Raw genomic sequence first — 1,153,433 nt, 5'->3', positions numbered from 1 at the left:
AACTCCTAGAAGAAAATGTAGGGCCAACCCTCCAACATAACAGTGCAGGTAAAAACTTTCCCAACAGGGCTTCTAAAGTTCAGGAAATAATGCCAAGAGTTAATACATAGGATGGCATTAAATTCAAAAGCTTCTGTACAGCAAGGGAAACAACTCAAAATGTGAAAAGAGAACCTACAAAATGGGGGACATTCTTTGCTAACTACTCTTTTGACAAAGGATTAATATCCATCCAAAATATATAAAGAACCAAAAAACAAACCAAAAAAAACCCTATTAATAAATAGGCAAATGAACAAAAAATACTTCTCAAAAGAAGAAATATAAAGGGCCAAGAAATACATGAAAAAAAGTGTTCAGCATCATTAGCAATTAGGGAAATGTGAATCAAAACTACTGGTAAAGGGAATAATTTCATTCAGAATGGCAGTCATCAAGAATACAAACAATAAAAATTCTGGAGAGGATTTGGAAAAAAGGAACACTTACATTGTTGATGCGTTTGCAAATTATCACAACCACTATGGAAGTCATTATGGAGGTTTCTCAAAAGACTAGGAATGGACCATATGGCCAACTATACTATTCCTCAGTATTTATCCTCAAGTATTAAAGTATCATACCAGAGTAACATGTGCATACCCATATTTACAGCAGCATAATTCACACAAATCATGGAACCAGCCTAGGTGTTCATCATTGGATGAATAGATAAAGAAAATGTGGGATATATACATAATAGAGTTTTATTCAGTCACAAAGAAATATGAAATTGTGTCACTTGCAAGAAAATGGATAGAACTTGAGAATATTATGGTAAGCAAAACAAACCAAATTCGGAAGTCAAGGGTCATGTTTTCTCTCACATCTAGAGAGGAAACAGGAAAAGAAAGTTGGGGGGAATCTCATGAATATCAAAGGGAGATCAGTAGAGTAGAAGAAAGGGAACCAGGGGAAAGGAGGTGGGAAGGAAAGGGGAGATACTGGGGAATGATACTGACCAAATTATATTGTTACATTGTGTGCGCTTATGAATATAACAACAAATTCCATCATTATGTAAAACTATAAAGCACCAATTAAAAAATACAGAAAAAAGAACATGAATAAGCAACCCGAACACTGGGAGAAAATCTTTACAATTTGCATTTAGTAAAAATTTAGATATATGGTATAAGTGTGTATGTGTGTGTGCATATATATGATTAAGAAGTATCAGAATATGTAAAAACTCTTGGGAATAAAAAAATAAAAAGTCAAGTGAAACTAATTTTGAAATTGAGAAAATCTAAAACTCTTCATGGAAGAAGATTTACAGATGAGAATTACATTGATAATTCCTTATGAAAGCAAACGTGCATCTACATCATCACCCAGTAATTTCATTCCTAAGTATTTATCCAAGAGAAATTAAAGTTTCTATTTACTAAAAGACTTACACAGAAATAATCATAGCCCAAAGCAGGGAAACAGCACAAAAGAGAAAGAATAAACCATGACCTACTCATAAGAGTGGAATACTACTCACACATAAAAAGGAACAACTTCTGAAACACATACTACATGGATGAATCTCAACATTATGTTGAACAAAGGGAACGGTACACATAAAAATATCTACTGGAATATTCTTTTTATATGAGATTGAAGAATAAGCAAGAACAATGTGTAGTGAGAGACAGCAGAAAGAGAACACCATTTCAGGGTTAGGAGAAAGTGGCTAAAAGGGGGATGAAGGTAAGTTCTGGGAGTACTGGAAATATTTTACACCTTGCCCATGGTGGTGCTTATACATGTGAATACAGATATCAACACTCATCAAACTGAACACTTGAGATTGGTGACTTTTGCTATCTGAGACATATATCTCCATAAAGAAAAAGGAAAAAATTAACAATGATAATTTTCCACTTACTTATTTAAGAATATTTCTGGAACAAAGTTAATATAATTACACATTTGATTTAAAAATATGGACTTGTAATAATGGGTGCAATCTATTTCCAGCTGTCAAGGGCCTTTAAGTTTTGGTGTTTTTTTTCCCATAATAAAAGGAAATGTTGCAGCATGTAGAGTGATCCTTAAGCTCTTTGGTGAGCATCAGAGGTACCTCAAATGACCTCAGATAATGAGGATATATTGTGAACATACACACTGACATAATCTCAACCACACCTATACACACAGCCAGGGCTGGCCCTTTAGAATTTGGAACATGTTAACAATTGAAAGACTCCAAGCAGGTATGGGAGCTAGTGAGCCTTAAAACAGAAGGACTGTGTTTATCTCCCTCTGTTACCAGCTCCTCCACTCCTGCTTTCACCAGTACCAAGCCAACTCTCTCACACTCTGTGCTATCTGTCTTCTGCCTTCCGCTTATGCATGATTTTTGCTTGCTCATAGCTTCTGCTTACCCGTTACTTCAGCTCACTCAGCCCTACTGTTGCCAATAAAATAACTCTCACTTACTCCATATATCTTCAGTAAGATGTCCCCAAATAGAACATCTGAGTTGGCCTAAATAATCAACATCATCTGTGTTTTGACAGAACTTTTATGCAAAATCACCTCATAGGCCATTCACCAGACAGCCTATAAACTAGCTGCACCAAGATGATTACCCTTCCCTGAGTCAGTCAGCTGCAATATGAAGATAGGTGATGTCATTATAGCAAGATATGGGCTGAGAAAATAAATTCACTTTTCCCTCAGTAGGGGGATGCCTATAAGCAGTGCAGTAACTGCTCCTTAATAAGTATAATAATTACCCAGATGTGCTGGCAAAGGCCTGTAATCCTAGCAATTAAGGAGGCTGAGGCAAGAAGATCACAAGTTTGAGGCCAGTTTCAGCAAACTAGTGAGGCTCTAAGCAACTTAGCAAGATTGTGTCTCAAAATAAAATAAATAAATAATAAAGAAGTAAAATAATTAGTAGATACTGTGACTGGCCTGTCTTGCATGTTGTCACTCTTAAATAATTAAAAAATGTACCTGAGATCCATTGTAGCTCTCTGGGAGTGGGAAGAGGTAATTGGCAAAAGGGTACCACTCTGCAGAGAGATACTTAAATTTCTTTAAATACCCTAAAAACCTATAGATGTTAAATTAAGCTTACTGAATCTTTACCAAAAAAAAAAAAAGGATACCAGAAACCAAGTATGGAGCAAGGACTGGGTCACTTCTGCTAAGTGAGTAGTCACTTAAAGCAATACAATAATAGCCAATGCTTAAAGTTATCAACTGTTTTAAATCTCATGCTTGTTGTGGAGAATGGAGATAGAGATACATATGGAATGAGTCATGTGTTCATTGCCAAATACCTGGTAAATGGCAGAGATGGGATTTGATCACAGACAGTGTAACTACATGGAGTCCCTATTAATCATCATATCATTTAGCTGCTTTGTTTGCCAAGTAATCAAGATAGAATCTAGTTTGCAAATGAAATGTCAATATCTGCTTTAAAGAAGAGGAACAGGCCCTACCCCCAGAACATGACCTGCTTCTCTTAAGGTGGCTTAATTAGAACTGGAAAGAAGACACCAGGAAAAGAGCTCCCTAATTTATGGATCGTTTATCCGGAAAAACCCTGACTAATACAGATCCTAATGAGGCCCAAAGCATCTCCACTCCTGTTTTAAGTTTACATCAAACTGGTAAAGTATGTGGGTCTTTATCACCCTCATTTCACACACTAAAAGACCCAGGTTCTAAGCCAAGTATAGTGGAGCATGCCTGTTATCCCAGTGGCTCAGGAGGCTGAGGCAGGAGGATCAGAGGTTCAAAGCAAGGTTCAGCAACTTAGCAAGGCCCTAAGAAACTTAGCCTTACCCTGTCTTTAAATAAAATAAAAATAAAAAGGGCTGGGATGGGACTCAGTGGTTAATCGTCCTTGGTACAAAAAAAAAAAAAAAAAACAGGTTCCAAAGGGTCAAGTGATTATCCAAGGACCCATGGGAATGTAAATGGTGAGAAGGAAGTAGGATCAAGGGCTTCAACCCCAGATAGTTTTCCTGGTGGTTTCTTGTGCAGTAGAGAGATTATAATTCATTTGGGTTTCTGTATGTTTGCTTTCTAAAGTCATCCATCCAATTCATCCAGTTGATAACTGAATATTAAGAGAAAAAAGTGGTATATTTATTAAACATATACCTCAGTTCTCATAATGGCAAATAAAAGACTTACATGGATTACAACTAACTGAATCTTCATTGATAACTACATTCTAATAGATAAAAATCCATTGACCTAAACCCACACAAACGATCCACCACCATATTAAGAGTGTATCCATTAAGTCTATGTTTACAACAAGTTAGTCTAAAGGTGAATTAAATTACTTTAATCTCAAAATCTAAACAAAAACATTTGAATTTTCCAAGAAATTCATTACTTATTAGGAAATACTGTATTTATTTTAAGAGCCAAATTATATCTAGCCAAGACTTTATGAATTGAATAATTCACTTCAGGAAATAACATCACCAACATGACTTCTTCATATCTGATTAATACTTTTTAGAATTCTCATTCTTTTACTTATTTGTTAAAAAATAGTTACCATGTATCTGCTCTAAGTCATGCTGGACATGGGGGATTCAACAGTAAATAAAACAAATGTTAAATTTATTATTAAATCTCTGCCCTCATGAAGATGGGAAATGGAGGGACAGATAATAAACAAGATAAGTAGGTTATATGTATAGTGTCTTAGATGGTCATAAATACAAAGAGGAAAAGCAAAGGAAGAAGACAGATGGAGATGCAATCAAGATAGGGTAACCACCCAGCGGCTCAGGAGGCTAAGTCAGAAAGATCAAGAGTTCAAACCAGCCTCAGCAATGGCCAGGCACTTAGCAACTCACTGAGACCCTGTCTCTAAAGAAAATACAAAAAAGGGCTGGGATGTGGCTCAGTGGTTGAGTACCCTTGGGTTCAATCCCCAGTACCCAAAAAGAAGGAGGGGGGTGTAACCAGGCCATCCTCATTTGCCCAGGAAAGCCTCATCCTAAAATCCTACAAAGTAGGGTGATTGGTCACTGTAAAATTTAAATTGAGAAGCCAGGGATAGTGCTATAAAGATATGATCTGAGTAAAAAGAACATTCCCTCTAGAGGAAGCAGCAAGTGTCAAGACCCAGAGGCAGGAACACTCTTGGCTTACTTAAGAAAGAACAAGGACCAGTGCGACAGAGCTGTTGTATGCAACATGTGAGAGAAGGAAAGTATGACATGAGAAAGCAGGAGCCAGCAAGGTGCTCAGAGAAATGCTGAATGTCCTCAGCAGGAGGAGGCCTCAGGACTGCTGCCCCCTGCTGGGAAGAAACCTGTCCATATCCCTCTGGTTCCCAGTTCCAATATCTGGTTCTTCCAGAAAAGCCAAGGAGTAAGAGGGAACAAGAATAGTGATTGGATAAAGGGAGGAAAAGAAATGAGCCTAGCCTGGAAAAAAGGATCCCTCCCTCCCACAAAGCTTTCTCCCGCTGGGAAGTGTCATGTTGAATCCTTTGAAGCTCCTGCGTTATTTATCCCCTCTCTCCATTTCTTCTTCTCGGATCCTGCTCAACCAGGCTCCTTCTGTTTGTTGACGACTCAGGGTTTTAAAGTTAGTACTACCACCAGGCATTCCTACTAATGGAAGAAGTCCAAGTTCTATTTGGCCACGAACACAATTACACCCACAGAAGTGTATTTTTGCTCTCAGCTTCAGTCTTCTTTTTGCCAGGTAGATAATTTATACAGAGCTAGAAAAAGATTGTTTGGGGGCACATGACACAATATACTTGCCGCAGACAGACACAGCCTCCATATAGGAGACCAAGACAATGAGCAGTTCACTTAACTTTTCAACTCTTATTTCAGTATCCTTTTTACTTTAAATGGAGTGGATATTTCTTTACCACCTACTAGCACAAGAAGGGTGTCTGAGGACACTTTTAAAATGCTTTCAACTACCCAGATGAAAGATGCTTATGAGTATTATGCGATTCCTGTCACTGAAGCTTCATTCTCACTAGCCCTATTTGTGTGCCTTTCTTTTTTATTTTCAACAAACATGATCACGCAGTACACCCATTGTCTGCATACTTGGCAAATTTGCTAAGTAGGCATGCGTGTGCTCCTTCAGGTGTTTCATCCATATTTATTGATATTCATCAAATAGGCTGGGGTAGTCATGTAGCCTGTTGGCTTTTTTATTTTCTGCTGCTCTAGTTGCAGACGAATTAAATTGTCTCTCAGATGTTATCAGCAGCTGTCAAAAAGTATACTGTATTTGAAGATCTATTTTGTATTCAGAAAGCACAAAATCACATAACACAGTCACTCCAGCAGCAAACTCAATAGTTATCTATAGCTGTTTTTTGTGGGCCAACTATGTGTCAATCATCAAATTCTTAAGATCGTATCTGGGGGCATTCTGGGAATGGGTAGCAACTATGTGACATGATTTCAAGGACTCCCAGCAATACCCTTCCCTCCATGGTATTTTCCTAAGTAGACTTACTCTAAATGATGTGAGAGAGCCCATTAATGTGCTCCAGGTTTTGAATACAGGCATCCCAAGTAAGCTGAAGTCCAAACACCCCCATGAATAGGGTGATTTAATTTGAGAAGGAAGGTAAGAGAATAAAAGCCAAAACATAAGAAATGCATTGAAAGAGATTAAACAGGCCATCACTGGATATGTGAGCCTCCCCCTGATGAAGAATAAAATGAAGAATGAAAAATAAAAATACAGTTATATTTTAAAGGGAATTTAAAATATTTTGACTCATTGAAAGTCAATTTCTACTAATCCATACCTACCAACATGCAGGAGTTTCTAATCCAACAAATGCAGATTTTTAGGAATAGATAGCCTTGTGTGTTTCGCATGAGGAGGGGGTTGTTGTTGTTGTTCTTTTTCAACTCTCTCTCTTTTTTCTTTTGTTTTCTTAATCTCTTTTTCTTTCTTTTTTTCCTTGGTATTAAAGATTTAATCCAGGAATGCTTAATCACTGCACCACAGCCCTATCCCTTTTTATGTTTTATTTTGAGTCAGGGTCTCACTAAATTGCTTAGGGCCTCAGTTGCTGAGTTTGGTATCAAAGTTGAAATCCTCCTGCCTCAGACTCCTGAGTCACTGAGACTAGAGGCATGCATCACTACTCCTGGCTTTATTATCTTTATTTAAAAAATACTAATAAATAAAAGAAGAGTAAAACATTTTTCTAGAAAACACACACAGAAGAAAGAAACAAAGAGTTCAAATTTCTGAGCCATTTTCCTATTCAAGATTCATTTAACATTTATATATCTTGATTCCTAATCTGTAAGATGGCTATATGGCCAGCCTTCCCTTCGATCAGAGTTCCATCATATGAAATAATGTATATAAAAACACTCTGGAAAACATGTAACTATGCAAATATTAGGTTGAAATTATCATCTCCTAGTCCTTAAACTATTCATTTTATTCTCCTATTGTATATCAAAGTTTGCCCTGAATCAACTTGCAAAGACAAACCTTTTGCATTTGTTTATACAGTTGTACTCTGCCACTTCCATAGGGGGATATGTTTATCTTTGTCCAGCCTCTGGCAAGCACTTCACACCACCCTGGTAGCCAGAGGGAAAGAATAGTCCTGAATGAAAATCCGGTCAATCATAACTTTCCTATATACATATAGGAATACACAACCAGTGTAACTCCCCATCATGTACAACCACAAGAATGGGAAGTTATACTCCATGTATGCATAATAGGTCAAAATCCACTCTATTGTCATGTATATCTAAAAAGAACAAATTTTTAAAAAGAGGTCAATCATCCAAGTGACATTCATTTCTGGCTCAGTCATCTGTGTCATGATGAGAAATCACCAAACTATACTTACATAGGAAGTAAAAAAGAAAATAAAGAAAAAGAAAAAGAAAAACCTGAACAATCATAGCATATTTTTTCTCTAAGGGAATATTCCTCAGTCTGTGTTTCAAGAAGGTATTTTTGTTAAGGATCTTTTTGTAGACTTCCCAATATGTAACCTTTTGATGATGTAACCTACATCTCTATAAATTACATAGCATGTGTCAGAATCAAATGCTCTTAAAATATTACCAAAGGTTGCTAAATATATTTTGCACATTCCTTCCTAATTCTATGTTATATAGTAATTGATACAGAGCCCACAAAACATCTAAAAATACTTTTACAGCAAAATAAATGCCTACAGTTTCTTTCTACTCTTTGGTAAATGTGGACCACAGAAACCAATGTAAAAGTACAAAAGTACAATTCAGAAAGTGAAGGAAAGAAAAGATAAAACAGCAGTCTCCACAACTCAACATTCACTTTGTCTCTCCCTCATTACCAAGCCACATGTACTTCAAAGAGTTAGAATTCATTAGAACCATGCCCTTTCTCCCCACAAGTAATATGTGGAAATTTTTTATCTGAGTTAAGAGATTGCTTTCCATTGAGCTGAACAAATATAAAGAATTGGTGAAGAGTGTGGTCAAATACACAGTTATTTGCATATGCCAGATGCATGTCCCTTTCTCTTTCCTAAAGAACTATGATCTCCTCCTCGTTATCTATGCCTTCTCTCCATGACTCAGGGAGAATAACCCAACTCCCCATGTGGAGTGTACCTCTCCACAAAGCAAACAACAATATGAAACTCTCACTTTTGATTTAATGTACTAAATACACCAATCAGACTAAAGGGAATAGCATGATTCCATATTTCACCCTCTCCTGTTGGATGTGAACAAGAAATCCACATGATGTATCTCACTTATATGAAGAATCAAAAGCCAAACTCACAGACACAGAGAGAAGAATGATGATTACAGAGGCTTGAAGAGGGGGTGGATAGGGGTGGATAGGCAAATGTTGATCAAAGAGTATAAACTTTTAGCAAGACAAGAGAGATAATCCTTAGTGATTGATTGCACAGAATTATGACAATAATTAAAAATAATACATTGTACATTTCAAAAATGCTTAAAGATTAGATTTTAAATGTTGTCACAGCAAATATGAGATGTGGTTAATATGCTAATTAGCTTGATGTAATCATTCCACAATATAAAAAATACATTGAAACATCACATTGTACCCCATAAATGTATACAATTATTATTTGTCAACTAAAAAGAAAAGAAAAAGAAATCCCATAGCATTGATGGTCCTAATGGTAATGACAAGTGGAAACAAATAACAAATAAAGCTGATGCTGAGTATGGCAGAGCCCAGAGTTTCAAAGAACTGGGTCCTTACAGACTTCATACCAGCCATGATGACAAAAAGCTTGCCTTACTCCTGGAAATTTTATGAAATAAATTTCAAAACTATTTAACAATTTACATTGTTTTTCTTTTATGTGTTGTTAACTTTCAGCCAAAAATATTCTAACTATTAACAACAATATTCCTTCCAAATTCCCTTCTATTTTGTGTAGGTTATCAACAAGTCGATCTGTTAGGTCAATATATGCAAGCTGATGTGTTCATTCCATTACACAAAAGTGATTAGCCCATCAATGTGTCCAAGTTGCTCTTACTTGCAGACAGTCAACAGTGGGGACACTTCATGTATCTCCAAATGAAAGTATCAGTTTAAGCACTTCTTTCAACAAAAGAAGAACCAAGTCAATTTAAGAGTATGCATGCTGGGCTGGGAGTATAGTTCAGCAGTTAAGGATGTGCCCTGAATGCTGGTGACCCTGGGTTCAAACTGAAGCAACAACAACAACAACAAAAATAGACAATGAGTGCATGTTGCTTATCTTCCCAGAAGAACCTTTCCACTCTTCCTCTCTGATGTTTCTGAATCCTACTCATGCTTCAATAATCAATTTCACTGCTTCTTCTCCTGGAAAGACCTTTATGACCCATGAAAGCAAGATTAGAATCCCTTCCTATGCATTCTCATAACATTCCCACTTTGCCCCCACTCCAGCTTTTTATCATATGGTAATTATCTCTTTGCTTTTATTCCCTACTACTATGTGAGTACCCTAGAGGTTGACCCTATTTAATTCATTGTTACCCTTGTAGTATTTAGCATAATACCTGCTTAACATAGGTGCTCAGTAATACTTGCAGAACAAACACAAGCCCAGAACATTTTGGATAGAATAAGGCAGAATTGCAACATAAAACAGCCATTCATTTTAGAAAACAAAATAAAAAATATTTTAGAACAAAGAATTTTTCCTAAAAGACCGTGAGCTAAACTTTGAGTGCTCTTAACTGTGCATTTCAAAATGTTTAATAAAGACCCTGACACAAGAAAAAGGTGTACTAGAAAAGATAATGTAAGATAGTTTTTTTAAACAAAATCAGCAAGCTATAGAAAAAAAGCTGAATTTACAACAGAAATACTGCCTTTTGCCACACTAAGATATCACCAGATACTTAATGAGAAACACCTGACAATCAAAATCAGAACTCATTCTATTTCCTTTATAGTTGGTTGTTCTTCAATATAGTTCATTCATTCTCAACAAGTCTGTAGTACTCATGAAGCCTCAGACTGAACCCACTCAAGTGGTTTTGATATGGGTAACTCCTACTTGACCACCTTATGCTCAAGATTTCCTCACCAGAAATGTCTGCTTCTATTATATATGTAACTTCTAATAATTATTACCTTTTACATTTTAGACACTAGACACAATATTCTATATGCATAGAATTCTGAAGATCAATTACTATTGAAAATGGAACCAGGTACTACCAAAATTGTTTTATTACATCATAATTTGGGGCATCAAATAATAACTACAAAAATTCAAGCATTATTAGAACTTGGAAGTCTCCTCAAAGCACTTTTCTAATATAGGACTTTTTTAAAAATAGAATTTCTTCTTGCCATTAGAAAATGTCAAAATTGTAATAATATAAATTGTAACAGAAGGCTTTCATTTTGCCTAATTAGAGCAAAGAAATTTTTGTTTTGTTTTTAAAGTAATATTTTTATTCATGAACACCAACACCCCAAAGAGGCAATAAAGGGTGTGAAGAGCAGATTTTATGAGAGATAAAGCAGAACAGTTACACTATGTCTCCAGCATATTTGCATTTGGTTTTTATTTGATGCCTATTTTCACTTTATCTAGTTTTCTAGTGATAACAAGATTTCCCATTTTTCTTCTGTAGAAAGATAATGATTTCAGTTGCATACCTCAAGATGATACTTTACTATATCATCAAGATGGTACTTTACTATAAAGATGCCCCTGGTAAAGATTTTCTAAGTATAATTTGTTAAAATCAAGCAAACAAATAAAGAAGGCTAGCTGAATTTCTTTTGCAAGATGCTATTTCAATTCATGAAGGTTTATTGAGAACTTATTGTAGTTAATGACTCTATCCCTTAGAATCAGTAGAGATTAGGGGTGGAAGGTTGATAATTAAGGACCTCCATCTTGCACCCTCACATCTGAAGTCTTCACCTACCATGAAAAGAAAGAGTAAGATAGGTCTAAAAAGGAAATATGAGAGTGTATAAGGCCAGCCTAGAAAAATCCTCGGCTTCTTTCACCCTCTCAAAGTTACATGGAGAGTCTTGGATCACCTTAACTGAGCACATGCCCAATTAAGTCTGAGCTCCCTTAGTTGGGACAGTGCATTCTGTTACTGCTGGTTGACTGATAGATTGATGCATTGATTTTTGTCCATGGTAGAAGCAGTAGCTCCCCTGTACCACTGTGTGTGAGGCCATTTTTTTTTTGTTTTGTTTTGTTTTGCTTTACTAATATTTACTCTCATGGAATAACTGCTCTTATATACCAACCTAATGTTTCCCTAAAATAGATTATATGTGTCTCTCACACTCTTACTCTAGAATTCTGTTTCTCCTCTCTTCTCCATAGGCAAGTCACTTTATTTTTTTATTGGTGCATTATAATTTCACATAATGGTGGGATTCATTATGCCATATTTGTAAACGCACATAACTAATTTGATCAATCTCATTCCTCAGAACATTCCCTTTCTTTCCTTTCCTTGATCCACTTGTTCTACTATACTAATCTCCCTATTATTATTATTACTATTATTACTATTATTTTAGTTTCATGGAACTCACAGGACTTGCTTTCTTGGCACTTATGTTCATCTCCACACTGTAAAAGAAATTTATAAATATATATGTATACACATACATGTGCACACACACACACACACACACATATACAAATGGAATTCTTTGTAGTATGCTCATATCTGGTCATAGAATAGTTTGGTAGATTTCATTCACCAGTACTTTCCCACATCCATCCTCCCTTCCTCTCAATCCTCTTCCCCTACTCTATTGGTCTCACTTCTATTTTCATGAGATCATTTTCTTTTTCCTTCTCTCTCTCTTTCTCTCTCTCTCACTCTCTCTCCCTCTCTCCCTCCATCCCTCCCTCCCTCCCTCCCACATATGAGAGAAATCATTCAATCTTAGACTTTCTGAGTATGGCTTCTTTCACTTAGCATGATATTCTCCAGTTTCATTCATTTTAGGTAAGTCACTTTAGAAAAAAAAATTGCTAAGAATATTAAGTAAGTATAAAATTACATACCCTATGACTGTATGCATCCTCTTTGGGGTATTTTCTCTATTTTTTGTTTGTTTATGCAAAAAAAAGTATGAATAAAACATAAAATCAAAAGCAGCCAATAGATATATTATGTTATGTTATGTTCCTACATAACAGAGTAAGAAAAGGAGACTCAAGATTATCACACTGGCCAACTTGAGAAAGGAACTACAATTTGAAGAATGATGGCATTTGGGGCCTAAACACCTATGAAACTACATTTCACAGGGTACCACATAGACCAAAAAATCTGGAAAAACATACAAAGATTAGTATCCTGAACTTCAAAAGGGAAAAAGATAAAATTTGCTTACAATCCAGAGACTGAATGGGAGGAAAATAACATTTAGAACAGCAACAAAAAAAAAAAAAAAAGGAATCTGAGAAATCAGAAAGTCTGGCAAACCCTCATCATTTCCACAAATAATGCAAGATGTGGAAGCAGATGTCAAAATGAACCAGGGGAACTTACCTGAAAAATAAACAATGTCATCATCAAAAGGGAACAATAAAAAGAAAAATTAATAGAAATGAAAGTACAAATTATAGGGATAATTGGGGGGGGGATTTTGAAACTAAGCTATATGTACAAATATGAGATGTCTATTCAACAAAATGAGCACAGAACAATGGAGAAGAATATTACCTTGGGGCCCCTTTATTGAGTGAAAGTGAGTCTGAGAATCACGCCTCCCTATGCTTGCTAAGACATTAATGTCAAAACCTAATATTGATATTAAATAAATCACTAAATCTTTGCTAAAGTCTGTAATATGTAACTAGAAATAATTCCCTAAAAATGTGTGGATAAAGGTGAATACTCATAATAGTGTGCTGTGAGTACTACCATAAGCACTTTTTCCTTTTTTGATATTTCAATATCCAGCAGTGTGTAATTATATAATGTCAACCTGTTATGTTTGAAAATAATACCCCCACAGGGGTTGGCTTATATCACAGAATCTTTGAATATGAATGTAGTTATAAGAAATTTCCTTTTGATTATACCTATGTTGAGGTAGTTTGTTGCTATAGGCCGTGGTAATAATATTTCAATTCTATAGCCCTTTCATCCAAGGATTTGGAAAGATGTCACTAAAAATAAGAGAACTAAAATTCAACAACTAAAAAACCAAAAGTTGTAGCTCTTTCTTTACTTATTGTGGAGCATTGAACAGTTATATTCCTTTTGTTTTGTTTTGTTTTTTTTAACTATTTCTCCAATTTTTCTTTGGTAACAAAGAGGATTATGCTAATCTAATGTAGAGGCAATTAAAGAAGCATACAATTGCATAATGAACTAGCATATATATAATTGAAGCAAAATTTATATCTAGAGCAAAGAAAAGATAGTAGTTAAAGATTGCTTTGGATTCTAATGAAAACACATCATTTTTTAAAAGATGACATGAGTGAGATTCTTTTTTAATTGCTTTCTCAGAATATAACTGGATTCATGTTTGCAAAAGAGCACGCTATGCCTGAATGCTAAGCTAACTCCCCACTTGGAACTGAATCTGCCTGGTAACCATTAATGTGACCAACTGTGACCATGATATCCATCTTCAAAACAATGGGAAGAGCAAGGAGAAGGGAGTCTTTAAGTTCAGTAAAGGAAAGATGTGATTTAATCTGTTTAGACACAAAAACTACTGTGCAAATATTTGTCAGTATATTGCTTGTAATAAAAAATATCATGCTGAAGTACTAGAAAATTATTTTATGGAAAAAATATTTATAATATTTAATACCAGTGTTTGTGAGTATCAACATAAAATTGGTAATATATTTTCTTCCTCTTCTCTCTTGTCTACCTAAAACTTCTCATGTAACCATATGTTGATGGCTCTCCTTTGTTTGTTGTTTTGTGTTAATAATACATTCGAATGTTAGAAAATTCAGAGTACCTCAGGGTGCTTCAATTTTGAATTCATGTTTCCAATTCCATTACATATTTATTCCATAAATATTTAGAAAGCCCTGATGTGGCCCAGGCATTGCAATAAGGACTGAATGAAAGCTGCAAGTTGGATAGATATGACCCCAAGCCTTAATAACAGTGTGGAGATGAACACAAGTGCTCAGAAAGCATATCCTGTGAGTGCCATGAAAAGAAAGGCAGGAGCCGTGAGAGTATTTCACAGGATGTCTAGGAGAAGTTCTATGTAAAATAAACCCAGAAGGATGCATAAGAGGTAGGAGTTAGCTAGGTGGAAGGGCAAAGATGGGACTCATCCCGAGAGAAGACTAGCATATTATAGGATCTTACAGCAAGAAATAATATGGTGAATTTAAGAAGGGTCAAGAAAGCTGCTACACTCAACACCACGAGGGCACAAGCTGGGTCTATTTCTTCAGCTCATTGACAAGTCATCATAATGCCTGCCACACAGCAGTCACCCAATAAGTGGATTGTTGGGTGATTGTGACTGAAGAATAGATAACTAAGAAAGGGGTATCACAAAATGATTCTACACAGGTAAGCAAGGGGCAGAACATGCAAGGCTTTACAGACAAGTTAAGGGTTTAATTTTACCCTAAAGATAATGGGAAATCTTTGAAGGTACTATACAGAGGATTAGTCTATCCAGAAAGACAATTTTTCTATTATCATCTCATTAAATCTAAGATACCATTAATTATAAAATGCACTATCATATACAGTATAAAAAACAAATGCGGGATCCAACATGGCGGCGAGTGGGGAGGCAGCGCTTTCAGTACCTCCTCAACAACGGGGTCAGAGAGACGCATGGATACGCTTAGATTCGACCTGCTGAAAAACTCCTAGCAAAATTCCACTAAAGAGAGACCGGCCGGGAATTGGTAGGATTTTTGGAGGTGACAGTTTGCCCTAGACGAGTGAATCTCCGCGACGCAGCGCAGAGGTCCAGACCCGCCAGCCGCTGCCCGCGCGACTCGGCGACTGTCGGCTGCCTGCACGCGGCCCCCGCATCAGGGCGGATAGCCTCCGAGGCGCAGAGCAGCAGGAGCGGTGCAGGGACTCTAGGAAGAGGTCTCTCGCCAAGCCTTCATGAAATAGCGAACCGGGAGCTGAAACCAACCAAAGACAGACCAGTCCCACCCCTCCATTCGGACACTCCGGCAAGGAGCCTGGGGCCCGCCATAGCAGAGAGGTGACATCACCAGAGTTCCGCTGACAGAATTCCTTCCCAGCGGAATCCACGTTAGCAGGTGTGTGACTCCCACCCCCTCCAGATACAAGCAGCCAGGAAACCTCGGGAATCTCTCCGGGGGCGTGTCTGTAGGGAAGCAGAGGGGATTCCAGATCCCCACCTCCCCTTAACACCAGCAGCAACACCCAAGATCTTAGCTGCCAGTTTCTGGGGGCGTGCCCACCAAAGGGGTCCGGAAAAATTAAACTGTTGGTTCCCAGATCACCCCACCACAGCACTGGGGCTTAGATGAATGACAGAGAGGGTGTTCATCGTTCGATATAGGACACGCGGTGGGGCTGCAAGTGTAATCAGATCCTTGGGGAACAGCCTCTGGTGAACAGGACCTGGCTGCCTGGCTGGGAGGAGGAACAGGGGGAGGTGCCGCATAAGTGAAAGGGCTCTGGACTAACAGGACTGAGAGACTCCCAGGAGCCACCTTGCAGGGATTTCTGTCAGCACATAGAGGGCAGAAGCTCGGCTCGGAGGGCACAGCTCCGCCTATTGGAAGAGAAGAAAATGGGATTCAGCCATAGAACAGGGGATGCCAGCATGGCAGAGATCTGATGTCATCGGAGAGCGGCCGAGGAGAGAACTTCATCGGTGCCAGCGGTGACGGAAACAGTTGGTCTCCTGGTAGGGAGGGTGAGTCACAGATACCCAAGTCTCTCTCGCTTTGTCATCGAGCCACAGGGGAGGAGCGGGGCCACCGCCTGCACCCGCAAAGTAGACAGAACTGAGACCAACCTGCAGATCAGGCCCAGCGGTCTGCGGGAGTGGTAGGAGGGGCAGGGCAGAGCCGCCGCCCGCGCCGGCAAGGTAAGCAGAACTGCGACAGACCGGCAGATCAGGCCCAGCGGCCTGCCAGCGTGGTACACACTTCACCCCAACTGGAGTAGGGGCAGAGCAGAGCCTTCGCCCGCGCCCAGATCAGGCCCAGTGGCCTGCCTGTGTGGTGATCAAGTGACCACAATTGCAGTGGGGGCGGAGCGGAACTGCCACCCGTGCCCGCAAGGTGGGCTGACTGGCGACCAACCTACAGATCAGGCCCAGCAGTCCCCGGGCGTGGTAGGAGGGGCAGGGCAGAGCCTTCGCCCCCACCTGCAAGGTAGGCAGACCTGCGACAGAACGGCAGATTAGGCCCAGGGGTCCTCGGGCGTGGTAGACACCTCACACCAATTGGAGGAGGGGCAGAGCAGAGCCCCCGCCCGCACCTGCAAGGGAGACTTTTCAACTATACAAGAGCAATATAAATATATAGGGGGGGGAAATATTTCAAAAACACAACAGTTTCACCAAGAAGAAAGAAACGCAAGCAGTATGAAAAGACAAGTAAAGAAAGGACTACAAGCAATGCAGGTCAACTCAACTTTAGAAGAGGTAACAGCTGCAGCAGATGGAATGTCAGATAAAGAATTCAGGATATATATGCTTCAGATGATCTGGAGTATCAAGGAAGACATTAGACAGCAAAATCAGACAATGAAAGATCACTTTGACAATGAATTACACAAACAAATCCAGGAAGCAAAGGATCAACTATACAGGGAGATAGAGGTTATAAAAAACAAACAAACAGAAATCCTACAAATGCAGGAAGCAATAAACCAACTTAAAAACTCAATTGAGAATACTACCAGCAGAGTAGAACACTTAGAAGATAGAACATCAGACAATGAAGACAAAGTATTTCAACTTGAAAACAACATAGACAGCTCAGCAAGACTGTTAAGAAACCGTGAGCAGAACATCCAAGAAATATGGGATAACATAAAGAGACCAAACTTAAGAATCATTGGGATACAGGAAGGTATAGAACTCCATACCAAAGGAATGAGCAATTTATTCAATAAAATAATAGGAGAAAACTTCCCAGACTTGAAGAATGAGACAGAATCCCAAATTCTAGAAGCCTACAGGACGCCGAATGTGCAAAATTATAAGAGATCCACACCTAGACACATTATAATGAAGATGCCCAACATACAGAATAAGGAGAGAATTTTAAAAGCTACAAGAGAAAGGAAGCAGATTACATTTAGGGGTAAGTCAATCAGGATAACAGCTGATCTTTCAACACAGACTCTGAAAGCTAGAAGATCCTGGAATAACATATTTCAAACACTGAAAGAAAATTGGTTCCAACCAAGAATTGTGTATCCAGCGAAATTAAGCTTCAGGATGGAAGATGAAATTAAAACCTTCCACGACAAACAAAAGTTAAAAGAATATGCAGCTAGAAAACCAAATCTCCAAAACATCCTTGGCAAAACATTACAGGAAGAGGAAATGGAAAATAACAATGAAAACCAACAGTGGGAGGTAGGACAGTAAAGGGGGGAAAAATAATCAAAGAGGAAAACAAACCATGTTTAGTAACATAAATAAACAAATATGGCTGGAAGAACAACCCATATCTCAATAATAACCCTAAATGTTAATGGCTTAAACTCACCAATTAAGAGACACAGGCTAGTAGAATGGATCACAAAACAAGACCCAACAATATGCTGCCTACAGGAGACACATTTGATAGGAAAAGACATACATAGGCTGAAGGTGAAAGGTTGGGAAAAATCATATCACTCATATGGACTTTGGAAACAAGCAGGAGTGTCCATACTCATATCAAATAAAATAGATTTCAAGCCAAAGTTAATCAAAAGGGATAAAGAGGGACACTACATACTGCTTAAGGGAAACATACACCAACAAGACATAACAATCATAAATATATATGCCCCAAACAATGGTGCAGCTATGTTCATCAAACAAACTCTTCTCAAGTTCAAGAGTCTAATAGACCACCATAAAATAATCATGGGAGACTTCAACACACCTCTCTCGCCACTGGACAGATCTTCCAAACAAAAGTTGAATAAGGAAACTATAGAACTCAATAACACAATTAATAACCTAGACTTAATTGACATATATAGAATATACCACCCAACATCAAGCAGTTACACTTTTTTCTCAGCAGCACATGGATCCTTCTCAAAAATAGATCATATATTATGTCACAGGGAAACTCTTAGACAATATAAAGGAGTAGAGATAATACCATGCATCCTATCTGATCATAATGGAATGAAACTGAAAATCAATGATAAAAGAAGGAAGGCAAAAGCATACATCACTTGGAGAATGAACAATAGGTTACTGAATGTTCAATGGGTGATAGAAGACATCAAGGAGGAAATTAAAAAATTCTTAGAGATTAATGAAAACACAGACACAACATATCGGAATCTATGGGACACATTGAAAGCAGTTCTAAGAGGAAAATTCATTGCTTGGAGTTCATTCCTTAAAAAAAGAAAAAACCAACAAATAAATGATCTCATACTTCATCTGAAAATCCTAGAAAAAGAAGAGCAAAACAACAGCAAAAGAAGTAGAAGGCAAGAAATAATTAAAATCAGAGCTGAAATTAATGAAATCGAAACAAAAGAAACAATTGAAAAAATTGACAAAACTAAAAGTTGGTTCTTTGAAAAAATAAACAAAATCGACAGACCCTTAGCCATGCTAGCGAAGAGAAGAAGAGAGAGAACTCAAATTACTAGCATACGGGATGAAAAAGGCAATATCACAACAGACACTTCAGAAATACAGAAGATAATCAAAAATTATTTTGAATCCTTATACTCCAATAAATTAGAAGATAGTGAAGGCATAGATAAATTTCTTAAGTCATATGATCTGCCCAGATTGAGTCAGGAGGATATAGACAACCTAAACAGACCAATATCAATCGAGGAAATAGAAGAAACCATCAAAGGACTACCAACTAAGAAAAGCCCAGGACCGGATGGGTATACAGCAGAATTTTACAAAACCTTTAAAGAGGAACTAATACCAATACTTTTCAAGCTACTTCAGGAAATAGAAAAAGAGGGAGAACTTCCAAATTCATTCTACGAGGCCAACATCACCCTGATACCTAAACCAGACAAAGACACTTCAGTGAAAGAAAACTTCAGACCAATATCTCTAATGAACCTAGATGCAAAAATCCTCAATAAAATTCTGGCGAATCGGATACAAAAACATATCAAAAAAATTGTGCACCATGATCAAGTAGGATTCATCCCTGGGATGCAAGGCTGGTTCAATATACGGAAATCAATAAATGTTATTCACCACATCAATAGACTTAAAAATAAGAACCATATGATCATCTCGATAGATGCGGAAAAAGCATTCGACAAAGTACAGCATCCCTTTATGTTCAAAACTCTAGAAAAACTAGGGATAACAGGAACATACCTCAATATTGTAAAAGCAATCTATGCTAAGCCTCAGGCTAGCATCATTCTGAATGGAGAAAAATTGAAGGCATTCCCTCTAAAATCTGGAACAAGACAGGGATGCCCTCTTTCACCACTTCTGTTCAACATAGTTCTCGAAACGCTGGCCAGAGCAATTAGACAGACGAAAGAAACTAAAGGCATAAAAATAGGAAAAGAAGAACTTAAATTATCACTATTTGCAGATGATATGATTCTATACCTAGCAGACCCAAAAGGGTCTACAAAGAAACTATTAGAGCTAATAAATGAATTCAGCAAAGTGGCAGGATATAAAATCAACACGCATAAATCAAAGGCATTCCTGTATATCAGCGACAAATCCTCTGAAATGGAAATGAGGACAACCACTCCATTCACAATATCTTCAAAAAAAAATAAAATACTTGGGAATCAACCTAACAAAAGAGGTGAAAGACTTATACAATGAAAACTACAGAACCCTGAAGAGAGAAATAGAAGAAGATCTTAGAAGATGGAAAAATATACCCTGTTCACGGATAGGCAGAACTAACATCATCAAAATGGCGATATTACCAAAAGTTCTCTATAGGTTTAATGCAATGCCAATCAAAATCCCAACAGCATTTCTTGTAGAAATAGAGAAAGCAATCATGAAATTCATATGGAAAAATAAAAGACCCAGAATAGCAAAAACAATGCTAAGCAAGAAGTATGAATCAGGCGGTATAGCGATACCAGACTTCAAACTATACTACAGAGCAATAGTAACAAAAACAGCATGGTACTGGTACCAAAACAGGTGGGTGGACCAATGCTACAGAATAGAGGACACAGAAAGCAATCCACAAAACTACAACTATCTTATATTTGATAAAGGGGCTAAAAGCATGCAATGGAGGAAGGATAGCATCTTCAACAAATGGTGCTGGGAAAACTGGAAATCCATATGCAACAAAATGAAACTGAATCCCTTTCTCTTGCCATACACAAAAGTTAATTCAAAATGGATCAAGGAGCTTGATATCAAATCAGAGACACGCCGTCTGATAGAAGAAAAGGTGGCTACGATCTACATACTGTGGGGTCGGGCTCCAAATTCCTCAATAGGACACCCATAGCACAAAAGTTAATAACTAGAATCAACAAATGGGACTTACTCAAACTAAAAAGTTTTTTCTCAGCTAAAGAAACAATAAGAGAGGTAAATAGAGAGCCTATATCCTGGGAACAAATCTTTACTCCTCACACTTCAGATAGAGCCCTAATATCCAGAGTATACAAAGAACTCCAAAAATTAGACAATAAGATAACAAATAACCCAATCAACAAATGGGCCAAGGACCTGAACAGACACTTCTCAGAGGAGGACATACAATCAATCAACAAATACATGAAAAAATGTTCACCATCCCTAGCAGTCAGAGAAATGCAAATCAAAACCACCCTAAGATACCATCTCACTCCAGTAAGATTGGCAGCCATTATGAAGTCAAACAACAACAAGTGCTGGCGACGATGTGGGGAAAAGGGTACACTTGTACATTGCTGGTGGGACTGCAAATTGGTGCAGCCAATTTGGAAAGCAGTATGGAGATTTCTTGGAAAGCTGGGAATGGAGCCACCATTTGACCCAGCTATTCCCCTTCTTGGTCTATTCCCTAAAGACCTAAAAAGAGCATGCTACAGAGACACTGCTACACATATGTTCATAGCAGCTCAATTCACAATAGCAAGACTGTGGAACCAACCCAGATGCCCTTCAATAGACGAATGGATTAAAAAAATATGGCATTTATACACAATGGAGTATTACTCTGCATTAAAAAATGACAAAATCATAGAATTTGCAGGGAAATGGATGGCACTAGAGCAGATTATGCTAAGTGAAGCTAGCCAATCCCTAAAAAACAAATGCCAAATGTCTTCTTTGATATAAGGAGTGTAACTAAGAACAGAGTAGGGACGAAGAGCATGAGAAGAAGATTAACATTAAACAGAGATGAGAGGTGGGAGGGAAAGGGAGAGAAAAGGGAAATTGCATGGAAATGGAAGGAGACCCTCAGGGTTATACAAAAGAACATACAAGAGGAAATGAGGGGAAAGGGAAAAATAATACAAGGGGGAGAAATGAAGGTCAGTAGAGGGGGTAGAGAGAGAAGAGGGGAGGGGAGGGGAGGGGAGGGGGGATAGTAGAGGATAGGAAAGGTAGCAGAACATGACGGTCACTAGTATGGCAATATGTAAATCAATGGATGTGTAATTGATGTGATTCTGCAATCTGTATATGGGCTAAAAATGGGAGTTCATAACCCACTTGAAGCAAAGTGTGAAAGATGATATATCAAGAACTATGTAATGTTTTGAACAACCAACAATAAAAAAAATTAAAATAAACAAATGCTATTAATTTAACTATGATACAAAATAGATTATAGCACATATTCTGATTTCATAAATGTGAAAATACAAAAAAGGCTGCATCAGAGTTTGGAAATTATAATATGTGTGGAAATAAAATGGAATGAAGTGGGAAACCACAGGTACAGAGTGCCTATGTGGAAGGAAACTTTTAAGGATGCCCCAGTGGCTCACTGTGTCACAAAAGCATAAGACTGGACCAGAGCAGCAGTAGTTAGAACAAAGAGAATGAACAGAAATGAGAGCTATCCAGGAAGCAGAAATTGTAACTGGTACATATTAGAATGAGAAAGTCAGAGGCTTTGGGTGGATGTTTGTATTATTTACTGAGCTGAAAACATCCATGTGGATGCTTTGCAGAAAAATCTGGCTAAAGATATAAATGTGTGGTTTATGAGTGGAGAGGTGGAAGATGGGGTTGTGGGAGCAAAAGATATCTTTTTATTCCCTAGAGCAGCAGTTTTTAACTGGGGGGAATGACTCCAGCTTCATTGCTGAGGTTGAGCTGGAGATGGTGATGATAAGAGACAGCGAAGCAAATCAAAATCTTCTTGGAGTAGTACAAGAGAGGAAAATAAGGTCTGACAAAGGCATCAGCTGCAGAAATGGAAAGAGAGTTCAGACATCATAGATGGGATTCAATTGGCTGTGGAGGCTGTAAGAACAGAATTATTCACAGGCTTCCTGGGTAGAACATGGTGCCATTAATTATAACAGATGCAAAAAAAAAAAAAAGTAGCAGAAACAACAGGTTATAAAGGAAGACAGTGAGTTCAGCTTTTGACCCTTTAACTGTTGACCATGACCTGTGCAATGTTCAGATGAAGGTATTCATTAGGCAGGCAAAACGGAACACTGTTAAAAATTCTCTACCAGCCCATCTTGGAAGCTAGTTCCTCCAAAGAGTAGCAGGAGGAAAGCTCTGACCTGTGCATTCTGTTCAAGAAAAAGAGGTAGCTCAGGTCTAGAGTTAACAAGCTTGAATTCCTTTCCTGGCTGCATTGGTTACTGGATGAGAGATCTGGGGCGAGACACTTAACATCTTTGAGCTGTGAGTCCCTAAAATTAAAGGAAATATTGACCTTTGAAAGGTGTTTTACAAATTAAACAAGATATAAAAAAGCCTGGAACAGTGCTTAAGATGGGAAAAAGACTTTTATTTTTATAATCTGTTTTGATATACATGGAATAATTGATTCCAGCATTCATAATTGTATTTTTTTCATTTTTTTAAAGATTTATTCATTTTTATGTGGTGCTAAGGTTGAACCCAGTGCCTCACACATATTAGGCAAGTGCTCTACCACTGAGCCACAACCCCAGCCTCTATTTTTTCATTCTTTTATCAAATATCTGTTGGACTCTGCTATGTAGGGGGTACCAGCAACTATCTGCTTATACCATATCTCTCCATGTCTTATTATAATGGTCTGAGTTACTAGTTGTAATTCCTCAGTTTTTCTATGTTCCCTGTAGTGATTGACGTCTCGTCTCAACCTCCAGTCAGGGCTAATATGTAAGCAAATCCTCCCAAGCATGTCAGCAGAAGATAACATGAGTTTTTTTCTTAATAGACCAAATACAAAGACATAAGAAATATACATTTGAGGCCAGGTAGAAACAAAAAAATTATTTCATCAAAACTTATATATATTTTTTAAAAAGTAAATTTCTACATCCAAGAGAGTCAATTCCTCAAAATGATTTAAATCCCTTTTTCTGCTATTCTTAGGGGCAAATTCTATCATTAATTTGTGGTTTGTTTCTCTAACATTGGTGATTTTAATCCTTATTTGTGCCTTTCCTCAGGGATTTATTCTTCTTTGCTACTATTTTGTTATCATTAAAAGCCCTGGAAACAAAGTCATTTTGAAGCTATTCTTGCTTACATTTTTATTTTCTCCACTTGGCTTTAACACCAATTTTTAAATCTTATTCAGAGTTGCCTGTTGGAAGCTGCCCTTGTTACACAAGAGGTCACCATGATTTATAATAGACCTACATATTTATCCCTTTGTGGTTTCTAGATGTCCCTTTGAGTACTTGTTTTAGGAAATTCCTCAACCTGCCTCTTTCTGTTAATTGATCATGTAATCAGATAGAGGTTCACTACCTTACTTTGAAATGGTTTCCTTTTATTTCATTTTCATCCTCTTCCTGTCTGCATGTGACACTAGGACATCATGGAGTCACCTGTCGTCTCTTTGCTAATGACCAACCACACAGCATCACATGCAGACATGGAGATCTTTCATCAGCTTCTTCACCAAAGAACATACCAATTAAAACACCAATATACATTTTCTATTTCATTCATAGGTAAAGTCAGCATGACATTCCTTTGTTAACTATAAAAACTTGTAGTCTAACTGGTAGAGACAGAACACCATGGAACAGTTCAGGAATCACCACACACACACACACACACACACACACACACACACACGCACACACTGAAAAGTGTCCATTTGTAAGTAAAGTAGATAGAATAAACTAAATATACAAATCAGAGGATACACAGCAAGTGAATGTTTCTGATCCAATAGGGCAAAAGAAAGTTCCTAGCGAATAGAAATTGGAAAAAAGTGGAAAACTCTGGTAGGTATTCAATCAAAGAAAGTTCATTTTTGTTCTGTTTAAAAGGGCAATAATGTGAAAGTTTCAGAGTACTAGGAGACTTAAAGACCACTGAAATAATTTGAGATCTAATTTGTTCTCAATTCAAATATTCAATAACATCAGTGTCTTCCATATTGGTTTCAGCTCTGTGGCCATCCAGATATTTTTCTTGTAAATTTTTAGCAGATATAAATCATTCTACCTCTTGAAAATAGGGAGAAAAGAGAGGTTTTGCCTGAAAGTATGTGACAATTTCAAAAGTTGAACATGTTCCTTTAAAACTCCCATGGAACAAAAATGTTTAAAAGTGACAACAACCCATCATAATTCCACTTCCCTATATAAAACTCTCTATTCTTTAGCATTAATATTAAAGCACAGGTGCTACAATTTGGGGGTTGGGCTAATAATGGAAATCAAATCCAGGTGCTGAACCTTATCAGTGAGCTACATTCTCAGTCATTTTTATTTTTTGAGACATGGTCTCGCTAAGTTGCTTAGGACCTCACTAATTTGTTGAGTCTAGTCTTGAACTTGTGATCCTTCTGCCTTAACCTTCCAAGCCACTGGGATTATAGGAATTGTCACCATGTTTGGCTGTATGCAACAACTTTTAAATGGAGGTTTCTTATAGAAGTTTTCCAATTATTACAGGCTCCATTTGTTGCAAAGTATGTGATGTGTCTTTTGAAAAAGCTTTTATTTGTTTCACACAGATTTTACTTGTTTCCCATCAAAAAGAATAAATCATTGTGTGATGAGTGCACAGAGAAATTTGGACAAAGGACTTCCAGAAACAGGACCAGTGATATAATGAAAGGAAGCAAAAGGGAATTCTGAAATAGCCAAAAGGGAAAGAGAATAAGAAACTTTCCATAAATTTTCAGGCTTTACTGAAGGAAATTAAACAAAGAGGTTTATTCTCTATAATAGAAAAGAGATAGTCTATTGGGGAATATAATCTAGAAAAAGGTTTCAATTAGAAAATAATTTCTCCAGAATTTAGGGTGAGTAATTTCAAAGGTAAAATAAAAAAACTATAATGAAAAATATATTAGTAAAATTAGATTTGGTTTTCCAAACTTTATTATTCATTGTAGTGTGGTATGCATATAAGAATTTACTGCTAGAACAGAAAGTAAATGCATGTTGCAAAAAAATCTAAATTTCAGGAATCACTTTGTTTTGAAAAAGTATTCAATTTCCCATACTTGTGGGTAAAACTTGGAAATTTCAAAGTTTTAAAAAAACTTTCCAAAATGAGGATTTTGATGCCAGTTAGACTGAGTTATAAATCTTATTCTGACACTTACTATTTACTCAGTATTTTCTTCCTCTATATAAATTATCCACTGTGGAGTGTTGTGATGTATATAAAGCACCTAACATGTCCTAGTAAGTATGGGGAATTGAACACACCTGCTCTTTCTTCCCATAAAAGTATAGATTTAGAAAGAAAAAAAGAAACAAAGAAATTAAGCATAAATTCACAAGGACAACAAAAATAAGAAAGAAGAACATAGGAGACAAAATATGAAGAGAAGATGTGAAAATTTAGAAATTTAAAATTTGAAAAACAGAGGGGGAGGGAAGATGGCGGCGAGGGGAGTGCATTGCCCCCATGTGCCGCGTCACTGTGTGGGAGAATGACGAGTCAGGACGGCTAAAGGCTATCTTGTTAGGAATTTCCAGCAATAGTGGGGTGCTCTGGAACCTGGAGGAAGGATTTCCATTGCACGAGGATCGGCTACGGGGGCTCAAACGCGAGAGATTTGTCGCACGGAGGGTCACACTGCTTATTCAGCAAATCGCCCAGCGGCTAGAGTCTGCGGCGCGCGCTGGGAAACGAGGAGATAGCGACGCAGGGATATAGCGCTGCAGTTTCTGCCAGCCGTGCAAGCACCGTACTCAGTGCTGAATTCTGGGTTCGAGACAGGGGAAGGAAGCGGTCCAATTCGGTTCTCCACACCGGTCAGACCACAGAGGAGGCCAGCGGCCACCATCTTGGAGAGCTGAAGTCACCATCCCTGTTTTCGACTGATCGCAGCTCATTCAGCCATAGAACAGGTAATTTCAGGCTGCCATTCGCCTGTGGCTTGCAGACAAATTACTCAAGCTCAGTGCTAAATAACCCGCAGAAACTGCTTCTTGGAGCCTGCTCTTATCAGAGCATACACCGAGCACGGAGCGGCCGAGTTCCGGCTCCCGGAACTGCTCTGGCCCAGGGCTAAGGAGCCCGCGGAAAATGCTTCTCGGTCCGGGTCCTGCTGAGTACTGTGAAGGTAAATACCAACCGAGCCTTCGTGGGCAGTGGCAACAGGACTGAGACGGGGCCTGTGAGGGCCGGTCAGGACTCACCCGATGCTTTGGTCACCCGGCAAAGGGAACGAAATGCTGCCATTCGCATAGGATACCAACATGGCAGTGATCTGATGTCATCAGAAAGCGGCGGAGGAGAGAACTTCATCAATACCAGCGGTGACAGAAACAGTTGGTCTCCTGGTAGGGAGGGTGAGTCACAGACACCCGAGTTTCTCTCGCTTTGTCGTCGAGCCAGAGGGGAGGAGCCGGGCCGCCGCCCACGCCTGGAGCAGGCCCAGGGGCTTGCCAGCGTGGTGGTCCGTGACCCCAATTGGAGAGGGGGCGGAGCGGAGCCGCCACCCACGCCCGCAAGGTGGGCAGACCTGCGACCGACAGGCAGGACAGGCCCAGTGGTCTGCAGGCGTGGTAGGAGGGGCAGGGCAGAGCCACCGCCCGAGCCTGCAAGGTAGGCAGACCTGTGACAGACCGGCGGGTCAGGCCCAGTGGCCTGCCAGCGTGGTACACACATCACCCCAACTGGAGTAGGGGCAGAGCAGAGCCTTCGCCCGCGCCCGGATCAGGCCCAGCGGCCCGCTGGTGTGGTGGTCACGTGACCCCAATTGGAGTGGGGGCGGAGCGGAACCGCCACCCATGCCCACAGGGTGGGCAGATCTGCGACCAACCTGCAGATCAGGCCCAGCGGTCCGCGGGCGTGGTAGGAGGGGCAGGGCAGAGCCACCGCCCGCGCCTGCAAGGTAGGCAGACCTGCGACACACCGGCGTATCAGGCCCAGCGGCCTGCCGGCATGGTACACATGTCACCCCAATTGCAGTAGGGGCAGAGCAGAGCCGTCACCCGTGCCCGAAAGGTGGGCAGACCTGCGACCGACCAGCGGGACAGGCCCAGTGGGTGCCCGCAAGGTAGGCAGACCTGCGACCGACCAGTGGAACAGGCCCAGCGGCCGGCCGGGGTGGTAGGCACGTCACCCCAATTGGAGTAGGAGCAGAGCAGAGCCTTCGCCCGCACCCAGCACAGGCCCAGCGGACGGTGGGTGTGGTAGACAAGTTACACCAATTGGAGGGGGGCAGAGCAGAGCCGCCGCCAGCGCCTGCAGGGTAGGCAGACCTGAACCAACCACCGGATCAGGACCGGTGGCCTGCCGGCGTGGTACACACGTCACCCCAATGGGAGTAGGGGCAGAGCAGAGCCGCCGCCCGCGCCCAGAACAGGCCCAGTGACCTGCCGGCGTGGTAGTCACAACACCCCAATTGGAGTAAGGGCAGAGCAGAGCTGCCTCCCGCACCCGGAATAAGCCCAGCGACCCGCCAGCGTGGTAGACACATCACCCCAATTGGAGTAAGGGCAGAGCAGAGCCGCCGCCCGCGCCTACAAGGTAGGCAAACCTGCGACCAACCAGAAGAATAGGCCCAGGGGTCCGCGGGCGTGGTACACACCTCACACCAATTGGAGGAGGGGCAGAGCAGAGCCGCCACCCGCACCTGCAAGGTAGGCAGACCGCCGCCCAACCCTGCAAGGGAGACTTTTCAACTATACAAGAAAAATATAAATATATAGGGGAAAAAAATTTTCAAAAACACAACAGTTTCACCAAGCAGAAAGAAACACAAGCAGTATGAAAACACAAGGAAAGAAAGGACCACAAGCAATGCAGGTCAACTCAACTTTAGAACAGGTAACAGCTGCAGCAGATGGAATGTCAGATAAAGAATTCAGGATATATATGCTTCAGATGATCTGGAGTATCAAGGAAGACATTAGACAGCAAAATCAGACAATGATAGAGCACTTCAACAATGAATTACATAAACAAATCCAGGAAGCAAAAGATCAAATTTACAGGGAGATAGAGGTTATAAAAAACAAACAAACAGAAATCCTAGAAAAGCAGGAAGCAATAAACCAACTTAAAAACTCAATTGAGAATACTACCAGCAGAGTAGAACACTTAGAAGATAGAACATCAGACAATGAAGACAAAGTATTTCAACTTGAAAACAACATAGACAGCTCAGCAAGACTGTTAAGAAACCATGAGCAGAACATCCAAGAAATATGGGATAACATAAAGAGACCAAACTTAAGAATCATTGGGATACAGGAAGGTATAGAGCTCCAAAACAAAGGAATGAGCAATCTATTCAATGAAATAATACGAAAAAACTTCCAAGACTTGAAGAATGAGACAGAATCCCAAATCCTAGAAGCCTACAGGACGCCGAATGTGCAAAATCATAAGAGATCCACACCTAGACACATTATAATGAAGATGCCCAACATACAGAATAAGGAGAGAATTTTAAAAGCTACAAGAGAAAGGAAGCAGATTACATTTAGGGGTAAGTCAATCAGGATAACAGCTGATCTTTCAACACAGACTCTGAAAGCTAGAAGATCCTGGAATAACATATTTCAAACACTGAAAGAAAATGGGTTCCAACCAAGAATTGTGTATCCAGCAAAATTAAGCTTCAGGATGGAAGATGAAATTAAAACCTTCCACGATAAACAAAAGTTTAAAGAATTCGCAGCTAGAAAACCATCTCTTCAAAACATCCTCACCAAAGCATTACAGGAAGAGGAAATGGAAAATAACAATGAAAACCAACAGTGGGAGGTAGGACAGTAAAGGGGGGAAAATAATCAAAGAGGAAAAGAAACCATGTTTAGTAACAGAAATAAACAAACATGGCTGGAAGAACAACCCATATCTCAATAATAACCCTAAATGTTAATGGCTTAAACTCACCAATTAAGAGACACAGGCTAGTAGAATGGATCACAAAACAAGACCCAACAATATGCTGCCTACAGGAGACGCATTTGATAGGAAAAGACATACATAGGCTGAAGGTGAAAGATTGGGAAAAATCATATCACTCATATGGACTTCGGAAACAAGCAGGAGTGTCCATACTCATATCAAATAAAATAGATTTCAAGCCAAAGATAATCAAAAGGGATAAAGAGGGACACTACATACTGCTTAAGTGAACCATACACCAACAAGACATAACGATCATAAATATCTATGCCCCAAACAATGGTGCAGCTATGTTCGTCAAACAAGCTCTTCTCAAGTTCAAGAGTCTAATAGACCACCATACCATAATCATGGGAGACTTCAACACACCTCTCTCACCACTGGACAGATCTTCCAAGCAAAAGTTGAATAAGGAAACTATAGAACTCAATAACACAATTAATAACCTAGACTTAATTGACATGTATAGAATATACCACCCAACATCAAGCAGTTACACTTTTTTCTCAGCAGCACATGGATCCTTCTCAAAAATAGATCATATATTATGTCACAGGGCAACTCTTAGAAAATATAAAGGAGTAGAGATAATACCATGCATCTTATCTGATCATAATGGAATGAAACTGAAAATCAACGATAAAAGAAGGAAGGAAAATGCATACATCACTTGGAGAATGAACAATAGGTTACTGAATGATCAATGGGTTATAGAAGACATCAAGGAGGAAATTAAAAAATTCTTAGAGATTAATGAAAACACAGACACAACATATCGGAATCTATGGGACACATTGAAAGCAGTTCTAAGAGGAAAATTCATTGCTTGGAGTTCATTCCTTAAAAAAAGAAAAAACCAACAAATAAATGATCTCATACTTCATCTGAAAATCCTAGAAAAAGAAGAGCAAAACAACAGCAAAAGAAGTAGAAGGCAAGAAATAATGAAAATCAGAGCTGAAATTAATGAAATCGAAACAAAAGAAACAATTGAAAAAATTGACAAAACTAAAAGTTGGTTCTTTGAAAAAATAAACAAAATCGACAGACCCTTAGCCATGCTAGCGAAGAGAAGAAGAGAGAGAACTCAAATTACTAGCATACAGGATGAAAAAGGCAATATCACAACAGACACTTCAGAAATACAGAAGATAATCAAAAATTATTTTGAATCCTTATACTCCAATAAATTAGAAGATAGTGAAGGCATAGATAAATTTCTTAAGTCATATGATCTGCCCAGATTGAGTCAGGAGGATATAGACAACCTAAACAGACCAATATCAATCGAGGAAATAGAAGAAACCATCAAAAGACTACCAACTAAGAAAAGCCCAGGACCGGATGGGTATACAGCAGAATTTTACAAAACCTTTAAAGAGGAACTAATACCAATACTTTTCAAGCTACTTCAGGAAGTAGAAAAAGAGGGAGAACTTCCAAATTCATTCTACGAGGCCAACATCACCCTGATACCTAAACCAGACAAAGACAATTCAAAGAAAGAAAACTACAGACCAATATCTGAATGAACCTAGATGCAAAAATCCTCAATAAAATTCTGGCAAATCCTGAACCATATGATCATCTCGATAGATGCGGAAAAAGCATTCGACAAAGTACAGCATCCCTTTATGTTCAAAACTCTAGAAAAACTAGGGATAACAGGAACATACCTCAATATTGTAAAAGCAATGTATACTAAGCCTCAGGCTAGCATCATTCTGAATGGAGAAAAATTGAAGGCATTCCCTCTAAAATCTGGAACAAGACAGGGATGCCCTCTCTCACCACTTCTGTTCAACATAGTTCTCGAAACACTAGCCAGAGCAATTAGACAGACGAAAGAAATTAAAGGCATAAAAATAGGAAAAGAAGAACTTAAATTATCACTATTTGCAGATGATATGATTCTATACCTAGCAGACCCAAAAGGTAAAAATGGAGTTCATAACCCTCTTGAATCAAAGTGTGAAATATGATATATCAAGAACTATGTAATATTTTCAACAACCAACAATAAAAAATTTAAAAAAATAAAAAATAATAATAAAATTTGAAAAACAAATGGATGAATTTTCTTGACATATCAGCAAAAGATGAAACCTAAGCCTACAATCTAGTTGTGCCACAGAACCTGGAAAGTCTCAAGAACTGGCAACACCATGTATTTCTGAATGGTGCACATGGAGCATGACTGAAAACAACATTACAGACTCATCTCCCTCCTCCGTGCTGAAGCCTAAGACTTATTCTCTACAAAGGGTGAGGCCCAGAAGAACAGCTGAAGGCCTATGCATGACACCCAGCTGAACACAGAGCACCTACTAGAAAGTTACATTCTGAACTACCTTTCCTCCAAACCCATCCCCTGCCTGGCTTTCAGAACACCAGCAGCCACACTGAAGGCCCGAGAACAAATGGTTGGAAGAGTCTTTTCTGAATAAGCTGGCCCAAGGAAAAAGACATAGACATAAAGATGAGAGAAGGGAAAATTAAAAAGTAAGAAATCCATCCAAAAGTCCAATATCAAAATATCAGGAATTGCAGAAAGTGAAAAAAAAATGGAAAGTCAAAAATAAAGAACTAATACAAGAAAAGTTTCAAATCCTGAGATTCATGAGTTTCCAAACTAAATGAAAACAAATAGTGAATAAGAAAAGAACTATATCAAGTTATACCCCCATGAAAATGTATAATATTGACTATAAAGAAGGAGAAGATACTGGTAGCTTCCAGAGAAAGGAAAAATAAAAACATTACACACAGAATAATAATTATTGTCCTCTTCTGTGTGTCATCTTTCCACCCAGACTTTCTACCCAAAACTATAAAATCTATAAAAACAGCTGATTTAAGTCATTGGCAATAACTAAGGCAGCCAGGACTTAAAGAGTCAAGTTCACATAAAAAAGATTAAAGCTCCAAAGTAACCTTTACATTCACCACTACTTTTTACCTTCAGGGCATTTGCTAATTTGCATTGTGGGGCACTAAAACTAAATAAAGAGAATATTCCTGAGTTTGTGTCAGTCTCACCACACTCAAATTCAAGATCAGGGTTGCCTAGGTTCCCAACACTCGAAAGCTAAAATCCAAAAAAAAATTGGAGGGAGAAGAACAGAAAGTAGTAAACATGTTTGATGGTTAATTTTACATATCAACTTGATTGAGCTAAAGTGTGCTCAGCTATCATTTTCCCAAGACAAATAAAATATTATGTGAATGTGTATGTGTTTCTGCAAAGGTTAGTGTTGGAATCAATAGATCGAGTAAAGAGATTTATTGAGGGACCAAATAGAATCAAAAGGTTGAGGCAGAGTGAATTTTGTGTCTTTTTCTTTCAATCAGGATAGTCATTTTCTGCCCATGGACATCAGAGCTTTTGATTCTCAGATCTTTGGACTCCAGGATGTATACCAGTAGGCTCTGAGTTCTCAGACCTTCAACCTCAAAGTAGGAGTTATACTGTTGGCTTCCTTGGCTCTCAGATCTTTGGGCCAAGATTGAATTATACCACTGGTTTTCCTTATTATTCAGCTGTGCTAATTCTTATCTTCAGTAACCATATTATGAGGTAATTCTCACAATAAAGATCTCTATAGATAGATAGAGAGATAATCTCCTGCTGTTTCTGTTTCTCTAACGAACTCTGAACAATCCAACCTGACATCCCTTAGAACATTTTCCCCTAAAGACATTTACCCAGATTCTTACATTGCACACTTAGACACGAAGAAACCGAGCATAAATCTCCAGTTAGAATCTAAGAATGAAGCAGAGTCTTGAATTAACTATAGCATCAAGGAGACAAAAATTGGAGTTCAAAGCTCACTAAGCTCACTAAGATTAAGAGGTCTTGGTAAACACCTACAGAATTTTAGCTGAAATTCACAAAAAAGAAATACCTTTGGAGAAACAAAAGACTGTAAATAATATGTCTTCAACTGGTCCAAGGCGATCCTAATCTAAATGTCTGTTGTAAGTAGGGTAAAATTCTCTCTGGATAAAGATAAAGTCATCAAGAATCTCCATAATTTTAATTTACAATGTTCAGCAGTAAGTCAAAAATCATCATAAATGCGAGGAAGACAAATTGACCAAAAAAAGAATGATAAAAATAAAAACTGGAAACATTCCCACAGGTAGGTACAAGTGCAGATACTCGAGTTATCAACAAAGAATTTAAAGTAGATATAATAATTTACTTAAGAAAGAAGTGGCAAGATAAAGAATTTTATCTTCAGAACTGACATCTGTATTTTAAAACATAACACAAAGAAATTCTAGAAATGAAAAATAAAATGACTAAATCTAAGATATCAATAGATGGATGTAATAACAGATTAGACAAGCATAAAAAAAGGTTAAATGAATTGGAAAGTGGCACACTGGGAAAAATATAATCAAAACTAAACCATAACCCATTTACGTATGATATATCAAAGTGCATAAATGCATTCTACTGACATGTATAACTCATTTTTAAAAATTTAAAAATTAAACCATAAGAATAAAAAGTTGAAAAGTCAGAAAAAGCATGACAATCAGGGGGCAAAGACATATGACAGACAAAAAAGTGGATATTTCCCCATGACAGCTGTGTGGCAGTAATATAGGGCTACCAGAGTAGGTCAGAGCAGGAACACAGAGGTCTCAAGAAGGAATTTCTGTATTTCTCAATGCCTGTGACAATCACCAAAGTGTAGAATTTTAGTTCTGTTAGATAATTGGGAAAAATTATGGATACTTATGTAGAAAAGTAAAAATAGGTCCCAAGATGGCCGCGAATAGAGTGCATCACACCCCGTGTACCGTGCCACTGCGTGGGTGAATAACGAGTTAGAACAACAAAAAACTATCTTGTTAGGAACTTACAGCAAGATGGGGGTGCACCGAAACCTAGAGGAAGGATTTCCAGCACCAAGGTCCGGTAATTGAGTCTCATACACGAGCCAACTGTGCGACCGGAGATCCGGGCTGACTGATCCGCGCGGCCCGCCCCCTGGCTACAGACGGCGGGGAGCCGCCGAGAAGTGACCAGCAAGCAGGGAGATTCCTGCAGATTCTGCCACCTGAGCACTCACAGAGCCCCGGGCTGAGTTCGGGATTTCATACAGGGAAGGAAGCGGGACAGCTCTATCCCCCAGAACGGAAACTCCACCAAGGAAACCAGCGGCCACCATCTTGGAGAGCTGAAGTAACCACCGCCACTCTCCGACAGATTGCAACAATAAAACAGGTGCGTGTTACTCAGCTCCACTCCCATACAGCGGGGAATTCGCAAAAAATCTCTCCTAGGCTCTCCGGGGGAGGGATTATCAGAGCAAGCCTGCATAAAGACGCGGGGAGAACTAGAGACACCCGACCTTCAACTCCCCCTCCCATCAGCCGGGAAAACGAAACCTGTATTGCCAGCGCGGGGGGAGGGGAAAGCGGAAAAAATCAAAACAATAGAGTGCCGGGGGGTTTTCAATAGCCACCCTCCACACCCAACAAACGGCAGGCCCAGAGTACAGTTTGAACTGCCGAGAGGCATCACTCAGGGGAAAACTGGTCTAGCAGGAGAAACCAGGACTAGCAGGAGAAACCAGGGGACTAGAGGCCAGGCCCTCGCGACTGGGACGCTGGAGAAACTCCACCCACTGCCCGCGAGACTGGGTGGCTGGAGTCCTCCCCCCCGCCTTTGACCGACCGCACGACTGGGCAGCTAGAGATCGCCCGCCCACCAGCGACAGCCGGCCCATTGCCCCTGCGACAGAGCGGCTGGAGACCACATGCTCGCGGGCGACCGATCGCCCGCCTGCTGCCCGCGAGACTGGGCGGCTGGAGACCGCCTGCCCGCCAGCGACAGCCGGCCGGTTGTCACTGTGACTGGGCAGCCGGAGACCACACGCCCGCTGGCTGCCCACGCGACTGGGTGGCTGGAGTCCGCCCCCAACTTTGATCCACTGCGCGACTGGGCAGCTAGAGATTGCCCGCCCACCAGCAACAGCCAGCCCATTGCCCCTGCGACTGGGTGGCTGGAGACCGCATGCCCGCCTGTGACAGCCGGCCCATTGCCCCTGCGACTGAGCAGCTGGAAACCGCACGCCCGCCAGCGATTCGCCCGCTGGCTGCCAGCGCGACTGGGCAGCAGGGGACTGCCCGCCCGCCGGCGACAGCCAGCCCGCTGCCCGTGCGACTAGGCGGCTGAAGACCGCACGCCCGCCGGCGACCGATCATCCGCCCGCTGCCTGCGCTACTGAGCGGCTGGAAACCGCCCGCCCACTGGCAACCGACCCTGCGATTGGGCAGCTAGAGATCACCCGCCCGCCAGCGACAGCCCACCTGCTGTCTGCTCGACTGGGCGGCTGGAGACCGCCCGGCCGCCGGCGTCCGGGGGCTGAAACCAACCAGAGACAGTCCAGTCCAACCCCACCATTCGGACACCCCAGTAAGGAGCCTGGGGCCCGCCATAGCAGGGAGGTGACGTTACTGGAGCTCGGCCGTCGGAATTCCTTCTCAGCGGAATCCACTTTAGCAAGCATAGTCTACCAACACAAAAGAGAGATAACAGAGATATAAAAAACCAAAACAAATTTATAGAAGAGAGCAGAAACACAGCAATCAAATAGAACTGGAAAGTAGCGTGAACATCATGAAAAAACAAGGGAAAAAAGGAGTACAAACAATGCAGGACAACTTAAATCTACAGGAGGACCTAGAAGCATCAGAAACAGGGATAGGGAAACAACTCAAGGCATACCTAACTCAGATGGAAAGGAATATTAGAGAAGACATGAGACAGCAAGTCCAAGCAATAAAAGTATATTTTGAAAATGAATTAAACAAACAAATTCAAATGGCAAAGAACGAGCTTTACCAGGAGATAGAGATCCTAAAAAAAAAATCAAACAGTAATCCTAGAAATGCAGGAAACTATAAACCAAATTAAAAACTCAAACGAGAATATTACAAATAGACTAGATCAAGTAGAAGTCAGAACATCAGATAATGAAGACAAAGTTTATCAACTTGAAAAGAATATAGTCAACACAGAAAAGATGCTTAAATCCCACGAGCAATCTATTCAAGAGATATGGGATGTCATAAAAAAAAACCAAATCTGAGAGTCATCGGGATAGAAGAAGGCACAGAGAATCAAACCAAAGGAATGGACAACCTATTAAATGAAATAATTCTAGAAAACTTCCCAGGGATGAAAGATGGAATGGATTGCCAAATCCTGGAAGCCTACAGGACCCCAAACATTCAAAACCGTAATAGACCAACTCCAAGACATATAATTATGAAGATAGCCAACATACAGAACAAGGAGAGAATATTAAAAGCTACGAGAGAAAGGAGGCAGATTACACTCAGGGGTAAACCAATTAGGTTAACGACTGATTTTTCATCACAAACTTTGAAAGCGAGAAGATCCTGGAACAGTGTATTTCAAACGCTGAAAAATAATGGATTCCAACCAAGAATACTGTATCCAGCAAAATTAAGCTTCAGATTTGACAATGAAATTAAAATCTTTCACGATAAACAAAAGTTAAAAGAATTTGCAGCCAGAAAACCAGCACTGCAAAGCATTTTGAGCAAAATACTACAAGAAGAGGAATTAAAAAATAGTGCCCAAAACTAACAGCAGGAGGTATCTCAGTAAAGGGGGAGGAAAATAACCAAAAAGTAAAAACTAGCCAAACTAAAATAAATAAATAAATAAACATGACTGGAAGTACAAATCATATTTCAATTGTAACCTTAAATGTTAATGGCCTAAACTCACCAATCAAGAGACATAGGCTAGTAACCTGGATTAAAAAAACAAATCCAACAATATGCTGCCTTCAGGAGACTCATATGATAGGAAAAGACATACACATGCTGAAGGTAAAAGGTTGGAAAAAATCATATCACTCACATGGCCCTTGGAAGCAAGCAGGAGTGGCCATACTCATATCGAATAAAATCAACTTCAAACCTAAGTTAATCAAAAGGGATGAAGAAGGACACTATATACTGTTAAAAGGAACCATCCACCAACAAGACATAACAATTATCAATTTGTATGCACCAAACAATGGAGCTGCAACGTTCATAAAACAAACTCTCCTCAAGTTCAAGAGTCAAATAGACTACAACACAATAATTATGGGTGACTTCAACACACCGCTCTCACCATTTGACAGATCCTCTAGACAAAAGCTGAATAAAGAAATTATTGAACTCAATAGCACAATCAATAACTTAGACTTAACCGACATATATAGAATATATCAACCATCATCAAGTGGATACACGTTCTTCTCAGCAGCACATGGATCCTACTCAAAGATAGACCATATACTATGCCATAGGGCAACTCTTAGTAAATATAAAGGCATGGAGATAATACTATGCACCATATCTGATCATAATGGAATGAAACTGGAAATCAATGATAAAAGAAGGAAGGAAAAATCCTACATCACATGGAAAATGAACAATATGTTACTGAATGATCAATGGGTTACAGAAGACATAAAAGAGGAGATAAAAAATTCATAGAGACAAATGACAATACAGACACAACATACCGGAATCTATGGGACACAATGAAAGCAGTTTTAAGAGGGAAATTCATTTCTTGGAGTTCTTTCCTCAAAAAAAAGAAAAAACCAACAAATAAATGAACTCACACTACACCTCAAAAACCTAGAAAAGGAAGAGCAAAATAACAGCAAATGTAGTAGAAGACAAGAAATAATTAAAATTAGAGCAGAAATCAACGAAATTGAAACAAAAAAAACCATTGAAAAAACTAAAAGTTGGTTCTTTGAAAAAATAAATAAGATCGACAGGCCCTTAGCCATGCTAACGAAGAGAAGAAGAGAGAGAACTGAAATTACTAACATACGGGATGAAAAAGGCAATATCACAACAGACACTACAGAAATACAGAAGATAATTAGAAAGTATTTTGAAACCCTATATTCCAATAAAATAGAAGATAGTGAAGATATCGATAAATTTCTTAAGTCATACGATCTGCCCAGATTGAGTCAGGAAGACACACACAATTTAAACAGACCAATAACAAAGGAAGAAATTGAAGAAGCCATCAAAAGACTACCAACCAAAAAAAAGCCCTGGACCGGATGGGTATACAGCGGAGTTTTACAAAACCTTCAAAGAAGAATTAATACCAATACTTTTCAAGCTATTTCAAGAAATAGAAAAAGAAGGAGCTCTTCCAAATTCATTCTATGAGGCTAACATCACCCTGATCCCAAAACCAGACAAAGACACTTCAAAGAAAGAAAACTACAGACCAATATCTCTAATGAACTTGGATGCAAAAATTCTCAATAAAATCCTGGCGAATCGAATACAAAAGCATATCAAAAAAATTGTGCACCATGATCAAATAGGATTCATCCCCGGGATGCAAGGCTGGTTCAATATACGGAAATCAATAAATACTATTCACCACATCAATAGGACTTAAAGACAAGAACCATATGATCATCTCGATAGATGCAGAAAAAGCATATGACAAAGTACAGCATCCCTTTATGTTCAAAACACTAGAAAAACTAGGGATAACAGGAACTTACCTCAACATTGTAAAAGCTATATATGCTAAACCTCAGGCTAGCATCATCCTAAATGGAGAAAAACTGAAGGCATTCCCTCTAAAATCTTGAACAAGACAGGGATGCCCTCTATCACCACTTCTATTCAATTTAGTTCTTGAAATACTAGCCAGAGCAATTAGACAGACAAAAGAAATTAAAGGCATAAAAATAGGAAAAGAAGAACTTAAATTATTGCTATTTGCGGATGACATGATAATATATTTAACAGACCCAAAAGGGTCTACAAAGAAACTGCTAGAGTTAATAAATGAATTCAGCAAAGTGGCAGGATATAAAATCAACATGCATAAATCAAAGGCATTCCTGTATATCAGCAACAAAACTTCTGAAATGGAAATGAGGAAAACCACTCCATTCACAATATCCTCAAAAAAAAAAAAAATACTTGGGAATCAACCTAACAAAAGAGGGAAAGATTTATACAATGAAAACTACATAATCCTAAAGAGAGAGATAGAAGAAGATCTTAGAAGATGGAAAAATGTACCCTGTTCATGGATAGGCAGAACTAACATCATCAAAATGGCGATATAACCCAAAGTTCTTTACAGGTTCAATGCGATGCCAATTAAAATCCCAATGGCATTTCTTGTAGAAATAGAGAAAGCAATCATGAAATTCATATGGAAAAACAAAAGACCCAGAATAGCAAAAGCAATTCTAAGCAGGAAGTGTGAATCTGGAGGTATAGCGATACCAGAGTTCAAACTGTACTACAAAGCAATAGTAACAAAAACAGCGTGGTACTGGTACCAAAACAGGCAGGTGGACCAATGGTACAGAATAGAGGACACAGAAACCAATCCACAAAATTACAACTTTCTTATATTTGATAAAGGGGCTAAAAGCATGCAATGGAGGAAGGATGGCATCTTCAACAAATGGTGCTGGGAAAATTGGAAATCCATATGCAATAAAATGAAACTGAATCCCTTTCTCTCGCCATGCACAAAAGTTAACTCAAAATGGATCAAGGAGCTAGATATCAAATCAGAGACACGGCGTCTGATAGAAGAAAAAGTTGGCTACGATCTACATACTGTGGGGTCAGGCTCCAAATTCCTTAATAGGATGCCCATAGCCCAAGAGTTAATAACAAGAATAAATAAATGGGACTTACTTAAACTAAAAAGTTTTTTCTCAGCAAGAGAAACAATAAGAAAGGTAAACAGAGAGCCTACATCCTGGGAACAAATTTTTACCCCTCACACTTCAGATAGAGCCCTAATATCCAGAATATACAAAGAACTCAAAAAATTAAACAATAAGATAACAAATAACCCAATCAACAAATGGGCCAAGGACCTGAACAGACACTTCACAGAGGAGGACATACAATCAATCAACAAGTACATGAAAAAATGCTCACCATCTCTAGCAGTCAGAGAAATGCAAATCAAAACCACCCTAAGATACCATCTCACTCCAGTAAGATTGGCAGCCATTATGAAGTCAAACAACAATAAGTGTTGGCGAGGATGTGGGGAAAAGGGTACACTTGTACACTGCTGGTGGGACTGCAAATTGGTAAGGCCAATCTGGAAAGCAGTATGGAGATACCTGGGAAAGCTGGGAATGGATCCACCATTTGACCCAGCTATCGCCCTCCTGGGACTATTCCCTGAGGATCTTAAAAGAGCGTACTATAGGGATACTGCCACATCAATGATCATAGCGGCACAATTCACAATAGCTAGACTGTGGAACCAACCTAGATGTCCTTCAATAGATGAATGGATTAAAAAATGTGGCATCTATACACAATGGAGTACTACATAGCAATAAAAAATGACAAAATCATAGAATTTGCAGGGAAATGGATGGCATTAGAGCAGATTATGCTAAGCGAAGCTAGCTAATCCTTAAAAAACAAATGCCAAATGTCTTCTTTGATATAAAGAGAGCAACTAAGAACAGAACAGGGAGGAAGAGCATGAGGAAAAGATTAACATTAAACAAAGACGAGTGGGGGGAGAGAAAGGGAGAGAGAAGGGAAAGCATATGGAAATGGTAGGAGACCCTCAATGTTACACAAAATTACATAGAAGAGGATGTGAGGGGAAAGGGGGGGGGGCGGGAACAAGGGAGAGAATTGAACAACAGCAGATGAGGTAGAGAGGGATGATGGGAGGGGAGGGGAGGGGGGATAGTAGGGGAAAGGAAAGGTAGCAGAATACAACAGTCACTATTATGCCATTATGTAAAAATGTGAGTGTGTAACCGATGTGATTCTGCAATTTGTATTTGGGGTAAAAATGGGAGTTCATAACCCAATTGAGTCAAATGTATGAAAGATGATATATCATGAGCTTTGTAATGCTTTGAACAACCAATAAATAAATAAATAAATAAATTTTAAAAAGTAAAAATAAAAAAGAAGGAATTTTGTTTCTGGTGTTTGGAATTGACCAGGACCTTGCACATGCTAAGTATGTGCTCCAAAGGATTTTTAATTTCAGAGGAAACATGTTACATAAGAAAGGAAACAAAAGAGCATAATTTATGCAAAATAGTTGTATGATCATAACCATGTAAACAAATATTGATTTAAATAAAAATTATTACATAGTTTTATTGGAAACATAAGGAAAGATAAAATATTTCTACATTAAATAAATGGGGATATAGAAAACCATACCATGATCTTCTATGGCAAGAAGTAGAAATAAATTATACTTAAAACTGACAAATGAAGAAGTAGCAATAAAAGCTATTATTTAGATATATAAAGGCAAATATTAGAATAAACACCTAAAAATCATTTAAAATATTGCCCCCTGAACAAAAGAATTAGAAGGCAGAAATAAAACAGATCCAGCTATTACTTTGATTTTTTAAGCCTATTCAAATAAGACTTCAATAAAAAAAAAAAATTTATCTTAGAAAAGTAAAGAAAGTCCCTAGCAGAGTGACAGACATATGGCAGGTATTTCACAGATATTTATTATTTAGATCATATGGCCTCAGGGAATGTGGTAAAAGATCAATGATGTACATTTATGGGACCCAGGATTCTTTTGGAGATGGAATCTTTTTCTGAAATGTACTCTAGTCTATTCACTCACTGAGTGTGCTTTCTGCTGGAACCTCTCTGACAACTACTCAACAGACTGTCCCACTACAGAGCAAAATGAGTAGCTGCCTACACAAGGCTATTTGATGGCACTAAAACAGCATCTACCTATCATCTACCAGAATTCCCCAATGACATGCCAGATGCCTAGATTGTTTTGTTTTGTTTATTTTTTTCATGCTCATAGAGTCCAGCTATTAACCCACTGGTGAAGTCTCAGTTTTCTTTAGGGGATTATAAAGTCTTAAGAGAAACCTCAAGCTCTAGTTTGATTATATTAAGTGGCCCAGGGTTATGGTAGCAGGCAAAAAAGTTCTCTGTGTGGAAAAGCCAAAACGGTTTATTTTTAAAAATCTTATAACACATTTCTCCTCCATGTTGCAATCAGGTCTGCTTAGTGAGAAACGATATTCATAGCACGACAATGTGTAGTTTCACATGGTACAGCAAATCTGATAAATACCTGTAGAAACAAAGCTATACAGAGGCTAAGATGTTTCTTACTACGATGGGAGGATAGACAGATGGGTATATATTACTCACGGATCAAAGTAAAATCATAGCAACTTACTCATAGATCTGCAGAGTCTAAGCATGAAAATGAGACAATTCCACATGTATCCCTTCCTCCACAATTTTGGGTATAGTTAGGTTCAAACAACATTTCCTTATACAAAGATCTTAGAGTTATAAAGGATATTAAGAGATTGCTCAGTTGTCTTTAACAAGTGAGGAAGCAAAAGTGTTAAAAAATTAAGGTAAGGGAAATTCTGGGAAGACAGCAATGGCAGTTGGTTAGTTTTGAATGTCTCCAAATTCCAACTTAAAAAATAGTGAAGACATTTACCACAGTAAGATCAAAAACCCACAGAACAATGTCTAAGACAAAATAGGTGAATGAAGTATCCCTACTGAACCCCAAATTAAGAAGATGGGTACAAAACCTCAATAGCCACAGGCCTGTGTTAAATCAATCTCTGTGTGCAAGGAGGTGGAGTATGTCTGACAACCTGAGGACAGCAAAGCCCCAGGTCATTGGAAAGTGTCCCAGCTAAAATAAGCTTGTTCCTTAATGAAAATAAAATTAGTATTTCAAAGGTATTCCTTGGCTTAATTGATACCACAAAAGATGGGTGAGATATTCTTACTCAGCGTTTGAAGATTAGGTCACAGAACATTTGCATACTGGTAAGTCAAAAAAGTCTATTGTTGTCAATATCTTAAAAGTTGGTACAAAAATAGGTAGCTGCATAAAAAACTATGTATGCATATGTGTAGCCTTGCCTATATCAATCTATCAACATTTTTATACAATCTTTCCTTTAAACAATTATTTTTTTCTTTTTGGCGCAAAAGCAAGTGACTACATGAAATCACTGTTTTAATTTTAAAATTATTTGGAGCAATGAAATTGACCTTTCAAAACATTATTTCAGCTAAGTACTCAAGGATCCTTGTAGCATTGGGGATACTTTCATCTTGGGAATATCAAAACTGCTGTTCCCCCCTCAAAATGCATAAGAAGACCCTCCAGTATACATTGATATGTTGCCCTGAGGTTGTCTCTATTTATAATGTGAAGAATCTCATGAACAATTCTGGTTCCAGGCAGTAATGCTCAAGGCAGAACAGAGTGGTCTGTCCCTAATGAGTTTCTCAAGTGGCCCCCTATAATGCAAACCGAGCTGCCTCGAGGCACCCTATAAATTTATTATAAAAATATAAAATTAAAAAAAAGCAAAAAAAAAGTTTGTCTTTTTGCTAAAATTAAGACTATTCCCCTCACTCGATGAAACTTTTAAATAGAGCAGAGCAACAGTTGCCCTAAGAAACAATGAAAGAGGCCTCTAGCACTCTACGAAGCACTTTCTTGTATATAATTGTGAAAGAAGTAAAAAAAAAAAAAGTTTTGATTTTAAGGAGTTGAAGTGTTTTGGAGCCCTACATTCTTGGCAATCTTTATATTGATTTGTGATTGCACAATGAGCACTAACAATTAGTACAATTTGTTGTGTTGAAAGTTTGTTTGACAATTTTCTTATCATCTACTTTGCTGTCTCCAGAAACATCTTGGTAGGAAGGCTGAACAAACACAGCGATGCACCACATAGTGATGTTTCAGTAAATGACAGATAGCATATGTGGTAGTGGTACCATAAGATTACACCACCTAGTGATGTTGTAGCTGTCAGTGTATGTAAGTACACTCTATGATGTTAGCACAATGATGGAATTGCCTGATAACATTCTCAGACACATCACCCTCATTAAACAACATGTGACTATAGTTAAATAAAAATCTTAAATACCTTTTAGATTCCAGTTAACTTGAGATATCTGCTTCTGACCATGATATAGTGATGAGGAGAATTCCACCTTAAACAATGAGATAACGTGATAAAAATATTGGAAATAATTGTTTTCAGATGTTCAACAGACAGTACAAGAGTGTGATTCCCTAAGAAAAGAGAAGCATACAATATGAGCTCTACCGCTAGCCCAGCTTACTATCTAAACACAGTTTCCTGTTCTCAGGGAAAGGAACAGAATCCAGACTAAGCCCTGTGGTCTCTGAGTAGAAGAGACAGTGGCTGGATTCAGTGAGGCTAAGACAGCTAGAATTTATGTGCAAAGTACCAGAAAGGAAGGAGGTAGACAGGAATTCTCAGACATCTGCAGTGTTCCCCTCAGATCTTTGGTGGAGCTCTGAGGTATGCATGTGAGAAAAGAAAGTAACTCTGGACAAATAAAGAAGCAGCAGAAGCAGTACGCTAATCAACTCACACAGTTCCTGCAGGGTTGGAAACAATCCATGTTTCTACCAGCCAGAGGAGAGAAGTCTCATAATACACCAGCACTACAAAGAATCCAGATGGTTTATTCTTTTTTAAATTTTTTTTATTTTTTAAATTGGTTTTACATGACAATAGAATGCACTTATGCACTTTGATATATCATACATAGATGGGATATAATTTCTCATTTTTCTTAATGTACATGTTGTGGAATAATATTGGTCATGTAGTCACATATATACATATAGTAATAATGCCTGTTTCATTCTACTGTCTTTCCTATCCCCACATGTCCTCCCCTCCCCTCCCATCACTTCTCTCTACCTAATCTAAAATAATGCTATTCTTCCCTAGTGCCCCCTGCCTTATTGTGAATTAGCATCCTATAGTAGAGAAAACATTCAGCCTTTGGTTTGGGGGGATTGGCTTACTTCGCTTAGCATGATATTCTCCAACTCCAACCATTTACTGGCAAATGCCAAATTTCACTCTTCTTTAAAGCTGAGTAATATTCCATTGAATATATATACCACATTTTCTTTATCCATTCATCTATTGAGGAACACCTAGGTTGGTTCCATAGTCTAGCTATTGTGAATTGAGCTGCTATAAACATTAATGTGGCTGCGAGTTCTTAATAGTGATGACAAATTAGACCTCTGTGGATCTGCCTGACAACATTTAAAAACAAGTCTCAAAAGAATATGATTCCTGGGACCAGGGTTGTGGCTCAGTGACAGAGCACTTGCTTATCCTATGTGGCACTGGGTTCGATCCTCAGCACCACATACAAAAAAATAAGCAAATAAAATAAAGGCATGCTGTCCATCTACAACTACAAAAAAAAAAAAAGAACATAATTCCTAACAACTTAACTGTATGCCAGGACAAGATCCAGCAACAAAAAACACAAAAAAATTCTAAAACACAAACACAAAAATACAATGTGTAGTATTCAATTAATAATGACCAGTTACAAAAATATGCTCACAAAAGAGCTGATGAAATTAGGAGAGATCAATATAATGACAAGAAAAAGGAAGATTTGACCGGGGTGGGGAGAATGAAACTTTTTTGGTATAAAAACTTGAGAACCTGAAATTAAAAATACATTATATGTGACTAACAGCAGATTAGGCATTATTAAAAAATTGAAAAAGAAATTCATGAATTTGAAGACATGCAACAGAAACTATAAAAAATGAAGGGTAGAGAAAAATAAAAGACTGGGGAAAAGTATCTGTTATTTTGGGACTCTATCAATTGTCTAATACATGTGTAACTGAAATCCAAGGGAAAGAAAAAAGAGAAGAAGAGAAAAAAATATTTGGAGAAATAATGCCTTTAAGCCTCCCAAATTTGATAAATTCTAATTATTTTTTAAATTCATAGTATTTCTGAGAACATTTCACTTTCTAATGATTGATGAGTCTAATCCTTGACCTGGGCAGACAAAAGGCCAAATACTCAAAATTGGTCCTGGAAAATTGAACATGACATCTTAAATATTTTACCAAAAAAAGAAGAAGAAATAACAGCCCTAAGAAGTGAATTAAGGCTGAAATGTTGTGTGGTATTTTAACCTTAATTCTGAATTTCCTTGTTCTAATCAATCTAAATCAGGCCTTAATGATATTTAAATGTAGCTACTTGTAATTCCTATAATAGGCAAACAAAAGGGAGGTTAAAATAATTCTATTATTTTGCAATGATGAAACAGACTGAATATTTCAATTATTCTCCTTATTATAGTACACATAGAACAATGCTCTGTAATCTGCTTCGATATATATAGGCTCTTTAACCACACCACCGTGGGACTAATACAGTCACTTTGGTTGAGCTGCACTCGCTGATTCAGTGTTGGAATAAAGTACTTCACAGATTAGCTTAGTCTGCAGCACTTAAAGGTCAGGATTTATTGTAATGTAAATCACAAAGCAATTTTATCTTGACAGAGATTACATACTGTTACAATATTTCTCGCTGAATCTAGTGATGCGTTTGCTTTTTCTTTGCAACTGCTGTGCAAATTGGACTGTAGCCCAGAAAAGAAAAAGAGATGGCAGGCTGCTTTGGCTTTTTAGAAACAACTTAATTCTCTTCATTTTTCAAAGTTCCACAAGGAAAAAAAAATCTCTGAGAAAAAAAAAAAAAACACACATAAAATCATACATAAATACTTGTAAACCTTTACAAACCCTGAACTCTAGTGCACACAACTATCTGTAAATGACAGTTTCTCAAATATTCTTATGTGTCTTAGGAAGAATATAATTGCTAATAACTGACTGCATATCATTCATACCAAGTATCTTGATACATTATCTAAATTATCTCCATTTCAAGCAAACAAACAAAAACAATAAGAAGAGCTTGTGTTTTCTACTGACAGAAATCACAAACAAAAAAAAGTGAGTATAGACAAAAGAAGGTGAGGACTGGAAAGGCCGATGCTGTCATTGTCTCTAACCAAATGCAGAGAGAACAGCAAAACCTTTCCCATTTTTCTATTTCTTTGGAAATTGCTCATAAAGTAGAAGGAATTGGGGCCAAATATCAGGAAGAACTCTCTGATTATCAGGAGTTAAATGAACTCCTCAAAGAGTTCAAGAAGTCTTTATTTTATAAAATTCTCAAGACAAGACTAGCTCACCCCGTCCTAAATCACGTCTCTCAGAGAATCAACATGCATAAAATATCCCTACAAAAAAATCAATCAGAGAAAGTATAGAATTTTGCCAAATTTTGTCATTCTTCATACATAATTTACATTAATAATGGTCAAAAATGATGGTCAGACTCAGAACTTAATGAGGAACTGTATCCAAGGCTGATTTTCAATTGCCATTACTCCAATTCTATTTCCTTCTCTGGAGCCACTATCAGGTACTTGTCTTCAACCCTGGCAAAGCACTTTACCTTGAACAAAAGGCAATACATTATTGTGTTGTTCATTCAAATACTGAGTAGCATAATTTTTCATTCTGGATGTATCTTATCAAGCGAGTTTCCCACATATCATTCATTCCAGGTCAACCTTCACATGTATGTAATTCAACTACAGTTAAGATTTGCCTAACTATTTTCTTTTGATCACTTCAAATTTTTGCCTGAACACATTTATTTTAAAATAAAACTTTTTTACTTCCAAAATTATAGATTTGACATGATAGTTTTAAAACAAATGTTTCCTGTATATCACTTAACATGGTCTCCTATACCATCAATTTTCCATATGCCACATTTTGGGAAATAAAAGCTATACAAGGAATGATAAAAATAGGAGTTGTATCTAAGGTTCAAATGATTTGTAAGCAATAAATGATACTTATAAAATGCAAGCATTTTAATTCATTGCATTTACTCATAAAATGCAAACATTCCTATCTACAATACAATATACAATTAGGCTCAGGCACTTCCACTCAAAGATTCTGATGTGTAGGTTGAGTATATATCCTGGTTGGTCTCAGATAGCTCTATTTTATATGTCTGTGGTTGTTCTGGAATAATTATTAATCATTATCCTCATTTGAATAGTAATCAAAGGCTAAATCATCCTCCAGAAAACTGGACAACCAAACTGTTTCTGATTGTCCTCATTTTTACCTAGTGAGCAGCTTCCTATACCGAAAACAAAAGCAAAACAACAAAAGAAAAACCTTTCACCAGGTTAAGTACTTTAGAATTTATAACACACATTTGCTATTTAATCTTCACAATAACTTGGAGAGTCATATGTTATCTATAAACTACAAATGGGGAAACAGACCTCAGGGAGGTTTATCAACCCACCCGGGCATCCTCACAAGGTATTGCATGGCACAGCTAGGATTCAATCCAGGTCTCCGCTCTCCTTCAAATAATCTTTACTAAGAAATTGGGAGAAGTGGAAGGAAAAGGTTGGTGTCTGTGAGGGAGGACTATTCTGAGAATGGGCCTATTCCCTTTCACTGTGGATTTGGAAAGATTAGGACAAGAAACTGGCAAATCTGCAATGCTACCACATTCCCATCAGAAGACCCCATTTTCTACTAAAACTACATCATAAGTACTGGTTTGATTGCCAGAATTAGAGTCAACAGGCCTGAGAATAAAATGGGCTTTTTTGTTGGACCCTGAAAATCAGACCAGAATTTTAATTACAAATTAAATTTTATAACTCAGTCTTCTTTTTTTGGTGCTGGAAAGAATGAGAGACAGGTACAGGAGGCACCCTTGAATAGCCTTGAAGAGTTGAAGATAAGGGAAGGACATGTAAGCAAACAGCAGGCCTGCATCCCGCGCTACCTTCCTTCCCTCCTGTGCCACCGTAAGTGTTGTGCCAAACACGTCTATCCTCCCAGCTCACATGGGGGAGGGCCAAAAGCTTTACATTACACCACTGGTTTACACCCTGAGAAACGTCTTGTGAGCTGCAAAATACACTTTAAAGCAACTTTCTAAAAGGCACATCTATATTTACCAATGTGTTCCACATGATTAAACTGTGAAATTTGTCTCCAGTTTGGCAATACCTTAGAGAGATGTTGTGAGGTTTAGAAAGAAAATGCCTGTGAAGTGCCTTAAATTCCATGGAAGGAAAGCGCCCTGCACATCCAAGGTGCTGTTACACTCCCGGATGCTCTCTATATTGGTGCAACAGCAAGTAAAACCGCGTAAGTTATGATGTCACAATGTTGTCATGCAACATCATCCACAGTGAGAGCAAGAAAAATCTGTTTTTAAAATGCCTCTTTCCCCCTCCTCTTCAGCTTGTTAAAGCATATGGTATCCAAAACTAGTTCACAGTGAACTTCATTTCTGCCACTGCTGTAAATGAAGTTTCTTCTCAGGCAGATGTCAGTGCTAAAAGTTTGGTGCTCATAAATACCAAATTTACATAAAATCTATATAGCTTTTTTTCAAAGTCTTTCTTGGTTGATGTAGGCTGATTGGCTGGGAATCATAAGTTCACTTACTTATTCCTGTAATCATAATAGATTCCCAGACTCAGTAATTAGAAAAACAATAATTTTGACTGATCCACAAATGACATTTCCAAGGCTTGCTGGCTGTAAATGCCATGTGTCAGATTGAAAGAAAGAGAACAAATCAGGAAGTGAAGTGAGATATGCTTGGACTATGAATTTGGGCTTATGGTTTGAAACTATGGGTCAAAATGCAGAAGACAAAATAAGAAATTACTCTTATAGGTACTTTAATACCTGAAAACACCACAAAAAAAAAAACCTCTTCACAAAGCAAACCTGAGTTTACCGGGTGTCACAGAGAGAGTGGCCACTTACTTCCTTGACAGGAATGTTATGTTGACTCAGAAGAGGAAGGAAAAAGATGGCACCTATGAGAGTTGGCAGATTTGTTTCAGGGTGAATCTTTTGCTGTGGGAAGAGCAGCTTGATTAATGATTGAGCAAATCTGTGACTATTAGTTTATAATAGTTTATTTTTTTTAATCTCACATATTTGCCATGTTCTTTACTTCACTTAGGTTTTGTAAGATTTGCATACAATATGTTAGTAGAAAGTATAGCTCAACATTACCTATACAAGACCAGAGAGATAAGAGAAAGGATTAAACTATGAATATTTATTACCACAAGGGGGTGTGATTTGTAACAGGATGAGAGTGAAAAGGGAATTATTAACTTAAAAAAAAAGCTATTGTTTGACTTGTTAAAGTAAATGAAGATTTCATAAAATTGTATTTAATTAAATGAAATAAGTATAAAGAGGGGAGAGTTTTGAAGAGTTTAGAGGGAAATTCTTGAACAGTAAACAAGCTGCTCACTGCTACCTTAATTGTCATAGTCTAATATTTGCTTAAGTGTATTTTCAAGAATTTTCTGAAACAAACAATAAACTTCTTGGCAATTTCATCTTCCTAGGCAATAATATTCTGAAATAATAAAATCAAACTGATGAAAACAGTGGAATAACAAAGTCATTTTAATAAAGCTACTTAATAGTAGAATGATGTTAATGTAAACTGTAAGCAGTATGGGTGAGATGGCTGCACATTGGAACATGGGTTCTTCACATTCAACTGGAAAAGACTGGCACACGGAGGGCATCTCCTTTGCTCAGAAAAAGATTGATTTTAAGCAACAAAGCCGTCAAAGCCTTCTTGTAAGATAGCCCCATTTCTGTCTGGTTATCATTGCTGACCGCCTTCTTTAAGATTGTCAGTTCTTAGCCTAGTTATTCCTCTTTTTACTTGAGTTAACATAATTCTATGTATATGGCACAGTCTAACACTTTGAAGACAAACCTCAAGTTCTCTGGAAACATTCCGTTGTTGCTCCCACTATAAAAGAGCATGATCATAACACTGCTCTGCTTAAAACTTTATAATGTCTCCTTTGATCTCTGGATGAATTCTAAACTTCTCATAATGTCTCCTGAAACACATTTCCCTCTGCTCCTCTCACTTCCCCACATCTATGAGCTCATACATGAAGTCTGTACATCAATTGTACTAAACACTTTGCCATTCTGGAATCTACTTGGCTTTCTCTTCCCTCCCTTTGGGGTCTTGCTGTGCAGAGGTGTGTCTGTCTGGAAAGTTCCCCCACATTCCTCTTCCCCCTTCCATTGGTTAATTCCTACTCACAGAAAAGAACCCAAGCTGAGAAGTCACTTCCTCCAGGTGGCTACTTTCAAATATGAGGAAAGGCTCCCCTCTGTGTTCCCTTTATAGGGCATATTAACCAATAAACCAAGAAGGGTTATTTACTCCAAGCAGTAGCTCATGACTTGAGGTGGGAATCAGAAGCTGGATGAGAAAATGTAGTAAGGGTATGTGTCAAAATTCTCCGAGATAATTTTTACAATAATTTTCAATGCCCTTTCTCAGTACCTGCCACAACCCAGGAATGGGAAGACTCAATCTGGTAGGAAAGTCTTCTTTGAAAAACTTCCTGTTTATTTTGTGAGATTATTTTATTTGCTTTTGTCTTGTTCCCTTTTCTTTCATTTAATTAAATACAATTTTATGAAATCTTCATTTACTTTAACAAGTCAAACATAGCTTTTTTTTTAAGTTAATAATTCCCTTTTCACTCTCATCCTGTTACAAATCACACCCCCTTGTGGTAATAAATATTCATAGTTTAATCCTTTCTCTTATCTCTCTGGTCTTGTATAGGTAATGTTGAGCTATACTTTCTACTAACATATTGTATGCAAATCTTACAAAACCTAAGTGAAGTAAAGAACATGGCAAATATGTGAGATTAAAAAAAATAAACTAGTGGTAAGGGAGAACATGGAGGGAAATATGGGACATATTCAATGTGCAATAATTTAAACAATTCATTCCTTGCTTAGTGATGAGTCTACCTTCTGAAAAATGTCCCATTCTGAGAAATGCATCATTGGGGGATATTTTCATTGTGTGGATATAACAGCATGCACTTACAAAAACCTAAATGGTGTAGGTTGCCTGGCATAATTATGGTGCTGCCTATTGCTCCTGGGGCCATGATAAACAAAAGAACATAAAATTAAATAAAGAAAAAGAGAAAATGATGCAATCAAGAGACAAAGAAAATACAAAACTCATGAGGCTGTTGCCTGTGTAACATAGCATACTGCATCATAGTAAGTTTTGTCTTTGTTTTTGTTTTGTGTGTTGCTTTTTTGTTGTTGTTTGTTTGTTTGTTTGTTTGTTTTGTTTGTTTGAGATTTTTTGCACAAGAGATTGAACACAGGGGCAATTAACCACTGAGCCACATACCCAGTCCTTTTTATTTTTAATTTTGAAACAGGCTTTTGCTAAGTTTCTTAAAGCCTCACTAAGTTGCTGAAGCTGGCATCAAACTTTCAATTATCCTGCCTCAGCCTCCCAAATCACTAGAATTACAGGTTTGCACCACCACACGCAGATATAATAAGCTTATTTTTTTAGTAACTAGAAGAACACACTAATATAATGATAAATGTATATGTATGGCAAATACATAAATCAGTAACAGTCATTGTCCTTATGAAGTATTATGTGCTATACATAATTGTGTGTGCTATGCTTTTATAGGACTTGCAGCACAGTTGGTTTGTTTACACCAGCATCATCACAAACATGTGATAATGCATTGTGCTGACATTAAGATGGCTATGATATAACCAGGCAATCTTATGGGACCCTTGTTATATATGTGGTCTGTTGTTATTTAAAAATATTTAGAATCAAAACACAAGAGACTATTTTATATATATTTTTGCAGTACTGGGGCTTGAACCCAGGTGCATCCTCCCACTAAGTTACACCCACATCCCTTTGTACTTATTTTTTTTAGATAGTGTCTCACTAAGTTATCAAGGCTAGCCTCAAATTTTCATTCCTCCTATCTCAACCTCCTGAGTCACTGAGATTACAGGTGTGCCACGCCTGGCTACAAGTGATTATTTTATATCATATGTTCCAATACCATAATAGGGAAAAAGGAAAAACTTCATCTACTTCATTATTTTAATCCTCCTCTCTTTAGCTATTACATCCATTACAAAGAAAGATTTAAATATTGCATACTTGATTACTATTCTCAGGAATAATTTCCAACAGTAAGAAGGAAGGTCCTGTTTTATATCTCACAACCTTGCAATAGAGATTGGTAAATAATTATAGACATCATTCATTTTCCCTTTATGGGTTGCCCTGGAGACAGGAAGGGAAGTATAATTTTGGTTGCCAGTGCCAGCTTCAGATGGAACCTTTATTTCATGTAAAAGTTGATCATTCTTCAAAGAGCTGCATTCATACTTACTTATGCTGATGGTGGCCTGACAGCTACTCAGGTTCCTGGGGAAGCTCTCCTACAATTGCTTAGAATGTTATTCAATCTATTTTGACTTACCTTTCTGATTGTTTGTGATGTCTCTCCCACTGATAAATCTAAGATTCCTTAGGGCACACATCACTAGCACCTCCTGAAATATGTACCAAGGCACTTGCTTAATGAAGGACAGGAAGAGGAAGAGGAAGAGGAAGATGGTTTGAGTAAGAGAGTTCTCTTTAATTTATAACCTTGATACATGGTTTTTTTACATGGAAGATAGATGAATATTACATACCATAAATGGAAAGGACAACCAATTAATCATAAAAGAACACCTTTAATCATTTTCAAACTGCCTATGAGAAAAATGTAAACAAATGGGAAACTGAACATGATAAATACTTTTTGTCAAGTTAAATTAATCTAGACAAACAAAAATTAGCTAAAAGATATATAAGAGAAACAGAATCGAATCAGTAAGCATCTATTTGTTTCACGCTTACAATGTAGGCAGTATTATTCCCATTTAACAGATGAGGAGCTTGAGGTCCAGAGAATTTATTGAATCTGCTCACTCACTCAGCTATTACACGCCAGGAATGAAATTCTTATTCAATTTGACTTCAAAATTAACATTCTTTCTACTGTACCACTTAATAAGAAAAACTCCTATTAAACTCTGAAAACACTAAAGTCAAAAAAGTTAAAGTTTTAACTATATTAGAAGTAAAAATAGAGAATAAAGGCAAAAATTAAACTTAGAAAAGCAAATTCAACACAAAATAGCACTGGACTAAAAGTAAGAGGACCTGGGTTCTAGAGTATAATTCACTATATATCTCTTCACTTGGGACATAATGCCTGCCTCACAAAAACCAGTCGTTAAATGTTCATTCTCATTCACTGTCTGACTAAAAGGTCAGAATCTTTAAAACTAATCAATCAACTAATCACATTAAAATAAAGCTTTGATTAATCAGATCAATTATGAGATTGTTTAAATACAGTCCTTTGTTATCTAATCATAAATGAGGAAATCCATCTTGTAGATCAAGGTTGCCATTGGACATTTCTCCAAGTCTATTTCACTAAGCAGAGTAGACTTTATTATATAGAAGAATCATTTGGAGAACTCGCTACAATGCAGATTCTTGGCTTCCACTGCAAGAGATTCCACTCTAATTTAATATGTAAATCTAAGGTAAAACTCCAGGGTAATTCTGATTCAATAGACCCTAAGACAAAACTTTTTGAAAAGCACTAAGTGAAGAAGCATGTTCCAACTGCTATCTGTTGTATTCACCTTCTAAGGTGTCAGCCTCCTTCTCCTAAAAAAAATTCCACCCCATCAAGAGGTGGGTCAGGACAGTTTATATGTTGTTCAATGAACTGGTGCATTCCACTATAATTAATAAATCTGAATATGAATGCTAGATCAAAGCTTTTTCAATCAGATTATTTTCCCAGGAAGCCATATTTCAGATTAAGCAATTCTGGTTTGTCTCCAATAGGGATAAAAACAAAGACTATTGGTGCAAATGCTAAGTAGATTTTATTGTGAGATTCTGTGGAAGCTCTCTTAAATGTTTTCAATAAAGTAGAAAGAAAATTCATTAGCTGAGAAAAACAATGGAAAGTATTAAAAGTATGATATGAGAGGAAAACATGTAAAATAATCACACATTCAGTCTTCCACTCCTAGACTAAGGATACATATCATGATTACGTGGAATCACTAAGGTCCCACATGAGGTTTGTGGTCATGGATTTAAAATAAACCAATTGGTAAGGTCATGAGTTTTTTTCATTTATCACATCCAGCTTCAAGACGGCAGGCATGGAACAAGTGGAATGAATGTTATATTTAACCAGGAATGCCATCTTGGCTCAGCAAGAACAATTAATGGAGAAAGAAGAAATGTTGTCAAGGGCTTATGCAAGAGAGAATCATGATGATGTAAGCTAAGTAAGGAAATGTGAGAGGATATTAAGATGATGAGAAGTGAGATAGTGGTAGAATCAATAGATTGGTGGTCCTTGTGAGATGAAAGGATTACTGAAGTCAAGGTACTAGAGGGAGAAAGGTAGAAAAATAGCAAGTAATGGCCAGAGAGTAGACTGCATAGAACTGAAATTGTAGAGAGGTTGCAGTTACTGGTCAAGAGCTAAAGTATAATTGTGGGAATTAAAGATTAAGGCAAATTATAAATATCACTAAAGGAGAAATAGTCAAAGAACCAAATATCTACATGACTGAAATTACCAAGAATTAAGATTAGAAGTAGTATTGGTGAAAGAGGGGCAGTAGGGAGGATAAGTCATAACGAATTAGATGGCCTTTGTCTCAAGTTTTATGTCTTAATTATTCCCAATGACCCCTGGTAGTTTATGCTGACAAGGTAATTCATGGTGGGCATCTAGATAGTTTGTGCTAAAGAAGCAATTCAGGAAAGGGGCTGACTTCTCTACAAAGACTTACCATGTGATTAGAGAGTTCAGGCTAGGAGCCTGGCCAGGGAAGGGAGGGGACCTGGAGACTAAGTTGAATCAGTGGCTAATGATTCAGTCAATCATGCATACATAATGAAGCCTTAGTACAAACTCTGGACACAGGTACTTGGGTGAGCTTCCCTGGTAGACACACTCTAGGTATATTGTTACATATCATTTTTCCAGAATGATGATGTGTCTTAACTCCATGGGGAAAAGACCTGAAACTTTACAATGGAATCCTCCCATACCTCACCAATGTGTTGCTACTTTTAGTAGATTCCAATTTATATCCTTTTTGCTAAAATTGTATTCATAAGAAAAAACACAACAAGGTGGAGCATGGTGGCCATCCTTATAATCCCAGTGACTCAGGAGGCTGAGTCAGGAGGATCACAAGTTTGAGGCTAGCTTCAGCAATTTGGTGAGGCCCTAAGTGACTTAGCAAGACCCTCTTTCAAAATTAGAGTTAGATCATCACAATAACAGAAAGCCCTATAAAAGGTAGATACAGAAGGAATAATTATTTGATATTTGAGATTTTAAGGATCAGTAATTCTTTCTGATTCACATTTCTTGGTAAGGAGTAGGAAAGCACTTCAGCTTTAAAAGATTAAAAAAGAAGAAGAAGAAGAAGAAGAAGAAGAAAGAAAAAAGAAAAACACACAAAAAAAGTTGAGGCCATGTAAAACCTAAAACCTAGAAATTTTTGGAAGATTGTTTACCTAGAAAAGGAAAAAAAAATCAATCTGAAGAGAAAGCAAATCAGATACACCATAATTATAGAAAGGTTCTTCATGATTATCTTTTTCATAAGAGTGTAGAATTTCTTCATAACAGATGCTTTATAGGTTAATACAGAAAAGTTCTTCAGTTTGTCACAATTTACCTGAAATATTATAGGATGGTTATAAAATAGTAGAATTATACTTAGAAACTTCTAGTTTAAAATTAATCAATTAATTAAAATTGGTAAACAAAAGAATAAATTAAAACAGTAAGCATTTTTTACTCTCCAAGGCCAGTTTCAAAGACTCTATATCAATCCACACATAAAGCTATGACTGCTGCTCTCTGCCTCTCTTTGCGCTCTTGATTTTGGGTAACTGGCCCTGCTGAACACTTTTCACTGTCTTGTGAACTGCATGTGATTAATAATGGTACAAAGAGAAAGCTAATGAGAAAGCCCTATAAAAGGTAGATACAGAAGGAATAATTATTTGATATTTGAGATTTTAAGGATCAGTAATTCTTTCTGATTCACTGGTACATAATAAGCATTTAGGGTATAAAAAACTATTTGTAAGAATAATCTATAGCAAATGACTTATGAATACAAATCAATGCTTTTATGATACCTTAAAATCAGTTTTTGCTTTACTTTTTGTATCAATGCAACAAGATTAGACTGTGATTTGATTATAAACAACCTCCAAAATATAGCAACTTGATACAATAAGTTTTTATTAGCCCCATGCTAAATACTCAAGGTTGATTACTGGGCCATAAATCTTAAATCACTAAGAAACCAAGCTTCCAGGTGGAAGGTCCATCTTACAGAGCTTTGTGATCATCACAATAACAGGACTTTGGTAGACGACACACCTTTCCTCACTTGAACTCACACCCACCTCTGCTCAGATCTCACCAAACATGTGACACAGTCCACCTAACTTCAGAGGTGAAGGAAGTTCAATTCTTCCACATGCTTGCAAGTAGAATGTAAATACCTGTGAATACTCTGTGACATATTTTACACTTGAGCACCTTACAACTCACATTTCTTGGTAAGGAGTAGGAAAGCACTTCAGCTCTCTCTCTATAGTTTCTTCCCTCTTAAGGCTCAAGTCTGGCTCAAAGATACATACTATCTAAAACACATATGAGCTATCTTACCTACAAGATACAGAGGAATCCACTGAAAGATTCTGGAATAGAAAATGGCAACCTTTCCGAAACCAGGGTGAGAAGATTTGTGTAAGGAAGGGACATAGCAGGACCTTGGGTTTCACAAATATTTCCTACAACCAAAGTCTATCAATTTTACATGTTTATGTTGAAAGACACTTAAAATATTTTTAATTTAAATAGCAATATGTGCTCTGGAATTTTAGACAGAGAAGAAAAGCAAGATAACTGTAAGTATCCAAATTTCCCTGCCTAAAAATGTCCATGTGTAGAAAATTCAAAATAAATGCTGGGACTGGTACTTGCCCAGCATGGCAAAAACAAAATTAAAATCAAATATTTATATAGGTACATAGATATATTCAAATATGTGCACACACATATGTGCAAAAATGCATACTTATATGCAAAGATACATAGGTATTTGATACATGGCATTCTTCTACTGCACATTTAAGAAAACAATAGTTTCTCAGTATAATAAATAATGATGTAATGGAAATTTAAATCTATGTATCAATCTTAAATCTCTAAGTATTTGTAAGATAAATTAATTTAAAAATGTAAAAACTAAGTCAAAAAGTATGTACATTCACAGAGTTCCTAATATATGTTGCTCACCTGTAAAATCCATGAGGTCAGGAACTTTATCTTATTTGCCTCTGGGTCAATAGTGCCAGAAAAGTGACAGGCACATAGTAGACATTCACTATGAATCTACAAAATGAATGAATGAGTACATTGCCCAAGGGCTTTTCAAAATAAACAGTACTTTCAAATGCAGTTATTCCTATAGAAAGTTGTCTATCACTTGTTGCCATCTTGGTCTAATTCGTTATTTAGCTTATATATTTCTTCTTGATGCTAACTAAAAGGATAGATGTGTTTAAGGGTAGCCATTTCCTAGGAAACAGTAAATGGGAGGACACAAATTTGTTGTTCCTCCAATTTTACAAATGCTTTTTCTGGGACTTTAGGATTCAAGTTTATTTGATAATTCTGCAGCAAGAAAAAGAAATGTACTCAATAGGCTAAAAACATTTTTTCCTAAATCTTAGATAGGGGACAGATGCTTATAGATGATAAGCAACTTAGTGTGTGTGTGTGTATGTGTGTGCATGCAAGCACCCCTATCCATAATGACATCACTCACATTTTGTCCCACATTAAAAATTGTTCATATTCCTCAAATTAAGCCACATCCAAAATGCAGATACTGTTCCCCATTTCTACACAGTATCATAATCCCAGAACAGCTTTTGACAAATCCTGTGGCTTTCCTGGCTCACTTTTCTCTAATAATACAAACGAAGTATACATGTAGTAGTTTGATATAGAGCTTCTATATCTCAGTTCCTAAATTAAGGCCTTTCACAGAGCTTTTAATAATACAGTCCCACGCTCCTGGAATTATAGGCAAAGTTAAAAATCATTTTGCCTTTCAACAAATTTCAGTTCTCTCTCTTAACTGTGTGCATGCAAATTCTATTAATGCTAATGGAGGCAACGCACGTGCATACGGAATAGAACATATCTCTAAATCACACTTTAATCTTTAGCTATCTAACTCTGGCGCCTGTTCAAATGATACATGTGCCTCAAATACACACTGTATGTCTGTTTTTTCCTGTCTGTATATTAAAATTTATTCATGTATTTTTAGTAGCTATTACAACATTTTGGCCGACAAATTTTCTTATTATTGTTATGCATGTGCTGAGTTTTAACTGGGTGCTAGATGTGACCATAAACATTTCTGATTTATTATTATGCAATTAGAATGTAAATTTGATTCCTGACCAGGTTATATTTGTTTTAAAAAAAATGGAAATTTTCTGTTGTTTTCCACCTGGTTAAACATATGTAGTAAAAAGGAAACATAATGTAAACAAAATAAATATAAGTAAACTGGTAGCTTGTTTTTGTAGTGAATCCTAGTTATCATTACATAATACAAAAAAGATTTAAGGCATGCATATTTAAAAACCCAATTAAATGAGATCATACTTGGTTTATTTATATGAAAAATTGTTTCATTAACAATATTAATGTTTTCAAGAAAAAAAAGAGTTAGCCAAATAATTTTATATATTTTTACATAATGCTAAATGTTTTTCTGAAAATACATAGACCTAGCATTAGATATTCCTCAAAAGGACCCCATATGCCTTCATCTTCACACTTCTTCTTTCCTTTTCCACTTTTCCATGATTTCCCCAAAAAAGTGAAAAAGGAAAATAATAGTGAAATATGTAAAATATATAAAATAATAGTGAAATATGTAAAATGATAGTGAAATACGTAAAATTTGAGCTCAAATTTCATATACTTTAAGTTGAGGAAACATAGTATTTTTTTTTTCTCTGTAATTGACCTCTTATTCTGGGGGCCCATTCCAGTGGAACAGAAACCTGTCAATTAAATGTAATTCAGTCTATTTACATCTAAAACTATAATCAGTCAATGCAAAGTTCAAAGTCCCCTACAGGACTATTTTTCACTGTCCTTCCTCCTTTCCACTTCCTGAGAGTGTAGAATAGGGTGATGTTGTCAAATCCTCAGAGAGGCTCCCTTGGGCCTAGCATATTTTGTCAATTCTCTCAGAAGCAGCCTGAGAATGTCTTGGCCTCTCTCTGCCACTGTCTCTAGACCTACAGTCTACCTTCTGCCAGAACCTCAGATAGCATACAAATCATACACTATACCAGACCCATTCACCTAGCTCTACCCTTCAGCCATCTTCTCTTTTACACGATGACATATCAGTTGTGACTTTATTCCAATTTCAGAACTTCCTAAAAGTCAACTATCCAGGCTTTTTACGGAAGCTAGAATTAAAAGTTTCTTTCTAGTAATCTGAGTATCTGTTTCACCCCCAACCATGTGTACAATTCTCCTTCCCACAAAACTGGGGAGCCAGAACATTCAACCCTGACTCCTCCTCCCAGGTAAAAATTTTCTACTTTCCCTTCCTATCTGATGAGAACTGTCTCTAAAATGTATGTTTTTCCTTCCCTACACTATGGCATTTGTCTCTTTCCTCCTTGATTCCTTACTGACATAATCAAGACTTTGTTCCAGTATGGGTTAGGGTGTGTTCAGAGATGTCTGAGTCTGTTCTAATTTCAGAGTGTGAAAAACAATTTGGATGAAGCCAAACACTGCAATTCCATTACTCTGCTAGTTGATTTTTTTCTTCCTAGTTGATTTAGGAATGGCATGTGATGCAGTGCAGGGGACACAATTCAACCTATAACAGACAATATAAATGGGTGATATTTATATAGTGGTTTTTACATAACAGTACAATGTTTTTCTAATCTTTCTCATACAGTATCCTTCAATAACCCTGTGATATGTATTTTGGCATTATCCCTGTGAGTTGTGTATTGATATTATCCCCATTTTATAGATGAGTACAGAGGCCAGGAGAGGTCAAATCACTTGCTCAAGATCATACCATTAGAAAGCCACTGACCCATGAGCCAAATTTAGGCAGTCTGGACTCCACATTCATGTTCTTTATATGAAAATACACTTCATTCTTATGTTGTAACTTTTCACCATGAAAGCATTTAGTTGTCTTTCCAACTCTAGTACACACACACACAAACATGCACACACACACACACATACATTCCTCATCTCCCAATATTTTTTGTAAACTTTAGTTAGATCAATATTGTGTTTACCTTTTATAGTCAAGCAATATAGAACATTATTATTACTTTCTTCTGCATAAAAATCTTCTTTTTCTTACCACTTTTTTTCTATTTATTTGCTTTGGATTTTGTCATAGGTAATAAAGAGTTCCTGAGACTACCTGAGATGCAGGTGGTTAATTGGGAAGCGTTCCTGGGAGCATTGCCTTTAAATAAGTGAGGACACAGGATTGGGCCAACTACAAAGCTGAACTATAATGCAATTGCAATAACCAGTCTTGGGGGTGAATAAAGGGGGTTTGTAATGGGGATAGACCTTTAAGGTTGTTCCCAATTAAGGCAAGTGAACCACAATTTTGTGTCCCCAATCTCTACCTTACATTTCACACAGGTATTGATTTGGCTGCTCAGGAGGAATGGATGTAAACTTGGGCAAGGCAGCACATTTTAGCCACTCAGCTGTAAGCCCACAGCAGAGGAAAGTGTGCTTCAATCCTGGAAGGACAGATCTTGGCAATACAACACAGCATCCTCTATGTCATTTATGTTCTACATTAAAAGCTTTTCTCAGTTATTTGGTAATCTTTTGTTTTTCATATTTAGGAGTGACACTAAAGTTTTTTTGAAGCTCTGAGTGCAAGCTAGCTCCTGCAAACAGTTTTCTCTACCTCAGGGAGTTCTGGTTGGTCTTTCTTCTTGACTGGCCAGATTTCATCAAGAAGCATCTCCTGCCTAGACTGGATTATCAACGCTGTGGCCGCCAAATGATGAAAGAGACATGAGAGAGGGGATTTGTATATTCAGTATGCAAATGATCAGTTAGTCACTTTGTTTTCAGCAAATTTCCACCCTCTTCCTGGTATATTTTAATCCAGAGTTTTGGGGGTTTTGTTTTGTTTTATCCACTTTGGAACCAGATCTCCAAAAGTCTACCAGGTTGGGAGAGGAAAGTTGCCTGGATATACAACTGGAAATTTATATAATTTTTTATAATTTATGTAGAAACTTTCAACTAATTCTCCTATTTTTTGCCCCACCACAAACCCATTTCCAGAGGCACCTGGAATGCCTGAAACTCTTGGATAGTCTGCAGTGTGAAAGCATCTCAGCTTTGCCTACTGTTAGCAAAGAATTTGGCTTTCTAGGTCTGCTGAGTCAGTACCATTTTTTAATCTGCTTTTCTAGCTTCCAAAAACTTGCTATTTTTCTTCCTATTTCATTCTTTTGGTTTTATGGGTATCTGTCATTTTAGGGAGCAAAGATATATTTGTTTACTTAAACACTTACATATTTTTTCCCCTCTTTCACTCTCATATACATATTTTAAATATGTAGAATATTCTCATACTTCTAGAGAAAATAATTTTCTCTCACCCATCTCTCAGTCACCCAGTTGCCTCTTTTGTCCCTAAATCCTAAACAATTGTTTTTATCAGGCTTTTATGTGTCCTTCAAGAGTTTCTTCTTCTATACCAAAAGAAATATAATTCCCCCATTTTACCCAAGATAATTTATTGTAAGACAATTCTATACTGTCTTACAATAAACTATCTTGGGTAAAGATCTCTTTGGGTTTTTTTTCCACAATGCCTTTATTTATTTTTATGTGGTGCTGAGGATTGAATCTAGTGCCTCACACGTACAAGGCAAGTGCTCCACCACTGAGCTACAACCCCAGCCCTATACTTTTGCAGTTTTAATGTGTTTGAAGTGCTTTACACATCAGAATAAAACTTCGTTATCCTTTTTTAAAAAACTTTTTTATAGTTGTAGATGGACAGAATGCCTTTGTTTACTTTTATGTGGTGCTAAGGATCAAACCGAGTGTCTCACACAGGCTGGGCAAATGCTCTTCCACTGAGCTACAACCCCAGTCCTTAGTTGTCCTTTTAATAACTATATAGTATTCCATTTCATCAGCTTCCTATCATGCAATATTTGTTTCTAATTTTTGCTATAACAAACCTGTAATGAATGGTTTTAGACATAATTAAACATATATATATATATATATATATATATATATATATATATATATATACTAAATTCCAAGAAACATGTTGGATTAGGTGGTGTGCTGATAGATATTGCCAATTATCTACCAATATCTGCCAATTATCTTCCTGCATGGAAGTTGTACCAATTTTTAGTCAAGTAGAAGAAGAATTCTGGTTTATTTATTTCCCCTACTTTCCAGCATTTAACAGAACATTTCGTAAAAGTAATTGAATAGGTGAAAGTGATATACAATGTACTTTAATTTTGTATTTCTCTTGTTATAAAACTTTTCTTATGTCTAAAACACATCTTCATTTCATTATGCTTGAGCTTCATTCTTTTTAAAAAATTAGAGCACATATTCATTAATCATTCTTGTAGAGTTAATTCTTTGGAAAGTTTTTTTTTTTGTTTGTGTATGCATACATGCATTTGTGTAAGCAGAAGTTCAAAGGCATTATTACAACATTGTTGAGTCAAACGTGCAATTACAGTATATTAAAAGTAGCTCTTGCTACACCTAAAATACCATGTGTTGATATAAAGGACAATGGAAATTATCCAAGTAGGCTACCCAGAACAAGGTATTTCTTATATAGAAGAGCATGTCTTTGACAGAATGCCTACTAACACTCAAATTATGAGGTCACTAGTCTATGGTAAGGAAATATGCTTGAAATAATGGTTAGTCCATGTCTGGGATATGTTAAAATTAACTGGATATTTTGGAAAGAACATTGGGCTTAAAATCACAAGGCAGAGAATATTACGTTAGCCAAATAATGTAATCATTCTCAGCCTCCATTTCCTTATCTGAAAAATGGGAATAGTGACATCAGTCCCACAGTGCTTACAGACTGTTCACTACTGAGAACCATTAATCACTTGTAATCAATAAAATCAGAAATGAGGTAGTTACATGAGTCAGGTAAAAAATATCTGTAATTAAAAAAAATTATAGAGTTCTCAGGAGAATATTTGAACCATAAACAATTAAGGACTATTAAGAGAAATGAGCATAAACCATCTCTCTTAATAGTTTATTATTTATTTATTCCTAAAGATAATAATGCATACAATCTGAAAGTACAAAATAAAATGTCATTGCAACCAGAAATGAGGCAAAAAGATAGATTTACTTATTTTGTGATTACAGAACTTACCATTTTGTGCTTATAAATATTATAGTATGAAAATGTTTCAGAAAACCTGTAAGCCTTTAAATCCCAGATAAAATCCAGAAGGGAATAACATACACTGAATTAACAAAATTTAGAAATGTGCATAGCCAAGCTATGAAACCAGCCTAGTTGTTGATCAATGGATGAAAGAATAACAGGAATATATACAATGGAATTTTTTTAGCCACAAAGAGAAATGAAATTATGTCATTTTCAGGAAAATGGATGGCACTTGAGAACATTAAGTGAGATAAACCAAACTCTGAAGGTTAAGGGTCATATGTTTTCTCTCATGTCTGGAAGCTAGAGAGGAAAGAAGAAAAGAACAGTGGAGGGAATCTCATGAAAACCAAAAAGATCAGTAGAGTAGAGACCAGGAGAAGAAAGGAAGAGGGGAGGGAAAGGCAAATACTGGGGAATGATATTGGCCAAATTACTTGATTTTTTTTGTGTGCATGTACAAATATGTAACAAATCCCCAATATTATTTACAACTATAATGCACCAATAAAAAATATGAGAAAATGTGCTTTATGAAAAAGATCTTCTTCCCTGGTATAGGAAATCCTGTGTATATATGAAATATAAATTATTCTTAAAGACTGAATTTATAGTTGCATCTTATAGTCATTCTACTTAAAAAGCTTATTATTGCTAACAAATCAAGACTTCATCTTATTTCTCTACTTTTAGATTTCAATTATATATAAAATAATTTATAACATTAAATATAATTATTATACAAGTACATTTTTTGTAATTTTCAAACTTAAAAAGAATAAAAAGTATAGTAATATAATATAAGTCATGAAATGTATGTTCTTGCTCAAAACAATTTTTTAGTTGCAGCAATAGGTCCCCCTGGTGGAGACTGAAAATATGTTCGTCCTATTTTTCTCTCCTTCCAAATCACTATTCTAATTTGAGCAGTTGGATTAAGTACTGTATATTTCTTGAAGAAATATACAGGGAAAGCTTTTAGAGAAAAACTGGCTGATTAAAGGAGGTTAGAAGGCCCATAGATTGGCTGCCATCTTCTCTACATGTAAATTTGTATTTAATAATATTCATAATTGCATGAATCAAAACCCATCACCCTAGAAAAGAACATCTCCCAAAACATAGTTTAGTTGGTAGAGACTAACAAAATGGAATAGGCAATATAATGAAGCTTTAAAAAACCATATACTGATTAATAAGAATCTAACTATCTAATGATTCCTCTAATAGTCTATATTACTCATATATACAAGGCAAATAGCTCCTTAGGCAAGAAAGAACAATTATTGCTCATTGAAAACTCACAAAAATATATCCAAATTGAAGTACCAAGAGGTACAATTTTCACTGTTAAGCTACTTTAGATGACTTCCTATCAAGTGATATTGGAAAAAACGTGTCAACTTCTTTCACACATGAGATAGAAGTTCTTGAAATAAAAACAAGAACCATAATTCCCATTCAGTTCTTTCAGTTTTGACCACATAGAATCATAACCCCTCTGGAACTCAGATTCTATTCCTTGTCTTCTTGAAAATTAATGTTCAATCAGTGTAGGTCTGCAGCAAAAAACTGAAATTTATATATTCTTTTTTTAAAGCTGTTTTTCACATCCTAAAGGTCCTAGAGATCCCAGAACTTCTAAGATCAGACTATAGAACTGAAACCACTTGAACCCACAGGCCAATAACTACTTGGCAATCCTTTCTCTGCCATCAGTGTCCCACTGCCACTAAATATTTCTCTGTGACTTCTGCCAGTTTCCCCATCAATCTTAAGTCTCTGGCTTCCCTGATGTTTTGGAACTCCTTGGCCGCCATCAACACAATCATTGTATTCCTCAATGCTTAATTTATTAGAATCTTGAACCATGTTTAGTACTGGTTCAAACATTATAACAGTCTTAATCCCTTTAATTTCATGTTCCTATTAGTATATGAAGTATATAATTGAGCAAATGAGCATGTGAATTAATTAGTACTTCTGAAAACTTCTGCATCCATACTACAAGCCATACCGTAATTCAAACTCTCTTTTACCTCTCCTTTACCTCAATCTTTTACCTCAGCCTGGACTCCTTGATTATATAGACGTTTCTTGATTATATAGGAACAAGTTAATGAGTCTACAGATTAACAACAACATAACAGAGGTCTAGCAATTTCCCACCTCTGTGGAAGGGGCTAGTTCCCACACTCACTTCAAATAAAGACATTTCTCAAAGTTAATTCAACAAATTTCTAATCCCATAGGAGACAAGGGGGAGGAGGAAAGGGGGGAAAAGGTAATAAAAGACAGCAGTTACTGATGGAGAGATGAGCCTTACCCAGGTCTCTACAGTGTCTTTTTAACCATCATTACTCTGAAAACTCTTTCATCTGACTCCAAGTAACTAAAGTTGTTTCTATACTAATTTATTCTTCCTTTTATTGGGTTTGTGATCTACATTATTTCTAATTTAATAATCTTACCATATTTGTGCTTGAGAGGTTTGCTACAAATGCTTTTTTTGGAAAAAAATATGATACATAAATTGTAAAAAGAACTTTTTCACATGAATTAACCCTTTAGAAGAAGAAACCCTAGTAGATGCTAGGAAGCAAGATTAGCTTTTTCACAATTTTTCTTAAACCGATGGTCTTAATAACAAGTAGAAATATTAATCATGATTGTTAAGCTTATTTTGACAAAATGTTAACAGCATATGATTATCTAAGATATATAAAATTATATTTCCTTCAAAGAGACTGAACATTTGGCTTGCTTACCTGTTTATGAATACTCCAAAGAAACTTTAAAATTGACCCTCAAGTAACACCCTACCTACCTGGGTCTGAGTATAACCAGACCCAAGAGGCACTGAAGATCCCATAACCTCCAAGATTACAGAATGACAGGAAATTGGGCACATAGGCCAATAACAGAACTACAGAATAAACCTAATCATAATGATGTTTGTTTTCATATAACTGCAATTCACAAAATACTTTCACAAATAAAACCTCATTTAATTTTCCCCAAAACCAAATGAGATAGTTAAAACAGATTTTTACTTTTCTAGTATTTCAAAAATCTTTCCCAGTTTTGTTCTTTTTTCTTTAATCTGCTACAGTAGTGAAACCAATTAGATTTGAATAGTTTTCTTTCCCAAAGAACACTATTAGAATCCAAATCTTGCTTCTTTTCCCCACTTTCTTTGTTTTTATGGCCCATGTTGTAAAATGCCTCACCATTCCTAAAGACTAAGATGAGCATCAGTTACCACCCAAGAAGACTGGTACAGAAAAACTCTCCTGGAAAGTTTAGTTTGGGCCAATTATTCACACAAATTGAATATTTTTAGTTTAATAGAAAATGAGAAAGAAAATGCAGATCTTGCTTTAAGTATGGTTACATCTACCTATTTGGCAGGACCTTTAAAAGCATGAACTTTCAAAACAACTGAATTGCACATTTTATAATGAAAGATTGCTTCTCAGTAGGCCAACCCCATACCTTTACCCTGTTAAACTTCAGGAGATTCTCAAGGGTAGGAAATATGATTTGGAAATTTTTATCACTTAGCATTTAGTTGATTATATTGAGTGGTTTTTACTCTAAAAAGCTATCCATCAGAAGTACATTTTCATCAATAAGTCACGAGAATTTATGTCCCACAACAGTATATGATTCTTTGCTGTCAGGTTTTACATGAACCTTTTGGAAGGCCCTGGGGATAGGCAGTCTATGGTAATACCATACAGAGAAAATGATCACTCTTTTCAGAGAACACAGTAGTGTGTTGGACAAATGTTACAAGCATATTAAAATCAGAAATGGAAATGTCGGACTCCAGGGATCCTATTAAGTATCCCCAATATATTTTATAATGGAATAAAGAAAATCTATTTTAAATCATTTTAATTAAGTATAAAGTGAAGGTAACCCTGCTGATCTTTGAGTCTACAAAATGTCAGTAATCTTCCTAAAATCATCATTTCATGAAAAAATATTTTATATATTCTCAGAACAGTACAAACATATAGCTTTCCAAAGTTCTAATAAAAAAAGATAAGCTGGATTTTATGAACAATAGATTATTAATAATTACACCTAATATTTAGAGTACATCTCATGGAGGTAATTTCACCTTCCACATATCTCTGATAAACTAGACTTTACTAGTTTTAGATCCTTCTTGTCAATTTTTCATACTATTGAGGATGAAGATTTTAATAAATGCTTTAACTATATGATGTACTGAATTCAGAATAGGAAACGTAAATAAATTACCTATTCCAACTGAAAATCTATTCTACTAGAATGGGTGAACCTAGGCTATTTAACAAAGATCTCCAACATTCAACTAAGCTTTTACCCAGATGACTGCCACATTTCACTGAGATTTTCTGCTTCCCAAATTCTGAACAATTTATAATCCTACTATTAAAATGACATTTACTGATCACCACCATCATCCTCCCCCTCCACCCCGAACCACCACAGCTCCACTGAGACCTACAAGAGCTTTGTTTTAGGACTATCAGGTCCAGGTTCATAAACTTTGCTCCCTTCTCCTCTGTGCTTATTACCTTAAAGACATTCCCATATAACTTCTACCAACCATTCTCCTAAACCCAGAGTTCCCTTCATTTCAAGCAATTCCTAAGATAAAACCTTCTCAGGAATATTAATTTGAAAAAAATACTTTCCTAAATTTTATCCTCAAAATGAAAACTTCAAGTCTTTACTACTCAATAATATGTACTTTTTCAATAAATATTTAAAACTGTAATTTTAATTATTTTAAATTAATGTATTTTATTTTTTCAATGTTGTCTACATGAATGTAAAAATATAGTCTATCCAAGTTTATAAACTTCCAGAGGTCTGACACCAAACATTTACTCACAAGGAATAACACATAATACAATGCCCTGCTAAATTGAGCATAAATGTTTAATAAATGTTTTGCTGCTGAGCTTCTGAATCTCAAATTCTCTTTTATGTTTTGTGGTTTTAAAGGTCTCATCCATTAGATCTTAAGAGAATCTATAAAAATCACTCTAAGAAGAAAGTAACACCTAGTGGTTATGAGTACACTAAAGAAAGCGTGCAATCAAATTCCAACTCAGTTATTGCCTATTCCCTTGGTTAAGCCTTCTAAACTTTGGTGGTTTTTTTTTTTTTTTTTGTGTGTGTGTGTGTGTGTGTGTGTGGTGGTTTTTTGTTTTGTTTTTTGTTTTGCATAAAAGACAATCCAACAGTATCTATCCTAGAAGGTTATTAAGAATAAAACATGACTTTTCAAATAAAAGTGATTCACAAAGATCAAGTGATCATATAACCTGGTTTGCTGGGACAGTTCTGATTTACACCTGTTGACCCACTGTAAATTATAGCTCACCTACACCAAGCAGCTTCACTTTCAAATTTTCCAATAATAAAATCTATGGTCAGCAGTACTGGTTACCAAGCTACTTTCTCCCCATAGCACAGATCTCTTTTCTACACTCCAACATGACTAGAGTTGGGACTGTCAAAATTATATTTCTTCTTTGCCAGCTGAATTTTTGTTAGGTTCCACTAATAGAAGGAACAGAGGACAGAACTAGGAAAGCAAGAAGAGAAAGAATCATGCTATTTCCAGTTTCCTTGTTTGCTTGTTCTTGTCAGCCTCCCCTGAGCAATATTCATTCCAATTATAGTACCATGAGAATGAACCATGTGATTGGAGGACAGTAAGTGTGCCACTCCCACGACTACCTCCAGAGAAGGGAATGGGGCTGAAGTTTCCTTTGACCACCAAAGGTCAACTATGTAATCAATCATGCCTACTTCATGAAGGCTTCATAAAAACCCAGGGTCAGAGAGCTTCCAAAATACTATCACTTAGAGGTCCTTGAGGGATAGTATGCCTGGAATGGGGCTAGAAGCTCCCCTTTATCCCATAAATGTGTCCTTTTCTCTCTTCATCTGGCTGGTTACTTGTATCCTTTTAAATATCCTTTATAGTGGCCAGTAACATAGGTGTTTCCCAGTTTTGAGAACCATCCTAGCAAATTAATTAAACCCAAGGAGTAGGCAGCAGGAACTTCTAAATTATAGCTGCTCATGGGTCAGAAGCATAGGTCACAACCTCAAGCTTGTGATTTCCATCTGAAGCATGAGGCAATTTTGTGGAACCAAGTCCTTAAGCTGCTGGATCTGACACTACCTTTTGGAGACAGTGTCAGAACTTAGTTGAATTATAAATTGCCACTTGGTGTCCACTAGAAAATCTGATGTCAGAAATAAAAACTAAGTGTAGGAAAAGTTTTTCCTACTCTTTTACACTACCATATAGTAAATGCTTAACAAACTGTTTTCTATATCCTCCCCATATCAACTACCTACCCAGACGACTATAAATCCTAAGAGCTACTAGTAATTACGTAACTTCTTTAGAAAATAAGCTCTACTGGCTTATAACAATAATGAAGGAAAAGATCTTAGCTGATAAATTTCAAGCTAGCAAAGCTCACCAGGAAGTATAGCAGCAAAGAGCTAGGGAAGTTTAGCAGAAAATATATGTTTTTTCATATCATGAAATGCAATTGAATGATAAGTGTGGTTGTGATTTTAAAGATAAATATGACTAATATCCACTCTGCCCATTATTATTTATTTTTATGTGGTGTTGAGGATCGAACTCAGTGCCTCACGTGTGCTAGGCAAGGGCTCTACCACTGAGATACAACCCCAGCCCCTTCTTTATTTTTTTTTTTTTTTTTACAGAAAATACTCTTTCTCCTCTACTATCCAACTTTATAAGCCTTTCAACTCTACAGTTACTGATTATTAACACTAGAAGAAATTGACAAATAATTCATATTCTACTATAAGACAAAGGTTACACAAACATGAACAGTGAGTATTCTTCCCTAACCCACCATAAAAATAGAACTACTGGCATCCCAGGGAAAGAAAGTATTTATATTAAAAACAAAGAAGATACCTCTTTAAGTAGGAGGGAACAAAAAAGGTATTGTTCCAATAAAGTGATAGACTAGCAAGTCTAGACTTACTTTAATGTTTTATTCTTCACTTTCCTGGAAATCAATATATTTCATGATCAAGACACAGAAGTAGTACAAATTTTTAAATTTCTATTTGTTGCTCTGAATCAATGATTATTATTATGAACACTGAGTTCACATTCAAATTTTCTATTCAAGGTGAACAATTAACTTGTTCCCAGAGAATTCTTTGAAATAGCATCACTGTTCTAGTAATCCCTACTAGTTTTCTATTAAATTTCTAATGGCTAACTCTTAATACAATACTCTAGGAGGCTCACAGCATTTAAAAGTACCTCAAATTATATTAAATCTAAAACATGAAGTTTAAAGAAAGGTCACTGAAATAGACAACCCAACTTTCTTCCTAAGAAAGCCCATATAATCAGGAAACATATTAGTGAAGGCCTAGAATGGGTACCACTTTTCTATGACCTATCTCCTGTAGTCATTTGTTTCCCCCTAATGAACTTTTACAAGGCAGAAGAGCCAATACTTGGAAAAAGTCTATCTACTGTTTCCTGGTGAATCACAGAATGTTCCTTTATTTTCGTTAAACATAACCTTTAATTATTTCTGTAGCTTACTATTTTATATTTTCATATTTTCTAAATGATCAAAATTTAAATCTTTCACTTTTTTATGAAGTTAGGTGATTCAAACTTTTCTCACTCGATTAGGTTAAGGAAGAAATATTCAGATTTAACTTTCATTCTTATGTTAACATGCCAAAGGAGTTCAAGAACACTAAGTTAAACAGGTCAAATCCATATACACAATGTTTAGTCCCTCTAAATAGAAAGGCATGACTTTAAAGAAATGAGGCCTATGTTGAGTCATCTAATATTGAAACAGAATGTAAAATTTGATGAGATCTTCGTGATGGAAATAAAGGTATTATTCTATCACTATTTGTATTTCAATCGTTGTTTTAGAAACCAGTAAAAATATAAAAAGATTTTAGAATATTCTATTAAAAGGGTTAAAAGATTTTAGAAAGCAAAGTAAAATAGAAAATTTATAAAACTTTAAAATACTAATAAACATTTATTAATGAAAGTCTAAAAAATGTGTGCACCAAAAGAAATGACTAATGTTAAATTAAAAAAAAATCTGCAAAGAATATGTACCACGATTTGATTTTTAAAAATTTTATAGAAACCTATATTATGAATACAAAGTTAAACAATGCTCATACAAAGAAAGTTAACAATAAAACATAAATACAGAAGATGCTTAATGTTGGTCCTTCTGGGAATAAGAACTTAAGTAGGTTTCTTTTTTAACATTGCTCCAGGCACAAAAAAATAGAATGTAATATGGTAACTTCAACATTCTTAGTGTTTATCCTTGTAATTCTTTAAATGTCACCAGTCATGATAGCAATGAACTCCTCTTGATTTACTGTAGTAAGAAAGAAAATAAAACAGTCAGAAATAGATACCTTATTTGTTCAGCAAATAATACAACAATCATCTTATATTAATTTTTAAATTTTATATTATACAAAATTATAGTAAGTTGATGGCTTTTTGCTTTTACTTCTTTGCTAAAAACTTAAAAGATGTTTATTAAACAGAACTTTATGAATATGAAAATACATACGATAATCATTCTAAATTAGTATTCCATAATATTAACCAGGGAAAAGACAGTATATTATGTGTTACTTAGAAAGTATCACAGTCAAAGCATTTGTATACACTTGATAAAACAGTTTCAAAAACATGACATTTTAAATTTCTTAAATGGTTAAACAACTCCTCTTTATAATTTTTATTCTACTAGTTCACTTAGCAAAACCTTCCTTCACAAATAAGCTTAAACATATCATGCATGTAAATAAGTAGAATTCTAAAGAATGAAAATTAAATTTTTAAAAACTCAAATTGTTCTTCTTGAACTTTCAAAAGTTTATTTTAAAGAAAAAAATAACTGAAACCAGGTCACCACACCTCAAAAGTATCAACAGAAATGGCAATTTGAAAAATATAGATTTCATCTTAATTATCAAAGAACTATAGCAACTATAAAATATAGATGTAAATGTAGGGGGGAAAATCCACTGATAACAACTTGTAAGTTTACCAATGTCAGAAAGAATCTCCAATTTATAGGGCATATTATTTAAGAAATAACCTAGAAATAAACAGGAAATCAGATAATCTTATTAAATACAATTTTAAAAACAGTACATACATGCAAACCCAAATTAATAAAAATGTTCAGAAAATAATGTTCTGTATCTAACAGGTGAGTTTATGAGTTTATGGCTCCAAGATTTAACATCTCTTAAACCACAAACTATTATTGATAATTTTAATAATAGTTAAAAAGAAAAACTACACTGAGAAATAAAAGACCTGACTTCTAGTTATACCTCTGCCAAGAATAGTTCCTCATCTCATTTTCTTCATCTGAATATAATGAAAATCAGATGATGTTTTAGATTGTTTCTAATTCTAAAAATCCTCAATGACAAAATATAAAAACACTGAATTAAATCAGACATTTTTAAGTGTCTAGAGAACACCAACACCACCTAAATGTTATCTAATAAATCAAAACAGACACTAAGGTTCTTACTTTGTAATATATCTAAATTGAAGTGAGGAAAGATAATAAATAATACTATAAAATTATTGTTAATTGTCTGAGGTACAAAACTATATCCTTATTCTTATTAATGTTATTCTTATTCTTAGTAATAATCCTTATTCTTAATAATGTTAAAATATTGGGGAGACATTTTTGACATATAGATATAGTAAAAATTTTCAAGTGGTTCAAAAAACATTTTATGGATAAAGCAAATACAGTAAAATATTAATTACTGAATCTAGGCAGGTGTACAGGGGTATTCATTGTAATAATTAAACAATTTTCTGTTTGAGAGTATACATAATAAAAAGAAAAATTAACCAATTAAAAATGTTGAGGAAACAACCATGTACATCAGGAATTAAAAGAATATACTAGTTCCAAAGTTGTGTTGCAATTGTGTACAATGAATCAAAATGCATTCTGCTGTCATGTCTACCTAATTAAAATAAATAAATAAATAAGAACATACTAGTTGCAGAAATCACATTGAAAACCAGTTTCAATAACTATGTCAATTAGGTTTTATACCTTAAACAGAGAATACATGTTACTAACATAAAATATGACCTATTATTAAAATACAGACCAGTGTTGAAAAATATCTATTATAGAAGGAAAAAAAATCATTATTAATGACAGAAATTAGGTAAAAGCAAACCATTATTTGAGCTTTGAAATAAGAAGGAATTTGAAAGAGGTGGAAAAAGAGCAAAAGTAGAAGAATACCATCAGAAATACAGTAACAGAAAAAGAATAATGCAAACCTAGCAAAAATAAACTTCAAGTTAAGGAGAAAGAGTTGTTCAGAAGCTGATAGAAAACCAGGAATCTATGTATTCAGTATTAAACATTTACAAGGCACTGTAACATATGTGGTGAGAACAAACTCTGTAACATTCTCACACTACCTTCAAGGATCTTAGAAATTGGAGTAGTGATCTTTAAATTATGGAGCTAAATAACCACATTTGAATATCTTGTGAAAGCTATGACCCTTATGTCCCCCCAATAAATATTTAAAAGTTCAAATATATAAAAACTTTTCAAAATTTAATCAGTATTTGCCTCCTTTTAAGAACCCCTGATTTAGTAAACATAGACCAAAACAGGTAGCAAGACTGTATGTTCTTAAGAAAAAGAACATAATAAGAACACTCTTAGATGAATTTACTATATATCATTTTAACAGTATAATAAAGTCATGATTAAAACATTCAAAATCTACAAAATTCTTGTTCTGCTACTTAAGTTTTAAATTAAGTTTCATCACACACACTTAAGTTTATATTATTTATACATATATACTTTTAGAGTATGATAGCTCTTCAAAGTATTTTAAGCTATTCCATACCTGAAAACATAAAAGGAGAAAGTAGCTAGAGGAATCAGATACTTTACTATCAGCCTTTCAGACAATTAGAAGACAATCAGTGCTACCTTTGTACATTTAACTTTATAACTTCTATCAACAATGTCTCATAAATCTAGCATAAAACAAGCATTTGACAAAAATATTTATTGAATCAAGCAAGTGACGGCTTTATTTTCTTCCACACTGCTGCCTTTAAGAAAATTTTCATAACTCAATCATTTCACAGAGTAAATCTTATTACAAGTTACTTATAATAAGAATTTTAGAGAATTACAGAGAATAAATAATTAAACAGAATAAATACCTTAAAGAACATCTGTCTTTAGAAGGAATAAAAACAAAGTTTAGCATCAGAAGTACCAGTTGAGAGATTGCTTCCTATAATAGTATGTCATTTCTAAAACTCCATAAACATAGAAATCTAGTCAACACTCTGTTTTACAGCACAAGAAGCAATAAAGTATTATATATAAAAGCACATTCTTTGTTATTAAGGAGATCTGAGTTTCAGTTCCAGTTCTGTCATGTATTAGCTTTGTGATAACCTTGGGTAGGCTATTAATCTCTCAAAGATTTAGCTTCTTCATTTATTATTCATGCATCTATCCTATGCATGTAAAGGTATAATATTTTACAAAAGTTATTAAGAAAACTAGGTGACATAATTAATAATCTGAAACACAGATGTGTTTTATAATTTAAAGATTTTACACTTGAAGCACAAATCTAACTGCTAAATAAATGTTAGCAATAATCATCATTATTTAAAATATGGTCCACAGCATCTTTTGAAATGCTGCTTTCTTTTTTCCAAAAAGATATGTACTATGTTTATTTAGGGAGATCAGGGTATGATATTATACCATTATCACAGCTTTATGTCTATCTTGTAGCAACTCCACACACATATTTATTTTGCTTTATACATAAGTTTTTAAAAATTTATTGTCCTTAAAAACTAGACAGAATGAAAATTCACAAAAGCAATTACTAAAGTCCACAAAAGAAGCAGCAAAATAGTATGATCTTTAGCAGTTTAAAATACAAAAAAAATAGTTTATACCTCTAACCAAATTTAGTTCGCAAACAAAAAAAATCCATATTAAATACATGAAAGTATCAAAGCAAAATTTCTTGTAAATGCTATGAGTCTCAATGGAAGACTCAATTCAAACACACCATTAAGGGAGGTTTTTTGAGGAAAAGCTAGTGTTTAAAATGTACCCAGTAAAATGAATAACATTTTAGCAGACAGAAATTGGCAAATTAGAGCACTCTAAGATTAAGGAACAGCATGACGAAAGGCACTGCACAAAAAAGGATACAGAGTATCCTGTCAAAGTGTGTACATACAGGAGGTGAGAACTAAAGTAGAAAAGTGGAAGAATACAGTGGGAAATAAAACTAGTTACTTAAAGTGGGACAGATCATAGAAGGCTTTATACTTTACTCTGCGGGCGATGAAGAACCATTAAAATGTTTAAACACAGAAATGGTATCATCAAACCTGTATTTTAGGAAAATAATGCTATCAATAGACTGAAGAAGAAAGATTAGAGATTTATGTACATGAGTGCAATTAGAAGGCTGTAAAAGACAGCAAAGTAAGGGCAGGAACCACACCTGCCTGTTTCATTGTATAGCACTAGTCAGCACACAGAACACTGCTCCTAATAGGCAGCCAAGCAAAGAATAAATAAGGCTATTACAAAATTGCTAAGAAGAAATCAGGGTGTGAATTAGGACAGCAGCAGTGAACAAGGGAAATACAGATTAAAAACATTCGAACAGTAAAATAAATATAACTTGGTTTAGAAATGCATGCAGGTTGAGGGAAAAAGCATTAAAGTATAAAATTTTACTGAGTGGTTAAAATTTTGGTGATGTTTTATCTTCAGAGAAAACTAAACTACTTCTTGAAGTATGGCACTTCATATTAAAAACTGTACAGTAGGTTTTAAAGATCTGCTTCATTTTAAATTGAATTTGCAAAATAGTTAAGCAAAAATATGACATTACAAGATGAATAACACACTGAACAAAAAGTGACAGTTTAGAGCAAGGCACAGTAGCTCATTGACTGTAGTTCTAGCTCCTTGAGAGGCTGAGGCAGGGGATTATTTGAGCCCAGGAGTTGCCCACTTTGGGCAACACCTTGACATCTTGTCTCAAGAAAGAAAGAAATGATAAGTTTGTAAAGGGTCTTGAAAGTCACTTAGTTTTAGAAAAATTTAGTGTATGTGTGATATCAAGGATACTTGGAAAATTATGCAAAACTTACTTTCTCCATCACCATCTTTATCAAACTCTTCTATCATAGCCCGAAGTTCTTCATCACTCATATTTTCACCCAATTCTCTTGCAACTCGTCGCAAATTCCTCAAGCTTATTTTACCTGAGTCATCATCATCAAATAGTTTAAATGCCTTCAGTATTTCTTCATGTGGATCTCTTTCCAATATCCAGTCTGTCACTACAGTTAAAAAAAAAAAAAAAAAAAAAAAAAATATATATATATATATATATATATATATATATATATATATATATTTTAAACAAAACCTACATAATCACAAAAGCATTCATATTTGAAATCAACTAAATATTAAATAAGAAGAAAAGCTGCAAATCTGTCAACATTTAGTCTAACATAGTTATAAATAAAATGTCAAATAAGACTCATAAAATTCATAAATAAGCTTGAAATTAGAAAAATCAAATCTATATTTTAGATTTTAAATGTCAACAATTTATCTTATAAGGGTATGCAAAACTATGTATATCACAAAAATGCAAAAAATAAAAAGGACTACATATATACTTTATTTATTTAATGTCTACTATTGAACTGTAATAAGAATTATACTAGGTTCCACTGACATCAAGCAAAAATAAATCTAGTTTATAGCCTACTTCTAGAAAGAAATATCAAGAAAATATTTAGAGCTAACTAGATAAATGCCATCTGTTAACTAAACTTAATACATTTATTCTTCATCAAATTTAATCTAACTTAAAAACAAACAACAACACAAGACCTGAGGAGTTAACAAAAAAGCACTGCCATCATTGATAGAGGTATAATCTCGGACAGTAGATGAAAATTCAACTAACATCTTCATGAGTAGAAGAAACTTTTGGTTTTCCAAAATGTGAAAAGTAAGTTAAAAGGATTAAATCTGATTATAGTAAGAAAGCTATATTTAAAAGAAAAAATAAAACCCTCTGAAAAGGAGGTCTCCCTAAAGTCATATCCAGTTTGCTCAGTATAAGAACTCTCAAACAACTTGCTGAAAATAAATGTGATTTCAGACTTTAACAGTAATAGTTTACTTTAATATACTAAATGTAATATATATAACAATACAGTCAGCTTAAATATTTTCCACATTTTCTGTCTTCAATAAATAGCCACAATAATGAAAACTGAACTGAAAATCTGTGTTATAATTTTTTTAAGTTACTAGATAAAATTCTGAAAATATGTAAATAAACACTTATGAAGTTATTCTACGTGCTATTCTATCTCTGTAAGAAAAGGTTATTTATATGATTTTCATTACACCATTAAAAGTAACTTAGTCCTGTTGAGACTTTTAGAATCTTTAGAAAATTGCAACTGCTTGTAGATAGGAAGTACTAGAATGTTTAAATGAACCCCAAATGAAAAAATACAATCCAAGTTCTCAACAAGTTGTTTTGCTGCTGCTTCATCTGTATTTAGTTGAACAAGCACCTATTGGAGCTGATGTTATGTCATCTACACATATATTCAATACTTTAATCCATTAATTTTATCCAAATAGGCTTCCAAGTAACTAATTGAAGTATATTACTATAAGTATGCAAATCATCAAAGCTCATAAATATTCAGTCAAAAAGGAATTGGCATATATACAGCCATAACACCAAAATAAAATACCACACTTAACTCTATGGCTCATACTCAACTTATTTTGAATTTAGTCCCAACAAAAAAGCAGGACAAGGAAAAAAAAAGTGTTAAGAAATTTTCTTCACCAATTAAATAATTAACATGACAGGTGAACCAAAAAAGCAGCTTGCAAAAAAGTATTAATGTACTTAAAGAAGCAACAGGGTGATCTGGGGAACAGATGGGGCTCCAAGATGTACAAATTCTTATCCCACTAGTACTTTGTGTTAGTTATTTCAGATTTATGTGTCTATATAGTCTTGTATCAATACTCTCTTAGAATAAAAATTTCTTAGGAATTAAAATGCCCATAATTCCGAACAGCTAAAACATTAGATAGCATATAATTTTATAGTGACTATCCTCCATGCTTTCACATTCTTTTCCTGTTCTACAAATAAAATTTAAGAACATTTTTTCCATTGAAATAAGTCAACTGTCATACAGGCAATTAAGATAAGTTTCATTTATTTTACAGAATACCAAATTTCTGTCCATGTGTCTATTTTCAAATGATTTCACTACACTATCAGAAATGTACTTCATCAAAATAATTAGACCTTACCCATATAAAAATCACTTTAGAATACAGCAAATTCAAAAACATTACATTAAAAGTAAATAAAAAAATGACTAAAGGTCATGGTAGAAATATCAACTATATTTCTCATTGCCTTTTCAAAGGCTCTGTCCAAACATATCACACTTACTTAAGGTCAGCATGCTGTACTCCAAACTCCTTCCATGATCCCCATAGTAGCTCCTTGTTGAATCCCAGTCCACCAGGCCCCCAAAAGCATCATTAACAGCTAGTTTCCCCTACTTCAAATATCTAAATTATATTCCCATAAACATCATCAATGATTAGCTCTTGTATTTCTGAAGGTTTTAAAAAAACTTTTAAATATAACCCTTTCCTTTTCATCCTCCTCATCATCAGGATAAAAAGTCTAATACTTTCTTTCTACAATCTTTTTCTTCCAAATCATCTACTATATTTTCATCAGTCATCCTTTTAAAACACATCATATCCCATTCCTTAAAAATTGTTAATGATGCTTTGTTAACTAAAGTCAGAACTTTATATTATGCCATTCTTTACTAATCTGGCCCAAGCCTACTTTCCCAGTCATTTTCCAATCTTTAGCCAAGGGCACTAACTGAAGTTTCCCAAACTGCAATAGTTTCAGTATCATTTTTTGTTGTTGTTTTGTATGCCTATGATGCCTTTTCTCTACTCCTGCAAACTTCTCCTTGGAGATCTTATTCACATTCTAAAGGCCTAAATTAGAAGTCCCCTCTAGAAAATCATCTTCAATTCCTCATCCAGAGGAATCTTTCCTGTAAAAGGACAGATTGCAAATATTTTATGCTTTGCAGGGGACTATAAGGTCTCTGTCAAAACTGCCATGTTAGCAGAAAAGCAACATAAAAGAATGTGTTTGGAAGTGTACAGAGTGCCATTAAATGTGTCCCAAGAGCTATAGTTCGACAATTCCCACCCTTGACAAAATTATACTTTACCTCATAGTACCACAGATGTAGTAAATTGTAAGCATCTGAAAAGAAGAATCTCTTGGTAACTTTTCATTAATTCCCCTTCCTCACACCAGTATAATACATAATGCCAAAAAATTCAGTGTTTGTCAAATAAGCATAATGAAAATACAATATTCCATTCTAAATAGGCAATTAAATGGTAAGTAATATACGCCAAAAACAGATGAAATACAAACATCCAATTTGTCTTAAAGACAGCAATTCCTAAAATACCTACTGCACTCATTAGCCTCAGGCTGCCTTGACTCTAAACTTGGATTAAGTATATTTAAGTGTTTTTTTCCCTAGTATTATAACCCAATTAAGTGTCAGACTTCACTGGGAAATATCTAAAGGAACAGTACAGAAAATTAAGACTCAAATGAACTGATTTAGAGCCACTTGTCACAAAGCATAAAACAAATTAATCTGTGATCCCTTATTAGTTAAAAGTAATCAACAAATGGGTGTTATACATAGTTCTTGATTGTTTGATACCCAAACAGTAATAAAGCTTTATTGGATACTACTACTCAATAGGTGGCCTTAAAATAGCCAAAATATGTGTTGAGCATGTCAAAAGGTTGATATTTGAGAGTCAGAGCTTAAGTTTTACCATAGCTATTTATTCTAGAAGGAACCCAGTATTTATGCTTTGTTGACAGGGTGTCAGGAAAAGATAGAGACAAAAGGGGCATCTGGTCTCCATTAAAATTATAATTTTAAAATTGTATTCATTTAGTCAGACACAGTAACATAAGCCTGCAATCCCAGTGGCTTGGGAGGCTGAGGCAGGAGAATCACTAGTTCAAGGCCAGACTAGCAATTTAGCAAGGCCCTAAGCAAAACTTAGCGAGATCCTGTCTCAAAATAAAATATAAAAAGGGCTGGGGATGTGGCTCAGTGGTTAAATGCCCCTGGGTTCATTCCCTGGTGCAAAATAAAAGTATTCATTTAAGATGAAATAATGTGTAGAATTATTAATGATAATAATAGTGCTTAAAATAGTCTGCATCTATGAAAAAGACAATGAGAAAAATATATGCAAAATAGGATACACTTTATGTCCCAGTGATGCATATATATTTTTAGGTACTGAAAACAAATGAAACAAAGTCTATTTTTTAAAATAATAATAGCAAACACTTAGTAGCACTTACATATGCCAGGTACTTTTCTAAGCACTTCAAATATTACTGACGTATTTAAACCTCACAAGAACCTTATGAGACATTACAACTATCCCCATTTTACAATTGAAAATGAGATGCAGAGAAGTAAAATTATCAAGTTTTATAACTAGTAAGTGACAAAACCAACATCTGAACCCAGAGAATCTGGTTCCAAGGTAATCCATTCAAAAGAATTATTGCTCTTTCCTGATAGTATCATTTCCAAATATCCTAACACATTATTTGTATAAATGATTCAAGCTGAAACTTGAAATACTACAATTACAAAACTCAGAAGAACATATATTTCAGAAGAAGAAAGGTGGCACTATTCCTCTCGAGTAAATACTTTCACAAGCTAGAGGGAAAAAAACCAAATATGTTCCCAAAAGGGATAAGCTGCCTCTCTAAACAATCATATGCTCTTCTATGTTGTGGATTCTTTCTCTTAGATTTATCATTTATCTTTAGTCTCTACCACTTTTGGTTTGCGCTTTCAAATCAGAAAAAGAACAAATAATAACTACTGTGAATCTATTTTTCTTTTTGCTTCCCATGTTGCTTCTTGCTGAATATTTAAAATAAGGGGCGTGTGTGTGTTTGTGTGTGTGTGTGTGTGTGTGCACGCAACTGCGTTTGTTTCCAAATTTTTTAAATACCTGAAAACAAATATATGATATGCTTGTATTATGACTCATACAAAGTGTTATCATTGGTTTAAAAAAATAATTTAATTGAAATAAACCTGAATATTTATACATTCTATGTTTAATATTCTAGGCAATTTAAGTTATAATAGCCAAGTCCTGGCCTTCCAGAATCTTCCATTCTGAAAAGCCTCATCTATGTATGTGATAAATAATTCACTAAAATCAACTATACAAAATTTAATTATATTAAGCCCATTATCTTCAGTTGGTAGTTCCAAAATGTTTTCTCCTACTTCCAGTCAGCCAATTATTTCCCTTACTACAATCCTCTCCCCACCCTCAACTCTAAACAAATGACTTTATTCACTGAAATCAAGTCTATCCAAATTATGTAGTCCCTCATAAACTCTGTCAACCTGAAGGCATGTGCTTCATCTACAGCCAAAGGTACTAACTGCTATAAGTCTCCTCTTCTCCCACTTTGCCAACAAAAATCACATACCAAAAAGTTCTTGGGAAATATTTTCCACACAGTAGGATACCAAATTTTCTGTTTTACTGAGAGAAAATAATTTTTTGATCACCCTTTTAGTTTTAACATAAAATAAATACACATTACTTGGAAAAACTTCTTTTCATAAAAAACAATAGTTCCTTGTTAGAATCTTTAGAACAAAATGAAGACAAAACTATAAATCTCACAGCAAAGTTATAAATATATTTTCTTTGAAATCCAGGAAAAAAAGGAGCACCAAAAGATAACCTGGATAAGAGCTATATTATACACCAACATTGAATAACAAAATTCTATAATCATGTTGCTTCTTGAGAATTCATGAGAATTTTAAGAATTTAAATTCAAATTCATGAGAATTTTAAAAAAGGAAAAATCTTGTATTAATTAGATAATTTACCAACAACAACTGGTTACAAAGATTAATAAAATACACACCAACTTCATTAAAATCTTCAAAGGTGATTTTCCCTGTGGCTTCTCGGTCATAATCTTTAAGAATCTTCAGTACATCAGCTTTTTTTACATCAAACCCCAAGGCTCTCATTGCCACCTTTTGGATTAAAAGGGAAAAGCAAATTATAAAGCATTCTTTACAAAAGTGATTTCTGATTCTTGAGATTTTACATATTAAGAAATAATGTTAATAAAATATAATTATTTTAAATGTTTTATATCTCTAAAATAGCAGTGTTAATGTAGTTGTTCTTCACCACTGAAACTTAATAGAAATATTTTTCATTTATATTTTACTTTTTTATATGACTAACAAGTGTTTGTATATTCTACAATGTACTGAGTTAATACAAGTATAATTTCAACAACATATTTGTTCTCAAGGAATTAGAATCAAAATAGAGAAAAGACATGGCATAAGTATTAGAAAGTTATATAAGAGAAGAGACAAAAGGATTAAGAATTACCATCAAATCCTGAATGACTATTTACTAAAGAAGTGGTCCAGAATCCTGAGGTTAACAATGAAGGAAACAGAAAGAGAAGTTTTGTTGCTAGTAACAGAAAGGAGTAATATGTTACTGGTTAACAAAGTCTTACTTGGAGAGTTCAAGTTGTCCTTTATGAATAGATAAAGTGTAGCAATGGGACATTTAGAAAGGATGAGTGGCATTAAAATTACACACTAAAATAAAGAATAGGTTTGAGGTGAACAGAACTATTTACCTTATCAGAAGGAGAAGAGTTCAAATAGATGAGAGCAGATAGCAAATGAGAAAAATAGATAGTAATAGAAATATAGGAAGCATTCAACAGAAAGAAAGGAATCTGAACCTTTATACAGTGTGTAATAAGGAGTCATAGAAGTTTGTCAGCAATGAACAATATGGAAAGAAAATGTAAGAAAGATCTGAATCTAATGGTAGTATACAAGACAAACTAGAAGTGGGGAAACAACATAGGAATATTCAGCTATGAAATGAGTCCCAAACCAAGACAGACAATGGTAACAAATGGAAGACACATTATAAAGGAAGAATAGAACAAATGTGGGTAATTACCAAATTAAAAAAAAAAAAAAAGAACAACTAGAAAAAGAGAGTTAATGAGGACTGCAGGATTGAAAAGGCTAGACTTATGGACTCATCATTGCTTTTATATGTTCTATCATGTCACTGTATAGTTCCTATTCCTATTTGGAATTCTTCTACTTAAAAATCCCTTACAAAGTTACCAAAATTAAAACTACCAAGTACACATTTATATTCACCTATCCATTAAAGAAAACTCAAAATCTCAAGATGCCATCCTTCTCTAAGACCCCTATAACCCTAGACACCAATTTTCCATTTTATCTTTATAAATAATTCCAAGCCTCAAGACTGACATTTATCCCCATTAGTGTGCATCAACATCAAGTATCAAACAATTTATAGTGTTTGCACTAAAGAAAGTAGGTTGGTACTTTGTTACTAATACATAACAAAGGTAATATGCAAAAACTGATAATGTTCCTCTAATTACAAAAGTATGAGTAATCCCCATTCCACAAAAGAAAGAAACCAACACTGGGAGAAGAATATGATAAGAACTGTTTAAACTCCATGTCCTGAAATGGTTTAATTATGTGAATGAAAAATAATCACCTTCCATAGGAATAAACTTTTATATTTAAAATGCCTTTTAAAATAACTTTATATTTAAAATATATTTCATTTCATTAATTAAATGAAAAAGATTTTCTAAAAGCTATGCCAGGGAATTGATTCCATTCTATTACAGCACTTGTGAGTGCTTAAAATGGCTTTATAATTCCAAAATCAATTTAATTAAAATTATTTAGAAATATATATTAAACTATGAAAAATGCAAATCATTTTATAGAAAAATATTTTAATTTAGTTACCTTTAATTCATGATAATCTATTGCTTCATCTTTGTCTGTATCAAATAGCTCAAAAGCATCTTTAATTTCTTGCTTCTGTTCCTCAGAAAGTTCTCTTCTTTTTTTTCTTTTTGTTTTGTCAACTACAAGTTCACTTCTATGAAATGGAAAGAAAAGCCTTTAGTTCACTTTAATCCAAATATATTTTGCAAACTAGCCACAGAGTGATTTTGCAAATTTCAGACCTTTATTTATTTTATTTATTTGTATACGGTGCTAAGAATCAAACTCAGTGCCTCACACATGCTAGGCAAGCATGCTACCACTGAGCCACAACCCCAGCCCAATTTTCCAAGTTTCATAAAAGGAAACATTTTGGAGAATCATAAAGAAATTTTCCCTATAAGTCAAAGCTCTGCTTATTTCAAACTTAAAAGGCTAGACTTATGGGCTCATAATTTGTATTCCCAAAACTGAATAGTTATAAATCGGCTTATTATTAAAAGAAATAATATCAAACTTTCCCTCTTCCCTCCTACTACCTGAGAACCAAAGCACCCATACCATATTCACAACATTCTATAAAATCATTTAAAAAGCTTCCAAATGAAATTAATAATTGATAATAACTACATACTTCATTTACTTTTGATAGTACTTTTAAATAAGTTCTTAAAATTTCTACCTAAAAAAGAACCATGTAATTTATCTATGACTTATAAAATTATTTTGGCATTCTAAATTTTTAGATTTACAATGTTTTTAGATTATGTTTTTCTAACAGTTTGGTACTTTATTTGTAATTTCTTCCACTGATATTAACAAATCAACCAAAATATTTATAGGCCAAAAGATATCACAAATATTAGAGACCAAAACTTAGTACATAATATTTGCACTTAATTTTTTAAGAAAATGTGAAAAGTAATTTTCACTTAACATGTAAATTATATGTTAAAACTTCTTTCTCCTAACAAACTCTGGAAATGCTTAAAAAAAATAAAAAGCAAAATTTAAAGTCAGAGATGAACTCCTTAAGAGCTGCCAATTTATAAAGTGGTCCAAGTTTTTAAATGAGGGTGCAACACGTGTATAAGCACAAGTTTTAAAACATGGAAGAATCCTGTAAAATTTTGACATATAAAAAAAGTTGACAGTATTCGAATGTGTTATCCAATTTCATTTCAAAGTCATTTTGGTCTTTAACACATACCCAAAAAAATGACGAGATAGCTAGAAAGTGACCAGCAGGAACAGTATGATAAAGCTGATTTTCCTTTACAAGTGACCTGACTTTACACAAATCTGGGCATTCCTGAGGTCAGTCATTCCCTTCCCAAAACTCAGAAAGTCCAAGTCCAGAACACACACGTGAACACAGCCAATGGGGACCACGATTGCCTTTAAGCACAGCAATGCACATTTCTAGAATGGCATAACTTTGTGGATAAAGTACATCGTCTAAATACCGAGAGGGCAACATACAGAGGGTCAGAGACTGGAATTGAATGAAAGCTCAAGAAATTCAAAAAGGAAATCTAGGTGAGAATGCCAGTGGAAGTCACTAAAATGGGACCCCAATTATCAAGTAAAGCATGACTCTCAGAGTACACCAAGCTTTTATGTTCTTTCCCACATCCACAGGTGGGTTATTATGTTAGCTGAGGTATACAGCAGGCACCAGGAATGGTAGGAAGGGAACCTCCAGGGCCTGATTTTTTCACAGAAACACCGGTAGAAACCTCGCGATATTTCACTCCCTCCTGGCTCGCAACAAAACCTGTCTTCTGGGCCGACGCAAGCCCAACGCTCTGACAGAAATGACCGCCTTCACCGAAAAGCTCTGGGCTCATCACCTGCGGGACCCCAGGGCCCCTGAGTGAGGGGTCCGGACAGGTTGGCCAAGGTTCCTTTCGCTCATCCCAAACTGCAACCTCTTCCTTGCCTGGGCTGCAAATGGCTTCCCTTCCCTACACCCGCCCTTGGGCCCAGCTTCGGGGTGTGGGCATTGCCGCTTCTTTATTACCGACCTCAGAGCTAAACTCATTTTCTCTTCGGACAGAGATGTTCCTCTCAAGAACGATTTTAAACCCCTACCCAAGGCAGCACGACTTCCACAAGCCGTTCAACAGACTCGAACGACCTCAGCGGCCTCTAGGACCGGCTGGATTGGTTGAAAGCTGCTAAATGTTTTGCCCAGTAGGGCGGAAGCTTCACGAGTCCTTCATTTTCATTGGAGAAAGTTCGCGTCAATCAAAAAAAACGTTCTGCCCAGCTCTCCTGCTGCCCCTCCCACCCATTAGGTTGGCCTGATGCTTTTCCCCCCAATCCTTTGTCGGACCATCCTGCAACTCCCCGCGTGTGGAGCGGGCGGCGGGCGGTGGCTGGTCCCGCGCGTGGAGACCTGCACCAGGTTGGGTGACCTGAGACAAGGCGGACAACTCCGAGGGAGGGGACAAGAAGACTTTCCGGAGGCCGCCCTCCCCCTAGAAGGAGGGAGTGATAACTGGGGAAGAGATCTGAGAAATTTGGCTTCGCACTGGTCTAAAACTTTGGATGTCCTATGTCCTGGGGAATTGTTTAAAACACGGGTCTAAATGCTCCTTTCTCCATTCTAATTTCAGTAAGTGTGGATTTGTTTTCCGCTTACCTCCAAGTGATTCTGAGGCAGGTGCTATGGACTATATACTTGGATTATCACTGGGTTGGATTATTAGGCTATTTACGGTGAAGTGGTACCCAAACCATCCCTTCCCTTTTTCCTCTTCAGTACAGTTTGAAATGGGTTTGACCATTTCTGTCCTTTATTTTCCACTTCTGTGAGCTATTTGTACACAGGATGTTATCTTGAGTACAAGTCGAGTTATTACTTTTTCCTATTAGGCTTAATTTCTTGAAAGACTTCTATCTTCCATTTAATACTATTCCTTGTACTTATGATGCATAGGTCTCAATATTTGTTGCATTGAATGTAATCTTGCTGTGGAAAATTTACAAATGAAATCAACAGCAAATTTCATAAAGTGAATAAAATAGCCTGAGAGCGGGGGTCAGAGAAAGTGGAAGGATAAACAAATACTTTATGTGTAAAGGATGTATATAAAGAAAAGGAAAAACACAGCCTGGCAGAGGCCTCTTGAAGGAAGTGATATATTAGTCATAGAAGGATGAGATAAATTTGGGCAAGTAAACATCATAAAATAGAAGCTAAAAAATAATAGATAAAAAATAGTATCCCTAAAAATAAAATATTTAATTTTAAAAGACCTTATTAATCACCTGAGTCTAAAAGGAAAATAGATTGCAATTATACACTAAAATGTAATGACATTGAAAAATACTATATTGAAAATATAAGATATAAATCAAGCTTTAGAAGAAAATAATTTTACTTAAATAAAAAAGTATGAAAATAAACCAAGCATGTACTTGAAGAAGTTGGAAAGGAAGAACAAAATAACTGATTATTGAAAAAGTAACAAAAAATTAAAAAGAATGATAAAATTAATAAATGATAAAATATTCTCATATTAAGCTACTTCTTACCAATATCAAAATTCATGGGTTTCTGTGATGTGTAATAAGAAAGAATATTGCCAGTAAAAATGGTAATTTAAAAGGGAGGTTTAAAATTTATAACTACACAACTTCATGAGCAAATATGTACTATCAAAACACAATAGTAACTTTTCAAGGAAAACAACAAATGAAGATAGAAAACTGGATTTGGTAAATAACAAAACTGGAAAACATATGCTAAAAGTACTTACACCAAATTATAATCATCCAGCCTACTTAGATTTATGGGGGAGTTTTAAAAACTCTTTAACAGTTAATTCTTGCTCTTTAATCTCAAAGCAGAGAAAATGGAAAATGGAGACTTTGGGGGCTTATTTTTAGAAGGTAACACAACCTTCAGCATCCTAAAAAAAGCATTTAAAATCACTCACTATAAGCCCGGTGATGGCAGAGACAGCATGTGGCTCATGGTATCTCCAATACCAGGCTCATATTTGATGTTTATTTGTAAACATATGTGCAAAAAATCGTAGACTTTAGCAAAATCAGTTTGATAATGTCTTAAAAGAGTATTTTACTATAATCAAGTGAAGTTTATTTTTAAAGTGAAAGGATAATTCAAAATATTTATTAATCATTCCAGATGAAGGAGATCATCTCAATTTTAAAAAGTTATTGAATAATATTCAAATATTCAATTCTAATAAGATAGATAATGCAGGTATAGGAAATACTTTTTTAATTGTGGACAACATACTTAAAATAAATTTTTTTCTCAAATCTGGTCTCTAAAACTAGAATTTATCAGATGTTTAGAGTCCTTTTACGGGCAAATAATCTGGTGAAAATAGATTTAAAATGTAAAACTAAAATGTTTTCAACAGAATATCCTCTTAAAGGAATGGTGGGGAAGTAATCTATCTGGAACTGTGCCCTGCTACACCTTAAAGTCAGATCATCTATTACAAAATAAAAATGAGATTAGCAGCTCTGCCACAGACATCATTAAAACAATTACCAATATTATTCTTGAAATTCTCATCAGTGATGCAATAAGACAAGAAAAAATGACATAAAATTTATATTATGTATCAATGATATGATTACCTGGAAAAAGCAAGAGTATAAAAGAATGTATTGTAATTGATAAAAGAATTCAGTAAAGCAGCTGATTATCTTACAAAATCAATATATTTATGAAATATAATGATTAATAATAGCAATGTGAACTTCCTAGAAATAAATTTAACAGGAAATAAGTTTCCTAAAACATAATCAAGAAAATATGGTATCAGAAAAAAATCATTACCCTGAAACAGGAATGTCAGAGAATAAGAAAAGACTGCCAAAATTAAAAATATGTTTGCAGAAATTAAAATTATAATAGAATGGTAAGGTGATTCAATTGAGGAAACATTCCAGAACATACAGTATTCAAACAAAAATGTAGGCATTTTGGAAAAAACATAGAGGAGTAATTTATCATATAACTAATAGGAATTCCAGAGACAACAGCAAATGTTGGAAAGACTGAAAATTATCAAAGAAATAATTGAGAAATTACAAGGAACTAAAGATTAACACATAAAGTCTCCAGATTGGCAGGATTCACCTAGGTCTGAGCAAAATAAATGGTAAAAGAAACAAACCTAGCCACATAAACAAGACATTTTAAAGCATGAAAAAAATAAAGAAGACTAAAAGCTCCAAAAGTAAGAATCTGACCTAAAGGAATAATGAATTAGCATCAAATTTCTCATCAGAAACACTAGATACCAAAGGGCAAGGCCTTCAAAACTCTAAACTGAAATTATTTTGAATTTAGAATTCTATTTCCTGTCAAGACAAAAATCACATCACAACATAATTTAGAAAGCTTAATCATATACTCTGTCTGAGAGATGCTCTCCAGAAATATAAGAGTGAAATACAAAAATAACAGATGTGAAATATAAGAGTATGGAGACAGACTGGCCCACGAAAATGTCCATGTCCTTATCCCTGGAATTTATGAGTATATCATGTTGCAGGGCAAAAGAAAGTTTGCAGGTACCATTAAGGTTACCAGCCTGAAAATTGTGTATCCTGAATTATGCAATGAACCCAATATAATCACAGGAGTTCTAAAAATTAGATACTTTTCTCCATTTAGAAGCAGAAGGATTAAAGCAGGAGGGGTCAGAGAGATCTGAAGTAGTTGAAAGACTCAATTCACTATGACTAGCTTTAAAAATGAAGTAATGAACCAAAGAACATAGATTGCTTCTAGAAGTTGAGATGACTCCTCAGTCCAGCAGTCATCAAGAAAACATGGACCTCAGTCCTACAAAAGCATGGAACTGAATTGGGTCAACAACCTGAACAAATGGGGAAGAACATTCATCCATAGACTCTCAAGAAAGGAGCACCACTCTGATAATATTTTGGGAGGCCTTGCTAGACCCTAAGCAGAAAACTGGGTTGAGCCACACTGTAACTAGATGTCAGGCTTGTAGGAAGGTGACATACCAAATGGGTGTTGTTTTAAGCCTCTAAGCTTGTAGTAATTTTGTGACAGCAATAGAAAACTAATACACCTCATAAAGCAGTGGGAAGAGAAAGGGGAATAAACAAGAAATTTTAAAAAAATTGGTCTAAAATGAATTAATGGATAGCTGAAGGAGTATTTTTAAGAAGAAAAATTGGATAGATTCCAAACAATGGATAGAAATGGGCACACAAGGTGAATGCAGTCAGTGACATATAAAGAAAGTATTTATTTATTCACTGTAAAAGAAGTAAAAGCAATTAATTAGGAAAAATAAATTTAGACACACACATCAAATTTTTTATCAAAATAAATTCAAAATAAGTTAAAAGTTTTAACTGTAAAAGAAAATTACTAAAAGAATATATCATCCAATAGTTTTACAATCTTAGAATTCAGGAAGTCTTCCTCAGCATAATTACCAAGTCAGAGCTCATAAGAGGATGATAGATTTGACAACATAAATATGTAAAATATCACTGGGCACAGTGGCACCTACCTGTAATCCCAATGACTCAGGAGGCTAGGGCTGGAAGTTTGGAAGTTTGGGGACAGCCTTCGCTATTTAGCAAGACCCTCAGCAACTTAGTAAAACCCTATCTCAAAATTAAAAATTAAAAAAGTATTTGAATGTAGCTCATTGAATCCTGAGTTCAATTCCTAATTGAAAGCAAAAGTAAAATATCTATGCTTTTAAATAAAATGTGTGTCAAACTTTATAATTAACAGTTCACTCTAGAAAACAACAATGAAAACTGAAGAAAGTGATCAATACAGATGTTCAATATCAATGATTCTTTGGTTATGACATCAAAAACACAGGCAACAAAAAAAGTAGATAAATTGGACTTTATCAAATTAAAATCCTTGGTGCATCAATAATATACTAAGGAGAGTTAAAAGTCTGGATGTGGTGATACACACCAATAATCCTAGCAGCTCAGGAGGCTGAGACAGGAGAATTGCAAATTCAAAGCCAGCCTCAGCAACTTAGGGAGGCAGTAAAGAACAGCTAGATCCTGTCTCAAGATAAAACATAAAAAGTTAGGGCAGGGGGGTGCTGGGACTGGGGATGTGGCTCAGTGGTTAAGTGCCCCTGGATTCAATCCATGGTATTAAAAAATAGAAAAAAAATGTGAAAAGACAAGCCATGTGGAAGAATGGGAGAAAGTATTTGGAAAATATGTATCTGATAGATGATTAATATCCAGAAGGCATAAATGTCTCCTATAATTCAACAATAACAACCAACCAATGAAAATATATGCAAAAGACTTGAATAGATATTTCTTCAAAGAAAATATACAAATGATCAATAAAAACATTAAAAGATATTCAGCATCACTAATCATTAGGGAAATGCAAATCAAAACAATGGGATACCACATTGAGGTGAAATGTTCAAGGAATTACTGGTAGAATCTAAAATGTTGATTATATAGAAGTAGAGAGTACAAAAGTAGTTGCCAGAGTCTGAGAAGATTAGAAGGTTGGAAAAATAGGGAAATATTGGTCAAAGTTATAAATAGAGGAGAGGAATACATTCTGGTGATCCAGCTGCACAGACTACAAGTTAACAATAATGTGTTGTATGTTTCAAAACAACTACAAAATAAGATTTTTTAATGTTAAACCACGAATAAATGATAAATGTTTGAAGTGATAGATATGCTAATTACACTAACTTGATCATTATACAATATATATGTATTAAAACCACATTGTAGCCCATAAATTTGTACAATTATTTGCATCAATTTAAAACAAAAGAATAGCTACTATAAAAACAAAGACAAAATAACAAGTGTTAGTGAGGATGTGGGAAAATTAGAATCTTTGTGTATTGCAAATGGTAATATGATCTATATGATCCTGTAGTTCTACTCTGGATGTATACCCCAAAGAAATGAAAGCAGAAACTCAAACAAGTTCATCCATGTTCACAACATGGGTGCTGAGTTATTACCACTTCTCCTCATAGCAGGGTCTTTCTAAAGAGAGATCTGAGCAGCATTACTTCATTGCTGTCCCATCAGCCTTGGAGGGAGATCTGGAGGGAGAGTATATTAAGAGGAGGAATGGCAAAGGCAAAGTCCCTAAGACAGAAAAAAGGCTACTTGAGGAAGAGAAAGAAATGTTTGAAGCATAATGAGGGACAGGTTAGCAGAGTCCTAATCATATGAAGCCCACAGACCATGATGTGGGGAGGTAAATTTTATTCCAAGGGTAATGGAAAGACATTAGCAGGTTTTAACCTTTTATTATGATCTGATTTAGATTTTAGATTCAAACTTTCTAAAACATTAAACTATATTTAGAGCATCCATTCCCTCATATCTCATTTTCTTTCAACTCACAGCAAATCTGACTTATATCCTTTTCTCTCTATTGGAAATAGTTTTAGTAGGTTACCAAATACTTGTTAATTGCTAAATTCACTTACTTCTCTTCAATTCCCATCTTGGTTTTTCCCCTGGGTCACTTTGGCACATTAACCACTCGCTCCTTAAAATTGCTCTAAACTGGCTGATTTTCACTACATTTTCTAATTTCCTTTGGTGGCTTTTTTCCATCCATTCCGTAAATGTTTATTTCTCTTTCCCTACCCCACCTCTGAATTATGCCCTTAATATTTTCATACTATCCCTAAACACTCTCACCTCCTATCACCTACATGATAATGACTTCAAAATTTCTCAAATTTTTAACTCTAGTGCTCTATGATCATTCTTCAAATCTAAATTTTCATCTGTGGATCATGCATTTCTACCTCAATATAGCATAATGTACCAAAACAAAAATAATTATCTTTTAAAATCCTTCTGATTTTCTGTATTGAATAATGGCATCACCAGTCAGCCAGTTCATATAACTCCCCAGAATTACATTAATGCCACACTATTGCCAAAGTATCATTTTTTAAATTTAAAGATATGGTTATTATACAAATATAAAATGAATATGTTCTAAGGTCTATTTAACTCTCTAATAAGGAGACCAGAAAAATGGTAAAGGTGGCTTACAGAAAAATTAGAGTATACTTAGCCATTTATAGAATGAATTAAATAGATTTATGCTCAAAATAATATCCTATAGGGAAAAAAACCTACCAATATTTGGCATTACATTTTCTACTAGAGAAAAATTTTTGCATCTCTATAGGTCAAAAATCTATTAAGTTAGCATTTCAACACTCAACCCTAATCAAGAGCAAATAACAAATCAAAGATATATTTCCTAGAGAAATAAATAATCATTGGAAAGCTTTATTAAACAGTGCTCCAATGTGACACACAATCATCCTTTAGCCTTTCCTAGTTTTAAGTATTCTTGTCTCACACTTGCTCTTGATTTCATGTACACATTACATGGTGATGGAACTGTATCTGCATGACTCCAATGCATAGTTGGCTCACAAAAAAATGTGAGTGGCTGGCAAATTAAAGTATGCCCCAAAAATGAACAGAAGGATTAGGAAATGTCCTCGGCTTTTCACAATTAGTAGGTCACCATAATTAAGAGAGTATGGCATTCGAGAAAGGATAGAAAACTATGAGTAGAGCAGACCTACTTACCCGTCAGCTGCTTCACTGCAAAGGCACCAGTAAAATTCAATGGGGAAAAGATCCATGCAACAATTGGCACTGCAGCAACTGGATATCACACAAAAAAGAAAAAACCCTTGATCCCTGCCTTTCCTGCCTTTCTCCATAAACAAAAATTAATTTGAGATGGATCACAGACTGGAATGTAAAAGAAAAAGTTCCAAAGCATCTGGAAAAAATGATAGAATATCTTCATGACATTAGGGACAGACAAGATTTCTTAAACAAGACTTAATCCTAATTATAAAAGGAAAAATTGATAAATTATTTGTAAGCAAAATAAAAAATGTGTGCTAATCAAAATACCATTAGAAAACCGAAAAGGCAAATCAAAACCAAAGGGACAAAACATACAATACATATATGTGACAAAGCATTAAAAATCATTTATGAAAACAAAAAAAATAGGTAAAATAAATGTATAGGCACTTTGCAAAGTGGATTTTTAAAAATTAATTAATTTATTTATTCTAATTAGGTATATATGACAGCAGAATGCACTTTCATTCATTGTACACAATTGCAACACAACATTTTATTTCTCTGGTTGTACACGATGTAGCATTGCTATGTGCAGTCATACACGTTTCTAGGGTAATGATGTCCATCTCATTCCACCATCTTTGCAAAGTGGATATTTAAACGGCCAATGAGCATGTGAAAAAGTATTCAACAGCATTGGTTATCAGGAAAATACAGGTTAAAACCACAATCATTATGTATGTACCAAAATGGCTAAAATTAAATTTAAAAAATTTTAAAGACTAACAATAGCAAATAGTGGCAAGAATGTAGATAAATTCTCAAGGAAATATTGCTGATATGAAGGTAAAATGATACAACCATTTTTGTAAAACTAAGATTAAACATTCACTTACCTTATGACACAGTGATTTCACTCTTGAATATATACCCAAGAGAAGTGCTAGTCATACAACAAAAATGTTCACAAAACTGTTCATTTTGGTTTTAGTTATAATAATCACAAATTGGAAATAAATCAGGTAAAAGAACAAATTTTGTATGTTCATCCAATGGAATACTACTAGAGATACAAGAAAAAATGTAGAATTATTGATATAGTCTACAACAAGGTTGACTCATGGATATTATTATTGCTGGTAATTAAACCCAGGGTTGCTTAATCACTGAGCTACATCTCCTGCCCTTGTTTTGAGACAGGGTTTTGTTAGGTCCTTGGGCCTTACTAAGTTGCTGAGGTTGATCTCAAAATTGCAATCCTCCTGCCTCAGTCTCCCAAATCACTGGGATTACAGGCCTACAACATCATGCCTGGCTCATGAATATTATTTTGTGTGAAATAAGTTAAATACAAAAGACCAAATGTAAATGAGCATGTAGTATATAATTTCATTTATGTAAAATTCAATAGCAAGCAGAGCTAATCAATGTTGACTGAATCGGAATTGTGGTTACCTCCAGTCAGGCAGGAATGGAGGTAGTAGTCACAGAGAAGACAATTAGCTATCAGATTAACTGTGGGATCCTAGGAAAGTCCCTTTTTTTTGAGTTTTCTTATCCCTTTGATAGGAATTACTATTCTTCACAGAATTGCTGTAAAATTGAGTGGGCTGATAAAGTATTCACATAAGACAAATGGTAAATGCTAGTTCCCCTTTAAAATGGACCAGAGTAGCTGAAAATGACTCTCCAACTTGCAAGAAAAAAAAAAAAACAGAAGATATGGAACCCAGTCAACAGACACTTAACGAACATTTGTGAGGGTTGGTGCAAATGTGGGCCAAAATATCTTACATATAAATATTTAAAAATTATAAATAAAACTAACAAATTGTTGAATAAAATGTGTTCTATCCTCCTCCTTTGACAAACATAGTTTATAACAAACAACATGAAGTCTAGCTTTGAAGTTAGAATTCTGAGATTCTCTGGAACTCCATACTGAATCCTGGAATGTGGATTTTTCTTCTTCCAGCTCTTAGTCACACTGTGAGGTGCCTCCACTGTATGTATGTGGATATTCCATTCTGCAAATACAAGCTCCATTCTCACCCTTGGCACTCTCTATCATCCTTGGGCCTAGGAATATATACTCCTATGGCATGGCCCTTGCCATACAAAAGTTCCAGTGAATGCTCAGAACCATTTGGGCAGGGAATTCTGGGGCTCCAAGTATTTGGAGGCAGAAAGAGTGAATGTGGATCCAATGTGAGTGTATCTTCTATACCCTTGGAACTCCTCACCTTGTGTGGAAGAGTGAAGAAGGGTCAGAGTGGGTTCTAAACAGGGGCCCCTGAAAAGAGGCCTGTTGTGCCCAGAACTGGGAATACAGCTGGTTACATTTAGGTCTAGGATTATCCACAGCTCTGGCATCCAACAGTAAATAGAGGAATGCTTTATTGACTAGAAAGAGAAAAACTCTGGATTAGAATGCGCTGAAAAATATAGCAAAAGTAAAATAGAACCTATAAGTCCTTATTAAGAGGCTAAGAAAGGCCGGTGTTGTAATTCAGTGGTAGAGTACTTGCCTAGCACATGTGAGGCACTGAGTTCAAGCCTCAGCATCACATAAAGTTAAATAAATAAAATAAAGATATTGTGTCCATCTACAACAAAAAATATTTTTAAAAATAGACTATAAATAAGCCACCTAGTCTTTTGAGTTTTTATTTAAATTTAATTTGTTTTCTTAATTGATACATAAAAGCACAAAAATCATATATTTGCAAGATACCATGTGATATTTCAATATATGTATACATTGTACAATATTTAAATCAGGTCAAATACATTTGTTTCCTCAAATATATATCGTTTCTTTCTAGTGAAAACATTAAACTCCTTTCTTTAATATTTTTGAAATACATTGTACATTATTATTATCTATAGACACCCTACTGTAAGCTTTCCTATGAGGCACTGCATAAAACTGAAATGATTTTATTAATCTCAATTCTTTTCTTCAAAACAGAATATTTTGTAGCTAGTGATGGGTCTGGAAGTTGCTTTTGTGAGCCTTGGGTGAAGAAAAGACATTTCCTAGTCTCTCTTCTTTGTCTGGTTTTATATTTCTTACAATCAAGTAAGTTGTTTTTAGATATTCACATTTGTAGGATATCTCTGAACGTAAATGGTGTTCTTATTAAAACCATCAGAAACAAAGAATTTTACATTATTTTTTGATGAATTCTCATTAGTAATGAGGCACTAAACATGCTAGTGAATACAATATAAAGGAGAATATTAATAGGGTTATTTTTAGCTACCACCTACATACAACATCAAGACAACATGAAGAGCGGGAGTGAAATAATGGTTCTTTTAGTTTAATAAACCACAATGTTCCTGAAAAATTCTTCTCTTTCCTCCCCAAATTGTGGCATCTAATTATATAAAGTGATTACTTTAGCAACGGCTTAGAGATGAGTAGAATGGGAAAGAAGTAGAAGAAGGGAGGGAGAAAGGTGAGAGAATAAGAAGAAGGAAAGGAGAATTAGTCTATTAAACAAAAATTGTGAATTTAAAAAGAAAAAAAGTATTTTTTGCCAAAGAGTAAAATGTAGGAACTGCTTACCAGAAAAGAAATTCTGAAAAAGATACATTCTGGACTTAAAACAGTCAACATCTGAATATTAAACTACAGGTAAACTTTGTGAATGTAGATTAAAGAAGCCAAGAATCACAGTAGGAGTTTCCATGGGACAGGATAAGAAAATACATACACATATTTCTAAATTGTGCAATATACCCTACAAGTAAAATTCAATGGAATGTGAGGTATTGTGTAAAATAAAATATTATTCATAGTGTATGACACATATGTTGTAACATGTTATAATATGTTCATCTATTATAACAGAAGACAATTAACTACAATAAGACAAATTTTCACCTATTGAATTTGCAAAGGTCTAGATTTGGTAATACAAATTTACTGTGGTGCATGTGGCAGGACAAGGCTTCCTCAAACATTGTTGTTGCTTAGGTAATTCAGTGATTTTTGGTTTTGCCCTTTTTTTCTTTTGAAATAAGCATGAATCATCCATTCCAATAAGTAAACACCATAGATTTATACTTTTTCCAGAACTGATGATGGCCAAATATCGGTGAAAAGAATAAAGGAAAATGACAGGATAGAGCTGCTCAATTAGGGGGGTGAGGGGCCTCTCTTACAACACTTGAGCTCAGATCAGAATCTCATCTGGTGAAGGACTGAAGAGCAGAGAAAGAGCAAATGCACAAACATTTGCATAGTATAGGAACAGAGAGAAAGCCGGTGTCAATGAAGTTCTGAACAGACAAAAATCAAATCTTTAGAAATTTTAAATCTCAAAAATTGTTAAATCTTCAATAATTTTGTGAAATTAAATTATATAAATTTACAATTAAATAAATTATTTTTTAACACAAAAGCAATAAATACTCAAGATTCTCCATTTTCTAATTATTATATTATTAACTATGCTTTTGAAGTGATCTTGTATAGCATTTCCATTATATATATATATATATATATATATATATATATATATATATATATATATATAATTCTTCCATATATTATGGAAATGCTATACAATAATGTATTACTGTACATCTTCAGTTATCTTATACAGGTAGATTGAAATTAGTCATTATGGGAATATTTATACCACTGATATTGTCAAATGCTACAAATTAGGACTTAATTTGATTTGTTGTTTTTCTGATTTTGAGCTTAAGAAAATGATAAAATGTCGATAATATAGATTAACCCTTAAAGTATGTTATTAAGCATTGCCGTTGTCCGGCTGTGCAAAATAACTGGGAGATGACAAGCAACTTGAAGGTTGAAGCGGGAACTACTTTATTGAGAGTGAACTCAGCGGGAACTGAGCGGGAACTCAAAGTAGCCGGTACCGGAGATAGCAGGCACCACCTCTCTGCCGGACTGCAGAGGTAAGTATACCCAACTAATTACACACAGCTTAACTTAATTAACATAAACTAGATACAGCAGTCAGTCATTAAGGAATCCTTATCATCTTAATGGCTCGCTGGCATTGGCTCAGAAACCACTCCTCCTATCAGACTGCCAGGCGCCATCTTAACTTGGTTGTGGCCCTCATCAAAGCATTACATTGTGCATAGCACAAACAAATGAGGAAATTATCTTCCAGGATTCAAAAACTACCATTTGATTCAGTAAAGAAGTCAAACACATCCCTGATGAAGACATTAAAAGTTTCAATGAGCTTCATTGTTTTATTTTCATCTGACTTATGAAGACAGAGGGAAGCAGGAAAGAATATCCTTAGTAAAAAACTAAAGCAAAAATTGACAGATATTATTAATATTCAAATGGTAAGGTAATGGAGCTAAATAAAATTAACTAGAAAAAGTAGATGAGTGCTAAAAAATAATAATAATAAGGTACATGACCAAAGGCATGTGAAATGATATGGCCAGAGTAATAGAAAGAAAACTAGGAAGAAAAGGTGTGCAGGAAACCAAGAAGAAAGGGGTCAACTCAGGTTAATAAATCAATGAAGGTACATTACGGTATACATACATGATGGAGTATTACTCAACCATAAAGAAGAATGAAATTATGCCATTTGCTACATGGAACTGGAGACTAGCATACTAAGTGAAATAATTGGTCCATAAAGTAGAAGATTGAATGTTTTCTCTTATCTGTAGAAGCTAATCTAATATAAAGAAAAACAGAGAAAGAGAGAGAAGAAAAAACAGAGTGGGGGAGGGATGCCATCAAAATAGAAGAAAGATCAGAAGGGGCTTGGCGATAGAGCAGAGGACTGGGTAAAAGAAGAACAGTGAATGAATCTGACCTAACTTTGATATGTACATATATGAATATGCTACATCATTATGCATATCCACAAGACACTAATTTTTTTAAAGAACTATAAGTAAAAAGAAGAAAAATTAGTAGAGGAAAGTGAACAGAAAGAGGAAGGAGGGTAGAGGAAGGGGAAGTACTGGGGACTAAATTAGAGCAAATTATATTCCATGAATTTATGATTATGTCAAAATGAATTGTAATGTTATGTATTACTAATATGAACCAACACAGAAATGAAAAAAGAAACAAAGGCACATTAGTATTGGAAGACACATTTATTAATCAAAACAGTCATAGCATTTCTATTAACCAAGATTTATACAAAATGTATTTTGAAAATTTTCTCTAATTATAAGAACTATAAGGTAGAAACCATTTTAAACTCACAGGTCCAACTGGTAATTGAAGAAATAATTTCTTCCTCTTCCCTGAGTTATAATGAGTCTATCCCTTCCTGCTTCTCCTGTACCATTTATTGCTTAAAATAAAAGTTGTGGGACGGGAGCAGGGGGTATAGTTCAGTGGCAGAGTGCAAGCTTAGCACATGTGAGGTGGTGGGTTCAAATCCCAGCTTGAGCATGTGCATGTGTGTGTGCACACACACACAGTAAAGATTACATTACAAGCAATAGTTTTATGACTAAATTTTGTCCATGTTTGTTCAAGCTGTATAGTGTTGCCTCATGTGGAATTTTTAAAATTTTAAAGATTGGGAAGAAAATAACTTTAATCTTTTAGGAATACATATTTGTAATCTGCCCCATCCTGCCTAAAATAATTGAAATGGATGAGTGCTCGGGGGTAGATTACACTATTCTTTATACATTTGTGTATGATTGAAAGTTTCCAGATTAAATAGGTGGTAGTGGTCTTTTCTTAATATTTGTTTTTTGGTTATTGGTGGACACAATATCTTTATTTATGTGGTGCTGAGGATTGAACCCAGTGTCTCGCACTTGCTAGGTGAGCACTCTACCTCTGAGCCACAACCCCAGCCCAGTAGAGGTCATTTTTAATGTAGGGAGGAAACTAAGGTCGTCTTTTCCTTTAAGAAACTTGCACATAGCCTAATCCAAGGATTTAAAACTTTGAGGGTAAGAGAATAACAGTGTGCATGACGAACAGAGAAGACATGAAGATATTTAGAGTATGATATGCAGAAAGCCAGGCTGCAGTCATGATTGGAGAACAGTAGGAATAAACATTCTTGGAATACTTTGTGCTAATTTTTGTGTAGTATGTTTTATAGGTGTTTTCTCTTACATATATCTTCTAAGGTTGAAATATATATCATGGGCAAAAAAAAACTGATATTGAACAAGCTGTTACTTTTCTTGGGTCACAAAGCTGGTACAAGGACCTTCCAAGAGAGTAACATCACAGGAAAAGCCAGTTTGCACTGGACAGAGGGAAAGAAAACCATAGAGACCCCCTTCCACTAAATAAGGCCTTAAAAATCATGTTGAAAATGTTTAATTGTGTTGCTAATGTTAAAAATTCAGCAACAAAGAACAAAGACTTTCAGTTTCCACTATTTTTGAAGAACCAAAGATCCAGCAACACTGGTGCTTCTACCTCTCACAGCCGAGGCACTGCTGCCCCCTTCAGGTGAGACTTATGGTGTCCTTTTGCAGGACTCCCTTTTCTGTTAGTTCAATGCACTGCTTCATTTTGTTCGTTAAAACCTATATAGGTATTTGAATTCATTTATATACTAATTGCATTCAGCCTGAAGTGTTTGACAAGCTAGCATGGGTCTGATCAGTGAAAGAGAAAGAAGTAGAGCCTTAGATATGTGATTCTCAATGTGATTTGCCCACCACATGTTGAGAATTATGCTCCAAACCATTTCTCTACCAATTAATCCCATACTCCTCACCTACAGTAATATCCCTTGCAGAGTTTTCTTGTGCTATAAATGCTAAGTGCCCTATGAATGAGGGGTATGATAATAAATACTTAGGGATTCAGAGGAGGGCATTATTAGTTTCTCAGTATCAAGGCAAAGAATTTTGAAAGTTGGTTTGAAATTTTACAAGAAAAGAGAAAGCATTTCAGAGCAAAGGGAAATCAAAAGAAAAAGCATGAGCCTCAACAAGTACAAAATATGTGCAAGGAGTGGAAAGTAGGCTAAGATACTTGAAACTGAGGATCCTTCATTCAAGTAACTAACTCAGGAATTGAGAGAACAACAGAAATATTAAGACTAGAAAGGAATGCACAGATCATCCACATTGAAGCACTTCTTTTTTCAGAGGACAGTCCAGATTTTGAGAAGGTAGTTGACTTGCTCAATTTCACACAGCTATTTGGTGAACGAATTGAGATGAGATCTCTCCAATCCTCACATTCAAACTTTGCTTCAGTGTGGGTTGTTTTCTATACAAGGAGAGAAATACTGAGTTGCTTCGGAGTTCCATATTGTTTTTCTTGACATCAAGCAAGGCCCTTTTCCTTCCACTCACTTTCACCTCATATTCTCAACCAAGAGCCAAACCAAGAAAGTATACTTGTGGGAAGTCTGATAAGTAGAGCAAAGGATTAGTGGATGCATCATACCACTTTCTGCCATTATATGATTACATTTGTCCCCCTCCAAAAATGATATGCTCAGTTTCTAAAATCAACATTACTACCACACTCAGTAAGGGCAAGGAATCACGAGATGACTTTTCAACCCCCTAAAGCAGGCATAAGGAAAGGCATGATATGCTGGCTGGCAACTCTCAAGTTCAGCATTTGTAATAATTAGTATTAGAGACTGAAAATAGTCACCAGCTTCAGTGTTGTCTGGAAGACACTGACAGACTTCCTCTAGCTTTCATCCACTGTTGGTGATACCTAGTTTGCATCCTGGAATTCAGGACTGACAATATAGCATAGTGTTAAGATGACAGGCATTGGAGAATGGGGTTGTGGCTCAGTGGTAGAGCACTCGCCTAATATGTGTAAGACATTGGGTTCGATCCTCAGCAACACATAAAAAAATAAATAAACAAAATAAAGGTATTGTGTGCATCTACGACTAAAAAAAAATTCAAAAAGAAAAAAAAAAGATGACAGCCTTTGGATTTGAACCCAAGTTTAGCAGTTACCAACTAAGTGATATAATCATTTTATTTAACCTCTTATACATCCATTTGCACATATGGTGGCCAGAATCACATTTACCATCTGCGTAGGACTGTTATGAGGATTGAGTACCTTTACTTAGGTTTCCACAAAATCAGACTCTGAGACAAGGTTTTGGGGAAAGTATATTATTTGGGAAATTATCCCAAGAGACATAGAGTGTGATGAAGTCAGGGAGGGGAAGGAGAAAAGCCAATAATCACTGTGCTAATGAGTACATCCCCACTGCAGGCAGCTAGGGGCACCCTTACTAGGCACTCTTTGTGGAAGGGCTAGGAAGAGTAGTTATCTTCACCGTTCCATTTCTCCTTGGTGCTATTAACTCCCTGACTTTTCTGGCCTTCCTGATCACACAGGTCAGGCACACTGCAGCATGCAGAGAAAGTCCTAGAAGTAAACAGGACTTGAGGTAGAATCCATTGCAGCTGACCATTAGAAAGGTTCAAGGGAATACAGCCAGCACACTGACAACATTTCCTTTTGTGAGACAATGTATTTACCTAGCAGTGCGTGGAAGCATTCAACAAATGACAGAGCTACTTAAAGTACACTATGTGCACTAAAATGGCAAAAGGAAAGTCTTCTCAAGTAAAAAGGGGAAACACTATCACTTAGGAATTGAGATGAATGGAATCAAACCAGAAACCTGGAAGTTGTCCTTCAGTCTACCTCCTTTGTTTCTCCCCACCTCCCACTTTTTTTCTCCATGTTCCATCAATTAATCACCTTAACATCTCACCCTTCCCTCTTCCCCACCCGAATAACACTACCTTAAAGGAAGCACTTCACATCTCTTGCTTAAATATGGTCTGCCTGACAGTCTCCCTTTTTGGCCTTATCCTGACTTTTAGCCAATCCCTTCATTCAGTGTATCAGAATGCTCTTTTTAAAACCTAATTCTGATGAGGCCATCCTGTACCTCAGATATTTCATTGATTCACCACTTCCTTCTTGGTGAAAGTAAAACTCTTTAGATTACAAGACTGTTCATGATCTAGTCCCAATTATTTATCCAAAGCATCTCCCCTGGATCTTACCCTCAACTCCTAAATCCAGGCATAAGATTTAGTACTTCATATATGTCATGCTTTCTCATCATCAGTGCCATTGTTCCACTCTTTCCCATATTTTTTTCATCTAGGAAATTTCTAGTTTTTTATTTGGGAATTCAAGTTGTAATCACCTTCTATTAAAAAAAAATATATGCCTGGTACTTCCCCTTCACTATTGGTCTGGGTCAGTGATCAAATAGCATCTCATATGTCTCTTAAAACTTGTGTGTTGCATTTTAAACATCCATTTATCTTCTGTCTTACTAATTATATTATTATTCTTCATAGCCAGATACTGAATATTTGCATTATCAATAAGTGCAGAAGATGATGTTTATCCATACTGAAGTCTAAGAATTATTTTATTATGACACAATTTTCCTAAAGCAAAGAACAGTTTCTTTGTAATTACAGTGCCTAACATAGCTCCTAGCATATACTTGGCACTCAATAAGTAACATTTCAATTAATAAATAAAATTTAAAGTTCTGAATATTTACACTCTTTCACAGAGATTTTATCAGGTTTCCACCTGTGTTAATAAGACTCTTTAAAAGATAATTCCCTGTACAGTTAGTATTTTAAACTGGGACTCTCCTTGGTAATCTGCCAGACCTCCAGCTAAGTGGCTATTAAATTTGACCAGTTGTTCTACTTTTTCACCCTTGATTGCCTTAAAATCTTTTCCTTGGGAAGTATTTAGTCTTATTGGTTTAGCTGGTGGAGTCTAGAAGGGTGCTTGTCAAACTCAGATATATCAGAATAACCTGGAGAACTTTTTAAAGATAATGTTTGAAGCCTAGTCCCAAAGATTCTAGCTCATGAGTCAATGAGGGTGGGGGCAAAGCTTTGATTTTGTGTTTTTTGTTTTATGTTGTTTTGTTGTGCCAGGGATGAATGTAGGGCCTTGTGCGTGCTAGACAAATAGTCTATTACTGAATTATATCCACAGACAAAAGTCAATATTGATCTTGAAGAAAAAAATTATTTCTTATAATAAACAAATGTACAGGCCATATCTACATTCAGTATATCATTTCTGCAAACGGACACCCTCTTAGTCTTTATTTCCTCTAGATAAGTGTTGTAATCCATTTCAAAAGAAGTTATTAGCACACTTCACAAATAGCTCTTGAAGTTTAACAGTGTTCTAGTATTTTATCTTGATTGGTTTGTCTGACTTCTTTCCTGCAGATTTTCTTACTAGATGTCACAACCAAACCTTGCTCCAAATGTTGAGTGTGTTCCAATCACAAGAGGATCTGTGACTATAATTGAGGGGGCTGCAGGATGAGAACAAGTCTTCCTCCACCTTCCCCTCATAAGCTGCCCAGGGGTGTCAAGGTAGTCTGCTCCTAGACCTTTTGCAAAAATTTAGTCATTTTATACAGAGAACAGAAACTGAAACTGTCTCATTCTCTGTTTTGTTCTTTGTCTCCCCTCTTACTTCTGTTTCCACCCTAGAAAATGTCATGAAAAGAGCCAGCAGCTTGTTTGTTCCAGGAGGGTTGGATGTCATCATGGTACTCTCCACACCAAGAGTCAGAAGGGAACTCTACTCTGCTTTACTCATGTTAAGCTATTATTGTCCCTGAAGTATAAAATTTGCTTTATGAGTGGTATCAGAATACTCAGGAACTGGAAAAGATGTTTCCACTTGATAAACCTGAGTTAAAGATAAACTGGAACAGCCAAAGAAGCCCAAGAAAATTTCTATGATGGTCCAATGGAGTCAGAATGTCTGTAGAAGTTCTTATTTCCTCATGGTTTATAAGAATAAAGTAGATTAGAGTGCCTCTGTTTTACAAAAGAATATAATGGTACTTTCTGTACCTATGAAGAAAGTAAATAATAATATCTGTGAATTTTTCTGAGTTTAACTATAAGTAAAATTTATTGATATATTTTTTATAATTTAAATGTCAAGGATTTTAATTGAATAGCTTTATAGAAATACATATTTTATTTTACAATCAAAGTTAATAATAATATAGTATTTCATAGAATATTCATTTGTGTCAATTTTGCTATAAATGAGCTATTTAACAAAAGCAAAGAACCATAGCTTCAGATTGTACTTCAGAAAAGATTGTTGTATAAATATATAACATATATCCATTTGTTTTATATAGTTCCTTCTCAATTTTTGTTATAAGCTATTAATTTGACATTTCACTATTTTGTTTAATCTGTTTAAATCCAACGAGTTCTTTAGTGAAACATCATATTTTATTCATATTTTCTTCAATTATGAAAGGTTTTGTGTGTTCTAATTTCTATTCTGAGTGTAATTGGTAAAAATATAACCTGAAAAGAAAAATATGAACATCAAAGTCTGAAACATTAATTTGAAAAAGTATATTAATAATTACCTTCTAAAAACAAATGTCTCATATTAGAGGCCAGATGAAGAAAATATGTGACACTTCAAGAGAAAAATTGCTTTACTAAATTTCTTCAATTAAACCACTAGATGGCAATATCTTTGTTTCTTTGTGAATAAACTAGACAAATGGCTCTTGAGGAAAATGTTTAATTATATTTTTAAAAGATACCAAATTGCTATTTCTCAATTCTATCTTAAAAAGGAAAGAAAGAAAAGGAAATCACAGGGGAAGAAATTTTATTATATTTAAAGAGCAATTTATTGTGTTTGAGTTGTCTGATTACAGCAATCCCACTGTGTCACCGAGGTAGAAAGGGATGGCTTTGGCTTCCTTTTGGAGTGTCTGAACTTCCAAGATTCCAAGCCCTTAAGGAGACCTCATACAGAAAGTCACAGTTGAGCAGTGTTTGTGAATCTGTCCACATTCTTTCACTATTTGATTTTTATCTTCTCAAATAATTTCATCATTTCTAAAACTTCTTTCTCCTCTTTGTGGTTTAGAAACCATGAACAAAGATGAAAGAAAGGTTTTGAACAGCAGACAATATTTGTGATGGAGATTTCCCTACCTCAGAAAATTTTACACCACATGCAAAAATTAGTTACTATACCCCAAGTCCTCTTTCTACCTCAGGATCACTACCACTGATTTTGTTAAATCTAAGTTTACACATTTAGAAACTTGTATTTTTTTGTAATATTTTTATTAGTTGTTCATGGACCTTTATTTTATTTACTCATTTATATGCAGTGCTGATAATTGAACCCAGTGCCTCACATATGCTAAACCAGCACTCTTTCACTGAGCCACAACCTCAGCCCTGTATTTGTTTTTTTATTTGAAACTATCAAAATATGATCATCAAAACATCAAGCATTTGATTTGCTAAATTGCAATGTTTTGAAAATAAAAGATATAAACATAATTTTTAGTCTATTGCAAACATAAAATGAACATATATGATTTTATTAAACTCATTAATGAGAAAATAAATTTAAACGGAATTTTCAAAAACATATACATAAATACACAATCAAGAATATTGACAAGAGCCAGCTGGGCATGCTGGTGCATGCCTGTAATCCCAGCAGCTCAGGAGACTGAGGCAGAAGGATCCCAAGTTCAAGGCCAGCCTTTACAACTTAGCAAGACCCTGTCTCAAAAATAAAAAATAAAAAGAACTGAAGATATGGCTCAGTGGCTAAGCATCCCTGGATTCAATACCTGGAACCAGAAAAAAAAAAAAAAATGTTGGAAAGAACTTTGTAATGCAAAAATTTAATATTCTATTCTTTTCTATAAGGCAATAAAGTATGTTTCCACAAGACAGAAAATGATTGTATTTATAACAGACTAATTAATTGGCATTGCTGTGTTTAAGAATTATTTGTATTACTGTTAGATTTGTGCAAGTTAATTTCAACCCATATTGAAATGTAAAATAGCCTCTTCACAGGAAATTTGGTCAGGGTAATCTCCAGAAGATCTTCTAAATTCAGTATCTCTTTTACCTTTTCCAAGTAGTAGGCAATTTCCCCAATATTACCATTTAAAAAAAAAATCATCTTGGTGGGGATCAGTAATATCAGAGAAGAGTCTTATTTCATGTGCTGCAATATTAGGATAAACCACAAGGAGGCGCTTTTTGCACTAGATTTCCTGAATAAATGGTGAATAGGGCTGATGATTAAATTCGGGACATTGTCATTAGGTTTTGGAATACATTAAGCAAACATTGGATTTCCTTAGGTTTATAAATAGATATCTTAGGAGATGAATAAAGAATCATCCCTAAAGTAAAAGAAAATAGAAATGACTCCTCTGACTTGACTCACTACTTTAAGCATGCTATGCCTCTCAATATTCTCAAATGTGGATGTTAAGGGTGTAGCTCAATAGCAAGTAGCACTTGCCTAGCATGTGTGAAGTCCTGGGTCTGATCCACAACACTAAAAAAAAAAAAAAAAAAAAAAAAAACAAATCTGGCAATGTGTCCTAATTTTTCCAGAGACTAGAATTGGTATAATTAGAAAATGCAAATGTCTACAAGGGCAAAGCAGATAAGAAAAATGTAGAAAGCAGGCTGGATAAACGTAATCCCAGCATTTTATCTCATACATCTATGAGACAACTAGGAACTATCAGAAATGGAGGGGCCTTTCAGGGTTTGGAGTTCTATTAATTCGAAAATACTTGAGTATCAAATATCAGTGTTGGGCTGGGGCTGGGGCTCAATGGTAGTGCCCTTGCCTGGCATGTGTGAGCATCACTTATAAATCAAATAAAGATCTATCAACAACTGAAAAAAAATCAATGTTATCACTTATTCTTCCCATCCCTACCTTAATGCTGTCATTAAGTGTTTTGAGGACACTGAAAGAAAACAATAAGTATTTGTTGATTTAGTTGTAATTTAGACAAGAGTTCAAATGGAAGGATCATATAACAACCTTAATTTTCTGTCAACTGTTTTATACCTCGTGTGTGTGTGTGTGTGTGTGTGTGTGTGTGTGTACTGTTTTAATTTCTTCAAATCAGTGGAGAAAAAAAAGATGTGATTCAATTATTAACAGTATAATTCCAGAACAGAACTGGAAATATAATCACAGCCTGCTTTACTCCCTAAGGATTTCACTAAACTGCTGATCAAGGAAAGTGTATTTTAACTGACCACAACCCCTATAAAAACATATACCAAGGCCTCCACCATTACCACTGCCATTACCTGAAGAATTCTGACCTAAACTGAACCAATCAAACTCTTTTCCTCGGGACTTCCGAACCTGGGAATGGAGCCAATGAGGCAGACAGTGCTAAGTACTTGAACTGCAAGGGTAGGGCAAGATCTAACAGAGGACAGCAAATCAAAGAGAAGCAGAGGTCATAATACTCTGAGGGGGTAAAAGAAAATACTGGGTTTTTATCACTTTTTCATTTCCTAGGTAGCACAATTATATCTTATTTCTTCACTAGTTTTTGAAGTTGCCAATTTTTTTTCTTTTTGATAAACCTCACCTATATTGCTGCTGATTTGTGTGTAAATTTTTTAGTTGCAACACACAATTGATAACTCCTACTTGTTGCAACACTGCCAGATGTGTGGAAATTCTTCCTGGGCAGAATGGAAAGACCTCATTTATGTGACCTGAGAACACACCCTGGTCTGTGGTCTTCATGGTGCTTTTTTTTTTTAGCTTTATTTTATTTATCTATTTTTTATGTGGTGCTGAGAATTGAACCCACTGCCTCACATGTGCTAGGCAAGCACTCAACCACTAAGCCACAACCCCAGCCTTTCGTGGTGATTCTTACACCTGTTTCTCAAGTGATTTTATGTGGCATCAGGCAACTAAATCAATCAGGGTCACTCCAGGTGAATTTGAGCTGACAAGAATCACACAAAGACAAAGAAATATCTTTTTCTTTGGGTTCAGTGACCATTCCTCAGCTGCAGCTCCCACAAGGGTGGCAAGGCAGGCAAGAAAGAGAGCAAGGAGCATGTTTTATTGGGGAGAAGCCAAATGAGACAAGGGGTCAAGTTTCAGGGGGTTGAGTCAGCACTTTGACTGATACCTTGGAAGGCCACACCCATCTCATGTGCTGTATGGGGATCAAAGGTAGAAAAAGGGAAAGGGACACATACTTGCACAGCCCAGACAGAGTAGCATCCTCAGTCCAGTCTGCTTTGTGGGCTCAAAATGGTCACAGCTCACACACACACAGCCCATGGCTGAAGTGTTGCTAAAATGAAATGAAATAAAACTTTCATATCAGGTTGAGTCTTCCTGGGCATCTTTTTTGTAATTCTTTCCACATCATATATTTCTATTAGAAAAATCAAATTCTTAGTGGCTCTTATTAGGCCTTCTTCATTAAAAGTTATAATTTTTACCGTTTTAGCCATGAGAAATAATATTATTTTAAAATTTAAAAAATTTTCAATTTATTGTCTATTTAATGGTCAAGTATTTTTAAGTTTCTTTTAATAGTTTTTAAATTGTCAATGGACCTTTATTTTTATTTATTTATTTGTCTATCTATTTATATATTTATTTATTCTTGATGCTGAGAATAGAACCCAGTGTCTAACACATGCTACGCAAGCACTCTACCACTGAACGACAAACCCAGCCCTATTTTTAAGTTTTAAATAAGCTGAATAGTTCAATGGAAACAAATCCTCTCATGATAAATGAATTTCTCCTTGACTCTTTGATCAATGATTCAATTACTCTTTTTTCCTTTCTTTATTGTGTTTCATTTTCCTAATAGCTTACCAGAATCTTTTTTTGGCTTACCTGATATGGAATACATTTCAAATAATTTTTTATATTCACTCATTCCCACATTACTTAGTTCAGTGCTATATGTGTTAAATAAATAAGAATCAAAATTAATTATAGAAGATGCACTTTTAAGCTCAAAATGTAGATTAAAAAAATTTTCCAGGTCTTTATGATTATATCCAATTATTCCAACTATGTTAATAATTACAGTACAGATAATTAAAATTCATTATTATTATTTTGCTATGAACTTAAGAGTACACCAAAAACAAATGGACTCCACAGCTTCTCTACCTCTAGTAACAACTTTCATTGCATATTATTTTTTACCGTCAGTAAGTAAATATATAAATATTAAAGGACATTAAGCTGGAGATCAATAATTAAAGCTAGTGTTGTAGGGAAATCCTGATATTGCTCAGATTTAAGGAGAGGAAAAAAAAAAATAAAGGGAGAGGAAGCACAATAGGAAATTCCTCCAGTAATCTGTGTGGGGTGAGATAGAACCCAGAAATAAACTAAAGGGGAAGTGACGAAAACACACAAATTTGAATCACCTCATGAAGATGATGGTGTTATTACTAGAAAAACAAAATAACTAGCATTTGACTGGATTTCTGGAAGAGAAGTGGGAAAGTCAAGAAAGTTGTTCTATATACATAACCCCAATGTAATGATATCTACAGGTAAGGCCTTTGGAAATAGATTCGATCATGGGATTAATTCCTTTAGAAATTGATGAGTTATTCGATTAATTACTTTAAAAAGAGAATAAAGTGGGGTGGGGTGGGGGGCCTGGGGTTGTGGCTCAGCTCAGCTGTAGAGCACTTGCCAAGCAAATGGAAGCCCTGGGTTTGATGCTCAGCACCACATAAAAATAAATAAACAAAATAAAAGCATTCCGTCCAACTACAACTAAAAAATAAGTATTAAAAAAATAAGTATTAAAAAAGAAAAGGAACCACTTGGCAGGGGTTGTGATAGAGTGCTCACCTGGATTTGATCCTCAGCACCACATAAAAATGAAATAAAGATATTGTGTGTCCACCTACAACTAAAAATAAATATTTTTTAAAAAGGAACCACTGAAAACTCTTTGACCCCTTTTACCATTTGAGGTCACATTGGGAAGACAGCAGGATATGAACTAGAAAATTGGCCCTCAGCAAATCTGTTGTCATCTTGATTGTGGACTTTCCAGCCAGATAGGTTCCACTGGTGATTTTTACCAATCATTGAAGGAAGAATTAATTTCCAAACTCAAACTCCCCACCACCACCTCCCAAAAAAAGGTCAGGAACTAGAAGTCCTAGTCAGAACAATTATGCAAGAAAATTAAATAAAATGCATTCAAACATTAAAAGAAGAAGTACAATTGTCTGTTTTCAGATAACATGATATTATATATGGAAATCCAGAAGATTTGGCATGGTAGTACACGCCTATAATTCCAGTGATTCAGGAAACTGAGATAGGAGGATTCCAAGTTCTAGGCCAGCCTGAGAATCTTAGAAAGACCCTGTCTCAAAATTAAAACTAAAAAGGGATGGAAATATACCTCAGTGGTAAAATTCCCCTGGGTTCAATCCTTAGTATCACACACAGAAAGAAAGTCCAAAAGAATCCAGCTAAAATTGCTAGAGATAATAAAAATAATACAGAAGAATTTCAGAATACAAAATCAATAAACAAAACTCAGTAGCATTTGTGTATATTAACAATGAACTACCAAAAAATTAAGAAAGCAGTCCCACTTATAACGGCATCAAAAAAGCTAAAATACTTGGTAATAAATTTAACCAAAAGGTTGAAAAACCTGTACACTGAAAACAATAAAACATTGGTGAAAGAAATTAAAGAAAACACAAATAAAAAGATATCCACTGTTCATGGATATCAGTGCTGTAAATATGTCCATACTACCCAAAGTGATCTATGGATTCAATGAAATCCCTAGTGAAATTCCAATTTTTTTCACAAAAATAGATAACACAGTCCTAAAATTTGTATGAAACCACAAAACACCCCATGTACCTAAAGCAATCTTAAGAAAGGAGAATAATGCTTCCTAATTTCACATTATCTTAAAATTTTATGGTAAACAAAATAGTATTGTACTGGCATTAAAACAGATGCACAGACCAATGGAACAGAATAGAAAGCCTAGGATTCGGGGGTGGGGGGATGTAAATATGGTCAACTAATTTTCAACAAGGTGCTAAAAAAGGATAGCCTCTTCAATAAATGATGCTGAGAAACTTGGATGTCCACCTGCAGAAAGAAAAAAAAAAAGAGGGAAGGGAAGGGGAAAGGAGGGAGGGGGAGGGAAGGGGAGGGAGAGAAAGGCAGAGAGAGAGGGAGGAAGGAAAGAAGGAAGGGGAAAAGAAAAGGAAGGAGGGAAGAAAGAAGGGAGGAAAGGAGTGAAAGAAGAAGGGAAGGAAGGAAAGGAAATTGGATCTTTATTCAGGCTTTTAAAATTATACATACCAATATAGATATTGCTTTAGTTGGTTTATGTGTATCCCAAGCATTCATACTTTTAAAAATTACTACATGATTTAAACATATAGTCAAGGCTTAGAATTGCTATTTCTCTAGATGGGATATAACTCAGTGGTAGAGCACTTGCCTACCACTAAAAAGGCCTTGGGTTCAATTCACATTATTGCAAATTTCCTATTATTCAAATACTTCTGGATTCATTTTTTTTTTAACCTGGAGGGTAGGTCTGGCATAAATTTTAGAGTTATGGCATACCTGTAATTTACTTTGGGGAGTCCTGGGATTGCCTTAGAAAGATTGACAGCCATTTGCAGAAAAACTGCAGTAATCAGTACGTGAGGAACAGCTTTGCAAAGTTTTAAGACGCCTCATGCAATATAGCATACTACAGGGCAAAAAGCAGTGGGATTACATTTAATATTGGCTAATGGCCTTTGTGCTGTGCTGGGAGGGCCATTAACTGAAGTAACAAAGGCCCGGCTGCAGGGACATCTTGGGAGATAAAGCATTCTGGGTAGTATTTTCCAGGATACTTTTATGATCCTTCCTCTAATCTTCAAAACTTGCTGTAACCATTGGGATGCAAATTGTTCTAAATTGTTTTTCAGGCTTGCCTTCCTAAGCAGTTTATTAAACAGAGTTCAATCTTTTCCTAATAACAGAATATCATTAGCAATGACCTGGAGTAATGAGTCAAGAAATGGAAGAGGGAGATGAAAATGATGAGGCAAAGCAGGGCCATCCAAGAACAGCCAGTCAGTGGAAGTTTGTTTGTTTGTTTGTCAATTCGTTTTTGTCATGGCTCAGATCCATAGTTGAATAAGAAAATTTCACACTAGGGTGTGGGCAGTGCATGAACCCCAAATTTATAACTCTAATGGTTCCAAATTTTCTGGTATCACCGCAAGTACTAGTGTTAAAACAATTAGCTCAGTTTTCCTAGTTACTTAAGCTCTGAGGGAAGCCAAATTGAAATTAGATATTAACTTTATGGATTTATCTTGAGAAATCTCTGATGCTAGGACTTAAAACTAGTCCTCACAAATGAAGGTTTTCCTGTTTATGAGAATAGAGTAGTGGTTAACAGTGCAGACCCTGGAGCCAAGCTGCTTGGATCTTACTCCTGGCTGGTTTTTCTATAAACTCTCTCAGGCTCTCCAGGCCAAAAAGAGGGTGGGGGAGGCAAGAGAGTAATAGCAACTTGCTTTGTTGTGAGGAATAAGTAATGTAAGTAGAGAAGTAACATAAGTAGAGAATAACAGTATTGGATGTATGATAATGATATTTTTAAAAAGTGTTGTACAAGCAGGCCACCGTGGGAGTGATAAATTTGCTGAAGGATAATTTTCAAAAAAAAGTTAAAATCATGGCTCTGATATAGACATAAATTAACATAGTCAATGATTCTATTTAACTCATTCTTAATGAGAAAACTAGGAAGATGTTGAAAATTTCTTTTTCAAGGGGAAAGTCAAAGAGCAGAGACATCTATACATTAGAATTATTGAAATGAATTTGAAGAGACATAAACTAGCATTTTTGGAGGATGCTTCTGTGGTTCTTCTACCAAACAGAATGTATGTATGTGTGTGTTTACAGACAAGATTTTACACATCGCTATCATCTAATTACCGTTTACAGAGTGGTAAAATAGCTCAAAAGCAATGGTAAGTGTAGAAACCCATAAAATCAGATAGCCTGAAAGGATGTGCTCTGAACAATGCAAGATTTTCCATTGAAGCATAGTTTTTGCCCTCCAGTCTCCATTCTTTTGATCAAGATAACCTCACAGTTTATCTCAAGCACAAAACAAGGCTGGTCTCAGCAGGTTTGGTTTGATTCTTTACATAAGTATAGCAAGTCTGGATTACCACACAGGCCTTTTAGAAGTTTGATTCAACATAATCTAGCAGTATAATGAATAATTACAATATCAGCTTCTTCTGTAAATTTTCATAAGGAATTTCAGATTAGAACTTTAAAGACCTCTATTATTTACTATTCCATGGTAGGAAGCCAAATTCAAGAAACTCTCCAAACCAGTTTTCATAGATAGTACTTGTTAACAGTTTTGATATGAGTGTCCCCCAAAAGCTCATGTGACACAATGCCAGAAAGCTTAGATGTGAAATGATTGGGGTGTAAAAGCCTTAACCTAATCAGTGTATTAATCCTCTGATAGGGATTAATTGAGTGGTAACTGTAAGCAGGTAGGATGTGGCCGGAGGAGATAAGTTGATGAAGGTATGCATTAGGGGTATATATTTTGTCCGTGTAAGGGGGAGAGAGTGCTCTTGCATGCGTGCTTGCGCACTCACACTCTGCCCCCCCCCCTCCCCGACACACATCTCCTGGTGTGATGTCCTGAGCCATTAAATCCACCATGATATTCTGACAAAACTTGGGCCCAAAGCAATGGCATTGGACATCTATACATCTATGGACTGAGAACTCTTGATACTGTGAGAGCCAAATAAACTTTTCCTCCTCTAAAATCATTCTTGTCAGGTCCTTGGTCACAACCACGAAAAAGCTGGCTAAAGCAGTACCAATGAACTTGGGGAAATCTCTCATTCTTGAGGCTTCAAAAATACCTTCATGTTACTGGTCTCACATTCCCCTAAGTCTGGGACCCTGTAAATGGATACAGGCCAGCTTTCTTGAAAGGACTCTGAAGACATTGAGTCCATAAGGAAAGTCATTCTTAGTTTCCTGAAAGTGGTTTGTAATATCTGACTAAAGCATCATTCTCAAATATTACATGTAAGACTTTGTTTGTATCATGAATTTTTCCAATTATATCATGACCAAAAGGAGGAAAGATTCTTACTTAAACAATGGAAATAACTATAGTACCATGAAAAGTAAAAGACTGAATTGAAGTTTCTGAAGGTTGGGGTCAGGTGTGGTCAATAAGAATCAGATATTTTTTAATGTTTTGTTTCTATTACAACAAGCAGTTTATTAAATTATTGTGGGCTGTGAACAGCTTAAGAAGAAGAAAAGACTTCCTTATATGTGTAGGAAATAGAACATTAAGGTAGCATCAATATTTTGTACCAATAACTACCATGAAATTTCCCTTATCATTACTTAAGTAGAAGTAATTTTGTTCCATTAGCTCTTGAGATAGCAATCTTAAGAAATCATCTGTTTGTCAACTAGAAGGTTTTGGAATCTTGACTCGAAACACTGGTAAGCTCTGAAAGTTGCTTAAGCAATCCCATCAGAAGTTTATGCTCAAGGGTCTGTTCTTTGAAGTAACAATGGTTTGAAGTAGCTGCCGTACTACCTTTCCATTGGGCTCTGAGATGATCCTTATTTCTTTTTCTTCTCTTTATACCAGGGATTGAATCAGGTGTGTTTTACCATTGAGCCACATCCCCAGGCCTTCTTATTTTTTATTTTGAGACAGGGTCTCCCTAAGTTTCATGGGACCTCATTTAATTGCTAAGGCTGGTCTGAAACTTGAAATCCTCCTGCCTCACCCTGCTGGGATTGTAAGTGTATACCACACCTGGCTTGATTCTTTTTTGTTAAAGACAAACTCTGACATGCAGTTAATTGTACCTCTAGGTTAGGAAAGTATCAGAGTAAAACAAAACCTTCCATGGATGACAGAGGCTTTAAATGGTTGTGGCTAATCTATTACTGAAAAATTTCCAACATAAAGTGTCTGATAGAAGTTCCTAATATTAGTGAAACTGATAATGAAATTTGGTTGTTTATTTACTATGCAAAACAAAACAATAAAGCCAGTTTTTAAAGAGGCACAAATGTATTTAGGGACAGTGATTAATATTATTTTCAAAAAAGTTAGTGAATGTTATCTTTAATCCAAAAAATGTAGATAAACATTCTTTTATAAAAGACAAAATCTTGAGACATATATAATCATCCTAAAAAATGATATAAGGGGAATGTAAAAAAAATACCAAGAATATTAAGAAATTTAGTTTGTCTGGTATTGATTATGGACATCTGTATTTATATAAAACTCCATAATAAGTGCTAGTTTCAGATAATATTGTGGCAAGCAAACATTTTTTTAAATAACTAAAATTATGACTAATGATAATATAGTGTGACCTGATACCATTAAGGAGAACACTGCCAGGCTTCTAGCAAATACAGAAGTCAAAAGAATATATTTTAGTCATTTACAATAGTGTTTTACCTGAAGCTAACACTTACAATGGAAAACCAAAACATTGACAACTCTAGGAAATTCCCATGAAGCACATAAAAATTTAACCTAAGGAAAGTAGAATGTCTTCTCATTTGACAACTTTTCCCTTGTAACTCAATGACAGTAATATCAAATGACCCTGAATTTTACTGTGCTAACTTAGCTGTCCTTTGCTGTGGGATGCTGTTGGAGTCTGTAAACAAGTCAAAGTAACACCTGGAATTTTGCCAGGAGAATGTTAGAGTTCGTAAACAAGTCTGGATGGTGCCTGGCAAAATGTCAGAGGGAGTGGTTTGAGAAGTAACAAAAACAAGCCATTAACTGTGGAGATTCCTTATTGGTTGACTGATGTATCTAGTTTATGCTAATTAGATAAGCTGTGTGGAATGTATAAATACTGCTCCTGTCCTGCAATAAACGGCTCCTACTCCTGCTGTATCAACGTACACAAGTTATTCGTCACCCCCCTGGTTATTTTGCTGCAGCCGGACTGCGGCAGATGGTGGCCCGTACGGGGAGCCCCGGGACACTCGGGGGTAAGTGACGAAAAAAGCTGCCCGTCCACAGATAGGACGGGAGCAATCTGCTCGTCCCTAGGCAGATAGGGCGAGAGGAAAAATGGCCATTTTAAGAAAATGGAGAAGATTGATACAGTATGTTTGTGTCTTGTTTTGTCTCAGTGTATTGTATTGTCTTTGTGACGAAAATATGGAAGGGGTGTTAGGTAAATTGATAAGGGAAGAAGGCACCCCAGTGGAACCAAGAATAGTTAGGGCATGTGTTGATGGAAGCCCAGGAACTCTAGTCAGAAAGAAAAAGAAAGTTCAGAAGAAGAAAGATTATCAGGAAAAAAGTTACAGCAAAAGGCTATTACTAAATACTTTTCGTTACCGGAGGGTGTGTGAAGCGGAGAGGCGGCTGCCGAGTGTGCAAGCCGGTCACAGCGCAGCAAGGATTTTCCAAGAGGCGGCGGCAACTGGCTCTTCCCCGCCTCCTGGCCAGGGAGCTGGCTCTTCCACTGCTGCGAGCCCAAATCTAGACCTGACCTGGAGGCACAGTCTCGCAGGCTCTTGCTCCCTGTGCCCAGTAGCAGTTTGAGTCCGGGACACTCCCCAGGGTGATCTGGGGCTGCCCAGGTGCTACAGCCAGCAGAAGACACTACCAGCGTCCCTGATGTTTGGTCATTTTCAATGCCAATAACTAAGCTACAATGGTTCTCCCACACCTGGAAGCTGATGAGTAATGAGCACTATTAATGCTTATTTCAAATGCAAAAAAACCTTGAGATAATGTACTAAATTGTTCAGAAGGTTGTTTTCTTAGTAGAATGCTACAGGATTTTCTTTAGCCATCCGGAGTTCCTGCCTTCGTCCCAGTGCCAATAAAAACCAAGGTGGAAGAATTTCCAGTGTTGCTGAGAAATGGACGAGACTTCGGATCAAGCTAATTGCCTGCAGAATTTACCTGGACTGTGATTTAAGCTAGCTGCTTGCAGAACTTACCTGGACTATGATTTACCTGGACTGTGAGTTAATCTATTGATACACTGCTTTACCTGGACTGAGACAACAAACTGTAATCTACAACAAATTGTAACTCGGTATCTTTGCTAACAGTGTCATTGCTGGTATAATTTTTCCAAGGGCTTCTTGCATGGAGCCATCAAGTGGCTTGGTATTGTGGCATTTTGTATCCTCCCTTTCTGTTTGTAGCAGGTTATTTATGGTGTTTCTCTAAAAACCACTATGGTCATTATTTAAATTAAACAAAAGGGGGAAATGTTGGAGTCTGTAAACAAGTCAAAGTAACACCTGGAATTTTGCCAGGAGAATGTTAGAGTTCGTAAACAAGTCTGGATGGTGCCTGGCAAAATGTCAGAGGGAGTGGTTTGAGAAGTAACAAAAACAAGCCATTAACTGTGGAGATTCCTTATTGGTTGACTGATGTATCTAGTTTATGCTAATTAGATAAGCTGTGTGGAATGTATAAATACTGCTCCTGTCCTGCAATAAACGGCTCCTACTCCTGCTGTATCAACGTACACAAGTTATTCGTCACCCCCCTGGTTATTTTGCTGCAGCCGGACTGCGGCAGGATGCCAGTCTCTTTTTCTCTCTCTTTTCTCTTCTAAGACACAAGTTGAATGGGTCTCCTTCACAATGCTCTCCCATCATGAGGTGGGTGGCTATGCCACCACAGGCCCAAAGCCACAGGACCAACTGGTCATGGACTAAAATTTCCAAAACTGTGAGCCAAAATAAACCTATTCTCTTCATAAGCTCATATGTTGGCTATTTCTTACAGTAACAGAAAGTTAACTAACACAGGATACTCAGCTTTATCCTCCCACATAATAATCCTCTAGTCAGGGGCAGACCCCAGTTTTGTGGGACCTAAAGATTATACAATTTGGAGGTTTTGAGAGAAAGAATTTGAAAATAATGTATTTATACAAATTAAACAAAACATTTGAACACATATTTCAGGCTCCTTCCAGGATTTTGGAAGGGGTCCATGCAAGGGCAAGATCCTAAAAATATAGATTGCTTTACTTCATGATAAATCTAAATCAAAGTGCTGGGAATATAGCTCAGTTGGTAGAGTGCTTGCTTCACATGCACAAGGTCCTGGGTTCCATCCTTAGCATAACACACACACATACACACACACACACAAAGTCTAAATCAAATTCCCTGAGGTAGGGAAGAGGAAGTTGCACACCAGTGAAGAGTTATGAAGGAATCTGGAAGTCTAAATCAAACACAGAATATGAATTAAATAAAACCCTTTACCCTTACCCCTAGAGTTGTCTAGTAACTCTTAAGTCTTTTGAAGGGGGGTTGCCACTGTAAGATCACTTTCCTGGCCTAGTTTTAAGCTTTTTTGAGTTAGACAAATCAGTTTTCATTCACCCACCAGCTTTTGAGAATTCAAAATGTTGTCGCTGTTATCTCCTTTACCATTCTTGCTTCTCTGAATTCATGCCATTAAAAAAAAAAAAAAAGGCTTTTCTGTCATTTGATTAAGAGTTTCACAAAAGAATAGAGGAAAAGGTGTGTATATTCAACCTTTTTTTTTTTTTAACATTGGGCATTGAACTCAGGGGCTAATACACACTAGGTAAGCACTTTACTCCAGCAAGCTACACCCCCAGCCTTGTTTATCTTATTTTCATACAGGGTCTCACTAAATTGCCCAAGCTGGTCTCAAACATACAATCCTCCTGCCTCATCCTCCCCAGTAGCTGAGATTAAAAGCATGTGCCATCGTGCCCAGCTCAGACTACCATTCTTATCACAAAGACCAAATATGCCAAATATACTCCAATTACTCCCCCAAACTGGCTGGAGCAGTTCATACTGCCAGTAGCACAAAGTGAAATATCCACTTACCTTTACTGATACTCTGTATTGACAAAACTTTCAAATCTAGTTAAAATAATTTCATTATTTTAATTTATCTTTCCCCAATTAATAGTGAAGTTCTGAATCATTTTATGTTTGGCCATTGTGTCTCCTCTTGTAAAATAATCTGTTCATATAATTTATCCATTTTTTTTATAAGCAGGGAAGGAGATAAGAACATGCCACTTTGGCACGTGGATTACTTTGAGGTGAAGATAATTGAAAAAAAAGTAAATGCAGGAAGACCTCTCTGATCTTCCCTTTTTGTTCCTAAAAGCACACATTTTCCAAGGAAAGAGGTGCCCTCCATCCCCATACCAGGAGAACATTCTTGTCACTGATATAAGAAGTCAATACTAAGTCAAATCTGTACAAACCTGCCATGATAGTTAATCTTGGTTGTCAACTTGTCTGAATTGACAGATGTCTGAAAAACTGATAAAGCAACTTCTGGATGTGTCTGTGAGGGTGTTTCTGGAGATAACTGGCATGTGGGTCAGTGAACTACGTGGAAGAAGACCCGCCCTGAATGTGGGCACCACAGTCTAATAGTCAGGGGACTTGAATGGACTGAAAATCAGAAGAAAAGCAAAGATACGTGCATTTGCAAACTTGATTCTTCTTGAGCTGGTGAAAGTTTTTTGGTGCTGCCACCATTGAAGGATACCACACTCCAGATTCTTAAAGCCTTTGAATACAGACTAGTACAAGTAACTCTCCAAGGAACTCCTAGTACTTCAGTCTTGGATTGGGACTGCATCATTGGTCCCTCTTGTTTTGAAGCTTCCAGCCTCTTGGACGAGGCAGTTACTGGCTAGTACCAGCTTTTTCCTTTTCTCCAACCCGCAGATGGCCACTATGAAACTTTGTAGCTTCTAATCATGTAAACCTCTTACTTAATCAAATAAATTCCTCCTATAATTTGTATATAAATACTACTGGGTAATTTTCCTCTAAAAAACTTCATATGCCTACTAAACAACCCTTCTCTTCTCTTGTGTTTTCCCATGTATTTTCTATTCATTTTCCCACAATATACTTCCCATAGCTAAAATTCCCCTTTCCTTTGTCTTATCACACCTTCACAATGTATTACTCTTTGATAAATGGTATATAAGCTCTCAGGCTTATTCTACTTCTGTGAGTTAATTTCTTATAAAAGAAAGCATCTCTATACATGGAAAAATGTTAACATCAAATAAAATTTGTATAATATTCTCTTATTAATCTTTCTTTTGTCAGTTTAATTCTCAGGTCCAGCCACAGAACCTAAGAGGTTACCTTTTTCTTACTGATTTGCAGGCATGCTTTATATTTGCTCTTTTCCCCCCTGTTAGTCAAGTTGTAAATATTTTCTTCTGATTTCTCTTTCTCTCTTAACTTTCCATGTGGCATCTAAATTCTAAGGCATTTTAAATGTTGTAATTGTTTTTGTTTCTATATAAAGCAGATATTTCCCACCCTACAGGATACATAATTTGAATTTTTTTTATACATATGTAATTCTGTTTTTCACATTTAGAACTTTAATCTATCAGGAATTTATGTTTATGATGGTAAGAGCCTTTTTTCACATCAACAATGGTAGTATTTACTATATAGTTCATCTTTTATCCATTGATTTGAAATGCCTTATCTAATTAAGAAATAAAGGTTTATATAAGTACTTTTCTGTTTCCAGGTTGTCTATTCATTCCCAGACTTTGACTCTTCATTCATCAAGAAATTTCCAAAATTGCATTTCACATAAGAAATACCTTTATAAGAAATGAAATAGAAATTTGTTAATGTCATAAAAATACCAATTGTAGATTGAAATAAATGTTCACTTTAATATTTATCACACAAATGTTTACTTACATTTATCTGAAAATTATAAGAGGACAATTTGTGCGGTATATTCATATTACTATCCATGTAAGAACAATACATATAATTATTTATTCAACTACGTCAGGATAACACACGTGGTTTTCATTTAAGATTCTCAGAAAGAGACATCATATAAGAAAAATGAATATCCTAAGATTATTAACAATATAAATAAAAATTATTTCTAAATGTCTTACATTTAACAACTTTGAATCATACTTACATTCTAATATTTCCCCAAATCATAAATTACAATAAGGGTCACTGTCAGGGTGAAAATATCTTATTTTAAAAGCTTTTTTTTAAATACGTTATTATGCTTCAATATCATCTGATTTATTCTTGGCACATGTGGCATCTTGGAAAAGTAAAAATATACTGCCAATTTTATGTGTTGTGCAGGTATAAAAGAAAGAACACAGTTCAGGGGTAGAGAGACCTGTGTTCAATTACCAGCTTTGTCCTGTTGTGTGAAGCTAGTCAATTACCTCTTGGTGCTAGAACCAGGATTAAATTAAATAATGCATATTTTAAATGTATAGCATGGATAATCAATGAATGATATCCTTTCCCTAATGTATTTCCATTTTATTCACACTGTAGCAACAGCAAAATACCACAGTCTTATATTGTATTACAGTTTGAATTTTTTTTAAAAAAATTGGGAATTTAAAAAATAATATTAATGTGTTCTGAAAAATAACACTTTTAGTAAATAAGGAAATCCTTCGGGAAAAGTAAATATTTTCTAATAAAACTCAATGCCTACTGTACTCTGATTTTTTAAAAAATTCCTAAAATAAGATAAAAATGGTCAATGGTTAAGGACTTTTGGTTTTCTTTTGTGCTACTGATATAAAAATAATGGCTATATTTAAGGCTTATTAAGTGATTGTAGTTGCCCTGAACCAAATCTATATTCTTGGTGTTGTACTGTTAGTTGAAACAGACCTACTGCTTTGAACGACCATCACAGAGAATTCTCATGATATTCTATATTTGAAACAATCTTGGTCTCTATCTGACTCTCTGGTTCATTTGGTGGCATTTGACAGTTCAGCTCATCTGCATTAAGGATGACTCTTATACACAATCACAAATCTCTTTTTCTAATGTTAAATACATGGTGCTTGGGAGAAATGGGATTCCTGAAAAGGAAATTTATATTGTCACAAGCATAGACTATTCTATATAGCAATGCTTATATCCCTATTCTTCTTTTTATTTCCTACCCTAACCACCTGACAAATCTTCCTTCCAAATCTGACTCAAAAACCCTAACAGGAAATTTTCCTAACTAAATTTCACATCCCTCCCTTTATGTCCCTTATGTTTAAATGCAATTTATATAAACATCAACTTGTATATATTATTATTCATGTTTCATGTGCCTTCAATTTCCAGCTATAATGTCTCTGACTTTTGAAGCTTCCATGGTGCTGTGAATGTATGTACATGACTGTGTTTATTTGTGTGTGTGTGTATGTGTGTGTGTGTGTGTGTGTGTGTGTGTATGAATAAAAAGCTAAAAATTCTGGGTGTCTGCAGGGTAGAAAAAGTTACATAATTTGACAGAAAAAAAACCTTCCTAATATTAAAAAGATCTGATTTCCAAAGCATCTTCAGCTTGGTTTTAGACATGTCAATAATAAAATAAAAATTCAGTGGAAAAAATGTTTAAAAAACCTTTAATACTCCAAAAGGCTTTTTAATAAATGATTATTAAGAGCACCAAATCAAAACATTTTACTGAATAGTAGTTTAACCTTTCCTATAACTTAGGAATGTAGACTTGTTTTCATTCAAGACAAACAATACTGAACAGGAATAGGTGTTGTGAATCAGGATAAAAAAGGCCATTCATTCTAGATCAATATCTAATGGACATTTTGCAATTAATTTGAAAATCCTTCTGTGGTACAGACACATTATGTTAGGTAAAAGAACAGTTTATATCAAGATGTAATAGATCTCTGTAGTTGTTTTGATACTGTAAAATATGACAATACTGAAGTTGTTATTTAAGAAGAAAATTTTTGTTTATAATAGCTGTTAGTAATAAAATAGGATATAATAAAAATTATTCTCAATATGTGTATTTTCAAATTTTCCTGACAGTGTCCTTCTAAGAAATCTGACAATTTGTTATTAGATTACACACATTTGATTTTCATTTTTATGATTGAAAATATTACTTGCATAATAACAGACAACAATAAATAGTAGTTTTTTTACTGAAGTACTCTGCAATTGATATTTAAAGCTTTGCAATAAAACAAAATTCATTATAATTTTTCATAAGTTAAATTATATAGCATATAATGTATGCTACAATTACAAACAAAATAAATAAAATCAAGGAGGATTAAATAATTCTAGACAATAACCATGGGATGTTTTGGCTGTCATTCTAAATGATTAGATTTTACATGTTTATATTGAATTCTAATGCATTTTGAACCCCAAAACCTTTATCTTAAAATAATATACTAAAAAAATCAAGTTTACCATGTAAACACAAGGCTCTAGATGCCTTTTTTCACGGGTCACCTAGGAAATAAAATAAGAAAAATGGGCAAGGAAAGTTCTTTCTGGTGTTACAAAATGCCTCTTCGTGTCCCTTTATATACTTATGGCATTTTTAGAGCACAAATTATGATAGCTTTGGCAAATTATAAGCTTATTTAAGTGATAACTTACTTGGAAGAAAAAAAATTAAACTAAAACTTTCCTCTTTTTGGCTTATTCATTCTCAATCTTTTTTCCCCCTCTAATATACAACAGTGGTATAAAAGCACTTTTGAAATGCACACTATTAACCATTTTAAACAGCACAAAATGAATTGGATTAATGTATACAGTTAATCAAAATAGATTGTAGGCATAGATACTAGGGTGAGGTCCTCGAATTTGTTACACGCAGGGCTAAACTTGCAAGAGATCTCAGGGCAAAAGTAGATACTTTGTGACATATCCCAGCTTTTGAAATATAGTTAGAAGCCAATCGAAAAAGCCTTTCAGCACCAAAGGTATTGAAATGCCCAGGGAGCACTTTCTCAACCAGACCTCTGTCCACTAATTCTATTAGACGTTCACAAGTTCCAACATAGTCACTTATCCTGCTGTATGGGAGCCAGTCAATCAGTGATCCATCATATACAACATCGCCACTGAAGAGAATCTTTCGGTCTTTGTCATGTAAGCAAATACTGCCTCTGGAGTGACCTGGCATGTGCATAACAGTGAGTTGTCTGTCACCAAGGTTGATCACATCCCCTACAAATGGAAACAGAATTTACAGATAAATATGTTTGTATACTTGACTTCAAACATTTACAAAACACAAGTACTTCAAGTGGTTTTAGGAAAATTGGGAAGGATAACACTCATTCTACTTTTGTTCCATACAAACTATATTTCTGAATGATGATTTAAAAATAAATGGTTTACATTTAATTACTGTTCGCTAGACCAGTATTTCCCCAAGTGAGTAATGTAGAACACTGCTTCTGTGAGTCATTATGATAAAGAAGATGATTCTGTGGTCAAATAATTTTGGAACTGTTGCTTCTAAGAAAATTAACCATCTCTCTTTTTTGTAAGGCTTTTAGAGTTTTTAATATACCAGTGAATACTGTAGAAATACATAAGGTGAGTATAGGTGTACAATTTCTCAGACTTATTTGTTCATGAAACGTTTACATTTCAGAACAGCCCACAGTACCACTATCCTGTTGGCACAATTCATAAATGTTGTTCTAGTGAATTGTATAACCTTTTGTCCCTTGTTGGTTTACCCTATGGGCATTAGGGCTAGAGGAATTGGTACATATGATGATGCTTTGGCTAATGCTATTGGTATAATAAATTACTCTTTGTTTTTGACCCAGAAACCTCATGTCCTCTTTCAGAATCCATTAAACCATGGCAGGCTAACTTGAAAGTAGGATAAAATTTCAGACTCACTACAGTTATTCAGAATGGGGAGCAAATGGAGCTATATGGATACAAAATTGCTGTTTCACTGGAATTAAACCAATACTCACTTGAAGTAAAACATGATAAGGTAAAATGTTCATATTATAATCTCTAGTGAAAACACTACAGAAAGAAAATTATAAAAATATAGCTAAGAAGTCAGTAGAGGAATTAAATGGTGTAATAATCAGGATTGGTTAAAAATAAAAGGAAACCATAAAGAAGAGATTAAGGGCTGGGGCTGTTGCTCAGTGGTAGAGCGCTTGCCTAGCATGTGTGAGGCCCTGGGTTCAATCCTCAGCACCACATAAAAATAAATGAATAAAATAAAGCTATTTAAATAAAAAAGAAGAGATTTTTAAAAGAAATGAGACATAACAAATAAAACAGCAGACCTAAAACCCAACTGTATCAGTAATTTCATTAAGCATGAATGGGATAAACACTCTATAATTATGGTCAGAAATCATCAGATTGGGTTAAAAATAAAGAGATATATACAATTAACAAAAGAGGAGCTAGAAAGCCAAAGACAAAATCAGTTGAACAAGCTACACCATATGCATATTAATTCAAGTGGCTATATTAGTATAAGACAAAATAGCTTTTTTTTAATCTTTATTTTATTTATTTATTTATTTTTACGTGGTGCTGAGGATCGAACCCAGGGCCTCGCACATGCTAGGTGAGTGCTCCACCGCTGAGCCACAACCCCAGCCCTGACAAAATAGATTTTTAACATAAGAAATGCTCCGGAGAACAAGTATATTTTTATGAGGATATAAATCAGGTAAATATATTTTAAAAGAATAAATGTGTATGCACATAAAACATAGAACAAAAATGCATGAAGGAAAATCTGACAGAACTGAAATAAGAATATGATTCAATAATCATACTTGGAGAGTTCAATATTCCTCTCCCTGAGTAAAACATACATAACAAATAAATAGAAAATAGATAAGGATACAAAAGACCCAAACAACTCCCTTCAATTAACTTCACCTAATTGACATATATAAAATACTTCACTTCAACATAGTGAAGTACACATTATTTTCAATTGTACATTGAATATTCACAAGGACATCAATGAAGTTTTGAAAAATTTAAAAGGAATAAACCGTATGAAGTTATGTTCTCTGACACATATAATTAAAATTATGAAAACTAGAAATAATGAACCTAATTTATAATTTTTTTGTTTTTTGCAGTACTAGGAATTGAACTTAGGTCTTAGTGCATGCTAAAAGAACTCTAAACTGTAACACAAGCCCTTTTTATTTTTTATTTTGAAACAGGGTCTTGCTAAGTTGCCCAGGTTGGTCTAGAACTTGTGATCTCCTGCCTCAGTCTCCTAGGTAGCTGGGATCACATATGTGCACCATGGCATCCAGCCTATAATATATTTTGGATAACAAAAAAAGCCATAATTAAAATAGAAATACGAAAGAATACGTGAAATATCCACATAAATTGGATATCATAATTCTACCAAATTTATGAAATAGAAAATTAGAAAAAATATGGATTAAACTAGGTAAAAATAAAACATCAAAATGTATGGAATATAGCTAAACAGTATTTAGAAGAAAATTGCTTTAGATGCTTATTTTCTAAGCAATAAATGCTTAAAATCAATAACCAAAGTAACTATCTTAATTAGATATGAAAAGAAAAGCAAATCAGACATGAAATATTAAGTAACAAATAATAAAGAGTGCAGCAAAAATAAAGGAAATAGGAAATATATCACTACAGAAAAAAATAATGAAACCAATAATTTCATTCTATTCAAAGGGAGAGATATACTGTCACTATTACAATCAATATCATTAAGATGGTAGTTTAACCCATTTTTTCCATTGCTCAACTGTCTAACAGTGTTTAAAATTCTGAGCCAATATGGTAGCTACAAACCACAGGCAACTAATAGCACTTGAGGCTAGTACAACAAAGAAATTAATTTTTTATTTTAAAATCTAAAATTTGTATTTAGATAGTCACATGTGGCTTATAGCTACTATAATGCTCAGTACAGATTCAATACAATATCAACCAAAACATTCACATATTTGTTTGAAAAGATTGAAAATCTGACTATAAATTTACATAAGATGCAAACAACTTACAATAACCAATTATTATGAAATAGAAAAATAAATTTGAAAGACTTCCAAGACCTAATTTCAAGATGTTCAATACACTACAGTAGGTAATATGTCAATGGCTAAATGACAGACATTACTCTCACATACTCAAGCAAGAAGGCAGATTCCAGAAGTAGACACCCAAAATAGGGTCAATAGAGTTTTGACAAAGTTGAAGGCAATTCAACCCAAGGTAATGCAGTGGGTAAGAGGACAGTCTTCATTAAACTAAATTAGCATATTTTGGATATCTGTGAGCAAACAAAAGTGAACTTCTCAACTTCCACCTCATGATATTCACAAAAATTAACTCAAAAGAGGTCATAAACATAAATTTGAGAGTTCATAGGAAAGGAAAACAAAAATTTTTGCAATCTTAGGCTATACATGGATATAGCACAAATAACGTGAATCATAAGGAAAAAATCACTGATTAGCCTTCATCTAAGTTATAAACTTCCTATTGAAATATTGCCATCAATAAAATAAAAAAGTGAGCCCACATACTGAGATAAAATATTATATGTATATTTGATATATTTTACATATTATACACATATCAGCAGTATTGGGGATTTATACCTCAATAATAAAAAAACCTCAATTCTTAAAAAAGAGGAAAGATCTTAATAGATCTTTTACAAGGAAGATCTGATAGCAAATAAGTATCTGAAAAGATGTTCAACATCATTAGTCATTAGGGAAATGCAAATTGGATCCCACTGAAACATTACACATTCTCATCAGAACAGCTAAATACAAAAGAACTAACAAAGTCAAGCATTGGCAAGAATATGGAAAATTGGAACTTCCATAGACTGTACCTGGGCATGTAAAATGGTATAAATACTTTGGAAAACAGTTTGGCACATTCTTAAAAAATTAACTTACATTTATCACATACAACTCAGGAATTCTATTTCTAGGTGTGTACCCAGGGAAATGAAAACATGTGTCCCACAGACAGATTTGTACACAAACTCTCATGGCAACATCATTTATAATAGCCCAAAATTAGAAAAATTCAAATTTCATTCAACAGGTGCATAAATAAATGAAGTTTTGTATCTTTACAGTAATAGAAAGAAATGAACTATGAATACATACAACAACATGCATGAATCTCTTATACTTCACGTGAAAGGCAAAGAGGAAGATACAAAGACTATGTATTACATAACTGTATTTCCTGAGAATTTTCAGAAAATCAAAACTATAGTGACACAAAATGATCATTAGGCCAGAGGTGAGAGCAGTTTCTGGTTTGATAGATCCAGGATAGTTTGGAAAGAAGCAAGAGGAAATTTTTTAAGGTGATGAAAGCATTTTCAAACGTGATTGTGCTTATAACTATGTAAATGTAAACATTTCCTAAAACTCATCAAACTATACACTAAAAATGGGAGCAATGGTGGTGGAGTAAAATATTATTTATTATTATATATATTATTTCTATTTATTATATATAATGTTATTTATATAATGTATTATAATTTGTATAATTATTATATAATTTATGATTTATATATTACTTGTTATATAATATATTATTTATTATTATATAATAAAATATTATTTATTAAATATTATTATTAATTATTTGATTTTGAAGTGCCATTTGTAAAAAGTAAAGCTTTTAAAATGGATATAATAAGTGGAAACAATTCAATTGCTCACCAACTGGTGAATGGGTAAATAAAATGTTGGATACTCATAAACAAAAACATTATTTGGTAATAAAAAGAAATGAAGTACTGATTCATACTCTAATGTGGATAAACCCTGAAATCATTTAACTAACTGAAAGAAAGCAGGCACAAATGTCCACACATTGTATGGTTCCATTTATATGAAATTTCCAGAACAGACAAGTCTGGGGTGGGGTTAGGGCTTAGAGATTTATTGGGGGGGTGGGTAAAGAGATTCATGGGGGGCAGGGCATGGGAGACAGTGGAGGCCAAATGGTATGGTGCTAATTTTGGGGGGTAAGGGAAATGTTCTAAAATTGATTATGATGACAGATGCACAACTCTGTCACTATATTTAAAGCCACTGAACTGTGTTAAATGGGTGAATTGTACACAAATTATATCTAAATAAAGCTATTAAAAAGAGATACAATAGAATTGATTGCAAAAAAAATCAATAATTTTTTATATCTTCAAATTCATTTTCTAAATATGTCGAGTACTTCTGGCTTCTGCTTTGCAAGCCCATGGATGCACATTTTTTCTTCTATGAATTCCAGAGCAAAGGAATTCCTTGTTATTTGAATATCATTAGTATTTAAAAAAAAAAAAGAAAAGCTAACCAAAAATAGGAACTAAAATTTTATAATAAATAGTAGGAAAGTGGTTGAAATTTCATTTTAAAAAGTTACTAAATTACTTAACACTAAAGAGCCATTTTGGTAGTTCGCTAATCAATCTTGCCTAGCGTTCCAAGTAATATTAAATTTAATAATAATCTTTTAGTGATTTTTATTTTCTTTTGTTCTTTCTTTTTTTGGTCATATAGAGGATCTTTTGGGCAAAACCATTCTAGCCTTCATTAACTTTCCAAAGGGTCTTTCTAAATACTTTAGACTTCTAATTATTTGATTTTGAAGTGACATTTGTGCCACTGTTTATATCACCTTGCCTTTCTTCTATCTTGAACCTGATCCAGCTCTTCAACAGTGCTTCTCAAAGCATTGTCTGAAGACCAGTAAGTCCAGCAGCCATAGTAGAGATAGTAGTTTTCCATGTATTTTTCCTTCTTGTTCTTCTTTTCTTTTAAATGCATGATATAGTTTGAAAAGCAATTAAACCTCGATTTCTAGGATTTTACTGTGATGTTTGTTGGACATACACATTCTTAGTCCCCGTCCAGAGTTCTTAAATCAGTCTCCTAGAGAAGAGTCTCTGGAATCTGAATGCTGAACAAGAAACTTCTTTCATTATCAGGAAGTTGGGAAGCAATGAACTATACCAGTTGTTACCAAATGTTAAATGTGTGGCCAAACCATCGGTAGGAATTGTTAAAACCATGAGCACTGGGTACTGGCCCCAGTTTCTGGTTTAATAGATCCAGTGTATAACATGAAGAATCTGCACAAGTTATCAGATAGCAGCACTGAGGCTGTTCAGTTCAGAACCACACTTTGAGAACTACTAGTTAGCCAGCATTGCCTATTCAGTGATGACAACACCTGAAGAAGGATCAAGTGGAAGCAGCGTATCACTATAATTATACTATACAATTGTATGCGATGTAACTCCAAAAAATAATCTCTCTCTCAAATTGTGCTATGCAGACCCACTTCATCAGCATCACCTGAGATTTATGTTAACATTAAGGTTTCCTTTGTCCCATACCAGTCCTATAGTATCTGAAGTTTATGGCCTTAGGGTTGAGAAATTGCTATTTTAAAATAAGCTCCTCAAATGGTTGTTTTGCAAACCGAATTCAAGGAATATGGGCATATCTAAAGACTTTTTAAAGAGATGATTCCAAACAATGTATAGCCACAGGAATAAAGACTTTGAAATAAGTTTGGTTCTGGTCATACTTCCAGGGCAAGAGAGCAAGAAGCAAGGACCCCCACATCTATCTGGGGTAGCTGAAATCTATTTAAGAATGCAAAAAAAAAAAAAAAAAGCCTCATTTGCTGCTTCTTCTCCATCATCTTCTCTGGTCCCTGTATCACTTTAAGATGGTGATTTCATGGTGTCCTCTCTCAAGAACTAGTGCCGCAGTCTGGCTGGGCACAATCAGGAGCCACTTGTCAAAAGAAACTAACTTTACTTTTAGAACCACACACACCAAACAAAACAGCCTCTCAGGAAAAACCCTCAGAGCCCCAACTGCCACCACCTGCTTTCCACAAGCCTCTCTCTCCAACCCAAGCCTCTCTCTCCACCTCCCACAATCCTCCTGCTCTTGAGGCCGATTGGCTGGGTCACGTGGGCGGAGCCAAAAAAGTCCCCCAATGAGCAGCTCCGTGGTCTGAAAGGGCAGGGAAACAGCCCAATGAGCATCACCGCAGAGGAGCCAATCAGCTAGATGTTGCTGGGGCCGCTGTGAGCCAATCATCAGCTGGCAGCTGGAAGTTTGCTGGGGCCCCTTCGGCTGGGGCCCCTTCGGCTGTGGCTCTCAACAAACTAGAGTGACCTAGAAAATGTATCACATGTGCAATTGATGCAGCTGTCCAGATCCCAGTCATATTAGACATCTCTTGATGTCTCAAGTGACTATTCACATCATGACATGTCATCCTTTGTCTTTTTTAATTTCAGTTTTTACTTAAAAAATGTGTAAATATTTGAAATAAAATGTTTAGGTCTTAAAATGTAAGAAAATTTTTTTGCCCCATTCTCTATTATTGACAATTTTGCTTTCAAAAGCAAACAATTTTAACAATTTAAGTCATTTCAACCAACTCTTCCTGATATACTTATTACCAAATAATTATCCTCCATTTCTTGGCTTACCAATTACATATGCTGTACTGATTTCATGTATGCATTATTATTTCTTAGTTTCAAATTTTTATGTTACCTCTTGATTTTCATTATGATACTGAAGGATTTTTAGTTTTTTATTCCTCATATTCAATATACCATATCATCTTTACATGTGTATACATTTCTTACCTTCTCACCACACTCGGATGCACAAGAATTATAAGTTGACTGCTCTAATATGGAGCTTCCTATGCCTGGGGTACTGTCTTTGTCAGAGTATAATCCACTGTACCACCTTGATACTTTCTTGTGACAATCTTTTGTATTCAATTTACTGTTTTCTCTACTAGATGTCTTCCTCTTTCTTGTTTTTCTCCCTTATTTTGAAGGGGCTTATCCTGGTGGCTTCAATATGTGGGAAATAATATTTTGAAAACTTGATTGATAATGGGATAGATAATAAAGTTCTAGGATGATAATCATTGTCATTCAGATTTGTAGGCATTTTTTTTTCTTTTCTAGCTCCAAAGCCATTCTAATCTGAATAAATAACACTTTTGTTTAAATTTCTGGAAGCTCATAGAATCTTGTTTGATTCAAATATTCTGCAATATTATAGTAATATGTTTTGGCTTGGATATGTTTTTATTCATGGTACTTGAAATTCACATCTTTTAACTATGAAATACATTCTTGGATTACCTCTTTCTTTCCTATTTATTCTCCCTCACTTAATTTACTTTATCTCTACTTTTACTATCCCAATGTTGAATTTTCCAAACTGGTCCTCTACTTATTTAGTCTTTTTCTCACCTCGTTTACATTTTGCCTAACTGCTCTTCTGTATGTTTTCAACTTTGTCTTCGATATCTTCTACAAAGTAATTTCTGATGTATTAAATTCCAAGAGCTCTTTGTGGATGTTGTTCTGTTGTTTATTGTAGCTTGGATATCTGGTATGAGCTAGCTCATCTTATCTCCCTAATGATACTGATAACAGCCCCCCACAAGTTGCTTTATGCTGTTTGTTTTAATATTTGATCTCATGTTACAGAATTTTCTCAGATTTTTCATAATGCTTGTTGCCTATTTAAGAACAGGGAATAAAAATGCTGCTTGAAGCACAATAATGAGGGCTAGTGAACTATGCTTCATATCAGAGAGAGCAGGTCAGAGATTACTTAAGAATTCCTCTACATGGGCACCTTCCTCTAGGAGTCAAATTCCTAGATAAGATTTTCCTAATTTCCTACCCTGCAGGTAAAGGCCTGGTTCTTGGACTTCTGGGCATCCAGTAGAGAAACACACACACACACACACACACTCTCTCTCTCTCTCTCTTTCTTATACCTTTTGTTTTTCACACTGAGTGCCTGAACTCAATAGAACTCAGCATCTCTCAATCAAGAAAGTTCTCTATTTTACCATTCCCAGAGAATAGACTAACTGGATGAAGGTGGGGCATACACATAAGAAGGAAGCATTACAGAGTTTTAACAGCTTAAACTTCTTACAACCAATTTTACTTTAGGATTCCCTTTGCCCCCACTGAGGTACCAACTACTGCTAATTTCTGAGCCTTTTAAGGCATCTTTTGTGCAGACTGAATTGACTCTTGATTTTCCATTGCTGGCATGGTAAAAAAAAAAAAAAAAAAAAAAACTACTCAGTCACCACATCTACTTTCTAGCATCTAAAATAGTTCTCTTAGCCTATGTAAATTTATGCTTGAAACCAAAAATCATAATGTTTTAGTAGCAGTACTAGTGCAGCATTAGAAGGGAGCCAAATTAGATGTTATCTGTTCAATTTTCTAACTTTCTGGAATCTGTATGTTGTATTTTTTATCTCCCCAAATCATTTTAGTCTACTTGAAACCACTCCTCTGAGATAACATCTGGTGACTGTGGGAAAATTGTCTAAACACAATATAAAGGAGTAGAGATAATACCATGCATCTTATCTGATCATAATGGAATGAAACTGAAAATCAACGATAAATCATGCATCACTTGGAGAATGAACAATAGGTTACCGAATGATCAATGGGTTATAGAAGACATCAAGGAGGAAATTAAAAAATTCTTAGAGATAAATGAAAACACACACACAACATATCGGAATCTATGGGACACATTGAAAGCAGTTCTAAGAGGAAAATTCATTGCTTGGAGTTCATTCCTTTAAAAAAGAAAAAAACAACGAATAAAATGATCTCATACTTCATCTCAAAATCCTAGAAAAAGAAGAGCAAAACAACAGCAAAAGAAGTAGAAGGCAAGAAATAATTAAATTCAGAGCTGAAACTAATGAAATCGAAACAAAAGAAGCAATTGAAAAAATTGACAACACTAAAAGTTGGTTCTTTGAAAAAATAAATAAAATCGACAGACCCTTAGCCATGCTAACGAAGAGAAGAAGAGAGAGAACTCAAATTACTAGCATACGGGATGAAAAAGGCAATATCACAACAGACACTTCAGAAATACAGAAGATAATCAGAAATTATTTTGAATCCTTATACTCCAATAAATTAGAAGATAGTGAAGGCATAGATAAATTTCTTAAGTCATATGATCTGCCCAGATTGAGTCAGGAGAATATAGACAACCTAAACAGACCAATATCAATTGAGGAAATAGAAGAAACCATCAAAAGACTACCAACTAAGAAAAGCCCAGGACCAGATGGGTATACAGCAGAGTTTTACAAAACCTTTAAAGAGGAACTAATACCAATACTTTTCAAGCTATTTCAGGAAATAGAAAAAGAGGGAGAACTTCCAAATTCATTCTACGAGGTCAACATCACCCTGATTCCTAAACCAGACAAAGACACTTCAAAGAAAAAAAACTACAGACCAATATCTCTAATGAACCTAGATGCAAAAATCCTCAATAAAATTCTGGCGAATCGGATACAAAAACATATCAAAAAAATTGTGCACCATGATCAAGTAGGATTCATCCCTGGGATGCAAGGCTGGTTCAATATATGGAAATCAATAAATGTTATTCACCACATCAATAGACTTAAAAACAAGAACCATATGATCATCTCGATAGATGCGGAAAAAGCATTCAACAAAGTACAGCATCCCTTTATGTTCAAGACTCTAGAAAAACTAGGGATAACAGGAACATACCTCAATATTGTAAAAGCAATCTATGCTAAGCCTCAGGCTAGCATCATTCTGAATGGAGAAAAATTGAAGGCATTCCCTCTAAAATCTGGAACAAGACAGGGATGCCCTCTCTCACCACTTCTGTTCAACATAGTTCTCGAAACACTGGCCAGAGCAATTAGACAGACGAAAGAAATTAAAGGTATAAAAATAGGAAAAGAAGAACTTAAATTATCACTATTTGCAGGTGACATGATTCTATACCTAGCAGACCCAAAAGGGTCTACAAAGAAACTATTAGAGCTAATAAATGAATTCAGCAAAGTGGCAGGATATAAAATCAACACGCATAAATCAAAGGCATTCCTGTATATCAGCGACAAATCCTCTGAAATGGAAATGAGGACAACCACTCCATTCACAATATCCTCAAAAAAAATAAAATACTTGGGAATCAACCTAACAAAAGAGGTGAAAGACTTATACAATGAAAACTACAGAACCCTAAAGAGAGAAATAGAAGAAGATCTTAGAAGATGGAAAAATATACCCTGTTCATGGATAGGCAGAACTAACATCATCAAAATGGCGATATTACCAAAAGTTCTCTATAGGTTTAATGCAATGCCAATCAAAATCCCAACGGCATTTCTTGTAGAAATAGAGAAAGCAATCATGAAATTCATATGGAAAAATAAAAGACCCAGAATAGCAAAAACAATGCTAAGCATGAAGTGTGAATCAGGCGGCATAGCGATACCAGACTTCAAACTATACTACAGAGCAATAGTAACAAAAACAGCATGGTACTGGTACCAAAACAGGTGGGTGGACCAATGGTACAGAATAGAGGGCACAGAAACCAATCCACAAAACTGCAACTATCTTATATTTGATAAAGGGGCTAAAAGCATGCAATGGAGGAAGGATAGCATCTTCAACAAATGGTGCTGGGAAAACTGGAAATCCATATGCAACAAAATGAAACTGAATCCCTTTCTCTCGCCATGCACAAAAGTTAACTCAAAATGGATCAAGGAGCTTGATATAAAATCAGAGACACAGCGTCTGATAGAAGAAAAAGTTGGCTATGATCTACATACTGTGGGGTCGGGCTCCAAATTCCTCAATAGGACACCCATAGCACAAGAGGTAATAACTAGAATTAACAAATGGGACTTACTCAAACTAAAAAGTTTTTTCTCAGCAAAAGAAACAATAAGTGAGGTAAATAGGGAGCCTACATCCTGGGAACAAATCTTTACTCCTCACACTTCAGATAGAGCCCTAATATCCAGAGTATACAAAGAACTCAAAAAATTAGACAATAAGATAACAAATAACCCAATCAACAAATGGGTCAAGGACCTGAACAGACACTTCTCAGAGGAGGACATACAATCAATCAACAAGTACATGAAAAAATGCTCACCATCTCTAGCAGTCAGAGAAATGCAAATCAAAACCACCCTTAAGATACCATCTCACTCCAGTAAGATTGGCAGCCATCATGAAGTCAAACAACAAGTGCTGGCGAGGATGTGGGGAAAAGGGTACACTTGTACATTGCTGGTGGGACTGCAAATTGGTGCAGCCAATTTGGAAAGCAATATGGAGATTTCTTGGAAAGCTGGGAATGGAACCACCATTTGACCCAGCTATTCCCCTTCTCGGTCTATTCCCTAAAGACCTAAAAAGAGCATGCTACAGGGACACTGCTACATCGATGTTCATAGCAGCACAATTCACAATAGCAAGACTGTGGAACCAACCTAGATGCCCTTCAATAAACGAATGGATAAAAAAAAATGTGGCATTTATACACAATGGAGTATTAATCTGCATTAAAAAATGACAAAATCATAGAATTTGCAGGGAAATGGATAGCATTAGAGCAGATTATGCTAAGTGAAGCTAGCCAATCCCTAAAAATCAAATGCCAAATGTCTTCTTTGATATAAGGAAAGTAACTAAGAACAGAGTAGGGAGGAAGAGCATGAGAAGAAGATTAACATTAAACAGGGATGAGAGGTGGGAGGGAAAGGGAGAGAGAAGGGAAATTGCATGGAAATGGAAGGAGACCCTCAGGGTTATACAAAAGTACATACAAGAGGAAGTGAGGGGAAAGGGAAAAATAATACAAGGGGGAGAAATGAATGACAGTAGAGGGGGTAGAGAGAGAAGAGGGGAGGGGAGGGGAGGGGAGGGGGGATAGTAGTGGATAGGAAAGGCAGCAGAATACAACAGACACTAGTATGGCAATATGTAAATCAATTGCATGTGTAACTGATGTGATTCTGCAATCTGTATACGGGGTAAAAATGGGAGTTCATAACCCACTTGAATCAAAGTGTGAAATATGATATATCAAGAACTATGTAATGTTTTGAACAACCAACAATAAAAATTAAAAAAAAAAAAAAAGAGAGAGGGCAATTTCAACAAAAAAAAATAGAAAAGAAAAGAAAATTGTCTAAACACATACAATGGAGACCAAAATGCCAGAACTTGAATCACATGAATATTGAAAAAAAAATAGGCAACATGATGTCTGCCCGTTCAAGATCTAGCACTATCTTCTCACAGGAAAATATCATTTCATTATTAATAAGGCAAGCTGTTTTTTCATCAAAGATAATGCACTGGATGACGTGGCTGTTCTCTCCTTGTCCTCGTGTCCCTCATTTATAAGTCTGCTTTGGGGTTAGAGATTCAGTGAACAGATTTATGCTTCTCCATAAAAGGTAATCATCAATTCACTAAATGAAATGTAATAAATTATTTCAGCCACTTTGTGTTCTAACCAAAGTAATGAAGACTATATGCTGTTGAGTATGTACTGTGTATGTGTGTATGCATCTGTACATGGCTTTTTAATGTAAGTATTTTATATCTCCTTCTAGGTATCTGGATTATGTTAATAGCAAGTTAACAGGCCTCATCCTCTAGAAGAGACAGGAAATTAATATTCCTGAGAAGTGAGGAAATTAGATAGTACTTGAGAAGATGAGGCATCCTGCTCTTAATGAAAAACAACTTTTGATAACACAGTACTACCACCTTCAAAGTGTTTGTAAATATTAAGCTTTCTTTTCACACCTTCAAAGCTTTAAAGCACCACACAAGTGGCTAGAAGGCCCTTTGCAGCTCCAAAAATGGCAGGATTCTACCATCAATTGGGATTCAGGAAACCTGGGTTCCCGTACAAGTTCCTTCCCAAAATGTCAAGGAGACCTCGGGAATAGTGTTCAGGTCTGTGTAGATCCTCTCTTCATCTATAAAACAATAATCCCTACCATTCTTTCGCCCTTGAGAATCTGAATATCCACCAACTGCTTGGAAATGCTACCTCTAAAAGTATCAATTCTATCAAAGAAATATAATGATTAAAAGTATATTTAATATAAATACTTTTTTCATCTAAAATTGTCAGATAATGTAAGACTCTTACCTAACAGGTTTTGTTTTTTAAATACTCAGATTTAAAACTTTAAGGAGACTTTTGGGAGGAGGATGAGACATAGAGTTTTACAATTTTTTTAATATTACAAATGATCAAGATATCATCTGTAAGAAAAACTGATTTTTGTAAAACATTTTATTATCTGCTGTATTGTTTAGTCTTATAGTTAGCTTCACTGTAGTGCAAAACTGGATATTCTTCATAAAGGCATGTTTCAATAGACTAAATAGACAATTAAAATGATAAGATAGAAAGGAAAAAAGGGACTTTCACATTCTGCTTAGAATTATCATAATTCTTGGTATGATTTATGGTATGTTCTTCATGCTTTGATCTATTGTGCCTTGGTTCAAATCCTAGCTTTTATCACCATCTCGCTAGGCAAGACATTTAATCGGGGATTGGTTACCTGTTTTCAAATACGTAGTGAGGCTAAAATTCTTCTAAATAGAAGAGAAATATACCAAATATGCTGTTGTGGCTCAGTTCCTGTGTGGAAAGAGTAGGGCCCCTATCTTGTTTTATTCCATGAATTTCTCTCTGAAACCGCATCGTCTTTCATAACCAAAGATGACCAAGGCCATCTATTTATTATGCCACATACTTCACCCCATAGGAAACAAAGCTTATTAATCTTTCTCAGGCATCGCTTTCAAGCAGACCAGATATCTGACATTACATAAGCTAGACATATTCTATTTTATGTTCACTATCAAGCTTTTTCTCTAGTGAGGCAACATCAAGAAAAGAAACCAATCTGAAAGATAAAAATGAATGCGCAGATTGGAATCACTGCTCTGATGGTTTTCTAAGCCTACAGGTGGTAACTGTTCATACCAGGTGGTGACTGAGCAAATTAAGTCAGCAGTTCTCAAAAGCACAAAGTGCGACATGTACTCTTCGTGAGGCGTTATTCCTTAAAAGTCTACTTGCTATAAAATCCTGGAAATGTCAGACGGGTTCTCAGGGGGAAAGAAAGGGAAATCCCTGGTCACCGGTCTCTGTAGTGTTACTACTGCAACAGACACAGGAAACTGACTAGGGGGTGGTGCCGGCTTTCAATCGAGTACTCAGAATCACTACACTGTACCAGAGCTACTGTCTACTGACAGAGAAGGCTGCGATGGCCTTGGCACTGATGTAGTGGGCTTTTACCCTGGGAAGGGTAAGACAGAAGGGATGCGTCTGCGATGTACCCAAACAATCCCACTATGGCCAAGCAATTTTGCAATACGCAGTACTCGGACAGTCTCTCCCCAATCCCCTCCCTTAACGCGATCGCGTGCCCGTGGGGGCCTATTACCATCCTGCAGAATGAGGGTGGGCTGCACAGCCTGCACTCGGAACTGCCTGGCCCTCCAGCCGGGGCTGGGCGCCCGCACCACCTCGCTGTCGGAAAGCCAGGTCACGGTCTCAAAGTTGTCCCCGCGAGCCAGGGCCTCGGCCTCAGCGTGGTGCACGGCCACCTGGTCGAACTGGTACAGACCGCCGGAGTGGTCGAAGTGCACGTGGGTGGCCACAGCCAGAAGCGGCCGGGGCGCCGCATCCTCTTTGGCCCCGCAGTCCTGCAAGAGGCCGGAGGAATACAGGTACTCCGGGAGGCTGCGCAACCCCAGGCCGGTATCGATCACTACGTCCTGCTCGGAGCCACGCACCAGCCAGATATTGGCGCGGTTGCCGGACTCATAGAAGCGTTCTTGAATCCAGAAGATGCCATCGCCCAGAGATTTGTGGGCGTACCACTCGAGCGCCGACATGCTGGGCAGGGGTGCGGCTAGGCAGGGTGGGTGTAGGCGTGTGTGCCTCCTACAGGCTGTCCAGACACTGGGCGCTGCGGCTGTTTGAAGCCCTCTGCCCGCAGCCAAGGAGGAGGTGCAGAGCGAGGGGGCGGGGATGCGGGTGGCGCAGGGTGGGGGTGGGGAGGCAGGAGGACAAGCACAGACGCTGTTGGGAGAGTCCGCTCCAGCACCCTCCTGCTTGGTCCGCAGAGTGCAGAGGCTGCGCGCCTCCGCCCAGATGCGGGAATTATCGAAGCTCCAGCAGCCGCAGCAGCGGAAAACGTTAACGCAGGGGTCACTGCAGCGACTTGGACACCCAGAAGGCGACACTTTCTCCACCCTAGGGGCCTGACTGCAGTCTTTGAGCAATGCGTGGGAAGTGCCGGGCTTGGCTATCCGCTCCCTTACACCTCCGCCCACAGGTTGGCTGCGCTGCGCACTCGCAGCCGGCGCGGAAAGAGTTGGGCCAAGCCTGTTGGGTGATGACTACGGCGCCTGCCAAGGGCTAAAAAGCTCTTTCCTAAGGGGCGGGGCCTGTCTGGAATGGGCGGAGCTAGCTGTAGGCTCCCAACGCGCTCTGGGGCCGCGTGGAGAGCGGTGTGTGCTTCTCCAAGGTGGAACCTGCGGCACTGGAGCGCTGGCGTCCGCTGCTCGCACCCCTTCCTTGCCGGCCGGCACTTTGGCGCACAGTTTTGCCCAAACCTCGAGAATAAGTGATCAGGTAACAGAGGAAGCTATCCGGGACTTGGAAGGGAGGTAGAGAGTAGAGGGGAGTTAAAGAGGCACATGGAGAAGGTGGCAGGGGTGGGGGAGTGGGTCAGGGGCAAAAATTAATTAAAGCGCCTCTGGAATGAGGCGTTGGAAGATAGCTTTACCATTTTTTCTCCTGGTTTTTTCAGTCTTTTAAAGTCGTCCCTTCTAGATCTTACATAGATTTCTCATCCTGGAACTGTTCGCAGTGAGTTACAAGGGAATTTATGCTCTTACAGATAGGAGGAGACTGATGCAAAACCGGTGATTTATTTAGGCATTGGTCATTGCTGCATATTGCAGCTAAGAACAGATACTCGTTTATCTGTTTTCTTAATTGTTGGCAACTTCTTTGTTTCATGGGAAGGAAGGTTGTTAATATGGTTTTTTAAAAAAATGAAATTCTATATACCATTCCATTTCGGAGAGGTTCGTTGTCCACTATTGGAAGAGAGTAAAGAAAGTTGATAGAAAAGCTCAATTAAGGAAAGGTGTAGTACCTTGTGAGGATGGGAAAAGTGGATAATGACTGGGTGTGGCCTTTTCAGCCACACAAATCAGCTCCTCTTACTAACTTCTGGTCCAGGTCACCCCCCCCTCCCCCCAGCTGTTGAAACATCTACTTAGATCTACTTAGTCTGCAGAAATTCTCTTGAGAATTTGACTAACCTCCCTGCTTAGACGGGAAAAAGTAATAAGAGACCCATGAGAAGTATTATAAAACATAATTATACAAACATTTATTGGGGCAACTAATAATAAGCCTGGGTGGAAAGAAAGGTGTACTGTCCTTCCCTACATTCCCAAAGTCTTTGGTGGGGGATGTGGCCCTAGTATTTTGCTAATCTAGGTAGAGGTTATCCAGTTACTTAGCTGGTGACTAAGCACAAGTCCCTGAGCTAGATGATGTGTGAACAGAATTTTTGTGAAAAGATCATGATCTGGATTCTCAAGAATTTGAGGGAAAATATTATTTGTACACAAACCCTTGCAATGTAAGGCAGTATGTGATATGTATCACAGAAGAAGTAAAAATGAGGTGCTGTAAGGAAACAGAAGAAGGGATTATTGAGGAGTGGCATTTGTGATGTCAGGGCCTTTTCAACAGAGAAATACAGTGCTCTCTGTAGTGAGGTATTCTTCCTCTAGACTGGAGGGGACCACTAGAGGTGAAATGGAACAAAATCTGTACTAGAATATGAGCTCAGCAGTAAGTCTACACATAGTTAGATGACTTTTGCCAGACTCTGCTTAGCCATGGGGCATAAAAAGGTGAATAAGTCTCCAAGGAGGCCTTCACATTTACAGTCCCTCTGTATCCACTTCAGCCTGGATATTCTTTCATACTTCTGTGCATGGGCTCTTTCCCTCACTTTTGTCAGGTTTTTGTTCAAATATTAATGAATACGACAGAAGTTCTTCAGCTACCCTTTCCACAGTAGCATCCATGTTTCCTGCTTTACTTTTCTTCACCTACTTATCACTTCCTGACATTTTCTAGGATTTATTTTATTTTATTTTTGCCATTTCCCATACTGGGCTATGAGCTCCATGAGAGCAAATATTTTATTTTGTTCACTACTATATTCCTAATACACAGAAGATGACTTGACACAGAGAATGTGCAATAAAGACATGGTGAATAGATATTGAGACTCTTCCTGGGAAGACAGACTAGGATCAACAATTACAACATGATTATAAAAAGGACCTAACAAGGAGGGTAGTACTTGGGAAGCCCAGAGAAAAGAGGGATAGGGTGGAGGAAATGGTCACAAGGTGTCATTTGCATGATATCTTAAAAGATGCTAGGGCTTGTTGAGGTGGATGTGGTAGGAAAGGCACTCTAGGCAGAACACTGCATGCAAAAGCTGGCATAGCTAGTGTATGATGCATGTGGTAAGAGGCAGAAAGTTAGACTTCAAAGCTCTGTTGATTAAGGAGAATGACATGACAACATTTGTATTCTAGAAAGATAACTGGAGAGTGCATTGAGAGGGGGTGTCTGGCTATGGGAATTTTATTTGTTGTATTTTAGAGGTCTAGATGAGAGATGCTGAGGGCCTACAGTAAAGCAGAGGTGACAGAAAGGGAACGAAGTAGAGAGAATACACAGCAAGTAATCATCTACTATTAGATGAGATCAAAGGTGATAGGGCCAGAGCAGGAATGACCATGACCATCAGCCTCCTGACTGGAGCAGTTTAGGAGGCATTCATGGAAAAGATACTGAGACCTAACTTTCACTGCTCTAGCTTCCATCTGTTTGTATATTTATTCAACTATAGCTATTATGTAAAGGAATTGTGTATGACATGGGAAATAGTCCATTTTAGTCACAGCCATAACTCATAAGATTTTAGAGATGGGACAATTTCAGAGATAACTCATTCTCTGCCAAGAGGTGGTTTTTATAGTGACTAGAATGGAGTTTTATATTCAGCTCTTGGTTATTTGAACTGTACCCATTTTCAAACCTTTCAGAACAAATTCTGAGCAGGAATTTTCAGGAGGCATCCTGAAATGAAAGAATGCTGCTGATTTCACATTTTAAAATTGAGTCTGTTTTGCAGTTACTAATTCACTTCATTGATGAAAGACTCCTGGGATTAAAAAGGTTTTCAACAAGCTTAGACATGTGCTTCAGGCAGCATAATATAGATTAAGGGGCAATGAAAAGGTTTCCCGAGGCTTTAACTTATTCCTGTCTTTGATAGAAATTAATTTTGTTTCCTTAGATTATCGGATAACCTTTTAGGACCTTACTTTCCTTGTCTACAAAATGGAAGTTTTAATCTGCCATCCTTCTTAATTAAGTTTACACATTGTAATATTCTGGGTTGCTTGAAAACCAGTGCCTAAACTCTGCCTTTAAGAGGTTCCGCTTTTATTGTTCTGGAGTGAAGCCCATGGCTGTTGTGTTTTGTTCTGTTAACTTTGAAGTTCAGGAAAATTTTAAACGGCTTGATAGTAAGCTGATTGAATTGTACTTCCATGGGAAGATTTTCTCATCAAATTATATAACATAAATAAATAGATTGGGAAGGCTTCACATTAATTGAGGAGAAATTGTTGTATATAAATCATTATGCTAAACAGTGAGGGATATAAAATCTCCACTCTTAATATAGTCGAAGAAACCAACAACAAAAAAACATGAACATTTCTCCTTTGGAAGAGGCCCATTTAGTATCCCCCCCCGCCCTAGAATTGAGGAGTCTATCAATATATATCACTTCAATTTTTAAAAACCCATTCATTTTAAAAGAGGATCTTGCTCAGATCAAGGTGAGATGAAATGACTTGTGGATGTTGAGGACCCAGTGTTTTCACCTTACGCTGGGTGTTAAGGTGAAAAGGGATGCATCCAGACAGGGAGGAAGGAGAGGCAGATTGCAGTGAAGAGACTGAGAGTCTAGATAGAATTACAGATTAGATAGTCAGAAGGATAGATTGCAACCATCTTAAAAAATCCCTGAATACTTAGGGGCTTTGAATTTAATTCACCAGCCAAGAGGGAAGATGAAATGAGTAGCATAATCAAAGCTGTGCTGTAGGATAAATAATGTGGATGAGTCAATTAAAAGAAACAGGTATACTACAAAGTTTGCAGTTAATCAGAAATGGGGTGGGAAAAGGCTGAGCTGGATTATGGTAGAGAAATTACAAAGAGACATTTTGAAGGAAAAAAATAGATGGTTGATGTATGGCTTACTTGCACTGTGCCTGGAATTCTCCATATTGGTTGAGTAATACCTCAAATTGGGCTACTTGAAGTAGAAGGGTTGAATAATGAGGAAATAGAGAAAGATGTTAAAAAACCCTTCATTCAGCAAATTTGGCAGGATGAAAAAAAGGAACAAGGCAGTGGATGAAGCAATATAAAGGATTTTGAAGAGTTATCCTTAGGCCTTACCTGTGGGGCATTTCTTCCATGATTCAGTACCAGTATCCGGGGACTGCTTCTCAAATCTGCAAGGGAAGAAAATGAATTAAACACCTGCAAGACTAGAAGCACTGACTCATGATGACCAAACTAAAAAGTTGTATTTGTAGCCAGAATGCGGTGTAATTACTAAGGGTGTCTCAAGAGCTAGGATTGGGTTTTCTGCCAATGGCAGAACATTGACTAATGATACCAATTTATACACCCAAATTTATACACTCAACTTATACACCCAAAGATTGCTTGATAAAAGCAATGATAGCTGATATACTTTATTTTTAGAGTGATTTTCCAAATTATTTCCCAGGACCTCACTTCTGAAGATACCAGTTTACTAAATTTGAAAACCTGAGGATCCCCTAGCCTTCTGTGTGTCCTCCAGTTAAATTCTCATGTTCTCAAATCCTCCACTTAATTCTCATGTTCAGACAAGTTTGGTAAACTTTACCTAGAATTGTTCTTAATCTTTAATTAATGGCAGATTCTGGACTGGAACGCAGCCCAGTGGTCTTGACCATGCCTGTTAGGTTCCTACAGCTGTTTTTTATGGTGAAAGTGTGAACCCTCTGCTCAGCAGTTTTGTACTTAAAAGACCTGGTTTCTGTAGGTTCAGCATATGCTTTAGTGACTCAGCAATTGAAACAGGGCTATTTGGATATTTTTTCTCTTTAATGTGAACAGTTGGAATGACCTTGTTTATTAATATGAGTGTGCTGTATGAACTTTGTTTCAAGGTAACTAAATAGTGGATAAGGGAAATTAATTCTTGGTAGAATTATAACTAATAAAACAGGAAGAATAAGAAAAAGTTTATATCACCATATTGCTATCCATACTGGAGTAGTGGATCTAGGATCTAGTAGTGGATCTAGGGGCTGCTGAACTCATTAGGTGAAAATAGATAGCCACTGTCGCGACCCCTTGCCCGCAAGGAAGACGCAACTCAGGAATCTTCTTTCAGCAGTTTATTCAGGCCCTTGATATTTCTTCTTCTCACTCTCGGATGCCCCTCCCAGCCTTAATAAAGCATCCCAAGCCCCAATGCAAAGCTGCCGCGTGGAGCTTTCTCACAGGGTGGTGAAAAATCATGTGCCAACTCTCCTAGATAAGGAGTTGTTTGTCACAGACCACAGTGGAAGCCGGCGCCATCTACTAATGGCGACCATAGTCTGCAGAAACAGCAGAAGCGGCTCACCACAAGCCACCTTATAGTAAATGAAACACATCAATAGTACCTGACCCACTAACCACCTTAGTCATAACCAAAAAAGACTTCATGTGCAGCTTGGTGCAATGCAGTAGGAAAACTAAATAGAGACATTTAGTTTTAAGTGTTCTTAAGGAAGAAAAAAAGACTCTGAGTAAGCATTTAGTCTACTGTTTATTGGAAATCCTGTGAATAGAGGAGTACATTAAGCCATATCTCTAGTATGCAATCTTTCAAATCTAGAATAAGGGAAGTTGTCACTATTCGCAAATTGTAGTCCATAAACCAGCAACATTGATATCTCTGTGAGATTTTGGTGAAAATGCAAATTATCAGGCCAACTGAACGAGAATCCACATTTTAACAAGACTCCTAAATAATTTGCTTGTATCAAGTTTGAGAAGCATCATACAGGACAATGACTTCATTTCTTCCATAAATAAATGGTAAGGATAAAAAGGGACAGAAACGGGCTTAGCGTAGATCTCTTGCCTAGCACATGCGAGGCTCTGGGTTCGATCATCAGCACCACATAAAAATAAATAAATAAAATAAAGTTATTGTGTCCAACTACAACTAAAAAATATTTCTTTTTTAAAAAAGGGACAGGAACTCTTAACTGTTGATAGGAAATTTAAAAGATGTGTTCATCGATTGTCATGGTGGATGTTTTGTATCTTGACATACAGTAACTATAAAAACATTTATTTGATAACAGGAAATTTAAATACTGATTGTATATAAGAGGATAGTAAGGAATTATTATAAAATTTTACATGATATTATTTTAAAAGCCTTTACCTCAGAGAAGATGCATAATGAAGAGTTTTAAAAAAATTTGATTCATGGGAATGGAAGAGTATGAAAATTAGTCATTATTAATTGTTGAAGTTGAGTGATATGGTATATTAGTCATCTTTTTGTCATGGTGACTGAATACCTAAAAAAAAAACTTTAAAGGAGGAAAATTTTATTTTGGCCCATGGTTTCATAGGTTTCAGTCCAGTGGCAACAAGTGATACCATTGATTCTGAGACTGTGGTAAGGCAGAGCATCCTAGTGGGAGGATGTGGTAGAGCATAGCTGCTTACCTTATGGAAGCTAGGAAGCAGGAAGAGAGAGGAAGAGCCTGGGGACAAGATATAGTTCCCAAGGGCATATCCCCAAGGACTTACTCCTTTCAACTAGATCCCACCTCCTACAGTCTCCACCATCTCCCAATAGTCCATTCAGCTATAAATTCTTCAATAGATTATCCTTTGATGAGGTTAGAGCCTTTATAATCCAACCACTTCTCAAAAGCCTTATCTCTGAATATTGGATACCTTCAATACATGAGCCTTTGGGGGACATTTCAGATCCAAATTATAACAGGTAGGTACTTGGGAGTTTATTGCACTCTTTCCTATTTATATGTGTATTCATAGTATGGTAAAATTAAGTAAAAAGGCATGGAGTTGTACTTTACAATAGAATAGCAAAGATAAAATCATTTAATATTTAAGCAATTATGAAGGAAAACTCTCAAATATGGAGGCATTAAGAATGAGTTTAGAAAATCTACAATGGAAAATTATATCTGAAAATGTTCTCACTATCACATCCATCATATCAAACCAAATGCCATCCTACTTGAGTAATTCTCAGAAAAGAAGAAACAAGATTTCGTCAGAGAAGGATATTGAATATATGTCTTGATTTTGAGTAGTTGGACCCTTAAATGTATGAGGACATTGAGTGCAGCTCATTGTGTTTAGTCAGCTTTTTCACTTCTGTGACCAGAAAGACCTGACAAGAACAATTAGAGGAGGCAAAGTTTATTTGGGGGCTCTTGGTATCAGAGGTCCAAGTTAATAGATGGCCGATTCCCTTCCCTGTGACTCAAGGTGAGGCAGCACATCATGGCACAAGGGCGTGGCAGAGGAAAGTGGCTCAGGACATCACATCAGGAAGCAGAAAGGGATAGAGAAAGTTCTTACCATGGACAAACTATAAAACTCAAAGGCATGCCCCCCACCCCACCCAGGGACCCACCTTCGCCAGCCACATCCTACATGCCTACAGTTAACACTTAGTCTCTATTGAGGAATTAATGCACTGATTAGGTTAAGCCTTTTATAACCCTGTCATCTCTAAACTTTCTGGCATTGACTCACACATGAGCTTTTGGGGGACACCTCATATCTAAGGCTTAACACCTTGGTATTGCTGTTCCCTTGCCAATGTGTTAAAAAGTCAGGCATCACATTCTGAATTCTATTAGATTTACAGCAGTTGGTTATTTCACTTTTAAGATCATTTCTTTAAATCTAGATAATCTGTATGATTTCAATTTCAAAGATGGAACCTATAAAGTAAGTGATCCTACAGGTATATTTTAACTTTGCTACTACTTACTAGCTAAGACTTCTACCAGAGAAGTTTTCACATAGCAGTTTTCCTATGTGTTAGAATTGCCTAGAAAACTTTTGAAGCTATTCTTGCCCCAAGAGGTCATGATTTGATTATTTCAGTTCAGTGATTCATGAACTTTAGTATGCATAAGAACTACCTAGAGGGTTTTTTTTTTTTTGGAGGGGGAGGGTACAGAGAATTGAACTCAGGGGCACTCAACCACTGAGCCACATCACAAACTCTATTTCGTATTTTATTTAGAGAAAGGATCTCACTGAGTTGTTTAGCACCTCACTTTTGCTGAGGCTGGCTTTGAACTCAGGATCCTCTTGCCTCAGCCTCCAGAGCTGCTGGGATTACAGGTGGACATCCCCCTGCCCAGTACTTAGAGGGTTTTTAAAAACACAGATACAAATTTAAAACACCAAGTGTTTGTAACTTCTAATTTGCTGGGATTTTCATTCTAACTTTGGCTTAACTCTCATGGTTTCATGCATTGCCCTCCCAGGAGCTACACTCAATGAGTCTGACCCTGGGACACATTGCCTGTCCTTATAGGCCTTCCTTTGAAATCTCGATTCAAGCCTCCATTATTCTTTCATTCCTTCATGCCTACAACACTAGCACCACATGGACAACACCAGGTGTGCCACTAGCTCAAGCAGTAGTGGACCCCTTGGATCATAGCAGCAGTAGCCTCTGGGTGCCACGGCAACTGACAATGATGAAACTAATCCTGGGAAAACAACTTTTTAGGCAGTCCTATGGGAGCAGGGTACTCCTGCCATCACTTCTCAAAGCAAAGTCTTTCAAACAAATTTTCACTTTTATATACATGAGTCTGGGATGAGTGGGACTTGCTGATTCTTAAGATGCCATCAAGGCCACTTTCCTGTTGTCTCCAGGCAAAGTAGTTGGTTTCTCTTCAGTGGCACTAATGTCTTCAGCAACCATAACTTCCTTGAACCAAATTTTACATGGGCTTTTCTAGCTAAAATGCAAGTTTTTCGAATGTTTCTTCTCTGCTTTCTGCTTGTGATTACCACAGTAAACCTGGCTAAAAGTACCCAGCAATACAAATGCTACTGTCTGAATTGAAATTTCCTCCACCAGATAAACTAGTTCATCACCTTTAAACCCAGCCTCACATAAAACCTCAGGATATGGAAAAAAATGTTGATAAGTTCTTTACCAGAATGTACATGAGTGGCCTCTAATCCAGTTCCCAGAAGAGTCCTTATTCCCCTCTGGAACCTCAGGAGCACACTCTTTATTGTCTCTATTCATATCAGTATTCTGGTCTTCTGAGCCCACACCAGCATCATCATTAAACTTGGCTTACAACACCATAAGGCTTCTTTAGCCTGCATCTCTAAACATTTCCAAAATCTTCTCACAAACTATCTCTACAGGTTTCTGAACCACATGGTCAGGATCCTCACAGCAATGATTAACCCCAGTTCTTGGTACCAATTTTGTTATTAGCTTTTCCTCACTGTGGCCCCAGACACCTGACAAGAACAACTTAGAAGAGGAAAGATTAATTTTGGCTCATGATTTTGGAGGTTTCAATCCATGATTGTTTGGAAGGCTCCATTACTTGGGACCTGAGTTGAGACAGAACATTATGGCAGAAGGGAATGGTGGAGGAAAGCTGCTCAGGTCATGGTAGCCACAAAGCAGAGAGTAGGTGGGCAGAGACAAGAATCCCAAGGCCATGCCCCCAGTGCCCTACTTCCTCTAATCATGCCCCACTTGCCTATAAGTGTCCATTCAGCTCTCAGTGGATTAATCCATTGATGGGGTCAGAGCCAATCCCTTTCCCAAAGCCTCACTGGACATTGCTGCATTGGGGACCAAGCCTTTGATGCATGAGGTTTTGGGGGACATTCCATATCCATACCATGGAAATAGTCTTCAAGTGGATAGGATAAAAACAAGAGACCTTCTCCTCATCAGCCCAAACTTTTCTTGTCTCCACTTTTTACATGTATCTGAGAATCTGTTGCCAAACCACAGAGACAGAATTGCATTGATGGGTTGTGCAGACCCAGAGTATGCATAGGACATTCAGGACTTGGGTGCTGGAATTGAGGCCATCATCATCTAACCTGAAAAATGTAACTGGACATGAAGGGTTCAACCATCAGTTTTGCATATTTGTTTTTCTACAGATTTGCTAATTTTTAAAAAATCAGCCATACTGTATAGGGGTGGAGTTCTGTTGCATTTTGCTTTAAAATGTTGGCTTCTTTCTTTTTTTTTTTTTTTTTTGCTATGATCTGGTAAATCTTAACCATTAATTGTGTCTTTTAGCTTGGCATTCTTGTAGCATAACTAGTTCTGATGGCTGGGAATAAAGGAAGAGGTCGTGCTGCCTATACCTTTAATATTGAGGCTGTTGGATTTAGCAGAGGTGAAAAGTTACCTGATGTAGTGTTGAAACCACCTCCACTATTTCCTGTAAGTACCTTATAGTTGAATTCTCAATGTGTATTTTTTCATGTTTCAGAGAAAATTAAAATTCTGTTAGGGTTTGAATATATAATAGCATTAAGATATCCTCAAGTATAAGAAAGTAAAATAGTGTGTTTTACTTACCTTTAATTTAGCTATTCATTTGTTCTTCCCTAAACCTTTTCTAATTTTCCAATTGCTTTTTGTTGTAGATGGACAAGATAACTTTATTTTATTTATTTATTTTTATGTGGTGCTGAGGATTGAACCCAGTACCCATGCATGCTAGGCAAATGCTATACCACTGAGCTACAACCCTAGCCCCCAGTTGCTTTTTTAAATCTTTTTTGTTTTTGTTTTTTGATACTGGGGATTGAACCCAAGGTACTTTGCCACCGAGTTAAAACCTTTTTTTTCCCCCTTCACATTATTATTTTGAGTCAGGATCTCACTAAGTTGCTAAGGGTCTTCCTAAGTTGTTGGCTGGCTTTGAACTTGTGATTTTCCTGCTTCAGTCTCCCTAGTCACTGGGATTATAGACACACATCATCATGCCCAGTTTATGTTGCTTTCTTAAAATAGTGAAAACAAAACTGTATATTTAATTCTGTCAATATGCTAAGTACTTTGTGAACCAAGAAAGAATTATTTTCTAATTTTTGTATCTTCTATTTTTATTATTGATGTATTTTAATTATCAAAATAATATTTTAAAATGTCAGGTTTTACAATGGTTTTCATTCTACGATGCTTTCATCTAACAATTTTCTTTATTTCTTGTATTTATAGAATGTAATTTTGCTCCTTAGTATACCATTTGTCCTTTTCTTCCCACTGAACTTTTCTTTTTGATGGTGGTGTTTGTTGTTTTCCTGTTTTACTAGTTTCTGTAAATATGTATGTTAGTGTTCCTTTTAAATTTAGTGCTTATGTTGCAAGCTTAACTGGCTTCGTGTCTAATGTTTTAACTTTATATTTAGCTTAAAATATAAGCTCATATTTCCAGATGTGAATGTGCTGTGGTTTAAAAGGTAGAATCCATAATTAACCACATGCCCTTTGCTTCATGAATCTTTTCCAATTTCTAGTGGAAAAACCCTTTATTAGAGGATTTATGTCAGGAGAGGGTCCTGTACAAAAGTATCTGGGGATCTAGATGCTCACATAAGGAGTCTATGCTTTTTGCTCTTGATATTTTGTCTTTTTGATAGTGAGTATAGCCTAAATTCATAAGACAAATATCTTAGGAATATCTTAGGTATAGGCATAATGTCCCTTTAACAGGGGTTTCTTTTAAAAGAAGCTCTTCTTAGCTGGGTATGATAGTGCATGCCTATTATCCCAGTGACTCAAGTCTCAGGCAGGAGAAACATAATAAATAAGTTCAAGGTTGGCCTGGGAAACATAGGGAGACCCTGTCTCAGTAAAAAAATTAAAAGGAATGGAACTGTAGCTAATTGGTAGAGCATCTAGGGTCAATCCCCAGTACCTCAATCAGTCAAACAAACAAAGAAGCTCTGTTCCATGTGTGAAGAGATTACTTCTAAATACAAGGAATGTTAGTACTTGATGGTGTTTTATACTCAAAGTAAACTTAAAATTCCTTGATGTTGATTCAAAGGCTCTGCCTGTCTGGCTTTTCTCATATCTTTCCAACCCCCTCCTACCACTCTTTCTCATTCTGTTATCTATTCTGGCCTTCTTGCTCTCTGATGTCTTTGTCCCTGCTGGTTCCCTGTATGGAATGTCTGTTCTCCAATCTTTGCATGAATGGCTTGCTGATCTTATCCATATCTCTACTCTAATGTGACTTCTCCAAGAGGCCATGCATGCTTCCTCGTGTAGATCAACCATCTCTAACCTTTATGCACTCTTGTCATCTTTCCTCTGACTTCCTTCATGTATTTGTCATTTATCACTAACTGAAATTGTATCTCACCTCATTGTATTACTTGCTTATTGTGTGTTTCTTCCCTGGAATATAAATTCCATTTGGGCAGGGGCTTTCACTACTTCCTCGTTGTATCATCTATTTTCTAACCATGTCTGGTTTATATTAGGTATTCATGAAATAGTTGTAGAATGAATGAATGAATGCATTCCAAATCAAACATATGTACTGTATCCTTATTCTCTGAAATAAAAAAAATGTCTTTGCCATGTATTCTGGGAACTCGCTTTTCAATGAATCTATATGTCTAATTAGATATACCTACACATATATGTGCATGTGTGTCTATGTGTACGTGGGATATTTAAAAATCAAAATGTGTCTTCAAACTCCTCTTTTGCCATGTACTCATTATATGGGCTTCAAAACTATTTCTTCATTTTTTCATTGTACAAGAGGAAATACTTGTAATAGTTTGAGAGAATGAATGTTGAATTTTTGTATTATTTTTTATTTTTTAATTTTTTTTTGGTAGTAGGGATAGAACCGATGGGTGCTTTACCATTGAGCTACGTCCCCACCCCTTTTTCTTTTTTATATTGATACAGGGTCTCACTAAGTTGGCGTAGGGCCTTGCTAAGTTGCTGAGGCTGGATTTGAACTTGAAATCATCCTGCCTCAGCCTCCCAAGTCACTGGAATTACAGGCATGCACCACCACACTCGACTGAATGATGAATATTGAGATGACCCTGTTTATAATAACTACTTGTTAAATGATAATTGCTATTATTTATATATGTATTCTTATGCTATTGCTCCCACCAATTACATCATCAATAGTTGAGATTAATAGAAACTAGAGCAGTTTCTCCCATATGGGTGCCTTGATTTTTAAGCTATGGAATCACATTGTTTGATAGACAATATAACAAAATGATTTTCAGTGTAATTTTTAGGGTCAATTTAAAAAAATTATGCTTCTTTCATACCTCTAAAATAAGAATAAAGTAGGAATGGCTAAAAGATAAATAGATTATGGAAGCTCAACATCTTTTAATTGCAAAAGTTATTGCCTATAAAACACATACCTGTAAAATTCAATAAAATTGACATTCTCTAGAATGTAGATGAAAGAGATGTTAAAAGAGATTTTACTTACTAAAAACACCTTTGTTTCCTAATTAAAACAGGATACAGATTATAAACCAGTGCCACTGAAAACAGGAGAAGGGGAAGATTATATGCTGGCCTTGAAACAGGAATTGAGAGAAACAATGAAAAGAATGCCTTATTTTATTGAAACACCTGAAGAAAAACAAGGTGCGTATGAGTCTGTTTCATGTTGTGATTTAATGACTGTGGATAAACAATGTCTAAGTATAAAATATGTGATCATTTAATGAAAGTTTATTTGATTTGCTTGGAGATTAACAACCATGGTTGATTTGAAAGAAAAGATATTTTGTACATTTTTTAATTTTATTTATTTATTTTTTGATACTGGGTATTGAACCCAGGGGAGCTTAACTACTGAGCCACATCCCCAGCCCTTTTTATATTTTATTTTGACACAGGGTCTCACTGAATTGCCTTAGGGCTTCACTAAGTTGCTGAGGCTGACTTTGAACTTTCCATCCTCCTGTGTCAGTGTCACTAGTATTACAGGCATGCGCACCACTACCTGGCTTCATATGTTATTTTTTAAAATACTTCTTACAATAGAAGTTGTATATGTTCAGTGAAAATTATGAAAACCAAAAAACTTTTAAAAGATGAAAATTACCCAGGCCTATACAGAACAACTATTAATATTTTATTGTATGTTCTATATTTTTTCTTTATAAAATTGTGTTATATACTTTCCTTCTGCTTTTTACCCAGTAACATTAGCATTTTCTCATGTCCTTTTTATTCTCAAAAACTCAAGGTACAAGGTGTTTTTTTCTTTTTGCTGTACTGGGGATTAAACTCAGGAACACTTTATCCCTGAGCTACACTCCTATCTCTTTATTATTTTGAGATATGGTACCTCTCAGTTGCTGAGACTGGCCTCAAACTTGTGATCCTTCTGCCTCAGCCTCCCAAGTAGCTGGGATCACAGGTGTGCACCACTGCACCTAGTGGAAAGTACAAGTTTTAGTAACTATTTGTTATTACATTGTGTGGATATAGCATTATTAATTGTAAATAATTCACTTTTGTTAGATATAAGGTTACTTATAGTTTTTTGCTCAGGTATATAATGCTATGATTACTATTGTTTTTATTCGTATCTCTAATTATTTAATATTTAGGTTAAAAATTGAAAATCCTTGATTTTTGGCTTATCATTTATGTGTCTGATATGGTAGAAAAATAAAATTATGTATTCATTGCTAATGCTAAGGGCAGAGAGGAAAAGGCTCAACAGTTTCACAATGGAGGTGGGAAGTAGTTTTAGAGAACATGAACCCACTCCTGAGTAGTTATTTAGCACAGTAGAACTATATTGATTTTCAGTTTCTGCCCTTAGTTGTCGAAATTAGAGAAATCAATACATCTTTGAGTTCTCGAAACAACATCATTAAACCATGAGACACTCATGTGATATCATCTCATTCCATTAGTATTGAAAATGCATTCCATTTTTCTCTCTCTGAAAGACAGAATTGGCTAAGAGTCAAAAAGGAAGTCTTATGGTGATCTTATATGTGATCATAATAAGCATGTTAGGCAAGATCACTTAATTTTCAAAATATATTGCTTGAAGTTACTTAATGGTTTGATAAGAAATATTTTTCCTCAAAACTACTTAACTTTTTTTCTTTCATGATTATATTGCATGCTTTTGTCTCTGTTTAAAAATGAAATTAAAGCTCTCATTTTTTAGATTTAATAAAGATTAAATGAACTAAATAAATATTCTTAATAGAAAAAATGATAGGTCAGGGTATACTTTAGTCCTCTTGAAATTAGTCTTTTCTCTAGATTATGGGACAGATTTGCTTAATTTAATGTTGTCATTTAAGCACATGTCTCATTTAAAAAGGTATCAAATTCATTCAAGCATTTATGTGAGTCTTTTAAACAGGGTTTAATTAAGAACATAATATAGTGTGGGAGTAGTTGGCTTGTACCCCTGGATCAAGGGGTACTTTTTTGTTGTTAACTATGCAATAAAATATAAATCTATGTAGAATCATTTGCTTTGTTTCTTTTAGGAGAAAACTTTTATAGAATTTTTAAATTGATACAAGTAAATTCTCCTTGAAATCCTCATGTTTACCTGTCATTCCTGATGTAATGTGTTTGAAAAATACTGATTCAAGGGCTAGGGGCTAGAGTTGTATTTCAGTGGTAGAGTGCTTGCTTAGCATGTGTGAGGCACTAGGTTTGTTTGTCAGCACTGCATATAAATAAGTAAAATAAAGGTTCATTGATAACTAAAAAAATATTGATTGAAAATAAAGGTTTTTAAAATAAAATATAGACATTCATATCTATGCTTTTACAATATACTTACTCATATGTATGTATCTAGGTTTATATATGTATACACACAGCAATCCCCTCCTTACTGGTGTTGGGTATTTTTTAAGACCCCCAGTGGATGCCTAAAACCACAGATAGTACCTAAACCTATATACAAACACTGGTACTATAATTGATAATGGATATGGCTACTAAGTGATTAATGGACAGGTAGCATATGGAGTATGGGTATCCTAGACAAAGCTGTGATTCATGTCCTGAGTGGGATGGAGCTAGACTGCATGAGATTTCATCATGCTACTGAGCAACGTGCACTTTAAAACATGATTTGTTTATTTCTGGAATTTTCCATTTAATATTTTCAGATCAGTTTGACTGAAACCAGTAACAGAAACCATAGGAGGCAAAACTATGTATGGTGGTGGTGGGGGGATTGCTGTATATAAAAACACACATATAAAATACATACTATGGAATAAAAACGATTATCCAGACAGAACAGAAGTACCCAATTCTCCAAGGGAACCATTTTCCAGATGAAGTGTTGTATGACTGTACCTCCACCAGTCTTCCCCCTTTTATTTACCACCTGGGGGCATTAGGAAAGAGAGATTTATAGACTAATGTCGAGAACTAAGTCACTAGAGACTAGTACAAACAATTAGGGTGGGAGATTGCAAGACTTTCTGATAATCATTGGCTGATGGATCAGGGAATTGAGATCTTTCAAAGAACAGAGGGCATAGGCATAAAATAATAGTTCATATTGTGATATCTTTAAAAGTTATAGTATTTTCAGGGGAAATTATAGAAATGAATAGTATTTTCTTTGTGATAAAATTTATTATTTTTTTAATGGAAAAACACCAATCAATATTATTTTAATGAGTTTTAGTCACAAGAGTATAGAGATCATCTAGTCCAGTGCTTCCCAGCTCAGGTTCCTGAACTACACAGTCTGCAGACAAAGAGACAGGATCATGACCATAGTGATGGTTCTTTAAGCCATTTTAAGAACTTCAAAAGCTTAATTGAATTTTACGCTTACCTGCAGTAAGGCCACAAGGTCAATAATTGAATAAATAGGGTTTTGTTTATTTGTCAATGTATACCATCAGGGTCCATGAAAACCAGTTTAAATTTTTAAATTTCTTTTTGAATAATTGCTACTATTTGTGATGATTGGTATTCATAACTTTTATTCTTTCATAAAGGTCTTCCAAACAAAGAGAAATTTACCAAAAAAAAAAAAAAATAAAATAAAAAAGAAAAGAGAACTCATATTATCTTTGACCCTATCAGCTCATTGAACCCTTTTACAAATTAAAAATAGACTGTGAACTCTGTGTGATCTTATTTTTCCCATATCTTGAAACAGATTGCTATTTCATCATCACAGTAATAATTCCATTGTCATTCATCAAGTATTCCACATTATGTTGGCGATTTAAAATTTTTAAAAATGGAATAATGATGAAGTTACACGGAAAGATGGTGCAGTGTTGAAATAAATCATTACTATTATGCTGTTCTTCAGTTGTCCTATTGTCTGAAGTATTACATCATTGTTGTTTTTTTTTCTTTTTTCCTTTCTTCTTTTGCAGTGCTGGGTGTCAAACTCAGCATGCTAGGTAAACTCTCCACTACTGAACTATTCTCAGAACTTTGTATTTTTTAATTATTGTGAGAGAAGGTCTCACTAATTTGCCTAGGCTGACCTTGATCTTGAGATCCTCCTGCATCAGCCCACCTGAGTAGCTGGGATTATGGGAATATACCACTGTGCCCTTCTGTCACATCAGTTTCTAAGAAGATACAAAAGAAGTCTGTAGAGACCCCCATCTTTGTAGTTGTTTTGTCCTCTTTTAGTTTTGAATACAATTGAGAATTCAGAATTTTTCATTTTCTCTTCATAATGGCAAGAAGAAAACTGACAGAGGAAGATATTTCACAATTCTTAGATGAATCAGAAGTTGAATGCAAAGAGATATATGTCAGCTCTCTGGGCACTAATAATGATGGAGAAATTGATTATGTAACTAAAATCTCAGACGGTGAGTCTTCAGATGACTATATCTTAGATGAATTTTCTCAAATTCAAGAATCAATGAGTAAACAATACATCTTTAATAATTAAAAATATGTTATCTGAAAAGGATCTCATCCCATAATATTTTATAATGAGAATCTGAAACATCCTGTTTGCTAAAATGTCTTGTGACATATTTTTTTCTTTTATGATATTTGCACATCAAAATTTATTCAATGTTGTTTGTAACCAGACAAATGCTAAAGTCAAAGGCAAAACCAAAAATGATTAAGAAAAAATAGATTATGTGGAAATGAAACATTTTATTGGGTTGATCATATTAATGATTTCATTTTTTTTTTTTTTTTTTTTTACCAGGGATTGAACCCAGGGGCCCTTAACCACTGAGCCACATCCCCAACCCTTTTTTGTATTCTATTTAGAGACAGGGTCTCCCTGAGTTTCTTAATTCCTCCATAAGTTGCTGAGACTGGCTTTGAACTCGCCTCAGCCTCCTGACTATCTGGGAATACCGGCAGATGCCATCACATCCGGTGGTGATTATAAGTTTAATAATGAAAATGTTTTTCAAGTATGGAGCAAAGATGACTGAGCCATCCCTCTTCAATGGAAGTATGAGCTCTCAAAGTTTTTTAAAGTATTGTATTTGATTATGAAAATACTAGAAAAAATAATTGAAAGTTCAGGTATGATAAGGCAGAATGTATTACAAATACATTTTTACCCAGGCACAGTGGCTCACACCTGTAATCCCAGCGGCTTGGGAAGCTGAGGCAGGTGGATCACGAATTCAAAGCCAACCTCAGCAAAAGCAAGGCTCTAAGCAACTCAGTGAGACTCTGCCTCTAAATAAAATGTAAAATAGGGCTGGGGATGTGGCTCAGTGGCCAAGTGCTCTGAATTCAATCCCTGGTACCTCCCCACCCCCCACAAAAAAAAAAAAAAAAAGAGAGAGAGAGAGAGAAAAGAAATACATTTGTAATATAGAATCATTTAGATGATGCAAATGTCAGGAGAAAACCACGAGTAATGATAAGTTTGAACCCATTAAAGATATATTTGAGGACTGGGGTTGTGGATTAGTGGTAGAGTATGTGTAAGGCACTGAGTTCTATCCTTAGCACCACTTAAAAAAAATAAATGAAATAAAGGTATTGTTCATCTACAACTAAAAAAAATTTTTTTTAAAGATATATTTGAGGGGCTGGGATTGTGGTTCAGTGGCAGAGTGCTTGCCTCCCAAGTATGAGGCACTGGGTTTGATCCTCAGCACCATATAAAAATAAATAAGGCAAAACAAAAGCATTGTGTCCATCTACAACTAAAAAATATTTTTTTAAACAAAGATATTTGAGATCTACAATCAGTATATACAGAATGTATACATTGTAGGTTTGTGTATAAACAACTGATATAATCAACTGCATTCAAAGAAAGTTGTCCATTTGGAGTAAATTTACCTACAAAACCAGTGAAACATGAAATATAAATTTGGATTTATTTTACTTAATTTCTTAGTAAAACTTCCAGTAAAAAAAATTAATATCTTTATTGAAATATAATTCACACAGGTAAAATTTACTTTTCAAAGTATCCAATGTAGTCATTTTTGGTGTAGACAAAGAGTTATATGCAACCAACACCACTATCTAATGTTTAGAACCTTTTTATCTATCATCCTGAAAAGAAACCTGATGCCCATTAGTAGACATTCTTCATTCTCCCCTACCTTCAGACCATAGCTACCACTAATCTGCCTTCTGTCTTTAGGAATGTGTCTGTTCTAGACAGATCATACAAATAGAATGATATATTATGTGTCCTTTTGTGACTGGCTTCTTTCCCATAGAATAATATCTTCAAGGTTCACCATAGTATAGTATGTATTGGTGTTCCCCTCCTTCTTTTTTTTTTTTTTTGGTACTGGGGATTGAACCAGGTACTTACTTAATCACTGAGCCACATCCACAACCCCCCCCCTTTTTTTTTTTTTTGAAACAGGGTCTCACTAAGTTGCTTAGGGCATTGTTAAGTTGTTGAGGCTTGCTTCGAACTTGTGATCTCCTGCCTCAGCCTCCCAATTCACTGGAATTATAGGCATGTGTCATTGCACTGGCCCCTTCCTTTTTATGGCTAAATACTACCCCATGAATGGCTATACCACATTTTGCTTATCCACTATCACTGGATGGACAGTTGGGTCAGTGACTCTTTGGGGCTATATACTGCTGTGAGCATTCATGTACATATTTTGCGAGGGTATTTGTTTTTATTTCTGTTGGGTATATATTTAGGATCAAATGATAACTATATTTAACATTTTGAGGAACTGTCAAACTTTTTTTTTACATTTCCATCAACAGAAATTCTTAAATTTCTCCACCACCTTGTCCTCATGTTATTGTCTTTTTTTATTCTAGCCATCCTTGTGGGCATACAGTGTATCTCATTGTGCTTTTGATTTTAATTTTCCAGCTGACATGTTAGACAGAATGTCATGTGTTCTTTTTTCTTTTACACATTTCCTTTGGGGAAATTTATGCATATTTTTTGATCCTGAAATTGGGTTCCAATAGTTGGTTTCCAGTATTTCTTTATTTTTCTGTAAATTTGGAAGTAACTTAAAAATATTGAAAAATGTAAAAGAAAAAACCTCCATTGGACCCAAGTGATAAATGGCTAAAACAATTTTTCTTACTATACTAATATTTAAATTTTTTCAACATATAGAATCTGTTTTGCAGAAAATTCTAAAAAAGAAATAATTGTAATGCATAGCCCCCTCATTTCTGTTGATCTCTTTTTATGAGTGAGAACTTTGAGGGCAAGATTAAACATTTAATCTGAAATCAGTTAAGTACCTAAAGAAGCCTGCTCTGTCTGGTTGTCTCTGTTTGTTCTTAGTTATCTTTCTCTTAACACAAGGTACAATTAACAAGTAGTTTGTTAATTATACATAATTGTACTGCTTGGGAGCATTTTCTAGAAGAAATCTAGATCCTTGATTTGGTCCTTGATTTTTAAATTTCTAATGTACTTTCCATGGTTTCAAGCCTATTGTATGATGGTGTAGAAAATTCCCAAAGGTAAAATAAGAGATGCTATCAGATGTTTGCAATTATTAAGAATGGCTTAAATTTTTGATATTTCTAATGGATTTTTTGTTCTTCTTTTTTCCCCTAGATATTGAAAGGTATAGTAAAAGATATATGAAGGTATACAAAGAAGAGTGGAAACCAGGTATTATAAAACAGATGATCTTAAAATATTTTTTTGAGGATAAGTTTTCTATTTCACCATAGGAAAACAGTCTGGTTCATTTTCTGTAACTCATTTGTAATGTAAATCTTTTGGAAACCAAGAGGAAAAGATTTTGATACCATAACAAGGAAAAATTGAAGTGCTTTTTTGAAGTTTTCAAAATACATTCTTATAAAAATAGGACTTGCTAAAGCCTTTTAGATTTTCTAGATTCAGAAGCCACAGTCACAATTTTAATTTGCAAAGAACACTTACTTCTTTGCTCTTGAATGATTTTAAAGCTTTTGAGGACAGAGTAAAAAACTAGTTTTAAGGATATTTTAAATCGATATTTAAATCGAAAGGATCTTCCTTTCCTTCAAGCAGACATAGGCTAGTTTTAGTTGCCAGCATGCCTTTTCATTAGAACCATAACTAAAAGAGTTTTGTTTTCAACATGTAAAATTTCACCTTGGGTGGAAGGGGCTGTAGGGGAGGTCTCAACCAGCCTGTTCATTTGGGAATAAAAAGCAGTTGCTATAGAAATGAAATGATCCATCAGGGTCATTTTCCAATACACTAGAACTCAGTTTTCTTCATTTAAATTCACTTACCTTTTATCTTTGTTCATAGTTTTATAGAAATTGCCCTTATGTAAATTTCTAAATGGTACTAATAGCATTATCATTTTCATGGATTTTAGTGCTCTTTTCATGTTAATCAACCAAGAAGACTGGGGCCCCTTGGAAATACTCTTACTCTTAAATCCCTCTCATTTCTTCTATTTCATTAATAATCATCTCTCAAATGATTCTTTACATACTTATGATCTTCTATGAGTAGTTTATAAAAACAGATTAAAAGCAAAATTTATTAATTCATGTAAAATGACTTGAGACTTAACTTTTGTACAAATGCACAATTTATTTATTAACAGAGTATTATTAAATCTGCTTTTATATCACTTCAATTTTCTGCTTATCTCTATACTTAAAAATTAAAAGTAGGGGCTGGAAGTATAATTCAGTGGTAGAATGCTTGCCTAGCATATGTGAGACCCTGGGTTCAATCACTGGTAGTTCTCTCCCCCTAGATCCCCCAAAATTCAAAGAAAGTGAAGAAGTAGAGGGACCATTTTTAGCTAATTTAAGCAAAAAAAAAAAAAATTATTGGAGGGAATTTATCTTTCAACATCTATTTATACTTTTAAGTTTTCAGATATTTGTTAGAGTTGTTTATTTCATTTCACATGTATTGGTATTGTGGTCACAAGTTCTAACTTTTGAAAAAACAAAAGTTACATAAGAAATATCTATCAGCCAGAGAAAACTAACAAACTACAAAGTGGTCATATAATAAATAATATTTAACAAAAACAGTTGTAATTCTAACATCCCCAAAGAATTATCCTAAGATTTTGTACCCACCAAATTTCATTGCACTATTTCAAAGTTATTTCAATGCATTTTTTTTCTTTATAGGAGAAAATTTATCGTTGTCTGTTATATTCGTTATATTTTAGTCTAAATCTATACAGTTTGATACTAAGAAATTTTATTGTCATTAAATGGGCAACTGGCATATCTTTAAATAGTTATATCCAAAACCACTGATTCCTAGAGGAAATGGAAATTTTTATATTTCTTCTTTTGTACACCAGATTGGAGAAGACTCCCAAGAGAGATGATGCCCAGGAAAAAATGCAAAAAAGGTACATTTAGTTGCAATAGTAATGCAGGTAGAAGGTTGTTGCTTAATTATGTTAACAGTATTGTCAACCTGAAGTTATGTTCAGTGTTCTGAATGTTTTTTCTTAAAATATATCTAGCATTTTGATTGTTATGTCAAAGCTTTGTTTTTGTAACTATTATTGATTTTTGGGGGGTTGTTTAGTTGTTGTCCTTTTTTCAATTTTGTGTGCTAGGAGAAACTTTTCAATTATATAGACTTTTTCATTTGTATATCTACAAAATTTTTGATGATTATATTGGCTACAGTGAAATATTATACAACTGGGAAACTGGTAAAATAGAATTATATTGTATATACAAATATCAAAGTGTATGTTTGCATTTTGTTTTTCTTTAGTAATTCCATTCAGTAAATAATTGAGTATTTGCTATTGCCAGATACTGTGCTGAGAGGAATAAAACACAGAGCACTGTGGCACTATCTATGCCTTCCTGGAGTTGCCAGTCAAATGTAGAAAAAAACATTAAATGACTGCCTTCATTGGGAGGTGTGGGAAGGGTTCTTCTAGGAAAAGGAAGTAGAATTGATATTGAATGATGAGTAGGCGTTTACTAACATGAGGTGGTTGGAGGGACATGGACAAAGATCAGGTTGTGAGAGAAAATCATGAATTTGGTTCAGAGATGTTTTTTCTGGTTCCTTTGAGATAAACAGAAATATTTGACCATGTTGTGGGAAACAGGGGTGTGGACCTAGAATGGAGGTGGTAGTCATCAGCAGAGAGATGATAGTTGAAGTTGTGAGAAGGGATGAAATCATCTAGGATGCAATTCGATAATTAAGAGGAAAGAGGGCCCTGAGCTTGGAGTAATGCCAACATTTAATGGACTGGTAGAGGAGATTGAATCAGCAGAGTGAAGAAATAGAAAGAGAGGGAGAGGTGAAACCAGAGCCACAGGAGGAAGAACCTACAATTGGGAAGGATATTTCAGAAAGTGGTCAGCAGTGTTCATGGAGGTTAAACAATGCTGCAGAGAGGTCAGGTAAGACAAAGATTGAAAAACATCAGTTTATCTTTTTATATCAGTCATGGGTATCCTCAGGGAGAACTTTTTAAATGACTTGGATAGGTCTATATTGGAATAGGTTAAGCAGTAAGTGGGACCTTAGGAATGGAAACTTCTAGTGTAGATGAGTCTTTAGAGAATTTTGGCATCAAGAATGAAGAGAGAAAAAGGGAGTAGCCAGAGAAGTTAAGAACGGTGCACTTAGCAACTAAGAGAAGAGGAAATACCCATTGCTTTTTTAAGAGCTTTATTGAGGTATAATTGACATATAGTAAAGTGCACAGTTTGAAGGCTACAATTTAAGTTTTTATGTATAGATATGTGTAAAAACATATATATATATATATATATATATATATATATATGTTGGAAGTATTTCTATCTTATTTTAAAGTCTTATTACATAAAATATTTAGCTTGAATACAGAAAGTATGGAGATACCAGAATTATCTACTATCTATTAAACCCTTGATTTTTTTTGAGGAAATATTTTCATAATAATGTACATGTGCATGAAAGATTCTGGCGATGTCTTCATGGATCATAAATCAGAAGTAGACTTTCAAGAGCTGAAAAAAAATGTGTCCATTTTAGAATTAATGTTTTCAAATATTTCTCAAGGACTGCTCATCCTTGGAGCTTTATGTATACATTAATCTAGTAAAATCTTCCAGTGTAGCAGAATTCCATTTATTAAAAATCAAAACAATAACAAAACTTTCTTGTTCCCATTCTGTTATAATATTTTTTATGCACATGGTGTAATTTTTTTGGTTTCTTCTTCATAGGCTTGTATTCTCCCTTTTGATGGCCTTCACTGATTTAGAGAAAGTAAACAGTACCAAAAGAGTCGTAGGTGAAAAAAGGTTTTCTTGAAGAATCAGTTACTGACAGGTGTTGAAAGAAAGAGAAACAAACAAAATTTCAAATATATGCATACATTTGGCTATATTTGGGGGCAAAATAGTCTCTGATACTTCTCCCCCAATTATTCATATAGGATTAGGCATTATATAAAACCCAAATAATATGTAGCAGAAATGCTGAGTGGACTCAATTCTTTAATTGACTTCTTTTTCTTAAATATAGATTGGTGTGATTCTTTCTTTTTTTTAATGATTGTTTTTTATTTATTTATTTTTATGCCATGCTAAGGATCGAACCCAGCCTCATACTTGCTAGGAAAGTGCTCTGCCCCAGTTCTTGTAACTGACTTTTAGTTAACAAATCAGTAATTTATATAAGAATATTTACCTGACAATTTGTATAGTATCCATTTAACAGACTTATGTATTATTAAATTAAATAATTTGATAAGTATTCCTTAGAGCAAAAGACTTCATGATATGAGTAAATCACATTCTTAGCTAATAGGTTTTGTCATTGATATTACAATATTTATTCAGATCTCATTCATATGCAATACTCTGTGTGCCACAGTTCATATTAAAGAGCTTTTGCCCTTAAGGAGGGCAGAGAAAGATAAAGATCATTACATCTGTCACTTTTGTTTGAGCAGACCTCACTAATACATGTTTGGGAGCTCTGAGCTCAATAACTCCTAAAGGGGTAATTTGGTATAACACAGTAAATTGTAATTCCGTCAGTTATAGGTCATTCACCACAATCTAAAAATTTCTTCTTCTGTAGGTTAAATGTTAATCTTTAATAAAATTACATCTTTCTAAGCCATGCTTTCTTCGGTTAACAAGTAATTTCTAGGTATTTAGTTTGATCTTGGAAAAGAGATGTAATACTTCTGATGATAATGGTACAATTTTTAGCCTATCATAATGCTTTGGTAGCTGGCAGAATTTATGTGTGAAATAATTCTATGTTCTATGCAGTTTCAGAATAGCCTTAGAGGCAATATTTTTATATGGGCAAAACAAATTATATATCCCAAATTAGAATGTTTAATTTATATGCTTTGAGTTTTGAGATTTATATGATGGATGTGTTCAGTTTAACCATTTTACTCTTCACTCCAAATGTAGTTCTTTATTGTACCGAATAAAACCTCTTTCTTGTCTCTTTTGCCATTAGCAAGTGCATATTTATCCAACACTTCTTTTTTATTTTTCAAACCTAGTAACTTTGCTTTGGTTAAAATGAAATGCTAATGATTGAACAGAAAGCTGCTGCAGATAAAATTTTGGGAGCATTTCCTGGTAATAAAGTGCTTCCACCTGAGGTAACGTTTTAGCAATTTTGTCCCTAATGGTACTAATTGCAAGTTCAAATTTTCAGTACTTAGTAAAAATATATCTGACTACAGTCTTAAAAATATATCTTATGAGGTGATTATCATTTGTTTTGATTGGACACTGAAGAGGTGTGATGATTTATTTTGTTTACTCTTTGAGAAAATAAATTCACTCTAAAATTATGTGACTGCTTCATGTGACATAATACTATACTATTCAGCATATGAAAAGGCACAAAAATATAATCATGGTTGCTGTTATAGAAAAATATGTTAACTGGTGGTTTTATTTCAGCAGACCCAAAATCCAAAAAGGCAAAAGATACAGACAAAGGTACTTCACTCGCTAATACTGCAGATGTTTTGAAAAAAATTGAGGTAGGGTTTTCTTCTTACTATAAAAATAAACTGAAAATATGTAATATGATTCCTTCTCACTTTAACCTTTCAGCCTTCTCTTACTTTTTTAATAAATGGATTTGGCAGAAGCAAGCCTCCACAAAAGCCAATGAGAAGGTTTGAACTTTGTTACCTGGGATGTGTGGAAGCCTCCCCCCTCCCCCCGTCCCCCACCTATCCTTCTTGACCACTTACCTGGCAAAGTACCTCAACCTCTACCACAGGCTTTCTTTTCTACCATATCCCTATTTTCCCCTTGTATTTGAATTATTTGTGGAGAGGAGAGAAACATGAAAAGGTTACCTAAAATATAGTTCTTTCAAAAAAAATCTCATTTTTCCCCCTGTTAGTGTATATGTACTTTTTTAAATGTTTTTCCCCTCATGTCTTATAATATATATAGCAGGTTCTATTGAGGAAAAAATTGTATCTTATGGAATTAATTTTTTTTATCTTCTCTCTTTACCCCCCAGCCCCACTTACTTTTTTCCATGTCCCTGCCCCCAGTATGGGGGAATTAATCCAGGTATGCAATACTATTAAGTTATATCCCCAGCCCTTTTTAAATTTTATTTTCAAACAGTCTCATTAATCTGGCCTCAAACTTGTGATCCTCCTGCTTCAAGTTAACAGTAAAGATACTATTTTTGAAAATAAATAGATAAAATAAATCAGAACGTTAATAGACTGAAAATTTGCCCTCCCATCCCTCTCCCAGTCATTTATTTCCCTCACTGTTGACTATCAGTGTTTCTTGTATAGCCTTCCAGAATATTTTTATATATAACAAAAACAGAATCTCCCTTTTTAAAGACAAAAGATAGTATATCCCAGTCTTCTGCATCTTCATTTTATCACTTAACAAAATATCTTGGAGGTGGTTCCATATCAGTCTGTATAGAGTTGCCTCATTCTTTATTATTATTGTTATTATTATTATTATTAGTTGTTCAAAACTTGCCTCATTCTTTTGTTGACTGCACTGTAATTCAATTAATTATTGACTGCATTAATTCAATTAATGCTGGACATCATGTTTCTTGTAGTGTTTCACTATTATCAATAATGATGCAATGAGTTCATGTTGAGTATGACATTTCACATGAGTAGGGTAAATTTCTAGAAGTGGATTTGTTGGGCCAATTGTTTTGTCTACATATAAAATGATTAATTATTACCATGTTGCTTTCCCTGGAGTTTATACCAAATTACTCATAATATCAATGTGTGTATTTACCTTTCATTGATGATGATAATAACAGTAAGTTACTGAGAACTTACTATGTGCCAGGCTCTTTGACAAGCTCTTTACATGCAGTATAACCTTAAGAGTTTGAAACACCAAAAGAGAGGTGGGTATTATTTTTCCTTACTTACAGAAGAGGAAGTCAAAAGTGTAAACACAATTACTTGCCAGATCAAGCTGACACAGTTACTTGGTGGCAGAAACTCATTTTTTTTTGCTATTTTATTTTTTGGCCCATACTTGAGCCTGAGATAACATGTCTGGAAAATAAAGCCAGAGGATTGATAAAGGAATAGCAATAACTGTCAAGCTTAACTGTGGTGGAATGATAGATGAGATTGCAGGACATCTAGCTTATACTGATTGAACACAGTTCTGGCTGCTCTTAAAGCCTCCTGGAAAAAGTTGCTGCAATGACTGTAAGAAGCTATAGGGAAGATTAATCTGCACCTCTGGGTGTGGTTTCTCTTCAGAACAAACTATTTTCTTATTCTTTACATTTAATATCATTTCCAGAAAACAGTGTTAAAATTGGAGTTTTAGGTCTAGATATCCCAGTGAGTTAACAACTTTAATATTACAAAAGCTATTTCTATTTGATTCTGTGATTGTTCATTTGTTCAGCAAAAGGAGGTTCAAACTGATTACAATAGAATACCCTTATATGGGGAGGTAGCAACATACAGTCAGATCTCATGAATAATCAGCCAGCAATAAACTGGCATATAAGCTTCTTATTTCTGCATGACATAGAGGGGAGGTTCTATGTGGTGCCTGTATAGTATTTAGGATAGAACAACAGTTCTCCATACGTAAATGAACTGTCTTTGAAATGATTTTACATTATATTATTATTTTTTATTCTTAAATATTTAATGTAATAAGCTTAGGTAGTTAAATAACATAGAAGAGAAAATGGAAGCTACCAAGCAGAAGGGCTCACACCGGCACCTTAACCCAGAAGGAGGAAGTATTGAGATAAAGTGTGTGACTCTGGAATCACTTTTTAACAGAATGTCATAGAACTCTTCTGTTTGTTAATCTACTTAAGTGCTTTATGGGTTTGCTTTGAGTCTGTGGGGTAGAAAGATGAAGTTATTTATTTAAAGATATTTGAGATGGCAGTAGTAAAAATGTAAACTTCCATATCCCTATGTCACACTGAATGTTCTGTATTTAAAAAATATTTTCCATAAACTGGTTAAATAACTGCTAATTATGAAATAATAATTAATAGCTTGTTTTTTCAGAAACAGTAAATACCTTGCACAGAGTTAAATTAATATAGCACAATTTCCATTTTAACTACACAAACTTATGCGTTTCAGGCCTTTTTTATTTATGGTCTGATTGAAATAGAAAAGACAAAATGTCATTTATTAATTAGTATTAACACAGTATCATATATATGTGTTTTACAGATGTTTTAAAAGATCTATTTCATCTGCAAGTATTTTGTTTACTTGTAATTTTCTGAGAACATTGCCAGTTGGAAAAATCACACACATTATAATGCAGTAATAACTCATAAGGCAACATAAAAGACAGTGTCAAGATAAATCATCTCATGTCTATTACCTTGGTCTTATTTGTTGTTCCTGAGAGGAGTGTGTATACACAGGAAAAGGAGAGCTTGCTTACAAATTTAATCTACATGATGTCCTCTCATTGCCTTTGATTTCTTTAACTTCAACTTGGATATAATTAAAAGGATTTTAAAAATAAATATTTAAGAACCAACAAAGAAATAGCTAAGTTGTAACCATCTCAGATATAACAGGTTTTCTGTTCATATGTAATCTACAAAGCACATATATTGTGAAAGAGATGGTGTATTTGTTGATGGATAAGTGTTCTAATTACTACTTAAGAATAATCACAAATTGGTGCTGGAGTTGTGGCTTGGTGGTAGAATGCTTGCCTGGCATGTGTGAGACCCTGGGTTTGATTATTCTCAGTACCACATATGAGTAAATTAATTAAATAAAGATCCATTGACAACTAAAAAATGTTAAACAAGAAAGAATAACAAATTAGCTAAAATAAAGCCTTCAGTATTAGTATTAATATGAAATTATTGTTATACTTACCTTCTAGAAAACTTTTGAATTTCTAACATTTTTGCAAAGTGAGCAATAGTACAATTTAGGAGAGAATGACAGTAATAACAACAGGTCTTTTTTTAATCTAATGAAGAAGATCATTGGTAGTCATAATAGAAATACAAATATGCAGTTTTAAAGTAAAGTTTATATTCCATGAGAAAGTAGCATAATGATTTTTACCAAGTGGATAAGTGTAGCCATCAGGCAATCAAAACTTTCATAATTTGGTTTCTCTCCTTTGTTTCCTATCTTAGAGTTGCTAATGATCACTAGCGTTGATTGTGATCTGAATTTTTAATCTCCAGATATATTATAAAGTCCTGCAAATGTGAAGTAAACAATGAAGAACAAAACAGAGATAGACAGGGATAATTTGTGATTAGGATACTTTCTCCCAGAATGACACTGTGGTTTTCAGCAGTCTCACTTATAAACAAAAACATGGACAATTTGAAATATTACCATTACATTCTTTTTTTTCTCCTTTTATGTTAGAAGGGAAACAAAATAACATTCTGAAAGTTTTTCTCTATAAACTAAATTATGTCAAATGTTTTAGAAGGAGGAGGGATAGAAATCATAAAAATAAAGCATTGTGCATCAGAGCTGACAAACCCAGCATTACCTAAGATCCAACTATTAAGTTACAAAATCAAAGAAATACTCATGTAATTATAGGACAGTGAGTGCTTCCTTTCTTGAGTCAACTCATGGTTTCCAACTCATGGTGTGGAGGTAAAATGGGATTAGAGGAAAGTATGTTCTCTTTAGGCTGGACTGGGAGGTCAAAGTCTAGAGCTTCCATATAAATTAATGAAAGTCACTTATACCAGGAATTGGAAAAGAGAGGTGATGGTGAAAAATCAGATGAGGAAAATGAAGAAAAAGAAGGAAGCAAAGAGAAAAGTAAAGAAGGCGATGATGATGATGACGACAATGAGGATGCTGCAGAGGAGGAGTATGATGAAGAAGAGCAAGAGGAGGTAAAGGTCTATTGGGGGAGAGTAACAGTTACCAACCATAGAGATTGTCTAATAAGTAATCAGATGTATGGTATGTAATTAAAATCAGTAACCAGCTTGATAGGAACCAGAAGTATATTGTTGTCACTGGCATCAATTCCTTGGTATCAAGAGAATTATTATAGCACTGAAATGATAATCATGCCAAACTGAAAGATAAAATAACTTCCTACACAGGTTTGTAAGTGGAATTCCATAAATTAAGGCAATTTATCAGATTAAGTACAATTAACTAATCTTAACAAAAATTTAGTCAGCCATTTAAGGTAGTAGAGTAAGGTAGTAAGGACTCCCTTCCAGACCTGTATCCATACAGATCTGGAAGGGAGTCCTTATAGTGGTACATGACAGCATGGACATTATTAGAGAATATTGATGGTTTAGTTACAGGTGTCTGGCTTAATCAGGACTCCATGTTTTGGATTTAGTATTTCCAATTTTTAGAAACATGGTGCATTTCAAAAACTGGAGTTAATCAAGTTTATTGGTCATAGCCTCTTTGCAACTTTGTCAACACTTCATACAACAAGCCTAGGCTAAGAGTTTCTTCTCTATTCTGGTGAACTTCATCTTCAGTCCATTTTAATGTGTTTTTTTTTTTTTTTTTTTTTGGTACCAGGCATTGAACACAAGGGTGCTTAACCATTGAGCCACATCCCCAGCCCTTTTTATCTTTTTTTATTTTGAGATAGGGTTTCGTTAAGTTGCTTAGGGCCTTGCTGAATTACTGAGGCTGGTTTTGAACTTCTGATCCTCCTGCCTCAACTTCCCAAGTTGCTGAGATTACAGATATATGCCACTGTGCCCAGCCATTCCATTTCACCTTCTTTTTACCATATTCTGAATCTTGTCTTTACCTGAAACAGATCCAAATGTGAAGACTTTCTGTTTTTATTATTTTGCATTACATTTTGTATTTTTTGAAATTTCTATTGATATAAATGGAGAGATTGGATTTTTATGTTTCCAGTGGTTAACTGGCTGCTAAGCTCATTTGTTAAATGATTTGCTTTCCTCATTGATTTAAAACTCTGCCTCTGTCCATTACATTTCCACACATGCATGTGTACTAAGGTTATATATAGAATTATGACTATTTATATGGTGGTCTCATTTGAACTGTCACCCTTGCCACATTCCTTCCCAGAACAAAGGCTCTGGGCTTCAGCTAGGTTTCTAGACATTTCTGAAGCTTGGCACCAGAGAAGCCAGGCCAACTTTCTGGACTGGAAAAATCCTAATAAGCTGGACGTAGACACTTATGTAGGTAAGTCAAAGTAAGGAGATACCTGTCCATGCATTTGGCAGATACATGGTATTTTAAGTTCACTAAACGATGTATCATCCCACTAGGGAAAACTGCTTTAGATATATCTACTGTGATGAATTGGCCAAACCTTCCTGTTGTCTAAAGTAGTTGGTGCCTGAGAATACTAGGAAGTGGTGTCTTGAGGAAGAAAGTAGCACAGGCAGACATGTATGAAAACTAATGTGTCTTTTAGAGATTTTTAAAAAGCAAAGACTCTTCTTGTAAGCCTGTTTTATTTTATTACCTAAATTTGGTATTTATAAACTTAAAGGAACAGTCTACATTGTATTCTTTAATAATAATGTTACTACTTTTTAATTTTAGTTTTACTAAGAAATATATCATTTCACTTAGGAAAATGACTACATTAATTCATATTTTGAAGATGGAGATGATTTTGGTGCAGAAAGTGACGACAACATGGATGAAGCAACCTATTAGCCATAAAATTTCTCAAGAAAAAAATTAATGATAATATAGCTTCTAAGCAGTTGGACAGACTTGATTTATGTTTTGTTGAACAAATATTTGTTACTGAAATAGTCATAATTGCTTTTATACATTAGTTACCTTTTAAATTTATCTGACACTCTGACATTCCTCCTTAACAACTTTGCCATCCCTCTTGTGTATGTTAGTGGATTTTTGTATTATTTGGATTTGATTATGCTAAAGAGTTTTTGCATCTCTTAATCTATGTATTCATACATACTTGAACAACTTATTCTTGTTTAACTGGTCTTTTTTGTAAAATTATTAGTAGTTGTAATGGATTTCTATCACCTGAAGATGATTTAATATAGCACATGGAGCACTTTAAAAACAAAGAAACTTGAAAATTATCTTTTACGTGCTATGTTCTATACTATTACGTTATGACTCCTTAAACCTGCCTGGGCTCTTAAAGTACAAACTTATAAGATTGGAGGTTTTATGATCAAAAACATACATGCAGGGAAAAATGTCAGTCTGATCTATTTAAATTTCACATTTCACATGTCAGCCAGTACAGAGAGGCTTTCATTTGGGATGAATATTATAAATACTTGAATTTGGGGCTAACTTCCTACCATACAAAATATGAGTTAGTGATCCTCTGTGGTTAAGTTTGACATGTTCAAATAGTTGGGCTTTTGAAAAATTAGACTGAAACACCTTGTTTATTACTTAAGTACATAAGTCCTGGTTATATAAATTTCATGGTAGAAAGCATGAGTGTGAATGTGGTCTAATGTAGTGGCCTCTATTATGCTTCACAGGACTCAAAGGCTGTATAGTTGATTATAATATAGAATTAACTCAGGTCATTAATCTTTTTTGTTTAACTTAAAAGCTAGCTCCCTGCCATTTTATATTCTGGGGAGAAAATGCCTAGAAACCTCAGCCTCCAAAAACTTAAATATGCCAAAGATTTTCAAGGAAATTCACATAATAGATTTCAAGAAAAAGACTACTTCTCATTACCCACCAAAAGAAATGAAGAAAATTTATTTTTACCTATTGGGAAGATATTACTCATTACCTACTAACCTGAGAATCAGAGCCCTAAATTTTATTTCTACTGTAATATTAAGTTCAACCGTAAAACTTAACTTGATTTTCTGTGCCTTAGTTTTTCCGCTTGTAAATTACTTCCTATAAAAAGTGTTTAAACACTAACCAGAATTTACCATGTTTACATTCTCTTACTTTAGAGAAATAAATGATCATATCTTAAAATTGATTCTTACCTTTTAAATAGTTGAAACTTAGAAAGTGACTGAAAAACATTTTGAGAAACAAATGTTTTCCTCATAATCAGGTTTTCCCATCTTTCATTTGTGGGGAAAATTTGTATTGTCTTGTGCAATTTTGCAACATGATTGTCTCAGGAAAAAGATCATTTTCAATCGCAATACTTCCTCAAATAATTCAAGATGGGTATGAGAACCTATCTTACTAGTTTAATGCTGTACTCATAGTATGTGACTTCTCATTTAAAGGAGTGTATCAAAAGATCTTAAGATTCTAAATGGAAATATGAATAAGTCTTCTTTAAAGCTGCAATCTATTAGAATAGAAACCTCATATGAAGTTTTTAGTAATAATGGCAAAGTTGTCATTTGGGAATAATTAACATAGGTGTTTTATTCTCCCTTCCTTTGGTGTACCAGAGCCAAATACCATTTTGTTTATAGAAATCTTATTTCTATATTTGTTTACTTCCTTTATTATAAAAGTGCAGATCAAAGCTTGAACAAGGCAAATACACTGAAGGTAAAGGTATTTCTTTTCCTAGCTTTATATTTGTCGTTCTGGTTATAGTCCTAAAGATAGTTAGGCCAGCACCTTTGGACAAGGATTTACTCGAGAGGTCCTGGCCATCTCTCATTTAAACTTATTTCCCCACTTTGGAACAATTTTTTACAATTTTAAAGTATGTTAATCGTGAGATTAGACAGGGTCTGAATATTGCTTTACTAGCACAAATCATCTTTTTCTTTTCTTTTTCTGGTTGAAGATCTGAGACTGTGAAGTTATTCCACAGGAAGGCAAGAGATAGCTTAATATATACGTGTGTGTGTGTGTGTGTGTGTGTGTGTGTGTGTATGCATACACACACACATAAACACAAAATACTTATTGGTGATGTGTCTTTAAAATTATTATAACAAGCAAACCTGGTTGCTGTAATGTTTATTTTTCTGTATTTAACATTAAATTCTTACAAAATAAAATTGTGTCCTTTTGTTTAATATTTTTAGTTTCAACCTTTATTAATAGGTAAGAAAAAGTAGTTTGTAAATACAGGTTTTACATAGTAACTATGTATTTATTGAGCAGGGTTACCTCTGTGAAATATCTTTGAATAAACCATCACAAACAACAAATGAAAAATCTAGGTATGTGATTGATTAGGAAAAAAGTTGTGATGACAAACCAAGAGATTTGGCAGACAGTATAATATTAGTGTGATCACTGGTTTGCTAAATGATCAGATAATGCTAAGAAATTCAGACAATTCTTCTTAGCCTTTCCTCCCTTAGCACCGTCAAATCAGTAGCTTTGCTTTAATGTAGCTAAAGTTTCTGGACTTTGTAAAAATCTCCTTTTAACCAAAAAAAAAAAAAAAAAAAAAAAATCTAAACACAATTTTAAGATCAATATGCTTTTAAAAATGGGAAAATCAAGGAGAAACATATGGAAAAAACCCCACAGTTTCCTCCATTAATAAATGTTCTAAAGAACTTTCTCAATTAGGCTTCTTCTAATTTTTTAAAATTAATATTTTTGAAGGAGAAATATTTTTGTCTTACCATTAAAATTTACAGATAAATAGAGCATTTTATATGATTGATCCATGACTTCATAAGCAAGTTGTAGACCATGCCTCAGCAAGTCTTCCAGGAGGAAAACCCTTTAACCTTCCTCTAAAATTTTCTTTTTTTTCTTTTTTTACATTTATGACCTATAAATAATCCAGAAGATTTTGTTTAAGCACAGCAAGTAAAAACCTTAACTCATAAACCGTTGGCAACTTTATCAATCTTAGAGTTTGAAAGTAGAGAAGAAAAGTTTGCTTTAGTCAATTAAATTCACCAGCTTGAATTTTAGATTGAATAATAAAATAGAAACTTTATTACATTTTACATCTTTTAAAATATGAAAAACAAGGGGCAAAAAGTTTTAAAAACCAGTTTTACAGATGTACACTTAACATAATATTCTATTATTACATTGTGCAATTGTATAAAATACAGTATACAAAAGATTTATAAATTTTGCATACATAAAATGAATTAAATAAAGCAAATATGTCTATGGTCTAACAGTGCAATATGCACATACTTAGAAGAAAAATACTGATTTCCTGAGCAACATTGTTGTAATTCAAACTAAGAATGATTCCCATCATAATGCACCATTTAAATAGACTGAACTCCACCTTTACCCTTTAACACTTTGACTGGACCTTTACTTCATATTTCTAAAACTAACTATATCCTTCATATTCCCAAATAGGTAATGTTGGAAGTAGATTACTAAGTAGTGGTTTGTTTAAAGAACTTTCTAGGTCACTGACCAAGCAAGTAAAAGTCCAGAAAAGAAAGTAAATCAAAAAGTTCTTTGGGGAAGATAATTTGAAATTACATGTTTCTCCTAATTCTTAACAGGGCCAGGAGACCATAACCCATCTTTTTTTCTAGGGGTGGACAGCAAAAATATTTAACCTAAATGGCTACCCATTCGTTCAAAACAACCTTTAAGCCATGTCTATCCAAAATTAAAAACAAAACCCAAAAAAATCTGCCCTAAAAATAATGTATTTTTTCTTTACTTGCAACTCCCAATTTTTAAGTAAGCCAAATACTATGATTCACAGTTTTGTTACATTTGCATACACACATACAAATATAAGGTCTTAAATTCAGACAAGGGTTTCAACACAATTAAAATCCAATATCAAACAATTATGCTTATCTAATTATATAACGTAATTTGCATTTACAACAAATTGAATGTATATTAGTACTTTTTAAAAGCTAAAATTTTAAATCTGAATTCTTAAGGAATTTTTGTTTTACAGTTTAATCTTTGTTTTTAATTCTATCTATATAACCTATATAGATAGAATTATATGTAATTCAAATGTACAGAAAAGGGAAACTGCCTGATTGTGTTTTATAAGGATATGATGTATTTCTTTCAAAAAGGATACTCAGAAAGACAGAAATGAATTTTAGCCAACTTCAGTATTTTCTTACTTTAAAAATAAGTAATCAGACCCCTTTGTCACAATTTCAAAGTAAAGCTAACAAAAATGAACCAGTGACTCTAACCTTATCAATTTGATGTAAATATATCTTTAAAGGATGTCAAAGACTGTTCTAACTGAAATAATCTGCATTTACTATCCTAAAACTTGATTTTTCAGCAGGTTTAAATGGTATATAAACTAGCCAAATAAGCAATGAGCATTAATTGAAATATCATACTCCTCGTTTCCAGATACCCAAGGCACATTAAAACAATTGAGAATTATTTTACTGAAAAAAATCAATTCACAACTTTCCTATTGAACACTCTGGTCATTTTCTAAAGTCCTCTGATACATACAAAGACTTTAAAATGTTTGGCTTCTTTGTCCTTGTTATGATGCTTTCTCCTGAAAGTATATAAATCCCAATTACCATAAATATTTATACCATTTCATACCAAGATTAGAGTTTCTGATGTAAAATATTGAAATATCAGAAAATATACCCAGAAAATGAGATGGTATTATATATCTTAAGGTATATACTTTATTATACACAAAACAGGCAATCCAGACTCCATCTCATATCTATTGAGTCATTAAATAACATTTTTAAAACCCACACTTTAAAAAAATGATAGGATCAGTATGCAAACGTTTCTTATTTAGTCAGACTGGCTGATCCACAGCATATCTTATAAAAATGGTACTATTGAGTCCTTTCAACCATCCATTTTTTGGCCTCTTTTCCTCAATTTGATGCTACAATTCAGGGGGGAAAAAGTCTAGGTTGGATATTTTCCCTTTGAAAAACAGGTTAAGAGATCAACAAATACAGCAACTATTTCCTATTTAATGCAAAAGGCCTCTTGTTTTTATTTTTGCTTGATGAACCCTTATCTACAATAGACCTCAATGGTAATAAAGATGTGTTTTTATTCATTAACTTGTGCTGCAAAGTGAAGGTAGAGATGAGCTTGCTTAATTAACCTATACTGAATCCAACTGGACCATCTGAAACAATGTTTAAATTCTAAAACTTATATTAACTACATAAAGTAATATTCTAAGGCAGTAAATGTAATTAAGGCCTGTTACTATATGTAACAGCAATGATTTATCACAGTATGTAAGGAGTTATTTCCTAAATAATGCTAATCTATACATGTATAACACTTTTCATCAAAGAAGTACAAAAAATGTTTTCAAATATCAGAGGCAAATATTTTAAAAATAGAAGCAGAGGTGAGGTTAAAGGGTCTGTCTTAAGCATTCTTTAAAAGACAAGATTACATTTGGGTCCTGACTTAATCCAGTGTTCTAGTGATCAAACGGCAACTTCCCAACCATAACACATTATTTTGGGGTCTTAAAAATATTTAATCTATTTCTCAACCTCTATTGTAGAAGTTATACATTATGTTTCCGTTTGTTTCTACCTGTGTTTTCATAGCACATGTCCGAAATGTTTTTAAAGTTTCAAGATGAATGTTAAATACTATCATGAATAATTTCAGAATCAATTTTTTTGCAACTAAATATTTTGGTGGTTCACAAATTTTCTTCAGTTGCAAACATCTGAAACTATCATTATTCTGATTCAAAAATTTAACATGAATAATTTTAAAGGAGAATTACTTTAACAATATTTAAATATAAATAGTCTTAAGTAAGAAAAATGACACATCTTCCAATTTGAGAACTTCCTAAGCACAAATTTAAATTCACTTCTGCTTTAAGCATTCATATAACATATTCATGGATTGACTATTTTTAACACCAACACTAGCAATTTCAGGGATTTTATACATAATCCACTTGTAAATGGCTCAAAAACTTTTAGAAAGGTTAAAAACATAAGCATCATCAATCACCCTAAACTCTGCCTCTGAAGTAGATACTGGATATAACCGAATCACCGCATTCCAGACACATTTGATCCCTATTACTTTGATTATGAGCTAACTGCTATGTTTTGTGTTGAGCAGCAGGTGGCTGAAAATCTTCTCTATATAGTTTATGATCATCTTGTTGACTAACATGTATTCCTCTAGTTGGAGCAATTCCATTTTCCATTTCTCTATGCTGTGATGGGGCTGTGATTCCTGAATGGAAATGTGAAGAGTCCACTGTTGAATGGTGACTAACATCCACTTTAGCTAAAATTTCATAATAGAGCAAATAAAATACTGGTGTTATTATACCTACTATCAACATTATCACTACAGCGGTCCACCAGCCTATTCCCCAGTCTGCTCCATAATAGGGATCCTTGCGTTGGGTGTTTTTGTTATCAGGTTCAAAACGGATTTGTTGTGCTGTTAAGGCAGACACTACCTCATTAAGGTTCTCTTTCTTGGTGTCTGTACACTTTACTATTTGTTCTATGTCTCGATCTACTTCTTTTAAAAAACTGCCAGCTGATTCACTAGAAGAAAGACAATCATTAGCTGGCAAAACTTCCTGTTGTTCTGGAGCATATTGAACAGATGAAGGACGTGAAGCCTGTCTTCCTTTTGGAGGATAAAGTGTTTCAGCCAATGAACTAAACTTTTTAACTGGAATTTTGACAGACCTAAGGGCAAAAAAGTCTTGATCACTGATGAGATTATTAACTCTCTTGATATCTGCTACCTGTAAAAAAGAAAAATTAAACATTCAACTGAATTATAAATCACACCAGAGGTAACAATTGTCACTGATCTCATTTGAGAGGGGAAAAGATTTGAGCTCAATTATTAGTAATATTAAGTTACCACACCCAGAGAGAGATTTTAATTTTACTTGTGTATGAGAATCTAAACTGCTTTTGATCTACCAGGCTTAGGAAATCTCCAACTGCTTTTCATAATCACCTACATACTAGTAACACTAATTAATATAATTTAAGTAAATTCTAGTTGTATCACTTTGTATATCATGCACAAATATCACTGTACTGTTGTGTCTTTAAGCAATTTGCAAAGGAAGCATTACAGATACTTATGTTCTTTATTACAATTTGGCAATTGGAATGTAAGCAAATGTTAACTTACCCAAGTGCTATCATTTATCAAAACTAAGAAGCCATCAACTCTTAAGATGTACCATTATTCTGTGTTATCTTTAAGGCAGGAAAAAAACACCAAATGTAATGATGAAGTCATCATCCAAATTTCAAAGATGTTAAAAGTGTGAAAAAAATCTTAAGAATATAGTAATTCATCCCTCTCATTTGTCTTCTAAGGCCATTTTTTCCCTGAACTCCTCAGTGTAAATGCATACATTTGTCACATGCAATATCAGTCACAGATGATTTCTCTCCACATATTAAATAACCTCCAACTGTCCATATATCCTATGCCATTGTGATGAGGGGGAAGACAGGAGCATTTCTCAGATTACCAATAAGTATGCTAGGCTCTCTCACCACATCTAAGTTAATATTCCCATTTATTGTTCCTATCAATGTTTTAATCTAAGCTAATCATGTATTATCCAACTGATAGCAGAGAGGTAATGTTGAGTCTAGGATGGAACTTAGATTGTGGTTTGGTCAACTGCATGTATGATGACACCATTCAATGAGATATGTAGTACTGTGTTTGGTGAGAACAGAATAAATAGATTTTAGACACATTGGCTTTGAGGTACTTGAGATATACTAGTGGAAAATATTGAAGACATACGTCTGAAAACTCAGAAGAATGATTTATATCCCTGAGGAATGGCAACATTTGAGAGAGATGTCAATAAATCCACAAAGGAGATTTAGAAGAGTAGCGAGGAAGGCAATATACAATGGTGGTTAAAAGATAGGTATCTAGGGCTGGGATTGTGGCTCAGCGGTAGAGCGCTCGCCTAGCATGAGTGGGACCCGGGTTGGATCCTCGGCACTATGTAAAAACAAAGGCATTGTGTTGTATCCATCTACACCTAAAAAATAAATATTAAAAAAAAAAGATAGGTATCTAGGTTTGAAGCCTGATTCACACTTTCTAGTTGTGTGTTGAGGCAACTTGTTTAACCATTTTGCATTCAAATTTCCATACCTATAAAATGTCAGTGATTCTACAACCTACCTTACAGATGGGCTGGGGTTGTAGCTCAGTGGTAGAGTGCTTGCCTGTTATGTGTGAGGCACTGGGTTCAATCCTCAGCACTACATATAAAAAATAAAGGTTTTGTGTTCATCTACAACTAAAAATCTAAAAATTAAATAAAACATATGTGGAACACTTTGAGCACTAATATAAATGCTATGAATATTAGTTATTATTAGATATTAGTAGTAGGAAAATCTGAAACCAGCCAAGTCAGGCATGTCAAGCGAAGAGCTTTTAGGAGGAAGTGGTGAACAGACTCAAATGTAGATTAGTGATCAAGTACTCTGAAGAATGAAAGAGGTCATCATGTTGGAAAAGTTCTCTTGGAGTGTGTATGTGTAGGAGTAGGGGTACAGGACTGAAGAATAGCTAAGAGAGAAGATGGCAAATATAAAGGGTGCTTTGTCATCATATAATATTTTGGGGCAGTTTTGTTTTACAGTAAATGAAGATTAATTGATAAATCCCCCAAAGGTTGACCCCATTTTCTTTAAATGCTCTTTTGTTTATATTCTATTATAGTAACTGCTAAATACTCTTTCTAAACAAGGCTTCAAAGATTTAGCATCTACCTCTCTGAATGTACCTATAATGTTTTCTGTTTTGCTAAAATTCCTTGATTGCATTTAGGATTTCAACCTTGAATTTTTTTTTCTTCTCAACACTGTTTTATAATAGGCATATTTTAAATAATTCTTAAGATCATTTATAAGCGAAATACAGCACTATTTACTGTATTTTAAAAATGATTATTATAAATCCTTTTCTAAGGTTACCATTTTTCTATTAAAAGAGCCACCCAGGGGCTGGGGTTATAGCTCAGCATAGAGAGTTTGCTTTGCACATGTGAGGCATTGGGTTCGATCCTCAGCACCATATAAAAAATAAATAAATAAATAAATAACGATACTGTGTCCATCTCTAAAAAAAAAAAAAAAGAGCCACCCAAAAGGAAGCACTGCTTATCTTAATACCCTAAGTTTGTTGTATCAACTTCCCCAATACTGTGACCAATCCCATCTCTCCTCTAATGTTAAGTTATTCAGTTTTATGACTCTTCCTTTCAAATGACAAATCAACTAATACATCCTTTGATTTTCTCCAAATACATTTTCTATCAGCTTCTTCTCTATCCTAATCACAATTATTTTGATCTAATCCCTGATAATCTTCAAATGAATTATTCCAACAATCTCTTTTCTGGATCCTTTCCAATTCCTTCCGCCACCATTTTGCTTCACTTTTATTAAAATAATAATGTTCTTTTACAATATAGACTAAACTCTTCCCCAGTTATCTCAAAGTGCTTCATCCCAATCAGCCTGTGCCACTCATTTCTGAAACACCTATTAAAATTCTTTCTGTTGTTCACCTTATTTCCTTCTTGGAATCTCTACGCTATTGTTATAGGCCTGAAACACTTTCCCCTTTTCACCTCATTTGAAATATGACCTATTTTTAATTGCTCAAATGGCATTTCAAATTTCCCTCCTATGAAAATTTACTAGACTAACTGAAGGAAAGCTAATGCTTTCTCTAAAAAGCTACTGGACCATACTCTTCTCTTGGACCTCCACCTTGTTTTTGGCTTGTCTTCTGACAAGACACATTCAGTCATTTATTTCTCATTGGTCTATTTCTCTATAAAACATGTATACAACATTTTTTTGCACTAAAAAATTAAATTTTATATTTTCCAATAATAATGACAGGAATTGTGTCGTTATACATGAACAAGTTAGGGAACAAAAACTACCACTCAGTTCTTATAAATTTTTAAATCAAAATCTATAATGTATTTGTTTTGAATTTTAATTATATTATTGAATAATTATAATTACTTTATTCAGAAAAAATAATATGTACAACCTCATGATCATAGGAAAATTTTTAAGCATTCAATTTCAATTTTTACATATATATATACACATATATATACACACACATTCATATATTAAAAATCTATAAATGTGTTTATTCCTACTGCAATACAGGGAATCAGTAAAAGTTTTTCAAGTATAAAAATATTTTACGTTATGAAAAATTCTGTGAAAAGATGAAAATATTAATTAAAAAAATAAAAGAATTTCACACTACTAAAAAACAGCTCTCATGTGTGTATGTATATATGTATATACATATAAATATATATAAAATATACATATATATGTATATATATGTGTGTATATATATACACACACACACACACACACACACACATATATATATATATATATATATATATATATATATATATATCTTTTTTAAATGAAGATTTCAGATAGCAAATCCTGATAATATTTAGAATTCTATGGACACATTTAAGAAGTTTTCTAATTATTGTATTTTTTAACATCAATATTGACAACACTTGGAATTACATTATTTTGTAACTACTTTAAATTATTAGGTGGAATTAAAACATTTACTTAAAAATATGCAAGGAGGTACATATTAGATACGTTTCAGATTCTATTCCATTGGGAGTATGACAACAAAAAATTAGAAAATCAATGTTCTAACCAGTTTCTTTATCAATGTATTAACATAAAAACATGTTATGCTAAAGGCCCAAAATGGAGATAACACAGATTTAAAATGGGTTCAAATAGAGTTTATCTATTGAAATTAAGAATGTCTTTCATTTTATTAGGAACCTATCCCCAAAAGGTACTATCTTTTAAAGAATGGTGATAGTGCACAATGTAAAACACCAAGAAAATTCTCACTATTCATGAGTAGAAGATATCTTACTAATACTATGAACATTATATAAGTATTCAAATAATGAGTTAGAACTAAGACTATGAGGGATGATCATGAGGGATATTCATCAAATACTAAGAAATGAAAACACAAGTTGTAAAGTAATATGCATAATATTACCAATCTTTTTTTTTTTTTTTTTAAAGAGAGAGAGGGAGAGAGTGAGAGAGAATTTCAATATTTATTTTTCAGTTTTCGGCGGACACAACATCTTTTGTTTGTATGTGGTGCTGAGGATCGAACCCGGGCCGCACGCATGCCAGGCAAGCGCGCTACCGCTTGAGCCACATCCCCAGCCCAATATCACCAATCTTGAAAACAAAAATAATCAACCTTCAAATACACACACACACACACACACACAGTATTTCAAGCACAAAAGTATAGAAAGAAACAATATTAGTTATATTCATCCACAGACATGATACAGGATTCTGTGCAAAAAAGACCAGAAAAAAAAAAAAGCAAAATAGGGGTGAAGAAACAAAAGGACACAGAATTTATTTCAAGTAGGTTAGAATAATGAACAAATAAGTTTATTCTGAACTGCATTATGTGAAATTAAATTAAAACTTACCGTACAACAGTACTGAAGGGCTATTGCATTTAAAGTATCCCCTTCCTGGATATCTTTTGTTAGTATAATAATGTCATCAAGCCTATCTCTTGATGTACTTCTTCGGACTTTCTCTTTTCCTCTGGATCGAAGCTCATAGACTTCAGCTTCATCTTCCAACATATCAGTGTCTGTACAATTTCCAAAAGCATGTACTTGACCACTTGACTGAACTCCTGTGAGAGGAAAACTACGATTCTGATGCCTCCCTGCCATACTGTCAAAATCTGGAAGGGGGGGTAAAAAAAAACAGAAAAGTTTGGAATGTAGCTGATCAATTTGATGTATTTACATTAGTCTTAACATTACACTTTTTAAAAAATTTCTTAAATAATGGTTTTAGTTATTTAAAAACTTAAAACTCAAGTTTTATAATTGTTGAAGTACAACAAACATATTTGGAGGTGGAGACAATAATCCAATGGACCATTTATCATAAAACATATAGGGGTAATTATATTTTAACAAGGCAAATGCTACAGTTTTTTTTTTTTTTCTTTTTGGTCAAAAAAAATTAAGTTACTCTTCTTCTGACTATGGGAAGAAAATTGTGCAAATTATTTTATATACGTCTTAAAAATTTGTGGCTAAATTTACAACTATAGTTCTGATGGAATCAAAGTATGTTTATACATACATATACAAACTGTGACGAATTCAAAACTTTCTGGCTTGTGTATTTTAAGTTCACATGAGATTGAAATATATTTACACCTATCACTCTCTGGAAGATGTTAACTTCAGAATTTATATTTAGTACAGCATTTGCCTTCTATATAGACCATGAATTTTCTCTTTGACCAGGGATTTTCTTCCCCTGAAAACTCTTCACCCAATTTAATTTAGAGTACTCATCAAATTGAATTTATGGTACATAAAGACTGAACAGATTTTTTAAGTGTATTTTTTTAGTTGTAGATTGACATAATACCTTTATTTATTAATTTTTAGGTGATGCTAAGGATCAGACCCAGTGCTTCACACATGCTAGGTGAGCGCTCTGCCACTGAACCACAACCCCAGCCCAAGACTGAACAGATTTTAGCTGTTTTATTTGTAATTTAGAAAAAGCACTCTATGACTATGACTGAGAATTGATATAAATTAAAAACATCTACCAATTAATATTTTTTGTTTACTTGCATACTCACTCCCAACACACATTCATCAAGTTGAACAATTCTCATTCAAAATAAACACAAGAACCTAAAAAACTAATTCCACATTGTTTTGGCTTTGTTTTACTTATTCACATAAAAAAGGATAGACTGCTTTCAGATATTGTTTTGAAAGGTGGAGAGAGGCAGTTGAGAGGAATTTAGGAGATAAATACTTCAAGCTTCAATGTGGCTCAGATTCGAAAAGAGAAGTTAAAGATCACGCCAAGATTATTGATTTGCAGAAGTGAATAAACTGTGGTGCCATTCCCTAAGTTATAGATATCTGGAAGAGCTAGGAGTGGGGGCATGACTATATTCAATATCTCTGACAGTGAGCTATATAGTTAGAGGAAAGGCCTAGGTTATCATTTTATGACTAATCTGCACATAAGTGAAACTGAAATAGATGAGATCACCTACAGAATTCAGAGTAAGAAAAGAGGGCCCAGTACTGAACCTTAAAGAAACCCAACATTCAGGTGAGGGTGTGGGGAAAAAGGCACACTCATACATTGCTGGTGGGACTGCAAATTGGTGCAACGAATCTGGAAAGCAGTATGGAGATTCCTTAAAAACCTTGGAATGGAACCACCATTTGACCCAGCTATCCCACTCCTAGGTCTATACCCAAAGGACTTAAAATAAGCATTCTATAGTAATGCAGCCACACACATCAATGCTCACAGCAGCTAAATTCACAATAGCTAAACTGTGCAAGCAACCTAGATGCCCTTCAATAGATGAATGGATAAAGAAACTGTAGTATATATACACAATAGCCTTAAAAGAGAATACAATTATGGCATTTGTGGGTAAATGGATTGAGTTGGAGAATATTATGCTAAGTGAAGTAACTCAATCCCCAACCAAAGGCCAAAGATTCTCTCTGATAAATGGATGCTGATCCATAATAGGGAGGAGGGAGGCATGGGAAAAATGGAGGAACTTTGATTGGGCAAAGAGGAGGGAGGGTTGGGAGGGTATATGGGGGCAGGAAAGATGGTGGAATAAGATGGACATCATTACCCTAGGTACATGTATGACTGCACATATGTTGTAATGCTACACCATAAGAAATGAAAAGTTGTGCTGCAATTGTGTACAATGAATTAAAATGCATTCTGCTGTCATATATACTTAATTAAAATAAATAAATTAATTGGAAAAAAGAAGAAAAATAAATTAGTGGGTCCCTTGGAACTTCAAGGAGCCTAATAATGAGACTATAACACAAAAATTCATTAATATACAAATGGTGGGTAGAGAGGTAGTTTTTTGTTTGTTTGTTTGTTTTTGTAATAACTCTGGCTCCTTACCCTGAAAAAAAGAAGCCCAAGATTTAGTACCTTGGTAAAGTTCTGCCATAAAAGATGAAAAAAGAAATGTCCAGAGGAAAAGGAATTGTAATGCCATGGAAGCCAAGGAGGACAAATGATGTTTAGACAAAGGATTGTTATGTTTTGAACACTATGAATGAGTACCAAGAGGGAAAGGAAAAAAAAAATCAGAAAAACACAACTCCAAAAGTCTGAATTTGTAAAATGATGACAATAGATTACATTCTCTAGGTAGGCAGGCACATCCTTATGTTTTGAAGCTATTTCATACTTGAATCCAATCCTTAAAATTTGGTTTCCAACCCATTGTAATGCTTTAAAAAATTAAGGTTTTCTATTCAGATCATATAGTAACCACAGCTATGTATTAAATAGATTGTTTCAATTGTTCTCAGAGGTTCTACCTTATTTATTACCAAGAACTAGGATCTCTAACTTGACAGCCACCAAACTAAGGCAATCTACCCACATTTCACATCTCAGCAGTTTTGAAGTCATGATTACACATATTCCTACAAAGATAAAAACTTTATTTCCATTTATGTAACCAAGTCTTTTTTATCTTGTATCTTTAATCAAGGGTATATGTGTGAGTCCTGTAGACTCATAGGCAAATTTTATTCATGTGCATTTTCTGGGGAGAATACTGTTTCATATTCTCAAAAGGCATCCATGATCAAAAGAGTTGAGTATCACTTAATAAACCGCAATTTATACATGAGGCTATAATGACCTGATTATTGTGTCCCTTTAGACTTTTTCTCCCTAAAATCTTATTTTTAAAACTTCATAGCTTAGTACAACTAACTGAAAGTCACTAAGCAATACCTACTAGACACTTTGGATATTTATATCAATATCTCTCCATAATATATTGCTTTATTTAAAAGACTAGTCTGGATTCTCTTTCTACTCTCCTTTGCAACAAAATGCAGGCAGAGAATATAACACAAACTGGGTATTCGTGTTTGAATTACCAAAGAATTGCTTGTGCCTCCAAAGGAAGTAAAAAGACTTTGCCCAGGAAGATAATTACCTGAACAAACTACTTAGAGGTTATAAAGTACAAAGTATCCAAGTCTTCTGGCTCGATTCTTCGCCCCTCTCAAAATTCTATTAGGGCAGGAAAAAGGCATGAAGTACATTTTAGGAAATCTGGAGCAAGCCTTCATGCTACACAGATTACGAGAGGCCAGGGGAAAAAAAATAATTACCAGTGGATACAGTGTTAAAAGCTTTCATCAGTTCGGTCTACAACTGCAAATGGTTTCCCAAATACCGTCATACTATATATAAAAACTGCTGCTGGTGTTTCGCTTTGACTTTCCTAAGAGGGAAGCAATAAAAGAAACACCATACACTAGTTCAGCACTGGGACAGAATCACAGGATTGTGTCCACCAGGGGAAAATTTGTTTTTAAAGACTTAATTTCCCGCACACTTTTTTTTTTTTTTTCTTTCCCTGTCATCCCTAACAAAGACTAAACGGCAGATTTTTTCTGTCACAACGTCACACTGGATGATGTGGACGAGATGCCATCAGCTAATAATCAACGCCAACGCAAAGTTGAGGGGGAAATACTGTGTTTGGGTGGAAAAAGCGCTGCCCCGGAAATCGGGCAGATAGAAGCCCTTCCTCGGAGCCTCGGTTTCCTCGATAGTTTGACAGGCACTGTGGCGGAACTGGCATCAAAGATGTTCCCTGCCTCGGGGATGTCCTCCAAGCGAAACCAGGTCCGAGCCCCAGGCCGCCGCCCCACCACACCTGCGGCCGAGCTCCGCGAGGACTCCAGGGAGGACTCAGCTGAAGTCCAACACCGCTGCCAAACCCAGGACCCCACACACACACTTCGCCGCCATATTTACCTGTCCCGTTAGCAAGGGGGACGCAGTGAAGAGACGGATGCCAGGTCCGCCGCCACCGCTCCTGTCCCGGGCAAGTTCATGACCGAGCCTAAGTATCTCAGTTCAGGTCCCCCAACGGGGCCGCCACCGACGCAGCTGCCGCCAACGTCTCCGCCTTCCCGACAGTGCGCCGCCGCCACGTCCGCAAACCTGCGATGCGTCATCGCGTCAAGTGGGCGGAGGTGGGAAGGGGCGGGGGAGGAAGCGTAGGACTGAGGAGCAACCGCGAGCCCAGAACCATAGGCGTCCAACCACAGGCCCACGCCCAGCACGCAGGCGCCTGCCAGCCTGGGGCCCGGGGAGGGGCTCTGTTTCCAGCCCTGCCCCGCCTCTCCATTTAGGCCCCGCCTCCTCTTCCCTAGTGGAATAGCTTAGTCCTTCCAAGTTCGCGCGTCGACTCTAGACGTCCGACGACCTGCTGCTTGCGCCTGTGTGCACTGTCCACACAGCGCTGCCCAAGACTGTCCCCAAGGAGAGTAGTGCTGAGAATCTGTCTGGGAGCTACTGTACATTTCTTCTTACCCTGTATCTGGAGTTTTCTTTAGGGGAGGAACACTGCAAATGCCCAGTGTTGACAGCCCTGTTTTAGAAAATTGCACTATGCTTATACCTCTCTTCATGCTAAAATCTGCAGAAGAGACAAAATACTGGCGAACTGGGGTTAGAGCGTCCATAGTGGCTATAGGTGAGGAAAGTGAGCCACCTAGAGCCAGGCCACAGGAAGTGTTTGCCCTGTGGCCTCTTTCTCAGGCTCTATGAGACAAGCGTGTCAACAACTTGTAACCTAACTTATTTCGGTTTAAAAATTAACTGGAAGTCATTGGTATTTAATGTTGGATTCTGTGCAATATTATTCGTTAAATAAGAAATTGGTGTCTTCATGTATGATATTTCTCATAAACTTACTAAACGAGAAAAACATGTTTAAATTTATGTAAATGAATGTAAAACCATTATAGAGTCTGATTTTTCCCAGTGCTGACACTACAGAGGGTGCACTTTGACTACCATGCTAACTCATTACAATATCCATTTTAGACAGAAATAGCCACTATGCTGGCTACATTCCTTTTCAGAACTTCTGAATACCTCCTGAAGCTGTTGAAACCTTGTTCTAAATTATTTTCAAACGGTATGTTTTTGGTTTTCTAGGATGTGTTTCAGCAAAGGTTAGGAATTCTGTATTGCAGTATTAGCCTTTATTTTGAGATGATAGGCACTACGCTCCACAATACTACAAAAAGCTTCAGAAGAAGACTTTTAAAAAAAAGTTTGTTGAAGCTGTTCTGTGTGCTGTTGCCCTCTTGACACCCTGTCTGTAACCATTTATCACTGAGACATTTTCTCATCAGTAGACAAAGGACATATTCCCTACTTGATGTGTAGGGCTTCAGCTGCTCAGTCCTCATGAATGTTAATGGGAATACAACCTTCTTTCTACATATAGGTTACTTTTCTTATTTTAATGTCAATAGGCAGTGGAATCCTTGGGAGACCCAGATAGAATTTCAAGCACTTCTACAGGACTGCTACCTGTATCCGTTGTTTAAACACTTTCTCAATATTAACTGCATGCTCTAAATCGTAATTTGTATTTGAAAAAAATGCAATAATTGAACTTTTTACAAAAAAGCTGTGATAGAACTATATTTTATTATTCTAATATACAAAGGAAGCAGTTAGCCATGAATTTTGGCCAAGTTCCAAAACACTGTGGTCTGTAAGAACAAATACTTCGTCTTTGAGAAAAATGATGTCCCCAGTGCTCAGCAAAGTCAAAAGGAATTTTAGTTTTTTTGAGATCTCATCTGCCACAGCTTCCATTAAAAAGCCATAGATAGAAGAATGTGTAGTTTATAGGAATGTGTGTTTTTGTTACCAACATTCAGGGTTTGTGAGTTGCTCCAGAGTAAAAGTTGTATGGTAAAGAAAGTGTAAATTGATGCAACCTGTTAGGAGTGTCATTTGGCAATATTTCTCACATTTAGAAATGCAATTGACTGGACTCTTTGTTAAGTAACTACCTTACATTCACTTAGCTACATTTGGTTAAGATTTAACAGATATTTTCAAGAATGTTGACTATAAAGGAGAACATTCTAAATGTTTACCAGTAACTGAATAGATACTTCTGGTATTTTTTTTAAAATGTATATTATACTTTGGGTCAAAAGAATGAATTAATCTATATTGATTTTTATTAATTTTAATTAATTTTCTGATTTATTTATTTATTTCCTTAAGAAATTTTGTTGTAGAAAAAAAAAAAAAAACACAAGAGCTTTTGATCTAGGCATTATAGATACAGTGCTTAGAAAGACAAGGTTCCCTTGTCATGGAGTTTGCATAACTCTAAGCACATAAAAAAATCTTCAAAATGTTTTAATGATAAAGTAAAGCTTCATATAGGAAATATGATGTTTTCCTTTTGGAATAAAAATTTACATGTACACCTCTCCACACCCCCAATTATTTATGCAGGAGGTTGAATTAAATTTTCTTTGTGGAAAGTTACTCAAGAAATTTTTGACAGTCTGAAAAGCACTAGATGTGGCAGAAATGTGGGCATTTTTTATCATTTTTATCATATATTTTTATTATTTTTATCATTATTAAAATTACTAAAAGTGAACATATCTAATTTTTAAAGAACTAGACTTGTTTTTTTCTATAGTTATCCTGTATTGAACCATGCATCTCTTAATCATTCTTAAGTCTGTACTTAATATTAAATGATGAAGGCCTGGTGGAAAGATTCATTTTAATTTCCTTAGAAATAAAAAAAAAAAATGAAGGAGTAACAAAACTTGAATTCTTTTTACATTTCTTCTTGATTCCCACTCTCTGATTTTTTCAGCCCTGCTCCTTCACTTTCTGCCTTTTATTCTTAAGTCTACTTTCAAGAAGCAAAATTGCAAAATGCTGCTGTATTCTAAGGAAATACCAATCTCTTAAATGATTTTAAATTGAATTATGGGGTAATCTTTAAAAAAAAAAAAAACCTCATCTCTGATTTTCAAATAATATGTATGTAGAGAAAATTATTGTGTATCTTCTCTAGAAGTCTTAGGGAAAAAACTCTGCATGGTTTAGATACCTATTTAGCTGAAAGATCTATTAGATGACCTGCCTATTTGTCTTTCACCCTGTGATTTTTAAACATGGTGATTAGTATAGTCACATCTTGGCCATAATGTGGATAAAAGAAGAGTCAAATATACCTTAGAATTTAGAGTTGCACATCAATAAAAGAGAATAAATTCATGGCATTTGCAAGTAAATAGATGGAATTAGAGAAGATAATGCTAAGTGAAGTTAGCCAATCCCAAAAAACCAAATGCCGAATGTTTTGTTTGATATAAGGAAGCTGATTCAGAGTGGGATAGGGAGGGAGAGCATAGGAGGAATAGATAGGGCAGAAGGGTGGGAGGGCAAGGGAGGGAACATGGGATAATTAACGATGGTAGAATGTGATGATCATTATTATCCAAAGTACATGTATGAGAACACGAATTGGTGTGAGTATACTATGTATATAACCAGAGATATGAAAAATTGAGATATCTCAATATCTTTAATATTCAAGAATATTAAATATGACTTGAATTCCACTAGACAGGCACTATCCACTATCTCCATCTATGCAGGCTTCATTAGCTATAAATAAATACTATTCTTAAATTCTGCAGTTAGGCAATTGGTGCATGTAGAAAGAAATAGTTATATACCTACAATTAAGCAGACTATAAGTGGAAATGCTTTGTTTTGCATGGTCTTTATAATAAGTATGGGCACCCAGACAAATAAGTGCAGGTGAATGTCCCCAGGGCCTACAGCCTACTTTTGTGTGTGCCTACTCCTCCCAAAACCTAAGATGGTCAGACAAATTCAATTAAGTCTATGGCACTGAAAGAAAACATGAGATATGTGCCAGTCTATAGAATTGGGTGAGGGTTAGGGTTAGGGTGGACATTGTTAGTCTGTAGGTCTCTAGTAGTGTACTCAAAGAATCAGAAAAGTTAGAGACTGGAAGCATATAGGGAGAATTGGAGAAGCAACAATATCTTCTTTCTAGCAGAGGTCTTCCCAGATTGAGAGTGCTTCTGAGACAATCCTCAGTTTAACCAACAGTATCTGAAAAACCAAGCAATAACTTTACAAAGTTTCTGTGCTCAAAATAAAAATCATAAAATGCTGAGCCATACATTCCTAAAGGAAGGTAGTGATTATCTGACAAAATATAGACCAAAATAACATTGTTTGGCTGACAATACTGAGCAGATGCAATATTACAGGGCCCTTCTATAAGCACTGAGGATTCACACAAACAGGCCCAAAGCCTTTCCCTATGGAGCTTATATTCTTGGAAGAACAGACAGATTAAACAAAATAAATAAATGAAGCATTGGTATGTTCGATGTTGATAAATGGATGGAGGAAGAAAATTAAGTGAGGAAGAAGTATAGAGTGTTTTGGGTCTGGGGAGTTTGCATTTTTCATAGTGTGTGTAAGGGAAGGCCTGATTGGAGAGATGATAGATGAAGTCTTGAGAGAGCCAGATTGGACGGGACTTTGTAAGTCACCGCAAGGATTTGGTTTTCATAAGGAGGATTAGGATAACAGTAACTCAGGAAAAGAGAGGTTTGATTGAACCAAAGAATACCACCAAATGTCACAGTGATTTGTATTAAAAACACTTGATTTAAAAATACTTTTTCAGTGCTGGGGTTGTGGCTCAGTGGTAGAGCGCTCACCTAGCACATGAGAGGCCCTGGATTCGATCCTCAGCATTCCTTCTTAACAGATTGTTCATTGAGCAGTATTCACGTACATAAAAATATAAATGAATAAAATAAAGGTATTGAATCCAACTACAACTAAGAAATAAATATTTAAAAATGAAAATGCTTTTTTCAAGCCCCTAATTCCATGAGGCTTTTAGATATTTTTAAAAAAAGAAAAAAGAAAAAAAATACTTTTCACTAGTTCTTTCTTGTACACATTGATTGTGACTCTGTACTTGGGATCTCTTTTTCCCCATTAATTCTAAAAAAGCCAGATTATATCTGTTAACAATGCTTGAATCTAAGTAGTTTCCCTTCTCGCTTTTTCTCATGTTTTCTTTCATTTACAGTTAAGGTTGAGCTGAAATTTTTCCCTTTTCCCCAAGCTTTAATCCTAACAGGCTTCTAAATCCCTTCAGAATTATGTAAAGCAATGAATGCCTGTTGACTTCAAAGAAGTGTTTCATACTTGGATTTACTTGGTGGCATACATGGCAAGAGCAGTGAAACCTTCTGTCCTTTCCATGAAGAATAGTGTATTTGGCAATAATGAATGCTGATCAATGAATAATCTGTTGAGAAGGAATGTACAGAAACTTATTTCTTTGATTTCTTGCTTTGAAAAGGACTTATTATCCTTGGAGTGTTTTAAAATTCTAAACCAATCTGTTATTTTTTAGGAGAATCAATTTGTATTAATTTAAACTTGATTGACTTGCTTTTTATTACTCTGTCCCTAAGATCATACTACAGATTTGCTTAGATAGCATAACATAATATAAATGAATATTTGGTTTATGAATATTTCTAAATCCCATTGTTTTAATAATTTCTTTGAAAGGTAAATATTTTACTACACTAATCCTCTAAAGAAAATTCCTTTGGTGTTTTTCTTGGCTATGTGAAAGATAATTTATACAGGCTTTATAATTAATGCTTATGCAAAATAAAACATTAGCCTGAGACAGGATGGTTTTTGATCTAAAAATATTATGGTTACTTGTAAGGCAAACCAATACATAATCTGTCCTAGTAAACAGATATTCTAGCACTTTTCTTTATTTGGTTTTAGCAACTGGATGGGACAGAGTTTGGAAGTGAATAATGTTGAAAATTGCGTGACATGGTGACTATGCTGAGTTTATAGTAAATTCTTTCATTCTGCTCTGTGTTACCTTCTATAAATCATTTTTACCTTTTTCTCAATTACAAATTCAGAAAAACTAGAAGACTGCTGTTACATGTTGTATATATATATAATCAGAATACCCAGATGTACGGCCAAGGTTCTGGAAAGTATCAACAATGAGATTATAAGAATGGTAACATCTACCTCTTCCAATATTTATGAAGTTAAGGCAATTGATAAAACTAACATTTTTTAATATTTATTTTTTAGTTGTAGTTGGACACAATACCTTTATTTTATTTATTTATTTTTATGTAGTACTGAAGAGCGAATCCAGGGCCTTGCACGCGCCAGGCAAGCTCTCTACCCCTGAGCCACAACCTTAGCCCAATAAAACTAACATTTTAATAGCTATACCAACTTTTGTCCAAGTATGGTCTGTGAACTCCTTCGTATCCCCAATTCTTAGGCAGGGTCACCAAACTATATTTTTGATTGTTGCATTCTTGCATTTTATATACTAATTAAAACACAAATATTTTTAAATGTTTGCTTCAAAATGTTTCTTAATTAAGGGATGGGGATATGGCTCAGTTGGTAGAATGCTTACCTCTCATGCACAAGGCCTTGGTTCAATCCCCAGCACCACAAAAAAAAAAAAAAAAATGTTTTTTGACGAAGCAATAAAAAGGTATTCGTTGTATTAAATCTCAGCTATTGAGTATGTAGCCTTTCATTATTCTTTCTGATGAAATTAGAAATATACATAATGCCCCCCTGCTTCACACTGAAGTACAAGGGTCATCAGGAAGTAAAGCTCTGGTGCCCTTGCTTGATTTGGGAACTGAATAAACCTTTTTTTTTTTTTTTAACCCAAGGGCACTACTTTGAATAGAAAGTGAGTGAAGGAAAAACTATAGTCACTCACAACTGAATATTTGGTGAATATTTTCTTGAAAATGAGGAAAATATGCCAGTTACTTCAAGGAAAATAAGACAGTACTTGTGACCACTGATAAAACTCAAGTTCTCATACAATAATTGAATCTTAGAAAGCTTGTATTGCCTCTGTGAGGTTAGCAGCCTCCTAAAACTAAGAGAATTTTGTGATGAGATTGGTGGCGATATTAACAATGTGATTTTTCAAATATTTCTTAAGGAAATTTGTCAACTTGGAAAATATGCATAACTCAAGGAGTCAATATTTTCCAAATAAATAATATATGCACAGATAAAAGATCCAATCAAAGTATTAGGTCAAGGTATTTTAATATGAATGAGTAAAAAAAAATCCTATTGGTATGGTTTCTTCTTCTTCTCCTTCTCCTTTTCCTTCTTCATTGCAAATAACCTTTTAGAAACTATCATTTATTGAGTTTTAGTCTAGTGTCAAATAATATCCATGATTAGCTGGATATTAAAATCCCTTTCTCTATTCCAACTACATATTTGTATGGAGACAGATTTTTTTCATATACTTTAGCCAAAATAATGTAGACTGAACACACAGCAAATGTTAAGACTGTACCTGTTATCAAAGCTAATACATGATTTTAAAAAGGTTGCATACAAGGTCAAAAACAACAAAAGAATCACTGGTATTTCTATACACTAACAATAAAGAATTTGAAAATAAAATTAAGAAAACAATTAAATTTTTAATAGCCTCAAGAGGAATAAAATATTTAGGAATATATTAGTCAGGAAGGTGCAAGACTTAACCACTGAAAACTACAAAACAGTGCTGAAGGAATTAAAGAATATCTAAATTAGGGGGAAAACATTATGTATTGATGGATTGGAAAACTTAAAATCATTGAGATTACAATATTCTCTGAAGCTATCTATGGATTCAATACAATCTCTGTCAAAATCCCAATGGTCTTTATTGAATTGAAAAAGCCGATCCTAACATTTCTATCAAATGATAAGGGATGTTGAGTTGTCAAAACAATCTCAAAAGAAGAAGAAGGAGAAGGAGAAGGAGAAGGAGTTGAGTTGTCAAAACAATCTCAAAAGAAGAAGAAGGAGAAGGAGAAGAAGAGGTGGAGGAGGAGGAGGAGCAAAGTTGGAGAACTCACACATTCCAAATGCAAAACTTAATGCAAAGCTTCAGTGACTAAAATAATGTGGTAGGGGCATAAGGATAGACAGATAAACCAATGTTATAGAATTAAGAGTTCAAAATTAAACCCACATACCCATGTTCAATTTATTTTTGATTAAGGTGCTAAGACATTCTAAGGGAAAAGAATAATCTCTTAAACAAATGATGATGGGACAGCTGAATTTCCAAGTATAAAAGAACTCCTACTCAGAGTATATGCAAAATTTAACTCAAAGATTTAAATATAGGAAGTAATGAAAACTCATAAAAGAGACATAGGCACAGATTTGCCTTCATGATTTTGAATTAGCACTTTTTTTTTTTAGGTAAGGCTTAAAAACATGAAACAAAAGAAAAACAGATCTGGACTTCATCAATACTGTAGCTTTTTGGCATCAAGGACAGTATCAAGGGAATGAAAGATATCCGATCGAATGAAAAAACATATTTGTAAATCATAATCTGTTCCAGAAATGGAAAGAAGTCTTCAAACTGAACAACAAAAAGAAGATGACTTAATTAAATAATGAACCCATGGCCCATTTGTGTAGCTTCTGAAAATATACAAATAACCAGTATATGAAAATATACAAATAACCAGTATACAAATAACCAGTATATGAAAAGATGTTCAACATCATTAATCATTAATCATCAGGGAAATGTGCTTTACTACTGAACTATATCCCCAGCATTTTTTTTTAATTTTTTATATTTTGTTTTGAGACAGGGTCTTGTAAGTTTCTAATGGTCTCACTAAGTTGCTGAGGCTGGCCTCAAACCTGTGATTCTCCTAATTCAGACTCTGGAGTTTCTGGGATTACAGATGAATGCCACTGCGCCAAATGATTATCATTTCTTAAGTGGAAAATAAATGTTGACAGAGATGTTAAAAAAAAAAAATCTGAACCCTAGTACACTGCTGATAAGAATGTTAAATGGTGAAGTTTCTATGGAAAATTTTGACAATTCTTCAAAAACTGAAAAACAGAATTACCACATTACCCAGAAATTCTACCCCTAGATATAAGCCCAAGAGAATTGAAAACAGGTGTTCAAACAGAAACTAGTACAAGTTCATTGTAGCAGTATTCACAATAGCCAAAAGGTAGAAATAACTGAAGTGTCCATCAGTAGATGAGTGGCTAAACAAAATGTGAAATACATACATAAGCTGAAGGAATGAAATCCTGCTATATGATACAAAATAACATGGGTGAACCTTGAAAAGATTATGCTAAGTAAAAGAAGCCAGACACAAAAGGGCACATATTGTATGATTCCATTTTATATAAAATACAGAATAGACAGATCCAGAGACAGAAAGCAGATTAGTTGCTGCCAAGAGCTAGGGTGAGGGAGGAATAGTTAGCTTAATAGCTTAATGGTTACAGATTTTTCTATTATTGGAAGGCTGGATATGTTCTGGAACTAGACAGTGAAGATGGTTCCACAATACTATGAATGTACGAAATACCACTGAATTGGTACATTTTATAATGGTAAAACTGCACAATTTTGTGTTAGGAGTGCTTTGCCACAATTAAAATAAGTGAATCTAGCTATTTTCAATTAAGCCAGACAATCAAAGAGATTTATAAAATTATCATGCCATTGATCTCACTAAATTTTTGTTTTGGAAAATATATTTTTATAAAAACATAGTACTTACATTAACAAGAAATGAATTTGGTTTTAATTGCATTAATTAAGAAATACATACTTTAAGTTGCTCTTAGATTTATCTGTTCATTTAGTGCTACTAAGGATTGAACCGAGGGGTTCTCTATCAGTGAGCAACATCCCCAGTCACTTTTATTTTTTATTTATTTTTTTGTTGTTGTTCTTTTCCTTCCTGAGTTTCTTTTTTTTAAATTTTTATTTTTTTTAGTGTTGGTTGTTCAAAACATTACATAGTTCTTGATATATCATCTTTCACACATTGCTTCAAGTGGGTTATTAACTCCCATTTTTAGCCCATATACAGATTGCAGAATCACATCAATTACACATCCATTGATTTACATATTGCCATACTAGTGACAGTCGTGTTCTGCTACCTTTCCTATCCTCTACTATCCCCCCTCCCCTCCCCTCCCCTCCCCTCTTCTCTCTCTACCCCCTCTACTGACCTTCATTTCTCCCCCTTGTATTATTTTTCCCTTTCCCCTCATTTCCTCTTGTATGTTCTTTTGTATAACCCTGAGGGTCTCCTTCCATTTCCATGCAATTTCCCTTTTCTCTCACTTTCCCTCCCACCTCTCATCTCTATTTAATGTTAATCTTCTTCTCATGCTCTTCCTCCCTACTCTGTTCTTAGTTACTCTCCTTATATCAAAGAAGACATTTGGCATTTGTTTTTTAGGGATTGGCTAGCTTCACTTAGCATAATCTGCTCTAGTGCCATCCATTTCCCTGCAAATGCCATGATTTTGTCATTTTTTAATGCAGAGTAATACTCCATTGTGTATAAATGCCACATTTTTTTAATCCATTCGTCTATTGAAGGGCATCTGGGTTGGTTCCACAGTCTTGCAATTGTGAATTGAGCTGCTATGAACATCGATGTAGCAGTGTCCCTGTAGCATGCTCTTTTTAGGTCTTTAGGGAATAGACCAAGAAGGGGAATAGCTGGGTCAAATGGTGGCTCCATTCCCAGCTTTCCAAGAAATCTCCATACTGCTTTCCAAATTGGCTGCACCAATTTGCAGTCCCATCAGCAATGTACAAGTGTACCCTTTTCCACACATCCTCGCCAGCACTTGTTGTTGTTTGACTTCATAATGGCTGCCAATCTTACTGGAGTGAGATGGTATCTTAGGGTGGTTTTGATTTGCATTTCTCTGACTGCTAGAGATGGTGAGCATTTTTTCATGTACTTGTTGATTGATTGTATGTCCTCCTCTGAGAAGTGTCTGTTCAGATCCTTGGCCCATTTGTTGATTGGGTTGTTTGTTATCTTATTGTCTAATTTTTTGAGTTCTTTGTATACTCTGGATATTAGGGCTCTATCTGAAGTGTGAGGAGTAAAGATTTGTTCCCAGGATGTAGGCTCTCTATTTACCTCTCTTATTGTTTCTTTAGCTGAGAAAAAACTTTTTAGTTTGAGTAAGTCCCATTTGTTGATTCTAGTTATTAACTTTTGTGCTATGGGTGTTCTATTGAGGAATTTGGAGCCCAACCCCACAATATGTAGATTGGAGCCAACTTTTTCTTCTATCAGACGGCGTGTCTCTGATTTGATATCAAGCTCCTTGATCCATTTTGAATTAACTTTTGTGCATGGCGAGAGAAAGGGATTCAGTTTCATTTTGTTGCATATGGATTTCCAGTTTTCCCAGCACCATTTGTTGAAGATGCTATCCTTCCTCCATTGCATGCTTTTAGCCCCTTTATCAAATATAAGATAGTTGTAGTTTTGTGGATTGGTTTCTGTGTCCTCTATTCTGTACCATTGGTCCACCCGCCTGTTTTGGTACCAGTACCATGCTGTTTTTGTTACTATTGCTCTGTAGTATAGTTTGAAGTCTGGTATCGCTATACCGCCTGATTCACACTTCCTGCTTAGCATTGTTTTTGCTATTCTGGGTCTTTTATTTTTCCATATGAATTTCATGATTGCTTTCTCTATTTCTACAAGAAATGCTGTTGGGATTTTGATTGGCATTGCATTAAACCTATAGAGAACTTTTGGTAATATCACCATTTTGATGATGTTAGTTCTGCCTATCCATGAACAGGGTACATTTTTCCATCTTCTAAGATCTTCTTCTATTTCTCTCTTTAGGGTTCTGTAGTTTTCATTGTATAAGCCTTTCACCTCTTTTGTTAGGTTGATTCCCAAGTATTTTATTTTTTTTGAAGATATTGTGAATGGAGTGGTTGTCCTCATTTCCATTTCAGAGGATTTGTCGCTGATATACAGGAATGCCTTTGATTTATGCGTGTTGATTTTATATCCTGCCACTTTGCTGAATTCATTTATTAGCTCTAATAGTTTCTTTGTAGACCCTTTTGGGTCTGCTAGGTATAGAATCATATCATCTGCAAATAGTGATAATTTAAGTTCTTCTTTTCCTATTTTTATGCCTTTAATTTCTTTCCTCTGTCTAATTGCTCTGGCCAGCGTTTCGAGAACTATGTTGAACAGAAGTGGTGAAAGAGGGCATCCCTGTCTTGTTCCAGATTTTAGAGGGAATGCCTCAATTTTTCTCCATTCAGAATGATGCTAGCCTGAGGCTTAGCATAGATTGCTTTTACAATATTGAGGTATGTTCCTGTTATCCCTAGTTTTTCTAGAGTTTTGAACATAAAGGGATGCTGTACTTTGTCGAATGCTTTTTCCGCATCTATCGAGATGATCATATGGTTCTTATTTTTAAGTCTATTGATGTGGTGAATAACATTTATTGATTTCCGTATATTGAACCAGCCTTGCATCCCAGGGATGAATCCTAGTTGATCATGGTGCACAATTTTTTTGATATGTTTTTGTATCCGATTCGCCAGAATTTTATTGAGGATTTTTGCATCTAGGTTCATTAGAGATATTGGTCTGAAGTTTTCTTTCTTTGAAGTGTCTTTGTCTGGTTTAGGTATCAGGGTGATGTTGGCCTCGTAGAATGAATTTGGAAGTTCTCCCTCTTTTTCTATTTCCTGAAGTAGCTTGAAAAGTATTGGTATTAGTTCCTCTTTAAAGGTTTTGTAAAATTCTGCTGTATACCCATCCGGTCCTGGGCTTTTCTTAGTTGGTAGTCTTTTGATGGTTTCTTCTATTTCCTTGATTGATATTGGTCTGTTTAGGTTGTCTATATCCTCCTGACTCAATCTGGGCAGATCATATGACTTAAGAAATTTATATATGCCTTCACTATCTTCTAATTTATTGGAGTATAAGGATTCAAAATAATTTTTGATTATCTTCTGTATTTCTGAAGTGTCTGTTGTGATATTGCCTTTTTCATCCTGTATGCTAGTAATTTGAGTTCTCTCTCTTCTTCTCTTCGCTAGCATGGCTAAGGGTCTGTCGATTTTGTGTATTTTTTCAAAGAACCAACTTTTAGTTTCGTCAATTTTTTCAATTGTTTCTTTTGTTTCGATTTCATTAATTTCAGCTCTGATTTTAATTATTTCTTGCCTTCTACTTCTTTTGCTGTTGTTTTGCTCTTCTTTTTCTAGGATTTTGAGATGAAGTATGAGATCATTTATTTGTTGGTTTTTTCTTTTTTTAAGGAATGAACTCCAAGCAATGAATTTTCCTCTTAGAACTGCTTTCAATGTGTCCCATAGATTCCGATATGTTGTGTCTGTGTTTTCATTAATCTCTAAGAATTTTTTAATTTCCTCCTTGATGTCTTCTATAACCCATTGATCATTCAGTAACCTATTGTTCATTCTCCAAGTGATGTATGCTTTTTCCTTCCTTCTTTTATCGTTGATTTTCAGTTTCATTCCATTATGATCAGATAAGATGCATGGTATTATCTCTACTCCTTTATATTGTCTAAGAGTTGCCCTGTAACATAATATATGATCTATTTTTGAGAAGGATCCATGTGCTGCTGAGAAAAAAGTGTAACTGCTTGATGTTGGGTGGTATATTCTATATATGTCAATTAAGTCTAGTTTATTAATTGTGTTATTGAGTTCTATAGTTTCCTTATTCAACTTTTGTTTGGAAGATGTGTCCAGTGGCGAGAGAGGTGTGTTGAAGTCTCCCATGATTATTGTATGGTGGTCTATTAGACTCTTGAACTTGAGAAGAGTTTGTTTGATGAACATAGCTGCACCATTGTTTGGGGCATAAATATTTATGATTGTTATGTCTTGTTGGTGTATGGTTCCCTTAAGCAGTATGTAGTGTCCCTCTTTATCCCTTTTGATTAACTTTGGCTTGAAATCTATTTTATTTGATATGAGTATGGACACTCCTGCTTGTTTCCAAAGTCCATATGAGTGATATGATTTTTCCCAACCTTTCACCTTCAGCCTATGTATGTCTTTTCCTATCAAATGTGTCTCCTGTAGGCAGCATATTGTTGGGTCTTGTTTTGTGATCCATTCTACTAGCCTGTGTCTCTTAATTGGTGAGTTTAAGCCGTTAACATTTAGGGTTATTATTGAGATATGGGTTGTTGTTCCAGCCATATTTGTTTATTTATGTTACTAAACATGGTTTGTTTTCCTCTTTGATTATCACCCCCCCTTTACTGTCCTACCTCCCACTGTTGGTTTTCATTGTTATTTTCCATTTCCTCTTCCTGTAATGTTTTGCCGAGGATGTTTTGAAGAGATGGTTTTCTAGCTGCATATTCTTTTAACTTTTGTTTGTCGTGGAAGGTTTTAATTTCATCTTCCATCCTGAAGCTTAATTTCGCTGGATACACAATTCTTGGTTGGAACCCATTTTCTTTCAGTGTTTGAAATATGTTATTCCAGGATCTTCTAGCTTTCAGAGTCTGTGTTGAAAGATCAGCTGTTATCCTGATTGGCTTACCCCTAAATGTAATCTGCTTCCTTTCTCTTGTAGCTTTTAAAATTCTCTCCTTATTCTGTATGTTGGGCATCTTCATTATAATGTGTCTAGGTGTGGATCTCTTATAATTTTGCACATTCGGCATCCTGTAGGCTTCTAGAATTTCGGATTCTGTCTCATTCTTCAAGTCTGGGAAGTTTTCTCGTATTATTTCATTGAATAATTTGCTCATTCCTTTGGTATGGAGTTCTATACCTTCCTGTATCCCAATGACTCTTAAGTTTGGTCTCTTAATGTTATCCCATATTTCTTGGATGTTCTGCTCATCGTTTCTTAACAGTCTTGCTGAGCTGTCTATGTTGTTTTCAAGTTGAAATACTTTGTCTTCATTGTCTGATGTTCTATCTTCTAAGTGTTCTACTCTGCTGGTAGTATTCTCAATTAAGTTTTTAAGTTGGTTTATTGCTTCCTGCATTTCTAGGATTTCTGTTTGTTTGTTTTTTATAACCTCTATCTCCCTGTATAGTAGATCCTTTGCTTCCTGGATTTGTTTATGTAATTCATTGTTGAAGTGATCTTTCATTGTCTGATTTTGCTGTCTAATGTCTTCCTTGATACTCCAGATCATCTGAAGCATATATATCCTGAATTCTTTATCTGACATTCCATCTGCATCTTCTAAAGTTGAGTTGACCTGCATTGCTTGTAGTCCTTTCTTTCCTTGTCTTTTCATACTGCTTGCGTTTCTTTCTTCTTGGTGAAACTGTGGTGTTTTTGAAATTTTTCCCCCCCTATATATTTATATTGCTCTTATATAGTTGAAAAGTCTCCCTTGCAGGTGCGGGCGGGGGCTCTGCTCTGCCCCTCCTCCAATTGGTGTGAGGTGTCTACCACGCCCACGGACCCCTGGGCCTGATCTTCCGTTCTGTCGCAGGTCTGCCTACCTTGCAGGTGGGGGCGAAGGCTCTGCCCTGCCCCTCCTACCACGCCCGGGGACCGCTGGGCCTGATCTGCAGGTTGGTCGCCGGTCTGCCCACCTTGCGGCATGGGTGGCAGTTCTGCTCCGCCCCCACTCCAATTGGGGTCACTTGACCACCACATAGGCGGGCCGCTGGGCCTGATCTGGGCACGGGCGAAGGCTCTGCTCTGCCCCTACTCCAGTTGGGGTGAAGTGTGTACCATGCTGGCAGGCCGCTGGGCCTGATCTGCAGGTTGGTCGCAGGTCTGCCTACCTTGCGGGCGCGGGCGGCGGCCCCGCTCCTCCCCTCTGGCTTGACGACAAAGCAAGAGAGACTCGGGTATCTGTGACTCACCCTCCCTACCTGGAGACCAACTGTTTCCGTCGCCGCTGGCACCGATGAAGTTCTCTCCTCGGCCGCTCTCCGATGACATCAGATCTCTGCCATGCTGGCATCCCCTGTTCTATGGCTGAATCCCATTTTCTTCTCTTCCAATAGGCGGAGCTGTGCCCTCTATGTGCTGACAGAAATCCCTGTAAGGTGGCTCCTGGGAGTCTCTCAATCCTGTTAGTCCAGAGCCCTTTCACTTATCCGGCCCCTCCCCCTGTTCCTCCTCCCAGCCAGCCAGCCAGGTCCTGTTCACCGGAGGCGGTTCCCCAAGGATCTGATTACACTCGCAGCCCCACCGCGTGTCCTATATCCCAAACGATGAACACCCTCTCTGTCATTCATCTAAGCCCCAGTGCTGTGGTGGGGTGATCTGGGAACCAACAGTTTAATTTTTCTGGACCCCTTTGGTGGGCACGCCCCCAGAAACTGGCGGCTAAGATCTTGGGTGTCGCCGCTGGTGTTAAGGGGAGGTGGGGATCTGGAATCCCCTCTGCTTCCCTACAGACACGCCCCCGGAGAGATTCCCGAGGTTTCCTGGCTGCTTGTATCTGGAGGGGGTGGGAGTCACACACCTGCTAACGTGGATTCCGCTGGGAAGGAATTCTGTTGGCGGAACTCTGGTGATGTCACCTCTCTGCTATGGCGGGCCCCAGGCTCCTTGCCGGAGTGTCCGAAGGGAGGGGTGGGACTAGTCTGTCTCTGGTTGGTTTCAGCTCCCGGTTCGCTATTTCATGAAGGCTTGGCGAGAGACCTCTTCCTAGAGTCCCCGCACCGCTCCTGCTGCGCTGTGCCTTGGAGGCTATCCGCCCTGACATGGGGGCCGCGTGCAGGCAGCCGACAGTTGCCGAGTCGCGCGGGCAGCAGCTGGGGGGTCTGGACCTCTGCCCTGCGTGGTGGAGATTCACTCGTCTAGGGCAAACTGTCACCTCCAAAAATCCTACCAATTCCCGGCCGGTCTCTCTTTAGTGGAATTTTGCTAGGAGTTTCTCAGCAGGTCGAATCTAAGCGTATCCATGCGTCTCTCTGACCCCGTTGTTGAGGAGGTACTGAAAGCGCTGCCTCCCCACTCGCCGCCATGTTGGATCCTCCCCAGTAACTTGTAGTTTTTCATTTTGATATAGGATCTTGCTAAGTAACCGATGCTGGCCTCAAACTTGGGATCCTGCTGTCTCTGCCTCCCAGTCACTGGGATTATAGGTACGAGCCACCATCCCCAGCTGAGATTTAATTTTTATTATCGTAAATGTTGGTCGCTATTACTCATCTAATCAAAACCTTAGGTGTTCAATTTTTAAGAGGGCAAAGCCATCTTGACTAAAAAATATGAGAACCATTAAGTTCAACTAGAAGGCAATCTAAGACAAGTTACTGTATTTAAGATTCAAAAGACTTTCTAATATAAGGCAGTTGTAAATTTACATTTGATCTTAACCAAAAGGTCAAGGAGTGATCAGTTGTGAATCTAAATGTTAGAGATTAAAGCATAACTAGAAAATTTTTTTCTCTTCTTTTTACTACCAAAATGTAAATTAGAAGATTGGAAACTGTGCTATTAGTGGGAAACATGGTCTGAAGTGAGGAATGGAGTTGAAGGAAGGAAGGCAGAGGATGAAAAGTAGCAGAGTGGGCACTATCTCTACAGCTGGAATGAAGGCAGCCATGGAGAATACAGTTCCATCAGGTGAACAAAGAGAGGGTTAGGAGCCCAGCAGAATCATCCACTAAACCATCCAGGTGGGTTTGAGAATGGTGACAGGTTAACCACCAGTGGGTTCTGGCCTAGCAAATTCATGAGTCAATACATTAATTCAACTTGATGTGTGTATAATAATTTCAAATATAATGTTTTCAGCCATCTACAACTATATGTTAATAATACATAGTTCATTATAATAATATAGTGATTGTTTATTATGTGTCACATCTTATTCTGAGAGATTTAGTATGTATATGGCCCTACTTTTACTTTTTAATGCAATTTTTTGAGGGATGATATAAGATTACTAGTATCATGACACTTCTCCCCTAAATATTTCAGCATGTGTCCTGAAAACAAAGATTCTACATATTCACAACAAATAAATTACTCAAGAAATGTAATATTATTTTTTATTTTTAAATATTCAAAATTTTCCAAATTGTGTCCTTTATCTGGGTTTCTCTTTGCATTTTAAAATGAGATCTAGGTTTTAATCAAGGATCATGAAGTGCATTTAATTGCCAGGTTTCCTTAGTTTCTTACAATCCAAAAATGTTCCCCAAGTTCTCTTTTCCCCATTTTGAGTTTTTTGGTTTGACCTGACTTTTTATAGTTTTTAAAAATCTAGGCTATACTTGTTTTGTAAACTGTACCTTAATTTGGATTGATTTGATTGTTTCCTCATGATTAACTTCAGGTTAAATATTTTTTGGCAATAATCCTACACTGGCAATGTTGGTCATTTCTCAGTGCATTATATCAGAAGGAACCAATGTCTATTTGACTCATCATTTATAATTGGGCATTCCTCTAAGTACTTTGTGCATTTAGATTCTAAAACAATTTTATGTCATAGCTATTGCTTTTACTTCTCAGAGACTTAAGTGCTTTGTACATAAAGACACTGAGAGATTAAGTATATTGCCCAAGGTCACGTAGCTGAAAAATAATAGATCAGAGTTCTGAACTGAGATGCTTGTTCCCTAATCTGCAAGATTAGCCATTAACTAAATTGTGAAGAAATCAGTAGCTGATTTTGTGATTCTTAGCTCACCACCTACCTCCAGGGTACATCAGTGGGGGCCAGGAGATGATTTTGAAGCTTGTAGTGAGAATTTCTTTGGAGAGAGCTGAGGTCATGCTATTCATTCCATCTTCACCAGCCTCAGGCAGAAGTAATGGAGAGTCAGAAAATTACTTGGAGAATTTGACAAGGAGTTTGAGAAATAGAGGAACTGGCACCCAACATCTTTGAAAAGTCAAATGGTAAGTCTGACTCAGCTTTGTAGGCATAGTGATGCAAGGGAAAGTGATGGTAGTTTAGGGACAGCTATAGACACTACAAAAGGCTCTAAATTCTAAAATTACTCTACCCACAGGACCTATTGTAAAGGATAAATTGACCTCCAGGGGTCCATGATGGCTTCCAAAGGTAAATACTAGAGAGTAAATTGCAAACGCCCTGCCCAGGGAGACCTTCCTCATGTCAGATATCCTCACAGATGGGAATCTGCAAAGAATTCATTTGGGAAAGAACCTTCATTTACCTCTCTCTTTTCCTACTTGTCAACCCTGAAGGATTCAGAAAGGAACAGAGTGAAAGCATGAAAGTGAGAAGTATAAGATGTGACAGAAATTGAGAAAAAGAGTAACTAGGCCTTCTTTCCCATTGAAGGCTTTACAAAGTATGTCAGGCTCAAGCATGCAAGGACTTCACTCTCAAAGCTTACAGGGGAGATTAAGCTTTGTTGTGTACTATTTGAGAAATGAGATGATTTTTTGATATTTGAAAATGAGTGTGAGGCATGATATCTACTCAAGATTTCATGCAAGTACAGAAAAGAATAAAAACACTCCAGAGTTAACAGTGGTGAGAAAGAACAGAACTAAGTTAATACAACAAATTGGCTACTTAGGTATTGAACTCCTTTACAATATTTCCTCCGCAGGTTAGTTTGGGAAAGAAGTGCTTTCTCAGTAACTGCCGGACTGCTTCCAACCTCAGTAACTGCCAGACTGCCTCTAATTTAGGGGGAATTGTTTAAGGGTTATTCTTCTCCTGGGAAACTGTCCAGAATTGTGTGCTGTGTTGCTTTTATGTGAATTGCAAATAGAAGTCTTCCAATTATTGGGTGGAGTAGATTATCACTGACAACATGAAGTTTTTTCAGTATTGCCACCCAAAATTCTGCCCTTAAAATGAAAGCCAACTACAGTTTTTCTGAGCACAGGCCAAAGATTCATTTGGATATTGATTCTTCTCTGGCTGCTGAGCCCTGGAATGTGGATAATGCCTATCTACCCCTCATCCCACCCCCAGGGCTATATCTTTGAACTCAGTTGTAGAGGCAACACTCAGAGGCAGTTATTTTTCTCTTTCAACTCAGTCCTATTCAGCAATACTCACTTCCCACTCTTTCTTCTCTCCTTTCAACCCAACTGCTTTTTTTTTTTTTTTTTTTGGTATACTTGGGATTGAACCCAGGGTCTGTACATAGTAGGCAAGCCCTCTACCACTGAATTACATTCCAGCTCTTTTTGTTATTTTGAGACATGATCTTGCTGAATTGCGAGGCTGGCTTTGAACTTGAAATTCTCCTGCCTCAGTCTCCCAAGTGGCCAGGATAATTACAGGCATGCACCACCACTCCCCCTTTAACACTCTTCTAAAGATAAGCCAGCTTTATGTCTTTTAATTTTGCATACTAGGCTTTGTCCCTATATGCTAGAGAAGATGATGTGGTTGGTTTTTTTTGGTTTTGGTACCAGGGATTGAACCCAGGATTGCCACACCCCCAGCACACACACACCCTCCTTTTTAAAAAAATATTTTTTAGTTGTAGATGGACAAAATACCTTTATTTTATTTATTTATTTTTATGTGGTGCTGAGGATTGAACCCAGGGCCCCAAATGTGCTAGGCAAGCACTCTGCCACTGAGTTACAACCCCAGCCTCCCAGCCCGTTTTAATGTTTTATTTTGAGACAGGATCTCCATAAGTCCTTGGGGCCTGGCTAAGTTGCTGAGGCTGGCCTTGAACTTGCAATCTTCTTGTCTCAATCTCCTGAGTTCCTGGGATCAGCAGGCATGTGCCACCGCCCCCAGACAGGTGTAGTGTTCCTGATGAGAATTAGGATGATTATCCACTGGTAGGATTTCCTTTGCTCTTGACTTGCATGACTATAAAGTGTCAATTCTGCTTCAGCAGCCCCTAGGACTCATCATCAGACCTTCCATGTGTTCTTTCTCTGGACACCTCAAGGTACTGTAGGGAAGAAGCTTGGCACTTTGCTTACGTCACTATTTATAGAAGGGACATACAAGTAGAATTGATCTGCTTCTTCAAATGCATGAGAGTATTCCATCATTGTCACAAATAAAGAAGGGCTTCCCTAAGTGCCTCATGGCTGCTGAGAGGAGGCCCCGACATCAGTGAGACATTTTATTAAATGTCTCTAAAAATATTTCTTAGTTAAGGGGGGGGGGAAAAGAACATTGATTCATGTGGTTATGGAATCATTCCATTTAAAATAGCTTAAACACTTAAATAAGGTGAAATAAAATTAATTAAAATTAAGCAAATGTGCTTCTATTAAGTGATGATGATAAAGAACAGAATAGACTGCCATATGAAATTAGGAAGAAAATTGTTTGAGGTGGAACCATATGAAATTGGTATTATTTAACCATTTTGCCTATAATTTGGCCACTTTAATGTAAGAAAATACTAGTTTCATATTGTTCAGTCTGATACTGATGTTTTAAAGACATTGGGATTTTAAAGCATTTCCTTGCTGTACATGCTTTCCTACTTTAATGATAATATGTTAGTCAAAGTTTTTCTTTTACATTATTTTCAATTACTTCACCCTGCCAGCAGAGTGCATTGGTTACTTGGTGATATCAATGAAAAAAAATCTTTTTTTTTTTTAAATGAAGGATCATATATACATCTGGTTCTGATTTGCCTTTCCTGCTCTCCACTTGCATAATTCAACTTGATGGTGCATAATTCTTGTTCCTTTTATTCCGTTCCATATGGTGGCAGAACAACCACCAAAAGATGAATACTTTCAGTACCTTTCATATCAAAGCTGCAGCTTTCACATTCTGTTCCATTGATACTGCATTTTGGCAGTGGATAAAGGGACACAGCTAAAGTCTGCTCATAATTGGTTTTATTTGGGAAAGATTTTCTTTTGAATTAGTGGCCACCCGTGATTTTATAATTATCAGAAATTAACTAGCTCAGCATTTCTTTTAGGAAATATTCATAATTCAGTTCCTTGCTTTTAGAAGAAAAGGAAAGGAAGAAAAGAAAAAGAATAAGGAGAATTAGGAACTCCATTTTGTTCGGGAGTGTTCCCTGTGGGATTGCTCTAATGCAGTGCTAAAGTTGTATTTGCCTGCATAGTTCTCTTTCAAGCACAATCTTAACAATGATTTTACTCTCTCGGGACCTCACAAAGAAGAAAACTTTTATGACTTTCTATTTTCTGAAAAACGAGACAATTCCAGTGTAAGTTTTCTGATAATGACCTGACTTACCTAAAAGTGGTAGACAAAGCATTAAAGCTTTCTGCAGGGTGCACTTTATGCATTTCAATATGATTTTAAAGGTAGAGCACTTCAACCTGAAGTGTAAAACTTCTAGCAATGATGTTTGCATCAAGTGGACAAGACACCCACATGTAAGATAGAAACTTTGCAAAGCCCTTCGTGGTGCCCAGACCATACCATCAGTCAAGCCTCTCTTGGGACTGGGTTTGATTGTCCCCTGTGGGAATAGACAGTGAGAGCTTTGTTTGCAGTGGCTTTGTTTGCTTGCTGCCACTGGTAAAATAAACATTACCTCAAACAGAAGAAATCTTTGGTAGAGCATGGGGGTCCTGAGATGGCTTTCCTTATAAGCATAGATGACTTGTCAGGTTATCCTATACAGACTTGCCCCATTTAGGATAATTGGTTTAGTGTCCAGTGAGATCCATTGAAGAGGGACCTAGGAAATGTGATGTTGGCTAGAAGATTCCTCACCCCTGGAAAGAGATCCAAAGGAGAAATGCTGAAGAGAAACTTATCCTCTTTCGCTTTAGCTTGGTCCTATAAGTTCAAGAGCTTCAAAGACGCTTCAGGATCTTCAAGATCTATAGTTATGAAGATTTCTCATAATTTTATCTTTGGATGGTATTGATGAGATCTGCACAGAATTTTGCCTAGTGATAACTGAAAATATATGCAATGAGTTCTTGGACTGAGAATTCACTCACTTTGAGACCTGATATACCAGAAAGTTACATGGTTATATAAAAGGACTTTAAGAAAATTCAGTAGTTTAAATTAGAAAGTTTTATAATTTTGTATTTGTTGAATGGGGAAAGTATTGTTCATGTAAATGATTAACAGAAGTATTTGGCATATGACCTGCTTATTCTGGTTCTTATTAATTATGCTTCAGGATGTAATATATAAATATGGAAGTTAAAAATTTTTCATCAAGGATTTATAGATAATTATATCAAACATTTACATTGTACTCCATACCTCCTCCTCCACCCATCCCAGGAAATTAACTTTGATTCAGCATTTGATAAATTTACTACAGGCAACAGAATGTTTATGAAAAATTTAAATTATCTTTTACTATATCATCAAGATTGTAAATGCAAGCATGTAAAAATATAATTGTTCATGGAGTAGAAACCTTATAGTCTATCCTCATAAATAAAGTGTAGACAGAAATCATAACCTTAGCCCAACCAGAAACTTGATGTTAGGAATGAAGGACTTGTTTGCCTCATCTCCTCTCAAACCTCAACTAATGAATCTGAAAAGCTTCAATATTGATTCAACAAAATGAATGGCTGAGTCATTTCAGAGGCACTCTGACAAGTGGACAAATGCTGCCATGGTGACATCCTGATATGCAGTGTGGTTAGTGAGCCTTGCTAGTTTCCTCCCTCTGTCATTAAAGCAGAATGACAAACCATGGGAAGTGCCACACACACACACCCTACCTAAACCAGAGGCAACTGAGGGTGGGGGAAGGAGATTTAATTAGTTGTTCTTAAAGGATTAAAAATTCCATATACAGTTGTGTCTGATTTATAGGGAAATTCCTTTTCAAATATGAGAAAAACTGTTCAGACATGTGCTTCTTGCCAAGAAATAGAAGCTATTGTTGGTTTTTAAAGTCTTCAGACAGCATTCTCTGTAAATGTTTTGTAAAAAGACTTCTTGAGGACAAAATGTTTTTAGCTTGGGAGGGTGAAAATTTAAAATATTTTCCACAAAACATAAAATTGTACTTAACTCATCCTTTGCTAACTAATGTAAGACAATACTACATATGACCAGTAATAAAAATAAAATATAGTACATAATCAGATACTACCACTGTATATAATTAGATTTATAAGAAGATGAAACTGTTAGGAAACAATAGGAACACGTGACTCTTACTTGACCTTAATATTCATTTGATGGAACTATTTATCAACAACCTGTCTGTAATTTTCTTTATAAATTTTCTTGTATAAAATATATCCATATATATTAAAATCAAAATGAAAAGAAGTTATTGTAAGAATTTTAATGTGAAAATATTTTAAAGTTGGTGACATGAGTTTGTTAAATTTGGTTGTGCATGATTAGTAACATAATGCTTTCAAGATTGGATTAATTCAGAAGCCAAATGTTCTTAATGCATCTAAATACATCTAGAGTAGAAAACCTTGTTTTTATTTTATTTCATTGTTTGACTGTTTGTCAGTTGTTGAAATCTTATTATGTTGCAGACTTCATTAAGTCATTCAATCCACACACAACCCTGTGCAGTAGGAATTATCTCCATTTTGCAGATAAGGAAACAAAGAAAAAAAAGGTTTATTTAAGTTTAAGTAACCAGTATACACTCTATCTCTTGACATCATCTGGACCTAACCATGTGAAATGCTTTTATTTTTGCTCCTCTGTGTCTTTAGAAATAGAAGCTATACTACTGACTCATCTTACAGTCTCAGACATCATGTTCTGTACACTCTGCTTGAGGAAAAATATTTTTAACCCAGGAAGATGAAGATTTAAAATATTTGTAGTAAAGCACAAAGATCACATACTTCAGCATGTGCTTCTTACATAACACTTCTAGAAAAATGACATACTGAGAGTAATTAAGTAAAAAAGGTGAAGCATAATTTCACATGAAAAAACAAGAGAGTAAAGGCTTTTTTGTTATTTGCTTTTGTCATCATAGTTCTTGTTTAAGATGCGCCTCACCTTCTCTTGTCTGTGACAGTCTGAGTTGACTGCTGACATGACAAATAGTCTTAAAAAGAACTTTCTTTGTACACTTTCTCTATATAGGGAGGGACCAAATCCTTTACAGAGGAAGTTCTGAAAGGGCATATTGCGATTTCAAAATATTTATGACGTACATGATAAATTGTTCACCTCTAGATAACCCAGAAATAGTCTAGATAAGATCCAAAACTTTGTCAAGACAAGAGATTATGAGAACATCACTAGTAGGAGATCTTTAGCACTTTCCCTCTGGCATACCCCAAGCTTTCTGAAGCAGTGTTCAGTCACCCCAGTGCTCAGTCAAGACCAACCAGGGCTGACAGGCTCCTTCCTGTGAAGGCATGCATTCATTTCCAGCCATAACTGAGCTGGAATCCTTTCTGCCATTCTCTTCCCTCACACAAGTGTACACGTGTGAGCCTTTTGGGGGGCTTTGCTGCCAGTTTTGTTTTGCTTTTTGTTTGCAGAAGTTTGATCATGGCATCTTGGTATAGGGCAGAGAAGATGTTAAAAAATGCCTCTCAGCAGCCATCTTGATAACTTTTCAGATCTTCCAGACTTAGCATTTTAAGTTAGTTTTTGACATACACCTTTTACTCCTCAAAGGAACGACTCCGCTAAATTTTCCCAGACTTTCCCCAACTTTTCAACCCTCTCATGTAATACATGTCTTCTTATGCTGTCCTTTGGGGACAGCTTCAGGAGGCATCACTCACATAGGTTTTTAGTATAAATGACTATTATACTAGTCACAGGACTTCTGTAACCCTGAAAGGATTGGCATAGACAAGACCACCCAAATCATAAGTCTGCCAAACCACCAGGAAGCTGAGTGCCTTTTCATTAACTTCATATGACTTTCATTTGATATCTAGAGTCAGACTTTAATACTTTAAAATAGCATTTCCAAAAGTGTGCTTTGAATATTAATGAGAATAGAACAGGAAGAAAGTTTCTGTGATCAAATAAAGTTGTAAAATAATGAGTGAAACTAATTTAAACTGGTTCATTTATATAGTACTCAGATCTTTGACTCTTGTATTGTGCTTAGTGATCATGTAAGAATGCTTCCCACATTTATGGTTGGATTACCAAGTCTTTTGTCCTTTGCAAGATTGGGACATTGAAATCCATAGTAACATTTTTAAAAATGCTGAGATGTTTGCTAAGGGATTTTAATTCTGTGGATTTAATTATGAATCAGTATTATTGTTTGCAGTCTCTTCCTTTTGTACCCTATATCAAAACATTCCTTTTTTGCTGGGTAGCAAATCTTTTGCATAGATTGCATAATTTTAATGTAGTTTAAAACACCAATCTTAAATCATATATAAATCTTTATTCTCTTTACAACTGGATAGACCAATCTGAAGTGTGTAGTAGTGTGTGTGTGTGTGTGTGTGTGTGTGTGTATCAATTATGGTTGAATATATCCTCTTCTGCCTATTCAAAGCCAAACTATTCTTTGTACTGAGAGGTGAGAGGGAGAATAGAAGAAGGTCAAACATCCCTTTGTTTAATTGCTACAGGTATTTCACTCCTCTTTATGGTTGTGGTTATTTCTCTGGATAACATAGTCTAGCTAAAATCTATGCGAGGGGCATACTGACATTTTCAAAGACACATGTGAAAGTTCTGTTGGGGTTTGTCAGCCCACCACATGGCATGGTCCCTTGAAGTGGGCTGTTCCTTACCTGTTCCCTTAAGTTATTTCCAGGAAGTACACAACATTTTGTTCAAGGGATATCTCCAAAGCACAGGTAGTTTGCTTCATCAGGTATTGGCAAGATTTTGCTTATGAGTGGCTTCCATAGTATTGGAGATTTACACCATCCTACAGGTAAGTACGTAAGGCTGTTCCCCTTGCTTTTCTTCTCTTTCCCCTGCCATATTCTTTTCCCAATTATCCTTTCTCTTAGTGGTAGGGTCAGGGCAGCTCAGTAAATTATTGGCTTCTGACAGGAATGAGCCACCAATCCTCCTTCTACAACATGGTCTCCAATCTCTTCTTCAATTCTTTTGGAAAAGAAAGAAAGAATGCAAACTCCACCCACCCCCAGCTGCTTATAACTGTTTCTTCACTTTGCCTCTTTCCCTTAGAGTGAGAATGGAGGTAGGTAATTACGCTAGTTTCCTTCTTTCTATCTCTAGACTGTGGAGTCAGTTTGACTCCAGTGGTTGGCACCTGGCTTTAGAAGTTATGCACTTGTTGTCTCTGTGGTCTCAGCTTAGGCCTGTCTAATTACCAGTTGTAGATGAGCAGAACATTACCAATTCAATACATCATTTTATAATATCATACAAAGGGAATGTTCATAGCAAGTTGACAGGGGTATCATATGTTGATAATTTTTATACTTATTTTAGATTGAGGAACTTGAAACAAATTTGTTAAAGGTTAGAATTTTAGGTTCAAGCAAGCAAGAAGTTAGCCAGAATTCAGAAGCATAGCAGTTGTAAAGGTCTAGTGTGGTGGTGTTGCTATAATCCCAGCAACTCAGGAGACTGAGACAGGAGGATCTTAAATTCAGTAATTTAGTGAAGCTCTGTCTCAAAAACAAACAAGCGGAAAAAAAAAAAAAAGACCGGGGCTGCGTTTGTGGCTCAGTGGTAGAGCACTTGCTTACCATGTGTGAGGCACTGGGTTTGATTCTCAGCATCATATATAAATAAATGAATAAAATAAAGGTCCATAAACAAAAAAATTTTTTTAAATGCTAGGCAGAAAAAAAGAAATAGTATTTTATAAAAACAAGGGCCTAGAATAAGAAATAGTTCAGGTTTATTGCAAAGAGTCAAGAATAGAGAACATATTTAGTGCATAAGAAGACTTTTGAGGACAGGACAGCAAATTCTGCTACAGAACGCTTCTTGAGGGGTGGGACCATATTCTTATTCATCTTCATATCTCTGAGGCATTATATATCAATGGTATTCCATAAATATGTGTTGGGATAGGGCACTAATGTCAAAAAAAGAACTTGATAAATAATTCTTGTTTCTGCATAGAGCAATGATCAACAAACCATGGCCCTTGGGACCCTTTCTAGCTGCCACCGGTTTTTGTGAATACATTTTATTGAAACTTATGCTCATCTCTTTACATATTGTCTTTGGGTACATTCACATTACAATGTGAATTGTACATTAGAAGAGTTGTGATAGAAACTACTTGGCGTCTTGGCCTGAAATATTTACTGTGTGGCCCTTTACACAACAATTTTTTTCTGATCCTTGGCATAGAGGTTTAAAACTGTTTTTATTTGTGTTTCCTAGTGACTCAGTCAAAGCCTGGCTAAACTAGGTCCTTGAAGTAGGCGTGCCTGGAAGCACCTGGCTATTCTGTCAGAAGGATAACAGCAAGTCCTAAGAGCCCAAGCAGGGTGGCCGTGAGAGTCTAGATTGAGCCAAGAGGAAGGTCATCTTGAGTCCAATAAGTAGTCTCTTCCTTCCCTCTCCTGAAGCATGGTTGTTTGCATCTCTCTGACAGCACTGGTCACTTTGTTCTTCAGGTTTATGTCTTCCTTCTCCCACTTGATATGGACTACATGAGCAGAGACGATGTTCATATCTGAGTGTCTAGAGCTTCTCAATAAACAGGTATGCATTTAAAATATACATTGCAGCTAGCAGGATTATGGTACTATGGGAAGAAGATAAACAAGTTGTGGCAGCTCAAAGGCAATAGGCTTTTAAGTATTATTAAGCAAGAGATGAGCTAACTGAAAATTCATTTGGAGCAGAATGTTCAAGTTAAGTGGTAGTACCAAGAGATGACTGTGCTAAACACTGTTCAGGGTCTCAGATTTCTGAGGCTTTTTATTTTCAAAACAACCAAGAACACTTGTCTTTTTCTGACCAAAGAGCACATTCTCAGGCTTAAAGTATTCTTAGTTGTTAAATGGATTCTCTGATCCCCTTGGATCAGGACATTATTTTCTTTGTCTCATAGATTTTTATTTTGGGTTTGACAAAGGGGCCTCCTTCCCACTTTTTGGTCCAATCACATCAATAATTTGACAAATATCTGATAGACTTGTGCTATAGTATGTGTATGAGGTGCTCTCAGAAGCTCCTGTTAATGCAGAAATATTCAGAGGTGAAATGTTTAAATTATGAAAATTGTGACCTAATCAGTCCGTTCTAGTTTGAATGGTTAAGCTGGATGGTAACTATACATAGGTGGGGCTTGGTTGAAGGAGGTGGGTCACTGGGAGCATGTCCTAGAAGTGGGCATCTTCCCTTTCCCTTTCTGTTTCTTGACCCTTCCATACGCCTGTGCTCATGAAGTTTCAGAAGGAAACAAGCACTCTGTTGGGAATTGGACTAGAGGCCACTTGTGTTATATTCTGGCAAAGAACTTGGCTATATTTTGTCCATATCCTCAGACTTATGTGAGGCTAAATTTAAAAACTATGGACTAATTAATATAGTGGAGGAAATTTTAAGACAGCACAGGATTCAGTCAGTGGCATGGATGTTATTGGCAGCTTTTAGTCAGGTTTTCTGTGAAAATTGGGAGCAGAAAACAGAGCTAAAATATTTTAAATACATGAAGTTTGGCTGAAAATTGCACATAAAGTTTGGAAGGTCTGGGAGGCCAGGCAAAATGTAGCGAGGTCCCCGACAGGGTGATGCGTGAAACTGTAAAGGGAAGCTGAAGCTGAAATGGAGATCCCAGGAATTTAGCGAAGCCAGTAACATGGACTGTCTGCCCAGAAAAGCTGCTTGCTGTGGAGAGAGCAAGACTGAAAGAGAGCCCATATGCACTGCACCTGGCAAAGCCAAAGGGGCAGGGCTGCCCAAATCCTTTGAAGAGCACATCTAACAGCCAATTCTTTAAGTGGAGTGAAGGGCAGAGTTACAGGACCTGTTTGCCCTGCTAGGTTTAGATCTTGTTTTGGTTCTATTCCTTCTTTCCATGCCCTTATTCCTACCTTTTGGAATGGAAATGTTTACTCCGTGCCCCTGGACATGTGTAACTTGCTTTTGAATTTTACAGGGACTCATAGCCAAGAGTTTGCCTTTAGTCTCAGAGGAGACTTTGGACATTTGAGCAATGCTTTAACTATTAAGATGATGGATTCTTAAAGAAGAACTAAATGAATATCACATTGTGAGATGGACATGAGTTTTGGGGGGCCAGGGGCAGAATATTAAGGTTTGAATATGAAGTGTCCCCCCAAATATCCTGTTAATGTAGGAATATTCAGAAGTATAATGATTAGTTTCTGAGAGCTATAACAATCAGTTTATCCTAGGCTGAATGCACTTACTGCATGGTGACTGTGGGCAAGTGGGTAGTGGCTGAAGGAAGTGGGTCACTGGGGACATGTGCTGGAAGAGTGTGGTCTTTCCAGTGGCCTCTTCCTCCCTTGCTCCTTTCTATGCTTCCTTACTGCCAGGAGGAAAGCAGCTTCCCTCCGCCATGCAATTCCACCATGATGTGCTGCCCCACCTTGGATCCAGAGCAAGGGAGTCAATGGTCTGTAGACTGAGACCTCTGACACTTTTCCTTTAAGTTGTTCTTGTCAAGCATTTGGGTCACAGTGATGTAAAAGCTAACTAAGACAACCTGTTATGGTGTCCCTGACTCTTTGATAACATGGATTTAAGCTTAGTTTGTTTTTCTATTGTGTAGTTCTAAGATGATAAACATTAAAATTTATTGAGAACCTTGTTACATATTGATACGCAAGTGAGGAGGTTGGTGTGACCAGCTGAATTATTCTTAGATACAGATGATTCTGAGCTTCTCAATAAGAAGAGAAAGGACTCCAGGTTTGTGGCAAGAGCTTGGCAATCCCTATTTTATTTTCCTGTCTTGGGGATAGGGCCCAAATAAAAGACTTCAGCGGACAGATTTGGGTACTCTTTTTTTTTTTTTTTTTACTTTTCTTGGTGCTTTATAGTTGCAGATAATAGTTGGGTTCATTTTTATATAATCACACAAACATAGAATTTAATTTACTCCGTTTCAGTCCTTGGTTCCCCTCCATGCCCTTTCCTCCTCCCTTTCTCCCTGTTTTTAATTCTACTGGTCTACTTACACTCATTTATATATTTTTAGTTGATGTTTTGTAGATATACATAAAGATGGAATTCACTATAGTATATTTATACATGTATACAGTATAATTCTGTCAAATTCATTCTGTGTTTCCTCTCCTTTCCTGCCCTTTCTTCCTCCCCATCAATCTAGATTTGGGCACTTTTGAAGTAATATCTTAATAGTACTTTGGGGGTGGCCGAAAAAGAAAATAAATATTACCTAAGTTTGGTTTTACTGCTTTGGTGAATTCGTTTTTGCATGTCTAAGCTTCTACTTAAAACCCCAAGGATGAGAAATACCTTTTTCAAGGGACTAAAAAGATTTTTTGAGAAGATTTATAAGTTATATTTAACATGTAAGACTTACTAAATTGAAGTAGGAAGGAAGAATTGTATGACATCATTACTTTTCCTATTAGATTAAGAAAGCTCATTACTCTTTGCTGGGATAAACAATTATTGATTTGATGATGATTACTATAGGGAAAAATACATTCTACCGATGCTATATTTAGGCAGTACTGAGAATTGGGCTAACTTTGTTTTTCAGAATGTTTTACAGAACATTCAGCTTCCCTTTCCACACCCATCTTTCTCAGTGGTACCTGCACAGGTGTTCCATCTCCAGGCGCCCAGTAATCCTCTGTCTTTCCTTCTGTTTTCCCTATCAAAGCATAATTTGAAGAACAAAAGTCCCTCTAAACAGTCATATGAAGCTCAGCATCAACAATGTGCCAAGCAGAGGGAAAGCCTTGTGCAGAGGCTCTGAGTTAGGAATGCTTTGCTGTACTTGATGGTCAGTATGATGAGAATACTGTGAAATAGGGGGGAGAGTGCTACAAGATGAAGCTGGAGATGAAAGAGGGACAGAATCATATAGCATACATTGGTCCATGTAATGATTTGAATTTAAGTGCAATGGACATTAATTGAATAAGTTCAGCATATGATAGCATTTACTTTACTTTGTCAAATATTAGCACTAAAAATACCAGCTATACTGTTTTCTGTGATTTCATTTCTTAAGGCAGAGATCATCAGCTTTTTGGAGATCCATGTACTCTTTTTCTGTTACTGCATCTACTATAGTTTTGACCTTGAATTCCTTAAAGGCCCTTGTATTAAAGTCTTGGTCTCCAGGTGGCGCTCTTGAGAGATGGTGGACCATTGATGAGATGGGGCTAGTGGGAGGTCCATAGGTTATTGTGAGCATGCCATAAGAGGATTGTGGGACACCAACTTCTTCCTCTCTTTTGCTCCTTAGCTCATGAAAAAGCAGTTTGTTGTTCCTTTACGTGCTATTACCATGGTGTGCTGTTTTGTCACAGGCCCAAAGCAATGGGGCCAACAGATCCTGGATTAGAACCTCCACAACTGTAAGCCAAAATAAACTCTTTATAAGTTGATTTTATAAGATAATCAGCTTATCTGGGGATTTCATTATAGTGACAGAAAGATCACTAACAACATATCTAGCACTCTCTGGGCTAGCATTTTTAACTTGGTATATTCTTTCTTTTGATTGATTAAACTTTCACCTCAGAAAGAGTGCAAGCTCAATAAATAAATTCAGCATTGTTTTAGAGATTGAAGTTCCCTTCCCCCCACAGTGCCTTACAGGTTCTTCTGCTTCTTAAACACTCAGTAGCAGTTGTTAATGAGTCACTTAATTCCCTAAAGTAGATTAGAGAGGTTTACAATGCCTAGGAAGATGTCATAAACAGAGTGACTAGGCAGGCTAGGTTCAGTTGTGAAGAATGTGTTTATTGATGAAACTTAGTGAAACAAGAACTAAGATGAAATATTTGTTGGTAGACAATGACTTTGTCAGGGTCTTAATAAGTTAAAGTAACATTTAGCCACAAATAAAGTCCTTTTTTATATGCTAATAAAACAAGTAAAATGTGGGATGAATATGCATTTTGGTAAGAAGTTTTAAATAATCAGTAAGAAAATATTTTTCTAATGTTATTGTTTTGTTTCACATTATGACTAGGATAACTGATTCACTGATTTGACCTTGGGTTGTCTTGATGTTTCATTTCCTATACTACTGAATTTAGTAAGCATGCCTGCGTGTCTACTCTGTTAATTTGTTCAACTCCAAACATGTACATTTTTGTACAACAATCAGGCTGTTCTCACTACCTTTTGTAGAGCCACGAAGTGCAGTATCCATTCCCAGGCAGTTTCTGTACAAACTGTTTTGCCTGAATAATCTTTACCTTTGATATCCAGCTATTTGTTGAGTGTTGCAGCTTTGGGGTGAGGCATTCAGTAACAACCTGTAATAATAACACTAAATTAGTACTCCAGAAAGCAGTTTGTAACTCATAGTATCTAGGTATCCCCATTCCAATTAATCAGTAAGGGTATTTATGGGCACTGCATTTAGAACTAGGAGACCTAGGACCCTAATTCTACCTCTGCCTTTTACTAATCCACTCCATCTGCTATTATTTTCATCCTCCCAGCCCCAATAAAAAGTGGTGAGGTAGTGTTGGACAGCTAATTTTTAACCCACCTCTAGGTCTGAGACTTTCATGAATCTAACAATGCTGCATTTGCTTTGAAAATCTCTGGTGCAGTGGGTAGAGCCAGAGAAGTAAAAAATTGTGCTTCAGTTGTGTACAATGAATCGAAGGACTTTCAGCTGTCATATATAACTGATTAGAATAAATAAGTAAGTAAATAAATAAATAACTTAAAAAAAATCTCTGATGCAGATGGGGATTGCTGGATGCTCTGGTCTATTGGGGGCTTTGGGGAGGTTTTACCTCTAAGCTATGTTTCCAGTTATTTTTATTTTGCAACAGGGTCTCCCTGAATTGCTGAGGCTGGCCTGGAACTTGTGATCCTCCTGCCTCAGCCTTGGAGCGGCCATTTGCCCAGCTGGGACCTTTATTTTCAAGCGGGGTTGGGGGTCAGGGATGGGGACACAACATTATCTGAGAGTTTACCACGTACTAAGTGTATGGTGAGGAGTTGGTCTTCACATGCAATCTCATTAATTTAATCCTTTTAACAGTCATAAGGTAGGAATTAATACTATTTTATATATGAAGGGACAGATAGCTCATTCCAGATGTTGACTTCGGTCCCTGTTTTTATAAGCGTATGTTTGGAGTAGAGCTTTTACTTCTAATATTTCATCAATTTGTGATCAAATTCTCATGGGGTAAACACCTTAGGGAGTACTTCAATCAATGCTGAAAAAAATTATACTTTTAAGAACGGTACAAGATTCAGTAAACAGATTTTCTCTTCCTAAAGAAAAGTAGGAATTGCTTACAATGGAGTATAGGGTTGGAGTGCCCCACAGTCTCTTTGAAGGATTTTGTGCCCAAGGGAGCAACTAGAAAGTTTAGCCTAAGGGGACAATTAGAAGGCGCCTAACACGTACTAAAGCTGGGATGTGCGGGCAGAGGCAGGACTCTTAGCTCCAGCTCCCAGGCAGGTCAGCTTAGGCGCCTCACTGCTGGAAGAATCCATTAGGGATGGCCAACGCAGGGTGTTCCCGACGCCGTAGCGCGGACTTGGTTGCCTGCTGTGCAGAGGAAAGCGTGTTACTGTGGACAGCCACCCCCACTCCATTGGTCAGGTGAGCGGAGCCCCGGGAACCGCGAGTCCTATTGGAGAAGAGAGAGGATGAAGGGGAGCAGGAGTGGGAGGAGGATGGAGCCCTCCTTCTGACCCCGTAGTGGGGAAAAGAAACAGCCGCCAGAGGAGGCGAGGGAACCCGAGCGAGAGGCAGAGCGAGGGTGTGAGAAGGGAGGACTGGCAGGGCGCGCAGATGTTGGTGTCCTCAGGGCAAGGTAGGCTATGACTGGGGGTTGTGCTCCTAGCATCCCAGTGCCCCAGGGAGGCGCCACAGCTTCCTCGGTGCCTCGGGGTCGCTGCTGCAGCACCTGTTGCTGGAGGTGGGAGGCTAAGGCGGTGTAGAGGGCGGGCCAGGATTGGGGCGCCGGGAGGCTGGGCGAGAGCGCAGAGCTGGGGCTGCGGGTTAACGGGACAGAGCTGAGGGTGTGCATCCCGCCTGCTCAAGGCTGCGGCTTTGCAGTGAGCCTTATATTTCTGTCCACCTGCCCCTTTCAAAGCTTCCTAATCTCAAAGAAGGTGAAAAGTGAATGAGCAAAGTGAAAAGTTTCTTTTCTTCTCTTTCTGCCTGTTTGATACTCGAATTCTAGCTTTAAAGTCTGCATGGAAAATAACCGGTCAAGAAAGGAACGCCGTAGGTAATAATTGATAACCAGAAGGTTGAGATAGTCTTGTTAATGTTCCAAAATAACCACTGCGTTGGAGAATATCAGTGAAATATATTGATTTCAGGGAATTTGGAATTCACCTGGAATTGTAGAAATATGCATGTACATTTTGAATATCTTCAACTATCTTGAAATTTATTTATTTTTCTTAAAACTACAATTAAGAAATTATGACAGCACTCATTAGGGGAAAACTGATTTTAAGATTCAGTAAAAACTTTAATGAAAGTTTTATTAAAAGAAACTCTTCACAACGCACAAAATCCATAGCATTTAAAAATGTATAATTTATAAGTATACTTCACTCCTTAAGAAATTGACATCAAATTTTAAAGATTCATACTTACTAAGAGTTAAGATAAAGCTCAAAACATACCTTAAATAATATGGCATTATTAAAAGATTCTTGCTAAAATTAGGATTACCTTAAATTACTGAAGTGCTTTTTCCTTTCTTTGTGTGTCATGTTATCAAAAGACTAGATCAAACAAAGACATTAAAGAAAAAAATGTTCCAGTTAGGACACAAATGAACACCAGCATTTATTTTTGGATAATTTCCTAGGCTAAGTGATAATTTCTTAAATTTATTTTATTTGAGATAAAAGTAGGCTATAGGGAGATTCCAGATGCACTCTGAAATGTGTTATAGTAAAATAAACTAAATATATGTGATTAATTATATCTTGGCTCTGCTTTAATTTACAGTGACTTTGTACATTCAACATCTATCTGGGCCTTAGTATGTTTATTTATAAAAATAAAAGGATTGGGCTGACTGGGTGATTGCAAAAACTTATTTCAGCTAAAAACAAATATATTGCTCAAGATTGTAACTTTAAAAAGAAGTAATCAAAATACATCCACTAAACCTAAAGTATGACAGAATATTCTTATTTCCATGATGGTTGAAAATAGGTCACCCTTTTTGAATGCCTTGTAACTAAGGAATTCTTAGAAACCCTTTCATATTGGTTATTGTAGTTAGCACATCACCATCATAAATTGAATCGTATCATCCCAATGTACAGATAAAGATACTGAGATGTGGAAAGTTTAATATTCTTGTCCTAAATCCCCAGGCAGATCAAAGGTCTTTCCTAGTGCTCTTAGTACCTACTCTATACTGAATGTGAGCAATAAAAACTGAAACTGCCTATAAACTGAAGTAATCTAATTATATGAGTCTAGAATGAGGCAAAGTTAAATTATGTAACAACACTGAGTTTTTATATCCTCAGATATAGAACTTATGTGTTAAATATACAATTTTAATAATATTTATAGCTTCATGCTATATATATATATATATATATATATATATATTTATTAAATCGAATGACAATTGTATTCAATATCAGATAGTGATAATATGAGCTATATTTGGAACACAAATACTTTTCTAGTCATAAAAATGACTAGTAGAAATAATGTGGGAAAGATGAAGCTTATATTAAAACTAGTGTATGCCAGCTGTCTTTCTACTTGGAGGTGCCCAGGCTCAAGACAATGAATGATGCTATATTTATGGGAGAAGGGTATTCAGAGCAGAGTTAGCTGTGACTAAAGTCTTTGTTCATATTCCCATGATGAATGGTAATGGTATGCTGCATTTATTAAGTGTACACTATACTTAGGAATTGTACTAAGTCCTTAAATAGATTAACTTTATATTCAACAATGAATTAAATAGTATCCTGATTTACAGATGAAGAAACTAAGGCAGAAAGATCTATGCCCTGGGAGGACCCACAAAGATAATACTTTGTGTATTAGGTTAAGTGTGTGATACTTCACTGCTCAGAAATTCATAGGCCATGAATACAATATGAATTCTGAAAGCACTGGGACAAGTCCTGGAGCCAGACTAGACCAAACCCTTTATTTTGTATTTGAGGAAACTGAGGCCTAGGAAAATTGAGACTCACTTAAGTTTGCTTATTCTGTTTTCCCATTTATGACTTGAGTTATGTGTATGTTCTCATAAACTCAATATTTTAACTGATAAACTTGGTTATTCATTGTTTGATTCATTGCCACTTCATCAAATGCCACCTCATGCCCTTTCTTAGATTGATGCCCTTCTTTCATTGAAAATTTCAGGGTTGCACCACTTAGAATACAAAATCCTTGAGGACAGTGACTGTATTGTATATTTCTCAGTATCTGTAGAATTTAGCTAAGTGGTTAATCTATTGAATAAGTGGCTGTGTTATCTACTTGCCCCTGACAACTCGTTATTTTATGCCCCATGTACAAATTCTACACAGTGGAGGCACTGTGAAAGCATCATCTTTTTTTTTTTTTTTTTTTTTGGCATACAGGGGGCAACTAAACAATTTGCAGATGATCCAAAGTGTATTGTGCTGCTTAGATGATTGTTTTGTGTGGTTAGAAAACTTTGTGGGTTGCCATGGAGAGATTTGGATGAGTGCTTCCCTGATTTTGTGGGAAAAAATCACATAGTTAAGCTTCACACGCATTTTCTCCATCTCTCTCTCTCTCTCTCTCTCTCTCTCTCTCTCTCTCTCTCTCTCTTCTCTTTCTCTCTCTGATTTTTGACTTGTAAAGAATGTTGTTTTTCAAAGTCATGTGGAATGTTCAAACAGTATAGGAATTAAGAAAAATCACAGAAACCCCTCTGTTTTGGAGAACATCTAGCCAGGGAGATAGCTCTCTTTCCTTAATTCCTGACAATTTAAAACTTTTTTTTTTCTTTCTTTTCTTCTTCTTCTTTTTTTAAGTCCTAATATTCTGTCACTCTCAGGCTGTTTGGATTTTAAATAAATGTATTTGTTGAGAAGGGAAGATGAACACACTACTAATAACCCATATTCTTTCTACTCCATGCAGACGGGAATGGTATTGAAAGGTGATTCCCCATGTCCTCACATGCCTACTTTATTCCCTTCATGAGGCTGGACCAGGAGTACAGAAAGCATCTTTATTTATATGGATGGTTCCCCAGTAAGTCAGGCCACATAGGAAGCCACAGCACCCCAGCACTGTTGTAGATGAAGTGGCAGGGGAGGATGAGGGTGGAGCTGAGACACACAAGGCTGTGATAATACAAAGGCTGTGTTTTCTCATTCCACTGTGACACACTATACACTTTAAAATGTACCAGACCAAGTCCCTCCCCCAGCTGCTGGGCAGGTGGTCATGGGCCCTTTTCTGGTGCAGTCAGGCATAAGTCTGACTATACCTCAGAATGAAGGCAGAATGCAGACAGGGTTTTCTCTCTCATTTATTTAGTATTCTGGAAACCTAGAATGAAGCCCCTTCATATAAAGGGGAAACATTGTTGGAGTAATTGTCCATAAATGAGTTTTGAAGTAATTCTCATAAAATGATTAGGTATAAAGGGAGGCTGGGAGTCTCTTTGAGACAGACAGTGACAGCTCTTTCCATGTGTGTGAATGTAATTACATTGATAATATATGTTTTAAAGACAAGGTTATTTAGTTACTTTAATTTTGTAAATTTATTTGTTATTCAAAAACTCCCTTTCCTTAGGCACATTTTCTCTTCTCTTGGTGTTTATATGGTATATATTTGAGCATAGTGTTCTTTTGCGCTTTATTAGGGGCTTAACATGGCTTTAATCCAACCATCTGTTCCCAACTTGGCACATCAGCATATCCGAGGTGCTGGTAGGGACTAAATAAATTTCCCACATTTTAAAGGTTAGGGAAAGAGCTACCTTTATGAATAGGTTTCACATGATTCTCAGCAAGACAATGGTGCAGAAGTGGAGTAAAAATGCATTTCATTCTCTGAAGCACAAGGTCCCCTGTCTGTCTTTAGTTGTGCTGAAAGGCAATTAGCATTTCAACTAGCCAATTTGGTTACATGCAAGGAAGTACTTGGGTTTATAATTTGCTGCTTTCTGTCTGAGGCTGTTGAGTGCTAGCTCTTACATAATCCTCTCCAAGTAGCCTTCTCTCCAGCATAGTTATTGTTGCTGGTCTTAAATAACTAATCAACAGAGAGTTTTCCTTGTCTTCAGCTGTAGGGTGCCATAGGACAAGGAAAATGAAATGCCAAGCTAATAAAGGAATGATTGTAATTATAAATAGTTATTATTGAAATGTGGCACAGGTTGAAAGATATAAAGTAGCTTCAAATAAAATGCAGCCCCTGAAAGGCATTGTGTGGCACCCTTAATAGTTTATTTCTGCATGCAATATGCACAATAAACAGAGGGTGTATATATACTGCCATTAATTGAGCTAAGATGATTCAAAATTAACAATGAAGAGGCAATTCTTAATTACTTACATTGACTTTACTTGCTATGCAAGAGGGAACGCTGTAGGGACTATACATCAAAGAAAAATTTTTAAGTATTATAACAAGTGAAACAATGCTCTGAGACATTTTATGGAAGTAATTCAAGGTTTTGTATTTGTGTGCTAATGGAAAATAGAATTTTGTTACCTTCTTTGGTCATGAATTTTGATAATTAGGTAATATTAACATGCTTCCTGTATATCCTCATATGTCTCTGCAAGAACTACTACTATATGTTATGACAATCGTTTTGTTAGAATAATTGGAATGATATTAGCTTTTAATCCATGTCATGGGGCAGTAATTCAATTTAGTTCATCTTTTAATGCAGCACTGTTTTTGCATAGCTGTACTTATATAATTATTTGAAAGTAAAATAACACATTTTTATTATTCAAGTGATGTTGGACTGAATGAAGGCATTATTGAAGTGTTTTCAATACAAGCCTGTCAGATGATCAATACGATTTTGATAATGTGAAAGAACTGCATTGTCTTCTGTATTTTTCATCTGTGATATAAAAAGAAAGCCGTAAGTGCAGCTACAGTTATAGTTATTAGTTTATTATTTAGCTAGATTCAATGATGCTGATAAGCAGGAATGAAATGAAGATAGCTCAGGGATTCTATGCTATCTAGTCAGCCAAGGTTGGAAGGTGTTCTGGAAAAAGAGGGACTTGTGCTGGAAAAAGAGGAACTTGATCTGGAATGGTAGAGAGAGAAAGCAGAGAGATGTCTAGAGAAGGCCTTGGGAGGGGCTTAGACCAAAGATATAGAGGCAAGAATGATTCAGGTATCTTGTTTTCTTTCTGACTGAAGTGTTGAAGGAAGAGGAAAAGAGTTGGAAGTGCAATTTCTCTTTTAAAAATTGAAATATAGCTCACAGTATGTGGCCTTTTGTGTCTATCTTCTTTTACTTAGTAAAATGGTTTTAAGATTCACCCATGTTGTACCATGTATCAGTACTTCAATTTTTATTGCAAAATAATATTCAGTTGTATGAGAATTCCTTTCATTTTTCCATTTATCAGTTAATGGATATTTTGGTTATATTTACTTTTTGACAATCATGAATAATGCTGCTATGAACATATATGTACAAGTTTTTGTGTATCCATGTTTTCACTTTTCATGGTTATCTATCAAGGAGTGGAATTGCTGGCTTGCAGGGTCTTCCTGTATTTCACTTTTTGATGAATTGCTAGTGGTTTTCCACAGTGTGTGCCATTTTACATTCTGACTAGCAATGTTTCAGTGTTCCAGGTTTTCACATCCATACTAATGCTTGTGGTCTGCCTTTTTGATTCTACCCATTTTAGTCGGTGTGAAGTGGGATCTCACTGTGGTTTTGATTTCCTTTTCCCTAATTAATAGTGATACTAAGCATTTTTTTCCCTTGGGGCTCATTTGCTAACTGTATATTTTCTTTGGAGAAATGTCTTTTCTACTAGTCCTTTGCCCACTTTAAAATAGGGTTATTTGACTTTTTATTGAGTTGTGGGAGTTCTTTATCTATTCTTGATATTAATCACTTTCAGATATATCATTTGCAAATATTTTCTTTCATTGTACAAGTATGTTATACTATTTTAATCTTCTAATACTTAGAAACAAAAAATAGAAATTATGATAAATCAATGTATCTAATTTTCTTTGGGTTGCTTGTGCTTTTGATATCATGCCTAATAAACATTGCCAAATCCAAGCTCATTGAGATTTGTAGCTGCACTTTGCATTTTATTGTCTTATCCCTCACATTTAACGCCAAGTTATTATGTGTTAATTTTTTTATGGGTTGAAAAAGGAGATCCAGCTTCCTTTATTGCATGTATATATCCAGTTGAAGAGATTACTTTCCTCATTGATGACTTGCACCATCATCAAAAATCAATTGACCGTTATTCCTAGAATCTCAATTCTTTGTCATTGATCTATTTGTCTATCTTTCTGCCAGTGTTTCATAGTCTTGATTACTGCAATTTTGTAGTAACTCGTGAAATCAGGAAGAATGAGTCCTCCAACTTCATGGAAAGGTTTTTTTTTTGGGGGGGGCGGGGGGGCTCTCTTAGATCCCTTGTGTTTCCATAAGCATTTAGGAACAGTTGGTCAGTTTCTGACAGGAATTGCATTACAATTTTTTATGGTACAATTTGGAAAGTATTGGCATCTTAGAACTATTAAGTCTTTCAATCCATGAGCACAAGATACCTTTACACTTAGTTTAATTTCTTTCAATGATATTTTGCAGTTTTTAAGTGCACAATTCTCACACATCTTTGGTTGAATTTTCTATAAGTATTTTTATTCATGTCATCTGCAAATAGAGATAGATATGTCCTTTCCAACCTGGATATGTCTCTTTTTCTCTCTCTCTCTCCCTTTTTCTTTTTCTCACCTATTTTTTCTGTCTATAGTTTCCAGGACCATGTTTACTAGCAATGATAACAGTGGACATCCTTATCTTATTCCTGATCTCAGGGGGAGAGACTTTTGGTTTTCAAACCAAATGTTATTAGCTGTGGATACAATTTCTCTATCAGGTTGAGGAATTACCCTTTTATTCCTAGTTTGTGAGTGTTCTTTTCATGAAAAGGTGTTTGATTCCTTTTTCAGCATCTATATGAGATGCGCATTTTTTTTCATATAAATATGGTACATTGCATTAATTGATTTTTGTATGTTGAATCAACATTGTATTCTTAGGATAGATCTAACCTAGTCATGTTGTATAATTTGTCTATATGTTTATATGGATTTGGTTTGTTAGTATTTTTTTTTTCAGAATTTCTGCATAAACATTCATAAGTCTTAGTTTCTTTTATTTTCTTGTAATATGTTGTTATCAGGGTAATACTAACCTCATAAAATTATTTGGGAAGTATTCTTTCTTTCTTTCTAAATTTTCGAGAAATTGATGTTAATTCAACCTTAAATGATAGAATTCACTAATGAAGTCATTAGATCTGGTCCTAGGTTTTTCATCCTGGAGATTTTTTTTTTTTTTTTTTTTTTTTGGTTATCAATTCAATCTGTTTAATTGTAATGGTTTACTCAGATTTTTCTTCCCCTTTTATCCTCTTCCTTTTCCTCCTCTTCTTCCTCTCTTTCTTTCTTGGTACTGAGGACTGAACCCAGGGATGCTTTACCACTGAAGTACATTCCCAGCCCTTTCTATTTTTATTTTGATTCGAGGTCTCACTAAGTTGCTGAGGCTGGCCTCGAACTCGCTGTCTTCCTGCTTTAGCCTTGTGAATCCCTGGGATTACGGGCATGTGTCACATCAGTTTTGGGTGTTTTTATCTTTTGAGAGATTTGTCCACTTCTATGTTATTTAATTTGTTGGTAAACAATTATTCATGGTGCTTTTTATATTTAGCTTTATTTCTATATAGTTGGTAGTAATGACCCCTCTTGAATTTGTCATCATATAAATTTAAATCTTCTCCCTTTCTTTCTTAGGAAAGTTAGATAAATATTTGTCAATTTTGTTGATCTTTTCAAATAACTAATTTATAATTTTGTTGATTTCTCATATTTTTCTAGTCTATATTTCACTTATTTTCATACTAATCTTTATTATAGCATTCTGTTTTTTTGATTTGGGTTTACAATTTCTCCTATTTTATTAAGAAGGACAATTAGGTTGTTTATTTGAGATCTATCTTTCTTTTAATATTTATACCCTTTTGTTTTCCCCCCTCCAAGTACTACTTTAGCTATAGCCTATAGTTTTTCATTTATAATTTACTTCTTTGATTCCTTGGTCCCTTAGGAAAATATTGTTAATTTCCACATATTTGTAAATTACCCACACTTCTGTTATTGGTTTCTAATTTCATTCTCCTGTGGCTAAAGAGTACTTTGTATTATTGAAATCTGTTAACTTTATTGAAACTTAAGCTGGACATGTAGCCCCAGTTAGTCAGGAGGCTGAGGAAGGAGGATCACATGAGTTTGAGATAGCCTGGGCAACACAGGGAGACACTGTATCTTAAAAAAAAAAATTATTGAGGTGTGTTTTATGACTTTATATAAGGTCTCCCTTGGGGAGTGCTTCATGTACCTTTGACATGATAAATATTCTACTGTTGTGGGGTAATATGTCTGTAGATGTCTCATAATCTAGTTAATTACTATAGTATTGTTTAATTTTTTTGGTGTGTGTGTGTGTGTGTGCGTGCACTTCTTTGTTTAGTTGTTTTATACATTATTGAACATGGGGTATCTATTATTGTTCAAATATTTGTTTCTTCCTTCAGCTTGATCAGTTTTTGATTCATGTATTTTGGGAGTCTCTTGTTGAGTGCCGATATTTATAACCAATATGTCTTTGTGATGGATCGATCCTTCTGTCATTTCAAAATGGCCTTCTTATTTACAGTGTACCATTTTCTTCCATAAGTTTATTTTGTCTAATATTAGTATAATGACTTCAGTTTTCTATTGATTACTATTTGCATATTTGCATTGTTTTTCCATTCTTTTACTTTCAACTTATCTGTGACTTTGAATTTAAAGTGCATGACTTATAAAGAGCATATAATTGAGTCACTGGAAAAAAAATCATTCTGCCAACCTCTTTTTTTAATTGGAGAGTTTAATCCATTCATATTTAATGTAATTATTGATAAGGTAGAATTGATGTCTATCATTTTTATAATTTTACATGTTTATGATTTTTCCATCATCTCTTCCTCTCTTATTGACTTATTTTATTTTTAATAGATATCTTCTAAAGAGTTATTTTAATTTCATGATTGCTTCCTTTATTATATTTTTTAATTTATTGTGGCTTTAGGTATTATAATTAATATTGGAATGTATAACACTCTAATTCAGATTAATATCATCTTAAATTCAGTGTGAAAAAGCTTTGCTTCTGTATCATTCCATCTCTGCCCCTCATGTGTGATTACCATACAAATTACATCCTCATTCATTGTGTGCTCTTCAATATGGGCCTATACTTACTGTTTTATGTAGTTGTTTTTTTTTAACTCAGGACAAAAAAAACCCAGTTATAACAAAAATATATTTATGCTGTGTTTCATTTTATTCTATTTTTTGATATCAGAGTTTGAATTCCCAGGGTGCTGAACCACATCCCCAGTCCCTTTTTAAAAGTTTTTATTTTATTTTAGTTTGAGGGAGGGTCTCACTAAATTACTGAGGCTGGCTTTGAGCTTGTGATCCTCCTTGAAGGATCCCAACCTCCTTTGTTATTGGTATTAAAGGTGTGAGCCACTGCATCCGGTTTATGTTGTATTTTATATTTAGACATCAAGTGAGCTTTACTGGTGCTTTTTATTTTTTCGTGTAGATTCAGGTCCTTTCATTTCACCTTGAAAAAATTCCTTTAGTATTTCTTGAAAGGAAGGTTGTGAGAAACAAATTCTCTTTTGTTTTTGTTTATCTGATAATGTCTTAATTCATCTTCAAATTTGAATGATAGTTTTGCTGGATTCTTGGTTTGTAATTTTTTCTTTCAGTCCTTTAAATATATCAACCCAATTGCTTTCTCACTTCCTTGTTTTCTTATAAGGAATCAGCTATCAGTCAGGATCACTTATATACACACACACACACACACACACACACACATATGTACGTGTGTGTGTGTGTGTGTGTGTGTGTTGGACACAATGCCTTTATTTTATTTATTTATTTTTATGTGGTGCTGAGGATTGAACTCAGTGCCTCACAGGTGCTAGGAAAGCACTCTACCACTGATCCCCAGTCCACAGCCCCAGCCCCAATCAGAATCACTTTTTTTTTTTTTAAGTTGTAGATGGACACAATACCTTTATTTTATTTATTTATTTTTATGTGGTGCTGAGGATCGAACCCAGGGCCTTGCATGTGATAGGCAAGCACTCTACCGCTGAGACACAACCCCAGCCTAGGATCACTTTTTTTTTTTTTTAAATACATTTTTTTTTTTTTTTTAGTTGTCAATGGGTCTTTATCTTTTATTTATATGTGGTGCTGAGGATCAAACCTAGTGCCTCACACATACTAGGCAAATATTCTACTACCATGCTACAACCCCAGCCCCAGGATCACTTTTATATGATGATTTGCTTCTTCTTTGCTGCTTTCAAGATTTTTTGTCTCTTGCTTTAGACCACTTGATTATCATCTTGCTTTAGACCATTTGATTAGTATGTGTCTAGATCAGGATCTCTTTGAATTTATCTTACTTGGAATTTGTTCAGCTTTTCAGATATGTAGATTTTTTTCATCAAATTTGGGAAACCTTCACTTATTATTTCTTCACATATTCCTTCAAATACATCCTCTCTCTTTCCTTCTGGCCTCCTTTATACATATATTAGTATTTGATGGTGTCCCAGGTGACCCTGAGGCTTTGTTCACTTTTCTTCTTTCTATTATCTTTTGTGCTTCAGACTAGTTTTACTTATCTTACACTTCACTGATTCCTTCGGCCTACTTAAATAAACTCTTGAGCCTTTGTAATTAATTAATACAATTAATTACAATTATTAAATACAATTATTGCACTGCCAGAACTTTTTTTTTAGTTGTAGGTGTATACAATACATATACTTTATTTATTTATTTTTCTGTGGTGCTGAGGATCGAATCCAGCGTCCTGCACATGCTAGGCAAGTGCTCTACTGCTGTGCCACAACCCCAGCTCCCAGAATTTGTTTTTGTATAATAATTTTTATCTTTGTATGATAATCTCCATTTGGGGAGAAATTATTTTTATACTTTGTTTAAAAATTATTATTTTTTTTTAGTTTTATACACATGATTTCCCTTGGTTCTTTAAAAATATTTAAAACAACTAACATAAACTCCTTGTCTGGTAAGTCAAGAACATCTGGGAAGTTCCCCAGGGACAGTTTCTCTTTGTTATTGTTAAGCCTCTGTATATTGGCTGTACTTTTCTTGTTTCTTTGCGTATCTCGTAATTTTTGTTGTTGTTGAAAATTGGTCCTTTTAAGTAATGTAATCTGTTGCTTTAGAAATCAGATTTTCTTTCCCATTGCTTGCTGTTACTGCTTTTGTTGTTTGTTTAGTGAATTTTCTGAAGTAATTTTTAAATTATGTATTTTTCTTATGAATGACCACTGTAATCTCTGCTTGGTTAGCTTAGTGGTCAACTAATGATTGGACAAAGGTTTTCTTAAATCTAGGGAACCAATGTCTCCCAGATTTTGCCAAGGAGCTTCATGTGCATATTGGAACATGCATTTAGCCAGGAAGTGGGAGGCAAGGCAGTTTATCCTGAACTCATGACTCCATCCTGCTATAATAGGCAAGCTTAGCTCAAAAATTAATCAAGATCCTTGTTATGGTTTGGATATGAGATGTCCCAGTGAAGCTTATGTGTGATACAATGCAAGAATGTTTAGAGGTGAAATGATTGGGTCATGAGAGCCTTAAACCAATCAGTGAATTAATCCCCTAGTAGGGATTAATTTAGTGGTAACTGAAGACAGATAAACTGTGGCTGGAGGAGGTGGGTACCTGGGAGTGTCCCTTTGAAGCATGTATTTTATATATGACCAGTGGAGTGTGTGTCTGTCTCCCCCTCACCCCCCACCTCTCAGCTTCTTGGTGTGATGTCTTGAGCTGCTTTCCTCTGTTACACCTTTTTGCCATGATATTCTGCCTCACCTTGAACCCTGAGGAATGGAGCTGAACCCAGAGAAATGGAGCTGTCTCTGGACTGAGACCCCTGAAACCATGACCCCCCAAATAATTTTTTTTTTAAATTGTTCTTGTCACATCTTTTGGTCACAGTAGTGACTAAAACAACTTTCTTGCTGTCTTCTCCAAACACAAACCAAACACCCCAAGGAGTTTTGCAGAAGCCTTTTTCACCATACGTAAAGTGATGCAGATATACAGGAGATGGACAAGGGATATGCAAAGCACTTCCACAGTTCTCCCAATGTAAATTTCTCCTCAGAAAATCCTCTTATATTTTACCTTTTTGAATTTTTTATATACCTTATATAGATGAGAGAATTTTTATATCCTCAATGAGGGAATGCAAGTCAATAGAAAAACTTGGTTTGTTGTTTTTAAGTAAGAGTCCAAAGTAGTCCACTGTTTTACAATAATACTTTTATTAACTTTAAGATGAATTTACTTATCTTAAATATCTTAGTATAAGTAATTACCATAAATAAATCTGTGTGAGAGTTTTTTTATTGGGCATATTACATTGAAAATACATATATATTTTTGGTACTGGAGATTTAACCAAAGACATTTTACTCTGGGCCACATCCCCAGTCCTTTTTTATTTTTTAATTTTGAGACAGAGTCTCACTAAGTTGCTAAGGGCCTTGCTGTGTTGCGGAGTCTAGTCTTGGACTTGTGATCCTTCTGACTCTTCCTCCTGAATCACTGGGATTGTGGGCATCATCATGCTCAGCTGAAAAATATTTTTAAACCCTTAATCAGAAATTCACATTTTTTGAACATTTGTTCCCCAAACCATAAACAATTTGAAATAATCTTTGAATATGAATGCAAAGCAATTCAACCCTTATATGGCAATTTTATATCATATTTAAGTACTTGCTTTATATGAAGTCAGGAAACTTTGGAAATTGTTCATGTGTTAAGTTACTAAGTGCATTAGCATTTAAAACTCAGTAATATGCCTACTAGTGAAGAGCTATTATTATTGAGAATAATATGTGATTAATAAATTTCCTTGAAACTGTTTTAGTGAATTTTACTTCATCCCTACCCTATTTCTCACTATTCACGAGTGATATTATTTTGGGGTTGACATTTAATTTATTCATTGCTTATTGGAACATTCGAACATGGGTTTGTAAAACATGTTGAGCTGTGACTTAACCTTTCACATTTTATTATAGTTACTGACATCAAAATTTATTCTGATTTTTATAATAATTTATAGTGATGTTTTAAAATCCTTATGATTTCCTGGCAGCATCCATTTAGAAATCCTAGTACTAATCATCTAGCCCCCTAACACCTTTCCCCTCCTTCCTGAGGCTCACTTTTTTTTTTTTTTTTAGATACTGGGAATTGAATCCAAGGGTTCTGTACTGCTGAGCTATAACCTCATCTCTATTTTTTATTTTAAGGAAGGATTTTGCTAAGTACTTAGGACCTCAATAAGTTGCTGAGGCTGGCCTTGAACTGGTGATTTTTTTTTTTTTGTAGTTGTAGATGAACAGCATGCCCTTATTTATTTATTTATTTTTGTTTATTTATATATGATGCTGAGGACTGAACCCAGTGCCTCAGGCATGCTAGGCAAGTGCTCTGCCCCTCAGCTACAGCCCCATCCCTGAACAGGTGATCTTGCTGGTGATCAGGCCCACTTCTTTCAGCAAAGAAGATGAATGTATCCTACCATGGATAGAATTAGGGCCTTATACTTGCCTTTTTTCATTGTTTTGCTCTATTAAAATTTCACAATATCCACAAATAGCATTTATACTTTCAGTTAATTACAAATAATAATCACTGTGAGTTTGAAATTGAATAGGCCTTAATATACAGTAAAGTATTCGGTATAAGGATTTTACTATTCATTATGTTGGAAATAACAGATTGTTCTACCAATAAGAGACTGAGTTTGATTATGGAGAAAAGAGAATAAAATGTGCAATTTCATTTAATTATATTTTTAACATGATAAATGGTATCGATATGGTGACTTTCCAAATTATCTTCCCTGTATGACAATTACAAGATTCCTTTGTTAATAAAAGAATTTAGACTAGTGAAGAGCATGCATCTGGATCCTGATGACATGAATTGTACTTGACTTTGCATTTCCAAGGTCTGATCTTGGCAAATTTATTTAATCTCAGGTTCCTCATCTGAAAATGGGCACAATAATAGCACCTTTATTGTACTTCAGATGGTCACTTTGAGGATTAAATGAGTTGACATATGTAAAGCAGTTGGAGTTGTATGTAGCCCTGAACCAGTTAGCTGCAGTTAGCTCATACTGTCACACGTAAGTACAAATTGTTGATTAGGGTGCCAAAAGATCACTTTCTTGTTTAGCTTCTTTTTCCTCTTCTAGATTCCTGGAGAGAATTTAAATTTATTTTGACATTGCTAGAGCTCAAGCTTTAGCCTCTTCACAGTTTTGTATCTAGCTTTGTATTCTTTTACTTGGATAGGAGCCCTACATTATATATATTTCAGTTGTAGCCAACCACTGTAAAGCTTCAAGGCTTAAAATAACCACTTATTTTGTTAATGAATCTGCAATTTGGGTAGGGTTTGGTGGGGATATCTTGTCTGTATTCGGTGTGTCTACAAGCTGGATCCTCTTCCACCGATGTGCTACTTAATGATATATAAATAAGTTGATGGTGGCTAACAACTCCTTGGCCACTTCTATTGGTCAAGTGGCCATAGAATATAAATTTAAGAATAGGGAACATGTTCTCTCTTGTAATGGGAAAATGTCAAAAATTTGTGGGATTTTTTTCTTTTCTTTCTTGTTTTTTATTTTTTTAGACAAATACTTGCTGTGTTATCTAGGCTGGCTTTGAACTCCTGAACTCAAGCGATCCTCCTACCTCAGTCTCCCAAGTAGCTAGGACTACAGGAACAGATCATATACTGGATCATATTTTAAAACCACTAAACTGCTAGTATTAATAAAAATACTAACAAAGTAGCTATCATGGACTGTATTGGACAGGTGTAGTAATCTGGCAATGGGGGTATGGTTTTTGGGTTATTTTAGAAAGGGAGAAAACTATTTAAATTTCCTGAAGGCATATATTCATTGATGCATTTTTCAAGTTAAAATTTTGATTTGAGGAGTGTATATCTATTATATCTATATCTCTCTCTATATATACACACATATTTGTATTATCTGATTATATATATCATACAAATGTCTACTTATATCAAAAATGAAAAAAGTGAGTTGTGAGAAATTATTAAGATATAGAATTTCAAAGAAGATAATGAATAGAAAATCAGTTACATAACTGGAATTCTCTCACATTAATATATAAAAAATTAAGAGGAATAAAGTATGAAAATTTTCTGAGGGGATATTAACGTTGATAGAACTATGAAAGTTTTATGCATATCCCCTGTCCCTCTTACCCCTACCCCATGTGCATCTCTTTAAGTGTAGTGCAAAAGGCTTCAATAAAACTCCTTGGAGTGTTGATTTGTGTTTGGAGATGATAGCAGGAGAGTCTTGATTAATTTTTGAGAGGGCTAAGTTTGCCTGTTGTAGCAGGATAGAAAAAAAGAGTCCAGGATGAATTACTGCACTTTCCATAGCAGGGGAAAAGGAAGTGAATCCAAGGGCCAGCCATGAAACCCATGATAGGGATGTTTGCCTTATGTTATTTTAAAGAGAATTTTGCCCAAATGATAGATAGCCTGTCAAGTCAAGGGGAGCCTGGTAGTAATTTCCTGTGGGTATACTGCCAGGGTCACAAGCTGAGAGGTAACCTGGATCAGCCATCAGACATACCCTGCAGGTTGCGGCTTGAAGTTGATGGAACTTAACAGTGAAACCCTGTGAAGGTTTCAGAAATTTAAAGAGAATGACTTAGGTAGGTCACAGAGAGCAAGCCATTTCATAGCAGTACAATCATTATACAAAGTACATGTATGAAGACTTGAATTGGGTGTCAACATACTTTATATACAAACAGAGACATGAAAAATCGTGGTATATATGTGTATTAAGAATTGTAATGCAAAAAAAAATCAAAGTACATATATAAAGGCATATTGGCGTGAACATACTTTATACACAGAGGTACAAAAAATTGTGCTCTATATGTGTAATAAGAATTGTAATGCTTTTGCTGCTGTCGTGTATTTAAAAAAATCAATAAAATATAAAAATAAATAAATAAACAAACAAACAAATAAATAGTTTATAAGTTCTCTCCATTAAAAAAAAAGTAACAACCTTTCTAACCCTTTTCTTTGCTTCTCCTCAATCCTGACCTTACCCATCATCCACCTTTCTCTGCCCTCAGTGGCGATGGAATACAGTTGACCAGCTGAGGGAAAAAGAGAAGAGGACTCAACATTTTGTCCAACTATATGCCTCCAACCCACAGAAGTTTCTAGTGGGAGAAGGAAAAGTTAATGTTAAAATTCTAGTTAGAACTCTCATTATGTGGAGTTTGCCATGAAATTATTTTTTAAAATTTTGAAATCCCTCAAAAATATACTAAAGTACAGAGAATAGTAAAATGATCTTCTTTACACTCATAGTCCAGAACTGTCAACTCTCAAGATTTTTCCATACTGTTTTATGTGTCTCAAACATTACAGAATATAGCTATGAAATATATGATTTTTTTTTTTACAATGCAATCAATACTTAGAATGTTGCCAATAATTCTGTGGTACATTCAATAATGAGTCCAAATTAAAAGTTCCGTGATTGTTTAAAAAATGTCTGTTTATAGTTGGGTTCCTCTAATTAAAATATAAATATAAGTTCTAGATCTTCTATTCTGACATGACATTCTTTTCAAGTCTTTTGGCATTCCTTTCCCCAATCTACCATTGATTTGCTGAAGAATTTTGGCAATTTGTCCTATAGAATTTCTACATTCTAAATTTGTTTTCTTTCTCCTTTTGCATTAATTAATATGATTCTTTATCTCATTTCCCCCTTCTTCCCTTCCTTCCTTCCTCCCTTGTTTTTTATTGTTATTTTTTTAGAGACGGGTTACACTATGTTGCCCAGGCTGTTCAATCTCCTAAGTAGCTAGGATTATAGGTGTGTGCCACCAAGTCTGGCTTTATCCTCAGTTTTTCTTGTAAACTAGAAGTTAGCCTGAATTAGAGTCAGATTTTGCTTTTCGGGGCAAGAAGGATACAGAGGTGGTGCTATGGACTTTGTACTGGTGTAGATCTGGAGGCACATCATGTGTGGTCTGTTACTTTACTGACCCTAATATTTAGTAGTGGGTTCAGGTGGTGACAGCCTAATCCCTCCACTGTTGAGTTTTCCATCAACTTTTAATCAAGTTGTTTCATCTAAGAAACAACTTTTTATTTGGTGTTACTCATAAGTGCCTTTGTTATTTTATTTGGTGTTACTGATAGGAGCCTTTCTTTCATTCAGTCTTGCCATGTAGCTGGAATTTTTCTGTAATGAAGAACTTTTTCCTTAACAGCTAAGCTATTTAGTTACCCTGAAAATAAGTTTACCTAGGATAAACAGAATAAATGTTTAATTCTTTCCTTTTAAATATTAATTTCAAAGAAGGAATTGGTGCATAGTTACCTGCAATGGTGGCATTCAAATTATTTTTTTAAATTATTCTTATGATCATATGGGTTTATATATTCAGTGTATTTCTAAAAATTGTAGTCATTATCCTTTAGATACTCAAAAATTTTAGCAAGGGGGCAGTGGGACCCCTTTCATCTTCCTGTGGTGTCCTCTTGATGTGACCCTGTTTAACCTTCGTTGCCAGTTTGTTTTGCATGTTTCCTTCCACAGACACCAGTTATTTCTCTAATTAGCTGTGGTTCCTTTTAATGAAGAATGGTGTTTAGAGACAAAAATCTGAGTACTAGAGGTGCTAATGTATCTGAGTTGTCATTTATATCTAAGCGATGGAAAATGGACAAAACCAGGAAATATGGTGATTTTTACAAAGAAAACAAGTCAGGAAGTGATGCTAATATTTCATATTCAAGTTTAATCTTTCAGAGATTTTACATAATTAAAAAATTATTGTCATTTTCTTTACATATGTAATTGTTATTTGCTTCTTATAGCATGTTTTTCAAAATATATGCCATATATAGAATGTGATTTCAAAGTATGTATTCTAAAATATAAAAATTTATACAATGTAAAAATACTAATAATACCACTAAAAATACTGAATGAAGTATAAGCTTTCTTTGCAGCTGTATTTTCCTTCAGAATTTATTTTTTCTAAAGATATACAGTCAAATATTATCTTAAGCTACTAGAAACAATTCATTTGTCTGTGATTATATCATTATTTGATTCACAGTTGCCTTGTTTCTTTTTGTTTGTTTGACAATGCATACATAGGGTTGTAAAAGAAGCACTGACTATCTAAATTCAAATCTATTAAAAATTGTTATCTATAGGAGGAAGGAAGCAATAGGTGAATGGAAATGAGAATTCTTTGGATATACCTTGTTATATAGGTTTAATCTTGGTTTCATGTAAATGGAAATAAAAAATTAGATTATAAAAAAATTACACCTGGAGATATCACATAGTGTTTTGGAGGTCTGAACATGGAATTTAGGGATAAGTCAGGCTGGGATTGTGAATTTGGGGGAAGGTATTTAAAGCGGTGGAGTGAATGAGAACCAGTGAGAGTGACTGTGGATGGAGAGGCTTGGGAATAGGGATCCTGTATCATATGGAGGTCAGAAGAAGGTCAGGATCCAGAGAAGGAGGCTGGGGTACCTACTGCATGAGAAGGAATACCAGAGGACTGTGGCATCAGCAAGTCACATGAAAAAGGGATTCCAGGAACAAGGAAGTTACCTCCTGCCCTGACCGTCATGTATGTATTGTTATCCTTCCATATCCTAAGCCATAAGTCAATATTTCAAGTCACAGGAGCTGGCAGAAGTTAGGGAAACAGGAAAGATTTAGAATTGGGAGAGGATGACTTTGATAATGGGAAAGTGAGTTCAAGTTAGAAGAGAAATTCAAGTAAGTCATGAAAAACCTCCTTAGCCTACCTTCTTATAACCTCAAAACTCCAAGTTGATTTCATTTAATGTAAATGGACTCTGGATTTAAAAGATCCAATGAAAATTTCACATTGGAAGAATAAAGAACCAAAAGAGTATTTTTTCATGAATTGTAAGAAACACAAAGAGAAACATGATAGATATCCTTTTTTTTTTTTTTTTTAAAGTCCAATTATTGAGTGTGAGTTTTAGAAGTGAAGAAAGGGGCAGTTATGATAGAAAGTGAGGGTAGAGTGGGGGTATAAATTCAGTGTGTTTTGTATGCTGAACTCATTCATCAAAATCAAAATAATAAAAATAGTAAAATAAGTAAATCTGAGGGAGTCTTTACATTGTTAGAAAAAGACTCCCCATATTTCAGTTTATGACAGTGGATGTCCCATGTCAACAGAAGAAAGGTATCATAGTGCACACACTCAATGAATTCTAGGAAAGGCTGCCTTTGCTTTTGCAAGTTTTCTTCCAAGGTTAAGTTTTAGTTACATAGATCTCACACAAGGCTCTGAACTACATGTGTGAGGAGAATTGTGGCTTCTCTCCGTAAGTGATGCATTGCAGCTGAGGGGAAAATGGAGCATGGGAGAAACGAAGAGAATAGTTTGGGAAGAGTCAAAGAAAAGATTGAAATTTGTTTTAATTCTATGTTCTTGTTTAGCTTAAATGATATTTCTGCCTTTTTATTTTATTAAAAAACAGGTGAGTATGAAACATTTCACAAAGTTCTCTGTTTTGCTTGTAGGATTGAGAATACATTTATTTAATTTCAAGTGCAAGATTGTAGTTTGTAGGTTGTAATTATCTCTGGGGGTTAACACCCACAATTCAAGTGTTAGAGTAGTGGTATTAAATGATTGGTTGTAAGGTTTAGATTTAGAGTACTAATTCCTAGTTTTTTTGCTTTTCAAGAGCAGTATAATCAAGCTAAAACATATCCAATGTAATCTCAGGGGCTTGAGAGGCTGAGACAGGAGGATTGCAAATTTGAGGCCAGCCTTAGCAATTTAGTGAGGCCCTGAGCAACTCAGCAAGACCTTGTCTTAAAATAGAAGGACTGAGGATGTAACTCAGTGGTAAAGCACCCCTAAGTTAAATCTCCAGTGCAATAAGAACAAGAACAACAATAAAAAAAATCCATAGCTGTATCTATATCTATCAGTCTATACATATATGATCTTTGATGTTTCATCCTATGACTTTCCTCATTATTTTAAATAATTATGTAAAAAATTAAAGTGACACATTGCATTTGATTTGGGGAATTAATGTATAAAAAAACCTGATCTAGTTATCTTTTTTAATATAATATACCACCCCAAGACTTAGTGGCTTAAATTAATTAATGGTGATCTCTCTTACTTCTGGGATAGAAGGGCTTAGGTGGGCTCTTCTTAGTTGGGATCCATAGAGTTATAGCCAGGTTGTGGCTGAGGCTTAAGAGTCATCTGACTGCTTAGTTACTCACATCTTATTATCAGTGTTGTAAGGTCATGGCTGCACATGATATGGGGAGGTGGCTGGAGGATGTCTAGGTATATGTTTTTCCATATAGCCTCTCCCTATTGCTGGCTTAGTTTCCTGGAAGTGTGGCAGTCTCGAGTAAGCAAATTGTCACTGACTTCCATTGGGACAAGCATTCCACAACAAAATGGCAGAAGCTTCAAAATCTTTTCTGACTTAGTCTCAGAGACCCAGAATATTGTGTTTCTATTGCATTTTGTTGGTTAACCAGTCATCAAAACTCAAATTCAAGGGAAGAGGAATTACACTCCATTGTCAAAGGCAGGAATAGTAAAGAAGTAAAGAATTTGCAGCTCTCGATAATCTATTGCAAATGGTCTCCTCCAGTTTGAAAGGGTAACAATGTACTTTTTTCTACCTGTCCCATCCCTGGGAAGGAAAAGAAAGGAGAAGAGAGAGTAATAGTAATGTCTCCAAGGATCATGAAAGCATATTCTCAGAAGCATACATGAATAGTGGATTATTAGTAGGGAGGACTTAGGTATTCCATTTTTGGAGACAGTCTATGGAAATAGAGAAAGAGAAAGAATTTTGAGACAGGGAAATAAAGTTCCTTAAGTGTTTAAACTATTATAAAGTTTAAGGTTGGACGGTTAACATTGATGGAGATTCTGATGCAGTAATGACAGCAAAGAAGAATAGACATTTTTTATTTCAATTATAGTAAGATATACAATTATTTTTCCAAAAACTGTTCATAAATTAGTATAGAAGGTATAGTTGGGAAGTAAAACCTGTTCTAAAGAGGATTCAGGAAAGAATTCATGAAAGATGGAATTGTATTCCAATATCTTGGTTTTAATCATCTCTACTCCTATGTGCCCAGGTTTGAGACTTTAGATAATTCCTGACAGACAGGAAACACAGGAAGTATGTTTTGAATATTGTTCAATGAAGAACAGATATTAGATACAGCCACAGCATAACAATACTGTCCACTAAGGACTAAGCTTTGAAAAAGACTTGACACTAAGCACTGTAACTGGAAAGAGCCTTTTAAGGACCCTCTGGCGCGAAGATAGCACTAAAGAAGTGGTTGTCAGTGAAGTGACCCTCCTGCAGAGAATCATACTAGCCCATACTAAGAGCAGAGTCCAGTGAGGCAGGAAGCCATAGCCCAAAGCAGCAAGCCTGGCCAGATGGAGGAGAATCAGCTTTGGACAGGGCACCAGGTATAAAGACTTAGTGGCAGCATAGGACAGTGTGTTCTGGGAGACATAAGACCTTTTTGAGGAATGCATAAACCCCTGAAATTCTGGAGCATGCAAGTAGGGGAGCTCCAGGAAGTAAAATGGATTTCTTGCCAGCATGATGCACGGCATCTGGAGGATTTAATTTAATTTGAAGAAACAATGAAGTGGTGATCCATTTGCACCAGGGGGTGTTGTGGGCTAGTTCATACTTGTTACGTACAAGGATTCCTAGGAATGAATTAATCATTTTTTTTGTCATATGACAGCCACAAGAACATTCTAGTCAAATTGAACCAGATCACATTGCCCAGATTAAATCCAGACTCAGTCCTTACCATTTGTGTTTAGCTTGGCAAGTAGATTTAGCACCTCTAAATCTCAGTTGTACTCCTAAACATGTTCTCTTATCAGAAAATGTGGAATTAAATCATCTACTTGAGAAAGGAGTCATGAGGTTACGTGAAATAATGTATATAATACTCTTAGCACAGCTTATAATGCTTATTGTGTGCATTATTGTTATTAACTCACACAGTTTCCATTTATATAACTTCTACAAGTATATTTACAGAAGTAGAACTTTGGACTGAAAGTATTTTTAATAATTAAAACAGGAATTCATTTTAAATGTTCCTAATTGGTTGGCTTTTTTCCATTACCCCAGCCTTAAGACTAATACTAAAACCAGAGTTTAAGCTTCCTTTAAAATTACACTTAATAGAAAATAAATACTATATCCTTTAATACTAAGAAAAGAGGAGAAACACTTAATTTTGGAATATGTGTAGGAAGCAGATCATGACCTCAAAAATCCCCAAAGAGTGGAAGTTTAAGGTAAGAAAAGAAAGTGTTGTATAAGTTAGAGTGAACGCTTTAAGAAAAGCCAGGTATATTGACCAAGCATGTTTGTAGAAGCCAAAAAGAGTAAACCCAATATATTATTAGGCAATTGCTTTTCTGTGAAGATGAATTTAAATCAAATGTGATAAATACCTGATTTAAAATAAAAAATCAGAAGATATTATAGAAATGTTTTATACAGGTCAGATTCATCTCAGTTGCTTTTTCTTTTTCTTAAAAAATTTGTTCTTTTTAGTTATACATGACAAGAGAATGTTTTGACATATCATACATACGTGGAGCTTAACTTCCCATTCTTGTGGTTGCACATGATGTAGAGTTACACTGGTTGCGTATTCATTCGTATATGAACTTAGAAAAGTTATGTGTAATTCATTCTATTTTTCCTATTCCCATTCCCCCTCCCTTCCTTTCATTCCCCTTTGTTTAATCCAATGAACTTCTATTCAAACCCTCCATGTGTTTTAGCACCCACATATCAGAGAGAACATTCCACCTTTGATTTTATGGGATTGGCTTATTTCACTTAGCACTGGCTTATTTCACTTAGCAGTTCCATTCATTTACTGGCAAATGCCATAATGTTATTCTTTATGAATGAATAATATTTCATTGTGTATACATACTGCACTTTTTTTATCCATTTATCTGTTGAAGGGCACCTAGTTTGGTTCCATAGCTTAGCTGTTGTGAATTGAGCTACTATAAACATTGATGTGACCACATCACAATAGTATGCTGATTTTAGGTCCTTTGGGTACATGTTGAGGAGTGGGATAACTGGGGGTCAAATGGTTCCATTCAAAGTTTCCTGAGGAATCTCCATATTGCTTTCCAGAGTGTTTGCACCAATTTGCAGTACCACCAACAATGTATGAGTATTTGTGGTCTCTTATTAATAAACTCCTAGGTATTCCTTGAACTGAAAAATTTTCTACTTTGACATAGAATTTTTTTATGTCTGATAGATGTTATTCACACTTTGATCAGTAAAAAACTGGTCTGGAATGAGTTTATTTTGGAGTCAGTGCTATTTCCGGAGGGTGTTTGGCAATCTTTTGTAGATTCATTTTAGTATATGGAAGATATGTACCTGTTTGATGTTACTTTTATAATCTTACCAAGCATTTTAGAAATTCATAAAAAACAGATCTTAAGTTTTTTCATTGTACTTTTTACTTATAAACTACTATGAAATTGAGAAGCCAGAGAAGCCTAATCTCAGATTTTTCTACAGAGTTACAAGTATATTGTCAAAACATTGTAACATACTAGATTCGTTTCTCACAAGTTCAATGTCTGTGAGGCAGATGGAGAAATAAATTAATACCTAAGATCACTGGCCTCAAACTTCCTGAGATGGAAAAATGTGTGATACAGATTTAGATTTTATAAGTTTCAAAGTCATTGAGGAATGTAGAAGTTGGGGAAAGAGTAGAATATGTTCAGATACTGTCATTTCGAATTAAGACTCTTATTTTAATAGCATTTTGTATTGTCTTTGAGGCCTGTGGGTATTTTAAAAATTAATAAGTCATGGGATTTTATTTTTAAAAAGTGTCTTGTTTAAATTAGAAAATGGCTACTTTCAGGGAATGAAAGTAGGGGGAGATTATGGGAAATGGAATGGGCCTAATTTTGTTATATTCATATATGAATATGTCACAATGAATCCCATGATTATGTACAATTATAATGCACGAAAAAAATTTTTTAAATAAACAAAAAAGTAGCTACTGGCAATGACAATATGTAATGTGTCACTTAAGCACCTTTTAAATGGTAAAGAGAATTACTTATCTGGACCACAGTGAGCTTCTAGTGCTTTACATAAGTAATTGAACAACATTTATTTAGCCAGTGTGGCCACTTTGAAGTGTGGGCAATAACAAAGTGTGGGCAAGACCAAAATATCAAAGTGTTTTTTTTATGTTATAGTTATGCTTGTACAATTCTCTTCTGTGTTAATAAATGAAAGTGGTGACTGGAAGACAATATGTTGTGAACAAAATTAAAGACTACGTTTTATTACAACAAATAGAAGACTATAATAAAATAAAAAATATTTTTTTCCTTCTTGGAGATTAGGGAAAATCCCATTCTGCTAAATAATATCTAGTCAAACTGGAACTAATATGTGAAGCAGCACACTTTCAAAGCTAGGATATCATAACATCAGCTGCTAAGTTTATTGGAATTAAGATGCAGCTGCAGCTGTCCTTGGAGTACAATTACATTTATGATTGTTACAGCTATAATAAACTGAACTGATAGAGAATTGATGAAGATTAAAGAAGAAATCAATGCATTAGAAAAACAGAAAAGTTGTGGACTTGGTAAGTAAATCCAAGGTCAAAATATCCAGATGAGGTCAGTAGGCATACAGATGAGGAAATAGACTCTTGAAGTTCAGGGGCTCCCCAAGTGGCCACATGGTAAGCTCAGGACATGCTGAATCAGTGGGGGCTGCTGCATTTTCTGTATCATGACACTGCCACTCACCATCTAGCCCATTAGTCTAAATGTTGGAGAACAGTGTAAACTCTTATTGGCTGGAAAGTGACTCATCAATGATATTGCCAGAGACTTTACTATTGTTTCAAGAAATTGACCTAGGAAATAGTAGAAATCAATCGTCAGTTGGGCCTTGCTGGAAGCTTGAACAATAAATAGGGTATACAGCTTCAGTACAACTTAGGACATTATAACCAAAGATTTATTAGCAGAAGAAGTCATGAGCTTAGACCTATAGGACTTCAGAGAATTGAAAGAACAAAATCTGAAATTGCCAGTTAACCTTTTGACAACACGTCTTCAAAAGCTGAACGCTGCAGTGGTTCTGTATTTCATTTATTCCGTTGGACTTCCATGTATATCCTTGACATTTTCTGAGTTCACCACCAAGTTAGTTCGATTTGCAGTGCAACATCAAATAATGTTTCAATGCCTGTTATCATTTTTAACAATGAATGGGGGGTGGAAGTGAGCTTTATTGAGTTAAAGTAAAACAGATTCTTTTAAAAGAGGGGGAGGAGAGATGCTGCCCATAGTAACTTCCTTCCAGGACTATGGTGTAGTTAGTGGGAAACACTATCTCAGCCAGCTGATCAAGCTCAACATCAATGTCATGTGGATAATATATAGTCTTGATATGACACAGTAAGTGAGAATGTCACTGGCCTACTTGGACTTATCCCAAAACCACCACCCCAGTCTAATCATGAGAAAGTCATCAGACAAATCCCAGCTGTGCTAGAAAAACTGATTATTATTCTTTAAAACTCCCAAGATCATAAAAATAATAAAAAAACTCTAAGATATAATCATGTTAGGAGCTCAGCAAAAAATGAGATGGTTAAAATATTTGTGGTGTTTAAACTTGAAGATGGTACTGGGCTTTGGTGGGGGGTAGGTGGGAGGGTTGGCTATAATTCCTATCTCAAAATACCTTCTGGGCCTTTGGTCTTTTTCTTTTCTACCGCTGCCCCCACCACTTTTTTAAGCCTGGAGGAAGCACAACTTATTATAGATAGAATACCACTTTTTCTCACTCTGAAAAGTACTGTTCTCTCTCTCTGTGGTGATGAGTGCAGCCAGGATGTGGGCCTTTCCAGTGTTTCCAGGCTTTTCTTCCACCTGTGGGTCTCATGCCTATTAAACTGTGTGGAAGTAGCTGACATACTGAGTCAAGTTGTGGGGGCTCATCCAGGAACACCAGGAGCTCCACCATTTTGTTTTTTTTAAACAATGTTTCAATTCATTCCCCATCTGACTTGAGGTCCATTGTGAGTTTTCATTGCTCTTTTCAAACTTTCCCAGGTTCCTGTTGCTCCTCATTTATCTCAAACATTATCTCATTGTAATGTTGCTCCTGTGGGGGTGGGGTGGGGCCAGAAGGAGGTTGGGTCCTTACACAGGGCAGTCTAGGATACCAATGATGTTTCCTGACCATGTGGAAATTGAAGTCAGGAGCCTGGAACCTTGAACCACCTCTGTACCTCTTGACTACCCTAGGACTGTAGCCCTTCTTTTTACTTTGTTTTCCCAGTTGAGGCAACTTGATGCCCAGAGAAGGGAGAGGCCCAGATATACTCATACAGCTAGGAAGGTGGCAGAGATCAGATTAGAGCTCATGATTGATGCTGGATCCAGTGCTAGCTTTCATTTTGGAGATGACTGAGGGCTGAACACCTGCAGTGTCCAGCTAGAAATATCAAGGCATCTACAGTAGGATGCTCACATAGGCATTGCCAAGGATGTTTCCTGTTATCCTATAAAATCAAATTCCTGGAGCACTGCTGGGAGGTAGCACACAAGGTTGTGTGCTCATGCACACATGCACATCTCCTTTTCGACCTTTGAATGACACGAGTATGAAAAATATTTTACCTTCCTCTTTGACTCTAGTCTGAGAGGGCATTGTGAGGGTTCTAGGGAAAGAAAAAATCATCTGAACAACAACTGCTTCTTGCCTAATTCCTGCCAATTGATGCCATGGAGAATTTTGGACCTGGATTTGCCAGTTCTGGTAATTTTGCAAAACAATTTTGAAATTATTTTGCAAAATAATTTAAAATGTGAATCTTCCTCAATTTTAAATCTTGGCAAAAGTGATTTTTTTTGGTATTATTTTTGTGAACACAGTATGGACTACAACACAAGTCTCTGACTTCTGGATTGAAACCACTGGACTTACAAATGAAGTCCTTCTTTCGCTCTCTTCTTTGCCTACCACGAATGCAAATCATCCATTTAGAAAACACAAGTACCTAAATTCTTCAGTAAAAGCAAAACATGACCAATAACTAGGTACAAAGGAAAAAGTTACAGAAAGTATCTTATACCTGCCCTGACCCCTGTTATATTGAAACTTAGGGGGTAAATTATTATTTTTTAAATTTGGCTAGAATTAATTAGATCTATTTTCTGTGAAATATTAATTTTAAGAAAATTGTTTTATTGCTTTTTTTGAATTTTGTCTTTGAGGTATTATCTGAATTATAAAATTATTTTTTTTGTGAAGAGTTATAGGTTGGCAAAAACCTATCTTTTTTTATTTTTAAAGTTTAGGTTCTTTTTTTTTTATATTTTATCATTTTATTAGGAATAATTTCAAATGGGTTATGAAGAAAACTTATTGTGTTTGCTGAGTTTTCAAAAAAACTCTTAATGAAGATATGTTCATCAATAAACAAAACACCAGCAGAACTATCATATACTGGGCAAAGAGTCAGGCTGATACCAAAAGCAACATGCAACATAAAGAAGATAATAATATAAAGAAAGACAATCTGCTGAGTATTAAAAGCCATCTCAATATGAACTCTTTGCAACCAGCACACAGAATTAGCTATCAAATCCAAACCACACCAAGGTTAAGTTTGGCTGACGGAAGCCAGGAAGTCAATAATAGGGAAAAAATATTAAGTTCCTCAGTGCAAGATAGCTGAATAGTGTTTTGGAGCATTTCCCTGGCTGGTACAAGAAGTATTAGAAAATCCTTTTGGCAAGGGATAGAAATAAATACAAATGGAATGCTACATGTTCAAATCAGCAGACTGTCCCAGGAATGATACAGGTATCAGTAAAGTAGCAAGGGGATAACTTTAAAACATTATTTGTTGTGGGCTCAAAAAACATTCAAAACTGATTTATTTAAAGGTGTCACAATAGCTATGTCCAGGCATTTAGGTTTAAAGGAAGTCAAAATTAAAAGAGGATACTTTTTTCCCCAAGAATTTCTTCAAAACCAAGCATATTGCTAAAGAGCAACATTATACTTGGTAAACAATAATTGGCAACAAAATAAGTTTAAACGCTGTAATATTCTGCCCAAACCAGTCCCAGATACAGTTTAATAACCAAGATGCAAACTAATTTTGTTGTAACAAGCCTAGACCAATTCTATCAAAATGTGTCCTTGGTTAGATATCCAGTTTTATTTAACGTTTTGAAAGCTCGTTTGACAGCCAATCAAGTCCCTCATACAGACCAGTTCCTTGTGTAGCACAAGTGGCTTGAACATACCATGTTCTGTTACGGAGAGACTGAAGGCCTAATTTATCTGTCATTTCGCTGATAGCCATAGCATTTGGCAAATCCTGTTTGTTTGCAAAAAGCAGCAGCACTGCATCTTGCAGCTCATCTTCCTCAAGCATTTTCTGCAGTACTTGGGCTCCTTCCTGAATTCTTTCACGATCATTGCTATCTACCACAAAAATAAGACCCTGGGTATTCTGGAAGTAATGCCTCCAGAGAGGCCTAATTTTATCTTGACCACCAACATCCCATACTGTGAAACAAATGTTCTTATACTCTACTGTTTCCACATTAAAACCAATGGTAGGAATGGTGGTGACTATCTCCCCTAACTTCAGTTTATACAGAATGGTCGTCTTGCCAGCAGCATCCAATCCAACCATCAAAATACGCATCTGCTTCTTGCCGAAGAGGCGGGAGAACAGAGAAGAGATGGTGAGGCCCATGGCGGTAGTGGCACTTGCGATGGGCAGAATAAGGGGTCGGGGCGTCCCTGGGCCTTCTCCTTTCACACTCCCAACAAACTGAGCGCAAGGGAAAAGAAACACCTGAGGCAGGAAGGGGGCGACAGGGACCGCTCGTTGGCCGGCGTGACGGGTGAAGCTTAGGGACAGGAATTAGCGGGTGGAGGACCGGCTTGGCGACTCAAAGTTTAGGTTCTTAAGACATCTACTCATAATTCAATAAATTGTTGATTTTGAAGATGGAGAGGTGCCATCTAATGGTGGCTCAATAAAGCTAAGCATTTGATCCTTAGTTTTCTAAGGAACAAAAAGACAAGTATGTCTTAACTGTGCCTTGATAGAGATGCTGTTACAGACTCAAATTTATCAGCTATGAGGACATATCTTGACTGGTTTAGGGTTTGGAGTTTCCCTTAAAAGATTTAGAGTTGTGAGAATTTCATTTCATACTTTTTGAAAGTGGGATGGAGAAAGCATGGTTGAAATCTTATCATTAACTGGATTCCCACATAGCTCTAAGATTGAAACTTCTAAGTGAGTGTCTTCCTTTTTCCTTGCTGGGCATGGTGATCTAAGCATGAGCAGCTTGAATGGCTTTTGTGATCAGTTTCTGGACTTGTGCAGATGGGAGCCAATAGTCTCATGGAAGATGCCAAGCGTAACCATTTTGTAAAGATAGAAATCAAAGTCGAGATACTTGAGTTAAAAATCTTTATGTCTCACATCAAGTATTTACTTATCCTGTTTGTATTAGGCAAAAGGTTATTTTTAGTCCGAACTGCATTGTTGTTCACACAAATGAAACCAAAGTCTTATTTGTGTCATATTGTTTATTTTGAAAAAATACTACTACCCGAAAATGCATTTTGCAAAACTTTACAAACATGATTATTATATAAATATAAAATGATAGCATGTCAATGATTTTATTCAACTCATTACTTAATGAGGGAAATAAAAAGGTGTTAATAATGGTTCAAATGAGAAACAAGGAATTTACAAATAAATGAATAGAGGAATATTAAAATTTCTGGGTTAGATATAAAACTGGTTAATGTCCTATCATTAACCTTTGGATTATCTATTTCACTAAATAAAATTGTGCCTTTACTGGATAAAATTTTCCAAAATTTTACATGTACTTTTCCTAAGTCCTTTGGAGTCTTTTATTAGTAGTAAAAAACTGTTGATTAAGCAGAAAACATTTCTCTAAATATTAGGTGGGTCTATGCAGTTGAAAGTAACTGACGAAGAATTAGTATTACCAAAATGGCCGTATTATGAAAAGCGTTATACAAACTCAGTGCAATCCTCATCTAAATACCAATGACATTCTTTGCAGAACTAGAAAAAAAAAAGAGTTGTAAAGTTCATTTAGAAGTATAAAAGACCCAGAATAGCCAAAGCAATCTTGAATAAGAAGAGTGATGCTGGAGGCATCACAATACCTGATTTTGAATTACACTACAGAGCTATAGTAGCAAAAACAGCATGGTATTGACACTAAAGCAGATACCAAGATTGGTGGAATATAAGATACAGAGACAAATCTGCTTAGATACAGTTTTCTGATATTCAACAAAGGTGCCCAAAAAACATTGGAGAAAAGATAGCCTTTTTAGTAAATGGTGCTGGGAAAACTGGATCTCCTTGTGGAGGAGAATGAAATTTAATCACTATCTCTCATCTTGTGCAAAAGTCAAATCAAAGTGAATTAAAGACCTAGGGATTAGACCTCTGCAATTGCTAGAAGAAAATGTAGGCTCAATACTTCAACGTATTGGTATAGGCACCAAATTTAACAAGAAACCTAAAATGCAATAAATAAATCAATAACTGGAATGGTATCAAATTAAAAAACTTCTGCACAATGAAGAAAACAAGCATGGAGAGAGCCTACAGCTTGGAAGAAGAGCTTTGCCAGCTGTTCTTCAGATAGGGAATTCATATCCAGAATACATAAAAAACTCAAAGAACTTAACACCCAAACAAACAAATAAACAAAAAAACAACCCAGTTAATAATTGGGCAAAAGAACTCAGCAGGCACTTCTCAAAAGAAGAAATGCAAATGGCCAATAAATATATGAAAAAAATGTTCAACCTCTCTAGTAATTAGAGAAATGCAAATATAAATTACACTGAGATTTCATCTCACTCCAGTCAGAATGGTAATCAAGAATACAAATGTAATAAATGTTGGGTTAGAATGTGGGAAAAGAGGTACACTCATACATTGTTGGTGGGACTTAAAATTAGTATAACCATTCTGGAAAGCAGTATGGAGATTGCTCAAAAAACTAGGAATGGAACTACAATTGACTCAGCTATCCCATTCCTTGGTATATACTCAAAGGATTTTAAATCAGCATACTATATGGATATAGCCACATCAATATTTATAGTAGCATAGTTACACAATAGTCAAATTATGGAACCAGCCAGGATGCCTGTTGAGAAACAAATGAATAAATAAAATGTGCTTTATATACACAATGGAGTTTTACTCAACCATAAAGAAAAATGAATGAGGACATTTTCTGGTAAATGGATGGAACTGGAGACTGTCACACTAACTGAAATAAACCAGACCCAGAAATGCAAGGTTTGAATGTTTTCTCTCATATGCAGAAACTGAGTAAATTGAGGGAAAAAAAGGAGGAGGGGGGACCAGAATTCCTTGAAAATAAAGGTCAGATCTGTGAAGGGGTTTGACAGTGAGGGAGGAGGAAAAGGGAGGATCAGTGTAATGAATGTGATCAAACTATCCTGTGTACGTAGGTGAACATACCACAGTGAATTTCACCTTTATGAATATCTATAGTGCCTTATTAAAAAAAAATTACATAAATAGAACAAAATCAGTAAAGTAAATGGAACAGAAAGAAAGAGAAGGGGAGGAAAAGGGGTAATGCTGGGGCCTGAATTTTAGGGTAAATTATATTCCTTAGTTATATAATTGTAACAAAATGAATTCCAATATTTTATATAACTATAATGCACTAATAAAAAAGAGTTTATACCTGAGGTAGACTCTTACTGGAAAAAAAACTTCCATACACTTTTTTGCCTTATATCCAAGTATTGGATGTTCATTCTTAAATTAATCATTATATGAGCCTCATGTCTGTACTCACAAGCTTTGGGAGCCACCAGCGGTGGCTATACTACTTAAAACTTTATGGAAAAAGACTTTAAAAATTATATAAACCCACAAGGATAACTGGAAGAGGAGAGGAAACAATAGTTATGCAGTTTTAGAGCCAGCAGGCAGATGGATGAATAGTAATTGGCTTTGCTTACCCAAGACAGCTTAACTCTAAGCCTGCTGCAGGTCTAAACAGCCAGACCTGCCCAAAAAATGCACAGGAAAGTACAGACAGTGGGAGCCCCCGGAGCCTCTATAACTTTTGATGGTAGATGGGCAACTTGATGGGGAGAAAATTGCTCCAAAAAAGCTTATGGAATCATCTCCCACTCTGCCTTGTGTGACTGCTTTTCTTACCCCTATCCTTTCAGATCTGTCTTGCATTCTCTCTGCAAATCTAAAGCTTGATCTTTTGACCAATGATGTGAGGCATGTTTGAGGGTAAGGCTCCTTGAGGAAAATGGAAGTAAGAGACCAGCTATTGACTGAATGCTGATATTCTAGTCCTTCTCATGTTGGGTCCCAGAAGTCTTGGTCTTTATATCTGTTCAATGGAAACTGTCCCTTTATTGATGAATCTCTAATGATGACGGTGTATAGTTGAGAGAGTAAACATGCTATCAACACGAATATCTACAGAGAAGCCAGGTATCCCTTTATTCATCAACATCTTGGAAAGGTGTACTTATTCCTGTCTCTGTATGTGGAAGAAAATAAAGTCTGTCCCAGGAATTTTTCATAAATAAATATATTTTTCAGAAATACATATATATTTGTGGGTGTACACACATTAGTGTCATTTATATATATACATATACATGTGTATGTATTCACAGTATCAAGTATCTCTTGAAAGCTACAAATGAAGTTCACAAGAGTAGCAGACTATGGGTAGGACAAGCATATGGCTGGTGGGGCCACTGTGAGGGAGACTTATTTTTCACCATTTACTTTTTTGTTTTTTTAAAAAAATATTGTGCCACGAACATACACAAGTTATTTAAAGGTAAATAAAACAATGCATTCCTTAAAGATTAAACATAAATAAATAAAAATAAAGGTAATTATATTAGCTATATTCTGAGATACTATTAGTTTTTTCATTTGATAATGTTTCCACTCACACATTCATTGCAGCATATTCACAATAGGCAAAATAATCAACCTAGGTATCTATTTATGAATGAGTGGTTACAGAAAATGTTGTATATCTACATGGTGGAATATTATTCAGCCATATAAAATAATGCAGTCATGTCATTTGTAGCAACATGTATAGAACTAAACTATGTTATTATATTAAGTGACATAAGTCAGGTGCAGAAAGACAAATACTACCTTTTCTCACTTACCTTTAGAAGATAAAAGTTGATCTAAAAACGTAGAGAATAGAATAATGGTTATCAGAGCTTGGGAAGGGTGTTGGGGAGATAGGGTGGAGAGAGGGTGGTAAATGAATATAGGGATGTAGTTGGTTAGCAAGAATAATTTCTAATGCTTTGTAGCACATTGGTATAACTACAGTTGACAACAATTAATTGAAACCTTTAAAACACACACACACACACACACACACAGAAGTGACAAATGTTTGAAGTGATAGATATGACAGTTAACCTGATCTGATCATTACAATTGTATAGATGTATTGAATTGTCCCAGTGTGCTCCATAAATATGTACACTTATTATGTTGTCAGAAACAAAATATATTAAAAAAATTTCTTCTATTTTTATCATTTGTTGTTAAAGTTTCAAATTAAAATTCTATTTTGGTATGAAAAAAGGAAAAGTTCAGTTTTTATAGTACTTACTAAATACAAACAACACAGATTAAAAATTCTTAGATGCTAAATAATTGATGATATGAATGATGAAACTTCTCCTGTTCCATGGGAGTAATTCTATAGTTTTAGAATGCCCCTTAGTAAATGTAATAGAATTCAGGTAATTCTAAACTTGAAAACCTTGCTCTATTAGGATCATATTTTAGGTATTAATTACCTGGTGGTCACACCGTGGGAAGATGCTTGATACAGCATTGACGTTAAAAGCTGAAGCTGAGAAACCAAAACATGCCTTGGATTCTGCACAAATGCTGTTTGTCTTTTGGGAGATCTTCTCCCATCACTCATAGATATTGTACAGTTGCTTATTCTGAAACTTACAAAAGAGAGCTAACTTTCAAAACTGAGAAAAGTTTTTCTTTAACTTGATTATTGTAAAATCATCCAACTTTTTTTTTTTTTACATTGTCATCTTTTGGGTCTTGAACCTTATCTATCTATCTATTTATTTACTTATTTTTAATAGGGTTAATTTTTCCACTCTACTTCTTTAAAGTTATTGAGCCCTGAATTTGGAGAGAATTGCCATGTTCTCAAAACATGTTATGCTTGTTTATTTCCCAAGGTACTCAGTCCTATGAAGTTGGATAGAGAACAACGCTAGCCTTGATAAACAAGATTTAGAATTCTGTGGTTACAACACATTGCTGTTGAGTGATGATGTATTATGATATTAAATGTATTATGCTAGTAATTTATGTAAGGAATGGAGTAGAGAAAAAGAAAAAAATTTCAAAGGAGAGAAAGGGGCATTCGGAGAATAGCAATAGAAAGGAATTAATACCTGACTGATTGAAAGAAACATGATATTGGGCTTCCTTGGTGACAATCAGAACATTAACTTTTTCAGGAACTGAGTCAATATGGTGTACTCGTGTCTTGCCATGTTCTATTCTGAAAACATTCTTGGTTTATCTAAGTGTCCTAAATTTTTTAACTAGCCATTCCCAGTTTTGAGGTGGAGGGGAGAATACGTGCTTTGAGTACAGATGGTAGTGAAAATTGCATGAGCAGAGCACAGAACACAGGTGCACAGAACTAATGCTGCTGCATGCTAGAGTGGACCGGGGGACCTTCCATGTGGCACATCTTAACACTGGTTCACAGCGTCACAGGTTGGAGATTGACACTGAAGGAGACAGAAAGTCCAACCCAAACCCATAGAACAAAAGTGTGATTCATTGTTGTCTCAGTAACTGGAAAATCAAGAGTAAAAGTGGATTCAGAAACTTAAGCTTTCCACCTCTCAATTCATTCTTCAGCTATTGGTTTCATTTCTAGTTCGTGGGAGAAACTGACTCCAATCATCACAATCCCAAACCCTTGAGGTACAGATAATCTACATCCCTGTGTTTAAGCAAAAGTCTCAGAATTCTGTCTTCTTGATTTTATTACCACCATCTGAATCATTTACATATTCCTGTGAGTTTTTTGGGGGGCAAGGACTATATCTTAAGTATTCTTGTGTCCTCAGCAATTAGCACAGTGTGCTAAAATGTGCAGTAGGAACTCAATACACAGTTCTTATGCTAAGCTGTAAATTGCTCTCTGAAAATAATCAATTTATATTTTAAGAGCTACTCTAATGTATTCCAGGTTTTAATTCTGAAATTTTCTTTGCTTACAGAATTAGGTGACTTGTTGGTAGAGTGAATATGATTATTAGAACTCAAGAACTCTGTACCTGTGTGTTATCAAGACAATCCAAACTTTATAGTATAATTCAGAAAATAGGAAAGAAGAAAGTGACCTAACAAGTTTTCTACTTAACACAGTAAGAGATCTATGAAGGGATGAGACATTGATTTGCAGGAACAGTTTTAACTTCCTCTGAATCATACCCAACAAGAGTGGGAGGTGTGAGAACATAGATGGTAGTTAGAAATGAGAGGTTATGAGGACTGAAGTAGCATGCCAGTAGAGAGAAGAGGAAGAATGTCATTGATGCTGAAGTTATTCTTTCACGATTGTGACAGAATGAATTACGCACATTATGATCTTCAAACATATGTTTGAAATTCATTTTACAAAAAAATTTAAAATAAGTGGTCTGATGTGGCATGTAAATTTTTTTATTAAATCTAATAAGAGAAAAAGTGACCTGTGATGTTAGTAATATTACTAATGGTGCCAATTACTTATGCCTAATTTTCTGAGTTTAATAAAACATAAAGGAAGTTCTAAACACTAAATTTTTAGTATGACAGAGGAAAATGTACTTAGTTACTCTAAAAAAGAACTGTTCAGCTTTTGTGTAATTACCCCTGTCTTCTAATGGAAACGTCATTTTCAAAGCTTTTTTTTCATCTTTTGATTTCTGTTGAATGCCAACTTTGCCCCAACATCCTTTCTTGCAGTGTGAAAAGATGAAAGCCAAGGAGTTGCAATTATCAATGATGTCACACCGTTTGAGTCATTTCCAATCATGCTTGTTTGTTCATTTTGCATAGTTTCAAGCTTATTGATGTGAACCAATTTAAAATGAATTTAACTGACCTAAACACAAGATCTTAAAGCTCTAATTGCCTGGGAAATTGTAAGAATGCAGCTTTTGAGTTCACTGGTCCTGACAATAAAAGATGCTGTTAAATATTTAAAATAGTCAAGAGAATAGTAGTGTCATTTAAATACATGTAACATTTATCAGAATAATAAGGTGCACACTTTTAGAAGTCTCATAATTATGAATTTTGTGGCAGTTTGGTTATTTTGCATTAGTTTCAAGTATTTGAATGCTTGGGAAAATGTAGTATAAATACTTTACCAGATTATTCAAGATGGAGATATGTGATTTCTAGGACTAAAATGTAAGAGGCAATGTAAGAGGCAAGTTTCTGGGTAAAGGGTCTAGCAGTGGACTCTAGGATTCAAATCTTGCCTAGCCACTTAGCTTAACTGAATGACAAGACATGTTAACTAACCTGTCTGTGCCTTAATTTTCTTTCTTTCTTTTTTTTTTTTTTTTTGTACTGGGATTGAACTGAAGGGTGCTTAACCACTGAGCCACATCCCCAGCAGCCCTTTTTATATTTTATTTAGAGACAGTGTCTTGCTAAGTTGCTTAGGGCCTAACTAAATTGCTAATGCTGGCTTTGAATTCACAATCCCCTGGCCTTAGCCTCCCTAGCTGCTGGGACTACAAGACTTAGTTTTCACACTATAAAAAGATATTAATGATACTATAACCTTCACAGAGATATGAAGGGATTAAATGCATTAATGTGTGTATAAATACCCAAACAGCACTATGTAAGTATTTGTTGTCGTTATTACTCTCTATAGGTCATTACAATGTTTCTTTAGGGTGTATGGAATCATAAAATGCAATTTTAGAATAAGTAGAGAAACACATGAGGAACTTTGTAGTAAGTTCACATCTCTACTATTGAAGAATTATTAGACTGGGGCCTTTCATATGTCCACTTGAAGACATATTCCTCATATTATCCCTTATATTAGTTATGACAGACAGTGTTTTTCCAAGTATATCCCAAGGATTAGTTGCATCAGAATGAATAGGATGTTATTATAAACAAACCCAAAGGACTTAAAATCAGCATACTATAGTGATGCAGCCACATCAATGTTCCCAGCAGCTCAATTCACAATGGCTAATCAATGGAGTCAACCTAGGTGCCCTTCAACAGATGAATGGATAAAGAAAATGTTGTATATATAAACAATGGAATAGAACTCAGCCATAATGAAGAATGAAATTATGGCATTTGCTGGTAAATGGATGCATCTGGAGACTATCATGTTAAGTGAAATAAGCCAATTTCCAAAAACCAAAGGCTAAATGTTCTCTCAAATATATGGATGCTAACTTATAAAAAGAGGGGGGAGAATATAAGTGCTTTGGATCAGACAAAGGAGAATGAAGGGAAGGGAGTAGGATGGGAATAGGGAAGACACTAAAATGAATTGGACTTTACTTTCCTAAGTTCATATATGAATACATGACCAATGTAACTCCACATCATATACAATCACAAGAATGGGAAGTTATAATCCATTTGTGTATAATATGTCTAAATGCATTCTACTGTCATGTATAACTAGAAAGAACAAATAAAAAATTTTTTTAAAAAAGACTAAATGGCCTCAAACTAGAACAACTGGATCAGAATTTCTGATAGTAGGAATTGGGATTTTCAAAAATGCCTAGTTGATTCTTATGCAGAACAAATTTTGAGCACAATTCTCAGTTGTTTGTGATTCCCTCTTCTTCTGCTATAATCTCATGTAAACTTCAGATGTCTTCTTAATTCTATCAAGTTCTATTATACCTCCTATGCCAGGCTTTGAGAATTTTCTTTCAAAATCACAGTCGAATAAAGTCAATCTTTCTCTTTTACAACCAAGGGCCTAAATAGTTACCGTCTCATCCCTCTATTCTGTATTCTTTCCATCATCCTAAGACATTTATTTCGTACTACCCGTCATAAGTGGGATACGAAATCATTCTGGCTTTGGAATCAAGATTTTCCCTCCTTGACTTTGGTTTAGCTCAGAGCTGCTCCTACCTATAACAAACATGGGAAAGCATTTCTCACTTATGCTTTGCTTTTTTCCCCTTCCTTTTCTCCTATTTTTTCCTCTATTTTCTTTCCACTAAGGTTCCTGGATTAGAAGTCAGGAAAGAATGGTGAAGTCAGCTGTTGAAAAAGATCTGTTTTAGTTCTTCCGAGTCCTTTAGCCTAATGACAGGTTTGCTTGGAGAGAAGGAACAACTGTAAAAACATGTCCTGGTCCTCCAGAATCTCTGTCCCTGTTGGCCTATGTCCTTTTCTTGGACTCCATATGCACTCTGAATCTCTGTCTATGGAGGTTGCCACTGGGAGCCTGTGAGACATCACTAAGCCATCATACCCTGCATCCCTTGAATATACTTCACTGAGCAAATTGCATCTGAACCCTAGAATATATCAAGAATTTGTGTATTTGGTGATTCCTAAATAAAAAGCCATGTGTGGCCAGATGGAAATACCACATGTGTGAGCATTTTATTACCTCTTGGGCATGATAAAGATCAATGGGAGGCATTTTGGCTCATAGCATACATAAAGCAATGCTCCTTTAAAATGCATGGACTCGTTATGTTCGAGTGACTGATCACATAGATCCATTGGAATCTTAATGATCCGTGAGATAAATTGCTCACATTTTAGAGGTACATCTACATTACAAAACAGCATTTCTTTCAATAGGCCACTGCAGTGTTGTGCTTTTGAAAACAGAGCTGAAAGTAGGAACAATATTGATGACTCATAAATGCATATATTGTAGTAAGAGGAAAGCAATAGGCATTATGGAAAAGAAGGAAATAGACACTTTACCAAATTTGCTTATTTAAAGCAATATGGATTTTTCTAAGAAGTAGTATTGACATTTTAATTAATAAAATAGAATTTAAGTCTTGGAAATTTAGGTCTTCTTTGAAGGATTAACAGTTCCTAGCAATAACTAAATTAAAAAAATTCAAGATAAATTAACAAACAAGTAGACATCAACCAAGAAATCAATTTATATATAGGTAAACCTTCAGCTTCAACTGTGTTAGTGTTGGCAGGTATTTTCCAGTTTTATCTGAAGAAAGATGGACTTTAATTAATTTTCTGTCCCTGCTTAGGTTTTTCTGAGACTAAATTGTGCCAATAAGTTTTGTAAGAAATTAAATAAAGTTTACCTTATAAATACCATCATGGCATAGAAAAAAAATTGATTACAAATAGTAAAAGGAGAACCATAAGAAGAGAGTGAAATTTTTAACTTACTCCAGCATCAAAAGTTCAAGTTGGATTGGTTAATGTTTGATGTATTTATATCTTAGTTGTTGATGAACTCTTCATTATATGTTTTTATCTATAGATACAAAATATAATGATAATATATTATGTTATGTGACTAATCTTTTTTCTTTATTCCTATAGGGATGCCCTCTGCATCTTCATTAGTAAACCTTCTTTCAGCTTTATTCATCTCTTTTGTATTTGGAGAAACAGAAATAAGGTTTGCTGGGCAAACAGAATTTGTTGTTAATGAAACAAGTACTACAGTTATTCGTCTTGTCATTGAAAGGATAGGACAGCCAGAAAATGTTACTGCAATTGTATCGGTGAGAAATTATTATAGTTCTATTCTTATTGAAATAGATATGAAATTTCTAGTTGTAATGAAATAATTTTTTTCTATGAGTTTTTTTTGGAGGGAGGGTTATGCTTTTTTAATTTAGAGCTTTATACTTACACAGAGTAGTTGGGTTCATCCTGACAAACTTGTACATGCATGAAATTTGATTTCAGTTTGTGATTCCTCACTTTTCCTTTCCTTTTTTTCCCCCGTCCTCCCTCCCCTTACTATGAGATTTTGAGTATTAGTCTATTTATGATAAATGATTTGCAGATAATACTCTTCTACTCATGTCTCTTATAGGCCCATAGAGTTCTCCAATGTAGCCATGTGCATTTGACAATAGCATTTTCAAGATAAAGACGGATGATTTTAAAGTGTTTGTGTCTTTATTTTAAAACAAGAGCATTTTATTTTGTATAATTTGAATCCTAGCATCCCTGATTAGACGTATTGTCTATTGCAGGATGGCTTAGAGAAAATACATGAAATATGTAAATGAGAATGGTTACAATTAAAAAACACCAAATTCTGTTAGAGATTTCTTCTTGTGGGGGAAACTAAACTTATTAATTTAAATAAAGTTTATTAGAATTTTTTAAACTCTTGATCTACCTCTGCACAGTTCAATTTTTGGATGGATTGTGTGTGTCATCTGTATATGTGTTTAATCAAAAAGTAATGTCATAGGACCATTAAGGGTATTGGTATATATAAGGCACAAAGTACTAGAAAATTTTGTTTGCAAAGGCAAATTTTTAAACAGTAGGTTAAATTGTCATATTATGAATCATTGCAAAAACAGAAGAAGAAAAACTACTTATGAAATCTAATCAATGTTGTAATTTTGTACATTGCTTTTAGTTTTCATTTATATATGACATATATGTATATACTTACTGAGTTTATTCTTAGTTCAAGTACACATGATATTTGATAATCTTTTAAATATAATCTTGATAGTAACCTAATAATTATCTGGTTGTTCCTTTATTTTCACTTTTCTTTTCTTCTTCTTTTTTTTTTTTTTAATCTCACAGGGAGCTTTCCCCATTATTGCTCCCAATCTTTCTTCTTTTCTTTTCTTTTTTAATAGTTGTAGATGGACAGCATGCCTTTATTTTATTTATTTATTTTATGTGGTGCTGAGGATTGAGCCCAGTGCCTCACATATACTAGGCAAACACTCTACCACTGTGCCACAGCCCCAGCCCTATTTTCACTTTTCTTGACAGTGTCATTGCATCCTGATCATTCCTTAACTGTTTTTCATTGAGGTTGCTTCTAGGTTTCCCTGATATGAATATTTCTCCGTATTGTGAATTATTAAGTGATTTTCATAGGTTGGATAACTATATTTTTTTGCCACTGGCTCTTGATAACACCGATACCGTGTCATTTTTCTCTAGTAAGATTTGAGCACAAGTTTTACAATATCCCTTGACAACTATTTTGATTCATCAAATATTTAAAACTTACTTTATTTTTTATAAATTAGAACTAGAAATTGACTACAATTTTTCTATACACGTTCTTCATTTTTATTTTTATGAAGTCATATTTTTTTCCTCATTTTATTTCCTCTTTGATGAAAGAAATTTCATTGGATTTGGTAATGAATTGCTCTTTTATAATTTTGTAATTATTATTCCCCTAGAATCTTATTAGCAATGCTGATTTTACAGAATTTAAGATCTTAAAAATTTAAGGAAAATTTGTAGGGACCAAGAAATTTCAGATTGGATCTTTATTGGAGTTGCTGTGGATAATATAAATTCAACTTCAGGCTGAAAGTTTGAAAACAACAGTTTCTTTGAAACTGATTGGGAAAAGAACTGAATTCCCTGCAGTTTTTAGCAGTTCACTTCCATCTCTTTGTGAATTTTACCTACAATTCCACTTCTTATTAGGTTTGGTGTAGCCCACTTCAGGTCAATCTAGAGGCAGAGAAAAAAAATTCACAGCATTACTTTCCTATGTAATTGTTAATTTTCTATGTAGTTATTTCTTTTTCTTCCACAACACAAAGAAATGTTTTTTATATAGAATTGTTTATTATTGTTATTATTATCTTTTTTCTGAAGATTTTTACTAGTTTTTAAATATTTATGTTTCATAGTTTTGTACATCCTACTATAAATGTCAGCACCATTTGATTTATGCTTTGTCTCTTGACAAAGCATCAGTTTTGCTTGTCCTAACTGTTAAGTATGAATGACTTATGTTTTGCATTTCATAGCTGTATGGAGAAGACACTGGTGACTTTTTTGACACATATGCTGCAGCTTTTATACCTGTGGGGGAAACAAATAGAACAGTGTACATAGCAGTATGTGATGATGATTTACCGGAACCTGATGAAACTTTTATTTTTCACTTAACATTGCAGGTAAGTCATTCTTTCCCTTTTAACCTTAAGCTCATAAAAATCTTGCAGCACTTAAAAATCTATTTATCTAGAGGTAAGCTGACCAGGTGGTAGTGGTTTTCATGGAAGCCAGGACCACAGTGTCTCTGGCAATCCCCTATTTTGGTTACTCCTCAGACAAAATGTTTAGAAGATCCTCCAGCTAGTGTCTGGATCCATTCAGCTTACTGAGGCATTGCCTTGACAGATGCTCCAGCAACCTTGTTTTCCCTTTTACCCTTTTCTTTTTTTCCTCCCCAACTATCAGATGAATAAAGAATGAGCATGACTTGTGAGTTCAAAAGAGAAGAATACAAAAAGCAATCGTGGAAGTCCTTTTGCCTTAGAATAAATTCAGAGTACCCCTTTGGGGGGGAACTTGAATAGCTTAAGATTTAATTGAAATTTATGACTTGATCTGTTGGGTTGAGGCAGTGACTGCTAACTTCAATCAGTCTAGTTAATTTTTCTGAGAATTTTGAAAGAATAATTTTAGAGTTATTAGTTTATTAGTTAGTTATTAGTTTTAGAGTCATTGTTTCAGAGTTGTGAAAATGACACTTGAAATAGGTGTGTTTTGCTTTTGTGAGTCATTCTTTCTTTCGTATTCTTTTATGTTGCCATTGAATATCAATAGAAACGTTTCAGAAAACTCTGGTTTTATAAGAAAAAATGCTTCAATATTTTATCTTAATTTTTAAACTATTTTTTATTATTTGGTACTGAAGATTGAATTCAGAGGTTCTTAACCACTGAACCACGTCCCTAGCTTTTTTTATTTTGAGACAAGTTCTCACTAGGTTGCTTCGTGCCTTGCTAAGATGATCGGGCTGGCTTTAAATTTGCAATCCTCCTGCCTCAGCCTCCTGAGCTGCTGGGATTACAGGCATGAGCCACCTTTTACCTTATTTTGGCTTTATGATTTATATAACAACTAATTCTTAAGTTTCAGCCCCTTATATAGTGTAAGAAAACAAATCATGTTTAAATAGAATTTCATATTGCGTAGTTAATTCCACTATATTAGTGAATGGCTTTATAGTAATTTATAAAAATTTGTAATATAACATTACTAGGCAGTGATTACTTTAATTATACTATTGTTAATAGTGATTAATAGTTTTTAAAAAGTTTTTGAAAATGATCTCATTTGGGACCTTTTTATCAGGTTGTCTTTATTCGAATATGTTTTCTTAATCTACTTATTAAAAGCATATTTGTATTTTTATTCATATTCTACATAATTAATTAGAGACAAATTCTACTGAATGTTTTAATTTATTATTCTATTCTTGGACGTTTATTTTAGAAACCTTTATCGAATGTGAAGCTTGGGTGGCCAAGAACTGTTACTGTGACGATATTATCAAATGACAATGCATTTGGAATTATTTCATTCAATATGGTATGTTATAATTTGATGATTCTAATGGTTGCTAGGTAGTAGTTTTTCATGATATTAGATAACATCATCCTATTCTTTGATATTTGAATAAAACTCAGCATTACCTCTGTCTCTATCCCACATTATGTAGACCTTGCATTTGTTCTACCTGAGATATTTGCGAACTGAGAAGGTTTCTAGTATCATGCTCACCACTTATAATGTCTTTCTGCATATCTTTCTACTTGTCTCATTTGTTACCTCTGTTGGCTGCTCTCTAACTCATATGTATACCCAGGTACCTTTTGCTCCAATTCCCCTTAAAGAAAGCATTGTCTACTGAAAGAATACTGATAAAACCTTCAGTGATCTTAAAACTGAATAGTAGACATTACAGCTCTTCAAAATTCTATAGTCAATCCCCACCCGAAAATTTTCCTGTTAATTCATGATGTAGGCTAAAGATCCATCTCATTTCCCTCAGTTTTGCTCTGCAATTTATTTTCTTCCCCTCAATACCAAAGTCCTGAGCTTATGGACAATCCCATGTTCAGAGGGTTTTATTTTTAGAAACAAGCACATAAGGAAGGTCTGTCCTTGAGAAAATTTTTTTCTAGCACTTGAAATAAAACAGGATATTGTTTCCAGTACAATTATATTTAGCTGCTAAGTTTTAGGCTCCAACAACCTTCCTGAGAGTGTTTTTGAGTTCTGTTGCTTAGCATCATTAATAAAATATGATTAAAATATGATCCCAGACTCTTATTCATTTTCCAATCTAGATCACTACTACAAATGGTAGCATTATGTCCTTTTCTTAGTTCCTTATCTTTGAAACAGGTGGGCTATATAGATAAATATGATCTTTAGAGTTGCCTTATCTTCATTAGAAAAGATATTAGCGTAACCTAATTTAGTAGATATTTGGTAACTTGCATTAATAACATTCATTGAATTACTCATTTTAGTTTGAATTAAGGGAAATTATTATGGCGCAGACTTCGTTAATTGCTTAATTTCTCTCTATTGCTTTATCTCCAGGACATTCCCTCCAAGTTATCACCCCAATCTCATACTAATTAATTTAAATGTTGTTTCCATTCCCCCCCTTTCCTTTCCTTTCTTTTTTTTTTTTGGCATTATATCCATTAGTTTCTACAAATCGATCCTAATCTCTGAGATTGGTCCCAGGTCTTTGACTGGTGGGGTCTCAGTGATGCCAGGCAGCTTCTGACAGGCTCCAACTCAGTCCCATGCTCTTCAAATTAAACTAAGTAACTGTTAAGCTCAGCATAGGAGCTCAATAGGCTGACTTCAGTTTCCAGCCTTGATGATGATTATATTGATAATAAACATGATACAGATGATGGTGACAATAGCCAACATTTATTGATCCCTTAGCATGTGTCAGGTACAAGGATAAGTGCTTAAAATACATTATCTCAGTGAAATATCATCACAACCCTTTGGCACAGGTATTCCTAGCCCCTTTAATGATTAGGGTTATGGAAACTTGGTGCCACTCTGAGAGGTGGCCACTGCTGCCATATCAAGCGTGGGCTCTTGGTGCATCCTCCTTCCTCCTCATCTTCCTTGAGTTTCAACCAACCAAGCTGACATCTTTCAACATTTGAAGTTCTTACACTTTCTGTTCTGGTGGTAATCATGTCCTGAAAGTCACTGGGGGTTGTCTGGTTTTCAATCACAAATTGACCAATGATAAGGCAAGTGTGACAGGGAGTAAGGTACAGGGGTGCTTCCAAGGAGTTACTATCTTGGTGAGGAGGTTTAATTCACTTCTGTGACCTGGGCTCTGTGAGCATTTTAACTTACCATCTTTCAACTATAGAACATTTGATTCTTTAGCAGAACAGACAACTGGTAGAACCAGGTCAAGAACCTATATCTTTGTTTGGCTAGTTTTATGTTCCCTTTACATATTATTTTGAATTTTTTAAACATTTTTATTAGCTACAATTAATTGATGCTGGGAATGTAATAGTCATAAGAATATACAATGTGAATTGATTTGCCTGTGCAAAGTTAGCATTTCTAAAGTAATAGTTTTAACCTTTGCTTTCCTGTTTGATTAATGTGGGATCGTCTTTGCTTGTCCCAATAGCCTTCATCAATCACAGTGAGTGAGCCCAGGGGCAGAAATGAGTCTGTGCCTTTTATTCTCATTAGGGAAAAGGGAACCTATGGAATGGTCACTGTGACTTTTGAGGTAAGTTTACTTTGGTATAATTTCAGTGAAAACAATTTAAAGTTTATACCAGATGATTATAATTTTCAAAATTAAGGTCCTTTGTAAAATAAACACAACACTGAAAAAAGGTAAATACTTTTGCTATTTATACATTTCATGGTTAATATAAATACTTTCCTTGTTGCATATATATATATATATATATATATATATAATATATATTAATGTTTACGTGAATAAAATGTATAAATAAAATATATATAATGTTTACATGAATAAAATGTATCACTTTAAATATGGAGTTATAAATCACAAACTAGAAGAATAATGTTATTTCTGTAAATTTCATAGAATCTTATATATATATGTATGTATAAATATGTGTATACATATACACATACACATATATATGTGTGTGTATGTGTGTGTGTGTATATATATATATATATATATATATATATATATATATATATAGTTATTGATGGACCTTTATTTAATTAATTTATTTATTTATGTATGGTGCTGAAAGTTGAACCCAGTGCCTCACACATACTAGGCAAGCGCTCTGCCACTAAGCCACAACCCCAGCCCTCATAGATTTTTTATGATGAACATTTTCAAGTACAGATTTTAAAAACAGCTGTGGATTACTGAGTTTTGTAGAAAATTATTTTGTATCTAGTTTCCCCCAATTTTTTCTCAAGACACTTAATGATGGTATTAATAGCAGATGCCTTGACCATGTAGGATCATGGGTGCTACAAGATGTGGCATGAATAAGATAGGCAGAGGATGAGATGCATTTCTTAAGTGCTAGCTATAACCATTGTTTATTGCTTAATGACCATCCTGTCACCACACTGCTCTTCTTCGAGGTTCACATTTAAATTTTCAGCTCATTTTTGTGTTTCATCATATATAAAATATGATCAAGTATGCTTTTTTCAAACCTTAGAGTACCAATTGCTACCTTAATTATTAATTGTAGATACAGAAGATACTTGGATTGATAGGTCACAAGTCTATTGCAACATAGAAAGTTTTTATTTATACTGAAGTGTGGCTACATTAGAAGGTAGTCATATTTTACATAAGAATGTAAAATAAGTAAGACAATGTGAAAAACATCATAAACAGCAACTAAATATATAGTAGTCTTGCAAGTTCTACATGGGAAACCTTAAGCAATTTTTCATGTTCTTAGGAATATGCATTTAGATAATAATTTCAAAAAAACTATTTCTAATAATAAATATGGGGAAATTAGAAAATAATTGGCCATAGAAAGGATATGAACTCTAAGTTATGGTATTTTCAGCTTATCTATGTATGTCTAAAGTTATTTGATTGGATCATAACCTTTTGTTTTGTTTAAATAATTACGGGTAATATTTATGGAACAATTTTATATTTCCATATGCTGTTCTAAGTACCTTACACAGATTATCACCGCATCTAAAAGCAGTCCTCCCCAGCACTCGGTCTCCCTCAGATCTTCATGTTCTTCTTTATAGTATTTTTCAGCATCTAACACACATCTATTTGTTCACCATTTGTTCTCTCCCATTATCTGTAAAGTCCACGTGCTTTGTCTACTATTGTATCCTTAGCCTCAAACAGATCAGGCACAGAGTACTCAATAAGTACTTTTTTAAATGAATGATTATTACATCTTCATATCCAGCCTATGAAATGGAAATTTTTATGTCCATTTTAAAGATGAGGAAAATGCTGCACAGGGTTATTAAATAATTTGTCCAAAGTCACACTGCCAGTGGTGGGACGTTTCCTTCCATTTCTTAAGGGAATTTATAATCGTGAATACCGTTCTGCCTGAGAAGAAATATTTATAGAGTTCTCCCACAATGTTTAATAGAGTGGTTAAAAAAAAAAGATCTTAGGAAACACATAATTTAATATACTATAGTGAAGGTGTGTAATTACATTGCAGACCCTGATTGGTCACCAGAAGGGCAGATACATAGGTTTGTGTAATTCTTGATAAGCATCTTTAAATTTCAGATTTTTGTTAACTGACATCACAATAATGCTTTCTCAATCTTATGAAATATTTTGTTTTTTGATGGCATTGTCTAATTCTTTGCAGGTAGAGGGTGGTCCAAATTCCCCTGAAGAAGATTTGAGTCCAGTTAGAGGAAACATCACCTTTCCCCCGGGGAGAGCAACAGTAATCTATAACTTGACAGTACTTGATGATGAGGTGGGACAATTTTAAACATTCAGAGGAGAGAAGGACTCTTGTCTGTGTAATAAGAGTGATAAGAGAGCCTATGCCAAGTGTTAATTTGTGTTCAGTATTTGAAATTATTTAAGAATACAATATAAGAATGTGTCTTTTGTAAAGTTTGTGTATTGTGTTTGTGTTAGCTTTTTCATTGCTATGACAAAATACCTAAGAGAAAAATCTCAAAAGAGAAAAGATTTCTTTTGGGTCATGGTTTCAGAGGTTTCAGTCACTGTTGACTGGCTCCATTGCTCACACCTGTGGTGAGGCAGAGCATCATGGTGGAAAGGGTATGGGAGGAACAAAGTTGCTTACCTTGTGGCAGCCAGAGAGCAGAGAGAGAAGTCAGGGGTGGGGTGGGGAAGGACTGGGGACAAGATACATTCCCCAACACATGCCCCCTGAGGCCTGACTCCCTTTACATAGGTTCTACCTTCTACAGTTTCTTCCACTCCAGATAGCCCATTGAGCTGTGACTCCAAGGGATTAATCCATTGATGAGGTCAGAGCCTTCACAGTCACTTTCCAAAAGCCTCATCTCTGAACCCTGCTGCACCGGGGCCCAAGATTTTACAGGTCTAACCCATAATAGCAGCCAATCATACTTAAGTATGAACTCTTTACCAATTGCCTTACTAACTTTTCCATTCCTATATGAAACAGGCTATTTACCTTTGGAAAATAGTTTAATAAATGGAGACTATTTGCTCCCTTCAGTTACAGACTTTTTAAAAATTTCTGATTGATTGTATTGAAACAGTGACTTTTTATACTTTGGTTTCTTTGCTGATGTTTTGACTATTGATGTTTTGCTACTATTAATGTTCCTTTTCCAGGTACCAGAAAATGATGAAATATTTTTTATTTACCTGACAAGTTTAGAAGGAGGAGCTGAGATTAACACATCTAGGAATTCAGTTGAGATTATCATCAAGAAAAATGATGCTCCCGTGAGATTCATTCAGAGTGTTTACTTGGTGCCTGAGGAAGACCACGTACTCATAATTCCAGTGGTTTGTGGAAAGGATAACAATGGAAATCTGATTGGATCTGATGAATATGAAGTTTCAATAAGATATACAATTAAAACTGGGAATTCAACAGCACATGCACAGCAAAATTTAGACTTCATTGATCTTCAGCCAAACACAACTATTGTTTTCCCACCTTTAATTCATGAATTCCACTTGAAATTCCAAATAGTTGATGACACCATACCAGAGATTGCTGAATCATTTCATATTATGTTGCTAAAGGACACCTTACAGGGAGATGCTGTGCTAGTAGGCCCTTCTATTGTTCAGGTTACCATTAAGCCAAATGACAAACCTTATGGAGTTCTCTCATTCAACAGCATCTTGTTTGAAAGGCCAGTTATAATTGATGAAGACACAGTGTCAAGGTATGATTTACTTTAAATTTATTGCTACAATTATATTAATATATTTTTATAAGATTTAATTTTTTGAGGTGTTGGATACAACATTGAATTGTTGGGTATGAGTCGTTTTCTCTGCATGGCTTCACTGTTTCCTTTGTATTTTGAATATGATTTAACTATGCAAATGAACTCATATTATGGTCATCTCCCAGGATACCTCCACATATCTACTCCTTCATTCCTTAGGTATACAGGGTTAATTATTGTTTGTGACGGACTCTGCTTTTACCACTACAGTATATAAGGGCCAACTTGATGTTGGGAGAACCTATCTAAGGGAAATTGTATGATGTGACAATATATTCCTTTTTAAAATTCTAGATTTGAAGAAATTACAGTGGTTAGGAATGGCGGGACCCACGGGAATGTTTCTGTGAACTGGGTGTTGACACGCAACAGCAGTGATCCCTCACCGGTGACAGCAGATATCAGACCAAGTTCTGGGGTTCTCCATTTTTCACAAGGGCAGATGTTGGCCTCAATTCCTTTTACCATTGTTAATGATGATCTCCCAGAAGAGGCTGAAGCTTTTCTACTTAAAATTCTGCCTCATACAGTACAAGGAGGTGCTGAAGTGAGCGAACCAGCAGAGGTAAAGCTCTTCTTATGCTTTACTTTTGCCAGTATTTCTGGGATGCAGAAGAGCCATGGAATTTGATTAGACAAATCAAATTTCTGTTTAGTTCAGTGTGACAGGAAGAACTACGGATATATGATTCCCTACCTGTTTATCAACATTGTCTCTTCTGCACATGAAAAATTCACTTTTTTTTTTCCAGTGCCAGAAAGGCCTTGGGTATGTTAGGCTAGTGCTCTACCATTCAACTATTCCTCTAACCCTAGAATTTTTAAAAATTTATAATTTAGGAAAGTTTTCAAATATGTTTTGGTTTACCTTTTACTCTCTGACATATAAGAATGAGTCATTTTAGACATTGTATATAAGTAAATATTAAAAATTAGAGTAGCCTAGGTCCTGGGGTTGTAGCTCAGTGGTTGAGCGCTTGCCTCACATGTGTGAGGCACTGGGTTTGATCCTCAGCCACCACATATAAATAAATAAATAAAGATATTGTGTCCATATGCAACCAAAATATAAATTAAAAAAATTAGAGTAACCTAGATTATTTAGATTTTGATCATCTCAGATGTGAGTTTTCTGTACTTTAATATTTTATTTCTTTATTTGCAGCTTTTGTTTTACATTCAGGATAGTGATGATGTTTATGGCTTAATAACATTTTTTCCTATGGAAAATCAGAAGATTGAAAGCAGTCCAGGTGAAAGACATTTATCCTTGAGTTTTACGAGATTTGGAGGAACTAAAGGAGATGTGAGGATGCTTTATTCTGCACGTTACATTCCTGCCGGAGTTACAGACCCCCTACAAGTGAAGGACGGCATCTTAAATACATCCAGGAAAAACAGCCTCATTTTTCCAGAACATAAAACTCAAGTTACTACACAGTTACCAATAAGAAATGATGCCTTCCTTCAAAATGGGGCCCACTTCATAGTACAGGTACTTTAATGATAAAAACAACCAATTTTGGTTAAACTGTGAGTGTACTTACCTTTGTGAGTGTAGTCAACAGTTATTTTGCTCTCAATTTATGGTTTAGATTTTACTTGTTATTTAAAGGTATTTAGGGAGACCCAGGAGAAATGGTGACTGTCCCTTAGGTATACAGGGTTAAATAAGACAAGGGCTCTACAAAAATGAATGTTAGGTAATGTTAAATGTATACCAGATATGAAACGCAAATTTTAGACTGTACTGGATGACATAATAGAATAATTTAACAGGGTGTTTTAACAGAGGGTAGAAGAGAGACATTAATAATTAACTTTTGAGTTGATATGGGAAAATGAAACATAAGAGTTGAGTTTTGGAATAAATATGTTTTCACAATGAATATTATAGGAGAGGCATTCCAGAGATTAAAAAAAAGCAATATAAGAAAAGTTGCTTTTAAATAACATGCATCTGATTTATTTATTATTTGTAAATAGAATCTCTGGACTTTTCATTACTTAATTAAAGGGAATAAGGGCACTGAAATATATCCTTCCATCTTTGCTCTCTTATTTATGACCTTCTATTAACCAAAACATTGTTTTTCCTCAAGTTTTAGCAGAGCTGCACTCACAAATGTTATGTTTTCCATGCATTTGATATTGGTTGGTTTTGAAAATTAGCAATAAAGTCTGCTTATCAAGTTTTGATTATGTAAATAAATTTAATACAGAATCAAGTAATATGAATGGATCAATAAAATTAAAATCTTATGTCATCATATTTTGTCACTTGAAATATATGTTAAATGAATTTATTATATTCCATTAATTTCTTTGAATCATGCTTCATTTAAATTTATTTCAAAGTTTTGCTTAGACTTTATTTTATAATTTATTATTGACTCTTCTGGGGTTTTTAATCATCCCCTTTCTATATAAGGGCCAACTTGATGTTGGGAGAGCCTATCTAATGTTTTAGAGATCTTCCAACTTTTTTATCATCCATGTTGAACCTTGAGTTTAGATATTCTAACTTCTTGCTTCTTTCATATACATCTCAGGAATTTTTTATTGAACTCCTGAATTTTCTTGATTTTCTTCCTTTTTCTTCATGGATTGTATTATAGTTTCGTGGTAATACATCTCTCCTCAAATACATCAGAAAGGGTATAGGCAAGGGAAAGTTTCTCAGTTGCTGAGCAACTGAAAATGTGAAATTTCTTTACATTGATAGTTTGGCTTAGTAGACATTTCTAGAATGAAATAATTTCCTCTTCAGCACTAGGAAGGTATTGTCTTTAACTTCCAGAGTTATTGATGTGAAGGGAAGAAAACGATTTGCCTTTTAGGTAAACTTGCTTGTAGTCTCTGAGGGCATACTGTGACTTACCCTAGGTGTCCTGAATTACACAGATGTGTCTTCCACCTTGCTCAGCACTAGGTTGGGCAGCCTCTTTCATTCTGAAGACTGTGTCCTTCGTAGCTGATTCTCCACTCAGGCGTTTTGTGTTCTGTGAATTTCATGAGAATTCTTGCCAAGAGGCTTCCTGGTTGGACTGGGGTGGGGATGTATGATTGGTCAGTCTGTAGGGGAGGCTTACTTGTGATGTGCCTACCCTAATGTTTACTAGTGGTGGGAGATCTTAATCTTCATCTTTATGATTATTTTGTGTCTCCTCCAAGTGGGAAAATTTTGGTATTATGCATTCTTTCATCTATGGGGAGAACCCACTCTCTGGAGGACCCTTAGATTTCTTTTGGATTGATGGGTAAATAGCACACAGCTTTTGTTATGGATATGGGGAGTCCCCCAAACACTTATTATAGGAATGTTCAGAGGTGAAATGATTAGATTATGAGAACTGTAACCTCATTAGTGGATAATCTATTTGATGGATTAATAATTTGAATGGACTCCTGAGTGGTAACTGCTGGCAATTGGGGTATGGCTGGAAGGAGTAGGTCACCATTTGGGATTACATCTTGCCTCTGGCTCCTCACTTTCTTTCCGCTTCCTAGATGCCATGTGCTGAATAGCTTTCCTCCACCATGCCCTTCTGCCTTGCTATTCTGCCTTACCTCCAGCCCAGTGCAATGAAGTTGACTATCCATGGACTGAGATCTCTGGAACCCTGAACCCAGAGGAGCAATCTTTTCCTTCTAAGTTATTCTTGTCAGTTATTTTGGTAACAGTGATGTAAAGCTTACTAAAACAGTTTTGTTCACAATTGTGTCCCTTTCTTCCTTGGCTTGTGGGATGCTCTTGTGATATGAGTGGTCAGCTGACAGGGATTTGGGTCTGTGAAGTGGAGCAGACCAGGCCTAGAACCAGATCTTGTTGAGCAAGAAGTTTAAACAACTATAATCTGCCACCAGGACACTTAGATGTGTATTTAGAAATTTAAGAGAAACAACTTTAAGTTTAGCACTATACAAAATACATGCCATAACTTGTTTGGTTTTTAAAGTTGATTCTGTTAAATTGGAATGCATACTAATTTCATGAGTTCACACTCAAGGTAGCTTGTCCAACATTTTTGAGAGTCTCTGGGGTATATCTTGAGAGTAGTTTCAAAGTTTAACAGTTATTGTCTCCTTTGTGATGTCAGAGCTCTTATTTGTCCTCTGTTCTGTATTCAGAAAATTCTCATTAGTATTCATCTAAGATTTTTGTCCATGGTATCTCAATGTTCAGTTCTCTTTTCTATTGGACTCTGATCTCACATAGGCTACAACTCATAGGAAAACAAATTATTAAACAAATGGAGTGACACAATATTTCACACTGTTGCTTTTGTTTTCATGGAGCCCTGGGTGTCCTGGTAATTCTAGAGGAGTTGCAATCATATGAAGTAATTGATGATGTAGAAATGTTGTTCTGGAGTAATAGAGAATATTTCTATTTCTATTCTAGTTTCTTTCTCATAATGCCTTGCAACCAGTTTGGATAGAAACTTCTACATCTATGCTAATGCCAGCAAGTTTTAGATAGTAAACTTAATCTTTGGAAAATATTTAATAGTTATTTCAAAGTAGCTGCAGAGTATTCCTATATTAACAAATCTTCATTAAGAACCTTCTCAGGGTCAAACATTATCCTAGTTATTTCACTGCAGCATTCTATATAAATATGACAAAATTTATTTTTTTATTTTTATTTTTTTAGGAAGAGCCATCCTTATTGACAGCTCAGCTTTCCCTCCAGGAAAATAAAATGAGTACTGAAATTTCCTAATTTAGACAGGAAGACCAGTTTTCATTCTTTGGTTAGAAATGAATTTCTCATTTTCACAATCCCGAGGAAGAAGAAGAAAAAAAGATAGACCTCAAATCAAAGGACATGGAAACTCCTTACCCCTCTTGCTGAGCCCAAGAGAAAGTTGGGAGCACTTTCCAAGACAGAGTAGAGATGATTGAGGAACCCCCATGGAGAGAAATGCAGTTGGCTCTTGAAACATTGAGGCAAACCAAAGCTAAGAGCCAGAGAAGAGAAGATCCACATGGTAGAGAGTCAAGAATCTTGTTTAGGATCCAGTCATATTGTCTGCATTGTAGTTTCCTGCTCTTGTTGTCCAAACCATGCCCTTAACTGTCCACTGGGGAATTAATAGAGATGCGTGTCTCCATTGTTAGGGTGAAACAGTACTGAAGGAAGGAGATAGAAAACAGATATCTGGTAAAGTTGACATGTGAGCACCATGTGGGAATCAGGACCAGTTAACAGTCCCCTAGTATTCTCAGATAGGTTTGGAGCTGGGACAAAATAAAAGCCCATCTCAGGATGACAAGTCAGGTAGTTGATAATTGGATACTAAAGGGCATGAATTTATACTACAGGTGTTGCCACTCATGATGTGAACTGAGAATCAGCAGTCTTATCAATACCTAGGAGCTTTTTGGAAAGATAGATTCTCTGACCTGCAGAACTAAAATCTGCATCTTAGCAAGGTTGCCAGGAGGTTTATGTACACTCTAAAGCCTTAAATACACTGCAGGAGACCACAGACAACAGTGTACTTGAGATCTGGGACAGAGAAAGGAATGAAAAGGAAATGTACATTTTGAGGGTGTTGGTGTTATTTCATTTAACCCACAGAACTAACATAAATTACCTTCTTTTTACAGAAGAAGAAGTTTAACCTGAGCAGTTTAGTTCTATTACCTAAGGTCTTGATGCAGTAAATGGCAGAGTAAGAATTTAGACTCTGGTATGTCTCCCTCCAGAGAATGCCTAGTTCCACTTCATGACTAAGTGGGTTAATCATTGTTGAGTTTTGGAAAGTTCAATGTAAAAGAGTCAGTAATGAGGGTTGAGATTGCTTTCTGTCAACTAGAATACACTCCTTTTGAATGAGATGGCTTTTGGAGTGTGTGTGTTATACAGTGTGCAGATGCTTAGGAAATTATATCTGCTATGCTTAGTGGCTGAACCCCAAGTCATTGCTGCAGACCTTTCCCCAGACAGAATTTATTTTTGAGGACACTTGAAAACTGAGAAAAAACTTGAAGAAGGATGTAAAATCTGATTTTTGATGATCTTGAATCAGAAAATTGTTTGCACCATTGATTCCAGACTCTCTTTTTATGTATCTCTCTATTCAGTCAAAAAACAAAGCCTTGCAGTGCAGACAGTTAATGGAACGCTTGTTTAGGGGGAAAAAGGCAACATTAGTCACTGACACAATTCCTTGAGGTTAGCACGGTTGTTGGCTCTGGAAAGCCAGTTGGAGTAAGAAGGTTGTGTAGTTTGCATCGCACACAAGCAACTCCAGGGTAGAAAGCATTAGACTGGGTGGAAAACTGAGGGAACTGAAGCAAGGAGAGTGAGACATGCACTCAGCCTCCTCTAATTACTCTCAGCCAAACACATTAGTCTGAGATGCAACTCTTGGCAGAAGTGGGGACACTATTGTGCTGTCCTAATACCAAACCATCTGAAAGCAAAGAACTTTTATGAATGAATAGAGCAATTTTTGATTTAGCAGATGCCTAGGGAACCCAGACCAAAAAAGGTTTATAGACTAGGAAATAAGCCATGCTGACGTACCATTTCAAAATTAGCATTTCCTTTTTTTTTTTTGATTTTTTAAAAAATAAATGACAGTGGAGCCCGACCCCACCGACTGTAGATCGTAGCCAACTTTTTCTTCTATCAGACGGCGCGTCTCTGATTTGATATCAAGCTCCTTGATCCATTTTGAATTAACTTTTGTGCATGGCGAGAGAAAGGGATTCAGTTTCATTTTGTTGCATATGGATTTCCAGTTTTCCCAGCACCATTTGTTGAAGATGCTATCCTTCCTCCATTGCATGCTTTTAGCCCCTTTATCAAATATAAGATAGTTGTAGTTTTGTGGATTGGTTTCTGTGTCCTCTATTCTGTACCATTGGTCCACCCGCCTGTTTTGGTACCAGTACCATGCTGTTTTTGTTACTATTGCTCTGTAATATAGTTTGAAGTCTGGTATCGCTATACCGCCTGATTCACATTTCCTGCTTAGCATTGTTTTTGCTATTCTGGGTCTTTTATTTTTCCATATGAATTTCATGATTGCTTTCTCTATTTCTACAAGAAATGCCGTTGGGATTTTGATTGGCATTGCATTAAACCTATAGAGAACTTTTGGTAATATCGCCATTTTGATGATGTTAGTTCTGCCTATCCATGAACAGGGTATATTTTTCCATCTTCTAAGATCTTCTTCTATTTCTCTCTTTAGGGTTCTGTAGTTTTCATTGTATAAGTCTTTCACCTCTTTTGTTAGGTTGATTCCTAAGTATTTTATTTTTTTTGAAGATATTGTGAATGGAGTGGTTGTCCTCATTTCCATTTCAGAGGATTTGTCGCTGATATACAGGAATGCCTTTGATTTATGCGTGTTGATTTTATATCCTGCCACTTTGCTGAATTCATTTATTAGCTCTAATAGTTTCTTTGTAGACCCTTTTGGGTCTGCTAGGTATAGAATCATGTCATCTGCAAATAGTGATAATTTAAGTTCTTCTTTTCCTATTTTGATGCCTTTAATTTCTTTCGTCTGTCTAATTGCTCTGGCCAGTGTTTCGAGAACTATGTTGAACAGAAGTGGTGAGAGAGGGCATCCCTGTCTTGTTCCAGATTTTAGAGGGAATGCCTTCAATTTTTCTCCATTCTAGGACACCCATAGCACAAAAGTTAATAACTAGAATCAACAAATGGGACTTACTCAAACTAAAAAGTTTTTTCTCAGCAAAAGATACAATAAGAGAGGTAAATAGAGAGCCTACATCCTGGGAACAAATCTTTACTCCTCACACTTCAGATAGAGCCCTAATATCCAGAGTATACAAAGAGCTCAAAAAATTAGACAATAAGAGAACAAACAACCCAATCAACAAATGGGCCAAGGACCTGAACAGACACTTCTCAGAGGAGGACATACAGTCAATCAACAAGTACATGAAAAAATGCTCACCATCTCTAGCAGTCAGAGAAATGCAAATCAAAACCACCCTAAGATACCATCTCACTCCAGTTAGATTGGCAGCCATTATGAAGTCAAACAACAACAAGTGCTGGCGAGGATGTGGGGAAAAGGGTACACTTGTACATTGCTGGTGGGACTGCAAATTGGTGCAGCCAATTTGGAAAGCAGTATGGAGATTTCTTGGAAAGCTGGGAATGGAGCCACCATTTGACCCAGCTATTCCCCTTCTCGGTCTATTCCCTAAAGACCTAAAAAGAGCATGCTACAGGGACACTGCTACATCGATGTTCATAGCAGCACAATTCACAATAGCTAGACTGTGGAACCAACCTAGATGCCCTTCAATGGATGAATGGATAAAAAAAATGTGGCATTTATACACAATGGAGTATTACTCTGCATTAAAAAATGACAAAATCATAGAATTTGCAGGGAAATGGATGGCATTAGAGCAGATTATGCTAAGTGAAGCTAGCCAATCCCTAAAAAACAAATGTCAAATGTCTTCTTTGATATAAGGAGAGTAACTAAGAACAGAGTAGGGTCGAAGAGCATGAGAAGAAGATTAACATTAAACAGGGATGAGAGGTGGGAGGGAAAGGGAGAGAGAAGGGAAAATGCATGGAAATGGAAGGAGACCCTCAGAGTTATACAAAAGTACATACAAGAGGAAGTGAGGGGAAGGGGAAAAATAATACAAGGGGGACAAACGAATGTCAGTAGAGGGGGCAGAGAGAGAAGAGGGGAGGGGAGGGGAGGGGAGGGGGGATAGTAGAGGATAGGAAAGACAGCAGAATACAACAGACACTAGTATGGCAATATGTAAATCAATGGATGTGTAACTGATGTGATTCTGCAATCTGTATATGGGGTAAAAATGGGAGCTCATAACCCACTTGAATCAAATTGTGAAATATGATATATCAAGAACTATGTAATGTTTTGAACAGCCAACAATAAAAAATTAAAAAAAAGAAATAAATGACAGTGGAATTCATTACAATTTTTATTATACTTAAACTGCACAATTTTTCATATCTCTGGTTGTATACAAAGTATATGTACTTTGAATAATAATGTCTATCACATTCCACCATCCTTGCCAATCCCCTGCCCCCTTCCTTTTCCCTCCACCCCTCTGCCGTATCAAGAATGTGGCATATATACACAATGCAATTTTACTTAGCAATAAAAGAGAATAAAATCATGGCATTTTCAGGTAAATGGATGGTGTTGGAGAAGATAATGCTAAGTGAAGTTAGCCAATCCCCCCAAAAACAAATGCCGAATGTTTTCTCTGATATAAGGAGGCTGACTCATGGTGGGGTAGGGAGGGGAAGTATGGGAGGAATGGATGAATTTTAACATTTCCTTTTGTTCAGTTCATTTAGTAAACTTCTGTTGTTATTTCTTTGTTCACCAACATCAAAGTGTATATATATATATATATATATATATATATACACACACACACACACATATACATATCTACATATACATACACACACACACACACATAAAATTTCTCCAGAAAGAATGTCAGTTGTGAGGTTTCAACTACATATTTACCTTTGCATTTATTTATTTTGCAAAGTAAAAGCAACATTCCAAGAATCATTTTATTTGGATTAGTCTGCCTAGTAACACTTGACAAAGTTGGTCAGTCTACCTTCTTTTTTCTTTTACTCAAATGAATACTTACCAAAAAAAAAAAATGGAATTTTTCATGTCTTTCTCTATATATGATTTTCAAAGCAAATGTGAGAGATTTTAAAAAAGACATTTGCTTTGCCCTTTAAAATTATTGATCAAAAAGTGTGAAAGTATGTTGGAAATCAGTACCACTCCTGTCCACTGTGGAAATCAACTTAAATCACAAATTTCTATTGGTGGTTACTTAGTGGCATTATTTCAACATTACAAAGCCTGACAAAGGACTCTACAGAGTGGGAGATATATGATGTTTTGTTAAACTTAAAATTGCATTTTAACTTAAAATCCATATGGCTTTTGTAGTCTGTAATGGTTCTATATTCCTGTGCCCCTCAAGTGAACACTGTGTGTATCGATAAGTTGTATTTTGAAAAAAAACATAATGTGTAAGGTGTTGAAGTTTGTTATCTATTAGTATTCCAACAGAGCTCAGTTTGGTGGAGGGATGAATTAAATAAAAATCTACTGTGCAAGTACTGTGGTTCTGGGTCTATGTCATGTATTGAGGAAAATGCTGGGAAGCATACAGACCCTCAGAGAGTTCTACAGGTGTGTTAGGAAGTAAAAAGCCTGGAGCACAGAAAATGATGACAATAAAGAAGCAGCATGTTTGTAATTAAGTTCTAAGCTTACTGAGGGCAACAGTAGAACTTCAGGAAGATGAAGCATGAAGAGGACTGGAGAATCTAGGAAGGGGAGGAAAATTCAGATGAATTTTAAGAGTGAGTGCTTCTTAAATATGTGAGATGAGGAAGGGAGGGCATTCTAGATGAGGAGAACATGGAGGAAAGTTACTCTCGTGACATCTTCATTAATTACAGGGACATTGTATTTTATACATGCATTATATTATTTACACATAAAGACACACACACATCAAGTTACAATTGGAGTTACAAATCATATTCTGATACTGGATTTGGTTTTCCAGAGAAGGGAAGTGGGTGACTGGAAGTGTGGGTCAGTGGAACAGAGGCAGGAGATGTGGACAGTTATCTGGCATTTGGCTTTAAAAGTCAAGGTAGTTGGATATGGATGATGATGAGGAAAAGCAGATGGGGTTGCTGGTGATGGTAGTGGTGAGGGACCATGGAACAGAGGTAGTGATTTCTATTTGGACATTCTATAAAGTTGTGTGCATGACTGTGATACCTAGCAGCAAGTGGTTATAATGATTTGGAGTTTGAGGGAAAGGTCCAAAGATTATTCATGAGATTGCATGAAATTATAAGATAAAGGGTTTAGGAAGAACCCTGTAAATATTAATAACAGGGGGATAGAAAAATCTCAAGCAGCCAGTGCAGGAGATTGATTGAAAAGGGATAGAAGGAAGAGAATGAAGTTCCCTGGTGTTTGGTGATCTTCACCCCTTTGTACTTTATTACCCACTACTATTAACGGTCTTTCTTAATTTTGAAAGTTTCTATCTTATATGCTCTTATTGTTTTTGTTTATTTTAGTTGGAGAGTGTGATGTTGATGAACATACAACCCCCAATCCCACCTATAAGTCCCAGATTTGGGGAAATCCGAAATATTTCTTTACTGGTTACTCCAGCCATTGCTAATGGAGAAATTGGCTTCATTAGTAATTTTCCAATCATTTTGCATGAACCAGAAGATTCTGCTGCTGAGGTGGTAAGTGGGCTCTTTCTTATTGGTGGGGGTCTAATGTGTTTGAGGTAATTTACAGAATATTTTTTTAAAATTATTGTTAGCATATTGAGTTAATAGATCTTGAAAATGAAATAGATCTTCATTCCTTTGATAGACAACTTGACATAAGTAACTGATAAGTTACATAAGTAACTGATATTGTGTGATTTTTCATCAACTGGAATTATTTGCTCCTGGTTAGACTAGTATATTTAGATTTGATTGCTTTCAGATAGAGCCATGATATTTGATGTAATCATAGCTGAGTGTAAATCTGCTTTTTAATGGCCAAGTTGCCCTTTTCCATCTCTGAGCATGCCACTTGCTCGCCTTGGGAAAGGCTGAAGTGGCAGCCTTGGGTCCTATGTTTGATACTGGAGATGATGATGGCAAAGTTGTGAAATCTGAAACTCAGGGATTTTTAATTCTATGTGTATATGTAAATTTTCACACACACACACACACACACACACACAAGCATATTCACATACAGAGCACCTGTTCACCATCCCTAGATGAATTTTTTCAAGCCTCCAGCAATCTCAGGGCAGCTCTGTCCTGTGCTGCCATTCCCAGAGCTACTATCTGTCTAAGATCCTAACCCCCCCCCCCCCCCCCCACACACACACACTTAAATTTGATTTTAATTGGGTTAAGGTTAAGATCAGGAATGAGGAAAGTTGTTTTTGTTATCAAAATCTCATGTCAAAATGTGGTAACATTTCCTTTGTTTATACATTAGATGCTCTAAGTGGGCAGAGAGCTTCAGTTTTCAAGATGGTTTGATTTTCCATATTTTAAAAACATACTGTTTACTTCTAAAAAGTAAAAAGCATTTAGTTTATTCTTAAAGAGTGGAATTGCTTTTGTTTGTTTATTTTATAAAGCTATAAACTTCCCATTTCAACATTTTTTCACTGAGAGAAGTCAGTTTTGGGCTCTGGGAACTGCATTCTTACCCTCTTAGGAAACAGCAGAAGTAGCAGTTTCCCTTTTGCTGTGCCCTGTATACAACCCCAGCAATACTCACTCCCTCAGGTGATACAGGAGCCAGCCCTGGTACCTTTTTTGCTTTCCTCAGAACCTAGCTGTGCTCACTAGCTTTGGGTTTTGACCATTCCTAGTCAAAATAGTAGAATGGTTAGTGGTGAAGGTATTTTTTTTTTCCTCCTAAGATGAGATATATTAAAAGGCAAGAAAAAACTGTAATAGCTCTCTTAGGAGTGTAAAAAGAATAGCATAGTTACCATGGAGTATTAATTCTTTGAAAAGGCTTCATCATGATCTGTAGTGAATCTTATATGTTTAAAATGTATTGCATTTGAACAAAATAGAAATTGTTTCAGAATTATTATAATAGCATTCAATTATTTAGCTTCTACTAGTGTTCTAGATTGCTTAAATGATCTCTCAGCTTTACCAAAAGCTTGCAAAATTGAGGACTCATTAGCTTCATTTAAAATGACGAAATCAAGATCAGAAACCTTGCCCCAAATAACCAGGAGTCGTGATATTTTTATGGTATTTATTGTATTGGTTAGAAACATTTTATTTTGTTCCCTATTACTTTAAGATACATTTTACACAACATAATTTCCCAGAGGTTTTTTTTTTTTTTTTGTATCAGGAATTAAATGCAGGGATGCTTAAGCACTGAGCCAATCCCTAGCCCTTTTTATATTTTATTTAGAGACAGTGTTGCTTAGGGCCTTGCTAAGTTGCTGAGGCTGGCTTTGAACTCATGATCCTCCTTCCTAAGTTTTGGGAGCCACTGGGATTACAGGTGTGTGCCACTGTGCCCAGGTAAATTTCCTTGTTTTAATCACAAAAGTTTATTTTTCAGTTTATATTTTGATATTCATAAAAGCTCGGATGAAAATTTATTCTTCAGCAAGACTGTTCTATGTTTGTCATGATTCTTCAGCTTTTAAAATATTTGTCTTTTCATTTAAATAAATACCAGGTCAGATACATTTTTGGACAGGGGCAATTTTCCAGATAAATTTGATTAGTAAAATTGAAGAAAATCCCCCCAAATTATTATCATGTTTAAAGAGAAGACTTCTTCAATTATTTTTAATGTCACTTAATACACATTCACCTAATAATACATGCATCTGCAGACTTGATTTTATTTGTGAGCATATATTGTAGCGGAAATTGTTGTTTTGTTTTTTTCCTAAATAAGGTATACATTCCCTTGCATCGGGATGGAACTGATGGCCAGGCCACCATCTATTGGAGTTTGAAGCCCTCTGGCTTTAATTCAGAAGCAGTGACCATGGATGATATAGGTCCCTTTAATGGTTCTGTTGTATTTTTATCTGGGCAAAGTGACACAACAATCAACATTACTGTCAAGGGTGATGACATACCGGAAATGAATGAAACTGTAACACTTTCTCTAGACAGGTAATAACCCATTGAGGTAATTTTTTTCTCTTCATGAAGTTAAAAAAAAAAATCAAGTGAATTGCATTATGTTGGCCTTTAGTCTGTTACTTTTTTATAGCTTCTGGTTAGACTATGGATATAATATATTTTAGTGAACTTTTACCCTGCTATTTGTTGTGAGGAAGAATTATGTAGAGAATGTCTGGGAAGTAGTATATGAAATTTGAAGTGAAGCCAATATATTGCTATATTTAAAAAAAGAAAAGAATAGACTACAACATCTCTAAAATGTTAGGTTAAGCAGATAACTCTGGTGGCTTCCTTTCCAACAGGGAAGAGGGGTATAGCTTTTTTGAGTGAGTAAAAGAAAACATTAATCTTCATTCTTTTTTACATGGAATTTAAAAGTTAAGACTTATTTTCTAGAGAATTAAAAATTACACAAATTTAAGAAGTAATTTTCCAGTCATTATCATAAGTTACTTAGCATTTATCAGGGGGCACTTTATATTAAGAAAATATTACAAAATCTAAGAATTTTTCTTTCAGTTATTTAGAAAATCTTTTCTAAAATTGAAAAGATACAGTGTTTAATTGATGTTAATGATTTGTAAGGATCAAAACTAAGTTTATCTTCTATAAGTCTCTTTATATCAATGAGATACAGATTATAGAAAGTTACTGTGACTTGAGGACATTGTACAATTCGTATTTAGAAACACTAAAATTCATAGGTAAATTTGAGACATTTTATATGATATTCTTCAGGAATAAAGAAGTAAAAAACTACTTCACATAATCCTTTGATTTTTTTCTATTTTATTATCAAGACCATGTAGATTTTTCTTTGAAGATGTTTTGTCTAAACACATTTTACATACCTGATGAGTATTTTTAAAAGTTTTTTGTGAAAGAAAAACAAATCTGTTAAATGGCCACCGTTCATTTTGTTTGCTTTCAGAACCACAAAAAGTAAAACAACAAAAAAACCGAGAAAGCAAAACCCAAACACACACACACACACACACACACACACACACACACACACACTGTTTTAGCCAGCTTTTTCACTGCTATGACTAAAAGATCCAAACAGAACAACTTTAGAGGAGGAAAAGTTTAATAGGAGGCTCACAGTTTCTGAGGTCTCAATTCAGAGACAGCAGGCTCCATTCCTCGGGGCTCAAGGTGAAGCAGAACCTCATGTCAGAAGAGTGTAGTGGAGGAAAGTGGCTCACATGATGATCAGCAAGCAGAGAGAGAGTTCACTCTCCATATTTAAAATATATACCCCATAGCCATGCCCCCAATGAATTTCTTCCTCCAGCCACACCCTACCTGCCTCTAGTTACTACTCAGTTAATCCCATCAGGGATTAATTCATTGATTATGTTAAGGCTATAACCCAATCATGTCTCCTCCAAACCTTCTTGCATTGTTTCACATGTGAGGTTTTGGGGGACATGTCACATATAAACCATAATACACACATACACACTGAGTTTAAGTGAACACACACATATATACTGAGTCTAAATGATACAGGCTTAATATATATATATATATATATATATATATATATATATATATTTAGATTAAGTCTTAAAAGGTATTTCATGATGGAAAAAAGTCAGTGAAATATGAGAAAATATAGGACTTTGTTCATGTATCTCCCTTTTTCTATAAATTAGGTTTAAGCATGTGTTAAATCTGTGGACAATGTTGAAGAAACTAATGAAAAAAGAACAGTGATTACAAACCAAAGTCATAGCAATCTAGGAAACTTTGTTAGCTTGTTTGAGAATTCCTGCTCTCAATTAAGTATTTAAAGAATGATTTAAATTATAACTCTGAAAATTCATAGTGACTATTCTTTATATTCTTTCAAAATAGTAATGTTTGGTCATTTATTTAAACATTTGAAATTCATTAAATATAACTTTGAAGTTGTTTTACTTTTTTTTTTTTTTGCTTCTTTTTCTCCCTTCTATGGGTAAAAATAGAATACAAGGAAGTGAAAATCATAGGGTAGAAAATATTAGAAATTGTTGGTTCTTTTCAAATAGAGAAAATTAATCAAAATATATGTTAAAATGTCTTGATTCAATTAGTTACTAGTGTGTGGATAAGAATAAGCAAATTATATTTAACTGTTTAAAAAATATTTAAATAAATTTGAGAATAAAATTCATGATTTCAAAGTGCTTATTTTATCAAAACCTTTTAATTTTGCATGTTTAACAAAAATGAATGAATGAATGAATGCTAGTGTGATTATAGTGAGTCATAGGATAATACTGCAACAAAAATAATAACACTTTATTATAATACAGTGTAAAATATTCTCTTAATGTCAAATTCAAATTCTTTGTATTTCAATTAAATGTAGACTGAAGTTGCCCTGATACTAAACAATTTGTTACTTCCAATACCAGTTAGTTAAAAATACTCTTAATTTTCTCCAAATCAGAAACAATTTTATTATGCTGTTTTACTTCAGAGGATTTTAAATTATGTGGTAATTTATCAGTGGTGCATTTGACTTTAAAAATTCAGCTCAAAGCCTTTACTTTTTAACGTGTGCTTTTCAAGACTATTTTAAAATGAAATACATTGAGGATTTGAAAGTGCTTAGATTTCCTGATATAAAGTTGTAATGAAAAGTTATCATGATATCTTAGGGCTTCTTGAATATATTCCTGTGCAAACAGGGAAACATAGAGATTGCTTATAGAGTTGTGACTTCTCTAACTCGAAGAACTGGCATTACATCTGAGGATGGAGTTTCTTTAAAAAACATAATTAAAGCTACTAAGTAATTGTAAGTAGACTGAATGAGATTTGCTCAGCTGCTGTGGTTTGAGCATGTGCAGAGCTTGGCAGGCACAAGCACCCTGGAGAGGTGGGAAGGAATGTCTTGAATGGATCTTGACATGCTGGCTGGCCACGGGTCATCTTCCATAGGCGGGAACTGCAGAACCTCTTGCTGGCATTTCTCAATGGATAGGACCCAGTGTGCACCATTTCCATAAAATGAAAATTAGTAGCTCTTGGGGAAAAGAAAGGGGCTTTCTTTCAGCTTTTTTTTCACTCTGCCATTCTAAGTTTCTAGCAGTATCAGTGAAATGTGGCAAATAGTGCCTCTGCCTCCTTTTACCCCCGCCCACAGTTCTTTCTGTATTGACAGGGTAGAAACTGAAAGATTTGTCGTGTATTTTGGGTAAGTGTACAAAATAATGCCTTGTTTTTGGTGATTCACCATTTTATTTTGCAACTGACTGTTTGGTGATGAGGCTGCACTGCATGATTACAAGTCTTGAGAAATTGTGCTTATCCACCTGGCTGTGCATGATTTGTGTGTAGTTTCATTTTCTAATGATAACAGGAGACTATTATGTGAAACTTTTGGGATGTTTTCATCCCAATAGTTTCAAATTATGAATGCATTTAAAATTTTTGATAAAATCTTTGAGAAACAATTTTATTATGCCATTTTACTTCAGAGGATTTTAAATTATGTGGTAATTTATCACATTTTGAAGAACTCACAATTTTAAGTTTTCATAACCTAGAGAACAATTATTATGCTTTTACTAGTGAAATTTTTTTCCCAACATCTTTTATGAATCTTAAAGTTTGTTTTACAGAGAATTGGTAACCCATTATCTTAACTCATCCATTATTTTTCTTAGCGTATCTAAGCAATTTCTTGTTTTTTCTCTGTGTTTTATATAGAGGTTTTCAAATTTGCATTTTATGTAAGGGAAGCATATCTTAAGAACATTTAAAAAATAAAATAAATTCATTTGTTTTATGTTCAGAGGAATTTTTTTTTTTTAATTTTGAGATAGAGTCTCAAAAAATCAGTTGCTTAGGGTCTCACTAAGTTACTGAGGCTGGCCTTGAACTTTTGATTCTCCTCAGCCTCTGAAGTTGCTGTGATTATAGGCATGTGTTACTGTACCTGGTTCTGAGTAGACTTTTATACTTTGTATTTTAATCCACTTTTCTTGTCTCCTAGCTTATGTGGACACAGGAAATTTTGATTAGTGAAGATATTGATATAAATTAAATATGGGCAAATTGGCTCTGAAAATTATGTTACTCTATTAACAATATAATAAATAATTGTTGTATTATTTGAATTATCTCTTCTGTTAACACATGCATGCTAGGTATCAGTTGTCAGATTTCAAAAGCAAGAGAAGATATCAGTTCATGTTGTCTATTCTTAGAGTGAACTGTTCTTGACACATATTACTACATATTAAATTGTGGTTTCATTGTGATTCTGAGATCTTATCACAAATACTTTCTATTTCAATAGGAAGTGACATTTGGAAAAATTTAGAGCAGCTTTGGGATTGAGAATTCTTAAGACCTTGCTGGTTTTACGCCCTCAGAGCCTTGTAGTCTCTTTGATCATTCTAATTACACACTAAGCATAAAACCTGAAATTTAAAATAACATTTAATATGTTCTTTTGATAAATATATAAGAATTGTTATAACATGTCATGCTTCTCAGATCCATTTTCTTCTTTCTTTAAAAGAAAAAAATTTGAAAGCCACAAAACTATCCCTAAAAGTATAATCATATTACATTCATTTTTTAAAAAAAAATCAGTGTGGCTTGCCATAGTCTGTGTACATAATATAATCATATGTAATGAAATTTTAGAAGAAATTAAAGTGTACGTAAAATAAAAAGTTTTGTTTAAATGTATTTCCTAATCACATGTTGCAAATAATTTTTTTTTCTAAAACTGGAATAAAATCTGTGAATTTTTATATTTTCTATAAATACATTTATAACTCTTTGTTACTCTATTCTTGGGGTACATATTCCATGTTTGTTTCAGTATAAAAGAAAAGATACAGTGAATTTAAAATAGTTCTTCCATAAGTGATGTGACTGTTTTGGTTTTAATTGATTTTAATATGTATAAATTTGCTTTGAGATTTAATTCCTAATTACCTTTCTTATTATTATCTGGAAGAGTTGTAAATATTGCCTTTGAAGTCTACCAAATTCAGAAGTGGACTAAAGATAACAAGTGTGTTTTTTCCTCCACCTTCTCCAGGGTAAATGTGGAAAATCAAGTGTTGAAATCTGGATATACTACCCGCGACCTAGTTATTTTGGAAAATGATGATCCTGGGGGAGTTTTTGAATTTTCTCCTGCTTCCAGAGGACCCTATGTTATAAAAGTAAGTATGAAACTTTATTCTGTACTCACAACTTAAGAAGAATGATCTAGAAGGATTTAAAATTTTGTGGATTCTTTTTAAAGGAAGGAGATTCTGTAGAGCTCCACATTATTCGATCCAAGGGGGCTCTCGTCAAACAATTTCTACATTACCGAGTAGAGCCCAGAGACAGCAGTGAATTCTATGGAAACACAGGTGTTCTTGAATTTAAACCTGGGGAAAGAGAAATAGTAATCACCTTGCTCTCAAGACTGGATGGCATACCAGAGGTAAGAGTTTTATTTTTCCCTTGTGCTTTTGTGGAAGATTGATTGTATCTATCATGTTATGAGCACAAATATTTTAAAGGTTGTCAAGAAGATGTAGGAAGGGATGAAAAATACTTATGTTTGGAAAATTCAAAAAACAATCTCAAAAAGCAAAGTAAGATTCATTCAAATTAGAATAATGTATTTTTGTCCTTGAAAGAGAAATACCAAACATTCTGAGATTTTCAGTGTGTGATTCGTTTTTATCTCCTTTTAGCTTTATTCATGTTAAACCTTATTTTATGTGATTCATATTAACTGAACTTTTAATGATATGGTTTTGAATTGAAAGTTTGCTATATAATCACTTTTTTAAAGGAAAAAAAATTAACTTTTGTATTAGTGAAACCAGATATTGTTCCCTAATGTTTACACACTAATGCATATGTAGATTTTATATTTGTTACTCTTATTAGTTTGACTACTAGATCATCGGTGACAAGTCCCTGACTTCTTACCATTTAGAATAGATTGTTGTTCATCTTTTCCCTTTTTGGATAATATATATGTATATCTGGTATCTCTTAACTGATAGGAGAACATGCTAAAAATGTTTTAGGAGTAAAACCAGCTCTCTTGTCTTTTCAGTGAGTTGTATGTATCTTAAAATGTGAATATATTAATATTCTTGAATATACACATGTTTTATTTGCTCTGAAATGTCAACTTTACATTTTTACTAATTTGACATGTTCCATTTAGTTGGATGAGCACTACTGGGTGGTCCTCAGCAGCCACGGTGAAAGGGAAAGCAAGTTGGGAAGTGCTTCCGTTGTCAACATAACGATTCTAAAAAATGATGATCCTCATGGGATTATAGAGTTTGTTTCTGATGGTCTAATTGAGACAATAAATGAAAGCAAAGCAGATAATATCTACAGTGGTAATTTTTCCTGTTTCTTATATTTTGTTTCTATTTATGGAAGAAGAAATTAATCATTTTTTAGTTTATTTCTTCAGTAACCCATTATTTTCAATTGCTCATTCTGCTTTAGAAATTATACATAGAATAGAAATTGGTCCTTTAAAAAATAATATTTAGGATTGCAATTTTTATGTCTGCCTTAGTATTGTGATGATACATCAGTTATATTTTTATTTCGATTAACCATATGCAGAGCCCTCAAACACCCAGGCATGAGTCAATAGAGAACACATTAAGCTAGGAGTTACTGCTGGAAAATATTGCAGTGGCAAGAATTAAGAAATATTCCATCTATCTGTCTATTTATTTTTAAACCAGTTCCTCATACATTCTAGGTAAGTCCTGTACCACTAAGCTACAACCCCAGTACACCCAGCTAGTTTTACATTTTGAGACAAGGTCTTGCTGAGTTGCTGAGGCTGGTCTTGAACTTGCTATCCTCCTGCATCAGCCTCCCGAGTCACTGAGATTACAGGTGTGCACCACTGCATTCATTGAGAAAGATATTGTTTTTAAAGAAATCTTGTCAGGGCAGGGAAATCACTCTGAGTAGGTAGGTCAGACTTCCTTTGAATGCCTTTGGCAGATATTCTTACAGGACTTTATGATACTTGTATTTAATTAATCACCATCTGTCTCCATGCCAAATGACTCTTAAGATCCCATACTATGATGGAAAATATTGAGTCTTGTAATTTTATTAATTTTATATCTATAGAGAGGAAATAGGATAATATATTTTTATGTGAACCTTGAGGGATATGCTAAGCAAATTGGTTTTTATTAAATTAGATTTTATTATAACAAAGTATTATTTTTACTTTATTTGAACGATTTCTTTACTAGTTTTAATGTTTAGTGAATGTTCTTATGTAGTTTACCTGTTTGTATTTCACAGCTGTTTATGGCGTAATAAGACATCGAGGAAACTTTGGTGATGTTAGTGTTTCATGGGTGGTTAGTCCAGACTTTACACAAGACGTAATTCCTGTGCAAGGGACAATTTTCTTTGGAGATAAGGAATTTTCAAAAAATATCACCATTTATTCCCTTCCAGATGAGGTAAATGTTGCATGTATAATTCTCCACTTACTGTAGTTGATCAATCTCTACCTTTTATTAAAGCACAAAACATCTGGTAATACATTTTGTGTTAAAAGTGTATATAAAGACCTCAGGTAAGACAGTGTCTGATTGAGGCAAAAGGGCAATGTTATGCTTTTGGTTTCTCTGAGTCATTCTTTACTCTTAGAACTGATAGTGGTTGGTGAAATTCATGTGTCAAACTTCAGGGATTTGTGGTTATGGGAGAGGTTAAGCTTCAGCTTGTGTTTAGACTCTTTGGAGAAAGGCCATGTTCTGAGTACCCTGGTGCATTCTGAGAATCAGGACACTGTGCCAAGGGTTGATTGTGCATCCAACAAGCTATTTCATCTTAATGATAAAAACCAGAAAGAACTTAGTGATGAGAGTAAACCTTCCTCAGGATTATGCACTTAGAACATCTCTGAAGGCCTGTCTCTTTTCCCACAGACCAGCAATTTTGTATTTTAGGGTGAGGAGAGGCATAGCTCATAAGAATGATGTAAGAGAGAAACAGTGCCTACCTGGGATTCACTTAAGCTCAGATGTGGATATCTCATCTTTTTAGGACATTGAAGTAAGGTCTCTATGACTGGCTTGTGTGAAAGCTCAGTAAACCATGTAAGAGGCTTTTGAGTGCTCATTTTGTTATGCTCCATTTTTTTCTTATAAGCAAAAAAAAATGTGTTTACCATTTTCTTACAGAAATAATATATACAACACTCATATATATAGATATATCCTATATATATATATATATATATATATATATATATATATCTCCTATACTTGTATAGGATATATGTATGTACATATAGATACATAAATAGATATATCCTATATCTATATAAAGTTGTAGACATATGCTATATCTATATACATATAGATATAGGTCATATCTATTTTTAGTTTATGTAAGACAAAATATGTATACTTCCATTACACTTTAAAGTGCTTGTTTAGATGAATAAAAATTAAAATATTTGGGGGGGGGTTCTAAGTCTTGTAGAAATACTTTCATAAGCTTCAGCCTCAGAAATGGAAGTAAAGATTAGTACTGTTAATAGAACTTTTTTTAAAAAAGAAATAATAATTTAGGAAAACATAATGTAATTATATGTATAAATCAGTTGATTTAAAATGGATACCATTTTTCCAAAAGATTCCAGAGGAAATGGAGGAATTTACCATTATCCTACTTAATGCCACTGGAGGAGCTAAAGTGGGAAATAAAACAACTGCAACTCTAAGGATTAGAAGAAATGATGATCCCATTTATTTTGCAGGTGGTATTGCTATTTTTATTTGACTGAGTTTGCTTCTTTCTTAAACAGTATATTCTAAATTAATTGTAACTGATCATTTTAAATAAAATGTAATTAATTGATGCTTGTATATGATTTCATGATTCATTCACTGATTGTTATTCAGTCTCTTTGAAGTTTAAACCATTTTTCAAAATATCTTCTGAAGCAAAATGAAAGTAACATTAAGTGCTTTTTGTTATTTCTAGTTCTTCCTTTTAAATGCCAAAGTATATCTTTCCTCTGTGAGGAAAACACTTCTGCGTCAGGTTGGCCACTTTGGGACCTGATATTGTACCTAGTGACTGACCACTTAACTATAGTAGCTAATATTTAATGGATATATTAGTTAAGGATTCTCTATTTACTGCTTTTTTTTAGAACTGTCTTTTGCTATATGAGGCATCTTTTATTGATGAGATTTAATTGATGTCTAATTCTTTCTTAAATCCCACTTTTGTAAGTTGTATAAAGGTCAGTTTACTGATGTGGGAACCTTTTAAACCTCTTGAATTTTGTGGATTACAATTCTTAGCCTCCAGTGAATTTGTGCTTAATGAATTAGTCTTATACTCAGGCTTCTGCCAAGTGCTGTAGCAAAAATAGAACAAGATATCCAGGCCTATTCTCAGAGACCTTATAATTTCAGCTACAAGATGATATATACAAACAGGTAGGCAGAAGATTTTAAATAATACATAATTTACTGACAGGGGTGCTGTCAGACAATGAATGCTGAAGACAATGGATTTTGTAGGAATTAAGGGAAAAGGAAGGCCACTGATGGTTGAAGTAATCAGAGGGGCTTCATGTCAGAGCTGGAAACAGCCAACTCTTTTATTTTTTGGGGGGACACAATACCTTTATTTTATTTATTTATTTTTGTGATGCTAAGGATTGAACGCAGTGTCTTCCACGTGCTAGGCAAGTGCTCTACCACTGAGCTATAGCACCAGCCCCAGAGCAAAAATTTTAAGCACAGAGAGTACTGGGAATTTCTTGTTAAGAAAAGAAAAAGGTGATCTGGAAATACATAGATGGAATCTTGAAGGCTCACATGTTCCTTCTCTATGGATATTTCAGAGCCTCGTGTGGTGAGGGTTCAGGAAGGAGAGACTGCTAACTTTACAGTCCTCAGAAATGGATCTGCAGATGTTATCTGTACCGTCCAGTATGCTACTGTAGATGGGAAGGCCACAGCCAAAGAGGGAGACTTTGTTCCAGCTGAAAAAGAGGGAACCCTCATTTTTGAGGTTGGAAGTAGAGAGCAGAGCCTATCTGTATATGTTAATGAAGATGGTATCCCCGAAACAGATGAGCCTTTTTATATAATCCTCTTTAATTCAACAGGTAAGCACACTGTGTTGTTATGGTAGATCTGTTGCCTTCAGTTCTTTTCTGACATTAAGTACCACTGTCCAGTAGTTGTGCCAGCTGTACTTTCTGTGACTGTCCATGAACAAAATTGTGTCTTCTACTGCTTTCTTAAGGAATGAGATGAATGATATAAGTGTTAAAACTTCTTGTGTCATATACACCCTGCTATGCTTTTGAACCTTTCTTTCATAATATTACAAAAATAGAAAATTCTTATATAAAGTCCCAAAGCAGTGGGTCTTGAACCTATAGGTGCCACGGGCATTGTCTATGGGTCCATTGCTTAGGGATTAGTAGTGTCCTGTAATGCTTTTTCCTCTATCTGGAAGAATGGCACACTTGGTCTGGAAGCTTAATTCTGTAGGCAGCTGACTCTAATTGGCTCCTTGATAATTCTCTGGAGTTATCCCTAAATGAGTGGCAATTTACAAGGGGGAAAAGATGTGCTCTTCCTTCTTTTCCATTCCATAAATGAAGGATATTTTGATTCTGCTCTGTGCACCCTGAGAATGTATTGACTCTGTCTTTAGTAAATTGGAAAGGCTGTAGCTTTTCTTGATATTTATTTTGTTCTTTTGGGGTTACAAGGAACTGTTTCCCTTGAACATTTTGAGAGTAAGTTGAAGATGTGATGTCCCATCATTGCTAAATACATTATAGTGTGTATCTCTTGCCGTCAAGGACATTCTCCAACATAAACACAACATAACTTTCCAAAATCAGGAAGTTAACATCTATGGGGTTATTTTCCCAGGTCCCATTCATAGTGCCCTGGTTGTTTTAATATCATTCTGGAAAAATCATCCTTTCCTTAATTATGCATTGCATTTAATTTTAATGTCCCTTTAATTTTGTCAGTCTGAAGGAATTCCTCAGTCTTTGCTGAGTGTAGAAGACCACAAGCTAGGATGTCCCTCGTTTTGAGTTTGTTTGTTGTTCCTTTATTATTGGTTTCAGTTTTTGAATCCTTGGTAGGAATTTCACAGAAATAATTCTGTGTTCTTATCATCCATCCCTTTATAAAATCATCACAAGATTCTGATTTGCCTCTTCATTATTCTGTTCACTTTGACCACAATTTAGGTGATGACCTTCAGTCTTCTCTACTGTGCTTTGTTTCCCATTGTGATTAATAAATATTTTGTGGGGAGTTACTTTGAAACTATGAAAATGTCTTGTTACTCATAAAATATTCAGTCTTTTCATTGATACATTTATCATATGGACTTAAACTTTCTATTTAACACAGTGAGTTATTTTTCACTACTATCATTTATTTTCAGGGCCACAGTGCGCCAGATTTGACCAGTGGTAACCTATTTCAGATGACTTTCTTTGTCTTTTGGACATTTTCTTACTTTCTGACATTACAAGCTCTTCCAAGCTCATTTTGTACTTTTCCTGTTACATTCCTGAAATTAGCCATTTTCCAAGAAGCCCTGGTTCCTTGTAGTGAAGAAAGTTATTTAGTAACTAGAATCTGGGCACTATTAATGAGGTTTTGATCTTCCTGGGTTCTGTTAGTGTGCAGATGGGGGTATATGCCGTTCATGTACATACATGTACATGCATTTATAGTTCTGTGCTTATGTATGTTGAAGATCATTAGTTCATGCCATTGTTTCCATTCCTATCCAATATATCAGGTTCAGTCTAGTTTCCTCCCTTTCTATTTTTGTCATTTCCTTAAGAAATCTAGTTCCCATTATCTTTAATATATTTATGCTCGTGACCAACTTCCCCTGTGTGTAACCACTTTCTCATTGCTTCTATTTCTCTGTTTCTACAATAAGGTTACTCAGGGATTACCCCACCAGGATTTTAACTTCCTGCTCTGAGCACCCCACTCCGGCTCCAGCACCCAGAACCAAGCTTAGTTCCCATGGAGAGGGTCCCTTACCCCATGTGAGCAATAACCCCTGACACTGGGACACTGTAGTGCCTGCCTGTCATGCCCAGTGTGAATGCCGATCTTGTGTTCTACCTTGTGCTTTTTGGTATTTAAAGAAGCAGAGAAAATGAAAGATCTCCTGATATTTCTTTTTGCTATTTCTCTCCATCTTCCTGTCTCTTGACTTTCTTCGTTGCTGACTCTCTTCCTCTTTCCCCTCTTTCTCCTTTTGTCTTTTTGTTTCTCATTTTTTCACATGATTTAACTAAGAATACCCCAAAAAAGTGGAAACTAAAATCTATCATCTTTAAGGAAAAAAATGACTTTGTACAATAATGACCACAAAAGAAATCTCACAACTGCAAAAAACAGACTTACATAGACCAAAAAAATTTGGTAAGTCCAATTATTTTCCCAATATTAAAATGAACGAAATTGCTATAGATAAAATAATCTTGTTGAAGTAAAAGTGGAAAACCAGAAATTTTTAATGGGAAGAACACAACAGTTATGAAGGAATGAGATCATTCATCCTACAACCATTTGCTCTAGAAATAAGCTCTGGATGACATTTATTAATATTTATTAACAATAACTTATTAACTACTTGGCATAATTCTGGTGAAATTTTTGTATTTCAAACATTTTTGGATTTAAAATTAATTAAAATATTATCAGAAACAAAATTTCACTATTGATTAAATAGTAGATTAAAGTATCCTGAATTTCTTATAAAGAGAATGGAAAATGACTCCTCAAAGAGTTTCAGTGAATTTTGTAAACTATGTTATTGGGGAAGAATTTTGACTTTGAGAGAGTTAGGTGGGTAGTGTGGAGAGAGAGAGAAAAAGAGGGAGAGCGTGCAAGCACAAGTGCACATACAAGTGCACACAGAAGTGACTGGGTTACTGGCCTGAAGTACGGGTGTTGCCAGTCTGAGGTGGCATTACATTACCATAGGAATTCTTCATAGGAAGAATTACATGCTTCTCCCTGTATTTGCCTCTGACACTTTTCCAAACATGGTGGCATATAGGGATGTAATTACTTTAGATATGAAGATTTGAATGACAAGAATTTATGTATTCATGCATTTTTTTTCTTAGTTCTGTCTTCCTTTTCTTTTCTCTGATATGGCATCCAAACCTGATGAGCCTTTGGGCCTGTGGTGGGAGGGCTGAACAAACATCACGCTGCATGACCTAGTGCTGACCGTAGGTGTTTATGCCTAAGAACTATTGCTCATAGTACATGTCCTAAATGGATAAAAAGCTGTGGCTACCCTTAAAGCCCCTGTTAAATATTATTGGTTCATCTTATAAAGGAACAGAATGAGCTTTAAGCACCGCCTATGACATATTGCATTATAATTGTACATGATAGGAGAATCCTGCTAAAATTCGTTTTTTATCATTTTTTATTTATTTTTATTAGATTTTATGATATGCTCTTTGTTTTTTTATTTTTGTTTTTAGCATTTTCTACACAATTTAAAATGTATATTTTCTTTCCATTGGCTAATTGTTGATTGACATTGATTACAATCATATATTTATATGATTTTTTTCCCGATGTGTTAGTTTTCTATGTATAATTTAGCAAACTTGGAAATTTGTTTCCATGACAAAGTCAGAGGTTTTGTCCTCTTCTAATAATAAGAGTTTTATGTGTATCAGTTCTGTAATAAATAACTCTGAACACCAGTGACTGAGTATCTGTTCTTCTAGGTATAGAATTTAATAGGAATCATTTGCCCAAGGGACTTACAATGGATTTATGGGTGTCTTTATGTATGTGTGTGTGTGTGGACACTAGTGTAGTGTGACAGTTGTTGTGATAGATCAACAGAGAGCAAAGTACTGTGGGAACACAGTGGAGAGGCATTTAGCCTGGGGAGTCAAGGTAGGATTCCAGAAAAGCTGCTGCTTGAAGCAGGTCCTCAAGAGTGGTAAGAGTTAGTCAGGAGAGTGAAGTTGGGCAGGACTTTTGTTCACATGGAGTGCCCTTGGAGCAAAAGTAAAGTGGTGGGGACTTCAGGGAAGTAAGATGAAGAGACCAAACATATGGGTAGTGTGGAGAAGAAAGGAATTTGATTTGACACCACTGGAATTGCTTATTTCTATGTATGACCAGGTCAGACTCTGCTGTTTGAAGGAAGAGACCTAAGATAAATGCTTGAGCCGATGATTCCAATAAACATGGACAGGAGCATTTTAATGCACAAAAATAATCCTTCATTATTTTTGTGCAATAAATGAATCGTCCTAAAAAATGTGAAATTAGAAAAAAACTTTTATTTTTAATTAAGCTATTGTAGCAATGTATTTATTGGAAGAAATGTATTGTTTGTTTTTAAGTAAATTAGTTCCTCTGTAACTAAATGTATTCTCAGTGGATAAAAGGAACTATTTCACAATAAACTAGTTATCTCTGTACACAATGTACATAAACATGCAGATATATATGTATGTATTGTGTGTGTGTGTATATATATATATATATATATATATATACACACACACACACACACATAAACATCTTTGGAGAAATAGAGCAATATTTTACACTTATTGTGTGACCTTCACTGAGGAAATTCTTGCATAAAATTTGATTTTAATTATAAAACTATTTCTTAATTTAAAAATATTAAAATAGCAAGCTACCTACTTTTTTATTGCTTTGACTTTTCCATTTTTAATTTAGGTGATACAGTAGTATATCAGTATGGAATAGCTACAGTCATAATTGAAGCTAATGATGACCCAAATGGTATTTTTTCTCTGGAGCCTATAGACAAAGCAGTGGAAGAAGGAAAGACTAATGCATTTTGGTAAGCCTGTTTGGATGAGGAAATTAAAAATTGGGTAGAATGAAAAAATTGTTGAGTACTGAAAATTTGAAATACTTGTTAATCCTTCAAAAATAAAAAAAATGATCAAAAATTGAATAATTTTAAAGTTTCAGTCTCAATGAGTGATGAACTCTGTTTATGCTGTTGCCATTTGTCTAAACAAGAATCAATGGAAACAAAAACACTGCAGCTGGTAAGCAGAAATTGTTCTGCTCACTCTCCTCACTCCAGTTCCATCATTTGTCAAGATTGAAAAATACAAATTATCCAAATCGTCAGAAACATTTCTAAAATGACACACTGACTGCTCTTATTCTGTACTTTTGTTTTGAAAAAAAAATCATTAGTTATCATTAAAATATTTTCCACTTGACCTTAGAATTTGTATTCAAGTTTCTGCTTTGAAGACTTTTCAGCTGACATTTCTGTGTATTGAAAGTTCTATTTCATCTTCTCTTGGTTGGCTAGGTCACTTAAGGAGATAGCATTGACTGCTCCCACTAGAGTTATATTTCCTATGCATTCATAAAAACTAATTTTATTCAATTTATTATGTAGGATTTTGAGGCACCGAGGACATTTTGGTAATGTGACTGTGGCTTGGCAGCTGTTCCAGAATGATTCTGTTCTGCAACATGGACAAGAATTCTATGAAACTTCAGGAACTGTTAATTTCATGGATGGAGAAGGAGCAAAACTAATAATTCTCCATGCTTTTCCAGATAAAATTCCCGAATTCAATGAATTTTATATTCTAAAGCTCATAAACATTACAGGTGCTGTGTTTTTCCATCTCTTATTTTTCCAACAAAATTTTATATTTTATAACTTAAATCCAATTGATGAAAGAAGTGTGTCTATCTTGATTTTCTGATTTTAAATATCAAAGTACCCTTCTTGTTAGAATTATTATCTATTTTTATTTATTTATTTTTTACGCTGGGGGTAGATCCAGGGCCTTGTGTTTGCTAAGCACAGACTCTACCAATGTAAACCCCCAGCCCCAAAGTGTTGCTTTTAGTCTCATTTTATGGTCTTACTTGGGTTCAGTTTTATAGATAGAGGCTTACCTTCACCATGAAACTTGTGAATAGACTTTTTCTACATCAAATGTTGTATTTATCCTAAAACATTAAAGGAAGTTAGGAAGTACAAATTCATAGTGTTTTAAAGCTTTGCCATAATTCAAACGATTTGCTTTCCTGTCACTTCTGGTTTTAAGCATAGGAATTTAACATCTCCAGTTTATAGCTTTTGTTCAGGGTTGACTGATTATAAAATTGTGATGAATCAGTGTTATTTGATATGTCCCCAAAAGTGTGATGAAAGCTACATGGTGATACTATTGCTCATTGAGGATGCATAAATTATTTAACTAGAAGTTCATATGCTACAATTTTTTATATGTTAAACTGGAAAGTACTTCAATTGGTTTTTCATTCATTACAAATTTTCTTATTACAGGTGGGTCCCCAGGTCCTGGAGGCCAACTTGCAGAAACCAACCTTCAGGTGACAGTAATGATTCCATTCAATGATGACCCTTTTGGAATTTTCATCTTGGATTCAGAGTGCTTAGAGAGAGAAGTGGCAGAAGATGTGCTCTCAGAAGATGACATGTCTTATGTTACCAACTTCACCATTTTGAGGCAACAAGGTGTCTTTGGTGATGTACGAGTAGGCTGGGAAATTGTGTCCAGTGAGTTCATGTCTGGTCTGCCCCCAATGATAGATTTTGTACTGGTTGGAATTTTCCCCAGCACTGTGCATTTACAACCACACATGCGGCGTCACCATACTGGAACAGATGCTTTGTATTTCAGTGGACTGGAAGGTGCATTTGGGACTGTTAATGCAAAATATCACCCCTCTAGGAATAACACGATTGCCAACTTCACATTTTCAGCTTGGGTAATGCCTAATGCCAATACAAATGGATTTGTTCTAGCAAAGGATAATGGTAATGGAAGCATCTACTATGGGGTGAAAATTCAAACAAATGAGTCCCATGTGACATTTTCCCTTCATTATAAAACTTTGGGATCCAATGCTACATACATCGCCAAGACAACAGTCAAGAAATATTTAGAAGAAGGTGTTTGGCTTCATCTTCTAATTATCGTGGACGATGGTATAATTGAATTCTACTTGGATGGAAATGCAATGCCAAGAGGAGTCAAGAGTCTGAAAGGGGAAGCCATTAGTGATGGTGAGTGTCATCTTTGCAACTAGGACTTTGAAATTTCTAGGTTCTAAAATCTTCAACTAAATTTTGATTTTTTTAAAAAAAGCTTGCAGATATTTATTTTTTTATTTTTAATTTTTTTAATTATCGGTGTTCAAAACATTACAAAGCTCTTGACATATCATATTTCATACATTTGATTCAGGTGGGTTATGAACTCCCATTTTTACCCCGTATACAGATTGTAGAATCACATCGGTTACACATCCACGTTTTTACATATTGCCATACTAGTCTTGCAGATATTTAAAAACTGTTTTTGTATTGCCTTATTTTCTTTGAACAAAATGATGTGCCTATCAAGACCATGATAAATTCTGCACTAAATGTTTCAGAGATGCATCAAATAGTCTTTGCTCATAAATAGGCTTTAGAAGAGGTATAGACAGATTACTGTAATAAATTTAGAAAGAATGAAAAAACTCTAAAGAAGGATCATTTATTGAAAAAACTCTAAAGGAGATCATTTATTCCTCTCGTGAGTAGTAGAGAATAATTTTTCAGGCAGAAGAATAGCAAAACTGTAGACATATGAAGCAGAGTATTGTACCTGGGGATCTGCTACTGATTCAGTGTAGTTGGAAGTAGATGTGGGTAGGCATAAGGTAAAAAGGAATCAGGAGAAAAATCACATTAAAATAATTACAGTATTTATAGTATCAGGAGATAAATTAGTGAATTCTGTGGAGTGTTTTGAAGAGATCATTTTTGTTGGCTTTAAGACAAACCACATACTGTTTCCATGAGTAATTCATCTGTGTGTATGTATACACACAAATGCTGGTTTTATCTATTATGTCACCAATTCACTCCATTGTATAATTTGATTCTATTTTATATTAAATGAGAAGATAGAACAGAGATTAAGTGGCTATAGTGTTGTATTTTCCCTCTGAATCTCCACCATTAGGTGTTAACTTCTGCAGTTTTTCCAGAATAAATAATATAGAAAAAAACAAACATCATGTACACATCTACCAATTTCTGCCCAAGGACTGTGCTTAGAAATATTCTATGGCATTAAATTATTCACTTTCTGATTGTGTGTATGTATACACACAAATGTTGGTTTTATCTATTATATCACCAATTCACTCCGTTTTATGATTTGATTCTATTTTATTAAGGTTAACAGATGAAAATGTATTTTCACACTTTCATCTATTAACCTTGATTCCTTTAGTGAAAGTAATGGTGGTAGAACAAAAATGAAAAAGATTGGGGATTGTGAATACTGGTATTTCTTTCCTTTGTTTGGCTTCCTGCAAAGAACTTATACTATTTTTGAATGTGTCACTTGGAAAGAAAAAATTAAAACCACATATGTATTTATTTTTTTTGAAGTTATCAATGAAATATAACATATATTACAAAATATACTAAAGTGCCTGAGTACCTCAGCACACAGAAGCCCCATGTATCCACCCACAACCCCAAGAAGCAGCCAAGCAACCTTTCCTGAGTAGCTTGGCCCATTGAGGCACCCAAGAAGCAACTGAGCATCCCTATCCATCCTCCATTGCCTCAAGAAGCAGTTGAATAGCCTCTTCCTCTTCTCAGACTTTTAGATCACTGTGGCCCAGAAAAGCAGAGGCTCACCCCCACTGACGCACCATTGGTCTTTGGGAGTCTAAATAAATAAAATCAGAGATGAAAAAGGAGACATTTCATCTGATACTAGGGAAATACAAATAATTATTAGGAACTATTATGAACTACTATATGCAAAAACCTGGAAACCTAGAAGTGGATTAATTTATGTACACATATAACCTACTAAAATCTAACCAAGAGATCACAGAAAATGTGAACAGACCAACAACAATTAACAAGATTGAATCTGTAATAGAAAGTCTTCCAAAAAGAAAAGACCAGACCAAATGGCATTAGTGCTGAAGTTTACCAAACTTTTAAATAAGAAATAATGTCAATACTTCTCAAGCTAGTCCAAAGAAGTGAAAGGGGGAATGCTCCAGAGCTCATTTTTGAGGTCAGCATTGTCATGACACAAAACCAACAAGAATATACGCAACAAGAAAAGCACAGGTCAATATCCCTGATGAATGGAGGTACAAAAATCCTCAAAAAAATACTAGCAAAATTGAATCCAGTAGCACCTAAAAAAAATCATACACACAATCAAATAGGATTTATTGCTAGGAATTAAAGATGTTTCAAGATATGCAAATTGATCAATATCAAACAGAAACAAAATGAAGGATTAAAAACCATATGGTCATCTCAATCAATACAGCCAAAGCATTCAATAAAATTCAACATAAGAGAAGGGAAACTATGGGATGGGAGAAAATATCTGCAAAAAATAAAATATTTATCCAGTAAGGGATTAGTTTCTGTAGTATATAAGGAACTCAGACAACTCTACAGCAAAACCCTCCAAATAATCAAATTAAAAATTAGTCAAATTACTTGAACAGACATTTCTCAAAATAGATTACATGAAAAAAATGTTTAATATCACAAATTATCAGGGAAATGCAAATCAAAACCACAATGAGATATCATCTCACCCACTTACAATGGTTACTGTAATCAAAAAGACAAAAAATAACAAATATTGGTGAGGACGTGAAGAAGGGCAATCTTTCATACACTGCTGGTAGGAATATGGATTAGTATAGCCATTGTGGAAAACAGTATTCTAGTTTTCCTCAGAAATCTAGAAATAGAACTACCATGTGAACCTGCAATTGCATTGGGTATATATCCAAATCAAAGGAATTGAACTGAATATGTCGAAGTGACATTTGTTGAAACACTATTCATAGTGGACAGTGTATGGAATTATTCTAGGTGAATGGATGAGAAAAATATATATATACACAATGGAATATTATTCAGCCACAAAAAGAATGAAATTCTAACATGAATAGAAGTATAGAGAACATTATATTAAGAGAAGGAAATTAGGTGCATAAACAAATATCACATGTTTTTACTTATATGTGAAAGTTAAAAAGTTAATCTTGTAGAAGAAGAAAGTAGAATCGTGGTGACCAGAAGCTGGGAAGGATGTAGGAGAGAGAGGGTTGATTAATGGGTACAGGGGTGTAGAATAACTTCTAATTTTACATAGCACATTGGGTTAACTGTAGTTGACAACAAATAATTGAATATTTCAAAATAACTAGTAGAGAGAATTTTGCACGTCCCGACATGAAAAATGATGTCTGGGTGATAGATATGTCTTTTACCTTGATCTGATCATTGCACATTGTACATATGTATTGAAACATCAGATGTACCCTATGTGTTTTTACATGTTAATTTAAAGGAAAACATATTAAAGTGTATAAATGATAAGTATTGTAAGTACAGATAGATGAATTATAAAACTTGAATATCATTAGTTTCATCAACCACATAGTGTAACCAGCCTTCAGATCAAGAAATAGAGCATTCTAGAAGTAACTGGTGGTTCTTTTCTAGTTAGTAACTTACTACCCTGCGCACCTATGATTGCTATTTTTTAAGAGCATTAATATTGATTTTTCCTGTATTAAAATTTAGGTGAATAGAATTGAATGTCTGACTTATTTTGCTCAGCATTGTTTTTGAGATTCATCCATATTTTTTGCCTATTTTACATACCTCATGCTCATGTTTTTATAGTATTCCATTGTGTAATTAGAACAGTATTTTTTCATGGTATTTTAAATTTGTTTGTGTTGTTTCCAATTTTTGGCTATTACATTCAGCATTTCTCTTGAATATTCTTATATATGTTTTCTGGATGAAATTTTCTCTGCTGTCTATTCCTGGGATGGAATTGCTGAATCAGTGTGTGTGTGTGTGTGTGTGTGTGTGTGTGTGTGTGTGTGTGTGTTTATTCAGTTTTAATAGATAAAACCTACCAGTTTTCCAAAATAGTTGAACCTATTTATATTCTCACTTTTGGTGTATCAAAGTACCATTTCACCAATGCTTATTTTATCTTTAGAAAACCATTTTGGTAGGTTTGTGATGGTTTCAAAAATTTGTATTTTTAAAGAAATAATTGTACGGTCAATACAGAAATCAAGGAAAATTTAAAAGTACACATATAAAACAAAAAATAACAATCATTCTCATTACCATAATTCTAAGATCACCATTATAAACATTAAGTGTATTGTTGAAATTTTTATATCTATAAAAATATATATATCACCAATTTTTACTTCCTTGTCAAAGTAATATATATGCATTTTACAAAATTTAAAAAGCATAGAATAATATTACGATGCAGGGCTGGGATTGTGGCTCAGTGATAGAGCGCTCGCCTAGCATGTGCGAGGTGCTGGGTTCTATCCTCAGCACCACATAAAAATAAATAAATAAACTAAAGGTTAAAAAAAATATATATAAATTTTAAAAAAATGTAAGGTGAATATTACCATGTTCTCTCCATTCCGAAAGGACCATTATGACATTGTAGAGTCTATAACTTTTTTATTTTGGATGATTTAGCATTTTAGCTTAAATAGATGACACTAAAATTAGAGAAATATTGATGATGTTTGTTCCAGAGAAGTAGTCATAGAAACAAAGCATTTAGAATGCCTCAAATTTATATAGTGTTTTATACTTAAATGGCTTTTTTCATACATTACCAAATTTTAACTTCACTATAATTTATTAAATATTTTATAGGTAAGAAAATACAAGTCAGAATTGGTAAATAAATTAACTAGCATCACATGGCCAAGTCATAGAGGAGCCAAAACCTGAATATAATCTTTTAACTCAGTATTGTTTTAGTTTATCACAGAAACAAAACTAAAGAAGAGCTGATCACTTCTTTATCCTTGACTCTATGCAGTCTCTTGGCTGCAACAGATAGTTTTATGAGGACTGGGAAACTTACGTCATTAAATTAAAGTTGATAAATAACTCTAGAGGAGAGAGCACATCATAGGATTTATCACCAGCCTGGAGTTCAGAGGAGTGGTTCTGGTTTACTGGGAAGGAAGGTGGTCTCCATAGTAGGTATACTTGTGATAATGTGTATAATACTTGTGACTTCACTAAAGGAGCAACCTGGTTAACAATTTGTAAAACTGCCTTCGTTGAGACTATTGATGGGAAACATTTAGTGCATTCTTTTCCAGAATCACTGCCAAACTCTCACCTTACATAATTCATTATCTTAGCTGAATTATTAGGCAAGGAATAAGGAGACGAACAAGAACTGGTAAAATCCTGAGAAGTGTTGTCATTGAGATTGAAGTAACATTGTTGGGCTGCATGTTATTATAAAAAGTCCCTAAGACTCATATAATGTTTCTGGGAAGAAATGCTTTGATTTCTGTATTTATTCCACTAGTTGTTTATATAAAGAAATATATTTGACCCATGGAAACTATTTTTTTTTCTGAATTCTTACTTCATTTAGCTCAAGATAAGTTTCTAATACACCAAGCTTTGAAGTTCTCTAAGAATAGGAATACTAAAGTTTTAAAGTTGTGAGTGAACTAAACCATTCCATTTTTAGATGGGCAAGTAAATTTAATAAAAAGTTATGAAGAAATGTGTATCCAAATACACATACACACAAGCAAACATACATGTATGATTATGTGTATATGTGTGTAGTTATTTTTAAATCCTTTTTTTTAAATAGAGAGAGAGATTGAGAAAGAGAGGAGAGAGAGAGAGTTTTTTTTTTAATATTTAGTTTTTAGTTTTTGGCGGACACAACATCTTTGTTTTTATGTGGAGCTGAGAATCAAACCTGGGCCGCACACATGCCAGGTGAGCGCGCTACCGCTTGAGCCACATCCCCAGCCCCTTATTTTTAAATCCTAAAATGGTTTTAGACAGACTGACAGAATGACTTATAAGGCTATTATTTAATTTGAAGATAGTTATTAATTTCATTAGTACAAAATTTCATAAATTCTAGTTATTGCTTAATAGATTCATTGTTTATCATAGTAGAACATAACCTTAATTTGTACATCAGTTATATTAAATTTTTACATATAAAAATATTTTTCAATAAGATTGGATTGCTTTCTAAATTAAGTTACAATTTAGTACATGACAGTTGATATGTAGATTTAAACCTCTGTCTCATTTCAGGTCCTGGAATATTGAGAATTGGGGCAGGAATGAATGGTAATGACCGGTTTACAGGTCTGATGCAGGATGTAAGGTCCTATGAGAGGAAACTGACCCTTGAAGAAATTTATGAACTTCATGCTATGCCTTCAAAGAATGATTTACATCCTATTTCTGGATATGTGGAGTTCAGACAGGGAGAAACTAACAAATCATTTATTGTTTCTGCAAGAGATGACAATGAAGAGGAAGGAGAAGAGTTATTCATTCTTAAACTAGTCTCTGTATATGGAGGAGCTCACATTTCTGAAGAAAATACTACAGCAAGATTAATCATACAAAAGAGTGACAATGCCAATGGCTTGTTTGGTTTCACAGGAGCTTGTATACCAGAGGTAAGCAGTGAGCTGGAAAATTTTGTAATTAAAAATTTTATTATGGGTGAGATTGTTTGGGTCTGGGCTTTCTTTTATTTGGTAAGATTGCCAAAGTATTTACTTTTTGGGCCAGAAGTGTGTGGTATAGGTGGTGCTTACAAATATAAATTACAGTCTCTGTCCTTATAAATTCACAGTTTGATTCAAATTAATGAGTTGGTGGCACACGCCTGTAATCCCAGCAGCTCCCGAGGCTGAGATAGGAGAATCGCGAGTTCAGAGCCAACCTCAGCAATGGCGAGGCACTGAGCAACTCAGTGAGACCCTGTCTGTAAATAAAATACAAAATAGGGCTTGGGGATGTGGCTCAATGGTTTAGTGCTCCTGAGTTCAATCCCTGGTACTTAAAAAAAAGAAAAAAATAGTAAACAAGACAGCAAGTAAATCTTAGCAATTATCCTTAAAGTTACTGCATTTTGAAAATTCAAGTCATATTCCACACATAATTTACTTTTGGGTATTGCTTTGGATACTGTATAAGTAAATGAACTAATATATATTGAAAGCTAGTATATATAATTGTTAATGAAATTTTATTCAAATATGAGTTTTGAGGTTTTTTCCTTGTCCAAAGCATACTTTAGTTGTTATAACATTCTTCAGTGTTGTCTATAGATGCTTTTCTTGCCAACGTTCTTGGCCAGCTAAATTCATTAGCAGTTTTACTGTGCTTATCAGTTCTTTCCATGTTTTCAAACATTAGTAATCATCTTGGTTTCCCATTCAGTAATATGAGAGTGAATGAAACTACTTCACAGGTGTTTTGTGTGACAGCAACAGCTCAATGTCTATGGATGTTGCCAAGAAACAGGAGAACATTTCCCTTTGCAAGTTGATTCTAATACATTTAGAAGAATGTCTATGTAAATTGAAATGATTAAGAAAAATAGGGGTGTATAGGACTTGAAAAATTCATCTACAGCACAGGCATCATTGTAGCTTAAATGGGAATGCCTGGCTCTCTGAAATGTCACATAGTCCCTTTAGCTCTGTGGTTTGGTGATATCATAAGAGATCTTCAAATGGTGGTCATATTTTTTATATCATAAGTAGAGTACTAGAGAGAACAAACATCATACAAATCTGCAACTTAAAAGAGAAATGTTCATCAACAGTGAAACTACTTTATATGAATGTTCAGAGAACTTTTATATATCAAATTTTATGTGCCTTTCTGAAAGTCCATATTATAGGTGCAGCACATATTAATTATTAGTTTCTTTATAGTAAAGAACAAGAAATTGACATTTTCAGGCACAAGAAGAAGATAACCCAAGTTGAAGTAAGTGGAAAATGATCAAGTCATATGACTGATTTGTAGCTTAGTGATTACTAGTGCTTAATGAATATTAATTTCCCCTTTTGGTTCTCAGATACAATGGGAAGAACTGGAATTTGAACATACCTGTGTCTTGTGATTCTAAGCTGCTATCTTTCTCTCTAAGTTGTTAATATCATTATTTTAAAAAAGACCGATGGCTTTTATCAATTTATAAAAACTATTGGGGTGCCACGCAAACTCAGATTCCTTTCAAGATCTGTCCTCATGTTGTTCTCTTCTTTGGTTTCTGTCTGACTTGTGTGGCTTCAGTTTTGACCTCTGGGCATTATTGATCTCTCTTTGCAACACTGTTGTTCCACATCTTCATGTTTAGTCATTGGAACCTCAGCTCCAAAGACATTTTCTGTGTGAACATCTTATTTAAAGTAACTGATTTCTATTTCTGCCTTGTAACTCTTTATCCATCCATAGTTTTATTTTTTCTTTCATAGCATTGATCACACTCCCAAATTCCTTCTGTTATTTTAAAATCTTCTTATTTACTGGTTATCCCCCTCCACCACAAAAATGAAAGATCTTTGAGTGTAATATGGTCTTATTGTTTATTGTTGTATCTATAGACCAAGAATGGAGCATGATAAGTACTCAATAAATCTTTGTTGGAGCTTATGAATATATTTTAATATTAAAACATGAAAAAAACAGAGCAGTTCAGATTTAAAATGTATTTTGACTAAGTTAAACTACATGAACAACCAAACTGATGGGAAAAAATACATAACAAAATTTTAAAACCTGCCATTATAGTTAAGATTTCAATGCTGGCTTGTCTCTCAAATTTCATTGATAGATTGTGGTGAGTATTGGTTTAGTTATCTAGGCATGTAGCTATATTCCTGTTGACTTCTGACTTTGAACATGACTAGACAAGCCTTTCAATGCAGAAGAGAGAAGTTTCCTCCATAGACCATAGTACCCAAGCTGAAGTTCTGGAAAGAACAAAATGGAATGGAAATAGAATGTGTCCACATTAGAAAGAAATATTTAGATGATTAAAATAGGAAAATTTTTGTTGACTTTCAGGAAGATTACACAGTTTCATTCTTAAAAAATTTAATAGAAAATTTAATCTCTGTGATTTGAGGTAGGAATCCTTAAATATTTTCAATATCATCATAAACAACAATGATATTTATTGGTTGCATACTGAAGTCATTCTCAAAGTAACCCAGAGATTCCATTTCCAAGGACCCCTGGAGTTTCCTGAGGTCCTTTCCAGGGGGTCCACAAGGTCAAAACTAACTTTTTAAATAATACTTTAGTTTTTTTATTTCTTCCTTTTAATGACATTTTGTACTAAAAACATAGCTTCTAGTGCTTTTACACAAATCAAGGTTGCAGTGCCACATTGTACCAGTTATTTATTCACCATCCATAGTTTAAAACATGCTAATTTCATGATATAAGAAGTACAAATGAAGTACTTTTGCTATATTAATAGAACATCGTAATTGTCTCCATGAAAAGTGCTTATACAAATTTTGAGTCATGAGTTTAACTAGCTTCTGTTTTCATGGAACACCAGTTTCACTTAAAATGACTGACATTTAGTTATTCAGACTTGGGTATTTGGCAGACATTTTCATGAAAATAAGCAGAGTGAGCTATTGATTACAAGAAAAACAACTGACAGTTCTTGCTGATGATAAGAAAAATTCAATCTTTCAAATGAAAATTTGAATTTTGTAGCACTTTTATCTGCCAAAGTGAGCTTGACTGTTTCCCATTACTTAGACTTTTCAGATAAGATTGACAGTGATATCAACCAGTATAATTATTTTGTATGATGAAATGTGTCAACAAAGAGAAGATATGTATAACTCAGTAAACCAATATTTTACAAATAATCATTGCATATTATTATAAAATCATGCATGTGTAAAAAATTGATTCAGAGTACAAAGTAGGCCAATGTTTTTTAATGTAATAAAATATGCTTGAACATTGCAGCTAAATGTTGAGGAACTTCCTCTTGTCAAATTTTGGTATACTATTGCAGATAAAAACATACAATCATCTGAAAAAGACTTCAAATCTTCATCCTTTTCCAATTATGTATTTAGATAGGGCAGGACTGTCTTCATATACTTCAAGTAAAATAACAGAGAAAAACAATTGGTTCAAAAAGGAGACATAAGAATCCAGCTGTTTTTTGTTAAGGCAATATGAAAGAGACTTGTAAAAATGTAAAACAGTGTGATCTTATCACTGTTTTGTTTTGTTTTTAAATATAGTTACTTATAAAGATGTTGCTCAGAATGGATTTTTCATAGGTATTTAAGGTATGTTATTAAATAATATTTAATTTGTTCATTTTATATTTGTCATATGATAAATATCAACAGACTTCAACAGTATAGGCAAAACTCCTTTAGAGTTCTCAGTAATTTTATGACTGTTCAGGGGTCCTTATAAGAAAATATTTGAGAACTGGATTTACTTTATGCATGGGATTGTCTTCACTCATTTCAACTTGCTTGTTTTTCACAATTAAAAACTACTGTCATTTCCATAAATTCTTTTCCATTGTATTGTTGCAAAGACATTGAAAATTCCACTTTTTTTCCCCTCCTGATCCTTTCAAATTTTCTGAAGGCACGAGAGATCCTTTAAAAATACTTCTCTGAGTTATGTTACACTTTTACATTTTCTTACACTGTGTTTGTTTTTAAGTGCCTGCCATATGTTATGTGAATGAAATAAGTGATTATCAATATAATCTGATAGCACAGATCATCACCCAAGCATGAAAGAAAATTAAAAATTAACTGGGTTTGTAATTGTTTAACACTAATCTTCTGTTCAATGCAGGAGGACAATTCATGGCTTAGAATACTGTGTTTTATTTTTCCGAGTAAATACATTTTAAAAACTGTATTTTTGATTACCTTTGTTAATACTTGATCAGAAGATTTGTCAAATTCCTGAGTTGAAAGAGGAAACAGTGGTGAGGACTGTTGTTTCTATTGTGAAATTACTGAGTATGGTTTCGAAGAGTACTGTGGATCTTGTGCATTTCACACACTGGCCTAAATGTTTGTAGCATGATTCAAATGTCAATTAGATGAATATTTATATTAGAAAATACTTTCAGGTTTTAATTTTTTTTAGTCCTTTTAAATATTTATTTTATTTATTTATTTTTATGGGGTGCTGAGGATGGAACCCAGTGCCCCACATATGCTAGGAAAGTGCTCTACCACTGAGCCACAACCCTAGCCCCTTGCCTTAATCTTACTCATATTAATAATTACATTGTGTAGTCTGGTGTTTCTTGAGGTGTTGTCTACAAAAGACCTTGGGTGAAAATATTTAATGCATACCACTGGAAAACCTCCTTGATTCAGGTTCCCATTCCTGGATCAATGTACCTGGTTGGGGGAGGGAAAAAGCAAAATGTAGAATGATGAAAAGTTTCATTCATATATATATATATATATATATATATATATATATATATATATATATATATATATACACACACACACACACACACACACACACACAAACACACACACACAAACACACACACACACAAACACACACACACACAAGAGAAAATTACTGGTCCAGTGTGCCCATCACCTAGCTTCAGTAATTATCAGGCTTTTGCCAATCTTTTTTCATCTGAAAAGTTTTAAAAGCAAACCTCAAATATTATGCCCTTTAAGTTCATAAGAATTAAAGGTAGATTTTTACCTAGCATCCTAGGTGATTTTTTTTAAACAAACCCTTGATATTTAAAGGATCTTCTCTAGTTGGAAATTTATAAAGCTTGCTTTATGGAATATAGTCTAACCTGTTAAATTTTCTGTACAATTTTGATATATAGCATGTGTCCATACACACTCTTATTTTATAAGGATAGTGATTGCTTTTTCCTTTTTAAAGCTGAAAACATTAAAAAAAATTATAGATTTTGATGATGCTTTTACTAACTGAAAAATGTAGTGTGATTCTTGCAAACAAAAATCTCTTATCTTAGGCCTGGATGCCGCATGGTTATTCTCTGACTTGGAAAAATTTAAGTGGCTAAGGAACCCTCACAGATTCCTGAATCTTTGGATCTATTTGATTCATGCCTCTTACCGAGAAAGGAAGAGCTGAATATTTATATACTTAGATGAATGATTTATTACTTTAACTCATTCAAAATATTCATTCTCAAAAAAATTTAGGGTGGGAAATGGAGAAAATCCATTGTTATTGTAATGAGAATTGAAATATATGGAAATCAGTTTGCTTTTTAATGATATATGCATGCTTATTTCCTTATAATGTGAGATAGTATTTTCATGTAGCTTTTTATTATGCGTGTATGTCTGTATTTTAAGGGGCAATAAATCTCCACAGAGTCCATGAAACATTATGGTCCTCCTTTAGGAAAAGACTGAGAATGCTTGATAAGTGGTGGAATGAAGACACCCCTCAGGAGTCTATGACATTAAATCCATACTTTTTCTACCAGACATTTGCTCAGTTTCTATTCTGCCAGTATGAAAATGCAGATGCAAAACTTTATGTGGAAATTAAATAGGACGCTGTATTAAGCATCTGGGTCTTTTTGTTACTTCCTCCTTTTCTCTCCAACCCGTTAAGGCTGGATGGCCTCACCCAGAGAACAGTTCATTCTAACATGATATGGTTGATGAGTCCCTATAAGCCATCATGTTATGCCAGATTACATAGTGAGAAACATTGAGTTTATGGAAAAGATGGGGTTAGGAGAACACTACTCAAAAACTTGGTCAATGACATTTAAAAAGAAAGGGACCTCATTAAACATTGTGTACATTAAATGTTTAGTTTTTCCACACTATAGTATATACAGCATACTACCTTGAAAATGACATTATGAATATTTGTAAAAGTTGGCATTGAAAGGATTTCAATTTGTGTGCCATTGTAAAGTGAAGGAAGGAAGGTTATCTAAAATTGGAGGAACAGTCGTAACCCTAGAAGTAGAGAAGTGTGATAGCAGCACATGTGGTGAACTGAGGCAGATGGTAGATGTTGGAGATGTGTGTGCTCCTACATAGCTTGTTTTGGGTGGGTTCAGTTTCCTGTGTCCCCCATATTTTTTGTGGATGAAATTGCACTTAAAAGCACATGCAAAATTCAGGTTTTATTCAAATTGTTTTTTTGCTTGTGGTACTTGGGATTGAATCTGGGATGTTCTACTGCCGAGCTACTTCTCCAGCCCTTTTTATTTTGAAACATGCTCTCACTCATTTGCTGAGGCTGTCCTTGAACTTGTGGTTCTCATGCCTCAGCTTCTCCAGTGACTGGGATTATAGGCATGCACCACTGTGCATAGCTAATACTTGAATTTTTATCTCTTCAGTTTTTTGTCCTTTTTTTCCCTCCAAATTACATATCTGCTAATATAAAACTAAAATTGAACTGATAGCCTGAGAATTTGAGAGTATGAAGACTTATTTTTTAACATATTACAATTTCTTGCTCCATATTTAAACTGATATTAAATTTTTTAGATCAAAACATTACCTTCTTGAAAAATACACATGTGTTTTATACTTGTATATATGTATGACAAAAATATTTAAAAAATATTAAGTATGACATCAAATATCCTTTTTGATCTGTCAAATGGCCTTTTTGATCTAATGCCACATTAGGCATTCCTTGAGGCTCTCCACTTGGTACTTTATATTATTCCTAGAATGATTCCCCAGATATACTGTATTGCTTCTTATGTCTGTAAAGTTCTTCCTGATGTCAGGTTTCATTCTCTACCCCCCCACCTCTGGCCCCATGTGGTCTGGTCTGTGCTGAAATCATCAATAAATCCCAAGTTTGTCTTTCTCTTTAGGATTATGTTTATGCAGAGAAAGGATTATGCATTTTTTGAAAGGAAAAAAAAATCTTTTGTAAACATAGATTCTAGCACCGTGGTGGCACACAAGAGATTCAATGAGTGAGCATATACAGTTTAGAGGTCATAATTCATTTGCTTTATTTATCTATATGAATGAATGAGAGGAAACAAATGATTGTAAATACTTCTTAGCAATCAGAAATATACCTGGGGGAATGTAGAGCCTTCTAGTCCCTTTTAGAAAAGTGGAAAGTTATAAATTTAGGTTAAAGAGAAGATTTCGTGAAAGATTTTAATTTTATCACCGATTTTAATAGATATATTCACAACGCATGTCAGTAATTTATGTTCCATTTCAGATTGCAGAGGAGGGATCTACCATTTCATGTGTGGTGGAGCGAACCAGGGGAGCTCTGGATTATGTGCATGTTTTTTACACCATCTCACAGATCGAATCTAATGGCATTAATTACCTTGTTGATGATTTTGCTAATGCCAGTGGAAGGATCACATTCCTTCCTTGGCAGAGATCTGAGGTAAACCCTGCCTTCTTTGTTTCTTTGAAAGTGTACTGGAAAGGTTTTTCTGTTGTGTTTGTTCTGTAATTTTGTTGCAGCTTTTTTCTACTTAAGCAACTTAAAATACTTGGGAGATGAGATGTATATCATGGCATATATATTCTAGTATATGCAAAAGAAAAGTTAAAAATTTTGAATAATATATGCTCTAGTTTTATTTATTCTTTAATCCCAACATAATAAGAATGGTATAGCTTGAGAGTATATCATTGTGAGTATTTTGTTATTACTGATACAGAGAGAAACCATTCAGTTCTTATTGGGACTCTTCCAATCAGCCAATGAGAAATTCTTTTAACTGTAGTTTCACTTTATTTGCATTAAATTTGGAGAAATGAGATACTTGTTTTGTGCTTCAAAAGTGCAAATTACCTCAAATTTTATTAAAATAGTCTCACTGCTGAATAGATGCTCCATAAATAAATGATACTTCCTATAATGAAACTGGAATGAAATTTCTTCCTGTATCAGAATTTTAAATATTTGGTTAATATATAATGTTAGAATATTCATATCAGTATATTTTTACATTAAAATATAAATAGCTTATTGTTCATCATGGATTCATACAAATAACTTAAAGCTTGTAATTAATAAATAGTCTTTGAGGAAAGTTTGAGGGACTTAACAAATTAATTGGATAACAAAATGAAGTTGAGAGATGATTTAAACATTTATAAAATTAAAACAAAAATAAAGCATAATAGTAGTCAACTCTATATAATTTGGGAGAAGAAAGAAACAAATTAAATGGTTTATAATAAACGTTTCCTATTATCTGCAAATAGGTCTATGAAAAAAACTTTGCTAATCTTTGGTAAAATGAGGAAACCTAGTAAATTTTCATACAGCTAAAATTATTTGATTTGCAGGATGATATTTTATTCTGTTTTTTTTTTTTTAAATATTGTCTTAGATTTGAACTGTTCTTTCTTTTTTCTTTTTTTGGTACTAGGGATTGATTCCTGGAACACTTAATCACTGAGCCACATCCCTTGTACCCCCTTTTTTATTTTTTAAGACAGGGTCTATCTAAGTTACTTAGAGCCTCACTAAGTTGCTGAGGCTGGGTTTGAACTTGTGATGCTCCTGTTTCAGCCTCCCAAGCTTCTGGGATTATAGGTGTGCACCACCATGACCAGCAAAGTGTTCTTTCTTTATGAAATTTGATAGTGTGTGATAACTTTTTAATGCTTTTATTTGACAAAACAGACTTTATACCCAAGATTTTCTTGTGGAAAATATACCAGCTACATCAGGTGTGATGATGCATATCTGTAATCCCAGTGACTTGGAAGGCTGAGGCAGAAGGATTGCAAGTTTGAGACCAGCCAGGGGACTTAGCAAGACACTGTTTCAAAATAAAAAAAACAAAGATGTCGCTCAGTGTTTTTGTGTGCTCCGGTGTTCAATCCCCAGTACTGGGGAAATTTTTACCAATTATGAGATAAAAATGTAATTGGGAACAATTGTTTTATAACATTCATATACAATTTGGAAGAGATAAAATAGTAAATCAAATTTGGTAAGTAAAATAGTTACAAATGTTTTAGTCAAGAGTTATTTAAATATTATGTTTTATAATTTTTAAATTTCTTTTTCCCTAAAGAAAATAACAACATGATTCAAGAATATTGATGTGATTTAGGTAATAACTGTCATTTTTAGACTGCTTTTTTAAAAACACATTGATTATTCCATCTATTAAGTGTAATCATAAAAATATGATTTAAATGTGATTAGAAACCATTTTTAGAGCATACCTCAGACCTATTGAATCAAAGTCTTCAGAAAAGCATTTTTATAAACAAGTTGTCTGGGTACTTTTAGGCCAGCAGTCATTGATTGGAGACTGTTTGGATTTGGTTTGTTTTCTGACTGATGTCCCTTTTCTTTTTGGGAGATAGCAGGAAGTCGCCCTTCATTCCTCCTTTTCCCTCAGTCCTCATCTATTGCCAGTCAGTTCTCAAATTCAGCTATTTTCCTTGTCTTTTCTTACTGCATTGGTTCAGAATTCCAACCTTTCAGGTCAGTCATTTCTTAAGGCTTCCTCTTGCATCTCCTTTTGCTCTCTGTTCATGCCATTTACATTCTGCCTGTGCGCCTCTTAAAGCAGATTTCTCATTTTGTCCATCTTCTGCTTAGGATTCTGAAGTTTACCTCTAATCTCTAATGAAGTAAATTCTAAATTCTTGTTGATAGAAGCATAAAAATCTTCTATGTACCAACTCCTGGTCATTCATCTGGATCTTTCAACTGCTCCAGACTTTATGACCTAATTACCATTCCCAGCACAGTGTTGCGTCTTTTGCTTGGAATATCCTTCCTGATTATTATTTTCAACTGTAATAAATCCATTAGGTAGGGCTTGCTTCAAATGCCTCTTATGTAAAACCTTTACCAGGTAGAATTAGTTGTTTCTTTCTCACTTTGTACACAACTCTATCATGACATTTCTACATTACATTTTAAAGGTTTTTCTATATATCTGTCTCCTACAACAGATTGTAAGCTTCTTGGAAAGTGGGTCTGTGTTTAAACTCTGGGACACTAGATATATCCATTAATAAAAAAAGAGGGAATTTTTTATTTGCTGTAAATTTTATGTAACATTGTTGAGTTATCGTTACTTATTTCATAACATTTTTTGGAATAATTGCTTCTGCCAGACTTCTAATTCTCACTGTAAATCTACTTTCTAAAATACTTATTAGTGGTATTAGACTCTAGATACCTGCATGCTGCTCTGTCCTTTCTTACCAGCCTACCACATGCTATCATGTAGTTCTTTCTACCCTGAGACTGACAATACCAGTAACCTTGGTATGAGGATATGATATGATATTGATGTAGCACATTAATATATCTTACGTTACATGATATTACTTCATGAATAGGATACTTTAAGACAGAAAATTTTACTATGAAGCTCCTTCCTTAGTTTATTCAGACAGCTATAACAAAATGTCTTATAATGGGAAGTTGAAATAACAGATTTATTATTCATAGCTCTGGAGCCTGGGAGGTCCAAGATCAAGGTGCTTGTAGAATTGGTGTCTGGCAAGGCTCATTCTCTGCTTCATAGTTATGGCACCTTCTCACCATATCTTTTCTCTCCCTCTCTCTCTATATAAAATAAAATAGATTTATGTACACATGTATATGTATGTCCACACACACATATAAAAACATATACACATGTTTGCTTTAATGTGTAAGCTTATGTAGAAATGTTATATTAAATAGAAATTTCAATTAAATATAATTTAACTGTTTTATTTTCCTCTGGTAAGTAGTTTCTCCATGCCTCATTGCTTAACGCCTTGGGATTTATAAATTTATAGGTCCTGAATATATATGTTCTTGATGATGATATTCCTGAGCTTAATGAGTATTTTCGGGTGACATTGGTTTCTGCAATTCCTGGAGATGGGAAACTAGGTTCAACTCCTACCAGTGGTGCAAGCATAGATCCTGAGAAGGAAACAACAGATATCACCGTCAAAGCTAGTGATCATCCATTTGGTAACTCACCCTGTTCAAAAGCTATTCTTTCTACTCTGTGTGTACTTGGTTTTATAAAGGATTTTTTAAGGGACTTTTTGCAAATGATTGAAGTAGAACTCTTTGAGACCTTCTAACTTCTAAGGTCTTTAACTTCTAAACTGCCATTTTGAGAGAGATTGTTTATGGGAGAAAATAAAAAGAGATTTCTGAACTTAAGTAATATATTTTGGAAAGTTTTGCAGGATATTTTAAAAGTAAAAAAACAATTCCATTTATGCCTATCAGAATTCCTTTAATTTAAAAATTAGTATATGGTGGTATGTTAACAAATTGAAGTATTTTCTAATTTATGTTTTATTAGCCTTTAAGAAGTGACGTTATCTCTATTTATATTAATTTGGATCGTGTGCTGAAAAGTTATAATTTTTTAATTAGGGAACTATCATAGATGTCTGTCCTACTAAATTAAGAATATTTTTGTATTGAAAAGTAATATAAATCTACATAAGAAACCTTGGAAACTCTGTTTTTTGTAGTTATTTTTTTTTAAAGTGTTACAAATCCTTTAAGGTCCCACTAATCCTGTTCTACAATGGGTTCAAGAATTAATAAGAGGGCTGGGGATGTGGCTCAAGCGGTAGCGCGCTTGCCTGGCGTGCGTGCGGCCCGGGTTCGATCCTCAGCACTACATACAAACAAAGATGTTGTGTCCACCGAAAACTAAAAAAAAAAATAAAAAAAAATTTAAAAAAAAATTAATAAGAGACTCCAGTCAAAAAAAGTATGTGTTTGAAAATGTATGTTTTAAAAACCCATCAGTGTTCCTTTTCCTGATGTTTCTTTTGGGGAAAAAAAAAAAAAAAAACCTTTCTTTGATTAAAGACAAAGGAAATTAGCATTTATACTTTTAACATTATGAAATCTTATAAACATTTCATATCAAAGCATGTTCATCAAATCTTGGCTAGAATCTTTTTTTAATTTTTTTATTTTTTAGTTTGTTGAGGACCTTTATTTTTTATTTATTTATTTATATATGGTGCTGAGAATCAAACCCAGTGCCTCACACCTGCTAGGCAAGTACTCTACCACTGAGCCACAACTCCCACCCTTGGCTAAAATCTTTTCTACATTAAGGCCCTCAGAATTTTGGCCTGGTGATTAAAATGATTGTGCAAGATTGCTTCAAATGAATGAGGAATTGTCCTGTAGGTGACTGGGAGAAGAATGTCCTGTCTCTTTGCCTCCTCCAGGCTTGCTGCAGTTCTCCACGGGGCTGCCCCCACAGCCTGAGGACCCCATGAGCCTGCCGGCAAGCAGTGTGCCAAACATCACTGTGCAAGAGGAGGATGGAGAGGTCCGGTTATTGGTTGTCCGTGCACAAGGACTCCTGGGGAGGGTGACTGCGGAATATAGAACAGTGTCCCTGACAGCTTTCAGTCCCGAGGACTACCAGGTACGTCATTATCCTTTGAAGCTCCATTTGTGCTTGTAAAATAACTTCTTTAATAACTAAGGCAGAGTAAAAATAAGGACACTATCCTTGGAGGACTGGAAGGGACTTGCAGAATATACTAAACAAAGAAAATGATTGCTGATAGCCTTTTGACCTTTTAACTTTAGGCAAATTAAGATGCTTTATTGTGTTGAAACCTGACACTTAAATAGCTACTGTACTTTTTTGTATTTATACTTGTCATAGTCTTCTTTTGTATTATTTGTTTTAATGTTGTAGGTTTGGATCAGATACATGTAAGATTTTGTTTCTTGCACACCTCTAATCCCACTGACTCTGGAGGCTGAGGCAGGAGGATCCCAAGTTTGAGGCCAGCCTGGGCAATTTAGTGAGACCCTGTTTCAAAAAGAAAAAGAAAAAAGTTTCTTAAATAATATTTCAAATCCTGTTATCTCCATCAGACAAAATTGAGATTGTAAAGAAATTACATGTCTTTTTAATCATTTTTTTTCTTCAAGTGGGGAGTGCCATAAAAAAGCTTGGGATTTAGAATGGACAGAACTGGGATTTAACCTCACCTTTAAATGTGTGGCCTTGGGAGACTTAGTTTTTCCTATGTTCAGTTTCCTTACCTGTAAAAGTGAGATATATCATATAGCAGGGTCATTCTGAAGATAAATGGCTATGTTGAAGTGCCTTGTATTGTACATGATGCACCTGTAGTAACTCCCAGTAACCTACCTGTTCTTATTATTGCCAGTATTCTTATTGAGCAAATGCTTTTGGTTTTGGCAGTTCTCCTTGAGAAAGATTTTTATATCCTTCAACATTTTTGTTTTTCCAAAGATTCCTTTTCTTTAAATTTAATGTTCATTTTCTTGTTTTTCACCTTCTTCCTAAAAAGACCCACACAAAGGTGCAATGTTCTGTATTTTGTGTCTGCTTTTCCTCCCAACCCCCAGAATGCTGGCTAATTGAATTCCATTAATTTTAACTACAGTCCAATTAGCTAAGTTGTCCTGAATGTCTTCTTCTTCTTCTAATTCTTTCTTAGGTTATATTTTTTTGCCACTGGCATTTATTGTGCCCTTAGGTGGATATGTAATGTATTCCTCAACCCATCTCATCTTGGCTTAGTGTGTTCTCTGCATTCTCTTTAAGCAGTGCTTTAGTCCTCATATCAGTGTTTTTAAATTTCTACTTTGAACCTGCCCACTGCTAGTTGTTTTATCATCTTCTTTAATAATTAAAACAAAATAAAATAAGGAGCCATCTGTCCCCATCCTCCACGATATGAGAAAGTTCATGCCCTTGGAGGCATTTTTGAGGATTCTCAGGGTACTTAGCTGCCCTATGTGTTACCTGTCACCACTTTATACTGTTACCTTAGTCTGTGATAACCTGATAACTTCTGCTGTCACCACTTATTACAATGTGTCAACTCTTTCTGGTCTGTGTTAGCACAAGAGTAAGATTTCTTAGATGAGGTGTGTAAGTGTTTATGCTCATATTGAGGGAGGGGAGGCGACTGGAGGCATCATGTACAGAAGAGAAAACAACTGAATTTTCAGATATCACTGTTGTTAACTTTATTCTCATGTACCAAGTTACAAGTGATCTGCACTACTCAGGTGCATAGATCTCAGCTATCTGTAGAGATTTTAAACAGCTAGATAATTACTGAGTTACAGCTGTGGAAAGTATTCAAGATATGAGATCTGTGAGAGGTGGGTGTTGATGCAGGCTGGAAGGCTTTCTACTGATCCCTGAGGTTTATAGAGAAGAAAGACAGACAAAGGGGCAAGAAATGCTTGAGATAGGTAAAATAGCTTGAGCAAAGGTGTCAGTTAGGGAAAGAGCTGTCAGAGGAAATGAAAGAGGGACAGTGCTTCCACAATGTGGAGAGATAGGTGTGGTGATAAAAGACAAGGTGCACACAGAGGGGTTCATTCAGGGCCTTGCAGATCAGCTAGACTTCTTTGGATTTCTTTTTTCTTAAGAAGGTGAAATACTTGAAAGGGGTTATGCATTTATAAAAGATCACTAGACTGAACCATGGAGAATGGATTAGATGGTACAAATATGGATGCAGAAAGACAAGAGAGGAGTCTGTTTCATGGAGCAAGACAAGAAGTGATGGAGTCTTGAATTAGCTTGGTGGCAAGGTAAATGAAAAGAAGGAAGTGGGCTCAGGAAATATTTCAGAGTTAAAATGGCAGGGTTTGATGGTAATTTACTTAAAAGAATAGGGCTTCACAATTTAGTGCTATGGACAGAACTGGATGAAATATAGTTTTTAAGGAAAGATCTCATTAGAGACTCTCATAGAAATTAAGGAAAATTTTCAAATTTAAGTCTGGATATCAGAGGTTGGAGATGAAATTTGGAAGGTGGGAACATATACATGGTAATAAAAGCCTAGAGAATGCCGGACTTATTTAGACAGAAAGTCTAAAGAGTCTAATGAATAATAATTTTTAAAGATCATAGGATAATGTTAAAATTGGCAATGAACTCTGAAAAGGATGAGGTAAAAAGATAAAAAGGAAAAGCAGAGAGTCCTGTTCCATGGAATACCAAGGAAGAATATGTTCCAGAAGAAAAGTGGCCTGTTGTATAAGAGATTGCCGAGTTCAAATAAGAATATTTCCTAGAAAGAAAACAATTTTCAGTTGTGTTGTTAAAAACTGTAGAATTATTCCAGTCTACTAAATTATAGGCAAAATTACTTACTCACTGAGATAACTATATGTGTTGGATAGCAATTATTATTATTATTATTATTATTATTATTATTCTATATTATTATTATTATTATTATTATTCTATTCCAACTTTTTTTGTTAATGCTTAACATTCTTTCTAGAATGTTCTTCATAGAGACAAAGATTTGTCTTGTTTTTCTCTCCCAAGCAATTGTGCTAGCACATGCTATGTGTTAGATTAAGTGTTGTAAAAGTGAATAAAATGAAGGATCAAGTGAAATTGGTACTTGGTATTGTGAGCAAGCTATTCTATTAGCATACATTGGACACATTTGTATCTTTCTATAGTGTCAGAATTTATTGAATGACAATTCACAAACCACATCCATGCTTGTATAATTGTATCAAAATGGATTCTGCTATCATGTATAACTAAAAATAAATAAATAAATAAAAACACTACATCACTTTCATAACCATCAATTCACTGAGTATTAATGGTACCCAGGACAATCACAAGTTTTTTTTTTTTATTCCATTTCAAACTTTATTACTAATATCTGTAACACTCAAGTCACATATTACACTTTGCACAGTGCTGTGTATGTTACAGAAAGTCTAAGACAGGGGTTATCAATGGCCTCAGGGTTCTGGAGACTGCACTGAGTGCAAAGGCAAGAGCAGATACAAAGGTAAAAGGGTCACTGCAGGTGCTCAGAAGAGATTAGCAACCCTGGGGAACTTGTTTCAGAGCACAGAACTATTCAGGGAATGAAACTTATTCTGGCCATGCTCTGGATGGCAGGCAGTTTTTAAGAGGTTCACATCATGCAGGGACTTCAAGCTGAGCTGAAACCTCAGGGACAGAGTTGAGAGTTCATCACCTGTGGACCTCATCTTGCTTTCCCCACATGATCTGATAAGATGATGAGTACGTGTGGGTGATTTCTGCCTACTGCTGTCTTAGGTGCTTCTCTTTTACGAGTTTCAGGTTGAGGGGGTTGCGTATGGTGAGATGGATAATCTCAGCACCGGATTTCTCTGATACAGGTTTAATGTGACCATATGTACATGTGCTTCTGACTTAATTTGATAAGGTCACATGTGGTCATTTTTTATTAACATGATTAATTTATTTATTGGTTTATGCCTTATGATTGTGCTGGGAAGCTAGGGTTTATGCTTCCCAATAGGTTCTATATGTGGGGGTTATCTGTTTGCCCAGAGAAGTTACCAAGACATTCAACGTTAGCACTTGCACTCAAAATGAAGTACTCATGGCAAACTGATGATTTATAAAATGGAATAGCTTAGAGCTAGGTATTGCTGTTCTATATAACATGGGGTTAACTCAGAGCAGTGTACAACCTGCTTTTCATACTAGAGTTCTTCAATTTAACTTTTAAATCATTAATAGCTTCACAAGGTGAAATACAATTGCCTAAAGAAGCTAACACAGAAGGATTAAACAACTTTAAAACTTATTCTCAGAATTTGAGAGGAAAATGTTTATATGAAATAATGGAAGGAATAAGACTTTGATTTGGAATAACTCTTTCTTTGCAAGTATGTGAACTCTTCTGTTTTGAGATCTACATTATGAATTCCAGTTTCAAGTAATAATACAGGAAGGATTATTGCCAAATGGACTAATATATGCTATTGCTTGAGGAGACTCTCAGGATGAAAAATGCCATTATTATTATACATTGAGAATATAAAATTCTCAATTATATAATTTGTAATAATTCTAAATATACTTGATCAAGAGAATTCCTTGCATCTCGTTAAAGTAATTATAGAAATTTGTGAATGTTGCCAATGATTTATCATTTGTCTGGACTACATTTTTGATGAATACACAAATTAAAAAATTAGAAGCCCATCTCCTTTATTTAGTTGAAGAATATGTATTTAGAATTTGCATTGAACACCATTAATATCCAATGAAGTTTTTAAATTTTGCATTTACTTATCTTCTGTTTCAGTATCTAACAAGGTGATATAAAGCAAACATTCTCACTTTTTGATTTCATATACAATGATTATGATTTAATTGATTAACATTTCATTTGCATTTCAGAATGTTGCTGGCACATTAGAATTTCAACCAGAAGAAAGATATAAATACATTTTTGTCAATATCACTGATAATTCTATCCCTGAACTGGAAAAATCTTTTAAAGTTGAGTTGTTAAACCTGGAGGGAGGAGGTAAGACTGACAATTTAAAAAAACATCAAATATATGCTTTTCCACATACTGTGATGACAGCAGATTCCATTAAAGAAGTTTCTTTGAATTAACCTTACTTTTTTTTCTTTTAATGAATGAATTACTTTCTCTATGAAATTTTAGTTATTACTTTTATAAATTAATATTTAACTCAATTTTCTGTAACCTTTAGTTAGTTCTCAGTAGTATCTCAATTTATTATATGATATATTATATGAATACCACATATTGTATTATTCAGTTCACTTTTATTACACTTTGATCTTTCCCTAAAGTACATGTGCTTTTAGAACAAAATAGTACACTTATTCTAAATCACCAAATTATAATTGTCATACTAACTGCCCCATAAACTACCCTTTTTCTTTCTTCCCTTTTGAGTTTTCATAATAGTCCTATTAAAGCTATTTCCACATATAAAGCATATAAAAACCAAGTTCATTAATACCTTATTCTCAATCTGACACCCATAGCACAAGAGTTAACAACAAGAGTCAACAAATGGGACTTACTTAAACTAAAAAGTTTTTTCTCAGCAAGAGAAACAATAAGAGAGGTAAATAGGGAGCCTACATCCTGGAAACAAATTTTTACTCCTCACACTTCAGATAAAGCTCTAATATCCAGAGTATACAAAGAACTCAAAAAATTAGACAATAAGATAACAAATAATCCAATCAACAAATGGGCCAAGGACCTGAACAGACACTTCTCAGAGGAGGACATACAATCAATCAACAAGTACATGAAAAAATGCTCACCATCTCTAGCAGTCAGAGTAATGCAAATCAAAACCACCCTAAGATACCATCTCACTCCAGTAAGATTGGCAGCCATTATGAAGTCAAACAACAACAAGTCCTGGCGAGGATGTGGGGAAAAGAGTACACTTGTACATTGCTGGTGGGACTGCAAATTGGTGCATCCAATTTGGAAAGCAGTATGGAGATTCCTTGGAAAGCTGGGAATGGAACCACCATTTGACCCAGCTATTCTCCTTCTTGGACTATTCCCTAAAGACCTTAAAAGAGCGTACTATAGGGATACTGCTACAACGATGTTCATAGCAGCACAATTCACAATAGCTAGACTGTGGAACCAACCTAGATGCCCTTAAATAGATGAATGGATAAAAAAAAAATGTGGCATTTGTACACAATGGAGTATTATTCTGCACTAAAAAATGACAAAATCATGGCATTTGCAGGGAAATGGATGGCACTAGAGCAGATTATGCTAAGTGAAGCTAGCCAGTCCCTAAAAAACAAATGCCAAATGTCATCTTTGATATAAGGAGAGCACTAAGAACAGAATAGGGGGGAAGAGCATGAGAAGAAGATCACCATTAAACAGGGATGAGAGGGGGGAGGGAAAGAGAGAGAGAAGGGAATTGCATGGTAAAGGAAGGAGACCCTCAGGGTTATACAAAATTACATATAAGAGGAAGTGAGGGGAAAGGGGAAAAAAACAAGAGAGAGAAATGATATTCAGAAAGTTCTAATTTTTCAGAGATTTTTGGAGTTAAAACATATTACATCTCATTTGCATCCAAGTGAGGCTATTTGTTATATTTAGCTGAGTTATTTACATGCTTCTTTACACAAGTATTAATGTGTGTGATTATCAGGGGCTGCTAGGGTTGTTATAGAATACATGTGGTATGCATTGTATTACCTTTGTAAGTATAAGAAATTGAGATTTGTAGAGTATTCACCAGCACAATTCCTTTCATTACAAAACCTGGTATTATTGTATCATTATTACCATCATCTGCATCGTTTATATGAAGAGAGTCATGTTGTATAAGCTATCCAAAGGTAGAGATTGGGTAGCATAGATATATTAAAATTGTCATTTTGTATAAAGAAGGACTTAGGGTAAGTATGCAAAACCTTTCCTATGTTCCCAAAGGCCAGGGAAAAGCAACGGAGTCTGAGCCAGTGTTTGGAAGTAAGGCAGTGATTAAATAAACAGTGCCTCAGCTTGGTGAATGCATGAAGTAGTAAAAATGTCCTGGATGACCTCTGGCAGGTGGCATATAAAAATGCCAGCTTTGCTTGCCCTCCAGAGACAAGTCCTCACATCTTCAAATCATTAATAAAAAGTAAACAAAAAATATTTGAGAAATTTCCCTTTGTATCATTTAGAATTAAAAATACTCATCTACTTAAAAGAAAGAATGTTAGTGGCTGTACCCAATACTAATTAATAATGAAACTTCAAATATTCCCCTTCTTTTCTTTGTGTGCTGAGTCTCAAACCTAGGACCTCACATGTCAGGCAAGTGCTTTACCATGACTTTCAGCTCCAGCCCCAAACATCAGATATTCTTGAGATGATATTTATGATCATATCGATATTTGTGTTTTTCCGTAGAAACTTTCCTTCAATTCTCTCGAATATATATTGTTACATAGTAATTGAGCAGGAGTTCTCATTTGAAAATGAATCTTGAAGTTTCTTAATAAACAATAGTGGCAGGGAATCTACTTTTTCTCAGTGAATTAGGATTGCAGGAAAAGGTATCCAAACAATGACTCCTAGACTCATTCACACTTAGGGACTGCTTACTAATTGTAAAATAGCTTGTGGAGCTAAATTCTTTCAAAGTTCAGGAAGCAGTTCTTATTCCATACTGTTTTTTCTCTAAAATGATTCTACATAAGGTAGCCACAGTCAGACTAGATGTTTTATGCTAACCAAAATATATGTGGTGCTGAACTTTATACCTGTTTCTTATGACTCCTATATAATCATGTAGAAGTGAGAGCAAGGCCTAGATGGCTGCTGGGAATCCATTTTGCTTCTTACGTCTGTAAGATGGTTGTAGGTCCTGGGTGCTATAAGTTTCCAACTCTATTGAGGAAAAACAGAGAACAAGGTTGACCTTAAACTTGCCTGTCAACCAAGTATATTGGCAGGAGCACATATGTATAGCTGTGGTTTTGCTTTTCTTATTCTGTTTTTTTATTGCTATTATCACTGCCCTTTCCATCATCTTTGTAAACATTTGGCAAATATAATGGTTGGCATATAAGATGTATTGGACCAAAGGTGTATAACTGCTTAATCTTTATTATGATCCTTGTATATTGCCAAGGTGTTTTATATTTTTATCATGTTTTATATTATTTGATTTTACAATATTTCTATTACTTTACAATATTTCTATCAAAGACAGGACTTTTTGCAGGTGAGAAAACTGAGATGCCACGGAGTTTAGTGTATTGCTGATGGTTTTAAAATGGGGGTCTTTCACAACCAGGGCTGAAGTAGAATGTTTGTCTATTTATCTAAGGCTCTCTCCACAATGTCAGTGGCAAGAGGGTGAACAAGATTGAGATGGGGATTTGAATGTGTGGAAAGGAAATGTTTGATGCATTTCTCAAATTTTGAATTGGTGGTTCTGAGTGGCAAGATGACTGTCACAGGCATATAAGACAAGATATGATTACACACACACACACACACACCGCCCCACACCCCCCCACACACTCCTCCCCCATACTAGTGATTGAATACAGGGGTGCTCTACCTCAGAGCTACATCCCTATCCCTTTTATTTCATTTGGAGACAGGGTCTTCCTAAATTACCAAGGATGGTCTCCAATGTATGATATTCTTGCCTCAGCCTCCCAAGTAGCTGGGATTATGGGCATGTGCTACTGAGCCTGGTTAATATTCATATGAATAGTTTTTAAAATGTTAGAAAGCAATTTACATTGTTGTAAATAGGTGAAATTTTAAAAGTAGAATCATTTAAATGGTTGGAAATGGGAAATGCCAATCCTAATTTCCATGGAGCATTTCCTGAAACCATGAAAAAAGTTTTGATACTTTGGTAGTATGACAGATGTTACAGCATTTCCTTTCAAAATAATCTGTATTCTGTGCAAGAATGACTATTATCAGATGATTGTTACTTCATTTTCCTCTTTGCTTGATATTTTTAAGAGCTCTTAATTTTCTCATTGTGTCAATGTGTGTTGTGTGGGTTGTGTCTTTGTGTCTCTCCTGTGAAGTGACTGAACTCTTTAGGGTTGATGGCAGTGGTAGTGGTGATGGGGACATGGAATTCTTCCTTCCAACTATTCACAAACGTGGTAAGCAGCTGTTCCAAGGTTCTTTACTAGTATATATTTTTATTTTTGCTTCTTTTTCTCTTTTTGGAAACAAAAATACTAACCACTCCTCTGTGCATTGGTAATGGGCACTGAACCCATGGCCTTGTTAATGTTAGGCAAATACGCTACTACTGAGCTACAACCCTGGTTCTTTTTAACTTTGATTTTGATACAGGGTTTCACTAGATTGCCCAGGCTGGCCTTGAACTTGCAATCCTCCTGCATTAGTCTCCCACGTTGCTGATATTACAGGCACCCACCACTGTGCTTGGTAGTACTGAAATCTTTATTGGCACCAACTAAGTGTAGGTCCTTCACATATTTTATCTCATTGACTGTCAAAGCAACTTTATGACATGTTATTGGCTCTAGGTTTTAGTTATCCAGCTGGAAAGCGATGTAGTTAGAATCATATCGATGTCTGATTCTGATGCCCAGGCTTTCCTCCCTGTATGAATTCACTGCAATTTCCTGATTCTGATTGTAGAGTTTTGTTTGAATGTTATTTATAAAAGTGATGGTTAAAAAATTTAAGGTAGTTTTTGCCAGACACACTGGCACATGCCTGTAATTCCAGTAGCTTGTTGAGTTCAAAGTCAGCCTCAGCAACAGTGAGGCCCTAAACAACTCAGTGAGATCCTGTCTCTAAATGAAATACAAAAAAGGGCTGGGGATATGGCTCAGTGGTAGAGTATCCCTGAGTTCAATCCCCAGTACCCCCCCAAAAAAAGATAGTTTTGAATACCTAAAAAGAGGTAAATAGAACACTTGTAATTTCATGTTAAATGTATCACATTTACTTTCTGTAAAAAATGAACCATGAGTCTTTATATGTAACATTTGATTAAAACAAATGGGAAAAAGAAGTTAGGAAGGAAATAAATAAGGAGAATAAGTTATCAATTAATGGGGGATAGTTGAAAAGAAGATGTCTTTTCAAGTAGATTCATATACAAACATGATTCAGCTTTTTACCTCAAATATTTTTACATATGTGGATAGATGTTTAGAATAATTTTGTTTAGAATGTTTAGAAAGAGAGCACTTTCTAACCCTCAAATGTTCATTTTTCCAATGTCAGAACTCATGTTCCTTTTCCTCATTTCTAACTTCCATCAATGCGCCACATAACCTGTACATATAGCTACTGTATTATTTTTAGAATCGTTCATTTTCTTGTCTGCAAACATTAATAAAACAAAGAGTGAAAATGGGGGTATTAGGAGAACTTTAAATTCTTCCCCAGATCTTAGCATGGTCTATTTGGGATCAGAGAGACAAATCAATATTATAATATGATGCAAAAAATAGAATCAGAGTTAATGCATATTTGAAACCAACAATCTGTTTAGTCCAGTTGACTAAAATCATAGTGAAACTACTGTTTCATAAAGGTTAGAGTAATTCTGGCTCATGTTCTTTTGAGGTCAGCAAAGGTCGTGAGAGACCTTCCTCATACACACTGTGTGAAAGAATGATCTCTTTCACAGAGACGAAAAAGTAAAACAAGTTTTCCTTATTTATCTCCAAGAGCTTATGCAACACTTGTATATCACATTGGTGCCAAAGTAGAGAAAGGTCATAAAACATGAATATGTGTGGCAACCATTTGTGTCTGCCTTTCTTTCTAAAACAAATTATGTGTTCAGTCAAAGCAACAGCTCTTTCATGAAGTTGTTTCTTGGCTTTTCCTGTTGTTTGTCAATTACTGATTAACATTCTTTTATTTTTGCTGTTCATTGGAACTTGTTCATGCAGCCAGTCTAGGAGTGGCTTCCCAGATTCTAGTGACAATAGCAGCCTCTGACCATGCTCACGGTGTGTTTGGATTTAGCCCGGAGTCACTCTTTGTCAATGGAACGGAACCAGAAGATGGATATAGCACTGTTATGTTAAATGTGAGTACTCCATTCCTACACACATTCTCTTCTTATAAAAATTGTTTTATTCTCTTATGAAGGTGTGTTTTATGCTTTCTTTTTTTGTATGTAGGTAAAAATGAATGAAGCTATAATATGGACATTATGAATTGTTAATTGAGTAGTCATTAGGCATTTGTGTTTAATTTTTCATAAGACTATTTATTTTTCTGAGATCACCTCATACTTCAAAGAATACAATGGAGTGTACTCCAAGTATTTAACTTGAACATATTTTAGTATTAGTTCAAGCAGGCTGTGATAACAAACATGCAAAATCTTGGGTTTAGTACAACCAAAATTTATTTTTCACTCATGGTATATGTCCAACCTAAATTGAAAAGAGTCTCTATCATCAGTCACTTTGGGGACCATGGATTACAGTTGGCTATATCCCAACCTTCATAAAAGAGACAAGAAATGTGGGTGTTGAGAACTGCATACTGACCTTATAGCTTCTTTGTGAATCAGATTAAATCATTTCTACTTAGATTTCCACGGTGAAAGCAAGGTGCATGGCCATAACTAATGCCATTGAGTGAAGTACCATTCTATTCTGTCTCTTACTCAGAAGGAAGGAAAATCCAAACCAATAATAATAATAACAATTCTATTTGATGTGTGTGTATGTCCACTCTGCTTTGTTGCAAAGAAATTAAGAAGTGTTCTGTTGCTTAATGACTCAGCTTCCTCAGCTTTTGTACAAATAATTAAGCACACTAACTCAAACATATTTGTTTTTGAGTTATTGTATTTCTTTATTATTGTGGTGTGTCTTCATTAAATTTTTGTGGAATTAATTTAGCAAGTTCAGAAAGAGAAACCTAGGAAAGAAAAAAATTAAGGGAGTGGATCACATTTTTATAAAACTACTGTCTAGAATTTAACATTATTTTATCTACATAAACATTATTTGGGGAAATAAGGAATAATTTTTAAGTTTTTGATTTTTAATATATTGATAAAAGCATTTCTTGCCTCTTAAATGTATTGTATTATACTGAGTCAAGCAAATTTTGGTATTTGCTATATCAAAGATGAAAGAAAATATGACTTCTCTTAAAAATGAATTTTTTGACTAGTTTTTCAGAAAAAGCGCACCCATTTGTTATGTACAATGAAGCACACACCATGTTTTGCAGTAAATGTAAAACTTTCAAGGGGACTTGCTTAAATATAATAAGTTTGTAGTCACATTTCATTCATTACTGTTACATATTATAACTCTGTCTGAGATACAGCTAAAATTTAGGCAGAAGTTAAAAATTTTCCATCAACTTGTGATTTTATGTAACAATAACTTTTTAAATATTTTCTGTATGACTCTCTGAGATTCTTCAGGGATGCATAATGTATGGTCCCTGACTTCAATAATCTTATAATCTTGGGAATTTATGTAAAGTTAAAGTTTATTATGCACTTGTCATTACGTACATGTAAACCTCTAGGTCAATGGTTTCAATTTCTCTTTTGAAACATTTTAATACTCTATTTTGCAGGTTGTGAGGAGTCATGGAACTCTGTCTCTAGTGACTTTGCATTGGAACATAGCCTCTGATCCTGATGGGGATCTTGCCTTCACCTCTGGCAACATCACCTTTGATATTGGACAGAGGAGTGCCCATATCACAGTGGAAATATTGCCGGATGAAGATCCAGAGCTGGATAAGGCATTCTCTGTGTCAATCCTGAGTGTCTCCAGTGGTTCTTTGGGAGTTCATACTTGTGCCACATTAACAATTTTGGCTAGTGATGATCCTTATGGGGTATTCATTTTTTCTGAGAAGAATAGACCTATTGAAGTTGAGGAAGCAACCCAGAACATCACATTATCAATAATAAGGCTGAAAGGCCTTATGGGAAAAGTTATGGTCTCTTATGCTACAGTAGATGATATGAAAAAACTACCTTATTTTCCACCTAATTTAGCCAGAGCAAGTCAAGGAAGAGATTATATATCAGCTTCTGGATTTGCTGTTTTTGGAGCTAATCAGACTGAGGCCACAATAACTATTTCAATTTTGGATGATGATGAACCAGAAAGGTCGGAGTCTGTGTTTATTGAACTATTCAATTCTACTTTAATAGAGAAAGTGCAGGATCGACCAAGTAAGTATGCATTAGTGTGCTGCCAAAATAATGAATTTTTAGAATTGGTTATAACAGAAAATTTTATAAAAATAGTAAGCTCTCACTTTGAAAAGATCATCTTACAGAAGTTTATCTGTAAGACAACTGGATGTGGAATACATTTTTATCTTAGAAATCATGTTTTAGAAGTCAGTTACATTCCAAGATTTTAGAAGCTTCTGTATAATCTGTGTGTAATTGACCTCTACTACAGTTATACTATTATACTTGTAGTTTCAAAGCATTCTGGAATCTCTCCGGTGAGTCCAGGGCTAATCCTAGTAACAGGAGCCTGAGATCCCTTCACCTTGATCCACTTTTGGGAAATTCATTAACCCACCAAAGCTCTTTGTATTGACAAGAAACATGTATGAAGGAAGGGGACAGGTCTGTGTAGAGGTAGGAAATTGTGAAAATTTGTGGAATATCTTAGGCTAAGATGTAAGATTCTAAGATTAGCATATTGACTTAGCTTAAAATGTAAGATTCAAAGTCAGTGTGTAAAGCTCTTTTCAAGTAAGTTTCTTCCCCTGAGTCTCAACACCTGTGTGAATGTATTATGTATGAGAAGCCACATTCTTAACCACAATGAATGTAATTGTAGTCCAGGGTTATAGAGGAAATTTACAATTGCTAATATTAAATCTTTAAATTATAGTCAAGGTTAAAAATTCTTATACAATACCCCTCACTTTTTAAAAAGCCGGATTAGTTATAATAACAGAGAAATTAAAATAATAATTAGCCTTATTAGGTAAGAATTAGAGAATGCACTCTGGTTTTTGAGCACAAATGTATCAAAATAGAAATAAAACCAAAAGGGATTATTGCACATCATAGTGGTCAGGAGTTGTGTGTGTTGGTGTTAGATAACTTATTTTTAAATTTATAATAATAAGCTATTGAACATAATCGTCTAAAGTCCCAGTTTCCCTATTTATAATACAGATGTATTATAGGGATTAAATATGAGCAAATATGCAAAAATTAATATAGCACTGGCACAAGGTAAACATTATTAATAAATATGAGCAATTATTAATAATAAAGTGTGATATAGATATATATGCAGAGTGTCTGTGTGCTATGGGATAGGAGAAACAATCAATGTATATTTTATGTTTTCTCTGTTCCCAGAACCATGCAGCATATTTACGCATAGCTATAATGTAGGATAAAGAAAGAATAATTAAGTGCAAGTCTGTGATGGTGACTCAATTTTTTTTTTATTTTTTAAAATTTCTTCTTTTTAGTTAACATGACAGTAGGATGTTTTTTGACATGTCATACATAATGGAGTAAACTTCCCATTCTTGTGGTTGTACATGATGTGAAGTTATGCTGGTTGTGTATTTATATATGAGCATAAGAATGTTATATCTGATTCATTCTACTGTCTTTTCTATTACCATTCCCCCCTTTCCCCATTACCCTTTGTTTAATCCAGTGAACCTTCACTCCTCCCTTCCCTGTTGCCTAGAGTCAACATCTGCATGACAGAGAGAACATTCTGCCTTAGTTTTTTGGGGATTGGCCTATTTCACTTTACCATGATAGTATCTAGTTCTATCCATTTATTGGCAAATGCCATAATTTAATTCTTCTTTATGGCTGAGTAGTATCCATTGTGAGTATGTGCCAGGAGTTGAGGGTTGTGCAGGGTGAGATATAGGGGTCAAAATTTTGTTTTATTACATATGTATTTCCAGATTTCCCAGCATCATTTGTTGAAGAGGCTCTCTTTTCTCCCCAATGTATATTCATGGTGTCTTTGTCTAGTATGAAATATCTGTATTTATATGGGTTTGTCTCTATGACTTCTATTTCTGTACCATTGGTTTTCATGTCTGTTTTGGTGCCAATACCATGGTGTTTTGTTACTGTAGCTTTGTAGTATAATTTAAGGTCTGGTATTGTGATGCGTCTTGCTAAGAACTGCCTTGGTTGTTCTGGGCTTCTTATTTTTCCAAATGAACTTCAGGACTGCTTTTTCTATTTCTATAAAGAATGTTATCAGAATTTTAATAAGAATTGCTAAATCGGTTTTATGCTTTTAGTAGTATGGCTAATTTGAACAATATTAATTCTGCCTATCCAAGAACATGGGAGATTTTTCCTTCTTCTAAGTTCTTCTTCAATTTCTTTCTTTAGTGCTCTGTAGTTTTCATGGAAGCTATTGTGAATGGAGTATTTTTCCTAATTTCTCTTTTAGTTGTTTCATCACTGATATATAGGAACACAATTGATTTCTAGGTGTTAATTTTATATCCTGACATTTTGCTGAATTTATTTATGAGTTCTAAAAATTTTCTGGTGGATATCTTTGGGTCTTTCAAACATAGAGTCATGTCATCAGCAAAGAGGGATAGTTTAAGTTCTTCTTTTCCTATTTGTATCCCTTTTCTTTCTTTCTTCTGTTTAATTACTATGGCTGGAGTTTCTAGAACTATATTGAATAGGAGTGGTGAAAGAGGCCATTCCTGTCTTATTCCAGTTTTTAGAAGGAATGCTTTCAATTTTTCTCCCTTTAGAATGACGTTGGCCTTGGGTTTGGCATATATAGCTTTTACAATATTGAGGTATGTTCCCATTCTCCCTAGTTTTTCTAGTGTTTTGAACACAAATGTGTGCTCTATTTTGTCAAATGCTTTTTCTGCAACTATTGAGATAATCATGTGATTCTTGACTTTATGTCTATTGATGTGATGAATTGCATTTATTGATTTCTATATGTTGAATCAACCTTGCATCCGTGGGCTGAACCCCACTTGATGATGGTGCACCATCTTTTTAATATGTTTTTGTATGTAATTTGTGAGTATTTTATTAAGAATTTTTGTGTCTATGTTCATCAAGGATAATGGTCTGAAATTTTCTTTCCTTGATGTGTCTTTGTCTGGTTTGGTATCAGCATGATACTAGCTTCATAGACTGAGTTTGGAAGGGTTCCCTCTTTTGAAAAATAAGTATTTTTAAATTTCATTCCTGATTTCTTCTGTTATCCATTCATCATTCAATAGTGTATTATTCAGTTTACAGGTGTTAGAGTAGCTTCTATTTATTATTTTATCTTTGGTTTCTAATTTCATTCCATTATGATCTGATAGGATGCAAGGTATTATCTCTATTTTTTGTTTTTGCTAAGAGATGCTTTGTGGGTATAAGATATGATCTATTTCAGAGAAGAATCCATGTGCTGATGAAAAGAAAGTGTATTCAGTCATTGATGGATGAAACATTCTATATATGCCTGTAAAGTCTAAATTATTATTCATATTTTTTAGTTCTATACCTTCTTTGGTTTTTGGTTGGAGGATCTATCGAGTAGTGAAAGAGGTGTGTTAAAGTCACCCAGTATTATTTTGTTGTGGTCTATTTGCTTCTTGAATTTGAGAAGGGTTTGTTTGATGTACATAGATGCTCCATTGTTTGTGGCAAAAATATTTACACTTATTATGTCTTGTTGATGTATAATTCCTTTAAGCAGTATGAAATATCCTACTTTGTATCTTGTGATTAACTTTGGCTTGCAGTCCACTTTATCTGATATGAGGATAGCAACCCCTGCTTGTTTATGAGATCTATGTGAATGATGTTTTCATCCCTTCTTTTAGCCTTCAGCCTGTGGATGTCTTTACCTATGAGGTAAGTCTCTTTGGAGATGGCATATTGTAGGGCCTTTTTTAAAAAATCCAATCTTCAAGTCTATGTTTTTTGATTGATGAGTTTAGGTCATTTATATTCAATGTTGTTATTGAGATATGATAATTATTCCTTGTCATTTTGATTTACTTCTGGTTTTTAATTAGAATTTGTTTCGCCATGATTCAGTGTTCTTTTAGTGTAGTTCCTCCCTTTGCTGGTTTTCATTTTTGTTTTTCATTTCTTCTTCATAAAATATCACATTGAGTATGTTTTGTAGTGTAGGCTTTCTAGTTGTAAATTCTTTCAATTTTTGTTTATCAGGGAAAGTTTTTATTTCATCATCAATTCTGAAGCTTAATTTTGCTGGGTATAGTATTCTTGACTGGCTTCCACTTTCTTTCAGAGCTTGGTATATATTTTTCCAAGACCTCCCAGCTTTGAGGATCTGATTTGAGAAATCATCTGAGATCTGGATTGGTTTCCCTATAATGCTACCTGTCTTCTTATCTGGCAGCATTTAAAATTCTTTCCTTATTTTTATCTTTATCCCTATGTATGTTAGGTATTTTCATAATAATGTGCCTTAATGAGGGTAAATTTGTATATTTGTGGTCCTGTAATCCTCCTGTATTTGATTTTATATTTCATTCATTAGTTTTGGAAATTTTCTGATATTATTTCACTGAAAAGATTGTGCATTCCTTTTGTTTGTATCTCCCAGCCTTTATTTATCCCAATAAATCTTTATTTATTCAGGTTATCCCATATTTCTTAAAAGTTCTGTTCATGGTCTCTTGATATTTTTTTCTCTACAGTCAACTTTGTTTTCAAGATTATATATTTTGTCTTCATTGTATGAAATTCTATCTTCCAAGTGATTTAGTCTGTTGGTGATGCTTTTAATTGTATTTTTAATTTGGAATTGATATCTTCATTTTGAATATTTCTGCTGTTTTGTTGTTGTTGTTGTTTCAGAATCTTTATTCCTTTATTGAAGTGATCTATCACTTCCTATATTTTCTCTCTGACTTCACTCCTTATTCAGTCCTTTATTTCACAGATCAGTTTAACTATGTACATTTTGAACTTATTTTCTGACATTTCCTCCACTGTGGTGTCAATGGATTCTGTTATTGGAGTATCTCTGTTTGTTCCGGACAATTTGCTCCTTGCTTTTTCATGTTGTTTGTGTGTCCACCTTTCTAACAGTATGGATCTGAGGCAGTAGAGTTTCTGCCCCCTGGACTTATGGTATCCCTGAAGGTTTCCAGAACCTCACTCTTTAGGGGAAGACAAATAATAACAACAACCAATGCAAACAATATACAACATTAAACCAAATAGTTTCTATTATGATGTCTACAGTGTTAATTATCACAATAAACAGAAATGATATGATCAGCTGTTGTCTACAATGAAAACAACAAATTTGCAAAAGGGTTTTCCATTTCAAATGGTGGACAGGGGGAGAACAGAAGCGATATAGAATGTGATGGTTATGAGGGAGGAGGAAAGAAGATAGATGTAAAAAATTGAGTGAAAGAGAGAACAATACAGATAGGCTGTTAGTGGAAGAAAAGAGAGAATCAAGCAAAACAGGTAAGAGAAAAAATATATATGTATATGTAAAGTAAAAATTTTTTAAAAATGAAAGAATACAAAACAAAACTCCTAGTCCTCAAAAAACTGACCCATGAAAAAATGACTGCCTTCAAAAATGCTCACTGAGAAGCTGCTGTCTGCTTTCTTGGTTTCATGCCACAGAACAGTCAGGAAAGCAATCTCCTTTATTCTGTCATCTTATAAACTTGCTGATGACTCAAATTTTAGTAGACAAATCAGTGTAGGGCCTGCTAGGATCTTTGCTGCTCTATTCTAAGTATAATCATCAACTTCCATGAGAGGAGCAGCTGTTCGCACCTGCACCTGAGTGCAGGGCAGGGTGCCCAGTGGTGGAGAGCCAAAGGTCAGGTAGCTGATATGGTGGGGATCATAAATAGGAAGTAAGAAAATGAGGCCAACCATTTAGTACACCTCCTCATTGTGTCTGATAGGTACTAGTAGAGGATCTTACATGAGTTCTTCAACTTCTTTATGCCTGATTCCTAGTCTGCTGAATAATATATATTTATCCCTGTCTTTATCTGTCTCGGCAGATGAATGGATAAGAAAATATGGTACAGGGGAGAGTATTTGACTCTCAAAGAGAATGAAATACTGCTATTTGTGGCAAAATGGATGGAACTGGAGAACTTTATCAAAAGTGAAATAAGCCAGGCACAGAAAGATAAATACTGCATATTCTCACTTATGTGAAGAAGCTAAATATGTTGATCTCAAAAAAGAGAGTAGATGGCTAGAGTGATTATTACAGGCTAGGAAAGGTAGTAGCAAGTGAAGAGAGAGGGAAGTTGGATTATAGGTATTCAAATACAGTTAGATGGGAGGAGTAAATTCTGGTGTTCTGTAGTGCAGTGGGGTGACTGGAGTCTGCAGCTGGTCTTTAAGCTCAAGGAACTTAGAAGGAAATGCCTTTTCTACTCAGTTTCATAACCAGAGTGCTGTTTTTCTTTAGTGGCATGATGATGAACTAAATAGAAGCACATAATTCTGTAGGCTCATTATGACTTGTAATATCATGTAAATTGATGATTAATTATACTTGAACCATTTCACTGCTTTTTCAGAAGTTTCCAATACTTATTAAAAATACTTGTGTAGGGTAATCTTTCCTTTGCCAAGCTTTTATATGAAGAAAAATCTCCCTAGATTGTAAGATGCAAGAGAGCAGGGATTTTCTATTTACTTTATTTTTGTATTTCCAATTTCTAGTTTAATGGTGGTGCATATACAGATTTAAATCCTTTGAAATATAAATAGTAGAGACATCTGGCTGATGCAGTTTTATTGAGGCTTCTTGATGACTTTTAACCCGTTTTTAGAAATTTGATATATTAGCTTTTCTTCTCTTTTAGTTCCAAATTCTCCACGCCTGGGACCTAAGGTAGAAACTGTAGCCCATCTAATTATCCTTGCCAACGACAATGCATTTGGAACCCTTCAGCTTTCAGCGCCAGTGGTTCGAGTGACAGAAAATCATGTTGGACCTATTATCAATGTGACTAGAACAGGAGGAGCATTTGCAGATGTTTCTGTGAAGTTTAAAGCTGTGCCAATAACTGCAGTAGCTGGTAAGAAAAGATATCTAAGGAGCAGCGAAGTGTTTTAAAGGGTCATGTGTCTGGATTAACAAAGCCACATAAGGACATAATTCGAAAAATCAACTAGAAAGCATCAGTACTCTTGTGTCTGTTTAGATACCAATCTAGAGATTTTACATATCTGTGACTCCAAATTGGTAGAATTCATGAAAAGACACTGGTAAAATTGTACCAAAATTCAAAAGTTATGACAGCTGAAGTATGCACAAGCCAATGAAAAGTAAACTAAGGATGTCATTGGCTTTCTCTGAATTTTTTCATTTTTTGAAAGGGTTTCATGTGTAAATGACTACTAAGGAATGCAGGAAAAAATGAGTAGCCATTAATTTTGGTTCTTTGGAGTAGGCTTATCTGCCATTATCTTACTTGTTTATTTATGAAGAATATGGAAGAGATAATGATTAGCATTGACTATTTTATGTATAAGCAGAATGATTTGACTGCCAAATGCACACATTTGGAGACTGCCTTCTTTGATACAGGAGATCCAGAATTTAGAGAGAGATTTGCCCAATAACAGTTCAGTTAGAATTCTAGTGTTCACTCAAAGGAACAGGAGTGTGAATGAGGGGGATATGATGCCTGATTTAAAATATAAATCATCTAAACATGATTCTTGCTAAAAAAAAGATAACAAGCCTGGGCTGGGGCTGTACTTCAGTGGCAAACAACTTGCCTAGCATGTGTGAGGCAATGGGTTTGATCCAAAAAGTAGGCCCAAATCTCCATCATGTCAGATTAGGCCCTGACTTTCTTAATAAGACTCCCATAGTACAAGAATTAAAACCAATAATCAATAAATGGGATGGAGTCAAACTAAAAAGCTTCTTCTCAGCAAAAGAAACAATCAGTGAGGTGAATAAAGAGCCTACAGGATGGGGGCAAATTTTACCACAAGCACATCAGAGAGAACTAATCTCCAGGATATATAAAGTACTCAAAAACCTTACCATCAAAAAACCCACAAATAACCCAGTTAATAAATGGGCCAAGGAACTGAAGAGACACTTCTCACAAGAGGATATACAATCAATCAACAAACATATGAAAAAATGTTCAATATCTCTAGCAGTTAGAGAAATGCAAATCAAAACTACTCTAAGATTTCATCTCACTCCAGTCAGAATGGCAGCTATTATGAATACGAACAACAATAAGTGTTGGTGAGGATGTGGGGAAAAAGGCACACTCATACTTTGCTGGTGGGACTATAAATTGATGCAGCCAATCTGGAAAGCAGTATGGAGATTCCTTGGAAAACTTGGAATGGAACCACCATTTGACCCAGCTATCCCACTCCTCGGTTTATACCCAAAGGACTTAAAAACAGCATACTACAGGGACACAGCCATATCAATGTTTATAACAGCACAATTCACAATAGTTAAAATGTGGAACCAACCCAGATGCCCTTCAGTAGATGAATGGATAGGGAAACTTTGGTATATATACAGAGTGGAACATTACTCAGCATTAAAAGAGAATAAACTCATGGCATTTGCAGTAAATGCATGGAATTGGCGAATATAATGCCAAATAAAGCAAGCCAATCCCAAAAAACCAAAGGCTGAATGTTTTCTTCGATATGAGGTTGCTGACTCATAATGGTGATGGGGGCAGAGGATGGGAGGAATGTTAGAACTTTAGATAGAGCAAAGGGGAGGGAGGGGAAGGGAGGGAGCAAGAGGGTAGGAATGATGGTGGAATGAGTTAGACATCATTACCGTAAGTACATGTATGCAGACACGAATGGTGTGAAAATACTTTGTGTACAATTAGTGATTTAAAAAATCACTATGCTCTCTATGTGTAATATGAAATGAATTGCATTCTGCCATCATGTATAACAGAGTAGAATAAATAAATAATTTAAAATAAATAAATAAGTAAATAAAATGAAGGCATTCTGTCCATCTTCAAAAAAGAAAAAAAAGGAAAAACAAGCCAGGCTTACCTCATCTGTGCACATTAGAGGATGCACAAACCGAAGAATGCCTGACTGTCTCTAGACAACCTCATCTATTGACAGGTGGGGGGAATTAGTGTTCTGAGGAGTTAGCCTGTAGGATCCAAAGGGAATCTCCCTCCTTTCCTTATCCAGTGCTTGTTTTCTTGCCACCCTGAGCAATACTCAGCAGCAGCTTTTTATCCAGCTTTGTAGGAAAGTTTATCATTTCCAGCTGTATCACTGAGGATGCTAACATGCCGTTTCTGCAATAGTATAGTTTATTTCCCCAGTGAAATTGGAATTCTAGTTCTTTTCTTTGTTCTAAAGTATTGTACTCTTTATTTATTTATTTATTTTTGTAGAGAAGGAACCATGTTATGGTAATGATTGTCTATCTCATTCTAAAGAGAGAGAAGGAAGGAGGGAGGCAGAGAATCAATCTATAGTAAAGTATATAAACATCTTCCTAAAAATGAAGACATGAAGTTGAACAACCTTAAGAAGTTTTTTCCATTATCTTATGATATTATCAAATCCAACTTTTATTAGTTTTAGAAAACTTTGTTTAGAATAGATATCGTTAATATCCTCGAAAATGTCTCCCCAAGTATACCATAAAGTTTGGGGTAAATATTGTTTCCCTAGTGTGTGGAATGTTTATCATATTCTGAATAAATGTTAACATTTTACTTTTTGTCTTTGCAGGTGAAGATTACAGTATAGCTTCATCAGATGTGGTCTTGCTGGAAGGGGAAACCAGTAAAGCTGTGCCAATATACATCATTAACGACATCTACCCTGAACTGGAAGAATCTTTCCTTGTGCAGCTGCTGAATCAAACAACAGGAGGAGCGAAACTAGGGGCTTTGACAGAGGCTGTCATTATTATTGAGGCTTCTGATGACCCCTATGGATTATTTGGTAATCGTGCTTGTTTGCACCTCTCTTTTACTTGTTTGTATAAGTCAAGTATAATGGCCATTTCTTTTCTGTAGAGACTCAGAATTGATTTGATTAAGTGTTCTTTTTTAACTGTTTATTAGTGATACATAGGACCCCTATGTAGACTGACAGGCATGGATAGTAATTTTTTTTAAAAAAGTAAGTAAATCACCCCTTAACATAGAGATGGAAATCACGAACTTTTATCTTTCTGTTCAGACTTGGTTCCCAGATGCATTTTGTGAGTCTTAGGTAATTCCTTTAAAAATTAATTTGTAGAAATTGCCATTCAGATCTGACTTTCTGGGCTTTCCTGATAAGTAAGAAAATCTGGCAACATCAAGCCTCCCTTTCCTGCATAGTATCAATCATGGGAGCAAATAGCAACTACCCCTAGGGACTAGGCAGGCCGTTTGTATAGTTAGCCAAGTTCCCACTGGATTATTTCACTCATGGCTGGTATATACATGACCCCTGTTGACATCTCACTTTATGATTTCTGTTGTTAGCACAATGAAAAATAACGGTTGGAAACTTTGGCAGGCCTGACAAAGTTGTGTCACAGCATGGTACCCTGATTTTGTGGAGTGTAGCTACATAGGTAGCTTAGGGGGAGAAAGAATCCACTGTAGAAGGGTCCTTGTTAGTTCTGTGTTGACTCAGTTATACTTTGTATCCGTCTGCCCTCCAGGTTTTCAGATCACTAAACTTATTGTAGAGGAACCTGAGTTTAACTCAGTGAAGGTAAACCTGCCAATAATTCGAAATTCTGGGACACTCGGCAATGTTACTATTGAGTGGGTTGCCACCATTAATGGACAGCTTGCTACTGGCGACCTGCGAGTTGTCTCAGGTAATGTGACCTTTGCCCCTGGGGAAACCATTCAAACCTTGTTGTTAGAGGTCCTGGCTGACGACGTTCCGGAGACTGAAGAGGTGAGAGGAATGGCTAGTATAGAATGACACTGTAAATTGTGCCTTGTCTTATAGTGACTAGAACAGATGACTCTGGCTATGACATTTTAGAGAGGATGTCAGATAAATTATTTCTGCAAGAATGTTCAAAGTATGGTAGTATAAAAGTGATCTTTACAAATAACAAGAGGAGAAATATTCTAGAAATAGATTTTGTCTACATGAGATTTTATTAGTATACGATTTTTTTGTGCAATTACATTGTATTTTTCAATAATGGTGTTAAATAATTAAAAATATATAAAACTATGTTCATTTTTTTCTACATTTGTTTTTATTAATTTGTATTCATGGTCTCTTTTGGCTTGGATGCAAGCCAATCTTTTTTAAGTGTAGATTTTGACTTTCCACTCTTCATTTATTATTCTTCAACTATTATTGAGAGTTTACTATCTAACTGTATCATTCTTACTCTAATTTCAGAGCTTATTTAACAAATAAGCTCAGTAATTTTCCTGTTTTATATTTTTCATGATGAAGAAGCAATATGGCAACTAAAATTAAGAGTCTCAGTGGGAAAGTTGATTCATCCATCACTAACATATTGTCTGAAGATAATTTTATTTTATGAAATTCCAGTATTACTAAAGCTTAGACCTTATAAAAGTATTATATTAGCATTTATTCTTTAATAGTATTAAATTTTATAGGAGTCCATAAAATTTCTCTTGAATGCAAATCATAATTCAATTCTAAAATATTATTCATTTATATGTAGAAAACATTTCTCTTTCCTTTTTTCTAAAGGTTGCAATACAATATGATGTTTTTTCTTATAAGATTTGTCAGAATTTCCATTCAAGATAACATGGGAAATAAAGCATAATAGATTGAACTCTGAGCTAAAATGCATATGCAATATTTCCCCTCAATAAAAAGGTATAGGACATAAAAGTCATATCATTGAAATGATAAACATAAATAGGAATCTTAAAATTGATTAATATGATTATAAAACTGAATATTAAGGAATTTAAACAGCCTGTATTTCTTATGTATAATCATGCTCTATTATTAAGTTGATAATGAATTATTCTATTCTAAGCTGGGTTTGCAAATGTTTTGGGGGAGTTTTCTTTGAATCCATTTATGCTTAGTCTATTTTATTTTTCTGCTTGTATGGATATGTTTGCTGATTTTTTTACCTGCATCATTCTTACTCTAATTTCAGAGCTGGGATGCTGTTAAGGAAGTTTTCACTCTATTTTTAGGTTATCCAAGTGCAACTAACTGATGCCTCTGGTGGAGGCACTATTGGGTTAGATGGAGTGGCAAATATTATTATTCCTGCCAATGATAATCCATATGGCACAGTAGCCTTTGTTCAGTCAGTTTATCGTGTTCAAGAGCCTCTGGAAAGAAGTTCCTGTGCTAACATCACTGTCAGGCGAAGGTATAAGAGGTGGCTGCTCACATATTGGGAGTGATTATGGGTGATTATGGAATTATGGGTGGTGAAGAAGGATCCCCCTACAATTAAATAGTTTGGATTTGATGGTTTTTCCATATTATGATTTATTTTATAGGTAAATGTGTTGGTTGAATTATGTTTATTAATAAAATGATCCATCATACTTATACCTATTGTTAGTGAAATGAATAGTAGATTATACACCTTTTTGTTTTCTAATCTCATAAATTTATTACTTTAATCTAGAGTCTGTAGAACTTAAATACAACTTTAAGTTAAAGAACACTCAGATGTTGTTTGAAGTGCTTGATTTTCAGATTCTGTTTTTTTCCTGCATTTCTTTTTGAAGGCAGCATAGTTTACACTGAGCTTCTTTAGGAACAGATAATGTAGGATTGAAGGACCTTAGAGCAAGTCATTACATTTCTTCCAAATGTACTGTTATTATTGTTATCTTCAGTAAAACCTAGTAATTAAAACTCATTTTCTAATTCTGCTTGGAAATTCTGAAATTGATACCATTTGCATATCTTGCAAGATATTTTCATAGCTCAATTAAAAAGTAAATATTATTAAAAAATCATTATTTGATTGAAAACTAGCAAAAGTTCCCTACCTAAGAAAAAAATGTTTGAAGACATGCAATTAAGAAGCATGTTGTGTTTGTATTATTATTTTAAACATAAAAAAAGAAAAACCACAATCAGCACTGCTCTTTTGTTTGTACAATATGCAGATTACTTTGAGTGCTTAACCTGTCTTAATTGTCCCTCCGTCTTTTAGTGGAGGGCACTTTGGGCAGCTGTTGTTGTTCTACAGTACTTCCGACATTGATGTAGTGGCTCTTGCAGTTGAGGAAGGTGAAGATTTACTGTCCTACTATGAATCACCAATTCAAGGGGTGCCTGACCCACTTTGGAGAACTTGGGTGAATGTCTCTGCAGCGGGGGAGCCCCAGTACACCTGTGCCACTCTGTGCCTCAAAGAACATGCTTGCTCGGCGTTTTCATTTTTCAGTGCTTCTGAGGGTCCTCAGTGTTTTTGGATGACATCCTCCATCAACCCATCTGTCAATCATTCAGACTTCTGGACCTACAAGAAAAACATGACCAGGGTAGCATCTCTTTTTAGTGGTCAAGCTGTGGCTGGTAGTGACTATGAGCCTGTGACAAGGCAGTGGGCCATAATGCTGGAAGGTGATGAAATTGCAAATCTCACAGTTTCTATTCTTCCTGATGATTTTCCAGAGATGGATGAGAGTTTCCTAATTTCTCTCCTTGAAGTTCATCTCATGAACATCACAGCCACTTTTGAAAATCAGCCAACCATTGGACAGCCAAATACTTCTACAGTTACCATAGCACTAAATGGTGATGCCTTTGGAGTGTTTGTGATTTATAGTATTAGTCCCAATACCTCCGAAGATGGCTTGTTTGTCAAAGTTCAGGAGCAGCCTCAGACCTCAGTGGAGCTGGTGATCCACAGGACAGGAGGCAGCTTAGGTCAGGTGACTGTTGAATGGCGTGTTGTTGGTGGAACAGCTACTGAAGGTTTAGATTTTATAGGTGCTGGAGACATTCTGACTTTTGCTGAAGGTGAGTCATGGTTCTAAATGGATTTCAGTTTTCCCTGGTAAGGTCATTAGAGTCAATTTTTTGGATAATGTTCAAGACAATTCTTGCTAATATGTGTATTCCTGTATGCATATTCTTGCTAACTTGTAGAAGTATAGTATGGTTTTGGAAAAAATAGGACTTGATTAGCTTATTAATGATTGATGTGACATATTTAGGTAGACATGACTCTGCATGTATCTTTTTAGTTATTGAATAGTATAGTTTATTGATTATAGTGTTTATCGATTTTCAGGGAATATGTGAATTTTATTCATTTATCCATGATAGCAATGCCTTTAGAGGCAACCATAAGGCAGGTTTTAATTTTGTAAGAAAAATTACAAGAATGTTATGTACTTAAAACCACTATATGGGTAGGCAGTACTACCTAGGCAAATGTGTAAGCATTTTCAAATACACTAGACAAGTCGGGATAAATCGTCAATGAAAATAACTTAAAAGTTAAATAGCATAAAATTTGGTGACCACATTCACATTAAATTAAACAGTGTAAATTAATCTATAATTCTGTTCTTAAACTTAGGTGGGATTTAAAAATTTTTATCAGTATTATAATTATATATAATATGGTCAACAAATTAGAATTAGGGTCAGATTCACTGATGTTTTTTTAAAGGACTAGTCCAATCATCTAATATTTAAGATCAGAAAAGTTCATATGTTTAAAATAGTTTAATTGGTGTCTGGGGTTGTGGCTCAGTGGTACAGTGCTTGCTTAGCATGAGTGAAGCACTGGGTTTGATTTCCAGAACCACATTAAAAACAAACAAACAAACATAAAAAACTAAATAAACAAAACAAAGGTATTTAGTTTAATTGGGTGTGGGAAAGTTTTTACTGAAATCATTGTTGAAATCCTGCTTTGGGCAATTATAGACTCCATAAAATTTTTTTAATAAAGTGTTTTCCTGATTGAAAAAGTAGTGACTACTCATAAGATCCTCACAATATGCAATGAAGTGAAGGAAATAAATCTTTAAAACTTTTTTTTTTTTAGTTGTAGTCAGACACAATACCTTTATTTATTTATTTATTTTTATGTGGTGCTGAGGATTGAACCCAATGCCTCACATTTGCTAGGCATTTGCTCTACAACTGAGCCACCACCCCAGCCTGGAAATAAATCTTAATTCATAGTTCCATATCTAGGATCAGCCCATTATATCTGTTGTTTAACTTTTTAACACAAACACTTTTTTTCATAAACTAGTTAGGGGTATGGTACAGGCATCCTTTGAAAAGGTAAACTTTTTGAAGCATCTAGTCAGCACTATGTTTTATAATATGGTTTTAAAATAGTAGAAAACATTTTCGTAATGGCTTAGCAAATGACTTGGGGAATAGGGGAATATGATGTAATTGATGGAAGGGGGTAGTTTGGTAATTGATAACATTTTTCCCTTGTTTCAAAAGAAATAATGAAAATGTAATGAGGATGGAGTGGTGATAAAAATTTAGATTTTCTGTTGGCTCTGCAAACTACAAAGAAAGTTATCATACAGAGTAATAGCATTATATAAATTATTATTTTCTTGAATTATAATTTTTGCATCACATAAAATGGACTATATTTCATAGCTAACTTAGATTATTAGATACTATCTACTGTCTTGAGGCAATCTCATCACTGCATCAGGATCAGGAGGGAAAGAACATCAGCATTTAATTTGCTTTCTCCTAACTTTTCTTTTTTACTCTCTTTTATCCTCTTCCTAGAGTGGGGAGGAAGTAAATTGGGACACCATGGGCTGAACCACAGATGCAGTATTTGCTTTTAGGATGCTCACTGGTGCCCTATCTACTACTGGGGTCCTAGATCAAATTGCAAAGCAAATTACTAGGCCCCTCTGGCCATCCTGCCTGCCTTTGAATTTATTTTCTGCCTGCTTCCCACAGTGCTCTACATCCTAGAAGTTGGTACTTGACATTGTCTAATTACCCAAAGACTTATCTTATTCATGCTGGTTCTTTTACTCAGTATTTGTCATCCATTTCCTGCCCCTATCCCATTCTGCCATTTTGATCACAATTCCCTATGTGCTTCTGGTTTTTCAGGGAGGTGTTAGGTTGAATACCTGATTAAAAATTTTCCACAATAATGCCAGAATGAGAATGAGACCCCATTGTCTTTAAAGGAACTGTTCTTAGATATAAAATGCTTTTAAAGCTTATTCTCTACTTAGGTCATTGTTTTTTAAAGACCAGGAAATAAAGCTATGATTCTTTGAAATAATTCTACCCTTTAACTTTTTAGTAACTCATAATGTTCTTTTCTACACATTAATGAATATTTATGGTGTTTTATGTGTAAAAAAATATATATAGATGAACAAAGAAAATTTGATTTTAATGGTGTTAATATTGCCCCAAATACTGAGCTATTATAATGAACTCACATTATTTTTTACTTCCGTTTTTAAGGTAGAGATTATTTGGGGCCTTTCTGAGTTCTCTACATTGGTGATTTTCTTAACTTTCGTTTTTAATTCCATTAATATTTTTTTTATAGGTGAAACCAAAAAGACAGCCATTTTAACCATTCTGGATGATTCCGATCCAGAGGATGATGAAAGCATCATAGTTAGTTTGGTGTACACTGAAGGAGGAAGTAGAATTTTGCCCAGTTCCGACACTGTGAGAGTGGACATTTTGGCCAATGACAATGTGGCGGGAATTGTTAGCTTTCAGACTGCTTCCAGATCTGTCATTGGTCATGAAGGTGGGTTCTTTTTTTTGAGCACATTCATTTCCTTTTCTATGGGTATCATTTTTTGCCTAGTGTTTTAAAGCTTGTGATTTTTTTCTTTTAATTATTTTGTTGAACTATGTGTTTTCATCCAAGCGGGACATGTTTGGGAGGAGGCTTAGTGCACTGCTTAACTAGATGTAGGAGGCTTACAGAATGATACTGTGTTCCAGCTTGCCATTCTCCACTGGTGTGGGATGTCCAGGTTTTTCATCTGTTAAATGGCAAAATATTACTTACTTCATAGGTTTCTTCATGAGGATTAAATGAGCTTATAATAAGTGTAAAGTGCTTGGCACAGTTCTTGGCAAATGTAGTATATGCTTTTTAGTAGCTTTTACTATGAAACAGTAAAATATTGGCTCCCTGTTAAAAACAAGTACTAGATTAAAATCAGTGAACATTTTAGCCTTGATTTTATATTGTTTTTGTATGTTTTATAAAGAGTGCCAAACTGGAAAATCTTATATAATATCTATTTTTTTTGTCTTGAAACACTGTAATTTTCTTGAATCTTTATTTTTTATTGCATATCATATATAGGCTAATTTTTGTGTTTTAGATATTACAACTGTTTTGTTTTTTTGTCTTTGAATAAGCCTATTTTGAGATTCAAAAAAAATTTACAGATTGTTTCAGCACATAGTTTGTATTTAGAATTAAAAAATAATTTTATCTTAAAGAATTAAGAAATAAAAAGGATATAGATCATGTATATGGATCTCTACAGATGAGGAAAACAAAGCTGAGAAATCAAATGACTTGACAAGGTCAAATAACTAATTTGTGACTGTGCTGGAAACTGAATGCATTTCAGTGTTTACCATCTGTCTCCTTAGTATATTCTCCCAACTTGCAAGTTTATTGAAATTATTTATGCAAATGTTTGAGCCATTTTCTGACACTCTTTACTATTGTTAATGGTGTAGAATTGCATGTTGTCTTAGCAATAATGATTAAGAGTGACTAACAAATTGCCATAAACCCAATCTAAAGACAAATCGTTAACTACCAAAAATTTTTTGGTAACATAGTAGAAATAAAATGTCACTGCTGGGATAGTTAATATTAATGACAACAAGAATATTTATGGGGTATTTTCTGTGTGACAGTTGCTCCACATCAGTTATTTCACTTCATTTTAGCAGCAGTCCTATGAACTGGGTATAATTGAATACACAAGATTTTTACATAAGGAAATTGAATTGGAGATCAGAGGTGGAGCTTTAAACCCAGCTGCGCTGGATCCAAAGCCCACACTACAGTGCACCTTGTGAGGAGAGACTGTTTTGTTTGAATTTGTATTTGCTGTAGAACCTGACAATGCAAGGATTTTTTGATAAATATGTGAAGTGATTTTAATTGAAAGAGTAATGAATGTGAGTAGTAATGTCCATGTGAAAGGAAGAATTTGGTAAGAGACTTTAATTCTATCTCAGAGATAGAAGTTGAATTTTCAGAGATAGTTGAAATCAGGAAAATACAATCTTTGGGAACATAGGAGAAAACAAGTTATCAAGGACGTAATCATGTAGAACAGCAAGCTAAGATACTGGGAAAGTAAGAGCTCAGAGGACAAAGAGGGGACAGAAGAAACTAGGGAGAAATGTTCATCAGTTACCAGAATAAGGAAGTAATCAATGGGTCTCATACTAATGTAACCAACAAGTAAGATTTTCAGATGGGCTAGAGAAAATAGTAGCAGCTCTGGATGGATTGTAAAGAAAAATTGGGGATAGAAAGATGATATCTAAGGATAAACTAAAGGATTTAGTGGCCTTTGGGGAGTGCCCTCAAAGCAGGGTCCTCGGACTGGGGTTGTGGCTCAGTGGTAGAACGATTGCCTAACATGTGTGAGGCACTGGGTTTGATCCTCAGCACTATATAAAAATAAATAAATAAAATAAAGGGATTGTGTCCATCTACAACTTAAAAAAAAAAAAAAAAAAGCAGTGTCCTCAGGCCTATTCCAGTTCACAGAGTGCTAATGGTCTATGATGAGATAAACTTTTATACCAGTTTCACTTTGCTTTGATATCCAAAAGCATTATCTATGGGCTTATATTCCATGTGTTCTCTTGCTATTTTTAAAAATACCTTTATTTTGTTTATTTATTTATTTTTATGTGGTGCTGGAGATGGAACCCAGTACCTCACACATGCTAGACAAGCGCTCTGCCACTGAGCTACAACCCCAGCCTTTTTATAGTATAAAATTTTGAGAAGCACTGCTCTTTGGCCATGAGAACAAGGAAAGAAGTAACACTGGAGAAAATAAATTAAAGAGGAGTATATTGAATTTGCTTTTGCTTTGTTGAAGAAACTTGGGCAGGGGATACTGTATAAATAGAGAATTTAAGTGTTGATGGTATGGAGGCTACAAATAAAGCTAAGGCCAGGAAAGGTTAGATGAAAGAAGGAATTTAGAGCTAGACTAGATATGTGCTTTGCTGTGATATGATGGAATTTTTCATTTTTTTAAGAAAATATTTTTTTAGTTGTTGATGGACCTTTATTTTATTCACTTATTTATATGTGGTGCTGAGAGTTGAACTCAGTGCCTCACACATATGAGGCAAGTGCTCTACCACTGAGCCACAACCCTAGTCCTGGAATTTCAGTTTTAAAAAATAAAAAAAATATGAATTTCCAGCATTAACTTAAGGGGATTTTAACTGTAAGATACCTAGTGTTGTGCACGTGCATCCTGTGTGTGTTTAGTGGTGATGATAGTAATGCATGGTTTCTAAAGAAACCAGGCTCTCCTTCTGGGCACCAAAGATCTTGGAGAAATCGCAGACACCAGCACCTGTATTCTCGTTGGGTTGGATGAACTTCACCTAAAAACCATATTCTGGTATCTTCAGTTATCAACAGCCGAGTACTGCAGGAGACACAAAGAGGAAAATGGATTTGTAATTAAAATACATGGTCCAAGTGGGTTATTGGTTAAAAATTTACATCAGCATACCAGTGTATGATTATGTGTTTGGTATGGGACAGAAAACACTGAATTGTTTTTATTGCTTGCATGAGCACTCCATAGATATTTTATATCTTTCAAATGAAAGTGAAGGGTAATTTTTATTTTTTACTTTTCCCCTTTTATTCCAATAAAGCCATTTTTGACAGCCTAAATTAATTTTATTTTTTCAAAATCATAATGATTTTGAAAATGAACATAATAAATCTTAATGAACCTCAAGAATTCAGTATTTTATGTATGTATTCTTTATAATACTACCACAAAAACTTCATAGAGAAATGTATATTAAGATGAGTTTACTAAAGTGAACTAATGAAAACCTCATGGTGATTTTTCAAGGAAAACTGTTAAAAAAATAGAGTAAAAGCTCGTGCTGTGTGGGCTCTCAACAATCTCAACATTGCTTCTGGCTGGTGTTGGAGCTTCATTTGTGTGATTAGATTTAAAATGTAGACGATACTGGACTTTGGGCTCTAGAAATCCGTTTGTGATTTACAAGAAGGAATTGCTATGTATTGAATTCTGAGGAATCCTATTTCTATGTTTTGTCCTAAAGCAATTGGAGAGATGCCCAGTGGTAAATATTACTTTTTTCAAATGTAATGGACAGAATTTAGAAATATGAGACAATGGACTTTACTGTGATTGCAAATCATGCATAAATGTACTTTTTATAAACCTGTGTTAGATTTTTCACTCACCCAACTCAGCAGCATCATAATCATCATGTCATGTTCAATAGATTTAAAATTTTTTCTTTTCTTAGAGACAGCATGAAGCTTTTTTACACAAAGATTTGAATAAGAAATGTAATTATTTTTAAAAATACCAATATTGGCATGCTATATTAGAAATTGTTTTTTTAAAAGTATTCACATTGGCAGTCTATGATTTAAATTATTCATATTCCTATAATATTTAACCATTTTCTTTTCATTGTAGAGTCAATAAATTTGGGTGATCCATATATATCATGTATCATTTATTGACAAAGCTATTTTTCTATTTTGTTTTCTATTATTATATATACCTCATAGTTGCCATTTATCTTTATAAAAAGAATCTTGGTTTGAGGAATAAGTGGATGAAACACTCAGGGTTATTAAAATGCATTTTTGTTTTATTTTCTTTATCTGTATTAGGCTAGGTCTAGACACTATTTGATAGATCTTTTGCCTGAAGCTTGAAATGTGTTGTCCACTTTGGGTGGACTTCGTGAATTTTATATCAAGATGATTTTCAAGTAATGTGGTCAGACTTTGATAGTTGAGGGTGTTCCTCCAACTTTCATTCTTGGGAAAAACCAGAAGGCAGTATAGCACCTAGGAAAATGTTTCTTATGGGATAACTTGAACATACACTCTCAAGAATTTTCCTACTGTCCTTCATCTTAGATTTTGAAGACTAAGCACTTGTTTCTGAGTCTTCCTGTTTTCCCTTAACTTTGTTGGTCAACTCTGTGTTTTGGTAGAAGGTGACCCTGTGGTATATCCACTGCTTTTTTCCCAGATGCATTTTAAATAGGCCTAGCTTCTAGGTGTCTGTATTAAGAAGAAGAATCAATTTCAACATTTTATTGTTTAGAAAAATTTGCACACTATTCTTACTATTGACGTGATAAATTTGCAATAGGTTTATAAGATTATGTGTTTAAGAAATACTTTGTTTACTTTTCACTTATCTGGATGTGTGTGTATATGTGTGTGCCCCATTGTACCATACTTCAAATTTTGTTTCTTGCAATGTTTTCTTGAAAGTTACTTTTATGGCAACTTGTTAAATTTTCAGAAATGAAATTTATAAAGTAGTGTTATACTGCATATTTTTCCACATAGTAAGTTTGTGGGAATACTTTTTTTCCTCCCTTCAACATTTCACTTTTATTTTAACCTCAGAATGAAATATTGATTCCCAAATATTCATATACAAATTTCAGCCATAATTTTTTTTTATTATTTTAAGTCTCCCTTCAACATGGATCTTTATTGACCTACATTTTATTTTCTTGCTATTTGTGTTTTCTTTGCATTTTTTGCATTTAATCAAACTGTCATAATTTTATTTTTGAACTATTACTAGATTTGCGACTTTAGGACCTTTTTATTTGTGTAAGCAGACAACACTGCAGGTGAAACATCTTAACTTCAAGGATTTTCCTATACTTTTCAGTAACAAACTTATTTTTCAACAAGTTGCTCTATAAGAAATTTGTACAATAGAGAAACTCCAGAGTTTGATAGTACAGTCTGTCTATATTTTATTCAAATGAGTTATACAAATAAAAAATTTAAATAGTAGGCTGACAATTATGGCTGATTGTACACTTTTTTCTGTTATACCTAATATTTTAGAGAATTTGATTCTTCACTTGCAGTACTTATGTGCTAAGAAAAAAAAAAGAAAAGGAAAAGCCAATACTTAGAGTACTAATGTTTGTACTGAAATACTTAAAATGAATTAAAACATTTTTGTGATGCTTTTATCTTTTTTATATGTATTCTCCACTCTACAAAAATGATTCATTAGATTAAATTTATGTGTTAAAATTTAGTATGAAAAATTATTGTTTTTAGCAATTAATATAATAGTTTCTAAATTAATAAATCCATGATATTTTTATTTAAGAAATTTCTATTAGAAATATGTATTCATTTTATTATCTTCAGAAATATAAACTGTAGTAATTTGATAAAATATTACATTTTATTGTTTTGTCTTTACTCCCTTTATTTAAAAAATGTTGAAGGACTTGCTAATGTTGTAGGCAAACCTATTTGTATAACTAAGTAAAAGTGACTTTTTAAATGCATAGTTGTGGATTTCCATTATATGTATGTGGTATAAAATTTGAATAAGGATGCGTTCTTTTAAACCTTTTAAGCATTGCTCTGTTTATTTTTCTATAACAGTATTCTTTATTTTTTATTAGAATACATTAACTTGTATTCATCATCATATAAAACTAGTGAATCAAGTATTTTTTCAGCAAGTCACAGTCATCAGCTTAATTCTTAGCAGTTTTCTTCCCACTTCTAGCAATATGAAAAAGAAATTCTTATGATTTTCTCCAGTTTTATAAAATGATACATAGAGATAAATATCAGGAATGGGAAGTATCTAAAATACTCAGTTATCTGGGCCAAATGACTGTGACTTTGATGAAGTTACAGACATTGATATACAGATTTGACACCTTTCCTTTGTATTTCTTTCTATAAAACAAAATCATTGATGGTATATGTAAGTTACAATCTAAAGAAATGTGATTTTCAGGTATTTGCAAGCATTTTTATGCATGCATTGTGCAAAATCACATTGCATATCGGTGTAAGGAATTTGTTTCCTTTTGAAAAGTGAAGAAAGAATTTGCTCATGTTATAGTTTTGATCATGAGGACTTTATTATTTTCTTTGACTTACAGAACATTCATGTTCTGGTGCATGTTTTGGAGTGTATACTAGCTTGTGTTTCCCATTTTAGCATGTGCTCTTATAAATTTTATATACTGAATTTCCTGAATGAGTATTTAGAAGTGGGATCCCAGTGTTAATAAGCAATAAGCATGTATAAGGCTTCTAGAGAATACAAAACAGATCAGCTTTGTAATGTTCTTGGAAAAGTTGCTGCAGTAGTTGCATGCTTGAGATTTGGGTTTTGTTGAGTTCCAATGTAAATGCTCATTTTCCTTTAAGTACTTATCAATGAGGACATTTCACTTGCAGGAGAAATGTTGCAATTCCATGTGATAAGAACACCTCCTGGGCGAGGAAATGTTACTGTTAACTGGAAAATTATTGGACAAAATATAGAATTCAATATTGCTAACTTTACTGGACAACTCTTCTTTCCTGAGGTAATACCACAAAGAAAAGTTTCACCATAAATTTCTAGGAAAAAAAAAGTGTTGAGGAAAATGGGATAGAAATCAACAGCACTGTATTGTAGTTATCATCATTCTCTCTTTTCACACCCATTGGTATGAATTCTTCTTTGATGATGTATGCATTCTTTTCATTTTCACTTTCTGAGTATTAAGCCAAATAGTTATTACCTCTGCCTGGGCACTACAGCGTACTTTGTGTAACTGACATCCCTGCAATACTGGTATCTTCTTTCCCCTGCTCCATTTTTTTCCTACTCACCACTGTTGTAAAAATCTCCCCAACTTACTGCTTTGTGTGAAGGTTTTAATAGTGCGCATTAGATAAGATTTACATTAATTAGCTCAGCCTTCAGAATCTTCCACAGTTAGCTCCTTTCTGCTTTAAGTCTGGTTTCTCATGTCAACATTCATTATTTAATTAATTTCATTAATTTACAGACATGTTTGTTTAATGAAAATATGTTTGTATGCATGATTTATAAGGTTAATACAATGAGGAGATCATTTATGGTCAGTAACAAAACAAAGATGGGTTTCTTTCTTTTTGACCTAGGGGACAATGAATCAAACAATATTGGTGCATTTGTTGGATGATAACATTCCTGAGGAAAAAGAAGTGTATCAAGTCATTCTGTACGATGTCAGGACACAAGGTAGTTCAGAATTCAGTTTTGAACTTTTTCTTTTCAAAAAAGAAACGGTATTGCTTTCTGTATTTCTAACAATTAAATATCAATTTTAAAAATGTTACTTTAAATATTGTCTGTTCCTTAGAAATGTTAGATCCAAAGAACACTAGCACAGGATTGGGAATACTTTGTGGACAAGTGAAAAAAGCTCTAAAATGTTTTGCTAAATAGTTATTTATGGAATGAAATAAATTTCAAGGGTAGAAAATTTTGAAATTAATTTTATGTCAACAAACTCATTTGGATTTTAGACCAATTATAGTATATAACAATTCAAATTTAGTCATTTTTTGAGTAGACATCTAGGTACGTTCCCTAGATTCTACTCCATTTCTGAAATTCAGATAACAAATACAATCAGTAATGACAATAATATGCCAAGTGAAAACTTCATGATTTACTTTCTGGAAGGGTGGATGGAATGCAGGATCTTTGTCACCTGGAGATTTCTGTAGAGACGTGACAAAGGAGAACCCTTTCTGGTGACTTTAAAATGCTTTAGAGTGGGGATATGTTTTACATATTTAGATGTTAATGCCAAATTTCTGTTAGGTTTCCTAATGGGGTCCCTGATATTTTTAGGAGTTCCACCAGCAGGAATTGCTCTGCTTGATACTCAAGGATACGCAGCTGTCTTGACAGTGGAAGCCAGTGATGAACCACATGGAGTTTTAAATTTTGCTCTTTCATCAAGATTTGTCTTGCTGCAGGAGGCTAACATAACAATTCAGCTTTTCATCAACAGAGAATTTGGATCTCTAGGTTTGTATTGCTCTAGAATGAATGGGGTTTCTGGCAAGGGCTTTCGAAGTATTTTTGTGTGGATAAAGCCATTACTAAAATAAATCAGGGAAGGAAAAAAATAATATTTATTAGTTTGGGGATAGTACTTTATAACTTCTTTAATTTTAAAAGATTCCAAGGGAATTATCTATTTGCACAGAAATGATGTGTAACAAATCTCAGCAGGATGTGGTAGGAGGTGGCATGTGGGTCCACTGATAACACTGGGCTTGGCTGGGCTGGCTCTTCTCCATGTTTTTTATTCTTCTCCTGGACAAGTAGAAGCACAAGAAAGCAAGTGAAAACCTTAGGTCTAGGCTCATGACTAGCACATCATCAATTTTATTTTCTTTTACACAAACTCAGAGTCCCCAGGTGGGGTTTGTATACCTTACCCAGAAAGGGCCATCGCTGATCCTCACATGGTAAAGACTGTGGAAATAGGAAAGGCCAAGGAATTGAGGACAACAGTAGAAGTTACTGCAGTTGCTAAAGGAAAGATCTGAGGACATAGTGAGACTTATTTAGAAGTTTAAATAACTACAAAACCTTTTTTAACCAATTCAATTAGGAGCTATCAATGTTACGTATACCACGGTTCCTGGAATGCTGAGTCTGAAGAATCAAACTGAGGGAAACCTTGCAGAAGCAGAAGTTGATTTTGTCCCAGTAATTGGCTTTCTGATTTTAGAAGAAGGGGAAACAGCAGCAGCCATCAACATCACTATACTTGAGGTAAAACTCTCTTGTTACTTTCCTGTGATTATATCAAACCTAAAGTAACCCCAAAGTAGAACCTGAGAGAATATCCTAAAACATATTAATATTTCCAGGAAGAGATTTCTACCAACCAGTAGAAGTACAAGTCAGCAAGCAAAACATGCAAGCCCTTTTTAAGTAATGAATTTCATGAAAGCTAAGATTATGTGATAATTTTTAATTCTCTCTATATTAAAACATTACTCTGCCTTTAATATAAAGTTGGTATAGTTTACAACTATAATCTCCAGAAACTCTTGAATTCATTTCTGTTTCATTCCCTCTTCTGGTTCCTTTAAATCAGCTTATTATTTTTCATGATTTTTTTTTTTCAAATCACACAGAAGTTTCTCCTCCTGTTTAGATGGGCTATCCTGCTTTTGTGCTTTTGCTTATAGAAACATCTTGTGAAAAAGAGAATTTCCTCAGGGCAGTTCCCTATAGGAAGAAACTGGCCTAAGAGGTTCCAAAGGAGCATTTTGATTACTCCAAACAATTTATTGGACCAGCAAATCCATGTAGGTCACAGTCTTTGTGGGTAGAACCTGTTAAATTAGAGACAGCAGGAACCTCACTAGAGACTGATACCATAAAATGTGATTATGGTCAAGCTTAAAGTAATCATTGGTGGCTGAAATTGTACTTTAAATAATTTTTCATATTGTGAACTCCCATGTTGATTTAGAGCTTAGTGTTTAAGCTACTAAAATACATTTCCAAGAGGTTTATAAAAATAGTATTATAGTGAGGTTAGGGGACGGTATGTAGTGGAGAATGAATATTTCATTTGAAAAATATTTTTCAGTTTACTATGTATTTTGGAGATTCCATTTTTAAAAGGTTCTATTCTCTCAGGGTCTTTTATTTTTATGAATTTATAAGTAGGATAAGCCATCTGAAGTGAGTAGTTTTTATGATTTCTTTGGCACTATGAGCTATGGTAGCATTATGAGAATTCCAAATCCATAAAATAAAAGGTAATATTATATCAATATGTAACAGGTAACACAGGATTTGACAAAAATCACAGGCAAGTCATCTTTCAAATGTCTCATCTGTTAATGTAACTGAATTTAAGTAAGTGAATTATTCCTTAGTTATGTTAGTTTTAAAAACAGAAAATATATAGCCATTCTTTTCCTCCCCCTGTAGTCTAAATTTTTAAACATGGGTTTTCAGTTTCACTTTTCTTTCTCCCTAGCTCTTTGCAACCCTTTCTGCTCTTTGAGTAGCACTAGATTAAAACACTGCAGGTTTGATAAACAAAAGCAATAGTTACACAGTGTGTAACTATTAGTGGCTGGCTGGTCCCTCCTGACATGGATTTTGCTGTTTGGGCACCAGCCTTGTTTTTCATTGGTTATTATGTGGTCTAATGATTAATAATAATAACTATCATTTTAAAAGTATTGTCTGTAGATCATGTACTCCACAAACATTATTTTAAATTATTATTACAATCTCACCCCAAAGTAGCTATTATTTCTTCCATTATAAAGATGATTGAATTGGAGCCTTAATATTTAAGCAACTTACCTAAAATTATAGAATTTTGAAGATCTCTTTCATTGAAAAGCATATATGTAATGTGTGTGTGTATGTGTGTGTGTGTGTGTGTGTGTGTGTATACATTATAATATATCATTCTATCCCTCATTCTAAATATTGGATATTATGGAGTTTAAAATGTTTTGTTCATGTTACATTTAAAATAACCAGGTTTATATATTTATATAATTGGTTTGTGTATTATGTAGGTCTAGGCTGAAAATATATTATTAAGTGGTTTCATACTGTTCAACCTATACAGCTAGGTATAAGTTTAATACTTCTATTTTTTTCCAATTTAGATATTTTCTGCTGCAATTTCATTTTGATACTCTGTATACTGTTGATGCATATATATTTGTAAGACAACTTAAAAATAGCTTTTGATTTGTAATTAAAGGAATTTAATGTATGTAATTTTTGTAGGATGATATACCTGAACTAGAAGAATATTTCCTGGTGAATTTAACCTATGTGGAACTTATCATGGCCCCTTTAACCTCATTTCCTCCAAGACTAGGTATGTTGTCTCTTTTGTTTGCTTGTTTAATTTTACTTCCTTCTAGTGAAGTAAAGTAACTTCATTTTTAATCAGAAGTGTGTTTGTTCATTTCAACTATGTGAGCTTTTTACATTTATTTTAGAGAGCAGCATTATTGTGGTTTTGGGCATTGGACAGTATAAACACATTAAGAATTATTATGTGGTGGGCTTTACATTTTACAACTATTTTATAAGCAAATTTGTAATCCTCAAAATAGAATTAGTTCTTGGGAAGGCATTTTATTTTCATATTCTTTAAACATTTAATTAGCTATTTTCATTAGTTCTCCAACTTTCAGGTGATTTTATTTTCTTTTTGGTAAGAGATCTTTTGTTTGTTTGTTGTGTTCTCTGATTCTTTTTTGACCTTTGATCTTTTTCTTTTCATGCTTTAGAAAAGACTCAGTTAATTCATTACAGACTGAAAGGTAAAATTTGAACTTTGGTATAGATTTATGTAGATTCCTTTAAAAAGATGACTTCCCATGTTGGAGCAAAAACTCCTGTTTGCAGTTTGGATGTTTTAGTATTAAGGAATTTTGTCTGAAGCCTGTGTGTGTGATGGCCCACTAGGGGGTGGGAGTGAGTAGTACAGAGGGTGCCCAGCTCCATGGCCCCATCATGAGGGTAGAAAGAATATTGCATCCAGGGGACATTAACTTGGTGAAGGAGAAGCCTGGGCAAGCCCAGTGGCTTGAGGAACAGCATTCCTTATTCGCATCAGAGACTCATTGTGACAAGTTTGAAAACACGGAAAGGAAGTAATTAGTTTCCTACATATTATTGTTTGACAAATTTCAGATCTTTTGCAAAAAAATAGAAGAGTGCAATGACTAGGCTGTTCCATCAAGTCTGATTACGTGATAAACATTTTTCATACTAAGAAAACTAATAAAATACTTTCTGTTTCTGTGATATTCACATTACAGGTGGTTTGAGTATATGACTGATGTTCAATGCATTATGATGCTCCTATTTCATATGTTTTCAGTGGCAAACTGATGTTACTTACATCTTCCCATTTTATAGATGAGGGGACTGAGACTAAGAGAAACTAAATAATATGTCCATAATCACACAGCTATGAAATGGCAGAGCTGGGATACTCTGATGGGCACAAATCCTGGTTTTATATTCTCTCTTGGTTTTATATTCTCTCAGTATTGCTCTCTTCAATCTAGAGAGAAGTGCATAAACCCCTACTCCTTTCTCTACCTGTGCAGCTGTCACAGGCAACCTAGACTAAGGAAAAGAGCAAATATTAAAAAACAATCAAACAAACATAAGTAACAGGGTTAGTTAATATTTCAAGACTGAATAGCAGGTATTGGTAACGTATTAAGCTTGATGGACAGAGTACAAAATAAAAATGATAAGAGAAATTCACTTCAACCTTAGTCTCTTTTTTTCATTCTACAAAGATTTCTTCTTCTTCTCCTTCTCCTTCTTCTTCTCCTTAATAGAAACCCCATCTTTCTTGCTTTCTGGTTTGTGTATCCTTTGTCCTTGTGTCTCTTTATCAGACCTGTCTTTGTCTCTGTGCCACTCCTTGCCTGTCCTTCTCTTCTCATTTCTTTTACCTCTTTTTTCTGCCTCTCTACTCCTTCCCATCTGAAACAGTTCTGTTACAGAACAGAGGTACCGAGTTTTTAAATTTTATTAAAATAATAGGAAAAGCTCCATAACCTTAGTTGCTTATTATTTCATGCTGTTCGTGGTTGATTTAAGTTTTATAAGTCAGTGGCTCTTGTCAGCAAAGTGGTCTTTTTCAGATGTTATTAGCATTGGTGCCTTTGTAGTCTTAAATTCTTTTGAGTAATATCAGCAATATTCATATTAGGAATTGTATAATCTCAGAGGGACTATCTTTAAATTCTAGATCAAGCATAATAAAATTTTAAAGTTTAATAATAAAACTTTATACAAAATTTATAGTAATAAATTTGTATTTATTTAAATATGTCTGCATATTTTTCAGATTCAGAAGGCTTGACTGCACAAATCATTATTGATGCCAATGATGGTGCCCGAGGGATGATCCAATGGCAGCACAGCAGGTGAACCCATGGCTCTGTGAGCCCTTCTCCAAGCTTCAGATCTTTTACCATCTACCAAATAGAAGTTCAAAATAGGAAAAAAAAATTACTTTCTTTACTTTCTCTTTCTGTTCTTACAGATTTGAAGTAAATGAAACCCATGGAAGTGTAATGTTGGTAGCGCACAGAAGTGGAGAGGCTCTTGGCCATGTGTCCTTGTTTGTGTACGCCCAGAATTTGGAAGCACAACTGGGGCTGGATTACATCTTCACGCCAGTGGTAGGTCTTAACATCTATCCCAGACGACCTTTATGCATTATTTTAAAATTACTGTTCCCTGAGAATTATAGTGACTTATGTCCTACATAAATTAGTACACTATTATATAACCTAATTCACAGTAAATTAGAACAGATTTTCATGTGGCAAATAATTTTAGTATTTTAGTAAGTAATATAAATTTAGTCTTATTGTAACGATTATTCTGTGCAGATTAATTTTTCTATTGTAACAATTGATATTGGAGAACACAGATCTTGTGTTAAGGAACTCATATCATTAGATGACCTTCTCAAAGTGTTTCTTATCTTGAAATTTTTATCCTTTATTTCATTGTTTTTAACTTACTGAAACACTTAGTGTTTTAAAAACTTTTTACTTTGTTTCTTAGTAACTTTTTCCCCTTAATCAGATGTTCAGCTTCTTCTTTTCCTCCATAAATTTTAATTTTCAAATAAAACATTGTCAATTTAAATAAATTAAGATAGCTAATTCTTTGTATTTGCACCTATATTGTGTTTCATCCCAAACATTTTATTAAAAAAATGTTTTTCAAAATGATATTATTCCTTTTAACTTTTAACCAGATTCTTCATTTTGCTGATGGAGAAAGACATAAAAATATAGAAATCATGATTCTTGATGATGACATTCCAGAAGGAGATGAAAAATTTCAGCTCATTTTAACAAATCCTTCTCCTGGACTGGAACTGGGGCAACAGACAATAGGTATTTGACAATTTCTTCTCCATAGCCACCTCTTTCTCATGCTGGTTTCCCTAATATGGGGGAAAGACAGATTAGAGAGACTTGATGATTTCTACTTAGAATAAAAAACATTTTAAATTAAGCATCTTGAAATTCTATGTCAGTGTTTTTGTATGTGTATATTTATGTAAAGAAAAAAAAAGAGTTAGCTGGTACTAAAGATATTATTGAGTCATTTCCTCAATTTAGAATGTTCAAAACATGAACAGAGAGAATGCAGAAAAGATGTCGCCAGTTATGGCTATGAAGAAGGAGGAGAAAAAACAGATAAAACAAAGTAAAGGGAAAGAAAAAGAGTGAACAAGAGAATTTGACTATGAGAAGAAAAAAAAGGAGAGAAAGAGAAACAAGTAAAAAAAGAAACAAAACAAAACCAAAATAAACAAGACAAAAACAGACCCTTAAGGGTCAATTAAAGGAAAAATAAACATGTTTTAAAAAATGCTAAAACTGAGATAAAAAGAAACAAATGTATGTATGTATGTATGTATGTATATATGTCCGTCTGTCTGTCTACCAGCCAATCACTCCAGCAAGAACATATATACACACATGCACACTTAAAGAGTTATCTCCACTTAGGTGTTTCAAAGTGTTGATAAAGGTGGATGTTGGTGCCTATGCTCAACTTTCATTCTGTTTCTTCTTGGGCTATGTATTGAGAGTAAGAGACACAACCTTGGTTGGGGGTTAACTCCTTCCTCTTTTAGTGTTGTTCACTAAGCTGCCCACTGGATTGGCCTAACACTGAAGTTGTTTGAAATAGATTTCAGTTTCCCTTCTTACCATTATAAGATAGGAAGGAATGGGAAGTACTATCAACTGCAGTTTTGTGCAGACAGACAGCATTGATGCACTCAGTGTGGGGCTTCTGCACAGTGTGGGGCTTCTGCACAGTCCTAGTAGTGATGTTCCGGTGGCTAGAGCTTAGGTCTAATCAGAGCTTAAGGACTTTGTTGAGTATTGTCTTCCCTGGAGAACACACATTCCTAGTGCCAAGCTGATGACAATCTCTGCCAGGATCTCAGGAATCTCCCTAGAATTCTATTTGTAGGACAAGAAAGCCAGTCCTCCCCAGGTGTTACACCTCTCTAAGGGTCTTATACACTCTGCTGCCCACAAACGTGTCCTTCCCACACTTAGTCCCTAAGTGTATTCACACCCACTTGTTCAGTTTCATGACCTCTTCAGCTGGTCACGTGAGCCACCAGACTCAAAGGGTTAGTGAGTTGCACTCCCCTCTGTATTTCTTACTTGAATCACCATGGGTACAATATTGTCCATAACTCTTGCATTTGTGTTCTACTAGGTACACGTTGGGCCACATGATGGGACATTATGGCCGTGCTTGTATGATCTTGCAGGCTTCTGCAGCAGCAGACTGCAAGGTGGCCTCCTCAAGATGGCTTCCATGTCAGGTCTTCCCTTGTCAGTTGAGAGAAACAGATTTCACAACAAGCTCATTTCAAACAAGAGCTTGTTGTGTGGAACTGTGACCACCCACAGAACAGGCCCAGCGGCCTGCTGAGGGGCAGAGCCGCCCCCCACCCCCCGCGCCTGCCAGGTAGGTGGAACTGTGACCACCGACAGAAAAGGCCCAGTGGCCCGTGGCGGGACAGAGCTTCCAATCACTCCTGCAAGGTAGGCGGGCCTGCGACCCACCGGCAGAACAGGAGCAGCGGCCTGCTGAGAGGCAGAGCTGCCCCCTCCCCCTGCGCCGGCAAGGTAGATGGAACTGTGACCACCCACAGAACAGGCCCAGCGGCCTGCTGAGGGGCAGAGCCGCCCCCCACCCCCCGCGCCTGCCAGGTAGGCGGAACTGTGACCACCAACAGAACAGGCCAGACCTGCAACCGACAGACAGAACAGGCCCAGTGGCGTGAGGAAGGGTAGAGCCACCCCCCCCCCCCGAGCCTGCAAGGTAGGCGGACCTGCGACCCACCGGCAGAACAGCCCCAGAGGCCTGCAGAGGGGCAGTGCCGCTGCCTGCACCTGCAAAGTAGGCAGAACTGCGACCACCGACAGAACAAGCCTAGCGGCCCTCAGAGGGACAGAGCCGCCGCCCGCGCCTGCAAGGTAGGCGGAACTGCTACCGACCGGCAGAGCAGGCCCAGTGGCCTGCCGGCGTGGTAGGCACATTGCCCCAATTGGAGGAGGGGCAGAGCCGCCGCCCGCGCCTGCGAGGGAGACTTTGCAACTATACAAGACCAATATAAATATATAGGAGGAAAATTCAATAGCACAACAGTTTCACCAAGTAGAAAGGAACGCGAACAGTATGAAGAGACAAGGAAAGAAAGGACCACAAGCAATGCAGGTCAACTCAACGTTAGAAGAGGTAATAGCTGCAGCAGATGGAATGTCAGATAAAGAATTCAGGATATACATGCTTCAGATGATCTGGAGTCTCAAGGAAGACATCAGACAGCAAAATCAGACAATGAAAGATCACTTCAACAATGAATTACATAAACAAATCCAAGAAGCAAAAGATCAACTATACAGGGAGATAGAGGTTATAAAAAACAAACAGAAATCCTAGAAATGCAGGAAGCAATAAACCAACTTAAAAACTCAATTGAGAATACTACCAGCAGAGTAGAACACTTAGAAGATAGAACATCAGACAATGAAGATAAAGTATTTCAACTTGAAAAGAACATAGACAGCTCAGCAAGACTGTTAAGAAACCATGAGCAGAACATCCAAGAAATATGGGATAACATTAAGAGACCAAACTTAAGAGTCATTGGGATACAGGAAGGTATAGAACTCCATACCAAAGGAATGAGCAATTTATTCAATGAAATAATACAAGAAAACTTCCCAGACTTGAAGAATGAGACAGAATCCCAAATTCTAGAAGCCTACAGGAAGCCGAATGTGCAAAATTATAAGAGATCCACACCTAGACACATTATAATGAAGATGCCCAACATACAGAATAAGGAGAGAATTTTAAAAGCTACAAGAGAAAGGAAGCAGATTACATTTAGGGGTAAGCCAATCAGGATAACAGCTGATCTTTCAACACAGACTCTGAAAGCTAGAAGATCCTGGAATAACATATTTCAAACACTGAAAGAAAATGGGTTCCAACCAAGAATTGTGTTTCCAGCGAAATTAAGCTTCAGGATGGAAGATGAAATTAAAACCTTCCACGATAAACAAAAGTTAAAAGAATTTGCAGCTAGAAAACCATCTCTTCAAAACATCCTTGGCAAAACATTACAGGAAGAGGAAATGGAAAATAACAATGAAAACCAACAGTGGGAGGTAGGACAGTAAAGGGGGGAAAAATAATCAAAGAGGAAAACAAACCATGTTTAGTAACATAAATAAACAAATATGGCTGGAAGAACAACCCATATCTCAATAATAACCCTAAATGTTAATGGCTTAAACTCACCAATTAAGAGACACAGGCTAGTAGAATGGATCACAAAACAAGACCCAACAATATGCTGCCTACAGGAGACACATTTGATAGGAAAAGACATACATAGGCTGAAGGTAAAAGGTTGGGAAAAATCATATCACTCATATGGACTTCGGAAACAAGCAGGTGTGTCCATACTCATATCAAATAAAATAGATTTCAAGCCCAAGTTAATCAAAAGGGATAAAGAGGGACACTACATACTGCTCAAGGGAACCATACACCAACAAGACATAACAATCATAAATATATATGCCCCTAACAATGGTGCAGCTATGTTCATCAAACAAACTCTTCTCAAGTTCAAGAGTCTAATAGACCACCATACAATAATCATGGGAGACTTCAACACACCTCTCTCACCAATGGACAGATCTTCCAAACAAAAGTTGAATAAGGAAACTATAGAACTCAATAACACAATTAATAACCTAGACTTAATTGACATATATAGAATATACCACCCAACATCAAGCAGTTACACTTTTTTCTCAGCAGCACATGGATCCTTCTCAAAAATAGATCATATATTATGTCACAGGGAAACTCTTAGACAATATAAAGGAGTAGAGATAATACCATGCATCCAATCTGTATATGGGGTAAAAATGGGAGCTCATAACCCACTTGAATCAAAGTGTGAAATATGATATATCAAGAACTATGTAATGTTTTGAACAACCAACAATAAAAATTAAAAAAAAAAGAGCTTGTTGTGCAGCGTCTGGGTAGCTAAATTTGACTTTTTTATCATGTATAGGTTTTTCCATGCTAAATTTGTCTGTTGTGTCTCTCTCTTTATACATTACCCCTCCCCTCTGTGGCCAACCAGTGCTCCTGCTGCTGCTGCTGCTGCAGCAACTGACTTGTGCATCTTTATTTCTAAGTTTCTAAGCGACTATGATTTCTAAAATTGAATATCAGTGAGTTCCCTCTTTTACCCACCTTGCTGAGAAACAGTTCTCCTGCTGCTTTAGTCTGGAGTCATGAAGCAACTGAAAATGCAGCCTTCCTCTCTTCCACTATCTTGAATCTCTTCTAAGTTTATATTTCAAACTCTTATCATATGATAATTTTTTCTTGTATCTTGTTAGTAGACAAGCATTTAATTTAAGGATGAAAGTTCTGGACCTTCCTGTCCATTACCTTTGCCTTACGGATAGCCCCAGGACATGTTGAGCAGTAGCAGTGCCGGCAGTCATCATTGTCTTGTTTCTGTTTTTACTGGGAATGTTTTCACTGTTTCATTAAATTTGGTCTCTGCTGTTGACTTCTGAGAGGTAGCATCACATCAGGTTGACAAACCTGCCTTCCATTCTAAGATTGCAGAGTATTTTCATATAATAAAGGAATATGAAATTTTATTTAATGCTTTAAAATGACCCCTCTTTAAAAAAAAAAAAAGGAAAAGGTACTCTTAAAATGATCACTTGAGGTCGAGAGTTGACTTTCTTTCCAATGAAATATCCACACTCATTTCAGCATTTATAACAGCCCTTCTTATTTTCATTTATCATTAAATATTTTTGTTTTGACAGCTGTAATTACCATCCTTGCTAATGATGATGGCCCTGGAGTTCTATCATTTAACAACAGTGAGCACTTTTTCCTGAGAGAGCCAGCAGCTCTCTACGTTCAGGAAAGCGTTGCAGTCTTGTACGTTGTTCGGGAACCTGCACGAGGACTGTTTGGAACTGTGACAGTTCAGTTCATTGTCACAGAAGTGAATTCTTCAACAGAATCCAAGGACCTGACTCCTTCCAAAGGCTATATTGTATTAGAAGAAGGTGTTCGACTCAAGGTATAGTATGAAACTTTAATAAGGATGAAGCTTATAACTCTAATATTTACAAAATATTTTTCCCTGCATCCTCAAAAGAAGAAAAAGATATTTCCAACTTAGGTGAGAAATAAAGACACGATTAGATTATTATGTGACAAGTGCTAATGTACTATATAATATGTATAGAGGGCAACTGAAGGAATTTACTATTAATAGAGAAATATGTAAATAATAAAATACACATATTGTTTTTTATTTTAAATTCCAAACTTATTTAAATGGTATACTTCACTTTATATATAATGTGTAAGCCAAAAAAAGCTCCCAGCCCCAGTCAGTCATTTCTTTTTGCTACATTTTAATTAAACAGCATGTAACTGTTGCTTCAAACTGTTTGAGAATAGGAATAGTGTTTTAAAGAGAAAAATCCTGGATTTGAGATTAATTATGAATGTGATCTATCCTTACATAAGTTTAGTTTCCAAACTTATTTTTCTATATATTAATATTCCATTCCTGTATATTGATTTTCTGTTCCTACTAAACTTTATTTTTAAAAATATAGTTGAAGTTTAAATTAGTTCATCGCATTATCTTTAGACATTTTTCAAGCTAGCTAAAATACTGCTTTAAAGAAATATATTTGCAGCCCTTTCCTCTAAACTAATTCATCTAACAATCAAATAACTTTCTCAATTTTAAGTTTTTGTAAAGTTCAACATATTTTTTGTTCATTTTTTAAACGTTCTTCCAAATTTAAAATCTTTGATTTCTTCAAAGACACACTTAAATTATGAAAAATACAAAAGTTCAAATTTGAAGCATATTAAAATTTGTCATTGCCTTACTCACATTTTTTCTCTTAATAATTTTTTTTTGTAATTTAAAATGTTTAAAAATATTTTTTACTGTAATTTTTTGTGTCTTTTTCTCGGCGTGTATTTAAGTAAAACTTTGTGTTCATTTGGTAAATTAAACATTAGAGAAAATTGGATTAAATATTTTTGGCTCACACAACTGTTTTTGCTCCACGTTTTTATTTTGACATACGAATAGTAAAATGCACCAATTCTAAGTATATGGATTAATGATTTTAAACATAGTATACACACCTGTATTAGTCAGCTTTTCATCACTATGAACAAAATACTGATAAGAACAACTTAGTGGGGAAAGATTTATTTTGGCTTAGCATTTCAGAGGATTCAGTCCATGTCAGCGGGCTTCAAGGTAGAATCATCTTGGTGGAAGGGTGGGGTTGAGGAAAGCTGGTCAGCTTATTGCACCTGGGGAAAACAGAAAGCAAGAGGAAAGTGCCAGAGAGAACCCAGACCTTTCCGGGATCACCTCTATCCCTTGTGACCCACTTAATACAAGTAATCCATTCAGCCATCAGTGGATTAATCTACTAATGAGATCAGAGCCATCATGATTTATCACTTTCCAAAAAGTCTACCTCTGAGCACATGAGACTTTGGGCAACATTTCATATTCAAACCATAATACCTCCACTCAGATTAAAGATATTAACACTACTATTACCCAGATGGTTCTCTTTTGCGCCTTGCCTTTTCAAGAGGAAACCACTTTGTAATGTTTTAATTGACTCATTTTGCTGATTTTTGAGCTTTGTGTAAATAGGGCCTTATAATATCTACTCTTTTGTGTTTAGCTTCTTTCATGCAACATATTTCTGAATTTTGTGTGGTTGCAGACATCAGTAGCTGATCCTTTTTTTATTGTTGAATAGTGTTTTATTGAACAGGTCACCATTTGTTTATCCATTTTCCTGTTGATGTACATTTGGGTTGTTTCTAATTTGTTCCTACTATGGCTTTTTTGTAATATATATATTTTAATTGTCAATGGACCTTTATTTATTTATATGTGGTGCTGAGAATTCAACCCAGTGCCTCACACATGCTAGGGAAGTGCTACCCCTGAGCCAGAACCCCAACCCCTCTATCATGGCTTTTTAATGGTGAATCCTAGACTAGAAAGAGATTAATGAAGTTATATAGCCAGAGCAGGATAAAAAAGTATCCCAAAAAAGGACATGAATTTAATATTTTAATATTTTATTCTGTGTTATTTAAAAATGTCATTTATGTTTTAGACACTTTGTACCACAGTGTTGAAAATTCCAAAAGTAATAACATGAAACACTTGTAGGTATCACATTATGGGGACCATTATTAAATAAAAAAGAGGTGCTGTTTTTCGAAAGACATTATTTTGGTTTCTAAAATGTTTAGTAAATTTCTCTGTATGTGTTTTGCAAATATATTCTATTCTAGTAACTTTACTTTTTTTATTTTGTTTTCAGGCCCTGCACATTTCTGCTGTATTAGACACAGAACCAGAAATGGATGAGCATTTTGTTTGCACCTTGTTTAATCCGACGGGAGGTGCTAGATTAGGGGCGCAGGTTCAAACCTTGATAACAGTATTACAAAATCAGGCCCCTTTGGGGCTGTTCAGTATTTCTGCTATTGAAAATAGGTATAATTTATTTATAAGAAAATATCACTTCTGAAAATAAGGAAGAAATAATTTTTGACATAAGAAAATGCAAAAGAAAATTGAAGTGTGATTAGTGTAAAGTGGACTTTTAAAATGAATTCCAGAAGACAGATCCATAGTCCACAAGCTCTCTTATAACAGAGAACATCAAAGACCTAACCATGGCCTGCTTAATGGTGTCATCAGAATTCTTATTTTCTCATAGTTCACACTTCTAGGAAAAGGCCTGCATTATTTTGTGATTTTAGAAATAAAAAGCAAGAAAAAATATAAAATATACTTGGTCACTGAATCCAAATAAATGACTCTTTAAACATATTAAAATGATTATAGTTATAAAATTTCCTTTGGAAACTGACAGATATTTATATATAGTATTTTAAGAGATTTAGTTTTATTCCTATACTAAGAATTTCCTGTTTTTTCCTGTCAGATGTTTTTGATTTATGTATGAAGAAATTCAAAAAAGACAGTTTTAAAATGTGTAATGTTAAATTACTGATCTTCAGTATTTTCTGATTATGAGTATTGCATTTGTACTTAAAAAAAAACTCCATAAATGAATATTTTCAAGCACCCATTTGTCTTCTTCATGTATCAAATTTGTGCATGTCATTTGGGTTGTATAAATGTAGAAGCATATTAAGCATACGCTGGTAATGTGACATATATTTTAAATATGTAGAAATTATATTCTTTTTCTGCTTTCCACAATTTCAGAGCCACTTCTATAGATATTGAAGAAACCAACAGAACGGTATACTTAAATGTGTTGCGTACTAATGGCATTGATTTAGCTGTGAGTGTGCAGTGGGAGACGGTATCTGAAACAGCCTTTGGCATGAGTATGTTCAGTTTTTTATGAGAACAAAATGCTGTAACTCAGAAATGTTGTGTGTATAAGATTTACATTATTTCCATGAATTATAACTTATGGATTTATTAAAAATGGGAAACAGATATTTAATTTTATTACTATATCCATGAATATTTATTGAGTGCCTAGGCATGGTACCGAGCTCATAGAGCTTAGAATTTAAGGTGTACCAAAATAAATAAGTAAAAATCAATGTGTAGGAATCAATTATGCAAAGAACTGGGTTGGAGGAACCTGGGAGACAAGAGGGGGAAGCTTTAGAGGCAGGAGACTCAGGCATAAAAGGACATATGATAATTGAAGAACCTCAGTGAATAGGGAGTACAGAAATAGGGGAGAAGCAGAGATCATTGAAGAACTTGAGAAATATTTTATGGATGTCAATCTTTTATCCCAGAGTTAATGGAAAACTTTGAGTGGTTTAGGCATGGGGAAGATGGTGTGGTATGATCATGTTTGCATTTTGAAGTGTTATTCATAGGACCGTGTAAAGAATTGGTTGGTATAGCAGAGAAGAGAGGATGCATGGAGATGAGCAAAAGGGCAGTTTAGAGCAGGTGATGAACTGGGTGCAAGAGTGAGGGTGAGACCCAGATGACTCCTAGTTCCTCAGCTTGTGTGGTAGGATAGAGTGTCTTGCCACTGTCTAAGAGATATGTGAAAGAAGGCTAGGTGTTGTTTTGGCGAGGGAATTAAAATAAATTGTGTTTTAGCACATGTTAAGTTTGAGTTCCTTTTGAGAAGGCGTTTATACTCAAAGGAAGGTCTCTGCTGGAAGACAGATTTAGGGATCTGACATGTGTTACTGTTTTTAAAGTCAGGGACATTGATTTAACAATCTGAGAAGAGGAGCTCTAGACAGAGAAGGGAAGAAGACCCAGCCTGAAAATTGAAAAGCCTCAGATTGAATGGCTAGGGATAGCAGAGTGATCTCACGAAGGGGATTTGGAGACCTGGTGAGAAGTACAGGAGAAAACAGTAGATTGCAGATACCAGAAGAGTGTGTTAAAGGGTGGGAGACGGGCTGGGGCTATTGCTCAATGGTAGAGTGCTTGCCTAGCATGCCCAGGGTCCTGAGTCCAAACCCCAGTGTTGGAAAAAAGAAAAGAAAGAAAGAAAACATGTTTTAGCATATTTCCCTTTAAAATTACAGTTAGCAAGTATTTATATTTAAATAGACCTTGGGAAAGTTCATATGGCTATAGAGTGAATTATTAGTACTCCTTTTGTTATCTAAAATTGTTATTTTAAGTTACTATTTTTAAGTTTTCTAGCCTCTCTCTCTCTCTCTCTCTCTCTCTCTCTCTCTCTCTCTCTCATACACACACACACACACACACACACACACACCATGGGGAGTTCATTTGTAATGAAGTCATTAGTCTCAATGTTTAAATAACAAATTAGAGCAGATAAGTTTGAGAAGGAATTATGCACTGGTAAATAATGATTTATGTTTTTTAGGGGGAATGGATGTTGTCTTTTCCATATTTCAAAGTTTTTTGGACAAGCCAGTTTCTGGCTGGTGTTTCTTTACTTTGGAAGATTCAGTATATGGTATAATGTTAAGAAAATCATCATTTACTATTTACCGATGGCAAGGGATTTTTATTCCAGTAAAGGTAAACGTTGCTTATTTTTTTTCACAGTGCACAAAATAAAATATACAAGTAAATGTGAGATACATTATGAGTTAACTGTTTTTTTTTTGTAATTCTCATTTTCTAGGATTTAAAGATACAAAATCCTAAAACTTGTGAGGCCTTTAATATTGGTCTTTCTCCCTACTTTGTAATTACTCATAAAGAAAGAAATGAAGAGAAGTCTTCTGTTAACAGTGTGTATACCTTCACATCTGGATTCCAATTATTCCTGGTAAAAACCAAATCTTCATTTTATATTGCTTTACCTAAAAGAAATTCAGATTTGTAAGACTGATCTAAATGGATGACAATGTATATTCTATGTTAATGAGTAACAGGACTTTTTGCAAGTTGATACAAATTGTAGCATGTATCTTAACCTGGGGCTATTTTTGTTGGCTTGAAATGATGTATGCTTATGATATATGCATACCTAGTGATCAGAACAGTTTTAAACATCAAGTCTTAAACATCAAATACTAACTCATTAGTATAATATTTAGTGCCTTTCTGAGTTAAACTCTTTAAATTTTTATTCCCACTCTTCTGTCTTCCTTGCAGGTGCAAACAATCATTATTTCTGAAAGTTCCCAAGTAAGATATTTTACTTCAGACAGTCAAGATTATTTAATTGTTGCAAGTCAAAGAGAGGATTCCGAATTAACTCAGGTATGAATCTTTGAAAATGAAGATCTCCCCAACTTTTAAAAAATACTGTAATTGAAAGTTATGAGGTAGGGTCTAGAGATTTGGTATAAAAGAAAACCAGGGGCTGGGGATGTGGCTCAAGCGGTAGCACGCTTGCCTGGCATGCGTGCGGCCCGGGTTCGATCCTCAGCACCACATACATACAAAGATGTTGTGTCCACCAATAACTAAAAAAAAATAAAATAAAATAAAATATTAAAAATTCTCTCTCTCTCCTCTCTCACTCTCTCTTTAAAAAAAAAAAACATAGTTTGTGGTAAAGTAGTAAAGGAGAATATGAATATTGATTGGTCCCAATTAACTTTTAAACAACAGTTATGAATATTATATGTTCTTCAAGAGCCAAAGCAAATGTAATCATAAACATGAACATTTAATCAGAATTTAATTGAGTTGGAAAACATTATGGAGAAAAATCACACAGCTAGACAGATGGTATCACTAAAAATTCATGATTAACATTGCCAATTGGGCACTCAGCATCACCCCAGAAATTTCACATTTTTCTAGCACACTACATCTTATAATCTCCTTAATGCTTAATTGATAATTTTTGTCTCTCACGCTTCTGTACAAGCTTCTTATCGCCTCATTTTCAACTAATGACCTCAGTGAAATGAAAGTCACTAGAGGGAGATTACTTATTTTCCCAACACCAAATTCAAAAGCCCATTTAAAATCCAGTGTTGCCCCTTCCTCCTGCTGCAGAGGAGGAGTGTCCTTCTGGAGAAGCCCTTCCTTTCACATGGCTGCCCCTCAGCCTTCATAAGGTTTAGTTATTCCCTCCATAGCTGGCATTTCTTTCTCCACGAGATTATTACAGTTGGCATAATAGTTGAGAATTGTTCAGTTTACAAAGAAATCCCTCCCTTGATCTCTTCCTCTTATAGCTTCTTCTTTTTTTTTTTTTTTTCATTTATTTTCTCCCCTCTGCGGTAGGACGTCGTGAGAGAAGTGTCAGCTAGCTTTGTCTACTTCTTATGCTCACCCATGGCGACTGGATTGCCAAATCCAGTGGATATGTTTATCACTGTCTTACACAACTTCCCACCAGCATGCGACTTACTCATCCCCAAATCTCAACCCCCTCTACTCTTGCTTTGTGATACCACAAGGATTTCCTTCTTAAGAACTCTGCTGCTCAGTCTCCATTGCTGGTTCCTCCTCCCTTTTCTGAATCAATATGTCTTAGAGTATTTCATAATTCAGTTTTAGTTCAGATTTCTTCTTTCTTTTCACCTACTCTGGGAAATTTCATCAGTTCTGTAGCTCTTCATAGGAACTATAGGCTAGCTTTACATATCAGCTATAGGCTAATGTCTTTAAAATCATATCTGCAACCTTTCCTCTGTAGTCCAAACTTGAATGTCTAACTGCCTATTGATGCATCCACTTAAATATATTTTAGGAGTGTGTTATCATGTATATCAAGCTGAACTCTAATTTTCTCTATGAAACTTGTGTTTGAGTATTTGCTTTTATCTCAGGAAATAGTAACCTCAGAAATGCAAGTGTTCAAGGGAGAATTCTGTGATATATTTTGTTGAATTATCCTTTTTTTCTTTCATATCTAATTGATCATTAAGTGTTTTTGAATCTGTGTCTCCATAATATTTTTAGTGTAGACATTTCTTTCCACCTCTGTTCATCTCCATCTAAGCCTAGTTCTTATCTTTTCTTACCTGAACTGCTAGTCTCCAAGCTAGTCTCTGAAGTTCTCTGATCTCCACAGATTTATTCTCTATTGGTAGCGGGAGTAATCTTTTAAAAATATTGATTCGTGTTACTCATTTAAAAAAATTTAGTGATTCCCAATTATAATAAATTTGGCATTAGTTAGTATACTATATATGTAGGATAACCATATTTCTTCTGGCTCAGTATAGCACTGGATCATGCCATGTCCTTGTATAATTATTATTAATATTTCAATCTCTGAAGAACCCCTACATGAATGGCAATTGTAAGGTCACCAAAGGAAGGATACTTCATGACCTCCCCTTTCCTGTCTTGACTGTTCAACCCCTTAGCACTGTCAGCTTTCTGGGCTAGTTTTTATTCAGAGCACCATAACCATCTGTTTTAGAAACTGTCATGTCATTCCTTCTAACTTCATTCCCCTAATCATATATTTCTTTCATCATATCATCCTGACTTTTGACTTCCATACCAGTTTCAATTTATGGTCATCATTAATTCAGTTATTGCTATGTGAGTTTTTATCTTTTCCTCATCGTTAATAAGAGTGATAAAGGAGGAGGTCAGTGTACCCAGGCTCCTAGCTTAATGCTTGTCTCCAAAGTCCTAACTGTTGACTGCATAATTATTATTTTTTTCTTTTTTTAATTAGAGCTTTATAGTTATACATAGTAGTTGGGTTCATCCTGAAAAACTCATACATGCATGGAAATCTATTTTAGTTCATGATATATACTTTTCCCTCCTCCTTTTCCCTTCCATCCTCCTTCCCCTCTCCATCCCTTTCCTCCACTCTGCTAGACTTCCTTTCACTTGTCTATTATTTAATATTTGATTCATTTGTATTATCCTTTCCTTACCTTCTCCTTTCCTTATTTTACTCTAGCTTCTGCATATAAACTTTGAGTTTCTGATTTTGGCTAATTTCACTTAACATGATATTTTCCATTTTCATCCATTTACCAGAAAGTGCTATCATTTCAGTCTTTTTTTTAATGGCTGAGTAGAACTTCATTGTGTGTGTGTGTGTGTGTGTGTGTATCATAATTGTGATATATATATATTCTAATAATATATATATTCTAATCCAGTCATCTACTCATGGGCATCTGGGTTGATTCCATAAGTTACCTATTGAAAATTTTGCTTCGGTACACTTTGAGGTGGCTATATCCCTGCATTGTGTCAACTTTACGTCTCTCTGGAAAAATACCAAGGAGTGGGATAGGTAGGTCATAGGGTGGTTCCATCTCTAGGTTTTTGAGGAATCTCCATACTGCTCTTCAGAGTGGTTTAGTAGTCACACCAACCATGTACAAGTGTACCTTTCCCCCCCACAACATCGCCAGCAATTATTATTCATATTGAGCAGTGCCATTCTGACTGGCTTGAGGTTACATTGTATTGTAATTTTGATTTATATTTTCCTGATTGCTGCTGAACATTTTTTTCATATATTTGTTGGCCATTTGTGTTTCATCTTTTGAGAAGTTTCTGTTTAGATCTTTTGCCCATTTATTGATTGCATTATTATTATTATTATTATATTTGGTGCTAAGTGTTTTTTTTTAATATCAGAAGAATAGTTGGCCAAGATTCTTTCCCTTTCTGTCAGCTCTCTCTTCATGTTCTTAATTGTTTCCTTTGCTGTAGACAAGCTTTTTAGTTTTATGGCATTCATTTATTAATTCTTCATTTTATTTCTTGCACTTTGGGGATCTTGTTAAGGAAGCCCGTGTCAGCATCTATATGATGGACTATGGAGCCTATGTTTTCTTCTAGCAGTTGTAAAGTTTTTGGTCTAATTCCCAAGTCTTTGATCCATTTTTATTTGGGTTTGTATAGGGTGAAATAGAGGGGTCTGATTTCATTTTTGTATACATAGCTATCCAGTTTTCCTAGCGCCATTTGTTAAAAAGGTTGTCTTTCGTCTGTCCAAAATATAGTTTTGACAGATTATTCATATGTCAGATGGCTGTAGGTAAGTGGATTTGTCTCTGCACCTTCTATTCTGTTTCATTTGTTTTCATGTCCATTTTGATGTCAAAACCGTGCTGTTTTGGGTACTATAGCTCTGAAATATAATTTGGATCAGGTATTGTGATACCTCCTGCTTTGCTTCTCTTGCTTAGTATTGCTTTGGCTATTTTGTATCTCTTATTATTCCAAATGAATTTAAGAATTGTTTTTTTTTCTAATTTTGTGAAGAATATCATTGGTATTTAAATGGGATTGCATTGAATCTCTATATTTCTTTTGACATTGTGGCCATTTTGACAATATTGATTCTGTCTATTCAAGAACATGGGATGTCTTTCTATTTGATAAGGTCTTATTCAATTTTTTTCTTCAGTGTGCTATAATTTTCATTGCTGAGTTCTTTTACCTTCTTTTTTAGATTAACTCTTAACACTTTTCTTTTTTTTTTGATGTTATTATAAATGGTATGGTTTTCTTCATTTTTTCCTCAGCTGAGTGTAAGAAATCTATTGATTTATGGATGGTGATCTTGTATTCTCCTTCTTTGCTAAACTTATTTATAAGCTCTAGAAGTGGTCTAGTGGAGTTTTTTTTAGGTCTTCTAGATATAAGATCATATCATTGGCAAACAAACAGTTTGACGTCCTTTTTTCCCCTATTTGTATCCCTTTCATTTCCTTTTCTTGCCTGATTGCTCTGGCTAATGTTTTGAGGACTATATTGAATAGAAGTGGTGAGAGTGGACAGCCTCACCACTGTTTTTAAAGGAAATGCTTTTAGTGTTTCTCCATTGAGTATGATGTTGGCTTTGAGTTTGTCATAAATGGCCTTTATGATGATTAGGTAAGTTCTTTTGATTCCTAGCTTCTCCAGCATTTTTCATGTGAATTAGTGTTGGATTTTATCAAAGGCCTTTTCAGCATGTATTGAGATGACCAAGTGATTTTTGTCCTTAATTCTGTTAAAGGATGAATTACATTTATTGATTTGCTTATGTTGAAACAACTTTGTATTCCTGTTACAAAACCCACTTGATCATGGTGTATTGTCTTTTTTGATGTGTTTTTAAATGCTGTTTGCTAAAATTTTATTAAGGAATTTTGCATCTAGTTCATCAGGGATATTATTCTGTAGTTTTCTTTCCTTGATGCATCTTTTCTGGTTTTGGATCAGGGTTATACCAGCTTCTAAAAATGTATTTAGGAGTGTTCCCTCTCTTTTAATTTCATGAAATAATTTGAGAAAGAGTGTTAGTTCTTTTTTAAAGATCTAGTAGAATTCAGTTGAGATCCATCAGGTCTTGGGTTTTCCTTTTTTGAAAGGCTTTTAATTACTGTTTCAGTTTCATTAGTTAGTATTGGTCTATTTAGGTTTTCTATATTTTTCTGATTCAATTTGAGTAGGTCCATATGTGTCTAGAAATTTGTCAGTGTCTTTTATATTTTTCAGTTTAATGGAGTACAAATTTTCAAAACAGGTTTTGATAACTCTCTGGATTTCAAAAGGGTCTGTGGTGGTATTTCCTTTTTTATCTCAGATATTGTTGATTTGCTTCTTCTCACTCTTTCTTTTGGTTAGTTTGCCTAAGTGTCAATCTTATTTATCTTGATCCTGTGTATTGTTTTCTTATTCTCAGCTTTATTGATTTTGGCTCCGATCTTAATTATTTCCTGTCTTCTACTGGTTTTAGGGTTACTTTGTTCACGTTTTTCTAAGGCTTTGAGGTGAAGCATGAGCATATTTATTTGACAATTCTTTAGTTTTATAATGGTGCTATAATTTTCCTCTTAGAACTATTTTCATACTGTCCCAGAGATTCTGATCTGTTGTATCTTTTTTCTCTTTTTTTCCTAAGAATTTCTTAATTCTATTCTTATTTCTTCTTTGATATTTTCTTCATTTAAGAGAGTATTGTTCAATCTCCATCTGTTTTTGTGGTTTCTATTATTTTTCTTGCTTTGATTTCTAGTTTCATTACATTATGATCTGATAGGATATATGGGATATGTTGATTTTTTTTTCTATATTTGCTAAGATTTGTTTCATGGCCTAGAATATGGTCTACTTTGGAAAAAATTTGTGTGCAGCTGAGAAGAAGGTAAATTCTGCTGTTATAGGGTGGAATATTCTGTAGATGTACATTTGGTCCATTTGATTTATAATATTGTTTATGATGCACACATGGAAATAATTTTTTAATACTTTTTTATAACTTTATTGAATTTTTTTAATGTGGTACTGAGGATCAAACCCACTGCCTCACCCATACTAGGCAAGTGCTCTACCACTGAGCTACAGCCCTAGCCCCAGAAAGAATTTTTAAAAATTGTAATGAAGAATGAATAGTGAAGGAAACTTCTCCATTGAATTAGACAAAATAATTGATGACATTGGGTGGTTTCTGTGTATGTCAACAGTCTTTCTTTTCAATTCTTCTGAGTTGTATACAGATAGAGAGAGCAAAGGGTGGGGTTGTTTAGTCCTTTCTGTTTTTGTGTTGCTCTCTGAGCTGCCACTTGGAGCAGCCTAAGATTGAAGCTGTTTGATGTAATATGTAAGACTCAGCTTCCCTTCTCACTAGTATGAGGTGGAGTGGGTTAGGACAAACTGTCAGCTGGTGTTTTGTCCATCTGGACCAGTTTGGTGCACTCCCAAGGAACTGCCTCTGCAGCATCCTGTGAAGGAAGTTCCAGCAGGTAGGGCTGAGGTCTCATTAGGCCTCTTGGGCTTTGTTGGCTGGGGCTTCTTTGGAAAGACTAGATGGACCCACTTCTAGATTAGACAATAGCCAATGTCATCTGCAGGTCTGGTTCTCAAGACCTTCCCAAAAATCCAATCATGGGACAGGGGGTTGCTGATCCTTTACTCACTGCTGCTCAAGAGCACTGTCTTCTCTGGTCTAGTCCTTTAGTGTGTTCACCGTGCCAGCTGAGACTTCAGCTGGTCACATGAGCTGCCTGAGACAAAGGACAAGTGAATTGGGCTCCCTTTGCCCTGAGTGTAGTCACTGTTTTACTCACTTTCCATCTGGCCCAGCCTAGGTCCCCGGAAAGCTGTGTGCAGGACATTGTGACTTGCCTCATCTCTCCACAACCAGTTGAAATATAGAGCGTGCTTTTCAAGCATTAGCATGCAGTACAGCCTCTGGATCAGTTAAGATTAGGTAGCATTTTTGATTTCAGGTTTCTCTCTATGAAGACTGTGTTCTGCTCCCTCTGTCTGTGGTGAATCTACATAGGTGGTGGGGCTGCCAGGTCTGCTCCAATGTATTCCTTCTTGTTCAGTTATTGTACCCAAATTCCTGAGTCCCTGAGCCACTTCAGTGTCTAATGTTAAATTTTATTGAAGTTCCTCTTTTACCCACCTTGTTAAGAAGCTGTACTCCTGTTGCTTTGGTCCCAGGCCACTGTTGTGGGGTTCACACACAGAGACATGAACCAGGGTGGTAAATAAAAGAATGTTTATTTTGTGCCAGGACAGACTGGGTGGATTTTCATCCAAAAGCCAAGCCCCTATTGCAGCAGAGATTTGCCTTATATAGCCACTGCTAGTCTCTCTTTCCCCTGTTACATATTAGCTCCTTTGCTCTCCTATATGGAAAAATACACTTCATGTGGTTATTCTATACTGTGAAATCATAAGGAAGTTTTGACAGAGCTGCACAGGCCCACTGGGGGTGTTGGCAGAGTTGCACATGTGCCCTGAGTGTTAGCAGAGTTGTGTTTGCATGCTCAGTGTGCCACACTGCCTTTCTTTGTTCTGGGGAACACATGCATACCTGGTTACTAAAGGTGCCACATTGTTCAACAGAGTTGCATGTGCACACATCTACTAGCTGTGCTGTGCCTCTTGTCTTTGTTTGAAGAGGGCTCCTACCACACCAGGATGCAGCTTAGGAAGTAGCTTTCCTTTACTCCATTATCTTCTGTCTCCTCCACCATCTTCCATATCCTGAATAAGTATAATTTGTTGTGAAAGTGCTCAAATTATATAAGAAACCAGGTCGATTATACACTTTCTTTTAATTTTAAATATTATGAACACTTACCCTGAAGCCTTGTATGCATTGCCACCATGAGGATGAAAATAGTTTAGGCATTTCTCTATATGCTGTTGATCAAGATGTTGGAAATGATGTTGCAGCATCAGAAGATCTTGTACTCACTTCTAAGATTTATTTTCAAATAATTTCTCTTTCATTTATTCTGCATGTTAGGCTTGGTACTTTCCCACTTAATAAAAGTATCATCCTAACTAAATAAAAGGATACAGGAGAATAGACATGTGACATTGGCTAAATTCTTCCTAGTGCTAAATTCCTAGTCATGAAGATTTTTATATTTGAACATTTCCTACAGGTCTTCAGATGGAATGGACAGAGCTTTGCATTGCAACAGAATCTTCCTGTCCGAGGTGTTTTGACCATGGCCTTATTCAACAGAGGCAACTCTTTGTTCTTAGCAATTTCCCAGGCTAATGTCAGGCTACACGCCCTTTTATTCAGATGGTCTGGCAGCACATTTATTTACTTTGAAGAAGTGCCAGTCAGTGGAACGACACAAGTTGAAGCTTTGTCTTCAGGAGATGATATTTACTTAATTTTTGCCAAAAATACCTTCTTAGGTAAGATGACATGGTGTTTATAATGCAAATATAGCTATTACCCAAATCATCTAGCTTCATAATGCTTGTTTTATATGATAATGCTCTTGTAACATTTTTTTAGGTAATTCATAGACTATTTCTTGAGGGATAATGTTAATTATCAGATATAAATGCAATTTGAGGAAAAAATAAGCATTATGCCAGTACTCTTGTAGTGCCCTGAACCACCAATTTAAAGTTCTGTTAAAATAAAATAAGGGGTGGTTGGGTAGAATAGAATGATCTATGAAGATTTCATAGACAAGTGCAAACAGGTAACTTTTTATCTGAATATGTTTGGGGTGTCATGAATAATTTATAGTACTAATAAAAAGTGTTCAGCAACTTTTGACAATATGTTTCAAAAATGTTTTCTAAATAAGAATATGATTTCTTTTGCTTACCAAAAATTTAGATAAAATTTCAACAATGTTAAAAAAAAAGAAAATATTTTGCTTCTTTTCTTGCTTTATGGTTGGGTCATGGTCAATAGCTAACTATACATACACTTTGTGTGGTAAATGCAAAGACATTTGAAACATTATCTAAAAAGTTATGTTTTTGTTGAATTAAATGGATTCATATGAAATTTGTTTCTTACCATTTTGTTATAGTCTTACTAGGCAATTTTGCCATTTTCTTTCTGTAACTTTTACTTCAAGATTTGATTATTACTCTATTGTTGTAGGAGATCAGAATTCCATTGATATTTTCCTCTGGGAGATAGGACAGTCTTCTTTCAGATATTTCCAATCCCTGGATTTTGCTACCGGTAACAGAATCCATTCCTTCACACCAGCCTCTGGAATAGGTAAGGACTTTTCAACTGCTAACCAGTCATCCTAAAGGCAGTGTGAAACAGGATTATTTGAATCTCATTGAATTAGACATAAAATTGTCACATTCCAGAGACTGGGTATTTTAATAAGAGTATAAAATCAATATCTGTACAACAATCTTTCCAGAAGTCCTAGAATTTCAAAAGGCTCCTTGAGAACAAGTGACTAAAATATAGGGGAAAATGTTAATGAAGAAGAAAGATAGGATATTTCTTTTGTCTCTTGTCTCTTTTATTTAGAGAAAATGAAAATGACATTAAATATATATATATATATATATATATATATATATATATATATATATATTTAAATATGAAAGTATATATAAGAAGAGAGGAAATATTAGCATTTAAGGATTTTTTGAAAAGTCAGAAAGTTGGATATACGTGTAGTATATCTGCTGTCTGGAGTCATCATTTGGGCAGGCCATTGAGAAAGAGAAGCAGTGGAGTCCAGTTGCCATGTGAGTTGTTCAGGTTGCCTTTAGGGAAGGTGTCAACAGTACAGGGAGAACACACAGTCGCTGAATCATCATGTATGCTGCTGAGATGCCCAGAGGAACTTGGAAGCCAAGCCCAAGGGGCTACACAGGCTAGTCCAAATGAATCACAGTCCTGCTATTGGATTGAGACATACCAATTCCATATGAATGAAACAGCACACTTTTACTAATTAAATATTATATGTAAGTCATTGTTATGTAGATATGAAGAATTCCCTAACTTCATAGTCTTAAGGTCTGAGTAGAGAAGCAATAAAAAATATGAAGACACTAGTGAATAATGGATAGAGAGATTGTTAGAGGGTTGGATTTCAGAGATATTGATTTTTGAGGACAATCTAACTCACAAAAGTTGAAAAGTATAAAGTAAAGCATATTGAGAAGACTGGAGGATTTGGTGCAAATATAGGAGACTGTTTTTGCAGTTTTTCTCTTAGGTGCCTGACTGCTTTTTCTCTGTTAGGCTTTGTGACTGTCACCTTAAGTCATCTCAACACTGACCAGGAATCACAGCTTATTTATCTCTCATTTCTAATATATATATATATATATATATATATATATATATATATATATATATATATATATTTATACACACACACACACATCACTGCATCTCATTTCCGTGTTTTCTACTTCTTCCTCCTCAGCCCTGTATCCATGATATATTCTCCCAGACCCCGCCACTCTCCATCTGGACTATGGCATGGCTTTCAGGTCTCTAGACTGTCTTCATTCTGCTGTCAAAATCCTGTGCCTGCCTATTTTCTCCTTATCCCCTCCTCAGATTATCTCTTTACATTGTCCACACACTGATGCAAGTCCTGTGTTGCTGCACTCTCTTATGATATACAGCTTGATTGATTTTCGTATTTGCTCAGTATGGATTTGCTGAATAAATTATGTTTCTTTCATCATATACTTGTTTGTCTTTCTTCAGTTGTCCCTTAATTTTGTGCCTTTTAATTTTTGCTTCTCTTATACCTCAAGTTTTCAAATGGCTTAACTGTGTCTACTTGAGGCACTTATTATTATTGAAAATAGTTGTCTAATAAATTAAGGATGAAGTGTGCTGCCTGAATGGGCCATTAATTAAAGTTACAGAATTGCCTTTAAAGATTTTTTAAAAATATAATAGGCAAACTTTCTAAAAGAATTTGTGGGAAATTCTGCCAGAGGTTTATTAAGGGACCCATTGTGAGGTCTCTTTATTTCTTTTGTTTCTGTGACTTGAGGTTGTAGAAGTATGAAAAGATTGTAGGTAATTATTTAGAGTGGCTTATTATAGATCCCCTGAAAGCTGAAATTATGCATTAAAGAATGTTCGGGGGTTTCTTATTTTGTATGTGTCAAATATTTTATTAAAAATATTAGATTGCTGCCATGACTGTGAGGATCACATATTTTATTCTGATTAATGACTTGACAGAGATTATTGGGTAGTGATTGAGTTCTTTATATGGAAGGGGAAGAATGAATATAACAAAGACTGCAAGGACATATAAACTCATATTCCCCTTTACCCTTCTCTTCTTTATTAGTTAATAGATGTATTTTACATGCCAATTATGTGCCAAGCATAGAGGTAGAACCTAGGGAAACAAGGGTAAGCAAAATTATATATAGTCTGTCCTTATCCTGAAGAAGTTTAGCACATAGTAGGGAAGAGAGACATATGTAGCACACAATTTTCTAGCCATAAACAGATAAAAAGAATGGAATATAGTACTTTCATAATACAAAATGGGGAAAAACTGACCTGGTCTAAAGAGAGAACCAGAAAACTTTCTTAGCGAAGAATTATTTAGCTGAGAACTATAGGTTGAGTAAGAGTTCATGAGACAAAGAATTGAGTATGAGATTGGCTCCAGGCAAAGGCAGCAGCATGTACAGAGGTCAGGTGGTGATGGTGAGTGGTGCTTTGAGGGAAGGACCAGGAAGACCAGTGTGACCCAAAACAGGCAGAGAGGAGACAGTAGTGTGACCAAAGATTAAACAGATGAATCAGATAGGGACTTAAAAGAGTATTGTCTTTTTTCCAGAAGTATTGGGGTCCTTCTTATGAGAAGGTGATGAAGAAACATAGGGAGACAAGTTAGAGAGAAAGGGGGATAGGGGGAGGGAGGGAAGGAGGGAGGGAGGGAGGGAGGGAGAGAGAGAGAGAGAGAGAGAGAGAGAGAGAGAGAGAGAGAGAGAGAGAGAGAGAAGGGCTGTGTGTTTGTTTTAAAGGGGAGTTTTTTGCTGTCATGGTAGAAAAACTTAGAGGCTACTAAGAAAAAGTATTTGAAGACACTCTAGAGACACATACTTTAGACTAGAGCTAGCTTGGAAAGTGGTTGGTGATGCAGGTGGAAAATCAGAGTAGATTGATTCAGATATCTCATAAGTGAAATCCAGAGGAGTTGATGGTCAGCAAGATGTTTGGGGTAGGTGAGAGAGCCTTCATTTCTGCAGGCAATGGAAACATGATACAAAAACTAACATGGAGGTGACTTGGGGGAGGACTGGGCCTTTCTGGGGCAAAGATAATGAATTTGGTTGGGATATGTTGAGTTTGAGATGCCTTTGAGTAAATATTACTGGTTGGAGTTTAGAAGAGAATCCTTAGTCACAGATAAACATTGGAAGTCACTAGGTACAGAGGATCATTTTAGTATAGGCTGAGATGGAATGGTCTAGAAAGAGACTATGTAGTATGAGAAAAAGACCTCAAACTGAATCTTGTTTAACTCTACTTTTTAAAGGGCTGGTAAAAGAGTATATGTGGGTAACGGATTCAGAACATAAGGAAATCTATAGCCTTTAATGACTGAATGTTTGTTATGTTCCAGGGCCTATTCAGCCCCCCCCCCCCCCCCTTTTAAATCTCACTTAAACCTCAAAGCTCTGTATGCTTCTTGGAAGGCACCTTAACTCCCCTTTCTTAGTCCCCCAACTGTTAGCTTCACCAAAACTATCACCTCTGGACATCATTGTTTTTGGAAATCATCTGGAATAAATGGTTGCTCTCTTTATCTCTGTTTAGTCTTCATGAGAAGTCCAGGGCACATGGAGGTGAAGAGACTTTCATCCTCATTTGGTCTGTACATCCTGTAGACCACACAAACCCTGATGTCTAGGCCAGATGCCCTGTCCCACCTCCCCCAACTCCCCAGATGCTCCCATAAGGTCCTGTGGAACAGACAGACTGTGTCTCAGACCTTCCTCTGAATCTTCCCTTCTCTGTACCCTGGAACTCAGTTCTCTCCTGATGTTGCTGCTTCCTCTGTAGCCCTTCCTGGCCACACTGTCTCTTACTGTCTTCATTCTTAAAGTCTCACATCTGTAAATGTTAGGAATACTTACTTTCTACCATTCAGTACTCAAACTTCTCTTTATCTACACTTCTTAAACTGTTTTGTCTGGTTGCCTTTCTTTGAATTAACTTCTGCTTCTTTTATTTTACTGTTTTGCTAAATGGAAGAGAATTTTATATGAGTACTAGTCACACTTCCGCACCCCAGAGTAGAGATTTAGGATTTTTCGTTATCAATTCTCTGACCCAATTTCATGCTTTTGAAATGTTATAAATGTTTACTTTCTGAGAAAATACTCATTATATATAGATGGTCCTTGACTTAAAATGGCTGTGTTTAGGATTTTCAGTTTTTGATTTGATGGTGGTGTGAAAATGATATATACTCAGTCAAATCCATACTTCATATTTTGAAATTTGACTTTTTCCAAGGCTACTGATATGCAGCATAATTGCAATGCTGGGCAGCAGCAGGGAGTGCAGCTTCCAGTTGGCCCCATAATCACGGTGCAAACAGCAGAGATTGCATTCTGTGCTATGTACTGTAGTCAACTAGTTATATGAGACATTCAATATTCAATTATAAAATAGGCTTTGTGTTAGATGATTTTACCCAACTGGAGGCTTTTTCTGAGCACATTTAAAGCAGGTTAATCTAAGCTGAGATGTTCAGTGGGTTAATAGTATTGAATGCATTTTGACTGATGCTGTTCTCAACTTATTATGGATTTATCAAGACATAATTTCATTACAAGTTGAAGAGCATCTGTAAGTAGATTTGAGCACCCATATTTTTTAATGTGAATGTCTCATTATCAACTTGTTTCCTATTCATACCAATCCAATTGAGAAATGAAAATAGAGACACAAAATCAGTGTTGCTCGGATCACTCTAGTTTTGATCTTGGTTGAGACTATGTTAGCTAAATTTGAGGGCTTTCAGATCCATTTGAGTTTGTTTTTTTCTGAATATCTCCAGTTTCATAAAGCTTTATGCAAAATATATGGATAGTTAAAGATTCATATGTGTTAATAAGACTTTACTTGGTCTTTATCTTTTATGCAACATTTACAAACTATAATAGTACTTAAATTAATTGCTGTAAACAAATATGGTCAGTAGTTCTTGATATGTAGGAGTAAGGATATGGGGTTTGCCACTATAACTTATGGGCTAACCATTTAAAAGACCCTCATGTTTTCTGGTACCATGTGCTATTTTTAACACTCAATCAGTTTTATTTGGGAGTTTATGTTCCATTGAGTTTCTCTAAGTGCTGGAATTTTGATATTTCTATATGGACCCCCCTACCCACCTTGGCCAGTTTTAAGCCTCAAGATTGTTTAGTAGTATATATAACATATATGCCCTCTTCCTTCCCAACTTATGTAGATACAATTGTGTGCCATTGCTTTGAATTTAATAAAAATACACTTTTCTGATAGCATTTCAAAAAGCATTGGCAGAATATACTTTAGGAGTCATGAATTTGCTCATTCATACACTTTGGCCTGAAACCTTGAATAATTTATCTATTGAAATAATAAGAATTCTGTCTTTACTTAATATTGAAAATGAAATGTAAAACAACAAATAGCCAATGTAGGGAAATTATTAAATATATCTTGAAGATCAACCCTACATATTATTATCTATGCATTAAAATTATGAATTTGTATACTACACAGCAACATATAAACATATAAACCTGTATAAAACTATAAATATGGGATAAAATTCTTAATTTAGAATTTTTTATACAATTTTTTTTTTACTATTTACAACTGTCAGATATAAATTAATATAGTGACTAGAGAGGAAAATACAAAAATTAAAACATTTAGTGGTGTGATTATAGATATTTTTTACTTTAAAGAATTACTTATAGGGCTGGGGATGTGGCTCAAGCGGTAGTGCGCTCGCCTGGCATGCGTGCGGCCCGAGTTCGATCCTTAGCACCACATACAAACAAAGATGTTGTGTCTGCCGAAAACTAAAAAATAAATATTAAAATCCTCTCTCTCTCTCTCTCTCTCTCTCTCTCTCTTAAAAAAAAACCCAACTTAAAAAAAAAAGAATTACTTATAGGGGCTGGGGTTGTGGCTCAGTGTTAGAGCACTCGCATAGCATGTGCGAGGCACTGGGTTCCATCCTCAGTACCACAGAAAAATAAATAAATAAAGATATTGTTTTCAACTACAACTATATATATATATATATATATATATATATATATATATATATATATATATATATATATTTAAAAAGTACTTATAAATAGATATGGAGATAGATTTAAGAATACAAAACCCATGTGAGTATTACCAGACAGTGTTTTCATTTCTCTTAAATGCATGTGGGTACATTGTCCAGCTGGATTGATCATTCCACAGCACTCATAAATTATTATTTATATTCAGGTACTTTTGGAAATGGCATTATATTTACTTAATTTGAGATGTCAAATTGGAACTCTGGGAAAAGTTTTGCTTTGGAAAAGGGGGAGACAGTGTATGAGAAAGTTCACTTTTCACCCCAGATGCCTTTTCTTTCTTTCTTGCAGTCCACATACTTGTACTTGGCCAAGAAGGGTCTGCTCTTTACTGCTGGAATTCAGAGCTGAATCAGTTCTCATTTGTTCTGGAAGCACCTTCTGCTCAGGATGCAGTTTCTGTTACAGTAAAGTCCCTTAACTCAAGCAAGAATTTAATTGCTGTTGTGGGAGCTGCCCACTCACACATGTACGAGCTGGCCTACATCTCCAGCCAGTCTGACTTTATTCCTAGGTAGGTCCAGCATTTATGCTAGGTGTCTGTATGCTCACTAAAATTTCATATGGCATCAAATTTCCAAGTCTCAATGACTGAGAAATATATAAAATAGAACAGCTATTTTTAAGCCAGAAATAGGGATATTATCCATATCTCTAATATGAATTCTATGAAGTTCATCAGTACTATATACATAATTTTAATTAAAACTTTATTTATGAAATGTGATTCTTCCAAAACTTGAATATTACTCAGTGTAATGTGTTTCATGAGTAATCTAGTATATGTGTAATTTAAATTTGTTGTTAACTTATTTTATGTACGCTTCTTATGCTAGTTCAGGTGAACTGATATTTGAACCTGGGGACAGAGAAGCTACAATAGCAGTAAATATTCTTGATGATGTAGTTCCAGAAGAAGAAGAATCCTTCAAAGTTCAGCTTAAAAATCCCAAAGGTGGAGCAAAGATTGGTAGCAATGGCTACGTGAAAATAACTATTCTGTCTAATGATGATGCCTATGGAGTTGTTGGATTTGCTCAGGTAATGATACTAAGGATTTTACACTTGCAAGTCAAAGTGATTTGTTCATTCTCATTTATAAATTAGCACTTTTCTGCACCTGGTGAGTGAGTCATACTCCCTGCAGTCTTTCTCTCTTCCCTTGCCATGGCTGTTCTGCATTCTAAGGTGAATTCTGCTGGCATCTTGGAATTTGCTGTCTTACACAATGGGGCTTCTGGATCAACTTGTCCTAATTTTTTTGTAGTTATTCTTTTTATTTCAATTTGAAATTAATTGTTCTTGGTCCAGGAGTTTGGCTCTGCTGTTAGCCTTTTTACCAGAGGGCAATGATGAGACAGACTGTTTAATACACTATACACTGTGTTGTGTCATACATATCACATAAAATTTTATTATTGTGGGGAGGATGGAAGAGAGATATAACTATATGTGCATTGCACACATGCAGATGTCTTGTCTTGAGGAAAACTAGCCATGCTAATCTTTTTAGATCTACTCCACACACAGCCTTTATCAGCTTTTGCCAGTGAGCAAAAGAACAGCCATTCATGTTGCATCATGTATTATATTTGCTAGGTGTATTCTGACTTCTGAACTAGAGTTATATCTACAGCTATTATCTCTCTTACTCTGAAATCTTCTACATACAAGGAAAACTTAATTTATATTAGCTTAAATGTTAAGAGCATGTCCACAGAGAAAGAAGTTGGATATTGTACTGTGTCAATAGAGGTCCTTTCCCTTTCTCTACTTTGTTAGTTCAAAATGGATCCTTCATTGGTTGTTTGAAAACTGATATTATTATTTGGGCTACTGCTTTCTATTCATGTCCAGTTAGGGACAGAGAGATACTTTATATCCCATTTTTATTAAAGAAGAAATTTCCCAAAGCCTCTCAAAAACTTCTTATCTCTCATTTACCAGAACTGGGCAACAAACCTGATCAGTTGGTTTTTCATTTATTCCATAAATGCAGCAGATATTTAATAAACACTATGTTCTGGATACTCCGTCAGATGTTAAAGATGTCAGAGAATGAAACAATAAAAATCTCTACCTCATTATCCTAGAGGGGATCAATGAGACACTGACAATAGGCAAAGATACAATAAAACATGTACTCTATCTGATAGTGCTAGTGCTGTTGAGAAGCATCTGGCAGAGAAGGCATATGGAGCATGAAAGAAGGGGTGTGGGTTGCAGATAGGAAATATAAAATAGAATGGTCATGAAGGGCTGTATGAAGTTACAGAAGGGAATAGGCCTGGAGGAGTTGAAAATTGAATTATATTGACATCTGGGGTAGTAACAGTTCAGACAGGGACCCAACACCAAGAGGAGAGGCCTGCAGTGCCCTCTTGTCCTTATAAAGCAACAAGGAAGACACTGGCTATAGTCAGTGTAGGAGGGGGAGATAGGTCCAGGAGGCTAGCCAGGGGCCTGTGATCCCAAGACCATCCATAGTTTTGATGATTCACTGGGAGCACTCATATACTTAGTGTTGAATCATACTTATAGCTATGATTCATTAAAGCAAAGGATACAAACTCAAAATTCTCCATGGGGAAATGCTCATGGGTGAAGTCAGAGGAAACCAGGTGTAAACTGCCAAGAATCCCCTCCCAGCAGAGTCTCACAGAACATACTCATTTCCATAGCATCAAGTTGTTACAACATGTGGAATTTTGCCAACCAGAGGCTCACTAGAGACTCAGTGCCCAAGGTTTTAATTGGCAGTTGGTCATGTAGGTACCATCTGCCTGGCACATACCAAAATTCTACACTTCCAGAAGGAAAACAGATGTTAGTTAATCACATTATTTGTACAAATAGCTTGGGCACAGGGAGCAACTTGAGAGCTCTGGGAATAGAGAAGGGTGTGGTACATATCTTATCATTCTCGGGAGACTAAGGCAGTAAGATCAAAAGACAAAGATTCTCCTGGAGACCCTCTCTAGAAATAAAAAATACAAGGGTTTGGGGCATGGATCAGTGGTAAAGTATCCTTGAGTTCATCCTCCAGTACCAAAAACAGAAGTTCTGGGAATGGTGGGAACCCTCCTGAAATTCATATTCCCAAACACTAGCTGAGGACCAGCCTGTGAGCTGGCCTTTTTAGGGACAACAATCAGTACTGCTATGTCAATATTGTTGTACACAGTCCCTTATTTAGCATGGTACTGAGTTTGCCCTCTTAGAAGCCTTTGGAGGAGTTAGGGTAGAAGAAATGTGTGACCTGATTCATTGTAAAAAGAATTCTCTGACTATAATATTGAACACATACTGTGAGTGGGAAGGACACTCCCACAGGAGTGTGGAGACTATTGCAGTAATTCGGGAGACTATTGCAGTAATTCAGCAATAAGCAGAACTGAAGCATGAATTTACCCTTCCCCAAGATATGAACAACTGTGAGAGGAGCAAGTTTGGGGGATGTAAGATGACAAGCTTTGGATATTCTAATGTCCTCAGTCAGTTGTTTGCAAGAGTGCTTCAATGATCATGTCATTGCATATGGAGGGGTGCAGAACATTTGCACAGCCTTTGCAGGACAACAGATAAGTATGTAGAGCAGAGCTGCATTTCTGGGACAAGAACCCTCATGTTCTGCAGCATATGTCCATCTTCTTACCTTGAAGCTGTTCGGCAGATAAAGAGCACAGACTATCCTCAATTGTATGGGCACCTAGATTCCACTTTAGGAATCTTGTTTTAAAATTGTTTAGAGACATTAAATCATTGTGGTTTCACCATGCCAATGTATAGTACCCTGGATTCCTTTAGTCCTTTCAGAATTCCTCAACACAGCTCTTTTTTGTGTGGACAGTCTCCTTTCAAGATGAGGTGTAATAGATGACAAGAATATCTTGAATATTTCTGGCTGCATGAAAACCTTATTTAACTAACCTTCCTTTATGGAGAATATGGAGCCAGAGAGGATTTTTTTTTCTTTTAAAAAGGCATTGTCTTTTCTGAATAAATTATATGCATATTTTAAAATCAAGGCATTTTCTTCAGGAATGTTTGCCTTGAGCAAGATTTTATTACTCTGTAACATCTGTAACAATTTGTTAAAATGCTGTGTGAAGTATCACTGTAGGATAGGATCTTTACTGAAATTAGCATTCTAAATAGAAGCTTTAAGAAATTAATGGGGGAGTCTCTTTTCAGATTATCATAGTAAAAAGACATGAAAAATCTTACTGGAAAGAAAAAAATCTTTAAAACTCCATATTTTTTTTTTCTTATTACCCTTGAGAAGCCAAGGATATATTGTAAGAAGGGATTATCTAAAATATTCATTTGAAGGAAATTTCATTAAATGGCTGGCAAGAGATCTTCTGTTGTGTGTTCAGTGAAGAATATTAAGTCACAGAGGTACAAATTAATTTGGAAAAAAGGTAAGAGGCTAGGAAGCATAGGTGAGAAGAAAGAAATTCTAATATAAAGCAAAGGAAGATTTCTGGCTGGTAAAACAGTTGAAAGGTTTGTGAGGTAGGTATGAAACATCGTGAACAGAAATAGGTTAGAGGATGTGAATTTAAGCATAAAGTTACATTTGCAAATGATTGGAAGGAGCACCTTCATTCTCATGATGTGCTGCACTGGGGTGGGAGCTGGAGACCTTGTAAGTCCAACACATTTTACCAGTAGCAAGAACAGACCTAGAGGGATTGCCAGACCTTACTCTGGGGGAAAGGCTTCTTGCTCACCTGACTCCATGTCCTTTCCATTCTACAAACTTTTTACATGTTATAAGTACTATTTTATAAAAGAACATGCTTTTTGATAATCAAATTAATTATATGTCCTCAACAAAATTTGAAAAATATAAAACAAAAATAAAAATAATCCTATAAAATTAAATCTTTATTGACTAGTATTTTATTTACTTAAACCTGTATGTTTTAAAATAAAATCATAGTCATCCTACTTTACTATTTTTAACTGTTATTTTTCATTTACTGTTTCACATTGCTTATTACTATGAAATCTACAAAAGCATGATAACATGAAATAAAGAAAAGACTATATTTAGGTGATTTCAAGTCACTCCTTGTGACTTTTGGTGTGTTTTTCAGAATTCATTATTTAAGCAAATAGAAGAAATGGAGCAAGATAGCCTGGTAACCTTGAATGTTGAGCGCTTAAAAGGCACATATGGCCGTATAACTGTAGCATGGGAAGCTGATGGAAGTATTGGTGATATATTTCCTACCTCGGGAGTGGTATGTAATGTTCAAAAATTGTAGAAGACACATACAAATTATGATTACTGTTGATATATGAGACCATACTGTTGATATATGATATCCTGCTTCAGTTATGAAATGTCAACACTGAATTCTTATTAATTACCACAGAGAGAAATACAATTTGAGGTTAGTTTTGTTGCTATGGTTATTGTTCCTTTTTTCTATAAAACCCAAATTATCTGTAAATAGTTATCCCTCTTGAGGTTCAATATATCAAATTTTTAGTGTATTACATTGTCAGAAAGATAAAGCCACCCAAACTGTGGATGGAAACATGTTATTAATGTTTAGATAAAATGGGCCTGGGTAAAATAATCAACCTTCTGGAAAAGGTATATCAATGTTGTATAATGATAGAGGTTGGGAACCATGGGCAGAAGGTTTATTTGAGTTGCATTCATAAGAAAAAGAGGAAGAAAAGAAAGTGGAGGGGGAGAGGTTGATCTATGGGCAGTTATAATTGAAGTTGATCCTGTGGGAGAGTTCTGCAGTCAAGCTGATCCTTTGGAGTCCTTCCAATTTTAGGGCTGAATCATTGGCTTCCCCATTTTTGTAGTTCTTTACTTCATGCCACCTTCTAGTGGGGCACAATCTTGGGTGAGACATTTGCTGCATGTAAGGACCATTCCCAATGAGGAACACAGAAGCTGTTGTTTCCAGCAGCTGTGGGGTGGCATGTCCCAAGAAGAGATCTGGGTAGAGGATCGCATTAGCATTAACTGGAGGACAGTATAAATTTGGAGCTCAGGTGCAAGAGTGGAATCAGGATGGCCACAGAAGTAGATGACTCACAAAAAGAGGTTTCAGGAAGCCTCTTGTCTGATGTGCAAGATGGGTTGTCTCCTTGGCTTGCCTTGGGTTTTATAGATTAGTCAAGTTTTTTGTTTTGTTTTGCCCAAATGCTTCTCTGAAGAATTATTTTTAAAAAAAACTTTTATGGCAATATCCCCCAAAAGGAAAATTGATTATTATAGTCCACATTTCTAGTTTCATTTATTTTGAAAGGTGAGTGGAATTTCAGTGTATTAATAATGTTATAGCAGGGCTAGGGTTGTGGCTCAGTGGTAGAGCACTTACCTAGCAAGTGTGAGGCACTGGGTTCAATCCTCAGCACCACATAAAAATAAATAAAATAAAGATACTGTGTCCATCTACAATTAGAAAATATTATAAAAAAACTTTAAAAAAGGAATGTTACAGCAAATTCCATTGAATTTCATATTTACTTTATGCAAGCTACCAAGACTCTAAGTCGTATTTCTGAATTACATATCTCCAATTAAGATTTCATATAAAAGCATGATAAAAATTATTTGTAATTTAGTGCATAGTATTACCCAAAATGTATGCTATATTATTGAAAGAATTAATTATTTTACTCAGGAATAAGAACTTTCTTCTGTAAAGGGTAGATAGTAAATATTTTAGGCTTTCTTAGCCATCTGTTCTCGTTCACAACTAGTTTGCCTTTGTTGCACAGTTGTGCTAGATGATATAAAGTAGACAATGTAGGCAGTCATAGACAACATGCAATTGAATAAGCTTGGCTGTGTTCCAATAAAACTTCATTTATGAAAAATGGATTTGGCCAGTGGGCAGTAATTTTCTCACTCCTGATTTTATTAATAAAGCTCTTGGGTTTATATCTTCCAGTGCCTTCCCTGAGTGGCAAGGTGTACGTCAACAGGGGTAGATGCATAGGCCTGTAATACCAATTTGAATAATTGTGGTTTGTAGCCATATTGTTGGAGAGTGGGTATGAGGTGGGCATAATGGGAAATAGCATTCAAGAAGCTGACAGAATTCTGGTCAACAGGGACTTCAGATGCCTTTTAGCAAATTAGGATCTGTCTCCTTAGACAATGGAGACAGAGAAGGAGAGAGGTGCTATGATTTGTGTTTCTCTCTTTCTCTCTCTCTCTCTCTCTCTCTCTCCCTCTCTCCCTCTCTCCCTCTCTTCCTCTCTCCCTCTCCCTCCCTCCCTTTCTCTCTCTCTCTTTCCTTTGGTTGATTCATTGTTAAGTGTTGCTTCTATCTGGAGTAGCAATCCTGACAAAAATTCTATAGAGAAAAATGTTTAAGCTGGCATGCCGCCTTCTTTTATTTTTATAGAACTTTACATGTGTTATCTAACAGATTTTCAGAAAGACTTTATACACTAAATTAGAAAGAAATATAGGCTCCAGGATATGACAACTTGACTATATGATTTATTAGCTTAGATTTAGAAATGGTTTACTTTTTCTTTTTCCTACCATTCTTATTTTTAATGTAAAAGCTATTTATTTGTATAATCACATATTGTTGCTAAACTCTTTGTTAAATTGTATCCTAATTGAAAGAAAATCAAACTTTTTAATATCCTTACTGCAGAGTGATAATGACAGGATCAATAAAATATTTCTCTAAAATTTTAGATTTCATTTACTGAAGGCCAGGCACTGTCTACAATTACTCTAACTCTTCTTGCTGATGATATACCAGAGTTATCAGAAGTTGTGATCATAACACTAACCCGAATTGCCACAGAAGGGGTTGAGGACCCATCAAAAGGTGCTACTATTGATCAGAAAAGAAACAAGTCCGTGATAACTACTCTGCCCAGTGACTCTCCCTATGGCTTGGTGGGCTGGCATGCCAAGTCTCTCTTCACTACAGTAGCAGAGCCTACAGGTAAATTCAGTTACATATTTTTCAGGCTTTAGTAAAAAGTGAATTTAGTTTTGATGCTTACAAAAAATGCAAATTTCTATTTTTATATGACTTTTCCAATTTGACAAGTCATAGCCATTTTTGTTCTTCAAATTTTATGATCATGTGACTACTTAGCAATAAGGTTTTTAAAAATACTTTCAATTTTTAAAGATATACTATCATGGTAAAAATGTTAACAGTTTAGTGAAGTCATTGCAATAGAGGTAAATGGTTTTTATTTCTCTTCATTGTTTGTTTTCCTCACTCATATTTTCTCTCTACATTTTTAGTAGTTGTATGGTGCACTGACAACATAGTGAGAAGCACATGGTATCAATGTATAAATTGCTTAACCCAAAAGATTAGTGAGAAAAAATTTTATCCTGTGAAGTGTACTTTGGTCATTCCCTGTTATTTTTCTTTTAAGTGCTGAAATCTTCACCTAAATAAATATTTGTATTGTTGGATAAATATAATTTTATGGATGAAGGTCATTTGATGTATTTTAAAAAAGGGTTAAACATAATATGTATTTAGAATACACTGTGAGATGATTCTAACATTTTCAGATAACAGTGTGGATATCCAACTTTCAAATATCTTTCATTGGAAGAGTTGATGGGAAAAAAATGACATGGAGTATTTCCTGGGTCTTTATATTTCCATGCCTTCAGAACTGAAACAATAGACTTATGATAAAATAAGCCATTTTTTTTTTATTTAACACACATTTTTGAAATACCTAGCAATTTCCAGGAATTTCACTGTGGAATTTGGAAAGAAAGACATAGCATTGGTCATTAGAAATTCATAGACCTGCAGGTGAATATTGACAGGCATTTTTACTGCATTTTATATGACAAATTAATTTCTTAAAAATCTAAGAAATGAAATAAAGTGTAGGTGTTGTGAAATACTTTGAATCTTGAGAGAGACACCTCAGTATATGAACTTCAGTATATGCTCAGAATGAGCATTCCATAGAAACATTGCCTTTAATCTTGAACATCCCATGGATCACTCTTATTCTAATGATTAGTCATTAAATGATGTCTTCATGTATCTCACTATTTATTTTCAAGAATCTTTTAAACATATAACCTCTGTTCAACTTTACATATGCACTTCCCTAAGATTTTCAGCAATTTCAGTATGACATGTACAACACAGGAAGCTACATGTGGAATCAGAGCTGAGGGATTAGACAGAATGCTAGGAATGGATGGTGATTTTCAGCACAACTTTGGGGACAATGGAGACAAAGCACAGAATACTCCTTGGGAGTATGTACTGTATTTGTTTTACTTGTTTGCTTACCTGTTTATAAGGATAGTGCAGAACATTCCACTGTGAGTACTCGAAACAACACTGACAGCAAACAGAAAAGCATACTGACTAGAGGCATGTTTGTCTCATAGAGAACATCACCAATCTGCAGTTGTACGTTGTTCGAGATAAAGGGTTCTTTGGGGACATTGCCATTCACTTGAAGGCGAAACCCAATTTCTCGCTACACACAAATAATCAAGCTATTGAAAATGAAGATTATGTACTGCAAGAAACAACAATAATAATGAAAGAAAACATAAAAGAAACTCATGTGAATGTTGCCATTTTGCCAGTAAGTATGGATGGCAATAAATATGATAGAAAAGAAAAGAAAATGCTTCTCAATGTAAAATTGTGATGTTCTTACAGGTAAAAATCATTTTAATGATCCTTTTAATAAAGAAAATGTGAGTAATTTTTCCACCTAAATAAATATTTAATACAAATAAATAAATATTTTATAACTAGCTTACAAAAATGACAAATTTGAATGAACTTTGAATCATTGTATTTGGATTAATTATTTGCCTGATTGTCTGTACTATTATGTTGATTGTTTAGTTGCTTTAAACTAATATCTGAAAAAATGAAACAATTTAGTTATTTTTATTGTTGGTTTGATAGGGGAATAATTTCATTTCGGGATACAATTACTTGAATCCAGATTAGTATTCAGATGGCTTAGGTATAGTGTTTGCTCTGTATATCTATATTTACATATTGAAAGAGAGAGAGAGAGAGAGAGAGAGAGAATATGTGGAAAAATCTATAGTGATGCACACAAAAAAACTGAAAGTGGCAATAGTTGTATTAATGTTATAATTATTGGGGATGGAAATATAGCTCAGTGGCAGGACACTTGCCTAACATGTGGCAGGTTTGATTCCCAACACTATGCACTTAAATCAACTAAGGTATTAATAAATAGTACATTGTAATATTAATAGCACTATATGTTGATTATTATAAATGTCTATATTATTAGTAAATGTCATAATATTAGTTTTCCTGCTAGTGGTGACTTCTGAAGAGGACTGTCTGGGAAAGATACAGGAATAGTGTAGGAAGGTGGTTTCCTTTCCCTTTCTACATGTTTTCTTTTTATGTTTTGAAATTTTATTCCATGTTCAAAAATAAAATAAAAACCTTTAAGAATGAATTAAATATAGTATTATATCTAGATTTACAGGTCTAGAACTTTCATTTTTAAAGGAAAAGTAAAATTTACTAAACTTCTCTTGGAATATTATATATAAAAGGCATATTCAATACATGTAAAAATTGAGGGATAGGTCAGGCATGGTGGTGCACACCAGTAATCTTAGTAGCTTGGAAGGCCGAGGCAGGAAGATTGCAAATTCAAAGCCAGCCTCAGCAATTTAGTGAGGCCCCTGGCAACTTAGCGAGACCCTGTCTCAAAATTAAAAATTTTTAAAAAAGGGCTGGGGACGTGACTCAATGGTTAAGTGTCCCTGGATTCAATCCCTGGTACCTCAACAATAAAATTTGTGGGATAGGTTTTGAAAACTTATTTTATTTGCTAATGAGAATGAGCATTCCATAGAAACATTGCCTTTAATCTTGAACATCCCATGGATCCTGAAGTTGTCAGTGAGAATGTATACAGTTGAATATGAATCTTTTTGTGTGTGATAGAGCTGCCCATTCATGTAGATGAACTCATTTGTTCCCTACTGAAAAATATCAAGTTTCCAATGCAAATTAAATATTTTTCTTTCAAAATTAGCTGGGAGTGATGGTTTATTCTTTTTGTAATTGTTTTTTTAAATAAATGACAGCAGAATGCATTACAATTCTTATTACATATATACAGCATAATTTTTCATATCTCTGATTGTATATAAAGTATGTTGACACCAATTCGTGTACTTTGGGTGATGATGTCTATCATAATCTACCATCCTTGCTAATTCTTGTAGTCCCAGCTACAAGGGAGATTGAGGCAGGAAAATTTCTTGGGCCCAGGGGCTCAAGACTAGTATGCTCTACACCTCACAAACACAACCAAAACCAGAAAAGCGCTATTTCTTTTACCCCACCTCCCAGGATGATGCTCCTGAGTTGGAAGAAGGATTTATCATCATCATTACTGAGGTAAACCTGGTGAACTCTGACTTCTCTGCAGAGCAGCCAAGTGTACAGAGACCAGGAATGGAAATAGCTGAGATAATGATTGAGGAAAATGATGATCCCAGAGGAATTTTTATATTTCATGTTACTAGGGTGAGTTGAATTTCATATATTTTTAGTAATGTAGAAGCTCATCCCTGATGATTTGTTCAGTGTTTTTGTGTTTTCTGCAAAACAATTGGCTTTGCTTGTAGGTATTTTAAAATAGATGAACAGCCAAATTTGTCTTTCAAATTAATTCTTAGTTCTCTTTGACTAGCTCAAAGGATTCATCAAGTTTATTTTTTTTGTGAAATTTCAGAGTAAAAGTTCTAAAGACCTGTCATGCCTACTTCCGTTCTATTAACTTATAATTTGAAGAGTGAAGTATGAGATATAAGTGGAAGCAAAATTTACAATATGATGACTTAGGATAGTTGCCCCTTTTGTCTTACTTTTCAACTTGTGTTCTTTATTCAAGGATGTTGGTGGAGTTATTACTGCTCATGAGGTGCCTCCACCCTTGAACGTTCTTCAGGTTCCTGTAGTCCGGCTGGCTGGAAGCTTCGAGACAGTAAATGTTTATTGGAAAGCAATACCAGGCACTGCTGGCCTGGAAGACTTTAATCCATCTCAAGGGATTCTTGAATTTGCAGATGGGCAAGTAAGTTTGTCATGAACGTGTTAGTATTTTTTGATTCTTCTTCAAGAATTTTATAGGTATCTACCAAATGAGCATGCATTAATGATTGCCAGTTGTATTATAACTCTGAATGTTTCTGTGTCAAGTCAAACACAGATATTATTAATAAATGTGGGCCTAGGAAGAGAAATTTAAGAAGCAAGAATTACACCCCCTTTTTTTTTTTTTTTTAAAATACTGGGGATTGAACTCAGGGGCACTGGGCCATTGAGCCATACCTCCAGCTCTATTTTGTATTTTTTTTAGAGACAGGGTCTCACTGACTTGCTTAGCGCCTCCCTTGCTGAGGCTGGCTTTGACCTCATGATCCTCCTGTATCAGCCTCCTGAACCACTGGGATTATAGGCACTGTGCCTAGCTCACCCTTTTTTGAACTTCCCCACCTGATTCCATTAAAAACCAAAAATTCTAAAACAGGATAATGATTGACTTAGAGGTGCCTGCAGTATATAAAAATCTATGTGATGAACTTGACTGTATTTATGATCACAAATGCTTTTATTCTATTTCTTATTTTTAATAAAGGTTAAGGACAATTTTTTCATAATATCTTTATTTTATTTTTATGTGGTGCTGAGGATTGAATCCATGTCTCATGCATGCTAGGCAAGCACTGTAACACTGAGCCACAATCCTACCCCCTCTATTTATTTCTTATTGTTTATAAATGCATATTTTAATTTAGAATTTCCAATAAAAATTTTAAATGTTAAATTAATGTCCCAAACTCCCTTTATTTTATTAAAACCTGAAAAAGTGAATGACATTCTAGATTTAGGTCTACCAAGCTTAAAAATTACAAAATATTCCTGATGTATTGTAAATTTTCTAAATTGGGTGTTTTGTAATATATAAGAATGAGATATCTTTATAATATTTTCCATGAAAAAGTGGAAAAGGCATATACACAACCATGAAAATATTAGTAACTTCATATAGCAGAATCTATAGGTAGCTTTATTCTTGCCTTGACAAATCTGCATAGTATTCATAAACTTATTGGTTGCCCCTAGGGGCTCAAGAAATTCTGTTAAAAGATAAGCATGCAAATCTACATTTTTCTACACATAGAGACCTATTATAGTTAATGTTTTTGAAATCGTGAGTTTTTGTTTTCTATTATCAGATTTAGAACTTTGCATCATTTCCTATTAACATGGAGGAGGAAATGTTAAGTACATGAGATTTTTACATTAAAAGCAGAAACTAAAAATTGATTTTTCACCAAAGCAACCTTCCAACTTTAGTTACGTCATCAGTAGTAATTCTGAGCACATAGTTGAAGTCTCATCATTTTCCAACATCCTTAGTATCATCCTGGTCCTTTAAGTCCACATCCATATGGAAGACAGTCTGTATCCTGCAGTTCCGACTTGAGATGCACACATTTTAATATGCTTCCATTTTAGCATTTGACTTTGTTCAAGCTTTCGTTTATCTGACTGTGACATCCAGATTTCTTGGTTCTCCTTGTTGTTAAATTAAAGGTTTTAGGTAGAAAACTTCATTTTCTGGTAAAGATCTATGTCAAAGTATTGGAATTTACCTGTGGTATACAAAAAGAGACTTTAAATATTGAATATATACCTAGTATAGGTTTATGACACTAGGGAAATCACAAGGTGAACCAAGTTTATTTATAAGTTTTAAAACTTTTAACATAAACTCAGAGAAATGAATTAAATACTGATTTTTAAAAAAATCTTTTTAAAAAACCCCCAAAACAAATTTGGCCTTTCTTCCTGCTTTTCTTTTCCCCTACATTAAAATATATATATATATTTGAAATCAATGGAATTTATATGAATTGCAGAAGTCAATGATAATTTTTATTGTTTCATTTGCTTTCATATAATAAAACAAAACACACTAGGTTTTATGTTTGTACAATAGTTGTTAGAGCATTCATAGCACTTATAATATTTTTTCAAGATTAAGAAGTTCTTGTTTTTTCTATCTGTAAATATACTATATTTTATTACATTTACAATGTTTTATCTTAAAAATAGCAGACTTTGTAAATTTCTGACTTTCAACTACTATAAATATCATGATTTTAAAAGTATTACAAATCTAACAGGCAAAATTATTGCTTTTTTCTTTTGTGTCATGTTTCTAAGTTTCTATTGAAATATATATAAGGAAAAATTATTGCAATATTTCCTTCCCCTCCTCTCCCTCTGTCCCTTCCTATCTCTATTTTTCTCTTCCTCTCTCCTTTTCTTCCTTTCTTTTGTAGGTTACTGCAATGATAGAAATCACCATAATTGATGATGCTGAGGTTGAACTCATGGAGATGTTCAATATTTCCTTAATCCATGTGGCTGGAGGTGGCAGACTGGGGGATGATGTTGTGGTAACTGTGGTTATTCCACAGAATGATTCTCCACTTGGAGTATTTGGATTTGAAAAACAGACTGTAAGTTAAATATATCAGGGGAGTGTGAAATTCTCATATAGTTTTAAGTAGAAAAGTGTCTGTTACTTTTGTTTTGAAATTCTTCATTACTCTTCCTTTACAAATCTCTCTTCAATTATCTTTTGAGTTTGCTGTTAATTTAGGGGCCAATCCTCCAACATATACATACAGCTTGATATAATGTGAGCTCCTAACACCAGACAGTTACAGAGGGAATGCGATTTCCTATTTATTGGGTATACTAGACCAAGAAGTACTTTTTGTCCATATCTTTTATTTTCTGTCTATTCTACAGATCACCATCCTGGCCACATAACAGGACTATCATGGCCTGAATGTGGCATCCCAGGATGGGTTTAGTTGGTGAGGGAAATTTCCCTCAGTTCTGGTACGCTGTCATGTTTCTTCCCCCTCATTTCTCACTTCTCACTTGGCTGTTTTCTTCCAAGACCTGAAAGAGAGAGTTCACTTATTATTGGTTCATCTGCTGAGGGAGGGGAAAAGGCTTATTATGATTGGTTAATCATAAGAATTAAATATTTGTGTGGCATGACTTGGCAACTAATATTAAAGTGTCACCACATCTGAAAGTACTATAACTCTATAATAATTATTATTACATGATCTCTGGGCCATAATTAATATGATTTTATCTTTTAAAGGAAATTACCAGATGAAATATTCATAAAGATCCTTAAATAGTCCCCACATACTTAGCAACTTTTCTGATTACATATGTCATCACTCCCTTTATTTAATCATTTATATTTGATCATTGTGGTAATTTTCAGTGATAAACTGCTTGACTGCCCCTTGTCTTTACTGTCCTGTGCATGAAAGGCTAGACCTACAGCTTACCTCTCAGAGATGGGCTTTTCATACACTCCAGAATTAAAATAGAGCTTAACAATTACCTAATAATTTGGTCAATGAAATTTCAATTTCATTAGGAAATAGGAACTATAAAAGGAACACAGCACAATTTTGCTGTGGCCCCATGAAACTCTCTTTCTTCCTTGGCAAAAAACAGCACAAGTGTTTCCAAGAAGTGATGGATTGGCAAAAGAATAGCTGTGATTATCTCTCAGACAGCATTAAAAGTCTGAAAAAATAAAACAAATTTAAAGAGGAGAGTAAAATTTTCCATAATATTAGTATTCTAAGAGAGACAGCATTAATATTTTGTGTATTTTCAACCACGGGGTGTTCTTTGCATATTTTAATATGTATGAATAAATAACTTAATTTTTTATAAAATGTCTCTATTAGCTTATGAGCTTAGGTTTAAAATTTCAGGTTTAGTGTTGAAATCTTCAGGTGGTAAAACCTTAATTTTTTTGCTTTGGAGTTCATCACACTTTTGGAGTTGGATGTTGGATATTGAGTTTTTAAGTTTCTCTTCCTGATATGGAAAATAAAGTTATGCTACTATTCATAAGTAATTTTTGCTTATTCATTTTATCTTAACTGCTAACATAAACTTTAGTGCTCTAAACCTAATTGAATCATGCCTGGAAATAATATCTTATCGAAATAGCCTTAAATTTCCAATTTGTCTTGAGATTCACAAGTGAGATTTAGGTTATTCAGTCCGCAGTGTATAATTCCCCATAACTGTTATGTGGAGTAAATGAGTTGATGTACCTGGGCTTTCTTTACACTAAGTGTCAGTTGCTATTTTTATTGTGTAGAATGAATAGCTTCTTGGCAGCTCTTTCCAGCTGCTTTCCTTATATCCCATCTTTTTTATTGCGAAAGTCCCCAATAACATGGAGTTTATCTTTTAACATGTGTATAAACATACAATATTGCACACACAGTAAACATTCTGTTAGCATTAATTGTGCCACAGATTAGACTGAGAACTGAAGAATATTGAGGAAAGATTAGTATTAATGTATCAAAGTTAATAAGCTGTTCATAGAATAATGCAGTATATATGCCAACACACTAGGAATATCAGAGATCTATAGAAATCTACATATGAAACCCAAACTAATGCTATATCTGTGGAATCAAAACCAACACAGGTATACAATTGATTTATAATGGATTCCTTTCTTTTTTCTTTCTTAGTAAATATCAGTCCAAATATCAAACTACTTTCCAGGCACCCTTTTTGCCAAATATGCATACACATCTGATTTCTGAGTTTCTGTGGATCTTAAAAAAGGCAAAGTGTATGAAGAACTGACAAACAATAGAAATTCAACATATATCAGTTAGCTCCAAATCTCTATTCTTGGTTTGAATGCAAAATCTCATGGAAAACCAACCAATCAACCTAGATTTTATGTTTGTTAAGTTTGTATCTGCCTTAAAAATCGAAGCACTGTGTTATTTTGCATTTGCACCACAGGTGGATATTATAGGTTCGATTCAGACTTTACTTCACTGAGTTAACATGTGTAATTCATTTGAATTACTTATCTTAATAAGGACTTGTGTAAAAAAAATACTGGCAAATTAATGTATCAAATCTCCTCTCTTTAAATCAAGTTAAACCTCTTTTAGCTAAAAATCTCTTTTTACTAAGTGGGTAAACTGCAGATAATTGAGAGGACAGATTGAGGTCTATATTATGTGGGGAGCCTGAACACCTTTACAAAGAACCCCTAAATCTCAGTTCCTTCCCATAATGTTATTCTTTATACAAGAGTCCTATGCCAATATTCCTAGCTGGCTAATTGTTATGGATACCTTGTCTTTAACTGATAACTCAGGTATCAGACTCCTTCTATCTTTCATCTAAGTCCTAGGCATCCTCTCTATTCACCTGACACATGGGAAACGAGAGAATATGGAGGATTGTGTGGAAGTTTATGGCCAGAGTGTCAGCAGCATATGTTGCTCCTGGATATAATCTATTCACAAGAATTCCGTAGCTCCATCTAATTGCAAGAGAAGATGGGAAATGCCATGTTATTGAGTGTCTAAGAAGGAAAGGAAGTGGGGTGAAATATTTTTCTCTGCCATGATTGTAACATTTCATGAATAGAATTCTAAATTTGAAAACTGCAGTCATCGTGAAAAGAAGATTCTGTTTGTTTCTTCTGTTGTTATTCTTTTTGTGTTACTGGATTTTCTTCCTTTCAGATAATGGTCAATGATTCCCTGTTATCTGATGACAATTCATATGTGACATTGACAGTTGTCCGGTCCCAAGGGGGAAAGGGCTCCGTCCGACTTCGGTGGACTGTAGACGAGAAGGCTAAGGATAATCTCAGTCCTTTAAGTGGGACACTTCATTTTGATGAGGTAAAGGAAACATAAGGACTCCTGTTATATTTCTCTAATTTGATATTTCTAATTTGTAATTTCTCTAATTTGTCTTAGAATAGTATTACTGTGAATTTATATGATAGTATTCAATACATCTGGAATTTTTTGAAATTCCCTACACTGTGGGGAAAAAAAATTCTGGGGTTGTGGCTCAGTGGTAGAGCACTCGCCTAGCATGCATGAGGCACTGGGTTCGATCCTCAGTACCACATAAATATAAAATAAAGATATTGTGTCCAGCTAAAACTAAAAAGTAAATGTTTTAAAAATTCTTCTGTGAGAGACAAAGAGGGAGAAAACTCTCGATTCTGTTGTCAGATTGTTTAATTCACACTCTGTTTCTATCACACAGTCAACTTCTTCCCTGATTGAGGGCAAAGTTCTGACTATGCAAAACTTTTATACTGAGAATAGATTGATTATGTCTTATAATAATACAATCTCATAGATAATCTCAGTTTTACAAAGGCTTGGAATTTTTAACATCCCTGTACACTTTGAGAAAATGATTGATATTATACCTGCTCAGAAAACTGAATCAAGATACATAATTTAAGAATGGGAAGTCCATTACAATCCTTCTGTATGTATCTCAGCCCCCTACAACAACAAGTGAAGGTGAAAGGTTCTGTCTACTTAGAGGAATGAACAGGATCTCTTTGACCATATGATTGGTTTCTACCAATTACTAGAGCCAGAAACCAGGGGATGGAGATATATATATATATATATATATATATATATATATATATATATATATATATATATATATATATATATATAGTTCTTCAGAGCTTTCACAACCAAAGAACAAAAAAATACAGTATTTTCTTCTGGTTTTCTAATAGGTGAATAAGAAATTAATTAGTGATGCCCTCTGACAGTCTATTTGCTCCTTAAATATTACTATTTTTGAGGTATTGGTTGCTCTAATGGCATTAAATTTCAGGTGTTGCAGATATATCATCCATTTGTTTCTCAGAGTCTAATAAACAGTGAGTCAGGAAACATCTAGGTTGCATGTCTTAGCTATGATCTGAAAATTTCTCACCTAGCATACAAAGAATTTAAAATTTAGAAATGAGTCATGAATTTCTGTGAAGGTTTTCCTTGGTAATAATGGGCATATTTTTCTAGTTACCAGGTTCTAACTGCTAGATTTACTTCTCAGGTGATTACAAAGGGTTTCTGGTTTTGAGCATCTATACCAAATGGCAAATAATGCTATCTTTTCCCCTATTGGGTAAAGCCATTTCTTTTCAGAGCACAGCCTCAAGAGGGATGGATTTATTCCTGGATTTGACCCTATTTGCTAATTGTTTGTCACCAATCTTATACAGGTTGAAGGCTGAGTTTCTTTTATGTACAATTGTATAGCAGCACCATTGTTCTTGCATATCCAGTTCTAAGGTATCCATATCTACAGGACAGGGGTTCTAATTTGTTTTTATTTTATTTTTTAAAATTTTTATTATTGGTTGTTCAAAACATTATATAATTCTTGATATATCATATTTCATACATTTGATTCAAGTGGGTTATGAACTCCCATTTTTACCCCGTATACAGATTGCAGAATCACATTGGTTACACATCCACTGTTTTACATATTGCCACACTAGTGTCTGATGTGTTCTGCTACCTTTCCTATTCTCTACTATCCCCCCTCCCCTCCCCTCCCATCTTCTCTCTCTACCCCATCTACTATAATTCATTTCTCCCCCTTGTTTTTTTCCCTTTCCCCTCACTTCCTCTTATATGTAATTTTGTATAACAATGAGGGTCTCCTTCCATTTCCATGCAATTTCCCTTCTCTCTCCCTTTCCCTCCCACCTCTCATCCCTGTTTAATGTTAATCTTCTTCTCATGCTTTTCCTCCCTTCTCTGTTCTTAGTTGTTCTCCTTATATCAAAGAAGACATTTGGCATTTGTTTTTTAGGGATTGGCTAGCTTCGCTTAGCATAATCTGCTCTAATGCCATCCATTTCCCTGCAAATTCCATGATTTTGTCATTTTTTAGTGCAGAGTAATACTCCGTTGTGTATAAATGCCACATTTTTTTTAATCCATTCATCTATTGAAGGGCGTCTAGGTTGGTTCCACAGTCTAGCTCTAATTTGGTTTTGACAACCTCTGCAGTCTTCTCCCGGTCCTGCTTATGGCTACTACAACACAGGTGGATCTCTAATCCCACAAATAATTCTCACAGCAATGTTCATTTTGACAATTGAGATACTAGCCTACAGGGCAGCCCTAGTGGTACCATAGTTAACTGTACAATCGCTTCCTGGACTGCCTTAAAATGTACCAATGACTGTGGGAGTTACTCTTCCCCCACTTACAGGGAAATTCTCCTTGTGATCTTTTCAGTCCTTTCTTGGCACTAGAGGAAGTTACTTCTGACTATGTCTTTCTGCATGAAAGATATCTGAGCTCCATATTATTACAGAAGTGTGCAAGCCTCCAGGACTGATGAGTGTCCACAGGTGATATGTCAGTAGGTCTTTCCTGGTGAGAAAGTTATAAGATGCAGGGCCTAAAGGTTTTGGAGAGAGTGTTCCTTAGATCAACATCTGTTCAAGTAGAAGCAGCAGCATTGTGCAGGGTTGAAGGCAAGCTGTGATGGAGTATTGAACTGACACTACCACACACTATAGCTTGCCTTCAAAAGGGACTAACAATTCAAAGTTGTCCTGAGTTGTAGGAACGTTGAGTTTCATAATCTTGTGTTGTGTAAGTCACCATGAGTGAACTATGCCAGAAAGAGGATCTGACCTATAGGAGAGGTATTTCTTCAGTTGAGGCAATTTCCAAAGGAGCCTGACAGATGAGAGCTGTCTGCCTGAAATACTCCCAGCACATGGGGTAATGAGTTCTTTCTTGAAGAGATAAGCTCTCACTGGACATCAGAAAATCTACATGGAGATCTGGGGTAGAGCCATGCTCAAGAGAAGTTTGCTCTGAGAATCTCTCCTACTGTTTCCCTTGGTCTTCTATGAATAAGTGTAATTTTTTCTGCTAACAATTTTGGTTGTTTTCCCTGTACCCAGTCCTGCTTCCTCCCTACCTCTTCAACAGATTTTAATCCCCCAAGAATACTATTATTTCTTCCCTATCTTGTATTTACCTTTAGTTCAATAATTTCCTAGAAACTTTGCTTTCAGTGTAGCCTGAAAGAAGTAAAATGTCCCCTGGATAAAGAACAAAGGGAAGGAAACACATAGAGAAACTAAATTTAATGCTCTGAGACATCACTGTGACACACATAATTTTTATCTCCACCTTTTCCTTTGCATTCTGATTTAAAAAATCCCAGTTTATCCTGTATATCACTGATTAAATTTTCTGCATCTTGAATTTTACTGTTTATTGCTTCTGGGGAATGTTTTTTTTTTAATTGCATTTTTTGACATTGTTATTCTTAAATAGCATCTCTTAATTTCATCTCTTCACTCATGCAGTTCTCTTTAGTGTCCGCAGGTGATTTTTTTTTTCATTTTTATTTGTTCTTTTTAGATACACATGACAGCAGAGTGTATTTTTACATTATACATATATGGAGTATAACTTATTCAGGATCCTATTCTTGTGGTTGTACATGATGTGGTTGTACATAGTGGTGTATTCATGTATGAACATAGGAAAATTACTTCAGATCCAATATATTCACTTTTATTTTTTTTTATTTTTATTTTTTTAAAATTTTGATCATTTATTACTCATTTTTTTTAAAGAGAGAGTGAGAGAGGGGGAGAGAGAGAGAAAGAGAGAGAGAGAATTTTAATATTTATTTTTTAGTTTTCAGCGGACACAACATCTTTGTTTGTATGTGGTGCTGAGGATGGAACCCAGGCCGCACGCATGCCAGGCGAACGTGCTACTGCTTGAGCCACATCCCCAGCCCAATTACTCAGTTTTTAATACAAGTTTCTGACATTTGATTTTATTTTTTAGAGCCTTTTAAGGTTCACAACAACATTGTGTGAACAATGTTGGCAGTGTGTCAAAAAGAAATCAAGAAGAAATTAGAGTATATTGTGAGACAAATGAAAACAAAACCACAGCATACTAAAACTTGTGGGGAGCAGTATTAAGAGGAAAGTTTATAGCATTCTGCTTTTAGATTTCACCCATACTTCTCCTATTCCAATGTATTTTCTTTTGTTCTTCTTGGCTTTTTTTTTTTTTTTTTTTTGTACCAGGAATTGAACCCAGGGGCACTTAACCCCTGAACCACATAACCAGCCCTTTTAAATTATGTTTTAAGATTTATTTTGAGACAGGGTCTCACTAAGTTGAACTCATGATCCTCCTGCCTCAGCAAGTCACTGGGATTACAATCCCGTACCATTGTGTTCGGCTTGTTCTGATTTTTTTTTAATTTTTTTATTGTTGGTTGTTCAAAACATTACATATTTCTTGATATATCATATTTAACACTTTGATTCAAGTGGGTTATGAACTCCCATTTTTACCCCGTATATATAAATGTTGTTAGGACTTCTAGGAAAATGTGCATTCCTGCTTGGGACCTTATTAAGTGTACTCATGTGAAGTGTGTAATTCCTGGGATGTAACACATCACTCCCATCTCATTTACTCTATGCATAATGCGAATTGTAGGATCAGAATTGATGTGAAGAGGAAGAGCTGAGGAGAGTAGGACCACAACAGCTTTGCATTTTATGGCAGCCAGTTATTGTGGTCAGTGCAGTCTCTGTGGCCTGGAGTTCAGAGACCTCAGCAATTGGTCTTAATCCCCTGGTTCTCCATGTTATTTAGGTTCAGACTGTGGAATGTATATGTGCCATTTAGTCAACCCCAGATTGATACCTCCATAAGAGAAAATTTTGCCTTGATTTTAGAAACCTTTTCTCAGTTTCTTTTTCCTTTGTTGTCAGCATAGGTCCCTTATGGTGTCTATATGTGCATTTGAAGAAGGCTCATCTCCCCCAATCAGCCTGCTGCCAGTTTAACTTAGAAGTCCCTTCCCTCCATCTTTATATTTTAATTTGTTATAAAAATATGTGTCTTCATGTAAACCTCAATCAATACAGATGGATGTGAAAAGAGTAAAATCCCGATGAATTCTCCTAGATCTTGCTTTGCTACTTACCAGAGGTAACCACTATTGACAGTTTCTTATGGCATTCCAATTTTTTTTCTGTGCATATTCAAGCATATGTATCTTATTCTTACACAAATGGAATTTTAGTCTGCAATCTGTTCTGTAACTTGCTCTTTTTCCTTTAGAATTTATCTTAAACATTTATTTTTCATACTAACGCAAATTCGCTGCACTGAAGAATTGGTTATATATTTTCCACTGCATTGATTCCTGTCAGTATTTGCTACTAATACCTTTCTTTGAGAGTCCTCTGTTTCACCATGGCTTTATAGTTCTGATATTTCTTGTTTGTTTCTCGGCATTTTACATTTCCTGCTCAGTGTTCTCTTTTCCCTAGTTCTACTTTCTCAAGGATTTATGTGCTGTTGCAGTTTTCTGTCACCTATACTCATCTACTTTACTCACTTTATAGTCTTAATTCTCTTGCGATACTGGGAGTAGCCACCGAAAAAATAAAAGGGATGTAGAGTCCATAGCTAGTTAACTTTGATTCAAATCTTCACTCTACTGTTTGCTAGCATGTGACTCCAGGAAAGTTCATTAATTCTTATCACATTTGATTTTCTAATGCAAACCAAGGACAAGTAATGCTGAATCTGAATAAAGACTATAAGGATTACATGAAGTTATGGTTGTGAAGAAGCTAACCAACCCCCTAACACTTAGAAAATGCTTTCCAAAAACCTTTAAAATAGTTTTAAATTCATTTAGAAAAATTCTAATAAAATATCAAGTTGATACCTCAACTTAATACAGTAAAGCTCAAATTTTCTACATTGTATGATCAAAAATTAATGGCTTCAAATTTCAAAAAGCTGAGAAACTGTTTCTGTTTTCCTAATGTAGTCTGTAGTAGCATTTCTTGAACCACTGCTCTGTGCTGCTGTTCTGCAGAATAATAATTGCTCTAAAAGATTGAGTGTTCAAATAGAGTAGGGAAACTCCAAACTGAATTAAGAAAGCTTTCCTGGTGCAATTAAAAAAATTACTTGCATACATTTTGAATCTCTAATAGAGAAACTCTTCTAAATATATTTCCCCATGAAACTTCCCCATCACCTTTTATCCCAGAACATTTGTCTTTTGTAACTAGTGTTCCAAAAACATTGGCATTTGCTACTTGTAATCACCTGTCAGCAGTTTTTCCTGTTACTTCTTGTCAATTTTTTTGAGAAATGGAGATCATACCACATGAAAACTGTCTTATATCTAGAGTAGTAAGGTAAGTGGCAACATAACTATGTAATGATTCTTGTTGATTCTTATGATGCATGTTGATCATTATCCACTTGTGAATTTGCCTGTTGACTAAAATTTATTTGTAACTCCCCAAATCAGTACTCTTGCTTCTCTCATAGTTATTTGTGGACACATGAAGAGTGGTAGAAAATAAGATTCGCCCAATTAGCACATTCCCACCTGAGGTAGAACAAGACCATGCCTTTTCTTGTTTCCACTCTCATAATGTAAACAGATGTCTTTGTCATTGTCAATGTATTGCCATTTTATTTCCATTTTCATTTTCTGTTGGCGAATTCACTGTTTTAAATGGCCCCCAAGTGTAGAGCTGAAATCTTCAGTCTTCAACAAGGAGTTTGTGATATGTTATAAGGAGAAAATATTGTTTTGTGTTAGATAAGCTATTCAAGTATGAGTTGCAGTGCTTATTTAAAATGAAAAATATATTAAAATGACGCAGAGTTTTTGCCAATATGCACATATCTGCAAATGACCATAAAAAATGCCTGAACACTAATTCTGGGGTTACAAAAAAAAAAAAAAAAAAAAAAAAACAACTGGTTGAGCAGGCAAATTTGTAAATAGGGATTCCAAAAATTATGAGCGTTAACTATATTTTCAACCAATAGCACCTCAGAGAAATTATTGTAAATACAAAGAAGCATGTAGAAGAATGTCCGTGGTAATATTATTTATAACAATTCATAGTCCTTGTTAAATAAATGTTGAAAATATTGTAAATGCAAACAATAGACTGTCCACACCAACTAAAAGGATAAATTAAATCTGCATGCAGAAATGTGGATGACTTTAATAGTATATACTGAAAGAAAAATTAAGAAGCAGACACATGCATTTAAGACTGAGTGACAGGATGAGGAGGGATTTGACAAATGGTATTTAAAGGGCAGAAGCCAGGTACTTTGGTGAGCACCTGTAATCCCAGCTACTCTGAAGGCTGAGATGAAAGGAACAGTTGAACTCAGGAGACCAGCCTGGGCAAAATAGTGAGACCCCATGTCAGAAACAACAAACAGGGCATGGTGGTGCACAACTATAATCTCAGCTACTCGAGAGCCTGAGTCAGGAGGATCACCAAATTCAAGGCCAGCCTCAGGAACTTAGGAGGCCCATTTCTCAAAAATTTAAAAAGCACTGGGGATGTAGCTTAATGATAAAGTATCCTTGAGTTCAATCCCCAGTACCAGAAAGCAAAATAAAATGAACAAAAGAAATGGACAGATAAAGGACAGAGACTAAATAGAAATAAAAGGCCATCCATTGTCCAATGGAAATAGTGCTGAAGACCAGAAGAGGATCAATACAAACTGTGCTCCTAAGATTCAGGACAAAAAAAAAAAAAAAAGAATGAAACATAAAATCAGTAATATTCTGTTCCAAGCATGGTGGTGTGCATAGGTAGTTCCATCTACTTGGGAAGCTGAGGTGGGAAGTTCTGTTGAACCCAGGAGTTCAAGACTAGCCTGGGCAACATAGCAAGACCTTGAGACCTCATCTCAAAAACAAACAAACAAATAGCATTCCTGTGTTTTAACAGCAAGGGGAAAAAAGTATAAGAAAACAGGATGCAGTCAGCAAGAAACAAGTGGAACATATAAGAACAAAGGAAAATAAAGTCTGAAAGGTGAAGATTAAAAAAAAAAACTGAAATGTGTATATAAAATTCCAGGTTCCTGGATGGAAACACTAGATTTTCCTTATGAATTAGGCTCCTATATTGCTGTCTCTGGTACTATTGTTAGGTGCCAGAGATAACTTAACATTGACAATACAGGCCATGAGAAGGATGTCAGTGATAATTAACTACAGCCTATCTCTAGCCTATCGATTGCAACTGTGACTATAATCTCAGGTCATCCATTGCTTGTTTTTCCTTCTTGAATGGAGCCAACTCCCCTTACAGATATTAAATCTGTGACTTTTTACAATTTACTTAAGATGTAACCATTTGTCCTCTAAAAGATTGAACTCCAGTATTGAAATTTTTCAATAAATTTAGGAGATGAGTTAATTTTTTAAAATTTTTTCTATTAAGAGCATAAATGGAATTTATAATTAGAGTTGACTTTTTTTGTATAGTAATTCTCCCTAGATGCAGCCCTTATTCTAGGTGACAGAAAGGACTGAAAAAGTGATTATGCGCATAAACCTTATTCTGCTAATAAAAACACTCAAAGTTTGACTTTGGTCAATCTGGAAGATTTATTGTTCTTCTCATTTGGTATAGATGGAGTCTCAGAAGACCATTGTATTGCATGCACTGCAAGACACCGTGTTGGAAAAGGACAGGAATTATACAATTCAGCTGTTACCAATTGATGAGGTAGAAATATCTCCAGCAAAAGGTAAGAAAAATTTTGGAAATTAAAAAGTAGATTAAAGCAGATGATTAGTAGTTACAGAGATAGGCAATGTTAGGTTTTCTAATTCCTAAAATTTTGCTAAAACATAAAGATGTACTCAAGGTAAATACATTTTTAAATTAACATTATAATACCCCATGTTGGTAAGACATAGGTCAGATTTCATACTGCTCAGCTGTGACTTTTTAAATAAAAAATTTTTTATGAAGCAACATTATAAAATTAATTATGGTAGCTTCCTAAATGATGTGATATTAGGAGACTGGTTAAATGTGGCAGAATACTATGCAATCATTTAAAATGATATGGCAGAGAAACAATTACATTGAAAACAAATAACAATTACATGGGTAATTGTTATGGTAATAAAATAGGTTTCAGAACAACATGCTCAATGTAACCCCATTTTTGTCATGTGCATGTTTCCTTCCTTCCTTCCTTCCTTCCTTCCTTCCTTCCTTCCTTCCTTCCTTCCTTCCTTTCTTTCTTTCTTCCTTTCTTCCTTTCTTTCCTGGAATGAAGCCCACAGGGCCTCATGCATGCTCCACATGTGCTCTGATGTGCTTGTCTTATGTAAGTTTGGAATTATTTATTTGAAATATTAATAATGGTTTTTGATTTCCTAAATTTTAAAAACATATTATTTTTATAATACAACATTATTTTAAACCAACACATTATGTTTGATATGTAGTGTATACCTGTTTTCATCTGAAACTAGAACTACGTATTTTGACACTTCAGAAACAGGCATCATATGGTTCCTGTGATGATTTGTTGCTTGGATCAATAGAGAATGTTTCAAGAAATTTTTTTGTTGTGTGTTCTGTCAACAATAATCCCAGTAAAAAATGGCCCAGAGTTTACTTATAAAAACTTTGTATCGTTACATGTCTTTTTTGCTATCAAACTCCATCCTATCCCATGGGTCTGTGACAAAAAGCAAATTCTGTGGTCAGGAAAATTCTAGTATTACTGTATATATTTTGGGTAGTTATCCTTTTGTGTTATGTGTCATCATCAACTTAGGTAGTGCATCAATAATTATTCTGGGAGAAAGGGGAGCACCAGGAGAAGTTGGGATAGCTCCGTCATCTAGGCATGTCCTCATCGGGGAGCCCTCAGCTAAATATAATGGTACTGCTATCATCAGGTAAGAGCTTCAAGATTTTTCTTTGCTTCTATGGGGTGATGACATTGTTTAAAGGATTAGTCTTAGTACACCATTCTTAGTGCATGCACAGTGTTCATGCATCATGATTTTCCATAGAGGTAGCATCATTTGGAGATGCTGCACCTTTTAGACTGAAATAGAAATTAGATCCCCAAAAGGTTTCAGACTAATGGATGATTTGCATAACCTACACCAAGGAAAGCTCGTGGTGTTGAGATCAAAAGTCCATGCTTTCAGCCCTATTCTGTAGCTAAATGTGCAATATAGGAGATATATTCCATCTTTGTTAGCATGTATGCCTTAGCTGAAAACCATCTTTTAAAAAAGCATCAAGATCAAAGATTTTGATTCTAAGTGTTACAATGTCAGGACTTATCATATAACTAAATTGGTATGATCATAGGCATGTCTGTTTCCCTCAAATTTTCTCATGAGGAATAGAGGTGGCAGCCATCAATGATGTGGCCAGATTTGACTCAATATTTTATCTTTTTAATAGTTATCCCAAGACAATTCTTTATCCTTTTCCATTAGCATGCACATGTATGAAGTGTTTATTATTCTTTGGAGAAGTTTGTTAGGCTATTCATATTTTATGCCCTGTGTATTAAAAATCTGTAACAACTTCTTTTTATCCCCTAAACCTCCCACTATTAATGTTCGGTTTTTGCCAATATGCTTGTCATACATTGACACTACACTAGCTCAGTATTTTCTAAGTACTTTCTTGCAGTTTATAATTGATAGACGAGTTTAGTCAAAAGAATAAAGTTCTTGAAATAAATGAAAATTGGTTACTGTTGAAAGATTCAGTAAACATTTAGGAAAAGTACACAGCAATCAAAATGTATTGAATATACATTTGTGTATTGTTGTAGCCTTGTTCGCGGCCCAGCGATCTGGGGGGAGGTCACAGTGTTCTGGAGAATCATCCCTCCTTCTGTGGGGGTGTTTGCTCAAACGTCAGGAAAACTGACAATGCGAGATGGACAGTCTGCAGCCATTGTAGTGATACAGGTATCAATGTTGCTGGCTTATTATGCCCTTCACTCTGTGTGTGTGTGTGTGTGTGTGTGTGTGTGGTGTTGGGGTGGGCCATGAGGAGGATGGTAATATTGCAGAATCTGTTGCTGCTTTTTATGTAAGAGGAATGTTTAAGTTTTACAGATTTTACTGTTAATGATTGTTTTCATCCCTCTCTAGGCTTTGAATGATAATATTCCTGAGGAAAAGTCTTTCTATGAGTTTCAGCTCACTGAAGTCAGCGAGGGAGGAGTGCTGAGTGACTCCAGAAGCACGGCCAACATCACTGTGGTGGCCAGTGACTTTCCCTATGGCCGATTTTCCTTTTCACAGGACCAGCTTCGAGTGTCAGAGGAAGCACTGGGGGTATGGTGTGACTTACTTAAAAATATTAATACTGTTTTTGTTTTTGATGTTGCGAATGCTCTTTAAAAGTATTCCCTTGTTCGTAGTCTAAAGTTTTTCACAAACACATTAAATTGCTCCTAACATTATTTTAACATATAACATATACTTTATAAGTTCATGTTTAATTTTGACATAATCCTGGTAAATAGTCTTTAATTAGAGATAATGTTGTCTGGTAGATTAGACATCCAAATCAAATGAGAAAATGCTTTTTGCCTAGGTTAATGTCACGATCATCCGTTCGGGTGGATATTTTGGCCTGGTGAGACTCTGGTACAAGACTGTGAGCGGGACAGCAGGTGCTGGCTCAGATTTTGTTTCTGCATCAGGAGAGCTCCTCTTTGAAGCCAGAGAGACGGTGAAGAGTCTGCTTGTTGAAATCCTTGATGACGACCATCCTGAAGGCCCTGAAGAATTTTCTGTAGCAATTCTAAAGGTGGAACTCCAGGGAAGGTAAAGGAGAACAGGAAATGAGTAAAAAAGAGGGAGAGAGAATGAATAAAGCTACATGTGAAGACACCAATACTGAAGTGTACAACTGTTCTTTTCTTGCTGTTTTTCGACCTATGTGATGTTCCAACAGCTCATAGAAGGGAAATTATGAAAAAGACTAGGTGTTATTATTTGCACTTTTCTGAATTTTAATTTTTCTCTTGAATGGACAGAGTATGTGGCTCTGGTCTGTGAATTCATTCAGAGCAGGCAGGGAATGAGCATGACACTGTGTCTAGTAATTTGGTGAGGAGAGATCCTAACTGTTCTCTAGGTCATGGGTCTGCTGGGGTGGCAGAATTTGCTTCCTGCTGTTTCTGTACCTGAGAAAGAACTGGAGGGAGGGGCATCTTCCATTGTGTATCTGAAAGCTATATTATATTGTTTTCTTATGGGTGGTGCCCAGCATCAGTTTTAAAGTGGGGAAATTTTCGAGTGGAAGATGGTTGGCCAATAATGTGTACTATGTTTTTAGTGAAGATGAAAATTTAACCATCATGAGTCTCTTTCATTCTCTGTTTTCATGGAGCTGGCTCAGTTGATGAGATGGAAAACACCCTTAGCACATACTTGAGTACCCATGGTTGAACAGCTCACAGGTTCAGCAGCTTTGCAAGCTTCTCTCCTCTGCACAGCTTACAAAGGACACAAAGGGGGTCCTTCCACTAGAATAGCTTTTGTGTTTATAGGAACCTGGAATGAATTTTTTTTGTATATGAAAATAGTTTTACATTTGTTACATAATTTTGTGCTTTAAAAACTTTTTAAACTAAAATATTTCTCTCTCAGTGACTTAAGTAGAGGGTACATCATCCTAGCTGGGGGAAAATGTTTTGTGTTTACTTACAATTCAAATCTTTAATTTCCCAGAAATGATTCGGTGACTGGCAATGGGAATGAATTTCTACACATATTAAATATGTTAAAAGTCAAACTGGTCACCCCTTGAACTGAATAAGTTCATTTTGGAAGAAATAGCTAATTAAATGTGAGATCATATTTGTGTTATTGATTGATTATAAGGGGACTTAAAGATTTTTGCCTTCTTGGCTTTTTAAAAAAGTAGTTTCTACTTAAGTTTAATTCTGGGAATGAAGTGTGTCCTTCCAGATAAATTTCTGGACTTCGTTTGATCTGAAAAAAAAAGTTGTATAGCACAGTGTTTTTTCCTTATTGCCTGCTCACTAGAATTACTACTACTTTGATACTAGTCTGTGGTAATCAGCTAATTTACAACCCATCTCAGAGTACTGATAATAGTTACTATTATCATTTAATATTTTAATCCTCAGTTTTCCAATTTTGCCTAATACAAAATATTTATTTACCATTTTTCAACTTTCAGTACAAGGTAGGTTATAAATATCAGGTAAACAGAATTTGAGAATTGTAAGGACTAAAATCATTCACTGTCATTTTTTTATCTTTAGAAAATAAAGTGTCATAAAGCCCTGTAAGTCAAAGCTTGTTCCATGGGAATAACATCTATCTTAAAAAATGTCTTTTGTAGAAATGTTATTATATAAGTAAACTGCCCTCAATATAGAGGAATTATAATTTCATTAAAATATTTTCTTAAATCTTGATGGTTTAACTTGAAACTTAATTAACGAAAAGATACTCCTTATATTTTTAAAGCAACCCTCGTAACCTAGCAATGTAAGTCTCACCCCTACCTGGTTTACTCTCTGAGTGCCCAAGGCTCATTACTATACATGTGCTCAGAAGTGATCTCCAGAGGTTTGTTTTATTTCAGTTGCTTCCAAATTTCCTAATAGATTTACTATATTCACATTGCCCAAGTTTAGTGATTTTACATTAGTTTTGGTTTCATGAAGATGCCAATAATTGGGAGAAGCACAGAAATCTTTTCAAAACATCATTTTTTTTAAAAAAGGAGTACCTTAGTGTTGAGTATCCTTAAAAGTATTACAATACTTAATAGAGCTAAGTTACAGGAGCTAAAAATCCCACAGGATCTTTCAATTCATGCTAAGCAATCATGTATTTGTTATTTATTTTTTGTGTTTTAAAATTTTATTTTTTATGACTTTCCAAAGAGGATATGATTTTACCATCCAAGAAAATGGACTTCAGATAGATCAACCTCCTGAAATAGGAAACACCTCTGTTGTTCGAATCATAATAATGAAAAATGATAATGCAGAGGGAATCATTGAATTTGACCCAAAGTATACTACTTTCAAAGGTAAGTCCAAGTGGCTTAATTGTATATTTTCCACCATCTTCTCAATTAGAAAGTACCTCAACATAGTATTCAGTTTGAATTTGCATATGTAAAATTTTCTTGGTTTGGTATATATATATATGTGTGTGTGCACACACATATATATACCGTTATATTTTTATATTTACTAATTTTGAAAATGTTTTTAATTATCAATATGAAGTCTTGAACCATTCTGTATATGGCAAAGCCAAATGGTTAAAAACAAGTAATTGTAGAAAAAAAATTATACTTAACCTTAGGATTATTAAAATGTTTCAGTTTTAAACATTTTAATGAAAACTTCTTTAAATTATTTAATTTCCTATGTCATAAGAAATTAGTGAATATTCACTTTTTAGTGAATAATTACCTTTGAAATGACTTTGTTATTGGTGCAGATGGAGGTAGTGTCTGGATCTTGATCCTATTTCTGGAAATAGTTTGAGTATCAGTTTCCCTTTGTAGAAGTTCCCTTCTATAGAAGCAGAGTACAAAATTCTTTGGTTATCTCGACATTTTTAAAGTTCATCAAAAAATCACTTGAGGAATTGGTTAATAATGACTCTTATGGGTAAATCATGCAAGACATTACTATTTCCTGAACTTTAGTATACAACTAGTAAAAGTTGTGTTGAATTTTTGCATGAAGAAAGAAATAGGATTTTGACTATTTTTTCCGTTTCCTAATTTTGATTCACTCTCTTTTGGGGAATCTTGGGTAATGCCTCTTTATATATAGTTTTTATGTAAGTGCAGTCTTATTTAGCCCTAGGTATGTGAACTCTATGAAATAATATTTTAATATATTGAGGTTAGTACAGCTCAAGTAGAAATAAAGATTTTAAAATTAATTTTTAAATTGAAATCAAGCATTGAGGTTGCATTTTCATATTCACAGTATATTTTAAAGGACCTGAAACCATAACAGAATTTTTTATGTGGATTTTTAAAGTATTCATATAAGTAGCATACATTTTATTTATTTATATTATCTTTCAACAAACTATATAGAACTAATCCATATATAAATTTGTAATCCATATATAAATTTGAAGTTTCTTAAGTCCAGCTAACATTGTCTTATAAACCAAGTCTTTATGTTTGTACGTGGTACACAGAGAAGGAATGCCTATGCTAATGATTAAATAGGTTGTTTGGATTCTAACCTTTACTCTTCACTATAACTTTCAACATCTAGTGAACTACATTATTCCTAAAAAAACGAGTCATGAAATTTTCACTAATCGTTTTTAAAGTGATAGATGAATTACAGAAAAAACAAGTGCTTGCCTTGTCACATAATGTTTAGTTACCTAGTTTAATTTGTCTGAATCTTATAAAAGTTGGTCGCTTTGTCCCGTGTACCAGTTAACTCCCAGTTCCCCTTACAGTGGAGGAGGATGTTCGAGCAATTGCGATCCCAGTGGTGAGGCTGCATGGAACTTATGGCACTGTGACTGCTGATGTCATCTCCCAGAGCTCCTCTGCTGTTCCAGGAGACGTCAGTTATATGCTGCACAGCAGTTCAGTCACCTTTCAGCATGGACAGAACTTAAGTTTTATAAATATCTCCATCACTGATGGCAGTGAAAGGTTGGTAATCCAGGAAACAGTGTGGGCCCACATAAAACATGATATTGAGATCTGACTCTAACATGCACCCATAATACATGTGCCCATTGAAAAAAAGCAGATGAAAGACTTTGGGGGATACTGGGCATAGGGAAAGGGGTTTCGGAAACCACCATGGTTGTCTATGTCATTTCCTTTTAAATAGAAGAGATAATTTCTATTCCTGTAGACTTAAAAACTCTAATCAGAATGTGGAAACATCCTTCAGTGCACTGCCTTAATCCTTAAGCAACTGAAAAGAGAGCAGGAAAGTCTAATAACTGTCCTAGGTTATGTAATATTGATGCTGATCATTCATGCTTTCAGTTAAGCACCCTCTTCTTCCATTTGGTGTGTGACTACTGTGCCTTGAATATGTATGATCAATTTGGAAAATGACTAGTTATTTGGATTTTACAAGCATTTTAATATGTTTAGACTCAGAATTGCTCCTTCTCACTATGCAGTGAATTTGAGGAGCCTTTTGAAATTCTTCTCACTGGAGCTACTGGTGGAGCGATCCTTGGGCGCCACCTAGTGAGCAGAGTCACCATCGCCAAGAGTGAATCTCCATTTAGCACTATAAGATTTCTCAATCAAAGCAAAATTTCTGTTCCTAACCCCAATTCCACAATGATTTTATCCTTGGTCTTCGAAAGAACTGGAAGACTCTTAGGAGAGATTCAGGTAGAGTTATTCTTTTTTTGGTTTTAAAAATAATTTTTGATAGGCTGTATATGATTTTGGATTTTCTTCTCCAAATATATATGCTTATTCACAATCAATAAATAGTATTTATTAATTACCTTGTATGGGTAAAATGGTTTCTGGATAAGATGAAGTACATAAAAGTATATTGGACATACATCTATCCTCAGGGAATTCTTGAGAGCAAGTTAATGATTCTGTTTAAATTAATCACTTCAACAAATATTTTTTTTATTTTTATGTTTTTTTTTTTTTTTTTTTTTTTTCGGTACCAGGGATTCAACTCAGGGGCACTTAACCACTGAACCACATCTCTAGCCCTTTTGCATGTGTTTTATTTAGAGATAGTGTCTCAATGAGTTGCTTAGTGCCTTTCTAAGTTGCTGAGGTTGTCTTTGAACTTGTGATCCTCCTGCCCAGCCTCTTGAGAGCCACTGGGATTATAGGCATGTGCTACTATGCCCAGCTTCAACAAGTATTTATTGGGAGATTTCTATGTGCTGATCCTGTTTTAAGTACTAAGAACATATTTGTGAATTAGACAGAACTCTTATGTGTTCTTACAGAGTGCTCATTTTAGAAAACATTACTAAACAGTAATAAAATTAGTATAAACACATTATCTGATGACAATTAAGGCTCTGTTTATAAAATTGGGAGATACAATTGTGAATGACCTGCTATCTACTTTTATTTTTTGTGTGGCACTAGAGGCTAAACTTAGGGCACTCTATCACTGAACTATACTTGAGCCCTTTATTATTTTTCACTTTGAAATGGATTTTGCTAAGTTGCCCAGGCTGGCCTTGAACTTGCAAACCCCCTCTTCAACCTCCTAACTAGCTGGGATCACAGGCCTGCTCCATCATGCCTGGCTGCTGGCTACCTTCAATTGGATGTTGAGGGTATGATGTTGAAGCTGAAGGCTGAGGGCATGTAATTGTTAGAGGGTTGAGAATGTGGGAGTAATAGGTCCTGCAGAGACATAGCCTGACATGAGGTAGGAGAGGTCCCAGTGGTCAGGGCTTGTAAGTGATGGTACAGTAGTAGTACAAGATAGATCAGAGGGTCAATAGGTACTTAATCACATAGAACCTCCTTTGCCAAGTGAAAGATCAATTCTGGGTGAAAATAGGATCCTATTACAGAGACTTAAGAAGGGAAATAATGTCATGGATTGTCATCGAAAGCATCTCACCCTGAATACTGTTAGGAAAGTGGTTTGCCCAGAAGCCATTGAAGCAGTGTAGAAGCAGCAGGGATTAAGTTAGGAGGCTACTGCCCTCTGCAGAAATGGTGGTGGAAAGAGATGATCAGTGAATAAACATTGAGTGTGTTTTGGAGGAAATTTCACTGGGTTCAAATTGGAGGCTGAGAGAAAGAGAGGAATCAAGGATACCTTCTAGAATTTTAGTTTGAACAATTGGCTAAATAGTACTGTTTTCTGATATTCAGAAGTTTGGGGGTGAATTGGGAGTTCTGTTTTGCCATGTTAATTTGAGATACTAGTTGACATGCCAGTGGAGGAGTCAAGTAGGCAGGGGAGTGTGTGAGTGTATGCACAGTGTGTGGTCAGGGCTGTGGCACAGAGTGGGAATACACTGACACTCAGAGAGTTGTTTGAAACCTTGAGACCAAGGAGTGTAGATAGTGATGTGGAAAGTATGTAGCTGAGCCCTGGGCTTCTGGAATTTAGCATTCAGAGCAGAGAGCCAGCAAAGAAGACTGAAAGTAAAGGTGGAAGAAAACCAGGAAGGCATGTGCCCTGTAAATACCATACAAGCCAAGAAAGATAGCAAGAAAAAGTAATGGTTCAGCTGTGTCTAGTGCTGCTGAAAGATCAAGTGACAAGCAAAAACAAGTGCCCCGTTTTTTTTTTTTTCTTCATAGTTGATATGAAAAATATGCAATTTGGAATTATTGAAATTCAAAAATACATTTATTATAATGTGAAAAATTTTTACTTATAACAACTTATGAAGATTTCTGTTCATTTTACAATAAGAATTTAAACTACATTTAGAAGGAGCTGCACACTCACCAGAATGTTCACATAGCTTTATTGTCTTCTTCCGATATGCTTCGATTGGCAAAAACTGTGTACACAGCAGGACAGTGTTGTACTCATAAATTTTAAAAATGTTTGAATTTTTCTGATATTTTAAAGTATATTTCTGCTATCTTGTGGTCATTACGAATGACTAGATGTTAATATTTTTCATCTCTTCTTAGATAGTTTATGAAAACTGACATTCTATATAGACATGTAGGTTATATTTGCAAATGCCATTGTTTTTTAATTAAAAAAATAAGCTGATAAAGTAGGAATTCTCTGGACATATCCTATAATAATAGTTAATATATTTATAATAGTTTTATAAATATATGGATGTAAGTTTTTTTCTAATACTATATATACTGCAATAATCCTTTGGTTAAAACTGATCTTATCTATTAAAAAATAAAAAAACAAAACATTTTGCAGGTAAACTGGGAGATAGTAGGACCCAATTCTCAGGAAACCTTACCACCACAGAACAGAGACATTGCAGACCCAGTGAGCGGATCTTTCTTCTTTGGAGATGGAGAAGATGGAATGAGAACCATAATTCTGGCAGTCTATCCTCATGAAGAAATTGAAGTTGAAAAGACCTTTGTAATTAAACTTAAACTTGTGAAAGGAGAAGCTAACTTAGACTCCAGAGCTAAAGATATTACATTAACTGTAAGTCTGACTTTACCTACAAAATTTCATATTCAATAATTTATCAAATACATTTATAGTTTGAAACTCTATATGCTTGTGTTGAATTGAAAATTATGAAGCCATAAGAAGTCATAGTGATTCCTACAGATCAAACTTTTTCATTTTTATGTTTGTTCATGACATAGCCTGATTATTAGCAATTTTTAAAAAGTTTGAAGAGAGTGATACTTATTTTACAATCTTTGAGAAAATTTGGTGTTTTGGGAATATTTGGCACTTTTACAAAGGAAATATTTGTTATGTCATCTTTGTCTTCAAAATAAAGAAAAATTATTAATGTGCTACAAATCAGGTTTTTTGAAGAAAGAATGCACTTGTTTGATTATCACAATGATTTGGTATTAGATTAGACCTGGATTCAATGTATTTGATATGAATCACCTAGTTATGAGGGCCAGAATTACTGGGAATTAAGTAGCCCAGAATTAGTAGGCTACTGAAAACAATGTAGAGAGATAGCACAATTTGATTTTTTTTTGTTTGTAAAATACTCTTGTTTGGAATCTACTTCTGTCATAGTATTCTGAAGAAAGAGAACCAGTAGACCCATACACATAGAGTAATTGCAAAAGAGAAAGATATTTTAAGGAATTGACTCCTGTGATTATGGGAGTTGGCAGGCAGGAAACCCAGGAAAGAGCTGAAGCTGTCTGTGGGTCTTGACTGGGAATTCGTGGGGCAAACTCAAGCAAGGTTCCTGAGTTACAGTCTTGAGGCACTATTTCCTTCTGCTGCAAGAAACTTCAGTGTTTGCTTTTCAGTTCTTCAGTTGGCTGGATAAGGCCACCCACTGTAGAGGCTGATCTCCTTTATTTAGAGTCAGCTGATCCTTAAGGTTAATCATATCTATAGAACACCTTTTGACAACATCCAGACTGTTGTTTGACCAAACAACTGGAGGTGTAGTCCTTCCTGTTTGAGGCATAAAATTAAGCATTACAGGGCCTTTTTGCCTCTGTCCACTTTATGCCATAGCTAGAAAATTAAGATGAATAAAGCAAAAATTAGGTATCAAATTCATATCATTTTCAGGTTTTGCAAATTATAATTTTCTGCATACTTGTTCCCATTATTTTTATGGAATAAAAACCTATTCATGTTAGACAACAGTTAGTATAGTAGTTTACTCTCTTTTTTTAAATCAAGTAGGTAAATATATTATAGTCAAATGTTATTTCTATGTTTCTTCTATTTTCTTGGCTTATTGGTGCATTAATATGTTGGATGCTATAATTTCATCATAGTTGTTTATTTACTCTGTTCTCTTAATGGTCTTTATTTATTTATTTTTTTTTTTAGATACAAAAGTTTGGTGATCCAAATGGAGTTGTTCATTTTGCTCCTGAGTCTTTATCTAAGAAGACTTATGTGGAGCCACCAGGTTTGGAAGGACCGCTGGTCATCACTTTCTTTGTCAGAAGGGTAAAGGGCACCTTTGGAGAAATTACGGTATTATTTTTCATTTGATTTTTCCAAGTATACCAATTTACCAATTGAATGTGGTCAAGAGGGACAGAGAGCCTGCATTTTTCTTTAAAGTTTTTGAAAAACTAAAATTACTTGGGTTTTTGAGATAAATTGAGAGGCTTCATTTAAGCACCTCTGGGCTCTCCAGATCTCATCAAATCTGGTTTTCTTTCTAAATTCAATATGACTACAGTTAGTGTGTGAAGGACCTTTCTCAGGCTTCATTGTGAAGGACTGAATATTTTGTATTTTATTTCTTGCTATAAATATGGAGCCTTTTCTGTGTAAGCCTCTTGATTTTTTTTTTTTTTTTTAGAAATTACTTATTATATTCTTTAGGGCTTTATTTATCAACAGGATTTCTCCATTTAGCAAGTGTTTTTTAAGGGGTTGCATTTGTGTGTTTATTGATATAAACTGAGGATTCTCTTGGAAGTTCTCTTGGTATTTGGCTAAGGTCAACGACAGACATTTCTTTGCTAGAAAAATATATTTTGTGAAATTTCTGCATACAGTTAACCTCTCTTCCAGTAATGGATATTAACTGATACTTCTTCAGTTGAATTTTTATAGTTTGGAGTTCAACAATGCTTGGGAAGTAATGATAAATTCTTGATAATTTATAAATATTTCCTTTATATTTAAAATAAACAAAACCAAATTCTGATGTGAATCATCAAAGTTTCTACTTATTTTTATCTTAAAATATCGTATATGGTTCACTAATTAATGTAATTATGGAATTGGTGTGCTAAAGTTAGTTAACTTGCTTTTCTTTCTTCAAAATACTCTATTATTTTAGAAGCAGGTCAAATAGTGAGAATTTTAAATCATGTTCTGCAAATTACAATGAAGGCCTGCAGTGATTCATATACTACACAAACTTACATATACTTAGAGGATTTGGCTTTGAATGTAATGATGCACAACAAAATTTATTTTTGAACTTTATAAAGGGATATTTAATTTATTTGGTTTAATATAGTGGATTATCTAACTTTGTTGGAATTTTTCCCTTTTATTTTAGATTTACTGGGAACTAAGTAGTGAATTTGATATCACTGGTGACTTTATTTCCACAAATGGATTTTTCACCATGGCTGATGGAGAGACTGATGCAAGCTTTGATGTTCATTTGCTGCCAGATGATATACCTGAGATAGAGGAGGACTGTGTGATGCAGCTAGTTTCTGTAGAGGGAGGAGCAGAACTGGATGTGGAAAAATGCATCACATGGTTCTCTGTGTCTGCAAATGATGATCCACATGGAGTATTTGCCTTGTATCCAGATCACCAGTCAATACTTATTGGACAGGACCTTATTAGATCTGTCCAAATTAATATCACCAGGCTTGCTGGCACATTTGGAGATGTGGCTGTTAGATTTCGAATATCATCTGATCATAAAGAACAGCTAGTTACTACTAAAAATGCAGAGATGCAGCTGGTGGTTCAAGATGGTGCCAGATATAAAGTTGACATGGTTCCAATAAAGAATCAGGTTTGTGATATCCTTATTATTCTTTTAAGGGAGTCTTTGCTTACCTCATGATTAGTTATGAGTCTTGCTTAGACATTTAAACATATCAATGAAAAGGCCTTAGGGAATGCATAGTAATTATTGGACAATGCTTTTGTAGATTATAAATGACTAAGTATATTTGTCTAGATAATAGGAGGGATTATTCAATACTTACAAAGTTCCAGGATAGTATAGTGAGAGAGACTTATTCTTGCTCTCTGGGACTTGAAGGGCCTGCATTAAGTATAGAAACTGATACCTGCTTCTGTCCTTGAAATTTTGGACATCAGTATGATTTTTTTTTAATTTTTATTTTTTAATTTTCAGCAGACACAACATCTTTTATTTTTTGGTATGTGGTGCTGAGGATGGAACCCGGGCTGCACGCATGCCAGGCGAGCGCGCTACCACTTGAGCCATATCCCCAGCCCTCAGTATGATTTTTTTGAGAGTATTAAGAAAGAGAGAGTAGCACATCTCTCTGCCATCATTTGTGCCATAAAAAGAGTGATAAAAAGGCCTAAATTTCCTGTTGGTCAAGTAGATACCCCAGCAGTCTTTCTCAGTCTTTGAACCCACAGAAAGTGATTTTAAGTGACTGTTTATCTTAATCCTTACAAGGATGGTGCAAACCACATCATTCTCTATGATAGGAGAGAAGTTATTTAATTGAATTATCTTATGATTAATAAAGATTGCCCAAAAGGTAGCCAGATTGCAGTTACGATGTGAAGAATCAGTAGGGTGCATTGTGAAAAATGGGGTGAATCACAAAGTCATCAAGAGAATAAGTTGTCTCTTCTGAGGAACACTGAGGAGTTGAATTCTGAAGCCTTTGAGGAACACCCAAATGGAGGCCATGAAGTTGAATCAGAGATATGGAAGGCCATGCTGAAGAACATGATCACCGCCTAAATATTAGGGCGCTATTTTCATGGAGCTGTGGTGGCTGTCAGTGTTGGCCAAGAAAGGAGGATAGCAGAGAGTCAAAGTTTTTGTCACTCTGTCTTAGAGAGGCCTTCCTCTTGTCCCAATCCTGGAAGTGTCAGATGACTGATGGGAAGGTCCTGGGGCTGAGGTTTGGAGGAGTACTGAAATCATAGTATGACCTCTTTCTCTTTATAGATCCTAATCAAGCAAGAACTATCATAAACAGGGAGCTTGGATTGAATGTGAGATTGGAGTTTCAGTTTATGTAGGCCTAGTCTTTTGTATTCCTAAAAATGACAGAAAGTTTTGAGATTTACTTGCAACAAATAAAGGATGATGGAAAGAGACTTCACAAAACACAAAGCAAGAGAGAAATGATGTAGCTTCTTATTTGTTTCATCCATTTTATGTAAAGTTGCAATCAATAGAAGAAAGGCGGTCATTCAGAATAAGTAACAAGTCCATTACACTAATTCATGCTTACTGTGTAAGTTTTTGATCTTTTGTGCACCTAGGTCTTTAACTGTATTTGGTGTTTGATACAAGAGAAAAATGGAGGCTTGTTTGTGAGACGTGGGATTCATAATTATTACTACAAGCCTGTAGTTTTCTGGGAAACTGACTTAAGGTCATGGCCCTGATTTATAAATTTTTAAACTCCAAATCCTATATCCAAAATAGTGCAATACTGGGTAAAAGAGAGGGAAATTAAGTTAACCAGAAAATCATTGTATTAAGTCTCTTTTACAAATTAGAAGAAATTTTCAAAAATACATCGTGCCTAAATTATATAACTGGAAACATTCTCCAACACATTCATAGCATCACATTCTGAACAGTCAATTATAAGCTGCTAATGAATACTAGGGGTCATTCTTTAACTTTTTAAGGAATAGATTTGTATCATTTTATATATTGCATTCATTTGCCAACAAGCCTTCCACAGAGAAGATTATTGTATTATTTTGCTAACTGATGTGTACAGTTGAAAGTTGCACTCACCTAAAATATATGATATATATTACATGGACTAAGACACTTGATCTGCCTGGCTATTAGATAGCTTTTTGTGGTACCTAGATCATTTTGAATGATATAGTTCTTCTTTCATTTTACTTGGACAGCATAATGGCATAGTTTATGAAGACACTTAGATTTCCTAATACCACATTTGAATTATGTATAGTGTTCTTAAAATCTTCTTTGAACCTAGTTTGTTCTTATGGTTTCTAAATTTCAAGAATAGAAATAAAATTTACTAGCTCATGCATACTGAGAAGCTTGCTATATTTGCTTACTATAACTTCTTTCATTAACCTATTTCAAATGCATGGATTCTTTCTTCTTCACTCCTATAGTTGGCAATGTGTAGTATAAAATTGCACATAATTAGATATTGGTGAGTTAGTTTTTCAAAGTAACTTTTCGGGTCAAGATGCAACATGCTTATAAAACAAGGGCAGGATTTTTTTAAGGATCCACTTCCTCCCTCCCATCCGAGATATAACACATTGTTCTTTGAGGTTTGGGATATTATTACACAATATAGTTACACAGCACATAGTGCAGAGTATGTAATTCTTCTTGCTCCATACTTCTGGGTAAAAGTTAGGATTTCAGACAGGTCAGGATAGGCCAACCAAAGGGAAGACAACCAAGGCCATGACATGTTTAATCTGTTGTGATGTGGCTACTTTCAAGCGGGTCTTTGAACAAGGAAAGCTTCTGCTAAGACTCTTGATGTAGGTTTAAGACCTGGACCATGGACCACACCTCTCTAAGAAGTGGGTTCTTGGATGAGGCACACACTGACTGCAGGAACCACTGGTTCACTGAAGGAACATGTCTAGGTTTAAAGGGCTTAAGTGGGAAGAATGAAGGAGGAGATTTACCTTTGTGGTTGGGTCATTTTTTGAGCACTCATCTCTGTGCTGGTGTTTATGGGAAGCAGAATAGATACAAATATGATTGAGACACATTTTCTGTCATCCTGGTCCTTTTGTGGAGTGTAAGAGAGGCTCATTAACAACCAATTAAAAAAGTATGTGGGTGCACAGTGTTGGAAATCATGGGACTATAAATTCTTTCTGTTTGTGCCCAAATGGCATTAAGAGTGATGAGAAATATATAAAATAGCACTGACGAGGTAGTCTTGGATCAGGGATATGGAAGGCCATGTTGAAGAACATGATCACTGCCTAAAACTTTCAAGTTCCTTTTCAAACTCATCTAACCACTCTTCTGTAGGTAGACCAGCTATTCCTCAAATCTGTTGTGACCACAGTTCAATTTTAATGTTTAATTCCTGCACCTTGAGGAACTGCTGCATCACACAAGTCTGGGATGGGCCCATGAACAGAGAGTTAATAGGAAAGGCATCAGGGACTCTGTGCTTATGATGACACCTCATCCTTCATTCTTTAGAAAATGGGAATAAATTATCACTAGCTACCCAGCTAGGTGGGGTACACATAATTAAAGTTTAATATTATGATTTGTTTCCTTAACATTTGAACTAAAATTCATGTTTAGTTATGTAATTTCTTTTCACAGTATGACATTGAACCAACAAATATTAGGCGAGTGCTCTACCACTAAGCTCTCCCCTGGCTCAGTAAATGTCATTTGGAAAGAATGAAACATCTTTTGCCCTTAGGTTGCACATCATTTGAAACTGCTATGGTGTACCCTTTGTACATTTGAGGAAATTACACGTTTAAGTTCATTATATTTGAAAGAAGAAGAGACTGCATAGAAGTGGTTGCTTTTATATTTAACAAAGATACAAAATTTTTTAGGAATAGTTCAGGTTATGGAACAACTTGGGGTTAGCCATTACCAATAACAATGTTTCTATGTAAAATTGTATTATAAGTTTCAAAAATACTTTTAGTGTAACATCAGTTTGTAAGTTGAGAACTTCCCCTATTAGATTTTAAAATTTTGTTCACTGGTAATTTAATACATGATGTTAGTAATTTTTATTTATCCACCATTCAAATAATCAAGACACCTAATTCATTGTCCATTTTGAGTAAATATAATCAATTCGTTATGAATTAATGAAGAGGAAGAAAGTGGGTTTTGCTGGGTTTCAGGGCCTGATAATATTCAACAGTGTGCTCTTTCCATTCCTTTGACACATGATTTCTTCACCAACACTGCTACTTCATTCCTTTTTGAGACTATTTGAGCACACATGGAACGTTTGCAAGTTTTTATACTATGCAACGACCACTCCTCACTTCACACTCTAAATGCTAGAGGTTTGTTTTAAGACTAGAGGTCACACAATGATGAAATTGCTACTAAGGGAACCTCAGTCAGTGTGCTAAAAGCTCATTATATTACTCTGAAAATCATTTCTTAACAACTAAAAAAATGTAATTGATGCTGTTGGTTTCTAGGTCTTTCTGTCACTGGGCTCCAATATCACCTTGCAGCTGGTGACTGTGATGCTCCTCAGTGGAAATGTCTATGGAATGCCAACAATTCTCCAGGAAGCAAAATCCACTGTGCTTCCAGTCCCTGAAGAAGCAGCCAATTCTCAGGTAATTGGCCCTGGTGAGGTACTGCAGCTTCACAGGAAGGACCAAGTTCCTAGAGAGTTTCTTAAATATCAACTATTCAATCTGAAAAATCCTGTGAATATCAAAGTTGACATAATAGATAAATGATATAAAAGTAATTTGTCAACTTTCAATATTGGTTAGGAAATATGTTTACTTTTTTAGGGTTTTAGAAAATTTTTATCTTGTAGAATTTGAATGTAAGTTGTGGAATTTTAAAAATAACGGTCAACCTAAAGTTGAAATGCCCAAGTCTTTTCTTGATATCAACTATTTACTATCGAGTTACTTATACTAAGTAACTAAAATTAGAGTTAAATATTAGTGAATATTTCAGATCTTTTCATGTTTGTCTTTGCCATGCAGGCTTTGGTTTACTGTACAAGTTTGTGCTGACTTAGATAAATGCTAGAAGTCTTTCTGTGATATGGTTGCACCCAAGTATCCGAGTTGTCCAATTTCATCACAGGAAAAATTATTGCCCAATCATTTCAGCAATTCGAAGGAGAACAAAGGCCTTACGTTCTTTTATTTTGATTCTGTCCATATAAGACAAAGCTAGGTCTGCTGTCTATGGCTATGGCAACATGATGTCTGTTTGAAGATGTTATGAGATATAATTTCACCTTACTCCTTCAGATGGGAGCTCAAATGACAAGCCTGGCTTGAGATGCTACTGATGTGGAATCTGTGTGGTTGAATGGGTAGGAATATGGGCAGATACAGAATGCTCTTTAGCTACTCTTTCCTGGGTATCTTCTTCATAGCAAGTGCATTTGCTCTGTCCTCTAAAGTGGAATCCACCAGCATTAAAAATTATTGAAAGGAACAGGTTTGTTTTCTTTTGTTCAAGAATGAATAAGAAAATAGAATTTACTAAAAGTCTCTGAAACATTGTTGGGTTTTTGTGCTCACTGGTTATTATTAAATAGATTCGTTTTATCCCAAGCCATTCATTTGGAGTAGCTAAGTATTTCTACTCTCTACCCATGCACAACACTTCACCACCCACCCTGAAGGGCAACGTTATGTGTGCAATGTATCCTCTGTACTCCTGCCAGTATTTACACAGTGTGTGTATGTGTGCTTGTGATGTTACTAGGGTATGTTCCTATAGTCCTCCAGCCATGTAGCAAGCATAATCTCACTCAAAGCTCTTGGCATTTGCTAACCAGAGATCTCGGTGACAGAGACTCTAGACTAGTGTCAAGTAAAAGTTGTCGCTGTTGTTTTCTCCTCTGTGATTCCAGAAGCTGTCTTTCAGCATCCTCCCACACTCTTCTACTATTCTTCTTTCTAATTTTAAAAGAGGAGAATAAGTCTTACAATAAAACCATTGATCAAATGATATTTCAAATTTACAGCTATTGAAACCAGAAGAAGTAATCTGAGCTGTCTGAATCACAATGTGAAACTAGAAATCTGGTTTTATTTTAACTCATTGACCAGAACTTATTTCATCTATAAATCACATGCCCTGGGATGTGATGCTTGTGAAAAGGACAGTTATTTTTTTAAAAAAATCTTTGAAGTTTTCTGATCTTCACAAAAAGATATCAAGTTGAATCAAAGAATTGAAAACCTTAATAGAAGGTCCAGTCCATGATGCTCATTTTGTAAATGAAGAAATATGTTGTTATATCTTAGAAAGAGGTTGGATTTCAGTTTTAGACAAATCAGGTTGTTATATTTAAATGCTTTTTAATTTTTTTTTGCTTTTATTTAATTATTGTTTTATTTATTTTTAGGATATTGTCCAATGAAGGAATTGCATTTTATTCAAAAAGAGAAAGCTATAGATTATAATCTAAATTATGAAGCAGAATAAATTTTCAAATATGAGATTTTATTTCTTAAACCTTTTTTAATTGAATATATTGTAAAAAAAAAGAAAATATATAAACAAAAGGAAATTTGACATTTAACACACTCTTCAAATTCCCTGGAAATTTTCAAATGAAATATGAAATAATCTAAACATGTTTTTCTTCAGGTTGGATTTGAATCCACTGCTTTTCAACTCACGGATATCACTGCCGGCACAAGCCAAGTTATGATTTCTAGGACAGGAACATATGGTGCTCTCTCAGTGACCTGGACCATAGGATATGCTCCTGGGTTAGAAATCCCTGAGTCTATCACTGTTGGTAACATGACCCCAATACTGGGTGAGTTGTAGTGTTTCTAAGATCAGCCTATAGGATAGGCAGGTGTGTAACTGGCCACTTTCTTGGGTCATCATTCCTCTGGACACTAAACTATTAGCTTCCTAGTATAGTGTTCCCATATGTAAGTGATCAGGGTTGTGAGAGCAGATTGGTGAGGAGGAGAGAAACTTTTTTTGAGACACATTGAGGACTTCATACCTTACCTCAAAACAGTAGTCACTAAGCAGAATGCTTTGCCAATACATTAAGAGTTTGTTAAAAGTAGTTCTAAGTACCTTATTTGGTCCATATGGTAATGAAAAAGATGTAACTTTGCATCAGTTTACATGTCCACTCTAATATTTCTGATAGAACAACTGTGGTTACTTCACATACTGAATTTTTAAAATTATATCATTAACTTTTTGAGTAAGACATAAGCATTGGATGGTTTGACCTCTGCCGTGTTATACAGAGCCCACTGCAAATCCTTGTGATGGCAGTTCTAAAGGAGATCTCAGTGGACTCGGAATCTTTGTGCTTCCCCCTCCTCCTGTCATTTATTTACAGTGTCCTCCTGGTCACCAGGCAAATACCATGTACCATTAGTCATAAGTGTAGTGAATCCTGTGTAAGAACTGAGATCATAGTCTCTCTGTGAAGATGGAAAGATTTTCATGTTCTCATGTTCTCATCCAAAAAATGGAATAAAAACCTGAAATCCTTTAGATGAGGGTGAGAGCCTAGGACAGAGAAAATGACAATATTGACAGGCCAGCTTGCATCCCAACAGGAATCCCAGTAGTTCAGAGTGAATTTAGATGCTTGGTTAAGAGCCACCATAGCATTAGAACTGCCTTGGTTACTGGGGTTTCCATAGCCACTGGATAGGTAATGTTGATATAATGTATCAAGTACTTCTTCTGCTTGATTTTCCTTTCAGCACATCCCCTAAATCAAAACTATTTTATCATCTTTTTAATCTATTTTCTGTAGTAACACTTATTTGTTACTCCCCTACCCTACTGTCAATTTGGGTGATATGCACAGCTTCTTATATCCTATCTATTTATTTACTTTTGTGCTGGTAACAACTTAGAAAATTTAAAAATATTTATCTGTGAATACATTGCTCTTTATGTCTGTGTATGTTACTGCATTTACATATGAAATTAATCTTCAGAAATTTTAGTGAATTTATAATAACTTGCTTATTTTAAAATTACAGAAGTTCCCCAAAATAGATTTATATCTTTAAATAGGGTTGATTAGGTTTTTTGAGATTTTTCTAATAAATTTTTCAACACAATGGAAAATAAAATATAATGAATACCCACAAACTCACTGACTAGATTTAACAGTTATTATATTCTACCATATTGTAACATTTATTTTTTTCTGAATTAACCTAAAATAACATACATACATTGTGATATTTTGTCCTAAACTACTTCAAGATGCATTTCCAAAGCATCCTGGGGTCGAATTTGAACCAGTGCCTGACCCTTGACACTAAGTACTGGTTGACTCTTGCCTAACACTATTCTCTTTTCACGACTGGATTTGGCAATGAAGCCGGGGGCAGGGGAAGATAAGTGATGAGTAGAAAGGGACTGAAAGTCGGGTTTATATCGTTAGGGGAGCTTCTGCACGTTTATTTATATACCTTTCCCTTCCCCAGTTTTTAATATTTTATCTTTTGTGGACTCTACCAAAATTTTGGAAAAGAAAATATTTCACTGCATGTGTAAGAGTCAAATTCCAATTTAAGAACCTAAGAGCGAGCCTGCTTCACTTTTCACATTCCTTTCAGGGAGCCTGTCATTTTCCCATGGTGAACAAAGGAAAGGAATTTTGCTGTGGACCTTCCCCAGCCCTGGTCGGCTGGAGGCCTTCGTCATTCACCTGTCAGGTGTGCGGAGCAGTGCTCCTGGTGGAGCCCAACTCCGGTAAGACCAACCTGATTCTCAACCCAGAAATTCTCTGACGAATGGTCTGGGATATCATTCATTACAAAAGAAAGCACAGGGGTCACTGTCCTTGAAGCAGATGCAAACCATTTAACTGTAAAGCAACATATAGCCTGCATGCCAAAGATGCCGCCTGGGAGGCTGGGTCTCAGCAGTCATCACTCTGTTTGCTTTACAGAGCTCATCATGAACTTTAACTTGAGAGTGGTGGCCCTGAGTCCCATCCGCAGTAGGAACTGTGGCGTCAAATATGCTTGTTTTAAAGGAAACTGTCTTTTGCAAAGCCACTGAAAATACCTGATTTCCCCAAGTGATAACAAATAAGAATAAAACATCATAGTAGTGTAATAATGTTACTTATTCAAACAAGTAACTCCTTGACTTTAAGTTTATTTAATTTTGTGATGTATCTATTATAACTATTCATATGGAATCAAGCATATTTGCAATTAAATATATCCCGCCTAAAAGCAGTTTATTTTTCTCATGCCTGAGATGCACTTGGCCAGAACAGCAGAAGGCAGATCTGAGAACCACACTTATTAGTTCTGGCTCTGCCACTGATTTGCTGTGTGGCTTTGGGAAAGTTACTTGGTCTTTCTGTTCCTCAGTTTGCTTATTTGTAAATTGAGGAAAATATGTGTACAAGACTATTGTGCATGCATGCACATTTATGTGGGAGGGCATCTGTTGGTGAAGTCAAACATGGCTTTAGATTACACATTATGCATATGTCATTTAAAAAGAAATGGTTTGTCCAGAGAACATATTTAAAGGTCATAAATTCAAATGCCTTTAACAACACCAATAATAGCTTTCAGTTTTATAGTGCTTCTCCTAAACCACACTGCTTTATGCTGTGTACACACACACACACACACACACACACACACACTCTTCGTTCTTCCAAAAAGCCACTGTTTGGACTAGATATAACTATTTGTCCCATTATATAAATGAAGAATGATTTATACATAAGGTAATAAACATAGCATCTACACAGCTCAGTGTTCTGGCCATAATTTGGACCCTGACTGTTTTGTCACAGGCTGAACTCTAACCACTAATTTATGTGCTGATAGTGCTTGACAATATAGAGGGATAGGCCTGGGGTGTCTTCCTTAAAAGCACTCAAATTTACATTTAATTTATTTACATGTTAAACTCTGTTAGTCAAAGAAAACATGTCCATGGTCAGAATTAAGACTGATGGGCCACCAGTTGCAATTTTTGATATAGTTATTAATTCACAATAAAAATTCATAGGAAAAGGATAAAATTTTAAACCATGGATGTTTCTTCCAATTTATATAGAGAGTTTTAGCGACATTTACATGAGAGAATATTCCCATTACTGACAGTTTGAGGAGATAAGAATTGTGTTCCTAGTACTAGTAAATATTCCTATTTGGTAGACAAGAACACTGTCTGATGTCTAGAGCATCACAGAGATTTTGGTCTTCTTTTATGCATCATAAGAGAGAGGCTGAGGCTTCAAATTCCTCTGTTAGTGGCCCCAGGATGATGGGGTTTATATAGAGTTTTTATAGATGATAATGTTTATAGCAGAGACCTAAGAGCTCTTCATTTAGCCAAGACTTGTTAAGTCCTTTCTCTGTCACTGTTGCTCATTCATTTCTTGGGTATGGAATTTGTAAGGCCATGTCATTTAGAAGATGCTTCATGAGCAGCATCATAAATGTATAAAAGAATACTCCCTATAGTGGTAGTCATGTTTTAATCAATTCTCATGGTTTTAAATTTTTCCAGATCAGGTTTCACCATTGCTGAAATTGAACCTATGGGAGTCTTCCAGTTTTCCCCTAGTTCAAGAAGTATCACGGTTTCGGAAGATATACAGATAATCAGATTACATGTGCAAAGACTGTTTGGGTTCCACAGTGATCTTATTAAAGTTTCCTATGAGACAACTCCAGGAAGTGCAAAGCCACTGGAAGACTTTGAGCCTATACAGAAAGGGGAAATGTTTTTTCAAAAATTCCAAGCTGAAGTTGATTTTGAAATAACCATTATTAACGATCAGCTTCATGAGATGGAAGAAACTTTTTATGTTAATCTTACTTCAGTAGAAATTCAGGGTCTACAAAAGTTTGATGCTAATTGGAGACCACGCCTGAATCTAGATTTCAGTGTTGCAGTGATCACAATATTGGATAATGATGATGTGGCAGGCATGGATGTTTCTGTCCCCATGACAGCTGTGGCTGTCGCAGTTGATACCACTCTCATTCCTATAGAAACTGACTCTACCACACATCCTGGCACAAGCGAGTTAACTACCATTCCTCAGACAACTGAGATGGCTGCCATCATTACTGAGACAACTGATATGTCCGCCACCCCTGAGAACCTTGTCACCGTTCATGGTTCATCTACCATGCCTGAGAAGCCTGACATGACCACTGTAACTGCCAGTATTTCCATTCACGGAACTTTTAGTCTTGGCCCCCCCATTGTTTATGTTGAAGAGGAGATGAAGAATGGCACATTCAATACTGTGGAAATTCGTATCCAAAGAACTGGTGGGTTTGAAGGCAATGTCAGTGTAACAGTTAAAACTTTTGGTGAGAGATGTGCTCAGAAGGAACCAAATGCGTTGCCTTTTCAGGATATCTATGAAACCTCCAACCGGACATGGGCAGTTGAAGAAGAAGACTTTGAAGAACAAAGTCTTATCCTTATGTTTCTGGATGGAGAAAGAGAACGTAGAGTGTCTGTTCCAATTTTGGATGATGATGAGCCTGAAGGGCAGGAATTCTTCTTTGTGTTCCTCACAGACCCTCAAGGGGGAGCACAGATTGTGAAGGGAAAGGATGCCACTGGATTTGCAGCTTTTGCCATGGTTATTATTGCAGGTATCTTTGAAGTGATAGAGGTAAAATATGTACTTTTGTGGCCTGGAAGTTGTAATAAGATCAATCTATTTAAGTTTAGCTTAAGACGGTGAATTACATGAGTCACTAGAGTTAATATTTTTTTATTGGTTCTTTTTAATGATACATAACAGTAGAGACCATTTTGATAAAATTGTACATGCATAGAATATGTCTTAATTCTAACTGGGATCCCATGTTGTATTCCTATATGTACATAGGAAAGTTATGTCCGATCCATTCCATTGTTCTTCCCATTCCCATCCCCCTTCCTTTCCCTTGCATTCCCCTTTGTCTAATCCTCTGAACTTCTATTCCTCCCCATCTCCTTATTATGAATTAGCTTCTACATATCAGAGAGAACATTTGCCCTTTGGTTTGCTGGGGTTGGCTTATTTCACTTAGCGTGATAGTCTCTAGATCCATCCATTTAACAGCAAATGTCATACCCACATTCTTATTTATGACTAAGTAATATTCCATTGTGTACATATACCACAATTTCTTTATCCATTCATCGGTTGAAGAGTACCTAGGTTGGTTCTGTAGCTTAGCTATTGTGAATTGTACAGCTATGAACATTGATGTGGTCGCACCACAGTAGTGTGCTGATTTTAAATCCTTTAGATAATATACCAAGGAGTGGAATAACTGGGTCAAATGATAATTCTGTTCCTAGTGTTTGAGATTCCTCAAGAATCTCCACACTACTTTTCAGAATGGTTGTACTAAATTGCAATCCCACCAACAATGTATGAGTAAACTTTTTTTCCCACATCCTCACTAACAATTATTGTTACTTGTATTCTTTATACTTGCCATTGTGGTTAGAATGAGATGAAATCTCAGTTTTCATTTGCATTTCTCTAATTGCTAGAGATGTTGAACATTTTTTCATATGTTTGTTGACCATTTGTATCTCTTCTTTTGAAATGTGTCTGTTCAGTTCTTTTGCCTATTTACCAACCGGATTATTTTGGGTTTTTTGGTGTAATGCTTTTTGAGTTCTTTATATATCCTGGAAATTAACACTCTATCTGAGGTATGGGAGGAAAAGATTTAAAATCAGCATGCTACCAGTCACATCCACATGGTCATAGTATCCTGAGTTTTTCACTCTTCCTGTAAATGTACCCTTCATCTCTTTCTCACTTGGCTCTTTTTCTTCATAATATTTCAGTTTTAACTGGATCATTAATTTTGCTGATTTCTCTCATCTTTAACTAATTTCATTATCTTTTTACATTTAGATTTTGGAAAGCACTTTCACAATAAAACAGGTTTGGCAGATTAGAAGTCTGGAACATCTTACTAGAAACTTGACCCAAATTTGTTGTAGATATGGCAAGGAAAGAATTATTTTGATTAGATAATGTTAGGTGCTATTGTTCTATAAACAAAAATAAATGAAGGCTCTGCCTGTGAGAAGCTTACAGTCTACTTAGAGAAACCAAATCCCCGCCGAAGGTGGTGAAGAAATGATCTCTTCAAAACAGAAAATGCTGACACAGGTTCTGATGCAAGGCTAAGGAATGACCACCGTGATCAGTTAGTGAGAATGGGGACTGGCTGAGACAAGACACACTGGGGCACCTGGACCAATTTAACCCATTATGTGCTTGTTCATAAGACATGGACTCCACATTTGCTTACATTTCAGACCTGGGAAATAGAGCAGGGGCTGTTAACTATAAGCTTTCCTCAATCAGGACAGCTAAGTAGTTTCTGTGTCCTTAACTTAACCTAGTCTTTAACTTTAGAAGTTCTGTCTCCTGGGAACCTCAAGAGTGAAATTTACAAGTGATGGTTGTAAGCATTTTTTGAAGGTGACTGCTTTAGAGTCATTGCTTCCGAGATCACTTTGCAAAACCAGGTCACTGGGAAATAGAAAGCTGCTGAAAATGTACACACGGGCATTTCTCTAGTCCTAGAAGCTCACTCGTATGCTGGCCAGGATGTGAAGTGATTAGTGTAGTGTGAGGTCTAGTTTTATTTCAAAAGATATATTTATATCTTTTTAGTTTGAAGGTTCCTGTAAACTTTAATGTTGCTCAGAAGAGTCAGAATTCCTTTGTAGTTCTGTTTTGTTCTGGGGTAAATAACTGAACGTGTAACATGAACCCTTTTGGTCAGTCCACTTTTAGGAAGGTAGATGGGTTAAATGGAGCTCATTTATTCAACAGATATTAGTAAATGCTTACCAAATGTGAGCACTCTTCTTGGTGCTGGGAAGATAGTAGTAAGTGAAACAGCTGCTGCTGGATAGGTACATTCTGTAGGGATACACCGACTTCAAAATGTCAAGTGCAATCAAATGTAAAGGAAGGTCTCATCAGAGAGATGAGTATGTGTGTGTTAGGTGGGGAGGAGGATTTGGTGTTTTTCTTGAACTGTTTCTCAAGCTGTTTTCTACCTTGATGTTTTAGGGTAGATATTTGGTTTATTTCTAGTGAAGATCTTTAAACACTGTAGCTCCCACTCCTCATTTCTGGATTTTTCATTTATGCTCTCTGAGTTGGCGAGATTCCTGAGTCATTGTAGATCTTGTAAATTCTTAAATGTATTATAGCCTCCTCTTTTTTCTTTTCAGGAAGTGATTTCCACAATGGAATCATAGGTTTCAGTGAGGACTCCCAGCGTGGACTTGAACTGGGGGAAGGAGCTGATATGAGGAGACTGCATCTTCTTGTCACAAGGCAGCCAAACAGGTGTGACTGATATGTGTGTGCGTGTATGTTTATACACTAATTGGGATTCACACAATAGTGGAGACAGAATGAAACCTTGATAGTAGGCAGCATGGAATTTGATGTGTCAGTGTGCAGACGCTGTAGTCCTTGATCTGGGATTTAACACATTTGGTTCATAATCATAATATAGGGCTGCCTCAAATGTTTCGTACTTCGTGAAGTTACCTCACAGATGTCAGATTATGTAGGTCATCACTCCATCATATTTACTATTCTCTGAGGACTCCATATACCATTACACTCTGAGGGACACTTGGAGTACCAAAATTTTGTTTGCATTTAATAATAAAGTAACAGCATTGAATTCTGATGCATAAATATATTTGATATGCACACACACACACACATTTTCCTTTTTGCACCTAAATGTTCTGTGAAAATGTAGGTCATCTTTTGCCCTTTATAGTAATAACAACTATTTTTAACAGTAATGTTGTTTCATAGAGAAATTTTTGCTAAAAGATAAGTGAGAAGTGTTTACATAAGTTGGGTTCTCTTTAATTTTTGCTTTCACTTTTCTGGTACATTATAGGCAAAAATAATATTATTTGCTTTCACATTCTCGATGTAGAATAGTTCCACAAATGCTTATTCATTACTAATAGAGTGTAGTTGAGGAATACTGTGTAGACATTGAGCCTTAAGCTTTCTGTCATGGGGAGAACTGGTCATTTTCAGCATTATCAGTGGTGATGAACGGGATACCACACTGCTCACATGTTCACTTTGTTCACAGAGCCTTTGAAGATGTCCAGGTCTCTTGGAGAGTCACACTTAATAAAACAGCCATTGTTCTCCAGAAAGAAGGAGTGAACCTGATGGATGAACTTCTGTCTGTGTCAGGAAACACGACGTGTACAGCAGGTCAAACACAATGCTTCATCAGCCTTGAACTTACGCCAGGGAAGGTAAGAAATGTTGAGGCACAAGGCGGTAAACTTCCAATGTTTCTTTAGAAGTAATCATTTTTAAATCATTTTATGGAAACTCAAGCATATTGTTTATGGGAAATTTCTTTGTATCTTGCCAAGTTGTAATGTCAAAATCATTTTCTGGATCACAGATTTTAGACTGAGAATTTGAATTTTTCAATTTTTGTAAAATAAGCTTGTCAGTGTTTCTTTGTCTTTTTTTTTTTTTTTTTGTCCTCTGGCTCAGCTACTCATTGTGTAAACAATTCTTGAGTCATTTTCAACCAGATTAGTATCTCTGATTACTCTAACTGTTGAAAATCCATCCCTCCATTTCAACTCACTTGCATTTTTTCTGATGATTTATTGTTGGCTCTATATTACAATGTATAAGATAATAATTAACTTAGGAAGCATGCTCTTAACTCATGAAATCTGCTTAAAACAAGCAGAATGTTTAAACATTTGTTGGAATTTTTAAAGAGATTTTAGTAAGATATCATATCCTTATTATATTGGTTTTCTGCTTCTGAGCAGACCTGATCCCAGCAAAACTAATTTTATATTAGTCGGGGCAAATGATCACCCTGGAGTGCATCTGACTTAACTAGGAAAGAAATCTGCTAGCAGTTATACATAGAATGGGTTCTTGTAAGGTTTCCATTCACATTTAGGAGTCTCGAGAGGCTCAGGTGTGATCTATGTGTCTTGTTTTCTTAGTAGACTTCAGCAATATTGTTTGAATAGAATGTTTCTTTTTTGAGAGAAGATACCTTTGCCTCTGGTCTAATTATGTGTAGGCACCATCTGTACACTGCTCAATTTTAGATAGTTCTTCACTTAAATTATAATATATTCTTTTTGACTGCAAGTGGTTGTAAGTAATGTTCTAATCATCATGACGATGAAAAGGAATATTTTACTGGAAAATAAAGGAAAGAGTCTTTATGCAATATGCTGAAATCTTCAGTTGAAAGAAATCATTGTGAATTCAAGCTCACTTGGTCATTAGGGAATAATAGCTCTTGAATATAGTTACCCATACTTTCCTGGTGCTTTATTTTATGGTATTTGCTAAATTTGGCTTCTCAAAAGTGGAATAAGTACAGTTATTTCCATATTTCAATATTTGCTGACAGTTGATCAGAAAGAGTGAAGGATGACATGTACCATATGAAAGCTAAACACATTTCTTCAAGTAGCAAAATGAAATTAAGGGTATTTACTGTGTGACTAAGATGCAACTTATTCTTGAATAATATGAAGGATTTGTTTTATTATTTCACAACATAATGATTATCATCAAAATGATCACGAAATGATCATGGTAGCACATGCCTGTAATCCCAGGGCTCAGGAGGCTGAGATAGGAGGCTCACAAGTTCAAAGCCAGCCTCAGCAACTTAGCAAGGCCGTAAGCAGCTTCATAAGACCCTGTCTTAAAATAAAATAAAATAAAATAAAATAAAGGCGGGGGATGTGGATCGGTGGATTGGTGGTAAAGCACCTCTGGGCTCAATCCCCAGCACATATACACAAAAATCACAAGTAATGAATAAGGTCCTTGCTGACAGATGAAAATGATGTATTGTATCAAATTAGACAATCTCATGAGCAGTTGAAAACCACATCAGCTTAGCTTTTTTGAGTCATGCCAGGAAGCTAACAATACTCCTAAGGTTTTTAGATTATGTATAAGAGTGAATAATTCATAATGACAAATGACTGATAATGTGTTTTAAAGTTGAATTCAGACTTTAGAAAATAAATTATTTCAGAATGTTGAGAAAGTAAAAATGTAGAACATAAACAAGGTACAACTAGCAGAATATATTTAGACTTATTTGAATTGAATTTTGTGAAATTTTGAAAAACATGAAATTATAGAATTTATTATTATCAATATTTGGTCATATACATTTAAAACTCTTTAAAAAGAAAATCTCACAAAGTTGAAACCCTTTTGTTTCCCCATCCTCAGTGTTCTTCAACTCCACACCCTGCCTTGGTCTCTTCCTGGTACCTCCAACTAAGGCAGCTGCTGTCCTGAGTTCTCCTTTATTCTGTCTTTTTTGTTTGTTTGTTTGAATTCTTTGCATAAATATCCATTAACAACATATATTGAAACAGTGAATTATTGGAACTTTATCCTTTCAATATCTATATATGTACTTTCATATATATATATATATATATATATATATATATATATATATATACACACACACACACACACACACACACACATATGTATATACATATGTATTATATATATATTACTTCAAAACTTAATATTTTCACTCAGCATATTTTGAGATCTATGATTCTTTTCACTATATCTCTATAATATTCTGTTTTATGAATACATTTTGTTTATCCTTTTGCTCATGTACTACATCAAGTTGTCTCTGAATGTTGGTCTTCTGGTAAGAAGCTTACCTAAAGTAAATGTATTTTTTTTCCAACAATATGCCCTTTTATTTTGTTTTTAGTTATAAGTATTAGCATGTATTAAGTGCATAAAATGATGGGTTTCTTTGTAACATTTTCACACATGTATATAACATGCTCTGATGGTATCCACTTTCCTTATTAAGGTTTCTTAACCCCTAAAAGTAAATATATTTTTAAAGAAAGACCAAAAATCTAATTCTCTCGTAACCTACCATAAGAATTTTATTTTTTAATTGTACATTCATTTCTATAATGATCTATATGCATTATAACATTTCTTGATGCTAGAACTGCCCCAAAATAGAAATAAATTGGTAGTAGTTGTATATATTTTTCTCTTGTCATTGTCAGATACCTCAAGTTGAAGTGTATTTTTTCGTGGAACTCTATGAAGTCACTGCTGGAGCAGCAATAAACAACAGTGCCAGATTTGCACAGATTAAAGTCTTACAAAGTGATGAACCTCTAAGCCTTGTGTATTTTTCTGTGGGCTCTCGGCTGGCAGTGGCTGAGAAGAAGGCCACTTTAATCAGTTTGCAGGTGGAAAGAGATTCTGGGACAGGACTGATGATATCTGTTAACTTTAGTACTCAGGTAAGCTTACAGCCTGTAGTCACATGCATTAAGGTTTTCTTCTTTAGCTGTATATAACAAGTGTAGTAATAAAACAGACAATAATTGATACATTATTTTCTGAGGATGCCATTATAATTCACATTTTATTTATTACACTAAGCTTTATTCTAGCAGCAGGTCAATTTTTCTCTCATCAGTGACAGGTTTTAAAAATGTTTTAAAATGGTAAACTTTGACTTTTCTCTGTTTTTGACAGAGTTGATTACAGAATTCAAAGTCTCTGGTATAAATCTGTTCTATTAAGTCTCATAAGAGTTAAAGTTTTTTCAGAATGTAGCTATATGAGATCAGAAGGAAAAAAGTACTTGCTATGTCCTATCTCTGAAGTAGTTGAAAATTTCATTCTTTAGAACCTCAAACACTGATTATATTTTGGGTTTCTTTAAATACATGAGTTTGTGAGACCTCACTGCCACATTTTCACAATCATCCTATTAGGTGACATCAGGGTAAAGGCAAGGAGCAGATGGGTATAGGAGGCTCACAAGAGCAATGCTGTCAACACCAAGTCACCAGATCTAATTAGCCCAAACAATGCCCTATACTTTTGAACGTTAATTCTTTTATTTTAACAGCAAAACTCTTACATAGCTAAGACAAGAATATGTATCTTCTCTATACACAAGGCATGCTTGTGGGATTAGAGATGGTCCCTCAGCCATCTCTTTTTTTTCCCTTCTTGACTCCTGTAGCCCCAGAAACCCACAGTTGGAAAGCTATCATTATAGACAGTGCTATTATTTATCCTGTTTAAATAGCCCATACTTGGTGACTCTAGACCTCAAGATTATAAAGTTTTATTATAATTTTTGAATAATATGTGCTTGGTTGTATCACTATTAGGTGATACAACTGTTCTGTGCTCAAATTACAGTTCTATGCATAAAAATACAACATGTGTAAGGCCAGTGAGCTGTAAACATGCATGGGAGGCCAGGCCTAGCACTGTGGGTAGTAAGCTGTCCTGCAAGCTCACCAGGCAGAGTAATTATCTTTGTTACAGACTATAGATCAGCTCACAAAAAAACAATATTCTGTTACATGAGACCCTAGAAATAAACTCTATTCTACATACCTTGAGGTGGTATGGTATAAGTGCAGATAGAAGAATTTTGATTTATAGTTGGAAGATCTTAGTATTTTTTCTTAGAGTATTTAAGATAGGAAGAAAAATGAGAGAGAGAGGAAAAAAGCACATGCTTCATTCTTATTCTTCTTCCATGACTATATCACTACCTGCTCATTACTTGGGAGAGTAGAGGGGGGCTGGAGATGAAAAGCAACTGATAAAAGAGATTTGAGGTACATTTAAACTATTTTATACTGGTGATACATACAGATGATAGGAGAATTGAAGTTTAAAAATGAAGAATCTGAATGCCAATATCATTAACATATTTCTTTACACTATTTCTAGATTTGTCATAAGTGACTCTTGGTAAAACACATGTTGTCACTAACATGTAGCTCTTAAAGGACATTTATGGGACAATATATTTCATGAATTTCTAGTTTTCCCTACTATGATGATTAATTTTATATGTTGATTTGGCTGGCCCACAGGATACTGATATATTTTGTCAAACCTTACTCTTGTGTTTCTACGAGGGCATTTTTGGATAAGATTTACATTTAAATCTGTAGTCAGAGTAAAACAGATTGCCCTCCTAATGTTGATGAGCATTATCCAATCATGTAGAGGCCTGGATAGAACAAAAAAGCTCAGTTGAGTAAAGAGGAATTCTTCCTGCCTAATAATCTTTGAATTCAAACACAGTTTTTCTTGCTGTCACAGTCATATTGAAACATTGGCTTTTCCTGAGTTTCAGGCCTACTGAATTCTGAATTGTGACTACATCATTGGTTTTCTTGGTTCTCAGATCTTCACACTTGGGCTATTACTAAACCATAAAATTTCGCTGATTTCCAGATTGCCATATCACCCTGAAGATCTTGGGATTCGTTTGTCACCATAATTGCATGAATTAATTTCTTATAACTCTCTCTCTTTCAACATACGTCTATAGAAACATACCCCCTATTAATTCTGACAAATACAAATACTACCTTGCAATATTAAACTTAGTAAAGAGTATTCATGGCAGTGCTGTTATACCAATGCCATTTCAACAAACACAAATGAAAGTGAAGAATGAAATCTGTAAAGTTTTCTAGGAATGGAGGGCTTCTGTTTCTGGGAAGATGGAGTCAATGTAACTTTCCCAATAAGTACAACTAAAGACCATCAACATTATTTATAAACAACATCAGGAGACTTTGAAAGCTGGAGAGGAGAAAGCAGAGGAGCTAGAGAGCTGGGGACCCAAGTGGTAAAACAGTGGTGGGTTCACAGTGTTTTCGTTTTGCTTTGAATCCTAGATTTTGAGCTAAAGGTAATGGCATACAGAAACACTAATGGGAGGAGATTTTTTAAAGCCCTCACAAAATCTGCTATCTGTAGTCAAAGGAACAGAAAAAGGGCAGCCTAGCAAGATAGATAGTACTTCAGCCAAACACCCCAGAAAAAATCTGTTTCCACACAGCAGCAAAGAATGGATGAGGAATCTAGATTTCTACCTTGCCAGAGGCCTCAGGCTCTCTGCTGGCACAGTATTAGAGAGACCAAGTGGTGAGTCAGGACTTTCACCATTGTCTAGTAGAATAAAATGGAACCCAGCTCCCTCATGGTGTTCAAGGATACTCTGGGGAGACAGTAGGAAGGTACTTATGCCCTTCTTAGACGGGGAAGTATCAGTTGAGGATGAGTTTGGAGTCAAACTCCCACCTGCACTTAGCAATAATGAGGAATCTCCTTCTGTCAACAGAGAACAAGTGGGAAAATTAGGCTTATACTTTCACATGTCAGTAATAAAGTACATCTTCCCTTCCTTTGCCAGAGCAATTTCAAAAGAAGCCAACTAAAACAGAAGGCTTAAATAATATTAAGAATCTTGTAAAACAACATGCAAAATGTCCATGTTTTGTTTATCAATCATTTGTTCTACTAATAATGCAAAGAGAATAAAAAATGGAATAAAAAAAATAAAAAGGATCAACAGGTGCCTATAGTAAGATGGCAGAAGTAAAAGTATCTGACATTGTAATGGAGCCATCATAAAAAGGTTTCAATGAAGCTAACCCCCATTAAGGGGGAGCAAGGGGAAGGATAGAAATTATGTAGATTAGAGAAAGGGGAATGAAGGGAAGGGACTGGGTATAGGAAATGGAAAGACTGTGGAATGAATTTGGCATAGTTTTTCTTTGTACATTTATAGATATACTAGAGTGAATCTCACCATTATGCATATCCATAAGAAAGGGGTTCTAATTAGAATAAGATACAATTCATGCTTGTATAACTATATGAAAATGGATTCCACTGTCATGTATAACTAAGAAGAACCAATAAAAATCCTTCAATTAGCAATTACAAACATTTTTTAAATGAGAAAAGTAAAAAGTTTCAACAAAGAAATGGGAAGTGTTAGCAAATAAATAGAAGACAAAGAAGAGAAAATGGAAACTTTAAGAGTGAAACTTGCAATAACTGAAAGTGAATAGATAGGCTCAGTAGCAGAATGAAGGGAGCAAAGTAAATAATAATGATCTTTGAAGATAGAATAATAGAAATTATCTAATCTAAATAGCAAAAGGAAAATAGATTGACAAAGATAAAAAGAGCCTCCCAATGTAACAGTAACAGAAGATCTAACATTGTGTCATTAGAGTCCTGAAAGAAAGAGAAATCAGGAATGAAAAATACTTGAAAGAATAATGACTAAAAAATTTCCTAAAGATTGTAATCTGTAAATTCAAGAAGAAGCTGAGAAAACTCCAAGCAAGATATATGATACATATTAAAATTAAATACGGAGAGAAATATTGAGAGAAAGAGGAAATATGAATATCTATGGGACAAAACCAATTTGAACAATAGCAGATTTCTTACCAGAAATCATGGGATCAGGTAGAAGTGGTACAACATTTTTCAAGTGCTGAGGTAAAAGAACCATCAACCTTGAATTCGATTTTGAGGAGAAATATCCTTCACAAATGAAAGAGAAATTAAGTCATTATAAAAGGAAAGAAAAAAATAATAATTTACTGCCCACAGACCTATTCTGAAAGAATAGCTAAGCGAAAGTTTTCTAATTAGAAAGGGAATTATAAAAAGAAAAAATGTGGGTACACCAGTAAGGAAGACATGATAAGCAAAAATAGAGAAAACAAACAAACATGAAGAGACATTAGAGAAGATGTATATATGACTAAAAAGCACATAAAAAGATATTCAACATCATTAGCTCTCATCAAAATGCCTATTTAGAAACCACAATGATGTATCATTGTATACACTCAGAACAGCAAAAATTACATCAGTGACCATACCAAAAAATGCTGGAAGGATTCAAAGAAACTAGCTCAGATCACTTACTCTCTGCACATGGGAATATAAAATGGTACAGCCACTCTGGAACAGAATTTGTTGGTTTCTTAAAGAACTAAACATGAACTACCAGATGACCCAGCGATTGCACTCCTGGGACATTTATTCCAGAGAAATGAAAACTTATGTTCACATGAAATCCCGCACATCAATGTTTATAGCAGCTTATTCATAATAGCACAAAACTAAAACAAGGAAGATTTTTTATAAAAGAAAATATCCACTCTGTTTTAATTTTTATTTATTTATTTATTTTTATTTTTTAGTTGTAGACCCAATACCTTTATATGGTGCTGAGGATTGAACCCAATGCCTCACACATGCAAGGCAAATGCTCTACCAACTGAGCTACAACCCAGTAAAAAAAAAAAAAATGTTTTTTTAATGGGTGAATGGTTAAACTCTGGTATGTCCATGCCCTGAACCACAACTCAGTAATAATTAAAAATAACCTACTGATACATATGACAACCAGAGTCACCTCCGCATGATCATGCTAAGTGAAAAAAATCCCCAAATTATTTTCTGTATGATATCATTTATATAATACTCCTAAAGTAAAAAAAAATCATGGAATTGGAGTTTAGTGGTTTTCAGAGATGAAAGAGGGGGTGGCATAGAATGCAGACAAAAGTCAACTGAAGGATTCTCAAAAAAAAAAAAAAAAAAAGTTTTGGCCAGGTGCTATGGCAAGTATGTGTGGTCTTAGTAGCTCTGGAGGCTGAGGCAGGAGGATCACAGGTTCAAAGCCAGTCTCATCAATTTAGCAAGGCCCTATTTCCAAAAAAAAAAAAAAAAAAAAAGTGCTGGGGAACATGGCTTAGTGGTTAAGTGCCTGTGGGTTTAATCCTTGGTACCAAAAATAAAAATAAAAAAAAAAATGTCTTGATGGTCTTGTCTGTATTATTGCCAGTACCCTGGTCATGATTTATATTATAGTTATGCAAGATGTCACCAATAAGGGATACAAAATAAAGGGTGCAGGAAATCTCTTTTTATTATTCTTATAACTGCATGTTAATCTACAATTATTGAAAAGTAACAAGTATGATTTTTAAAAAATCAGAATAATAATTTTACCTCTCTGGTGTTATTTTCCTGTTGCTTCATCACCCTGCCTTTCTTTCTTTCTGAATTTTAGGCACATTGCTAGAAGATAAAGCTATGTAATTCTGCTTCCCAAGAACTGCAAGATGAGAACACAATTATGAACCAAGTTACCATTTTCTTATGATGATAATGATTTTCACTTTACTTTGGAGAGATTAATGAAGTTAGAATAGTCACTATAACATCCATATACTTTGTTAGGTCAGCATTCCCATATACATAAATACCACAGGCAGCATATATTCTCCAATGTTTAAGTCTTGATGATATAAAGAAGGAATTTTCCATCTTTATTACTTGAAATAATGAAAAGCTCACCCATTCTAGTTATGCTCCCATTAAATAGGCCTATAGCTAAACCAAATTTGAAAACAGATTCTAGATGCTAATCATCTATATATTTGCGCAATAGCTCAGAGCATACAAGTTCAAGAAAGACTGTGAATTTACTTCTTATTCTTATAATGCCCGTTTATTCAAATCTGTTTCTATATTGACTTTCCAATAGCATACTGCTGATGGTTTGTGACATATTTTTATAAATATAAGAACATATTTATTTTTTCACTTCCTTTAAATATTTGAATTATGAAACAAATTCTACCAGAAAATAGTGTATAAAATGTACATATGCAGTTCATACTAATCAAACACCACTACCTCTGTGAGAAATCCAGCTTTACCAGAAATTTAAAACTAGGGGCCATGAACCCCTCTCTGTTATAAGAGGTTATCTTACAGATAACCTCTATTCTGAATTTCATGTTTAATTACTCCATTGCTTTTATCTGTAGTTTTAACACCCACCATATGTTTTTTGGGTCTACCTGTTTAGGACGTTATGCAATTGAAATTGTGTTCTGAGGCATGTTGGTCTGAGGCATCCTTATTTCATTCAACAATATGTTTGTTAAATACCCATCCAACATGTTCTGATTTTTGTTATATAATATTCAATACATATATGTAGTGTAACCATTTAAAATACAAAAGCCAATAAGCTTTTGAGTAGTTTCCTTCAGTAAGGTTTTTGTTCTATCATTGTTCTGCAGATGGTTTTTAAAAGACTGTCTTCATTGACTATTCATTTTTTGAAATAGTTGATTACTTCCTCTTCCTGAAGGATGCTGTTCCCTTTGGGTTTCTGGGTTGTGGTACTTTCCTGCTCTTAATACTTCTCACTGGGAGTTCCTCTCTGATGTCAGTGTAGGTCTTCCTAGATGATGCCTGTTGGAGTCTAGCGAGACTCACTCTCCAGGCTACAGTATGCTGACCTATTTCTTTAAGTGCCACCTGAAAGCTGAGAACTCCCAAATTTTTATCAATTGTCTCCCCTTTTCCGGACTTACGTATCTGATTTTTCTTACTCGAAATCTTTGCTTCAGTGTCTGAGGCATCTCAGACTTAACATGCATGATAAGTAACTCTTGATATCTCCTTCAACAATATTTCCCCTAGCTTTCCATCATTCATCCAGTTACTTATTCATCAAAGCCAACTGCTAGACTTCATCCTCAATTTTCCTTTTCCTTTTACCCAGCATTGAATTCATCATAAAGTCCTCTTAACTCTATATTCAAAATACATTCCCAGTCTGGGTACTTCAAATCTTTCCACTTCTGGGACCCTAAATCAAGCTACCACTGTTTCTCACATGAAACTATTGCAAAAACTTGTCCTTTCTTCCTGCCTCTCTGCTTATTTCCTGTTAACAGACTAATAAAGATAACAGCCTGAACACTGATGAAAATATTGAATGAAGTGGGCCACTTTCTTGTATTTTCCATGTTTCCAACCATGTGCCCACCCCAAATGACCCCTTACACCTCTCATGTGAGCTTCCAGTCACACTGGCCTTCTGGTTTCTTCTCTTATATACTAAGATGGTTCTTACTTCAGGGACTTTGTGATTGCTCTTCTTCCTGCCTAGAATATTTCTCCTGAGATCTAGAATATTTCTGCTGAGATCATCATGTAACCTATTTCTTTACTTCACTGAGGTCTTTTTTTAATATCAGCTCAAGAGCTTTTATAACCAGCATTATCTAAAAATTGTGCCCTGACCTTTTCCCTTCCCTTACTTAGTCGATTTTTTTTTGTCATAAAACACCATGTATTAATAAATAATCAATTCCATAGCTCTTCTGTTTTCTGTAAGTCTTCGCTAGAATAATAGTTCCTATGAGTGACCTTCTCTTTAATTCTGCATCTATATTATGCAATCCTGGGCTATACTATGAGTTTCACAGTTGTTGGCTCAGTTGTAAATAAATGTGAATTCCTTTTGTTCTTCCTTGACTAAGTATTCATGCTTCACTTTCTGAATACTTTTTAATAACCAAACTGAAAATATGAGAGGTATATGCATTAAGGACCTTATAACACATTCCTGTATTTAAGTGTGAGCAAGAGACCAGTTTATTCTTCCTTCTTTCTGCCTCCTCCTTATCCTCCCTCCTTTACAACTACCTCCCCAACAAATTTCCAGGTAGGAATGAAATGTTAATATTTCTTTTGTTTCTTCATACTTATGTTCTCCGACATGTGTAAGCTAAAGCACAACTTTTAGTGTGTTCACCCTGGGAGACATTTATGAGGAAAAAGTGACATTTCTTTTCTAGTTCTCTTCTTTGATATGTTCACTCAAAAGAACCGTCTTTCCAAACTCCATTACTGTATTATGTATGTTTATCTCTACAAATTATTAATTAGATTAGAAAACATATAAAGCCGTATATTTTAGTGGCACTTTTGTTATTGCCCATCAGTTTATTTAACAAAAATAGAATTTTATTTTTACAAAATAAAATTTTGTTTATGGCATGTTCAGAGACATAGTTTCACTTATATGTTATTGTTTCCTTTGCAGGAGTTGAGGAGTGCTGAAACAATTGGTCGTACTCTTATATCTCCAGCTGTTTCTGGAAAGGATTTTATGAGAAATGAAGGCACATTGGTCTTTGAACCTGGCCAGAGCAACACCATGTTGGATGTCAACCTAACGCCAGAGATAGGGTCTTCAAGTCCATTTCCTAAACGCTTTCAGATTGTGCTTTTGGGCCCAAAAGGTGGAGCCAGAATTGATAAAGCATATGGTACTGCCAACATCACTCTTGTCTCTGATGCAGAGTCACAGGCGATTTGGGGCCTTGCCGATCAGCTGTACCAGCCCCTTGATGAAGACATTCTTAACAGAGTGCTCCACAACATTAACATGAATATAGCCACAGAGAACACTGACGAACAGCTCAGTGCTGTGGTGCATCTAATAGAAAAGGTAAGAAAACCTTGCAAATGGAAACACTTAGTTTAATAAAACTTGACAAATTAGAAAACCAACACAAAAGTCACATTCTATTATATCACATACATAGAATTGTGATAGCACTAAACTTCTAAATATAAGAGTAGAATTCATCATACCTGACACTGAACTTTGGTTTGGATATGAGGGATGCCTGTTTGACACCCTCAGTATTCAATTTGCATAATCTTGTTCAGCAGAAAAAATAGTTCAAAGTCTAAAAAGGCAGAACAGATGTTAGAAGCTGCAGGCTCTTTCTGATTCTCCAGAAACTGTTCACTTGTCTTTGGCATTTGATCCTCTATTGTTTTTGCAATCATAAAAAGAGGACTTGCACCAATTTGTAGTCCCACCAGCAATGTATGAGTGTGCCCTTTCCCCCACATCCTTGCCAACACTTATTTTTGTATGTATTCTTGGTAACTGCCATTCTGACTGGAGTGAGATGAAATCTGAGAGTAGTTTTGGTTTGCATTCCTCTAATTGCTAGAGATGTTGAACATTTTTTCATATGTTTGTTGATTAATTGTATATCCTCTTCTGAGAAGTTTCTCTTCAGTTCCTTAATCCATTTATTGATGGGGTTATTTGTTTTTTGGTGTTAAGGTTTTTGAGTGCTTTATATATCCTAGAGATTAGTGCTCTATCTGATGTGCTTGTGGTAAAGATTTGCTCCCATTGGAACCACCATTTGACCCAGCTATCCTCCTCCTCGATTTATACTCAAAGGACTTAAAAACAGCATTCTACAGGGACACAGTCATCTCAAGTTTTATAGCAGCACAATTCACAATAGTTAAATTGTGGAACCAACCCAGATGCCCTTCAGTAGATAAATGGATAGGGAAGCTTTGGTATATATTCATGATGGAACATTACTCAGCATTAAAAGAGAATAAAATCATGGCATTTGCAGGTAAATGGATGGAGCTGGAGAATATAATGTTAGGTGAAGCAAGCCAATCCCAAAAAACCAAAGGCTGAATGTTTTCTTTGATATGAAGAGGCTGACTCATAATGGTGATGGAGTAGAATATGAGAGGAATGGAGGAAATTTAGAAAGGGCAAACGGAAGGGATGGGGAGGGAGGGAATGGGGAGTAGGAATGAGTTAGACATCATTACCCTAAGTACATGTATGAAGACACAAATGGTGTGAAAATACTTTATGTACAATCAGTGACTTGAAAAATTGTGCTCTGTGAATTGCATTCTGCCATCATGTGTAACAAATTAGAATAAATAAATAATTTAATTCAAAAAAATAAAAAGAGTACTTGGAGTAGGTATTCATCCACACAGTGCTTTTAGTTTAAATGCCACGAAACAGGAACAATTATCCACTGCTTGTTCTCTGTTCCTCTTGGGCACTGGAAACTTTCCCAGAAAAGGAAAAGCTATGGGATGGCCAGATAACTTTAGGCATTCAATTTGGTTTGGACGTGGACCAACTAGGTTTTGTTTTAAACCCATTTATTTATTTACACTTCTGTAAATGATGGAGTTAAATGGAGATATGAGCCCAAGGACATACATGAAAATAGATAAATAAAAAGAGTTAGTACTAGAGGAAAACATGAGAATGTGTGTGTGGGATTCTTACCAAGATATTTCATAGTAACACATTTGCATATAAGTATACAAAGTTTTGATCACATATGTATGAATTTATTAATACTATATTTCTAACATAGCAACCTTTAAATATTTAAAATGTTTACAGCAGGGACTTAGAATATCATGTCTATTCTATTTCCCATGATATTTCTTAAAATATAAAGCTCAAAGTATAAAAAAGAAAATTGTTAGGTATATAGGTAAGAAGAAGAGGCCATACCAAGTAGCTTGTAAAGCAGAGAAGTGGTTGTTATTTCACACAGAGAACATTCTAGAAAATAGTGATCTTACTCCAGAAAATAATGTTACTTAATTTTTTAAAAATATTGTTTTTAGTTATACATGGACACAATCTCTTTATTTTGTTTTATTTATTATTTTTATGTGGTGCTGAGGATCGAATCCAGTGCCTCACATGTGTGAGGCATGTGCTGTGCCACTGAGCCATGACCCCAGCCCATGTTACTTAAATTTTCTAATGATGAAATGGCATGGGACATCAGCAAATTGATTTTGGCCAAGACAAGGGAAAGCATACATAAGAACAATTTAGGGTAGAGCAGAGAACTTCAGATCAAGTGTTTTGTAGAAGATATAAGAAAATTCTGCTGCCCCTTCTCCTCAGTAAGTTATATAAGATAGTTATATACCATTGATCAAGAATCAACACTGAGGGTTGGGGTTGTGGCTCAGAGGTAGAGCACTTGCTCAGCATGCATGAGGCACTGGGTTCGATATCAGCACCACATAAAATAAAATAAAGAGATTGTGTCCACCTATAACTAAAAAATAAATATTTTTTTTAAAAAGAATCAACACTGATTTAAGTGGTTATCAAATAATATATCTTGATTGTTTAGTTATGATTAGTTGTGTGCTTTACCAAAAGGAACTTTCTATTTCCTTTTAATATGGAAAAAACTGGGGTACCTCTGAAATTCTTGGGTTATAACCTTTAAACCTTGTTCTAGGTAAATACCTAATGTGTGTTGTGTTTAAGCAGAACAAATGGGTTTGGGAACATTTGTTCAAATACCACGTATGGCAGCAATGCTTATTTTAGCATTACTTACAGTAATAACAAAAATTGAAAAAAATAATTGCTATCGAGGGGGGCCTAGTTCAATAAATTCTGGTGTATTGATGAAATACAGCCATGAATGAACCACACAAAAACATTTTAGTCAATAATGGACCACATTATGGTGTTGCCATAAGATTATAAATTCCTATTAGTATTTTTACTGTAGCTTTTCTGTGTTTACATTTGTAAATACTACCATGTGTCACCTGTAGTATTAAGTACAGTAATATGCTGTACAGATTTGTAGCCTGGGAGCAGTAGGCTAAACCATGTATCCTGCATGTAGGTATTTGCTTACCAGGTAGTAAATACTCTATGATATTCACAAGGACAGAACTATCCACAATGCATTTCCCAGAACATATCTCCCTTGTCAAGTTATGCATGACTGTATGCCACAAAATAAATATTTCATTTTGAGACAGTTATATAATTATACTACAAGAATAATAAAACAAAGCACTGAAGATACAGATAATCACATATAGATAAGGTTATAAAACTTAACCAATAAAATTAAAGGATGCCCAGTTAAGTTTGAAATTCAGATAAACAACAACTAAATTTTGAGCATATATACATCATAAAATACTTACTTGACATACTTATTTAGCAACCAGTTATTCTGGGCTCATCTGAAATTCAAGGAGTCTTATACTTCATCCAGTAACCTTTCATATATATCATATTAAACTAATAGACACTAATAAACCTCAGCTTCAGAAGTTACAGCCTAAAACTGCCAGGGCTGAATAGAACTTGGTTACATAAAATCTTGTATTGCAGGTAAAACTGTTTCTAAGTTCTAAGTTTCTAAGTTCTTTGAAACAGAACCCGCCCTACATAATGTTTGTTTTATTTTCCATAATGTTTTTTTTACTAAAATCTCAATATCTTAGATAAGATCACACACTCTAGAAGTGTTGTTTATTCATGTTTGCATGATACAAATATTGTCCTAAAAAAAGCAATAGCTTTAAATGATTCATATGAAGACTTCTAGATAAAATCCAACAGTGGGGTTGGGCATATTTTTGCAATAACATGATATTCTGGCCTCTGATTTTCCCACGCATGATACAGTAAAAATAATTTTAAAAGCTGTCAGTTGCCTTAATAACACTATCAGTCTTTTAAAACCCTGCTGGATTTGATATTACAATTTTAATTTTACCAGATTTAGATTTCCTGGCAATTGGAGGTGAATAAAACATGAGTCAGGAGGTCTAATTTTGTGTTCTGGAAAACTTGAAAGAGCATATGAATAATTTGTTTTGTGGAAGTTTGTTAGACCATCTCCCATTTCCAATGGTTGCTTCTTTTATTTTTAACCCTGATAGGTTTTTAATTTTTTCCCATGGTTGTTTCAAGTCTTCTGCTTGTTTTTAAGTCAATTTCTATAATTTGGGTGTTTCTTTTGTAGCTGTTTATGTAAAATGTCCTTAAAAAACCAGAGTATTTATTTTTTATCACACACACTTTTAATATTATGCATTTGATGCCTAGATTATTTTGTACATATAATTTATAATAGTACTAACTGGCTTAGATTTCAATCTGTATTTTACTGACTGATTTTTGTATTTTATAATTGCAATAATTTTAACTAAGTTGTCTGTGACCTGAGTCAATCTGTGTTGTGTTTTTCGACAAGCCTGTGGGGGATTTGGGGAGTCAGTGCAGGTATCTGTCAGGAATACCTCCTGGGTTTGGCTAGTCACCAACCCTGTGCTCTGGCTGACTTAAGTTATTTTCTTTCTGAATAAGTTTCTTTCCCTGGAAACGAAACAAAGATCATACTAGGACTTTCCTCAGAGGATTCTTGTGAAGATTAGAGAAGTTAACATAAAGTTCTAAGAACTATGAAGTGCCCACAATAACCAAGCGTTATATAAATGGCCTTTTTGTTTTATTTTGTGCACTCTACTAAAAGGAATTGTTTCCCTTGAACATGGATAACAGTTTGAAAAACTCTAGAAATTTTGGATCATAACTTTTAGTTCTTAAAATTATGTACCTGTGTCTCTGTTGGCTTCTGGCATTTCATTTTCAGAAATGCCTCATGTCAGATTGAATTTTTGTTTCTCTGTTACTATGTTTTTTTCCTGTGATTTCTAATATGACTTTTTTTTAATATTTAAAAAAAATCACCCAGATATGTCTGGTGTTTTTTGTTTTCTTAATTTCCTCTGTTTGAAAGTAATCTCTGAACTTTTAGACAGGAGTGTCTCTTTAGCTTATTAAAGAACTGTGGTATTTTTTTTTCTTGTATCTGTTCTTTCGTATGCTTGTGTCTGAGGGATTTGTCCTACTTGTCTGTTACGTTTTCTTTGAGTTCTAGGAGAGTTTCTTGAGCTGATTTTCCATTAGTTATGACCAGTTTGTTTGTTTCAGTGTCCAATCAGCTGTTCTTTCATCTTCCTTTGTAATTTCCTCATTGTTAAATTGTTATTCTGTTCCTTTCATTGTATTTCCCCTGTGGATTATTGTGCATTCTGCCTTCCTATCTTTGAGGTGGCTACTATAAATTCAGATCTTGAGTTCTTCTTTGAGCTTAGAATGTTACTAAGTCACAAAAAAAAAAAAAAAAAAAAATATGGAGAACTTCCTCAGGAGCTCCTTTAGCAGGAGAAACAGATAAGTCATTTCAAGGCTAATATAAGTTTATGTGCAAGTTGCAAAGAGTGATAATGTATGTTGTCAGGAAGAGCATAATGTAGGATATAGAGAAAGTGATGACTTGGAGTTTAAAAAATTAATAGGAACTTATTAGATATATTAAAATAGAACAAAATAAGTCAGTGGCTTCACACCATTGCTTAGGTATTAGTTGAGATGTGGGCTACTTCATTCTGGCAAGGAAAAACCATGAAGATGATTTCCCCCCCTACTTTTCTTATTCCTCCAATAATGAATAATGTAGTCTTCCAAAGTAGGAAGGGTCATACTTTCTGAAAAAGACAAGGATGCCAGGTGGTTTTGAGTACTATTGGTTGAAAATAATTTCTTGATTTGATTATTAGAATTTAATGACATATGGTAGCTTCTGTTCATTGAAAAACAGACAAAAATAATCCTACTTCCATTATGAAAAAATATTCTCTAGGCATTTATTTCTTTATATGCTGGTCAAAAGAATGTATGTTCTTGAGGGTGGTGTAAAAATGGGTCTTGTTTTAATTCATCAGGCTAACTATTGTAGTTACGTGATCCAGGTGACCATTTGGGCTATTAAAGATTAAATAGAAAATATTTTAGCTATTGTGTCTTTTTTTAAAATTAAATGTTAATTTTGCATTTTAAAGCGCAAATGTATGTATTTGAAATACCAGTTTCTCTTAAATGCTTCATAGGTTCATGTTTGTAAACATTAACAACTGTTAATATTTTATGTAGTATGTAGATGACATGTAATTTAAGAAGTTTATTTTTGAAGTATATATTTTTATACTTGAATTTTTTCTAGATAACTGTTGAAGGAAAAAATCAAGTTTTCAGTATCAAAAGCAGAACTCTTTTCTATGAGATTCTTTGTGCTCTTGTTAATCCAAAGCGCAAGGACACAAGAGGATTCAGCCACTTTACAGCAGTGACTGAAGATTTTGCCTTTTCTCTGCTGACTGATGTTACCTGTGGCTCTCCTGGTGAAAAGTAAGTATCTTCTAATACATCAATAGTACCTTACATGCATTTCTTCACTGTTTACCAAGCAACATGCGATGCAAATTGACATTGACATGATGTAACTCAGAATTATTTGGCCAATGCATTGTACCTGTTTGGCAAATTAAGTGAATTGTTTGATAAAAACCTAACAGTTCCATGAAGAAAAATGAATGAGTACTGTTGGCGATATATTCTTATTATTTCAAAGTGTGTTTTAAAAGTTGTAAACAGCCATGTCTCCAACTTTTATGTATTCAATGAATAGAAGATACACTCTGAATAGGACCAAAAAGAGGGGAGCTGATTCTGAACTTTAGGGGTCTTTTTTATTAATTTCTTTATTAATTTTATTTTTGTGTGGTACTAAGGATTGAACCCAGTGCCTCACACATGAGAAGTGAGTGCTCTACCATTGAACTATATAGCCCCAGCCCTAGGAGTGTTTTGATGTGCTACTACTTGTGCTTCCAAAGACAGCTCTCATACTCTGTTGAACTTCGGGCTGGAGTGTCATGGCAAGAAGCTAGCCAGAGGAGAAGGAAAAAATAAAATACAGTGCATTTAGAGACCTAAAAAATGTTTTATTTTGTTTGACAACATAAAAGTGGCTAATAATAGAACATGTCTGGAAATTGGAATTGCAACTTGATTTTCACAGAGGAAATAGGATCTAGAATTATACTTCAGAGGGATAGTGACAAAAACAGCATGGCATTGGCACCAAAATAGGCATGAAGACCAATGGAATAGAGTAGAAGACATAGAGACAAATCAATGTAAATACAGTTTTCTGATACTAAGACAAAGGTGCCAAAATATATGTTGGAAAAAAGATAGCCCTTTTAACAAACAGTGATGGGCAAACTGGAAGTCCATATGTAGAAGAATGAAACTAGACTCCTACCTCTCACCCTGCACAAAAATCAACTCAAAGTATAACAAAGAACGAGGAATTAGACCAGAAACCCTGCACCTGCTAGAAGAAAATGTAGGCCCCATACTCCAGCACGTTGACTCAGGAACAGACTTCCTTAACAAGACTCCTAAAGTGCAAGAAATAAACTAAAAATATCAATAAATGGGATGGTATCAAATTAAAAGGCTTCTGCATACAAAGGGAAACAAGAGCATGAAGAAGGAGCTTACATAATGGAGGAAGATCTTTCTTACCTGCTCCTCAGGATGTTAATATCCAGAATATGCAAAGAACTCAAAAAACTTAACACCAAAAATCCAAGTAACTCAATTAATAAATGGGCAAAAGAATTAAACAGACATTTTTCAAAAGAAGAAATACAAATGGTCAACAAATAAATGAAAAAAATGTTCAACATCTTTAGCAATTAAGGAAATGCAATCAAAACTACATTGAAATTTCATCTAATTCCAGACAGAATGGCAATTATCCAGAATAAATTATAAGTGTTGGTGAGGATGTGGGGAAAAAGGTACATTCATACATTGCTGGTGGGACTGCAAATTGGTGCAACCACTTTGGAAAACAGTGTGGCAATTCCTTGAACAACTAAGAATAGAACCACCATATGACCCAGCTTTCCCACTCCTCAGTATATGTCCAAAATATTTTAAATCAGCATACTATAGTAATGCAACATATTAATGTTTATAGGAGCACAATTCATAGTAGTCAAACTAAGGAACCAACTTAGATGACTTTCAATAGATGCATGAATAAAGAAAAGGTGGTATATGTACACAATGGAGTGGTATATATATACAATTATGCACAGATACACAATACTCAGCCATAAAGAAGAATGACATTATGGTGTTTGCCGGTAAATGGATGGAACTGGAGAATATCATGCTAAGTGCAGTAAGACAGACTCAGAAAGTCAAGAGTTGAATGTTTTCTCTGATATGTGGAAGCTAATAGAAAATAAGGGACGAGGGATTTAAAAAAAAAGGAGAAAGGGGAAATTTCATCAAAATATAGGAGATATCAGTAGAGTTGAGATTGAGAAGAGGATTTAAAAGGAGGAAGAGATGGGAAAAGGGAAGAACAATGGAATGAGTATGACTGAGGTTTCTTATGAGCATGCATGGATGTGGCATGGTGGTTCCCGGCACTGGGTGTATTCACAGGATGCTAATTTTAAAAAAAAGTAAACTCTAAATGGATTGAAAAAGAATAGGTGGAGTGGAGGGAGCAGAGGTGGGGAGTGCTGGGGACTGAATCGGAGCAAGTTCTGTTCCATGCTTTTGTGATTATGTCAGGGTGTATCCTGGTGTTGTATGTGACTAAAAAGAATAAAACAACAATAACCATTATTTAATGAGTGACATCTGCTTAAGATTAAGTTTATGTAAAACTTTTATCAATTTTATTATTTATTCTCAATGAATGCTGTCATCAGTGTTTATTACATTGAAATTTAGAGACACTCTGAAGACTACATTTAAAAACTCATATAATAATTTAAATCATCTCTTTATTTATAGGTCCCTTTATGAACTCTGGCAGGTTAACTAAAATACCAGTTGAATACCTAAAAATTTAATGTTAGTTTTTAAGTCCCAAGACATGCAAAGTTAAAAGAGATGGTTAATACAGACATAAAAAGGTTTGTGGTAGCCTTTTTATCAGGGAGAGTAAGATATAAATAATAACATAAGTGATCTTAACTGTACACCTCTGCTGTAGTCTTGACATAGTTTTGCATTGAAGAATATGAGTGAATTATAATATTGAAACATTATAACATTATAATGTTGAAATTTATATAAGGTTCAACTTAATCCTCACCAAAGGTTTTATACACACACACACACACACACACACACATACATGGAGAGAGAGAGTTTTATATATAATAGTTACATATATATGTTATAAAGTATAGTGTATATATATACACTATAATATAGTTCTTTTAAATGTTTTTGTTAGTTCATTGTAACCCATAACAATCAGTTCATTTTGACGCAGTCATACATGCATGGAATATAATTTGCTCCATTTTAATCCCCAGTATGGCTCCCCTCTTCCCTCCTCCCATTTTTCATCCTCTATTGTACTGGCCTCCCTTCTATTTATTTATTTTTTCATTGGTCACCAGTCTATGATGAAGTATGGACTCACTTCCAGGGCTACTTGACCCCACAGTCCTGCTTTGTAACAACTCCCTTCCAACCTCATGGATCCTAGGTGTTCAGACTTTCATTCCACATGAGTACCAATGGGTGACAAGGTTAAGACAAAGAACCAGCACACCCTTTTTCCCTGTACTCTTCCTTTAACCTTGCAGGGTGAGTCCCAGTGTTTGAGGTTTTTATTGAAAAATCAGCAAGGTATCAATAACTTCACAGGTGCCTCATTTCAGGAGGCTTCTTCTCTTTACCACTGCTCCTAGATATCTATTTGAGACCAGTGATTAGCAGTTCCTTCTTAGTAACTTTGATATATGTCTTTAATCCTGTCTTCAGAAATCTCTGACATGGATTGCTTATTTGTTTAAAGTAAGTTCCCACTTAAGCTACAGAATGTTTCTGTGTGTGTGTGTGTGTGTGTGTGTGTGTGTGTGTGTGAGAGAGAGAGAGAGAGAGAGAGGGGGGGGAGGAATCAGATTTGGTATTTTAGAAACATCATGTTGAAGAGGTTGTTGAAATTAAAGAAGAGGAAAAGCAAGAAATAAGAAAACTAGGTGGTAATTCCAGAGACTTGTGAGGCTGAGGTAGGAGGATGATAGGTTCCAGTCAAGCCTGGGCAACTTCATGAGACCTGTCTTAAAAAATAAAAAGAAATAATAAAAAGAAATTAAAAGGACTGAAGGTGTAACTCAGTGGTAGAGTGCCCCTGGGTTCAATCTCCAGTAGGAGGAAGGGAAGGATTGAAGGAAGGGGAAGACTACATAGGGGATAACTGTTGAGTGAAGATGAATGTTCAAATTAATGGAACATAAAAAATGAGAGAGATCACTATTATTTTGTTTTGCTTAAGTAACTCCAAAGACAAAGATAACCATAATTATGCATATATATATGTGTATATATATATATATATATATATATGTATATATGTATATATATATATATATATATATATATATATATATATATATATATAGTCTTAAGCAATATCAAGAGCATCTGCTGAGAATAGAAGGAGTGGGAATTGAGCAAGGATAATTTCAAAAATGATGGAATTCAGAACAATCACCTGAAAACCAAATAAAACCAACATCATGGATTGTTTATTGTTAATTCACTGTGACCACTGAGGTTGAAGGGCATCAATATAAAAGGAACTGAAAGCAGATTTTACCTAGTGCTCCTGGGCTGGTAATGTCATTGTTATGTATAAAGAGCAGAATCCCAATGTAATGCATTTAAGTGGATATATGGTTGTAAATACTCGCCATTTTAGCAGAATCTTTTTTATTTATTTTTTCTTGCAGAAGCAAAACCATCCTTGACAGTTGCCCATACTTGTCAATACTGGCTCTTCACTGGTATCCTCAGCAAATCAATGGGCACAAGTTTGAAGGAAAGGAAGGGGATTATATTAGAATTCCAGAGAAGTTATTGGATGTCTCAGATGCACAAATAATGGCTGGGAAAAATTCATGTAAATTAGTCCAGTTTACAGAGTATAGCAGTCAGCAGTGGTTTATAACTGGTAACAATCTTCCTGCCCTGAAAAACAAGGTAATCTATCATTTTAAAAATTATGTGGTTAGAATCTCATGTTTTCTTTAGCAGACATCTGATCAGAATACATCTCTTTGATCAGAGTTTTGGCAGATACTATATGTGGTGAATTAATATAAGAAGTCTTTCATGTTCGTGAACCATTTATAGAATGTTTAGTTTCAAAATAGTTGGAAATGTTTCTTTCCTGTTTTATTGAGTTATTTTACTCAATATATGAGTTGTATAAGATACACACACACACACACATATGGAAAGTAACAAAATATAGCTTTCTCTAATATCCAATTGTATACCTCACTCTTGAAAAAGTTGGCAAATTATAGTTAAAGTGAGTACTGTTAGCTGAATATCACTGAATGAATGAAGCAGAGGTAGAATGTGCATGATGGAAGACCAGTCAGATATCCTGCATTGATAAGTGAGCTCTATTAATACTGGAAGAAAACAGAGAGCTATTATGAAAATAAAATATAGTTTAATATGGGAAATTCATTCTTAACATTGATTCGAAAATGTCATTGAATTTTCTGTTCCTTTTGTTATTACAGGTATTGTCTTTGAGTGTGAAAGATCAAAGTTCACAACTCCTGACTAACAACAATGAAGTCCTCTACAGGATTTATGCTGCTGAGCCTAGAATTGTTCCTCGGACATCTCTCTGTCTCCTTTGGAATCAGGCTACAGCAAGGTACTTATTAACAACTTTTGAAGATTAGAGTTTAGTCCTTCCACATACCAGCACCATTAAACCTATTTTTTTAACTGGATATAGAGATGGCACTCAGTGACCTAACACCACGGAATAATCTCTACAATAAGACAGAGGAGCATAGGGAATGGTCTAGCATCGTTCAGATGGCAGGCTCAGCCAAGTGATTTAACTGTGTGTAGCACATTATTTATTTATTTATTATTGCTCCTTTTGTAGGTTGTGACATGAGTCCTGCTCAATTCAGATAACTTTTCTGAAGTCATTAGTTAATTTGCTGGAAAGGAAGGAAATTCATTATTTGTCTTCCTTTCACCTGGGCTTGTGGTTCAGGAGCTGACACTCTATGTTTAGAGGGAACAGCAGGATTTATAATTCTAGTCCAAACATGTTGGATATGTTTTAGGATTAAAGCCAGGTATAGGAATGGGAAGAAAAGCAATTATTTCTTTTCTCTTGACCTAAGGTCACAAGTTTCTGAGTAGTTACTATCACTCAGATCTCAATCAATGGTGCAGGGCCAGGCAATGGTGCAGGGCCAGGTCTAGGATTGTGTTTATTATTGAGTTTTAGCCATAAAAGCTAAAATTATAACTAAATTTAATGTTTGTTGGGCAACCGTCTGCTAAAACAGCAAAATTTTGGTTAATCTCTTTCTTTTTCTGTGAAAAAACATTTTGAAGTGAAATTCCTATGCCTGAAGGCATATCTCAAACCTAATGCAGATGGTCCCTGGCTTAAGATGGTTCAACTTAGTATTCTTCTATTTTAGAATAGAGCAGAAGTGATATAAATTCAGTAGAATTCATACTCAAATTTTGAATTTTGCTCTTTTTCCTTATTGATGGTATGTGGCATGATACTGTTTCATAATGCTGAGCTGCAACACTAAGCCACGGTTCCTGGTCAGCTGCATAATTATGAGGGTGCACTGTGTAGCTAAGCTATGATATGCAGGAGGTTGTATAGGTTAAGTGCAGTTGTAGCTTGTAATACTGTAGACTTATGATGGGTTTATCAGGAGTTAACCCCATCATATGTCAAGGAGCATCATTACATAGTCTGCAGTCCTCAATGTATAATTAGAAAGGAAGGTTTCAAGCCCAAATGAAAAGTTTCAAGCTCAAATCCACAGTTTAGGTTATGAAGTTATATGTCCTTAGAAAAGTAATAAACTCAAGATGCATTAAAAGGGAAGGGAGCATAAACCTGTAATCTCTGAGGAATGCAAAATGAGCCAAAATTTATAGAGTGAAGCATTTGAAGTACATTGGAAAACATATATAATTGGCTCCATTTTTTTTTTTTTAAAAAGGTGAGGAAGAAAAGCATACAAGTAAATTATGTGGTTCAAAATACCAGAACTTGTGAAATCATGTGTAAGGGCAAGAACTACACATATCATGGCTATGTTATCTGTTAGGATTTTAGAGTGATAGAGAAGAGTGGGTCTGTCTTACATTTATAGGCAAGGACCGGTATTACTGTCGGAAGACCAGCTTCTTTGGTACTGGGAATGCTGTGGCAGGTGTGGTTGTATTTAGACTGTTTCTTAAGGTGTCTGGTGGAATTTGTTAGCTCACATCCTGGACAAGATGTTCCCTTTGGTGTTCCTTCTTCAAAACGTGGTCTGCTTAGGTCTTGAGTAAAGAACACTTAAGTTCAGCAAGTAATTTTTTCTTCAAAAGACATTTCAACATCTTAAGTACTGACAAAAGAGGAATAGTGACTATTGTGTTTTGTTCCAGCTGGTTGTCTGACAGTCAGTTTTGCAAAGTGGTTGAGGACACTGCAGATTATGTGGAATGTGCCTGTTCACACATGTCCCTGTATGCTGCCTACGCCCAGATTGACAACTTGTCTTCATACAATGAAGCCTTTTTCTCTTCCGGATTTATATGTATATCAGGTCAGTGATAGTGCTTTCAAGTCAATAATTTTAAATAATTGCGAGAATGAAGGTCTGTTTTTTCATAGTTTTTTTCCCCAAAAAACAATGTCAATTGATATTTAGAAAAAATATTTACTACACTTATTTCTGAGTTTAAATAGTGTATATTCGGTTCACTTGTCTTTGTACTTTATACAAATGAAACCGTATAGTTCATTTTGGCTTTGACTTTTCCCATTCAATATTTTATCTGTGAGAACCATTCATGCTTTACATACGTGGATTGGTCATTTAAAAAATATTTTCCACATTTTTTATTGGTGCATCATAGTAGTACATGTTGATGGAGATATTTGTTGTTACATATTTGTATGTGCACACAATTAAACAATATAACTTGACCAATATCACTCCCCAGCACTTCTCTCCTCCTTTCCTCCCTCCCTGCCACTCTATGGTTCTTTAATATATGCAAGATATGAATATAATTAATCATTTCCTGTGGTTTTCCTGTTTGTTTTATTCATTAATTCACACAATAGATATTTATGGAGTGCCACTTATACTAAAGACAGAGTAAAAAGTATAGGACTTAGTCCCAACTTCTAAGGAATATATAATGCAGTATGAGAAGCTAGAGAGTAAGAAAGGTTATAATTTGCTGGTTTAAAGGGCAGGTTCTGTGAGATAGAATGTCAGGATTATTTGAGATAATACAGACAAAGAATTTTGTATTTGCAATAGTTAAAAAAAAAAACAACAACCCTACCCATTGGTTGATTTGTATTCTACAGCTTAACCATTTTAAATATGGCAAAAACTGTATTAAAAAATCATCTATCATTATTACCCTATGTACATATAAAATTACACAACTGGTAGGATTCTACATCATGTATAACCAGAAGAATGTGAAATTATATTGCATTATATATGATGTGTCAAAGTACATACTGTTATGTATAACTAATTAAAAAAATAGAAATTATTTTAAAAGTCATCTATCACTTTCCATATCCAAACCCCATTTTGGGCATTAATAGGAACTTAAATTGTATTAGTACCTGTCAAACTAATCAATAGAATTATTCTCACCTACTATATTAATTATATGGTTGGAAGTTTGAGAATTCCTTACTGTATATTTCTGTCCCCCATCTTCAGTACTTCTGTGCCTTAATTCACTTTTTAAAGCTCCACAACTCTTTCTGTGAACAACATGTTTATTCTGCAGAGAATTAGGTATAGGGTAATGGTTTAAAATACAAAACCTGAAGCCAGAATGTCTGGTTTCAAATACTTGATCTTCCATTAGTGAGTGTGAAACCTTGAGTAAATTACTTACTTTCCGCATACCTCAATATCCCCCCGATGATATATGATTATAAATGACATCTACTTAATAAGGTGGGAAATATATTGAATCAGACATTTCTGATATTCTGCTTTGATGATGTTTTATCTGTAAATGTAATTGTCATTTAGTTTTTCTGGAGACAGAGTCAAGCAATTAATTACTGTTCTTAGTTCAGTTGCTAAAATATTTCCAATATAATTTGATTTTATATAGCTACAAATTTTCCTTAATGTATCTTAATTATGAACCTAATTTAGATTCAATAGCAAAAGTTAATAATTTCTTATTCTTTTATTTAGAGGGTTACTCCAGCCCTATTTTGTGTTTTATTTAGAGAAGATAAGGTCTCACTGAGTTGCTTAGCACCTTGCTGTTGCTGAGACTGACTTTGAACTCATGATCTTCCTGCCTCAGCCTCCTGAGCCACTGGGATTACAGGCATGCCCACACTCAGCTAGTAATTTCTTATTCTTAGTAATGTCTTTCATAAATTTTATAATTTCTTACTTAATAGATTCTTCTTTGTCCATTATAGTTCCAAAATAGGTAAAAAATTCCATTTTACTTTAATGCCAATCAATTTATAAAGCAAAGACATTTCATAGGCTGATGAAATGAAATTGAAAGGTACAATATTGAAATAAAAATCCTGTCATTTTACATTTCTCCATAGATATAAAATTCAAGTTTTTTTATGACCCACAAAATTTTCTTGTTGTGTTTCAAATATTGATCATCAAAGCAAAGAGTTTTTAAAATTAAACAGAGAAAGTCATCCTGATTTTATGGAAACTAGCAGGACTATAACATTTTTCCTGGGAGAATTGTTAATAAATCTTTCTTTTCTGTAGCTTACTCTAGAAAAGGCAATATAGATTTGCTGATGTATTTGACAATCAACAAACACCAAAGCATCAGTATCTGCATTTATTACTTTCAAGTTGGAATTAATTTCAGTAATTTGAAATTCTTGGTTTTCCCCCCCTTGTCCATGACACATTGTTCTGTAATTTGCATGATCTGTCAATAATGACACTTAAAGTCCTGTCTTTGTGCTTTAATTTTAGCTTTGCAAAGGGGTTTGTGGGAGGAGAAAGCCTGTCCTCTGTTGGGCCCCAGGAACCAGAAAAGAGAATGTTATGTCTTATCTATGCTATAATTTGGGTCAGGTCCTATTGAATATCCCTCTAAATTTTATAGCAATTAACTAATTCTTTTTATGAAATATAGTAATATATAGTTAGAAAGGAATTTAACCTTTCCTTGTTTTAATCATAGTAGATCAAAATTAATCTATTTTGTAGCTCTATGTGAAAGCAGAACAACCAAAACAATCAATGTGTAAAGTAGGCACAGAAGCCAAAATGCTTAGCAATCCTCAGTTTAGAAAGATGAAAGAGGCATATACCAAGACTTAACCATTTACAAAATGCCAGAAACTTAAACTAGGGTCATTCCTTGAGGTGAGATGGATAGGAAGAGAGAATGAGAAAACGAGTGCTGTGCGCCTTGAAATATAGCTTTATGGAACTTAGCCACAAAACAACATGGAAGAAATATAACTTAAAGCCATCTTCCTATGATTATGCAATATGTTTTCATGTAATTATTCAGGAACTTCAGTGTGGTTTGGGCACACATTACTATTTGGATGATAATGTCAAAGAAACCTCCTTCATTGTGCCCTGCTCTGATAGTATACTATCAAAGACAGCCTTTGGATTGTGTGTGTCCTGATTTTAACATAAGCCCCATCCATAGTCTTATATTCTCAAAGAGAACCTGCAGTATTCCATATTCCATGTTTTAACATCAGTGAATATGTGAGGTGATTTTGATGTGCTTGCAGTAAGTCTCCCATGTTTACAGTGGTTTTAAGCAGAGGCAGAGCTGGGCCAGGCCTCATATGTATTTAACTTTTATTTTGTTCTCTTAAGGTAGAGAAATCCTTTAATGCAAACAAAAGCTTTCCTTTTTAATTGACTTAACTTTTACTTAACTTTTTATAGGCTACTAAATATATTATGCTATATATAAATGCCAACACAGTTTCAAGTTCACTGCAAATAACTGTTTATAAAATGCTAAATATAAGGCTTATAGGTTAAGTAAATTAACACAACCCAAAATCCTTTGAAGCAACATAATTTTTTTTGTTCAGTGCTTGTAAAAACTGCAAGAATATTCAGATTGCACTTTTTGTTTTACAAACTAAGATTCTAAAAGTTTTTCCAAAAGAAAAAAAAATAACATTGCCAAATGTCACATATTTACTTCAAAATTGTTTTTAAAAATAAGATAAAATCTTCTAAAATTTTCTATCAAGTTCTTACAGAAACATCAAATTGATGACCTAAAGTAGATATTATAAATGTGATGAGTAAATTATCAAAACATTTTCATTCTATTAAATGGATAAAAAATATGCTTAGAATAGAAAAATAATATTCTTAAATAGAAAAAAATATGTTTAGTAAAAAAAGACTACAGTTGAAGAAGTCAGAGAACATAGTTTTAATTCTGACATGACATACAGATGTTTGGTTGTTACATTTGTATAGGGTATTGTTTAGCATGACTTTGGCTGCAAATAATAGAAAACAACTAAAAGGTTAAAACAGATTTAAGGTTCCTGGTTTAATACCTTGATGGTGTCATTAGGAGCCCAGCCTCTTCTCATATTTCTGTTTTGCTTTCCCCAAAAACGTTTTTTTTCCCCTGAGCCTTGTCCCTACATGGTCTTGAGTTGGTTGCAGTAATGTAAGCATCACACTAACAATGTCCAGGCGTACCAACGGAGAAGCACTGTTTTAAAAGCAGTGAGATCTTCCCTGAAAACCACCCACAGTGTTTTCCTCTACATCTCTTTGACTGGAATTGTGTTGTGTCAACTTTCATAAGCCAGTCTTTTTATGGAGGAAAACACAGATAGATTTGTAGTGAAACAAGCTCTCAGAGAGCAGTGAGTATCTTTTTGAACATTGCCCAACACAATCACTGACATACACTAGTTTTAACAGATATTTGTTAAATGAATAAATAAATATACCTTTTAATTTTAATATTATAATTTTTAATACTTTTTTCTGAAATAGTACAAATTCATATTCAAAATAGTTTAACATAGTACTCTCCCTTAGAGCTTTCTGTGATGGGTGAAAATGTTTTATACTGTCCAATACGGTAGCTCCTAGCTACAAGTTGTTGATGAGCCCTTGAAATATGGCTAACACAACTGAGAAGCTGAGTTTTTAAAATTTTTCATGAAAATTTAAATTTAAATAGTCATTTGTGACTAGTGGCTATTGTGTTGAACAGCACAGGTTTAACACCCTGATGATCTGGAGGCGGGTCTCCTTGACAACCTCATCCCTCTGGAATAAATCCTTTCCCTAATACACAGATGTATATATTCCATGGTGCTTCATACAATGTCCCTATTAGAAATCTTTTCAGGGTTGACTATTTCCTTTTCCAGACCTTAGCTTATTGGTAGCAGCAACAAAAGGCATTGTATGCATGGAAGAATTGCAGAAATATGGGAATCAGTAGATATGAGTAACAAAAAGTAGAAAGCATGACAGGTACTTGCCAGCATTAAGTGGGGGAAAGAACAACTAACCTAAAAAGCTGATAGCTTATTTAACAATAAAATAATTAGAATTGGGCTGTGTTTGAATTATTTTTAGAGAATGTCAAAATTCATAAATTGATAGATTAGTAGATGATAAATATTTTAACTAAAAATCTGTGGCAAAATATACTAATATTTATCATGTGATGGAATAAACTTCTGTTAAATGAAAAGTGTACCCCTTTTGTTAATGATGCTCAAGAACAGAGATGTTTTCTGGATATGCCAGTTTATATGCAAATATTAATATATTTATATACATGAAAACATTCAAATATTTTATAGATAAATAAAATATTAAGTCAAGTGTGATAACAGGAAAAGACTAAAGGTAGTCTCTTGAGCTTTTCTTACCTAAATCAAACATTATCTATCTTATCATTAAGGGTAATTTATAATTTACCCTTATTAAGGTTAATTTATCTTCCTTCTCAATTTTGAATCATGCAGCAAAGTCATTTGTGTCAAAGAACTAATTAAATGTTCTTTTCCAAATGAATTGGAATATACTGCTAGGAAAAAAAAAATAAAGGAAAATTAGTGAGTTGCTTGTTTTTCTATATAATTGTGAAGAGATCAATTTTTAAAACTTGTAAAGAGTAAACCTTTAGAAGTACCTGGAGTCGTTATACTTTATTTTGTCTAAAAAGTTTTATCCATGTTTATAACATTTTATACATTGTGATTTGCCTAATTATATTAAGGAATTTTAACAAAAAATTATATGTTTAAAAAAATAACTTATAAATTTAAAGTTTATATACTAAATGTAGTTATTCAACTTCAGGTAAGAAAGTAAATATGTTATTTGCTTAAATTAGTATGCTAGTATATAGTGTTTTAGAAGCTTAAATTACTATATGGTTTTTAGAAACCTGGTATCTAAAGTATTTATTTTTTAAAACCTTATGTAGTTAATATTCTGCCCAATGACAGCTAAGTTTCCTTAGTCTAGGACACAGGCTGCTTAAGGTTTGTAACAATATTCTTCTCTCCTAAATAAATAATGAAGCAAATAATCATGACACGTTACAGTTAAGGCTAATAGAATCTAGCCTGATTTCCTGCCCCTGACTTTGGAGCTTGGTCTACCACCAGGTGTCATGTTAGCATTTTTTTTTTTTTTAATTTTTTATTGTTGGCTGTTCAAAACATTACATAGTTCTTGATATATCATATTTCACAATTTGATTCAAGTGGGTTATGAGCTCCCATTTTTACCCCATATACAGATTGCAGAATCACATCAGTTACACATCCATTGATTTACATATTGCCATACTAGTGTCTGTTGTATTCTGCTGTCTTTCCTGTCCTCTACTATCCCCCCTCCCCTCCCCTCCCCTCTTCTCTCTCTGCCCCCTTTACTGACATTCGTTTGTCCCCCTTGTATTATTTTTCCCCTTCCCCTCACTTCCTCTTGTATGTACTTTTGTATAACTCTGAGGGTCTCCTTCCATTTCCATGCATTTTCCCTTCTCTCTCCCTTTCCCTCCCACCTCTCATCCCTGTTTAATGTTAATCTTCTTCTCATGCTCTTCGACCCTACTCTGTTCTTAGTTACTCTCCAGACAGGGATGCCCTCTCTCACCACTTCTGTTCAACATAGGTCTCGAAACACTGGCCAGAGCAATTAGACAGACGAAAGAAATTAAAGGCATCAAAATAGGAAAAGAAGAACTTAAATCATGTTAGCATTTTAATTGAAGCTCAGGATACTTGGTTAAACATTACTGAGCTTGTCCTATTTAATCCACTAAATTTCTATCATGAAAAGGGAATATGATGAGGAGCCAAATTTTTAGACAAAAAGTCTTGACTAATACAGAAACTTCCTTCTGGTGGGGCTCTTTGTCTACCTTACTGAAATATTTTTACCTTATTGAAATATAAAAGTATATGGGAATATTTCCCCAAAAGGAGATCTGAGAGGCATTTTTGAACATAAAATGTGTCACAAGACCCTATGTGGGCATTTTGCAGATGCCCAGTCCATTTGTACTAACATGTGATATACTCTGAAAGCTTGCTCATATAGCTTCAGAGAAGATAATGGAAGAAAACAAAATGTTAAATCAGAGATCTGTTTGCCAAGGAAGCATTAACATAATTAAGTGAAGTGCTCCATGCAAAGTATGTTGCAAAACACCATAGGAATGCCAATTGTTGCAATGCTTCAGTAATTCTTAGACAAAATAATCCTTTTGAGGACAAGGCTGGGGTAAAAGATTTAAGTGAAAAGCACATGGTTACCATAGGCAGCACATTTAAATTTTAAAAGGCAGAAAATATTCTTAAAATATGTATGTATTCTGCTTTTTAAATCTAGCATTAAAAGAAAAATATGTGTCAACCTGCTGACAGTGGACATCATGAAGATATACTCAGCCCCCTAAAACCTGACCCCTTGCCTCATTTGAATAGCTTCTCCCAATAAAAGGGGTCAGCACGTTCTCTCTCTCTCTCTCTCTCTCTCTCTCTCTCTCTCTCTCTCTCTCTTTTCCTGTGGACCCTTAAGGTCAGAGGAGCCGTCACAGCGACCCCAATGAAAAAGGAAAAAAAAAATATGAGAATTTCAAAGATTGTGGATTAGTGCTGAAGTTCTAATCATCCTCTTGAAATAGTATAAATAGGTCAATTCAAGTAGACTTAGAGATAATAAGAATAATTTTCTTCATACCACTTAGAAATTTAAATCTTTAAGGTAAAGTTCATCCTGGGAATAGAACACATTTTTCCCCCTGGTTTTGGCATGCAATAGTGTAAAGTTGACTTTAAAGTTCATAATTACCTCTGGTGCAATTATATAACTGTTTCTAGTAGATTAAAAAAAAAAAAAAAGGTGGAGGGTAATTGCCAAACCTGAGGTTTGGTAGTATCCTTCACAATTTTATGCCTGAAAATCACCTCTCTAAATATCTCTATTTAGCCAAGCCACCCATTCTTAGAAAAAAGATTGTAATTTGATTACTTTTTCTTAAACAGTAAAACTTGATGAATTTAAACATAGAAAACTAAATCCTTATTAAAATTAATATGCTTAATTCATTATTTCATCAGGGATGCAAACATGTAGATATTTGAAAATTAAAGTCATTCTTTGGGCTTAATTGATATATACAAAGAATTTGTACATCAGGTAAAATGTATTTTTTCCCAGGGGTGATGTGTTTTGCTATGAGCCATAGTCAGATGATAGGCCTATGTGCTTAACTGTCCCAAAGATTTCCACTGTGATACTGTTTGCCTCTTCATGGATTACAAAACCACACATGGCCTCTTTTGTTTCCTCAGGTCTTTGCTTGGTGGTTCTTTCCCACATCTTCTGTGCCAGGTACTCCATGTTTGCAGCTAAACTTCTGACTCACATGATGGCAGCCAGCTTAGGTACACAGGTAGGAGAGCTCTGGGATGTCTGATTTATATGAGGTGTATGTTTCTTCTGTAATCCTTGGAGTGACTAAATACAGTGAATCTCGACTGAGTTGAAATAAGCTCGTTTAGTTTTGCAGTAGAAGAGGATGAGGAAGGAGAGCAATATAAGGAAATGAGAATATCAGGCCTAGAATGTATATTTTGTGAACTTCCCTCAAGGAGAAGTATCTTGATGTCACCTACAAGAAAAATGACAAACATCCTATTGTCAGTCAGTATATTGGTAACTTATATATGTTAATATGAACATATGTTGTTTAATCTGGTGGAATAAAACATAACTCTGTTATAAATTCTTCACCTAGAGAGTGTTAAGATGATATGTACTGGGACTAGGGGTATAACTCAGCAGTAGACCATGCTTGCCATGTACACGGTTCTAGCTTTAATCCCCAGCACCATAAAATAATAAACAAGATGATATACACTTTAAAACATCTGCATAAATAAATATTATTTCATTTGACCTAAGAGAATACAGTTTGAAAAAACAAACTCATTTGAAAAATTGTTCCATTTCTCAAATTATTCATTGTTGTGCAATTTAAAGCATCAGATTGAAAGCACAGTTGAAGACAGAGAAGGCAGATCAAAAGATGAAATTAAATTCCTTTTCTATCCTTGAGTTACAGTCTAGGAAGTATATGTACATGTAAATAACTATAATTCAGTGTGATGTGGGAACACAGCTATTTGCAAACTACTCTGTGAATATCATGGATAAGGACTTAATCCATTCTGTGAAGGTCAAGACATCCACACAGGAGATGATATTTGAATTAGACTCAAATGAGTAACCAACTCATTCACACTGATAAGGGGAAAGAAAGGCATAGACATTTATACAGACAAAGGGAAATAAACATAATCATTTGTATGAATCTAGCAGGTAAGAATATGCTATGTAACATTCTTACTGAGAGAACTATTCAATAGTATATTTATTTATATATCAATACTATTTTATAAAATTAGGAACTCTCCTTGTCTGGATGGAGGACACTTCTAGAAGACAGACAAGGCTCTGCTTTTTGACTGGGTGCTGGTTATACACAAGGCATCCAGTTTAGGGAAATGTGTTGTACTATTTACTGACAATTTGCTTACTGGTTTTTAGGATGCTAAAGTGTACTTTACTGAACTCTGAACAGAGCCTGAAATTTGAAATGGAAAGTTATCTGGTACGTTGGCATTCTGTTGCCTTTTTGGATCCAATGACCTATTAGTTTCATAACTTCATATTTCAGAGAACAATCAAGTGCTAGATTCCAAGTACAGGGTCCCAGATTGTGTTTTTTAACATACCTGTGAACTACAGAAGATAGCAGCTAGGGGGCTTTTATTGAATCTGACAAGGCTATTTATATTACCTCAGTAGCCTGTCTTAGCTGTCTGATCTTGCCTTCCTTCTTGGATGTAGGATCTTAGAAAACCCGCCTTCCATAATTAGAGTTTACTTGGCCTGTATTCACCACCCATTTTGGTGATGTTTTGGCAGCAGAATTTGTACAAGATTTAATTATAGCACTGCAGTATTATAGAAAATTCTTCGGTGTTCTAGCAGACAAATTTGCTCATGTTTAGGGATGTGAAAGACCAGAGTTTATGTGTTGAGGCATTGCCTTCCAATTCACATTGTACTTAGAACTGATTTTAGAGAAAATAATTAGTTGAATGCAGATTTTGAGCATATTTTTAGAATAGACAAAGCAATGTGACATGAAAAAATCATATAATGTATGACTAGTGTTATTAAATAATTAAAAAATAATTTTCCTATTTTGTTTCTGGGAAATATTGGTATGTGATTGATAGAAAGTATTGTTTTCTTAGCATGCTTTACTTATCTCCTCTGATTTTTAAAAATACCCTCAAAGTTAAAAAGAATAATTATCTCCCTTAAAATTTTTTTATCTAAGGCTTTTTAAAAAAATCTTAGACCCTCCAAAATAAGAAATGAAGTTGATTGCAGGAACATAGGCTCCACTCTTTCTAATGTTAAAGTTGTTCACAACTCCAGTTATAGTATCTTTCCAACAGGGATGTATAGTTTCAGCCTTAGAACTCTCATTTGGGACCCTACATCAGAGTTATGTCAATAGCCTTAGAGTTTAAATTTACTGTAGAGAAGTATTCAAAAATACAGACTTGGTCTGTGGTTCTTGGTAAAAATCTTATGAAGCTGACTTCAAGTGTCAGAGTTGCACCTATACCCTGTGGACAGGTCTGCCAAGATCATTTGGCTTCAAATATTTATTGCTGACCTAGGAATAAGCAGAATGGGTTTTGTGAGAAAGGAAAGAATGTAAATGTGGTCATCCTTGTCTTCCTTTTAGAACAATGTGGTACGGTCTGTCCATGAAACAGGCAGAAAAATATGCTTAGGTCTGGCTCTACACTTCTAGAATTTTATAGAATATTATATACATTATTAACTATATGTATTGTATGTTCATCTATACCTGGAGAAGAGTAGGTAATAATTCAAAGATTATGCTTGTTTTAAAAATCAAAAGATAATGCTTAACTCAAGTTTGTCATTTTAACACCTTTGAGTATCATTGACTAGAAAACACCAGCAGGTGGCAGTAGAAGTTTTTGTTTTGTTTTTGTGTTTGTTTTGTTTTCTGCAAATCTGATCAGTTTTTGACTTTATCAAAAACTGGCAGCACTGGGGTTCAGTATAAACTCAAGAGTACTCTCATAATATTACTTTGGCGGGGCTGAAGGATGTTTATCTGCTGCATAGCAAACACATTTATGGTTTCCTTCCTGTCATTTTGTCCCCTTGATTCAGAAGTGAACTAGATGCATTAATCAATGCAGTAATGTAAGAAAGCTTGTACAATATTGATTTTGATATACCTTGATACCACTTACCATCCGTATTTTAATTCAAAGGAATAAAATTATTTTCATCATTTTATTTATGATGTGATGCTCATTAAGAAGTATGCTATTGATACAGAAAAATGTGTTTATTGGAGAATGACACTGTTAGAACTTGTGAAATTAGGAATATATTACCATTAGTTTATCAAAAATAGGTACTTTTTTTCAATGCCAAGTCATGTTTTTCTAAAGGAAATTTGTTTTCTTTCTAAAGGAAAATTGTCAAATAGCAAAAAATTGTGGGACAATTTACTTCCAAGTATGATGTGAACAATATCAAACAAACTTCCATGGCATTGGGTGATATTTCTGGGGAAAACATCTAATTATATCTTTGGGGTTTTTTGTCTTAGAATCACATGCCAACCCATGTGTCCCCTGATAAGGCTGGTAAACAACTAGGGCAAAGGACAAGTTTGCAGATCAGGGTTCTCAGTTCTGGGGGTTCTATCAGGAAAAGCAATTCTCCAAATCTAAAAAAAGAAATGAAGTTTCCTCATAAAAAACATGATGATAAGATAGAACTATATTTACTTTGATTAATAATACTTAAAAGTGGGGAATGTTTGTTTTTCTCTCTCTGTTTGGCTTAAGCACATTTTCTGAAACTGATTACTAAATTTGTCTAGCAAAAAAACTTATGTAAGTAAATATTATTACATTTACTGACAAGCCTGTACAGTGTCTGAACTTAGATGTCACTGTGAATGTTTGACAATTTGAAATAATTTTAATTTTTTGGCAGCAATAGGTATGCAAGAATTTCAGACACAAAGACCCTCTCCTCAAAAAGGAAGAGAATTGCTCTAAGATTCATAGGACTGGCTGGAGTTGTGGCTCAGTGGTAGAGCACTTGCCTAGCATGTGTGAAGCACTGGGTTTGATTCTCTCAGCTCCACATATAAATAAATGAATAAAATAAAGGTTCATTAACATCTAAAAAAATATTTTAAAAAAAGATTCATAGGACTATCCTCTGGAATTTAACAAAACTTAAGCTTTCAATTTTTCCTTTGTCTAGTTTCTCATTCTGCAACATTTGGGGATGTTGTTTTGTAATGGCCTGTGTCTCAGGAAAGATCCTGCTCAGACACCCCTGCTAGAAGATTCTCCTTTATTCGGGAGCTATGTCATTCTAGCTTTGGGAATCTAGCACCTGGGAATCTTTGAGAATCATTGACTGAAGCCAGAAGCCCTGTGTGACCTCCCATATGCCAGCTCCTTCTGGATGCCAGGGACTTGGTTTCTTCCCAAGCAGCTTACGCTCTTTTGTTGACATTGATAACTCAAAAAAGCCATTGTGTGGGGTTGGAGTTGTGGCTCAGTGGTAGAGTGCTTGGCTAGCAGGTGTGAGACACTGGGTTCAATTCTCAGTACCACAAATAAATAAATTAATGGATAAAATAAAGGTCTATTGACAATTTTAAAAATATTTAACAAAAAACATTGTGTGCTTAGGGCCTGAAAACAAGTATCTGACTAGCTTATTTTTATCAATTGAAGTAGAGCAACAGGAAAGACTATATAATGTTCTTTAGTCAGAAGAGATTTGTCCTTCGTTAAAAGTTTTGGTTACTTAATTATTAACCACACTATCCTTTGTTATTTCTACTTTTGCCTCTGAAAAAGAAAAGTAATTAAGAGCTTAAGTACTAGTATCAACATTAGATCTTCTCTTTGAAGATGGGAAGCAAATTCATTATTCAATAGAAAATATCTGTATGTTAGTGCAGATATAAATGGATCAAGGAAGTATTTTCTTTTTTTTTATTCTTTTGTGTGTGTCTTTTTTTTTCTTTATTAGCTACACATGACAGTACAACCATCTTGACAATTCATACATTTTGAATCAAATGGGGTATAATTTCTCATTTTTCTGATTGTACAGGTTGCAGAATCACATTGATCATACAGTCACGTATATACATACAACAATAATAATGTCTATTTTATTCTGCTGCCCTTCCTAAGCCCCCTCCCCCTCCCCTCCCCTCCCCTCCCATCACTTCTCTCTACCCAATCTAATATGACACACTTTTTTTTTCTCCTCACAACATCATACATGTATTGTGTATAATGATGAGGGTCTCCTTCCATCTTCCGTGCAAATCCCCTTCTCCCTCTTTTCCCCTCCCACCTCTCTTCCCTATTTAGTGGTAATCTTCTTATCATGCTTTTCCTCCCTATCCCAATTTGAGTCACCCCCCCCCCTTATATCAGAGAAGACATTCGGCATTTGTTTTATAGGGATTGGCTAAATTCACTTAGCATAATCTGCTCTAATGCCATCCATTTCCTTGCAAATGCCATTATCTTGTTGTTTTTAGTGCTGAGTAATATTCCATTGTGTATAAATGCCACATTTTTTATCCATTCATCTATTGAAGGGCATCTAGGTTGGTTCCACAGATTAGCTATTGTGAATTGTGCTTGCTATAAACATTGATATGGCTGTGTCCTTGTAGTATTCTCTTTTTAGGTCTTTTGGGTATAGTCCGAGAAGGGGAATAGCTGGGTCAAATGGTGGTTCCATTCCCAGCTTTCCAAGGAATCTCCATACTGCTTTCCAAATTGGCTGCACCAATTTGCAGTCCCACCAGCAATGTATGAGTGTACCTTTTCCCCTGCATCCTCGCCAGCACTTATTGTTGTTTGACTTCATAATGGCTGCCATTCTTATTGGAGTGAGATGGTATCTTAGAGTAGTTTTAATTTGCATTTCTCTGATTGCTAAAGATGGTGAGCATTTTTTCATGTATTTGTTGATTGATTGTATGTCCTCTTCTGAGAAGTGTCTGTTCAGATCCTGGGCCCATTTGTTGATTGGGTTATTTGTTTTTTTGTTGTTTAACTTTTTGGGTTCTTTGTATACTCTAGAGATTAGAGCTCTATCTGATGTTTGAGGGGTAAAAATTTGTTCCCAGGATACTTCAATGTAGGCATTCAGTTAAAATTCAGATATTGAATGAGTAAGTGTGAGTGAGTTTCCAGATGCTGCTTTTTAAGAGATTAAATTAGTTCTCTTATGACCTATGAATACATCTGGTTGTTTTTATTACTGCTGTTGTTATTCTTACTAAACCCCAAAACTCTCAACCTCTTTTCCTTACTGTAAATTTTTATTCAAAAAAGTCCATTAATGTTTTATTCTCATTTAAAATGTCAAAAAGTCATTAAATCTACTTGCAAACATTTATATTTCCCTTTTTTTGCTGTGTTTTGATACTCTCTTTTGTTTTTTTCCCTTTTTAAAATGTTTTGATCAATACATAATATTTATATGTAATTATTGGGTACAGTGTGATAATTCAGTGTGAATACAATATGTATAGTGATCAGGTAACTAGCATTTCCATTTCTTCTCTTCTAGTTATTTTGAAACATGTAATAAAATAACCATAGAGTAACCATATTATAGCACAGTAGGGTAACTATGGTTATTATAGTAACCCTACTGTGTTGTAATACACTAGAGCTACTCCTGCCCATATAATTGCATTATGGGACCTGTTACCCTACCTCTTCTTATCCCCCTTCCCCTCTTCCCTTCCCATCCTCTCATGATCACTGTCTACACCTTCTACAAGTTCATCTCTTTGATACTCTTGGGGCTGCTTTCTTTTGATGTTCAGGTACTTGAATAAGCAAACTAATATACAGTTCAGAGGACAGATGAGGCTTTTACTTTGGTCTTTCTTATAGCATTTCACACTTTATGGAATTCATCAACATTCTCATGGAACTTTATGGAACTTACCAGTATTATTTTGGACATAAAGTGAACCACTAGGAAAAAGATAGGTAGTTTACCTGCCAAAAGAAATATCCTTTTCCCAAGTTCTTTCTTTCCTATAAAGTTTAGGAGTATCACTTTAATAGTAATGATTATGTAAGCCTTTTATTCATACAAAACATTTCCAAGATACCTAACCAAATCTTTTGTAGAGATTAGTTTGTTGAATATGACTAAAAAGCATTCTGTATATAAATAGAAATATAGATTTAAACATGCCTGTAATTCCCGTGACTCAGAAGGCCGAGGTAGGATGATCACAAGTTCAAGGGCAGCCTTGGCAACTTAGCAAGACCATCTCAAATTTAAAAAATAAAGAGTGCTGGGTACAGCTCAATGGTGAAGGGCTCCTGGGTTCAATTCCCAGTATTAAAAAAATTAAATAATATATATAGAGAGAAATATACATTTAAGTTTTATTTATTATGATATTTGACTCTCAATTTAAGTATTCTCATCTATATGGCACAAATATTATCACTAACCATTCTATGATCCAGTAATAAAATTAAAACAAAAAGAAATTGAACAAATTCTTATCCTAGGGGTCATCATTCATCCATAACTTGACCATTTCTCATCATTAAGTGTGCAATAGGAAATACCAGAAGAGATATGAAACATGTAAATAACTATCCCATGACCTCCAGGTAAGAACCAGGTATATGCATACTGAGAAAAAATTTTTTTCTTCTGCAGTGTACTGTATAGTATTGCATAGATTGAGGATAAAGGGCCTCAGCTTGAATAGGCCTTACAGAGAAATAGTTATGGAAGGATGCATAAAATTTGAAGATAAAATATAGCAAATTCTATACAGGGAAACAAGAAAAGATGCAGTGAGGTTACAGTGAGCTTAGCAAGCTTCATTCGGATAAGGCTTGCAGATGCCACTGAGAAGCCGATGTCTTGGCTGCAGGTAAGGGGTTTCCACGTTGTCTGAGAACCATGAGAAGTTCCAGAGTTCCCATGCATCTGGTCCTTAAAATCACAACATAAAAGAAGTGTTTTTAAGGATTAATTTGGCAGGGAGAAACTTGAAGAAGAAGAAGAAGAAGAAAAGGATTAAACCAGATGAGAGGCCAGAATTAGGGAAATCAGCTTAGAAAGGCAGGGTGGGCAACATTCACTGTCATCTCATTATGATGGGTTGTGAGCTCAAACAATGGTAATGCAATGAGATCAAATGAAGTAAAAAAAAAAAAAACTAGTAAAAACATCATATTTTGCCTGTGGGAAGTTTTGCAGTTTTTGACTCCTCTTTAAATCCATAAAAAGACCTCATTGCAAATTTTATCTTATTTAATAAATATTAATATAATACTTACTAAATATTATATGAGGTAGATATTATGAGGAAGGTACTAATAATATTCCTACTTCACAGATGAGGAAATTATGTCATAAAGAGTTTAATTACTTGCCCTGAGCTATATAGTAGTAAGTAACAGAACTGGTATTTGAACACAGTGGCCAGCCTCCAGTTCTTGCTTTTAACCATTATGTTATGCTACCTTATGAATGAGAAATTAATGAAATTTAACCAATCATCAAAGGAGGTAGAATATTTAAAGGTGGCTGTGAAAGAGTGATTTTATTTGATTTGAATAAGAAAGTCTAAAGAGTTTAATAGCTAGAGAGGGACACGTGCAATTCTGGGCATTAGAATTTCCATAGCACATTCAAGCTAGTGACTTAGATGTTGTCTACATCTAAGTAGCACTGTAGATGAGGTTCTCTGAGACAGGTTGTGTAGACAACCTGTGATTATAGAACACACGGTTCATATCTTGAAGAAATTGTCTTTATGGCACCATTCCAAGTGAATTACATGTATTGCCTTGTTTATTCCAGACAAGGTAGGTACAATTATCATCCCTATTTTACATATGAAAAAAATGAGACTAAGATTTGTGTTACCTGCCTTAAACTCTCTCAGGTAGAATATAAAGGGAAGAAGAATTTTAATTCAAATCTCTCTGATCCTAAGCACATATATTTAAACAACATATTAGAATGAGAAGGATCATCTGAAGAGAATTAAAATACAAGGCTTTTTAAGTTGAGGAAGGAAAAAGATTTCAAATGAAAGAATTGATCTTCAGTGGGAAATTGATCCTCAAATTCAACAAGAACAAAGTCTTTGGAAACCTTGGAGAGAGATGATGGGAACTAGAGAAGTTTCAAGAGTAAATGGGTAGGGAAGAAGTGGAAGAGGCTTCTAGACCACACCAGGGAGAAGTCTTGCTATGAAAGAAGGCCGTAATCAGGGGACAGGAAGAGGGAGTGGCTCTGGTGACTGATCATGGACCTCTTATCAGAGGGATGCTGGCCCTGGGTCCACCACCAAAGAGTAGGTCTCCTCCATCCTCACTGATATTTTCTTTTCTTGAAGATGAACTTCCTATGGAAGTCCCACAAAAGCATTATAGGAATTAGAAAATTTCTTTGGGGCATGTTTTCATTTGTGTGGTTTGATTGTGCTGTAAGTTTTTATCTTTAAGTAACTGTTCATTAGGGTACCTAACCGAATGACATTATACATAGAATAAAACAGAGCTGTAGTTTTATTCCCCCCACCACCACCCAATTCTTGAATCCTAATTTCTGGATTTCTTTACATTTTTGGTATTGTTATTGAACTTCATGTGAACTTACAATCAATCATGAAAAAATGTAATTAGCAATGATCAACTAACTTTATAATTGCTTCTGCAAACAGAACCATTAATATAATGCACAAGTTGCTTTAGCTGATTAAGATGATGTTCCTATTCAAAATGGAGTAAAATTTTAATATTGATCAAAGTATTTAATTCCAGGAAAAAGTATATTTTATCTTTATTGTTTTCCTATTTGTGTGTGCATTTTCCTTTGTATATCAAACTTGTTTTTCTAAAGTTTCTAAATAATAAAACCTGGTTCTTTTTTCTCAGCAAGATTTGAAAATTCAACTCAAAAAGACTGTTCTAGCTAAGTTGAAAGTAAGTGGACACTGAAGATACAAAAATAGTATCATGGTCACACTACTGGGAAATTCAAACTTTCCCAAGTGCTGAAGTAGCAAAGCAACAGAAAGAGTGAGTAATACTCTGAATGAGGCTACAGTGACATTATCATGTTTGCAACATGGCTTTTGTTACTAGGAAAATTTGTGAGGCAAATCCAGACTTTACCAGAAAATACCAGTTTGGAATCTTCTATTACAGCCTCAGAAACATAAACTATCCTTGACTTTTAAAAGATTTCTTTTGATGTCTTTAGCTAGGGAAAATCAGTGTGTGAGAAAAAAAATGTTTTTATGAATATTTAATGATAGCTCTAAAGAACTTTAAATAAATATGGGAGAGTCCCAGTTTTGAAATTAGAAGGACAAATGGGTAATATCCCTCAGTTTTAAAAATTTTGGCAAAATAATGAGAATTACTCTCTTGCAAAGTTTTTATGAAGATAGATACTAGGTCATGTTCAGAGAGCATGAAATACAAGGCTCCAGAAAAGAGGAGGGCAAGGGTGCTTACTGCTGCCACACAACCCACACAGACCCTTGGGACTCTGCATTGAGTCAGACACTGAGCACCCTCAGGAGGCATTTCTATTATTGAGGTTTTCTTAAATCAACTGCAAGGGAGGTGATGATTTTTCACTAGTTGGTTCTGCCAAACTGGTTCCCATACTTCTCACTGTATAGTCCCACAAAGGCTTTTCTGTTGGTTTCCATTATCTAAAGTAGACATTACTAGTAATTTTGCTTTGTTTATATTTTTTTTCCAAATGAAGTGATTTTTCCCCAGAATATTTTTCTGTTTATATCCTTATTGTTAGGACTTTAAAAATTGGGGACACACACACACACACACACACGAGCACGTGCGCGCGTCTACTTTAAAAATACACGTATATTGATATGTGAAGTGATTTTTTTGTATATGTGTATGTATACATTTAAATTTGAAGTAGATACATATTTTTAAAATACAGAGATAAATATTTAATGAAGCAGAACTAAGGATTATGGTGCACACAATTCCATGGAATCTTTCAGCATCCTATGAGGTAGTCAGTATTATTGTTTGTTTTTTTTTTTCACTTTTAAATAGCATATGAGAAACCTGAGACCCTATAAGATTATGTTATTTTCCCCAGGATCCACATCAAGAACATCTGTCAACTCCAAAGTCAAGACCCAGAGTCTTGCTACCCATCTGCAGAGGAGACCAGAGTCCTCCCTGGTACTTTCCCCCTCCACCTTAGTGGAAAATAATAGCAGAATCTTCTTGCAAACAGTTTTAACTTTTACTCTAAAACTATATTAATCCTGTCAGTAGGTCTTTCTTCAACCTCCTTTTTAACTCTCCAAGATCTTGCTTTCTTTAGCTTTTCAATGATTGAACCCTTTGAGCTCTAACTGCTTGCTCCACCAAAGGAAGATCTTCCATTTAGTTGTCTGTCTGCCTAATCTCCTTTTAGTTCCTGAGGGAAGAGACCATTCCTTTGTATATCATATACTATGCCAAAATGTCGAAGACCAAAACAACAATGATAGTAAGAATGAAACAGCCCTTCCTATAGGCTGTAATTTTGGCTGAGCCCCTGAGCAAATCAACTCCCAGAACATAGACTCTGTGTTCTGCCAGCAAAGGGGAAGAACTTGGTTTCAGGCACTGTGTTTGCATTGCAATGGTGAATGTGGTTGCCAAACTGAAACATTTACATGTGACGTATCAACAACCAAGAGGGTTTTGTGGCCAGATTTCATCTTTAGAATATGGCTTGTGCAAGTGATTTCATGGGGTTTAACCGAGAAGGTCCACAGCTTTACTAGGGCTCAGCTCCAAGCAAGTGTTCTTGTCCTCTCAAGTGTTCTCTCACCCCTTCTAGAATATAGAAGTCAAAGTGGAATGAAAGTCAACCTCTGAATACAAATTTCTCAGTTTCACAAAAGATAAAACTTTTTTCGTAGGTATGGATTTCCTTTAAAAAAAAATAAAAAAGGAAATTTGAGAATTAAATGCATTTTTTTTTGCTCCTTCCATAGCGTATCACAATTTTAGCCCTTCTTTCAGTCTTCATTGTTACCAAGCTCATCTAAACCACCTATCTAGAAGAACATCTAAACAACTTGCTATAATTTTATTCTAAGTCTTTTCTTTATAATCCATTCTCTCAACAGCAGGTATAGTACTTTTAAAGATGAAATCCACTCAAATTATTCTCTCACCCAATACCCTTCAGTGATTTCCTGTTGCACACAACAGATGATCTCTGACCTCCATTGACTCAGGGTCAATCCCTGTCCAGTCTCTGATCTCATCTTCCACCACCTCCGCCATTCAGAGAGCATTAGTCACCAAGCTAACTCCCCTAGGCTCTGTGCTCCTCTTAATACCTAAGCCTGGAAAACCCCATCCCTGTGTTTTGCTTATGAGCATTTTCATTCATACACTCTTCTTCATTTACCCTCAGCTCATTACCACCTCTAAGCAAATCTCCTGGGTATCCCACACTCCACAGTGTCACAGCACTGTGATTTTTTTCCATGTTATCTACCAGAATATGAAATTTCTTGATTCTTTATTGTGTTTTATGTACTTTCTCCCTCCCTACTTCCCATCTCGTAGAATATCAACTCCACTGGATCAAGGGTTGGCTGTCTTTTTTTATTGCTGCTTTTAGTACCCATAAAAAGTTTTTTTGGCACATACTAGATTTTCAATAAAACTGGTTAAATAAATGAGAAAAAACAATGAGGTTAAAGAAAATTATAGGCTTGTTCCTCAAGAACATTCTTCAGCAATCTGAAACTAACCTATTATAATTTTCTCATGAAAATAAGCATTTCCTATATTCTCAGTTCCTTAAAAAAGCAAACAAAACTGAGATTTTTAAGAAGAGATTATTTATTCTGATTTAACAAATTTATATTCTTTAAAATATTACTAAATATAAAATATAATAATAATTGCAAATGGTCAAACAAAATATAGTTTCTTCTATTAAATATAATTTTAACTTCCTTATATTTCCAAAGATAAATAAATAAATAAATAGAAATAAATCTTTGATGGGACTTTTATTGTTGTAGTAACTTGAATTTTGACAAATGTTAGCATCTTGAAAACAAAATACCAAATATAACTTCAAGTTTCACTTTTCTCTAATGTAAAAAAAAGACTTATTCATATCTTTAAATGTACTGTTGTTGTGATCTACCACTTATAAACAAAAATTTTATTACAAATCTCTAATTTATATGTGTTCAATTCAGAATTAGATTTATCCAGAAAATAATAGTTGCAAAGGGAAGTTAAGATCCCAAGTCAAAGCCCATTTATCTCCTTATCTTTCTGGGTATTGTGGATCTTAATTGTATTCTGTAACTTTTGTTCATGTTAAAACACATTCTGAGGGCTGGGGTTGTAGCTCAGTGGTGGAGCACTTGCCTAGCATTGTGAGGCACTGGGTTTGATCCTCAGCACCACATAAAAATAATTAAATAAAATAAAGGTATTGTGTCCATCTACAACTAAAAATAGAAAAAAAAAATTAAAGAAAACATTCTGAGTGGGAACTTCCAGAAAACCCTTACTTGTTCCATAGCCTCTATTGTATATCTCTTCCTGCTCCAGAAGCCTATGGGAGCAGGTGGCCAGGACATAGGTGATGGGGTGGGGAGAGGTGAGATGGAGGACAGAGGAAGACTTCTGCAAACGCGCCTTATTGGTCTAGGTACATGCTTCTCCAGGTGAACAGGATAGCATATGGTAAGGTTTCTGAGGGTTGAGGACATAGAGTGTGCTTAAAGATTGAGCTGAAGCAACTTTAGTCATTTATTCCTTCCTTCCTTCCTCCCTTACTTCCTTCCTTCTTTCCTTCCTTCCCTCTTTCCTTCCTTCCTTCCTTTTTCTTTCTCTCTTTTTCCACTCCAGAGCCATTCTACCACTGAACTATACTCCCAGCCTTTTTTTCTTTTTTGTTTTAAGACAGGGCTCACTAAGTTGCAAAAGCTGGCCTCAAACTTACAACCCCCACACCTTGAGCCTCCAAAGTCAATAAAATTACTGGTATTTACTACCATGCCAGAGGGCTTCAGTAATTTCTTATTGATAAGAAAGATTAGAGATGAGAGAAGAACCATTGGGGTATACAGAAAAGTTTTTCTTAAGATTTTCCTATATTACACTGAAATAAGATTTTGTATTAAGAACAGGTGTAGACATTCTTGAGAGATATTAATTGTAATAGCTAATTCTAATAAATAATTAACTCATGAATGTTTATCATGCCAAAGTAATTAATATAGGACATTAAAATTGGACAAGGTTGTTATACTGGTAGTTTGTCGAAATTGGGGCTGAGACAAAAGTTCCCCAACATACTGCAGTATGTCTAGACATAATGAGCAACCCTGTCATGTTTAGGTCATGTGTATAATTGTGAGCTTCTGAGTTTTTTGTATCTTATACCACACTGCAAAAGCCTCTTAGCCTATGAGTATCTGAAAGCACTCATTATAATGCCACAGATTTTGAAAACAACTGGGTTAATGAAATGTAACAATTACAAATCTCCATTACTCTCCCAAATATGTTTTTAATAATTTAGATCTTTGCATTTAATGAGTATAGTTTTGTACCTTGGAAATCTTTATATCAAACCTGGAAGTGTTGGTTAATTCAAAGTTGAATAATTCAAAGTTGAATACTTTGAATCTGTCTGGAGATGTATTCAATGCATACTTGTTTTTAGAAGAGTAGCATAGGCATTAACAGTTACATAATTCAGCTGTGTAGGCACTGCTAATATATTTCTTCACTCCACAGAGGTGCAAGGGTTGCAGGAGTCTAAGAGATTAATTAACCCCTGGAACTAGAGAAGCTGGATTGTCAGTGTTTTAGTTCAGGTTGTTACCATAATGTTAAGTCACTAGATACTCACAGACCCCATTAAAAATGTACTCTTTTCATACATACAATCCACACTTGAGGAATCTTCTACTCTAAGGTTAGGAATAGCGCTTTTGAAAACCTTTGTCAGGGTTATTTAAGACTTGTGTGAGTATATAGAAGTCAGATGAAGGCAAGCAACTGTATTTCCTAACTCCTGTGTGAGTTTTAATCAGAGCAGAAAAACCTATTTGTTCTCTAGATAACAAAAAGAAGAGGACCTTTTGTGAAATTTTTGTGGAAGCACAATTTAAATCTGTCTTTTGTATACAGTAGTAATTCATTGTTCTTGTTCTCCACTTAGTTAGCCTCCTATGTGGTATATCATGCTCTAAGCTAGGAACTATAGATAGAAAAACATAAGACACAGTTGAGATACTCAAGCAATGGATAGTCTACAAGGAAGGCCATAGCAAATAAACAGAACACAATAGAGCAGTACATGCACATGGGATTCTGTCGGTATACAGTGTGAATAATAATAATAAAGGACTTATTAATTCCATGCAAGATGAGGGGTTTGGTCAGGAGAATCTGTAAATTCATTTAACTGTTAATGCCTGTGTAAAGATGAGAATGCTTAAGCTGTCTTGAAAGATGAGACATCTTCATCAGGTAGAATCTATATATAATTAAAATACAGACATTAGTAAAGGTTGAGGAATGGGCTGTGTCTGGTAGGATTCACAATGTCGAAGGAGTGTTCTAACTTGGATTATATTCTATTTAGTTTGCAAGGATTCAGGGATGGTTCAGCTGGGTAGGGCTAGTTGATGAGGGAAGAGAGCTGTTTCTAATGCAGACTTGGAGGAGTTGAAAAATGGTCTCCAAACCTGAGCAGACCTGAGTTGGGGAAGATAACAGGAAATAAGAATTTCTCATAGATGTTTCTAGGATAAGAATTTGGGGTCCACATACACATTTTTGTGTGTGTCTTACAAGCATTTTTATTATGAATGTATTAACTGGACTAATCTGAAAAGACCAAAGTATTCAGTCCTATGTTATTGCTTATGGAAAAATAAGATAATTTCTGTTCTGTCAGGTATTATAGAGTTTTTTGGTCTTTTATTGATACATTCAAGTAATGCCTCATATAAATTGTTTGTTAGTCTTTTGTTGATACATTCAGGTAATGACTCATATAAATTCATTATTCATTGAGATAAAAAGCTATTGCATATTTTAAAAAATAATTCCCCACAACAATTCCAATGAACATTTTGTTATTAATTCAAGTGAAAAAACAGGCAAAAGTTAATTAGTGTATTTTTCAGTGTTACTTCAGATACAACCTACTATATATTAAAGACCCACAAAAGTATATATCAATATAACTAACTACTACAATATTTAAATTTCTATAAAAATATTAATTCAATACTACTTTTTATGTTTCCCTTTTTTGTAAGCCCTAAGGGTCAAATTCAGTGAAAAAACACACAAAGAAGTTGTAAAAACTCCAACTGTATAACAGTAGGAAATATATCCTGTGTATATTTTCTATGATTCTACCCTTTGTGAATTTAGTATTGAATTCATATTCTAGAAGTAGAAATATAATTCAGACCATACGAAAATACAGCAAAAATAACTACAGGAAAATATTTGTAATGTTGTTTAAAATTCGGCATGTATAACTTTTTTTCTAAGTTATTAATAGGCTTGGGAAAACAATATAAGCAATTTCTCCTAAATAGAACAAGTTCAAGAGAACAGACTTCCGTCAGAATTGGCTGCTGTTAGGGAGAAGGGAAGCTGAATTCAAACAGTTTTGTGAGAAACTGGGAAAGAGGAAGCAATTCGGCTTCACAATCGGTCACCGATATTTGATTTACTCTCCTTGGAGTTTACTAGAGGCTGCCAAATTACGTATGATGCTTGCTGCATGATCCTCAGAGGTCTCTCTTCCAGCTGATGTCTGCGTCAGTGGTGGTTTTGAGAGAGGAAGCGACCTGAAGGAAAGAGTGTTTACCACTTAAGTTGGACATGGAATCAGAGGACTAAAAGAAGTGGTTTGGGACACCCTTGGAAAACTGTGTTTTATAAATCTGTAATTCCCCAGAGAGTTACTTATCATGTAGTCCTAAGGCTTATTAGGATCTTATTCTGAATGGCATCTTTTAAAAAAAAAATGATTTCTTTAGGAGTAATTATGAAACATCAAAGACATACTTTTAAAAAAATTCCTCTATGTTCCCGGTCATTTATAAATTCCAGGTGAGACTGATCAAATAAGTAACCTGACTAGCCAACCCCAACATAGTCATGATGATGATGATGTTCTCAAGATTGGAATCCAAGGAGTACAGAAGAGATTCATACAGATAAGAAATGGAAGCAAACAAGGGAGTGTGAAATTAGCTACATAGTGTGTTGTGGTTATTGAACATTGGATTGCACATTTACTCTTTTCCCCACTAACATATTATAATTTACTTGAGGGTAAAGACTAGCCACGTGTTCTTGCTAAATCTCCTTTTATGGACAGACTGAAACAAATGAGAAGATGAGATGACCAATGTGACACTTTCCCTTGGATAAGCCTACTTCAGTTTTTAAGTGGAAGATATTATGGAAATAGAGTCACAGACTCAGCTGTATTTTAAATGTTTGTATTTACTTCTCCCAGTCTGCATGCAGAAGGGAGGGAGAGAAGCATCCTCTAGCAAAGGCTGCATGATGACTTCTGCCCACTGCCAAGGTTCTCTGCACAAGAGTGGAACCCAAGTTGCCCACCTAACACCATCTTTCCAGAAATAGTTTTGAAATACATAGGAGAGAAAGACCTTGATAGTCACAAGTAAATTCACTTGTCAAATACATTTGGAAACAATCTGTGTACACATTTTGAAAGCAAGAGCAGTGTCAATAAATTAGGTGAACTATAAACTCAAAAGATCTGAAAAGAATGAGCAGGATTCATTCACAAAAACCATTAAAATATGTTATGGGTTGGGCATGGTGGTATGTGCCTGTAATCCCAGTGACCAGGGAGGCTGAGGATTACAAAATGAAAGTCAGCCTCAGCAAATTAGTGAGGCCCTTAGCAACTTAGCAATACCCTGTCTCAAAACAAACAATAGCAAGGATTGAGGATGTTGCCCAGTTAAGAGACCCTGGGTTCAATCCCTGGCACACACAAACAAACAAACAAAAAACTCTAGAGATATGGGAGTAAAACACAAGATATTTTGTTTAGGGTTCTTTCTTTTTTAACTTTTGAAACAAGTTTCTTGGAATTTCAATTTTCTTCTTCAATGCGTTGCTTTTCATGTGTGTGATTTTATCCTTTAACTTTTCCCAATGATAAATGACATATATTTAATTTTATATTTTAATTCAATTAAAGTAAGTTCTTTTAAGACATGATTTAAGCAATTTAAACAAAAAGCAACAATTAAAAAAAAACTCAACACATCAGTGGCATACCTTCAATCTGAATTTGGAAAGTACAGGACATGTTTAAAAATACCCCAGTAGGACATTGTAACTGACATGCCTCATCTTTGAATGAGAATGTTGGAGGGTAAAACTTACATGGGCAGGTTCAGATCACTTTATGGAAAACTCTGAAAGCTTGACTTAGAAGTTGGGACTGTACTTCCAAGGTTTTAGAAGGTTTCTATGGGAAAAGTGAAATGATCAGAAGATCCGTTCTGGAATCACCTCTTGACTCAGCTTCTGGGAGCATAATGGAACTACTAAATCACACAGTTTGTTGATGGCAGCCTCCATATCAATATAGCAGTTGTTTGGAGAATATCATTAACATGTCAAGAAATTTTGCTAATCCCAAATTTCTCATTCCTTAGTAGCTTCTTATTCTTATAATTAAATTTCCCCTGAAACGCAAGCAGATTTTTGCTATGACCTTTAATATTCAGTCTGTCTGTGAACTAGGAGCAGTCTGTTCTAAAGGGTCAATTGTTCTGTCTGGTAGGTGTTCTTTATACTATGATATCCTCTGCTTTTAGTCTTTGAGGAATTGTATGCTTTCTCTGCTTAGTGATGCATTCTTGTCTTCCATAACTGGATGATATTTGCATCTGCATTTTAACAAAACTAGACCATGAGGGTAAATACCAAATGGGAAAAACTTTGTTGTGCATCTTAATTTTAGTTGATAATTGATGGAATATTTTGTATTTCTTGGATCCTACTTCAGTACATTGCCAGACACTGCTGGATTCCACCTGGGCAATTTTTGAAAAGAAATAATTAAATGATGAGTTCCAGGAAGGGTTCACATTTCCTTATTATTTCTGTCTTAATCAAGTTAAAGGGGAAGAATAAAAAAACAGCAAAGACCGGAGCACCTGTAACCAGTGTTGCCGGAAATTATGACCCTGTTAGTTTGACATTTTTTGTGTGGGGCTAAGGGGACTGATTATTTAGGCTGTTAATAATCTTATTTAAGTACTCATTAAATGTGCTCCCATTTAATAGGCTTGTCTGATCACAAAACTTCATTAAAAATCTTAGGAAAGTTATCTTCTTAAATCTTGTATTTTTCCATTAAATACCTCAGGAGCCGTGGACTTTGGCCTGCTGATCCCAGTGTAGGACAAAGACTGGGTATTGTGATGAGAGATAATCAGAATTTATAATAGTTCTCAGATATCCCTAAGGTTTTAATGCACATTTTGGAAAATAAGTATGAGAAAATGATTAGAGGCTGGAAAGAAGAGGTATCCCACATTTTAATGGGGGACATTTATTTTCCCTTTAACTTTGAAAAATAAACCAACTTTTATATTAAGGACTAAGTTCAAGGAAAAACATCTAAATTTCATGAATAGTGGAAAATTCCAGATCCCCTCACAGGTGTAAAGAGATCATGTAACACACTCACCTTCAAGCCCAAAGCTATTTATAGCTTTTAATTTAAAATTAATATGATACTTTTTGCCTTAATATAGCTATTTTAAAAGAAAGACTTTTCTCCTTTATGAAAGTTATTTCCAGAAAACTTTCAATATTTTTTTTTAGTATCTTTCTCATGTACTTTGGATGGAAGGAAAAGAACTATTGTTGAATACTCTGTGGAGAACCAGGGATTTTACCTTTCAAATCCCCACTTTGCAGATGCAGAGACAAACTTGCCCCAAGTCTCCTGCCAAGTGACTGATAGAGCTATAAATATAACATACATCCAAGTCATTCCAAAGCCTATTTTTCCCCATTACACATGTTTATATATTATTTCATTATAGACTTAAATACTCTTCTTTGTGATATTTTCCATTTCAGAATTTCAAGAAAACCATTGTTCTGGATGGTGAAACTCTACCTGTGGCTGGACAGGCTTCTGGGTGCATTCACCGTTTACCTGTTTAAACATGATGAAGTGCTCACTGTGTTTGCATTTCACACCTAGAAAATGAATGCTTTTTCTTTTTCTAAAGGAACTTTTGTATATGGATTAAAGTCATGGAAGATGAGAAACAACACCTAGAAATACAAAAATATATAGCCAATGAATGATTTTTAACATGAATACCCTTTGATTTAGGATGTTGGTTTCAACACAGCTGCATCATTAAATTGCTTCTGACACCTTACTTCATATTGTGGTTTCCTCCATCATGGCTAATACATTTTCACAGTATCACTTTTGAGGAATGAAAAAGATATGTTAGTGATTATACACACACACACACACACACACACACACACACACACACATATATGCCTGTGACTATTAATCGTCTTATCTTTCTAACTACTCTAGAATATCTTAATGATGACTCCTCTTTCTTCCTTATGTTTTCTGGGTTTTTTTCAAAACTTATTTAAACTATCCCCCACATTGTAATCATGTTTTGTTTCCCCAGCCCAAAGCTCAAGATAAATAATTGTCTTGATTTGAGGCAACCACTTATCCCTGTTTGACGAGGTCAATGTTGATTTTAGAACTGAAAATTCTGCATCCTGGTGAATCCTGCACCCTGAGGTGATCCAAGACAGTTGAAAAGTTCCTTAGCAATCAGAACAACTTAGTCTGTGCAAATTTCAGCTCTATAGTATCATGGGGGCATTTATTGCAGATGCACAGAAGTCCTGTGTGTTGAGTTAGGTACACAATTGTGGTATGTGAGGTCTTGCAGTATTTCCCTCAAACTGAATTTGAATGTTTGCTGTGGACCTCTGAGCCCAATAATGTTTTGTATATGTCTCTTTCCCACATTTATGTTAATTACCTTGTACCTGGTTGTTTTTGATATGTAACTGTTCATTTAAGGACTGTTTGTAACTCTATTTGGCAAAGAAAATCTTTGATGCTGTATAGATTTTTCACAAAGCAGATTCATACATATACATGTTCAAGATTTCATAACATGAAATCAGCTTTCTATAGCAGTTTATAATTCTTGGCAGTCTTTTAAAAGTTTGTTTGCTTCTAGGTGATTAACTTGAAGACTTCTTAAACTTTCTGTTGGATTTTACAGGTAAACTAGATAGCAATCTACTGGGTGTTGATGGAGGATTGTTAAAATTATCTTCACCACGCTTAGTATAGCACAGAGTGTGGATGTCAGGAGGGTTCTTTGTCTTGCAAAATTTAAAGGGTAAAATCCATGGACACAAGGTAAGAGCAAAGTAACAGGATTTATTAGAGTAACAGAAAGAAAGCAGAGCTCCTGAAGAAGGAGTCGTCCCAAGAAAGGGATGCCAATGGGTGTCTAGGGTTTTGTATGGGCTTGATCTATCCCTATCATTGATTAATGGGATGATAGGATTCGGGAAGGGGCCAACCAACTCCATTTTGTCTTCTTCAGCAAATCTGAAGAAAAGTGATTTCTAAGTCTTTATTAGCATAATGGCCGTGGTGAGGAGGGGTTGTTGGTCCAAGAGAAAGTATATTTTATGGTTGGTCATGTCTAGGGGCTATTAAAGAACTATCCTTGAGGCTTGGACCAGCTGGGGTCAGAGCTTGATGTTTTAATCCTCTCTTCCTTCTTCCCTTCTCTGAGACACTTTCCCTAGCTGCCAATGGGTGGTCTTTCTGTCTCATTAGTACATCTTCTCCATTATGATAACAGGGATGCTCTGATATTATCTTAACTCCCTCAAATGAAAGTTTGTCTCTACAGAAGCTTCTGTTGAAATACAAAATCTATAGGAGATAATAAACCCATCAACATATGGTAATTTTATGGATCAAATGGTTATTACACAAGCCTAGGTATAACATGATAGGCTTTGAGAGAAGATGGAAGCTTAATTTGTCTGATACAAGATGATGTCTGAATGGTTAGAGTTCTCAGCAGCTAAAATAACAGGCAGATATGGAGGGCAAGAAAAGGGCTGGTAACAGAATATAAGGTTCAAGAAAACAAACTAAATTTGCATTATAATTCATCTGGCCCTTCTTTTCATATCCTGTTGTTTTAAGGAGTTACTAAGCACTGGGGCCCTGAGGTTAGCTTCGTATAACATGAAAGAGAAAAGGAGAAAGAGGAATAGTGTTACTCCTTCCTCATCCTCAGGAACATTGAAGCAGGTTGACCAGTGTCTACTTAACTCCCGCACAGCCAGTGATAGGCCAGGATGCCCTCTCCTGGCTTTAGTATAGCTGTGTAAGACGTTGTACTTAGAAAGGTACCAGCAATCTCGTTGCTGATATTATCTGTGCTTTTTTCCTCCAAGTGATCATGCACAAATTTATTGAGCAACATTGAGAATTTATACCAATCTATTGTCCTGGAGGCCTAATCTTGGCACTGTTTTATAGGAACTTGATCAAAGAGACTCAGACCAGTTTCTTACTAGTAGTGCCTAATAGTTAGGTTCCTTTTATTTTTCCCTTTGAAACTGGTTCAAATTGCATAGATCATACTCTCCTGGTTGGTATCTGGCTTTAGCCTCTCAAGATCTTCTTCTAGCCAGCTAGAGCTCATCAGTTCACTACTGGGATCACTTATTTTCTATCTCTGTAGCAGTATTTCAAAAAATGGTACTGAGGTAAGACTTTCATGAAGAGGTTAATAAAAATGCAGATTTAAAGTCTCCACCCCAAACCTACTGAATCAGAACCTCCTCAGGAAATTTTGCTGCATCCTAAAATTATAGAAATATTACTCCATACTCTCACCATAAGTGATCTCATCATTAGCAATAGCTTTAAGCTTTAACTACTTTTGTATGCTTCATGATTTGCACATTTATAGCTTGGTTGCAAATCACTCTTTGAAGCTCTAGTCTTGTAGTCTTTCTTGCCCCTCAATAGCTCCTTGTGGATGTGTCACATGTGTCTCAAACCTAACATGTCTAAACAAAATGCTTAATGTCCTCTTGATACCCATTTCTGTGGAGCCATTATTCATGGGTTTTCTTAGTCATTATTCATTCCCACCTCTGTATGTACACAGTCTACTAATGAGACTTTGTCTAGCCTATCTGAAAATCCTGTTGATTCTACCTCTATATTATACCAGGACTTCATGTCCTGTTTTCCAGATTCATCTACTACTTTTTGTCTAACCTACCATACGTCTTACATAACTACTGAAATAAACTTCTTTTAATTGATCTGCCTGCTTCCTCCCTACCAATTTATTCTCTATTAAGGAGTCAGCATCATCTTTTAAAAATGCCATGCATATCATCAGTTGAAACCTTTAATAGTTCCCCCACTGCTCTTCAAATTTAGTTCAACATCCTAATATGTCTAGTAAGACCCAGCCTGGCAGTTCTAGCCAGTGGTCCCAGAAAACACCTTCCTCCACCCCACTGTCCTCAGCTTGGTTCCCTGCCTTGGAACCTTTGTGGCCTCTGTGGCCCTTTCCTGAAGTGCTTTTTTGCCTGATCCTTCTTTATCACAGTCTTTCACTCTCATCCTCCCACCTCCTCAGCACATGGTATACTCTCAGTTTTTTCCTACCCTCTGTAGTACTCTGCTTGCTGTGGTTATTAACTTATTCACCTCTATTTCCCTCATGAGGGCAGGAACCATGGCTGCTTTTGTCACTGCTGTACAATCATTGCCTGCCACAGCTCCTGACTAAAGAGAAGCCATAAGTACATGCTTATTTTTAAAAAAAATAATTAAGGCTTAGGTTTAACTTGCTTGTCTTTAATGTAGGACCACAAAGTTAGGTAAGAAATAGAATTTGGGTGATATTTTTAGAAACAACTAATTTGATATTGGAAGTACAAACTAAAAACTAAAACCAAACATAGGTATGTAATATTCAACTCTACTTTATCCCATTCTTCCTCTACCATGCTTTTATATAAATTATATGTAAGTCTTTAATATTAACTAGCTAATACTTTCTTCCTTTAGTTGTATAAGACACAGTAACTAATTTTTTCATTTTTGTGGAAAAAGAACAAATCATGGTTGACCTTAGGTATGGAAATAAATATCATCTATATACTCTAAATTGATAGAGCATATAAAAGCAAATAAAACTAAACAGTACTCTTTAATTCTTGATTTGTGCTCCCAATTTTATGATTCTGAGTATTGCCCTTCCCTGGGGTTCTGTTAAACCACATATGCATGAAAGAGTCATTGCAATATCAAATGTTAATGTTCGTGAGATCTGTTGTGTTAGTTTTGTGTGGAATAGTAGAACTGTATTGCATTAAATCATTTTTTTTTACCCTCAAAAAGGAAGAGTGAACTTCAAGTGAAAACAGATTCTCATAGTATTCTACAATAACATTATTTGGTTAAGAAAAATTATTTGTACGGATTCTTACCTCATTACTGCACTTCTGAGGTCTTACAGGGCAAAATAGATTTTCTTCACATTTGCATCACGAGGGCATAAAATCACAGGTATTCATAAAATTGTGTTAAAAAAATTAGTAACTTAGCACTCTTCTATGGTAAGTAAAAGTATTTAAAAACAAAATAGTATATTATTGGCAGAAATTGAAGTGATACATTAAAACCCCCATAAATTTGTTTCTAGACCTTGGAGAAAGAAATAACTCTGATTGGCCTTTGTTCATTGCAAATGAATAAGTTACTTGATGCTGGATATCATGTATTAGTTGTTTTTTTTTTCATTGTAGTATGGATTTACTTAGTCAATTTTTACATTAGTTGCTTTTGTTTCCTCCTCCTTATCTAGCCATTTTCACCTTCTCTGCTTGGCTTGTTTTAGTAAAGTGGTGCAAATGTTGAGTAACATTTATTGATGTTGGCACCCTTTTCACAACCCCTCTGAGGCCTTTCTCATTACCTTATCCTGCACTCCTTTTGCTGGGTTTTTGCAAAACTAATTCTAGTGCAATGTAGAAGCCATGGTGTTTAATTCTCGGACTACTATTTTTCTCTAAAAGCTGTGACTACATCTGAGATATCATTAGCAAGTTAAATGCTGAATATCACATTGTGGTTTGTATGAGTCATTTGCCTTTTGAACAAGGTGTGCCCAAAGTTGGAAAGAAATCATAGCAAGGTCTGCACTGGAGTGCCAGCAAGTTTTTCACATGGAGTCACCACACCCAAACCTAAAGCATTTTTTTTTCAACAGCTAAGATTAAGAGTAATTAACATTTAATATAACCCTACTTATTGATTCATTAATTTTCCATGAAAACTAACATTTTAGCCATGTGTATCAGTCAGTGGTCAGATCAATCTCTCTTAATATTTCAAAGATTTGTCTTTATTAGATTTGTCTTTTACCAACAGAGACTTTTTTTTTTTTAATATGAACTGCTTTTCAATAAAGAATAATCCTACTCTGTGGAGACTGATGGTCTTGATGAAGTAACATCAGCATTGTGACAGGCTTCCCTTGTTCATTACACAGAGGAGACTTATTTGGAGAATGAGGAAGAGTTCCATGACAGTACTTTGTACAGACTATTGTTTTTTCAGCACTAAAATGTACCCTTACATCTACATTCTCAAACAGAGTGCATTTTTGTTGGTAGTGTATTTCTGTAGCAGGGAAATACCCTGGTAGGCTTATCATCTAAGACACTGTAATATAAAAACCATTTCATTATATATTTTTTAATCATTTGTTTATTTTTTTATCATGTAAAAATAGCCAGGTTTTCAAATTATCATATAATTTTCTGTGTACTTTTTGGAATGTACAATTTTATATTAATACTCTAATAATAATAATTGTAATGTACAATTTTATATTAATAAGTGAAATTGTAAGGCTGTTTATTAGTATTTAATATGACTATAATTGTCCCAAGTCAAAAAGAGAAGGCTTATCAGAAGTGTGTGCTGGCACATGTGAAACCCATGGGGAAAGAGAGGGATGATGTCATCTGTTTTCATTTCTTATATTGAAATGGACTTATTCTTTGCACACAAGCTTCATACAGCTACGGTACCCTTTACTTTCCAGCTGCTTATTTCTAAACTCAATCTAGTTGATCCATCAAGTTCACAGTACTGGTTCAGTGTCTTAGGTGTTATTGATCCTTAATCCAGAGATAGGGGGACTCTCTTTGCTTTTGATTCCATATTTGTATTAATGTAGCCTAAGACTGCTTTAGCTAGTTTAGCTATTGGAAATAAATCATAGAGGTGACTTTTGGTATCATAAACTGCAAATCATTTTGCAACTTGCCTTTTCACTCCATGTTAGGTTTCTGAAATGCATACAAGCTGGTTTGTGCAGTTCTGTTTTATGCATTTGAAGGCTGTGTTATTTGCTTCATATGAATGTGCTGCTTACTGATTGTTCCTTCCTCTTCTGATGGACACTTGGATCCTTTTGCTCTGTACATACTGCTGCAGTGAACCACACAGTATCATGGTTAACAATATAGACTGCAGAGCTGAAGAGCCTGGGTTTGCGGTTCTACCACTACTAGTTGTGCAACTTTGACAAGTCATAAATCTCTGTGCTTCAGTTTGTCCCCCTGTAAAATGGGATGTTTTTCTGTGAAGTAGGCATGCTCTAAGGATAATAGAGTAAAAATAGGATGAACTTAGAATAGTACTTGTCACATAAAAGGCACTGTACAAATGGCAACTGTTAACATTTATTGACATGACCCTTTTACATTCCACCTTGCATCTGAATATGTCAGTTTTTTCATAGGCAAATACCTGGAAGGGTAGTTTCTAGGCCACAGCATGGACTATTATCAGTTTTGCTCAAAAAAAAAAAAAAAAAAAGATAAATTGTTTTCTAAATGCATTGCACCAACCTACACTTCTACTAGTGTTGTATAAATTCCTGTGTGTCCCCTTCTTCACATTTTCAAGTAAATGGATGGACCTGGAGACTATCACGCTAAGTGAAATAAACCAGTCCCCCCCAAACAAAAGGTTGAATGTTTTTGCTGATATATGGAAGCTAACCCACAATAAAGGGGGGAGAAGAGAAGAATAGATATTCTGTAGATTGGACAAAAGGGAATGAAGGCAAAGGAGGGAATAAAAGAATGAATCTGAAACAATTTTCTCCTGTACTTCAATAAATACACCATAGTGAACCATAGTGGGATCATGTACATCCATAAGAATGGGATCCTAACTAGAATAAGATATATTCCATGATTGCATAATTATACCAAAATGAATCAAGCTGTCATGTTTAACTAAAAAGAACCAATAAAAAATGAAGTCCTGTGTATTTCTGCCTTCACCAATATTTTCAAGTTATTATACGTTTAATTTTTTTCATATACCTCCCTATTAATTTGCATTCCCTGATAAAGAATGAAATTGAAAATCTTTTATATTGGCCTTCTGTTAATTGGCATCAAATATACTTTCCTCCAAACAAAATGTATACTGCTAGAACAGGCCCAGCGGCCCGCCGGCGTGGTAGACACGTCACCCCAATTGGAGGAGGGGCAGAGCAGAGCGCCGCCCGCTCTGGCAAGGTAGGCAGACCTGCCACAGACCGGCAGAACAGGCCCAGTGGCCCACCGGTGTGGTATACACATCACCCCAATTGGAGGAGGGGCAGAGCTGCCGCCCGTACCTGCAAGGTAGGCAGACCTGCAACCTGGAGAACAGGCCCAGTGGCCCACCAGCGTGGTAGACAGATCACCCCTATTGGAGGAGGGGCTAAGCCGTTGCCCGCAAGGTAGGCAGACCACATGACCTGGAGAAGGGGCCCAGCGGCCCGCCAGCGTGATAGAAAGATCACCCCAATTGGAGGAGGAGCACAGCCGCCGCCCGCCCCTGCAAGGGAGACTTTGCAACTATACAAGAGCAATATAAATATATAGGGGGAAAATTCAAGAACACAACAGTTTTACCAAGCAGAAAGAAACACGAGCAATATGAAAAGACAAGGAAAGAAAGGACCACAAGCAATGCAGGTCAACTCAACCTTAGAAGAGGTAATAGCTGCAGCAGATGGAATGTCAGATAAAGAATTCAGGATTTACGTGCTTCATATGATCTGGAGTATCAAGGAAGACATTAGACAGCAAAATCAGACAATGAAAGATCACTTTAACAATGAATTACATAAACAAATCCAAGAAGCAAAAGATCAACTATACAGGGAGATAGAGGTTAAAAAAACAAACAAACAGAAATCCTAGAAATGCAGGAAGCAATAAACCAACTTAAAAACTCGAATGAGATTACTACCAGCAGAGTAGAACACTTAGAAGATAGAACATCAGACAATGAAGACAAAGTATTTCAACTTGAAAAGAACATAGACAGCTCAGCGAGACTCTTAAGAAACCATGAGCAGAACATTCAAGAAATATGGGATAACATAAAGAGACCAAACTTAAGAGTCATTGGGATACAGGAAGGTATAGAGGTCCAAACCAAAGGAATGAGCAATCTGTTCAACGAAATAATACGAGAAAACTCCCCAGACTTGAAGAATGAGACAGAATCCCAAATCCTAGAAACCTACAGGACGCCGAATGTGCAAAATCATAAGAGATCCACACCTAGACACATTATAATGAAGATGCCCAACATACAGAATAAGGAGAGAATTTTAAAAGCTACAAGAGAAAGGAAGCGGATTACATTTAGGGGTAAACCAATCAGGATAACAGCTGATCTTTCAACACAGACTCTGAAAGCTAGAAGATCCTGGAATAACATATTTCAAATGCTGAAAGAAAATGGGTTCCAACCAAGAATTGTGTATCCAGTGAAATTAAGCTTCAGGATGGAAGATGAAATTAAAACCTTCCACGATAAACAAAAGCTAAAAGAATTTGCAGCTAGAAAACCATCTCTTCAAAACATCCTTTGCAAAACATTACAGGAAGAGGAAATGGAAAATAACAATGAAAACCAACAGTGGGAGGTAGTATAGTAAAGGGAAAAAATAATCAAAGAGGAAAAACAAACCATGTTAAGTAACATAAATAAACAAATATGGCTGGAAGAACAATCCATATCTCAATAATAACCCTAACTGTTAATGGCTTAAACTCAGCAATTAAGAGACACAGGCTAGTAGAGTGGATCAAAAAAAAAAAAGATCCAACAATATGCTGCCTACAGGAGACGCATTTGATAGGAAAAGACATACATAGACTGAAGGTGAAAGGTTGGGAAAAATCATATCACTCATATGGTCTTTGGAAACAAGCAGGAGTGTCCATACTCATATCAAATAAAATAGAATTCAAGCCAAAGTTAATCAAAAGGGATAAAGAGGGACACTACATACTTCTCAAGGGAATCATACACCAACAAGACATAACAATCATAAATATATATGCTCCAAACAATGGTGCAGCTATGTTCATCAAACAAACTCTTCTCAAGTTCAAGAGTCTAATAGACCACCATACAATAATTACGGGAGACTTCAACACACCTCTCTCACCACTGGACAGATCTTCCAAACAAAAGTTGAATAAAGAAACTATAGAACTCAATAATACAATTAATAACCTAGATTTAATTGACATATATAGAATATACCACCCAACATCAAGCAGTTACACTTTTTTCTCAGCAGCACATGGATCCTTCTCAAAAATAGATCATATATTATGTCACAGGGCAACTCTTAGACATTATAAAGGAGTAGAGATAATACCATGCATCTTATTTGATCATAATGGAATGAAACTGGAAATCAACGATAAAAGAAGGAAGGAAAAAACATGCATCACTTGGAGAATGAACAATAGGTTACTGAATGATCAATGGGTTATAGAAGACATCAAGGAGGAAATTAAAAAATTCTTAGAGATAAATGAAAACACAGACACAACATATTGGAATCTATGGGACACAATGAAAGCAGTTCTAAGAGGAAAATTCATTGCCTGGAGTTCATTCCTTAAAAAAGGAAAAACTAACAAATAAATGATCTCACACTTCATCTAAAAATCCTAGAAAAAGAAGAGCAAAACAACAACAAAAGAAGTAGAAGGCAAGAAATAATTAAAAACAGAGCTGAAATTAATGAAATCGAAACAAAAGAAACAATTGAAAAAATTGACAAAACTAAAAGTTGGTTCTTTGAAAAAATAAATAAGATAGACAGACCCTTAGCCATGCTAAGAAGAAGAGAGAGAACTCAAATTACTAGCATACGGGATGAAAAAGGCAATATCACAACAGAAACTTCAGAAATACAGAAGATAATTAGAAATTATTTTGAATCCTTATACTCCAATAAAATAGAAGATAGTGAAGGCATTGATAAATTTCGTAAGACATATGATCTCTCCAGATTGAGTCAGGAGGATATAGACAACCTAAACAGATCAATATCAACTGAGGAAATAGAAGAAGCCATCAAAAGACTACCAACTAAGAAAAGCCCAGGACCAGATGGGTATACAGCAGAGTTTTACAAAACCTTTAAAGAAGATCTAATACCAATACTTTTCAAGCTATTCCAGGAAATAGAAAAAGAGGGAGAATTTCCAAATTCATTCTACGAGGCCAACATCATCCTGATTCCTAAACCAGACAAAGATACTTCAAAGAAAGAAAACTACAGACCAATATCTCTAATGAATCTAGATGCAAAAATCCTCAATAAAATTCTGGAGAATCGGATACAAAAACATCTCAAAAAAATTGTGCACCATGATCAAGTAGGATTCATCCCTGGGATCCAAGGCTGGTTCAATATACAGAAATCAATAAATGTTATTCACCACATCAATAGACTTAAAGATAAGAACCATATGATCATCTCGATAGATGCAGATAAAGCATTCGACAAAGTACAGCATCGCTTTATGTTCAAAACTCTAGAAAAACTAGGGATAACAGGAACATACCTCAATATTGTAAAAGCTATCTATGCTAAGCCTCAGGCTAGCATCATTCTGAACGGAGAAAAATTGAAGGCATTCCCTTTAAAATCTGGAACAAGATAGGGATGCCCTCTCTCACCACTTCTGTTCAACATAGTTCTCGAAACACTGGCCAGACCAATTAGACAGACGAAAGAAATTAAAGGCATAAAAATAGGAAAAGAAGAACTTAAATTATCACTATTTGCAGGTGACATGATTCTATACCTAGCAGACCCAAAAGGGTCTACAAAAAAACTATTAGAGCTAATAAATGAATTCAGCAAAGTGGCAGGATATAAAATCAACACGCATAAATCAAAGGCATTCCTGTATATCAACAACAAATCCTCTGAAATGGAAATGAGAACAACCACTCCATTCACAATATCCTCAAAAAAAAAAAATACTTGGGAATCAACCTAACAAAAGAGGTAAAAGACTTATACAATGAAAACTACAGAACCCTAAAGAGAGAAATAGAAGAGGATCTTAGAAGATGGAAAAATATTCCCTGTTCATGGATAGGCAGAACTAACATCATCAAAATGGAGACATTACCAAAAGTTCTCTATAGGTTTAATGCAATTCCAATCAAAATCCCAACGGCATTTCTTGTAGAAATAGATAAAGCAATCATGAAATTCATATGGAAAAATAAAAGACCCAGAATAGCAAAAATAACTCTAAGCAGGAAGTGTGAATCAGGCGGTATAGCAATACCAGACTTCAAACTATACTACAGAGCAATAGTAACAAAAACAGCATGGTACTGGTACCAAAACAGGCAGGTGGACCAATGGTACAGAATAGAGGACACAGAAACCAATCCACAATATTACAACTATCTTATATTTGATAAAGTGGCTAAAAGCGTGCAATGGAGGAAGGATAGCATCTTCAACAAATGGTGCTGGGAAAACTGGAAATCCATATGCAACAAAATGAAACTGAATCCCTTTCTCTCACCATGCACAAAAGTTAACTCAAAATGGATCAAGGAGCTTGATATCAAATCAGAGACACGTTGTCTGATAGAAGAAAAAGTTGGCTACGATGTACATACTGTGGGGTTGGGCTCCAAATTCCTCAATAGGACACCCATAGCACAAGAGTTAATAACTAGAATCAACAAATGGGACTTACTCAAACAAAAAAGTTTTTTCTCAGCAAAAGAAACAATAAGAGGTAAATAGGGAGCCTACATCCTGGGAACAAATCTTTACTCCTCACACTTCAGATAGAGCCCTAATATCCAGAGTATACAAAGAACTCAAAAAATTAAACAATAAGAAAACAAATAACCTAATCAACAAATGGGCCAAGGACCTGAACAGACACTTCTCAGAGGAGGACATACAATCAATCAACAAGTACATGAAAAAATGCTCACCATCACTAGCAGTCAGAGATATGCAAATCAACACCACCCTAAGATACCATCTCACTCCAGTAAGATTGGCAGCCATTATGAAGTCAAACAACAACAAGTGCTGGCGAGGATGTGGGGAAAAGGGTACACTTGTACATTGCTGGTGGGACTGCAAATTGGTGTGGCCAATTTGGAAAGCAGTATGGAGATTTCTTGGAAAGCTGGGAATGGAAACCACCATTTGACCCAGCTATTCCCCTTCTTGGTCTATTCCCTAAAGACCTAAAAAGAGCATACTACAGGGACACTGCTACATTGATGTTCATAGCAGCACAATTCACAATAGCAAGACTGTGGAACCAACCTAGATGCCCTTCAATAGACGAATGGATAAAAAAAAAAATGTGGCATTTATACACAATGGAGTATTACTCTGCATTAAAAAATGACAAAATCATAGAATTTGCAGGGAAATGGATGGCATTAGAGCAGATTATGCTAAGTGAAGCTAGCCAATCCCTAAAAAACAAATGCCAAATGTCTTTTTTGATATAAGGAGAGTAACTAAGAACAGAGTAGGGTCGAAGAGCATGAGAAGAAGATTAACATTAAACAGGGATGAGAGGTGGGAGGGAAAGGGAGAGAGAAGGGAAATTGCATGGAAATGGAAGGAGACCCTCAGGGTTATACAAAATTACATACAAAAGGAAGTGAGGGGAAAGGGAAAAAAATAACAAGGGGGAGAAATGAATGACAGTAGATGGGGTAGAGAGAGAAGAGGGGAGGGGAGGGGAGGGGAGGGGGTATAGTAGAGGATAGGAAAGGCAGCAGAATACAACAGACACTAGTATGGCAATATGTAAATCAGTGGATGTGTAACCGATGTGATTCTGCAGTCTGTATATGGGGTAAAAATGGGAGTTCATAACCCACTTGAATTAAAATGTGAAATATGATATATCAAGAACTATGTAATGTTTTGAACAACCAACAATAAAAATTTTTAAAAAAGAGTTGAATTTCAAAAAAAATGTATACTGCTGAATATGAAATTAAAATGTAAGGAAACTCACTTTTTACTTCTAGGAAGAATGGATAGGAATGGAATGAATAGGAATGGAATATATAGGAGCTATATCAGTAACAATTTTCTTTCTTTCTTTTCATTTTATTTTTTTAAATTTGTTCTAAGTAGTTATACATGACAGTAGAATACACTTTGACACATCATACATAAATTGAGTATAATTTCTCATTCTCCTGGTAGTACATGATGTAGAATCACACCAATAGTGTAGTCATATATGTACATAGGGTAATAATACCTGATTCACTCTACTATCCTTCCTTTCCCCACATCCCTTCTCTTCACTTTATTATCCTCTGTCTAACCTAAAACAACTCTATTCTTCCCTAGCCACTTTATACTTTATTTCTTTTAACATTGAAAATTTGGAATTTTTTCTGGATGATGAATAGGTGCTTATATTTTGTCCTTTTCATAATACTTTTAATATTTCATAAATTTGTAAAAAAATGAATTTGTTTTGTCGCCAGCTTCTCTTTTAATATACTGTTAATATACTTTTTACATTCCTTCTTTTTTCATTGTTTGCTTCACCTCTCTAGAAACTGGCAATAGACACATTTACAGGGGTCATCATTTCTTCTGAGGTAACACAGACTGAAAGATGATATCTTAAAGTGGTCCTTATATGACAGATAACTGACTGGGCTAGCAATATTCTAAATAGGATTGCTTAAGAAAATTAACATCTTGGTTTTTACTATAAGTAAACAAGTTACTTACAATGAAATTTTAGTTACAAGTATAAATAGTATAATTAAAATAATAATACCATCCAATTTATAAGAAAAGACATGTTTTTTAAAAATAGGAAAATTTTGATCACATCCTTGGCTAGTGATATGTGGGAGATGTAACATTCTCTTGACACCTGGCAGTGGTAGCCATCTGCAGCTCCAGGTCAGGCACTCGATCATGAGACTAACCAACACTTGGGAGTGTCCTGTTGCCAGTATTGTTTGGTTCAGGTATTCAATAAATTACATGAGATATTCAGAAATTTATGATAAAATAGGCCCTTTGTTCATTGATTTTCCCTAACTATAAACTAATGAAAGGTGTTCTGAGTAGGTCTTGGGTAAGCCAGGCTAAATTATGATGCTAGGAGTTCAAGTGTATAAAATGCATTTTCATCTACTGTGTTTCCAGCTTATAATGATTATATAAAGATATATTATCTCAGATTGAGGAACATCTGTATATCAGTGAAGTTGTATTTTGATGTAACATAAAAGTACCCTGTTTCTCACTTTTGGAATGATTTTTATTTTAGATAATACCATAAGTTAAATGTTGTAACATAGAAAGGAAAATATCGTAAACCTCCTTGCTATCTATCATAAAGCCATGTGCTTATCTATGTATATATGTAACATTTAATTAGGCAAGCAGTAATATGTTTGTAATAAATAATTAATGTAATGAAATGGGAACCTTGATTCTAAAATGGGAAAATTACATATTTGCTTACCTTATCTGATAATTTAAAAAATCTATATTGAAAAGTTATGAGATTAGAGTAGGAAAATGCAACTTAAATTTTATCCCTTAGGATTTTAAGAATAAAGGGTGAATTATCCTGGAAATGCTGAGTAGGACTCTAGTTTGTAGTTTTGGGTGTAGAGTGTCATAGAATCTTTCATGGACTTAAATCATTACTTTCTCTCTTTGAAGGGTTCATTTCTCGCAGTATTACAAGACTCCATGTGAATGTGAAGTCATCTTTTCTTCATACTTCCTAACATTCTTCGTATAGTCAACTTTTATTGTTTTGAGGAAAATCTTTGAGTGTCCAGTACTCTTTGGTTCAAAGTTTTCAGAACAATTACGGTAACTTATGAGATTATTTCAATGATATGAGAATAGAATAAGTCTCTATTAGTCTCTTAATTTCCCATATGCCAAATTAACAAATTCTAATATCATTCAGACCCAGTGATTTGAAAATTAGGTAAATCATGGAAGCAATAATCAGTTTTTCAAAAATTGCCTCGTTGATGTTGTTATGGTTTAGATATGGGGTGTTCCCCAAAAGTGCACATATGACTCAATGCAAGAACGTTCAGAAATGAAACGATGACGTTATAAGAGGTGTAATTCTAATTAATAGTGGATTAATACACTGATGTGGATTAAGGGTTGTAACTGTAGGCAGGTACATGTGGTTGAAGGAAATAGGTCACTGGGGTCATGACTTTAGGGGTTTATATTTTGATGAGCAGAGCTTACTATGTTTCCTCTGTCATGAACCAAGCAGCTTTCCTCTGCTGCATCCTTCTGCCATGATGTTCTGCCTCAGGCCCAGAGCAATGGAGTTGACTGACTATGGACTGAAATCTCTGAAACCATGAGCCAAAATAAACCTTTCCTCCTCTGAGTTGTTCTCTCTGAGTTGTTCTCTCTCTCTCTCTCTCTCCTCTCTCTCTCTCTCTCTCTCTCTCTCTCTCTTTTTAAATATTTATGTTTTATGTGGTGCTGAGGATCGATCCCAGGGCCTTACATGTGCTAGGTGAGTGCTCTACCGCTGAGCCACAACCCCAGCCCTGAGTTGTTCTTGTCAGGTCTTTTGGTTACAGTGACGCAAAGCTGACTAAAACAATGTATAATGGGAAGACACAGTATACACATTTAAAGTGTACAATTTGAAAATTTGACATGTTTTCACCTATAGTAATTATCAACACAAATCAAAGTAATGAACATAGATAGTCACTATCCTCAAAAGTCTTCTGTTACCCTTTTAATCCTTCACCTCCCATCTCCAGTGAACCAGCAATCTGCCTTCTGTCACAAAAGATGAATTTGCATTTTCTAGAATTATGTATATTAATTTTTCAATGACAAATTCCAACCTACTTTGTAAAAGTTATATATTAATTCCAAGGGATTCTTTTATACTTATCTGTGTCCTTTAGAAATGTCTAAAACACATTTAGACATGGCTAGGATGTTAACAAGGGCAAGTGGGTTTCAGGATAATGTCATAGTTATCTATTGCTGCATGACAAATTATACCAAGACATGGCAGCCTAAACAACAAATAGTTATTGCCTCACAAAATTTCTGAGGGTCAGCAGAAATTTCTGAGACTTAGCTGAGTGGTTTTGGTCTAGACTATCTTGTAAGCTTATAGTTTATCTACCAGCAAGGGCTGGAGATAACTGAATGATTGCCTGGGCTAGAAATTTCTATTTTCAAGATAGCATATTGATGTGACCATTGGCCAGAGGCTCCAGTTCCTTGCCTGCTATCCTGTCAGAAGGCCTCCAATTCTCATCTTTTGCCCTTTTTATAAGGCCATTTAACACAGTATCAGGATTCCCCCAGATTATATGCAGTGAAGGCTATGACCAAGATGAGAGCCATATTTTATTGGATAACCTAGTCTTGATTACTATCTTTTCTTCCATAGTCCATGTTTGAGACAGAACAACCCTGGTCCATGTAGAAGGGGACCACAAAAGAGTTTTACTAGGAGGTGGTGATATTTGGGGCCATCTTGAAGACTGGCTACCATAATATGTTTGTCTGTATAGTCAATTCCCTTGTGTGATTAGCCTATACAATTCAAACCAGCAGTATCCATTTGCCATAATTTATGAGCTGATTACATAATAGTTTTAAAATTTATTGAATAACAGTTTTCAAAGCACATATTTTATTTAACATTTATCTACCAGCAATTGAAAACAACTGACAGAACTGAGATAATTCATAAGTTTTGACTATTCTGCCCTCAAGGTAATTCTATGTAGCTGAATTTTCATAAACTTGTTAAGAGTTCAGCAGTCATTAAGTCTAGCAACTTCCCTGAATTTAACTGGCACAGGTTGATGCATATCTGTGAGTGACAAATAGCAGAGCATGGGGCACTAAGTATCTGTTTTTAATGAAGGAATGTGAACCTAATTCATTCTTTACCTCAGACTTTTTCAAGATAAATTTTTATTATGGGGAATGTCAATTTTTAAAATTTTTATTAGTTCTTTTTAGTTATACATGACAGAAGAATATACTTTGACATATCATACATACGTGGAGTATAACTTCCCACTCTTGTGGTTGAACATGATGTGGAGTTACACTGGTTATGTATTCATAAATGAACATAGGAAAATTAGGTCTGATTCATCTACTGTCTTTCCTATTCCCACCCTCCCTCCCTTCTCTTATTCCCCTTTGTCTAATACAATGAACTTCTATTCTTCCTGGGAATGTCAATCTTAAGAAGCCATGTGTTTATTTCTGAAAGTGGTCCTTAAGTCAAAATGCTCTTAATAAATAAAGAAAGAAAAGAAAAAATGCTCTTAATAGATCAATTTTAATTATCATTAAATTATTCAGTGTGTTGTGAGTTTTACATATTAGCAAGCATCCATATTAATAGTGGTAAATAAAAAAATGGCAAGATCTCTACTGTCTGGGAGTAAATACCTTAGAATGTGAGGCAGACATAAAGGGGTAATTAAACAGACTTTAGTTACTATATAGTGCCACGGTTAAAATCAACTGGAAAGTAATGGGAATCCGGGATGCAGGTCAGAGAAGCGGTTGAGATAGAAGTGACCTGTGATCTGGGAGGAGATGCAAAGACTGGAACAGGAGCATTCTAGGCAGAGAAAATGGTAAGAGCAAAAGCCCAGAGGCTCTGTGCTAAAGCAGCAGAACAGACAGTGCAGCTGGCGTTTGGTGAATAAGACGGGAGTCCTAGCAAAAGATCAGGAGGTAGACAGAAAGAGTCTTGCCATAACATATTTTTAAAGATTAACGTTTTCTTTCTTTTTTTCTCTGTTTAGAAAATACATAGAATATCTGTCTCTTTTTTGGCAAATTTCAGAATAGAGGACTACCTTAGTAGAAAGTCATTATTCAAAATAACTTTTAATTTGCTGATGTCTTCAGTTTGGGAGATCACACTGTAACAGGGGGCTTATTGATTTTACAAGATTCTACAAGAGGTTTATAAGCAAGCATTCAGGAATAGTATATCCACAGTTTTTCTTTCATGGAACTGCATAAATTTATTAATTTTATGTGAATAGTAAAGTTGTTTTGTCTATATGTGTGTGTCATTCATTGGAATGACAAGTGCTGTGTTCTGTGTAAGCTCAGGGATGCCAATGGGAATGAAGATTGGGTCATTGAACTCTAGTCTAGCAGGTAGATGACTATCAAAATGGTCAAGCCAACTGGATTTTATTGCAGTTGAAAATGCAAGTTTTTGGGCCATGTAATTATTTTTTAATTAGCTATAATAAATTAGTTTAAATGCAGGAGATCCAAAGTACCTTTTTCAAAAACTTAAAAGTCTAAGTGAAGGAATTTCTCTCTGTAATTTATTGACCTTATAAGTTTGGCGTGAAATGATCAAATTGAAGAATAAGTAAATTTGATACTATAGTGAATTATTTGTTTTGCATTATGTAAGCACTGGGGTTCTTTTAAGAATTGAGTAGAAAGAGATTTGTATTATAGATAATACATCAGGCAAGTAGACGCCATTTAATGGATTTGGTCTCTACCTGCTATATTTTATTCTTATGGCTGAAATATAAATGTAGTAGCAGTGAAACTGACAAAAGAAAATCGTATCCCATGTGAGTCAAAAAGTAAGCACTAAGATTTTTTATGGGGGAATCAAAAAGCAGCCTTCTCATGAACCCCTATTTACTGCACCAGCAAAAAGCAGTATAATGAGCATTGTGGGACTGGATGAACTTCCCTGTATGCCAGGATCTTGTTGGCAAGTCATTCAGCAAAAACTGGATGGTAAAGTCCCAGGAAGCCACGAGCTAAAGTATGAACAGGTTGTGAAATCTGAATATAAATCTTGCTTTAAGAAGCCATTTCTTTCTTATATATTTGTTCTGAAATAACTAGTTCTTTTTTTTTTTAATTTTTTATTGTTGGCTGTTCAAAACATTACATAGTTCTTGATATATCATATTTCACACTTTGATTCAAGTGGGTTATAAGAATTCTTATTGCTGGGCTGTTTGTCCATGTGGGTTTTTAAAAAATATTTATTTTTTAATTGTAGTTGAACACAACACCTTTATTTCACTTGTTTATTTTTGTATGTGGTGCTGAGGATCGAACCCAGGGTCTCACACATGCGAGGCAAGCACTCTACCGCTGAGCCACAACCCCAGCCCTGTCCATGTGTTTTAAAGAGAAAAATATCTTGCAATAAGAAACAACTGAGTGTAGAATGTCACTGAGCTAGCATGAAGTTTAGCACATTGTGTACATATTTTTATATAAATATAAACATTTATAATAGAACTTAAATTTAAGTTAATTTAGTTCAGACAAATGAAAATTCACTTGTTAAGGGAAAGGCAGAATATAAATATCATGTCAGGGCTACATCAATTTGACAATAAGTTTTTACATCTATATGTTCAAGTCTTCCTTATTTTGAGGGGCTATCATTTTGCCTATGAAGCCTTCTTGGGCTGTGTGTGCTTGAAGTAGGAAAAGCCTTCTCTTTTGTTGTTTCTTTAAAGAATGTTTAAACAACATAGAAACAACATGCTCACACAGTCTAACAGGTTAGAAGAGGGAAATGCAGATTTGGTGGCTCCCTTTCTCCTTCCCAACCCCACAGCAGCAGTGATGAATAAAGTTGGAGCATCACACATACCTTGTCCACCCAGACCCTGCTGACCTTAACCTAACTTTCCCAGGTGTGATTGCCTTTGCCTTAATCCAGTTCCTTCCAAGCTCTGAGGGTCCTTAAAAGTAAGATACAGATTTTTCTAGTGAACATAATTGCTTGATGTGTCCTCTACCCAACTCTCTGTGTAATATTTCTCTTGAAAATTTTAAAGTTTCCTTTTCTTCTAAGGACATATACATTTATTAATCCCTGAAATTTGTAAAGTGTGATGTAACTTTCAAGTTCACTCCTTCTGTCCTGTTTATTTAGTGCTTTTTAGTGCTGAAGACCTTTTGCCCACAAGGAGAAAATAATGGGTAATGCTTTCTATCTAGAACCAATGATTTTACTTATTGTGCTTGGACCAGTAGAAGATCCTGGAAATTCAACTGTGGGTCTTCAGTTGGCCATATCACTGCTTAAGTAGTTAATATAGTTTTGATTAGCTCCTACATCTCAAATTGCTCATAGAAATTAGTTTTTAAAACTCAGTGAACCGGTTTCGGAAAAAATTAACTTGGAGGTAGAGAACAAGTTTTAAGGCTTGATGCCCTTAGTCAGTCTTGCGTCATTGCCCCAATCCTCCCTTTTCACAGCAAATGTGGTCATTGGGTTTATTTTACTGAAATATTTTGCTTCCGAATAGAAAGTTTCACAGCTTAATGAAGGTTAGTATTTTCAACATGTTTGATTTTCACTCATGCTTGAATAAATTTAAATGCTGGAAACTGGTTGAAAGAAACAAGAATTGAGGGTGGTGTCACTGATTCTTGGAAATCATTTATGGTTAAAGATTAAAACAGACTATGCTGCTGTCTGTTTCTATGGAAGCATAAGGTTCAAGGGCCATAGGTGGAAAAAATTACTTAGCCTCTGCAAAAGTTTTTAAAAATCATTTTAAAAAATAGTTTCATTATCATACATTGTTTGCAAAGTAAATGAGATAATAGAACTTCCTGGATACTTGGTTTGAGTAGAACCATATCAGATAGCAGACACACTGGCAGATGAATGATGGCTTTGCATACCTGTAATGAAGATATGGTTCAGGCACACGTCAGTCCCAAACCTTCAGGACAAGTATTTCTTGCTTCTAGTCTACTTAGGGAACAGATCATTCTACATACTTCTCTGGGATTATGTTCTCTACCCCATCTGACATTTAATAGGTAAACATCACCTCCTTCCCCTAAAGCAAAAAGTTGGCAAAGCCTGGCCAGGCTGTAAGACTGTGCTCAGGTTGCCTCTTCCTGTACCAGTACTTTGTTCCAGCTGGTTTCCCAGCCTCTGACTACAGGCCACCATCTTTCTATTCCTGACCTCAGTACCTGTCTTACAAATGAATTTGGACTTTCTTCTATTTGCCTCTGCCCACCCACCTTTCTTGTACCCTACCATTGGTTTTCATCCTACAGGCATATTTTGTCCTTTCTCCTTTGTTTGAATGGATTTTTAATTTTTTCTAGACCTCACTTGTCAACCTATTCTACCTCCTAGACTCTCCATTCTTCCCACTCAGCAGTCCCAGTATATTCTCTCTCAACTTAACTCTCTGATAGCAAGAGTGAGCTTTTTCAATCTCAGCCTATGGGATTTTAGCCATTTACACTTTCTTTATTACCTAATGGTTCTGTCCCATGGGATGGCAGAGGATTCTTGTTATACATTATCCTATTGATCCTTTGGTTTCTCTTCTTTGATTTAGTCTTTGTATTTTTTTCTCATCATAATTTCTTGTTAGATATACAATGTAAGAAAAAAAACACCTATTTCACTTATTGTTTTAGTAAAATGATACCACCTTTGCCCCATTTTAGATTTCACTCCCCTACCTTGTTTAATCTGTTAACATGTTATAGAAATAATAATAAATAATGTAGAATAAATTTGAATAGCAGAAAGTAATATTTCAACATTTTCTACCTATCCTTCATTTAGATAAGGACTTAATAGTCGTTTTGACGCTATTATTTAGATGCCTAGAATTTTTGCACATACATAATTATTGCTCTTTTTTAAAATTTAGATCTGTGCTTCTTGAATATTAATGTACCTATTGGTTTGTGCAAAAATAAAAGTAAGTACATATCTTGTACTTTCTAGGCAAAATTGCCCTTTGGAATCCCTTATACTTTATCTGACACCTTACAGACTTGTTTTGTTTTTATTTATTTATTTTTATTTTATTATCATTACTATTTTTTGGTACCAGAGATTAAACTCAGGGGTATTCAACCACTGAGCCACATCCCCAGCCCTTTTTATTTTTTTTAATTTTATTTTACTTATTCTAATTTGTTATATATGATGGCGGAATACAATTCAATTCTTATTACACAAAGAGAACACAATTTTTCATGTCCCTGGTTGTACACAAAGTAGAATCTCATCCTTCATGTCTTCATACATGTACTTAGGGTAATAATGTCTGTATCATTCCACTATCTTTACTACCCCCATTCCCACTCCCTCCCCTTTACCCTATCTAAAATTCCTCTGTTCCACCCATGCTTCCCCACTATCCGCATTATGAATCAGCATCCTTATATCAGAGAAAACGTTCAGTATTTGGTTTCTTAGGATTGGCTTACTTCATTTAGCATAATATTCTCCAACTCCATCCATTTACCTGCAAATGCTATGATTTTATTTTCTTTTAATGCTGAATAATATTCCATTGTGTATACATACCACAATTTCTTTATCCATTCATCTACTGAAGGATATCTGGGTTGGTTCCACAATTTAGCTATTGTGAATTGTGCTGTTATAAACATTAAAAAATGTGGTTGTGTCCCTGTACTATGCTGTTTTTAAGTTCTTTGGGTATAAACCGAGGAGTGGGATAGCTGGCTCAAATGGTTGTTCCATTCCCAATTTTCCAAGGAATCTCCATACTGCTTTCCAGATTGGTTGCACCAATTTGCAGTCCTACCAGCAACATATGAGTGTGTCTTTTTCCCCTACATCGTCACTAATACTTAATGTTGCTTGTATTCTTAATAGCTGCTGTTCTGACTGGAGTGAGATGAAATCTTAGAGTAGTTTTGATCTGCATTTCTCTAATTACTAGAGATGTTGAACATTTTTTCATGTATTTGTTGATCACTTGTATTTCTTCTTCTGAGAAGTATCTGTTCAGCTCCTTAGCCCATTTATTGATTGGGTTGTTTGGTTTTTTGGTGTTAATTTTTGAGTTTTTTATATCTCCTGGAGATTAGTGCTTTATCTGATGTGAGTGTGGCAAAAATTTTCTTCCCAAATATAGGCAGTCTCTTCACCTCACTGATTGTTTCTTTTGCTGAGAAGAAGATTTTTAGTTTGAATCCACCCACTTATTGATTCTTGATTTTTTTTAAGTGAGGAAGGATTTATTTTGACTCATGGTTTCAGAGATTTCATTCTATGATTGGTTGGCCTTGTGGGGAGGCAGAATATCACATCATGGAACATATAACAGAACAGAGCTGTTCACCTCATAGCAGTTGGAAAACAGAGGGAGAAAGTGAAGAAGGGGCTAGAAGCATGTTATATAAGTCAAGAACATGCCTATATTGATCTATTTCCTCCACCTAGGCCCTACCTCCTAGAGTTTCTTTTTTTTTATTAGTTGTTTATTCTTGATTTAAATTCTTACTCTCTAAGAGTCTTATTTCATTTTGTTGCATATGGATTTGCAGTTTTCCCAGCACCATTTGTGTTGAAGAGGCTATCTTTTTTCCAATGTAAGTTTTTGATGTCTAATATAAGATAACTGTATTTATGTTATTTTATTTATTTATTTTGTCTCTGTGTCCTCTATTCTGTACCATTGGTCTACAAGTCTATTATGGTATGAATACTATGCTGTTTTTGTTACTAGTGCTCTGTAGTATAGTTTAAGGTCTGGTATAGTGATACCACCTGCTTCACTCTTCTCAATAAGGATTGCTTTAGCTATTCTGGGTCTTTTATTTTTCCAGATGAGTTTTATGACTTCTTTTTCTATTTCTATGAGGAATGTCATTGGAATTTTGATCAGAATTGTATTAAATCTGCATAGTGCTTTTGGTAGAATGGCCATTTTGACAATATTAATTATGCCTATTGAAGAACAAGGGAGATCTTTCCATCTTCTAAGATCTTCTTTAATTTCTTTCTTTAGTGTTCTGTAGTTTTCATTGTAGAGGTTTTCACCTCTTTTGTTAAGTTGATTCCCAAGTATTTTATTTTATTTTATTTGAGTCTATTGAGAATGCGGTAGTTTTCCTCATTTCCCTTCCTGAGGATTTGTCACTGATATACAGATATGATGTTGATTTATGGATGTTGATTTTATATCCTGCTGCTTTACTGAATTCATTTATTCATTCTAGAAGTTTTCTGGTGGAATTTTTTGGGTCTTCCAGGTATAGAATCATATTGTTGACAAATAGTACTAATTTTCCTATCTGTATCACTTTAATTTCTTTTGTCCATCTGATTGCTCTGGCTAATGTTTCCAAGAACTATATTAAAAAGAAGTGGTAAAAGAGAGCATCCCTGTCTTTTTCCAATGTTTAGAGAGAATGCTTTCAATTTTTCTCCATTTAGAATGGTATTGGCCTGGGGCTTAGCATAGGTAGCTTTTACAATGTTGAGATATGTTCCTGTTATCCCTAGATTTTCTAGTGTTTTGAACATAATGGAGTGCTGTATTTTGTCAGATGCTTTTTCTCCATCTATTGTGATGATCATATGATTCTTATCTTTAAGTCTATTGATGTGATGAATTACATTTATTGATTTCCATCTGTTGAACCAATCTTTCATCCCTGGGATGAACCCCACTTGATTGTGGTGTACTATCTTTTTGATATGTTTTTGTATGACTTATTGAGAATTTTTGCATCTATGTTCATTAGAGATATTGGTTTGCAGTTTCTTTTTTTATGTGTCTTCATCTGGTTTTGGAATCAGGGTGATATTTGCCTCATAGAATGAGTTTGGAAGTGTTTCCTATTTTTCTATTTCATGAAATAATTTGAGGAATATTTTTATTACTTCTTCTTTGAAGGTCTTGTAGAACTCAGCTGTGTATCTATCCATCTAGTCCTGGGCTTTTCTTGGTTGGTAGGCTTCTTGATGGTGTCTTCTCTTTCATTGCTTGAAATTGGTCTGTTTAAAATGTGTATATAATCCTGGTTTAATTTGGTCAAACCATGTGACTCTAGAAATTTGTTGATACCTTTGTTATTTTCTATTTTATTGGAGTACAAATTTTTAAAGTAATTTCTAATTATCTTCTGTAATTCTGTAGTGTCTGTCATGATATTTCCTTTTTCATTACAGATGTTAGTAATTTGAGTTTTCTCTCTCCTTCTCTTTGTTATTATGGCTAAGGGTTTATCAATTTTATTTATTTTTTCAAAGTACCAATTTTTGTTTTGTCAATTTTTTCTTTTGTTTTAATTTCATTGTTTTCAGCTCTAATTTTAATTATTTCATATATTCTATTGCTTTTGGAGTATATTTGTTCTTCTTTATCTAGAGCTTTGATATATAATGTTAAGTCATTTATTTGTTGGCTTTTTCTTCTTTTAAGGAATGAAATCCATGCTATGAACTTTCCTCTTTGTACTACTGTCTTCATAGTGTCCCAGAGATTTTGATGTATCAGTGTTCTCATTTATCTCTAAGAATTTTTTAATCTCTTCTTTGATGTCTTTTGTAACCCATTGTTTATTCAAAAGCATATTATTTAGTCTCTAGGTGTTAGAGTGGTGTGTATTTTTTATTTTTATTATTTTTTTATTATTTTGTAGTTGTCGATGGACAGAATGCCTTTGTTTTATTTGTTTATTTTTATGTGGTGCTGAGAAATGAACCCAGTGCCTCCCACATGCTAGGCATTCTGCCACTGAGCTACAGCCTGAGCCCCTGTATTTTATCATTGATTTCTAATTTCATTCCATTATAATCTGATAGAATGCAGGGTATTACCTCTACTTTTTTGTATTTGCTAAGAGTTGCTTTGTGGCATAATATATGATCTATTTTAGAGAAGGATCCATGTGGTGCTTAGAAGAATGTATATTTACTCATTAATGGATGAAATATTCTATATATGTCAGTTCAGTCTAAATTATTGTTTTATTGAGTTCTATAATTTCTTTGTTCAGCTTTTGTTTGGAAGAACTATCCAGTGGTGAAAGAGATGTGTTAAAGTCATCCAGAATTATTGTGTTGTGGTCTATTTGACTCTTGAACTTTAGAAGAGTTTGTTTGATGAACATAGATGCTCCATTGTTTGGGGCATATATATTTATAATTTTTATGTCCTGTTGATGTATGGTTTCTTTGAGTAGTATGTAATGTCCTTCTTTTTCCCTTTTGATTAACTCTGACTTGAAGTCTACTTTATTTGATAAGAGGATAGGAGACCCTGCTTGCTTCCACAGTCCATGTGAGTGGTATGTTTTTTCCCAACCTTTCACCTTCAGTGTGTGGCTGTCTTTTCCTATGAGATGAGTCTCTTAGAGGCAGCATATTGTTGGGTCTTTTTTTTTTTTTTTTTTTTTTTTTTTTGTAAATCAAATCTGCCAGTCTTTGTCTTTTGATTGGTGAATTTAGGCCATTAACATTCAGGGTTATTATTGAGACATGTTTGTATTCCCAGACATTCTTGTTTTATTTTTGGTATTTAACTTGACTTGGTTTCTCCTTTGATTAGTTTTTCCTTTAGTGTAATACTTCTCTCTTCTGTTTTTCATTGTTGCTTTTCATTTCCTCCTCATGGAATATTTTGCCCAGAATGTTCTATAGTGCAGGCTTTCTAGTTGTAAATTCTTTTTTAAAAATATTTATTTTTTGGTTATAGGTGGACACAAGATCTTTATTTTATTTTTATGTGGTGCTGAGGATAGAACCCAGTGCCTCACACATGGTAGGTGAGCACGCTACCACTGAGCCACAACCCTAGCCCTAGTTGTAAATTCTTTTAACTTTTGTTTATCATGGAAGGTTTTTATTTCATCATTAAATGTAAAGCTTAATTTTGCTGGATATAAGATTCTTGGTTGACATCTATTTTCTTTCAGAGCTTAGTATATGTTGTTCCAGGATCTTCTAGCTTTCAGGGTCTGGGTTGAAAAATCTGCACATAACCTAATTGATTTCCCTCTACATGTAATCTCATTCCCTTCTCTCATGGTTTTTAAGATTCTCTTCTTATTCTGTATGCTAGGCATTTCCATTATAATTCACCTTGGTGTAGATCTGTTGTGATTTTGTACATTTCGCATCCCATAAGCCTCTTGTATTTGGTTTTCCAATTCATTCTTCATGTTTGGAAATTTTTCTGATATTATTTCATTGAATAGACTGTTCATTTGTTTGGTTTGGAAAAGGAAATGCCTTCCTCTGTCCCAATAACTCTTGGTCATTTTATGTTATCCTATAATTCTTCAATGTTCTGCTCATGGTTTCTTACCATCTTCACTGTGTGATCTACATTATTTTAGAGATTATATATTTTGTCTTCATTGTCTGAGGTCCTATCTTCCAAGTGGTCTAATCTGTTGGTGATGCTTTGTATTGAGCTTTTAATTTGGTTCATTGTTTCTTTCATTTCAAGGATTTCTGTTTGGTTGTTTTTCAGAACCTTTATCTCCTTATTGAAGTAATCTTTTGCTTCCTGTATTTGCTTATGTAGCTCTTTATTGAAATAATATTTTGCTGCCTGTATTTGTTCTCTTATATCACTCTTTAATTCACAGAACATTTTAATTAGGTACATCCTGAACTCCTTCTCTGTCATTTCTCCTGTTGTGCTAGCCATGGATTCTTGTAATATAATATCTTGATTTGTTTGGGGCACTTTTTCCCTTTTTTTTCCAAATTGTTTATGTATCTTTTCTTCTAACCCTGTGGATCCATGTGTGCTATTTTTACGTTTTAGGTTTATAGTGCCCCAACAAGGTTCCAATACCTCTCCTTTGAGGGGAAGAACAATCTTAACAGATCCCAATATAACCAATATACAATCTTAAACCAAACAGTGACTATTAAGGCATTTACAGTTTTGTCATAATATATACAGAAATGGTGAGTTCAATTATTATCTACACTATAAATAGTAGGTTTGCAAAAGGGTTTACAGTTTCTGTTGGTGGACAAAGAACAGGGGATAAGGTATAAGGTGAGATGTTGAGGGGTTAGGAGGTGAAGATATAGAGTTATTAAATCTTAGGAAGTGTGAAAGACAAATCTAAAGATGATGACTAGTAGCAGGAGAAGAGAGAGTAAGTGATTTTGGGGAGACAAGTAAGTGGGAAGACAATAGAGCATATTTTTAAAAACCCACATAAATATTAAGAAAAATAAAAAATGTAAAAATAGAAGATAAAAGAATATACAACACAACTTTAATATACTATTCAGACGTCCCTGTCCTCAGGATCCTAATTCATGCAAATTATTTGGACTCACAAATGTTGGGAATGTGAGGGCAGGAGAATAGAGAGAGAGAAAAAGAAAAAAAAAAGTATTGAAGGAAGAAACAAGGGTTGTTTTAGTTGGAGATCTTTCCTGCTTCCCTTCTCCTCCAACAGGTGGGATTGTCTGTTATTTGCTGGTATTTCCACCCTCAGGATGGTGAATATTACCAGGGTGGGAGGATTAATCTTGGGTGAAAGGCACTTGGAAGTGGGGTATGACACCAGCTGGTCCCTGATAAATGACTGTATCCCAAGAATCTCCTTTGGAGCTCACTCATGTGATGTGGGCGCCTGGTCTTATCTCCTTATATCTCCTGTAGACTTCATAGTTCCTGGTATCCAATTTAGTCTCTAAACTGTATCTTACTTACCCTCTCTCTTTCTACTTCCTAATCAGGGACCTTTCTCTCCAGAGGTCTTGTGGGTTGTGCTTTGGGGGCTGCACAGCTGTCTTGGAGAGCTATTTTGTATTGGGCCGTCACTGTGCCAGGTTAGTGGCTGCCAGGGAAAGTGGATATTTGGGGACTGTCAGGGCCTGCCCAGCCAGTGTTCCAAGCTGGGAGTTGCCCCAACTAAATATGGTGACCAAGATGTCCCAATATGGAAGCAGCTGCTTTCAGTGATAGAGTGTGTGTGTGTGGCGGAGGAGAATGGAACGAGGCATTGGGTGATGTGTTCAAAGATGCAGCACCACCAACCCAGTTGGTGGGTCTGTCTTAGGCCTGCTTGTGCCCTGTAGGTGTCAATGGGCCTGTCCTGGGCCTGTCTGTGCTCCACACTGGTCCGCAGGCCTGTCGTTTATTTTTTATTTTGAGAAAGGGTCTGGAAAAGTTGTTTAGGGCCTGCTAAGTTGCTAAGGCTGGCTTTGAAATTGCAATCCCCCTGTCTCAGCCTCCCAAGCTGCTGGGATTATAGGCATATACCACTGTGCCTGGCTGCTTGTCTGTTTTTAAATCATTTGTCATGATTTAAATATTAGAATTTTTTTTTTTAAATTCCCAAATTTCCAGTGTAGAAAAACTTTAAAACATGCAACACTGCTTACCTTCATTTTTTTCATGTATGATTATTTTCCCTTTTCGTTTTATCAACGCATTATAATTATATATGACCATGGAGTTCATTGTTACTTGCATTTCTTTGCAGCTGCTCTGTACTTACACTAAAGAATGGCTGCCACTTGACTGGATTGACACAATTCCACACTCACATTAACTTGCTGGGCTTTATAGGCATTCAAGTTTGTGATTATTGTCTTAAAAGAAGAATTGTTGGAACCAAAGAGGTAAAGACATAGATTTCTACCCAGCAATGCTTTTTGGTTCCTAAAAGAAGTTAAAACACGATGAAAAAGGAGAAGGAGGAGGAAAAGGAAAAGAAGAAGAAAAGGATTATTGTTATTATTGTTGTTGTTAAATAACAGTCTGTCATATAACCTAGAATAAATCATTATTAATTTTTAAAAAAATAATTATTTTTTTAGTTGTAGTTGGACACAATGCCTTTGTTTTTATTTATTTATTTAAATGTGGTGCTGAGGATCAAACCCAGGGCCTTGCACACGCTAGATGAGCACTCTACTGCTGAGCCACAACCCCAGCCCCCATTGTTAAATTTTTGACATAATTTTTTCCACTCCTATGACTGACACTTTTTTATCCTATAGAATTTTATTTCTTTTTGTGTAATATCTTTATTTATTTATGTGATGCTGAGGATCCAACCCAGTGCCTCGCAAGTGCAAGGCAAACGCTCTACCACTGAGCTATAGCCCCAGGTCTAGAATTTTGTTTCTTTAGGCAGAGGTTGATTTCTCCCTCAGTAAGTCTTCCCCACTCTTAGATATTATACTACCATTTTTTAAACAAAAAATATAATAATCTGAGGTTTGTAAATTCTAGACATTTTGTAATGAGGCTTTAGACGTCCTAAATTAGGGACTCTAATCAACTTCTAGTCAGGCTTCTCGATCAGTCCATGTGTAAATCATAGTTATCACTTGATTTCATAGTGATTTAAATAGGAAAAAGGCAAACTCTGAGCCCTTCATACTTAATATTTTTCAATGTTAGTAAATATGGAGTATTGTAAGGCAGTTAGATTCACCTTAGTCCAGACTTTTCATGGTAAGGGAGGGAGGTGTCTGAAGCCAACTTCAAACCCATAGGCCTTTACAGCAGTGAGAAGTGAATACAATCAAAATTGTGAAATTCAGCTGCCCCTGTGAAGTATGATGTCCCCAGTCCCACATCACCTCCCCTTTGTCCCTAACCTTTGTCCCAAAAGCCTTCCCCTTAGGAATGAATGTGAATCCATCTGACTTTTGCTCAGGATCCTTACATAATATCAACATCAATTTGTAATTGCTGTGTTTTTTAGCAGCTAAATCATACTCTGGTGTTTCATATGCAAATGGTTTTCTTAAATTACTATTTAGGCTCCTTTACTTGTTCCCAAAGGAGAATTTAATCTAAGGTATGGCTGTGACACACACATACATATGCACACACACATACACATACATACACACACATACACACACACACATACACACACAGTTTGTTTCATAAAATATGAACTCAACACTTTAGAATATAATTAGTGTTTAATTGATGCCAGTTTCTTATTAAAAATATCGACTATTTTTGCAATATCATGTATTGAATAGAATTCTGTAACCTATTCTGGAAGCCACACGATCTCATATCATGGGTTCTTTTTATTTTGAAAGTACATTCTGTGATATGTATGTTGGAAAAGAGTGCCAACATCCTAGAATCTGTGTCTTTTAAGCCCTGGACCTGGTGGTAAGAGTATAATTGATTTGCTCTGATGGGGTCCTACTGAGTTAGAATCCATGTGGCCTACACCTCAGGATTCAGATTTGAGCCCTTTCTCCTCTGCTTACCACAACTCTGTGATATGTTTGGCACAGTTTAGGCCCTGTAGCAAAAATATTTCTCTGCTTCTTTTTTTCTAGCATTTTTTTCCATTTTTCCTTTCACACATGCATTGTTGGTAAATATATCTCATGCTTCCCATGACATGTGCTCAGTTGCAGCCCTAGGGGTGCCTCTGTGTTTCTGCATGTTCACAGAGCAGCAGATACATGGTGTTGTTGTCTTTAAGATGAATCCACACATGCCTGCAATATGCTGATTTTGTTGTTGTTATTGTTGTTGAATATAAATTTCCATAATTTAATTGAACTACAAATTTCCCCAGATACCAGAGTATAAACAGTGTCTATCATTGGCCTGCTTTTAGTATTGTATGAAATAGCAGTTAATTGGTATTGTGCTTGAGAACTTGCAGGAAATCTGGTACAACTAGACTGGGGCAAGCTGGGCCGAGAATAGAAGGAAATGAGTTAAGAAAGAGGAGTAGGTCTGATAATGTAAGGTCTAGCAACTCATGATAGTTTGTTTTATTCTAAGGGAGATAAGTCTCTATAAAATTTTGGCTGCTGTGCAGAAGGAGGACTATAGTAAACAGTGGATGCGGACAGTGAAAGCTGAGAAAAAAGTTCAGAGGCCTTTACAGCAGTCCGCATGAAAGATAGAGATTGTTTGAACAATGGAATTAGTAGTGGGGAGAAGGCATTTCAGGTTTGCACTATATTTTGAAGGTGAGGCTAGCAGCATCTGCTGCTGGATTGGATGTTGTATGTGAGGGAAAGAAAGAAATCAAGGAAGATCCTTGCTTCCATCTCTTTTGATTCATTTCCCACAATAACCAATTTTGTAAGTTGTTTCTAATTTAAGAAATCAACTTCAAACCATTCCTCATCACTCAGTTGCTTCCTATGCTTCTCTTTTCTGTCACCACCTACCTCTGGGAGCTCACAAGATTATACCTGTTTTGTGAACTTTCCACTAGATTTTGAAATCTTTGTACTTTCATCAAACTCTGTGGCTGACCAAAGACCAAATGATTTCCACATAGTTTATTTAGCTGGAAGGAAGGGTTTTCATAGCCATTCTGTCCTCAACCCTGCTTCATACATTGCTTATTGCTACAGTGCACTTCAGTTTTGTTGGAGAAAGACTGATGTGTTTTCATTCATGTTTTTGCTTTAATAATCTTAATTTCATGTTTCAATATATGCATCCATGCAAGTGCCTGCCTTTAATTTTTAGCACCTGGAGGACAGTTGCTGTCTTACTTGTGCAAGAACTTGTGTGATTAGGTTCTAAATTATTTAAGTTCTTTAATTAATAAATACCAAAATGATGCAGGAATTTTGTTTCCAATGTAGTTACTGTATCTGATAAGGATTTTAATCACATTTTCATCAGTAATCAGGCTCTTTCCCTTTCATATTTGGAGTAGTGACACAGGGTTTTCATGAGGCTGTACTCTGTTTAGTTTCAAGGGAGGGTCCCTTTACCACCCCGAGTTTACCAAGCTCTTTATTATACAAATGTCATACCTGTACATTCTGCCACCAAAATAAATTTCCCCAAACTGGGAAGTCACTTCTGTGTTAGAAACTGTATGGGAAAGAATAGAAAATCATTTATTTGAAGAAAAATTGACATCCTTTTTGAATTAATAAATCTAGAATTCTCACCGAGTTGACTTCAATAATATGTTTTTATGAACCATGTTTAGCAAAGGGAATTAATTTCCTTTGAGTATCACCATGGAATTTTAGAAACCAAGAATGATTTATTTGCTTTGTGTCTAAGACTAACCAAGTTAAGAATGGAAAAATCCTATTAGATCATAAGAGACTGTTCCCTTCCCCACTGCAGGATTATGCACTACAGTATATTTCCTAATCTTTGTTCTTTTTAATAACATTCTTCCTGTATTCATTTGAAGTCATTACTTCAAAATATTTCCACGAAATTATAATATCGTGTGTGATTTCAGATGGAGATAAATCTCTTATGTTTGTTTTATACACACCACAGTTTATTTTTTTTAATATTGAGCAATGTTTATTTCTTTAAAATGGGACAATTATACTATCCCCCTACAAGTTTAAATCATAAATGTTTTCTTTTACTTGAGTAACTTTTGCTATTATTTTTGGAATAGTGATATTTTGCTTGGAACACAATGAACTATGGGTCGTTTGTCAGATATACTTTATAAAGCAGTTATAACGTACCTTAAACCAACAAGCAAGCAGTACTGGGTTTGTTTCCTTTTTTGGTTTTCTATTGTTCTAATGTAAGAGGGGGCAGAATTGAAAGACTAGTGATTCACGGAAAATTGAACAACTCGAATAACAATATAAGTAACTTATATTCTCAGGTATTTGTAGATACCCCTCACAGAAGGTGACTTCTGCTTGTGGTCCATGATTCCCAGAAGATAGTACTTCTAGGACATAATTACTAACTTTTTCAAAGTTAAGATGTATCTATAAAATGTGGCTAAGAAAGAGTATATAAGTTAAGTCATCAGCATAATAGTCATTATGTGCATCATTAATACATTAAATGGTGCTACTGTCAACATTTCTCTTTTCAGCCTAATTGTATATGTATTTGTTGTTCTTTTTAAACAGAGTCTGAAAATTCGATGACTTTTTTACTACAAAACAGCTAACTTTGGAAATGAAAGAATAAGCCCTAATGTTATGAATCACTTTGATAATCACATATTGTCTTAGTAGTAGTCTACAATTAAATAATTACTTAGTGAATGTCAATTGTGGTCCAGCAACCCAAATAAAGTCTGCTAATTTGCTACTTTAAAATTGGCCATGGCTCATCAGTGCCTCCAAGTAAAGTCTAACTTCCTTTGGTGTGAAGCTACATTTCAGACATACCTTTCATCCCTCCTTTTCTTTTAGGTGCTTCCTATCCTAACCTTCACTTGTCTCTCATCTTTGACCCTGTGGATACTGCTTCCAGCTGCAACTGTCTTTACCTTCAGCCCTGTCTTTACCTTGTAAAGAGAATAACTATTTCTTCTTCATGCCTGCTGTGGTTTCACATGGTTTGTCTCCTGAAGGTTCATGTGTTGGAAGCTTGGTCTCCAGTGTGGCAGTGCAGAGGTAGTGAGATCTATAAGGCACGAGATCTAGTGGAAGGTAATCAGATCATGGGGCTCCACTTTTATGAATGAATGAATGCTGATTTGTGAGGATGAGTCAAGTAATATGGGACTGGATTAGTTCCCATGAGAATGGGTTGTTGTAACTGAAACTGGCACTTCCCCTTCATCCCTTTTCTACATGCACCATTCACCCTTTATATATATATGCTGTTACCATGGTGATGCCATTCACCAGGCCCTCTCCAGAGCCAAGCAAATGCTGATGTCATTCACTGGACTTCCAAGATGTGATCTAAATAAACCTCTTTTCTTTTGATTATCCAGCTGCAGGCATTTTGTTAGAGCAACAGAAAACAGTCTTACACAATGCCCAACCTCAAATTGGTGGACAGCCTTTTTGGTCTTGATTAGATAGTTCTGAAATATTTCATATGCTCTTAGATTTTCTAAAAGAGAGATGATGCTGTATTTATCTCTCTGTATCCCTCTTTTCTCATCTCTCACCTCCCACAGTGTCTTCTATGTGTTTGATGATAGGCATATCGTAGGTATTTATGGAATTTGCCCATAAGTTAATAATGAATATTATGATATTCCACCTGGGGATAGAGTAAACCGATGTTTAATGACTAGTGTCCAATATTTACTATTCTGACTTTTCATATCTCACATAAGTGAGGAAATCTCTATATATTGTATTTTGGAACAGAATCTTTTGCTGTTTTTTTTTCTTTTTTGTCTCACTTTTACTTTGAATTCAATGGAACAATTTTATTCTATAATCTAATATAAATGATCTGATCTCATATAATTATATGCTAAATATTATTTGCACAATATTCTGTGTATTTGAGTAAAGAGTGATATTATACTCAAGGTACCCTCAGAAACATTTAAGCATTAACTCCTAAAAATCAAAGTATGTCTTTCCTGTTTCTTTTCCCCATCCCTTCCCTTCATTCCCTTTATCTAATCTACTGAACTTCTATTGAAAGACAGTGGAATGAATCTGACATAACTTTCCTATGTACATATATGAATACAACCACAGTGAATCTCATCATCCCACAAAACTGGGATCCTAATTAGAATAAGGTGTACTCCATGTTTGAATAAATATGTCAAAATGTACTCTACTGTTATGTGTAACTAAAAAGAACAAAAAAAGTGTGAAATGAATTCACAGCTTTCTGCGAGCTAGAAATCTCTGGTGAAATTGACGCATAAAACAAGGGAAACATATAAGGGTGCACAAAGTTGTGGTAAAAAAATCAGGAGATTAAAACTTGTATAGAAATTCAGAGAATGATATTTTGAGATGGTTAAGGAAGGACTAAGAGAGGAGGGAGGATTTGACTGGTGTTTTAAGGATGAGGACAGCAGGCTCTCTCAGTGGAATGGGAGCAGAAGAAATATGTCCTTGGTCCCCTTTCTAATCCTCTTCTTCTGCAAATTCTTCTGTTTGCCCTCTGCTTTGTGCAGAATCACACTAGCCAAATTCTGGGAAAAGATCCAGTAGGAAACATGTAAGAAACTTCCTGGCCATGACAGAAAATTTCTGCAGTGTCAAGTTTCTTTGTTGCTCGGGCCTCACATCTGTTTCCTTGTCTTTTTACCAGTCCTGTGCTCCTTAAATGGATCTCCTGATTCCTGACTCCTTGACCTTTTGACCATCTTAAGCCTTGCCTTGACTTTGGAGTTCTCCTCAGCCTGCTTGATTTCTTCTACCTTTGGTCTCTGAATTCCTGGGACCTGAGTATTCTGATTTCTGCCTGGCTGTGGTTGCTGACTTGCTGTTCTCACTCAGGCTTGGCTTGTTAGTACAGCTGGCGCACTCTCTATCTGATGCTGACCTTTTGCATAGGCGGCGCATCTAACTAGAGAACATCACAGTCCCTATCTCCTGCCCAGCTTCTTGTTCTCTCATAACAACTAGATTGCTTGGTATAAATGATGTGTTGGAATAGTGGAATTTTTTTTTTTTTTTTTTGAAAATACAAAAGCAGGGGCGGGGGATAAATCTGTGGATGGATTTTTCAATATAGTTTGAAATTTATATTTTATTTCTTAGGCCAGTTGTCTCCAAAGTGGGTATTTTGCACCCAAAATTAAGCAGGGTGATCCATAGGGGTGTGGAAAAGAATTATTATAATGACTGACTCAATGTGTTTCTGTCTTAAATTTCTTTTTAAAAATAAATATACTTATTTAAAATATGAAAGAAATGAAGAATGTATTTAAAATAGAAAATAAGGTGAAAATGTAGATATTTAAATTATAGATTAAGTCTCTTATGTGCCAGAGGGTTGCATATCAAGTTTGGGAACAAGTTTCTGGAAGGATGGATATAAATTCCACTACCTGAAAAGGTAGAGTGTGGGGACCTTACTATTCTTTCGCCCTAAGCATATTTGAGGCATTTATCAGGACAACAAATATTCCATCAATAAAAATGGGCAGTTTCCAATTAAACTGTTAGAAAGATGGATGCTTATAAATGTCTTTGACAAAGAGCCTCACCCTAAGTATATATTCTACTTTGAGATAATAAGCACCATATGAAATTATCATAATTAGCCAACCATTTAAACAGAGTGTTTATTTCATTTTTATATTCAACCTTTAAAATTTCCACTTTTGCAGTGTTTAGTTATTGTATGTGCTCATATGAGAAAAATTGTTTCTGTTTTATACATAAATAATATTCATATTTGGTACTCATGATCCTTAAGTCCTTAGTGATTAGGGTTATTATGTAGTCATCTAGTTGAAAATATGTAGAGATCACAGATACTCTCAGTAGAAGGTGGTTTCAATATGGGATCCAAGAAATGAATTTAGAATTTCTTAAAGTTTATTCTGAAGAAGTTGACCAGATGATAACATTTATTTAATGGTTAGGTTCTCACTGGAAATTATCACTCCAATTCTTTAAAGTAAAGAAATCAGTTTTAAATTATGTATTATTTTAAAATAAATTTTAAGTAGTATTATTTTAAATAATATTATTAATATTTTAAAGTATTATTAAATATTATTTTAAAATTATGTATTCTTTTGTGATTATACTGAGTATAAGTTCATGTGAGCCAATAACATTTTGAGTTATTGAGGAAAAGGGGACACACACTCTTCACACTATTAATGATTTTGTTTTTATCTTTAATAGAAAAAACCTGACTACTGACTGAAAATCTAACCATTTATGGGAATTTATATTCCTAGGGACTTTGAGAAATATTAATTCTTACTAATGTAGTATATGTAACAAAATCTTTTTCAACAGAGGTGATAGCAAGTTCTTTCATCAGTGTTTCTATCCGTTCCTATTATAATTTTGGTTATATATTTGAACTTTTCCACTCAAAAGAGAAAATAACATTAACCTACTCTAAAATGGTCATAAATTATTTATATTGAAAAATAGAGTTATAATCAATATGTTTTCTGTCCATTCTACAAATACACCTAGTAACAGAGTGTTAACAGAGAACTGTGACATCTTAAACACGTGGGATGGGTCTACCAAAAAAACAATCCGTGTATAATCAGTATAGCTCTATTTTTAAGTGATGTTGATCAGGAAAAGGGGGTTGACAGCAGAATGAGCATACTATTTTTATCTTAGATTCATTCTTTCAAGTATTGACAGCACTGTGACCCTTCCAAACAGACAACGGGGCATGTAGCTTTTGAACTCTTTTGTAATCTGTAAACATTAGGAAGCACCAGTGTGACTCTGGATCCAGACTGTCTCATTCAGACCTCACATGCTTAATTCATGATAATTCACTTTGGTTTATCCAAAGTTCATTAAAAGGTGTGATTTGGATTTGTTCTCTTAATACTTCCCTGGAAATTAAAAAATTGTTTGACTGGTTTACCTGGAAAGAACATAAAGGTTATTTTTGCTTGTGGTCATTGTTATTGCATACAATGAATCATACAAAAATTGATCTTGAAACTTCTCACTTAATTTTTAACTTTTAATATGATTTTTAAAAAATTTATTTTCCTGCCTTTATTATGTATTTATTTTAGTTTCAGCTAGCCTATCTTCCTGCATCCCGAAAAGATTATGTGCTGTTGGAATCAGAAACAATGTCATAGACTCTTTTCCCCTTGTTTTCCCCAGAAGTTAATTAAAACAGAAGCTCTCTCCTAGGTTCTCTAGTTTCTTCCCAAAGCTCTGGTTGATGGCAGATTATACGTAGGACATAAGGACATGAGGGAACAGCTGTGAGTCTGCTCTTGTGCCGCCACATAACATCAGAGTCCTGAGTGTGGAGCCAGCATCCTGGGTTCAAATTCTGGCTCTGCCAATTCTAAGCTTTATGATGTGAGCAACTGACTCAATGAGTCGATCTCATTTACTTGCCATGGGCACAAACTGTGAAAAAATTGTAAGTTCCCTATCAAGGTGCTTGACACAAGGTAAATAAAAATAAAAGCTGTGGTTACTGTCTTCATGATTACATGAAAGAGAGAACCTTTTAGCAGGGGTTTAAGGAGCTCATTTCTCAAACCTATACTGCCCACATTTATTTCTCTATAGTAGAAATTTGGGATTTTCAAGTTGGAATTGAAATATATTTTCATCCTCCAGGAACATACTATATGAAAAATGATAATTTTACAGATCTTTAAAAGTGTTTTCTAGATTGAATTGAATGATTAAAAATATTTATAAACAAACGAAAATGAAAGGCGATCATTCCTACATTTACTGAAGAGATTGGGAGTATTCACAGTATATCCTTAGAAATTCACATTGATGGTTTATTCACTGGCACTGTTCAAAGCCTTTTTTAAGGCTTTAAGCTTATATAATCCTCACAGCTACACTGTAAGTAGGTATTATTATTTTTTCTTCCATGCAGACACTGAGGCATGAAGAGTTTAACTTCCCTGAAGCCAAGCATCTAGTAAGCCACTTAGCAGGTAGTTTTGCCCTGGAACTTTAGCCCAAATCACTGTATCTAGCCCACTTTCTCTTCACCTCATTCTATGTTAACGAAATACACATGCATTTCTGATCATTAAAAGGACCAATGTTCAAATTCTGTGTCCCACTTAGTCAAGAGTTTGTGTTTTCCCATGAATACTTTGAGGCTCCTGGCACATTGTGTGTATTATAGACTACAGAAATGAAGAGAATGCCTTCTCAGTGCTCAGCTATTACTGAGGGCAGATGGAAGCAACACTTGCACTGATCCCTATCCATCCAGGGAAATCAAAACTTTTGTATAAATTTTACTCCTGGCCCAAATTGTAAACCTTAATTTCTAGACTTTTTACTGCTGTTTTCTTGTTATATTAATACCATTTTCTTGGTGATAAGTATTCTTAGGATTTAGTAGAAATTACTTAACCAATTGGGTGTAATAGAAGTTTTACTTCTAACAGTGGTAGCATAAAATTTTATTTTTAATTTGATGATTGACGTACACGTGGAATTTTAAAACTCCTTTTGCAATTGTGTTATGATTACAACAAGATTAAGTTAAATAGTAAAATTTTAAGAAATGCCTTTAACTTAATTTTTTTTGCTGGTTGCAGGAAATTTAAATTTGACGTGGAAACCTAGGTATCCTCAGTTCAGAGTTATAAGCCCTATTTATCACAATTTATGCATCACTTCCCATTACACATCCCATGAAGGATGTGCTTCTTTTCTATAAAACCTCATTCTGAAATGAGTTCCATGTGAATATTCACAGGGAAAACCACGCCAATGAAAAGGCACTTTCAAGGTGCATGTGTTCATTATATTTGAAAATACTTACAATGAGTTGCTTATAGCTCATTATGGTTTTCTCCCACCTCAGCATCACAAATCTTTGCAGATAAATAACATGGTATAGTAATTTGTCACCATGGCATGAATTATTAAGGTTTAATAGACTCTCAGCATGGCTACTTTGACAGTGTAAACCCAATCCTTGGATTGGTGTGTGGTAGTAGGTGGGACTCTCCTAATGGATCTAAATTTGGCTGAATAATAAAGCTAACCTGAACTGAAGCTGTATTTTGTGCCAACCACTGTGCTAAACCTTTCATGGAAACTTACAAGGGTTCTAAACCATCTAAACCTTACAATGGATCTTTTGGTACTTCTTTTGTTCCTATTTTAAAAATTATAAAACCAACTTCAAAGAAAACAGTTTATTTAACTTGTCAAAGATCACACAACTCTTTTAAGTGGAGATAAACTGTGTAGGCCTTACCTCCAAACCGTTTGAATATTGTGCTAAGTAAAACATAACTACATAAAAAATGTATTACTAAAAGTTATCTATGTCATAATTTGTTCATATTATTATTTTATCTAATAATTAACCTTTAACAAAAGAGTTGTTTTCCCCATTTCTCATTGATTTTCACTCCACCAGAAGCTGCTAGATTCTTTTCATTAACTTTATAGGTCAAGTGGTTAATAATCTTTAAACAGATCGTTAAATCTACCAGCCAAGTTTATTTATTAACAGCAACAAAAAACAAAAACAACCTGTTTTTCAAGAATCCTTTTCTAATTAACAGTTGTCATATGATCACAGTGGAATACATTTTAATTACCTTCAAGATCTCGTAAGAGACTAATTCTCTAAGTAACTTGGAACACTTATGAACAAAGAGATTTTAGCCTCTGCTCATGTGTTCCTCTCAAAACTAGATGAGTTGTGATGTTTATGTATTTTTTTCTTTTCCTTTCTCTTTCTTATGTTAACTGAGAAATTTACCAGTTACAAAAAAGTAAAAAGACTATAACAAATATCTCCAGAGTAAATTATTGTTCCTACTGTTATATTTTCTTCTAATTTTTTGTTAAGAAAACATTGCAAACATACACTACTTTTTAATATTAATATTCATTATTCTTAATTTGTGAAATGATTATCTTAGAGAATAGTAACTTACCAAGACAGAATTCTTAAAGTAATCTTAGAAAAGGTAGTATAAACAAATGTAATTAAGGTAACATACACTTGATCACTATATAAGATGTTAATTATCATTTTAAATGACATGCAAAGAAATAAAAATAATAAATAATCTCTTTAAAGGACCTTGATTGCTGATAGTAACTTTTTAAGATTTGTCTTGTGGAATAATGGTGGATTTGGACTTTAGAATTCAGTGGCTATTTGATCTCCCTGATTTTAGTATTACTTATTAATCTCTGTGTTGTTTGGTCAGAAATCTGAGGAAGTGCCACATGAACTGAGCATGACAAGGTCCATGACCTTGTTTGTTTTTCCATTGTGTCTGAGGGTAAACTCTTCTAGAAACTCAAAAGTTCTACAAAAATTAACATTGATTGTGAGATTGGTAGAAAAGGAAATGAGAACAAAGTGCAAAATACACAGTGAATTTTTAAATGAACCACTCATGAATGTGCTGCCAAATGAGAGCTGTGGGAACTGGATGGTGTTGGGAGGCCCCACCACCACTACAGGGACACTCTGGGGAGGAGTCATCCAGCCTCCAGATCATAAACTCTGCCCTCATGTAGTACTCTGCATGGGCACACTTCATCCTTAGGCAAAGTTCCAAGATTAATTACTGTAAAAGAGTAGATTGGTTGATTTTAATGCAAGATTTCATAATTTGCATGTGTAAACATTTAGAATCTAATAATGAGACTTCCTGTCACACTTGAGTTATTTCTTCATATGTTCAAGTCGTTGAAAGTTTTTGATCCTCTTAACATTTGGGATGACAGGGTTTGGTTAAGATGAGCATAGTCAGAGAATCAGCCTTTTTATAGCATTTCCAAAAGGTTTTCCTGGGTGTGGTCTAATACCAAGGCTCAGGAAACTGGCAAGATATGCAGTAATATTTGAGTACAGGATGCCATTTGCCTCCCAGTGAGTATACAGCAGAACTGCAATCTATCCTCTATTGTATTTTCATGGGATTCCTTCTAGAATCCCATTCCAGTGAGTAAATTGCAAGTAAGCATTATATTTAACAAGTAAATGGCAATATTTAAAATGTGGATTTAATATAGTAATTTTTCATTTCACTTGAAATTGCACTTTAGTAGTTATGTGATTTAATAGCATTTAAATATATGAAGATACTTTAAAATTGGTAACAATATTATACTAAAGTAAATCTAAACTGTCTTCAATCTCACCACCAGTATTAGAAGACAATTTTAGATCAGTTGATGAGGACCCTTTTGTGGTAAGGCCTAGTTTGATCTTTGAGGAGCTCTGTTGGTGATGATTTGTACACTGAAGTGCAAAACCAGTGTTTTATAGTTTTAACTATAATGTACATATTATTTTGTATTCAATTATATATTCCAATTTAATTTTGGAGCAAGTATTTTTCATGCTTCTTCACAGTCTACAATTTTTTTAAGAATGGCTATTTGCATATCATAATTCATTAAAACTTTCATATGATGTTGAATATTTCATTTGTAAGTCAGTAAAAAAAAACATTGGTGCTATATCACTGAATTTTTTGTTGAATCATTTCCAAATCAAATCAAAGAGAATGAGCAAAGCTTCTGTCCCTAGCTGCCACGTGGCTCTCATAGCAATTGCAACACTATCAGCAGTCAGTTTTTGTTTCATCACTTTCCCGGAATTGGAAATTTTTATTTGCTAAACGTATTTTAAATGTTCATTAAACTAAAAATGAGGAGAGAGAAAAAATGGTGCAGAAAACTACATTTATAAATGGAGCCTTGGGTAATTCCTTGGAAGTAGAGGAATGTTTATAGCACTGCTTCTATAATTAGATACAAGTGGGTTGGTCTAATTTGAAGGTGACTTTAAATTATGGCCAACCAAAATTTTTTAATGTAAATTAACTTTTAGCAACCAAGAGTGGATAAAAATTAACTACCATGGCTTGTGCCAACCTTGTGCTAATAGCTGTGGTACTCAAAATAAGCAAGCAGAACTTTAGTGGATCAAAACAAAATCAACAATTTTAACCTGCTTCACATTCTCAAAGTTTCCATCAAATTCTGAGTTTAACAAACTGCTGAGGAAATTATGTTTCCTCTATAATTAAGAGAATCAGCTTCCTTCCTTCAAAGAAGAAATGTGCAGGAGAATTTCACCTTGTGTTATTAACCCTTCACTGTGGACAGCATGCTATCAATCAGAAAGCAGACTGTGACTAAAAAATACCTCAAATCCCAGATGCTCAGAGGCACTGTCTTAATTTTGAAATTGCACTTGTCTTCTCTTTCTGCTCTTCTATCACCATTATCTTTATAAAAAGAGCACTTGTAGAGTGTTTATTAAGCTGAGCACTTTATCTGCCTTATTTTACTTAAATATTTATCGGAGCCCTTAGGGAGATATATTTCACTATTCCATTTTTCAGATATGGAAACTGAGCTTGAAGGAGATAAATAATTCAGGTTACCCAGTCAGGAACAGAAGCTGGGACTGGATTGAGATGTCCCAGATCCCAGGGTCTGTCCTCTCAACCTCTGCAATCAATCATCTGAGTAGATGCTGAGGTGGTTTGGCTCCTATAGTTCTGATAAATCAGTCTAGATCAGTCTAATGTGGTGGGAGGTGCTAACTCTTGCAGGAAGCAGTCCCAGAGTGTGGACTGCTAGGCTTCTTCTGATCCCAAAAAAAGCCTTCCTTGACTTGCAGGAAACCTGCATTGGTTTTATGACAGGCCACATTGATCAGACTAAACGAAAACCCAGATTCAGAGAGAAATGATGTAAACATCTATTTCCCAGAGGCTAGTTCTGTTTTATTAACAATCACATCACCAGGTTTTAATCTTCCTGCCATTTTCAAGGCTTTTCTTTCTTGCATCTTCTGTATGCACAAGTCCCCAAATGTAGTATGAGAGATAGGTAGCAAAAGTTTATGGAAAGATTATCAATTCTGAATGTATACATGTAAGAGTTTGAAATACAGCCCCACTGCTTACTGTTTTAGTAACTTTGGACATTAAAGTACATAATATCTCTGTGTCTCGGTTTCTTATCTTTAGAATGAATATAATAATGACAAGTTTTTATGGATTAAATGAGATATCAGCATAAAAATATCGTACACATTGTCTGGCATATGGTAACCTTGCATCCCTGGTATTTTTCACTTCATAATGATTACTTAAACCATTCTTTTGTATTTTTTCTTTGAATACTGCAATTAAGGCCTCTCCATCTTTATTTCTTAATCAGTGGAATATATAGTGGAATGAATATATACATATTCATTATATATTATTATATGCTATATAACTATATATATTAGGAATTCATAGTGTTCATAATTCAGGGACCTAATCGTGGTGGATCTGGGTCATGCCTTCTCTATCTTTTTCAGATATTGATACTGTCTAAACTTCCTAATCCCAAGCTAAGCTGTTATTCTTAGGAAACCACACTTCAGAGTCACTGCTTCTGATTGTTACATTACATTAACTTCTACAGACCAGTGTTCCCCCTATAATCACTTTTCTGTGTCATTATATAAGCTTCTCCAAATGTTTGTCATTTTTTTTAATTACTTTGAAGCAGGTCCTTAAGACCTTGCAGATGCCCTCCACACCTTGGTGTCTGTGTTTATCCTGTCCACACTTTGTGCTTCTCGAGACTTCACTTAGTCTTTCCCCTCCATGGTTAAAGCCTGTCAGGCAGCGACTGCAGCACCTCTATATCTCCTGGTCATTTTGGTTATTTCTAGGCATACTTTCTTCTTGGATGGTTCCAAGGCATGGGCTTTGCTTAGGCTTTTTTGGCTGTAGCCACGTAGGGCTTTGAGGAATAGCCTAAGAGGGCCACAAAAATCCATATTTACCTTTCAAAGCTCACTGAAGGTCAAAAATTGTTTCATATGTAGAATTTGAATTATATTTATCTAAAATCTTATTTGTTGTTGTTGTTGTGGTTTTTATTTGCCTACTGAAGGTCACCCCTTGGTTTTTGACTGCACATAAAGCATTGCAAACAATCTGCTACCTTAGACACGGGTCAGCCTCTTACCTCAACTATCATCTTCAAACCTCTTTTCTAGTTTTCAGCTGCTAATAGCGTCCTTCCCATAACCAACATTGAGAATTAGAGACTCATAAAGGACTATAGATTTTACATAGAATCTATTCGTTTTGCCCAAGGGCACTTTATGCCCACCTCTTCACACACACACACACTTCTCAGAGCGGTCGCTACATTCCCAAATAGTAGGTGAAAGAGAAAGTCTTGCCCAATTACAGTAGCAGTTTCTTCTGGTGACTGAAGAGATGATATTTACATGGGATTGGGGATTTCAAAATGAAGTTAATATGATAAAATGATGTTGGGAAGTATAACTGGTATGTATAAAATTTCATTACTACAAATTCAAGTTAGTTTGCCTTGTTTAAAGTTTTTCACAAAATTATCTTTTTTCTTGCTCAAATGAATTTTAGTTATCTAATTATGTATCCGAGATTCAAGTGAAGTTTAATTTAGGCTTTGAGTTTAGTTTTCATTAATTGAAATACATATAATAGCTTGGTTCTCACTGAATGTTTTCACTGCTAGAATAAATAAGAAAAATATTTTCTAAAAGGAATATTTTGCAATACTGTCTTAGTCTGTTCAGGCTACTATGACAAAGTACCATAGATTGTGTGGCTTTTAAACAACAATTCTGGAAACTGATCAAAGCAGCAGCAGACTAAGAGTCAAGTGAGGGCTTTCCTTCCTGGTTTGCAAATGGCTTTTCACATGACTGAAGGGCACGTGAGCTCTGTGGCCTCTTTTGCAAGGGCACTAATCCCATTCATGGGTGAAGAGGCCTCTTGACCTAATCATTTCATAAGGTACCACTTCTTAATACCTTCACCTTGGAGTTGTGTTTTTAGCATATGAACTTGGATGGTGGGGGCACAAACATTCAGACCATAGCAAATACTCCTTTGAAAATTGCTTTGGCTTCCTGAATAAAAAATATCTTTTTTCTCTTTAGAGTCAGATTTTACTTTTCATCATTTTAAATTCAGGTGCCTATTCAAATTTATATGTCTATCGAATTTAATAGTTATTTTTTAATATGCCAGTGGGAATGGATTAACATTTTATAGTTATTTCTATAATAAACTGAGCCAACCAAGGAATATATATTTTTAGGTGAATCACAGCAGTCACAATATCTCTAGTACCTTTTCCTCTAATTGCTAGAGAATACAGAATTTATTTATTTGCTCATTATAAAACAATTACACAATTTCCTAGAAAGTGAATAGCTCAATGACAATAATGTTTAGCATGTAAATGTAGAATTTTACACTTGCCATTTTGTAAGAAAATCGAACCCAAATTCTCTACTTTTAGAAATTCCTTATAAATGTCATCAATAAGCTATTGCCCACCAAATCCAATTGTCACTTGTTATTTCTTATCATCCTTTGATATTGTTTGCCACATCCTACTTTGTGGAACTCTCTTTTTTAGCATTTTAGTTTTCAAATTTTTGCTATAAAGCCATGTAAACCCTTCAAAAAGTGAGCCCTCCAATGTTCCCTCCCACTTGGTTAAATAAAATTCTATCAACAGAGTTCACATTCCCTGTGTGTCACTCCCTGAGTGTATGCTCCTTCCTGCCAAAATAGATGTTACCATAGTCCAAACTTTGACATTTACAATTCCCATGCATTTTTTTTTGTTTTGTTCTGTTTTATTGTTGTTGTTTGTGGTACTGAGGATTGAACCCAGGGTCATACACATCTATGCACATTCTTCACCACTGAGTTGCATCCCCAATCCTCCCATGTGTTCTTACTGCATTTTTAGTATATATGTGTATTCCCTTGGTAATTTGTCAATTGCCATATGTTTAACATTTTTTGTATGTTTTAACATTTTTTGTATGTTTTTTCATACAAAAATAACATTTTTTGTATGTTTTCAGTATTCATCTATCAATGCATATGTGTTTGTTAGCACATATTTTTGGTTTTTCATTTGATGTGGTTTTATGAGTTTCTTCCCTCATTTTTTGTTTCCTGAGGTTCTGCAGTTGACAGCCTCCTCTGATGACTGCACAACCCCTCCCTGTGCATTCCCTGTGTATGCCCTACCTCCCACGGCTTGGCAGTTTTCCTGCTCTCCTGAGCTCTGGGACTGTTTGTCTAAAACCTGCTGAGTATCTCCAGCAGGATATCCTCAAGTACCACAAACTTCACCCTTCAAAATAGGAGTTTATTATCATCTCCCCAGACCTGCAATTTCTTCTGCTTTTAAGCCAAATAATAGCTCACTATAACCCTGTGGTCAGTGCTATTATATTTAGTCATTCAGAAATCCCCTGTGATCTTTATCCTTCACAACTACTTTAAACCATTGAATCCTCCAGAGGCTAAAAGTAAAAACTAAGCTTCTGGAATAAGAAATAATACCTATAACTGATAAGTCAGACAAACCCCTGAAGTTTTGTCTTGTTTTGGTTTGGCTCACTTTGGTTTTTTTCCTCTGTAAGAGTTTGAGGTAAGTATCTCATGTCAAATGATAGCTCTACCCCATGAAGCACTTTAATAACTTGGGACATAGTATCTCTTTCCTCTTCAACAAAGGACCTCAGGGTGACCCTTCCAGACTGGAGAGGGACAATGCAAGTCCAAGGTCAAAAGTGGACTCTGAAGCAAGGCTTGAATTGTTCAGACATCTTCATTCACATTCTACTGGATGTAAGCTCTGAGTAGCAGCCTCCCCTCAACCATGACTCTGTACCATAGAAGCACAGGAGAGTGGACCTAAGTGGACAGTGCATGCCACATGTAGCTTCATGAGTACATCTCAGGAACTTTCCTTTACCTCAGTCCACTGTCCGCTGCTATAGTCTGTCTTCAGCATCTCTTGCTTAAACTATTTCAAAAACCTTTCACCTGTTTACATTTATTTCTTACAGTTCATTTGCCACACTAATATCAGAATCATCTTTCTAAAACTCAGTGTACTGTTATTTCTATTTCTATGTTATTTCTATCAGGAAAACAAACAAACAAAAAAGCCCAGTATTTCTCTAGGATGTCTAAAATGCTTATGTGATAAACTCCATGATGCATGGCAGATTATAGAATGTCACAGCTTAATCCCAGATTCTTTCTCTGGCCTTGACTCTTGTCACCTATTCCACATATTTTATATATTGAACACATTTGCTACCTCACCATCACTTTACCAGGTGATGTATTTTCATAGTTGTATGGCTGGATTCTTGGTGTTTCCTGTGTCTAGCAAGCTCTTTCTCCCATTATCCTGTACAGTTGTTACCTCCTGTAGGTAGATTTCCTAAGTAACCCTGCACTGACAGGGCGTTCAGAGCTGTTTTGTCTGTGTCACATAATTTAAACCTTGGCTACTCGGCTTGTGGTCTGCAGCATCACAGCCATTCCTGGGAAGTTTGTCAGAAACTCTAACAAACTCAGCCTGACCCACTGGATCAGTAATCTTGTGTGTAACTGATTCCTTTGGGATATGAAACTGCTGGTGCTCAGGCACTAGAGATAGCACTCACCATATTAACAGTGGTTCTTCATGCATTGTCTCTGAGGGACCTTCCGTTCCTCTTGCAGGAACTGTATCCTGTTCCATTTGAAGTTCTTAAAACCTTCCACAGAGCATCCTGCCTCATGGTGGCTCCATACATTTAGACTGAGTGACCTGATTTGTATTTTGTCTTGTCTTCTCCGAGTATACATAGTCTTCTGAGAATCACACTTGAAATTTGGATATTTTCAGCACTAAGCCAACCAAATTTTTTCATCTCCATGAGAAACAGAAGCATTTTTGTCTTCCAAGACCACACATGTCCTTTTAAACTTACAACAGTATACATGCATGTGTCACATAAATTGGATAGAATTACTTGCAGTTTGTGATCACAATGATTTATTATGCCTATAAAGAATCCATTAGCTAAAGGGATGTTTTCATAAACAAATTTTACAGTAAGATTTGTTGTAATATTAATAAAGAATAATGCATCTGTCTTAATGACAGAAGGGCTCTGAATTTTAATATATACTATAAACCTCATCTCAAGTTAGGAATTTCCCATGAATCAATTTAAAAGAATACAAAAAGATTTGAATATATATATTAACATCTAAATATTAGTGAATATAAATCTAAAATTTGAATATATACCAGAAGATGTACATAAAACATCTTGGAAATTAAAAGGTATTATTAATACTGTTCTTTCTTTTTTGCTACTTATGATTAACACTTTTCTAAATAGCTTTTAATTATTTTATCCAATATGGATTATATTTCATTAAGTACATTTAAGGTGTTGAAAATATATAGAAATATATGTATTTTTTTTCTGTACAATGTTAAGGAAAGTAGGTTAATGTCTATGGACTACAAAACATTAGGAAATAATTTTAAAGGTTTGTTTTTCTATTTCTATATTATTTTATTTGGTCTTCCATATTCTGCCTTTCTTTTCTTTCTTTTTTTTCCATACTGTGGATTTAACCCAGGGGTGCTTAACCACAGAGCCATACCTCTATCCCTTTTTAATTTTTTTTTTTTTTTTTTTTTTTTTTTTTTAAGACAGGGTCTCACTATGTTGCTTATGGCATCACTTAATTGCTGAGGCTGGCCTTGAGCTTGGGATCCTCTTGCCTCAGCCTCCAGAGTCACTGGGATTATAAGCATGTGCCAACACACCTAGCCATATTCTGCTTTATAATAAATGAACTCAACAAAGTCAATCTATATTTAAAATATGTATTAATTTCAGTCCTGGGTGTTGACTGTCCACTTACAGCCTAACTTTTTCAGGTCTTCTGTTGTTTCTTTTTTCCTTAATATGGTTTGTCTAGAAAAACTTTGGTAAAGAAACATATTTTTTAACAGTATTATTTTAAGGACAGATTTTGGTAAGATTCTTACTGCAAAAGCTTCCTGGGCTATAGGGTCAGATGTTCAGTTTTCTCATTAGAAACACTGATGCCAATATTTACTTTCTGTGCTTGTCTAACAAAACGTATTTATTGCCAGAGGCATGTGATAGGTCCCGTTGGCAAACTCTGAATAAAAGTGAAACAGATATAGTGAAAAAGAATGCCAACTTAAAAAATGCTTTTTCTTTATAGACTTAATTGACCAGAAACATTCTTATCCAATCTTCTAAAATTCATAATGACTTCATGGTAATGGTCTCTTACTGTGGGGGTGGTTTTATAAATGGATTTTCATAACTCAGTATTCAATGTATGAATTCTTGTCAATGAATTAGTATTGCTTTGTGTCTGAGTGTTTTCAGTGATTTTAATAAAATAAAAAGGACCCAAGTGTTGCCTTAGCATACATAATAATTTTATTGCCCTAATTTACTTGGTCTTACACTGCTATAAATGGCTCTACTTAATGGAAATGAGGAAATATTATGGTTCAAGACCAGTAAAAATAACTGTGGATCTTTTTTTCCTTTAAAATATTTATTTATTTTAATTAACAAATTTAAATTGTGTACATTTATCTTGTACAACATTTTGCCTTTACAGGTTTTAAAGAAATATCTCTCAAAATGTGAGTACCCATATGATAGAGACAATTCCACTGGATAAACACTTAGCACCCCCTGTGGGCCTTGCACTGTGCTGAGACATAGACACAAATGGTTCCTGATTTTGAGAAGGACGTATTAAGACAGAACATTTTACTATGGGGTGTCAGTGCTAAAATAAAACTTATGAACTATTGCCATAATTTCTCAGAGAAGGGGCCACTTCATTTATCCAAAGGTGAGAGAAAATAGATTACCCTTAGCTGAGTACTGAAGAGTTCATAGACTTTTTTTTTATTAGAGCTTTATAATTATACATAGTAGTTAGGTTCATCCTGACATACTCACACATTCATGGATATAGATTTTAGTTCATGATCCCCCTTTTCCCCTCCCCTTTTGTTTCCTGTTCTCCCTCCCGTCTCCCATTCTCCTTCCCATACTCTACTTTCTTTTGCTCATCTATTAATATATATTTGATTGATTATTTATATAATCCTATCCTTCTCCCCTTACTCTAGCTTCCACATATGAGAGAAAATGTTTGACTTTAGTGTTGCTGAGTTTAGCTAATTTCACTTAGCGTGATAGTCTCCATTTTCATCCATTTACTGGAAAATGCCGTAATTGCATTCTTTTTAATGGCTGAGTAGAACTCTGCTTTGTACATATAAATAATGATATATATATATATATATATATATATATATATATATATCGCATTAAATATATAAATTATTTTATACATGTATATATCTCGCAACTTCGTGATCCATTCATCTATTGATGAGCTTCTGGGTTGATTCCATAATTTATCTATTGTGAATTGTGCTGCTATAAATATTGATGTGAGTGTATTGTTGTAGAATATTTTAGATCTCCCAAGGAGTGGGATAGCTTGGTCATATGGTGTTTCCATCTCTAGATTTCTGAGGAATCTTCTTATGCTTTTCCAGAGTGGTTGTACTGGACTTTTGATGGCTAACAAGGGAAGGATGGGGATAGAGGTACTAGCTGAAGTGCCTAGGTGAAGTAGCACTGGTCAAAGGAGGCAGCTCTGACCAACGAAATCAAACAGCAGTTTAAGATGCCTGGAGTACAAAGTAAAATTAGGGAGCAATGGGAAATGATACCAGACTGGGTAAATAAGAGCAGTCATCAAAGGCCAAGTATCAAAGAAGTATGTGATTTTACCATTGATGGGGAGACAGTGAAGACTTAGAGCAGAGGGATAAGGTGGAAGGAAATCAGTTATGCAAGAAGTAACATATCCAAGAATGTAGTTCACTTAGTAGAGCTAGATACATTAAAATTTTTATAAATCATTTTTTTCTTAATTCAGTTCTACTATTGATGTCCCAATTGAAAGAAAAAAATTGTCTAGGTAAAATGTTTTCTTTCCTCAAAGTAATATAACTGTATTTTAAAATTAGCAAATCTTTTAAAATCACAAATTATAAGAAAAAAATCTTTTTGCCAATATGACCATTTTACATAAATGATGAAAGTGAAGTATGGCAAATATGAATGAACAGGCATGCCGTTGCAATTGAAAGCACAATTTCTTAAGAGTAATATTTTAATAATTGCCCATTTCTACTTCACTTCTTACTCCACAATAGGCATGCTTCCCAACTGATGGACAGAATTTAAATCCGAGTCCACACAGCCCTGAGAATTTTTTTGCTATGTATTAGCTAAGAAAACGACTAATCTTAATCTTTGTTGATTATAAAAATTTGGGCGCCTAAAGTCTTAAAACTTAATTGAGTATTTAGTGGTCATGAATAAGTGTTCCATAAGAGCAGAAGCATAATGTTGAAACAGCAAGAACTATGAAGAACTCTAGCTTTAGGTTTTTTACTTTACTCATTTTGTTTTATTTTCCTTCCTCATATAAATTGTTATAAATTTTCCACTTGCTAGAAGGGATTTCTCAAGCATTGCAGTACATTTTAGCTTATTTTGCTTGTGTATAAATCCATGTGTAATCATTGTAGCAGGTGAGAGAATTCAAGGAAATGGTGATTTGATAGGAAATGAGTTTGCAAGACTGTGAATTTTTTTTTCCCATTAGTGGTATGATTTTCAAATATCCCATTTCATTTTCATGTAAAAGGTATTTTTCCATCTCTTCACTGCTACATAACTTTGACGACTAGGGGGCACTATTCCCAAGCCCTCTTTTCCAAAGCAGCCTAAAGATCTTCCCTAGTAGTCTTAAAAGCTTTTATTCATCTTTGCTATTTTGTTTCTAAGATAAGATTTTTGTTTGTTTTTTTTGTTTTGTTTTGGGTTTTTTTTTTTTTTTTGCTAGTAAGTTTCTTAAGCTGTTTAAAAAACAAAATAAACTTCCAAATGTTTTCAATGGTTACCTATTTTTTACCTGTTTTTCTAGGTACTATTTCATGCAGAGGTGCTTAACTTATTAGAAAACAGTCCATTTGTTATTAATGTCAGCTAAAAGTTCTACTAATCCCTTTAAAATAGAATTAGCTCACAAATATTTTTTCTTTTATGCAGTAGCATGTAGATCTCTACATATATATCAGTTCTGAACAGTTGAAATATTAGTCACAAATGCAGAATTACAAAAAGCAAATTGTCTTTTGGGGTTGTTGTGTGCTATGTGTATGTATGTATGTGTGTGTATGTATTTATCATACAAACACAGTATGTGACCAGCAAAGATAAGACTGACAACAGTGAAAAAAAGGAATTTTTTTTTTTTTTTTAGTAGCACAGAAAAGTCAGTCTTATCTTTGCTGGTCACACACTGATAGGCAGGCTTCATATATATAATTTCATATGTAAAATTAAACTAAAGTCACTAGTGATATCAGAAATAATCACCTTCTGAATATTTCAAATGCACATCAAATTGAAATCCGTTGATTTTTTTTTTTTTCAAACTTGTTATGTCAGAGTTTGAGATCTTGTTTTATCAGTTTATTTATTGTATGGCTATTATATGCAACCCCCAATTCTATTTTGTTTATAGCAGTAACAATACAGGCAAAAACCCTTTATACCTGGGTGTTTATATTTGGTGGAGGTGATTGTGGTCAGGAGGCAAGGGTGTACACTAGGTTGAGATGAAGTACAATGAAAAAGGGTAACACTGTTGTAAAGGGAGAAAGGACGGTGGAAGGAAAGCTTTTACTTGGGTAGACCAAAGGAAGTCTTCCAGGGACAGTATGATTAGAGCAGAGATCTGAAGGGATAGAAGATGAAAGCCCTGCATGTAACTGGGGGGAAGAGGGTGTTCCAGATAAAGCAAAAAGCAAGTGCAGCCTTGAGGGTTATGCTAGGAACAGTAAGGGACCGTGAGTCTGAAATATGAGAGGGCCTGGCTGCTTATTAAATCAGTGAGTTGTGAGAACCTTGAGGATTTTCCTCCAAGTGAATTGGGAAGTCACTGATGAGCTTTGTGCACAAGACTTAGCTTTTCAGAGGATTATTAACTTTGTAGTAGAATCTCAACTATACGGGGCTGGGATGAAAGGAGGAAGATTAGTTTTCGTAGTTTTGCAATTGTCTAGGCAAGAGATGACGGTACTGTGTAAACTTGAGGAAGTTTCTTAACTGTGTTGAGGCTATTTCCTCATCCTAATGTGGGGATAATGAGATGTGTGTATCAACTTGTTTTAAGGATTAAATGACAGAACATGCTGGGTCCATTTGGCCAACGCTTCGTGAAGCTGATTCATTTATATCTCTCTCACACACACACACACACACACACACACACACACACACAGAGTGTATTTCGTTCGATCAAAACCATGGCTCTGATTCTTGTAAGAGTCAGTATTCTTATTATTCTCCCAGCCTCTTTTCTTCTTGGTCAAATATACTTTCCACACTAATTGTCTTTCTCAGCACATTTCTGAGCTTGTGTTTCTTTGCCTGCACACAATTACACACCTATGATTGTTCCCTGTAATGTTAGCTTAAGTTAGACATTATGAGTTTGGTATCTGAAAGCTTTCACTATTTGGCATCTGCTTGCTATTTTCTGAAAATAACCTGCCTTACAACACTCTTGTGTTTAATTTAGGTTCTTTGCAACCCAAAATGTCTTTTTACTGATAGCAGGTGTGAATCTGAGTGCACAAACAGCAATAGAATTATTTAATCATAGTGGAATTGAGTCAGCTCCCTTCTACTGGATGGTAATAACTACCTCAATTCTGGTTTCCCCAGGACTTTTCCTGTGGCTTTACTTTGGTTTTGGGGACTCTTCTAATAGTAAGTTACCTGCAGGAGGTAGACAGGGGCCTGTCTCAGGCACAACTGTCTTAAAAAAAATAGTATAGCCTTTTCTATCCAGAAACTATTTCCAGAAAAGTAGCTATAGGTTCCCACTGACCTCAGATACCCAAAACTGTGAGGATTTTTCCTGTTTTCCCTGGGAGTTGGCATTGTCTTTCTTTATTTCTTCACTCTCTTTGCTTCCTCTTTATCTCTTCTCTTCCCTCTGGGTACATAGATCTGTTCTAGTCTAGAGTGGAAAGTTTTGCCCTTGCTCAGTATTCTTCCAGACCTTTGATCTCCTTGTTTTCTCCATTCTGCCTTGACTGATGCCGTCCCTGGGCAATTAACACTACTCAACAACGTAGCTTTGCTTGAATTAGTGGGGGTGGTTAGAGATGACAGGGAACTTCAGAAGGGAAAATGTTGGTTATTTCAGAACATTATACTGCCACTTACCCTTTTAAGTCTGATAATTCCTGCTTGTCTTTTCAGGCCCATCTTGCTTATCAGCTCCCTTTAGCAACCTGCTGGCAGCTCCTGATCCCTCACATCATAGGAGATAAGCACTCCTCTCACACGCTCTGCTCCAGGGGCATTTTATATGTCTTCTATCCTGACTCTTATCACTTGATATCACAGATCACTTTCTGAATTGTTGCTCCAGACTCAAATGTTGGGTCTTTAAGAACACAGAGACTGCCACAGCTACAGGGTGTTTGTTTCATTTATTTGTTTGTCTTAGCTAGCTCTGACTACCATAACAAATTACCACAAACCGGGGGCTTTAACCACAGACATTTATTTCTCACAGTTCTGGAAGCAGGGCAGTCCAAGGTCAGTAAGGTAGGTAACAGTCTGAGGCCTCTTCTCTTGGCTTCTAACATCCTACTATGTGCATACACACTAGAGAAGGGGAGGCTAGCTCTCTGCTATGTCTCCTGGTGAGGGCACTAATCCCATCAGGAGGACCTCCTTCTACGTGGCCTCACTTAATTCTATTTACCTCCCAAATTCCCATCTTCAAACATTATCACATTGGGAGAGCTTTAACATTCAGTTCACTTTGTTTTTAATATATAATATTTTTGATAAATGAGTGAAGCATTAAGTATATACATCTGGATTAGAAAACTCCCTATTCCTATCAAGGCTCTTTAGCCAGACGATTGGATTTTTTTTCCAGCTAAATTCTTGTTATATTCTTATAAAATTAGAAATTAATGATTTCACATATTTTACAGTTTTGTTTTTCTGTCTTTGTATGTCATTTAAAATGCATAAAATGGTATTATTTGTTGGCAACAAGACGCTCATAGCCCCCTGAGCAATTCTGGGCCTTTTCATCTTCTGCCACATCCACTACCAAGCCCTGGTAATAGCAGTCACCTGTGAACTATTTTGGCAAGTTTTGCTCTCCAATACAGATTTATGTGTTTAAAACTCATGGAGATTCATAGTATGTATGTTCAACATGGGGGAAAAGTCCAAAAAACATGGGCATGTGATTCAGCAACAGTACCTTTGTTGTTATTGATTTAAGTCTGTGGCCATAGAGGAATTTGTGCATTGAGCCCCAGGCATGCACCATAGTTCATGGTGCCACAAGTTGGAAGACGTGCTGAGTGTTCCAGAAGCACGTCCTGTGACATAAAGCCATATTTCTCAAAATGTGAAGTTAAGAGTCAGCTCTATGTGGATTATTTTGAATCCTTTTAAAATATGTTTTTCAGAATTTTTGAATTAAATTCTCCCATAATGAACAGTTGCCATCTGAATTTAGAATAAATTTTCAAGGTGATCCTATGTAGCCTAAAGTTTATGAATCATTCTAAGTGGGGGGGAAAAAGTGTGTTCTTCAAAGGAACCATGTGATTGTGTGTGACTATGGGTGTGCGCATGCATGCGTGCTACTGAGGGAAGAACCCAGGTCCTTGCACATGTTCGGCAAGAGTTCTAACATTCCTAGCCCTTAAAAAAAAATTATTTTGAGATATCATCTCACTAAATGATCTCTCTGCCTCAGCCCCCCCAAGTAGTTGGCATTACAGGTGGGCACCAGCATGCCTGGTCAAAGGAGCCTTTTTGATTTCTTCTGGGGCAGTTTTGGATTATGGAAACAACATAAGTTAATTATCACTGGATTAGTCTACTTTTTGTTTTTTGTATTTTTTTGCATTAATTGTATCCTCCCCCATTCTCATACATGTACCCATTCTGTCTATTAAAAGATATATATGTATGTATTTCTATAATTTTTAAATTCACTGGTATAACATTTTTTTTTTATCTCTGACTCTTTTAAATGACATCAAATGTACTTATAAAAATCTTTCCTTTATAAAATGTGGAGTTTTTTTCCCCTTGGGCAGCTTTTCTTAAGCTTTATCTATTTTATTAATATTCTTAAAGAATAAGATGATGTTTTTGTTGACTTTTTTCTCATAAATATCTTACCTTCATTATTTATGTTTTATCTTCTTGATCTTTGAGTATTTGATATGTTTTAAATCTTCTATTTTGAGTATTTGTTTCTATCTCCTCTTAATTATGTAGTTTTGCCAAATTTATTTTCAGATTATATATTTCATATATTTTTGTATTAAAGAATATTTACGTATTTTTCTATTATATGCTTTTTTGAGGGGTACTGGAATTGATCTCAGGGGCACTCACCCACTGAGCGACATCACCAGACCTATTTTGTATTTTATTTAGAGACAGGGTCTCAATGAGTTGCTTAGCACCTCGCTTTTACTGAGGCTGTCTTTGAATTTGTGATCCTCCTGTCTCAGCCTCCCAAGCTACAGAGATTACAGATGCACACTACAGCTCCCGGTGCTATTATATGTTTTAATGCTTTCTTTCTTTAAATTGTTTTATATTGTTATTACTAAGATAGCCTTATGTTGCTGTTTCTAGTGCATTTATATGTTTGAATAATTGTATACTTTAGTTTTAACATTTTTTTAATTTAGATGTCACTTGTAAGCAATGTACAGCTTGATTTTGTTTTTTATTTTACTGAATCAGTTATTCTCTCTATTGCTTGGTGAATTTAATCTTTGGATATCTATTGTGGTAACTGATATATTGGGTAGACTTCTACATTATTTTGTGTGTTCTATTTTTTTCTTTCTTCTTTTTCTACTGACCAGTGTTCTGTTCAATTGATATTCTCTTTGGCATCTTGTTTTTCTATGGTAATTTGTAAAGTATGGATTATATTAATGTTTACTCACAAATTTTAACATACACATTTCATTATTTAATATGAATAATGTCTACAGTTATCCTTTATTTTTTTCTTCCTTAGCTGCAAAAAGGATTTTATTAATTTTGATTTTTTATTTTATAAATTTTCTTCAACAAAAGTTTGTTGTCATTATTTCAGCAAATAGATAAAAAGCATTGATATATGTAGTTACTTAGAGTCTTTACTTTTGTTTCTTGCATATGCCTCCCTGCTGAGTTTATTTTTTTTTCCAGAAGAATCTACTATCATAGGGTTTTGAGTGAGTATGTTGGTACCAGGTATTTCAGTTTTTATGTGTCTAAAATGTCTTTATTTTGCCTTGATCTTGCACAACAGTTTGGCTTGGTTAAAATCTAGATTAATAGTTATATTCCCTCAGCACCTTGAAAATGTCATTATATTGTTTCATCCTCTCTGTTGTAGTCAGGGAGTTTATTGGCAGCCTGCTGTCATCCTAATGGGGATTATTTCTCTGTTCTTCCTTTGGTGGTGTCTGATGTCCTGAAGTTTCATTACAGTATTTCTGGGTCTAGCATTATCGTCATGTAGTCTATCCTTATTTATTCTACTTAATACTTTGGGTGTACTTTGCACCCAGTGACGTATGCTTTTCTTTAATTCTGAAAAAGTCTCAGCAATTACTCTTTGTATCCTTTCACCATTTCCTCTATCCTCTGTTTTGAGTTTGGATGATTTGTTGTGGTACTTTCCTGTGTTGTAAATATTCTGTCATCATTTAACCTTATATTTCATTGCTGCATTCTGGGCAGTTCCTCGGTGTTCACTACCTTTTTATGAATTCACTCTTTGTTCCCTGGCTAGAGTCATCCTGTTCATTAAATCTTTTACTTTCAATAACTATCATTTTTAGTTTCAAGATGTCTGTCTTTTCAGATTTACCAATTCTTTCTTCACTTCCATGTGTATTTTATAGATGCTCTTTCTTTTTATTGATAATTTTCTATTCATTATTCTCTGGCCTTTACTAGTATACTCTTTTAAGATCTTTTCCAGATTTTTTCTGAAATTGATTTTATCCGGAGTACACATATATCTAAATTGATGATTAGATTAATTGCCTTTCATTTTTTCCTGATGAGTGTCTTGATTTGTTGAAATTTCCATCTCTGGTTCAAAACAGTATTTGATTATATTTGATCCAGACTCTCATTTTTGCAACCAACCTTATTTTTTTCTTTTTAAAAATCCATCAAGATATGTACTTAGAATAGATTTTTTGTGATCCCATTGAGCATTTTGAGCTGGAAGTCCCAAGCAGCCTGGTTTAGCAAGAGAGGAGAATAAAAAATAATTTTATTGGAGTTGCCTTTTAATATTTTTCATTTCAATTAAGACAAAGCAACTTTTTATTTTCTTACCTTCATTCCAGTTGTGGAACTTATGGCTTTGAAAATTCACTTTTATTAACTTAAAGCTATTCTGATTTTGACCACCTCAATTTTTACAACTCTTTTGGCTTTGACTTTTAATTTATTTCTTTCTGCAACACATATTAATATAAGTACTGAAGAATATACTTTTTGGAGAGAAAAGATAATGGTGAGGCTGGTAATGTTTCAGTGTCAAAACATATTAGATTATTAAGGACATCCTTATTATATGGGTACATCTTTGAAGGCTTTCTGTGATCTCTTGTGGATATGACTCTGCTCCCTTGGTCAGAGACTCTGCTTAATTTTTGCAGTCTATTAATTTGCAGTCTATTTTATTTGTCTATTTTATTTTCACTCACTTTCACCGAACAAATATTTTAGTGAGCACTAATGATTTGCCAACCACTGTTCCGTGCAATAGGTATATGATCATAGAATCTTTACCTCCTGGAGCCCCATTACAGTGTATTGTTAATGATAGTTTTGATCAGACAGGGTATTTATTAGTCACGGAAAAAACTGAATGAAGTTAACAACTCTAGGATTTTCATTTTGTTTTTGTGCACAGTGAAGGTCGAAGTACAGTGGTGACTCTAGGATCTACTTTTATCATCTTTTAACCCAGAAACTGTATCCAAAAATATTCTCTTATTCTTTTCATCACATGCCTAGAAAACCACCATATTTGTATAAGCTTGCCTTTCATGTTCAGTTTGCTATAGTAGAAGACCATCAGTTATTCTGATGCCATAGTTATAGACTTAAATCCAGGAGAAAATTGCAGTCTATTTTATTTGTATATAATTGAAGGGGCCAGTTTTAGAACATATGTTCAAGTCTTTGAGCTTGTAAAACAAAGTTAAACAAAAGCAATGATAGTAAAGTATATTGTCAGCTTAAGTCTCAGAATTGCATATTGAAACATAGTAGTCAAAGACAAGGTCTGTTTTTCCATTAGTTGTAAGATGTGTCTTGGAGTTTCTTTAATTTGGTAGCTGAGTGAGGAATGATTCAGGTGTCGAGTACTAGTTTTCATTGACTTACTTATTTTGTTCTGCTTTGCTGCTGTGATTAATGAATTTTTGAGCAGTGATGATTAGGCTAATTGGAGTTCATCATCCAAATTCCAGGGCCTAACAGATGGAACATGAAACCGAAGGTCAGGAAATGTGGATTCCATTCTAGCCTTACAACTTACTTTCCATGCAATTTGAATTTTTCCTATATTATGGAGATACTGTTGATTAATGTTACTGTGGGGGGGAAGGGCTGTAAATGACAAGGATATAAAATATTATGAAAGCAAATATGGGGAAAAATGATAATAATTTAGAGAAAAAAATATTTCTCATTTACCTTGGAATATTTAGAATTCATAAACAACTTTTCAGTGGAAATGTAGACACTGTTCTCTACACATGGAAGAGTTGCATTTCTTTTCACTTCATTTTGAAATAATAACACCTGAAACTCTTGAATAGTGGTTTCCAAGTTTTAAATACTTTGTCATTCTAATCTCATATGATCCTTACAAAAGCTCCATAAGTTAGATCATTTATTTCTGTGTGGCCTTATGAAAAATCAGACAATAAAATCATCTTTTCCTAGAGAGCCTAAGAGCAATTGGATACATTTGTCTTATCCTGCAAAGCTGATGCCAGTTTAGTTTCATAAAAGGGGAGATTCTGTCATTCTCACCTCAGTTCTTCACACAGTTCAGAAATAACATGGGTGCCAATCATACAACTTGGTGTTCTTGTTTGCCATAGGACTCCAAAATGCCATCGTCGGCTTGTTTTCTCCTTAAAACCTGTTCCAGTAAACAGTTCCTAGCATTTATTGCAAACTAGCAGAACAGCAAAAGAACTGCAATTATTTCAAGAAAGGGATGTGAATAGGCTATGACTCTACCATGCCCAGTGACTAGCTTTTAAAGACTTGGATGTAAATCTGATTCTGTTTTATCCAAAATAGAGTTGCTTTTATTTTGCAACATATAAAAGCACTGTCAGTGTTCAAGCTATCCAAACAAAGAGAAAATGCATTAACTAGTAATTTTCTTTTTTTTTTCTCCAAGAATACAAGATAAGTCAAAAGGCAGAGTATAGTTGGCACTCTGAATTTATGAGACATCCGTAATTTTGATGATGATTCCTCTTATTCCAAGCTTGTCCTTTACTGGAAAAGAGACAATACACAGGTGACAATACACTGAAACTTGGCTGAGTTTCAGTGTTCTGCCTCATTTGCAAACTTATACACTGGAAACAGATAGGGATTTTGTATACTCAGCCACATCTGTAGCCACAGTAAATTTGCTTCTAAGACAGTGTTGCTAAAATAGAGATGGAAACATGTCCAGAGCTTGGAAGCAAAATTTAGGATGCAGCCAGCAGAGGTGTCTGATCACAGGACTTAGCTTAGGTTCTGAAGTGGGGGAGGTCAAAGACCTTCAGGGCCAGTAATACTATAAATGTACAAATGAAGACAAGTGTCAGGCAAAGACAAGTGGTGACAGTGGGAACATGAGGAATATATGCCCTGTCTTTCCATTCACAGTCCAAGTATTAAAAACACTCTACTGGCCAAACAAAATATGTGCACAGGCAGAAGTTCATTTTCCAGTGTGTGACACTTACTGTTAAGCCAAGCTCAGTTCTCTCAGCTGGTTTAGTTTGGTAGATCCCATTAGCTTTGTTAAGCGTGCATTAAGCATGTAAGGATGTTTTAAAGTTTTGACTGAAAAAGAGTTACTTGCCCTATCACATTGCTCTCGTCTTTTCTCTGTTTTTTTTTTTTTTAACTTTCCCCAACTCTCTCTCTCCCACACCCCCACCCCTGGCATAGAAATACAGGATCTACAGGATTCAGAGGCCAAAACTGTACTCACAACAGGTTGTCATTGTTGTCTTTGGCCCTAGAAGGCACAATGCAGTTAATATGAGGTGGAAGCTGTTTGGCCACTAAATAGTGCCAATTTTAATTTCATCTGAATATAATGTTTCTTGCTTTAAATTGGTTTTGTTTCATTTCAAGTTTGGTAATAACCAGGCTTATTCTAAAAGCAAAAAACAAATTTGGAATAACTGTCCTTCCCATAGGTACTGGGACATATTTCAGTGCCTAAAATAAGTCTCTGTATCGGTGACATTTTCCAGTTTTCCCTTTGTTGGATAACTCAAGATTTCTGTTTACTCTTCTCTTCCGATCACTGGAAAAACAGAAGACGTTAAGATATTTGAATAAACTTCCCTTGGATTCTTTTCAAATTCCTTACATAAATATTTCTGTAGGACTTCATAAACAGCAAACAGAACAATTACACAGAATGACTTCAATTAGCCAGGGGATGAAAACCATTGAACTATCAGAACCAGGGGGACAGATGAAACATACACATATATGATAAATATGATAATGAGCAGTAAACATGCATTTATATTTGCTTTAGATAGGTATTTGCTTTTCAGACAGGTGGGCCTATCTGAATAATATATTCAATTAATAGCTTATTGAATGATACACTGTGATCTTTTTCAGTTTCTGAACTAATTGTACAAGACACACAGGAAACAAAAAGCTATGCTCTATTCTAAGCAGAACAAAAGGAGAAGGAGGGAAGGAGGGGTGGGGAGGGAGACAGGGAGGAAATGCCACAAAGATTGGAGTCAGCCAAATTGAGCCTACACTAGTTAGTAAAGACAAGAAGAGGTGGGAGCAGCAGAAGGGAGGAACACTCAGGTGGGGAATGACATTCAGCCAAAGCTTTTCTCAAAGATTCATAGTAAAGGCCATTTACAGATTCTCATGTGAATGTGTGGTTAATGGACTTTATGTTCTCCCCAACTTCTTGTTCTTCTATGAAAGAGACACAGAATAGCTGTCTGTGCTACAGGAGAACTTTCTGCATACCTCTTCGCCCCTCCCCCACCCCTCTGGAATTTCCCTCTTATTTTTCTCCCCTTTGTAATAGAACATGGATACTAAGAAAATAGCATCAATGATATCAAATCAGAGACACGGCGTCTGATAGAAGAAAAAGTTGGCTACGATCTACATACTGTGGGGTCAGGCTCCAAATTTCTCAATAGGACACCCATAGCACAAGAGTTAATAACTAGAATCAATAAATGGGACTTACTCAAATTAAAAAGTTTTTTCTCAGCAAAAGAAACAATAAGAGAGGTAAATAGGGAGCCTACATCCTGGGAACAAATCTTTACTCCTCACACTTCAGATAGAGCCCTAATATCCAGAGTATACAAAGAACTCAAAAAATTAGACAATAAGATAACAAATAACCCAATCAACAAATGGGCCAAGGACCTGAACAGACACTTCTCAGAGGAGGACATACAATCAATCAACAAGTACATGAAAAAATGCTCACCATCTCTAGCAGTCAGAGAAATGCAAATCAAAACCACCCTAAGATACCATCTCACTCCAGTAAGATTGGCAGCCATTATGAAGTCAAACAACAACAAGTGCTGGCGAGGATGTGGGGAAAAGGGTACACTTATACATTGCTGGTGGGACTGCAAATTGGTGCAGCCAATTTGGAAAGCAGTATGGAGATTTCTTGGAAAGCTCGGAATGGAACCACCATTTGACCCAGCTATTCCCCTTCTTGGTCTATTCCCTAAAGACCTAAAAAGAGCATGCTACAGGGACACTGCTACATCGATGTTCATAGCAGCACAATTCACAATAGCAAGACTGTGGAACCAACCTAGATGCCCTTCAATAGACGAATGGGTTAAAAAAAATGTGGCATTTATACATATGGAGTATTACTCTGCATTAAAAAATGACAAAATCATAGAATTTGCAGGGAAATGGATGGCATTAGAGCAGATTATGCTAAGTGAAGCTAGCCAATCCCTAAAAAACAAATGCCAAATGTCTTCTTTGATATAAGGAGAGTAACTAAGAACAGAGTAGGGTCGAAGAGTATGAGAAGAAGATTAACATTAAACAGGGATGAGAGGTGGGAGGGAAAGGGAGAGAGAAGGGAAATTGCATGGAAATGGAAGGAGACCCTCAGGGTTATACAAAATTACATACAAAAGGAAGTGAGGGGAAAGGGAATAATAATACAAGGGGGAGAAATGAATTACAGTAGAGGGGGTAGAGAGAGAAGAGGGGAGGGGAGGGGAAGGGAGGGGAGGGGAGGGGAGGGGGGATAGTAGAGGATAGGAAAGGCAGCAGAATACAACAGACACTAGTATGGCAATATGTAAATCAATGGATGTGTAACTGATGTGATTCTGCAATCTGTATTCGGGGTAAAAATGGGAGTTCATAACCCACTTGAATCAAAGTATGAAATATGATATATCAAGAACTATGTAATATTTTGAACAACCAACAATAAAAATTAAAAAAAAAAAAAGAAAACAGCATCCTTAGTCTGGAGTTTTCCCAAGAAAAAAATAAAAAGAAAACCTGCTCCAATAGAATTCTTAATAAGATCATGCTAAGTACTTCTTTTAAATAAATATTCTAAACAGATATTATAATCAACTGCAAACAAAACTTTACTTCAAATTGATGTCTCCTTGCAGTACTGTAGAAGGTGATTAGGCAGCTCCATTTGCTCTAAATCAGGATGTCACTCATAAACCTCTGTGAGAATTAAAGTCAAGAAAGATTTTCTGACATGGTGAAAAGGAATTGGTTGGTATTATATGACTAATCTTGTGAAAATTTCCAATACAAATAATAAACATTTTAAAAGATGAGAATGACCTTCAGAAATGAGTTAATCTGAGTGGGCTTGAGGGCTTCTGGTATGTTTCAAATTCATCATTCTCAAATCAGTTCTGTCTCATTAATTTGGGGTTTTACTGCTACTAGGAATCGATCCAAAACCATTTAAAACCTGCTAGATGGTTTCCGCTTGAGTCAATGCCAACCCAGTTCTCCAGCTGAAAATATAGGAGATTGGAGACAAAACTGAGAGAAATGTCTAACCCCAACATTTGACCATGCAGATACCCTGAAGAATTTAAGGATTTAGGAAATTTGGGGCAGATGCTCTGGAAGAGTGGTAGTCACAATTCAGGTGCATATGATATAAAACCATAAAAAATCTAGTTATTGTTTTATTTTGACATACAATAACAGCCATCCAGGATTAATTTGTAATATTGTAATGACTTTAAAAATCAAAATGTGATGATGCACTTGCTCCTAGAAAGCCTGAGCAATCTGTGTTATTTTAGCCAATGGTTTCAATCTTTCTTCTTGTGAAGCCTTGTATTAGAGCAATTCATACAGAACCATGCCTTTTATTATTCTTACTCTTTGGCAGATACTCATTGAGTAAGGAATTGTTCAAAATTGGAAGGTTGAAGCAAAAAACTAATCTAATCCAAAAGTGAACAATCAGAGTGATTAATTTGCCAGCTTTTCTTTGGCAATGACTCATGGGCACCATTTATTGGCAAGCACTTTATGAAAGTTAATCATGTGTATTGTGGATCCTAAGTGCAAAGATGGTAGTAAAGAAGTTTATGAGGATTCTGTAATCTTTGGCTAAACGTGTGCACTGAACAATGAGCTAACAATGCAAGACAGTATTCAATTAAGGAAACTCTAAGTAGCAGACCCAATAAAAAGTTAGTTCTGGAAAACTAGTAGACCAGGTGTATTTGAGTAAAGTCTTGTAACTTGAGTCATCCTCTGGAGGGAGAATAAAACTAGATAAAAGGAGAGATGAAAGGGAATACTATGAAATGTATATACAAGATTGAGGAGTTTCCCAGGGTTAAAAGTTGTTTGTGATTTTGAGACCAGGGAGAAGTTTGAGAGTAGTAAGGTCACAGTGAAGATCACAAAGGTCAGGACTCAAAACCCCAGATGTCCACAAGAAGTCAGATAGGCTATTCAAATGAGGCTTCAGGGACTGGAAGGAGTGGTAGAAACTATGTATGTACCCTTTCTGAGAGGAAACTATTATTCAACTCCAACCAGTCATTCCCTAGGAGGAGGCCTTCTTATTTTTCAAGAACAATTGAGTATCTGAACTGTTGTGTGAAATATCTGGATTTTTAAAACTAAGCATATCAAGCAGATCAAACAAAACCTATCTGGAGGCTGATTTTAATCCATGACACTCCAGCAAAATTGGGTAGGAAAAGGGAGTGTTGGCACTTTTCAGTAAGAACAGAGTTATGAAGAATATTTTAGGAATGTTGTCTATTCCTAAAATGGCTATTATAGGGTCTTTGAATAGGAAAGATCAGAACTATAGGTACCAGGAAGCCTTTTCTTTCCTTTCTTTAATTAGAAGTGCAGTGACATCCAAATAAGTAGTCAGCAAGATTTGGTAACGGATTAAACTGGCCCTTATGTATTTCTTTAGGGTGCTTTGGCTGGGCCAGGAGAGGTAGCTCTTTAATGCTAGCCGGGTCCTCCCTTTCAGAAAACTGCCCTTTGTCTCACCACCAGCCTTTGACTACGCTTCACTTTCAGTTACCCAGAAAACTGAACAGTGAGGGTAGGTGGGCTGGTTGGATGGTTGTTGATTATTATTTTTTTAAGGATCTATTGAATCTAGGACATAGAATAAAATGCTCTCACCCCTGGCTTTAGAACCAATTCCCAAGTCTGCAAATTGCTGGACTTATAACCTTGGACAAATCATACACCATATAGAATTTGATAAATTCTTTATTCTGGGGCTGTTGCATATCTGTCATCACTTTCTCATTCTTGAGATCACAGCTAAATGCCTCTTCCTCAGAGAAGCCTTCCATGACCTTCCTGTCAGAGTAGAGTCTTTATCAGTTTCCTTAGGCTGTTATAAAAAAATTACCACACTCTGAGTGGCTGGATATCCAACTCCAGGTGTTTGAGCCATCCTCCGTCTGAGGCTATCAAGAAGAATCCTTCCTTGTCAATTCCTAGTTTCTGATGGTGGTCATTTGTCTTTAGAGCTCCTTGGTTTGTAGCTGCAATGCTCTCGTCATGCCTCCATTGTCACATGACCCTTTTCTCTGTGTGTTGGTGTGTCTGCACATGGCCATCTTATAGGCCACCAGTCATTGGGTTTGGAATCCTCCCTAATACTGCACAGTTTCATCTTCACCGATGATCTCTGCAAAAATTATTTCCAAATAAAGTCGACTTCTAAGGTTTCAGGTGAACATGAATTTTGAAGAAGTACTATTCAACTCACCACATGCCTCCTGTTTAACTCTCTTCTTCATTGTATTTACCATATTCATAGTTATATATTGATTTGTTGGCTTGCCTTCCTCACATGGAGAGTTCATGAGGGCAAGTTTCTTTTTTTTAAATTTTGTTTATTTATTTTTATGTGGTACTAAGGATTGAATCCAGTGCATTACATGTGCGAGGCAAGTGGTCTGCCCTTGAGCCACAGAGAGCAAGTTTCAAGTCTGTTTTATTCATTTTTGTGCTTGGATAATTATTGGTATCTAGAAGTTAATCAAAAACTATATATTCTTGAATTAAATAATTTATTTTTTCCTCTTAGCTCTTTTTCACTGGTAAAATAATGGGTTGAATTTCTGGTCTCTAAGGTAACTTGCAATTTTAATAATATGTGATTCTGTCTTTTCTGTGGATGCTCAGTGACCCCAAGTTGGTCTGTAAATCTGACATTTGCATGTAAAAGACCTATTTTTTTAAAAAAAGTATTATTATACCACATCTTTTATTTAGGTTCTACTTAAAAAGAGAAAAAATAAATAAACAATTGACATTGAGCCACTAATTATTTTGCCTTATGTTGAAGAGAAAATTATAAATGAGAAAACCAAATTCAGATATTCTGATTATTTTAAATTCAGTAAACACTCATTCTGGATTATATAGGAAAAAAAAACCACTAAATATTAAGAAAACTGGAGCTGGATTGTAGCTCAGTGACAGAGCACTTGTCTAGCACATGTGAGGCACTGGGCTCAATCCTTACACCACATAAAAAAATAAACAAAATAAAACCATGCTGTACAACTACAAAAAAAATAAATATTAAGAAAACTGCACCCCAAATCTAAATGTACTTTAATCAGTTTCTACTTTTATTTTCAGCACAACTGTTACCCTAAAAGATCTTTTTACTTCAAATAAACAACTTTTTTTATAGGAATATAACTCATTTCTTTGTTATTTAAGACGATGTGGAACAACTGTTTCTCATGGAAGTTAATTTATCAGTTTGAATTATTTAACTGACAAACTGGTGGAAATTTGTCATTAGTTTTGACAGTTTTAACAGTTCAGTGTTGCTGAAGCATCCTCTTTGGAATTGTTAAATTCTGCCAAGAAAAAGGAGTCCACTTAATTCTACCAGTAAGACAAGGGCACACCTATCGATTAAAACATGATTTTGTATGCATTAAATTGTAGAATGTTTATTTTTAAAATGAAATTCCAAAATTCCTAAATACTTAAAAAGAAAAGATGACTTTGTGGTCAAAATGGGAAATGACTAACTATATTAACATCTTTAGGCTATTGCAGTTAGTAAGCACAAAAGTTTGTTCAAAACATTTTTTTTAAATCTTGCTAGAAATATCACCAGTACTGCTGTGGTTATTGAGCTGGTTAAAAATCAGATGCCCTTTAGCTCAACACGTTGTTAGATTTAGTCCCTGTTTAAATAGGGAGGCTAAAAAGCAAAATAGTACAAGTTACTTCCAGGCTAATGAACTAGATTTCTTCCTATTCCAAAGACAATTTTTCTTTTTTCTCTTTTTTCCTCACCTCCATGGTATCACAAACTGATCATTCCAATAGGGAGGGAGGAAAATTGGCACTGGGAAGAGGCTGGCCAGGAGCTGGGTGTCAGCCACTCCCACATCTACTTCTCACCTTTCCAATCCAGAGGGCTGTGGTCCAAGTCAGGGCTTCAGAACTAGCAGGGACTCTGTATCTAAGGATACTTCATTCAGTAAACTTGACAAACACTGAAGCATTGGTGAGGGTCTTCAGTAGGAGAGTTTTGGCCAACCCATGACTTGCTTTCCATTCAACAGATACTAGGCCTGCAGCCAAAAGATAAAATTAAACCCCACTTAAGGAGGGTGTTAGACAAGAAGTAGGTAGCAACTGATCCTTTAATGCTTCATCCCCCACATATTTAACTGGGCACCTACTCTGATAAACACTTTAAATGCTTAGCAAACAAAACAAGACCCATCACTGTCAGAGCATTTTAGAACAATGTTAGTACAAATGTACAGACACCGCTAGGGGCTGATGGCTAGAACAAATATCAAAATTTTAGATTGTGATGAAAGCCACAAAGGAAAATAGTAGACTGATGAAATGAAAGTAATTTTAATAGTTTGGTCAGGGTGGTCTCTCATAGGAGATGATACTTGAACTGAGACATGTAGTATGGAAAAGAGCCATCCAGAAGGAGTATATTCCTGTGCAAAGGACCTAATACAAGAAATGGCTTGATTGTTCAAGGAACTAAAAAGGGCTGAGGTGCTGCAGCAGAGTGAGTAATGGGCAAAGTAATATGGATGATGAGGTTACAGAGTATACAACGCAAAGATCACGAGAGCATTGGAAGTCCATGGTAAAGGTTTTTGATTACATTTTAAGAATGACATTAGCAGAGATGGAGATCAGAGCTATGGTAGAAAAGAAGATAGTGAATTGAGATTTGGATAGCAATCATTTTGCAGTATCTGTGTGATTATATTTATTGAGTAAATTATTTAATATGTTTGTTTCTCAGAAGACTTGATGCTAAAGATTTATGAGGTATCATAGTACTATTGAAGGATGGAAAGGGGATATAAAATAAGCCTGGGAGGAGGCCCATCAGATTTTAAGAGAGATTGGAGGAAAAGAAGACAGGTCCCAAATTAGGATGAAGAAGGTCACAAGTACAAGTACTCTGCCCCAGTTTATGTTCTTGTCAAACAAAGGTATATTTATCCTGCAGGCACCAAGGACAATGTTCCAGGGTGAATGAGATCTCACATCTCCCATCTTCCTGTGTCATCAATCATTGATGTTATTTTAGAGCATAATAAAATTAATATGTAGTTGAATTTAAATAAATATGATGATGTGGAGCAACATGTAAAATTCATATAAATTTTAAAAGATTCAGTCTCTCTCTCTCTCTCTCTCTCTCACACACACACACACACACACACACACACACATACACACACAAAAAAGATGTCCTTGGCGAGGACACAGAGGACACAGCCCTAGATTTCCCAGAAGAATCAGAGACTCAGATTCTTTTCCCAAATTGCTGCTTGGGTAGAAATGTCTGAGATGTACTAAATGTGTTACAATTTATTCTCTACAACCACCCTACAAGGTAGATATAATTAGTTTGACTTTAAAATCTATGGATACTTAAGTTCAGAAGTTAAGTAATTTCACTGATATCATTTATTAATTACTGGTGATAGTACAATTTTCATCCAGGACTTTTTGGTTCTGAAGCTGCAATCTTTATGGTATAGAAGAAGATGAGCTATGTGCAAGCAAATATGAAAAAGAAAACATGCTACACAGTGAAAAAATAAATGCAAGTAGGTTGAAGACTGAAAAGTTAGCTTTGTTTTTGGCCTTGGAGCCTGGATTAATAACATTGGAAAATTAATGTGAACCACAATGATATGCAACTGTTCACTAAGCAGAATGACTAAAATTAAGAAAGACAGTAGAAATAATATTAAGCATTTTTAGTGGGAACATCTGATAAATATATGCTACCTTGCGACCCATTTATTTCATTCCTACAAATAGACACAAGTATCCCATATAAGACAAGTATATGAAATATTTATAGCAACTTCATTGGTGGTAGTCCCAAATTATAAAATCCCAAATGTCCATCAGAAGTAGAATAGATACATTATATATATATTCATTCAACAGAATATACATGACAATGAAAAATAGTGACCTATTTATACATGCAAAATGAATGAATCTCACAGATATTTGTTAAGAAAAATAAACTATACATAAAATAGTACATAGTATATGTCGGAAGTTCAAGAAGAAGCAAAACGATTTGATGTTCATGCACATATACGTGGTGATATTTCAGGCTGTAGGTATTGAGTGGGAAGGGACATGAGTGAACTTTGTAAGGAATTGGAAGTGATCTATATCTTGATATTGATAGTGGCCACACGGGTCTATACATTTTAATTTTTTTTACCTGTAATTTATAATTAGTGTACCCTACTGCATATTTGCTATACTTTAATTTAAAAAATTAAAAATGAATTCTTATCTTAAATATCAAGCAAAAATGGTTTGTGAGAACAAAGGGATAGTAAACAAAAGAGAAAATGTAATTTAAAAATGAAAGAATCAGACCAACAGGTCCCATGCCTGTATCATAGGAGATCAGAAAGTCAGAAAAGAAAAATATAAAAGGGAGGAAATTGTCAGAGAAACAATACTCTAAATTTTACTGGAATTGGAGAATGTCTCATAAAAGCTCTTCAAATGCTTAGCAAATGAAACAAGGCTCATTATTATCAGGGCATTTTAGAACACTGTGAATACAAAGACAACCTAAGAGTTTTCTTGGGAATTGGTTTCAGAGTTCTTAACATCACTACTGACTCCAGAATTCTAACCATGCTGTTTTTATATCAGAATTTTTTCCCCACCTAACCTGTCACTCACTTGAGAGGAAAAGTAAAAGATTTTTAGTCATGCAAGTCCTCCAATAATTACCTCCATGTACCATATCTCAGAAAATTAAGAAAAAAGAGAGATGTGCTTCACTAAAAGAGGGGGAATGATGAGGAGGATACAGAATCCAGGAAACATGTGGATGTGGATAGCAAAGGGGAGACACAAAGGAAAAATCCTTAAGGGACCTAAAGAGAAATTCCAGATGACAGCTGTAGAGCAACCAGTCTGTTATAAAACTAAATAGTCTTAAAAACCATGTATGTGTATTTCTTTTAATGAACATAAAAGTTAAATTTAAATTGATGGAAAATTAATAAGAAGCATTATAGATGTATATGTTGGAGGTAATGAATTTAAGAGCAGAGTCTCAGAATAGGTATCTAGAAAAAGAGTGTGATCATGAACACAGGAGGTAAAAAGCAGGGGACTTTCATTTTCTTGTTCAGGGAAATTCTCTAGGTGTTTTCTGCATTAAAGGGTGTACATGATGGCTAGTTTTGATTAGAGTCTGACACAGGTATTCTGAGATGCTTTCAAATAATTAGCCAGAAGGAAGCAAAAATTAGATCAACAACTAAATCAATAATAGTAGAATTTTAGAATGTAATGTAAGGTACATTACCTTTCATCTAGACCAGTCCTCTCCTTTCAAGGTGGATCATGTTATACTGACAATTTGGAAATGACTCAGTATGGTACACGGTGTTCTGATGTGGAGTTTCTTTGACAAAGGAGGGATGTCTTTGCTTCAGTTTCATTAATCATTTCCAGAATTACAAATTGTTACACATGAAATTGGCACAATGATGGGTCCATGAGCACCACCAGCATCTTAATAATTGAATATTTCTGAATGTAGGAAAACTGGCAATATATCCATAAAAGTATTGCAACCATTGTATTGAAAAACAGGAATGAATAGACTAAAACTTTTGTGCTTCATTTGAAACCATGTTTATCTCCTAGTGAGATAAACATTTTGATAAATTCATTCTCAAAATGAATTTCTTATGCCTGCCTTTATGATAAATTAGTGTGTGTGTGTATGTGTGTGTAGTAGTCCAGATGAGGGATAACAGTGGAAATGGGAGAGGGACTGATATATTCAACAGGTATTTAAAAAGTATAGCAAGTATATAAAAAGAATAGATTTGAGAAATAATTGCACAGGATGATGAAAAAAAGGTGCCTGGGTCAAGGGCTTGAATAACCTGAGCCACTGGGTGATACACAGAACATGTTGATGCCAGCACACTGGATGGTTTAGAGCTTTGGAGGGGATGGTTATGTTTGAGTATTTATCTCCAATTATTTCACATAATTATAAATAATCAATTTATAAACAATGTTCTACTACCTATGTCTTGCTTTCTTCCTAGGGATGATGTGGTTAATTGAAAATAATTAATGCTAAGTATTTTACTTTACTTACATTAATAGTGATAGGCCTCAGTCTTTCTTTATATTCATTCTAACTTTGCAGAACAAGCAATAATTATTTTATAAACAACAACAATTTTTTAAAAAGCTATAGCAGAGAGGGAATCTGGTGTGGACCCTTGCTTGATATGGCATTCACTTATCTTTGTATCTAGATGGTCCACTCTTCCTAAGTAGAAAACTTTTTTTTTCCTGTTCCTTATGTCTTTTACAGAGTACTCCGAATGGATAGTCTCTGCCTTTCAAGTAAGAATTAGTTTAATTGTATTGTAGAGAGGTAATAAGTTTTCTAGCACTAAAGAGGGGAGAAGTCAGAATTATGGGTTATTTTGAAAGTGACTTGAAGTTTTGAAGATACCTGTGTTTCTTACTTTACTAGTAAAAGAATGAATAAGATTCCCATAATTATTGTTGATCCTTGAAAATACAAAGCATGATTTTAATTATTTCTTTGCAATTTATGTTATTCAGCTTTCCAGCTAACAACCATTTAAGATAAAAACTTAAAAAGAGAAAGGTTTTATTTAAGCTCATAATTTTGGAGGTTTCAATTTGTAGTCAGTTGGCTCCATTGTTTTGGGTCTGTGGTGGCACATCATTGTTGGAAACACATGGTAGAGCAACACTACTCACTCATGGCTGAGAAGAGAAAGAAAGCAATAGGAAGGGGTGAAGTTCCCACTTGATGTCATGCCTCCAATTATCTAAAGACTTCCCACTAGGTCCCACCTCTTAAAGCTTTCACCTTTTCCCAAGAGCCTCACTCTGGGGAGCAAGATTTTAATGCATGGGTCTTTGAGGGACATTTAAGATTCATATTGTAGCACTACCTTAAATTTTAAGTGTACTAAACCATCTGATCATTACTAATCTCAAATAAAGCCAATGGAATAAAATTGTATTTTATTCTTGTCACTGTTTACTCATAAGAATTAGCATTTCCCTTAAGTTAATGTAATTTCTTAGTAGAAGCCAGAGCTATAAATAATTGACATATAGTTAATAATATATTTTAAAGTGAATAATTTAATGGTGCTAGCAAAAGAAAAAATCAACAGATTTCCAATTCAAGTTGAAACCATATGCTTGTAAACATTTCCAAATAAATTTATATCTTAAATATAACAAATCTTCATTCAACAGCTATTTATTAAATTCTCACTAATCCAGCCAATGTGCTAAGTATTAGGAATATACCAATAAAAGTGGCTTCTGGCTTATCTGTAGATATATGATATACAGTATGGTCAAAGTACCATTGAACTTCCACAAGTCCTTGTTTTACTCCAAATAGTGTTTTATGACTTGGGAGAATCAAATTTTCCCCTTGTAAATCTGAACTCAAGTGAGCTCTCCGTGTACACAGTTATAAATGGAGAGTGCTGGAATTTCACTTCAAATGTCTTCCATATAGACTCTGGAGTGGACTTTATATAGCTCTTGACTTGTCTGTATTGATTTGCCTTGTTTTCTTATGTACACCTCATCATTATTCCCTCCATAGAAAATTGTTCACTATTTTTTTTAAAAGAGAGCCACTTGATTTTCTGTTGAGAATCATTGTGTCACCTATCTTATCACTTAATAATACAGATTTTAGTGTTCATATAAAATAAGTTAAAAAACAGTTTCATACAATTTTTTTTATTTGAAAAGAGCACAATTGTATTCACCCGTGAGGATCACCAGTAACCATTTTACAACATATTTCCATAATATGGAAACATATTAACAGAAATAATCTTGAAAGTTATGTTGCAAATCTCAACTCTGTCTCCACATTTAAAGAATTAATGATAGCTATTACCTGAGTTTCAATCATTTTCTTAAAGCAACATAAAAATAGCCGAGAATAGCAAAAATGTAATTGAATTGGGATCAGATAAGCCCAGTCCAAGCTTTTCATTGGTTAACTATGAGACCTTTGAGTTTCTGTTTCCTTAGCAATCGCAAAAGGATAATAACCTTATGGGATTAAGAGAATTAAATGAGAGTTAAAGTGAAACAACTGTGGAAACCACAAAAGAGTACCACACTGTTAAGAACCTAATAATGTTGATTACTTCCTTTTCCATTTATTTGAGCCAAAACATTACCCAATATGCACAAAACACTCTATTTTAGGACAATTCTAGAATTCATATGCCCATTTGGACAACTTCAAGAACTGAATTTTCTTGGAGGATGCAGTTTATTGTTAATTCAGTTTCTCTTCTGTTTTTGAACTGAGCTATTCAAATATTGAAGACTCTAGATAATTCATGAATTTCCTGATGTTTCTTCTCCAAGAATAGTTATGCAAAATTAAAACAAAATTGAAACTGATTCAAAATTGAGAAACTCATAGGAAGATATGACTTCATTAATAACATAGAATCCTCTAGTTCTTTAAAATGTGATTGATTGACCTCCAAGTTACTTACCAGTGAGAAAAAATAGAGTCTTCTGTTGCTAGCTGTTTATTCACCTAACCAATTTCATGTAAATAGTGGCATCTATTTGAACAAATTGCCTGTTAACTTAATGATAGTAAATCATCTAAAGTTTTATACTTATTAATACTTTTAACCTTCACAATAACTCTACAAATGTAATTATTATCTCCATTTTACAGATGAGGAAAGAGAGTTACAGATAAGTCTATCATTTTCCTAAGTTCATACAATTAGTAAGTAATGGAGGGCTGGAGCTATAACTCAGTGGCTGAGCACTTGCCTGACATGCATGAGGCACTAAGTTTGATCCTCAGCACTCAGCCTTCTGAGCCACTTGCATTACAGTCACGTGCCATTGCACCCAGCAATAATTTATATTATTAATATAATTTTAATATTATGTATACAATTTAGTAGTGATTTATATATTTCCATAGATCATCTTCAAGTATGTGAATCAGTATATCATTTATGTGAATAATGGTCTACTAGGCTGTTAATTAAAAAGTTGTTTGAGTCATAGAAAATAGCATAATTAGGGTTAATTCATGGCGCTCTCTGGGTGCTCTGTTTCTACTTTGCTGTGGACAAAATATTTCTGACCCCCAAAATTTATGTGTTGAGGCCTAATCTCTAATATGATGGAATTTACGTGGGGGCCATCTGCAAAACCAGGGGACCCTCACCAGCCACCTGGACTGCTGGCACTTTGATCTTAAACTTCTAGCTTCTGGAACTCTCAGGAGTAAATGATTGTTGTTTAGTTATTGCAGTCCAAACTGACTCTCATTTCTTCCTAATTCCAAAACAAATAAATCAGAAACATAATATCTCCTTGTTTCCAATCTAGAAACAATGCATCTTTTTATTTTTTGTTCCAAAGACCTATAACTTCTATTGCCTATACGTTTTACCTGCCATTCCAAAGCAAAGAGATCTGTATGTTGGGTCTTACATAGATGAACTCAAAATAAAATAACAAAAGCCTGGTTCTAGAATCAGGCATGCAGAAAAATATTTGAATGAATAAATGAAGGAATGAGAAAATAATTATCAGGGGGAAAGTGCTCTTATATTCAAAAACTTTCTTCCTGTTTTTACAAATCTTTTTGTAGAGCAGTATAATATTTTGTTCTTGTTGTTCTTTTTAAATGTGCATGACAATAGCATGTGTTTTGACACATTATACACCTACATGGAGTACAACTTTTTCTAATTAGGAGAGTTTTTGTACTTTGCAGAGCAATTCTAACAAAAACAATGGTGCAGTAATATTAGTCTTTGATATTATGTTCTCTGTTCCACTCTACACTGGATACAGTAGTTGGGAATTCTGATTTGTAGTTTAAAATATGGGCATACAGAGAAGGAAAATGAAAACTCTCCACAATTAAAGGCAAGGAAGCATATACTCCATGTTATATGTGAATAAAAGGCTTTTTTATTTATAAGAAACATCTGAAGTCATTCCGTTTCCTTTATGTTCCTAGGAAGAGGAAGTATAAACTTTGGCATCTACACAGTAAGGTTAGATTCTGCCTTCGAGTTAATGAACTACAGTTAGACTTGTGTAGAAATGTATTAGAATTTCCGAGTTTCTCTTAAAATCCAGCTCATACCCATGCATAAATTTAAGGAATTCCATGAAAAGTTGAATCAAACTATTTTCAATCTACAACTCTGAAGCAAAAATGGCAATTCTTCACTATGTATTTCAAGTAAACTTGTCACATGATTTCAAAGTAACTTTGGCAGTCTGGACTGTGTTATTTGTATAAAAGATTCTGGTCATATATTTACTGCCAATATAAAATGGAAAAATTCACATGGTTTTATTCTAAGGCACTTAACAACAAACAACAACAAAATTGCCTATAATCTGAGTTTTCTGAGTCATAACCCAGTTCCATCAGTAAATGAGTGGAATACGAAGCTCAGTGTACTCTATGTGAAGAATTTCAATGTCCATTCCAGGCATAAAAACTTTATTTCCACAGAATTCCTAAATTCAGTCATCAAAGAACTAAGAAATATGACTTTGAGAATCTAAGTCTACATGTAAACATTTAGTTCAACCTTTGTGATATTTGGATGATCTTGACATGTCAGCTGGCCTTTATGCCTGTTCTTCCTTCAAATGAAAAGATTTTATGCTCTTCTTGAGAACCTGTATGAACAGGAAGTATGTGGCCTTAGTGACTTTTCAGATATATGAGTACATCATTCTGAGTGGTTATTTTAAGTATTATAAAGTGGTGAGGAACATAGGCTTTGGAATCCGCACACTTGGCCTGAGTCCTGGCTCTGTTGTATCTTATGTCTGTGACCTTAGCAAATTTATTTACTTGTCTTAAGTCTCAGTTTCCTCCTCTATAAAGCAGAGGCAGTGATCTCTAAATTGCATAGGTTATTGAAGGATAAGATGAAGTAATGTCTATAGGGCATTTAGCACAGCAGCTAGTCATAATAACTATTCGTTAAATGGTTATTATTATTATTATTATTACTGATAAAAATAAGTTAGTAATTCTTTGGCTATGTACCAGTTGAAAAAGACTAGTCACTGTTAATGGATGACTCATAAAGATCTGTTTCTCAGAGAGAAAATACGTTTTTAAAGAAAAGAGAAAAAATAAAACTATAATTAAATACCTCTATAAAAATTCTAAAGTGGGGAAAAAGAGCTCTTTGGTTTTGGTAAACTTGACTGTTGCATTTTATAAAACGACCTGTAAAAATGTCTTCATCTGTGAGTGGCAGATATCCAAAACACTCTACCAATGATGAGCTATGAAGAAAATTGAGGTATATACTGACAACCTGTATTATTTTGTTTTTAATGATAAATGACAACATTTGATTGACTAACATTTTTAAGCCATATGCTAAAACAAATACCTGAATCCAACTGTGCATACACTGATGGAGGGAACATTTTCTATCTCCACCTGTCTTTGGGTCTGAGTATCAGCTATGAAATTACTTATTGGTGTGTGTTTGTATCTTTTAATTGTTGTATGTGGTAAGAAAATAAATGACATGCTAAATGATCTAACTGCTAATATTTAACATTAGCAAATCTGTACCTTATTTTATTTACAGAAGCAGAGACAAGAACATGTACAGAATATGCCATTTTAAAACTGTAAATATGTTGATTGATTTTTGTACTGTATTTTCACCATGTAATATTAAAAAAAATCATAAAAACCTGTTCAGGCGAGTTTATGCCATTTAGTAGTTGCCAAAATCTGCTGCATTACATAAAACACCTCCCCGACACACCTAAGACACTCAGAGGTATATTTACTTTAGCATTCAAAAGTCTTTCCTTTGATTCTATCCATACATTTATGTAACAACCCAAGTACAAAATTTAGGAAGTCAAGATTTGTTCGAAAAGGTAAGTAGGAAGGAAGGAAGGCTTCCACGAAAGTTATGTAATAGATATTACATTCTCTAACGTGAAGACCATGGAGGAGTAGCTAAGAATATTAAAAAGTTTTCTGGCCAATGTGGGAAAAATATGGCTAGCTATGTGAAATTAGTGAAAATAACTATACCATTGGGTAAAATGTTATCAATAATAGCAAAAGTTTAGATCTGGTAGTAACAGAATGTTCCTGACACTTAAACATTCTCTTAAGGAATAGAATAGAAACACTAATGAAGGAGATACTGGCCTGAGTATAGATTAGTATATGTGTTATGTGATCAGGGTAATGTAGAGAAGACACCAGAAAGCAAGTGTGGCATTATTCCAAGTGCTTTGGAACATGCTCCCGTCGATCTATACTGAGCATAGTTAAGCAGAAAAAAAATATTGGTTATGTTTCCATTTTTGCCTTACACATTTGTGCATAGGGAATTAGTGATTATCACTCAGTTCCATTTATGTTTTATGTTTAATATTTTGTTAAAGGTCTTCATATAGTTTTTAATGTTTCTTCAAATAATTTTTTAAAGTTGTAGAGAGAAAATGTTGATAAAAAGTTAAGAGGGAATCTGTCACTATAGCATGTATTAGGTTCATAGAAATGTCACTAGGTTGGTGAATACCATGAAAACAGCCAATCTAACATTGTCCAGTGTTTAATTGGCTAATAAATAAAGATCTCCTGGTATTTGACATCCAGTTAAAGTTGCTCACAATTTTCTACTGAAAAGGAATATTGTAGACATACATGATTTACAAGTAGGAAAGAATGTTTAGAAATAATCATTTGTGATTTTTTTGTCTTAAAATATCTTGTTTTTATCATTTGAAGTAATATTAAAATAACTTATTTGTCAGCTAACTGTAGAGAAGAGTATAAAATTCTGTGGTCAAGAGAAGCCAATTGTGGGCTGGGGATATAGCTCACTTAGTACAGTGCTTGCTTTGCAAGCATGAGGACCTGTGTTCAATCCCCAATACCACCACAAAAGAAATAGAGAGAGAAGCCAATTGGTTTTGAAAATGTGAGCTAAAAAAAACTCACAAAGTAATTAATGGTATGTAGATAATTTAGATTCGAAGCTTTCTGCTCAAAACAGAGTATCATGATAGTGATAAATGTTTTAATTAAAGAAAAGATGCAGGATCTGAAACATATTAAATGCATATTAAATTTCTATTTTAAGTCTAAATGGAATACACATGACTGGATTTATCTTCCAAAACCAAGCAAACAAAAAAAAATGGAAAAAAATTCATGACATTAGATTTCTAACATTAGTTATCTCTAAGGTACAGTAGATGAACAAGGTAAATTTAACAATTTACCTGGCTTACTTACTGCCTTGTGAGTTTTTCCCAGACTGTAGCTGTCCCAAGCAGAGCCTGACAGACTCACAGAATTTAGGAGATAAAGTGAATGTCTGGGGAAACTCAGATGGTTCGAGTTTGCAGGATTCTGTCCTGCACAAAAGAGAACTTCACAAAGACCGACTCTAGAGATCAGCAGTTCAGCTGAGTTCTAATGAGGCCATGTGTACAGAAACTTCCCAGGGTTGGGGAATGAGAAGGAGCAGTGCCAGTTGCTTACACAGGGCCAAGACCAGTACATATTCACACCTGTTAGACTGAAAACCTCAAGATGTACACATAATTGGATAGATTACACAGAAATGTCCTCTCAATCATGAGGAATAATTAGCCTTAAACTGATCACTTTAGTCCTGCCTGATAGGTCTTAACCACAGAACTGAAAAAAAAATCAAACAGCTTTCAAGTGCATTCCAGAAGAAAGCTCAAAAATGTTTCTAGGAAACAAATATTTAACACCCGAAGAAACAAAATCATAATGTATTTATATTCAATAAAAAATATAAGACCTAGGAAAAAAGCAGGAATAGATGATTCATTATTAAGAGATAAATCAATAAATTAACTAATCCTGAATTTACAAAGAGATTAGGATCAGGATACAGGGAGAAATTTAAAACAATTACTGTAGCTGTGTTTAAAATGTTGAGACATGGATACCAAAAATGAGGCAAATTAGACTTTTTTAGATGACAATATGGGAGATAAAAAACATTGGATGAGATTAACAGCAGATGAGAATTATCAAAGAAAAGATTGGTGAACTTCAACACAGCAATAAAAATTATCCATCTTAAAAACCAAGGAGCATAGGGCTGGGGATTTACCTCAGTTGTAGAGTGCTTACCTTGCATATGAAAAGTCCTGGGTTCAGTTCCCAGCACCACACACACACAAAAAAAAAAAAAAAAAAAAAAAAAAAAAATCAAGGAGCAGAGAGAATCAAAATAAATCAATAGGACATCAGTGAGTTGTTAGAAAATTTTAATGATTTAATATGTGTGCAACTGAAGTTCCAGAAAGACAAGAAGTTAAAAGAGAGTTAACATGGAAAAAGTATTCGAAAAAACAATGATTTTTAAATTTCCAAATCTATTTAAGCTGTAAAACCACAAGTCCAAGAAGTTAGATGAAATCCAATGAAAAAACATGTTAAAAATCAAGACACATTATGATAAAATTACTCAAATACAGTGGTAAAGAGAAAAATCTTAAAAGCAACAAAAATAAAAGCAAAAACCATTACAGATAGAGGAAGAAAGATAAAAATCATAGTAGATTTCCTGTCAGAAATAATGCAAATGAGACACTGTGGCAACATGTTTAAGTACTGAAAGGAAAGAAAAAAGAAAAAGCTGTCAATCAATATATCTTTCAAATGAAGGTTGAAAAAAAAATGTTTTCAAATTTACAATTTAAAAGGAGTTATTACTGCAGACCTGCACTACAAGAAATGTTAAAAAAAAAGTCAGGCAGAGGAAAAATATATATTAGATGGTAATGTGATTCTGCAGAAACAAACAAAAAAATGAAGAGCATCAGAAAAAGATAAATAAAAGGGTAAATATGCAGGAAATTTTTTATTATCTAAATATATTTTAAAGATAATTAGCTCTGGATGATGACAGCAATACAGTGTGAGGTTTACAATATTTGTAAAAGTAAAAAGTCTGCCAACAATATCACACAGGTCAGAAGAAAAGGTATGAAGTGTGCTGTTGTCAGGTTCTTATACTGTATGTGAAGTGGTGCACTATTAACCAGTGTCCCTTCTGAACAAGTAAGCAAACATTCTTAGTGCAGTTTTAGCAGGTCAAATAGCTAGCCCAGTCATGCAAGTTCAATTCAGCATCCAGAAATCAATTACAGTACCACATTAACAAAATAGAGAAATATCTTTGATAATCTCAATAGAGAAATAGCATTTGACAAAATTCCATGTCTCCATTCCTAGTACAAATTCCCAGAAAAATTGGAATAGAATAGGAACTTTCTTAATCTGATTAAGGATATGTTAAAAAAACATTTAATATATGTATATTAGTTTTCCAGAGCTACCAACACAAAATACCAAAGACTGAATAGCTTACGTAGCAGAATGTATTTCCTCACAATGCTGGAGGCTGGAGTGTTGAGTTCACAGGAGCAGTAGGCTGAATGCAATATGAGACGTCTTCTTGTTTTTTGGATGGTCATCATCATCCTGGGTCTTTACATCGTCTTTCATCTGTGCCTGCACATGACTATGCAGGTCCAAAACATCCTCCTCTTACAAGGACAGTTTATAAGACATTAAGACGGATTTTATCTAAGAAATGGGGGAATTGAGGTATATTGGTAAACCAATCCTCATATTAATAAACTCCTATTCTAAAAATTCAGGGAAGGAAAAGCTTGTTTATGGTTAAAAGAAATAGTCCTGTATCATGACAAAATTGATATTTCAACTGTGCCTTGAAGGATGGACATGATTTGAATCTAGGAAGATGAGAGAGAAATTCTAGATAAAAGGAGGAAGAACAAAGGCAAGATTTGGGACATGATGAAACACATTTGGGAAATAGCAAAAAATGCATTTGGAATAGAAAGTTTGGTGTACAAAAGGCAGATAGGCTTAGCAGGAGAAGGGATGAGGAGCAAATAGGACTTGTGTTTTCTGGATGAGCAATCAGAGTTGATTATTCTCAACTATACATTTCCTCATATTTTATTCCATACTCTACTGTAACACATCATGCATGTGTCTGGCTTCAGCCTTTGGCACCCTACCATTAGAACAGACAACATTTTGCTTGTTGTAAATGTTCAGTGGCAAGGAGTCTCCTAGTTTTAAAAATGGGAAGTCTAAGAATCTATCATTCTAAAAACTAAATGGGTTTTGGATAAAATACTAGAAAGTCGCTTCAAGAATGAGTTATGGAGAAAAGAGTAACAGTGTCCCTAGTAAAGTGGGGGAGGGGCCAACATATCTTAAGGAGTACAAAGAATTTAGGTCTTTTTATATTTAAAAAAATTTTTAATTTGTTATATGACAGTAGAATACATTACAATTCATATTACACATATAGAGCACATTTTTTCATATCTCTGGTTATACACAAAGTAGTCACAGCATTTGTGTCTGCATACATGTACTTAGGGTAGTGACATCCATCTCATTCCACTGTCTTTCCTACCCGCATGCTCCCTCCCTTCCCCTCCTTCCCCTTTGCCTTATTTCAAGTTCATCTAAATTCTCCCATGCCTCCCACCCCCAACCCCATTATGAATCAGCATCCTTCAATCAGAGAAAACATTTGGCAATTGGTTTTTTGGGATTGGATAACTTCACTTAGCTGATATTCTCCAACTCCATCCATTTACCTGAAAATGCCATGATTTTATTCTCTTTTAATGCTGAATAATATTCCATTTGTATATATACCACAGTTTCTTTATCCATTCACCTACTAAGGAACACCTAGGTTGGATCCAATATCTAGCTATTGTGAATTGTGCTGTTATAAACATTAATGTGGCTGTGTCCTTGTAGTACGCTGTTTTTAAGTCCTTTGGGTATAGTGGGATAGCTGGTTCAAATAGTGGTTCCATTCCCAGATTTCCAAGGAATCTCCATACTGTTTTCCATATTGGCTACACCAATTTGCAGTCCCACCAGCAGCGTATGAGTGTGCCTTTTCCCCCACATCCTCACCAGCAATTATTGTTGTTTGTATTCTTGATAGCTGTCATTCTGACTGGAGTGAGATGAAATCTTAGAGTACTTTTGATTTACATTTCTCTAATTTCTAGAGATATTAAATATTTTTTTCATATATTAATGATTGATTATATATCATCTTCTGAGAAGTGCCAGTTCAGTTCGTTGGCCCATTTATTGATTGGGTTATTTGGTTTTTTGGTGTTAATGATTTTGGGTTCTTTATGTATCCTAGAGATTAGTGCTCTATCTGATGTGCGTGTGGTAAAAATTTGCTTCCAAAATGTAGGCTCTCTACTCACCTCCTTGATTGTTTCTTTTGCTGAGAAGAAGCTTTTGATTTTGAATCCATCTCATTTGTCTATTCTTGATTTTAATTCTTACACTGTAGAAGTCTTATTAAGGAAGTTGGGGCCTAATCCAACATGTTAGAGATTTGGGCCTACTTTTTTTCCTAATAGGTGCAGTGTCTCTCGTTTAATTCCTAAGTTATTGATCCACTTTGAGTTGAGTTTTGAGCATGGTGAGAGTTAGGGGTTTAATTTCATTTTGTTGCACATGGATTTCCAGTTTCCCCAACACCATTTTTTGAAGAGGCTGTCTTTTCTCCAATGTATGTTGTTAGAACCTTTGTCTAATATAAGATAACTATATTTATGTGGGTTTGTCTCTGTGTCCTCTATTCTGTACCATTGGTCTACAAGTCTATTATGGTGTGAATACCATGCTGTTTTTTTTTACTAGTACTCTGTAGTATAGTTTAAGGTCTGGTATAGTGATGCCACCTGCTTCACTCTTCTTACTAAGGATTGCATTAGCTATTCTGAGTCTCTTATTTTTCTAGATGAATTTCATGACTGCTTTTTCTATTTCTTTGAGAAATGTCTTAGGGATTTTAATTGGAATTGCATTAAATCTGTGTAGTGCTTCTGGTAGTATGGTCATTTTGACAATATTAATTCTGCCTATCTAAGAACAAGGTAGATCCAACTTCTAAGGTCTTCTTTAATTTGTTTCTTTAGCATTCTTTTTGTTGTAGAGGTCTTTCACCCCTTTTGTTAATTCCCAAGATTTTTTGTTCTTGTTTTTGTTTTTTGAGGCTATTGAAAATGGAGTAGTTTTCCTTATTTCCCTTTCAGAGGATTGATCACTGATATACAGACATGCCTTTGATTTATGGGTATTGATTTTATATCCCATTACTTTGCTGAATTCATTTACTAGTTGTAGAAGTTTTCTGGTAGAATTTTTGGGGTTTTCCAGGTATAAAATCATATCATTGGCAAATAGTTCTAATTTGAGTTCTTCTTTTTCTATCCATATCCCTTTAATTTCTTTCATCTGTCTAATTGCTATGGCCAATGTTTCAAGAACTGTGTTAAATAGAAGTGGTGAAAGAGGGCATCCCTGTCTTGTTCCCATTTTTAGAGGGAATACTTTCAATTTTTCTTCATTTAGAATATGTTGGCCTGGGGCTTAGCATAGATAGCTTTTAATATATGTTAATATATGTTCCTGTTATCACTAGTTTTTCTAGTGTTTTGAACATGAAGGGATGCTGTATTTTGTTGAATATATTTTCTTCATCTATTGAAATGATTGTATGATTCTTATCTTTAAGTCTGTTGATGTGATGGATTACATTTATTTATTTTTGTATTTTTAACCAAACTTTCATCCCTGGGATGAACCCCACTTGACCATGGGACACTATCTTTTTAATATGTTTTTGTATTCTATTTGCCAGAATTTCATTGAAAATTTTTGCATCTATTTTCATTAGAGATATTGGTCTGAAGTTTTCTTTCTTTGATGTGTCTTTGTTTGGTTTTGGAATCAGAGTGATATTGGCCTGATACAATAAGTTTGGAAGTGCTCCCTCTTTTTTCCATTTCACATAATAATTTGAAGTGGTATTAGTTCTTCTTTAAAGGTCTTGTACAACTCAGCTGTGTATCCATCCGGTCCTGGGCTTTTCTTGGTTGATAGGCTTCTGATGGTGTCTTCTGTTTTATTGCTTGATATTCATCTGTTTAAATTGTGTATATCATCCTGATTCAATTTGGGCAAATCATATGACTCTAGAAATTTGTCTGTGACTTCAATATTTTGTATTTTATTGGAGTATAAGATTTCAAAAGAATTTCTAATTATCTTCTGTATTTCTGTAGTGTCTGTTATGATATTTCCTTTTCTGTCCCGTATGTTAGTAATTTCTCCCTCCTTCTCTTTGTTAGCATTGCTAAGAATTTGTCAGTTTTATGTATTTTTTTTTTCAAAGAACCAACTTTGTTTTCATATCTTAAGGAGTACAAAGAATTGAATTGTTTGTTTTTTGTTTTTGATAATGGGGGTTGAACCCAGGGATGCTTAACCACTGGGTCACATCCTTAGCGTCCCCCCCCCCACTCCCTGCCTTTTTTTTTCTCTCTCTTTTATTTTTTTTTTGTATTTTATTCATAGACAGGTTCTTCCTGAGTTGCTTACTGCCTCTCTGAGTTACTGAGGCTGGCTTTGAACTCTCAATCCTTCTGCCTCAGTCTCCCAGCTGCTGTTGTTGTACAGTCATGCACCATCATGAGCTGCTGAGAATTTAAGTTTTTTTTGAAAAACCAATATTCATTATATTACTGTTTAGATGCAAGCAGAGACAAATGTATCTATTCTGTTTTCTCTGTTGACTGGCACAGTAGGCCTCTAATTGACAAGAAGAAGCAGAGGATTTTTAAGTCCCTTAAAAAAGAGATTATACATATACTGTTTTTTTTTTCCCAGGGGAATTATTCTCATTCTTTTCCTTTGGTTAAAATGTGTATATGTTATGTGGAATTAAAGACAGTATTGTACATTCTATTGACATTTTATTCTATATTCTATTGCCAATGTGAATCTATGATAAGCTTTGGATTAACAAAGATTGAGAAAGAGTGGACTAGAATTTCAGCACTTGAAGATGGGACTCTTCTTGGGTTAGCTTTGTAGGCAGCAGCATGGTGTTCTAGAAAGAACACTGGTCTTACAATTCAGAACACCAAAATTTGAACCCTAAAAATCTCTAAAACTTTCTTTAATAACTTTTAAAGATGTCAATTACAGTTATCAGACCAACTTTAATAATTTATTAAATTGGGATAAAAACATTAATGACATTATATCATTATATGTGAACTACACACATATTCACACACAGCCCCTCCCCACACACACACACACACACACATGAGAGGGTATGCAGCAGCATCCAATTAGTACACAGTAGTTTTCTGCCATCATACTCTTCATCTTGCCTGGCATAGTGCTTTATAAACAGCAGGTGCTCAAACACTTTCCGAATGAATCAATATATAAAGAATATATGAATGAGAACTTTTAAAAAATTCCTGTTTCTCCTTTATTGTGTTAAACATGATGCTGTCAGAATTACCTTCTACCTTGTCATCACAATGTGTCTGAATAAAAGAACAATGTTAAAAATCCATGTATTCTTAGCTTATGTACTCTTAAAGATATGTGAGCTAAATATGCTGGGAGATTTTGTTTTTTATAATGGGGGTTGAACCCAGGGATGCTTTATTTCATTATTTCATTTCAGTTTTAATTTAAATTAAATTAGTTTGGGGTAGGCTTGGCCACATGTAATACGTTCTCCAAGAATTCTTACTTCAGAGGATTCAAGATGGCAGACAAGAGGAAGGCTGCATTCCTAGTTGCTCCTTCACTTGGGATTCAAGCAGCAGAAGTACTGCTTCTCTGCCAGGTGGGTCAAAGAGAGATTCACTAAAACTCAATACTGGGCAGTCAAGAGTATCTTAGAGACTCCGAAATTTGGGTACATTAAACAAAGAAGAAAGACTACATTGGAGTCAAGGCAATTGCTGCAGTAGTAGTGATGATGGGAACAGACAGTAATACAGTGGGCAGATTTAGTATGAAAAAACCTGCAGAAAGCAACCTGCCCTTAGCTGATCCAGAGGCCGCATGTACACTGGTGCTTAAAAAGTGTTCAGTGTTTCCCACCGGCAATGGAAAGCTGAAGGGAGACATCTTGAGGTAGCCATGCAGTATCAGCTGCTCTGGGAGCTGGGAAATCTGAAAAAATACAGCTGCACTATCCTGGAGATCACCTTCCAGGTTGCCTAGGGTGTACGTAGCAGAATGTGAGCAAAACAGGCACAAAGAATGTTTTACCCAGGGGATTCAAGTCCTCAGTTCCCCCTTTATAAAAATCTGGTGGCGTATGTGACCAGCTGAAGTGGGTCAGGAATCTGGACAGGCAGGTGTGAAATACACTCAGGGAATAAGCCCAGGAAGCCTGAAAAGGCTGTGTTTATGGGCAGCAGAGGGGGTGAAGAATTGGCTCCCCTACCTGACAAGCAGAATCCTTGGGAGGCTCCCAAGATCCAGACTTCCAGCAGAGATCAGCAACTGCCAGGCCATAGGAATATGTTGATCTAATCTCTCCAGAGTAGAAACCACCCCAGTAAAGCCCCTGAGGCCTGATTAGACCTAAGCCCCACCTGCTGGAACTCCACTCATAAAACTCTGCAGCAGCCCCACCCTAGTAGTGCGTGGATCTGGTCTGTGCAGACAAGCTCTCCAACTGACAGTACTTCCCACCCCATCCTACATCATACTAGGGAGAAGAGAAGCTGAGATTTATTTGAATCAGCTTCAGTCTTAGGCTACTTCAACTGGCAACTTAGTGAGAAACACAAAGAGAGACAGGGATTTGTGATGCCAGGCCCTTGTTCTTGCTGTCAGAACATTGCCCAAGAAGAAATGGAAAGAAAGACAGTCAGGCACAGTCAGTGTCCATCTATTCCCATTGACTACCACTGCAGTAGAAATGATTCCTTAATTTTTTTATTAATAATCTTTCTAATTTTCTTTCTTTCCTTTGTTTTGCTGTGCTGATTGGTTCATGAACATATATACATATACATATGTGTTTCTTTTTTCCTCATTTTTAGCATTTTTAAAATGTAGTTATTTTTCCTTGCCTTATCTTTTGAGGGTGAGGGATTTTGACTAGTATAATTTGGTTTTGTTTTATATTGTTTTTCATTTGTTTATTTCTCATTCCCTGTTTTCTTCTACTAACAGCCAAATTCTATTATTCTTTCTTTCATTCTCCCTTTACTTTGATATTTCTACTTTTTCCCCCTTCCTTTTAATCATTACATGCTACATCTCTTCTGTATTCTCTCTGTTCACTTTTTGAAATTATTTTCTACTATCATTTTCTTTTAATTAACTGTATTCTTACCATCTTTTAGCACTCATTGGTGTATGTAACTCCTTCCCCTACCATTAATGCTGTTGCAGTTATTACTGCTGTGGACAACATAGTTGAAAACTGTTGCTTTCTTGAATGCCATATATAGTTCATGGTTACTTATTGTTGTTGCAAATGGCAATTGCTGACCCTACCACTTCTGGGTTTTGTGGTGATTAACATTGTAGATGTCATAACAGGAACTAAGTATTTAATTTGATGTTCTATATTTTTTTGCTTTGGTTGTTGCTATTGTTTGTTTCACTCATTCTGTGAGGTGCTGGGAAGCTACAAGAACACTACAATTTCACAGGGTAGAAACCCTGCTACTGAACTAAACCTCAACCAAAGGACAGCACACCTTGCTCCACACACAAATTAATGACTCAACCTTCAGTTGTACTTTAATACAAATAATAGAAGAGATTAAAAACCCAAGCTAATGACCAGGCTCCAAATGGAAACAGCTAGGGCTGGCTCCCAGGTCCCACCTATGGACATCCATTGCTACAGCAAAAACAGAGAGAAATAAAGGCTGTGTTCGCCACACCTAAGAGGGGAATCTCAATCCAGATTATTCTAGGACACTTTGGGAAGTGAAGACTGTGCCCTACAAAAGTCCACACTTGAGAGTGGAAGAGAAATCCTTTCCAAACAGAAATCCAACAGAAATCTTGGAAATAAAACACAAAATAAATAAAATAAAATATTCAGTTGAAAGTCTGTCTAATAGAGTAGACCATGCTGAAGACAGACTCTCAGACCTGGAATACAAAGTGGCTAGCGTTAAACATTCAGACAGTATTAAAAAAAATGTCATCATTATAAGAATATACAAGATTTCTGGGGCAACATGAAGAGACCAAATTTAAGAATCACTGGAATTGAGGCAGGCTATGAGATACAGGCTAATAGAATGGATAAATTATTCAGGGAAATAATAACATAAAAGTGTCCAAACCTTCAGACTGCGATGGACATCCAGAACTCCAAGCAGAGAAGATTGAAAAAGAACCTCTCCATAAGACATTTTAATTAAAATGCCTAACACACAGAACAAGGATAAAATTTTAAAAGCCTCAACATAAAAACATCAAGTCACATTTAGAGCCAACCCAATCAGAATCACTTTTGATTTCTCAGCATACACTCTACAAGCCAGGATGGTTTTGGAACAATGTATTCCAGGTCCTAAAAGAAAATAACTGTCAACCAAGATGGCTGTATTCATAAAAACTATCCTTCAAAATCAAGGAAAACTAGAAACCTTTCAAGATAAGCAGAAACTAAAAGAATTCATGACTACTAAACCAGCACACATAACTTACTTAAAATACTACACACACAAGAAATTAAAAAAAATAATAAACCTCAAAGCTCACACAAGAAAAAATCTCATTTGAAGAGTAGCTAAGCAAATTAGTAACAGGGCCAAATTAAATATGATAAATAAATCAAAATGGCAGGAGTCAATAAACATCTCTCTCTAATAATGTTGAATGGAAATGGTCTTAACTCTCCAATTAAAAGACATAGACTGGAAGAATGTATTTAAAAAAAAAGATACAACTATATGCTGCTTGCATGAAATGCACTTTATAGACAGCCACAAGCTGAAAGTGAAAGGATAGAAGTTGATGTACCATGTGAAAAGAATCCCCCAAAAGCAGAAGTAGCTACTTTCATATCTGACAGGAGATTTCACACCAAAATTAATCTACAGAGACAAAGGAGGTCAGTTCATATTGGTAAAGGAGCAATCCAACAAGAACAAATAAAAACAATAAATAATTAGCCCCAAATGTGGGTACAACTAATTTCATAAAAGAGGTGCTACTCAAATTGAAGCCCTAATACTACTGGGTGATGTGAACACAACTCTCTACCATTAATAGTATGTATTACACATGTTCCAAATTCAGGGCTAAATAAATAGAATGTTGAATCAGTAATGTGAATTTTAAAAATAATTCTGGAATTGTGGAGTACAAAAGAACTTTATCTTTTCAAATTTCTAGCTACTACTGATGGAGGAATTAGGCCAGGAAGAGGCAAGTAACTAGTTCAGGTCTTCAAATAAACAGTTCTCAAGCACACCTGTGATCCGGCAACTTGGGAGGCTCAGGCAGGAGGATCACAAGCTCAAGGGCAGCCTGGCCAACTTAGTGAGACCCTGTCTGAGAATTAAAAAAAAAAAAAAACATAGAAAGGACTAAGGATGTAGTTCAGTTCAGTGGTAAAGCGTGCCTGAATTCAATCTTCAATACAAAAATAAATTTTTTCTCAAAAAGGAAAAGTTACTTTAGCATGATATGAGATCCATTATCCATTTTTTTTAAAAAAATTATTTTAGTTGTAAATGGACACAATATCTTTTTATATATTTATTTCTATGTGGTGCTGAGGATGGAACCCAGTGCCCCACACGTACAAGGCAAGCATTCTACCTCTGGGCCCACAGCCACAGCCCATCCATTTATTATTAAGTAATGTTGGAACTTATGCAATTATTGCCTAAGGAAGGTGAGTAAGGTGAGTCTTTCACTGTGAAATGGAGGTTGTATCAGCATGGAAGGCCTCACTGCAATCCTGACAAATTCACCCGTGTGATACTGCCCTAAGAACAACTTTGGGCAGAAGTTTTCAAGAAGAGTTGACACACTCTTTGGACAAGAAAATTTGGGAGGGACACATCACTTGAAAACTAAAATAATGCTTTGTCACAATGTTATGATTTATTTTTGAGCAATTTATTCACTTTTAGAAGGAAATTCAAAGAATATTAAGGCTTCTCCTTTGAAGAAAGCAAGCATTTTTGAGACATAATTTAGCTAGTTTCCTTCTTACCTTCTTATATACAATCACCCCTTTTGGGGGAACTAATCATTTATTCTGTTAATAATTATTGACCACTTCATATTCTAGGCACAATAGTAGCCTCTAAAACGTATAAGGTTAAAAACTTGAGCTGACAAAGGGAGATTAGTGGAGGAAAGGATCAAGGACTGGGAGGGGAAAGGGAGGGAGGAAGTGCTAGGGAGTGATATTGCCCAAATTATATTGTTATAGTCTGTGCATGTATCAATACGTAACAACAAATCCCATCATTATGTACAACTATAATGCACTAATAAAAATCACGTAGAAGAAGAAATTCTTGAATCCTGGGGGAATTTATTGATGGAGACATTGTTGTGTTAATATTATTGGTCCAAATTTTCCTTTGCCAGCTACATTTTTCATTAGAAAATGTATATGGTTCTTGTGTTTTGAATAAAAACAAAGTGATAGAAATCACAAAAAGCATTGTACTTCATTTGTTCATTTATTCAGAAAGTATTTATTAAGCACCTACCAGGTACCAGACACTGAGCTAGGCGCTTGGGATACATCAGTGAGTAAACATCCCGCTTTTGCACAGATTACATTCTAGTGGGTGAGACTAACAGATACAACAATGAAAAATATGAAATAAGTAAATTACAGAGCTGGATAGAAGGTGATGAGTAGTGTTTGGAAAAAGAAGAGTCAGAAGACTTTCTTGTGGAAAGCAGATAAAAGCAGAAGGTGTAATTTTAAATAATATAGTCAAGAGATGCCTCATTGTGAAGGTGATTTCCAAAAAAAGTCTTAAATGTAGTTTTAATAAAAATCCAGGGATTAAGGTAATCATAGAATTTGATTTCTAAACTCACTTGACATCTGTTTTGTTATGTATATTATGTAACATGTGATGGTAAAATCAAAGTCAAAAATCCAGCTTCGGGTTCTTTGCTTTTCAATCAGCTTTGATTTAAACAAGGAAGGGTGTTGTCACTCTGTTTCCTATTCTCTAATTAAATAAAACAAAATTATTTCATAGGATTTTGGTTTTATCAATGGTAAGAATGAGGTTTGCTTTGAGAATTTCCTCTTATGAGCCCATAGCAACATGTAGCATAATTTCATATCCTTCATTTTTTCTTAGAAATACAAAAATCCATTTTTTATACTGCCATTTTTAGAAAGACTTAGATGAATTTGGGCAACAAATAAACTGATTTTTTTCCTTTGAATCATAAATTCAGATGAGAAAGCATTTTTTTTCTTTTTTTAACATTCTTCATCAAGTTTAGTATGACTTAAAAATAGAAGTATCTGTTTCTTCCAGATTGTGTTCCTGGTATCTGCATATGCAAGTCCCCAACTCACTGAGGACAGCTGTTCAGCCATGGCTGCCATCACACATTACCTGTATCTTTGCCAGTTTAGCTGGATGCTCATTCAGGTTGGTACCTCAGTCCACTCCCTACTCCCTTCTACCTCGCCAATAAATCTGGACAAAGTGGTCTTAGTATGACATTCTTTATACTGAAGTGGAAGTAATTCAATATAGTCATCATTGCATTTCCAGAATATGTTAAAAAAAAAAAAAGTCCCTAGAAACTGTCTAACATGGTGACTTTATAAAATGAGAGAAATCTAGTAGGATTTGAAACAAGAAATTGGTAAAAGATGAGGCTTCCAATACAGTTCATGTATTGTGAAATTTTAATTTTTTTCTGGGGGGAAGTAATAGAATTCTATTAAACAAGGAAGTGATGTGATACAATTTGGATTTTTTAGGTATGTCCCTGTCTGTAATGGATGTCCCTGTTTGTTTTTTGTAGACAGGAAAGAATGGATGGTGGTAGTGAGCCAATTACATAGCATTGGCTGTAACCAAGAGAGAGAGAAAAAAGTAGTGTTTACTAGGGAGAGAACAGTAGAAATAAAGATAAATAACTAGTTTGGATATTAAAAAAATAATGTATTACTTTGGGATGTAGAGGTTGGTTATAAGGAATGCAAAAGGTGAAAACTGGGGTGTTTCCCAAGTTTCTGGCATGCATATGTGGCCTAAAACTATGATCGCTGGAGAAGGAGAGATAGATGGCAAGTTTAGTTTGGGACATGCTAAATGTGAAGTCCCTGTGAGCCCTCTAATAGGATCTTTGGCAGGGGGAGATCTTTGAGGCCTCTATGGTGTACTATAGAAATGCACTAGAAAATAGTTGACTTTGAGTTGGAAAATGGAGCCATTGCTCAGGAAGGGATCACCTGGGGAAACTATATAGAATATGGCCAAAAAATACCCCACAAAGCCTCCTGAGGAATTTATTAATGTTTGGGGAGAGATCTAAACACTCCTTTTCTGACTGAGATTGCAAGTTCTATTATTCTATACTGGTTTGTTTGACAAAGAATTGGACCATAAATAGTTATTAATGTTGTTAATTAAATGTCTCATCTAAAATGCTGCCTTTTATAATGTGTTTTGCACAATGGAGTTGTTAAATCATTTTGTGATAGAAATGGTCTCATGTTTTCTCTCTGTGCATGTGAACTGTTTATGTACACAGAAACATGTAGGCTCTTTTATATGCTTTTTGTCATTATCATTGAATAAGAAAGATGTTGGGTTTGATTGTATAGCAATATTGAATTAATGATAAAAGCAGAAAGAAAGTGAAATGGTATTATTATGAAAGAAAACCATCCAGGCTCTGGATGGGATATTTTCCCAGGTATGATGAGATAATGGGTGGAGGCTGAAGGAGAAGAGAGCTGAACTATTTAGTTAAGAGAACTAATTAGAACAAGTGGTGCCTTAGATCTGGGTTTGAATTCATTACCACTGTCCATGTAAGCTTAATCAAATTAATAACTCCCTGCAAGGTTTGCTTCTAAATTTGCATATGGAGATAATAATTTCTAACTCATAGAATTAGTGTTTTACAACTCTTTGAGCAGCTCTAATCATGGAAAATATGTAGTGTTCTCCAACACACCCTCAAAAAAATAAGAAATAACAGTAAATCTAAATCATATAACATACAGCGTAAATATGAAATTAGAATAAATCTCCTAGATTTTTTCGTCTCAGAATTCTTTAGGTTTTAACTAAGCAAAACTTCAGTATGTGCCTAGTAGTTCTAATAAGTGCCCACATATCTTCTGGAATGGAGTTCCCAGGGTGTGCTGAAAGTCTTTGTCCATGTCCCTGACCTATTCAGAGTTTTTGATTAATGACTTGCATGAAAACACAGGAAACCACTTATCAGATTTACAAATGACACAGAGTTGAAAGGATAGTTAAAACAACAAGCTGCCTGCATTAAGATTATGGCAGAACAAACAGAGAGAAACAGTACTGATAGATGGAACACTGGAGAGGAAAAGATGTTATCTGATGAAATTTAATGTAAACAACTCAAGATTTTAATTTAACATAAAATCAGTAGCAATCAGATATGTGACCAGGACACCTCACAGACTTAGGCCCTTGGATAACAGTATGGAGGCAGCTGTGGCAACATTTTAACCTACAGTGTTCAGTCTACTTGGCACACAGTAGCCACTCTCATGTCATGTTTCAGCAAGATGGTCTGCCATCCAGTGAGAGACTCTTCTTTATTTCTTTCTTTCCTATAAGAAACTTCCAGGCAGCTAGAGATAGTGAATGGGGAAAGAATTGGGGGAGGGGTCTATAAACAGCAGAAGGTTTACTACAGGACAAAAAAGGTGGACTAGGTAACTATACTTGGCAGAAACAGAACAAATGGGTCAAAAATTAGGGAAACAATATCAGTGGAGTAGAAGAACGGGATTGATGGGGAGGGAGGAGGGATGGCATAAAGAAAAGACAGGAGAAGGAATCTAACCTAACTTTCCTGTGTGCATGTGTGAATATACACTGAATCTCACCATCATGTACATCCACAAGATACTAATTTTTTATAAAAATAACTGTAAGTAAATAGCAGAAAGATCAGTAGAGGAAAGGGAATGAGGGATGAGGAGAGAAAAGAAAGGGGATAAATTAAGGACTGAATTAGAACAAATTATATGCCATGCATTTATAATTATATCAAAGTGAATCCTAATGTTATATATAACTAATATGAACCAATGAAAAAATGGGGAAACAAATTTTGATTCATCTTTAGCACTTTCATAGCCAATATAACTGCCAAAAGTTAGAGATGACTAGAAGTAGAGTGAATCCAGTCACTAAAATATATATGTTCAGAGAGATTACCAACTTTCAACATGTTTTAGATGTATTTCCTGCCTTAAGGGAGTTTTAAACAAGACAGTATAAAAACTTTCACCCAATTTAATGGCAATTGGTATCTTCTTTATCTTTTCCTCTTAAATTTGATTGTGGCTGATGTACATTCAGTACATTAATTAGATTTCTGTATGGTTTATGGTTTATGGTTTAGGAAATCTATTTGAAGTGCCAGTGAAGTTTAATGTATTTCAGATGGTGCACCACATTTTTCATGGTTTGTGGTGTGTCCACAAGGGAAAATTCAATAACTTCTGTATTCTAGGCAGGTTACTTTTAATAAGTTATTTTGTGGTTCGAGGTTGTCACTTTACCAACCTATATTTTCCCATTTATAAAATGCTGAGTGCTAAAATCTTTCCTGGTTTTTCTTTTCTTTCCTTTCCCCATCCTTTCCTTCCCTTTCCTTCCCTTCCTTTCCCCTCCCTCCCTAACTCCTTTGCTTTTCTCTCTCTCTCTCTCTCTCTCTCTCTCTCTCTCTCTCTCTCTCTCTCCATGTGTGTGTCTCTGTCTCTCTTACTCTCTTTCTCTCTTTCTGTCCCAAGAATTGAACCCAGGGATGTTGAACCCCTGAGCCACATCCCCAGCCCTTTATATGTTTTGCTTTTGAAATAGGACCTTGCTAAGTTGCTGAGGCTGGCTTAGAACTTGCGATCCTCCTGCCTGAGCCTCCCAAGCCACTGGGATTACAGGCGTGCACTATCATGCCCAACTTGGAATCCATTTTTAAAACATCACATAGGAGGCCGAATTATTGTCAGTCTATGACTGTTAGTCAAATTAAGTTGAAAAAATATTAACACTTTAATGATTTTACTTCATAGTTTTAGTCATATAGGAAGGAATCTGGTTCAATGCCTGTGAGTGCATAGTTTGTAATGATAAGTTAATCATTAATTTATAATATTTAGCTTATGTTTGTCAGAATTATTAATGTTTATTTTTAATCTGCATTACACCTTCACATTTAGAATAAATGCATATAAGTGACCTTATTTTGAAAAAAATATTTTTTTTTTTTTACTGAGCATTGAACCCAGGGGTGCTTAACCACTGAGCAACATCCCCAGCACCCCCCCACTTTTTAACATATATTTTATTTAGAGACAGGATCTCAGTGAATTGCTAAGTGCCTCCCTAAGTTGCTGAGGCTAGCTTTGAACTCACAATTCTCCTGCCTCAGCCTCCTCAGTCGCCAGTGGGATTACAGACGTGCACCACTGAACCTCATGTGAAAATTTATTTTATTTTTGTATAATATCTTTTTAATACCATTATAGTAAAGGTGGATTATATTTTAGAGTAGCTAAAGGAAAAAAATATGGGTAAACAATTTACATAACCTCTCTAATCCTAGGTTTTCTTATCTGATAAATCAGCTTGCAATAACAGTAGCTCTCTTTGAGAACAGTGGAAAGATTAAAGAATTTCTACATGGAAACAGCTTACAATGCTGCCTGGCACAAACTAAACACTCCATTCTCAAATTATCAGTTAAGCTAATTGTCAGGCTAAAATATCAGAGACTTTGAAACTTCACTTTCACAATGTAATTTAGACCTTTTTTACAGAAGAGACTCAGTTTGACACAGTGGAAAGAAGGCTGACTTTGAATGAAGCAGACACTAACTAGCTGCTAAGCCTTAGCAAGCTGGATAATCTCTAACCTCTTTATTAAAGTACATGCACGACTCATAGCAGGCTTCCTAACTGAGGGCCTTGATTCTTTTTCAGGCTTCCATTTTCTTTAACAGGAAAGCATACAGTGCACAGTGGGAATCTAGTAACAAAATATTTTGCTTATTTTGTTTTAAAGCAAACAACTCCCAAATTCATGTTTTGGCCATGGAAGTTGAGTTTTCCTTCTGTTTGCCCTTCATATAAGACCACTCAGTGGAATTATGGAAATCATTTTCCACTTCCTTAAGACCACAGGGTCATGTTTACTTTAAGAAAGACTGACGGGCTGGGGTTGTGGCTCAGTGGTGGAGTGCTTGCCTGGCATGTGTGGGGCACTGGGTTCGATTCTTGGCACCACATATAAATGAATGAATAAAATAAATGTCCATCAACAACTAAAGAAGAAAAAAAGAAAAGAAAAAAAAAAAGATTGACAATGAGAGTTTTAAAATCTTGCACCATCTTTATTTCACTAATTGTTTTCTTTTCAGTACTTTTTTCTGTTTTGATTTGCTTTCATTTTAGAGATAGCACATACTAGTGATAGAAAACAAACACTTCAGAGAAATATAAAATAAAATATATCTCTTTCTTGCTATCTGGCACAGTCTCCATTTTCTGTTCTACTCTCAATGCCACACCCAAAGCTAAACATTGCTAATGGTTTCCTGTGTATACCTCCAGGAATATCCCATGGATAGACAAATCTTTATAAATATATAAACAAGTACACATGAGTGTCCGTTTCTGTGTGTGTATATTTCTGTTAATGCATTTATATATGTGTGTAAATTTGGACATCTTTAAATTCCCTATGTACAGCTGTACTTTTTTCCCTATGCTGTAATACGGTAATTCTGTGATTACTTTTTTGGTCTCTGATTCATAAAATTCTTGCTATTACCAGTTATTGTTTGCTATTGTGGATGATGTTTTCTTGAACATTTTTGCACTATGAATATTTGTTTACTTAGGGAGTACCCATAGAATAAACTTCTAGACATGCCTTTGCTGTTGTTTACATGAAAGATACTCCCAGTTGGACTGCTAGATCATGAGTTAAGCCAAGAAGGAAAATAAATTGCAAGTAAATTGTTTGAGATATTCATTTACAATGGCAGTAACCAGAAATGTAATTTTTCCTGTGTTTTCATTTGGCCCAATTTAATGATCACTTCCTATCATAACTTTAACTCACTATGTGGCAATGTGCTCCAATTATGAAAAATACCCAAATCTTGTATTATCCTTGCAGTCTGTGCATCTCATGCCTAGAGACACAGTTTAATCCAAATGTAATTTTTTTTCAAAACTAAAGCTCATTTGAAAAATGTATTTTTAAATGGTGGAGTAAGGTTGGAAATTACAACTGGACTTGAGCATTTATTCACATCTTCTGCCTTAATTTCTTCACATAACCAGTTTATGAATAAGAAAATATGCAGGTTATTTATTCCTTAATAGAAAGGCTACTTAGTGCCAGAGCATAGCAACAGGAAGGGAAATGCTAAAATTATCCCTGTTTTTCCTTTGTCATTGATTTAATTTGAAGGGACATCAAAAGTATTAAGGACAACAGACTGGTAATTACTGAGATAAAAATGACATACCCAGGAAATACTGAATTCTCCAATCCTCAAAAAGCCTTGCAATTTATTTCATGCAATAAATATTAAGAAGGAGGGAGGAAAACTGTGGCAAGGACATGTGGTAACATTTATTAGAGTCTCATCTGAAATAAATGATTAAAAACACATGGTAATGAAGAGATTAATAACATCTATCATCTCTGACTAAATTTTGATGCTATCAGTTCAGGGATTCTAGTGATAATAACCAAATATTAAAGAACTTCCTGGATACCAATCTTGATTCCACACTCCATGAAAAATTAGGGAAATTAATTAAATTTAATTAACCTATTTTTGTTTTCCATATATTTTATTGGTGAATTATTCATTATATATGGTAGTGTGATTCATTGTTACATGTTACATGTACATGATATGACAATATGGTCAGTATGGTTCCCCAGTATTTCCCCTTTACCCTCCCTCCTCCCTCCCCTGTTCCCTTCCTCTACTCTACTGATATTTTGATTTCATGAGACACCCCATGCACCTTTTTTTTTTTTTTTACTTTTTTCTTCTTTAATTTCCACATTTGAGAGAAAACACATTACCCTTGACTTTTGGAGTTTGCCTTTTTTTCACTTAACATAATGCTCTCAAGTTCCTTTCATTTTCCTTCCTGAAAATAACATATTTTCATTCTTCTTTATGGCTCAATAAAACTCCACACATGCACCACATTTTCTTTACCCACTTATCCATTGACAGACACCTAAATTGGTTCTATAATTTGGCTTACTAATATGCTAATTTATATGAAGATTATATAAATAAACTAATGAATCTTTATTTATGAGACTTATGAGAGCATAACTACAACCTGTGATAATCAAAACATTTAACAAGGTATGTCTTATTTTCCTCTGTAGATAATTGGAAAATGGTAGTTATTGGTAAAAATTTTGTTTTGTTACCAGGTGTGGTGGTGCATTACTGTAATCCTAGAAAGTTGGAAGGCTGAGGCAGGATCTCAGGTTCAAGGACAGCCTCGGCAACAGAGTGAGGCCCTAAGCAACTTAGCAAGACCCTATCTGAAAATAAGAAATAAAAAGGGCTGGGGGTGCAGCTCAGTGATAAGGCTTACCTGGGTTAATTCCCACTACCAAAAATAAATAAACAATAAAAAAGAAATAAGAATAGAAATCTATATGTAGGAACGTTAGTAAACATGCTTATACACCACACTCTTACTTCATTCATATTCATATTTGACCTAAATCATATCTGGGTGTTTTAGTTGGTTGTTTGCATTTTAAACAGAATCACGTTTAAATTCTAATAGCCTCAGTTGCTAATTCTGAGGAATGTACTTTTCCCATCTCCAGTTTCCTTCTGTGTAAACAGAATGAGCAAATAAAATATAGGAGATAAGTTGTCTGGATTAAATGAGATGTAGCTTAATGTGAGGTATATACACATTCTTTCTGGAACAAGCACATTCTTTTATATATGAATAAATTCAGAACTATACCAATATAAAATGGTAAATACTAAAAACAGATTGTGTACATTTTCATTTACTCGATGTTTTTCAATGAAGATTATATGCAAAGTATTTTACTAGATAACTATAAAATTCAATTTTGTATGATAGGTATAAAAATTTATCTGCCATACCTCACAGTTATGTTTCATCCATTAATATTCTACAACCTTTGTCAATTTTCTTTAAATGTTGGTACACAATGAAGAGGGAATGAGAAGTAGTTATCTCTACGTATAGTCACATCAAGAAAATACATCCCACTCACATATAAACTGGGGATTGGGAAGTGATAAGGATAAGAAAATAAACTCACATGTACATGGTAATATTGTCAATGTTTATGTGAATTTCCATGGAAATTAATCATAGATTTAAAATCAGTCTTCACAGGGTACTTTTGATGGTGTTTCACTTCCTAGTTCTATAACTAAGTAGGAGAAAAAGGTATGATTTTATCTCACTGCATTGGTTTCCTCATCTCTAAATAAGAGGTCATGGTCAGATGACCTAAAAGGTCTGTACTCCTGCCAAAATTTGTTTTCTGTATAACCATGCCATTAATATTTTTACTTAAGGAATCATCATTTCTATAATAATTCAACCATTGTGTCAGGAAGTTATTAATAACTTTCAGGTTAACCTCTCCTTTTACCAGAGTATGAAATTAAAACCCATGAGAGCAAATGATATTGGCAAAAAAACATACACTTTATTCATCCAGGACCATGTCAAAAATCCAAAGCAATTTTCTAATCATCATGTTTTTTCAAAATTTTATAATTTAAAAATATCATTGTTTATATTATTTATTATTCACCTGGAAGATTATCTTGGGGAAAACTTTGCAAATTCTTTTTCTATATTTCTGTAATTCTGTTTATAATATGAAGTTTTCAAAAATATAGTTTCATAAGGTTCTTTACACTTATTTACATTTGCTTTTAGTTAAGTTCTCCTAAGCACAGTCACTCAGGTAATCTTCATATCCTGGTAATGGTGATAAATATGCAAAATCAAGTGCATCATCCTTTACTGGTGAGCAATAATAAAAATAAGAGGGTTGGGGGGCTGGGGTTGTGGCTCAGTGGCAGAGCACTTGCCTCGCACTTGTGAGGCACTGGGTTCAATCCCCAGCACCACATAAAAATAGAAAGAAACAAAATAAAGTTATTGTGTCCATATACAACTAAAAAATATATTTAAAAAAAGATGATGGTAGTTCATTTATGCCAAGTTGGTAGTAGGGATGGTAGTTCAGTTATGCCAAGTTGGTAGTAAGGATGTGGTAAACTACTAATATTACTAATTTTTTTTAAACTGCAAAGTATTTTTTCTGTTGTCTCTTTCCAAGTGGCCAATTTGATGGTGTATAATGCTGAAGATATTTTTTAATCTGTTAGGACTTGTTTTCAGAGACAACATCACATCAATTTGAACAATCTTAGTGGTAGGAAACTTGGTATTCTGAGTGTGTGCAAATTATAGAAACAGTCAAGTCAGATTAAAGTAGCTGGTTAAATTTGATATAATGTTTTGCCTAAAATCCTACTCATTTTAAATTGATTCATTATATAAAAATTGAGACATTTGTAAAGTGTCTGCTTTTACACACATGGACATTCTTCAGTTAGGCCCTCCAGCAACTGTCTGACCTTTACCATCTTGAGATGGCTCAGAACATGTTTTATTTTTTCTTAATTGGTACATTATAATTATATATAATAATGGGATTTGTTGCTATATATTTGCATATACACACAATATAACAATATAGTTTGTTCATTTTTGTTACCCATCATCATATTGTGTTTCTAAAGACATTTTTGAAGCTTACAGATAGAAATGTAGAGACTTAGATATCGAAATATTTATCTCACACTTAGTCTTTAGCAAGAAAATCATAAGATAGACAAGCCATGCTCAAGCTAGCATGAGGTATGTTTGAGTGATAGTGACACCATTTAATTGCATGCTGTTAGTTCCAGCATTGGTTAAAAGCCCACAAACAATAAGACATGCAAATCACCTATATATTTATATATGCATACATATATTTATACACACACACACACACACACACACACGTATCTGCCAGCATGAAATTGCTGTGTAAACATATTGATCTTGTGATGCTCTTAAGTTAGATTACAAAGAAGGAGCCATGATTTCAGGGACTGAGGATAGTCAAATGTTCTATTATCTTCTGTTGTTTAAACAATATCAATAATTGGAGGTTTTAATTCCACTGCTTGAGGATAACAATACACACCTCAGTCAAGTTGTTTTGGAACAAGAAAGAAAAACTAAGTTGAGCTAATATAACCAAACATTGCAATGACAAAAGAGATAATACGTTTGTAGGATAACTTGTTGAACCCAAGAATTGTAAGTGCAGGTGGACCTCACATGGGACTGTGAGCAAGGGAAAAGTTTTGTCTGCCCAAAACCTTCTCTACAGTCACAGTTTCTTTTCTTTTTTTTTTTTTTTGGGGGGGGGGGTGGTTACCAGGGATTGAACTCCGGGGCACTTGGCCACTAAGCCACATCCCCAGCCCTATTTTGTATTTTATTTAGAGACAGGGTCTCACTGAGTTGCTTAGCATCTCAGTATTGTTGAGGCTGGCTTTGAAATCACGATCCTCCTGTCTCAGCCTCCCAAGCCACTGGGATTACAGGCATGCACCATTGCGCCTGGCCCACTGTCTTTACTATGCTTGTGGCTGCCACTCCAGTTCATGCGCCCTCTTATTTCAGTGGACCCACCTAGACTATCAAGGAATCAAGAAATTCATGATAGATGTGACCAAACTAGGTCAGCCTTCTCCCCCTAATCAAATCATCTGTGTCTGGGGAGCAGAGTCAAGGAGCATAGGAGCTGCTGAACCCACCCTGCCCTCCTCTAGGAAAGGAAGGTAGACAATGTTTAGAAAAGGGGAGCTCACGAGCTAGGTGTGTCCCAGCACATGCCTACCTTATTGTATTTAAATAAAATTCAAGTAAGATTTGAAAGGAGTTAATCAAAACAAATCTTATGTATAGACCACATAGTAATTCTAGAGTAATTAAATATTGTTTTATTGCATAATATTTGCATTCTGTAGCTTTAAAAATGACACGTAATGGGAAATGCTGTCCTTGGAGTGTACCTCAGTGATTGGATTCTCTTAAGAAGGAATAGATAGGTAGGTAGATAGATAGACACACAAACACATATATGTGCATGTATACGTGTATGTATACTTTTTTCAAATTGACAAAAGCTTGTGAGAGTTTGAAGCTTGTTTGGCTTAATCAAGTATTCAAGAATTTAGCAACACTACAGAAGTATTGCATATATAAATCTAAAAAACAATTAATTTATCTCAATTTTGTCTTAGCCTATGGTAAAGGTCAGACAGTTGCCGAAAGGTCCAGTGATCCTGATGGATCTGATGTCCATCTGTGTAAAAGCAGACATTTTGCAAATGTCCCAATCTTCATCATGGTAAATCAATTTAGAAGTCATTTACCTCCTTTCAATACTCTCCTTTCTGAGTCTTCCAGCTACTGCTCCATTGAGCACTGAGTCACCATGTTTCATGGATACACATAAATATCTACTTAATAACCAGCACTTATCTTTTGGAGATAGATTAATCAGTGATCCTTACATTGCGTGCAGTTTTATCCTCTAACTCACAGTATTGATTAATTCAGCATCAGACTATTGACACATCCCATTTACCTGGGTCCACATCCTTATGCTAAATGTAAAAAGAGGAAAAACACTTTTGAACCTCATAAGTTTTTTTGAAAAGGAGTTAGAACAAATTTACATAAACAGCAACTCAAAACATGCTTTATAATTATAGATATAAGCAGATGTACATAAAGATAAGAAGTGCTGACAGGAAATAAAAATAAGAGACAGAAATATCCAAGTAACCAAACATTTTTATCCTTCACTAGTGTAGACTAATAGTAATCCCTCAAGGCCAATTTGGTCCAGATAGAATCTTCCCTGGAAGCCTCAGTTAACAGAATCTGAAAGCCTTCCCACAAACATTAGAAATATGTTTTTCTCACATAAGAAGGGTTTTTACTGTATAATTGCTTGCTTTTGATCTTAACCTATTTCTCTTTGATCACATATTAATAGCAGATTTGAGAGTGTACACATTTTTCAGGACTTTATATGTAATATCTCATTGTGCTGGGTTTCTGTTCGTGACTAAATGGCTCAGAGGTCATTCCAGGTAAACTGGGCTAACTGGGCTGTGCAAAGTAACCACACAAGAGACACAAATACCTTTTTCTTTGGGGTTGCTGTGATGGCTCCTCTGACTTTAATGGTCTGCAGGAATAGAGAGTGAGCATGTGCTGACCCCTTTTATTGAGGAAAATCTATTCAAATGAGGCAGGGGTCAGGTTTCAGAGGGCTGAGTCTATCTTCATGATGTCCACTGTCAGCAGGTTGACTGACACACGGGTAGGCCACACCCAAGGGCACAGTAAGAGAAGGGGACACACACAAGGCACTTATATGGAACATTCTATCCTAAACAGGGCAAGGGGTAATATTACAAAGGAACAGGTGAGTGCAGCTCCACCCATGGGGCTGTAGGAAGACACGTGCGAAGACACAGTTACTCAAACCCTAGAAGAGCGAGGCAGTCTAGCAGCATGGGTGCCTGATGCCACATCACCCAGCAGGGGAGTTAACTCAGTCACTTGCAAGGTTGGTCTCCCACATCATTGAATCTTTATAATAATCTTCTTGTACACATAACTGAGGCCCTAGAAATGTTGTTACTTGCCCAAGATTATCCCCCTACTGTTATGTGCGCGCGCGCGCGCGCACGCACACACACACACACACACACACACACACCACATACATATATGTGTGATTCATCTATATTCATGCTTTCCACCACATGAAATTGAGAAGGATGATTTATCCAGTGAATAGTTGTAAAACATGTCTATCATGACATTCAATGTCATTACTGTATTAACTCACAATTAAATACAAAAATTCCTCGTGGAAATAAAATACTAGAAGACAGAATATATAATTTCTAGATTTGGCTTTGATATAAACTAGCCATGGGCTTTGGGGCCAAAAATAATATCTGCAGGCCTCAGTTTCCTTATTCCCATGTACCTAACCTCTCTCCACATCCCCTTCACTCTCCATGTGCTGTCCCCTTGTATATAGTTTATTTTAATAAGAAATAACAGATATAAGTATAAGTTAAATATTGCCCTTAGTTATTTGTTGCTCATGCTTGAAATCTAAGATTTAGGATAGTAAATACTTTCCCTGTCACTTTCATTCCTGTATCCTCACTGGCTTGACTGATTTTTGAAATTTAGTAAGCACTCAAATGTTTGTCAAGTGAATTACAAAAAAGAGGTAGTGTAAACTGAGAAAGAGAGGCCACAAAATCTATTCCATTATTTTTTTCTCCATGCAATCAATTTCTGTTTCCTATTCTCTGACTCCCACTGGGACTCAGACTAGGGTCATTTTCACAATTATCCCCATTCAATGGAACAGTGTATGGCCCTACCTGTGTTAGGCCCTCAAAGAATAAAAATTGTCAAAAACAACACAAATAATAATAAATGCTGGTGAAGATGTGGGGGGAAAGTACACTGATACAGTCATTGACAGGATTATGAATTAGTGCAACCCCTATGGAAAGCAATATGAAGATTCCTCAAAATACTAGTAATGGAACCACCATATAACCCAGCCATCCCACTTCTCAGTATTTATTTATCAGGAAGAACTAAACTCAGCATACTATAGTGATACAGGCATATCAATGTTTATGGCAGCACAATTCATAATAGTCAAATTATGGAGTCAGCCCAGATGCCTGTCAATAGAGGAATGGATCAAGAAAATGTGGTATATATACACAACAGAGTTTCACTCAACCAGAAAGAAGAGCGAAATAATGGCACTTACTGGTAAATTAATGGAAGTGAAGAATATGTAAATAGGTTAGACCCAGAAATTTAAAGGTTGGATGTTTTCTTTCATATGTGGAAGCTAGAACAAAATAGAGGAAAAGTGGAGGGAAAGATAGGATAATATAAAGATAAAGAAAAGATCATTAATGTAGAAGAAGGAGATGGAGAAACAGAGTAGAGGGATGGGTAAAGGGAGGCCATGCAGAATGAATTCTTTAAAAGACATGTTATGTGCATATATAAACATAACAGAGAATTTTACTTTTATGTGTATGTAGAAAGTACCAATCAAAAATAAATAAATAAAGGAACAAAAGGAAGATCTGTAGAACAGAGGAGGGAGAATAAGGAATGGAAGGAGGGGAAGAAAAGCCGGAGAAATGAGGATTGAAATCAAATTTCATGCGGGGGTGATTTTGTCAAAATGAACCCAACTCCTATGTGTAATTATAATGCTCTAATTTTTTTTAAAGCCTAAAAACCTAGGGCCTTTTATTTTGTTGTCATCATGAATTGTTCATACGGGAAGCAAATTTGAATATCAGTGCACATTTCTTCTAGGACAGATTTACAGAACAGTCACAGAAGATTATAACTGAGATTAAAACAGGGAAAATTAAGAAAAATAAAAGATACATAAGTAAACTAAATGTTTTCTTGTGTTCCTAGACTTTTGAAGTGTGCTGAATTTCTTGGCTACATGAAAGAATGTGTGTATGAACTAACTTAAAAAAATCACATCAAAACAGTAATTATTAAGTAGATCCTAGGCCTTTGCTGGTCCCTGACTCTTCACGCTTAAGCCAAGTAAGTTTGTGTCCTATGCCATTAAACCAGAGCCTGTTCATTTTTTGTTTCCTTTCTTAGTCTGTGAATTTCTGGTACGTGCTTGTGATGAATGACGAACACACAGAGAGGAGGTATCTGCTGTTTTTTCTTCTGAGTTGGGGCCTTCCATCTTTTGTGGTGATTCTCCTCATAGTTATTTTGAAGGGTGTCTATCATCAGAGCATGGCACAGATCTACGGACTCATTCACGGTGACCTGTAAGTACACTCAGGTGGGCACGTTGCCTTCTTAGCTTTTCTGTGCCGGCAGCTTTCCCAGCACGCTGTCTGAAGCTCACTTCCTCTATGATTTCTTTAAACTAGAATCTATGGCCTCTCAGGTTCCTCTGATAGATGGAATTTTCTCAGGTGAGTTGGTATATCAAAAAGTTTACGGTAATTTGTACTTTAGCATATTTAGTTTATTAGTTTGAGTCAAATGATCATGTCTAGCAAAATCAAGGCATGATGAAAATTTTGATAATCAGCAAAAAAAAATTTTGGAGTATGGATATTGTTTAAAGAGTGTGTTTTCAGGGGGAGTTGAAGGTAGCAGGCATCATAAATACAAAAAAAAAAAGGTATCAAAAAGAATGCATTGTCTATATACTACATGAAGAGACAATGTCTTTCTCAAATGTTCCTATCAAAGTACCCTTGTAATCTTTGAAATCCAGTGCTCCTTTATACACACATATGTGTGTGCTTTAACCCAGAATCAGGCATCTTATAGCTTTGAAGACTGTTTAGCCTCTGCTTTATTGATTCTGCATGCAGGGAAAAGCTAAAGCAAACATTTGTAATAAAAAAGCTTAACCAGCTCCCTTGGTTTCATGGAAATAAAGGAAAAGTAACATTCTGAACAAGAAGGAAAAGTCTATCCATAATTACCTAATTATTTCATGGTGGATTGTGAAGATAAAACTCAATTAGTGGATGTGAAAAATCTTTAAAAGGTAAAATAGTATACAAGCAGAAGTCATTTCACTAGTATTAGTGTGTCTGATCAGTCATATACTTAACAAATACCTCTTATTGATGTATGCACATGTATTTCCCATTTAGGCAGTTACAGACACATACTCTACACAACATTCAGCCAAAGCCTAGCTATGTAAAACACACATTTAAACTCGTGCTGATATGCTATTTTTAATCATTCTTTTCATTGAGATTCAAGAAGATTTTCTTATGCTGATTATAGTATTATAATGTATTTTATCCATACAAAATTCTAAAAACCTGTAATCTTATAGAAAGAAATGATAGTGTCTTTTCAAAATTATTATAACTTTTCATATTCTACTACTATTGACTATTCTCTGACATTTAGATCTTGGGCTGTGTGGATTGATTTTAGAAAATTGTGCATCATTCTTTGTTAAATACAAAGTAAATGTGAGGCAAGCCCTGGTGGCCAGCAGCCCATTCCTTCCATGAGTTTCACCAATTCTTTGGCAAAGCAGGGCTCATTTGATGACAGTTTTATTTTTACATGTGTCCCCACCCTGCCTTGATAAATGAGACGAGATGGAAGTGATATTAACTCAGAGAAACTCTTGATGCTTCTGAAAGGATTGCTACAGGGAGTACTAAACAACCATACAAGAATGTCCAGATAACTTACTCTTAAAATATTTGCTGCTTTAAGCTTTTATAAGATGTTCTCTATGACAAACTAAATTATAATAAGCAAAATGTAAAAAGATTTACATTAAATTCTATCTGGTTTTAATGTTATGGAATTATTAGACCCAAAGTGACTAGATTCTATATTATAGCTTACTTTTCTACTTAATTCACATAGAATACTCCTGTGAATTTATTTGTGCTTCAAAGGATCCATATTTCTAATATCACTTCAATCTCAATATAAGGATATAAATTGGCACACTATTTGTATTAAAGTATTGTATACCTACATCATCATTTTAAAGAATGCCACTTCTCTATAGGTAATGCAAAATTTATGCTTCTGTGATTTATTTAATAGCTCATCTTTTGTGCAGAGGTCACTTTGTAGTTGTAATAAATTTCCCCATAGTGAAGAGATTTCTCTAAATCGCTAATGCGTTAATATATGTAAGGTGTTATTATTAAAAAGGGTTTGTCAAATTTAATGCCGATCACATTTTTAAGAAGTTAGGGAGTGACCCTTCTTTTTGTATTAGCAGAACAAGACTGTAAATCTGTTGTTATTTCTTCCTTAGTAATAAGACTACTCACAGGAAGCTAGCCAGGTCTAAGGTTTTCTTACAGAAAGACTTTTAATTATATATTCATTTTCTTTAAAATATATACAACAATTCATCTTTCCAATTTCTAGTTCTTTGTTAATTTTGTAAGTTGTCTTTTTTCTATAAACTTTTCCATTTAACCTAACTAATCAAAACTTTTATTTTTTTTAGTACATTACAGTCATATATAATAGTGGGATTCATTTTCACATAATCATGAATGCATGGTATATAATTTGCTCATTTCAGTATGCAGTGCTTCCTTTTTCCCTTGTCTCCTCTCCTCTACTGGTTTTCCTTCTATTTTACTTTGATTGGTGGATTATACTTATGTATAAAGGTGAAATTCACTATGGTATATTCACATATGTACATAACATAGTTTGGTCAATTCCATCTCACAGTTTCTCCACTGTTTTTAAAGTTCTGTGATCTGTAGTGATATATTCTTTTTCATTCTTGATATTGATGATATGTATCTTCTCTTACTTTTTTCTCTCTTTCTTGATCAGTTTTTCTGGGATTGATCAATATTGTTCTTTCCCAAGACTAATTTTGAACCATGCAATATTGTCTATTATTTTTCTTTGACCCATGAGTTGCTTAGAAGTACATTATTTAATTTCCAATTTTTTTACATATTTGAATTTTATTTATTTTTTGCATGTGTGTCTGGTTTGGGGAATAAATATAGAAGTCAGGCTGTCAAAGTTGAGCATGAATGACTATCAATTCCAAAGTTCTAAATTAATCTCTCAAATAGAATGCTTGGCAGCACCAACTCAGCCCACATAACTTTAAGAACTCCTTGTGAATCATTCACAGATAATTTCTTAATCATTCTCAGAAGAATGTTTGTGAAAGAAATATCCAGTGTGAACAATAGTTCTACCCTTCCTGGTGTTAATAGTACGCCCCATTAAATAGTATTTCATTCTGATTCACCCCAAGGGAACAGAAAACATCTCTTTGTATGTACTTGAAGCAGCTATGCTCTGAAAGAAGAATTTGCATGGAGTAGACCTGACTGCATCAAAAATGTTTCAAAGAACAAATAATTATGGAGTATCATTTTAGGTTTTATGACAAAAGCATAGTTCTAGTCCTTAAGATGCTTGTAATATGTGAGAGCAATTCAAATAAAAAATTATGTATCACCAATGACTACTGCCAGACTTGAAAGGCCCCAGATCCTGTGAAAGATGGTCGTGTTATTCCACACCATCTATTTTGGTTATTTCTTAATTAGTCCTTGAATTCTTTTTATTATTTATTTATTAGTTCTAATCAGTTATACATGACAATAGAAAGCTCTTTAATTCGTTGTACATAAATGGAACAGAATTTTTTGCTTCTCTGTTTGTGTTGAAGTCACACCATTCGCACAATCATACATGTACCTCGGGTAAGGATGATGACTGTCTCATTACACTATCTTTCCTACCCATTTGCCCCCTTCTCCCCTCCTCTTTGACCCATCCAAAATTCCCCCACTTATCCCATGCACCACCCGATATATGCATTAGCATCTACTTATCAGAGAAAACATTCAGCCCTGTTTTTTGAGATTGGCTTCTTTTACTTAGCATGATATTCTCCAACTCCATCCATTTACCTGAAAATACTATAATTTTATTCTCTTTTAATGCTGAGTAATATTCCATTGGGTATATGTATCACAGATTCTTTATCCATTCATCTATTCAAGGGCATCTATGTTGCTGCCACAGTTTAGCAATTGTGAGTTGTGTTGCTATAAACTTTGAAGAGGCTGTGTTACTATAGTATGCTGTTTTTAAGTCTTTAGGAGTCGGATAGCTGAGTCAAATGTGGTTCCATTCCAGGTTCTCTAAAGATTCTCCATATTGCTTTCCAGATTAGTTGCACCAATTTTCAGTCCCACCAGCAATGTATGAGTGTACCTTTTCCCCCACACCCTCACCAACCCTTATTATTGCTTATGTTCTTGATAACTGACATTCTGACTGGAGTGAGATGAAATCTTAGAGTAGTTTTGATTTGCATTTCTCTAATTACTAGAGATGTTGAACATTTTTTCATATATTTGTTGATCAACTTTATTTTTTCTTCTGAAAAGTATATGTTCAGCTCCTTAGCCCATTTATTGATTGGGTTGTTTGGTTTTTTTGGCGTTGACTCCTTTATATATCGTGGAGATTAGTGCTCTATCTGACATATGTGTGGCAAAAATTTGCTCCCAAAATGTAGACTCTCTCTTCACCTCATTGATTGTTTCTTTTGCTGAGAAGAAGCTTTTCAGTTTGAATCCATCTCATTTATTGATTCTTTATTTTGTTTCTTGTGCTTTACGAGTCTTGTTAAGGAAGCCAGGGCCTAATCTGACATGATGAAGATTTGGGCCTACTTTTTCTTCTATTAGGCACAAGGTCTCTGGTCTAATTCCTAGATCCTTGATCCACTTTCAGTTGAGTTTTGAGCATTTTGAGGGATAGGGGTTTAGTTTCATTTTTTTTATTTTTATTTTTTGCATATAGATTTCCTGTTTTCTCAGCACCATTTGTTGAAGAAGCTATCTTTTGTCCAATGTATGTTTTTGGTGCCTTTGTCTAGTATGAGAAAACTGTATTTATGTGGGTTTGTCTCTGTGACTTCTATTCTATATCATTGGTCTACAAGTCTATTTTGGTGCCAATACCATGCCATTTTGTTACTATAGCTTTGTGGTATGGTTTAACATCTGGTATTGTGATGCCTTCTGCTTCACTCTTCTTGCTAAGGATTGCTTCAGCTATTCTGTGTCTCTTATTTTTCCAAGTGAGTTTCATTATTGTTTTTTCTATTTCTATAAGTAATAACATTAGGATTTTAATTGGAATCACATTGAATCTACATAGTGCTTTGGGTAGTATGACCATTTTGACAATATTGATTCTGCCTATCTAAGAGCGTGGGAGATCTTTTCCTCCTCCTCCTCCTCCTCCTCCTCCTCCTCCTCCTCCTCCTCCTCCTCCACCTCCTCCCTTTATTCATTAATTTAGATCTTTTCATCTTCAGTTTCTTTCTTTAGCATTCTATAGTTTCATTGTACAGGTCTTTCACCTCTCTTGCTAGATTGATTCCCAAAAACTTTTTTGGGGGGAGGCTATTGTGAATGGGGTAGTTTTTCTATTTTCTCTTTCAGAGGATTCATCACTGATGTATAGAAATGCATTTTATTTATGGGTGTTGATTTTATATCCTGCTACTTTGCTGAATTCATTCATTGCATCTAGAAGTTTTCTGGTGGAATTTTTTTGGATCCTCTAAGTATGGAATTATGTCTTTGGCAGTTAATGATAGTTTGAGTTCTTCTTTTCCTATCTATATCCCTTTAATTTCTTTTATCTAATTGATCTGGCCAATGTTTTAAGAACTATATTAAATAGAATTGGTGAAAGAAGGCACCCTGTCTTGTTCCTATTTTTAGAGGGAATGCTTTCAATTTTTCTCCATTTAGAATGATGTTGGCCTAGGGCTTAGCATAGATAGCTTTTACAGTGTTGAGATATATTCCTGTTATCCCTAGTTTTTTAGTGTTTTGAACATGAAGGGGTGTGGTATTTTGTCAAATGCTTTTTCTGCATCTATTGTGATGATAATATGATTCTTATCTTTAAATGTAATTCATCACATCAGTAGACTTATTGATTTCCGTATGTTGAGCCAACCTTGCATCCCTAAGATGAACCCCACTTGATCATGGTACACTATTTTTTTGATATGTTTTTGTATTTGATTTGCCAGAATTTTATTGAGAACTTTTGCATCTGTGTTCATTAGAGATATTGGTCTGAAGTTTTCTTTCTTTGATGTGTCTTTGTCTGGTTTTGAAATCAGAGTGATATTGGCCTCACAGAATGAGTTTGGAAATTTTATTAGTATTAGTTCTTCTTTAAAGGTATTGTGGAACTCAGCTGTGTATCTGTCTGGTTCTGGGCTTTTCTTGGTTGGTAGGCTTCTGATGGCGTCTTCTATTTCATTGTTTGAAATTGATCTGTTTAAATCGTATATATCATCCTGGTTCAGTTTGGGCAAATCATATTACTCTAGAAATTTGTTGATGCCTTCTATATTTTATTGGAGTAAAAATTTTTCAAAAGAATTTCTAATTATCTTCTTTATTTCTGTAGTATCTGTTGTGATATTTCCTTTTTCATCATGGATGTTAGTAGTTTGAGTTTTCTCTCTTTTTCTCTTCATTAGCATGTCTAAAGATTTATCAATTTTATTTATTTTTTCAAAGAACCAACTTTTTGTTTTGTCAATTTTTCAATTGTTTCTTGTTTCAACTTCATTGATTTCACCCTAATTTTAGTTATTTCCTGTCTTCTGCTTCTTTTGGTGTTGGTTTGTTCCTTTTTTTCTAGGGCTTTGAGATACAATGTCAGGCTGTTTATTTGTTGACCTTTTCTTCTTTTAATGAATGAGCTTAAGCAATGAACTTTCCTCTTAGTACTACCACCTTCATAGTGTCCCAGAGATTTTGATGTGTTGTACCGGAGTTCTCATTCACCTGTAAGAATTTTTTTTTATCCCCTTCCTGATGTCTTCTGTTATCAGTACATCATTCAATAGCATATTATTTAGTTTCCAGGTGTTGGAGTAGCTTATATTTTTTATTTTCTCATTGATTTCTAATTTCATTCCATTATGGTGAGATAGAATGCAGGGTAGTATCTCTATTTTTTTATATTTGCAAAGACTTGCTTTGTGGCATAACATATGGTCTATTTTGGAGAAGGATCCATGTGCTGCTGAGAACAAAGTGTATTTGCTTGTTGATGGATGGAATATTCTATATATGTTTGTTAAGTCTAAATTATTGAATGTTTTAGTGAGTTCTATAGTTTTTGTTTGGAAGCTCTATCCAGTGGTGAGAGAGGTGTGTTAAAGTCACCCAGTATTATTGTGTTATGGTCTATTTTATTCTTGAAGTTGAGAAGGTTTTGTTTGCTATACATAGATGCCCCATTGTTTGGGGCACAGATATTTATGATTGTTATGTCTTGTTGATGTATGATTCTCTTAAGTTGTATGAAATTACCTTCTTTATCCTTTTTTACTAATTTTGATATGAAGATGGAAACCCCCACTTGTTTATATAGTCCATGTGAGTGATGCATTTTTCCCCATCCTTTCGCCTTCAGTCTGTGGATGTGCTTTTCCTGTGAGATGAGTCTTTTGAAGGCAACATATTGCTGTTTTTTTTTTTAAATCCAATTAGCCAGTCTTTGTCTTTTAATTGATGAGTTTAGGCCATTGACATTCAGGGTTATTATTGAGACATGATTTGTGTTCCAAGTCATTTTAGTTTATTTTGTTTTTTAAGTTGACTTGTTTTCTCCTTTAATTGGTCTTTCCTTTAGTGTAGTTCCTCCCTTTGCAGATTTTCATTGTTGTTTTTCATTTCCTCCTCGTGGAATATTTGGCAAGAATGCTCTGTAGTGCAGGTTTTCTTGCTGTAAATTCTTTTAACTTTTGTTTATCATGGAAGGTTTTGTTTCATCATTAAATCTGAAGCTTAATTTTGTTGGATATAAGATTCTTAGTTGGCATCAGTTTTCTTTCAGAGCTTGGTATATGTTGTTTCAGGATCTCTTAGTTTTGAGGGTCTGGGTTGCAAAATCTGTTGAGATCCTATATATAATCTGATTCCTCTCTTTTGAGGTCTTTAAAATTCTATCCTTATTCTGTATGCTAAGCATTTTCATTATAGTGTTTATAGTGACAAAACTGAAATGTCAAAATAGAATGTAAATGTTTTGGTGTAACTTTCTACATTTGGTGTCCCGTAAGCCTCTTATATTTGATTTTCCAATTCATTCTTCATGTTTAGCAAATTTTCTGATATTATTTCACTAAAGAGGTTGTGCATTCCTTTGGTTTGAATCTCTGTGCCTTCCTCTATCCTGATAAATCTTAGATTTTGTCTTTAGATATTATTCCATACTTCTTGAATATTCAGCTCATGGTTTCATACTATCTTCACTATATGGTCAACTTTATTTTCAAGATTGTATATTTTGTTTTCATTGTCAGAGGTTCTGTCTTTCAAGTGATCTAGTCTGTTGGTGATGCTTTCTATTGAGTTTTTTATTTCGTTTATTGTTTCCTTCATTTCAAGGATTTATGTTTGGGTTTTTTTCAGAATCTCTATCTCTTTCTTGAAGTAATCTTTTGCTACCTATATTTGTTCTCTTATCTCTTTGTTGGAGTGATTAATTTTTGCTTTATTTGCTCACTTAGGTCATTCTTTAATTCACAGATCATTTTAATTATGTACATTCTGAACTCCTCTGACATTTCATCTACTGTGCTGTCAATGGATTCTGTTGTTGTAGTATCTTGGTTTGTTTGAGGCACTTTCCTCCCTTGTTTTTTCATGTTACCCGTGTGTCTTCCTGTCTTGCAGTACAGATCTGAGGTATTACAGTCTCTACCCTCTAATCTTGTGGTGTCCCTGAAGGTTACCAATACCTCACCTTCACAGGGAATATCAATGTTTACAGCACCCAATACAACCAACATGCAGCCATAAATCAATTGTTTTCTACTTTGACATTTACAGTTTTGTCACTGTAAACAGAAATGATGAGTTTGGTTATCTTCTACCATGTAGCCACTAGGTTTGCATAAGGGTTTACAGTTTCTAAATGGTGGACAGAGGGGGAGGTTGGCTATGATGTTTATGAGGTAGGATGTAAGAATACAGAGGTATTAGATTATAGGTCTAGTGAAAGGGTATCAGAAGAAGTTGGCTGTTAGCAGGAGAAAAAAGAGAGGCAACCCCATTCAAGGCTGCCTGTTGCCTCTGCAATAGGATGGTTCCTATTAGCACACCTAGTAGAAATACCTCTGGTACAACCAGGTCCACAGGGACCTTGGTGACGGTTTTCCAGGTCCTGGTTGTTGTCTCTAGATGGAAACAGCCACGTCCCTAGTTGTTGGTGGCAGTAGCATCAAGGCTGTAGGTACTTTAATGTTGGGCTTTCAGGCCCCAGTCCATGTCCCAAGTGAAAGCTGCCACAGCTAAAGATAGCAGATGTGGCAGCAGAGGTGGCAGCAGAAGTACCCCAAGATGGTGGTGAAAGTGTCCCAAGATGACACCAACTGCTTTCAGAGATGGGGCTGGAAGGATTAGCTATACAGTGGCATTGGGTGACCTATTCAGTGATGCCTCAGTGTGGCCTGCAGTGCTGCAACAAGCAGCTGCCTCCTAGCCCTGTTCAGTGTATCACGGTGGAGATTACCATGTGGGGAGGGATATGGAGGTGACTGCAATATCCCAAAATGGAGGTAGTTTGGGTTGAGCCACACATTGGTGAATAGGAAACTGCAGCACAGTGTTCTTCTCTGGGGCAGTGGGCCACACTGTGTGGGTTGGGCCTCTCCAGGGCAGCAGGACTTAATTTCCAAATATTTTTGACTTGTTAGTCTATCTTTTATTATTTTTGTCAAAGAACATTATCTTTTGTTCTGTAGGACATTGTTGTGAGTTGTTTTGGAGTCCAGCTTCTGGTTAATATTGTCACATGTTCCATGCTCATTAAAAACAAATTCTCTACCTGTTGAGTGCAGTTGTTTGTACACACTAATTATTCAAGTTTGTTTGCAGCTGTTCAGAGCTTTTGTACATCCCCTGCTTTGTATCTACTTGTTCTGTAGCTTACTTAGAAAGGTACACTACTGTGCTTGTGAATTTGTTTATTACTCCTTTCTGTATTATATACTTTCAAGCTATCATTTTAGAACACAAATTGAGAATTACTATCATTTCCTTATGACTTATTTATTATAAAAGGTTTTTTTTTTATCTCAATGAACTTCTCTTCTTTGTAAGATTTTGGTGTTACAAACCTTAGCTACCCCAACAGCTTTACAATTTCTTCCAACAAATGGTTTTGTTCATTTGTTTTGCATGAATCTTGCCCAAGCTATGTCATTAGAGCTTATTTAGTGGATTCTATAGAGTGCATATATATCTTAAAAAATTATAATATCTGGTTAAGAATAGCATAACCATAGTAAAAGTATAGCCAAAGTAAAAATTCTTACCAAGTGATTTATGTAACCTATGGTTAATATTTTAATGGAAAATGATAATAATAGCAGTTAAAACACTTTAAATAAATATTGGTGTTTTCTGACTACTGACTTTGCCCTACTTCTCTTCCTATACATTCTTACCTATTGTCATGGCTTACTCCTGTTTTATACATGATAGCTCCCTAGAGTTGTCTTTCTTGCCTAAAACCCCTTTCTAAGCTCCATATCTATGTTATATATTCTGATGTCTAATAGACATCTTTATCAAAGTGACACACAGGAATCTCACATTTAGCATAGTGAAGTAATCACTAAGCTTTGACCCACATTTGTTTTTTTTTTTAATAATTTTTTAGTTGTCAATGGACTTTATTTACTTGTATGTGGTGCTGAGAATCGAACCTAGTGCCTCACACATGCTAAGCAAGCACTGAGCCACAATCCCAGCCCAACCCACATTCTTTTTCATAAATACTTTTTTTAGTTGTAGATGGACATAATATATTTATTTTTTAATTTATGTATTTATTTTTATGTGGTGCTAAGGATCAAACCCAGTGTTTCACATGTGCTAAGCAAGTGCTCTACCACTGAGCAACAACCCCAGTACCTTGACCCACATTCTTTAATGAAAGGTCCACTATCCATCTAGGTAAACAGGCTGCAAACTTAAGAGTTATTTCTAATTTTTTTTCATTATATTCCACATCCTAAAATTGACAGTTGTTTTCTAATCTGACTCCTAAACATCTTCCAGTGTTATTACTGTATCTTCAGTTCCAACTTTGTCATCTTTGGTTTGTTAGGTCACCTCCTAATACATGTCCCTATGTCTAACGTCTTCATTTTATAATCTATTCATTAAATTCTTCAAAGTGGAAAGGATCATATCACTTTGATGGTTAAAACCCAGTAGTTGCTTTTCAGTGCCTTCAAGGTCATGGTTTCATTAGGTCATCCACACCTTGACACTAAACTGCTGAGCTAGCTTTTTATATCATTCCTTAAAACCATCCTCCCCTATGACCCCTTTTTAACTAAATTTCTTGATGTTTTCCATGGTCTCTTGTGCCCATATCTTCATATATACCTTTTATGTTCCAAATGCCTTTATTTCATTTTGTCTACCTAAAACATTCCTATTTTTCTCCAAACATCAACTTAAATATCAACTTAATATAACCTCAGTAGAGTTATATCCTTTCATAAATCCAATGATTGTATCAGTTATACTATATTGAAAATTATTTATGTCAGCATTGTAATTTGAGATTCAGCCTAGAGATCAATGCTTAATTTCAGATTACCTAGTAAACATTAATAAATTTATGAAGGATGAGGCTTTTATACCTTAGTGGAAATATCTGAATTAGAAGAAAGGAAATTTAAAGTAAATTTAAATATATGGTATTTTAGGGGAAAATGTCATTTTTTCCTATACAATAAGACACACACACACACACACACACACACACACACACACACACCACTTTCTCTAAAGATTCCATACAATAATATGATTAGTAAAAAGTATCTACTATACCTAGAGGTCAATAAATGTCTCAAGATTTTAAATGCCACTAAGACATGTCAAATCTTATAAGAAGGAAATTTTCTCATATGTGCATATAAGATCAAATTCTAATTTAGCAAGTCCAATGGGTTTTTGAATCTGAATTTAAATCACTCAACCTGAGTTGGAGAAAGGCCCAAAGAGCCATAAAATACAAAATGTACTTTTTTCTGTAACATGGAAACCCCAAGACAGTCTTATTATTGATTCTTTGTCACTGAGCCAAATGATTCTATGGATCTATAAGGAATCATGAACACTCAAAGTTAATAAAAGATGTCTTCTATACTTATAAGGGAATAGTGCTTGACTAAAATAAAGGCAAAAGTAAATGAAATCTGCCCTTGAGTGATTGCCATTGGTTAATAGTACTATGTGTCTACTGAGTAGTTTATGTTGAGTATCTTTGAAAGTTGCCACCTATTTGGGAAAGGGTGTTGGTTTCTTAGCTACTATAGGTAAAGGAAACAAGCTGAAGCAAGCAAAGAATAGGAAACAGAATATACAAATGAGTCAAAGCCAGGGTGGAAACAAAAAATACGGTCCTAAGGGTTACCTTGAAATAGAGAATATGCCATCAGTCTGGGACCCCACTTATGTGAATACTGCAAGATAGAGTATTTGGAAATGAATGTCAGGACCATGTTATACAGAAGTGAAGACAATGACTTATCCAGATCTCAGTATGCTTACTGTAAGCAACAAGAACCCAACAGGTTAATAAATGTCAATATCAGTAAAAGCAACAACATAATAAGTTGTTTTGTACTTCTGAAATGCTTGTTTTTTTTCCTTTTCATTAAATTCGTAAATCATAATAACTAAAACTTAAGAAAAATACAAGAAATATTTATTGAATAATGATTATGTATGAAGGTCTAAGTGAATTCTCTTCTACAAGCTTAGAATTTGATCATAATAAATGCATATATTTATAACTTAAATTTAAAAGTGATTAGTTTTTTCATTTTTAGTAATTTAATTTCTTAGTATTTCAACTTAGTGTTTTATTTTAGATCCTCTTAACAAATATTCATTTTAACCTACTCTGACTATCTTGCTCCTGAACTAAATTATCAGTTTTATAAATTGCTCAGTCCTGTGAAAATAACCTAATTTTGCTAGCTATTACTGGGAAACAATGTTATTAATATAGAGGACAAATCTTTGCATTCTAAATTGGAACTATGTAGAAGTAATTGTTCTGCATGGGAAATATGATACCATATGAGAATCTTTTTCTTCATTAAATTACTTAACAAGAGAATCAAGGAAAGAATGCTTATAAATACAGAAAGCCTGTGTACTAGTCTAAGTGTTGAAGGCAGTAGCCACACATCTATGAAAGGAGAGCATTGTGAGGATCTCTTTCTGGATTTGCTCAGGCAGGGGTGTACTGTGGAAAGTGCTTATGCATCTGCACACATACGCACAAACCAGCACATACAAATGCATGCACATAATAATAGCAGCTTGAAACTAGCATGTTTCATGTATTCAGACCCTAAAAATAAAGAGATCTTGAAACTATGCTTCCACAGGGTCTTAGAATTGTAGATTGTAAGGGTTGGAAAATGTCAAGCCTGCTTTAATAAAGTCTCAGGCACTAACTCAAAAGCGTACCACATTTCAAATCCCTGTCCAAAGAACTGTTAGATTCCTGAGCTTCTTATTCTAGTGCTTCATTTATTAAACTTTTTATTGCTACTTGTTATTCAGCTCACCTGCTAATGCTCACCTTGCTCTCTTATCCCAGTTACAGTCTTATCTCTCAGCTTTCTGACTACTCCATTATCTCACAGAAAAATTCCAGCTGCTGCTTTGAGTTACACCCTCAAGTCTACTCAGGGTTTTCAGATCCTCCTCTTTACACAGACGGTGGAAGCTAGACAAAAGGAGGAGTTTATAAAGTGTTAAATCCAATCTCTGTCAGTATGGGAGCAATGTCGCAGAATTGCTGACAGGTGTTCATTCATTCTATTTGAACTCCTCCACAATGAAGAACATATTTTTCAGATGAAAATTTGTGTTTTGTAGATTCTCAGGAATATCTTAAGAGCTTTTCAAAGCCTCTGTAGATATCTAATGCTCTAGTTTTCCTTTTAAGGCTTTTAGGTATTTGCCTAAATGGTGTTTTCTCAGGCAGCCATGATGTTAAATTTACTTGGTTTTAGTGTTTTTAACAGCAACACTACCTCTTTATTTCCAAGGAATAGATATATCACAGTGGCTAAACTCTAAAATGGGTCAAATACTGAGACCCTTGCAAATTGGAGCTTTCTTTGGAAATGAGGGAAATGAACCTTTGGAAGAGCTCTAGCTCCATTTTGTTTCCCCCAAACCTTCTCCCCAGTCAGTGTCAGATTGCATCTTCTAGCCCTTATAGTATTTTTTTTTTCATTTTCAGTGTTTTCTTGATTATTCTTATATATTGACTTTCTAAAATTAACTTTATTTTTCTGGGTCCAGTGGCACACACCTGTAACCTTAGCCATTTGGAAGGTAGGTGGATCACAAGGATCACAAGATCAAGGCCAGCAAACTTAGTGAGACCCTTTCTCAAAATAAAAAAATAAAATGGGCTGGGGATATGGCTCAGGTATTGAGTTTCCCAGGGTTCAATCCCAGGAACCCTCCAAAATAAATTAATTATCTTAATTAACTTTATGTCTAAATTATCTATCCTTATAAAATAGCTTCTTGGTTTTGTTATTGGGTTAATATTTGGTTTATAATTTAACTTATGTATAACTGCCACCTTTATAATACTGAATCAAACTAACTAAGAATAAAGGATATATTTTTATTTATTTATTCAGTTCTAGTTTTGTAACATTCAAGATTGTTTCAGACTTTTAACATTCCTACTTGTACATATTTAGTATTCTTTGTTGTTATCTTAAATAGAATTTTTCTATTACATTTTGTTTATTGAATATAAAGTGAAACTTATGTTGATTTTATACATATTTTGTCCAATTAAGAAATGTTTTTTAGGGCTGGGGTTGTGGCTCAGAGGTAGAGCGCTTGCCTACCATGGGTGAGGCACTGGGTTCCATCCTCGGCACCACATAAAGTAAAATAAAGACATCGTGTCCACCTATAACTAAAAAATAAATATTAAAAAAAGAAATGTCTTTTAATTCATATATGTTGAGTGTTTTTAGTGTGAACGTGTGCTGAATTTTTTTCAAAGCTTTTTTAGCATCTTTGAAATCAATCACATGATTTTTCTTAGGGATATGAATATGGAATATGGTTTATTAATGCAATCAACCTAGGTTCCAGGAAGAAATATTCCATGGTCATTGTATTATTTTCTTAATATGGTGTTGGATTATCATTATTTTTATTTTATTTAGTATTATTGCATGATTATTCATGAGTAATGTTTATCTGTATCTTTCTTTGTTATGTCTCTATTGGTTTAAATAACAGTGTTTTACTTGCTTTATAAAAGGATAGGAGATGTTTTTCTTTCCTTTTATTGAGCATGGATCCTTGTAGGTTTGATAGAATTCCCCTGTAAAACCATCTGGGCTTGTTTCTGGGGTGTGTGTGTGTGTGTGTGTGTGTGTAGTGATCACTTAATAACTTTCGCTAGTTCTTATATGATAATTGGTCTGTTTAAACTTTCTAATTCAAATTGTTAGTCTATAGTTACCCATGAATTTATTCATTTCATGTAGGTTTTCAAATTCATGTGCATCATGCATCAAAGACTACAAATCCTCATCAGTGCTTTATGACATACCCACAAACATGAAATTTTCCACAAGTGATCTCACCAGATTGACCTGTTTGGCTAATGTCAAAACAGCATGACAAAGTTCCTTGTTAGCTACTTGTAGCTGTACTTGTGGAAAATGAAGGGAAGGCATCTGATAGCTTCAAAAATTTTCCAGTATATATTTTTCAGAATTTAGTGTGAATAATTTCAAGGGCCTTTATATTATATAGTTATGTTCCCATAGTCATTAATATTTAAAATGCACTAGCAAAGCATTCAGTTAATAAGAGTTGCCATGAAAAGACAAACATGAGAATTTCTTTTTTTTAATACTTCATTTTATTCATTATTTTTATGTGATGCTGAGAATCGAACCCAGTGATTTTCACATGCTAGGCAAGCGCTCTACCACTGAGCCACCACCATAAAGATGACATTTTCTAATGATCAATTTAACACTCAAGGTTGAAGAAACCTCTAGGGTTATTTTACCTATCATAATTACTGGAAAAATTGTGAATATATTACTTGCCTCACTTATTCCTTCTGTAAAGTATTCATTAAACACTCTTTACATAGGATGTCAGATAAACCAATCCCATGATGTCCTGTATTCGGGAAAATATTACATAACATTTACTCAAACTTGCTCTCCAGGACCCTTCTCTGTAAAGGAGATACTATCATCAAGTAGCATCATTTAGTAAAGTAATGTTTATTCAATTCCCCTGACCAGTTGACATTTGCGAATAATCTCCACGGCCCAGTGTTAGCTGTAACTCTCTCTGATTGGTAGTATGCAAAGCATCCAACTCTTAGGTAAATGTGTTTAATATCTGAAATCTGTACTTTGGCAAGTTCATTGTATTAATATATTCTGAGATGTGGTTGTGACTGTTAAATTTTCCTTGATTGGAGTGCAGTGGCTTTCCACTGCTTAGCAGAAATTTAGGAAGTAGATAGACAAGGAATCAAACACTGACATTGGCATGTTCCGACTCTGTGACTCTCAGCAAGTTACTTACCCTCAATGAGCTTGAAGTTCCTCATCTGAGGAATAGGCATGATAAACCTGCGTCATAGGATTATAAAATGGATTAAGTGAGATGACACATGTAGGGGAAAAGCATATGCAGTAGCTGGCACAGAAGAGGGGGCACTAAGTGACAGCCACATGTATAGGTATGTGAATGTACATCCTCATATGAAGTAGTAATTCCATATAACCTATCAAGCAGGCCAATTAAATATTATGGACCCAATAAATTTCTGAAGAGTAGCTTATAATTTTACCACCTCAGTTATTCTGAAACAGTTTTAAAATTATTTATACTCTTTTATTTTGTATTCATCTTTGTCATTTGCTTGCAAATAATACACTCTTTAATCTTTCTGAAATTCAAACGCTTCTGCCAACCTGAGTCAGTTTTATTTTATTTTTGTTATACATGAAGAAAAAATGCTTCTAATTCTTGCAGTACTTAGTAACTTCAGACTGCTGTAATGTATTACAGCATCTAGAAACATTGACTATTTTGCATATACTCACAACAAAAATAGGATACCAATATACTATCTTGCAATTTACTTTTTATTTATTGGACAGTTTCCCATATCAGTATGTATATTATATTATCAGTATGTACATTATATTATAATGCCCTGTTGTATTTTTAATCAAACTTCTTTGGTAGATTTTTAGACTATTTCCAGTTTTTCTTTATAACATTGTTGTGATAAATATCCATATGTTTTCATGTGTTTTGCATTACTACAGTGGAATACCCAAGACAGGCTAACTTTATAAATAAAAGGTTTATTAGCTCACAATTTTAGGGATTCCTGTGCGTGGCACTAACACTGACTCAGCTCTGGTGTGGGCCCCCTTGCCTATTTCACTTCACAGTAGGAGGATATGTGTAAAGAGATTACATCTTAAAACAGGAAGCCAGAAGTTGAGTGTGATGTACCTTTAATGCAAGCTACTTGGGAATCTAAGCCAGGAGCATCACTGGATCCCATGAGTTTGAGACCAACCTAGGAAATAGAGACATACCCTGTCTCAAGAATAATAAATAAATAAATAAAGAGAGAGAGAGAGAGAGAGAGAGAGAGAGAGAGAGAGAGGGAGACACTGGGGTCCCACAATTTCTTCCATAGGAATGTCCCCAGTTGACCTAAGGACCTGCCATTAAGCCCCACATCTTAAAAATATCACTACCCACCAATATTGCCACCCTGGGGAATAAGCCTCCAACTTATAAACCTTTGTGGGGACACACTTAAACCACATCCAGAGCATAGCATTTTCATTATATATGTATCTTTGTCCATTTGTGTCAACATTTTCCACAAATTCTAAGCATGGAATGCCTCGGTCAAAAGATAGATATTGATATAACTTTTTACATTTTATGAATTATATTATGAAAATTTTTCTAAAAATAATGTACTTGTTTATACTAAAACCATAAATTATGACACAAGCAGTTCTCCTACATTCTTGCCAACTCTGGGCATCTTAAGGTTTTTATAAATATTTACAAATGTGCTATACATCTCATCTGTATTTATCACATATATTATGTGGTTTCTTAAATTTCCTTGTTATATTTTAGTCACTTCATTTGTTGTGAACCAGACACTGTACAAAGTGCATATTTTTGTTTATATGACCCCTATGAGTTTGAATATCTTTGCATAGATTTATTTAGCATTTCCATTTCTTTTTTGAATTGATTGTTCAACTCCCTGTATTAATTTTTCTCTTGATTATTTTCTCATGTTTTTCAATGATTTGAAGAGTTCTGTTTTTCTTATCCTTGTTTTGTTTTCTTGGAGGTAAAATGGTGTGCTATCTTAGGTCTTTTAATTTTTGTCTCTCCTGAATGTTTCTCTTTTAACATATCTTTCTACTATCCATTTTAAAGGAAATTTACATTCTAATATATATGATGAGCTATTGTGTGATATCAAACTATTTTAGAATTGTTTTATTTAATTATTTTAAATATTTTGTGTGCTAAGCGGAATTTCCAGCTTTAAGAATGGGATTTCAACATGTTGAGAACATTTAAAGTTAGCTACTCAAGGTCAAAACGGTGAAAATATGTGTTGCCTCAAGAACCTTAGTCTGTGTTCATCTTAATTTATTAACTAGAAGCAGAATCAGGAAGACTAATGATTACTTTTTAATGCAAAGTGTTGACAACTTAGGCATCTGAAAATCAAGCTGGAATAAAGCATTAGAAAATAGGTAATCGTAAGCTGCAGGAGATAGAGTTATAATTATAGACATGTTTGTGAGATTGCAATTCATCTAGCTTATTTTCTGTAAAAGTTTTAGGGAAAATGAGAAATTTGCTCACCTTTCATTTTCAGAAGCTTTCTATTACAATGTAAAGACTCATTTGGAAAACTTTAAAAATCTCATGCATTCAAAAATGTTCAAGGGTGTATTATTCAGAAAGCAAATTAATTATTCAAATAGGAAATTCTGTTGTAGACATCTCTAATGAAAAAGTAAATGCCCACAAATATAAACAATTTATCAAAAAGGGTATTCGATTGCAATTTAAGAAAACCATTTTTGGCTCAATAGGATTTTCTGACAGTTGCTGTTGGGGTGTATTATCTACTTTGTACCTCCTCAGGAGTAAGAATCTGCCTATCACTTTTTCTTAAAATAATGTTCTTTTCTTTCTTATAAAGTTAATCAATATTTGTTTTAGAAATAATAATAAAAATAAGCAGAGAAGATATAATTTTTAAAATGAAAATCAGATATAAATTCATCATTCAAACATAAGCATCTCCAGTCATTGAAGTGTTTCTGTTTATGCCTAGACATATGATTTTTGTTTTAAAATTGGGATCACACAGTTTTATTTCCTATTTATTTTACTTAATCACTCTAATTATTAGAATTTCCTGTACCACTAAGATTACATCAGCATTTTTAAGGAATTTACAATGTCTATTTTACAATTGAACTATCAAATGTGTTTCTCATTCCCCAGCATTCTTCAGTTCTTACCTTTCCCATTTTTAAAGTCTGCAGTGAATTTGCTTTTATATTTCAATGTCACATATTCCAGGAGATGAGATTACTGGATTAAATTAAGACATTTTTAGAAAGATTGAGATTGCCAAATTGTCCTTCAGAAAAGTTAAGACATTTTCCATTTTAGCAAAGTGAGTAGCAGTCAGCCAGCACGAGAGTCAGCCTCAATTTTGAGTTTTACTAGCTTTGTGATTTTGGTATGTAAATGTAGTATCTTTGTCAAGGTCTCCTGAGAAACAGAACTTAGAAGATATGTTTGTGGGTGTAAAGAAATTTACTATAAGGAATCGGCTTGTGCTATCATGGAGACAGCACTTCCCATGATCTGCAAGTTAAGTCAGCAATCCAGAGACCCAAGAGAGTTGACCTTTCAGTTGGCCTCCCTGGCCTCCAAAGTCAGGAAACAAACAGATGGAAGTTTGAAGACCATCAGGCAGGAAGAATTCTCTCCTACTCAGGGAAGGATCAGCCTTCTTGTTCTATTCAGACCTTCAGCTGATTGGATGAGGCCCACTTTCCTTAAGGAAGGAAATCTACCTTATTCAATCTACACACTTACATGCTAATCTAATCCAAAAACACCTTCCCAGAAACACACAGATTAAAGTCTGAACAGTTATTTTTCTCCTTACCCTATTTTTAATATTTAAAGAGTTCTGCAATGAATATGCCATGCTATATTTCAAGTTCACATATAAAATTTACTAACACACATAGAGAGATATATAGTTGTTTCTGTCACTATTTTATGAAACCAAGAAATTTGTACTTGTATATATATATATATATATTTGGCTATTTGTACTTTACTTATAAATTGTTCATGCTCTTTGTTCATTTTTCTGTTTCGGTTATTCATTTGTAAGGGCCTTGTTCATATGAAAACATCACTATTGTAGTATCTAATGAAAATATTTGTACCTATATGATTTATGTTTTTAAATAATAGTAAAATTTATTCATATTTTCCTATATTTTTCTTGCCTTGATTGTATGCTTTGAATTTTTTTCTTTAAATTTCTTTTTATTCCTCTATGTTTTAGAGAGTTCTTTATTTTCTGCCTATCCATTAGCTTATTTGGACTTCTTACTGTCTCTTTTCTGTGTTCTCTCAACTGTTTCCTACTTGCTAATTCAATTTCAAGTTACATTTATTTTCCTTTTAATGGCATAAAATAATTTATTATTTGTGGTTGATATTATTTTCACATCTGGAACTCAGGAAAAAGTATCATTGGTATTTTGTGTTGCAGAGATTAGCCCTGTATTGTTTCTTGATTGAAGTAAATTTTTTTGTTCAGCTTCATGGGTCCTTGCAGATCTTTAAAATTTTATTTCTAAAATGCAAAGTTTTGGTTTCAATGTGTATAGTTATAGATATTTCTTTCTAAGCTTGTCTGAGTCTTAGTAGGTCCTTAAGTTCACAGTCATGGTATAGGTCCAATCCCAATGAAGTTTTCCTAGTTTACACATTTTTTCCTACTGTTTTTTTTTTTTTTTCCATTTTTGTGGAGTTAGAGATGCCAAAGTATTGTGAGTACTTATCACCATAATTCATCTTCCACATTTATAATAATCAAGCTTTGTTTCTTGTCAGTTTTCAACTCTGCATGGCCAGGCATTCTGGCACACTCCTGGAGTTTGCCTGCAGGTTGTCTCCGGGGTTTCTGCATTGCCATTCTCCTCATCACCACTTCCAGTGAGGATCAGTTGATATTACATCCTCCCCATCCCTTTGTTCATTCATTAGACAACTTTTGTATAGACCTTCTTTTGCTTCTTTTAGTTGGGGGAGGGGACTTTGTTTTCTTATATCTTATTTACAATTCATACAGTTTGCTAAATTTTTTTCTGGCTCTTGTTATTTTCTAAACCATCATCATCTTTTCTGGATCTGGGAGACATTGTTCTTTCTTTTCACATATATTTATTTTTTTAAAAAATATATTTGCTCATTCTAGAATGAGATCTCTATGCAGCTTTACATTATATAGTATATGAAAGTATGATTTTATGGTTCTGTTCACTTTGTTCCTACTTACCATCTCCTTTTTCAAATACAGAGTTTGACCTTAGACATATACTTCATCATAAACCAATTAACAGTGATTGATGACTATACATGTTGGTTTATAGGGTGGAAGTTGTATTTACCTGCCATTACCTACACAGCCTCATTGTCTGACTCTTTAAACCAGTAGAATACATGAATATGTCAACTCCCAATGGATACTACTATCAGGGTTTTTCCTGTCTCTGGGTCTGGAATTATATCTTGTTTTAGAAATAAAGCTTCCAAACTATTCTCTAACACAGTCGCTTTTCCACCTGCCATTCCTATGGATTTGGTGGGCGGCAGCCTCTGAAACAAGGCATAAATTTCATTAGTACTGGTTGAAGAGTGGACTGCTAGCAGAAGGGAAATAAAAACTCTGGCATTCTCAGGAAGAAGTTCTTGAGAGCTGCACAGCTTTATAGTTAACAGAGACCTGGCCCTTTTAATCAAACAAATACTATATAAACCATTTAGTAACTTGTTTTCTCATGGGAAATTAAGATGGAAAGGGATGCAAGGTCAAAGTAATTATAGGTAGCACAAGAGAAATCAAACCCAGTGTGTCTGACTTATCTATACATTCACAGCTACTGTCAAACAGATACTTGTAATTCTGTTGTGCTTAAAACAGAATAGACAGTGGTATTTTATTTGAATATCTGATAATTTCTCAGAAAGTAGAGGAAGCAGTGAGGCAAACTGCTTGACATAATTTTGTTCAATTCTAGAAATAGAAATGAAAAGATCCCAGGAGAAAACTTTACTTTCTTTATGGAGTCATTGATAAACAGGGAACATAATTAGATAGGTATATGTGCACACTAAAATTTAGGAAGATCAATTTTGAAACAGACAAAAATAAGATAATATTTCATGAACAGAGCCTATAGAAGAAAAGTGCCAGAGGAATGAACCTTCCAAAAATTCAATTCAAATGCATAGCTAAAAATAATTTTAAAAGGGGGCATAGAGGAGACAGTCATCAAATTCAATATGGGTGTATGTACTCTTTTTGGTGTACTCAGATATAAGAAGGAAGGGCATAATGTAATAAAATATCAATAGTACAAAAAGAATGGCTAATGTAAAAAAAAAGAAAAGCTTAAACCTAAAAATGATGAAATGATAACTGGAGGAGAGAAGAGGCCATTTAAAGTTTATTTTAAACTTAAAAATTCATTAATGGTAGAGAAAATTTATACAGCATGAGGCATTAAAGTGTTAGTAAAGGAAAGCTGCTTAAGTTCTATTTACTTCAATCTTCTCTGTCAAATAGAATCTTTGGTTGGATGAAAGGCAAAGACTACCTGTAAAAGACTTGAAATCTTAGAGAAATGAACTGATTAATAAAGCAGTGGGTGTTCTAAGTCATTTTATATATTCTCTTCCTGCACAAATAAAACTCAAATGTGAGAAAACTTGATGAAGTGACATTGACGAATATGGAACACAGGACAGTTTGATAATAGAAAACAAATGAAAACTAGGCAGATATTATAACCAGTTTCATAAATTGAATCCTGAACTCTCCTTGTCTAGGAAAAATCCCTCTAAAATATAGAGGTTTTTAATATTTATTTTTTAGTTGTAAAAATATCTTAACTAAGCTACTTCTTAGGAGCACTTAGAAAAAGAAAGCCATAGTAAGCTAAGATTACTTATGCTGTTAGACCAATTTGCTTTGTAAGGGGTGTAACAATGTAATCAGGAGAATGCTAGAGATTGTAATCTTAGATACATTCTCTCATGATTGTCTTAAGGACAAAATGGACTGAGTATGGCTGACTTGTTTTATGATTGGCTTAATAAATCTATCAAAACAGTATTGATTTAATGGTTCATTTTGTAGTCTAAAACTAAAGAGAAGTGCTAGAGACCTAGAGTCTCAGGAGAGTAGACATGGTGGTAGGAGGATGTCTCATAACATCATGCCCAGATCATGTGCACCTGCGAACTAGTGAAGCTAGGGGCTTATCTGTAAAGGAGAAGTCCTGGGGAGTCAATATGGCTTTCTTCAAGTGAAGAATGGACAAAGAAAGAGAGGTCTGGGAGAGTGAAATGAAAGTGTCAAGCATTAAATGGAAGTTAATCAAGTAGACTTTAAAGTTCTTCTTTCCTCAATGGCTTATAATTTGGTTACATAATTCAATGTTAAAAACCTGTGATTAGTAACATGTATCTTTAAAGTGGTTTTAAATGCACTACATTCAATACTACACTCGAAATGGACAATTTTTACATTTTCTCCAAATTCATTTTAAATTTTAGAGTTTATCTATGCTGGTTTTAGAGGAAATGCTCTATTTGACCATTTTGCTGTAAAATTCTGGTTATTGCTAAATATCACCTAAGATGTGATCTATAATCCAAATTGTCTTCTCCTAAGATAAAAAGACAATCCAAAATACTTACATAAAGATGAAATTTAATGAAGATTCTCAAATATAGCTTCAAGTTGCGTGAAAACTTAAGTCAGCAATTCCAATTTGTTTTCTGTTCCTGTTTATGATTGTGAAAAATATGCTTATGTTGCATCCTTCAACTTTATTATCAGCAGTCTGATTTCTCTAGGTACTCAACCCAGATAAATCTAGAGTCATCATTGGCAGATCCTACTCACCCAGTTTCCACATCCTGTTAGTCACTGGGCTGTTTATTCTGATAACATTTAAAACCTGTTCTCTCCTGTCCATTCCTACTTCATAGGCTTAATTCAGGTCCTCCATAGATCAGCTTCTGGCTATGTATACTCAAAGCCTATTTCTTCTCCATGTTCTTCTGTGGCTGGACTCAGCTGGACATTTCATATTGCTAAATAACCTCTGATCCTGCATATCCTCACCACTGACATCTTGGGAAGGTTGTACAGTTGATGATGGCGTACAATAACTTCATCCTACATGGAAATATCTGCAAGCTACATGAATATATCCCACACACTCCAGCAAATATAGCCTCCCTTCAGTTTCCCCTTAGCCACATCTCAGCCTACCAATCATTCCAGTACAACCCAATGCAAGGAGTATGACAGAAGGGAAGACGGGATTTAAAAGACAGTGACCTTAAGTGATTGTAATTAAAATATTTTACTTTCATAAAGTTAACAAAAACACATGACCAGGTGACCATATTGTTAGGGACATTTCCAGGGCCTTAAAAGGGACTCTGCAAGTGAGTGGTCCTGAAACTTCAGCTTTCTTAGCTTCATGCACATCTGCTTCTCCATACTCTTATTGGACCTAAGCATGAATACTGAACATTTTAAAATATATGCTTCTCCTGCAGCCTTTGTTAACTAGCATCATTTTAATAATTTTTTCTTCCCTGAACTAACTATCTATAGTATGAATATCCCTGATCTGAAATGTACGATGGTGTTATAGATTATGGAATTGCTTGGACTTTGGAATATTTGCATAGACTTTACTGACCGAGTGTCTCTAAAATTCAAAATCTGAAATTCAACAAAACCTGAAAATTTTTGAGTACCATGTCAACACTCATAAAGTTTTGGATTTTGTATTTTTGCATTAGAGATGCTCAACCTGTACTTTATTTTCTCTCGCCTTGGGCTGCTTCATACTATCCTGGTGTTCATGGCTAAAGATGCCCATTTCTCTCCCTATCCTGGGAGGTTACTGGTGGATCCTTATATCCGCAGACCAGAGCAAATATAAGAAATATAAATATTTTCTTTTATGATAATGATTTTTCCCTCATGTTAGTGTATTGAAAGAACTTTTCCCTTTGGTGGAGAGATAAGATGGAGAAAGAATTGAAGAAAACTATGGTTTGGATGTGAGGTATCCCCCAAAAGCTCATGTGTGAGAAAATACAAGAAGGTTCAGAGGAGAAATGATTATATTCTATGAGTCTTAACCCAATCAGTGAATTAATCCCCTTATTAGGATTAACTGAGTAGCAACTGAAGTGGTCGGGTGTGGCTAGAGGAGGTGGGAACTGGGGCGTGGCTATGGAGTATGTATTTTGTATCTGGCCAGTGGAGTCTTTCTCTGCTTTCTGATCATTACATGAGCTGCTTCTCTCTGCCACACACTCTGCCTTGCTGTGAGTAATGGAGACTGCTATCCATGGACTGAGTCCTCTGAAACCATGAGCCCCCAAATAAACTTTTCCTCCTCTACAATTGTGCTGTTTGGGACTTTTAGTCACAGTGGTAAAAAAAAAAAAAAAAAAAGACTGAAAAATAAATCCCCAAGTAGCATACACAAGAAAGGCAATTGGAAATCCCAGTGAATTAGTAGGATGCGATAAAAGAAATTCACTCCTAGAAGTAGGCCTTTTTAAATTGAAGTTTCCAATCAACAGAATTACCCATTTATTCTTTTCCATGAGTGGTTCAATTCAAAGGTTGTATATTCTATGAGTCTCCTCAAAACAACTCCAGCAAAATTATGACTCTTTCATCTTCTGTAACCCCTTCACCCCTATTGTATCATTTAATAGACATCTTATGGTTAAATATTTACCTGTCTCCCAATCAGGTCATCATTTGTATAAATGTTTTATTCTTCTTTATAACCACAGAGTCTACCCCGCTAGTGTTGTGCTAATAATGTTTGACAACTGTTTGGTGGGGCAGGGGACAACTGATTTGCAGCATTAGTTCATTGCCTTTTTGTAAGTGCTCCCACTATGGACAAAGACAAGATGCTAATGCAACATCTCCAAACACGGGGCTGGAAAGAGGTAAGCAACAAATAGTACAGGGTTCTAGGATACTTTAACCATACAGATGTAGTAGACATATAAACAGTTGTAAAATGAAGCAAAATCATAGAAAGTGCTGAGGTTTGAGTATTACCTTTGCTTTTCAGATAATTAACTTGTTTGTAAGTCTATATAGTTTCATTTTGAATAGTTGCTGTGTTTCACCATTTGTTCACCAAATTCTAGAAAATTTACCAGTGTGTCCTTGTGAGCCTATACAAGCCAGCCCCAGAGTAGCACTGTTTGTGGCTCCTTAGAAGTAAGTGTTGGTAAATCATAATCATTTTCAGAGGATTCTAAAAAAAAAAAAAAATAGTATTTGTAGTGAAGTACGGACGCAACACTGACCTTAAATTGATGCTGACGTTATCCTCAGATGATCTGTGGCATTTGTATGTAACTTGCTATCTCTTGAGTTCACAAAATCCTCAAAATGTGGAGGTCCATGAGAGAAAATTATAGAGTAACACAAAGGCTGCTGCTCATTTCCTGAAGTTCCTCAAGATGGGACTTTTTCCCACATGAAGATATGAGGTAAAGAGAGCAGCTGTGACTTTCCACTCCGAATTACCACAAAATGATCTTTCCTCGATGAGGAGTAAATAGATGTGGTATTGAGAACAGTTTTGATTTCCACTGACAAGTTTTTACTAGTCCAGCATCACAGTTTGACCACAGGTTCTCAAATTGTACTACTTGGTCTTGAAAGAGAAACAAAACAAAGCAAATCATACAGTCAGGTCTGTCCCCAGAACAACTTGCTGCCGACCTTCCCTTGATGAAGTAAGATATTCCTGAGAGATTCCAAAATGAATTTTATATTTTATTCTAAATGTTCACAGCTCTGGTGTTTGCTCTGTCATATAATAAATACCCATGTATATCAAATAGTGAAAAACAATCAAAATAGTTTATGATTAATGGTACAACTTTTTTAATATTTTAACAATTTAGTAAGTTGAAATCTTAGCTTCTTTAATTTCTAATTTTGATAGGTATAACCTACACAAACAATAGTTTTTTCTTCTTTATTTATTATCATTTTAATTTATTTTAATTAGATATATATGACATCAGAGTGCATTTTGATTCATTGTACACAATTGCATCACAACTTTTCATTTCTCTGATTGGCGCACCATATGTGCAGTCATACGTGTACCTAGGGTAATGATGTCCATCTCATTCCACCATCTTTCTACCCCCATATCCCCACCCCTCTCCACCCTCCCCTTTGCCCCAAATTTCTCCATTTTTTCCCATCGTCCTGCCTCATTATGGATCAGCATTCACTTATCAGAGAGAACAGTTGGCCTTTGGTTTTTGGGGATTGGCTTACTTCACTTAGCATGATATTCTCCAACTCCATCCATTTACCTGCAAATGCCATAATTTTATTTTCTTTTAATGCTGAGTAATATTCCATTGTGTATATATACCACAGTTTCTTTATTCATTCATCTATTGAAGGACACCTAGGTTGGTTCCATAGTTTAGTTGTTGTGAAATGAGCTGCTATAAACATTGATGTGGCTGTATTACTATAGTATGCTGATTTTAAGTCCTTTGGGTATAGACCGAGGAGTGGGATAGCTGGGTCAAATGGTGGTTCCATTCCAAGTAATTTTGGGAACAAATTTTTGCCACACACATGTCAAATATAGCACTAATCTCCAGGATATATAAAGAACTCAAAGAACTCAACACCAAAAAAACCAACAACCCAAACAACAAATGGGCTAAGGAGCTGAACAGATAGATACTTCTCAGAAGAAGATATATATTCAATCAACAAATATATGAAAAATGTTCAACATCTCTAGTAATCAGAGAAATGCAAGTCAAAACTACTATAAAATCTCATTTTATGCCAGTCAGAATGGCAGTTTTCAGGAACATGAACAACAATAAATGTTGGCAAGGATGTGGGGAAAAGGCACACTCATTCATTGCTGGTGGGACTACAAATTGGTGCAACCAATCTGAAAAGTAGTATGGAGATTCTTTAGGAAGCTACAGTTTTTGAGTATGACTTTAACAAAAGCATCCTATTCAATTTTTTTTTTAAATTTTGTAATAACAAGTGAAAAGTTAATCATTTATGTCATGTCAGAAACCAGTATTCTATAATATGTGTTTATAAATTTGTGCTGTAGTGCTTACTACACTTAACTGAGTGGATTTTAACACACTATGCCTTCAGGTGTTTGGAATCAAATAAAAAGACTGAAAAGATCAACAATTAAAAGCGTTATGTTTAAAAATTTTTCAAAAGTTAAGTATTGTTGTGTAAATTATCAGTACATATTTTATGTGTTTCCAAAACTCCACAAGTTGCTTTAATTACTGAGTTCCATTAAGGCATCATAGAATCCAAAGACATTGATTAGAACAGGGTCACTAGCAATATTGTCATCATCTTAGCATCTCATTGACAAAAATTGACCTATGATAGGTCACAAATAAAATAGTTTTTAAATGTGAGTTACTAAAGACTGGCTGGGATAGGAAGTAGATGTGAGTGGAGAACAGAATGAATGGGGATGCATAAAAGCTGAATGCACCATGCCACACAGGCTTCCTAAGTAGCGAATAATGATCTCATTCACCGTTTCTGAGAAGCAGTGCTTTTATACACAGTTCCTAGGGCAGATCAAAAGAGCCACCTAAATTTGAGCAGACATCTATCCATCTTCTAAAACAAGAGGAAATGCTTGAAAGGGCACAAAGGCTATGTTGAAACATCCGTGTCAGATGAGATGGTCTGTAAGGCACTGTTCATTGACTCTTGTTTGGCCTGTCCAGACATATTTATGAATCATAACAGAGGCTTAGTTTTTCTCTGAATCCTAAGGTATTTGGAAATAGGAAAATCAAGTTGACATTTGCTCAAATGGATTTTTTTTTTGGACTGGATATTGAACCCAGAGGGGCTTTACCACTGAGCCACATTCCTATCCCTGTATATTTTTATTTTGAGACAAGGTCTTGCTAGGTTACTAAGGCTGGCCTCAAACTTGCAATCCTACTACCTCAGCCTCCCAAGCCTCTAAAGTTACAGGCGTGCACCACCATGCCCAGCTCAAATGGATTTTTTTTTTAAATTTTTTTAATTGTAGATGGACACAATACCTTTATTCTCCACCCCCACCCCCACCCCCATTCGGGTTTTTTTTTTTTTTTTTAATGTGGTAGTGTGGATCAAACCCAGTGCTTCATATGTGCCAGGCAAATGCTCTACCACTGATCTACAACCCTGGTCCTTCAATGGATTTTTAATGGTCAAAAATAAAATGAGAGGGGCTGGGGTTGTGACTCGGAGGTAGAGTACTCGCCTAGTATGCGTGAGGCACTGGGTTCAATCCTCAGCACCACATAAAAATAAAATAAAGATATTAAAAAATAAAAATAAATAAAATGAAAGATTTTAGGACAAAGATATTTTAAGATATTTAAATCACTGGAAATGATACTTTAAATGGTGTTCACCCCATAATAGCAATAATAAATAAATAAATAAATAGAATAAAAAAGGAAATTGTCTAACATCTAAAAATGCCTGGCTAACTCATATACTACTTGCGTCAGAAACCATCTGTAATCTTCTATAGTCAATGAAGATCTGCACTAGGATCCACTTTTCATTGAAGTAGACTATATTAACCTTAATTTCTAAAAGTGTTCTGGAGTTTTAAAATTTTGTTTAATAATCATTAATTATTATTATATTATTATTATACTCATAACATTATGAGCTACATTGTAATGATTAATTTATTTTTTCTCCTTCCTTCTAGACTGTAAGTTCTGAAAATAAGACACAGACTTTATTTGACCTTGGATTTTCTGAATAGTACACTAAAACTATTTGATGAATGAATTTCTTAGAAAGAGATAACAGCATGTTTTATTGGGTCCAATTTGTGTTACAAATATGAAAATGCACAGAAAAAAAATCAGGAACAGTATTTTCCTCTAGGGAATGAGATGGGGAGAGGTTATCAGGAGCTCTTTACTTTGTGCTTCAGAGTCTTCTGATTGTGTTTATTACAAACGTGTTCTACTACTTTCATAATTAAAAAAAAGTTTAAAACCAAAAACCATGATAACTCAAATTAATAATTAAAAAAACTTTGCAAATGTCTTTGCTAAATTATGTCACCCCTTATGTTGTTTTCTAAGGAAGAGAAATTATACTTGAATACTTTCATAATTATATTTATGGCATGACTTATGCTTTCCATTCATGAAGGCTTTTCCTGTTTAGATTTAGTAAAGCCAGAAGAAAGGAAAGGGGAGCAGTGCTAAGAGACATGGCTTTACACTTAATAACCTCCACCTTATTAGCTTGGAATTGCATTGTTGGTAGTAGTAGCAGTTAACAGACTTACACATTTGCACTCCAGCAGTTTCCTGCCTGAGAAATGATCCACAGTCTCCTCAGCACTGAGGGTTCTCCCAGGTATCTGGACTTACCTTAACTCTCCACTCTTCAAGTCTAAAATTTCCTCTTCTCTATAGTCTTCCTTCACAGTATATCTCACACCTGACCTTTTCTTTCTAGTCCTACTATTTTCATTTAAATGTAGGTCTTGAAATATTGAAATACAAACAACTTCAATGGCTTACTAACACTCTTCAATTTGTCTTCCTATTGGGATCAGGTTGGTTTACCTTCCCCTGTGGCCATTTACCTGGTAACCAGTTTTCTAGATATTGTTAAATAAAATAAATGTTATTTCCTTAGACTAACCTTCAAATCCCTGGATAGCTTTTCAGCTAGTTCCATAGCTTTAGACACTCTGTTTATTCTAGTCTGGTTGGAATATTTGTTATCATTCCCCTTTGAACAATGTATACTTTCCTTTCTCTGCCCATTTGCTTATACCATTTATTTTAATAAATCATCTTCAGTCTTATCACACTCTCTGTTAAAATCTTATATATACTTTGGGGTTAAATTCCATAAACTTCTTCTAGAAGCCTTGCTTCGTTTTAGGGACACTCTCTCTTCTATGAGTAGCTTTCTATTTATTTAAACATTCTTAAGGCCGGTACCACACATTTTCTTGTATCATTATTTATGTAGCTTTTCTCTTCTTATTACTTTATTCACTTCTTATACATCGAGTAGTGTGCTGAGGTAATAATGGTATGGTAAAATATGTTTATAGATGTTTAAAACATATAACTAGATATATAGATGTTTAAACTTCCTAATTGACCTTTAATTAGCTGATTTGGGCTATGACTTGCTTTAACAACAACAAAATGTATCTTATCTATTGGACAAAAATTTATTGGTCATCTTTTTGGCTCCAGGCATCATTTGGTAGAAGTTCTTCAGAGCTTAACAGTCCCTGAAGGGTTTTCCCTCTTCTATACACCACTCCCCGTCCTAGCTCTGATTCCAAGCAAAGACACAAATTCCCACACTCATGACCTAGGCCTCTTGCTTTTCTTCTTTTCCTAGATGAATCTCTTTAAGCACATCATTGATTAAAGAAAAGAAAACCTCTGGACCCTGGAAGGAGGGGAACTTTATCTTTTGGATCATTAGTAGACGAAGCAGACAGCTGAGGGATAAATTGATGAATTTTAGGTATCATGTGGCAATTGGTGAAAATGTAAGATTACTCTCCCCCCACTCCGCCTGGAGAATATAGACTTAATAAAGATGGGGGAATAAAACATGATGCAACCAAAGAAGAGAAGCCATTAAGCTTGTTTATTTATTTATTTGTTAATTCAATAGATATTTGGGAAGCACCTTTCACATGCATTCTCACTAGAATCATGTAATCAGTTGAAGGTACCATAATAAAAGTAATCCCTGACATTAATCTTAGTGATAGTAAAAGAAGAAAGTACATGGATGAGAAAAGGAAGCTAATAAGAAACAGAACAGAAATTTTAAAAACCTGAAAAAAATAAAGAAACAGAAGAGGGAAGAGAATTTTGGTGTTACTCTAGAGTATAATATGATTGTAAAACCTAGGTATATTCAGGATGTAAGTTTTAATTTCAAAAGAACCATTTATGAAACAATTGTACCATTGTACTCTGTAGTACTCATCATTTACAAGAAATGATGACACTGTTTCAAACATGACTTGCTACAAGTACATTTTTCAGAATGAACATGGTACTTAGAGCCCTGTTCTATTATAGCTAAGCCTTCAATTTTGACATATATATATATATATATATATATATATATATATATTCCTACTAAGAGGTCTTATTCTCTTTTATGGTATTAATTGACCAGCTACGAAACCATGGGAACTGCATTCGGAGCACAGATATATTCTAGGGCAAAAGAAAAGTAATTGTAATTCCACATTGAAAATGAGGGCAAAAATAAGCATCTTCCCCAAACGTGATAAATTTTCAAATTAAGAGGTTACCAGTGGATTCATGGGGGTCCACAAGATGCCTTTTGCTTTGCTATCTGAAGGAGAGCTGAGGCTGCTTGTTTATATCATGCTGTCTCTTCACCAGTGAGTCAGGAACACTTTATCCTCCTGTGGCATAAATTCAAGGGGTGATTGCAGACAAGCAGTCAGAGCAATTATTATATAAAAGTCTTTTCAGTTTTGTGGCAACAAGTTCTAGACATGGCACCAGCAATGTGAATTGTTCTTGATTAGATTTTCAAGGCACAAATGGACATGTATTCCTGAATGTGAATTTGCCCCCAGGATGTTTTTCAGTGTGTGGTTTTCTGGTGACTTGCATCACCTAAAAATTCTGATTTCTTGGTTTCTCTTACAGAGATTCTGATTCCCCAGGTTTGGGAGAATCCTCAGAGAATTCTAATGCAGACTGAAGTTTGAAAGCTATGGATGTAGAAGGAAAAGAATCTCCTCTTGGCATTCAATATAACTAAACTGCTAATAGGAATAAATGGCTTGTTCAAAAGAGTAGACTATGGTTGATACACTGAAAGACAATGTAAGACAAGCGACTTGCCTTGAGAGTCTTCACAATCTGCCTTACTGAGTTTTTACCAAGTGGGTCTTCTGTATTCACTTAGGAAAATAAAGTAATGTCCAGAGACCTAATAAAGAATCTGCTTTTGAAAGGGAAAGGAAGAACTTTCTGCAGGCTTCTGAGTGTCTCCTTCCCCTCTGTCCTGCCAGCCACATGTCCTGCAGGAGGTCCCAGGTGGGCTTCCTGGAATGCAATTATTCCTGCCCTTAAATACTTGGAGTCAGTTGATGTTCCAGAAAGCTCTGGTAGCCAGCTGAGTTTCTCAAACAGTTCTCTCTCCTGTCCCAAGACCTGGACAGAGGTTCCATGGGAGCTGCCATCAGTAAACTGGATATGGGAGATTTACATAGCAGTCTAGTAAGGTAGGGGTTTTTGGCTGCATCTCTTCAAGAGAGGTGTTGAAAGAAAATTTGAGATCTGTGTTACTCAATATCCTAACTTCAAACTGTTTACTTTGGATTCTTAGGTGTGAAAGGCAATTTTTGCCTTTCTAAAAAGAATAAACTTGTCAAGTCTTACATACTATATTTTCTCTAAATAAACTAAAAGGGAAAATGTAACTGTACACTAGTACAAACAAATTAGGAAGTTATTTTTGATTCTTTTATGAAATAGTCATATTGAGGTTCCCTTAAAAATCAGTCTCCTAAAATGCATTTATGCTGATTTGATAAATATCTTCATATTTTATAAAGCAAAATTATATTACTTAGAATTTATGCTAATGAGAGAAAACCTGGCCCAAGCTGTCAAGGCTAAACCCTAAAGCTTAAGTAAATTAATTGTCTGTGAATGACTGGCTTCAATCATTACTGAACTCAGGTTCAATGTGTCACAGTATTTGACTTTTACCATAGAGGTGTTGAGTTCGTGTTATGGAAATCAGTCATTTCCATATTGTGAGATGCTTCCTTCAGGGTGGCAATGTGAGAACTGGTAGCTTCAGACTCTCTTCCTTTCAGCTACCAAACCAGATGAAACAGATTTTCTCATTTCATGGGTTACAACAAAAATCCTTAATAGAAGTTTGTTGCTTCATTGAATCAGTTTCCATCCCTGGACTTATCACTGTGGACAGGAGAGCAGATTACATTGACTATCCGCGTCATAGGTTCATCCCTAGAGCAAGAGCAAAGAGGATTGAGGTCAGTTATGGTCAAACCACATGAATCTCAAAGGAAATTTTAAAGTGTTTTTGCCAGAAGAAGAATGAGTAACTGGACAGGCAGCTAGCAGCTCTGCTACAGAAGTATACGGGTAAATCAGTAGTAAGGAAAATACAGCAGTGGGCTTTTGGCAGTCATCCTTCAGATGTCCACTGTGGTCTGATATGGATGATAATTCTTAGCTACTACAGTCTTAACCATCCCCCATCACCTCAACTGTTCAATAACTACGTTACACTGTACTGCAAAATGAGGCCAACATTAAGACAGCTCATCTATTTCAGTGGCTAAACAGTGACAGATGTAGTAGTGTGAGCATCACAATGCCATTAACTTACCTAGTGTCTCAGTTTGTTTTGTGTTGTTATTTCATATATAATATAGAAAACCTGAGACTGAGTAATTATTTTTTTAAATTTTTATTAGTTATTGATGAATTTTTATTTATTTATTCGTTTATATGTGGTGCTGAGAATTGAACCCAGAGCCTCATGAATGCTAGGCAAGCACTCTACCATTGAGCCACAACCCCAGCCCCAGAAACTGAGTAATTATAATGTAAAGAGATTTGGCTCATGATTCTGGTGGCTAGAGGGTCCAGGCAGCATGACAATATCTTGGCAAGGCTCTGGTTATATCAAACATGGTGGAAAGCAGAAAAGGAACCAGCCATATGCGGAAGAAGTCTAGACATAAGGCAGCCATGCTTTGCAACAACATCTCATGAGAACTAAACCAGTCACATTACACCTGACCCACTTCTGAGAGCATTAATCCATCCATGAGGTTGGAGCCCCTATGACCATTAATTACCTTCTACTTGGCATACTTGGCCTCACCTCTTAAATATCCCTTTTACCTCAACACCATTATACTAGATATGAAGTTTCCAGCTTGAGAACAAATTACATCCAAACTTTAGTACCTAAATTATGTTTCTTCTGTGGGCAGAAATTGGATATGTTACCACATGGTCTCTCCACTTTTCATAGGCATCTGATGATCTGTAAACTGCTTTACTATTATGTTTTAATTATGAAATTCCTAAATTCCCTTGAAATTGTCATTCAAATTAAACAGTCATTGATTCATTACTGGCCCTCAACTCTTCAAATTAATGATAGCTATTTAAATTTATAGAGAAAGAAATTTAACTCTTCTCTCACAGAGTAGTTCCTCATTCATTTGTGTACATATTTCTTATTCTCTGTCCCTTTCTCACTCAAGGTTTCTGATTGTTGCTCAGTGTATAATTATCATTTGAAAAACTGAAACATTAAAATTCTCACCAAATAATTGGGTTGGTTTGGGCCTTGGTGATCAAAGTATGCCATATTTTAGAAGAAAAACTATGTTTTTAAACACAATTTTTTTGTCTTGAAGCTGCAACATGATGGTAAAATTTCTTCCCCATAGATTGCAAATTATGTTGCTATCTCTGTAAGATTATCTGGTTTTCATTATTTCTAGGCGATTCCCAGTAATCATTCCTGTCAGTCTGCTACTGGTGTCAGCTTTTGTAAGTTGGCCTTGATCCTAAGAAGCAGGAGTTGGAATCCAACATGTGTCCAGTTCCATTTCTCAGCCCTCTGAACTATGTGACTTTTTTAATACTGACATACTCACTGGCCTGCATCATGTAGTCAGCTGATTACAGAGAAAAGAACTTGCCAGACAGCTTCCATTTGTATGTGACTTTCTATTTTAGAAATTACTTCCCTGCACATTATTCCACTTGATTCTCACAGTAGCTGAGGTCTTATTATGCTGTATTTGCAGGTAGAGAATAGAATTTGGGACCCGTAGTGACTTTCACTAGATTATGTAACTTAAGAAATGACAGAGTCAGATTTTTATACTGAGTCTGCATTCTTTCCATCATGCTCTTGCCTGGAATCCATTCTTGCATTTGCAGACTGTGAGATAGTGCTAAGCAAACATGGAGGACACACTGCCATTGAGCACAAGACTCCAAAGTTTGTAAGGCTAAGGAATGTGTGGGCATCTCAGTTGGAAGACATGGGAGCTTGACAGAAATTGAGAAGAGGAATGAACCTGTAGACAATATTTTAAAGGATATTAAACCTACTGAACACCACTGCCTTCACATCTAAATCTCTAAACTATTATTTAAGGGGTACTGGCTTTAAATATAAGTTAGTTCTTGCTTTACTTGAATATCACAATTCAAATAAGAGAAGTATTTCCATTGACTGTCACTAGACTTGAAATATGTTGAATTTTAAATAATTTCAAGCTTAACAATGGTTTATAAGCACATGAGGATTTGCCTTTTTTCCCTTTTAAGCCCTTTCAATATATTTTCAAATTTCAATGTAAATTTAAGATTCTTTTCAATCAGAAACAGAAATTATTATTTTTTCAATCAGAAACAGCAATTATTCTAACTTAGTTAGCTTATTGTTGGAACTTTGAACTGCCAAGGAAAAATATTTTATCTAACTTTATTTTTGTCTCATTTTAAGAACATCAATAACAACTGTCATAACTAATATTTTTGAAGCTCTATAATGTAAAATGACATAAGGTTGTCACTTTCATTTACTAGCAAATAAGATGTGACTTGAATTCTAAGTGAGGCCTACTGTCTTTCCTTGGTGGTCTTATTTTTCTCTCAATTTCCTCATGATGTTGTATTTACAAAGTTAAGCGCAGAAAATCCAATTTGAGAGGCTGGAAGCAGATCAAATGATTTAATGAACTCAGTTTTATTGATATTAGGTGGGGAAATCAAAGCTGAGACTAATAATTTCTCTGCCCATAAAAGAATGAGAGACCTAATTAAGCCTACACAGAGAACCAGGTTAGAGACTGCTTATTTTCCAAATTTCCTGTATGAAACAGTCCTGGCCCATGTCATTATCTTTCATGTGAATCCTTACCAAAGAAGATAAAGTATAGGTAAATTTCACTGGCTATCCTGAATGAATGGCAGCAGGTAGATGGAGTGTAGCTTTCCTACCCCCAAATCATTGCATCTAGTATGGCATAGACCCATAGTGTTCCTTGTCCTGGCTTTTCAGAAAATACTTAGGCAGATGTGAATTTTATTTGAAAAGAAGAGTAGAGTCTAGGTAAAAGCACAATAGTATCTGCATCTGGATCAGCTCAACCCTTTGGAGTCAGATCTGCTTCAGATGTGATTCAGAGGCTTAATGCAGGGTATCCCTTTGCTTTAAGATTTATGGAAACAAATGCCTCTAAGCCATTTTCTAAGTCCTGAATATATTTGGATTCTTATTTGTGTAACCCCTGTAATCAAGGCTAAACACAGTCACCTAAGAGTTTGCTTGGCCTGTATTTACTTGAAATGGCTAACACCCATTTATAGGCTCATAAATCCTTCAAGTGTTTCCACTGAGCAGATTTATAGAACCCCACCCCCCACTTATGAGAAACTAAAATTGGGTCACAGATAAGCTTGATTATTTGTGGGGAAACAGTTTTGGGGAGAGGAATACAGCAATTTAGTTTCCCTTAATGTGAGGGATGAATTTGTTCCAACCGGCTTATAAGCTGTAGTTTCAACCTGCAGCTTTCTGTGTTGCTATTTTAAAATGTCACATTAAAAGAAGACAGAAGAGGCAAAATAATTAATTTTGATGTAGAGTGTTGAGGCCTTTGAAAGAAAATTTGGGATCTTATGGCTATTTCCATAAATTTTAAGCTTTTGATTATCTCATGTCTTACTTCTTTGGGGAGCAGTTAAAATAGAAATGATTCTTTTTACCCTATTGAAGATTCTGTAGATAAATTTAAGAACCAATGATTTTAAAGGAGAACTGAAGATTAAACAGAAACTTTTCTTTATAAGCAAACATATGCTAAATCTTACAGTTAATGAAGCCAATATTTAAATATTAAAAACCCAGTGATGTGTGGTTTGGTGATGAGTTGAATACAGATGTTTTGTGTGGTGAGCATGAAGATTAATATGTAGGTATTCTTAGCAATATTAGGGATGAGATATGAGAATCCAGGTGAAAAGAGAGAAGGCCCTTGTGAGTTCCATAAGGAAGTGACAAAACTGAGGGTTACAGATTTGCACAGAAATGTGGTGAGGGTGGAATAGAAAGCAAGGATTTGATACCAGAGATATAGTCATTGCTATATGTCCCACTTAAAAAAATGCATGTGTTTTCTCCCTATCTTTGGTTTGGTTTTTTGAATCAAGATTACTTTTCCTGAACTGTTTCAGGTTTAGTTGCCAGAATCCTGAGTGAAAGACATTAATAGTTGCTGTGTGGTATCTACTTTGAGAATATAAATCATATCTGCATTCATGGTCTTCATCTCATAATGCCCAAAGGATCCTGGGCCACCCCAGGCTCCAGGGATGATGAAGTGTATAGGATACCAAGGGCCCAGCAATGCTTTCTTCTGAAGTATGAGTAAGGTCGTTAGAACTACCTTTCCTGTTTTGAAAATGTAAATAGGTATACTGAGAGAGAGAGAGAGAGAGAGAGAGAGAGAGAGAGAGAGAGGATGAAAATCAGCAAATGTCACTAAAATTAACTTTAAAATATTATTTTAGGAGCTAAGTGTAATAATTTATACCCATATTAGAACTTTGCAAGTTAAAGTTTATCCTTTTAAGTTATCCTTTTTTTTAAAGGATAAACTTTAACTTTGCAAATTAAAGTTCATCCTTTTAAGTTTTTATCTTAACAGACTAGTAGTTCTCAACCTCCAGTACACAATAAATCACCTGGAAAGCTTCTAAAAACTAGTACTGGTGCATAGGCCCAATCTTGAACCAATTTCTGCACCTAGGGCAGAGGGTTCAGGCTTGGTATGCTTGAAAAACTTCCCAATTGATTCTAAAGTGCAGCCAGGAGTTAGTTCCTCCTCCTCAATCACCCTAGCCTATAGCATCTCTTTGTCTTAGCTGGCTAATTCTGTAGGTGAACTTAGCTAGTGCCTCCTTAGTATTGCCAATCTTGTCTGTGTTTGATGATTTCCAGAGAACAGGAATGAAATGAGGAAGGAAGTGTGTGTTAATAGCCTATTTTAGGAAGGGAAGCAACTTTTGTATTATTGAACTATTTAAGTAGATTAATAAACATTAACGCATTTCTCTATTAACTTCTTTCTATATTCTGCCAACACTTAAGATTTGAAAACATTAAACTGTTCTTTACATCCTTTGTAAATCAGCATTGATTTGTTTCTCTCCTGGGATTAGCTAAAAGCACTCAGTTGCACACATATTTTTTAAAAAACTGAATTTAAAATGATTTAGAGATAGAAAGTTGAATTCCTAATTCCTCTGAGTGTACAAATGTTTCATAGTGAGGGATACTAGGTTCCACAAAAACTTTTCCTTTTTGGTTTAAAGAGAAATTGGTTTGTTCTCCCAGACCAACTACAGTGTGAGGGTTTTCCATTCGGTTTAGAGTTCTGCTTATTGCATAATGGGCTAAAGAGGTTAAATCTTTCCTTTCAGAGGAAGTCATACCCTTTAAATTTCTTGCCAGGTTATGTGACAGTTGAGACAATTTACATCCACTAAGATTTCAGTAACTTGATGCAGTAGCCTTGGCAACAAAATTCTGCTAAATGAAAAGCATCGAATTGCATAGCATGGCCCTTATAGTGGTCTCCCCATTGACTTCCCTGGGAACTGTGCCAAGATAAAAGACTTTAGAGTTTCCATTACTATTTCTTCTTACAACTGCAGCTTTTTGAGCTTTCATTAGGCCAGGGAAGTTGATTGCCTGTAACAAGCTTCTCTGACTAATGCTGGCAATCTTGAGACCAAGTGCCATCAAAGTAAAAGATCTACTACACATTAATTACAGTATGACTTGTTCTACACAATTCTCCCTCTTTTTCACATTCCCTTACTTTCTATTCTGTTTTTCTGTTACCCCTTCTCCTGTTTACACTTTCCTACCTCCAGCCCCAAGTAGAAGATAACATATAAAAATCACACAGGGCAAGGTCAGGAGCTAGTATATTCCAGTAGCAATAATATTGACTAAAAGCAGAAAGAAGATTTTTTGAAGCTATTTCTCACCTAAACTTTTTTTTATATTTATTTTTTAGTTGTAGTTGGACACAATACCTTTGTTTTTATTTATTTATTTGTGGTGCTGAAGATCGAACCCAGGGCCTCACACTTGCTAAGCCAGTGTTCTACCACCATTTTAATAGTAATTAACAAAATGGATGTATAAATACTCAAAAAGAAAATGAGATTTAGAATAAAAATTAGTGGCCTTTGTGGACATATGCTTAAGACAATGGATATAATTACTTACGAGTAAATAAGATTTTTTTTCCTGCTAGGGAAGATAGAGGAAGGGCAAGCTTTCAGAGAAGATGGTTTGTTTCAGGTTAAATACTAGACAGGTGAAAGACTAGAACAGTGGTGTCCTCTTTTCCCCACCTTTCTGCTACAAGTTCAGAATGGCATCCTGGAAATGGGAACTGCCAGTCAGCAACAGTAAAAAGGAACTACAAAACCCACACATTTTCATTTCCATTACATGTACTCTAATTATCTCCACTGACAACCCAAATAGGGAATTGAAAGAAAGATATTTTACTATTTTTGCTCCACCGTGATCATTCCAAAAGCAATGATATACTGTTATGGCATAATGCATAGAATAGCGTGGCACGTTAACTTCAACACACAAAAGTACCTAGATTCTCAGCAAGCAGAGGTGATAAATTTTAAGAGACAGGCACCATAATCGATGAGATGATAACTAAGAAAATGCTGTCTAACAATAATTGCTCACTACTAATTGTTTGTTTCTATGAAGTAGATACTATTATTATCAGCATCCTAATTTTAAAAATGAGAAAACTAAGTCGTGGTGGAATTACACAAAATTTATATATAGTTACACAGATAGCAGATAACTTAGCTGAGATTTGAACCTACTCCATGGTCAATGCTTTAAACCATTAGCTTATGGTTCTGTTAACATCCTGTACCTCATAAGTTGTTTGCAAAAACTTTAAGCAAAACCATAAGAATTTGCAAATCTTTTAGAGCATGGCATAAGATAATGTCTTTTGAAAAACAAAGCACAGATCATTTGACTGCTTTGTTGTTTTGTAAATATTAATTAAACCATTATTTTAAAATCCTTCCATTTAATCATGAAATAATATTTTTTTCTATCTTGGTACAATTCTCTTTCCCTGCATGACAACAGGTTCTAAAAATTGGAAAAGTTCAAGATTAAACCTCTGTTTAATGGAGGTTGGTAGAGGTAGGTGAGCATGCGTTATCTTTTATTAACTAGGCGTGACTTTGAATTTCAGTTATGGAGGAAGAAATCCTTGATGTTGGATCTCGTAGGAGGCTTAATAGCACTTTGAACATGAGCACTCTAAGCTCAAAGGCAACACGCCTGTGTGCTAAGTGGATTTTAGAGATGCACAAAAAGACCTGGCAGGTAACCCTGAAGGTCTCAGTTAAAATGCATGAGGCATGTAAGAATCAATATTTTCATAAATACAAGTTTACATCTGCTCTTACAATACAATGAGTGTGGAACCCGAAATCCACAGGACCAGAAACTAGTTCTCACTCTACAAGCTATCTGACTAGAGGAAATTAATAAAGTAGATAACGGTTGCAACCTCTTTGATAATCCAGTCAGAACCCAGAATTTTTTTCTCTTGAGAAATGTAAAGGTATAAACTCAATGATGTTCTTGGACCCCTAAACCTCACCAAAAAAAAAAAAACAAAAAAAAACCCAGGTTAAAATTTTATGCGTTTAATCCCACAAATACTTTACAATGCCTGCTTTATATGACTGTTAATTTGTAGTGCTGTGAAACTGAGATACAGTGAGTTCATTTCCTGTTTGGAAGCATGGCAAGAAAGACTCCAAACATGAAAAGGGGTCAAGAAAACTATAGGGCTAGGATGTTCAGGCACTGACTGGGAAGAGGAAGGTCACTGACGTGGTAGCTCTGCTGTGTGCTGAAGACATACCAAAAGTACCCAACGATTTGCTTATAGGAGAGGCAGCAACAAAGAGTTTAATTTTGTTCTCTTGTTTTGGTGTATTGTACTTCATACGTTGGTCCAGATTGTCTAATCAGGATCTCATTAAGGAAAAGCTTAGCATTGTTTGAGTTTTCTTTCCCACAGCAGAGCTAAAAGTAAACAGCAGCCAATAATAAACAAGGAACATTGCTTTTTCCTGTGTTGTACAATGGTGAGTGTAATTTATTGACAATATCGGTGGTGGTATAAAAACTCAGTCTTACACTGAACTTTTAAAAGAGCCTGCTGGTTTCTAAACTTTACCAAGACGGCAGACTTTCTTTTCTTGCTAATGGAATTTATTTTTAGATCAGGATTTGTTAAATAGCAGGCTTTGTATGTTGGATGACACAAGAAACCCACTTGCTACTCAGTTCCAGTTTTGTTTGGTTTTTGTTTTTTATAAAAGAAGTAGGAAAGATAGGTTTCTGGGTAAAGGATCCTGCTTCTGAGTTTTCTCTGAGGCCATCCGGGTCATGATTTAGAGAAGGATCCTGAACCAATTCCAAGATTGCTTCCTCTCCTTCCTTTCCATAAACCCAAAGCTGGCTTAGATACTGTCCTGGTTTGTGACTGATTGCTATTTACCTTTGGCTGTATTTCCGAAAGATAGCAAGCTAGCAAGCTATCTTTGATATCCTTAAAGTTGATTTTGTCCTTGACCTACTCCACACTCTGCCCCTACACATATCCTCCTAGTAGTGCTTACTCATAAGTGGCCAGGCTTATCTAACACACTAATTTAGCCATCATCTGGTGACACCTTCCCCAGCTCCAGTTCAAGACATCACCATCTACTAAGTTCCTCTCTTCAAACAGCCTGAGCCAAAGGCCAACAAGTAAAAACCTAGACTTCTCAGCTCCCCTTCCAACTTCTTCGTGTTATAAATTCATGTTTTTATACTGTTTATGAACCAAATCGAGTGTTAATTATGGAAATTGCCTATCTTTCTGCAGTTTGCTTTTTTAATCAATAAAAGGATTTAGAGTTTGTTCCAAATGATGCATGTACTTTATTTAGTTCATTCACTTAAACTGTTCTCTATGCCCAGGTATGAATATAATATGATTTATTTCTCCAGTTTATTAGCTAGCAATAAATAGACATGCAGATTTGTCTGAATTTTTCATTGTTTTAAACAATGGCTCAATGAACACATTTTAAGATATATGTATATAAAAGTTTCTCTAGAATGTATAGCTAGATTGGAAATTGCTGGATTTTTATAGATACATCTTAAAAAGTAGACATTGACAAATTACTGTTAAAAATGGTTCCATCAATTTAATACCCCCACCTGTCATGTAGGGGCATGTCCTGCACAGTTTCTCTAATACATGGTGTTTTGCCCTTTCAAACTATTGGCCTTTTTTCTAACAGACTTTTTTTTATGTTGATTTATTGTGTAAACCATTTTCATTAATATAATCATATGTCAATAAGCTATGTTGCAAATATTGGCTTATAGCTCTCCTTGTCTTTTAAATTCTGTGTATCAAATGAAGTATTCAAGTTTGATGCAGTCATGTTAACCAATTTTCCTTAAAATTGGATTAAGAAATCATCTTTTCCAATATCATAACCTCTTATTGTCTTCTAAAATACTGAAGCTTTGCCTTTTACATTAGATATTTTATTATTTGAAATATAATTTGGTAATGTATAGACATCTGTTTTTTAATGATAATTATCTCAATAGCATTTAAATAATTTATTCTTTCCCCATTTATTCATTAAACACTAACTAAACACTATACAAAAATTCCCATTCCCGAGTACATAGCATCTCTCTTCTGCTCCATTTGGTTTTCTGTTTGATATCATACTCTTTTAGTTGCTGTATGATATTTCACCTTTAATCTATAAATGGTGAGCTTATATTGATAGATATCTTTTTTCCAATAATTTTTTAGTTGTTGATAGACCTTTATTTTATTTATTTATATGCAGTGCTGAAAATTGAACCAGTGCTTCCCACACATGCCAGGCAAGTGTGCTACAGCGGAGCCACAGCCCCAGCCCCTTGATAGATATATTAATATTAAACAATCTTTGAAATCCTTGGATCAACCCTACCTTTATTTTAGTCTACTCTTGTATTCAAATTTAATTTGGATTTTGGCATGTATATTCATGAGCAAGATTGGTTACAATAATTCTTTCTCATGTTTTGGTACTAACTTATAACACCAAAAAATGAGGTGGTAAGGACTGGTAAAATTTGTATATGATTGGATTATCTGTTGCATGGAGATTTGTTTAACATTTTGCTGTTAAAATTTTTTGATTTTGGAGGTGTGAGAAAATTTTTGACTCTAATTTCCTAATACTGTTCGTTTGGGCTAGCCATGCTTATTTCCCGTTTTTATTGATCACTTTTGCCATTTTGTTTTTTTAGAAAATAGTTTATTTCATCAAAGTATTCAAATTTTCTGGCATAAGATGATTCATATTGTTTTTTTTTTAATATCCAAGGCTATGTCCCCCTTTTGTTGTTAACAATATTTTTGTGTCTTTTCGCTTTTTAATGATCAATAATTTCAACAATTGCTAATATCTTGTCAAAGAAGCAATCCTTTAAATGTATTTTTTTTCAGATAGTCAATGAATTTTATTGGATGATAGCTATATGCTGTTTTGGATGGAGAAAATACAGTGAAAAATAAATAATTGATCCCTGATCTTGTGGAGTTTATGAGGTTGAGACAAATAAAAACAAACATAAAAATAAATAATATATGGGATATTAATAAGATTAAAAATGTTTTAGAAAATGGAGCAAGTTGAAGGAGGTCTGCTACAGGTTAGGAGTAACGTGGGTTTCAATTTTAAAGAAGCTGGACAGGAAAGGCTTCATTGAGAAGATGAGATTTGAGCAACGATTTAGAGGAGATAGGGAAGTGAGTCATGTTGAGTGACTGGAAAGGAATGTTCCTGCTAGGGAATAGCCAGTGCAAAACCCCTAAGGTAGAAGCATGAAGCCTTATCTGAGGATTTGAAAGAGGCCAATGTAGTCCGAGTGAGCAAGAGGAAGGGAAGTGAGGTCAGAGAAAGTAGGTGAGTTCTGACTTTAAGTTTATACCCAGAGGGCTCTGGGAGGAATGACATGATCAAATTTACAGCTTCAGATGTAAACAGAAGCAAGGTAGGAAAGTTAGGAGGCTACTACAACAATAGAGGCGCAGGTGATTATCACTTGGATCAAGGTGGTAGTAATGGGGATACAGAATTGGACTTGGAGTCATTTCCAGGTCTACTGCTTTCATTCCCTTTTCTTTATTTCCTTAATGTTGACTTATATCTTTCTTATGATTTTCCTTGTACTATCTTTTGTTGAATAACAATTTTCTTTTTTGTCCTATTAATTGTAATTAAATTATTTAACTAAGTCTCTTAATTAATAATTTATTCTTTCATTTCCTAGGTTTTTGGTTTTTTTGTTTTTCTTGGTGGGGAGTGGTGCTTGGTGAAATAGCTCAGTTGGTAGAGTGCTTGCCTTGCATGTACTACGCCCTGGGTTCAATCCCTAGCAACACACACACACACACCAAAAAAAAAAAAAAAAAGTTTTTGTTTTTAGTAACTTAACAGACCAGGTTCTGAAAAGAAAAAAAAACTCCCATTATGATTATGCATTTATAAATGCTTATTTATTTCAGTATTTGCATTATGTTTTTTAAAAATTGTCTTCTTAGGTACGTAGAGGTCCCACATTGCTTTGTCTTCCAGGATAGGTTTCTCTTTGACCCTTGATCTTTGTGAATGGCTTAAAAAAAGCTTCCCTTACATTAGACTGCATTTAAAGTATTGCTACCTGACATTCTGTTCTGCTGTGGCATTTCCTAACCCTTTACTTTAAACTTTATGAGTTGATATTTTTAGATAAATTTCATGTGGCATTTAAATTATTTAAATCAAATCTGGAGCTCTGATTAGCTCACTAGCTAATACATGTATGTTTACATGGTTTAATACATTAACATTTATTGTGATTGCTGATAAACTTCAAGTCATTTCCATTAACTCATTTTGTATTTTCTATAAACCTAGAGGGTTTTTTTTTAACCTTCTTTTTGGTTTTACTCCACTTTTTTGTTTACTAGTTTGTATGATATTTAGATGTATATAGATATGTTAAATACATATGTATAAGTATGTATTTGTGTATCTATATGTGTGTGTGTGTATATATATATATTTGCAAATTTTTAAAGCTAAGAATTCTTCAGCCTCTTCTTGAATGACATAAGGACCTTTATTTTTAGTGGGCTTTATAATTTTTTATAGTAAACTCAACTAGAGAAAGGATATTTTCTATAAATTCCCTGTGCCCTTTGTTGGAGTACTACATGATTTACAGGTTCCAGACAAGTTTTATCTTAATTTTTAAGTTTCATGTTCCTTATCTAACTAAAAGTGTAAATTTGGATATCACATCTATATGAGGCAACATTGAGAGTTCAAAATTTATGACTGGTAACTATTTTCCACTTCTCTAGGCAAAGATTTTTCTGTTTCCCATTTTATGACCTTGGCAGCCATTCATAGGGTCCTAGGTTTCTGCTGCAATTTAGTCCTAGCAATCTGCAGACAGGGCCATGTCACCTGCACACAGGTATTAAACATAGCCTCCCTGGTTACTAATTGTTCTGTAAGCCACTGGACCTCAGCCCCAATGTGGCATTTTGTTGCAGCTTTATTTTTGGCATATGAGATTCATAATTCCATATTTTTAGTTAGATTTTATAAACTTAAAACTTTTTTTTTGCTTTTGAGCAAAAGAGGATTTTTTTTATACATCAGTACTATCATATTATCAACCACATTAACTTGAAATTTATCCTCTATATTTTTACTTTAAACTAATATTGCTATTGGTAATATTGTTTCATATTACTGATGCTGCCCTACTCGGATTTATTATTCACATAAAATTTATTTTTCTTTTGTTTGGAGTCACCAAATATTTTAATTCTTTTATATAAGGTGAATAAAGTTTATCATGCAGAAATTATTAACCAACTGTAGTTTTGTGATAAGTTATATACTAAATAAATTTTAAATATTCATAAGGAGGTAAGGAATATATTCTTAGATAGTTTCAATGTGTTTTTTTTGAAAAATCTGATGGAAACAATATACTCATTTCAAGTAATATGTTAAAATAGTGCTTACATGGAAGATTCACAATGCCTATGAAGCCTATCCTTGTACATCCAATTAAGAATCCTGGCATTAAGATTTTCTGATAGGAAATCAGATGAAAAAAGAAAGAAAGGAAGGAAGGGAGGGAGGGAAGGAGGGAGAGAGGGAGGGAGGAAAAAGAAAATATTTTTTAATGTCAAGGATTACAAAACATAGATGACCTCCTTATCAGGGACCCAGATAGACCTGACATTTTACTCTACTCAGTAGCTGAGAAGCTAGTCTGTCAGTTTCATGTATACTAACAGACATAAGAATTTGGGGTCAGGACACAGCAATTTTATTATTCATGGCATAGTAAACCATACAACCCCATGTTCATATTAGTTCTCCTTGACCCCAATACAATGAAAGGCAATGCAGAGCAGCTTCAGTGGCTCCTATACACACAGTTGGTTTGCACCACAGCTAAGGGTCCCCAGGTTTTGGAGACCCCAATCTTTTATAAAAGGTATAAGCATACCTGCCTGAATCTGCATATCTTTATCCTAAGTAGTAAACAAATCTGCCACCTGCTCAAGAAGGAAACACTGTCTCTGTTTCCAAAGTGATTCATACATTCTTAAAAAGAGGATCCAGAGCAAAAGCTGTCAGTGCCTATGCTTGCAAGCCAGACAGAAGCCAAGAGACCCATGGAGAATTGTCTCCCAATATTCATCCTATGAAGTCAGCAAGAATGTTTATTATCAAATATTAGTTGAGAGAGGGCAATAAAGTTAATAATAAGGATAGATAGTTAATTATCTTTTCACTATAATCAAAGGAATAAGATATACATAGTGTTACTGGTTTTAAGACAGATAAGCATTAAAATTATTTACTGAAGAAATTCCACCAGTGGAAGTGAAATGAATTTATGAAATTATACAAGGGGGATTTGATCTAGTTTCTGAGGTCAAAGAAAGTGTCCCTGAGGAATTGACATTTGAAAACAGGGCCTAACAGAGACATAGGAATTATTAGGTGAAGAGTAGGGAGTGCAGTGTTCTGGGGAGAAGAAAGACCCTATTGAAAGAAAGGACACTTATTATTGCAGGACCAGTAAGAGGCCCAGGATTACTAGAGCAGAAAGGAATAGTAGGGGCGAGAGTGGGTTTGGGCCTTGCTTGCAAGGAGTGCAGGGGCACTGAAGAGTTGAGAAAGGATGGTCACTTTCTCTCCCCTCTGGCCTTTCTCCTCTTTGACCCACTTTCCTTGCCATTGTTCAGTGTTTCTTTTCCTTTTACACCTCCTTTTTTACATTCTCTTTTCTCTTTTTTTCCATGTTACTTCTCTTCTCAACCTTGTCCTCCTTCCATCACTACTAAAAAGAAGAGAATGACCTTATTATATCTTCATTTTTAAAAGCCCAACTTGATTGTTGTATAAGGGACAGGTTATAAAGTATGTTATTCAGTATTATGACAACAAAATATCTGAGATAATTAACTTTAAAAAAGGGAATGTTCATTTTGGGCCACAGTTTTGGAGGTTTTTCAGCCTGTGGTAAGGTAGTACATCATTCACTGTGGGAGTGTGGCAGATGAAGATGCTCATGGTGGCTAGGAAGTAAAAAGAGAGAAAGAGCATATGTGAATGAGAAGAAGAAGGAAAAGAGAACCATGTGAAAACCAAAAGGAGACCAATAAGTAGAGAAAAAGACCTAGGAGAGGGAGGAGGAGGGAAAAGAGAAACACTGGGGAATGGTATTGGCCAAATTATATTGCTATATTGTATGCATGTACAAATGTGTAACAATAAATCCCACCATTATGTATAATTACAATGCAGCAATAAAAATATGGAAAAAATAATGTCATGTCTGCTATAAAGACAGAGGCAGGGGAGAGCTGTTTGGGTCCCAATATCTCCTCTAAATATGTGTCCCCAATAACCTAACTTCTTTCCAGTAAACCCTATCTCTTAAAGCTTCTACCACCTCCCAACAATGCTATAGGTTGGGGACCAAGCTTTCTACACATGGACCTTTGGAGACATTCAAGATCCTAACTTCCCTAGCATAGGGAAATGGATGAATAGAGACCATGACTTTAGAGAGATTATTGTTAGCAGTCTGGAAAAAGCTGATAGTGATCTGTCTATAGACAGTGGCAGTGTAGGTGAAGAGAAATGAATGGATTCAAAAAATATTTGTAAGCTATAGTTGGCAGACCTAGGTGATTGAGTTGATTTAGAGGCAGAAAAAGAAAGTCATGGATGATTCTCAGATTTCTGGCATGGGCAACTGCACAGGCAGAGTGCCTAGAAAGAATTAACTAGCCTCTTGGGATTTATCTCATAAATTCACTTCTATTTCAGTGACAGAAAGTATTTTAGATATATACACATAGGGAACCTGACTCTCTCCAGAACTCTCAGAACTAACTTTGGTGCAGATGAAAGATGAGCTGTAGGGAATTGAGATGTCACACGTGCCTTCTGACCTTAATATACAACTCTTTTTTTTTCCCTTGAATTCTTAGAAGAAAGAATACTTTTGTGCTATAAACTGGTAAATAATTGAACTTCAAAATTTCTGGCCAGTATGATCACTTTCAATCTATATAATTTAAATTTTAATTAATTAAATTAATGCTCCATGTGTTAATTCTAATAAGGTTTATGTCCTTGTCTCATGCTGTCTTACTACTCACAGACATACTACATGCAGTGATAGTCGACTATATCAAATATATAGTTGAATATCACTCTCTCTCTCTCTCTCTCTCTATATATATATATATATATATATATATATAGAGAGAGAGAGAGAGAGAGAGAGAGAGAGTAAGTAAGTCTGATGCTTCTGATATGTAAATTATTCCTTAGGATTAAGAAATTACTAGAAGCATCTTTTTGGAGTATTTAAAATTCAGTTGACAAAAATCTAACTCAACTAGCACAAAAACCTTCAGAACAAGTAATTCTAGATACAAAGAATGTCACTAGGGTTCAGTCTTGGTCTGTGAGTCCCTTCTGGAGTTCTTTGTTATCTTCATTATTGGGTAGGCTTTCTTCATGAAGCAGGGAAGGAAGTCACAGGCTGTTCTAAGCCTACAAGGTCCATCTGATTTGCCAGAGGAAGTGTGTTGTTTTCTCACCATGAAAACATGGATGACTACCTGAGCCATGTAGTCATCTCTGAACCAATCACTGTGGTCCTGATTGTCCCATCACAGTCACCTATTTGCCTTGGCCAGTCTACTGTGAATTTTCTCTACTACTGGTTTAATTTATTCTCCATAATAAGAGAGAGATTTGATCCCAGAACTTACAGGAAGGTGGATGGGCATGAAAACCAACAAACAATAAATGTCTATTTCAGATTATTAAATTAAGAAAGTGTGGAAATACCATAGAATGATTTCAGTAAGAGCAGATGTAGAAAGGAGAGTCTAGAAGATTAAACAAGAAACATAAATGTAAAATGAAGGAGAGGTAGTTTAGCAATTCTACAAATAAAATATGAAAAGACTTTAGTATGTTGCTTGTGAATCTGTAGGTGCCAATGATTTAAAAACAAGAAAATCACCTGTGGGTAGTGGCCCACCCCTGTAATCCCAACAGCTCTAGAGGCTGAGGCAGGAGGATAATGAGTTCAAAGCCAGCCTCAGCAAAAGCAATGCACTAAGCAACTCAGTGAGACCCTGTTTCTAAATAAAATACAAAATAGGGCTGGGGATGTGGCTCAATGGTCAAGTACCCCTGAATTCAATCGCAAAAAAAAAAAAAAAAAAAAAAAAACCAAGGAAATTCAAGAATAAATAAAAAGTATGTATAGAATCCAGAATGATAACTTAGTTTTGCTATTTTGCTACCCTTCAGTTAAATCCTTAAGCTAGGACTCTTCAGCTAATGAAAAAGACTGAAAATCATTGGAAAGAATTCAGAGGAGTCCTACAAAGATAAGTAATGGAGAGAGAATAAAATTTAAAACCCAGTAAATATGTATAGACCACTTTATCTCTACAGAATAAAACCTTCTGAGGAAGTTAAAAGATGGAAAATTACTGCAACAGTAAAGAGAAATTTACCACTTTTAGATATATTTTTCTAATTCATAAAGAAGTGGGCATTTTTCTCTCTTCATCTCTACTCAAGATAAAACAATAAAAGAAATTTGGGAAGACACATGAAACACTTATACTACGGATAGAGAAATTCATTCTGAGAGTTAATAAGTATTGGAATGAGTTTTGAGCCTTCTCTGGGATCTTTCAAAATAGAGTTTCTTATTGAGTTTGGCAGAGGGGGACAATGTACTGCTACAAGGTAGGGTGACAAGTTAGATGGCGAAAACCTTCATGCACAGAATCACATGCTGTATAAATTTTCTTCTTAGGAGCTGGAGTATAATGGACTTTGAAATATTTGTGGAGTGAATGTGTGGTGAGGTTACCTTTCATGTAAACTCAATTGTCAATCATCTTTGTACGGAATCCGAGGATCTACCAAATATTCCATTTATGTTGATGTTGTCATCCTACATAGCAAACTCATAGGTAGCCAATCTTCTAGCTACTGTGTTTTCAGTGAATAGAAGCTTGATGTGCTATTTGTTCAAGTAAAAGATTATGACCATGTGATACTGCTACAATATCTAACTTTCTACAACTTTTGGTCATCAGATTGTCTTCCACTATCATTATCACCAATAGAGAATTCAGTAATTATGAAAGATGGGGTTTATTAATATCATCAGTTAGAGTAAATTGTAAAAACACATGGTCACAACACCTTTATGAATAGACTTGGTATCAAATCCAGGTCAAATTGGAATTAAGAGACTGGGTTCAGCAAAGAAACTTAAGGACCATCATCTACCCAACCTTCTCTTCTTCTCTGGTCATCTCATTATTATAAGTGATAATGAGACTGAAGCTGACCTATGTTAATTGACTCACACAATATCAAACAACTTCTTGGTGACAGAAACTGAACTAGAACATATTTTAAAGCAGAAAAATTGCTTGAAGCTAGAGGAGAGCTTTTAGAGACCATATCTTAACATGAATGCTAATTTCAGTTGGTCAGTACTATTACAACTTCCATGCCATAGTTAATAGTGATTAACTATTTTCTTTTACTTGATGCTCTGAAAACAAATTCAACACATGACTTTAAACATGCTCAATATGTTGATTTTCTCACCTTTTCCTATAGATGAGGAAAGTATTTGATTTCATGGAAATTTAGGCAATAATGCTAAAATGGGTTATCCATTGGGAAGTAGTTTTAAAGATAAATAAAACTGGAAGTTATTTAACTGCTTCACAGATATTTTAAACTTGAGACTCTTGGTTTGTTCTGCTGGTTTACCTGTGATTTAATTAAGCTATACGCCTCTAGCCCAGGAGAACATACTAGCTCAGTTCAATCATGCCTTCTGGACATGAGGAGGCATGCCTGCACCTTGGAGATTCAGATGCTGCAAAGTGTAAGCAGGATACATTCACAGCTTTAGCCAATCACATTGCAGAGAGCTATCTTTAAATATTAAATCAGGATAATGTAATCTGAATAAAATTTCAGCATCATAAAACACAGCAGTCTTTAAATAATAATGCCCTACACATTAGCAAACAATCTATGTCCTGTTTCCTTTATGCAGTTGTAAAATTTAGTATGTCAGAGCTTTAACAAACTCACCCTTGTAGACTCATAAATGGGAGGCACTCCTGAATGCAGCCTCCATGATGGTTGTACATGTGATTGAGAATCCTGAAAGAGTTCACTGTGTTAACTCCAATTCTTTATTGAGATCTTTAAAACTTGATTTCTGGACTCTTTCTCTCTTTCCCAAGAGAACAAACAAGCTATAGTTTGAGCCAATAGAAACCCCAAGCATTTTTATTAATGTTTGCTCAGCAACAGTTTGAGCCTTGTATGGTTGCTGTATTCACAGTTCAGTGTATATCTGCAATTTCCTGTCCCCCATCTGGGAAAGCCAGATGTAACTCTTAAGAGAAGAGGCACCAAAGTTTACTATTTTAAATGTAATCAAAAAAGTAAATCTGTAGTGTGTCCTTGGCTATAATACAGTAAAGTTGTCCCCATTTGGAACACAGATCCATTTGCATTCACTTGCTTCTTGAAGAATCTCTTTTCCAGATACAGTTATATCAGATATTTTAGTGGTTCAAGTCCTTATGTCTTAATTTAAATATATGTATGTGTATATGTAATGTGTGTTTGTCTCTCTCTCTCTCTCTCTCTCTCTCTCTCTCTCTCTCTCTATATATATATATATATATATATACACACACACACACACACACACACACACACCTTTATCATATATATACCTTTATCTCTAAATGGCGATAGTCTTCATAACTCTAAAAGTTCTTATTACAAGGTTTGTAAGGAGACTTACAACAAACTTTTGCTCAGTGCCCAACCCCACCACCCCATTTAGAAAGGCAGGTAGTGCAGTCTTTAGGGAGAGATTCAAGCCAGATCCACTTCTTGGATTTTGTCTCCTCCTAGGATTTAACCTTGAACCAGTTATTTAAACTCTTTGTGCCTTGGTTCACTTGTTTGTAAAATGGGAGTGATAATACTAGTAATTACCACTCAAAAGTATTGTGAGGATCAAATGACTCATTCCAAGTGACTACTGAGCAGAGTGCTTTGCGCTGGGTAAGAAATCCCTTATGTGTTAGATATTTTTGTAGGTGTTCCTATCTCAAGCTTATGAAGTTGCTGTCCCTTCTATGAGAAATATTCTTTCAGGCCTTCAGAAAGGCATTTCCTGACCATCTTTTTCACTCTCTAATCAGTTGCTGTTTTATTTTTTATAGCTCTGACCACCACCCAGTATTATAGTTTGTATCTAGTTCATGTTTTAACTTTGTTTCATTAAAAAGAATGTAATCTCAGTGAGGTCTTTTATGTAGGGTTGTATCTCCAGAGTCTAGAACACTGTCTGGTATATACATAGCAGGTATTCAACAAATACAAGATAAATGGATGAAGAAATTATTATAAAAGATATTTATGTTAGAATGCATTTCAACAGATAGATGGATATTTCTATCAAAACTTTCTAGAGCACAAAATAATCATGGTTACTCCAGAATTAATCGGATCCTGGTTTTAGGCTATGCTTGTGAAGGATCGGAGAACACTAAGGTATACCCAACTCTGAAGAGTGATTAACAACAAAACCCTGACCTGAGTTTAACTTCTCCACATCAATTTTGTTTTCTTTATAAATGAAGTTAAACATATACTTAAAACAGGAAGAGAAAACGGCACACCTTTAAAGGATTGAAGTCATTTCTTCATAGACAAAAATGGCAAGTCTTTCCATCATTGGTAAAGAGTCAGTTTTTTTCAAGTAGTAATCAGTATGCATTTTTTTCAGCATTATCTATTAAAAGTATTTTCTCACTTTCAATTTTGAATCATTCAATGATGAGCTGATGTCAAAGCTATTGCTTTGTTTTGGAACATACCACAGATAAAGTAGCCAAACGCTCTTTAATCTAACCAGGCTAAGTAAAGATGGGGATGTTAGAAAAATGGAAGACCTCTGAACCCACACCAGAATTGTACTTGCTTTGATATTATTATTTCAGTATTCTCAAATAAGAATAAATTGACTTTGCCTTTTAAATTTTCATTTATGTGCAGACTGGCAGTACCTTAAAGATAAAAGAACAAATGTTTCTAGAATCTTAATCATGTGCAATATGCTTAGCATTGAACAAAATATAAAAATGCACAAGCTGAAGCCTTGTTTTTGAATAGCTTCGAAGTCTGGAGCAATAAGGCACAAAAGTCATAAGACACCAATACATATCAGCAAATCATTCTTTTCTACAGAAATTCAGATAAAAGAAGGATCATCATGGATGATCAAGTTCAGAGAAGGACTTGAGGAGAGGGTGATCCTGTAACTGGGCATTACAAGACACTTACTAGGTAGTTTGGAAGGAAGGGAGGGCAACCTATGCATGAAGCACAGGCAGCAGAGGAAATTTTAAAAAATTTAGTTCATTTTACTCACACTTACATAGGGGTCTTTGGGCCAGAAATAAAAGAAATCCGCCCAAAATTATCTGTAAAGATGGATAGTTTTGTAAGGATATAGCAGGGTCTCATGGAAATCATAGGCAAAATACAGATAGTCTGTGGCCACATTGCTATTATTAAAATTCACTATAAGAAACACCACACTTTGACCTCATCAGGCAAAATTTAGTGATTGTGCTAGAGTAAAATAGTATTCATCTGAGAGTTCAAAGATCTGGATTGGAACTCAAGTGTCCTCACCTAAGAACTGTGGGCAACTTCCTTAGCAAATAGTTCCTCTGTTCTTACAACTTGGATGACATCTCCCCTGACTGTCTAAGAGGGTAGATAAGGGGTGTGTGTGTGTGTGTGTGTGTGAGTGAAACACTCTATAAGAATATGGCTGTAAGTTAATGTCATCTAAAAGGTTTAGTCCCTTATTAAGAAACTTACATGGAACCAAATGATAATCTCTGAGGTGTACTGATCTGATAAATAAGGCAGTTTAGTTTAGCCTAGCAATCAAGATTTGTTTGTTTGTTTTTATTTTGTCTTTGCATATGAAATCCTAACAATGCTATTTTGCTACTGAGTCTTTTTTTTTTTTGGGGGGGGGGGGGGCGGGGAGGAACTGGGGTTTGAACCCAGGGATACTTAACTAGTGAGCCACATCCCCAGTCCTTTTTATATTTTATTTAGAGCCAGGATCTCACTGAGTTGCTTAGGGCCTCATTAAGTTGCTGAGGCTGGCCTTGAACTCATGATCCTCCTGTCTCAGCCTCCCAAGCTGCTGGGATCACAGGCGAGCACCATGGGGCTGGGTTTTCTGGCCCATTCTTTATAATTCACTCAATGGAACAAGTTTCCTGCAACTAGATAAAACCTTATTAAATGTCTTGAAAAATCTAATTACTCTTAGGAAATAGAAAGTCCTATGACTACTTTAAATCAGAGTCTTGATAAAATTATTTCAAACCCCAGTCCCATGGAATTGTCAAAGAGGCTAAATTTTATTTAGTTTCAACAACTGTCTTTCCCGCAACAAGAACTTACTAAGGCATAAACCTTGCCAATAGGGAAGTGGATGTGGTCAACTTCTTTTTCTTTGCTCCTTTTCACCTCTACTAACAAACCTTTAGTTCTGTCTCTCCAAAGCTGAAACACAGGGAGCGAGGATAGAAATGGAGGCAGAAAATGTTTATTTAATTGGTACTATCATAAATTGGCTGCCATCCTCTGGAAAGTTGCTTCTTATTTGCATCTAGTAATTCAGTAATACAGCCCCTCTTTGCTGAGGCCTTCAGACCCTTCTGGTAGGTTCTGTACCACAAAAACTAGTGTTGTCTCGCCCCAGCTTTCTCTTGCACAAGGCACCAGAAACGTCTATGTAACACTTTTACCCAGTAAACTTTTGAAGTGCAAGTTTTCTCAGCTCAGCCACCTTGTTTTCTAGCCTGCTACTAGAGTATTGAGCCAGGCTGAGCCAGGCTCTCTCATCTTTCAGATTTTCCAAATGGGAGTACCAAACTCTCCATCCCTCCCCCACACTCCAGGAGGCAGGTGTTTATGCTCTGCAGGAAGCACAGCTGTAGCTTTCTCCTGTCTCTCTCCCCCATCACACAAAACAAAACAAAATCTTTCTTTTTCTAATTTTTGACACTCTCCTTCCCTGACTATGTAATTTTTTGACACATGAAGCTCTTATATCAAACCTCGTCTCAGACACTGTTACGCAAGTTTTTACAAAGCTGTCTTCTTACTTTGATATCTAATTCTTCAATGTCTTGACCAAAACTTCCAAATTGTAGCACCAATATTTATCTACTTTTGTAAAAGTAATGGTTGTAAACTTATTTAATAAATGAAAGTCACAAAAAGTTACAGCCTTCTTTGCCTCTTAAGTAGTTAGCCAGTACTAACAGAAAATTATTTCACTCTGGTTACTTTGCCTGCACTTTTATTAAACCACCTGCAGATAGATGATGATAACTGAATTATAATCAAGTTTTTCAAAAACTCAGGCTTGTTGGTATGGCTTTCACATTCAAGCCAATGATTACAGCATATTCTAGTTTTCCATTAAAAAAATAATAATACTATATTAAGACTACTGAGCTGAATCAATAGATAGTGATCCATGTTAGCAAAATACCTTTCAAACAGAAGGATGGTTTAAAATTTTTAAAACAATCTCTAGGTAAGCTCTTAAACTCTTAAACACAGTTTACATGGCACAACAGTTTTATCCCCATAAACTTTCATGGTGAGTAATAAGTATCTAGTTTGAAGTACATGGTAATACTACAACTCCCTTTACCAAACTCTTAAGAGTATTTGGTAGCAAAAGAATATCAGAGGCAAATTGGGTTGGAGGGAGTCATGAGCTGACCTTTAAAAAAACCTTGTAACATTTCTAAAAATATTTATAAAATATTCAAAGGCCTACTAACTTCAGGAAACACTGATATTTGTTGTATGTTCAATTTTAGTAATAATAGTTTGTTAATATCTAGTCATTATTTATCCCAAGGTGATCATTTGAGATGATGGGGATGCATTACTTACAATGGAACTACAGCAGAAGTTGATTCTGCTAGGGAGTGGAGCACTGGTACTTTCAGTTTTCTTTCAACTCATGTGTTTTCCCACTCTTAGTGTTTCCTGTTTCCTGAGTGTGACTCAAAATTCATGTGTTTGTAATTGGATTTGTCAGACCAGTTCTCTATTTAAATGTATTGGCTGGTGATTCGGGATGTTTCCTCCATTCTTCTGAAGAATTTTTATGAAGAAGTTATGAGTGAACTTTTCACACTTAGGACCCTAGGAAATTAATGTGTCACATTTTTTAAAAAGATTTATTTTTAGACTTTCCACATAGTAGTATATTTGGAATGTGGTAGTCCCTTTGGGATAAATAAATGAAATATATAAGTAAATACATGCATATTATGCTGATTTGTCATAACATGGACATAACACGTCCATAACATGGACACTGATTACCCTATATTTTAACTAATTATAACAAATATTGTCACTGAGTATAATTACTGAATAGCTTTCGTTAAAGTAGATACTGGGATTTAAGGAATAACTATATCTAATGCAATGGATTCAAATAAGGAAAAATGTCAATGTCGAATAAGTTTCATATTCAAATCTCTGATGTCTCTTGGTTATTTTTGAAGGAAGAGTGCTTTAGGTGAATAAGAAACAAACTAAGCATAGTGAGAATAACAATATAATATAGGAAGTTGCAAAACACCTCATACACATACACAGGCTCACCAGCGACTCAAACAGCTATTCCTCATGAGTCATGTGCTGACCTACCAGGGAGAATCCCAGATGTCCTCCTCCAGATCTTGTTGATAAAGAGTTAGGAAAATAATTACCTGTACCTATTTGGGTAGTATGGTAACAGTGAAGGTCTCTAAGTTTGAGAAATAAAATGGTAGGACTTTTTCCCAATTGAATGAGGTCTCCCTTGAGTGATGTCTCAGCATTTCAGGACCAACATTAGTCTGTCTGGGGCAACCACACATTGGTAAGAACACTGGTGTATGAGTTCTCCTATTGTTCTGAAAAGTGCGTATGTGATCTAGCTCATTGATTCAATCATAGAAAATCTCAAATCTCACTTAGAACTTTATGACTCTCTGACCTCTCACCTGAGAGTAACAATTCACAGCACTTCATAAAGACCTATTTCATTTTTTGTCATGGCATTATCACTGTCCAGTGTAGCCTATGATTATTTGTATGCTTTTTCATGTTTTCTGTCTCTTTTCTGTCTCTGAATCTATGCTAGATTCCAATTGTGTTCTAAGAGGAAACTTTACTTTTTTAAAGTCCTTCTAACATCTTATATCAAGACAAGTTTAGATTAAGCAGAATTAAAATAAGCAGGATCCACTAGAACGTAGGCTCCAGAAGGATCTGAATCTTCTGTTTTTGTGATATTCACTTCTCTAACCCTGGAGCCTTGAATAGTCTCTGTCCTATATTAGATGCTAAATAAATATTCATCAAATGAAAGAGTAGAGATAAAAATGCTTGCCTTGTGGATTTATCATGAGGATTAGATGAAAGATTTCTTGCAAAAGTGCCTAGCAGAATACCTAGCATGAGACATAGAATCCAAATATCCTGAGAGGCCCCATATGGCACCCAGATATGCCAAACTTGTCTTTTAAGTGTATGGACTTCAACCCATCCACTGGGAAATACTGATTTTATGCAAGTTTTAAATATATTTGACTTTTGAAAATTATGTTTAGCATCCTTTGTTTGTAAACATGAACTTTTTACAACAGTGAAAGTCTCATTATGATTTCATTAGCAATCCATCTTATATTTGGTTCATCAAAACTTATTTCATGTAAAAGATGAAAAACTATCATAAGCATTTTGGTGGCAATGGCTTTTTTCATTTCTTTCTTTATTGGGGCAGAGGTCGGAGTCTAACTATGTTGCTTATACTAACCCCAAACTTCTGAGCTCAAGCAATCCTCCTGCTTCGCCTCCTGAATAACTGGAACTACAGGCCCATACCACCATGCCCAGCTGATTCTTAAACGTTGTATCTAATGAAAGATTGAGAATTACCTGTAACTTTATTTGACCAGTATCTTAGTACTATTTATTTGATAATAATTAAACTATAGAATGAACTCCCAAGTCTGTCTGCTTTGCTTTTTCTTTTCTTTTCTTCTGTTTTTCTTCTCTCTTTCTGCCTTTTTTCTTTCTCCCTCCTTCCATTCCTTCATTCCTCCCTTCCTCTCTCTCTCTCTTCTCCACCCCATCCTCTTTCTTTTTCTTCTCCTCTCTCTCTCTCTCTCTCTCTCTCTCTCTCTCTCTCTCTCTCTCTCTCTCTCTCTTTAATTTTAATCAAGGAAAGCCAGAGGTAGTGAATCGCTTGGATTTCTAAGCAAGTACACATGTTAACGTCAGTGCCTCTGCCCTGAGTTTTTATAAGAATTTTTTAAAGGGAGTTAGCAAGATTAAGGCATCTGATTTTAGCGTATATGATAGCCATGATAGACTATATATATTCTTGAACTCTTCTCCTTAAAAGAATGCAGTTTATAATGTAATTTTCTAGAGTTGTATTTTGATTGCATTTGTTGAATGGGTTGTGGTACTTTGTGCTATTTTGTTAACAGCATTGAAAAAGAAGAAACTCTGCTATGCTTCTTTATAAGATATCACCTGTAGGATTGTCAGGATAGTCTAGTTTTAGACCTAACATTTTAAATGCTTTATATTGTGTTTAAGAAATTTATGTCAGACTTCAGTTATAGATTAGGAAATGTTTTTTATTTATCCATACTGGACAGTTTTAGAATGAAAAGACAGGAAAAAAAATAACACCAAATGCTTCTTCTGCCCCGGAAAATTTTGCTTCATCTATATTCCTGTTTACTACTTTAATCCAGTAATTGTGCTTTCTTATATCATTAAGTATTGATTCATTATGGGCTAATAAAGGCAAGTGGAATTTTTCAGGGATGGTGAGTTCTTTTACCTCTGTGGCACTTCCCAAGGTCCTCTACTCGGCTTTGATCTATGATTCATGTTTTGTCATTTTCATGGGGTTGAAGAGTCCTGGGAAGGGGGCAGTGGTTCAGGAACTCTTCCAGATGTAACTGTGATTAGATTCTAGAATGTCAAATTCTTTTGAAATTCTCATATGGTGGCTTTCTTGAGCTTTCCTCCTCAATTATCCATCACAAGGACTTTATTGAGGGGTACCTGTTTTTCTCTGTGGTCCCTTTTTCTAAAATTAGTAAAATACACAGTTATTGTAAATCTTTGAACCAGTCAAGCCTGTATTTTAATTCTATGTGTTTATTAGTTCTTGTCCCTGCCTCTAGTATCGGACACATACACATATCCTTGACCTTGAAAGTTTTATGGCCCCAGAGGAACAAAGATTAATCATAATTATAATCTTCCTGAAAATCTCGACACGCTTCCCTTCCCTTTATAAGAACACAGATGATTCCTGAACCAACAGGAAACAAAGTTGAGAAGTTTTTGAGCATTGCCTTTTTTTTTTTTTTTTTTTTTTGCTATTGTCCCAGAAAGGGACTAGAGCTCTCCCAAGACTGTACAAGCCATTTGTTAAAGTAACAGATGTCCTCATTCTTGACAAACATGATTCCACCTCTCCGGCGTGCAGTAACTCACTTATTCCTTTGCGCTTTTCCCCATTCTCAGGTAGCTTTTCTGTCAGTCAATACACTGCACCAAAGTGCTGTCCAGAGTGAGGATGTCCTGCACTCTGTACTCTGGTCTCCCCAGGTCAGGAGGCATGTCTTGCCCATTACGGTATATCCAGAGCAAGGCAGAGAGTAGACACATAGCCATTGCTTAATAAATACAAATTAAGCAAATGAATAGAAGTCACACAAACACCAGCATTGGGTTTTGCATTAATGTAAGATCAAGAACTCTGTCCACTATATGATGGAATAACTATGATGCTCTCCTGTTGGAAAGTGTTGTGCTTTTCCTGAAAGGTGTGTGTGTGTGTGTGTGTGTAGGAAGAGACAGAGAGAGAGAGAACCAAAACAGCTTCAAATGAGAACTAGCTAGGATGAACATATAGACCATTTTTAGCAAACAGCATTTTTTTATCACTCTTAGTTTCATCTTGGTTTATTTTTCCTTTGCCTAATTTCTCTCATATTAAAATTATTTTTATGTTGCATATATGTCTTTATAAACTAGTTAAAACATATGAAGGAACACCAATTAAACTTTAGTAGTTTACAGAAATAACAGAAGAAGATCCAGTACCCCTTTGCTGAAGAGGAAAGTTGGGGGAAAAAACAATAAGGATGTAATTACTGTTGCCCAGATATTGAAATAACATGGAAGGCCCCTGTCTTTGTAAGTTTGAGCTACCATTTTAAAAATGCTCTTGACTGGGTGAATACAGACATTTGTGTATCACAGTTTTGAAGTCTTGGCTGGGGAGTCCAAGATCAAGGTAAGGGCAGGTATTTAGTCTAGCAAGGACCCTCTTCCTACTCTATAGACAGCTGTCTTCCTGCTGTAATCTTGCATGCTAGAGAGAGCAAAGCAGCTCTCTGGGGTCTTTTATTAGGGAACTAATTCCTTTGAAGTGCTCTGCCTTCATGACCTAATCACTTTCCAAAGGCTTTACCTCCTAATAGTGTCACCTTGGAGGTTAAGGTTTTGATATATAATTTTGGAAAAATACACCATTTAAACAGTGCCAGAGCTTATAACAATGCTTGCCTTAACTGTCAATGAATATGTCTTCAGAATCCAAGTATAATAACTGTGAAAATAACAGCTTAGTCATAATGGAGGAAGACACTGAGCTTTTATGTGCTCCTCTGTCCTTCAAAACAGCAACCACAGAGAACACCTGTAAGTAAGCATTCCAGAGCCCAACTTGAAGATTAACCACTGTCTCACCTTTCTGTGGCTTTAAATCTGTGAATTACTGTAGACAATTTTGATTACCTTGGCAGAATCAGACAGAGATTTACACATTTTTTTCACATTTATTGTGATACCAGGGATTGAATCCAGGGAGGTGCAGTGTTGCCCAAAGTGGTCTTGAACTTGCAATTCTCCTGCTTTATCCTCTTAAGTAGCTTGGATTACAGGTATACACCAATGTACCAAGTTTTTACACATATGTTAAAGGGATGTATGTGTCCCTTGTTTTTAAATAACTGAACGTTGACCCAAGACTTTCACATTTAAGTTGCTACTGTGGAGGCTCTGAAGGAAATGCTTGCTCTTCTGAGAAAGAGTAGCAGGGTTAGGGTTAGTGATGACTATGCAATAGGATCTCTGACAAGCTTGCTGTTGGAAAAAAAATTACCAACTATTTGAGTATCACATGAAATGGAATATGAATACAGTTATGTGTCACACATGGTTAGAAATTGTATTATTTGAGCAAAGTAATTAAACCAATTCATATACTCAGATTTTCCATCCTTTATTATTTATCACATGCACTATAATTTGACTTTCTCATATATCCCTCACCAAAAAAAAAAAAAAAAAACCTTTTGAAAAAAGAAAAAAATTGTTCAAATGTTACAAACAAGTCTTATGAGGTTCAGGGAGGTAACTTCACTCATGCCAGTCATAGAACTATTCAACATCAGTGCTGGGGTTCAAAGCCAGACACATCGTTCAGTGTCCACATCTGTAAGCACTTGCTTTCTCACTCTGGTTTTGTGAAACCATCATGCTCTTTCTATCTTAAATTCAGAATGTCTCAGGCAGTAGTGGGCTTTGGTGTATATCCACCATTACCAACCCCAGTTCAATCAGTCTCTGTTCCTGATGATGGCAGGCAGTGTTATCTTCAAGCAAGCATTAGATCCAGAGGAGATGGTTCTTCCTGACTCCTATCCAGAAACCTAAGTAATAGGCTTCCACACAAATCATGAAAAGCTTCCCTGACATTGGCAAAAATGTGATAATATAAAAGTACATGATACCCTCTCAGATGGCTTGCAAATCATACTCCTGAATTTTTTAATTATCTGCGTGTTTTTTAAATTATTTCAATTTGTAGGTCATGCAACTTTTATTTGAAGAAAGATGAAAGAAAAAACTAGTATAACAACATAAAGGGAAGTTTTTGAAGACTACTCAGCCCAGCATTAACATTAAGAAGTTTGGCGATAATTAAAAAAGTTAAGAACTTTAGCCAAAATTTTTTACTGAATACTAGATCATGATACTTTTTGAAAATGAAAAGAAATTCAGAAAGTTAATAAGGAGACAGTCCCCTCTTTTTAAAAGCAGATTTTTGGACTATTTCTCAGAAATTAATGTTCCTCTGCCGTTCCCATTTCATTTCACTGCCTTGAAATCCTGTTGTTGAAACTTCAGGACTTGAAAATAACAGGAACATCCTGTTGACAGAAATAAATTCCTTATGACAAAATATTGCTCAACAGAAGCCAAATTTTTTTAGAGACGGGGAAGAAGCATTAGTGGGAGGGGGGCTTATGAGTGCCAGAATACCAGTTTGGATTTGTTGCTATTTCCTTCTATCTTTGCCATCTCTCTAACTGAATGAAATGTATTGTATGGATTTTTATATTTTGAAAAATATTTTAATGTGTCATTAAAAACTTTCATGGGAGGAACAAGCATGGTCTATGTTGCAGGGTTATTGCTAGTGAGTATTATGCTCAGAAATGTGCATGTTCAGTGTTTATGCTATGATTTATTCCATTGTCCCCTAGCCCTTAAGAATTCATATACAAAGTAAAATAAAATACTTGGAATACTTCCTTTAAAGGATTTTTGATTATCAGCAGAATTTGGTCCCTGAAAACCTTTTAGACTATTTTTCCATTGAGTCTGATCTGTGCTTTGGAGACCATTACAGCACTGGTCTGAGTTTAGCACTGGGCAGGCATCCGGGGTCCTTGTGTCATCCCCCACAAAGCAAGAAGGAGTCTAGGATGACTTGTTCTATTTCTATCACTTTTAATTGTAAGATTCTACAAAGAATTTTTTTTTAACTGAGATGAGGAAATGCTGTTGTTTTTCCAGAGGGTAGCTCAGAGTGATGGGTAGATTCACAACATCCTGCTTTCTGATAGTCAACACTTGGATCCATCCAGGATACAGGCTCCAAGAGGCTAGAAAACACTTGCTCTTATAGAAAGCCATCAGGTACTTGGCCTTTCTCATCCACACCCTTTTAGGTTTTAGGCCAGGGGGGTAGAGGAGAGGAGGGGACAGCAGTGTGGCAGGTGAAAACCATCAGTTCAAATCCCTAGTGATATCTGTGAACTGATGTGTCAGTCTACTTCTGCTGACACATCTGGTCAGGCAGGCTCATCAGCCTATGGTGGTGTGACCATGGCAGCCTGGTCTTCCTTGAGTCAAATGGTCCATAACTAATTCAACATTTTGACTTGTAGCCAGGTTTCAACACTGATTTTGCAGAAATGCATGTGAGTCATGGGGAAAAGCAGTGAAAGGAAAGTTTTCCTCCTTTCCCTCATGCAGAGATATTATGGACACAGGCAAATAATCTTATTTGCATGACTGAGTCACATAGCATCTGCTGATTGGTAAGAAATTCAAGAATGAAGGGGCTGGATTCCCACATCCCTTCTATGAAGTCTTCACTGGCTGCCCCAGTTGAAAGATTTTATTTTAATTGAACACAACTATTCAGCAATTCCCTTACATACAAACAAATGTGATGAATATTCACACTTCCTCCTGCTATTTGGCATCTTCTTTTACTTTGAATACAGATTAAGTCTAGTATGTACATAAGAGGATTTTGGTTTAGTCAGAGATGATCATAATAACCATATTTATCTCTATCTTTTATTGAGTATCTACAGCATTGATCCATGATCTTTACCTGAATTGACTCATCTGTTTTTTATTAACACTCCTGAGGTAGATGCTGTTGTTCTCCCATTTTGTATTTTGGGAAACTGAGGTATAAAGAAGCTAAATATTGGTCCAAATTATAAAGTCAATAGAGATGAGCCTGGTGTTATTCCAAATAATCTGGCTCCAGTGTCTCCATTCTTAACACTATGGTTTTGTAAGTAAATTATCTTAATTAATCATTAAGAGCTTCTACCCACTCTGTACTTGTCTCCACCTTATGCCAGTAACAGCAACATCATTTTTCTTTAGAGAAACTTCTTCACACAAATCATGAAGGAGACTGCATGATATTTGTTTATCTGGTTTCCAGCTTGAAACTCGGAGCTTTAAAAATCTTACTTCTGTATCTGCATGATCTAAGCTTTAATATTTTAAAGCTTCAAGGAAAATGAAATGTACTGTTTTCCCCTTAAAACTAAGAATTTCCCATAAAGTGGATAGAAGTTTGGCCTCTATCTCCTTTAGTTCCAGTTTTACTTTTCTTTTTTGAAATTAATCCATGATGTCTACCTCAAGTTTTCCCCAGGCATTTGACTCATTTTTCTTAACCTTTTAAACATTTACTAGATATCCCTCATATATTGGCAGTGTTATTATTGGATTTTTATAATATTCTCTCATTGTTACCTTATATTTTTCTTGTTCCAGGATATTTTAAGGAAGGAGTTAGGAACTCAACATTTCTTAAGTTTCCTGCAATAAGTGTAACATTGCAGAGCATACAAAAAATGACAAGTAATTAGCAATTAATAGTATCATTGGGGTCTGGGGTTATAGCTCAGCAGTAGAGTGCTTGCTTCCCACATGTGAGGCACTGGGTTCGATCCCCAGCACCACATAAAAATAAATAAAGATGTATTGTGTCCACCTTAAAAAAAGTCTTTAAAAAAATAGTATCACCGTCAATCAGTTCTAGAAACCACATATTGAGCATATTAAGAGCATTCAGATATCTTAGAATGCATTTTTTTCTTAATTTTTATTGTTGGTTGCTCAAAACATTACATAGTTCTTGATGTATCATATTTCACACTTTGATTCAAGTGGGTTATGAACTCCCATTTTTACCCCGTATACAGATTGCAGCATCACATCAGTTACACATCCATTGATTTACGTATTGCCATACTAGTGTCTATTGTATTCTGCTGCCTTTCCTATCCTCTACTATCCCCCCTCCCCTCCCCTGCCCTCCCCTCTTCTCTCTCTACCCCCTCTACTGTCATTCATTTCTCCCCCTTGTATTATTTTTCCCTTTCCCCTCACTTCCTCTTGTATGTAATTTTGTATAACCCTGAGGGTCTCCTTCCATTTCCATGCAATTTCCCTTCTCTCTCCCTTTCCCTCCCACCTCTCATCCCTGTTTAATGTTAATCTTCTTCTCATGCTCTTCCTCCCTACTCTGTTCTTAGTTACTCTCCTTATATCAAAGAAGACATTTGGCATTTGTTTTTTAAGGATTGGCTAGCTTCACTTAGCATAATCTGCTCTAATGCCATCCATTTCCCTGCAAATTCTATGATTTTGTCATTTTTTAATGCAGAGTAATACTCCATTGTGTATAAATGCCACATTTTTTTTAATCCATTCATCTATTGAAGGGCATCTAGGTTGGTTCCACAGTCTTGCTATTGTGAATTGTGCTGCTATGAACATCGATGTAGCAGTGTCACTGTAGCATGCTCTTTTTAGGTCTTTAGGGAATAGACTGAGAAGGGGAATAGCTGGGTCAAATGGTGGTTCCATTCCCAGCTTTCCAAGAAATCTCCATACAGCTTTCCAAATTGGCTGCATCAATTTGCAGTCCCACCAGCAATGTACAAGTGTACCCTTTTCCCAACATCCTCGCCAGCATTTGTTGTTGTTTGACTTCATAATGGCTGCCAATCTTACTGGAGTGAGATGGTATCTTAGGGTGGTTTTGATTTGCATTTCTCTGACTGCTAGAGATGGTGAACATTTTTTCATGTACTTGTTGATTGATTGTATGTCCTCCTCTGAGAAGTGTCTGTTCAGGTCCTTGGCCCATTTGTTGATTGGGTTGTTTGTTATCTTATTGTCTAATTTTTTGAGTTCTTTGTATACTCTGGATATTAGGGCTCTATCTGAAGTGTGAGGAGTAAAGATTTGTTCCCAGGATGTAGGCTCCCTATTTACCTCTCTTATTGTTTCTTTTGCTGAGAAAAAAACTTTTTTTGTTTGAGTAAGTCCCATTTGTTGATTCTAGTTATTAACTCTTGTGCTATGGGTGTCCTATTAAGGAATTTGGAGCCCGACCCCACAGTACGAAGATCATAGCCAACTTTTTCTTCTATCAGACGCCGTGTCTCTGATTTAATATCAAGCTCCTTGATCCATTTTGAGTTAACTTTTGTGCATGGTGAGAGAAAGGGATTCAGTTTCATTTTGTTGCATATGGATTTCCAGTTTTCCCAGCACCATTTGTTGAAGATGCTATCCTTCCTCCATTGCATGCTTTTAGCCCCTTTATCAAATATAAGATAGTTGTAGTTTTGTGGATTGGTTTCTGTGTCCTCTATTCTGTACCATTGGTCCACCCGCCTGTTTTGGTACCAGTACCATGCTGTTTTTGTTACTATTGCTCTGTAGTATAGTTTGAAGTCTGGTATCGCTATACCGCCTGATTCACACTTTCTGCTTAGCATTTAGAATGCATTTTTGATGTACAACCACTACTCAGCAAATATCAACCTTCTAAAATATTTGTTCAATAAAACATTAATGAAGGAAATTTAAGAGAACATAAAAATAGATAGAAATACATCCCAAGTTCATGGATTGGAAGAATTATTAATGTTAACATGTCCATACTACCAAATAAAACTCTATAGATTCATGGAACTCCATTAAAATAACAATGACATTCTTCACAGAAATGGAAAAACAATCCTAAAATATGCAAAGACTCTGAGTAGCTAAATCAGTCTCTAGAAAAAATGAACAAACTGGAGGCATCATACTACCTTACTTCTAAATATATTACAAAGCAGTAATAACCAAAATAGCATGGCATTGGCAGAAAAACAAACATATAAACCAATGGAATAGGATGGAGAAACAGAAATAACCCTACATATTTACAGCCAATTATGTCTTGACAAAGGCACCTGTTAACACTTGGACATAAGGTGTCCCCCAAAAGCTCATGTAGGAATGTCCAGTGGGGAAATGATGATAAGAACTGTAACCTCATCAGTGGATTAATCCCTTTGATGGATTAATAATCTGAGTGGATTACTGGATGGCAGTAATTGATGGATTACTGTAGGCAGGTGAGGTGTGACTGGAGGAAGTTGGTCACTGGGTGCATTTCCTTAGATTATATTTGTCCTTGGCTCTTTCTCCCCTCCCCCCTTTCTCCCTCCCTCTCCTCTCCTTCCTGACTACCATGATCTGAGAAACCTTTCTCCACCATTCCCTTTCACACTTATACTTCATTTCCAGCCTAAAGCAATGGAGTCAGCCAAACATGGACTTCACCCCTGAAATCATGAACCCCAAGTGAACTTTTTCTCAAGTTATTCTTATTGGGTATTTTGGCCACAGCAACAAAAAGCTGACTAACATAGCACCAAAACCACACATTTGGGAAAGGTCACCTTCTTCAATAAGTGGTGCTGAGAAGGCTTGATATCCACATGCAGAGTAATGAAACCAACCCCCTCTCTTATCAGTTATGAAAAAAATCACTCAAACTGGATTAAAGACTTAAATATAAGACCCACATCTATGAAAGTACCTGAAGAAAACAGGAGAAACACTACAAGATGTTGGTCTGGGCAAGAATTTTGGGGATAGAACCTGAGAAGCACAGGTACTAAAAGCAAAAATAGACATACGGGATTACATCCAACTAAAAATATTCTTTTCTGCACAGCAAAGGAGACAATCAAAAAAGTGGAGAGACATTGTGTGCAATGAATGAAAATATTTTCAAATAATATTCAGAATATATAAGGAACTCCAAATATTCAATAGCATCATTATCATCATCATCTTCGTCAAATAATCTAATTAGAATATTGACAAAAACCTGAGTAGACTTTTCTCAAAGGAAGACATACGAATAAATGCCAAATGTGTATATGAAAAGATGTTCAACATAATTATCAGGGAAATGAAAATCAAAACCACAATGAGAAATCATTTTACCTCAGACTGGCTACTGAAAAGACAAGAAATCACAACAAAGCTGTGTTGAACAGAAACATACAATGTTAATGGTAATGTAAATTAATATATCTATTACAGGAAACAGAAAAAAAACCCTCAAAATAGAATCCCCATATGGTCCAGCAATCTCACTACTGAGTTATAAATACCAAGGAAATTGAATCAGTATGTTAAAGAGGTGCTTCCGTGTTTGTTGTAGCACTATTCGTGATTAGCAAGATTGTATTCATCCTGTGTGTTTGACAATAGATGAATAGATAAAGAAAATAGAATGTTACACAGCCAAAAAAAAAAAAAAAAAGATGGATTTCTGTCGATTGTAGCAACATGGGTAGAACTGAAGGACATTCCATAAAATAAATATGCCAGGCACAGAAAGACAAATCCACATGATCTCACTCATGTGGAATATGGAAAAGTTAATCTCCTAGAAGTTGACAGTAGAATGATGGTTACCAGAACCTGGAGAGCAGAAACCTTCTTGACCAGAAAGAAGGGGCAGGTTGGTGGGGTGGTTGGTCAATGACTGCAAATGTACAACAGGAGGAAAGAAGGTTTGTTGCTCTGTAGTATAATTAGGTAAACGTAGTTAACAATGCTGCATATTTCTAAATAGCTAGAACAGAGGTTTATTGAATGCTTCTACCACAAAGAAATGGTTAGTGTATATATTAGTCAGCTTTTTATCACTCTTATGAAATATCTGAAATAGGCTGATTATGAAGAAAAGAGTATTATTTACCTATCACATCAGAGTCCAAAGAGCACAGTGCAGGACCACCCTTTGACTACTTCGCCTCATGGTGGGTAACAGCAGTGGGAACACCTGTGGGACAAGAAGATTCTATCTGGAGCATGAAAACAGAGAGAGCTGGGTGAGACCAGCTTGCTCCTTTTATAGCAACCCTGTCTCAAGATCTCAAAAGGTCACATGTGAAGTCCCACATGCTCCCAATAACCCTTGGAGCTCCCACTAGGAACCACCTCTTAAAGGTTCCGTCAACTGTCAATGCAGCCACTTTGGGGACCAAACCTCCAATCACAGTGGGCCTTGGAGGATGTCTGAACCTTATGCCATCTTTAGCCATGGAGAATGGATATGGTAATCACCCTGAATTGATCATTACTTGAGTATTTAAACACCACATTATATCCCACAAATATGAGCAATTATCACATCAATAAACTTTTTATAATTCAGCCTAAGAGGATTGAAATGGGCTCTGCAATAGAGTTACTAGAGTTGAGACATAACTATGATCTACAATGAGATAATGACCTTAAAATGATTGACTTTTAACCTCACTTACTCACACTTTTCTTTCAATGTTTAAGTGTCCTTACTGTATTCAGACGCTATGCTTAAATTTTACTTAGAGTTTGAGGAAGTATATAGTATATTTTACATAGAGGATGACTAACTTCAATGAACAATTTCTTAATGATTTTTTGGAGGGGATCTGGGGATTGAACTCAAGGGCACTCGACTACTGAGACATATCCCCAGCCCTATTTTGTATTTTATTTAGAGAAAGGGTCTCACTGGGTTGCCTAGCACCTCACTTTTGCTGAGGCTGGCTTTGAACTTATGCTCCTTCTGCCTCAGTTTCCCAAGCCACTGGGATTACAGTTATGCACCACCACACCTGGCTTAATGATGTTATCATTTAAGAGCACCAGTTATTGCAATCTGATATAAATTTCCACATGAAGATAGAAGGTCAAAGGTGTGACTGAGTGCGGAACATTGCAAGGAATATTGCAGAAGTAATCCAGAGGAATCTATAGACCTAATTTCCAGGGCAATGTAATGTGGCCACTGTTCTGCAAAATATGGTAAATAATTAAGAGTTGATTACCCTTCTACAAAACCATTTTTGCCCCTTTGAGAAATTATCACTGTGCTATAAAGATTTTCTGCCCCTCAAACCCTATATCCTCGAGTGCACCCTGGTAACACTCTCATAAGCAGAGAACTACACTTCCTTTATCACATTTATCATGGTATGTAAATGAAGCATACACAAGATTATTATAAGAATATTTGGGAGGGATCACTTCAAAGCCTACAAACTTTTTCATCAAGAAAAGGAAATATGATTTATGCTAACATCCAAGCATGGTGGTACATGCCTGTAATCCCAGAAGCTAGGGAGGCTGAGACAGGAGGATAGCAAGTTCAAAGTCAGTCTCAGCAACTTAGCCAGCCCCTGAACAACTTAGCAAGACCATGTCTCAAAGTAAAAAATAAAACAGGCTGGAGATGTAGCTCAGTGGTTAAAGCCCCTGGGTTAAATCCCTGGTATCACAACAAAAGGTATGCTAACATGTCATGTGAACCCCAATTTTTCTAAGCTATTAATGTTTTGAGTTCGTGGAAATATCATTTTTAAAAAAACATGAAGGATAAAAATAGCTTCTATATAAAAATTTTTAAAATAAATAATTGTGTCTATAACATTAACGAAAGATATGCACCCTGTCTGCAAAATGAGCATTGAACTTCACCTGCAGCTGCTTTCCTGACAGTTATATTTGGATACCCGTTGTCCACCAGTGCTGTCAGTGAAGTCACATGGTGTAAAAAAGGGTGCAGAGGACATCAATAAACTCTTGAACACGAATCTTGTAATCTGATAATTACCTCTGTAAATGTATTTTTTGTAAAAAGAAAATTATAAAAACCTATAATTTTACCACCCTCAGGAACAAGGAGTGGTATGGTTATAAAAATGTTTAAGCCATCTTCTTAGAGGCTTGGTGAGAAAGAAGAGGGGCAGGATACCTTTGAGTGCCCTAAAACAATGACATTTTCTAATACCAATTTGTTTTTTGTTTTCATTTTGGTTTGGTTTTGTCTTTGTTTGTTGTTGTTGTTGTTGTTTTGTTTTTGTTTTTGTTTTTTTGGTACCTGGGATTATCTCAGAGATACTCAACCACTGAGTCATATCCCCAGCCCTATTTTGTATTTTATTTAGAGACAGAGTCTCACTGAGTTGTTAAGTACCTTGCTTTTGCTGAGGCTGGCTTTGAACTCAAGATCGCCTGATCTCAGCTTTCTGAGCCACTGGGATTACAGGCATGTGTCACTGCACCTGACCAATTTGGTTTTATAAGAGAAAACAGAGCATTAGTTCGTGCAAACAATAACATATCAGCTTAATCTTATTCTGATGACATGCTAAAGGGGTTCAATTCACTGGAACCTATCTAGAGTGAAGTTGGCAAGCTGGGTCCAACAGATAGATTTTAACAGTATCATCAAATTGTTCAGGGAACCTGCTCAGACTTAAGTTTCTTGGGGAAAAAATTATTTGGCATATCATGATTTGCAGACTTGTTTTCATCGTTTCTATTAATACTTTTCAGTCTATTATTTATCTTTGGAGTTATCTGTAAATATAGTTTGCCTTTTTTAATGGATATGGGCAACTCTTGTCTTATTCACCAGGAACTAATTATATATAATATAATTATATATAATATATGATGATATTTTAATGCATATAACTGCTTCAGAATTTTAGGTAGTTTAATAGTCAATGAATTAAAATATGTTCTTTTTTAACTTGATGAAATAATATTGCTGTTTTATCCACATTTTTCTTTCCTTAATCCTTCCAAATAATATAAACATATGAGTACATATTAAGTATTTTAAAATGAGCTTGATTGTCTGTTGACTTTTTTCTGAGGCAGCTGTCAATGCATAGAGTTAGTAACCCTAACCACAGTGCAAAGTAAGCTCTTAAACAGGTAGACATGGAACTGATAGCCTGCTGCATCTCAAGAGTGTGCTCACTCTCAGAGATCTCTATGTGTAACTGATGTGATTCTGCAATCTGTGTATGGGGTGAAGGTAGGAGTTCATAACCCACTTGAATCAAAGTGTGGAATATGATATGTCAAGAAATTTGTAATGTTTTGAACAACCAACAATAAAAAATTAAAAAAAATTAAAATAAAATAAAGAAAAGAACAGAACAGACAAAAAAAAAAAAAAGAGTGTGCTCACTCTCAGAGATCTCTATCACTTGCTCCCCACCATTGGTTTAACTATGGCCATTATATTGCATATAAAATCCGACTGAAGTTACTTCAAGTTCAGGTGGGGAGGGCTATAGAAGTGTGCCACAGCAATTCCTGTGGATATTCAAAGCAGGAAAGGAGGTGCCTTTGACCTCAGAGGACCTGGAATTAGAAGCTGGAAACCAAAGTTATACTCTGTCTTTTAGTGACCACAGAGTTTCTCACTTCTGGGTTTTTGTGAACATCTGAACTCTCTTCCCACCCCTTCCCTGCTTTCTTTATCCAATTTTTTTTTTCTGAACATTCATTGTGTATTTACTCCTATATGGCCATTTTTCCGTTCTAATGCTCATCATTAACTGGTGACTTTCTATGTCAAATTCTCAATAGCAAAAAAACAAAACAAAACAAAACAAACAAACAAAAAAAAACAGAAATCTGATTGTCTCAGCTTCATTTCTAGAGCAGAGTCCCAAGTTGTAAGTTAGGGGCAAGCCAGAAAAATGGCTTCTTTGGGTCAGGCATGCATCTCAGGGCTGGTCATCTGTGCATGGGGGTGTAAAGATAAAGATACACAGATTGCACTCACAAGCATAGGAACCTTCTTCCTTCAAAAGTTGTTTTGATGCATCAGAAGTGAATCTGCCCCTCTCATCCATACCCACTGTACTCTAGCACTCACCTTCTCACCTTGTCCTGCCACTCTGTAGATCTGTTGGGTTCTCTCTCTTTATTATAAGCTCTATTTTTTTCTTCAGCTTGACGTTCAGATTGCTCATCTTGGCTTCTAAATATCTTCAGTCTCTGCTTCTCTTATCATTTTTCTCCTGCTGTTTTTCTTTCCCTCTGGTTCTTCAGGCTGCCAGGACTGTCATGTGCTCTGAAACCTCTGGGTCTGGTTCTTCCTGGTATTACATAGTCACTGCCAAAGGGATGTGAGGATTAATTTGTGAATTATGTCCTGAGTGTGTGTTAGCAGAGAGCTTCTCAGACTTTTACTATACATAGGGAACACCTGGGGATGTTGTGAGAGCAGGTTCTGATTCCTGAATGAGCGTATGGTGGGGTGTAAGGTTCTGTGTTTTTAACAGCTTCCAGGTAGCGCCGGTGATGCTAATGGAAGAACACTACAACTGCAAGTAGGGCATTTATTGTAATTAAGATCTCCTTGACAGAAGGGACCACGTCTAGGGCACCTTTTGGCTTTGGACTGATCTGGCTTTACATGAAATACAAGGTTGTCTACACATTTTTTCAAGTGAATGGTTTTCAAAGATTGTTAGAAATCAATGAAATAATTAAACATTTCTTATGGATCTGACTGTGCAAAGCCCTTAAGAAATATAGAGAAGGGCTAGGGATGTGGCTCAAGCAGTAATGCCCTCGCCTGGCATGCGCAGGGCGCTGGGTTCGATCCTCAGCACCACATAAAATAAAATAAAGATATTATGTCCACCGAAAACTGAAAAATAAATATTTAAAAAATTCTCTCTCTCTCTCGCTCTCTCTCTCTCTCTCTCTTAAAAGAAAAAAAAGAAAAGAAAAGAAATATAGAGAAAATATTATAGCCCCTGTCCACAAGGAGAACACGAGCACATTCACCACTAACTCTAATGTATCTTTACTGGAACTGTGGGGCTCATTTTAGAATTGCAGAAGTGGCAGTGAAAGCAAATGAGCCTGTTCATACTACAAGCAATTTGACCTTTTATAATTTAAGTGGCATTTTCTCCACATACACAATAAAGCTAATAGGATTATTATGTTTGTGTGTAATAATGCATGTAAGAATTATTTCATTCAGCTTAGGAAAATACTGTATATAGTTTTCCTCCATCCTAAGTCCATATCTATCTTTATATTCCATTTCACTTTGTGGAGCTTATCTGCCATTTGATTTTAATATTATTTTTGTTTAAAGTTTAGACTTGGAGAAAAGTACATTTTAGAATTGGTATGAAAATTGTTGTATCCTCTACAACACAAAGAGAGAGGAATATATTTTCCTATCTTACAGGTGGTTAAGCCCAAACCTATTTTCTTCTTAGTGAGTCTTCATAAATGTGTTATTTTTTTTTAAAGTTAGTGTATTTATAGGGTTTCTCTAAGCCTCTCCTGTCACTCCTGTCCATGGACTGAATTTCCGGAGTAGACAGCCTTGTCCGTTATGGGTACTTGTTACATGCAAATACATGCACACATATATACATAGATTCACAGGTGAACCTGTGTTGAAAAAGAGCATCATTTTTAGAAAGAAAGTAAGTTGGGCATGCAAGTAAAGGAGTATTGAACCCATAACTATTGGCTTGTGATTTCCGAGTCTTAGTTATAAATTTTATTTATAAAGGATAACCATCTACATAAAGAATAATACCTATGTGCTTCAACGAATAAAACCAATAAAAGGTATATTATATATTCTACACAGAGTAGAAACGAGTTTTCAATAAATAGTGATCAATGCTTTATTGACCATACCTTAAGTAAATTTGTAGACTGAAACTGACAGACCATTTCCATTACTCTCCAAGTTAAGAAGAATATCAACATGAGTTTGCAGGTGGAGAGGAAAAAGCTGGTTGAAGCAAAATGTGTAGCTTTTGATGAATACACCTATCGTGAAAAAAAATACAAAGGGGTTACCCCAGCAGAGGTTGGCACAAGAGCCTGTGAATCACAGCTAGTACCACTGACTATTGAGAACTACTTACAAAGAAGACCTTGGAAACAAACATTTATTAGTATATCATTACCTATGTCCTTTTAAATTACCTATGAAACCCAGATGGAACCCAGCTGCCTGGATTTCTTCAAGTCTTCCAGCCTGCCAGGATCAACTTGTGATTTAAAATATAACTTAAATGAGTCCAAATCACAACCTCCTGTACAGGGAGTTCCCAGCACACAGCCTGGGGCTTTTAGGGATTGTAAGTGGAGTTTAGGACTCTCAAGAGGATGCCTCAGCTTCTGAGCACCTTCTTAGGCTGATTTCATAAAGAAGTAAAGAAACTGAAATATGCTCATGCCACCCACATAAAATTTATAAAAATCAAGTTAGGTAATGTGAATGAAAACATTTCAGTAAGGATCAAGTGATACTGAGGGGAGGTAATAATCTTACTAAATTAGAAAGTGACCTAAGGCATTGTGAATGTTCTGAGGGAACACTTGGAAGAGGGAGAACTGAAGGTCGTGAGACAGCGCTGACTTGTTTCATCTGGATAAAAATAGAGAAAAGAATGAAGTCCTGACAAGATTTTGAAACATTGGCATTGTCTGTGGGTAGTAATAAGGGGAAAAAAATTACCTACTTAAGTTTAAAAGGGAACAGCAAAACTTAGTCATGTGATTACAGAAACTCAGAAGAGCATCCAAAACCAGAGAGAGAAGAGTCACTAGAGTCCTTTGAAGCTGGATGAGCTGGTGATTCCAAGGAACACAATCTCCTTGCTCTTTTATAAGAAAGCAAATCCTCATGGTCTTTGTCTCCTCTTCTGGGGTCTGCCAGATCTGTTCCTGAAGCAGTGACCGCCAGCACGTTAATCAACTCCTTCCACAGTCCTGGTGTGTGCATAGCATTCAGTCTACTCATTTCTCACATTTGGTTTTTCCAAGAATTTGTTCCCAGCCTTAGTTCAGAAACTAGTCTATCCATCCACAGTTTCCTAAGGCACCATATCACATTCAAGTGATCTAATTCTCAAAACTACCTGTATGCACCACTTATTTGGTTGGACTGGAGGAAATTCCCCCAAGGGTAGGATCTAGTTCATTTATCTTAGACACTTTTAAACATATGTGGTAAATTTTATTATATACCAGTAGAAATACCATTCAGGCAATGTTGCTAAGAAAATTAGAAAAATGCCCATTAGCTTTAAAGGAAATGTTAAGTGAGAATTTAAAATAAGAAGGTGTTAAGAATATGAGCTATAATTTGGGGATGTGCAATGACATGGCTTGTTCCACCTACTTTCCATGGACTGAATTTCCGGAGTAGACAGCCTTGTCCGTTATGGGTACTTGTGATTTAACCCTTTTAGCTAGCCCTACCTCATTTGCAAATGTTAATGTCTCAGAAGTGAAAAAGACTAAGGGAGAATATAAAAGACAAGTAGTTTTTGTTCAAGAGAGATGGATGGAGGCTGCCAACAAGACCAGCATGCTGTGGAACCAAAGCCCTGCTCCTTTGTGATCTGACCCACATTATGTGGATGATGAAGTTAGGGGAGTCTCAGTAGTCCACTCCTCATGAGAAGTCATGGTCTCTATAGAAATTGAGAAAAGGGTGATAGTCAGGATCAGCTAATTTTCCTGCACCTCTTTCTGAATGAATGATCCATGTCATCATACAAGTTAAGAGGACTTTAAAGGAGATGTTTAAGAGTAATAGAACTCAGGGAATTCCCTTTTCTTCCTGAGAGGTGTTGTGGACATACCTGATTACTTCCAGCCCCTTGCATGTCCACTTTATCTATTATATTCTTTAACAAAGATGGTGAATTGTTATCTGGATATGGTGTTCCAAGAATTGTTCTCCATGGTAAAGGAAAATGTTAGGCAAGTTCTGTAAATACAAAAGTAAGCCTTTCTAGTTGGTGGCCAAAGGAGAGTGTGGGTGTTGGAAAATCATACCTATGCCTTAGCATTCTGGACAAATCTTTATACAACTAGAACAAGTCACAGTAGATTTAATAATCATCCACGAATTGAACTGAGATGACATTTTTCAAGGCAAACCATAAGGCAGTGTGTTCCTCCATTAATCTCTGAATTCATCTAAGCAGCTTTAGGCCAGTCTGTCTGTAAATCCATCATTCAGATGGAAAAAAAAATCATTTGAAGCCACTGTACAAAATAATGTGTAAGCAATGTGAACACTGTTTGTAAGGCAGAAATATATTTAATATCAAGGCCATTAGTGTTTGCCTGTTTTATTTAATCATGGGCCTTTTATCTAAAAGAAACAGGCCTTACTGCATACAGGTGAGTGTTCAGGGAAGGATTCAGGCTTTGTGTTGTCCAAATTAAATTCTAAAACCAGCAAATTCATCATTCTGACATCCCTTTGCAGATGTGGAGTATGTTTTGAAGTATCTGTTAAGATGAGTCTTGTTTACACAAAGAATACATTTAACAGGTCATGTTAATTGGAAGTGATATCTGAGTAAGGCCTTTAGTAATGTATCTCAGTTTAAATGTAAAATTGAGGCACTATTTTCCCAAGTGAATGGGCATTTCTCTGATTACCTGTATTTTGGATCTTGAGATTTTCCTCTAAATAGGTTATATGTTCTTTTTCTTGAGTTTTCTTCAAAGTCCAATGTTTATGGCTGTATTATAATATAGGCTTACAGATATTATATATCAAAAATGGAGAAGATTTTGGGAAAAAATAGAAGAGATATTGTTTTCTATTATGATTTCTTATAATTAATTTATAGCCTTGTAACTTTTAAGAAGTAAGTCTTATATAAGAATACATATCTCAAAAGCACAGTTTTAGATGATGATAACCAATTTAACAGCAAGAATTTTGTGGGAGATTCTAGTAAAGAACAAGAGGATGATATGACCCATTAGTAAATATTTCCAGTTGAATCTCTAAAACTATTTTTCTTGTTTTTATACTGTAACCAAATTATATACTTAGATAATGTAAAGTTTACTTTGGACTCTGTTGTTCTATGTAATCTCCAGGAATAATAGATACAATGGCACAGCATATAGCTTCTAAATGGAAAATAACCTTCATTTTTGAGAGACCAAAGGGATCTTAGGGAAATGTATAGCTGGGGAATGACAAAACTGTCATGTGCTCAAAAGCCAGGATTGTGAATGTGACAGAGTGGAGCCCTGGAATCCTCAGATTTGCCTTTAAAGAATACTTTCTCTCGAGCTGGGGCTGTAGCTCAGTGGCAGAGGGCTTGTTTAGCATGTGTGAGGCACTGGGTTTGATCCTTAGCACCACATAAAAATAACTAAACAAATAAAGGCATGCTGTCCATCTACAACTATAAAAAAATTTAAAAAGAATACTTTCTCTGCTGCCCAAGGAACATTTAGGCCAAGAAGATGAAGTTGGCAAAGCCAGGCAAAGAAATGCTTTATGATTAGCTCCCTAACAGTTACATGACCCTTCATCCTTTATTTCCTGAATTGGACTTATGCCAGGAGGAGGAGTCCAAAAGGGGAGGGGGAAAGAAGATGGGGAGATAGAGAAAGTAAGAGGATGGAAAGAAGAAGGAGGGAGGAAGGAGAAGAAAGGAGCCATGGCCTAGCACCTTCTATGCAGAAGCAGCCACAGCCCTTAGAGCCATAGAAACCTGATCAGGCCTATGAGGACATAGTAACTCCACAATCAGCCCCATGACCTGAAACCCTAATGGTATTCTTCTTTATTTGAGGTTAGATGGAGGGAGGCAATAGAAATGAGCCCTGGCCTCTCCCTGGAAAACATGGACTAATTTGAAACATAAGCTGGATGTGACCAAATCAATGATTCTCAAAGTGTGTTCCAAGGAACATGAGTCCTATCATAAGGCCCTTAAGAGAAAGAGAAAGGAAGAGACCCATTTTTTCATGTAAAAGTCGCTCATTATTTAAGATGTGGTGCTGGAATTCAGTGACAATCTGATTCCAGAGTCCAGGTATGATGACTGTGTGACTTCCTACAGTCTTTTTAAATGCAGATCTGCACCCTGAATCTCTGAGATATATACAATGTACATCTCTCACTCTTACTTGACCATAATCTTTTTTGAAGTTTTCTGAGCTTCTCAGGAACTTCCATAGAACCTAATTTGTGAAGCCATGGGTAGATTTCAGCAGGTAGCCTCTTGTCTAACAAAGCTTCAATTTGGCCACCATCTAGATACAAAGAGCTAGTATAAGTGAAGTGACACATTCTGAATTGAAAAAAAAAAAAAACGTTTATATTGAAGTTGTCTGAGCTCTTTCTTTCCTACTGTCTTCCAGATGTTTCATTCCAAACATCTACGCAGCCCTGTTTACCGCGGCCCTTGTTCCTTTGATGTGCCTGGTGGTGGTGTTCGTGGTGTTCATCCACGCCTACCAGGTGAAGCCACAGTGGAAAGCCTACGATGATGTATTCAGAGGGAGAACCAACGCTGCAGGTTTGAAAAGAACTCTATTTGCATTTTGGAGATAGGAGCTTTTCAGTAGTGGGAAAATGTCAGTGAATATTAAAAAAAAAAAAAAAAAACCCAGAAAAATGTTAGGCTCAGCTTTTAGCTCTTAAGGCTTAAACTAAGCCTTACCTCCCCAGTGTCTCCTGCTTCTGGTGCTTCTGACATCTCTTTCTTCAGGGCCCTGTAGGCTGGCCTGCTGCTGTCAAGTTTTGTCCTAAAGGTATTAAGGTCCATGTGAATGAGTCACACAGACTGGGAGCCGCTTCCCAAGCTTTCCTCAACTCATGCAATAATAATCTGCACTCAGCTTGTGAAACCAATTTATTTCCTGGAGATTTTGAGACTTCTTCACAGTTGAACAAACCTCCACAATGCTTGCGAGCACTATATTCTGCATGTGGCGCTCTGATTGTGCTGACAGATGTTTAAAAACATATGTAATCAGACAGCTTCCTAAGTGACTACACATGTCCGGTTACTTAAGAGTGCAAGTCTTTCCAGCTCAAATTGGCTTTCACTGCAGTTCATTTTTTCCCCTTTGAATCACACTTAACACAGGTTTTTATGATCTGGTTCTTTTGCTGTTGTTGTTGTTAGATTCCAGTCTCCTGGGAATTTTCTTAACTAGGAACAATAACCACACACCTACAGACAAAAACTCTCACTGAAGTGTTGTGTGAGTCATCAAGATACAGAATTGAAGATCCCTCTTAGGCCCATGATCTTCTCTTTTCTAAGCTTTTACAGATCTGAAGTCAAATGAATGGCAGTCTTAGAGGAATTATTCACATTTTAAGTGCCCGTCACATTTTAGCAGGATAGCACATAGGAAATCTCTAAAACAGTGCCTAATATATTTTAAAGGACTCAATAGATATTGTCACTTATAAGGTGTCACTTTAGCATTAAAAAAAAAAAGTCTTCTAGTTCCTGAACTGGATCAGGAAGGTGCAAAAAAAAAATTTACTAATATGATGAAGAAAAGAGACTCTTTCTGATTAGTTTGTGTGGTGGTTTTAAGATATTGGTATCTAGATAGCTCTTCTCTATTGTCTCTCATTCCACATGTGATCATTATGTAGGAAGAAATATTATTTAAAATTATGAGTAATCTTAAATTCCTCAATAAAAATAATTCATAATGTAGAAATACTACTTTTTTATGGTGGAGAGAACTGGGGATCTAATCCAGGAGTATTTTACCACTGAGCTACATCCCTAAACTTTTTTTTTTTTATTTTTAGACAGGGTTTCACTAAATTATTTAGGTCCTCACTAAGTTGCTGAGACTAGCTTTGAAATTGCAATCCTCTTGCCTCAGCTTCCTGAGTCCTAATTTTTATGGAGACACAGAATTTATCCAAAAGCTGTGCTTTATTCAACTTAGATTTATTTTATTGAAACAGATGTTATTTTTTGGAAAGAAAAGTTGTTGTTTTTTCTTTCCTTAAATAATAAGTTTTGTTTAGTTTGTTTATTTATTTATAATAATAGTGGCCAGTGTTTGCATATCATCAATGGTGATATGTGAGGGGCAAACACAATGAGTTAATCTTTGCAGACCTAAATCACTCCATACACCTCTTGGATATGATCCATCACTGATGTAATAGATAAAACTATACTCTAATTATCTGAAAAGCAGCCCTCAAGCATTCATCATAATGCTAAAAGTTCCAGCACAATTCTATCTCAAGTAGGGAGTCCTCTCTTGAAATGAAATATTAATAGAAATATTGCTTTGTTATTGTTTTTCAAATATTACGTTATTTCTAATTCCCCTATTCCTATGATAATTCAGTTCAATAGTTGAGATAATACTTGGACTCTGATTAGTCTCTCTCTTTCTAGTCTTTTTCTTCACCATTTTGCTATCTCGGAGGTCATATTTCAAAAATATGAAGTGAATACTTTCACTTCACTGTAGTCAAACAAGGTCTTCCTCATTGCCCAAAATAGAAGTCTAGACTCTTAGCTCTTAAGAGTCCCTACAGATCTCCCCTGTTTTCTGCATCCTGACATTGCAAATCTGTTTATTCTTTTCCTAAAATACCTGTCATGTCTCTCACATAAGGAGGCCTCTACTTTGAGTATCTCATGATAAGTTGATAACCCCTATGTGCTCAGTGAAAGGGGAGCATGAGGATGGATGAGAACTGGAAGGGGCTTCTCACCCTCCCATAGTCTTCATTAACTCCCCAAAGCTGTTCAAAATATCCTGTAATCTAAGTAAAAATTGTGTGTTTGATAAGGTAGTTCCCATTGGCCTCACTGTACTTCTCTTACAGAAATTCCCAAAGGTCTCAATATTCTAACTTGTCTGTGAAGCCTTTGGAATTGCCTCTTTACAAAATTGCTGCAGATTGGAATTACCTGTTTCCTCTTTCATGACCTTAAAGTATTTACTCCTAGTGTCATAGCACTTGTCATAGACCTGAATGATGACTTGTTTAGGTTTAGGTGTGTATGTTGATTTCTTCAATAAATAGGTCAATTAATATTTACTATTTATCTTTATATCTCTAGGGCCTTGCAGAGTGCTCAGTGGATAACAGAGACATAATTAATGTTTATTGAAAAAAATGACTAAATTAATAATCATAAACATGCCATAAAATTCTACCAGTTTAAAATGGATATCCCAGCCAAATGTAGTATTAAGAGGAATTGTTGGGGCTGGGGTTGTAGCTCAGTGGTTGAGCACTTGCCTCGCATGTGTGGGGCACTGGGTTCGATCCTTAGCGCCGTATAAAAAATAAATAAATAAAACAAAGATATTGTTTCCATCTACAAATATATATATATATATATATATATATATATATAGAAAAAAGAGGAATTGTTAGTCCCAGCACGATTACACACACCTGTAATCCCAGAGGCTCTGGAGGCTGAAGCAGGAGGATTGTGAGTTCAAAACTAGCCTAAGCAAAAGTGAGGGGCTAAGCAACTCAGTGAGACCCCGTCTCTAAATCAAATACAAAATAGGGCTTGGGATGTGGCTCAGTGGTCAAGTGCCCCTGAGTTCAATAGAACAGTACTCCCCCAAAGAAGAGGAGCCATTATATATTTTATCAAAATGAAATGATTTCTCTTTGTAGATAGCCCCTTGAACGTTTTGACAATTAGTACTATTTTTTTCTTTTTCTATGATTGTTTGTTTCCCAAAACTATGTGTTCAACTTTGACCTTGGACTGACCAAGTGTAAACTACTCTAAGTAACCTTCATTTAAATAGGCCCCACTTACCTCAATCCAAAATTTCCAGGAACAAAATTTTATCTACACTAATCAGGAGTACTTGACACTGTTTGAATCTTGCTAAATTTTATTGCACTGACCTGTAAAATATCCCATCAGAATGGCATGGTAAATAAATTCATGCTTTGCCTTCTGCTCTGCTCCATATACATAACAGTTCAAAATAACAAAACAAAAGAGTATTTTCAAAAAGATGAAGATCTCAGTGCATTAAAAAATAGAGCAGAAACATAAAAAGTGAGCTGGCTGATGTTCTGTGGGGCCAGAATCAGGTAGATGTAGAAGAATCCCAAATGCTATGATGGTAAAATGGAAACTAAAAGCCCCTAACACATGACAGACTAGAGCAATAGATGCTGCATGGAAAGAAAGGAGCTGCTGCCAGAAGCTTGGGAAGGCATAAAGGAATCTGGCAGGAGAAGACGAACAACACATCTCAGTAAGAACCAGGGCCAAGTGTTCAGAGTTCACATCATATCTACCCATCCATGATGTCACCATGGAGACAGAAGGCCCAAGACATTAAAATGGTCCTCTTTTATGGACTGTCAGCCCAAGGAGGCCTGAGAGGAAGCAAAAACAAAACCTTTCAAAAGAAAGGTAGCAGAGAGAAAAATCAGAGAAAAAGAAAAGGAGCAAATGCTTTCTACTCAAGATTATTTGCAATCTAGAAGTCTCCAAAACAGAAGGAAAACTAACAAGGAAGCTAAAATCAAAAAGTCTATTAAATCCACAAGCATTTCACAAAGCAGAGTGATCTATAAGTAATTTTGAATAAACATGCTAGAATTCTGAAAAATATGAAGCAGGAAAGAGCAAACTGGCCCTATAGCCCACTCACCTAATTGTTTCTCCATTGTATTTATTTACTTTTCAAAACGTTTATCAAGAAACAATTTACATGCCGTAAAGTTCCTCTGTTTAAACTGTACAGTTTGATGGCTTTTTAGTATGTTTACATGGTTGTGTAACTATCACTATAGTCTACTTTTAGAGCATTTTCAATATTCCAGAAAGAAATTTCATACCTATCAGTAGTCACTTACCAATTCCTCCACTTATCTGAACCCTAAGCAACCACCAGTTCAACCTTCTCTCTCTAGAAGTGTCTGTTCCCAACACTTTGCAGAGTAAAATCTCAGAAAATGTGGTTTTATGCATCTTTCACTTAGCCTAACCTCTTCAAGGCTCATCAGTGTTGTAACATGTGTCAAAATCTGGTTCCTTTATATTGCCAAATAATATTCCACTCTATGGATATAAAACTCTTAATCAGTTAATGGGTATTTGGTTTGTTTTCTATTTTTAGATTTTACAAATAACACTGAAAAGAACATTTATATTCAGGATTTTATAATGACTTTTAAAATTTTTCTCTTGGGTATATGTGGCAGTACAATTGCTGGGTCATATATTAACATTATGCTTGACTATCTGAGGATCTGCCAAACTGTTTTCTGAAATGTGTGCCATTACCTGTTCTTGTTATTCTTCAAACTTGCAGACTTAAGTGATCTTCCCACCTCAGCCTCTTGAGTGCAGGGATTACAGGCCAGCAGCATTGCACCTGGCTAGAGATCTATTTTTTAAATAAAGTGTTGTTGTTGTTTTTTTTTTTAATTAACCCAGCCATGCCCATCTGTCTATATATTGTCTATGGCTACTTTCACAATGCTAAGTTGAGTACAGAAAGCATGTGGCCTGTAGAATCTAACAATATTTAGTATCTGGATCTTAACAGAAAAAGTTGGACAATGAACCCCTGGAAAAAAAAGTATAATATATGCATTTTAAAAAGCATATAAACACAAAACAAAACCAAAAAATAAGTATGAGCAAATGAAGATGGACAAACGTGAATGTAAAATAATTTCAGAAACAATGGCAATGTAAAATACACTATTGAAATTTTAAAATATTTTAATATTTGAGATAAACTCTGGTTGAGACAGAGAAGAGGGAATTAATGAGTGATTTTAAAAAGATACAGTTGAGAAATTCACAAAGGAAGTATACAAAAAAGGAAAAACATGAAAACAAATCCAAAAGGCATAAGAATAAATAGATTATCAGGAGAAAAGAACTGGGGAATGGTGGAAAAGCATGATTTGAAGAGATAATGGTTGAGAATTTTCCAGAATTAAAGAAAACATCGTAACCACACATTAAATGTTATACTCATAAAAGGAGGGGATATTGATGAAACATTGAGCATATTGGCATAATATTAAATACATTTTGAAAGCTCCACATCTATAGTTTTGGAAATATGCATAGGAAGCAACTTTTCTTTGCTTCTAATATTGTACCCTATTATGATAAGTGGCACAAGCCCCAGTCAGGAACTTAGAGTCTGTGGTGTAAGCAGATGCAGCTCAGTTTTCTGACAAACAAGCTTCAAAGGCAACTCACAACCTTGTACCCAGAGCGTCTACTCTTGCCTGCTTGTTTTATGCCTCCTTGTACACTTAGCACCTGAGGAGTGCAGTTCTAATGTGTCTCAAGCACATCCAGCTTAGTTCTCTGCAGTTCCAAGAATGCAACATAATCCTTCTCATAAAGCACTTTACTTAGATGGCTGATAGTTTAACTGTATTTTCCCTTCATTCTTGTACTAGATGAGCATTTGTAGACCATCAGAAAATATTATGAGAATTGCATTTTCTAGAAGTAAATTAAGAATAAAAGTCAAGTCCCTTTTATTATAAAATTCAATTTCCTATACAATTTATGCTATATTTTAAGTATTTTTTTCAGAAATTGTCAAGGGTTTGAAGTTATTTATATATCATTTTTAACAATAAATGAGGTGCGTTTTGAGAAAGAAGGTTCAATTTAATCTCTGTGGCCAAGGTGAGTTTTTTTTTTAATTAATAATCAGAATGATTATGATTATTTCCTTACCTAGAGCTTTAGGTTTGATGAGCAGGTACAGTTAGTTAACACCAGGAACCAAAGTATTTGAACTGAAGAGCTTACATAAAAAAAATATTTTAGGCCCAGAATCTTCCATAATTTCTGTAGAATTATTCTCCAAACTAATCCTGTTCTATGCAGATTAGATATGCATGAAAACAGGCAACTTCCCCAACATTTTTCTGTTGGTCTTAATGAATACAAGTAGCAATATCTTATGGTTTACATTTTGAGTGATATTTTTGCTTCTGACATCCCTTAATTTCAGAATTTAAATAAACTCAGTGAAATCCAAGGGAAAAACAAGGAAAGAGCTCCTAGGAAATGGAATGCACTCAGTGCTATACATGTCCCCACCTCATTCTCTTCTGTCGCTGCGCATGGCTTGGGACAGCATTAATAGCTTGGCTTTGGGGGCCCTCACTGCTATGAACTGAATGATTGAAGGTCAGTGGCTTCTAGTGAGATTAATTAGGTGCCTCCTCCCTTCAGTGGGTTGGATACACCAGAAAGATGAGTCATGATAAAGGTATACTAAGGTAAATTTCAGTGTCTCACACAGCATTTTAAACAAAGCCTATAATTTTCAGTTATAGTTAGTTTTGATCTCTGGCAATGATAAGCTTGTCTCTCCTTTTAGACTCATTAGAATTTGCTGACTCCTTTCTGATTCATCAGCCAGTTCTTATGTGAGGGATGATTCATGGACCCGGGGAAGAAAATTAATTTGAATAAAAAGAGGAAGTAGGTGATTACAAATCCCTTTGTTATAAAAATCCCACACATAGATTTAAATATGATGTTTAAAAATGGAAAGGTGGCTTGATCCAGTTGACCACGGGTAATGTGAACCTGACACATTCAAAATCTCCAGGTGTTATAATGGCCACTTCTCTTACCTGGAAGCATTTTTTGAGGATTAGTGCTTCCATTTCTTGTGAAGCTACATTTCTTCATCCTGAAAGAGAACAACACTAGTAAGTTAAATCAGGATTCCATTGCTATTATAAAAATTGTTGAAAGCTTATTATAATGAATATTACAAAGTTTCATCCATTACAACCTAAAGATGAGTGACATTTTTACTCCTGACATTGTAAAATTTTCAAATCAAGTTCCAATAAACTCAATGAAATTCAAAAGAAAAAGAAAAAAGAGGAAGAGCCCCTAATAAATGAAATATATGGTGTCATATTCTCCAAAGATTACTACCATAATATAGGTCCCTTCTTTTAAGACATGGAGGCTAATCCTCACATCAAGCGGTGGGGTCTACTTGCCCTCTTTTGACATCTGGGCTGACTTTGGTCTTGCTTAGGTAAGTGTAATGTGAGGGAAGTGATGTTGTCTCATAATGGGTCTGTTGTTCAGAGGACCAGCTATTTCAACTTCCTTTGTCTTGGAAGCCAGCCACCACATATGTCTAATATCACTCTTGATGACCACAGTAGTAGAAATCCCAAGCTGATCATGAGGAGCAGAAATGCGGAGAGATGTATTAAGTCAACCTGTAGTTGCTTCAGTCAGCCCAATCTGATTTCAGGTACGTGAGCAAAGAAGCCTTCTTATACGTTCCAGCCCTAGTAGATACCACACAGAGCAGAAAGGCTGCTTTGTCCAGTTACAGGACTGTGGCAAATAATAATTTGCACTCATTTAATTTTGCACTTTTTTAGAACCCTCATTTTTCCCACATCAAAATTGTAAGTACGTCAGTGTCATCTTAAATATTATTGCTTATAGAAATGTTCATGGTTTATAAATAAAACTGGAAAAATGGGACTTTTTCCCCCCAAAGCACAACTGAGGCTTCTGCTAATGCAGAGTAGAATTGTTATTACCTAGTAGTAGTACGTGCTTGAATGAGATCCAGGATGACCAACATAACAGGTTTCACATGTCCTTGGCAGCAAGCTGCTTGTTTGCAGTCTCCTCCCAATTTTATTGCTGAAAAGAAAATACAAAAACAATGCCTAGAGACCTAAGGAAAACCGCAGACCTTTTGCTATACAATGAGCAGTCTCTTCCACTTGGACTCAAAAAATCTCTGTGAGCAGTCTTCCCATCCTTTGCCTAAATGGTGGGAATAATCCAAATATTTCAAGATACTTTATGGATATTCATCCTCTGAGTAGAGTTATATCTGTGCCCTCAGTCTTCAAAGGTTTGAGTCAAAAATGCTTGAGCCTATATATGATATGTTGTTACTATTTGTTTTCTGAAAACATTTGGGATTTGATAGAACAGGTTTGGAAATGCAGCTCAATGGTAGAGCACCTGCCAAGCATGTTGTGAGCCCTGGATTTAATTTCTAGCACTGAATAAAACAAAACTCCTAGAACAATAACATCAGTGGTTTCTGAAGGCTTTGCACATCCATTTGAAGAGTAAAAGATAAAATCATAGAGTTGAAAGCTTAAATTTCTGATGAAGCCCCTGATTTCTACATGTAACCAAAGAAGAAAAAGGACTGAAGAACTGTGTCTTTCTAGAACTCAAGTTTCCTGATTTTTACATCAGTGACTGACTTTTCCCTACTCTCAGTTGAGTACTGATGACTGGCAACAGAGGTAGTTCCCCTTTCATCCTATTTCAATACTAACCTGTTAGATTTAACCCACATTTATTTTCTAGTTAGGCAAAAAACATAAAGCATATTTGTGGGCTGCATTTGCATGTAACAGGCAGGAATTTACTTGGATCCTGATTGTCCATGTCATGGTCATTATCATCATCATCATCTCCATCACCTCCATCACTAACTATTGATACTTCCCATATGCCAGACACTGAGATTTTTGTATATACATATTTTTTTCCTAATTTTTACATGTAGCCTATGAAACAGGTATTATCATTACTCTAATCATTCAAAAAAAATGGGAAGTACAAGGCTTAGAAAAGTTCTAATGATGCAGTTGGGCTGAGAAGCAGGCGTAACACAAGCTCTCCAGAGCCACCACTGCTGCCAGCACCAACATTCGACCCTAGCCATTCTGGTATCAAGACTCATCTATAATTAAAAAACATAAACATTAATCTTGGAGAACTATAATTCCTTCAAAATAATTATTAGCTTCTATTACCCCGAAAGAACTTGAAGGAGTCTGGACTGTAAAATTATGTCTTCATCTTCTACTTCAGCCTGTGTTATCCAAGGAAGATTGCCCACTGTTTTTTCTGGAAATGAAACATCCCTAGGCTTTCTCACTATTCTCATAGGTAATGCAGGTGTTATACTTAATTTTATATGATTGTTTGGAGGATGAAGTACTAATTCACATAAAGTACTTAATATACTCCCTGGAACTTGCCAAGCATTCAATATATGTTGGTATTTTATTAGCATGACAACTATTTAAATGTGTCCTTGGTACAGAATGCAGATATATACATAACTCCCTCCTTCTATAGTCTTTCTAAATATTTCTCATATATCCCCCTCCTTTTCTTTCTTCAAGATGATGCCTAGTTTTCTAGTGAGCTCTGGCTGCTACACAAAATATCATAGTAGAGATGCCTTTAATAGCAGACTATTTTTCACAGTTCTTAGGGCTCGAAGTCCAAGACCAAGGTGCCAGCCGATTTAGGTGAGGACCCATGTGTTTGTCAGCTTTATGTTTCTGTGATCAAAATACCTGACAAGAAAAACTTAGAGGAGGGGAAGTTCATGTTGCCTCAAGGTTTCAGAGATTTAGTCTATGGTTGGCCAGGTCCACAGCTTTGGCCCCAAGATGAGGTGGAGCATCGTGCTGAAGGTTTTGTCAAAGAAAAGATGCTCGGTTCATGGTGGGGTCAGGAAGCAAGCAAAGGGAAGATGCATCATCTTTCCAAGGCAAGCCCCGAGGGACCCAATCCCTCAAGCCAGACCCCATCTGCCTACAAGTTAACACCCAGCCAGTCCATTCAAATTAGGATGGACTGATTAGGTTATGTTCTCATAAACTAATTATTTCACTTATGAACATTTCTGCATTGACACAGGAGCTTTTGGGGGATAGCACGTATCCATAACCACCCTCTTTGCAATGTAGCTGTCTTCTCACTGGGCCCTCACATGGCATGGAGAGAGATTCCTCTCATATCCCATCTTGTAATATCACTAATTCCTTCATGATGCCTCCACCATTGTGATCTAATGGGGCCTTCTGAAGGCCCCATCTGAAATCCTCATAGTTGGAATCAAGGCTTTAACCTACAAGTCTAAGGGGTCAAGGACACAGCCCAGTCCAAAGCACCTGGGTTATTTCACCAGTCATCTCCGGCTATTGCCACTCTCTAGAGACTAATATTTCTGGATTCACATCTCTCTCCACTCCATACTAAAGGATTCTGAAAGGCACAACTGATTATGTCATTTAAATCATTCCATGATAATCCTTAGACTGTAGGATAAAAGAAAATTTCTACTATTTCACCATATAAACTCTATATGCCCGAGCCATACTTACCTGATGCTGTTACCTAAAAGTAATGTGACTAAGTCTAGACTTAGCATAGCTGAGCTAGCTCTCACTTGAGTATATCGTTTACGCTGGTGAAAGAATGGAATTGGATCAAGTTTCTTTCTTTCTTTTTTTGGGAAGGGAGGATAGTACTGAGGATTGAACTCAGGGGTACTCAGCCACTGAGCCACATCCCCAACCATATTTTGTATTTTTATTTAGAGACAGGGTCTCACTGAGTTGCTTAGCACCTCATTGTTGCTGAAGCTCACTTTAAACTTGTGATCCTCCTGCCTCAGCCTCCCAAGCCACTGGGATTACAGGCCTGCACCATGGTGCCTGGCAAGTTTCTTTCTTGATACCCATTATGAATAGGTTTTACCACTTTTCTAAAGAATTTATTCCCCCTCTAATTCTTTTGTATTTATCCTGAAAAAATTACCAATGAGTCATTACTTCCTACTTCTTTGAAAACTACATAAAACAGTCATGCGTGTTTATTGCTTCAATTTAAGAGGAAAAAAACAACCCTTTTTTAGTAGATGACTGATGTCTTCCATTCAACTTTTGGCTAATTAAAATAGTGTCTGGCTTTTTGAAATGTATTGCTAGAATTTGTATTTAGACCGTGGCCAAAGAATATATATAAAACAATTAGACAGTAGAAATGCCCATTTTTTCAAAGCTATTTTGTTTTGCAATATTAGTGACATTGAAAGCATTATATTTTTCCCTTGACCTAGTCTATGAATGACATTTACTGGTATCAAAATGGTAATCCATGAATACCATGGCTCTGTATAGCTGATCAAATCACAAGTTCTTAGGTCTAAATTCTAGGTTTGCAACTTTTTCCATGTATTACTTATTGCTATTCTCATTGTTTAAAGTTACTCCAATGTATGATTCAGTGCCTGTGCTGTTCTTTAAGAAATATATGCTCTTCAAAGTAAGTTTGTGTGATCACACTTTAATTAAATTGATCAACTGGTAAAACATTAAAGAAAGTAAAACAGGTTTGCTAGTGCTAGATAAATAGGAAGTGGCAACAGGTATTCTGGGAAGTTAGCAACTGAACCATAATTTTATTTAAAAATACATGGTTGACACAGTGCCAACCATACTTATTATAATGTTTTTCACATTATAAAACTCAAAAAGTTGAAAAAGAGGAAAATGATATTTTTACAATATGTTGTCTTCTTTCAGAAGAAAACAACACTGTATCAAAGGTGAAGTTTGAATTCACTGGGCCAAAAGGCAGTAACAAACTTTGGTCCTCACAAAGTACTCTTTGAGTTGCCTTATCGTAACTGAAATAGGCTGCCTCATAAAATAACACATCCCTTGAAACCAGTTACAAAAGACCCCTTCTTCCAACTAATTGGATGTCAAAAATATTTTTGTTCCTTCCTGCACTTCAAGGCCACAATGTCCCTGCATAAAACTTTCTTATTTTGAAATCTGTGCTTTGTGCTTGCACCATCTTCCCAATCATGTTACTGTGGCTGTCATCTTCTTGACATTCTCCATTCTTCCCCTTTTCCTCTCCGCAGATCTCTGAACACACCTCTCTCTGTCCTCCTCTCCGGGTTTCTTCTTCTTACTTGTTCTGTATCCTCACTGTGACCCTCCTTTCTTATTTCAACCTTTCACTGTCCTCTCAGAATCCAGTGTGGAACCTGAGATTGGGTACTTCAAGGATATTTGCATTAGCTCCTTCAATTTCCTCACCAACAGGCTTCTCTTCAAGTAATTTTTCCAACCACTAGGCCAGTCCATGCCACACAGTCCTCTTCTTTCATCAGCCAGTTAGTGGGACTCTGTAATGGATACTCATTTATTCTAGGTAACCTTAACTGAGCCATCTCTGCTTCTCAGAAATCCTTTGGATTATCTTTAATTGATTCTTAAGTAATCTTTGAAACAGAGCCTGCTGCCCATCAGTGTTATGTGTAATACCTTCTATCCAATCTATCTAAGAGATTAAAAACAACATGATGTTATCTCAGTCGACTGTCCTTATTTTCATCTCTTCTTGTTGTCTCCTTTCTTGGACACTGTTCCTCCTACTTTCACAAGAAAATAAGCAGCTCCTTCTCACTAAAGCCAGTCCTCCCAATTATATTGTTCATCTATTTTTCCTTTGCTTGGAACTTGTTTCATTGAATTTTCCATCATAAAAATCTCTCCACTAGGTCTTTCCCCTCCATCTGAAAACATGCCTCTCTTTTCACCACCTAGAGGAGCTTACTCATAACATCACTGCTTTATCAAGTTACCGCCCTGCCTCTCCCAAGCTTCCCCAACAGACTTTTCCAGCACTTCACACTCATCACCTTGTGTTCACTGCTAATCACTGAAAGCACCTTGCTTATTCTCTTTCCTTCATCACCCATAACCTGGACACCAGATCCACCAGTCTCTCCTCCTCATGTGCTTATCCTTAAGCTTCTTTGCAAAAATCAGAACTGGTAACCACCCCTGCCTCGGAAATTCACCTTGGTTTTCAAGACACTCTTTTTATTTTTCTGCTGACTTAAGGTCATGCCTCTTTCTTCTTGTGACATAACTCTGAAGTTATTTTCTCTGCCTTTTTTATATCATGGTAATCATTTTCAAATCTTCCAGAGTCCTGCTTATAGACACACATTTTTTTTTTCTGCTTTTAGACATACCCACATGGTTTCTTTCTGATACTTCATCTTCAATAAGCACAAGAATTATCAGCTTTGCTCCTCCACCTTGCCCCAGTTGCTCCAAACTCAGTGTTATTCTTCCTCCCTTTCTTTTCTTTCTTCTTCTTAATCCTTTTCTTGCTTTCCCAGTGTAGTTTCTTTCACTGCAGTCGTAGACTTTTTGATCAGTGGTTGTCAAAACAAAATGACCATCCGGATCAATCAACTATGCTTCCAGAAATTCTAGTTTGAAAGTCTACAGACTTACTGGATCTCTGATGATGAGGTCCCAGCTTTCTCATTGTTTTCTGGTTTGGAAGCACTGCTGTAGCTTCTGTCTCTGTCATGTGTGCTCATTCCTTTCTGTTCATTGTAGGAGCCACTCCTCTGCTGTTTTGCCTCAGGCCTTCACTGTTACCCATTTAGCTCACTGTAGTAGTGACCTGTGTCCCTGCCTCCCACCTTCTTGCCAACAACCTGTTTACTGTCCTATAAGACTAAGCTCTGTTTTGTTCGTGCCATACCTCTTCTTGGAAATGTTAAGTGGCTATTCATTTGCTATAAAATAATTCTTTGTTCCTTAACCTGGCCCTCAGGAACTCTTCATGACCTGATGCTGAAACATCTTCTCATTACTCACCTTCATGGACCTTTTAACTCTAGCCAAGAAAGGCAGGGTACCACAAACCTGTATTCAAGAGACACAGGAGGCTGAGGCAGGAGGATCACAAGTTCAAGGCCATCCTGGGAAACCTTGCAGGAACCTGTCTCTAAATAAAAAGTAAAAAGAACTGAGGGTGTAACTCAGTGATAAAGCATCCTGTATTCAATCACTTTCCAGTACCAAAAAAAAAAAAAAAAAAAAAAAAAAAAAAAGCCTCTAATCAAAAGGTAGAATTTGCACTCATTTACCATTTGCCTTTTTTGCCTCTCTTTATGTTATTTCTACTACATTAACCTCAGTATTTGCATATTGTAATACTGCTCATCTTCAAGGCCAAACTTATATAACTCCTACTGTTTCTTTGTTTTTCCCCCCAGTACTTTTCTTTTCCAGCCAGGGCCTCACACAATGCTATGGAAAACTTCCCTCACTCAACTACATTCCCATCACCATCACTTTTTATTTTATCTTGAGACAGTGTCTCACTAAGTTGCCAAGGCAGGCCTGGAACTTGCCATCCTCCTACCTGAGCCTCTGAGTAGCTGGGATTATAGGTATGTGACATGATGCCCAGATTTTTTTTTTAAACCAATCTTCTATCCCAAATACTGAGTACTTTCTTCTTCTTGTAATTGTGGAACCAATAACATGACAGAGCATTGACTGAGCATTGAGACAGTATTGTCTCCTTTGTCATTCTCTGCTTAGACATGGCCTACTCTCTCCCTTGAGTGTGCTATCTGTTTGAGTCTTACTTTGCTTTTACATTATTTTCACCTCATTTCCACTCTACTGTCACTTATAATAAAATACTCTTGCATGATTTTTGGTGTCTGATTTTAAATTTTCTTTCATTGGAAGACAATTTGCAGTTTCAGCTCCCAACTCTCCTGTGACATAGTACTACTAGGGTGGTCAAGCTGAATTTTACCCCTGTCTTAGAGAACAGAATGCCTGAAAGCCAGAAATTGTCCTTCAGAGAGCTGACTGAAACTGGTTAGATTCAAGTAAGCGGCCAGAGAGATCACCAGACAGCCTCCAATTTTCTTATAATAAAGTTCATTTATATTCCTCACTTTTATTAGCCTATTCCTTCCCCTCATTTCTTTTGCCCTAGATCAATAACTTCCAGACCCCCAGGGACAAAGGACAAGAATTTGTTTTGTGAGTTTATTTCCCATTTCACTCTTGGCAAAGAATAAAAGTCTCCCTCACTGCTCAGTCAATGCACTTTTTTTAATAAAGATTTTTTTTTTAGTTGTCAATGGGTCTTTATTATTGTTTATCTATATGTGGTGCTGAGAATTGGACCCAGTGCCTCACACATGCTAGGCAAGTGCTCCACCACCATCTGGAACAGATAAAGTGTCAATAAATGCACTTTTGACCATTATTTTTCTAATCCCCTGGTAGTTTTTTGTCTCCTCTTCCATGAGTGACCATGGAAAAGGTTGAAACCTGCTAGACTATCTGCTCTAACCATTCTGTACTAAAACCCAGTGAGGATTTCCCATCTGTAAGATAAATAAAGTCAGACTCTGTCAATACCCTAGGATCCCTCAGTAGTACTGATGTCCAAGAGAGATGGATATATGAAGACATCCCTCTCATACATTCCATTCAAAACCAAGAACTGAGAGTTGTCCCTGCCTTGGTTCCCAAGAACTTGTTGTAGCATGCCTGTTCAAGTTCAGCAACTTGTGGCTTATTTGCTGAATCTCTGTTGTTCAAGCTTGTAATCTAATTTAAGAACCATTTTTAATAACTTTATGATATAACTTGGGGAAGTGGCCCTTAACCCTTTTGCATACAATTTTAAGAGTAGTTTAGGCCTGATGTTGAAAAGTAGAGGGGAATAGAGGGTTTTTTGTCACGATGTTGGTGTTATGGTTTGATGTGAGGTGTCCCCCAAAAGCTCACATATGAGACAGTGCAAGAAGACTCAAAGGAGAAATGATTGGGTTGTGAGAGTCTTAACCCAATCAATGATTTAGTCCCCTAATAGGGATTAACTGAGTGGTAACTAAAGTGGTAGGGAATGGCTGGAGGAGATGAAAATTGAGGTGTGGTTTGGGGTATATATTTGTATCTAGAGAGTGGAGTCTCTCTCTGCTTTCTGATCACCATGTGAACTGCTTCCCTCTGCCATCTGCTCCCACCATGATGTTCAGCCTTACCTGGAGCCCTGAGGAATTGAGTCAACCTTTTGTGAACTAAGACCTCTGAAACCATAAGACCTCAAATAAACTTTTCCTCCTCTACAGTTGTTCTGGTTGGATGCCTTTAGTCACAGTAGTGAAAAAGCTGACTAAAAACAGTTGGAAACATAGCAAGTCCAGAAATAACAACAGGATTAATGCTATTTAAAAAGAATAAGGATGATAATAGATAAAAGATGGTGACCTAAGTATCCTCCAGATGCTTGATATAGCCTCTAAAATGAGATGATATAATGCCCATTCCTAGAGTGAGTAAGGTGTATGCCGTAAGACAATAGCCACAAGAGTGGAGATAGACCCTTTGCCTCTGTAGTAGCCTTGCTCGAAATCAAAAAGATGCTGCAAAAAGCAAAAGAAAGTGCAAGTCTCCATGCCAGCTGGAACAGATAAAGTGTCACTGCTCAGCACAAACAGTTAAGCAAATGCAATGAGATAATAGGAAAGTCAGGGCACATGGGCATGACATGTTGATGAGCTTTTGGCAGAGGAAAATGTACACAGAGAAGTCCAAAGCAAAAAGCAAGATATCAGAGGCTAAGTTGTACATCATCTCAACCAAACCTGGGAGAGGAACAAGTGTCCTGTAGTTGGCTGTTGTTCCAAGTTGAGGCACCAAGGAATATGTCACAGGAAAGCAGAGAGCTGAATCTCCAAATCTCAGTTCTTGTATTCCAATGAAAGTAAATTTAAAGTTGGACAGGAAAAGCCATGCAAGAGAACTCTATTATAAGTGACAGTAGAGTGGAAGTGAGGTGAAAATAAAGGAAAAGCAAAGTGAGGCTCAAGCAGAGAGCACTCTCAAGGGAGAATGGGCCATCTCCAAGCAAAGAATGACAAAGGAGACAATACTGTCTCCAAATTTATTATCATTTCATGTTTACCAAGAGAACTGGGAATCTCTTTCTTCACTCCTTGACAATCAGGTGTTCAACTCCTTCTTTATGGTGGGCTGTATAGGTTTTTTTGTTTGTTTGTTTTTTGTTTTTAACCTCAGTTGGTCCTCTCCAGAACTGTCATGGTGGCCATTCTAATCAGGGTGCTGCCTCTACAAGTCAATCTCATGTTAATGTGGGAATTGGGTCAGTGGCCAGTCAGAAGTTGCCTTACTGCCTGGGCACCACAAAAGAATCCTCCCTTCTGGGGGCTGGGGCTGAAGCTCAGTGGCAAAGCACTTGCCTAGCATTGGTGAAGCACTGGGTTCCATCCTCAGTACCACATAAAAATAAACAAATAAAATAAAGGCAGGCTGTTCATCTACAACTACAAAAAAAGTTAAAGAAAAGAAATGAAAAGAAAAAGAATTCTCCCTTCTGAGCTAGTAGAGACACTAGGCACCATAACTTCTGGTTTTATCTTGACCTTTATGGTTCCTATCAAGAGTTATTCTCATAGCTGGGCCTGGTGACACACGGCTGTAATCCCAGCAGCTTGGGAGGCTGAGGGAGGAGGATCGCATGTTCAAAGCCAGCCTCAGCCATTTAGAGAGGCCATAAGCAAGTCAGCGAGACCCTGTCTCTAAATAAAATATAAAAAGAGACTAGGGATGTGGCTCAGTGGGTAATGCCCTGGATTCAATCCCCAGTACAAAAAAAAAAAAGTCCCATAAATCCTTCTTACTGAGGCACCCTCTCCCCATTATCTTCTTTAATTGTATTTGTTTATCCTCAAGGTTTGTGTATCAGTGTTTTTCTACAAGGTATCTGCTACAAATTATTTATTCATCTGCCTTGGCAATAACTTAAAGAAAACTTTAAGAGTTACTTAAAATAAACATGTGATCTCACATTCTACTGCTCATTGCAAGCTACTCCCTGACAACTACCTTTTCCTATAGGGCATACACCTGTGCACACTTGCCTGCATATATGTATATATGTATGTTTATGTATACATATGCATCTTCATACTTATATAATCTTGGAAATAAGATTCCTATTTAATCCATCCTCTCATCTATTTTGTTTTACCTAATGCATTTTTATGGTAAAGAAATACATTTCTTGAATAACAAGTAATAGTTAAAATTTGTATGGAACTCTTATTAAATATTCTGCATTTCAATCACTATGTCCTCACTAAATGTACAACATCTTATTTGGGAAGTACTAATATTATATTCAGTTAACAGATAGGGAAATTGACTAAGGACATACAGCTAGTAAATGGCCCTCAAATAATCTGGCTCCAGAATCCTTGTTCATAACTATAAAACTATTCTGGCTGTTTGAATGTATAAATTGAACACAGTCATAGCGTTTCACCTTCCATGCATACTTTTACTTTCCTCATTGGCTGAGAACCCATATTCAAAAGAGATCTTTTTAAATTGAATTTGACAGAAGCAAGTTATAAACTTTAGTATAAATAACCTTCAAGAAAGTAAATAATGTGATTTATAATTAGGATGCATCAATTTGAAATAAGAGATCAAAATTGATTTGTAGAAAAGAGTAAAAACGTTGCATAGTTATTTCAGATTCTATTGTATAATTTTGAAAAGACAATATAAATCACTATAGTTTCAAATTAATAAGTAATTAAAGTAAATAATATTTTGTCCTTATGCACATTTAGTTAAGTCTTGAAGAAGTGCAGTGGTTTCCCTGGCCCCATCCTCCCCCTTAAGGCCAAGAGTTCTTGCAATAAATACTAATTCATTGTTATATGATATACTAAAGTGGCTTTGCCATTGTGAGGGATTGTTTTTTTACAAAGGTGTTCCATCAAGCTGGTGAGTGGATAAACTTTACCAGGAAAAAAGACAAGAGGATAGAAACAAACACAGAACAAACTAAGGCAACTTAGAATTCTTGTCTACCTATTAAAAATGGGCTTAAAGAGTAAAAGCAACTTCATATGGCGCTTACAAAACATAGGAACTGAAAGAATCATGTGACTACTCATTCCTTTGTCTTATCTACTAATGTCTAACCCATGCCTCCTGGAGTTAAATAAGATCCCAGTTCTCTTGTTCTTAAAATAAATAAATAAAAACATAGTTTTGGGTTTAGGGGAAAATTAAGCTTAAGCATTTACCTTCCATTTTTTAGTACAACACTATGAACCAGCTCAACCATTACAGTTTGAATTTCTGATGGAAGAGGAGAAAACATGGGGTGGAGGAAAAGCTAAGATCAAAAACCCACAAAAATGAAAAGCTACATGTGACATGGACAAATAGAGGGAAAAAAGTAATCGTTATCATTGGGTGCAAACACTTCACTCAAATTATCTTGGTCAGTAATATACAAATATTGTCAAAATAGGCAGAGGGGAGTTGTGAGGCTTTTTTAGACAGCCTCCTCCCTCTAGATCATGCACATGATACTCAATCTGGGAATTGCCTTTCTTTCTTAACACAATTATTTCTCTTCCTTTTCTCTGTAAGGACTTGTTCCAAGGTTGTTAGTAAGAATGAGCATTAAGATACAAGTTGGTTCCCATGTGCAAAAATTTCCCCATTCTACCTGTGGGTGCTGTGCTTTTGTTTAAAAGGATGATGATAAGCTTAAGCAGATATCTGGCTACTTAGGGGTCAGTTGTTGCATATTCCTGAGAACAGCTCTGTATGTGGTTTGGTATTCATTTTTCTCCATTTACACATATAATTATTTAACAACAGAGAATAAGTCATATACCCAAAGCTTTGAAGAAATAGAACATTTATTCTAAGGAGAGATGATACCCTGATAATCTGATAGCTATTGGAAGAAGATATATGACTAATCACATTGACAGAGAAATAAAGGATTGGACATGTGTAGACTTTTTAAAATAGTGACATTGGCCAAGGACATTTTTTATGAAATTTTTAATTAATTAATTAATTTATTTATTTATTTATTTTTGTCTTGATGGCTAAGGAACCAAATTAAAGAAAGGAAATGAACTTTGAGGTAAGCTGGAATTTATCCAGCTTAAGAATCTACCACAAAAATAGTTCTGGGAACTGACATATTTAACACCCCATAAAAATATTTTCTTGCATGCACAGAGTTATCCTTAGTGTTAATTTTTCTGAGACATTGTGTCAGTTTTAACTGGAGACTTCAGTGCTGAACTTGAGCCCGTTAAATCTTAATGACTATTCTGTGATGTCCTATCAAACTATCTATAAAACTTAACTGGCTATTCATGGTCAAATACAAAGTAACTAATTACTAAAAATTGTGAGGCTGTCTAGTAAGATTCAAAATGCAAATGCATTGTACATTTGCATTGTATTACAAAAGCTGGTGTGTTGGAAATTGCTGTTAGATGCCTGAGCATGCCTGTAGATAAGTGTTTTGAGCTCTTTAAAGGCTGAGTAACTGGTAATGTAGTTAAAAAACTAGGTTAAGCCAGTCTTCAATTGTTAGTCGGCTGATTTCATGTTTGTTTTAGAACTCTGGTCTCCTAAAAACTTTCATCATAATTTCACTTTATGAAACATTTATGAAGTGTGTAGAAAATTACTGTGTCAGCTATGAACCCAAGTGATAATTTCCCCTTCCCATAGTTCCAGGACATTTTTTCTCACAAGAAGAAAACTGTTTTACCTTTTCCTTAAGAGTCGCAGACTTAATTGACACACACACACACACACCTATACACCCCCCGGCAGCAGAATATTATCTGGCAACTTTGAAGTACATGGTTCAAATGGAATTACTCTAATAACAGTTCTTGCAAGGTCCATGTGGGTATGTCTCATCTAAATTGGTTATTCTCCTTAGATTCAAAATTATAGCCTGCAAATTGAAAATTATATATAGCTTTTGCTAGGCGAGACCATAATTCTAGGCTTTCACCATTTTTTTCCCTATCCCAATAAATCACACTCAAAGTAGGCCTGACACTAAACTGTCCTTTAGCTTCCAGGAGAGTCCTAGCTTAGCAGTTGACGAGGCACTGCTACTCAGGTTCTCAGTAGACCTTGAGACTTATGGAGAATTTGTTCACTTTCTCTTCTTCTCAATAAAATATGCTCCAGGCCAGTATTGACTGTCTTCTGTTCCTGTAGATCCAGTAGCTCACCTGCACCGTTCATTCTAAATCAGGCTTTCATCCGTCCCATATCAGTAACGGTCAGGTTCAATCCATGTCAGAAGGTGATAGCTATAGACCTCTAGTATGTTTATGTTCACTGTACCTATTTTCATATCCAAGATACCCTGCAAGCTACTCAAGTAACCTTTCAGAGGTTTACACACTGTGGATCACAACACATTGGTGAGTCCCGTTGACAACATACTTCAAATAGAATGAAATGGAGTGGAAAGGAATAGCATAGAGTCAATAGAATAGAACAGAATAGACTAGAACAAGATGTTAACTTAGGCTTCATAAAATTCTTCTTTTGTGATTGTAATAGTTCACATTATAAAATGAATTTTTTTGTGATTTGTGATCAAAGAGTTTTTTTAAAATATTTAATTTTTAGTTTTAGGTTGACACAATATCTTTATTTTATATTTATGTGGTACTGAGGATCAAACCCAGTGCCTCACGTGTACTAGGCAAGCTCCCTACCACTGAGCCACAACCCCAGCCCCTGGTCAGAGAGTTTTAATGTCAGCATTATTGAGTAGACTTGACTCCTCAGTGTCTCTGAAATTGGTTTATCTACAGATATTTTGGATAAGCTGAATTGATTCTGGGAAATGATCATAGCTTTTCACCCTTCTTCTCTTTCCCCCTTCTATTAATAAACAAACAATCACAGGGAAGAATCACTGGCCATAGGAATTATTCATATGCTTACACAAGTCTACAAGTCACAAACCTAAATTGTGTTCAAGCCTCTGCAGCCCAGGAGCCACTTTGTCCTTCTGCAAAGCCCAAATCTCTCTATACCTTTGCTACTATTTAAATAGAGAGTAAAAGAAATACTGAGCATACAAATTTAATCCCACAAATTTACTTTTAGTTTATCATATTCTCTTAGCCAGACCTACAAAAAATCGAATTAGAATTTAGTTTTTATTTATTCATTCAACTAATTTTTGGACCCTACTTTGATGAGAAAGATTTAATTCCATATGATTGAGATAATGGTTTCATTGGGCTTATATTCTAGTAGGGGATCAAACAATAAGCAAATGTGTACCTTGTATTAAGGTTTTCCAGAAAGGCAATAGGAGATACACTATGAAGTATCGGCTCATGTAATGATGAAGACTGAGAGGTCTTCTTCACAGTCTGCCATATCAAACTGGGGACCCAGAAGATATGTGGTATAATTCAAAGGCCTAAGAGCCAGAGAGTGAATATTGTGGATTCCAATTCCACATCTAAAGACCTGCAAACCAGGAGTGCTGAGGGCAGGAGAAGATGCATGCCCCAGCTCAAGCAGTCAGGCAGAGGAAAGAAAGCATTTCAACCTTTTTACTCTGTTTAGACAGAGGGTTGGAGGATGCCCACCCACATTGGCTAGGGCCCTCAGCTTTGCTCAGTTCAAAAATTTAAAAGCTAATCTCTTCTGTAAACACCCTCATAGACACACCCGAAATAATTTAATCAGATATCTTGGCATCCTTTAGCCTAGTGAAGTTGACATATAAAATTAACCATCACATAAATTATATAATTATATAATTAGATGTTTATAAGTACTGCGAAGAAAGTGAATCAGGAAAGAGGGAGATGAGTAGAAAAAAAGATACTGAGACGTCCATTTTAAATAGGTTGCCCAGAAAGTTTTCAGTGACTGTTTGAATGTGATCAAACTTCAACATATCTGACAATGTGTTGGAGAAGTCATGAAGTGGAAAGGAAATTCCAAAATTGAAACCACATAGACGACTAGTGATCAAAAGTGAGGAATGCAAACTACCCAAATGAGGTGTATGGGGTTTCTTTGAACAGTTTGTAAACCTAATCCATAAGCTTTGCTATTACTTGTTCCACCCATAGTATCCTAATGCCGATTTGGAAGTTCATGCATTTTGCCTTGTCATCTTCTGAATACCTCTTGGTTTTAAATTTGTTGAGAGCACTGGTTGGTGACCAGGTATTTTGGAATTAGTGTTGACCCTTGTTAAGAAAGTGCAGGAACACAATCGATATTTTCTCACCAAGACCTAGCTCAGATCACTGAATCTTCCTTACCTCTAAATGTCTGTCAATTTTAAAAATAAAAGCCCATGTTTTGGAAAAAAGACCTTTGAACTTTTGGATAACTTTTTTTTTAAATTACCTTTTTTTTCTAATTTAAATATGATGCATGCCTACTCTTAGAAATAGATTAACAAATATCTTAACTCCACACCATTTTGCAGTTGGGTTCCTTGTTTTATTTTGATGAGTTTGTTTTAGTAACACATCTCAAATTGTTAGAATCAGAAGGTCAGTTGAGGTAAAATTAAAACAAGCAGTTTAGAAGATTGTAAACACAGAATAAATTTCAGCCTCCTGTAAATGCAGTGTGATTTCCATAATAAAGCCCTTATTGTTGTCACTGGTGCATAGCTTAAAGGCTGCAATTACAACAAAACATAATATTGCACTGCATTTTCCTTAAAAATGGCAATTAAATTCATTGAAATCATATTTTCCACTAAAAAATTAAGAAATATTATGTGTTCTCAATGGAATCTACCAACTCCTTGAGAACACTTTCTTAGTGATAGTAGTACTAACTCGCTTATCCACTTGATATATTTTTTTTAATTTCTGTAATTTTTTCCTCTAAAACGTTTTCTAAGTACATTGCTTTTCACACTAGTGACTCCTTGCTAATTTAAGTATTTAAATACTTTGATGATTTCACTTTTCCCCCCTGTAGTAGAATGTCATCTTGACACAAGCCTGATTTCCTTAGTATACTCTTTTTACCTTTTTCTTAATTGTAATAATGTACATAACATAAAATTCAACATTTAACTATTTTCAGTGTGTAGTTCAATATTATTAAGTACATTCACAATGTGGTAGGGACACCTTTGCTATCAAATTTTCCAGAACTTTCTCATCATCCTAAACATAAACTCCATATCCATTTAATAATGACTTGCTGTTCTCCCTTCCTCCCATCTCCTGATAACCTCTATTCTACTTTCCATGTTCATCTCTATAAATTTGCTTATTCTAGGAACTTAATGTGAGGGAAATTGTTTGTCCTTTTGTGTATGGCTTTTATTTAACAAAATGCTTTCAAGATTATCCAACTTATAGCATATATCAGAATTTTATTCCTTTTTATTCCCAAGTGTCTTAGTCTGTTTGGAATACTATAATAAAATACCATAGATTGGCTAACTTACAACAAAAATGTATTTATCCTGGTTCTGGAGGCTGAGAAGTCCAAGATCAAGGTGCAAAAGTTTGGTGTTTGCTAGGATCTGCTTTTTGATTCGTAGTGAGTCCAATGTTGAGAATCATGTCTGAGTCCTGTTACCCCATGTTAACGATTGAACACCCAGGAAACGCTGAGGCAAGAGCAAAAAATTTTATTTAATGGATAGAGAGAGACACATACTCCTCTGCAGAGGACCCTCCAAGTTGGTGCCCAAGGGAGTGGGGATGTCCTACCCCTTTTATCCTTTCTTCTCACGCCCCCTCCTCCCCTGATCTTGTCTACATGGTCAAAAGGTGGTAAAGGAACTTTCCAGGGTGCCTCTCCATATCTGCCCAGAAAGGAAGGAGAAGAGCTGCCTGGGAGGTACTTCATTAACAACTCCTTATTGGGAGGAACAATTCCCTGGAGGAAGGGAAGTGCCCTGGAAGTGTTAGCAATTTATTTCCTCTTGAATCAACCCCATTTTCCTGACCCAATCATTTAATACCTACACTGACTGTCCTTTTGCTCTCCCTCCACCTCAATAGAAGGTGATTTCTTGGTGCATCCTCACGTGGTGAAAGGGGCAAGGAAGCACTGAGGCCTCTTTTATCAAAGTACTGTAGAGAAATGTTTAAGCTCTTTTTTTCCATTTTTGAATTGGGTTGTTGGTTGTTTTGTTTATTCTGAATAACATAGTCTTTTATATAGATACCTTTATCCCTTGGGCCCAAACCTATGTTTAAGGAGCTTCTTTTTAATGAGAACATTGACGTGGTTCTATTTTATGTTAACTAGTCAACCCTAAATGTAAGTTGTTTCTAACATTCCTAATTATAAATACCTTCTTCACTAAACATTGATTTGTAGGCAGCAGAAATTTGAGTAGCTCATCAAATGTGAGACAACTTGGGAAATAATTAACTAACGTTATTTCCACTAAATAGAGCATGAATTTTAAATTTGCCAAATGGAATCTATAGTAGTTATTTAACAATGTGCCCTCCCCCCCTTTCACGGCCATCACCCACTCCCATCACCCACTCTTCTTACTGAGGCCCCAAAGAGGGTAAAAGATGCCTCTTCAGCTGTAGATTAATGATAAAGCTGATGAAGCTTAAGTTTCCGGACCTCTCACCTGCATAGATGCCTTCTGAGATTCTGTACCTAATTATGGTTTTACACTTAAGAAATCTCCAGGTTTTATGAGCTTCGAGTCCACAAAACCCAGCTATGCCTCTGGATATGGTTCCTCCATTTGAAATCATGTCTTAATTTCTGTTGCCAAGCTGGAAAGCCAGCATAGGGGCTGTGGTTCAGTACACTGAGATATTGTACTGGGCTTTCTTCCTTTCAGAGTTTCTGATCTGGAGAGCAAGCAATCCACTTTTCTGCAGAGTTCCAGACAAAACACAGGCTATGGGTATTTCTAGTATATTCTATTGGCTTCTCCACCAGGTTCTGTCAGCACATAGCACTTGCTTTGCTCTAGTCACTGAAAAGAACCTGCAGGCCAAATTTTGGGAATCTGGGTCCTAGTTGTCCATATAAATTGAGCATATCCTTTTGTACTCTGCACAGAGCCTAAATAGAACTTTGTACTTACACAGTGAAAGCAAAGAGTGAAATTGCCCAAGCTGCTTCCTAATCTGAGGATTTTTGTGAGTATAGCATAGGCTGTTTCCTAATTTCATCAGAAATTTAAAACAAAACAAATAAACAAACAAAAAGGAGCCTTCTGGCCCTTTATCAAAATACATGATTTCATTAAAGATGAATTTTGATAAAATTTAAATATTAACATATTCTCTCCTGTCCTGGTACAGGCATTAATGACAAAGGAAATAGTCATCTACATAAACTTTTTCTTAAATTATTCTATTTTCTCTGAAACACATTTGCCAAGTGGAATCTATAGTAGTTATTTAACAATGTGCCCTCCCCCACCCCACACTTTTATGGCCATCAGTAACAGAAAGGGTAGTTACAAAATTTGGAAAGGGAGGAAACTAGAATTAACCCCGTGGTATTGGGTTGGAACTGGAAGTATTGGTGTGAACTAATGATTTTCATTATTTGGAGACAGATACAGAAATATACAGTAGTCATCCCTATCAGTGATTTCAGTTACCCACGATCAAACTTGGTCAGAAAAATATTAAATGGAAAATTCCATAAATAAGCAATTCATGTTTTAAATTGTATGACATTCTATGTAGCATGATTAAGTCTTATGCCATCCAGTTCCATCTAGCTAGGATATAAATCATTTGTCCAGCATAGCCACACTGTATACTACCTGCCCATTAGTCACTTAGTAGTCATTTTGGTTATAGTGTCATCTGGAGCAGTATTGCTTTGTTTGTGTTCAAATAACCATTAATAAAGTCTCAAAAGTGCAAGAGTGATACTGGCAATTTGAATATGTCAAAGAGAAGTCCTAAAGTAAAAGAAAAGTTCTCAGCTTCATAATGGGCATATATATTTAGGAAAAAAACAGTATATATGAGGTTCAATACTATTCATAGTTTCAGGCATCCTCTAGGGTCTGAGAATTTATCCTCCAAGAATAAGGGAGAACAGCTGTAGATGTAAGTATGTGTGTGGGGGTGGGGGACATACATCTAATTTCTAGCTCTGGTTACTGAGAGAGCGTAGAAGCAGCAAAAACAATGACCACACCTAGCCCCAGACCACAGTTTCTAAATATCTTTCTCTCCCAAGAGAAAACAGTACTGGAAAGTGAAAGTCTGAAATACCTTGGGCCAATAACAAGTAGATGCTAGCAGAAAAATGAGGGCCATAACAAAGGTATAGAAACCTTCTTGAAGTATGGACAATTGGGGCATCAAAATAAATGAGAATAATAATAGATAAGGACTCACTAAGTAATATAGAAATCTAGAAGTCCATATTATAAAAATAAATGAAAGAACAAATCAAATATTTGATAAAGAAAAAGATACATAGTTTTCAAGTAAAGCCACATAAGATACTTATTAATTACAAAGATCTTGCCCTTTGTAAAGGCTCACTTTTTAGTGGAAAATCCAGGAAGCCACTACCTTCATCAAGTGGCCAAAATGAGCATCTTCCCTAGAGGAACAAATGGAATTCTTGTGCCTCTAGATAGAGTGCTATTAAGAAGAACCTAGCATCACTTTTGTGATTTCTGCCAAAGTTTACAATCTAACTCTAATCCTGAGGAAACATCAAATAGACTCAAATTTAATGCCACTCTAGAAGAAAACCTGTCTGGTAATTATCAAACGTGTTCATGTCAGAAAAGTCAAAGACACAGAACCATTGGGATTAAAGAAGACTACAGAGATGCGTCAGTCATACAAGGCTGGATCTTTCTGTATAAAGGAAGTTATTAGAATAACTGAGACATGAGGATAGTAGTGATATTTCAAAGTTAATTTCCCTATTTGATGATATTGTGTCTAACTACAAAAATATCTTTGTAGAAAATATACATCAGAGTACTCAGAGAGTAAAGGAGGATCAGGTTGGCAACTTCAAAATGGATCAAAATTTTTAAATAGAACTTTTATGTTAATTGACGATGATGGGTAAACAAGGCCTTGAGGTCTGTCAGGAGGGTTCTCAGTAGTGCAGTTCATTTTGAGATCTTTCAACAGCTTGAACATATGTTTATTATGGCTTCTAACAACTCTTCACCTTCTAAATCTTATAAAACTTGTTATCTAAATATCAAATAAAATTCAAAATAGACAAACAGAAATGGTAATAAAGTTCCTTAGATATGAAAAAAAAACTGTTCAGAAAACCATTGAAACACATTGCTTGAGAACATGATGGGTAGAATGAACTCAGGGTTGACAGTAAATTCGTCATTTCATCTTTGCTCTTAACCTTCACAATATATTTTCATGTCTTCACAGTAAAAAAAAAAAAAAAAGAAAGAAAGAAAAAAGAAAAAGAGTTGAACATGTTTTCCATCACACAAAAAACGTATAAGATTTCTGATCTTAAATGCCTGGTTGGATTATGCTAATTTGGGGAGCACCCTGCTTCCTTCCATTCCAGTGGAACAGATTCACTGGGGCTCTGTAATCCATGTGGTACTTCCTGAACAGTCCAGCAGGTGGTAGTCTAGGAGAAGGACAGTTCTGTTCCTTCCCAGTCATCAGGCCTAAAAGCAGACCCATTGGAAAAGCATGAATAATGTGGACTCAGGGATGTGCTTTGCCTTCTTTGGCATGAGACTAGGATTTCCGAGATTGTTCGGGTAAAATGGGTACTTAGGCATAGAGTATCTGGCACAAGAAAGAAGCCAAAAATATTTTTGTGTATATGTATAACTATGCAATCTTCTGAAGCTAAAAATTTCTTTCTTTTTTAATCATTTCTAGAAATTCCACTGATTTTATATCTCTTTGCCCTGATTTCTATGGCATGGCTCTGGGGAGGACTGCACATGGCCTACAGACAGTTCTGGATGTTGGTTCTCTTTGTCATTTTCAACAGTCTGCAGGTAAGCCTTATGGTCTTATTGATAAGATACATTCAATGAATATAAGACATGGAGTCTCAATATCAAAGATGTAATAGTTCATGTATAGATGAATTCGTGCACTTCTATTTATTTTATAACTCATACAGAGTTATAAAATAAATAGAAGGGGACTATCTTTAACATCTGAAATATGGTTTGGATTTTAACTTGTTTATCATATACATAGGGAAAATATTTAAAAATTTTATTCTTCATTTTGATAACATCCAAGTAACTACAAAAGTATATTCTTTTCAGCAAGATTGATGTTGATGAACTTTGCAGATGGCAACCATATAGGACCTATACACATGGACTGTAGCTATGTCTAGAAATTAGATAAGCTGAGGAGTGAAATAGCAGTAACCAAGCAATCCCCTTTTAAGCCTAATGCTGAAGAGTATGTGAGAATGTTTGGTTTTACTAAGAAATGAATCAATATCCATGTCCAACAGTTTACAATTTCAATTAGTTTTGTGAATATTCCTGAATAACATAACTAGAAATTATATAACTGCAGTAAAAATTAAACCTGACTTTTTAGTGCTTTTGTTAAATGGAAAAATACTACATCCCATGATTAACAAGCAGGATAAATAAACACTTTTCCTCATGTTTCAAAGTGCAGAGGTCTGTCCTAGTCTAAAATAATTTCTTCAATTTATCAAAAGTACCTCTATATAGTCCTTATTTGGGACACCATCATACAAGGAACATGTGTGTATCTTTATGTGTGATTCTTTTTTTTTTATTGGTTGTTCAAAACATTACAAAACTCTTGACATATCATATTTCATACATTAGATTCAAGTGGGTTATGAACTCCCATTTTTACCCCCAATACAGATTGCAGAATCACATCGGTTACACATCCACATTTTTACATAATGCCATATTAGTAACTGTTGTATTCTACTACCTTTCCTATCCTCTACTATCCCCCCTCCCCTCCCCTCCCATCTTCTCTCTCTACCCCATCTACTGTAATTCATTTCTCTCCTTGTTTTTTTTTCCCATTTCCCTCATAACCTCCTATATGTAATTTTGTATAACAATGAGGGTCTCCTTCCATATCCATGCAATTTCCCTTTTCTCTACCTTTCCCTCCCACCTCATGTCTCTGTTTAATTTTAATCTTTTCCTCCTGCTCTTCCTCCCTGCTCTGTTCTTAGTTGCTCTCATTATATCAAAGAAGACATTTGGCATTTGTTTTTAGGGATTGGCTAGCTTCACTTAGCATAATCTGCTCTAGTGCCATCCATTTCCCTGCAAATTCCATGATTTTGTCATTTTTTAGTGCAGAGTAATACTCCATTGTGTATAAATGCCACATTTTTTTAATCCATTCATCTATTGAAGGGCATCTGGGTTGGTTCCACAGTCTAGCTATCATGAATTGTGCTGCTATGAACATCGATGTGGCAGTATCCCTGTAGTGCGCTCTTTTAAGGTCTTCAGGGAATAGTCCGAGAAGGGCAATAGCTGGGTCAAATGGTGGTTCCATTCCCAGCTTTCCCAGGAATCTCCATACTGCTTTCCAGATTGGCCGCACCAATTTGCAGTCCCACCAGCAATGTACAAGAGTGCCCTTTTCCCCACATCCTCGCCAGCACTTGTTGTTGTTTGACTTCATAATGGCTGCCAATCTTATTGGAGTGAGATGGTATCTTAGGGTGGTTTTGATTTGCATTTCTCTGACTGCTAGAGATGGTGAGCATTTGGCAAATTCTTCAGTCAGAACGTAGCTTACATGGTAGTATCTAATCTAGGTATAATGTCAACCTAGGAAGGGAAAAGTACATAATAGCTTAAAGGTTTGGAATAGAGTTGATACAAATTGATACGTGGGTATCTCTCTATAGATATAACTGAATACCTACTCCTGCCTAGCAATGTGCTGGTGCTGCCAGTTCCCCGGCAGAAGATGTCTCTGCCCTTCTAGGGTCTGATGATTCAAGGGAGTAAGAATTAGCTAAAAGAACATATGATGGCAAGTGACATATTAACAGAGCATTATGAGAGCTGAGTAAGAGGCTATTTTCTCCTGCCTGCGCTGGCATGTGAGCACAGCCTGAAGGTGAGCCTTCAGGTCAGAGGCCCTGTTTCCATCACCTTTGGATCCCTAATGCCTAGTGGAACTAAAATCAAGGTCCAAATTGATAGCCAACAGATGTATTTTATTTGGCAGACACTCAATGGTACATAGGAGTAATTTAAATTTTTAAATATTTGCTGCAAGAGTTTAAAATTGAGAAATGTCACATTAAAAACCTGTATTTCTGGCTTTTTAAATTTTTCTTTATTTATTTTGTGGTACCGGGGATCACAAGTGTTCTACTACTGAGCTTCTTCTCCAGCCCCATTTCTGTCTTTTCTTAAATGCAATACTTGTATGCCAGCATTTTTCAATTCCTGATCAGATACTGTCCCTTTAGGTGGAGTGTATGACCTCAAGTTGTACCTGATATATGCTTCATTCATCCTCTCTGCCCTTTAGTTTTAATAATTTTAATGATTGTTAAATAAGTGAGGCATATGTAGTTAGAGATGCATATTTCAGGCAGAGAAAACTGTTAACCAAGTCTGCAAGAAGAGAATGTGAACAATCTTGTCTAGATGAAGCAAAAGGTTTGGAGGGGGAAAAAAAGGTTTTGCAATTAGAAAAGAAGTGGTAGAAGAGGAGACAGAGAGGGTAGGTTGCCCTAAAATGCCAACTCACCATGCTCAGGATGTTAAACTTCAGCCTCTGATAGCAAGCCATCAAAGTTATCATTTTGTTGTTGTTGTTGTTTGTTTGTTCTATTCTTTTTTTTTTTTTTTTTTTGGCACCGGGGATTGAACTCTGGGACACTCAAACACTGAGCCATAACCCCAGCCCTATTTTGTATTTTATTTAGAGACGGTCTCACCGAGTTGCTTAGCACCTTGCCATTGCTGAGGCTAGCTTTGAACTAGTTATCCTCCTGCTCAGCCTCTCTTGGATTACAGGCATGGGCCACAGTGCCCAGCTGCGACTTTTTTTTTAAATTTTCATCATTTTTGAATTTTTTTTTTTTCATATTGAATGGGACTGACATGACCGAACCTACTCCTTAGATGGTGAAGTAGAAATGTTGAGGAGTGGCTATTGAAAAGTGCAGCTATTATCAGATAAGCTATTGACATGATCTAGTGTTCTGGCAATCCACCTGGGGATAAAGAATAGGTGAGAGAGTTGTGGAGATAAATATTAAAGAAACTTGGTTGGCCAATTCAAAGTAAGAATGTAGAGTAGAAATTTCTGGCTTGGGTGAATGGCTAGGCACTGACACCTTTCATCAAAGTGAAGATCACATAATGAGCAAGACTCTAGTGAAAAGGCAGGAAAATTGGTGAAATTTTGGAGACACTGGTAAGCGTAGCAATGTTTTCATACCAAGATATAGGGAGAGGGTCAGTGAAAGAGATTGTTAATAAGTGATCAGAGAGTTAAGAAGAGAACCAGAATAAGAGTTTGCAGTTGTTAATAGAAAATTAAACTTCAGATAGAAGCAATACTACTTTCTGCCAAGTGTTGTAGAGAAGTTAAATAGGATGTAAGCTGAGGAGCCATTTGGTCTAAGAAGGTGGTTCCCAAACTGTAGTGAGCATTAGAATTTCCTGGAGGGCTTGTTAATATGCATATCATCAGGCTCTACACCAGTTTCTGAAACAGTAGGTCTGGGTGGACTTAGAAAATTTACATTTCAAACAAGTTCCCAAGTGATGCTGACTCATCTAGCTTAGGAGCCACAGTCTGAGAAAAGAGGAGTTAAATGGAGAATGCAGAGAGGGAGAGTAATAGTTCAGGAAAGGAGGTTGATTGATTGATTCAAAGGAGAATTTTGGTTTTGCTTTCTTTCCTTATAAAAAGAAACAACAAAGGAGGAAGGGACAACTGTAGGACCCTGGCCATGGCAAGATCACAGATGAGGCAGGAAGAACAGAAGGTTTAGAAGGCCCCTCTCTGAGCCTAGGAAAGAACAGCCGGTAGACAAGAAAAACTGCTTTAGAGCTGAGATTTGGGATTTATAGCAAATGCACTGCCTTTTTTCTTAAGGCAAGAAGCAAGGTCATTTGTGTAGAGGAATGTGTGGAAAGCTTGAGATGAAAATAACAAAAGATATAGAGTAATTTCTGAGCAGAAAGCTAATGAACTATGTTGGAAAATGGTCAAGAAACATATCTTTTAGAAACCAGTGGAATTCAACAGAGATTAGACAACTTTAATTTGTAATTGAACCTGTCATTAGTAATAAAATAAATGCAAACCTTAAGATTATGATGGTAGCATGTGTAACCTATCACAGCACTTACACAGAAAACTTATGGAGCTTTCATAGAGGCTTGAAAATAAAGAAGGACTGTTAGCATTGTACTGTAATTCATTGGGAAGTATTTTTTCTTTTTTAAATTATGATCTCTTTCTTTAAGGAACTTATTACAAGTTAAGTACAAACTAAAAATATTTCAAACACATGTTTAATGAGATTAATTCAAGCTACGGGACATTAATGACTATTTGGATCACTATTGCTTGGTACCTGGCACACTGGCACACTCCTGGTATAGATAAGTGCTCAATGAATCAGACCTAAAATTAATGCCTAATAAGAAACCCTTGGAAAACATCATCTCTCCAGAGTTGATTGGGGTTCATTTAATTTATAAATCGCTTCGGGTCTTCCGTTTAGGAGTTTCTGTGGAATATCACTGTAGAGTAGCGAGACCTTCCAAGTATGTTCCGTGAAGATTCAATGGTTTGTTTTATTTTGGTTTCTTGTTTTTTTGTACTGGCCCTTGTGTTCTTTACTAGCCTTTATCAGTACCAGTGTATTAGTCGGCTTTTCATCACTGTGACCAAAATACCTGACAAGAACAACTTAGAGGAAGACAAGTTTATTTTGGCTCATGGTTTCCGGGGTTCAATCCATGGTCAGCCAATTCCACAGCTCTGGGCCCGAGGTGAGGCAGAACATCATGGCAGGAGGGCACGGTGGAGGAGTACTGTCCTGCTCAAGGTGGCCAGAAAGCAAAGAGACAAAGGTGCTGAGGGTAGGGGTGGGGATGGGGGAGGAGGCTGCATGGAAGATGATCCCTTCCAGGGAAGACCCCTAGTGACCCATATCCTCCAGCCACTGCCCACCTGCCTACATTTAGGTAACATCCATTCAAACTAGGATGGACTGATTAGATCACAGCTTTCATAATTTAATAATTTTACCTCTGAGTATTCCTGAATTAACAGGAGCTTTTAGAAGACACCTCATGTTCAAACTATAACAACCTGTGACCACAAAATTACATCATGGTTCTTGTGCTTGCCTACTTGATTCTGCTCAGAGATTATTGCCTCACTTTGGATCCAGAATATTATGATATCATATGTCTTCTGAGAGTGATGGATAAAAATACATATATTTATAATATTGTTTTTTATATTTACTGTTTGATGCATTGTAAATAAGAATATCTTGATCATGTACAATGTTTTTAGGAATTTATTAATCATTTTCTGAAAGATAAAGGTTAAGTCATCATACTTATAATACATTTGAGCATTTAAGAAAATGTACATGAAATACTTTGCAAACATGATAATGCAAATACTCCAATATATCTACTATTAATTTATTGCTTAATAATCTTCCTTGAACTGGTTATAAAAAAAAAGTTCCCAGAGAACTTAATCTTAATTTTTATGCAAGATGTTATTGGGTTTTTTTTTTTAATTTACTTATTTTGCAGCCCTGAAGATTGAACCCAGGGATGCTTGACTATTGAGCTACGGTTCTAACCCTTTTTATATTTTATTTTGAGATACAGTCTAATTAAGTTATAGAGGCTGACCTTGAACTTGCAATCCTCCTGTCTCAGCCTCCCAAATTACTGGGATTGCAGGTGTGCACCACCTCACCCAGCTTGTCCTCATTATTTTTTTAAAAAATAATCAAGAATATATAAATAATGAGGACAAGCTGGGTTTTGGTTTCTTGTTTTTTATATAGTTTGTTTTTTAAAAAAATAATCAAGAATATATAAATAAACTATTGGGTTTCAAAAAGTCAGAAGAATACAGAGAATTAAGGTGGAAACATCCTTTATGTTGATTCCATGGGAAGCTTTTCCTAATTTTAGTACTTACTAAATATCATGTCAGCATGATCATGATAATTGTATTTTTGCTTCTTCCCCATGTTGTTCTTAAATGAGGTAAACAAATTTTTGAGCTTCCTTGTGCTTTATTTCATTTCAAAATAGGAACTCTGAAACTTAAATTAACTGTTTCATACTCACTCTGTAGCTAGCCCACATTACAAAAGCTTCAGGACTCTCCCTCTCACCTATGGATGGGCCACCACCAGACCCATCTCCTGCTGGCTTTCCAACCCCAGCAGGGAAAAAACTTATTCCTCAGCAGGAAAATCCTATGAAGGACTGACTCTCCTCACCTTGTGCCACATTCTATCCAGGAACCAGTCACATGGTATCTAATACTCTGACCAGCCCTGGGACATGAGCACATTTCAAAAGTGAAAAGAGTCTAATTACAAAAGCCGCACAGAATGGGATTTTCACCAAAAGAAAGGCTTCTCTTACCAACAGGAGGGATCAGGCCAAGAATATAGATGTTCACCGTACACACTCTCTCAAGTTTACTGTTCACTGATTCAAGTGTTGACAAGGCCAAGGACTACTATAGTTGAACTCCCAGGGAACTTCATCACTGTGTCATCAGTTTGGCTGTACTTATGATATGTTTACAGTCAGTGTCTCTATCTTGTCTGCCAGAAATTCATATGGAGTTATTATTTTTTTTTTAATTCCCTGGTCCATTAATCCAGGAACCTTTATTTTCTAAAAAGTTAGCTTGTCACTTCTAAGTGAATTCATGCTTATATTTATACTGTTAAGGTAAGATTGCAATGAATCATAGAGTCGATCTTAAAGCAGGAGACAGAACGTTTGTTCACCAGTTGACAGTCCAGATACACCAGCTGGTGGGCCAAGGGGTAGGTTGCAAATTTACACCCTCCTGGCGTTTAAGTACACCTTTTATTAGTTCAAAACCATATTAAAACTTAAGTGGCTGTTTCTGTGATTGAAAACTGTAAACAAACGCCATGAGATCTAAAATCATAAACAGAAAAGGGAGTGGACCAAAACATCCCTAGTTGTGTACAAGTTAAAGAATGGTTACTAACATCTACACAGTCAATCTCTGACAGGGTACATTGTCTGGGAAAAATGGGAACCAAAGAGAGAGCACTTTTACATTGTACAAGAATTGCCATTCTGTGTTGCCAAACATGCTGTGCTAACCAACTGTTGATAGGGGGCTTTAGGGAGAACCATTTTCTACATTACGTGGAGTCTCAGGGCAAAATGGAGTCTCTTTGGTCATTGCCCATATAGCCTGGCCCATAACATTCCCCCCTTTTCTGGAAACAATAAAACCTTTGATTTATCTTTTAAATTAGGTGAGGGATTGTAATGGCCAAGCATATACATTAACTTGACTGGTGAAATATGTTGTTTTAGCAGCTTGGGCCTTATAACATAGTCCAAGCAAAAGAAAAAACATGACTAACATTTTTTTTGGACCCAGACTGGCCACCATTTGGGGATTTAACCCAATTATTTATTTATACTGACTGTAATTTTTCCCTCTAATGTTAGGAACCTCTTACTGCTGTAAGGAAAAGGGCGATGACCACTTTTGCTGCTTAAAGCTCAGAGGGGGCAACATGCAGTGGGGCAAGCAGTTTGAAGTCCCTTTTTCGAGGGGTCCATGGTAAAAATCTTGTTCAGGGAGAACAGGTTGTAAATTCACCCGGGTGTGGGTGCTTCTATGAGAGGAAACAAAAAGACATGAATACTGAAATAAGATTAATACGAAATAGCAGTTGTAGTATCTGGAACTTGACAATGAATACCATGAAGATGACAGAAATCAATAATTGTTTACTAAAAGTGAAAAAGCTGAGAATTTGTCCCCATGACAAAGGTCTAACAAAGCCTCATAAGGCCCTTTTTTGGGAACGTAAATCTTTAACATTATCAGAGTTATCAGGAATGTAAACACGATATTTACTTAATATAATTTGATTTTTGTAAAATATCTTTTTATTGGCATGACGTCTATGTTCAATAGAGATCCCTTTAACTTTGTTACTTAGGGCTAGATAATTATACTAGCAAACATTGATTAAGCCTCCTGTGTAGGGGGCTAAGAAGATCTGTAGGCCTTAGATGGACTAAAAATTTCTGACTCTGGCAGTTTTTCTTGATAGTCATTCCTGCCCTAGAATTCTCTTTCTTTTATAGTCTCCAGTTTTACTTATTCTTGGGGCTAACACAAATGTACATCTTAAGTTACATTAAAATAATTACTGTTTCCTTTTTTAAATGCCCAGGAATTATTGTGTTTTGGTTTTAACTGTTTTTGTTAGGTTTTTAAGATCAAGCTGGTCAAACTGACCTTGCTCCTATCTATTGATAAGAGTCAGCTGAGTTCCCTTAAGGGACACTCTTGGGGGAACTTGTGAGCAGCCTTTCAGTTCCAATAGTGCCATCTGCGCTAGGATGGGTTGAGATCTTGCTGACCCTGTGGCTTCCCTTGAAAGCATTAAGGGTGTCTTCCCTTTTCAATGACCCTCCTTTTTTGCAGCATTCGCACTGATTGGCTTTTCATTTTCCAGTGTCTCTTTAATCTCCCTCTCATTAATCCAGAGGTTATGTGGCCCAGAGTTGCAAAGCTCTTCCCCTTTTCTCTGGATTCAAGCTGACTCAGAGGGCAAGACCGAAATACTGATTTTCTTGGTTCCTTTATTTTAATCTTAATCCTTAAGTCTTGGTCTTAAACATCTAGCAAGCCAGTCTTACCAGTTAAAGTAAGAGTACTGGGTTTTAACATTGATATTTATAACTTTACAGTTATTTTCATCCCTTTTAATTATTATCTGTCTATAGATAATGGCTTAATATCTCAAATTAACTTACGTTGTTATGCATTAACAGCAGTAAAGTCTACAAGGAAAATTAAAAATCAAATAAACAAAAGTAAAAATATATTTAGTTTGTGTATAATCTTGAACCTTGGGTGAATTATACATTATATCCCCTATTTGAGATCACAATAATCTTTACAACAAAATCAGTCTTTTGAATACAACTTTAAATGAACTGAAATCTGGCCTAATTTGGAGCCATTTTAACATTTAATAAAATGGGAGGCAGAGCCTTATCTCAGATAAGGTGGGGCTCTTCACAAATCTTAAGTAAAGTGTTCTGGTTCTGAAGCTAATCTTTGTCTCTCTCTTTTAGATATTGTTTTATAAGGTTTACATATATTATTTCCTGAGTTTATATGAATGTTAGCTAACATAATGTGACATTACATCTAAAACATGAATCAAAGAAAGGCTAATAACTTTTGCGTGGAAAAGTGGCAAAATATTTTTATGTTTTACATTATTAACCTTTAAATAGATCAGGTTTTCATTATCTTTTAAAAATACCTTTAAATTTTTATATCCCAGTGTAAAACAAATATAAGGTTTGGTTACAAAACACCAAATGAAATAAATAAATCTCCAATAAAATTTTCCATCTTCATAAGTCTAAAATTACCATTACAGACAACTTTAGTTTGGAGAACACCAGCTGATAAAATGTTCCTTTAAATCTTTTACTTTCGAGACTTGTATATCTGAAAGATAAGAACACATTTAATATGTAAAGAAGAGTAATAGTACCACAGTTACATTGATGTTTTTATGTTAATCATGTCTAGCCTTTAATGAAAAATCTAGACTCTGTAATATAGTACAATACTCTAAAGTAACAGTTGCTGTTTAACCAGAGTTGTAAAAACATCAATTTCTTTAAGACTAGTTGCTCTAGAGAATAAAACTTAACAGACACAATGTAAAAAGTAAATTGATATTTTAAGAAACCCTTATCATTTTAACATATAGATCAAACTTTAGTTTATATCAGTACATTAATATTTGACATTAAGGAAAACCCTTGACTAGTTGTAACCGTTTATGTGATTTATATATAACCAACTTAGTTACCCAAACCTTTTAAAATTTACCCTTCATTTACATAGACCTTTTTATTACTTATTTAGGTCCCTTTGTTGTCTCCCGAGTTGTTTAAATTGATAAAGCCAATACATATCCAAACTTGTAAACAATGAATAGAAATAATCACTGGGCTGATACTCAGTTAGCAGGCCCAGGTAGAGCCATCTCAATTATAAAATACTGAAACAGCTATTATCCATACCCGCCACCCACATGTATTGCACACTTCCAGTCATTTAAGTTAGAATCACCCCAGACCGCCTACAAACTGAAAGGCTAACACATGGCCAGCCTGGGAACCTCCAAGATGCTTCTCCACACTAAACCTGAGATCATTCCAATCAGACAATGAACATGCCACAGTCGTTAATATCTTGCATATCATTCTTAGCTATAATTATGTCCTCAAGTATCATTCTGTGTTTAACCTGGACCACTCAAATTCAGTCCAACATACAACATTTATTTCAGGTTTTCTTCTAGGGGTGTCTCACTGACTGACAGTTTTGTCACATGTAGAGAATCACATGTAAGTAATGAGGGTAGCCCGCAGCAACAGGTATGAGCTACTTGGACATACTGGAAAATACACTTTCTAAGAAGGTTCATACACACAGAAGAAGCCTTCCGAATATTGAAATGTATTCTTCCTGGAATGCATAAGCTGGCAAGGGAGCAGAATTTTATGTACTATCGATATGCGACACTTCTCTGTATGTCAGTTATGAGACTTCTCAGCATCTCTAGGGTCCTGTTTGACGGTCTCTCTGTAACTGACTTATACATGTTCATTATACAAGCATCTGGCATCGAGATGTTCCCTGGCAGTTTTTGAATCATTTCCTATTTCAGAGAAGGGAGTTGCAACATGGACTTTGTAGCTAAAAATATAGAGACCATATTCAGACATAAAGATCAGTTGGTTAAAATCATTTTCATTCTTAGCCCCATGTCTTAAACTGCTAAGTAGCTGGGAAATAAGTGACTCAAAGGTGGGAATGTTTTTATCCATTTTTAAAAAAATTGTTCTTTGGTGGCCACTAGAGTGTCTTGAGTTCTTAAAATATTTGTCTTATGTATAAAAATTATGTTTACTCTTTCTCTCCTCCACACCACTTCCCTTTCTCCTTTCTTTCCTCCTCTTTCCCCTTTCTTCCTTCTTTCATCCCCCCTTTCCTTGCTTTTCATCTATATATTGTGGTATATGTTGACGTTCATTTTTAAAATTAAAGCCATCTTTTATTAAGAGATTTTCCCTAATGAAAATAGCCCTTGAGATTTAAGAAATGGGATGTATTTATTTTCTCATGAAAAAGTACAGATTTCATCTCAAATGGAATGTAGAAGAAAATTAATAATCCATCTTTAATTTTTCTCAGTGAGAATTTCCATGTAGTGTCCAGAGGAGCTTCGTGCAGGTGTCTGCTTAGATACAGTACATATTTAGTCTTGGCTGCTGCCTTTTGAGGATAAACAGCTCTTGGGAAACACACATTGTTAAATAATCAGTTACAGAGGACTAATTGTTTCAAGGCACTCCCTTTGCAATTGCTTTCCAACAGCCAGCAGTAATACGAAATGTCACTTTGTTTCCATTGGAGACCAGTGCATGAACTATTCATGAAGAGTGGAAATGCAGTCTTCCCAGAAAACCCTGGAATAAACATGTAGAAGCCAGGGGAGGTTGGAACTCTGTCATTGATTTGTCCCAGAGCTATGTCAAGTTCAGTGGGAAAAAATCACTGCATTTGTTTTGTAGAGTGAGATTCAGAGAGCCTAATGATTGCTTCATGTGCTCTTCAAAACACCCTTGAACATTTCCATAACTTTACAAATAAATATACAGAAGCTGAGATGAGGGGGTATATTTAAATTTTCTTGATCAGCTCATACCATACTGTCCAGTGTTCAGTAGCATTGGGGCTGGTGAAAAGTCATTGTCTTTGTTTGCAATAAACTTCTGATTCCCTTTGACAGTGAATAACATGTCTCAGATTGCCTCCTCATTAGCCTATGGATTGGCCTGGCAAAACTCTTCAGTCAGACTGCAGGATTTTCACTTTTGTTTGAGCTGGCTTCTCCAGAGATCAGTGTCAGGATCTGATCTTCCAGTAAACAGCTTTCACTGATGCAGTTTCAGTAATGCAGGGCTTGACCAGACTTTACCTTCTGATGCCTCACTCTGTTCTTCCAAACAAGTTCCCCACTTCTCCTGTCCTAATGCCAAATGTCTTTTAGTTTATTTCTTTGTGTTGTTTTTGTTTTCCATGTCACTGTCCTCCCTCTGTGACCTCACTTTTTGCATCATAACCCTGTAACATGCCATCGCTAGGTTCTGTCACCTTTACTTCACCTGCAAGAAGATCTAGCACACTCTGGTACTTGAAATGGCAAGCTTATAAGACTGAGAGTAAGCAAGACACATCCCTCCTCTTCAAAATCATTTTGGGAGAACAAAGCAAACAGTATCATATAAAACTGGTTTTTAACCTGGTCGTTCAGATTTCTTGCCTTAGTGTTAGTTTACGATTTTTTTTTTTCCAGGATCTAAAATCATATTCTTATTTCTTGTGTTATTCAAATATTTGGGTAGGGAGAGCACTTTTTTTTTTTTTTTTTTTTGAGGGGTGGTACTGAGGACTGAACCTAGCTCTACTACTGATGTAGCTCTTCCACTGAGATAAATCCCAGTCCTTTTAAATTTTTGTTGTGAGACAAGGTCTCACTGCATTGCCTAGGCTGGACTTGAATTTATGATTCTCCTGCCTCAACATTACAGGCTTGCAGCACCATGCCAGGCCAACAGTATATTTTTCGTATGTATGTTTTACAGTAATATTCTTTAATATTGGGCTGTCAGGTTCAGTACAATGAGCATGCAACCAAGTGCCAGGCAACCCTAATTTTACTAAGCAACTTGACATCTATTTTCCAAACAGAGGTGTTGATTTTGGCCCTAAACTCTGTTCTAAGGATAGTATAAAAATGTATGTAGATAAATAAAATTTGTAAAACATGTAATTTTAAAACATGCGAAACGTAATGAATAAATGAAGAAAATTAAGTTTGTCTTGAGAGCCACATAAAGACAAATGAGAGACCAAAGATATTAGTCTTTGAATGTTCTCTGATGCCATTGGTTCTGGCCCTGAATGATCTTGTCCACTCAGAAGTGTTCTCTTCAAGATGATCCTATAACTCCTCTGTGACTATCACCATAAGTAATCTTGGTTTACAACATAGAGCTATTGCATGTCATTTGTCAGCTTTTCAATATATAGCCAAGGACTTCAGATTCAAGCAAGTAATTTTTTGACTGAAATGGGATGGTGGAGAGACCATAGAGATTGGTAGGGACTGTAGAAGAACTGGGGAGTTCAGACTCCCCTGAAAACATTGGAATGAAAATGGAAAAAACAAACCATGTTTGAGCCAACAGAAGCTTTTGCAGGGTAAATTCCCACCACTGGCAGTCAGTCTACAACCTCTGGATAAAAGTAAGTTCATATTTCTTCCTCTAGATAGATTTTAGTTTTCTTTTGGAAAATGAGTAGATCACCCTTATCCGTGAGATTTCAGGCTTTGTGAAGGCTCATCTAGTTACAGTTTGGTTCCTTTCTTGGGACAAAATGGAAGTTTGTTCAGAGAACCCAAGTGACTCAGCTGAATGCTATAGCATTTTCTGGAAGCTCCTCCTCCTTGGCAACCTCTGAGCTCCATTTCTTCCTTTCTCAGCCCTAGGGGACTCTTGAATTGTTCACTGAGTTCTTTTAGCTTCTGAGCAGCTACTTTCTGTGTTGACTTCTAGTGTCTCACTTCAAGCAGGCAGTCTCAGAAATGGAAAATGACTTTTTAGTCCCCCACTTTTATTTATTTATTTATTTTTAATGTTCACCTCTCAAGTCCTGGTTGCCTTGGTGAAATTTGGTGAACTTAAATCCCCAACCTAGGTAGATTGCTGCAAGTCCCAAGCTGCAACTTTCTGTTTAGCCTCTTGGCATCTCACTGAATTGGAAAATTCCCTTATGGAATATTTTTTAAAACACAAAAAGAAAATAAGAAAGAAAAATATAGGGCATCCCTTTCGATGGGTTTGCTTCACTCCAGAATCATGGCCTCCTCAAGTACTGGCTGATTCCATTTACTCTTTGATAACCTTCAACCATTGTCTTCTTACTGTTACTGTTTTTGTTGTTGTGTCTGTGTCCGAAGTATTTTCCCAGCTTGCACAGTTGTGCTCAATGAGAAGTTAATCTGCAACACCTCCATCAGAGCCAGCAGCAAAAGTCTCAATAACTTTAGTTCAACAAATATGGAATAAATAATTAATTAAATGAAGATCTTGAGAACCATTGCAGCTCATCAGCTTGTCAATGGGTATTTCATGCAGAGCTGCCGTCCTAGGAACATCATGATAAAGAAGCTCATGGGTGCTACCTCTTATAGAAGCTGATGAGGTCTACTTCATGTCTTGTATATCACCCAAATTGAAAAATAAATGAGGAGAACTGAATAAGATCTTAGAGTCTATAATTAAGCAATTGAAGATTGAGATTCAGATATGCCATTCTAACTACAAAACGATCATACCTATGTTACAAAACTGAGATTAAACCAACAGGAAAAAATAGCGTATTCAACACAGAATAGCTACTCATGGTGTATGCTCTAAAATGTCACCATTCCAGCAAACAAGTCTGTCTCTCAGAATATGGATAGAAAAATGTTGATTCCAACTTTACAGGAAAAAAAAAATTTAATGGCATGAACTCAAATACAAACTGAACTTTTTAAAAGCCTCTTTACATGGATGGATCTGGGAAGTTCTGTCTTCCATCCTTCAGACTAAATCAATTCCATATCACTGTTTTCCTTGGCAAATAATTCTCTTTCATTTGAGAAATAGCATTGGAATACCAATCCTGACCTATTATTTTTCAGCTATGTGATTGTGGGCAAATTATTTAATTTCTTCAAAATGGAAATAGTGCTACTTATTTTATAAGGCATCTGTGAAAATCAACTGAAAAGATACATTAAAATTTCTAGCACTTAATAGGTGTACAGGAACATGAACTGCCTTTTTCCTTCCCCTAAGGTTTGATTTAAGATTGCATTTTAACTTAGATTGTTTCACATAAACAAATACTCTGAGCTTCAGATTTTTACAGCACATCACTGAAACCAGCAGTATTTCTCTTAATTGCTAATCATTCAGTTTGTTCAGAAGTTCAGTTATGTCACAGGCCACATAGTCACCAATTCAGTGATCTTATTTGGCAAGAAGACCTCAAGGGGGCTGGGGATGTGGCTCAAGCGGTAGCGCGCTCGCCTGGCATGCGTGCGGCGCAGCACCACATACAAACAAAGATGTTGTGTCGGCCGAAAACTAAAAAATAAATATTAAAAAACTCTCTCTCTGTATCTCTCTCTCTCTTTAAAAAAAAAAAGACCTCAAAGCATAGATACTCTCTCTTTGAAGTAGATATAAAATTTGTCAGTTATATTTTGTCCTTTGTTCCATGACTAATGTTTTAGAACATTTCGGGGTAACATCAGACTTTCAGTTTTGGAAATTCTCAGGTTAAATGTACATAGACAGTCCCTGTCTTATTATGGTTCAATTTAATGCACTACATAAAAATAAATAAATAAAATAAAAAGGTATTATGTCCATCTACAGCTAAAAAATATATTTTTTTTAATTAAAAATAAAAAAATATTCAAAGTTAATATGTAGTGTAATATTAGAACCCACATCATAACACTGGGAATCTTACATTTATTTATTCAGTCATCCAAGAGCATTCATCTACCAGAATGTGTTTATGTATGTATGTTAGATTACACATTCTGTATTTTAATGTGTATTAAATAAAAATCACAACAGTAAGTCTAATATTTATTTTTACTATGTGGAATTATACTTGTTTCATTTAATTATTCCTATGACCAGAAAAATAGGGACTATCTGCCATATTACATATAGGGAAACAGAAGCATAGAGAAGTTCAGCTGCATGCAAGGACATATTTCTAGTAATGCAAAGCTGTGATCATGTAAACATGATCAGTTTATCCATTATGTTATGTAATAGTGAAAGACCAAATAAAAAGACCTCTTTTTATTTGCTTCTTCCAAGTGCTTTAGCAGAGACTGTGTGTATAATAGCTATTCAACAAATGCTTGTTGAATTAACATTTCTGGCTGAATTAAAACATATAAAAGAAAAATTAATGCATTTCAATAATTTTTTTGTGTGTGTGGTACTGGGGATTGAACCCAGGATCATATTACCACTGAGCTACATCCACAGTCTTTATGTTTTATTTTGGGACAAGATCTTACTAATTTGCTTAGATTGGCCTTGAATTTGTGATCTTCTGTCTCAGCCTCCCAAATTGCAGGAAATACAGGCATGTGCCACCATGTCCCACAAATGTTCGTCTATCTTAACATTGATATTCATTATAAATTCATTTTTCTCCAAAGAACAATCTCAGTTTAGTTGAAGACCTTTTGAGGGAGCTATTTGACTGTAGAATTAGATGGCAGGTCCAGAGAGGGGATTCTATGGTGAATATGCTTCTGAAAATTTATATTTTTTATTTCCCCAGTTTTATAATTTAGTAAGAGCATCAAGTCGAGTTAGCAAATGAAATTTTTACTACTTCTGAGGTCAATCATTCTGCAACAAATAAAGGGTACAGTTCTTGGTGTATCTCTGGCTCTCTTTCATTCCCTGCTTTTTTCTCTTCCCACCTTTCACTTTCTTCCCCACTCCCAGAAGCCCCTGCTCTTGACCACTGCTGCACTGAGCTCCTTCTACCAGACAATGAACTGTTCCATATTTTTAAGTATAGGATAGGCCTCATTCAATAGAGAAATATGAGACACCGAGAGACAGAGGGCTATAAGAAACCAAGCTTTGGATCTCATGGTCTACACTCACATGAAGGAAGATGCCTGTTGGAAAAGACTCAAAAGTCATATACATTCAGCTACAGGCAGCCTGAGTGGACTCCCACCCTGGTAACCCTCGCCCTTGACCTCACTGTTTTCTGATATCCATGACACAAAGTAATTTTCATGACTATTGATTGATGCTAACATGGCAGCAAATGCACAGTACAATTAAGATTTCTATCATTCTCTAGCTTTTTCTCCATTTAATTACTTGTTGCAGTGACAAGACAAAGACATTGTATAGTTGAACTAACTACATAGGCCATATGAAATGATAGAATTAGAAAAAGAGATTGGAAACTTTGGATTCACTCCAAAGTTCAGTCCAGGAAGCAGTTCTCAGAAATGTGCCTAGATCTCCTAGAAATGAAGTGAGGATATGAGAGCTGGAACAGTCAATGTTCTTTTTGCTTTCATTTGCTTATCTCCTCTTGTGTGTCTCTGGTTGGCTGGTATCCTTGCAGCATTCTGTACTGAGATTTGTGCTTCTATCATGAGTGTTCACCTCCATCTTCAGCACTAGCCAGAGTTGGAGAATCTCCAGTGCAATAGTGCAGAAAGAAGATTTTTTATAAGAATTGTGTAAGCTGATTACTACAACAGACTTAGTGACCTCATCACCTCCTAAAAGGAAGTTCTTAAAAGAATTTTTTTCCTTAGTGCTGCAACAAAGATTGATAGACACATTAAAATTGAATGTTTGCCCCAGATTTTTTTCATCACAAAGTCCTCAAATACGTCCCTGCTTCAAATCCTAGCAGGCTATCTGTTCATGAGGCAATTCTACCTATTACAATGAGTTGGAAGGACTATGATGCTACTAAATGGATTTTACAATGGTTCTCAATGTTTTCTAACTACGATAATACATTTTTAAGTTATCCACTTTTTGTGAAGAATTAATAGAAAAATAGGATGTTGTACTGGGAAGCCTCTCTTCACTGCTCATCCTAAGTAGGAAAATTCTGTCAAGTGTTTTTGACTCTATGAGGAATCTGCTTCTTTGTTATTTTATTATAGTAATACAGGTGCTTCTCAACTTGTGATGGAGTTACATCCCAAATAAACTTATCAGAAACTGAAATACTGTCATTTGAAAATGATTTTATACACCAAACTTACTAAACATCATGGCTTAGCCCAGCCTCCCATAAACATACTCAGACACATTAGTGTTCATTTGGGCAACATCATTTAAAACAAAGCCTAATCTATAATGAAATATTCAATATTTCATATAATTTATTGAATACAATACTGAAAATGAGAAACAGCATCATTGCAAAGTAAAAAAAAATCATAAGTCAAATCATTGTTAAGTCAAAGACAGTACTTGTGTTAGTAATAAGTTTATTCACAACTTTCATAGTATTAATAATGCATTTACAATTCTCAGAGTCTATTAAAAATGTTCATGCTTGAGACAAACTTAAGAAAAATAGCCATCCCAGTAGAATCTCTTCTTTATCAATAATATTATAGTCCTATGAGAGTATTTTGAAAAAGTTTTCTATAATAGCCTCTTGCTATTCTTTTTATTTAGAGAATTCCATTCATCATAGTTTAAAGGGTTTTATTTTTCTTCATAAGAAAATAATTAAGTAGCCATTCTAGAAAAGTAATTGGCAAAAGCTTTTCACATTTACTTGAATTTTGTCCATTGCAAATTTATTAATTTCAAACCTGTTTTAATATTTAAAGAAATGTACAATAAAATTTTTTTATTGGCTCAAGATAACATGTTTGAATGTCTTTCATCAGTGTCAATATAATTTCAGGTGCATACAAATCTTCAATAACATGAACTAATATTCCATACAATGAAGAGTGACAATCTTCATTGGCAATAGAATGCCTTCTCAGTTCTGTTTTTTTGTAACGGCCTTCACTTTAAATTAGCAGAAAAATATTAGAATAGCATGCTCTGAACATGATCTGCAAATGCAAGAAGTATCTTGAAGAATGTGAGTCTCCAAATCATTGCTGCAAGTTTCTAGACTTGGTATATTTATCACCCAAGTCTTCCCAGGTTTTATTAAGATGTGCTTATAAAAAATCCTCATTACATCCTCTTCTCCTGTGCTCCAATATGTTGTTACTTACGTATAAATGATAAAAGCCACAGTATTTTGCAACTGGTAGATTTCTCTTAGTACACTGTCATTTAGTACTTTATTCTTTGGACAGAGTCCACAGTGTTTGTTTTTTTATGTCTCCAAACCATATAAATCAAACATTTTATTAGGAAAAGTAGAGTCAGAGAAACAGAAAGGTCATCTCTACCAAAACAAAACCACATTTCGTTAGTCCTTGATATTTAATTTCGTCATGTGGTCTTCTTTCTCAAGCATGGAATGAACATTTTTAATGCAGAAGTGCATAGACACTAACTATAAAATCTGATTAAAATTCAGCTCTGTTTGAGTCACCAGAAGGTTTCACTAATCAGTGTGAGTTGATAAAACCACATGCGCTCCTGATCTCCATGCTCAGAGACACTGCTCTGTCTCCCACCTCCTTTCAGGTGGTAGTGCACAAGACTGGTTCTATCCTGCTGTGCTTGGGGTGCTGTTTGTCCCACTGTCTACCACTATGAATTTCACAAGAAGCATCCCTGGCTGCCACCACTACTCCTCACAGCCCTGTTTTTCTCTAACCCATTCCATTTTCCGCAGACCTCCCTTTCTCATTCTCTACCTTCTGAATTCTGAGAGACCCTGTGTCTCATAATTCCCTTCTTCCATGTCCAGCAGCCACTTGCCCCTACCCAACCACCTTGTTTATTCTCTGCTCCTCTACATTGTTATCTCCCAGAACTTATACGGCCTTTTTGTTTTTCTCCTACACCACATGGGCCCTTCCCGCTTCCCATAGAAGACCAAAAGCATGTTTATCATCAACCAAGTTTTGTCTGACTTAGTGATCTTGGATCAGTGACTTCATTTTACAGACAAAAGGACCAAAGCTGGAAAGGTTGACTTGCTTTGTCACTTTTCCTTTCTAAATGTTTACTTATTTAATGTCTTTTCATGAGGGGCCAGAAAAGTCAATGAAAAGTGTTACTGTAAAAAGACACAAATGAAAAGTTTATAAGCATTTAGCCAAAATATCAGCAGATGTGTATGCAACCTCCTGGGAAGTTAGTGGTGCTTAGGGGTCATGACGACCTGCAATCAAAGCCCTTAACTGAGAATTAAGAAGCACAGATTTGTCACTGTCAAGTTGTGACCTTGACCGTACTGTGAAGCTGGAATCTCTTCATCTATAAAAAATGAGTAGAACTGGACAATATCCCACCTACCTCTTGGATTTCATGGTTCTATTTAAAAACTTTATAAAAATGAACAGTGCTTTGTGTGAAACCAAGAGAGTTTTTGTAAACATTGCTTTTGTCATTCATTCTTTTTATAGCATTTGCAAGTACACATGTTCTCTGCTCTTCTTTTGCTTGAAATTGGAAAACCGAGACTTCTGAGAGTGAAATGATCTCTAGAACAGCAGGCCCGTAAGGGTTTGGTCTGGGAACTAAACTTGGGTTTTCAACAACCACTGGTTGTCCAGTAGTCTTTCTGGGATACCACTCATCTTTCTTCATTTGTAGGTGGTCTATAAGCTTCTCTTTGCTTCAATTCAGATTTCTCAGGATTAGCAGAAGCATACATTTTGCACTTGAAACCTCAATTTTAAATTTATTCAAACCACTTACTCAAATCCTAATTTAAGATAATTGAATAACTGCTCAATAAATATTGACTCAAGAGACACAATCACTTCTTTATTAAATTCTAAATGGATCATAATGACAATAATTGTCTATCACTTACTAGATATTATTGGAAAGTCACTGAGTTTCTATGCACCTCAGTTTCCTCTTCTGAAAAAAAAAATGGAGATAATAATGGTATCTACCTACCTTAGGATCGTTAAGAATATTGAGTAATATGATACAGACACTCATTGCCTTACGATGGAGTTACGTCCCTGATAAACTCATCAGAAGTTGAAAATGTTCCAAGTTGAAAATGCATTGGATACACCTAACCTAACAACATCATAGTTCAGCCTATTGAAAACTTGCTCAGAATGCTTACATTAACTCACAATTGGGTAAAGTCATCTAACACATGATTTTATGTGTTCGTTTTTAATGAAGTACTGAATATTTCATGTAATTTGCTGAATACAGTACATTGTAGCATTGCTTATTTTCCTCATGCTCACATGGCTGATTGGGAGCCATGACTCCGTGGTCACCACCCAGCAATGTGAAAGAATATCTTAGCAAATATCACTAAACTGGAAAAGATCAAAATTAAACATTCAAGGTATGGTTTCTATGGAATGTGTATTGCTTTTGTACTATTGTAAAGTCAAAAAACCTGAGTAAAACCATGGTGAATTAGAACATTTGTATGTGTGAAGCATGGCCATGTATAGGAGGATGGAATGGTGCTCAGAAAATACTTGGTGCTCTTATTGTGAGAGTGGTGTTAGCCACCTAGTGTTATTTGTAACCATTGTCAGTAATAATAATAGAGAAGTTCCTAGGGATATCTAGAAAACTCAGAGATGGCTCTAGGAAAAATCTGGTCTTTGAGCTGGACTGCAGAGGATATGGAATTTGGATGAGTCTAGAGGAAAGGAAAGTCTCTTCTGGTTCTTCAGTAGAAGAAGGATTGGGCAAAAGCACAGGAAAGAGACAGCATAGTTAGCTTTGCTTGACTGCAGTGAAGTTTATGGGAGGAGACTGGAGAAAAATAGAGTTGAAAAGGCCCTGGGTGCAGGTCGGTGATAAGAGCAAGCCTTGGTACAACATTATTATGTGGTATATTGGAACAGTTTAGGGAACTTTTTAAAATGAAAATATTTCTTTAAAAAATCATTCTTCTTTTAATACCTTGACCATTGCAGTAATGAATTTTGGCCTCTTTCATTCCATCTCTAAAGACATTCACTAAGGAGTTTCTTCTGCTGGAACACAGAAGAGTTATCATGGACACTCTTGCTGTTTTCTGTATTCCCCCATACTGACCCTGAGAGAGTGAGCTCAGAGCAGCATAAACAGAACTTACCATAAATAATGCATAAATGCATAAAATAAAATTGTAATCCAGTGCATAATCTTCTTGAGATCAGAGCCATGACTTTTAGGTCTTCTGTGCATCTCACCACCACAGTGCCTTGTAAAAGCTGAGAACCACTGAATTGAACTCCTGGGAGCACTTGCACTTAAGCACACTGCACAGATGGACACTAAAGTGAAAAAAAAAAAAAATTGGTTTCATCCTTAAGACACAGAAAATGGCACCAGTGAGGGGCCCGATGAGCTTGGCTCTGTTTGTATCTGTCTAAAATCACAGGCAATTCTCTTTTTTCTCCATCTCCATCTCTGTTTTATCAGCTGGAATTTATCGTTTTTCTTTTCCTTTTGACATGTGTTTTCTATTGTATCCCACTTTTCTTATTTTTTAAATCAGTCTTGATCATTCTCGCACATTGGCAGCTCTGTTAGTAATCCTAAAGATAACCATGTATGGCCTGTTCTTTGAGAGAGTGAGCCCTTAGCACACAAGGACTCAACCCTACATTTAAAAAAAACAAAACCAAAGAGTCCACCTAACCATGTTCCATAGAGAATTTGTTTTCGTTTTCGTTTTAGAAGACATGGTGAATTTTCCAATTCAGTAAGAGTGAAAAGAATAAGAAAAGATTCAATCTTGTGCCATTTCAGAATGCCATTGTGCATTCCTAGCAGCCATTAATAACAGCAGGTGTTGTGAGGAATCAGACAGGCAACCAGATTCCTGAAGTCAGTCCAGAGTGGACTGCTTATGTTTTTAGAACCGCATGAAGATGAGAAGTGTAGGCAACTGCTGCTGTGCAGCCAACAGGAGTCTTGCAGCTGCAGGCCCTGAAGCTCTTTGAAAATCGCCCTTAATTGTCTTTTGCCTCTGTGTTACCAACTTATCACCTAACCCTGCGGTGGCTTTCATGCTGTGTGTCACCAAAAGCTAGCATCTGCTACCTTATAGAGAGCTGGCAACTATCGTGAAGATGAAATCTAAATGATATCTCCACAGTTTCAGGTGGAAGGAAAGCAAAGGTTTTAGAGTTCTTGTTATTTTGGCTTGAGGCATCATGCTTTATATTTATCAACTTTGCAGCCTGATTTAGGGTTGGCATTAGGAAAAATAATAAAACCACACACACTTACTTCTCTTTGGGCCCTCAGAACTCCTCCTCTATTGGCATGACTTTATATCTTTTTATTGGCAAGTTCTTGGCTCAATTATATGAGTTATATATCTTCTACACCAATAAAAGTCTTTTCTAGCCAAAGCAGCAATTGGACTCATAGGCACAGGGAAAACAGAGTGCTGTGTGACATTTTGGTTTTGTTTGGCCCTTCTGGCTCTTTTGGCAAAGGAAATAGTTCTTACTCTTCAGTACTGACCCAGCCTCAGGGCAGTTCAAAGGCAAAGAGAAAGGGTAGAGCCAGCAAGAGAACAGCATAAGCCAGGTCTTGCCATCAGCTACTGATCAGAACCTAGAACTTAGACCAGGGACTTAGAGATTTAGGGTGTTTACACCAGAAGTTACAAACTCCAGTGTCTGCAGGGGCAAGAAGCAGATGGCTTGGGGCTCCTTGTAAGAAATAAGTGTACCTTGTCTAAGGGGCAGCAGCTCTTGGCTCTAGACAGGAAGTAGATGTAGTAGCAAACAGATCTTCTAATTTTTCTGAAAAAGTCAGAAACCAAATTTTTGTGTGACAGCTCCTGATTTGTTAACATCGGCATATATTTTTTAAATATATATATATATATTTGTAATAGACGCGATATCTTTATTTAATTTATTCATTTTTATGTGGTGCTGAAGATCCAAACCCAGAGCTCCACACATGTGAGGTGAGCACTCTACCACTGAGCCACAACCCCAGCCCCCCACCTCCCCCCACCCCCACCCCGGTTGGCATGTATTTAAGAACAACCTTTAAACACTGGAGTCAACGTAAACACCATGGGCAGGTGGTGTGCAAGGCACCAGTCTGTGACCTATGCCCTCCTTGTAGCCTCTCCCTCACACTCCGTGCTAATCAGGGAAGAAAACTTTTCCAGTTTTGTCTTTCACAGATTTTCTACACTGATTTTTTTTTTAATCTAAGTTGTTTTTAGAGTCCTTGGACCCCTTTTGTGAACACAGTTGGTAATAAACCCCAGCTCCCAGGGTGGCCTCAGGATGATCCATTCTCCTCAAGTGACCTCAAGTCCATGGCTGACCTGATAGGGGAGGAGGGAGAGGCTGGACATTCTGGAACTCTTCTGGACTGGGGCAAAATACTGGAGTCCACCTACCTCAGAACTGTAGCCCCTTAGCCAGCACATGTCCATTTAGCCTTGATATGTGAAGAAAAGGAGCATGTCAATGTGAGCCAGACCAGATCCTGCTCACCTGTGCTTGTCAATATGTGGAATGTTCATGCAGAAGAGAATATGACACTGTGGGACTGGTACAGCACAGGCAGTGAAGGGGAACACTGTTCCTATTCCTCAACTGTAAGACAAAGTCATGGAAATCAAAAGCAGAGGCCCTGACTAACCAGGACAGGGGAAATGTTGTGCTCCTCCCTATTATTCAATGAATGTGCCCATCCCTATGCCAGGCTATTGGAAATCTTCACCAAAAATAGAAGCAGTGGACAGTGGTCCAGGGGCTGGGATGGAGACAACAAACTATTTTTGTTCCAAGTGGAAGAAAGAGGCCAAACAAGAGATTAAAAACAGGGACAAGTGAAAAGAACTTGTCAGCCCCCCAGCTCATGGGTGTGTTTCTTTATGGTGTGAAAGTCGGGCCAGAAGTCTGAAGAACCGAGTCAGGACCTGAAGTTTGGCTTAATCTGAGTTGTAGTTCAGAAATGTGCAGAGCATTTGGCACACGAGAAACCTGCATGCCCAATGTCAGGCCCTTCTCCCTCTCTTTTTTTCCTCTTGACTTTCTTTTTTCCTTCTTTCTTCAGTGGATTTTGTTTCCCAGAGAGGAAAGGATGACCTCAGCCAAATATGAGATACAGGCTCATCTAATTAAAATTTTTGTTTATTTACTTGTGATTTTAAAAGGAATATGAAGCACACTAGAGAGACATTTGTGTCTGGAAAGAGTTGAGCAACTCCAAAGCTGTAACATGCGGCAATTGGTTAAAAATTGCTAAATTATGTTTCTTTATTTTTCACAAAATGTCAAATGTTGTTCTTTAGCTTCTATAAAGGTCACTATGGCTTAAAAAGAAAAGAAAAGAATAATAAAAAAAAAAAAGACCAAACTTGGACCATTAACTTGTTATTGAACTTCAGAAGTGTTTTATTTACCAGTAAAGTTAAACCTTAAAATGTTTTTGTGATGCTGAAACAAGAAGAGATGAGATTGCAATTAATGACTTGCTGCTAACTTTCCTCTTCTTTATGGGCCTTTCAGTGAAAAACAACAAGGAGAACATAGTTTGGCAGCCAGTTACTTATGATCACTCTGTGTGTGTTCATATATGTGCAATAAACAACCAGGAAGTTGGGGGGGGAGTTATAATGTTTTCCTCATACTTTTCTGACCTTACATGTTCTTGAACAGAATATAGCTGTGGGAATAAAATTCTTTTAATGAATACATTTCACAGTGGCATTTACCGAATGGTAACCAGGGACTTGCTCTTCCAGCAGAGAAGTCATTTTTTTATAATTGATGATGAACGATGGAGCACACACACGCACACACAGGAAGAAGAAGAGAAAGAACAATTTGTTCAAAGAGGTTTTCTAATAACTGTTGTTATTTATTACTGCAGTTTGTGCTCATCATAGTGCATTGAGACGCCATAACTCTATTGGGGGAAATAAAGTGAAAATAATAAAATAGCATTATTTAATAGCATGAAATCATAAATTTCTATTGAATTGAGCCTTTTGACCCTATTACAAAGCTGAGTAGTCTAGCAAAATGTACTCCAGGAAATGATTATTGTCATTATTGTCATGACATAGTTGTGACATTTTAAAAACAGAATATACACAAGTTTATCTTTGGTAGCGCCCCACCCAGCTCCCATGTTTGGCTTTTTGTTGTATTTGTTCTGGTTGGTTTGGGGGTTCTGCTTTTGTTTTCTGTTTGCTTGTTTTTTGCTTCTCTTGCCCCCCCCCCCCCCATGGTTCCCCAACTTGCGTCCTTTGGCTGAGCTTGTCTCACTGTTAGGTAATTCCCTTTGAATGTTTCACAGTGCTAGTTTCAGAAAGGTCTCTTGCCAGGATATTGGTGTTTTCAAGAGAGACTCCCAGGCCTCCTGCCTATCTTTCCTTCTCCTGGAGATAAAGCAAACATGCCAAACCCACCTACCCGGTTGTGGGAATAGCAACTATAGGCTCTCCACCATATGTCCTGGGTTCAAAACCTGGCTCTTTCAATTATCAGGTCTACGATCTGTGCATTCCTGTGCCTCAGTTTCCTCATCTGTAAAGTAAGAAAGATAATGACACCTATCTTACAGGATTGTTGTGAGGACGGAATGAGACGACAACGCATGTAAAATATCTGATAGGATGGCCATACATAGGAAGCACTCACTGAATGTTAATTATTATGTTACTGCTATTATTCTTGTCTTAGTTCACCCAGGCCTCTATAACAAAAAATATTGTAGACTAGATAATTTATAAATAATGAGCTGTTTATAGTTCTGGAGGTTGCCAGGATCAAAGTGCCAGCAGGTTTTGTGTCTGCTGAGGACCTTTTTGTCAGAGGTGTTGTATTCTGTATATCTTCACACGGCAGAAGGGAAAAGCTTCCACAGGGCTCCTTTACCAGAGCTCTAAGCCCCTTCCTGTGGGTGGAACCCTGTCAACCAAGTCATCTCCTAGAAGCAGCACCTCTTGATAGTATGGTTTCGTCATGAATTTTGGAGGGACACAAACATTCAGACCTAGCACTTCCCAATATGACCATCCATGTTTTTACACATCACATTTTCTGAATTACTGTGTAATTACTCTTTCACTCTCTGAGCTATTTGCTGTAGTTAGAGCTAGAGGATACTTAATTTTTATCTATCTACCTACCTATATACCTGTTCTATTCCAGGAACTATTTTATGTAATCTGGATAAACCAGAAAACTGAGAAAATACTTTCCTACTAACAAAACTGACAATAATGCCTGCCTTTGAGAAACTTATGTTCTAGTATGAGAGTTAGAGATAGAAGGAAAATATAGACAAAACAAACACAAGAGAATTATGTAGCTTGTTAAGAAGGTAAATGCCAAGTATAGGAGAGTACAAGGCAGGGAGATGGGCTGCATTTTAAATAGGTGGTCAAGGAGGCTCTTTGAAATGGCCTTCCCTAGTGGCCTTCTTTATGGAGAAGGAAGCAAGGAGGGCCTCAGTGTCCACCTTTAGTTGGTTTTACTTTATTTTCTGAATCACATATGTGTTTTCAATTTTCTTCCACATTTTTATGTATTATTTCTGAATAATCATCAGGGAGTTTCATTATCTTATTAATACGTCAAAGGAAATGTCTCTTAGACTCAGATCCTTTGGTCTATTTTTGGCCTTTATCCTAAAATTTTTCTCGTCTCCTTACTTTCTAGTATATTTTGAGTTTATGTCTCCAAAAGCATCACAAAATTAATTTCAAAAAAAAATGTCTTTAAGCTCAGCTTTTCTCTCACGTGGAAGCTAGAAGGAAAAGAAAAAAATCATGAAAGTAGAAGGGAGTCAGGGAGGGAGAAGAGGAAGAGAAGGAGGTACAGGAGAGTGAAATTGATCAAATTATGTTCTATACATGTATAAATATGCCACAACATAACACACCATTCTCTATAAATGGTACATATCCATAAAAAATATCTGTCCTGTTTTCCCCTCCCAGTTAAGTGGGGTTAATAGTAGGTCCATTACGTAAGATTTTATTTTAACTTTGGCCAGTTTAGTATTGCTGCATCAAAAGGAAGTTAGCATTGGCTTAACATCACTTAGCAAAGTAGGTGCAAAGTGAGCAAAACTAGACCAAAAATACTTGAAGATTGAAGAGTCCTGGTGGTGAATTTAACATGCCTGTGGAAAAATCCTTGACTTCTAGTGCAGACACCTGAATTAACATGATAAAAGAGACAAGGAATGGGACAAAAGCAGTAAAATGTAAAAGGTTTCCCCAAAAACTCTGTTCATAACAAACTTTAGTATTTAAGTTACAGGGTCAGGAAGAAAAATTTTCGATTAGTTGGTTTAATTCGGAGAAACAACACGAAAATATGTAAATGTAAAATTTTCTGTAATGCTCTCATATTTGAATTTGTATGAGTTTTTCAACTAATTTCTCTCTATATATATTTTAATTATTTAATACTAGAATGAATTATCACTTCAAAAGTGAGGTTTAAAAATCTCTAGAACTATTCTGTCCACATTTGTGTGAGACAAACGAGTCATTGAGAAGAGAGAGAGAGAGAGAGAGCCAGGTGGGCCTTCAGAGACACCGGATTTCAGCTGCTGTGCCAGTGTGCAGTGCAGACAAGACCAGCAGAGTAGGCAGAGTGAAGTCATCGCTGCTCTTCTCCATTTCCTATTGCATATATTATCAACACTCAGGACTTGCCTCTCTTGAATCAATCAGAATGTTACAGGGCTAAGGCATTCTAGGAAACTGAGGCAGTGCAAACACACCCCCCTTCAGACCCCGATTCTTGCAAAGTCAGAAAGATCTCAGACATGTCGCTCAGAGTAACAAACACTGAGTTTATTGAAGGGATGGAAAAGGGTATAAGGGGACACTTTCAAAGGAGAGAATGGGTCCTCCTCAAGAGGAGAGGGACAGCATGTCTCTCCTGCACTCCAGTTTTATTGGGAATCCCAGAGAACTTTCCAGAGAATCCCACCCAGGTCCACCTCTTGACATTTGGCTGACAGGAGGATGACATTAGACATTCAAGTCCCCATTGCCATGACAACTCTACTTCACTTTGTTTCATGCTGACTGGTCTTAATTGGATTCATACCTGGAAATTCTTACAGATTTTATGGTTACGAGGAATTATCCTTATCTCCCTGAGTTCTGGGATCTGGTCTGTGAAAAAGGTTACAAAGCCTTCCCCTTCAGGGTAACTTAGGTTTGTTTCTCTTATCGACATTTTTTCGGGCCTGGTTTTCTCCTGCAGATTGGTGAGGAATGTGGCATATCCTGTCCACTTAAGCTGGGCAGGGTTGCAGGTAAATTGCTTCTTGGAAAAGAAAGGAAGTGTGGGGGGGTCAGCATAGTGGGCCCATTTTATAGAATTATTCCCTTAACCTTCTGTTCCCACCATTCACATCTGTCTGTTCCCATCAAGAGTAGACAAGCACAGCCACTGACATTCTCTCAGCCCGTGTGAAAGTCTTTTAAACTATGAACTGCTGACATAATGTGCAAATACTTGTCTTTAAAAAGCTCATGTCATTTCCTTTTGGTGGTGTGTTAGGTTTTCATCACTGTGACAAAACTCAACTGATGAGGAGAAAAGATATATTTTGGCTCATGGTTTCACAGGTTTCAGACTGTGGTCACCTAGCTGGGGTGTTTGGGGACCTGTGGCAAGGCTGTACATCATGTGACAGAGAAAAGCTGCTTGCCTCCTGACAGCCAGCAAGCAGAGAGAGGCAGGCCTAAGGTCCTAGCATTCCCTTCTAGGACACACCCTAACTTCCTTCCTCTAGATTCTACCTCCTAAATTTTCCACCATCTCCCAATAGTGCCATCAGCTGGGGAACAAACCTTCAACACATGAGTTTTGGATGACCTTAAGACCCAAAATGTAAGAAGTAGGTAATATATAATACATTTGTTAAAAAAAAAAAAAGTAGCCATTAATACCAGGTCATCCCTTGGCATCTGTGAAGGGCTGGTTTTAGGACCCAACTGAGAATATTAAAATTTGCAGATGCTCAAGTGCCTTATGATATAGTATTTGCATATAGCCTATGAACACCTTCCTGTATGCTTTAAGTCATCTCTAGATTATTTGTAATACCTAGTACATATAAATGCTATGTAAATAGTTGTTTATTTGACAACTATTTGTCTGAGGAATAATGACATGAAGAAAAGTTTGTACATATTTAGTACAGATGCAGTGTTTTCTGGAACTTTTTCAATCTGCATTGATTGAATCCTCAGATATAAAACCGGCAGATATGGGGAACCATCTGTAATTCTTTAAAAGGATCAGGAATATAGTCAGAAGATACAGTGAAAGCTGTAACCTGTAGCATCACATCATAGAGTTATTAGAGTAAATTACATGATTCATGAGACTGCATTGAAAATCCCTAAGGCCCAGAGAGAACACAAGTAACACTAGTCTTTGGAAATCATAGCAGAGAGTTAAGGATTTGGATCATAGGGGCCTAGTTTGAATTCCACATGCAGTACCATCCCTAAATCCTAGTAAGTGGAATGACACATAAGGTGCTTAGCCTGTTGCTTGGCACATAATAAACAGAAAAGAATAGCTTCAATATTTAGAAGAAGGAGGAGGAAGAGGAGAGAAGAGTTTCATGGTCTTAAATAATTCTCCAAATTTATTGTGAGTCTATGTACTTGGTGCTAGAGTTTTAGTGGTAACTTGATCAACAAAACATGGAAACATGTATCACAAATTAAATTGGCTGTAACAAACAGTGATTATACTCATAGATAATACAGAGAGGTTTTATTTCATTCCCACTCCTTTTGACCATGCTCTTATGTCCATATGTAATTCTCTTCCCCTTTTAAAAATGAGCTTAATTTTCATCAGAATCCAGCTGTAACTGTACCACTTCCTTGAAATCATCTGCACCCTTCCTAGTTTACAGTAATCTCTTCTGATGCCAACCCCCACATCATTGTCTTCTGTATTTTTGCTCACTTGGCACCTCATCCAACACTGCCTAGGGCTGTTCCCTAACCAGTTCCCTGAAGACCCACTCTCCCTCTTCCTTTGTACTGCCTGTAAAGCTTAATTACAGGGCTGGCACAAGGTCCTCAGTAAATTCTTGTTGAATTAAATCTCTTATTCGAAATCTCTAATGCCTCTACTCCCCTCCCACAAATCCCCTCAATTTAGGGAATCTTTTGTCTCAAATGACTAACAAGTTTTAGCACCTCATCCCAAACTGACATTTTTAAATTATTTACATGCTTCATAATTTTCCAGTGTGTACTACCAAAACAATGTTTATATCAAAAACATATTTAATTATCCAACATTTTTCCTAACAACTGTGGTACTAGCCAGGAGCATTGGCCCACTTAGAGGAGTTGAAATAGCTAAAGGTTACGTGCTTTGCCTCAAATAATAGACTTAGTGGTAGGGTTAGGAATGGAAATGAGGTCAGCCCCCCAGAACAGTCTGGTGGCCTTGAGCAACCAGGAAGGTGAAGTCGGTGCCTCACTTAACTCACTAAGTTTACTGGAAGTGCCTATTTTTCTATGTGCCAAATTCAGTAAGTCATGGAGCAAATGTTTATTTTGCTATGCTTTGAAAAGTTGCTTTTCTTCTTGTAAGTTTTCTCTGTGGAAGAATTCCAAGATATGACTTAATCTATGTTTGCAGCATTGAACTAGAGACAGGATTTGTCCTGTAACTTGGCTCTGTAATTTCTGGACCACTGCTGTAGAAAGTAGGAAGGGTGGAAGCAAAAAAAGAAATGCCTGGTGTTTGACTCTCCATTCAAGGTCCATTCCTGTCTTAGAGCCCGTGAACAACATACCTAGAGTCCCCCTAACATCTCCAAGTAGGCATCAACTTCTCAGAACAGTCAGGTGTTTGCTCGATAATTATTTCCAGAATTACAGTAACCAAATAATTCCCTCAGGTTAGAGATGAACTAGACATTATCAATATGGAAGCCCATCCCCATTCAGAGCTATTTGTAATTACCCCTTAAATTTCTTCTGCAGGCTTTCTTTAAGCTGAGACTTTGTGTTTGTTAAATTATAATAATCTCAGAGTTTTAAGATACTGCAAGGGGATTGCCAAAAATAGTTTATAACTTAGAAAAAAATATCACTTCAGCTGGCTAAACCATCCATATAGTCGTACGTAGGTAGACAAAGTGAAAGCAAGATCTGATTGACAGCTTGAATCCAGGAAAAGAAATTAGGAAGCCGACTTCATAGGAGACACCAGAACTTGCCCTGAACCATTTTAATTCTTTTTCTGTTTTCATAATACAAATTTGGGATGCTTTCAAAATCAACAGACTGTCATGCTGTTGATTCACAGCCTAAACAACCTTGTCAACCCTTTCTTAAATAGTCACTCTGATTCTTGAACTTGCTAGAAGTATGCTAGCTTTACAGGTCTTCAGAGTTTTTCATGCTGCCTGGAAGAATAACTCTATAACATTGTTTAAAATATAATCACACTGCTTAGTGTTAGAATTTTGAACAATCAACAGGATTCGTTTGGGGTTTACAATGCAGTCATTGGGAACCATATGGCTTGTTTAAGTCAACATCTGTGATTCCCTTCAGTTAAATACTGAAAATAAAGTGCTACAAGAAGATTTTATTCAGTCTCAAATCCAAAGCTCCATCACTTTTTTTTCTGTTGGTTACTTTAGCACCTGATCCTAGGTGGAAACAGTTTTCTTTTCCTTCCATTTTCACTCTCAGCTGTTTCCATGGGTTAGGAAATTTTGTAGAAATTTTTTAGTTGAGCCACTCAGTGCCTTGACGTTGTTCAGAGGTTTGTTGTTTCGCTTTTGGTTGTTTTCTGGGTCCTCTTTCTACGAATAGAGCAAAAATGCATTGCAGTATGGCTGTTAGCTTGTCATTTACAGGGAATAGAAAGAATACAGGTCCTAAAGCCAGCCAGTCCTGACCTGCTGAGCTTGGCACTAAATATTTTAACTTCTGTTTTAACACCTATGAAATGTCTACAGTAATAGCATATGTACAGAATTGTTATAAATGTGAAAACCTACTTATTTTTCACTAATTATTGACCCAATGTAATACCTAAGACATTCGGGGGCACAGAGCAATGATAATAAATTAAGACTTCTTAGTGATAATTTCTTCCCAGCCACTGAAGGATAAACACAGCTTGTCCTTATCCAAGAGTTCTAGAAATAATACATGTTCACTATTTAAATAGTTTTCTATAAAAAGCTTTTGTTCAGCAAAGAAATAATCAGCCAAACAAAGAGACAACCTACAGAACAGGATAAAATATTTGCAAATTATACTATATCTGACAAGGAATTAATATCCAAAATATATAAGAACTCAGACAACTTCATACCAAAAGAACAAGTAACCCAATTTAAAAATGGGCAGAAACCTGAGTAGAAATTTTTCACAAGAAGGATGGCCAACAGGGAAAAGTGCTCATTGTCACTAATTATCAAGGAAATGCAGATCAGATCCACCACAGCAAGAGCAGCTATTAGCAAAAAGACAAAGGATAACAAGTGCTGGCAGGGATGTGGAGAAAAGGGAACCCTTGCCCACTGTTGGCAGGAATGTAAATTAGTATAGCCATTATGCAAAGCAATATGGAGGTTCCTTAAAAAATTAAAACTACAACTTCCATATGATTGGTGAGTCCCAAAGGAAATGAAATCACTATGTAGAAGAGACATCTGCAGTCCATGTTCATTGCTGCACTATTCACAGTTGCCCAGAAAAGGAAAGTGTCCATTAACTAATGAATAGATTAAGAAAATGTGGTACATATACAGAATGGAATACTATTCAGCCATGAAAAGAATAGAATCCTGATAGTTGTGACAACATGGATGAACCTCAAGAAGCTTCATGTTAAGTGAAATAAGCCAGGGACAGAAAGACAGGTACCAGGTGATCTCACTCATGTTGAATTTACACAAGTTGATCTCATGGAAGTAGAGAGTGTAATGGTAGTTACAAAGGCTGGGGTGGTTACAGGGAATGGGTATGCAGATATGGCCAGAGGATAAATAATGTACAGTTAGGAGGAATATATTTCAAGAGATCTCTTCAAGAAAAAGGAAAAAGAAGTTTTGTTGTTTTGTTGCAAAGGAGAAACACAGGGGAGACTCCTGTCCCAGAGGCTGTGATTCTGCCCATCAGGGGGACAGAACTTCTATTTTGTCTCCCCTTGGGGTTTACCATAAAGTAGGTTAAACCTCTAAATTTACTTTCTGTGAACAATTGGTCCATTTCCTTAGCACACACCAATTCCACTGCAAATTAATATTTGGATAGCGAATCAGCTTTTCTGAAGCTTTTGATGAGTTCCTGAAATATGAAATGTTTTTTATTTTATCACAACATTTATATATTATAATGTGATTACTCTTGTCTGTCTTTTACTGAGCTGCAAACCACTTGAAGCCAGGTGCTGTGTGTTTCATCTCTGTGTTCCAAACCTTAACAATGCCTTTTCTCAATAAATGTTGAATGATTGAATGGATCCATGAATGAACAAATAGTTGAATGAATGCTGAGAATAACAAAAGTCTTATTATACCTTTCCAACATATTGCCATATCCCAAATTCAAATGATTCTTCTCCACCACTCCAGCCACCCTCCCCCAAATACACACACCCTGGAAAAAAAATAGTGAAAACGTGGAAGCACATTCTGCCATTCTTTCGGCAGGCTGGCTCTACTTCCGTAATGATCTTTCCTGTGTTCCAGTACTTAGAACTTGAATCGTCATTCTTTGATTTCGGGCAAATTGGAAAGAACAGGATTCACTAGAAAATAAGGGTTTTCTTTAAATTCCTGGAGGATTATTATAAAAACAGTGAGGCAAAGATTCTTCAATGTTGGAAAAACAAAGCAAGACTTCTGTAATTAAAACCAGAAGACATAGTATGGATGAGAGAAAACAGTAATCAGCCTAAAAGAGAAAACGCCTGGACTTAAAATACAGCCATGTGTTGTCTAACAATGGGGATAAGATCTGAGAAATACATCATTAGGCAGTTTCATTGTTATGAGAAAAATCATCAACGTGTATGCGTAAAGAAGATGGCTAAGATGTCAGGAGTGTTATACTCTTAGGGAACCACCATCATATATGTGATCCACTATTGATATTAAGTGTTGGTATTTGACACTTGGCTGTATTTAATTTTCTCTAGACTAAGAGATGGATGTAAATTGTTCTGGGCATTTTAAAATCACAATGATTTAGAATGTTTTGCTGTTGCATTTATGAGTTAGAACTCTGAAATTCATTTCCTTTTTTATAAGCAAATATAGTTGACATTTATTTACCAGAGGGGCTCCAACTCATGATTTTTGATGTATGTAGCAAGAAGATCAGAAATCATTATTGAAAATATATTTTAAAGTGTTCTCTTCCTCTCTGATTCTCTGTCCTGCAGGTTATAAGCCAAGCTGAGTTAGAAAGCACTTTGGAGAGAAGGTGGAGTTCTCCTCTATCTGTGGGTTCTGGAATTGCTTGCCATTCTTGGATTCCCGTCTATGTTAATGAAGGGCAGTCTATGGCACTCTTGTTTTCTCTCAAGTATATTTTATAGGCTGCCTTTATCTTTGGGAACATTGTAGATCAAAATTTGATATTTTGTTTTGCAGGCTCAAAAACAACTTGATTTTGACAAGGCTCCAGAAAGCTGACTCACTATTCAAATATCCATGGTGTACTAATTTACAAGGGATTTGTCTGTAGCTAACGAAATGGACCAATTGCCCACAGAAAGTAAATTTATGGGTTTAACCTTCTTTATGATAAACCCTAAAAAGAGACATACAAGTATAAGTTCTGCAACTGTGTCATGTTCTTAAACTATTTTTTAAAAGTCAAACTTTAATTCTAGAAAGACTATTTTTTGATATATATCTATTTGACAGCACATTTTGATTTTACAAATGAAGAAACTGGAAACCTGGGTATTCTCTGTTTTTTGGCAGGCTGAGACTAGAGGCCAGGTCTCCTGGGTAGAAATTTATGTAGTCTTCATGAGCTGAGCCCTGCCTACTGCCTCCTGAATCCTGTAGTGGGACTGGGGTCAGAAGTTGGAATTAGACATGGTCCAATTTTTTTAGCAATTGTATAATTAAGGGGGAAAAAAAACACTAAAAGAAGTATTTCCATTAAGCCTAATTTCATTGGATAGAGCCCCTTTTTCTCCACTTTTGGGGAAAGGGAAAAAGAAGTTTTTAAATATAAAAAAAAAATAGGACATCAATAAATCAAGTACCTGGTTCGCTAGTCAGTGAAGAATAATCTACATGCTCGCTGACTGTCGAAATGATCATTTGTCATTGTTTACCAAATATTTTTCTTTAGACTATAGTGTTGACTTTATTTTAACTACTTACATCATTATCAATGTAGCCTTAATTAGAAGGCCTTTCAGAATTTCAGGAACATTTGAGTTTTGTGGTTACATTTGTGTTTCATAATATCTTTATGAATCATAATTTAGGTTATTTCTGAAAAGATTTCAACAGGTAGATTCTCATAATTTATCATTCAAAGGCATTTATTAAGTAAATGACTACATTAGATTTTGAGGGTTCAAAATGATCACAAACAGAATGCGTGAATCACAGGCTGCATTCTACTGTGGGTGGCAGATTTGAATAAAGTTATCACACACACGTTGTTGCAAACTGTGGTAAGTCCTAAAAGAGAACCCTGCAGGGTGCTGTGGAAGCCTAAGGATAAGGATGCCATCTAACAGGGAGGACTTGTGAGGAGTGAAATCAACAGGCCCAAGCAGGAGTATCTGTCCTAAAAGAGGATTCCAGGCAAAGAGACCAGTACTATCAGGACCTGGCCACCCTACCTGTTTAATAAACCTCCATGAATGATTGAATAAATCAATTTGCAAAGGCCTTGAGATGGGGAACTTGAACTGAGAACTAGGTAGCTGGATTTGGATAGTGAAGTAAGGGTGTCAGTGATGGCCTAGGAAAGGTGGCTAGAATCCAGCTCATGCAGAGGCAAAGATATATAAAGATTCAGGACTTGGTCCTCAAATTAGTGGCTAGCAATCATTAGATGATCTAAGTAGTGAATGAAGTTACATCTTCTATTACAGACACTTATTTTGCAGGAGAGGAAGTAAGAAAGCAGTGATATAGAGATTTTTGTCTGGGTGAAGGTGTGAGATGGTGGTGATTTTGTCTAGCATATTAGCAGAGTATCTGAAGACAAGTTGAAGGTTCCAGAGATTTTTTTAGAGATGAAATTGACTTGGCTGTTGAGGGGTTGGATTGGGGGCTGCAGAAGGAAGGAGAAAGGGGGTCATTGCAAGTATCCCAGGCCATCTGAGTATCTATAAATGACCTGTCTGGATCTTTCCAACTCCACTAACACTACTTCTGCACCGCACCTCTGAGCTCATCCTGAAGTCATTTCACTCTGCCACTAATCTGAGATAGTTTACTACTCAAATACAAAGGAAGCAAATCCCCTGTGCTTCAGCTACTCCACACTCACATTTCCAAGCCTGCAAAGGAGAATCATGTTCTTAAGAAAGAACTCTTCAGAAGTTCCAAGCCCCTCTGAAGGCTCATAGGAGGAAGGATGATAAAACTTAATGGAATTGTTGGAAGATTTGAACAATAATGATTGCAAAATCCCTGATATGGTGCATGGCACATAGAGAAATATAATGAGATAGAATCCACCTTTTTTTGTGCTGCTTCTCATATCTTATATTTTTAGGAATCCCACCTGAAACCTATTATGATTTATTACTATAATAATTGGGTGTTTTTCAAATTTAGTACTTAATTTTTTTGGATTTGTGTTTAGTGGTTGTGCAATCACACAACATATTAAAAGTATGTGCCTGCCATATGTGGTGGCACATATGTAATCCCAATGGCTCAGGAAGCTGAAGCAGGAGGATCATAAGTTCAAAGCCAGCCAGCCTCAGCAACTTAGTGAGGCCCTCTTAGTGAGTTACAACTTTAGTGAGTTGCTATCGCTAAATAAAATATAAAAAGGGCTAGGATGTGGCTCTGTGGTAAATTGACCCTGAGTTCAATCCCTGGTACCAAAAGAAAAAATAATAATAATAATATGTACCTACTGTCAAGTAAGCAATAACTACTTATAGAATCAAGAGCATGTCCCTTCCCTAAACCGTAGCTACCTTTAAATAAAAAAGACAAATGTCCAATATATCACTGACTTCAACTTCACATACTAAAAATTTATTAAATCAGAAAGACCTAACTACTAGTATCTCAATCCTATTAATTTTACACATATGTGTTCAGCCTGTGTCATGAGTATCACAGGAATGGAATGGTCACTACTTCTTTATGTGCAGACAATTACAGGTGTTCACAAACCATACAAAGTGCCTCAGTCACTTTTTTGGCATGGTGACACAGACTCACTAGTTTTCACCAATAAAATAAATATTAACGTATTGTTTTTATTACCTGTATAAACATTTCCTTATACAAATCTAGAATGTTTCCTTGTATTTAATTTTTTTTTTCAGAAAACATGGGGATATTGTTTCTTTGTCATTTAAATCCCACATTTTTATTTGTCCTAAAAATTATAACCTACATTAGCATAATTTAGCAAAATATACATTTTTTAATGAGCGTGGTGATTTTAAAGTCAAGATTTAAACCACTCTGTGCACAAAAGACTTACAAAATTACATAAAGGAAACCAAAATTTGAGGTTTTGGATTTAGTTCCTTAATTTTAGAAAATTTTCTTTTTTAAGACATAGTAATCACCTTATATACTTAAATTAATATTATTTTTAAATGAATAAAGTAGTAAAATATGACATAATTTTACATACACTCCTGAGAACTTTAAACACCACTCACATACAGAATTCAGCTTTTATTGCCTGTATGGTAATATACCTTTCATCCCCTGCACCTACAGGTGTTTTGTAATTTCAATTTAGCAGCCTATAAAAATCTGATTGTAATCAGAGAGATTAATCCAAAGAAATGCAACCGCGTGTTCTTAAGGAGGAATCACACTTAAGTGTTGGTCTTATGTTTACTACTGATTCATGTAGAATGTATCATACATATGTTGTAATTAATAAAATCTAATCTTTTTCTCTTTAAAAAATTGTGATTATGGGGGCTATAGCCCCTATAACTATAGTTGTGGCTCAGTGGTAGAGTGCTCTCCTAGCATGTAGGAGGCACTGGGCTTATCCTTAGTATGACATAAAAATAAGTAAATAAAATAAAGTTATTTAAAAAGTCATCTTTAAAAAAAATGTGATTATATACCTTCATACCTATTTACTTGTGATTTATCATGGAAATAGCTGCCAAAGACAGCACTCCAATTTAAGACCTCCAAATTTCTTGAGAAGATATCTTAAGGACAAGGTGCAGATGGCACAGTTAGACCCATTTCTTAGAGAAAACTGAGCCCTTAAAGCCTACGAGTTCTTTGCATAGGGATCCCAGATTTTCTTGCCCTCGTTTTTCTAGGCCTTATAGTATGGACTTTTTGAACTTCATATGTTCACTCATCTACTCAACAAATGTTTTTTGAAAATCTTAGTATTTCCAAGGCTTTCTGCTGGACTTAACAAAGGTGAAGAAATCCAGTTGTCTTGCTTAAAGAAGTTCAGGCACTGTGGTGTGATGCAGGAGACCAGCTAGAAACTGGCAGTTAGGAGGCAGCATAACAAGTGCTGTGAAAGGGGCTGAGCATGTATGTAGCTCAGTGGTAGAGTGCTTGCCTAGCATGCATGAAGCCCTGGGTTCAATCTTCAGTGCTGGAAAAGATAATAATAAAATAAGTACTGTAAAAGGCTAGGACTCTTGGATCAGGTTTTCTAACCAGTACAGGGTGGTGGGGTGGCCAGAGAAGCATCCCTACATCTTAGAGAAAGCTGAGACAAAACCAGTTAAAGCAGGACCAGTTGGATTGGGGGAGGAAGATGAGCAGAGGGAACAGCAAGTCTACAGGGCAAACCCAAGAAAGAACATGGCACGTTTGGAGGAGCTGCATGTGACAGGTAGTTCAGTACACCCCAAGTGTCAAGTCTGATGCAGGAGTGGTGGTGACAAACAGGAAACATACCGCAGAAGGCTTATTAGTGGGTTACAGACTGTTCTCTACTCTGAAAGTGTTGGGGAACCACTGAAGCATTAACAGCTCTCTCTCCACACGCTGCCATCTTGCAAAATGACCCTATGTGAAGGAAAAGAACTGCCAATGCCTTAAGGAAGATGGTCAAGAATTGTATTTAGAATCACACTAAGGCAGCCCAGCGCCTTGCATTGCTTTCTCCTCCAGTTCTGGGAAAGAGGTACTTCTTAGCTGTGTAATGCATTTAAGTATCAAGATCTGCTTGGCCTTCTGATACTTCCATGTTTCTCAGAAGCAACAGTCCCCCTTGACTGGCAGGAATGTGATGAAGTACAAGGAAATAAATCAGTCATATAAAGAATGAGGTTAACTTTGTGCAAATTCTTTCAACAGTAAAAAACAATATCACCTTAACTTTACAAAGCAGGTTTATAGTCTGCAAATATGTACCTTACCTTTATTTTATTTGAGCCTCATAAAAATCCACTGAAGGAATTGGTATTTATATCCCCATTTTCCTAATGAAAAAAACCTGAGATTCATAGAAAGTATTGCTCAATTTAATAATGTTTAGCAAGCAGCAGAACTGAGTTTCATTTCCAAGATAACTGACTTTAAATCCTGTTCTTTCCAAGAGATAGGCAGTTTTCAATCAAGAAAATGAACGAAAATCCTTACATTTTTTGTTAAATTATCAATTACAAGAATTGATCACTCCATTTTCTTAAAGATTAGCAGATAATGAATGGATTGGGGGAGGAAGTCCTAAGACTCCAAGTAGAAAGCAATATAATGCCTATTTCTCTGACTTTGCCTCTATTTTGGCATAAGGAAAAGAAATACTCTATTTAAAATCTATTTTTAAAAGGGAAAATAATTGATTTGGTGTAATGGTAATTAAAAGAGGCTACAGCCAGATATTTAGTCAGTGAGACAGTCTCACATGTGAAACTTATCCACTCTTTATAAAGTTTAAAGTTTCTGCTGAGAAAGAAATTTGAGAGTGAGACCCACCTCCTGGCAGGCATTCTGGGCTCAGGACTTCATTCACATGCCTCGCCTTTTGAATTCCAGTGTATGCTGTTGGAAATCAATACCGAATCTCTTACTTCATTTTATCAATCACAGGAACCACACAGTAAACACAAACTTTTAAAGAATAATATGCAGCATTATTTTGTTGAAGAAAGGTAAAATAGTTGGAAGGATATCACTAAATTTAGATAAAGCCTTCCCTAGACCCATCTTCCTTTACTGATTTCCTCTACAAGCAGTAGTCTGAAGTCTGGGGAGTGGAGGAGCTCCTGGTAGCCTCCACGCCTTAGACCAATGAGTGGGCATGCGATGCTCTGAAGGAAGGACACTGCCTCTCTGGAGCCTGTAGTGTACATCTCCAGGCTATTACACATGAATTTGATTCATGATTAAATAACACTCAGCTATTACACATGAATTTGAATGAACCAAAGATAGGAAAGCATTTAAATTGCACATCATCCTCATGTAAGAGAGCTGGGTGAAACCTGATTTTTATAAAATGAAGTTGGCACCTCTGCTTTTACAATGTTGGGCCCTCAGTGAGCAATTGCTAGCTTGCCATATAATACACTGTCATTGCCAATAGCATGAAAGGAGGTGATGTTAATAAAAATGCTGACTCAAGAGGCTAAACCCCAAATCCCAAGCCAACCAGAATGTTCACAGGCAAACTAGAACTTGAAGTACCCTAGCAATTGCCCAACTATAAATCCAACCTTCAGTTCTTATTCCAAAACCCTGCTTACACATGAAAACATTTCCTTACATAATTAATGAGTTGGGGGAAAAATTTCTCTAGAAATTGTAGTTTCAAGGAAGTTTACATCCAATATTGAGTGGTTCTTTCTGAGTGTTAATATTTGGTATATAAAAAATTTTTTTTGGCTTCTCTATATATTTTTTCTCTCTTCCACAATAAATATGAACTTAGTTTGCTTTTAATTTTTTTTATACTAGGGATTAAACCCAGGGACATTTTGCCACTGAAGCACATCCCCAGGTCTTTTTATTTTTAATTTTGAGACAGAACCTCACTAAGTTGCTTAGGGCCTTGCTAAATTGCTGAAGCTGGCCTCAAATTTGCAATCTTCCTGTTTCAGCCACCTAAGTAGCTGGGATTATAGGTGTGCACCACTGTGCCTGGCCTTAAATTTTTATTTTTTAAATCAAAACATTTATAGATTTTTAGAGCTTTGCTAGTAAATCGATTATGACATACCATCAACAGAGAAATCCTAGTGTTCTTAGTTTCTTAATAAGAAAATTGCAACAAAAAGATCTTCAATGACTTGTCCCTACAAAACAAGCTAAGAATCATAAGAAGAGAGTATATGAAAACAGTAACATAATATTTTCCACAACATGTATTCTAATTCTTAATATCTGGAATTATTATTTATTTCTGATTAGATACTCTATTATCTGAAATCTATTGATGCAAAGATTCCAAAGACTATGATACCTCAAGAAATACTTAGAAAGAATTGCAAATTAAGTTTTCTTAAAGTTGCAAGAATACAAACTTCTGATCACCCTGCTGTGATAATTCCTTGATTAAAATATGTTTTGAAGTCCAAACTGGCAAAATTCTGGGAAGCGTCTACTGGTGAGACATCCCAGTATTTGCAATTTTGCTAGTTGTATCGATAAACTTCTTATTTTCCCAGAGCATAAGTTAAACACACAGGGTTTTAGTATAGCAAATGTGGAGTTCCACATTTCTATAAGTGTCTGCATGGTATATCATTATTTGGAATTGATTCATATGAAAATGTTCCTAAAACAAAGCCATTTAGATCATCTTTGATATTTAATTTGCATTATAATGAAATCAGTGCTTTCTTGAAAGTGTGCTATATAATTTCTTTTTTCCTTTTAAAAACAACACACAAGTTTTAGGACTTCAATATATGCATCTTTAGCTGACTGACTGCCTTTAGCACCTTGTGGACAGGAAGAAATCAGGAATATCAAAATTGTGCATTTCCAGAAGGGATGCTATAGTGTCAGATGTGATGTTAAAAATTTCAGGAAGGCACACCCACATTGGTCTTGCATTGCAGAGAACACGAGATATGCAGTGTGACTCAGTATTTCTCTTCAGATAGAGCATTTGATTCAGTTTGTAGTTTAAAGGAATTGAACTCTTGCTACACAGCCTTTTGCTCTAAACAAGAAAACTAAAGATCAAAGTGGGTGAGGTAGGAGGAGAAAACCTTCCTATCAAGTGTGAACAGTTACTGAACAGGCTGCTCTAGTGTCCTGAGTCAGATTACTCTCCTAATCTCAAAGGACCTTTTCCTTGACACTGCCACATACTACATATTTTGGTTTATTCTCATCACTTTCTCTGTCGTAATTGTGTTTCTTCCATATGCATCACTTGCATCTGAAATGAACAAACTCTTCTTTCTCATTGATATCTGTTCTTGACAAGCCACCTAATCCACCTAATCCTCCTGGAACAGCATCTTCTCTTGGCTGCCCTGATATAATTGTGGCTGTCCTTTTTTTTTTTTTTTTTTAAATCTGACTTGCCAGACAAGTTAGTTGCCTTTTGTTTACTTCTTTGGTCATTATTCCTGTTTGAATCCCCCAGCTGTATTTAATCCTGAGCACTCAGCCTTTTTCTCCATAGAGTGTCTTCCAAAACCACACACACACAAACACAAACACATGGGTGCACGCGGGTACATATGACTTCTGCTTTCACCATTACACAGCTACTTTCCTCACTTCCTTCTCTCCTCACCTCCACTCTGGTACTTAAAATATTTTCCATATTTTCTCTTCAAACATGTATGAACTTTAGCTTCCATGATAAAGTCATGTCATATTTCTATTGGCACAATGTCATCCAGTTTTCCCCTCTCATCATCATCCTCAGGGACACTATTCCATACCACTATCCAAACAACTTTCCATAGAATGATTAAGTGGGATGTCTGAACACTATTTTTTTTTTCTTTTGGTACTGGGAATTGAACCCAGGGGTGATCCACATCTCCGTCCCCTCTTTTATTTTTTATTTTGGGTCTCACTAAGTTGCTGAGGCTGGCTTCAAACTTGTAATCCTCCTGTCTCAGCCTCCTAGAGTCACTAGGATTAAGGGTGTGTGCCACTATGCCCGGCCTGAACACTAATTTCTAAAACCTTGTTTTCAAAAAGGCCATTTAAAGAATGCTGATTTTAAAAAATGATGTTTTAAAGTACCTGTAATATTTAAATAATCACAGTAAAATTTAGTAGTTTTATAATTTTAAATAAAAAATATTCTTCTTATTCAAAGCTTACCATAACTCAGTTATTTTCTCCTCTTTGTTAAAACTTTTAAAAATTATTCTCAGATTTCCAATCTCTTCTACGTTCTTTAGTCCCATCTCAGTACTCTTAGACCTCCAGTCTCCTCTACCCCTCAGTCTTACTATCCAACTCGATTTGTACTTCAGAAAATTTTCTAATCTAGGAATTTTCAATGCAGCAGGGTTTCTGGAATTAGAAGTTTCTGTTCCTGTGACTTTTTAAAAAACTTGATTTACAATACCTTCTATCTTTATGTGTATATATATATATATATATATATATAGAGAGAGAGAGAGAGAGAGAGAGAGAGAGAGAGAGAGAGCTGTTGATAGACCTTTATTTCGTTTATTTATATGTGGTGCTGAGAATCAAACCCAGTGCCTCATACCTGCCAGGCAAATGCACTACCGCTGAGCCCCAGGCCCAGCCCAGTGCCTTTTATCTAGATGGAGAAGTCTGACACCTGATAAGTGGCATCATGACTGATTGGAGCACCACACTTTGAAACCCCCAGAAACATGGAGAACATGGAGATACTCAGAGATGAAGTGCTATAACCAAGGCTGGAACAAAAAAAAGGCTGAAGTACAGGGTTATGTCATCTGGCCATGAGGTTACTGAGGCATGAGCTCATCATTATCGTGGATATTTATCACACTGAGAACTTTGACCAAATAGTTCTTGTGCCCACAAGCAACACAGAGAAATATATTCATAAATTACACATACAAAACTTGGTTGTATAAAAGGGACAATATGTTATCTGTACACTGAGTATTTATGACAAAAATAAAACCTATTGAAATGTTCCTAGGAAATATAAAATTTAGAAATAAATACCTATTTAAACCTAAAAACTGAAGACCTGCTGCTTCCCACATATTTAGTCATGAACGTGACTAAAGCCACAGACTTCTGTTTTGACTTTACTAGTTCTGAATAGATAAGTTATCTATTCAGATACATTATCTTTTCCTTAACCTAGTAAGGAATTACAGAAGAACTTGACATAGTTTTTGGTGAATATTTGGTAATTATTTATCCCATTCAAATATTTTTAAAAGTTCTTGAGCAGTAACTGCTCCCCAAGATTCCTAAGTGTTCCAGTTGTGCTTACTAACCAACAAATACCAAGGTAAACCCACTTGTTTCCTTTCTCTGTATATTTAATACACAGTTGGATTATGGGTTCTTATAAATAAGACTATTAACAAAAGTAACTTTAAATATTAAACCTAAGCACAACTTAAAAGATGAATCAATTAAAGATGAAATTCCTACTTCTCTCACACCTAAAAAGAAATACAAATGCCAAGACACTGCATTTGTCTTTTCAAGTCTGCCGTTTTGGGATGAAATTCATTGTCTGCTGCTAAATCACTGGTGGTGCACAACAGCAGCAGGTCAGCAGCCCAAGAGCAAGTGGAAGCTAAAAGCAAGGGATCATGGAGAATGTCCAGGGGCATCTGCCAAGGGGAGGGCAAGACCATAAGAAAGAGTAGCTGAAGTCTGCAAACCCAGCCCCAGTAGAAGAGCCAGAGATAGCCAATAGAAGCCCCAGTAGAAGAGCCTGACAGTCACCTGAGGGAGGGTTTAGCACACAGCAGCCCCACCTCCAGCCAGACACTACCCAGAGGAACAGAGACCTGACCATGAGACTTCATTCTCCCACGAAGAGTCCTGGCACAGTGACATGTAAAACAGAAAGACTGAGCAGAACCAGAAGTTGTATTGAACAACTCCTGAATCATCTGGCTATAGTTTCAAAAGAATTAGAGGACTAAAACCAACACATGCCTCAGACTGTCTGTCCTCACCTCTTCTATTCTCTCTCACTGATGAAAATTTACAACCATTGTCTTTTATTTAACAAATATTTCTTAAGCTCCACCTACATGCTGGAGATCACACTATAAGTTTAAAAAATACAATACAGTGAATTACTTTTTGGAAGTTTGCGGTTTAATAGGAGTCATCCTTGCTCTTCTCTCTCTTTTGAAACCCAATTTTGTAATCTTTGAGCTGCAGAAAGATCAATTCCAATGGAGATACCATGTATTCTGAGTGTCTTATTCTGCACTGTTTCTGAAGGATGTGACTGATTAGGAAAGCTCATCTGAAACCTAGGCATCCCTCACTAGGAGCTGTTAAGCCTTGGAGAACTTGTAAAATGATCTCAGAAATGTAAAACCCAGGTGAATCACCTTCCTGTTTTAACCACTTCTCCCCTACTACCACTTCATGTTAAATTTGTGCCATGGTAACTATTGTACTGATAGAAATTATTGAGATGGCAACTAGAATCTCCTGTGCTTTTTTTGCTCCCTAGTGATTTGAAGAGTACTTATAATCATTTAGACTATCATTTGTGTTTCACTGAATGTTGGATAATAAGTTTTAATTTCCACTTAAAAGAAATGCAGAATTGCCAGGTGTTGTGGCACAAACCTGTGATCTAAGCTACTCGTAAGTCTTAGGCATAAGATCCAAAGTTCAGTTCAAAGCCAGCCTGGCTATTTGTGGAGACTCTGTCTTAAAAGTAAAATATCTGGGGATATAGCTCAGTGGGTGAGCACTTGCCTAGCATGCGCAAGGCCCTGGGTACCATCTCTAGTACAGAAAGAAAGAAAAAAAAAAGATAAAAAGAAAAGAAATACAGAATTGGTCATGATGAGGATCAATCCAGATATAATCTAAAGACTTTTGAAAACATTTTTCATGATTGTAATAGGAGGACCGACAAAGTGAAAGACAGTACATAGAAAGAATTCTCTTCCTTTTAAGCCTTTGTGGTAAGGAATAGGAAGCACAGATGGATTATATATGTCCTGCTTCTGAAACAGTTAACTTGTTACTTGGTAAGACATTGTTGTATTCGTGAGCAGCTAGAGAGCAGGAGCCAAATGTCTTTTCCTTGCTTCTCAGTGCCTGATGGGTAATCAGCAATATTGGACCGAATAAGTGAGACTCCAGATTCTCTCAGAATTCCTTTCCAGATCAGCATACAGATGAGAGCTTGAGATCCAACAGTATTTGGAATGGGAACTTGTTTTTAGTCTGAGGTCAGAAACCTCCACAGCTGAGTACTTTGGATAATGAAGGTCCTTTTTCTATATTTGCCCAGCCTGGTCTGGACACAGGCTCATGTCATACAATCTGCATTTAAACATTCTTTCCTTTCCATTTTAACAGTGTTTATGTTTCCTGGGGCACATCTAAAAGTTTCAAAATATTTACTGTATATTTCTATGCTTTTAGAAAAAAAAAATACAGTTTTCACATGCAAGTTATTTTCAGCAGGCAGTTCCTTTCCTGAAGCACAAAAGGCTAGATAGAAAAACAAACAAGAGAGAGAATGTGCAGTTTTAAACAAATGGGTCCTTAGAGATGAGTTTTAAAGCATGGGTTTTGTTTCCTGATCCAGCTTTTACCCTATCACTTCACAGCACTTACAGAAATCCTGAAATAAATCAGTAACGTTTGCACAGTTTTTAAGGCTGACAGTTTAAATTTTTTCCTGTTTTGTCTATTGCTGTGGCCAATGCAATTAGGTCATAGCCATGTGAAAAGTTAGTCGTACAAGAAAAAATTTGGATGTGTATGAGTATTTTTAGGAAGATTTTTCTTCTGCTACTACTCACAACATCATTTGGACATGAAGCAAATTTACTTACCTAACTTAGAATATTGTTTCCAAAAGAACAAACAACCCTAATAAATAAATGGTAAATAAAAATGAATACAAATGTTTATATGGTTTAGAGAAATTGCTTTCAAAAATATTTTTAGCAGTTACACCATTGATTTTAATTTAATAATACCACAACCCAAGAAGGTATCATTCTGATAGAAAGGGGAGAAGGGCTTATATTATCACAGTATTCCAGAAATGGCAGCAGAGATCAAATGCTGGTATGTGTACCTTTTGTACTGTCCTCTAATTTCATTTTACATAAAAATTATTTGCAATTCTTAAGTCTAATAGACTTTTTACTATTTATACCCATAGATAAAAGTTTCAGGTTCATGGTACTGGGGATGTAGCTCAGTGGTAGAACACATGCTTAGCATATGCAAGTCCTTGGGTTTAGTTCCCAAAACAAGGGTGTTGGGGATTCAGGCTCACAAGTGTATTGTTGCTTCTACACTCTTAGAAATATTAGCAACCATAGGAGAGTACAAATTTCACAAAATGAAGACACTTATTCATGTTTTCCAAAAAATCATGAGGTTAAGTCTTTGGTCTTTAATTAGCTGCATGTCTTGAGTATATCTTTGTGTATTGATTTAAGAATTCTGCATCCAAAACTTAAAACACTAGGATGAACAGATACAAAAGGCACGATTTAACACATTTATTGGCTGATTGTAAAGGTCAAAATTACCAAGCTTTATAGAAGCACCATTACAAGTATACAGTGGACCCCTTGTAGAAATCATGAAGGAGAGCCAGTGTGGAATGTCTAGAACACAAATGCAGAATGTGAATTGCTATCTGTGACGTCAGCATAGACATTGTCAAGAGTTTGATCAGATTGCAAAAGAATTTAAAGGGCCGGCAGCTCTCGAAGAATGCATAAGATAGCTTTATTATTCTTTCATAACATGTACTGAGAAGCAAGGCATGCTAAATATTAAGCAATCCAATGAATTCCTCGGAGTCCCTACCCAGTGATTGTACTTCCAAATGCGATAAGTAGGTGAGACACACAAAGGAAATTAGGAGGCTCAGTTAATACTGCCCTTCCAGATATTTACAATGTGAGTGGAGCATTTGGTACTCCCACTTCAACCATTTTACTAAGAGAGAGGGTGAGAGAAAGTGAGATAGATAGAGAAAGTGAGAAAGGCAAAGATTTGCTTTCTTTTTTTTTTTTTTTTCCTCCCTTATTTAAAACTTTGTTCTTTCATTAGTTACCTTGGAAAGAGAAATACACATTAAGACTCAGAGCAAGGCAGAGACTCCAAAATACTTGGTTTTCCCCTACCTCCTTTGTAGAGGTTATAGCAGAGTTTAAAACAAGCCAGCCCCACTCCAGCTCTTGCCACAACCTAATTTCTACATATGGGTTCCAATCACATTGGCTGGAAACTGGCTTCACTTCATCCAAGGGCCTAGTTGGAAGGGTATTCATGGCTTCCCCAAGTTTGAGCATTCCTGGCTTCTGCCACTGGTGCTGCCACTCAGCCAGGGACTGAAGCATCCACTTGGTCTGGGGCTCAACAAGTGGGAGCCATAAACCACGACCTTAGGGGATCTGAAGATTCCAGAGCCTTCTGCTGGAGCATGGCCTTCCTCACTTGCTTACTGTAAGGGATTCAAGATCCATGCTGGCCGGCCGAGCAGGGCTTCCAGCAGTTGCATTTGGACCTGGAACATCTCTGGATCTCTCAGGTCTTCCAGAACTTTCACCCACAGTGGAATAGCTTCACATTTTGGAAATGCTCCCATCTTGAATTCCTGGAAACCAACCACTGTCTTGCGGAGGCGAGTCCTAACCATGCCAAGAGGTTTGTTTTCTAAAGCAAAATGTACACAGCTAATCAGAAATACCTCTACCATTCTATCTACTTTCATGTATTTGTAGGGCTTATATTTTAACCAAGATAGAAAGCTATTTTATCAGTGAAAAGTGAGTTCTCCTAAAGGACATTGATGAACGTTTTGTGACATTTGGATTTACAGTGGCTTCTTGCTATACTGCTAACATGTTCTAGAATTCTTGGCTTTTGATAGAATTTGAAGAACATTTGTAGAAAATCAATTCTGCATGCAAATGTGTTTATTCTCCAGTGTAATGGCAGAACTTCCTTTGACATATTAATGTTTTTTTTTTTTTCTTTTGCAGGGACTTTATGTTTTTGTGGTCTATTTCATTCTACACAACCAAATGTGTTGCCCTATGAAGGCCAGCTATACCGTGGAAATGAATGGCCACCCAGGACCCAGCACAGCCTTTTTCACCCCAGGGAGTGGAATGCCTCCTGCTGGGGGTGAAATCAGCAAGTCCACCCAGAATCTTATCAGTGCTATGGAAGAGGTGTGCTTATCCCCACCCCCCCTTGATAGTCTCCTCATGTCAAAAAAAAATTATAAGATAAACGATGCTTGACAACTTTTATATTCTTTACCTGTTGACATCCTCTGCTTTCTGGACCTTTCTTTCCTCAGGGTAGTAGTAACATACTTGTTTCGTAATTATTCCTCTTCCTTACACTGTGATCTATACTGACTAGTAATTTGTAATGGGAAGTCAAAGACAGCAAAATTTAACAAGATCTTTTTTAATTTGATATGACAGTGAGTGAGTCCTCCTAAGAAGTAATTTATAAAATAGTATTTCTCCTAAAAATGTTCCCACAGTTTTCCTCCTTCATCCAAACACTCAGTGAAAAGAAAATAAGCTGAAACTTCTTTCACCTTAAAGACTAGAAAATATTTTAGAACGAAGAAGTTTCAGAACCAGTGCTTCTGTGGCACTACTGAAAAATCCAGCCAGGATTTCATCTGTAAAATCTACCTCCTGCAGTTCTCTGCATTCTATCCACATCAGTTTGATTTCCTGTGTCTGAATCACATTGCCACTAACCTTTCATGCAACCCATAGCATGAGACCACTGCTCAGATTTTAAGGCAAACCTGGATACATCTAGCCAGGAAGAGATGGTAATGCACATCCATGACAATCTCTGTGGGGCCTGAGATGTTCTTGGCTATCATTCCTCATGCAGCACATATTGCCCTCTCTGTATTAAGTAGCCAAGGGAAATGGCATTTGTCTTTGTGTCCTGCAAAATAACAGGAATCCAAAATACATTTGTCTGAAAGGAAAACAGCTTATTGATCAAGCAATAGGAAAGAAGGAGGGAGAGAGGGAAATAGATAGGTGATCTACCTGCCCAGAGACTTTTTTTTGTCCTCCATGGCAATATAGAAAGTAATTTTATTCCTGTCAGATTAAAATTAAGGTAAATGATCACAAGTCAAATTGTATTTGTATATAAATGCTATAACACACACATTATATATATGTATATTGTTTATATTCATATATATGTATATATATACATATTTGAAACAAAGGAAATTTCATGTAAAGAATTATTAACTGATAATAGGGAAACAGTAAAAAGGTGTGTGCCAGGGACTGTGGGTGGGAAAAATAGAGAGATATTTTGATCAAAGGATGCACATTTTAGCTATAAGATGAGTAAGTTCAAGTATAATATTTAAAATTTGAGATAAGGTTATAGAACCTCTAAATATTTGGAAATCTAGTACCATTTCTGTTACCCAAAAGTTCTTAAAAAATAGAATTATTTCATCAAAATTGACAGCAAAAAAACCCAGATATTTTTATAATGAAAAGTTCAGAAATGAATCTTCAAAAACTTTTTTTTTGTCTTTGTGAATGATTAGCTAATCTAACATTTGTCTAGATATGAACACTCATATAAAATAGCCATTATCTGCATGTGGCTATTTAAATTTAAACTAAAATTTTAAAACACTAAAGATTCGATTTGTCTTTCACCCTGTCCACATTTTAAGCGCTAACAACCATGTGTCTGGTAGCTTTAGGTATTCAAGAACATAGACATAAATTATTTGTATCATGGCAGAAAGTTCTTTTGGACAGTGCTCATCAAGATGATCAACTTCACATTAAATATTTTAAGGAATCATCTCCTTTTAGTGTACTTTTTTTTTTTACTGGGGATTAACTCAGGTGCATTTTACTACTGAGCTGAGCCATATCCCCTTTTTTTTTTTTTTTTGAGGAAGTATCTCACCGCATTGCTGAGGGCCTCACTAAGTTGAGGCCCCACTAAATTGCTGAGGCTGGCCTTGAATTTGCAATCCTATCTCAGTCTCCCAAACTGCTGGGATTGCAGGCGTACGCCACCAAGCCCGGCTTCTTTCAGTGTAATTTCTAAAGTCCTCTGGTCATTTTTCTCAGTATAAAGTACCCCTACAGTCTCTCAGAAAACCTTATGCTAAAAGAACTGAACAGACACTTCATAGAAGAAGAAATGCAATCAGTCATCCAATATATGAGAAAATGTTCAATACCTCTAGTAATTAAAGAAATGAAAATTAAAACTACTCTGAGATTTCATCTCACCCCAGTCAGAATGGCAATTATCAAGAATACAAGTAACAATAAATCTTGGCAAGGATGTGGGGGGAAAGGTACACTCATACATTGCTGGTGGGACTGCCAATTGCTATAACCACTCTGGAAAGCAGTATGGAGATTCCTTAGAAAACTTGGAATGGGACCACCATTTGACCTAGTTATTCCACTCTTCTGCATATACCCAAAGGGCTTAAAATCAGCATACCACAGTAAGGCAGCCAAATCAATGTTTATAGCAGCTCAACTCACAATAGTAAACTATGGATTCCAACCTAGGTGCCCTTCCACAGATATTTGGATAAAGAAAATGTGATATATATATATATATATATATATATATATATATATATATATATATATATCACATTATCATATATAAATGATAAGAAAGAATGAGGCATACTCCAACTAAAGTATACATACACACACACACACACACACACACACACACACACACACACATACTGGAATATTTCTCAGCCATAAAGAAGAAGAAAATTATGGCATTTGCTGGTAAATGGATGGAACTGGAGACTATCATGCTAAATGAAATAAACCAATCCCCAAAAAACCAAAGGCTGAATGTTCTCTCTGATATGCTAACTCACAATAAACAGGGAGAGGAAGTTCACTGGATTAGACAAAGGGGAATGAAGTTAAGGGATGGGGATGGGAATAGGAAAGACAGTAGAATGAATTAGACATAACTTTTCTATGTTCATATATGAATACACTAGCAGTGGAACTCCACATCATGTACACCCACAAAAATGGGAAGTTATACTCTGTGTATGTATGTCAAAATATATTCTACTTTTATGTATAACTGGAAAAAAAGAAATAAAAAATTTTAAAAAAAATCTTATCCTAGTAAGCAGCAGCTATGATGGTCCAATTCCTGGGCTAGAGCCACTGCTAGAGTGTTCATTGGGATGTTGCATAGCCACATAGCTCAATGTGTGCTCTGCATTCCTCAGAGACTTGGAACTGGCCTTGATCCAGCTGTCTAGGAGGGACTGTCGGAGGCATTATAAAAAGACTTTCACAGAAGGAAAGCCTTGGAAAGGAAAGGAAGGATTAAGGAATTGTTTACCAGTAACATAGAGGAACATGAGTACATTTAAACATTTAATGATAGAACTTATTTTCTTAATCATTTAAATGAAAACAAGGAGGGGTTTAAAAAACCTTTCTTTTTCAATTTAGTGTGTTCTTATAGATAACCACTATATTTAAAATGTATTTTAGATTAAAGATTAGGAGTAGTCTCTAATATGTATGTATATGTACATAACAGAATTTCCTTCTGCACATCTTAAAAAAATAAAAAAGTATATTTATTAGATTAAAATTAGTTTTATTTCTGTACACATTACAGGACAGAAATCTACATGTAATTCTAATACAGAAATGATTTAAATCACCAGATTAGATTGATACAAGGAAAGACATAATTTCCTAAAGAATTAAGATAAAACTAAAGGTCTTAATTTAAAAACAATTCAATAGCTATTTCACTAGGTCTTTATAATGAGATGTGGAAATAAATTGTTAATACGCATTTCAAAATGAATGTGAATGCATTCACATTATGGTTTCCTTTTCCCTTTATCCCAATTCAAAAGGTGTCACCTGACTGGGAGAGAGTGTCCTTCCAACAAGCCAGTCAAGCCAGCCCTGATTTGAAGACAAGTCCACAAAATGGAGCTACATTCCCTACTGCAGGATATGGCCAGGGGTCGTTGATAGCGGATGAAGAGTCACAGGAGTTTGATGACTTGATATTTGCATTAAAAACTGGTATGTATGAACCCACAAATTACATTAGAAGTAGGAACTCCTTTACGATACTATTTTTATCTTCTCACGAAGTGGCAACAGTACCATCAGTACCCTTCGCACATCCTGATTCTCATGACCCTTTCCTAATCCCAGTTAAACTCTAGAATATTTTGTTCTTGGCACCAAATATAGCACAACCTAAAAATAATATATAATTTACTTTTAAGAAAGAATGAGGCATACTCCAACTAAATGTAAATTTCTCTGTTCTAGAATCTTGCTAAAACACCAAGACACTATTGAGTCAAGTTCTGTGTAAGATAGCTAGTAGAGATTTCACTGAGGGAATTTTGCCTCTGACCTGCCAAAAAGATCTTCTTGTGGAGTATTTTTCAAGCAGAATCTTCAAGCAGTGTTGTATAGTTCTATAGTTTTCAAAGTGCCATCACATACAGCATTTCATTGACCCTTTATTTCATTGTTCCTTTATATATACATATATATGTATATTATTTCATTGCTCCTTTATATACACATGCACACACACACACACACACATACATACATACACACAAACACACACAGAGTTTCATTGCCCTTTATGTTTATATAAAGTGGCAATGAAACGCTGTATAGTCAATCCCACTCAACCTGTGACCCCAACGAGGAACTCTTACAGAGGACAGAAATGCAGTCCTAATCACCACAGTTTAGCAGTGTGTGATGCTAAAAATATGCTAAGTCACATGAAGGACCCTGGAAACATGATTAAAGGTCATGTGCTCTTCAGGAAATTAGTTAATGTGTATTCTTCTAGTGTCTACATGTTTACATTTATAGTATAGATATAGTAGGTAATTCATTTGTCAAAATTCTATTCTTAAAAGATAATTGTGAGATAATTTTAGGTTTCTCAAACCTTACTGGTAATTTTTTTAAAGTTGTTTAAAAAAATTTTTTTTAGTTGTTGATGGGCCTTTATTGTTATTCATTTATATGTGATGCTGAAAAATTGAACCCAGTGCCTCACACATGCTAGGCAAGTTCTCTACCACTGAGCTACAACTCCAGCCCCTAATGGGTAGTTTTAAAACATTCTTTTCCTCAGAAAAAAATGTTGAACTGTCACTATTATTAAAATATATATGAACTTTTAATTTCTATATATCCAAATAAGAAAGATATGTTCATGCTTAGGTGAACTTGCTGAAATATTTATTCAAAAGTACATTTGATTATGTTACAGTTTGATTGGCTATGAGATATATTGTTTTGATTTTTGAAGAACCTGTACTTTTTAAACACATATATAATGGAAGAAGGGCCTTACAAACTGAGGAAATAGAATTAGTCAAAGCCCAAAAGCTTGACAGGGTGGGGCCTGTTTGGCAAGAAGCTCTTCACAGTCATTTCTCCATAGGAGGATCCCTTGATCAAGTGTATTTGAGAAATGGCAAAGATTCTTACTACATATTATTGTTTTAGTAGCTCTAAAACTCCTAAAGAAGCCCACTTTATTTAGTTCAACCTGATCTTTTTTTTTTCAAATATTTAGTTTTTAGTTGTAGGTGGACACAATTTCTTCATTTCATTTTTATGTGATGCTGAGGTTTAAACCCAGTGCCTCACATGTGCTAGGCAAGCACTCTGACACTGAGCCACAACTTTAGCCCCTCAACCTGGTATTTCTGAAGCACATTTATTGGTAGATTCATTTGGGGAAGCAGAACACTTGTTGATATTTTGCATAATATTAAATTACTGTTCAGTCATCACGGTAAGGAGTGAGATTTTTGTAGAACATAGCCATGAAGGTTTTTGAGGAGAGGCCTAACATGTTCCCATCAGTTTTTGAGGCTGAATAACTTTTATGAAAGTACTAAGAGTAAATTTAGAAGCAATATCAGAAAGACTGGGAGTTTATTATTGTGGTCCAAGGAAATGAGGTCAAAGCCTCAAATGTTAGGAGTGAAAACAAATAAGAATAACACAGGAAGAACGCTGAGGAGGAACCCAGAGGACAGTTGCAAAGCTCCTGCTGCTGCCCTGGGTGACTGAGGAACAGTAATCAGACATTTGTTTATTTGTATTTATGTTTTGTCAGCAGGGGGAAGCTGAGGAGTTAAGACTTAGATGTTAGGCCTAGTGGCTCCTGAGTATTCAGGTTGGGATCTTAGGTGAGTGTCCAGAATGGAAGTTAATATTTGAAAGTGATCCACACAGAGATTATATATAGCTTATACCTATAGCTATGGACAAACAAGGTAAGATCTGGGAGAGTGGAAGGAGAAGGGGAAAGAGATGAGGAATGGAGGGGAGAGAAGGAAAGGGAAGAAAAACAGGAACAAAGTCCTATATAATAACTACACTGAAGAGTAAATAGACAAGGGTCCCACAGAGAAACTCTGGCATAGTCAGAACAAAAACAAAAGAGGGAAGAGAGTTTTAGGAAAGAGAGAATGATCAGCTATATAAAACAGCCATTGGAGTTAGAACTGAAAAGGAGCTTTCAGATTAAAAATCATGCTCAGGGCAAATTATGTCCCCAGTTCTACATACAGTGTTGTCAGTTGTTGATGGTCTGACGCTGGAAACATAAAACGAATTCCTGGAGCATAATTCAATTAGATCTGCATGTTTTATATATATATACATATAGCAAGTACTAAATGCATTTGATTCAGGAATGTATGGAATGACTTGCTTACTTATAGATTTAGTTTAGCATTCCTCAGAGTTCCCTAGGCTCATTAGGAAATAAATACTTTAAAAGATAAAAATAACAATCTCTAACATTGGTTCCTTGTATTTTTAGAAAAGGTACTATAATAACCAAGCACTCCGCCCAGACATTCTCCATCACAGAATAAGGTCAAATAAAGGAGCAATTCACATGCCATTCCATCTACAGCTGAATTTACAATTGACCTATAGGCCAGATTCAGCCAAACATGGTGTTTTGTTTGATCCATGTCATTCTAATATTTTTGACCCAATATAAAAGTTTAGAGACAGCCCATAAAAACCCAGAATTTCTAGAAAAAATTTAGCAACAGAATACCTGAAATCTAGATTACACTGCTCCATTGGAGCTGAGCAATGGCTGCCCTTTTGAACATAAATGCAAATTGTCTAGCATCCACAGTTTCTGGTTGATCTTGTCTCTCATATGTATTTGAGTATCAAAAATATAAAATTTACTGAATTGTAAATTATGGTGTTTAAAAATAAAAATTTACATTATTCTTTTAAACTGATCTAAAGGCATCTTAGTGTCTTAGAAATTTGATACCTAATGTTTTTTTATTTCTTCAATGTATGAACAGGCTTTTCTTTTACATTTGGATGGATGGATGACTTCCTGGAAAGAGGACCAAATAGGTCTTTCAGTAGTCAAGTTTTGATAACATTTCCTGTGCCCTTTCAATTACTCTAAGAACTTATTTTTTATTTTTTCAATAAAGAATAATGTTGAGATATTTGAGCACATATTAAAAGACTGAAATAAGCCAGGTGTAGTGGCACACACCTGTAATCCCAGCAACTCAGGAAGCTGAGGCAGGAGGATCAAGAGTTCAAAGCCAGGGCTGGGGATGTGGCTCAAGCGGTAGCGCGCTCGCCTGGCATGTGTGCGGCCCGGGTTCCATCCTCAACACCACATACAAACAAAGATGTTGTGTCCGCCAAATACTAAAAAATAAATATTAAAATTCTCTCTCTCTCCCTCTTTCTCTAAAAAAAAAAGAGTTCAAAGCCAGCCTCAGCAACTTAGTGAGGCCCTAAGCAACTTACCAAGACCCTATCTCAAATTAAAAAATAAAAAGGACTGGGGGTGTGGCTCAGTTGTTAAGCACCATGGATTTAATCTCCTGTACAAATAAATAAATAAAATATAAATTCAGTGGTTAGAATGCCTTTACTGGGTATAGTAGAGATAATTTAATGTCTCTTTAGCTAAGACATTCTCTTTCTAATTACATTAAACTGAGAAAGATTAGACCTCTAAGAGGGAAAGAAAGCTCAGATAATCCGTTTCCAAACAGGAAAATACTATCACTTCTTTTTAAGCACTTAGAAATGTGCCTTTATCTTCACCTCTAACAGCTACAACCAAATTCAAAAATGAAAAAGACAATATTTTTGAGACCACCATGTTGGTGTACAGTTTTTGTTGCAAATTTCAAAGTAACAGTAAAACAAGTATATTAGTTTAAACTAGGAAGTCCTGACTCCAAAGCCAGTCATGAACTGTTTTCCATCTGAATTTTTTAATACTTATTTTTTAGTTGTCGTTGGACACAATACCTTTATTTCACTTATTTATTTTTATGTGGTGCTGAGGATTGAACCCAAGGTGTCGCACATGTGAGGCAAGCGCTCTACTGCTGAGCCACAACCCCAGCCTCCCCATCTGAATTTTAACCATACTGAATTTTGCTTAAAACCAGAAAACCACTATTGCCATTTTCTAGTTCATAAAGTGTTTTTCTATGAGAAATCCACATTTTACTCTAAAAAGAATACATACTTCCATTAGTTGGTCTTGAAGAGCACCAGCCTTTCCATAGGCAAGTGAGACCATCAGTTCTAAAATAGTGGTGTCTTGGATATTATTGTTTGTTTGTTTTTAAATAGAACTATCTGATGTATCATCAGTGCCCCCAACCAAGCCTTTAGGAGAATGGGAACAGTTACCCTTGTTCAGCCTTCATTTTAGGGAAGAAAAAGCATCAGGCTAAATAGAAGAGAGACTCAGTCTACACTGAGGGTGAGGGTAGAGTGGAAGGGAATGTACTGTATTTACATTCCTAACAAGAATTGTCTTGAGTACTGACACTTTCATGTAGATCCAAAAGCTGACAAGATCCTAGAAAATGTCAAGTTTGGAGCATATTTGGCATAGAAACGCCTCTCTTCACAGACAGCTTCTCCCAGAGCTACTAGCCTGATTCCCCATCATCCCCAATGCCTTAGCTTCCAGTTTTACCTCAGGCCAATGACTCAAATGTCACAGTAAACATTTCCCTCCTGGAAATCCAGATATGACTTCTTCTTCAGTTAGAAGGAAATGAATGACAAGTCTTTGAACACAAATGAAAACATTCAGAATTAAGACCCAAAACAAACTCCTCAAGTTTCTCTGTGAGAGATCACACATCAAACCACTGTTGCTTGTTAAAACTCCAAGAACTTCTGCAGTGTAGTGTATCAGAGTTAGTTGAGAATGAAAGGGAAAAATTCAAGTTTGGAAAGATTTTGAAATTTTTTCCTCAGAAAAAAGAATGAAGGAATGAATATGACCTTCTTGTCCCTTTCACACTGGAAAACTGTTAAAAACTAAGAAAACTAAGAATGGGCCACAAAGTCAGAGAACCCTGTGTTGAAATCCCAGTTCTGCAGTCTATTAACTGTGCGACTTCAGCAAGGGACTCAGCCTTTCAGTTTCCTCATTTATCAAATGAGGATTATTATAATTAGTTTGTAGGTTTTTATGGGGCTTGGAAATCATCTATGTAAAACACCTAGGACAGTGTCTGGCAGGGTTAAGATTCAGTATATGTTATAAATTATTTCTTGGGTTCAATTTATTGTTATATATAATAATAATTTTAAAAGTTCACAATGTAATCCACAACACCTGCTTGTTCCTGTGCCATGACATTCAGTGGCACGGGATTAGAAAGAATTTAAATATGTGCCAAGGAATTTGAAATTTATTCTGTAGACAAAGAGGAACACTTTAAACTTCATGATGAAGGAATTGACAGATCAAAGCTGTCCTCAGAAGAGGCAATATGGTGTAGAAGAAAACACCTTCCATTTGGGATCACAAGGCTGGTAGATATCTCCATTCTGTGACTTCCCTGTGGTCTGATGTGGGCACTTCAGTGGACATCTCTGATCTTCACTCAGTTTCTGCATCTTTAAAATAGGACTAATAATCACCCCCCTTTTTTATTGTTGTTGTTGTTGTTTTGTGGTACTGGGGATTGAACCCAGGGCCTTGTGCATGTGAGGCAAGTACTCTACCAATCGAGCTATATCCCCAGCCCAATAATCACCCTTTTCCTAACCGAATCGTGTTTCAACATTAAGAAAAGGGGAAGGTCAAGATTAATGTAAATTATTGCATGAATTCCTTCAAAGTTGCCTGCTCTGTCCACCAAAGGGAAGAGTTGCTGTTATCACAATAGCTGGGTTTTTCTCAAAATTTTGGCTTAAAAGATAAATACCAAAGTACCTTAGAGAAAATCATAATACTTACTGCCAAGTATCATTTGAGACCACTCAGTGAATGACAAAGATATAGACCTAGTTTGTGTTCCCAGTTCTGCTTAGTCATTCTTATGTGTAATATGTGCCCTTTCTGAGTCTCTGTGACGGATTAGTATTTGGATATTGGGTGTTTATTTTAACTGGGAAGACATTAGGAAGGAGGACAAGGTAGGTCATTTAGATGTAATAACTCAAGGGGAGGCTAGAATGTTCTTCCATCTCTCAGGGCCCTTGGCTACTAAACAAGTTCAGTGCACTCAGTACTCTGAACTTTTCTTTCTAGGGCGCTTTGTCCCTGTGGTCACCAAAGGCTTTATTACAGCATTCCTTATGGGATTTAAAGTAGGCAGACTCTGAGATCACTGTGGGTTGATACCTGTTAAATCATTAAGACTGCTCTTCTTTGGTGCTGATTTTGGGGTCCTCCCTGGATCTTCCTAGCTGGTCCCATGTTGGGCAGTTCTGTTTCTAAGCCCTTGAGCTCGTTCTTGCCCAGTTAAAGATGCTATGGATCTCACGGTCTCGGTCACCTCCTCCTTGTAGGATGGCCACTATCTTACCAATTCCCTGAAGTTCTTTCAAGTTGAACAGTCTTCCTATATCCCTGGCAGAGAAGCATGTCCATTTGTCCTTTGAGAACAGGCTTTCCTTCAGAAGCCAGGCAAATGCCATGCATGATTCAGGAGAGGTGGGAGAGCACCAAGGGTCAGAAAGGTCCTGTTGGCTCTGAAGCAGGGCTTAAGACAGGCGCTGCCATGCTGAGACAGCAGGAGGAGATGCAAGAGAAAGCAGAAGAGCTCTGGAAAGAGTCAGCAGATCAGAGGATGAGATGGGCAAGTTATGTGACATTGAAGCAAAGGAAGGAAGTGAAATTTCAACAGCAGCCTTTAACAGAGAGGGTGTGAAGGACAGAGGCCCAGGAGAGGGAGGGCTCAGCCAGAAGGAGCACCAGTGTGTTTGCACTTCCTTCTCCACATAGGTTACGCTGAGGCAAATTCACCATCTTCCCATAGCTGCCAACTCTGTAGAATTGTCCCTCCTCTGTCTCAGACTATCTCAGACTGAGAAAGATGTCTCAGCTACCCAGGAAACTGGGTTTTCATTTTCTCCTTTTTTGCGGAGTCTGGTGCCAAGCAGAGGGGGAGGAGCTGTGAGCTCTGGTGATTCACACAAGCATACCCTGTGACCACATCCCCTGTGTGTGTGTGTGTGTGTGGTGTGTGTATATGAGAGAGAGAGAGAGAGAGAGAGAGAGAGAGAGAGAGAGAAAGAACAATACATGAGCGTTCATGTTGTTCTAGGTATTACAGGAAAAAAAAAAGAACAGGTGTTAGTCTGGCATAGTTTTAGAATTTATTATTCTGAATTGTGAAAAAAAAAAAAAAAGGAGTATTGGAGTGTCCTGAAAACAGATATCAGGTACTGTCTGTAGTTAACAGAAGCTGGCTTCATAGGATCCCTGTGTGGATCTGTTTCAGCACAGCCAGACAATTACCTACATCTTGGAATCAGCTCTGATCATTCAGAGCCAGTGTCTTTGGTGCCTGTTTTTCTTCGAAGATCACTGACCAACACTGAGTGTCAACTAATGGAGCTGCTGGGCTCAGTGGAAGTTGTGAGGTTGGAGGATTTATGTTTTCTAACAACAAACCCTGCTCACCTGCTGAAAAAAATCTCATAAACCTCCAGATTTTTTATTTTGATAAGCCCTTAATTGAGAAACAGCATTCTTGGTAGTAAGTTCTACCCATCTACCATGCAGAAACAAACAAAAATAAACAACAATGGAGACCACAAATTTGTGTCTTTAGAGATTAATTCCGGTTTGAAAGTTACCAAAGTCAATGTCAATATACTTCCATAACTGATAGGGATTAATATCTATTTTAAATGTATAGTTCTTTTTTAAAAAAATAATATAGAAATAAACATGTTTGGGCTTAATATAACTCAAGAACTCACTGCACTGTTTTCATGTTTATTCTTTTGTCATTGCAGGTGCTGGTCTCAGTGTCAGTGATAATGAATCTGGTCAAGGCAGCCAGGAGGGAGGCACCTTGACTGACTCCCAGATTGTAGAACTTAGGAGGATACCCATCGCCGACACCCACCTCTAAGGCTTCACTAACTGTTCAAATGAGGATACTTTCACATTTGTCTTGGTTTTGTACTAAGCCTCTAAGTACATGCAGCTGTGAAATAGGAATCTGTGAGTTGTACTGATTAACACAGAAGTGATTGTTATATTTGGAATATAAATGACTTATATTTGTGCAACCTGAAAATACACTGCTATATAAATACCCATTTAAATAGGTTAATAGGATATACATATTACAAGAATATTAGTTGACTTTTAATCATTTTACTTGGCTAACATTGTTTAGTGGAAGTAATAACCAATAAAAACACTGGGATTCATTTGGCATCATGCAGGCTCATTATTTGAGAAAATGTGCGTGAGCAAAAAAGTGAAGTGTATCTAGATGGCGTCAAATATCTGTGTTCTTCTAGCACTGATTCAATGACCTGGATCGAGACTTCACTGCATCTAGGAGACTTAATTCCTGAGATCCATAAAATTATGTTGTGCTGAGGGTTCTGCACCTAAGTGCTGACAGGGATACTGCAGTTAACATAGTCTTTCGCCAACAGTATATATTTCTGCTCATCATAAAATTAGGGATCTGAACTCTTTCCAGAATGAATGTCTTGTCCCCAGATAAAAATAACTCCACCAAGCCTTTCACACAGCTGAGAAGTGGCTCATTCAAACAATACAGAGTTTGTTTTGGAAAAAAAAAAATCTTGTTTTGGATTTTTAGTCTTTCTTTGTCTTGGAATGAGAAATCAGAAAGTACAGCCCAGAACAAACCCTGATGTGTTAAAGGTGATTTCATTGACTGTTGTTCCAGGAGAATCATTAGGAACAGAACAAGATTGTGCTGAAGAAGGCTTTGACCTTTTATTTTTTAATTCCTAAGTCTTTTTGAGAAAACCAGTGGCATCTCAGGAAATTTTTTTTTTTTAAATCTGGGAGAATATTTTATTCTGTTAATAACTTCCCTTAAAGTCACAATTAAAAATATCCAAGTGCCCTATCCTTGTGTGGCTTGCTTCCTTCTCTTCTCTTCTCTTCTCTTCTCCTCCTCCTCCTCCTCCCCTTCCTCCCCTTCCTCCCCTCCCTCCTCCTCCTCCTCCTCCTCCTCCTCCTCCTCCTCCTCCTCCTCCTCCTTCTTCTTCTTCTTCTTCTTTCTCTCTCTCTCTCTCTCTCTCTCTCTCTCTCTCTCTCTCTCTCTCTCTCTCCTGAAGTGGCTTCATTTATCTTGAGGAGATGTCAAATAAATCTCTCCTCTTCCTGTGAGGACTCTCCCTAATCTGTCTCCTCCCTGCTATATTGAGTTTTGGTTAGTAAATGGTCCTCATAAATAGCAAGCAAAGGCTACCCAACAGTGTCAAACAGCATAAAAACCAAGACTGTATCTTTGGAGCACTCAATTTTTTTTTTTTTTTTAGGAGCTTTCGGAATTATGGTAATAAGATTGAATTCACCTTAAGGGACAAGTGAGTTGTCTTTTAACCTACAATGTTGCATTGTAGTCCATTTTAAGTTAGAACTGATTCTCCTACTTGCACCCACCCTAACTTAAAATGTCACTTTCCATTTAATGTATTTTTGAAATTGGTAAGCATTTGAAAATTGTTAGTGGATTTTTATTGCATGATGATGATTACAGAAATACAAATGTTCACTGTGTGGAATACTCTAGTCATATTCACTAGTAACATACTTAGCAGATATCTAGCCACTCAACTGTCTGACAAAGGTAATTTTTGACAAATGGTGCTTGTTTCTATATGGTTTCAGAATTTGGGAAACCCTAGCAAAAAAAAAAAATGACAAACAGGGATACTTTTCTTTCTTTAGTTTACTGTATTTCTATTGCTGTCTGTATTGCCAAGGACCACCTGCCACTGTTCTTTTAAATATTGGAAGGAAATCCTTAGTACTGTGGCTTCTAGGGCTGTTGATGTGACTCAGTGGTAGAGCGCTTGCCTAGTATGTACAAATCCCTGGGTTCAACCCTTGGTCTGCAAAAACAAAGTTCATAAGCCAACAGCAGCAGTAGTTCCCTTCCTGTTTCCTCCCAGTGTAGACTAAAATGAGACACTTGCTTTTTCAGGAGGAAGAAGCAAATCAAATCAAATTCTCAAGAATGAGATTGGAACACTCAGATATCACCTGTGACCTTTCTCATTCAGTTAGGTCGAAATTTCTTGTTATCCATAACATTTCTTTAACAGCTTTATTAAGATATAATTCTTATTTTACACAACTTACCCACTTAAAGTGTACAATTCAAGGTTATTTAGGATATTACAAAATTAGGGTTCTTTAAATTTTATGTTAAATCATCTTTATTCTAGTAGCTAAATTAGAGAGCATCATTTTTCTTGATCTTTTAGAGATTGCTACAGATGTTTTTCTTAGGAAAAAAAATTCAAATGGATAGTGATTATTGAATCAATCAGATTTCATACCATCTTCATGTTACCAAATAGCTTTCATTTTCAAGCTATAATTCATCAACTTTTTTCTGTAATTCATTCTGCTCAAGATCTATAGCAAACATTATTTAATTTTGAAATGGCCTATCTTATTAGTTCATTTTCTGTTGCTATAATAAAATACTCATGACTAGGTACCTTATAAACTGAAGAGGTTTATTTAGTTTACAGTTTTAGAGGCTGAAAATTCAAGATAGGGCAGCTCCATCTGTTCGGCCTCTGATGAGGGCCTCCTGGGCTACATCACATGATGGATAGCACTATGGCAGACAGCATGGTGAGACAGGAATCCAGAGAGTGACTCAGGAGCTGGCTTGCTCTTTTGTAACAGTTTGCTCTTAAGAGAACTCACTCAATGAGACTAGCATTAACCCCTTCTGAGGGCAGCACCCCCAATGACCTAACCACCTCCCACCAGTTCCCACCTTTTAATGGTTCGATCACTTCAATGAGGAACATTTCTCCAACACTTGATCCTTTGCAGGACAAACCACATCAAAACCATAGCACCTATATAACAAGATGAAGATAGAATAGTTTGTTAGGGATTATTTGGGGGGGGAGGGGCAAACTGAGAGCAAATTCCTCATTTCTCTACTATTTCATGACCTGTTAGTCATGAAACAGTTACTATTTCACCTGTCAGGTTTTGTGTGGAAAATTACACATGCATGAATATTTTGCAACCAAATGATTATAATCTACAAGCTCTCCTACTTATCTGGTTCCACAGTAGGAAGTTAGAGAAGCGTGTGTTTGTCATTTCATGGTGATTTATTATGCCTCTGCTAAGTACATTTGAAATAACAGGCTGCACTATAACACTCAACCCTTGATAACGGGTGATTTCTAATCACACTGAACCAGGGGAAGACTGTACTCTAAAAGTAAGGAAGCTATGTCCATCAGATGGTTAGTGCCCAAGTCCCAGAGAAACATAGTGTCCTCTTTCATAACTGAGCGATGCCTCTATTACATACTGTTAGGACCTAATTATTGATAAAATCAAGACCTTTCCATATCTAGCCACATTTAATTTCTCAAGACAGTCCAAAAGATCATGAATCAAAATTCTTTGCTTCTTGCCAATCACCTAAGATAAAAACTAAACTGGAGAGTTGACCTCCTTTCTAGTAAAGGACAACAGTGACAAAAATACTTGGAAAAGCAACTAATTTACTTTCTGGTGCCTTATAATCCCTCTCCTCCCTTGCCCTCAGCGACTAATTTTTTAAAGAATAAATATTTTAAAGCCAACAAAATAATGTTTCAATAAAATGCTCAAAAATCATGATTGGACAACGTGGATTCTTCAGCAAATACGACAGAACAACACAATGGGAGGATGAGCAAAAAATTGAATAGATTTTATTTGAATTTACCTTTGGTCCAGGGATCCAAATGTGGTATAACTGGAAGAGACAGACTATTTTTAGAGATATAAAGCATTTTTTTTTAATCTGACAAAATTTCCCTTGAAAGACTTCTCCCCCCAGTGCTGGGATGCAGGTGAGTAGAAGTGGCGATGCAGCTACTGCAAACATCACGGGACAAAGGCTCAAGAGGCTGAAGGCCAAGTACAAGCAACTAACTCTGAATTCTTCAGAAAGAATTGTGACAGGCCCCATGAGTGAAGAGAATTTTTTTGAATGAGAGGCATGGATCATGGGCCCCCAAAATACCAGTTTTGAGTTTGGTGTTTCTCTTGGCATCATGAGTTTCTCACTTGACTACCCACTGAGTCCTCAGAAGATGATGTGCACTTGTGAGATGTTCTGTCGCAACATCGACCCAAATGGCAGAGACTTCATCTCCATCCTCCACAAGCCGGGCAATGACCCCACTGGACTTACAAGAGCAGATTTAAGAAGTGAAACCTGGTGTGGAATGTGGAGAAGATCCCTCTGTTGCTGTCAGTGGTGACAACAGAAGTGGAGTTAAGCATGGATACTTCCAAAGTTTGGTGGGACTAACAGGAGTGGTTTTACAAGATTGCCCAGCAGATTGTGCAGAAGTCTCTAGGGATCTGAGGCTACCCCATGTGTGAATGGCTAGAGAACATGGTGCAGTTCCAGTGCTGCTCTTGGGACACTCAATGACAGTGCTACCAGTGCTGCCACCAAAATAGGCAAGCTTACACAACCATGGCACTCCTTGTGTTTTACAAGTAAAGGTTATTCTTACAGCCTAGGTACAGCCTCTTCATTTATTGTGCATTACAATCACACTTAGAAACACTTTTGGGAACACTTTGTAAATGGTCGATGAGAAATGGGAACCCAGAACAGAAGGTTATTGCTGGCCATGAAGACCATTGGCTTCTCTGGTTGCATTTTTAGGAGATTAGTGTTCATGTCATGATTGTTGGTACACTGCTAGAGCAGGCATGGGAAGATCTTTGAAGTTTTAGTGACTTTTTCTCCTGAATCCATTACAAGTTTTTCTTTTTCCAGCTAAAAGTTGGGTCACTCTGGGGCTCTGCACTGTACACTGTAGTTGCACCAGGACCATTCTTTGCTCTTGAAGTCAGAAGGGACTCTACCATTAGTTGGCACAGAGTGCAGAGGTGTGCCTTTCCCCAAAAAAAATGGACCTGGCTAGGGACCTGGACTTCAGCTTCAGGCCCCAAGTAGAGGGAGCACTTTTTTACAGCCTATGATTTTGGTGCTGTCTAGGTGTCTCTGATAGCAGAGAGAGGTGAGCAGCACAGTACCCCTAGCAGACACCATAAGAAACAATAGGTCTGTTGTATGGGGAAGCAGATGGCCGGCCTGTTTCAAACAGGTTACATTTCAATAAGAGATTCTGTTTTTAAAATAAGAGATGGCCTATGCAACATGCAATAGATTTCATTTCACATTAGCCTCTTTCCTTCCCTTTTTGAATATGTCCAGTAGACATTTGTCTTGTACCAAAATCTCACCTTTCGTGGTGTTAACAATTCTGGTTCAGGAGCTCAGTATTGAGCTTCTGTGGAGGCCAGGTTTGTTTCTTCTCAGAAATGTTTAATTTAATGATTAATCATTAAATGTTTGAAATTCCATGCCAGGACTTGTGTTTGGAAGGGTGGAGGAGGAGAAATGTAGTGTTTGCAGGCATGAACGAGATGCAGCCTCTCCAGAGTGGGAAGCAGTGGGTGGTGTGGAGTCTGCTGGCCTGCTTCAAGACCACAGGGACACAGTCACGTCTGGGCGTTCATGGGAGGTGGAAGAGGAGCAGCATTCTCTTTATAAAACATAGTATTTTTATTAATTTATATTTATCGAATGAAAAAAATCACATGCTGCCCCGCTTTTGTGAGGGAATTTAATTCCTATATTAAAAAATAAAGTTCTACATTTCCCCCTCTTACAACAAAAGACTTCTCATATAGTAAAGAAAATTTTGGATCTTCATTCTTTCTCTTTTTATTCACCTCTCCATTTTTCCTCTTATAGTACACTTATGTCAAATAATTTCTGAAAAACCATTAAAACATTTTTAAGTAAAACATATCCTTCACACAATGTGTGACAGACTACTGCTTATAAAACAAAATTTCAACAAAAGTAGTTTAAACATCAAGTTGTCTTTTATTAGAAATTTGTGTACCAAGCAGCATCCTGTCTACAAAATAGAGAGAATTCTGTTGGGCATGGCAGAACAGTTAGTTTTCATAAGATAGCTTGATTAGGATCAAGGAAACAGCATGATACAAAAAGCAAATTGGTTAACATCGGGTAACTTCAGGTTACTTTTTTGGTAAGATTCAAAGCAGAAGGTACTTCTTTGTACCAACACAGGTTAACTGTGTTTATGTGTGGGCACACACTGGCATGTTACAGGGATTGAACCCAGGGACACTTTGCTTCTGAGCTACATCCTAGCCCTTTTTAAATTCTAAACTGAGACAAAGTCTAGCAAAGTTGCCCAGGCTGGCCTCAAAATTGTGATCCTCCTGCCTCAGCCTCCCAAACTCTGATGCCACCACATCTGGTCACCAGGTCCTTTTTGATCGATTGCTGTAAATCTCCTATTTTCTAAGAAAACTGGCCTGTTTCAGGGTTTTTATTGCATGTAGTTGCAGTTTGATTATGGCTTAAGTGAGTCCATGTTGGTTTGGTCTTTGGGGGTTTCATTCCAGAGTTCAGTCAAAAACAAAGGCCTCTCATAAATTTTATTTAACATTGTAAGTAAGGATTCTAATAAAAAATTGATTTATATTAAAATGAAGTGCATCTTACTGCTCATGAGAAGTAAAAAGTACCAAAAATACTAAGATAGGTAACGGTTAGCCTGTTCCTCCCAGAGCCTCAGTCACCAACTGATAATTACTTAGCTGCTGGAAAAGATACGCAAATTAAGGTGCCAAAGTGTGAGTCAGCATATAAACTGAGACAGAGGGGCAAGGAGAGTTGAAAAAAACAAAAAATGTTTCTGTTTCTGTTTTTATCTTATTACCCAGGGTTTATGACTGATAACAGTTCTAAAATGTTTTAGTTACTCTTTAACTCAGAGATATGGACACCGAGATTGGAATACACACTAGATTAATCAGTTGCACTGAAATATCCATGGAGGGAATGCTCCTCTGTCCCTGGAAAACATGAATTTGCAGATCCACTGCACAGAATGAGAATCTTCTCCTTCCTCCTCCAGCAGTGCTGCTCCTAGGCCCCACCTACTGTGCAGCAGGTGTATGGGGATGTTACAGAGGGGTGGAGAGAGTTCCATTTCTGAATACTGATCCTGGTCAGAACGTTAGTAAAGAACCAAAATGACTGACATATTCCCTCCTCATAGAGATAGTTTTTCTGCTCTCCCTTACACAGCTGAGCTGGAAACCCCTGATTATTTTTCCTCACACAAGTCCCTCCTAGATCTTTCCTATCAAGTGTTGAAATATGAATTACATATTAAATTCTGGGTTTTTAAAAAATGATTAAATAAATACCAGCTCTGCTCCTGCCATAAAAGAGATAAGAACAGTTGGTATGTTCTGCCTTCTAGGATTTTCAACAACAATTATGTTTCATCATAGATGGGGTAGAAAGACACTCAACTGTTAAGTGTTCCCAATGAAATGTGCATTTCTACTAAAAGCAGAGGATGGGATTATTTTTATGCATGTAGGTGATTTATTTTGCTCTAAGACTAAGACCCAGGCAGGATGACATGGCCCTTTTGCTCTCCTCTTAGCTCAGAAGGACTGTGATTCTCTGTCAATCAGTCTCTCCTCCTCCTCTGTCTCCTCTTCCTCCTCCTTCTCTTTCTTCTTTTCTCTCTCTCCCTCTCTTTCTCCCTCCCTCCTTCCCTCCCCCCTTTCCTCCTCCTTCCTTCCTCCCTCTCTCTCTGTCTCTCTCTCTGTCTCTCTCTCTGTCTCTCTCTCTCTCTCTCTCTCTCTCTCTCAACTGTAACTAGACTGAAATAGAGGTTAGGAGTTAATAAGGCCAAATAATTACCCATAATAAGTTCAATCATAATTCATTTTCTTTACATGGTGTTCACTTTCCTTTGAAATGCAGGCTACTAGACGATTCCTGCTGATAGCTAGGAAGTCCTATGGAGGAAATTACTTTCCTGGATATAAAACAAAGGAACTTATACAAATTTAAAAAAATAAGACAACTTATGAACTCCACAACCAAACAAAATAAATAAAACATAGAATGGATTTTCATAATGACTCTAACATCAAGAGCAATAATAAATCGTATTCAGGTTGAAAAATTACAGGTATATGCAGTTGCTAGAAAGAAAGTACAATTTGCACAAGCCTTAAAATAAGTGATAATTTAGACTTCTTTAATAATACAAATATTTAAGTCAAGGATACAAAAATTATAAAATACCTGACAATCTTAGAACACAAAGGAGTTACCAAGATATACTCAAAATTTGTAGTCAACTCCAGATTGATGTCTGCCTGGTTCACTGAAAGGTGATTTTCCAAGAAACAGAATTATTAACTAAATGATTACTCTGGAAGGCTTCCTTTGCCAGTACCCAACATTTTTCTAAAACATCACTAAATTTAGCACTGGCATAATTACATGTAAGCCAACTCAGATACTGCTTCATTGCTACAAGAAGCGAATCATAAATGTCCTACTCACAAAATGTGCACTACTCTACTACACACTTACCTTGGTTTCTGAGTACTATGTTTGTGACTATATGGTCCTATTTCATCCAGCCTACAGAAGTCTTTAGCTAAGTTCAGTGAACTTTGTATTTTATTCAAATTCTATCTCCAGAATACAAGGTTGACAATTTGGAATCATAAAATTCCTTCAATTTGTGGCATTTAAACTATTGACTTGTTTTCCTCTCCTTGGAGAATAACCATTCTTCCACACAATTTAGATTGTAATTAATGTAAATGTGACTATAATTTAGAAACTCCAAAGATGCCAAGCCTCTTAACTTCAGTGAATTATACTTCTCTTAGCATCCACACCCTCTTCTGAGCTTGGTTGTGGACTACTTAGACCTTCAGAGGGGTCAGATGCCAACTGGAAATAGAATACATTTCATGCACTTCATCAGCTTGGTTCCGGGTGTCTTGCGATAAAATGTGTAGAACCCAAGGCCCCGTAGGGCTCTTGGAATAAACAATAGCTACTTTCTGTTTTAGATCTAAGCTGTGTAACATGAAGCAGAGAGAGGGAATTGCTCATTCTCTGCCTTCTTCAATGCAAAGTAAAAATTAAGCTTAGCATGTCATCACATCCTTACAAGTAACTTATGTGAATGTTCCTTATAAATAGACTTTGAGAGTGCCAAGGTTTCAGTGAAATAGGAAACCATTAAAATGATTTATCATTTATCATTTTCATTCTGGGAAGAACAGAGAAACCACCTCAGGCAATAACAGACGCTTCAAGGACTGTAAAAGAATCATAGATGATGACCAAAACTATTAAATTAATTACTAAATCAGGTAGACTTAAAAAAAATTAGGTAGACATTAAAAAAGCAGCCTCCTACAGTTACATCTGCTGGCAGCATGCATGCTGGTGGCAGTCAAGGCAGGACATATGACAGGGTTTAGCAAGCCTCCTCTGATGGTGGTGGCTAGTGATAGTTCATGGTTCTCCCTAATAAGCCCAAAGTTTTATATCAAAGAAAGGATGTCAGATGCTTTAAAGATAAATGTAATAATGGTATGAATAGCATATATGTTCTTCATGGTACAAAATTTTGGAAAATGAAAAAACTATAGAAAGAAAACTTTTCTGAAGTTACTTGAAAGAATATTTTTAGAGGTTCTTAAAAATATCAGCAATTTAGGTAAAATAATTTTTATAAAACAACCCCAGTTCATAGCTCACAAAAATGGATATAATAAAAATCTAAATATATACAAGTACATATATAAATATTACATATTTATGAAATCTAAATATATACAAGTATTATGTATTTATATAAAGATGTAATACACATTTATATATTTATATGTTATATTTATAATGCAAATATGTATTGATACATACATATTTGTACACAAACACATACAGGTATATAGCAATTCATTAGCAGTGTAATTAGAGAGATTTTCAAAATCGTTTTTTGGTTTTTCTATATTTTCCAAGTTTTCTACAAAAGAAGATGCGTGATCTTTAAAATCAGAAGACATGTGTCTAGTTTTTTGGAAATTATTTGAGCCCTGGGTTCAGTACAAGCAGTATTTAAGGCATGTATTCTTTTTCTCAGTCGACCTCTAGAGAAGCAACTATCACTGTTAAGGTTTTTCATCTGCAGACGTGGACTCCCTGTTCCTGGTAGGAATAGTGTGCCTGTGAAATCCTATTCACAGATGACATTAAGTGACCATGATTAGTGCACAGTGAGCCGTGGGACACTAGCACTGCAGGTGCTAGAGCTTATGGGACCTCTGTCCCTGAACCAGATTACTTCTCAAGGAAATCTCTACTTCAGGCACAGAAAAAAAAATGGGTGGGGGACTCTAAGCCAAAGGAAATGTCTGTCCCTGACAGTTGGGTAGAGGAACAAAGGAATACATCTATCCTCATCAATGGTGCCACAACTTTAGATATTTAATAGATAATAACATAAAGGCGATGGTCACAGAAGAATCATATATGGAGTAATGAACATTTGAGAGTAATGAACATTCACACTTTGGGATTTATTCCATATTTCAGAAAGAAAACTATATTTCAAAAGCAGCTGTAAAGGGTAAAAAACTTTTACCCTTCCAACTTTCTGTAATTTCAAATAACTCATCCAAATCTGATCACTAAATTTTCCTTTGTTGAATAGAATCCCACTTTTCAGTGACTATATTGAAGTACTAAAAGGCAAAGGGAAAACTGAGCCCTCTCCTGCCTCTTTCTCTGGGTCCCAGGCCCTGTGCACTCCTTCTTTAATTGCACACAGTCCAAACATTGCCCACATACCCTGCCCATCACCACAACATTCCTTCACTCAGCAAGCTCAGGACTTCAGGCCTCTCCTATTTCTCCCCATGGTATTTTGAAATGCATGTACCTTACTTCAGCATTTTTTTAAAAAAGCTTTTATATGTATATAAGTATGCATTTAAACATATTTAAGAAATTGAAATTTGATATCTGATTTTTAAAAGTATTTTTCAATAAATTTATTGTACTTCATTTATACATGTATAAAATAGATGTTGGCATATTCTTCTAATTGTACTTGTCAAAAATATGTCAATCCTCTTTTACACTAATCAAAGTGCATTTAGAAATATCCAGCTTAGTTCTAAAATTAGGTCAGTATACCTACAAAATGTTTCCTATCTCATGAGACCATCCATGCCCCATACCATCTGTTTTCTTCTGCCTACCTATCAGATATAAGCCTAATAAGTAATATTGAGTAATATTTTTTGGCTTTTGTATTTCTTTCTTTATTCTCGTTCTGTAACAATGTCAAAGACAACAGCAGAACCAAAGACACTAAACAGGATAATTAATACTTGTTATTGTAATAAACAAAATTCAGATTTCCATGACTTAATACCAGGTTATTTATTGTTTATACACTAAGTTCAATATCTTTCTTCTCTAAATGACGACTCAGGAATGTTGGCTTCCTCAATTCTGTGGGAGTATCATCCTTGAGGCCCTCATATTACTTCATTTCTTGCAGGTTGGACTGCGAAAGAATGAGAGGATGGAAGCTTTCATGCAATATTTTGTGGTTAGAACCAATTGGCCAGCACCCAGTCACATGGTCCTATGTAAATGCTAGTGGATCGAGGAAAGAATATTGAGTTGTTTGTCAGGAAGGAGCCGATACAGGTGATCACCAATAATCTCTATCAGAGAGAGACATTCTTTCCATTTTTCCACAACCCTGCATCTCAGGTGGACAACCATAACCTAATGTGTGTCTCTATTCTGCTTTAGTTTTGTATCACTGTGACCGCAAGACCTGACAAAAACAATTTAGAAGAGGAAAAGTTCATTTGGGCTCAAGACTTCAGAGGTTCAATCCATGGTCAGTTGACTCCCTTGCTCTGGGCCCAAGATGAGGCAGAATATCATGATGAAGAGTGTGGCAAAGTAATCATCTCAGAACATGGCAACCAGGAAGCAAAGAGAGTACACAAGGAGCTAGGGAAAATACAGTGTCCAAGAGCCTCCAGTGACCTACTTCCTCCAAACATATCTGCATTGCCTCACACATGAGCTTTCTGGGGACACCTCAGATCCCAACCACATCATGTGCATATATTCCTTTCACCATCCCTACCACCCTGTCACCTCTGCCCTGACTTTTTGGCATTTCATTTTAACTCACCCTGAGCTATTTTCCCATAACCCCGGTGTATCATTCCCTGCTAACTCTCACCACTCTACCTCAAACTCCAGGTAGGAATCAGATGTTTCCAGAGCCTTCAGTTGTGTTAATCCCTATGGTCTCCATAAAGAATAAACAGAGGGAAAAATAAGCTAATAGCATCATCCCTGACTAACATAAGAAACCATTCAGGTCAAGTGTTAGAAATAATACAAATGGCTAACCTAAAGAAACTTCTAGATGAGATAGAAACAGAAATAATAATTTATGTTATTTTTCATAAAAGGTCAATACATTAATTTTTGAGACTCTGAAACATGTTCAAAATCCTTCAAAATTTGACAGATAGCCAAGGGGCAGAAGCTCAAGTCCTGAAATGGCAGTTCTCCAGAAAAGAGTGAACACACAAAAACATCTTAAACCTTTTAGATCTGAGGGTCAGGGACCCAAACGATGAATGAAAATGTTCTGAAGAGCAGTCTCCTATACTGCATCATAAATTTTCTTTCTTTTTTTCTTCCTTTCTTTTTTGGTACTGGGAATGCTTAACTACTGAACCACATTCTGGACCTTTTAAATTTTTTTTTATTTTGATACAGGGTCTTGCTAAGTTATTTAAGGTATTGCTAAGTTACTGAGGCTCACTTTGAACTTGAGTTCCTCCTGCCTCACCCTCCTGAGATGCTAGGATTCAGATATTTTCTTTCCCCAGAAACAGAAAAACAATACCACTTGTGAAAAGACCTTACTGCTTCTTCTGGAATTCAGAATCATCCAAAACACCTCTGGAGAAAGAAAACAGAAGAAAGTACTTCTGGATTTCTTAGTTTTTGCTTTTATCTAATTAATCCATGTACAGGGAAAAACTGTTCCTATCTGATTTGATTGTAATAATGGAACAATTAGGTTTCAAACTATTTTTATGTTTATCTTATTAATTATTTTATCTGTATCTTTTATTAGAATATGATAGTTCTTTTGGTTTAAATTACCTGATTATTGCCAATGAAACTTCTTTTAAGTGAAATTAGTCTAAGGCTTTATACCAGATCAAGTTTTTCTGACTGGATGGGGAAATATTAGGTGTCATAATTAAAAATGAAGAAATAGCTTAGATCATAGTAAAAAATTTCCCCCTGGCTTTTTTACTTACAGGAAATCATAGATTTTTCTTTTCCAAAGACTAAAAAAAAAATTTGTGTGAGTAATAAGACAAATTTTCACACAAATAACCAATAACATGAGCTAGACAGATGTTGTTTATAAATTCTTTTACTTCTGCCATTTATCTGGAAAGTTATTCAATTTAGGAAAAAGAAAATCATTTAAATTGCAAAAGAATAGATGCTTTTCCCTAGGAGTTTATTAAAATATACAATAGACAAATTGCAAATCATTTTTAATGTTAATAGTCTAAAATGCAAAATCATAAATGATGTCATAATTAGATTATTTCAGTTACAGAAAAGATTCACTTGTAACCAGCTCCAGTGATAAGAGATAATTGACAAATTGTTACAAAATTACAGGAGTATTTCATGAAGGCTACAGAACTCTCTCTTCTGTTTATCTGTGTATGTGTGTTTGTATCTCCCCCTTCCCTATTTCTCTTCCCTATCCTGCATCCTCTCTAGACTAGTGTCTGGGCTTCCAGTTGATATAGAAGAAAATGTCCAACAACATATACCAACATATCCTCCATTTAAGAGAGTACCCCAACTGTATCAATCCAGCTTTCCATCACTATAATGAAATAACCAAGATAGTTAACTTGTAAAGAGAAAAAAAATTTCTTTTGACTCACAGTTTTGGAGGGCCAGTTCAAGACTGAGTGAACCCATTGCTTTCAGGCCTGTAGTGAGAATGCCAGGTGGCAATGGTGGAGAGAACAAGGCAGACCAAAACTGCTCCTCACGGCCAGGAAGCTAAAGGGGAAAAGGAAGGGCCATATTCCCACAATCTCCTTTGATGGCATATCCCCAGTGAACTAAGGCCCTTCCACTAGGTCCCACCCCTTTAAGATTCAATTGCCTTCCAACAGCACCCTTCTTGGGACCAAACCTGTAACACGAGGACCTTTTGGGAACATGCAAGATTCAAACTATAGTACCCACTGAGTTGCTGACCTCAGTTCCTGGAAATGGATCTCCAATTGTTATAACTTGAATCAGGCTTTCAACCTCTAATCTAACCAACTTTTCCAGCATTGGGTTATTTCAACAAATGATAAACAGAGGCCTGTCTCTGGTACAGTTAAAAGAAAACACAATATACAATAATAAAGAATGGTTAGAACAATATTAACCTTAAAACCAAGAAAAGTCAGCTTGCACATTGATTAATTGGCTATTTCAAGTACAATTTTTTTAATTGATCTGACTGATGAACTGCCTGCATTGGTGGCTTGTTATGCCGCAGTCCGGCTACAGCAAAATAACCGGGGGGGTGACGAGCAACTTGTGTACATTGATACAGCAGGAGTGGGAGCCGTTTATTGTAGGACAGGAGGGGTACATATACATTCCACACAGCTTATCTTCATTAACATAAACTAGATACAACAGTCAACCAATAAGGAATCTCCACACTTAATGGCTCGCTGGAGTTACTTCACAAACCACTCCCTCTGGCAAAATGCCAGGTGCCATCTTGACTTGTTTACAGACCCTAACATTGTTATATGCAGTCTCAACGAGCCACATAAAGATCCAGGTTCACAGACTAATTCCATCAGTGGCTTCTGAAGACATCTCACAGCTATGAAGAAAATTCCCAAAGACATATCTTGAGATTTTTATAGTCTTCTCAATATTTCCACCTTTCCAAATTCTATCAGTTTTTAAAACTCTCATAAGTCTGGTTTCTTTCTTTAAATTACTAGTTATTGATAAATCCACAGTACTCTTTTGGTGGATAAAAGAAAAAAAAAAAACATTTATATATATTCCACCAATCTAGTATTGCCCCATAAACTCAGCTTCAGGACTTACTTCACAAAGGACTCAGTACTCAGTTCACAAGGACCATGATGATACCATGTAGTATTTCCACTGCACAGCAGTTCTCTTCATCTGCTACATTATTTAGAAACTTCCATAGTTTGTTTGTTTGTTTGTTTTTAGGGCATGTAATCTACTTTTCCAACTATACTGCCAGTTTGTGGAAGCTAGGCATCTTCAATCACAGTAATAATTATATATTGTAGAATAACAATCTAAATCAAAATTTAACATCTTAAAACAACAGATATTTATTGTCTCATGCAATTTCTGAGGGTCAGGAACCTGGGAGAAGCTTAGTGGTTCAAGCTGCAAGCTGCAACGTCATGAGAAGTCTCCTGAGGCTTGGCAACGGTTACGGGATCCAGTTCCAAGACGGCTCACTCAAATTGCTGGTAGCAGGAGCCTCATTTCATCACAATGTGGGATTCTCCATAAGGCTAGCTGAGTGGACACTATGTCAGCTGTTTTCTACAAAGCATATGCTCTGTCACAATCCCTTTTTATGGCTTAGTCAACAAAGTCATACACTACAACATCTACTTTGTTCTCAGCAAGTTGCTAAATCCAGTCCACACTTAATGGAAGGGAAATTAGACTCCACCCTTCTAAAGGAAGAATATCAAAGAATTTGTAGACGTATTTTTAAAACCAATCATTTAAAAATGACATCTTAAGAGTCTACCTTTGAGACAATATGGTACTCACTATTTTTTTCTTTTCTTTCTTCTTCTCCTTTTTTTTTTTTTTTTTTTGGAACTGGGGATTGAACTCAGGGGCACTCAACCACTGAGCCACATCCCCAGCCCTGTTTTGTAGAGACAGGGTCTCACTGAATTGCTTAGCACCTTGCTGTTGTTGATGCTGGTTTTGAACTCATGATCCTCCTATTTTAGCCTCCCAAACTGCTGGGATTACAGGCATGCCCAGCTTCAATTATTTTTGTTCAATACTGAGAAAAATTCACTAAAATGAACTAAGCATAAGAGCAAATTAAGCTCATACCTCAAAATTTTTGCTTCTATTTCCAATATCTAGAAAAAATTAATGTTTATTAAATAATACATTTACTTTTATTAAATAAACAATCTGTTGATCCTTTCTTCTAATAGCCATTACTTAATCCTTATTTTATGTTAGATACTATTAGATGATAAAGGGACACAAATAAATTGCTACCATTTCTGCCCTAAATATACATTGAAATCACCTTGGAGAAATATTTAAAATATTTTTGCCTAACTCAATCCAGAACAATTAAATCAAAATCTCTTGAGGATAGGGCTTGGAATTTGTATTTTATATAATTCTTCAGATTCTAATATACAGTGAAGGACATCATAAATCATTGAACTAGATCATTTTGGATATCTTTTTTAATTATTTGTTTTCTTCCATAATGGTCTTCTGACATTACAGAGCTTGCTTATATAAGATTTATATAACAACAGATGTATTTTGTGCCCAAAGAGGTTGAGGGGAGAAAAAAAAAATGTGTTTCTCAATCCTTGACTCATAATGTGTCTTTAGATGTTTGGTATCTAGAAATTACATTCCCAATTGCTAACTCTTTTCCTTGATTGACATACAGAATGTCGTGGATACCACTTGCATCTGCTTCTATTGCTAGTTGTGACTAAGATTGTAACTAAATGGGGCATAGAGTTTCTCTTGGAGTAGAAACAGGAATTCAAGCAACCAGAGAGGGCCCCAGAAATTTGCCCAAAGGGAGGATCTGGTTTGTGTGAGATACAAGCTTACTTGAAGTTCGCTAGCAGGGCTTAAGATGAGATGATTGCCTGTTCCCTATGAACACTGCACCCCAGATAGAAATGAAGGCATGAACTTCCTTATTTCTTCTTTCTGTATGTAGAAACTTATCAAAATCACTTCTCTCTGGTTGGCTATAGATCTTGCCTCTGGGTGGAGCTGAGCTCAGTGAAAAACAGTATAATTTTGAAAACACTGCACCTATAATTGAAAAGATTTCTGAAGGTTTTTATGATCTTTCTAGTCACTGTCTTTTTACCATCCAAAATCAGTCCAACTGAATCTGGAATTCAAGGGACAGCTGTTCAGGCTTGGCACCAAACAACCCTAGAGACTCAGGGTATGACTCTCTAGTAAGATCAACTGTAACCCAGGAGGCATCTCTGCATACTTTCTAATTATTTCCATTGCAAAAGGTCTTGAGTTATTTGATGAATCATGTCATTTTTATTGAAAAGCAAACCAAGGATGATAGCAAACCTATTGCCACACACACACACAAGAGTCACAGGCTTTTAAGTAGGGTCTGGAGGAAGCAAATCTATACCTGTTCACTAATTCCTTGGGTCATAGATACCAAGAATGGTGCTCAGAGGGCAAACATCAGATCATCTCTATGATACATTCCAACAAGGGCTGGGATTATGGTTTGTTTCATGTTAATTTTTTTTTTAATTGGAGCTATCTTTGATCAAAAAAAAAAAGACTGATGAAAATATGATCTTTAAAAACTGTTCCTGATACCCCTACTGTTTCTCTTTAGTCTCTTGTTTTAATAATAATAATAATAATAATAATAATAATAATAATAATAATATTCTTGCTCACCAATAAATGTCAAGCACTATTTTCTGTCCTTCATACACTTTATATCTTATAATTTCATTTACTTTACTAAATACTATTTATGCTGATTATGCCTGGGTTACAGGGAAACAAAGCTCAGAAATATCAAGATTTTTTTCCAGCAGCAATTTCCACTTTGATCTTTTCCTCTCTTTCCTCTTGCTTCTTTTCCAGCTTTCTTTCTTTTCCATTTCTCAGTTTTTTTTCCCTTGATATTTCCTTTCCTTTAACTTTTTGTAAGAACAAGACATTTGATCTTACACACATAAAGTTTGAACTCAAGAAAAGAAAAGCATTAACCTGAACCAACTTGAACTTGTTGTTCAAAGATGTGGGGAAGAGCCATACTGGGGCTTTACTCCTGACCTAACCTCTCTTCCCTTCTTCTTGTCTCAGAAAAAGTTGCCTGGCTCGCCTGACTGCCAAAACAAGTTTGATGAAGACATCAGCTGGTGACACTTGCCCTGCCTCCCGCCCACCTGCTTGGAGAAGAGGTTGGTAAACTTCACCTCTGACTCCAAATGGTCTTGGTGCAATGCACCTCTGAAGCCCATTCCACCCTGGAGCCAACCACCCCAAGAAATCTGGAGGATTCAGACCTGTGAAATTTTAACCATAATAATGCCTTACATTTGTGTAACCTCTTTACCAAGAATGCTCTCACAGGTCATATTATATAACCACTTAACAGTATCTCATTTATTAAAGTGTATGTGGGATTTAAGATAAAAGTGAGGATGTAGTTCCCCTAAATTCACTTGAGACCCTGATTTCCAATATATCATGCTATCACTGTTTATTTTAATAGTTATCTAATGCAGTAGCATGAAAAAATTCACAGAGAGGCATTGGTGGCACACACTGAAACTATCTCTGGCAACATGTGTCTAGAGTCATATGAGTAGTTTCCCCCCAAATATATGCAAGTTGGCAATATTCCACTGAAGTTTAGATTCTTCAGACTGCTGTAAAACCTCTTCCTGGAACCTGCCGGAAGTCTATACTTCTTTTCTAGGCAACTCATGTGTGGGAAAGAGCTTAAAGTTATAAGGACTTACTTAGAAAGACTTTTCTTCTTAGGGAGCATTGAGGAAGTGAATGGAGATAATTAAGATTTAATTAACCTTCACAGTTGGCTTGTGAACTATGACTCTATTGGGCCCTTTAGGAATTGTCTAAAGAACTTGCATGAGATTAATACACTCCCCCTAGCCCCAACTTCTAGTGGACTTTTGTTTAGCCTTACATTCTTGGCTGTCCTATATTCCCGTCAGAAGTCCTAGTCCTTCCCAAAAGTCATATATTTATGGCCTATCAAATGAAAAGAATAAAATGTTAATTCCTACAAGACACCGGAGTTTCAAAATCCAGGGAGAATTTTTGTCATTGGGAAGACTCCTAGAAGCAACACTCCTTTAGAAAGATAAATTGGCTTGTTTCCAACTGAAACAGGTAGTTTTTATTAGATCTCAGGTTTTGCAAATCAGGCAATTTTTAGTCAGTCAACATATAAAATGTTGTTTATCTAATTTTATATATCTTGGAGATAAACAAGCAATTAATTACATAAACTAAGACATTTTTAAGAGCAAAACGAAGCACGCCAAGACAACACATCATAAACGTGAACTGACGAGGGTAGAATAGGACATGTGGTCAACCCACCCATAAGTGAATATTTGAAACAGTATTTCTCTGTTCCTCATAACTTTTTATTACATCAGAGTGTGGCAAGGATGTTGTTAGCTTTCTTTGTTATACTGAGAAATGAATTTGTTCCACTTTCTTGAAAAATAATCTTACATTCTAAGCCTCAACCAATCTGTTTTAAGCTTCATCGTATTTTATTTTATTACTTTATTTTAGACTTGAAGAGATTGATTGGGTCTTGCTATGTTGCCTAGGCTGGTCTAACTCCTGGGCCCAAGCAGTTCTCCTGCCACAGCCTCCCGCGTAAATGAGATCACTGGTACCACTGTGCAGGTTTATCACATGTTTTATTTTTGTGAAACTAAGATGTAGGTTTTTCACATATCTAACTTACTGTAAATCTTCTAGACAATTTCTTTAAAATACCTACAGTCTTTTCCATAATGTCCATATTATTTTCAAAGATATTTAGTTTTATTTTGTATAACTTGAAAGTTTATTTTGGAAACAAAGTGTCAGTATTTTCCAAATTCTCCAAGTTTTAGTAGAGCCTTGGATTCATCTTTTAAAAGAACTTGACCAATTTACTGTTCATCAACAGATCTCGTAAGCTTAATCTCAGCCCCCATTCCATGAGTCAGTTGTTTGCCTGATCTATATATAAGTAGATACACATATAGAAATATGGAGATAGAAAATACACAAATAATACAGGTCCTCAGAACACAATAAAGTAGAGTGCGTTGGCATGCTGACTGCTTTGAGTTGAAGAAAATTTGGACAGGCCTCAGGAGCAAGAAATTCTCTCTGACATTCTCCCATCTTCCTTTCTCTCTCCACTGTGTTCCTCCCAAGCAAATCATAGAACTAGGACTCTTCAAACCCAGGGCAATCCAAAAAACGTCTCTTTTCCTCTCTGAAGCACTTGTGAGATGGGTGTTCTGCCTTAAACCCAGAGGAGGGACTGCTACCCATAGAGGCTGAGAGTAATCTGCATAGACCCAGCTAAGCACCCCCAAGTACATTACCATTAGGAGATACCCTTTTCATCCAACCACACTTCTGTGCAGCTTCTGTTCTTCATCAAACCTAAACATAAAAGTAAGCAGTTTTTGCTGGGTCATTAGGTTCTCATTTCTGAAGACTCCCATGTCACTATGAGTGAATAAATTTGTTCTGCTTTTCTCTTGCTAACCCACTGTCACATGTGGCACTAATAATGATTACTCAGAGGTGGATTGTCTTTAAATGCCAAGTGTATATTCAATCACATCAATCATTAAATATAAACAATTAATGCAAAAATGTTGGGTGTGCTGGAGCACCCCAACAGTCCAGGATGTACAGGAAGGCGGCCAGTATTCCCAATGTACTTGGAGCAAAATTTTTCCATGTGGCAAGACAAGCAATTTAAATACAGTTCCAAGTTGGTGGTGTACATTGGTGATTGGTTACACCCAGTAAAAGTCAATGTCCATTAGTTATGTCCAGTAAGGTTATGTAATTGCAACTGGGCATGTTCTTTGCCCATGTCCACGGAGATGTGCTCCCTATCAATTGTTACCAATCATTGCTAAGCATGCCTATGGCTAGTGCCTGTTACCGCTCTTTATCAATTGCAAGGAGACATGACTAAGAAGTTCAATGGCTGCTGTTCCTTATGGCCAGCAACTTAATGAATCCCAGCATATCCCAGCATGTATATGGCAGATTCTCCTTACACCCATATTTTGTTAGTGGAATGTCAGCCCAACACTTGTGATGATGGGCTAAAAGACACAGTAGTCCTCTCTTATCCACAGGGGATACCGTTCAAGCCCCCTGGTGGATGCCTGAAACTGCTGACCTCACAAGTACTATGTTTTTTCCTATACATACTTGCCTCTGATAAAATTTAACTTATAAATTAAGCATAGTAAGAGATTAGCAATAAAATTGAACAGTTAAAAAATATACAGTAATAGGAGTTATGGGAATGTCGTTTCTAAAAAAAAATATCTGATTGTATTGTAGTCATCTTTTTTTTTTCTTGTGATAATGCAAGATTTGTAAAGGAAAAATCCTTCCAGCGTTTCTTCAACATTGTACAGCTTTTTACTCCTAATTTCATAGATAGTAGATGAAGGATACATTTTATTGGACCTAATTGAAACACACACACACACACACACACATAAGGGAACTTGATTTGAACACTCCAGATTTTAAGAGTGCTCACTTGGCTACATTTTTTAATTTCATTATATTGAACATGAGTTATGTATTTATTTATTTTTTCCAGCTATACACATTTTAAAAAATTTTCTGAAATTCTTTAGAATTAGGTGAATGAAGTACAGCCATGACCACAAACCAGGTTGCCAGGAGGGGAAAAAACAGGGGTGGTCAGGGCAGAGGTGTTAGAACTGTAAAAGTCAGAAGATTAACCAGCAGTTGACTGAAAGCAAACATGACATCGCACTTGAAAGAAGTGTCCTTTAAACAAACATCCTTTCATTTTATACCATATAGAGTGTTGACCAAATGGGAAAACTGTACTGGGAGAAATGAATCAAGGTCATCCAGTTCTAGTTGTTCTTGAGATACTGGATTCCAGAGGGTCTTGCCATAACAAAGTCTCACTAAGTTATCATCCTTTTCTGAACTAGTAGACATGGTTGCTTAAGGTAAAGGCACTAAGAACTTCCTATGATATCTGTTTTCCTAAAGAGTCATCAGCTGTTCATGAACATTCTGTGGAATCTAAATTGTTGGCATAGGGAGTTATTCTGGATTTTCAAGTGGACTTGATAAATATGCTTTAGTAAGTTATTTTATTTGTTCTTTTTACATATACATGATAGTAGAATGTATTTTAACATATTATAAATACATGGGCTTTAGTAAGATTAACTAAGCAATGAATAAAATAATAACATCTAACATTTTATGTAGTATTTACTGGGGACTATAAGTATTTTATATCTACTGTGTCACTGAATCTTTAAAAAAAAAAACAACTTGTGAAATAGATACTTTTTTTTAATCTCTACCTTGAAGACAAAGAAATGTGAACTATTTGTGTTGAAATGACTTCCCAAGTTCATGCAGCTATAAAGGGGTAGAGCTAAAAGTCAAGCTCCTACAGTGCAGTTCTAACACTTGCCTAACTTTCCACTACACTACTACTGAAACCAGAATCAGAAAACTATGTAACGGGCTCTCACAGAAGCCCAAACAGACTTCTGTGAGAGCAAAAGGATGAGGCAAAAGGAAAGGGAAGAAGAGGAAGATTTTACAAAGGAAGACACAGAAGGATTTTGATGTTTCTTTGTACTTTTGAGATTGTAAAGAAAACAAAAACATGTTTAGGTTGATTAGTAGGAATAATGTGGCTGTTAAACATTGATAAAAGAGAGACTTTATTGAGTGGGGGAATAACATTTGAACATTTTTAATTTTAAAAACATCTAGAATATGCAAAGAAATGTGGCATATCAAATTTAGCAAGGCAAAACAAAACACCCAAATAAATGTTTGCTGAGTTTCTCCATTAAATTCTATTTCATGGAGAAAAATACCACATTGGCAAATTATACAGAAGGTCCATGAACAAGAACCATTAAAAAGAAGTATAATTTTGTTTCAAAAATGAGAAAAGCAGGCTGTTGAGAACTTGAGTAATTCGTTCAAGATCACACAGATTGAAATAGCCAAATCTTTTGTGTTTCCTTGATGACCAATAATTACAAGTCAGAATACTCATCATCAAGAATGATTTTTAATTCCTTGGGCAAGGAGAGCTCAAAGTGTCCAGAGATGGAGAGAAGGAATGAATAAGCATCCGAATGGATGAGTGGATAGATGGATGGATGGATGGACTGACAGATGGATAATATACACAGTTCATGAATATGAAATTATGTTGACCAACCATTTTCCTTTCCTGCTTTTTCCATTGAAACCATATGGGTTCTTTTGTTTAAAACATTACTCAAAATTTATCTTTCATTTTATTTTTTGGCTTGGAGGTTTTTTTTTGTTTGTTTTTTTGTTTTTTTTTTCTTTGTTTTGGTGCTGAAGACTGAACCCAGGGATTTGCATATGCTTAGCACTTTACCACTGAGCTACACCTCCAACCCTTACCTTTTATTTATTTTTTTAATGTTTTTTTTTTTTTTTTTTTTTTTTTTTTTGCCTTTTATGTATTTATTTTGGGGGGGAGTACTAGGGATTGAACTCCTTGGCAGTCAACCACTGAGCCACATCCCCAGCCCTATTTTGTATTTTATTTAGAGACAGGATCTCATTGAGTTGCTTAGTGCCTCACTGTTGCTGAGGCTGGCTTTGAACTCACAATCCTCTAGAGCCGCTGGGATTACAGGCGTGCACCAGACTTTTTTCACCTTTTATTTTATAAAAGAAAGTTTTAAATGGAAAACCATTTGCCCTTCTAGTTCCTTTGGTTTGAGGTTGTTTTCACTTTTGTTTTTAAAATAACCCTAAGTACATTCATTAGTGGAACCTTGAGATTTTACTACTGGACTTAGGTTCCTTCAGGGCAACAGCTGTCTCAGGGCATTGGTTAGCAACTCTGAGCTCTCACTTTTTCAGAGATCCCTGCTAAGTCTCATTTTATGGTTTATCTGGCAAACATATCTTACACGCTGCTTGTGTTTTTGTATTTATCCTTTAGCTTTTAAGGAACTATATTTGGGAACAGTGGCTTCTTTCTACTAACCAAATCTTGACAGGTGAACTTCACATTGTTTGGCTGCATTTTAATTCTTCCCAGATAAACATTAATTTATCTAGTTAATTGACTAGAAGTTATAATTCAACTGCAAAATAAGAGCTATGTATTCTTTTCCTTCTGACCGATTCACATACTCTGGAGTACATCATCTTCAACAAAAGATGACCAACTGACTGTGTAACTGTGAGAATTAATGAGGCTTGGTGATGCTAATACAGGTTTTAAGGTCTTTGGAAAAGTGTAGTGATGGCCATCAAAAGTTAATCTTTAGGCTCAGCCCAAGGATCCACCTTCATAACACTCAGATTTTTTCAGAGATTGCGGGTGGTAACTAGCTTTTTCCCAAAGCAGATCAACATGTCTTGGAGACCAGTTAATTTATACCAGGTGTGATTAGATGAGGTCCTCAAATTCTAGCATGACTTAATAATCATATGGAGGGCTGAACCCCATCCCCAGAACTTCCAGTTCAGAAGGTCTGGGGGCCTGAGAATGTGCATTTTTAACAAGTGTCTGGATGCAAAGGGTCTTCTTCTTGCCAGGGTACCACGCTGTGAAACCACTGCCCTAGGAGGGGCTCTTTTCCAACAGTGGGACTGTTGAAGCAGTAACTTCAAAGTGAAGTTATGGAAACTTCCCTAAACAGGTCAAGATGTAGGCATTTAAAGGTCCGGTTTTTTGGTTTGTTTTCTTATCATTTGTATATTTGTTTGAAAGGGGGATGTAAAGAAAAAAGAGAGACATGGCTACTAATCTCTTGCCTAGATCAAGTATTATTTGGTTAAATTTGTATTAATGGCTGCTCCTAAATCCAGTGCCTCTATTTTCACATCCTCTCCCTCTCCTAAAAACAAAGACAAAGTGAAAATCTAAACTTAATGTTGTGGTCTCTTACCAGCAGTTAAGAAGTTAATGACAGCAGCAATAGAATTGCTCAGGTCAGTGGAGGGTAAAACCAGCATTTGGAAATACTGTGAGAACACAAGCAGTTTCAACTGTGGAAGAGGCCTGAGGAAATTACAGAGGGAAAACTTTCCATCCAAGATTCCAGTTGCCAAGGAGTTTGTGTAGGTTACTGGAGACCTCGCCCCTCAGTGGCTCCTCTGTGACTCACTGTGTCCCCAGGAAGCCTCAGACTCAGCAACCAGAGAAAGCTCAGAAACTCTGCCTTTGATCTCACTGGGATGAAATGCTCCAGAGAACTTTGGTTTCTAAAACGGATGTTTCTGATCAAACAGACAGTAGCAGAGCCTATAGTCGGATTCCTAGAAGTCAGCCTGGTTCTGACCCAGGTGGGAAGGTTGAGATTAGAGAAAGCTGTATAACAGGTCCCACTAGAGCTGTGGCAGAGAAAGAGGGAAGAGCCAGATTGCCCTTAGACCCAGCTTCGTTGTCTGGTGTGGCTTGGCACTTTCAATAACTTCTGTTATTTTCCAGGAAGCCCATTCAGCACCCCCCCGCCCCCACTTACAGTGCTGAATGGGCTCCTACAGGTTGCAGCTGCCACACAGAAGAAATGACTTTTCACTATGGATATGTTTTATCCCTTGCCATTTGCTCTTGCAGGTTGAAATCCAACACCAGCCACAGGCAAATGATTTTCCTTTTCCCCACAAAGAGGAGTACCAAGTGCTGCAATGCTTAATCAAACTTTTCCTTGGTTTAGATGAGCACTTCTCACATTTGCATGTACATATGGTATAATCTGGGGATCTTGCTAAAAAGCAGTATCTGATCCTATGGTCTGTACTGGTACCTGAAATTCTGCATTTCAACAAACTCCCAAGTGAAATTGATAGCGTCTCTCTGAGGACTGGGCTTTGAGTAGTAAGAGAATACACTTTTAACTTTGACTCTGTGCAAGATCACTGTGAGAAGTTGTTTGTTTGCTATTTTTTTAATCTGATACCCAGATGTGCAGATTTTGATTTTACTAGTTTGAATATACATGGTGATAAGAAACTTGCATTTCGTATGATACCACAAAATTGTTTTTCAATCACTTAATAATGTAAAACCAGCTGGGCGTGGTAGCGCATGCCTGTCTGTAATCCCAGCAGCTTGGAAGGCTGAGACAGGAGGATCTCCGGTTCAAAGCCAGCCTCAGCAATGGCAAAGCACTAAGCAACTGAGACGCTGTCCCTAAATAAAGTATAGAATAGAACAGCGGATGTGGCTCACTGTTTGAGTGTCCCTGTGTTCAATCCCCAGTACCCGGCTCACCCTGCACCTGCCAAAAAAAAAAAGTAAAACCAGTCTTAGTTCCTGAGTTCTACAGCAAAACAGCAGCCTGGCCAGTTTGGCCTACGTGACCTGTAGAGGTTGTTGGCCCCCTATCTAGGCTGATCTACCTTCTTTGTTTTGACCCTCAACTTGATTTTATCAGTTATAATCATTGCTTTCAGCTTGATTCCAAAATAGTCTCCTATTATTACTGGCTGTTTTGTCTTTTGTATTTTGATTTAAAACACCTGGATTTAGAGGTACATTTTTTTTGTGGTTGTTAGTAATAACAACCACAAAAAAAAAAAAAAAACAACATTTTTGTTAAAACAAAATAGTGTTGGGGGCTATAAAATAATCTGTCAAAGTCCTTTGTTAAATATGGCAAAGTAGTTCTAGCATATAACAACTGTAGAACATATGTTCTCACACCTCTCTGGGTAGCAATGATTTTCAATTTGATCATGAAATTCCAACACTTCCATTAATAAAATGTCAGTATTTCATAAGAAATAGACTTTTTAAAAGGTGTAATTTACAAATGAACAACTGGTGATCAACTACAACTACATTCCTTACACGAAAACATGATTCTATTTACAGACAAATTTTGACCTTGAACAGAAAACTAAACAATTTTAATGAAATCTATGGTTAAAACACTCCTCCCTTTTCTCAGTTACTTGGCAGGTTGTACATTTTGTAGTAACTTGATGGAGAGTTTTATTGTATTTTAAGCTGCTCAAGGAATCAAAATTAAAAGCCTGTTGAGTATTTTTTTTTTTTTTATGTTGGGGGAGTAAGGGAGATTGATCTACTTATTTTAGTTACAATACTTGGCTGGGTACAGTGGTGCATGCCTATAATCTTAGCTAGGTGGGAGGCTCAGGCAGGAGGATCCAAAGTTTAAGGCCAGCCTGAACAACTTAGTAAGACCCTATCTCAAAATAAAAAAACAACTGCCAATTTATTAGATGTAGCTCAGTGGTAAATCACCCTGGATTCAATGCCTCGTTCTGCAAAATACATACATACCTACACACATACTTACTTATAAATATCCATTGTGAACCTATACTCAGCTCAACCCTTAAAGAAATGACAGTTGAAAACCAAACCATGACTTCTGAACTAACGAAGCTTACAAGATTGTAAGAAGATAATAACAGAGGTATCTCTTACAATTGTAGATAAATCTGTAATTTCCAACTATAATAAAATCAAATGTTTAAATTTTATAAAGAGTGTATTGGGGAGACTCGTTTTTTAACAAGATATTTCATTGCAGGCATCTTTGAGGAGTAACAGTTGAGCAAAGGCCTAAAAGAAGCAAGGATTATTCAGGAAAAGAATGGAAGAAATACCCTCTGAGACAGAGAAGTTCCAAAGCTCTGTGGAGCCATGACAAGCAGAGCTCAAAGAGGCAGAAGGAGGCCAGCATCTGCTAGGACCAGAGAAGCAGGCAGGGCCGTAGCATACCAGGTCTGGTGGCAAGGTGGAAGACACAGGATTTTATTATATGGGCAGTGAGAATTAATTTTTTTAAATATTTCACATGGGGTAATTACATGGACAGATTTATATTTTTAATCTTTATGGGGGTCAAAACTTATCTTTGATTTGTTTACCATCAAGTATCAAAAGAATACCAGCACATAGCAGGATTCAATAAATATTCACTATTGTTATTAAAATAAATTACCCAGCATCATTCTGGATACTGCTTTGAAGACAGATGAGACAGGTATGCAAAAAAGGAGAGTGGGAAGACCCATTACAAGATATTCTGTGCTCTCAACAAAGGACAGTGACATTTTGGACAAGAGTGGCAGTGGTAGAGATGAAGTGAAGAACAAAGTCATGATGAGACAGGACTAATAAGATTTGGGTTTTGCGTAGATGTGAGGAGGTGAGAAAGAGGAAAAAAACAAATGGTTCATATTTTACTTGAACCATTACATGAAGCAAAAGATGAGAGAAGATACAGGTTTCATGGGATAGATTAATCAATTTGGAAAACTTTTTAGTTTGAAATATCTATGAAATAATCAATTGAGAATAGCAAGTAGACAGTTGGCTATATAGGCCTGGAAATCAAAAAGAACACTAGTAAATTGGGAATATAAATGGAAATATACAAGTGGGTGTCATTGGCAAGTACATAAAATTTATTACTATCTATAATAAATGATAATTTAGTCTCTATTATGTATCAGGCACCGTTCTGGTCATTAGAAATATATACAGAAAAACAACAAACTTTCATTTGTGAAGCTTTTAGAAAATAGATGAGTTTTGTTAAACAGAGTACCAGTTAGTACAGGAGAAAGAGAGCATCTCAAGAAGGTGGCATATAAGAAGGTAAAAATGAAGACAAGGAGTAAGTCATTGAAGACTGGGGACAGCATGCTCCAGGCCAAAGGGATGGCAATGACAGGCCATGGAGGGAAGTACACTGAGGAACAGCAAGAGGCTTGGTGAGAGAAGTGAAGTGATCAAAGAAGCAACTAGAAGAAGAAAGAAGGATTGGATCACGTGGACTCTTGGAGTCCATGGGATATTTTTCTAGATGGTTTGGAAAATCATTGGAGGACTTTGAACAGGTGTGCGGGGGTGTGAGATAATATGATTTGTATTTTTTCCAAAATTTGTCTCTGCTGAGAGTAGATTTTAGGTGAGTATTAGGATTCCCCAGAAGTAGGCTGATGATTACAGATAGAGAGATAGATATATAAATGGGGATTTCTTAGGGCAATTGACTTAGGATTCCCCAGAAGTAGGCTGATGATTACAGATAGAAAGATAGATATATAAATGGGGATTTCTTAGGGCAATTGACTTACATGATTATGGAGGCTGAGAAGTTCCACAACAGGTTGTCTGTAAGCTGGGGCTGCTAGGATGCCAGTAGCCTGGCTCAGAGCAAGTCTGAAAGCCTTAGAAGTAGGGAAACCAACGGTGTGATTCTCAGGCTAAGGTCAAAGGTCTGGGAATCCAGGGTCCACTGGTACAAGTCCTAGAGTCCTAAGGCAGGAGAGCTTGAAATACTGATGTGCAAGGCAAAGAGGACGAGGGTCTCAGCTTCAGGAGAGAGGACAGAAATTCTTCCTCCCCTTTTTGCTCCATCAAGGCCTCCAGCTGATTGGATGGTGCCTGCCCACACTGAGAGTGGATCTTCCCACTCAGTCCACTGACTCATGCTCCAATCTCCTCTGGAAACACAGACACATTTAGATGTAACACTTGGGTTGTTTTCTTGGTATTTCTTTATCTAGTCAAATTGATACCTAAAAATAAAAATCACAGGAGCAGGGAGATCCACTAAGAACCTCTTAGAGTATGCCTGTTCATATATTATATCAGTACTATGGGTTGGAATTGTGTCTCCAAGTTCATATCAAAGTCCTGACCTCCTTCTGATAATATTTGGAAACTGGCTCTTTGGGAGCTAGTTAGGTTTAGAAGGGATCTGATGTAGAGCTCAAGAGGATTAGTACTCTGAAAAGAACAGACATCAGAGAAGTCACGTGAGTCCTATCTATGGTATTGTTCTGGCAGCCTGAGCAGATTAATATAATTAGAAAGAAAAAAAGAAAAGATCCGTGGAGGGTGGTGGAGACTAGATATACCCCCTTCCTGTCAGCTAGTTTGAACACTGTGCAGAGTTCTAATTTTCAATGTGAACAGAAGCCCTGAGTTTGCTAGGTATGGGGAAGAAATCACTATGGTTTCTGAATAAGACTAAGCTCCTGATCAGTACAAACAAAAGAGCAGCTTCTGAGCTCTGGAAACTTGCATTTTTCCTATCAGTTTCCCTGTCGTATTCATTTACTGCCTCTGAAAAAGGCCAAGGCAAAAATGTGAAGGGAGCAGTTCCACAGGTTGCGAATTAGTTCTCCAAGGAGACTCAAACTCCATCTGCTGCTCTTTATTAGATGGCTCTGAGCCATAAAAACCTATTGATGAGTGGTAGTCATTACAACAACAGAGATCAGGCAGTGGCCAATGTCGTAAAAGGGTCACCCCTCTTCATAGTTATGTTTTGACTGTTCCTTGGTGCACTGAGCACATGAAGTGGTTCTATTCTACCCACCAGAGTGAATTCTGGTGCTGGAGCTCCTCAGAGACACCTGCTGTGAATGAAAGGTAATATTGTGAAGATTGTTACTGCTTCTAGAGCTATTGCAGACACGTGCCAGCTCTTACCCCTGTGCTGGACTTGATAACAGAATGGATCTAAATTCAACTGGAAATGCAACTAGTTAACTTTAATTTATTTAAATTTCCCAACCAAAAACAAAATGCATACAGGCCGCTTTACTGTATTTAATTTTGTGAACATACTTGTGGGGACAGTCTGCAATGAGACTGCACTGAGGCATAGATATATTAATATCCTAGACTATTCCTAGGATACCTATTTCACAGCAGTGTATCCAGTATCTGTTTTTCTTTCAGGGAAGAAGCCTGAAAAAAAACCAAAAAAAACTGATTTTTTTTTCCTGGATATTTGTATCTATCCAGTCTTATTTCTCAATCCAATTCTCTGTCATCATAAGTGAATTAACACTGAATTCTAATAGCTTTCCCCCACCTGAGTCAAAGTATTCCATATGGCTCCAAATGTGAGAGGGTTATCAAACTTGTAGCCCAGATTCATTGGCCAACTAATCCTAGCTACGGGACTGTTGAGAATTCAACAAGGAGCCCCCAAATCTAAGATTCTAATTTAGCCTTTGCAGTCCTAGCACAGTCCCCACAAAGCTTGATTCTGAGCCTAGATGTAATCTATTCAGTCCTGAACCCAAGATTGAACCTTCATGCCACACTATTATCTCCCATACTTTCGGCTCAAGGAACCTACTGAGACAGCAGTGGTCTTTCCTAATTCTGCTCCATTTTAAAGCTATAGTAAGAAAGTTGCTAAAGTTTTTCCAAATACTAGTTAAAAAAAAAAAAAGATGATGTTTGGATTAGAGAATAGATTATGGTGCTCAACAAATATCCTTGTGCTTTCTATATTCTCCAACATACCTTATTGTTAGATTTCTAATGTGAGACTAGTTCTGCAATAGGCTGAGGGCAGAAGGAACATAGTCACTTCCAGATCCAGAACCTTAACATACCTCATCTACTGGCTCTTCCCCTCTCTGTCTGCTTGTAGACAGGAGGTAAAATTGCATAACTATGAAACGATGGAAGCAATTATACCTGAATCAGACCAGAATATGAGGGAGAAATGTGTCTATCTTTGTCATTTTAAACCATTCAGATTTTAGGAGTCTGTGTGGTGTAGCTACTAGTATCCATAAACCTGTCTCTATCCAGTCTTATTTCTCAATCTAGATAAAAGTATCCTTTCTCTGCCATAGTAAGTGAATTATACTGATTTCTCATAACAGTCTAGAGACTGTCTTCTTATTAAAAATTGCAAGCATTTTTTTTTCTAAATTGTTTTATTGTTTTTAAATTTATGTATAGAGAGTGTCAGAAAATAAGCAAAAAACGCTTCAGTTCTCACCATCTGGTCTTGAGCATTTTATTGGACATCCCCTCAGACATCTCACCATGGGTCTTTTTACATATACATATTACGTATAACATACATCATACATGTGATGATTTTTTTTCTGTTCTTATCTAAAACTCACTTTTACACTCAGTAGTAGGTTGCAGAAATACTTCCAAACCTTTATATATATCTATATTGACATTTTTTCATTGCTTAGATGTTTTCAAATTTTTAAACCAGACTTTAACTTAATAGATACATAAATTGTTTTTGATTTTTGACTCTTAAAAACATCACTGAATGGGGACTAGAAGGGCAGAGAAGTGATAGCTGAAGTGTACAAGGTTTGTTTTGGGGGTGATGAAAATATCCTAGAGTTGAGTATGATGATTGCACATACCAATGGCTATGCAAAGTCACTGAAGTGTACTGGCTGAATGAGAATTGTATCTCAGTAAAGCTGTTAAAAACAGACACCTTTTTTAACCACATCTATTTATCCTTTTGCAGTCATTATCTTAATGTAAATTCTGAACTATGTAATCATTGAAAGGACTGATAATTAAAATTCCTCTAAGGAACTGTCCATTTTATATTATGAAAGCTTATTCCTAAAATACTGAATATAGAAATGTCTATTTTCCTCCATAATTACCACTAATAGGTTTTTGTTTTGTTTTGTTTTGTTTTGTGTGTGTGTGTATTTTTGCTGTGTATAAGGATCTCACTCAGTTACCCAGCCTGGCCTTGAACTCCAACCTGCCTCAACCTCTACCGTAGCTGGGATAATAGGCATGCAGCACTATGCCTAGCTTACTATGAGGTTTTGACCACTTTTTTCATTTTACAAATCTAAATGGTGAAAGAAAATATGTGCTATTTGTTACTTTTATAACTTGCTTTGCGTCTTTTTTAGGTTTATTAATCAACTATATTTCTTCTTTGTGGATTACCTGTTTATATGCAATGCTTATTTTTTAATGTTTAATATTGTTTTCTAAGACATTTGAACTTTAGGGAAATTGTCCCAAATCTTTGTAATAATAATGTTGTGATTTTTTTCAATAACGTCTGTAAAATTAGAAGTTGTAAAAATAACACTGTTTCATAGATCTAAAATATTTTTTTTATTTTAAACTGCATTGTTATGGTTTGGATATGAGGAGTCCCCCAAAAGCTCATGTGTAAGACAATGCAAGAAGGTTCAGTGGAGAAATGATTGGGTTTAAGAGTCTTAACACAATCAGTGAATTAATCCCCTAATTGTGATTAACTGAGTGGTAACTGAAATGGTAGGATGTGGCTGGAGGAGATGAGAATTGGGGTGTGGCTTTAGGGGTATATATTTGTGTGTGGCAAGTAGAGATGCTCTCTCTCTCTCTCTTCCTGATCACCATGTGAGCTGGTTGCCTCCACCACACTCTTCTGCTATGATGGTTCTGCCTCACCTCGAACCCTGAGGAGTCGAGCCAGCCTTCTATGAACTACGAACTCTGAAACCCTGAGCCCCTAATTAAACTTTTCCTCCTCTACAGTTGCTCTGGTTGGGTGCTGAATAAAACATGCACTAATATTTTTGTACTACAAAAAGACAAAAGCTGACAAAATATAATACTATGTAACATTTTGTAGTACAAAAAGAAAAAAAACCTACCAACTAAAATATAATACTATGTTTATATATAAGATACAAAATATATACTACATATAAATGTAATGTATAAAAATTAAGCTTAAAGTGAGTAGAACTGGGGAAATATTGAAGAGTTATAAAACAGGCAACAATTAATAGAAAAAATCAATATATTCCAAAGTTAGTTCTTCATAAAAACTAATAAACTTGATTAAATCCCAGTAGGACTGATCAAATAAAGAAAAGTAGGAGAGAGAGAGAGAAAGGGGAAAAGTAAACTACTAATATCAAAAACAAGAGAAGGACCATCACTACACATCTATAGACATTAAAATAATGATAAATGATATGAGTAACTTCATGACACTACATTAAAGAATCCATAAGAAATTAACATTCTTTTAAACACACAACTTACCAAAACTGACTCAAGGAGAAATAGAAAATCTGAATGACTTTATCTCTTTCAAAGGAATTGAATGTATAACAAAACCTTCTTTAAAAAAAAAAGAAAAATAATTACTACATTGACTATTTTTAAAAAAAAAAAAAAAGCAAAATGTTTTAGTCACATGGATTAACTGGTGAATTGCATCAAATATTTAAGGAAGAATTAATTCTAACCATGAACAAACTTTTAGAAAACAGAGTAAGAGATAAAGCATAAAAAATAGACAAAAATGGTGATCGAAAATCATCAAACATTAAACATCTCTGCTCATCAAGAGATATCATTAAAACATGAAATAAAAGTTAAAGATATCAGAAAATATCTGCTATACAATGTCACAGGAATTCAGAATATTTGAGAAATGTTTACAAATCAGTATGTATGCCAATTATGCCTTAATTTGAAAACTATGACACTCCAATGATTTTAAATCATCCTAATTTTGGAGACAATAATGTAGAGGAAATGTGCATTTACAAATCTACGAAACATTGGAGAAGATGTAACTTCTACAGTAAAGGCATATTCACCATATCCAAGTGTCCATGGATGGATGAATAGATAAGCAAATGTGTTGTATACATACAGTGAAATATTATTCAATCTTAAAAAAGAAGGAAATTCTGATACATGCAACAGCATGGATGACATTGAAGACAGTCACAAAAGGACAAATACTACATGATTCTACCTAGATGAGGTACCCAGAATAGTTAAATGCATAGAGACAGAAAACAGGTGGCTGTTCAGGGGAGAGGGAAATGGGGCATAAGTGTTCAATTGGTGGAGTTTCTGTTGGGGAAATAAAAATGTTCTAGAGGGGAAAGGTGATGATGTTTGTGTAACAAGGTTAATGTGCACGTACTTAAGGCCACAGAACTGCAAACTTATGTGGTTAGAACTATAAGTTTGTTATATATATATATATATATATATATATATATATATATATATATATATATATATATCTTACCACAATAAAAAAAGAGAGAGAGTACTTCAGGAAAAATATTACCTTTTACAAATTGGATTAAAGTAGATAGTCAAAGGCATATCTCAAAACTAGTAAATAGCTAAGTGGTTCTACAGAAGGTATTTCTATTAGAATCAGCTTACTTTAAAGCTGATAAACAGAGCTGATAAGCTCATTCATTCTCTCCCCATAAGGTTTTCAAGTCTTAGAGTGACTTACAATGTTTTGAAAAAAGTGGAGGGCCCACCCTTCAATCAAATATCCTTACTTCAACACAACTTCCAGAAGATAATAGTATACAAACATTACATAACTTTAAACTCAAAATCAGCAAAACTCAGATCAAGAAAACAAAACAAAACAAAAAACAGCAGATCAGAAGAAACATAAACACTACATGAGAAATCCCATTGGAAAAGGTAGCCAGTAGACCACAGGCAGGAAGATGAGTATGGCCATAATTGTAACTGCAATACAGATTGGAAATGGTGAAATACACAAGATATTGCTCCAATAAAAACCCAAATTTTCCTGGAAAATGAGACATCTTTTAAAATATGCAAATGTTTAGTTTTTTTAATAAAAAAAAAAAGTTCATCAAAAATTCCTGTTCTAGGAATGTGTCAGCATGAGCTCATTTGTATTCAATAGATTGTCCCTAAACACATAAACTTGCAAAAGGCCCTATGTATTGTTATGATTTTATAATAAGAACCAGAATCACTACTTAATTGAATGGTAATTGTTCACTTTTTTAACAGAGCAAATAAAATTGATCAAAAGATGTTTATTAAGGCTCTAATAAACTGCTTAAAACTCAGGTGTTACCCTGTTCCCTGAGAAAGTAGGCAATAAAAAAGTGTACACATTGTTCAAAGACCGAAGTTTAGGTGAACTCCAGGGAACCATGTGTAACAGAATCAAATGTTAGGTTTATATGCAGACACAATAAGGAATAAAAGCAAAGTTAAATTATCATTTGGGTAAGAAATATTCACATATTTATAAAGCCAATCCACAAAAATGCATAATTTCTTTGAATCATTATGTCCATTTTGGGTTTTTCCCTCTTTTTAAATCCTTGATAAAGTCCATTTCTCCCTGAGTGTAGAAGGTTGCCCAAACTGTACTATTTTTTGTAAGGTTCAATACCAGAAATCCCCTTGGAGACCTTCAAAAGAAATTTTCTTGAAACTCATTTAACTGTGCCAGTTGGTTTTTGTGGTCTACCTAGTAAAATATGTTATCTATAGAAATGGGATTATTCTGGGTCAGCTAATGCTATTATCCCATTACTTCTTTTTGAACTGTAGAGATCTAAATTATTATTTATGTAAGCCTTGTCCATCGATATTAAATAGTCTAAAAAGGAGGTATGTTTATTATTTGTTATTCCTGAGACACAAATGGGAACCTAGTATTTAATGAAAGATAAATCTGGGACTCAAACTTGAATTATCTGACTTTAGATCGTTTGTTTCCTCTTGTTCTATGAAAAATTTAAAACTAGAATAAACTAATTAAAGGTCTTCTCCAGGGAGCAAAAAGTTATCAAATAGCCTATTTTAAACACAGATAAGTAAAGACAAAATAGAATTTTTTTTTGTTTTTTATTGATCTGATGAAGTGACAAGGAAAGTTAATAGAATTAAAAGACAAAGCATTTCATTTTAAAGAAAATATTGAATTTTACAAAGTTTTAGAGAACTTGTTGAAAAGTAGGAATGAAACTGGGCATAGTGATGCACGCCTATAGACCCAGCAATTCGAGAGGTTGAGGTAGGAGAATTGCAAGTTCAAGGCCAGCCTCAGCAACTTAGCAAGACCCTGTCTCAAAATAAAAATTTTAAAAGTCTAGGGATGTAGTTAAATACCCCTGAGTTCAATCTCTGGTGTCTCAAACAAGAAAAGTAGGAATAAGCAACATATTTCCACAGATTCTGAAGAGTTTTTATATTTTTAATGAGAAGTGGCTTATTTTCTTCATCATTAGTTCACAAAACAAAGAATAAAAAATACACTTGTTTTATAACTCAGACACGAGTCTTTTGAGTTATGTGTGGAATTTTGGAAAATAAAAACACTACTGAAATATTTGAACACTTAAATAATCCTTTCAAGATTAATTTCCCTGGATTAAGTTCATTTAACTTCAAATTTTGGGGAATTGTTTTCCAAAACATGGATGAGGTATATTCCATAAATCCACTTTAAATGTATACGTTAATTAAGTCTATACCTCTCTGGCAGGCCATTGCTCTTTGATTGATGCTGTGTCTGACTGGCTCCAAAGCCCACAGTGAAGGGTCAGCATGGGAGGGACTTTCTGTGGGACCCGTGGTTAGCAATGGCTGTGTTCCAGAGCCAAGGTTACCACAAGTTGCCCGCATGAACAATGAAGAGAAGCTGTGTCTCTACTTCGTGGCTCTTTTAAGAGTTTGCCCCACTATTGTACCCAGGCCAAATCCTCTTCCTAAGAGAATCTTTCCTCCACCCTACATTTCTCTCACTCTCCAGACATCTTGTTAAATTTCTACAAAGTACAGTGATGGTTAATGTTTCTACATCTATACCTTCCCCTCATTCACCACAATCTGACCTCCACTCTCACTGCTTCACTGAAAGTTTCCTAAAACCTCTCCAGGGACTTTGGTGTGCACAGTTTTGGCCCTTCTTGCATAAATTGCCTGTGGGGACTGAACAACTCCACCCTCATTGTTGCTCTCCTCCTGCCTCAGTCTTTCCTTTCATTTGTTGGATGCTGAAATAAAGTGACTTCCATACTTAGACCTCCTTTCTTTGGCTGGCCCTAGACCATCTCTCTTTCATTCAGGCTTTACTGGGATCGGTATATACTAGCATTCCACAATCTACCTTCCTTTTCTGAACTTTGAGAACCTGAACTTTCCAAATGAAAGTCCTGTGCTTCCACCAAGATGTGCTTCCATCACCTCAGCACCAGCATTCCAAAATCCAAAATTTTCTTTCCCATGAAAATTGTTCTCCTTCCTCTGTCTCGGGCCTTTCTTGGGTGAGTAGTACTATCCGCTCCTTATTCATTCAAGACAAAGAGTTTAAGTCATCTCTGATGTTTGCTTCCACCTAAGCCCCCTCTTTAAGTTGTTTAGTCTCTTTCTTGAATTCATTCTCTCTTTTCTCTTTCCTCTGACTCCATCCTAACTCAGACTACCACCATCACTGTTTTGGACAATACTGATAGCTCCTGAAATCTCCCCAACTTCAGTTTTTCCTAATCTAATACGACCTGGTGATGATCAAATACACTGAAATGTTTTCTCTTATCAAATAAGGTAAAATTTAATGGGAAACTCATTCTGGTTTTTGGTAGGAAAAAGAATAAAATATTACTATGTTAAAAGACAACATAAACCCTAATCTGTCTTCTACATGACTTCCTACCAGCAGAGTATTTCTAAAGTAAAATATGCCATTACTTCCTAGCTTAAAATTTCCTAACTGCACTTTGTTACCTTCAGAATTGAGATAGGGAGAAGAGGGGTCTGTGGTTCAGCTCCAATCTTATCTTCTTATCTACCTTTTTCCATCCCCTACCTCACTCCATCCCTGCCAGTTTGTTTTCAACTTTCAGGGATCATTATGCTCTTTGATAAATCTGAGCTTTGTACACCCAAGGTTTTTTCTGCCCAGAATGCCCTCTTCTCACCTGTTCTTCACCTGTCAGATTGTCTAGTCCTCCTGCAGCATCTGCCTTCTTTTTACCTCTCAAGAGTCATGTCTCACCATTCTCCTCCGAGTAAGTCAGCATTTAACCCTTCCCAAACTTCTTTTCATTCTTTGAAATAGATCCTTCCTAACTGGTGGATCTTTTTGCATACAATTACCTGTCTTGAACATTTGTTTCCTCTCTACTTGCCTGACCTACGCAAAATTCAGTCCAGATATTACCTGCTATGTACCTGATTTCCCAGGCCATCCTCTGTGCTTGGATCAGAGTACACTTTACCATTGTCAAAGCAGTCTACTCTATAGTGGTTTTTAAAATCTGTCCTCTGATTTGTAAGTGCAGAGTATTAATTAGGGCAATGTTATCTATCACAGGAGATAAACTTCTACATATGAATACTTTAATACAATAGAGGTTCATTTCTTTCCCACAAGAAGTCCAAAACAGATGTTCCTAATTGTGAGGTGGCTCTACTCCAAGTATGAGTCAGGGTCCCAAGTTCCATCACGTGGCTCATGCAGATTTAATTCATGTTCATTTTTTTAAAAGGGAAAGGAAATTTTATAAGCCATGCCTGCTGGTACCACACATGGTCTCTGCCCACAAGCCATTTGCCTCAGGCACATGGCCCCACTCATTATAAGGAGAACTGGAGAAAGTAATAAAGCTGGGCACCCAGGAAGAAGAAGTAATTTGGCAAATAGCCACTCAGCCTCTGCCAGAGGGAGGCTCTGCTTTTTTGGCTCTCTTTCACCAATGCCTATTACAGAGCTGACCCATATTGAATAATTGAGCAAATGAAAAGCAATAGATCTTAAATTCTCTGCTCTTACCAGACTAGTAGGAAAATCCATAAATTAAAAACCCATATACAACCTAGAGAGATTCAAATGAGAACCAGAAGAGATGGTTAAGTAATTGGAAATTAGGTCTCAGTGGAATGGTTAAAAGTTCTATAATGTTCATGGAATGAAATAGCATGAGGGAAAAAAATTATTCATGCTCTTAAAAGTTATCAAACTCTAATAAAACTACTTTAATTATTACATTTACTTTACCAAAATATGCTTGTTCATTGTTAGAGATTTTTGTTGGTTAAGATTTCTGACAAGAAACTGTACCCATGGTCATTTAAAAATTTTTTTTAAATTTTAATATTTTAAAAATGAGATTGGGGGCTGGGGTTGTGGCTCAGTGGTAGAGCACTTGCCTAGCATGTGTGAAGTACTGGGTTTGATCTCTAGCAACACATATAAATAAATAAAAAATAAATAAAAGCCCATCAACAATTAAAAAAAATTAAATGAGATTAGCTACGTAAAGTCATGATAAGTAAATCTTAAGTAACACCTGTTGTATGGATCTTTGAAATACCAGGAACAAGAAGAAGAGATTAATCCTTTTGTCTATTGTGGAAAAGGAAGTTAATTTTTCAGATTAAAAAAATCAAAAAAACATGATTTACTTATGATGCAAAAATCAAATTTGTTTAAGTCAGCCACAACTTTCTTTGGTTATAATGTAAGATCAATGATATCAACCACAACTACTGGCTAAAGGAAAACCTAAGCAATTAAATTTACTTACTTATTTCTACTAATATACTCTCATAATAATGTTAAGTAACAGCCTTAAAATAATAGATGCCTTGCAGTAATTAGAAGTATATTGCCAAGACATTGTTACTTGGAAAAATTAAAGAAATTTATTAAATAATAATGTCTTTTTAATTTTGCTTCTGGCTATTGCTTTCACATTGCAGTAAAGTGATAAAAATGTATCAAGGTCTGGCTTATTTCACTTAGCATGATAGTCTCCAGTTCCATCCATCCACTGGTAAATTCCATATTTCATTCTTAGTGACTGAGTAATGCTCCATTGTGTATATATACCACATTTTCTTTATCCATTCATTTGTCATGGGGCAGTCAAACCCCCAAAGTCAAAAGTCAGGTTTTTTTTTTTTTTTTTGATACATGGAAGCTAATCCAAATAAGGAGAGGGATGGGGATGGGGGAGGAGGAGGAGGAGGAGGAGAGGGAAATTTCATCAAAATAAAAAACATTAGTGAAACAGAGGAAGAAGGGGATTGTGGGACAAGGGAAGAACAGTGGAATGAATCTGACCCAAATTTCCTATCTACATATGCCACAGTGAATCCCATCTTTACATACATTTTCAAGACACTAATTAAAAAAAAAAAAAAAACTATAAACAAATAGTAGAAAGATCAGCAGATTAGAGGGAAGGGAAACAGAGGTGGGAGGAGGGAAGGGAAAGGGGAAGAATAAGAGTAAAATTATATTCTATGCTTTTATAATTATATTAAAATTAATCCTAATATTATGTATAACTAAAAAGTATCAAAAAAAAAAAAAAAAAAAACCAGCAAAAACAAAATTTCCATATGGCTTCAGATAAGGCCAGGTGGTCCAAGGTGAATATGGTGCTTCGCTGGGACAGGCAGAAGCAGAAAGCAGAGGATGGAGTCAAAAGTTCTTTTTGAACTCTGGAATTTCCCTTTTTTTCTCACAAGATCGGCCATACATTATAAAAGATATTTATTACATTAAAACCCAGATCATCAGGTAGTTTTTTTTAGAGAACTGAAACTACAAGTCCACTTAAAGAAAAAGTCTTCTCTCTTCTTTTTTATGCCCAGTTAACCAAAAAGTACACTTTAAAAGCAAAATATACAAAATAAGTAATAATACTGGTAGCACATACTACCATAAGCAAAAGTCGTAAAGTGTTAAAGAAGTTATTAATATTTAGGAATCACCCCACATAAAATTACTAATGATGGTCACAAACTGGGCAGCTTACACAACAGACGGGCATTGTCTCACAGTTCTGGAGGCTGGAAGGCTTAAGGTATCAGCTGGATCGATGACCTTCTAAGGGCTCTGAGGAAGAAACTGCTCCTTGAACCTCTCCTGGCTGGCTTCTGGTGGTTTGCTGGCGATGTTCAGCATTCCTGTTTCTGCAGCATCACCCCACTCTCTGCTTTCATCTTCACGTGGCGTTCTCCCTGTGTGTCTGTGTCTAAATGTCCCCCTTTTATGAAGACAGGATCACATTGGATCAGAGCCCACCCTACTACAGATGACATCATCTTGGCTAATTACATCTACATTTCCTAAAAAGGTTATAATCTGAGGTCCTCAGGATTAAGACTTCATGTAACTTTTTGTGGGTCACATTCTTTGTACAACAGTAGGACTCAGGAAGTACAGATGTGTTAGTCCCCACTTGTCCAAACTTTAATGTAAAACTTTAAAATAATCTTCCCATCCAGATTAGACTCTTTTCTGTTAAACAGCAAAACTGACTCCAAAGGCCCTTGAAGAGGTTGATGGGAAGAAGAAAGGTGGCGTGTGCTCCCTAAACCATCAGCAATACTGACTAATTATGAGCTCCTGGAAGAAGAGGTGCATTTATAAACCAGGCGAGACTGGGAAGTCACTTTTAACTAACTTTATGAGCACATTCTTTCCCCTGAAGTTCCATCAAAATGCAAATATAGACTGTGGAACATGAGGGATCTTCTTTTTGTAACAAACACATATACGAAGTGATTTCTAGCATTGAAAATGGCAGCTTCAATAAAAATCTGATTTCCCACACCAGCTGCCCCTTTAATCATAAAGAACAGAGTCATCAGACAGCCTTCATAAAAACTAATCGGAGCAAATGAGATATTTTCCCTTTTGTGGAGTCTTCATTAAAAACCTTAGTGCATTGCAGAATTAATGAGCTGGAAGCAGGTGTGGAGATTTTTCAGTCTAGGAATTTCTGGGGGTATTCAGCGAAACCCCGAGAGTTCATGGATGTGCTAGGGTGAAGGCAGGTGGGTAGGATGGAGTGGGTAGAGTTCCAGGGCCGTGGGAAGAGGAGCATGAGGAAAGGGATTCTGGGTTTGTCTGCTCATCCCAGCCAAATTCAATCTGGACGATCTACTTTTGTCTAACATACGTATTTGCATCTTTGTTCAAAGAAATGTTTTCACAGTTTATGAAAGTGAAAAAAATTAGAGCCAGGGAAATTGTGCCTCATTAAAATTCCTATATGTGGCCCAGTGAGCAGCAGCATCCAGTAAGAATAGAAGTTGTCTTTTCAGTCAGTTCATGGTAAGCTACATCTTTCCCATTTTCACACAAAATGCAAGAAGGAAAACCCACTAAAGTTCCTTTTAAGACAAAGAACTTGTCTGTCTTGATCAGGTGAGTTTGCAATGATTCCATCCATTCATAAAAGTTACCTAAGGCTAACTAAGCTGGAGCATTCTAAATGTGGCCCTCTCAACAAAGCAAAATTTTGGATAACATAATGGTGAAACTCTTATGTATGACCTGTTATCTTTCAAGCAAATTAACAAATCTAAATCTTTATTTCTCATTTGCATTTCTTTCTCTCTGTTTCAGTGAATATCATCAAATTTTTAGAGGTCCAGTTAGCACAATTGGAGTTGATTGAACCAGAGTAGTGTTTTGTTAAGTAAAACACTACACTAGGTTAAATTTCAAAGGGAATAATAAATACTCTTATTTGTTACAGATAAATGCTGTCCAGCTTGCCTGAAGCTGCTCCTTAAAATTCAATGTAGTCAGAAAGAAAAATTTTTATCATGGCCAAATAAACACATATCTTGTTAATATGAACCATAAAAAATTAATGTAATTAACACTGAGATTTCATCTCATTCCAGTTAGAATAGCAATCATCAAGAATACAAATAATAATGGCAAGGATGTGGCAGAAAAGAAAACTTATACAGTATTGTTGGTATTTTAAATTAGCATGACCACCATGGAAATCAGTATGAAAGTTCCTCAAAAGACTCAGAATGGAACCACCATATGACCCATGTATACCACTCCTTGGTATTTTTCCCAAGAATTAAAATCAGCATACCATAGAGATACATGCATACCCATGTTTATAGTGGCAACAATTCACAATAGCCAAGTTATGGAACCAGCCTAGGTAACCAACAACAAATTAATAAAGAAAATGTGATACACACACACAATGTAACTTTGTTCAACCATTTACCAAAAAAATCATACCATTTTCAGAAAGATGGATGGACCTAGAGAACATGGAGTGAAATAAGCCAGACTCACAAATTCAAGGTCATATGTTCTCTCTTGTATGTGGAATTTATAGAGAAAGAGGAGGAAAAAAGACCTCAGGAAAATAGAAGGGAAATCAATGAAGTTGAGGAAGGGGATGGGAGAGGGCTTGGGGACATACAGGGAATGAAGTTTATCAAATCATTTTTGTGCATGTTTGAGTAAGTCACAATGTATAATCTTACTACATCAATAAAAATTTAGTGTAGTTAGCAAATGAACTATTTTATTTTTGTTGGGGGGGCAGCATATACTGGGGATTGAACTCAGGGCTCTCCATCACTAAGCTACATCCCCAGTTCTTTTTATTTCGTTTTTTTTGGGGGGGTATAGGGATTTTTTTTTATTGGTTGTTCAAAACATTACAAAGCTCTTGACATATTCTTTTTATTTTTTTATTTTGAGATGAGTCTTGCTAAGTTGCTGAAGGTCTCACTAAATTGCTGAGGCCAGATTTTAAATAAATATACTCTATGTATTCTGTTTTAATACATAGAGTTTTCTTATGTGCCCAGGTGATCCTGGAAATGTCTTCTCTCCTCTTCATATTGGACATTTGTTTGCTTGTGTTTTATTTTTTTGTTTTGGGGGGGTTTGTTTTGATTTATTGTGGAAACTTTTTTTTTTGGGGGGGAGGATACTGAGCCACATTCTCAGCCCTATTTTTGTGTTTTATTTAGATATAGGGTCTCACTGAGTTGTTTAACACCTAGCTGTTGCTGAGATTGGCTTTGAATCTTCAATCCTCCTATCTCAGCCTTCTGAGCTGCTGGAATTACCAGGCATGTACCACTGTGCTTGGCTTGTGGAAAATTTTTTTTAATTAATATTTAAAATTTTAATTTGTCATATATGACAGCAGAATGCATTATAATTCATATTACACATATAGAGCACAATTTTTCATATCTCTGGCTATATACAAAGTAGAGTCACACCATTCGTGTCTTCATATATGTACTGAGGGTAATGATGCCCATCTCATTCCACCATCTTTCCTACCCCCATCCCCCCTCCTTTCCCCTCCCTCCCCTTTGCCCTATCTAGAGTTCATCTAATCTTCCCATGCCCCCCCCCCCATTGTGGACACTTTTTAATTTGTTTGTTTTGCTCTTTGTTCTGTGGTGCTGGGGATCAAACCCAGGGCCTCATGTATGCTGCACAAGTTCTCTACCACTGAGCTACACCACAGCCCCATGGATATTTATTTTCATTAAAGGCAGAGATGGTCAAGAAGGGATGAGAAAAGAAAAGGAAGTTCCCTCCCTCCAGTAGGGCGAAGAAAAGGGAGTCAAAAATAGGAAGGGAAGAGGATAGAGAGGATTAGGAGAGAAAAAAAAAATCTTTAACTAGTTTCCCCAACAATCTTGGATTGAGGCACCCCAGGTGGAAAGAAAGGGAAATAGGAAAAGGAGAAAAGAGAATGGAGAAAGAAAGAATGGTGGGAAGAGGTAGTAGAGAGAATAAGATCCTTCTCATTATTATTATTATTATTTATTTATTTATTTATTTTTTGCTTCTCCTAAACTCTTGGTTATCCTCTCACCCAGGGGCACCATTAGCTTAAGTGAAAAAGTGGAATGTATTGGAAAGATACAAACAACCTATAGAAAATACCACTAGACAGAGAAGGGACTTGCTTCTGCTGCAGCAAGTTTTTAGGCTCCAGGGAAGATTCTCTCCTTCTGTTTTTCTTGTCTTTCTCCATGTCTTCCTCTCTCTGCCTCTTTGTTTCCTTCTCCCTCTCCACCTCCAACTCATAGTACCTCACTTCCTCTTTCTGTGATTTTTTTCTTTTATTTGTTTGTTTGTTTGCAGGCTGTCTTCTGTTTCTCTATTCACTTAACATCCTTGGCTTCTTATATCCCCTGGGAATCTCTTCATTTTGAACAAACAGCAGTAGTTAATTGGTGTACTTGTTCCAAATATGTAATTTAAAATATCTGAAGTAGATTAGATCAAGTGTCCACCCATGGTTCCATTACTCCTGATCAACTTGTTTCATCTAATTGCTAGGTAACTACTCCTGTTAGGTGGTGGGGAGAGGCACTAGGTAGCTGAGAAAGGACAAGCAACTTTGCATATTTTATACCCCCTTTTCAGCCCTGTCCCTGGCTCTCAGTCAGTGTCCTCAGTCTCTGGCTCTTACTATTTAAAGAATCTTCAACCTCTTATAATACTGTTTCTCATAGTGTTGTTCAGATCACTTGCATCTAAGTATGTCTGTGAAAAAAAAAAAAAAAAAAAAGTGCAAATACCTATGTGTTTATCCCAGGCCTACTCCAGATATCTTAGGTGTTAGATTCACTTTGGAAATTGACTTGAAAAACTTATTACTAAGACTCCTTCTATTGGAAAGCATACTCTGAGCTTCAAATAACCTTTCAATGATTTAACCTCTAAAATAAGTATGTTGTAAATAATACATATGAACATTAATAGCAAATGCATATGCACACTCTTAAGATTAAAAGGATATTCATTTTAAAATTCTAAAAAGGAAACAGAATCTGCTATCATGCAAAAATTAAATGGAGGCCAGGCACAGTGGTGAATGCTTATGCTTCCAGCAACTTGGGAAGTTCAGGCAGGAGTATTGCAAGTTCAAGGCCAATGTCTATTTTGAGACACTAACTCAAAATAAAAAATAAAAAGGACTGACAATGTAGCTCAGTGATAGAGCACCACCAGGCTCAATCCCCAGTACCGAGAGAGAGAGAGAGAGAAACAAGAGAAACAAGAAGGCAGAACTCCCAGACTATTTACCTTGTGCATCACAAGTACCACAGGTCTATAAAAACCCAAGAAATCTGCATTGCTTTTATCACATTTCTGCCTCTTCTATGTCCATCTTGATAATTCCATATTTTAAGTTTATTTTCTCTTCATTTCCACTTCTGTGTAGATAATCCTGGCATCCCTGTCCCATCAGGACTGGGCACTAGATCTAATCATAAGCTGTTTTCTCCTGTGAAAGTCAATCACAACAAAGCATGTGAGTCCTCCTTACCTACTGGTGGATCCTTAGGAAGTGCTTCCCTTGGACTAGCCTCATTCTTCCTCTGGGCTTCTGCTTCCTGAATTTGGAAGCATATATCCCTGGGTATATACAATTTTAGATCAGGAGCCATGACATAAAGATAATATTTCTCAATGGAGAATTTATTTAACTGAAGATTTGGATAGAAGGGATTTAATAATTCAAGTGGAAAGCAATGTAAAAAGTTATTTTTGCATGAATATTATTTTAAAATGGATATGTTAAAGAGAAAGAAAATTCACACAATAAATTATTTTTTAAAAAAGTGAACCTTCAAAATAATTGTGCTGTGCCTAGGGTTGTGGCTCAGTGGCAGAGCCCTTACCTCACACATGTGAGGCACTGGGTTCAGTCCTCAGCACCACATAAAAATAAATAAACACAATAAAAATATTATATCCATCTATAACTAAAAAATATATTTTTAAAAAATTGTGCTATATACTCTAAGTTCCTGATCCTTCTTTTTCCCCTAAGTTCCTAATATTCATCACATTTTTATCTTAATAGTTCCATCTGGTTAGTTGATCCTGAATGTGAAGAACACACATTCAACAACTATGCAAATATCCATTTAGACAAGGAGAAAAGCAACACAAAAATGCAGATCAGGCCCAGTATGTCATCTCCCTCTAATTCCAACCAAGCCCCAAGGGTCAATGATGTCCAAGGGGCTAGGTAGGAGCCAAAAGAAAACAATTTTATTTTCAAATTAAGTGTATCTTTCAGAAGATCTTCAACAAAGTAAATATCCTCTGGAGCTGGTTTCATAATAGGTTCCTCTCATGAAGACTGGCTCTAACCAGTTCTTGGGAAATGTGCTTACAGACAGGGATTGCCCAACTGATTTCAGTAGATGAGAAAGTACACAAGGCAGCAGAGGTCATGCCAATGATTGTATACTCCACACACATCTTTATGGATAAACTGGTCCACAAAACAATGCCATGTACTTACTTGTTATTAGGATTTAGATAATACCATCCAAAGAGCTCAGGGCATTCTTCATAAAAACCTGAAGGAAAACAATGATGTTCATTCTTCTGGCTGGCAGGGTGAAAAACACCTCCATGGGGGTTGGCCATATAGCTATATAGCTAGAAAAGACAGCTGCCTACACAGTGTAATTTAAAGGAAGCCAGAAGGTCCTGCCTGTTGGAAAATATTTTCTTCTTTGATTTCTCAGAACATAGCCCTTCCTGTATCCCTGGTTTCTGTTTCCACCATTAGTCCCCAGTGAGCTAGACACTACATAGAAGTATTTTCACCATAATGCCACAATGGAAATGAACAGTGCTCTGGCAGAGGCGCTGGGGTTTCCCCATTTATACAATAAAACACATTGAGAATGATTAGCTTACCTGGACTGTTGGCCTGAAAAACAAATATTAGGATTCTAATGATGTACAACATAAATGGCACTTGTACACTCTTTATGAGAGCTAAGGCATGAGTTTCACAGGCTACTACCCAGAACAGAAAACCGAGTTGGGGCCCAGCAGAGGGCACCCTAGGAAACCAGCACAAGATGCCTAGTAGTGGAGGCAAATTTACTAAACCTGGTTTTTTTTTTTTTTTTTATCTGCTTTGTAATTTTTTTCAAAGTCATCCCTGATCACTATAAAAAAAACTGGACAACCTTAAGGTTAACAAGTCATGAGTAGAGTGCCCAGGAGGCAGTAAGTTACTCCTGAATTCCCTGAAGTGACCAAATAACCACCACCATCATCATCATCATCATGGTCACCCCCACAAGCCATATAGGACTCAATCACCCTGGGTAGCATCAATCACTTTCATTCCTCAAAATGTCATATAAAGGAGCAGGCAGCCACTGATAACACAAAGGAAGGGCATTAGAAAGGTGCAGAGGGGCATCGGGGGCCTTTAAGCACAGCCATTGAAGGGCAACAAGGGTAAAATCATCTCTGATTGCTCTGTAATGCATATTGCTGGCAAGGCCACCAATGAAGGCTTTCTCTGAGACCCGTTTGCTTACATATCTGTAAAGTCTTTATAAGAATTGACAGATGGAGCCAGATCAGTTAACTTGTACCAAGCCAGAGGATCCCTCATGCCACACAGCATATAAATTGTTCTTGAGGAAAAGCATGGGGTTCACTTTAGGTACATTGAGATGACCCCTAAGTAGAATTCAGGGTGTGCTTGCTGTATCTGAGGAGAAAGAAATGAACTTTGAAAAATAATATCAGAATAAAACAAATAATGGACAATTGTGTAGAGCATATATGAGTATCCAACGTAACTTCATATAGCCAATAACCATTTCCTTTGCCAGTTACCCTGCAATAGGATATTAAAATAATTTTTTAACAATGATCCTATGCTATGATATTTTGACAAGCAAAGAGTATTGAGGGGCTGTCAAAGCCTGGAACTGTCCCTATCACTGTATTTATACACCTTTTGTAGAACATCTTCCTCCAGTGTACTAAAACTCCCTGTGTGTGGATCCAAGGGTTTGGGTTTGATGAATGCTCAATAAACATAAATTTGATAAATAAATCCAATACATTCCCTTGAATTGAGGCAGAACTCGGGTAACAGCCCAATTAGAGATATTAGGAAGATATCTAGTCAGGCCAGTGAAACTTGATGTATAGCATGTGCTCACAGGCAACAAGCATCAGTGATATCCAGAGAGAAGTTCTGGAACATGCCATGGATCAGTTGGCAAGAGCCCATGAACAGTAAATTCAGAAGGGATAGCATGAAAGTTCAGGAAAATCCATCAGCAGGGAGCAGACTATAAGCCACTGGACTAGTATCAAGGGAGATTATGGTCATTGAGATAGCATTTCCAATCAAAGTAAAGGCTGAGTCCTAGAATGTAAGGTTATAAAGATAGGGTTCTAAATATGTTTAGAAGTATATTTTTCCAAAGCTAGATTAAATGAAAAAGAAGATTTGCTTTCATTAACAAGGTTAGCAACAGTATCAGTCTAACAAGAGGTGTTATTGGTTCATTTCACAGATCAGGAAGCTGAGGTTTAGTGAAAATTAATAACTGGGCCACAGCTTTATAACTAATTTAAATTCCTCATCCTGTTAAAAAATAAAGCCACCCAACTCCAAAACTAATGATCCTGCTTTTCTTATTTCATTCTACAACTCTAAAAGCTTGGTTACAAGAACTTGTGAGTTGGACTAGCATTGCATCCTTCACACATGTTGGAGCACTGGACTAGAACTCCTCAATGAGCCCTTAAATGACTCCAGAACTGGGGTTGGAGCTGATTCTACTGCATTTGTTCCCTACTTTGCCTGCGTATTGGAATTATCTGCAGTCTTTATAAATTACTGATGCCTGAGTTCTACCACCAGACATGATAATTTAGTTGATTGAAGGTATGGCCTGCACATCAGGATTGTTGAACATGTCCCCAGATGATTCTAATGTGCATCCAACCTAGAAACTACTGGCTATCAGCAGAAGTCATGAGGCCTCTATGGTTTGCCTAGAAGAGCAATGGTGGCCAACCTTGCATGTTTCAATGTGATAGGAAAAGTACTGGAAGAATCATGTGCTTATTTTTTTTTCTCAAACAAGCAAACCATAACCTACTCTTTGCTTTCCCAGGTTAACTTCCTAGAAAATATGCCAAAAGTAAACAGGCATACAATTAACCTTGAAAGTCAAATGGTTGCATGTCCTTAGATTCTGGTTACCTGTGACCAAATGCAAGGTTTTAGAACAGGATCTCCCAAATTGCTCCTTACTATTCTATGCTTGACTAAAACCCTTACATCACTGCACAATGGAATGTGACCCAAGACAAAAAGAAAACAAAACATTTGCATTTCTTTCGTGTTTAGTAATGGAACTAGAAACAAGTTGAGGTGTCTCAAAACAACTTGTACTTTCCCTTTCCGGCTTGAGACCTGACTCATGCTATAGTTACTAATACTGATGTCCTGAAATGAAATAGTAGATGTACAATTTCTGATTGTGTAAATTCTAGATGTTTTATTTGCTTGGACTAAATTCAAATAATAGAACTTGTTTATCATTTAAGGTACATACTTAATACAACAAGTCCAAAAAGGCCTCCACCCTAACTCCCATTACCAGAACTCTTGTCCACAGCTTCCTAGTAAAAAACCAATTAACTACAAACAAGTACACAATTGTCCAGCTGATTATCCTTGTTTTCCCAGGATAGTTCTGGTTTGCATCTATTGCTCCATCATAATTATTAATAGATACCTCTTTCACTCTCAGATATGTCTATGTTTAAGTGATAAACTATCTGTCCAGATGACATTAGATATCTTAACTACTGCTCAAGGGGATAATGTGCCATTATAAAAACTAAATGTGGGGCTGGGGATGTGGTTCAATCAGTATCACGCTCGCCTGGCATGCGTGTGGCCCGGGTTCAATCCTCAGCACCACATACAAACAAAGATGTTGTGTCTGCCAAAAATAAATAAATAAATATTAAAATTCTCTCTCTCTTAAAAAAAATAAATAAATAAGAACTAAATGTTGTGGACATGCTTCTGATAACTCTGCTGATGTATTTAAAGCCTTAAATGGCCACCACTCACAAATTAATGGCATGTTGGATACTACCTTAACCTTTAATGAGTTATTGTCTTCATAGTTTTCAGAAACTATGCCTGAAACACTAATTACTTTTGTGCTAATTGTTTACTACAACAAAATAATAATAATAATAATGATGATGATGATTTGCTGTCTTGTTTATCATTGTCATAGCATGATCCCTGCCCTATGTTTGCCTTGTCCAGTAACCTGCAACAAATTGCCACCATGAACTTCTGGACTGCCTTAATGCCTTTAACTGTCCTTGCCTGACTTGATTAGGAACAAGGACTTCAGGTCACTTACTCCAAACTTCGCCCTCTTTCAGCAGGAGGCAACTGGAAAATGTTGTGGCCCATTTTTCCACAGAAATGGAATATAGAAATTGACAGTGGGGAACTGTTACAGTGGTCCACTTCATGCTTTAAATATAGCCCTTGCAGCTCAGCCACTACAGATTATCTTTAAGTAGACATTTGAATTACCCTTCTTCCCCATCCTAGGCCCAGCTATCTGTCCTTGAACACACACCCATCACAGGAATGAAATAATTCAGATTTCAGGGATGGTGCCAGAAGATCTAAGACTCTCCCCAATTAACAAATGAATTATGGTCCCTGTTAGGGCACAGCTGGAATGTAGTCTTTGAATCACCTCTTTAAAAATTTAGTTCCCCCAGATGGGCAGAATCATAGCCTCTGAGACAGGAGTCCCCATGTTTTCTCTTTTGCTAGCAAAGCAATGAAACATTTTTTTTTCCTTTTTCTCAGAAATAAAATAAAATAATTTATCTGTCCATCCTACATCTAGTTCACTCAATCTGCCTTCTCTCTACAACTACTATAGGGAAACCTCAGGATTATAATGTACTCTTGTAGCTATTCAGTAAAATAAGGTCAATGAAATATGAATCAGTAGAATCCAGGTTTCTTTTTTAGAAACAAGTTAACAAAAACTTTTAAAATGTTTTTCTAATGACCTTCATTAAGAAGGCACCAGCCAGGTGTGATGTTGCACACAGGTAGTCCCACTGAGTTTGGAAGCTGAGGCAGGAGGACTGCAAATTCAAGCCCAGCCTGGGCAACTTAGCAAGACCCTGTCTCAAAATAAAAAATAAAAAGAACTAGGATGTTGCTCAGTATGATAGGTCCTGGGTTTAATCATCAATGTTGGGGATGGGGAAGGGGAGAAAAAGGTAGAAAACCCGATTAATTAAAAGTTATAAGTCCTATACTTCCTGGCTGAGGATATACGTGCTTTATCTGTTTCTGCAAATCTAATCACATGAACTTAGAGAAGTTTATCCTTTTTTCTTCTTCTTTTTTTAGTTGTAGATGGACACAATATCTTTATTTTATTCATTTATTTTTATGTAGTACTGAGGATCAAATCCAGTGCCTCACACATGTTACGCAAGCTCTTTACCACTGATTGACAACCACAGCCCAAAGTTTATCTTTTTTGATTCAACTTTTCTCCTATACAAAAGATTGATTTGAACTAAATGTTCTCTATCATCTTTTCGAGCTAGAATTCTGTGACTCTAGATTGCTACTTTCTCTAAGTATTTTATTTAAACCATAGGTTTTTTTTTTTAATACTTCTGTATTAAACTGAACTCATAGGTATTCACAGATAAAAATCTGTTGAATTCACTTCATTCATGTCTGCTTCACCATTATAATCTACACATGTGGTGATTAAATATTGTTGAAGACAGCCTTGACTTTACCAATTTCTAAAAATTTTAACTATGCACATGGATACTCTAGAAGGTGAACTTCTACAGTTAAATTGCAATTATTTAATCATTTTCCACAGTTGATTTAAGTGTCTATGAAATATTGGGGCTATTTTTAAGCAGAGGGCATTTTGCTTATTTTAAAATATAAATAATGCCAGTTATATGTACACCTTTAAAGGACAAGCACAATGTTTTCTGCTTAAGTGTAAAAACATTATTGAATTTATTTATTCTCTTACTCAATAAACATATATTAAGTAGAACTACAATAAGCTCTAAGAATACAAAGTCAAATAAAATGTAATCTCCCAAATAGGTTACACCTAATACACCTCTATTCCTGTGGGTTACTTGGCATATCAGTAGCAATGTGAAAAAGACCCATGGATTTTAGTTAAATATGAGGTCTAAAGTAGCCAAACATGAATATAACAATTGAAATATATAACATTGATATTATTATGAAATGCTAAATAAAAATACAGAGTTAAGAAATGAAAATAAGAGCCAAAGTATCTCACTGAGTTCTGGAAAGATACCCAAAGAGTCGTGTGCTCAGTTCTTGGCACCACCTTGAATTCTCAATGGAAAAATTGAATTGTACATCAATATGTTTAGGAATTACCTAACACTACCTATACTTTATAATATATATTTCATTTCCCTTAGGCTACTTACAATATTCAGAAAATTTAAAAAGTATAATATAAGTATTCTACATTTGTGGACTGGGGAGATGAATCTTTAGTCTAAAAGCTGCAAAGGGATTTATAAAGTTGAACCATTATGTATAAAGACTTTAATTTCCAGGAATGATAGACCAGTTCATTCAAACTAACCCCTGAATGAATGAAAATGATCCCAGATAAAGCCTAGAAGACACAGAGAGAAATAGCAGGCTCTAGAAATGGTAAATACAAGGATAAATCTAAATTGGCCACCTACACTGACATATTAAGTAATGATTTCTCTTAGAGCTGGAGATTATACATATTACATAAACAAAGTTGAAAAGGGTTAAATGGTGTCCTAATGTTTTAAGTTCCTTATATCATCTGGGAAGTGGTAACAGTGCTAATTTATATTAAAATTTGATAAGTATGCAATCTCTAAGGAAACAACCAAAGAAATAAAAGAATGTAGGCTTATCAAGCTAATAGAGGCTTGAAAATATTTTTAAAAACAATTAAAAGAAGACAAGAAAAGAAAGGTGAAGATACAGAACAAGTCAAACAGAAAGCAAATAGTAAGCCAGTAGACATAAATCTAAATATATCAGTTATTAAATTAATTAACTAACAGCAGTTTATGGCCAATAGATTAACAACATAATGATAAAACAGAACCCCTTCAGTCACAAAGTAATAGCGTATGTTTATTACACATTCATAAGTATCCTTCCCCTCAAACTTGTAACATCTGACAGTGCCAAAAAATGTCACTTTGTGCTTTGAATAACTGGAATATTACAAGACAAATGTTCGAAGCATTATTACCTATTGATCAACCAAAAGTATTTGAAAGGAAAACTTACATGGAGACTCCCTGGCTGGATCAACACATTTTGAAATCCAAAATTGGTCAGGTTATGTGCTTTGCTACATCAAACACTTTGCTAGAGATTCTAATTTACTAATAAATTGTAAACTTTAGATACATTCATGCAGATGATAATTCAAGACAAGCCTGAGCAAATTAAAGTTTTGAAAGTGAAAGTTTGCACTGTACACGAGTAATTACTATACTAGCCAAGAAGGCATGATTTGAGACCTTCTTTAGGGGAAAAAAGAAAGAAAGAAAAAAAACTATTTCATTTTATTTACCTCCAAATCCATGGATTGACATTCTAACCAAATCAAACTACTTGTAGAAAGATAGGTCATGGTTATCCAAAGGATAGTCTGTATTCATGGTATAAATTTGTTTCCTTATTGTGCTATTTATCTTTCAAAGACATTCTTGTATAGTACTATTTTTTTATGTTACTTTAGTAAAAGCAACATAGACAAACAAGAAAATTCCTGGAGAAAAGTGCCCAAGATAGAAAAGGTTCTGGAAAATGTGTAATTAAGGAAACTGCTGAAGAGACTAGAATACAACTTGGGAGACATGCTTTGTACAATATCTGACCTCAAATACTTCAAGAAGGCAAGTTCTATACTTGGAGCTTAGTATACAGAGCTTAGGCCTGTGTTTTTAAAATCCAAGGAAGTTAATTTTAATTCAATATAAGGAAGAATTTTGACACTTATTGGCAAGAAAATAGCTCCCCAGGGGAGAAGAACTGGCATTTCTGGTAAGCTTTGATGGTGTTTAGACACAGTTATTTGTTGCACATACTTTGTTACTTTCAAAGCTAGTGTTTTCTGTTGGTGAACACAGTCTTTCTTCCCATCTCATTTGAATTAATGAGGTTTTATTGCATAGTTGAGTAGTTTATAGTTGAGTAGTTTAAACTACATATTGAGTAGTTTATAGATTCATTGGGATAGCATCAGAGCCCTATTTCAGGCTAAAAATCCAAAGGAAGAATTCCAAACCAAGTCTCAGCCTTATTTTTCATACGGAAATAATTGCTGTCATTGCCACACAGTCACAAGGGAAAAGGACCCCTGTTTTTGGTTTCTTGCATTATTAACTCTTTGGTCAAAGTTCAGCTCTGAACCTGTCTCATGAGAGTCTTAGAGCTTCAAGAAAAGCTGCTAACATTCTCAGACTCGATAGGGATGGACTCTCTGCCCCACACCAAGATTCATAAGTGGAGAATTCCCCAAATATAGAAAGGGGCTTGGTTACTGTGTAGCCAAAATGAATCATGAATGTCCTCTATAAGCCAAACCTTTGGCAGCCTAACTTCAATTTACAGGCTTCCCACCATACTTAAAGTTCCTGAAAAAAATGTTCCCACTCAGCCTAAAGTAACTGTCTTTCCCCCATATAAAGGGAACCTGCTGAGGTCTTATCCATCTTGAAATTCAGGATTTCTGGAAGCTGCCCAATTCTCCTGGAATTATGCCATGACCTTGTCTCAATATTCTGTAAATTATGGGCTAATATATAAAATAAGCCACCTCTAAAGGATACTGTATAAGTAAGCTTAGAGATGGAGAGAAAATGTAGAAAAAGACATAAATATACATATTAAAGAAAATATGAGTAGACACTACCATCTTATTTGTGCAATTCCTCTTGATGGTGTATTTGTATTGATGATTTGCCACCTCTACTATAAATTTCAAGTTTCTTTTACCCTCAGTCAAGAGTTTACCCATACCTCTATCCTGAGAAAACTGACCCTTTCCTTCCAATATTTGATTGCTGTGGGTTTCCTTTAAATCTAGGTGCTGGGCATGGTAGTATTAAGAGGCATCCCAGAGGTAGTAGGTTTCCATCAATACCCTTCTTGATCCTGTTGTGTAATAATAGTCTTTCTCCTTTATAGTCAGGATCAATCATTCCTATTATATCATAATCCTTTTCTTAAAAAACGATTAATGCTATTTCAGAATCAAAGGAGTGACAGCCTTAGTTTACAATTCAATTAAGCCAGTTTTTACTTGATACCTTGTAGAAGCAATCCTCTTTTGTCTACTAAGACCCCCTAAGCCAGTAGAGTTTAAAGGGACTGAAGTAGAATGCCAATTTTTTGAGTGATACACTAGGCAAACTGGTGAGAAGTGAACACTTTTAATCCCAGCAACTTGGGAGAATGAGGCAGGAGGATTGCATATTCAAGACTAGTCTTGGAAATTTAGTAAGACCCTGTCATAAATAAATAAATAAAGGCTGGGGTTGTAGCTCAGTGATAGAGCACCCTAAGTTCAATGCCCAGTCTCTCTCTCTCTCTCTCTCTCTCTCTCTCTCTCTCTCTCTCTCTCACACACACACACACACACACACACACACACACCTTTCATTCCAGTTATGCTCCTTAATGACTACCTTCAAGTATTCTGGCTATGGAAGCATCAGTACCATAAAGTGGTCACTACTTCAGAACGCATACCTTGTCTTATAGACTAGCACCTCAGCTTTGCAAAGTGTTATCTCTGGCTGGCACCATAACTGAAGATTCATTGTGCCATTTCAAAATTCCGTAAGGCACAGAGCAACTGGATGATGGGACACAGAGTAAAGCCAGTAACCCCATGAACACTACTAGTCTGTTTTCTTTTTTCTTCCACCATAAAGTAAGTTCCTCCATCATGAAGTATCATATCATATAACACAGTGGGCAAAATAAAAGGAAATAAAATGCAGAATAATCATGTAATCATTGTGATGATTGGTTTGGGGTGTCTACTTGAGTACCTTAAGGAGAGCCCAAATAGTTGGTAAGACATCAATTATTCTCCATTCTTCAATAAGCATTGAGCCCATTCTTCTGCTGAAATGAAAACACAGGTGGTCTGGCATTTGATTACAATGAGTGGGCTGCCCCAGGTGTGTTTGTGAGCATAATTCCAGAGGAGATTGGCATTTGATAAGGTGGACTGAGTGAGGAAGATCCGCCTTCAATGTGGACAAGCATCATCCACTCAGCTGGTGACTCAGACGGAAAAAAAGCAGGAGAAAGGGTAATTTGGGGTTCTTTGTTTTCAAGTCATTTGCCCTTCTATTCATACCTTTGGACATCAGAACTCCAGGTTGTTTGGCTCCTGGGATTTTCGCTAGAACCCCACCCTCACCCAAGGGTCTTGGGACTTCTGACCTGGACTAAGAAATTCATTTCCTTGGTTGTAAGGCCTTTGGGTTTGGAGTGAGTCATGCTTCTGGCTTCCCTGGTCTCTAGCTTACAGATGGCCTAACATGGGGCTTCTCAGCCTCCATAATCAAGTGAGTCAATTCCCCTAATAAATCCCTTCTTATCGCTTTCTCCTATTGGTTCTTTTTGAACAACGCTGATTAAAATAATCTTCTATTCCCAAATAATTACATTCATCATTATAGAAAGATCCCAATGTAATGAATAGGCTACCAGGATAATATGGAAACTGAAATGTTAGAGGTTCAAGCCCAGCTGGGGGCAATAGCATCCTAAAATATACTTCACAGTTTTCTGGTCAGAGTCATTTCTGGTTTGGAGTGTTTGGGGAAGACTTTCTTGATTATTTAGGCTGAATTCTGATTCTTCAACTCTCCCAATGATTCTGTGATCTACCCAATGTACTAATTACTAATTCAACCGGAATTAATTTTAGGTGCTTTTTACTACATGATGAGGAACCTTTCTGATACACTTTTTAAGAAAGTTGTTTGTGAGTCGACAATCTACAAATTGAATATTCATCTAACTGCTTATTCCAAATCACTGTAAGATTATCTAATAGGAATCTCAGTCATAACATGTTCGAATCACAACTCCTGATGTTTCTATCAGACTCCTTTCCTCCCACAGTCCTCCCTCATAGTTTATGTTGCCACCATGCACCCCATTGCTCAGACCCAAAACCATGGTCTTTCATTCTTCAGTTTTTATCATTCCTTCAAACAACTGCAACTAGCAAGTCCTTGCAGCTTTGCTGTCAAAATATGTCCTAAATCCATTTCTTCCCAATTTCCACTATAGTCATGCTATTCAGAACCTTTATCGTCTCTCACCTGGACCACTACTTTAGACTTTTTAATTAGTCTGTTTGTTTTCACTCTTTTTACCATATGGCTTATTCAGTACACAGCAACCAAATTAATCTTTTACAAATTAGATCAGATCATAAAATGACTAACTTTCTGAACTGGATGTTTTGTGTTTCCCCAAAATGCATATATTGAAATTCTAATCCCAGTGTGGAGATTGGGCCTCTATGAAAATAACTAAGGATAACTGAGGTTATCATGATAGACTCTGATTCAATAGGAATAGTGTCCTTATAGGAAGGCACTACTAGATACACCAGAGAATTTGCTCTCTATTTGTATGCCCACCAGGGAAAGGCCACCATATGACAACATAATGAGAAGGTGTCTGTCTGCAAGACAGGAAGAGAGCCTTGCCAGAAACTGGTTATGCTCCAACCGTTAGAACTGTGAGAAAATAAACTTCTGTTGTTTTAGCCACTCAGTCTCTGGTATTTTGTTAAGGCAGCCCAAGCTGATTAATACAACTCCCCACTTTCACAAGTGGAATAAAATCCAAAATGCTCACTATTGCTTGCAGGGCCCAACATGACCCTATCCTGCTGTAACAGTCCTTTCCACTGACCCTGGTAAACACATGGCTCCTTAAGTACACCGCTCAAGGGTTGTGTCTTGCTTTACCATTCTGGGTCTACTTTCCCTGAACTTCTCACATTTCCTTCATTTTGATTTCCAATTAAAATCCAAAATTCATCTCTGATAATCTAGTCTAAAACAGTAACTCCCAACCCAACTGAAGCCTCATCCCTCCATTCTCTCATTCTGTTTATTCTCCTTCATAATGTTCCCCAAAATTATATTATGTATTTATTATTTTACTTGTTTCCTAATACCCTCCCACTGGAAGATAAACTCCATGAGGACAAGGACCTCACCTGTCTTACGTATTATAAACACACTCCTATTGAAAATTATGGGCCTCTAGGCACCGTTTTTGAAAAAAAAAAAACACAGTCCAAAAATAAAATCTTTGCACATGAAAGAGTAGGCAAAAGTTTTAAATTGCATATTAAAAGCAATAATAAGAAATTTCTAGGAAAAAAAATCAATACATTGTAAGTCAAATAATGTACTAAAAATATGACAGAGTAATTACAGAATAATAGTGTGGCTTTGCAAAAAAAAAAAAAAGAGAGAGAGAGAAAGGAAAAAATTACTGCTTACTACTTATAAGAGAAACACCTGCAAACTTCTTTTTAATGGGCTATAAAAAACAGATGTCCAAGGCAGCTGCCTTGAACAATTTTACTTTCTATGGTATAGCTTCAACCCTTGGTCTTGCTCCCCCAGATTTTGTTACTGATGATAAAGCTATAGTTTTGTTGTTGTTGTTTAAGGAAGGGGGAATGTTCCTGTGGTCCTTTATGTTGACAGTCTCATTCAGCTTATCAGCTGGAGACAAAGAAACATGCTAAAGATTTCCATACTTTAGTAAATACTCCCTCCTAGGCTCCTAGCAGCGCTGACACCATGCTGTGGGCAGCACTGCAGGACAGCTGAGCTGCATTTCATAGTAGGGGTGTCTTGAACAACCAGGAGGACAGGCAGAACTTGGCCATGTCACTTTTCTGCTTTGACCCTGTGACTGGAGTATGCTGCTCTGGGATTTGGTTAAGTAGTAGATCAGCAGGTATTTATCTAGTGCTTGCTTTGGGTACAGAAGGCTGTTAGCTCAGCAGGGTAACACACTCAAAGATAAAAAATTAGAGGCAAGAGAAAAGTGCAAAATAACAAAAAACTAAGTTTAAAAAGCCATGTCGCACTATTCTTCAACTCTGCACCCACTTCACTGCTGACTGCCCAGTTCCTCTTCCCCTTGCCTCTTTCCCAAACAAGCTCCACGGAAGAATGGTCTTCAGTCTCTGGCTATCTATTTTCATATCCCACTTTGTCCTCACTCAGTCTCCAGCTATTTTCCTTTTATCTCAGTTTCTCAGATTTCCCTGGAAAAACTCTCGAGTGACTTTCCAGTTTTCAAATCCCTTATGTTCCTTTTAGTTCTCACCTCAAATAAATTACCTACCGTGTTGCCGCTATGAACCACTTCCTCCTGGAAACTCCCACTCTCTTATTGCCAGAGACACTAACTTATCAAACCACACCTTTGTCTCCTTTACTGGTGCCTGCTGTGTAAATGTTTGTTTTGTTGTTGTTGTTGTTGTTCTGTTTGTTTGTTTTTTAATTTATCTTATAGTATTTCCTTAGGAAATTGTTCTGATAACTTCTAGATTCACATTCCTTCCCTGCCCTTAACTTAACCGTCTCATGTCCTTCCTCACATATCAAGTTGCCTTTTCTCTATCTCCATCCTGCAATCCCAGATAAATCAAACTCAACAGGTTCTAAGCAGTGATTACCTTTCTCTCCAAACTTCCTCCTCAGTCTGTTTTCCTTATTTCTAACAAATGGCATTGCTATTTTTATACTAAATGGTTTCCTTCTGCTGAGATTACACTTGGGTCCCACCTATCTGTCTATGATGTTTACTTATCTTCAAGTTTGAGAATACCGGTCTGGCCAGGTAAAAGTAACCATTGCCAGCTATGTGCTAATAGTCTCAAAGAGATGTCAGCAAGTGTACATATAGCACTGAATTGCAAAAGAGAAAGTTTTGGAGAAACTTTCTCTTTTGCAATTCAGTGGAAAAGCCCTGAGATAAAGAGTCTGGTGCTTTTAAGGGACCATAAGCAGCTCCATGTGGCTGATATTGCTGAAACATTGAGTCAAAGGGACAGTGGCATTAAAAAAAAAAAAAAAAAAGATGATAAGGAAAGTGGGGTCCCAATCAAGCCATGGTGAAGATTTTTGTACTCTATCTAACTACAATGGGAAGCCAGGAACATTTTTAAGACTAGGCGTGACAAAATTCAAATTGGGTTTTAAAATGACTTCTCCAACTTCAATGTGACTAGATTAAAAGAAGCAAGATTGTTAAAAAGGCAACTAGTTAGAATGTCATTATAATAATCCAGCTAAAAAATAATGGGTGACAGATAACACATCAAAATTTTTTACAAATCCTCTCTTATAAGCAAACAAATGAGACTATGTTGCTTGATTAAATTAGTAATCTGTTTCAGGATGTTCCATGGTCATTACTGGCTGCATCCTATGACCATCTGGAGACCAGAATGACCAGCCAAGCCCTGAGTCTTCATGCACATACACACAAAAACAACTTTTACAGAATTCATTGGCATGCTTCACAAAGTTTGCTGTGTTCTTTGAACTCTCCTGACCTTGGGAAATACATTGCACACAGAAAACTTTTCAGCCAGTTGAGTTTGGACTCTTTATTAAATTTCACATGGTCTCTTGTAGTGTACATTTCTATTTCTTTGTTGGCTCCAGATTCTACATTTTTCTCATAGAGAAAAGACGTATTGAAGATCAGTAAAGAAGAGAAATGAAACATACTGGAAATACACTTTCTGAGATGGGATCCAGGATGCCACTCAGCCCTCCATGGATACTGAAATCTGCAGATGCTCAAGGCCTTTCTATAAAGTATGCAGTATTTGCATATAATAAATGCACATCCTCCTCTATATGCTAAATCCTCTCTATATTACTTATAATACCTGTTACAATGTAATTTTGTGTTAGTAGCTGTTATACTTCATTGTTTAGGGAATAATAGCAAGACAAAAGTCTCAATACAAACACAGTTTAAAAAAATAGATTTTTGATCCTTGGTGTGTTGAATTTACAGATGTGGAACCTATGGATACAGAGACCAACTCCATACGGATTAAAAAAACTAGAACTACTGTCACAGAAATAATATGCATATGCCAGATATAACAGTAAGCAAGGAAGTAAGCACATACAGGAAACTTTCATGTGATCAGTGTGCCAACAAAATATCAAAAGCAAACATTCAAGAGTTCTAGCTACATTGTCTATGTTCCCACAATAAAATAGAAAAACAGTTTGAAAACAAGAGCTTAGAAATTTAGGCCTATCAAACAATTATTAATTGAGTATTATTTAATTTGTTTCTTCTGAAATTTAATGGCTTGGTAAGTGATTCAAAATTCTTAACTTTTCTGATGTAGATATGACCTAAGTATTGATTTTCTTAGCTCACAGAAGGAAAACTGGGAGTAGGGTTATCCAGTATGGATAGACTATTCCATTTATCTGAAATCAGTAGTTGTTTTAAAAAGATGTATTTTGTGAGATATTAGAAAATATGATATTAAATATATATAAGATAAAATTAACCTCATGTTTAACTTTTAACCAATTTCATTGTGCATCAAATCAACCAGCACAAAAATAAAAATAAAATAAAATGGGTTTTAAGAAACCAATTATCTAGTCTGGCTCTCAATCCAAAGCTAGAGGCCTCATAGCAGGAACACAGTTTTAAAATCAGTTAGCAATATTCATTACACTAATATTTACTGAAAATTAATTATAATCTTAGTCCCATACTAAATATATGGATAACAAAGCCATTGTCCCCAAAGGAACTCACTTAGACTATCAGATAGACAATTTTTTTCCTAATAATTCAATAATTTAAACCCCACACCATACACATACACACAAACACATACATATACAATTAGACAAGTTTAATTTTTAAAATGTCATACAAGAAACAGAGAGAGATGTAAAGCTTTATTTACTACTATCTTTATATAATTAAAGCCAAGTGAAAAAATGCATCATTTTCAAATGGATTCTTAATATCATTATTGTAATCTGGATAACATGAATTTTTCTGGGTTGGTTATTTCCCTACCACAAAACCCATATCTGCTAACTAAAATGCAAGTTTTTCTTAACTTGTTTCTATAATAAATCTAAAATGATTCCCTGGGTTTCCTTTATAAGTACTGAAATAATAACTAAATATGAAAAGTTATTCAAAGTAAAAGACTGTCTGTATGGAAGTATCAATTTCCCTAAGAACATCTTTAAATATTTTTAAAGAAACTCTTAGTAAGAATGCGAATCCCCAAAACAAGGAAGGGAAACCATTGGTATTGAATTTCATTGTTGAGAAGTGTTCTATCTCTGAGACTTCCAGGAATAATTAAGTTTGTTCTTGAAATCTGGTTAATAGTAGCTTCACCTGTCTGGCTTTAAAGTTACTGTTTCTATTTGTTCAAAATAATAGGAAGATACTTCCTTAATTCTTCATACAAAGTTGAGACATGACATCTGAAGTATACTCTTAATATATTAAATAACTAAAATGCTTAGTAAACTTAGTGCTAGTGAGTAACATTTACTTTTGCCATGTTTGTGCATCTTCTGTTTCTGATTTTGAATGGTTACTGTGACATCTCAAGCAGAGTACAATTCTGAAATTTCAATTATTGTGACTTCTTAATCAATATTCGTATTCATTCATTCATTCAGAACATATTCACTGAATATCTCACATGCCATTGGCTAATAAGGACATAACAGAGGGGATAAAGCAGTAAACAAACAGAAAAGGCCCTTAAGTACATAGGCTGCACATTCTAGTAGACGGAAATAGATATTATTAAGAGTAGCTAGAAAATATCCATGGGGTGACATATGGTGACAAGTGCTCACAGAAAAAAAAAAACAAATCAAGGAAGAAGATATGGAATATTGATAAATAATAAAATATGCAATTATAAAAATAGGCCCACTTATTATTTGGATACCATGGTGGTTTTACATGTCTGCATGTATGTCTACTTATTACTTATAAATACTTACAATGGATAGGATAACTTGTGGGTTCATATTATGTTCAAAATAGCTGGGTCTGTGATTTTTGTATAATTGATCAAATTACTTTTTGAGGATGATGAACAAAGCTAGACATGGTGGCACATGCCTGTAGTTGCAGCAGCTCAGGAAGCTGAGATGGGACGATCTCCAGTTCAAAGCCAGCCTCAGCAATGGCCAGGCACTAAGCAACTCAGTGAGACCCTGACTCTAAATAAAATAAAAAATAGGGCTGGGGATGTGGCTCAGTGGTTAAGTGCCCCTGAGTTCAATCTCAGATACCAAAAAACAAACAAACAAACAGGACCGGGCATGTAGCTCAGTGGTAAAGTGAAAGCACCCCTTTTCTCTGGGAAAGAAAGAAAGAAAGAGGGGTGGGGGGAGGGAGGGAGGGAGGAAGGAAGGAAGGAAGGAAGGAAGGAAGGAAGGAAGGAAGGAAGGAAGGAAGGAAGGAAGGAAGGAGAGCTAAAATTAAATGAAATATTTTTGTGAATTCTATTGTAGACCTCACCTGGGGTCAAATTATGTCTGAGAAGCTTATCTGTTTTCATTGCTGTGAGGGAAAACTGGCTTTTGTTTCCTCAACAAGGTAGAGAATATAAAAGATTGTTCCCTATGTGTCCACCAGTCTGCACTCTACATTTGAGGTCCCTTGACCTTTTGCATTAGATTTTTCCAAGGTTTTAGGAAGGGCTGTTCATGTTTCTAATTAGGAAAATCTTAGAGCAAACTTGAATTAACAAACATGGCTAGATAGTCATTTCATCCCAGTGCATATCACTTTGATAAGAGCCCTAGATTCCTTAAGGCTTTCCATAACTTAAAACTCCTAGTAGGCAGCTTCCAAGCTTTCAAAATTAATTAATCCCACAAAAAGTAAAATATTCTTCAAATACACAGAATTTTGAATAACAATTTACAATTCTAAATCAGACAAGTCACTTGGAACTCCATTCTCACATTCCATAGTTTTCCTATAATGAAAGTACATCCATGTTTTCTTTTCTTTTTTCTTCCCCTAATATGGTGATGTGCTAGTAGATGTTTGACAGCTGTATCTTCAGGGTAAATAGATCTGACGTATAGTGTTTGCTCATTTCTGAGCCTCCTATAGCTAATTTTGTCCTATCAATATGAGGCTAAAGGTATTTGCTTCAGTGGTAGCATGTTTGCCAAGCATCCATGAATCCTAGGTCCCTAGAAACACACACACACACACACACACACACACACAACTTAGCTGCAAATATGATGTCACTGAATACAAGTTGGAAAGACATGCTCATAATTGTTTCTCATGATCAGTTCACACAAATTCTAGCATATCATTGATATATTTCTAAGCATCCCACTGCAAGATATTCAAAATTTGACCTGTGGAAAAAAACCTAACTATTTGTTATGTGATGGGTCACCTTCAAAGATTCATGTTAGGACTTGGTCTCAGGCTGATGGTATTGATAAGTGCTATGGACCTTTGGGAGGTGGGATCTAATGAGAGATCCTTGGGTAAGTAGGAATATGCCCTCAAAAAGGACTGTGGGACCCTGCCCATTCCCTACCTCTCTTTCTCTGCTTCCAGATGAAATATTAGCCCCCTCACAAACATTCCCACCATAATGTGCTACCTTCACCAAAAAACCAAACCTATGTGGCCTCCTAATGCTGAACTTGAACCTCCAGAAACATGAGACAAAACAGTCTTCTCTTTACTTCATATGTAGCCTGTGTCCAGTATTTTGTAATGACACAAAGCTCACTATTTAAGGGAGATTTGGGGGTTGTATTTGAGAAGATTAGACATAAGATATTGGGATCTGGAATATAATTTATAAATAATTAACTGCTAAAGTACAGTCTTTGTTGGTATTAATAATAATGATTACTGATGATAATTTTATACCTCAAAGGAAAAAAACTAAAGATTTTATTTCAAATATAAATTCCTAATAATTAAATTTCCTAAGGCATTCTAAATTTATAATATATCAATAACTAAATAATTACTATTATTTTTCATTAAGAAATAAGGGTATAATCAAATTTTATTCTTTGCATTCTTATACAGAAATAAAAACAGCATGGGATTAAATGTAATAAAAATATGAACAAAGCATATTTAAGTATAATGATTTTGTTTTTATCATTAAAGAAGAAAAATGAGATTCTTTTGAAGATAACTAAAAATGAAGTATTTTAAAATCTTATATAAATTTCCCAACAAATATTTTAATAATCCTAAATTCAGAAGTGATATTTTTAAATCTCTGAAGTATTACATAATACATTAAATTCTTTATCATGCTTATAAATGACACATAAAATCATATGAATGATGTTTTGCCATTGTATGTATGTTATTTATGATCTTCCAATTGTAGTCCCTGTATATGCGTAGGAGAGAATAGTCATTTAACAGTGACTTTTGACCACACAAAATTTGATAAATACACACACACACACACACAAGTTCTCTCAGAATTTTCATATTTTATAGATTTACATACACCCATCTTGCACAATCATTTGTTTCTAAACCTTTTAAATGTTTATGCTGGTGTAAATTGTATAGTTCTGAATATCTATCCTATTTTAAATTTATGTTTCTATTCTTAGTCATATCTCTTTGGAGTTCCAACCAGAAGTTAATAAGCCAAACTTGGGAAGAAACAGACTTATACTCTTATACCCCTGGCTTCAATAAATTGTCAGAAATGCAAAGCATCTTCTTAATTTTCCAAATGCCAATTCTGGAATTATCAAATGTCTCTAGGGGAAAAGTAGCCTCAAGCCTATGGCACAAGTTCTGCATTTCTATTTTCTTCTAAATTTTGGAGTAATTCTTTCCCCACTTCTTAAGCTTTCAGTAATTACTTTAGTTTCAGGTAGATTTTGTTCCCCTGTCTTTTCTATTTGAACTTAATAGAAGGTTTGATCTCATACATAGGTATCACTGCAGGAAATGGACATCCCTAGTACTCAGTTTTGTATGTGTTTGTTGTTTGTTTTAATTTGTACATATAGAATTCTGAAGTCTAGTCATCATCAAAAAACATGGAGAGGAGACAATCTGTCATGTAGTATTACTTGCCCCCAACCAAGCCACACACCACCACTGCCACCACCATTATTACAACAACTGGTGTGGTTATGAAGCATTCAGCACCAGGGCCCAGAGAGTAGCAGTAGGAGAGCTGGTTCAGAGTAGTAAGAACAAAACAAATGGGAAATGGGTGTCCAGGAAAGGAGATGGGGAAATTGGAGGATTTTGTGGGGCATGTCAGATACAGTGGTCAACCCAGAACTACAAATGTGAGCTACTTTGCTAAATTGTATCAGAAAAAAAAAAGAAGAAAAACCAACAACAAAAAAGCAGATGTATGTTTTCTTTCTAAATTCATTCTCTATAGACAAAGTTGTTTTCCTGTGGTAATTAAATCTACCACTGTCTCCAAAGTTAGCAATTCTGTTCCCTGCCACTTGGGGCATTGAAAAAGAGACTAACATTAGGGTTAGGATTTCCACACTCAATGGAAAAATCCATGCTTAGCACCATATAATTTCAAGTCTTCAGAATAGAGGAATGCAGTCGGCTGGAAAAGGACCAATTTATTTTGCTTTTTAATTCTTTCTGATGAGACATTAGATTCATCCAAGACCAAATTTTCAGAGATTGCCATTTTAGGGACTGTCAATTGGGAGCCGTGTTGAGGAGCTAAATATGTGTATGTCTGAACTCTGAGCCTGCTGAAAATGTTCCAGCTGCCAAATAGAGGGAGTGAATGTTTTGTCAGCATGCAGCTGAGGGGCGAATGAGGACAGCCAAGCTGGGTACACTGCCACAGTTTCCTGTGCTATTCAACTCACGTCATAGGTTTTCTTTTTCTCCAATCAGCTCCATCTTCACCTCTTGCTGCTTAACAAGCCCTTATATATTTAAATTTAATTGTAATTCTTTGTCGATTTTGTGTGCACTTGAATGTGTTTTATATCTTTCTTTTAGAGATCGCAATAACTTCTTCCTTTATAACTAAAGCAATCTGTCTCAGTCTCACAATAATGCAGATTATGGAATAGCACTATCATGCAAGACAAGGAAATGGTGTATCTCAGCTGGATTGAATAGTTTAACCATGTGCCTGGAGAAATCTGTTAAGCAAGAACTGTGACTGAGTCACATTTATTGAGTGTTTTCTACATGTCTGGAATTGTCCTAGATTACAGAGAATAAGTGCAGCAAGGCATAAACCTTCTAATATATTCACACCTTAATTATGAGTATATTTGTGTTTTAGGAAATACAGGATTGCGGTCATATCAACACTATCATATCAACAAGTAATGCCAACAAAGATAATTGAAAGTACAGAGAAACCACAAGCAATTCCTTTTAGGGAATTCCAGGAAGACTTTTGAGAAGAGACAACATATGAACTTTTAGAGATAACAAGATATCAGAAGAGTAAACAGTAATAAGGAACCCCAGGTATGGAGAACAAAAATTGTACAGATTAAAAAGCAAAGGAGAGGACCATATGTCTGAAGGTTAGGCCAATGTGTTCCTTTAAAAAGCACAAAAGAAAGAGGAGGGGTCAGAGTACTAAATCTTAACAAATATTTCAGCCTTTCCCAGAAATATAAATCCAGAAAATTTATCTTATTTCTGTACAGATTATTCTAAAGGCATCACCATATTGGTAACTCATACCCAAAGTAACTCATAGCATGTCATCAAGAGAATACAGTGTTGGAGCAAGGATGCTCAGAGATGCTGAGCATGGGATGCTCTTAGCTTGAACCAAGGTTTGTATGTTGTAAACATGAAGGCATTACATGGATTATAAATTATTTCCCTGATTTATTATTTATTCTTTTATTTCATTGTGCACATTTATATTTCATAGATCCAATAGATTATACAGCATACTCCTCAGTGTCATGGATAATTCTATGTGTTTACCAATTCCTTTTCCTCAGCACACAGAAAGATTATATGTCTTGGCCTCCTGTGAATTTAGACTGGGGCTGACATATGACAACTAACTAGAAGTATAACCCTTGAAAGCATCCCTCTTGATCCTACCATCTTGAAAGCATCTCTCTTGATCCTACCATCTTTCCTATAGACACTTCTGTAAAATCTTAAAATTTAGATGTCGCAGGTGGTGCCCTACAAGGTAGAAGCCCAGAATTTCAACACACACCTTAGAAAAAAATGACAGAGAAGACCTAACTATTCCATAAAGAATTATGATATGAGCAGGAATGAGAACTTTGTTGTGAAAGCCACCAAGATAGCTTAGCATATCCATACTACAGCAGGCAGGGGTGGGGGTGTCTACGAATTCTAGGGGTTCTAGAGCTTCAAAAACATTTTTTATAGTATCAGAGGTTGAAACCAGGGGTACTTAACTCCTGAGCCACATCCCCAATCCTTTTATTTTTTATTTTGACACAGGGTCTCACTCTGTTGCTGTAGGGCTCGCTAAGTTTCTAAGGCTGGTCTTGAATTTGTATTCTCCTCCCAAGGATTACAGATGTGCGCTACTGCATGTGGCTAAAGCTTCAAGATTAATGGCTTAAATATAAACAATAAGGACAGACTGTAAGTCATATTAAGTATAGCAATTCTAATTTAAGACCCTTCCCCAAGAAAAGCAAATTTTGGTCCTGTCAATGGGACAACTAAGATAAAGGGAAATAGTAAAGAAACTTGTCTCCCCTCATCAAGGATGAAGATGGGAAGTCCTCCTTGATAAACATAACCTTGAACTAGCTCTAAACCTGCTGTTGCCTTTGTGGCTCAAAATGCCCAAGCTAAAAAATCTGCATTAAAGTAGTCATAAGTCAATAGAGTCCCCAGGTAGGAACAAAATGTAGGTGTTTTAAATCCAGGTCTCAAAATATTCTCACATATAAATTTCCAAGGAAAGGAATGAAACCAAGCACTATGAGCAAAGAAACAACGAGAAAGAAAAATGACATCACCACAGCAGAACTGAATCTGCAGACTGTAGACACTAAAACGATAACTACAAAGAATACACTCATAAACATGCTTAATGCATTTAAAGAACACATTTTTAAAAAATAAATAGAAATTCTAGAAATGAAATATGCAAAAGCTTATGTAAGATATTTTACAAACTAAAAGCAGTTTACAGACAGAGCTGAAGAATGAATTAGTGGGTTTGATAATTAGGCTGAAAAACTGCCCAGAATTCTGTACAGTGGCATATACATTAATGCTTCTAGTAGAAGACAACTTAAAAAAAAAAATGGCTTAGAATATTCTGGGGTTGGTAAAAGATACAAAACTTCACATAAGGAATTCCAAGTAAAAGAAATGATGTAAAAGAAATCCACAACTCAACTCATTATAGTTAAACTGCAGAAAAAGGTGAGATAAAGAAAAAGGAAGATTTAGCCACAAGGACAAAGAGAATGGGAAATCGGAATAGGAATCTGAAAGCCAAATGAATTTAACAGAATTCAAGTAGCTTTCTACTCTATAATGATAATAAGGAAAGTAAACATGCAACCCAATGTACATCCCAAACTCGTAAACAACCTAGCAGGGGGAGCATCTGATAATTTGGAATTGAGAGCAAATTTGGGCCTGAAAAGGATTCAGTGAATGTTTAAGAAGCAGCTTGAAGCCAGGAGTGATGGCGCTTACCTGTAATCCCAGAGGATCACGTGGCTGAAGCAGGAGCATCACAAGTTCAAAGCCAGCCTCAGCAACTTAGTGAGGCCCTGTTTCAAAATAAAAGGGGCTGGGGATGTGGCTCAGTGGTTAAGCACCCCTAGGTTCAACTCCTTTTACCAAAAAGCAAAGCAAAGAAGAAGAGGAGGAGGAGGAGGAGGAGGAGGAGGAGGAGGAGGAGGAGGAGGAGGAGGAGGAGGAGGAGACTGTTACTGCTTGATACCCAACCCTGCAACTCCATGTAGTTTGGGGATCATAATTTTCCCACCCCAGCAGGACACTGAAGGTTTATCCCCTAAAATGGATAGAACAGAATATTCTCAACTACTGAGTTCAGAACATAATTGAGGGCAGGGCTGCTGTGCTAAAAATAGAGGGTTAAATGAAATGTTTCACTACATTATGTATAACAAGAAGAATGAGAAATTATACTCCATTATAAATGATGTATCAAATTGCATTCTACTGTCATGTATCACTAATTAAAATACATTTTAAAAAGAAAAAAATGAAATGTTTCCTACTAAATATTGAGATACCTCCATTCCTCCACCAGCTTTCTGACTGAAACATTGGCCCCCAGGCTTTAACTGCAAGGCATGAAAATGGAAGAATCTCTTCTGGGGAATCTTCCAGCTATCATCAAAATACCTGTAGATACAAATGTCAAAGGTTTCCAAATGAAATTATTTAGCCAAACACCTTATAACAAAGCCCCCTTGATCAGTAACCCACACGTGGACATGGAATTCCAAACATCTTTTTAAAGCCCCATTCTTAATTGAGAGCTGACTGTCAAGGGTCAGTATGAAATACCAGGGGATATGAGAAAGAGACACCAAAACAAAGAAACAGAAAGCAGCATTTTTTTTAAGAAATAGAAGCCATAAAAGGGGGAAAATATTTTTAAAGTTACTTTTATCTTCAGAGAGATAAAACAGTGCAGCCATCAAAGAATAGGATGCTTTATTGAAAGAAAGACCAGAATAAAAGAGGGACTAGAAATTATAAACATGATAGAAATAATTAGAAGGCCTTGTAGATAAAGTTGTGATAAGCTCCCAGAAAGTAGCGCCAAAATAAAAAAATTAAAGAGATAAGACAGAAAAGAAAAGAAAATTAGGACATTAGCCCATCATGTCTAGTTCTTGAATAATAGTAGGGGAAATGTTCTGGAGAAAACCATCAAAAAAGTAATCCAATATCATTTTACAGAGCAGAAGTTCATGAATTTCTAGTTCAAAAAGGCTCATAGAGTACATGTATGAATGCACCATAGTGAATCTCCACATTATGTACATCCACAAGACTGGGATCCTAATTAGAATAAGATACACTCCATGTTTGCATATATATGTCAAAATTGACTCTACTGTCATGTATAATTAAAAAGAACATGGTTTTTTAAAAAAAAAGGGCCATTGAGTTCACAGCATAGAGAGTATGTACCATCTTAAGGGACCTCACTTGGAAATTTCAAAACACTGGGAAAGAGTTTCCACAGAGGACAACAGGTTGTGTACAAAGGAAAAGAATCTGAATGAGGAGCTACAGATGTAACTCAATGGTACAGCTCTGAGTGGCATGTATGAGGCCCTGGGTTTGATCCCCAGCATCACAAAAACAAACAAATAAATAAATCTTGGAAAAGAATCTCAGTGGCATGAGGATTCTGAACACAGTAAGTGTGTGGTATCCAGAAAATACCAAAACAGTGACTTCAGAATTTTTGAGGTAAAAATCATTTCTAACTTAGAATTCTGTAAAAGTTAAACTAAAACCAGTCAAGAGAAACATAAGGCTTCTAAGTTAGGAGTGACCTCTGTTTTGAAGAATTTGAGAGAGTACCTGAGCATTCATCTTCTTATTCCTTAAGCTACATAAATATGTTCTGTATATTATATTCAAAGCATCTCATCTATCATATAATTTAAAAGAATAATAAAAATACAAAAATTAGCTAATATGGTGAAAGGTTAAAACTAAGTATTAAGTATTTGCTATACTTTTTGTATATTTAATATATTAATTACATTTATTTATTTATTTATTTATTTATTTATTTATGAGAGGTTGGGTTTGAAGACACACACCTGTAGTAATCTCAGCTACTTGGGAGACTAAAGCAGAAGGATCACAATTCCACAAGTTCAAGGCCAACTGGGGCAACTTTAAAATGTAATAAAATAAAAAGGGCTAGGGATGTAGCTAAGTAGTAGAGGAGCCCTGAGTTTAATCCTCAGTATGGAAAAACAATTAAAAAGATTGGGTGAAGAAGGGGTGCAGAGAAAGGGGTGACAACACAGTATTAAAAGAACATTCTCTTTTTCCAGAACTGTAAAAAGACTGTTCTTCATGGTGAGCTCTGGTCCTTACCAACTTATTTTTATCATATTTTTATCATAGGCAACATATTTTTATCATAGGCAATAGTTGGACTCAGTGGTATAGTATAGATATGTGGTATCCCCCAAAAGCTCACATGTGAGACAAGGCAAGATTTAGGAGTGAAATGATTTGATGATGAGAGTTGTAACTCAAACAGGATTAATTCACTGATAGGGATTAACTGGTGGTAACTGTAGGCAGGTAGGGTGTGGCTGGAGGAGACAGGTCACTGAGGGCATGCCTTTGGGGTTTATATTTTGTCCCTGGTGAGCAGAGCTCTTTCTGGTTCTTGATTACAGTGTCCTGAGCAGCTTTCCTTCTACATACTCTTCCACCATGAAATTCTCCCACACTTTGGGCCCAGAGCAACAGAAAGGGACTGAGACCTCTGAAACTGGAAGCGCCAAATACGCTTTACCTCCTCTACAGTTGTTCTTGTCGGGTCTTTTGATCACAGCAGCAAAAAAAGCTGAGTAAAACAGTGAGCGATCTATCTACTTATAACCACACTCTACTTTTATCTGCTAAATTACAGATCAATTGGCTTATTCCACATGCCATTCAAAATACATTTTGATGCTTTTTTTTTTTCTAGGTATTCTAAACTAGGAATAGACAGGCTGTCAGGACAAGCCCAATGTCCTCATAATGTTCTCTTATTTGTTAAGTCATGTGGGCTTTGGGTTCAGGCTGGCTGAACCCTAACCACGTAATATTGCCTTAGGCAAGTTGCTATGCTCTTTTTTAATTTCCTCATCAGTAACTGGACTAAATAATGTGTCCAACTTGTAGATTTCTATTTTTTAAAGAATTATTGTTATTGTTATCACTATTTACAAATGCCAATGTTGCATTAATTAAAAGTGGTTATTATAGTCTTCTAGCCCTGATAAGTTTACATAGAAACATTGTTGTATTGAACAGAGATAATAAAATAATAGCAGAGTAAATACAAATATGACTTACACTAAAGATTGATACCTAACTAAGAGGCTCACTGAACTATGGAACTATTCATTTTTGTTTGATATTCTGTTAGTAAGATTTTTTTTTCTATCAACATTCTTGATCCTCTTTACAGGAATGTAGATAAGAAATTTTGGTTTGATAAAAAAGATATCTCGCCAGAAAAAGAGGAAAAGCAAAGATAGGCTTTACCTCTTTAGAAACTGAAATTGTGGTTATTTCTATCAAATAGCTATTATTTGGCCAAAGACTCACAAAGCAGTAAAGCAGCCCAAACCCTAAGTTTCTGGTAGTTAATTGTTACCTCACTTGACAGATCTCATGAGTCTCAAAACTCAATCAAAGTAATATTAAATTCAACATTTAAAAGATGAAATGAACTGCAGAGAAACATGTTTTGTAATATTAGAATACAACATAAATAAATATATCTTAACTTTGATTTATATATGAATTTCTGCCCCTTTGCATATCAATATAAAATTTCTGAATTAGTTCTAAAATTATAATGCTGTCATTATCCCTTTATATAATATTTCTTCGACAAAAAGAAATCATTTTCAGAGTTCAATGTCAGTGAATTTGGGATGTTAAATCTGCAATAATTTGGTTATGACCCTGATTAAATCAAAGAAATGATCCCCAATATTCTGTATAATTATAATGCATCAATCAAAAAATTTTAAGTGCTTATTTCAGATGCTTCCTAGTAAAATTCTTTCTTTCTTTTCTTTTCTTTTTTGTACTCTGCAATTAACCCAGTACATTTTACCACTGAGCCACATTTCTAGCCCTTTTTAATTCTGAAACAGGGTCTCACTTAAGTTGCTTGGGGCCTCACTAAATTGCTGAGTCTGGCTTTGAATTTGCAATCCTGCTTCAGTCTCCTGATCCACTGGGATTACAGGCATGCTCTACTAAGCTCAGCAGTATAATTTCAGTGTTATGGAATTTATGAAATTATCTCTGCTAGATTGTAAGCATCTGGACATCAAAAATAGTTAACACATTTACATTTATGTGTTTTTCTCCATGTCTAATACAGTGAATTGAATTTGGACCTTGCAAAATAAATGGCTGCTGCATTGAAATACAATGATATTTTGTTGGGTGGTTGAGCACATCTGTAATCTCCTTGACTTGGGAAATTGAGGCAAGAGAACCACACATTTGAAGCCAGTCTGGAGAACTTAGCGAGACACTGTCTGAAAATAAATAAACAAAAAGGGCTTGGAATGTAGCTCAGTAGTAAAGTATCCTTGAGTTCAATCCATAGTATCTCAAAAGAAAAAAAAAAATCTAATAAACTCATAATAGTCTCAGTAATTTTAACCAAATATCTGGCATTAAAAATGTTTATTTTTTTTCTTTTAAAAAATACCAAAAAGAAGGAGTTTTGTGGTAGGACATAGGAGAAATAATTGCCCAACCAGGTTAAATAATTAGTAGAATTTTATTTTAAGATCTTTTCTTAAAATTTAATTGTGTAGTTCAGGGGTTTGCTTTTTATTGTTTTGGAATTGGCTTATAAATGATATTGAAGTTCCCTATGGGTACATGCGCAGTTATTATCTCATGTGTTCTTTGCAAGTACCAGGAAACAGAATAAATATTACTTTTATTTTCTGAGGATGAAAGTATTCACAGAGATCAGCTAGTTAGTCAGGGCTTCTCCTTTACCGAGGTGTTTCAAATAGATACAATTTGACATCACACTGTCATTGACAATTAAATAAATATTGTTTACAGCAAATATCTTTAGTATTGTATATTCATTTTATAGTAGCTTCCAAAAGTTAAGTGATTCTCACGAATTTTGATTCCCTTAAGAAAGGTATCAAGAAGCACCCAAAGCTCCCTTGCATTGACCAACCTGCAACAAAATTAAATTCTTTGAGAGCAAAGATCATTTTATTTTCTGTTTCATATTTCATCACCCTAAACCACTGATGGACGTAAAACAGATATTCAATGCTGTTATTGGTTGAATAATTGATAGCGTTTCCAAATGGTCTTCTCTAATTTTAAGTGGATTTTATTGAAAATTGCTACTAGGCAACATGAATTTACGTTATGGTTTATGTTATCCTATGTATTCAGTGTCCCCAAATAATATGAATCCAGATTATACTTGCTGTTAAATGTCCAGATTTTTTTTATTCCTTTATTTTATTCATTTATTTTGGTACTGGGGATTGAGCTCAGGGGCACTCAACCACTGAGCCACAAACCCAGCCCTATTTTATTTTTTATTGAGAGATGGAGTCTCACTAAGTTGCTAAGCGTCTCGCCATTGCTGAGGCTGGCTTTGAACTTGTGATCCTCCTGTCTCAGCCTCCTGAGCCACTGGGATTTATTTATTTATTTATTTTTATGTTGTGCTGGAGGATCAAACCCAGCACCTCACAAGTGCTAGGTGAGCACTCTACCGCTGAGCCACAACACCAGCTCAAATGTCCAAATTTTATTTGGAAAATGTGATCTTTTCCCCTAACATTCTGTTCTACTTTAAACTTATACCAGTATAAAATGTGCATTGTCACTCACCAAAAACAAATATAGATGTATTTTACTCCATCCTGCCAAAGAACAGTCCAGGAACAAATGTTCCAAGGCTTACTGATCTTCAAATACAAAACTAATGAATCATGTTCTAGTACTCATTCTTTTACCCATTTGATTTTAGCCTGGTGCACCACATTTAAATATTTATACTTTTATTTGTAAAATAGAAATGCAATTGCCTTCTGCCTTCTGAGTAGTTTCAAGAATAACCAATAAAAATATATTTCAATTCTAAAATACATGTGTGCCCATCAACCTATGAAGTCATGACTGAGGAAAAAATAATTATCAAGTATCAAATTATACATAGCACATTATTGGGCACTATAAAGTTATATCAGAAAGAAATAATCCTCCTCAAAATTTAGTTAAATGCCTTCTTTAGAAAATTTTAAACCATGTAGTCATAAATATTTAACATTTAATAAAATACACTTAGATCATGCCGAGTAAACTATGAGAGAATTACTGAACAATCTAGCTGTCGTTGGTCTTTCCAAATACACACAGCTGTTGTATTTAAGAGTGACAAGTTACCATTATGGCCTAATTACTGGTGCTTACATTAGACATTTACAAAATATTTACAATGAAATAAAAGAATCCACACCACCCAATTTCCTTAGTACAACTAAATTCTATAGTCACCCCACTCCCTATTTTTTTTTCTTTTTCGTTTTTGTTTCAGGGGAAAAGTAATTTTCATCATGTGCTCAGCATCATAGAATTAAAAATTACAGCTCCCAAGTCAGCTCTGCTTAAATGTGCTTGTGAATATTCTGTGTAAATTTCTAAACTAACCTATTACCTCCAAGCAACGTACACATGTATTTGAACAGATTTTGCTATTGCAAAATAAGTAGGAAGGAAATGATACAATTACAGAATAAGGCATCTTCATACATCAGATAGCTAATAAATACCATAAAGACTTCTTACAACTTGGTTCTTTGTACATATTTAATTATGTAATCTATCCTTTGGTGGACATTACTAAATCTGCTAACACTATGTAGGATCTTCTTATACTCATCTGCTGGTGTTTTAGGATGATTGTCATGGGTGTTAAAGGTGATGATATTCAAAGATGTCAATGTTGCTCAATGGTAGAATGCTTGGCTAATATACATGAGGCCAGCACTGGAAAAACAAAATGATGTTGGTATTTGGTGACTTCAATTAAAAAAAGATTTTAAAAACTGGACATCCTTGAGTAAGAGTTAGTAATTGATCAAAGATTTTATCTGGGCTAGAATTAGATACTGATCCTGGTCCTTGACACATTTTATTTGACCAACGGAGCTATATAATTGTCTAGACTTTAAAGCTTATGGAACTGTAGAACTAATAGTTGTTCATCTCCTACTTCATAGGATTGCTATGATTCTCATTTTATCTTATTCCTCATTTTCTGAACTTAAATTGAACTTTTAAAAAAATATTTATTGTTGTTGTAGATGGACACAAAACCTTTATTTGTTTATTCATTTACTTTTTTTTTTCAAGGTGGTCCTGAGGATCAAACCCAGTGCCTCACAATCTACCACTGAGCTACAGCCCCAGCCCCAAATTGAGCTATTTTTATGTACTGAGAATTCTAGTGTTCACAAATTAACATACAATCTGTATAATTTTTTGGGGGGGGGTGCGATTCCAAGGATTGAGCCCAAGGGTGCTTAACTACTGAGCCACATCCCAGCCCTTTTTATTTTTTTATTTTGAGGCAGGGTCTCAGTAAGTTGCTTAGGACCTTGCTAAATTGCTGAGGCTGGCTTTGAACTTGTAATCCTCCTGCCTCAGCCTCCTGAGCATCTGGGATTATAGGCATGGGCCACTGTACATGGATACGATCTGTATATTATGTGTTTTCACGATAATGCATTTACTTAAAATAGACACATGGGTCTATTTTGTTTGGATACATTTGGGGTGATTACAATGGTTGGATTTATAAATGACCATGAGTTTCATCTTAATTTTTTACCTGTTTAACCGTCCATATTATGTGTCTTTCCTACACTTTTCTTTTTTAGATAGATGTTTCCCCTTGTATTTAGAACTTACTTTTGCACATGTGTTCTTTTGCATTCTGAATATGATACCCCAGGTATTTCCGTGGCCGTTTCCTGCGCTTACTCCAGGCCTTAGTCCAAATGCCTGCTTATCTAGGAACACTTTTTTGGACCCTTCTCTACAAATAGTAAGGTATCACATCCTTGCCTTTTTCTATTTTTTCTCTGCAGCACTTTCACCAAAACTCATAAACATGTGCTTATAGCTCATCTTTTTCCAAGATTTAGTGTAAGTGTTGCTGGTTCTTGTAAAACCCTTCTCTAATCTGAGAGTCTTCACTCTTGTATCCAATGTGGTCCACAGTACCCTATAACTACTTCTAGCATAATATCAATAAAAATATAAAAATTCAATATTCTTACTCCATTATCTATTAGAGAAATCCTGAAGGCCATGTTTTATTCACCCTTGTATTCAAGGCAGGCAAATAATCGCTAAATGTATGTGGAATGAAATTAAACATATGCGGCATGTGCAAAGAAGAGTGTTATTCCCAATCCCTGTAGGGAAAACAAAACAAAACAAAAAAAACAGCCCAAACAACTCACAGAAAACACACATATGAGAAACAATTTCAATGTTTGAGTATAAATCTGAAGGCAAAGAAAATCAACAGTCAGATTTCTAGTTATGACAGTATGAAATAGTCAGGTAATAATGATAATAACCATGCAAAATAGTGTTTGTTTTAAAAAACAATAATTTGGAAGCCAGGTGTGAGGGCACATGCTTGAAATCCCTGCAAATCAAGAGGCTGAGGTTGGAGGATCGAAAGTTTGAGGTCAGCTAAGGCAGTTTAGCAAGGTCCTGTCTCAAAAGACAAAAAGGACTAAGGATGCAGTTAAGTGGAAGAGTGTCCCTGAGCTTAAACCCCAGTTCAAAAAAAGAAAGAGTGGAAGAAAAGAAAAAAAAAACAACAATGATTTGGGGACAGCAAGAGAGAGTCATAGGGAGGACAGACACTATCAAAGGCTTATATATGCATGGATTAAAAAACTGCATTCCTAACTGGAGGCAGAAAACAGGAAAAAAAAATGTCAGAGAAGTTAGAATTTTAGGGAGAAATCCTTCAAGAAAAAGAACCATAGAAGGGGTGAGACCCAAATTTTGAACTTAAATTTCACCCAAATCCCTAGCTGATTGCTGAAGTGTGGATAAGCAGGAAAGACCACACAGGGACAGTTCGACGTAGGCAGAAAAGAGAGAATAACTTACCTTTCCTAAACATAATTACATTGAGCAAGATTTATGACTTTGTTGATCTTTGAGTAAATTCCCAACCCTAGCCCTGCTCAAGAGGCAGAAAGCTGAGACTTTATTGGCATGAGGGGCCAGAGGAGTATTTGGAAATTTGGAGAGGATGGGAAGAGATAACTCTCTCTCTTTTTTTTTAATATTTTTTTAACACAATGTCTTTATTTATTTATTTATTTTAATGTGGTGCTGAGGATCGAACCCGGGTCCTGCCCGTGCTAGGGGAGTGCTCTACCGCTGAGCCACAATCCCACCCCAGAGACAACTCTTAAGTCAAGAGTTACAGAGTATGAGCCTCAAATTTAAAGAGTTTGTCTAAATTCTTGACTAACTACTAAAATTAGATCATAACTATAATATATGAAAGGGAAGAAAAAATGCTGCAAATTGTAAAAGTTTGGGTAAATAGATATATAGTACATGCCTACATTTCATCACTTAATTTGCTTCAAAGATATATTAGAGCAAATATTTTAACATGAGGAAGGAGGGAGAGTACTACAGATTCTACAAATATTAAAATGATAATGAGGGAATATTTAACATCCTTATTCTAATACATTAATTAATTACATGAAATAAACATTCCTTAAAAAACAAACTGCCAATTTGGATAAGAGAAAAGTAGAAATCTAACAGTCAAATATGCATTTTAGAATTTGAATTCATAGTTAAAAACTTCACACAAGGGACTGGGAATGTGGCTCAGTGGTAGAGTGCTTGCCTGGCATGCATGAGGCCCTGGGTTTGATCCCTAGCACCACAAAAAGGAAATAAACAAAAAACTCCCCACCAACACAGACCCATATTTAGACCCAGGTGGCTTTCCTACTGAATTGTATCAAACATTCAATAAATAATACTAATTGTACACAAACTGCATGAGAAAATTAAAGAGAGGTTGAACAATTTAACTCCTTTTACAATATGAGTATTATGCCAGTACCAAAATTAAGAGCAAAAATGAGAAAGAGAAGCTGGAGAATAATATCTTCTTAATATGTATTAAAAGAAAAAAATCTTAAAATATTTGCAAATCAATCCTGCAACAAATAAAATATGTCACCAAGGAGACCCTCATTATTATAAAAAATACATGTATGAAGATGTGAATTTGGTGTCAACATACCTTATATATAATCAGATATATGATAAATTATTGTATAAATGGTGTGTTAAGAATTATAATGCAAAAATAATAAATAAATAGATTTTTAAAAAATAAAATAAAATATGTCATCACCGATTTTATATATTTTTAATCCCAAGAATTCAAGGTTTATTTAACATTCATAATTAATGTAAATTCAGCATATTAATAAATAAGTGAGAAAAAGCCATCATTATCTCATAGTTTCAGGGAAAGCATTTGGCAAATTTCAATACCCATTTATGACAAAGCAAACAGGATAGAAAGGCATCCTCTATCTCATGAAGGGCAACTGTGAAAAATCTACAGCTAACCTTGTACTTAATACTGAAATATTTCCTCCTCAAAAACTAGGGAAAGCTCTGCTTTTATCACATCTATTCAGCAACATTACTCTGAAGGTCCCAATCATTGAAATATGACATAAATAAATAAACTAAGATAAAGGACAAGGTCAGAAAGGAAGTAAAACCTTATTTAATAACAAACACCATGATTATACATAAAAAAAAGTTTTAAGGAATCCACAACCAAGTTTTAAATATTAACCTGTACTTTAATATTTTCACTAGTCCCCATAATTTACTTGTGGATTCTTTAATATTTCTGATTTTTTTTTCTCTTCAGATCCAACTCCACTGTGCATTACAAGTTAAAGTGGCTGGTAAAAGCATCTCACAAGACTATACTCTAGTGGTCACCTTCATAGTTCATAAAAGCATCCCAACTGGCCTAATGAGAAAGTTGAGTAAGTTACCCTGAAATCAACCCTCTGTCATTCTTCTTAGGCTTATGAGCTAGTAAAAACACTCTGGCCCTTGAGAACATAAAAAGTAGTGTCCCAGAGATGCAATCATCACAGAAAATAAAACCCAAAGGGCTGGGAAGAAGGTAAAAGGGGGGTGGTGCTAATACCAACCTGGCTCCTTTGCTGGTAACTCTTGTTATCTTGCGCTGTATTTAGAAAAGATTAAATCAAAACTGTTAAATTAAAACATGATGAGTGACAGTTCTGAGAGACAACAGCTGTGGCATTAGATTTTCATCATGTCAGGCCTGAGATCTGCATTTCAGGTCACTTTTTTCCATTGGCACTCATCCTGAAGGACAAGAATTATTATTCTATTGGCTATTTTTTAAACCACCTGTTGCCTCCATGGGGTAAAAGATTAATAGGATTTAAATGGGAAATGAGCCACTTCAAAGGTATAGGTTGTATGGCGTCTTCATAAAACACTTGACTTCAGAATTTTAAGAAAAATATTACCTGGTGTTATGATCAGCATTAATCCCTTGTATTTTAGTCTCTTTATGGATAAAGAAAACCTTTTGAATCATAACACATTTTCAAATGTACACCACAATTAGGAATCTGAACAAATATCTGTTGTTTTCTAGGTTGTATGAGAAATATATTTTTTGGAATAGTTATACCTAAAATATTGTCAAGTAAATCAAAACTAACTAAAGGATTTAAGATGCAAAAGGAATTGATTTTTTGCCCTTTTAGTGAATGCATAATTTTGTAGACATGAAACTAACCTTGTCTATAAAATAAAGTTATTGATATCAAATATCAATATTAAATATCATTATTTGGATAAACTAACTGTGGTATATCCATACAATGGAATATCATCAGCAGTAAAAACCAAGAAACTGCTGACATATGCAGGAAAATACATGAGTCTCGAATACATTATACTAAATTAAAGAAGCCAAAGTCAAAAGGCTCTATACTGCCTAGTAATCTCTACCTGGCATTCTGAAAGAGGCAAAACTAGAGAAGGAAAAATAAACACACACACACACACAAAAAAAAAAAAAAAAAAAAAAAAACCACAAATGAGTGGTTTCTGGAAGCTAGGAGGGAGGTTTTGACTTCAAAAGGGCATGGGGTGGAGTGGGACTGAAGGAGTGAAAGGACTGTTCTGGGTTTGTGGTCTTGGTTACATGACAGTACGCATTTGTCAAAACTCAGAACTGTTCACTAAAAATGATAAAACGTATTGTATATACATTATAACTTAAGTTTTTTTAAAAATCATTATTTTCACAGAAGTGTTCCCTACACACTCCTGCAAAAAAAAAAAAAAGTATTTTAATGTGAAGAAAGTATTAATGGTCTTCATAGATACTGCAGATCTGGAAATCCTCATTAGACTCTAAATGTACAAAATGAGTCATCAGACTGTTCTATTAATAGAAAGTGAACTGTGTGAACCACAGCATTTCAGTACAGATATAAGCCTTAGGAAGAGTTGTTGATACCATTTTTTTTTTTTTTGCATCTGTTTTCAGATATTGTAAGGATGAGAGGTTCTGTATATTTGAAATGTTGCTCTTTTGCATTTAAAAAATTAGGACACTTACTTGAAAGAAAGCCAAGAATTTTTCAACAGTAGATAGCTACATTTAGTTCTGGAATGCTCTCTCTACACATGTCTTTCAACTATCTTCATAAACTGGGAAGAGTGGATAGAATTTTTAGCTTGGCCCAATAAATCCTGGTTTTCTAGCCTGAAAATGTGTTTACACATCTATTTATCCATCATTTATTCCAATATAATTGAATCTCATTTCTTATTAGTGGTCTAATTCATAATTTACTGTAATTTCAATTCAGCTATCATTTTTGATTGACTTTTGCTACATACTCCCAGTACCCTACTCAAATGAAACCATAGCCACCATGTGACCATTGACATATACATATAAAGAGAGGGATATTTATTAGAGTACAGAATAAGGATTTTGAGAAGCTGATATACCTCTGCAAAATTAAATTTTATTAGGAGAATTCAAATAGCACACATTTTGTGTTGGCCAAAATGAAAGCTTTAAGCTAATATTATTATTATTATTGCTTGCAGAGGAAAAAAACACATTTAGACTGGTCTAACAGTGACTTTTTATTATGCCAATCAGCCCCTTGGTAAAATATCTCTAATAAGAAACTTTGGAAAACTTCTTTGAGCTCCTTAATATTGCAAATACTATAAAAACCACCACACACACAAAAAAAATTGAAGACAACATAATGATTATTTGATGTATACAAGTAGCATAATAAGAAATGTTCCTTCTTTTGCATTCCTTAGTAATTTGGATGGCTTGGAAGGGAGAAATGACTCAGTTTGAAATACAGCGCATAATGAAACAAACAGAAAAGTGCTTTGTAATATTGCAAAAGCACATGCTTTATTTATCACAAATGCAGACTATTGTTTCAGGTTCTTCTACTTGGGGGGGGGGAGGGGGCGGGCAATATGTGTTCTCCCCATCAATATTTCTGTAGTGGTTAGATTTCTTTGATCATAAGCAACAGAAACCAACTGAAGCCAACTCATGACTCCATTAAAAATAACTTAAGCACTGGGTGTCGTCCTGCAGCCTGTAATCTCAGGGGCTCTGAAGGTGGAGGCAGTATGATCTAAAATTTGAGACCAGCCTCAACAAGTAAACAAGGCAGGCCCTAAGCAACTTAGCGAGAACCTATCTCAAAATAAAAAATAAAAAGGGCTGGGGACTTGGCTCAGTGGTAAAGTGCCCCTGGGCTCAATCTCTAAGACCAGAAAAGAGAGAGAGAGGGAAATAATCTAAATTATAGTTAATATAAAATCACAATATAAAGTAATAAGTTACAAGTAAGCATTGGAATTCCCCAAAATTTTAAATAATATAATATTTAAAGGGATACTAGGTAGCTTTTAGAACAAAAGGAAGAGTTACACAATTTGGGACTTGGGAAGACAGCAATTAGGGTTGCTCTGATATTCTTGGTGGGAAAACAAAGAAACAAACAAAAAATCAATGTAAGACGAATTCATGAGACTGGGCCCTAATCCATTAAGACTGCTGTCCCATAATAAAATAAAGTGAAGACAAACATGCAGAGAGACTATCATGAGACCACAGAAGCAAAAAATAGAGAAAAACATCTACCAGCCAAGGATCTCCCAGGATCCATGTCTATTTTAAAAGTCAGGAAGAGGCATGGGAAGGTTCTGCCCAGAGCCTCAGACTGAGATGGGCCCTGTAGAAATCTTGCTCTTGTACTTCTAGCTTTTAGAATTGTAAGAGAACTGATTTCAATTGTTTAAAGTCACCCAGTATTTTCTTGCAGTAGTACCAGGAAACTAATATCCTCCCCCATTCCTGTTTCTTCACTTGTCATACACCAGCCCTGGATTTTAACTTGTATCATTACTGTTAAGACAGCACTTCCCAAATTTTAACTTGCACACATTTCCTGGCAATCTTGCAAACTACAGATTCTGATTCAATAATTATGTATGGGGTCTTAGAGTGTACATTTCTTACAAACTCCCCCATGATACTACTGCTGCTTGACCATGGACCAGATTTGGAGAAGTAAGAATATAAGAGAATTAGCCAGGAGATGTCTTTGTCAGGCACTGTCAGATCAAGGCTTTGTGCCATAAAGGTAGCAGAAATGAAGAAACTCATCCAGTGAAATGAAAAGAAAATAATAAACAAGTAAAATATCTAAGGGATTAAAAAATAAGGAAAATTTTAGCCAGTAGTGGTAGCACATGCCTGTAATCCGAAGGAAGGCTAAGGCAGGAGGATCACAAATTCAAGACTGGCCTCAGCAATCTAAATAGACCTTGTCTCAAAACAATAAAAAGGTCTGGTGGTGTAGTTTTGTAACAGGGGTTTACTTGATGCTTTGACTATATCTCTCGTGGCTTTGAAACTTAGAACGTGTTTTCTTTTTCCCCAATCTTCTTTTGCTAAAACTTCTCCTCCTTATCCGCTTTTCCTTAAACTTCTCCTTGCTGATCTCTCCTCCCTAATCTCATTTTCTCTGAATCACCTCTATAAAATCACCCCACCCTATTCCTATTTATGGGCAGAATAACAGCCTTTGAGACAGGAGTCCCCTGTGTTTCTCCTTTGCTAGCAGAGCAATAAACCTTCTTTTTACTTTTTCTCAAAACTGTGGCCTTGTTAATGGATTGTCATCAGGGACAAGGACAACAGTTCAGTAGTAGAGCCCTTGCTTGCCTAGCATGTGCAAAATTCTGGGTTGGATTCTTAGTACCAATAAAAACAAATAAATAAGGAAAATTTGGGGCTTAAGGTACTTAGAGGTAGAGCTTGTGCTTAGCATATATAAGGTTTTGAGTTCAACCCTCAGCAATTAAAAAAAATTAGAATACAGAGACTTCAAACTTGCTTTCTAAAGAAGTAAATTTATCAATATAATAATTTAATATTTTGCAGGGCCATTTCCAATTTCATATATAGAGAGAGCCATTCCTTTTTTGTTTTGAGGTATTGGGGATTGAACCCAGGGCGTGGCACATGCTAGGTCAGTGTTCTACCACTGAGCTATACCTTTAGCCCTTTTGTTTATTTTGAAAATGATAGGGTCAGCCAGGTGTGGTGGTGCATGCCTGTAATCCCAGCAGCTTGGGAGGCCAAAGCAGGGTGATCACAAATTCAAAGCCAGCTCAGCAATGTAACAAGGCTGTAAGCAACCTAGTCTCAAAAAATAAAAAGGGCTTGGGATGTGGCTCACTGGTTAAGCACCCTTGGGCTCAATCCCTGGTACCTAAAAAAAGGAAAAAAAAAAAAATGCCAGGCTCTCCTCAAGTTGTCCAGGCTGGCCTCAAACTTTTGATCCTCCTGCCTTAACCTCCTAAGTAACTGGGATTGCAGGCCTGCATGACCATACCTGGGGGATTGTATTTTTTAAACAGTGATTTTTAAAAAGGAACCATTGCAGACTGAAAGATGAGTGAGCACTGTAACAATACAAGCCAGCTATAGTGGAGTTAGTTAAATTTCTTTTGCAGTTGAGAATAGTGATGGTTTGCAAAGGTTCATAGAAGAACTTGAGAGATTTTCAAAACATCTACACCCAGCTTTAATCTTCAAAGTATTTTTTAAGGCCTGGCATCTGGCCTGGAAATTAGAGTTCTTGTAAAGTTCTATAGGAAATTCTGATGTAAAATCGGATCAGAAAATATTACTCTAAATAAAGAAAATTTATTCTATAGGTGATGATTTTTTTCCTCCTTGCATTGCTAGGAATCATATCCAGGATCTCCCTCATGCCAGTCAAGTGCTCCACCAGTGAGCTACATTTTCCACCTCGATTTTACTTTATATCCAAACTTTCAATTAAAAAGAAAGAACTGTGTCTATCTTAATATACAGTTAAAGCAACACAATCTAATATATGAGACCAAATTTAGAAATACGATTGCCTTTCATCAAAACTTCAAACACAACTCTAGAACAAAGAGTTCTAGATTGTAAAGATTTGTCCTAGAGTCTGCATAATATAAAGCTTCCCACCTTCATCCACTAGCTGATATTTTTCAAACCAAAATGTACATAGGAAATCACTGATAGGCTGTTTAATGAAATAATTTCTAGGCTCCAACCCAGGACATTCTGAATCTGTAGTTTGGATGGGAAGTAAAAGAAACTGCATTTTAATCAAATAGCCCCAGCACTTCTGAGCAAGTGATCCATGAAGAAATGTAGCCTATTTCTCTCTCCATTTTAAACTCTTGAGAGGAAGAAATGAGCATGACTGCTCAAGAAGACGTTTCTTTTTAACAGTCCATCTAGATCTATCACAGAACCTTTCAAAGGATAGGACAGCCTGAAAATGAGCAAGACATTTAATCAGCAACTGAGATGACAGATAAGAATGTCTTTATGAAGGTCTTGGTTTTTACAGTAAGTCACTCAATGCCCGCACACGATGCCAAATTCCAACCTGATTTGCGTCACCACAATTGTGGGTTTGTGACAAGCTTAGTTATCAAATATGGGGACGATAACCTCACAAAATGCAGGACAAAAATAAGACAAGAGTTGAGTACAAGAGAAGTGAAATCCGAGTGGAGGTCATGTCCAAGTCGTCGTGGAAGGACGGTGCCAGGGACTTGTTCCAACAGGTTTTGATGAAAGAATTTGTTTAGTGCCCTATTTCGTTCTCAGGCAAAGAAAACCCAGCAAGGCAATTCTCTGCTTGGTAGGGATTCAAAAGCAGTAAAATCTGTCCTGCTCTGTTGAAAGCGAGAAGACCGGTGTGCCGTGCGGGACACACTCGAGCAGCGTGTGTTTGCAAGGTCTTGCGAACTCCGGGCGACCAGCGGAGCGCGGGCAGCTGACGGGGAAATCCACTGGCAGCGAGCGCAGTGAGTCAGCGCTGAGTCACGCTGGGCAATACGTGCCGGCCCAGGCAGCCGCGCTGCGGGCTGAGGTCCGCGGCTTCCTGAAAGACCCTCCCCCGCGCCCGGAGGGCGGCGTCGACTGCGGCGCGCAGCTCCAAGGCCCCCACAGGCACACGGTCGACAGCACGCACGCCTCCTTGCTAGGGCCTGGTGACATCCAGGATTCACCGCCTAGGGGAAGACTCACATGTGACCAGTGTTTACTGAGCTCAGGCGGATGCTTTCATCCCATGTGTTTCCTCAAAACTGAGATTCCAGTTGTTCTTGCTTTTTTTCGTGTTGTTAGGTTTTTAACTTATTTTCCTTTCCTTTTTCCTGGCAGAAGAGTTAACACGCTGATCTTTTTATAGTTTCCAATATTTTAAACGAAGCACAGGAAGAACGCGTTAATAGAACATGTGTTGCAAATTAGGTACCAAATCATCACAGGGCTATAGGTCTCAAATTACTGTAATGTGGCTTCTCTAGAAGCTTTGAATGTTTGATAACTGGGGAGAGGGGAGTTATTAACTGTTCTGATTTACTGTTTGTCAATCTTTGCTATTTTCCAAATCTCTAAATATCTTAACTAAATTATTCCAAAGACTGGAAGCATACCAATAATAATTTGGTGTGGAATTACCAAAGAACGGAGAGGACATGTCTTTGTGTGTTCTGTACCTCAGCTAACATCCTGTTGTCTTGATGTACAAATGATACTTGTTGGTCATACCAAGTGTCCGGGTAATGATGACATCTATGCTGAAAGTCAATAGCAGGTACTGTGTCATTAAAGATAGTTGGTCAGGGAGATAGTCCTGGTATAGGTGAGTAATGGCTATTATGGACACTTTTTGGCTCGTTTACAAAACAAAGGCACACTGGGTGTTTAGAAGTTGTGCCAGCTGTTGCCAGTAGTTCTGCTTCTTTGGGAAAATTGTATTCTTCTTATCCATGCGTGCGTGTGAAATGATGCAAAACATTGAAGCCTCCTTGTATTTTGACTGCTTTTCTCGAAGGGAAGGAGACTGGAGTAATTAACTGACTCACCAAGGTCATAGAGAAATATGACTGTGCAACTTTTTTAAGGAGGGAAAAGCCACCAAATGAGATAAAATAAGGAAACACAAAAATGTGAGAGAGATGGTGAAAGCCCAGAAAAGCAAAATGGGTAGTAAAGGCCAGAAATACAATCTCATACATTTGAGCTATTCAATACAAGAGATACACTTAATGTGTTAGTCTTTTCTTAAAAAAAAAATCAAAATTTTTTATATAAAATATTATATAAATTTAACTGAATGATATACATTGTTTACTGTTAAAACAAAACAAAACTGTGCTTGATTCAGATTCATTAGTCTTAGCTTGTCCGGGGTGCTGCCTTGATACAAAGTCAAACTTCATTTTTAAACCCAACTTCATTTTTGAAAGCGTGAACTTGGGCTGGTTACTTGGTTTATCTAAGCCTGTTTTCTCTTCTGTAAAATGGAGATCACTGCCACCATTTTACCAATTTATAGGTAATATTAGGTGAAATAATGACTAAAAAATGTTTAGCACAAGCCAGACACAGTGGTACATACCTATAATCCCAACTTCTCTGAAGGCTGAGGCAGGAGGATGGCAAATTTGAGGCCATCCTTGACAGCTTAGCCAGACCCTGTCTCAAAATAAAAAGTGAAAAAGAACTAGGGATGTAGCTCAGTGGTAGACAGCCCTGGTTTTAATCCCCAGTAACACATTCAGACACTAAAAAAAAAAAAAAAAAAAAAAAAAAAAGCACAACACCAGGCACATCTTAAAAAAATATTTCACTAAATAAGGCTTGTATCCTGCTTAATTAAGGAGTGGGGAGGAGAGAGATGGAGTAGGGGTTAAGACTTAAATATATGGCTGGGCGTGGTGGCCCACACCTATAATCCCAGTGGCTTGGGAGACTGAGGCAGGAAGATTAAAAATTCAAAGCTATCCTCAACAATTTAGTGAGGCCCAAAGCAACTTTGCACCTCAACAAGTTATTTTGAGACCCTGTCTCAAAATAAAAAAGGGTCGGAGATATGGCTTGGTGTTTAAGCACCCCTGAATTCAATCCCTGGTACCCCACCCCCCCAAAAAAAAAAAAAAAAAACTTCAACATATGGACTTTGCATGTGTTTAAAGGAAAAATTGCAACCAATTTAGTCTAAACATTTAATTACCTTTTATTTGGAATTCTAGAATCTACAGAATACAATGAGTGGCTGGGCGAGGTGGCACAAGTCTATAATCCCCGAAGTTGGGGAGGATGAGGTAGGAGGACTGTAGGTTCTTAGTTAGCCTCAGCAACTTAGGCTGTATGACACCTAGTGAGACCTTGTCTCAAAGTTAAAAAATAAAAAGGGCTGGGAGTGTGGCTCAGGGGTAAAGTGTGCTCAGATTCAATCCCTGATACCAAAATAGCAACAACAACAACAAACAGTGAGTGTTCCACTGGGCATGGCTGAGCAGTTGGTTCTTGTAAGATGGGAACAAGGAAACAGAATAAGAGAAAAAACGCAGATTGATTAATGTCAGGTTGCTCCAGGTTATTTTTCTTGTAAGTGTAAAGCAGAGGAGACTTCCTTATTATGGTCATTCAGGTTGTTTGGGCCCTTTCCAATTCGTGGCTTTCAATCTCCTGTTTACGGGAAAAACTGGTCTGTTTGGAGTTTACCTGCTTCCTTCAAGTTTCAGTTTGATTATGTGGTGTGACTTATTCCATTTTGATTTGGTCTGTTTTATCCTGGTATGGAAGGTCAGTCAAACAATAGTCTGTCAAATTTAATTTAACAGGGAAGACATAATTTAGGCCATAGTGATATCTTTCAAAAATTATTCCCAAAAGCAACTGCTTTGAAAATAATTCTAGTTCTGTTCAGGTGGTGAACATCATCACTAAAGTAACTGCATTTTATGTGGAAAATTACTTGCGATAATGGGTTTTCATATACCTCCTTTTATAAATTCATTTAATAATCTGTAATTTTTAGCATCATGGAATCCTCATGGCGCTCATCTCTGTACTTTTGCTAAGGAATGATGTAATGTCCTTTCCTCTCTGTGTATTCAAATCCACCTCAATCGTTATGCACAGGTAAATCTTACAATCTTTTCTTGTTGTTGTTGTTGTTTGGTATCAGGGATTGAACCCAAGCACACTTAACCATGGAGCCACATCCCAGACCTTTATATTTTTTTTTATTTTGAGACAGGGTCTCACTAGGGTGCATACAGCCTCACTAAATTGCTGAGGTTGGCTTCAAACCTACCATTCTCCAGCCTCAGCCTCCCAAACTGCTGGCATTACAGGCATGTGCCACCATGCCCAAACAAGTCTTGAAAATCTTAATGCATGGGTAAAATCCTATAATCTTAGTGCATAGGAAAGTTCCTTTTTCTTTATGAAGTCTGATCACTAACATTCAAAACCAAATGGATCTCATCTCTCCGTGACCTTGTAAAATACACTTGCTATCTATGTTGAATTCTTTTTTTGCAGAGGGAGGGAGGGGGAGTTGCTGGAAATGGAATCCAGGATCTTGTGCATGATAGGCAAGTGCTCTACCACTGACTTATGTCCCCAGCCCCTGACCAATCTCTTTAACACTTTAAGTTTTGTAATGTTATATGATGGTATCAGTGTTTCATGTATCTTATACATGTCTTTATAAATCTCTCTCCAACTGAATTATAAACCTTCTTGAGACCAAAGACAGATTTTTTTTTGATACTGGGAATTGAACTCAGGGTACCTTAACTCTGAGCTACATTCCCAGTCCTCTTTTTATTTTTTCTTTTGAGACAGGGTCTCACTAATTTGCCCAGACTGGCCTTGAACTTGAGATCCTCCTGCCTTATCATTCCAGGTAAACATAAGACTAGATTCTAAGACAAGCTGTTTCTTTTTTAATAGGCTTCAGGTATCTATTTTATTAGCATATATTTAAAAGCCTATTTCAATGATTTTACTAGAATTGAATATAACTCAACAGTGAGTGTAGCCAGGCTCAGTGGAACATGCTGTAATCCCAGCTATAATCCCAGGGAGGATGAGGCAAGAGGATCTCAAGCTGGAGGCCAACCTGGGCAATTTAATGAGACCCTGTCTCAAAATAAAATAGAAAGGACTAGAGATGTGGCTTAGTGGCAGAGTGTCCCTGAGTTCAATCTCCAGTACTGTAAACAAAACAAAATAGTGAATGCAGTCAATTTTTTTTTTAAAGAGAGAGAGAGAGAATTTTAATATTTATTCTTTTTTTTTTTTTTTAATTATTTTTAGTTTTTCGGCAGACACAACATCTTTGTTTGTATGTGGTCCTGAGGATCGAACCCGGGCCGCACGCATGCCAAGCGAGTGCGCTACCGCTTGAGCCACATCCCCAGCCGAATGCAGTCAATTTTTTAAAAATATTTGTTTAGCTCTAGATGGACACAATATCTTTATTTTTTTTAATGTGGTGTTAAGGATTGAACTCAGTGCCTCACACATGCTGGGCAAGCTCTCTACCACTGAGCTACAGCCCCAGCCCTCAGTTGTGTTTTTTGAGTAAATATATGAGTTCCTTTTCTAGTTTTAAAATGTTTTCTTCATAAATTCTAAGCAAAATCAACAAAAATCTTAAGAAAGATTTCAGTAACATAAATGTGGAAACACTGGGGTGTGGAAGGTGGTAATGCTATACCATATATGAACCAACCTTGTTATCAGTTTGTGGAGAAAATAAAATGTATTCGTTCTTACTCAAATTAGCAAGGTATAATAACACAGTGCACATCATAACTATCTCAAAAAACAAATAGACATGGCTCCTTGTCCTAAGTTCCAGTTAATATTTGAATGTTCTCAGAACCCACATTTCCCCAGGGGAAGGAGAATCACTGAAGGAGCAGCCCATGAAATACACAAAAGAATAGCCATGGACTCCTTTGTTTTCTACTTTAAGGAACCAAATCAAGAGAACTATTCTAGGGCCCAGTGGGATAACTTTTGATCATGCTCCATCTTTGAGTAAGCCCTAGGAACTGTCCTTGCTGGGTGCCTCGTTGATCCTCTGAGGTCCAACAGGCCAGACAGGCCTTGACCCACTAAGTAATGAGGGCTTTCTCCGGAGTCCTGTGTGAGAAGGAAACATCAGAGAGAGAGGCATCTACACGCAAAGGATGACAATGGTGATGATGTAATCACTTGTTTCCAACCAGGATATTCCTAGATCTACTCTGGGACTTTCCACAGCCAGACCAAAGTATAAAGCTGGCATTCATCCCAGTAGATGAGGGCTTGTTTTAAGTCTCCTCAGCAATTCCATGGACGCTGAGGAAACTTGAGCAATAGCAAAAAAAAAAAAGAACCAGACTCTTTCCCATGGCTTCAAATGCCAGAGTTGCCTTTAAAGTTCAAGGTGATTACTTATAATTCTGTATGTGTTTATTCCACAAGTGTACATAACATATCTCAATGTGACTGCAGAATGATTTGCTAACATTTCTAGATGGGTTCTGAAGAATGCAAGAACATTGGGTACTCTAATACCATAAGTATAAGCCAAGGAATGTTTACTCTTTTTTTTTTTTTTTTTTTTTTTTTAAAGAGAGAGTGAGAGAGGGAGAGAGATAGAGAGAGAGAGAGAGAGAGAGAGAGAGAGAGAGAGAGAGAGAGAGAGAGATTTTAATATTTATTTTTTACTTATCGGCGGACACAACATCTTTGTTTGTATGTGGTGCTGAAGATCGAACCCGGGCCGCACGCATGCCAGGCAAGTGCGCTACCGCTTGAGCCACATCCCCAGCCCCGGAATGTTTACTCTTGTTAATAATTGTAAGAAAACAGTTATGCTTATGAAAGTACTTGCCAAATGTTGATCCACATAAAACTTTTCTTTTCAACAAGACCATCAGCTAAAATAAAAGACCTTTGTGAATTAGGCAGGCCTAATTCAGGTGACATCTGGCACACATTCATGTGTCCTTTTTCATCTAGCCAGGACTAAGCCTGCCTCTAAATTGGATTACTTCCTGGGAGAGAACTTCCTTTCTGATGGAAAAGGCAGATCTTCTCAGGATCCAGCAGTGAAAGACTCAAAGGCCCAAATGAATTAAAGATAGCTTGAATGCAGTCTAAAAGTCTGCTGTTACAAAGCTTTTATCTACACTTTTCATGAATATAGGGAATGGTTGTGGTTTAACAATAAACAGATTCACCATATGAATAAAATCAGTGTTGGTTAATGATAGTCTCAGCATTTGCAAAGGTTTTGCCCTTGCATCTGTGCTTTTGCATAATACCTCTTTCAGGCAAATTGTCACAATATCATTCATTATTCCCTTTGTATAGATAAATTAACTCAGTCAAGAGATTAGATGCTTTAACTGAGGCCCATGAGGAACCCAGCAGACTTTATGCCTCTTCTACCAAATACAGCACAAACCACTAGGGCTTGTGATTGAGTTTTAGTATTTGGGGACACGGATTCCTACTCTGTTTGTACTTTGGTGGAGTAGATGGTGTAACTAGGATTACCTAGACATTCTTGGAAAAAAGGTGTGGGATGCTTAAACCAGAAGTGTCTTGGGTGATTTGTCTAGTGAATCTCTTAGATCAGAAGGAAGCCTCTTACACTGTAGATATTGCTACCACATCAGAAATGCTATACTTGTCTACTCCATAAGGGATCTTTTATTAATAAGCCCCCTGCATGAGTCATGGGTGGATGCCATGCTTGAGCTAGTGCTCTTCAGTGAGTGCTAGGGCAAGGTTCAAATGAAAATTTTCTGCAAGGAGGAAACCTCCATGGACTTTCGGATTGGCTGCCATGTTTCCACCTAAGTGAGGGGGTAGGGTTGGAGAACAGACTTTCCTCACTTAAAGTCTAGTTTTCTATCCTGGCTCAAATGTTAACAAAGCTAGAGGCACTTAGCTCTCCCTGAGCAAATTCTCAAAAACAAACCAACGAACAGATTAAAAAAAAATATGTAAAAGGGAATCCCCTTAAATACTAACATTAAGAGCTGTTCATGAATGTCTTATTAGCCTCTAAACATTTATAATATTGAGAGCTGGCTGTGACATGCTGTGCACACAACAGGTAATTGTAGCCTGCCCATCAAAAGCTCAGACTCACAGTCAAAATGAGCAAGCACACAATGATGATAGTAATACTAATTTATTACTATTTTATAATTATAATAATTATGATGGCTGTGATGTTGTTCATGATAAATAACATTTATTAAGGTCTTAACATGTGCCAGGTCTTACAGTAAACTGTATCTCATTTAATCTTTACAACTATCTTTAAGCACTATTCTTACTTCTAGTTTACAGAAGTTGAATCTTAGATTAAGAAATTTGCCAAAAGTCATCTAGCTATTAGGTGGATGAGCCAAGATTCAAGCTCAAGTCTGTATGCCTCCAAGCCTTGTGATATTATGAAAAAAAAAAATACACACAAACACTTATTTAGTGTTTAAATAATGTGTATGGGTCCATGTGCATATCATAGTGGGCTTGAAAATTCCAGACCCAGACTGAGACAGGCTACTAGGTAGCTTTGTTTTTTCTATCATGGACTTTAAACTAACCCCAGAGCCCATCTCCACATATCCTGGGATCAGGTGGGCATCAAAGGGCCCTTGGTCTGCCACCCTTCATTTGTCTCCCACTGGTCTCTGTTGAAGTAAAGTCCACTGGGTTCTGCTGACCTCCAACACTCCATCAGCACTCTGTTAGGGCATTCTGTATTCTCCCTCATCCTATCACAGCATGCTTTGATTTCCCTAGCTGCTTAGTCACTGCTCTTAAGAACTATGGATTTGCTGTTGAAGGCTCTCCTCAATTCAGCCCCTCAGCCCTTCCCTCATCTGCTGGGCTCTGCTGCTTTGTTGGACATGGTATTTCTCTCAAAGGTGTGAGCCCCCATCTGACTATATTCTGAGAGTGGAAGCATAACCTCCCATATTCTCCATCTCCCATCTTCTTGAACCTATTGAGGATCCTATTGCCCTTCTCAGGACCTAGTGGCATGTAGGTACTAAACAGCTCTCCTTTTAAATCTCTTCATCTTGGCACTGGAAAAGCTCCTTCCTTCCCCTTTTCAGTGGTGGGAACTAACCGTTTTCACAATGTGTTTTGTGATAGAATCTGTGGTGCCTGGCTCTTTCAGGCTCTTGGTCTTTGGCAGCTTCCAATCCCTTTCTTCTTCTTCTTTCTCTCTTTTTTTTTTCATTCTCCCCTCCCCATACTGGGAATTGAGCCCAAATATGTTCTACCACTGGGACACGTCCCAGCCCTTTTTATATTTCATTTTGATGCAGCATCTCCCTAAATTGACCAGGTTGGCCTCAAACTTGTGATCATCCTGCCTCAGGCTCTTGAGTCCCTGAGATTACAGGCGTGTGCCACTTCACCCAACTGCCCTTTCTTCTCTTTAAGGGTTGTCTTTTGAGATGATCCTCTCTACTGTGGCCAAGAGCTGCTGAGTGCCTTAGTTTATTTCTTTAATCTATGTCCTTGCTTTTCTCTCCACCTCCCTGGTACTGGAAATCAAACCCAGAGGCGCTTTACTCTTGAGCTTTTTTACTCTTAAGCCCAGTTCTTTTTATTGTTTATTTTGAGACAAGGTCTCACTAAATTGCCAAATTGACCTTGAACTCACAATCCTCATTCTTCAGCCTCCCAAGTCGGTGGGATTATAAATGCATGCCACTGGCACACATCCTCCCTCTTTTTGAGGCAGTATTTCCTTCCTCCCTCCCTCCCTCCCTCCCTCCCTTCCTTCCTTCCTTCCTTCCTTCCTTCCACGGGGATTTAACCCAGGGGCACTTTACCATGAACCATATCCCCAGCCTTTTGTTTATTTTGAGATAGGGTCTTAAGTTGCTGAGAGCCTCCTTAAGTTGATAAGGCTGGTGAAGCAGTATTTTCTGTTAACCTACTAGTACAAGAGAAATGTAGGAAAGAAAAAACTTCAGAGATTATTTCAAAATATTATTTTATATTTTTGCACAGAGATGTGCGTATTTGTGTGAACTATAATGTATTAATGTAATTGTCTTCTATGAGGGCAGTGTCCTAACATCATAAATATGGGTCTTATAGTTACTTTTCACAAATATTCAGGATTTATTATCTGCTAATGAGGCAAAACTAATATGTGAAGGGATGCTACAATTTTATGATTCACAGCTACACTTTCTTTAGCAGAAAAGCAATTAAGATGTGTGAAAAGCACTCATTTTTATGTGTGTGAAAAAGTAATCAGCTACCATTTCTCAAACATATCCTAATTGTCTTTTGTGCTAAGAGCAATGCAAATGTGAACTATAAAATTTTAGCCGCTGGGAAATTTTATTCTAATTTCATTGCAGTTTAATTATCGAAATCTTCAGCTGGTTAGAATCTGATTCTGAACTGTGCTAAGGTTCGGAAACACACATATCTGAGTTTGACCTGCTTGACTTATTTGTGTTAGTGGCCATATCCTGGCTGCATGGCCAGGGGCCTGCATTTCATACTGGAAAGCTCTTTCTGCCATGAGATCACATAGAACCTGAGCATAGAGGCGAGACTCAGAGGGAGGGAAGGAAACTAAATTCCATTTGGCACCTCATCCAGCTGCTTTCTGCACATACACTTTGACATGACAGAGAAAGGGAACATTGAAATCTCATTTCTGTTAAAACAAAATGAAATTTATAAAACACAAAACATATAGTAACACAAAACATATGTAAAATTTGTATGTGTTTAGAAAAGTCCAGAAAAACACATATCAGTATGTTCAAAGTAGGAGCTGGGGGCATTGCTCAGTGGTAGAGGACTTGCTAGCATACAGAAGGTCTTGAATTTGATTCACCTGCACCACCACAAAAAAAAAAAAAAAAAAAAAAAAAAATTTACAATTATTACTTCTGAGAGTGAAGCTGAAAACGGTTGGTGATGTGGACTTTGCTTTCAATTTAAACAACTCCATAGTGTTCTGATTTTATTTTCCTCATTCATATAGTCCACTTGATATAGTAGAAAATATATTTGTTTTTTTTTTTGTCCCCAGTTCCTGTTACAGAGCACATACAATCCTTAAAACTTTCTCAATGTTCCCATAACCAAATTATGGAACCAGTATAGATGTCCATCAATGGGTGAATGAATTAAGAAAATGTGGCATATATTCAGAATCTTTTTTTGCATGTGTACCAAGGGTTGAACCCAAAAGTACTTAAACACTGGGCCACTCAGGCAACTTTGAACTTGCAATCCTCCTGCCTCACCTTCTTGAGCTGCTGGGATTAGAGGTGTGTGTCACAACACCCTGCTACACAATCGTTACATTCAGCCATAAAGAAGAATGAAATCATATAATTTGCAGAAAATGAATGGAGCTTTATATTAAGCAAAATAAGCCAAATTAATGAAGTCAAAGGTTATATGTTTTCTCTCATGTGTGGCAACTCAAGAGGAAAAAGAAAAAGAAAGGTAGGGGGAATCTCATGAAAATCGAGAGGTGGTGACTAGAATACAGGAAAGGGACTAGGGGAGAGAGGAGAGAAGGGAAGAGGGGAGGGAAAGGGGAATTACTGGGGAATGATATTAGCCAATATATTATTATATTGAGTGCATGTATGAATACATAACACCAATTCCCACCATTGTATACAACTAGGATGCACCAATAAAAAAAAAAAATGGAGGGGGGAGAACTTTCTGAATGCTGGGAGTGTCTTTTGCTATTCAATAACAAGCCACTGACAAGATTTGAGTTTATGCTAATGAGCTGAGAGGGTGGGGTCCCTAGATAGGCCAGCCACCCAAAAGATCAGCTGATTACAGGATTAGAGGTTAGGAACTATTGGCCCCACCTACCAACTTCCGGGAAAGTGTAGGGGCTGGAAGGAAGTTCTATAAAATCACTCCGTGAGGTTTGATGAGTTTCTGGGATGGGGAACACAGGAAAGTTCTGGAGTAGTGTTTCCCAGACAGACATGGAAGCTCTTTGCTCCACTGCCTCACCTTGTCCCTCCTGTACCTTGCCTTGTTCACCTCTTCATTTGGTTACTCATCTGCAACCTTTGAAATAAACCAGTAAATGTAGGTAAAGTGTTTCCCTGTGTTCTGTGAATAATCTTAGGAAATTATTGGACCCAAAAATTATGCAGGAACCTCAAAAACAGGTTATAGCCTGAGACAGGATTGACATTTGAAGTGAGGGGCAGTCTTGTGGGACTGAGACCTTAACCTGTGGAATCTTACCCTATTTCTAGGTAGATTGTGCCATAAACTAATTGAATAGAGATTAGTGTCATGCCCACCCCCCCATCCCCATGGGGTATGCTGGGGAAATGTTGGGGGTGGTGCAGAACTCACAGTTTAGGTCTAAGAAGTATTCTGTGCTAAGTATGAGAATAGAGAGAAATACAGTTTGGGGTGTTTTTCTTTTACATCTGTCAAGGGACAAAAACTACAACTTAATTTAATTTTAGTTGTTTTTATTTTCTCATTCTAGGATTGGACAACACTTCATTTCAAAAAAATAGAATTGAGCAGAAGAGGAGCAGACGCCTGCTGAGAGGCTGAGCCGCCCCCTCCCCCTGTGCCGGCATAGTAGAGGGAACTGGGACCAAAGACAGAGCAGGCCCAGCGGCCTGCTGAGGGGCAGAGCCGCCCCCCACCCCCCTCGCCTGCCAGGTAGGGGAAGGGTGACCACCGACAGAAAAGGCCCAGTGGCCCGCAGCGGGACAGAGCTTCCAATCACTCCTGCAAGGTAGGCGGGCCTGCGACCCACCGGCAGAAGAGGAGCAGCCGCCTGCTGAGAGGCTGAGCCGCCCCCTCCCCCTGCGCCGGCATAGTAGAGGGAACTGGGACCAAACACAGAGCGGGCCCAGCGGCCTGCTGAGGGGCAGAGCCGCCCCCCACCCCCCTCGCCTGCCAGGTAGGGGAAGGGTGACCACCGACAGAAAAGGCCCAGTGGCCCAGGGCGGGACAGAGCTTCCAATCACTCCTGCAAGGTAGTCGGGCCTGCGACCCACCGGCAGAAGAGGAGCAGCCGCCTGCTGAGAGGCTGAGCCGCCCCCTCCCCCTGCGCCGGCATAGTAGAGGGAACTGGGACCAAACACAGAGCAGGCCCAGCAGCCTGCTGAGGGGCAGAGCCGCCCCCCACCCCCCTCGCCTGCCAGGTAGGGGAAGGGTGACCACCGACAGAAAAGGCCCAGTGGCCCAGGGCGGGACAGAGCTTCCAATCACTCCTGCAAGGTAGGCGGGCCTGCGACCCACCGGCAGAAGAGGAGCAGCCGCCTGCTGAGAGGCTGAGCCGCCCCCTCCCCCTGCGCCAGCATAGTAGAGGGAACTGGGACCAAACACAGAGCAGGCCCAGCAGCCTGCTGAGGGGCAGAGCCGCCCCCCACCCCCCTCGCCTGCCAGGTAGGGGAAGGGTGACCACCGACAGAAAAGGCCCAGTGGCCCAGGGCGGGACAGAGCTTCCAATCACTCCTGCAAGGTAGGCGGGCCTGCGACCCACTGGCAGAAGAGGAGCAGCCGCCTGCTGAGAGGCTGAGCCGCCCCCTCCCCCTGCGCTGGCATAGTAGACGGAACTGGGACCAATCACAGAGCAGGCCCAGTGGCCTGCTGAGGGGCAGAGCCGCCCCCCACCCCCCTCGCCTGCCAGGTAGGGGAAGGGTGACCACCGACAGAAAAGGCCCAGTGGCCCAGGGCGGGACAGAGCTTCCAATCACTCCTGCAAGGTAGGCGGGCCTGCGACCCACTGGCAGAAGAGGAGCAGCCGCCTGCTGAGAGGCTGAGCCGCCCCCTCCCCCTGCGCCGGCATAGTAGAGGGAACTGGGACCAAACACAGAGCGGGCCCAGCGGCCTGCTGAGGGGCAGAGCCGCCCCCCACCCCCCTCGCCTGCCAGGTAGGGGAAGGGTGACCACAGACAGAAAAGGCCCAGTGGCCCGCGGCGGGACAGAGCTTCCAATCACTCCTGCAAGGTAGGCGGGCCTGCGACCCACCGGCAGAAGAGGAGCAGCCGCCTGCTGAGAGGCTGAGCTGCCCCCTCCCCCTGCGCTGGCATAGTAGAGGGAACTGGGACCAAACACAGAGCAGGCCCAGCGGCCTGCTGAGGGGCAGAGCCGCCCCCCACCCCCCTCGCCTGCCAGGTAGGGGAAGGGTGACCACCGACAGAAAAGGCCCAGTGGCCCGCGGCGGGACAGAGCTTCCAATCACTCCTGCAAGGTAGGCGGGCCTGCGACCCACCGGCAGAAGAGGAGCAGCGGCCTGCTGAGAGGCAGAGCCGCCCCCTCCCCCCCGCGCCTGCAAGGTAGTCGGAACTGAGACCACCATCAGAACAGGTCAGACCTGCAACTGAGAGACAGAACAGGCCCAGTGGCCTGAGGAAGGGTAGAGCCGCCCCCCCCCACGCCTGCAAAGTAGGCGGACCTGCGACCCACTGGCAGTACAGCCCCAGAGGCCTGCAGAGGGGCAGTGCCGCTGCCTGCGCCTGCAAAGTAGGCAGAACGGCGACCACCGACAGAACAAGCCTAGCGGCCCGCAGAGGGACAGAGCCGCCGCCCGCGCCTGCAAGGACGGCGGACCAGCTACCGACTGGCAGAGCAGGCCCAGCGGCCTGCCGGCGTGGTAGGCACATTGCCCCAATTGGCGGAGGGGCAGAGCCGCCGCCCGTGCCTGCGAGGGAGACTTTGCAACTATACAAGACCAATATAAATATATAGGGGGAAAATTCAATAGCACAACAGTTTCACCAAGAAGAAAGGAACGCGAACAGTATGAAGAGACAAGGAAAGAAAGGACCACAAGCATTGCAGGTCAACTCAACTTTAGAAGAGGTAATAGCTGCAGCTGATGGAATGTCAGATAAAGAATTCAGGATATACATGCTTCAGATGATCTGGAGTCTCAAGGAAGACATCAGACAGCAAAATCAGACAATGAAAGATCACTTCAACAATGAATTACATAAACAAATCCAAGAAGCAAAAGATCAACTATACAGGGAAATAGAGGTTATAAAAAACAAACAAACAGAAATCCTAGAAATGCAGGAAGCAATAAGCCAACTTAAAAACTCAATTGAGAATACTACCAGCAGAGTAGAACACTTAGAAGACAGAACATCAGACAATGAAGATAAAGTATTTCAACTTGAAAAGAACATAGACAGCTCAGCAAGACTGTTAAGAAACCATGAGCAGAACATCCAAGAAATATGGGATAACATCAAGAGACCAAATTTAAGAGTCATTGGGATACAGGAAGGAACAGAGTTTCAAACCAAAGGAATGAGCAATCTATTCAATGAAATAATTCGAGAAAACTTCCCAGACTTGAAGAATGAGACAGAATCCCAAATCCTAGAAGCCTACAGGACGCCGAATGTGCAAAATCATAAGAGACCCACACCTAGACACATTATAATGAAGATGCCCAACATACAGAACAAGGAGAGAATTTTAAAAGCTACAAGAGAAAGGAAGCAGATCACATTTAGGGGTAAGCCAATCAGGATAACAGCTGATCTTTCAACACAGACTCTGAAAGCTAGAAGATCCTGGAATAACATATTTCAAACACTGAAAGAAAATGGGTTCCAACCAAGAATTGTGTTTCCAGCGAAATTAAGCTTCAGGATGGAAGATGAAATTAAAACCTTCCACGATAAACAAAAGTTAAAAGAATTTGCAGCTAGAAAACCATCTCTTCAAAACATCCTTGGCAAAACATTACAGGAAGAGGAAATGGAAAATAACAATGAAAACCAACAGTGGGAGGTAGGACACTAAAGGGGGGAAAATAATCAAAGTGGAAAACAAACCATGTTTAGTAACATAAATAAACAAATATGGCTGGAAGAACAACCCATATCTCAATAATAACCCTAAATATTAATGGCTTAAACTCACCAATCAAGAGACACAGGCTAGTAGAATGGATCACAAAACAAGACCCAACAATATGCTGCCTACAGGAGACGCATTTGATAGGAAAAGACATACATAGGCTGAAGGTGAAAGGTTGGGAAAAATCATATCACTCATATGGACTTCGGAAACAAGCAGGAGTATCCATACTCATATCAAATAAAATAGATTTTAAGCCAAAGTTAATCAAAAGGGATAAAGAGGGACACTACATACTGCTCAAGGGAACCATACACCAACAAGACATAACAATCATAAATATATATGCCCCAAACAATGGTGCAGCTATGTTCATCAAACAAACTCTTCTCAAGTTCAAGAGTCTAATAGACCACCATACAATACATGGGAGACTTCAACACACCTCTCTCACCACTGGACAGATCTTCCAAACAAAAGTTGAATAAGGAAACCATAGAACTCAATAACACAATTAATAACCTAGACTTAATTGACATATATAGAATATACCACCCAACATCAAACAGTTACACTTTTTTCTCAGCAGCACATGGATCCTTCTCAAAAATAGATCATATATTATGTCACAGGGAAACTCTTAGACAATACAAAGGAGTAGAGATAATACCATGCATCCTATCTGATCATAATGGAATGGAACTGAAAATCAACGATAAAAGAAGGAAGGAAAAAGAATATATCACTTGGAGAATGAACAATAGGTTACTGAATGATCAATGGGTTATAGAAGACATCAAGGAGGAAATTAAAAAATTCTTAGAGATTAATGAAAACACAGACACAACATATCGGAATCTATGGGACACATTGAAAGCAGTTCTAAGAGGAAAATTCATTGCTTGGAGTTCATTCCTTAAAAAAAGAAAAAACCAACAAATAAATGATCTCATACTTCATCTCAAAATCCTAGAAAAAGAAGAGCAAAACAACAGCAAAAGAAGTAGAAGGCAAGAAATAATTAAAATCAGAGCTGAAATCAATGAAATCGAAACAAAAGAAACAATTGAAAAAATTGACAAAACTAAAAGTTGGTTCTTTGAAAAAATAAACAAAATCGACAGACCCTTAGCCATGCTAGCGAAGAGAAGAAGAGAGAGAACTCAAATCACTAACATACGGGATGAAAGAGGCAATATCACAACAGACACTTCAGAAATACAGAAGATAATCAAAAATTATTTTGAATCCTTATACTCCAATAAATTAGAAGATAGTGAAGGCATAGATAAATTTCTTAAGTCATATGATCTGCCCAGATTGAGTCAGGAGGATATAGACAACCTAAACAGACCAATATCAATTGAGGAAATAGAAGAAACCATCAAAGGACTACCAACTAAGAAAAGCCCAGGACCGGATGGGTATACAGCAGAGTTTTACAAAACCTTTAAAGAGGAACTAATACCAATACTTTTCAAGCTACTTCGGGAAATAGAAAAAGAGGGAGAACTTCCAAATTCATTCTACGAGGCCAACATCACCCTGATACCTAAACCAGACAAAGACACTTCAAAGAAAGAAAACTACAGACCAATATCTCTAATGAACCTAGATGCAAAAATCCTCAATAAAATTCTGGCCACTCGGATACAAAGGCACATCAAAAAAATTGTGCACCATGATCAAGTAGGATTCATCCCTGGGATGCAAGGCTGGTTCAATATAAGGAAATCAATAAATGTTATTCACCACATCAATAGACTTAAAAATAAGAACCATATGATCATCTCGATAGATGCGGAAAAAGCATTCGACAAAGTACAGCATCCCTTTATGTTCAAAACTCTAGAAAAACTAGGGATAACAGGAACATACCTCAATATTGTAAAAGCAATCTATGCTAAGCCTCAGGCTAGCATCATTCTGAATGGAGAAAAATTGAAGGCATTCCCTCTAAAATCTGGAACAAGACAGGGATGCCCTCTCTCACCACTTCTGTTCAACATAGTTCTCGAAACACTGGCCAGAGCAATTAGACAGACGAAAGAAATTAAAGGCATCAAAATAGGAAAAGAAGAACTTAAATTATCACTATTTGCAGATGACATGATTCTATACCTAGCAGACCCAAAAGGGTCTACAAAGAAACTATTAGAGCTAATAAATGAATTCAGCAAAGTGGCAGGATATAAAATCAACACGCATAAATCAAAGGCATTCCTGTATATCAGCGACAAATCCTCTGAAATGGAAATGAGGACAACCACTCCATTCACAATATCTTCAAAAAAAATAAAATACTTGGGAATCAACCTAACAAAAGAGGTGAAAGACTTATACAATGAAAACTACAGAACCCTAAAGAGAGAAATAGAAGAAGATCTTAGAAGATGGAAAAATATACCCTGTTCATGGATAGGCAGAACTAACATCATCAAAATGGCGATATTACCAAAAGTTCTCTATAGGTTTAATGCAATGCCAATCAAAATCCCAACGGCATTTCTTGTAGAAATAGAGAAAGCAATCATGAAATTCATATGGAAAAATAAAAGACCCAGAATAGCAAAAACAATGCTAAGCAGGAAGTGTGAATCAGGCGGTATAGCGATACCAGACTTCAAACTATATTACAGAGCAATAGTAACAAAAACAGCATGGTACTGGTACCAAAACAGGCGGGTGGACCAATGGTACAGAATAGAGGACACAGAAACCAATCCACAAAACTACAACTATCTTATATTTGATAAAGGGTCTAAAAGCATGCAATGGAGGAAGGATAGCATCTTCAACAAATGGTGCTGGGAAAACTGGAAATCCATATGCAACAAAATGAAACTGAATCCCTTTCTCTCGCCATGCACAAAAGTTAATTCAAAATGGATCAAGGAGCTTGATATCAAATCAGAGACGCGCCGTCTGATAGAAGAAAAAGTTGGCTACGATCTACAGTCGGTGGGGTCGGGCTCCAAATTCCTCAATAGGACACCCATAGCACAAAAGTTAATAACTAGAATCAACAAATGGGACTTACTCAAACTAAAAAGTTTTTTCTCAGCAAAAGATACAATAAGAGAGGTAAATAGAGAGCCTACATCCTGGGAACAAATCTTTACTCCTCACACTTCAGATAGAGCCCTAATATCCAGAGTATACAAAGAGCTCAAAAAATTAGACAATAAGAGAACAAACAACCCAATCAACAAATGGGCCAAGGACCTGAACAGACACTTCTCAGAGGAGGACATACAGTCAATCAACAAGTACATGAAAAAATGCTCACCATCTCTAGCAGTCAGAGAAATGCAAATCAAAACCACCCTAAGATACCATCTCACTCCAGTTAGATTGGCAGCCATTATGAAGTCAAACAACAACAAGTGCTGGCGAGGATGTGGGGAAAAGGGTACACTTGTACATTGCTGGTGGGACTGCAAATTGGTGCAGCCAATTTGGAAAGCAGTATGGAGATTTCTTGGAAAGCTGGGAATGGAGCCACCATTTGACCCAGCTATTCCCCTTCTCGGTCTATTCCCTAAAGACCTAAAAAGAGCATGCTACAGGGACACTGCTACATCGATGTTCATAGCAGCACAATTCACAATAGCTAGACTGTGGAACCAACCTAGATGCCCTTCAATGGATGAATGGATAAAAAAAATGTGGCATTTATACACAATGGAGTATTACTCTGCATTAAAAAATGACAAAATCATAGAATTTACAGGGAAATGGATGGCATTAGAGCAGATTATGCTAAGTGAAGCTAGCCAATCCCTAAAAAACAAATGTCAAATGTCTTCTTTGATATAAGGAGAGTAGCTAAGAACAGAGTAGGGTCGAAGAGCATGAGAAGAAGATTAACATTAAACAGGGATGAGAGGTGGGAGGGAAAGGGAGAGAGAAGGGAAAATGCATGGAAATGGAAGGAGACCCTCAGAGGTATACAAAAGTACATACAAGAGGAAGTGAGGGGAAGGGGAAAAATAATACAAGGGGGACAAACGAATGTCAGTAAAGGGGGCAGAGAGAGAAGAGGGGATGGGAGGGGAGGGGAGGGGAGGGGAGGGGGGATAGTAGAGGATAGGAAAGACAGCAGAATACAACAGACACTAGTATGGCAATATGTAAATCAATGGATGTGTAACTGATGTGATTCTGCAATCTGTATATGGGGTAAAAATGGGAGCTCATAACCCACTTGAATCAAATTGTGAAATATGATATATCAAGAACTATGTAATGTTTTGAACAGCCAACAATAAAAAATAAAAAAAAAAAATAGAATTAGTATTCAGATGGACTGAAAAAATTTGGATTTATAGACAGAGAATGACTAAAGAAAGCAAAAACCAAAAGAATAAAAGGTAGAATGGCCATTTTTAATTTACTTTTCTTATGAGGTGGGGACGGAATAATAGAAAAATAATCAGTTTTTTAGCATGAGGATATTTCAGGTTATTTCATTTGTATAAAAATTAACTTCAAGCTGGGTGTGGTGGTGCATACCTGTAATCCTAGGGAGGTTGAGGCAGGAAGATAACAAGTTCAAAGCCAGTCTCTGAAACTTAGTGAGGCCTGAAGCAATCTTATGAGATCTAGTCTCAAAAAAAAAAAAAAAAGGCTGGAGATGTGTGGCTCAATGGTTAAGTGTCCCTGGGTTCAATACCTGGTACAAAGGGAGGAAAATATTTAATTTTATTATTATTATTAAATAAACCAACTGAAACTGACTTATTTGAGATATTTGACAGTTATTACCCCACTTCTGATTAATCAGAAGGTCTGATAAATGGGTTCATCTCAGCTCGGTGACATAAAGATCTTTAGTGTAAGTGGCTCCATTTTTATTTTTACCCTGATCTATTGGAACCCTGCACTCAATCCAAATCATTGGTCTCCTGTAATTTTCATACAACACACCTATCATTGTAGTACTTGTTGAAAATTTTTGTTTTTAGAACATCAAATGCCAGCTTCATGATGGGACAGGTCATGTTAGAAAGGTTGTGAGAGGTGTTCACTTTATTCTGATGCAGTTAGGTGTGGGAACCACTGCTGTTATGCAAAGAAGCATGGTTATGCAAAGAAGCACAGGGAGAAATATGACCTCTTCTGTAGAAGGAGGTCTGAAATCTACAGGCCTCAGCCTGACTCTTATACAATATGTTCCTCCCAAAGCTGATCTAATACACTCAGCAGCATGGAAGTCACATATTAATTCTTTCTCCACACTGTCTCTGCCCAGCCACCCAGAAATGCAGTATATTAATGAAGTGAAGGATGTGCAGCAAGCCCAGTTCTGTGGTTGGGACATTGCCCTGGCACACCTCCTGCTGACATGTGCCACTCCTGGAATGCTGGGCCACTCCACCCTCAGACTCACTTCTGGCTGAACTGGGGGCATCCTGGCTCCAGCAAAGAGGCTTCAGTCCTGGTTTTCACACTTGAACTTTTGGATCAAGAATAAAAGCCAAAAAATGCAACCTATCCCAGGCAACAGCCAGGATGTTGATGCTGCCAGGCAATTCCTGGCTCACTGGACCACCACCTCCTACTTTTGGACCAAGGTTCATGATGCAGACCTTGCTGACAAATCACTCTTCCTGCCAGATTTCTTCTTTGCTTAAGTTAGCACCTGGTAATAAGTTGTGCACTTTACAAAGTATATTAATAATTTTAGACTAGCAAAATACAGAAAAAATAGAAGCAATATTTATTTTTAAATGATGGCCTTGGGAACTAGAAGAGCTTTAGAGAAGGTGGGATTTTATTTTTAGTACTATATCTGCTCTAACAAGCTTAAATTTTCTTGTAATATGTTGCCTCCGACATGTGATTCATCATATCGTCATCTCAGTTCTAGTGTGATAGTGTTCTTTCTCTACTCAGAAATGTAAAGTGCATTGGATTTAAAATGCTGTAAATAGTTCTTAATCTATTTGGAAGAGTTGACTATGGCTTAAAGTAAATAAACATGTTTGTGGTACCCATTAATACAATAGATGGTAGTAAAATATGGTTTAGTAAATCTAAGAATTTTGAGAGAGTGATAGACTCCATATAAAGGAGATTATTTCAAAGCTTTGCTTCTGCTACTGGCAATTAAACATTGAATTTGCATCTCATTTCCATATAGTCTATTCATGTCACTTTATATTTAATTGGTAAATTTACCTTAAACAATACATTCATGGCTTCATTGTATTTAAAATTTATTTTGAAAATCAGAGGCACAGAAAAGCTAGCAAGCCTTGCACATTGTAGTGGTAATCTGTAAACCCAGCTACTTAGGAGACTGAAACAGGAGAATTGCAAGTTCAAGGCCAGTCTGGGCTACTCACTGAGATCCCATCTAAAAAGAAAAAGAAAGAAAGGGAGGGAGGAAGGAAGACAGGGAGGGCAATTAACTAGCAGACATTTAATGAACACATGCCCAATAAAGCAATCCCAGTCATCTCCTGACACCAAACCAGCTACACATTTTATTGGAACAAACTGCACCCAAGGCTGACATGTCCAAACAATTGTATTTTATTGTTGCTATTCTTAATGCCATTTCAGATCTTTATTTTCTATTTCTTATTTAACTAGTATCAAGGAGATATCAATGCTGTTCCAAAAATGTTGAACAGAGGGTAGAAAACAGAATTTTCCATACAGCGAGTGGTTTAACTGGTGAGCACCAACAGAGATTCTCATAGGTGCTCAGACTGGTGGAACGTGTTTTTTTTCTTGATCATAATTATATTGACCTTTTCATAACATGAGAGCATAGAGTTTAAACTGTGTATCTGAGACTATAGAAGGTTAGAAACTTTATTTTATATGTTTCCTATCTAATCACTTTACCTTTCAGTTCTGAAATTTGTGATCATCACATGCATTCTTACTATGAGAATGATGAACACCCTCAAGTAAGGAGAACAATTTCCTCTATTTGTTCCAATTTTGACCTAGGGGAAGATAGAAAGTTTAATTATTAGACTTTTTAATTTTTTTTAACTTTTTTTCATGTAATAAATTTTATTTATTAAGTTAAGACTGTGTCCTTGACTGTTTTTCTCCATTTGAAACATCTTCTTTATTTTTTTGGCTTCCTCAGATTTGATTTAGCTCTAATATTTAAATAGTGTATATATACTCAAAGTGGGTAGAGAGATATGATGGGAGGGGAGGGGTGGGGAAGGGGGGATAGGAAGGGCAGCAGAATAAAATAGACATTATTATTGCTGTAAGTATATAGGTAACTGTATGACCAATGTGATTCTGCAACCTGTACAATCAGAAAAATGAGAAATTATACCCCATTTGATTCAAATGTATGAATTGTCAAGATCATTGTACTGTCAGTGTAACTAATAAAAAAAATGCAGGAATCTAGCAGGGTGTGGCAGCACATGCTTATAATCCCAGCTGCTAGCAAGGTTGAGGCAGGAGGATCTTGAGTTCAAAGCCAGCTTTAGCAACTTAGCAAGGCCCTAAGCAATTCAGTGAGACCCTGTCTCTAAACAAGAACAACAAAAAAAAGTCTAAGGATGTCACTCAGCAGTTAAGTGCTCCTGGGTTCAATCACAGTTCTATTAAAAAAAAAAGGTAGACTTTATTATTATTATTATTATGCTTAAGTGTTCAGATGAAGCAAGCTGTGCAAAGCAAAACTCACATTTCTCAGGAGATCCAACATTGATTCCTGACTGCATTCCATCAAAGAATATGGATACCTATGTGTACATATATTTTAGACTCTATGGTTTTGTTTCCAGTATTTAAAACTTCACTTTTTGTGCTTTTGACGTATGAGAGTCTTCCTTTTGGAGGTCCAAACAGATTGAAAAACAAATTGTGAAATCCAACATCACTAAGGCATATTGCATCACTCCGCTATCCGCCTCAACGCTCCCTTCCCACTTTTGCCTCAAAAGATTTCCTAACATCCTGAGAGCATCACCAGTGAACTGACATTTTAAAAAGACTGAAATGGTTTCAAAGCCCCTGAAGCATTTACCTTTAAAGATTGTATACAGAATGAATCCACGTAATCTCAAATCCATGTATATGTCTCCTTCCACCTCAAACGTAGTGGAAAGGAACGCTGTCGTTTTGTCATTAAAACAATATTCAGATATCATTTATTTTATTTTACTCATCATTTCCAGTATTTTGTTAAGAGGTAAACAAAGAAGAGTTAGTTCTGGTAATTTAAAATTACCACAGTACTAAAAATAAAATAAATAAATCAATAAAAAATCACAAAGCTGTGTCAGCTTTGTTGTCTTTGCAAGAACTGTGAGCGCAAGTCTGTTCTCATTGGTGGAGGCATCGCCAACCAGGGGCGGGGCCACAGCAGCTTCTGTTACAAAACCCCGCAGCTGGAGAAGTTCTGAGTGGTTAGCTCCATTATAGTCAGTGGGGGGCAATCGCAAAGACAAAGCTAAACCACGCTGAGTTTTGATATTTTTCTCAACAAACAATTATCAGTGTCTGTTACGTTAGCTGCCATCATCATCTTCAGTTGCAGCAGCTTTGGTCATTATATTTTCAGTACAGAGATAAGTGCTCCGCACACCAAAGCAATAAATAAATATTTATTGAATGAATGAATGATTCAGTTAGTCAAGAAATAAGAACTGTTACTTAAAAAAGAATAATGTTATCTTTGTTTTACTGTGTAACATAATGGCACTTGATAACTAGCTATATTCAATTTATTTTGTTTCAGAACTTTTTTTTTTTTTTTTCTTTTGACATCAGGAAGCAGGGCTTTATTCTGCAATATGGAGGAAACATGGTTTGCCCACCTGCCCCAGACATAAATCCTTACCACTCAGGAACTGGCCGGCAATGCCCTTTGTAGACCCCTTGTAGGTTCTAAAGACAAACCAGTCTAAAGACAAAAATTCTTTCTTTTCTTAAACATACCCGTATCATTATTTACAGAATTCACTTTTATACTGGTATCAAAAATTATACTAAAAATTTATCACTATACTAACTTTATTTTTTCCCTGTTATATTTCTTTGCTGTATCTCTTCACTGTCCCGCTGACTTTTGCTTCCTATTCTCTTGGTATATACTGTGTCCTTATCCTTCTTTAGGTTTTCTGCACATCTCTTGGCACCTCGGGTGACTCTCTGCTCAGATTTATTCTCCAGTCTAGGCTGCATGCCGGGCTTTCTGGACCTCAGACACCTGAAGTCTGAATTTGTGGTTGCTCCTTTCTCTTCCTAATTCCTCATGGGGACTGCCACGCTTTTGTCCCTCACTTCCTCCTCTGCTGTGTGAGGCTGGGAAATCTGATTCCTGAAACTTTACTTTTCTTCTCTCTTTGGCTTAGAGCCAGTGAGGTGAGATACTCAGCTTCATGTTGGTTTTCCCTCTCTTCATGGATGTCCTCTATATGTACGTCTGTCCTACAGTATCCCTCCAGATTGGCCCCAGGACCAGTAGATACCCAAATCTATAGATGCTCAAGTGTCTGACATAATACACATAATATTTCTATAGAACCTATGCATATACTCCTATATCTCTAAATTATTTAGAAAATCAATATAGTGTAAATGCTACAAAAGTAGCTGTTACAGTGCATTGTTTAGGGAATAATGATGAGGAAAAGTGTCTGTACATATTCAGTTCTGATGCAATTTAAAAAAAAATATTTTCAGTCTTTGGTTAGTTGAATCTGTGGGTATAGAATCCATGATATCAGAGGAAAGACTGTGCCTGTTCAGCCAGGTTAATCTTTCTAAAAGTTCTTGTTGACAGCAAGAACTTGGAAGCACTATGTTTTTGAAGGGATGAGAAGACTGGCATTCATCACATCTCATTTAGTGACTGAAGTGTGTGACATGGGGCAAGCCCTTTATCCTCAGTTTGCCTCTGTTTATCCATTTGGAAAGGAGAAAAACAATACTCACTAGTCTGGTATGGAAGGGATTGCCAAGGACTTTGTGATCTATGCAGGAAGGTGACATTTACAGTTGTTATCTCTTACAGATGTTTGATTAGTAGCTGTTTAGGTACTGAAGTACTTTTAGAAATATGGAGCAAGGGGAAAAAAGCAGAGACAGGCTTACAAACTTTAATAATATGTATATACCTCCTTAATGTGTTAACTGCATATTTGATTTTCTTTAGCCTATAGTTACAGATTAAAAAACATTCAGTTTGGACTTTTGTTTGTTGGTACTGGGGATTGAACCCAGGGGTGCTTCACCACTGAGCCACATCCCAAGTTCTTCTTATTTTTTATTTTGAGACAGGTCTTGCTAAGTTGCTCAGGGTCTTGCTAAGTTGCTGAGGCTAGCTTTGAACTTCTGATTCTCCTGCATCAGCCTTCTGAGTGGAGTCACTGAGATTATAGGTGTGTAAAACCACACCAGGCTCAGTCTAATGTTTCTGTTTTTTTGTGTGGTTTTTGAGTTTGTTTGTTTGAGGTTTATTTGTTGGTTGGTTGGGTTTTTTTTTTTTTTTTTTTTTTGGTACTGGGGATTGACTCATTAAGTTGCTAAGACTGGCTTTGAATTTACCATCCTCCTGCCTCAGCCTCCCGAGCCACTGAGATTACAGACAGGCATGTGCTACCATGTCCGCCTCAGTCTGATGTTTCTTAACCAGGGTGGGCCACACTCTTCTTGGGGAAATTTACATCTACACCTGCCCTGATCTCATTATATTTTCCCTGGTAAGAGGATTGGGACCAACCTCTTTTTTTTTATTTTTTATAAAATAGGACATTGAGATCAGTTGGCAAGCATAACATTAGGACTAAAGTCTTTACTTCCTGATTTCTAATGGGTTTTTGTTCTCATATGATGGGGGGTCTCTCATTTATTAATTTCTTTTCTTTTCAGTTTTTGGTAGTGGGTATTGAACTCAGAGGTGCTCTACCACTGGGCTACATTCCCAACCGTTTTAATCTTTTATTTTGAGATAGGATCTCACTAACTTGCCTAGAGCCTTGCTAAATTGCTGAGGCTGGCCTTGAACTTGCAATCCTACTGTCTCAGCCACCTGAGTTTCTGGGATTACAAGTATGCACCACCGAACCTGGCTAGTTTGTTAATTTCTATTTATATACATTCATGTAATTTCTATTTACATTATTGCAACAGCCACTGGAAGTTTATCTGTGCTGCTTTACAGTTCATAACTGTATTTCCCCTTTCTATTTTTTATCTATAAATCTTTCTGAGAGTCATCTTGTTGTAAATAAATTCAATCTCTTATAAGTTTTCAACACACATTCAACCTGTATTAAGGCAATTATCAATCTGTATGGTCCTGTATTAAAGAATGTCTGTCTTCCTTTCCCTACTTCTAATTTTGAACTCCAGGAGATAAATGTCAATATGCTCATTGTCTTTGGAACAATAAGAGCAAATAAAAGCTTATATCCAGGCAATGCCTTAGACCCATGGTTTATTCTCTCTCTCTTGTTTTTTTTGGTGGTGGGAGGGGCAGTACCAGTGATTGAACTCAGGGGAGCTTAACCCCTGAATCACATCCCCAGCCCTTTTTATTTTTTATTTTGAGACAGTGTCTTGCTAAGTTGCTTAGGGCCTCACTTAGTGCCGAGGCTGGCCTTGAATTTGGGATCCTCCTGCCTCAGACTCCAGATATGCTGGGATTACAGGCATGTTCCACCACACCCAGAAGATGGATGGTTCTTAAAATTTAGCAAGTATGAGAATCACCAAGAGGGCTTGTTAAGGTATGCATCGCTGGGGTAAAGCCAGAATTTGCATTTTTAAGGTCCTAAGCGATTTCATTTTGAGAACTGTTCTCTTGCACAGTTTTTATTTTAACATATTTTTCTACTGCAGTAAATTGTTTTTTTTAAAAAAAAAAAAAATATATATATATATATATATAGTAAATAGACACAATACCTTTATTTTATTCATTAACTTTAAAAAATATTTTTAGTTGTGGATGGACACAACACTTTTATTTTTATATGGTGCTAAGGATCGAACCCAGTACTTACATGTGTTAAGCAAGCACTCTACCAATGAGCTACAACCCCAGCCCTAGTAAACAGGTTTTGTTATTCCATTTTCAAATAAGTTACAGGTAGTGCATGGGAGAGGCAAAACCAAATTTTCCATCCTTTATATCTAGTGCTGCAGTATTTCCCTTAGCACCTTCCCCTTATCTTGGAGTTCCTTTTATATATCATAAACTCTCAAGAAAAGTGTACAGGGCTGGGCACAGTGGCATATGCTTGTAATCCCAGAGGCTCAGGAGGTAGAGGCAGAAAGATCACAAGTTCAAAGCCAGCCTCAGCAACTTAGCAAGGCCCTAAGGAATTTAGCAAGACCCTGTCTTAAAATAAAATATAAAAAGGACTGGACTGGGGATGTGGCTCAGTGGTTAAGCACTTCTGGGTTCAGTTCCTGGTACCAAAGGAAAAATATATATATACAGGAGATAAATTAATTTTTAAACTAGAGATGTGGTATGTTTCAGTTGTGATCTTGGGGAAATTATTTACCTTTTACCCCACCTCATGCCTCAATTTTCTCATCTGAAAATTGAGAATTAGCAATATTTACCTATAGTATACTATGTAGTTGGCCCCCCAATTTCAATCTATTCCTCTTCTAGTTTATAGCAGGCAGTATGGTTCAGGGAATTGTGTCAACTCCAGGAATAAGTTCTAATTCATCCAAATCACTCAAAATAATCATAATCCTCTGGATTCTAGAAGATGAACCTTAATTTTGTAGTAGCATTCCTTCCCACCCCCTACATGCTACTGTTTCAGACTTGAACTAAGTTAGGCTATTATTTTTTCCTTTATTGTAGAGGCACTTTTTCTCCTTTGCTAGGTAAATAAAAGGAAGCAGATTTCCTGCTAATGGTGGTCTTACAGAAAGGAATTAGTGTTAGGGGAATCCTACACTGGATGTCAAGACAGGCAGATCCTGGGGACCTGTGACAATGTGAAGACACTGATGCTGCCATCTCCTCCAGACTCCGATTATTTATGTTAGCTAGAGTTGTTTGCTTCCCCTCCCACCCCCGCCCCACTGTAACTTATAGTCAAACACCCATACACTAACACAAAGGATGAGGGTAACAATTAAATGAGGTAATGCATAAAAAGGATGCCAAGAATGTAATAAGGACTTACTGAATGTGAGCTAACATAACTATCAGGGAAGTAAAAAACTGCACTATTAGTGATTAGATCCTGGTCTCCCTTCAAATTATTTCCCCTTCTCTATCAAACTCAAAAGTGACCTTAAATGCCATTGTTAGCTCCTGATTGACAGCTCCCTTGGAAGTTCTTTCATGAGTAGGGTTAGAGAAACCAAAACAGCTAGGTGAGTACTTCTGTCAATGAGGGAGAATTTGGCTATAACAGAACAAGGTTATTCTGAGATTTATGGAATCATAGAACAACAGACTGAGTTAACTTTTAGAAAACATATTTGCAAAATACGCAGCAGGTATGAATATTGGTGAACAGCTGAAGCAATGGAGGTCTGATTAAATGAACTGCCCCAAGCCTCAGAGCAGAGCTGAGTCTCATCCAAACCTAGTGCTCATGTTACTTCCAGTGGACATCTGTACTTTTGGCTGTTAATCAGGCCACCTTTCCTCCAGGGCACTGCTCCTCCACTACCTTAAACATGTGATTCCTCTGGGGCTGCTAAAAAATTTGAGTTCCTTTATTTTTCCCACTAGGATAACACAAAATTATTGTTTCTTCAATAACTGTATTTAAAGTCATTGCTTCACCCCAAACATATCAAAACTAAAGGTGTAACAGGAAGGAAAAAAATAAAGGGTAACTAGGTGATGCTGATTATCTGCAGTTGGTACATAGTTCCATTAGGATATAGGGCCTGGAGTACTCCCCAGCACATAAGACAAAAATTTCATGAGCATTGGCTAGAGATCAAAGGAAGAGCTCTACTTGAAATTTTTAAAAATATGGTTCTGACAATAAGTATTTAGGATACCCTTGCAAGTCACCAGAATATGCCCTGGACTCTGCAGTGTGCATGTGTGTGTGCGTGTGTGTCTTGGTGGAGGTGTTGTGTCATTGCCTCATTCTCGGCATTCAGTCAGTACTCAAGAAAACCAGATTGAAAATTTGGAATCTGTGCTTCAGTGGATTGAAACTGGCCTCCAGTCACTAAGGAAAAATCAAAACAAAACACACAAGAATTTAGAGAGGACATTTTTCCTGCCAAAAAATAATTTTTCCTTGATGTTATTTCTTATTTGGGCCAATATTCCAATGGAAAAAATAGATAGATTGGTCAAGAGTTCAATATAATTTTCTGTGACATTTGACCTAAAGTAACATCGTAAACAATTAATGACAGAAAAAAATATTTCGTTCTGCAGATATATATATATATATATATATATATATATATATACGTGACTTTTCATCTGTTACTGAATATTTAAAAGAAAAAAAGTAGAAAAATAGAACAATCAGTAGGCTATGTTACTTGAAATGTTAAATCTCAAGTTTGTTTATTTATTCAATAAATATTTATCAAGCATCTATTATGGGCCAGGTACTGTATGCCAGGTATAGAGCTTGGGATACATTATTGAACACAACAAAAACAGTAACAAAATTGTACATGAAGATGAGGCTTAAATACTTTTAGGCTTCTAAGACTCTTGTAAACCAGTTTATTTGCTTGCTGTTATTGTTATCATAACTCTTGGCTCTTATAATGCCTTGACTTTGAAAATCTAAGTTTTATCTAAATTTCCTGTCCTTATTGGGCCAAACTGGGGAAGCTTAGAGGGGGTTACACTGACCTTTATGAGGAAAGAGGGACTGACTGTTGCTATAATTTGGAGGGCATAAGGGAGAAAAGTGTCCTTCAAGTGAGGAAGAATCTACGTGAAGGGAGATATTAGAGTTTCTATAGGAAGTGAAATTCTGAAGAAAGGTGGTCCAGGTTTAAGTCAGATCTAACTTATATTTTTGGTGTGAGGTAGAGTATAAATGCCTCCTCGGTACTTAGAAAAAACTTCAATAAAAGCTCCAACACTCATTATACTTTCGGTGGGATTTTTTTCCATCTATTCCTACTTCTCATCATCCTTTTTTTGTTTTCCTTTTCTTTTCTCTCTTCTTTGTTATATCAAATTGTGTACAGAATAGTTTACATAAGTCTTCCTAGTCATATTTGGATTACATATGGTTTTTAAACATTCAATATAATATGGTTTTATGTTTGGGAAAAATACTGCCCTTACAAATTTAATTTTTTTTTCTTGGTACTGGGGGTTGAACCCCGGAGCGCTTTACCACTCAGCTATATCCCCAATCCTTTTTATTTTTTATTCAGAAAAAGGGCCTTGCTAAGTTACAGAGGTTGACCTCAAACTTGTAATCCTCCTGCCTCAGACTTCCAAATTGCTGGGATTATAGGCTTGCTCCACCAACCTGGCCACAAATTTGATTTAAGGACTTTGTAAGTATATTGATAGCAACCTAGATACTACTGTCTTGACAGGGGATGTCAACTTGAGGCTGGCTTAAGATATTTTTGATTTTCAAAAGAAAGGCATGGGTGTACAAAGCCCAGGACACAAGCAGCCATAGAATCTAGTCCTTAGACATAAGGTGGTTGGTCGGACTTTGCTGAAACTTCTGGCCTCAGGTGCAGCCTGAGTATGGGAGTAGGCATGGAAGCAGTTATGGCTTCTGCTCATGCAAAGCTGGCTGAGTGCCAAACACCCACTGTAACCCTTGAATTGCCACAGCTTCTCCCTGAGGTAGGCCCATTACTTGCTCAGTTGCACAGATTTGCAGCTGTTCTTTGACACATCTTTGGACATGGATCATTAGAGAAATAATAGATGCTCTATCATTGGGAACTCTGATCCATTCTGAGAGCAAAGAGCTCTTTTTACTCTCAGAAAGGATTCTCAGGTCTTGCCTTGACCTAGCCTCAAGTGGCCCTCCTACTTGTTTCCTGAACTTTGCTGATTAAGAGTCCACATGTGTCCAGAGGTGCTGTAGAATCTCCAGACCCATGTAGGAATAAAAGCCTTCAGTCTATTTGGAAATCTCATTATAGAAGAAAACAACTAGCTGGGTACTTTCATCTTCACCATCAAATACAACAAAGGATGATCATGAGGTAAACTCTTTCCCTCCCTCCCTCCTCTTTCATGCATCTATTTTATACGCAAGTGCTTAGGGGCTTTTTTTTGTGCAAGGTTGAGTGCTGGATGCTGTAACTGCCTAGTGCTGGGTAGAAAAAGTGGGATCCCTCTCTAGTGGGTAGGGCAGTGTCTAACTCCCATATCATGTCTGGAGCTGTATGGAATTATTCCTCACTGTGTCCCTGGCCCCTAATTAGAAGAACAGACAGCAGTGAGTACATGCTTAAAAAATACTGAATGAACTAATGCAGAGTCTAGTGTTGCTTCACTAATGCAAGCATGCTCTTGAAGCCCCATCTGGCTAAGGCCACCCTACAGACTGCCCAAGTTTCCGACAGGAAAAACAGAACCAGCGTACATTCAGATCTTGCAAGTGGTCATCTGGATACATACCTTGTGAAAAAGTAAGGATATTCAGGTTGAGTAACGATACTCTGGGTTCCCAAACAACACATGTTCGTTTCCACATTGCTAAAGCCTCCTTGCTAGGACATGAAACCCTTGCAATTTAATATGTACTGTTCTCAAGGAGCTGAGGCCAAACCACCCCAAGCTGTGAGCTCCTTGGCTGTGCACAGCAGTCAGGGTCAGGGCAGGGCAGGACTTGGCCTGATGCCCCTAGAATAAACCAAACAGCGACAGGAAGTGGTTTCTGTGATTCAGGCGGTGGCACGCTTCCTTTTGAGTCAGAACTGAATCACAGCCGTGAGAGGCGAAAAAGACCCATTTCTTTATCCCATACTTTTCCCTATTCCCAGTAGTAAATTTATCATAGTCTGTCATATGATATATCCTGTTTAGTTTACATGTTTAACAATCAACCCTCCCTCCAAAAGAAAAGAAAAGAAAAAAAAACTTAGTAAATCATTAGGAAATGAGAAGGAAGAGGGAGGAAAACACACAGACTGAAATGAACCCAAGCATCACTGTTTCATCATAGGGCCACACTCTCAGAGTGTGAGAGAAAAGCGGTGGTCTGAGTTCACTGTGGTCATGGAGACCCCTGTTCTCTCAACTCAAATATGACCCATTTCCAGTGGAAGCAATTAGATCACACTTACATAAACCATGTTACTTTAAATGGCCCTGCCCTCCTCTTCACTCACTGACCCTGGCTCACTCCCCGCCTGTCTGCTGGACCGCTGTCGCTGTCCGCAGTGCCGTCCCAAGCATGGCCCTGGTTCAGCTGTGGGTGAAAGGATCCTGTTCTGAATGTACTGAATGCTGCTGGCAATGCTGTAAATTGTTTTGAGGCTTAAGGAAAAACCCCTTAGATATCAACAAGTCATAAAAGCAGGCATATTGTCTGCATATCTTTTCCCCAGTGTATGTTTTAGTCTTTAATATTAAAAGTTCTGGTAACGTACATATACTTCATTATATTTTTATCTGATGAACTAGTTTGTTGCTTCCTTCCACCCTAATCTGTTTAGATTGGTAGCATGTTTCAGAACAAAACTTCAGAGACTCAGCCTATGGGTTTTATACTTACTCTTAGGAAACTGATGATCAGGTAGGAATCACAAGTCTTATTGCCACATTAATATTCCATGGTTCCTTCTGTGAACTATTCTACCAGTTTAAAGAACGGTTAGAATTCAAAGTCACATAGACCTGTGTTCAGGGTAATCGAGAATTTTTGGAGTTGGTGACCTTGGGTAAGTCTCTTAAACTCTGAGCCACAAAAATCCTCATTCTATAAAATGAGTTTCTAACATAAGGACAGTATTACTATGAGAATTCAAAGCTTTTACATAGTGCCTAGGACATCTTTTAGTTTATATTTGGTGTTTGAGATAAACTAGTGTTCTTCTTCTTTATTTACAATACCTTTTCTTGGGAGATAACAACAGCATTTGGACTCAGTTGCATGGGCATGCTGAGTCTTGCCCTTCCTCCAGTCGTCAGTCATGTCCAGCCCCTTTAGCAATTGCATCAACAGCACCGGTAGTACATGTGATACCAAATGGCAATTCAGGTTCCTTAACAGTGGTGCGGAGGGCCAGCCAGGAAGCAGGCTGTAAAACCAAAGCCAGCTCTCTGGGAAGGGCAGTTGTGGCTTATGGATGGCTGCCAAATGTGAAAGGAGTCCTCATCTGACACATTGAAGGGAGCACTAGAGCTGCTTAGAGGACAGACCAGCAGCGAGCGTGTGCCCAGGTCAAGTGGGGCAAGGGCTGGCCGACAGGTGGGAATGCGAACGCCGCCGTCAGATATGAAAAGCACTTTTAAAACATCCATTCCTCCATCCCCCATCTTTCCAGTGCCTCTCATGTCCCCTGAGGCCTGGCAGAGCCTGGTAGCTTTTAGCAAGAAGTCATTGTCCCTCCCCTCCTGCCACAACACCACCTACTTTGAGGTCCAGGGCGACACTATGTACTCACTTTGGAACCTCCACTGGTACCCTGACTTTTGATTGACTGCTCTGCCGGAGTGTGAGCCCCTAAAGACATCCTTTTACCAGCCCTCAACCGCAGCTCAGTGAGCAGCCCCACAGCAGGTGCTCAAACCATGTTTGTTAATGTGGAATAAATACAGAAAAGTCGGTCAGAGAGGACATCGTTGCCATGAGAAAACTTGAAAGAGGAATTAGTGGCCTCTGGCGCCAAGGTCCCATGAGTGCTGGTTGGATCAGCTGGTTTTGAGGAAAGGAGATTGAATTCAGAACCCATAGTGAGACAATACGGGGAAAAGAGGATGAAAATGGTTTTGAAATTGCACTTGGCTTGGGAAATCCAAGCTGGACGCAGGATTTCTGGAAGTCTGGGCATTGTCTGAGTGGAGCATTCATTGTGTGTCTCCTGCAAGCTTCTGTTTAAATAGCTACCAAGGCTAGATGACTCAGCAGTGGGAGGATGGGGCATTCTGGCTGCCTCCCTGGTTAAGTGACAAATCACATTGCCCAGGGTGTCTGTGGAGGTCTCTGATATGACACAAGTTCATTTCTTTCCTGCCCATTAGCCAGGATGCCAAATCACCCATCTCTAATCTGGTGACTGACAGAATTTGCTTGACAGCCATGACCTCATGTGTCAAGAGTAGAGATTTATCTTAAAAATGGACTTTTATCAATAAGTTCTGTTTCTGAAACTTTGAGGTTTATTTCCAGGCTATCTCCCTTTCAAGGACTCTTGACTATCTTTAGGTTAAAGTCAAAATTTAATACGTTGGCAATCAGGGTCCTGCAAGGAATCTATACCTATCTTCCCAACACTTGTTTTGTTTTCTCCTTCATACTGGTTTGCTACATTTTGTTTCTTTGTTTTTGTCCCTGGCAGATAAATAGTAGCAGGATAAAACTTTAAGAAAGAAGCCTGGGAGGAAATCCTATCTAGTAGCTGTTTCCTGAAAATTGCAGAAGTTACTAATATTAAAATTTAGTAACATGACATTTTCATATTGGTCATTAAAGAACAGTAGTCTCTGGATTTTTTTGTTTGAAAAATGTTTCTCAACTTTTCAGTAAGGGTCCAAAGATCAATTGAAAACAATACCTATAGGAAAAAGTAACTCAAATTTGTGAGTTGGACTAGCTGTCAGTGCTATGTATGAAATAAACTAAATAAAGTTTCAAACTTATTTTTAAGCACCGTAAATGCTTCAACATTTCTGCAGAGTTGGTCATATTATATAACTTTCATATTATATTTTTGCAACCCCTGGCTCGTTTTTGGAAAGTAACCCATGCTGTCTGCCCATAATCACAGTCTTCATCTCTAATACCATGCTTCCTACTCAGAACAGTTTTCCTGATGAGAACTTCCCCAGTGCATCAGTGTGGTCTCTGGCAAGCAAGGGCTTTGGGTCACACATTTGTGTTTCCACAGAACTTAGTTCAGTAGGTCCTGTCCTCTCTGTGCAGCTGGCTTAATACCTTTTATTTGATTTGACTTTGAAAAAAGAGCTCTTCGCTTGCCTCTGACCCCTACAGATTCCACTCAAGGATAATGGTGAATTGTGGCTTTTTATTTACCCCGACCCTGGGATTTTTCATTGTTAATCTAATCATTACTTGGAATATTAATTTCCTGTAGCAGACAGTGGCCATTCTACAAATCCTTTCTGGAGCCCAGAGGGAACAGTTGCCACTTGAGATAAATATTTGGGTAACAGAAAAAAAGAGAGTGATCATTAAGATTGCAAATTTGCCTGCAGACTTTACTTTTTCTGCTTTAATATATGCTGTAATTTGTGAGTCCTTAGGAAATCCACTTTAGATAGCTTATAAAAATATGTGTGTGTGTGTGTGTGTGTGTGTGTGTGTGTAACTCAGGGCACTCTATACTGAACTATATCCCCATCCCTTTAATTTTTTTTTTGTTTTGTTTTGAAATGGGGGTCCTTCTACAATGCCCTGGCTGGCCTCAAACTTGTGGTCTTCTTGCCTCAGCCTCCCAAGTCATTGGGATTACAGGCATGCACCACAACTTTTACTCGGCTGCTTATAATTTTTAACACTATTTAAACACAAAACAAAATGAAATAGCATCATTTTCCATTAGTTGTCTGTAGACATTTAAAAATACATAGGTAAGTACACAGAAGAAACTGAAACATCTACATTCTCAAAATCCAGATGAAACTATGGTTCTACAGTATACACTTCCCAAAATTTCCCCAGGTATAAGAAATTATACTAAACATGCTGCTTTGTTACTTTTAAAATTTGTTAATACTTGATAAACTTCTTTCTACAGCAATTTAGTTGCTATAATGGGTTATTATTTTATGGCTTCTTCATGATATATTTAACCAAAACTTATTTTCCCTACAAAGATACTTTTTGTAATTTTTTTTCCTCAATTTCCTAAAAGTAGAGTTATTTAATTGAAGATTATGCTCTTTCTGAAGTGCTTTTTAAAAAATGTTTAGTTATAGATGAACACAATACTTTTACTTTATTTATTTATGTGATGCTGAGGATCAAACTCAGTGTCCCATGCATGCAAGGCAAGCGGTCTACCACAGAGGTACAACCCCAGCCCTCTGGAGACAATAAAAATTGTCAATATATGGCACAATTTCTCATTAGAACATTTATTTAAATTTATATTCCTTTGAAACATGTAGATTTTTTTTTGAGAGAGAGAGAGAGAGAATTTTTAATATTTATTTTTTAGTTTTCGGCGGATACAACATCTTTGTTTTGTATGTGGTGCTGAGGATCGAACCCGGGCCGCATGCATGCCAGGCAACCACACTACCACTTGAGCCACATCCCCAGCCCATATGTAGATATTTTAGAATCACCATGGTAATCTCTTTCTGCTGCAAAAAAAAATACCTTTAAAATAGAATGTATGTTAATAATATGTGTTAACAAATATTTATTAAGCACCTAGGTTCTAGGCACTGTTCTAGGTACTGGAAAAGTTAGCAAGGTACATAAGGACCCTGCCTCAGAGAATTTAAGTCTTATGCAGTTCTGTAACAAACACATAATATAATTTCAGGCTGTCACATACTCAGGGAAGAAGAGTAAAGTGGTATGTGTATGCTGCACTTGTGCAAAAGTGGGATAGGAGTTCCTTGTGGTGCGCACACTGTGATCCCAACAATTCTGGAGGCTGAGGCAGGAAGAACACAAGTTTGTGGCCAGCCTCAGCAACTTAGTGAGACCCTGTCTCAAAACAAAAATTGAAAAAGACTGGGGATGTAGCTCAATGAGAGTGTATCTCTGGGTTGCATTCTGGGTACCACAAAAAACAAAACAAACAAACAAAAAAGACAATGGGGCCTGGGGAGATATCATTGTTTTAGGTAGATGGTCAGGTAAGCCCAGTATAACAAAGCAATATTGGTAGAGAAAGAAACTGTTTCTAAAAGGAATAACTGTTTATTTCAAGAAATTTTGAGTCTAAAGAAGTCTAAGGAGAAAAGTTCCCCATAACCTTAGCACTTTGGTTTCTTTTATCCTTTGTCTTTTTATCTTTTCGGTTTTTGCTTTGTTCGACTCATCCAGAGATCATCAGGATACCAAACGTTCTATGCTCACTCATTTAGCATATTCTGAATGATTCCTAGGGCTGGTGGACCCAGTGAGGAGACTTACTGCTCACAGGTCAGGGTTTTATTCTGTGGGTGAGTAGTTACCCAAAGTTGTGAAATTGCAACGTCCCTCAGTAATTTGGTTTAAAATATTCCCTTTCCCTTCTCCTGAAAAGGTTGCGTGGCATACACACGTTTGCTTTTTTAATTAAAGTGGGTTAAAATTCATTCCCTTGGGTGGAAATATTTGCAAAATTTCAGATCATTGGAGAAACCTCAGAAGACCACAGGGCAGGCACTGGGAATTACAGTGTTTAGATGAACACTACCAAATAGGAAAAATCTTGCTAGAGCAATCTTGCAGATTCTTTGGAGGATATCCTGCTGTGTCTGGGGAAAAAAATAAAAACCCAAGCCATCCATGGTGAATTCCCTCTCTGTCAGGCCTCTTAATAGCATCTTTCTGGTCCGCAGATTTGCAAAATAAGCATTTTTTGACACTTTTTTCCCCTTGACATCCCATATTCACTGCATCCTCAAGTCTTGTTTGCTCTACCCTCGAATTAGATCCCAACTCCAAATGTCTTTCATCATATTCATTGTTACCTCCCAGGTGTACAACACAATCCCTTCTCACCTGGATTCCTACAACAGATTCTAACAGGCCTGCTTTTCTTACTGCCTCCTGTCTTAGCCCCTCTGCTGTGCTGCGCTACTGTGGCCTCCGTGCAGCTGTGCACTCACCCGAGTCTCCTCCTGCCCAATGTTGGGAGTTCATATGAGCAAGTCCACTTGGCCGACGAACCTGACAACTGAACCTCCACAGGTAGTAGAGCTGGTTTCTTGGTGGTCTTTTTACTCATCTTTTCACTGCTATGACTAAAAGACCTGAGCAGAACAGTTTTAGGGGGAAAAGTTCATTTGAGGCTCATTTCCCAGGTCGCAGTCCAGACAGCTGGCTCCATTCCTCAGGGCTTGAGGTGAGTCTGAACATCATGGTGGAAGAGTGTGGCAGAAAGGGAGGTGGCTCAGGCGATGATCAGGAAGCAGACTGAGTGACTCCACTCATCAGATATATACCCCCAGGATCCAGCTCCTCCAGCAACCGCTATCTGCCTTTAGTCACCACTCAGTTAATCCCATCAGGGGATTAATTCATTGATTGGGTTAAGACTCTCATAACCCAATCATTTCTCCTCTGAACCTTTTTTGCATTGTCTCACACATGAGCATTTGGGGAACATGGCATATTTAAACTATAATACTTGGCTTCTGCCTTTATTTACTTTAGAACAGAACCTCTTTCAATCACTCATCCAAGAGCCTACTATGGGGCAGATGCTGTTCTGCTGCTTGGGATACGTTAGAGAGAAAAAGAAAACTAGACCAGAATTTCTTGCTTTATTTCACCAATTTTTTTAAAACCTGGGTGTGGAGATGGGCACAACTTAATGGGGCTGTTCTTTTACTTAAATCAGAGTATCATTTGATCAAAACAGGAAGTTCTTATCACAGCTCAGAGGTCTTCCTGGCATGACCTTGCTCCTCCTTCCTCATCTCTATCATGCCCCCTTTCACAGTCCTGTTGGCCTGTGCTTTGAGCACACCAAGCATCCTTCATTCTGGTCCTTCACACATGCAGTTCCCTCTGCTTGGAGCCTTTTTTGCATAGCCACACCATCTGGTGCCCCATCACCTTTCCAGCAAGGTTGGGAAACCATCCACCTATATAAAAGGAACCCTGTACACCACCTCTGGTCTTTCTTCATTTTCTGTATTCATCATTTCCTTTACTCATTTGACTTATCTTCCTATCACTTATCACTACTGTGTGTGTGTGTGTGTGTGTGTGTGTGTGTCTGTCTGTCTGTCTGTCTATCTGTCTGTCATTCCTCTGCCCAATACAGGGAACATATTTTGTGTTTTTGCCATGCAGACAATAATCATGAGAGGACACATGCTTGATATCATGTTTACTGTCTGCCAGGCACTGTTCTGAGTGTTTTTCGGTAATTAACTCATTAATAGTATATCTTATCATTTCATTTCAACCTTCACAGGTAGGAACTGTTACCATCTGTACTTTACAGATAAAGACGCTGAGGCACAGAGAGATTACATAATATGTCCAAGGTCACAGAGTTAGTTAATGATGGAACACGAATTTAAACACAAACAGAATTATACCCTTGATGATAATTATAAACCATAATAAGAAAACTTTGTTTATTTCACGTTCTACCCCCCAGGGCATAAAACAGTGTCTGGCACTCAATATAAGTGAAATAATTAATAAATGAAAGAATATTATGTGCTTCTTAGAGTTGTTTTGAAGATCAAAATATTAATACATGCAAAGGGCTTACATCAGAATCTGGCACATAGTCAGAACTCAGTAAAGATTAAAAAGGAATGGTGGAAGGCTATACAAAGTTATAGTTAACCTTGGGCTATATCAAGAGATTAAACCCAGAAGCACTTAACCACAGAGCCACATCCTCAGACCTTTTTATGTTTTACTTTGAGACGGAGTCTCACTGTGTTGCTTAGGGCCTCCCTAAATTGCTGAGGCTGGCTTTAAACTTGCAATTCTCCTCCCTCAGCCTCCCAAGCCACTGGGATTACAGGTGTGTACCACTGTGCCCACAACCCTGTCTCTCTTCTGAGCAGCAACTGGATGCTGTAATGAGTTCTCAACTTAGAATTGTTCTCAAGCTGTGCTCAAAGATACCAATGCTGGACTTTGAGGTGTACTAATGTCTTCAGGGTTGAGATCAAATAATAGAACTTGCTTACTTTCAGAAATAAATATCAAACAAGTAGATAGAATTTTTAAAAAATCTGTTTGCTTTTTCTCTCCCTGCCCCCCAATTTTTCTTTAAACATCGACTATTGCATCTTATCTTCTGGGTACAAAACTGAGTGGACAAGTAGCAAATACTAACAGGAAAAGACGGAAACAGCCCCAGCTGGAAACCAGGAAGCAGACATGCTTTATTTATAAATATCAGATTGAGGAGGTGTGATTTACAGCACCAACACTGACTATTCTTGAAAAATAAATAAAATCAATACATAAATATTGTTATATCTATCTATCTAGGTATCTACATCTAGTTATGGACATGTTGGTAATACCTTTTGTACTAAACCAGGGTTTTTGGGAATGAAATAAATAAAATCTATATTTTATCCTATGACAATGAGCACCTTGAATTCCAGGATGTTCTACTTCCTGAACAAGTTAGAAAACGGTTGAACTAGAAGACCAAAAACAAAGAAAAAGTAAAACCCTTCTGTTGGAGATTTTCCCATGGCTCCCCCATCACTTAAATGAGGAAACCCACAAGGACTTTAGCAGAGCTGTGTTTGCAGTGCAACTGTTGGCCTGAGTTCCTTCTCTGCCCCAGTGGAACTCATTCAAGAACTGGGAGTGCCAAGAACCGTAGTGTACAAGACACCATAAAGATAACTTGCAGTTCATTATTTGTTTTGTTTTGTTTTCTAAAATCATCAAGAAATTCACGATTCCTTTGTTTCTAATTGGAAAAGCCTAAAGGAAAAAAGCCAACTTAAAAAGAAAACGTTGTTATCCAGAAGCTTAGAATATTATCTAACTTAATTATTTTTGCAAAATAGTAGTCTCATGTAGGTTCTGAATGGCAAGAAAAATTTGTCGTTTAGAAGTAAAAATGTGAAAATAACGTCATTTGAAGGGCCTAATTATGATTTTTGGAAAGGGTACTGAACTGTAACTATTTTCATTAGTGGGCATCGACTGCAAATTCCCACTTCAATTGGTTTTGCCATTGCCCCCAGACCACGCCCTTTGTGTAAATATTAGTGCAATTTCTACCGCAAGCATAAATCGCGGAGATATTAACCAGATCTCCTTGAACAGCTCCACTGAGTTCCTCCTGGCTGGAAGGAATCTCACCCAGCAGGCAGCTGAAACATGTTTATTTAAAATGTTTAAACATTCACTTGGTGCAAAATAAGGGAGCACAGCGGCATGTTTAATAGCAGTTCACTTAGCAGAAAGAGGAGAAAGAGCATTTACAGTAACTTCTTTTTTCACAGAAAGATGTATCCTAAATCTAAAAGAGGAACACATAAATACCCCTACAAAGTTACAAAATCACTTCTCAAAAAAATAAAACAAAAAACAAAAACCCCTCAAACTTGGAATGCCCCATTTCCCTATATTCCTTTCCTCGTAAGTGTTGCTATTCCATATATTTCCCCACTGTATCTTTCATCTTGATAAACTCCTTAGATTAAGAAAAAGTTTTCCCCTTAGGCTGTGTTATTGAAATCAGACTCATCTCACCTGTAGGAGCTGGGCAGCCACAGGTATAACTTGTCCTCTAAGAGAATGATTCCTGCTTGCTCTAAGAATCAGCCTGGTGCTCACAAGAAAGCAGAAAAAGAGACATTATCAAGTAAGTCAGTGGATCAGTCTAGGGCCTGCTCTAGCTGTCAAGTTGCTACAACTGATAAGAATGTTGTGCATAATTTGCTTCAGAAAAATGTAGGTAGGTAGGGCTGGGAGTGTCATTTAGTGGTAGAGTACTTACCTAGCGTGTGTGAGGGTCTGGGTTCAATCCCCAGAACTGGAAAAAAACAAAAAGTACACAGAGCTAAAGGAAGGGGACCCTTTGTTTAAGATATGGATTAAAAGAAAATATTGCAAGCACCTTCTTATTATAATCTCAAGATAGAGCTGTTCTCCCTAGTGCCTAGCCTCATATAAGACTTGACTCAGCTTTTGTAGCATTTAAACACATCTGGTCACATTACATAAAATAAACAGATATTTCTCATTTCTCTGTTTCAGATGAGTCTTGTAGGTGTGTGGTTTATACACCAAATAACCTGTTTTGAGGCAACTCAACTTTGCCAAGTGTTATTCTATTTTCCTTCACTGTGACAAAATACTCGAGATGTACTTAATAAGGGGAAAGGTTTATTGTGGCTCATGTTTTCAGAGGCTGCAGCCCATGGTCCCTTTGCTCTGTTGCTTTGGGCCTATGGCCGTGATGGAAGCATATGGCAGAGGAAGAAGTCTATTTTAGTCAGCTTTTTTGCTGCTGAGACTAAAGGACCCAACCAGCACAATTATAGAGGAGGAAGAGTTTGAGGGCTCACAGTATCAGAGGACTTAGTCCATAGAAGGCTGGCTCCATTTCTCAGGGCTTGAGGTGAGGCTAAACATCATGGCAGGAGAGGATGGCAGCTCCTATTATGGTGATCAGAAAGGAGGGAAGGAGGGAGGCAGGGAGAGAGGGTGGGGAATCTCTACTTGCCAAATACAAAATATATGCCCTAAAGCCACGCCCTAATTCCTACCTCCTCCAGCCTTACCCTACCACTTCAGTTACAACTCGGTTGATCCCTATTAGGGGATTAATTCACTGATTGGGTTAAGACTCTCACAACCCCAATCACTTCTCCCCTGAACCTTCTTGCATTGTCTCACATGTGAGCTTTTGGGGGGATACTTCACATCCAAACCCATAACAAGGACTGTTCATATCACCAGAGAGTAAAGAGAGACAGAGGAGCTGGTGTTGGGAAAACATATAACGGTAGCAGCACCCCAGAGAAAAACCCCAACATGACGTCTAACGACCCTCTTTCTCCTCTTTGTTTCTTTCACTGGCATGAAACGTCGCCGGCGCCAATGTTCAAATCCTGCTGGTGGGAAGCCTTAGCCCCAATAAGAATTAACTTCTTGGGCTCCGGAACTGACATATGGAAGAGCTTGCCAATAAACGGGTGACCCGTTATCTACCTCAGCCCTGCTACCTCTCCTTAGGTCTATATAAACCCACAGCCTTTTGTAATAAAGTGGAACCTCTTTGGTGATCTGTGTCATGTGGTGTAGTGCGGTGCGGCGTCTTCCAGTCTTACAGCTGGGGTCCCATTGTCCCTTCTGAGAGCACATCCTCAATGACCTAAACTTTTCCCAGTAGGCCACACCTTCTAAATGTTCCACCACATCGCAGTGGTGCCACAGGCTGAGGACCAAATCTTTAATAGAAGCCCCTTGAGAGACATTCCTGATCCAAATTCTAGCAGCAGTAATGTAAACCTTAATATGGCCAAAGAGCAAATGCTCCCACTTCATTTTACCCACATCTCCATGAAAAGCTGTGAATATCTTTTAAAAATATATATATGTGAACAATCTCTATGTTTCCAGATAGAATTATGAAAATGAAAGATTGCCATTACTATTTCAAAAAATAATGTTGGGAACACCTATTTTGTAATGGAATTAAAAGGTACAAGTGATTGTAACAAAGTTAGAAAATTGTGTGTATAATTGACATTGACAATAAATACAAGGTTCACAAAATTCAATGCATTTTTAATACTCAGACCACATCACTCAGTCACAAACTAAACTCTAGAAAACTTTCAACACAAATTCATTCTACAGTGGTGTATCCTGAATCTCAATCATAAGATGTGTTTTTAAACCTAAACTCAAGAATAGTCTTAATTTTTTAAAACTAGCAATGAGCTTAACCAGGACCACTAAGTCTATTTCACTTTTAAAGTTTAAGATTGATTACAACTGCCTTCACTATGTTACACTGACTTTCTTAATGCAGTTCCTAAAAAATTTGTAGTCAGGAACACACCATAGCATATATTCTGGCATTCCCAAGTTCACAGATGAAAATAAGAACTAGAAAGAAAAACAAAAGCATATAACCTGATTTATGGGTGGAGGATTTTTCTATTTTCTACCCTCTCCATCCAATCTAACATACAGTCCTGTCTATTCTACATTAAAGTCCTACCTTTCATCCTATCTGCTCTTCTTTCCCAGCCAAGTCACAAGTGCAAGCCTTCCTGTGTCTTTCCACCTATACACTTGCTCCCCATGATCTATTCGGCACACAACAGCCAAAGAGGTTCTACTGTATAATATGAACCAAATCATCTGACTCTCCATTTAACACTTCACAAAGACATTCCGTTGTGCTGAGAGTAAAATCTATACCTTTTGTTATATCCATAGCACTCCTATGAACCATCACCTTGGTTCTCATTCATTGTGTACCAGGCACACATTTGTCTTTTTCCTGTGTCTTTGATGTGTCAGATATTTGCTACTCCTTCTGTTCAAAAAGTTGCTCCTCTGGTTTTTATTTTTAACACACACTAAATGCATTAATATTTATTAATATTCATTCTGACAAAGATAGATATTGATTTAAATAGCAAAGTTATTGTTTTAATCATTCCTCTCTTTTCTTTCTTTCTTTCTTTTTTTTTTTTTTTTTTTTACCCATTGGAGAGATATTGTTGGTTTATTATGATTTGCCTTCACCTCCTTCTTGGGCATATAATGATCTGCTTCCTTGTCAACTTGAAATCAGTCAAGGTCATGTGACCAGTGCTGGCCAATGAACTGTGAGCCTAGGTAAGATGTATCCCTTCAGTGACCTCTATGCTCTTATGTGACCCATTTCTGATCATCATTCAGGACTTGGTTCAAATGTCATCCCTTTGGGAAGCCTCCTTACTGCTAACCCAGTGATTCTGCCCACATGACCCTCAATATTTTTTCCCTTCATTACACTTTTTACTATTTAAAGTCATTTATGTGTTTATTTATTTATGTGGTACCCTGTGCCCCAAATTAAGTTTTGTAAGACAAAGACTTTTTTATCTTTTTCTTTGCTCTGTCTGCTGTGCCTGCTGCAGTGTTTGGCTTGTAGCTAGAGTTGTAGAATTGTGTTTTAAATATGTGAGCAAAGTGAAAATTAGAAACACTTGACCCCCTCTCACTTTTAAAACCCTCCAACATGAGAACAACAGGCAAATCTCTGTTAGACACTCATTGATCCCTATATTAATCCATCTACTCATTCACAAATCAACTTTTAATAAAAATCAAATATGAGTCCGGCATATACAAGATAATGCAAAAGTGAGTAACAGGATGAAGCCCTTGAGATGCTCATGTTGTGCTGGAACTGTATGTAGTATCTATTCTATGTAGCTATAATAAAATACCTGAGACTGAGAACTTTATAAAGAAAAGAGGTTTGTTTGGCTCTTGATTCCAGTGGCTGGAGGGTCCAAATAGCATGGCACTGGAATCCTGGCAAAGACCCTCTGGCTGCATCACAACATGGCTTAGAAATGAAAAGAGGACCAGCCACATGTACAAGGAGCACAAGCGAGAGAGAGAGAGAGAGAGAGAGAGAGAGAGAAAAGCAAACTGGTAGGTGGTGAAATAAAACAAAAACATGGTGTACAAGAACATAATTTGATATGTGACTTGAAAGAGAAGACAATCTGAAAAGAACACCAAAGGTAATTTGAGAGATGGAATGGTGGCACATGGCTTCTGGGGAGGCTGAGACAGGAAGATCATGAGTTCCAGATTAGCCTCAGCAACTTAGTGATATCCTGTCCCATACTTAAATTGAAAGGGCTGGAGATGTAGCTCTGTGGTGTGTCCCTGGGTTCAGTCCTTAATACTGCAGAGAGAGAGAGAGAGAGAGAGAGAGAGAGAGAGAGAGAGAGAGAGAGAGAATGAGAATGAATCCATCCCTTCAGTTAAACTCACATCCAAGGCAGAACATTATAGAGGAAGAATTGCCTTGAAAAAGAGGTTGCGATAAATTCTGTCTCCCTGGGTATAGGGACTGCTCCTGCCATTGCTTACACGTTTGCATGAAGGTATCAAATGTAATTATGGATAGGGGATCTCGGGTGTGAATGCATGAAAATATTATCCATGATGATTGTCTAAACATCTTAGATCAGCCTTGGCAAAGCATTTGGTGCAAGATGTGAGAACTGGATCAAGGCCCAAAGGCCAATGCCCAGCCCAGCTCTCTGGGGAATCTCACCCAATAGGAATGGCTGGAGTCCCAGGAAGTAGCATTTTCACAAGGGTCCAGGAATCTGTTGCATCTTTTGCTGGACCAGACTTTCAGGTGCTGCAGGGATGGGCGGCCAGCTTATAGCATTAGGGCACCTGCTAACAGCAGTGGTTCTCCTGTTTACCCTGTTCCATTTCTATGAATGATTCCATGATAAAATACATAACTGAAGTGACTCTAGAAGAAAACTTACAAGGATATGTTGAGCAGGCTAGGAGGAGGACCGGTCCTGAAAACAAAGTGTTTCTGCATATAATCTTCCTATAACTGTTCCTATTCCTTTTGGGGGCTTGGAAGGTGAATAGAAATGGGGTGTATGGGGAATGTGGGAATGGAGCATGACTCAATTAAAGTGATAATGATCATTGCTTCTAAACTTATTTTAAAGTTGGAGATTCACAGGGAAAAATTCCTTTCTTAAAATTCCAAATACAATATTTGCATGCCAAAGAACTTATATGCTCATGTTTTAGTCGGCTTTGCATTGTCGTAATCAAAAGATCTGACAAGCACAACTTAGAGATGAAAGGTTTATTTGAGCTCACAATTTCAGAGCTTCTTTCCAGGGTTGGCTGACTCCATAGCCCTGGGCCCGATATGGGGCAGAACAACATGGTAGAAGAAAGCAGCTTAGTTTTTGACAGCCAGAAAGCAGAGAGAGCTGCCTGTAAGGAGCCAGGGATAATATAATCCCCAAGGGCACGCCTCCAGTGACCTACTTCTCCCAGCCACACCCTACCTGCCTATAGTAATCACCCAGCTAATCCATTTAAATTATTAATCCATCAAATGGATTAATCCACTGATTAGGTTACAGCTCTCATAATCTAATCATTCCACTTCTGAACATTTCTGCCTTGTCTCACAAATGAACTTTTAGGGAACACTACATATTCAAACCATAACAGCCCATAGAATATGTTTCATACACTTCTGTGAAAAAAAAAATTTTTTTGATATTAAGAACCAGCTCCTTCAGCATCACCAGAATAAATAAATAGACAAACAAACAAATAAATAAAAAAATAAAATCCAGCTATATTCATTCTTTAGGGTCATTCATTCATTTATTCAACAAACATGCATGGCACTTGAGACACTTTAGTGTTCACAAACTTAATTCTACTACAGAAGGTAAACAATGAATATAATAAGTGGTGAACTCTTACCCTAGAAAGTGTTATGAGCTATGGGAAAATACCTAAGAGGGAGAAAGAGAGAAAGAAGAAAAGTGGTTCAGTAGAACTCAGGCAGTAGCACTTTATAATTAAAAGAGGGGTTTAGGGCAGGCTAATCATTTGAATAAAGACTTGGAGGAAGTGAGGCCTGACCCTGAGAGGAGGAGCAAAAGCTGTAAGGTGCAAAGCCTGTGTGGATCACTCAAGGAACAGCCAGCAGTCAGGTGTGGCCCAAATGCTATGTGCGTGGTAGAGATGGGATTTGAGGTCACTGCAGGGATAAGGGCAGGGAGGAAGTCTAGAGGCAGAGGGTCTCACAGGCCATGGTAAGAAATTTGGTTTTCTGAGCCATGAATGGTTTTTTAGAGGACAAGGGATTTGATCTAGCTTGTGATGTTGAAAGTTTCTCCCCCCGCTCCTCTTTCAATTCTAGGGGTTGAACCCAAGGACACTCAACTACTGAGATACATCCCCATCCTTGTTTATTTTATTTTAAAGTAAGGTCTTGCTAAGTTGCTGAGGCTGCCCTTAAACTGAAGATTGTCCTGCCTTAGCTCTTCAAGTTGCTGAGACTACAAATGCACCCGGTTCTTTAAAGGCTCTCTGAAAGCTGTATCGGAAATACATCCTTATAGGAGTAAGGGCAGAAGCAGAGAAGATGCTTGACAGTTAATGCCATATTCAGTGTTAAGGCCAGGGCAATTTAGACCAGGATGATTGTGGTAAAGAGGGTGAGAAGTGGTTGAAGTCAGAGTAAGTTTTGAAACCAGGGGTGATGGAAGTTTTCTGACAAGTTGAATGTAGAATGTAAGGAAAAGAGAATTCAAGAATGTTTCTCTGGTCTGAGCAAATGAAGGACAGAGGTGGCATTAACTAGATGTATTATTGTGTTTTACCTAACAATACACCTTAGTAGAAAGTCAACCAATCAGTATGAATTTAATTAAAATGGGGCATGACTATACATCAGTTCAGTGAGCAGCCCATGAAAGCAGATTGCCTGGTTTTATATCCTGTCTTACTACTTACTAACTGTGTGACCTGGAGTAAGTTAAGTAACCTCTCTATGCCTCAAAATTCTTTCCTGTGATATAGGGATAATGATAACCTACCTTGTTGGGGGCTGCCCTGAACAGGCTGCGCTGAACACACACCTTTAAGTCCTTAAGTCCTAAGTAAAGAGGTACTGGACTGGTATTGCACCCTGCAATGCAAGTGGACTTTACCTCTACTTAGATAAGAAAGGAGCAGCTCTGGGAGTGGGCGTCACCCGATGGGGTTGAATTACACCCACCTGTTTGTTGTAATCCCTTTTGCCTTTTGTTGGATAGAATGGTCCATGGTTTAGCTCCCTCCCCCACCCCCACCACCATATCCACCCCCCTACCCCCACCCCTGTTAATGAAACCCGGGTTTGAGGCATGCTCTCTCTCTTTCTTGTCTGCCTTGCCTCCTTGGTGGGAACTGGGTCAGATGGACCCTCATATAACTTAAAAAAAAAGGTATTTCTCCATCTGTGTCATTATTTCGTGTCAGCCCAGTTCACCCAGAGTGACCCTGACTGGTTTAGCCTTGCGTTGCAGCACTACCTCATGGAGTTGCTAGATTGAGGGAATTGATAATATGAGAGTGCTTAAAAACAGAACCTCACATATATACATCAGCTAACAGTAAAATGCAAACAGTAGCTATGGAGAGGTTGTAGCTCTTTTCTCCATATTCCTTCAGAGTTGTTTTTTCCCTTTTCTTTCCATAATGAGTTACTAGGTGACTTTTAGGAAGTTATGAACCTTTCTGGGAACTTCAGAATAAAGGGTAAGTATGATTTTCATTTACCTGTCACATGAGTGAGAATTAACAGAATAAAATAACAACAAAATAAGTGAACATACCAGGGAAAATGTGCACACACAGAAATATTAAAAAATTAAAAGCAATTGTTTTCAGATTCATGCTTTTGACTTTATGTTAAATAGGGGAAATTTGTGAAAAAGAGACCTGAGATATTACAGAGTGCAATGGGACCTTCAATTATTTCACATCCAGATACAAATGCCCGTCACCTATGCAGGGGCAAGGAGACCTCCTTGTTTAATGAGATTGACTGGAGCCCTTTCAGTTAAATCAGAGCAGTCTCAATATCTATCACAGGCACCCTCGGAGAGCTCCTATTTCTACTCCTTCGATACCAATTTGCTATTATCTGTTGAGACCTCAGGCTTCAGCCCTCTCTGATATCTTTTTTCCATTCTGGTCCCAACACTGAACATAATCTGGGTCACCACCATTCCATAAAGCACCAGTAATATAAGATTGAGTGGACAAAATTTTACTGAAGCTCATATTAACAATAAAGAGTTATAGAGCCACAGAGTGTAGGAAACAGCTTCAAAATCATTGCCATGCCTCCTAAAATCTGATCGTCTCATCCCACAGGATTTTAATATCCTCTTATAGTAGTTTCAGTGACATTTTTGAGACCCCAGGTCTTTCCTCTTCCAGTCCCTTCCCATTCCCAAGACTGCTAAAGTTCTTCTTATTATTTAGAGCAGTTTAACTCTTCCTATCTAAGCAATGCTATTCTGTATTTTCCAAGCTGGTGTATGAGGTATATTGATAAATGTAAGAAACATTTATTCCAACCCCCATCAGATACGTAAACTATCCGAGAAGGCAAAGTATGAACCTATTCATTCAGTCATATTATTTGAGCAACTATACCATGTACTGTGCTGTCTTAGGCAATAATGAGTAAATTAGGTAGTGGCCCTGCCTTAGCAAAACTATGGTGGACTAGCAGGGAAGGATGTTACTGAAAAAAGAAAAAAAGCAAATATATCATGTCAACTCTCAGAGTAATAAGACTAGTTCAGAGGCTATGACAGCCTATAGCTCTTGACTGCTTCCAGGTGAAGGAACTGAAACTGAGATGAGATGAGATGAGATGAGATGTGAAGGGTAAGAAGAGATAAAGAGGGGTTGGGGACAAAGCTGAAGGCCCTGGGATGGAAGCAATCAGGGCAATATGAGCAGCTAAAAGAAAACCAGTGTATTTAGGGGACAGAGCAAAGGGTATTTACTATGAGGTTACAGAAGGAGGCAGGAAGCAAATCCCACAGGGTCTCATAAGTACCAACTGATATGGTCTGAAGGTGTCCCCCTGAAAATTCATGTGTTGAAAACTTAATTCCCAAATTCATGTTAATAGGAGGTAATTGGGGTTAGATGAGGTCATGAGGGTGGGACCCCCTTGGAAGCATTAGTGGTTTTATAGGAAGAGGAGGAGACCTGAGCTAACAGCTTGCTCTCCCTCACCTGTGACATCCTGTACTTGCTCTAATGCCATAAGGAGACCCCACGAGGTGCCCCACCAGGTGCCCACGAGGTGCCCAACCAGGTGCCCAACCAGGTGCTCAACCATGAGCAGGTGCCACTGCTGTGCTCCTGGACTTCCCAGCCTCCAGAGCTGTAAGCCAAGTAATATTTTTTATAAATTATCAGATCTTACATATTTTGTAATAACAGCAGAAAATGGACCAAGACAGTAACCTCAGCAATGGGAACTGCCACTCTGGTTGTTCTAGGAGAGAATGGAGTAGAAGAGACAGAAGTAGAAACAAGGAGTCCAGGCAAGAATTTATGGTTAAGCTAGGATGTAGCTCAGTGGTATAGCACTTGTCCAGCATGCATGAAATCTTGGGTTTCATCTCCAGCACCAGGAGGAAAAAAAAAAAAATCATGCTGGACGGGTCTAGCTTCTAGGAGTGCACATGGGAGAAAGGGTTTATGCCAAATTGTTTCTTCTATATAAGAACTAAATTATGTCCCCTTTAGCACATTGCATATTTCAAATAAAGAAAAACAAAGATATTTCTACATTAAGGTTTCTCAATTTGGCACTATGACATTTCAGAAAGGATGATTCTTTGTTGTGGGTGTTGTGCTGTGTACTGTAGGATTTTTAGTAACTTCCCTCCCTTATTCACTAGATGCCAGTAACAACCTTATCTGTCTCCCTCCCCAAGTTATGACAATCAAAAATGTATACATACATTGCCAAATGTACCTTGGGGTTGAGGGTGTTGGGGAGAGCAAAATTTTCACTGTTGAGAACAACACTGGTCAATATAAACATAGATATTCATGTATTTGAAATTATTTGAGAAAATGTTTAAAATTACCAGACCGGAAAAAAAAAAATTTCAAAACTGGAGTCTTTGAAAATAATTGAAATGAAAATTACTTTGGGGGCATTCTATAGTAAAATTCATAAACTGTCCATTTAGGAAATTCTATGTTTATTTATTTCAGATTTGGTTTTCTAGAAGAATTAGATCATTATAGGAAAATATATATACATAAAATCCTTTTTCTTTTCACCCTGACATAATCTTCCAGGATGACTGAAAAGTGCTCCTGGTTATTTACAGGACTCTTCCTTAAGCAGAAGCAGGCACATTGCAAATGCAGATACTGAGAGTTACCAGGAAGAACTTTGTTTTTCCCTTTTTGAAGGCAGGGCCTGGATATTTTAGATTTGCATGAAAAATGTTTCAGTTTAAGGCTACTGGAGACTCTACCTAACACTTTTATCATTTAGGAGTCGCAAAAAAATGTTGCTGAATAAATTACTATCTCTAAATTTGGCTAACTGTTGAGCTACACCTTGTAAAAAATTTTGGCCTTACATTAGGTTTTTTTTTTTTTTTTAATAATCATAACTTGCTTTAGAGAAGGGAGAATCAAATCAATATAAAGATTTTAACATCTTTGGTTTGACTGAGAGCAGGCTGATTAGTATCTTTGTAGCAAGTAAGACTTTTCTTGTCTTTGCCCCAGCACCCCAAATGCTCCTCCCAGCCCCCAGTCAGTAAAACGCAGCAACTGTCAGTTCGGCAGACTTTTCTCAAAGACCTCATGGCAGGAACTTTTCAGATTTTATTCTCTCCTTTCCAAAGACCTGTTCATTTAGATGATCTGTGCTTCACTTTCCAAATCATTATTGGCAGATAACTGGAGTTTAAGATTTATTGTTTTTAATTTAAAGCATTGCATTCCAAATGTAGACAACAAAGTAATGATCTTTGATAGACTTCAATCCTGAACACTTCAGTAGTGTCACATGGCCCAGGATCTCCCCTATTTTCTGAGACCTTTTTTTTATTGATTTGTTTATAAAGAAATGCTCCCATGGGGCTGGGATTGTGGCTCAGCAGTAGAGCGCTCGCCTGGCACGGGTGGGACCAGGGTTCGATCCTCAGCACCACATAAAAAATAAAGGCATTGAGTTGTGTCCATCTACACCTAAAAAATAAATTAAAAAAAAAAAAAGAAATGTTTACATGTGGTTAAGCAGGAGCTTATAAGAATATGAACCTACAAACACTATGTGATATTGAGCTAGGATTCCCTTTAGGCACTTTCAGATTTTTAAAAACATGGGGAATCTTGAGCTGTGGCTGTGACTCAGTGGCAAAGATCATGCCTGGCATGTGTGAAACACTGGGTTTGATCCTTAGCACCACATAAAAATAAACAAGTAAAATAAAGGTATTCTGTCCATCTACAACTACAAAAACTTTTAAAAAATGGGGGATCTTGATTGTTTATCTATATAGTGGATCATTGAAGTTAAACATTTAAACATACTCAAGTGATCAGAAAAAACTTTTGCATTGTGGGTTATGTAGGTCAGCCTACCAAAAGCATGTCTCTTTCTCCAGGGGCTGACAGGCTCTCATGGAAAATACTTGTGCTAAGTAGACAGAGCACACATGCACAGTGTATCTTTCTTTCTAACATATACAATCTGTTTTACATCATTGTCGTTTCTGCCTAATATCTGGACAACTTTTTCCTTCATTGTGATTTATGTTAAGAGAAGACCCTATCTTTTCCATGGCATTTCTTATTTCATATGCACTGAGTTTTAGAGATGAGAATTTCATATAAGTTTTCATGAATGGAAAATACTGTCTCCAGATCAAGTCCTTAAATTAGAAGGACCCTTGGGAAACTGGTTCATATACAGATACCAAAAGACAAGCAAAATATTTTAGTGCTGAGAAAAGATGTCTTCTAGACCTTTGGCAAATGTGTGTGTGTGTGTGTAGGTTGTTTAGCCTTTCTGATCTGATCTATGAATAATATTAATAATATAATAATAATAATATTCATGGACTATATATAGTATATATACTATTCATGGATTTCAAGATCTCACTAACTGGAATATGCTCCATTATTTTGGGTACCATTAAGAAAGGACAAAATGGTCACAATTAGCCTGTGACACAATGCTTTTTATCACTTAGAATTTTATTCCTGGCTTGGTGCAATGGAGTATGCCTTTAATCCCAACATCTTGGGAGGCTGAGACAGGAGGATCAAAAGTTCAAGGCAACTTATCAGCAACTTATCAAGGCCCTAAGCAACTTGGGGAGACCCTGTCTCAAAATAAAAAAAATAAGGGCTGGAGTGGAGTTGTAGCTCAGTGGTAGAGCACTTGCCTGGCACATGTGAGGCACTGGGTTTGATCCTCAACACCACATAAAAATAAATAAATAAAAGTAAAGGTATTATGTCCATCTACAATTAAAACTAATTGAAAAAATAAAAATAAAAAGGGCTGGGGATTTGGCTCAGTGGTAAAGCACCCCTGAGTTAAATTTCCCAGTATCCCCTCCAAAAGAGTATCCTTCCTTTTTTCTTTCCTTTTTTTTAAAAAAATAATAATTTAAAGAATTCTTTCACAGTTATACATTTTTTAAAAAAAATCATATTGCAATCTTGAATATAGTAAAAGGGGGGTAAAAAGAAGCAAAATTAGTCAAGGTATTCAAAGATTTCTAGCTTTTTAGATTCATTTTTTGAATCAGATCTATTAATGCCTTTGGAGCTATTGTAGCATTTTCAAAGACTGCCTTCCTGTTGTCATTATATATTCACAAGTATCGATGCTAAGATTTTCTTCATCTTATGAGAAAGTATCTACAAAAGGATTTTGGACAACAATAACTCAGGTGGTTCTAAAATGACAGGGTATATAATTTTCCAGTCTTGTCACCAGAAATAACTAAAAATTTCTGTATGTATAGTCAATGGCAACTGCGTCATGATTGCTACCTGGCCAACAAAAATCGCAAGATACTGCTCAATGTCAGAGATGTTAAAATGTGAAAAAAAAAATGCATTTCTTGGAATCAAAAAATTTATTAAAAATAGTTGTTATGAGTTTGTAAAATAACATAGTTAATTGTAAACATCATACCTATTTAATATTTTTTATTTAAGTATTCCTGTGTTTATTGAGATAATGAGAGGTTACCATGGAGAATATGTGCCTGCTGCTGTTTTAGAAGAAAAATGTCAGATTCCAGAGTCTGTGGCAGCCCCTAAAGGAGTGCTATTTTGGTAGGTGTTAAAATGGTCATCTTGCCCCCAAATATACCTTAGATCTCTGTCAGTCTTTGAAATTCCATAGTATTTAAATTATTTTAGGTAAAATATATGTTAAAAACATAGTCAGGAAATAGTAATGTGTTAATCTATGCTTAGTCAATAATACCTTTGGTTCAAGTTGTTCATCAGAATAATTTTGGAATTGGCAGCATAGTCAGAAAGAAACTAATCCATCCACAAGAAATAAGAAAATAATAACTGCAAAGTATCAAGTATGTACAAGAGGCAGAGTATGGCACAAATTAAATATAGGCACATGTCACTTAATAATGAGGATAGGTTTGGGAAATACGTGAGTAGGCATTTTCGTTGTTGTGTGAACATTATAGAAAATCTGTATAATCCTAGATGGTGTTGCCTATGGCACTCCTAGGCTATATTGGTGTATGTATATGCTATAGCCATCTTAGGACTATGATGAACATAACAACACAGTGGGATTATATCAAGCACAAAAGCAAATTATGTAATCGAGAGATGTAGCAAGCCCCAAAATACGTGGGACTGCTGAGGACAGAATATGGCATACTGTTTCACAGTAAACTTTTAAAATATGTATGCTAAATTGGCGACATACATAGATATATGTGTAGCAAATAACCAGTAGCATAGTTATTATCATTATCCTACTGTACATAATTGCATGTGTGATACTTGTATATGATAGGCAGTGTGGTAGGTTTGTTGACACTAGAATGACCACAAACACATGAGTTGTGAGGTCACTAGGTGATAGGCATGTCTTCAGCCCCATCATAATCTTGTGGGACCAGCCTTGTATACACAGTCTATTGTTGGCAGTAAAGTCCTTAAGTGGTGCACACCTGTACATACACGCTATGCATACTAAGAGGAACACAACCTACCTCATCCCGAACAAATGACCATCTTAACTGATCTTAAAGGTCTTGAGGTGAACAAACAAATCTGGAATGTTTTCTATATCTATTTATTTGTTTTTTGAGGACATTTAAAAAAAATGATTGGAATTCTTTAAAAATGGGGTTATTTTGGGACTGGGATTGTAGCTTAGTGGTAGAATGTTTGTCTCACATGTGCAAGGCCCTAGGCTCAATCCCTAGCACTGCAAAAAAGAATTAAATTAAAATTGAAAATGCATTTAAAATGGGGCTGTTGTAGCATGGTGAAGAACAGGCGACTCCCTGAGTGGGACTTTTAGAAATTTCCTACTAGGCTCATCTACCGCTCTGTTATGGAAATGACATCCCTACCTACCTGCATCCATGAACACACTTCTCACGTTATTCTCTACCTGTCTCTGTCATGGTTGCCAAATCCAGTCCAACAAGACAGGCTGTCTCTTCCTTCTGTTTTACTTTATGGGAGAAGAAACATTTCTCAGATTTCTCATGGTTATAGGCCAGAACTGTTTCATATTCCCTGTGTTAGAGTTATTGGCAAGAATAGAGGGCTTATTGTGATCACTGTATGAACCAGGATTCACCTTGAATCATTTGTGAGGGATGAATGCCCTAAATTAAAAAGGAATTCCATCAGCAATGAAGCAGGTAGAAATGACCACAAACCAGGCCACCCAAACTTTCTGTATACGATCTCACAAGATTATTAGAAAAATGAATGATATTACTTCTGTGAAGTCCCTAGTAGTAATAATAATAATGGATCTTTCTGAGCACAATACACTGTTTTATCCATCTGCTACATATACTACATATACAACAATTCTTACAAAGCCCCATTTGGGATGTGTATGTATTATTGTTATCTTGGTTTCATAGACTAAGAAACTAGGGCACAGACAGGTGATGTAACTTGTCTATAGCTTGTAAGTTGTTAAACTGGGTTAGAACCCAGGCAATCTGCCTCCAGAACTTCAGAAGCTACACACTTAACCAATTTTCTGGTTTTATATGCAGACCGGGTCTCTCTAAGTTGCCCAGCCTGGCCTGAAATTTGTGATCCTCCTGCCTTAGTCTCCAGAGTAGCTGGGATTCCAGGCATGCTCCACTGTGCCTGTTTTTTAGCATGTGTTCTTCACCGGATTCTGTACCATGGTTTGAAAACGTCCCCTCAAAAGTTTGGTTGTTAAAACTTAATGGCCAATGTAATGACATGTAAGGTAGGAGTAGGCTATGAAGAGTTCTTAGAAAAGAGGCTTCACACAGCATTCAGTTTACTTGCTCTCCCACCTTCAGCCATGTGAGGACACAGCATTCCTCTCCTTCCAAGGACAGAGCGGCATCTGGGAAGCAAAGAGCACCTTTGTGCTGGATGGCTCATCCTCCAAAAGTATGAAAAAATAAATTTTGGTTCTTTATAAATTATTCACTCTGTGGTGTTCTGTTACAGTAGCACAAATGGAAAAAGACACATGGCAAATAGTTAAGTGTTCAACCCCTGTTAGCTGCTACTATGGTCTCTGCTGGCCTATGTTCCTCAAGCAAAGTTTAAGGGTTCTTTCTTCTTGTTTTGTCATCTGAAAAGATGAAAAGGCATTCACATTTTTTTAAAAATGTAATTTCAGTGTTTAAAGAAAAATTTGATAGAGCCGGGCACAATGGCCCATACCTGTAATCCCAGCATCTTGAGAGGCTGAGGCAGGAGGATCTTGAGCTCATAGTCAATATCAGCAATGGTGAGGTGCTAAATACTCAGTGAGACCCTGTCTCTAAATAAAATACAAAATAGGGCTGGGGATGTGGCTCAGTGGTTGAGTGCCCCTGAGTTCAACTCTGGAACCTAAAAGAAAAAAAAATATTGATAGAAATTTTTTTCAAGCTGTAAATCATAAGCTATATATAGTTGGGCCACAAAATTTATTTGAGTTTGTAATGAACAGCATCTAAAAATAAAATATAACTCAATAGGATAGGATAAAACAGTGGAATAGAATAAAAATATCAAGGTACACACAAAATTATAAAATAAGTTAGTCTTGTGACATTTATTTCAATTACACATGTACATTGGTTTTATGTGATCTACATTACCAAGTAAAATTTGGTGTGGTCAAAGAAGCTTGACAAACTTGCTCTAAATTTTAATTGCTTAAATTGTGAACCAGTGGCAATCACACCTGGGAGCTACTTAGAAATGCAAATCTCAGGCACCACACCAGCCTTGCTAGGGGTCAGAATTTTTCAAAAAAAGCAAGAACTTCAAGATTCTCCGTTACACACTGAAGGTAAAAAAGCCCTCCTCTATCTCTGGCCATCGTTTGCTTAATTCCATGGCCTTTTACTGGGTATTTCTGTGGAAAAAGAAGTGAACAAAAGTGAACATGGAAAGAAAATGATGCTCAGGTGATCCATCTGATCCTCAGGTTCTTTTAAGGTGATTTCTGCCTGCCCCTCCTTTTATTTCTCCTCTCTCTCTCCTCCCCCTGCCCCCTCGGCGCCCCCCTCACCCAACACAAACACTTCCAGCTTCTTTTTGAAAAAAAAAAATGGGGAAAAATCTGCCAATTCCCAGACTGATGTTTCCAGACGACACCAATCAACAGAGTCCAGTAGCTCCTGTGTACTTTGGACAGCACATGGATCCTTCATCATGTCCACACCCCATTGCACACAGTTCATTCCTAGAATATGTCTGGTCACTGAGGCATTTGAGCTTGTGACCTCTAGACTATATTATCCTTGTTTGAGACTTTTCCTCCTAGTATTTTCTCTCCCTGGAGATTGAACCCAGGGCCTCATGCATACAGAGCACATGCTCTACCATTGAGCTCCATCCTAAACCTTCCTTTATAAATGTTGCTCTGCTGTCATTAGATCCTCTTTGGACATTCCCATGCAAAAATTATTATTATTTTTTTACATTAAGTTTGTGACCCCTGAATCAGCAAGAGTTTAGCTAAAGTGTATTATTCCAACTATAACAAAAACATATCACTCAGGGTTTCCTGCTGCTTGTAATTGATTTCCACAGTTTTTACATTGTTAGCTTTCATTTTGCTTCTAGGGCCTTTTTCAGTGATTCTCAATTATTTTTCAGCTCCTCTTAGTGTAGTTTTGATCCTCCTAAGTATATTCCTTTGCATTGACTCTTCAAATGTTTATTCTCTTGTTCCATTTATTCAATATGTCAGAGACTTTTTTGTTGGTCTGAGAGGACAAATTAATGTGATTTCAACATAATGTCCTTGAGAGTAAAGTGCCTCAGACTGTGAGATGAACTAGCACTTAGCAGAGGCACAATACTGGTGAGCACGTACAAATGTCCTTACAAAACATTTGGGTTATTAATGGATCAGTTGGAGACACCAAGAGTGAGAAGGTCTGAATTTTCTCTTACGAATACTAATTTTCTCATTTTGATGGCTTTAACTTTCTCTTCTATAAGAAGGATGCTTCTGGCTGCAAGTAATTGAAGGCCAGACTCACACTGGCTTAGGCAATGAAGGAAATTCACTAGCTCAGAAGGCTGGAAAGTATGAAGGGAGGTCAGGTTTCAGGAATAATTAGGTCAGGGTTCCAGCTCTACTGATCTTTTGAATTTCTCCACTCTGCTCTGGTCTATGTCTTAGTCCATTTTCTGTCGGCTATTACTAAATGCCCGAGTCTGGGTAATTTGCAAAGAATAGTCTTTTATGTAGTTAGTGATCTGGAAGGCTGGGAAGACCAGGATCATGGTACCTGATGAGGGCATTCTTGCTGCATCATAACATGGCAGAGGATATGACAGGGTGAGACAGAGCAAGTAAGCCAGAGAGAGCTTACTGTTATAACAAACCACTCCCTCAATAACCCATTAATCCATGGATAAATTATTCCTTCCATGAGCCCCTAAGAACTTGTCACGTTCAAAGGTCACAGTTCCAAATAGAACTAACATAGGAATTGGGGAATTAAATTTCCAGCATTTGAAATTTTGGGGATGCATTCAAACCAAAGAAATCTACTTCATTTTTAGTTTGGCTTCCTTCGTAATAAACAAATAGTAACTGAAGTGGTCCCATTTATAATGACTTCCAGAGAAAAAGGGAACATTTCTTCTTTGGCAATGAGAAATTTCTTAGAAATACTCACAAAATTCTGCTTAAATTCTTCTGGCCAGCATGGGGTCATTTGCCCATCCTTGAATGATTAGTTGTGTCCAAGGTAACAAGATGAAGACTCATGATTAGCTCATGAAAACCTCAAGGCTAAAAGTTGTGGGGTAGGGAAAACGATTATCATGAAGGATGGGTAGAAAACTGGACCAAGATCCCATCTTCACTACTTATACATCGAGGTAAAGCCTTCATTAATTATGATAATCTCACTTGTTCTTTCATATACAGAGAAAAATATTTTGTATGATAGCCCTTCCTCTTTTCTTTTTCCATGTGGCTAATACTTAAAAGTAAAAGAATAAGAAAAACAGTCTTAGTAAAATTAACTTCTTAATCAGCTAAGACTGCCTTAAAAAATACAGACTTAAATGGCTTAAATTTATTTTTTTTTATAGTTCTGGAGGCTGGAAGCCCTTAACCAAGGTAAAGGCTGATTCAGCTCTCTGATGAGGTCCCTCTCACTAGGTCATAAAGTCATCTCACTCATCCTCATGTGGGAAATAGGAGAGGCAGATATCTATCTTCCTCTTTGTATAACCCTATTGGATTAAGACTTAATCCTTAGGGTCTCATTTCCTAAGACTTTCTCCAGATATTATCACATTGGGGGGCAGGGCTTCAACACATGAATGTGGGTGAAGGGGGATACCAATTCAGTTCATAGCAGTATCCAAGTGTTAACCATGGCCTAGGTATTTTTAAAGCATTGTTTCACACTCATCTTGGTCCATCTATTGTGAGAGTTTGTGGGAGGGGATGAAATGCAAAAGGAACATATTTGGTCTCTGTCTTCAGGAGCTTTTGGTCTCCCCAGGGAGGCAAGACCAATAAATCATAAACCAAATAAACACTGTGGAGATAGAATAGAAGCTGGGGAACTCCAGAGATCAGTGAGGATTGGAGTGAACAAAAAGCCTTTATGGAAGAGTTGGTGCTTAAACTGCAATTTCAAACTGGATGCAAGAGAGTAAGAAGGATGAGACAGGATACAAACCTAGACCAGAATGGTGCTAATGGAAGTGGAGGGAAAGGTCCAGTTACCACAGTGGTCTTCACTAAGAGGACTTCATAACTCGGGCAATGTGGGTGAGGAGAGTGGTTCATGAACAGAGATCAGAAATTCCAGACAGTGGAAGGGGTATGGTTGGATACATGAGGAGGGAGGAAGAGTTTATTCTAGAAATATTTGTTTTGAGCAACTGGACAATTTACCAATAAAGCATCTATGTCATTGAGAATAAGAGAAAGGAGATGAGAAAAAATTGGGTTGGAGATGATGGGTGTTTGAGTCATCATAGGGGTTGTTAATTGAGGCTGATCTTCTGAGAAAATATAAAGAAATTGTGTAAAAAAAAGAACTAAGTAGACATCACCGTCACCCTGAAAGAGCTGTCAATAGTGAATGGCACTGTAGTGTAGAACTATTGAAAATGTAGTGAACTCAGTTCTGATCTTCTCAGGGGATGTATGCACCTTGTTCAGTGCTACATAATATGAATGTTTGCTGGTTGGCTTGCTTATAGAATGAGTGAGTGTTAGAACTCTAAAATCCAAAATGCCTAGTGTGCATCAGGGATATTTTGAAGTTAAACCAGCTTTCCCGCTTCCATTTAATTGAGTGTTTTGAGCAATCGTATTACTCACACACTAGACAACATCATGAGATGAAGTACTGCTCCCTGCAATGAAGGGGTTAATTAGTTCAATTTTCAGAGGCATCATCTGATTGTCAGATCATCCAGGTACATTTGCTCAGGCATTCCTAGTGGGCAAGGAGCCTGGGAGAGCACCGCCCCGTGACCTGGTTTTCTCCTTGGAATGGGGTGCTCTCTCCTGGTTCTACCTTGGCTTCTCCTCTCTTTGGCAGGTCTGCTCTCACTGACCTTTCTCTCTGAACCAACAGCTGCTGCTGACAGTCCAGCCCTCTGTGAAGTTTACCTCTGTGAAGGCGATGTGCAGTGGGCTGCCTTTAAATTTCCTATTCCCACTTGCACATCCCTTGGGAGCACAGGGCTGCTCACAATTGAACCCAATATTTTAGATCCTTTTCTCTTCACTTATGTATTTACCATTCTGGTGTCTGGTTCTTGTTGACTGTTGTTGTGGAGGCACGAGACTGAAGCTAACAGGCCAGGGGGGCTCTTTGAAGACAAACCTTGGGTCAGATAAAGGGTTAATTAATAATATATGCAGATCCATGTTCAAATAATCTTAGATGTGACTCACTTCTAATTTGATGAGTGTGTCATTTGAGGTAGTTGCTCAATCCTTCTTGAGCATGGCTTCTCCATCTTAAAAAAAAACAAAAACAGATATAATGTCAACCTTTGAAAGTCATTGTAAGGATTACTAAGGTAATGCACATAAAGAGGCCCTGTATCTTTTAGGAGCTTAATAGAATGGTATTTATATGACAGGCCAAAGAAAAATATATGTGTGCCATTTCTCTACTTCCCCAAATTACTCTACATTAGATTAGAAGAAAGGAGAGTAAAGAAGACAAACAATCTTTTCCTTAATTTAGGAATATATACTCCAGGTACTAACTGATCAGAGATTTTTGACTTCTATGATATTATTTTGTAAGCTAGTGCTTCAGTGTACTGAAGAGTAGTACCTTAGAGAACTAAACGAGTTAATAGATTTTCCTTAAATTGGAGCAATTTTCTTCTCCATTATTGAATCAAGAAAGCTAACTGTCAAAGAGGTATAGAATAATGCAGATAATACCCTAAGGTAACAAAACTCTATTATGTTATATTCCATTAGAGCTGAGCCAAGGGTATTTTGGAAGAAAATTTCACTGTGAAATAAAGGGGAGATTGGTAGCAGAGTCATTATGCTACTTTTTTCTGCAGGTTTTTCTACTTTGTCCCTAGTAGTGTTGTCTCAATGGAACTATCCCAGGTTCCCTGTTTCCCCTTGAAAGAATCTAATGTTAACCTGAAGTTGGGGATTATCATAGAAGTAAACAATATTAAGTGAACAGTTAATTATTCAACCTTACTTCAAAGGAACGTTTCAGTTTACCTTATTATTTTCCTTGCTTCTTTTATGCAAGTCTGAGTCACAAGTACTTTCACCATAAATAAGTAGCAGGTGACTTTGCAGCTGCTGCTGAGGACTAAGCCAACTCTTCCAAAGTTTTACTCTCTTGTGACTCCTATACCAACTAAGATTCAAATGCTTGTTTTTTACAAATTAATGTTTCTTGTCATGAATTTTATAAAACCAAATTCATTCTTTATTTGTTAGTAATGTCTTGGACAAGTTTAAATATATGTGTATATGTTTTTTTAAATTGGCACATAATAATTGCACATATTTATGGGGTACAGTGTGACATTTCAATACATGTTGTATTGAACATGTATTGAAATGTCACACTGTACTCATAAATATGATCAGATCAAATCAGGGTAATTAGTATACTCATTACCTCAAACATATCATTTTTTAGTGTTTGAAACATTCAAAATTCTGGCTACTAGCTATTTTGAATAATTGATTGTTGTCAACCATAGTCTATTGTGCTATAGAACATTAGAAGTTATTGAAAAAATTTTTCTCTTATATCTTGGCTTTAAGAATATATATTAAATAAGTATATATATATATATATATATATATATATATATATATATATATATATATATACACTTACTTAATATTGGAAAAAAATATAAGTAACCTCATATTATAAATGGGAATTCCAATTATCTTAAGAAAAGGAATTATGCCTAATTAACCAAACTAACACCAAATTACATAGTTTGTAACAATTTAAAAGAAAGGTCTCTCCTGATTTTTATACTCCCAGAAAAGGTTTACAATATTTTGCTAGAAGAAATTTCACAGGTTGTGGAAAACTCTCATTTGTATTGATAAGAAGGAAGAACTGATGTCCAGAGAGTTTACTGATGTGTGCTGTGTGATTAGATGGAGAGGAAGACTGGGATAGGAATTTTTAATTCCTGACTCAGTGTATTTTCCAAAGCACTGTGGTTACTGGATAATGTTTTGGCCAACTTTAAAAGAACATGGTGAGCTTCTACTGTTTTGAAATAAGGTGGTGGCCTACATAGTAGTATAAATTACTTCCTAGGGTAGAATTAAGTTGTATAAATTTTAAGCTACAGATCAGTTAAAATAGAGGGAAATCATCCATTTTACAATAATATGAAATCTTAAAGTTCTACACAAAGCTGTGGCAATTTAGTCAAATTATATCAGGCACTCTAAGTAAAAAGATATTGCTGGAGGGAGCCCCAAAGACCTTTGTTTTATAGTAAGGAAATAGGAAATGGGGCCCCAGAGAACATAAATGACTTGGTTAAGTTCATTGAGCAAATTAGTGTATTTGGACCAGAACTTAGTTTTCTCATCTCACATTTTGTGTGCTTACCCACCACAGTACCTGCATCAGGCCAATTAAAAAAAAAAAAAATAGGTAATGGTGGTGGGGGATTCCTTTCACCTATACTGATTTTACAGTTTAGCACTAAATTTGCCCTATATTATTGAGAAATAGCTAACTGTATGTATTCTAAATAGGCAGCTTTTCCTTATGGATGTGACACAGTTGCCATATGTGTTTTGGAGGGAAGGGGATTGTTTGGGTTAAATTGTGTTTTCAAAAAGATATGTTAGAGCCAGGTGTGGTGATATATGCCTGTAATCCAATTTACTTGAGAGGCTGAAGCAGGAGGATCGCAAATTTGAGCTTAGTCTGGGTAATTTAGCAAGACCCTGTCTCAAAACTGAAAATAATTTTAAGGATTGTGGATGTGGTTCAGTGGTAGAATAGCCCTGGGTTTAATTCCCAGTACCTCTAAACATCAAAAACAAAAACAAAAAAAATTTCTCTGTCATATATTACAATATATATTATATAAATTATATATAATTTATAATATATAACTTGTATATTTTTATAATTTTATTTATAATATAATTTATAATATATAATTTATATATAAATATAAATACATGTAAATATCATATAAAAATATAAATTATATATATAATATATATTTTATATGACATATGACTATATATTATATATAATATATATATACTATATACTATATATATATATATATATATATATATATATATATACTATACATATATTATATATTTAACACCCAAATATCTCAGAATGGGATCTTATTTGGAAATGTGACCTTATTTGGAAATAAATGTTCACTGAATATGTAATTGCTTCATATGAGGTCATACTGGAGTAGGGTGACCCTTCATCCAATGTACTGGTGTCCTTTCAAGAAGAGACACAACAGAATGTCATATGGAGAGACAGAGACACACAGGGAAAAGATGGCCATGAGACAATAGAGGCAGAGACTGGAATTTTGCAACTTCAAGCCAAGGAATGCCAGATTTCCATTACTACCAGAAGCTGGAAGAGGCAAGGAAAGATTTTCTCTTCATGTTTCAGAAAGATAAATGTCCTTACCAACATCTTGATTTTGGAACTCTGGTCTCCAGAACTGTGATATGAATACATTTCTATTGTTTTAAACCAGCTCCTTTGTGGTGCTTTGTTTCAGCAGTCTTTGTAAGTAGGAAATTAACCTGGGGGCACTGTAAGAAGAGACTTTATAAGGAATTTTCTTGTTCAGTCTGCTGAAACAAGGAAGTCGGCTCCAGATATAAAAGCTCAACAGCCTGAGGCATTTGACCAATGCTTCTCTATATAGCATGTATTCCTGTGGCAGCTCCTCACAAAGATTTTCTAGAGTTGGCTCTCCAGATTGGGGGGAGGCCAGAGGGAGGGGAACATTTTCTCCTCTGTCCCTGTAATTTTGGAATTAACAAACTGGAGAAGAAAAAAATGTGCTTTTGTTCTTTTCAGTTCTGTGTATGCTCTTGTTGGCAACGAGCATACAGTTTGCATGATGCATGTGCTGTATCATAGCTTCCTGTTATTATTCTAAACATATTGAATACTACTTTTTGGGATTTTGAGTTGTCCAGCTGTCTAGATTACAAAAGTGTGCTTTGCATTAAGGAAGTGAAAATGTGGATTTCCTTAATAGAATAAGCTAGAAACTGGCTGTTTATTCTGTCAATTTGAATTTCTATCATTATTTCAGTTAATTCATTTGATAAAAATTATCTGTTAAGTACAAATTCACATACACATATATATGTACTTACATTATATATATGTATTTACATTACCACAAATATAAATATATATACTACACACACATATACATGTTAACACGTGTGTGTGTGTGTGTGTGTGTATCTATCTATCTATAAATATATAAATATTTTCATTTTGGGCACCAGGATTGAACTCAGAGGTGGTCTAACCATTAACGAATACCACCTCACAGCCCTTTTATTAAATTTTGCAACAGGGTCTTGCTAAATTGCCCAGGCAGGCTTTGAACTTGCAATCCTCTTACATTAGTGTCCTGAGTAGCTGGGATTATAGGTGTGCGCGTAGCACCCAGCTAAATTCCTATATTCTGTAAGGATCAGACTTATTTTGGCAAAAACATCACATCTTCTAAAATAATCACAGTGTAAACCTTTGACTCTTAGTAGTCGTATCATCACTAGATCTACGAGTTGGTAAAATAAACATTTTATAAAGTTAAAAATTAAGACACTGGGCTGGGGTTTTGGCTCAGTGGCAGAGCATTTGCCTAGCATGTGTGAGGTACTGGGTTCAATTCTCAGCACCACATATAAATAAATAAAATTAATATTTAAGAAAAGTACATACTATTTAAAAAAATTAAGACAGTATATTTGGATCTCTCACATTCTTCAGTTCACTGCTGAGACTGTTTTGTGTAACTAGTAAATAGACCTCTAAACTATATAAAATGATGTTTTGATTATCTTAACTTTATTAATGTTCCCAGAGACCTACCATTGACGGAAGTAACAATCATTCTGTTTGGATAAGAAATTGGTTATAAAAAACCTTGCATTTAGAAGTAGAATAAATCTGTTTCTAGAATTAGCCATGCTATACCAGAAATCTTAATACGAATATCATATTTAATCTTGAATCATAGTAGGATATATATAGATCACATTATATGTATATGTTAAAAAGTAAGGATATATATATTATTATATAAAAAAGAATGTATGTATATGTGGATGTGGATGTAACACATATCTTAAAAACATGTAAATGCTAGATACTACTCCTAAACAATCTAATTGGTGGTGGTTGTTTTTTGCTCTGTATGACTAACTTGACATCACTTGTATAAGTTTGTGTCTATAAAATAGGTTTGAAAACGTTTTAACATTTCCCTTTATGTTTAGCTTTGTGCTGACCAATAATGATGCTGTGTACATTCCCAGGTAGGCATGCTTTTGAATTTTCAAACCATAAATTATCTTAAATTTGAAGTTGCTGTTCATATCATTATTTTTCTAACTTTTTTTTGGTAAAAGAGTGCAGATTACATTTCTCAAAAATAAATTTTCTTTTATAAATAAAAATTTTCACGAGTTGAAACATTTTTCTCCTCTCTGTATTGATTTGAAAATCAGGTAGAAGGAAAGGCAAAATACTGCATTACTGTCATGCAAGTTTTAGAAAATGCTGTTTGTTGACATAGGAATTTCAAAATTATAATTGTCCACTATCTCAAGGATTATGAAATTCTACCTGAAGTATGTAAAATGATTCTTGGAATCATTTGAGTAGGGAGATTTTGGTCAATATTCTGGGGTAGACCTTGATATTCTGCTTTCCTAAGGAGTTTTCAGGGGATGTTGTTCCTGGTTTAAACACTACTGGATATAGGAAGAAAGTATTGACCACTGTTCTTTTTGGAAATAGAAGTAAATTGGGAAATCCATTCTATATGGTATGAAACATGAACAGGTATCAACAAATCAGGATCTCCACAATTTGGGGATTTTAGGGATTCCAGATGGTATTTGTCTGTGGGCTATAAGAACTGGGGTCCCTTTTTCTGGTCATTTAACATAAAAGCGGATATGAATAAGGGGTCAACACTAAAAAGTTAATCTTAACATAGATGAAAGACGAGAGTATGTCCCCAGGGCCCTATATGGATTCCTGGATCCAGATGTGTTTAATATGTCATCCCTGAAATTATTAGTTTATACATTATCTTATTGAAGCTAGTCTAAATTTCTTCCTCCTACAACATAAATTGTCATTAATATACTAAGTTCAGCCACTTAATAAATTATGACAAGTGGTTTGATAAGTATAGTTAATATAAAACAAAGACGAGATAACTCACAGATGCCATTATGTTGCAATGCTAACTTAGAAGCTAAGTGGTGAATTTCCAAATGTTACAATGATGTGGAGTATTATTTCCTTATAAATTAATATTTTAAAAAAGTAAATACTATAAGATGTACAAACTGGGGCTGGAGTTGTGGCTCAGCAGTAGAGTGCTCACTTAGCATGTTCTAGGTACTGGGTTTGATGCTCAGCACTACATAAAAATAAATAAAATAAAGGTATTGTGTAAAAAAAAAAAAAATGTGCAAACACCTTCAGGAAGAAAAAGATCCTGGATAGCTACTTTTCCATTTTACAGATAAGAAGTCAACTTGTACATCTTTGTCAATGCCCCATCTAGTTACTGAACGCAGAACCTAGATTTCCCTTTCTCATCCTGTAGTCACTTTTCCTGTCACTTTTATTCCTTATTATACTAATACCTGTGTATATCATTTAGTTGAGTGAACAAGGCTGATAGCACCTCTGAAAAATTGATTATAAATAAATACAAAATGTATGTGTAAATGTCTATTTGTAATATACTTTCTATGAAAATACATTTGGAAGTATTGGGAGAATCCCACAGCAAGTTACATAAACAACTTCATAATTCGTGAATGCATGTAAAACACTTCAGACAATATCTGTTTCCCAAAACTTCAAGTTAGCAATCTCCATGAAATTCATTACTATTTTAAAAATTTAGAAAAATTGATTTTTTTTCAACAGATTGCTTTTGAAACAGTGACTGACAAGCATCATAGTGGGAGAAAATTAATATCTGAAAATAAAATCTCCTGGTTAGATTTGGTTCTTATTTAAGAATGAAAACTATGTGCATACATCTTACACATTTTATAAAAAGCTTCTATAGTGTTATAAGTAAAACAATGATTAGTATAAAAATTCCTTTCAGTTCTAATTTTCTTTAGCTCAGATATAGAAATAATTCTTAGAATAGCTGATATTAATAGTGTTTGCATGTATAGTGTTACTAATATGATCAAGAGTCAAAATAAATCTCCAAACAATTATACAAAAAAGAAAAAAAAAACACTTTTATTTTCCACAAGGAAGAGCAATAGGAAAAATTAAATCATTTCCCACATAGTTTTCTTAAAACAGAGCCTACAAGGACATATTCAGCACCAAATAAAAAAAGAAAAAAGAGAATTACAAACAGCCATAGAATATAATCTATAAAGCAAACATTTAATATTGCACTTTGTTTTGCTAACATTTTGGATTTTACTTTTCCCAATTGAAAAATCAGGAATCTATCTTGAATACTGGAATACAACTGTGAACCTCACATCTTAAATTAGGAATTGACCAATATTTAGGAGAAAAAAAAAGTAATGCCTCTGAATGACAGGGAGACAAAAACTTTAATGGGAAAAATAAAACTTTATTTGATAAAGCTTTATAAACTTAAAATTTTATCACATCTTGTGATCCTGTGCCAATTATCACAATATTGGTCATTCTTGCTTCTTGTGTTACTTGTGAGAGTACGTGGTAATAAGTATTCCAATGCTATGCATATCAACAATTGTTCCCTAGTCAGTTAGACATAAGAAGAGAGAAAACAAAAGGGATTTTCTGACAACCCCCTCCCCCCAAACAAAAAGAAAACCACCAAATGCCCTTTATGCCAAATATTCCACTAGCTTCTTTTGAGGGGGACATTCACAAAATGATTTAACAACAGTAAAAAAATATTTCACCCCCATTTCCTTATTATCTAGTATTTGTTTGCTACGGGAGCCCAAACCCTTTAACCGAATCACTTAAAACGCGATTCATTTTTACACTGGGCTTTCTTCACCCTGTCAGCATTATTTCAAACATGAATTGTCTTCCATGTTTTCTTAAAGGCCACTTATGGAAAAGCCTATTTGTTTTGTATGAAGCTTTAAGACAGTATTTAACCAAGCACCAAGCCAGAGTTACTATTATTTTCAGCCACTTTATTAATTGTGGGGTTAAATGGTAAGATATATATACCCATTTCACACGTATGTAGCAATATGAGATGCTGATTTTCATTAAAAATATCACAGCTGAATTCCTTCTTAAAAAAAAAATTCAGTACACTTAGTACCTCAGATTACGGTTTTAAATGTTATCATGAATGCTGGTATATGTTATGATCCAACTGTAAATTACTTAAAAAAACCTAGGATTTACTGATGTGATTGCTCTTTTCTCTCTATATACTCATCAGAATAATTTTTCATATTTAGCAAATTGTTTTTAGACAATGGAAAAAAAATCATCCCAGCAAACATTCTAGTGTTTTTAATTGTGAAATTATACACTTTTAGAATAAACTTGGGTTTTTATACTGTCAACTTGACCAGGATAGCAAATGTATAAATTGAACTCTAATCATGTATATATATATATGTGTGTGTGTGTGTGAGATATATACACACACATATATATTCCCTCATTAAAATACTTTGCATTGGCAAAAATGATTTCCAACATATGTGTTTTGGAGGTAATTAAGTAACTCTGTATAAAAATAAATGTACTTTTCCCTCCTCTCCCCAGTGACTGGAAAATTTCCATTATTTTAAAAATAATAATAAAAATACTAATTTTTAAGAGCAACAGCCCTTAACTCTTTGCTGGTGCCTGCCATACTGCCTTTCTATACTCCATTCTTAACTCTGCTAGTTTCTTCTTGTATGTAATGACAAAAAGGGGATGTGGGTGGGTTATCACTTTTGTGTATGTCCCGTTTCCAAATTTCCCTCTCCAAAAAGCCAACCAAATAAACAACAACAAAAAAAACTCAACAGTGCAACAAAACACAAATAGCATTCCAACAGTTTGGCAAGTGATGCGTTCACCTGAGATTAAGTGATTTTAGGCAGTCAGTAACAAAATGCTGCTTTGCTGTAATAGTAGAAAGGCAACAAATTCTCAAAAGAAATCAAGAAGTTCTACAATCTTGACAGGTCTCTTATTAGCTTCCTCCTCTTATCTCTTTTTCCCCACATATCTGTTGCGTATCTACTACAGTAGGCTGCAAAACGTACAGCAAAAAGGATTGGCTTGAAGGCATTTGATGTTTGTAAATAAATCCACAATAGGATCCAAGCTGAAGAGGTGATACATGGTCAGCCTAGTAGGACAATTCTGAGCATGTGCATACGCAGGTAAAGTCCAGGCTATATTAAATAAAAAAAAAAATGTCAGTGCGTTTTTTCATGTTACAGTTTTTTCAAAGCTTTCTTTTGTTCCTTGTTGTGTAGACCACAACAAGTTTTAAAAGAGTATCAAGAGTCTGGCTTAAATGGAAAAAAAAAAAAGCTGTAGTGACATTGAACTGCACAATGTAAGCATTGAGCATGTGCAAATTTTCAAATCAAAAGAAGGAAATCATCCCTCTTTACAACATGGTGTCTTGACACGTATGACCATAGGCTAAAGATGACTGCTCTTAGTATGTGCCAGTTTTAAAGAAGAAAAGCTTAGATCTTCAAGCATATTGGAGCAGTCCCAGAATGTTGCTGTAGGCTTCTGAAGCATGATCACTCGTTGTTTCATGTATTTCATGCCATTTTTCTGGGCAAAAGCAATTCCACTTCCTCTGAAAACGTGTCTCCAAGATACTTCTCTGTCCTCAGCCGGAAGAGATACAGTTCGGAACCCACATCAACTTGATTTAACCAAGTGTTCCTTCAACGAGAGGGGCAGGATGGTCTATCATCTGAAGTCTGATCAGGATTTGGATCAATCTAGAAAACAATGGGAAACATTTACTGTTATTTGATGAGCTATCTTAAGTTCATTCTAAAAAAAGGAGGCAGAATTTTATGAAGAATTAGTTACAAGCGAATTATATTTAGATTGTCATTCTTCTAAAATGTTCCCCCGGATAGCCAGGAATCCTCAAATCAAGCCACAAATGACTGACTTGCCTAGCAAGACTGAAATGTCAGAATGAAAGTGTATTACCACGATCTGAACACATGGCAGAACATTTTTAACATCTAAAGAAATTCTAATGCACTAAAATAATAGGATAGGAAAATACATCCAATTAAAAAGTTTGAAGACCAGATTCTGAATATCCTATTATCAGTGAATGAAGATGATCACTTATCACACCCAAAGGAAAATGACTTTCAATTAAGGCACTCAGGGAAAAAAAAAAAAAAAAGAGTACTAAGAGTAAAAACAATTCATGTAAGAGTATAAAACATTATATAATATTTCATTATAAAACAATGGTGTGAACTCCAGTAACCAAAAGAACAAGCTAAGTCTTGTGATTTACAACATTATTTTGGACATCTAGACCAATCTTAGAGGTACTAAAAATGTGGACCATAGGCACATTTTCCAGTCATTTTGAAAAATCCTAAAATTGGATTTGTTCCTCACATCCTTCCCTTTATCCACTGTTCTTCCTGTGTAACTGGACTCTCCCACCTTTTGGGCACCACTCACCCTCAAGAAACAGCCTAACAGTAACTTTTCTCTAAGAAGCCTTCCTAATTCCCAAGGCCCAATAAGCTGCTCCTGAGTTGTTTATTCCTAACACTGCTAATATAATATCTGTTTCCAAGTTTATTTTTCTCACTATTCTATGAACTTATTCCCATTAAGCACAAAGCTTATTCATGTTCACTGCTTAACTGCCATCAAGATGTGGTAGATAAAAATAGTATACCAGTGTAGGAATTCTGTTTAAGTATTTTGAAATATACTACTTTACCCTATAACAAATGTCAAAATATACAAGAATTAAATTGTAGGAATAGGAGGAGTAAGATAAATTCTCATATTTAATTAATGCTTGTAAAATGCCACTTTTTCTATTGATGCTTGAAATATAAAATTACCCCCAAAACACAAAATGAATTCAATGACGCTAAGATCATTATCTTATTTTTCCAAATAAAAAGTGAATAGTCATAATTATTTCTGTGTCAAACTTAGTAAATTCAACAACCCTAATAACTTTAAATCTCCTGTTCTAAATTATTTGTTCTTTGATTATCATGATAATCAAAACCTATTTTTTAAACTCTGCAATACTAAATCCAGCCCATTTCATACTCAAGTTGGTGCTCTTACCTCTGAATAAAGAGGTGGAGGCAAGAACCTAAACTCCTGGATATATGCAAACAGTGGTCCTTGAAGCGCTCTCTCAAAATCATCACAAGCACTCATAGGTGCAAGATTGTTCCGCCTTTGTTCCTCTGTTACCACTTCTGCATAACTGGGTGGTGCTGAAGGAAAAAGATACACGCAATTCGAACAGCATGTTCTTATGCATGTCAAAATACACAGAATAGTAGGTATTAAAAAAGAATGTCAAAGCAAAATAATAATTATTTGGTAATTAAAGCTAGGGAGACATCAATTTAAATTTAACATTAGGGGTACATACATCTACTCTTTAAAGAAAGATTAAGATTTATCTAGGATCATATAATATCAAAAGCAAAATAAAGTTCTTACTACTATTACTACTACACACTACTACTACTAATGGGTTAAATTTAGATAGGCATTATTACCTTCAGGTCTTTCAGGAAGAGATAAACCAAGCCAGTTCATATTCATGCTACACTGACTGCTTACACTTGAGGTTCTGCTGCCAAATGGATGCAGAGGAATGGTACCGATGACAAGTGGCAAATTAAGAAATAAATCCATAGCTCCAGGAATATCCACGTATACCTAAATATTGAAAAGAGATATTAAGTTTAGAATAACAAATGTGATTTCACAAATAACCCAGTTTTAATATTAATTGAGGTTCCCTCTCCCTTTTCAGTTTTTCTACGTATTTGTATGTATGAAATATAAAAACCAAATCCTAGGCCAGTAGTGGTGGTGCATGCCTATATCCCTATCTGTTTGAGGCAGAGGGATTACAAGTTTGAGGCTAACCAGAGCAACTTAGTTAGACCTTGTTTTAAAAAATAAAAAAAAAGGCTGGTATGGATACAGCTCAATGGTAGATTGCCTCTGGGTTCAACACCCAATACTGCACACACATGCACACAAAAAATCAAATCAAATTCTAGATCTAAGATAAAATTATTTCTACATAACTTTACAACTTTTTAAAAAAGCCCTCCTCTTAAAATCTAGACATACCATTAGTGAATATTCCACACGAATTATACTACAATCGAGTATAGAGGGTGAGACTGGTGGAATTTTCAGCAACTTGCCATTCCACGTCTCTGTCTTTCCAGATGATAAGGATTCCCCACGCAAATTAGCCACAAGCTGTTTCACTTCCTTCATTTTCCCTTTGGCATAGAAGGCCTGTGTTTGGTAAATGGCTGCCTTTGGCACCACCATTCGGGAAGAGCAATTCTCAATCTCAGCAAATATCTGAATTGATTCACCTAGAGAAAGAGGAAAAAAAACCAAAAAAAAACAACATAATGTAGACTCAATGTTAGAAGGTTTAATTAACTACATGGATGAAGAACTGTCCTTGGAGTAAGCAAGTAACTTAAAATTCATGAAAATGACTGACTCATTTACAGTAGCTGTATGAAAGGGACTACTTTCTAATTTGTGAAAAGAAACTAGGTAAGTACAATTTCTGTCATTTTACAGAATACTGATGTGATGTTTCTATTTGACACCAATACTATAAGTTTATACACAAAAGCTAGGTGAAAAAAGATCACTTTCTGTGGGGATCAAGCTCATACATACCTGGGGTATAGCCCTTCCTTTCAATTTTGGCACTTAAGGATATTGGGCCTGAGGTACAGAACCAGCAACAGAGAGTCTTTTCTTTTGTGCCTGCTTGGGGTGACTGTAAGAAACAAATTGAGAAAAAGATCAATGTATGAAATGGCAAAATAACAAAATATTTGAAAATACAATCCTAATTCTTGGAGAATTTAACAACTAATAGTGTCACTTTGTTATTGCTTTTTTTCCATGCACCCAAATGTACCTTCTGCATATACCATTACTTTTGTCTTTAAACAAATTTCTATCAAATTAAATGAAAAAAGGGCAAAAGGCTTAACATGGTATCCCATAGCTTTAGCCCATCTATTTACATATACAGTAATTTAAAACATCTAACCAAACAAAAAAACCCTTTCCAAATTTTATTTAAACTACCTTAAGGAAAAGCAGCATAGAAAGGAACTTGGTTATAATCCAAATGTTAACATCTTTCTTTGAGAATGTAAAAATCATATGCAAAAAAAGGGAAACTGCCCATTTTTAAGGATAATTCTTGTTTGCTTTAAAGATGTTATCATTTGCTAAAAACCAAAGTTTTTGAAGTCAAATTTGAATTAATCTCATAAAAATGCCATTAAAAGACTCATTTTAAGCAGGAATTAAGTTTTTTCAAGAAAGTGATAATTCCCCAGCATTTGACAACTATCCCTAATTGGAATAATTCAATATAAGTACAAATTTTAGATTATGATATTTCCAATTATGTAATATTATAATTAATGACATCACTGTTCCTCTTCCACTAAAAATTATCCAGGGAACAGATTTATTTCATACAACATATTGGTCTTACTTCTAAATTTACTTTAAGTTATTATAGTATAAAAAATATGAGCATATTCTTCATAAGTTTGTATCCTCTTGTATTTAAAAATATACATATGTATGAAATTTAAAAATGAAGTCATTTTAAAGTTATAAAAATTCCGTATTTCATGTGATTATTATTTAGTATTTATATGTCAAGACAAAGAATGAATAATTCAGTCAATTCTTACCAGTAATGAAGGAGTGTTGATATCTATATGCTCAAAGACTGTAAATTCCTTCTTTAATTTTACTGGTAGAAGCCAAGGCCTGTGCAATTCGGCTTTCACCCAATAGCGCACACTGCCATGTCGGCCTTCGAATGAGGTAGCAAGTGGTCTGTGCAGAATATAAAGTGAATATATTAATCTTATACCTCTTTCAAAGAATTATACAGTAGGTCAGAATAGAAGTGTTAATACATTGTACTGTTTATGTACCAATGAGGTATAAAATCCATGATTTAAAAAAATTTCCAAAGGGATAAGTCACTGGGGAAAAAAACTTTTATTTCCAAATAACAATGGATAATAGCTAAATATCATGGAAATTTCTGCCTTAAAAAGCCAGAAGAATAACAATCCCTTTAAACTAAAAAGAGGCTACTTTTAATGCTAGTGGCAAAATTATGAAAATATGATAAACAATTCTTGCAAAGGTCAAGAGTTTAAAAATAAAGTTAAGAATGGCTTAACTATTTCTATTGAGCAATTCTAGACACTAAACATTCAGACCAAATTCCCTATAGTGCTCCATTTCTCATTAGCAAGAAATTATTTTACCTCTTTTTATAGCAACTCATTAAGGTCCAAGAAAATGCCTGGAATAGTCCTTACAGTTTCAAAAATTTCAGATTTCATAAAGTCCTCAGAAGTCTGAAAAACTGCTTTCATATAATATGTTCTAATTCTTCTTTATTTTCTAACTTTACTATCTAAGGCTTAAAAAAATTCATATCAAAATAAGAACTGTTTCTGAACTCTGCCAATTTTCAGGTTTTATTAAAAATACACAATATTTAATTATTTATAAGATAGAGTGTTAGCTTTGACTGGTAGATGCATTTCACATTTTTTTTTCTTACATTTTAGACTATCACATTAACTTATATAATGGAGCAATAAAATACAGTACTTCTAAATCTTACACTTCATGCTGGTCTTCTAGAGTTTATGTTAAATGACTGGTTTACAATTAGAGTATTAAAATATAATATTCTGAAAAACATTTATGAATGCTACATTTAACAACTCAAATACTAGAATTAAGAAAATAATTAAGTTCACCTGGCACTTGATAAACGCTTATGTAATCTAAATTTATCCTCCAGAATAATCAGTACAAGTGCCAGTTTTCAGGTTTTAAGCTCTGTTAAAAGGTGTTAATAAAAAAAAATAATAATCTTTCTCAATAATTTGTTATTAAGGTATACTAGATTCCAAGCTTTATATTAAAGTATTCTGATAGCTATTTCAAGTGCAGGCCATAATATCTTATGTGACCTTCTTAACAGCTCTCTGCATGGAAGCTAACGAATGTGTATATAAATATCACTACTGAAGTTAGGCTATTCCTTTTTATTTTCACCTTCCAAACTTACTGAACCTAGGGTCTCAAAAACCACTCTGGGCAAGTGCTCTACATCCCCAGCCCTAAACCAAATATTTATAAAGTGTTTACTATTTGATTGGTATCTTCCATTCACTCACATTAAATGGAATACTATTCATGTTTTAAAAACCTCATAAACGTTGGTACAGAATACTAATAATTCTGCTTGCTTTCTATAATTTTGCCACATACTAAAAAAATAGCTTCTTATGTTTAATATATTGTTTTCCTCTAGCCAGTTTTTGTAATGAAAAGGGTTTTTTTAAAAATAAAAATAATTTAAAAATATTTAATTTTAAGACTGCTTTTGACAATGAATGTCTATAAAAAATGCCTATTACTTATAAATACTTACGTCTGTGGAAGCTCGAAGCTGAATGCATATTCATGCCTTCCTGAATGTATAGTATTGAAGCCTTCTTCGGAATTATCATCATCTAAAACAAAAAACGAAAGCTTGTAATTAAATGTTTAACACAACTCAGGGTGGTATAACTTTAAAGATGCTCATAAGATAATTAAGGCCATAAGCTTTGGAATCTTGAGTTCTAATTCACTCCACTTCTCTGGATAAAATAAAAATCCTTAACTTTCATCTGTCCTGTTAAGAGGGGGATAATAAACAAATACTTGTACCCTACAGGCTTTTTTTTTTTTTTAAATGACCCAAACTGCAAAGCATCCCTGTCTAGTACAGCATATGCTAAACAATAGGTTCAAGTTTCAATCATAGTTACCTTTGTTGCCAACTGTTTTTAAAATATTAAGACTATAATATATAAAATGAAAAAGACTGTTCATGTAAAAATTTTAAAGTATGTCAGTTGGAAGGAATACTACTGACATTACAGAAAGGAATATACATGTCACAACTCCCAAACCACTAGAAAAGTATCAAAAATGTTGGAGTTTTAAAAAATGATTTTAATGCTGGTTTCATAGCTGAAAATAATTCCATATTGATCTAGACTGATCACAATACTCAACACTCATGTTGTCCTACTCCTACCAATAGCTTAAATCTCATGTACACAAAGTATACTTTATTTCATCACAAAGGACAGGACTTAAAAAGATGCCTTCTAACAAGGAAACAAAATTGTTCAATATCCTTGAAAAATGAAGTATAATTAGGTACTTTCCAGTTGTTAGAATAAGGAATGACCTTTCATTTTATAATCAATTTCTTTAGGTCAAATGCATTATGTCTTAAGTGGCATGAAGAAATATATTACTGAAAAATGTGGGAGAGGTTTTCAATTATTAAAACAGTACTTTTAGCCTCAACTAGGTAATACAATTACGCAATGTCTTTATTTTCTGGATGGAGAAACCTTTATAATTAGCTACCAGAGCAAGGAAAAACTGGACTATTATTTAACTTTTCTTCACCAAAGTACTAAATAGACACAAAAATGTGATGCTTCCCTTATATCAAAGGAATGGGAGGAAAAGCACCTACACATCGATTTTTCATCCGAAATCACTGGGACTCGCTTATGTCTACAGATTATTTCCCTTGTTCCCTGGGTAAATTCCCCTGAACAGATCTCAGCACTGAAAACTAGCTGGGGAGTTGGGGGCCTTTTAGATACGTTCTCCGTGAAGGCTCCCAAAGTTTGCCTTCCTCTGTCTTTCTTCCCTTCTTGCTTCCTTTTTGTGCCAGCTCAGCAGTCTCATTGAGGCGAGCCACGGCCCGCCGTGGTAAACAAGTGCCTGGCTGTCAATCAAGAACTAGACCGGAGCAGGAGAGGACCGGCCTAAACCGGCGCGAGCAGATCCCAGCCGGCCCGCCCGCGCGCCTCCGCAGCACGCGCGCTCCGCTATACATACGGCATACGTCGCGCGGCGCTCGCGCCCGTGCCCGCGCAGCCTAGCCTGCTGGATAGGGGGCGGGGCGACTGCGCCGCGGCGCTTCCGCTTTACACGCCCCAGCCGGTGACCGGTTCGATCTGGCTTGGGCCACCCTGACACCTTTACAGTAAAGGCAAGGGAAAACTGGGTGGTGAAGGGGAGGGAGCCACGGTTTAGGGGAACAAAGGGGTAAGGGGCAAGAGATATTCCCCTAAGGCCCTACACAGATTTCGATGTTTGAAATACTTTCCCCTCTCCTGGACAGCCACTGACATCCCCCCCAGGTCAAATTAGGGTAGCCTGTTTGGGGACGGGACAGGTGTGCAAATACGCTTTGTTTGCGCTAAGAAGAGGAAACAAGCATTTATAGACCCATTTCACCCAGGAAAATGGGGTCTTGCTTTTTTTCCTAACAAGTCCCTCTTCACGGGGTTTTTAGCTAAAGTTGCGCCCAAGGCCATTTGGCACCTGTAAGGCCGGTGGGAGCTTCTGCATCTGAAATGTTAATCGTTTTTTTTTTCGGGGGGTGGGGGGGTGTCCCAAGCAAGCTGCCATAAAGGACAACAGGACACAGTATGACTTGAGCAGCGGGCGCCAAAAGCAGCCCGAGAACGAAGGCGAACACGAGAGGCGGCGGCTGCTCTGGAGGGACCTTTACCGGCGCACGCCGGTTCCAAGCCTCGCCCCAGACACAGCGAGCCCACTCTCCCCACCCGCTTGTGCCCAATCCAATCAGCGCCTGGCATCGCCTTAGCAACAGGCTAACAAACCGGACTCCGCCTATCACTGGGAGACCGGGGCGGGTCTCAGTTACCAGGCTAGTTTGAGAGCTCCCAGTTTTAAGTCATTGAAACTATTCCTGGCTAAGATCATGTCCACGCGTTGCAGGGGTTGGGGGGCATCTCGTGGGGGTGCGGGGCAGATAGTTTTCTTTACCATGAAACCATTATGCAATTAGTAAAATTAAGTTTTCCCTACAAATCACTGTTCTACTTTTTTTTTTCCATTGCAAGTCTCAACTCCTTAAAAGAAAAATCTTTTGTTTCTTCTCACCCATTTTATACAAGGCTGCAATTTCCAGAAAGGTTCAAACACAAACTCATGTGTCCACTTTTTAACAAATGCTAGAACTGTCATTAGGCATTTGCATTATCTATTGGTGCTATCCTTGTGAGATTAACTTGAAATTATTACAGGATGCAAAGTACCTTGTAACTATGAAAATTCTAAACTGATTTCACCTTTAAATTTTCACAATGATGCATTTAATGCTGTAAGCATCCTTCATTTCTCACTTGCCTTAGCACTCTACCAGGACATACATTTTTAATAAAATAAAGAAGGTAAAAATATGCCTCTCTCCTTTCTGTAAAATCGTCAAGACTTGAACTAAATGCTGCATTAAAAAAGAGAAGCACAAAAATTACATAACCAGTTTTAACATTATATTCTTCTTGGGCTAGGAATTAAGTCATCGCCACCACCTGACGCGTGTAACCAATCTGCTGAGAGCAGAAGAAGCGCCCCTCCTCACCACCCCCCAGAACTGGTCCGAAACAGGATTGAACCGCTTCTAACAAAGGGTGGAAACTTAGAAAAACAAGCTTAGAGTCTCCTATATTTCCACAATGTAACCATTTAAACAATAGATTGGAAATCTCAGGACCCCTTCTCCCTTTGACAACCCTTTATCTCCCTCTTATAACCAAAAATCAAATCCAACGTGCAGTACACTTTTCAATTCCATCTAACTGGCATGGGTTTCATTGAATGCACGTTCCGAAGTTAGACATGATGCTTGGAAAAGAAAATTACTGACCCTGAATGGCTTCGTATACTGACCTAATCCCTACCATAATGTCAGATACTATCCTTTAAAATGAGAATGCTTGGTGTAAATTTCTGAAGCAATTGGAGAGAATAGGGAAAAAACACGTGGGGTGTTGATAACCATATGTCAAAATAAGCCAGGGCAACCCTTTATCAAAGAACAATGATCAAGTCTTTAAAAGTCTTTTGCATGTCAATATTGAAATGAAATACATCCACTGACCTTCTTAAAAATGTTATTTCACTTCTTCACTGAAGATCAGTTTTTAGATCTAAGGTTGTAAAGTAAAAGAAAAAACAATCTAATATTGTGCTGCAGCTTTTTGCAATTCAATTGAAAACATATTAGTAAAATTATTGAACCGGATTTAAGCTGAATTTCTAAGTAAGATGCAAATGGATTACAAGTGCGTATGGCAGAGGCACAGACCAAGCCGGGTATAGAGGTAGTTGAATAAGTGCAGTTTGCAGTCACTTTGCAGATGCCTGCATGCATTACAGCTTAACACACGAAGAACGTCAAGGAGAATCAAAATCTTCCAACTTTGCTAATCTTTATCAAACTGCTGTTATGCTAAAAGAACCACATTAAATGAGAAAACCGAAAAGGTACTTTTCCCCCCAAAATTAGCCTAATGACTTACATAAAAACTTACCTCTTTCGTGCCCAATTAGGATGTCTTTATGGTTGAAATATTCTACTTCTTCAGTGTAATTCTGGGTATAGGCAGTATTGGAGCCGGCGTTTCTAGATTCAGTCCAGCGTACTTTCGCATGTCCTCTTGCATGAATTTTAAGAGATTTTACTCTGATTTCTCCAGTAACTTCTAAATTCACCCTTCCTGAGACAGTATCCCCACTAGAATACACAGGGACATTGCTGTCATTAAGACAGTCGAAGCTTATTGTCAAACTCTTCACCTTTCCCAGCACCATGATTATAACAAAATCTATAAAAATATAATGTAAGACCAAAAAAAAAGTCAAGATCGCATATAAAATGTGATCTTCACTTAACACTGATCAATGTCTTTGCCATGCAAAAACCTTGCAGGCAGGATCAGTGATTCTTCACAAATAGTTCATTGAGATTTCTTAAAAAGTCAGGGCAGCAGAGAGGCTGCTGCTCCGCACTCCTGCTCGTCTCAGTGGTCTCCTTACAAAGACGGGCGACTGGAGCCTGCCAGCTCACTTTAAGAGCAGCTTTGTGAAAAACAACCCCAGTGCGCACGCGCACGCCGCGGCTGCGGTCCGCCCTCCCTGCGCGCCCCCACCCGGGCCGGCTCGCTCGCTCCCTGGCTCGCACGCTCGCTCGCGGGTACAGTAGGTGCAGAGCTTGGCGAAGGAGACAGTGGCGCTGCCGGGAGGCAGAACCTGACTTCTCTTCATTGTGGGCTCCTATTGGTAGGCAGGCTACCGTAAACCCTAGACATGCTATCTGGAACCCCTTACCGAGCACACTCTAATAGAAAGATAATGGTGGAGCGGCCGGGAAGCGACTAGGGCTGGGTGGGGAACTGTTTGCACAGCCAAGTAAGGCTAAACTGCTGAGTGACCAGCCAGAAGCGTGCGTTACCGGCACTGCAGGGTTTTACCAGCTGCCTGGATGGGAGGAGGAAAAAGTGATGTGTGAAGAGGGGTGGGGGAAGGGGAGAAACCGGTTGGGCAAGCGGCTAGTTGCTGAGTTTAAGCTAACGAATTTCAAAAGAAAACGTAATAAAAGCCAGACAAATATTATTCATAGACAAGAGCATTCTTGACTAAGGTTTTTCTTTTTCTTAAAAACAACAACAACAATAACAACAACAGAACTTTGCAGGCAGGATCGAAATGAACTCAGCAGAGGCCAAAGAAGCCTTAAAACAGAATACTCCAAAAGAAGAGAAACTACAATCCAATCAATAGGCTTTGCTTTTTCTCTTAATTGCCTTCTCCATCCTCTAGATAGAAAATAAAACAAAGAAAACTTTGTTTCCATGATGACACTGGAGAAAAGGCTTGCCCACTTCCTCGAAGGAAGAAAAAAGTCCTTTTTTAAGACGCCACCTACGGCTTCATTTGGAGGGTATGACAATTACAACTCCTGTGCCCACGGGAGTAAGAATAGAGTTCGGCTCCAAAATGTACCACCTTATAAGGGGCAGTATGACATGGTGGTTTAGCTGACATGTTTATAACAACACCGAACAGTCTTTGTTAGAAATTAGTGAAGCACATAGGATGTTTTTTTTAAAGAAGTATGTCTTAGGATATAAATGAGACTTAGTTCTGTAAAACTTCATTTTCAGCGGAGAGCCTCGGATGGTTCAACATAGTGATTCTCGTTCTACAAAAGATAGGTGCATTTCTCATTTCGTTGTAAATGTTTTGGTAAAAAATAGCAAGTGCCTTCCTCACATCGTATTGGATTCAGAGTATAAGGACATAAACTCAGATTACTGGCAATCAACATAACACATCATAAGAGAAATTTAGGAAGAAAAACTTAAGAATCTCGCACTATATATTTGACCAAAAATACTTTGGAAAAATTTTAGTTGTCCATGTTTAAGCATTTTAGATTGTTCTGTATAGTATATTTGGATAGGTTGAGTCTGAGAGTCCCAATAAACTAAACTCATTGGTCCTGCTGTTTGTTTCAAAATAAACTAAATTTTATTTAATTTTAGTTGACAACTCATTATCCTGGATTCAACAGTGTATCTAGAACATAAATAGGCAAACAGTAACTAGTAGGCAAGTCATTTCTCTTTTGGTTTAGATTGGTATGGTTAAAATTTGAAGTTTGGTATTTATTTGGAAGAAATAGCCTTTTTCCTCTTGGTTGACACCTGGTGGAAAATCTAGGTAAAGTACCTGGGACCTCGTGCCAGCTTTGATAACATATACTGCTTGTGTTTTTTCTCCCCCTAGTGGTAAAAGTAGTGAATTTGCTAGAATGTCAGCTTTTCCTCAGCATATGGTCAATAATATTTATTAGTCTTTCAAATATTGAGTAAGGAATAAAGTTGAAAGTACAGTACACAGTGAGTACATAAGTTCATCACCAAATACATGTTTAAGTTATGGAGAGCTATTTTACAATGCTGAATTCTTACTAATTGTTTTCAAAGTAAAATGTAACCTGTGTCAGAAAAAATAAGAATTAGTATTTAATTACACTAGAATTACTTTGATGAAAAACAACCTTAATAAATTTTGTAGTTTAGAATTACTTTGATAAAAAACAACCTTAATAAATTTTGTAGTTTGAAAAATTGTTTTAAGAAATTAATCATGCCTATTACTGGATAATTCACTATTTTCTGTGCTTGAAGCTTTTGTCTTTCATACTTATTTTGCTACTTTCTCTTTATTTTTTTCCTGTTTCTTCTAAAACATTTTAGTAACTGAAAAGTTGCCAAGAAAATTTTATCTGTTGTCATTTGCGTGTAAGATCCTATTTATTTACCCTCATTATCACCTTTCTTTACTTTAGATTTGGTCACGTATGACTCTCAAGTGTCTAAACTTGAATTATTTCCACGTTGTTTTCCTCCCTGTGTTTATTCAAACAATGTAAATCCAAGAAACAAACAATTCTGGCACTTCTAAATGCCTGTTGATCTTTTCATTTCTTAAATAACAAAAAATAACATTTGGGCCTGATTTTGAATGTTTTCTCTCATGATTTTAAAAAGTCCCCCTTTTCCAGACTCCCTCTCTAAAGATCTACCCTTTAGACAGCTGGAAATGCTGTGCTGTAGCCATTCTCTAGGGTTTCTCAGCTTGCTTCACTGGGCCCTTATTGTATTTTGTATGAAATTTAAACTATTCATCTTTACCACCAAGGCTCTTTCCTACTGCATCCCAGCCTACATTACATATGCCATCTCCTCCTACTCATCTGCTAATTCTCTATACTCCTGTCAAGTACATCTTCTGTCCCCTTTGTTAGCTTGTCTTGCTGTTGCCAATGTGCAGTTACACGCTGCTTTTTGTGCCCAGAACAACATCCCACTACTATGCTATCTCTTTTTCCTTCTTCTCCTCCTTCCAGTAGATTCAGTTGGTATAACTGAATAAAATTCCCACTGGACAGAATAATTAGCTTTTCTTCTACTTTTCATGGCTTCTTCCGAGCTTAATTAGAAATCACTTTTTATGGTAGTTTCTTGATTTTGAATCAAAACCCTACTTTTATGGTTGAAAGTTTGAAACCAGTCTCAAGAACTCTGTCAAAAACTCACAAATGTTCATTGCTGTCAAGATATATAGTATTGAGGCAATATGTCAAACTTACTGCCAAGTCTGGAATTCTTTACGTATTATAATACTGAACGGTATCTATCTACCTACCTACCTACCTACTTACCTACATATATAGCAAGCCATCTCAACAAAAAGATTTGGTGTTTGGTTGTAAGAAAAATCATACCAGTAGACAGAACTTGTTTCTTAAAAAAAATACGAAATACAGAATTAATCTTTATTTTTTATTAGTACCTGACAGACATGAGTGCTGTTGAACTAAGGTTTTTGTTGTTTGTTTTTAAGTCTTAGTTCTGGACTTCACGATTTTGAAGCTCTGACATGAACCCTTTAACATCATCAGAATGCAAAAAATTTGACTTTGGCATGGAGGCTTAGAAAAAAAAAGATGTTCAATAAAATTCGCAAAATGAATAAGTTTAAAAAAATATTTGGGAGTTAAATATGTGTTTGTTACATTCTTCATACTTAATAGACATTTAAAGATGTTGTAGAATCTGTCCTCTATTTTATGCAACTAAGAAATAATAATTTGTGTGATTATGAGTACCAGATAATCTGTTCTTTCTGACTAAAATAAAATCACTCATATCTTTATATCTACCAAGATATACTACTGTTAATATTTGGTTATTTCCATCTAGATGTGTAACTAAAAAATAAAAAAGCATTGCCAATTAAACTGTAACTATGCTTCTTATCCCACAGAAGATGAGTGGGTGAAGTTCATTCATTGGGTTCAAGTAGTATCTGGCCTGTGGCCTGCAAGAAGAAACAGAAATGTTAAATTTCTTTTACTAACTATTTTGTGATTTTCAACCAAGTACAACTTTATTTATATATATATATATATATATATATATATATATATATATATATATATTTTGATAGACATCGGGTTTTAGTGGCAAAGTATAAACAAAATGAACTAGTTCCCAGTTTTTGACATCAAAGTTGTGTTTGGAACTGGGGGTGGTGCTGCACACCTGAAATCCTAGTGACTTTTGAGGCTGGGTCAGGAGTAGTGCCAAGTTCAAGGCCAGCCTTGGCAATTCAGCAGGACCCTGTCTCAAGATAAAGTAAAGCGAGCTGGGGACATAGCTCAGTGGTAGGGTGCCCCAGCATTCAATCCCCAGTACTGAAAAAAACAAAAACAAAACAAAAAACATCATATTTGGCTAACTGCTACTTCATATTCAGTGTCTTACTTGGGAATATTACCCTTTGAGTCATCTGTATCTTCTGTTGATGAATAGGGGTTTATAAATTATATAATAAAGCCCCAAAACTTTTTAATTGCTGCCAATACCTTCTCAGTACTGTTTGATGGAAGTTTGTTTTCAAGAGAATTGAAGTTTGTTTTCTAAAATTGTTTTATTTGCCATTTTAAATTAATATTTTTAGGTTACCATAATTTAAAAATTGTAAGAGAGAATTGCTCATTACCCATCCTTAACCATCTAGTGTTCATGTTAACTATATTTCCTGTTTGGGGGGAATTTTACTTGAGGACGTAGCTATGATTAAAAAATATATTTGCTAGGGAAAAGTTCTAAGGAGGAGAAGTGATTTAAGTTTAATTTCCTGAGAACTCACAGCCTTCATAATTCCATGTTTCAAAGTTCCTTTTATTTTAGAGTCAGGAAACAGATTAGGTATAGCTAAATCTTAAAATCATGCATTTTATCTATGAATTGGTTGTATATTTTTTACTTTTGTAACATAAACATCTTTTTAAATTCATGTACAAACTGTCCACATCAATTCATTGCAATGGAAAATTCCTACTCAATTTCTAATTTTGTTAGGAAAAAATGGATCTTTATTTAATTTACTTCTATGTGGTGCTCAGGATCAAACACAGTGCCTCACACATGCTAGGCAAGCGCTCTACCACTGAGCTACAACCCCAGCCCATAATGTTTTTATAGTTGTGTAAAAATTTCAAATTATTTCACTGTAAAGAATCTGGCACAAAGGACTTTAATGCTTTGTTGTGTTGGACTTGAACACATGCGAAGGCTTTTATGGACATGAGAGTACACATGCTGTCATAAAGATGCACACTGCAAAATATCCAAAATGAACAACAAAATTAAATTTTTAACAATTTACAGATGAAAACATTCAGCTCTGGATCTTTGCAAAGTAGAAATACAGTTTTGGTCAATAACCAAAATAATCTTGTAAATAGGAAGCTGTAGTAGATATAATTTTATTTAATAGTTTAACATCCAAATCATAACTTTTACGCTCTTAGAAATGAGGAGTGCTTTGCATTCTCTGGTGGGCCACTGGAATAGAGAAAAATCATTTAGCTTTAAATTAATTTTTTATTTGTTATTATTGTTTTGGTCTGTTTTGATGACACTTAGTGGAAACCCTCAGAAAGGTGAATGTCAGAAGAAACTCAGCTGAGTAGTCTTCTCTCCCTTGGGTGTTTTTGGAAATGAATGAAGGAAACTTTTTACGTATAGACAAATGGCCAATGGGAGATGTTGCAAGGGAATGAATGACTGACTGTAAATTAGTGTCCTCGGAGGACACTATGGTTTGAGTGTATCCCCCAAAAGTTTAGTGTTAGAACCTTTGTTCCTCAGTGAGGCAGTGATGGGAGATGGGGCCTAACAGGGATGCTTGGATGATGGGTTGGAGCCTGAATGAAAGTTTTAATGCCGTTCTTAAGTGAGTAACTTCTAAAACCCAGTTTTAGACATTTTGTTATAGTAATGGAAAACATACTAAGATGATAATATGGAAAAGAACAAAAGGTTATACATTTTTCTCTTTCTAGCATTAACCTTTCTCATTTTCACAAACCTCAGTGATATTGGATTCTAATCACATCACTTTTTCCAACTTATATTGGGGATTGAACCCAGAACCTTGCACATGTTAGGTAAACGCTCTATCATTGAGCTACATTCCCAGTTCTTTTTATTTTATTTTGAGACAGGATCTCACTAAGCTGCCCAAGTTGGCCTTGAACTTGCTATTCTCCTGCCTGAGCCTCCTGAGTTGCTGGGATTACTGGTATATACCACTGTGCTCAGCTGACATCACTTTTTTTCTGTCTGCATAAATCTTGGTTTTATTTTATAAATGTTTTTGTTGTTATATGTTCATTTTCACATAATTCATATTATTAAAAGTATACTGTTGCTGGGTGTGGTGGTGCATGCCCAGCAACTTGGGAGGCTGAGACAGGAGGATTGCAAGTTCAAGACCAGTCTCAGGAACTTAGTGAGGTCCTAAACAATTTAGTGAAACCCTGTCTCAAAATAAAAATATAAAGGGCTCAGTGGTTAAGTGCTTCTGGGTCTGTTCCTTGGTTCCAGAAACAACAAACAAAACAAAAACAAAAAAGTTTACTGTTATTTCAGATTAAATAATGGAATGAAATGTTGACTACTGGCTAGGAGTGAATTATATAAAATCCACCAAAAAAGGAAGACCTATCAGGAGAGTAGTATGAAGGCAAAGAGTAAGGGAGTTGTCTCCTGGTGGAAGTGGGGACAGAGAAGGGTGAGAAGAGAGTTGTGGCTGTTAGACCATCTAGGGACACCTCAGGGTCAGGCTCATGTCAACAAGTACACATGGGGCAGGCATGTCTTGTAATAAGAGGAAGTCTAGAAGACTTTTAGGGGCTTGGGAAACTTGGTTGATTACAGAGGATGGGAGGATGGAAAGTGGGTTGTTCCTGGGGGATGAAGCAGGGTTGTTTTTTTCAATTAGAAATGTATAAGACATGAATATATTGGCCAACAAGTTCAAAACTGTGAGATTGTATACTGATTTAGAAATATGTGTATTAGACAGGGGTTGGGGGATTATAATTGTAAGAACCAGAATAATAGCATATTTTATAATAAGCACTATTCTTTTTATTCACTATTTTACTTAGTTCTCTTAACTAAGTAGGAGAACTGGTGCTGTTGGGATTGACATCTGGGCTTTTGATCACTAGATTGTCCTGCAAAAGAGTACAGTAAGCTTTTTATTTTGATCAATAAAGTGTTACCTTCTGCAAGAAGGCTTCTGTATCATCTGTCCCTCGCTTAGTTTAGATTATGTTTCTCCTCTTAGTTCACAGCATCTTTTAAAATCCTATTCCTTAACAGTTTTTTTTTTATGTGGTGTGTACATTTATTATCTCTTCAATAATACTCCAAGCTTCTCAAGGGCATTTTCCGTGTCTTATCTAATATTCAGTGTTAATCATTTTTACAGGCTTGGTACTTAGCATGGTACATAATACACACTCAGTAAATGTTTATGTGATAGATTGATAATGGGTTCTTATCTTTGAGCAATTTTCCATTGTAAGATTGTAGAATCTTATGAGTAATTCTTCCAGTAACCACATGAAACCATATGAGACTGAAAAATTAAAAATAAGTTCATCATCATTAAAAAAAAATGAATGCTGGTTGTCAGTGTCACTACTGTGATATAGTATCCAAATCCAGTTAAAGTAAATAAGGATTTCTTGTTTTTGCTAATGTAAAGTTTCTGTGGTTAAAAGGCAGATATAATATTAAAAACACATTTTCTTTTAGCATTTTTCTGCTTATATTGGAACATTATTTAAAACTGTTGAACAAGGAGCCTTTTAGCCTACTGTTAAGTGGACCTTAGGGAAAAATACAGTTGTGTGCTGTGGCAGAGAACAAAACACCTGAGGGGAAGCTACATGAAACTTGCAATATTGCTTACTTGTATTTTAAACATACTTAGGGTATAGTTGACACTTTAAGTATTCTGAGCATATTTGCAAATGTGTGACATAAAGGTTTATTTCAAAGATTGATTATATAATATTTTATTTGATATATGTTGATATTATATATAAATGATATTCATCTTAGAAATTAAAATTACTAAAATGTTTCAGTGTAGAGGCTGTTCTTAGTGATCAGATATTTAAAGCACTGATTGCTAGAAATATATACTGTTTAAAAATCTCCATTTTTAAATGTTCAACATTACTTTTTAAAATAATGAAATAATCAGGTGGAATCACCAGGTCTTGGTGTATGGCTGGATGGACAATAGGGCTGTAGGAGAGGCATGTTAACTGGACGCATACTGTAGTGGAGGAAGAAGAACCAAGGATGACCCTAGATTTCTGTTTTAGGCAACAGAGACCTATTCAGGCCCTTGACATATTGCATGATGCTCACCTGCATTGGGGAAAACCATCTGCTTTACCAAGTCCACCAATTCACATGCTGATTGCTTCCAGAAACACCCATACAGACACAATGAGAAATCATGTTTAACCAACTATCTGGGCATCTTGTGGTCCTGTTAAGATGACATGTAAAATTAACTATCAAAGCATCTATTTTGTGGAAAAAAAAAACCCTCCTTTTAAAATGCCTAGAATGACATTCATTCCTTACCATTCTTAAGAGAGGTTAGAAAATAGTCACTGTGTTCTGTGGTACAGTTGAGAAAGGCAGAATGATTAGGTTGTGACAGGAATATCTCCAAAGTGTTGCTGTTTTCTTCTCATTGAATTCTGTTAGGTGACACACATTTTTTATTTATCTCATTATTACACTTGATTAAGGATGTGTATATCTGTTAGGATTTTCTTAAGTTGGTTTTTTTTTTCTCCTTTGGTAATTAGGGAAGTGTTTTGTGGCGAATTTCTCTGAAGCTTTGCAAGTATCCCATTTCTCATCAAACTTTCCATACACACACACACACACACACACACACATTTTATATTGATTAATATGGGCCTTGATTCATCACTATATTTATCTGGATGCTATAATTATCCCCAATTTAGCTTGTGGAAGCCCTGTTAAGGTGACTTATGCGTTCTCTTGGCCTGTATCCATCATATTTTGACTACTTTCTTATTTTCTAGCACATGTGATATTAACAAGCTCATCATGTGCTTTCCCTGCTCCAGCCCAGGCAGCTGGCCTTTGGAATATCATACTTCAAGGCTATCTAGGGGAGAGAGCTCTGATATATATGCATATTCATACGAATGTATATACATACATTTCCATGTCTACTTATTAATAAAGTCATGAATGTATATTAATACCATCAACTGTAATCTGGCTCCTCAGGGTTTTTATTTTAAAATTACTGTCCTGGAAGGTAGGGCCAGAGAGATGGAACAATAGAAAAACAACTGATTAATTAAGACTAGCTTACCTGAACAGACAATTCTCAGAAGAAGATATACAATCAATCAATAAATACATGAAAAAATGCTCACCATCTCTAGCAATCAGAGAAATGCAAATTAAAACTACTCTAAGATACCATCTCACTCCATTAAGAATGGCAGCCATTATGAAGTCAAACAACAATAAGTGCTGGCGAGGATGCAGGGAAAAAAGTACACTCATACATTGCTGGTGGGACTGCAAATTGGTGCAGCCAATTTGGAAAGAAGTATGGAGATTCCTTGGAAAGCTGGGAATGGAACCACCATTTGACCCAGCTATTCCCCTTCTCGGACTATACCCAAAAGACCTAAAAAGAGCATACTACAGGGACACAGCCACATCAATGTCTATAGCAGCACAATCACAATAGCTAGACTGTGGAACCAACCTAGATGCCCTTCAATAGATGAATGGATTAAAAAAAATGTGGCATTTATACGCAATGGAATATTACTCCGCACTAAAAAATAACAAGATTATGGCATTTGCAGGCAAATAGATGGCATTAGAGCAGATTATGTTAAGTGAAGTTAGCCAATCCCTAAAAAACAAATGCCAAATGTCTTCTCTGATATAAGGGGGGTGATTCAAAATGGGATAGGGAGGAAGAGCATGAGAAGAAGATTACCACTAAATAGGGACGAGAGGTGGGAGGGATAAGGAGGGAGAAGGGGAATTGCACAGAAGATGGAAGGAGACCCTCATTGTTATACAGAATACATGTATGATGTTGTGGGGAGGAAAACAAAAGTGTGTCACATTAGATTGGGTAGAGAGATGTGATGGGAGGGAAAGGGGGGGAAGGGGGGATAGGAAGGAGAACAGTATATACAGACATTATTATGGGTGTATGTATATAGGTGACTGTAAGACCAATGTGATTCTGCAACCTGTACAATCAGAAAAATGAGAAATTATACCCCATTTGATTCAAATGTATGAAATGTCAAGATCATTGTACTGTCATGTGTAACAACAACAACAACAAAAAGCTCAAATTAAAAAAAAAAAAAAAAAAGATTAGCTTACTTTAGTTTCCACCTTTTTTGGTAAGGATTTTTTTTTGTTTTTGTTTTTCTTTTTTCACAGTACTGGGTATTGCAACCAGGGATGTTCTACCATTGAGCTACATCCCAGCCCTTCTCTCTCTCTCTCTCTCTCTCTCTCTCTCTTTATTTATTTATTTTTTTATTTTGAGGCAGTCTAAGTTGCCCAGGATGGCCTCACACCTGCCATCGTCCTGCCTCAGGATAGCTGGGATTACAGGCATGTATTGCTGCACCTGGTTTTGGGTAAGAATTAAACTTTATTGCTATGACAGCTGAAATTGTCCTGGTTAGGAAATTTGGCTGTTACCTCTCTAGTCCTGAATTCTTTAGAAGGTCAGATAAACAGCTTAGTTTCAGCTTGATGATGTCCAACTTTATGTCTATTTTTTTAGTCTTAAAAAGATTTTTTTTTTTTTTAGATTTTAAAAAGCTGCGTGAAATACATATAACATGAAATTTACCATATTAACCACTGTAAGTATATATTTCGGGAGCATTATGTACATTCAAGAAATTTGGCACAAGTGACTCCCTTTTGATTTTTAGCTTGATCTGTTAAGGAGCGTCAATCAACTCAAACTCAGAAGCTATAAAAGTAAAAGAACTTTATTTGGAGGTCTTAGGAATTGTAATCCAGGAGACAAAAGTTCGGATTCCTCTGAATCAGTGTTCTGAAGGAGGTAGGGTAAATGGGAGCTTATAAGTTAAAAGTTCCAAATCATTACAAGGTAATTAAAATTGGTTAAAGAGAAACTCCTGTTGAATTTGGAAATGAACACAAGGGCTACTTGACAGGGGCTACGTGTGCGACAGAAGATAGAGAATACAAAACTAAACCAAGTGGAAATGTCCAGAAAACAAAAGTCTGATAAACTCTTGATATGCATTTGGAGTCTCTGGTTGTTCCAGTCATTCCAGATGCCTTTAGTCAAAGGGAGAAAGTGACCAAAGTTCACATTCCAGGCAGCAGCTTGAGCCCTGTGTAAGTCTCATTCCTTTAATGGCCTCCTGGCTTCATTTTGAAAAGCTCTTTCAGTGTTGCTTTCATAATACTTTTCCTTTTAATTTCACAGATGCTTAGTCCATAATAATGGCTTCCAATAGTTTTTATTTAACACAAGGAGTGAGTTGAATACAAGTTGGTTTGAGAGATACCTGGCCAGAAGTGGAGTGGATTTTTATCTTATAGTCTTTATTTTCTCTATGTAGCTATTGATGACGAGGGATCTAGTTGGAGATTTTCTTTTTTTTGTTTTGGTACTAAGGATTGAATTCGGGGGCACTTGACCACTGAGCTACATCCCCAACTCTTTTTTGTATTTTATTTTGAGACAGGGTCTTACTGAGTTGCTTAGGGCCTCGCTGTTGCTGAGACTGGCTTTGAACTCAGCATCCTCCTGCCTCAATCTCCGGAGCTGCTGGGATTATAGACATGCGACTAGTTGGAGATTTGAAGAGAGCAGAAAGTTCTGAAATTACATGGAAAAAGAGAAAGTAAAAATGAGCAACAAAATAGAAAAATTGATGATAGATGTGGAAGACCATACTTGGAATAGAAATTGAAAGTGAATTGAGACACCAACATAATGATTTCTTCAGCAGCTTCCAGGCCTAGTGTGGAGAAGGTAGTTGCGTTGTCAGGAAAACAGTTAAAGCAGAAAGATGGGGAGGAATAGAGAACATTGACTGGAGAAAGGTTAAAGTGCAGGGAATGAGTGTTGAAGTGAATGGGTCCTTAAAATATTAAGAAAGTAAAGGAAGAGACAGTGATCTAGAAAAACAGTAGATGGTTCTTAATAGGTTCCAAGGTTCTTATGTGGTTTGGTCTGCCAACGTCAGAAACCAGCTTCCTCCAATTCTAGGGTGAAGAAGGAACTTACTGTAAATGTTTAGTACCCTGTAAATTTAAAAGTCCGGCTGAATAAGTCATGCCTCTGAGACACAGGAAACAGCATAACTTTGGTGTTCAAGGTATTGGGACACCTTATTTAGAGCATTATTGGGAAAATTAGCTCTATAGTTGTCCTTTCATGATCCCTATACTTAAGAATTCACTTTGGGGTGGTGGTTGTTCTTTACATTTTCTACTATTATCAAGATAAGGTTCCTTCCTTCTTTACTTTTCTTTCTTCCTTTCTTCTTTACTCTCCCCCCGCCCCCAATTTTCTTTCTTTCCTGGGATTGAACCAGACCACTTTACCACTGAAATAACATCTCCAGGCCATTTAAAAAATTTTTTTTAAATTATTATTATTTTTTAAAATTTTGAGACAGAGCTTTGCTAAATTGCTGAGGCTGGCCTGGAACTGGTGATCCTCCTGCCTCAGCAAATCTCGAGTCACAGGTATTACAGGTATGTACTACCTCTTTCAGTTTATAAAGACAATTTCTAACTACCATCTTCAAAAAACTCCCCTACCAGGCTACTTTAGAAATTCAATATTTTAGTGTAACCAGTTTTATTGACTAGACTCCACTTGGTGGGTATACCATAATGTTTATTTTTCTCCAATCATAATTCCCATTAGTGCTTTATAGACTCTCCCAAGACAATTTCTTGATCACATTCCACAATTTTCTCATTGCTTTCAGTTATTAAAAAAACAAGGAAAAATAAACTAATTTCATTCTTCTGTAAAAATCCAACTTAGATGTTTTAAATATAATCCCTTCAGTTCTTTCTACTAGGATCTAACTCTTTTTTCAGGGAGGAGGCATATTAGAGATGGTGAGGTTACTTGTTGAAGGTGAGGAAGTTTCCTTCCCCAGAAACCTCTGCATGATTTTATTGCCTCTGGCAGTCTCCTTATAACTTTTTGCAATTTTTAGGGTTGTTTAGCTTCATTTTGGTTCACTTTATCACCGAGGATGCCTGCAGAGAGGAACACTGATATGTCCCTTTGGTTCAAATATAGCCCCCTTAAGAAGCAGCTCTTGGGTAACTCCAGGGCTTGACTTTTGTCCTCTCTTCTCTCTCCTCCATATTGAGTGAAACAGGAAAGCTCTCTTCTACTGAATTATAAATGTTTGTCTTAGTTCAGGCTGCTATAAGAGAAAACTGTAGACTGGGTGGCCGAAACAACAAATGCTTATTTCTCACAGTTCTAGTGAGTGGGAATTCCAAGTTCCAGGTGCTGGCAGATCTGGTGGTTGCTGAGAGTACTCTTCCTGATTTGCAGGTGGTCTTCTTTGTGCCCTCACATGAAAGCAGAGAGTGTGGGCAAATTCTTCATATTAGGACATTCGTACCTCTCATGCAGGCTCCATTTTCATAACCTGATCACCTTCCCAAAACTCCAGCTCCTAAAATCATCATATTGGAGGTTAGGATTTCAGCATTGACATTTTAGGGGAGAGGACACAAACAATTTAGTTCAATAATAATGGGAAAACTTAGAATGGGCTGTAAGTTTCTTCCACCTTCTTAACCTCCACACAATATGATGATGTATTTTTATTCTACTTTCCTGAGTTCTGCCAGCTAGCTTCCCTCAAAGTTTCTGTAAAGCAACATTAAGTTGTCAAGGTACTCTTAATTTTATCAGAAGTACTATCAATATGATCATTTTGTTTGACTCCCTATTGGAACATGGTGGGTCAGAGTGGTGGAGAGGAGGTAACAGAGTGTGGAGAAGAGTTAGTCCTATTGTGAAATCACTGGTCACAAACCGAGCTCACTAACAATATTTCACTTTTTATTTTGAAGGCTTTTTGTATGTAAACAGGGTTGGAATGATTAAAAAATAAACATTTCTCTTTAAGACTTTTGAAAGACATTCTTAAACTTAAGTTAATGTTAAAATGTATTCGTTAATCTGAAGCCCCATAGTTCCCTAAACAGAAATTTGAATAAAGAAGAATTTTAGATTCTGGCTTAAATGTGAAGATGATTCAAAGCATTCCCAGTGGCCAACAAGTGTAATGACGATCATTCCCAGAGTAGTACTGACTACTAGCTTTCTCAGCTAACTTCCTTCTGAGTGACATTTTTTGATATCCATATTCTTCTTGTTAAGAACTCAATAATGGACTAGGTTAATTAGAAATAAGTAATTTTACCTTGCATCAATCATCCTCCTGTCAGAATAAATTAACCTTTTTAGCTCCTATTTTCTGGAATTCCCAGCCTCCGCAGACACTGTTCTCGAGGCATTCAGTAGCCTCATAAAATTTAAAACTCATTTGAACTTGGAAATACCCATTATTAATAGAATTATTAAACTTAATAATCACAGAGATTTACTCAGCTCACTAAAGATAAGCTTAATTCAGGTACTTCATAAGCTTATTTCTTCCTCATTGTTTGATCCGGAGAAATTCTACTATTATCTCTCTTTTGACTTATAGCATGGGAATATATATTTATGTCTATCTCAAATTGTAGGAATAAAATGGGATAAAACCTGCAGTGGCTTCTGTAATGCACTACCAGAATGTTTCAGATTATTAGTATTGGAATTATTTTGAAATATGATCAGTCGGAAGATTTCACTTTTCCACTATTGATGTTAACTGATCTCTAATATCCTGGAATCTTTCCCTTGGTCCCTCTATATTCTTGCCAGAGAGAAAAATAATGGCAAAGTGTTAGATAAGATGGTATTCTGACCACTTCTGGCTTCTAGAGTTCTTTCCATGGCCCAGGGAACAGATGTATCAGTCAGTTCATCAAAGAATAGAGCTTGCTGGGCCAGCCCATGGGAGATTTCATGACACCTCATTGCAAGTAAACTGAGTAGATGTATTGAGATAAATTTACTAACAGTATAAATATTAGCTCATCTGCTTTGTAAGGAAAAATAATACAGTGAATTTCATCAGAGGTAATTTGGAAAATATTCAAACATTTGGCTTTAATTAGAAAGGAAGGAAAATATATCAGAACTAGATTCCATTTGGGCAGGGTTTGTTTATCCTTTTCATCTTGAGTTAGAGCCAAAAATCTTTAGTTTTGACTCGTTTTTAAATGTTTCTCCAAATTTGGTCAGAGCCTTTGGCCTATTTAGCGATAGATTCAGTTTAGCTCAGTATTAAATAAGGAGAATGGTGGTACTTGCATATTAGCACTCAGCAAATTGAAGAGCTGAAGAGGGTCCTAGGGTGGGTAAGACCCTGTGTGCCCACAGAGGGGCACCACCAAGGAGGAGTAAATGAATGCTTCCTGGAGGTGGAGGAAATCCTGGTCATTAGAGTTTCTCTTGGGCAAAGAACATAATGTATTTAGAAAAAAGACAGCTTGGGGGTAGTTCCCTTACTGCCCCACAACCATTAAGGACAAATTGCCTTTCAGTAGGGCCTGGTTTTGTTCACTTCCCTAAAGAGCTGGTGAGAAGGTTTGGAAGTAGAATTGAGGACCAGGCTAACTTTCTGCTATCTGTGAGGAGAATGAAATGGGGTGGTCTGGGAAGAGGAGCAAGGAGCCATCTTGCTAGACCCTGAATTTGAGGAGGAAAATGAAGTAGCTTCTTGGCTAAGGAAAACCTTTGAAATCCAAAATGTCTCATGAGTGATTTTCAAAATTAATGTTTGGATAAATGATGGTAATTCATGTTTTAACAGAAGTATAAAAACACAGGCCAGAAAGTCTTCTTAATAGCCTGGTTCCTCAGTGCTCATCTGTCTCTCCACCAGGTAACCACGGTTAACTGTTTTCTTATGTATTTTTCAGTTTTATGCAAATATAAGTATTTTTATTTTTCTATTCTGCCTTTTGATGCTGAATTTAATATATTATATGTATTGTCCTGAACTTTAAATTTTTCACTATGATATATATATGTGTATATATATATATATATATATATATATACACACACACACACACACACACACACACATATATTTAAAATTTATTTTTCTTTCTAATTCATACACACTAATTGTACATGTTTATGGCATACACTGTGATATTTCAATATATATATATATAAATGTGTACTGAATAGATAAGGGTAATAGCATGTCTATCTCCTTTTTTCTTTCTTTCTTTTTTTAGAGTCTTAAAACTATATATTTTGGCCATGTTTTCTCACTCTATTTCATTGATGCACCATAATTAACCTATCCATGGACACTGAGTTTTCCCAATTGTTGACATTTGCAACATTGCAGGGGGTAAACCTATGTAGATCTTATTTTGCATTCACATGTGTGTTTACCCTAGGGTACATTCTTAGTAGTGGTACTCTTGCTTAAGGATATATGCAATTGTAATTGTTGATAGACATCGCCAAATTTCCCTCCTAAAGAGTTGTACTAATTTAAATTCTCAATGGAAATAAATGAAAGTGCCTGTTTTTTTCCCCACAGCTTTACCAATAAAATGTCTTATCAGATTTTTACATTTCCACAAATCTGACAGGTGGCAAATAAATTTGGTTTCATTTCATTTTTTTAAAGTTCAATTTTAAACAATTTTGAAACTATCTTAAACATATAGAAAAGGTGCAAGTACAAAGAACCCCCTGCCCAGATTATTTAAGAGTAAGTCACTAATTGTGCTCTTGAATACCTTAGATTACATATTTTTTTTTCTAATTTTGATACTAGAGATTGAACCTAGGGGTGCTTTACCACTGAACTACATCCTTGTTTTTAAAAACTTTTTTTTTTTTTTTTTTTTTGAGACGGGGTCTACTTAAGTTGCTGAGGCTGGCTTCAGACTTGTTATCTTCCTGCTTTAGCCTCCCAAGATATGGGATTACAGGTATGCACCACATATATAGGAGGTTATATATTTTATAAACAAGAACATTCATGTATATAGTCAAAGTAAAACCACCAGTATCAGGACATCAACTTTGATGTATTACGGCCATCTAATCCTCAGACTCCATTCACATTTTTTCCATTCTCCCTATTATGTTCTTTGTAGCAAAAGGAACTAGTCTAGAATCCTGTGTTCTGCTTAACTGCTGGGGCAACTCTTCAATCTCTTCTGCTTTCCTTCTTACTCACAATTGTTCTGGGCTCATCTTGTACCTTCCCTGTCCTGGACCTATGATAAGCTATTGCTTTATGGAATCTTTTAGTGGAGAATGGCATTCAGAAGCCAGGATCTGACTGCTAGGTTTGCTCCTTGCTGTTGGCTTCCTTAACAAACAGACAGATATTTACAGTGATATTTATTTTTATATAAAATAAATTATGAATTAATACCTGTACCTTTAATTCCTATTTAGCACAAAAGAATTCATACTAGTTTTCTTCCTTTCCAGAAATATTTGTTTTTAAGATACAGAGATGTTGTTACATTTTTCTCTATTTTCTATATAGAAGTTTTTAATAAATCAACCTTTCCCTGTAATATTTTGTGTGAATTACTTAAAACTTCTTAAATCAAAGTTCAAATTTATGTTCAGAAGCATACAGTAGTTACATTTGCTTGATGAGTCATTTGCTTATTTAACTAACAGTGAATTCACTGTATGCTTTTAGACACTGAGGATCCATTGGTAAAAAGAGAGACAATTTGGCTTCCCTTATGAAATTTATATTTTTAATGGTGAAGTCAAGCGTTATGGGTTAGATATGAGGTGTCCCCCAAAAGGTCATGTGTGAGACAATACTAGAACATTCAGAAATGAAATTATTGGTTTATAAGAGCCTTAACCCAATCAGTGATTAATCCATGGATAGTGTGGTAACTGTAGACAGGTAGAGTGTGGCTGGAGGAGGTAAGTCACTGAGGTGTAGATTTTTGTCCCTGGTGAGGAACCCTCTTGATTCTTGATAGTGGTGTCCTGAACTGCTATCCTCCTCCATGCTGTTCTGTCATGATGTTCTTTCTTACCTTGTGCCCAGAGCATGGAGTCGGCCATCTATTGACTGAGACCTCTAAAACTGTGAACACCAAATAAAGTCTTTCTCCTTATTGTTCTCGTAAGGTCTTTTGGTCATGATGATGGAAAAACTTGACTAAAACACTCAAGTAGTGAACAAGTTAATGTTTGAGATTCACATTTGATTCCAGATAGTGAAGAAGCTACAAATAGAATAAAGCATAGAGAATGTGAGCAGTTGCAAGTGCTGGGGTAGCAGGGAATCTTCAGTGGACATCTGGGTGACAGAATGGAAAGAGACGTTTTGTTCATGTATCCCAGGGGCCAGTGTCTGAGGAGTCCAGCCTACCTGTAAGGAATAAGCTAGTGTCTGGGTCAAACCTGAGTCAAAGATCCAAACTGGATAGGAAGGCAGCCACCCAACATAGCCATGTGGAACTCTTACTAATTAACTTGGAATGGGTCACATCTCAAATCCAGGCCTGTTAACACTGACTCCTCAGCTTCAATTCTGATAAAAACAACAACAACAAAACCCAGCAGAAACAATTTCATAAGTAATCAGCAAAGTTCTGTTCTTTTAAAAATATAAAAAAGTAAGTAAAAAATTAAAAATATAATTAATCCTTATAGCATTATACTGTCTTGCAGGTGAAAAATCTCAGGTTCTTAAAGGTTAATACTTTGCTCAGCATCACATAGCTGGTAAGAAACTGAACAGAGATTAATTACAAAGCCCAGCTCTTTTCACTTTTGCTATTATCAGACTTCAACACTTTTTTTTTTTTTTTTGGCGGGGGGTGGGGGGATGCCTTCTAGAGAAAGCTCCACTGTAGGGCAAAATTAAGTTTCATGTAAGAAAGAATTCTCTAGACCGTGAGACTCTTGCTAAAACTTAATAAATATACCTTTGTCATGTAGACCAGGTCCCATTTCAATCCCCAGAAATTATAAACTAATTTTTAATCACCTTTTTAGGCTGAGGCATTATCTCTTATTGTCCAGAATCCGGGATATATTAGATAGTTATATACTTGCAATAAACAAAATTTAATGTCCTCATAAAATACAAAAATGCACAATGTTATAGGTCAGCTACCACATGATACTCTTATAAATGTGCATCTCTGAAATCTTCCACCAGTGACATTATAGCTAACTTCAACCAATGAATTCAGCAAAGTCTTGATCATAGACTAGTTACCTTAATAGATTTTTTAAGATGAGATATGAGAATTCAGTAACCAAATTGTAGTGATGGTTGATACTGCACTTAAAAACATCATATAATTGAAAAGACAAATAGTCCATGATTAGGGAATAAAATAATAATATTATACCCATAAAATAAAGTAAAAAATAAAAACAGAAGAGGCAATAAAAGCAAATATTTGAATCACTTATGTATAATGAAAAGGGAATGTCACTGTGGAAGAATGCTATTTTCCTTATCTGTAATTTGGCATAAAGCTGAGATAGCATAATCCTACTGGCCAGTGGTAGTCACTTGGGAGTGACTGGCTAGAACCTTGTATTGAGAAAGATTGTGAAACCTAAGCAGATTTCAGCAACATAGAGTGCGTGGATTGACTGGCAATGAAAGAGGCAGCTCTGGTAGGGGAGGAAGGAATGGTAACATTCCTTTTGTGAGGAACCCACTCCAACAATAACTAATCCACTCTGGCAAAAATGGACTTGATCCATTCACGAGGGCAGCATTCTTTAGCCTAATCACCTCTTAAGGGTCTCATCTCTCAATACTGCTGCCTTGGTGATCAAATTTCTAACACCTGAACTTTGGGGGACACAGTCAAATCATAGCACAGTGAGTTTTTGTTTTTAAATAAGTCACAAGATATAAGAGCACTAGTCATAATGTAAAATGGATAAAGTTGCATGCTAATTATGTAGGTATGCCTAATATTACTACATGTGCATGAAAGACAAGTATTAAAAAGTAAAAAATTGAACCATGGGTTCACCAATATTTATAGAGATTAATACTAACGTTCAAAGAATTGACATTCCAAATATATAAAGATACCGACAAAATTAGTAACAAATAAATTAATAACCCAACAGAGAAACAAAAAAAATTTGAAGAGCCATTTCACAGAATAGAAAAATTCAGTGTCCATTAACACAAGAAAACACCTCTGAATAACACCACTTCACACCCATAGGATTGGCATAAAATTAGAAAATTTTAGAAAAAGAAGTGTTGGTAAGGGGAAGAAGCAAAAGAGAGCTGCTCTTGAGAGACTGCCAGGTAATGATGTGGAATTTACAGAAGGTTTCACAACGAGACTGGGAAAAGATGAAGTTAACATTGCTCGTAGTGAAAATATGGACAAAATGCAGGCAGAGGAGAAAGTCCTGGAATATATGGAAAAAATGCAGGAGAGGAGAAAGTCCTGGAAACAAAATAGCATCTAAAAGGGATAAAAGAAAAATGGGAAGGATATGGATGACAGAGTCTCAACTGTAAGTTTTAAAATGTGCCAAACAATCTTGTGTATTGTTTATGAATGTTTAAACATGTTGTAAAGATACAGCACTATGCAGGATAATGACAGACATCAAATTGAGATAGTTTTACTTCTCGTCTCGAAGAGGGAAAAGGCTGGATCAGTGTGTGTGTGGAGATGTGGATGATTTCATTTCATACTTTTCCTTTAAACCCATGATGGGTACTTAGATATTTCTACCATTTTTCTCTGTATGTTTTGATAGACCTGAAATATTTCACACTTAAAACAGGTATAAAATTAAGTATTGTTATTGTTTAAAAACATGTGGCAATAAGCATTTTCCAATATGATGCCTAATATTATATAATGAACTCAATTAGATGTTGGATCTGTTCGATCTTTCAAATTTATACCATCTGTTGATTTATTTGGAGTAGTGAAGAATTTCTTGCATAAAGAAATATGCTTTAAAAATTAGGTGATGTAACAAAGCTTCCCCCCCTCCACCCAAGAAAAATAAAGTATTATATTACTTCAAAGAAAAGCACTGTGATTTAATTAGGTTACAACTACTTGAAGATAAAATATATTCCTAATTTTAATAACTCTTGAAAAAATACTTGTATTCTAGTCTAAGTAATGCTTTCCCTCTCCAGAGTTGCAAAAATACAAATAACTAATCATTGGATGCTTAAGCGGTATCCTGTTCCTATGGCTGTGTGGTTGAATGGGTCACAACAAAAGTAAAACACAATTGAGATTAGAGTTACATAAACAAGATCAGATGGTGGCATTCCCCAGGGGCAAGTCTACCAGATGAAGGTTTAAGTGATATGCCCCTGACCAGGAGGGATGTTTGAAATACTCTTCTTTTCTCATTGCTGAATTAGAATTTTGTTTATATAGCATTTTCCAAGATCTATGGAACATTTTGATGTGTCAGATATTTAAGAACTTTGTTATTCAAACCATTAAAAGAAATAAAAAGACTTCTCTATTGGAAAAATAGGTTTATTTTTAAGATCTATCTTTTTTTTTGTTTGTTTTCCTTCTAAAATGTCTCTCTCCTGAAAATTAAAAAAAATGTAATAAAATATAAAAGTGATCTCATGAAAATAGATGGGAGACCAATAAAGTAGAGAAAGGGGATCTACAGGAAGGAAGGAGAAGAGGGCATGGGAAAGCACTGGGGAACAAAATCTACCAAATTATGTTATGTCCATGTACAAATATACTACAACTTTTATATATAATTATAATGCATAAATAAAAATATAGAAGGGAGATCAAAAATAGAGCAAGCAGGTAAAGAGGAGGAGAAGGGGAGTGTAAGGGAAGGTACAGGGTTGATCAAATTATGTTATGTGCATGCACAAATATAGCATAATAAATCCCACTATTATGTGTAATTATAATGCATCACTGAAAAACAGGCCTCTTTCCTTTTCCTCTGTATCCTAATCCAGGTGTCTATAACTTGAGTTACTTCAGAGGCATTTTGGAGCTCTCTTCTTGTTTCCTTTGTCCACGTCCCCCCCCACTCCCCTAATTCTAGTCAGTTCTCTACTTAAAGACGTACAATAGATATTGTTTGCCAACTGGTTGAAATTATTCAACCTTGTTTTGAAGATTTTCTTTCTTGTTAATAAAAGTTTGAATTCTCCTTTTTAGGTCAGTTATCCACAAAAGTTGACTTGCAACAAAAATTTCACTGGTTTTCAGTAAAAAAAAAATAAATATGAACATATAGTTGGGGTTGTAAATAGCTAACATTAAGTAAATTTAAAACATTGAAGCGGGAGAAGCCCTAAACAGCTTAGTGAGACCCTATCTGTAAATAAAATATGAAAAAAAAGGGGTGGGGATATGGCTCAGTGGTTAAGAACCCTTGGGTTCAATCCCTGATACAAAAAAAAAAAAAAAAAAAAAAAAAGAAAAAAAAATCAGATGGTTTTTCCTGCCTCTTGTGATAAATTATATTTTTTCCCCTTAATAAAATGATGGTGACAGTTGGTAGAATTAAAAAAAAAAATCTTTCTTGGGAAAGGTATGCATTGGCAATGGTGAGGGTTAGTTACTTTCTTCCCATCTCCCCATACTTACCATTTTTGCCCCCCACTTCTCTCTATTACACACACATACATACACACACACACAAACACAAACATACACCTCACATTCTCTTAAATTTTTTTGCCAGTCAGGAAACTTAATAGTCTCATCCAAGTGTTTTGCATAATTTATACTCAACAATCTTTCCTATTTTCACCTCTGTCTTCTCATAGTCATTCCTGTTTCTCAAATATCCTGCTAGTTTAATGTAAGTTCTATGCTTCCTATAATCCACATAGGATTATATAGTTCATATTTAACAGGATAGGTTAAAATATAAACAGCAAAGCAAGAATCTTCCTATAATCCTATAATCCAAATTTCCTCTTCTGCATTTAGTCTTTTCTATTTCACATTTTGTGTCTCTTCATTCATCATCCTTAGCACTTATGAAAATATTAATCAAAACCTCTGATATTGGTTACCATAAGATTTTTTTTTCCCTGAACATGTCTTTTCTCTCCAACCAATTTTAATGTAAAAGAACTTTTTTCATTTACTTTAACCTTTTACCTTACAAAGATGGGAAATATAGAGAAGTTTGGTAAGGACATAAAAGCTTGTGTAAAATATTTTGAGTCTTAATAGACCTTCAACTGTGTTTTCTGTAATGATTTAATAGTTATAGATTATAGCGTCTCTTCACAAGATACTCCAGCTTTCTGCTGTGCAGGTCCCCTGGTGTTTGGTGTGTCTATGAGACTGGTTTTGGTCAAGGGGATGTAAGTGTAAGTGATGTGTTACTTCCAGGTAGGAGCTTTTTGGACAAGTGCAGATTAACTGTTCTCTCTTGTGCCACAGAGATCACCACTATTTGGCTTAGATCCTGAAGTGAGTAAGTGCAGAGGAAAGTCTCCAAATAACCTCAACAGAACTTGAGATATTAGTGAGAAATAAATTTTTGTTTCTTAACTCTAAGATTTTGGAAGTTGTAGATTATAGCAGTATCACCTATCACATGAAGTAAGTGTAAACTTGGGTTAGTAAAAAATGATAAAATTTCCAAATTTATTTTTTGACCATTCATAATTTAATTTATTGAAAATGTCAAAGAATATAATTTCAATATATTCTTTTTCTTATCTTTAAAAGTAGAGAATAGAAGAAACCCAAATAATTTAATGAGACAATAAAGACTCAAAATCTCAGCATCATCTAGAAACATATAGAACAGATTTAAAAATTCACAGTACTGAGATGCGCAAGTGGAAAACAAAACTCACTTAAAGGGTAAATTCCTTTTAAAAGAAGTGGCTGAACATAGTCCTCAAGAACAAAATTCCCATGTGTCATTAATGCATATGAAATACTTCTTTTGACTCTAAATCTTCATGATTTCATGAAAGCTGATTTGAATCAGTTTTTATAGTATTATTTTGGATTTAAAATAAGTAAAATTTGAGAGCTGGAAGTAATTTTGTTTAATATTTGAACTTATGGTCTAATATTTACTGAACAAACTCTTCACTGAGCTTACGTGCTAAGGGGTTTGGTGCTAGAAAGTACTTTCTGAACAGGATAGGTTAAAATATGAACAGCAAAGCAAGAATCTGGTAGGGTCATGTAAGGAAGTCTTGACTGGTAGGAAATGGGTTACCATGATTCCTCAAGATGGTTGTCAAGTACAAAAGTTGAGTAACCTCCTAGCTCTAAATTAACTTTTGAAGGCCTTGTGACTGGCACAAAAATTTTTGGAGCCTTGGCGCCATCTGCTGGATAATTATCAAATTTTCATATTGTCTTAAACTTTTTTTCAAGAAACAATATTTATATGTTTTTTGCCGGTTGTGGTGGTGCTGCCTGTAATCTCAGCGGACTGGGAGACTAAAGCAGGGGAATCACAAGTTCTGGGCCAGTCTCAGCAACTTAGCAAGACTCTCAAAATAAAAAATAAAATGGCGGGGCATGTAGTTAAGTGATTAAGGGCCCCTGAGTTCAATCCCTTGTACCAGATTGAAAAAAAGAAAAAAAAAATACACACACACACACACACACACATATACATATATGTTCTAATAAGTGCTATTATTGTTATAAGTAAAATATTTAAGGGTTGGGTTGTAGCTCAGTGGAAGAGCACTTGCCTAGCATATGTGAGGAACTGGGTTCGATTCTCAACACCACATAAAGGTCCATCAGCAACTAAAAAATATTTTAAAAAATTATTTAAATTTTTACTCCCAGTAACTGGTGTAAAATAACAAAGACAGGTTGCTGTGTAACACAAGCTACATATAGTTACATGGCAATTTCAATCTTGAGCAAGTTCTTTTATGTTTGTATTGGATTCAGTTTTGACAGCATCACATACATAAAACTGTCACCTTTTTCTTATTATAAAACAATGTTCTTTTCCAAAAATAAATTAGACTTGTTAAATAAAATCTAAATTCATTTAGAAGATTAAGCTGGGTGTGTGTGTATGTGCACATTTTAATATCAGAAATTATTTTTCAAATGCAAGAAAGAAGAAGGAAGCTGGGAATAACATTGTTAATTGTGTGTTTTGTACCCAAAGCTGTGTGATATACTTTTAATAGATGGTCTTAGTTACTTTCTACAACTATCTTTCAAAGTGGTACTGTTGTCCCTGGTTTACTGCTGAAGAATCATGCAAGAAGTTAAGGACACAAATGCTAACATTTTAGGAAATAGCCAAGTTTATTTTAACAAAATGATTGTAGTTGTTCATTTTAAGCTATGCTAGAAAATTGAATTAACAGATATTTTCAGTATTTTTTCTCTTGTAGTGACTGATTTTATCATTTTAAATTAGATTAGTGTTTGATTTAATTCTGTCTTTAGGAAGATAAAAAAATTGAAAGGTTGTATTTTTTTTCTATTACACACTTATTCATTGCTGTGACCAAAAGCGGCATTATTTATGTAGTAGGTGCTGAACAGATTTTGACAGAAAAAAGAAGAAAGAGAGTGAGGAAGGGGACAAAGAGAGAGAAAGAAAGAGGAAGAAAGAAAGGAAAGCAGGAAGAAAGAGACAGAGGAAAGGAGAATTTGGTGCTTGTTATATAAAAGGTATTAGTGAAGATATAGAAAGGCATTTCACCTATGGCATTGGGGTTTGTGTAAATAAAGTGGAGGAAAGTTAACATCTATGGGGGTTTGCTATATGTCATACACTGTAAAGCAGTTTATAATCATAATTTCATTAATCTTAGAACCAACTATTATGGTTTAGACTTAAGGTATTCCCCCAAAAGCTCATGTATGAGGTAATGCAAGAAAGTTTAGAGGTGAAATAATTGGGTTATGAGAGCCTCAACCTAATCAGTACATTACTCTCCAGACAGGGGATTAACTGGGTGGTAACTGTAGGCAAGTAGAGGGTGACTGGAGGAGATGGGTCCCTGGGGGCATGCTTTTGGAGTTTAGGTTTTGTCTGTGGCAAAAGGAGGTGTCTCTCTTTCTCTGTTTCCCAGTGCCATATTTCTGAGCCGCTTTCCTCTGCCACCCATGTCCACCGTGATGTTCCGCCTCACCTCAGGCCCTGAGGAATGCAGTTGGCCATCTATGGACTAAGACCTTTGACACTGTGAACCCCCATATAAAATTTTCCTTCTCTAATTGTCTAAAATCAGGTCTTTTGGTCACTATAGCAAAAAAAAAAAAAAAAATGACTAAAACACCAAACAAGTGAGCTGGTTGTTTTTGTTTCCAATTTTACAGATGGGAGGATTATGCTCAGTGTGGTCAAGTGATTTACACAAGGTCACACAGTTCAGCAAGTATCACAGTGAAGATTTAACTCTGTTTTTCTGACTTATAAGGCAAAATTTTAATGGCCCATTCATCAGCAAACATTCACTGAATGGTGTAGCCCCCTTCTCAGATAAAACTACTTTAGAGTATTTCTTCAGTCAAATTCTCTTCTGGAATCCAGACTTATGTACCCAAATTTCTATTTAGATCCCCCTTTAAGGGTCTATATACAACTCAGTCTAAGATATATAAATGAAATTCTAGATGTTAACCTTTTCCTTGGTTTCCATTTTGTTTGCAAATTATACAGCCAGCAATCCAGTTAATAAAATTAGGATGTTGGGAATCAACATCAATTCCTTCTCTCTTTAACTTTCAGATCCCATCTTGATCTTTCACAAGGCTTTCCTCCATCTCTCCCTTGATTCCTGTCTTCCTTTGTGTCAGGCCTTCTGGCGATTTTTAGAGCAGATCAAGTTCTTTCTCACAAAAAGATTTGCACTTGCTATCATGCAGCTTAAATGAAACCCTTTCAGAAAAATTTAGTCCTGAAAAACTACATTTAAAAAAATCAGTTTTTAGGCAGGTCTCTTGCTATTCTTTATCATAGTATTCAACACATCCCTTACCATACTTAGCAAAGTCTGTAATTGTCTTACCTTGTTTATTTGTTTTACATCTGCTCCTACTATAGACTGTATTCTATGAGCCCACAAGATTTGTCTATTTGTTTCTTTGCTGAAAACATATGGCTTAGCACTGGGCTTGGCACATAGAAGATATTTCACAAATACTGTTTTAATCAACAAATAATATTCAGTGAAATCTCTTGAAGACTATTGGTGTATTCAGAATGCTTCCTCTAAGTCACAAAACTATATGTTTTACAATAGGAAGCTGTTTGTTTTACTATCTGCAGAAGCTGATTGTTTTACTATCTGCAGCATCTAGCAAGGTGGTTTTTGCAAAGTTGACTATTTTATAAGTGAGTGATCATCAGAGCAGTCAAGTGGGTCCTCCAGGTGATGTGCCGCTGTGTGGAAGGTTGGAGATCACATTCTCTGGTTCTGTCTTTTGCATCCTGCAATGTTGACATAAATGGGTACTTTGAGGAGGAGAGTTTATGTTCTTCTATGATCCACAACATCTTATTCCTGCACCTTATAAATTGATTTCTAATAAATTTACAAAAGAGAAATAATGTGCTTATTATGCAGGGAGTCTAAGACAAGTCCCACCTTCCTATGAGTTCACTCAAGTCTCCTGTAAAATGTAATTTTGGAGTTGCTTATTTAGATTGCATTATGTAGAATTCAGCCAATTAATTTAAATATGCAAGTCTGCCCAATGCACTTGATGAGAAACTGTGACATACTAATTCATTTTTTTTTTAGTAGTCATCAGATGTAAGATTACTCTGATGTAAAAGAACAGGTTAATGAGATGAACTCCATTAGCTTTTAAACAAGTACGAAATAATTTGTTTTCACTTGGATTTTCATATAGTTCACTTCATTTAATAGCTCATTGGTAATTCTAGCATAGAGCAGTAGACCAACACAGAAATAAACTACTTTTCAAAACACTAGGGCTGTTTTGTGTTAGTTTGGTCATTAAAGGATCTGTGATAGTCTCAAAAATTGAACATTATCTCCCTTGGGATTTTATAAATGCTTGACAAATATCTTAATAGTCTAATACCAGGGACAGCACACTAGGGCCTGAGAGCAAATCCAACCCACACTTGTTTTTACATGACTGCAAACGGAATAGTCTTTGCATTTTTAAATGGTTGAAAAAGCCAAAAGAAGACTAACATTTTGTAACACATGAAATGATATAAAATTCAAATTTAGGTGTCCACAAATAAAGTATTATTGAGACACTGCTGCACTCATTTGTTTATGTATGGTCTATGACTCCTGTTGTGTTATAACCACACAGTTGAGTAGCTATGACAGATTATCAGCAATGGCAAAGACTGGCCCTTTACAGAAAATGTTTGCCTACTCCTGGTCTCAAGTATTATAGTAGAGGCTTCCCATAGCCCTCAGGTCCTACCTCTGAGGACTTTCTTTGGGTCTGAGCACTATATATGTTTCCAGCAGGTCAGAAGCTTCCATGAATCAACACTTTGGAGAAGCAGCGCTCAACGAATGAACTTTAGTGTATGAATACCCTGGCTCCCTCATTCCAAGGTTGGGCATGTCCTACCTGGGCTGTCAGTGTCCCCCTTTATTTAGGATTAAGCCTGATTACCACAGTGGCAACTGTCTTGGTAAAACAAACTTAGCTGACTTACTACTCTAATACAGGGTGTCCTGGGACCTCCTGCCAACAGAGTCCTGGTATGCTGCTAGGAAAATCCAAACTAAGACAAATGTGAATCATTCCCACATGTATTATTTATTCTGTCACTTTGATGCATAAGCTACCCAGGTGTGATGAAAAATTTATCACTAAACATTTGGACCATTTTTTTCTTACTACTAAAGGAAAGACAGGCTTTATTAATTGATAGTTTTATTCTGTATGACATTTATTGGCTGAATTTATCCTGAAAGATGTAGTTTGATAATTTTCTCATAGTTGAAACATAAATGTCTATTCCAGGAGAATGATTCTTGAAGTATTGAATTAATTTTTCATATTGCCAAGTCATCCTTTCATCTTTTGTAAAATTTATACTTTCTTGTTTTATACTGACAAAACTTTTCTACTACCTCTTTAGAAAACTATTGCTCAAATTTTATTTTTTATTAATAATAGGTGAAAGTGTGCATACATGAATAAATAACAATGAATCCCACCATTAAATATAATTGCAATGCACCAATAAAAATATGGAAAATAAATAGTAAAAAAAATAGATGAAATAAACCAGCATAAGAGGTAGCCTAGATAATTTTTCCTTATGAAAATTTGCTATAGATTCAGTGTTTCAAAACTCTGTAAAATGTTTACATTTTTTTTCTACTTATACCTTTCATGGTGTTTTCCTTAGTGGTTAGTTAAAATCAGTTAAATAGTGTCAGACCTAAATCCCTATCATTTATTCTTTGTTCTGTAGTTGTCTACCCTATGAAAAAAACTTGTCACAATTACTTAAGTTACTTAGAATTTTTTTACTTGCTTAATGAATACAATACTTGATGTCCTTTAACTGTTACAAGGAGAATAACAGATATTTTAAAGATTTAATTGAAAAGAACCCCAAAGAATAAGGTATTTGATTTGTTTTGGCAACATTAATGCTTTATTGTTTAAACAAACAACTGTCTCAAATTACTTTCAGATTTTCAAGTTTTTACCTTTCTCTCTCTTTTTTAAGTGTATGGGAATGTACAATTTGTTTAAAATTTTGGAGACATACCGGTGTGTGAAAAAGTTGACACACCTGTATTTGTATATTCATAGGTTGTATTTAGAATGACATAGGAGATAAACAGCAGCGCTTTTCTTTGAAAAGTGGAATTGGAAAACTAGGAGAATAGGGTCCCAGGTGAGAGGAAGATAGAAATGCATTCACTGTACACTCTTTTGAAGTGTTTGTACTTTTCTTTTGACCATTTACATTTAAAATGCAGTTAAAATAAATGGAAGAAAGAAGAAGGAAAGCAAGAGGACTATTGGTATTAGAGGAATCTGGATTTGAATATCCATTATGCCACTTACTCTTTTAGTCAGCTTTTCACTTCTGTAACTAAGAAACCACCAGAATAATTTTAGGGGAGGAAAAGTTTATCTGGGGGCTCATGGTTTCAGAGATCTCAATCCATAGACAGAAGGTGCCGTTGTTGGGGGCCTGAACATCACGGTGGAAGAATGTGGCAGAGGGAAGTGGCTCATGTGATGATCAGAAAGCAGAGATAGAGATCTTCACTTGCCAAATACAAATATATACCTCAAAGCCACGCCCCATTGATCCACGTTCTCCAGCCACATTCCACCAACCTTCAATGATCAATTAATCCCACCAGGGGATTAATTCAATGATTAAGTCAAGGCTGTCATAACCCAATCTCCTCTAAACTTCTTGTATTGTCTCACAATGAGCTTTTGGGGGACACCTCACATCAAAACCATAACACATATTATTATGATTGTTTGCATACTACTTAATCTCTGTTTTCATCTATGAAGTGTTTATTTCATATAATTGCTATAACGTGCAATTATAATATATATAAAAGTACTTAGCATACTTCCTAGCACATGGCTGCCAGTAAATGGCCATGAGACCATATAAAATGATTAATATTTAAGGTAGTCCTCTGCTCTGAGTTTTACACAGGACCGATTCTTCTTATTCATTCACTCAGAAAACGTTGTTTAGCATTCCATCATCAACAGGCACAGTAATCGGCTGAGAAGTCCCATCACATCACATCTATCACATGCGATTTGTCAAAGCCATCACCAGATTCAAGGGCAAAAGTAGCCAACTCCACCTTTCAATGAGAGGAGTCACAAAGGAATTGTGGTTATCTTTAATCTACCATAGCCTTTCTCTGGTGGAAATGTTTTCTCCCATAAACAAAATAAACTCACTTTTTTTCCATGTTCCTATAAAATAAATCATTTTATTACAGAATCAGCTCCAAATCCAGGGCCTTTTCATCTGAAACAGGTCCAGATTCAGATGAGGGCCCTCATGTGTGTGTGTGTGTGTGTGTGTGTGTGTGTGTGTGTGTGTTTGGGGGGGAAGTACAATTCTTTGATATCAGTTCCAATTATTCTAAAGAGCTGTGCAGTAAAGAGGCAGGTTATATGTCCCTATTCCCCATTTCCCCACTCTCTACCCTCTTCCCTGCACAAATCCTGGAAGGACACAGGAAAACTGGGCCACAAAGTACATTCCCATTGAAAAGGAAGAAAACAGATGTTTTACTATTCAGAGTTCTCTAGGGGAACATGACCAACAGGATGTATTGTAATGCCAGATTCGTGGGACCCCATTAGACCTCCAGGAGCCGAATCTGATGCAATCACACAAGAGTCTATTGCAAGCTGGAGCCTGGACTTATAATGGTTTCCAATACAGCAGTCCCAGGGAGTGAGTCCCGGTCCTTTGTTCAGTGAGATTTTATAGGTTTTTTGAGGATATTCTATGTGTTACAACATCACACAGCAAATCATTTCACACCGCAGGAAAATCAAACAACAACTCTTAACATTGATTAGCACATTCACTGGCAGGAACAAATTGGGTAGGGGTGATTGGTTAGTACAAGAGGGGGGTTTCTGTTTGAACTGATTGGTTTAAGCCACGAGGGTTGTATATGCTAAACTACATGGTTTCCCAACATGTTATCAACCACCATAAACTACTGGGGAAGGGGGGTCATCTGGCATCCCAGGTATTTTCCCTATCTCATGCTGATTGGTGGTTGCAAGGGGGTTGCTATGGGTCCTCACCTAGCCTAACTGAGTCAGGGATACCTCGGGTGGCAGATCTTTCCTGTTATTTGCAGACAAACAACTCAGCAGGGTGGGTATGTGCCTAGGGTTTTTCCAAGGACAAGGGTCACTCCCCTTCATTGGACAGGCTTTGCTCTGAGTTAGAGGCTGGTTTCTCAAAAATTGAGTCACATCAGTTTCTCAGTATATAAAAGGGGATTTATTTATTAGATTGGCTTTACGTGATCAGAGACTGGATAGTCCTACTATCGCCATCTACCAGGCTGGAGAACTGGAAGAACCAATAGGTACTCAGTCCAAGAAGATGGAGCCTCAGCACAAGAGGAGCCAAGGATGCAGCCCCAGGCTGAGATGGAAGGTCTGGGAACTCTCTGGAGAATCCCTTGTGAGAGTCTACATTGGAAGAGGGAAGAAGCCAGAGTCTGAGGTTCACTGGCAATGGCAGCACTAATAGATGCATGTGCTTGCTTCCACAGGGCTTCCTTCTTCTTCTGCCTTTTGTTCCATCCAGGACCTCAACCTTTTAGACAGTGTTGTTCACATTCAGGGTGGGTCTCCCCATATCGTGTGGTTTCACATGCCATCATCTTTGGAAACAGCCTCCCAGACACAGCCAGAAGTCTCTTAATCCTAGATGTCTCTCAAGTTGACAATTCAAATGAACCAGCACAGAGGCTTATTATGGTGGTTAGTGATCATGGTAAGCAGAAAAAGCCCCCTCAAAGATGTCCTAGTCCCCAGAACCAGTGAATATGTTACCTTATATAGTGAAAGGGGTTCTGCATGTATGATTAAGCTTAAGGATTTCAGAAGGAAAGAGTATTATGGATTTGTCCATATGGGACAATTGATTCACCTGATTCCATTAAAGTGAAAGAGGAAGGCAGGAGAGAGACAGAGAATCAGATTGAGACTGTTGCTGACTTTAAAAATGGGAAAATAAGACCATGAGTCAAAGGTTGCAGTGACCACTAACAGTTAGAAATGACCTTCAGTTTATAGCAGCAAGAAAATGTGGATTTCAGTCCTATAATCTCAAGCTACATAATTCTGCTAACAACCAGTATGAGAAGTTTGTTAAAAATTCATGTAAATGAGTTATTCAAGGGTAACTGTGTAGATCTATATTGCCACTTTACTTAAGACCATTTATAAATAGGTAAAGCTGAGGCTGAGTATAAAGATTAGTAAATATGACATGTATGGCCATAGCTTTCAGACAGCTTGTAGCTCAATTTTCTAACAATTATTTCCCATTTTTGTGACCTTAATCCTGTGTTTTATTTGTGCATTAACTTAATACACTATAAAAATATTTATTTTTTAATAAAACTTAAAAATATCTTCATTTTAGAAAAAAATGTATATCCTTTCTACAAGTAGAAAGCCAACACTGTCATAGATATAGAGTACCTGTTAAAATATATAATAAAATTATTATTTAGTTCTCATTATTTAGTTCTTGTTATTATTTACTTCTCTTTTATATTCTGAGCTCAAAGCTGGATCTTGTTTTTTTCAAAAAGCTGTAGAAAGACTCAGAAGAGACATTGGAATTGTTATCTTTTTGTGAAAGGGAATTAAAGAGGGGTCTCTTTCTCAGGAGCCCCACCTGCACCATTGGAACAATGGATTCCACTTTGGGACACTCTTTGTATTGTGTGAGCCTACCCTACCTTTCAGGCTTTATTACTGTAGTCAAATCAGACCATTCATCATGTCTGGAATGACTCCTTTCCCCAACTCTCATTCTCTGTAAAGCTTTTCTCTCTGAATTAAATTATAGCAAATAGAAGTGATTTCTTCTACACTTTCTTAAAGGTGTTTTTGTCTGCTCTTGCCTGCCAACTGATTACAAATACATGGTAAAGCTATTATTCTCAGCTTTGAACACACATTGGAATCGCTTGGGATCTTTAAGAATACTGGTGTTTTAGGCCCTAAATACAGACATTCTTATTAATTTGTCTGGGGTGTGGTATGGATGGTGGTGGTGGTGGGGAGTTTAAAAACTTCCTGGGTGACTTTAATATGCATTGAGGACAGTGGTCTTTAAGTGACATTTTACTCTTATTTTTAATCAAAGAGAGTTTTAAAAGACTTATTTTATCTTGAAATCATAAACTTTTTTTTCTTTTAGAATTTCCTAAAGGTCCAAATGAATGATAAAGAAGTATTTTTAGGTCTTTATATTTTTGCACACTATTAAGTTTAGAATAAAAATGCCTATTGAGCTTTTTAATTTTATAAAATCACTGGGACACAAATCAGAAAAGCCATGCTAAGAATAGTGTGAATGGATGCTTTCAATTAACTTTATGGAAATACTGCTTTTATTTTGTGGTATTAAAATCTGGCTTTTATATTAGGTACTTTGGGAATTATTATCAGTTCTTTAGTAAACTGTGTAGTTTATGGTAAGACATAACATTTTGCGACAGTAAAATGACACGAATAATAAAACTTCGCCATCTCTCCTATGAATGGATACGGTCACAGTTGCCTATATTTCTACATGTTGCTTTAAATGTAGAATATTCTGTTTCATTATATGTACTCTTTCTGAGTAATGCCTTTTAAAAATTGATTTTGTTCTGCAGAAGAAGGAATGATTTCCCTGTTCAGCATCTGAGTATGACTTTATTAAAAACAAATATGATCTAACATTTTATTGAGTTTTCTGAATAATTGGATAAATTCAGAAGATATGGAAGAAATCAAACCACAAGAAACAACTATTGGTGAGGTGGAAATTTTTGGCAAATTCTTGCTATATACCACATTTAGCACAGAATTAATTGTCTGTTAGTCTAAATGCTTCTTGCAACCTGCTTATAGAGAAAAAAAAAGAGAAATACTATTAAAAGGCTATTGAAATGTGTCCTATGTCTAGCATGGGGTTTCAGAACTAAAGCTACTGACTTTGTATGGGAAAGGCTTCCTACCATGAGAGATTCATCAGGCAGCTTGATTTAAAGAAGCAGGACCAGAGAGTTCATATGAGGTGGGCTTATCAATGGCACTGAAAATGGGAGCAAATGAGAAAAATAAGGTTTTTCTTGTCATGTGTGAAAGAATGGCAGTGAGAAAGATTTTCTCAAATTGGAAAACAATCCTAAAATTTATTTGACATTGGAAATGAAAAAATCAAAATTAAAAGAAACTTTTAGAATCTATTGATAATAATAAAAAACTGCCAATCATGCAAGAAGAAAAATGTAACCAAATTATCATTTGAAAATGTGATTAAAGAACATATAGATAAAAATGTAGAAAGATAGTATTAAAAAGCTGAGCTGTGTTATCTGTCAAGTTTGCAATTTTTTATTTCTTTTCTTGTAAATAAATATTCACTTTTGTCCCCAGTTTTTAAAATTTGTAGCTTTGCATTCTACATGAACGTGAATGTGCCCCTGTCATTCTCCTAGAAGCAATCCAGCTTACTGCAGGACTTTTCTTTATCTTCTTCCAGTACATAATTTATATCATCTTATTCTTTGACTCTTGCTTCTAAATCTGTGATTGTACTGACAGCTTATCAGAGGTAAATGTCTAGCTTTGTCCTCCTGGGTTTTTCATCCCTACCACTGGAACCTCTAACATGTTAATGGCTATTTCTGTGCTAGATGATCATACAGCTGTATTTTAAGTTGTTCTGGATAAACTAGCTATAAATATCTTTTGTGGTTATTAATGATGATAATTTGGGGGCAATGTTAACTGCTACATAAAGGAGGAAAAAAGCATAGAGTTTTTTAGCATTTCCTGTTATAACTATTTACTCTTCCTTTGTTTCTATTTGGAAGCTAATTTGTTGAACTGAAATTGATTGATCCAGAATGCTGAAATGAAAATAACCTGAAACAGGTATGGAGAAGGAGGTGGAGGGCAGAGAAAGGGGAAGGGGTGTGGTTTTTCATTTGTAGATATGTAGTTGTACAAAATAACTATTAGTTTTGTAGCTGGTAATGGGGCACCTGCAAACTTTCTTAGGCATAAGACTTGATAATAAGCCTTCCCTGCTGATCTCCATTGGTTAATCTATCTCAGGAGGTGACTTACTGCAATATAAAAGGTCACTCCTAAAACTTATCAGTTACAGTAGTGTGAATAAATCCAGTTTCATGAATGATCAAATCAGTTTAGATTGTGGCATATAAAATTTTGAAAACTGTTGTATCATCTATTTGATGGGTGTAGAAAATTAGGAGTCATAAGTAAAAAATCTCCCAAATACCAGAAAAAAGTTAATGATATTTAATCTCTAAAATTGAGTGAGGACAGAAAAGTAAATAAAACCATATTGATGTTTTAAATTTAATCAGAAAAAGGTTATGTTAATTTTGATATTTAATTTTATAATCTGGCTTTAGATGATTTTAAAATTGTGATAGGGAAATGGGAGAATATACTTTGTATAAATTTGATGTCAATAATGTGCCAGTGATATAAATACTAAGAGTAAAATAAGGAATTTCCAAGAGGAGTCATTGTTTTGGCAAATAGAACTTCCTTGTGTATTATTTGTCCAGGGATCAATAAAACTCCACTATTTTACAAAAAAATTATTGGTAAATTATAATTATATATAATAGTGTGATTAATTATTCCATAGACATATGTGTACACAATATAACAATAGAACTGAAACACTACTATTAAAAGTGATTTAAGCAGGTGCTGTGGCCTACACCTGTAATCTCAGCTATTTGGGCATCTGAGGCAGGAGGATTCCAAGTTTGAGGCAACTTAGTGAAACCCTGTTTCAAAATAAAAAACAAAAAGGATTGAGTGTATAGCTCAGTGATAAAGCTCCCCTGGGTTAAATCCCAGTATGGAAAATTTTAAAAAGCAATTTAAAAAATTCTTTTATCAAGTCATGATAAGTCACATTGGTAACTTGACGGATTCTAAATCAAGACCAACTGGTTGGGAAGATGTCAGCTCAATAGGGCAAGGGTATCCTTGCAAAACTCCTGCAGTCAGTCACTCTCCAGCTCCATGTTAGCTGCATGCCACAGGACTCTGCAGGTACAAATTTCCATCTGGTTATTAGCAAATTCTACAATTCAAACTTTCCATGTCTTGTTTTCCCTTGCCCTTAGTTCTCCTAATAAATTCTATATGATGTGTTCCAGAGTTGGTTTATACATTAGTGTTGTGTTGGGGCTCTGGATCAGGAAAAAGATTTGGGGTTGGGCCAGTGGTAGAAGATGCAAGATGCAGTTAGGATATTAGACATGCTTTATTCAGTGATGGCCACAGCCATTAGCTAGTCCCAGCTTCAGCTTCATCCCCAAGCCAGTTCCATTTTAGTCCCTCTTCCACTCCCATTTCCATAGGTCCTTTTTTAATGCAAGCCAAACAAAGAAGGCACACTGCCAACAGTTATGTAAGGGAGTGAGAGCACATGCTCACAAGTTACTGTTCATGCCCTTGAATATATATGCAGAATCAGTGCTTCTGGTCTTGACTAATCATAACATAGCTGGTTCCCAGCGCTGGCTACACACTAAAAAACATAACATGGCCTTCTGGAAGTTTCAGCAAAGGTGCCTAACTATAGCTGTTTGGGGCCTGCCCCAAGAATCAGCATCTGTTCTTTGACATTTTCAGCTTTGAAGTGGCTTGTCCCCTACCTGCATCAGATAGATGTGAGAGAGAATTTTATTTTGGAAATCATTTGCAAAATTTTTATGGGATCCAAGAATATACAATTAACTCATTTGTTAAGAGACTCTCAGGGGAGGATCTTGGTAGGACAAAATAATATGTATAACACTGAGGTTCTTGGCTACTCAAAACAAAGACTGACCCTAGCGAGTTTGGGCAGACTAGGGAATGAGTTGGATGTATACTCCACAGTTTCAGAAGCAGAGGAACAGAGGAAAATTCAAGGCCTTGGGAAGATCAACAATCAGGGTGATTCTGGGATCTCTCATAGAACTCATATGGAGAATATTCATAGAGCGCTAGCCTTGAAATGCCTCAGCTCCAAATTCCTTCTATTGTGTGTGACCCTACTCAGGTTTCAGATCCTAAGAGAGAGATTTGCAACTAGATGGGCTGCAAATTTCCAGGTCAACTACAGTGGAAAGGAATCTTCACAGTTTTGCTCACGTGCTTTCCCTTTGTTTGGCAGATCCATCTGGACTCTGTAGAATAGAAGCCCATAGGAAGAACAGAAAACTGCTACCAGAATAAAGTAAAAGGGTGTAGAGCAAGAAACATAACGGATGTCTATTACAGGTTCATTGGGACACACTATCAAACTCAGTAAACCTCAAAAGACTCTGGCAATAGGACAAAATAAATTATCTACTTTATTAGTTTGCTAGTCCTGTCAGCAAACACCACAGATTGGGTGGCTTAAAAACAGAAATTTATTTTTCTCACAATTCTGGCAAATAGAAGTCTGAGACCAAGGGTCTTGCAGAGTTGGTTTCTTCTAAGGACTCTCTCCTAACCTCGTAGATGCCTGTCTTTTTCTGGTATCTTCATGTGGTCTTTTCTCTATGTGTCTATGACTTAATGTCCTCTTCTTATAAAGGACACCAGTTGCATTGGATTAGGGCCATCCATATGAACTCATTTTAGGACATCAAGGCATGGATTTTGGAAGGATGCTATTCAGCACAACAAATTGTTGAAGGTTAAATGACGATATATTTAAGTGGATAGCATAATAAGTCTCCAACAGGTGGTGGCTGTAAATATTGTTACATAGTTCAGAATGTTTGTATTGAGGAGTGGATATCACTGGGTAGACTCATACAAAGATGGCCAAGTCATGGTTCTTGTTTTGGGAAGCTCATTGATGTATATTTGTGGGTGAATTGTTAATATATAACATACAATGCACTTGTGTAGGCATGTGGGCTGTATGTTAAGTTCATATATATTTATGTTTATGTAGATGTGTGTGTGTGTGTGTGTGTGTGTGTGTAGTAGTATCTAGCACTAAGTAATACCACATAAGTTCAGAAGAAAATCAGTTCCTGCTTTGGCAAACTGTATCCTTTCTTTTGTGCTCAGAGAACTCATAATAATCTTTTTAACCATCCCTCTCAAGGAATGGCTCAGAAGCAGCCACAGTCAAACAAACCAAGAGTGAAACTTAAAGTAAAAATTATTTTCTATGTTTCCTTTTATTATTTTATTTATGATAATGTTCACAGATTCTCATATTTCTTGTAGTTTGTTTTTTTGGAGAGAGGAGATTTTGTCTTAGATAAGGCTATATATTTGCTTATGTAGAGCTCTTGTGTATATTTACTGTTCCTTAGATTTCCGACATTCAGCAAGTTATTTATCTATATATTTTAAAGTAGTAAACTTTATCTTGGCAAACATTCACACTTAATTCATGAAAGTATTTTAAAAATTTGAACAATAGAACTAGAAAGAGGCAAAAGTCCACAGTTCTTTTTACATTTTCCCTAACTTCTGTCTCCTTCTCTTAATGGCAGCAGAGTTAAAGAGTTTGATTTGCATCCTTTTGACTTTCAAAATGATCTTTTCAAAAAAAAATATGCATATACACAAACTTTGGGGACATTTTTGACAGAAACAGAATTATTTTATAGGTATTATTCTAAGGCCTTTCTTTCTTCCACGAGAAATATTTGCTGTTGTGGTTGAAATTTTGATTCTAAATCCTACCTTTCACACATCTTCTCTCCAGGACTCTTGACAGTCCATGAGCCAACAGTCCATGGGTGGCCAAATACAAATAATGATCTCTAAAATAGAACTAAACACTAAAACACTGAGTAAGTGTTCCATTTCTTTCAGAGGAAGTCTTCCTGATGAGTGGCAATGGTCTGTGAAGAAGAGGGCTAGAAGTCTTAGAAGGGCTTCCTGCTGCTGCTTCCTGTCTAGCTCCAGTAGCTGGCCAGACTGTGGGGAAGCCTCTCTCAGAAACTGAACTTTGACCTATGAACTCATGGCCCAGGAATAGCAAGCCATAGAGAATCAGTGGAGCCTAGTTTTGTTTTAAGACATAGTAACTCCACCACTAGTCAAATTGATCCAAGAATGAGGCAAATACCATGAGTAATTCCTCTTCTCACAGGAGGAAGAAGAACAGCCAGGAAGTGGGTGGAGAGGTGGCCTGGAGTTCAGGTGGTGCTGTGCTCTGTCCCACATCTGGTGTGGAAACTTAAGGCAGAGGGAGAGATGTCCCTTCTCCATCATACACATCTTAGAGATCTCACCATTTCAGTACATAAAAATCTAAATCATTTAACAGTTTTGTATTGTTCCATGACTTACATTTATGTAGAATTTTAGATAATTAAAAATTCCATCACAGTTTCCCCCTAATTTCCCTCTCAAAGCAACTCTAATAGGTCTTATTTTATAGGGAAGGGAGTGAAGTCTTAAAGGGGTCAAGAGAAGTGTGTGTGAATTCAAGATTTACAGATGCCTGGGTTAGTACTGTTTCCATGAGAACATACTATTTTTTATTAAATGAAATTTATATTTAAATTAAGTAGGAATAGTTAGCTGCTGTTAAACTTATCTGTTCAAGAGCTGCTTTTCTTAAAGGCTTTATTTCAGCTCTCTGCTATACATTTTGATTCAATAAGTGTTGATGTGTTTATTTTGTATTCTTTTTTTTAGTTTATATTTTGATCTCTAGCATCTGAACCCATGTCTGTGTTCAAGATCATTTTCTACCTTATCAATCAATGTTTTTTGGGTCAGTATTTTATCAATCATTATAAAGCTGCAACAGATACCAATCTTTGCAGCCTCCCTTCCAGCTAAGATATGTAGGTTTAGCTAATATTTTGCACCCATGTTAGGCTTTGAATTGGTTGATATTGGCCTAAAAAGTAGAAGCGGGAAATCCTCTCTGGTGGCAGGTAGTTGCCATACATGTGTCAATAAATCCACTATGCGGGGGCAACAGGGACAGAAACAGCAGTGAATTGAGATGGTTTCTTGTGATTCGTGCCCAGATGGTGGTGGCAGTGGAACAATCTCCAGCACCCAGGACCCAGCAGTTGTGTGATACTTCGTCCCCACTGGTCTGATCTCAGTTGTGAGCCTGGCTGATGACTGGCTTTCTTTATTACTGCTTTATTTCTAGGCCTAGTTCTTCCAATGTTTTAGTAATAATATAAGCTCTCAAGTTTCCTTTCACTTTTAAAATTTACATAAAATAAATTCAGTGTGTGATTTTTCAGTTCTATTGGTTTTTACCATGTGTAAAGTCAGTATCCACTTCCACTGTTGTCATGATACGAAAGAGTCAGTCATGCTTTGAATTCTATCATGCTGCTCCTTTTAGTCACCTCTCATTCACCCCCACCCTAATCTGTTGTCTAGCCTTTGTAGTTTTTCCTTTTCTGGAATCATTGACTATTACCCCCGAAACCTTTTGGTAATGTTATTATAAATATTTATATTTTAAATATGTATCAGTAAGTTTCTTTTTTCTTAAACAATAATAGCTAGGATATATTGTTTGTTCAACATTTTCTGTTTTAGTTTTACGAAGTATGTGAGGTGAATAAACTCATTTAGCTCTCACTGCAGTTCAAGAACATAGTTCCTCTTAATAGTCCCATTCTACATATGAGAAAGCTGAGGCACAGAGAGGTTAAAAAAAAACTGCCCATGGTTATAGAGCTAATAAGTGTTAGAGACAGGAATCAAACCCAGGCATCTTTGTGCCAGACCTAGGATTTTAACCACTATATATATCAATTTGTAAATCAGCCAGGATTAGTTTCTGTTGCTTGCAACTATAAAGTTGAATGATAGAATTAGTGAAAAATTCTCAAAGTATATACTCACAGATGTTTTATGATCAAATTGGGGAGACAGATGTTATTCAAATAATCTCATTAATGAATGTATAATTACAAATGTAGGTAAGTGAAATAAATGATCATAATTCTTTAGTTCTTCATAAAGGAACTTGATCTAGACTGGGGCCTTAAATGTTTCTCTGAGAAACTGATACTTGACAGTCAACAGTGTTTATAGGTCTAGGAAGCATGTAATTGGTGTCTTCCACAGGAATCCTCAGGTGCCAAGGCCTTGAAGCAAGAAGCAAGATGGCCACTGTAACTGGAGCATGGATAGAGGGGGAAGCTGGACTTCTAGCCAAGGTAGATGCAGCTAGGGAGGTAGGGAGGTAGGGACAAACCATGTGTCCTTTGTAGATCACAAGTACTCAAAAAGGTTTTGCCCTTTTCTGGCTCTGCATAAATTCAGGAGTCTTTTCTCACCCTTATAAAATGAGAAAGTAAAGCTGCGGACAATGCACATAATCCTTGGCTTTGTTTCCTCATAGTTCAAGACTCAAGATGGGAAGATGTTAGGCCTACGATCCTTTGTGTAGATGTCTCATGGAAGGTACTCCTGGATTACATGAGTGACCTCAAGAGGTCTCTGGGAATATGTTGAGATCCATATGATGTGATTTGGAGCAGTATTTGTTGGGATCTGCTCATTGTTAGGCCTGAAATTGCTAAAGAATATTTTGAAACTTCATGTTCATGAACCATGGTGTGTATAATGCCTTCTATTTGATGTCCCTGAATTATTGGTAGGTATCTTCATAAATGAAACAGAGTTAGCAAATAGACACAATATCTTCTCTCTGCAGGTTTTCAAGACCTAGGCTTCACAGATCCAGGTTTCAATGGACCATGGCGATGTTATATTGCAGCATTACAAATAAAGGTGCCACACACAAGGAGACAGGTTAATTTTTCCTGGACTGTACAAATAGTTAATTCTCATGTTTTATGACTTTTGATCTACATGACGAGTATTTTGACACGTCTATTTCTCAGACATATTTATACAAATTTTTGTTTAATTGGGTTAATTTGATAATACTAGCCAATACATTCATATTTGATAGACCTAGGCATCCAAAAAACACAAAATTGAATTTTACCTGGATACTCTAATAGTATTTTCCAATAAGCTAATTTAAAAATCAGTAACAAATGGGCTGTAACAAAAAATTTTAAAACTTTAAAAAATATTTTGTATTGACTAATCTTTTAAGATATCCAAACGTATGGGCATAAGTTATGCTGAAAGGAAAATTTTTATGGATCTGTGAAATCAGGAGGACCATAAGGCATTCAGAAAATAAGTTAATATTCTGAAATGCATTAATTAATACTTTTGACTACCCTGACCATTTAAAGATCCTTAGAGACATATGCCCTAATTTCAAATCCAATTAAAATGATATCCATTACTAAATTAACCCATGTACACTCAAATCTTGATATAAAATGACATAGTCTCAAGACACTGATTAATTAATCAAACATGCAAAAATATGTCAAGAAAATTATTAATCCACCGATTCTGATGTTGTATCTCAAAGGTCTGCACGCTTCTTATATAAGTATTATATACTATATCAATTTTTCTTCACTTCCTTTAAAAGATAACACTAAAACATATTTCACCATATGCTTGTTTAAATACAGTGAAAAATGTTATTTTCAAAGCATATGCTAAAATAATTAGGTGTCTCTGAATACAGCAAGGTTGAACAGAGAACTGTATGAACTAAATTTAAGTGATTTGCTGCACTAGTGTCCATACATCAGTATCTTCTCAGGGCTATCTATCATTGTTTTAATAAAAAAAAAAATCTAAGCACTTGAATATGATGAAAAACATTTGCTGCCATCTACCACAGAGACGGCAGTGGATTCCAAGACTGTTTCCTTCCCTTTCTCTGTATAAACCTATGAGACTTGTGTTCCCTCTCTCTCCCACAGAAGGATTCTGGCATTATTCCAGCTTCGTGGACATTCCCATAATGTTCTATAGCAGGGAGTCTGCTTTTATCTAGGCTTAGCCACCTTGCTTCATGCCACCCCATGCGATAATCTTCCAGTAATGGTGAAAGGCCTGAGTGTCTTTTCTTCAACAAAGGGTTTGTTTAAAACATGTCTCTTGCTGTGATATACTCAATCTTGGAAGAAAAGAAATGGAATTGAAATAGTTTCTCTATGATGTAATGATAAAGGCGTGGCTTATTTGTTGTGCAAAATCTAAATATAAACATTACTGTTCTGAAATCTGGAAAACAAAACATGGTTTTAGTGCAATGATGGAGCCCAGCAAGGGTATTATATACAACTGCCTTTTCTTTATCTTTTCTGCTCATTAGAATGTGCAAACATTTACCAGGGTAGTAAAGATAGTAGGACTTGTCACATTTTAAAGTTGATGAGTTGAATAACACTCCCCACCTTTTTTTTTTTTTTTTTCTTTTTTAGGACATCAGTTACATTTCATTGATAACTGGAGTCTGAATTTTTTTAAAACCTTTTTTTTTTAAAAAAATTTTTGACTGTAATGAATAATATGTGTTTATCTTCAGCATATGTTGTTTGCAGCCCAATTCATCGCCAACTGATATGGTAAATTTCACTAATTTTAAGTCTTATTTTATATTATTAAAGGAGAATATTCTTGGTTTCGCTTAACAAGTATAACTGTCAGCAAACAAATGTAGCTCATACAGCAATACACATAGAAGATAGATGCTATTGAGTGTGATGACTCGTGATCCTTCAGTGGATTCTTTGCCTTGTTTCTTTTGTGACATTTGCTGTTGGTGAATATTGAAGAAATGAATCATTTTCTCTAGCTTTCCCAGCAGTTACTTTCTAATCAACTTGTTTTTGTTTTCACCTTTTATCAGGGGAATAGTAACTCCTGAGGCAAAAAGCTATAATGAGCCCAATCCTATTCCCTAGTGCAATGGATAAAACACTTTAGTGTGCATCAGATTTGCCTGGAGGCCTGTTGAAATACAGATTTCTAGGCCTCATCCCCAGTGTTTTTGATTTGGGAGGTCAGGAATGGGGCTGGATAATTTGCATGTCAAATGAGATCCTAGGTGAAGACAGTGTTACTGGCCTGGGAACCACATTTTGAGAGCCTTGTTTAATAGTGTAACTATGAGCGTGTGTCCTGTGTGTGGACAATAACCAGTTATCTGTGCTTCCCAGGGGAGGTGGTGAAGCATTCTACGGCTTATTGAGAACAGACTCAACTAGCTCCCAGTTGCCCAAGTTTTCCTTTCTTTTCTTTTGCGCTACAGGGCTTGGCCACTTAGCTTACGTTTCTCATATATGCACTTCCATTGCAATTAAAGTTCCTCTTTGTTTTCCCCACTAAGCCAGGTTGTTAAAAAGAGTAAGTTCTTTTGTCTTTACTGTGCCCAGATCCTTTCTTTTTATAGGGTTTCAACTACTCATTTTGGAAAAAAGAGAATTACAAAATAAATATGCTTAAGAAAGTTCCAAGTTTTAAAATTTCTAATTTCAGTCATCTCTGGCCCCAAATTCTGAATTGCCTTTAAAATAGTAGCTGAAAGTGTCAGTGGGTTTGCTCTTGGGTTTTATTTTCAATGATGAAGCTCAGCAAGGGTAAAATTCCCTTCTGTCCTAGTCATGTGGACTCTTTCCTTTATGAGAACCAAGCAAGAAGAGCAAAGGTACCTTCTTAGTTTAAATGAAAAATACACATCTTTGAGTACATCTAGGTTCATGCTGGACTTGAAAATTTTTTTGTCTATTTGATATTTTACCTTTGAAAGATAATCAGCCACTTTATTCTTTGAAAGGTAAAATGAGTAACTATGACTTTAAAGCCAGACATTTACATTAAATCATGATGTTTTATATCATTAGCCATATGACTTTGCCGATGTCAATTAAAGAGTGAGTTTTATCACCTGCAAAGTGGGCATGATGTTACTTACCTTTTATAGAGATGTACAGGAGACAATATTAAAACACTTAGCACAAAGTCTTAGGTGGTTCAATGGTTGGCAGCTATTACTGTCAGTCATGATGATATTATTAATGAAAATAGTGAAAGTTTGAAATATTAGAAATACCAAGATACTTTCTTGTAAATGGACTCCTGGTAAAATTACCAAATCCCAAATTTGGAAGAGCTCTTAGAGGAAATGTCTCTCTATCATTACTTCAGATTTTATTTATCAAGCACTTACTATGTACCAGCTACTCGATACTCTCTGATGTCTGATACAGAACATTTACGGTGGCAGATTACTCATAGACTCCGTTCCCATGGACCATTTTCAGATAACCTTGAGGGTTAGAAATTTGCTCTCTGAATCATTATATATTAACCCAGAAAACAACATGAAGCTCATGTTGTCAGCATATGGCAGTTATCATAAGTAACTTTCTCTAAGAACTTTGAAATAAATTTGTTCTCTGTTAAAATTTAAGTACATATCATAGAGGAATTGCAGATATGTACACACTCACCTTAAAAATTTAAGTGGTTCCAGGGACTGCAAACTCAGATGTTTAACACACCTAGACAGTTGCAAACAGTTTCAAGGCCTATAACATGGATAAATTTTTGACACCACTTGTCAGAGTTATTATTTCCTTGAGTGTTGGGTGTGAGCCATATTTATAGCAGGGAAATAATTCTTTCTGGTAAACTAGATTTTATTGTCTAGAAGCAGAAATCAAATCCCTGGTGTTGCCATGGATTGAAGTGTGCTCCTCAAGAATAAACATTCAAGTCCTATCTCAGCACCTGTGAATGTGGCCGTATTTGGAAGTAGTATCTTGGCAAATGCATCAAATTAACATGTGGTCATATTGAGTTAGGATGGGGCCTACCAATTACTGGCATCTTAATAAGAAGAGGGAGTTAAGACACAGACAGACACAAGGAGGATGCTCTGCCATTTTGGGGCAGAAAATGGAGTGATGCTTCTATAAACTGAAGGTATGCAAAGGACTGCAACAACCAGAATCTAGGGAGAGGCAGAGAAGGATTCTCCCCTAAACCTTTTAGAAACTGCAGCCCTATTGATACATCAATTTTGACTTTGAGCCTCCAGAACTGTGAGATAAATTTCTGGTGCTTGAAACCATCCAATTTTGTAATGTCATGGTAGCTCCAGGAAATGAAAATGCTTGGTATTAGGGGGCGATGTGTTTGCCTTTAGATAATTAAGGAGGAAATGTGTTGCTTACCAATGATGGTATAAAGATTGGTATGAAATCTTGGCACCAACTTTCTTCCTTGTGCTCATAGGATCAAAGTCTACTTGTTTCCTTTTTGGACAGGAAGAAACTGGAGGAGAGAGAAATGGGTTTTAAAATTGGACTGAGACTTGAGACATAAAAGGATGTGAACACTAGAAAACAGAGATGGTGGGGCCATCTTAGAGTTGTGTTTCAAAACTGGGTACATTTTTGCTCAGCTACAGTGTACATTTCCTAGCCTGGAAGCTAGGAGCGGTTCTCAATTTTGGCCAGTGTGATGACAGCAAAACCCAATGGGTAGAAATTCTGAAATCTATTTTAATAAGTACTTTTTTTTTCTTTCCTGGTAGTACTGGAGATTGAACCCAGGGCCACTCTATCACTGAGTTATACATCCCAAACCTTTTTACTTATTTTTAAAATTTTGAGATAGGGTCTTGCCCAGGCTGGCCTTAAACATGAGATCCTCTAGCTTTAGCTTCCTAAGTAACGAAGATAATAAGTGTGCACTACTGTGCCTGGTTTAGTAAGGACATTTTTGCTATCCATTTTCTCTTCCCACCTTTTGGTGAGTGACAGAGTGAATATGGTGTGATGCACAATGGTGACCTCAGGTGAAAATCCTCAAAGGGGACAGAGGAACAGACCCCGTTAGCTGGGTAACCGTGTGGAGCACAGCCACTTTGTAACTATGCTCACTTTTGGACTGTTAAAAGTGTGGACAGAACTTCTGTTTTATTCCTTTAACTGTATCCGGTAGCTTATTTATCACAGCACTTGAACTCATCCCTAAGAGCAGCACCTCATTCTATAGATGAAATATCTCATCATAGTGGGTCATCTAGAATTCCTTGAGTCCCGGGAACCTCTCCTTGATGACCTAGAACTGGAGAGTCAGGGCAGGTGGACAAAGAGCAACATATATTCACTTAACATATTTTACCAACTTTTGTATAAAAGAAGAAAGACATCACCTTATAAACTGTTATATAAAAGAAAGAAATCACTTAAAAAAACTTATAAGAATACCCTAGCTTCTAATATTAACTTAATACTGTTGGCATTTTTAAGGTTTAAAAACCATTGGCTACTTTAATAGATAACTTCCAGTGATTCATTGCTGTGTTACAATTTGTACCCCAATTTAGTGGCTTGAAGCAATAGGAATCATTTTGTTTTTGTCCTCAAGATTCTGGGGATAAACTGAATCCAGTTAGGTGGTTCTTACCTGGGATCTCCATGTGGCCTTATTGTGGCTGGGGTTACATCACCTCCATGCTCACTCCCTCACCTGTCTAGAGGTGGATACTGGCATTGGGTTGGGACTGCAGCTGGGCATGTTGGCTGGAACATTTTCCATTGTTTCAGTGAGGTCATTCCTCTTCATGACTTAACCAAGATGACCACACAGAAACTGTATTGCCTTTTATAAGCTATGCTCTGAGGTCATATCATTTAATAGGCCTGACTTGACTCAAGGAGGGGACACATGTCTTCTCAGGGAGAAGTGTGCCAATCATGTTGCAATGACAGACCTGGGAGGGGAACCCTTGTTGGAAAGCAGGGTCTCTCACCGTTTGCTATTACACTGTACCTCCTTCCTATGTGCAGAACATGTTTATACCTGTCCCCCTTCGCCAGATCTCATTCCATTCTGGTGTTGCTCAAAGTCCAGGACATTGTCATTGAACTCAGGCCAATGCACATGAGGCTGCTTGAATGTGGTCCTTTGGGTGCGTTTTCTTGAGCATGCGTCTCTCAGTTTGAAAACATGCAAGCTAAAGAAACAAGTTTTCTTCCTCCCACATCCCTAGCATACAATGTGGGAAAGTTCACAAGGGGTAAAATATGGGGCATAGAACACTCAGTGATATAGGGCACACTTCCAGATCCTTCCTAAAGGCTCAGTCCATCTGCCTGGGTGCTGCTTATTGTGTCTTTTGGTTCCACCCTCTAGGTCCTTGGCCTGCTCTGAGTCATTTTTTTCCCCCTAATAAAAAATGAATTTGCAATTCAGTGGTCTTCTCAGTCTTCTTCCTGCCTGTAGAAAGGTAAAGGTTCAAAGTTGTTTTTGTACTTAGTGTTAATTATTTATCTGTCCTTTATAATCCATTTTGGCAGTGATTTGGCCAGAATACAATCCTGCTCAGAATAATGACGTGTGTTCAAGGATGGACTGTACATATGGTGTTGGTCTCATAAGATTATAATGAAGCTGAAGATTCCTACTGCTTAGTGAAGCAGGTTTTGTAACATTGCAATGTCTGTGGTGAGGCTGACGGACACAAACCTTCTGTGCTGCCAGCGATATAAACATAGAGCACATACAATTATGTAAAGAATACAACACTTGATAATGAAAATATAAAACTATGCTACTGGTTCATGTATTTACAATAGTATACTTTTTTTTCTTTTGCTATGCCAGAGTGTACTTCTTTTACTTATAATAAAAAGTTTACTGCCTGTAATCCCAGTAGCTACAAAGGCTGAGGCAGGAAGATTGTAAATTCAAAGCCAGCCTCAGCAATTTAGCAGGGCCTTAAGCAACTTAGTAAGACCTTGTCTCAAAATAAAACATAAAAAGGGCTGGGGATGTGGCTCAGTGGTTTGATTCTTGGTACAACAACAACAACAACAACAAGTTTACTGTTTATATGGTAGTCTCATACACTTTGTATTTATCACATTTTTTGATAAAACCATTTGTCCCTTGTGCTTGATTTAATCTCATGTGGTTTTGTTCAACATGACCCTAGGAGAAATCGGCTATGCCATCTATGTTTGTATAAGAACACTCGGTGATGTTTGCACAACAATGAAATGACCTAACAGTAACTTGCCTAACAAGGCAATTCTTAGACCATATCTCCATAGTTAAGTAACATACAACTGTAATTTTTTTTGAGATTTATTTCTAATGTATACATTAGAAATATACACAATGGCAGGATTCATTATATATAAATGCATATAACATAATTTGATCACCCTCCTTCCCTAGTACCTTCCCTTTTCCTCTCCTCCTCTCTCCATCTAATCTGCTTGCTCTACCCAACTGATCTGCTTTACATTATCATTATTATTTTTTTCGTGATGGATTATGTGTAGGTATGTATGTGTATGTGTGTGTATGTGTGTCCACATGTGCAGGACTTTGCCACAGTCCGGCTGCAGCAAACTAACTGGGGGGTGACGAATAACTTGTGTACTTGATACAGCAGGAGTGGAAGCCGTTTATTGCAGGACAGGAGCAGTATTTATACATTCCACACAGCTTATCTAATTAGCATAAACTCGATACAGCACTGAACCAATAAGAAATCTCCACACTTAATGGCTCGCTTTTGTTACTTCTCAAACCACTCCCTCTGGCATTTTGCCAGGCACCATCCAGACTTGTTTACGAACTCTAACATTCCCCTGGCAAAATGCCAGGTGTTATTTTGACTTGTTTACAGACTCTAACAGGACTTATTGTGTTATATACATGGACATTCCGTAATTTGGTAGATTTTGTTGCCCAATACTTCCCCCAAGTATTCTTCTTCCCTCTTTTTTGATCTTCTTCAGGTATTGGTCTCCCCCTTAGGTTTTTGCAATTTTCTTTAACAACATTGTACATGTGAGTTTAAATGTATCACTTTATAATCTTTTAGACACAGGCCCCCTCCTGTTCCTTCAGTTTAAGTCCTTTTCTACCTTGGGCTCAGTATGAGACTGTTGGAACACCACATCCTGAAGAATCTTGCAGCTTAGCTGTTTAACTGAGAGGATCTGAAAAGCACACCCCTAAGTCCCCTGAAAGAGCTTCAATGTGATTGATGGGTTCTGTGGGTACCACTTTAGATCTTTTTAAAATCTTGAAGAGTTCTGCAGTCATGCCCTCAATTTTATTTTTAGACCATGTTTTTCTAATAGTACATTTGCTTTTATCTCTTTCTAGAAACTTTTTTTTTTTTTTTTTTTAAATTTCAGAATCCTTTGTTTAAAGACACTGGGGATGAGAAATAGTTTGATTTTTCAAATCCAACAAGCCATGTGTCCTCATATTTACCAGTCTATTTTTAATTTATCTCTTTCTTTTCATTTTTTTGTCATAAACAGTGAGAAGCCAGGTGACAGTTTCATAGTCTGCCTGACATCTCCTTAGCTAGATCTTGGAGATCATTAGGTGCACTTTCCATTTTCCACATTACTGCAGGCAGCAGTGATGCCAAGCTTTAGGCCTCTCCTCACCTTACACACCTTTCCCTCCTGCCTCCCTTCACATGCTTGAGCCCCAGTTGACAGCCTCCTCCAGGCACTCTCAGCATCCACTAAAACTTTGATGGAGGCTTTATAGTTTTTATTAACAGCCTCCTCAATTTTTTTCTACTTTCCGTTTACTACCTGGTACCAAAGACAATGCTACAAGTCTTAGGGATTTGTTGTATCAGCTCCCCACTTGAAGGTTCCAGACTCTTTCTTAATTAATTATCTACTATTATGAAACAAATCACGCCAAGGTATAATGGCTAAAAACATCAGTCATCATCAACTTCTTATCATGTTTTATGGTCCTGGTGTCGATTTGGCTCACCTAAACTGGTACCACTTGAGTTCAGTCCTGTGGCACCCATAGCAGTCTTGGGACTTCATCTTCAACTGTTGGCTGGAGCACCTACTAGCCACAGCCGTTTTGTCCTTGTGTGGTCCCTCAACTTCTTCATGGCACAATGAGTTCCAAAATTGAGCACCTCAATGGTCCTCGGGGGAAGCTCTCTTGCTTTCTATTATGTAGCCTCTAAAGTCACATAATGCCACTTTTGACTTAGTCACAGGCCCACTCAGATTTAAGAAAAAGGAATATGTACATCCCATTTCTAGATGGAAGAAAAGTCACATGGTCAGAATAAAACATAGGATGGGAAATTCTTTTTATTTGTTCCAATTACCTATACGTGACAGCAAAATGCATTTCAACTCATTGTACACAAATAGAGCCCAACTTTTCATTTCTCTGGTTGTACACGATGCCGAGTCACACCATTCGTGTAATCACACACGTACATAGGGTAATAATGTCTATCTCATTTAGGATGGGAAATATTTTAATGGCCATGTTGGAAAATACAACAAGCTGAATCAAGGAGGGCTTGATGTGTACCAGTAAGTGCATGATCTCCTCCATGCACATGTTGGTTTTGATACTCCATTTATTACCACAACCATCCTATCATCTCCCACTATTCAAATCTACTCATGGCTAAAGAGTCAGTTCAAATGCCACTACTCCATAATGCTTTTCTGGGTCTTCCAGTGAGATTTGCTTTTTCTCTCTCTGACTCACAGTACATTTCTCTCTTCTCTTACGAAGTTTACTGTACAAGACTTAGCATTAGTGTATATGTTTACCTGACTTATCAACCCCTCCAGCTTTAGGTGCCATGAGGGTAGAAGCCTTGGATTAGTTTGCTTTGCTTCTCTGGAAGATCCTTACCTTTGATTTGTCTTTTTAAAATTATTAAATTTGTTTAGACATGTTTCTTAAGTGAGTGGGGTTGAGTATTGAGTTAGAAATTCTTCAAATAGTTCAGTGAAAAGTTAGGATGAATATTTCCTTTGCTTCAAAGTATCATAAAGATCATTATTTTCCCTTTATGTGCCATTCATAAAACGTTTTCACAAGACCAGACACATGAAGCTGTTTTATCTTTATTTAAAATACTTTAATTCAAATTAATGATTGATATAGCTAAGAATATTGAATATGATGAAACAACAAAATTTCTCCAGATATTTTCCAGATCTATAATTTTAACCAATGACTGTAAGTGACTTTTGTTTTTATTACTAGCTAAGCATTTCTAATGGATTATAAGTAACTTTTGCTATTGGATCAGATACATTATTTCAACTGAGTGTGGATGTTTTTGTAATTATTAGATTGATTAAATTATTATGTTTGAGGCACTCTATTTTTACTTTTATGCTCAGCCAAGGCCAAAACATAAACATGTGCAAAATCAGATTTCAACCAAATGAAAGTATATGTACCATTGAAGCCTATATCTTTGAAAATAAAATTTATTTAAGGATGTAGTAAGCCAGGTGTAGTGGTGTACACCTGTAGTCCCAGCTACTTGGGAGGTTGAGGCAGGAGGATCACTTGAGTCAAGGAGTTTGAGGCCAATCTGGGCAATATAAGCAAGACTTGGTTTAGGGGGAAAAAAAAAGAAAAGAAAGAAAGAAAAAAACGAAAAACAGTTGGCCTTCAAGATGGGCCTCAAAGATCCTTACCTTTGATTTTCAAGGTTTTACATAGTCCCTTTCCTCGCTGTACTAGAGTTGGCTTATGTGACAATTGGAATATGGCTGATGTGATGGCGTATGACTTTGGAGGCCAGGCCAAAAAAAGGCAGTACAGGGACTCTTCTGCTATGCTGTCTTCAATCACTTTGGGGGAGTTCAGGGGCAATGTCCTATGGGTGTTTATAGGGATCCAACTTGACATGACTGCAGTTGTCTCATTTGTAACTGCCACCAGATAACCCTGGCAAGCATTCCGAATATTATAGGATAAACAAAGTTGTTTAAATAGCCAGCCAACCATTTCAGTCAGCCACCAACATCCAGACTGTTTCTTTACCAGTATTTGACATATTAACCATATTTATTTATTTACTTATTTTTGAGAAATACCAGGACATTGTAGTTGGCTGCAGGTAACCTTTGTCTATGGAAGCATATAATCCTCTTCCTCTTCTTCTAAGTGCAAAGATTCTACTATCTTGCTGCTACCCAAGACAGGACTTCTGTTTGTAAGTCACTAAAATGTGTACTCTGGGCAGTCATGACTTTGAGTACCTCTTTATTTGGTCTCTTGGCTTCTCCTGCCTTTGGTGAACAATTTTTTATACCCTGAATTTTTCTGACATAACATGCAAGAATCTTCTGGAGAGTTCCACACAAAAAGGACTGAGACTTCTTGCCAAAATGGTCAGAAACAACTTATCAATCACATGACTGAGTCATCTTGGAAGCTGATCTTGTAGCCACAATCAAACCTTCAGATGATCTTAGTCCTGGCACCTATTATATGATCTCCTTAGAAATCTGATTCACAGCTGCCCAGCCAAGTCACTCCTGAATTCCTGATCCCTAGAAACCATGAGATAATAAGTCATTATTGTTGTTTTAAGTCTCTAAATTTTGGGGTAGCTTGTTACATAGCAATAGATAACTCATACAAAGAGATGTTTTCTAAATTCACAAAATTTATATAAGGCAAATAACTATGATAAAAGTGAAGACACCATAAAAATTTCTTTAATTAGATAACTATAAAGCTCACAGCACAGATATTTTCCCAGTAAGTAGTATAGTTGTCAAGAACTAAGTAGGAAATGTGTTGGACATAGATTTGGCAAGGAAATTATTGGTTTTTACTGTATGATGACTTGAAGATGGGTACCATACTGTACATATGTTCAACTGTGACAGCTAAAGTTATTTATTCACTAGAAATTTTTGCAACAGGTTCCACCTATATACATTAAGCATATAGCTCTATTGACAAAATCCTTCTTATATCCTTTTGTAGATGAAAATACACCTGTGAAAAATCACCTTATTATTTTTTGAAAGTTTAGTTTCAGTGTAAATGATGCGTGGGTCATGTGACATTGCTGGATGCTTCTCCATATGGGGAGCTGAGCCTGCACACACGCAGTAACACATGCATCTCCACATACTCACTAATGAAGCAAGGTAAAGAAATAGAAAAGCTTTTCATTCCTTCAACACGCAGCTGGTGTGTGATGCCAGATGTAAAATCATTGATGTTCTTGCCAAGTTCTCTGGATCATGTCATGATTTATTTAAACTCAGACAATCAAGAATAGTTTGATTTTTGAAACAGTTAAATTCAAGGAGACTGATGGGTATGTGATTAAGAATATATCTTCTATCTTACTTTCTTCAAAGATAATTGTGGTTTTTCCTCTGAAGAGTTAGTGGCTCCACTTTCTAATCCCTCAGCTCCTACAGAATTACTATATAATGAGGCACATAAATTCACTAGAGCTGTAATTGAAAAAAAAATAACACACAACAAATATGTTGTTTTGAAACAAATGTTATAGATCCCTATTTAAAATTGATAGTGAATGGCATGTCTTCTTTTAATAGTCTCAAGCATTTCCTTGGGTACTTTGTAATTCATGATATTGGAATTGATTATAATAGATACCAGGCTTTAAGATGTCTTCCTGATGAAGTATGAGGTTGGGGTAATATGTGGCCACCATCTGCAGCATCAGGATGCAGAAGCCCTACAGGAGATTACAAGGGTTGAATCCCTCTATTCCTCTGACAGAGGAATCTTTTTATTTGGCAGTAGGAAGAACAGAGGTCATTCTTTGTGACTTTTCATCATCAGAGGCAGCTATAAGCTAGAACAATGGGAACAGGGAACTATTAATGAGTTTCTTCCATGTGCCATGCACTTGTGTATCTTACTCAACTTTCAGAAAAATCTATGCTTGAGCAGCACAATTTCCCTTTCCTCTCACCCATGGCAAACTTTTTTTTTTAAATAGTGGTATAAAATAGATAACTCAAAATGTATCATTGTAACTATTTTTAAACACACAGCCCAGTGGTGTTAAGTACACTCACACTATGATGCAACCATCACCACTGTCCATCTCCAGAACTGCAGAGGTGTGTACATCAGGGAGCCTTCATCTTTCAAGGATGAGTCATTTAGGAATGAACAGACTCATACAGGATATACAGATTAAGAGATTAAAAACCCTACTCTTAAGTGCAGCTTGGAAGTTTGCTGTCTGGCTTTGATTTCTTTAACATATGAATGGAGGGGAGCCCAATTCAGCCCACAACAGGGTGCTAAAGATTAAAAGTATTGGGGCAGAGTTGCCACCAATTGTTCTGGTTGTACATTGCACAGGTTCTGAGATTATTATTCATACTCATAGGTTGTCATCCAACAAATCTAGAATATCTCCTTTGTGCCAAGAGTCCTGCAGGTATTTGGCAGGTATGTAATGAAGGGTAAAGTCACAGCCATCTTGCAGCTGCCTTCAAGCAATAATTAGGGTATAACTCATCATCTTCTCCACAGCTCAAGGGAAGGAAGTTGGAAGGGAGATCCTAAAATCCATAAGTCTTAAGTGCAACTTTTTATTGGATGTTTGTCTATACACTCTACTTCATAAATAGGTAGAATCTCACTGAATTCTTACAATGACCCCAAGATGTAGGTAGGTATATTTATCATTTCTATTTTCTAAGTGAGGAATCTTAGGTAGGCAAGTGTTAAGTAAAACCTATGGCCACAGAGTGGTAGAGCTGGATGGAAGCCCAGGTCAGCTGATTCCAGGAGCCCCACGTTCCCTACCCGATGCTTGCCTCTGTTGTGCTGCTTTGCAGGTGTGGACACAGGATCTCCATGGAGCTCCTTGCAAGCCCATCATCTGAAATAAATTACTCCTCAAGGGAGGCTTGGGCAGAGGAAGGGTCAGGAGAGAGGCCAGTAGTGTTCCTCCAGGGGTGCTCCTTTTATTTGGAAGGGAATATTAGATGAGGGGAAAGTATTTCCTACCATGAAAATACACTGGCTAGCACAAATGCTCTTTTGTAAGTCACAAAAAGGCAATCATACCTCCAGACTTTCTCCAGGAGAATTTGCACTAAAAATACAAGCATTTATGACAATTATGATGTGAATGATAATCTCAGAACCTGTGCAATGTATAACCAGAAACAATTGGTGGCAACTCTGCCTCAACACTTTAAATTTTTAACACCCTGTTGTGAGCTGAATTGGATTCCCCTTCATTCATACGTTAAAGTGCCAACCCCAAGTACCTCAGGAGTAACCATCATTTGAAATAAATCTTAGAAAGTGATTATATTAGAAAAGAAGCTACAAAGGTAGGACCATAACCCAATATGACGGGGGTTCTTATGAGAAGAGGAAGAGACATGAGAGCACACGTGCAGAATGGTGACCATGTACCATGTGAAGGGCCAGTAGTGAGTTGGCCATCTGCAGGTCCAAGTAGAGGACCTAGAGGGAATCAACCTTGCTGGCACCTTGGTCTTGAGCCATTTTTTATGGCTGTCCTAGTAAATGAATACAGACTCCTAACATTTTCACCTCACTTGAGTAAAGAATGGGTGTGAATATGCCATGATGGTACTTCACAAGGGAAAACATGCACACACACACACACACACACACGCACACACTCAATATAGAGAACTCTCAGCATCTTAGAGCTTGGTGCTTCTAATCCCACACCCTCTATTCTTTACACAGCACTGTGCTACCTCTCCTTTGTTGCATTGCTTATGTTATAATTATATATTTATTGTATAATTATTTGAATAGCTCTTTCCAATTACATTATGTGTTTCATGAGAAGAGATCTGCCTGGTGTTCTCAGTACTTACATAGTGAATGGCATGTAGTGAGTGATCCATAAATATTGGGTGAATGAAGGAAGGATCTCTGAACTTATTTTACTTATTTATTTATTTTTTGTACTGGGAATTGAACCCACGGACACTTACCCACTGAGCTACATCTTTTTATTTTTTTGTTTCTTACATACATTTATTTTTAATTTTTATTTTTTTATTTCTTATATACATTTATTTTTAATTTTGAGACAGGATCTTGCTAAGTTGCTTAGAGCTTTGCTAAGCTGCTGAGGCAGGCCTTGAATTTGTAATCTTCCTGCCTCAGCATCCCGAGTTGCTGAGATTACAGATGTGCACTACTGTGCTTGGTTCTGAACTTGTTAATATCTTCAATCAGATTATTATCTGATTGACATTGACATATATATCTAAGAAAAATGAAAATAAAATCATCATATAGACTGACAATTTTTCTGGTTAAAATGATTGAAATGTATACTCAGAAGTAAAACATTACTTCATTAGGGCATTTTGCTTAGGAGATTTATTTTTATTTGATGACACAAAATCCTGAGGTCTGAACCATTTTCTGTCATTAAAAGTCCCATGACTTTTCTTCACGCATCAGGTTCAATATGCCAGCCAAATTCTGGTAATTACATGTTTCCTTCTTATAATTCCCAAAGAGTGTGAATTAGAAAGATAACTCTTTTCTCTCCCCCGTTGGTCATTATGAACATTTATTGAAACTATCAGTGTGTACAGCAGCTGGTGGAAAATAGCAACTTGGGCCACAGCCATAGTTTTGTTCTTTTGCTCAACGAAACTCCACAAGTTAAAGAATTAAATGATTTAGTGAAGTTTGAACTCAAAGGTGGATGAGCTAAATTGTTGATAGTTAAAATGATTGTAAATAAGAGAAGAAAACTTGAAATTCCTGTACACTAACTTTAACTGGACTTTTCAAACTTCTGTTTATTCATATCAAGGAGTAAGAATTTCATGTTAATTATATTGTTAAGTTTAATTATTACCCAACCCTGTAAGATTGCACAATTATTGCCCCACATTTTTAGATGAAGTACTTATGGCTGAATGAGCTTAAGCAATGTGCTCAAGGTGACCCAGCTAATCACTGGAGTTCAGGCTTTCTTTCCTTTTGTTCTAGTTACTGAAATATTACTTGTTCATTATAGATAGTATATAAAATAGACAAAGGATTAAAACCAAAAAATCAACAATTACCTCCATAGTCAGAAATAACCATGAAGAACATTTTGATGAATGGCTTTCTATTGTTTATTTTTTATGATTATGTATTTTGTAAAATGTTGTAAGTATACCATATATAGTATTTTGCAATCTGTTTCTTAAAAATGCTAATTTTATTTCACTGAAGAGATTTCTATAGTATCATTTTTAGTCATTATGTATTGTTCCAACTTGTTAATAAATTATAATCAACCAATCTCTTATCTTTGGACATTTAGTTTATAGTTACTTTGCTATTAAAAATAATTTGACTAGATTCTTATAAACAAATATTTTTTTTTTACACCCATGGCAATTTAGTTCTATTTATGGAAATAGAATTAGCTATTTAAAGGTACAAAATTTTTTTCATATTAATTATAATTTTAAACAGAATATACTTTCAAAAAACTTGAGTTGGCAATTCACATTGTCCATGTATAAATCCTATAGAGAAAAATAATTTTCTTTGAATTCATGAATTTCTTGTCTCTTTATCTAATATTGTTTTAAAGGCTATTTAGGCACTCAGGAATTTTGTTTAGAATGTTTGATGAAGTGTGAAGAGAGTAAAGCACTGTGGGATGACAAAATATACAAATGTCTCAACTCAGTTTAGCCCTCCCTTTATCCTTTTTCCTTCCTTCTTTCCTCCCATCCCTCCCTCCCTCCCTCCCTCCCTTCCTTCCTTCCTTCCTTCCTTCCTGCCTGCCTTCCTTCCTTCCTTCCTTTCTTCCTTCCTTCCTTCCTTCTTTCCTTCCTTCCTTCCTTCCACTAAAATGTTCCAGTGTACCAGCACACCATTGTGGACTTTCTCTACACACGTCTGTGAAAGGAGGTATGCAGACAGCTTTCAGAGAAGAGTCCCCGTGTTCAAGATGGCTCACTGTTTAGAATTTACCATGGTCATTATTAAAACTGTGGACCTATGATAATCAAGTGGAGCACAGAAATAACTTTGAAAGCTAGATATTTCACTATTTTGATTTTCATTGAAAGGTCTCACCTCACCTGTGCTATCCAATGAATATGTAAATTAATAGAAAACACTATGAATGTATAGAAAAGTAACAAAGTTGGCTATATAAGAAAGCACAGAAAGCCTAACTAGATTCTGTTTTTTTTTTTTTCATGAAAACATATTGTTAAAAAGATGGTTTTAGATAAAAAGAAAGCCACAGGTGATTACTTCTTTAAGCTACCCATGACTAGTTCACCTGAGCTGAATTCCTCTAGCACTTAGAGGTCATAATATGACAGTTCAAACATTTTTATTTTTATTTTATTGGAATCAAATGCAGGGCCTCAAGCGACAGTTACAGCCTTAGAGGCTATAGTATGAAATCCAGCATTTTACATTGCCTACGATACTTGAGTGAGAAATATTCCACAACAGACAATAACACACATGTTCTAAGTGCTTCTGTAGGATGTTCTGAGTGCACCCTTAAAGTTACAGAAATTTTTCCTTAACCAGAGAGATGTGATTGTGAAGCTGTATTTTACTATTGCTGCCAACATTTCTTTTCTTTCTTTTTTTTTTTTTTTGAGGGGCTACTAAATGAATTTCATACATTCTCCAGAAATAACCTTGCTTTTCTTCCTATTAACCGCTCCCTGTTTGACTTTCCATTTAAAAACTGTCTTTTATATTCCTTATTTTTCAAAATGTCTGATCACTCATAAGTCACGTGCAGATTTGGGGATAAGAAAAGTTATGTTTTTGTCTATGTTTATGTTTACTTAATCTGTATTAGAAGCTTCCTAATAATGGACATTGTGTTCCCTGAGAACTGGTAGGAGGTTAACAAAGACTTACTCACTGCAGGACTTCCAAGGCACAGGTGACTCCACACAGACAGGAAGTAGTCATGAACAAGCAAGAGGCAGCTAGAGCACATGTGGACAAAGAAGAGGTTCCTTTCTAACATAAGTTAGGGAAAATATATATATTTTGTATTAATTTCCTTCTATCTGCTGTTGTACAATCTTAAAGTACAAGTTATTTGAACTTTTGTGAACAACAGAAAAGTTTTATTGCAAACAAAAATGCTTACTGAAAGGAAATGCATTTGTTTAATTTTGTTCATTTTTGATAGTGTAATATAGTAAATATTTGAGAATTATTTTATATTTATAATGCAAAAAAGTTTTAGTAGAAAAATTAACTGAAATATTATTCTGCTTGACTTATTTGAACTAATATGACCTTTAAAATATAACATTAACTTCAAATATGTAAATATGTTTATTACTATTATTGAAAATGAATTTAATATTATAATTAAATATCAAATTTTTATTATTATTACTATGATTGGATACCAATTGTTTTGCCAGGTTGCGGTCAATAGTTTTCTAAATTTTTTTTTTTTTTTAAGAAAGATGGCTTCGTGTGGGATTTATCTCAACATCTCAGACTATGAATTATATTGTAATACATTTTCCCATGAAAACCCATGGGGTTATAGTTTAAAAATAATTTAAAATTCATATCTTTAAAAAATTATTTTTCCCTTTCCACATTAAAAAAATTTTTTTAGCTGTAGATGGACATAATACCTTTGTTTTATTTATTTATTTTTATGTGGTGCCAAAGATCATACCCAGTGCCTCACAAGTGCTAGAAGAGTGCTCTACAACTGAGCCACAATCCCCAGATGCTCCACATTTTTATTGGTGCATTATAGTTGTACATTGTCGCAAGTAGTGTTATTAATAATTACTTGGAGGCAGATTGTTTTTAAATGCAAGCATATATTATATCACACCAATTACCAAATAAAAATAATTAATGCAAAAAGTGTGGGGTGTGCAGGAGCACTCCAACTAGCATTCAATGCACACTAATTAAACACTATAAGCAAATCACAGAATCCTAGGGCAACCATAAGCCTCAGAATCCGATGCCATGCAACTTCCCTTAGCCAAAGAGTATATGTCGTCCTTGTCTGGTGGTTCTCTCCAGCTGATAGCTGGACATCAGGAAATGGTGGAGTCACTCCAGGGACAGACAGCAAGGTGGCCAGTTTCACTGATGTCCTTGGAGCAAAACCTCCTCTATGTGGCAGGACAAGCAATTTAAATACAGTTCCAAGTTGGTGGTGTGTTAGATGATTGGTTACACCCAGTAAAAGTCATTGTTCATTGGTTATGTCCAGAGAGTGATGTAATTACAACTGGGTATGTTCTTTGCACATGTCCATAGAGCTGTGCTCCCTATCAAATTGTAGCCAGTCATTGCTAAGCATGTCTATGGCTAGTGCCCATTACAGCTCTTTATCAATTGCAAGCAGACATGACTAAGCAATTCAATGGCTACTGTTCTTTATGGCCAGCAACTTAGTAAGTCCCGGTATGTCCCAGCATGTCTATGGCAGATGTTCCTTACATACATAATAGTGGTAAAATGCATATTCTTGGGGCTCAGACCAGACCTCTTGTATCTATTTAAAAGCATCACAGGTGATTCTGTCTGACCCCAAATCTTGAAAATGGCTGCCTTTAAAGTGATGGATCTGGAACAGTCTTTTTGTTTTCTGCATTTATCCACATGAAATAGTTGCTGAGTACTGGTCTGTGATCACGAGACACTGTGCCTGGCACTGAGAGGCGTAAGAGGACAAACATGGCAGGGCCTTACCTTTAAGGCATAGGATCTTGTAGGGAAAGTAAAATCCTTGAATACAAACGATGACTACAATGCAAAGCAATATGTTTGATGATAAATGAAAACTGTGAGAGATTAGGAAACACTTCTAGTGGGGGAGTCTATGTGAAGATGCAGTGGAACTTAAAGAAGCAGAGGACATGTGAGCTAAAATTGTGTGTGTGTGTGTGTGTGTGTGTGTGTGTGTACACATAGGAGGGATGGCTGGAATTTCCAGAAAGTAGAGATTGTACTACAGAAAAAAAGAAATGGCTGGAGTTAGGGCAGTGAAGTATGGTCAGAGGAAGATCACCGTTAGCTTGGCTCATGCCCAGGGAAATAGGAAAAGGTAAGATTGAAAGACATTTTGAACTGTCTTTCTGAAGCAGCTTGGACTACCTTTGTTCGGCAGACAAGGGGGAATCACAGAATTTCTTTTTTTGAGAAGGATTGACATAATCAAGGCAGAACTCAAAGTGAAAACTACCTTATAAATGGATTGTTTGGAAGAATCTTGAGGCTATATGGTCAGGGAGCCAAATATGAGATCAAAGCCAAATTAGAGATGAAGCAAGAGGAAAAGAAAGCAGCAGAGAGTTGCAAAGAAGTGCTGAAGGGAAAAAAAAAGAAAAGATTCCACTTGGTGTTTAATTAGATATGGTGGGGGTGGGTGAGGAATAAAGCAAGATGACTCATGGTTGGAGCTGCAGAGAACAAGTGTACCCTTAACAAACAAGGAAGTCAGCATAAACCAGCTCTTGGGGAAGTTTAATTTTAGAATTTTCAGTTTGAGGTGCTGCCAGGGTATCCAAACTTAACCCCTTTATTGAGCCTTTGTTGCAGGAGCTAAGAGGCTTGTCCATTCCATTATCAGAAAGAGTCCTGCTGTTAACCGATCACTGACCTGATTTTCCCCAGTGGGTTCCTCCCCTCCACCACAGTTCTGTTTCCTTTGTGGATGGGCAGCATCAGGGCTTTTTTGTAGATTTTTTTAGATTTGACACTGAAGAATCTGCAAGACAAGTAAACATTTTCCTTGCTAATATCAATTACTTCTCACATAAAAATATCGATGTGTCATTAGGTTCTCTTCATTAGGTCTCAGCAAAGATAGCTTCCAGACCAGCCATGAAGCTGTGGAGAGAGGACAGAGGAGTCACAGGGAAAGAATGTCCTATCCCTGTCTTACCACCCCATACAATTTTATAGGTATGTAGGTGAACTGAAGCCCTGGACAGAAGCCAGGATTTGAAAGATGGAAGGTCAATCTGGATTTGTCAATTTGGAAGTTAGTGGGAAAGCAGATTTTCTGAGCGTATGCTGAATCAAGTTCTGTTTTACAATTCACATTTTGTAAGTGGCTGGCTGTGTCTTCCAAAATAGATCCTACTGTACTGGGGCCGAGTGAGTCATTCCATGTTGTTTTCTTCCTCAGTTCTACTCTGTATTTGTTCCTATCAACATCCTTCTTTCTCTAGCCATTTCACCAGTGATCCTAAGTGTTTCTTCCATCTCCACTGAGATCAGTGTAGATGGAAACCACCATCCCATCAACCAGGTTTATGGAGTATTTTGGGTGTGCAGAGTGTCATTCTAGGGGTTCCAGTCATATGGGAGTGATCAAATTAGATAAAATAGATGCCTAACTTTATATGACAATTCACAAAGGGTTATTGAGAAGCCATTGAGTCTACACATGGGAGAGATTATTAGGTTGGGTATTGCCTGCTTATTGATGATGGAATATGAGTCCTTATGTGTTCTTGCGATAATATAAATACATGTTCAATATTTCTTATGATGTAGGGTCTGAGGATTGTTTTCCACTACTTTCTATGCCCTTGTAAGCAGAATCCTTATTATTGTGCTTGTGTCACTCTTTCTATATGATTTCTCTGTATCTGCTACCTCCTCTATATTGGTTTGTCTGTTGGCCAATTAAGGAGAAAATTCCATCCTTTCACTTGTCTTATTTTCAATAATGTAGAAATAAAGTATATATCATATTCAGTTCTGAATCACTAGTTAAGTCAAAATGATAAATAATTGTCTTGCTATATACAGCAGACTACTATGCAAATGACAAAAATATTTTTTTGTTTTGCATTAAATAGAGGGCAAGAGGAAATAGTGCCCTAATTCAGCAAGAGATATTTTTGTTTTGCATAACAAAGACATTTCTAATTTAGGGAATGGTGGTAGGTCTGGAATTAGGGAAGAGGTCAGCAAAAGACTAATGTAATGTATTTTCTCCTTTTCTGTAGATTTCTATGAATAGATCAGAGCTGACCTCTGAAGGATGTTTGGGTGCAGGTGAGACTGATTGAGGCAAATATCCTTACAGAACCTCACCCACTTTCCTCACCAGCACAAGTACAGCCTTCCTGCCTGCTCCCCCAACACTGACTCCTTTGGAAGCTCCTGTTTTGACCCCTGCCTTTGCGGTTTCCTTTGGTGGCTCCAATGGTATATGCAGCAGAACCAGCCGAGGACACATCTTTGTGTAGTGTTTCCTCTTTGTCATCTCTATTCAAACTACTGTCTCTGGTTAAAGCTTTGTTCTAATTAGAGCAAAGGCTAAGCAAGGTGAACTTCAGTCTAGGAACTTTTCAGCTCCATACTTTTAGGAGTTAGAGAAGAGTTTATCAAGTAATTTTCTCACGTATTACTTTTTAAAATTCTGTGTTGCAGGATCCACCTAGTTAATTGATTACTCATTATTACTGTCATGATTGCAGACAAGGTACTTATAATATCAAAGCTTATTTTCCTATCACAAAGGGTCTAGGGGCTGGGGTTGTGGCTCAGTGGTAGAGTGCTTGCCTACCATTATGTGAGGCACTGGGTACAATTCTCAGTACCACATTAAAAAATAAACAAAATAAAGTTATTATGTTCAACTACAACTAAAAATATTTTAAAAAGTGGGTCTAACAATACTCAACTTATAGGTTTGTTCCGATGATTGAATGAGATAATGCCGGTGCCCAGAAGACCTACTTGATGAAAAAGATCAGTTCGGTTTTCTCCCAGTATTGAAATGTGATAACTTCACTGGTAATTCTGAATTTCAGAGTTTTGAGGATGGCTTAAATAGTTTTATACTAACTTATAATGGCAACTTTTAGCTGAGTGCTTACAATATTTAAGGCACTATGTTAAGCACATAACATTAATCTTCACTACAGCCTCAGGAGGTAAGTTCTATCATGTCCATTTTATACAGCTTGAATAGAGAAGTAGCTTGCCTAGTAACAGCTTGTTCTGTCTGCCTGACACTAAGGTCTGCATAGTTAACTATTATACTGCCTCCCCGTGAGCATCTTCTGAAAACAGGTGTCATGTTTACATGACATACATAATTATGTCATGTAAATTACAATACATAAGCTTTAGTGATTCTTCTATGATAACTGGGAAGTTGACTGTTAGTGGAAAATGTTGCATTTGGGATGGAACAAAATCACAAGTATATACTTGGGATTTTATGATGGGGTTTATCATGGATCAGGGATATCCAGGGACTATTTCTCTTCCTTTATAGAACATTTTCATAAGTATAGGCTCTGTAATCATATTCCTGGTATTTGCATCCTAGCTCTGTTACTTAGAATCCCTGTAACCTAGGACAAGTTCAATTTTCTGAGCCTCAGTCTTCTCTTCCATAAAGTATGATAATAATATTAGCCATCTCATAGAGCTGTTATGGGGATGGAATTAATACATGCAGATTCCTTAAAAATCGTGACTGATACTTGGAAAGTGCTAGAAGATAGAAGTGTTTCTATGTGATTCATTTTCTATGTCTTTTCAGGTTGTCTCCATGTGTGCAAGGTTGTACTTTTGCTTATCAATGCATAGATTTACTTAGCAATGTTGCGATGCTTGCCCATAGGATCAGAGTCTAGTTTTGAAGTGTTTTAGTAGATTATAATAAAAGGAAGCTGATTCTTACTCTCAAATTTCTTCCATGTTTAAAAGCAATTACTGCTTAAGAATTAATAGGATTAATTATATTTTAAATGTTTAATTCTAACTTTGTATTTGTGAAATTGAAACCCGCTAAGAATCAATGTTAATAAAAGCTAAATATATCCAATGACCCAATTGGGCTTAATTTTAGTAGCAATTTCAAATTTGTAGTAAAAATGAATTAAAAATGTGTAGCTGCGTGGAATCTTCTATCCTTTTTTTTATGCATGCACATGACTGAAGCACATGGTTTTACATTCTAGCTTTTGTGCCTAGCTCAAAAAGGGGTTAATAAAGTAACGTTATGTAAAGTGCACTGAACTCCTCAAGAGAGAAGTGTTATATTAATACCTGCCTCACAGTGATGTTCTCAGACTTAATGATAGAAAGTTTGTAAATTGCCTTGGTAGTCCCAGTCACATCCTGATGAAGCATCATTTTGCTTTATTGCAGAGAGCTCTAAGTTACACAGAATGCAAGTTAAGGGGGAAATCATATCCCAGTCTTTATTTTACAATCAGAAGTACATAAAATGAAGAGAAAACATTTTGTTCCAGTTGTGAGTGGTAGACTTGATCATTTTTATGTTTCTCTATTATTTGGGGGAGGAGGTGGAATTTATAATGCAGTTTAATTGAACACTCATCGCTAAAGTACATAATGGCAGAAACTGTGGTCATGGTACAAAGAGATCTTTAAGGACACTAGTATTCAAATATTTTAAAATTCAATTCCAGTTTTAAAAGAGTCAAGCTCCTTTTTATATGATTACTATTAAATTTGGCATTTTTGAGACACGTCTTAAATCGATAACCTGTAATACTTACAAACATCAGTAGGGAGAATAGTATTGTAAACACATATTCTTGCTGTAGGGTACATTTTAAATGTCTAAACACTAATCAATATAGCAAAATTAAGTATTGACTAAAATAGCTTTATAATAAGTAATTATTGGTTTGCTCTTTTGGAAATTAGACATTTTCACTTTGGGAATAAAGAGTAAATTTACTGTCATGAAATTAAAGTGTTTTTGACCTTTTTGTACAACTTTCCTCTCTCTATGAAATGATTAGGTTTAAATATGATTGCACAGCTGTATTATGTTGCAAGCATCAATTTTTAATTATTATAAGGTCAATGTTAGAACAAATGTGATTAGTACAGTACCTCAGTGCACTTATTTACTTTCCACTCGAAAACCACCCTGTGTTTACCCAAACCAACCCAATTTCTCTCTGCTGATATGGCTAATTAGACTTAGGCCAAATCCTTTGTCTCTCTGTGTTCACCCTATGTATGTTATTTTGTTGATTCTTTCAGTTTTTTAAAATATAAATTGCTTAACTTATCTCTTCCCTTCACAGAGGGACATTTATTTTCTGCTGTATCTGTGTATACCTATCTCTTTGTGTGCATAGATAGGAATAGCTCTGTAATCCTTCTGCCTTGCAGAACATGGACATTTTTCCACACAGTATCACTGAAGACTGATGCGTATGAAATCCATCTACAGGGAAAAGAAGTCACCTTTCTACATATAGATTTCTATGATTCTTTGTTTATAGAGATTCCCACTGGTCCTTATTTTTCCCCACTGCTCTATATGACTTTGGACTTGGTATTTTTAATTTAAAAGACACTGCATATAAAATAATTATACATTATCTTTATATTATTTATTAAAATTATTAAGATTTTCATCATGAATAGTAATCCAGATTTTAAAGCAAAAGTGGTTTTGTAATTCTTAAGTAGGTCTTCAGATTTCATTTTCTATTGATATATTATTTGCTTTATTACAGAAGCAATCGTATTAGATTTAAAATTTTGTTGTATTTAGTAAATGAAGCAGCATAAGATTTCCTACATCCTGGAGGCTACAGGCCAGACAGTCCATCTTCATAGGTTGGGGAACAAATGTTCAGATGCTGACTGTGCTGTGGGGAGTTAAGATGCAGCAGCAGACAGCAGACCATCCCTTGGCTATCCCAGGACTCTTTACACTGGTAAAGAGCAGGGTGGTAATGAAGAAGGCATATTTTGCCTTTGATTCCTTCTTCCTTCCACAGTCACTTGTGTAGGGCTTTAAGGAACATGTACAAGAACTTGCCCCTACGTTAGATGCTGTGTCTTCTTTTTCCTTTCCTTTCTCATTCATTCTCATGCTGGTTTTCAGTCACATCATCTGAAAATAGTTGCTTTTAAAAAGAAGCATGTGAGGTGATCTTGCTGAAAAATTCCAAGGCTATATATATAGGATATAATGGTAGAAATCTAGACATTGAAATAATGAGTCAGGAGACATTTTGGGATTAGGTGGTTCTTTCCTGAACTTTTAAAATTATTCTATTCATTAGAAAGTTTATTCTGAGTGGTTTTATGAAAGCCCAGTTACGGCAGCCAAAGCTGTGAGCCTCCTTGAAGCATCTTAGATTCAAAACCCAGAACCTCTGAGAGTGCAACACAGGCCTGTGATAAGCTAGCATTTCAGTTACTAGTTTCAGAAACTGTGTTCTTCATTAATAAGATATGTAGCCTCGGGGCTGGGGTTGTGGCTAAAGAGGTAGAGTGCTCACCAAGGATGTGTGGGGTGCTGGGTTCGATCCTCGGCAGCACATAAAAATAAAATACAAATATTGTGTTCACCTATAACTAAAAAAAATTAAAATATGATATATAGCCTCAGTATATTAATCATGTTTATATCTACTATATTTATTTGCTCAACAAATCCAAAAAAGGTAACGACAAAATTTGTTTTAATTTTTCTGACAATTTACATATCATTAGTATTAACATTGTGATAGAGGGGTTCCATGATTTAAAACTCACAAATCTAATTGCCAAACTCCTCTTATTCTCTAATTGCAGCTCTCCTACTACCTCTATTCTCACTACTTACACACCAAAATATTATGAATAATGAATGATAAACACTGATAGAGAAATTATTTTTCTTACAAACAGGGCATCAGGAAAACAAGCAAAACATTTTGATTATACACTCAAGTTGGAAAACAATCATGAATGAATGATTTAATAGAATGTAAAAGCCATAGAAACCTTGTTGGTCTATTTATAAATCCTGCCTTGCTCCATTCAATCTTGAGATTTGGGCAAAAACATTTTGAACCAGGGCAATGACATTATTTTAAGAGATCTTATATCTAATGTAGCAATAATATGGAGTCTTCTCAATACCTTTATTCGGCCCAACCTTTTTTCCAGGACATAATTAAAACATCTTCAAAAGATGAGAGGTCCAGCTATAGCACTTCATTTTAAGTCTCTAACTATTACTAGAATTGCATTATCTTTCAAGTCTGCATTCGTTCAAGTCTGAATTAATCTCATTCAACTTTTGAACATATGATAATTTACATAGATTATACAGTTCTCTCTGGTGATCAGAGGAATCTAGTGTAGGGAATGTAGGGAGTGTGTGTGTGTGTGTGTGTGTAAAATATTGTCTGCAATGAAGGTGCAAGCAGTATCTACAGTTACATTTCTAAATAAAATAAATTCTATATATTATCTACCTTTGTTTGCCTAGACATTAAATATTAGTCATAATTTGTCACTTTCCTTTTTGTGTGTATATAATACAGAAAACTCAGGTGATCTACATGGACTGAAAGTATTGGGGAAGAGCTTTGGTCACCAGTTTATTTTTGCCATTGTGATAGACATTTGTGGCATAAACCTTTATGGTCCATTTGGAGCTACAGGGCTCCACTGTTCTAAAGCAAGAAGGGAGAGAAAACTTTGCCAGAGGTATAGTCTCTAAAAGACTATTGGAAAGTGGACAGCCAGGAGTCATTTTACCTAGCCCAGTCATATCATCTTCCCTTTGGTGTGGAGAAAAATTTTCATGAAGCCATGTGGATAGCCAGTTGTCCTATGAAAACAGTATTGACCTCATCAGGAAAATAAAAATTAATATCATAATAAGATTGTTTATATTCACTAGACAGCAAGCATTAAAAATTAGGACAAGCAATGGTGAAGAGAGGGAGGAATGAAATTCATAAGCAAGCGATTAGTGGGAAAATCAGCAGGAGCAACTACAGCCAATATTCACAACACTTAAGCAGCATATCAGGCCTTAACTCTTCAGTTACTGAATTGTGGGAATGTCTCTGAAGGTCAATAAGTAGCTGGGTAGAGTGATCAACTTGTCCTGGTTTGCCAGAAAGTTCTCTGGTTTAAAACCAGATGTCCTATGTCCGAGAAACCCTCTTAGTCCGGGGAAAGTCAGGATAGCTTAGGTCATTCTATGGCCATAGCTATTGCAAGGGGTCCTCAGGGGTTCAGGGAAGCAGATATTTATCAAGTGTGGAATTATGTCAATATTTTAAAAAATGGTTAAGCAATACTGATATATGTGAACTGAATGTTTTTTTTTTTTTTTTGGTATTGGGGATTGCTTACAACTGAGCTATATCCCCATCCCTTTTTATTTTATCTTGAGACAGGATCTTATTAAACTACCCAGGCTTGCCTCAAACTTGTGATCCTCCTGCCTCAGACTCCCACATAGCTGGGATTATGGGTGTGTGCTACCACACACACTCCTGAGAATACAAATTTCTAATGTTTTTTGTGATGAAATAAGAAGTGTGCTCAAAACATTCCAGTTGCATTACTGAAACATGGTGGTTGTCTGGAAGGAAGGTGTTTGTGGGGTTGCTTTAGGTGATTAATTATCTGCTTTTTTCATGAAATATCAATTTACTTGAAAGAACAACTGACAGAAAAAACTATACTTATTCAGATTTGGGAATAGGGTAGACAAATTCTTTAAAATGAATAAGTCCATAAATTCATAGAAAATAATTGGCAGTGTTTGTTGCTTAAAATAAATTTTGAAGTACAAATTAGAATTTTGGAATACTTACATGAGCTACTTTGAGCATGAGAGTTTCTTCATACCTAAGAACTTTTCTGTTGAAGTGCTATTATAATAAATATGATTTTTGATATTATATAATGAAATGTGTGAAAATTTGGAGAATCTGCATAACTTAGTGAATGAAGGTTTTTTCCAAATGAACAATGCATTTTGTTAAGAGATCATGTATGGGAAAAGGCACACTCATACATTACTGGTGGGAATGCAAATTGGTACAACCACTCTGGAAAGCAGTATGGAGATTCCTTAGAAAACTTGGAATGGAACCACCATTTGACCCAGGTATCTCACTCCTCAGTTTATACCCAAAGGACTTAAAAACAGCATATTACAGGGACACAGCCATATCAATGTTTATAGCAGCACAATTCACAGTAGCTAAATTGTGGAACCAACCCAGGTGCCCTTCAGTAGGTGAATGGATAGGGAAACTTTGGTATATATACACAGTGGAACATTACTCAGCATTAAAAGAGAATAAAATTGTGGCAATTGCAGGTAAATGGATTGAGTTGGAGAATATCATGCTAAGCGAAGTAAGCCAATCCCCCCAAATCAAAGGCTGAATATTCTCTCTGATAAGTGGATGCTGATCCATAATGGGGGAGGGCATGGAAGAAATGAAGGAACTTTGGGCAAAAGGGAGGGTGGGGAGGGGTGGGAGTATGGGGGCAGGAAAGATGGTGGAATGAGATGGACATCATTGCCCTAGGTACATGTATGATGGCACATATGGTGCAACAATCAGAGAAATGAAAAGTTGTGCTGCAATTGTGTACAATGAATCAAAAATGCATTCTGCTGTCATATATACCTAATTAAAATAAACAATAAATCTAAAAAAAAGGACAGGTCACGTATGGGATACCTTCAGAGTACAGAATAGGCCAATGGATCTTTTCATAACAGAATAAGCAAAGTTCATTAATATGGTTTCCAATACAAAATTCAAGATAACATTTGTGAAAATTTTATAGTGGTTTTTGTATAAAATCAAAGATAATATCCATAATTATCTGAAAGGATTACAAAAAATTCCTACCTTCTCCGATTTCATTCTTGTGTAAGGCAGAAGTGTCTTATAATCCTTGAAACAATATACCACATAGCAACTAATTAAATGCAAAAGACATGAAACTCAAACCCTTGTATTAAGTCAAGCATGAATGAAATCTAGAGAAATGTAAAATAATGCTATACTTCTAATCATTGTTTTCCTCAAAAATAAACTTATTTAAAAATATATTATTATATCATTTCATAATGGGTTATTATGTAAAAATAGATATTTTAAAACATTCTTATTAAATATACTGAGATACAGCACATATCAATAGATAAAACCCTTTTACACAAAAGCTTCTTGAATTCTCAATAATTTTTAAATGAAAAGTGACACTGAGATTAAGAACTAGACAACACTCCTCTTGTCCCTTTACTGAGTGGCAGGCAGGATCCAGATGCCTCTCCCTTTTTCAGCACTCCTCAATCCTGATAAAAGCCAGAGCCTCATGGTAGCCCACGGGGGCCTTCTGCTTTAAGTCTTTTTTTTTTTTTTACATTTTATTTTTAAATTTTTATTTCTTCTTTTAAGTTATATATGACAGTAGAGTCTATTTTGATATACAAACATGGAGTATATCTTATTCTAATTAGGATCCCAGTCTTATGGATGTACATGATGGTGGGATTCAATATGATGTATTCATATGTGTACATAGAAAAGTTATTTTTCTTTTCCAATCTCCACTTAGTGTTTCTCCAGATACCTGGCCTTCCTGGCCCTCAGAATAGACCAATTTATCTGACTTCAGAGTTTTCCCATTTCTTTCCTTTACCCTGAGTCCTCTTCTCTCAAATCTTTGTATTTTCATTTAACTTCTTGACTATGCAAATGTTACCTTAAGGAAATCCTTCACTTTCTCCTCTAACTCTATTCTACTTTCTTAAATATTCATTATAGCAATTCTAATTACTTGATAATATACTTTAGATTTTTATTTTAGTTTGATTATTGTTTATCATTTTATTATTATTTTTTATAATTGCTAATTTATTTTTATTTTAGCTTTAATTATTGATTAGTAACACTGCCACTCATGTCATGGGCTTTGTCATAGTCACTGATTGAGCTACAGGATCTAGAATGTACCAGGCATATGGCATGTGTCTGTTGTATAAAGAATTTAATGCCTTGTCTTAATGCCTTAGAGGTAACTGGGTAACTAACTGTAGCAGCCTTATCCATCCCCTACCTTGTAGTCCAAAGTTGGAGGACTTCCTTGAAGGGAATTTCTTTTTTGAGAGAATTTCTTTATACACATTTGGAATCAAGTTGGAGAAAGAATCCTATGTACTAGGCTGGTAGGATGGTCACAGGCCAAGGTCTTCATGGGATTCCTATTTAACACACGAGACCTCGAAATACCTTAGTTCTGGACCTGATTCAGGGTCTATTTTGAGGCTAAGTTCCCACTAGTAACACACCATTTTATACTTGAACTCTATTCTATATTGAGGAACTCACTTGACAGACATAGCAAGGCAGAGAGAGTATATCAATCCCTACAGTCTGTTGCTTTTCCTGAATTCCTTTAATGGATATCATCCTTATGTTGTGAAAAGCTTTCCCTCATCCAACTTTTTTGGTGGGTTAGATACTGTGAATTTTTACAACTACCAGAGAAGATAGCAAAAATTCAACTCCACTAAAATTTTGTCTGTGTATAGGTCAGATCATGTTTTGCACACAGGGAGCTTTTCTTATGATAAAGCAGAAAGCATGCAATGATCTATCATTTTTTTCTCCTCATAATATTGAGGCCATAAGTTTCTTCCCACCTTTCCCCTTATTCCATTAATTTGTTTAAGAAAGATTACAAGTATAACACATTTGTTTGAGATATGTCAAAAGGAGATATATTTTCATAAAAGTTAAGTGAAAAGAGAAAACTTCAGAAATAAGATTACTTTTTAAAAACCAACTAGAGGTTAGGGGATGTGGTTCAGTTGTAGCACATTGGTCTAGCACACACACGGCCCAGGGTTCAATCCCTAGAATGGAAAAAATAATTATATTTTCAAAGACAAGCTTTTAAGCAAGTAATTAATCATAGTAAAACACATTTTAAAAGATGTATCTATTATGATCTTCTCTGTATTATTTTTTCATTTTATAGAAATGATACCTTTTACTTCAAGATAATGTTATTGAGATCTTAGAATGAATCATTTAAAAGTAAATTTTAATATATCATTTCTTAAAATCCTTAAATCATTCTGAGGTAAAGACAAATTCACAATCACTTGTAAATAAATAAACTGAGGCTTACAGCATTAAATAATGTGTCCAAGATACTACAGGTAGTAAAATAACTGGGAAAGTCAAAATTTATGCTCAAGTTTTCTGATCTCTAATCCAGTGTTTTTTCTGTTTTACTATTATACTTTCTATTAAATGGTTCTGAGGTATCAAGGCATGTGTAAGAATTCTTTTTTATCTTGGTTAATTAAGTGCATATTGATTTAATACTCATGTAATAATTGAGTTATCATCTTTAGCAAATACCAGAGGATATAAATGGTGCCAGAAAATTATGAAGTACCATTCAAAGAATACTATTTATTTCCAAAAATCCAATTTCAATAGAAGGCCAAAAGGAAATTTATATTATCAAATAAATGGAGGGCTGAAGGAAAATAGAATTTGGATGAGTGCACACAATGAGATACGAGATGCTATCATAGAAAACTGGTGGCATCTTTTAGAATCTGTTAAAAGCCACAAAACAAAGAGTAGAGGGAATTTGAAGTCTCTTCAGATATCTACCAGCCTCATCATGAGGATATCTCCTAGATACTCAGAATGGCAATTATTTTATCCAAGCAAAGTACTTTTCTCTGTTGTCAAACATTAGGAAGAAACATAGGCAGAGTGAGGCAAAGAGAGAAAAGCATGAGGGAATATATTTATATTGATTTTAAAATGCAGAGTGTAATAATAGTTATTAATTGTACTAAAAAACACTAATTAGATTTGTATTTAGTTTTGAAAGCAGCAACCTTTTCTGTGATTTCTCAGTCATTTTAAAATGAAAATATAGGAACTCAATTAAGCAATTTGATTAAAACTCTTTAATTTCAACATTGGTAATTACCACAATAATTTTTTTATTGCAGTACCTTTGAAGATTAGTTGTCTATTTAATTTTATGATGCATGTCACTGGTATACCTAACTGCTAGAAGATGATATGATAATATACTTATCATTAGTGCTTACTGATGTATGAATTAAACATTGGTATAAAAGATGCTTCTCACAGTCATGTAAATGTTAATTAAATGGGTAAGTATAAAAACACTTCCTTTGAACAACTTTTAATTTAAGCAGTTAAAAAATACGTTACACATCAAGATGTTCTGAATCAGGTGTTTTGGGTAGAAGAAAATGATTCTGGCAGGTCTCCCCCCTTGAGTCATCAAATGAGTGTCTGTTTTTGAATCAAGTATTTTGACACAAACTTTGAATATAATAAGGTGATGCTGAAAGATTACTCACAGAAATATAACTCATAAGTCAATGGGATGACGAGGCTGCCATGAAACACTAGTATAATTTTTAACTGCTTTAAAAATACAGCATGAAGAAAGGGAGAGGCGCTTGCTGGTAGTGAGTATGTGGGTGAGTTACTGTAGGCTCATCAGAGGGCTGTGGCCTTGGCAGATGAAGAGCCACCAGCTTTGTGAGAAGATTTTAACCAAGAGGATAAAGTTGGTTCTGAAAGTTCTGGGGAATTTATTAGTCAAAGACCAGTGAATGTACAAGCTCCTTTAAGTTTTTCTTTTTTTTTTTCTGGGAAAGACATTGGCTTGTTGGTGTTCTTGCTATATTGCTTTGTAAATTTTTCAAATTTTAGCACTTTGTATCCATAATGGATTTGTATCCATTATATCTTGAGACCCTAGGAAGCAGTTTTAACTGCTTTTTAAAACTTTTGTTGGGTGGTTTGTTTATTGGAAATAAACATGATACAATCAAGTGAAGTTTGAATGTTCAGGATCCTGAACTTGTATGTTGATCTCATCCTCAAAATACTACAACAGAGAATAAAAAAATAATTGGACCCTTAGAAATATATAAAAACATCTTGACTGTTAACTAATTGATCTGTTTTCATATACGCCTTGAAGTTATGACACAGTGGTTACAGCTACATACCAGTTATCAGAAAGGATGAGTAGGAACATTCATGTACTGTTCTTCTTTATGTCTTTCTTAAAAGATGAATGTTGACTTTTTTTTTTTTTGAAAAAAAACAAAACAAAACTCTGTGTGTGTGTGTGTGTGTGTGTGTGTGTGTGTGTGTGTGTGTTTTGCTGGGAATTGAACTCAGGCTCTTGATCATTGTAAGCATGCACTCTACCATTGCAATACACCAAAGCCGAGGTTAGAGTTAGTTCTTGATCACAGAATTTTCCAAATAAAAATGGCTGCATTTTTATCATTTTTAAAAATGAGATTTTAAAAATTATGGTGTTGAAATCTGGGCATATACCTGTTATCCCAGCTACTGGGGAGGCTGAGGCAGGAGATTTGGGAGTGAGAGTCCGGTTTGGACAACACAGTCAGACTTTATTTTAAAATAAAACATAAAAAATAAAAAAAAAACCCACAGTGGAGAATTAATAGTGTCTTTTATTAACTAATGTAATTTGTGACTTCTAATTAAGACAGAGGTAGATCACTAATGAAATAGTGCAAAGTGTAAACAGAGGATGGTTTATAAATTCACAGATTGAATTTTCCTGTCTTTGCCTCTGTTCAGTATTTTAAGTTATTTTATGATGAAAACAATTCCCTCCACTACTCCTTATAAATGTTCCAAATTCATAGGATAAATTTAGTATACTTCTTCTGTTTTACTTCAACTTTTAGTCTGTTAGTGACGATGGCCTTGCCATGTTTTACACTTGCGTTTTGGAATTCTGATGCTGTAACTAATCTATACCTGGGATGACCTATGACCCTGCCTTCACTAAAGTGGTGATCTAACTAGCCCAATTCCTCAGTATAATTTGGATCGAAATCTTGGTCATGGCCTTGGTAAAATCTAAGCTTGTGACTTAGGTTTATTTTGTCTTCACTGCCACAGTAAAAGTAGGTATGAAAACTATGCATTATTGGACATAAATTTATAAAAAAGAAAATTGCACCTATGTGAAGAAAACCATAAAATCTATTGAAGTCTGTTAAACAGTATGAAACACATCATTCTGTCAAGTGAGAAGAGTTAATGATATAACATCCATTATAACATATGAATGTATATACTTAATGTAATTCTAATTAGAATCTTAATGATGTTATATTTTAAAATAAATTGGGTAAAATAATATTATTTAAATATGAAAGAATGAACTCTAAGCGTTGTCAAAAAGTTAGGAAAAGATGAAAAATGTGAATAAATTTGTTTTAATAGGTTTCAAAATATTAAATAAATAAAATAATTTTAAAATAATTTAAAAATATTAAATAAAATATTAAAAGTCAATTATTAACAAATAATATAGAACTACTAGAAATATACTAATAGAAATATACTACTAGAATATTGGAAGTCTAAAATAAAGTACTTAAACCAGTATTCAAGGGATTTAATATATGGCAATTACCTGGAAACAAATGTTTGATTTAGTACATTATATTAATACAGCTAGCCATTCATTTGAAAGAAAGTAAAAGTGAGCCTTTCAATCTTTCAGCATATAAAACTTATGAATTCCCACAGGAGAAAGGGCTTATGTATCACAAATCCATTGAAAAAAGTTATGAATTCTCTGCTAGTTGAGTTGAATTTTTCCAGAAGTAAAGATAAACTATGCTACTCCCCTATGCAAAAAGAAAGCCACAGAAAACTATGTCCAGGTTTCTAACACTGATGACCTTGATTGGGAGGTGATGATTTATATGTAGGTAGAGGGAAGACCAGAAAACACACATATAAAAATAAAAAACAACAACAAATAGAGCCTTTCACAAATGATGTAGAAGTGTGTGTGTGTGTGTGTGTGTGTGTACAAAGTCACAAAGAGAATTGTGAGGAAGTGACTAAAGTGTTAATGGTGATCATTGTAGTGTGGTAGGGTTTGTAATGATTTTTGCATCCTTTTACATATTGATTAAATTTCATTTCACAAAGAACATGTGTAACATTTATCAATGTGTATCCAGAACAACAAGTGTTGTTTTTCTGACTGGAGGGGCAACCAAATATTAGGGATAAGAAGAGGAAAAGATTTTACATGTGCAATGAGAAGATGGTATGAGGTTAAAGTGTAATGCAGTAAGTGCTTATATTGTGTCTTCCAAAATTTATTGACATGCTAAGGAAATTCCAATTTGGTATCAAACATAAAGATTATATTTATTTTCATTTAATTTTTGTAGCATTTGTAAGGGAAAAAAGGATAAACCTGTAACAAAAAAGGATAAACCTGTAACCATAAATTTGCTGACTCTTAACTATGATGGCTTTGTACTGTGCCTACTAAACTTGTTCTCTCCTTCCAACTCTACCTTTACCTGTGTGGTTCTGGGTTAGAATTGCTGAAGAAGAAATGTGAATGAGATTTGTCCTACAAAGGTGGCATAGCTACCCTTGTATTCTGAAGGTGGCCTTGATTATAGGTAGAGAGGAACAGGTACAGGCACCAGTGGTTTTTACCATACCTTTGCTTTTCCAGTGGCGTGTCAGCGCTGCTTGCTGATTGCCAGACCTGTGGAGGAAGTGCAATTTCAGAATTAAGACTAAGTGGTTCAACTGAGAAATCTCCAAAGCAATAGCCATAAAGAACAAACAAATGTTCATGGACTTCTACACCACTGACTTTCATGGGAAGTGCCTGGGAGGTCTGATGTTTGGTTTGTTTGCATTAGAGATGGTTAAAAACTTTTTCTCTGAATTTTTTTACTTTTAATTCTCCAGGTCCTTTTATAAATATATAAAGTCTAGTTTTATAATTAATTATTTATTCCATGTTCTCATAGTGGTTCTTCTTTCTGAGCAGATCCCAGTACAGAATGTGATCCTTGGAGATGGAGGGCTCTCATAACAAAACTCTCAGTCATAAACCATTGGCTAATGGCTTATAGGAAGTAGAAAAATCTTGAAGAGACTATTTATATAGCTGAAAGAACCTTGATAGACTCTTGTTAAGAGGTTGGAGAGTGGGCTGGAAACATAACTCAGTCATAGAGTGTTTGCCTAGCATATACGAGGCTCTGGGTTCCACTCCCAGCCACTAGTGGAAAAAAAAAAAAGCTTGAATGGTGGAAAAACATATTATTGAAGGTTGGATAAAAAGGATTCCTGTTTTATAATGGAAGATTTGGCAACTGATGGTAATGCAGAAAACAGAAAATGCATCTAATGAATTTCTGGATCTGGCTGAGAAGATTTAGACATTACCAATTAGTTTTTAAGTTGGTGATAAAAAACTGGGAAGAAAGATATGACTTCTAAGTGCTTATGATAATTTTCTCATGGATTATAATGCTTAGGCCATATATTTTTGAAAAAAAATGGGATGTAAATTTTTTCAATGGAGTGGATTCTAATTTGTCACACAGGTAACCCACAAAGCTTTGAAAGGACCTACATAAGTTTGGATTGAAAAACACAAGATAATACAAAAAGAAAAGAAAATTTTTGCATCTCTAACTTTTGGGGGGCAAGATGAAGAACAGTACTTAGTTATAAGGATGGCCATTCTCATGGAGAAAGAAGGATGAATCAAAGGGCAGAATGAAGATCCCAGAATGAGCAGCCAAAAGCTTCAAAGAACAATTTCTAAGTAACAGGATTATGCCATAATCTGGAAACTGGTGGTACATGCCCAGATGGATTTTGGAACTTCTGTGGACATACTGCATACCTCCCATTTTGTCCCCTTGTGAAAGAAAGTAATATGTTCAGTCATCCTATACCTTCTCCCTGTGGTGTGGGGAGTGTTTGTGGAAGATAATTTGTCTCGTTAGTTAACAGATCTTAAGATTTATAGGATACATCCTTGAATAGGGGAAACACAGCATATCTACAATTGGATCAGATTTAAATGATAAGCTATTGGACCTGCATCTGGATCCCGGTGCCATAATAAGATGAAAATGTTGGAACACTTGAAAGAGAATGAGTGGGAAAGCATAAATTTTAGTGATCAAAGGTTAGACAGATAATAAAAGATTGCCCTTTTAATTTCTGTTTCTCTTTATACCCACGTCCTTGTATTCTTGCCTATTCTATTAAAGTTTAATTTCTCTTCTCTTGAATATTAGTGACTTGCTTGACCCATAAAATGTGGTGAATGGGATGTCTAAGGCCAGGCTATAAGAATCCTGATAGCTTCTGCCCTGTTCTGTTGCAGTGCTTGCTTAAGAGACCATCCCTCTTGGAAACTGCTGCTTTGAGAAGCCCAACACATGTAGAAAGGCCACTTGTAGGCATTCTAGTTGAATGCTGCAAATGAGATGTCCCAAAGGACTAGCATTAATTACCATCTTGGGTGAGTAGCTCAGCTGAGCTTTGGCCTCTGTTTTATTCTAATGGCATGAGCTATCCCAGGTAAGAACACCTATCAAAGTCCAGTCAATACATAGAACCATGGAAGACTATAATAGATTGCTTTAAGTCACAAGCTTTTTTGAAGGTTTGTTATGAGCAGATAAACAATGAAAAAAATGACAATATTCACATTTTGCACATTTCTTTCCTTTTACATGAAATACCTTTTTCTGAGATCTTCTGGCATCCCATTGACTATTTTACCTAGCCTCTCTTTCAATACTCCAAATAAAAATTCATTCTCTCCTGGCGGACTTTGCGTGTTTCTGACTCTCTCCCCTGTACTTCAGATATAATTTGTCTCATGTTTAATTGCACTTAATTTTGTTTTATTTAAAAAAAAAATACTTATTTCAGTCTCAAGGGATATATCCTTTGATTTTGTTTTCATTCAGTTATAAATTTTGTAAGACAGATTCAGTGTTCTCCTCTCCCCAATCATAGCCCCAAGTTCATAATGATCTGTTAATGATTATAATTACTTAACTCATTTCTAGAATGCTTGGAAAATAGGAGGATGAGTGTTTTTTTTTTTTTTTTTTTTAACATTTTTTTAGTTGTAGATGGACACAATACCTTTATTTTGTTTATTTTTATGTGGTGCAGAGGATTGGACCCAGTGCCTCATACTTGCAAGGTAAGTGCACTACCACTGAACCACAAACCCAGCCTGAGGTTTTTTTTTAAACTCTTTGTGGTCTTAGAAGCCCTCCTAAACTTGTTTAGTATGAGCTGTTAATCACCACATGAAATCTTCTTTTCTGTACAAAATTGTTTTGAAAACTGGAGACTCTTTATTTTTCTTGAGTTGTCATTAACCATTTTTCTTATTTTTCCCTGATCCCGTCCTGACTTGGCTTAATAACTGATTTTCCTTATTCTCCAATGTGTGACCCTGGTATTTTTTTTCCAAGATGCCTAGAGTTTTCCTGTCATAAAATCTTTGCATTTGAGTCTCCTTGAACCCCAAATTCTGTGCCTGGTTCCCTCACATCCTCCTGCACTGAGCTCAAATGTCATGTCCTCTGAGACCTCTCTACTCTAAAGTTACTATGTACTCTAAAGTAGCTCCAAATTCCACTCTTGTCACCATCCTATTATTTGAACTGATTTTCTCCATAGCATTCATAATTACATGGAATTATTATCCTTGTTTGCTTATTCCATATTCCCCCTTGATCTTCTTTGTCCTGTCTCACTGGCATGTGAAGTCCAAGAAAAAAGAATTTTTTAATTGTCTGTTTTAGTTATTGTTGTAGTCTCAAAATACTGTAGAATGCCAAACTATAGGAACATAGCAAGCATTCAATAAATATTTATTGAATATATGATGGGACGCTCATATTCTTCTCTCACCAGCATAGAATGGGCCATGGGAACCAGCTCACCCCAGGAGCTCCTGATGCAGTGCACTGGGAATGGCAGTGACATGGTGCTTAAATGGACCAGACTGGTGGCAGCAGTAACATGGTAAAAAGTTCTACTTTAACAAGTTTGAAAAAAACCTCAACTCACTCTAAAAAGTTGGATTAAAAAATACTGAAATTTTAGCTTTCCTATTCATATTTTTGTGCTTAAAACCTGTCTTTCTGCTTCAGCAGGCAAGAATTGGCAAGACTGTCAAAATGAAAATTTTTATCTTAAATATTACTTTGCAAATGGAAAAGGTTTAAAAATTTAAAGATAAGTCCTTTCACTAGCTTAAACTTTAGAGAGAATCTTTGCTTTCCTCTCACTTAAGTATATTTAGTGGCTTAAATCATGGAATCAATTGTTAATCTTATTTGGTGTCATTTAGGTAATTTTCTGTCTTACTGTGTAAGATTACAGATTCCAGAGGAAGTATGTAGTTTTTAAGCCTCTCCAAAGAGAATTGTCTATAAAAACTTGTAACTTTTTCATTCATTAAAAGTGTGAAATTTGAGACTTTTAGGGGTTAACTACACCCCATTCTCCCATTCTTTCCTTAGAGGCATACAGAGGGTTACATTTTCTCCTAAACTTTCAGCTGGGAGGAGCCATGTAACTAGTTTTGGCCAATGGGCTCTGAGCAGAAGAGACATAATTTTGTCCTGAAATCACTGGCGTGGGACCTTGCAGGTCTCTCTTCCCCTTCTACGGTGTCTCAGGAGGCTGCATATTCCAGATGGTACAGCCATAATGTGGCAGAACCTCCATAAAATGGCTCCCTAAGTGACTCTCTAGTGGCCTATATGGAATATGCAGCATAAGTCCCTGAGCCATGGCATCCCTAAATGACAGTTTGTGGACCTATTTTGGGTTCATGGCATGGGCAAGAAATTATGGTGTTTGATCACTGATATTTTGTGGTTGGTTGTTACTGCATTGTAGTCAATCCTAAGTGTGTAATATAGTTGAGAAATGAGAACTGGGGTTGATTTTTATTAGCTTATCTCTAGTAGAAGAGATTTATAAATATTTAAGGAATCACGTTAAAATGTCTCACAAATTTCTTTTTTAAAGAAAAAATTTGTGCAATGTGTGTTTTTGTTTAATGAAAGGGAATACTTTGTATGTTCCTGATTTTTCTTGGTGGTGTTGAAAATATCATCATGTACTGAGGCTTCTGGTTATGATATTACAGACACCTTGATATGTGAATACAGAGAGGAAAGCTCTAGGTATTCTGTGGTTTTAATTCACAAAACCATATTTTATTTCCACTTAAAAAGAAGCTTCAGCTAAAACCATTTGTTATTTTTTTTTCAGTTTTCATTTTGATATTGAAATTAGCATTTTTATTACCACAAATTATTCTTGTTTGTTAATTCCAAAGATGTCCATAAGCAAGAACAGCCTCCTGAACTGTTAGGCTTTGGAAGAGAAGAGTAAATCAACGGGTAGATAAGACCATATATCATATTAAACACAGAAATTCACCACAAAATCATTACACTAAAAAGCGACAATTTTGATTGATTAAAATGGTATGGGGTGGATAGTGTTAAATCACTGTGAATGATGTGACATTATAATTTTACATATCATATTTCTGCCAAGACAATGAAGGTAAAAGGCATTGTCATCAGATGATAACAGACAATAAGAAGAATCCTGATGTTAGATTTATTACCTGGTTTAGATTTAGAAAGAAGTAATTCTTGTCCTGTTCCACTTATCAAATGACTGTAAATTCAGTGATGATGTAAAATTCTAAGGCAGAGCCACTTATAGGTTTGACAAAGTGCCAGCTATAAAGTATTTATTGTTCTCAGTGGTTCTGCCTTACACACTTAAATATTTATCAGAAACATAAGCCTCTCTGATAAATGTTACTGATCTTTGTGGCAAGGCTTTTTTTTTTTTTAACACATTTAGATTTTTCATCAGAAATCACGTCTACATTTTTATTATGTTAATAATAAAATCATAATCTGAAAGTGCAATATGTGACTTCTTTTTACTCCTTTTAACTTCTGATTTTAAGTGTGAGACTTTTGAGATAGAATTTATAGTATGGAAATGAGGATGACCTTGTTGCACCATTGGCCTAGAGGAGGCCTAATTCTCTTAATGTTTTCCATCTATCTAAGCTAGCTGAGATTTTAGTTGGTGATGGTTTCTAATACAGTCTGAGAAAGTTTATGGTGTCTGCAAGTACTTAGGTGCTAGTTTTAATGCCCTCTATTTCCATATCCTAAGTCTGAAGGACACAGGGGCAGGATATTTCTTTACTGTAGGTGCATGGAAATCCTTGTTTGGTAGTATAACAAGTTGGACTAAGGATTAGCACTAAGTCAGAGGAAACAGATATGTGCTGAGCCATAATTTGTACACTGGCATGTACTGAATGGCCCAAGAACCCTGGGAAAACAGGGATATTCTGCATAGGAGACAGGAGACTGGATTTGGTTAGATCTTCTCGGTAGGGTATTCAAATATGAGACAAACAGTACAGCCACTCAGAAGCATAAAGCATAGAGAACCAGAGAAAGAAGACAACCAATGGACTCCACAAGGCTGCCAAAGCTACCATCTGCAAGTCACAGGCTGATGGAAGAACTTGAGAGTAGGGAGAAGTGGCTGGAGAAGTAGACATTGTAGAAACTACAAGTCCTGAGCCATTAGGGAATGGAAACCTGACGCCAGAGGCAAGTGAGGTTGGTAGAATAAAGCTATTGAAAAATATTTTTTTAATTCGTCAATTCCCTGGGTATCCTTACAGGAAACAGATTTCATGTTAAAGTTCCCCTACCACCCCCAAACTGCCCTTTCTCGAGCTAAGAAAATATGATGAATTCATAATATCATAAAATTTCAATGCTACCAGAGAACTTAGAGATATCTTGCCCAAACATTTCCTACTTATTTTCACTATGAAGAAATTAAACGCTGGAAAGGATAATTAAGGTAGCCAAGTCTCTTACTCTGTTCTACCAGCTGAGCATGTACTGGGCCCACAGATTTTGTAAGATCACACAAGCTGTTTGTATCTGTTTCCTATGGCTGTGGGACAAAGCAGGAGCTCAATAAATGCTTTTAAATCACTATTTAAAATAGTCATGGTAAAATCTTGAGGCATTTACTAGTTTAAATTTATTTGAGTGCTGGTTTTAAATCATTAAAAATGAGAATAAGGCAAAAAATTGAGATGCTGACTCTCTTTTAACCCTACCTAGTGTATTTTGTTAACACTTTCTCCTCTGCACATCACATACGAATAATTAAAAGGAGTCATTGACCTAGTTTCATTAGGAATGTAAGTGAATTAAGGAGGTTTTTATATTCACCAAGATGGTCCCGGAAAAATGAATCGTACAAGGCTGGCATTTGGGGTTCAAAAATTGCATGGGAAATGGGACAATGACAGCATCCTACGAATTTATAGTTAGGTCTCCACACCTGCATAGATTCATGGATTAAAAATGAAGAAGGTTTCGTGTTCTGGAACATTTTCTGATTCAAGGACAAGGAATGTTAGTACGAAGTTAAGTTCTCTGACCCTCTAATAATTTATAGGAAGCTTTAAGTGTCAGTCTCATTTTCTTGAATATCAAAGGCTAAAGATTATTTTGAATAAATCAGAACTTTAAAGAAGCCTCTGGGAAATATTACAGATCTGTTGAGAAGACTATTTCATAGAAAGGAACAATTAGCTGAATTAAGGAATATTTATTGAATTTTAGCCACCTCTGTTTTTTAAAAAGAAGACAGAAAGAGCTATCAAAGGTCCATCTGCCACCCAATTTTCTTTTAGTTTTTAGTTTTATTTTCCCTGGAGAGAAACCTTTCAAAGCTAGAATAAATAATTCTCCAAGACAGCACATAGCAAAGGGAGAATGCTAGTTCTAATCGTCATCTGATTTTGTCTTAGAAGTTATAAAGACAAATCTTCAGTTTTGAATTGATTGTGAATTATGGATTATAGCGGAAGGTTAGGTTTCTTTTGCTAAGAAAGTTTCCTACTTTAAATTTCCTATGAGAGGACTTCCGAGAATTGAGATGATTTATGAGACATTATTAAAGGACTGGGTTTAGGAAAGAGAGAAATTCAGCAATTTCTAAACCTGTTTGCTTTGGAGGAGTAGGAAGAGCAGGCAAGGCCATGATGCAAGGGCAGATGCAAGGGCACATCTGACCATTCACAAGATTGCTCATGTGCCACATGGGCTTGCTTGCATTCTGTATGACACAGCAGGATTTTTTTCCTTTTTTTCCTGCAAATCCTAGAACAAAATGCTAAAGAAAGCAAAATCAAGAAAACTTTGGAGTCCTTATTCATGTGAAATAAAAGAAAGAAAATTAAAAAAGGTCTGATGAAGATCCTGCAAATAGGCAACCTTTACATCACACACTGAACACCATAACAAACTTTTCAAATATCTTCTAAGGAGCATCTTAAAATTATCTTGCCAACCTTGATAGGGGAGTGCTATGTACTCCTGAAGAGAGATCAAATCATCTGAATACCTTCATAATTGTTTAGAAATCAAACCTTTGTTTTTTTTAAAAAAATAGTTCTACAGGACTCAGGGGACTTTGACTATCTTAACTTCACGGAAGTTCAGATTTAAAGAGTGGTTCTTCTCTAGTTTGATACCTATTCATTCTGCATCAGCTATGTAATTCGCTCTGCTTGACCTACAGTTGCTCTCAAGCCTTGGGAGATGGACGTGTAAGGTCCCTGCTTCTACACCACTGTCTTGATTTTTTTTTCACTACATTAATTTTGTTGTTCTAAAATTTTAAATATATGGAATAATTCCTATCTATTCTTTTTGTAAGTCAGCAAGTTTTTTTTGAGATCCATTTATATTGTGATTAGTGTTAACAGGTAATTGTTTAGAGAAATGCAAATTAAAACTACACTGAGGTTCATCTCACTCCAGTCAGAATGGCAATTATCAAGAATACAGTAACAATAAATGTTGACAAGGATGTGGGGAAGAAGGTACACTCATACATTGCTGGTGGCACTGCAAATTGGTGCAGCCACTCTGAAAGGCAATGTTGAGATTCCTCAGGAAACTTGAAATGGAACCACTATTTGACACAGTTATCCCACTCCTCAGTTTATTCTCAAAGGAGTTAAAATCAGCATGCTACATTGACACAGCCACTTCAATGTTTATAGCAGCTCAATTCACAGTAGCTAAGCTATGGAACCAACCTAGGTGCCTTTCAATAGAAGAATGGATAAAGAAAATGATATATATATATATATATATATATATATATATACACAATGGTATATTATTCAAGTCTTAAAGAAGAATGAAATTATGGCATTTGCTGGTAAATGGATGATCCTGGAGACTATCATGCTAAGTGAAATAAGCCAATCCCCGAAAACCTAAGGCCAAATGTTTTCTCTGATATGCTGATGCTAACTCATAATAAGTGGGGTGTGAGGTGCAGGAGGGGAATAGGAGTTCACTGGATTAGCAAAGGGGAATGAAGGGAAGGGCTGGGGGATGGGACTCAGAAAGATAGTAGGATGAATTGGATGTAACTTTCCTATGTTCATACATACATGCAATAGAACTTCCCATTTTTGTGGCTCTACATGATGTGGAGTTATACTGGTCATGTATTCATATTTCTGGGATTTCACTAAATCTGTAAGCCTCAGTGAGGACATTGGTGGCTACCTGTGCAGAAAACTATGTGTACATTTCTAGGGGTTAAGTGTGTATATCTTAGGTTTCTACAATTCTGGTTCAGCATTTATTTTTCTTTATTGTATACATATCTATCTTTCTCTATAAACAGCATAAACAAAGCCCTGATATGAGTTTGCCAACTTTTCTTAACTATAGAAATTTGTTAATATATAGCAAGATGTTAACTATGGCAAATATAATAACTTTTTTTTTTCAAAACTGGGGGTAAATAGCTCTTTATAAAATTGGGGTCATGCCTATGTAATTTTTACAAATTAGAAATATAGGTGCATCTCTAATTTGTTTCATAATACTAATATTATGATGGTTAGGATTTTTGTGAAGTAAATATTTAATGGCCTTGCCTAGTCTTTCCTTTTGTATGTGTATGTCCTTAACTTTTAAATTATAGGATTCTTTTCTACCAGGGTTGTTTTAAATGAGCTCAGATTATTTACTTTGAGAGGCTTGTGACTTGGGCATTGGACTTAGGGTTGTGAATTATGACATCTGGTTGGTGGTGACCATTGTCCAGGGCGGTGGGGCTCATTGAGTTCCCTCAGGTCACTGTGAGGGCGGAAGTCTGGAGGCCCAGAATCAACCCTGCCCCACTGGAGTAAGTCACTTTTAATCTGCTCTATGGCTTAATCTGCTGAAGAATAATTCATTTGAAAAAATAGTTTCAGAGCTAAAAAAAAAAAAAAAGTGACGCTCACTGGTATTAAGTATTATGATTTATTTTCAGGAAGAAAAGCTCTCCTTCACAGATTCTGGCCAGTCCTTATTGTAGAGAATAAAGCAGTTTTAAAGACTTCACAGTTTGTGCTTGTGAGCTATTTCCACAGATCTAGCATCTTGTGTGAGGTAGAATACACAAATTCATGGAGGTTTCAAGGGATTAGCTATCCTGTGATTTTCCCCAGGCCTGAAATTATTGCTCACAAGTCACTTCCTAAGTAAAGCGGTTGCAATTTTAACTGTTAAGCATTATATTATGTTAGTGGCATAGACTTATTAACAATACTGTATTAGTTTTTAATGACTTAAAAACAGCGCAAGATTATTATCTTACAGTGGTGTATGTCAGAAATCTTGCACAGGACTTACCTAAGAGCAAGGTGTTGGGGGGCTGCATTTCCTTCTAAAGACCTCTGGGAGAATCAATTTCCTTTCTCTTTTCAGCTTCCAGAGGGTGTCAGTGTGCCTTTTTCCTTTTTCAGAGGATGGAGAAGATGCCTGCTGGGAGGCTTAGAGTCTCCTCTCCCAGCAGCCAATACTCTGGCTTTCTTATCCTCAAAGCCAGCAGCATTTGGGGCATAGTACTCACCTGGATAAATCAGCCTAACCTCCCTATTTTAAGGTCAGCTGATCAGCAAACCATTCCATCTGCAACCTTAATTCCCTTTTGCCATGTAATTTGATGTGATCATAGGTTCTGGGGATCAGGAAGGCATTATGCCTACCACAAATGACTTACTTATCATTTTCCTTTGGTTATCAGAAATCAGTTCAATTTGTCACAGTTATTTGCTATTCTTTCATTCAAAAGTGGAATTCTGAGTAGTTTTCCTTTGGATATAAAACTCTATGATTCTATGCCATTGCTTAGGTTGTACTATTGAGAGCAGAAACTTCAAAGTCAGGGCTTGTTGTCTTTTAGGTGTCCTCATGGACATCATGCTCCTTCCTGGGTGAAGGGAAGGCTTCACTAGGTGGAAAAGGGAGACTCCACTAGGTGGAACAACTAGAAAGCAATGTCGGAACTCCAGGATAGATTTTAGCACCAGCCCCTTCATTATTGTTCAACCTATACCCAGCAGTCCTCCCTCACAGTTTCTGCAGACTAAATTCCATGCTTCCAGCTTCTGCCTCTTGCTTAATACTCTGAACTAGTAAGGGCAACCCCTATCTTGTGAAGCCCCCTTATGCTATATAACGAGCCAAGAGTAAACTCTCCGGACGCTGTTGCCCTGGCATCTATGGGTGACAATACAATCCATACCCTCTCGTTATACAAAATATGTTTTTAAATAAAACTTTACAAATTCCTAGCTACTTAAGGTCATTTATGAAGAGTTATTAAAAGCAATGTACTTTATGGGAAGTCAAAAGCATTAGGATTCATCTTCTGTGTATTCCTCTTTGCATTTAGGGTTGTGGGTGACTACTCTGTCTTTTGTGTCTGTCCACAGGATCAGCTATTCAGAGAACCCAGACATGTCCAGGAGCCCTGGAGGAATAGTCTCTCTAACTCCACTAGCTCTGAGTCCTAGTTTCCCTGGAGAAAGTAGGGTGAGCTGCCTGACATTTTATTAAGACAAATTTTCTGGAATAAGGTTTACTCAAAGTAGAATTTTTCTGCTCTTAGCTTTGTTAAGCTTCCTGGACATGTTGGGAGGAATTCTGGAAGGCTTGAAGTCATCTTCTTATTCCACAAACTCTTCTGAAACCCAACACATTAAGGAAACATCAGAGCTACAATGTGTCTAAGGAAGAGTACTGCAGGAGAATTTTGAAATAAGTTGTTAGTATGCTAATGACAAACTTCATCTAGTTCCTAACATTTCTTTAAATGAAAAGCAAAGAATTAATATTAGTTCCTTAGGCATCTTGAATTGCATAAAATATAGCATGTTATTAAACATTATTCCACTTGTTGAGGGTCATTTCTTAGCTTGTGTAGGAATATTGCCTTCCTAAAATTTAAGGTCTTTAGGGACAACCAGTCACAACAATTCAGGAAAATATTTGGTGTGTGATAATAAAAGACATCAAAGAATTATAATGATGAAATACTGAAACTGCTTAAGATTTCTTTGGGCATGTGTAACAGAAATCCAATCCCAGTTACTTTAAGCAGAAAGGCGATGTGGTGGCTCTTGTAACCAGAATAGTTCTTGTACTGGAAGAAACTGCTGGAGGAAATAGGACCTCAGAAACTGAAGATCTTGCAGCACCTCTGGTCACTACCTACCTTTGATCTCTACTGGTGTCTGATTGATGTTGTTCTGCATACTAGTCCTTTTAAACAAAGCAGAGGAGGCCTCCTGGTAGTCCCAGAATCCTTTCTTTCAGTTTCAGCAATCCCTTAGAGTGAGAATTCATTCTGCTGGTGCAACTCTAAGGAAAGACTCTGGTCTTCCTTGTGTCCTGTGTGCAAATCATGGGAAGAACAGTTTTCTCTTGCTAAGGGGGCACAATGACAATAGTTTTGGCTTGTGTTCCTTAAGTGTACCACCTGTTACTAGGAAGAGTCCTGGGAAAACAGTGATGATTTGGAGGGCAGGAACTAGGGAAGAGAACCAGGCTTGAACTTCAGACAGAAAATATAAAGGGATATCAAATAATTCAGAAATCAAGAGAAATATGTTTAAATGCAGTATTTTAAAAAGCAACTACCCACCTAGGTTTGAGGATTGTCTGCCTGTTTGTTAAATACAGTTTTACTGGATGGAACTGGGAGTGAGAGGGGGTAATGTGAGCCAGGCAGGTTTGTGAGAATGGTCAGATGCTGTCTTTAGGGCATGCAGAAAATATTAGGTGTAGGAGCCGTGGGGCCAAAGTGGCTTGCTAGGTTTACAAAGGCTAACTGACACCCTTCCTCTGCCTGAGCTCAGCTGTGCAACAGCCATGGGGGTTAGGCAGATGAAGATTTAAAATCATTAATACTATTTTTTTTTTTAATGGGAAAGCATTTGGAGAAAGTGGCTTCGGTATAGCTCATGGACCCCCCCCTCCTCCTCACCACTCCATTGTCCCTGACCACTGGATATAGCACTTGGCATAGCTGAACTGAAGGAAAGGGCAGGTATGCATAGAATTGCCAGTTTTCAGGGTCTCTGGTTTGCACTGGTGCAGGTAAGACAGGAAATAACCTTTGATTTCCATTCCCTGTAGATTTTAATAAATTAACATCACCTGCCAACCAAATCACTCCCTCCTAATTCATGGAAAGAAAAAGAGGCAAGAGGTAAGAAGGTCCTTTTATACGAAAAAAAAAAAAAAAGAGTCAGAGAGGAGTTTCCACTCAAAATGGCTTGGAAGTGTCTTCTTCCTTTACTTTAAAATACATTAATACCCTTCTTCATCAAGGAAGATACACCTGTGGGCTGAGGCTGGCTGCTGTCTATACTCCTGGTTAAGGAAAGTCCACAATCTGGACTTCCAGCTGCCAAACATCACATTTATTGACAGCTAGTGTCTACCATTTGAAATCTTTCAGTGTTGGCCTCTGAGCTCAGGAAGAAAGCTGGTATCAGTGAACAAGGTGAGTCAGGACAAGAACCAAATTACTGCTCTGGGAAGCAGGGAAAGGAGAGACTGGAGAAGACGTATCATGGTAGGTTCTCTTCATGAAGAGGATGCCCTTGAATCAGGCCCTGATGCAAGGGTATGCAAAACAAAGTAAAGGGCATGAGTGAAGTTAAACATCCTGGGATATGTATCAAATATTCAGGAATTGGTAAGATATCTGAGTGGTTGTAAGTCCAGTGGAAGAAAGTTAACAAAGCAAAACTACCAAACACTTAAAACGCTTCCTACGGATTAAGATCTATGGCCTTTGTATGCAACATATTATTTAAATCTCTTAAAAAAACTTAAGAAGTATGGACACTATCTTCATTTGATCAAGAGGCAGCTGGGATTTATAGAGTTTAAATAATTTTTTTCTGTGCACACTATTTAGGAGATGAGAATAAGATCCAGGTCTAGTTGCCTTCAGATTTCCTGAGCTTAATATGGATAATGTGTTGAAGTCAAGGTTGTAAAGACCAGGTGGGGACATGTTAAGGATCTATTATCAAATTTGCTAAGTTGCTTCAGATGGGGAAGAAAGCAAAATGAGATTGGTAATATACAGGTTTTGTGCATGAGTGTGCTTAAAATTTTTTGACTATACTTTGAATAATTGCTTTAATAATCCATATTATACATTCATAACATAATAGCTAAAAAATCTGAACAGAGCAAATATGAGTCTTAATTTTATATATTTTTCTCATGCAGGCAAGAGAGACAAGCCAGTAATCAAGTGTTAAACAGTATAAAGAACATTAAGGTTTGGTATAAACAGGAAATATATTTGTGATCATAGAGATGGGAAATCCTCACTGAAATAACCTCTCATTTTTAACACAGCAATTGCTGTTTTTATATTTAATAGTAGATTAGCCTGCGCTATCATTTGTTACCACTAGATGGCACTACAAGACTAAAAGTTACATTGCTGTTATGCAAATTTTTGGGTGGAAAAGTGCACTAAGAAATAAAAAGAGATGTTTTGGGGGAAGACTTTAAAAATAAGTAATTTTATCCTAAATATATCTTTTTATCTCTTTCAGAACATTATATCAATTGTATAAAATAGTCACTCCCAATAAAATATCCATTTAAAGTTAAGATTTTTAATTAGTTTTGGTCTGACAACATATTCATTCACTGAAAGATCTAGACTTTGGATTTAGACTTTGGATTTTTCATTTGTGATGGTTGTTTAAATTGTGGTTTTAATAAAAAGAAAGCAGACATACGACAGTGTCCTGTGCCTACTGCTATCTACATTTATGAAAGCAGTATATCTTCATAGTGTTGGAGAGATATTCTCTTGATTCTATGGTCTCAGTGACTTTAATAGAAGGAGCTTTGTTCCCTTTATGAAAGCCATTTTATTAAAAGAAGAGCTTTGTTAAAATCCACAGAATTTTATTGCCTAAATTACAGGATGAAGATTTCTCAAAAGAAAAAAAATCATTTTTTTCTCCCTTGTTGTAGTCTTTGCAATATTGTGCAGATTTTAATTTGGATAAAATGTTTTAGATTTTAGAATTCTGTTTTGCAGTACTGGGGTTTAAACTTAGGAATGCTCTCCATTGTGCTGTACCCTAGCCCTCATTTATTTATTTATTCCTTTATTTATTTGAGACAGTCCCACTAAGTTGCTCAAGCTGGCCTTGAACTTGTGATCCTCCTGCCTCAGCTTCAGCTGAGTCACTGGGATCATTAGGTGTGTGTCACCACACCCCTTTTCTGATTTTGGACTTCTGATTTCCTTTTTTTTTTGTGGTGCTGGGGATTGAACCTAGGGCCTTGTGCATGCAAGGCAAGCACTCTACCAACTGAGCTACATCCCCAGCCCCGTGATTTACTTTTTGATATTGCACAGTGTTTCATTCTGATGGTTTTACAGTGTTCCATCCCTGCTCTGACTTGTGAATCCTGTACTTCCTTTCTTGCCTGTGACCCTGCTTGCTTGTCACAGTCCTGGCTCTCAGATCAAGTAAGCCCATTACTGCTGTACTCACTGCTCCTGTGCCCATTAACGTGAGCGCTTGCTTCTCATTACTTTTCACTCTTGTAAATTTAATTTCTTTTACAGTCTTACACTTTTCTTCCCAGCTTTCTTTTGGAGCATCTTCTATTAGCACTTTTATTTTTCATAACAGAGAAGATGAAAATAAGTTTATTTCTTCCAACTTACCTTTCTTATCAATCAGTTTTGTGACTACATGACACAAAAGTGACAGGTTGAAGAAAGCTTACTTTGGGTGACCAGTTACCAGTTTTTGCTACTTCCTATCAAAATTCATTTGAATTGATATTTATTCCCTGTAAAAAGACTGGATATTTGGATTTATGTAAACATAGACTTTATCTCATTCCATTTCCCACAGTTGCTCAATTTTTCATTGTTACTAACCAATTTCATCCAATTATTTCCTACTATGTTTAGAAAACACATGAAGAATAGGTCTGAGATTTAGGTACAGATAACAACCCCCCCCCCTTTTAAAACACTTTACTTTATTCAGGGCCAGTAACATTAAAACTCTTTATATATATATATATATTTAAAATATCATTGAGGTATGCAACTTCACAAAGGACAAAGTACATGACATTTAGCTGCTGTCAGTATTGTTACTGCAGGGATATTGAGCAGGAACAAGATTCAGTGCCTAGAAAACTTCTTTCTGCCATCCTCAGGCTTGGAGACCCCAATACAACACACAACCAGGTTTCTCAGGTGTGGCAAGTACTGGCTTGTCACAGGACTGCCTGCAGATTATCTGATCAGTCAGTCTGAAACTGGCTTCTTGTTGGGAGAGGCAAATTTTGAATGTTTCACCAATCTTCAACAAAACAAAACTAAACATAAACCCAATATACAGGATAAACGGGGCTTAAGGGAACCAATAATCAGATCAAAATTACCAAATGCTCCATAGTTTCTATGGCTATAAAACATGAACAAAATATGGCCCAAAGTATACAAAAGAGAAAGAATTGAGAAATTACAAAGTCAAGCCAGTACTTAAAAGTCTATTTTAAACATCTGAAAGAAAAACAGACCAATTACAATTTATCTTTGAGTAAAATCCATCTGCCAGAAACTTCTGCTGATAGGCAGTGGACTCTAGGTCACTGCTGCTCAAAGTGTGGTCCATGGACCAGCATCATCAGCACCCCCAGGATCCATTCTAATAAAATCCAATGTCAGGCCCCTCCTCAGACCTAATTAATTGAAGTTCTGATTTACCAGGATTTCCAGATGATTTTAAGTGTGTATCATAGTTTGAGAAACACTGATTTAGGTTATGGTTAAATTTAAGACAACTGAGTGTTTTTAAGTTTGGGAAAGGCAGCACCTCTCCTTTTCTTTCTCTTTCTCCTCCCACTCCTTCTCCCTTCTCATAAAACACTTGGGGAACATTATTTAAAAAAGAATTTTCATTTGTTTTTGAGACAGTGGAAAACAATATGAATATTAACTTCTTCTAAATCCCAATGGAAACTTAATAAAGGGGGAAAACATAAAATAGCTTCAATGATTTAAGTAGCAATATATTACTTGACCTTTCTTCTGAACTGGACTTTGTCCCCATGAAACAATTATACCAACCAACCAAACAAAACCAAAAATAAACATACAAAACCATCACTGAATTTGCATTCTTTAATTTTTAATTGCTCTCCTGTTTCTTCTAGCTGGGAAGTAACTTCCTTCATTTCTTCAGCCTCCTCCCATGCCTCACCTCACCCTCCGGGCCAAGTTCCAGCTGGTAACAGTTTATGAAGCATGTTGCTGTGTTAATACCTTGTTAAGGCTGTTTCAGCTGTTGGGTCTTTGAGGGGTCAATGTCAGGACCATTTTACTTTGAACTCTTGATGGGTAGGGTAAAGCTGGGGACAGAGGGAACTTCTACCTTCTCACACTGCAGGAAGCCTTACATCTGTGGGCAGGTCTTCCCATGATGCAGTGCTCTGGCTGTGTAAGCAATTAGAAGTATCTGCTTCCAGTCAGATGATGAGGGGGATTTTAAGACATTTTAAATTACAAGTGAAGTAGACACAGCATCATTAGCGTTCTTTTATATTTTTATATTCAATATGGCCAAGTATAGGTGTCAAAGACTGCATGAATATTATAACTATTATTTCTAACAGGAGATATGCAACATTTCAGAATTTATAACAGAAAAAAAAGAAAATGAAACATTTCCCTCAATTTTATCACATCAGCATATTGTTTAGAATTCTCTGACTTCATGAGGATATTTTCATTTGGGAGTTGATGTTTCAGAAGCTAAAAATAACATCTTGAGCATGAGTTCCTTTTCTTTTCAATGTAGCATAAGCAACTTTTTGTCTTTTTGTTCAAGAAACTTATACTGTTCAGATTGCTGTGAGGATAAGAAAGGATATAAAAATACCAGTGGCTCAAATCTTCTATAATCTTGTTTCATTCCTGTTGCAGCATACCTAATCTAATTTTTTTTCCTCCACAAAGAAAAATGTGGTGTAAAACATACTTTTTTTCACACTTTTTTTTGGGGTTAATTTAAACATGGAATTTGAGTGGTCAAATTTTACTCTTGCTTGTAAAGTTAACTATAGGCCAGAACTGTTTGTTTCTTTAACATTGACTTAATTCTGACTGCTGTTGACATTTTTTAAGGTCTATTTCTTTTAATGCTACATAATTTAAGGGGGGAAATCAAGACTAATTAGTTGTTAATGAGAAACGCATATAATGAGAAACAAATGTAACATTAATGTCATGTACAATGTATGTCTGTGTGGTTTAAAAGGTAGGAACACAACCATTATTCAAAATTAGGGAATAAAATCATCATAATAATTACTAGCAGATGTGTTGTAACTTGTATTGCAAGTCAAAATTTCTTTTTTCAGAACAATGTAGTGTAATGTAGTGCATGTACAGCATGCATTTGATATAATTCTTGATGGCTTCATATATATATATATACATATATTTTTTTTTGTGTGTGTGTATTCCCCCGCCCCCCGTGCACACTGCCTGGTATACTTAGAAGATTAGAAAAGATTTAAGGTAATGTTTTCTCTTCCTTACAACTTTATTATTCCCTCATGAGCATAGAACTATTTGTTGACTTATTCTGATGTCAGATTTGGTTGTTGGAGCCTATCACTCTGTCAGAGTGTTGTACAACATGGTCAAAAGAGCATTTTGTGTGTTTGCAAATTATGCATTTACCACTGTAGGCTATTAAATTTCATGCAGTGGCTGGAATGCAATAATCAGATGACTTCATGGATTCTCAGCATCTCTGAGACCACTGAACTTGATCCACTGGTCCTCAGCTTTGTGTGCACAGATCTTGTACCAGCATCTTGAGGTCAAGAAACAGAGCCTTTCCAAGTTCAGAGATCTGGAGACAGGGGCAACTCTGAATCTTTTGGAATCATGGATAAGTGGGAATAAATGACTGGGCACAGATGTGAGGATGAGGATGAGGAAAGGAAGACAAGTGGAATGGTGAAACTTAGTCCAAAAACATCACCACATGTTAGGGTTTTAATCCTTGATCTGTTGGGTGGTGTAAACCTATGAAGGGGATCATAACAATGATTTTCATAGACCTGCCCTCCTGCCTTCCCTCTGTCTACCCATCCATCTATCTATCCCCACCTCCATTCATCTATTCTGCAACAGATACTTATTAAGTATGCTCTACATATCAGAGCAAAAGTTCAGCCATGCATAAAACAGGAATTCTCTGCTATTATCAAGTTCTAGTGATAATAATATCTAACATTATTTAGATTTACTGTATTCTAAGAACGCTTCTAACTACTTGAACACAGTGTCTCATTTAATCTTTGTAACTCCTTATACATTATTTTAATTGAAAAAGTAATGAAAAGGCTGTGGTAAAATATGACATCACTCACAGTAAAAATGAAAACAACACATCCTTTTAGAAATACATATTTGTAAGAAAGGTTTCTAAAAAAAATTCGTGACATAAGCATTGTAGCTCCAGGAAGAATTATTTATATAGCAGTTTAAATATATGTGTCTATGTGTTTGTGTGTATGCTATGTGTGGATTTTAAATAAGAGGGAAATATCTCCAGAGTAATACTGAAATTAACTCTGATAAAACAAATTTGTAGGGCAAGGCAAGCATTGAAGTATGTGTAGGGAGCGTGTTTAATATTTACATTAGTGTCAGCTATTAACGGGCTCCTAAAGACATTTTCTCTAAAAGTACAGTGCATGCACCACTTGAATTAGAATCACTGAGATGTTATTAAGACTGTAGGTCTGCAGGTATTTCTCTAGATATTGTGTGCAGAATGGCTGGGGGTAAGGCTCAGGAATCTGTATTTTTACCAGTTCCCTAGGTGATTCTTAATCACACTAAAGTTTGAGAACCACTGATGTAGAATGCTTTTTTCACAGTCTAATATCTCAGATGGTCTGTCTCTATTTGAAATTCTCAAAGAGTTATGTTGTCAGCTGGTGAACATCTGTCTAGAATTCTAATACAAGCAATAATAGTGTGTAATAACATACAATATCCATTAATGTTGAACAAGGGTGTCTGTTCTCTGGCATTATGAAACCTACAATATTGCTTTCCTTTCTATGTGTATTATGAACCAGTAGCATAAATCTCAATTTTTGTCTAACTTTATCTCTCATGGCTGTTCTTTCATTTATCATAGCCAATGCTTTAGTTTCTTTGTTTCCTGCTATTTTATTATGTCCCCAATCTTCTTTATAAACCAACTTATTTTTTAAATTTATTTTGGAAATATTTGCTTTTAGAAGGGTAAGGACAAGTTATTACTGATCAAACTATGATCAGGATAGATCATTACATTTTAAAGATATGTATTTTCTTATCAGTAGTCAGGGTAAGAGAGGATGGGCTCCTCTAACAGTTCTAAAACCTCAATAGTTTATTGCACACACAAAATTTATTTCTTGGTGTGCTCCAAGTCTGACATGGGTGTGAAGGGCTTTGCTCCTCATGGACCATGGGCTCCAGGAGGCTGTGTTCTGTATCAGCATCTGAAACATAAGCTTCTTTGACAAGGGTGGAGAACTGAAGGGTTTTGAATGCTTTGCTCAGGAAGGAGTGCGTGCCACTTCCTGTCACTGACCCTGAGCCCTACCTGATCATGTGGAGTGACCTATAAACAGGGGCAGGGAAATGAAGGGAAGGACAAGAGTATGTGATAGGCAGTAATATTTGCTATAATTTTGGTAACCTTAAGTTTCTATTTCGGCCCCACACTTCTTGTGACAAATAAAGTGGGTATGGATAACTGATTTCATTTAACCAGGAGGGAGGCAATATGAAGACATCTCAGCTATAAGACCTTATTGCTAGCATCAGTCAGGTGAAAACAATTTTTTTTTTCTTAAGCCTCAAAAGTCAAGCCCTACAAAAATCACAAATAATGTATAAGACAGAGATGGAGAAAAATCATGATACAAAGGAGAGACAGAATATTTGACAAAATAAGATCAGAGTGATAATTTTCACCCAATGCAACATGTCTTAAAGACATTTCATGGCTAACAACAACAACAACAACAAAACAACAACAACAAAAAGGCACATTGCCAGGCACTATAAGAAAGTACACAGATAATTTTTTTGTTTAAAAATTTTATAAGTAATTTATTTGAAAATGTGTCAGCTGTTGTTGAGGGAGCTAAAGTCACAGCATTGAATAAGACAGAGGAAGTTCCTGTTGTCCTGGAGCTAAGAAGAGCACAGAAATGGCTGGATCATTTCAGGCTTACTTTGAGTATACTCATTATCCTGTTCAGTTATCTCTTTTAATCCTGACAGCAATCTCAATCTCATGAGGTAATTGTCATCGAAGAATGAACACAAAGAGAGACTTTTTTAGAAATTATATTCAAAACAAAATCATGCATCGTCATCATCATCTTCTATCATTTTCATGTTGCAGTGTTTATTGAGCACTTCCACATACCAGACATTTTACTACACATGTTGCCTATGTTTTCTCATTGAATTCTAGATTCGTTTCCTATGGCTCCAACACACAAATTACCATAATGTGATGTGGCTTAAAATAATACAAATGTATTATATTATAATTCTACATATCAACAATGCAAATAGTTTTCACCAAATTAAAATTGAATTTTAATTAAAATTGTTTGCAGGACCATGGTCTTTCTGGAGGCCCTAGAGAAGGAGAGAAGGCAGTGTTTTTTTTTTCTTTTTTCTCTGTTTCTGAGCTCCTGGTGTCTTTCTCCAGCAATGGCATAAATTTGAGATACATGTATTATATATTATGTACATCTATCTCCATCACAACCTTATGTACCTTTTGCTCGTACCTCTTATACACACAAAGATATACAGAGATGCTTTATTCTTTAGAAATAATTTTAGGTTGTTTAAATTAAGACTAAATATCTGTTCCTCAGACATTAACCTGAAATCCCTGTCTTGAAATGGTCATACCAGATTCCTGTCAAAAGCATGGTTGGAAAAGTTGCTATTTTGAAAAGATAGGATTTTTTAAAGTTATTTTCTCTGGTTCTCTATTCACTATCATTAAAAATTAAATGCAGAGCCAACATAAAACACACATAATAAGCCCTTAACTGTTCTCATTTAAAGAAACAGTATTATGAAGAACATTTCTGCACCTTCTATAGAACTGTTGAGTACATTCATCATGTAATTGAATACTCTTTACAAAAATATTTACAGGAAAAATCCCTTAAGGTTAATAGGGATACACAAATCATCACTTCCCCTTTTATTTCTATGACTGCCAGAAAACACTGAGCCTAAATTTGTGCTCAGTTTGTTCTCTTCTGTAGAAATTCATGTTCATTTTTCACTTTAAGCCATATATTTACAGGTTTCAATTTGTTTATGGAACATGGACACAGTATATACTTTAAAGAAACTAACAGTATCAAAATCATTTCTAAGATACTGCTTGGAGTTTCTGGCCAGCACTTTTAAACTAATGATTTTGAAAAATGATAGATTTGAGAAGAAAAAGACATTGCAACTTTTTTAATAACAAAAGCACAAAAATTATAATGCTGTTGTGGTAACACTGTTATTTATGCCTCAAAGGTATCCAGGGCAGAAATGCACATTGGCCACATGGATTTCATTTGTCAGGAGATTGATTTTAGGGTACTCTCTAGAAATTCCTTGTCATACTTGTGACTTGATCTACCTGAAACTGAGATAGTGATGTGTTTTAAGTTAGCTTTTTTGCTGCTGTGACCAAAAGAACTGACAAGAACAATTTTAGAGGAGGAAAAGTTTATTTGGTGCTCAAAGTTGCAGAAGTACTAGTTTATAGGTGCCAACTCAATTGCTCTGGGCCTCAGGGGAGGCAGAAAATCATGGCAGAAGAGTATGGTGAAGAAAGGCAGCTCAGGACATGACTAGAAAGCAGAGAGAGAGACTCCACTCACCAAGTACAAAATATATACCCCAAAGGCATGTCCCCAGCCTACCCGTCTATAGTTACCACCCAGTTAATACCTTTCAGCAGATTAATGCACTGATCAGCAGATTAAAGCTCTCACAATCTAGTCATTTTTCCTCTAACCCCTCCTGTATTGTTTCATGCATAAGCTTTTGGTGTATACCTCACATCTATACCACAACATGAGGTGTTTTGGTTCAAAATTTTCAGTGAGGTAGAACATATAATGAGACATCTGAATTGCTGATATCATCTTAAAGGATTTTGGATAAATGCATAATTATATTTACTGAGCAAGTCTTCCCACCTTGCATGCCATGACATAAAGAGTGTCTCTTCTTGAGTGCCTGGAGTATTGATCGTTAGATGTTGTGTCCTCAGTGCTGTGCCATAATCCCTGCCATGTAGTGATTGCTGCTTAGCTGTTGCTGAGTTACTGAGGGCAAATTTTAAATAGTGTGTACCTTTGGAAGAAGTAGTTGTTATATTTCATAAGTGATAAAAACAAGAGGGTCGACTTGTTTATGGAACTGGTGATATAATGGTGCCTTGGGACATTTATTTGCAGAATTAATATGGTGACTCATGTAAAGAAAAAATGTTTTATCCTTGGACTCTCGGTGAAGAAAGACCTAGTTGATGAGGCTAATAGGGGTGACAGGGTGATACATTTCTCCCTGACTGGTCTGTGAGCTGGCTTTGAGCCCCTGGAGAGAACTGAGGGAGGGGTCACATTATAAAGACTTGGTGGTACTTCGGGTAGAAGTTAGATGGATGTGGAGCCCTGGAAACAAAGTGTCACACGTTCTGGAGAAAAGCTTCGTTCTCTTTGATTGGGCTGTAGATCATGTATTAGCCTTGGTACCCAGGATCTGAACTGCCATATGTCTGCAGCAGCATCCTCATGGAGGGCACAGGTGACAAAGACTGTGGTTCAGAAATCAGTCAACTTGTTCCTGAGTATGAGTGAGATAAATACTTTTGGTGATTCTCAGAAGTTACTGGTGAGGTTTTTATGTTCAAGAGTGTTTATTTCTAACTCCCTGATATTTTCTTCCTTGTGAAGTAAGTTCTTGGACTGTCTCCTCCATAAATAACATCTTCCCCTCTTTCTCTTGGGCATGAGACTGGCTGCACAACTTCTTTACTTATGCCAAGTTCTGAGAAGGAGCTGTCCTACCTGGCAAGCCTCTGCCCTCTGCTACCTGTGATTATATAGGGGAGGTATGTATCTAATTCTGGGATTTAACATTAGAAAGCCCCACATGTCAGTAGGTATAAGCTACATTGTCTGGTAATAATTTAACTAGTATTGAAGATATAATTTAACTAGTAGTAAAGATGGCATTTTTGACTCCTGTCTCATTTTGAGATTCTTCAGGGCTTCATCAGACAATGTAATAATTCCACAAGATTTTGAAATATAGCATTATATTCCATGAAAAAAAATCAAGAGCCCTCATATATGCCAGTATTTCTTAGTCAAGGGAAGTCTGCTTCCATCCTTACTCCAGGTGGCATTTAGCATTGTTTGGAGATATTGTGGGTTGTCATGATTGGTGGTGGGGCTGCTGGAATCTAGGGAGAAGAGGCCAGGGATCTGCTAGACACCCTCTGGTACAGAGAACAGCCTCCCACAACAAAGAACTATGTGACCCAAAATGTCAGTGCAGCACCAAGTTTCAATATCTATAAACAAATAAAATTAGACCTGTAATGAGAAAACTCCACTTAAAATAGCAATAATGACAACAAAAAAGAAAAATATTTAGGAATAAACCTCACAATGAAGGCACCAAATCTACATGAAGGAAGTAATATAACACTTCTGACAAATGAATTGAAAGACATCTCTCCCTCATGGTTAGGACATCATAATCTTATCAAAATGCCAGCTCTCCCTAAGTTGATTTATAGGTTTAATATGTTTCTAATAAATATACCAACCAGCATCCTTTTGTGGAGTTAGACAAGTTGTTAGTAAAGTTAATATTGAGAATAACATGTAAGAGTAGCTAAGAGAGGGGCTGGGGTTGTGGCTTAGCGGTAGGGTGCTGACCTAGCATATTTTAAGGTATTGGGTTTGGTGCTCAACACCCCATAAAATAAATAAAATAAAGGTATTGTCCACTACAATTTTATATATATATATATATTTATTTTTTTTTAAAGAGTAACTAGGAGACCTAGGGGGCATGGGGTTATTACTGACAGAGAATGTAAGGACTAACTGCCTTTTTAAAGACAGCCACAGCCTCTGTAGTAAGTATGGCCTAGCACATGAGTCAGTAGACAGACCTATGGAATAGATGAAAAGGCTTAGAGGTATTCCAAAGTACATATGGAATTTTAGTGTACATAAAGGTGTTAATCACTGGAGGAGAGATAAAATATTTAATAAAGAGTCTTGAAACCATTTTTAAAAGGATAATGTATAGTTTTCTCATATCAATTAGCAAAAAGTAAACATAAAATGGATTAAAAATCTAAATGTGAAAAAGGTGAATCCACATAGGAATTAGAAGAAAATGAGTGAATCCTGCTAAGACCTGGATTTAGGAATTTCTCTAAGTATGATTCCAAATCCAGATGAATGAGGGAAAAACAATGGATATATTTGACCATATAGAAATTTTTAAAATTTTGTGTTTAAATATAGTGTTTTGGTCGGGGCGGTGGGACTCAGTGAAAAGGCGCTTGCCTAGCATGCGTGAGGCACTGGGTTTGATCCTCAGCACCACATAAACATAAATAAACAAAATAGCCAATCCCCCAAAACGAAATGCGGCATGTTTTCTTTGATATAAGGAGGTTGATTCATAGTGGGATAGGGAGGCAGAGTATGGGAGGAATAGATGAACTCTAGATAAGGCAGAGGGGTGAGAGGGGAAGGAAGGGGGCATGGGGTTATTAATGATGGTGGAATGTGATGATCATTATTATTCCAAAGTACAGGTATGAAGACACGAATTGGTGTGAATATACTGTGTATACTACCAGAGATATGAAAAATTATGCTCTATATGTGTAATAAGAATTGTAATACATTCTGCTGTCATATATAAATGAAAAAAAGACAAAATAAAGGTAAAAAATAGTGTTTATTATATGACATATAATATAAAGATCTTTTGAAATTGAAGATGAAAAATATGAAAAATCCTAAAGAAAAATGGGCTAAAGACATTAATAGCCAATTTATAAAAACGTATACCAGGGCCTCAAATATTTAAAAAATATAGAACTTTGTTCATACTAAGAGTAACTCTAGTTAAACCTCAATGAAATATCATTTTCTCACATGGAAGACTGGCAAAAATTCCAGAGTTTGAATGTGACTCTTGATAAGGCTGTGGGGAGAGAGGCACTCTAAACACGACTAGGGGAATGCAGAACTGTCATGCCCATAGGGACTACCCACGCCTTTATCACTTGGCCCAAGGACAATTTCTCTTCTGATCAGTCTTTGCACATCTTTGCCCTTAAATTTTGTACTGCTCACTGTCCCCACTTTTTTAAAAAAAAACTAGTCTCTGCTCTGATGGCTTTCCAACTGTATTCTGAGATCTACATTTCAAACATCTTCTTCTTTCTAATCACCTTATTCAAATCTTTGGAAATAACACATGTGGGACTTCTTATGGACTAGTCTTTCATTCTCTAACACTGTAATATTGGATAATCTTCTTAACTCAATTTTGATCTTTCCTTTATTTAGCATCTTCATGCTTTTCTAGATAATCTCACTTCCACAACTTCAAACATCACTTACCCACTTATGATATCAATTGTATATTTCATAGAAACTGATTAAGTCCAAGCTAAATTTCTCATTTTCATCTATGGCCCTTCCAAATTTGCTCTCCATTCTGTGCCACAATTACAAGATCCTCCAGATGTTGTGTAAGATAGAAACTTTGGGATTATTATTGTCTTTCTCCTTTTCTCATTGCCCACCTGAAAGAAGTGTCATGTTGAGGGATCCATTCAACTGGTTTCTTTTATTTTCATTCCCACCAATACTGCCTTGCTTTAAATCATCATGCCTCTCACCTGGTTTAATGATGACTTTAATATTTTCCTTGTTTCAGTTTCTCCTCATTAATACTTTTCAACATTGTCAATCTTCTTTTCTTTCTAGGATGTGAGTCTGATTATGTCTACATGTTTCTTCAATATCTTTAAGACTCAGTATCCAGGTATGTTCATTCACTTGTTGGTTGATGCATCAGCAAGTAACTTTAGGCACAAACTATGTGCTAAGGCTGTTCTATGCCTGAAGATATAGAGGTAAGACATTGTCTCTTCACTAATTGACATGGTTCTCTTCTCTTTCTTGGTTAGCATCTCAGGAATGCAAGGCAATCTATTTTTCTTTTCCATGGCTGCAGTTTACAAAAATTCAGTTATCTCTCTCTTTTTTTTTTAAACCATGATGCCATCTTTTATCCTTCCGCTGAATGACCTGTTCCTTGACGTGTAGTTTTCTTCTCTTTTTTTCATTGTTCTCTCATTATTTTATGGAACAAAAATCCTCAAAAGGGAAGTAATGAATGCTGATGGCAATGTTGATAATAAAACAGCTAACATCTATTGAGCATTTACTGAGTGCTAGACACTTTGATAACTACATTACTGAAATTAATTAGATTCAAAATTTTATTTCCTATGCACATTTGTAGTTAATATAATGCTTAGTATATAGTAGGCTGCAAATACTAGTTGGATGAGTAAATATTTGAACAATAATAGTATGAAAAATATTAATGAAATAATTGTGTTCTCTAGAAAATACATTTAAGGTCATGCTTTTTTTTTGTTTCAGAGAAAGGACCACATTTAAATGCATATGTATAATAATATAGTAGATTTAAACTATTGACTACTTTTCAAATTTCTTATGACTAGCATTAGAATATTCTCAAAATTATTATTGAATAGTTGAACTTCTATTGCCTAAATATGTAATTTTGTATAAGATTTTATTAAGATGGTAGTAGAGATATTTCTGTACCATTCAATTTTAATTAACCAAAAGTATTGAAATAGTAATAATTATGATAAGATGTTAATATTTTTACTTTTTTTAAAAATGTTTTTTATTTGTCAATGGACCTTTATTTTATTTATTTATATGTGGTGCTGAGAATTGAACCTAGTGCCCCACACATGCTAGGCAAGTGCTCTACCACTGAACCACAATCCCAGCCCCAATATTTTTACTTTTAAAAATAAAAAGTGTTGCCAGGTGTGGTGGCACGTGTCTGTAATTCTAGTGGCTCTGGAGGCTGAGGCAAGAAGATTGCAAGTTTGAAGCCAATCTCAGCAACTTAGCAAGGCCCTAAGCACCTTAGCAAGACCCTGTCTCAAAAAAAAAAAAAAAAAAAAAAAAAAAAAAAAACCAGTAGAATGAATTGGACATAACTTTCTTATGTTCATATATGAATACACCACCAGTAAAACTCCACATCATGTACAACCATAAGAATGGGATCCTAATTAGAATAATTTAAACTCCACATATATATAATATGTCAAAATATACTCCACAGTCATGTATATTTAAAAAGAAGAAATAAAAAATTATTCACTTTTGTGCATGGCGAGAGAAAGGGATTCAGTTTCATTTTGTTGCATATGGATTTCCAGTTTTCCCAGCACCATTTGTTGAAGATGCTATCCTTCCTCCATTGCATGCTTTTAGCCCCTTTATTAAATATAAGATAGTTGTAGTTTTGTGGATTGGTTTCTGTGTCCTCTATTCTGTACCATTGGTCCACCCGCCTGTTTTGGTGCCAGTACCATGCTGTTTTTGTTACTATTGCTCTGTAGTATAGTTTGAAGTCTGGTATCGCTATACCGCCTGATTCACACTTCCTGCTTAGCATTGTTTTTGCTATTCTGGGTCTTTTATTTTTCCATATGAATTTCATGATTGCTTTCTCTATTTCTACAAGAAATGCCATTGGGATTTTGATTGGCATTGCATTAAACCTATAGAGAACTTTTGGTAATATCGCCATTTTGATGATGTTAGTTCTGCCTATCCATGAACAGGGTATATTTTTCCATCTTCTAAGATCTTCTTCTATTTCTCTCAAAAGTGAATTCAAAATGGATCAAGGAGCTTGATATCAAATCAGAGACGCGCCGTCTGATAGAAGAAAAAGTTGGCTACGATCTACAGTCGGTGGGGTCGGGCTCCAAATTCCTCAATAGGACACCCATAGCACAAAAGTTAATAACTAGAATCAACAAATGGGACTTACTCAAACTAAAAAGTTTTTTCTCAGCAAAAGAAACAATAAGAGAGGTAAATAGGGAGCCTACACCCTGGGAACAAATCTTTACTCCTCACACTTCAGATAGAGCCCTAATATCCAGAGTATACAAAGAACTCAAAAAATTAGACAATAAGAGAACAAACAACCCAATCAACAAATGGGCCAAGGACCTGAACAGACACTTCTCAGAGGAGGACATACAGTCAATCAACAAGTACATGAAAAAATGCTCAACATCTCTAGCTGTCAGAGAAATGCAAATCAAAACCACCCTAAGATACCATCTCACTCCAGTAAGATTGGCAGCCATTATGAAGTCAAACAACAACAAGTGCTGGCGAGGATGTGGGGAAAAGGGTACACTTGTACATTGCTGGTGGGACTGCAAATTGGTGCAGCCAATTTGGAAAGCAGTATGGAGATTTCTTGGAAAGCTGGGAATGGAGCCACCATTTGACCCAGCTATTCCCCTTCTTGGTCTATTCCCTAAAGACCTAAAAAGAGCATGCTCCAGGGACACTGCTACATCGATGTTCATAGCAGCACAGTTCACAATAGCAAGACTGTGGAACCAAGCTAGATGCCCTTCAATAGACGAATGGATAAAAAAAATGTGGCATTTATACACAATGGAGTATTACTCTGCATTAAAAAATGACAAAATCATAGAATTTGCAGGGAAATGGATGGCATTAGAGCAGATTATGCTAAGTGAAGCTAGCCAATCCCTAAAAAACAAATGCCAAATGTCTTCTTTGATATAAGGAGAGTAACTAAGATCAGAGTAGGGACGAAGAGCAGGAGAAGAAGATTAACATTAAACAGGGATGAGAGGTGGGAGGGAAAGGGAGAGAGAAAGGAAATTGCATGGTAATGGAAGGAGACCCTCAGGGTTATACAGTGGAGGGGGTAGAGAGAGAGGAGGGGAGGGGAGGGGAGAGGTGGGGAGGGGGGAGGGGGGAGGATGGGAAAGGCAGCGGAGCACAACAGACACTAGTATGGCAATATGTAAATCAATGGATGTGTAACTGATGTGATTCTGCAATCTGTGTATGGGGTGAAGGTGGGAGTTCATAACCCACTTGAATCAAAGTGTGGAATATGATATGTCAAGAAATTTGTAATGTTTTGAACAACCCACAATAAAAAATTAAAAAAAAAAAAAGAAATAAAAAATTAAAAAATAAATAAAAAGGGTTAGGGATATGTGGCTGAATGGTTAAGCACCCCTGGGCTCAATCCTGAGTACCAAAAAAAGTGTAATATATGTATCTGAATAACATTATAAGAAATATATATATATATATATATATATATATATATATATATATATATATAAAATACTATAAATATTTTTTCTTTTAAAAACATTCATCTAAAATAAAGGATATTTACAATGTCACAGAACAATACTCTAATGGGTCATGTAAAGTGACATACATTTCTGATATACAGAAATATATGCATATTATGATACAAAGTTAAGTTATAAAACAATATGATAAGCTGACACATACTACGGCAATGCAGGAGATGGTTGTTTGAAATTTGAGAATTGTTCATATTTCACAAGTGTTTGTTATATGGGATGTTTGGTGGGCCCTGAACTCTGAAAGTATTTTAACTTGGAGGGTAGCTTCTGAATCAGAATGTTACAGCAAGTCCAAACAGGTGTGGAGGGAATTGAATAGAGGAGATAGTCTCAGGAAATAAAAAAAAGAAACAGAGAAATAAGGGAAGGAAGGAAAAAAGAGTTCAAACTTAATGTTCAATTAATATGTGATGAATAACAATCTGGAGCAGAAATAAAGAAGGCAGTTTTTGATCTCTTCTGTAGAGAGCTTTCTCTCTTTCTATCTGTCTCTCTTGAAGCCTAATTTGGAATAGTTTCCTGGCAGTAAGAGAGAGAGGTTTCATTTAAAATGGGTTCAAGTACATTGAATATGGTGGGAGGTTAGAATGAATGAAGGCTCAGATACGTTAAATATTTCTCTTTTTTTCTAGATTGATCTAGGAGCTTGAATGTGACCCCTTTATATGTGTTTACACAGATTTTGAGTTCTCTTAGCCCAGGATAGCTGCACACTTGCAAGCACTGAGGAAGCATTATACCACAGGCTTATTGTTCCTCTAAGTGCTGCCACCAAATTAGTGCCTGATGTAATACCCCAGGACTCTCCTACTTCAGCTTTCTTAAGAGATCTTGAAACAGCATTATATCCAAAAGCTTAATACTGACCCAACATTTTTTTCCAACAATTGAATGCCCTACTTTTTCTTAGGAGTGTGTGTGTGTGTGTGTGTGTGTGTGTGTGTGTGTGAGAGAGAGAGAGAGAGAGAGAGAGAGAGAGAGAGAGAGACCTTTGGGAGAGAAGGAAGTGGGAGTAATACTTTATTTTAGTATTTAATACTATTTCTTCTTAAAACTATTAGAAAAGCAAGTTAAAGAGATTGTAGAGGATATAAACATACTTCTAGATTTACAGTTGGATTATTTTGTCTGTTTTGTTGCCACTAAACTACTCAATTTTTTTTTTCTTTTCAAAGTGGAAATGATTAAAAATGATGAAGAAATATAGTATAGGCCTTAATATTCATTCAGTCAAGTGTGTGGCTAGAAGCTACATGTACATGGATATGATGCTATCTTTCAATTTCCTGATAGAAACATATTATAGCAGTATAATATATTTTAATCCAGTCATTTTGAATATTTAACTTTGGAAATTAAATATTATTTCAATTGACAGAAGGTTAGATATTTGCTATATTGAAAGTAATTTCATTTAATACATTTTCATTCGTTTTTTTAAAATCTAGAATAATATGCAATTAGTACCAGATACAAAAATCTAGTGTGATAAAAAGAAAAAGTGAGTCATTTTCTCATATGTGTCCATTTCTGAAATAAACTACATTAGTATTACAGTGTGTAACCTTCTATACCTTTTTTCATGTCCATACCAAAGTTCAAATGTATATACATGCATGCAGATTTTCAAATAAGACAAGATTACTGTACATGTTGTTATACCCTTTGATTTTTTAAAAGAGCTCCAGAATATAACATTCTTTTTAGAGGCTGATTTATTTTACATACGATGGTCATACTATGATATGTTTACAGGAACATGATATCATATTCCTGTAAATGACCTTTAAGGTGATTTCCGTTTTCCTTTAATAAAAGAATAGACCGATGCTTTCATTATTGTCTAATAATGTATTGTTTATACACCCAAAGTAGAATTGTAATTTTAGAGATATTTGAGATTTCACTTTTAATAGATGTTACTATATTACTTCAAAAAAATGTTAGCATTTTATATGCCCTCTGTTGCATAGAAGGCACGAGTTTCTCTACATTATTGGCAATATTGTTATATTTTTAACTTTGCCATATTTATAGGTCATTTAAACATAGCATCATGACTTTTTATAAGAGTTTTGATGTGTAAGACTGTTGTGAAATCATATGCGGTTGCATGGGTTTCTTCACAGTTTGGATATGTGCTGCCCAAGTTTACCAACCTTCATATTGATTCTGTTTGTTATTAGTTTGTAGGACCAGTTTTCCATCTCTTGGGCTAGTAATTAATGACTTGCCACCTCTCTCTCCTGCCTTATTTACTGGGGTAGAAGCAGAAGACTTTCTGTTCTCAGCTCTTTAGGGTTCAGAAACAGTTGTTTCAACACAGAGACTGGTCGCAATCTTACTTTCTCATGAGGCTAGCAGCATTTCAGCTGCTGGCTGAAGGATTCCACATAGCAAGTGCTCAGGAGAAACTGTCTCTCATTGTTCATTGGGTTTGTTGACTTTCACTAGCTGGACTCAATTGGAAACACAGAATTTGAGGTCTCTGTCTTGGGTCTTGAAGGAAAAGCTGATCTTTTTCTTTGTGATTCCCCCCTGCCTCTCATCTGTCTTTAGGAGAAGTCCTGTTCATGGTTTTCTGTGATTCAGGTAGAACTCAGGACCCTGGAGACAGCCCATCATCTCTGCCCGTGTGCTTGCAGAGGTTGTTGAATTACTCCGGTGGGATCCTAGAAGGCAAATGTGTCAAGGATATTTGATGACACTGCTTAAATTCTCTGTGTTAAGATTTTAAATTACAGGTTTGCTTGACTTACAAGCAGAAAGTTTTGAACTTGTGTTATTGAAATTGCTTTCCTGATGAAATGCTTTTCATTTTGGGGTTGTTCAGCTCATGAAGTTGTGGAACCAAACAAGCATAATGATCCCAGAATTTTATGAAGAGGTAAATTTAAGATCCTAGTTATTTTACTTAAAATTGGGGCCTCCATTTCTTTATCTGTGGAATAAACATAGTTATTTTTACATTCTGAAATTATTTTCTTTAAAAATATTTTTTTTAGTTGTTGATGGACCTTTATTTTATTTGCTTATTTATATGTGGTGCTATGAATCAAATCCAGTGCCTCACATGTATGAGGCAAGCAATCTACTGCTGAGCTACATACAACTCCAGCCCCACATTCTGAGATTATTTTTAAGGTTAGATATTAATAGAAGTTATGTAAGGTGTTTAGCAGAACATCTGACACATTGTAAATATCTAATAAATAAGAACTGAAAAAGAACATTTTAAGATTAAAGTTTTAAGTGAGCATGCATGTCCTTAAATTAATTCTCTGGTTCTGGCAAGTCTTGCACTGTGATTTCCTATTATTAAATGTTTTTCACCCTTGTTCTAACAAACAGCTCTCTATGTCCTTTCTTTACATGCATCAAAGTTTCTTAGCAGTTTAGAATTTCCCAACTCTGTATAATGGCCAAGTTTCCCTCACAGTTTTAGAATTTTCATTCAAAATATATTAAAAATAAAATGCACATTGCTGTGGGTTCTTTGACAATCAGTAGTTTACTTGTTTCCATTTTTAAAACTTTTTTAGAGAATGCCAATCATTTTTTTGAAAGAAATTATTTTTAATTGATTAAAATTGGTTTACCATAAATAAACATTAAGCCTTTACTAAAGGTTTAATGTTTATTTATGGTAAATATACAATTAAATGTAATAATAAAATTTCCAAGACAAAAAAGTGACAACTCACTGAATGGAATGATATAAATCTTTCCCCCCTTCTTTAGTAAAGGTTTCAGGTAAACCTTGGGTTAAAGGAAAATCTTAAGCAGCCTTAGGCTCTGCAAATAACAGCTACAACAACAAATCAAAGAATGATGTTTATGTTCTTCTGTAGAAAGATCGTTACCAATTGATCTTTTCAGCAAAACCTACACACATGAATAGCTGTAGAAAAACTGTAGTAGCATCAGTGTATTCTTTGAAAGTGACTAACAATGTTATATGATGTGAGAAGCCATTTGAAAGCATTCTACCTGGAACACTTGGAAGTGTTGAATTTTATTTTGGTTACATATGTGTAAAAATTCATGTCACTTTTTTGTCTTGGAAATTTTATTATTACATTTAATTGTATATTTCATAATGAAATGTATCTGTAGTGACCATCCATGGTTCAGGTACAAAGCAGTTATCTAGAGAGTTTAGAGAATAAAACTTAGGCATTTATTCAATGAACATTTATTAAGCAGTTACTAAATGCTTAGTTTTAGGGTAGCAATGATGGAAAACAGAAAGGGTCAAGGTCCTCATGAAGTCACAGCTTAGTGGAGGTGCCAGGCATACATCATTATGAGTGCTTAGTAACAATTGTGATAAATGACATGAAGGGAGTGTGCAGATGGAGAATTAGGGGAACCAGTGTGTGATTGCCTTATTATTCAGATGTCATACAATGGAATTAATAGCATTCCTGAGACATGATATCTGACTGTTTTATTTTTATTTCTTTTCTTGTTGAGGAGGTATAAATTTATTTATGTGTTTTATTTTATTTTAAAATTGATCAATAAATATTCTATATATGTATGCTGTACAGCATGATGTTTCAATATATGTATACATTGTGAGTTGATTTAGAGCTAATTAACATGTTTATTATCTCACATACTTATCACTTCTGTAGTGAGAACACTTAACATGTATTCTCTTAGCAAATTTCAAGTGCATAGTATATCATTATTGACTGTAGTCATCATGCTGTATGACAGATCTCTTGAACTTATTCCCCCTAACTGACCAGCATCTTCCCATTTCCTCAGGTCTCCACCCTCTAGTAAATACCATTCTACTGTTTCTATGAATTCAACTTTTAAAAAATTACACATGTAAGTGAGATTATGCAACACCTGTCCTTTCGTGTCTGGCTTATTTCACTTAGCTCAATGTTCTCTAGGTTTATTTATGTTGTTGCAAATGCAGGATTTCTTTCATTTTTAAGATTTGATAGTCTTCCATTGTATTTTAGTCAGTTTTTTTTTTTTTTTTTTTTTTTTTTTACCACTGTGACCAAAAAGATGTGACAAGAACAATTAGAAGAGGAAAAGTTTATTATGGGGATCATAGTTTCAGAGGTCTCAGTCCATATATGGCCAACACCATTCCTCTGGGCTGGAGGGGAGGCAGAACATCATGTTGCAAGAGTGTGGAGGAAACAGCTGGGAACATAGAACCAGGAGCAGGGAGCAGGGGGAGACCTCTGCTCATCAAGGACAAAATACAACCCCCAAAGGAATGCCTCCAGGGACCCACCTCCTCTAGGTACACCCTACCTGCCTATAGTTACCATTCAGTTAATTCCTGTTAGGGGATTAATGTACTAATTATGTTAAGACTGTCATAACCCATAACTATAAACCTTCATGCACTGTCTTATGAGCTTTTGGGGGCACCTCATATCTAAACCATAACATACTGTGTATGAATAACATGTGTTTATTTTTATTTATTTACCCATTTACAGACACTTAGGTTGACTCTCTATGTTGGTTGCTGTCAATAATGCTGCAATGTACATGGGAGTGCAGAACATCTCTTCAAGAACCGGATTGATTTCAGTTCTTTTGGATAAAGATCCAGAGGTTGTGACTAGATGTCGCTCAAAGTTATAGTGCTGGCCTACCATGTTCAAGATCCTGTGTTCAATCCCTAGTACTGAAAAAGAAAAGACCTAAAAGTGGGATTATTAAATTATGTGGTAATTTTATTTTCAAGATTTTGAGAGATCTTTATTTTCCTTAATGATTGTATTACTTTACATTTCAACCAACAGTGCAGAGATGCTTTTTACTCCACATACTCTTCAAAAAACTTATCTAGGGTGTTTTTGATAATGCTAATCCTGACAAGTGTGAGATGATATCTCATTGTGGTTTTAATTTGAATTTCCCTAATGATTAGTGATGTTTAGCATGCTTTCATATTTCATATATCTGCAGCAATTTATCTTATTCTGAGAAATGTCTTTACAGGTTCTTTGTTCTCTTTTTAAATTTACTTATTTGCCTACTTGCTATTGAGTTGTTGATTACAATTACTTTGTTGACTGCTTCTTTTGTATGTCTAGACTTTTAAGTTTATGAAGTCGTATTTGTCTGTTTTTGTTTTTGTAGCAATGTCGGGGCGTTTTGGATGTGATACTTGTTGCTGGACAGGGAAAGGAAGAGAGTGGGAAGAGAACTAACTAAAGAACTAATTTTAGTATGGGTTATGTACTTTAAATACATTGTCTAACTTAATTTCAGGAATAGCTCTAAGAGAGAGAAATATGATTTCCACTTACACATGAAGAAACTGAAATGCAGAGAAGCCTGGTTACCTTTCCCTGCTCTTCCACTTCTATATAGGACCAAGTTTAGGGCTAAGCTTAAAACCCTCTGTCCCCACCATGCTAAGTCCAGCTTTCTTAGCCCTTTTAGTAGATTCTTCAAGTTTACTAGTAGCTTCCCCTAGCCTGAGGCCAATATACTCTGACTTATTATACAAGGAGAGTTCTCTTTCTTCACTTGAGGCTCTCAAAGCAAATAAAAAATGAGACCTTATTTGGGCACCCAAAGTGAATGGAAACCATATGTTGAATTGGACAACCTACCAGGCACGGTCCATAAGCCACATTAACCTCACTCCCCCACTGGCACCAAGGCCAAATTTGGGGGCCAACAGAGGTGAGGCAAAGAACCTCACCCCCCCACTGGTGCATAGACCTATCCACAAGTATGGCTGTATGCTGGACCGGTAGTCAGTGACGGGTATGATTCAATTGCAGTGGTATCAACCTAAGACAGGAGGCTGACGCCTAAAGGTCAGTTTTCCGATGACGGGTAAGAACCATATGTTGAATTGGACAACCTACCAGGCACGGTCCTTAAGCCACATTGCTTGTTGTTTAATTAATCAGAAGGGGGGAGATGCTGGGAGCCATTAGCCAAGTAAGTAGGTATGACAATTTCCTTGCCAGCGTACCCCATGTTGCAGTGACATTGAATGTAGGTGACCTTGCTCAAGGACCAGGGCGGATTAGGGTGTTCCGGGTTTAAGATAATCGTGTTTAGGGCGTTCCCAGTTTAGGTTCCAGGTTTAAGGTTTAAGATTATTCCTCCTGGGAATAGGGCGTATCCTGCTGCCTGAGTTCCCCTTGAGTTCTCACGGGATTCAGACAGTATATTTTGGGAGACAGAAGCCCAGTGGGTGTGGATTTGGGCAGAGAACGTGGATTTCCCCAGAACGTGATTGTAGACGGCTGGTGTGAGTTCGGGAATAAAGAGTTGCTGTTTGAATCTACAAGCTGTGTGGTGGCTCGTGATTGTGTGCCCAGCCAGACTGCGGCATTTGTGCCCAGCCAGACTGCGGCATTTATGAGTGCTGACAACAGCTTTACTTGAAAAAAGTCTATAGATTGTTAGGATAAGTAACCTGTAGAAGCAGGGGTAAATGCAGGAAGTATGGTCTCCTTGGTCTTTACCAGAAAAAAAAAGGGCAATTCTGTTAATACTCCTTAGTTATATACTTTTATGCCACAGAGGACCTTTAAATTATAAAAGGTCTGATGAAAAAATATGCAATGGAAAAATGTTTCAAAGTCATGCAAGCTTGTGAGAGTAATTATATATATTAACGTATATAATTATATAAGTAAGCTTATGATTTGTGCAATATCCTCTAAGAATGTAAAAATGATTCATGAAGGTAGAAAAGACTGACACAAATACAGGAAAGAAAAAGAAAACTGCTTTCAGGTGCAGAGTATTGAATGCATAATTCAACAGTTAAAAAGAATAAATTTATTGCCAGCTGATCAGTTAACATTATTTGTGGCTTCCTGTGGTTACGTGGTATCACTAATTCCACTCGCTTTCCTGAGCCACAAACAACATTCATTTGCCAGTTTGAGAATTAAGCTGACACACTCCATAAATGGGTCTAAAAACCAACTAATAGGAGTGGAAGTTGGTGAATATTAGCCTGTCCTTGTCAGTTTCAGGCTTCACGCGAAACATGAAACCTGCTTCCCAGAAATCTCAGTTCCATTGGTATTCATTTGGTATTAGGCATTAGTTATTTACTTATAAAATATGTGCTCATTACAAAGGTCTGTGAGTGCACTTGCATTAATTATTCATCCAAAGATTCTGAAACATGTTGGAGGTTCCGAAAGGTAATTTCTAGCTACTGATGGGAAATGTTACGCATGAGAGCTCATCAGCAAGGTTTCAGGAAATGGCATGGATTTGGAAGGTAGGAACCAATTGGGCATTTTTGTCATTTCCCCTAAAGTTCTATGGCATTTAGAAAAACAGAATAAGATAATTAAAAATTAGTTCCTTTTTTCCTGAAAAGTCAATACATTACAAATATGACAAAAGTGCATAAATTTATGTTATTTAGCTCTATCCTCTAACCCTCCATGTTTCTTTAATGAGAAGATTAGGAATTGCCAAATTATAATTATAGAAATTATATTTGTTTTACTATTTCAATTGTTTTAATGGGTTATGTTGTGTCACACTTTAAGTTCAGCCTATATGAATGCAGGAATCTAGGCATAAATCAGAATTAGAAAACTATTAATTCATTTAAAAATCCTTCATTTTAAAATGTTCTTTATAATTTGCCATAGAATTTGTTTAAATTCGAAGCTCTCGATATCCTATGATGTTTTTCTTAATTTTCATAATTTTTGTTTTGGAAATTTCAGCTTTAATTTTCTAAGACATATATTATTATTTAATATAAGATATATATTATTTATTGATTTTATATATGTGAATACAGATAACATATGCACATATTCCTTAAACAAAGCATAAATATATGTCACTGTTAAAAATTCAAATTATGCAGAACAATAGTTGGCAACATGTAAACTTCTCCCTTTTTTACTCTTTCCTACCACCTTCATTTCTTTCCTGAGTAGTAACAGGAACAGTAATTTTATGAATACCTTTTCTATTGACTTTCCATTCATTTGGATATTAATACGTATACACACACATGTGCGTGTATGTATGTATTTTCCAACATGGATAAAAAGTATTTTAAAGAGTTAAATTTATTAGACATGTTAGGAGAAATCATCTCTCACATGAGGAGATAATTATTTTTATAATCATTAACTCACTGTGTTTTCTTTTGAGTTCAATTACCTAGTGTAAATTTGTAGAAGCCCTTCATTAATGGTAAATATTGTAGTCTTTTTGTTCTGTGGAACCAAATACAAAGTGCTTGGAATACATTACAGGCTAAAGTTTTTTCATTCTAATTAAAGATGAAGATATATTTGCATTTTCTCATTAGCTAATCTGTGAAGGCATCATTTAAAAGTAGAGGAAATATGAAAGTATATGGTATTTAATCTTACAATGAGAAAGAGGAAGGAGCTATAGTGAGGAATCTCCAACTTTCTTGGGGTATTTAATGAAGTAGAAATGAATTCTGATCTTTCAAAAGGGTTAGAGCCCTTATGTAAAGATAGGAAGATCCGGGGTTGGGGATGTGGCTCAGTGATAGAATGCTCACCTAGCATGTGTGGGGTGCTGGATTCGATCTTCAGCACCACATAAAAATAAAATAAAGTTATTGTGTCCAACTACAACTAAAACAGAATATTAAAAAAAATAGGAAGATCATACCTTACATGTCAGAGGGAAATAGAGAGAAAAGGAATAGTTGGTAAAAAATTTAACCTATTTTTTTCTAGGAGCTATTAAAATATTTCATCATAATAAACTTTTTCCATTTTTTAGAAATCATAAATAATTTATGCATATGGATAAAATAATTCAAACAATACAAAATGGTACTAAATATACAGTAACATTCTCTGACCCTGTTCCTGTGCCCATTATTAATTCCCCTCTAAGAGTGATTTTTCAGAGTGCTTCTTTACCTTCTCAACCTCCACAGTCCAGAACTTAATAGTTTTTATTTTATTTGAGCTAAAAAGATCCAATAAAATAAAAACCAAGAAAAAAGAATCTTTTATTCTCTAATAATAAGGCCCCATGCTATCAAGATATTTGAACCCTAAGCTGTAGGTTGGGATTTTTTAATTGTCAGATGCTTCTGGGATTTTAACTGGGAGTCTTAAGAGCTCAGGAGGCTGTTGTTGCCTTTGGACAGATCTGGAATTAGCAAAGAAGAATTTATGGTAATAAAAATGCTAATTTATAGAGCAAAACAAAAGCTGAAAAATAACAAGTGTTAGTAGCTGAAGCTACTTTTAAGTGGAAATAAAGGATAATTTTGTGAATTAGAATCACAAAAAGGGGGCTGAGGTTGTGGCTCAGTGGTAGAGCACTCGCCTGGCACATGTGAGGTTCTGGGTTAGATCCTCAGCACACATAAAATAAAATAAAATAAGATAAAATAAAATAAAATAAAATAAAGATATTGTGTCCACCTGCAACTACAAAACAAAACAAAGACAAAAATTTTAGAGCTTTGGTCTCTGTATCCACTTAAAATTAAGATGACTAGAGCACAATTATCAGAAGCCTCAATACATACTTTTTCCTTCAGAATTATCAATGAAAACAAGGACCACATAAAGTGTTCTCCTTCTTTAAATGCAGATACAAGTTAGATTCTTTTTTTGGGTTCTACCCAATCTAGCAAATCCCTTTAGTCTACACTGACTTCCTATCACTGGAGCCAGATGGCTAGCTCCTTGGAGATGTCGTTGATCTAACTTGCTTCATATATTATACATAAGCTTATCAAAAGAAACTCTTCCTTTTATACTTGCAAGAGATATTGTTCCATTGTTTGGCAATCAAATTGATTGATTTGACTTTTCCTAATTTATATATCATATTAAAAATAGTGTAACATTTATACATACAAGATTAATTTAATATTAGATAACACATTATAAATCAACATTTATAAATGAGAAAACCCCTCTATTCATCTCAATAATATAGAAAATTAGAATGCATATTTAATAAAATTCAACTTCCTTTCATAATAAAAACACTTGACAGTTGGGAGTAGAAGGAAATTCCTTACCCTGATCAAGAGTATGTACAAAATATTACAAGAAATGTTATACTTAGTAGTGACATGCTGAAAACATTCCTTTTGACACCAGGCATAGATCAAAAAAGGTGGCTATTGTTTCTATTCAACGATGCTGAAGGACCTATTTTAAGTAATCAAACAAGAAAGAGAAAGAATTTCCAATTATTGGGAGAAAAAAATAAAAACTGCCACTTTTTTTACATTATCCAGTTAGCTGTAAAAAACTACATATTATTTAGATTGTAAGTAAGTTAATAGATATGATGACTTAACACAATAATCGCATAAAGTATTTTAAAAAATCTATTTACAATAACAGCGGGAATAAAAAGTATCTATGAAGACATTGCAAAAGATATACAAACTGTGGGGAAAATTATAAACTCTATTCCAAGATATGAGAACAACTAAAACAGAAAAAAAATCATGCTTATAAATAATTTGAAGATAATTATACAGATTTTGCTTCTCCTTAAAATAATTTTTAGGTTCAATAAGTTGAAATCTAGTTTTTTTTTCTTTGGGGAACTTCAAAAATCTATTGTAATATATCTATGAAAAAGTTAACTGGGTAAGAATAGCCAATACATACCCAAAGAAGAAATAGGGTGAATTGGTAAAATGGAGACTTAGTTTTGCCAAAATTTAAAATGTACTATAAACCCGTTGTAATTAAAATGTTTCAAGAACAGAATGATATGTAATTAGAGCTACAGGAACAGAATATCAATGACACAAAGATACATGTGCAAATGGAAATTTGATTAATAACAGAATAAGCATTGCTTATTGATGAGAAAAAAAGGCTTTTTATTAAATGGTGCTCTGATAATTGGTTGTTCATGCAGAAAAATAAAAAAAATTTAATCCCATATTATCCCATAGACAAAAGCAATTACTAGATAGAAGAGCATAAAAATAAAAACGCTAAAGCAAGGAATAGCTTTTAAAAACAAGACTCAAAAAGAACAATCTATAAGTAAATTATTGCTAGCATATTCACCCACATTAAATTCCTCATTGAGACACATCATAAAGAGAGTCAAAAATTCAGCCATAAATTGTGAGAAGGTATTGGAAATATATGTAGCTGACAAAATTTGTTTTCACAATATGTGAGAATTAAAAGGAAAAACCTGAATGGAAAAATAGACAAAACATAAGAATAAGTATTTCAGAAGGGCAAAAACAAATCATGAAGATATGGAAATATTTTATAAAAATCAAGGAAATTCAAAATAATCCCAAAGTAAGATGCTTCTGTACAACCATAGATAAGTAAAAAGTTAAGGTTGAAAACATCCAGTCGTGAAGAGGCTAAGGTGCCCTCTCACAGTGCAAAGTATGTAAAAATTGGGACAATCACTTTGCTGGTAAAAGTGGGTGTGTGCATATCATATGACTCATCAGTTCAACTGATAGGTGTGTACCACAGAGGAAATCTTACACATGAGCATTGGTAGAGCTAAGCAAGAATATTCAAAATATAAAAAATATTGTGATAGCGAAGTAGCAGTAATGGAAGTAGCAATACCAATGATAACAACAAAGCAACTGGACACAACCTAAGAGCCAATAGTAAAAATGCATACCCAAATTGGGGTATATTCATACAATGAAATGCTATTTAGCAGTGAAAAAAAAATTACCCCAACCCTGCATGTATCAGTGTGAATAAATCTCAAAAGTATGTTGATGAAAAAAGTTAGCTATAGGAGAACATCCACAATATCATGTGAAAAAATAAGTAAAACTGAAAAAAAATATTAGGATACACCTATATGTGATAAATTTACAGAGAAAAAAAGCAAGGAAATCGTTGATATAGTTCAGGAAAATGGATATTTCTGGGAAGAAAGAAAAATGGTATCATGGGAACATCCAGGAGGGAGATAATACATCTAGGTAAAGGTAATTTTCTATTTCTTAAGCTGAGTGGTGCTGTGTGGATCCTCAGTTCATTATAATTCACAAACCATATGTATGTATCACACATTCTTTTTCTATCTGTATATTTCAAAAATAGAACGGTATGGTGGAGGTAGGCAAGTCAGTGCTGGTATGGTAACCCTGTCACGAACAGAACACAAGCAAGTTCTGTCTTTGTGCTTCCCCATCCTTAGGACATGGCTTTTGCTGTGAAGCTTTCTTTCTCTCCAAAGTCTAGTCACATTCTGCTAGGGAACAGCTGAGGAGGGAAGGGCAAAAAGGCTCCTTACAGTGTAGCCAGAAGTCTTTAAAGCCCTTTTGCATAGGCATCATCTAAGGATTTCCAATTACATGTCATTGGCCTGCCAAGGAGTGTGGAACATTTTGGCTATAACATTGACAGCCTCCACAAAATAGAGTTCCCATAAATAAGAAGAGTGGGTTCCTTTCTTAGAGTGCTTGTCACATCTCTTAAGTAATTTCTGCAGAAGGGTTCATGTACACTTACTTTTTGATTCCTTGCATGACTGTTTGTGGCTTTACTTGCTTTCATTTTATTGCTTTATTTAAAAAATTTAAAATTCAACCTGTGAGGGCATATCAGCCTAAAGATTAACATATAATCTTTCTTCAGATTAAATATATTTTCTTGAGAGTATCCTTATTTTATGATTTTTTAAATTTGGTTTTCTCTTTTTTTTTAATTCTTTTATCTTATAATTTTGTTTTCTTTTTTTTAAAAATATGTTTGTATGGTGAACAAATATCTCAATTCTTTTCTCTTATTTTTAATTTTTGCTTCATTTTGCTTCAGGAAATTTTTGAGTTTTTCTTTCAGATCATTTATTAAGTTTTTGGTATTGTCTATTATTTAACTCTTACTCAATTTCTTATTTTGTTAATAACATTTTTGTTCTTTTCAAAATATAAGTCAATTATATATTTTAATTGGAAAAGTTTCTTGTTCTAGCTGTTTTTGCTCTATAATAGCTGATTTTTCCTTTTTCTCTTTTCTTTTTTTCTTATGAGTACTGGGGATTGAACCCAGTGGCACTTTACCATTGAGCTACATTACCAGCTCTTTTAATTTTTTAGTTTGAGACAAGGTCTGCCTAAGTTGTGGAGTCTGACCTTAAACTTGCAATCCTCCTGCCTCAGCCTCCTGGATATCTGGGATTACAAGTATGCACCACTGAGCTCAACCTGACTTTTCCTTTATGGATACAGTAGCCACTTTGAATCCTTTGATAGTACCAAATACAGTTTTGTGTGTATTTTCTCTTCTCCTGGGTCAAATTTTCCCTCTTTGTTCAATTTTATTTTTTATTTTGTTATATTGGTTTTCTTGAAATGGTAGATTATTAGGTTGTCCATTTACATTTAGGAATGAAAGATTAGGTAAAGTAATGTGAAACCAGGTGTAATATAACAGAAATGTGAATGTAATATTGATTTTTAAGTAGAAAATTGTGAATGTTTTGTTTCTTCTGTTAAGCATAGGCCTGTTTATGACACATCCTATGTACTTGTTACTAACTATAGTCAGGAAAGAGGAAATCAAAACTGGTGAGTTTGAGCCATATAATTCCAGCAGAAAAAAGTGAAACTGTCCCGGGATATAGCAAAGAATTTAAGAGAGATTATCACGTAACCACGCTTATAAGGTGCCAGCTTGTTGTCTACAGACATTCAATAAAAATTAACTAATTAAAAAGAGAGTCATTGTGTTCCAAGAATGACAAATCAGTTAAATTTTCTTTAAATGCTCAAATCTGGGATGCCTTTAAGTGTAAGATGTATCATTATTTTTCATACCACCAAGGAGGAAAAAAAGGGCTGCTTATATTCTAAGGTGAATCTTAGGATTTAGATGTTTAGACTTGCTTAGTTATATAACTTTAATTCTTGTGCATATAGAAAAAGGCAAATGTAAATCAAATAAATTGTTTAAGTGTAAGTGAAACTTTCAGGTCTTCTGACCCACTTCACTCACAGTCCTAGGTGTCTGTATTTTTCCATATGATTTGACCCTTTTCACTATCAAGAGTTATTAGTAATGTGGCTTTTCTGAAAGTGTGCTTCATTAATTGTCTCTGGGTTTTTCTTCTAAGCCACAGTACCCCTTACTAGTTTTCATGCTGATGCTTTTGTGTTCTTAACAGCGGGTATCAATGGAAAAATTCCAGTCAACCACAAGGTTGATTCCAGTCACAATCCTTCCTGAAACTATCCTTAAATAGTTCGCTATCTGAAAGGTCAAGGGCTTGATGGAGTCCAGTTATGCCCCTTTCATAACAACCACGTAATATATAAAAAAGCAATGGCAACTTTATGTCACACCTGCTCCTAACCTACTGAGAGTCCATGATGTCATTTACTCTAACACACACCCAGATTTCAAAGCTGTTATGTGGAAAAATAAAAAGAAGTCTCTTAAGTACATCTTATTCTCTATCTCTGAAAGACAAAATTCCTAATTTTGCAACCTCTATAAGTCATAAAAACATTGGTAAGAAATGTAATTATTTTTAATCATGCCAATTGACCAAGTTAATAGATAATTTCTATATTGGTCAGATACAGCTCATTAATTCACTCAAAAAAACTTTATCTGAGAAAGGAGCAACATCTTACAAACTAAAATTAATATGAATAATCAGCTGTAAGTTTCTTGAGGTAGAAAAAATACAACATTGTGGCAAAAAGAAGTTTAATTAAATAATCAATAATTTAGGCATGAATTCCTTATTATTTTCTTTGGGTAGGAATTCTTGAACTTTGTATCAGGTGTTATGTTCCACCCAAGTGTTAATTGTTAGCAAACTAGGTTTATAACTTCAGCTTGTGTTTTAGATGGTACTCTTATGTTCTTTTGTTTCAACATTATTAAAACCTTAGGAATTAATGCATATCAGTTATGTGGGTTTTTTTTTTTCCCCCTGGAACAGATGATATAGCTTGGTACTTGGTCTTCAGGGAAGGGCTCACTTCCCACAGGGAAGGGCAAAGTCCTTTACATTTATCTCCTAATCACAACCTCACTTCTTTGTGCTATTTCCTGTTAGTGCTTAGTACAAACTTGGCACCCCCATGGGACTCTGCCATTATAGTTCCCCCTCTGCTGAAGTCCCCTGTGACTTCAGATATAGGAGATTTCTCATTCACTTTTTTTTTTTAAATCTCAAAGTTGCTTCAGTTTTCATTCTTTTTTTTAATATTTATTTTTTAGTTGTAGTTGGACACAGTATCTTTATTTTATTTACCTATTTTTATGTGGTGCTGAGGATCAAACTCAGGGCCTCGCATGTGCTAGGCAAGCACTCCACCACTGAGCTTCAACCCCAGCCCCTGATTCCATTCTTAGTATTATTCAATATTTAGTCCCTTTTGTCTATATTTCTAGTATTTTAATGTGATTTGAGGTCAAGGAAAGTGAATACGTGTAGAGTCTGTTATCTTTATTTAGAAACCCAAAGGATATAACAAGATGAATCAAGTTGTGCTTTCAAACAAACTAAATTCTTTTGTGTGTGGTTTAGAAGCACCTTAAATTTTACGACATACATGGTTTGTTGAGTCTGAAGCTATTTATTATATTTAGGATTTATGTGTAGGTTATGTTCTCATGGCATATAGATATGGTGGATGCATGCATCATTTTTGCAAAAAGATTTGGATTTACTCTTGAGGTAATCCAAATTTAGTTTGAGATATCCCAGTTGTGTATCTCAAATTTAGAACAATTTAGAGCTCCTAAGGAACAGATTATGTTTTAATTATTGCATTTCAGAGTCACAAAATATTCAAAGTAATTTTTACCACTAGGATATGTTCCATAAGGAAATAAAATCTAAACTGAAGTACCATTCCTTCTGTTGCTAAGAGAAACATGTTCTTAAAAGGCTTACCTAATGGAGTTGGATTTACAGACTACTTTTCAAGCAGCTCACCTCACAGCCATCATTGACTTCCATAACTTAATATAGAGAAAATTAGTTTCTTCATAGATTATGGTTGTAAGATTTATTAGTGACTAAAGCATGTAATCCTCATAAATAAGCCAGTTCTGGGCTAGATTGTTCAAGGCCAAAGGGCTCACGTGACATTTTTCATTTGGGTACAGAAAGGCTATTTGGACTTATAGGATCATTGAGCCTACATTTCTCGTAGTTGACACTGATCCATTCAAAGTCTATAAAATATAGAGATGCCTCAGATACCTTTAAAGTTTTAAACTAAATAATTCAAACACCTTATAATTTTTTTGCCTGCAGGCTCTCTGAAACTCAGTGAAGGCAAACTGGGTCAGTACTTAAATGGAAAATAGTCAAATAAAATATGAAGCAAGGGATACCTAAAGTATTTGTAATTTCTTTTCTCTCTCTCTCTCTTTTTTTTTATAATTTTCATGCAATGATTTCTGGTATAGGGTTAGTATTGTTCTATTGTGAGGAATACTTTTTTAGGTGGGAGTTTTTAGTTCTTAGATAAAAGTAGTAATGCAAAATATGAACTATTTAACCTTTAATGTTTGACCTAACTAGGAACTAGAACATACATTGGTAAATGTTAATAAAATATGATTTTGTTTCAGAAATTGCATACACACACACACACACACGTATGTATGTATTTCATTTTCTCTTGTTTTGTTCACCAACCCCCAAAGAGTAAGGAAGTAGGTTAATGCATATTCCAAACATTTAAAATATAAAAGTAGTATGTGTATGCACTATTTACTTACATATTTATGTATAGATATAAATATAGTTCTTTAACAGTTGAGTAAAATTTTCATATATTTCAGATTGTAGTATTTGAAATGCCTTGAATTCTTTTTTGCAGTTGTCTTGTGTAAAGAAATACATATAACATCTGAGTTTTTTGCTTAGTAGGTCATCATAGTTAAGGAAACTAGCTGTTCATATGTGCTTGGTAAAAGCAGGGTGGAATAACTCAACATTAGCTACTTCCTGTCTTCCCTTTATCATTGCCTGCATCTATCTAGAGAAAAGGTAGTGTTTAATTTTATTTGCTCTGGTTCTTCAGTATCATTCATCCATTATATTTTCAATGTCCCTTAATTATATGTATAAATGTTATAGGAATGATAGGACCGATAAGTACTTGGTTCCTTGCAATGAATCAGATCATGTGATGGCCAAACAGGACATCTTCATTCTCAGGGTTCCAATTATACATCGACAGTCCTCAATTCCACCTCCAAACCTGAGTTTCAAATTTTTAAATCCAACTGGTGATTTAACTGTCTTAATATCTGAGGTATACTTGAAAATTCTGCTTGTTTTAGGATGCCATTAATTGCAAAGAAGTTTGAGAAATGTGATCTCATAGTATGCCAAGGCATTGGGGAGCCCAGATTTGGGGAAGAGAGACCTGCCTCAGGCACAGTGTTTCACCTTAAGTTTAGTTAATCATTTCAGTTTTTCCATAGTTGCCAAAGTTAGAAGTCTTGGATAAATTATCAATTATTTCCCCTTTTTATAATTACTCTTAATTAGTTACCAAAGTTTACCAATTCTATCTCTTTCAACCAGTGTCTCAGGATTATACTGCTATTTCATTATTTCTTATGTGGCCAGTTGCCTCCTACCTGCATGCTATTTACCTTGATCCTCCTTTCTTGCTGTTGCTACTCAAAAATATAACCTTTTGGGGTGGGGTTGTGGCTCAGTGGTAGAGCGCTTGCCTAGCATGTGTGAGGCACTGGGTTCAATTTTCAGCATCGTGTATAAAAAATTTAAAAAAGGTCCATTGACAATTAAAAAAATATTAAGAAAAAAATATATAACTTTTTAAGGAAAGAACTCATGGCTCACCAGGTATAAAATTCAAACAAATTTGATGTATTATACCTTAATCCTTGCAATCTGGCTTATATCAGCATCTGCAATGTATATATCACCTCATATTTGTGCTCCTGAGTGTAGAGTTCTCCTTTATTTCCCAAAGATATTTTGTCCTTTGTATCTCTAGGAATGCTGCTTCTGTTGGCAGCAATGTCATATCTTTCAAGGTGATAGATGTTTACTCATTTTTTTCCCTACCTAAAATGTTGGCAAGAATTTTCCTGTGTCTCTTTGTAGCCGATATCATATTTTTCATGCTTTTATGAATAAAACTAATGACATTATTTGGTATTTGTGTGTTTGTGCATTATGGTTAACACTGAGCACAATAACTAGGAATGTTACAGATACTCAACAAATATTTATAAAATTAATGAATGACCAATGCTGTAGTTTGGATCTGGAATGTACCCTAAAGGCTCATGTGTTGAAAGCATGGTCCCCAATGTAGCAAGGTTCAGAGGTGGGGCTTTCAGGCAGTGATTGGTATCATGAGGATTCTGACCTTATTTTACAATCAAATGGATTAACTAAATAGATTAATCCATTGAAAGCTGAATGTTCTACTGGGAGGTGGTAGGTCACTGGGGTATTCCCTAGAAGGGTTTATCTACCCTCCCACATACCTAGATGTGCCATAGAAGGGTTTATCTACCCTTCCCACCCCCTACCCTCCAACTCTCTCTCTTCCCAGCTGCCATGGTCTGAACAAACAACTTTCTTCTCCCAGGCCCTTCTACCAAAATAAATCTTCCCTCCTTTAATTTTTTTTTTTGTTACTAGGGATTGAACGTAGGGATTATTAACCACTGAGCCATGTCTCCAGCCCTTTTATTTTTCATTTTGAGATAGGATCTTACTAAGTTGCTTAGGTTCTTGCTAAGTCACTGAGGCTCGCTTTGAACATGCAACCTTCCTGCCTCTGCCTCCTAAACCACTGGGATTACAGGAGTGAGTCATTGTGCCCAGCTTTTGTTCTTGTCAGGTATTTTGGTCAAAGTTGTAAAAGGTTGACTATCAGACCTTAAATAACTCATAATTAGTAGTATCAACTCAAATAATTAGTAGTATTATATAGCTATTGCAAGTCTTTATTTTCAGCTAGAGGTTTAAATAGAATTTTGTTTACTATTGGTTTGTCTTCTTACCCAGCCCCCATTTCTGATATAGAATAAGGCACTAATATTTAATCGAGAGTTGAGCTCTGACTCACTCACATGATCAAAGATGAACAAATCCCCTGACTGCTAAGATCTACATTTGAGCCCATAGAGGGTTTGCCAATAACCCTGGCCACACTATATTCTCTATGATCTAGAGCAGTATTGATCAATGTGGCCTCCAGCCTTAACTTTACATGTGCCAAAAATAGGGATGTATTAAAAAGTGCAGTTTTTAAAAATTTGAGGCAATGATGATTAGAATTGACTTGTTTAAGGCCACTTTATCTCATGTTTTTTAAAGAGAGAGTGAGAGAGGGAGAGAGAGAGAGAGAGAGAGAGAGAGAGAGAGAGAGAATTTTAATATTTATTTTTTAGTTATCGGCGGACACAACATCTTTGTATGTGGTGCTGAGGATCGAACCTGGGCCGCACGCATGCCAGGCAAGCGTGCTACTGCTTGAGCCACATCCTAGCCCTATCTCATATTTTTGAAGCTTTCAAAGTCCTAACCCTTTTCCTTTTTTCAAATAGCAAATTTTTATGAAATTGCTTTTATTGAAAGGCACATGAGGAACCTTATTCTTACTTTAGAATGGAAATAAATTTCTAGTTGATGGGATCTTGTCTTTCAATATTTAGAATTCAGCAGCAGTTGTAAAGACTTTACAGAATATCCTTTTCCTTGAGCCATGATGTCCTGTTTCTTATAGTGGTCCTTGATAAACCTCGAAATTCACGGATTCTGGACTCTTTTTAGTCCTACCTTCCTGACTTTATTAACTCTGTAGACTTCGGGTTTACGTTGTCTACCTAGTTTCTGCCCTCTGGGCTATTTTATCTCTGGTGTCTCATGAGCTTCCCTGCTATTATGAAGATTTTGAGGATACCTGTTGTAGTCTATCTGTACTTACCTATATGTATCTCCACTCTCTATCCCTTTGCCATACTTGAAATTTGGTTTGTTTTAAACTTAAAGAAACTTGGATAATTAAGTCAATAATTTGATTAGAAGTTAAGTAGTTTTGTAGTTGATGTGCTTAATTTCCTGGTGGAAACAATGTCAGACTTTAAATCAACTTTTCTTATTTTCCTTGCATAATATGAAATCCTTCTGAGAAAAAAAACTATCTTGCTGACATGACAGTGGCTTACATCTTAAAAAGTTTAAACATGGTATTCCCCAGGCAAATTTTAAAACAAATCAATTGCCTTAAAAAAAAAACAGAGCTTATAGATCATAAGCACCTATTTCGTAAACACAATAGGGAAATTTTTTTTTTCTCTTCATTTTCTGTGATTGCAACAGATAGTAAATGGTCCCCTTGAATTGTTCTAGAAGAGAGAAAACTTGATTAAATCCACTTAAAGTTTCACAGGGCTTGGCATACTCTATACTCTATATCAGTTAAAGAAATGGTTATTTGAAGGATTATCTCTTTTCTGTGTCTTGGATACTTTTATCCCATTTTTTGACCCATTACTGAACTAGAGGTTGAACAATGGCCATTTCTTACGTCAGCTTCTGTCTTTTTGAATTTGTAAGCCTATATTTTGCATTTCTCTGTTGTCTTATGGAAATGTGACTTGTCTCTGAGTAAGTTTCCAGAATGAAGGAGAGCTTGGAAAACATCTCATTATCACAAAAACACAGTTTCTTATAAGCTCTATTCCATATGTAAATGCCCACTCATTTGAGTTTCTTTTCAATGTTTGGCATTTCAGTTTGTATACATCTACATATTTGTATATAAATTATCCTATGCAATTGCACACTTTAGGAGAAACTATTATGGGGGTGGGAAACATTATGTTAAATAATTACCATTTTTACAATTTGAAATATTTTTTTCTTTTTTCTATTTTTAAAACACTACCCTTACAGATCTTGCAGCAATGACATTGAAGGTTCTATAGTTCCAAACCTTGCAATTCAAATAACATATTTTATTCTTGAATAATTAAAGTTCATTGTAATTGGAGATTTCTGTAAAGCTATTTGGCATATTTTCATAGTCTCTACCTTGTCTATTCAATTGGTAAGTTAGTGTTTCCAAACTTCTCTGTGAGAAATGCACCTAACAGCTTGTGATTCAAATTATGCAATACAGGATTATATATTTATACTCAGAATTATTTGTGGTGGTATTTGTGTATGAAAATGATACTTCCGATCTTTGCTTACTATCTCATCATGTTATTACCATTGCTTAAAACCATGAATGACACGCTGTTGTCTGAGAGATGAGTCAAACTCTCATGCATGCTGACACATTTGACCTCTTGCTTTCCCCAATGCAAATTCCCCCAACATGTCCCAGGCTCCCATGTGGCTTTAGGCTGCTGGGCTTTTGCACAGGCTGTCTGTCATCTCAGCTGTAGAGTTCCATCTGCCTGCTTTAGTCCTGGAAAAGTCAAGTCTTGGCTTTAGTGTAGCATAACCTTAGGTAAAGATTTTCCAAGTGGTTTCAGGTGCTCTGTTGTTCTTTATTCTTGGTGTGCTTTTTATACACCATTATTATAGTAATTATAATATTCATATTTGTTGAACTGTCTTATTAATATGGTAGACTAAGAACTGAGACACACTTTCCACTTTTACTTGGCTGAATCTTAAGATAGGGTGGCTTTGACTAAAGAGTCATCATTTTTTTTTTTCTTCAGAACAGGTGGAAGTAGGAGTCATTGTGCAATGAACATAATTCTAAGTCTAGAACTCTTTGATAGGACTCACCTTAACCAAGTGTAATTTCACAATTTTATTGGTCTGCATCCATGGACCCCTTTATAATTCATGCACTGGTACTTTAAGGATATTCCATCAAAGAATATTCTACCTTAATCAGTGATATGGAACCATGGGACAAATGCATTATCTGTACCTAAGTTCAAGGAGTTGATCTAGGTATAAGGCAAAAATTTGAAGTGGGATGATTAGAGGCAGGCTCGGGAATCAGTCTTTCTGTATTATGCCCCCACATAACAGTTAGGAGCTGAATTGGTAAAGATTCAACACTCACATGAATGTATTCTTTCCTAGAGTTATCATGAAACATGATTGCTGTATTTTTTATTTATGTGATGATTGGCGGTGGGATACGGTTACCACCTTGTGAACTGGAGTCTCCTCTGCCCACTTTCCAGTATGCTCAATCCCATCTATTCAGTTCATATGAACAAGATACTTCTTTAGAAAGACCCAGGATGCTAGAAAGCCTCTAGAATGGAGGATAGCTCTGGAATACAGGAACCATTACCTACATAAGGTATAGCAATGATGTTGAGTGAAAGAAAAAAAAAATATTTATTCTTCAGTGTTTCTGGCTAGACGAAAATGCTCATAATGAGTCAATACACCTAGAAATGATTGAATAGGATTAGACACTTCTCAGGCAAAAGAGCAAAGGCTACAAAAGCCTTCTGATTATGTCTCTTGCCCTCTTAACTTTACATGAGTAGTGTGTTGAGAAAACAATGAAATTGGTAGGAGGAGACTAGAGATCATTGCAATTTAGGAATGACTCTGAAAATCTGGTCTGACTTCTAAAATAAAAGTGATAATAAAATCTCTTAAGATCATGTAGTCTGAATGCCTCTGCCTTCCCCATTTTTATTTATATTGCTCCAAGACTCCTTGAGTACAGAGGGAAGTGAGTCCTTATTAGTAGTAAGAATATTATATTTCCCTGTGTCTTTTGAATGTCTTCCTTCTTTGCATCTGGAGGCATGTGCTTTGTATTTTCATTTCTGTATCCTCAGCATCTAGCATCATGCCCAGGTCTATGCTCATCAAATGAATCCTGAATGAATGAATTGTGGTGCATGTTTCCCTTTGATGAAAAACACACATTTTTATGGGATTGCTGGCCTGCTTATTTGCATTAAACTTATGACCCCCACGTGTATGGCACCCTGTAAATGTTCTTATATGAATATATATTTCCACCTCTAACTTTTGTTTTAAACCCCTTTTGAAGTTGTAAACTGACAAGATTAAGGCAGGATTTTTCTATGAATGCTATTATTTTCAGCATTCACTCATTTTAGAAGAAAAGGAAACTTCCTTTCCTCACCTCCCACAGCCTGAAGAAAGTTTCCTTTTTGAGAACAAAATTACCATTTGTTTCAAGATTTCTCTTCAATTATAGCAATTTCCACATGTTTTTAAACTATTCTCAGTGAGAGAAAAATCAACATTATGTGCTTTTGAAACAGGCGGATCTGGCAGGCACAGGTTTAAAGGAATCATGGCTGAAACAAATGAGTCGGAAGATCTTTCTTGTTTGCTCTTGGCTATTGCCCATGTTGTCTATGAACTCAGAAGCAGGACAAACCAGACTATTTTTTTTTTTTGAGTGCAGTTAAATTGCTGCATAAAGTGGACCTTGAAATGTACTATCAAACAGCTCACCCTCTCCTTAAGGATAAGACAGCATACACAGCTCAAGTGTATTTTTTATGTTCACAGGCTTCAATAGGGAGAACATTCAGGAAGAATCCATTGCAATCAACCAGCTGTGGCCTGCCAATTCTGGTTCCTGACAGGTAGCAAGCTGTATCCTTGGCTGTAAAGAATCTCAAACAGCCTCGATGTGCTCTCGGGAGGGTAACTGTTTAGCCTAAGCAATTCAAAGAAGCATAATTGTGCTTCACAGTACACAGAAAGTCACCACATCTGTTTCATATTTTTGGCTTTTAGAACTGAACTAGAACAGAGAAATAAACATACAGCTTTGAATATAAAGTAAAAACAAGTTCATGGTGCACAGATGAGCATATTGTATGTAACTCAGTGAAAATTTCCTTAATGAGGGTTTCTTTTGGTAAAGTGAGAAATATTTCTGGTGTTAATCAAGGTTTTTTTAAAAAAAGATTTAATAGAAAATATTATCTATTTAAATGTCAAGGCAGCCTATCATTCCTCCTTAAATCTATTATAGTCAATTGTTGAGATGCCGCAGCAGCGTTCACGTGACCTATTGCAAATATTTGGGGCGTCATCTGCACTGCATTAGCCTTTCTAGTGGTAGTTATTTAAAAAAAATAATTTGGATGTAGTAGGCTAAAAACATTCAAGGCAATGAATTAGAACTTCATTAACCACTTTCATCCTTTATTTTGGTTCAAATGTAAATGCAGTCATTTGATATCTAAGTGTATATAATATGTGATGACTGTCTTTTAAAAAATGTAATCTAGCAGAAAATACATCTTAATTTGAATGTAACACTGCTTTAAATATAATTTTAATATTCTTCAGCATCTGGCGTCTCAAAGAATGAGGTCATTTGAGGTTAAGAAAACTTTTCCCTGCAAATAATAATAATAATCTTCAGACAGTGAAAAAGGCAAGTATTTATTTAAAATGATCAGACACCATGGAGAAGAGGGGAGAAAGAAGCTAACATGCTTGGAGGTTTTTCTTTTATAGGGGTTATACATTATGATATTGAATTATTCTTATAATAACTATCATGCAGAAAACATTTTTGAGATCTTATGAGTCTTATCTTATACCTGACATGAAGTAATTGGCTCAGGTATCAAGAGATATGTTGATTGTACTCAGATCTCTCTTACTCCCTCTGCTTCAGTCTGCAATTATGTGTTTTCATTTTTATTTTTTACTGTTTGCATTCCCAGCAGCCCATAAGCTACATGAGGTCAAGGACTATATGTCCTCTACTGTATACCCAAGGACCAGCTCATATGTGAATAGCGCTAATCAATATTTGTTGAAGTTATAGATGCCTCTCCCTGTTTTAACTTCTTAGTGTGTTGACTCATTTAATAGTCCCAGCAATCCTATGAATGGATTACTGCTATCCCCACTTTAGACATGAGTAAAGAGAAGCACAGAGAAGTTGAGTAACTTGCTAAAAGTCACATAGCAAGTAGGTAGAGGAAGCAGGATGTAAGCCCTGGCACTCTGACTCTACTTAGTAGTCTGTGCTTTTAATTACTAAAAGAACTCTTGGCAAAGTAAGAAATACTCGATGTTAATCAAGACTGATAAAAGATCTAATAGAAAAAATTACATGTTAAGGGATACTGTCATTACCCATTGTCATGGTACTTATTCATTTAACAAAAACACATTAACTAACTTACACATCACTGTTAGACATCTTAGATTGTCTCACTCAAACCTTAAAGGAATCCAGTATATGTGTGTGTGTGTGTGTGTGTGTGTGTGTGTCTATGTGGGTGCACACGTATGCATATGTGTTAATTTTATTCTCTATGTGTTATAGATGAGAAATTGAAGCTCAAAATGATTCAGTAATTTGTTGCAATCCTGTAATTCACACTCAGGACTGAAAGCAAAGCTTGCTTTGTTGCAAATTCATGCTTTTTGTCAGGATGCAGTGCTCAAATTTCTTTCCATTCCCTGACTATTAATACAATAGAAGATCTTACTGGCCAAAGTGTGGTAGCACCTAGAAAAAATATTAATCTTTTAAATTTTTGCTTCCTTTTTTCTTATTTCATTATTTAAGGTTTGTGAGTAACAAGGGTCTGTTATTTTCCTCCCTGGAACAGAAAATGGGGCAGGGCAGATTCTCACCTTTGTAGCTGATTTAGGCTGACAAGAGTTTAGTGCGGCCCTGAAGTTATGGACCGAGAGCCTTCGTGATTCTGTGCTGTAAGCCAGAAAGAATAAATTATTCTTTTCCCTTCTTCTGTCATTTTAAATCTGTAGAGGAATTGTGTGCAATAAAAACTGGAAACCTGCTCCTCTATTGTTAACATATGATTTTTTTATAGTCTGTCGGAGGTTAGAAAGAGGGGGTGCATAGTTCAAGTGTTATTTTTAATCAGGTACCTATAACTCATTTTATATCAGAAACCAGACGAGTATTGGTTAATTACAGCCATCATATAATCTTGCAAATGCAAATAGTCTGACTCAGATTTCAGTTTGTTTGGTACCAACTGATGATTAAAGAATGGTATAGCTTTATAGTTGTTTGACTCCCATCTGTGTGCACCAGGCAATCTCCACTTACAGATGGTCGTGATTCAGAGACAGGTTGCCACATGCGAGAAAAGTATGTTTCAGTTATTTTAATAAGATTTATTGCGGTAGTCACAGTTAAATGCTTAAACCTTAATGATAATTGCTGCTAATCTTTCAAGAAAATGATTAGAGTTTAATAAACCTCAAGAAGGATATTTTATTGCGAACTTCAACAAAATTGCAAAGGTAAATTTTATGTTTATTTCCTCATCTAATAAATTTGAACACTGTGTATAACTTTTTTCATTTTCAGAAACTGAATTTTATATACACACACACACACACTCTCACACACACTCAAACACTTCATTGGGACTAATTAAAGACCTCTAGTTGTTACAAAACCAATAATGGATCAAATGGAATTTGAAACATACATTAAAACAATTCCTTATTAAGCTTGAGCTTTTGTTTGTGATAAAACAGACATACCTTAACATTACCATTTGGCTATTTTTAATTGTATAGTTAAGTATCTAGAACCCTTCCATCTTCTCAAACAGAAATCCTGTAGCCATCCAACAGGAACTCCACATTTCCTTCTCATCTTACCTCCTGGCAAGATATGTTCTGCTTTCTGTCTCTGTGAATTCTTTGCCTATTCTTGGTATCTCATGACTATGGCTTGTCTGCTTATGTCCCTCCACATTGTATGTGGGCCTTCAGGAACCGATGAGGTAAAACAGGATGTGTACCTACATATGTATTAAGTATGTGTACAGACATACACATGCATATGGCACATGTCTTATACAGACACCCACGATGGGGTTAATGCCATATGCAAAGGCTTGAGGGAAGTAGTTTGTTCCTTTTTGCTTTTCTACCCCAGGAGGATGCAGTAAGAAGATGACCTCTTTGAAGGAGTGACGAGTTCTCTGAACTCTGAATCTGGTGGTGCTTTGATCTTGAACTTTCTCGCTTCTAGAACTGTGAGAAATAAATTTCATAAAAAATTATATATAAATTTTCCATCCTGAGATATTTTGTTATATAGCAGCAATGAGACAAGACACTCTAACAAGTAGAATCATAAAATATTTGTTCTTTTGTGCCTTGTTTATTTAGCATTGCTTTTATTTCACTTAGCATGTTTTCAGAGTTGATCAATATTCCAGAATTTCATTCATTTTTATGGCTGTGTAGTATTCCATTGGATGCATATAACTAAATTTTATTTATTTATTGATGGATATTGGCATGGTCTTTGGGATGGATATTGGAGCACTTTAGAGGTTATAAATAATGTTGTTATGAACATTGGTGTACACATATCTATGTCTCTGTTTCTGCTTTCAATTCCTTTTTTTTTTTTTTCTGGTACCAGAGATTGAACCCACTGACACTCAACCATTAAGCCACATCCCCAGACCTCTTAATTTTCTATTTTGAAACAGGGTCTTACTACGTTGTGTGTGGCCTCACTAAGTTGCTGAGGCTGTCCTTGAACCTGTGATCCTCCTGCCTCAGCCTCCTAAGTCACTGGGATTACAAGCATGCACCGCCATGCCCAACTCTGCTTTCAATTATTTTGGGTAAATACCCAAGAGTGGAATTGTCAATCATGTAGCAATTCTATGTTTAACTGAGGAACTGATGAGCTGTTTTTTTTTTTCTTTCTCAATTGTCATACCATTTTAAGAGTCTACCAGTAATGCATGAGAGTTCTAGTTTCTCAATATCTTTAGCAATACTTAATATATTCAATTTTTTAAAATAATAGCCATCCTAATGGGTGTTTTAACCTTGATTTTTATAGGTTAAATGACTAGATACTTTAATAATAATATATATTTATTTATACTAATTTTGTACAAATTGTCACTAAGTTTTAATTTTGAATGATCTAAATTTGAATCATTTCATTGTTTTGTTTGGCCAATCTCTCTGACTAAACTGGAAAGATCCTTTACTTAAAAGTGATGCCAATACACACATAAATAATATTTAACCTTTTGTGAAAGCCTTCATAGAAAAGTAGCTTTGTTTGAATGCATAAAATTAGTATAGAAATAAAATTCATAGCTATGTGCAGAAAGATGAAATGATACAGGTTATAATTCAGGGCATTTCTGTCTTTGGTCAGGTAGAATAAAGTGTTTTTGCTAAGTAAATTGACATAGAGTACATAGATATGTATATTTAACTATATAAATACACATGATATGTATGTATCATAAGGATAAAAATCTTTATAAGCAGGAGGCTATTGCAGAGAAGATATGGGCAAAATAAATAAGTCTTCATGGGCATGAAAATCTGAGATACCCTGGTTGACTGTATTTTAGAACATCTTAAAGGAGACACTGACATTCTCGGACTGGGCTAACAGAAAAAAGTAAAACTACTTGCACATTCTAATTGTGGATTTTTTCCTTTTCACTCCAGGAACCTAAATTTTACTTGGTTTGAATAGGATTTGTGTTTTTTCAAAGATTTCTCTGTGTTAAGTCCATACTTCTGGCTAGTGGAGACTGTGTTAGGAACTAGCTCCACATTTGAGAAGCTACTCAGAAGAGAGCTGGGTCCCCTGTTTTGGGAGAAAAATCAATGCGTATTGAGTTTTGATTGAAGATGGCTACAAACCATCCTTTAGACACATTTGAAGGTTTAGTGTTTCATTTCTTGCACTAAGCACCAACATTTTATCACCATATAATTCTACGTTTATATAGCTTTGGAGCTTCAACTTTTGAGTTCATGTCTGAAATAAAAATCCTTAAATTATTTATTTGTGGTTTTAAGATGAAATAACTTAGTTATATTCTTTTTTCCAGAATTGAATTCAACATGCCTTACACAACTATTATGTAGAAGGACTCATTTACGAAAGCAGATACAAGTGAAATCATTATTATTTGAGATATACAATGTTGATGGCATTTTCAATGAATGATACAATTTCTGTTTATCAGTAAGTATATTTATAATAAGAATGTTAGTCCAAGAAAAAATTTCTGCACAACTCTGGTTAGGGCAGTGTAAAACATAAATAAAATAAATTATGCCCCTTTCTCAGATAACTTATGTTTCATACTGCACAGAAATGCATTGCAAGTTGAAGTGTTGGAAACATTTAAAATACATCCATAAACGAGAGACCACATTGTCAGGAACAGCCAGTATTCTTATTATACTGGAAAATGCACGTTAGCCTGGGTAGTTGTGAAAATAAATGAATCATTGCCTTTTTCCAATGAATGAATCATGGGCTGAATGGAGGCAAGAGTTTCGAGTGCTCTTTCTTTGAGCGATGGCAAGAATTTTTCATCATTTTACATATTATTCAATATCTCTGTCACTATCCCTGTTGATAAATGATATGAAAAGTGATCCATTATCATTTAAAATCAATTGAGATATTTACAATTTATACTTTACTTCTATAGATCTGAAAGTGCTTTCCAAAAAATCAATTAATTTGCACAAAAGGTTAGTCTTATTATCACCATTTTATGGACAGATTCAGAGTAAGAGAGGTTAATTAACCCATCACAGAGTCCAAAAGGCTGAAGTGGCAAGGCGAAAATGGACTGAGCACCAACTTGAAGGCCAGGAACTCTGCTTTTAGCATGGATTTTACTTGATTTAGATCAGTTACTCTAGCCTAAAAAGCACATGCAATAATTCTGAATTATCAGGCAGAAATATGGTGTGGATTAAACAATTAATTTCTGAAGTCCTTTATAAATCTGAATTATTATTACATATTCTAGCCTTAGACTGTTAAGTAGGTCTAGCACTGGTATCTAAAACATAAATTAATTGACAAAGTTATTCTCACTTTTCCTGCTGAGATATAAGAAACTCCTTGTTCTGATTGGAAATCTATATGCACAGTGGTACATTTTACTCTGCTTTCCTTAATTGATGTCTTTGTATCCAATTCCCTAAAAAACAGGAAATTCATCTTACATAGAGAGATATCATGTTCAATGTACTTGTATAAAATGTTCATGATTCTATTATAAATGCTTATCTCTTTTTCTTTTTCCTGGAGATTCAGTTTAGAAATAATATTAGATATCTAGTCTAATAACATTTTGCTTTACTAACATTTTATACACACATCTGGAAAGACTGTTGAAAATGCTATTTTCTCCAAAAAGTTTGTTCTAGGTTATCAAGGTTTGCGCTTATGTTTGGTTCTTTTTTGTTAAATGTACTTATGGAATATCCCAATATCCAGGGTTGCTTTATTGAAGGTTTAATCTTCAACCATTTGATTGAGAAAGTTATTGTTAGAAGGACATAATACCAAATATTTTATTTAAAGGAAAGGAGAGCTGAAGTTTGAAAGATATAGGGACTAACACTACTTTAGTTTTATGCTTTTGTCAGGGGTAAAAGGATATTTAACTAATGAATTATTTTTCATATAGAAATGAAGTACAACCTCAAGACTGTATTAGAACAGCTTTGAAGTCATTCCTTCAGCAAATATCTATTGAGAAGTTATTACTTGCAAGGTATGGTTCTAGATGGTGAGAGTAAGGAAACTATACCACTGACAGTGTAGGAATTTCTCCTCTATTCCCAGATTTTTAAAAAATCATGAAATGGTGTTGGATTTTGTCAAATTCTTATTCTGAGATGATACTTTTTAAAAATCAATTATTCTATTGCTATGTTGCATTGCATAGATTTGTTTTCATATGTTGAATGTATTTTGCATTCTTTAAATAAATTCCTTTTTGTCATAGTGTATTAACCCTTCCTATAAATTGCTGGTTTTGATTTGCTAGTATTTTGTTGAAGACTTTTGTGCCTCTCTTCATGAAGGCTATTGGTCTTGATTTTTCTTTCCTTATAATGTCTGTTTCTCATACAAGGATAATTCTGGCTTCATGAAATGAACTGGGAAGTATCTCCACCTCAGTTGTTTTTTTTTTTTTTTTTTTGTATTGGGGATGGAGTGGGGAGAATTTGTAAAGGACTGGTTATTGACTAATCAATTGTTCCTTAAATATTTGGTAGAAACACCAGTGATGATTTTTTAGGAAAAAATTTTATCCTAAAATTTTTTCATGAAATATTTCTAATTACTAATTCAGTCTCTTTGTCATAAGTCTGTTTAGATTTTTCATTGTTTCTTGAGTATGTTTAGGTGGTTTTTATTTTTTAAGGTATTTGTCCATTTCATCTGGGTTATTTAATTTATTGGCATACAATTATTTAAACTGTATTCCTAGTATTTCTTTACAGTCAGTAGTGATGTTCCCACTTTTATTTCTGATTTTAGTAATTTCAAAATTTAATTTTTTGTCCTTTCAAAAGCCAACTTTTTGTTTCATTGATTTTTTCTATTTTCTATTCCCTGTTTATTTATTCTCTCATCTTTATTATTTCTAGTTCTTTTTTTGGTTACTGTTTGCACAGTATATCATTTTCTCTCTTTTCACTTTTATTTGTTTCTGTAAAACCTAAAGTATGTCTCTTGTGGAAAGTATTTACTTGGATTATGGTTTTAAAAAATCTTCCAATTTTTGCATTTTAATTGGCAAGTTTAATTCATTTATATTTAATACAGTTACCAATAAGGTAGGATTTGCATTTGCCATTTGCTCTTTGTTTTATAAACATCTTATAAATTCTTTGTTTCTTTACTTTCCATTTCTGCCTTCTTTTTTTTTTGTTAAATATATGTTCAATATTGTACCATTTTAATTCTTTTGTTATTTCTTTTACTATATTATTGAATTATTTTCCTAGAAGTTACTAGGGGTTACAATCAGTATCTTAGTTTATTACAATCTAGTTCAGATTAATATCAATTTAATTAAAAAGTATATAGCATTCTCCTATGTGACTACATTCTCGTCTTCCTTTCTGCTGTTATTGTTATACAAATTTCATTATAATAAATTATATGACCATATATACAGATTAATAATCAATATTTTGTACCGTTATCTTTTAAATCATATAGGAGAGAGATATCTACTGTATAAAAGTATATGATTTGCCCTCATGTTCATTGTGGTTACTTGTTTGTTTAATGTTTTTTCTTTACCAGTTCTGTTAAGTCTATACCCTTTTGTATTAACTTTATTTAATTTTTTTCTTTTTCCTTTTTTCAACATTTTTATTGGTGCATTACAGTTGCACATAATGATGGGATTTGTTACATATTCATAATGCACACAACACTATTATTTGACCAATATTGCTCCCCAGTACTTCCCCCTCCTTCCTTGCCTCTTAGCCCTGCTCCCTTGCGTCTACTAATTTCCCTTTGATTTTCATGTGATTCTTCCCCACCCATGCCACCAATACTCCCCCACCCCCGCGTTTTCCTCTCTAGCTTGCACATATGAGAGCAAACATAACAACAACCTTCTGAGTTTGGCTTATTTAGCATAGCATAATGGTCTCTAATCCTGTGCATTTTCCTGCAAATGATATTTTAAGTTTTCTTTCTAGTTGAATAAAACTCCATTGTGTATATATACCAGATTTTGTTTACTGATGAACATCTAGTCTGGTTCCATAGTTGGGCTATTGTGAATCATGATGTATCACTATAATATGATGACTTTAATTCTTCTGGATAAATACTGTATAGGAGTATTATAGCTGAATCATGTGGTGGTTTCCTTCCTAGACTTTTAAGGAAACTTCATACTGATTTCCAAAGTGGTTATACTAATTTATAAGTCCACCAAGAGTATAAAACTGCTCTTTTTCTCCAATCTTCTTCTGGTTCACTCAAATAACTCTTCACTTAGACTAATTATAAGCTAATGGTTTAACAGATATTTCCTTGCAACCAATGTCCAAGATTTTTTTTCAAGAGGCCATGTGTGTTTTCAGGACGTGTCTTCAACACCAAACAAGGCAGTTGACAACTCTGCTTTTTCGTTCACTTTCTACATCTGCAGTGTTGTTGTCACAGGTGAGGGCTTATAGCTTCTCAGGTCTACTGAATATGTGCATATCCCTGGTGATGTGCATAGACCTCACAATACACGTCCTAAGAACATACAACCTTCTAAATTCTCAGGAATATGTCAGGACTTGGACATCTCATTCCCCAGAATTTTCTTCCAGGTTTTTGTTTAGCTAATTATTTATTTTACCTTCTGCCTCAGGCAGCTATGATGTTCAGCAATTACCCGTTTATTTTCAGTGGACACTCTGAGGATAAATGTTCTTGGCATGGTGCAAGCTATGAACCAGGTCACATAAAGGCTGTCCTTTAAGTGGACTCTTCCAGGCAATCACCAGACAGGCCAGATAATGATATTTTTCTGAGAGAGAAGTTTGAAAGAGCTCCAACAACATTTTGTTCCCTTCAGTGGCTGCCAGCTGCTATATTCACCATGAATCTGGGCTTTTGGTTTACAATGCTACCATAGATCTTTTCAAGGATACATGAGAATGAGGCAAACAAAAACATCATAAAGCTCACTGCTATTACCAAAATTTAGCTTTTTAAAAATACTCCTTCATTTCTGTAAACGTTTAGTTAGTTCACAAAGTTCTGAAAATGTTGAACTTGATTTTTTGTTGGGTGGGGGCAGGATTCTGATCAATTTTTATGGAGGAGATAATTTTCAGAGTCCATATTTGCCATTTTTACTGATGTCATCAGAACACTTATGAATAATTTAAATCTTTCCTAATTTTTTAAGGTGTTCAAAATTAAATCTGGTTGTTTTAGGAATTTTATTGAAAATAGCCTGTGGTAGGAATTTGTGTGCAGGGTATTCATTTGAAATTCTAGGGGGGAAAAGCAAAGGAGGAGAAAGAAGGAGATAGAGATATAGATAGAGATCAGATAAGATAGATAGATAGAGAGAGAGAGAGAGAGAGAGAGAGAGAGAGAGAGGAGAATGATCCTCTAGAATATGCAAGCAATGGTGACTGGACTACTTGGAACTTCTACGGAAGTACACAGAAAGCTTTCCAGACTAGAGATGAATTAATTTATCCATCGGCTTTTGTTTCTTAACTCCTCCATGTTTCCAGTTCCCCAGTATCCACAGGCAGAGCAAGTTCCTGAACCATGCATACACTGAGGGAAAGTGGTGGTGTTTTCAGAAGACAGTATCAACACAAAACCCAAGTTCTCAATAGCATTGTTTCCCCCAGCAGAGATTGCAGTCAGAGATAAGATCCAAAGGACAAGTTTTGGAGTGCCTAGGCACTTTAGCATTCTCCAGAGCAGAACTTGTAGGAAATTGATTTATTGATTATAAAGAATTTGCTCATGCAATTATGAAGGCCAGCAAGTCCTAAGATCTGCAAAGTAAATAGCATGCTGGAGAACCATGGCATATACTGTTCCTGTATAAGACTGAAGGTCTGAGAACCAAGAGAGCTAATGGTATAGTTCCAGCCTGAAGGCCAGCAGGTGGGAGACATGGGAGGAGTTCATACTTCAGTTTGAGTCCGAAGGCAGGAAAAAAAGTCTAATTTCATAGGCTGTCAGGTAGGAGAATTCCCTCCTAATTTCAGAGGACTGGATAAGGCCCACCCATTGTTAGACTACATTGCTTAGAGTATCAGTGTTACTCTTATTTAAAAATGACCCCCCCAAATCATCCAGAATCATGTTTGGGAAAATATCTGGGCAACTCTTGGCCAAGTTGTGTTCAAACACAAAATCAACCATCACATTATGGCATTTGTACAACTAGTTTCTAATCAGGGAATACTAATTTTTGATACAAATTAGCAAATAATTGCTTTATAGGACAATACAGTATAGTGTTAAGAAATTCTAAGCCTCAGCTAATCAATTCCATGGATAGAAAAAGAACTATAGTACTCAGCTAAGCTTCAGTGGTATTCCCAAAGTAATATAATGCATTGGAAGAAAAATAAGCATCAACATATTCTGTTTTAGTTAAGACAAACCATTTATAGCTATAAAGGTATACTAACAAATAAGAAAAGTATACCACATTTTGATTATGAATAACATATGTACTATATTTAATGTCTCCATCTTCTCAAGTGTATGCATTATCATTTATTATTAAGGTATGCTGTAGAGGGAATTTATATAGTATATAAATGTTTATTAATTTATGACCCAAGTTTCTCTAAGCAGAGCTATAAGTAAGTTATTTTCCATTTCATTCGATATCACAGTATTAGGTGCTATTTTATATTAATACTGAAATTCATTAAATTTGTACTTAGCAATCTATGTTTCTTCTATTTTAGTGCTATATGACAGAATTAGATTTCTAGCCCCAGGGTACTGAAAGGTGACAGCAAGGTTCTGTTGCATTTTTGAAATTTATTAGATGTATTTTGAAAGCAATACCATATGCTTAGATTGGGAAGATGGGTTTTTCCAAGTCCCCTTAAAAATCTTGTGGCGGCGGGGGCTGGGGCGGGGGGGGAGGAAATTCATGCATTAGAAAAGAAAATGCAACTTTACCAGTACTTGTATAATTTTCTTCTTTTTTTTTTTTTAGTAATAAAATACCTATGGATATAAAGGTTACATTATATTGTTCTAGTTTTGTCAGGTAAATCAGATGTTTAATTTTATAGAATGAAGTCCTTTTTCAGATTTTAATACATTATTGTTTATTTGGTGCTGATTAACTGTAATTGAAAAAAAATTCCTGATTTAGACTAGATTTGAAAATTTTGTGCTTATATTTAAGATTTTGCCTTTGGGGTTAGTGTTAGTATGGGTTAAGACTTTTGAGTATATTAAGAAGGAATAAATGTATTTGCATGTGGGATGGGTGTTAATTTTGGTGGGTCAAGTGTAGACTTCCTGGGGTCAAATTGTGTCTCTCCAAAATTCATGTCTTCTTAGAATTTTAGAATGTGCTCTTTCCTGGAAATAAGATATTTTCAGATGTAATTATTTAAAATGAAGTTTGAAATAGAGGTTTTCAGACTTGTAGACGTCATTATCTGAGAATAAATTGTTGTTATTTTAAATTACCCAGTTCATGGTAATTTGTTATGGAAACCCTTGGGAACTAAGGCAGTATTTATGCTCAGATATGTCAGGGATGAACAGATAAACAGAAGTTGCAACTCGCTAGACCTCTAAGAACACATGAATATAGGACAATCATAGATTTACATGTCAAATATAGTATTGGTGACTAAATCCATACCATAGTATTGCTAGCAACTTGCCAGGTTTATATATAAAGACCACATGTTTTCAACTATTTAAGGAATTATGTTATGCCATAGAACATTTTTAGGGACTCAGAACCCAGTTCAAAAGAATTTTCCCAAGAATCCCTACCAAGTACACAATCATCAGGTAACCTCTAAAGATAACCTCAGATATCTTCTTGAAGCATGTCCAAATATTCCTACCCAATTTTTCACTATATTTTCACTGAGACTAATACTTTTCTGTAATGTTTTCATCTTGCCTTTACATAGCACTCCATCACGTACATTTTATCCATAAAGCAACACTTAATAAAACCTAAAAAAGAACACAAAACAAATAGATATATGAATATGAATGTGTATTATGTCTCATCTCTTATAAGAAGAATCTAAACAGATATAAGTAAACATTTAACAGTATAATGAAGCTAACAAACAACAAATGTTATTTTTAGGGGGATTATCTTTCCTCTTTTCTGCTTGTTGATCTACCTCTACTGTCATCTTACTTCAAAACATATCAAAAACAACATTTGTTTCATGATGTCTTCTTTAAACTCCAATCCAGACAGTTACCCCATAGCTATGGCTGGCTTCCCAGTGATCTTGCCAGCCTCTTATTGCTTTGTAAATATTTGCATATATGATTTTCCTCTACACTTGATTATTAGCCCCTAAGGAAGATCATTTTACCATAAGGCTGCTCCCCCCACTCCCCACTACTGAACATTCTTTCTATTTAAAAACTTTTTTTAGCAGTATAGTTAACACGTAGTGAGTTGGATTTATTTTAAATGGACAATTTGACAAATTGGTCCATGGAACTATAACCACAATGGGATATTGAATATATACAACATTCCCCCAAATTTCCTTATGTATATAGGCTGAGTTTAAGAGAAATCTTAGCAAAGAGGTTGATTCTAGAAAACTTAAAGATTTCTTGTAAAAAATGGAGGGGGGTCGACATTTCTCTAATTCGTAGCAGTTAAATCAGTAGTACCAGGTGGGATCTCAGATTCATTTTGGCCTGTTGAAATCCTCTTGCTGCACTGAATCTGTTAAAGAAATAGTACTTTGGGTTTGTTGTCAACACAGTGAGTCTGGAGCAGTCAGAAGGAATAAAAGCTAACACTGCCGTTCATTAATTCTCCATTGTACATTTTTGGTTCACATTTTAACTCTCTGAAATGAGAATGCATCTTGCAATCAATTCCGTGTTATAATTTAGTAGTTTTCTTTTTATTAGTACACAATATAATAGTGAATCTTAATATTAAATTTTGTTTTATATTCTACAACATCTTCCACTTTTCTGTAGTTAAGAGATCAGAGGGCTGGGATTCTGGCTCAATGGTAGAGCACTTGCTATGTGAGTTTTATAATCAGCACCACATTAAAAAAATAGAGCTATTAAAAACCCTTCCTGTTTAAAAAAAAATCAGAAAATAAACCCCACTGTATTTCCTGTGAATTTCTAGTTATGAGTCATGTTTAATTCTGTATTCTTGACCAATCTTCTGGTTATTTCATAGTTTCATTGACAGTTGGAAAGACATTTAAAAATGATAGTATCACTGGATACTAACATGATTTGACCTACTGCTGAGATCTTATGCTCTTCAAAAATAAAATAAAATAATATTTTAAATGATCCCAAGTCATCATATATTTAAAAAAGGACATGTTTCAGGGACCCCCACCCCCAAATAGGCAAAAGTATATGGGACCAGAATAAAGGACCAATTAAAGGAGAATATGAAAAATAAATCTTATGAGTTTAATCTAGAGCTACCTGGTCAAATAAGAGGTAAATATCAGCAATTTCATATTATAATTATTACTGAGTGTTTGTATTTTGGGAGGCTGCTCATTTCAATGTACTGGGTTGTTGGCTGGCAAGTACCATATACTGTTGTAAATAGAATGAAACGATAGGTAGGTATGACATTGATCACATGACTGGCAGACTGTGCAGGTGATCACAGGACAGAGTGTACTGTATCGTACGAGACACAGTCCAGGGTATTTTGATGATCTGTAGAATCAGAAACTTGATTTTGTTGGACACCGAGAGTAGATTTATTTTTTAGGGAAAGAGTTTTGTTAGTCCAGCACTTAGGATCAAATTGTCAACAAATAATGAGAAACGGCTATCAAATGATCTGACCTATTAATGTTGACCTGATGAATACTTTACCTCATTTTAGACAGAGCTATGTAGGAAACTAAATTATAATCAGAAAACCATTTGATGAAAACAGAATCACTACAAGTATAGTTAATTGTGTACCAACAAAACATAATGTATAGGTCAGTGTGGTTCAGGGCACTATCTCTTTATGCCATGTTTGTTCAAAAAAAGCCTTTGGTCGGGCACGGTGGTGCATATCTGTAATCCCAAGGGCTCTGGAGGCTGAGGCAGCAGGATCAAGAGTTCAAAGCTAGCCTCAGCAACAGCAAGATGCTAAGCAACTTAGTGAGACCCTGTCTTTAAATAAAATACAAAATAGGGCTGGGGATGTGACTCAGTGATTGAGTGCTCCTGAGTTCAATCCCTGGTACCAAAAAGAGCCAGCCAAACAAACAAAAACCAAAAACTGAAATCTAGCCTCTGGTGTTTAAGCTTCCCTTATCTGTATACTATAGTGGATCATCTACATGTTATCTGTTTTCTTTGACTTTCTTAGGCTACTATCTGATTGGTTACATTTCAAGTTGCCTCAATTATCATTATATGCCTCTCCTAATTGGTGTTTTTATTATGTCTAAACTCTGTGTTCATATATTACAGAGAATCTCTTGATTTACTTTTGCACCTTCATAACCCCTTATACCTTCTACTCTGTGTGGGTGGGAGACTTATAGACTTAGAGGTTTGTATGTATTTGAATATTTTAATTATTTATATTTCAGATCATGTTCTAATTCTTGATCAGGGAAAAACTGTTATTGTTATTGCTCTCATGGACTATCGTAAGGACACCAGATGTCAGAGTGCCTCTAAGTATTTCAGGTACTTCGAAATGTTTTTAGAATTTAGATAGGGCATGTGTATAGACCCAAGGAAATTGTAGAGGGTCAAAATCCTTTATTTGGAAGCTTCCTTGAAGGAAATTTTAATGTTCTGGTATAATCAGAGTTAAGAGTGAATGGATACATTAAGCCTTTCTTGATTATCCTTGTTTCTTCCATTACAGTTACTCTGACAGACTTATTAGTTTCTTTATCTTCCTTTTTTTGTTTCACTGTTTTCTTTTATCAATAACAGAGAATGATTCTCAATTCATGCAAATGAATTATACTATACAGATAAATGTAGCTGACATTCACTGAATGCTAATTTTATTATTCAGATTTAGCATGTGCATAAATTAAATTATGTTGTTCAAGTTTCTTTATACAATTGTTATGAAATGAATGGCTCCTAAACTAAAGCTATTCTCTTACTAACTTTGTTTTTACACTTCTTTATAAATATACCTGTGAAGATTATTTCCCTTCCCTGTTTTTTTAACCAAGGAATAATTATAAGTAGAAAGTTAACAGTGGGAAAGATCTGAGTTAATTTGCATGAAATTATTGTTAAGGAGCAAATTACAAGTATTGTAATATTGAGATTGTATGCAGTACATAATAATTATGTTGTTATACTTTATATTTTGGCTATTGGCCAAAATTGTCGATTTTTAAGAGTAACCTTTGTGAAAAAGCAAGTATGTAGGTAGAGAGCAGGCTAATGGGAAACCTTACTGGAGAAGTATGGTATGGTGGAGACTGGCTGTTTGCCAAACTACACATCCTTTTCTTCTTAGTCATGGAGTGACATGGCATTTCCCAGACTCTATTGTATTCAGGTACAGTAGTGTATTGGAGATGTGTTCATTGCAATGTGTCAAGAAGTGACAAGCTCCATTTCCAAGTCTGACTTGTAGAACTCTGATAGTAAATCTTCCAACCTGTTCTTCTTCCACCATCTTGTCATTGCTGGGCCCAGTAACCTGGGAAGGTGTATAAGAGTGGTACAACATCATAGAAAGGAAAAGACTCTTACTCCCTGAATTGCTACTTAGAAGAAAGTCCCTGGCTACTCAGAAAACAAGTAACTTGAATTTTATAAAAACAAGAGATAAACTTCTATTGCATTTGAGGCATCATATATTTTTAGGTTTGTTACTGTAGCTCGTATTAAGTAACAAACATTTTCTTGATAATCCTTTCCTAATTTTCAGTAATTCCTAATCCATCAAAATTTTACATAGTTTTAAACATACCATTGTACTTGTTAAGTTTATTCTTGAAGGGCTTTATTGCAATGATACAATTATTATTAGTTGGGGTCTATTATTAGAAAGCAACAATAAAAATCAAGAAATCCTTGAATTTATATGTAAAGGGACTTTATAATTTGATAGAAACAAAAGTTGTCTTTATTATTATTGTACACACTGACTTCTAAAAAAACCCAGAAAACATTATGAGAATCATGGTGGTTTCTTCATTATTTGTTATATATTTGGATTGCAAATGCTTAATACATAGTCAGTAGAAGGTATAAGTTCTCTTTCCCTTCTTTCCTCTTTCCTCCTTCCCCTACCACCTTCCTTCTTACTTCTCTCAAATATAACACAGAAGCACAGTGTGGTTGAGATACAGCTGTTTTGAGACAAATACATTTTTTTTTTTTTTTTGCCCACAAAGACTGGGTATACCATTAAAGGAATGACCTCGTATTTAACTAGCTACATATGAGATATGCTGCACAGGAGAACTACATACCACTAAATGAACATATAATAATAAGAAATTTCATATGAAAAGTGGATGAAGGGAATCAGAGAACTCTCCCATGAGAAACTAACAATGAAACTGAGAACTAAACGATGAGGATGGTTATTAAGGCTTACTTATCCTCAGGTAAGTGAAGGAGGAGGACATAAGACTCTCAGGGAGTTAAAAGGCAGAATCACTGAAGAATGGAGTCACACACTGGCTAGGAATAAAGAGAGGCTGAAGAAGGAAATAGCCATTGAATGAGTCAGGGGCTCCCTTAGATATATTAAGGACTTGGACTTTATATTGACCATAAGAGGATACTGTGTGTTTTTAAGAAGGCGAGTGGCATGAGATTTGTATTCTAAAGTGGTCACTGTCTGCAGCCAGATAGGGTTTAGAGAGGGGGAAACATCCACATGTGGAGTCCACTTCAGAAGTGAAGATGTTAACACCAATAAGAGGTGATGCTTACTGGTTGAGTGATGGCAGCGTAGGTGGAGAATTGAGGACTTCTTTGAAAGATTATTTTTTTAGCAGAAAGAATTAACAATCTTTTGTGACAATTGGATTTGAGTGTGAGGGAGGAATCAAGGATAATTTCCTGGTTTCTGGCTTGAGTCACTGAGTTCATGGAATGACATTTTACAGAGACAGAGAACACTGGCAGAAAACCAGGAAGACATGACATTATCATTGGACATGTTTAATTTGAACCTGTGAAGTAGCCAATTGTCTTGTTTAAGTATTACCCAATGTGTGTTTGTTAGGCAAGTATGTAATTAGGCAGCTGGGTTAAGGGTCTGAGACTTAGAAGAAAGGTCTAGGGTAGAGATAATGCTAGATTATAGTAAATTAAAAAATAATTTTGTCTTACCTGTTATTTCATAGATGATAGAAATTATTCACAGGGGGCATATAATGCTCTGTTATTACACATAATTTTAACATCAGTTTATTTATTCTCTACAATTTATGAGGGATTATTAATTATCTCTATATTTATAATGGGGAAGTCTATGGTTTCCTCTTACCTTGAAGATAATAAGAAGCTCTTCAAAGGATTCAAGTAATTTACCCATCTAATGACTGGTAAAGACTCTACAAGAACAAAGACATAATTTGACACATGCCTGTAATCCCAGCAGTTTGGGAGGCAGAGGCAGAAGGATCGCAAGTTCAAAGCCAGCCTCAGCAATTTAACAAGGTGCTAAGCAACTCAATGAGACATTGTCTCTAATAAAATACAAACAAGGATAGAGATGTGGCTTAGTAGTCAAGTGCCCTGAGTTTACTCCCCAGTACCACTTCACATACACACACAAAAAAAAAAAAAAAAAAAAAAAAAAAAATTGGTCCTGAAAGACCATTTCTCTTGTGGCCTGCTTGTTATGGAGACTGAGTAAAATTGCTGAGTAGAAAAAGGGTGAAATGATGGGACATGCTAACCTGCTCTTGAGACAAAAACACCACACCTGTAATTTGCAAGACTTGGCTGCCATGGCCGCAACACTCACAGCTACTTTTCCATCAGTGAAGAGGACAAGGGGTGGAGAGAAGCACAGACGCTTTCTCTCCTGAGGGAATGGCATTCTTTCACAGTGGCTCTGCCCATAGAACAATGACTACAACTTGTCAGAATTAATTAAAACTTGATTTTCTAATGGAGAAATGGAATCCAGAATGGCATTTCTTTATATACAAATACCTAAAGGGAAAAGAGTAACACTTTAAAAATTATTTTCATAAACAGTGGCTGTGGGTTGTTTCTTTCTGAAGATTTTCAAAATAAGAAAATCATCTGATAACCTGAAAGCAAGGAAATGAGCTAGAGAGCCCCTTGAGAATTGTTTCTGCCCAGTGATGCTAAGAATGCACGATATTTTTGAGACTCGCAAATATAAAATAAACATTATAATTGCTTACTATCTGAAGCTATTTAAAGTGATGCTCTGTTCAAAAAAAAATGTAGTATCCAAATAACCTGGAATTTCTATATAGTTTTTTAATTTTAGCATTTCTATTTTAATATTTAAATTTAAAACTCATAAATTCATTCAGTCAGGAACCATTGGCCTAAGAGTGCAAACTAATATCCTTTTTACCTTATAGTAGCATGGCTATTTGTAATCCTAAATAATCATATTTATATTCTGACATGGTGAAGAGTTTTCCTCAGAAATAAATAGAAACATCATGGAAAAGAAACAGATTAAGGGCATCTTTGAAAAGCTCCTATCATTCAGCAAGTACTAGTTTACTTGAAGAAGCTTCTATAAGCTTCTGAAATTCCTTCATATGCAATATGACTGTAGTAGCATTAGAGACATATTTATACAAGATCTTGCTGAGTCTTTACCAGAGGCCACTAGAGACTCCTCCAGCCGATTATATATGGTAAGTCTAACCGTGATTTAATACTTCCAATGTTAGCCACAAGCAAGTGACCATGACATATCAATAAGTTCTTATATCTTTTGAATTATCAAGGGACATTTGAAATACAATCTCTCTTGCTACTTCTTTCTTTTTTTGGAGGAAGATAATATATCCTGTATCAATTAACAAATATAAGATTCATCCCTATTAGGTTCATTGCATATTTCTCTGCTGTTTTTTTTTTTTTAAACCTGGTTTTACCAGAAACAATGGTTCTTAAATAGTAAAAAATGTCAATATACTACATTTTGGTTTGGACAACCATCAAAAATTAACTTGGTTCTATTAGATTTTTAAGCAATTCTATCATAATGAAAGCTGCATAATGAAAGGCAAGGGAAATTTTAGAAAAAACTTCAAAACATTTCAAAAACTGAAACTGTAATTTTTGAGACCACAGAATGGTAATTTTATGAAATACATGAAGTTAAGATCCTGAATTTAGAAATAATTGTTAATAGATTTTTCAGGTTATTAAAATGATTAAAAGTACAACTAATCAGTTTCAGAGCCTGAAGTAGCTCTATAATTGTATGATGCCAGAATAAGCATGCTTCTCCTAAAAAGTTCTTTTGATAAAAAGAAATTATTACAGAATGAAGAAAGTGAATAGAGGCATTGAGCTTTTAGTGTAGAGTATTAAGTCTTTGGTAAGAAAAATAATTACCTGGAGAGTTTATAAAAACCAGAGATTTAGGCTTAATCTTCATCCTCTCAGAGTTTTGGATTCTGTAGGGCTAGAATGGGGCTAGTATTCCTGACTTTTAATTAATTAGTTAATTTTAAATTAGTTTTTGATGGGTGTATTATAATTGCACATAATAGTGGGATATATTGTGACACATTTGTACATGAACATAATTGGGTCAATTTAAGATCATGTGTAATATCTCTTCTTACTAGCTTACTGTCCTCTATCCTGCCTTTTTAAAAGTGAACCATCCCATGTCTTCATGATACAGGTATTATGGCACTATGTTAGTATGTGCCAAAATGCAATTTCTTGTTAATCTAGGTAAATCTCAGTATCATAACATTGATCAAAAGATTTCAGACCCCAAATAGCATATAATGTACTATTTATTTCTATAAAGTTAAAAAACTAGCTGTTTTTCTGTGTTCTGTTAGAAGTCGGAATAGTGATTCCTTTCAGTAAGGCACTGTGATTATAAAGGGACTGACATAGGGAGAGTTATTTAAGTTTTCCTTTAAACATTTTTGAACTTTTATTTCACTCACCTCAAAGAAAACATATTACTCTTGAAATTTAAAATTCAAAGAAATAAAATAAAGTAAAAAAATGTAGTAATTATCACAGGTCTGTGAAATTATTTTGTAATCCCGATCAATGAGTTGCAGTACATAACTGAGAACCCACAATAAAACTGGACATTAATAAAATGATTCTTATAGTTGAAGTTCAAATGAGGAAACTAGTAGTTTTTAAAATTTTTTTATAGATATATAACTTGAATTGGCATAGAGAAAAATTAATACATTGTAGCTGTCTCCATGTTTTAAGAACAATGGAATAGTTGTGGAACTCTTGTTTTTTGACTCTGGAGAATGATCTACCATATAATTAACTTTGGAAAAACCCATTTTTAAAAAATTTATTGAATTTTCATATTTTTCAAGTATTTTGTTGAATTTTTGTTCTCTCTGAATTCAAATCAGAAAAATGAATGACTCAGGATTTCAGGATCTGTGATTGATCTACACGTATAACCTAAAAGAGTTTCTGATGATCATGCCATTGTCCTATCCTGAATGGAGTCATTTTATGACATGGTTGTATAGTGTTCAAGATTCGGAGGTTGTCAACTTTAAATGCCTTTTGGGAACTGACAGGTAACTAATTGAATCACAAAGCTGAACTTAAGAAATTGAGTGGCAGGTGTTTGTCTTACTGAAGTATGCATGTTTCATTCAAATTTATGTTATAATACCATTAAAGCCAAATAAAATATCACAGATTAGGTTAGAAATGCTTTGTTTTTTATTTTAATGGGTCCAGGAGGTGGTTTTAATTAGATGCTATTGATACTGGTGAGCATTTCTTCCTTGTAAAGTACTGGCCTGAACATTGCAAGATGATTATCCTTGTTCCACTGTCCCCCATTCTTCTCACTGGTTGCATATCCTACTTCTGGTCATCCTAAAAACCATTTTCTTCTACATTTTAGGATAGGGACATAATTCAACCATAGGCTATACGCCCAGTGCTAAAATTAGGGAATAATGTTATCATGTAGTAATGTGTGCTGTTTTACCTTGACCAAGCTAAAATTTTGAGCAAATAATGTACTTTTGCTTCTGCCATTGAGGTCTATAACATTTAGTGGTCCTTTGGCTTGTCTTTCAAAGGAGATCTCTCTAGAATAGACAAAAGTTCTTAGAAAGTTTTAAATCATATTATTCTGATCAAATGTTTATTAGGTTTATGTATTTTTTATACATATGAAACTATTCCAGAAATTCATTAAGAGTTGATGGGTTTTTGTCTCAATTAGGCACTCAAAAATGTATTGATTAGTATTTTTAAAAGCTAATGAATCGAAGAATTGTTTAAGGCACAGGAAGTGAACCAAGTCTGTGACCTTTCTGGCACAGACTTTACCTCGCTAATAGAATTACACATTTACGATACTATATAAATAATAAATAGCAATGGGTGGCAAGCCCAGGGGGAAAAAAGAGTGGGAGGTGAGGCCTTCTACGGTTTGGCTGTGCATTATCTTCAACACATTTGGTGCATTGTGGTTGTTTTGATGACTAGGCTTCCAGAGTGTTTCTTGCTAATGGATACTAACTAAAAGGTGAGAAATCTCCCTGTCACTTGCTGTGGTCAGAGAAGGAAAAGATATTTGTTAAATGGTTAGGCACACATCCAGTAGTCAACTGATGGCTTACTGTGGCATTTATGGGAAGGAGTTGAACCTTCCCCCTCAGACAGACCTTGGTTTTAAGCATGCATTGAAATTATTCCTAAGTAAAAACGTAGGTGGAAGGAGGAGACATCTTGGGGATGAGAAAAAAAAGCATGAACACTGGTTCAGTAAAGACTTGTGCTTAAATGCTGGTTTTATAATGCATTTACCTTGGGAAAGATAAATATTTCCTAGCTAGTTTTCTCACGTATAAAATATAGACAAATAATAACTCTTTTATAGAATTCCTATGTGAGTGAATGGAAGCAAAGCCTGCAGGATGTTGAGTTCCTTCTGGCCTTTCTTTTCTCCTTATCTTCTTTCTTTTCCTTTCCTTACTTTCCCATTAATTTCCTTGCTTCTTTTCAGAAGTTATGTGTCAAATTTTATGACAATGTACTGGTATATTTCTGTACATGTAGCAAAGATAATTTTGAAATTGGAAATGATTTTTCACAGGAGTCACTGTATTTTTTAGCTATATTAAAGTAAGTACACAGAAGTCTGGCTCATTTTTGTAGTCATATCAAAGTATACTCAATTGTCAGAAGTATTTCATTAGATTGTATCTTAATTCCTGAGCTTCAGTTTCTTCCCATCATTGTACATATTGGTATTCTCAGCTTCTCTTTTGAGAAGTCTCTGTGGGCATCATAGCAGTTAGTGCAGGGTGATGTGCAAAAATCATTAACAAACAGTAGGTTAGTGGATTAATTACAAAAAGAAGTGGTAGAGAGGAAACTTGAAACATGATTTTGAGCCTGCTATCCAAATGTTCTGCAGGAAAATAATTCTATTAGTTTTATTTTTACATAGGGTCCATTAGATATAGTTCAAGGCACCTTATTACTTTTCTACTTTCTTTACTGGTCTTTGGAGATTGGGACATACTTATTTTTGAATCTTTTAGATCACATTAAATCTTGTTAGGTCCATATTGTGTTCTTTAGGGTCCAAGATTAATGTCAAATTGCCAGAGTAAGAATATCTAGGGCTGGGGCTGTTGTAGCTCAGTGGTAAAGTGCTTGTCTCTCATGCGTGAGGCACTGGGATCGATTCTCAGTACCACATAAAAATAAATAAAGATACTCTGTGTTCATCTACAAATAATAAAAATATATATATTTTAAAAAAGAATGTCTAAAGATTAGTGAAATTCTGGTAAAAAAATTCAAATCTGCATCTCTCTATAAAGTAAATGAAGAAAAATACACATAGATGTGCATATTATATATACTTATACTAAGCAATGATAAATAAAGTTTTTTATAACAATAATAATTATTATTTTATAAACTTATTAAGAGCAAATCAGAGTTGTTGAAAGATTTACTTGTTAAGGAGAAAGTACATAGTAAAGGATATGTTTCTGGAAAATCATTATTTCATGGACATTAGTGTATGTCATGAACCTCTTGTCTTTTTTTAGGAAAATGTGCTGGAAATAAAATAAATGATAATTGGATAGTGATCTACATCATAACAATATTTAAATATTCTGGATGCTTAGTTCATTATATTTTAGAGACTCACATTGATATGAAAATAGTAATCCTTTTTATAAATGCAAATTGATATTTCACATTTCAAGTCATATATATTTATTTAAGGTAAATATCATTTAGGGAAAATATATATACACATACAGATATGTATATACATATATGATAAATGATACCATGCCTTTTGTCCTTGTCTCTGTCTTTATTCATCCAGGATTGTCAGGTGTAGCACTAGGTAGTATTATGTTCTAAACTGGATGCTTACATTATTAATAATAGTACTTTCTGAAATTGTATGCCTGAAGGAAAAGTCTCCAGGAAGCTTTCTTGATCCAGCTGTTCTCTCCCTTTTCTCTTTTGTAATTTCAAGAATAACTGTAGAATGTATGGAAATCTAACATGCTGACAGGAGGAGGAACTGGCCTGAATAGGCAGGTCTCTGTTCTTGGTCCTCTTTGATTAGGATGTTTTGTAACACTAGCCCATTAAGTACAGTTGCTTCTGGGTGTAAAATCCAGAGCAGAATGGGCTTTCAGAGTCCTTCAGCTGCCCTGTGAAGTGGGGATGGTGTAGTCTATGGGCCATAGTCTGACCCTCAGGGGACCAACTCACCCTGAGTCCTGTAGCGTTTATTGTCCCTGGTTGCCTATCTGTGAGCAATAATTTGCTTCGCTCAACTCACTGTGTGAATGTTTTGTCTAACTGGACACATGTGAGTGAATTGACACAAGGGCATGGGTGTTTAGAGTCCTCACCTGTAACTAACACAATGATCCTGCTTTACAATGTCTTAAAAAATATATAGAGAGAGTTGTACTATTACTATTATCTTTTTTTTAGAATTTAATATTTTAATTATGAAATATTTGGTGGCGAAATTTGGAAAGGTATTGATGCTCGAAAACCAGTTTACTTGAAAGATTGGGAAGAAATTAAAATAATTTCAGTGAAAAAAATTCCATCCATTTTTAGCAACAAACTGCCTATAACATCATGCTTCCTTCCTGAAAACAGGCTAAACGGTGCCATCGTGAGTAAGTCATGCTCTGTTCATGATTCTTTTTTATGTAACATATGCAAGGTGTATAGAAAAGCTATGTGTATCTTCCTTTTTCTAAACAACATACATGAAAAGAGCATGCTATGACATTATTTGGTGTCTGTATTAGTCCAAGGACAATACTTTCCTAGTTCTTTCCCATGGCATGAAGGGAGCATTCAATTTTAAAAAAATATAACAGCCTTATCTAGCTTTATTTTTAATGTAACAGATTTATTTATGTAAATATATTTTATTATTAAGAGCAGTTTGAAGTTCACAACCAAAGTAAGAGGAAGATAAAAAGATTTATCATATACCCTCTTCCCCTTACACATGCATAGCCTCCCCTATTATCAAGAACCCCACCATAGTGACACATTTTAAAAACTGATGAACCTACAATTGTAGATCTCTATCACTCAAAGATCATTATGTTCACTGTTCATTAAGGTTTACTGCCAATGATTTTTTGAATCAGGATGTAAAACTTTCTCTTAGATCTTAATGTGATTAGATGTTCACCTCTGTATTTGAACCATTCTGACAACTTTCTTAATCTGGATAAGTCAGAGGACTGAGAACAATGAAAGTTATAGCTCTTCCTTTCCAGAGATGGTCTAATTAGTTTTGAACATTTTGTGAAAAATTAAAGTAATCTTATTTGTAATAAAACTAATAGTCTGAAAAAAATACTTCTTTGAAGCCTAAAGAAAAAATATCCAACTTACATTATTCTTGGATTTTGGATTAAAAAACTGTGTTTTTAATTGGAACAATGTGTATGTAATGTTTGACATCTAGAATTCCTCTGTCTTTTTAACCTGAATCTTAGATGTGATAGTCTTTTGATACTTTCCATATCTACTCTCTAAACTTAACATTTTGTCTTCTGCCAATATTACTAAGTACCACAATTAATGGTGACACTATTCACTGTCTTCTAGATGGTGGAAATCCTGTTGAGCAGTTTGCATATAATTACTCATTTTTTCTCCTTGAAACTTGGGATTAACACTATTATTTTATTCTTAAGCAGAGTTAAGGAAAAACTAATGTCTAAGGAAAGTTTTAAAATCATTCCCAATATTGAATTTGATGAAGATTAGAGTTGAGACTTCTCTGACTAAAAATACCATATCCTTACATTATGCAGTGATACTTCACATCTGGGGTAGGCAATTCTTCACTGTGTAATTCTTTGTTGAATTAGGGCAGTTGGGATCTCTTGTCCTTCCCTCGTTAATATATTATCAATATAGATCTCTGCACATTTCCAAACCTTCCTTAGAGGAGGTGGTATTCAGTGCAGCTCTGGGGAAGACAACTGATACAGTTGAGTAATCAAAGAATGAAAAGTTAAAAGCCATGGCAGGATGAATTCCTATAATCATCATAATTTTGAATTTGATTAGTTTTTACCAGTTTTTTTTTTTCCTTCCGTGCTGGGGATTGAACCCAGGGCATTGTACATGCTAGGCAAGCATTCTACCAACTGAGCTATATCCCCAAGTCTCTTTACCAGGTGTCTTTAGAGGAAAAACTACATGGAAGGGACCAAAAGGTAGAATTGGTTTCATATTTGAGAGGCTTAACTGCTATTTATAAAACTACACAGTGTTCTCAAGATATTGCTGGGAGGTACAGGTGTTTCATGGTGGTAGTAAAAAACAGGAGAGTTTTTAATAGATAGTCTAAACTCAAAGCATAACTTTAGTCCCTAGAAAAATTAGCCTAAGGATGTAAAAGGGATAGAATTCCCAGAACTATGTACCAGGTAGGGTTCCCTTAGCTTCCCTTAAAAAGGCTTTAGCATAGCTTTTGACTATGGGACATGAAATTGGAGCCATCTCTAGCAGAAAGCATGACCCGCAGCTGATTCAGGCAGCAAGTGCATAGGGAAAAATGTTCTATTCTCATTACCGGTCACAATTGGTCACAGGGAGGGGCAGGACTAAATATATTCCAGTGCCTAAAAACAAGTCAAGACATGTGAATAAGGAAGATGAAAAAGACATACTGAGGAATTTAGCTTCCTCTGAGCTGGGGTGGTGGTTGCCCAAAGTAGGTGTGAGAGGATAAGATGAAAGTGGACAAAGTAAAAAGAGTTTAACTATGTCCTTAGGTGCTGAAAAATTCACAGTGCATCATAGACAGGGGTCAGGCGTGTGGGCGAGGCTGACAGAAACTCTCAACAGCATTGTTCACATTTATCATTGGGCCTCTAAAATATTATTTTGTAAAGTTTATTTTAAACTAACACATAAAAAATAAAATTATACCTATTAATGGGGTTTGGTGTATGTGTATATATATGTGTGTGTGTGTGTGTGTGTGTGTGTGTGTGTATGTGTGTGAAGTACACACATATGTAAAGTTTAAATCAGATCAAACATCTGTTTTCTCAATCATATCATTTGCTGTTTTTTTCTTTTTTTTCTTGTCTCATCTTTTCTTTCTTCATACTGGGGATGGAACCCAGGGGTGCTTAATCACTGAGCAACATCCCTAGCACTTTTTATTTTTTGAGATGAGGTCTCACTAAGTCACTGAAGGCCTCACTAAGTTGCTGAGGTTGGCCCTAAACTTGTCATTCTTCTGCCTTAGCCTCCCAACCATTTGCCATTTCTATAAGGTAAAAATTTTCAAAATCCTTTCTTCTAGCTTTCTGAGATGTACCGTACATTTCTGTCATTTACACTTGTCCTGTGTGCAACACAGCACATCAGAACTTCTTGCTTCAATCTAACTGTAGCATAGTAGTCATTGACTGACTTCTCCCCATCAACTGCCCCTTCCACATTCCCTGGATGCTGGTAACCAACATTATACTCTTAAACTATGAGATCAACTCAAATTTATTTTAATTAATCAGTTATTTTCATCTGGTGAGGTGTCTTTTCTGGTCCTTTATCCATTTTTAGTTGGGCTTTTAGTTTTCTTATTGTTGAGTTCTAAGAGTCATCTGAATATTTTAGATAGCAATTCTTTATCAGTTTTGTGTTTTTTGCAAATGTTTTCTTTTAGTCTGTGGCCTGCTGCTCATTCTTTTGCAGAAAAAAGTTTTTACTTTTAATGAAGTCCAGGTTATTATTTTTTGCTTTGCTTTGGTGTGTATTTAAAAAGTTATCATGATAAGAAGATCATCTAAATTTTCTCTTGTTATCTTTCATAGCTTTCTAGTTTTGTATTTTACATTTAGGACTGTGATATACTTCAAGTTAATTTTTGTGCATAGGCTAAGAGCTACTTGTATGTCTTTTATTTTTTCTGTTCATTTAAAAATGTCTTTATTTCAACCACCAATTACAGGTTTATTAGATTAGTTGATATTGTACTAGACAGACTGCTTTCTGTTCAGTTTTCCTCTTTTACCTTTGTGTGCTTTATGTCTAATAGTTTCTATTAAGTTTTCAAGTTTACTGACTGATCTTTTCCTCTGCAGTGTACAAAATGCTATTAATTTCATCCAATGCATTTTAAGTTTTAGTCACTTAAAACACACTTTAGTGTGTTATAGTTATATATAATCTTGCGTGTATGGAATATAAATTCTTCCATTTCAGTTCCCAGGACTTCCTATTTCCCACCCCTCCTCCTCCTTCTCTCCTCCTCTTCCTTTACTTTATTGTTGTTCCTTCTATTCATTAATAGTTTTTAAAATTGGTTCTTTACAGATATACATACATTTCTTTACAGAAATTCACTGAGGTGTATTCACATAAGTATTCATGTGAGTAGCATAGTTTAGTCAATTTCATTCCATAACACCTTCCTTTCCCCATCCCTACTCCATTCCCTTTCTATCCCCAGCCTCTAATCTATTAATCCCCTCTATTTTCATGAATACCCCATCTTTTTAAAAATTTTGATCTAGTTTGTGCTTATGAGAAAACATTTAATCGTTGACTTTCTGAATCTTATTTCACTTAGCATGATGTTCTCAATTTCTATCCATTTACCAGCAAATTGCATAATTTCATTCTTCTTTATGTCTGAGTGGAACTCCACTGTGTATATATACCACATTTTTTATGCACTTATCTGTTCATGGCTCTTGAGTTGGTTTCATAACTTGGCTACTGTGAATTGTTCTGTTATAAACATTGATGAGCCTGTATCACTGTAGAATGCATCACTATAGTTCTTTTGGATAAATACCATGGAGTGGGACAGCTGAGTCATGTGGTGGTCCCGTTCATAGTCTTTTGAGGAATCTCCATTCTGCTTTCCAAAGTGGTCATGTTAAAGTGCACTCCCACCAACAATGTATGAGTGTACATTTTCCTCCACATTCTTGTCAGCATTTATTATGATTTGTGTTTTTGATGATTGCCATTCTAACTGGAATCTGATAAAATCTCAATGTAGTTTTACTTTGCATTTCTCTTAATACTAGGGATGTTGAACATATTTTCATATATTTGTTTGCCATTTGTATGTCTTCTTTTTTATTGTAAAATTTTAAAATGTGAATTTTATTAAACATAAGCAAAAGTTGTTTTGTTCTCATGTGAAATTCTCTCCTGCTTTGAAACCTTGTATTTTAATTGAAAAAAAATTCACTACATAAAGTACAATGCAAGAACTATTCAGGAGAGTATTTTGGATCCCTAGTTGGTACTGTAAATGGATCTGCTGGGATTTTTCTTGAGCCTATGTGATTAAACCTCTTATCATAATTCCCAAGAAATAGAGATTCATGCAAGTGTTAGCAGAATTTATGCAGACTGTTTCTCAGAAGATGTTTTCTCTACCTCAAACATTCTATGACTCTGTTAGTAAAATTATAAGTAGATTGATGAGATAAAATATGAAGAATTGGAAGAAATAAACACTTTTCCTGTAGGTGACTAACTTCACACATAATTTAAAAATACTTTTTATTTTTTCTTTTTAGTTATACATGACAGTAGAATCTATTTTGATTTATTTATACAGCAGGGACTATAGCTTATTCTAATTAGTATCTCAGGCTTGTGAATATACACGATAGTGAGATTCACTGTGGTGTGTTCATATGTGTACGTTAGAAAATTATATCAAATTCATTCCACTATCTGTCCTATTACTATACCCTTCCCTTCCCTTCATTCCCCTTTGTCTAATCCAATGAACATCTGTTCTTCCCCTACCACCTTGTTGTGGGTTAGCAATCACATATCAGAGAGAACATTCAACCATTGGTTTTTTTCGGATTGGCTTATTTCATTTAGCGTGATAGTTTCCAGACATATCCATTTACTGGAAAATGTCATAAAGTCATTCTTTATGGTGAGCACAATATTGCATTGTGCATATATACCATAATTTCTTTATCCAGTCACCTGTTGATGGGCATGTATATCCGTTTCATAGCTTGTGCTATTGTGAATTGTGCTGCTATAAACATTGATGTGAATGCATCCCTGTAGTATGCTGATTTAAACTCCTTTGGGTATATACTGAGGAGTGGGGTAGTTGACAAATGGTGGTTTCATTCCTGTTTATTTATTTGATTGAACCCAGAGGGCTCTACCACAAAGCTGTATACCCAGACCTTTCTATTTTTTGTTTTGTCTTGTTTTGGTGCTGGGGATTGAACCAAGGGCCTTGCAAATGGTAGGCCAGTGCTCTACCTGATGAGCTACACCCTCAGCCCCCTTCTTCCTTGTTTTTTGAGGAATGTCCATACAGCTCTCCAGAGTGATTTCACTAATTTGCAGATTAGCTTTGAACTTGCTATCCTTCCTCAGCCTCCCAAGCCACTGGGATTACAGGCGTGTGCCACCACACCTGGCTATTTGTGTGGTTTTCAGCTTTAATTGTTCCATTTGATTTTTGTTTACTTTGTGTGATAATATCTTCTGCATGTCTCCTCTTCCTGATCATGTCTTTCTTACTTTACATTTTTTAAAAAGCAGGTTGAGGATTTTTTAATAGTTGTTTTAAGGTCTTTGTTTGCCAGTTCTATCCGCTGTTTGTGAATCTGTTTTTATTGACTTTTCTCCAGGTTGTGTGTCATTTTTGTAGCATTTTTGTACTTTATAAAATGCATAATTTTTGACTGAATGCCAAACATAGTGAATTTCATGTTGCAAGGTACAGAGTTCTAGTACATTCTTTTAAGTGTTATTTTCCCCTTGGAATGTATGCAGTTATATTCTTTGGAACCAGTTTGAGATTTCTTTTCTTTTTTCTCTTTCTTCCCTTTTTTTCTTTTCTTTTCCTTCCTCCCTACCTTCCTTCCTTCCTTCCTTCCTTCCTTCCTTCCTTCCTTCCTTCCTGTCTTTCATACTGGGAATTAAACCCAGTGGTACTGTATTGCTAAGTTACATTCCCAGCCCTTTTATATTTATTTTGAGACAGGGTTTTGCTAAGTTGACCAGGTTGCCCTTGAAATTGTGGTCACGCTCTTTCAGCCTCCTAAGTACCTGGGATTACAGGCATGGGTCTCTGTACCTGGATAAGTTTGATTTATTTTGAGGCTTTTTAAAATATATTATTAGTGAGGGTACAGATCCCCCTTTAGACTAAGGCTGATTTATTTTCACCTCTAGAAGATACTGTTTTAGTAAGTGTCTACATTGATGTGACCAAAATATTTGACAAGAATAATTTAGAGGAGAAAAATAAAAGACCCAGAATAGCTAAAGCAATCCTTAGCAGGAAGAGTGAAGCAGGTGGCTATTGCTGAGTAATATCACTATACCAGATTATATAGTAATCATCACTATACTAGACCTCAAACTATACTACAGAGCAATAGTAACAAAAACAGCATAGTATTGGCACCAAAACAGACTGGTAGACCAATGGTACAGAATAGAGGACACAGAGACTAACCCACAAAACTACAATTATCTTATATTAGACAAACAAAGGTGCCAAGAACATGCATTGGAGAAAAGATAGCCTGTTCAACAAATGTTGCTGGAAAAACTAGAAATCCATATGCAACAAAATGAAATTAACCCCCATCTCTCACCATGCACAAAACTCAACTCAAAATGGATCAAGGACCTAGGAATTAAACCAGAGACCCTGCGTCTAATAAAAGAAAAATAGGCCCCAATCTCTATCATGTGGGATTAGGCCCTAACTTCCTTAATAAGACTCCTGTGGTGCAAGAATTAAAATCAAGAATCAATAAATGTGATGGACTCAAACTAAAAAGTTTTTCTCAGCAAAAGAAATAATCTGTGAGGTGAATAGAGAGCCTACATCTTGGGAGCAAATTTTTACCCCCCATTACCCCTCACACATCAGATAGAGCACTAATCTCTAGGGTATATAAAGAACTCAAAAAGCTAAACACCAAAACAAAAAAACAAATAACCCAGTCAACAAATGGGCCAAGGATCTGAAGAGACACTTCTCAGAAGATGATATACAATCAATCAAAGAATATATGAAAAAATGTTCATCGTCACTAGCAGTTAGAGAAATGCAAATCAAAACTACTCTAAGATTTCATCTCACTTCAGTCAGAATGGCAGCTACTATACATACAAACAACAATAAGTGTTGGCGAGGATTTGGGGAAAAGGTACACTCATACATTGCTGGTGGGACTGAAAATTGGTGCAGCCAATATGGAAAGCAGTATGGTGATTTCTTGGAATATTGGGAATGGAACTACCATTTGACCCAGCTATCCCTCTCCTCGGTCTATACCCAAAGGACTTAAAAATAGCATACTACAGGGACACAACCACATCAATGTTTATAGCAGCACAATTCACAATAGCTAAACTGTGGAACCAACATAGGTGCCCTTTAATAGATGAATGGATAAAAAAAAAGTGGCATATATACACAATGGAATATTACTCAGCAATAAAAGAGAATAAAATCATGGCATTTGCAGGTAAATGGATGGAGTTAGAGAAGATAATGCTAAGTGAAGTTAACCAATCCCCAAAAAATAAATGCTGAATATTTTCTTTAATATAAGGAGGCTGATTCATAATGGGATAGGGAGCGGGAGCATGGGAGGAATGGACGAACTCTAGATAGGGCAGAGGGGTTGGAGGTGAAGGGAGGGGGCATGAGGTTATTAATGATGGTGGAATGTGATGATCATTATTATCCAAAGTACAGGTATGAAGACACGAATTGGTGTGAATATACTGTGTATACAATATGAAAAATTGTGCTGAATTGTAATGTATTACACTGTCATATATAAAAAAATAAATTTTTAAAAAGAATAATTTAGAGGAAGAAATGCTTATTTAGGGCTCACTGTTTGAAAGGTCTCAATCATAGGTGGCCAATTCCATTGCTCTAGGCCCAAGATGAGGCAGCAGGTCATGGTGGAAGGGCCCAGCAGAGGAAAGCTGCTCAGCTCCTGGCAGGGTCTGGAAGTAGAGAAGAGGGGAGAAGAGGCTGTATGAAAGATGTACCCCCATGGCAGGTCACCAGTGACACTCCTCATCCAGTCATTCCCACCTGTCTACAGTTACCTTCCAGTCTGTCCATTCAAACTAGGATGAACTGATTAAATTATAGCTCTCACAATCTAATCATTGAACCTGTGGATATTTTTACATTAACTGGAGTATTTTTTGGATCTCTCATATCCAAACCATAACAGATAACCATCTGATAATTCTATCCAAAAAATGTAACATAAGTTTCCATTTCAATGGTGGAAAGAAGAACAATTCACAGTCTTGTTCGATCTGTGAGAATCATTTTGGGGTGAAGATTGGTACCTGCCATTTTATTATGGTCATGAATGAAAGTCCTATAAGACATTTTGAATTATGTATTCATTTTCTTTAATAGATAGAGTGCAATTTAGATTTTCTTATGTCAATGTAAGTTTCCTTTCAAAGAAGTTTGTGTTTTGCATCTCAGTTTGTAACATTTATTTACATAAAATTGCTCCTGATATTTCATTATTGTCTTTTAATGTCATCAAGATCTATAATAGCTGGATGTGATGGCACATGCCTGTAATCCCTGCTGCTCAGTAGGCTGAGCCATGAGAGTTGTGAGTTCAAAGCCAGTCTCAGCAAGCTAGCGAGGCCCTACGCAACTTAGGTCCTATCTAATAATAATAATAATAATAATAATAATAATAATAATAACAACAATAAAATAGGGCTGAGGATGTGACTCAGTGGTTAAGTGCCCCTGGGTTAAATCTCTGGTACAAATAAATGTATATCTCCTCTTCAATTCCAATATTGGGAAATGTAGGGCTCAGAGCACTTAGAGCATTTCTGTAGTTGTCCTCCCTGCCGTGCCTCCAGCCTTCTGCAGGCCCTACACACCTGTACTCAGAGTACGGCAGATATCTCACCTGCTAGAGATTCTAAAGTCATGTCATCCCCTAATTTATGTTTAATAAATTGTTAAAATTTCACCTATTTCCTCTTATCTCTATCTAAGATGGCTTCCCCCAACTCCCACTTTTCCATCAAAGATGTAAGCAGCCAAAGAAAGTCATCATTTTCATCAAGCTTCTTCACATGCTCAACACACTTATGAACACATAGATATCGTGACCTTGCAGGTAATCTGACTTACTGTTGGGGTGGAAGTGCTGTTCTCTTTCAAGTTTTCATTTTTGAGAATGCCTATGCTGGAAGTCTCTGTGAATAGAGCTTCATGCTGGCAGCCAGGATGAAGAAGAGCAGGGGTTATTTGAATGATGCTGGTGGCTCCTCTCCTAGGGGGCTCTCACTCTCAGCTGCAGCACAATGAATCACCTTTTCTCCCCCACTTGTTATCTCAGTTTTCCTGTTGTTGCCTCTGGAAGTTTCTGTGGAACTCTCTGCTCTATGCCCTGCTCCCTTGGAAAATTAAGACCATTTACATCCAGGGTCATTATTGATGGGTTATGGTTTTTCTTGTCATTATGTTGATTTTCCTCAGTTTGTTTTGAGTATTCTATGTTCATTTTCCATGCCCTTCATCTTGGATGTTTGGTGGTTTACTATGTGGATGTTTGGTTCTTTCCTCTTGTCATTTGCATGTCTACTCCTCTATCCCATGCTGTCATGATTGTGTTAATCTGTCTTCCTCTTCTGGTTGTAGAATTCCCTTAAGTATCTCCTGAAATGCTGATCTACTAGTCATGAATTCCTTTAGTTTATGCTTATCTTGGAATGACTTTATTTTTCCTCCTATTCTGCATGCATACAGTAATATTTGTTGGTATTTATTTCCTTTCAGGGCTTGAAATGTACCATTCTATGCCCTTCAAACTTTTGGAGGTTTCTGCTGAGAAATCTGTTGTTATTCTGATGGATTTTCTCATTAAATGGAACTTCTCTCTTACAGTTTTTATTATTCTTTTTTTGTTCTTACTTTTGATAATTTAATATAATAAATCTTAGAGGTTCCTTTTTGATTATGTCTATTTGGGAGTGTAAATGCATCCTATGCTTTTCCCAAGATTTGGGAAATTTTCTTCTATTTCACTGAATAGGATTTCTGTATCCTTGGCATGTAGGTCTTCTCACTCTGGTATATGGATTATTTGGGCATTTGATCTTTTAATGGTGTCCTAGAGATTTTGCATATTCTCTTCCTTCTTTTTTATTCATTTTTATTTTTCTTTATTGCTATCTGGATATGTTGTTTTGGCGGAGTTGTCTTCAAGCACTGATATTCTTTCTTCTGCTTCATTTAGTCTGTTGTTGAAGTTTCAGCTGAGTTTTATCTGGCTTTTGATCTTTCCATTTCCAAGAATTTTGTTTTGTTGTTCTTTTTCACAACCTCTACCTCTTTACCGAAGTACTCATTTATATCCTGTATTGTCTTTGTTTATTCATTCAACTATTTATTTGTGTTCTCTTCGATTTAAATGAGTTTTAAAAAATAATTTGTTTGATTTCTTTGGCATTTAATTTATTTCATTGTTTTTGGCATTCATAACTTTATGAGTTATGAACTTTATAAGGTATCATATTGTCTTTTTCAAATTTCTTGTATTTCTGTGTTGAGTTTTATGCATCTGTTGGGATGGATATCTTTTCTGTTTTTATTCGAGAACCTTTTTAGTGACCAGCTTTATTTTGACAGTGTGTCCTGCGATATTGGTTTGTTGTGTGGTGTTGGGTTTAATTTCAATTAGACTCTGTAGTGTAGTTTCCCTGTGGCTTTTTTGGCTGTCATCAGTGTGTTTTGACACTATAGTATGGTGTCGGAGCCTGAGGAGCCACTCTCTCTCTGTAGATCTTGCAAGAGTATGGTCCCTCTGATAGTTCACAAAGGTGTGGTGTGAATAGTGGAGTGTATGGGGTATATCCTCCAGAGAATGGAAGCCCATATTAGGCAGAGGTATTTACCTTGGGCTTTCTTGATATTAGCTCTGGGTCTTGAAAATAATTCTGCTATCAGCTGTTCCATTTGTGTTGATGGGCCTGGAGATTTTATCATCTGTTTAGACACTGGCACAGTAATAGTTGTGTCACAGGGAGAAATAGGGGACAGGTTCACAGCTGCCCCTCTGTGACATTCACCTCATTTTGTTAGCTGTGTGCCATCTGACAAGGTATAGGAGTGACAAACACTAAAGTCCCTTGTAGGTATCGTGCCTTCAACAGGTGTGTTATTTCTCTGTGCTGTTGTTTGATGGTGTTTCCACTAGTGGGACTTCATTAACTCCCTTGCTGTGCCTACCTGGGGATGGTCATTTGCTGGGGGCTTTTATCCTCTTTGTTAAGTTGAAATATCCACCAAGGTTTTAGCAGGACTAGGTCATGGCTAAAGTAAAATGCAATTTCTCTCATCTGCCCTAGGAGTGTAGCACAGTGGCCAAGTACCCACTCAATGTGTTCAAGATGACAGTGGTTTCTGCATGATCTACTGTTCATGGTTCTGTGTTCCCAGTTCTGGCTCCTGCACTATGTCACATGCAACCGCTTAGTCCCCCAGACTCTATCTGCCCGCCTGGCAAAGTACTGTTTCACACGAGAAACACCTTCCATTTTCCCACACAGTGCAATAAAGTATTCCACCCCCTAGAATTCCCAGTTAATTTGTATTAGATTCTTTCTCTAGGTCTAGACTGACTCATGAAGCTGCAACTTACTGAGCCAGAATAGTGATATTACCAAAGTGTTCCAGAGACAGGAAAATGCAGGGTGCTTTGGCTCCTGAAGTGGCAAACTCTGACAAAAGGGCCCTTTTCTAGATGAACTCCTTGTAAAGAATGTGCTGGGAAGTCCAAGAGCAGTTCATGCAAATCTCCGGACTAATACCTGCTTAGACTATATTCTATAGGGTTCTCAATCCCTGCCAGTGGGGCTCTCTGGGACTCTCCCTATGTCACCTCTACTCCTGCATAGGGGGCACTCCACCTTCAGATACCTTGCTTCTGGATCATTGGGGTGTTTATGGAGATGTTTCATTCTTTGTTACAGCATACAAAGTCTCTGCATTTCTCTAAGTTTCTTTCTGTCCACCATTGAATGCCAATATTCTTCCATGGTTACCCACCCCAGTAAGCAAGTACATTCTAGTTATTTTCATTTTATCTCATGGAAAATCAGGTGGGTGCTGGGTGCCTCTAATCCACTGTCTTAGGAAGCTTCAATATAATTTTTAATCTCTGCAACTCCAACTATTTTTTTTTTTGTTTTATTCCTCTGTACCTTACATCTTACTAAAAATTAATATTTGATTGACATTTTTTCTGTATTGTAACTTTTAACTACGCACGGTAATAGCAGTATTCAAGATACACTAATGTTTACATTCTGATACTTCATACTTAGAATATGTGTAGAGTCTCTAAATCACTCTCTACAAGGTGGATTCATTCTGATATTATATTACACAAAAGATATAGAGTTGCCTTGAGAGATGCTCCACATCAGTTGTTTAGCTCTTGCAATTTGCTAAAACGTACTACTGAAAACTTGTTTTCTTATTTTTGCCTTGTAATAAATTAAAGAAAGTTTAGTAAAATGCAAAATTTCTCCTGAATATCTCATCAAGTGTATGAAACCTACATATTTCCCCTTAATGTCAATCTTGATTAATTGGATTTTCATGTGACCAGATAGTCACACAAGCCAATTATTCTTGTCTCTCAACTGTCTTGTTGTAGAATCTTGTGAGTACATCATCTTCTCCTCATCACCTCCCCATGCCACATTCCTCATCCAAGCCTTTCATTACTTCCCATTTTACTTTTTTTTTTGGCTGCAATAGAAAGTGGCTACTTGATTTTGTAAACTTTAAGCAGACCCCTTTACTGATATTTATTTTGGTTAAGCTTTGCATCACAACGATGGCAATGTTCAAAATTTAACTGAAAAGAAAACAGATTTATCAAGGATGTTGGTACAAAACCACTTTTAGCTTTAGCTATTATTTATGAGATTACTCTAGAGGGTTAATGTAGTTTAATGAATAAGTCATATTTTCAGAAAGCTGTTGACAATGGTCTATTTCCACACAAAGGCAAGACCAGATATGGGATTCCTGGAACATAAACTGCTTGGGACCCTAGAAACCTAGGAGATTGGTTTGGACTTGGAAGAAATTCTTCACTGTGAATTCCAATATACAGCCATCACTCAGTCGGAATGAGTAGAAGTAATGTGCTAGGTATTTTTCCCTTTGCCCTCCTGGAGCCACCTGTTATGGTTCTCCTCTCTGCTTTATACCATGTAGGCACAAATAACCTTTCATCTTGCATCTGTGGGTTCTATTTCCCTTTAGCTTCTGTTTTGAAATGGTCAATGAAAGACACAGATAAAGGATCAATAGGTGACCAATTGAAAAGAACAGGTTTATCCTGCCTGGTCCCAACACATTGGACCTGTCTTTCTTCTATGTCTTCTCTCTTGACCTCTGCAGATTTAGGTGATCTGCAGCCTCACAATTACTATGGCTAAGCATTGCACTATCCACTGTGGTTTCTCTTTCTCTGATCTGCATTTTATAATGGTTCCTCCCTTCAACTCCATCCTTTGAGTATGTCATCTGTTTCCTGCTGGGACCACAATTAATGTATGTGATAGTCAAAATATTCAATAACCCGAAAGGCATGGATAATAAGTACCTAGAGCAGATGTACCTGAATCAGTAAGGTAGCATCAGTGCCTACAGTGTGAACAGCAGTGCTGGTTATAGAAGGTAGAGCACATATTTTATAAGTAACTAGTTAACATGTGGAAATTTACCAATTAAAAAATAAAGTGGATTCAAAGTTTATGATTACATATTTCCTCCAGTGTGCTACCTAAGTAGCAGCAAAAAGGTGGCATTGTAGTCAGTCTGGGACCCCACAACTAAAGTGTGGTGATGGCACACTGTAGGTTTGGTTGCACATTTCCCTCCAGTTGGTGGAATCACAGATGTGGTTTTGACCCACTTCATACTTGAGAGAGAAAGGAAATAAATACTCAAGGCTGTTCCTTTTAATTTAAGGTCCAAATTGTACTAATCAAAAATTTCTACTCTTAGATCCACTAGTATCCTATTACTGTTAATGTAGTAAACGTTTTCAAGCCTATAGAACCATATAATTATATCTTTGCAGACCCTTCAACTCCCAAATACATCTGATATATTAACTAACCCAGTGTATCTTCATCTCTCAATACAGTAGTTTTCCATTTGATTAATGCTTCCCATCAGATGGCATTCCGTCTTCGCTGCTGGCGAACTGTTCACAGCGCCTAGCACAGCTATTGCCATATCTGAGAACCTTTCCTGGAAACCACCAGGCAGAATTGATCACTATTCTCTGTGCTTGAAAGCACTTCTCACTCTGTATTGTGATTAATAGTGTATGCTTCTGTCACCATTGCTAGATTTTGATCTCCTTGAAAATAGGGATCAAATCTTTTTCATCTTTATAACTTTAGGGCTTATAGCACTTGCACACGATGGAACTCAATAAATGTCTGTTGAGCTAAAGTCAGTGAATTTGATTCCTGCAGGTTCAAGGGTGAGCATATGGTGAAGCTGGAAGTCAAACCCAGTTCTCTTTTCACTCCTGGGCCCAAGCTCTTATCGCTATATTATACTCTGTTTCCTAATTGTTACACAGTGATTTTTTGGTTTTGTTGTAATATATGGAAGTTTATTTTTTAATTTCAAATTGACCTCATCTTTTAGGAAGTTAATGGTTTCTTATGAGGATCTTCAGATGTAATTTAAAAGTCCATTGATTAGTTTTGGGTTCTTTGCACCATAAATCAAAACAAAAATAAGAGTTTCAAAACATGTCATTGAAAATATAATTTTTTTAAAAGGTTTGTTCCTATTTCTTTTATTCATGGCAAGGAGCTAGAGCAAAATGAGAAGCAGAGGTATATAAACTGTTCGCATAATCCTGTAGCGAGCCTGATGTATAGTGATGGCTCCAGGATCGTAAACGTCTCTCTTGGCACTCTTAACACTGTCAGGTTATTACTGTGTTCTCAGATTCAGCTGGATGTGTTCAAGGATCTTCTTTGGTCTGAAAGGTCAGCTGCTTTTAGTTGTGCACTAGTAGAATACTAATATGTCCTTATTCAAATTACCTGCTACAGCACTTATTAAATTGATGGCCTTGTGCTCTAATTTAATACTGGTGTCGTTCAGAGGCGGGCTGCAGCAGCACTCTGTGCTGAACTGGGTGATGGCGAGGCAAAGTTCAACCCAAAACCGTGGTTTGGAGCTGCATTTTCCCACTAAATTAGCAGTCAGATGCAGTGTATAATTAATTAGCACAAACCAGGGAAAGCTTGTCATTTAATAAGCCTTTTTTATTTCCACATTACACAAACAGTGGGAATTGATCCATTAAGTGCCTGGCTATTAATGCTGTTTAATGTATGTCTGGTTGTTAAATTGAGATGTCTAGGTACATACGTTCAGCGTTTAAGAGCTACTCACAGTTTGTTCAGTATTTGCTGAGATTTTAGGTCATCTTCCACAGAATCAATAATAGGTTCATTACTGAATTTGAACCTGGTTCAGACCTCTGAATGGATTTAAGCTGACGGTTTTAGCATGGTCTCAGAAATAAGTTTTCATATTTGTCTTTATATGTGCTAAAGTTCACCTAGTCTCCCTCTCCCCATATTAAATATTGTATTATGTTTGTAGCATTCTATATATACTTTCATTCTTTGTTTTTTTTTTTTTTTTTTTTTTTTTTTTTTTTTTTTTATAATCCATGCTTGCAATTGCCTAAGGCAGAGAATGACTTTTTCTTTGCAATATTCCACATAGTATCATGGAATTTTAGAGTTGGAAGGAGCCTTATGAAATGTATAGAATGAGATTTAGGCAGCCCTGTGAAGATATCTGGAAGGGCACACCACTATCTTCAGTAGTCTAAGAAACATTCAAAGAGCTGGATGTTGCAAACACCCCTGGACATAATGTCTTTCTTAAAATGCTTAAGAATGATTTGCACTGTTTTGTGAACTGCTTGTTTACAGGTATAAAGTGATTAACAAATGTGCTCTTTAAGTACAATTAGAGCTTATTTGCAAAAATGAGCACATTAAATGCTTTTCTTAAAAAAGAAAATGCAGATAGGAAATCTAGAAATCCGAGTGTAAAATAATTTCAAGTAGGATGACTTGTTTGAATAGCCAATAATGGCTATTTACCATGTAGAAAATTATTGTATTTGCTAGTGTCAGTCTCATTTAAACTAGTGAAATTAGTCCCTATATAAATTGTGAAATGTCAAAGAGGTTAATTACATATATGAAAATATACCTTGAAGATTTTCAAAACAGCAAAAGATAAAAAATAAATAAAAATACAAAAATAAAAAAATTATCACAACCTCTCTGATTTTTTTTTTCTTACAAATCATAAAAACTTACCTCAGGTTTACTAGGGAATATTAAGGTTGCATTTTTGTTAAAAAAATAATAGCTAGGATTGTGTTTCCTTCTATAATCAAAAGAAATATTCGAGCTGTGGTGTTTTCACTAAATTGAGTGCTGTGGTCTGAATGTGGAGGTGGGTGCTCCCCACCTCCAGATTCACATGTGGAAACCTTTTGTTTCATGTAATAGTACTAAGAGGTAGGACATTTGGCCATATTTATCAGTGCCTTTTAAAAGAAGTTGAAGGGAGCTGCCTTGCCTCTGTTCTACCGGGTGAGAATTCAGCAATAAGCTCTCATTTTTGAAACACAGCATACCCTCACCAGTCACTGAATTGGCAGGAGCCTTTACCTTGGACTTCCCATATTTTAGATCAGTGAGCAATGAATTTCTGTTTAAAATTATTATACAGTGTGAGATTTTTAAAATTATAGCTCAAATGAACAAAGACAATATGAAAATTTTGTTGTGAACAATTCCTGAAATAAAGTATGTGAAACACAAAATACTCAAGTTTGGGGGCTAGTTCAGAGTTGTGTTACTGCACTTTTTCTCACAATGCTGTACATCACTATCAGACATTTCTGTGCTTCTGTCCTATCCTGTCTGGAGAGTCCTTAGGGTTGGGCATATCTAAATATAGTATTATACTTCTTAATTTTTAATTTCCCTGAAGAATCAAGAATGGTATAAAACTTGGGAGGTACTGAAGGAAAACTTCCTTAGTCAAATGGACAATGATCTTAAAAAGGATAAAGAAAATTAGGAAATGGTTTATTTCTCATGCTTCATACACACAATGCCTATAAGCAATTCACTGTGTGAGCAAATACATAATTTTTATCTTCTATAAAGTTTCCTGCCTTGCCAATTTTTTCATACAGTGATAGAATTACCTTCGTGGTACAATTGCCTTTTTTCCAGGGAGAAAGGTTTGTGAGTTTTACTCACTAATAAATTAATTCATTCATATATTCACTAATTCTTTAATATTTGAAAGGAGCTTGCCATATGCCAATAACTCCATAAGATACAAATACATTGTGAATTTTTTACTGTTTCTCTGTTTTTGTTATGAATTGCTTTTTTATTAACATTATTTATCTAGCAGAATTTATTTTTATCACCTTGTAAACTTGCTTAGTTTTTGTAGTATAATCAGTGCAAATCCCCCAATAATTTCAGTTCTTCTGTACCTCCCTTGAAGTTAAGCTGGTATAATATAACTTTGGCAAGTGAAAAGTGCATGATTTGCCACCTCTTTCCTCTGGCATGCTAATCATGGAAACCCATGCTGAGATCATCCTGAGTTCATGAGTCTTCATAATGAATATAGCTACTTTTCCACTGTTGGTGAGGTTGTATAAACTAGAGAAAAACTTTTGTTAAGACCCTAATCTTTGGCTTTTTTTGTTTGTTTGTTTGGTTCTACTTCATAATTTTGCCCATACTAATTTATACAATTAGAAATTATTATAAGTTTTTAATGGGGAAAAGGCAGACACCGGTCAAGGGTACAAAGTCTCAGACTGAATAGGTTTTAATGATCTGTCACACAGTATGATGACTATAGTTGAAAATATACTGCGTATACAGCCAGGTGCTGTGAAACACATCTGAAATCCTGACGATTCAGGACGCTGAGGCAGGAGGATCACGAATTCAGCAAACTAGTGAGGCCCTAAGCAACTCAGCAAGACTCGATCTTTAATAAAATATAAAACAGGTCTGAGGATATGGCTTGGTGATTAAGTGCCCCTGGGTTCAATCCCTGGTACAAAAAAAATATTGTGTATTACAAAATTGCTAAAAGAGTAGATTTTAAATGTCCTCACACAAAGAAGGAGAAGTAAGTGAGGCAATGGATATGTCAGCTTGATTTCATCATTTTACTATATAGTACCTAAACATTGCACGGTACTCCATAAATATATACAATTGTTATTTAGCAATTAAAATAACAATAATAAAAATGAATGAATAGATAAAATATTTTATTATACTTTTCTTCAAATAGGTCTTTACGTCTACCTTTTTTTTTTCCTGAGAATTTTATAGTTAACATTAGAAAACTAGCTTTCTACTTTTCCGTGTTCAGGTAAAAGAAAAAATCTTCTCAAATATATTTTTTTCTGGTGTCCATATGTCCTACAATTTTTTCTGATTAATTTTAATATTTTTAAATTTAACATTTTGAACCTACTTTATAACAAAACTATAATCATCAAAACAATTTATAAGTTTTCATTTTGAAGCAATCTTAAAAGAATATTTAAAATGCATATTAAAATCCATTTTAGCTACATTTAAAAAATTTTGGTTGAGGGGCTGGGGATGTGGCTCAAGCGGTAGCGCGCTCGCCTGGCATGCGTGTGGCCCGAGTTTGATCCTCAGCACCACATACAAACAAAGATGTTGTGTCCGCCTATAACTAAAAAATAAATATAAAAAAAATTTTGGTTGAATATCTCAATTTATGTTTCTTTGGATATATATATATAAATAGCCTATGGTCCAAAACTTAAAATATGTTGTAACAATTTTATATTTTTAATTAACCCAAAATTCTTTCTCTAAAAACCCATGACTCTGTCTACACCCCAATCAGACTTGACTTATCAAAATGTGTGAATGACATAACTCATTTCTAATACCACATTAAAAGAAAGAATAACTCATTTTTATTTCAGTGGTTCAATTTAGTACATCTTTTTAGATATATTTGGATTACTTGGGAAATTACTGACCTAAAACAATGCAACTAAACTCATGAATCAACCTTAAATTGGGATATAAATAAAACTTACTTCACAATGAATTCTGTCAAATTTAACCTTTGAAAACATTTGATACATTATATGTTTTGATAGTAGCAATTTCAAATGAAAATTTTAATGAGGAGTAATATAAGCAAAAAGCTATTAATCTTTTGATTTTTGTTCTGTTTTTAATATCATTTGATGAAATAATTTTAAAACATTTGTAAAAATGAGAACAAAATAAATTGATCAGCCACTGATAGGCTAATGTGAGAATATTTGAATTCTTATTTTTAAAATGAATGTATTTGGAATAAAGAACAAATTTAATGAACATACAAAATAAATAATAAAAATATTTAAGGTGAATGTTGGTGAAAAAGGAAAAAGCATGGATAATACTTAAGCTATTTTATTTAATTTCATATTGGATAACCACTTGGAAAATAAATAATACTAAAAATCCTTTATTGGGATTTTTAGTAGGGATTTGGAAATTAGTTTTTAAATCTAGTTTCCTGTCCTAGCTGACTTTAATACATCTAAATAAAATTTGTGTTTTGGTGTTTGTTCATTTTATTTCTATATATTACATAACTGAATAATACATGACCCCAATAATAAAATCAGACTGCATGTACCTTATAAATGGCTACAAAATCAAGGATATAAACCATTCCAGGAAGAGAATATTAAACATTCACCTCTAAAACTGATGAAATTCTTATAAATTTTAATTCTGTTATTGTGAAAGTTTGCACTAGTATGACCCACTAAAAATAATCATTTGAACAAAAAAGTGAGTGGGAATTTACTGGTTATTAATTATTATGAAAAAGCAGAAGAAAATGCAAGCTTCCTTGTGGAGTGTATTACAGTGTTTGGGAAGTTAGGTGGTTAGAAATATCAAAAAGTGTTTTCACTCTATTGGTTTTATGAAGCTAACTAAGAAATTTTAATATTTTTAGAGACTATTCTTCTACACTATCCAGCTTTGTGACTTCTTATATCCTTTGGGCTTTTTATTAGTTTTCTAGGATATATTTCCTAAATAAATTTTGTTGAAAATGTGTTTACCATAGTCTCATCTACAAAAGGGAGATGATTTTAATATCTAAAAGGAGAAAAAAATGCCTAAGCAAATTAATACATATCTATAAAATAAAATTTGTTATAATCATTAATATGATATAGAATATAGACAGTTACAAAAAGATATTCATAGCACATTGATAAATGAAAAATTAAGTTACAGACTTGTTTGCACCATTCTGACCCCATTGGGAACACACTGTATTTTAGATATAAATCTACATATGCATGCATACATCTATGTAAACATACATGGTATATGCATGCCTGTCTCTGTATATGCACATTATAACAAAAGAATAGATACATGGGGAAATTGGTAATAAGACTAAAGTTCTTTTAATTTTCTTTTTTCTTATATGAATTTTCTTAAATGAACCCATGTTACCTTTGTATTGAGTAAAAAATATACTTTATTATCTTCTTGTGACCCTTTAATAATCATTGTTAGAGAAAATTCATTTCATCAGAGTATCTGGCAACTTCATTACAATAGTAGTTTGAACCTTTGAATAAAGGTTTTGTGAAAAATGTGGAAGAAAAAAAATGGTTCTTTTTTTCTCCATTTTCTTATTTAGGTATTTTGAATTAGATATATTGAAAGGAGTTAGTTATGACATGTTCCATAATAATTATCCAAAAAATCAGTCCATTAAGCTTGCTGTCCTGACCTACATGATGTTTCTATTGAGAGTACAGTACTCAAGATAATTCCCATATAAGGCGCTGAAATCAGCATTAAAGGGTTTTGAATTACAGCTGATGAGCATGCAAGGCTGAAAGGAGACATTAATTTTTTTTAAAGTTCTGAATAGTATTTAAATTTCTAAGATAAGAGCTGCATTAACAGAAATTCATACATATCTTTTTTTCCCCCCAGCACATACGAACACATAAAAGAATACTAGAAAAGACGGTGACCACATACATTGTCTTTGTATACTTTGTCAGGATTTGAAGAAATAATTACTATTGAAATTAAAAATGCACTCTTAAAAACATTTTTTCTCAGTTGTAGTAAAATGTGAACAATTGCTTATATTTTATACCTTATTATGACTCCAGGCAAAATAATAATGAAATAAGTTTTATTCTGGCTATTATATATGTATTAAATACAATTGCAAAACTCAGAGTATGCAAATACTGTTTTAGTGATTCAAAAACATCACATTAGTTGCAACTTATTTGGTGGTTTTGGGAAGCACAAAATTAGACCTGAACATTCTTTCATTTTGGACTACTTGTTTCACCTATATGTGAATTAGTTGAACTACATTTCTCAGTAAATGTCTTTAGCTTGAAGGACAGTATATGGGAAGGTGTTTATGAAAATCCCTACAGAGAGATTCTAAAAGCACCCAGTCTTTATCTGCTCAGTTTTGTCGTAAGTGTTAAGATCCTAATGCCATTTTTTGTTAAGAATAAACCAATGTATTTTGTTTGTTTAATTGCTCTTCTTGTCTTATTTTCAAAGGATTTGCTATTATCTTTTCTCTTTTGTCTATTACAGATCTTGAAATGTGTTGTCTATAAAACCATTCCCATTGGGAAAGAATTGCAGAAAAGCCATAATCCTTTGAAGTGAAGTAAGATTAAAAGTGAATTCTGGACATCATACATTATTGCTACATAAGAGAATTGTTCACATAAAAACTACTGATTGTTACCCATTTGTTTCTTTTAAAGACAAACTCTGTCGATGGAAATTAAAAATAAAATGTCTTGAATTACATGAATACACATTTTTTTCATTTTTACTGAAGCTATGACATTTTCATATATTTTAAACATAATTGTTAAAAATAGTTTGTTTAAAGTAGTTTGAAGTAAGATTGCCAAATTAATCATTGTTTTGATTATAATAATTTGGATTAAGATTTCCAAATACTGCATCTACTGTGAAAGGAGGAGTAGAAGGCAGAAAATTTATATTGGAATGTTTTCTATACTAATCACCTAGAATGAGATGTAATAAATTGTTTAAAATATCCTTCCAGTTGTAATGATAGGATGTCTTTGGATAAATTTACAGAATTTACTTTATTTTACTAATTAATTGGTGTATTCATCATCCACGGATGTATTGGTAGAGCTGGATTCTAAATGACTTTCCTATGATAAGCTTTCCAATTAATTCTTCTCACACTGTTTTCCTGGTGACATTTGAACTTCTTTCATTATATAAAACATATCTGGAATGAGACATTGCTGAATAATAATCATGGATGCTAACATGTTAAAGATTGGACCTCTGACATAGTCAAATATGTTCTGGTTTAAAACAATGACCTCAACTAATGCTGCTTTCAGTGAACCAAAGTTAGAAAGACTATACAGGCATGTCTGTTCAGCTTGCCTGTCTTGTGCTTGAAGTGGTTAAACAGAAAGAAATTAAATTGCAAACAGTGTCTTTCTTTTTTAATAAAGATAAATATAGTAGGTCATAGTCTTCCTCCCATCTGTAATTTTTTCCTTTTTCTTATCTGATATTAAGATACTGCAATAGATAAATATTTTAAAAGAATTATCCAAAATATATGTTAAATCATGTATTATTCTTACATCTGTATCAGAGTTGCTAAATTGTTTCGGTGGTATATTTCATAAAAAGAGAAGATGCTGATAAGATCTTGTTTAAATGGCTTGCTAATCCAAGAAGCAGATCATTTTAAATGGACCTTACATCTTTATAGGATGTTAGAAATGAAGACATTACCTCCAAATGTAGGTAATTATTGCCTCCTCTTTTATCAGTGCTATTTTCTGAGGTATTATCATAAGAGAGCACTTTAGTATTAAGCAGGGCCTTAGAGTGGCAATAAATCAGTCCAACTGAGTCATCATTGTCTAAGGCATCTGAACTACTGAAATGTTGTGGATCCTACGGAGAGTGTGAAATCACTTGACCCTTGGCATTAACCTTTGCTGAATGAATAGACACTGCTTTCCACATCGAGGAACAAAGCAGAAGACTATTGATTAAACACCACATTCACTTGATATTAAATACCGGCTGAACTCACTTCTTGCTTCCAGTTCCAGAGGGAGAAACCCAGAGGGTTGCTGAGCCTCAGGAGGATGGATGTTTGTAATTCAGAGCAATGTTTTTCCTGCAAAGTACTTTTTTTTCCTCCTTTGATCAATAACTAGCAGCCATGATCATCCATGAGTATGTATTGTCAATTCTGACCTGTGTATTTTATCACTGAAGGTGAGAGGTCACAGTGCTGTGACTTATATTTCAGTTCTCAGTATGAATTGTTTCCTGACTTCAATATCTGCTTGAAAAAGCAATTTGTTTTATTTTATTTTCTGTTTGTGAATCTTTGTTTTGGCAATTGATTTGTCTACATTAGTGAAATACATGACTTTTCTGAAATTCTTTGATTTAACCACTGTTTTTGTAGATGTTGAATTTTAGCTTGACATTATTGGAAGACATAATAACAAAAGGAAATCTTAGAGTTTATGAGTTACTCGAGAAAAGAAACATTATAGTTAAATACATTTCTCTCATTAAAAGAAAGGCAACACTCTGGAAGGCAGTGTAGCGGTACATGCAAGCATAAAAGAGAAGAGTGAAAGAATTAGATATTTTATAGGAAGTCTTAAGCTAATTACCTTGTGATCCATTTCATGTGCCTAAACTATTGATAACAGTTTGACAGCTTCTTTACAGACCTACTTTATTTAGAAGGAGAACATGCATTATTGACAGATAACTCACATCAATTCAATTTATGGAATTAGAGTTAAATTTTAAAAGTTTTAGGTGCACATTAGAAATTTTCTTTATTTTAAATTCAGACGGCTTCTGTGTACTTAGCTTTGTATAACTAAAATTACTTTATTATAAGAAGCCACAAATATAGTTATAAAGTCTTTCTTCTCTCTTGAAGATTTCATATTATTTTGGACCCAGGATATTGTACCAGTAAAAGTCTTTATAATTGTTTTCATTGCTAAAGGTTTTGACTGACTTGTGCTCAACACCAAGATTTCTTGATCAGCTGGTTGTGAATCTGTCATGGATAAGCAAAGATCATTCCTTGCCTGAATAATAGACAATCTTTTCTCTAAGGATATACGGTGTAATTTAATACATGTAGTACACCCACAGTCTCACACAGTTTGTGCAATTTTTGAAAAGGAGCATTAGAAGGCTGAGGGAAGTTGATAAAATGAATCATGCTGCTAAACTTAATGGTCAATCCTTTTGATTTGATGCATTCTACAAGGTGTGAAGCCCCTAAAAATCTTTCTTTGAAAGCCACTGAAGCTTGGGAAAATATGAAAAATATTCTATTTAAACACTATTTGGTTATGTATCATATATTCTTTTTTTATTACTAAAGACTCCTGTATAGAGTCATTTTTGTTTCACTATTGTCTTGAGCACACACATATTATATGCACACAAGAACCTTGAAATTTACTTTTAGCACTTGGGGGTACTATATATAATTTATTTGACCAGCTTGCTTTGTACATGCCAAATAGGATAAAGAGAATTGTTCGAAAACACTGATATTTTAAATTTACATTTGTTGAAAAAAATAATTGGAATCAAAAATAATTTGAGGTACCAAAAAAATTAATTATTATGTATTCAGCAGCTTATGTTGGAGAATTAGACATTTTATGATATTTTAGACCTAATCAGACTGGATAGGGAAGGGACTGCGTCAAGGTCACATAGGCAGTGGCAAAACTGTGATCAGAATTCATGCAGCCCACACTACATACCATTTTAGAATATGTTTGGTGTCTGTGTGGACTTTCCAATGGAAATTATTTAAAACTGAGCTTGGTGAAATACAATGAAATGGTAAGTCATTGCAATCTATCATTGCAGATATTGGAATTCCAAATTCACAACTGGAAGAATGAAGAGCAAGAAAGGAAAAAGAGAAGAAAAAGAAAATACTTGGTTCAGTGCTATACATATTAAAATTTTTAGTGCATTGTGGTTATATATAATAGGGAAGTTCTTTTTGACTATTAATAAATGCATATAAAATAGTTTTCTTCATTTCCATCCTTTATACTATCCTCCTCTGCCCTCCTCCTTCCCCCTCTATTGGTCTTCCTTCTACTTACTTACTTATTTTAAATTGGTTCATTGTAATTATGTGTAAAATTGTGATATATTCATACATGCACCTGGAATAATTTGGTCAACTTTAGAAAAGACCAGATAAGAATTTCAGTTGAGAGCTATGTAAAAATAATTGTTTATGCTAATACAGCTGAGGAGTATTTTTTTTAATGCTCAAAAAGTAGGTTTTTATTCAATTATCTGCTACACAAAATCCATCATCCAGAGATAATTTAGAACATAGCTAGGTGAAGGGAAATGGAACCTTTTTACTGTTTAGGGGAAAGGTCCATTAGGATTTAGCCATGAAACTATATTGTTAGTCTGTTAAAAACAAAGGTCCCTTTTCCAAAAAGAGAGGGGTTTTGGAAAGTTGAAATAGTAAAAGCTCTTCTCCCATAGGTTGATTATTCAATATTGATTTTTTTCTGAGCAATGCTTTGACGTGTTCCCATTCATCTGATAAATCACTGGAAACTTCTTTTTAAATAGTTTATATCTAAAAAGGCTAGATCTCAAGGTTTCCATAGCGAGAACATAACAAACTCTAGCCTGGTAGAAATCTTTTTAGTACAAGTCCTTTGTTTCCTTGAATTAGCAGCAGACTTTGAAATTGACTACACATTGTTAAATCTTTGCTTGGGATCTAGTAAAAGTCCATATAGTTTATCTGACATAGTAGAGTTTATCTTTTTACATTTGTCATTCCTCATAAAAGATATCGACCAGAGTTTTTGTGACTTTGACCAGCAGAAAACCTTGGCTGACATACTCAAGGCTGAAATGCAGTCAGTGGAAATGGAAGCACTTCAACTCCAGCCCTGTGGCAAGAAAGGCTTCCCTTCAGACAGTCTAGCCATGTTTTTTATGGACCCAAGGGGAGGTACATAAGCGGGGCATTGCATTTATGTTTTTCCTGACCTACCTGCTCCTTAGAACTACATCCTAAGACTGCTGCTTGTATAAAACCTTTCAGAACTATGCATCATTGATCTGGCCATAATCACACTGATCTGTTGGCTTTTCACTAAACTTTACCTAAGTGAGAACTAACCCTCTCTTTCCTGTTTGAGGTTATGATCGACTGTATGTCTTTTGAATGGTGTGAAGACGCTGGCTATGGAACTGGAATATGACTTTTTAAGCGTCTTTAAAAGAAGAAAAGAAAAATGTGTACCCTCAACCACTACAGAATAAAAGAAAATAATGACAGTGAGCACTGAGTTGGCAATGTTGACCTTTAAAGAGTCTTTTCAGAACATCTCAACAGTTTGAAAATGACTTTTCTCTATTTTTTTTTTCCAAATTTATTTGTTCCAAATTTTTTTCTTCTTCCTTTTTTTTCTTTCTTTTTTTTTTTTTTGGACTGGGGATTGAACTCAGGGGCAATTGACCACTGAGCCACATCCCCAGCCCTATTTTATATTTTATTTAGAGACAGGGTCTCACTGAGTTGCTTAGCACCTTGCTATTGCTGAGGCTGGCTTTGAACTCACAATCCTCTTGTCTCAGTCTCCTGAGTCTCTGGGATTATAAGCATGTACCCCTTGCCCAGCTTCTAATTTTTTTAAAACAATTTTATAAGGGTAAAATTTAATTCATTAATGTGATTTTTTTTTTCAATTGTGAGAAACGTATTTGCTCATTGAGTCTCTTAAATACTGGCATTTTCTGCACAACAAACATACCACTCCCTGCCTATAATACAGAACTAGAATAGGTGAAGAAGAATAGGAAAAAAGGTCCCATAAGAACATTAAACGTTGGTCATAAAAAAACACAGGGCTGAGCACAGTGGCACACACCTGTAGTCCCAGCTACTTGGGAGGCTGAGGCACGAGCATTGCTTGAGCCCAGAAATTTGAGGCCAGCCTAAACTGTTAATATAGAGAGACCCTGTTTCAAACCAAACCAAATAAACAAACAACAACTACAACAACAAAGCAAATAGGCAAGTAAACAAAAACACAAGAATAATAAGAAGGCATAGGTATGAAATGTAGTGCAGAATTATCAATTCCTGCTCTTTGCCTCGATCCTTTCCCTAACAACTTAGTAAATTGTTGAGTTGATATATTCAGTTACGCTTCAGAGACAATATACAGGTAAACATTTATACAAATGCATAATAATAAAAACTATGTTGAGTGTATGTTATGTAGATAGCACTGATTTCAGATGCTGAGCTTTGGGTACATGCCTATAATTTCATGACACTAGGCTACTATAAGTACTTAGCAATATTTATGGTATTCAGTCATTTCTCCCTGTATACTCTGTGCATGTAGGTATTTTTCTACAACTAATAGCTTATCCTTTTTAATGAATGATAATGGGATTGGGTAATTATCATGTAGTTGCTTGGAACTATACTTTTGTGTATGCAAGGCCAGACCTCTTGCCCCACCTTTCAAAATAGCATTCCTAAACATCACAGCACACCCAGAGCCACTGAATGGGGGCATGTGTGTTGACCCAGATTATTAACACATCCATCTAGCCAGAAACAGTATGAAATACTCTCCACTGCACATCTGCTATGTGAAAACACACACACACACATGCAAGAACACACACATACACTCTGGCAGCTTTAATCAACAGCATAGCTCCGGTTAGGAATTAACATTTGCAATATGATTTCCTTAATTTGTTATTCTCTTTCTAAAATTAGTAATAATAACATAGGGTGGTTAAATAAATGAATATTTAAATTTTTAAAGTTTCTTTCCATTTTCCTCTAGATGCTTGATTTCAGAGTGCTATTAAGTTTGTTGTTAAAAGAAATACTGTCTAGTTGAGTATAAATATGTTCTAGTTGTTTGTAAATAAAGGCAGAGAACTCTCTCTCCCATTAACTCAAGGTGAGTTTGATAGATAGGTTAATGATTAGGCAGGAATCAAAACAGTATATAATATATAAATATCTTAGAGTCAGTGTATGATATATATTATATATTTATATTTAACCACTCTATATTATTATTACTAATTTTAGAAATAGAATAAAAAATTAAAGAAGTCGTGATGGCAAATTGTTAATTCCTAACTAGAGCTACATTGTATATACATTTATATCAGTGTATTCATCTGTTATACAATGATTAGCTGGGGCTCTAGGTAAAGGGAAGCAATTTTGTACCATGGTATGAAGAATGACATCTGACATCCAGAGAAAATAATGAAAACAGAGCTTGAGAACATTCTAATTTAAAGGTGTTTTAGTCAGCATTTTCATTGTCATGACCAAAAGACTTGACAAGAACAACTAGAGGAGGGAAAGGATATTTTGGAGCTCACAGTTTCAGAGGTTTCAATCCATAGATGGCTGACTCCATCCCTCAGGACCTGAAGTGAACAGAACACCATGGCAGAAGAGTGTGACAGAGGAATGAAGCTTTGGACATGGCCACCATGAAACAGAAAGACTCCACTCACCAGGGACAAACTCTAAACCCTGAAGGCATACCCCCAATGACCTACTTCCTCCAGCCATACCCCACCTGCCTTCAGTTACCACTCACTTAATCCGTATCAGGGGATTAATTCACCGATTTGGTTAAGCCTTTCATGACCAATTATTTCACCTCTAAGCCTTCTTGCATTATCTCACATGACCTTTTGGGGGACACATTCAAACCATAACAAAAGTCTTCCCTGAAAAAAGAGCCTGATGAATGCCTATTACAAAACACTGACCTTTGTCTACCTTCTAGTTTCAAGGCACAACATTTAATGTTGTCTGATTTCACTTATTTTCTGGTATGGTAAAATGGGTCCTTTTATAACTTTTAGAATGGTCACAACTTTTGAAATTATTAAATATTATTAAATCGGGCAATACACCATCTATTCAGAATTAACTTGAAGTAATGTCCTTCTGGATTTATAGTATCTGGTCTTAAAGACAGTTCTGGGATATGTTAATGTCATGAGTGTGAGTGACAAGGAAGATGAAGCAGTTCCTGGCATAGAAGCTACCACAATAAATTCAGTATAAAGAAATATCTGATGCTTATCAAAATGCTATAAAGAATGTTAAATAAAAAAATGCTGTGGAATTTCATGTGAGAGATAGCCTTCGAGATGTGTTTGGCAGCCTATGTTGGAAGGAAGTTGTAACCTCACTTCAAATGGCATTCTTATCTCCTTTTGAGTGGCTATTTTTTTCCACTGATGAGATCCCTGTACTACATGTACAATCCACATCTTAGCTCACATCAAACTCTATTGTAATTGCTTTCTGTCTCCCACTAGACTGTGACTCATCAAGAGGAGAAGGGTTGAAAGGGAAAAGGAGTAGGTCAATCAGTATATTTGAGGTCTATTCTCAGATACTGAATATTTGTATATACTCTCAGAACCTTTGAAGGGAACCTGTAATTTCAAACAAACTGGGAAATAGGGGCCCTGGACTTGAGATATATTTTAAATGTCCAGAGTTTACATCAAAACTTTTTCCTTGGTAAAACACCCTTAGGATTCTTAACTAATTTTACTGAGTCCTTGAATCATTAGTAAAAGATATAGCAAAGTAAGATTTGTCTTTTTAAGAAACTCACTGAAGACATAATAACTTACTAACAGAAAAATAAAAGATAAGTGAAAATTGGCTTTGGCCATAATGGAATTTTATTATCATAAATTACACTCACTCGCCAGTTGAGATTTGTTCCTAAAGGCATTAACACTGTTTATCCAAGGTGAGTTGATCGTTGATCAGTACTAAGGAATCCTTTGTGAATCATTATTGATACTAAACACCAGTTTTGATGGTGATCATAGCTATTTCTTAGATTTGACCTCCTTGCTTGCAAATTAATCAGTGTTCTTTGGTACAGGGGATGAGAAATGTGACATTGACTTTGGAAATATGCTCAATAGCCTTTGATCTCAGAATCCTTTGTCTTCTTTTTTTTGCCAGTGATAACTGGCACAAGGAACACTTTATATCTGAAAGAAAGCATGTAAAGGACATGGAGCAAGAAAGATGTAGATCTCTAATCAGTCAATTTTGCTCCATAGGTAAAGGCTGAGTTTAAGAAAAATAAGCAGAATCATCTCTATTATAAAAGAAAAATACCTAGAGAATAGTGTAGACAGGGCTGTGTATTTTAAAACGTTAAAAACAAAACAGTACCAAACTTCCCTTTTATGAATTTAATATTATGTGACCAAAATGGTATGATGTAATTGTCCCCTGTGGTTCTACCTACAAAGGTGTATTCTTTATTTGGGGATCAATTTTTCTAAGATGAAATTATGACATCAGACACATCAGCACCATTCAAAAACTAAAGGGAAAAAGTATGGATAAAGAATTTTACATAAAGTGCTAGATGGTATGTAAAGAGACAGATAACTTAAAAGATATCTTTATGTGGATCTATCTTCAATGAACTTATCTAGTACTCTAACCAGTGTTTGCATTTTGGCTCATTTTAAGCTTTCCTTTATGTATTTTATTGATGTAAACTTTTATTTTCTTGATGCTATGCAGTTTATCATTTATTGCATCCTATATTTTATACCTCTTGTCTTTAGAATAAACTTCTTTCTTCCTTTGAGGCTATGCAACTGGCTAATAATGGAACATTTCTAATTCATTATAAGTACCTCAAATCAAGTTTTTATTAACAATCTGATTTTTATAATGAAATTTACTAATGTTTAAGTCTTGACTAGAATTCCACTGTTTCCTCATTTGCTTATGTGTTTAGTATCACAAAATATATCCTTGAGTGAGAAGATTTGAATTTAGATTCATGTTGGTTAAACAGAGCTGCAGTTTGTTGAGAAAATGATGTATAGAGATGTCAAGTCCAACACTTGATGGGCAGTTTATCATTAGTCCTTACAATAACCTAGAGAGGCAAGTACTGTACTCCAGTTTCTCATTCCATTTTCAGAAGAATAATAAAGCTCTACTGTATTTAGTTTGAACAAGTTAAGTCATGGTTCTGAAGTTTACAAAGCAATGGGTGATAAATGTAGGTTTTATTTATTTATTTTGGCAAATGCTTATTTTCTCTTTATTCAAGCTATTTAATTGACCTCCTAAGTGGTCTCCATGCCTGAAATAACCTCTTCTTCAAGGGTATTCCATATAGTCTATCTTTTATTATTATTTTTTACAGTAGTCAATGGACCTTTATTTAATTTATTTATTTATAGGTGGTGCTGAAAATTGAACCCACTGCCTCACACATGCCAAGCAAACACTTTACCACTGAGCCACAATTCCAGCCCTCTGTCTTTTATTTTTTTGATTTATTTATTTATTTTTAGTTATACATGACAGTAGAATGTATTTTGACATATACATACATGGAGTGTAACTTTCCATTCTTGCAATTGTCCATGATGTGAAGTTACACTGGTCATGTATTCATATATGACCATAGGAAAGTTATGTCTGATTCATTGTACTGTCCTTCCCATTCCCATCCTCCCTTTCTTCCCCCCCCCCCCCCCCCATTGTCCCTATCCAATCTTGTGAACCTCCACTCCTCTCTAAACCCCCTATTGTGAGTTAAGAGAGAACATTTGACTTTAGGATTTTGGGGATTGACTTATTTCACTTAGCATGATAGTCTCCAGTTCCATCCATTTACCAGCAAATGCCACAATTCTTCTTTATGGCTGAGTAATATTCTATTGCGTATATATACCACATTTTCTTTTTCTTTAAAGAGAATTTTTTAATATTTATTTTTTAGTTTTCGGCGGACACAACATCTTTGTTTGCATGTGGTGTTGAGGATTGAACCCGGGCCTCACGCATGCCAGGCAAGCGCGCTACGGCTTGAGCCACATCCCCAACCCATACCACATTTTCTTTATCCATTCATCTATTGAAGAGCAGCTAGATTGGTTCTATAGCTTAACCATTATGAGTTGAGCAGCTATGAACATTGATGTGTCCATATCACTATAGTATGCTGATTTTAAGTGCTTTGGGTATATGCTGAGGAGTGAGGTAACTGAGTCAAATGGTGGTTCCATTCCAAGTTTTTTGAGGAATCTCCATACGGCTTTCCATAATGGTTGCGCCAATTTTCAGTCCTACCAGCTATGTATGAGTGTACCTTTCCCCCCATATCTTCGCCAACATTTATTATTGCTTGTATTCTTGATAATTGCCATTCTGACTGGAGTGAGATGAAATCTCAGTGAAGTTTTAATTTGCACTTCATTAATTGCTAGAGATGTTGAACATTTTTTTTCATATATTTGTTCATTGATCATATATCTTTTTCTGTGAAGAGTGTTTTTAGTTCCTTTGCCATTTATTGATTGGGTTATTTGCTTTTTTGGTTAAACTCAGGTTTTAATTTGACCATAGTTCCATTCTTAGTCACATTATACTGCCTGCCTCTCACTTTTTATGATTGAGATAAAAGATTGTTTCAGAAAATATAACTTATGTATATGTTTTCTAATTTTGTGCATAGTAGTATGAGAATTACTGGGAAACACAGGGTTGAAAGTTTTCCACCTCCAGATTTGAAACATGTTTTCATATTTAGGCTTTTGGTCAACTTACATTTATCTTCTTTTCTTATTTCCTTAAAAATATTATTATTGTTCCACTATGTGCTTTTGGTCTTTATCTTGTTATTATAGAAAATAGCTAATTAATAATCATTATCAACTTTTAAAAAATGTATACCTGTGTAATTGGAGAAAAGTCATTTTATATAGTTAATATAAATTAAATTGAATTTTTAAAAAAAAATTCTTTCAAGAAAACTAAAAAAAGGGATTCTCAGTATAAAAGGTATAATACGGGGTTAATTTGGTTTGAACAATAATAAGTATTCCAAGAGAAAGATAGGGAAAATAATGGATCTACAGTGAATACCATTAATTTTACATGTAAGCATATTTTCCACATATGGAGTTTATTTTTTTGTTTATCACCAATTGCTTTCTAAATAAATTTTCAAGGTATCA

The 1,153,433-nt window shown here is 35.7% G+C and overlaps 7 protein-coding genes and 2 pseudogenes across 11 annotated transcripts; 3 read left to right on the top strand and 6 right to left on the bottom strand.

Moving 5' to 3' along the window:
• Positions 1-73,837: 73,837 nt before the first annotated feature.
• Cetn3 (centrin 3) lies at positions 73,838-89,001 on the bottom strand. The gene is made up of 5 exons (XM_027927758.3): positions 88,859-89,001; positions 86,850-86,985; positions 84,926-85,040; positions 78,960-79,151; positions 73,838-74,106 (listed from the first exon to the last, which is right to left on the bottom strand). Exons 1-5 carry the CDS (start codon positions 88,873-88,875, stop codon positions 74,063-74,065), a joined length of 504 nt encoding a protein of 167 aa, XP_027783559.1. The 5' UTR covers positions 88,876-89,001; the 3' UTR covers positions 73,838-74,062.
• A 36,069-nt stretch (positions 89,002-125,070) lies between these two features.
• Positions 125,071-144,187, bottom strand: Mblac2 (metallo-beta-lactamase domain containing 2). Its single transcript, XM_027927950.2, has 2 exons — positions 143,593-144,187; positions 125,071-128,406 (listed from the first exon to the last, which is right to left on the bottom strand). Exons 1-2 carry the CDS (start codon positions 144,044-144,046, stop codon positions 128,021-128,023), a joined length of 840 nt encoding a protein of 279 aa, XP_027783751.1. The 5' UTR covers positions 144,047-144,187; the 3' UTR covers positions 125,071-128,020.
• A 487-nt stretch (positions 144,188-144,674) lies between these two features.
• On the top strand, positions 144,675-179,186 carry Polr3g (RNA polymerase III subunit G). 2 transcript variants are annotated; one of them, XM_071612424.1, is made up of 8 exons: positions 144,675-144,788; positions 154,681-154,827; positions 157,905-158,034; positions 165,419-165,475; positions 167,136-167,186; positions 170,740-170,819; positions 175,025-175,174; positions 176,877-179,186. In XM_071612424.1, exons 2-8 carry the CDS (start codon positions 154,711-154,713, stop codon positions 176,961-176,963), a joined length of 672 nt encoding a protein of 223 aa, XP_071468525.1. In that variant the 5' UTR covers positions 144,675-144,788; positions 154,681-154,710; the 3' UTR covers positions 176,964-179,186. The 2 variants fall into 2 exon arrangements, with proteins under 2 accessions (XP_071468525.1, XP_027783287.1); XM_027927486.2 differs by having other exon boundaries at positions 170,737-170,819.
• A 924-nt stretch (positions 179,187-180,110) lies between these two features.
• On the bottom strand, positions 180,111-193,304 carry Lysmd3 (LysM domain containing 3). The gene is made up of 3 exons (XM_027927951.2): positions 193,091-193,304; positions 188,689-188,954; positions 180,111-183,894 (listed from the first exon to the last, which is right to left on the bottom strand). The coding sequence occupies exons 2-3, from the start codon at positions 188,941-188,943 to the stop codon at positions 183,229-183,231; spliced, it is 921 nt and encodes a 306-aa protein (XP_027783752.1). The 5' UTR covers positions 188,944-188,954; positions 193,091-193,304; the 3' UTR covers positions 180,111-183,228.
• Positions 193,305-256,799: 63,495 nt separating this feature from the next.
• On the bottom strand, positions 256,800-257,482 carry LOC114086337 (ADP-ribosylation factor 4). The gene has a single exon (XM_027927596.2). The coding sequence runs from the start codon at positions 257,365-257,367 to the stop codon at positions 256,825-256,827; it is 543 nt and encodes a 180-aa protein (XP_027783397.1). The 5' UTR covers positions 257,368-257,482; the 3' UTR covers positions 256,800-256,824.
• A 10,831-nt stretch (positions 257,483-268,313) lies between these two features.
• On the top strand, positions 268,314-789,909 carry Adgrv1 (adhesion G protein-coupled receptor V1). The gene is made up of 89 exons (XM_027927625.2): positions 268,314-268,496; positions 270,750-270,899; positions 272,227-272,322; positions 274,424-274,528; positions 276,618-276,731; positions 277,592-278,157; positions 278,518-278,788; positions 279,389-279,718; positions 289,355-289,531; positions 291,738-291,961; positions 297,027-297,153; positions 297,237-297,422; positions 298,164-298,344; positions 299,285-299,448; positions 300,632-300,755; positions 301,857-302,123; positions 306,745-306,871; positions 307,451-307,668; positions 308,357-309,100; positions 315,221-315,594; positions 323,177-323,353; positions 326,740-326,920; positions 328,156-328,358; positions 333,147-333,276; positions 337,320-337,400; positions 339,180-339,319; positions 340,840-341,449; positions 348,091-348,306; positions 350,990-351,205; positions 351,918-352,162; positions 353,413-353,594; positions 354,396-355,207; positions 357,759-357,968; positions 364,704-364,834; positions 365,418-365,517; positions 366,136-366,315; positions 366,908-367,071; positions 369,070-369,163; positions 371,165-371,243; positions 371,363-371,501; positions 372,089-372,230; positions 377,247-377,509; positions 379,818-379,993; positions 380,735-380,859; positions 382,356-382,513; positions 382,620-382,766; positions 383,096-383,203; positions 391,279-391,543; positions 392,253-392,375; positions 398,765-398,987; positions 399,310-399,514; positions 403,579-403,725; positions 406,170-406,425; positions 407,865-408,067; positions 409,843-410,019; positions 410,387-410,569; positions 412,848-413,027; positions 416,124-416,285; positions 424,925-425,042; positions 426,090-426,213; positions 427,113-427,251; positions 427,438-427,623; positions 427,886-428,118; positions 430,218-430,366; positions 431,779-431,980; positions 432,466-432,685; positions 435,192-435,431; positions 436,773-436,922; positions 437,968-438,441; positions 442,800-442,943; positions 444,955-445,129; positions 446,922-447,057; positions 448,849-449,954; positions 452,563-452,680; positions 453,459-453,630; positions 456,439-456,681; positions 465,150-465,557; positions 471,751-471,935; positions 476,369-476,618; positions 477,173-477,312; positions 479,082-479,242; positions 487,510-487,610; positions 601,946-602,062; positions 616,517-616,695; positions 697,972-698,129; positions 726,964-727,085; positions 777,443-777,634; positions 781,360-781,534; positions 789,791-789,909. Exons 1-89 carry the CDS (start codon positions 268,314-268,316, stop codon positions 789,907-789,909), a joined length of 18,897 nt encoding a protein of 6,298 aa, XP_027783426.2.
• Positions 776,692-777,096, bottom strand: LOC114086355 (developmental pluripotency-associated 5 protein-like; annotated as a pseudogene).
• Positions 789,910-793,909: 4,000 nt separating the features above from the next.
• LOC114086289 (ubiquitin-conjugating enzyme E2 G2 pseudogene) lies at positions 793,910-794,391 on the top strand (annotated as a pseudogene).
• Positions 794,392-947,683: 153,292 nt separating this feature from the next.
• Positions 947,684-960,674, bottom strand: Arrdc3 (arrestin domain containing 3). 4 transcript variants are annotated; one of them, XM_027927689.2, is made up of 8 exons: positions 960,161-960,674; positions 956,176-956,257; positions 954,401-954,548; positions 953,358-953,460; positions 952,782-953,038; positions 952,196-952,358; positions 951,750-951,904; positions 947,684-950,404 (listed from the first exon to the last, which is right to left on the bottom strand). In XM_027927689.2, exons 1-8 carry the CDS (start codon positions 960,438-960,440, stop codon positions 950,348-950,350), a joined length of 1,245 nt encoding a protein of 414 aa, XP_027783490.1. In that variant the 5' UTR covers positions 960,441-960,674; the 3' UTR covers positions 947,684-950,347. The 4 variants fall into 4 exon arrangements, with proteins under 4 accessions (XP_027783490.1, XP_071468524.1, XP_071468523.1 ...); XM_071612423.1 differs by lacking the exon at positions 960,161-960,674 and adding an exon at positions 957,283-957,463; XM_027927690.3 differs by lacking the exon at positions 947,684-950,404 and having other exon boundaries at positions 951,782-951,942.
• Between the last annotated feature and the right edge of the window lie 192,759 nt (positions 960,675-1,153,433).

This window comes from Marmota flaviventris, chromosome 5 (genome assembly GCF_047511675.1).
Source record: "Marmota flaviventris isolate mMarFla1 chromosome 5, mMarFla1.hap1, whole genome shotgun sequence".
Classification (NCBI taxonomy): Eukaryota; Metazoa; Chordata; class Mammalia; order Rodentia; family Sciuridae; genus Marmota; species Marmota flaviventris.
Note: the sequence above shows the minus strand (reverse complement) of the source record. Positions and strands in the feature narration are given on the sequence as shown.

Bases quoted from the DNA above. Each gene is read 5' to 3' on its own strand.
- LOC114086337 (XM_027927596.2), bottom strand. From the start codon at position 257,367: ATGGGCCTCACCATCTCTTCTCTGTTCTCCCGCCTCTTCGGCAAGAAG.
- Polr3g (XM_027927486.2), top strand. From the start codon at position 154,711: ATGGCTGGGAATAAAGGAAGAGGTCGTGCTGCCTATACCTTTAATATT. The intron at 165,476-167,135 runs GTATTATAAAAC...TTTGTACACCAG, and splicing joins CAAAGAAGAGTGGAAACCAG to ATTGGAGAAGACTCCCAAGA. The intron at 170,820-175,024 runs GTAGGGTTTTCT...CACTTATACCAG, and splicing joins ATGTTTTGAAAAAAATTGAG to GAATTGGAAAAGAGAGGTGA.
- Cetn3 (XM_027927758.3), bottom strand. The intron at 79,152-84,925 runs GTGTGTATTTTA...TTTTAACTGTAG, and splicing joins TGAAGATTTTAATGAAGTTG to TGACAGACTGGATATTGGAA. The intron at 74,107-78,959 runs GTAAGTTTTGCA...TTCTTACTACAG, and splicing joins TAAAGATGGTGATGGAGAAA to TAAATCAAGAGGAGTTCATT.
- Lysmd3 (XM_027927951.2), bottom strand. From the start codon at position 188,943: ATGGCAGGGAGGCATCAGAATCGTAGTTTTCCTCTCACAGGAGTTCAG. The intron at 183,895-188,688 runs GTAAGTTTTAAT...TCTTTTTTACAG, and splicing joins CCCTTCAGTACTGTTGTACG to GTAGCAGATATCAAGAGAGT.
- Adgrv1 (XM_027927625.2), top strand. From the start codon at position 268,314: ATGCCCTCTGCATCTTCATTAGTAAACCTTCTTTCAGCTTTATTCATC. The intron at 333,277-337,319 runs GTAAGACTGACA...TCTCCTGTGAAG, and splicing joins GTTAAACCTGGAGGGAGGAG to TGACTGAACTCTTTAGGGTT. The intron at 456,682-465,149 runs GTAAGCTTACAG...TTTCCTTTGCAG, and splicing joins CTGTTAACTTTAGTACTCAG to GAGTTGAGGAGTGCTGAAAC.
- Mblac2 (XM_027927950.2), bottom strand. From the start codon at position 144,046: ATGTCGGCGCTCGAGTGGTACGCCCACAAATCTCTGGGCGATGGCATC. The intron at 128,407-143,592 runs GTAATAGGCCCC...TTCCATTTGTAG, and splicing joins CACCCTCATTCTGCAGGATG to GGGATGTGATCAACCTTGGT.
- Arrdc3 (XM_027927689.2), bottom strand. From the start codon at position 960,440: ATGGTGCTGGGAAAGGTGAAGAGTTTGACAATAAGCTTCGACTGTCTT. The intron at 954,549-956,175 runs GTAAGTATTTAT...TATTCTGCACAG, and splicing joins AGCTTCGAGCTTCCACAGAC to ACCACTTGCTACCTCATTCG. The intron at 953,461-954,400 runs GTAAGAATTGAC...TGTTTCTTACAG, and splicing joins TCAACACTCCTTCATTACTG to TCACCCCAAGCAGGCACAAA.